Source organism: Schistocerca serialis, chromosome 1, assembly GCF_023864345.2.
Source record: "Schistocerca serialis cubense isolate TAMUIC-IGC-003099 chromosome 1, iqSchSeri2.2, whole genome shotgun sequence".
NCBI lineage: Eukaryota > Metazoa > Arthropoda > Insecta > Orthoptera > Acrididae > Schistocerca > Schistocerca serialis.
The window spans coordinates 1178858804-1179863395 of NC_064638.1; the positions used below are offsets into that span (position 1 = coordinate 1178858804).

The 1004592-nt window shown below is 43.8% G+C and overlaps 5 protein-coding genes and 2 pseudogenes across 8 annotated transcripts; 4 read left to right on the forward strand and 3 right to left on the reverse strand.

Annotated features, from left to right (window-relative positions):
* Window positions 1-31566: 31566 nt before the first annotated feature.
* Window positions 31567-32588, forward strand: LOC126459728 (THAP domain-containing protein 1-like). The gene is made up of 3 exons (XM_050095880.1): window positions 31567-31658; window positions 31783-32066; window positions 32183-32588. The coding sequence occupies exons 1-3, from the start codon at window positions 31588-31590 to the stop codon at window positions 32386-32388; spliced, it is 561 nt and encodes a 186-aa protein (XP_049951837.1). The 5' UTR covers window positions 31567-31587; the 3' UTR covers window positions 32389-32588.
* Window positions 32589-35124: 2536 nt separating this feature from the next.
* LOC126418706 (protoporphyrinogen oxidase) lies at window positions 35125-45984 on the forward strand. 2 transcript variants are annotated; one of them, XM_050085616.1, is made up of 2 exons: window positions 35125-35672; window positions 44003-45984. In XM_050085616.1, exon 2 carries the CDS (start codon window positions 44016-44018, stop codon window positions 45414-45416), a length of 1401 nt encoding a protein of 466 aa, XP_049941573.1. In that variant the 5' UTR covers window positions 35125-35672; window positions 44003-44015; the 3' UTR covers window positions 45417-45984. The 2 variants fall into 2 exon arrangements, with proteins under 2 accessions (XP_049941573.1, XP_049941565.1); XM_050085608.1 differs by having other exon boundaries at window positions 35126-35668; window positions 44003-45983.
* A 13952-nt stretch (window positions 45985-59936) lies between these two features.
* LOC126418719 (transcription initiation factor TFIID subunit 13) lies at window positions 59937-465432 on the reverse strand. Of its 3 annotated transcripts, none has more exons than XM_050085644.1 (3): window positions 465397-465432; window positions 71416-71586; window positions 59937-60191 (listed from the first exon to the last, which is right to left on the reverse strand). In XM_050085644.1, the coding sequence occupies exons 1-3, from the start codon at window positions 465415-465417 to the stop codon at window positions 60018-60020; spliced, it is 366 nt and encodes a 121-aa protein (XP_049941601.1). In that variant the 5' UTR covers window positions 465418-465432; the 3' UTR covers window positions 59937-60017. The 3 variants fall into 3 exon arrangements, with proteins under 3 accessions (XP_049941601.1, XP_049941593.1, XP_049941584.1); XM_050085636.1 differs by lacking the exon at window positions 465397-465432 and adding an exon at window positions 95891-96028; XM_050085627.1 differs by lacking the exon at window positions 465397-465432 and having other exon boundaries at window positions 71416-71610.
* LOC126421262 (5S ribosomal RNA) lies at window positions 275305-275422 on the forward strand (annotated as a pseudogene).
* Window positions 465433-465577: 145 nt separating the features above from the next.
* Window positions 465578-946111, forward strand: LOC126456470 (serine-rich adhesin for platelets). Its single transcript, XM_050092224.1, has 14 exons — window positions 465578-466049; window positions 810702-810982; window positions 888475-888633; window positions 896667-896780; window positions 903421-903431; window positions 903490-903803; window positions 911303-911453; window positions 915581-915968; window positions 917832-918043; window positions 922463-922796; window positions 930660-931930; window positions 940180-940207; window positions 942717-942735; window positions 942819-946111. The coding sequence occupies exons 1-14, from the start codon at window positions 465761-465763 to the stop codon at window positions 944753-944755; spliced, it is 5508 nt and encodes a 1835-aa protein (XP_049948181.1). The 5' UTR covers window positions 465578-465760; the 3' UTR covers window positions 944756-946111.
* LOC126427765 (5S ribosomal RNA) lies at window positions 900797-900914 on the reverse strand (annotated as a pseudogene).
* Window positions 946112-948863: 2752 nt separating the features above from the next.
* LOC126418748 (ribosomal RNA-processing protein 7 homolog A) lies at window positions 948864-964576 on the reverse strand. Its single transcript, XM_050085677.1, has 6 exons — window positions 964436-964576; window positions 964165-964304; window positions 960186-960311; window positions 959943-960066; window positions 952563-952725; window positions 948864-949371 (listed from the first exon to the last, which is right to left on the reverse strand). Exons 1-6 carry the CDS (start codon window positions 964488-964490, stop codon window positions 949155-949157), a joined length of 825 nt encoding a protein of 274 aa, XP_049941634.1. The 5' UTR covers window positions 964491-964576; the 3' UTR covers window positions 948864-949154.
* Window positions 964577-1004592: the final 40016 nt, after the last annotated feature.

Sequence of the window (1004592 nt, forward strand, 5' to 3'; positions counted from 1 at the left end):
CTCACAGTCATAATACTCTGTCTTGTAGATATACTACCTTTACCACATCCTCAGAAACTTCCTCCCATCACTCTGCAGAATCCAGAGTCTAGATAGACCAGCAACACAAAAGCCTCACACCAACAGAAGTATTAGTCCTTTCCAAAGGAAATTCAATCATGCTAGTCACTACAGTGGAAACACTTTTTTGGCACTAACCCTGCCAATCAGATTCAATCAAAAACCAATATGAAACATGATTGACTCAGTTTATTCTTCCATCTAGCCATGATCCATCTCCACTGACCCAAAATCATTCCCTTTTAACTTTTCAGAATTTCCTAACCTAGAACCTTATCTAACCATAATGCTTTAAATCTCTCAGCATGGAAATCAGCCTCACATCCACTGTAAGAATGACAATCCACCACTTAAAAACTCATCCTGGTCTTATAAACCAATCTGCCAACAAAGTCTCCACCGCTGTGGTTTTGAACTGCAGGGAATACCTGGTGGAGGGACTCCACAGGTTGTCAGATTTGTCCACCTACAAGCCCTGCCACAGTGACCCCACTCTATAAATACAGCAGGATCTCCAGCCTCTCCTCAAATCCATATGTCTATACCAAAACCTCTCCCCAGAGTTGATCTCTCTCCATGACCCCACCACTCCCATCTTCTACATTCTTCATAACATACATAGATCTAACTGCCCAGGATGCCTCATTATAGCTTGTTACTGCACCCTACTGAGAGAACTTCTGTCCTTGTAAACCAATACCTTCAGCTACTACCTGTAGCCTTTTGTCCTTTATCCAAGACAACAACCATTTTCTCTGCCAACTCTCCACAGTTTCTATTCCTTTGCCACCTGGCATGTTGCTCATCATTGTTGATGTCACTTCCTTCTACACTAACATCCCCAGTGCCCATGGCCTTGTTGCTATTGAAAACTACCTTTTCCCACACCCAACTGATTCCAAACCTATAACTTCCTTTTGGTCACCATGAGCCAACTATATACTCACTCACAATTACTTCTCCTTTGAAGGCACCATCTGCAAACAAGTCTAGGCTCAGCAACGGTCACCCGCATGTCACCATTCTACAGTGAGCTATCATGGACCATCTTTGGAAATTATTCCTAACCATCCAGAATCCCAAATCCATCACGTGGTTCAGATTCACAGATGACATCCTTATTCTCTGGACTGAGGGTGAGGACACCCTATCCACAACCCATCACAATCTCAACATCTTAACCCATTAGCTTCACTTGTCCTCCTCAGCCCAACAAGCTGCTTTCCTTGATGTTGAGCTCCAACTCAAGGATTGTTACATCAGTACCTCTGTTAACATCAAGCCTACCAACCAACAGTATCTCCACATTGATAGCTGCAACCCATTCCACAGGAAGAACTTCCTTCCATACAGCACAGCCACCTGTGTTCATCACATCTGTACTTGCAACGGTACTTTTGCATTCTCGTCAATACGGTATCAGAACGTTTAAGTTCTACCACTGTAAAGACGGAAGATCCGCGATTCGGAATGTCAGAACTGTGTAGTAAGTAGCGGCAGGAACACCACCACAAAATTATGCAGCACTAACACTCCAAACCATCGACTCTCGGAGAGAGATTTTAACTGTGTTCAACCTAATGGTAAAGTACCGAACCATTTTTCTCCAAATCATACAGTTTGTGGGAAAAGCAGTGAGAATAATTGCTTTTGGAAACCTTTTATCAGACAAAGCCTGTTATAACAATAAATTGTTTTGCTTAATAAAATGGCCACCAGCCCAAATCGGGCACAGTGTCTACACAAAAAGATGAAGTCAATTTTCGACACTGAAAAATAACTACTTTCACTTACTATGTAGTTTAAACACAACCACTTAATTTCCATTTACTACAGTCACTTGGCAGTAAGTACTATTAATCCCACTTTCTGTTACTTATGGAATTTATCACTATACTTCAGTAATTGTTTAAAGAAGAAACATACATGTTTCAACAAGGATGCAAAAAAATATTAAAGTTATAGTTATCATTCATATGACCAAAACTATTATTTAACACGACTAAATTTCATTTCTTTAGAACTGTTATTTGTTAATGTTTTACAAACACCAATATTTGTCTGGCTTTCTTTGACATGGAGAAGCAACACAAACAATTACTGTTAAGATTATTGCAGTTAAACAATTATGTTACTTTACTTTCAGAAATGCTATTGAAAACTCATCCTCATGGTCACGCAAAGTGGTAGCCCTTAAACTGATACATGCAAACTTTAGTATTTAATAATGATTTTCAGAATTTACTACCAAAACAGTACTATTGCCAGTAGTTTACTATTATTCAAGCTTCAATAAACATCAGGGTACTCGGAATAAAATCGTTTAGGTAAGGACTCTACTGAGGTAAATGAAATAGGAAAATTACGGTTAAACACAAAGGTACATTTAACACTTATATTCCACTGATTGAAGATGGATGGTTCATACTGTGATACACTTCTAAATAAAGTACTTTGCCTGTTACTGATGTCGAAGGTGGGGTGAGGCAGTGCTGCGTAGTAACATTGTGCAGGTATGGCTCTTGATGCACATAGCTCTATCTTCCTCTTGGTGGCGACGATAAAGTTGCAAATTTCTGAGATATTAATTTATTGCCGTACTGCGCCAATCACGTAGAACACGTCCGAGGCCAAAACCCAGTCTTGCAGGTAAATTCGGGGCCTCTAGTGCTTGACCACCGTAATGTATGTTCACCACTTGCAGGGCAGCTACTGACTGTGTGAGCCACTTGCGCACCAAATCTCACTCGCACACCTCACCACCTTTTCCATTCCACCACAGAATGGATTTCCGTTCTACCTATGATCCCTACACCTTTTCAATTTACACTTCTGCTTACAAAAAACCTAAGTATGAACCATCTACAATTGCATGACAGCATATACATACAAAATTGACATAATTACTTGAAATATTACATAATTATTTACAAAATATGTTTTAATATATTTCTTCCACCTATGTCAAAGAGGTTATTTTAAACAGATAAACTGCACTTAACAAAAGCTTACTCTCGTTATAGTATTTGCTTAACTTTTCAAAATTATTACGGAACAAAAAATTTTAAAATATACAGATTAATGGCAGTATTATATTTACAATAGCATTACATACTGACAAGCAACCTTTTCCAAATATGGCATGTGTGTCACTGAAGCCTTCACAGACTTAAATTGTCCCTGTCCAGAAACAAATTTCTCATATCTTCTCTCCCCAGTCACTTACCATCCCCCACATACCCACTGTCTAGCCACACGGGAGCACTCCTCAAGTGACCCAGTATCACCAGGACAGAACAGCTGAATCATATACTCCATTAGGGAGAATTATCTTTCATTGTGCCCTGAAGTGAAACATATTTTACTACTGTTGCTGGATTCGGACATCACTATCGAGATGGACGCCCCATTTCAGATTCAGAGTTGAATGTTTCCAGGGCTACACTATGGGCAGAGTGGACACTGTGTTGAGTTGGAAAGACCATCTGGCAGAGTAGGCAATGAGGAAAGTGAGTGTGTGTTCCTCAGTGTTTATGTATCTGAAGCTTTCTGGTCACTGACATTACTATTTACAGACATTAATACATTTGTCTTGGTCATTCCTCTTGGTTTACCGTTTGGGTTTTGTTTGTAAGTTCGTATGCTGTTGATTCTATACCTAAGATCTAGAGTCCTCTCAGTTTTGTCCTTTCAGATTGGAGTTCAGCTTGCCCTCATCCAGTCAGGTCTTTCTGGGTGCTTACCATTTTTTCTGAAACCACGTAGTGGCATTCCCCAGCTGGATAGAGCATTACTAAAAGTGGCAATGAGGTGACTCCCTCATGTGAAATAGCTTTTAATGATGGAACAGATGTGAGAGCAACAACAACTACAGAAGGAGCAGATGCAGGAGCTGATCAAGCAGAATGTAGAGCTGATCCAAACTTTGGATATGCAGCCTTCCAGTTGAGCACCTGTGGGGCAACCTTCGCCTCCACCCCCGCCATTCGCTGTGTTTGATGACACTGTACAGAAGTGGGAAAACTACCTGCATAGATTTATGCTGTATTACAAGGTAAGTAACATATCAGATCCCACAGCCCACAGTGCTCTGTTACTTAACAGTAGCAGCAGTCTTTATGATATTGTGTAGAAGCTGTATCTGCTCACGGAATCTGTGGCATTAGAATTTACTGAACTGTGCTGTCTTTTGAGTGAGCATTTCTGTCATCAAACTCGTTACAGTTTAACCAGCAATGCCACAAATGGAGGTCTAATATAGAGCTAAGAATCATCAGGCCCCGAATTAAGCACAATTGTAAATCGTACATTTGAGGTTCAGCAGCAGCTCAAAATGTGCTTTCAAATGGTTGGGAAAAAGCTCAGCTCTCCACTCTATGCCACATGAATGATACTCAGAGAGTCCTGTGCCAGGAAACACTTCTTGCTTCCAAGTAGATTTAGTGGACTTAGTAAACAGATGCAATCTAACTGAGTATCTCAATGTAGATCATGTTCTTTAGTCAACAAGAAAAATTCCCCTGACCTCTGGATCCCCCCCTCACATTTAGCAGCAGTGTATCTGAGCAGGAAAACAGCAGTGTCAGCTGATGTGCTGATGTTTGCCAGTACACTGTGGGCAGCAGAATCTGACCAAGCATTGGTGTTCACATTAACTCCAGACTCAGCAGCACCTGGACAAGTGCCTAATGAACTTCAGATTGAGTGGGATATCAATGGCATTATGGCTCAGTAACTAAATGATTAATGATAAACTATTAAACCTATCAGTGTTGTGGTGCCTCTTGTCTCCAGCCACTCCACAGGCAGGCTATTTCATATATGTGACTAAAGATCCCATTGTGAAAGCAAATGTCTGTATGGGCAAAGAAAGTAGAATGGCAGATCATAAGTTGCCCATCACCAGTAAATATTTTTGGTTTAGATGCATTCACTACATTTGGCTACCAAGTATTGGACGAGGAGAACCTTGTATCCAGCTCAGTTCCATTCCAGGATTTAAAATTGATATTAGAGAATTATAAGCGATTGTTCTGAGCAATCTTGGGTCAGTCCAAAGAGTTTGAAGCATATATTTCACTCAAGCAGTCTGTTGTGTCTTAATTTTGTCAGGCACGGCCAGTTCCATTCACAAGGCATGATGTAGGGAAGGCTGAATTAGACAGAATACATGAACTGGGAGCCATTGTGCCAATCTTGGCTAGTTGATGGGTGACTCCCATGGTCATCATGAAAAAAGCGTAAGGGTCCATCAGAATTAGTGGTGATTTTAAGGTGACTGTTAATGGGCAAGGTCAGACTGACGTTTACCCATTCCCTTGGCCAGAGGATATTTTAGAAGGGAGGTAGTATTTTTTCTGAGATTGGTTTGAAGGATGCACACTTGCAGTTACCTCTAAAGGCAGACATGCAGAAAATTCTGGTACTAAATATGCCTTTTGGCATATATCAGTACAGGTGTTTACCTTTTGGGGTCACCTTTTCTAAAGGTACGCAGAGCAACTAACTTGTGGCATCACAAAGTGCTTAAACTATATGGATGACATCTGGGTGATGAGTGCTAAAGAGCACACGCAAAAGTTACAAATACTATTTTAGCAGCTGCTGGAGAACAGGTTCCATTGTAATCTAGACAAATGCAAAGTTTTTTTGTGCCCTCTGTGCAGTATGTGGGGCATACAGTAAGCATAAAAAAGATCGAGTTAGGAGCAGAGCACAGTGATGCAATCAAGAAGCTTCTGACCCCAAAGTTATTGCAATCTTTACTGGGGAAAGTGAGCTGCTACTCAAAATTCATTCCCCAGACAGTTCACCTCACACATCCATCTCTCAAGTGTCACAAAGCATTCTTGCAGTTGAAAACACACCTGAGATTAGTTCCATGCTTCGCAATGTTCATACCAGGCAAGCTCCTGATCCCTGCAACTGACACATGACAGTATGGGACTGGTGCCATTCTCTTGCATAAGAAGGATGACGGTGCAGGGCGACCAACTGCTTTTGCACATTGCAGGCAAAACAAAATCATTTAAAAATTGAGAAGGAGACATTGGCCACTGGGCATGGCATTAAAAAAAATCCCACGTTTTCCTGTGTAGGAACAAATTCCAATTAGTTACAGACCACAAATCACTAATTTGTCTTTTTGATCCATATGCTCACCTTCCAAAAGCGTTTGCAAGATTGGGCTCTTTTCTTCAGGAAATGCCACTATGATTCATTTTAACCCACTGCTCAGCATGCAAATGCTAATGCATTATCATGTCTCCCCATTGGCCCTGATGTCAAGTTTGACTGTCTGGAAGCAGGGTGTTTTGCCCTAGACGAGACAACGTGCCACACCTTGCAAGCTTTCCTGATCCTTACTCACGAAGTAGCAGTGTCTGCCAGCCAGGACCCCCTCCTGCATAGAATCATGCCAGCTGTCCAGAGTGGTTGGTCAGAGTGTCTTCTGAAAGCATCAGACCTGGCATTGCACTATTATTCTGCTATGAAACACGGGCTGACTGTGGTTCAGACAGAAGTACTACAGTCTTCAGAGTATGCTGAATGTTGCATTGTTTTCATCTCTGTTCCATGTCCACATCCTTAAGCTGCTACATACAACTGACTGGAAGACGTTGAGGATGAAAGCTTTAGCTGCACAACACATTTACTGTCTAGGGACAGAGGGTGCAGTCAAGCATGAAGCGCATGAGTGTCAGGCAAAAAGTAAGTCACCTCATCTTTGTTTATATATATATATATATATATATATATATATATATACACACACACACACACACACACACACACACACACACACACACACACACACACACACGTTTGGGCAGAGATCTCTGTAAATGCCTTTACAAATGTCTGCTTGTGTCTGTGTATGTGCGGGTGGATATGTGTGTGTGTGCGAGTGTATACCTGTCCTTTTTCCCCCTAAGGTAAGTCTCTCCCTTAAAACCCACATCCTTTCGTCTTACCCTCTCCTTCCCTCTTTCCTGACGAAGCAACCATTGCGAAAGCTAGAATTTTGTGTGTATGTATGTGTTTGTTTGTGTTTCTATCGACCTGCCAGCGCTTTCGTATGGTAAGTCACATCATCTTTGTTTATATATATATATATACAGGGCTATTACAAATGATTGAAGCGATTTCATAAATTCACTGTAGCTCCATTCATTGACATATGGTCACGACACACTACAGATACGTAGAAAAACTCATAAAGTTTTGCTCGGCTGAAGCCGCACTTCAGGTTTCTGCCACCAGAGCGCTCGAGAGCACAGTGAGAGAAAATGGCGACAGGAACCGAGAAAGCGTATGTCGTGCTTGAAATGCACCCACATCAGTCAGTCATAACAGTGCAACGACACTTCAGCACGAAGTTCAACGAAGATCCACCAACTGCTAACTTCATTCGGCGATGGTATGCGCAGTTTAAAGCTTCTGGATGCCTCTGTAAGGGGAAATCAACGGGTCGGCCTGCAGTGAGCGAAGAAACAGTTGAACGCGTGCGGGCAAGTTTCACGCGTTTCACGTGTAGTCGACGAATAAAGCAAGCAGGGAGCTAAACGTACCACAGCCGACGGTTTGGAAAATCTTACGGAAAAGGCTAAAGCAGAAGCATTTCTTAAACAGGAGATTGGAAAACCGATGGATCGGTAGTGGTGGAGATCATGATCAACAATTCATGTCATGGCCTCCACGCTCTCCCGACTTAACCCCATGTGATTTCTTTCTGTGGGGTTATGTGAAAGATTCAGTGTTTAAACCTCCTCTACCAAGAAACGTGCCAGAACTGCGAGCTCGCATCAACGATGCTTTCGAACTCATTGATGGGGAAATGCTGCGCTGAGTGTGGGAGGAACTTGATTATCGGCTTGATGTCTGCCGTACCACTAAAGGGGCACATATTGAACATTTGTGAATGCCTAAAAAAACTTTTTGTTTTCACTCTGCAGAGGAGTGTGTGCTCATATGAAACGTCCTGGCAGATTAAAACTGTGTGCCCAACCGAGACTCGAACTCGGGACCTTTGCCTATCGGAGGCACGAGGTACTGGCAGAAGTAAAGCTGTGAGGACTGGGCGTGAGTCGTGCTTCAGTAGCTCAGTTGGTAGAGCACTTGTCCACGAAAGGCAAAGGTCCCGCGTTCGAGTCTCGGTCGGGCACACAGTTTTAATCTGCCAGGAAGTTTCATATCAGCGCACACTCCGCTGCAGAGTGAAAATCTCATTCTGGAAACATCCCCCAGGCTGTGGCTAAGCCATGTCTCCACAGTATCCTTTCTTTCAGGAGTGCTAGTTCTGCAAGGTTCTCAGGAGAGCTTCTGTAAAGTTTGGAAGGTAGGAGACGAGTTGCTGGCAGAAGTAAAGCTGTGAGGACTGCGCGTGAGTCGTGCTTCGGTAGCTCAGTTGGTAGAGCACTTGCCCGCGAAAGGCAAAAGTCCCGAGTTCGAGTCTCAGTCGGGCACACAGTTTTAATCTGCCAGGAAGTTTCATTTCGGATCATAGGCTTTTTTTTTCTTTTTTTTCTCCAGACATTCTGCCAACACAGTAGCATACAGCACCTGACCATTCCCCTTTGCAAGAACAGAAATGACACGGGATCTAGCAATACCCCCACAACATTGCCTGAGATCTAACCAAGAGACCAATGAAAAGTGAGGACTGGAAGGCCATTCTAAAAGCACTGTTTCAGCTGTACACATGTTTAAATTTGTAAACTGAGTAATGTATTCTGTATTCTCACTTTGTTTTGAGCTTATCTGAAGCTTACAGCAAATTCAGTTTAAGCTGTAATCTAAGGTTCCTTCCTTACCACTCTCTATAAAATCATAGCACATTCAGAAATAAAACAGTCACGTAATTGTGACAAGTGAGGAATGTAAACGTCATTTGTGCTCATTTCACTTACAGAAATTTTAACTGTACTTTCGTTTACATGACCATATTTTACGGCAATATTTGGTCTCAATAATGTTGCATCAATATTGCTGCATTGTGGCCACACTAGATGGAAATTTTTGGAGTATGGGTGGATAATACTGCTGATGTTGCAGGATACAGCCACATTAGTAACCGAGACAACTATGAATTTTACAAATGCAATTTATGTGGGAGCAGAGCTATTTGACATCAAAATTAGTGTACACAAAGACTGCAGTCTGTAAAAACATTTGGCTAGCTGTTGCCAATCAACTCTGAATCGCACTTGATGAAGTATACAAAAAATTCCGAAGTCTTTGAATTTATGCTAAATGAAAGGCAAAAATTTGCATAGGAAGAGTGGAAGTTCAGGTGGCTCTTGATCCACATAGATTACAAGCCATGCTATGAGCTTCTTACCATCTTGAGGCATACCTGAAGTAGCAATTGGTAGTGTAAACGGTGGTGTGTGCTGATGAACAAAAATAAACTAATTCTAAATATTGTATTTTTATTTCAAACCACCCTTAATGTAATCTTTCAGTTCTTTTATCAAAGCACTCCATATTTCTCGTACCATGTGACTATTGATGTATAGTGAACTTAAAATGGCACATTTAACTTCAGTATGAATCACCAGTAACTAAAAACCAGATGGTGACAGCCATTTGGATTGTAACTTGTATATACTCTCTTATATTGGTATAGGTTTTAGCTATTCTCGGACAAATTGCTTGTATGAGAAATCTACATCTACATCTACATCTACATTGATACTCCGCAAGCCACCCAACGGTGTGTGGCGGAGGGCACTTTACGTGCCACTGTCATTACCTCCCTTTCCTGTTCCAGTCGCGTATGGTTCGCGGGAAGAACGACTGTCTGAAAGCCTCCGTGCGCGCTCTAATCTCTCTAATTTTACATTCGTGATCTCCTCGGGAAGTATAAGTAGGGGGAAGCAATATATTCGATACCTCATCCAGAAACGCACCCTCTCGAAACCTGGCGAGCAAGCTACACCGCGATGCAGAGCGCCTCTCTTGCAGAGTCTGCCACTTGAGTTTATTAAACATCTCCGTAACGCTATCACTGTTACCAAATAACCCAGTGACGAAACGCGCCGCTCTTCTTTGGATCTTCTCTATCTCCTCCGTCAACCCGACCTGGTACGGATCCCACACTGATGAGCAATACTCAAGTATAGGTCGAACGAGTGTTTTGTAAGCCACCTCCTTTGTTGATGGACTACATTTTCTAAGCACTCTCCCAATGAATCTCAACCTGGTACCCGCCTTACCAGCAATTAGTTTTATATGATCATTCCACTTCAAATCGTTCCGTACGCATACTCCCAGATATTTTACAGAAGTAACTGCTACCAGTGTTTGTTCCGCTATCATATAATCATACAATAAAGGATCCTTCTTTCTATGTATTCGCAATACATTACATTTGTCTATGTTAAGGGTCAGTTGCCACTCCCTGCACCAAGTGCCTATCCGCTGCAGATCTTCCTGTATTTCGCTACAATTTTCTAATGCAGCAACTTCTCTGTATACTACAGCATCATCCGCGAAAAGCCGCATGGAACTTCCGACACTATCTACTAAGTCATTTATATATATTGTGAAAAGCAATGGTCCCATAACACTCCCCTGTGGCACGCCAGAGGTTACTTTAACGTTCCTACATTCTGGTAAAATTCTGGCCAGCATCAATTCAATAGTAAAATTTTCTGAAGCATTCTACTTACTTAATAAAGATTGCATCCACAAAATTCAATTGCTATTGTTCTTTCTAAGGTGATTTCTTGTATAATATGAAAGTAATAGATCCATCCTGACTTCCACCAGCTTGTGCCATTCCATTTTGTGGTAATAGTGTGGGCCTTTGAAAACATTTCTGGGTTGGCAATGTATTAAACATTGCCGAGCAATATTGACCATTTATGCTGCTGTACATGTAGCTGTGATTTGTGTGGCCGTAACATTACTGTACAACAATGTCAGGATATATTGTTGCCAAAATACAATTTGTATGTCCCATGTAAATGTATCTCAATTAAGGTACACACCTAGGAATTTATGACATGTTCAGAAAAAATGGCCAAATATTTGTGACAAGGAAGAATAAAAATTTCCCAGTAAGTTAAAAAAAAAAAAAGACATTAGCCTATGCCAGGATGGGAACCTTCTTCTGTTTACTCCATAATTAGACGCCACTAACCACATGGCTACACTGAACAGTTTGTCAGCATTGCTACCACTGTCATTTATTTTCATCTCCTTAAGCCTTTTACCAGCAGACACTGTTAGCTAAATAATTAACTATGAGAAATTGTACCGGGGATGATGTTTTTGTGATAAATCTTCAATACAACAAAAACAACATTAGTAATATAAACTTGCAAGTGGGTGAAATAAAGCACTTTTTGATCAGCCTTCCAGTTCTGGTCACTTGGTTAAAGCTCAGATGGTGTGGTGGGGACATTGTTAGCCCCCATGTTATTTCTGTTCTTTCTTACACATTTCCACCCAGCATCAAGATCCGAAGTGGAGCAGATGGTCAGAACCTCCAAGTCATAAATGAGGAAGGCATCAGTGTCTGCTGGTGAAGCCTTAATAGCATTTCTTGCCACCTACCAGTTCACCCCCGTCAACGGACAAAGCCTGGCTGAGTTTCTGCATAGGGTGCAGGCTGAGCACACTCCTGGATTTGCTGTACACTGCCAAGACCTAGTTACACATCCCGCTACTAGCAGGATGCTGTTGTGTGGGCTCGCACATTCAGTTGGAAGCCATGTTGGTGCCAGACAACATTCTTAGCCCCAAAGCTCCTCGTGCCCAGGAAGGAGCATCTGTTCCGTCACCAAAACAGTTGTGTCTGTGACATATGCAGGAGCCTATCCCACTCTTTGAGCCAGCACAAGGGCTTTCAGTCCCACCCCTCCTGTCTACCACGTTATCAGGCCACACTCCCCGGGCAGCTGGTGCTCCTTAGTTTGCACCCAGGACACGACTACAAGTCCCTTACGACCAACACCTGTGCCATCTCTTTAACAGCAGCAGAAGCACCAGCTGACAGCTTAATCCATACAGGACTGACAACCCATGGAGACTGAGTCATTTCCTCCAACACTGCACTCACTAACAGTCTCAGTGCCTCAGCAGCAACATTTACTTCAAGTGGACCAGGGTGCAAATGAACAGGATGCTATGGGTATAAAATGCTGGGAACCGAGTTGCTGTTGGAGGCACTGGCAGATCTATCAACTCAGCGCTCCCCTGCCCAGTGGATGAAGCACATATCTGGTCATCTCTGGCCATATTTGCCTGTTAAAGAGGGAAAGGATTTAGTATCATCGTCAAATTCAGACATTAATTTCCAGATAGACTCACCAGCGTTGGGCATCAGAGCTGTCGACAATTCTCTTGGTATTATCCTTCTGGATTGCCGTTTAGTCACTTAACATGTTCTCTAATACTGTCTAGGAGCACTTCCCAACTGAATAGTGTGTTACTGAAGATATCCTTCACACCCTTCCCACAGTGGTATTCTGGCACCCACCCAGTCTACGTAATATCCTTGTCCATCCCTACTCCATCCCTGTTCCCAACCCCTTGCCTCATTACCCATATCCCTGCAACAGATCTAGATGCAAGAACTGTTCCATACATCGCAGACAAGCTGTCTGTCCGCATAAATTGCCACTGCCAAACTGTGGCCAGGAGGCAGTTGGACTACTCAATTGTGGAGCATGTCACCCAACATGATGTGCTTGACTTTAACAACTGCTTTACATCCTTGCCATCTGGGTTCTCCCCACCAACACAGGCTTTTCTTAATTATAGGGTTAGGAACTCTCCTCATCACATATCCTCCATTCCAGTAACCCTTTTCTCCTCAACCTTTGCCAGTTTCTGTCATCCACCTCCCTATCCTCTTCCCTACACCCATTCCAGTAGCACACATGCCTTTTATATGCACCTGCATTGGACTTTCCCCTTCTCTACTTCTCTCCCCTTTCCTCTTCCCCCTCCACCATCACAGCCTCCTAAAGCCCTGTCCTGTCCTACACTGCTTTCTCTGCCCCTTGCTGCCTGATGCCTCTTCTGCATTTCACTACCCACCCCAGCAAAAACTGCTGATTACATCAGATGATGTTGCAGCCAGCCTTAGCATCCAGTGATGACACTGACCTTGTGGGTATGAGTTGTGCTTGTCCGTGTTTTTTCTACACCTACTTAGTACAGTGGCTGAATATATCTACCACTCTTTTTCTTTGTGCATGCCATTGACTCAGTACATTCTTTGTACAGTAAATAGCAATCCATCCTTTCCATGTTACGGTTAATGAGATGGTAACTCTTCAAGATAGTTGTGCACAGCAAAACGTCCTGGGGATAGTGACAACTGGTAAACCTGTTGTTCACTCTATAAGAGTTGCCGGCGATAGTTCTTCAGAAACTGAAGGGTCTGACAGACATAGCAACATTCTTGGGCAGAGGGAACACACTGGCAGAATGTTTGAATGTGTAAAAGTTATTTTTTGTCTGTTTATGTGCGTGTTTTATGCTGTGGCTTAAATGTGTGAATTAGGTGCTGATTTGGTGTTTTCTCATCCATAACATATTTCTAACAGAAACTCTGACGATAAGATGTACACTTTGCCATGCACTACACAGTGGTTCAGAGTATAGATGTAGATGAACAAATAATTTTAGTAAATGAAACTGATCAAACTTATTCATATATTATAGCATAAATGCAAGGAAATTTTGACCAGCATCAGCTCTGTCAAAAATATATATATATATATTTTTTTTTTCTATCACATAAACTCAGATTTTATGAATTAATTGGGAAATATCACTACATTTTCACCTTAGTGATTATTTGTGTGGTTAATCTTAAGCAGGGTACAAACTTTCTACAACTTTAGGTGACAAATCTACGAATACACTGATGGAAAAAAAAGTCAAACACCAAAAAGTAATTAATGTAGGGTAATGAAATTTCGGTAATACATTTTTCTAGATGACACATTTGAGTAATTAACAGTGCAAGACCGCAGGTTACTTAAGTGCAAGATAGGGTGCAAGATAAGCCATTGCAAATGTGACATGCTGGTACATAATAATCAGTGTAACTCCCAGAATGTTGAATGCAAGCATGCAAATGCGCATGCATTGTGTTGTACAGGTGGTGGTTGTCATTTTGTGGACTGGAGTTTCATGCACTTCATTGGTCAATCCAAGGGCTGTTACTGCTGGTTGTGAATGACACTGTAGTTGTCATCTCACAATGTCCATGTTCTCAATTGGCAACAGATCTGGTGATTGACCAGGATAAGGTAACATGTCGCCACACTGTACAGCATGTTCAGTTACAACAGTGGTATGTTGGCAAGCGTTATCTGTTGTCCTGGAATGTTGTTTATGAATGGCAGACTGCCTGGTTGAATCACCAGACCGACATACAAATTTGCTGCCAGGGTGTGTGGGATAACCACAAGAGTGCTCCTGCTCTCATATGAAATTACACCCCAGACCATAGCTCTAGGTGTAGGTCCACCGTGTCCATGGAGCCGAGTTGGTCGCAGGCTCTCAACTGCCCTCCTACTAACCAACACACGACCATCACTGGCACCGAGGCAGAACCAGCTTTCATCACAAACCACAACAGGCCTCCAATGATCTCTCACTTCACATCAATGAAGTTGCAAATGGTGATGGTTTGGGGTCAGTGGAATGTAAGCTACAGGGCGTCTGGCTCGGATCTGTCCTTGAAGTAATCGATTTGTAACAGCTCGTTGTGTCAACTGCTGCTCAAATTGTTTCTGCTGATGGAGTGCGATGCACCAGAGACATATGCCTAACACGGTGGTCTTCCCTCTTTGTAGTGCCACGTCGCTGTCCAGAGCCACTGCTGCCGGCAATCATGTAGAGTGGTTACATTCCAGCAAAGCCTTCCTGTAATATTGCAGAAGGAACGTCCACTTCTCGTAATCCTATTACGCGACCTCGTTCAAACTGTTAGGTGTTGACAATGAAGTCTTTGTCGTTTTAAAATGACTCACCAAAGTCCATTGTTAAAAATAACTAACGCTCACGACATGTACAGCGTATATTTAAAGTAAACCTGTTTTGCATCCTTATCGTGGCGCTAGTACACTTCATTAATCATAAGGATAAACCTGACGTAAACAAACACAAGACAGTTAATTGGTCAGCAGTCGTAGTTCTCGTACACTGGTATTGTTCCACTCTTGGAAGTAGATCCAAGATACGTATTAGATATCTTATTACTGTGTCATTGTAAATTAAACTTTAAGGCACTCTGGCGTATTAACAGCAATCAACGTTTTTCTTGATCATATTTTTTCTTCGTAATTTTTATTTCGAAATTCGTGAACAGTCGCATTTTCTGGACATGACACTTGTGCTCTGATTGTCTCAGTGTTAATAAGTACTGTGAAAACGGAAGACACTGCTACCTGCTTCATAACGGAATATGCGCGCGGAACACCGTTCATGGCGAGAAACAAGTTGTTCTTAATGTTTTTCGCAAGCTTACAAGGGAAAAAAGTCAGCTCTGACGTTTTTCAAGGAACAGTATGTACTAAATTGTAAATTATGTTCGATTTATGTGTGTGACATATTACACAGCATCATAGAATGATATGTAGTTTTGGGGCGACAGTTCGATCTTGTTATGATCTATATTTTTTTCATTTTGAATACCGGTAGCATCACAGAATGATAATCATGTATGCTTTGAAGCAGCAGTTCGAATCGCGATGTAGTCTACAATTTTTTTCAGTTTCTATACCTGGATCACTTAGATATTAAATTCATAAAATATTTGTTAATTTAACTCTTACTTAACCATCATTTTTCAAGAAAAATGCTCGTCTTCTAGTTTCTAATTACAGATCAATGCAAAATTTTGGTTGTAATTGGATATATAAATTCTTAGGTATCGATATTTTATATAAGATTGTTAGAGTAAAGAAAATATTACACAGTCAGTTTTTTAGAGAAAAAAAAGACATCAAATACTGTTTATTTGAACATGCCAACGGCCTTGCCACATGCCACAGTGGTAACAACGGTTCCCGTCAGGTCACCTAAGTTAAGTGCTGCCAGGCTGAGCTAACACTTGGATGGGTGACCATCCGGTCTGACGAGCGCTTTTGGAAAGCGGGCTGCACTCAGCCCTTGTGAGGCCAACTGAGGAGCTACTTGGTTGAGAACTAACAGTTCCGGTCTTGTAAACTGACTTATGGCTGGTAGAGCACTGTGATGACCACATGCTCCTCCGTAACCGCATCCAGTGATGCCTGTAGGCTGAAGATGACACGGCGGCCGGTCAGTACCGTTGGGCCTTTCGAGGCCTGTTCGGATGGAGTTTTTATTTGAATATGCCCATTGTTTTGTAGGACAGATGTGACCTCACAGGAGCCAGAGTGATAAGGGTTGTAGAAACATGGAAAATAGTAATTTTCACAGCATCGAACACACTGTACAAATGCTGCATTTTTACAGTTATCACCATACCATTGCTACCTGAACCCAACAGAGCTGATCTAGAGCCAAGTTATGGAATTTGTCGCGAGAAATAACAAGACTTTTGCTGGCAAACGTACTGGAACTTATACACTGAGCTTTGTGATATGTCACTGCCGAACGACGGCGAAATGCAGAATAGTACGTCATAAAAGAGGAAGAGCAAATGTGGACTCTTCTAGTGGCTTGGGATTCTGTTGCTGATCGCCTCGGTATCAACATAGCAGTACCGGAATGTATTCCTCAGTGTCCAATATGGAAGGAGTTCAGAGATTACCAGACGGTTGACTGTAATACCTTCAATATTTAATTACTTTGGAAATCAGCAGAGTGCTTTTACGCCACGAATAGCTAACACAGAAAAATTACTCTTGTTAAAGTCAGATATTTTCATCACTCTTGTCTTTAATTACAATACAGTGTTTGCGAAGATCGAAGACATGCTATGTTTTCCATCAGGTCACCTAAGAAGCATATCGCCTGAGTTTTGCCATATATAATTTTATTCTGTTTAAAAATTAAATGACATTCAAACCTATATTGTTCCCTGTTTGTCTCGTTTTACGTCTTTACTGCAACCGTTCACGTCACTGCAGGTTAGTTGGATCATTTGCCTGGCCATTGCTGTCCATGTTAAATGCGCTGGTAAAACTGTTGTGCCCTATCATCGCTGAGTCTATGTATACGTAACGCACAGCATGAAACATATCCAAATTATCGTACATGACTGTACTTGAGACACGTGAAACGAAATCCAATAACGTTCCAGGAAACGCGGAAGAATACATAATGTAATAAAACTACCTGGCAGATGAAAACTGTGTGCTGGACTGGGACTCGTGCTCGAGTCCTTTGCCTTTAGAGATGGGTCGAACTCGTTCATTCCCGTGAACTGCTTCGTTCGTTTCACTCTTTGCCATGAAGCGTTCAAATGAAGTAGTTCTTTCATGAAGTACAGAAGCCTGGCGAAGTTGCCCAGTTCGCCGCTCAGCCGCGGCTACGCTCGCTTCGCCTCGCTCGTACAATAAAGCTTCGTAATACTTCATAATTTTGCCAACAGATGGCCGAACTATGCACTAACGTGCACGCAACGTTTTACGCTCTTACAGTGTCTGAGAGTTATTAGAGCATGGACGAAGGGGACCGAGGAAAGATAAACAGAGAAACCTGTCACATATGAAGAAGGTATTACATTTAATCTTGCTCGACATTTTCTCATGAAGCGCCCAAAAAAAGTATTTATCTGCCAAGTGAAACCTTATTTGTTGTATTCATGGACTGAAAACTAGGGCTACCAACGAAATGCTGTCCAATTTTATGTTCCTTTTAAAATTTAATGCAAAATAGAATGAGTATGTTTACCACTGTTACAAAGTCTATATACCTACGTTAAGTAATTATTCAGAAGTTTTCCTGTAGATTTTATTTTTGTTGAGAATAATAACCCTCCAAATTCAAAACGTAAACTATCACCTGTAGTCATTGGTACGATTTCAGGTAAAATCCCGCTTTATTTTCTTTGGAAAGCAGTTTTTCCGTCTTTTAACTCTCATACAATGGCTAGCAACTCGCCATCGCGTAAAAGTAGTGAAATTTGGGGTTTCTTCGCCGATTTAGGTGATGGGAAAGCAAAGTATAATTGTTGTTCTAAGTGTGTTTCATATAAAGAAGGAAATACATTTAATTTAGCGCGCCATGTTCGAGTGCTGCATCCAACAGTGTCATTGTCAGTCAGGCGCTTAGCGCCCCCTGCTCCTGCATCTTCCGATATTTCTTGGACAAAGAACCCGGACAATCCGGAACCAACATCAGCAAATGCCAGAAGCGAACAGCAGTTGGTGCCAGAAAATAACAGTATCACTTCATTATCAGACAGCAGACATCAATATCACGGAACGTTACCTATGTATTTTCCGAAACCTCTTTCTAACAAAAGAAATCAGGAGATAGATTTCGCACTTCTGCAGACTGTTGTAAAGGATTATTTGCCCTTCAACATAGTGGAAAGCAAACATTTCCAAAGTTTTGTAGGCAAACTGAATGGTGCTTACAGAATGCCATCTCGGAAGACCATTTCCAACACACTGCTACAACAACAGTGCGCCATGATGAAAGAAATTGTGAGAGTCAAAATTAATTCTGCGGAAGCGGTTGTGCTGACAATGGATGGGTGGACCTCAACTACAAATGAGAGTTATTTGTCGGTGACAGCACACTACATTAAAGACCTGGAGCTGGCGCCTTCCCTCCTAGAGTTCTTTAAATATGACGAAAGGCGCACATCAGAAAAACTCTCGGAAGAACTGCTATGTGTCACAAGGGAATGGGGCATTCAAGAAAAAGTCGTGTGTGATGTCAGCGACAATGCTGCTAATACTGTGGCAGCTATAAGACTCACAGCCTGGAAACACATCCCCTGCTTTGCGCACACACTCAATTTAATTGTTCAGAATGGGCTTCCGCACATTCAACCCATTCTGAATCAAGTAAAAAAAACTGTTGAATTTTTTAAAAGAAGTTCGCAGGCCTGCACGAAACTGAAAAAGATGCAGGAACAGTTAAAAGAGCCAGTTCTGACACTAAAACAGGACACTGTTACAAGATGGAATTCAACCTATGATACGCTGTGAAGAATAATCGAGGTTAAGAATTCCCTAATGACAGTTATCACTCTGAATTATCCGGATCTTCCAAATCTGACTGCAGAGGACATTGCGAGTGTAACACAAGCCTGTGACCTGTTGAAAGTTTTCAAAGACTGCACTGAGGAAATGTCACATGAAAATGTTGTCAGTTGTACTCCTTAGTCGCTCGTTGAAAAAATGGTGTTGCAGGTTTGTTAATAACACTGAAATTCATGTAGACGTGCAACAGATGGCCGGAAAGTTAGCTGAAGACCTAAAACGACGATTTAGAAATATAGAGGAAAATTCAATTTTCGAGGAAGCAACTGCATTGGATCCCGGTTCAAATTACATGGTTTTGCTGATAAAAATTCTGCTGAGAAGGTGAAATTAAACTTGATCAGGCACTGTGAGAAATTTGTGAGGAACACATCCACTGCTACTGCAACAATCTCAGTTCCAACCACTGAATCTACTAGTAGTCTCTGGCTCGAATTTGATGAAGTGTTTTCCAGGCTGCAGAGTAATCCACACCCAAGAGCTGCTGCAATAGTGGAGGTGGACAAATATTTACAAGAGTCTCTGCTACAGAGACAAGGCAATCCACTTCAGTGGTGGTCTGAACGGCTGTCAGTGTACCCCTCTCTCTTTGAACTTGCAAAAATACGACCTGTGTATTGTCGCAACCTTGACGCCATGTGAAAGAGTGTTCTCGAAGGCAGGATACCTTATAACTGACAGAAGAAATCGCCTGACAGCAAAAAAACAGTGGAACAAATCATGTTTTTAAACGGAAATCTCTGAACATTCACCAAATCCGTTGATGTTTATATATATATATATATATATATATATATATATATATATATATATGTGTGTGTGTGTGTGTGTGTGTGTGTGTGTGTGTGTGTGTCTGTGTGTGTATCGTCAAATTGACATTTAGTGTAATTATTTCAATAATGTGTACGAGATAAACATTCCTACACGAACGATTATCTTTCAAGCGTGGATTCCACGCATGCTTCAGTTCCAGACTCACAAGGTAAGCATTTTATTTTCATGTTGGCTGTGGGTGCTCACACAGCACTGCAGGAAGCAGCTGACGCTACCTTCCCCTCGCCCCTCACCGCCCTTACCACACCTAACCCTATCCTTCCCAACAAACACCGCGCGATTCGTCGACAGGCAGTAGAGGGAGGACTGAAGTGAAGGGAGAATGAGTGACGTAGCGCCGATGTACTGTGGGAGGGAGAGGGGAAGAGAGTGAGTGAACTAGAAAAAAGTGTGGAGTGTGCTATCTGTGAAGAGTTTGAAGTACCAGTTCATTGAAATTGAGTGGTTAGTTCACGCTTCACTGGAGTGAAGCGTTCATTTGAACGACTCATTCACGAGCTCCCCATCACAATTTGCCTTACGCTGGCAAGTGTTCTACCAACTGAGTTAAGCCTAGTTTACGACACTAGGTTGCTGGCAACTGCGCTACCGGTCAGTGCGCATGCGCGATGCGCGTGTGCGCAACTCGTTAATGAAACCAAACACTTTCGGCGTGTTCCAGCTTTGGCGACACTAGCTGCATGCGTTTTGAGGCTATGTGTGTTCGTAGAGTGTAGACAAACGGAAATATGAACTAGGGAACGGAGAATAATGTTCACTTTTTGGATATCTATGCTTCGCATAGGTGTTTGTGGGATTTCAGTGATGCTGATTACAAAAATAAGCAACATATTGCTGCCTCTGAGACCGTCATGTGCGATCATAACATGGATTGTTTGACAATATCTGAGCTGCAGGGTAAAATTTATTGAGTAATTCTAGCTGTGGCAATGCTCTCGTCTACAAGACTAAAATCCCATTGTTCGAGTTGGCCAACTCTTTGTTAAGGAATATCGTTGACAGGAAGGAAGGATATACAAATTCAAGATGCTGCATTCTTTATTCAGTATTTATCCATCTGAAACGTTGCTGCAGTGCTCCCCATTCACATATGTTCGAATTTTGAAATATTGCCACTGTAAAGATCTATTTTCAAGAGAGTAGTTTGCAAACCATTCTCTTCTTAATGCGGCCTGCTTCGAGTAATTATTGTTGCTAATGTTACTAATTATTAATGTTAATGTTAATAATTATTGGTGTTAATGAAATAGCGTCATCACCAACTAAAACCATATCTTACAGCATGCTGACTGCTCTCTATTGTAATGCACGCAATATGACATGTAATTTCAGTTCTGGCGGCAATGCTTCTTGCATTACAGTACCTTTATTTCTTATCGCATAATTAACTTTATTTAGAACAGTTCTGGTGACATTCTAAGATAAAATCTTGGTAAAAAATATGTAAGTGAAAGAATTCTCAAATTATCCAAAAAAGTAGTATTAGACTTTGGCACTAAATTAAGTGAGAGTAGTTCTACATTAATCCAATATAGTAAAATGAAAGCAGGTTTAAAGAACCAGGAAAACGTGAGTCACTGACCAAGCCTAGTCCTGATCAGGCTTGGTAACTTCCTGTTGACCAGGGCCCAACCCATACTAAAAAACAGTAAATAAATAGTTCAGCAGGCAGTATCTCCAAATCTAATAACATTATACCCAACTATACTGCTAAGATTACGTTTCTTAACATACAGGGCTTGTTAGATAAAACAGATGCAGTGCACGTTCTGATCGAGGAAAAGCAAATAGAAGTCCTTGGTTTAGCTGAACATTGGATGAACCCTGATGGCATCAACTTGACAGGCATTCCAGATTTTAAAGTAGCCTCTTACTTTTGCCGTAAAGATAAGAAACGAGGTGGCTCTGCCATTTTAATTAAGAACTACCTTGTGTAACAAATTTATCTGAGGAGGAAACATTTGAAATATCTGCCTGTTACATTGTGACTTATGGAACAGCCTTTATCTGTATTTACAGGAACCCAGTATTGGAAAATAAGAGAGAATTTTTTGAAAGGTTGGACATCTTATTAAACACAATGTTTTTAATGAAAGTTAATGTAATTCTAATGGCTGATTTTTATATTAATTTCAACTCCAGTAATTCTGACAACTTCGAAATAAATAGTTTAGTTAAAAGCTATGGGATGAATATCATGCTGAAGAATGTAATCACCAGGCCTGGTAGTGTAAACATGGGTACTTGTATAGACAATATTGTTACAACTTTTCATTCTTAAAAATACGATACAAATGTGATTGACACTCTTCTTTCTGATCATCATGAAATTATTATTCATGTAAACATGGATGCAATGATTTTTAATGTCACCAAGCCTTCTGTGATTTCTAAGACACAATGTACAATTAGTGACTGTAATATATCTGTTTTTTTTCTAAAATGTCTCAGGGAAATTAATTGGTTGTGTGTGTATGGTAACACTGGAGCAGAAAACCAGTTCAACAACTTTCTTGAATTATTCATGTGGCAGTTAACATTGGCCTGCCATTAAAGAACAAATGTGTTAAAATGAGCAGGGCATCAACTATCAATAAAAATATGTGGTACACACAGAAACTACGAAAACTTAAAGATCAATGCAACAATTTCTACTAACTAGCAAAGAATTCATCTTGTTTGCATGCCAAAGTAAGATATAGAGAATGCAAATATCAGTACAGATTGGGTATTAAGAAAGCTAAATTAGAATATAATTGCAAATTGGTTGCACAAGCCATTAATAAACCAAAAGAAATATGGAAAATCATTAATGAGAATCAAGCATCACGTAGCAAAGAATTTGTATCTAGATCCAAATTAGTGCTGAAAGTTTTAATAATTATTTTGTAAACAGTGTAGATAGTGTAGTTATTAAGATACCTGATAGTAAACATGAACCTAGCTACTATTTGGATGTTGCCTGTAAAAACCAAAATGCTATGGAAAATGTGTTTTATTTTGAACACATTTGTGTAGAAGATGTACACTCTGTCATTCATTCTCTTAGCAAAAGTGATTCACTGGATGTTTACAATATCAGCTCTATAATATTGAAACTTAGTAGTCATAATATAGCAGAGGTTCTCTGCCACATCATAAACTACTGCTTTGATGAAAGTTGTTTCCCTGAAAAATTAAAAGTAGCTAAAGTAATCCCAGTCCACAAAAAAGGTGACAATAATTTTCCTAGCAATTATAGGCCAGTTTCTCTTGTACCACTTTTATCCAAGGTCATTGAGAAACTAATGAGTATTCAAATGATTAATTTTCTAGATTCTCATCAATTACTTTCAAATAGCCAGTTTGGGTTTAGGAAAAATCTATCGACTCGTGATGCTGTTATGAGCTACATATGTAAATGTCTTGAAGCAAAAGAAGAAAAATTTATTGTAAGTACAAAGTTTTTTGATTTATCAAAAGCGTTTGACACTGTGTGCCACAACACTGCTGCTGAAATTAAAAACTGTAGGTTTCTCAGTCTCTGCTGTTAAAATTATTCAGTCATACTTATCTAATAGATCTCAAACTGTTTACTTCAATAACCAATATTCTAGTTTCTTACCCATTAACCATGATGTTCCTCAAGGGTCAATCTTGGGCCCTGTCTTGTTCATATTATGTATGAATGACGTATCTAGCACTGTAATAGATGATACTACAAACTGCTACTTGTATGCAGATTGTGGTGTCACCGCCAGACACCACACTTGCTAGGTGGTAGCCTTTAAATCGGCCGCGGTCCGTTAGTATACGTCGGACCCGCGTGTCGCCACTGTCAGTGATTGCAGACCGAGCGCCGCCACACGGCAGGTCTAGAGAGACTTACTAGCACTCGCCCCAGTTGTACAGACGACTTTGCTAGGAAAGGTTCACTGACAAATACTCTCTCATTTGCCGAGACGATCGTTAGCATAGCCTTCAGCTACGTCATTTGCTACGACCTAGCATGGCGCCATTACCAGTTTATATTGAGATTGTTATTAATGCACCGTCAAGAGCGATGTACACCAATTATGGATTAAAGTTAAGTATTCCAGAAGCTATGTACTATTTTTGGCTACTACAATTCCTTGTCATTCTCCAGACCTCACGCCAGCCTGCGTGAGCTTAAACGCATGCCTTTCGGCTTCCTCCAAACTCCGTGAATTGGCTCCTGCCAATTCACAACACAGTTTAAGTGTTACAGTGCCTACGAACAATAACATAAGTAACTCTACCTCACTCAAGGTAGATATATTTTTTGACTGGTGCAATGCCAATAGCCTGTCTATGAACATAAATAAAACACAGGAATTAAACATTTCTTATAACAATAGAATCACCTTAGAGACAGGTCCTGTAAAGTTTCTTGGCATTGTTTTGCAAAATAATTTAGGCTGGCAGGCACATGTGAATTACTTTAACACAAAAAATTTCTAAAGGAATATTTATGCTCAGAAAATTACAAGCAACAGTAGATGAGAAAATTTTGCTTTCTGTCTATTATAGTTATATTCACTCTCATTTTACGTATGGGACAATCTTGTGGGGAAATAACTGCTACTCAAAATGCTTATTTACAGCCCAGAAAAAAGCTGTCAGACAGATATGTAAAGTACCACCTAGAACTCACTGTAGAGAATTATTTATTAAACTTAGCATTATGACCTTGCCATGTATATACATATTTCAATGCCTCTTGTACATTAAAAAGAACTTTTCTAGTTTTGATTTGAATTTTGATGTACATAGTTATAACACACGACACTGTAATGATGTAAGAAAATATTACTGCTCATATACCAAAACTCTAAACAGCTTCAAACACACTTCTGTAACGCTATTTCATTTACTATCAGAGTCAGTTAAGAGTCTGGGGCTGAAAAAATTTAATATATGTGTAAGAACTTCATTAATTCCAAACTGTTTTTATGCAATGGAAGATTTCTGTGTGCATAATTTCTAACATAGATTAATTATTTATGTATTTATTGTCATTGTAGTTTGTGCATATATTGACATTGCTTATACAAGCTTTACATCAGTGTAAATGTTTTGTTTTTGGCAATAAAAATCAATCAATCAATAATTAAAAGAACTTCTTGGACCTTCCGTTATAAATTATTTCAGCAAGGGTGCTGAGCAACCGAGCTGACGTGTTTTCTTCATCCAGTCACGTTTCTTATTTTTTTCTTATGCAGCGATTCTATGCAACAAGCTTTAACTTCATCACAACTTGTGCGACATGCAGCTGCCTAAACTTTAATTTTAGACATGACTCAGGGACTCACAAAACGACGAAGCTGATGTGTATAGTGGCCGTGTCGCCATGTCTACAGTCATATATATGAAACCACTTGAGTGTAACTCATTCCACTCAACGAGTGGCACAACCCAATGTCGTAGTGTAAACTAGGCTTTACCCAACTAAACCCCACAACCCCTAACACAGCCTTACTTCCGCAGTACTTTCTCCCCTGCCTTCCAGACTTCACAGAACCTCTCCTGCGAAACTTGCAGAACTAATAGTCCTGGAAGAAAGGATATCGAGGAGACATGGCTTTGCCATAACCTGGGGGATGTTTCCAGAATGAAATTTTCACTCTGCATCTGAGTGTGCGCTGATATGAAACATCATGGCAGATTAATACTGTGCACCAGATCGTAACTCGAATTCGGCACCTTTGCCTTTCATGGGCAAGTACTCTATAACAGCGCTACATGGGTAGCTCAGTTGGAGCTGGTACAGTAGCTCAGCGTGTTCGGTCAGAGGGTTAGTCACCACCTGTAACAAAAAAAACTGAGTGAACGGATTAACGAAGAACCTGAACAGGTGTCATCGGATGCCCGCCCCCAAGAAATTCAACGAACAATATAGAACAAAATGAGAAATAAAAAAAATTGGTAGAGCACTTGCCCGTGAAAGGCAAAGGTCCCGAGTTCGAGTCTCAGTCTTGCACATAGTTTTAATCTGCCAGGAAGTTTCATATCAGCGCCCACTCCGATGCAGAGTGAAAGTTTCATTCTGGAAACATAGTGTAATGTTTACGTGAGGTTTATTCTTATGATGAATGGAGTATATACACTCTAATGCGACTGGCGCAAAATTTGAATAGATATTATCTTTCAGATGAAGAAACACGCCTGTCAGCTTTCTATGTACAACTCCTTTTGGGTGTTGTGATTTTTTTCCGTCAGTGTGTATTAAAATCCCCTACATTTCGGCCCCTTAGGGAGGCATTTAAGGGGCTCCGGAAAGGCTCAAAATCATGAAAAGTTCAATTTTTACTTTTTTGCGTTTTCTGAATCTGCAGACTATTACCTTTTAATAGATTTATAATTTATTCAATTCCGAAGACTACAACTATTTTTAAATTTTTTTTGAAATGTGTTCTACATGGGCGTGACCCACTGTGGCGCTGTTAAACTGCTGTCAAATGGTGTTATTATTAACGTCCGTGTTCATCAGGTACATTTTAGTGATGTGAGATACCCAATGTCGTAGTGTAAACTAGGCTTTACCCAACTAAACCCCACAACCCCTAACACAGCCTTACTTCCGCAGTACTTTCTCCCCTGCCTTCCAGACTTCACAGAACCTCTCCTGCGAAACTTGCAGAACTAATAGTCCTGGAAGAAAGGATATCGAGGAGACATGGCTTTGCCATAACCTGGGGGATGTTTCCAGAATGAAATTTTCACTCTGCATCTGAGTGTGCGCTGATATGAAACATCATGGCAGATTAATACTGTGCACCAGATCGTAACTCGAATTCGGCACCTTTGCCTTTCATGGGCAAGTACTCTATAACAGCGCTACATGGGTAGCTCAGTTGGAGCTGGTACAGTAGCTCAGCGTGTTCGGTCAGAGGGTTAGTCACCACCTGTAACAAAAAAAACTGAGTGAACGGATTAACGAAGAACCTGAACAGGTGTCATCGGATGCCCGCCCCCAAGAAATTCAACGAACAATATAGAACAAAATGAGAAATAAAAAAAATTGGTAGAGCACTTGCCCGTGAAAGGCAAAGGTCCCGAGTTCGAGTCTCAGTCTTGCACATAGTTTTAATCTGCCAGGAAGTTTCATATCAGCGCCCACTCCGATGCAGAGTGAAAGTTTCATTCTGGAAACATAGTGTAATGTTTACGTGAGGTTTATTCTTATGATGAATGGAGTATATACACTCTAATGCGACTGGCGCAAAATTTGAATAGATATTATCTTTCAGATGAAGAAACACGCCTGTCAGCTTTCTATGTACAACTCCTTTTGTGTGTTGTGATTTTTTTCCGTCAGTGTGTATTAAAATCCCCTACATTTCGGCCCCTTAGGGAGGCATTTAAGGGGCTCCGGAAAGGCTCAAAATCATGAAAAGTTCAATTTTTACTTTTTTGCGTTTTCTGAATCTGCAGACTATTACCTTTTAATAGATTTATAATTTATTCAATTCCGAAGACTACAACTATTTTTAAATTTTTTTTGAAATGTGTTCTACATGGGCGTGACCCACTGTGGCGCTGTTAAACTGCTGTCAAATGGTGTTATTATTAACGTCCGTGTTCATCAGGTACATTTTAGTGATGTGAGATACCCAATGTCGTAGTGTAAACTAGGCTTTACCCAACTAAACCCCACAACCCCTAACACAGCCTTACTTCCGCAGTACTTTCTCCCCTGCCTTCCAGACTTCACAGAACCTCTCCTGCGAAACTTGCAGAACTAATAGTCCTGGAAGAAAGGATATCGAGGAGACATGGCTTTGCCATAACCTGGGGGATGTTTCCAGAATGAAATTTTCACTCTGCATCTGAGTGTGCGCTGATATGAAACATCATGGCAGATTAATACTGTGCACCAGATCGTAACTCGAATTCGGCACCTTTGCCTTTCATGGGCAAGTACTCTATAACAGCGCTACATGGGTAGCTCAGTTGGAGCTGGTACAGTAGCTCAGCGTGTTCGGTCAGAGGGTTAGTCACCACCTGTAACAAAAAAAACTGAGTGAACGGATTAACGAAGAACCTGAACAGGTGTCATCGGATGCCCGCCCCCAAGAAATTCAACGAACAATATAGAACAAAATGAGAAATAAAAAAAATTGGTAGAGCACTTGCCCGTGAAAGGCAAAGGTCCCGAGTTCGAGTCTCAGTCTTGCACATAGTTTTAATCTGCCAGGAAGTTTCATATCAGCGCCCACTCCGATGCAGAGTGAAAGTTTCATTCTGGAAACATAGTGTAATGTTTACGTGAGGTTTATTCTTATGATGAATGGAGTATATACACTCTAATGCGACTGGCGCAAAATTTGAATAGATATTATCTTTCAGATGAAGAAACACGCCTGTCAGCTTTCTATGTACAACTCCTTTTGGGTGTTGTGATTTTTTTCCGTCAGTGTGTATTAAAATCCCCTACATTTCGGCCCCTTAGGGAGGCATTTAAGGGGCTCCGGAAAGGCTCAAAATCATGAAAAGTTCAATTTTTACTTTTTTGCGTTTTCTGAATCTGCAGACTATTACCTTTTAATAGATTTATAATTTATTCAATTCCGAAGACTACAACTATTTTTAAATTTTTTTTGAAATGTGTTCTACATGGGCGTGACCCACTGTGGCGCTGTTAAACTGCTGTCAAATGGTGTTATTATTAACGTCCGTGTTCATCAGGTACATTTTAGTGATGTGAGATAAATTATGTGTTGTGGCTAACCTGTGATGGTTCAATATACATCGCTGGTGTGATTGTCGATTGTTTCATGTTTATTTACTCTGTCGTAGAGGTGGGCCAAACGGTTATTCTGGAGTAACCGTTATCACAGTTCCAGTTATTCTTTGATAACCGTTATCGTTAACCATTATTAATAACTGCCAAGTTATTTTTCGCTAGCGAATACCGAATACTCCGACAGTTAAATAACGACATAGTTGGAATCCATCAGTTTAGTTATCAGTATAACTGCGAGTAGTGTGAAATAGCAGGAATGTCGTATGAATCGTGTCATAACCTTAGCTTATTAACTCCGGGTACATTTTAGTTGATGTTAGAACGATTATTAGTGTTTCATATTATATGTTTGTAGGTTATCGGTCGCTATTAGAAATATTATCTTCGCAGCTGCGGCAGAAAGTATGCGGAACTTCACCAAAGCACTGTTTAAGTAAAATGTTAACAACGTGCGTTTTTAAGTATGAAGTAATATGTAAACTGAGTACTGTAGGTTAAATTCGAAGCTTAATTTCTTGTGCTGCTCACATAATAGAATAAAGTGTACAGCCTTGTAACACAACAAAAAATATACATAATGTGACAGATTCATTTACTCCTGTGCTGTAAAAGCTAGTCCTATTGGGGAAAGTGTGAGTACGCTAATCCAAGTTTTATGTCAGATTTGCAAACTGCTCGATTTCTCCAGCGACAGCATGTTTATAACATATGAAGACATGCGGATCGAAAAGGTTGACAGTGTTACATTTCTGGGACTACAACTCGATAATAAATTCAGTTGGGAAGGGCATACCACATTTTTTTCATTCTATTATTTCATAAGGGAGCATATTCTGTGGTAACTTATCAAACGTAGCAAAAGTTTTTCGCATGTAAAAGCGTGCAATAAAAATCGTTTGTGGTATCAATTCAAGAACATCATGTAGGAACCTGTTCAAGAAACTTTGTATTCTAACCACTGCTTCCTAGTATATTTATTCCTTAATCAAATTTGTTACAAGTATTTGCAACCAATAGCTTAATACATAATATCAGTACTAGAAGTGGGAACAGCAATCTACATAAAGACCTAAAATTACTTACCTTGGTCCAAAAGGGGTCCAATATTCAGGAACATGCATTTTCAATAAACTGCCAGCAAGTCAGCAACCATTAAAAACTTGGTTTCAGATAAGGCACGGTTTACAGTGTGTTTGAAAGACTATTTGATACAGAAGTGTCTGATTCCACCCGTCATCAATATGCCGGAAATGGCTATTTTAAGTGTGTCTATGACGTCACTACATACACATGGCAACAAACACGAAGATACATATAAATAATACAATAATATTTCCCACCAAAAATACAATCAAACCAATGGGACAACTGCGGGAAGTTGGGGGTTTTAGGGTGAGGACAAGCTAGTAAAAAAAAACACACCATGATCCCAAAACACAAAATGAAGAACAAAAAGAAAAAAATACAGCATTCTGCTACACCAACTAAAATCTACAGGAATCGGACACTTCACTTGAACAATATAGGTCAACTATAGGTGACCATACCAAAACACCAATACCCACAATTAAAAGTACGAAAATTGGAATCAGACATTTCCCTTGACCTACATAGGTCAACCTCAGATGACGATACTAAAACATCAACACACACAACTACGAAAATGGGAATCGGTCATTTCCAGTGACCTATATAGGTCCACAACAGCTACTGATGCCAAAAAACCAACACCTACAACTGCGAAAAATAAAACCACAATCCCAAAAGTCCACAAATCAATCATCCCTACATAAATTAAATCACATTCATTACTGCATAAATACACAAAACATCACAGCTAGAAAAAAAAATTAATTACCACCAGCAAATTCCGGCACTGCAACCTAGATCGACAGCCCCCCACACACACACAAAAACCAACTCATAAACACCGTGCCGTAATGACATTCACACACCACAACACCTTTACGTCGAAGCAGACAGGTGGAATCAGACGCTTCCATTGACACCTCCTTCTACTCTGTAGATGAATATCGTAACAGAGACTGATAGACCAGCTTAGGTAAAAATTCTGCTATATTTCAGTTTTGACAGCACTTGGTTGCAACAGTCAAGATCGGGTATTCTGTGTACGATAAATTTATTAAAAGTACGTAACTGTGTTTTATTCTATCAGTGTACCAATTCTGTAAATATTAGCAGTTACTGTGATATATTCACATATTTTGACAATCTCCTGACAAATGATGAGGATAATAATTATTATATTCCACTGTATTATGTTATACTTTCTGACATGTTATTTGTCATTCACGATGGCCAGCGGCTATTTCCATAGCAGTACGAAAATATTTGTTCGCTCCAGTTACTATCCTCTCTGGAAATATCACCTGGAACTATGACCTTTAACTGGAGTCACCGAGTCAGGAACGTCTAGACACACAGTTATTCCGTTACCAGCTTCCAGGTTATCTGTGGTGGTAGCCCGATAACTACCAGAGAACTAGAACTACGAGCCAATAACGATAACTGCCAGAGGAGAATACCGGTCTCTGACAGTTATTTCCAACGAGTTAAAATTTCATAGAGTGGCTGAGATACTAGTTACAGCGCTCCTAGCGGCAACCAACGCTAACTCGGCCGCCATGTTCTCCTTAGTCAAAACATTAGGAAAGCGGTAGTGTTGTTTGTGTTGGAAGTGTGTCAGCTGTTGTGATATTACTGCAATATTTAACTTTTCTAGTTGACTTTTTTGTTACAAAATATAAAGTCAACATGCCTGCAGTGTGTTCAGCGTTCAACTGCACAAATCGCAGCGATAAAACAACAAATATTTCATATTATAAGTAAGTATATTAGTACCGAAATACGACACACGTTTTTTAATGTTTATTAAAGAGTCATTTGCATTGGAACTGTAATTATGCTTAAGACAAATGCAGGAAGTAATTTACTTATCGTTGATTACAGATTTCCTTTAAAAGCTAAGGAAATTACAAAAAGATGGATTATAAATATGAAGCGAGAAAACTGGTTTCCTACTACAGCCAGTTACCTCTGTTCAGCTCATTTTGAAGAGAAATATATGTACCACACAAATGTCCAGAGGCGCCTTTTGTCAAAACCAGTACCTACTATCTTTAACTTTCCACCACATTTACAAAAGCAAGATAAAGTATTACGACCACAACCCAGAAAGCGATCTTTCGACAATTTGCAAGATAGTGCTATTACAGTGACATCATTAGCACAAAGTAAGTCAATAATTTAATTTTACTCCGTGTTCTTATTACTTTGAATTACATACTTTCTATTATAATCTTATGGTGTAACTCTGTTATAAACTTATGATGTAACTACATTCTTTCAGTGCCTGTCGGACCCACATCTGTTTCTGCTGACCACAATTACTGTCTACCAAGCCCTAAGAAGTTGAAAACACAATATAACAGAGTACAAGCAGAGAATGTGCGACTAAAGAAGCGGATAAAGCAAATGAAGCAACTTAGTGTACGACACAAAAGAAGAATAGTGGTTACAGACTTTAGTTGCTGGTTTGAGAAGAAGGCTATGTAGTTCAGTTTCTGATATGTTAAACAGTGAACATGTAGTTGGTTTGTTGAAGGAGCTATTGGAACTTCTGTTCAGTGCTAAAGTATGCCATTATTCTCAGCAAATAAGGAAATTCGCCCTGACCCTACACTTTTATTCTGCCAAGCCATACAGCTACTTACGAAAATTTGTGAAATTACCCCACCCAAGAACGCTTCGACTTTGTTATTGAATTACTATGCTTGTGTAAACTACTTGTAACACACATTTCAAATAAATTCTCGTTCACAGTGTACTGGTTTTTGAGGCTTTGACTGTTTACTTTGAAATAGCGACAAAAATATCGCATTTCTGCGCCCGTTACTGTTTCTAATAGTTAACCACAGCATGTTTAGAAGTTTCACCGTAATATTCTGGTGGTACCTGCTCTAATTGCATTAATTTATGGGCAACAAGTAACGTTATAGTGGATGGACAGACTTATTTGAGTTGTCTTGTAGTGTTATCTACATCGAAAAGTTTAGCCATATTTCGACAAAAACATCCCTTTTTGCTGTCAGTGTACACTGAAATCACTGCTGTCTATTGCTTGTTTTAGAAAAAATAAAGCTAGTATGGGCTATTTCAAGTAAGTCAAATGCAGTTACAAGGGGGCGGGACACAGCAGACGAATGCCTTGACTAAAGAAAACATGGCGGCCAGAACTTCAATTTGCTTCAAACATGGCGGACCTATAGCCACTCTATGAAATTTTAACTCGTTGGTTATTTCCATAGTCGCTCGAATTCCTTAGTAAGTTTCCTTGTACTACCCGTCCAAGCTAAATTAACACGTAAGGCGGTGGCTTAAGGGAACGACCGTACTTGTTAATGCCTGTACTGCAGCTCCTATCAGCCACTGCTCGGACATTAACTTTATTTAATTGTTTATGCTAAGAGTAACGAAGGCCCACGAAATAGTACACAGTTCTTATCAACAGATGGCGCGCAGTCTCACAGTTATTCCCATGGTCTATAGAACGCCTTCCAAATGCGCAGTACGATCTTCGGTCAACAGATGGCGCGAGGCACTGTTGACACCTAACAGTTATTGAAATAACTGCCAGAATCAGAGGAACGGTTATCGCAGTAACCGTTACTTCTCAGTAACCGGTTATTTCTATCAGTTACGTTATTTTTTGCCACCTCTACTCTGTCGTTATCTCGAAAATATTCGTAATTAATTCTGTTTCTTGAGTCTCTGTTTTGTTGAAGTATAATAATGAGTAAAAGTAAAGTTATTAGAAATCCTCTGAAGGCTTTTAAGAAAAGGAGAAATGTTCGAAAGCCAAAGGTATGTGTTATTACTGTAAACAATAAAGACGATAACCAAGTGAGTGAACCTAACCTCTCAAGTACACCTGCCCATAGCAGTCAAAGTGGGAAAGAAAATACTTCACAGACGAAGCTTGGCTCAATGAGTGAAAACTATGAATGTTTTATGGGCGAATCGGATGTGAATGAAATATTTGATGTCTCAAAGGAATTTTTTCAAACTGTGTAAGATGTATTCATTGTAGTGAAGTTGGTCTGGAACTCTCCATAATAAAGCAAGTAGCAAAATCTACGAACACAACAACGAGCGATGCTTGCTTTAAACAAGGAACGCCTTCGGGCTGCAGACAGGGCTGTAAAGAGTCTAGAAATACAAGCAAGAGTAAACAGGAGGAGGAACAAGAGGAAGCTGGAGGACGAGTTTGCAGAGGATGAAGATAATCCATCCTATGGACATGGAATGCACTAAAAAGTTAACCCAATCTTTGTCGCTCGATTCCCAAAACTTTTATTTTCTCATACTAATTACATGTTTTCTAAGGATCTTCCAAACATATTTGTTTCAAACTTTCAGTAAATGTTACACAGTACCTTCTGCATAATTTAACACAGCCTTTTTCCAAAAAACTGTATATTTTTGAATATATAAATAAAAAATTGCAAAAAAATGTTGTGAATTTTCATTACAATTGAAAAAAATCATCTTTAATAACTGAACTAAAATTTTGTAAAATCCCTGTGTTAAGTTGTAGCCCATATTCCAATTAATAATCTGTAAAAAGTTCAACTTCCTACCTCAAATACTTTGTGAGGAAAGATGTAATTTATAAGCGTTATTTTAACATTGCAAGTATAGGGCGTTCCGGAGCCCCTTAAGCACAAATTCTTCCCTCGCTCTATACGTTAACGGAACGAGAAAAAGCCCTAATAACTGATACTATGCAACAGACCCTCTGCCATGCACTTCACAGTGCTTTGCAGAGTGTAGATGTAGTGTAGGAACCGGGTATTGGTGACAGTTGTGCAGCCATGCCCCAACAATCCTTGGATGTTGGCTAGAACGTGAAACGGCCTTATTGGAAATCATGTAGTTCATGTTAACACCAATACCAAACGTCTTCTGCACATTTATTTTAAATTGATGTTTCGTGTGTCATCTTCCTTGAATTAAATATTTTATTCCAATTAATTTTAAAGGAAGGATCTTGGAGTCTTATGAATTTAGTTTGACGCTGTTTCACCAGCATAGGCTGGTAATTATGTAAACATCATTGTTGAATTAATTAAATAAGTGTGCGCAGACAGAGACTTATGTAGGAATTATTTCTCGGCGAATTTTATTGTATCACAGTAATGTCAGACTATGGTTGTATGTTGCGTAGTGGCGCCGGTAACCGAAGTATCATTTCTTTGTAGTTAACAGTGATGCGAAGATGTTTGTAACCTGAAAAGCTAAAATTCAAACACCGATTTGTTTTGGTTTTCATAGTTCATAGTTGGAAACTAAGAGGGTGTTGTAGGTTTACTTATCAGTAACGAATGAAAAAAATAGGAAAGACTCGTGTCGTCATGAATCAGCAGTTTTTTTTATTTCGTATTCTACTCTTTTTACCCGAAAATGAGCAAAGATGTTCAGAGGTCTTTTGTTGTACGAAAAAAAAAAAATCGGAACAGTCACTGCTGTATTCTGATAAATGGGGTCACTGAAATCATGTGATAACTTATTGTGTTTAGTAATAGATAAATAAGAAATAAGTGTTGTTTTTCGTTCGTGTAATTATGTCAGAGAAAATAAGTAACATTTTTGTTACGTATCATCAATGAAACCCAGTCGCGTAATAGGTTCACCAAATGAACGACACAATGGTTTCGTTGTACACAACATGAAAATAAGTTTTTGGAGAAACAATTAAACAGTACTTCGTAAAGACGTTGTTACCGATGTTGTTAATTTGGACTTAGTGTAAACCTATGAACGCATAGTTTTCAAGGCGAGTATGTACAATCGAATAGACGATTCAGTTTATTATTGGTTTTAAACTAGGTTATTTAATGAAAACTGACATAGGAAATCAACTCAGCACTTTTAGAAATTTGTTCCGGCCAATTTCTTCGTTATAAAGTACTACAGTCTAAATCATTTATACCCCTCACATAGCTCTACCCTTTGGCGTAATTCATTTTCGCCGTAGCACGTTTCCACCAGAACTTGGTACTCTTAATTATTGTACAGCTTTTTTTTCTTTCATTACTAGTATATTTCTGTACATGAGTCTAGGAGACACCGTTGCTTAATTAGTTTCTACGAGTAGCCATGAAAATTTACAGTCTTGTGTTTGTTCCTAGGGTACCATGGTGTTCTGTTTTGTGTACGTGATCGCACGAAACAAACTGGCCGAAAGATTTTTTAATGGTTGTTTTCCAACCCGTAGTCTTGTGGATCTGTTTTATTAATTACGACTACGTGCAAGTCACCTCTTTCGCTAAACCCAGTAACTGAATAGCCGGACAATTTTGAAGCTTACTCACTGTCAAATATGCATCTAGTTTTCCAACTGTTGTGCCACTTGCAACTAGTGTTGCGAAATATGTGTAGTAGTTTACATTTAGTACAATTACAAATTTAATTTATCTGCAGTATTATCTGTGTCATTACATGGTTAAGAGTAAATGGTGTGGGTCTTCAGTTAAAAAATTACTTGTTACTGAAAATGTAAAACTGCCACATATATTGTAAAAATAATTGACTCTTTAGCCTATACTACAATTGCAGTTAGGTGTTGAAAGGAGACCTGCAAGGTTTTGAATTATATTTGGTGATGTTTTTCACAGTTCTTCATCAAGTGCAGCACTTGGTTATTCAGTGTTCACACAGGGATAAAATATGCACAATAGTCTCCTGTAAAATTGTCCAGTGTGTAATATTAATGTGAGCCAAGTAATTGGGTTAGCCAGGAAAAGTTGAACTTTTTTTATATGTCCACCTGTGCCATTGGGTATTGTTGATAACCTGAAATTTCAAAATGATCTTTATTTAAAACTAATGCTTTTGAAGTAACAGTAAGATATTAAAATTCTGTGAAAGGAATGAAGTGCTGTTTGTGACCTAAAATATCCAAATAATCTTTGGCCTCAATTCATCCTTGTAACTTAACACCAGGGTACTGAAATTCTTTGAAACAAAGAAACCTTATCCTGATCATGTGTGGTACCATCACCTCAGACTGTGATGCTTTCAGTGATCGTAACACCTAACCTGCCTGCAATATGTGTTGTGTAACAGGTGTCACCTCCCTTAGGGGGCAAAAAAAAAAAGTTAGAGGGATACCATACTTTTACCTTTAACTGAGTCCATATTACAGAGTAAAATTCCTTAGGCAGATGAATGGATTTTAGAAACATTTACACTTTCTTTATATAGCAAAGGTCCCTGTTCTGTTTCCATTAATGTCAACTTTCCTTTGTAACCACTATGTCATCATGCAATCACTCATATTTTACCTATCCAAGAATCGGGACACTTTGAGTGGAGACTTTCTTGTTATTACATCTTTAATGTAAACAATTAAAGTTGTGCTCCACATTCGTAACTGTGAATGTGTGTGGGTTTAGATTCAGAGGGGGCAGAGAATGCGAATGAGCCATTGTTGTATTTTAGTCATCAATGGAAGATGGCTGTTTGATGCAGTTTTCCATTCCCATCACTTGCCAACTATCATTATGAAACCAACCAAAAACCTTTTCCGTGAAGTAACAATAACATAGTGATCAAAGAGTACGTAATCTGTTCTACTATATGTGTCTGTGAAATTGAAATCTGCTGCTGAGTGATGTTCAGTATTGTGTTTCACCCCATGCATAGTGAAATGTTTCGATCCTCTTTGGCATGCTGTCCAGGCAGTGGTGAGATAGTAATGCTCCAGTATCCTCTACTCTTAGATGGCATTTCTTCTGAAGTCATACACTATGTGAGTTATGTTTTTTGGAATGACACTGGAAGTTTGAAGTGGTCTCAAGCATGCTCCATCAGAAACCGCAGGCCATTCAATTTGGCTGGTTCCGGCTTCAGGGAAGGAAGTGTTCTTGAGGTGAGAAAAGTTTGCTTGAGGACCCCGTTATTGTACAGACCTAAAATTACTGTTGACAGTGATGAGAGGCGGCCATCATTTGTACATGGTATGGCCCCAAAACATGAGTGATACACCTCCCTTGTATTTCTGAAGCCTGCATCAGACCACCACCACTTCTCTCTGATCATCTGACATCAGACAAAACTGTACTCTGTAAACCACCGTGAAATGCATGTCAGAGGGTACGTCCCATTGTACCAATTGTTGGGGTTTTTTCCCATTTCATTCACAAATGAAATGCTAAAAGAATGATTGTTTGAGTGCCTCTGTGTGTGTGCAGTGATTATTCTAATCTTATCCTCACACTCCCTCTGTGAATGATATGTAGCAGGTTGTAGTATATTCCTAGAGTCGTCATTTAAAGTTGGTTCTTGAAACATTTTTAATAGACTTTCTCAGGATATTTTACGTCTATATTCAAGTGTCTTCCACTTCCGTTCCTTCAGTATTTCTGTGACACACTTCTATGGATCAAACAAACCTGTGGCCATTCACGCTGTCCTCCACTGTATACGATTAATATACTCTATTATTCCTATTTGGTAGGGTTCCTACACATTTGAGGAATTTTATAGAACCACTCACACAAGTGAATCTGCTTTACCCATGACTGAGCTTGTGTGATCATTGCATTTCATATCTCTACAAAGATATTTGTAAGAGTATGCTGATTCCCCAACAGTGACTCACTGGTATTATAGTCATAGGATAAAACTTTTTTTCGTTTTGTGAAGTGCACAGATTTACAATTCTAAACTTTTAAAGCAAGTTGCCAGTCTTTGCATCACATTGAAAACCTTATCAAGATCTGACTGTATATTTATGCGGCTTCTTTCAGACAGTGCTTCATTACAAATAACTGCATCATCTACAAAAATTCTGAGGTTATTATTAATATTGTCTACAATGTCATTAATATACAACAAGAATAGCAAGAGCACCAACACACTTTTCTGGGGCACACCTGAAGTTACTTCTATACCACAATAGGACTCTCCATCGTAGATAACGTACTGCGTCCTCCCTACCAAAAAGTCCTTAATCCACTCACAAATTTCACTTGATACCACATATGATTGTACTTTTGAAAATAAGCATAGGTGTGGTACTGAGTCAGATGCTTTTCAGAAGTCAAGAAATACTACATCTACTTGAGTGCCGTGATCCAAAGTTTTCAGTGTATCATGCAAGGAAAGTACGAGTTGGGTTTTACGTGATCAGTGTTTTCGGACACCATGCTGGTTGACATTGAGGAGGTCATTCTGTCCGAGGTACCTCATTATGTTTGAGCTCAGCATGTGTTACAGGAATGTACAACAAACTGATGTCAAGGATACTGGACGGTAGATCTATAGATCACTTCTACAACACGTCTTGGAGATGTGTGGAACCTATGCTTTTTTCCAAGAACTGGGCATAGTTTTTATGTTTGAGGATGTATGATATATTATAGTTGGGAGAGGGGCTACTCAGCCACAAATTCACTATACTTGTATAATCTGTCGACAGGGATCCCATCGGGCCCTAGAGCTTTGTTCAGTTTTAACAATTTCAGCTGTTTCTCAATTCCGCTGACACTTATGCTTGTTTCATTCCTGCAAATCAGGCACTTGTTGATAAAGAAAACCCAGGTACAATTTCAGGTGTTCCTTTGCCCAAGTTCTCCATACATCAGGGTGAAGAGGGGGGGGGGTGTACTGTTACTCATAAATAACACTTAGTTGCATACTGTCTGAAATGGCAGCTCTCCCATCTGCTTTCAAAAGGAAGCATACAGTTCTGTTGCATTCTCTTAGCAGTACCTATTGGCTGTAATTTGTAGGTAGTGGTCATCAACTGGTGTTGTTGAATGTGGGCAACCACTAACTCAGTTCTTCATTGTTTTGTTCCTCACAATAGTGGCTGTTTGATCAAATTTAGTTGTTGTACTGTACACCAATTCAATGGGCATCTTCATGTGCTGACAACACTTCTTGCTGTAAAGTGACAGTATGTACATGTTTTAAGGTTGAAATGGTTCTTTGAGACATGCTGAAAGACAGAAAAATGTAAACAGACCACATTTCTCCATCCACGATTGGAGAGACAGAGTGCTCAACAGAACTGCACTGAGAATGCATGTGTACCTTCTAAACACAAGTGGCTGTATGCAGTAGTAACCTGTGATAGAAAGAGTATCGAGAAAGATGTTTCTGATCACAAAGCACAAACTGTGCAAGTCATGAAGTTGATACTAATTTTTTTTTCAGTTATTAAAAAATTGAGATTACAGATCACAATGGGTAAATAAGTATTTCCGCAGGAACATAAATCTATAAAATTCAGGCCAAGCTACAGATCAGAGTATCACCATGACCTTGATTAGAAAAATGATGAGAAAAGTACTGATGATATCAGTGGTCAAAGCTGAATGGCAGTATTGCAAACTATACTACTCCACAATACTGTGCATAAGTGTTTTTGTAAATATTCTTAAGTTGTGGCAATTGAAGTTTTGAATAAATTTTGTGAATCTTATTCATAGACTCTCTTAGATGTCAGATAAGTACATTTTATTCACTACAATAAAATTTGTTGACAGCATGCTGTTAATTGATGTCTTCATATTACTCACAATATTAATTTGGTGTAATGCAGTAAGAGGGTCCGCATAATCACTGATGAAACAGTCGTCCTTTTTAAAGATTTGTCACTGACAGTAAATGGTTAAAATAACTGTATGTTTGACAGCTGAAGAATAGGTTACTGCATGCATGAGGTGCATTTAAGTTGTAACACCTCTGATATTGTTTTCTCATTAATTAATTTATAGAAACTATGAAACTTTTGTCACTTCTTGACGTAATCTACCTGCAGCCAAACACATTTTTCACAATGTTGACGCCACAATTCCATGGCTGTCATGAACATTTGTGTAGGAGTGTGGTCTGACTACGGGAAATTGGTGATGCAGTATCGGTACACTAGTGAATGTGCGACCACGGAGTGTTTGTTTTGTCGGTGAAAATGGCAATGTTGCATTCATTGTCACAATCAATGAAAAGAAAGTCTCATTCATGCCACCATCACACATTAGCATTGCTGCCATGTGGTTGTCTCTCAGTATTTGTGGCAACCATGTCGAGGTTTTCACGCAGAGTTATGTGCACAGAACCTACAAAATAACAACTTTGGAGGCGATGTGGTCCATTCTCACTTGGCGACCCTCCAAAACAACTTTCTCTATTCACTTAATCATTTCATCAGATCAGCAGGTGCAAGGTCGAGATTGTCTTGCTTTGTTGTCACACAATGTTCTGCCTTCTTTGAACTTTAAACACATCCAGGACACTATCACCATGCATCATTCAATTGGCGATGAATTTTAGTCAGTTTCACACCACACAAATGGAGAAAATGAATGATTACGCGCTACTCTTGTAACGAAAATGTCATCATTTTATGTATCAAAAACAGTCCTCACTCTCACCACTACCGCTACAGTTGTGTGTGCCACATGGTGCTGCTATCTCTGTCACGCAATCACAATGAGTGCACCTGTATTTTAAAACAAACCTCATGCTTCTCTCTGTTTCCTATCCTGAGGAAAAAAAGTCAAAGGGGTCATTACTTGAATGCACCTCGTAGTTTGCTAAACTTGCTGCCTTTCCTTTGTTGCAAGTTCCTGTAAAAAAAAATGTTGAGAAGTAAGACTGTATCAGCTACACAATCTCGTTATTCTTAGGCACTACTTGTTTCACAGCACTTAAAGGTGCAAAATGGGAGTTAAATCATGATATACATAACACATTATTACTAGAAGACCCAGCATTCAAAGTCAGCCCAATAGAGTAGATTATTCGCAAAAAGGGTCTAAAAATAATAAAATATCGAGAAGAATGCTTCCGTCAAACTGATCGTGAAAGTCTAGAGGTGAACACCTACTATCATATGATATCTAAGTGACAATCCACTGGCTGAAAACTTTTGCTGTCATAACAACAGTGTCAAGGAAAGTGGACTGCTGTGTAAGGGTTCCCACTGAAACCAAGAACAGAGCTAGGCACTGAAGTGAGAAGTGCAAGCCAGGATGCCCAAGTACTACTGAGAAACATGAGTAACCTCCACTTAGAAATCCATTTTCTTTTACAGAGAGTTTTTGTGTCAGCAAAAGTGTTTAGTCAGTGGACTAAAATCAAACCTTGGAAGATCCAGGATGGGATGTAACAATATTATGAGAAGGAAAGATGCTAATCACCATATAGCGGCGATGCTGATTCGCAGATAGGCACAACAAAAAGACCTTCACAATTACAGCTTTCGGCCATTGCCCTTCATCAACAATAGACACACACACGCACACAAACTGCTGTCTCAGGCAACTGAAACTGGTATGTGTGAGTTGCGGCATGTGTGTGTCTACGGCCGAAAGCTTTAATTGTGAAAGTCTTTTTGTTGTGTCCATCTGCAACTCAGCATCTCTGCTGCATGGTGAGTAGCAAAAGCCAGTGGACTGTCACTTAGATACCATGTGATATTGGGTGTTCACCTTTACTTGTTGAAGTTCAGTTTGATGGTAGCGTTCTTCACCATAATTTATTACTCGTAGGACATTAGCCTTTTTTGCGAATAATCTATTCCAAGGGACTGACTACATATGCTGGTTCTTCTCATAATATGTAATGTATGGCATGACTCCTCCAACTTGCACCTGAAGATGCAGCTGTAAGTGCTGTGAAACTGGCAGTCCTAAGAATAAAAAGATTTTAGAGCTCAAGTGATTTTATTTCTCAATGTGATTTACTGTGGCTGTGGTTGCTCTAACTATAAAACTGTGGAGTTCACATGTGCAGTGCAACTAACTTGTTGTTGTAGAATAGTATGCCCCAACTGCTCAACTCACTGATGTTAATTACACAATCATCTTAACTGACATGCAGTCCCCAAATTCACACGTCATCTCAGATCCATTATTTTCCACCCATATCTTTTCCAACATTTTCCCTCTTGGAAATGAATGTAATGTGTTTAGTTACGGTAGACTGAAGATGCACACTGAGATGATAAGAGTCGTGGGACGCCTCCCAATATCGTGTCAGGTCTCCTGGTGTAGTGCAGCAATTCATCGGGCCATGGAGTCAGGAAGTCATTGGAAGTCTTCTGCAGAAGTACTGAGCTATGCTGCCTCTACTGCCATTCATAATTGCGAAAGTTTGTTTGTGCAGGATTTTGTGCACAAACTGACCTTTCAATTATGTCTTGTAAATGTTTCATGGGATTCATGTTTGGCGATCTGGGTGGCCAAATCATTCGCTCAAATTGTCCAGAATGTTCTTCACACCAATAGGAAACAATTGTGGCCCAGTGACATGGTGCATTGTCATCCATAAAAATTCTACTGTTGTGGTCTCCAGGTAGCCAAACGCAGTCCACACCATTATGGAGCCACCACCAGTTTGCACAGTACCTTGTTGACAACTTGGATCTATGGTTTTCTGAGATCGGCACCACACTCAAATCCTACCATTAGCTCTTACCTCATCTGACCACTCCACGCGTTTCCATTCATCTAAGGTCCAACCAACATGGTCACGAGCTCGGGAGAGGTGCTGCTGTTAGCAAAGGCACCCGCATGGTCATCTGCTGCCATAGCCCATTTTTGCCACATTCTCTTAACGGATACATTCATCGCATATCCCACTTTGATTTCTGCAGTTACTTCATGTCTGTTAACAGTGACAATTCTATAGAAATGTGATCACCGTCATTAAGTGAAAGCTGAAGACCACACTCTTGTTCATGGTGAGAAGTAACGCCTAAAATGTGGTATTCTTGGCATGGTCATGATACTGTGGATCTCAGAATACTGAATTCCTTATTTCTGAAATGGAATGTCCCCCGTGTCTCATCGTGCAGCCATAATCAAAAACCTTTTCACATGAATCACCTGAGTACGAATGACAGCTCCACCAATGCACTGCCTTTTCTACCAAGTGTATGTGATACGACTTCCATCTGTGTAGGCATCCTGCTATCCCATGACTTTTGTCACCTCCGTGTTACTACAGGTTGTGTTCCTACTTCTGATACATTTAATTATGTACTCCATGTATCACATTAAAGGAGGTACTCACTACCCCTTGTCTATTTTTAAACCACACATGTAAATACATGTTACTAATTTATTGAACAAACTTCTTTTCCATTTTCCAACAGCTTTAGGAGCACAATGGTTGGTGTTCTTGGTGGCGGAATCAGCGGACTTGCAGCTGCTCATTATCTCTTGAAAACAAAAGTTCAGCCAGTTACAGTTCTGGAAGCATCACATCGCATTGGAGGCTGGATACAAACAACAAATTCTCCAACTGGAAATATATATGAACATGGGCCAAGGACAATCAGAGTCCGAGGTCCTCTGGGAGAGAACACACTTCTCTTGGTAAAGGAACTGGGATTGTCAAATAAAGTGTTGCCAATACCTAGTACACATCCTGCTGCACGGAATCGAATGGTCTATGTTGACAAGAAGCTACACCTGTTGCCATCCAACCTTACTTCAGTATTGTTTCGAAAACCACCTTTCACAAAACCAATCATTAGTGCTTTACTGAAGGATATCTCCACTGCCAAGAAGGAAGTCAGTGATGAAAGCATATATGATTTTGTGGAAAGGAGATTGGGTAAAGAACTAGCTGAATATGCTATTAGTCCACTAATTTGTGGTGTGTGTGCTGGAGATGCAAAGAAGATAAGCGCAAAGTTTCTGATGAAATCATTGTTTGAGGCAGAACAGAAACATGGTTCAATTTTTAAAGGCATGATTATGAATATGTTACAGAATAGGAAGAATAAAATTCCTCCAAGTCAGGAAGAACTATGTGAAAGAGCCAGGAAAGAGAGATGGAATGTTTGGTCTTTAGAAGGGGGCATGGAGGAACTGCCCAAGGCATTAGAGTCTAATGTTAGGCAAAAAGGTTGTGAGATAGTTCTTAATGCTCCTTGTACAGAAATGCAAATACTGAATGACAAGGAAGTGTTTGTGAAGGCTGGGTCAGTTGAACACAAATTTAATCATGTATTTTGTGCCTTGCCAGCATACAAACTTGCTGAACTTGTTCACAGACAGCACCCTCAACTAAGCAGTGACTTGGCAGCTATACCATATGTTTCTGTTGGACTTGTGAATTTGCAGTATGATGGGAAATGTTTGAAGCAAGATGCCTTTGGATTTCTGGTACCACCATCACAGAAGCTCCCAATATTGGGCATTGTTTTTGACAGTTGTTGTTTTGGTAAGAATGATAAAACTGTTCTCACTGTAATGATGGGAGGGGCATGGTTTGAAGAACTATTTGGAGAAAATCCTAGTCCAGATACTTTCTTATCCACTGCAGTAAAATATACTACAGATATCCTTGGTATTGTAGGGAAACCAGAATCGCACTCTGTTTCTATCCTTCGGAACTGTATACCCCAATATGTATTAGGTCACCATGATAGAGTAGATAGAATTAGGAAGTACATAAAACAGAATAACTTACCAATATCAGTTGTTGGAGCATCTTATGATGGTGTTGGTGTGAATGATGTGATATTCTCATCGAAACAAGCTGTTGTTAATATGCACTGAATTACATTTCAACAGCCACAAGTTTATTTGTTACCTTTATAAGATTACTTGTGAAGAATATTTCATTCATGATATCATATTTCAGGAGAATGTTTGAAGTGTAAAACAATTCTGAGTAGAGAACACTTTGCAGAATACCTCACACAATCCAAACAAGGGGATGAGGAGTATGTGACATCAAACATATGCCACTTTGGAGTTTTTGTTTGTCAACTCTGATTTCATTGCTAGGCTGATTAGTTTCAAAATGTGTTGTCTTACTGAAATCTATTGTTAATTATTTTTGTACTCTTAATACTGATTGAAATGTAACATATCATGACATATGCTCAAATGTGATGTCTGTACATTTGCTTCGTCTTGTCATGGAGAATTTTGATTATAATGTTTCTAAATGGAACTGTAATATTACAAATCAGTGTTTGTTACCATTACCAAAGCAGTTTTATATTTTTTTGCAGTTTAGGCTCACTTTTGATATACACGTACTAGAAACTGAATATTAGATGTATCTCCATTCCTAAAAGACTGTGCAATTTGTGTATGTAATTGTTGAATAAAATCTATTTATTTTCCCAGTAAATTCCTGGAAGAAATATTTCATACGCAGTTATTCATTTTGTCTTAAATGGACTAAAACATTTTTTAAAGAGGGGTAGAAAAGAGAGATCTGTGAGGATTATTCTGAAAGTTATGAGAATGATTGGGTTTTGGTTCATTGTTGTCCTTTAGACAAATGAATGCAATAGCAGTAACTTGTACTATTTATTGTTCAAAGTTTCTACAATTCATGACCAAGTCTTCTGTTCCTACGAGGTTTTCAAAAGGATACAGTGAAAGCAACCAAAGGCAGGTCTTTGTGGCTTTTGTTCAGCCATAGTAATATACCTGCTGACAGGGTGAAAAGTCTCAAATCTGAACAATATTGCACCTGCATTACAATCACACTTGGCCTGTGAAACCACCTGTGAGCATTGTTTTGTCACCAGAAGCTTTGTGTTAGAACAGGAATTCTTTTCCCACCCTTTAAGAACACTTCTAGTTCTGAAGAGCTAACAGATGGTAAAATTTCATGAGGTAGTTGTGACAGTACAGTTCATCCACAGGGTGTCTAAAAGAATGTGTCAAATGCTATTCACAAAACATTTGCACCACTATGGTGGCACACTTTTCTCAGTTCTATTCACATCATCTGCTAAACTATGTGCAGTAAAGAGGGCAATTTAGACAATGCAGTGATGAATGGTACTCCTAAAAAATATTTAAGAAAATAGAAAGGCGTAGTAATTTGTGGTGGACGAAAAGATAGTAGCGAAAAATGATGTGCATGCTAGCTCACTAGAGACAGTAACACCATTTTCTACAACTTCAAACAAGATATCATTTGTCCAGTTTTGCATATGACAGCACCAAGTGTATCAAAGACAGATTTCACAAAAACAGTATCACGAACCTGAGAGTTGCTATTACTCTTTGTTAACAAGGGGGGGGGGAGGGGGGGGGGGAAATATCAAATACACCATATTTATTACATATTTTAAGCAGGTCACATCACAGCCAGTACATGAAGTACTGAATGATAAAAAGTTATTATGTACATAAATTACATTGCAGTATATACTTAACTGTTACTAACTGAATATATAACCTAGAGTTAATCCATCATCATCACTGTCAAAACAACTACAAACAAAACTGTTTTTATCAAGTTTGCAAAATAATTATTATCTAAGGTGTTTTACAGAATACAAATAAAGGTAAATAACCATGACCATGGACCTTGCCATTGGCGGGGAGGCTTGCATGCTCAGCTATACAGACAGCTGTACTAGAGGTGCAACCATGACGGAGGGGTATCTTTTGAAAATGTGTGCCCCGAAGATGGCCAGCAGCCTTTTCAATAGTTGCAGGGGCAACAGTCTCGATGATTGACTGAACTGGCCATGCAACACCAACCAAAACAGCATGATGTGCTGGTGCTGCGAATGGCTGAAAGCAAGGGGGAAACTACAGCTGTAATTTTTCCCAAGGGCATGCAGCTTTACTGTACGGTTAAATGATGACGGTGTCCTCTTGGGTAAAATATTCCGGTAGTAAAATAGTCCACCCTTCAGATCTCCAGGCAGGACTACTCAGGAAGATATCGTAATCGGGAGAAACAAAACTGGCGTTCTACAGATCGGAATGCTCAATGTCAGATCCCTTAATCGGGCAGGTAGGTTAGAAATTTTAGAAAGGGAAATGGATAAGTTGAAGTTAGATATTGTAGGAATTAATGAAGTACAGTGCCAGGGGGAACAAGGTCTCTGGTCAGGTAAATAAAGGCTTATAAACACAAAATCAAATATGGGTAACACAGGAGACGGTTTAATAATGAATAGAAAAATAGGAATGCAGATAAGCTACTACGAACAGCATAGTGAACGCACTGTTGTAGCCAAGATAGACAGAAAGCCCACGTCTGCTGCAGCAGTACAAATATACATGCCAAATAGCTCCACAGATGATGAAGAGATTGAAGAAATTTACGATGCGATAAAAAAAATTATTCTAGTAGTTACAGGAGATGAAAGTTTAATAGTCATGGGGGACTAGAATTCATTTGTAGAAAAAGTGATAGGTGGGTAGGGACTGGGGGGTAAAGAATGAGAGAGGAAGCCGCCTGGTAGAATTGTGCGTAGAGCATAACTTAAAACATGGCTAACACTTGGTTTAAGTGTCGTGAAAGAACGTCGTATATGTGGAAGAGGCCTGGAAACACCAGAAGGTTTCAGGTAGATTATACCCACATCAAAAAAAGTTTTGCATCACCTCAGTTCCGAGAGTTCCAGAACCTGTACAGAAAATTGGAATAGAGATCAACATAAACATCATTTTTGCCCTTTTTATTGCTCATGAAAACCACACATTTTCATGTTGTACCAACATAAGGCGAAATCTTCAGAGATGGCAGTCCAGACTGCTGTACACACCAGTACCTCTAATACCCAGTAGCACATCCTCTTGCATTGATGCTTGCCTGTATTTGTCCTGGCATACTATCCACAAGTTTATCAGGGCACTGTTGGTCCAGATTGTCCCACTCCTCAATGGTAATTCAGTGTAGCTCCCTGAGGGGTTGGTGGGTCACGTCGTCCATAAACAGCCCTTTTCAATCTATCCCAGGCATGTTCGATAGGGTTCATGTCTGGAGGACATGCTGGCCACTCTAGTCGAGCAATGTCATTATCCTGAAGGAAGTCATTCACAAGTTGTGCATGATGGGAGGTGCGAATTGTCATCCATGAACATGAATGCCTCACCAATGTGGTGCCGATGTGGTTGCACTATCGGTTGGAGGATGGCATCCACGTCTTGTACAGCCATTACAGCGCCTTCCATGACCATCAGCAGCACATGTCGGCCCCACATAATGCCACCCCAAAACAAAAGGGAACCTCCACCTTGCTGCACTCGCTGAACAGTGTGTCTAAGGTGTTCAGCCTGAGAGGGTTGCCTCCAAACAAGTCTCCAACAATTGTCTTGTTGAATGCATATGCAACACTCACCAGTGAAGAGAACGTGATGCCAATCCTGAGCGGTCCATTCTGCATGTTGTTGGGCCCATCTGTACTGCGCTGCATGGTGTTGTGGTTGCAAAGGCGGACCTCACCGTGGACGTCGCGAGTGAAGTTGTGCATCATGCGGCCTATTGCACACAGTTTGAGTCGTAACACGATGTCCTGTGGCTGTACAAAAAGCGTTATTCAACATGGCATTGCTGTTAGGGTTCCTATGAGCCATAATCCATAGGTAGCGGTCATCCACTGCAGTAGTAGCCCTTGGGCGGCCTGAGTGATGCATGTCATAGACAGTTCCTCTCTCTCTGCATCTCCTCCATGTCTGAACAACAGAACTTCGGTTCACTCCAAGAAGCGTGACACTTCCCTTGTTGAGACCCCTTTCTGGCACAAAGTAGCAATGCGGATGCAATTCAACCGCGGTATTGACCGACTTCTCATGGTTGAACTACAGACAGCACGAGCTGTGTACCTCCTCCAGGGTAGAATGACTGGAACTGATCGGCTTTCGGACCCCCTCCGTCTAATAGGCACTACTCATGCATGTTTGTTTACATCTTTGGGTGGGGTTAGTGACATCTCTGAACAGTCAAAGGGACTTCGTCTGTGGTACAATATCCACAGTCAACGTCCATCTTCAGGAGTTCCGGGAACCGGGTTGATGCAAAACTTTTTTTGATGTGTGTATAATGGTAAGACAGAGATTTAGGAACTAGGTTTTAAATTGTAAGACATTTCCATAGGCAGATGTGGATGCTGACCACAATCAATTGGTTATGAATTGTAGATTAAAACTGTAAAAAGGTAGGAAAGTAAGGAGACAGGTTGTAGTGTGTTTCAGAGGGAGCATTAGGGAACAACTGACAAGAACAGGAGAAAGGTATAGTGTAGAAGCAGAATGGGTAGCTTTGAGAAATGAAATAATGAAGGCAGCAGAGGATCAAGTACGTAAAAAGATGAGGGCTAGTAGAAATCCTTAGGCAACACAAGAGAGATTGAATTTAATTTATGAAAGGAGAAAATGTAAAAGGCAGACAAAAAGTCTCAAAAAAATGAGATAGACAGAAATGCAAAATGGCTAAGCAGGGATGGCTAGAGGACAAATATAAGAATGCAGGAGCATATACCACTAGGGGTTAGATGGGTGCCACCTACAGTAGAGAACTGCCTGTATGAATAACAAGAGCTCAGATGGAAAACCAGTCCTAAGGGAAAGCCGAAAGGTGGAAGAAGTATAAAGAGGGTCTATACAAGGACAACGCACTTGAGGGCATAATTATGGAAATGAAAGAGGCCGTAAATGAAGGCGACATGGGAGATATGATACTGCATGAAGAATTTGACAGAGCACTGAAAGACTTAAGTCAAAACAAGGCTCCAGAATAGACAACATACCACTAGAACTACTGATAGCCATGGGAGAGCCAGCCATGATAAAAGTTTTCCATCTGGTGAGCAAGATGTATTCAAGAAGAATATAGTAATTCCAATTCCAAAGAAAGCAAGTGTGAAAATTACTGAACCATCAGTTGCAAAATACTAACATTAAGTCTTTACAGACGAATCTAAAAACTGGTAAAAGCCTACCTCGGGGATGATAAGTTTGGATTCCATACAAATGGAATAACATGCGAGGCAATATTGATTTATGACTTATCTTAGAAGATAGTTCAAGGAAAGGCAAAGCTACATTTATAGGTTTTGTAGACTTAGAGAAAGCTTTTGACAATGTTGACTGTAATACTCTTTCAAATTCTGAATGTGGCAGGGGTAAAATACAGGGAGCAAAAAGCTATTTACAATTTGTACAGAAACCGGATGGCAGTTACAAGAGTCGAGAGGCACGGAAAGGAAGCAGTGGTTGAGAAGGGAGTGAGACAGGGTTGTAGCCTATCCCCAGTGTTAATCAATGTATTGATCAAGTAATAAAGTAAACAAAAGAAAAATTGGAGTAGGAATTAAAATCCAGGAAGAAATAAAAATCATGAGGTTTACCAATGAAATTGTAATTCTGTCGGAAACAGCAGAGCACAGGACTTGGAAGAGCAGTTGAACAGAATGGACAGTCTTCAAAGGTGGATATAAGATTAACATCAACAAAAGCCGAGGATAATGGAATGTAGTCGAATTAAATCAGGGGATGCTTAAGGAATTAGATTAGAAAATGAGACACTTAAAGTAATATATTAAGTTTCGCTATTTGGGCAGCAAAATAACTGATGATGGTCGAAGTAGAGACAATATAAAATGCAGATTGGTGATGGCAAGCAAAGTGTTTCTGAAGAAGAGAAATTTGTTAACATCAATTACAGATTTAAGTGTCAGGAAGTTTTTTCTGAAATTATTTATATTGAGTGTAGCCATGTAGGGAAGTGAAACATGGGCAATAAACAGTTTAGACAAGAAGGGAATAGAAGCTTTTGAAATGTGGTGCTACAGAAAAATGTTGAAGATTAGATGGGTACATCATGTAACTATTTATTTATTTATTGTCCTCTGAATCAATACTGTAGCATGGAGAGCTGCTATCACACCAGTCTTTGAACTGAGGACCAGAACAAGAGCAACAACAACCTCAAATAGGTCATCTCTTTTTACATGGCACCTTGTGATTCCTGTGCATCCACAGCAAAATCCAAGCTAGGAACCTAACTACTTTTGTATGTAAACTGTTTCTGTATCACTGCCGTGGCCTCTTCTGTGGTATGTTTTTACATGTGCATTGTGTCAGTAGTGAACTAATCTTATTTTCAGAGTCATGGCTGCCAGTAGAGTTTAAGACAATTGCTTTTCTAGGTGTCATGCTTTAAATTTACATTTTTTTTATTGTGAACACTTCACACATTACAGGGGCACACCATCTCAAATAATGTGATCAATCACTTAACATCTACATGTGTACTCTGCAAACTATTGTGAAGGGCATGGCAGAGAGTACTCCCCACTGTATGAGTTATGGATGTTTTCCATTCCATTCACATGAGGCAGAGTGCAGGAGTAATTTCTGTTAAAATGCCTCTGTGCACATTGTAATTACTTCACTCTTGTCCTCACAGTCCCTATCGGAGCAATTCATAGAAAGTGAAGTATATTCTTAGACATCATTTAATGGCAGTTCTTGAAATTCTGTAAGTAGGCTTTTGTGGGATAGTATATGTCTATCTTCAAGGGTCTGGCAATTAACTTTCTTTGGCATCTCTGCGAGAGAGTCCAACAAACCTGCATTTGTGCTGCCTTTCTCTGTATGCATTCAATGTCCACTGATTGTCCTATTTAGTAAAAGTCCCACACACTTGAGAAATATTCAGGGGTGGATTGCACGAGTGATTTGTTGCAGTGATACTGCATACTGATTTGCAGACAAGACCACATCACCAAACATAGCTTTAAAAGACTTGCTTCTGGCAGTAGTCATTCCAAAAAGTGTTTACTTTAATCTGTACAAGTACAGCCAGAGATAGCTGTTTTTCTGTTTGCCAAGTGTTAGAAACACGTTGCAAACGAACTGGCAGCACAATGTGAACAATGTTTCAGGCCTATGAGCAGTCCAGTCCAGCAGTTGCTTTCCGCGATATCATGGTTCTAATAATATCACCTCATTTTCACAATTTGAAACACAATATCTACATTTACATATATACTTTGCAAACCACTGTGAGGTGCATGGCAGAAGGTATGTCCCATTGTACCAAGTTATTAGGGTTTTTCCCCATTCTATTCACATATGGAGCACAGGAAAATGATTGCTTGAATGCCTCTGTGAATGCATTAATTATTCCAATCTTATCCTCGTGATCTCTATACAAGCGATACTTAGGGAGTTGCATCATATTCCTAGAATAATCATTTAAAGCTGGTTCTTGAAACTTTTTTAACAGACTTTCTCAGGATAGTCTGTGTGTCTCTTCCAGAGACTTCCAGTTCAGCTCCATCAGTCTCTTTGTGACACTCTCCAACAGATTAAACAAACCTGTGACCATTGATGCTGCCCCCTCTGTATAATTCAGTATTCCCTGTTAGTCCTATCTGCTATGGATCCCACACACTTGAGTAATATTCTACAACTGGCCACACCAGTGATTTATAAGCAATCTCCTTTGTAGATTTATTGCACATCTCCACTATTCTACCAATAAACCGAAGTTTACCACGACTGAATCTATGTGATCATTCCCTCTAATGGCAATGCTGCTGTCATATTCTGTTTATGAATGTATCATCTTTCATGTTCATGGATATAAACACTTGGGTACAGTCAGTACGCATAAAAGCGAACAACTTGTTTATTATAATAAACAAATTTTCTTTTTAAAACTCTTGAAAAATCAATGGTAAATGAGGCTATCAGCACTGTAGTCGCCTAACCCACAGCACACTGGTTTGTGGGAATGGCCACTGGAAGATACTGACATTTGCAGAATTGATGTGTAAGGTAGCAATTGTGGCGTATAGCAAATGATTGTGGTATACATAATATGGTATGGCGTCCAGTAATCAGCTATACGTGGAGTTAACTGTAATAGTGTTTTTAGACCGTTTCATGTGTGGGTTAGGCCACTATTCCTTCAGCACACTTGGTTGTAATACATGAAATATGTGGGATAGGCTGTTATTGCTTTACACACTGCAGTCAAACAATGGACATGATACACATGAGGCATTAATGTTCGTCATCCATATCATCATTTACAGGGATGGTGTCGCCACACGGCTGTGCAGATGTCTTCAAGTTACGGTAATAACCATGGTACAATGGGGGTACGTATTGCGGCAAGGCGATTAAATCGGTCTTTTTCAGCGTGTCCATTGGGATATAGTACGTCCAGAGTCTCAATTACTTTTGACCCTCGTTTAGCAAAACTGACAGGACATCTGGCTCATTGGAGTACTTATCTAAACGTACTGTGGACATGAAATATTTCCTTGTCATCAGTATAGCGATGGAGGGTGGTTGTTTTTGTGCAGCGATAATGATATTCATCCAGTCAGAGGGTGTGTATATGTTCGGGTGAAATTTCCTGTTCTTCGCGATGATACCGAAGTCCTTGTCACATGGTAGGTATGAAAGTCCCTGACTAGCAATCTATGGTGGATTACTTCTGATATGAAATCTGCATGCAGAACCATGAACTGACATAGTAAGGCCATTTTTATATTCTGATTTTGCTTGCCACATCGATTCAAGTACATAATCAGTAGCTTTCTTTGGACGTTATGTTTAATGCAATGCATGAGACACAATCCAATTTCTTGTGGTCCTCGGGATGCTTCGCCCTCACTCCATACATACATGGTAGCTTTCTTGGTGCATAGGTCCACTACTGCCACTTATAGTAACAGATACCTCTCGTAAGTACCGGTGTCGGTAAAGTCCTCATCAAATCGAAGGCAATCATGGTCGTATCGTTGTCCTGATGCCTTCCTTCTGCTGCATTGCTATGCTTTCCTGTCCGCGTGCTCTCGGTCTTTCATTGATGTAACTCTCTTTCACATTCCCATTTACCCTTCTCTTCCACGGTGTCGGCTGCAGCATGTTTGATGTTATAGAGGTCGCATTTATCACAGGAATCACTTACAGGGGGATGAAAGTACAGATTAAATCTTGTATTAAATATCTGACCAAACATGCAGTATGAGACTGGATCATCATGTTCGGCTTTATACAAATCGTATAACTTCCTCATTCTCAGGTCTGGTGACAAATACTTACGATCCACTGTTTCATTCATTCGTGCATAATGGCTCCGATATGCTGGAAACTGTGTTATGAAGCTCTCTACTGCAACCATCTTTGCTATTGGTGTTTTGTTTTTAGCAGGGCATGCGCCTCGCTTATCGATAGGTGGAGTCTGGTGCTGCACTTTGTACAAAAGAACCCTTGTAATCCTACCATCTGATATCTGCAAAATGTTCTTAAAGAATGTTTTACACACCTTCACGTCCACTCCCTCTTCATTCTGGAAATGGTACACAGGAATTCCAAGTATTCATTTTCAGGTCACTGTCATGCATTACTGTTTGGCTGTGAGAAAGTTTTACAGCTAGTTCAGTCACACTGCACATACACGGCAGCTGTAGTGAATATAACATTTATTGCATAAATACATTATACTACGATTATGTCTTTCATATTGATGGGTTTGCAGAACTGGAGCTATGACACTGAGTTGTTGAAATATGGTATTCATCTTACATATTACAGTGTTGACAATGTGGAGCCACAGTCAACAATCAACTTATACAATGCCTGTGACAAGAACTGTGTTTTTATCTTGATTTACAATGTATTTTCTAGTGTAGTCATGTGCTCTGGCTTTACTTACTTCTGCAGAGATCCACTATCTTGGGCTATATTTAAGCTACCAATGGAAGCCGGCATTCCCACTGCCGAAGTTCTTGCCATTGAAGAAGCCCTACAATATGCAGCAAATCAGTTTGACAACTTCCTTAATGTCATAGATTCGGGGAATGCAATGGAAAAGCAGCAATGGGACTCCAACACTAACCGCTATGTACTTGATGTAATTAAGGTAATCAGTGTCAAAGTCAATATAAACCTCGATCAAGGGACACACTGGTATCTCATGTAATGAGAGGGGAGCACCTGGCGAAACAAAGTGCGATTGGTGGCCAACCTTACTTCACTTGCCTTCCACATACAGACTTTGTTGTTGGCATAAAGAAAAAGGTCCATCAAGAATGGCCACAGATGTGGTAGGTTCACAACGTCCAAAGGAAGATGATATGCCACAATGCAGCTGACTATTCCATGTAAAACCTGGTTCTCCCAAATCAAGGAATCCAAATGCCACACCACATAGTAGTGGTCACAGCTGTTATCCTTCACATGTTTATAGGATGGAAGTTCAGCCATCTCCATACAACGAAGTCCACCCAACTGAGATTGCAGACCTTAACCATGTTTGATACTAGGCTTATCTCTCTCTCTCTCTCTCTCTCTCTCTCTCACACACACACACACGCACACGCACATACAATGCCCGAAGTTTAAGGCCTTGATCAAAGCAGGAATTCCCCAACCTATGTCTATAATGGGCCTGTTTCAACAGCTGGCCAAAACGGCCTTCGTCAGTACCACCCGGTTTCTGCAAGAAGCAGATACCCAGTTGTAAGTCAGACACAGAGGTTCCAGCATAAGCAGATTCGATATATGGACTGGAATTCAACAGTAGGAAAAGGAAGAGAAGGAAAAGTAATAGGTGAATATGGAATGGAGGTAAGAAATGAAAGAGGAAGCCGCCTGGTAGAATTTTGTGCAGAGCATAACTTAATCATAGCTAAGGCTTGGTTCAAGAATCATGAAAGAAGGTTGTATATGTGGAAGAGGCCTGGAAACACTGGAAGGTTTCAGATGATTATATAATAGTAAGACAGATTTAGGAACCAGGTTCTAAATTGTTCGTCATTCCCAGGGGCAGATGTGGATTCTGACCACAATCTATTGGTTATGAACTGTAGATTAAACCAGTAGAAACTGCAAAAATGGGGAATTTAAGGAGATGGTACCTGGATAAACTGAAAGAACCAGAGGTTGTACAGAGTTTCAGGGAGAGCATTAGGGAACAACTGATAAGGACAGGGGAAAGGAATGCAGTAGAAAAAGAATGCATAGCTTTGAGAGATGAAATAAGGAAGGCAGCAGAGGATCAAGTAGGTAAATAGACGAGGGCTAGTAGAAATCCTTGGGTAACACAAGAGAGATTGAATTTAATTGATGAAAGGAGAAATTGTAAAACGCAGATGAAAAGGAATAAAAAGTCTCAAAAATGAGAAAGACAGAAGTGCAAAATGACTAAGCAGGGATGGCTAGAGGCATATATCACTAGGGATAAGACAGATACAGCCTACAGGAAAATTAAAGATACCTTTGGAGAAAAGAGAGCCACTCGTATAATACCAAGAGCTCAGATGGAAAACCAGCTCTAAGCAAAGAAGGGAAAGCAGAAAAGTGGAAGGAGTATATAAGAGGGTCTATACAAGGGCGATGTACTTGAGGACAATATCCTTATTGAAATGGAATAGGACATAGATGAAGATAAAATGGGAGATATGATACTGCATGAAGAGTTTTACAGAGCACTGAAAGACCTAACTTGAAACAAGGCCCTGAGAGTAGACAACATTCCATTAGAACTAATGATAGCTGTGGGAGAGCCAGCCCTGACAAAACTCTACCATCTGGTGAGCAAGATGTACGAGACAGGCGAAATACCCTCAGACTTCAAGAAGAATATAATAATTCCAATCCCAAAGAAAGCAGGTGTGAAAATTACCAAACTAGAAGTTTCATAAGTCACAGCTGCAAAATACTAACATGAATTCTTTACAGATGAATAGAAAAACTGGTAGACGCCGACCTCAGAGAAGATCAGTTTGGATTCCATAGAAATGTTGGAACACGTGAGGCAATACTGACACTACGACTTATCTTAGAAGATAGATTAAGGAAAGGCAAACCTATGTTTCTAGCATTTGCAGACTTAGAGAAAGCTTTTGACAATGTTGACTGGATATTCTCTTTCAAATTCTGGAGGTGACAGGGGTCAAACACAGGAAGCGAAAGGCTATTTACAATTTGTACAGAAACCAGATGGCAGTTATAAGAGTCGAGGGGCATGAAGGGAAGCAGTGGTCGGGAAGGGAGTGAGACAGCGTTGTAGCCAATCCCCGATGTTATACAGTCTGTATACTGAGCAAGCAGTAAAGGGAACAAAAGAAAAATTTGGAGCAGAAATTAACATCCATGGAGAAGAAATAAAAATCATGAGGGTTTGCCAATGATATTGTAATTCTGTCAGAGACAGCAAAGGACCTAGAAGAGAAGTTGAACGGAATGGACAGTGTCTTGAAAGTAGGATATAAGATGATGATCAACAAAAGCGAAACGATGATAATGGAATGTAGTTGAATTAAATCAGGTGATGCTGAGGGAATTAGAATAAGAAATGAGACACTTAAAGTAGTAGATGAGTTTTGCTATTTGGGGAGCAAAATAACTGATGGTCGAAGAAGAGAGGATATAAAAAGTAGATTGGCAATGACAAGGAAAGCGTTACTGAAGAAGAGAAATTTGAACATCAAGTATAGATTTAAGTGTCAAGACGAGGTTTCTGAAAGTATTTGTATGGATTGTAGCCATATATGGAAGTGAAACATGGACGATAAATAGTTTAGACAAGAAGAAAATAGAAGCTTTTGATATGTGGTGCTATTGAAGAATGCGGAAGATTAGGTGGGTAGATCACATAACTAATGAGGTGGTACTGAATAGAATTGGGGAGAAAAGAAATTTGTGGCACAACGTGACTAGAAGGAGGGATCGGTTTGTTGGACATGTTCTGAGGCATCAAGGGATCACCAGTTTAGTATTGGAAGGCAGTGTGGATGGTAAAAATTGTAGAGGGAGACGAAGAGATGAATACACTAAGCAGATTCAGAAGGATGTAGGTTGCAGTAGATACTTGGAGATGAGAAAGCTTGCACTGGATAGAGTAGCATGGAGAGCTGCATCAAACCAGTCTTTGGACTGAACACCACGACGATGACGGCAGCAACAACAACAACGGACTGAATTGAGTGTGTGAATGCACAAAGTGTACCACTTAAACAATGGGAACTCCAGGTAGGAACATGAACAATGCAGGAAGAAATGGATTTCTACTTACAGTAAAGACGACCCGTTAAGTTGCAGACAGACACAGTTAAAAGACACTTACATAAAGCTTTCGGTCACATTCTTCGTTATTAAAAGAGAAAAAACACACCATTCATACACACAAGCAAGCACACAACCAGCAACTCCGCCAGCTCGGGCCAGAATTACCTGGAATTAATGTAATTTCTAATTAATGTAATACTGTATACAAAATCTGTATTTGCTGACTTATCTGGTTAAATGGTTAATACCAAAGGGCAATAAATTAATATAAATATAAAATAAATCACACGCGCTAATAGGGACGGTACTGACACGTTTTCTATATTAAGCAACGCAGGCCGTAAGTCCAGAGTAACTGCATAATAGTATTGCCAAGTTATATTAAAACTGTTTCCTTAATTGTGATGTTCAGCCACATTTACCATTTTATTATCTTTCAAGTGAGATGCAATAAGTTTAAAAGTATTCTTGTTATAAATGTCTCCGTGTAGAGAAACTGATATGTTGTAAAGAACTCATTGGTGTCAGAAGACAACCTCTTTGACACATAGTTTCATCGAACAAGCTGATTGTACATGATCTATAATGTGAACTTCTAAAAATACCTGAGGAATATCTGAACAGTGATTACAAGAAACTAATCATGAGGAAATAAAGACTAGTTTAAAAACACAATGAGTTCATTAGATACACAAATTAGTTATGAATGGACTGTCAAGATTCTCAGCTCTAGTGAGATCACTGTAAAGCAGCATGGTTTTTGTTGTAAATGCCACGGGAGGTCTGTGGTTGAAAGTGCAGTTATTCTTACTATACAATGTCTTAGGAAAATGGGAGCCAACAGGAAGGCTGTTATACACAAAGAAATACAACATACCACTTCTGTTTGTCAAGGGCTTTGGCTGTGAAGTAAGTACGATGTGTGATTTTTAAAAAAAAAACAAATTTCCCAGCATTAGGTTACTGGAATGAGATTGGACAGTAGGTACACCAGATATTTTCATGGGGCAAACATACAAAATTGTGCAGAATAATTGAACAAATAACTGGGCTTAGTCAAGAAAAAATTTCTCTCTTCACAATCACATAGGAAACCCCTCTATTTCTTGCAAATACAATGTGATCATTTCTTGCTTATGAACCACCATGATAGCATCTATGCTAAATTAATAAATGGTTTTGTACAAAAACTTCGGTGTGTGGGATTCTGATGATTTATATATTTTTCATGTGACAATGTAACCTATGAATATATGTTACATTACAACTAACAGAAAAGTATAGTTGACAAAATGCTGTTTATTTATAAATACACTTTTTTACAAAAATAGGAATTTACACAGAAGCCTGTCATGTCACATTCTATGTCCCCACATACTTCACTTCATCAAATGCCTTCCTGGCTTTCTTCAGTTCTTCATTCATTGTAAGTAAATCCTTCACACGTGCATATTTCCTTGCGTCTTTTCGCACAAGGAAAACAATATCCTCAACCTGAACCCTTCCTGTCCTTCCAATTTCCATAGCTTTATGTGTCTGAAAAATGAAATAACAAAAAAAATCAGCAAAAAATAGCAATCACACTATTAATAACAGCTGGAGAAAATGTTAGTATACACACCATGGGGTAAAAGAAATGTGCAACAAATTTGGTAAGCAACTTGCTTTATTGTGTGAATATGAAAATGTAGAAGGTTTAAAAAATATCAGAATAATTGCCCGCATTTGCTAATAACTGTCACATCTTCTTCAGTGATTGATGTGTAATAAAATGTCTTAATGACCTCTGTGTGTGTTCATGGGAAGTTACTCCTACTATCACTCAATTGGGCCCTGGGATGTATTACTTTACTTGCCATCCAAACTGTAATGACTGCTCACCTACATTCGAAAATATTGATTTCAATTGTGATGAATAATCACTGTGAAAGTTGAAAACTGCAATTGTAGGCAGAAAACAGCAATTGTAGGCAGCCTACACAGTGAGAGCTGGGAGTATAAAGCTCTATGGTACCAGGTGTGAAGTCTAGGGAGTTGCCAGAAGTTATTCTGAGACCTGGATGTTGGAACCATTGTGACAGACATACACACAATTCTACCAGAGATGGCAGAGATTTGCTCCACATACTCTCATTGGTCAAGGGCATACCATCCATAGTTTACCAAAGATCATTGTCAGAGTTGCCAACTTTGGAGGATCAAAGAGGCTACACTTCGGCAACGGATATGTCAGAACCATTTGAGGCATCCAAGAAAGGATGTTATGTGGGTGTAACAATTTTCTGGAATATATGTATGACAAGGGACTATTCTATTGCACAGGCTATGTACCAAGGGGTTAGTGGACAATCCTGGCATACTGCATAAGGTAAAAAAAAAAATGTTGCTAGATTTGGTTATAAACCTTTATTGCAATATAACTTTTCCTCAAGGTACTTTATGCAAAATGAAGTATACTTGACTCAATATCCATACAACAGTCCTGGAGTGCTTTATGAGTTACCTGGGAATTTCAGTTTTAGCCACAGGAAATAGATGTACCAGGGCAGACACTTTATCGAAGATAAAGTTGAGACTAACATGTCCCCAGGAAAATGTATTCCATAATATCAAGATTTCCCCATTACATACAAAGCTGGGCTGCTATTCCAATATCAGAGAGCCTCAGCAGTACTGGTGATTTAAGAAGGTAAAATGGGCTGGAGGCATGAACTGACATTTGTGTTATGGAGGGTAGTCCATGTAGTAGTGTGAGCCACAATGCCATGGCGATGTAGTGGTTAGCACATCTAGTAAGCATGAGAACAGGTTTCAAGTCCTGGCCTTGGCACAAATTTTCACTCATTACTTCAGCTTCTATCCCAATCAAAAATAAAGCTGAGACTCATATGTTTCCAGGAAAACACAATTCTATCACATCAATATGATAGCAGTTGTCAGCTTCCAGGAAGGGAAAAAATAGGCATAACTGTAGAAAGACACCAAATGACATAGAATGGCTGTAATTACTGAGTCAGCTGAAGGGAACTCAGATTATGAGGCTGGCAGTCCTGCTGGGAAAACTTCAGCAAGCAATAAGAAGAAGATGACACAGCCCACTGTCTTTAGGCAGATGTGAAGCTGCAACAAACTAATGACACAAGGGCCATCAGGACATGGGTGAAGTGAATGCAGCCACTCCCACTCCTGACATTCAGAGTGGAGTTCATATCCCGCCTGGCCATCCTGACTTGGATATTCTATGGTATCCTCTAGCTGCTACAGTGTATACCAGGATGAACCACTGATAAGGCCATGGGAGACTTCCTGCCCTACCATTCAACGAAGTTATTTTGAAGTGTTTTGTAATAATTTTCAGAACTATATACAAAATTACTCTCACAACAACAATGTCCTGCTTTAGACATACGCTGGCAACAAGCACATGTGGTAGCCAAGCTCATCACCAAACCTCTGTAGAAGACAGATCAGGAGAAGAAGAAAAACTGGCAATGGCAGTCATCCTGCAGAGGTTGCATTGAATATTTGACACAGAAATGCCCCATGCAGTACTGTTAACCTACGAAATAATCATTACTCATGCTGCACATCGATATGATAAGAGGACAGGGCAGGGTTGAAGGAGCCTTGCAAAGTCTTTGTGGAACCTCTCTCAACAGGACTCGACAGAAAGCTTCAGTGCTTTAAATACCAGCAAGAGAGGCATGCGGCCAAATACTGCCACAATAAGATGTGTCAAGTATGCTGGCAATCATGACAAATGTTGTTGCACAATAAGGGTGGATCACCAACTGATATCTGGTCACAGTAGTGTAACACACGTTGGCAGCTGGAAATGGGTGGGAAGGGGTAGCTGCAAACCCTTCTCACACCATAGTTGCACTAGTGGGAAGATGGAGGGCAAGAAGGTATCTGACCAGGTGAACATAGCTTGTGATAGAGGTGCCAAGAATAAATGAAGATGTGGCAAGCTTTACAGCTAGCACCTGTGAGCAGAGTAGCAGTATCACTAGCTGTGTGCTATGGAGAAAAAGTAATTGCAGTGACAGAATGCGGCAACAGGACTACGAACAACAACAGGATGGGCGACAGAACTGAAAGGTGAAGTTGCAGTGCTTATCACTCTGGCTGTGTTTAAAATCACCCAACACCTATCTGCTGCACTCCTGGAGGCAATGATGACCACACTTAGTGCAGTAAAATAAGGTGGTAGTTCTCACAAGAGTTTCCATAGGTTCTCTCTGACTTTAAGATGAATATCCGTGTTACCCATGTAATCCCATCCAAATAATTCCCCACTGGGAGATATAAGTGCCCCTCCCTCCTCCAATTTCGCCAACAGCTCCCCTTCCCTAATAAGCAGAAGATATGAACAGATCCAGAGGCATATGTAGGGGGAAAAAAAATAAATAATAAAAAAAAAATCAGTTTTTTTTTACTGAGTAATTTATTAGATTGATTTGTTAAGAATAACATCCCAAAGTTTTATAATTGAATTCCGGCTAGAAATAAGTTTTAAAAAAGTTTGTTTGTGCGTCTGCACCTGCCACACCTCCTCTTTCTATGCTGTGATCCACGCCTTTTCTATGCTACTTTCTTGTGGGTTAATTTTTTGTTCACACAATCGAAACAAACTGCAGATAAGTCTAGAAGGATGTGAAAAGATTCTCTCTGCTCATTCCTTTGTTTACAACATGATTGTTTTAATAGTACATGCTACAAACTTATTTTATAGTTTTGCATATATCAACTTGTTTTGCTCGAAATGGATCATAACAGTGGACACATATTCAAAAAGGTGTGGAAATGTCGAATTTCACATGTCTAAAAGCTACAGGAAATTTAAATAACAGTATTACAGATGCTGCTCCTAAATGTGAACAACTCATGGTGCAAATATCTTCAGGAAAAAGCCAATGGAAAGCCATACACCCAAAAACATGGTTTACCACTTGCTGTTTCAGATGTTATAAAACCAACTTTCAGGTACCTAGCCAAACCTGAACTCCTGAAAAAAGTGTGTACATAGGAAAACACACAATATAATGAGAGCTCACACAATACAAATACCTTGTATGGATGAGTTGTCCAAAAACAGTATGTGTGTCCTAAACAGTTGTGAAGACATCTGCATGCGATGCCTGTCCAGTATTCACTAGTGAAAATGTTGGTAGGATTAAGTGCCTGCAGAGACTAGGCTCCCATCCAGGTGCATTCACGTTGAAGATACTCAGATGGATGAACGAAGTGCGACTGGACAAAGCTAGACAGCTGAAGAAAAATGTAAAAGTTGGCAATGCAAAAGAGGCAGGAGAAGAGATTACTCCAGAAAGACGAGGAAGAGAATAAAGATTATGGATATGGACATCATTAGTCCCTAGACATATAGCGATACTGCCAAAAATTGAAATAAAAACTTCAAATGTGAATTGTCATAAACTGACTTTTTTGACATATAATGTACCTTTTGTCATGAACTATAAAGCAAACATCCTGAAATTTGGCATAGCTCTTAAGAATTACTTACTGAATAATCCTGTGCAGCACGTTCTATTATCTTTTCTCTGGGAAAAGTTCTCCTTTAAAATCTGAGAAAAATAGATCAGTCTCGAGCAACACAAAACTAAAAAATTAATTTCAAAGCAACTATGATTTTTAAACAAAAATCTGTTCCGCACATTTTATGAGCCACTTATTCAGATGTAAACTGTGAAATTTCAATTTTATTGCTTCATTAGTTTGCAAGAAATGGTACATTATAGAAACAATGTTAATTAAAAATTCAAATCTTTACACAATGTATGTTGAAGTGCATTTTCCAACAAAAATTGCACAGAATATGAAGCATTATGTTATATAAAGTAGTCTCAAGTTTTACTGCGTTAACTGTAATATTTTTGGACTTATATATGTTTAAGTACAAGAATGCATTTTGCGCTATGTATGGCCTTAAGAAAAAAGGAATCAGCTGTTAAAGGCCTGGGTTATTAGAAGGGATGTTTCAGTTTCATAACACTGTTCTTGGCAAGGTAACTTTAACTGTCAAACATCTATATGCAAGCACACTGCCCATTCTTATTCTTTTTCTGGGTGCTGCTCTCTGATAGCATGATGGGAGTATGTCCACATCAAGATCCTTAATTATAATCTATCCCTCTTATGACATGCCCAGACCTGGGGGGGGAGGAAGAGGGGGGGGGGGGGGCGAAGTGGGGCATTTACCCTGGGTAGCAATTTCAGGAGGTGCCAAATTCATATTCTTGAAGAAAAAAAGATTGTTTCACAAAGCGCATAGTATCCAGTGCATGTTGGTCTATCGATTGAACACATTCGAAGTTGATTCCTGAATGAATCATAAGTTGATTTTTGAATGCGTGCATACTGTATGTGATGTTTCTGCCAGGGAAATCCTGTCGCATCTAGAAATTAACAAATTTTCCCATAGACAAAAGGGGACGGGGCTATATTAGCTGAGCCGAATAAACCAAACAGGTGAATGCCAACAGCTGTTCATTTATGTGGTTGACTGGGTGTGCAAATGATTATCAATGTTATAATTATTAGTGAAATTCATAGATTCAGACTACCAGAGTAGAAATAAATGACTGACAGGAATAACAGGTAAGAAAGATTACGTGTTATCTTCTTGGTATATCCAAGAAAATGAAATTTTGACACAAATTTTTGCCAGTATGCTACACTGCTAAGGGCCAGTTGTACAGCCCCCGGTAAGCAGTCTGTTCTTGGAATAGCATGGAGAACGTGTTGTACAAACACATAATAATGCGTAAACGAAGAATGAACGTGGTTAACTGAACTGGTGACTCCAGCAAGGTTAGTGAAGTTAATCAGAGAATAAGTTTGGCAATGGCAGGAATAGTACATAATTCGTGATGGCAAGATTGTTGGAAACAGGAAGGAGAAGAAACAGGGACATCTAATAAATTATATGGAAGAATACGACAATTCTGAATTTATATAAAAATTTTGTACTACTACTACTTTTCGATCTCATGCTTGAGAAACTGGAGCATATTAATGAAATGTGAAGCTATTTCCTAACATAAAACTTTTTGCTTGTAGTAGACCTAATAGGCACTTGATATAGGTACTCTGTGAATTACACTGTCATGTTTTTTACGTAAATGAGGTAGATAAAAATGACCATTTGTGCTAAAATAGTCACACTTATTTGGCACGTGTTACAACTGCTATAATATTCGAAACATCTATTTCATTTTATATAGTACACAGTGACAAAATAGATGTAATCAAATCGAGAAACCACATCAGTCTTGCGTACTATCCATAATAACAGCTTTTACAGTATTAGACAACATTTTGATTTTTCATGTAGCAAAATTTTTGACGAACTTTGATAAGGAAGCAAATTCTCTTGTAAGAAGGAAAGCGCACTGTGTAAAGCTGTAGCAAGATTAGAGAGAAAAAAATGCTGGGACCTAAGGATTGAAGAAGAAGAGTTCTTATTCTCCTAGCCACAAATAATCCCACACAGTATTAATTGTGATTGCCCTCTTCTTTTTTTTGGGCGGGGGGGGGGGGGGGGGCTGGTTGGATGTTAAACTGGCTGACTGGGAGCAGGAGAGGCACCAAAGGACGTTTTAATTTTCACTGTCCTGAATATAGGCTTGATATTTTCCATTGCTAAATATACAAGTTTGAATTTGACAGCACGAAATACAGTGACAGAAGAATGCCATGTGAAGAGGCGTGGTACTGCACTTTGGCACAGTTAAGACCAAATTACGTCTTACATTTCCTTGAACACATATGTTTTATACATCTAACTATTCTTAAAGCTGTGCACTACAAAATTAACACATGTTTGAAAAATCGATTTTTTTATATGTCCTAACTCAAACACTTGATGGGGAGGGGCGCAAAGAGGGGGGGCACTATCAAGGTTTTACTGCAGTTCAGAAATATCGTAGATTCGGGGCTGCTCTTAGAGTGAGTGAATAATGAGTGACGTGTGAAATTACACACAACTTTCCCCCTACTTTCCTAAATGTGAAATTTTTACTTCCCTGGGGATGTTCTTCCTTTCCAACCTACTGACTGACAGACAAACAGTTTGTGGCTAATAGAGGCAATGTTATGTTTCACTGCCAGCAAAGATGACTTATTTTATTCATTTACTTGTTTGTCCTTTGACCATTTGACACAACAGACTACAGATACATTCCACGTGGGAAAAATATATCTAAAAACAAAGATGCTGTAACTTACCAAACGAAAGCGTTGGTATGTTGATAGAGACAATAAACACACAAACACACACACAAATATCAAGCTTTCGCAACCCAAGGTTGCTTCATCAGGAAAGACGAAAGGATGTGGATTTTAAGGGAGAGGGTAAGGAGTCATTCCAATCCCGGGAGCGGAAAGACTTACCTTAGGGGGAAAAAAGGACAGGCATACACTCGCGCGCGCACACACACACACACACACACACACACACACACACACACACACACACACACACATATATATCCATCCGCACACATACAGACACAGGCAAACCCGCACACATACATACATTGTGGATGGATGTGTGTGTGTGTGTGTGTGTGTGTGTGTGTGTGTGTGTGTGTGTGTGTGTGTGTGGCGCGCGCGCGCGCGCGCGCGCGCGAGAGAGAGAGAGTGTATACCTGTCCTTTCTTTCCCCCTAAGGCAAGTCTTTCCGCTCTCGGGATTGGAATGACTCCTTAAAACCCAAATCCTTTCGTCTTTCCCTCTCCTTCCCTCTTTCCTGATGAAGCAACCTTGGGTTGTGAAAGCTTGAAATTTGTGTGTGTGTTTGTGTGTTTTTTATTAGAAAGAAACATTCCACATGGGAAAAATATCCATCCGCACATATACAGACACTAGCAGACACATGTAAATGCGTGTGTGAAGGTGGCTATTGGACAGATGGAGGTCAACGTCGAGGAAAGTGGCATGGGATTTGGAGTAGGGCCAGGTGAATGTGATGGAACCAAAGGAGTTGAGGTTGGAGGGGAAATTCTGGAGTTCTTCTTCATGTTACTTTCCACCTTTTAATACCATGTTACCCTCACAACATCCCCACAGCGACCCCATTAAGTTTTATTTACATTCCCTCCGCAAACATGCCTTCGCCCTAGCCAGATTACGCTCCCATATTTTATTCACTCACGCTTGTCTGACATTTGGCATTACCCCCAAAGGCCTCACACTTAAAGTTCCCATCTCTGGCTGTAACCCTTCTTTCCATCAGTCCCTATACCAGTTCCAAACTGAACAATCCATAGCCCTCACCCGCCTAATCCTTCACCTACACATCAACTCAGCCAATGAACACACCTGTCAACTCCTATCCCTAATCAAAGTCCTCAATCTTTCCTCTCCCACATCCACACCAGCTGGAGCATCCTCTTACAGGCCAACCGCAAATTAGAACAGCATGCCACCCTCCACCTCAGAAAACTATCCAATCTCCTGGTTTCCCACCTCCGGAAAGGCAACTCACTGACCCTCCACAACCTTTCCAACAAACCTCAACCTCCTCTCATTGCACACAGACCCAGTCTCTCCCATCTACTCAATCTCCCACTTCCAGCTCCACTCCCCCCAAAACCTCAAAATTCTAGTCAACACAATCTGGAACCACAACACCCCAATTCAGTAGTTAACCTTTCCTCCAAACCTCTCTCCCAATCCAAAACCTCTGTCCTATTCAAAGGCCTCACCTTCAGCCCCACTCCCAGATTCAACCAAACAGCCCTCATCAAAGATTTACTGTCCTACACTCATAGTCTCTGCTGGAAATATCACTTTGCCACGAAGAAAAATAATCCTAATCCTACTCCTAATGATCCAACTCCCCAAGACACTATCCAAATTGAACCCTGCCTGAAACAGTTCCGTCCTCCATCACAGCGGGACCCACCTCCTCTTCTTCAAAATCACCCTCTCCAAACCTTCCAGGAATTTCTCACTTCCAGCCTTGCCTCTCAATCTTTCTTGAAAAACCTTAATCCTACTCCCAACATCACCACAGCTGAAGCCCAAGCTATCCGTGATCTGAAAGCTGACCGATCCATCGTCATTCTTCCGGCTGACAAGGGTTCCACGACCGCGGTACTTGATCATCGGGAGTATGTGGCTGAGGGACTGTGTCAGCTTTCAGACAACACTACATACAAAGTTTGCTAAGGTAATCCCATTCCTGATGTCCAGGCGGAGCTTCAAGGAATCCTCAGAACCTTAGGCCCCCTACAAAACTTTTCACCTGACACCGTCACTGAGCGAGGTGGCGCAGTTGTTAGCATACTGGACTCGCATTCGGGAGGACGACGGTTCAATCCCGTTTCCGGCCATCCTGATTTAGGTTTTCCGTGATTTCCCTAAATCGTTTCAGGCAAATGCCGGGATGGTTCCTTTGAAAGGGCACGGCCGATTGCCTTCCCAATCCTTCCCTAACCCGAGCTTGCGCTCCGTCTCTAATGACCTCGTTGTCGACGGGACGTTAAACACTAACCACCACCACCACCTGACACCGTCAACCTCCTGACCCCACCGACACCCCGCACCCTTACCTTCTACCTACTTCCTAAAATTCACAAACCCAAACATCCCGGCTGCCCCATTGTAGCTAAGGTCTTCGTGGCAAACGAATCTGCTCCAGTCCCGAATCCCTGAACCATTACACCAACAACCTGAAAACAGCTTTCGCACCCCGCAACTACCCACCCGACCTGGTACAGAAGCAAATAACCAGAGCCACTTCCTCATCCCCTCAAACCCAGAACCTCCCACAGAAGAATCCCAAAAGTGCCCTACTTGTGACAGGATACTTTTCGGGACTGGACCAGACTCTGAATGTGGCTCTCCAGCAGGGATACGACTTCCTCAAATCCTGCCCTGAAATGAGATCCATCCTTCATTAAATCCTCCCCACTCCACCAAGAGTGTCTTTCCGCCATCCACCTAACCTTCGTAACCTCTTGGTTCATCCCTATTAAATCCCCAAACCACCTTCCCTACCCTCTGGCTCCTACCCTTGTAACCGCCTCCCGGTGTAAAACCTGTCCCATGCACCCTCCCACAACCACCTACTCCAGTCCTGTAACCCGGAAGGCGTACACGATCAAAGGCAGAACCACGTGTGAAAGCACCCACATGATTTACCAACTGACCTGCCTACACTGTGAAGCTTTCTATGTGGGAATGACCAGCAACAAACTGTCCATTCGCATGAACGGACACAGGCAGACAGTGTTTGTTGGTAATGAGGATCACCCTGTGGCTAAACATGCCTTGGTGCACGGCCAGCACATCTTGGCACAGTGTTACACCGTTCGGGTTATCTGGATACTTCCCACTAACACCAACCTATCAGAACTTCGGAGATGGGAACTTGCCCTTCAATATATCCTCTCTTCCCATTACCCACCAGGCCTCAACCTCCGCTAATTTCAAGTTGCCGCCGCTCATACCTCACCTGTCATTCAACAACATCTTTGCCTCGGTACTTCCGCCTCGACTGACATCTCTGTCCAAACTCTTTGCCTTTACATATGTCTGCTTGTGTCTGTGTACGTGAGGATGGATATGTGTGTGTGTGTGTGTGTGTGTGCGCGCGCGAGTGTATACCTGTCCCTTTTTCCCCCTAAGGTAAGTCTTTCTGCTCCCAGGATTGGAATGACTCCTTACCCTCTCCCTTAAAACCCACATCCTTTCGTCTTTCCCTCTCCTTCCCTCCTTCCTGATGAAGCAACCGTGGGTTGCGAAGGCTTGAAATTTGTGTGTGTGTTTGTGTGTTTTTTTATTGTGTCTATCTACCAGCACTTTCCCGTTTGGTAAGTTACAGCATCTTTATGAAAGGATTAGGCAAGGATAAGACAGTAAGTCGGCCAGGGCCATACCAGTGGAACCATCCTGACATTCATTCACCTTAGCCACTTGTGGAAACCATGGAAAATCCAAGTCAGGTTGGCCAGGTGGGGTACAAACTCCATTCTTATTGAATGCGAGTCTAGTGTGTTAACACTGTCTTAACCAGGTCCCTCAGTATATAATAGGGAAAGCAAACAATGATACTCAGGAAGCTGTCACCAACATCTGTCAGTGGAGTGAGGTTATTTATAACTGGCAGTGACTCTCGAAGGGACAGCATTTGTGAACAAGCCAAATGAATTCATCTTAATATCATGCAGAATGCTATGAACCTTCCTATGTGATAAGCTCAGTTGTGATGTAATGTTGTCTGCCTGCCAGGATAATTTGATTAATATGTTCAAAGTTTCATCAGTGGTTGACAATGGTCAGTTTATTACTGGCAGGAGTCATCAATATTTATATTTTGTAGCTCCATAACAAATCTGTTATTTTTTATTGCTTTATTTCAGCACCTTTCTGGCAACATGAGCACTATCACAGATGATTTCTAAAGTAATGAGCAGAATCAGGTTTGAAATCCAATGTGTACAAACATTGTCTCAACTACAGTGCACAGTTATCTGTTGTCCAACTGATGGCAACTGGACACTGCTCTCTGACAAATACATGTCTTTTGTCCAACTGTAAACAGTTTCAACTTGTCCCTTTTCCAATCTTGTTGACATATGCTATTCAATTCTGGGAGCTTTTGTACACATTTCAAATAATGAACAAACCACTTCTGGACACTACTGTTGCAACAAAGCACAAAATTCACACATGAAAACAAATACGATAACTATTAACTGAAAACAATAAAAATAACACAGAAACTTACCATTTCTGTAATGAATTCAATTACGAGATCCTCTAGAAGATCAACACTTTCTGTATATGGATTTTGATCATCACCAAAGCCGTACATCATGCAACGAAGTTCTTTTGAGAATAAGCGCTTTCTTCCAGAAAGTGTCTGTCCAAGTGGTAAATCAGACTCCTCTTCCTCAAACTGGAAATAAATTTTTGTGGTCATTATAAATCAACGCTAGTGTTAGATTTTATGAATAATCAATTTCATTTCTCAAAATGTTTATTACAAAGTAAGCGTGTGCAGTGGGAAGTTTTATGTGCATATTCTAAGCCGTAATAAATGTAATGTAGGTAACTGATGAATGGTGTGTGGCGGGGGAGGAATAGTTGTAAGTTTTACAGATGTATGAATGAGCTACTGAACTGCAGATAATTAGTTGCCTTTCTTCATTCCTTTTTTTTTATTGTTTCCGATAAGGAATTTTCAAAATTATAAGGTATCTTCCTGTGCCTCCACACTGGAAAAGGCCACGAGACAGAGGAAGATATCTCTTGGATTGCATTACTGTGAGACAGAGATTCTGAACTCAAATATTGGGTTTTGAGGTGTACCCAGATCTGGTCTCAGCAATACTGAGGAACAATGATGTGAGTCTGAAGTTCTTTGAGGCTGTAGCTTCTCTGATAATTACTATGACATTAGGTACAAGACCCATACTGAAAGAAATAGGCACAAATTTTTAAAATTTTTAGACTTTTCAACAACATCTCCATTTCTTCGCACATATTTGCAAGTTTGAAATTACCCTTACAATAGAACACTATTCCAGCTTTCTGAATACACTAACACACTGCTTTACAAACACACTCCATCATCTCATAGCATTGGCCTCACATTTGTTCCCTAAAAAAAAAAAAAAAAAACCAAAAAGATGGGGCAGTCAGAGGATGCCCAAGTCGAGACAGTAGAGAGGATGTGGAAGAGTTTCTGATTTTCTCCACAGTAACATGAGAAGTGTGATGACATGCATTATCCGACTGGAATATGACTTTTTTTCTGGGGTATTTATGGTGTAATGCACTGTAGAACGGGCAGCATTTATGGTTTGTCCAGGTTCAAGAAAATCACTCAGAATCTTTCCTTTTTGCATTCCATGGAGGTAGGCCAGGGCAACCACTATGAGGATTATTTTTTTCCCTGTCTCTTAACAATTCTGGCATGCACACAGGCTTCTTCGTAGAAATGTTGAAGTCTGATGTTAATTGCAGCACATTTTTCCTCTTTAACAAGGAATTCCATGACACCATGCTGTCAAAACAAAACATTGTTGTTGGATATTTAGGAAAGACTGCCTGTGGTCATGTTGGTTGGCTGGTTGGTTTAAAAGAGGGGGAGGGGACCAAATTACCAGGTCATTGGTCCCTTGTTCAGACGGAAACAATGACACAAGGGTTAGAGTAAGACAATGAGACTTACAACACAAAACAGAATGAAAGGAAAAACCACAACGACAACCGAAGGGCAACAAACACTTAAATGGAAAAAAAGGGACAAGAAAACCACAAAGACACAAGGAACAGGTAGAAGAGGTTAAAACAAGAAATGAGGTTACCATGGCTGGCTGACCAAGGGGATAAAAAGGAAAAGCCAGCCACCCTGCAACACATTAAAACCTCCATCCTGAAAGCAATAAGGTGGAGGGCACACAGGGACAAAGGACATGTGCTAAAACTTAGAGCAAATGAAAAAACTCACCCTCACGAATAAAACGTAAAACTAACGCTGCTGTTGGCGCATTGTGTGGGGACTGGTGTCCTCAATGGTTGGGAGGAAAGTGTCCCCGAGGTAGGCAGTGCCCCAGAGGTGGGAGCAGCCGGGGGTAATTGTCCCTCACCGTCAAGGGGGCAGGTGTAGCCTACTGGCTCTGAGAGCCGCTGGAATTTGCGGAACTGATGGGGCTACAACTGTTCTCATAGCAATGACGTATGAGGAGGTCACAGCCACAAGATGTAGGCGCTCATATTTTCTCTTAGCCTCAGTGTAGGTCAGTCAGTCCAGGGTCTTGTACTCCATGATTTTCCTCTCTTTCTGTAAAATCCTGCAGTCTGGCGAGCAAGGTGAATGAGGCTCTCTGCAGTTGACACAGATGGGAGGTGGGACACATGGATTATTGGGATGTGATGGACGTCCACAATATCGACATGTGACGCTGGAAGTACAGTGGAACAATATATGGCCGAACTTCCAGCACTTAAAGCACTGCATCGGGGGAGGGATATATGGTTTGACATCACAACGGTAGACCATCACACTGATTTTCTCAGGTAAGGTGTTAACCCTCGAAGGCCAAGTTGAAGGCACCAGTGGCAACCTGATTATCCCTCGGACCCAATGAACGTGCCACACGAAATGAACACCTCATTGCTCTAAACTGGTGCACAGCTCATCGTCAGACTGCAAAAGAAGGTCCCTCTGGAAGATAATACCCTGGACCATATTTAAGCTCTTATGGGGCGTGATGGTAACAGAAACACCCCCCAACTTGTTACAAGCAAGTAAAGTCCATGACTGAGCAGAGGATGCTGTTTTTATCAAGACTGAACCAATATCACATTTTGAACAAGCCCTCCACATCCCCAAACTTGTTCTCTAAATGCTCTACAAAAAAAACTGTGGCATCATCGAAACAAAGGAGTCCCCATCAGGTCTCGTACATACGAGATACCAGGATGAGTAAGGTTTGCTGCCATCCTTAGCCTGGCTTTCCTCCCATGGTGTGGCCAGGGAGGGGAACGATTTAGGATCATACTTCATTGGATGTACTGAGACTTGGAATGCTTAGAGACTGCTGGTGTTTGATCACCGGCAAGGGATGACGTGGTGTACTTCATTGCACATCTTCCACTCTGATGCCACCCACTCTGGCCAGGGGCCCTCCCCACTGGTGCCACCCAGCTGCAGCAAAGGCACCCTCGGCATACATGAGGAGTTAACGGCACAGGCATCATCAGAGTAATCCTTGTGTTGACAGGGGGCTACAATCAACAGTGTACATGGCGGTCCCACCACAACGGGCTGGCTACCGTGCTGGATATCAGGTGCAAAGAAGTCCATGGTCATCATCGACGCAGAAAGTGACACTGCATAGTGCATGGTGGAAAAAGCACCCAGGAAGGTGTCCTCACCCAAGAGATGGAGAATGAGCTGGAGTGCAGTGCAACGACGAGAAAGTGGGCTAAAGATCTCAAGCCACAATGGACATGATGCACCATGTAAGGTACCCTTCCCCAATTGGCCCGGTCCTTGGGAAAGTTTTGAAAAATGGAGGTCAAACCCTACAGTTGTCCATCACATAAAGGCCAAAATGTGAGAGGCTCCTTTTAGTCGCCTCTTACGACAGGTAGGACTACCTCGGGCCTATTCTAATCCCTGGACCCACAGGGGGTTGTAGTCAGGTGATAGATACTAATGACAGCACAATATGTTAATATGTGCATTAAAGTACGGTTGCTTGTGGCTTTCAGTAGTTCAGTTGAGGATGAATGGACTTGCCTAAAAGGGGGAGTAATAGAAGTTGGAGGGACAAATTTAGCTTTAAGAAAAGTAACTGTCAAGAAATCGTGGGTAACATCAGAAATTCTTCAAATGACCAACTAAAGAAGGAAATATAAAAATGTCCAAGGATACAGCAATATAAGTCAATATAAATCAATAGGAAGTGCAAGAAAGTTAAAATGAAATGGCTGCAAGGAAAATGTGAAGAAACTGAAAAGGAAATGGTCACTGGAAGATCAAATTTAGATTCAACAAGTAAAAGTATCAAAATAATTTTTGTAGAAATGTAAAACAAAGGCATCAACATTAAGAGTGAACAAGGAATTACATAAATAAATGCAAACGAGAGAGCAGACAGGTGGAAAGAGTACGCTGAGATTCTCTGGAAATGAGGGTTTGCTGATATGACAGAAGAAATTGGTATCAATGTGAATGATATAGAAGATCCAGTATTATAATCAAGAGTTTGACAACACTTTGGAAGACTTGCGATCAAAAAAGGCAGGAGAGATAGACAACACTTCTTAGAAATTACGAAAATCGTTGGGGAAAGTAACAACCAGAAGATTATTCAAAGCTAGTGTACAGAATCTACAACACTGAAGACATACCCTTGGACATTTGGAAGAATATCAATCATAGAATTCTGAAGATAGAAAGGGCACATCAGTGCAAGAACCATCACACAATCAGCTCGACAGCTCATGCATCTATGTTGCTTAAGAGTATAATACACAGCAGAATGGTGGGTTTACAAGAGGGAGGGGGAACCAAACTGCAAGGACATCGGTCCCTCATTCTGATTAAAATAGTTTCACAAGAGTGGGAGTTAACCAGTTGAGACATACAAAACACAGCTGGGAGAAAGGAGAAAACCACAAGAATGACAGAAGGGCAGCAAACACGGGAATGGACAAAATTCGACAAGGAAATCACAAAGAGACGCAAGAAACATGCAGAAGAGATCAAAGCAAGAGGGCAGATTACCATGGCTGGCTGACCATGAAAATAAAAAGCAGAAGCCAGCCACTCTGCAACACATTAAAACCTCCACCCTAAAAGCAATAGGGTGGAGGACACAGCGGGACAAAGGACACACATTAAAACTTAGATCAAATGATAAAACCCACCCTCATGAATAAAACGTAAAACCAAAGCTGCTGCTGAGGCATTGTCGCCCAACACCGAAGTTAGGGTGCTGGGAAAGTGGGAAATCCAGCAAGAGGTGGACAACCGTCATTTATGAGCCACAGCGACACCAAGGTGAGTCCTTGCAATGGAGGAGGTAACCATGCGTTAGCCACGTATGGCCAAGAATCGAGAGGAAGTGGTGGTGAGGAGCTGCGGGGTTAACTGAGTCCTTAGGGCTGTGTGAAAGGTCCGGGCAAAGCTGCGGCCTAGGTGTACACCACGGAGGTGTATGTGAATGGACCTCAAGTATAGGTGATAAAGGCAGTTCAGAAAGAAGGGATCGGACACGAACTGCAATTGGAACCCCTGACCTGGGCCGCCAATGTGGGAGATGAACCGCCATGGGTGGGAAAAGGAAATGGTAATTCGGATGCACAGCAGAACTATGAACGCGTGCTACGTAACTGGTCAGCAGTTGCGCACGCCTAACCTGCAAAGGAGGCACTCCGGCTTCCACAAACACACTCGTCACCGGACTCGTCCTAAAAGCTCCTGTCACTAGGTGAACGCCACAGTGGTGCACTGGGTTGAGTAAATGCAATGCTGAAGATGCCGCTGAACCATAAACCACACTCCCATGGTCAAGGTAGGACTGAACATGGGCACTGCAGAGCTGCGGCAGCATAGAGCGATCTGCACCCCAGTTGGTGTTGCTCAGGCAGCGGAGGGCATTGAGGTGCTACCAGCACTTCCGCTTAAGCTGACGAAGGTGAGAAAGCCAAGGCAATCAGGCATCGAAAACCAGTCCTAAGAATCAATATGTCTCCACTACAGTGAGTGGATCGCCATTAAGGTAAAGTTCTGGTTCTGTATGAACGGTATGATACTGACAGAAGTGCATAACTCATGACTTTGCGGCCGATAACTGGAAACCGTAGGCTAGAGCCCATGACTGTACCTTGTGGATGGCTCACTGTAGGTGCTGCTCAGCAACACCAGTACTGGTAGAGCAGTATGAATTGCAGAACTCGTCTGTATACAGAGAAGGTGAGACGGACAGTCCTACAGCTGCTGCTAGACCATTAATGGCCACTAAAAATAGAGAAACACTCATTACAGAGCCCTGTGGGACCCCGTTCTCCTGGATATGGGGGAACTATTGGAGGCACCAACTTGGACACGAAAAGTACAAAGCATCAGGAAGTTTTGGATAAAAATTGGGAGTGGGCCTCGCAGACCCCATTCGTATAATGTGGCAAGGATATGATGTCACCAGGTTGTACCATACGCTTTTCGTAAATCAAAAAAGACGGCAACCAGGTGTTGGCATCTGGAAAAGACTGTTCGGATGGCAGACTCGAGGGGGACAAGATTATCAGTGGTAGAGCGACCCTGGCGGAGGCCGTCCTGACATGGAGCCAGTAGGTCAAGTGACTCCAGGACCCAACCCAACCATCAACATACCTTACGCTCCAGCAGCTTACAAAGAACGTTGGTGAGGCTGATGGGTCGATAGCTATCCACATCAAGTGGTTTTTTTCCGAGTTTGAACACCAGAATGATGGTGCTCTCCCACCATTGCGATGGAATGAGGCCATTGCTTCAAATCCGGTTGAAAGTGATGAGGAGATGTCACTTGTAGTCAGACGAGAGATGTTTAATCATCTGACTGTGGATCCAATCTGGTGCAGGAGCTGTGTTGGGGCAATGTGCAAGGGCACTGAGGAGCTCCCGCTCTGTAGATGGGCGTTATAGGGTTCACTGTAGCATGTAGCAATGATAGGACTTTCCTTTCCATCCGCCATTTGAGGGTGCAAAAGGCTGGAGAGTAGTTCCCCGACACAGAGGCTCGAGCATAGTGCTCAGCAAAGTGCTTGGCAATCGTGTTTGTGTTGGTACATAACACGCCAGTGATGTTATTGCCAGGGACACCCATTGAGGTCTCATATCCAAAAAGACGTCTGATATTCGTCCAGACTTGGGAAGGTGACCTGTGGCACCCAATGGTTGGCACGTACCTCTCCCAACACTCTGGTTTCCATCTTTTATAAGTTGGGAAACGTGAGTACAGCGGAGCCACTTAAAGGCTATTAGGTGCTCTAGGGAAGGGTGCCACTTACGTCGCTGCAGAGCTCGCTGATGCTCTTTAATTGCCTCAGTGACCACCAAGGGACTGTCTTTCGCCGAGTGCACCCTAAAGAAAGAGGGATTGTGTTTTTCACTGCAGAAACGAGTGTTGTAGTGACCTGCTCAATGGCAAAATTGGTGGCACCATGTAGGGGAGATTCAGCGGTAACAGCAGAAGTGAAAGCTTCCCAGTCTGCCTTGTTTAAAGCCCATCTTGTAGTTGTCTGTGGTCATGACGCCAGGGAGTGATAGGAAGATGGGGAAATGGTCAGTACCACGCAGGTCATCTTGTGCTCTCCAGTGGATAGATGGGAGAGGGCCAGGACTACAAAGTGGGAGATCAATGGCTGAATATGTGCCATGTGCCACACTGAAATGTGTGGTGGCCCCAGTATTTAATAGGCAGAGGTCTAGTTGTGGCACTAAATTTTCAACCTCCCTACCTCGGCCAGTAAGCATGGCACCACGCCACAAGGGGTTATGCGCGTAAAAATCTCCCAAAAGGAGGAAAGAATGGTTGGTTTAAATGGGGGGGAGGGAGGGGGGGGGAGACCAAACTGCGAGCTCATCGGTACCTTGTTACCAGTAAAATAACAAGAAACAGGTAGAAGGGGTAAAAACAAGAGAGCAGATGACCGTGGCTGGCCGAGCACGAGAATAAAAAGGAAAAGCCAGCCACTCTGCAACACATTAAAAAATCCACCCCAAAAGCATTAAGAGTGAAAAACACAAAGGGACAAAGGACGGGTGCCAAAACGTATACAGAACCCACCATCGCGTGTAAAACGTAAAACTAAATTAGCCGAGGAGGCGTTGTTAGCTAAAACAGTAACTGAAGAGTCTATCGCAGGGCAGCCAAAGAAGGACAGCTCACCAGGATATGGGCCACTGTCAGCCGGGCGCCGCACTGACACTGAGATGGGTCATCATGGTGCTGGAGGTAGCCGTGTCACCCAAGAGTGGTCAATGCGGAGCCAGCAGAGAACCACAGAGTCCCTGCGAGAGGCCCGCACAGAGGACTGCCACACATTCGTAGTCCTTAATGGCACGCAGTGCGTTGTGCGTGCTGAGGTTATGCCATTTTGTCTCCCAAAGCTGCAAAACCTTGCAATGTACACAGGTCAGTTGCAGAGAAGCTGATCTCCACAAGTGGTTTCTGCGTAGCCTGTTTGGCCAGCCTGTCGTTGCCTGGGATTCCGACGTGACCTAGGGTCCAGACAAACACCACTGAACGACCGGACCATTCCAGAGCATAGATGGACTCCTGAATGGTCGCTATCAATGGATGATGAAGGTAGCACTGGTTGAGAGCTTGTAGGCTGCTCAAGGTGTCAGTACGCACAGGAAACGCCTCCCCAGGGCATGAACAAATGACCTCAAGAGCACGAGGTATAGCCACCAGCTCGGCAGTGAAAACACTGCTGCTATCAGGCAAGGAATGCTGTTCAATATGTGCTCCATGGACATACGCAAAGCAGACATGAACATCAGCCACCGAGCCATCAGTGTAAACCACTTTAAGGCCTCGGTACATGCCAAGAACCAAGAGGAAGTGGTGGTGAGGAGCCGCGGGGTTAACTGAGTCCTTAGGGCCGTGTGAAAGGTCCGGGCAAAGCTGCGGCCTAGGTGTACACCATGCAGGTGTATGTGAATGGACCTCAAGTATAGGTGATAAAGGCAGTTCAGAAAGAAGGGATCGAACACGAACTGCAATTGGAAGCCCTGACCTGGGCCGCCAATGTGGGAGATGAACCGCCATGGGTGGGAAAAGGAGACGGTAATTCGGATGCACAGCAGAACTATGAACGCGTGCTACGTAACTGGTCAGCAGTTGTGCACGTCTAACCTGCAAAGGAGGCACTCCGGCTTCCACAGGCACACTCGTTACTGGACTCGTCCTAAAAGCTCCTGTCACTAGGCGAACGCCACAGTGGTGCACTGGGTTGAGTAAATGCAATGCTGAAGATGCCGCTGAACCATAAACCACACTCCCATGGTCAAGGTTGGACTGAACATGGGCACTGCAGAGCTGCGGCAGCATAGAGCGATCTGCACTCTAGTTGGTGTTGCTCAGGCAGCTGAGGGTATTGAGGTGCTACCAGCACTTCCGCTTAAGCTGACGAAGGTGAGGAAGCCAAGGCAATCAGGCATCGAAAACCAGTCCTAAGAATCAATATGTCTCCACTACAGTGAGTGGATCGTCATTAAGGTAAAGTTCTGGTTCTGTATGAACGGTATGATACTGACAGAAGTGCATAACTCATGACTTTGCGGCCGATAACTGGAAACCATAGACTAGAGCCTATGACTGTATCTTGTGGATGGCTCACTGTAGGTGCTGTTCAGCAACACCAGTACTGGTAGAGCAGTATGAATTGCAGAACTCGTCTGCATACAGAGAAGGTGAGACGGACAGTCCTACAGCTGCTGCTAGACCATTAATGGCCACTAAAAATAGAGAAACACTCATTACAGAGCCCTGTGGGACCCCATTCTCCTGGATATGGGGGAACTATTGGAGGCACCAACTTGGACACGAAAAGTACAAAGCATCAGGAAGTTTTGGATAAAAATTGGGAGTGGGCCTCGCAGACCCCATTCGTATAATGTGGCAAAGATATGATGTCACCAGGTTGTACCATACGCTTTTCGTAAATCAAAAAAGACGGCAACCAGGTGTTGGCATCTGGAAAAGGCTGTTCGGATGGCAGACTCGAGGGGGACAAGATTATCAGTGGTAGAGCGACCCTGGCAGAGGCCGTCCTGACATGGAGCCAGTAGGTCAAGTGACTCCAGGACCCAACCCAACCATCAACATACCTTACGCTCCAGCAGCTTACAAAGAACGTTGGTGAGGCTGATGGGTCGATAGCTATCCACATCAAGTGGTTTTTTTCCGAGTTTGAACACCAGAATGATGGTGCTCTCCCACCATTGCAATGGAATGAGGCCATTGCTTCAAATCCGGTTGAAAGTGATGAGGAGATGTCACTTGTAGTCAGACGAGAGATGTTTAATCATCTGACTGTGGATCCAATCTGGTGCAGGAGCTGTGTTGGGGCAATGTGCAAGGGCACTGAGGAGCTCCCGCTCTGTAAATGGGTGTTATAGGGTTCACTGTAGCATGTAGCAATGATAGGACTTTCCTTTCCATCCGCCATTTGAGGGTGCAAAAGGCTGGAGAGTAGTTCCCCGACACAGAGGCTCGAGCATAGTGCTCAGCAAAGTGCTTGGCAATCGTGTTTGTGTTGGTACATAACACGCCAGTGATGTTATTGCCAGGGACACCCATTGAGGTCTCATATCCAAAAAGACGTCTGATATTCGTCCAGACTTGGGAAGGTGACCTGTGGCACCCAATGGTTGGCACGTACCTCTCCCAACACTCTGGTTTCCATCTTTTATAAGTTGGGAAACGTGAGTACAGCGGAGCCACTTATAGGCTATTAGGTGCTCTAGGGAAGGGTGCCACTTATGTCGCTGCAGAGCTCGCTGATGCTCTTTAATTGCCTCAGTGACCACCAAGGGACTGTCTTTCGCCGAGTGCACCCTAAAGAAAGAGGGATTGTGTTTTTCACTGCAGAAACGAGTGTTGTAGTGACCTGCTCAATGGCAAAATTGGTGGCACCATGTAGGGGAGATTCAGCGGTAACAGCAGAAGTGAAAGCTTCCCAGTCTGCCTTGTTTAAAGCCCATCTTGTAGTTGTCTGTGGTCATGACGCCAGGGAGTGATAGGAAGATGGGGAAATGGTCAGTACCACACAGGTCATCTTGTGCTCTCCAGTGGATAGATGGGAGAGGGCCAGGACTACAAAGTGGGAGATCAATGGCTGAATATGTGCCATGTGCCACACTGAAATGTGTGGTGGCCCCAGTATTTAATAGGCAGAGGTCTAGTTGTGGCACTAAATTTTCAACCTCCCTACCTCGGCCAGTAAGCATGGCACCACGCCACAAGGGGTTATGCGCGTAAAAATCTCCCAAAAGGAGGAAAGAATGGTTGGTTTAAATGGGGGGGAGGGAGGGGGGGGAGACCAAACTCCGAGCTCATCGGTACCTTGTTACCAGTAAAATAACAAGAAACAGGTAGAAGGGGTAAAAACAAGAGAGCAGATGACCGTGGCTGGCCGAGCACGAGAATAAAAAGGAAAAGCCAGCCACTCTGAAACACATTAAAAAATCCACCCCAAAAGCATTAAGAGTGAAAAACACAAAGGGACAAAGGACGGGCGCTAAAACGTATACAGAACCCACCATCGCGTGTAAAACGTAAAACTAAATTAGCCGAGGAGGCGTTGTTAGCTAAAACAGTAACTGAAGAGTCCATCGCAGGGCAGCCAAAGAAGGACAGCTCACCAAGATATGGGCCACTGTCAGCCGGGCGCCGCACTGACACTGAGATGGGTCATCATGGTGCTGGAGGTAGCCGTGTCACCCAAGAGTGGTCAATGCGGAGCCAGCAGAGAACCACAGAGTCCCTGCGAGAGGCCCGCACAGAGGGCTGCCACACATTCGTAGTCCTTAATGGCACGCAGTGCGTTGTGCGTGCTGAGGTTATGCCATTTTGTCTCCCAAAGCTGCAAAACCTTGCAATGTACACAGGTCAGTTGCAGAGAAGCTGATCTCCACAAGTGGTTTCTGCGTAGCCTGTTTGGCCAGCCTGTCGTTGCCTGGGATTCCGACGTGACCTAGGGTCCAGACAAACACCACTGAACGACCGGACCATTCCAGAGCATAGATGGACTCCTGAATGGTCGCTATCAATGGATGATGAAGGTAGCACTGGTTGAGAGCTTGTAGGCTGCTCAAGGCGTCAGTACACACAGGAAATGCCTCCCCAGGGCATGAACAAATGACCTCAAGAGCACGAGGTATAGCCACCAGCTCGGCAGTGAAAACACTGCTGCTATCAGGCAAGGAATGCTGTTCAATATGTGCTCCATGGACATACGCAAAGCAGACATGAACATCAGCCACCGAGCCATCAGTGTAAACCACTTTAAGGCCTCGGTACTCGCCAAGAACCAAGAGGAAGTGGTGGTGAGGAGCCGCGGGGTTAACTGAGTCCTTAGGGCCGTGTGAAAGGTCCGGGCAAAGCTGCGGCCTAGGTGTACACCATGCAGGTGTATGTGAATGGACCTCAAGTATAGGTGATAAAGGCAGTTCAGAAAGAAGGGATCGGACACGAACTGCAATTGGAAGCCCTGACCTGGGGCGCCAATGTGGGAGATGAACCACCATGGGTGGGAAAAGGAGACGGTAATTCGGATGCACAGCAGAACTATGAACGCGTGCTACGTAACTGGTCAGCAGTTGTGCACGTCTAACCTGCAAAGGAGGCACTCCGGCTTCCACAGGCACACTCGTCACCGGACTCGTCCTAAAAGCTCCTGTCACTAGGCGAACGCCACAGTGGTGCACTGGGTTGAGTAAATGCAATGCTGAAGATGCCGCTGAACCATAAACCACACTCCCATGGTCAAGGTAGGACTGAACATGGGCACTGCAGAGCTGCGGCAGCATAGAGCGATCTGCACTCTAGTTGGTGTTGCTCAGGCAGCTGAGGGTATTGAGGTGCTACCAGCACTTCCGTTTAAGCTGACGAAGGTGAGGAAGCCAAGGCAATCAGGCATCGAAAACCAGTCCTAAGAATCAATATGTCTCCACTACAGTGAGTGGATCGTCATTGAGGTAAAGTTCTGGTTCTGTATGAACGGTATGATACTGACAGAAGTGCATAACTCATGACTTTGTGGCTGATAACTGGAAACCGTGGGATAGAGTCCATGACTGTATCTTGTGGATGGCTCACTGTAGGTGCTGCTCAGCAACACCAGTACTGGTAGAGCAGTATGAAATGCAGAACTCGTCTGCATACAGAGAAGGTGAGACAGACAGCCCTACAGCTGCTGCTAGACCATTAATGGCCACTAAATATAGAGAAACACTCATTACAGAGCCCTGTGAGACCCCATTCTCCTGGATATGGGGGGAAGTATGGGAGGCACCAACTTGGACACGAAAAGTACGAAGCGACAGGAAGTTTTGGGTAAAAATCGGGAGTGGTGCAGGGGCATGGTACTTTCCGTCCCTTTACGACAAACCTACACCTACCTGTGATCATTGTCTCAGCAGATGATCAGTAGGAAAGCCAAGTGAAACCTACTGTACTTCGACATGAACCAGGCTGCAATTTAAGTCACTAATCTACGTTTCGGGAGAAACACGAAATGAAAGGTTGGAAATTTTGTCCTCAATTAATATATTCTGAAACCTAGGTAAACAAGTATCACTGCCAAGCCCGTGCTAGTCTTAACACAGTCACTCATAATCCCTTTCACTCACGTTAGCAAGTTTATGGTGTTGCATTTCCCGAAAACGTAATGGCTACAAAAATACTGATTGTTTTTGATTGAGAATGCTCGCCAAATATTAAGACTGTCGGTACCAAATGCAGTCACAGTTTTTAGCCACCGACCTGCTCACTGAAAAATTCCGATATTTCTACACACACTTCGGAATAATTATGCCGTCACTTTCCAACACTTTTGATGTATGAAACACTGCTAGATCCGGCAACTTATTGTTTCCATCGGAACTACTACTACACACGTGACGAGGAAATGTCACTTGTAGTCAGATGAGAGATGTTTAATCATCTGACTGTGGATCCAATCTGGTGCAGGAGCTGTGTCGGGGCAATGTGCAAGTGCACTGAGGAGCTCCCACTCTGTAAATGTGGCGTTATAGGATTCACTGTGGTGTATACTAAATGAAAGGACTTTACCTTCCAGCCGCTGTTTAAGAGTGCGAAAGACTGGGGGGTGATTCTCTAATGCAGAGGCTCAGGTATAGTGCTCATCATAGTGTTCGGCAATTGCGTCTGCCCCGATAGATAATATGCCATTTATGTTAACACCAGGAACACCTGTTGGGGTCTGGTAACTGAAAACATGTTTGATCTTTGCCCAGAGTTGGAAAGGTGACGTATGGCACCCAATGGTCGAGACATATTTCTCCCAACACACCTTCTTCCGTCATTTGATAAGTTGGTGAGCACGGGGCTGTTTAAAGGCCATGTGCTCCAGGCGAGGGTGCCGCTTATGCTGCTGCAGAACTCCATGAAGCACCTTAATTGCTTCAGCGACTTCTGGCGACCACCGAGGGACTGTCTTTTACCAGGGGGCACCATCAAGAATGAGGGATCGTGTTTTCTGCAACAGAAACAATTTTTGTAGTCACCTTCTCAACCATCACACTGATGTTCCCATGTGGAGGAGATTCAATCGTGACAGCAGGGGTGAAAGTTTCCCAGTCCGCCTTGTTTAAAGCCCATCTGGACAGCCGTCCATGGGCCTGACACCAGGGCAGTGACAGGAAGATGTGGAAGTGGTCACTACCACACAGGTCGTCATGTGCTCTCCAGTGGATGGATGCGAGTAGTCCTGGGGTGCAATCAATGGCTGAGTAACTACCTTGAGCCACACTGAAATGTGTGGTGGCCCCAATATTTAAGAGGCAGAGGTCAAACTGAGACAGCAAAGTTCTGACATCTCTGCCTCGGCCAGTAAGCATGGTGCCACCCCACAAGGGGCTATAGGCATTAAAATCTCCCAAAAGAAGGAAAGGTTCAGGGTGTTGGTCAATCAGTGGAGCTAATACATTCAGGGGTACTGAACCATCTGGAAGAGGATATACACTGCAGACAGTTATTTCCTACATCGTCCTTATTCTGACAGCCACAGCTTCAAGAGGGGTTTGAAGGGGCACAGTTTCACTACGGAGTGAGTTTAGGACGTAAACGCAAACTCCACCTGACTCTCAATTATAGTCACTACGGTTCCTGTAACATCCCTTATAGCCGTGGAGGGCAGGGGTCTGCATTGCTGGGAACCAGGTTTCCTAGAAAGCAATGCAGAAAGCAGGTGTAAAGCTTAACAGTTACCGTGGCTCAGCGAGATGGGGGATAAAACTGCCCCAATTTCACTGGAAAATTACGTGATCGGGAGACTGGGAAGGCATGAAACACTCAATGAGGCAGTCTACGCCTCAGGGTCACCTGCTGCCACCAGGTGAGTACCTGTATGATCGACATCCATTGTGTCTGAGGGCCCAGCAAGCTCTAGGTCCTCAGTGGATGTCAGAATCTCCACCTCATCCTCAGACACATAGCTTGTAGGGAGTGGTGGTGTGGGTGTCACTGCATTGCCTTGGTTCTAGAGGGTCTTTTTCTTTTTATGTTTCTCTCGCTGCTCCTTAGGTTTGTCCGGCTGGGAGTGCTTCATTGATTCAGTCTCAGGGACTGAGGAGGACCATGAAGCCCTACGACCAGCTACCTGTGGTTGCTTCAGCCATTGGTGAGTGTCAGCTTTGCCACTGGTAGGAAGCGAGCAAGGCGAATGGTGCTCTCTGCAGCTGACACAGATGGGAGGCGGGGCAGAGGAAGTATTGGGATGTGAAGGATGTCCACAATCCCAACAGGTGACACTGGAAGTATAGAGGGAAGACATATGGCCAAACTTCCAGCACTTAAAGCACCGCTATATGGCTTTATGTCACAGCAGTAGACCATCACCTTGACCTTCTCGGGTAATGTGTCAACCTCGAAGGCCAAGATGAGGCACCGGTGGCAACCTGATTATTGCTTGGACCCCGGTGGACATGCCAGATGAAATGCACACCTCGTCACTCTAAATTGGCACGCAGCTCATTGTCAGACGGCAAAGAGGGTCCCTGTAAAATATGATACCCTGGACCATATTTAAGCTCTTATGAGGCATGATGGAAACAGAAACATCCCCCAGCTTGTCACAGGCTTGTAGTGCCCGTGACTGGGCAGAGGATGCTGGTTTGATCAAGACTGACCCTGACTGCATTTTGGATAAGTCTTCCACCTCTCCAACATTTTCCTCTAAATGCTCCACAAAAAATTGGTATCATTGACAGGAAAGGTTCCCCATCAACTCTCGTACATATGAGGTACCTGGGAAAATAAGCTGCTTCTGGTAAACCTTCCGGGATGTAAGGTCGTGGTCCATGAAACTCTTCAGCTCCTAACGTTTCGTCCAGAGCTGCGCTGGACATCTTCAGAGGGGTGTTTCTCCTCCGGTGAGTCTTGCCGGAGGAGAAACACCCCTCTGAAGATGTCCAGCGCAGCTCTGGACGAAACGTTAGGAGCTGAAGAGTTTCATGGACCACGGCCTTACATCCCGGAAGGTTTACTAGAAGATATGTCATCCGGTCGTGAAAGCCTTCATACTATGAAAATAAGCTTCGCTGCCATCATTAGTCTGGTGTTCCTCCCATGGTGTGGCCGGGAGGGGGGGGTCGTATTGCATAACATTGAAGTTAGACTGCTTAGAGACTGGTGGTGTTTGACCACCAGCAAGCGATTATGTACTACGCTTCATGGCATGTCATCCGCCATGGTGCCACCCACTCCGATCAGGGGCCCTGCCAGGAGTCCCGATGCCCCAGGGTGATGGGCATAGGTGGGGAGTTAATGGCGCAGGCATCAGCAGAGCGATCCCTGTGTGGTCAGGTGGCTACAACCAACAGGGTACATGGTGGCCCCATCACAACGGACTGGCTACTGCGCTGGATACCAGGTGCAAACAAGCTAAGAAGTCCATTATCGTTGACAGAGCAGAAATCGATACTGCACAGAGGATGGAGGAGAAAACACCCAGGAGGGTGAGTTCACCCAACAACTGGAGAATGAGCGGAAGTGTAGATCCACGTTGATGAAGACTGCGAGAGGCCTAAGTGCATGATGGACACTATGCACCATGTAATGTGCCCTTTCCCAATTGGCTCACTCTTCAGGAAAATTTTGAAAATGGAGGCCAAACCCTACAGGGGACCTTCACATAAAGGCTGAAACATGAGAGACTCCTTTTAGTCGCCTCTTATGACAGGCAGGAATACCTCGGGCCTATTCTAACCCCCCGGACCCGCAGGGTGGCACAGCAGAATGGAAAAACAAAGTGAGACTCTGTTAGACAATGATCAGTTTGGATACAGGCACAGGAGAAATTCTGATATTCAGTTTACAAATGTAAGCAAGAAAAATTAGTTCATCTTCAAAGGATTTGTTACCCTAAAAATCGTGCAAAATATTTGAAATCCTCGGAAAAATATTGTAAGTAAGATAGATTCACCAGTGTTTGACAGCATAGTGATGAGATGTGTGTCTTTTCTGTTAGGTTCAAAACTCACTGCTTGAAAAAGTAATATTTTATAATCTAGAGTTGTATTCCTGAGCAACTTTTCATCTTAAATTGTTTGCACTACTTTTAAGAAATTGTTTTGTAATCAAATCAGTTGCGCCAGTCCTTGACATACAAGATTTTCAAGTGCACCAATCATTGAAATTCACATTTAACAGTCACTGACAATCAACTGAAAAAAGGCTCAAAGGATTTAAATCATCTGTGGTAATTAGGCTGTGAAAATATGTTCTGAGTTAGAGAACAACGCAATAAACACTCGGGTCGACCGAAGTGTCCGATCACACCCGTCGGCTTTGACCCATGATGTAAGGTGGTGGTTGTGTGTGACATCACGATGGCGCAGAATTTAGTTTGTGAGAGTGGCGTATTTGTAGGTGTCATTTTGATGCGATCGGTGCTGCTCTCATGTGGTGTGTTAGGTGATGTGTTTGGTTTAGTTTGCGAGTGTGGCGTCATGTGTGAATTTTGGTAAATTGCTTTTTTTATGTCTTTGGTAGGTATGGATATGACTGACAGGGTCAACAGTTTTCGGTTGTCGGCTATGATGAGGGATAGTGCACTGTCTCTAATGAAATTTCTTCAACTATTCGGATTTTTTGACGAAGTCGTGAAGTGTTCAGTATGTCGTGAAGAAATGAGGCTTACTTAAAGTTCCAGCACCTCGGACCATGGACCATAACAGGTCAAGGGAAGTGTTCGATCCCAATGTGTGGCTGTGAATGTTGGTATTGGTATCGGGAGATGTTTTTGAGCTATATAGGTCAAGGGAAGTGTTAGATCCTAATTTATGGGATTGGGAGCTGCTGTTGAGCTATATAGGTCAAGGGAAGTGTCCGATTCCAGATGATATTGTGTTTAGTGGTATTTGGGGAGTTTTGTGCTGCCGGTTTTTTTCATTGTTTTGTATGGGGGTGGGTGTCTAAATTTGTTTATATTTAGTTTTTCCCTACCCAAAAACCCCCTATTTCCCGCGCTTGTCCCGTTAGTGTCATTAGGCTTTTTGTGGACCGTGTATGTGTGTGTGTGTGTGTGTGTGTGTGTGTGTGTGTGTGTGTGTGTGTGTGTTTGTTTTTTAATGTATTTTCGTCCTCATAATGTGTATGTAATGACTTTATATGCGCCATATTGGAATCGTGGTTTATGGTCGTTTCCACCATATTTGTGAAGTCATGAATCAAAGCAGACGGGTGGGATCGGACGCTTCCGTATTTCCTAAACACTACACCATTCTCCGAACAGAACTCCGAAAAGTGTAAAGCAGTGTGGAATACATGACTATAATCAAGAAGCAAGACAGTCCACTGGATATCTTGTTTATTTATCCAAGGCAGGGACAAATTTGCCATGTCTTCATAGATTGTGGGACCACACATGCAAGCACTTCCAGGTAACCTAATCCCTCATGTTCCTTGTAACAATCAGATTTTATTTCTCACATTCCCATCACTGTATGCACCTTTATTCCCCTTACATGTGATTATTTTTTCTTCTTTAGATGGCAAAAAATGAGCTTTTATCTGACTGAAAACTCTGCTTGTGTCATTTGCTATTATCAACAATCTTTTTCCCTTCAAATGCTGCTCTTTTTCTGTGCATAGTTATGATTTGTTACCCTGAGACATTTTTACAGAAATTTGTAAAGTTCTCTGTCATTCTCTCTCTTAGAACTGGCTGTCAATTAATAAATGACATGTACCACTTACTACATGGTCTTCCATTAGTAAACAGGTTTTGTCTTTCAATTGTACTCATTATTTGCTGTATATCATTCAGCTATGTTTCTTTTGGTACTGGATAGTACATTTCTGCATTCGACAAAACCCATTGGACTAGGATACCTTCTTCATTTTCAGTCAGTATAAAAGAAAGGAACATAAACTGGGTCTTTCACTCTTTAATTTGTAATAGAATTCCACCCTCGGCACACCAATATCTTTGAGTGTAGTGGTCATTGTGGTGCTTGTCTCGACAGTTTGGTGAAAGCCCATTTATGGTGCCAGTAGCTTTCATGTTATGCACTGCATTTGGTAACTGTTCTGCGCGTTATGGGAAATGAACATGACGATGATTAGACAAACTGCTGAAACCAATCAGAAAACAGTGTTCAACAAATATCAACATGAGGAGTGTATGAAATTACATGGCAGCATAATGAAAAATGTTGTGCAGAATGTCATATAAAACAGAATATTCTGTAAAATTGACACTGTACTATTAGGTTCCTGCATAAGCACAACATCAGAAATCAAGACATTTCGAAAATATCCCACGAAGTTTCCGAAACCGTAATTGGGCTACGCTAAGATCAGTCCATCAACGGAGCCAGTTTACCTCCAGTCACACTTGTTGGCTTTGCCACTCAAAACCAAATTGTACCACTTCAACCAAACCTATACATCAGACAATGCTGGAGATCAGTCTGTTACCACAGCCAGTTTTCCTCCAGTCACATTCACAGGTTTTGCCAACACACAACCAAACTATAACATTGGAATACAAAACAATTTCCCAAAAAATTCTGAGCTATGTACAATAGAAGAAATATACATGAAAACCAGTACCCAGTTTTATAATACATAACAGCTAAATCAATAATTATCAATCCCGTACTGTATTGAAAAGAAAAGTAATCAATTCACATATTCTGCCAAAATAATTCATCAGATTCAGTAATTCTCATACGGCATATTACCACGCACCTGGCTACAAAACAAATTGCCAACAACAGCATGCATTGCAAAAGCTGCCAGCACCATAAACACACTTTAACTGAAAGCTTCTCTAACTTTTGTCATTTGTTAAGGCTGGATATGATAGTCGGATGCTTCTATAGACCACCTGCATCAGCAACCGTAGTAGTTGAGCGCCTCAGAGAGAACCTGCAGAACGTCGTGAAGAAGTTTCGTGATCATACTATTGTAATAGGGGGAGACTTCAATCTACCAGGTATAGAATGGGATAGTCACACAATCAGAACTGGAGCCAGGGACAGAGACTCTTGTGACATTATTCTGACTGCCTTGTCCGAGAATTACTTCGAGCAGATAGTTAGAGAACCAACTCGTGAAGCTAACGTTTTAGACCTCATAGCAACAAATAGACCGGAACTTTTCGACTCCGTGAATGTAGAAGAGGGTATCAGTGATCATAAGTCAGTGGTTGCATCAATGACTACAAGTGTAATAAGAAATTCCAAGAAAGGAAGGAAAATATATTTGCTTAACAAGAGTGATAGGGCACAAATCGCAGAATATCTGAGTGACCACCATCAAACGTTCATTTCTGAGGAAGAGGATGTGGAACAAAAATGGAAAAAATTCAGAAACATCGTCCAGTACGCCTTAGATAAGTTCGTACCGACTAAGGTCCAAAGCGAGGGGAAAGATCCACCGTGGTATAACAATCATGTACGAAAGGTACTACGGAAACAAAGAAAGCTTCATCATAGGTTTAAGAGTAGTCGAATCATAGCTGATAAGGAAAAGCTGACCGAAGCGAAAAAGAGCGTAAAGAGAACAATGAGAGAAGCATTCAACGAATTCGAACATAAAACATTGGCAAACAATCTAAACAAGAACCTTAAAAAGTTTTGGTCATATGTAAAATCGGTAAGCGGATCTAAATCCCCTATTCAGTCACTCGTTGACCACGATGGCACCGAAACAGAGGACGACCGAAGAAAGGCAGAAATACTGAATTCAGTGTTCCGAAACTGTTTCACTGCGGAAAATCGTAACACGGTCCCTGACTTCAGCCGTCGCACGGACGCCAAAATGGAAAATATTGAAATAAACAATATCAGAATTGAAAAACAACTGCTATCACTTAGTAGCGGAAAAGCATCCGGACCAGACGAGATACCCTTAAGATTCTACAGTGATTATGCTAAAGAACTTGCCGCCTTTCTATCAGCAATTTATCGTAGATCGCTGGAAGAACGTAAAGTACCTAGCGACTGGAAGAAAGCGCAGGTCGTTCCCATTTTCAAGAAGGGTCATAAATCAGATGCGAATAATTATAGGCCTATTTCGCTTACGTCAATCTGTTGTAGAATAATGGAACATGTTTTGTGTTCTCGTATTATGACGTTCTTAGATAATACAAATCTCCTTCATCATAACCAACATGGATTCCGCAAACAGAGATCATGTGAAACTCAGCTCGCCCTATTTGCCCAAGAAATTCACAGCGCCGTAGACACTGGCGAGCAGATTGATGCCGTATTCCTGGACTTCAGGAAGGCATTTGATACGGTTCCGCACTTACGTTTAGTGAAAAAAATACGAGCTTACGGAATATCGGACCAGGTTTGTGATTGGATTCAGGATTTCCTAGAAGAAAGAACACAACATGTCATTCTTAACGGTTCAAAATCTGCAGATGTAGAGGTAATTTCGGGAGTACCGCAGGGAAGCGTGATAGGACCTTTATTGTTTACAATATACATAAATGACTTAGTTGACAACATCGGTAGCTCCGTGAGGCTATTTGCAGATGACACGGTTGTCTACAAGAAAGTAGCAACATCAGAAGACTCGTACGTACTCCAGGAGGACCTGCAAAGGATTAATGCATGGTGCGACAGCTGGCAGCTTTCCCTAAACGTAGATAAATGTAATATAATGCGCATACATAGGGGCAGAAATCCATTCCAGTACGATTATGCCATAGGTGGTAAATCATTGGAAGCGGTAACGACCGTAAAATACTTAGGAGTTACTATCCGGAGCGATCTGAAGTGGAATGATCACATAAAACAAATAGTGGGAAAAGCAGGCGCCAGGTTGAGATTCATAGGAAGAATTCTAAGAAAATGTGACTCATCGACGAAAGAAGTAGCTTACAAAACGCTTGTTCGTCCGATTCTTGAGTATTGCTCATCAGTATGGGACCCTTACCAGGTTGGATTAATAGAAGAGATAGACATGATCCAGCGAAAAGCAGCGCGATTCGTCATGGGGACATTTAGTCAGCGCGAGAGCGTTACGGAGATGCTGGACAAGCTCCAGTGGCGGACACTTCAAGAAAGGCGTTACGCAATACGGAGAGGTTTATTATCGAAATTACGAGAGAGCACATTCCGGGAAGAGATGGGCAACATATTACTACCGCCCACATATATCTCGCGTAATGATCACAACGAAAAGATCCGAGAAATTAGAGCAAATACGGAGACTTACAAGCAGTCGTTCTTCCCACGCACAATTCGTGAATGGAACAGGGAAGGGGGGATCAGATAGTGGTACAAAAAGTACCCTCCGCCACACACCGTAAGGTGGCTCGCGGAGTATAGATGTAGATGTAGATTTCTCTTCAGTCTCAAATCTGGAAGAAGATTGTCTATTTGTTGACAGCCAGTTGTTCCAGTGATTGACATCATGTCATAGATGGAACCAAGATACACACACATACATTTCCAATAGAGGAATTCACAATGTAATTAATTTTAGTGACAAATACGTTTAGAACCCTATGTAAAAATAAAACCATGGTACCAGTCATTGACAGGGGTCAAACACTGGAAGAGCAAACACAATGATGTAATAGTGTTATATACCCGTCCCTAAAATTAATAGCTAGAACTGACGTTATTTTTATCAAGTAGCTTTACTTCCAAGAACATAATAGATAGGTCCAATGTAATACTTTTATGAAATTTAACTTCTTAGTGTTAGAAATCATGCATTAAAGAAGAGCCTTACCTTAATGTGTGTCTTTGTGAAAATAAAGAAAATTACTCTCAAATCAACAACAATCACTTCTGAATTTATTTCCCTCCAAAACAAATGCGTATTAAGGATCCACTAACCTATAATGTTGCCATATAGTAAGATATAATATTTCCTATATTTATGACAAACAGAAAGTTTTATGGTACTTTCCTTATTACTTAACAAAACTAAGAAAGTGTCAAAGAGAGGGCTCAATAAGAATGGGAGACCATGAGAGAAGTGCTCAGATTGTACAGGCATCAGCAAGGATTTCAGTCTGTCTCCTCTACTGTTCAGCCAGGGATGTTAATAACAAAAATTGTCACTGAAATTCAATATTACATGCTAGAATGATACATGAAAACTTCACTTGGAATCAGTTGAAATTTTGTGCCAAATCTCTTTGATTACATAGAAGCTACAGCCGAACTATAAAATGAAATATGTAGGGCTTAATTAAGAAAAGAACATGTGATGGGAAATGATGACTACACCAAGATATCTACACTGCCAAATAACCGTTCAGCAGTGTTTTATTGGTAGAATTATCATATAATTTAGTTGATCCCTTTAGCTTTGAGAAAACTGTTGTTTATGAAAGAAAATCGTTTAATTCGTTTCATTATGATCCTTGTTTCTCCACATAACACACTAGTTTCTGCTCCAAGACATTTTCTATGTGCCATAAAACTCAAGGCAGTTTCTTTGTAGCTTTGACAACCATACTTTTATTTATCATTTTCACAACACCAGGATTATTTAAAATTGTTTTGAGAGTCATTTCAATGTCTTCTGTAAATCTCGTTCAATTTTATCGACTTTGTCATGGCGAGTAAACAGAGAACTTTTTTATGAAAGGACTCCATCGCGAAAAACTTCAGAGCCAATCTTAGCTATCTAATCAGAAATCTAAGCAGAAGCTGTGGGAGACTTACTTACTGTCCCTGGTGGATCAATGTGTTTCCTGTGTCACTGATCATAGTGTTGAACTACAAATGTGTATTAGTGGGAATATGTTATCAAGCTTTCCCCTGTAAAAAAAATCTTCGCACATACACTCAATTGACTGGCACCCACTTCTGATACTCTCCAAACGAATGATGTTAAAAGGCTTCTAATCTGTTTTTCCTCCAAACCCTTTAACAGGCTGTACAGTTATTTTCTACCTGCCTTCTTCTTCTTTTACCAGCACTGCAATCTTCTTCAGTCTTTTGAAAGACTAGTGTAGTCTTGCAGTTTCCCCTTCTTAAGAGAGTGTTTCCACAGTCATAGTTATGTTTACTGGGATTTACAATAGGACCGTACGCGATACACAAGTTCGAAAATATTTGTTTTTTGTACAACGTTCAGCAGCTGCTGTTCTAACAGATTTAATAGGCTCTAATGTAGCCTCCTTCATAGAGACTACTTGAATTCAGAAAGAGCAATTACGAAAAATTGGTCATCTACTTGTTATGAAACAAACAGGTACCGTACTGCTATGTATTTAGAAATTCTGTTCGTCATTATGGACTTATAAGGGGGATTTGAATGTGAGCCTGAGCTCAAAAGATGAAGCAATATAAATAAAATGTAATAAAATACAAGTAACATGAATTCACTGAATGAAAATCTGGTAAAAGAATAACATGTTATACACATAATAGTAGTGGAGCGATGTAACCTATTATATGTCATACACAGATCACAGAAAAGAAAATAATACGAACACAATGTCTAAAAATTTTGATAAATCAATTAATTTACCCCTTCAAATCCTTCATCCATCCTGAACACACAACTTGCCACTCAAAACTTCAATTGTCAACAAAACGCGTCCGCATACTAAATGCAGGAACTTTTCTCCGCTAGATGGCACGATCTGTACTGCTAACAGAACCAGCCTTTCTCCGCAGCGTTGGCACTACTGCAGCCCACTGGCCAGGTGCTCGTATGGCAGTCTTGGCGTAAACTTCAAAGTGTGTGGTGCGAGTGGTGCGCGCGTCAGATGGCGGGAACAAATGAAACGGCAAAATGAACGAACCTTAAGTTTATTGCAATTACTTCGTATTCTATAAAATTCAAGCGGGAATGAAGATCAAACGAGGCAGAACGTTAAAGAAGAATAAATATGCCGTTTATTCAGCGCATTGTCGAGCCAATTTACCTGAGCCGGCAGAGTTTGCACAAGGAAGAAAGCGCGTCGGTGGTCACGGAATATGAATTGGAAGCAGTGACGAATAATACGCTCAGCAATGCGTTGCGACAGTTGGCTTCGCTAGTTGTTATAGCAAACGACATATTCGATGACCTCGCTAAACAGCTTCAAGATGTTTCCGAAAGGGCGACCAAACTACGGACAAGGATTGACTTCATCGAGGAGAAGGTGTCGGCGTTTGATCCCAAAACTGTCACAGTCCGTAAGTACAATTGGAATCACACACAGTTTTCTATTCGTATGAGAATAGCTTCATGGCATATCAGAAATGTCAGTTATGTTAACCTGTTACGTACATAAAATTCCGTGCGAAACTGTGTTTGTTCCATGAACTAAGTAAAACGATTTTGGAGATACCAAAGATAAGTTATTTTTTTGTTACATGCGCATGAAATTCCTCGTAAGCAGATCCTTTCTCTTTTCTTAGTAAATCCTTTCTCTTTTCTTAGTAACGTTTATTGCCTTGCTGCAACAGGTTTTTACTAAAGCGCTAATTTTACGCAAGAAAATATAATGTCTCTAAATATTTTCCATTTCCTTATGCTTTACGATGATTATCTTAGTGGACGGACTCCGCGGCATTCGTACATCAAACACAGCGGTGATGTCCTGAGCTACTTTTTTTTTTTGTTTGTTTTTGTTTTTTCTGTGCTATATTTTTGGCAGTTCTAGCTTGTTTCGCACAAGTCGTGTTGCGCTGCTATTTCATTAATTCCTATAGGACTACTCTATCAGTGCGTTTTCCTGAGTTCTCCACAAAAGAATTTGCTCGTAAGACGCCAAACCAGATACCTGTGTATGGTGAATCGAGGAGTTTGATAATGCATAAAAATTGTGTTTTTCTTAACATTTACGTTACCTGCCGTCTCGTTTGATTATTGTTCCGTCGACATCTCAGAGAAGTGATAAAGTAAATTGTAATGTTTCTCAGCGTTCATTCCCGGGACTGAAAATCACGGCCACTGGTGATCGGCGAACCATTGTTCCATGGTCATTGTTTCGCCAGTGTATTATCTTCGACTAAGGACATATAATAACCTTGTTGGTTATAAAATATTCGTTGTTTGTTGAAGGAAGGGCAAAAGCGTCGTTTCTGTGGCAATGGAATCTAAACATTCACACTCCAATACGCAGGTAAAGAGAAAATGCTCGCATAATTTCTGCAGCCAAGAAATATTCTCTTCCAAGTACCTATTAAATAAAATCTGTGATAAATGGAAATAATTTTGAAATATCTTAGGCAGGTTTACATTCAGTTACACAGTTCGAAAGCTTTGACTTACGTAGCTTAATGACTTTTAAACAGCACACGCAGTTGAAAGGACAGTACCGATCAGTAGACCGTTCTTCGACATACGCTTTCAAGTCACGACTTGGGAACGCATGTCACAGCGAAAAGAAAGCAATCGCAGAAACCACTGTTTCATCTCTTATGCCTGATGTGGCAGAAAACTGGTGTCGAGTTCAAAAGCCTCTTCATAGTTACGATTGTTAAGAAACCTTTCAGAAGTCTGTAGTTACTGCGATATCGGTTATGTTTCCACCCAACATCAAACGGTTACACCTTTCGATAGACTAAATATCAACTGTTCTTCTGGTCTTACACGTAAGTCTTGACATGGGAATAGGACTGCAGCAGTTAATAGTGAATCTGACTGTTGTCGATACTGAAAATAATCTGCGTGTGAAATACCGGGGTTGCGTGTAGCAGATACGGAAGCTGCAACAAATGTACGCGTACAGCTTCGATCGTTGCAGACGAACATTGTCACATAAGATTGAACATTTTGTTGTTTCGATGACCTCAAACTGTCTTCGAGCAATTTATGTAAACAACAAAACCGCAATATTTGGTGACAATTGATATTTTACATCTCGTCCAGTTGAGCCAGTCCATATAGCACATTAATGTTTGAAAACCGTTACGCCTCGCAAAGGGGCCTCAAGATCTGGAACCACTGGGTTAACCAGAGTATTTTATACAATTTTTTGGCTTGATCCACGAACTAAAATACATATGATAATGTGTTTCACTGCCCAATGCAGGTCCCTGAATACGCATTACCTGTATGTCAATGTCGCTGCATCGCTTTCCCAGCAGCTTCTCTTGTGGCCTCATGAAACTGGGTGGACTTCGATTGCGACTCTATGCGGAGATGTATATCTGCGAAATGTAAATTATTAGAATCGTCGATGTGAGCCATAAACTCACCGTCTTCCTTATGAATTTCTTATAACGTTCATACAAGATGCTTGGTCTATAGGTGGTGACTAGTGTCGAGTTTGCTCATCTCTGTTGTACTGTATTTAATAGACTCCCATCAGGACATCGAGAGCCAATGGATGATGACAGTGATAGAATAGCTTGTGCTCAGGAATTACGAGTGTTTCACGAAATATGTGAGACTGCATACTCTCTAAACCGGATACGTACGTTCATTGGCGGTAAAGTAGTATTCAGATAAGAAGAATGGTTCAAATGGCTCTGAGCACTATGGGACTTAACAGCTGTGGTCATCAGTCCCCTAGAACTTAGAACTACTTAAACCTAACTAACCTAAGGACATCACACACATCCATGCCCGAGGCAGGATTCGAACCTGCAACCGTAGCAGTCGCGCGGTTCCGGACTGCGCGCCTAGAACCGCGAGACCACCGCGGCCGACGATAAGAAGAAGAATGTTTGTTTTAACAGAGGGGTGGCAGCTATGTAGCAGTGGGTGAACCAGACTTCTGCCGTGAATTTTAAGAATTATGAATGAACATGAAACTATAATGCTTTATTTTATTATACGAAAATTTCTTACTATCAACCGCAGTGCCAATGAATTGTGTATTCGAGTAGTTGCTGCAGAATTCAGCTTACAGTTCTAGCAAGAATGCTACCTGCAGGTATGAAGTTTACTTGGCTGCGATGTAACTTGATGATTGTTTCTCATGTAGCGTAGCGGTAGCGTTTCCGCTTGACACGCAGGGGGCGCCGGTTCGATTCCCGACAGGGGGTTGACCGTTGTGTGTCCATCATTATTTTCATCATCATTGACCCGCAAGTCGCCGAAGTGGCGTCAACTAAAAAGGACTCGCAATACTACGGCCGAACACCCCCGCATGGCCGGTCGGGGTGGCCGAGCGGTTCTAGGCGCTACAGTCTGGAACCGCGCGACCGCTACGGTCGCAAGTTCTAATCCTGCCTCGGGCATGGATGTGTGTGTTGTCCTTAGGTGAGTTAGGTTTAAGTAGTTCTAAGTTCTAGGGGACTGATGACCTCAGAATTAAAGTCCCATAGCGCTCAGAGCCATTTTTGAACCCCCGCATGGGGCCTCACGGCCAACAATGCCTTACTCTCATTACATTTCAATTGTTTCACCTAATTCCTCTCAGAAGTCGGCGCTATCAGACCAGCCGCAACTGAGACAAATATTTCAGTTTACTTTGGAGATAATTAAATAGCGTCACTTTTATACAAAGATGTGCACTAGTTATTAAGAAATAATTACCAGAACACGTATCATTCAGATATCGCTGGCATCGTGATCGGCGTTCAAAGCGTAGAAAGGATTTGGAAATTCTTGCGTGCATTTTAGACGCAGGAATGTGAACTTCTTCCTGTCTAACGTATGGTACGCCTACTGCATTCGAAGTTTGAAAAAGTGAGCGGCTTAAATCCTTTCGTGTGAGCCACGTCATTTCATTCCCACCAACTTTGCTATATTTAAGTTATATTTGAATAATAATTTGCCCTTTCTACGTTATGTTCCATTATATTTTGTTGAATGATGGGCGGCTTTCTATATTTAAAGCCTCAGCTGACATGTATAGTTCGCAAAAATATCGACATCTGCACTATTGTTCTTCCCACGCCCGGGTTCCCGGGTTCGATTCCCGGCGGGGTCAGGGATTTTCTCTGCCTCGTGATGGCTGGGTGTTGTGTGATGTCCTTAGGTTAGTTAGGTTTAAGTAGTTCTAAGTTCTAGGGGACTGATGACCATAGATGTTAAGTCCCATAGTGCTCAGAGCCATTTTTTGCACTATTGTTCAAGGCATACTATTTAGAAAAGGGATTTTGGATCACAGTTTTTATGTATGCATCATTTTCATGAAATTTGGAGTAGATGTTAAGTTTTAAAGTTCTTCGAAGCATTCGAACAACGCACATTAAATCGCAGGCAGTAATACAGCTCTAATTTATCATTTTTATTTTCTCAAGTACAACTAGATGTTTCATGTCGAAACGGCGACATCTACGATGTGTTGAAACGGATGCATCCTCAATTGTTCTCGTGAAAATGAAAGTTGCAGCCGTCGTAGTAGGCTACAGAACATACGTTGCGCGTTAAATTGAGTAATGTCATGCGTTTTCGACTCTCGTGCATATTTCTATACGTATGTTAATATAGCGGAATAATCACACATATAGACTGTTAGCAGAAGTAAATTGTAGTTATTATAGAGTGCCTCCTTTTTTGAACCGTTACGCCATCGGATGCAGAGTGAGTGTGTGTGTGTGTGTGTGTGTGTGTGTGTGTGAAATGAATTTGCGTCTTTCCCGTTCACCCTCATACAAGCTCTCTCTTATTGGTGTACACACAGAATTACAATCGTGTCTTCATACTCTACATAACTAACTGTCCGTGAATACCACTTGGAAGACGTGCTTTTTGCTTTTTTTTTAATATAAATGGAGAAATTGCTTTCATGCACAAAGGTGTGAAGTGCTGATCGTTATTCCCTATATGCTCAACACTTAAGTGATACGGAGAGACACCGATATGGCTCTATTGTTAAAAAAAAAAAAAAAAAGTCCTTTAACTTGCTATTTGCGTGAAAGTTTCTTGTAAGGTAATCCATCGCCTTCGATATTACGACTTTTAGTTATATTGCTGTGTCGCCTCTTTCGTACTAGTAGTACTACCACTTTAATGAAGATCGCTTTGGAACGTAATACGGTATTCTCATTTCCTTCATAGCTGTGCGCTTATCAATATATAGAAAAATTGTAAAAAAAGGTTCGAATCCTGCCTCGGGCATGGATGTGTGTGATGTCCTTAGGTTAGTTAGGTTTAAGTAGTTCTAGGGAACTGATGACCTTAGAAGTTAAATCCTATAGTGCTGAGAGCCATTTTTTTTGTAAAAAAAGAGACTATACAGTTCCATTTTCCTGAAACTTTCTTTGCCCCTCGAGGTGTGCATGGAAATCATTTTTTGAGTTTGCATAAGCGCTTGTAACTCAGCAAAACGAGAGCGTGCTTGCCGATGGGCTTGTCGATCGACTTACATCCAATTCCGATCGACCAGAGATAATATAAATCATAATTTTCTTTATATTTCCAAATTATAGGGAATTTGTGGCCATTTACGTAGCTTGCTTTTCTTCGAAGCAAGATCTATCGTTCAGCAAGTCAAGCCGCGAGGCATTTCAGTGTACGCGTAACCGTTCACAATTTACGTAGAGGTTTCCGGAATCCTGTCAAATATTGGATAAATCATCATTGTCAATTATTGAACAGATTTCGGGTGAGGCTGAAATGTGATATTCTGAATATATTTTGAAGTTCTTTTTGTTACCTGGCATGTGGCACCACTACTTTAGACTTACCTGCATAAATGAAACGAATGTCAGATATTGACTGTCTTCTTTTGTCCATAGCATTGTACGAGGCGGCTCCAGAAAGTAAGTTTCCGTGTTTTTTGGAAAACAAATACAATACAGTTACATGAAAAACTTTATTGGCAACAGGTACAGCTATGTTTGAGTTATTTTTCGACATAGTCACCAAAAGAACTGAGACACGTCTTATCGTGGGATCAACTTTCGTAGAAGTGCCATAGAAGTCTGCCCCCTGTGAATGGAACCAGCGTGTGACAGTCGTCAGATCCTTAGTGATAATTTTATGCAACAAGGATCGCGATATCCCTGGAAAATGGCTACTGACCTCCATGACTGTGAAGCGAATGTTCTTCAGGATGCACTGCTACACTAGCTCAACCAGATGATCATTGATGAGGGACGGCCGCCCACTGCGCTCTTCATCATAGGCACTTTGGCGACCTTCGGGAAAATGCCTACACCAGCGACGCATCACCTGTTTGTTCATGATGATGGGCTCGTAGACCCGACAGAGCTGACGATGTATTTCGACGGGCGCTATGTTTTGTGCATTAAGGAACCCTATCACTGACCGAACCTCACAGGTGGCGGGCGAACGTATAACAGAGGTCATTTGGGGACACTGCTGCCGCGGTACTGGCTCTAAGCGGAACCTGTCCGAAAGGCATATGATTGTATTTATATTACGTCATAGATGTGTTGCGCATGCGCAGTTTTTCCGGTTAAATGCGTCTACTTTAAAGGGAACAACACCAGGAAACTTGCTTTCTTGGTGCGCCTCGTTAAGTTCCTCCTTCGCACTGCGAAACGGTGAGAATTTTTAGTGGGATTCCGAAGTTATTAAATTTGCAGTAAACAACACTTCCGTGGTTACACATGTAAACTGATCAGAATGCTACAGAACACGTTCCACTGAGATGAAATATTCTTGGCTTCTGCATTGACTTACGTCGCTGGCGGGACGCAATGTTTCAACACGTTACGTCTTCGTAGTGGCATGTGCGCCCACTGGGAGGGGAGAAGGGGAGGGGGGGGGGCGCAGCTGCCGCCCTCTCCCTGTAATTTGAAGTACAGAGTTTTTATTCATAGCACGCTTCTAGGAGTGATTTCCCGTGATTTTGCTAAACCTCTCGCCTAGCCAACTGTATGTAATAATACGCTGCTGATCGCTGAGGGACAGTACTGTGGTCCTAGCAATTGCTGTATAAGTTAAGTTTGTTTGGCTGTCACAATGGCCATTTAAAATAATGCTATTTCTTCGGCACAGCTGCGTTTTTGAGTTCACTTAAAATCAAGGCAGAAACAGCTCTTTGAATGATACTGCTGAAATAGAGCACTCAATCAATCTTTTTTCGCCGCGCGGGATTAGCCGAGCGGTCTGAGGCGCTGCAGCATGGACTGTGCGGCTGATCCCGGCGGAGGTTCGAGTCCTCTCTCGGGCATGGGTGTGTGTGTTTGTCCTTAGGATAATTTAGGTTAAGTAGTGTGTAAGCTTAGGGGCTGATGATGACCTTAGCCGTTAAGTCCCACAAGATTTCACACACATTTGAACGTTTTGTAAATCTTTTTTCCTATCGATTTCTCATACTTTGTTTTGTCGGAGTACAGAAAAGCACCGGTCCAGCACTTTTGAAGATAAACGTGGAATCATGCGTACCTTTTAAAAGTACCAAACTAAGCTGCGTGTAACAAATATTTGAGTGCATAACCTTCAATTCCCTGAGAAGTTTGTAGTGTCACGTAACATTTGGTTCTTGTCTCATGACACGTCTCGAAAGCAACCAACACATTTATGTAAGAAACAGCAATTTTAGAATATTGCGCCTCCTCCTTCCTCATCCTGTTTAAATTTCTGACCGTATATACAGTAGGATCGTTCGAGATAGCATTCTCCGTACAGTTTTCAAGTAGGTGCGTAACTTCTAGTGCTAGAGGTCGAAACAGCTACAAGGTCGTCATGTTGGTACGCCTTTTTACTCCGTTGATTTCGCTTTTCGATTGTGGCTGACTGTTTTGAAAGTAAAATGCAGATGTTGGTTACTACGTATGTGCTATAGATAGCTGGCTCGATGAAACAGAGTAAAGTATTATTCTCAGCTTGCAGCTGTTCATTTGGCGGACTTGTTATTTTTTACCCAGTACTCCTTTTTACATCTTTCTAACTTTTTATTTGTGTTTACCTGGATTTACTATTTTCTGACGGGGGAGGAAAATTTGCTTATATACACTCCTGGAAATTGAAATAAGAACACCGTGAATTCATTGTCCCAGGAAGGGGAAACTTTATTGACACATTCCTGGGGTCAGATACATCACATGATCACACTGACAGAACCACAGGCACATAGACACAGGCAACAGAGCATGCACAATGTCGGCACTAGTACAGTGTATATCCACCTTTCGCAGCAATGCAGGCTGCTATTCTCCCATGGAGACGATCGTAGAGATGCTGGATGTAGTCCTGTGGAACGGCTTGCCATGCCATTTCCACCTGGCGCCTCAGTTGGACCAGCGTTCGTGCTGGACGTGCAGACCGCGTGAGACGACGCTTCATCCAGTCCCAAACATGCTCAATGGCGGACAGGTCCGGAGATCTTGCTGGCCAGGGTAGTTGACTTACACCTTCTAGAGCACGTTGGGTGGCACGGGATACATGCGGACGTGCATTGTCCTGTTGGAACAGCAAGTTCCCTTGCCGGTCTAGGAATGGTAGAACGATGGGTTCGATGACGGTTTGGATGTACCGTGCACTATTCAGTGTCCCCTCGACGATCACCAGTGGTGTACGGCCAATGTAGGAGATCGCTCCCCACACCATGATGCCGGGTGTTGGCCCTGTGTGCCTCGGTCGTATGCAGTCCTGGTTGTGGCGCTCACCTGCTCGGCGCCAAACACGCATACGACCATCATTGGCACCAAGGCAGAAGCGACTCTCATCGCTGAAGACGACACGTCTCCATTCGTCCCTCCATTCACGCCTGTCGCGACACCACTGGAGGCGGGCTGCACGATGTTGGGGCGTGAGCGGAAGACGGCCTAACGGTGTGCGGGACCGTAGCCCAGCTTCATGGAGACGGTTGCGAATGGTCCTCGCCGATACCCCAGGAGCAACAGAGTCCCTAATTTGCTGGGAAGTGGCGGTGCGGTCCCCTACGGCACTGCGTAGGATCCTACGGTCTTGGCGTGCATCCGTGCGTCGCTGCGGTCCGGTCCCAGGTCGACGGGCACGTGCACCTTCCGCCGACCACTGGCGACAACATCGATGTCCTGTGGAGACGTCACGCCCCACGTGTTGAGCAATTCGGCGGTACGTCCACCCGGCCTCCCGCATGCCCACTATACGCCCTCGCTCAAAGTCCGTCAACTGCACATACGGTTCACGTCCACGCTGTCGCGGCATGCTACCAGTGTTAAAGACTGCGATGGAGCTCCGTATGCCACGGCAAACTGGCTGACACTGACGGCGGCGGTGCACAAATGCTGCGCTGCTAGCGCCATTCGACGGCCAACACCGCGGTTCCTGGTGTGTCCGCTGTGCCGCGCGTGTGATCATTGCTTGTACAGCCCTCTCGCAGTGTCTGTAGCAAGTATGGTGGGTCTGACACACCGGTGTCAATGTGTTCTTTTTTCCATTTCCAGGAGTGTATTTTTTCATACTTTCTCTTTTTCATTTATAATTCGTCTGAAATAAGAGTTCATTCTTTCCAAGTCCTCGTTGCAAGCGCATTATCCGCGTTCCCAGCCTGCGTCTCTCGACTGAGGACACGGGAAGATGAGTGGTATGAGTACTGAGCGACAGATTATGTAGGCGCTAATGATAATCTATCATGGCAGTCAGCTACCAGCCGCTGTTCGTGCACTCCAAGAAGATGCTTGATGCGGTGACTGAAGGGAGAAGGCGAATCAATAAAAATCGCAAGACTTCGGACCGATAGTCTCGAAAATGGCAAGGAGTTCTAGCAAATTACGAGCTATTTTTAATAAGGATACTTTTCAGTTGCTTTCCAGACGGTTTGCCCCTGTGGACTGGCTTGCATCCTCACCACCCACTGCAGAAAAAAAGACCCTGTCAGGCAAACCTGCTCGTTCACAGGATTACCTGTCACCAACAAGCCCGACATGTTTCGTGGTACCGGCAAACCACACGAAGATGAGTAAAACAATGCAGAACGAGAAATATCCTCCACTAAGAATAAAAGTAAGGGAAGGACTGAATTTACCAAACGGAAGCGAAATGTCTGAAAGAAACAGCATCCCCCTCCCTCTCCAATCCACTTCTTTACATGCCCCCATATCCGTAGTCTGCATACTGCGTTCACAGTGGTAGTGCTAAGTGAATTGCTGATAGTGGGGATTGGATTTTGTATTGTTTTCTACTATGTAAACTAAGACAGTGTAAAGTTGTGACAGTTGTTGCAATTACATTCGTAGTTTTTACGTTACTTGCATGACACCTGAACTTCCTGTATTTTCCCAGAGTGCAGTTTTTTATGTTTGTTCTAAAATGATGTACGAAACACTAATGCCAACAATTATTATTATTAAAAAATGGTTCAAATGGCTCTGAGCACTATGGGACTTAACTTCTGAGGTCATCAGTCCCCTAGAACTTGGAACTACTTAAACCTAACTAACCTAAGAACATCACACACATCCATGCCCGCGGCAGGATTCGAACCTGCGACCGTAGCGATCTCGCGGTTCCAGTCTGTAGTGCCTAAAACCGCTCGGTCACTGCGGCCGGCTATTATTATCATTATTGTCTGAAAACAATTTATGTAATTACTGATGTAGTCTTCTCGAGTTATCGGTCGGGTCATAGTGTCGTGTTGTCGCAACGCTTCACGAATATAATAATTATTGTGTTAAGTTTTAGGCATCTGTGGCACATTAAAAGTTAGAGTGACAGTAAATTTTATGTGAGGTGGGGGAGGGAACAAAGTGTCCCTTTCCCCCGCAGAACCCAACTATGTCTCTGCACCTCGGGATGGGGTGACAAACTGCGAATCCCTACAGATAAGAACCGCAAACGCACAGCTAATCGCTGGTCGTGGTCGTCGAAACTGGGAGTTTCGCAGTCAGTGAATGATATCACGCTGCTGAGAACTACAGAATGCTTTGAAAAGTCGTCAGAACTGCATCCACATGCGCCGCAAGTTAGCATACGCCAGCTGGCGGAGAGTCTCTTCCCGTTACACTTGCTTCCGTGCGAGCCCTGATTTATCTTGACGCCTTCGTGGTCCTTAAGCGAGACGTACGCCCGTGGCAGTAGGATCGTTTTGCAGTCTGACTAAACTTTCTCAATAGTGATTCGCGTAAAGAACGTCTTCTTCCCTCCAGGAATTCCCATTTGAGTTCACAGAACATTTCTGTAATAACCGAGTGTCGATCGAACCTACCGGTAACAAATCTAGCAGCACGCCTCTGAATTGCTTCGATGTCTTTCTTTAATCCGACTTGCACACACTTTATGTAAACGTCACTACAGACATCCGGATTTAGGTTATGGCATGTTCGATATGCCTGCCATCATTGGCGATGAGGTGACACAGACGAATAGCGAAAGTCTGTACGACCCGCTGAAGTGTCGGAACATCGATGCTCTCGATTACCCGAATGGCTATTTTCAGCTCAGCAATGGTTTTGGGGTTATTGCTGCACACCTTGTCTTTAATATGGTCCCACAAAAAGGAGTCGCATGTGTTCAGATCCGGAGAATATGGCGGCAGATCGAGACCCATGCCAGTGGCTTCTGGGCACCCCAGAATCAGAATGCGGTCCCCAAAGTGCTCCTCCAGTACATCAAACACTCTCCTGCTACGATAGGGTCGAGCTCCGTCTTGCATGAACCACATTGTGTCGAAATCAGGGTCACTTTGGACAATGAGATGACATCATCTTCCAAAACCTTCACGTTCGGTAGTCACCGTGCCACCAAGGAAATTCGCACTGATTACTCCGTGATTGGACATTACACACCACGGAATCACCCGTTGAGGGTGAAGAGACTTCTCGATCGCGAAATGCGGATTCTCAGTCCCCCAATCTTGCTTATTGACGAACCCATCCAAATGAAATTAGGCTTCGTCGCTGAACCAAACCATGCATGCGCATACTAATTCCCACCATGCCCCGCGGCCAACCGCGCAATTTGAACGTTCTTACGCAAGCCGTTCAGAAGTTACGACGATTTTATTTCATATAGTTCAGTAGTTATCAGCCTGCAGATAAACTACAGTTTGTTAGAACTGTCCCAAAAACTGAAGTCGACCAGTCACCTTCCCTACAAACGACCTGAGGTGCTAAAAAAAAATTAAAAAAAGAAGGTTCAAATGGCTCTGAGCACTATGGGACTTAACACCGGAGGTCATCATTCCCCTAGACATACTTAAACCTAACTAATCTAAGTACATAATACACATCCATGCCCGAGGCAGGATTCGAAACTGAGACAGTAGCGGTCGCGCGGTTCCAGACTGAAGCGCCTAGAACCGCTCAGGCTCAGCGGCCGGCCTTCAGTTGCTGCTTCCATTTCGTGTCTCTTTGCAGTCGAACCGACTGCTTCATTCAGCTCACCACTAATAATGTATTTTAATGTTACAGGAATTTCTTTTTTTAGGCATCTTCATTAACTTACTTTTGCCCGCATGTAGAGCAAACTGCCATGTCAAATAGAAATTCCATCGAAGTCATCCTGCACTCTCCTACAGTCGTTCAACGGTGATGATCTGGTTGGTGGGGTGCTCATCGGCATGGTTGTTGGCGCCCGTACATTTTTTTCCTCAGTCCAGTCTTACCATTTCCGAAGTAATGATGGAATGATGAGGAAAACACAAACAGCCAATCTTTGGGTGGAGAAAATCCCCGGCCCGTCGGGGAATCGAACCCGACACCCCGTGATCCAGCGGCAGCAACGCTAGCCACTAGGCCACGAACTGCGGACTCGTTCAACGACGGCACTAACTCGTACCCTGCAGTGTCATTTATTTATTGTTCCGTGGGACCAAATTAAAAAGTCTCCACGGTCATGGAACGAGTCAATACATGAAATTATAACACGATAGTAGAAACAGATAAAATGAAATATACGAAACATATTCAGGCGACAAGTCGTAAATTTAAATAAAGAAAATCAACAAAGTAACACTGGAATTTGCTTAATTTTTCAGCTCTTCCAGGAGCTCCTCGACAGAATAGAAGGAGTGAGCCATGAGGAAACTCTTCAGTTTAGACTTAAAAGAGTTTGGGCTATTGCTAAGATTTTTGAGTTCTTGTGGTAGCTTATTGAAAATGGATGCAGCAGAATACTGCACTCCTTTCTGCACAAGAGTCAAGGAAGTGCATTCCACATGAAGATTTGATTTCTGCCTAGTATTAACTGAGTGAAAGCTGCTAACTCTTTGGAATAAGCTAATATTGCTAACAACAAACGACATTAAAGAAAATATATACTGTGAGGGCAATGTCAGAATTCCCAGACTATTGAATAGGGCTCGACAAGAGGTTCTCGAACTTGCACCACATATAGTTTTTGAGCCAAAAATACCCTTTTTGAATCAGAAGAATTACTCCAAAAAATAATACCATACGACATAAGCGTATGAAAATATGCGAAGTAGACTACTTTTCGTGTTGACCTGTTACTTATTTCAGATACTGTTCTAATGGTAAATAAAGCAGCATTTAGTTTCTGAACAAGTACCTGAACATGGGCTTTCCACAACAGCTTACTATCTATCCGAACGCCTAGGAACTTGAACTGTTCCGTCTCGCTTGTGATATGCACATTCTGTCTGATCAAAATATCGGTTATTGTTTAATTGTGAGTTAGAAACTGTAAAAACTGAGTCTTACTGTGATTTAGCATCACATTATTTTCCACAAGCCACGAACTTATTTCATGAACTACATTATTTGACACTTTATTTAGCGTATGGCTAATACAGACATATCATGAAATTAAATTACCTATACATATGTACATATTGACACACAACAAACTTAAGTTTGCCTTTACAACTGAATATCCAGTCCTTCAATCCAGCGCACTGCATCTGGAGTTGCTAGCAGGAAGTCCTCTTTGGCGCCGTGAGAGGCTCGAATCCTGCATTCACTGACAATGTGGTGAACAGTCTGGTATGGAGCCCCGCAGTCACAAGCTGGATCAGACAGGTTCTTCCACTTAAAGAGAGCATCCCTGCACCGCCCATGGCCGGTACGGATTCTGTTGAGAGTAGACCAGGTCTTGCGTGGTAGGTCGAATCCGCTTGAAAGTTTAGCACCTGAGAAGATGTTATGCAGGTGCACATCTGTCACTGCTTCCCACTGACCTTTCCATTCTTCAAGAGGTTTGAAATTCTTAGCAACCATGTCAGCAGCATCGCACAGAGTTGGATGGCGTGATTTCAGTCTCTTGCGATTTAAAAGTGGCAGGTCGCTATGCACAGGTAGGTTAGAATTCCTGGAGATCTTGCGGAATTCTCTCATAAGGGCAGTACATCTGCGTAGATCAGGAGGCATTATACCGGTTAACAGTGGAAGCCAATAAACTGGAGTAGATCTGATTGCGCCAGATATTATGCGCATTGTCGTATTCAGCTGGGTATCAACAAGCCTTGTATGATGACTGTTCATCCAAACAGGTGCACAATACTCAGCACTTGAGTACACCAAGCCCAGAGCTGAAGATCGCAGGGTGGTTGCTGAAGATCCCCAGCTAGTTCCGCATAGCTTATGGAGGATGTTGTTTCGAGTCCTCAGCTTTTGAGCTAAGTTAAGAAGGTGTTGTTAGAAGCATAGTGTACGATCCAGGATGACACCAAGATATTTTGGGTTCCAATTATGATGAAGAATTCTGCCTCTGAAACTTACTTCCAATTTTACGTTCGCCAACTGGTTATTTAGATGGAAGCAACACACTTCTGTTTTACTCACACTGGGTTGAAGTCTCCAGATTTTGAAGTAATTATCTAATGCAGACAGGTCATTAGCTAGAATCTCTTCTGTTGTCTTCATTTCCTGGTGTTTTACGGCTAGAGCCAGGTCATCGGCATAGCAGTATTTTCTGGACGAAGTGTCAGGTAGATCAGATAGATATAGGTTGAACAGTAAGGGTGAGAGAACTGATCCTTGAGGCAAGCCGTTGTTCAGCTTCCTCTCCTTACTTATGTTGCTTCCAGTGATTACCTGGAACTTCCGATCACTTAGCATGCTATGAAACTTAGCATGCTGTTAATCAGTCGAGCCATTGTTCTGGAGGGTCGAAGGCGGCAGTTAGATCAACAAATGCCACAGATGTTTTCTGCTTCATTTGGTATCCTGACTCTATGAAGGATGTGAGAGACAATACTTGGTCGCAGCAGGTACGCCCTGGTCTGAAGCCTGCCTGGTCAACTGGAACGTTCTCTAAGATAGCGCTACTTATTCTGTTATATATTAGCCTTTCAAAAAGCTTGTAGCAGCAGCTGAGTAGGGAAATGGGGCGCCGGCCGAAGTGGCCGTGCGGTTAAAGGCGCTGCAGTCTGGAACCGCAAGACCGCTACGGTCGCAGGTTCGAATCCTGCCTCGGGCATGGATGTTTGTGATGTCCTTAGGTTAGTTAGGTTTAACTAGTTCTAAGTTCTAGGGGACTAATGACCTCAGCAGTTGAGTCCCATAGTGCTCAGAGCCATTTGAACCATTTTTGAAATGGGGCGATACTGTTTCAATATTACACACAAGATCCTTCACTACCAAGCTGGTGCCATCAGCAAACAGAAACATTTTTGAATCACCTGTAATACTAGAAGGAGGAGGAGAGTAGTGTTTAACGTCCCGTCGACAACGAGGTCATTAGAGACGGAGCGCAAGCTCGGGTGAGGGAAGGATGGGGAAGGAAATCGGCCGTGCCCTTTCAAAGGAACCATCCCGGCATTTGCCTGAAGCGATTTAGGGAAATCACGGAAAACCTAAATCAGGATGGCCGGAGACGGGATTGAACCGTCGTCCTCCCGAATGCGAGTCCAGTGTGCTAACCACTGCGCCACCTCGCTCGGTACTAGAAGGCATATCACTTATATAAATAAGAAACAGCAGTGGCCCCAGCACCGACCCTTGGGGAAAACATCAGAAAACAATCGCAGATTTCTGCTCACCGTTTCCATCACGTCGTTTATGTATATAGTGATCGGGAGCGGGCCTCTGACACGTACCTGCGGCGCTCCTGACGTGGCAGCCATTGGCGAGGAAGGGTGCCGTGTACCACGCCAGGCGGGTGGGATACAGTTCCGGCGGCGGGGCGTCTGGCCATTGAAGCGAGCGGAAGGCCGGAAGCTGGCGGCTTGCAACCCGACACCAGCTTCCGTTAGGTAGGCGAGCCGTGCCCTGCCGTACCGTCCCGTCCTGCTGAGCACCGACGGCTCCAGTGTTTCGCGGTTTTTTCTCGTACTCGCCACCATTGCTCCTGTTACTAGACCATTCGCCTCTCGATCTCTCTTGTCACTACCCCCTCGCCAGACTTCTTACAATGGTGCCCACAGGCCAAAATATCTTTCTGGAAGACCTGATCTAAATCCGACCTAGTCACTCTCTGTCAAGAGATTGTTCGTGGATGATGCCTTTATACACTGAAGCGCCAAAGAAACTGGTTTAAGCATGCGCATTCAAATATGTAAACAAGCAGAATTCGGCGCTGCGGTCGGCAGCGCCTATAGAAGACAAGTGTCTGGCGCAGTTGGCAGATCGGTTATTGCTGCTACAATGGCAGGCTATCGGTATTTAAGTACCGGGTGATCAAAAAGTCAGTATAAATTTGAAAACTGAATAAATCACGGAATAATGTAGATAGAGAGGTACAAATTGATGCACGTGCTGGGAATGACATGGGGTTTTATTAGAAACAAAAAAATACAAACGTTCAAAAAATGTCCGACAGATTGCGCTTCATCTGATCAGAATAGCAATAATTAGCATAACAAAGTAAGACAAAGCAAAGATGATGTTCCCAGATGATGTTCTGGAAACATCCCCCAGGCTGTGGCTAAGCCATGTCTCCACAGTATCCTTTCTTTCAGGAGTGCTAGTTCTGCAAGATTCGCCGGAGAGCTTCTGGAAAGTTTGGAAGGTAGGAGACGAGATACTGGCAGAAGTAAAGCGGTGAGGACCGGGCGTGAGTCGTGCTTCGGTAGCGCAGATGGTAGAGCACTTGCCCGCGAAAGGCAAAGGTCCCGAGTTCGAGTCTCGGTCGAGCACACAGTTTTAATCTGCCAGGAAGTTTCAAAGATGATCTTCTTTACAGGAAATGCTCAATATGTCCACCGTCATTCCTCAACAACAGCTGAAGTCGAGGAATAATGTTATGAACAGCACTGTAAAGCATGTCCGGAGCTATGGTGAGGCATTGGCGTCGGATGTTGTCTTTCAACATCCCTAGAGATGACGGTCGATCACGATACACTTGCGACTTTAGGTAACCCCGAAGCCATTAATCGCACGGACTGAGGTCTGGGGACCTGGGAGACCAAGCATGACGAAAGTGGCGGCTGAGCACACGATCATCACCAAACGACGCGCGCAAGAGATCTTTCACGCGTCTAGCAATATGGGGTGGAGCGCCATCCTGCATAAACATCGCACGTTCCAGCAGGTGTTTATCAGCCAGGCTGGGGATGATGCGATTCTGTAACATATCGGCGTACCTCTCACCCGTCACGGTAGCAGTTTTGCTGTCCAGCGCCATCTGTCGGACATTTTGTGAACTACTTTTTTTTTTTTGCTTCTTATAAAACCCCATGACATTCCAAGCATGTGTGTCAATTTTTACCTCTCTATCTACATTATTCCGTGGTTTATTAAGTTTTCAAATTTATACTGACTTTTTTATCACCCTGTAAGTTTGAACGTGGTGTTATAGTCGGCGCACGAGCGATGGGACGCAGCATCTCCGAGGTAGCGATGAAGTGTGGATTTTCCCGTACGACCAATTCACGAGTGTACCGTGAATATCAGAAATCTGGTAAAACATCAGATCTCCGACATCGCTGCGGTCTGAAAAAGATCCCGCAAGAACGGAAATTTAGAGAAACGGCATGCGAAGCTGACTGCAGAAAGAGTCTACTGCCGCCCAACATACATTTCCCGTAACGACCACGACGATGAGGTAATATAAATTAGGTTTCTTACGAAGGCATACAGATTGTCGTTTTTCCCTCGCCCTGTTTGCGAATGGAATAGGAAAAGATGTGACTAGTGTGAGAGGAGGAAAATATTACAGTTTAACGTCCCGTCAACGACGAGATCATTAGAGACCTTCAGTTGACTGCAACAAGAACAGAACGTAGATAGAATGACATCTCTACCATATTTATTCAGTTGGTAACAGCAAATATCGGCTTTTGGCCTCATCGTAGCCGACGTCTGAATCTTCGTAGTTTAGAAATGGAATTACTGCGAATAACGAGACTGTAATGGGACTATATGAAAGCAGCTGGAACCTTTTTTATGACTATTTCATCGCCAGCTTTAATAATCTTGAAACTTCCTGGCAGATTGAAACTGTGTGCCGGACCGAGACTCGAACTCGGGACCTTTGCCTTTCTCGGGCAAGTGCTCTACAACTGGGCTACCCAAGCACGACTCACGCCCCATCCTCGCAGCCCTAATTCCGCCAGTACCTCGTCTCCTACCTTCCAAACTTTACAGAAGCTCTCCTGCGAACCTTGGAGACGGGGTATTGTCGGAATTAGGGCTGCGAGAACGGGGCGTGAGTCGGGCTTGGGTAGCTCAGTTGGAAGGCGGCACGGTAGCTCAGCGTGTTCGGTCAGAGAGCTGGTTGGCCTCTGTAATAAAAAAACTGAGTCGAAAGATCAACTAACGAACTTTAACGGATGTCATGTGACGTCCGCAACGACCAATCACAACGATCAACAACGAACAAACTGAAAAAAAGTTGGTAGAGCACTTGCCCGCGAAAGGCAAAGGTCTCGAGTTCGAGTTTTGGTCCGGCACACAGTTTTAATCTGCCAGGAAGTTTCATATCAGCGCACACTCCGCTATAGAGTAAAAATTTCATTCTTTAACAATCTTTCTTATGGAAGTAGTGTAGGATTTTATGATGCGGAACTTCGAGACAGCAGTAAAAACGGTCAAGCTTCCAGATGGTACACCATTGCAGCGGACGAAACACGTCGCAATCGAATTATATCTTACTACTCTTTCAACCAGCATTTGGATACTCCTTCTGAAGACAGAGTTTAATATTAGAGACGAGTTTCTTACATCGTAAAAAAAAGAAAAAAAATTGCCTGACGCAAGAAGCGTCTCACATTTTGCGAAGTTTCGCTGGCAAAGTGTGTTTACTACACGACCTCCCAGAAGGTTGAAGAGATAATTTGTGATGTAGGAAGTGGCCTCACATCCACGGACAAGCCTTTTCCTGATCCGCGCTTGTAATCACCTCCAGTGTGGTAGAACGAACGTAATTGGGTGGAAGACATCGAGGAAATGAATAAAAGGTCGTATTGCGCATTTGAAATTTAAATGACTTAATTTAAAAGTGATCCTGTTGCTGCACCCAAAATTCCGTGTTCTACGTTTTTGTCTTCTTTTTTTCTCGGCCACTGCTAAGGAATGTGGATGAAGATGATCGTCTTTTCAGTGAGCGTAGTGAACCCCTGTTAAGTACATTTGAAGGGATCTGTACGGCCTCAATAAAAGCTTTAAGTAGTCAGTAGCTTACGTAGGAGAGACTGCATACAAAAATGTTTTTTTTTTTTCAGATTTAAGTATTTCGCGTCACTCGTAGTACTTATGGACGAATAAAAGAAGATAAAAATTATGAGTTCGTGCTAAGAGTAGGGGCGTCATTTGAGAAGTTTGGTGCTCTGCACATTCGTGATCAGCACAGTACTGACACCCCTCTGACAAGGGAACCTCCCCATCGCACCCCCCTCAGATTTAGTTATAAGTTGGCACTGTGGATAGACCTTGAAAAACTGAACACAGATCAAGCGAGAAAACAGGAAGAAGTTGTGTGGAACTATGAAAAAAATAAGCAAAATATACGAACTGAGTAGTCCGTGCGCAAGATAGGCAACATCAAGGAGAGTGCGAGCTCAGCAGCGCCGTGGTCCCGTGGTTAGCGTGAGCAGCTGCCGAACGAGAGGTCGCCGGCACGGTAGCTCAGCGTGTTCGGTCAGAGAGCTGGTTCGCCTCTGTAATAAAAAAACTGAGTGAAAGAATCAACAACGAACTTATACGAATGTCATGTGAAGTCCGCAACGACCAAACACAACGATCAATAACGAACAAAATGCAAAAAAAAAGTCTTTGGTTCAAGTCTTCCCTCGAGTGAAAAGTTTGCTTTCTTTATTTTCGCAAAGTTATGATCTGTCCTTTCATTCATTGACGTCTCTGTTCACTGTAATGAGTTTAGTGTCTGTGTTTTGCGACCGCACCGCAAAACCGCGCGATTAGTAGTCGAAAGGACGTGTCTCTCCAATGGGAACCGAAAACATTTGATCGCAAGGTCATAGCTCAACCGATTCCTCCACAGGAAAACACGTCTATACATTCTATACGACACTGGTGACGGCATGTACGTCACATGACAGGAATATATTGTCGACCCACCTAACTTGTACACTTGGCGAATGGGTAAAAAGATTCTTCTACCTTGCCCGATTTAGGTTTTCTTGTGGATGTGATAATCACTCGCATCGGACGGACAGATAATAATTGTCTGAAAATAAAAAATTAAACTTTTCACTCGAGGGAAGTCTTGTACCAAGGACCTTTCGTTCCGCAGCTGCTCACGCTAACCACGGTACCACGGCGCTCCTGAGCTCTTGTTATACTTGATGTTGCCTATCTTGCGCATGGACTCCTCCGTTTGTATATTTTGCTTATTTTTTTCATAGTTCCACACAACTTCTTCCTGTTTTCTCGAGTGATCCGTGTTCAGTTTTTCAAGGCCTATCCACTGTGCCAACTAATAACTAAATCTGAGGGGGGGTGCGATGGGGAGATTCCCTTGAGAGTATTTACGTCGTTTGGTCGTCTGATGACGTTCTACAATGTTGTGTGTGATAGTTTGCATCTGTGATAAAAACTGCACAGTGAAGCGGCAGAAAAAAGAGTAATTTGGTTAGTATGCATTATAATTACAGATGGGCTGCCGGTAACTTCACTCCTTCTGTGCGCAGAACGACGACTCCAAAGTCGTTGCAGAGAGAGCTGTGGGCTCAAATGGCTCTGAGCACTATGGGACTTAACAGCTTAGGTCATCAGTCCCCTAGAATTTAGAACTACTTAAACCTAACTAACCTAAGGACATCACACAACACCCAGCCATCACGAGGCAGAGAAAATCCCTGACCCCGCCGGGAATCGAACCCGGGAACCCGGGCGTGGGAAGCGAGAACGCTACCGCACGACCACGAGATGCGGGCAGAGAGCTGTGAAATTATTTCATCTTTACCGTGCCCTTTACTCAGTCGCTATAGAAAGGGCTCCCCCAGCACCAACAAAACGAACGCGAGAAGTTCCTGAAACAAAATGTTGCTGTAAATCCGAGGTTTAGAGCTTTAATAGTGGCAACTATTTATTTACAGCTCGTACAAAATAGATACGTATTTCAAAGTTTTACTGACCTTCAAAGTAGTCACCAGCATTGTGTACAACCCGTTGCCAGCGATGTGGAAGTCGTAGGATACTCTTAGCAGTGCCAGTTGTGTTGACAGTTCGAGCGGCGCGGTCTATTGCCCGACGAATATGTCGCAGTTCTGAAGCGGATGCTGTGAAGTGTTTACTTCAGTTTAGAAATAGAGTTGAACTCACGAGGGTTTAAGTCAGGGGAGTGCAGTAGGCGGTATAGCACTTAGCAGCCCCATCAGTCAAACAAATCAGTAACAGCTTCCTCTGTACGTGCTTGAGCATTGTCTTGCAAAATGATGGTCAGGTCCTGCAGAAAGTGTCATCACTTCTTTCTCTATGCTGTTCATTTTTGGAACACAGCCAACGACCAGCTTAGAGACAGAACTGCTGACACTTTCTGCGGGACAATGCTCAAGCACGTACAGTGCAAGCTGTTACTGATTTGTTTGACAGATGGGGCTGCTAAGTGCTACACCACCTACTGCACTCCCCTGACTTAAGCCCTCGTGAGTTCAACTCGATTTCTAAACTGAAGGAAACACTTCACGGCATTCGCTTCAGAACGGCTACAATTTCGTCGGCCACCAGGTCGCGCCGCTCGAATTGTCAACACAACTGGCACTGCTAAGAGTATCCTGCGACTTCCACATCGCTAGCAACGGGTTATACACAATGCTGGTGACTACTTTGAAGGTCAGTAAAACTTTGAAACATGTATATATTTTGTATGAGCTGTAAATAAATAGTTTCCACTATTAAAGTTACAACTATCGTATGTCAAAACGAGAGATAATTCGCTCCGCGTGGTACAGTAAAATAAGAACCACCTACTATTGCACAAATTATGGGGCATTGTGAAACGCAACTGCAGTAACCAATGCTGTTATGTTGGTCTGATGACATCCCCTCCCAATCAAATTGTAGGGTGTATTATTCCTCTCCAGAAGTCAGTTGGCGCCGACGCTACAGCCTGAATTACCAATATTGACCCCACTTAACCACGCTAACAATGGAACGACCGATGTTTACTATTAGGACTCCGCTTCTCGTATTGCGCATGCGTACTGGCCACTTTCCTATTACGACGGTTCTCGCCCCGCTGACAACGGGTAGTAGACGTTTTTACCTGTCTATCGCGATGTCAATAGTAGGCAGTGGCTCCCGGGTTTCGGCAACAATTTCTGTGTAGTGATTTCAGTAGCAGGCATTGATTCCAGTATAACACAACTCTATTTAGTCATAGCACTTACACTGCAAGGAATTTACAATGTCAGATCACAGATATGAACATCAGATCAAAGACATAACAGAGGCGTTTTTATGGACGCATAATAAAGGGGAGTGGCTATGATGTCACAAATGTGAAGCTGACGTCCGCCATGTCAAAAAAAATGTTCAAATGTGTGTGAAATCTTATGGGACTGCTAAGGTCATCAGTCCCTAAGCCTACACACTACTTAACCTAAATTATCCTCGGGACAAACACACACACCCATGCCCGAGGGAGGACTCGAACGTCCGCCGGGACCAGCCACTCCGTCATGACAGTTGCCCTAAACATTAGTATCTGGTAGAAGTGTTTTGATAATAAATGCCAGCGTTTGTCATTTACAGGTGTACTAATCAATCTAATTTTAAGTGTAAAGTTGTCGTACAAGCAATACTATCTTCTATACACATGGTTATTGATTGCGCTGTTTACTTTTACTGTAGTGGTTGTATTTCTGTCATTTGACTTTATCTTTCCTGTCAGTCCAATTCGAAAACCTCTCTGCCAAAATACTGTAAGAAGGAAAGATTGGAAACCAACCAAACGTAGCAAAATATGTTCTCAGCTCTTTTGTGAAGAGGTCGTAGACTGAACATCAGTTTCGTATACCCGTGTTAAGGAAAATGCTGGATTACGAAAGGAGCCTTTCTACGTCAACATACTTTTTTCTTCATGGTTATTCGAAACTTGTAACGAAAATAAAGTTACAATAGCGTAGCGAAATGCGTCGTATTACTGGACAAAATACGCATTTAACACCGGATAAACGTATGAGAATGCGTTCCTGACGCTGTTATTCACGAAAGCACTGTAACATTTGCTATTTAAACAACTGCTACGTGTACGGAAATTAAGAACAAGAAACGACATTGAACAACAGTTGACTAATGCTTTGGGGCATCTAACATGGCGGCGCCGGCTTCAGAGCTACGTACTGTGAAAGTCGGCAGCGCCATCTCACTTATTATACACTGAAGCGCCAAAGAAACTGATATAGGCATGCATATTCAAATATAAGGGGAGAATAAGGCGCTACGGTCGGCAACGCCTCTGTAAGACAACAAGTGTCTTGCGTAGTTGTTAGATCGGTTACTGCTGCTACAATGGCAGGTTATCAAGATTTAAGTGAGTTTCAACGTGGTGCTATAGAGGGCGCACGAGCGATGGGACACAGCATCTCCGAGGTAGCGATAAAGTCGGGTTTTTTCCGTACTACCATTTCGCGAGTGTGCCGTGAATATCAGGAATCCGGTAAAACATCAAATCCCCGTGATCGCTGCGGCCGGAAAAAAGATCCTGCAAGAACGGGACCAACGACGACGGAAAAGAATCGCACAACTTGACAGAAGTGCAATCCTTCCTCAAATTGCTTCAGACTTCAATGTTGGGCAATAAACAAGTGTCGGCGTGCGAACCATTCAACGAAACATCATCGATATGGGCTTTCGGAGCCGAAGGCCCATTCGTGTACCCTTGATGACTGCACGATACAAAGCTTTACGCCTCGCCTGGGCCCGTCAAACATTGGAGTTTTGATGACTGGAAGCTGTTGCCTGGTCGAATGAGTCTCGTTTCAAATTGTATCGAGCGGATAGACGTGTACGGGTATGGAGACAACCTCATGAATCCATGGACCCTGCATGTGAGCTGGGGACTGTTCAAGCTAGTGGAGGCTCTGTAATGGTGTGGGGCGCGTCCAGTTGAAGTGATGTGGGATCCCTGATACGTCTAGATACTAGTCTGACAGGTGATACGTAAGCATTCTGTCTGATCACCTACACCCATTCATGTCCATTGTGTGTTCCGGAGGACTTGGGCAATTCCAGCAGGACAATACGACCCACCACACGTCCAGAAATGCTACAGACTGGCTCCAGGAACACTCTTCTGAGTTTAAACTCTTCCGCTGGCCACCAAACTCCTCAGACATGAGCATTATTCAGCATATCTGAACGTGCTGTTCAGAAGAGATCTCCACCCCCTCGTACTCTTACGGAGAGCCCTGCAGGATTCATAGTGTCAGTTCCCTCCAGCAACACCGCAGCCATTTGTCGAGTCCATGCCACGTTGTGTTGCGGTACTTGTGCGTGCTTGCGGGGGCCCCACACGATATTAGGTAGATGTACCAGTATCTTTGGCTCTTCTGTGCCTTCATGCCCGTATTAGTTCTCTTATGTTGAACTATGGGCAGCTTTGCTGCAAAAGTAGCTGTAAGCGTACGCTCGAACAGATGCAGGGTATTAACTGCTGTGTTCTCGTGTAACTACTTTGCGTGTGACTCGAATCTAGACATTTTCAGGCACGTTTAAAGGATGGCACTTAAAAATCTGCAGGAAATGTTTGAGTGGCGTCGATTGGACGCGATTAAGCGTCACCGGAAGTGGTCTGCGCCTCTTTTTGCGTTATGCTAGCGGCTGCGAAGCATCGTCTCGCGCCGGGCACAAGAATGCGGCAGTACGAGGAGATTTTATCCGCAGATGGCCGGCGTTGTCTGACGGGGTCTCCGCGGCCGCCGCGTGTGTCTAACAAGGTTAGTGCGGAGCCAAGAGGCATTCCGTTTGCGGTCCAGTTAGCGGACTGCGCCGTATGGAAGAGGGGGAGATTATGCTAGGACGAAGAGAGCGCGGAGGTGAACCACCTCTAGCTCACTACAACTGTGCCTTCCGTTCCAGATTTATTAGTAGCGTTTGGACTTGAGATAAAAGAGCTCTTGCTACTAATTCAGAGTTGTATTCAATTAGTAAATTCAGTATGTCAGTAAGAATATCAGGTTCTTTATTCTTAAGTAAATAATAAAATCCTGGTAAGGCCAAACTAAACAAAGGAGTTGTTTCCGAGTTTGAAAAGCAACTTGTATCTGATGGACGTTCGGATGTGATAAGATACTTCTGTTTAGTGAAGCAACAACAGTCGTATTCTCGTACATCTTTTAAGCAATTATTCTCAAGAAACAGAGTATGAAGCATCTTCTGCGACTTAGAGACCTGGCAAATGCTGACCTAGCGGAAGAAGTTCACGTTTTAACATCTCGTCGACATGTGGGTACACAGAGGCTGGGCGCCTGTTTAGGTCGAGAAAAGAAATCAGCCGTACACTATCAAACGACTGATTTATTTACCGAGACTTTGGTGAATACAGAGGTTTCTCTCCAACATAACAATATACTCGGAACCTAATACAGTGAGTATTATATGCAGTCTCTTCGACATGTTCCTCAGGTACATCGATCTTGCGTACTCTCCCCTCCTGCTCGAAATCTGCTCATTGTCATCTATGCGTTTTGGAGCCAGGTAGTCATCAGTCGTTTTGTTCTTCTTCTGCCTCCCCCGCCCCTCCCACCTCTCTTCCCAATATCGCACGCCAGTATTATTTTTGGTGTTCTTCTTTCCTGCAGCTTCCTACTTGGCCGTGCCATATATATTGTTACTGAAACTTTTTGGCAGACTAAAGCTATGTACTAGACTGGGTCTCGAATCAGGTACCTTGCCTTTTGCAGGAGTTTCTGTTACCAACTGAGCTGTCCAAGCACAGCTCAGTTTCAAATATGCTGCGACATTTCCCGTAAAAGGTATTTTTATTTTTTTTTTTTTTAATCCCCACTCTTCTGACCGGTTTGATTGATGCGACCGGCCACGAATTCCACCTGTACCAACCTCTTCATCTCAGAGTCGTGCTTGCAACCTACGACCTAAATTGTGTGCCGGATGTATTCCAGTCTGATAATATTCGTCTCGGGTGTGCAGCCGGATCATAACGTCTTCATGACACAATATTTCCGCTGTCCAACTGGCCGTCATCTTCAGGTGAGAGTGCTGGTACACGATCTCGCCGGAACTGATTTCTCAGCAAAGCGGCGGCCCCTACATAGGCCGCAGAATCCACAACGCGTGCGCGAGAAGGTGCCGTAACTGCCCTCTAGCGCAAGTAAACATACCGCGCCGCCAGCGGTGGAAACAGGCGAAATCGAGATACCGCTATCAAAAATTAAAAATTTAAAAATTTTATTCCGACGATCGAAACACAGACGGTTGTTTTTTAATGTCTGATAACACCGGGTTCCAAGTCTTACTTAAAGATAACCCTTGTCTCTATTAATAAGATAACGGTCTGTGTTTCGATCGTCGGAATAATTTTTAAATTTTTAATTTTTGATAGCGGTATGTCGATTTCGCCTGTTTCCACCACTGGCGGCGCGGTATGTTTACTTGCGCTAGAGGGCAGTTAAAAAACGGCACCTTCTCGCGCACGCGTTGTGGGCCTTCTGCGGCCTAAATAGGGGCCGCCGCTTTGCTGAGAAATCAGTTCCGGCGAGATCGTGTACCAGCACTCTCACCTGAAGATGGCGGCCAGTTGGACCGCGGAAATATTGTGTCATGAAGACGTTATGATCCGGCTGCACACCCGAGAAGAATATTATCAATTATTATGCCGGGAAAGCCTTCGTAGTCATATTCCTGTCCGTCTTCCTCTGCAGTTTTTACCCTCTACACCTCCCTCTAGTACGATGGAAGTCATTTCCTGATGTTTTATCATATGTCCTATCATCCTTACCCTTCTTCTTGTTTGTGCTTTCCACGTATTCCTTTCCTCTCCGATTCTGCGCAGAATCTCCTCATTCCTTACCTTATTAGTCCACCTAGTTTTCAACCCTACCCCCATGAACCAAGGACCTTGCCGTTGGTGGGGAAGCTTGCGTGCCTCAGCGATACAGATAGCCGTACCGTAGGTGCAACCACAACGGAGGGGTATCTGTTGAGAGGGCAGACAAACGTGTGGTTCCTGAAGAGGGGCAGCAGCCTTTTCAGTAGTTGCAGGGGCAACTGTCTGGATGATTGACTGATCTGGCCTTGTAACACTAACCAAAACGGCCTTACTGTGCTGGTACTGCGAACGGCCGAAAGCAAGGGGAAACTACAGCCGTAATTTTTCCCGAGGGCATGCAGCTTTACTGTATGAGAGCTGCATCAAACCAGTCTCAGGACTGAAGACAACAACAACAGTTTTCAACAATCTTCTGTAGCACCACATCTCCAATGCAGCTGCTGCTACTGCATTCGAATCCTGTTCCGGCCACAGTTTAAACCTGCTGGCAAGTCTCAAAACTTCGCACACTCTCCTGGAGAGTGAAAAATACTTTCTGGATCCTCTTTTTTTTTTTTTTTTTTGGAGGAGGAGACTATTTTCCTCTCATCAGTGTATTTGACGATTACTACGACTGGAGAAAGTCTTTACAATTCTAATGTGTAGCAAGGAGCAATTAGATGCGTTTAAATTGTTAGCATCGGTTCGGGAAATCCATTACGCCAAACAATCCTATTATAAATTGATCTATGTTTCGTTTATCCCATGATGAGCAACAGCATCTTCTTAAGCTCTTGGGTTAAAACTAGACCGGTGGTAACGGGTCCAGACTTAGCTCTTTGTGAGAGACATCTAGATAGAGCACAGCGCTATTGTTGGGAATAGAGATCTTATCTCATGTCGCCCTAATTATATAGGCAAGTGCCTTACGTTCCTTCACGATTTGATGGCAGAGTTCAAGTCTGTAATCTATTTACGCTGGAGAGGATATGCGTGACAGAAGATACAAACTTATAGGTTAATCTTTTCCCTACCCCTATAGTTTATTTATGTTGCTCGTACGTTGTTGAAATGTAGCTGGGTTGTCGGTCTTTAAAATAAACAACATGACACCAAGTATTTCTTGAATAGCTTGTACAACTGTTCAAGAAATACTTGACTTGGTGTTTATTTTAAAGTCCAACCACGGTGAAAAACAGAGGTATCCTAGTGAAAATAAGGACAACCTATACGGAAGATTATCATTAAAACAGATGTTTCGTATGTAGATCCCGGTAAAACTAGAATAAATTCGTCTATTTGACGATCTGAATATTTTGGGCACGATTCGTGGTAAACGTCACTATACTCTTACCGGCGTTACACTGTTCTACACCAAGAACTAGCCGTATTAAATCCAACGCATTACAGATCGCGGATGCCTTCGCTACCCCACGTAATTCGCTGTGTTCCAGCGATGATACAGCTGTTCTCGCAGCAGCGTTTGTCTGTTTTCCTCTTTTCGTTCCGGCGGCCTGCACTCCCAGATGATCCACGCTGATGCCAGAGAAGAAGAAACCCGCGCAGCAGCAGTAAAGAGGACTCGGAGCAACAGTTCCGCACGGCCTCTCCGCGTAATGACGGCTTCTGCAGCCGCTCACTGTGGGAGGAGAGATTATCAATTTCCTGCCCCGTCTGCGTGAAAGTTCTCTCAGGAATGCGGCCGCCCACGACGGAGGTTTTGTCGGCAAACGGCTGCTGCGAGGGCTCTTCACCCACGCAGCACGCGCTCACAGCATCTAAACAGAGGTACCCGTCAGAACAGGAGAAAAGTCGTGCCAAGCGATGGCGCCTTTTTAGCTAGCCTCACTTCCGACTGCTCCTCACGAATTTCAATCTTTTCTGTAGCTGATGCGCTAAAATATAGTTGTTACACATTAAATGTCCAAAGGAACTTTATTCAGAATAACACAGGCACTGCAATATCGTATTTAGCTATGGGCGTATGGCCACACAGTGGCCCACTACTCTAACCTGCACAAGGCTCTTCCTGTCTGCAGAATTATTGCATCCATTTCAAAAGCATCTATCCTCTTCATATCTGAACTTTATCGCCAACGTTTCACTTTCGTACAAGGCCACACTCCAGTGAAAAATCTTCACAAAAGACGTCCAAACATTATTTATATATTAATTTTTTAATAAATTTCTCTTTTTCAGAAACACTTTTGTTGCTGTTATCGATCCGCATTTTACGTGCTTTCTGCCTCGGCCATCGTCAGCTATTTTGGCTCCCAAATAGCAAAACTGCGCTGAAATTTCGGAAATTCGCCGTTTCTGAGGTGCTGAATTTTAGTCGTTGTGTGGACAAGCTTAATGTTCATAATTCGGTACCTTGTCGGTCCTGAGTATTTTTCTGCTACTAAACGAAGACTTTCACGTGTCGTAAGATTTCAAAAACAGCGAATAAGTTAACTTACAGTAGGATTCGATCTGCACGGCATATTTATTTATAAATGAGTAGGTGAACCGATTTTCCAATCGACAGAGGGATATACCGTCTCCAAGTGAACGACGTCTAGTAGAGAACTAGCCCAGATTAATTTCAGGCTCATCCCCGACTTTTTTAGGGATTGATTTTAATGGGCCTTCTCCTTTTTTGTCGTCGGTCTTCTATGTAAATTGAAGGTCGAGAGGATAAGAAAGGAAAGGGAAGGGATCACTGCTATTAGCTGCATCGGGACATTACGCGGAATCAGAGGCGACGAGTGAAAATGTGTACGCACCGGGATTCGAACCCGGGACCTCTTGCTTACTAGGCAGGTGCGTTAACCACTGCGCTGTCTGGGACACAGCATCATCGTACCTGCGCGGACTACCTCGACATGCCTCGCGGCCGATTCCCATTCCCATCGAGCGCCACCTATCGGCTGTCTCTGTCCGTTTCCTCCATGTTCGCTCTCAGATTCCCACAGGAGGCCGGTCTTACTTTTGCATCAGCACTGAAGATGGTGGATCCATTGCCCAGCTACTCCAATCAAATTATATAACTGCGTGGTGTCTGTTCTTTCGGACTTGTCCGGAGGAACAGAGACCACGAATTCATATAATCATCAGTCTTCTAATTGACTTGATGCAGCTCGCCACCATTTCATCTACTTGCCACTCACGTTACCACAGTGTAACACACAGATACAACGTTCTCAGTTGAAGCTATCTGATCAAAACTACTCGAACACTTCTATGTAATGCTTAATTGGCCACTAGATATCAGGCGAGGCGGTCCCACCAGTATAAAAGAGGCGGAAGCCGCGGGAGTGGGTGGGGGGGGGGGGGGGAGGGAGTTGTCGCGTAAGTAGAGAAGCAGTAACAGCAGTGTGGATAGGGCAGAAGAGATCAGTCCCTTTTCACGTGGACTTTTCAGTGAGCGTCAACTGAGTAACAGATTCATCAGGAACATTTCAACCGTTCCACAGCTGCCCAAGTCTACTACAGGTGATGTGATTGTGAAGTGGAAACGCGAAGAAACATCCGCAGCTAAACTAACACCAGCCAGGCATCATATATTTACGGAGAGGGACCGTCAAACCGTTGTGGAGACTGGCTGTGAAAAGTCGCGTGAAATCAGCAGAATGAATCGTTCCTGAGTTCCAAAGTGCTAGCAGCCGTCCAGCAAGCAGCAAGGACAAAGACCTTGCGTAGGGAGTTAAAAAGAATGGGGTACAACGGTCTTCGTAAATCACACATTTCTGCAGCTAACTACAGCGTGCACACTCCTATTTAAACGTCACTACAGTTATTCGGATTTAAGTTATGAAACGTTCGATATGCCTGCCATCATTGGCAATGATGTGGCGCAGACGAACAGCGAAATTCTGCATGACCCGCTGAAGTGTCGGAACATCCATGCTGCCGATATGACTTCTTGAATGGTTGTTTTCAGCTCAACAATGGTTTTGGGGTTATTACTGTACACATTGTCTTTAGTATAGTACCACAAAGAGAATATAGTACCACAAAGAGGAGTCGCAAGTGTTCAGATCCGGAGAATATGGCGGCAAATCGAGGCGCATGCCAGTGGCCTCTGGGTACCTCAGAGCCAGCATGCGGCCCCCCAAAGTGCTCCTCCAGGACATCAAACACTCTCCTGCTTCGATGGGGTCGAGCTCCGTCTTGGATGGACCACATCTTGCCAAAATCAGAGTCACTTTGGGCAATGGGGATGATATCACCTCCCAAAACCTTCACGTACCGTTCGGTAGTCACCGCTCCATCAAGCAATATCGCGCCGATTATTCCGTGACTGGACGTTACGCACCACACAGTCACCCGCTGAGGGTGAAGAGACTTCTCGATCGCGAAATGCGGATTCTCAGTCCCCAAAGGCGCAAATTTTGCTTATTGACGAACCCATCCAAATGAAAGTGGGCTTCGTCGGTAAACTAAACCATATATACCATACAAATTTCCATCATGCGCCGCTACCAACCGTGCTGTTTGAACGTCCCAGCGCAAACTGTTCAGAAGTTATGACAATTTTGTTTCATATGTTCAGTAATTGTCACCCTGTATACACTAGAGGAACAGTTCGCAGACGACCACGTTTATATCAGCGTGACAATGTACCCTATCAAAAAGTAGCAACTGTGGGGCAACGGTTTGTGGACAATAACATTCCTGACATTGACTGCCCTGTCCAGAGTTTAAACCTGAACTCAGTGAGACAAATTTCATCTACACTGATGCTCATAAATTAAGGATAATTGCAGAATGTGGTGCCACACATCGTGCCACTACACAAAACTGGCGCTAATCGCATAGGCACACAGGAAACACACACGACACAGATCTGTGAGTCCACGGTCTACATCTACATCTACATCTACATTGATACTCCGCAAGCCACCCAACGGTGTGTGGCGGAGGGCACTTTACGTGCCACTGTCATTACCTCCCTTTCCTGTTCCAGTCGCGTATGGTTCGCGGGAAGAACGACTGTCTGAAAGCCTCCGTGCGCGCTCTAATCTCTCTAATTTTACATTCGTGATCTCCTCGGGAAGTATAAGTAGGGGGAAGCAATATATTCGATACCTCATCCAGAAACGCACCCTCTCGAAACCTGGCGAGCAAGCTACACCGCGATGCAGAGCGCCTCTCTTGCAGAGTCTGCCACTTGAGTTTATTAAACATCTCCGTAACGCTATCACGGTTACCAAATAACCCAGTGACGAAACGCGCCGCTCTTCTTTGGATCTTCTCTATCTCCTCCGTCAACCCGACCTGGTACGGATCCCACACTGATGAGCAATACTCAAGTATAGGTCGAACGAGTGTTTTGTAAGCCACCTCCTTTGTTGATGGACTACATTTTCTAAGCACTCTCCCAATGAATCTCAACCTGGTACCCGCCTTACCAACAATTAGTTTTATATGATCATTCCACTTCAAATCGTTCCGTACGCATACTCCCAGATATTTTACAGAAGTAACTGCTACCAGTGTTTGTTCCACTATCATATAATCATACAATAAAGGATCCTTCTTTCTATGTATTCGCAATACATTACATTTGTCTATGTTAAGGGTCAGTTGCCACTCCCTGCACCAAGTGCCTATCCGCTGCAGATCTTCCTGTATTTCGCTACAATTTTCTAATGCAGCAACTTCTCTGTATACTACAGCATCATCCGCGAAAAGCCGCATGGAACTTCCGACACTATCTACTAAGTCATTTATATATATTGTGAAAAGCAATGGTCCCATAACACTCCCCTGTGGGACGCCAGAGGTTACTTTAACGTCTGTAGACGTCTCTCCATTGATAACAACATGCTGTGTTCTGTTTGCTAAAAACTCTTCAATCCAGCCACACAGCTGGTCTGATATTCCGTAGGCTCTTACTTTGTTTATCAGGCGACAGTGCGGAACTGTATCGAACGCCTTCCGGAAGTCAAGAAAAATAGCATCTACCTGGGAGCCTGTATCTAATATTTTCTGGGTCTCATGAACAAATAAGGCGAGTTGGGTCTCACACGATCGCTGTTTCCGGAATCCATGTTGATTCCTACATAGTAGATTCTGGGTTTCCAGAAATGACATGATACGCGAGCAAAAAACATGTTCTAAAATTCTACAAGAGATCGACGTAAGAGATATAGGTCTATAGTTTTGCGCATCTGCTCGACGACCCTTCTTGAAGACTGGGACTATCTGTGCTCTTTTCCAATCATTTGGAACCCTCCGTTCCTCTAGAGACTTGCGGTACACGGCTGTTAGAAGGGGGGCAAGTTCTTTCGCGTACTCTGTGTAGAATCGAATTGGTATCCCGTCAGGTCCAGTGGACTTTCCTCTATTGAGTGATTCCAGTTGCTTTTCTATTCCTTGGACACTTATTTCGATGTCAGCCATTTTTTCGTTTGTGCGAGGATTTAGAGAAGGAACTGCAGTGCCACGGTATTGGTGATAAGTTGAGAAAACCGTCCCGAAACACGTGTGCAACAAAACACCACTGTTTCCTGCGCATGTACCCCGACATGAATATGGAATATGATCACCATGCACACGTACAAAGGCCGCACAACGGGTTGGCTGGCATACTCTGGACCACGTGGTCGAGCAGCTGCTGGGGTATAGCCTCCCATTCTTGCACCAGTGCTTGTTGGAGCTTCTGAAGTGTCGTAGGGGTTTGAAGACGTGCAGCGATACGTGGACCGAGAGCATCCCAGATGTGCTCGATGGGTTTTAGGTCTGGAGAACAGGCAGGCCACTCAATTCGCATGATATACTCCTCCACGATGGCAGCTCGGTGGGGCCGTGCGTTATCATCCATCAGGAGGAAGGTGGGACCGACTGCATCCCTGAAAACGTGGACATACTGGTGGAAAATGATGTCCCGATACACCTGACCTGTTACGGTTCCTCTGTCAAAGACTTGCGGGGTTGTACGTGCACCAATCATAATCTCACCCCACACTATCGAACCACGACCTCCATACAGGTCCCTTTCAAGGACATTAAGGGGTTGGTATCTGGATCCTGGTTCACGCTAGATGAAAACCCGGTGAGAATCACTGTTCAGACTATACCTGGACTCGTCCGTGAACATAACCTGGGACCACTGTACCAGTGCCGGCCGAAGTGGCCGTGCGGTTAAAGGCGCTGCAGTCTGGAACCGCAAGACCGCTGCGGTCGCAGGTTCGAATCCTGCCTCGGGCATGGATGTCTGTGATGTCCTTAGGTTAGTTAGGTTTAACTAGTTCTAAGTTCTAGGGGACTAATGACCTCAGCAGTTGAGTCCCATAGTGCTCAGAGCCATTTGAACCATTTTGAACCACTGTACCAGTGACCGTGTACTGTGTTCTTGACACAAGGTTTTACGGGCTCTCCTGTGACCACGGGTCAGTGGAATGCACCTTGCAGTTATCCGGGCGAATAAACCATGACTTTTCAGTCGTCTGTAGACCGTGTGTCTGGAGACAACTGTTCCAGTGGCTGCGGTAAGGTCCCGAACAAGGCTAGCTGCAGTACTCCGTGGCCGTCTGCGGGCACTGATGGTGAGATATCGGTCTTCTTGTGGTGTTGTACACTGTGGGCGTCCCATACTGTAGGGCCTGGACACGTTGCCTGTCTGCGAGAATCGTTGCCATAATCTTGAGATCACACTTTGTGGCACACGCAGGGCCCGTGCTACGACCTGCTGTGTTTGATCAGCCTCCAGTTACCCTAGTATTCTACACCTCATAACGTCATCGATATGTATTCCTTGAGCCATTTTCAACACACAGTCACCATTAGCACGTCTGAAAACGTCTGCACACTTACTAGCTGCACTGTACTCTGACAAGCACCAACACACCTCTGCGTATGTGGACTGCTACCCGCGCCACCTTGCGACGTCCGCAGGTCAAATGCACCGCATGGTCATACCCTTACGTGATTTAAACCCGCAAACCGCCCACAAGAGCTTTGTTTCACCATGTATCAGCATTATCCTTAATTTATGAGCATGAGTGTTCATCTGCATATACGTACATACAAGTGCTTTTGACAAATTATCGATACTTCCCAAAAAAAATTTCGATACATATCGGCGATATCTTTTCCGACGATCTACTATATCAAAATGGCAATATCGTGTACCGATATTTTTTATTTTATGTTACACTTTATTCACAATTTTCGATAAATACTTGAAGTTGTTCTTTTGAAATTGTAGTAGAACATAATTTTACTTTCACTGTGTGAAGGAGTGTTACTACTTTTTGAGCTTTCGTGACGTCCCATCTTTCTCTTTGACTGTGTGAAGCAATTACATGTGACACAAAAGAATAACTCCGAGTGCACTTTGGGGGGGGGGGGGGGGGGGTGAATGGAATAACGAGATTTCCGGTGTGAAGAAATAGCAGACCAGTTGCGTTAAGAAATAATTTCTAACGCTTCTAGTGTGCTACTTCTTCACATCGGCATTCTTCAAAAACAGTTGCTGAAGATGATGAACAAAAGCATAATGACGAGACTAGTCTTTGCGATGGGCGGAGACGTGTGAGAGGAAATGCTGGCGTAGTTGGCGCTTCCAACGGTAGCAACGACGTTTAGCTTCACCACACAATTTTGACACTACAGCTGCTAGGTCTATGGCGTGTGCGGAAATGAAAAACCGGGGAAGTCGACATGACCTGATCTGAGGTCATCGGTCCCCTAGAACTTAGAACGACTTAAACCTAACTAACATAAGGACATCACACACATCCGTGCCCGAGGCAGGATTCGAACCTGCGACCGTAGCAGCAACGAGGTCCCGGACTCAAGCTCCTAGAACCGCTCGACCACAGCGGCCGGCTAAAACGGCGATAGATTTGCAATGTGCTGCCGATATTTCTACAGGTCCGTACGTCTATATTTTTACTGTCGCTACATCGATACTTTTTTTCTCTTTAGGTCGAGGTCCGATAACGATATCTCTTTAAACATCGATATGTCAGACCCGATATCTCTAAAAATATCAACAGTTCTAGTTCGTAGTAAGGGATCTTAAAGGGATGAGTAGTAGCAGTCACTACTGGGCACATTGCCGCTTGATACTTCATAGACCCGTCCTCGGAGCCATCTCTCAGTAGGCAGCAGGCTCGTTACGGCTGTCTTCTCGCTGCTTCCAAACACGCCGTGTCACTGGCGACCACTCTGTTCTCCAGCCAGGGCGAGAGGCTCGTGTAGTCGGCGGGACTTCCCGTTACGCGTCCGCTTCTATTTACGGAGGCGCTTGTGACTAATAACTCGGCCGTCATTCTTTTCGTGGCAAGTGGCGCCTTCAGCGTCTCCGGCTTTTGTGTTCCCTTTTGTTCGGTTTCGGTCTCAACCTCAGAGCGCTGGTCCGGCAAGCGTGCTTCCCTGGTGAAGTAGAGAACCGTGCCTCTCATACGTTCAGCGCTGTTTTTCAGTAAAACTACGAGCATTAGACAGGAAATTGCGTCGTAGTGTATTTATTTATCGCACCACGAAAATACATTTATGTAGTCACACACACACACACACACACACACACACGCGTCATTTTTACAGTTCCTAAAAGAAGTCGACGTAGGTTAACCGTGTCCACGATTAAAGGCCAATGTCGGTCTCTAGAAGCAGGCAGTGTCTTGATATGTTGGTTGGTTGATTTGGGGCAATGGAGCAAACAACGAGGTCTTCGGTCCCATAGGGTTAGGGAACTATGTGGAAGGAAGTCGGCCGTGTTCTTTCAAAGGAAAGATCCCGGCATTAACGTGAAACGATTTAGGGAAATCAAGGAAAACCTAGATCAGGATGGCCGGACGCGAATTTGAACCGTCGTCCTCGCAAATGCGAATCCAATGTGCTAACGACTGCGTCACCGCTCTCGGTCTTCATAAGCAGATAATCTGATAAGTCTAGTGCAAATTCTGTTGCCACTGCCGATAGGCAGCCCCTGCTGTTCCTCCTGATACTCCACGATAACACTCAGAGCAATAGACAGTACGCCTTTGTACAGCACAGACTTCCTTTAAAAAATTAAGCTAAGGCTGTGTTCAATCCAAAGATTAGTTAGAACACATCGGAAACACATACTTAAGAAAATCCATCTCGGCACCACTGAATGAAGAAAAACGATTGCGATGGTAAGAGCATGTATGTCTTTAAGAAGAATAAAATGAAGAAGAAGAATGAAATGTACTCGTAATTAATAGTTATTCTCTCTAATTTTCATTTATAATTAAATGCCATATTATGAAATTACGTTTCGTCTGCAGGATGAAGTTTTCACCGTCAGTGAGGAAATCTTCACTAATCTTTTCTGAATTAGTCACAATATGGGAACATTGATCGTTTTCGAAGGAAAATTACTTTCAATCAAGGTAGAAAATGAAACTTCCTGGCAGATTAAAACTATGTGCCTGACCGAGACTCGAACTCGGGACCTTTGCCTTTCGCGGGCAAGTGCTCTACCAACTGAGCTACCGAACCACGACCCACGTCCGGTACTCACAGCTGTACTTCAGCCAGTACCTCGTCTCCTACTTTCCAAACTTTACAGAAGCTCTCCTGCGAACCGAAAGTTTGGAAGGTAGGAGACGAGGTACCGGCAGAAGTAAAGCTGTGAGTACCGGGCGTGAGTCGTGCTTCGGTAGCTCAGTTGGTAGAGCACTTGCCCGCGAAAGGCAAAGGTCCCGAGTTCGAGTCTCGGTCGGGCACACAGTTTTAAGCTGCCAGGAAGTTTCAAATCAGCGCACACTCCGCTGCAGAGTGAAAATATCATTCTGCAAACATCCCCCAGGCTGTCGCTAAGCCATGTCTCCGCAATATCCTTTCTTTCAGGAGTGCTAGTTCTGCAAGGTTCATAGGAGAGCTTCTGTAAAGTTTGGAAGGTAGGAGACGAGGTACTGGCAGAAGTAAAGCTGTGAGTACCGGGTCCCGAGTTCGAGTCTCGGTCGGGCACACAGTTTTAATCTGCCAGGAAGTTTCAAATCAGCGCACACTCCGCTGCAGAGTGAAAATCTCATTCTGGAAGGTAGAAAATATTTTTCAATCGCTTTACTTACAGCTTTCCCTGCGTCCGTGATAGTATAGATATTGCGTACGTGTATTACGTATCTGAGTCTGTTAATACATACAAAATTTATTTACGTAAGTAGTTAGTTTTGATTTTGATCAGTTACATGGAAAACATCACCAAATACAAGCAGGTTCGACTCTGATAAAATAAATCACGTTTAGTAATAGAGCAGCTATAACACTCGATGCTTTTTGTCATCAGAGAATACACATTATACAGGGTGATTCAAAAAGAATACCACAACTTTAAAAATGTGTATTTAATGAAAGAGACATAATATAACCTTCTGTTATACATCATTACAAAGAGTATTTAAAAAGGTTTTTTTTCACTCAAAAACAAGTTCAGAGATGTTCAATATGGCCCCCTCCAGACACACGAGCACTATCAACCCGATACTCCAACTCGTTCCACACTCTCTGTAGCATATCAGGCGTAACAGTTTGGATAGCTGCGGTTATTTCTCGTTTCAAATCATCAATGGTGGCTGGGAGAGGTGGCCGAAACACCATATCCTTAACATACCCCCATAAGAAAAAATCGCAGGGGGTAAGATCAGGGCTTCTTGGAGGCCAGTGATGAAGTGCTCTGTCACGGGCTGCCTCGGGTAGTTTGGTTTTCAGCCTAGTCAACAGCGCCTCAAACGAACAAATGTACAACTAAATGAAACTTTATAGCTCCCTTAATTCGCCGACAGATAGTGCTTAGCTCTGCCTTTTGTCGTTGCAGAGTTTTAAATTCCTAAAGTTGTGGTATTCTTTTTGAATCACCCTGTACTTCCGAAAAAGGTCTCCCGTAGATCGCTTTATAACAAAAGTATTTTCATCATATGATGGGATTAAATTTTTGTACAAAATTATGACATTTACACTGTTAGTTAACTGTCAGTGGTAGCGCATTTATTTTATAAGAATTACAAATAGCTCAGGTTTGCGCCGGAAGAACTTACATGAATTTCAATTCGATCAACAATCAAAAGTAAGAAGTTCTACGCTTATGTAATAAACACTGTAGGTAAACCGTACCATAAAACATGGATGTAGTTGCAATGTCACTTGTGAACATATGAGAAATATACGTAGCATATTGTTTTTATACATATATCGTATTGTAATTTTTTGTAAATCTGTTGCAAGAATACTCCTGGAAACATGGGAAGAACGAAGCAATGAGGAATTTTCAGGAGGAAGACTGGAAAGGTAGAAGAGTTTGGAATCTAGGATGCGAGAAACAACTATAATATTGTATTAAATCGCAACAAAAATAAAATTGAGACAGTCTTGTTGTAGAAGATATGTTTTTCTACCTATGACCTGTGAACTGACTTACCCACCCAATTACAGGGAGACGTACAGTTTGACGAAGAAAATGAACCACACGCTGCAGCCTGGCAAACGTTTAACGAGGCTGCCGTCCGTAAATGCGTTGTAGGCTTTCCGGGAGTCAAGAAACATGACAAGAACTACTGTAGCTAAAACAAACTGATATCAGTGATAATAAGTGTGTCCTGCCCGTTTTACAAAATTCGAATATCCTGTGCTTACTTTCAGTCACGATGCTAGATTGACGAAGAGGTTTGCAGGATGAATGTTGCCCAGTTCTTTCCTCTGTCGATCGACTTTAATTACTGCTAAAGTCCAAGGTCACGTGTCGTTATATCTGTTTAATTTGTAAAAATGGCAACGACAGAAGAAATAAACGTGTGGCGCCGTAACCACTGCTCCATCTCTTTCTGTGCAGATACTGGTGCCTCTGGGTCTAGACGGAGGAATGGTAACAGTCTCGTAGCTTTGTATGGGGTGCCCTTCGCTGGGTGACCCTCAGTTGAGGATATAGTTGCGGCTATACCAATTAGCGCAACGCGCTAATAGTGTCCACTTTGCGAGAGTGCCCGCCCCGTTACCGCAGAGCGCATGCGCGAACCAGGCCTGACGTCACGATCGCAGCTCCGGCGCCGTTCCGCTACGCCGCTCGCCCTGAACTTGGCTGGCGCCGGCGCGCTAAGTGGATTCACACGCGAGCGGGCGCAGTCTGAACCGCTACGCTGATGCCGTCCGAGAGAAAGCGATACCGCACACGCCACGGCTTCCTGCTGGGGCAACAGTTTCTCGGATTAGCATGCCTTAGAGACGCGACACACAGCTCAGTCCAAAATCAGGCTGTTTCACGCTCACAATTTGCATCCGAAGTACACAAACTCTCCGTCACAAAATTACGTCCATTTTTTTTACATTAGACATCTTCAGCGCGTAGCTTTCGACGTACGGTATTTGATGTACACTGGCGAAACAGAACAACAGGCTGTCTCATGGTCTCGTAGCCAAAAAAACGTCAAACTCCCCCTCTCTCCTTTCCCTCAATGAACATAACAGTTTCGAATACTTTCCCCACTTTTACAAACTCTGGGAACAGGCTCCTTGGTTGGACGGTGTGGCCGAGCGGTTCTAGGCGCTTCAGTCTGGAACCGCGCGACCGCTATGGTCCCAGGTTCGAGTCCTGCCTCGGGCATGGATGTGTATGATGTCCTTAGGTTAGTTAGGTTTAAGTAGTTCCAAGTTCTAGGGGACTGATGACCTCAGTTGTTAAGTCCCATAGTGCTCAGAGCCATTTGAACCATTTGAACAGACTCCTTACACCAAAACAAGAAACAATATAGTCCGAGAGTCCGCCATTTTTGAGTTATTAATCAGTGTTTACAATTTAGGTGGTTGGAACTTGTCAACACAAACTCGTAATAAATGCTCTAAATGCCATACCCTTGGTCCTAAACACACATACACTCGTCGAATCATGGACTGTCACATCCGTTCAGATACTCATGACTGTTTCGAATGGTTTTGCATGCTTCAGTGACACGCTGATGAAGAATTTTCTGTATCCGGGTGGTCGGCTGTATAAACCATTTGCTGAAGTTGCCCCCATAGATAAGTCCCAAAGACTGAGGTAGGGGGAACGTTCTTGTCATAGAATTGGCCCTCCCCTACCTATCCATCTATCATGGCATCTCAATAACTGAGACAGAAATGTGCTGGAACTCCATCATGCATAAACAACATGTTTCTTCTTATTTGCCGGGACGCATCTTATATTGGGCTTTGGAGGTTGTTCTGAACATAGTCCACGTACAGAGACCGAGCGAGGTGGCGCAGAGGTTAGACACTGGGCTCGCATTCGGGAGGACGACGGTTCACTCCCGCGTCCGGCCATCCTGATTTAGGTTTTCCGTGATTTCCCTAATCACTCCAGGCCAATGCCGGGATGGTTCCTCTGAAAGGGCACGGCCGACTTCCTTCCCCATCCTTCCCTAATCCGATGAGACCGATGACCACGCTGTCTGGTCTCCTTCCCCAAACCAACCAACCAACCACGTACAGAGAACCTGTGAGACATGCTGGGAGAACGTATAATTTTCAAATTTGTGAAATCTTATGGGACTTAACTGCTAAGGTCATCAGTCCCTAAGCTTACACACTACTTAACCTAAATTATCCTAAGGACGAACACACACACCCATGCCCGAGGGAGGACTCGAACCTCCGCCGGAATCAGCCGCACAGTCCATGACAGCAGCGCCTAAGACCGCTCGGCTAATCCCGCGCGGGGTATAGCCCTATCAAACTGTAACCTACAATTCCAGCCTACACAGTGATCTTAAACCGATGCTGACGTCTAACCTGAAGTGTAGCATGAGGATTGCTGTCGGCCCATATGTGTTGGTTGTGGAAATTTGTTGTACTATCTCCTCCAAACGTTGCTTCATCTCTAAACATGTGACATGGGCGAAAAACCTGGGGCTTAAACTAAATGTAAAAAAGACGCAAGTAATCTTAATAGCCCATCAGAAATTAATAAGTTCAGATTTCCGCGAACAGCTACCTCGTATTCTACTCGACGGTACTCCAATACCATATCAGAAAATAGTGAAGAACTTGGGTGTAACTTTGGATGAGCATCTCAACTGGGCGGAGAATACAGTCGCAGTGTGCCGAAAGACGTCTGCTTGTCTCTATGCTCTCAAAAAGTTTCGGAACATATTTCCACAGGACTTGAAACGCCAGCTCGTGCAAGCACTCGTTCTACCGAACCTCCACTATTGTGATGTGATTCAACAAGGCATGAGCAGTGAAAACAAAAGACGGCTAGAGCTAACCATGAACGCCTGTGTGCGTTACACCTGCAACGTTCGCCGATATGATCATGTTAGTGCTTCATACTCCGAGCTAGGGTGGCTGCGGCCGGACAAATTGCGTGACTACCACACTCTACGTCTACTCCACCGACTCCTCATCGCGCAAGCACCCCAGTACCTTGCTTCAGAGATTAAAAACCTGTCATGTCATCATAACCGAAACACGAGGTCACTCTTATTTGGTATCCTAACTGTGCCCACTCACAAAACAAAAACTTTTGCAAACTCCTTCGCAGTTGCCGCTGTCCGCCTCTGGAACAAACTGCCCCTTACCTTGCGCAAAATTCGATCTCCTGCTGCTTTTAAGAAGAAGTTGAAGCATTTCCTACTATCATCCTCATAAAGTTCTCCACAAAATTAATGTACAAGGACAATCCCCTCATCTGTCAAATAGCAAAGCTAGCGTCTCCTATCTTGCTCCTGAGATGCCTTCCTCTTCATCTATCTCTATTAGCCACGCAATCTACTTTTCCTTTATATTTCCTTAATTATGTTTCATCATGTCTCTATTCTTCTCCTCCCTTCACCATGAGTCTCCCTCATACTCCCTGCTGCCAGCACTCCTATCTAAAATCTGTCTCTGCAATAATGTCTAATTATAACAGTACTTGTGACCTAAGAATATAAACTCTATATGTATGTATTTTTCCAGGTGTACCGTTCAAATTGTTTATTTCACTTTTTGTACTAGATGTAGTTTAACATGCCTACTAAAACATATGAATGTAAAATAAGTAGAACGCCTGGTTAGATGTAAGAGAGGGCCTGATGGCCCTAATCTTGCCAGGTTAAATAAATAAATAAATAAACAAAACTGAAGACACAAACAACAGATAGCCATTTTGTGCAACAAATCATCGGCAAAAGTTCTCCCGTGCTGAGCGATCGGGAGGCGTAATGCCCTGCACACGTTGAAGATGATACAGAAACATGAGTCGCTCGCGAAGTACCCTCGATGCTGAACTTGGAAGTGTACGATATGCCAGGTCCGCTTGTGCTGTAAGCGGTATCTTACTCTTCTTCGACAGCCCATAGAACGTGCTCTTCCTGGTCAGGTGTACGAGCACCTTGTAGTCCTCCTCGATCCTTAGTCTGTGGTGCTACAGATCCTGTCCCGACAACGCGACGATGCACACTACCAAAGTTTGGATGAGTCTTTTGTCTTCGGTCTGGAAATGCCCTCTGATACAGCCGTGTAGCCTTGTGTCCATTACCATTCGAGCGATCGTACATAAAAATCACGTTTCCCTGCTGGTGAAGTGGATTGCTGCCATATTTGAATGGAGCATTTTTAATTAACTCACTACCTGTCGCACATGTACGCGATGGACACGTCGAAGACAGACGAATGAAAAATGTAAACAAGTCGCCGTGGCAACACAACGCCATCTAGGATATATTGAGTCACGGGTGCATCGCCTAGAAAAGTGAAGTTGTTGGGTTGTGCCTGGAAAGCCATTGAAGTGAACTCTCAGTAATAGCTCGAAAACGAAGGATTTTCGAATACATTGTTATACGAGCTTCTTAGTTTTGGTGTATGGAACAGGACCAACTCTAGTAAAAGTATTTTTGGAATACCCTGTATAACATCTGAAACGCCATTGTCTCCTTCGTGGCCGGCCGGAATGGCCGTGCGGTTCTAGGCGCTACAGTCTGGAGCCGAGCGACCGCTACGGTCGCAGGTTCGAATCCTGCCTCGGGCATGGATGTGTGTGATGTCGTTAGGTTAGTTAGGTTTAATTACTTCTAAGTTCTAGGCGACTGATGACCTCATAAATTAAGTCGCATAGTGCTCAGAGCCATTTGAACCATTTGAAAAACGTGGTTTTGTAGCCAAAGAGTGGGGAATAATATGGTATATTGAAATCCTTAATAAAACCAACCTGCTTTCAGAAAAAAATGTGTTGCATTAATTATTGAAAGCCTCTCGTGGATCAGGAACAAGAGGATGCTGGAAAGAAAACACTAAAGGAAGGCGAAAATATTTCGAAAGGTAAGTAGAAACGAAACAGCTGTGATGAAGTTTAAACGAACACCCTTGAAAGTTGATCAAAGAGGAGGGCGAAGAATATGGAGTTGAGTATTCAGGTGCATTATAATTCGTGGCAGCAGGCTGTGGAAACAACACGCAGCGCGTGTGCCCTCTTACACGAGAGTCAGCAGTTAATGGAGGCCACAGCGGGCGGTGTTCCGGGGTAACTCGACTCCACTAAGGGCGGAGGGCGCGACCCCTCTTCCAGAGAAGTCTCTTACGTGCCCTAAGCACCAGTGCTCGGCGTTCCCATCCCTCCTAGCTTACCTAAACCTTCTTTACTGCAACTCGAGAACGCGAGAAGACTTTCACGCTGGTCTGTCTCCTTGTAGGGACAAAGAAATCGATGGATGTTCACAATACTTCATTTTTCTCGGCCTGCTTTGAGAAATCAACGTATACTAGTTTCTAACAACCCTACCGCAACAAAGGTCAAAAATTAATTATGATTGTAGTTTTGCTCACGCTGCTAATATTGCATTTTCGGGCAACAACAAAGTTATATTACGTGGCAGGTGTCATTAGAGCACAGTTAATAAAGTCATTTCATGAAATGATGGATAAACTAGGCACTCATCTTTTCGTGTTTCCCACGCTGGTCTCGTTGTGAACTCATGGCTCAATCGTCGAAAATCTAGGTAGTGATGATTCCAAGCTCGGATGCAAAGAGGCCTAGGTGTTATTCTGCGATATTCAAAAGTTTTATAAATGTGTTTCATAAACCATTCTTGAAGATTAAACTTTTGCAAGTTAGCACAATGGTGATGTAAAAAAGTAATCAGCAGTCCGAATTTAAGTTACACTTCTTTTTTATTACTTTTGTTGCAATATCACGTAACACACAAAACATCACGTCACAATATAAAACATACTTGAAAATATCTTCCTCAGTGTTAAAGTTCACATTTTATAAACTGACTACTATTTGCGTCTTTTCAACGTGACGACCAAGACTTGACTCTCCAATAACAGCTTACGCGCCCAAAAATCAGAGTTACAAGTACGACAAAGATCATAGTGACAAAGGAAAGAATTCACATAAAAATATCATCATTGCAATATAAACATATCGATGTATCAAAGTACCTCTACATTAATGAAATCAAATCTGAATGTTGTCTCAGAAATATGTTAACTACTTTACAGAAACACAGTAGAATATTGCTGGTATCGAGAGGTTGAGGTGAGGTGCCGTAATGGTTACGTAATTCAAGTACCATTACAAGTTGCAGCACAACTCTCGAAGCAATTTCAGCCGAACGTAGCACATGTTAAGATTTACCACATAGAGTAAATGTTCTGACTGGGAGGACACACCTAGCACCCATAAGATTCACGGCGAGGGATGGAAGAGGGTGAAGTACGAAAAGAAAATCTAGCTGTGGTAGGTCTGGATCAATTCTGACCAAATTTGATAAACTGAAAAGAAGTATTGTAGGGTTAAGACAACACGGGGGTGAGATTGGGAACACTGGAATGCGGAAGTTGTTTCAATCTAAACTGCTACATAGCCGCCTTACTAATTAGGATTAAACGTTACGGCGCTCCTAGTTTTATGGATGGGAGTAATAAGGGGTGAAATGTAAAAATTGTACCCTGTCAGACCAAAAAGTTTCGAGACTGGGGTAACAGTGCCCGCATCTCGTGGTCGTGCGGTAGCGTTCTCGCTTCCCACGCACGGGTTCCCGGGTTCGGTTCCCGGCGGGGTCAGGGATTTTCTCTGCCTCGTGATGGCTGGGTGTTGTGTGCTGTCCTTAGGTTATTTAGGTTTAAGTAGTTCTAAGTTCTAGGGGACTGATGACCTCAGATGTTAAGTCCCATAGTGCGCTTAGAGCCATTTGAACCATTTTCGACATGTTATTCAACTCACGCGTCACGTTGGGTTGAACGCTGATTACGGCGTCAAAGCGCTGATACTTCAAGTGAATTTCCGCACTTGCTTGTTTTGTGGTAGGTTCATACAGGTAAAACCACGTCTCGTCATTCGTGATTTTTTCTAGGAAATAATTTCCCGCGTTTTGCCATTTCAATCGAGTCTTTGTTTCCGTTCTGGAGTCAAGGTGTGCGATACAAATTTTCCACACACTTTGCTCTTCTTCAAAATGTCTTGAACACTTGATTTACAGAAGTTGCTCCATTGCGATTTGTGACACTACAACGTTGGCACACTACGTTCACACACCCTTCTATTCAACACCGGCTTCTCACAACTAACTGGTCTGTCGTTTACTTTGTTAGTTCAAGGTGCCACCGCAGTTACTGAGTGGACGTCGCTTATACGCAAGGGATAAATTCACTCTCGGAACTTTTTGAAAAGACTGTGTGTAGATATCGACAGTAGGTTGTTTTGGTTGCTTGGCTGTATAGTGACTGTTCCGATGACATTTAAGTCCAAGTTTAATCGAATGCAACGTTGCAAAAGGATGTAATTCTGAAATAATTGTGTTACATATTTCTCTTCTGAGACATCATTTGCACACACACACACACACACACACACACACACACACACACAATGTTCAAATGTGTGTGAAATCATATGGGACCTTGACTGCTAAGGTCATCAGTCCCTAAGCTTACACACAAAAAATGGCTCTGAGCACTGTGGGACTTAACATCTGAGGTCATCAGTCCCCTAGAACTTAGAACTACTTCAACCTAACTAACCTAAGGACATCATACACATCCATGCCCGAGGCAGGATTCGAAACTGCGACCGTAGCGGTCGCGCGGTTCCAAACTGAAGCGCCTAAAACCGCTCGGCCACTCAAAATGGCTCTGAGCACTATGGGACTTAACTTCTGAGGTCATCAGTCCCCTAGAACTTAGAACTACTTAAACCTAACTAACCTAAGGACATCACACACGTCCATGCCCGAGGCAGGATTCGAACCTGCGACCGTAGCGGTCACGCGGTTCCAGACTGAAGCGCCTAGAACCGCACGGCCACACCGGCCGGCGCTTACACACAACTTAATCTAAATTATCCTCAGGGCAAACACACACACACACACACACACACACACACACACACACACACACACACACCAATGCCCGAAGGAGGACTCGAACCTCCGCCGGGACCAGCCGCACAGTCCATGACTGCAGCGCCCTAGACCGCGCGGCACACACACACACACACACACACACACACACACACCGGCGCGCGCGACTCTCACAGATGGATGGATGGATCATCATCAACACTCGCTTATCCTCTCATTCCATAAGCCACTGCAGAGAGTTTTGGGGTCCAAGCCACGACATTTCCGTAGCGTCCAGTTATCATTACACGACATCGCCACTTCTCCTTCCGTTTACGGTCAAATATTGACGATGAAAACTTCTTCCACATCAATGATTCAAAGCTGCTTTCCCTGAGTCTGTGTCCGGAGTAGCGCATATTAGCGGTCGCGGTTGCATTTGCAGAATTGGTAAAATATCAATTCCAAATCAAGACACTTTTGTTTATTTATCTGTACATCAGAACTGTCAACGAGGGGCCGGCCGGGGTGGCCGAGCGGTTCTAAGCGCAACAGTCTGGAATCGCGCGACCGCTACACTCGCAGGTTCGAATCCTGCCTCGGGCATGGATGTGTGCGATGTCCTTAGGTTAGTTAGGTTTAAGTAGTTCTAAGTTCTAGGGGACTAATGACCTCAGCAGTTGAGTCCCATAGTTCTCTGAGCCATTTGAGCCATTTTGTGAACGAGGGAAGGAGAATTAATGACGCCGACTTGTTAAACCGCGCCATTTAGTGTGCGAGACTTGTGAAACGCGCTTTGCCGGTGGATGGCGTTCTTCTGGACGGGAAACCAGCCCTGAGCACCGTTTTTCCTCAGCTCCCCCGGCCTGTGTTCGCTGCGACGTCCGGCCCCGCTCCTCCAGGGCTCGCCAATGTCAGCAGCCTTCTGCCTAGCGCCGTACCGCGGCGTCTCGCTTTGCGTTCGCAGAAGCGACGTGACCTAACTGCACGAGTGTCGCGTGTCGCCCTGTGAAGCTGCCTAACAGGCCCGCAGCTGCAGGCAGGCACAGAGATACCTGTGTGAGAACGGCCGAGCCAGCCGCCGCGCCTCCATGTCGTTCCGTTTTTGTGACGACGCGACAGATACAGCCAGCATCGTGCCGTTGATTACAGCCGGAGAAATGCCATCATTGCAACGCCGCAACTGCTTGCAGTTTTTCGTATCAAAGAGCGCCCGTTGCTTGATCGGTATTCCTGTCGTATCCTTAACGCCGTACGAGACGAATCTCTAATGCAGCTTAATTAAATAAGCACCTGCAACCCCACCCGAGCCTGTGAAGAATCGAACTGCGATATTTAACCCATTGGCTTAGCCACCCGGCGCACAGTCGCTTGCAGGTTTCAAGTCCGTTATTATTTGTGGGACGGTCCGAGCAACAATAGCTTCGTCTTGCTGTTTCTTCTTCTCTGTTAATAATATCATTCGAAAGCTGACAAATATATCTATTTAGTGGTGAATAACACACTAGATTTCTTTCAGTATTTTGCCGACTTATAATCAGTCGTTTTCAGATTTTGTTAAGTTTATTTCCCCCCCCCCCTCTCTGTCCCCTCCAGAAATGGGGGCGGGGGGGGGGGGGGGGAGAGAGGAGCAAACAGCGAGGTCATCGGTCCCATCGTATTAGGGAAGGGTGGGGAAGAAAGCCGGCCGTGCCCTTTTCAGTGGAGCCATCCCAGCATTTGCCTGCATCAATGTAGGGAAACAACGAAAAACCTAAATCAGGACGGCCAGGCGCGAGTTTAGAATCGTCGTCCTCCCGAATGCGAGTCCAGTGTCCCCACTCGCTCCACATCGCTCGGTCCAGAAATTAGGCAGTGTGGAAAGCAAGGAAGGAGGAAAGTAATACACGATACGAGCGACAGAAATGTCTAGTGGTGTTGCATTTTCCGGTAATTTTTCAGGTGTGTCACACAAGCGAATACTTCTAAAACAGTATTATCTGCACTCCTAATCACTTCAGTAAATCGCAAGGATAGATTTACAAAGAATTCCTGTCAGAAAAATTATATAATTTTATGAAAAATATGCTGATTTTTGTAAATATAAGTAGTAAATACAGGTCGACTATGGAGAAAAATATTAGTAAGTCAGTGGGTTAAAACGGGTTCAAAAGTCTGACTAATTTACAAATGAGTAATGCGTTAAATATTTGACGTTAAGCATGTAAAACCACTAAGGCTAAATACGCAAAACACTCACCAAACGGCCAATACGAAAACTCTTACATCGGATATTGGATGAGTATGTCTCCGTTAAAAAAAAAAAAAAAAAAAACGGTTTTTCACGCATCTTAATGTTTATGACGTCGTTATCAACGGAAGTATGTGTCATAAATAGATATAATTCTGTAAGTACATTCAGTGGTTTATGTGGGTTGTTGTTGTCGTCGACTGATTTGATGCAGCTCTCCATGCTACTCAATCCTGTGCAAGCCTCATCATCTCCGAAAAACTATTACAAACCACATCCATTTCAACCTGCTTACTGTACTCGTCTCGTGGTCTCTCTGTGCAATTTTTACCCCCTCCCCCCCTACACACACACACACACACACACACACACACACACACACACACACACACACACATTTCCTTTCAATGCTAAACTACAGATTCATTGCTGTAAGAGACTGTTTCAACCGAACCCTTCTTTTAGTCAAGTCAAGCCACAAATTTCTTTTCTCCCCAGTTCATTCAGCGTTACATGGGGATATTGTCTGCAAAATGTGTCCGGAATAGTCAGTAGCAAAGAAGTAATAACTTCAGACGTCAGGCCTGATGAAGAAGTTTTACTCCTTTCATTGTGTGTGTGTGAGTGAGTGAGTGTGTGTGTGTGTGTGTGTGTGTGTGTGTGTGTGTGTGTGCGTGCGTGCGTGTGCGCGTGCGTGTTTTTTTTGGGGGGGGGGGAGGGGGGAGAGTGTATCAAAGAGAAAAAGTTTGAAATTATGTGTAATGTTGGTTGGTACTTGCTAAGTGCTCTCATTCTCAAATACTGGATTACTGTGTTAACGTAATGATGATTCTTGCTGAGTAGATTATGACAGCGTTTTAAATTTTTAAAATTTTTAAAGTCTGTCAGTAATTATATGAAATACTGAGAATCACATGCTGTTGCCCCTGGATGATGATAGGTAGGCAACCTGCAACAGCGTGCAGCGTTTTAACAGTTCAGATCCGTGCATCGTAATTCAGTCCTGCTCGTATGTCACGAAGCTGTCTGAAATTGCTGTGGTTATTTCTTTTGTTACGTTTCCTCAACGAAATTTTACTTCTGAAGAAGACTGTAGTGTGGCTGAAGCCGATTGCAGGGACATATTCTTGTGATAGTGTCGGTAGCAGAATCAAATAACCTTGCACAATGTTGCACAGGTGGTTGCTGGTTATAGCATTTTAAGGCACGCTCAGCGCCAGGTACGTCGTCGTAAATTTCGCCGTCTGTCGGCGGCAAAAGCGCAACCGGCAGAGGCGGCGGGTAATTCTGCCCTTACTGCGCACGAGCCCCGTCAGTCATTTTTTTCTAATGCACTAAATACTTGTATCGCTACAAGAAATTATATTTCTTCTGAGAGGAACAATTTGTCTGTAAGACCTCACAGTCAGTTAAGGGAAGACGCAATCTGTACCCGTTAGCTATAAATTTGTCTCTAGTCTCAGTACAAAGATGCAGTTACATAAGATGCCTCAGTTATTGAACAAACATCTTCAGATCTCTTGCTGGTGGCGCACAGGGACGTACGTCCGTCAGTCTTGTGATGGCTGTATATCATGCTGGGGTAATGCATTAAGCACACGTTGAGCGCCTTGACAATTTGCCGTTTCGCAATGCAGCAGTACCGATTACGTCTCTGAGCGTGCTTTGTCATACCAGTTGCATTGGGAGCTATGGTAAGTTATGCTTTTTAAATGTTTAAGTATTCTGCGCTCTGACCAACGTGTTAGCTTTCCCAATACTTTGCGTATATCTGAAGAAGATTGTTCGAGAACTGAAACCGGCCATCAAATTGCTTCTTTATATTGCTATGCAAACAAATCTTGTAGCGAACGGTAGTAATAATGATAATTATAGGGGTTCATTCTTGGCGAAGTATGAAAATAAATCTTCATGAAACTAGCATTTATCGGTACATTCATGCGGTTATCACAGTGAAGCTATACAGGGCTACAACTTTTCCTAATAATCTTCTTGTAAGACAAAAAGAAATTTGAAGAGATCGTACTATAGAAATAAGTTACACGGAGCTCTACCTGTTTCAAATGTTGTATGTACAGTTGTATTTGCACTACTAATTCGTGGAATGTATGGAGTTGCCCACTTTCCTACCTGCAGTGTTGCAGACAGCTTTATTTCTATACTAGAAGTGCTAAAAATCAACAGTCCGTAAACGTTTAGGACTCTCATTACTTCTTGTACACTGCAAAGACACGTTTCTTTTGTTTTTGAAATGGAGCCACTACCACGAATTTCAACGGCGTTTAAAGTATCATAGAACGAGTCTTGGTGCAGAATTAGGAAAAAATACACCTGCATTAGACCAACAATTCTCGTATCCTATGTTGGACGACATAGCACGGAAAATAAACACTGTCTCCAAGTTTCACAAATGGCATATCTTCAACAGTTCCTCTGTCCGCGCCCGGTAGCTGAGTAATACCGACACGGTAGCTCAGCGTGTTTGGTCAGAGCGTTAGCTGCACTCTGTAATAAAAAAACTGAGTGAACGGATCAACTATGAACCTGAACAGTTGTCATCGGACGTCCGCCCAGAATAAAAAAAAAAGTGGTCACCGCGACAGACTGTCAATCCTAAGGGCCGAGTTCGATTCCCGGCTGGGTCGGAGATTTTCTCCGCTCAGGGGCTGGGTGTTGTGTTGTCCTAACCGTCATCATTTCATCCCCATCGACGCGCAAGTCGCCGAAGGGGCGTCAAATCGAAAGACTTGCACCCTGCGAGCGGTCTACTCGACGGGAGGCCCCAGTCACACGACATTTATTTATAACAGTTCCTCTGGCGGGGGATGGATGCGGTGAAGTAACATGACAGCTCTCTCGGAATGTACACAAAGTAGAGTCGTAAAAAGCTCCGATGATTGGGTTCACTCACAGTAATCTAAGTTTTCCTTCTGGTCTTAAACTGAAGTTAGGCTGATCAGTTATGGCGTTTCTTATGCTTTCAAGGACATTGTCAAACGTTTCTATAGCCATACTGTAGCACTCCTCGAGTTTATCTGGGTAATTTCGTTAAGAATGGCGGTTTTCAAAAAACTCCTCTGCGATCCATCTTCGTTAAACTGACACCATAACTTTTTTCTAAGACTCTAAGTAAGACAACTTTCTTCTGCAGTGGAAGCTAACACAAAAACTATCATCAGAGTTACTCATCGTATCTCCGCAAAACAACTGCAGTTGATTCAACATTTGCATCATTCGAGGCCCATGCACGCCCTCACGACTGGTAACATCGTGTCTCGTAATCGCTCCGTACCGGATCGGGAGAAATGCCTATCCAGTGTAGTTCTAGCCGTAGCTGTTTCGCTATCCCTCGCTGATTGGCGCTCTAGTATGCTATCTTCAGCAGGCTCGTGAAGCTTTGAATCTAGTGATCTCGAAAACGCTTGAGAGGTGCATCTTATCTGAGCAGTATACGCTACATTTAGTATGTACTACAGCCGAGCTAAAGATGAGAAAACCTAGAGAGCCGCTGGGTGTGAGGTACCTTTGTAGGACCGCGCCGCGGTCTTGTTCACTGCATCCACTGGCTGCAGTGGGACGTGAGCCGTGAGCAGTGCGTGTGGCGCATCTGATGTGGCCCAGCTTTGTCCGCCGGCGCTCGCGTGTGACGACGCCACGGCCGAGCCTGGAATTCCCTCTCTGGGGGAAACAACCTCACTCGTCCCGTCCTAGCCCCGTCCTCCAGGCCCGTACCGTGTGTTACACAATGTGTAATATTTTAAACGTGCTTCTACAGCGGCCATATTTTACGGAATTGTATGGGCGCAGCAGTGTTGCCGTCAGCATTGCTGCAATGTGACTGCAATACATGGCAATATTGCTGATGGAGCTGACAGTTATAAGTAGCTGGCGCGCTATGGCCGAAGTGTTGGCTGTGTCATGCACCACTGGTGGACAGTATATTATGTACGACCGGGTCATCTCCTTCTCTGTCCTTGTCTGAGCGCTCCACCTCCTCACTCTGTCCATTGCTTCCCTGCTTGCCACACCGACGGGGCTGCAGTACGCTGCATATACGTAGATACTCCACAAGCCACCGTACGGTGCGTGGCGGAGGGTACCCTGTACCACTACTAGTCATTTCCTTCCCTGTTCCACTCGCAAATAGAGCGAGGGAAAGACGACTGTCTATGTGTCTACATCTACATCTACGTGATTACTCTGCTATTCACAATAAAGTGGCTGGCAGAGGGTTCAATGAACCACCTTATAGCTGTCTCTCTACCGTTCCACTCTCGAACGGCGCTCGGGAAAAACGAGCACTTAAATTTTTCTGTGCGAGCTCTGATTTCTCTTATTTTATCGTAATGATCATTTCTCCCTATGTAGGTGGGTGCCAACAGAATGTTTTCGCAATCGGAGGAGAAAATTAGTGATTGAAATTTCATGAGAAGATCCCGTCGCAAAGAAAAACGCCTCTGTTTTAGTGATTGCCACTCCAATTCACGTATCATGTCTGTGGGTCTATCTCCTCCATTTCGCGATAGCACAAAACGAGCCGCCCTTCTTTGAACTTTTTCGACGTCATCCGTCAGTCGCACCTGATGCGGATCCCACACCGCACAGCAATACTCCAGAGTAGGGCGGACAAGCGTGGAGTATGCAGTCTCTTTAGTACACCTGTTGCACCTTCTAAGTGTTCTGACAATGAATCGCAGTCTTTGGTTTGCTCTACACACAATATTATCTATGTGATCGTTCCAATTTAGGTTATTTGTAATTGTAATCCTTAAGTATTTAGTTGAATTTACAGCTTTCAGATTTGTGTAGCTTATCGCGTAATCCAAATTTAGCAGATTTCTTGTAGTACTCATGTGAATAACTTCACACGTTTCTTTATTCAGGGTCAATTGCCACTTTTCGTATTATACAGATATCTTATCTAAGTCATTTTGCAATTCGTTTCGGTCATCTGATGAAATTACAATACGGTAAATGACAGCATCATCTGCAAACAATCTAATAGGCCTATTCAGATTTTATGTTATTTCAGATTATCTTCGTGGTCCTTACTCGCCATGTATGTTGGCGGCAGTAGAATTGTTGGGCAGTCAGCTTCAAATGCCAATTCTCTAAATTTTCTCAATACTGTTTCTCGAAAAGAACGTCGCCTTCCCTCCAGATATTCCCACTTGAGCTCCTGAAGCATCTCACTAATACTTACATGTTGTTCCAACCTACCTGTAACAAATCTAGCAGCCCGCCTCTGAATTGGTTCGATGTCTTCCTTCAGCCCGACCTGGTAAGGATCCCAAACACTCGAACAGTATTCAAGAACTATGATCCCTGTACTAAAAATGCTTCGTCTTTGTCTTCTGTTAAAAGTAGACAGTGGGAGAGCTTAACCAAAAAATGTTCAAATGTGTGTGAAACCTTATGAGACTTAATTGCTAAGGTCATCAGTCCCTAAGCTTATACACTACTTAACCTAAATTATCCTAAGGACAAACACACACACCCATGCCCGAGGGAGGACTCGAACCTCTGCCGGGACCAGGCGCACAGTCCATGACTGGAGCGCCATAAGACCGCTCGGCTAAGCCCGTGCGGCAGAGGTTAATCCCAAGACAAAATGCATACAGGTCGTATTAACTCACATAAATCCACCTTACGATGGAGGTTTAAACCTCTGGAGCAAGTACTGGAAGTACGATAAATTGTGACTGGTAACAGTAAACATGTTTCAGTCGGTTTCAGCCACGTATTTACGTTTATTGTGGGTGGGAAATGCCGCGTTATGCGGCGGCTGTTGTTGTAGTCTTCAGTCCTGAGACTGGTTTGATGCAGCTCTCCATGCTACTCTATCCTGTGCAAGCCTCTTCATTTCCCAGCACCTACTGCAGCCTACATCCTTCTGAATCTGTTTAGTGTATTCATCTCTTGGTCTCCCTCTACGATTTTTACCCTCCACGCTGCCCTCCAATGCTAAATTTGTGATCCCTTGATGCCTCAGAACATGTCCTGCCAACCGATCCCTTCTTCTGGTCAAGTTGTGCCGCAGGCTCCTCTTCTCCCCAATTCTATTCAATACCTCCTCATTAGTTATGTGATATACCCATCTAATCTTCAGCATTCTTCTGTAGCACCGCATTTCGAAAGCTTCTATTCTCTTCTTGTCCAAACTAGTTATCGTCCATGTTTCACTTCCATACATGGCTACACTCCATACAAATACTTTCAGAAACGACTTCCTGACATTTATATCTATACTCGATGTTAACAAATTTCTCTTCTCCAGAAACGCTTTCCTTGCCATTGCCAGTCTACATTTTATATCCTCTCTACTTCGACCATCATCAGTTATTTTGCTCCCCAAATAGCAAAACTCCTTTACTACTTTAAGTGTCTCATTTCCTAATCTAATTCCCTCTAGCATCACCCGATTTAATTCTACTACATTCCATTATGCTCGTTTTGCTTTTGTTGATGTTCATCTTATACCCTCCTTTCAAGACACTGTCCATTCCGTTCAACTGCTCTACCAGGTCCTTTGCTGTCTCTGACAGAATTACAGTGTCATCGGCGAACCTCAAAGTTTTTATTTCTTCTCCATGCATTTTAATATCTACTCCGAATTTTTCTTTTGTTTACTTTACTGCTTGCTCAATATACAGATTGAATAACATCGGGGAGAGGCTACAACCCTGTCTCACTCCCTTCCCAACCACTGCTTCCCTTTCATGCCCCTCGACTCTTATAACTGCCATCTGCTTTCTATACAAATTGTAAATAGCCTTTATGCGGCGGCTGAGTGACCTGTATTTTGCGCGTACTCTGCGGCAGTGACGTCGTCCTAGCACAGCGGCTGTGGCGAGCGCTATATCTGGTGGTCCGTTCCGGTCAAGCGGCCCAGCACGGCGCGGACTCTCTTTACCTGCCGCGGCGTCCCGCTCTCAGGTTTCCCAAGGCGGGCCCGCCAGACCGCATTCCGCCTCCTCCTGTCGCCTTCCCACAGGATACACCCGTCCGCGCTGCCTCCCGTGGGCGTCCCTGCATTTTCCGCTGTCCGCCTGTGGACTGAAGCGTCGCGTCACGTTCCGTGTTCGCGGTCATGTCTGCAGACACTCCTCCCTTCCTCCCACCCTCCAATGCGGATGTTGTTTGTTTTATACTGTAGCTTTCTCGAAGAGACAGTATGATTTCTTCTGTCAGAAGTTCAAAGTCTTTGCAGTTACGTCTCACCCCATCCAACCGTATTGTATCAGGGTGAAAGCCTGAAAGGGGGGGGGGGGGACGAAGATGGAGAAAGAAGGTAAAGTAGATTTTAATCAAAAATGGTTCAGATGGCTCTAAACACTATGGGACTTAACATCTGACGTCATCAGTCCCCTAGCCTTAGAACTACTTACACCTAACTAGCCTCAGGACATCACATACATCCATGCCCGAGGCAGCATTCGAACCTGCGACCGTAGCAGAGATTTTAATCTGTCCAACGTTGTTGACGATGGCGTCTCGAAGGCAAGGCAGCTTTAAAGTTTTGTTTTATGTCAAAGATTACAGATTTCGTGAGTCTACTAAACTTTTCATCTTCGTTGTTCATACAACTAACATGATCGATTACGGAATAAACTTTCCATTATCAGGTTGTAATATCTCATTTCCCGGCTGTGCCTGAGCGCGTTTGCCGGCCGCTTTGGCCGAGCGGTTCTAGGCGTTTCAGTCCGGAACCGCGCTGCTGCTACGGTCGCAGGTTCGAATCCTGCCTCAGGGATGGATGTGTGTGATGTCCTTAGGTTAGTTAGGTTTAAGTAGTTCTAAGTCTAGGGGACTGATGACCTCAGATGTTAAGTCCCATAGTGCTTAGAGCCATTACAACCATTTTTTTTTTTTTACTGTTGACACTACACACGCTGGCAGATGACGTTCACCGGGCATTCGCCGTACCCACACCCTGCCATCGGTTCGCCACATTGTGAACCGTGATTCGTCACTCCACAAAACATTTTTCCACTGTTCAATCGTTCGATGTTTACGCTCCTTAAAAGAAGCGAGGCGTTTGGCATTTACTGACGTGGTGTGTAGCTTATGAGCAGCCGCTCGACCATGAAATCAAAGTTTTTGCACCTCCCACCTAACTCCCGTAGTATTTGCAGTGGATCCTGATGCAGCTTCGAATTCCTGTGTGATGGGCTGCCTTCTACACATTACAACCCTCTTCAACTGTCGGCGGTCTCTGTCAGTCAACAGACGAGGTCGGCCTGTACGCTTTTGTGCTGTACGTGTCCCTCCACGTTTCCACTTCACTATCACATCGGAAACAGTGGACCTAGGGATGTACAGGAGTGTGGAAATACCGCGTACAGACGTATGACACAAGTGACACCCAATCACCTGACCGCGTTCGAAGTCCGTGTCCTCGGAGCGCCCCATTCTGCTCTCTCACTATGTCTAATGACTACTGAGGTCGCTCTCATGGAGTACCTGGCAGTAGGTGGCAGCACAATGCACCTAACATGAAAAACGTATGTTTTTGGGGGTGTCCGGCTACTTTTGATCACATAGAGTATTTTAAAGTGAATGTCACTTCTAAAGTGGAGTTAGGCGTTCTTTTAGAGCAACGAGCTTACTTAATACGGAAAGCTCAAGAAGCATTGGGAAGTGCTCTCGAATTCTGTTTAGGCGCTTCCCTGCATGTAATAGCTAGTAAGCTTGCACTTTTTCGGTAAAAAGAGGCCACAGGGCAGAAAGTGGAGCCATTAGCCAGCTTGTGGTGGTGTTGGATAACAGTGTCAGAGTTGGATAGCGCTGATGAAAGCCAATAAATTTCATTTGTCTTGGTGGAAATTTTAGTGTGAGGTTTTATGTGTGACTCTTTTTCTTATTTACTTTGAACTGTATTGCTTTTGTTTTCTGATTGTTGACTACAGTTGCCAGTTCGAAGCGGTGTATAGAACTGTTAGCAGTGAACGTATTTTAATTATTATCGTTGGAGTACTGAGAAGTTTAACCCTGTCTCGCGGGCCAAAGTGGCGCAGGCGATGCCTATGAAGAGTGATTCGTAGTGTAGCAGTGCAGGGAATAAATCCGGGTGCGCCAGTAGAAGTTTCCTGCTAAACTGCCAAGAGAGTGTGGTTTCTGTCCGCTGCCGCGAGTGTGTTATCGCGCGACACGACAGAAGTTCCGAGGCTCGGAGAGGTAACGTTTAAACCCTGTGTCTGGGAAACCAATTACAGCTGTACCAATTCATTGAAATATGTCCGCGTGTGGATAGCCGACAACCTCCGGTACCACTAACCACATATGTAAAATTAAATTAAGTGAACGCTTTTTTGTTTTGTAAGACGTATGAGCCTAAACTAACCCTGGTGGCTACCAACTGAACTGCTCGTTTGTCCTATTCTTCATTACAGCTCGTCGATATTGAAACCTTACCATGTCGGATTAATGGAGAAAATCCAAAAAACAACAACTTAGGTTTATTAAGTCAAACTGCCAACAGCTTGGTACAGCTATAAAATTATAAACGCAGAGAAATTCCTCTACAGATGATTTAAACTATCATTTAAGATATCGACATCTTTTCCGTCGTCCCTTAGTTGCTTCAAAATTTGTGGAGGTATATTCCGTCTTCGCAACTAAATGAAACACTGTTTCTTGGCATACACATTTCGCTTCTATTATTTATGAAGCATCTTCAGTAGCCTGTAATACGTGTTTTTTTTTTTGTATGAATAATAAATGCATTGCGTAACAGTTACGAGTGTGTTACTATGTTACAGTTTCTGATGTTTTTCAAGTCAGAAACAACTTTTCCAGCATAAGTTGTGTGAGGTTAAATTACTTTTACTTCATGCAATAAAAGTTCTGCATCAGGCATAGCGTTTTATGTTATTACTTCTTTATTTTTACTACTACTTCTAGTACTACTACTATTACTACTACTACTACTGCTGCTACTTCAACTACTAACGCTATTCGCAATACTTCTACAAACAGCATCCACTTACACCACTGAATGTAACTGCCAAATTATATCACTGTACGACGCAAAGTTCAGGAGCTACGACGTTTTATACATTGGAGTTCGATTCTTTAGGGATAGAGTTATTGGTGCCGTACTAATAGCTCCGGATAACAATCGGGGCTATCATGCGAATCCAGTGAATATAATCGCAGATGTTCATCACTGATCGACTGGGATTACGGCGGTAACGTCCGTACCCAGGGTTTCATAAGACCAGAGCCGGAACTCGTATAAATGCAGTCACAGTACACATTTCCAACGAGATTCTTTTATTCAGGACTAAACTAGTGAAACGTTTTGATTCTTCGTTCTTTCGTTCTTTCGCTCTTGTGACGCGCAATAAGTTCCTACCGAAAGTGAACCGTAGGAAAAGGTAGGTCGAAGTTTAATGTCCCGTAGATATATATAGGGTAATAACTCACTGTGGAAGGATGATGTAGGGGAATTACAGATAAACCCTATCACAACGGCGTAACGTAAGTATGACACCGGAACTCGAGGATACAATGTGGTCAAAGAGCCTGAAAAGCTTGAAGTGTGTTGCAGGTTATTGGACTAAGAAATAACTATCAAGAAGAAATTCGATACTTCGCATCGTTTCCAAGTTAATTAGCACTGAGGTTAGCCAATCAGGTCCTTGCTCGCGTGAATTCAAGCAGCCTGCCAGATAAAATTAGTGCCAATTATTCTCATAGCGTAGATGACTGCGCACGAGATTCCTCAGCCTTCGGATCGGGTTCCATCCTTACAACAGCCGCATGTCCAATTTGTATATCTTGTTCGGTTTTGGGAAACCAAACGAATGACGCTTTTGGTGACACCGTCTCTGGTGGCGGGCCGACTGAACATCTCGATCTGTGGAGCGTTGGAGAAACATTTGGGTCTGTTTAATATGCTTTATGTACGACTGTCGGAACGTGCTCTTGATGTTACGCCGTGATGGAATATTAATTTCTTTAAAAATCCCGATTATGTAAGTCACTGAAGCTGCAATAAGTCACTGTTCTGAATTTATTAGCAACTACAATTCATTCCGAGGCCAGAAAGATCTCTACTCTACAGGTCTCCTTGGATTTTGTTACAATCTTCCTGTGGTGACATGTTTCTGAACACAACATTACTGGCTTTCCAGAATTGCGGAAACTGAGTTCGGTTTGTCCGGAACAGAACAGAAGAGAAGAGAAGCGAAGCGTTTGAAATGTGCTGCTACAGAAGAAATTTGATAATTAGGTGGACTGATAAGGTAAGGAATGAGTAGGTTCTCCGCAGAATCAGCGAGGAAAGGAATATATGGAAAACACTGACATGAAGAAGGAACAGGATGATAGAACGTGGGTTACATCAGGGAATAACATCTATGGTACCAGAGGGAGCTTTAGAGGGTAAAAACTTTAGGGGAAGACAGAAATTTGAATGCATCCGACAAATAATTGAGAACTCAGGGTGCAAATTGTACTCTGAAATGAAGAGGATAGCGCAGGTGAGGCCGCATCAAACCAATCACACCACTGATGACTCAAGAAAAGTTGTATTAACAACGATAATCAGCGTATTGTCTTGCTGAAAGTGGAAGCAGATAGAAACATAATTTCTTTCTCGTCCACTGCTCCTGAAATTTTCTGGTTAAGGCCCAAATGTGACCCGGTGAAGCCGGCCGCTGTGGCCGAGCGATTCTAGGCGCTGCAGTCTGGAACCGTACGATCGCTACGATCGCAGGTTCGAATCCTGCCTCGGGCATGAATGTGTGTGATGTCCTTAGGTTAGTTAGGTTTAAGTAGTTCTAAGTTCTAGGGGATTGATGACCTCAGATGTTATTGACCCGGTGAATAAATGAACAGTGATTTTTTATAAAAAGGTCGGATAAAATCAACGTACGTGCAAAGCATTCCAGAACGAATGCCCAAGGTCACACAAGTGTCATTGCAAGACACCATAATCATTATTGTGGCAATGCTAATAAAGTTCCTTAATAGAACGTATAAATACTCGTAATTAACTTTTGGCTCTGCATGTGGCATTTCTCACAAAATTAACTGATTTTGATGTGCTAAATCGTAACGCATATTATTTTGCTTTCGTTATGGAGAAGAAAAAGCCTACATTTTTATTGCTTGCTTTGCTACTAGTAACCAAAAACACGACCTGCGTTACAGTAAACAATATGTTCCAATTCTCTCCATTCTACGATTCATACTACCCTGCATTTGTAGGGCAAACCTGCAGTCACACTGAAGGTCGTCTGGGAAAGCTATAGCAGCGAGTAGTAAAGATAAGTTGGCACGCTTTGTCTTTATCGTGCCAGGAAGTTTACTGGAAGAAAGCAGTGACGCTTCGTTCTGTCGCCTAGTAAATGGTCTCTGCATATTGTCGTTTTGTTTTTTAAGACCTCTCACCTGCAGTCGCCTTAATGCAATTAATAAGGAAGTAATTCTGTATTTTGCTGCTGTAATAAATTCTTATTTGCCGAGATGAGTTTCCCTTTATTTAAAGCAACTTCAGTGATAAGTTTTATGGCTCCTACATTATTTCCATGCGTTCTTCTACACATAGGTGCTCGAAATTTTGCAGACTGTACTGACACAAATATTTTCTCGGTTCCTGTTTTTCAAAAGATGGTTCAAATGGCTCTAATCACTATGGGACTTAACGTCCGAAGTCATCATTCCCATACACTTAGAACTACTTAGACCTAACTAACCTAAGGACATCACACATATCCTTGCCCGAGGAAGGATTCGAACCTGCGACCATAGCAGCAGCGCGGTTCCGGACTGAAGCGCCTAGAACCGCTCGGTCACAATGGCCGGCCCTGCTATTTTTATGTTTCCGCATTCGCCTCTGGTACACAGAGTATATTTTTAAAATTTTGTTGCTTTGTGCTTCCAGACGGAGCTGAGAAATATGCATCATTCACGGCCATCCAAGACGAACATATTTTAGCAGAGGAATCAAATGAAACGTGTCCCGCAGCAAAGTCGATCCTCCTACAGGAATGAAACCTGACTAGAAATCCTCTCCCCCCCCCTCCCTTCCCCCTCGCCACCACGTTGGCTGCTGAACAGGTGTTTAGTAACAACATCATCATCATCATCATCATTTAAGACTGATTATGCCTTTCAGCGTTCAGTCTGGAGCATAGCCCCCCTTATACAGTTCCTCCATGATCCCCTATTCAGTGCCAACATTGGTGCCTCTTCTGATGTTAAACCTATTACTTCAAAATCATTCTTAACCGAATCCAGGTACCTTCTCCTCGGTCTGCCCCGACTCCTCCTACCCTCTACAGCTGAATCCATGAGTCTCTTGGGTAACCTTGCTTCTCCCATGCGTGTAACATGACCCCACCATCTAAGCCTGTTCGCCCTGATTGCTACATCTATAGAGTTCATTCCCAGTTTTTCTTTGATTTCCTCATTGTGGACACCCTCCTGCCATTGTTCCCATCTACTAGTACCTGCAATCATCCTAGCTACTTTCATATCCGTAACCTCAACCTTGTTGATAAGGTAACCTGAATCCACCCAGCTTTCGCTCCCATACAACAAAGTTGGTCGAAAGATTGAACGGTGCACAGATAACTTAGTCTTGGTACTGACTTCCTTCTTGCAGAAGAGAGTAGATCGTAGCTGAGCGCTCACTGCATTAGCTTTGCTACACCTCGCTTCCAGTTCTTTTACTATGTTGCCATCCTGTGAGAATATGCATCCTAAGTACTTGAAACCGTCCACCTGTTCTAACTTTGTTCCTCCTATTTGGCACTCAATCCGTTTATATTTCTTTCCCACTGACATTACTTTCGTTTTGGAGATGCTAACCTTCATACCATAGTCCTTACATTTCTGATCTAGCTCTGAAATATTACTTTGCAAACTTTCAATCGAATCTGCCATCACAACTAAGTCATCCGCATATGCAAGACTGCTTATTTTGTGTTCACGTATCTTAATCTCACCCAGCCAGTCTATTGTTTTCAACATATGATCCATAAATAATATGAACAACAGTGGAGACAGGTTGCAGCCTTGTCTTACCCCTGAAACTACTCTGAACCATGAACTCAATTTACCGTCAACTCTAACTGCTGCCTGACTATCCATGTAAAGACCTTTAATTGCTTGCAAAAGTTTGCCTCCTATTCCATAATCTTGTAGAACAGACAATAACTTCCTCCAAGGAACCCGGTCATATGCCTTTTCTAGATCTATAAAGCTTAGATACAATTCCCTGTTCCACTCATAACACTTCTCCATTATTTGCCGTAAGCTAAAGATCTGGTCCTGACAACCTCTAAGAGGCCTAAACCCACACTGATTTTCATCCAATTGGTCCTCAACTAATACTCGCACTTTCCTTTCAACAATACCCGAGAAGATTTTACCCACAACGCTGATTAAAGAGATACCTCTGTAGTTGTTACAATCTTTTCTGTTTCCATGTTTAAAGATTGGTGTGATAACTGCTTTTGTCCAGTCTGATAGAAACTGTCCCGACTCCCAGGCCATTTCAATTATCCTGTGTAACAACATAAAATAATAATAAATATTATCAAGACGAAACTCCGAAAAGTACCTCGTAAAAAAATAAAAACTATCAAACTTTATAATCCTTACCTTACAAGTACTATGCGGAGATTATTCGCGTAGAAATGGGTGAAGTCGAAATCCACCTCGATTAGTAATCTTATATTTATAAAACATCCATTGAAATATTCCGTTGCAGACATATAATGAAATCAGTGCAGTATACGTATTATTTCGTTGGTCAATACCAAATGACATACGGATAAAAGATGGTCCTTTTATGAACAGAGGCAAATTTCTGGAGAAGAAACGTAGCTGAGTGGGATGGTAACGTGCAGCCGAGACTGGAGACACGAAACACAAGGGGAAGACGAAATAAATCTTGTTGTTACGTAAGAAACCATCCCGTACATCGCCATACACTATAGAACGACGGATGGGCAGCCAGGAATCTTGAGCTTCGCCGATTTCTTTTCTCCTGTTTCTGTGGTGTGTCGTTCTAATGCAGACCACAACACCTGCAGACAACGTGTCCCCCCCCCCCCCCTCCAACGCCAACTTACACAATATATATATTCTTAACCCACTTCCCAATAACCTTAAATTTTATAGTACATTGGCAATGAGAATGCAGAGCAGCACTGAAACATTCATCAATTATCTCCTAAAGTAGTTTCTGCTGGAAAGGCAAACGTATCGTAAAAAAGAAAGATCCGCCAGTGCAGCCTAACAACCTAATCAACATCGGAGAAAGACAAAGCTTCGACACATCGGAAGGAGATGCAATGACATGGTACGAATACTCAGTGATATGATGACTGAGTACGTCTAAGAAAGCCTTTACTCTTATACAAGTTAAAGTGTTTAAAGAGGCCCACGTGATACACAACCAGACCTATAAAAGTTATCAAAATATAGCCCGTCTCTAGACGAAAAGTCATTCACTTTTATCTGAATATAATAACGCAAAAAACATATTCCATTTCCTGCCCATCAGAATAGGATAAGGCGGCTTCCAGAGCGGTTTTCGTAGCCGACGCGTAGAAGATGAAGCCATAACCCGTTATAACGGCTGTTTAATTTTTTGTGTGAGGACAACTGGTCTGGCGCTTGTTATGCTGGCGTCAGGCGCACCTGTCTGTCTGCATAAAAGTGTGAACGTGTGGTCCCCACACATCTGTCTGTAGGTATTACAACTGACACGTGGACTCCTAATAGAATCACAAGAGTGTAAAAATACGGATGACATTAAATAACGAAGTAGTGTATTAGACGTGACATCGAAGCAAGCAGACATATCTTTTTCGTGGAGGGAGTTCGATGAAACAAGGAGATACGAACAATGAGTTTAGACGTTGCTGGCGGGCGTGGTTGCATGGTACGGTTCTGGAGGAGTAGGGTGGGTCTTTCACGTATCCACCCCTCCCACCCCTTCCCCAACCCAATATACACACACCAGAAAAAGTTTTGCATCACTTCGGTTCAGAGAATTCCGGAACCTGTACAGGAAATTGTAACAGAGATCAACACAAGCATCTCATTTCCGTCCTTTTTATTGCTCGTGAAAACCACACATTGCATGTTGTACCGCCATACAGCGAGACCTCCAGAGGTGGTGGTCCAGATTGCTGTACACACCGGTACCTATAATACCCTGTAGCACGTCCTCTTGCATTGATGCAAGCCTGTATCCGTCATGGCATACTATCCACAAGTTCATCAAGACACTGTTTGTCCAGATTTCCCACTCCTCAACGGCGATTCGGCGTAGATCCCTCAGACTGGTTGGTGGGTCACGTCGTCCATAAACAGCCATTTTCAATCTATCGCAGGCATGTTCGATAGGTTTCATTTCTGGAAAACATGATGGCCACTCTAGTCGAGCGATATTGTTATCCTGAAGGAACTCATTCACAAGATGTGCACGATGGGGATGCGAATTTTCCTCCATGAAGACGAATGCCCCGCCAATATGCTGCCTATATGTTTGCACTATCAGTCGGAGGATGGCATACACGTATTGTACAGCCCTTACGGCGTCTTCCATGACCACCAGCGGCGTACGTCGGCCCCACATAATGCCACCTGAAAACAGCAGGGAACCTCCACCTTGCTGCACTCGCTGGATAGTGTGTCTTAAGGCTTTCAGCCTGATCGGGTTGCCTCAAAACACGTAACCGACGACTGTTTGGTTGAAGGCATATGCGACACTCATAGTTGAAGAGATTGTGATGCCAATCCTGAGCGGTCCATTTGGCATGTTCTTGGGCCCATCTGTACCGCGTTGCATGGTGTGGTTGCAAAGATGGACCTCGCCATGGACGTCGGGAGTGAAGTTGCGCATCATGCAGCCTATTGCGCCCAGTTTGAGTCGTAACACGGCGTCGTGTGGCTGCACGAGAATCGTTATTCAACATGACGGTGTTGCTGTCAGGGTTCCACCTAGCCATAATCCGTAGGTAGCGGTCATCCACAGCAGTAGTAGTCCTTGGGCGGCCTGAGTGAGGCATGTCGACAGTTCCTGTCTCTCTGTATCTCCTCCGTGTCCGAACAAGATCGCTTTGGGTCACTCCGAGACGCTTGGATACTTCCCTTGTTGAGAGCCCTTCCTGGCACAAAGTTAAAATGCGGACGCGATCGAGCCGCGGTATTGACCATCTAGGCATGGTTGAACTATAGACAACACGAGCCGTGTACCTCCTTCCTGGTGGAATGACTGGAACTAATCGGCTGTCGGACCCCCTCCGTCTAATAGGCACTGCACATGCATGGTTGTTCACATCTTTGGGCGGGTTTAGTGATATCTCTGAACAGTCAAGGGACTGTCTCTGTGATACAATATCCACAGACAAGGTCTATCTTCAGGAGTTCTGGGAACCGGGGTGATGCAAAACTTTTTTTAATGTATGTATAATTTGAAGCTACTCATTAGGAAAGAAACACAAGGACGAACAAGGAAAGAAAAGATCAGTTCTGTGTTTTGTTACGAATATATCTCATAGGAAGCACGTCTCTTCTTGCACTGTCTTAATAGCACCTATTGTGCGTTGCGAAATGGGCGAAAATGGAACTATGGCCGCTGGAAGAACGAAGACTGTTCCAGGAGCTATCTGCTAGCCGGTACAAACAGTTAAAGCAAACACCACGGTTCATTTTCCACATCAGCTTTTCACCGAAAAGATGAAGCATTTCTTGGGCTGATAGAGCGTTGTTTGCATGATAGCGTACGGCAAAAAAGGGGATTTTTGTCGAAATCTGACGCGGTGAGACTGGCTATGTGAACATAAATAAATGTTAGTTCTCACTATAAAGCAAACACAACAAGACTGCCACAGTTAATGATGGTGTATATTAGGGACTTGCTCATTTCCTCGAATACATCTTCCTGCTAATTCTTGTAATCATTTTCATAAGTTAATACAAGAGTTTATTTAATTTAGGCTTCCAACATTAATATGGTGTCCACTCTCACAATAGCACTAAATGTAAAATTCTATCTCACCACTTGTCTATTTGGTATATAATATATAGTCACTTTCGTGAAACAAATTGCTTGGAAGCTGTAATAATACCTACCTCCATAACATTTGCACAAACAGGTTTTTAGTTTCTTGTCTTTCACGAAATTTAATTGAACACAAGTTTCCGTAATATCTTTACGATTAACAGACTTCCTTCGTTACCTTACGTTAGTTACAATTAATGCTCATTCAGAGTGCGAGGGCGCGTTGAAAAGTAATGCCTCCGATCTTTTTTTGTGAAAATTTCTAAAGCCTGCTAAATAAAACAAACTTTGTTGGCATTCTGCATCTTTATTCTTCATGTCTACACAATTATTTCTCAACATAGTCACCCTGGCGACGAACACATTTCTCCCCACGAGAGACCAGTTTGTTGATACCGTCACTGTAGAATGTTTGACTTTGTTGATGGAGCCACAACCTCACCTCTACTTGCATCACTTCATAGCTATCAAAGTGCCTCGAAGGTGTTCTTTAAGTTTTGAAAACAGATGGAAGTCGGATGGGGCCAACTCGGAACTGTATGGAGGATGATCGATGACAAGAGAACCCAAGCCGTCGCGTTGTTGCAGATGCTGCAGCACCCGTGTGAGGTCTAGCATAGTCATGCTGAAGGAAATTGTGCTCCATATGTGGGCGAATTCTTCTGCGGTTATAAACTCGATTACAGCCCGCTGTTCTTCACGCACCGACATAGATACGTTACGTATTAGTCTCTGGCGGCAGAGGTTACCACTTGAGTCAGCGAAGCAGGAAAATAAATCGACTATTATGTATGACGTGTAATGTCCCAGCCGATATTAAGAACAGAATAACGAATTCGGAGGCTTCACTTTTCAGCACATCCTCGTATATTGCTTATTCTGTGAAATCTGAGCCCTGCGAATTTTCCGTCGTAATATGAATGTGCATATTTTAACTTCTGTGCCACACAGTTTTTGAATTTTGTCTTTGTAAGTCGCCATCTTTGAATAAAAACAGAGGTGCGGTCGAAATACTTAGCCACTGTGGAACGTGCTCTACACTATCTGCATTCACAAAGTTCAGATATTGTTAAATCTTACCTCACATTGGGCGAAATAAGCACGATTTCGAAAGCAGTCAACAATACAATAAAAAGACTGAAGATTTTCGATATAAGTAACACAGAACTAATTCAGTTCTTACCTATCGTTCACCTCATTGTAATTCATTGTTGAGTCCATTTACAATAATGTTTTGTTGCATCGTTTTTTTGCTGAGCCCCAACGAACTTTGGCCACATTCAGCGAAAAGCACATATACAGCAGTAAGTAGTTCCAAACGTGAACAGCTGTCTGAGCATGTATCTGTCGGTTCGAAACCCTAATAAATCGCATTATTAACAGTGACTGGGTGATGTTTTTACGTTATTGTAAGGATTCATGGTCATCATCAACATCTTCCCAGCCCCAGGCTAGATCTGTTTGGAATATAAGCCTCGCCATCCAGTCCTGTTGTACCACCATTTCTCTGTGTTCACTTTGGTGCAGTCCTCGCCTCTTTTTTCAACACCCTCCTCCACACCTTTCAGCAATCTATCCCTAGGTCTTCCTCTTGGTCGTTTCCATCTCATCTCCATTTCGTGTTATCTTCTTGGGAGTCCTCTTGTGTTCCATTCTCTTTATGTGCCCATACCATCTTAACCTTGACGTTTCTTCCTTTCTCTGCAAGGGTTTCTCTTTTACTGTTTCCCTTACCCTTTCATTCACCATCCTATCGCTCCTTGTTACTCCTATCCTACTTCTGAAGAACTCTATTTCACATGCCTTACATCTCTTTTCTTCTTTACCCTTGTTTTACGTGCGTAAGTCAGTATTGGAATGCAGTGACATATAGAAGAAATTCTTTGCTTTTTTTGTGTGAGGTCTTTGTTTCAAGCCAGGCTTTTAAGGGGGGTAGGACGTCAAAAGGGCTGACTTGGAGCAGGAGAGGCATCACAGGACATCTTATTTTCTACTGTCTATAGTTTTACAAATAAATTCATAAAGCTTTGTCAGCGTGACCAGGAAGGATTCAGGATTCACACTCATAGCAGTGGAAGTGCAAAAACATAACAAAATAATTTTTTTTAGACATGAAATTTCATCATTTTTTCACTTACTGTTGGCTGCATTTGTTGCTATAGGTACATTTTTCTTCACAAGTAAGAGAGATTCTTTGATGAATTTTGCACAGCATACAAACCATACTTACAGGTGTATGAAACTCTAGAATTTTCCAAATCTATTAAAAATTGTGGTAAAGATTGAGATAATTAACTACAAAATTTGATTTTTTTTCTAAACATAAAGTTTAAAAAGTAACAGCTCATTGATTTTTTCGTAAATTAAATAGATTCTAGAGTTTCAGACACCTGTAAGTATGGTTTGAATGCTGTGCAAAATTCATCGAACAGTCTCTCTTACTTTGAAGAAAAGTGCACCTATAGCAACAAATGCAGCCAATAGTAAGTGAAAAAAATGATGAAATTTCACATGTAAAAAAATTATTTTGTTATGTTTTTGAACTTCCGCTGCTACAAGTGTGAATCCTGAATCCTTCCTGGTCACGCTGACAAAGTTTTATGAATTTACTTGTAAAAGTATAGGCAGTGGAAATTAAAATGTCCTCTGGTGTCTCTCCTGCTCCAAGTCAGCCCGTTTGACGTCCTACCCCCCTTAAGACTTCGCAGGAATGCTTATTCGTCTCTGCCACGTCCAATGATCTCTTTCTCATTTCTTCCATTTTCTTCTATTAGACTTCACAAAGTAGAGGACACTTTTCACCTTCTTCAATTGTTCACCTCCAATCCTAATTCCGCTTGTTGGTATATCTTTCTACATGTAACCAGGATCTACCGTTTGTTGACATTAAGTTTCATTCTATATTGTCTCACAATTTCTTCGTAAGTATCCAGCTCTTCGTGAATCTCCTTCTCCCTGTTTCCCTAGATCATCAAGTCATCCGTGAACACAATTGCTCTCATCTTGCCTTCTCCAGTTTTTTCTGTGACTTTAGTCATTACCTTATCCAACACAATAATTAAGAGGAGAGGTGACAATACGCTGCCCTGTTTCTCACCACTTGTTTGCTGGAACCAATCTGCCTTTTCATTTCCCACTTTCATATAACTCAGACTCCCATAGTACGTCTCCTGTACTCTGCTTTTCTTTTTCCACTGCCTTCCTTTCCAGTGCTTCCAGTACCATTCTGTAAAAACCAAAGCAGACTAAAGAGTACAGCTCTGAATCTCGCGCCTATGTCTCCAGTTGTATACACAGCATCGAAAGGTCACAACTGCTCACGGAACGAGTACAAGGCAGGCCGAGCGCTGAGTGCCGTCCCACGGGCAGTGGGAGACCGGCTTGGCACCGCAGCGCCCACCACCTCTGCCGGTGGTCCCACTGAGGCAGCGGCGTTTTGTGGGTCAACTCGCCCACGCGCTGCGGCCGCTGGCCACTCATTAGGGAGGCGCGCGCCCACAGATAAACGGCGCAGATAGCGCCACCGACACGGAATGGGTTTCAGCGCCTCTCTCTCTCCCCCCCCCCCCCCCCCCCTCCCAGTGCGGTGCTGTCCGCCGCTTTCTGCGAGACTCATCCCTCTGGGGAACACGTCTTGGCTCTGGCCGCGCACTCGATGACCGCGCGATAGCGCCTCGGCTACGCCGACAGCCTTCAGGCCTTGTTTTAATTACTGGCGGAATGCCGCTGGCGATACAGTACGCAGTAAGCTTGCGCTTGGTTGCCCTACTCGATGTTTTTCACCGAGCTAGGCGATACTGACCCTACGACTTATCTCAGAAAATAGATTAAGGAAAGACAAACCTACATTTCTGGTATTTGTAGACTTAGAGAAAGCTTTTGACAATGTTGACTGGAATACTCTCTTTCAAATTCTGAAGGTGGCAGGGGTAAAAAACAGGGAGCAAAAAGCTATTTACAATTTGTACAGAAACCAGATGGCAGTTATAAGAGTCGAGGGGCATCAAAGAGAAGCAGCGGTTGGGAAGGGAGTGAGACAGGGTTGTAGCCTGTCCCCGATGTTATTCAATCTGTATATTGAGCAAGCAGTAAAGGAAATAAAAGAAAAATTCGGAGTGGGTATTAAAGTCCATGAAGAAGAAATAAAAACGTTGAGGTTCGCCGATGACATTGTAATTCTGTCAGAGACAGCAAAGGACATGGAAGAGCTGTTGAACGGAATGGACAGTGTCTTGAAAGGAGGATATAAGATAAACATCAACAAAAGCAAAACAAGGATAATGGAATGTAGTCGAATTAAGTCAGGTGATGCTGAGGGAATTAAATTAGGAAATGAGACACTTAAAGTAGTAAAAGAGTTTTGCTATTTGGGGAGCAAAATAACTGACGATGGTCGAAGTAGAGAGGATATAAAATGTAGACTGGCAATGGCAAGGAAAGCGTTTCTGGACGATAAATAGTTTGGACAAGAAGAGAATAGAAGCTTTCGAAATGTGGTGCTACAGAAGAATGCTGAAAATTAGATGGGTAGATCACATAACTAATGAGGAGGTATTGAATAGAATTGGGGAGAAGAGGAGTTTGTGGCACAACTTGACAAGAAGAAGTGACCGGTTGGTAGGACATGTTCTAAGGCATCAAGGGATCACAAATTTAGCATTGGAAGGCAGCGTGGAGGGTAAAAATCGTAGAGGGAGACCAAGAGATGAATACACTAAGCAGATTCAGAAGGATGTAGGTTGCAGTAGGTACTGGGAGATGAAGAAGCTTGCACAGGATAGAGTAGCATGGCGAGCTGCATCAAACCAGTCTCAGGACTGAAGACAACAAAACAACAACAAGAGTTTCAAAAATGGTTCAAATGGCTCTGAGCACTATGGGACTTAACTTCTGAGGTCATCAGTCGCCTAGAACTTAGAACTAATTAAACCTAACTAACCTAAGGACATCACACACATCCATGCCCGAGGCAGGATTCGAACCTGCGACCGTAGCGGTCACACGGTTCCAAACTGAAGCGCCTAGAACCGCACGGCCACATCGACCGGTTCAAATTCATGGAGGGGCTACACAGCAACCACTGATAAATGTTTTAAAGAGATAAACAGTCTTGACTGCAAAACATGCTTTATTATGTTATATTTTGCGAACACCGCATTTCGCTTTGTTTAAGGCATCTTCAGATTGGCCTACAAAGAAAATAAAGGTGACAACAGATACTAAACACATAGGCTGCCATCCGTGCAAATGCCTCAACAGGCAAACATTGTTTTCAATACTTTACAACATTCCATGGTACCCTGATATAAAATAATGTTGAGCGTACGGAAGTCATGTTTAGCATAAATAAAAGACCTCAGTAGGTTGTTGCCTTGTCGAGGTTTAAGCGACTTCTCACAGTTCCATTCTACAGTATATAGCGCAGTCCAAATGACATCAAAAACAGGATCAGAACTACAGAAAGCGTCACAAATCGTAAACATGTAAGAAATGCCGTTGTACATGTTCCAGCCGCGCAAATAATACTTCTCGTCGAGAAATTCAGTTCCATTATTGAGTACGTTTCTGATGTATGACATTTTTATATGTGATATTCGTGAGACACTGCATTATTCTAGTGCAATTAATGTGATACAAACACACAATTTTATAATTACTTGTCATTCTCAACAGATACTTTCTAATTTCTTCGTAAGAGGACAACAAGAAATTCATAAGTAAAACGTATTTCCAAATTCGCCGTTATCTATAGAGAAGTATACATTATTAATTAAAAAAGGTACGTGTTTATTTTACAGTAAAGGTACCAGAATGACGTGGCAGCTCACGCACCACAAACAGTACCCATAAACATGTTACATTACACCAAAAACGCACTTGATAACGGGAATAATTTCCCGAAACGCCTCGTTGGTTCAAATGGCTCTGAGCACTATGCGACTTAACTTCTGAGGTCATCAGTCGCCTAGAACTTAGAACTAATTAACCTAACTAACCTAAGGACATCACACACATCCATGCCCGAGGCAGGATTCGAACCTGCGACCGTAGCAGCAGCGCGGTTCCGGACTGAAGTGACTAGAACCGCTCTGTCACAGCGGCCGGCGCACATGATGACATATAGAGTGTTTGCAAAGGAAAGTATTACGTTTATAGGTCACGTAGAAGTGGAAACTTAATTTAGCAGAGTCGAAACGGAAACTGCTTGCAAGATTCCGTTGTCGCGTGATGATGCCGAAGAAACGAGAACCTGTTCGTTACCATTTAAACACTATTTTTCAGAATGTACGAAAGTGTTACCTGCTTAGTGTTGACAAAGTGAAAGTATGTCTGTCTTATATTTTTATTTATGAAACAGTTTGCTAGTTGAAACTGACAGAAAATATCCTTAAGGATCGATGAAGATGTGAACTCTCCTCCTGAATGTGTGTCCAGTGCGTTGATGATTGCATCATCTCATTCAGGAGAAGATTATAAGAAGGGCATCCCGATTCAGGAAACTTTTGAAGTTACTTGGAACTGCCGTTTGAAATGTCGTAATGATTGTGAGAACACATTACCCCTATCTCCCTCTTTCTAACATTCTCTCCTTTCCTATAGGCATTAGATACCGTAGGTACTAAATATCCTATACATATAGGATTGTAGCGTATCCCGATGTTATCTAGTCTGTGCAGTGGGCAAGCAGTAAACGTACCGAGAAAAAAAATTACAGATGAAATAAAAACTTTTAAGTTTTGCCAATGGCATTGTAATGTAGTCGAAGACAGCAGAGAACATGGTGGATCAATTGAACAGAATGGACTGTGTCTTGAAAGGAGGATATAAGATGAACATCAGCAAAATCAAAACAAGGATAATGGAATGTAGTCGAATTAAATCAGGTGATGTTGAGGGCATTAAATTAGGAAATGAGACTCTTAATGTAGTAGATGAGTTTCGTTATTTGGACAGCAAAATACCTGATGGCCGAAGTTGTAGAATGCCACTGGCAAGAAAAACAGTTTCTGAAGAAGAGAAATTTGTTGACAACGAATATAAATTTAAGTGTTTGGAAATGTTTTCTGAAGATATTTGTCTGGAGTGTAGCCATGTATGGAAGTGAAGCGTGGACGATAAGCATTTCAGACAAGGAAAAAAGTTTTTGAAATGTAGTGCTATAGAAGAATATTTGAGATTAAATGGGTAGATCGTGTAATTAATGAGGAGGTGCTGAATAGAATTTGTGGTATAGCGTGATCAAAAGAATATATCTGTCGATGAGACAGTTACTGAAATATGAAGGAATCATAAATTTAGTTTCGGAGGTAATTGTGGGGGAGGGGGGAGGTGACTGTGGTGGGTGGCCGAGAAACGAATACAGTTTGCGGTAGTTATTCAGAGAGTAAAGAGTGTTGTATAAGATAGACTTGGATGGAGAGCTGCATCAAACTAGTCTTCGAGCTGTAGACCATCACCACTACCACCACCACCACCACCATCACCAACAGCACAACAGATATATGGACAAAAGGAAGATGCTTGGCCACGTACAGAAGCATTCATAAATACTGATACGTTTAGCCACACAACCTACCGTGCTTGTGGCATGTGCTTTTAACTGTGGAGTCTTACACTGTTCATTTGCACTAAGGCGCCATAGCTCTATCAGAACGAGATTGACGTTTTTCCTCCCGGTCCGGACGTAACGCCAGCTGCGACTGGGTGGGGCTCGGCTGTCACTTTTGTCGCCCGCCAGGTTGTTTAACTTCGCTGCGGCGATACCAGGGATATTCCTGTGTCGTCTTATCAGTCGCTTCACTAACTTCCTGCGGCGTCTGGCACCCTATCTCAAGCCTTCGGTGATTGGGTCGAAGCGTTTCGGGTCCTGGCCGATAACCCGAAACCAGAAAGCGCTATTTCTGCTTTCCCGTGGAGGCGCGGCGTAAAGAAAGGCCACGGAACACTTAATAAAGATTCACCTTCCGCCGGATGGCCGCTTTTAGCTTCATAGTTATCGATCTCTCTCTCTCCTCTCTGAATGGAGCAAATTAATGCCTTGAAAGAGGCAGTTAACGTCCAGCCCAATGCTTCCCATTATCGCGCTGCGGTGAGAAAACTGTTAGCTCTCGGCCTAAAGTAAGATTCAATTAGCGTAGAAATACGGACTTAAATTGCCACTTAGTTTCGATTCTTCTTCTAATATGCTGAATTTCTAAAGGTACATTCTATGTCGTACGCATTAATACACAGTTGTTTTCCGCACTGTCAGACTTTTACGACGTCTTAATGAAACGTCATTACAGCCGTAAGGTGATTGGAAAGGGGTAAAGTGATCATTAATTCTTGATTCATCCTGGCCTTTCCAGCCCTGCCACCGCCTTATACAGCGGATCCGACGTAACGTACTTGTATATACTTCAGACATGATTGAAAAACACCAAAACTAGATTCCCGGAGACCGAAGATATGCAGAGAGGTATTTTTCTGTTTGGTCAAAACTGGTAACTTCATCCGCTAAAATGCTGAAGCAACTATAGGATTTTTATATGATATCTGTGGGTCCGTGAGTTCTCCCGAAAGCACATGTTACTGCTATTCAGACAAAATAGTTAGACGATATGCCAAAAGCGGAGCTAAAATCTGCTGGCACATAAAATTTCAAAGCCGATGCGTGATTGTTAAGCGGCAATATAGACGAAACTACACATTGGTGGGCCTTCGCTTACACCACTGCGGTTGATTATCTTCACGAAATACTGTACCAGTTACTAAATTGCAATAGTAGAAATCTTTGTTGCGATTACTTGAACCGTTTATGAAATATTAGGGTGTTCCACGTTATTTGCTAAACTCTATACAGGATGGTCAGAAACAGTCTGAAAAGCTTGTAAGGGTGTTGCAGGGTAGGTTGCGCTGAGAAATTATTGTTAAGGAAAAAATCTATTCGTTACGCCGTATCCGATTTCATTATCATTGAAGTTAGCCAATCAGGTCGTTCCGCACGCAGATTCAAACACTTGTACGCACTAAAATGCAATAATGCACAGACATCTGTGGGTCCGTGAGTTACCACTTGTTCAGATGCTCGTTACGTGTAAAAATGTGCGTCTTTTTTCGTAAGTGATAGCTACGTTTGTTCGGTTTGAGGAAAACAAACGCAGAACACGATCGGCGACACCGCCTGTGACAGACTGCTTGTATTTGCACGCGCACAGTGTTGACTGGCTAAATTTACTTCTAATTAAATCGAAAACGGTACAACGTACCGAATTTTTTTTCTTAACAACTGTTTCTCAACTCAGCCCACCCTGCAACGCCCTTATAAGCTTTTCAGACTGTTTCTGACTACCTTGTGTATGAACTATTTACAGTGCTTTTTCTACAACCACGAAGTAAACCTGTTTTTTTCGCTATTATTAGTTTTTGTGTCACATTTTGTTTATGTTGAGTTATAAGTCGTTGTTTAGAAATTGACTGACCTTTCTTGCATTAGGTTAGAAAGCTGTCTTGGGAATCGCTATAATTTGAAGCTGCACAAGATCCGGAGACGAGAAACAGTAGCCTAATAGTGCAAAGGACACTGCTTAGTTGAGTCAATGTGAGTGGTTGCATTAGTAATACGGTCATTATGTTACTACTGGAAGGTTATCGCCGTATGTTCGAGATACATGGCGGGAACAGCATGTGTTGAGGTGAAAGGCTCTGTGTTAATCCATCTTGAAGGATTATCTGTGCTGAAAGAGATTGAGAGAAGGGATTTTATTGCAGTATATTTGAGTGTAGTCTTATTACGGAGGGATGCAAGACTCCGTACTGAGAATAGAGTGGCAGGGAAGACTAGTTACTTAGGCGTAAATCTTCAGTACTGGTAACTGATGTGTTCATGTACAGCTTAAAATTGCAGGATCATATAATTAAAGTCGATAGGCAGCAGGATTTTGGAACAAATATTCGAACATTGTGAATTACCTCTAAGAGAACGGTCTATTGACACACAGTCAAGACAGATTTACAAAACATCATTCTTGTGAAACACAACTAGCTCTTTGCTAACACGAAGTGTTGAATGTTGTTGAGAAGGGACTGCAAATTGATTCGGTAAACTGCTTATGGAATATCGTCTCAGTTATGTGTCTGAATTCGTGATTTCTTGTCAGAGTGGTCACAGTCCGCAGTAATTGACGGAAAGTCATAGAATAAAACAGAAGTGATTTCTGGAGTTCCCCAAGGTAGTGTTATGAGGCGTCTGCTTTTCCTTATCTATATAAACGATTTAGAAGAAATTCTGAGCAGCCGTCTTAGGTTGTTTGCAGAGGATGCTGTCGTTTATCATCTAATAAAGTCATCAGAAGATCAAAACAAATTGCAAAACGATGTAGAAAAGATATCTGTATCGTGCGAAAATTCGCAATTGTACCTAAGTAATGAAAAGTGTGAAGTCATCCAGATGAATGTTAATAGGATTACGTTAAACTTCGATTACACGATAAATCAATCAAATGTATAGCCGTAAATTCACCTAAATACCTAGGAATTACAATTAAGAACTACTTAAATCGGAAAGAACACATAGAAAATGTTGTGGGGAAGGCAAACCAAAGACTGCCTTTTATTCGCAGAACACTTGGAAAATGTGACAGATCTACTAAAAAGACTGCCTACACTACGCTTGTCCGCCCTCTTTTGGAGTACTGCTGCGCGGTCTGAGATCCTTACCAGATAGGATTAACGGAATGCATCGAGAAAGTTGAGAGAAGAGCAGCACCTTTTGTATTATCGCAAAATAAGGGAGGGAGTGTTACTGACGTGATACAGGTTCTGGGGTGGACACCATTAAAACAAAGGCGTTTTTCGTTGCGGCGGAATTTTCTCAAGAAATTTCGATCACCAACTTTCTCCTCCGAATGCGAAAATATTTTGTTGCCGCCGACCTACAGAGGGAGAAACGATCACCATAATAAAATAAGCGAAATCAGAGCTCGCACGGAATGATATAGGTGCTCGTTTTCTCTGCACGCTATTCGAGATTGGAATAACAGAGAATTATTGTGAAGGTGGTTCGGTGAACCCTCTGCCAGGCACTTACATGTGTTTTGCAGAGTAGCCATGTAAAGGTAGGTGAACACTGTCATTTGTATTGTTGATGACAAAACGAAGAGGTGCCGATACAATGGTTTCTCGCGTCTTTCTTCTTCTTTCTCCTGACCTAGTCACGTTTCTTAACGGAGTAGGCATGTTGCTGTTGATTTGGCAGTGTTAGTAATAGAGGTTGACTGGATGCCCTTCTTGTGATCACCGCCCCCCCCCCCCTCCTCCTGCCCTTCGTTTCAACATGACGGAATTTCTGCACCCTAACTGGCTGTGTGTGATAGTATCCCTACGGAAGTGCGAGAACGTTTTCTAAATGTTGCGAATCGTGTAACTGATGTGGGTGCCACGCCGGCATTCACCTGGTCGGCCGTGGGAAACCGCCTAAAAACCACATCCAGGCTGGCCGGCAAACCCGCTCTCGTCTTTAATCCGCCAGACGGACTCGGTTTGGTGCCAGTGCACCTCCCTGAATCCCACAAGATGCGCGCTGACGCTATCCGCGCGGGTTTACGGCTTCTCCTGTCGAATACCTGAGAGGGATTCAGCGAGCTAAAGGTATTACTTTGAATGGAAGGATCGTCATCGACAGTGACACATGCTCGCACTTCATGAGACTGTGCAGGGCGATTTACAATTTAATGTTGATCAGAGGGACACAGTGTGGAGGTAAGCATCCGTACGGCACTTCATTTACAATGATTGGTGGGTAAAATTATCTTCCAGTTACAGAATTCGAACGGGCTACTTCCCGGTCGACAGACACTGAACGAGGGTGCTTTAGCTAACTCTGCTGTGAAACCTTGTTTGTCATGCGATACTGATTTGGAATACATTTAAAAGGGAATAAAGCAGTGATAAATATTGTTTACATTTGTGTACGTGTACCGAATAAATTGTCATTAGTGATTGTTATATTATATTTCTTTGCTATGTCTCTTACTTTTTGTGTGTTTCGACAGCCTTAAGGTGCCCTGCATCCCATCTTGTTTGCACTAATTTCACTTCTACTGTACCTACCACTCCATAATCCGTGTTCTCATGTTTGTTTGTTCTTACAATTTCTCATACGTCATTGCTCTAGTACAAAGTTAACTATAATCATAACTCTTCTTCTAACAGTTTTTCATATTTCTTTTCTCATATTTCATCTGTCCATGGTTTAAGATATGTTTTATGTTTGTTGCAGGTAAGTACAATCAACTTTCGGTATGACTTGCATCCCGGACTACTTGACATTTCGCCTTTACGTAAGTACTGAATTGTGAGTGCTGAAATCCTTCTTACGCAACAACAGGGGTCTTACGCCCGCTTCCGTGACGGAAAATCCACTCCCTCACCCTGGGGACCCGAGCCGCACGCGATTCGGCTGCGACGCCACTTCCCAGCGGAATGGGCGGAGACGCCTGGCGAGAAACGAAAGGGCGGCGCCCTACAACTGAGTCAGTTTTCGATAGACAAGAACCGTATCTCAGAAAATCTAAAAGATCTAGAATGAGATTTTCACTCTGCAGCGGAGTGTTCGCTGATATGAAACTTCCTGGCAGATTAAAACTGTGTGCCGGACCGAGATTCGAACTCGGGACCTTTGCCTTTCGCGGGCAAGTGCTCTACCATCTGAGCTACCCAAGTACGGAATGAGGAGACGAGATATAGGCAGAAGTAAAGCTGTGAGGATGGGGTGTGAGTCGTGCCCGCGAAAGGCAAAGGTCCCGAGTTCGAATCTCGGTCCGGCACACAGTTTTAATCTGCCAGGAAGGTCCTAAAAGATCTATCGCCATGTTCAGCTGTCTTACCGTCGACTTGGTCGCTAGGAAGAGCACGGACCATGGCATATAGTTTATGGCTTTCATCATCATGATCATCATCATCAGCAGCAATTTCACTTCCACTGCTGGATAATTGTCTCCTCTAGGCCTTTTCATGCATTACGACTTTCAGTGGTTCGCATCTTTCCATCAGGTCGTTATCTTACCCATAGATATATATTTCGTTAGATCGTAACTACGACTTCTATTCGATTCTGTGTCGGGCCAGGTGGCCCAGTGGTAAAGCGCGTGCCTGAAAAACTGGAACTCACGGGACCGACCTCACGCTGAGATCAAATGATTTTCAGTCTGTCTTTTATCTAATATTCGCCCCCAACGATGTGAGGAGTCGCTAGGAGCGACACGTGGCTCAGATTCTACGTCAAACTGCAGGTCCCCTTTCCCCGATAGGAAACCTTGGGTGTGGTAGGTTAGGGACACTAAAGTGGCGACCCGTTGAAAGACTTGTACCAAGCTTTTGAGCTACCCAAAATTATTATAACAGTCTACTCTATTTACAGAACCGTTTCGTCTCTTTTCATAACTTCCTACATACATGTCTTCACTACTCGATGGAAGAGCGGACAAAGGCGCTATACTGAGCTATTCAATTTTTTGAATGGTTATTTAATTCAGACTTTGTGTCTCACTACTACAAGACAAAACTGGTTAATGCACACTGATCACAAGCTTCCCTTTTCAAGCACATTGGAAGCCTAGTTTTGAAAACCGTATTTAAATTACCGTCAAACTCCTGCGCATCTTTACTCATCGATTAATTTGTTTTCCTGTCCATCTGGCAGTTTTCTTTAATTTCCTTGAATACAAAACTGATTAACTGCTTTGAGACTTAATCCTTAATGCTCGGGACAAAATTTTCTGTTTTCTGAGTGTTCGGAAAACCCCTTTAAAAACTTCTAGGACTTGTAGAGGGGAGTGGCTACATAATATTTTGAATAGGAACTCGTGTTCGGAAAAGTACATTTTCCATTGTATGACTGTTTCAATCCAGATGTGTAACGCGTCCACGTCTGTTGAAAGAAAGAGCAAAGTTGAAGGAAAGAGCAAAGTCTCAGAGTTGCTTGTCCTGGTACGCAACAGGGTAGACAAGATTACTTGTTCTACGTCAAACGATCACCTGTTGTCACTTAACGCCGTATGCAAAGTTTAATTTACGTGACTCCTGCAGAGACAGGGGAAGATCTGCTGGCGCGAATTCTGGCCGCTGCACTAGAAGTTGAAAAGACACTACTCGAGATGCAGAATGTATGCCAGAACATGCTTCGTAAGTACAATGTCTGTAACAACGTTGGTGGCGCCACATCGAACCGCTATTGTAATGCATGTTCTGTACGTACAGTATACTAAGTTGTTTTAAGTAACGTTTGAGTGTTAATACAGACAAATATGCTCAAGTGTTAAACGGGTCTGTTTATGTTTCCTTTCGAATTGTTACCTAGTAATTGTACCGTGTCGTGTCTGATTCAATTCCTGAAGCAGAAATGGGTGAGTTAAACATCTGAACAGAAACGTCGTAGAGCGGAAACGGTACTTTTCCAGATACGGGTTCCTCTTCAAAATATTATGTACTCACTCTCTACAGGTTTTAGAAGTTTGTAACAATTTCCAAAAAGCCTGTACAAGTTACGAAATACCTGACACCAGTGAAGCCACGTTGTTTAGATGTGTTGCGTTCAAAATGGGTTAATCGCGAAATACGGTCACAGCCAAAGAAATATTGTAGTTCACCTATTGATTTTTACCATGTGACATACCAAAAAATAAGGGCAAACCCTACCGCAAAAAAAATGGTATAAATTATCCGGGGGCTTTGGTGATTCGTTGGAGTAATAGCGTTGTCTGCATAATATGCATTAATGTAAGATTTATTCCGTTTGGTACCTTTGTTTCTGTGAAGATACCCTCAGAACAGCCAAAAAAGGCTGTAATATGCAACCGCGAAGAAGTAAAATACGAAACACAGGGTAATACAACAACCCACAGATGCAGGAGTACATGATGCAGTCGCCGTCGCTGCAGTAATAGCTCAGTATAGCGCCGTTGTCCGCTCTTCCATCGCATTGAGTGAACCCAAACATGAGATGCACATCGGCCAACTCTTCATGAATAAATCTATTAATGTGATTCTTGAGTTTCTCCCGGCGTATTTGATAATCAAAATATCCACGGGTGTACTGCCGGTCTACAGTGTCCAACGGGCACAATATTTCGGCGATCATACATGTCGCCATCATCAGGTGAACTGACGAACTGAGCTCCTGTGAACGTGCCGGCACGGAGATCCGTACACTATGGCTGCACAGGGGGAACTGGGTTCACCTGATGATGGCGACATGTATGATCGCCGAAATATTGTGCCCGTTGGACACTGTAGACCGGCAGTACACCCGTGGATATTTTGAAATCTATTAATACTTCTGTGCATCACTGTTGACGTATACGACTAATACTGCCGTATAAATAAACACGACATAGAACCTAAGAGTACTGGATGCTGGCTTGAGGGTGAATAGTAAAAAGGGCATTACTGTTGTGAATAGAAGGTACCGCGAGTGAATGGTACACGAGTATTTCCAGTCAAGGTACACAGCGCATATCGTCGGTATATGCACTGTTGTGCAGCTACTTACTGTGCAGTACAGAGTTTCATCCTCGTATTTTGTTTCATTTTCATTAGAACACGGACTTCGTGGTCTGCCTAACAAACAACACGTCTACCTATGACCTGGAGACCCGAAACAGAACTGGAAGAAGCACTAACGGATTCAATTGGCAACATTAACGCCGGCAGCTTCATATGCTGTCGACATTTGAGAGGGGTCGTTCGGGAACGAGTCCTAAAGAACGCAAGGGCTGATGTATGACTTCTAAGGAACGATCTTTCACTGCCGACTTCAGGTCGGTCTCGTTCCCTCGTTGGTATTGTTGCGCATCGTACTTCATCACACAACGATGTATCAATTGACTATCAGTTCGGAGTAAGGGGGAACGCGTAATGAATGATGACTATAATCCATTCATCATAAGAATAAACCTGATGTAAACAAACAGAAACGCGATGATTGGTCAAAAGCCGTAGCACACGTGCGCTGGTGTTACGCTCTTGGTATTAGATATATTATTACTAAATTACGTTAAATGAAACTTCAACATATTCAAAAGTATTAACAGCCAGCAACGTTTTTCTTAATCACGCTTTAACTACGCAATTTTCATTTCAAAAATCGTTTACAGTTACAGCCTCTGCAGCGTTGTGCTCTGATTGTCGCGCTGTCAGTATGAAAATGGCTGAGGCTGTTTCTGTTCCGTAGTGAAACACGCGTGTGGAATAAGATTAAAGAGTGACGAGATATTGCCTGTTTTTAACGTTTTTCATAAATTTACCGAGATAATCGGCTTTGGAGTTTTTCCAGTCACTGTATGTACTACAGTTGACATGTAACCTCACATCGTAAATGAAGTGCAACCGGTAACGTAATGGAATTATAATCAAATACATACTCAATAATGTTTTAAGCTGTGCTTAAATTTAATTAACGCTGGTGAAGTTGGCTGTAAGCTAAGTAAAGTTGGCCACTTATCTCAGGGGCAAGGGGTCACTGCAGTTGGTCACTGCAGGGTTTAATGATGTGAGAGGTGCCATGTTTTATTGTTTGTCTTGGAGTACTGGCAACTCACAGACATACCCTATTAGTACTGATCAGACGCTATGGTATTAGTTTCAAACGAAAATAATGTGAATTAGTGAATGTGCTTTATACAGTCATCAACAAATGTGGTACATATTTGTAACAAGCAATATGAAATTAAATTAAGGCTGTTGTAATATCATGCAATGAGTAGAAGAAAAATGACATTGAAAATGTATAGTAAACAGTTGTGGTCATGTCTCATATTGCATAAATCATTTAAATAAAAGTACAGTTACTGTTACCAATTAATCAGTCATCTGCTCGCACAGACAAAACAGCAACACTTCATCGGGTAACTATAGTGTCACAGCTTTGAGGTCGATGTGGATGGCAGAAATCTGAAACGGAGAACAGGCAACATGAAGTATTACAAATGGTGTCGACTTTTAACGATAGTAGTTGCGGATGGGTGGCCACCGTATCGTGACCTGCTGAAGCATACCATTGGGGGCTTAGAAGATATTAATTTATGTAGTTTACCCATAGAGCAGAAATATCTCTGGAGTGAGCATTGCATCCTGCGCATGTTGTCAACATTAAACTGGAACTGACACGTGATCTAGGGACGACGTCGATTGTTTAACGCCAATTCACGTCCGCCATCAGGTGACGTCACTTCTTGTCACATAACATCAAAACATTCTACAATACCTTTCGAATGGAGGCATTCGCACAGGTCGTCAACGGAACGTCACGTCATTTCACGGTACGTCAAGGTTTCTCGGGAAGAAAATTTTGACGGTACCAGTCTGTTAACATCTTAAGTTAACCTATTTTCGCCGCGCTCATTCTCCTTATAATAGTGGATTTTGCACTGTTGTATCTTCATAATCTTTATTTTATAATAGCGCTTTGTTTTAGTGACAAATTGGAGATGTTCCATGACGAGTGGGATATTTCTTCCACTTTCTTACACAACCGAGTTCGTATATCTGAAGGCGAAAAGTTATTTAGGTTTTACGATAACACAACAGCGCTGACCCCCACAATGTATATGTATAAGAACATAAGTAGACGAAGCAAATTCCACCATATGACATTTTAAGCAAAAAAGGCAGCTTTAATGAAGGAGTAAAATACAGTTCTTTATGACATTATTAATTACGTAAGAAAAAACATAATGGCCAAGTTTAACTGGCTTCATTAATTCGTTTGAAGCTTTCTTTGATGTGTATGAATGCACATATTTTCCCTAGCAAATAATTGTCGATGTTTTGAAACGTTGTCTCTCAGTAATTTACCGAACATAACTGCTCAAGAACCTAGGTTATAAAGTTTGCTTTGGCCATTGACAAACTTTTGTCATTGTTAGCTCCTCAGTTCTGATACTATACTCTAACATTTTATGCATATTAGGGATGGTGACTCAAAACCCTAATTTTGCCGTTCAGTACAGTGTTTAGCGACTGAACGAGACGTGACATGAAAGACATTGTAAATACATGCTGACGTGAAGCTTCTGTGACGTCATGCTCGTTCATTTTGCTCTTCAAAGCTAAGAGCACAATTTATTTCAAATATCAGACGTAAACTGCTATGGTGCCTGCAAAACGTCTATACTAAATCCACAGCACTTACAAAGGGAATCTGTCTTTACTAGCGATATGACAACATTCAAAATTTATAGGACAAATGTCGGACAAATGTACGGCGTCCCGAGATCACGTGACCATTGTGGCAACGTATGCTGACAACACAAAATCAGTTCTGCGCTTCTGAATGCTCACTTCAGCGATATTTCTACTCTATGAGTTTACCAATTTATAATAAGCTCAGTACCTCTGCGGCCCAAAGATGAAGCCCCACAGTGTCAGTATGGCTCTTGAGCAAAAAGTTTTGATGACCACTGACCTAGGGAAAGCAGAGCCAGGTGAACGATGGCTTGGTGGAGAGATTTGCACTAGGATGTAAGGGAGTGAGGAGAGGAAGCATGCTGTCAGGTCGGTGGCTGGTGGCCGAGAACGGGCTGTTCTCAGTCCTACCATCTGCCTGCAACCTATGGTGGCTCATATGATATGCACCCGTGATTCCCATTAGACGGTGCCGTAGGTTACTTACTTGCGAGCAGGATACAGCTGAGGGAATCGTGCTAAGCCCAGCAATATGAGGCTGAACTACAAATTGGCCTACCATATGTAGCTCACAATAAGGACTGCAAAAAGCTAGTAATGAATTCCCTAAATTTCGTATTAAGGAGTAGCCGTCTGTGCCCATTCTTCAGTGTTAATCTTTTTCTTTTTTTCTGTCCGTAATAAGTCACAATGTCAGTGCGATTTCAGCTGCAGGCTCAAAGCAAGCATGCTTTCTTCAGCTGTTTATTCACTTACAGTTACACAGCTAAATGGCTTTCAATAACATTCAGTAATCCATTATCACTTTAATTTTCGTTATACATAATCGTACTCAGTCGCTGTGGTAATAATAGCTGAATCTCACAAGGGGACCCTCCATACTGTAAATCACGGATTTTGATGCGCATCAAATATGTTGTAGAGGCACTTACCTTGAGTACATGGCTATCCGGTTTCTTAGCGACGGCAGTTGGTTTTTGAGAAAATCGATTTTGAAGTTGATTGCGCGCTTTGTATATCTGTAACATTAGGTATATTTCGAGTATGTCAGTGTAGCGCAGCGGTCAAGGTTCATGGCTACCGCGCTGGAGGTACTGTGCTCGAATCCTGCTCGTGTATATTTGTTTTCAAAATCGACTGAATTTTTCAATTTTATTTTAAAAGAATATCAACAAACAGTGTAAGGTGTGCGAAATTATAAAGATGTTTTCAGTTATTAATTTTTAAAAAAATATTCATTCCTTTTGTGGTTCGCATCATATTCTCCCAATTCATCTCCTTCGTTGAAATCTATCAATTCATCATCAATAATGATCTGTCTTTCGGCCAAGAGATCCTGTATTGCGATACATATCTCATCGACAATTGCAATAGAATAGGCAGACATCACGCTAGGCGGTGTATTCGTTACGAGATTCAAATCGCGGAGTAGATTTTCGGCGTATTTAATGGCAATTGTGATTTAACCTTTTGATTCTTCGTTCAACTCCTCTACTTATGGATCTTCTTCTGGCTGCGCTACTGCAGAAACACTTGGTTCTTCCATTTCAGGGAATTTATCTAACACACGACACTAGAGACGCTTTGCGGGCAACTGACGCTGTAGTTAGATGCGAACGTAAAGGAATGCAAATCGCGTCCTCATTGGCCTAGGAGGTGGGGTTTCCGTTACGGCTGACGGGAGAGGGGGCGATAATAGGCGGAGATCGATTACAGGTAATACAAGAAGCGACCGTTGTACGAACATTTGGAACTCCAACTGCGAACCACAAACGGAATGAATATTTGAATAATTAATAACTGAATACAACTTTATAATTTCGCACACCTTTCGCTGTTTGTTGCACGCGGCCGCATCACGGAGAGTGAGGAAACTGCGATCCGCGTGCATCCCGCAACGCGTGCAAAGCGAGTGACGGAGAACGAACGCAGCTCACGCGGGTTCGCCACGCGGATGCCACGCTCCTAGCCAGACAGTCTGGAGGGCGACAACGGCGAGACCTTCCTGGTGCTTTCGCGACGACGCCGTTGGCGACAACAGGATGAATCCAGTGTATACGGTGAGCCTCGTTGGCGCGTCCGCCGAATGAAAACAAGTGCCGGTGGACAAGTGGGCGCCAGCTGGAGCGACGCGGGCCTAATGAAGATGGGCGGGACGGCACGGACAACAGCGTCGCGCGGAAATTGGGCTGTTAGGCGCGCGCGCGGAAATTACGGGCCTTTCAGCGATTGCAGCTGAGCCGCTCCCTGCAGCGACAGGCGGCGCCAGCGTCCTAAAACACGTCGAATGGACACTCGAGCAACATTTCTGCGGGGGAAAATGACATCCGGTGCAGCCTACTTGTGAAAGCAACTTTCTAAAACGCAGTCGGTGGACAGTATACGAGGGCTGCCTTTTAATTTTCAAGAGAAACGGTGATAGTTTATGTTCATCTATGGGCGATAATAATCGACCCTAGAACATCAGTGTGATGAATTTATAGAACGGTCAAAAAGGGCTCCTTCTTTAACGCTCTTTCTTAAGTACTGCAGATAAGCATATTCACTATTCTATGTCACATATACAGGGTGGTCAATTGATCGTGACCAGGCCAAATATCTCACGAAATAAGCGTCAAACGAGAATACTACAAAGAACGAAACTCGTCTAGGTTGAAGGGGGAAACCAGATGGCGCTATGGTTGGCCCGCTAGATGACGCTGCCATAGGTCAAACGGATATCAACTGTTTTTTTAAATTTTTTTTATAGGAACCCCCCGTTTTTATTATATATTCGTGTAGTACGTAAAGAAATATGAATGTTTTAATTGGACCACTTTTTTCACTTTGTGATAGATGGCGCTGTAATAGTCACAAACATTTGGCTCACAATTTTAGACGAACAGTTAAATAGGTAAGTTTTTAAAATTAAAGTACAGAACGTAGGTACGTTTGAATATTTTATTTCGGTTGTTCCAATGTGATACATGTACCTTTGTGAAATCATTTCTGAGAACGCATGCTGTTACAGCGTGATTACCTGTAAATGCCACATAAATGCAAGAAATGCTCAAAATGATATCCATCAACATTAATGCATTTGGCAATACCAGTAACGACATTCCTCTCAACAGCGAGTAGTTCGCCTTCCGTAATGTTCGTACATGCATTGGCAATGCGCTGACGCATGTTGTCAGGCGTTGTCGGTGGATCACGATAGCAAATATCCTTTATCTTTTCCCACAGAAAGAAATCCGGGGACGTCAGATCCGGTGAACGTGCGGGCCATGGTATGGACGACCAATCCACCTGTACTGAAATATGTTATTCAATACCGCTTCAACCGCACGCGAGAAATATGTGCCGCACATCCATCATGTTGGAAGTACATCGCCATTCTGCCATGCAGTGAAACATCTTGTAGTAACAGTGGTAGAACATTATGTAGGAAATCAACATAAATTGCACCATTTAGATTGCCATTGATAAATTGGGGGCCAATTATCCTTCCTCCCATAATGCCGCACCATACATTAACCCGCCAAGGTCGCTGATGTTCCACTTGTCGCAGCTATCGTGGATTTTCTGTTGCCCAATAATGCATATTATGCCGGTTTACGTTACCGCTGTTGGTGAATGACGCTCCGTTGCTAAATAGAACGCGTGCAAAACATCTGTCATCGTCCCGTAATTTCTCTTGTGCCCAGTGGCAGAACTGTACACGACGTTCAAAGTCGTCGTCATGCAATTCCTGGTGCATAGAAATATGGTATGGGTGCAATCGAAGTTAATGTAGCATTCTCAACACCGACGTTTTTGAGATTCCCGATTCTCGCGTAATTTGTCTGCTACTATGTGCGGTTTAGCCACGACAACAGCTAAAAAAAATGGCTCTGAGCACTATGGGACTTAACAGCTGTGGTCATCAGTCCCCTAGAACTTAGAACTACTTAAACCTAACTAACCTAAGGACACCACACACATCCATGCCCGAGGCAGGATTCGAACCTGCGACCGTAGCAGTCGCGCGGTTCCGGACTGCGCGCCTAGAACCGCGAGACCACCGCGGCCGGCGACAACAGCTAAAACACCTACTTTGGCATAATCATTTGTTGCAGGTCGTGGTTGACGTGGCTGAACACTTCCTGTTTCCTTAAATAACGTAACTATCCGGCGAACGGTCCGGACACTTAGATGATGTCGTCCAGGATACCGAGCAGCGTACATAGCACACGCCCGTTTGATGCTTATTTCGTGAGATATTTGGCCCGGTCACTATCAGTGGACCACCCTGTATATCAGTGTATGTTGCAGCGGCAGCGAGACACACAGAGATGTCAAGCGGTGCCTCCCAGAGAGCACCCCAAGGTCCCCCTGAGAGCTACAGTGTTACATGATAAATTTATAGAATGGCCAAAAAGAGCCGTTCAGTAAGTGATGCAACACTTTTTTTTCTTAAAGCACGATGGTTTTCTTTGTGATTGTTCGCCAGTCCTTTGGCTATAAAACCCTATTTTTCAACTTGTTCGCTGTGAATTCTATGGCCTTACACCACCTTAATGTGACAGCCCGTTAACCATCGTGGTACCACTCTTAGCGTCTCAGCCAATTTCTTGCTGCATCAGCAACTTCCCCATTATCGTTGCACTGCTGCCCCTGGAGTCTAATTTTGAGTGGGCAAAACAGAAGGTGTGAGATCCGGGCTGTAGGGCGGATGAGGAAGAAACTGAATCCCACTGTAGTTCTGCGGTCTCCTCGAGGGTGCGCATACTTTTGTGTCGCCTTACATTATCGTGTAGAAGGAGAAATGAGTTCACATCTTTGTGGCCACGAACACACTATAATCGTTTCTCCAATTTCTTAACAGTGTCACAGACTTCGGAGTTGCTCGTTAAACCGAGATGAATGACATCGAACAGAAAAAGCCCTTCAAAGCCCCAGAAGACTACAGTCATGACTTAGACAGCTCATGGTACTGCTTTGAACTTCTTCGAAGGAGACGTTGTGTGGTTCCACGGATTGCTCAAAATGGTGAATCCTCTTTCTTCATCTGTGACAGCGTTCAGCAAGAAATCTTCACCATCAGCCTCGTAACAACCAAGCACTTCGGCACAGGCGTTCCTTATTTCCTCTGTATGTTCTTCAGTTATGCTTCGAGGAACGCAGAGCGCACAAAACTTTGAACAGGCCAACTGTGGCAACACAACCAAGAGAGATGTCAAGTTGAGAACTGAGTTTCTTGATTGTTATCTGTCGACTACCTGGAATAAATGTGTCCGCACCTCGTAACATTGCGGGTGTAGGTGTCACAGCATGCGTAACCGGCCTGCGTGTGAGAGATCAGATTTCCTTCTCCTTCTTTTGTTGGCGACTGGCGTTTCGTTCATGGGCTCGTGAGCTTTTCTCCACTGCCTGATATCCGTATACGTTCAAATAACGAAGAAAATATTTGTCAGAGATAACAAGAAGCCTGGTTTTTAAATGTTTTTGCCACCATCGATGATCGATATTTTCTCTTTAACACTGATATTACCACAATTCAAAGATTACGGTATCGATATTGAAAAATCGATGTTTAAACTCGACATTTTTGCAAACATCGTCGATCACTGAACATGCCAATGCTGAAACCACTTTTTTCACTTTGATGTTCTTATCTCGAAAGGATTCATCGGCTTGCAGGGGTGACGAAAATAGCTTTTCTTGGACATTAGGAAACAAAAAGAAGTCGTTAGGAGATAAATCAGGCGAATACCTGCAAAGAGCTATTAATTTCGTTTTTTTTTCCCTCCGTCAAGTAATCCAGTGTTTGACATTCTGTGTGACAGTTGGCATTGACGCAATGATGAACGATGCAACGTTAGTACGCAAGCTCTTACGGTGTAAGTGCAACCTCGTGCTATCTGACTTCGCAGTGCTTTGCTTTCTGCAGATTGAGCTGTTTAGGTAAACGAGGGACTGTGAGCCGCTTGATTTGCATAATCTCATAGATAACCATATATAGTCGGTTTCTGATCACTTTTTCGATAAATTAGGGGACCCGTTAGCTCACCATATACTGTAACTCAAAGTATCAAGCGAGCGTTGTATGTTATTTTTTGCTATCTTAAATTTGACTTCTTCTAATCCACGAAAAATTGCTGCCTATGAACGCTATGTCACTCCATTCTCTTTTCTCGATAAGAACATGACATTATTTTATTGCGCCTGATGATGCAGCTAAAATGCTGCGAAACAGGTCGTGCCTATAAGTAAAGGACTTACATCTCAAGCGGTCTTATCTTCAGAATGCGCTAATAATTTGTTGTCTACTACTCGGCATTTACTATTATTCGATCCTCTACAACAGTTGTCGCGACACGGCGAGTGTAACGAAAGCAACAAGCAATAATTTTCAGCGAAGGGCTTCGTGAAAGAACCACTTTTGTTGCTGTCGGTTCATCTTCGAACACCCGAGCAGGTGACTGCTGCTTAGTTTCCGGCTCGTACAAGTATATCGAAGTTTCCTGTTACGATATTTGTATACAGCTACTCCAATCCGTCTGTAGAACTTTCTGAGCAAATACCTTGCACCTGTGGGACGAACATGTTTTTGAATTTCGGTAAAATTTCCACAATCAGTGTGGAAACACATTTCTTTTGACAGCAAAACGTTCGTGGAAAATCGAATGCACTGAAGTCATATACCTGAGCAGTACAGATGGATCACTTTGTCTCGCGATGAGTCACCTGCCGATCCTGTTCAGTCACGGTTACGCACAACATGGATGTTTTTTGGAGCAACAACCAATTTTGGTCGACTTAACGAAATTCATCGCTGATGAAAGCACGACATGACGAAATTCTGCAAAGTAATTGTTAATAGTCTTTTCTGATGTTGAACGAAGAGATACGAAAAACTCAGTCGACGGAGACTTTGGAGCCAAAATTCCATTTTTTTTCAGCAGCGTATATTTAAACGCTTGCTGTAAACGAACTATTGATGTTGAACGAAAAAATACGAAGACCTCAGTCAACGAAGACTTTGGAGACAAACTTCCATTTTTTTCCAGCACCGTATATTTAAACACTTACTGTAAACAAACTACTCGGTTAGTTTTGAGCTGCAAATGTTGTGGTTTGACGCTTGATGTGGATGTCCACGCTGGTGTATCGTGTGCAAGCCTCGGCATTAACTACTGCAGCCAACAACCACTTGAACCTACTGTATTCATGCCTTGGTCTCCCTCAACAATTCCTTCATGCTACCCTCCATTGCCAACCGATGATTTCTTGACTCCTTGGATCAATTCTTTCAGCCGATTCATTTTTATGCGATTTTGGCTATAAATTACTTCTTTTCCCTGATTCGAGCCAGTAGCTCCTCGAAAAGTTACTCAGTCGGTGTATCAAATCTTCAACAATCCTTTGTAGCATCACATTTCGAAAATATCTATTCTCTTCTTGTCTGAATTACTTATCCTCCACGTTTCACTTCCGTATAAGGTTACTTTTAGACAGATACCCACAGGAAAACCTGCTCAACACTTAATTTAAATGAAGTATTAGCAAATTCCTTCTTTTTGAGAAATCCCTTTCGTACTATACTCAGTCAGCTTCTGCCATGATTTCTTTTGTTGCCCAAATAGTAAACCTTGTCTTCCACTTTTAGTATCTCATTTCCTAATCTAATTCCCTCTGCATCGCTCGATTTAATTCGTCTACATTCTGTTACCCTAATTTTACTTTCGTTGATTTTCATCCTATAATCTCTCCAAGACACTAGCCTTTCTGTTCAACTGCTCCTCCAAGTTCTTTGCCGCCTCACATAAAACTACAGTGTTGTAGGCAAACAGAGGTTTCATTTCTTCGCCCTGAACTTTAATTCTCTCTCCAAATTTTTCGTTGGTTTCTTTTACTGCCTGCTCAATATACAAGTAGAAAAACTCGGGGATATGTTACAACGCTTCTTCAGTCCCTTCTCAACAACTGTTCCCTTTCGTGTCCCTCGATTCTTATTAATGCAGCCTTATGTTTTGCCAAATCAAATATCTAATCTCGATTAGCGCCATATAGTGGCCATTTATTTTTACGAGAGTTGAGAACAACATTCAGTTCTTCCGACGGAGAATCATGTGACAATTCGATTGAGCTTCATTGAAATTACAATAATGTAACTAGCATTTTTGCCGTGTCCGACTGTTAAGGCAAGTTCACGCACGCAACAAAAGTGCCGCCAGAGCTAGTGGAATACTGCAGTTGCATGTTTGAACTCCGAGTTTTTAGTGACGCAACTTAAGAAACGGAACCTTTGTCATGCCACAAAAAGATCAACTTGAGTGTGCTTTGCTGCGCTACTTCCCTACCACCGCTCCTCTCTGTTGCCATTATTCGAAACACGAGCATTCTGTCGCAGTTATAATGGGCAATTGCTGCAGCAGTGTGTTCGATTTCAGTGCGTTTTCAAATGGTTCAAATGGCTCTGAGCACTATGGGACCTAACATCTGTGGTCATCAGTCCCCTAGAACTTAGAACTACTTAAACCTAACTAACCTAAGGACATCACACACATCCATGCCCGAGGCAGGATTCGAACCTGCGACCGTAGCGGTCGCGCGGTTCCGCACTGAGCGCCTAGAACCGCTAGACCACCGCGGCCGGCAGTGCGTTTTCATTTCATTACTGGAAAAAGTGAAAGCAGTGGTCGGAAGATATAGTTTCGCAGCTTCTGGAACTACGAGAACGGCAACCTTTGTTCTATTTTTTGTGCTTTGGGGGGGGGGGGGGGGGGGGGAGCGATGTTTGCAAACAAATCTTAAAAGGTTTTTGGATGAGTAAGTAAATAACTGAACTTAGTATACCGGGTCATCAAAAAGTCAGTATAAATTTGAAAACTGAATAAATCACGGAATAATGTAGATAGAGAGGTATAGATTGACACACATGGAATGACATGGGGTTTTATTAGAACCAAAAAAATTCCAAAGTTCAAAAAATGTCCTACAGATGGCACTTCATCTGATCAGAATAGCAATAATTAGCATAACAAAGTAAGACAAAGCAAAGATGATGATCTTTACAGGAAATGCTCAATATGTCTACCATCATTCCTCAACAATAGCTGTAGTCGAGGAATAATGTTGTGAACAGCACTGTAAAGCATGTCCGGAGTTATGGTGAGGCATTGGCGTCGGATGTTGTCTTTCAGCATCCCTAGAGATGTCGGTCGATGACGATACGCTTGTGACTTCAGGTAACCCCAAAGCCAATAATCGCTCGGACTGAGGTCTGGGAACCTGGGAGGCCAAGCATGACGAAAGTGGCGGCTGAGCACACGATCATCACCAAACGACGGGCGCAAGAGATCTGCCACGCGTCTAGGGGTGGAGCGCCATCCTGCATAAACATCGTAAGTTCTAGCAGGTGTTTATAAGCCAGGCTGGGGATGATGCGATTCTGTAACAAATGGCTCTGAGCACTATGGGACTTAACATCGTAGGTCATCAGTCCCCTAGAACTTAGAACTACTTAAACCTAATTAACCTAAGGACATCACACACATCCATGCCCGAGGCAGGATTCGAACCTGCGACCGTAGCAGTCCCGCGGTTCCGGACTGCAGCGCCTAGAACCGCACGGCCACCGCGGCCGGCATTCTGTAACATATCGGCGTATCTCTTCCCCGCCACGGTAGCAGTTTTTCTGTCCAGCGCCATCTGTCTGACATTTTGTGAACTTTTTTTTTTTTTTTTGTTCTAATAAAACCCCATGTCATTCCAAGCATGTTGTCAATTTTTACCTCTCTATCTACATTATTCCGTGGTTTATTAAGTTTTCAAATTTATTCTAACTAAAAAAGTGAGTCATATAAACTTCGCTGTTTGTGAGACCAAGCATCGTATAAATTGTGGATTACATGCAGGAAATAGTTCCCCAGTATGATGTGGCAGCTGTTAAACCAGAAATTAGTTGTTCGAAATGCCTATATCGAAGAATACAATAAGATTCTAATGTCTTGGAAGAATGGCGTGTTTGCAGATGATATTTACATGCCAGCTGTTGGTTAGTTTGCTATTGCAGACATCATTTTCGTCTCCGAGTGTTATTTCTTTTATACATGCGTTTGTGGCCCCTGATTTATCTCTGTGCGAAATCTGTTTTCGGATCCAGCATTTAGGTTTCGTCTTCCTTGTAATTAAATCTCTTCACAGCTCTAATGCCATAACCTGCACTATAATATTCATACTGCCCACGTGATTTCATTTGACGCAATATTGAAAGCTGTGTAACTACTTAGAATTTGTGGCGTCCTGTGTGAACGGTAGCTCACGATGCCATTACGGGAAGCCACAAGATGTTGCGCCACATTAGTTGCTTGTGTCAACCCGTGTTCATACAGAGTTGCGAGCCTCTCGTGCGGACTTGCAGACCGTTACGTAAGAGTCCCGTGAAGCCGATAGGACAGCGCCCACTACTTTCTTAGGCGCCGCTGGTGACTCAGAGTCGCCTTCGCTTTGGGCGGGAAGGCGGTTTCCCGGTTGCGCGCGGGGGCCGGGGCAGGTGGCTTCCTGTAGGGTGGTGTAGGGGGAAGGCGGCGGTTTTATCTGGGAGACGCGCCGGGAATGGCGATGAGCGCCTCTGAGGGGTCCCTCCAACCGGCGACGAATCCAATCATTCGCTGCTTCGCTTTCTCTCGCCCCGCACCACCCGCTTCCGCACTAATTTCGGCCTCTGCCGCATACTCAGTCGATGGCAGTGGACGGTGCTGCGCTGTCGTGGAAAATTATTGCATGCCGTTGAACTGGCAATAGTGCTTGGTGTAAGTTGCACAAGTAATCAGAAGGCTAGAGAAGAGAGAAAGGAACATATTTTCAGAAATTTCTCAAGTACCACTACTACTACTACTACTACTACTACTACTACTGCTGCTGCTACCGTTTTAGAGAACCCCAGACTTTGCCATAAGTCACTTTTTTTGATCGAACAGTCCACTGGTCTGCTGCCGGCCATAGTGACCAACGGACACTAAAGACACCATGGACCGGCAGTACACCTGTGGACTGTTCGATCAACAAATACACCGGGAGAAAGTGAAGGATTAGTACACCTGTGGACTGTTAGATCAACAAATACACTGGGAGAAAGTTAAAGAGTCACATCGGACATCTTTTCGGCGAGGAGATGTATCGCAGCATGAAGAAATTCTACAAACTGCGCCACTGTTTGCTGAATGCTCTTGCGTTTCTGAAGAGATGCCGTGCTGAACAAGATGTGCCGAAATTCGCTAAAGGGGCCCTTATACGTTTAATAATATTGCCAAATTGTCAATATATTGACAGTCTCAGGGCGCGTATTGACGCATTGTCAAGCGGTTCTAGCCGCTTCAGTCTGGAACAATATTGATGGACCTCAAAATATTCTCCTTGTTGTCAATACATACTGAACATGTGAGGTCAATTATTGACGGTTTGACAGTATTATCCTTTCAGATGTTGACAGAGCTTCAGGAACCAACCACGGCCGGCCGGTGTGGCCGAGCGGTTCTAGGCGCTTCAGTCTGGAACCGCGCGACCGCCTCGTGCATGGATGTGTGTGATGTCCTTAGGTTAGTTAGGTGTAAGTAGTTCCAAGTTCTAGGGGACTGATGACCTCAGATGTTAAGTCCCATAGTGCTCAGAGCCATTTGAACCAGCCACGCGGCGTTAGCGTGCACTGTTTATTTTTCAATATGCCTTTGTGTATATCATAAGTCAAATGCAGTTCTTAACGTCTTTTAACACAAAAGAATTTTAATACGCCTGTGCAAAGGTAATCATTGTATATATTACTTTAGGATAGTTAACGGAGCATTCCTCATGACCTTGCTTGCTTCATTAATTTGAAAATATAGTACAGATTGATGTATTACATAGCAGTTTGGAAAAACGCTCCCATTTCGAATAATGCATCATATATCTGCAGTGACTAGTAACAGGTCTGCGAAATACACATCAGTTTCACCAAATTATCACAAAACGTAAAAAAAAATGTCCTATGTTAATTACCTGAATAAGTCCCTGCCAGGCAGATATAATTGCTTCAGAGGTTTCTCACAGAATTTTAGTAATTGTGCTAGATGATATTACAGAACTGAACTTCGAGCATTAGAATGACCGGCGTGTCGCCAGAAATCTCTTAAGTTACTCCTAATCTCTTGTCTATTGCGACTGCCTCTCTCATTTTGCTTCTCTACTTTATCTGCTGGACATACGATGCGGCGCTCATCCGAAAATAATTTATGAAATCTTTCGGGGCCGAGTTTCTGACTTCAGTCAGTAAATTCAGTAAATTACCACATGACCAGTCGCTCTTTTTTTTTCCAACCATTCTCAGACCCATTTCGTTTTTTTCGTTGTTTTCTGTTGCTTGCAAGCTATAGCTAATATGACTGCAAATCACGCTTTCTTATGGTTGTTCAACATCTTAACCTTGTAAAATCGCGTTGTTAATGTTACTGATGTGTGAAGTAGCTTAAATATATTGAAGATTCGACAAACTACAATTGTTAATAAGTAATGAACGTGTGCAGACCCCTTAAGTTCATACATCGGACCAATTCTGCGGCAGCCAGGAAAATCAAGAAGAGGGCCAGCATTGTGCCCGTTGGAGACTATGGAACGGCAGTACACCTGTGAACTGTTCGATCAACAAATATGACTGGAGAAACTGAAGAATGACAGTCACTTTTTTGTTTTCAGTACGAATCTGGTATGATCTCTTCGGCAAGAAACTGCAATCTTCCATATATTATTATGCGGATGGGTCACTTAGAACCATCTTGACCTTTCTTTTAGCCCATTATGCTTTCATGGGAACAAGTGAGTGTTTCGGTTGCTCCATTCACGTGTGTGCTTTGGTCCTTCTCTGTCAGTCTTCGAAGCGCAGTATCTGCGTTACTCCTGACTACATTTGGGCCTAGTAATCTTATTTTTTTAGTAATCTGTAAATTACGGCTCATTCTTTCTGCGTGTTCTGTCAGCTGGATTCTTCGCAAACGAATTGCACCTCTGTTTTTAGGAATTTGCCTGTAGATTTCGGCGTCGAGACTTCGGAGACACATTCCAGCTTTTATTCTTGGTCTTAGACCTAAGATTTTTCTCTTTATTTTACGTTTTTACTTCTAATTGCTGTTTTATTTTTTTGTGCTGGAAACTAAACGTCTCTGATGCATAGTGTGTTTCTGGTTTGATCATCGTTCCAATAATGGCCGATTATACAGATACAAGAAAGTCTTTACGGTTCAGTTTTTCAGTGATCCATTCATCTAAGAATTTCAGTACTCTGACACTGAATACTTGGTTGTCATTTTCACATGCTGCTTTTTTCATGTAAATTTTCAGTTGAGATTTGTAGTTAAATTTTCCCTACTTATTCCAGCAATGTTTCAACTTCTTTACGTGCATCAGTGATATTTTTAGCAGTTGATGTTATGCCATCCGCAAAGGCTAGATAGTGTAATTACGCACTTTTGGGTTTAGGTCTCACAATTAGACGATGTGTTGGTGCTCATGCTCTTCCTTTTCTATTCTCTTACAATTTTTTTCAAGGCGCAGTTGGATAGTAATAGGGACAGGCCATCTGATTGTCGCACTTCTATGTCTATTTTAAATCATTTGCTTATTTTTATTATATTGTACTATTATGCGTACTAAGGATTCCTGTCTAATGTAAAATATCGCCTGCTTCCATTCTGTGAAACGGAGCGACTAAACTGGACTCTCACTCCGGAGGGCTGCGTTTCAAATCCCCCGTCTAGCTATCTGGATTTAAGTTTTCCAAGGTTCCCTTAAATCGCTTAAAGTAAATACTGGATTGGTTTCTTTGCAAAGGACACGAGTAATTGCCTTCCCCATTCTTGTTACAACCCGATTTTGTGATCAGTCTCTGATGAGCTTGTCGTCTGCGGGATATCAAACAACAATAATCTTCCTATTCTTTTTTCTTCCAGGCTGTAGGAGCGACAGCTACTGCTACTACGTAATAGAAGCTCATTAAGAGCTTGAAATTTTAAGAAATTCCGTTAAGCCCAGTCACTACATAGCAGAAAAAAAAGAAATTAATTATAGGTGACTGGAAACATCACAGATGGCAGATGTATTCACGCCGATAAAATAAATTTGTGATGCGGGTTGGCAGAGCTGAGGAATGGATTGCGAAATGCTGAGCGCAGATGTTGAAATGTATAGACTGTTTCTTAGCTCTGGAAGCTATCATCAACTCGAAGCTTGCTTTCAACACTACTCTGTTACACTAGGCATGAAAATTTGTGTAATTCTGGATACTGTTGCCCTGTTCACTGCGAGTGTGTGTGTGTGTGTGTGTGTGTGTGTATGTCAAGAAAGAATTGCGGTGGACAGAGTGACAAGAGAGAGGAATTTACGTAAACTCCCTTTCATCCTGGGGTTATGAATTCGGATACATCACACTCTGGACAGAGCTGAGTCATATAGGGAGTTCCCGTGACGCGGCTTACTGCTGGATTCCGTCGGTGCGTGGGCGGGAAACACGTTATGCTTGCAGGGAGTGGCGCTCTCATGGTCATCTTGGGCCTGCTTTAGCGGGAGAGTCGAGGCTAGCCCTCATAAATTCCTCCCTCCTCCTCCCCCCCCCCCCCCACTCGCCCCCTCTCTTTCTCTCCCTACCCCCCAGCCTCCTGACTTCAGCCCCACCCAAACATAACACACACACAGCCACCTGCACCCTCCATTCACTACAACCAATAATACTGCGCCGTCGCTCCAATAGGTCTCGAATTCGACCGATCGATATCTCGCTCCTATCGATTTACTCCTGTGTACGGAGCACCACACACTCTACCGCATAACGTCACAAGCCATTATTCAGTGCAATTCACTGGACACATGGGACCTTTCCTACTGTTGTGATTGCTAGTGATGTCCCGTGTACCGATACTTTTTCGTCCTGTCTGCCTCCTTTGGTGCTGCTTGCCTGTTCTTCTGCCGAATTTCAACTTTCCAGTACCCATAGCTGTCTTCAGAGCGCCGGCCGGTGTGGCCGAGCGGTTCTAGGCGCTTCAGTCTGGAACCGCGTGACCGCTACGGTCGCAGGTTCGAATCCTGCCTCGGGCATGGATGTGTGTGATGTCCTTAGGTTAGTTAGGTTTAAGTAGTTCTAAGTCTATGAGACTGATGACCACAGATGTTAAGTCCCATAGAGCTCAGAGCCATTTGAACCATTTTGTCATCAGAGCGACATACGGAGAAGTGTGGGGTCATCCACATGAGTGCTAAACGGAACTCGTTAAACATCGGTTACACGATAAAACAGTCAAATATATAGGCCGTAAATTCAACTAAATACCTAGGAATTACAATTACGAACAACTTAAATTGGAAGGTACACATAGAAAATGTTGTGGGCAAAGCTAACCAAAGACTGCGTTTTATGGGCAGGACACTTGAGAAACGTAACGGATCTAGTAAAGAGACTGCCTACACTACGCCTGTCCGTTCTCTTTTAGAATACTGCTGCGCGGTGTGAGATCCTTACCAGATAGGACTGACGGAGTACATCGTAAAAGTTCAAAGAAGGGCAGAACGTTTTGTATTATCGTGAAATATGGGAGAGACTGTCACTGAAATTTTAAAAATAGGCGTTTTTCGTTGCGACGGAATCTTCTCACGAAATTCCAATCACCAACTTTCTTCTCCGAATGCGAAAATATTTTGTTGACACCGACCTACATAGGGAGAAACGATCACCACGATAAGATAAGGGAAATCAGAGCTGGTACGCCGGCCGGTGTGGCCGTACGGTTCTAGGCGCTACAGTCTGGAGCAGAGCGACCGCTACGGTCGCAGGTTCGAATCCTGTCTCGGGCATGGATGTGTGTGCTGTCCTTAGGTTAGTTAGGTTTAATTAGTTCTAAGTTATAGGCGACTGATGACCTCAGAAGTTAAGTCGCATAGTGCTCAGAGCCATTTGAACCATTTTTTTTAGAGCTGGTACGGAAAATTATACATGTTCGTTCTTTCCGCGCGCTATACGAGATTGGGATAAATTAGCGGGACAGATAGTAAAGTAAGCTTAAGAATCACTTCTAGGCTCTCTCTCGTCCAAATCCTAAGCGAATTTGTAGCTGCTACAACAATCACTCCTGATGCCTCAAAATAAAGCCGTATGTATTTGGTCCAATTAAGGAATTATTTCAGTAGCGGCAGAGGTAGTAACCAAAATATTATTCGTTAGTTGCCACGTTCATCTTATTTTCGATATTCTAGCAGGCAGCTTTCCAGGATTTCGTTCACGTGGTAATTTTTACCACTTTTGCAGCGCTGCCTCCTCTCCTTCCCCTTCCCCCTTTTTTATACTGCGTTCGTTAGTTGTGTGTGGAGAGAAGTACTGAGGATAAAACTCCGTGTGAGCTCCAATGTCACTGATTCCTTCGTAGTAGTCAGTTCGCCAGGCGTGTATGGGAGGAAGTAATGATCACCCGACTTTTCTTGTGATGTTCTCTGTCGGAATTTCAATAGCAAACCCCTCCGTGTTCCAAAACTTCTCTTTTGTAGCGTCACCCACTGGTGAGCATGTCCAAAGGCTCTCATGCATACCGAATTATTCCATGAAGAAACGTGCCGCTGTTCGTTGGATCTTTTCTATATCTTCTGTTAATACAACCTGGGAAGAGTCCCTGCATGATGGGCAATACTAAAGAATCGGTTGAACATGTGTTTGTACGCCACTTCGTTCGTGAGTGAATTACATTTCCTTAAGATACTTCCATTGAATTTTAGGCCGGCGTCTGCTTTACTTACAGTGTGTTTTATGTGGTCATTCCAGTTTAGGTCACTCCAGACAGTTACTCCTAGGCACCTTACAGTTGTTGCTGTTTCCAGTGGTTTATCACCGATAGTGCAATCGGGCAGTAATGGATCTCTAGGCCCATTTATGAGTATATGTTGCATCTATTTACACTGACTGTCAGTTTCCATCTCCTGCACCACTTATCGAACTTATCAACGACACACACACTGCGGCGGTGCGGTTCCTTCCGTCCCTTTACGACGGACCTGCACCTACCTGTGAACATTGTCTCAGCAGATTATCAGTAGGGAAGCCGAGCGAAACCTACTGTACTTCGACGTGAACCAGGCTGCAATTAAAGTCACTAATCTACGTTTCGGGAGAAAGTTTTGTCACTAAATGAAAGGTTGGAAATTTTGTCCTCAATTAATATATTCTGAAACTTAGGTGAACAAGTATCACTGCCAAGCCCTTGCTAGTCTTAACACAATCACTCACAATCCCTTTCACTCTCGTTACCAAGTTTATGGTGTTGCATTTCCCGAAAACGTAATAGCTACAAAAATACTGATTGTTTTTGATTGATAATGCTCGCCAAATATTAAGTCTGTCGGTACCAAATGCAATCACAGTTTTTAGCCACCGACCTGCTCAATACGCCACGCGGAATATATATCTTCTCTCGTTACAAAATTCACTTAAAAATTCCGAAATTTCTACACGGCCATCGAAATAATTATGCCTTCACTTTACCACACTTTTGATGTATGAAACACTGCTAGATCCGGCAACTTATCATTTCCATCGGTACTACTACTACACACGCCCGAACTGTTTCATGGCTAGGCTCCCACTCCTCTCTAGAATACTCCAAGTCTTCTCTACCAACAGAGAAAGGCGCGCGAAAAATATTGCTTTACTATTTGTCAGTTTACTCAACAGCCAATAGTTAAACAACATTCTCCCGCGTCAATCCGCGCTTTTCATCAATAACCAATCGCAAAATAGTAAACCTAACGACTGCACTTTTCACCGAAGTAATTATCTAATATGCTGAAGTTTTGTTTATGCATAATGTTATTTACTATTGTTATTTATACCTGAATTAATTTCCCTTTACCATAAACTTACTTTACAAAACTATTCTACAAAAATCCCCTTTGTCCACATCCATACTTCTTCGAAATGTTCCCACACTAAATCCTCCTACATAACTCGTTACACAATTATCTTCATATTAACCTTAAACCACACTCACGCATCATTCATACTGCTAAAACACATTTATAACATTTTACGTACACAAAAAGACATAACACTTTATGAAAATACTAGAACAGTTTATGAAAAACATTCTATTACTTTAGTGCTCTCTAGTGGGCACAATCGAAACTAAATCAGTCCCCTATCCAATATCGTCCTCTATCGGCTGATACATTAACTACGTGCGCGTCCAGTCTCGCGTCACCATCTGTCACTATCCAGCTCTGAGACACATCTCCCACTTAACCGCCTCCAAGGCAGGCTCGGTATACGGCGCTACGCCTCAACATGTCCGAGTCCTTTCTTGTCCAGGCTAAAGTTGCATCTCTCCTGTGTCTCATTCGGTACACAGTCACTGCCCTCTTCATCTTGCCTGCCCACTGAAATTTTCAACATCCGTCCGTCTGTAACTCCACACGTCTTGTATCACCTGACAGCGACTGTGGAGGGGGGGGGGGGGGGGGGCGGTGTTCCTCGAACATTTCCTTCGCCTGCTGCCGGCGCCTTCCGTCGCATCTGCTACGCAAGCCTCCGGAGCCCGCTTTCCGCCAGTGCGGACGTAGGGTGTGGGGGTTGTTTGTTCGCCTGGGGACAGCTTAACGGCAGATGCGACGCCGGTGCTCTGGAAGAATAGCAGCCGTTCCGTGCGAGGCGCGAATATGGGACTAGGCGAACGTCTGCTGTATTTTTTATGCGCGGCGGGAGCACACTGTCGCAGTCTCCGCTTCCGTATTCTCTGGCGCCACAGGCGACGAACGAAAAGGCGCCAGGCGCAAGTTTAAAAATATTCCTGCAACAGGAGAGACAGGTTTTTATTCACGTAACTCTGATTCCCTTGTTGATAAGAATTTGGTGTGCGAATTACCTCGAATTCAACGCTTTTGATTTCTTATACACTTGATCCTGCTTCCAAAAATTTAGAATACACAGGGTGGTCCATTGATAGTGACCGGGCCAAATATCTCACGAAATAAGCGTCAAACGAAAGAACTACAAAGAACGAAACCTGTCTAGCCTGAAGGGGGAAACCAGATGCCGCTATGGTGGGCCCGCTAGATGGCGCTGCCATAGGTCAAACGGATATCAACTGCGTTTTTTAAAAATAGGAACCCCCAGTTTTTATTACATTTTCGTGTAGTACGTAAAGAAATATGACTGTTTTAGTTGGACCATTTTTTTCGCTTTGTGATAGATGGCGCTGTAATAGTCAAAAACATATGGCTCACAATTGTAGACGAACAGTTGGTAACAGGTAGGTTTTTTTAAATTGAAATACAGAACGTAGGTACGTTTGAACATTTTGTTTCGGTTGTTCCAATATGATACATGTACCTCTGTGAACTTGTCATTTCTGAGAGCGCATGCTGTTACAGCGTGATTGCCTGTAAATACCACATTAATGCAATAAATGCTCAAAATGATGTCCGTCAACCACAGTGCATTTGGCAATACGTGTAACGACATTCCTTTCAACAGCGAGTAGTTCCCCTTCCGTAATGTTCGCACATGCATTGCCAATACACTGACGCATGTTGTCAGGCGTTGTCGGTGGATCACGATAGCAAATGTCCTTCAACTTTCCCCACAGAAACAAATCCGGGGACGTCAGATCCGGTGAACGTGCGGGCCATGGTATGGTGCTTCGACGTCCAATCCACCTGTCATGAAATATGCTATTCAATACCGCTTCAACCGCACGCGAGCTATGTGCCGGACATACATCATGTTGGAAGTACATCGCCATTCTGTCATGCAGTGAAACATCTTGTACTAACATCGGTAGAACATTACGTAGGAAATCAGCATACATTGCACTATTTAGATTGCCATCGATAAAATGGGGGCCAATTATCCTTCCTCCCACAATGCCGCACCATACATTAACCCGCCAAGGTCGCTGATGTTCCACTTGTCGCAGCCATCGTTGATTTTCCTTTGCCCAATAGTGCATATTATGCCGGTTTACGTTCCGCTGTTGGTGAATGACGCTTCGTCGCTAAATAGAACGCGTGCAAAAAATCTGTCATCGTCCCGAAATTTCTCTTCTGCCCAGTGGCAGAACTGTACACGACGTTCAAAGTCGTCGCCACGCAATTCCTGGTGCATAGAAACGTGTTACGGGTGCAATCGTTGTTGGTGTAGCAGTCTCAACACCGACGTTTTTGAGATTCCCGATTCTTGCGTAGTTTGTCTCCTACTGCTGTGCGGACTAGCCGCGACAGCAGCTAAAACACCTACTTGTGACTATTACAGCGCCATCTACCACAAAGCGAAAAAAGTGGTCCAACTAAAACATACGTATTTCTTTACGTACTATAGGAATATGTAATAAAAACGGGGGTTCCTATTTTAATAACGCAGTTGATATCCGCTTGACCTATGGCAGCGCCATCTAGCGGGCCAACCATAGCGCCATCTGGTTTCCCCCTCCAAGCTAGACGAGTTTCGTTCTTTGTAGTTTTTTCATTTGATGCTTATTTCGTGAGATATTTGGCCCGGTCAATATCAATGGACCACCCTGTATATTGTTATATTCTATACTTTTTTATGTTGGTTCGAAGGACCATCGACTGTATGCTTTCTTCATTTCGTGTGTGGATGTATATTGTCTGTATTTCATTAATTTCGGATAGTGCTCGTAAAGGTTGCCTTTGATAATTCAGCCTCATCCATTTCTGGGACTTTTCAAGTGCTCGGTACCAATAATTCTCGCAATGTATGGAAAATGTTAGCGTATTTGGGGAGAAAACCCGTACAATGCTTTGGATAAAATTGTCATCATTTCAAGTACCTACTGTACAATTTCACTCAAAAGGTGTATTTTGCCGTCTAGATCTATCCTGAACTGTTTCTTGCAGTGCTTAAAGAAGGAAAGAGAGGTTAGGGTTTTGCGTGCCGTCGACATTGAACGAAATTTATTTAAAAAGGAAGGGAGCGGAAGTTCTGGTGCTTTTCAGAGTACCCATTCTCTGTATTTGTCTCACACGATTTAGGGACACCACGGAATTATTGCGATTTGATAACTGGAGTTACGGTTTCCAGTTATCTGTGGAGGTCAACGTTCCGAATCAACATTGGAGGGTTTGTGATCCATCCAAGGCACTTAATTTCCTGTACCTGAAAAGTTTTATGCTGACAGTCATTTGTTAGCCTCCCTGTCTGTGGTACTGTTTGCTGTAGTCACTTTTATGTAGGATATCCACGAATGAACTTACAAAAACCCGCAGCCTTGACGTCAGTGTGTGTCCAGTGTAAAGTTTTCGTAGCAGCAGGGGAGTCGTCGAGCTTAAAATTATCGTTGAAGAGACTGATCACTATCAGCATTGGCACATCCTACCAGTTTGTAAAGTGATCTGTTACTCTGGCACACTGACTACTGACACGGAACAGCGCATAGGTGCTTGTCCACACCAGACTGGCGAAATTATGATGAAGGGGATACCTTCTACAACCAGAATTGGAACGTTGCGATTTGTCACTGCCATAATAAATCGTCTTGCCGACCTCTGGTGCGGTTGCGGATAAAAATTATACGTCCGAAATTTTAATAGTTGTTTTTTAATCAGCTGTTTCGCTCGGTCTGTTGATCAGTAATGTAGGGCTAAATCACAGTGAAATGAAATGAGATGATCGCACGGCTTTGATGGCAGGGAGTACCCGCCTGAAGAAGTCCGGTTGCCGTGTTGGAAGTCTTTACAGCTGACGCCGCATTTTGGGTGACTTGTTCGTCGATGATGGTGAAATGATGATGAGGGCAACACAACACTCACTCTCTGAGCGGAGAAAAATCTCTAACCTGGCCGGGATTCGTACCCGGGGCCCACTGCATGGAAGTTAGACACGCTGACCGCTCAGCGAAGGAGGCGGACAAACCAGTGTTTTTCATTGATAAACAGAAGTCGCAATCCAAAAGGAAATGAAATGCAAAGAGAATTCTTGCACTCAGGTAAGTTTTTAAGCTACTAGGACCCGTTTTACAGTTGTTTCAACTAATTATTTCCAAGATAGAAGAACACGAACTGCACCAATTAGGAACGGATGATAGATGAGAACACTGCGTTTAGTCAGCGTGAGAGTCTTACAGAGGTGCTGAATCTTCTCTGTAGCAGGCGCTACAAGAGATGCATTGTGCGTCATAGAAGGACTTCTCGTGAAATTTCTGAGAGTGTATGTTTCAAGAAATTCATGCGACATATCTCCCGCAATGATGTTGGCGGTGAAATCAGAGACCTGTGGCTTTCCGAATTCGATCTTCTCAGGCAATATTCGCGAGTGTATCAGGAATAGAAAGATTGGGGCTTTTCAATCAGTGCACCAGTTGGTTATTAGAAGTTGAGGGCAAGCTGGGTTTGGACAAGAATGGGCAAGGAATTCGGCAGTACCCGTTTTCCAGGTTACCATCCTAGCTTTCTACTCAAGCGATTTAGGTAAATAACGAATAAATTACATCTGATTGACCGGTCGGATCTAGAACCCCGCTCCTCCCTAGTACGCGTCCAGTATCTTAACCCCTGCGCCACCTCTCTTCAATGGGAAGGTCACAACACCCCTTTGTCACACGCCAAAAAAGAGTGTAGCGCACAGTACTTACCAGTTTATCGTTATGTGGGTACGCTTGCATCCTGACCAGCTAAGAGGAACATTCCAGGTAGGTAGCAACGCCTATTAAGGCTGACCGTACCAGTGCTACCGACAGCAAATCCAACACGATTCAGACGTCCAGAGGTAGTACAAGCAAAGTTGAGTAAGGCACGGCAGAGGGAGAAGACCCTTCACTGATAAAAATATTACAGAAAGTCTTGACTTTCCCAAATGGAGGAGGACACGACCACAAGCAGTATTCCTCTGATTCACACGCTCACATTGCCATAATCTGCAGACCTATGTTGGACGAATGCTTCTGAAATCCTGTATTTCCCTGAATTTCAATTTCTTGAAGTATCCAAAAGCAGTGTACTAAACCCTGGTATAAACAAGTTATTATTATTATTATTATTATATTATAAAGTTTTATATATACTGATGCAAAAAATGACAACACCGAGAAGGTGTTATGAGACATGAACAAAAGTTGGTAGGCGTGTTTCTTCATTTAAAAGGCGATGTTTCTTTACATTTCGCATCAGTCGCGTAAGAGTGGCGCTAGCCGCGCCTCTATGAGGATACAAATTAGGTTTGCTACAAAACGCGTCGTGATCGTTAGCTACTTTTGAGACTGGAGGGGGTGAGTTGATGTTAGTCAAGAATGCCTTTAAAGCGACAAAGATGCCATTATCAACACCTCACTGCGTTTCAACGAAATCGTGTAATACATTTACAAGAAGCTGGAGTTTCTTCTGCGATACCGCAGAAAGACTCGGTAGGAATGTTACTACTGTATCTAACTACTGGCAGTGGTGGTCAGGGGAATATGCGATCTCAAAATGACCGGGCTCTGGACGGCCACGTGGCTCTAACGAGAAGAAAGACCACCGTATTCGGCGTTTGGTTCTTGCGGACCCTACCGCATCCATCTGCAGCAGCAATTTGAGCAGCAGTTGGCACCACAGTGAGACGGCGACCTGTTACAAATCGGCTACTTCAATGGCAGCTGCGAGCCAGACGCCCTGCAGCGTGCATTACACCGACCCCAAACCTCCGCATTTGGGTCTTCAGTGGTGTGAAGCGAGAGCTCATTGGAGAGCAGGATGGTAGTCGTCTGTGGGTTTTTTGATGAAAGCTGGTTCTGCCTCAGTGCCAGTGATGGCCCCGTGTGTTGGTTAGGAGGAGGCCAATTGGAGCGGCTGTAACCACCTTGTCTGTGACTTAGACAAACTGAAGCTACACCTGGAGTTACGGGATGGGGTGCGATCGTGTGACAGCGGAACAGTCTCGTGGTTATGCCACATACCCTGACTGCAAATTTGTACGTCAATCTGGTGATTCGACCTGTTGTGCTGCCATTCGTGAACGCCATTCCCGGGGGTGTTATCCAACAGGATAACGGATAACGCCCGCCCTCATACCGATGTTGTAACCCAGAGTGCCGACCTGCCTTGGCCTGCTCGATCACCTGATCTGTCTCCAATCGAGCACAAAAGAGACACCATTGGTTGATAACTCCAGCATCGTCCACAACCAGAATTAACCGTCCCTGTATTGACCGAGAAAATGTAGCAGGCATAAAACTCCTTCCTACAAACTGACATCCGCCACCTGTACTCACATTGCATGCACGTTTGCATGTTTGCATTCAACAGTCTGGCAGATTCTTCTGGACCTTTCACATGGTCCTAAGGACTCAGTTAACCCCGCAGCTCTCTGCTGTCATTTCCTCTCGATTCTTGAGATGTACCGGGACCATGAAGTGGTTTACACTGACAGCTCGATGGCCGATGGTCACGTTGGGTTCGCGTATGTTCATGGAGGACATATTGAACAGCACTCCTTGCCAGATGGCTGCAGTGTTTTCACTGCAGAGCTGGCGGCCATATCTCGTGCTCTTGAGCGCATACTCTCATGCCCTGGCGAGTATCCAACCTTTGGTAGCGTCCATCCAGGAGTCCATCTATGCCAAGGAACGGTCTCGTCGTTCAGTGGTGGTTGTGTGGACCCCAGGACACGTCGGAATCCCAGGCAACGAACTTGCCGACAGGCTGACCAAACAGTCTACGCGGAAACCGCTTCTGGAGATGGGCATCTCCGAAACTGACCTGCGTTCTGTCTTACGCCGCAGGGTTTTTCGGCTTTGGGAGACGGAATGGCATAACAGTACGCACAATAAACTCCATGTCATTAAGGAGACTACGAATGTGTGAAAGGGTTCCTTGCGGTCCTCTCGTAGGGAATCAGTTGTCCTCTGCTGGCTCCGCATTGGCCATACGTGGCTAACGCATGGTTACCTTCTCCGTCGAGAGGACTCACTTCGGTGTCGCTGTGGCTCACAAACGACGGTCGTCCACCTCTTACTTGACTGCCCACTTTTAGCCGCTCTGCGGCGGACTTGTAACTTTCCCAGCACCCCACCTTCGGTGTTGAGCGACAATGCCTCAACAGTAGCTTTAGTTTTACGTTTTATTCGTGAGGGTGAGTTTTATCACTTGATCTAAGTTTTAGTGCATGTCCTTAACCCTCTGTGTCCTCCACCCCTAGTGCTTTTAGCGTGGAGGTTTTAATGTGTTGCAGAGTGGCTGGCTCCTCCTTTTTCTTCTCATGGTCAGCCAGCCATGGCAATCTGCTCTCTTGTTTTGATCCCTTCTACATGTTTCCTGCGTCTCTCTGTGGTTTTCTTGTCAAATTTTGTCCATTTTAGTGTTTGTTACCCTTCTGTCATTCTTGTGGTTTTCTCCTTTCTTCCAGGTGTGTTTTATAAATGTCTCGATTATTTTACTCCCACGCTTGTGGAATAATTTAATCTGAACGAGGGACCGATGACCTAGCAGGTTGCTCCCTTCCCCGCCTCTTTTAAAGCAACCATCCATCAACAGTCTGGCGGTTACACAGATCATTAATGTACCAGCATTTCACATTTGGAATGGTTTATCTCGTACTGTCATCTAGCAGTGTTAATCACTTACCTAGACAAACGCATTCTTAAAATTTCATTGCCCTATATTAACTGTTTTTCGCTGTTGAGATTTTTTTCCTTCAGTGTATTTTGTTTTATTACTGTTATAATAGTTGCAGGCATATGTGGCACGTTAAACCCGGGGGTGACAGCGAGCTCTAGATCCGCGCCTCCCTCCACTGCACGCTGTATCAAGGCTTATAGACAGTGCGAACCTTCTTTATGTGACTTCTCCGCGGACTCATTTCCCAGCACAGCCTCGTGTAACAGGCTGGCAGACGCCGCCATGGCGCTGAGTCCCGGAAGCGAGCTGTTTGTTGGTGGGGGCGGGGCGGTTCCCAGAAGCCTACCTGCTGGCCCGCTGCCACACTTCCCACAGTTTGTTTGGACGCGGCTCGGCCACTACTGTGGAGGGACCTGCTCTGCGGGACTGGGCTGCCCCCTGTCGCCGGAACTCTCCTCGCAACCGGCAGGCTCCCACGGGGAATTAACTCATCCCGCTACGCGAGTCTTAAGCCCCACACTGTTCCTAATGCAGCGCCCCTAGCGTACTGCTGTGGCCGGACGTCGCGCTCGAAAGCAAATTACCAGAGGTCTCTCTCTCTCTCCCTCCCTCTCTCTCTCTCTCTCTCTCTCTCTCTCTCTCTCTCTCTCTCTCTCACTCTCACTCTCTCTCTCTCACACACACACACACTGTCAGTTAACCCCCGTAAACGGGAAAGGAGGTTAGGATTTAACATTCCCCTCGACGATGAGGTCATTGCAGAAGGAGCGCAAATTCGGATGGGACAGAGATGTCGAAGAGACTGTCCTTGTGCTTTTTGTAGGAATCGTCTGTGCGTTCGACTGGGGCAGACGGCGGAGAACCTAAACCTTTATGCTGTGACCGCCGCTTTGTCTCAGTGAGTGACCGTGTGCCGACCATTTAAGCATCTCACTCCGTTTACTACTCAAACGCACTGCATAATTCCGCAAGTGGTTTGAAATGTGAATCAGCTGACCGACAAGGGCAGTTATTGTATGAAACATTGTCGGACTTCTTGCCGCGTCAGTTTATGGTAAAACCTTGAGCTGTCGACGATTTCCACCATCGTCTTCGTCACGAGCAACTGACTGTCAAATTTGCTATTGTGGTGGCCTTATACAGCTCAAAGATGGTTTCTGATTGGTCGGTAGTTACGTCATGGTCGTCGCAGATGTTGTCAGAGTTTGCGCTAGTGGAACCACAGCTCCCGCCTTAGCGTAAACATTACGTCGAATATCTCTTCCCTGCATCGTGAGTGCCCTTCTGTGTAACTATAATACAGGGTGTACATAAAGTCCGGGGGAACACTTTCAATTATTTATTGCACAAGAACCAAACATTGTACAGATATCGTATATACGTCATTGTGAAAAGAAACCCTGAAAGATTTTTTTTATGTATGCCGCCACAGCATAGTTTGGTAATTTGCCGATAGTCAGCGTTAGTCGCAAACATGGCGAGTTCAGATGCGGAGCAAGCTTTCTGTGTGTTGGAGTTCGACAAAAACAAGTGTGCTACAACTGTTCAACAGATGTTTAGAAGCAAGTACGATAAGAAGCCACCAACAAGGAAAATTATTAGGCCATTTACCACTGGCACAACAAATTCATAATACGGGTTGCTTGTGCCCGGCAAAGAGGAGCGGACGTCCCAGTACGAGTGAAGTGAATGTGGAGCATGTACGAGAGACATCCATGCAGTAAGGACTCCAAAGAAATCGGTGCGTTGTGTATCCCGAGAACTCGAAATGGCTCCAATGACAGTGTGGAAAATCCTGCGGCAGAAGCTCCATGACGACGACAAAGACAAGCGTTTTGAGTTTTGCTCGCAGTTGCAACAATTGAATGAGGATGGGGATGGCATTGTTGATCACTTAATTTTTTAGCGACGAAGCCACTTTTCACACTAATGGGAAAATGAACAGGCGTAACTGTCGAATCTGGGGTACAAAGCATCCACACGAATCCATTGAATTTGAGCGTGATTCCCCAAAGGCAAATGTTTATTGTGCCTTGTCACGTCGAAAACTATGTGGGCCATTCTTCTTCGCCGAGAGCACTGTCACTGGATATTCCTTCTTGGACATGTTGCAGCAATGGCTGATGGCTCAAATGCAATCGGACTCTCAATTTATCTTTCAGCAGCAGGATGGGGTTCACCCCATTTTGATCGTGAAGTTCGTGGGCACCTGAACACGGAGCTGCCGCATCGAAGGATCGGCCGTGCTACAGAAGGGGACAACGGTTTCATGAAATGGCCTTCCCGTTCCCCAGATCTCACTCAGTGTGACTTTTTTCTGTGGGGACACATTAAAGGTGTGGTGTATGTACCGCCTCTACCACGTGATGTAGCAGAGCTCCGGGAGAGAAAACGGGAAACGACTGCCACAGTCGACGATGTTATGCTGGGACGGGTATGGCAAGAATTCGATTACCTGCCGGGTCACTCATGGTTCGCATATCGAATGTTCGTAAAAAAAAGATTTCAATGTTTCTCTTAAAAATGCAATATGTATGACTTCTGTACAATGTTTAGTTCTTGTGCAGTAAATAATTGAAAGTGTTCCCGGACTTTATGTTCGCCCTGTAATAAGTATCCCTGCCGTAGAGGAACAACTGATAGATTTGAAAGCAAGTAAATCACCACGTCCGGATGGAATCCCAGGTCGATTTTACAAAAAGTACTCTACAGCGTTGGCCCCGTACCTTGTTAGAACTTATCATGAATCTCTCGCGTATCACAAAGTCCCAAGTGATTGTAAAAATGCGCAGATGGGTCCAGTATGTAAGAAGAGTACAAGACCGGACCCGCTAAATTACAGACCAATATCCTTAACTTCTGTTTGCTGCAGAATCCTTGAACATATTCTCAGTTCGAATGTAATAAACTTTCTCGAGACTGAGAAGTTTATGTCCACGGATCAGCATGATTTAAAAGTGGCATTGTGCTGCCACCTACTGCCAGGTACTTCGTATCACCGATCTCAGTAGTCATTAGACGTCGTGAGAGATCAGAGTGGGGCGCCCGCGGACCTCACGGACTTCGAACGTCGTCAGGTGATTGGGTGTCACTTGTGTCATACGCCTGAACTCGAGATTTCCACACTCCTAAACATCCCTAGGTGCACGGTTTCCGATGTGATAGTGAAGTGGAAACGTGAAGGGACACGGACAGCACAGAAGCGTACAGGCCGACCTCGTCCGTTGACTGGCAGAGATGTGTAATAGGCAGACATCTATCCAGACCATCACCCAGGAATTCCAAACAGCATCAGGATCCACTGCAAGTACTATGACAGTTAGACGGGAGCTGATAAAACTTGAATTTCATGGTCGAGCCGCTGCTCATAAGCCACACATCACGCCGATAAATGCCAAATGACGCCTCGCTTGGTGTACAAGACGTAAACATTGGACGACTGAACAGTGGAAAAACGTTGTGTGGAGTGACGAATCACGGTACACAATGTGGCGATTCGATGACAGGGTGTGCGCATGCGAAATGCCTGGTGAACGTCATCTGCCAGCGTGTGTCGTGTCAACAGTAAAATCGGAGGCAGTGGTGTTATGGTGTGGTCGTATTTTTCATGGAGGGGGCTTGCATCAAATGGTTCAAATGGCTCTGAGCACTATGGGACTCAACTTCTCAGGTCATTAGTCCCCTAGAACTTAGAACTAGTTAAACCTAATTAACCTAAGGACATCACACACATCCATGCCCGAGGCAGGATTCGAACCTGCGACCGTAGCGGTCTCGCGGTTCCAGACTGCAGCGCCTAGAACCGTACGGCCACTTCGGCCGGCGGGCTTGCATCCCTTGTTGTTTTGCGTGGCACTATCATAGCACAGGCTCACATTGATGTTTTAAGGACCTTCTTGCTTACCATTGTTGAAGAGCAATGGCGATTGCATCTTTCAGCACGATCGAGCACCTGTTCATAATGCAGGGCCTGTGGCAGAGTGGTTACACGACAATAACATCACTGTAACGGATTGGCCTGCACAGAGTCCTGACCTGACTACTATAGAACACTTTTGGGATGTTGTGGAACGCCGACCTCGTGCCAGGACTCACTGACAGACATCAGTACCTCTCTTCAGTGCAGTGGGCAGCCGTTCCCCAAGAAACCTTCCAGCACATGATTGAAAGTATGCCTGCGAGAGTGGAAGCTGTCATTAAGGCTAAGGGTGGGACAACACCATATTGAATTCGTGCGTTACCAATGGAGGACGCCACGAACTTGTAAGTCATTTTCAGTACATAGTGTACGTACATGTAGATGTAAAAGCACGGGTCTGGGTTCGAGACTTGTTCGGCGCACAGTTTTAATCTGTCAGGAACTTTCATTACAGGACGCGCTCTGGTGTGGAGTTAATGACTCATTTTAGCTAGGAGAGATAAACACGAGAGGACTGAGGCATAGAGGAATGATTGTTGCAGCACGTTTAAAATTACCGTTTTAAGAGCGCACGTGACACGGCCATAAGTTGAGCAGCCATCAGATAGGCCGGGCGCTGAGGCATTGTTCGGCGGCGCTGAAGCCCTCCCGACAACTACTCGTGACTGGACTGGACGGGACGCTGCGGCGGCCGCGGTTCCGGCAGATCGGGTTCGCGCCGCTGCGGCCTATGGTGGCGGAAACCGACACCACGGGACTCACTCGCTACACACTCCCGGGCTTCATCCTCACTGCACTGTGACCTCACCTGTGCAGCACTGTTCGCCTGCCATGACTGGACGCAGACGTATCTGGCGACGTGACGCATTAGCTGATCGCTTTCTCTCGCTTTTTTCCGCTACAGTACCATCTCTTTGGACACTCACCTCTTAGACGTACACCGCAATGAACTGTTACCATCGACAGTGGCAGCTCAAATACGTATGGTGCAACCATTTCTGGATGTCAGAATTCGGCAGGCAAGAACAAGTGAGGTGGAAATATAAGAGAGCTGCTGCCATTCACACAGTGTGCTGACCCCTCAAACCTCTCTACAGTGGCGTGTGGATTGGGGCCTAAATTAACTTCTGATAGCGATCCGTCCGTCCGACTTTAGACGATAACTTCAGTGGCCCTTCTATCGAATACTACTAACTTTGATGTTGTAGCGTACCTGTCGGTATTGTACCTCTTAATTATCGCTGGCTTGTGGAACTTTCGCCGCTGAGCGCGCCTGTCACGTGGTGGGAACATGTCGTAGTGTATAACGGCAACAATGCTCCTGCGATAGCGATCACGCGCCTTCTAGGTGTGGACAAAGTAGAATAGTTAGAATTATATTAATACCATCAGCTGTTGACGGGCGTTGATATATATCTACGGGGACAGGTGAAAATGTGTGCCCCAACAGGGACCCGAACCCGGGATCTCCTGCTTACATGGCAGACGCTCTATCCATCTGAGCCACCGAGGGCACAGAGGCCAGCGCGACTGCGGGGACTATTTCGCGCACGCCTCCCGCGAGACCCACATTCTCTCCTTGTATGTCCACACACTACATTCCTAGTGTCCCGCCCTAACACGCTCATTACTCGTGGAAGACATTCTTACCAAGTCCCGTAAGAGTTCGGGGAATATGTGTGCATCCGCACAGAAGAAGGTAATGGCCGGTATTGCCAGAACTATAGACTTATATGGATATGGTGTCTGTAGTTTCGAACATGTCCGCAAAGACCAATCCTGTCATTTAGATTTTTGTTTATAAGTTTCAGCAACGTTTTTTTAAGAATGTCGATGTGAAGAAACAGCACACTACTTAGGTTAATTTTTTTTTTTTTTTTTAACGCAACTGATGTGGCGTTTCTTCATATCGGATATCTTATTATTCCATTTACATCGCACCCCTCTGTACTTGCTTCGCACAGTCAAAGAGAAAGACTTGCCGTGATGATAGCTCAAAAACTAGCAACACTCCTTCACACAGTGAAAGTAAAATTATGTTCTACTACGATTTCGAAACAACAACTTCAAAAATTTATCGAATATTGCGATAAAATATGAAATGAAATAAAAATATCGGCACTCGATGTTGCTATTTCCATATCGATATATCGGTATATAGTAAATAAAATATCGGCAGTGTATATCGATAAATTTTGGAAATAACGTTGGTGTATCGATATTTTATCAAGCCGTATTCTGCAGCCCAGCAGCTTGCAGTGCACTACACTGCAGAGCTGTCGCACTGTCAGCCCGCTACCCAGCACGTAGACAGCCCACAGATAGACATTCTCCGTGGCGGCGGCGGCCAGCTCAGAAAGGACCACACGTCTGCCGCCCACGCCACTGGTGCTGCCATGGAGAACCAGTTCCCAATTAGGCGCACCCGGCGTCACAGCACGACGCCCAGTCACTTACAGCCCGCCCTGGGTGATACGTGCCTTCCGGCCACCTGCAAACCGACACCATACCCACGTACTGTCTTCTCCGCAGGCGAAAATGCTGCACAGTTTTGTCAAGAGCAGCAGGCAGCCAAGGATTATCCCGTCTTCACATGGAAGTGCTCGTGGACGCATTGCTAATATAGAGTTTTGTGACGTGGCATTGGGGATTCAAACAAGTTATATTTTTCCTTCACGAACGGAATGAGTCAGTAACCCCATATTCTACCTTTGGCCCTTATGCAAGCAGTTATTCGGCCTGGCATTGATTGACAGTGTTGTTAGATGCCCTCTTGAGAGATACCGTGCCAAATTCTGTGCTGTTGGCGCTTCAGAGCGTCAGAATCCCGATCTGGTTGCGGGATCTTGCCCACAATGCTTCAAACGCTCTCAGTTGAGGAGGTAGGGTTCAGCAAGCACGAAGGCAAGCGATAGAAACTCTCGCCGTGTGCGGGCGGGCATTATCTTGCTGAAATGTAAGCCCAGGATGGCTTGTCATGAAAGACAACAAAACGAGACATTGAATATCGTTATCGGGGCTTAGTTCGAAGCAGGCCTCATCACTTAAGAGAATTCTACTCCAGTGAATGAGATTCCAGGGCGAAGACGGGTCTGGAGACACATTGGACAGCGGGGGGATAGCAACTGACTGTCGCCCGCCTTACGGCCAGATAACCAGGAGGGATGGTCTGGTGTGCCACTTCTTTTCATAGCAGGACCCAGTTGGTTGTCATCCGCAGCACCCTTACGCGTCGGTTTCCCCCCCCCCCCCCCCCCCCCCTTAGAGTGTACAAATTGTGTGATGTCAAAGTTTGTCATTTCAAGCCATCAGCCTACTGAGGATTTATCTGAAACACTGAAACACATCGTTTACGGTACAATTTGACAATTAAATGGCACCTAAGGACGTGCTGGTGGCAAACTGAGGTGTGGTAACTGTGCTGGAGTGCTTAGAGGCGCGGATTATGATATACCAGTAAAGCCTCCACCCCCAGATACTTTAAAGAATCGAACTCTCATGTGTAAAACAGCTTCAAACGTCCGATTACTTTGAAAATGATTTAACGTGTTAAATATTTGACCTTAAGCGTGTAAGAGAAATAGCTTAGAAAACAAATGGAATGACCTTTAAAGTTTGGAAGTCGCTAAGTGGTCTTATTACTGAACACGGTGTGGTATCGATAGCTACGATGCCACAACGTAGATGCGCCCTCGTAGGTTGGCACTACGAGAGTGGACGAACAACGCCGACCACAGCGCCCTCTAGCCGACGCTGTGGAGCTTGGCGAGCGCCGTTCCACATTCAGTCCATTTCATCAAGAGCAGACGACCTAGCAACTTAGCTTCTACTTGTAGGGGGGGGGGGGGGGGCTAGCCATGATAAACTTTGCCTTTGTAGCTTCTAGTAACTGTTAGCTTCGATACATGAACGGCTTTGCACCTACTTGTCCATCTGTACCTAAAGTTAAGTAACGTGTTTGTATCTGTTTATACACCAGTAAAGGTGCTTTAACTTTACTTGCAGTACCGAAGTACTTCACCTTTTCCTGCTCCTATTCACGTCCTTCACTCTCGGCCTATTTTCAGAAGCAGTTGACAGGAGCAGATCCAGGCGGGATGCAAAACACTGGATGAGTGTAGTCTCAATAATGTCTGCCCCGTTTCTAGAGAAGCTAATTTCTCACGCATCTCAACGTTATCACTTCATATCTTCTGTACTATGTGTTGTACAATGACATACTTTTAGAGTTGGGTTCAGCGACGTATGAGGATACTGTCTGAAAAAATGCTGCGAATAGAGTTAGTAGTAAAGAAATAATAAATGATGTCGTGGATGATGCTGCAGTCTTAGTGCATGAACAGCGAAAAAATAGTAAGTAGTAGTAAATGTTTTTTCTTTCGTTATTTCGTGGGGGTGTCAGTGAGGAAAATATTCGTAGAGATTTGAAACTGTGTAAACTCTGTTAGAAGCCGCTAAATGCTCTCATTCTCAAATACTGAATGAAAATAGTTCTGGTACTTTGCGCTGTGTGAGGTATGCTGCATCAAGACGTATACAAATTTTTTAGCTTTAAAACTTGACTTATTGTGTTAAACCTTTAATGTAAGATCATACCTGTTGTGGATAATTGCTAGAGTGGTGTCAACGTCACTGCACGACTTGCCTGCAGTTCATTTATCTACAAGAGAGTATGTACTATTTGCAGGGCAGAATTTGCACTTTCTTGCCGGAAGTATCTGGTGTTTTACCCGTTCTAAAAATTCTGCTACTGAACAGAAAAAGTGATGTATTACGAACATCTTAGGGTTTTACTAAAAGTGACAATGATGAAATAATTTTTATGTCATACGGAAAACTGTTGTAAATTTGTATTGCACCATTTGTAATGGAAGTTTTAAAAGCCGATGCCTTTACTGACTGGACGTGGAACCCTGCCTTGTCTCATGCTCATGGATCCTAAGGTTTCTGTTTATGTATACTGCAGACAGAGCAACATGGGTAGCATACGGGCTAGGGAGCAAAAGTACATTTTAATAGAGCAATGTAACATTACTGTTGTAAAGTATTTCATTCTGATGAAGATATCCTTAGAGGTGTCGAAACCTAGGCCAGTGTACGAGGGTTGTAACTTTAGTAGTGGCAACTATTTATTTATAGCTCTTACAAAACAGATACGTGTTTCAAAGTTTAACTGACCTTCAGAGTAGTCACCAGCGTTGTGTACAACACGTTGCCAGCGATGAGGAATTCGTAGGATACTCTTAGCAGTGCCAGTAGTGTCGACAGTTTGAGCGGTGCGGTCTATTGCCCGACGAAATTTTAGCAGTTCTGAAGTGAATGCCGTGAAGTGTTTACTTCAGTTTAGAAATACAGTTGAACTCTTAAGTCAGGGGAGTGCAGTAGGTGGTATAGCACTTATCAGCCCCATCAGTCAAACAAATCACTAACAGCTAGCACTGTACGTGCTTGATCATTGTAACGAGGAAAACGTTCCGTGTGATATAGTAGCTAGATTCTGAACGTGCAGCAACTACAATGGGCAACATTTCCACTTGGTGCAATGCATAGCGTAAGTATTGATGGGTAACGGTCAAAACCGATACGAACTGGAACGATCACGTAAAGTCAGTATTAGCGAAGACGAATAAAAGATAATTCGATAGAAGGTTTCTGGGAAAGTGTGGTACCTGTAAAGGAAATCGCGTACAAGGCACTAATGCGACCAGTGCTAGAGTACTGTTGCAGTGTTTGGAGTCCTTATTAAGAAGGCACTGCAGTAGACACTGAATGACTCAGAGATGCGCTGCTGAGATCGTAACAGGCCGATATGGTCCGTAAGGCAGCGTAACATAAACGCTCGGCGAATTTAAATGGCAATCCTTGCGAGAAATGCGACGTAGTGCCAGAAATTAGAGCTGTGAACAACCCAGGATCGAATGTCAAACTTCGGGGCGGAGCTACCAAGCCACCAGTTTGTAGTGTTCAAATGGTTCAAATGGCTCTGAGCACTATGGGACTCAACTGCTGAGGTCATTAGTCCCCTAGAACTTAGAACTAGTTAAACCTAACTAACCTAAGGACATCACAAACATCCATGCCCGAGGCAGGATTCGAACCTGCGACCGTAGCGGTCTTGCGGCTCCAGACTGCAGCGCCTTTAACCGCATGGCCACTTCGGCCGGCTTTGTAGTGTCAGTGACGAAAAACAAACTTGTCCGCACTTTAAAAATGGGTTTGGTGTAACACAGTTTTGTCACAAATTTTCGTCACAACTTTTATTTCGACTGAAACTTCCATGCTTCTAATGCTTTAAAACAGACAAATGAATTACTTAGTGTCTCCTTTACTGATGCTTCATATATTGATATCTTAATTGAAGGCTCTCTTTGTTTTCCCTTAACCGATCCATAGAACTACGGACACGTTTCACTGAACGAGGCCACACACGCAGTCTTGTTTCATCTGAGTAAGTTTTTCGTTAGTTAATCTCTATTGAAGAGGGACTTGAAGCGCAAGAGAAGACGGTACGCATTACTCATCTGGACAGCGTGGCTCGGTAAGGAACTGGTCGGCTATGATAGATCGCTCTGCAGGCAGTATGTTGTATAGCAGCGATCCGTCAGACTTATCAGGGCGAGTGACGGCAGAGTTGGAGTCTCCGCCTCGGACGCACCTTAGACAAACACGGGGACGAGTTAACACCTCTGCAGATAATCAGCTGCATCGGCAGCGAAGTGTGCGGGACAGACCCTGGAAGCTATAAAAATATTGAGAGGGTACTGATGTCAAGTCTGGGTAATCAAGTCGATGAGCACAAAGTTCTAGAAAAGTTTACGTCATACTGTTTTAATTTGTCAGGAAGCTGAAACCACAAGGTGTTTCAAAAGCATTCAACCGATTTCACAAGAGTATATTTTCCACGAATGAAGTTAGAATCTTGGCGTAAATTTCAACTTGCACTTCGAAACTTAAGGAAAATCTCGGTGTCAGTTGTAAGCTGCCGTTTCACGTGGTTTCTAGTCCAGTACGGGTCGCTCTGGTGCAACTAGTTCTCTCGCTCTCTCGTTCGTTCATTAACCACTGTGCGATATGGCTATCATACAGCAACAAAAGTTTTGCGTTATTCTTTTATACCGATGCAATACAGTTACAGCCGTTCGGCATGATTTTCGTCGAGAGTTCTGCATTGCAGCTTCTGCCCTTGCAAGAATTCGACAATAGCACTAGTAGTTTTAAGGCGCTAGTTGTTTATCTAAGGGCATGTGACTCACGTGCCCTCGTTCAAGACATAGAGCTCATTCTACAGAATTCTGCACTTTGATGAGAAGATAAGTCTACTCGTCGCGGCACCGACGGTTATCCATCCTCATGTGCGTGCCTGCCATATATTGCCCTTGATGAACATTTGTGAAATGGAAACTTCAATCCTCAACGTAACGGTACAGCAAGTTTGGCGTTGCATGCACGTAAAAGATAAACCCTTGAAAAATCGGATGGTTCTTTTGAAAATAAAAACTTTATACCCCTATGCGTAAGTGCTCCAGATAAGTGTGACAGGACCGTTGTTCTCTATGTACATGAATCATTTGGCGGATAGGGTGGGCAGCAATCGGCTGCTGTTTGCTGATGATGCCGTGGTGTACGGTAAAGTGTCGAAGTTGAGTGACTGTAAGAAGATACAAGACGACTTAGACAAAATTTACAGTTGGTGTGATGAATGTGGAAAAATGTAAGTTAATGCGGATGAGTTGGAAGATCGAACCTGTAAAAAAATGGTTCAAATGGCTCTGAGCACTATGGGACTTAACTTCTGAGGTCATCAGTCCCCTAGAACTTAGAACTACTTAATCCTAACTAACCTAAGGACATCACACACACCCATGCCCGAGGCAGGAATCGAACCTGCGACCGTAGCGGTCACGCGGTTGCAGACTGTAGCGCCTAGAACCGCTCGGTCACTCCGGGAACCTGTACAGATCGGATAAAGTGTTACTAGTCTCCTGCTTGACACAGTCAAGCCGTTTAAACATCTGAGTGTAACGTTGCAAAACGACATGAGATGGACGGAGCACGTGAGAACTGAGGTAAGGAAGGCGAATGTTCGACTTCAGTTTATTGGGAAAATTTTAGGAAAGAGTGGTTCACCTGTAAAGAAGACTGCATATAGGACGCTGGTGCGACCTGTTCTTGAGTACTGCTCGAGTGTTTGGGATCCGTACCAGATCAGATGGAAGGAACTCATCGAAGCAATTCAGAGGCGTGCTGCAAGATCTGTTACCGGTAGGTTTGAACAACCTGTAAGCGTTACGTAGATGCTTTAGGAACTCAAGTCCCTGGAGGGAAGGTGACGTTCTTTACGAGGAACACGACTGAGATAATATAGAGAACCGGCATTTGAAGGTGCCTGCGATTCTCCTGCCGCCAACATACATTGCGCGTAAGGACCACGAAGATACGAGAAATTAGGGCTCATACTCTGGCTTATGGACAGTCGTTTTTCCCTCGCTCTATTTACGAGTGGAACAGGAAAGGAAGTGACTAGCTGTGGTAGAGGCTACCCTCCGCCACGCACCGTTCGATGGCCTGCCCGAGTACGTAGTGTAGACGTAGACGTTACAATTTACCCAAATTTTCCATCGTCATTCAAGTGGAAGATAGTCTTGTGTAATCGGATGAATCTTTTGAAAAATCGTTGTATTCCCTTCCCTTCCCCATATTTACGATCTCGTACTTTTGATTAATGTTCCGCCAGGAATATTATACTTTGTGTTCGACATCACTCTTCTCGTTTTCTTTATTTTTCTCTTTTGTCGCTTTAGTGATGAGGCGCTACACCGTAACTGGGAGATAATAGTTGAGAATATCGTGTCTTGAAGATCTCTTGCAGACTGTGTGAGGAGCGCGGCGGCATCGCTGCTAGGAGCTGCGCCCCTGTACCACAGACTCCCGGAGATCCGCTGTGAGCGAGCGAGCCCGCCGCCGCCATCTGCATACAATGTCCTACAAGGACGTCGGCCCCGTCGCGCCCTTAGCGCTCAGCTGCCGTTACTCAAACACTGCTCTCCGGCACCCAGGCGTCACGTGTACCGCCAGTGGACAAACAAGTTGGCACGCTTTCATTGTAAGACGTGTATATTTCTATTGTTTATTGTCAAATCACAATTTATGAAAGATGTTTATATTTCATTAATAGGATTAAGTAGGAATAATTAGTATTTGCCATGTTGGAAATAATTGTGGCAGCAGGGAATGTCTGCACCAAAGTATTGTTGGTATAACTTTAAAAAGGGCGGGAGAAACCGCGTACGGATCCATTTTAAGAAAAGAGCGGGGAAGACGGCGCGTTGATACATTTTGTAATGGTAGCAGCGATTGTCTGCACCAGAAAGCATTGTTGGCAGGAAAACGGCACTTTAGCGTTCGTAGTAAGTCCGTAGTAAGCGAGATGTGAAGCGAGTCGGTAGCAGGTCTGAAGCGAGAGGTTGAGAGGAGCGGTGTGTCTGCCAGCCACCAGCTATGATTTCAAGAGATTATAAACGGGTGTACAGAGACATCAGCTATTGTAATAAGAGGAACTAATATTATTGAATTAATTTTTTGAGACACTCAAGACTACTGAAGGTATGTTTGCGCATTGCTAGTTGTAAGATTATTGTAAAATGTAAGTCCCATTTGAACGTTTGTAAAATCATTTGATTCAGAATATAATTAATTTTTGCTAGCAATATTGCATTACTGATTATAATCAATTCCAAAAACCATCAACTTAAAACTTTGAAAAATTTTATTGTTGTCAAGGAAAAGTTTAACTATGAATTACATAACTTCAGCCAAATTAATTAAAGAATAACGTCAGCTTTGCTATTAAAGAATGTCAGCTTTGGTAATAAATACAGCCACTTATTATGACAGCCCACCAGCAGCTAACAGAGTATAGTAAAACAGAGTAACTATATTCATGTCGCAGTTAGATGTAGCAGTCAGATGGCGATCCAGTAACAGTAGAAAAGGTAAGGAACAGTTTTGGGTTATTGCAGATAACGACTGAGGGCCACGACGACGACACATTCTATGTTTCGTCGAAATAATCAGAAAATCACTTTTAATAAGCAACAATTAAATTTGTATGCGAAGATTGAGAAAGAGAATGAATTTCAAAGGGAAAATTTCATTTGTTATTATTAAGCAAGAGATAGAAATCCTGAGGGAAGGTTTCATAGTTTATTGTAAAAGGGAAGGTTATCATTAACAAAAGAGGTATAGAGGAGACGGGACGGTTTCATCATCACCGGTGGCCTTGAAGGTAAAATTTTCTGGGTGATTAGCGCGCTTAATGTCCCTCTTAAAACTGCTTCACTCTACTCCTCTCAGTTGAGATTTCCTTCTGGAGGCTTCTGGCGCCCCTCTTCGGCTAAACATTCACCAATCAACAGAGGACACCAGAAGACTCCTGAAGGAAATCTCAACTGAGAGGTCAAAACTTTTTTTCTCCTCTTTCACACAAAATTCCATTAGCATTTTACACTGAAGAGCCAAAGAAACCGGAACACCTGCCTAACATCGTGTAGGGCCCCCGTGAGCACGCAGAAGGGTCACAACACGACGTGGCATGGACGGAGCTGAATCGCTGGGACCACAATTAACGCTGACAGGTACTGTGAGACTCTGAAAAAACTCAGGGCAATTCAGAACCGGAGAAGAGGAATGTTGAGCAAGGGCGTACACATTCTCCATGACAACGCTCGCCCATACAGCGCTACGCAAACCGTTGCTCTCCTGTAACAGTTTCTGTGGAACATAATCACTAACCACCCTATAGTCCTGACTTGGCGCCCAGTTCCCTAGGCTAAAAGAACATTTGGCCGGAAAGGGATTCAGCTCCGACGACGAGATGAAATAAGAGGTTCATAACTTTCTGAACAGCATGGTGACGAGCTGGTGTGACATGGGCATAGCCGGCCGGTGTGGCCGTGCGGTTCTAAGCGCTTCAGTTTGGAACCGCGTGACCGCTACTGTCGCAGGTTCGAATCTTGCCTCGGGCATGGATGTGTGTGATGTCCTTAGGTTAGTTAGGTATAAGTAGTTCTAAGTTCTAGGGGACTGATGACCACAGATGTTGAGTCCCATAGTGCTCAGAGCCATTAGAACCATTTTTTGACATGGGCATACAAAAACTGCCACAGTGTCTACAAAAATGCGTCGACAGAAATGGTGATTATGTCGAAAAATAGCTAAATGTTCAAGCTGTAAACTGATGTAAACCACTGTAGAAATAAACAGGTCTCTGTACTTATAAAAATAGGAGACCTTACTTTTGGGATTACCCTCGTATTGATGGCTTTTTAAAACAATGTGGAGCATTACCCTCATCATGCACCGTGCGTGTCATTCCTCGCCAGGTGACGCTGCTATCGCCTGGACGGGTCTATATCGCTAGTAGGTAGTGGTCATAATTCTCACCGATCTGTGCAAAGCATTGCGTTATTTCGTGACGGTTGACTATTGGTCTAGTGAAGTCCGATCTTCACTTTCGCCCAGAATTGGCCACAGTGTATGGTTGAACACGGTGAATTCTCCGGTATGACCTCTATTACCATCTTAATACGATTCACTTACTGTAGCAGCTGAAGCAAGCCGATGACGAGTACGTTTCTATATAAAAATAATTTCTCAAGTAAAAAACGCCTGTCAACGAGAATATTGTGACCACCTACCTAATAGCCGGCATGTCCACCTTTGCCACGAATAACAGCGGCGATGCGTTGTGGCACGGAAGCAATGAGGCCTTGATAGGTCGCCTCGCCAGAGGGACTGGCACCACATCTGCAGATACAGAATTCACTTAATTTCTGTAAGTTCTGGGGAGGGGGTGATGAGCTCTGACACCACGTTCGATCACATCGCAGATATATTCGATCGGGTTCAGATGTGGCGAGCTGCATCCACAGCGTCGTCCAGTTCTGTTGTTGCTTTTGGTTGGCCGGCGTTATCGGGTTATTTGCAGTTGAGGTAGAACAAGCTGTAATGGTATCAGGTACCGTGCAATAAGATTTTTGTGTCCTCCGTTCAGCTGATGGACTTTCAAGATTTGTGGTTTCAGTAGGGTAGTGCCACGAAACAATTCAGTTACTCTACGAGCGGTTTCCGGATCGCCTCATCTCGGGCAATGGTGACCACCGACAGTGACTTTACTCCTTACGAAATTTTCTTTGACGTTGTTTTAAGCGACGGTGTATCTCAGTAAATCCAATAACATCCGCGAGTTAAAGGAGGAAATTCCGCGTGTTGTTGGCGAAATGCAAGTAAGTTTTGTCAGGCGCTCAAAGCGAATTTAACAGAGCTGTATTATGCCAACACAGTGAGGAAATTCATGTGCCAGACATAGTTTTCTATTCCTGAAATGGAAAGATGTGTTGAATTTGTTTCTATATTTTTGTTAATGTGCTTCATAAATAAAAGAGAAAAACCCTACTGGCCATTAAAATTGCCACACCAATCAGAAATGCAGATGATAAACGGGCATTCATTGGACAAATATAGTATACTAGAACTGACATGTGATTACATTTTCACACAATTCGGGTGCAAAGATGCTGAGAAATCAGTACCCAGAACAACCACCTCTGGCCGTAATAACGGCCTTGATACGCCTGGGCATTGAGTCAAACAGAGCTTGGATGGCGTGTACAGTTACAGCTGCCCATGCAGCTTCAACACGATACCACAGTTCATCAAGAGTAGTGACTGACGTATTATGACGAGCCAGTTGCTCAGCTACCATTGACCAGACGTTTTCAGTTGGTGAGAGATCTGGAGAATATGCTGGCCAGGGCAGCAGTCGAACATTTACTGTATTCAGAAAGGCCCGTACAGGACCTGCAACATGCGGTCGTGCATTATCCTGCTGAAATGTAGGGTTTCGCAGGGATCGAATGAAGGGTAGAGCCACGGGTCGAAACACATCTGAAATGTAACGTCCACTGTTCAAAGTGCGCCGGCCGGAGTGGCCGTGCGGTTCTAGGCGCTAAATCTGGAACCGAGCGACCGCTGCGGTCGCAGGTTCGAATCCTGCCTCGGGCATGGATGTGTGTGATGTCCTTAGGTTAGTTAGGTTTAATTAGTTCTAAGTTCTAGGCGACTGATGGCCTCAGATGTTAAGTCGCATAGTGCTCATTTTGTTCAAAGTGCCGTCATTGCGAACGGGAGGTGACAGAGACGTGTAACCAATGGCGTTACCATCACGCCTGGTGATACGCCGTATGGCGATGACGAATACAAGCTTCCAATGTGCGTTCATCGCGATGTCGCCAAACACGGATGCGATATCACGATGCTGTTAACAGAACCTAGATTCATCCGATAAAATGACGTTTTGCCATTCGTGCACCCAGGTTCGTCGTTGAGTTCACCATCGCAGGCGCTCCTGTCTGTGATGTAGCGTCAAGGGTAACCGCAGCCGTGGTCTCCGACCTGATAGTCCATGCTGCTGCAAACGTCGTCTAACTGTTCGTGCAGATGGTTGTTGTCTTGCAAACGTCTCCATTTGTTGACTCAGGGATAGAGACGTGGCTGCACGATCCGTTACAACCATGCGGATAAGATGCCTGTCATCTCGACTGCTAGTGATTCCAGGCCGTTGGGATCCGGCAGGGCGTTCCGTATTACCCTCCTGAACCCACCGATTCCATATTCTGCTAACAGTCATTGGATCTCGACCAACGCGAGCAGCAATGTCGCGATACGTTAAATCGCAATCGCGATAGGCTACAATCCGACCTTTATCAAAGTGGGAAACATGATGGTACGCATTTCTCCTCCTTACACGAGGCAACGCCGGTCAACTGCTGTTTGTGTATGAGAAATCGGTTGGAAACTTTCCTCAAGTCAGCACGTTGTAGGTGTCGCCACCGGCGCCAACCTTGTGTGAATCCTCTGAAAAGCTAATCATTTGCACATCACAGCATCTTCTTCCTGTCAGTTAAATTTCGCGTCTGTAGCACGTCATCTTCGTGGTGTAGCAATTTTAATGGCCGGTAGTGTATTCATAACTTGATACATGAAAACTGGCTCGTTTTTTGAAGGAGCTAATACATTGTCAGGAAATGATGCTGCACACTAACGAAGTGCATCTCCCCAACTTCTATTGTGCGGGACAGTTCTTTATCGAGTACCTTAGCCAGGTCACTGTGCCTGTCGGAGATTTCTATCAGCGTCGGTGATTTAGCGCAGCCAGGGTGACACCTGTTGCGGAAGTTTTCTCTGCCCTTCGGTTGGACCCCTGAGCACGCACCGGACAAGTGTCTGGGTGCGGCGCGGAGCGGCGCCGCAGCCTCGTAGGCCCTGTGGGCGGCGGTAAGGTCTCCGTCTGCCGGCCGTGGGAGGCGCCGTACTCGAGGCGGGGCCCTCCTACATAACCGGCCGTCCGACGGTGGAAATTATTACCACGCGCCTGCTGCACGGGCCCCACAAACGCGCTGAAGGCCGGCGTCTCACAAAAAGCGCGACCCTCATCAGCGCGTAACTTTGTTTAAACAAAGAGCGGCCTCTGTTTTACTACCCGCAGCTGCAGAAAATAAAATCTCGTTCACGCGCTGCGCGACGAATGCTCACAATAAAAAGCTTAGGCGAGTCCATTGGGTGCGCAGTTGTTCAGTGTGGTATGGTTTGTAGCTGTAGCGCGCTCGACATCGAGGTCATTAAGCCATTACTAAAGTAAACTGAGATGAATTTCAGTAAAATATTTAACATTACGTTATAAATCCTAAAATATTAATGAGGAATCTGATGCACTCTGATCGATTCTCACTCACTAGGGCACTTAATTTCCACACCAATACAAAATACGAGGTGTGTTTTTTAAGTAAGTGCCGTTTTGAAATTTAAAAAAAGACGTGCTAAGATATCTCAATAATTTTATTTTTACATGAAAGCCTGTACCTTAATCTACCCACTGACGCCATTGCAGTCTGATTCTTCCTTGTTTACGTTGTGTACCGAATGTTTAAGAAGCCTCCGACAATCGTGAGTCCCGCCGACTGTGAAGTACGGGCTGTTATAAGATTTCTTAGTGCTAAAGGCCTAAAAGCGATCGATATTCATCGTGAGATCTGTGAAGTTTAGGGAGAAAACATTATGAGTGATGGAATGGTAAGAAAGTGGGTGAGAGCATTTAAAGATGGGCGCACAAATGTGCGTGCTGAACAACGGAGTGGGCGTCCTTCGGTCGGTAATGAAAGTTTGGTGCAGGAAGTGGACAGTAATGTGAGAGAAAACAGACGCTTTACGATTTCCTCCTTTCGGTATGACTTTCCTAATGTTTCTCGTAGTGTTTTGTATGGCATTATGACCGAGCACTTGAATTACCGAAAATTGTGCGCACGGTGGGTACCGAAAATATTGACATGTGCACAAAACCAAACGTTTAGACAGTGCATTGACTTTCCTTGAGCGATACCACAACGACGGTGATGATTTCTTAAGCCAAACTGTTACGGGCGATGAAACATGGGTGGCCTACATCACACCAGAATCAAAGCATCAGCCCATGGAAGTTGAGCAAGGGCATCGTTTTGTTGCAAGACAATGCCCGTCCGCATGTGGCGAATCAGACCAAAGTTCTCATCACATCTTTTCGATGGGAAACTCTAGATAATCCTCCGTACAGCCCCGATCTTGCACCCAGTGACTACCATCTGTTCCTGCACTTGAAGAAACACCTGGGCGGTCGGCGTCTTCAAGACGATGACGAAGTCAAAACAGTGGTAATGCAGTGTTTAACAAGTCAGGCGGCAGACTTCTATGAGGAGGGTATTCAAAAACTGGTACAACGTTATGACCAAGTGCCTCAATATTGACGGAAATTATGTAGAGAAGTAGAATAAGGTACAGGCTTTCATGTAAAAATAAAATTATTGAGATGTCTTAGCACGTCTTTTTTTAAATTTCAAAACGGTACTTACTTAAAAAACGTGCCTCGTACACTCATGCTCAGTAAAAAAAAACCAGAACATCTTGAACCGCTAGAGGTAGGACTTTCATATTCACAGGACATGTAAATTAGTATGTTCTGCAGAAATGATTAGCATTTGAATCACGTCAGCTCGCGGGTTCAAGGTCGACATCGATATCGCCGCGCAACACCACCTACTGGTAAACTGTGCCTCCAGCTCTCGTTGTCTCTAAAAATCGAAGGTAATGGATCAGTGTGATTTCAGAAGACGTGCCGGATGCCTCGCAGATACGTCTGCGAACCCTACCGTCAAATCAGTGAGTTTCAAAGAGGGCGCATTATTGGCATGGGAGAATGTGACGCATCCACCCGGGAAATTGCTGCTCGGGGGGGGGGGGGGTTCAAAATGGTTCAAATGGCTCTGAGCACTGTGGGACTTAACTTCTGTTGTCATCAGTCCCCTAGAACTTAGAACTACTTAAACCTAACTAACCTAAGGACATCACACACATCCATGCCCGAAGCAGGATTCGAACATGCGACCGCAGCGGTCACGCGGTTCCAGACTGAAGCGCCTTTAACCGCACGGCCACACCGGCCGGCTGGGGAGGGGGTGGGGGGGGCAAGAGTTTCGACTGTGCAACGGGTGTGTGCAGAATGCAGAATGGTTAACGGAAGGCCGTAGCACACAACGAGATTAATCAGGTCGACCACACAGACCACCCTCCGAGAAGATCGCCACTTCATCCGAATGGCGTTGCAGGACAGATCTGCGTCCTTCTTGGCTCTGGCACAACATTGGAACCGTGTAACGCATCGTACACTATCAGGGGTGGCAGTCCGTCGCCGTTTGTTACGGCATGAGTTGCATACGCGTCGTCCACTTCTGCGCCTACCTTTGATGAATGTACAGATACATGCTAGACGGCAATGGTGTGTAGAACGGCATCACTGGGGATAGGAATGGCGTCAAATAGTGTTTTCGGATGAATCCAGGTTCTGTTTGTTTGAAAATGATGGCCGCATTTTGGTTCGCCGCAGGCAGGGGGAGAGACCACATTCGCACAAGACATACAGCGACAACTTAAGCCCTTGTGGTGTGGGGTGCTATTGGGTGCAGCCACAAATACCATCTGGTGCGTGTCCAAGGCACTGTGACCATCGTGACTTACGTGAATGACATCCTGCGACCCGTAGCCATAGCCTTCCTGCACAACACTCCAGACGCCATTTTTCAGCAAGACAGTGCACGGCCACATGTTGCTGCACGAACGTGCACTTCCTTGGTGGCAGAGGATGTCAGTCTTTTGCCCTGGCCCGCCAGATCGCAAGACTTGTCGTCAATCGAAATTGTTTGGGATAAGGCGAAACGAGGGGTGCAGCACTGTGACGCAATGCCAACCACCACAGATGAACTTGGGAACCAGGTGAACGCAGCAGGGGTGACTATACCACAGGACGCCATCTGCGCCTTCTACCCATCGATGCCATCACTCATGGAAGACGTTGTCAGGTCATGGCGGACCCTGTGCCTAGTGGGCTACAGGACACATGCTTAACTGGGTTGATTAAAATGCTAATCATTACTGCATAACTTACTAATGTACATGAACTGTGAATATGAAGATCCTAGCCCGCATCTCGTGGTCGTGCGGTAGCGTTCTCGCTTCCCACGCCCGGATTCCCGGGTTCGATTCCCGGCGGGGTCAGGGATTTTCTCTGCCTCGTGATGGCTGGGTGTTGTGTGCTGTCCTTAGGTTAGTTAGGTTTAAGTAGTTCTAAGTTCTAGGGGACTTATGACCACAGCAGTTGAGTCCCATAGTGCTCAGAGCCGTTTTTTTTTTTTTATATGAAGATCCTATCTCTAGACGTTCAAGGTGTTCTGATTCTTCTGTGCCAACCGCCACAGATAAACTTTGGAAGCAGGTGAATGCAACATGGATGCCTGTACCACAGGAAGCCATTCGCGCCTTATAGGCGTCGACGCCATCAAGCATGGAACAACTTATCAGGGCCCATGACAGGCCCTACTAGGCAACAGGAAACATGCTGAACATATTAATGTACATGTCCTGCGAATATGAGCGTCCTGTCTGTAGTCGTTCAAGGTCTTCTGCTTTTTTCGGACATGTCCGAAAGAACAGACACCATATCCATACAAGTATATAGTTCTGGCAATACCGGCCATGACCTCCTTCTTCTGTGCGGATGCACACATATTCCCCGAACTCTTACGGGACTTGGTAAGAATGAGTGTGTTGGGGTGGGAGACTACGAATGTAGTGTGTGGACATAACCAGGTGAGAATGTGGGTCTCGCAGTCGCGCTATCCTCTGTGCCCTCGGTGGCTCAGATGGATGCAGCGTCTGCCATGTAAGCAGGAGTTCCCGGGTTGGAGTCCCGGTCGGGGCATACATTTTCACCCGTCCCCGATGATATACCGGGTGATCAAAAAGTCAGTATAAATTTGAAAACTGAATAAATCACGGAATAATGTAGATAGAGAGGTACAAATTGACACACATGCTTGGAATGACATGGGGTTTTACTAGAACCAAAAAAATACAAACGTTCAAAAAATGTCCGACAGATGGCGCTTCATCTGATTAGAATAGCAATAATTAGCATAACAAAGTAAGACAAAGCAAAGATGATGTTCTTTACAGGAAATGCTCAATATGTCCACCATCATTCCTCAACAATAGCTGTAGTCGAGGAATAACGTTGTGAACAGCACTGTAAAGCATGTCCGGAGTTATGGCGAGGCATTGGCGTCGGATGTTGTCTTTCAACATTCCTGGAGATGCCGGTCGATCACGATACACTTGCGACTTCCGGTAACCCCAAAGCCAATAATCGCACGGACTGAGGTCTGGGGACCTGGGAGGCCAAGCATGACGAAAGTGGCGGCTGAGCACACGATCATCACCAAACGACGCGCGCAAGAGATCTTGCACGCGTCTAGCAATACATTGTTTTTTTTTCCCTAATAAAACCCCATGTCTTTCCAAGCATCTGTGTCAATTTTTACCTCTCTATCTACATTATTCCGTGGTTTATTAAGTTTTCAAATTTATACTGACCTTCTGATCACGCGGTATATCAACGCCTGTCAGCAGCTGATGGTATTAAATTAATTCTAATTTCATATCTGGGTAAGTTCTGTTTGGAAATTTGTGCTAAGGACTATGGGACCAAACTGCTGAAGCCATTGGTCCCTAGGCTTACGTACTACTTAATCTAACTTAAACTAACTCACGCTAAGGACAACACACTCACCCATGCCCGAGGGAGGACTCGTACCTCCGACGGGGGGAGCCGCGCGAACCGTGACAAGACGCCTAGACCGCACGGCGACAAGTTCTGTTCCCTCCGATTGCAGCTAAGTTTCATCACTTAGTGAAACGGTCTTTCTTACAACAAACTTGGCAACATTGTTTAATTTTTTGTCTGAATTCGTATTTCGTTTCCAGTACACATTTCGAAAATACGTTTCATTTCCTGTTCCGAAGCAGAGTAGACAATCACAGTTTTAGAGTCCCTTGACACAGTTCTGTTACAATCGAACTCAGCCGGACTGCAGTAACCCAGTCCTTAATATCGGAGACGATGGTTCACACCGGGTCAGGGTCCTCCCACTTGCCGACGTTTTTATTTTTGTGTCTCAGTCGCCTCTGCCCTTGCAGATAAGCAAACGACACAGATTGCAGCCGGGCATTTCTGTCGTTGGCGGACGGAGCTAGCAACTTTGCGCTCTTTTCTTTTAAACACAGACGCCATAATGTTGTGCTTGCTCGTTATTCGGTAATATACAGGAGATATTTCTGTCGTTCGGCTAACGATCGCCTCGGAGATGATAGGGGACAGCATTTCTGTCTGCGCCGTAGTAAACGACGTGGAACTAATGGAGCGTTCACACGCAGGAAAGTTACCAAAGGGTCATCTGTTATCGTTTCGGAATAATATCAAGTTTTTTTCAGTAATTTATGACTGGGACGGTGTGACAGAAACGAGCTTGTACGGCCATAATCTTTAAAAGACTGCAACGATGCGATTAGACCCATCAAGGCTCTTCGCAGTGTTTATCATTCGTCGAATATAAATTTCTCTTTTCTTGCGTAGCCAGGTTTAGCTGAGAACTCTTGAACGACTTCCTCGGTCTTCAACAGCTGTCTATCGTAAATTATACCGAGGCCGTGGTGGTCTTTTAAATGTAGTAGTGACCGACTTACGTCATGATGACATGCCGTAGCAATCGTGCATTTTTGGCCCTGCTAAAGCAACAACCACTCAAGACTGATGACAAATCATTCTCGACGATAGAACTGAGAACTTGTCCAAGAGTGTCGTTGCGAAACACTGCGTTCCTACATTCTTACATTTCTACATTATTTACTATTCTACGGCCTTTTCCGCGTGATTCCATTACTATACAATACACAATGATAACGAGGAAAAATATGAAACTGCAGGTAGAAACCCTGTCTTTGTAATTATGTTATTCACGCACAGTCGTACAAAGCATAAACGAACGTTGGGCAGTACCAATAAACAGCAATGATCATTTTCAGAATGTCAACTAGCACATTTCTTTTGAAGGTGCTTGAGCTTTTAATTAAGGGTGCCGAGTTGTTTTCAAAAAATGGTTCAAATGGCACTGAGCACTATGGGACTGAGGACATCAGTCCCCTAGAACTTAGAACTACTTAAACCTAACTAACCTAAGGACATCACACACATCCATGCCCGAGGCAGGATTCGAACCTGCGACCGTAGTGGTCGCGCGGTTCCAGACTGTAGCGCCTAGAACCGCTCGTCCACAGCGGCCGGCGAGTTCTTTTCGGCGTGCTACATTTTCTTAGTGCAGGCACTGGCACCAAAAGCTAATACAATGCAGATATAATGTGCTTTCTTTGATATGAAAGTTTCTGTAGGAAGTATTTAACAGAGATGTAGTATATGGAATCGTAAAAGTAAGTTATCACAAATACTGATCCGAGTGATGTACGCCAACATCCACGGATCTGTACACTGATCAGCGAGAACATTAGGACCACCTACCTAATAGCGGATATGTCCACCTCTGGTAGGCCGCTGGAGGGAGTTGGTACCATTTCCATACACAAGTCACCAAATTTCCGTAAATTCCGGAGAGGGACGGCGATGAGCTCTGACACCAAGTTCAATGACATCCCAGATATGGTCGACGGGGTTCAGATCTGGCGAGCTGGGGGCCGACGCATCAAGTGCAACTCGCCACTGTGTTCCTCGAACCACTCCGTCACACTCCTGGCCTTGTGATATGGCGTATTGTCTTGTTGGAAAATGGCACTGCCGTCGGAAAACATGACCGTCATAAAGGAATGTATGTGGTCGATACTCCTTGGCCGTCTTGGTGCCTAACATGAGCTCCACTGGACACATGGATGCTCACGTGAATATCCCCAGAGCGTAATGGAGCCATCGCCAGCTTCTCTCCGTCCCACACTACAGGTGTTAAGGAGCTATTCGGCTGGAAGACAGCAGATTCACCCCCTCCCCGCCCACATCGGCATGATGAAGAAGGTATCGGGATTCATCAGACCACGCAACGCCCTGCCACTGCGCCAACATACAGTGCGGATGGCCACGTGGGCATTTCGGTCTGCGGCGCGGCACGTTACTTTTTACCGCCCTGCCAGTGTCCAGCAATGTTCATTTGTCTAGCTAAAAGCTGTAGCAGAAAATACTAGACCACTACTGTCTACTGCAGGTCGCAACATACATAGAATTGTCCGGTAAACGGAATGTGGCTAGCTACTGAAATAAAAGTTTTAACTTAGCAATGTAAATTTTCAGGTGTATTTTTACGATAAAAATCACAGTTAATACTGCCAAGTCCGTACTAAGTGGCAACACAATGGAAAGTTCACACGCATACCATAATCACACACATAGCCAGTTTATGGTATTTACACCCGTTACCGAAGTTAATAGAGTTCACCGGATCGTTTAGTTATGAAAATGCTCGCTCAAATGTTGTACACTCTTCTCTACACGTCTTAGATCGCACAACACGCCACGCGGTTTTAACTAACAGTCAAAAGCAATAAATTTGATATTCCGTCCGAAATTCCACACGACTTCCACTACACTGTTCACTTAAATACACTTTGTACTACTTCGCGAACTCGTAATTAGCATTTTTCCACGATTTTACAGTACTTTCGTCGGAGCTGCTTTCAATGAGATGTTACTAGTTCGAACCCTCAGCCCCGAACCCCCCCCCCCCCCCCACCCGATCACACCAAAGGCTTTGTTCCCAGCATAGATTGGCGCGAGCCTGCATTTTTCTGATTGGCTGATATCACAAACAGCAAATCAAGTTGCAGTATTATCCCGCGCTAACCTGCGCTTTACTTCAATGACCAATCATAGTAAAACATATTTCTTTCTATGGCAATTGCTAAATAAATAAATTTAGAAAAGTATCAATTATAAATTACTCCTTCTGAAATTACCGATTAATTTGTGTTCTACTCACGATTTATTAGTACCATAAATTGACTGCACATTTAATTATAGTAAATCCCCTGTATAGTTTAAGTGGTACTTCGTGAATAAACAAAACAATTTTCATTTACTTCTGTTCTTCTTCACTCATACAACACTCACACTGCTAATTACTACACATATAAAACAATTATAATTATGCAGATACATTGAATATTAATCAAACATAACTTTACAACATTGTTTTGACTACGACTGTCCGGCAACTGCTGACCTCTGCCGCCTACTAGTACAACTACGTGCAGCTCTGTAACTCAGGTCCATGTCAGCTGGTGACATCTGTCGATGACTCATGCCTATAACGACAACGTCCTAACAAGTGGCAGGAGCGATGCGAAGGCGCTACGCCTCAAGTCGTAGTTGCCGATGTCGTGGTGTTAACATCACAGCATGCATCGGTCGTCTGCTGCGGAGTACCATATTGCATCGTCTGTGTTATTTTGATTACGATGCAAAGTTCCTTTGGGCATGCCTGCATGTAATCAGCATAGGCACTGCAATATCGTATTTATCTGCTGATACCTGGCAAGCGACTTTCAAGTACAACGTTTGACGTGTACGGGAACACATATAATGGATGTACGAGTACAGGCCGTAGACGCATGGTTAACGACGCATTCAGTTTGGGTCTGGCGGTGAGTCGCGCACGGATAGCCGAAGCGGCTCAGGCGACCGCTCGCGATAAGCGGGAAATCCGGGTTGGAGTCCCGTTCTGGCACAGCTTTTCACTGTCGTCATTCCATTCTACAGTCCTTACTCGCAATTGCGAATTCATTTGATGTGCATCATTAGGAGTGTTCGGTGCACTGTGTTCGGACACACTTGTCTGATGTTAGTCTGATGTTAGTTCCGCCACAGCTCGCCACCTGTTCTGTGTTACCAGTCTGCCCAGCCTACGACGTCCGACATCTGTAATGAGGGGTGGTCGTCCACCTCCAGGATGGTTTCACGATGGTTTCGCAACGTATTGAAGATGCTCACCAGAGCACTCCTCGAACACCCGACAAGTCGCGCAGCTTCCGAACTGCTCATGCCGAGCTTCGGGCCATAGCAAACTGCCCTCGGTCTAAGATAGATCGCGCGTTTTCCTCCCTCTACACACGGTCGGCACGTTCACTGGTGCTACATCTACCGTGCGTCTGTCTGATTAGCAATCATTTCTCGCCAGGTGACGCTGCTATCGCCTGGACGGGTTTATATCGACAGTAGGTCTACATCTACATCTACATGGTTACTCTGCGATTCACACTTAAGTGCCTGGCAGAGGGTTCATCGAACCATTTTCATACTACTTCTCTACCATTCCACTCTCGAATGGCGCTTGGGAAAAAGGAACAGCTAAATCTTTCCTTTCGGGCTCTGATTTCTCTTATTTTATTATGATGATAATTTCTCCTTACGTAGGTGGGTGTCAACAAAATATTTACGCATTCGGAAGAGAAAGTTGGTGATTGAAATTTTGTAAATATATGTCTCCGCAAAGAAAACCGCTGTTGTTTCAGTGACTGCCACCCCAACTCCCGTATCATATCAGTGACACTCTGCCCCATTTGCGCGATAATAAGAAATGGGCTGCCTTCTTTGCACTTTTTCGATGTCCTCCGTTAATCCTACCTGGTAAGGATCTCACACCGCGTAGCAATATTCCAGCAGAGGACTGACAAGCGTAGTGTAGGCAGTGTCTTTAGTGGGTTTGTCACACCTTCTAAGTGTTCTGCTAACAAACCGCAGTCTTTGTTTCGCCTTCCCCACAATATTAACTATGTGGTCTTTCCAATTTAAGTTGCTCGTAATTGTAATTCCTTGGTATTTAGTCGAATTGACAGCCCTTAGATTTGTGCGGTTTATCGTATACCCAAAATTTATCGGATTTCTTTTAGTACTCATGTGGATGACCTCGCACTTTTCTTTGTTTAGTGCCAATTGCCACTTTCCGCACCATACAGAAATCCTCTCTAGACATTTTGTAATTGGAATTGATCGTCTGATGATATTACTAGACGGTAAATTACAGCGTCATCTGCAAACAATATAAGGGGGCTGCTCAGATTATCACCTAGATCATTTATATAAATTAGGAACAACAGGGGGCCTATGACATCACCTTGCGGAACGCCAGATATCACTTCTGTTCTGCTCGATGATTTACCGTCTGTCACTACGAACTGTGGCCTCTCTAAGAGGAAATCACGAATTCAGTCACACAACTGAGACGATACTCCATGTGCACGCAATTTGATTAATAGTCGCTTGTGAGGAACGGTATTAAAAGCCTTCTGGAAATCTAGGAATATGGAATCGATCTGAGATCCCTTGTCGACAGCACTTATTACTTCGTGGGAATAAAGAGCTAGGTCAGCGTTCTAATGTTCTGGCTGGCCAGTGTAGCTTCTGTTCTGCCTTTCTCTAAAACATCGTACTTCTGTCTATTTAGTGTAACGCGGAGCGAATTAGGCAGAGCAATATAAAGATGTGTCTTTCCACCTCGTCATTTTCTTTTGTACAAGATCCAGTTTTGCAGTTTTGTAGCTTATATTACCTTGCCGCTCCACTTGGAAAGGTCGGTGGCCCGGAGAGAGAGAGGAAGAGTGAGAGGGGGGGGGGGGGGGAGTCGACAGCGGGTGGCATCCGGCACCTGACGTAGCCATGGTAGCTGCCATTGTTAACGGAATTGCGGCCGTTTCCTGCGTAGAGCGGAATTAACAAACAGGTGCCGGACGCAGCGACGGGATTTCCAGGCGTAGCGGCAGGCCGTGTTGCTCTGCCGGCAGTCCTCGCCGCGGATCCACGCATTTTAAGGGGTTTACTATCTTTGGCCCGAAAAAAGCATGTTCTTTGAGAAATTTTACTCGGGATATGTTATAGATATCAATGACAAATTTGGTCAACATCTTCATTGATATTTCCTCTACAAACTAGAATTTTTTCGACCGGAAATGTCGAAGAGCAAAGGCGGAAGTGCCGTCGGAACGAAACAACATTTCGATGAAGACTTCCACGCACGGTATGTCACAGGTCAGCCGGCTAGTCTGAAATCAAAATTGATTTGACGTTAGCGAAGTGTATAAGATTCTTTAGGAGTTGTTCCTCGCTTAAGTTATTTGGACCATAGGAAACAAAATGGCGGCCATTTGAAAAAAATAGGTATTTTTTCATCGATTTTTCGACTTCGTCGGCCAAATAAAAATATTTATGGTTGATGGATCGGGATGAAAGTGGTACAACTCCTATACAATTTAGTCAGCTTTGTCGGAAACAAAGAATCATCCCAATCGGTTCAGTAGATTTGAAGTTACCGTACCGCGCGATAAAAAAAAAGTCATTTCGAGAAAAACGCGTTTGAAGTTTTGACTACATATAAATGCAATATTATGCAACTTACGTTCAGTCTGCCATTCCGGGCCGGCCAGGGTGGCCGAGCGGTTCTAGGAGCTGCAGTCCGGAACCGCGCGTCCGCTACGGTCGCAGGTTCGAATCCTGCCTCGGGCATGGGTGTGTGTGATGTCCTTAGGTTAGTTACGTTTAAGTTGTAGGGGACTGATGACCTCAGAAGTTAAGTCCCATAGTGCTCAGAGCCATTTGAACCATTTTGCTATTCCGGGTTCATAAAGTAGTCCTTCCTCTTTCTCATAGGGGGCGTACTGCTCGGTCTGGGCCATCCTCCGCCGCTCCAGAGCCGCTCGTACGGCCGCTGACAAGCGGTTTTCGCCCGCTTGAATTCAGTGGTCGTCCGAATGCTTGGCGAACTGCGTCGAATAGAGTCTCAGGGTGACGTCCATCGTTGTCATGGTCTTTAGAATTGCTGAATACCCTGCATCCTCCGAACGCCCGATTTTTTAAAATGAATTTTCAGGAACTGACTTTGAACTCGAGTTACGTGGCCTCTGTGTGGTAGGTGTTAGGTGATGGTTTCATCAACGCTGCTTTACACTGCCTTGCGCGTATATGCTACTACAGAGTGAAGGTGTAACCTCCCCCTCACTTATCGACCTTAATGACAGTGAAAAATTAAACCGCGTGTACCTAATGGAAATTTGGGAAAAGCATCGTCACCGAAGTTAATCTGTCGGTACAGAGGGAGGAAAGGGTTACATCTAAATGAAAGGAAAAATGCAAATGAAACTGGTGGAAATTAATTTTGAAAAGGCGTAAAGTTAATAAAGGAAGTAAATGTGCGGCCGTTACGTTAACAATTAACTAGCGGTAATTAGATATTTGAGATTTGGGGGAAATTACGGTCGCCAGTCCTAAGGACAATTACTATAGTAACTGAAAAAGAAAGGTTATTACACATATAATTAGCACTAGAAGCGTGGCAACTGAAGGTTGACACGTGTAGTATGAAAACTGAAAGTTTGTCAGAAGTAATAAATCTCGCTACACTCTGACTTAATTTAGCAAAAGAATTAATAAAACCGGAAAATCGAAAGTTAATTTAGTGACTGAAATTAATAATAAGCTTTCTTTCTTAAGCGCATCTAAATTCAGTAAAATACGGCTAGTCTTGGACTACCTCAACAATCATTTCAAAAGTTACTTGTATCTACGCAATTTAGAAATAAGAGATTTAGCTTTGAACTTGAATTAAATGATTCTGAACAATCAACAATAGTAAAATTTAGTACGTACCAAGCTGAGCTGCAGTCACAGGTAAGCTAAAATACGGTAACAAAACTCGCACTCTTAATTTGTGCTTGCGTAATCTAAATATTGTAGCCAGCTATGAATACTTAAACTGAACTTTGAAATTAAAGCAGTGAAATGGATGATGCTGGCGTTTGAATTTCAACGACACTCGGGTTCATTCCGGAAAAGGAAGGGACCCTGCTTGGTAATGCAATTGGGACAATGAGCAACCAAAGTTCATGCTAAGTTGCTGTAATTTTGCGAGGCAAATGGAACAGTTTGAAAAGCTGAGGTCTGCCATACAGTTCTGAAACTTTACGTGCTTTTAGTCTTCCTTGTTGGTTGATTGAAGGTTTGAAGTCGTCGATCGAGGAGGTGGCGACAGTCACTCATTGTCGGCCGTCGCTGTTGCAGAAGCTGGATGTTGGCGCGCCTTCTTCTCGACACGGTCACCAGACGAAACGGGCTCTTGATGTGCGCCAGCTAATGCTTCCCGTCCGCGACACCATATCATCGCAAGTCGAGCGCAGTTACATGCTGCCAAACGCCGAAAGCGCGGCAACTCGCGGGAGCGTCACACAACACACCTGCTCCACTGCACTACTCCAGCCAGACTCCCTCTCTGCCCGCGCTCCACGCGACAGAGTTAACACTACCAAAGATCCTAAACACTTTCGTTCTCCACACGACCTATCGATGTAATCTTTCGATAGCAGTTCTCCCTAGGCAAGACCCAGCGTAAAAATACAAATAATATTTACGAAACAAACCAATTATACATCGACATAAAAGCATAAATATATATATATATATATATATATATATATATATATATATATATATATATATAAATAGTAAAACAATTACAATATATAAAGGGACAGAAATGTTATATATTCAGGTAACAACATAAGGAAAAAATTATGGTACAATAGATGGAAATAGGAGGATATGCATTTTCGGCGTTACAAAGGGACGACGGAAAGAAGCATATCGAGGTAGGTGGACTTTCGATAAGTGATAGAGAGAATGAAGACGACCGACCCCGCCCCGCCGCATGTGGAATGCACACTTGCAGGGTGTCTGTCTCGCAGCAGTCCTTGAAGTAACCGATTTCTGACTGTTCGTTGTGTCACTGTGCCGCCAACTGCTGCTCACGTTGCTGCTACATAGGCAGCACCATCCGTCAGAGCCAGACACCAAACACGATATTCTTCCCTCTAGGTGGTCCCACGTGACAGCCCCATGCGGTGATGGTGCTTCTCGGTAGTGTCACGTGGACGTGCGGAGTCCAGTCTCTTTGCGACGGAACATTCTCGTAACCACGCTGCCAGCAATCATAACAAGCCTCTCTGCAAATACACTCCTGGAAATGGAAAAAAGAACACATTGACACCGGTGTGTCAGACCCACCATACTTGCTCCGGACACTGCCAGAGGGCTGTACAAGCAATGATCACACGCGCGGCACAGCGGACACACCAGGAACCGCGGTGTTGGCCGTCGAATGGCGCTAGCTGCGCAGCATTTGTGCACCGCCGCCGTCAGTGTCAGCCAGTTTGCCGTGGCATACGGAGCTCCATCGCACTCTTTAACACTGGTAGCATGCCGCGACAGCGTGGACGTGAACCGTATGTGCAGTTGACGGACTTTGAGCGAGGGCGTATAGTGGGCATGCGGGAGGCCGGGTGGACGTACCGCCGAATTGCTCAACACGTGGGGCGTGAGGTCTCCACAGTACATCGATGTTGTCGCCAGTGGTCGGCGGAAGGTGCACGTGCCCGTCGACCTGGGACCGGACTGCAGCGACGCACGGATGCACGCCAAGACCGTAGGATCCTACGCAGTGCCGTAGGGGACCGCACCGCCACTTCCCAGCAAATTAGGGGCACTGTTGCTCCTGGGGTATCGGCGAGGACCATTCGCAACCGTCTCCATGAAGCTGGGCTACGGTCCCGCACACCGTTAGGCCGTCTTCCGCTCACGCCCCAAAATCGTGCAGCCCGCCTCCAGTGGTGTCGCGACAGGCGTGAATGGAGGGACGAATGGAGACGTGTTGTCTTCAGCGATGAGAGTCGCTTCTGCCTTGGTGCCAATGATGGTCGTATGCGTGTTTGGCGCCGTGCAGGTGAGCGCCACAATCAGGACTGCGTACGACCGAGGCACACAGGGCCAACACCCGGCATCATGGTGTGGGGAGCGATCTCCTACACTGGCCGTACACCACTGGTGATCGTCGAGGGGACACTGAATAGTGCACAGTACATCCAAACCGTCATCGAACCCATCGTTCTACCATTCCTAGACCGGCAAGGGAACTTGCTGTTCCAACAGGACAATGCACGTCCGCATGTATCCCGTGCCACCCAACGTGCTCTAGAAGGTGTAAGTCAACTACCCTGGCCAGCAAGATCTCCGGATCTGTCCCCCATTGAGCATGTTTGGGACTGGATGAAGCGTCGTCTCACGCGGTCTGCACGTCCAGCACGAACGCTGGTCCAACTGAGGCGCCAGGTGGAAATGGCATGGCAAGCCGTTCCACAGGACTACATCCAGCATCTCTACGATCGTCTCCATGGGAGAATAGCAGCCTGCATTGCTGCGAAAGGTGGATATACACTGTACTAGTGCCGACATTGTGCATGCTCTGTTGCCTGTGTCTATGTGCCTGTGGTTCTGTCAGTGTGATCATGTGATGTATCTGACCCCAGGAATGTGTCAATAAAGTTTCCCCTTCCTGGGACAATGAATTCACGGTGTTCTTATTTCAATTTCCAGGAGTGTATCACCGAAGGAACATCCCATTTCTAGTAGTCTGATTACGTGACCTCGTTCTTAATTCAATGAGTTGTTGATAGTGGCGTCTTTATTTCTGTAAAGGCATTCTTCACTAATATCATCCATCATGTACAATCTCAAAGGTAACTAACGTTCACGTGTGCTTAAAGCAAAGCTGATTTGCATCCTCACTGCCAGGAAAGTCGCAATCTCTACAGTCTTCGCACCAGAATGCAAATGCTTGGGGACTAACTTCCAAAGACACGCGTTCAAACTTTCATTTGAATTTTGTTTGTTTCCTCCTAAGCACCGGTACAATAACTCGTCCTCCGAAAGAAAAAAAACTGGTGCGTGAAGAAGGCCGATTTCAGGCTGGTGCATTTTTTTGTTCAATCGCGAATAACAAACATTTCCGTTCCGTATTCGGAAAAACCGTTTGAGGGGTTGGTTCTAAACACTTTTACGGATCCAAAAATGCATTTTTTTAAAAAAGCGATCTTTTGAACCAAATGATAGTAAACCTGCCATTAGGCGCGTACACTCTCGCCAGCAGTTGTCTCGCGAGCGTCTCGTGAGCTATCCAGGGAAGAAAGTGACACGGAGAGCCCCCCGTCTGGACATGCTGTGGACCACACTGCTCGTCGACGCGGCAGACGTGAATGATGAGTACGTAACAATGCCGTCCACGTGAGCGCTCCCTTTTGTGCTCTCCGGAAAAAGCAACGGCAGGTGCAGGGACACTCGGCTGCAAGTACACAGGGTGTTTCGCAGTCCTTATTACAGGCTTCCAGGGGTTGTAGAGGAGACTTAATAGATGAAGTTTCGATAACGGGACCCACGACCAGAAATGTGCCGTATAGGTGTGATATAGGGTAAGGTGGGGTAAATCCGACCGGGTGGGTAAACACGACCGCCCTCTGTTTGTGAGAAACGGCAAAGCGGTGCGATTTCGCATTAGTGTTACCATATAGAGCATTCGAAATAACGAAAATGTCACCTTTACAGCTTTGCCGCATTTGACATTTAGACACTCAAAAGAATACAAGTGTGTTTGCGATTGTTTCAATTTAATTTTTGTGCAAATTGCATCACTAGATTTACCTTAGTAAATAAAACGATCGCAAAACAAACGGTACGTAGTGCATTCAGTGACCTATTCAGTCTATGAATCGTTCTTGTTGGAAATTTCGTGTAAATTGTTTCTGTGTCTGTTAAATGAAAAATGGCATGGTGGGGTAAATCTGACCGCTAAATGGTGGTGTAAGTCCGAACGCGTATTTTTTATCGTTTGTGTGTATGGAATTATTTATTTGTGTAAACAAAGTGAATTTTTGTTTATTTTTAGGAAAATTGTACGAAATTACAAATGAAAAACGACAAAACGCAATGAAAACGATATTTGCCGAGCAGTTGCTGCAATGCAAATGGGAATGTCTTTACGAGCTGTCGCTCGTGATTTTAACACTCCGAGATCGACATTGCTGTTGCACTGCCGTGCAATGAAATCATCTTTTCTCAATTAAAATTTACATTCATTTAACTTTCAGTACATTTAATACTCTAAACATTATTACTTTTTGAATAAATTTTGTTCATTTATGTAAAAAACATAATTGCTTATAATTATTTCCCAAAAAACCGTTTATTTAGAACTATTTCTGTGGGAAAACAGCCATACAAATAGGGGGTCGGATTTTGCAAATGGCAAAAGTGGACATTTCTTAAAATACCGATATCTCAAACTATTGATGGTATATCAAAAATATTTTGCAGAAAGTTGGTCCTTTATATTACCTATGATTTAACGTATATAACGTTAAGATACGACCTCGGATAAGCGTTTTATAGCCACAAGAAATTACTAGGTCGGATTCACCCCACGTTACCCTATATATTTGAAGACTGGATAATTTTCAAATCTCTCGCTTCACGATACGCACACAGCGGAGACAAAGAGCTCTGACGTGTGTGCTGTACAGGAGCCCGCGTCATGGGCAACGTTTCGAGTACTGGCCTTCGGATTCTCTCCCGCGTTACTCAGGAGGTCGTCTTCAAAGTCGAGAGCGCGGGCCTTCCGTGGAACACTATAGTCAACCCTCCTACCTCCGAACAACCAGTTTACAGCAGCCGTTGTTGCGGTCAGACGAAAATGGTATGTGACATCATAATTACAACAGCGACAGGCGAGGGCACCCTCTTCTCAGCCTATGTGCGTACCGTGAAGCGGGGGATTTGAAAGTGGGCAAATTTTCAAACTAATTTCTTATCCAAACGGTACGTTTGCGGACATTGGTTCCTAATAAAAAAAAAGTATTTACTAAGACTGCTCTACAGTCCCTAGAAGTCTGTAACAGAAACTGCGAAACACCGTGTATCCGTACCTTCATGTACAAGCACTGTGTGGACACTGGTATGTACATTGCGTAACAAATTGTGGCATCGCTCCGAGTTTATAGTCAAATTACTTGGCGTCTGACGTTTATGAGTCAAAGTTGTGATATTATAGCGACAAATATTACCTGCAAGCAGTTGCCACAGCGCCCCACTCACCACGGCGAAAGAAATTCTCTTTGCAGTTTTATATCTCACACAAAAATCACGTAAAAGTTTTGAAATTCAAGCTGTACAGTATCAGAGTCTTGTCTCCCCTACGTCCGTCTACTACTTTCACAGCGCATCTTAATGTACGTGAAAGTGCACTTTGCACGAATGTGCTACTTCAGCGGCTCACTGACATCTGGCAGTTGCAGTTCACATTTGGAGCTGATATTGCCCATTGCTGTACGGCTTGCGGTAGAAGTCCGGCCCCTAGCCGCCGAATGGTAACAGGTTTTAATCGGACTCTAATGACCTGGGCGTCGACGGGACACTAAATTCCAATCTGCCCTCCAGAATAAATGTTCACATCGTAACAGAGTGTGCGCTGTTGTGAAACTTTCTGGTATGAAACTTCCTGGCAGATTAAAACTGTGTGCCCGACCGAGACTCGAACTAGGGATCTTTGCCTTTCGCGGGCAAGTGCTCTACCATCTGAGCTACCGAAGCACGACTCGCGCCCGGTAGGAGACGAGATACTGGCAGGAGTAGAGCTGTGAGTACCGGGCGTGAGTCGTGCTTCGGTAGCTCAGATGGTAGAGCACTTGCCCGCGAAAGGCAAAGGTCCCGAGTTAGAGTCTCGGTCGGGCACACAGTTTTAATCTGCCAGGAAGTTTCGTATCAGCGCACACTCCGCTGCAGAGTGAAAATCTCATTCTGGAAACATCCCCCAGGCTGTGGCTAAGCCATGTCTCCGCTATATCCTTTCTTTCAGGAGTGCTAGTTCTGCAAGGTTCGCAGGAGAGCTTCTGTAAAGTTTGGAAGGTAGGAGACGAGATACTGGCAGATGTAAAGCTGTGAGTACCGGGCGTGAGTCGTGCTTCGGTAGCTCAGATGGTAGAGCACTTGCCCGCGAAAGGCAAAGATCCCGAGTTCGAGTCTCGGTCGGGCACACAGTTTTAATCTGCCAGGAAGTTTCGTATCAGCGCACACTCCGCTGCAGAGTGAAAATCTCATTCTGGAAACATCCCCCAGGCTGTGGCTAAGCCATGTCTCCGCTATATCCTTTCTTTCAGGAGTGCTAGTTCTGCAAGGTTCGCAGGAGAGCTTCTGTAAAGTTTGGAAGGTAGGAGACGAGATACTGGCAGAAGTAAAGCTGTGAGTACCGGGCGTGAGTCGTGCTTCGGTAGCTCAGATGGTAGAGCACTTGCCCGCGAAAGGCAAAGATCCCGAGTTCGAGTCTCGGTCGGGCACACAGTTTTAATCTGCCAGGAAGTTTCATATCAGCGCACACTCCGCTGCAGAGTGAAAATCTCATTCTGGAAACTTTCTGGTAGGTTAAAACTATCTGCTGGAACGGACTTGAACATACTGTAGAATCTTTGCCTCTCGCGGGCTAGTGCTCTACGGACTGAGCTGTCCTGCCACTGGGCCCCATAGCCGCTCTTCTGGTAAGGCAGAGGTCCCAGCTTCGAGCCCCAGTCCGGCACACAGTTTTAAGATGCCAGGAAGTTCGTACTCTGCCATCTTTTTGTTACCGTGGTAACCGCAATCGTTGTGTGCGTTTTTGTGCGGCATAGCAGGCAAACAGAAATTGTAAATATTTGGGTCGTCAATGGATAAAACTTGCGATCTTCTCTTCTAGATACGGAGCACAGACTGGACAGCGATCGCTACATGAGAGAAGTTTAGGAGCCGACGTAGTTCTCCCTGCAGAATATTCCACTCAGTAGGAATGGCCAGTCACATGTAACAAGGTAGGCGCCACCTGATTCCGAAGAAAAACAGGTTCTACTGCTTCCTTGAAAGAGAAAGATTCTCCAACAATTATTGTTGAATGGTTTTGTAGACTTGCACACGAACAGCTCGGGGAGAGATTGTTCAGGTACGCGTCATTCATGCCCTCTTTGATTCCATGCCTCGTTTAGACGCTCTGATTGCATCAGTGACGAGGCAACACAGTATACTGCGTTATCAAAGTGACGTCACTTTCAGCTCTGCAACTAAAAACGAAAACTGTTTTCGTGTGTCGGCGTATGCTTGACTTAAGTCACAGGTGTCGCGAGTAAGCAGCGAATCTCTAGCCCTTGCGCTTGTTATTAATAAAGGAAAATAATTTCCTGCATCATCTACAGCAGTCCGCCATCATTGTGAATAATTCTGTGAATAAAGCCGCCCAGATAGCTTGACGAATTTCTTTATTCTTGCCATGATCACATACCTACCATTAAGATTAACGGGACGTTAAAAGAGAGAGACGCTTGTTATATAACAACAAGCTTCAAAAAATTAAAAATTAAAAATTTAATATTTATAAAAGTTCACTCAGCAATAACTTCGAACTTACAAGGTTCAGCGTGAATATTAAAAACCTACACCTACTCGGGGAATCAACTAAGAAACTGAGTCCACAAAGTTATACAAAGCTTTGGAAGTTCTAGCCTCCAGGAGGCGCTAGTGTGAGGGATGTTGCCTTCAAATTCTATTAATTCTAATTTTATTTAAGTTCCCCCTTCATACGTATAAAAACACAAATAATCTTCAAATTTCATAAAGTGCTCTTCTGTACGGACGGAAGACAGCGTTCGATAATGACTTAAATTTTTTCGACCAGTTGGTCACGCCATCGTTGTGTTTTCAAATTATACGTTATTGTAATTCTTTTCATTAATACTCAAGCTATTAATATGTTGGCGAAGGTGTTAAGCTTAAGCAAACAGTCACTATATAAAATATTTTGCGGATATAACTCCGCTGCAAGTTTAACAGGTTGCCAACAATGATGACCATCGAGGCCGGCTGCTGTGGCCGAGCGCTTCTAGGCACTTCAGTCTGGAACTGCGCTGCTGCTACGGTCGCAGGCTCGAATCCTCGGGCATGGATGTGTGTGATGTCCTTAGGTAGTTATAGTTAGGTTTAAGTAGTTCTAAGTCTAGGGGACTGATGACCTCAGATGTTAAGTCCCATAGTGCTTAGAGCCATTTGAACCAATTAACTTTACCACAGAGCTAAGAAAAAACTAAAGTTAAGATGAATTATTTGGACAAATTATAAATAAAACGTACGTATGTAGTAAGGACGAAAATAAATGTTTCAATGCTCTTCAATACTGTAAATAACGAGGCGTTGTAAAATTGATGAAGAAGTTCATTTGCTACAGAGATGTAAGATACGCACGATCAACGTCGTTATCGAATGCTTGTATCTCACGTAGTAACGAGCCAGAACTATTTCTTTTCGATAAAATTGGCAGATTCCTCCACTCGTGCTAGTAGACTGAAAATTATGACACTTCATTTGTGCAGACTAGACCACACAGTATTAAACGGTAGCCATGCGATATTCCCCATACAAGAAAGTAATGCAACTGGATAATGTTTGAAATGTCTTCAGCAGTATTCGTCAGGGAAGGCGAGAATTCCGTGTCGGACTCAGCGTGTGCTAGTGATTCCGTATTGTATCGAGGTTAACTGCTGCCTGTTGAACCCTGGCCACGAATTGGTATCACTGTCATCGGGTTTGTGGCGCAATGTCAGATTCTTGCGTCAGAGACTGTGGGAACACACACACACACACAAAGAGAGAGTTTTAGCGAAAGATACTAAATGCAATAGTAAAATGTTCAAATGTTGTTATTTAAAGTGTTGGACAAAAGTCCTCTGCAGATGATAGGCATTTCTTAGAATTCTTTCAGTGAATCGCAGTCCCGTCTTACTCGTCCCCGAAGACTAGATTTACTTAGGCATCCCAAAAAATATGACTATCACTTACTGTAACAGCCTGCTACAGAAGGTGTAGCGTAACTACAATACAGGACTAATCCAAATTTCACAGACAAAATTTCGGATGTTGTTCGGCAGTATTTACTGAGGATTTTTGAACGAGGGACTCGTGGTCGCCGGTGACTCGTTCCAGAGTGCTCGTAATTGCATCTCGTTAGATTTGTTATTCCTCGTAACGATATTGCACTGAAAAGATCTGGAAAACGTTGCACACGTTGACGGTATGCGCTTTGTGTCTCATTTAGAAACAAACTTGATCCAAAGTGCTTGTTGTTGTCAACAGTAACGCCCATTTTACCCTCCGCCCTCAAACTTCTGTTCATTAGTGCTCGGTTCTGTTTCGGGTTGGTTAATAAATTTCTATTGCAAGATGGCATTCTTCCTCTAAAGGGGATAGGCAGGCTGCTAGCTTGTTGCTGTACAGAATATCTGAAAATAAATCAATAGTTCAATACACAGCTCTAAAACCAGCAGTACATTTACGATGTGCAGGAGATATTTTTAAAGGCAGGTACATTGATAGCTTTTCCGTCGATATCTTCATACATCGATACGTTTTCCGACATATCGAGGGCCTATAATGATACACTACTGGCAATTAAAATTGCTGCACCAAGAAGAAATGCAGATGATCAAAGAGGATTCATTGGACAAATATTTTATACTAGAACTGAAATGTAATTACATTTTCACGCAATTTGGGTGCATAGATCCTGAGAAATCAGTACCCAGCACAACCACCTCTGGCCGTAATAACGGCCTTGATACGCCTAGGCATTGAGTCAAACAGAGCAGCAGTGTACAGGTACAGCTGCCCATGCAGTTTCAACACGATACCACAGTTCATCAAGAGTAGAGACTGGCGTATTGTGACGAGCCAGTTGCTCGGCCACCATTGACCAGATATTTTCAATTGGTGAGAGATCTGGAGAATGTGCTGGCCAGGGCAGCAGTCGAACATTTTCTGTATCCAGAAAGGCCCTAGAGGACCTGCAACATGCGGTCGTGCATTATCCTGCTGAAATGTAGGCTTTCGCAGGGATCGAATGAAGGGTAGAGCCACGGGTCGTAACACATCTGAAATGTAACGTCCACTGTTCAAAGTGCCGTCAATGCGAACAAGAGGTGACCGAGACGTGTAACCAGTGGCACCCCATACCATCACGCCGGGTGATACGCCAGTGTGGCGACGACGAATACACGCTTCCGATGTGCGTTCACCGCGATGTCTCCAAATACGGATGCGTCGATCACGATGCTGTAAACAGAACCTGGATTTATCCGAAAAAAAATGACGTTTTGCCATTCGTGCACCCAGGTTCGTCGTTGAGTACACCATCGCAGGCGCTCCTGGCGTGATGTAGCGTCAAGGGTAACCGCAGCCATGGTCTCCGAGCCGATAGTCCATGTTGCTGCAAACGTCGTCGAACTGTTCGTGCAGATGGTTGTTGTCTTGCAAACGTCCCCATCTATTGACTCAGGGATCGAGACGTGGTGGCTGCACGATCCGTTACAGCCATGCGGAAAATATGCCTGTCATCTCGACTGCTAGTGATACGAGGCCGTTGGGATCCAGCACGGCGTTCTGTATTACCATCCTGAACCCACCAATGCCATATTCTGCAAACATTCATTGGATCTCGACCAACACGAGCAGCAATGTCGCGATACGATAAACCGCAATCGCGATAGGCTACAATCCGACCTTTATCAAAGTCGGAAACGTGATGGTACGCATTTCTGCTCCTTACACGAGGCATCACAACAACGTTTCACCAGGCAACGCCGGCAACTGCTGTTTGTGTATGAGAAATCGGTTGGAAACTTTCCTCAAGTCAGCATGTTGTAGGTGTCGCCACCGGCGCCAACCTTGTGTAAATGCTCTGAAAAGCTAATCATTTGCATATCACAGCACCTTCTTCTTGTCTTAAATTTCGCGTCTGTAGCACGTCATCTTCGTGGTGTAGCAATTTTAATGGCCAGCAGTGTATTTCCTGTATCCATATATTGGATATCCGATATTGTTAAAAATATCATCGGTCGTAATGCATCCGGGTGACATCGTCAACAACGAGCGATACTTCGCAACTGCCTGGAGCGTATTTCATTTGTCAGTATGGCGTACACGGAAGACTGTCGGATGAAACACAAGGCCTTCTACAAATCGTAGCGGTAGCTGTTGCGTCGCTGTCTCGAGGCGAACAAAACACGGATGTTGGCCGGAGAGGCGGAATTTCGGTATTAGGCGAACGCGGGGAAGGCGCTGGAGTCTAAAAGTAGACAAAACTGCGGCTGGAGCGGCCGCGGCGTTATTTCGAGCGGGCAGGCGCTGGCGGGACGCCCGCTTGCGCGTCGCGTGCCGCCCGTCACTGAAGACCACGACCACCGCCGCAGCGGCGATCGATGCCTTCGACGCCAAGTGTGCGGCCGGCGGCCGTCCGAGGGCCGACGCCCACGCGCCGCGGAGGCAGGGAGGCGCCCCAGCAGTCAGTCCATTGACTGGCTCCGCGGCAGGCGTTGACGGCGATACGTACTGCACTCCCCCCACGGAATTCCCAGCTACGCAGGTGGGTGTAATTTACTGATAGCGCTGGCCGAGGGGAGGCGGCTGGGGCGGCCCTTTACAGAGGTCACCCGAGCTGCTCACGGGTCCCCAACACCTAATTGCGTCCCAGTCATTGATACGTGCAGCCGAGCTCATCGGTCGAAGAAATTTTAAGATGACTGCCCCATTCGCAATGTCTAGCTAGTTGTGTACAATAAAATGAAACACCTGCAGCCATCGTTTTGATGTTATTACACTCCTGGAAATGGAAAAAAGAACACATTGACACCGGAGTGTCAGACCCCCCATACCTGCTCCGGACACTGCGAGAGGGCTGTACAAGCAATGATCACACGCACGGCACAGCGGACACACCAGGTACCGCGGTGTTGACCGTCGAATGGCGCTAGCTGCGCAGCATTTGTGCACCGCCGCCGTCAGTGTCAGCCAGTTTGCCGTGGCATACGGAGCTCCATCGCAGTCTTTAACACTGGTAGCATGCCGCGACAGCGTGGACGTGAACCGTATGTGCAGTTGACGGACTTTGAGCGAGGGCGTATAGTGGGCATGCGGGAGGCCGGGTGGACGTACCGCCGAATTGCTCAACACGTGGGGCGTGAGGTCTCCACAGTACATCGATGTTGTCGCCAGTGGTCGGCGGAAGGTGCACGTGCCCGTCGACCTGGGACCGGACCGCAGCGACGCACGGATGCACGCCAAGACCGTAGGATCCTACGCAGTGCCGTAGGGGACCGCACCGCCACTTCCCAGCAAATTAGGGACACTGTTGCTCCTGGGGTATCGGCGAGGACCATTCGCAACCGTCTCCATGAAGCTGGGCTACGGTCCCGCACACCGTTAGGCCGTCTTCCGCTCACGCCCCAACATCGTGCAGCCCGCCTCCAGTGGTGTCGCGACAGGCGTGAATCGAGGGACGAATGGAGACGTGTCGTCTTCAGCGATGAGAGTCGCTTCTGCCTTGGTGCCAATGATGGTCGTATGCGTGTTTGGCGCCGTGCTGGTGAGCGCCACAATCAGGACTGCATACGACCGAGGCACACAGGGCCAACACCCGGCATCATGGTGTGGGGAGCGATCTCCTACATTGGCCGTACACCACTGGTGATCGTCGAGGGGACACTGAATAGTGCACGGTACATCCAAACCGTCATCGAACCCATCGTTCTACCATTCCTAGACCGGCAAGGGAACTTGCTGTTCCAACAGGACAATGCACGTCCGCATGTATCCCGTGCCACCCAACGTGCTCTAGAAGGTGTAAGTCAACTACCCTGGCCAGCAAGATCTCCGGATCTGTCCCCCATTGAGCATGTTTGGGACTGGATGAAGCGTCGTCTCACGCGGTCTGCACGTCCAGCACGAACGCTGGTCCAACTGAGGCGCCAGGTGGAAATGGCATGGCAAGCCGTTCCACAGGACTACATCCAGCATCTCTACGATCGTCTCCATGGGAGAATAGCAGCCTGCATTGCTGCGAAAGGTGGATATACACTGTACTAGTGGTGGCGACATTGTGCATGCTCTGTTGCCTGTGTCTATGTGCCTGTGGTTCTGTCAGTGTGATCATGTGATGTATCTGACCCCAGGAATGTGTCAATAAAGTTTCCCCTTCCTGGGACAATGAATTCACGGTGTTCTTATTTCAATTTCCAGGAGTGTATATTGCAACGAGTTTCGGTGACTCAGTACACCATCTTCAGGCTTTAACTGGTGCCGAGGGGGTGTATACCATCAACTGCCAACTGACTGTCTAGTCATTAGGTAGCTGATGGTTACAGTGTAAGGTGCCATGACATGGGCACTTACAATATTAGTATTAATATTACCAATATTAGTATTAATAATAAAGGGATGGCAAGGGCATCAGATCATGACTCTATTGAATTATGATAAATATGAGGCACTCTCGAGCAGTACTCCCTGCATGTCTGCATGATTGAGTCACTAACTTAAAGCGTTGGTGAAAAGCGTCGGAAGTTGAGAACCGTGCAATGTAAAGTCTGCAGACGTCCGTAGCTCGCCGGGCCGCCGTGGGCGGCAGGTAGCGGTCACCGGAAACGCGGGACAATACGGAGCTTTTGGGGATAGCCCGGCATCCGGAGCCACCTGTGCTGGGCAACATTTTGCGAAGACGGGAATTTCGTTTGCCTAGGGGCGTTATGACCTACTCGATCATTGGGTAGATCTCAGTGGAGGGATTTCGACGATGATAGAGCGTTCGACATTGGCCGAAACTGAGTATTCTTCTGCCGCGTTTTCGTACGCGTGGGAGACGAGAGAATTGTGCAGAGAGTGAACTTCGCCTTCAGCCGTCGAGCGGTACGGACTTGGAGACGGCGTCTTGGCCATCGTCTTCGTAGGGAGATATACGGTCTGTATAGCAGCACTGCACCAACGCGTGTTCCGTGCAGATATCTGCGGTTAGAGCTCTTTATGTGCTCAGAAGCGAGATTTTCACCAACGCTTAACCACTTCCAACAACTTACCTAACATTCTTGACCTGGTAGTTATCGTTGCGAGGTGCCGTGCATTTATCAACGTAGCTGCCGGTAATAGGGGCGCGTAATTGCAAATTATTAATGTGTCATTCTCAGGAGTGTGTGGGTGGACAAAGAAATTCACATTTTTTTTTTTTTTTTTTTGTAAATTTTGTCAGTTGTGGGGGATATCAAATTAAAATACCAATATTACAATCGAATTATCGCTAGAAGATGATGGGTACGAAACCCATTGAAACGTTGCGACAAGAGGACGCAATCACTCGGCTGATAACCCGGGAAGAATTCATCAATTGAAGAAAAGTAATTTGCTGTTTTGATCCCACCATAATACGTAAAAATCTTTCACAATAATAACTGCGTATATTAGTTTTCGTCAGGAAGCAAGTCCACAGCAGTCGATGTGGAATATTGCACACAGTTATTATTGTGAAAAATTATTACGTGCTATGGCGAACTCAAAAGAGAAAGTTACTTTTGTTCAAATTATGGTAAAACATTCCTGCCGTTTATGCCAGCTAAGCTTGATGATGGCCATTGACCGGCACTAGTAGTGAAATGTGCAAAATAAAGGGCAACTGAACGTTCCACCATCAATTTTAACAATCCTTGCAATATATAAAATAACATCAAAACGACGGCTGCAATTGTTTCAATTTATTGCGCAAATGAATGGCCGAAGTCCCATAGGCAGTCAGAAGGATGGAACACTCAAAAACTAGCTAGTTGTTGAATATTAGGGGCGCCCAGCAGTGAGTTTTAGCACAGTTTCAAGTACTTTTATGTAGAAGATATTTTTAAGCTAGAGACATCATTTAAGCTCGGTACAAAATGTACTTTAGTACGTGCTCTCCACCCATTTCACCATTATTCCATTTCACAGTTTTGTTCTGGAAGACTATTCGTCTTTCTTTCATTTTCCTGTCAGCAGAACAGATACTGTTTAGCCGAATGTAAATCTGCTTCTGTTCAATGTAAATGTTAGCGTAATACGCCAATTAAAACAGAGTTCAGACTAGAAAGAAAACTCTCAAATGCCTTTTTCATCCTCGAGAGCACAGAGGACCCCTCCGCTCAAATATACAACGCTATTCATAAATACCACCAAGGTTTCAGACGACACCTGAGCGAAAATTACAAGTCATACAGAAAATTCGTACATCAGTGGACAGAGCATTTGTCCAAATTTTGACTCACATTACAGGCGCTCGGTACGGACAACGTTTCTGACGTGGCAAATGTCAATAAGTGCGTGCATGTCACTGAGGTTGATGACACGAATATCGCTGGAAGCTGCGATAGCAGCCCGCTTTGGAGTTGTGTTCAGTGGGTTGCCTGTCTGCAGGCGCGAACTAATTCGATGCGGTAATGCCCGAGTGGATGATGTTTTTTTCTGTTTTTCTGACAGGCCTGGCCCCTAGTTGTAAGCTCTGCAACTACAATGCGGCGCCTCGTGTGAATCGAAACTTGGACAGAAGCTCCATCCATTGACACGTGTCATTTTTCTGTATGTCTTGCAACATTCATGGATTGTCTTCTGAAACTTTGGAGGTACTTGGCGAAATACCCTGGATCAACGCTCTCTGAAGAGCAAGTTACGGAAATCATGTAGCGGAGTTAGTGCACTCTTCCTCTACCTTTTCTAAATTGCTAAGTTCGTTCCCTCTCTTCGATTCAGTCTTACAGGCTGCACTCGTCAACACAGGCAGTATTTTTATTTTGTATAAAATGCATATTAGAACCATGAGCTGTTGACTGCTGCTCTGTACACATTTAATATTCGCTTGTTTGATTTTAAAGTCCTGTGTGCTATATTTACATTCAAGACATGCACAACACATTTTAAATGGTAACTATTGCAATATGGTAGCTTAAGGCCATTTTAACCCTTCATCCGTGATGAAGGTCCAAGACCGTAACCGGTCGATGCCTGGCTTTAAGATAAAAACAGCTGATGGTTCAAGTATGCATTTTATACTTACTTAACGGCTGTTGACAGCAAGGTTCCAATTTTTTTTTTATTTTAGTATCGAAGTCAATGTAGGAGCTGATAATTTCGCTAAGGAGTCTAATCACAAAGGATTATTACTGAATTTTAAACTCCCGTCCAAAGAGTTTAACCGCTTTTATCAGGTAGAGAGAAGAGAAGTTTCTTAGCGACAAGAAGAATGCAGCCTTACATCTGGCTTGAAGGGAACGCATTACGCAGATATCCAGCCTACAGTATCACCACAATTATAGCTCGCTTCCATTAACTGCTGTTCAAGGGAATATCCACTATTACTAGGATGAAATTTCACCAGGACAATTTCCCAACCTGCCTGCACAAAATTTGTTACAGTCTCCTCAACTGCGACTGTGGCAATAATTCGCCGGGAGATATTATTAATTATTTTAGGGAGTTTAATGAGCTTTTCAGTGACATAGACATCCTTGATTGTCGAAAGAACTTAGAACTAATAACAGTGAGGTGCAACTGTGCGACTTTAGACTCGCATTCGTAATAACGGCGCTTCACATTCTTGTTCGGCGATCCAGATTTAGGTTTCTCGTGGTTTTAGTAAATCTCTAAGGTAAATCATGAAACGAACATACGGTCCGCCTCTAATGACGTCGTCATTGACGTGAGTTTCAACTCTAATCTTGGTTTGCATTTAGAACTGACCGGACTGAGAAATAATCAAAATTTCGAGTCTTTGTGTAGTGTTTTCACTTTTTTGTTCTATTTTTCTTTCTACCACCAGCAAATGTACAGGATGCTCATCAGCAATACAGTAATCACAAATCAGCAAGTATTTCGTCTTGCTGATAACAATTTGGCACTCTCTAAATCTAGGATTTGTGGTGGATCAAGATGGCCAACAGTTCAAGAAGGTGATGGTAATCATGGTATACGCCGAATATGTGGATGTTTTCATCGTTCTTTGCTTCTTGGGTGAATTTTAACTTGTCGAATCTCGATTACTCCGAAACAGACCGCACTATTGTCTAAACTTCAGAACAAATATTACAGCTAATAGGGTTCTGCATTTCGCATAATAAATAAATTGGCTGCTTATAAACCCAGTTCTTCCTATCAACAAAACTTACTTTTTGTTAGTTAACTGCGATTGGTGCAAGGAGTGTAGAAAATGCTTCCTTTGATAATGAAGGATTTGATAACATTTCATACAGTGTAATGTAAAATGTTGGGGGGGGGGGGGGGGGATACGTTCTAGAAAGCAGCCCGGGGCATAAAAATGGATTTGTTATAAGCTCTGTAGGTACAGTCCGAGCATACGATAGTTTGCTTGAAACCTCTGCGTACTACACAGGGTATCCCAGGAGGAATGGTCAGTATTCAGGGGTATGACAGCAACGCTCATTTGAAGAAAAAAATTCAAAGATACATATGCTCTATTCCGAATAGTACATTTTTTCTTTTTTTTGGGTTAGTGGACGCTGTTGTACTGGTTAGGGAATGTACTGAGGCACTCAGACAAGAAACACATCATGAGCTCCCAAGAGTGCGCAAGTACACCGAAGCGATGGATAATCGAACATTTATTGTGAATTGTACAACAGCTGTGATATGACGTATACGATAATTCTTAGATGGTGGTGGTGGTGGTGGTGGTGGTGGTTAGTGTTTAACGTCCCGTCGACAACGAGGTCATTAGAGACGGAGCGCAAGCTCGGGTTAGGGAAGGATTGGGAAGGAAATCGGCCGTGCCCTTTCAAAGGAACCATCCCGACATTTGCCTGAAACGATTTAGGGAAATCACGGAAAACCTAAATCAGGATGGCCGGAGACGGGATTGAACCGTCGTCCTCCCGAATGCGAGTCCAGTGTGATAATTCTTAGAGGTGAATGTGTTGAAGACAAGTATTTTTTAGTTGGTACTTTGTAGAGCGCTTGTTTTAATTTTAACTAACTACTGTACGTGTGTAAACCTGGGAATGCACTGAATGATACAGAAAATAAATAACAATGTACCTCAAAAGAGTTGTATGTCGGAAACTATTCGGAATAGGTCATACGTCCATATGAAATTTTTTGCTTCACAAGAGTGTTCCTGTCGTATTTCTGAGTATTAACCATTCTTTGTGTATTTTGTCAGTTTACTCAGTCTGGTTGCTAAGAGTCGTCGTCTTGTAAGTATACACCGAGAAGATAAAAAGCTCGGAAATTTCCTGTGGGATAAGGAAAATGAATAATTTTAGGGAGAAAATTTTTAAAGACTGTTAATACTTCATTGAAGCCGTAGGTGTTCTTTGTCAGCACCGTACAATGGGCACTGCTGTAGCGATGGACGCGCAAGCAGGTGCACGAGGGACGCCGAAATCGATGTATCGACTGCTGCCGCCATGGCGCTTCATAACACTTGGCACAGGGCTAACAATGGCTGAATGGTAGGTCTCCTAGTAACAATTATCACAATGCCTTGCAGGCCTGAAACTACAATCTACAGTGAGGCAAAGACGTGGGACGAAAGGAATAACAGTAATAAGCTGCAATATGTAACATTCTGGAACTTTATAAACGTAAACGTTGTTCGTAGTAGGCTGTATTGCGATGTCTACTTAATCCTGCAATTAGCTAATTTCGATTAAGCCTTATCGTCAAGCACCTGTAAAACCAACATGGAAAAGCACTACATTGTTCGAATACCCTTCCTCCCTCCGCCATTTGCGAATGTTGCGCGAAAAGAAACAAAACAACTCGGCAAGCTCCTGAACAACCCCCAGTTTATGTGATTTGGTAGTCACGGCCACTTATAGAGATGTACGTGGGATCAAGTCACCCGTTGATTGACCTTTGGAATGTGCACTTTACACACCTCACATTAAAATAAAACATTACTGTATAAATTTCTTACTTACATTTATAACATCTGTATTTAATGTCATTCACTGTGCGAAAGGATCCATATTACAGTGACACCTTTTAAGATCGCATTCTGAATTTTGCTCTACGTACTAACACCATGGTAACTGACAGCATCTGGTAATTTGTTGTCACAGACACATATTAATACAGAGACTTTAAGACTCTCGATTGCACATATCATAGTCACGTTACATGTATTGCTGGTGTGCCAGACTTAGTTGAAGTTATGTATAACGAACAGTCAGCAACCAAAGAATACACTGAGGGCATACAAATGGACATAAAATGTTGTATGTAGTACATGACACGTCGCCTGACAAACTACACTACTGTGTTTTAAACACCATAGTAACAAAAACCTTAACGCAAGAGTGCATCTTGTCTACTGATTTCTTTCAGTCATGTTTTTTCCATTTTTCATTCAACTAGGCTAGTGTTCAATTTTCAAAGAACCTGAAGTCGTACTGGACAACAATTCAACTTAAAATAAGTAATCAGATGTCGCAAAAATTAAGAAACGATCAACACGAAGGTTGTTTGGAACACAACAGTGTTTTTCCAAGAATGACCTTCTCGTACGTGGTGTGGCCTAGACAGCGTCGGATCTGGGAACCAACTTACTGTGCCTTTATGGCGTGACATACAGTTTAAACCTGCACTCAGAATCACCCTACAGCTTGACATTTTTCACATATACAAAACACTGCCAGTGGTAAAAGTTAAGATTCGTGTCAGAACACCAGGACCCAGTGGGGAACGAGTGCGAATGCTTTTCATTTGAATACTTCATCATTCATTCTCCTTATCCACCTTGCACGGTGTGTAACCCAGGACACTTGGGGTGTGTGACGCAGGATCGATCGTGTACCACCATCGCATCACCCCTTCCTCCTTCCGCCATTTGCGAATGTTGCGCGAAAAGAAACAAAACAACTCGGCAAGCTCCTGAACAACCCCCAGATTATCTGATTTGGTAGTCACGGCCATTTAGAGAGATGTACGTGGGATCAAGTCATCTGTTGATTGACCTTTGGAATGTGCACCCTCACAGCATTAGCAGTAAACCTCAAAGCGACGCACAGTGACTCTCCTGCAATGTAGAACCCACCAGAATTGGTTGAGCATCTTAGTGACCCTCTCTCGCTGACTGCAACGGTCTCTTGTATTAGTCATATCTTTTAAGAGCCCAAAGGCTGACGAGGAATTCTCAAGAACCGACTGACCTGATGTGTCGTAAAACAGCTCTTTCCTGGATGACCTATATTTCCTCAGAATTTTTTAAATGAACCTCCCAGGCATCAGACTTTCCTACAACTTGTTTTATGTACTCGTTTCACTTTAAATCGCTTAGACACGCACTTCTAGATGTTTTACAGGTGTGACTGATTCCAATGATTGGTCACCAATTGTTGTAATCAAACAACGGATTTTTTCCACTTATTTGTACACTATACGTTATTTTTAGTGAGGGTCAACTGACATCCCTGCACCATCGATCCTGTATCCGTCGATCCTGTAAATGTCTTTCTGCATTTCGACTCAGTCTGATACCGTTGAGATCTTCCTATACACAACAGCCCTATCCACGAACGTGCAACATTATCCAAAAGGTCATCCATCTGTGTTGTGAGAAGTAGTGGTTATTATCGCTCCCTAGGGGTGCACCTGCTCATATTTTCGCTTCTGACTACTCTTCGCTCTATACATTAAGGAATGTATAATGCAGTTTCATATCTTATCTGGTATTTCGTGAACTATTATTTTCTTTGCAAGGTAACAGTGCCAAAATATATCGCCAACCTTTCACAATATACTGTCACTCCTGATTTCTCGTTCTGTTCGTTAAGAAATATATACGACGACGATACAATTTTTTGAGCTTCCCCCCCCCCCTCCCCTCCCCTAATGTAATGTTCTCACTCTGCAGATGCCTAAGATTTGAAAAATAGCGATACATTATTATTGTATTAAAACATTTTATACCACTTGTTCACATCAGTGCTTAGTACATTGCTTCAGACTAAGTCCCAAGAACTTGTATCTAAACCTTATGTCCAAAGTAAAGTGCCACGCACTTGTTTCAAGAACTATAATAGCAACAAACTTATACAACTGAATATTTCGTAGTATACTCAGTGTAAAATCTGTGTGTACAGTTGCGATTGTCAGTATTTCATTTATAAGGAACCCCTTGAGTGCGAGGTCGCAAGTTCAGTCTTCAGTAAGGCTCATTTGAAAGTATCGTGTTAAGAATTATGACAGGAAAAATATTAGCTGCTAATGAGTCACCATGAGCATCAGGAGGGCAACAGAAAGTGAGTGTCCGAGAGTTGTAGAAATCAACTTTGTATGGAATGTATGGATTACACTTCATAAAATGGACATCGTCGACATTCAAGAAATGTTGAAAACATACCATTAATTTGCACCATGAACACCGGATCAAAAGTGGGACGCCACAGTGATCAAAAAGGTTCGCATCACCAAGATCGAAGGCGAACTCCTTAGGTGTTACAAACCGTGCAAGACCTTTAGCTAGATATTCACTCTAAAATTTTCAATCTCATTTTCGCTTCTTAAGCACGTATCGTCATCGTTGTACTCCTCATGGACATTGTCCGCACAGTCGAGCGTATACGACGCCACACTTTCCACTAACTCATCTTGCAGAAACGCTAATATTTCATCTGTCACTTCTTTCTCACTGCGTATTTCCTCGGGTTCTTTCTGACGAAATGTCAACTTCTGCAACTGTTGTTGTAGGTATAACGCAATGTTTGTTTTGTTTATCGCTGCCATTGCTCTGCTTTGTATCAACATCACCAGCACTGTTGAGCGTTACTCGTCGACTAAGCAGTTCAACTACGCTCCGTAGCCTCATGCTATCCTCCCCATTGGATATCTCCAGTCTCACCCGTATTGTCATTAGCAGCAAATATTGCGCTTGCGTGGTAGACAGTATGTAAGGCGTCGAATGCCGTAAATATCGTTGGCCTCTTATGACTTCGCCCTGAAGGGATTCCTTTAAAGCTCTAAAATTGTGAACGGAGGTCTGTAGAGTACAGTTATGCGAGCATATAACTGGGGGAAATGCTGTATCTTTCTGCCATTTCCACCTTTGTTTGCTAAAGTCTGTCTTGCCGTAAATATCGTTGGCCTCTTATGACTTCGCCCTGAAGGGATTCCTTTAAAGCTCTAAAATTGTGAACGGAGGTCTGTAGAGTACAGTTATGCGAGCATATAACTGGGGGAAATGCTGTATCTTTCTGCCGTTTCCACCTTTGTTCGCTAAAGTCTGTCTTTCTGGTCTTTAATCTTGGAGCATCTGTCCCCTTTTGTGTTCCCTTCCCCTGACTTCAGGGTCCCAACTGTACTCACGAACGTGTTTGCGACAGTTGTGGGGATATGACACTTGTACAGAGATGGAATGAGTTGACATTTTTGCAGAGTCGCAGTCACTTCAGGTAGTTAATGTATTGAAAAATCCGCCTCAGTTACTAAAATTTTCTGGGCTTTACCCAGGTTTTGGCTAGAATAATCTAGCCTTCTTCAGAAGCATAAAATTACTATAACATGCCAAAGTAAGGGACAGTCAACATTAAAAATTAAAACCTATAGTACGTGGTACATCGCTTCACCACGCGGTCGGTTGGTAGCGGCAACTATGTTGGCACTGACCGTTGCAGGCGGAACTGCACTGAGCACATAGCAACTCGTGCGCATGCGCATACCGAGAGTCAAAGCTGTATATCATTGGCTGTCTGTATATCACGTGTTGGGAGCTGATAACCGTAATTGTAAGCAAACTAAGCATTATGTAGATGAAGTCCCTATGTGTATTAACTATACGCAAATTGTATTAAATGGTGGGAAATTTACTTGGATGGGTATAGAAAGTTTAAGCATTACCTTTACGACTTTAAGCACATATGGTCATCGTGTAAAGTATCCCCACCGAACACGACTAAGAGCGAGCACCTTACTTGTCTCACTTATTTAACACCTCAATCATTCTCTATAATTTAATTAGTGTGTGAGCCGGCCGGAGTGGCCGAGCGGTTCTAGGCACTACAGTCCGGAACGATGCTGCTGCTACGGTCGCAGGTTCGAATCCTGCCTCGGGTATGGATGTGGGTGATGTCCTTACGTTAGTTAGGTTTAAGTAGTTCTAAGTTCTAGGGGACTGATGACCTCAGAAGTTAAGTCCCATAGTGCTCAGAGCCATTTGAACCATTTGAATTAGTGTGTGACTGGGCGTACAACGCCCCTGTCATCACACTTAACTACTATTGACCGACATAGGTCAAGCATATTAATTAAAGTGTGGCGGAGGGTACAACATCTCCGTCATCACGCTTATGTGCTATTTACTGACATAGGTCAAGGTACTAACATATAATCTACAGTGTACCTTTGACGGGAATAATCTTCCACAGGTAACATTGTAAGTAACGCGATATGCGTGTAACATTATCGTTATCATTGAAAGGGGAAGTATTTAAAGCAGCTAAGTTTTACTTTACTGTGCTGCATAATTGTTAAATTCAACTATAATGGCGTCCAAAGTCTCGTGACAGAGTAGTGGGCCAAATTTAAATTTAAAGGGAAACGCGAGGCTTGATATCTGATCATGGTATGCGGCGACCAGAGAGAAATATGGTGGCTGATGTAACAGGGATAAATTAAACCAAATGTAACAAAGATTGGAAACCTTCGAAAAACTTTTTATTTCTCAGTAGCAGCTCATCGTTCAGAAGGTTTTCTTTATCGGATTTTTTTTTTCGCAATCGAGGCGGATTTTTCAATATATTAGTCTATCAGAGTTGCTGACGGGGCTGCAATATGCTAAAAATTCTTAGACTTCAGGTAGTTTTTTACTTTTACATTCGTTGGCTGAGCTATAGGTTAGTCTGTCACGAAAAACAGGTTTTTTGCTGTCACATTCGTTGGCTGCGCCAGCTTACAACGAAACTGTTACACACCAGTCCAACTTAGTCATCCGGGCTAAGCTACTGATCACACACCACGGAGCCGGCCGAAGTAGCCGTGCGGTTAAAGGCGCTGCAGTCTGGAACCGCAAGACCGCTACGGTCGCAGGTTCGAATCCTGCCTCGGGCATGGATGTTTGTGATGTCCTTAGGTTAGTTAGGTTTAACTAGTTATAAGTTCTAGGGGACTAATGACCTCAGCAGTTGAGTCCCATAGTGCTCAGAGCCATTTGAACCATTTGAACACACCACGGCCACCTGCGAAAAGCCGCTTAACGCAGCAAGATCCTCAGGATTCGCAGAAGTGCCTCTCTGCACAAGTGTTCCAACCACCGCAAGAACAGTGTCAGACTCGTTGCTGAGAGCAGGTATTGTCAGCCTGAAAATGCACCCTTGTTTTCTACAGGCTGCAAACGAGTCATCGTCGGCTAACCTCAAAAACGCAAATGAGAAGTGTCCTGTGTTAATTCTTTGAGGGGCAGGTAAATGGCATAAAACTTTAATCTAGAACAAGAATTTAAATATTTCAGATTTTATCCACTTGTTTTATTATTGTGATATGTGTTCTACAGCAAGTAAAAATTGAGCTTAAAGACAACAAAATATTAGCATCAAACGTGGTCACCTTGGCTAACCATCACCTCATTACAATATACAAGTTCGATAGTTGGTGGTTCAACTTTGTATAACTTTCTTTTAATGTTCGTGGAATCCCCTTAAACAGGCACAAGGTACTTAGAACATTGAACATATCCACACAGTTGAGACCAGGTATTTTCTTGAACTGTAAACTCCACATCTTCTAGATGTTGAGTGAATAGGCTGATGTTTGCTGCTTTCGTGGTGAGTAATTTCGTCTACGTATGGCTTGGTGTGAGATGAAAAATTATTTATGTAAAGAGGATGAAGCAGCAGCCAATGAAACTATTTTTGAAGCCAATAAACAGTTTTACACCTCTCAACGAAAGTGAATTTAGGGTAATTTTCATCGCTGTCATCACTGTTGTGAATAGAAGGAATTTCATCAAGAAATATTCGCATCGTAAACACACGCCCAGAGTACTGCGCTGTGATTCTCGTGTCATCTAGTGGAACTTTGGTCAACAATTAATTGATTAGTTGAGAGAACTAACGTTCCTGAGAGGCAAATTAAGGAAGAATGTGTAGTTAAGCACATTGAAAACTGAGGAAGGAGGGGCAAACGAAGGATTAACGATGGATATAAGTAGAGATGAAGTCAAACGGGCAGTTGAAAAGATGAAAAACGGGAAGGCAGTTGGCCCAGACCAGATCCCCGTTGAAGTATGGAAGTGTGCCGGTAAAAAGGGAATTGAGCTCCTTTGGGATTTAACGAAGAAGCTTTGGCGACAGGAGAAGATGCCAGACGAGTGGAGAACTAGTGTACTGATCCCAATATTTAAGGGGAAAGGTGATGTGCAGGACTGCAGTAACTATAGAGGTATTAAACTGATGGCACACACAATGAAAATTTGGGAAAGAGTTATAGAGGCAATATTACACAAGGAGACTATGGTGTGTGAAGAACAGTTTGAGTTCATGCCTGGAAGAGGAACGGCTGATGCAACACATGCCTTAAGGCGGATAGTGGAGAGACGCGGGGAGCTACAAGCCGATCTACATATGGCTTTCATTGATTTGGAGAAAGCATATGACAGAGTCCCAAGGGACGAAATATGGAGAGGCATGAGAGAGCAGTGCGTGCCAGAGAACTATGTGACGTTAGTGAAGGAAATGTACAGAGGAGCAATGACACAGGTGAGAAGTAGTGTGGGCATGACAAAGGAGTTTCCAGTAAAAATAGGGTTACATCAAGGGTCTGCGCTTAGTCCCTACCTATTTGACCTGATTATGGATGTGCTGGTGAAAGATGTGAAGAAGGAAGCACCGTGGAATATGATGTTTGCGGATGATGTGGTTCTTTATTAGCAGAGCATCGACAGACTTGAGGAAAAGCTGGAGGATTGGAGGAAGGCACTAGAAGAAAGAGGGATGAATATTAACAGGATAAAGTCAGAATATTTAGCACTGAAGGATATGCAGATGAGGTCTTGCAAGATCCAGGATGATGAGCTGAAATCGGTCTGCAAATTTAAATACCTGGGAGCGTACACACAGAGGGACGGAGGACTGGAAAGTGAGATACAATACCGAATAAATTCCGGTTGGAGCAATTGGAGGAAAATGAGTGGAGTGTTGTGTGACAAGAAGGTGAGCATTGGGTTGAAAGGGAAAGTGTAGAAGTCGGTGGTAAGGCCAGCTATGATATACGGGGCAGAGACATAGCCAATCACAGTAGCCCAGGAAAGGAAGATGGAAGAGGCGAAAATGAGGATGCTGAGGTGGATGTGTGGGGTAACAAGGAAGGACAGGATTAGAAATGAATTTGTTAGAGGAGGTGTGAAGGTGGGACCCATGGGGAAGAAGATACAAGAGAGCAGACTAAGGTGGTACAGACACTTACAGAGAAAAGGGGAAGAGTATATCGGAAACAGAGTTGAAGATATAAAGATTGAAGGAGCGAGAAGGAGAGGAAGACCGAAGATGAGGTGGAAGGTTAAGATATACGGGGACCTAAGGGAGAAAGGATGGAAGAAGGAAGAGGCAATGGATAGAGTACTATGGAAGAGAAGGATCCAGAAGAGCAACGCCGACCCTACTTGACGTGGGACAAGGCGACGATAAAGAAAAGAAAAAGTGTCCACCACCCTTTTAAAAGCGTCTACATAAGTGTTACGTTTCAATGATGCCCACCCTTCAAAGAGTTAAACAAAGCTTGTAAATTTTCTTCGAATTTCTTTGCCATTTTCGGGACGCAGTGTTTCAGCACAGGCGCGGATGCACAGTAGTGTTTGTTTAGCGGTGGTTTTCGGAGCGCGTCGCTAACCCGTGCACTCTGCACTCTGCCCCGCCTGCAGCTCGCCGCCGCCGTAATTGCCGGCCCTCCTCGCTGATTAGCGTAACCCCCGGTCCCGGCCAGAGTTGGCACTCGGCTTGTTAAGTCTCCGCAGCAACAGGCAGCGCGGCCCGCGCTAACGAAGCCCGAGCCGCTGCGGCAAGTGGCAGATACCTGCATCCACCTGCGCCACGTCATTAGCGGCCATGGCTGCGCGCACGCGCAGTACCTGCTGGCCACTGGACGGCGGGTGCGCCGGCCAACAGATGCTTAACGGCCTGTCGCGCCGCCGTCGATAGCGTAATTACTGTGGCCGGAGTACACTCGATGCTGTGAACCTGATTAATCTGCTCCCTAAGTGTCAGCTAGATGCAGTATTTCTTCACGTCGGAAAGCCATTTGGCTCAGTACCACTTATCCGATCCTGTGGAGTATCAAGAGAAATTTACGAGGGTAATACCAAAAGTAAGGTCCCTACGGAACTCTGTTTGTGTGGCAGTCGGTCACGCTGTGAGTACAGTGAGTACTCATGGTCACACTGATATCGAGTTAAAGTTCCTATTTTGAGCCAGTTGTCATTGCCACTCGAAAGGAGTCGGGTCGAATGTAGTTCTATAAAACTTTATTCTTGAACCTTGCCGGATATTATTCTTGCACTTGTTATGGACTATATGTCACGATCTTTAGTCAGAAGACCCGTTTGATGCAGTTCTCCACCCTAGTATGTTCTGTTCAAGACACTTCATCTGTGCTAGATACTCTTATGTGCTGCTATTGCTGGTACCTCGCATCTGAAGGAGACTTACTCAACGGGTCATACAATGCTGGCTTTCACGGACGGGATACGCGTTCTTGTTGATTTTTTGTTACACTGATATTAGAAAACATATCTTAGGCCGCGGGCCTAAAGTCTATACAACAAAAGTCTCCATAAATTCAATGGACATTGACTTCACGAATTCGATACGTAGTTTAGGAGATATTACAGCATTAACAACAGGATATCAGTGTCAAATAAAGGCTTCACATTTTAGGCATAAAGGTGCAGCGTCAGGCAAATGAAAGCTTAACTGATACACAGTTCGTTGACAGTGGTATTACTGTCGTGACTTAAAGGCAGTTTTTATTGTTTGTTTTAGGAAATGCAGTCTTATATAGACACAAGAAACAAAGGATTCGGAACACATCGAGAATTCTTGGACTTGCCTTTCGGGTACAACAAATAACTTGAAGGAACGTCTGCTTTTAAGTTAGCTTCTCGTTAGTGATAGTAGTCAGAGACTACATCCGTTGGCGTAGTACTGAGATGGGAATGGTTCATAGTCTCATTTAAGGAAACTGCCTGGCATTTTTCAGAAATGTCTCAGCGGACCACCTGTAAGTGGAGTGCACGTGGTAGTTATGTTGAGAGAAATATTACGTCTTAAATTGTACTAGCATGATGTTCCGCCATTTCATCTATCGCAGCTACGAAAATGAATATGCTGATCAGTGGTATTCATGACAACTCACTAACTACAATGAAGCGCCAAAGGAACTGGTATAGACATGCGTATTCAAATACAGAGATAAACAGGCAGAATACGGCGCTGCGGACAGCAATGCCTATATAAGGCAAACAACTGGAGGGCGCAGTTGTTAGATCGGTTACTGCTGCTACAATGACAGGTTGTCAAGATTTAAGTGAGTTTGAACGTGGTGTTATAGTCGGCGCACGAGCGATGGGACGCAGCATCTCCGAGGTAGCGATGAAGTGGGGATTTTCCCGTACGACCACTTCAAGTGTGTATCGTGAATATCAGGAATCCGGTAAAGCATCAAATCTCCGACATCGCTGCGGCCGGAAAAAGATCCTGCAAGAACGGGACCAACGACGACAGAAGAGAATCGTTCAACGTGACAGAAGTGAACCCTTCCGCAAATTGCTGCAAATTTCAGTGCTGGGCCATCAACAAGTGTCAGCGTGCGAACCATAAAACGAAACATCATCGATATGGGCTTTCGGAGCCGAATTCCCACTCGTGTACTCTTGATGACTGCACGACACAAAGCTTTACGCCTCGCCTGGGCTCGTCAACACCGACGTCGGACTGTTGGTAACTGGAAACATGTTGCCTGATCAGACGAGTCTCGTTTCAAATAGTATCGAATGAATGGACTTGTACGGTTATGGAGACAACGTCATAAATCCATGGAGCTTGTGTGTCAGCAGGTGGAGGCTCTATAATGGTGTGGGGCGTGCGCAGGTGGAGTGATAGGGGACCCTGATTCGTCTAGATGCGACTCTGACAGGTGACACGTACGTAAGCATCCTGTCTGATCACCTGCATCCATTCATGTGCATTGTGCATTTCGACAGGCTTGGGTAATTCCAGCAGGACAATGCGACACCACACACGTCCATAATTGCTGCAGAGTGGCTCCAGGAATCCTCTTCTGAGTTTAAACATTTCCGCTGGCCACCAAACTCCCCAGGCATGAATATTATTGAGCATATTTGGGATGCCTTGCAACATGCTGTTCAGAAGAGATCTCCATCGCGTCGTGCTCTTACGGATTTATAGACAGCCCTGCAGCAGTACTTCAGACATTAGTCGAGTCCATGACACGTCGTGTTGTGACACTTCTGCGTGCTCGCAGGGGCGCTACACGATATTAGGCGGGTGTACTAGTTTCTTTGGCTCTTCAGTGTAGATCATCTTCCGAGGACATTATATCATTTAGTTTACAGGTTGGTGAGGGAACAGTCTGAAAAGTTTGTAAGGGTGTTGCAGGGTAGGTTGTGCTGAGGAATAACTGTTAAGAAAAAAATTCGGTGCGTTGAGTCGTCCGAGTTAATTGGCATTGAAGTTAGCCAATCGCGTGCACAAATTCGAATGCACCAGCAGCCACAATTAGTGTTAGATGCTCTCATTACGTACATGATACCGCACGAGACTGCTGCGCTTGTGGCTAGGGTTCGACACTTACTACCGTCCCATGTCCAATTTTTGTATCGCTCTCTTGTTCGGTTTTAGGAACCAAACTAAGAACATGTTTGGCGAAACCGTCTCTGAGTGCCTCTTGAGTCTGCTCGCACTACGGCCTGATTGGCTAACTTCAATGCTAATTAACTCGGAAACGGCGCAAAGTATCTAACTTTTTCACTTAACAGTTATTTCTCAGTACACTCTACCCTGCAACAGCCTTCCAAACGCTTCAGACTGTTTGTGACTATCCTGTAGAATCAAGCCTGGTCACTTACGTTATGAGAAAAGAAACGGCTCTTTGTCATGCGTTTTCAAACCGAGGCTTACGTGTAAGCTGAGCGAAAGATAAAAAGGACCTGTCTGCCGTACAGGATGGAGGAACTTGCAGTGTGTTCGTCATAACGAGCGGATTTTGCTCGTTACGTGTTGGCAGAGCACTGGAGCTCTGAGGAAAGGTCGCGCGGACGTGCGTGTTGCGTGCAGCTTGTTAACGCCCATAATGGCCCCTGGAACCGCCGTGTTAGCAGCACTCCTTGTAGGTTCTTCGCTAGGAACACCAAGTTGCGTGCTATGGTCCTGTTCTGGGCACTACAGCGCGGTGCAACACGGCTGGAATACCACCATTCGTTTCCGAAACGTGTCCGTCGACTTCTTTGTCCTTCAAGGTATTAATCTTTCATTTCTGCGGCCATCAACGTACAATAAGCAGCTATAAAAAACCGAAAAAACCGGAATTCTTAAGCAGATACTCTTATTTGGTTTGTGATTGTGATTTTGGAGTAATACACTTCCTTCATGCTGTTACTAAATTAACTGAATTTTCTGTTTGTGCTTGAGAGAATATGGCAGTTAATATTAAATAATAATCACTTTCCTGACGTTCTGTAAAACATTATTTAACTTATTCCAATCCAGGTCCGCCTGCTATATCAACTACTATTCTTTTTAATCCCCTAAGATATTTTGCCAGATTCATTCCATTATCGTTGGGCATTTTCATTCAGGTCTGTAAAATGCAAGTACATTTTCCGTACTAATTATGGGAATGGAATTTTCGAGTAAAAATATGTTACGTCTATAGTGATAGTTACCTTCTCTAGAATGTTTGGTTCTATAGAATCTTCTTTATAAATAATCCATATGTACAATGTATGTATGTTCCACATATTTCCCTAAACCACTGGATCGATTTCAAACAAACTAGGTACACATCCGACTCGCTCTCTGGAAAGAACCACTGTGGAGTAAGAACCACCTGCCAATGAAAGTGTGGGGGGTGAAAAAGATGTACAAAATAAGGATAGGTCTACTATCCAGCTATGTTACGTTAGTGTATTAACAAATTATAACTACGCTTCTTGTGGTAGTATGTTGCTAGTGTATTGTATTGAGTTAGAGGGATTGGGTTGATTTGGGGGAGAAGACCAAACTGCGAGGTCATCAAGGACGGGGAAGGAAGTCGGCCATGCCCTTTCAAAGGAACGATCCCAGCATTTGCCTGAAGCGATTTAGGGAAATCACTGAAAACCTAAATCAGGATGGCCAGACGTGGGATTGAACTGTCGTCCTCCCGAATGCGAGTCCAGTGCGCTAACCATTGCGCCACCTCGATCGGTGGGTGTGTTAGAAATTCACTGTATGACAATATATGCTTATGACATTATAAAAAATCTTTACCATATATTTCCCAGTTTTATTACTCCACATTTTAATGTTTCTGCGATAATGTCCCCTTTATGCCAGGAGAGATGAAAATGTATACAGATGTTACCAGTTTCAACCATTTGTCAGGTAGCGCGGTCTTTCACTCTAACCATTGGAGACAGTCCATGTTTGTTGCAATGAACTGTGAGGCGAACGGGTGAGGATGTGTGCATCTGGCACACAGCCAGGAATGTCCGTCAACAGCTTCTTTTCTTGCAGACCTCCGCTTCATTGCTTGTTCGCCCCAAGACCCTCCCCGTGTGCTGTGGATAATATTTGAGGAAACAAAACATATATAAAAGCCTAATTCATGAAATGAACAAGAAACAGTATTGATCCATTAAAAAAAGAGAAAAAGCGAAGTTGATATCAATATCTTTGTAATTAAAATCGCTAGCCGAAACAGTGTGTCATTTGGCGAGGACTTCCTTAAAATTCGTGTGGTTAACATCAGAATGACGATATCTCAAACTGTTCAGAATATATTTGAAATGACATTTTGTTTTTTGCATTTTTTGTTTTTGAAGTTTCAAACTCCTTCCTGTTGAATTTTCTGATATGGAGTTACGTGTATTAAGTTTCTGCATATACGAGTGTTGTCCAGAAAGTAGGTTCCGATCGGTCGCAAAATGGAAACCACTGGGAAAATCCGGTAAAGCTTTGCACAGATATGTTGGGCAGTGTCTCTAGTATGCCCGTCGATCGGTTCGCGTCGCTCTTTTCAGTTTTGAGTGAACATTGAACACGCAAAGATGCGTAGGGAATAGTGTCTGCGGTCAAGTATGAGGGCCTGGTTAGAGATTTCGCCTGTGTCATGCAGCCCACATAACACAACTGTCGAGCAGTTCCTTCTTCATGCCAATTCTCGGTCGCACGCTGCAGGGGCAATGAAGACGCTCCTGCAGCGTTTCCGATGAGAGGTATTTGATCACCCACAATACAGTCCGTAATTGGCTCCCCATGAGTCTCATCTCCGCTCACAAGAACCGCTGGCTGTGAAAACAAAATTTTTCCACAGACAACGAACTGCAGACCAGTGCAGATAACTGGCCGAAAGCACAGGTGGCTGCTTTCTATGACGAGGATATTGGAGGGTTGATACAACATTACGACAACACTCGAAGTTGGAGCGGCGACTATGTAGAGAAGTATGTGGAAGGTGTACCTAACTGTTGCAAATAAAACGTTTCTGGTTTTCACTGTGGTCTCCATTTCGCGACCGTCGGAACTTACTTTCTGGACAACCCTCGTATGTACTCCGTGTAGTTGACAGCAGGTCAATACAGATTTCTGTGAGGCCACTTTGGGTGTCTACCAGGCACCGTATTTTGGATTGTCGGATTTCGTTGGTGGTGTGGAAGATTTTCTCGGTCAAGCTAGAGTCGTCCATTCGTGCTATGGGACAGTAGAATTTCTTATGCCTTTTCCTTGCAACTGAGTTGAACCGCTTAGTCAGCGAATACAGTTCTTCTGAGCTTCTACGCACACGGATACCAGCTTGAATATTGAGTCCATGTATTTTTGTCAGTATTTTTCGTTCTGTTTTCTCGATTTCTTTGACGTTTGTAGTTACTGAAAGCGTCTCCGTGCGAAATGTATGCTGAAGTCCCTTGGTGTGGAGCATGCACAGGCCCAAATACGATGTTTTAACAGCCTGCCACCATGGTTACTGCAGAGGCCCAGAGTAGTTTTAGATTTACTACAGTACAGGAGAGATTACACTCCTGATTCTGTTTTTAAAGCGATATTTTACGACATTTTAAGTAGGTACCACACTTTGTAGCTATCTTCACGTACAGATCTATATAGGGGGACTCTGTTGGTTGTTCGTTGTTTTCCCAGATCTTGACCTCAATATTCCGTTGCCTCAAGAGTTCACTTCACTCGATATCAAATATCTGCGACCTTGAAGACGCTGGGGCAGATGAGATGTGCCCTGCCTGCTAAATTCCTCGTCTGTTCCGACACCCTGAGTGGCCTTCAGTGTCTGTAGCGCTTGTATCCAGCTATTAAAGGAGTCTAGGATATCCAGGACGTCCTCCTCCTGCTGGGGGAGGGAGTTTCCAGCGCACATGGGTATTGCGGGGAGCGAAAGGGCGGATGTAGCAGCCAAAGAGGCGTGACTTGGTCCTCAGTTATTTCAGCGTGCCATCCTCCTGCATGCTCTCGTGTCGCTGCTGAGGCAGTCACTCGGCGATGGGAAGATGAGTGGTTGGAAGTGACAGACAATAAGCTCCGTCTAGTAAAGCGTACAACGCAGCAGAGGTGTACCTTCTACTAGCCACGGAGACGAGACGAGTTTCTCCTTACTCGTCTTCTGATAGGCCACAGCCCTACGGTGCACGGCTTCTGGCTCCGGCGAGAGGACCTTCCAGTGTGTGGCGCTTGTGGCGCACAGATCACTGTGCGGCGCATCTTATTAGACTGTGTTTTATTTTTCTGACTAGAGGGCGCTAGCAAATTAGCCGACAGGTGTGCCATCTATTTTAGTTAACGTTCACATGAATCTGGTGAGAGTCTTAAGGTTCAAAATGGTTCAGATGGCTCTGAGCACTATGGGACTTAACATCTATGGTTATCAGTCCCCTAGAACTTAGAACTACTTAAACCTAACTAACCTAAGGACATCACACACATCCATGTCCAAGGCAGGAATCGAACCTGCGACCGTAGCAGTCGCGCGGCTCCGGACTGAGCGCCTAGAACCGCTAGACCACCGCGGCCGGCAGAGTCTTAAGGTTTTGTGATGTATACAACTTCTTTGGTAAAATTTTTGGGAGATGTTCTTAATTTGTGAACAGGGTGAGTGGCTCGCCCATGCTTTTTGTATGTGGTCAGTCAGTCACATTTCCTTCTGTTTTTCTATGGTTTTACTTTTGCCTTTATCGCAGCTACAGCACCTTCCAGCCTTTCTCAGCTGGCCTCAGGCATATGTGATAGTGATTGCGTGGCTCAACGCGAATGAGGTGGGAGTGAGTGAATGAGTGTCATTTTAATGATTTCCTCATCACTGCGTGCAACAATTTTAGAAACTTTATCCACATTCGTTTGTTTGAATGATGATTAGGGCGGTGGTAACCTCGCCGTTGAGCGCCATAAGATCCAAGAATGCGCACGCGCAACCCCCCCCCCCCCCCCCCACACACACACAACATGTCTCCGTTGCGTAGACTACTCCTGTAAGACGACGGTGTGGTAGGGATAAAGCTTGGTTTTGATGGACAGTCATATTTCGTGTTGCACTTATTCAGGTAACTTTGTAGCTTCACGCAGTACGAGTTTTTTTAGCTGCTCTTTCGTTACTAGTGTTTCCAATAATTTCACCAAGATGCCTGAAGTTTTTAACTTGTGTGATGTTGCCATATTTGATTGCAAGTGATGCCACGTGTGGACTCTTGGAGTCTGTGTGTTGTGTTTTCTCGTACGGGCTCTGGGGTCTGGTCTCGATGGCGGTCTCACGAAGCCTCGCGAGCCTGCGTGACTATTGCTATGTCATCAATTAAAGAAAGGCTCTTCATGTTGACTCACCTTTAGTCCCATTCTTATTCCATGTACACTCCTGGAAATGGAAAAAAGAACACATTGACACCGGTGTGTCAGATCCACCATACTTGCTCCGGACACTGAGAGAGGGCTGTACAAGCAATGATCACACGCACGGCACAGCGGACACACCAGGAACCGCGGTGTTGGCCGTCGAATGGCGCTAGCTGCGCAGCATTTGTGCACCGCCGCCGTCAGTGACAGCCAGTTTGCCGTGGCATACGGAGCTCCATCGCAGTCTTTAACACTGGTAGCATGCCGCGACAGCGTGGACGTGAACCGTATGTGCAGTCGACGGACTTTGAGCGAGGGCGTATAGTGGGCATGCGGGAGGCCGGGTGGACGTACCGCCGAACTGCTCAACACGTGGGGCGTGAGGTCTCCACAGTACATCGATGTTGTCGCCAGTGGTCGGCGGAAGGTGCACGTGCCCGTCGACCTGGGACCGGACCGCAGCGACGCACGGATGCACGCCAAGACCGTAGGATCCTACGCAGTGCCGTAGGGGACCGCACCGCCACTTCCCAGCAAATTAGGGACACTGTCGCTCCTGGGGTATCGGCGAGGACCATTCGCAACCGTCTCCATGAAGCTGGGCTACGGTCCCGCACACCGTTAGGCCGTCTTCCGCTCACGCCCCAACATCGTGCAGCCCGCCTCCAGTGGTGTCGCGACAGGCGTGAATGGAAGGACGAATGGAGACGTGTCGTCTTCAGCGATGAGAGTCGCTTCTGCCTTGGTGCCAATGATGGTCGTATGCGTGTTTGGCGCCGTGCAGGTGAGCGCCACAATCAGGACTGCATACGACCGAGGCACACAGGGCCAACACCCGGCATCATGGTGTGGGGAGCGATCTCCTACACTGGCCGTACACCACTGGTGATCGTCGAGGGGACACTGAATAGTGCACGGTACATCCAAACCGTCATCGAACCCATCGTTCTACCATTCCTAGACCGGCAAGGGAACTTGCTGTTCCAACAGGACAATGCACGTCCGCATGTATCCCGTGCCACCCAACGTGCTCTAGAAGGTGTAAGTCAACTATCCTGGCCAGCAAGATCTCCGGATCTGTCCCCCATTGAGCATGTTTGGGACTGGATGAAGCGTCGTCTCACGCGGTCTGCACGTCCAGCACGAACGCTGGTCCAACTGAGGCGCCAGGTGGAAATGGCATGGCAAGCCGTTCCACAGGACTACATCCAGCATCTCTACGATCGTCTCCATGGGAGAATAGCAGCCTGCATTGCTGCGAAAGGTGGATATACACTGTACTAGTGCCGACATTGTGCATGCTCTGTTGCCTGTGTCTATGTGGCTGTGGTTCTGTCAGTGTGATCATGTGATGTATCTGACCCCAGGAATGTGTCAATAAAGTTTCCTCTTCCTGGGACAATGAATTCACGGTGTTCTTATTTCAATTTCCAGGAGTGTATTTCTTCCTTTGCCAACGGCCTTGCCGCAGTGGTAATATCGGTTCCCGTCAGCTCACCGAAGTTAAGCGCTGTCGGGCTGGGCTAGCACTTGGTTGGGTGACCATCCGGTCTGCCGAGCGCTGTTGGCAAGCGGGGTGCACTCAGCCCTTGTGAGACAAACCGAGGAGCTACTTGACTGCGAGGTAGCGGCACCGCTCGCGAAAACTGACAGCAGCCGGGAGAGCGGGTGGGCTGAGGATGACACTGTGGTCGGTCGGTACCGTTCGGTCTTCCAAGACCTATTTGGACGGAGCTGTTTGACGATGCTACCGACTACTAGACTAAATACCGAATACTAGACTAAACAGGAGTGGGTAGAGTGTAGAGTCCATTACCCTGTCTTACTCTATTATTATAATTTTTGTTACTGTTATTATTATTACTTACTGACAGAGCGTGGTAGCGCAGTCGTTAGCACACTGGATTCGCATTCGCGAGGACGACAGTTCAAACCTGCATCCGGCCATCCTGATCTAGGTTTTCGGTGATTATGCTGAATCGCTTAAAGCAAATGCCAGGATGGTTCTTTCGAAAGGGCTAAATCGCTTAAGGCAAATCCGGCCGGTATGGTTCTTCCGAAAGGCTAAATCACTTAAGGCAAATTCCGGGATGATTCTTTCAAAAGGGCACGGCCGCTTTCCTTCTCCATCGCTCCCTAATCCGAGCTTGTGCCCCATCTCTAATGACGTAGTTGTCGACAGGACTTTAAACACCAATCTCGTTCTCCTATTATTATCATTATTATTATTATTATTATTATTATTATTATTATACATTGGTTGGAACTTAAACCGTGCGGTTCTAGGCGCTACAGTCTGGAACCGCGCGACCGCTACAGTCGCAGGTTCGAATCCTGCCTCGGGCATGGATGTGTGTGATATCCTTACGTTATTTAGGTTTAAGTAGTTTTAAGTTCTAGGGGACTGATGACCTCAGATATTGAGTCCCATAGTGCTCAGAGCCATTTGAACCACTATTTAAGTTCCAACCCTCGTATTATTATTATTATGCCCTATTTATCAGAGCTGGTTCAAAAATGACTCTGGGCACTATGGGACTTAACATCTGAGGTCAGCAGTTCCCTAGAACTTAGAACTACTTAAGCCTAACTAACTTAAGGACATCACACACATCCATGTCCGAGGTAGGATTCGAACCTGCGACCGTACCGGCCCCGCGCTTCCAGCTTGAAGCGCCTAGAACCGCTCGGCCACAGCGGCCGGCTATGAGAGCTGGACGGGCTTTTGTAGAACTTTGTTGTTTTCAGCCAAATGTCCTAACAGGCTGTGAGTGGGGGACTTCCAGTTCTGGCATTCGCCCGATAGCCAAGGAAAACATCCGCAAAAACTTGTTCCGAATCAATGGACGAGCCTTAATCCAGTATCCTAACCAGTACGTGAACAACTATGAAAATAGACCGGAATTTACAGGTCCGGTCGAATTAATAGGTAAGAGTTGGCAGTCGCAGAGTCTGGTGAAAGGTTAGAGCCACAGGCTAACATCTTACACAACCACCAGCAGAAATAAAATACGGTGACCTGTAATGGGGAGTTCCGGACAAACTGCTACGGCGGAAATGCCGTTACATCGCGGCCCAGCACCTGTTCCCACGTATTCGGCCGAGCCCTTTTTGCGCGGCTGTGGCGAGATTGCGTGCCAGAGCCCCAGCGCCATTCTCCGCCGGTGTAACTGCCGCGTCCTCGGCGCTTCTGTGGGCCAGTTACGGCCATTACTGTGCTGCTCCCTCAGCAATAACTGATGACCAGCGCTCCGTAATGGCCCTCTTGAACGGCGCTTCCGCGTGGGCTCTGGCCATCAACCTTTGAGAAGGCGCCTCTGGAGGGAGTACACCGTCCTCTCATGCCCCTCCAGACATTTACGTTGCGTAACAACAGTCGCCATTGCTCGTTGCACAGTAATCCCACACCGCACTATTATACTTCCGGACACTATTCAGTGGCCATTGCGATTTCCTCGTAGCTATTGCTGCAGGCGCTATACTGTTGTCAGGTACAGTGTTCTCTCCCTGGCAAGCAACGTAGGTGAACGTTACACTTAGCACTGTATTTCTGAAGATACCATCTCCATACCTCTGAGCAGTGGTAAAAATTGCTGTTTTGAAGAGCGCGCCGCAGCGCGTAGGTGAAGCAGTCGCCCTCCGTTTCTGGCGGAGGCGCCGCTGTGGCAATCACAGCTTTGGTGTCTCCCTCTGATGGGAAAGGGGAAAGGTTGCCTGTTTACGTGCATTTAAGGGGCGCTATGAGCTCGCCAGTCGGTCAGTCTGGGTCAGTCTCTCGTCCCCATCTTGCTAGTCTGTCTCTCGTCCGCATTTGTTAGGCAATTAGTATCTGTCTGTCGTTCGGAGTGCTAGTATGTCTGTCGTTCGGATCAACCTTTAAAGCCGGCAAAATGATAGTCTTTCCACTCCGCCAGTAAGATAACTCAGCGAGTGGTCACCCGGTCGGGGCTTAGTTCCTGCGTCTGAGTCTGCGCGTTAGGCTGCCAGTCTACTCGAGTTTGCTCAGCAATGGTCATTGGCGGTTGGATCGATCGGTTGGTCGGTCGCGCACTCAGACACAAGATGACTTGTGCGTCGGCGCATGTGAGATCGCCACGTGAGTCCAGTGAGTCGCGGCGTATAGCGAGGGGTAGTGACTTCGCGGTCGACACGAGAGCAACAGGAGTCAACCCACGACATCGGTCTGGCCGGTGCGAGTTGCGACGCCGTGAGACGGAAGATCGGCGCGCCTTCCTGCATCCGTTGAAGAGGCTAGCAGCGGACGGTTCGGGAGAGCGATTTGGGGGGTGCTGCGCCAGGTCTTCTCGAGAAATCGCAGTTTATTAGAAGTTAAGTGATTGGTGATATGTTGTTTGATTTACTCTTGTTAAATTCTACTTGTTTTCTTGTTGAGGTCACCAGCCGTTTTGCTTTGGGGTCGTCTCACCATTCTTCTCCGTTTGCCCACCCACGGGAAGATCGTTGTTTGTAAATTGGGTGATCCGTTTTTCCCATGTGGAGTAGTGGCGGGTTAGAGCAACCTGCGGTTCGGGTTGTTCGATAATCTCCCTATCAATGTACCGTACGTTAGTAGCTGCCTCTGTCATGTTGGTCGAATTTATTGCTTGGAGTGTAACGGCGTAGTACCTGAAATATGTTTCGATCTTAGGAAACTTTGATATTATTGCCTGTGATCTTGAGAGGCGGTATCTGTGTACAGTAAAGCATCTTAACTATTGTCTGGCCAACCGTGTAGAATTTTATATAAGATTGCATTTCATGGGCTTTTATTTAAACGATCATTTTAGTATATAAAGTTGCCACCCTTTCACCGTAAGACTTTTCTTAGAAGTTAAAATCAAGTTGCACCTTCGGTGGCAAGGTTAATATTTTAATTGTTAGTGTTTTGTACCATTTCCATCCCTTCTACGGGGGGAGCATAGTTTGTGTGCTTGTGTAAATTGTTAAAACTCTTAGTTTAAAGTTACCTGGTGTGTTGCAGATTTGCACCAGTGTAGTCTTTCAGAGGCTGTTGTGAGCGGTGGTAACTACGGCCGTGTCAAAAGGGAGCGGCAAGGTTCTCTGCCCGAAAGCTCATACAGTCAAAACTTGTTTCTTTCTGCCTCTGAATAAATTGTAACTTTGATATTTAGAGGGTGCTTTCTGATTCTAGTTGTAAATCTGTTTCTTTTAAAAAATACTTTTGGGCACTATTAAAGTGAATAAAATTCCCATTTGTTAAAAGGAATTTGCTTATGATTTCATCAGTTACTCCCTGGCAACTACTTCCATGCTTACATAGTGTAATTAAATGTGTTAATGTTCTTGATGAATCGCTAGTAAATAAAATAAATTCTTAAGAATATTCTTTGAAAATAAATCACGGTTCAACCTCTACATTACTTTGATGAATAATAATAACACTCGATGAGGCGAATAAGGAAATGACGACAGTGAAAACTTATGCTGGACCGGGACTCGAACCAGAATTACCCGCTTTACGCGAGCGGTCGCCTTAACCGCTTTGGCTGTCAATTAACGACTCTCGGCCAGAGCCAAACTTCCGTATGTTGTCGTTCCTGCGTCAGAACCTGCTCTCCTACGCACATTATGTAATTCCCATACAGAGGAGGACAAAAAATGGTTCAAATGACTCTGAGCACTATGGGACTCAACTGCTGAGGTCATTAGTCCCCTAGAACTTAGGACTAGTTAAACCTAACTAACCTAAGGGCATCACAAACATCCATGCCCGAGGCAGGATTCGAACCTGCGGCCGTAGCGGTCTTGCGGTTCCAGACTGCCGCGCCTTTAACCGCACGGCCACTTCGGCCGGCCAGAGGAGGACATTTTAATTGAAGTCGTTGCCTGATCTCGGCGGATAAATACGATATTGATGTGACTGTGTTGTTGAGAAGAACGATGGAATGCACCTTCGGGGATGCGTGTATGTCCGGAGGAACATTACATCGTTATTCTTAACAACACAGTCACCTCAATATCGAACTAAGCCGTCTTGATCCTCCTCCTCTACCTCCTCCTCCTTTCAGGCAACAGGGCTATTGGCTTGCGATAAAGCGTAGCGACATGTCCTGGAATTTTGGAGAGCGAAGTTGATTATGTGTGAGTGCCTGAACTTTGATAATTGACACACGATCGCGTAAACAATACTTTTTTGTGTACCTGTGCAGCTTCGCAAAATAATTGTCTGAAAATAAAAAAATTAAACTCGAGGGAAGACTTGAACCAAGGACCTCTCGGTCCGCAGCTACTCACGCTAACCACGGGACCACGGCGCTCCTGCGCTTACAGTATCATTCGTATTGCCTATCTTGCGCATGGACTACTCAGCTTGTATATTTTGCTTATTTTTTTCATAGTTCCACACAACTTATTCCTGTTTTCTCGAGTGATCTGTGTTCAGTTTTTCAAGGCCTATCCACTGTGCCAACTTATAACTAAATCTGAGGGGGGTGCGATGGGGAGGTTCCCTTGTAAGTCTTCAGAGGACAGAAAGACGTTCACGATGTCAGTAACAGTCACGGTAAAGCCTAACCTAAAACACGATGGTTGGAACTTATATGTGGCAACTATCTATTCACAACCTATACAAAACGGTTACGTGTTTGCACCTGTTACTGTCCTTCAAAGTAGTCACCAGCGTTGTTTAGAACCCGCTGCCAGCAATGTGGAAGGCGTAGTATATCGTTATTAGAGCCTGTTCTGTTGACGGTGCGAGTGGAGCGGTCTAAAGTTATGGTGATTCTCGTGTACGACTGTGATGGTGTTATCCTAACGCATTACGTTCCTTCACGGCAGACCGTCAATGCACAGTATTACTGTTCGTTTTTGGAGCATCACCTGCGACCAGCTTCGCGAAAGAAGCGGCGAAACTTTCTGCGCAACCCGCCCATCATTTTGCACGACAATGCGCGGGCGCATACAGCGCAAGCTGTGGCTGCTCTGTTCGGTCGATGGGACTGGGAAGTACTGTACCATCCACCATACTCCTCGGACTTACGTCCTTGTGACTTTGATTTGATTCCGAAGATGAAGGAATCACTTCGTGGCATTCGCTTCAGAACTGTTGCAGAGATTCGACAGGCAGTAGACCGCTCCATTCGCACCATCAACAGAACAGGCTCTGCCAACGGTATAGTACGCATTCCACATCGTTGGCAACGGGTTCTACACAACGCTGGTGACTACTTTGACGGACAGGAACAGGCGCAAACATATAACTCTTTTGCATCGGTTGTGAATAAATAGTTGCCACTATTTAGGTTCCAACCTACGTATTTGCGTGTCCTAGCAACGTTTGAAAGAAGTCTAGCGACGTCCGTGTCTCAGCAAACTAACAAATGATGAACCAAGTTGAGAGTACATCATCTTGAAGTAATTCGTTTTTTTTCTGCTTTATTATCATGTTACTTTTTAATGACTTCATTCTTGTATCTTTTCTGATCTTAGTTTAATTGACGCTGCTTTACTTCTCACTGGGTTGTGAAGGTTCACCCATTATATAGCTACAAGAAAAGAAGAATCCGATGTCCAACTTCGTTACAATAATAATAATAATACTAAATTATTATTGTTTTATTCAGGTCTACAATTTTCAACAACTATAGTATTATTTTTTCAGTCATCAGTTGCAAATAAATTTTATTGTGCTTTATCGGTTTCGACAATTTAATTTGCCATCCTCAGAAGCTTAGCTCAGCAGACAGTCAATATCTTCATCATAGGAAGATAGTGCCATGGTATATTCAGAAATTTCCTTGTCGTATGTGATTATCTGAAACGCTGTTTGACAGTTTACAATAACTGAATCACATCTATGTTGAGCAGATACATAGGTGGAAATCAGTTACTGTAAATTGTCGAACAGTGTTTAAAATAATCACATGGAATATATAAATTTCTGAACATCCTTCTATGATGAATGTATTGACTGTCTGCTAAACTAAGCTTCTGAAGATGACAAATTAATTTGTCAAAATCGGTAAAGCAAAATAAAATTTATTGCAACTGATAACTGAAATTTATTCCAAAATAATTATTATTATTATTATTATTGCGTGCAAATAGCTCTTGTTTAGAAAACATGTTTATGAAGTCCAAGTGTAAAACCGACCAACACATGTACCTGTTCTGTGTGTGTCATGCAACCTCTGTTCTCTACGTTTTCCTGTTGTAACTGTGGCGTGTCTAACGCAAAAACGGAGACTCTGCTTCCATTTGCTCATACGTGTACAGAAAACCACAAGCAAACCACACCTAGGCTTCTTACGGTATCAGACTAGCAGTAGTTAATGTGGGTCGCGGCTTCGATGCGATGCTGACTCATCTCCAAGGGCTGCATGCTGGAGCTCTCCAACCTGTAGTATGAGAGTTAGTACAGTAAGTGTGCGCACTAAGTAAAGCGAAAAATGACACAAGAAGACGTTAGTCTGTTACAGAAATACGTCTTCTGAGTTTACATTGTGTTTCCAAGTGTCAAGTGACTATCTGTTTGCATTGGCATGTTAAACGTGACCATATTTTAAAAAGTCACTATTTTTGTTGATGTATCAGTTGTTTCTTTGGCTTCGTGGCAGGCATTTAGGAATTTTTCCTTGAGAACTTGTAACGTTTAATTACACAGATCAAAAAAAGTTTTGCATCACTTCGGGTCCGAGAGTTCCGGAACCTGTACAGAAAATTGGAATAGAGATCAACGTAAACATCATTTTCGCCCTTTTTATTGCTCATGAAAACCACACATTGCATGTTGTACCACGATACAGCGAGACCTTCAGAGGTGATGGTCCAGATTGCTGTACACAGCGGTACCTCTAATACCCAGTAGCACGTCCTCTTACATTGATGCATGCCTGTATTCGTCGTGGCATACTATCCGCAAGTTCATCAAGCACTTTTGGTCCAGATTGTCCCACTCCTCAACGGCGATTCCCTCAGAGTGGTTGGTGGGTAAAGTCGTCCATAAACAACCCTTTTCAGTCTATCTCAGGCATGTTCGATGGGGTTCATGTGTGGAGAACATGCTCGCCACTGTAGTCGAGTGAAGTCGTTATTCTGAAGGAAGTCATCCACAAGATGGGCATGATGGGGGCGCGAATTGTCGTCCATGAAGACGAATGCCTCGCCAATATGCTGCTGATATGGTTGCACTATCGCTCGGAGGATGGTATTCACGTATCGTGCAGTCTTTACGGCGCCTTCCATGACCACCAGCGTTGTACATCAGCCCCACATAATGCTACCCCAAAACAGCAGGGAACCTTCAGCTCGCTGGACAGTGTGTCTAAGGCGTTTAGCCTGACCAGGTTGCCTCCAAACACGTCTCCGACGATTGTCTGGTTGAAGGCATATGCAACACTCATCGGTAAAGAAAACGTGATTCCAATCGTGAGCGGTCCATTCTGCATGGTGTCGTGGTTGCAAAGATGGACCTCGCCAAGGAGGTCAGGAGTGAAGTTGCGCATCATGCAGCCTATTGCGCACAGTTTGGGTCATACGTCCTGTGGCTGCACGAAAAGCATTATTCAATATGGGTGGCATTGCTGTCAGGGTTCCTCAGAGAGATAATCTTACTGCAGCAGTAGCCCTTGGGCGGCCTGAGTGAGGCATGTCATCGACAGTTTGTGTCTCTCTGTATCTCCTGCATCACCGAACAACATCGCTTTGGTTCACTCAGAGACGTCTGGACACTTCCCTTGTTGAGAGCCCTTCCTGGCACAAAGTAAAAATGAGGACGCTATCGAACCGCGGTATTGACCGTCTAGGCATGGTTGAACTACAGACAAGACGAGCGGTGTACCTCCTTCCTGATGGAATGACTGGAACTGATCGGCTGTCGGACCCCCTCCGTCTTATTAGGCGCTGCTCATGCATGGTTCTTCGCATCTTTGGGCGGGTTTAGTGACATCTCTGAACAGTCAACGTCTATCTTCACTAGTTCTGGAAACTGGGGTGATGCAAAACTTTTTTTGATGTGTGTAGTCTCTAAGTGCATAGTATGTGATAAGAGTGATAAAACCGTATCACATTTAATCTTTCAATGCGAAGCGTTGGAGGCCAAAAGACACAGAATATGGGGTTTAACATCTTTGAAATGTTAAGGATAATAAGTTGCCGTCTCCTCATCTAAGAATAGATGATGAATGCAGCTAGCCGCTAACTTTGTGTAATGTCTTGTCTGTATAGACGTGTATTTGTTGCCTTTAAGATCCCTTCACCTTCACACATAAATCTATACAGTAAAGTAAGGGCCTCCCATTTGTTGGCTGATCCGTGATAAGACAGGCGAAAAGTTAGACTAATGGAGGATTATTAGTATTATCTCTATTTTCATTCGCTCTCTCTCTTTCTCTCCTTTATCTATGTACAGTTTTTATTATAATATTTCATTACGTGAAATCAGCCACATAGAGTCTTTGGTGGAGTCCTTCGTCTTGGTAATCAGCGGCTGGCTTGCTGTAAGAGATCTTTACATTTATTATTACTGTTAAACACTGCATTCGGTCGGGAGAATCAATCGTGTGGACAATTTGTTCCTTTTACGAAAGATTGCGAATTCCAGATGTGTACGAAGCCTTTTTGGACGATTTAACACAGACTCAGTGATTGCAGACTCTCTTCGACACAGCTGAAACTTCCCCACTAATTACAGGGCCAACGTGATCATCAAATGATTCAGAAAAAACTCATCCGTCCATTCACTCGAGAACAAAGAAAGTCACAAACCTTATTTATGAAGGAAATTGTGTATTAAATCCATCTCCATTACATATCCAGATCCCCGGTGATTCCACGTCTTAATAATTTTCCGTTTACAGTCTCTCTTCAAACAAACCGCTAGCGGCACAAATGTTAATTGGCTCGCTTTAGCGAGAAGAAAAGCAGAATATTTATCTCTCAGAAACTCGTCAATCCCTCAACCGATACTCCAGAAGCTGTTCTAGTTACCATTCTAACTGTTGTGGACTGGCAAGACAGCCAGTCCACAGTGACGGGTAGCCGAAAGGCACGCGTTTAAGCTCACGCAGGCTGGCGTGAGGTCTGGAACAGTTAAAGGAATAGAGACTAGCAAAAAAGGTACGTAGCTTCTGGAATACTTAACTTTAATCCATTATTGGTGAACATCGGTCTGACGGTACTTGCATCACAAGATAAATAGCAAATGATAATGGCGCCTTGCTAGGTCGTAGCCAAATGACGTAGCTGAAGGCTATGCTAACTATCGTCTCGGCAAATGAGAGCGTAATTTGTCAGTGAACCATCGCTAGCAAAGTCGGCTGTACAACTGGGGCGAGTGCTAGGATGTCTCTCTAGACCCGCCGTGTGGCGGCGCTCGGTCTGCGATCACTGACAGTGGCGACACGCGGGTCCGACGTATACTACCGGACCGCGGCCGATTTAAAGGCTACCACCTAGCAAGTGTGGTGTCTCGTGGTGACACCACACTAACAACCATGGAGAATCCATATATGCATCTCTGTTATTTCAAAGAATAAACGCACTAGAAAATACTTTGGCGTCGTCGAGCTGTCGCCTCATATGTTACGAGAAAATCAGATCAGATACTTTTCCAAAGTGAATGAATGTGGATGGTTTGATTGACAATTGGTGCGTGGTAGAGGGTATTTTCTGTGGGGACATTACAGGGGGTCATTAAGTCCTGAAGAAATTTCTAATAAAGAACTAACAGTAGGTCTCCTACTCGTACTACTTTTTAACGGTACCGTCTGGCTTTATTAGAATTACAGGGGAGACAAACCGCTCAGTAAGATCAGTGTGGGTGCAGGCAACAGTGAGTTAGGAGCACTGTCGTCTCCCTGCGTATATCAGTTAATCAGTCAAACAATCTAATTCTTTTCAAGAGGTCATGGCTCCCTTGAGCCACTCCCCGTTGCATCCGCACCGTCCAGGACGGCTGAATGGGGACTTCAACGTATTCATCTTAAATATGAGTCTATTGCATCAACGATTATGCCACCTCACTCGATTATTGTTACGAATTTGGTGATAAATACGTAAGAGAAGTTAGTCCGACGTTATTTCAAGAGTATATTGAGGATCAGTCAGCGGCTGCCAAAGATCCGAATATAAAGCTTCTCGAAAGCTCGTTTCCAGTAAAAATACGGACCTCCACTCTGTCTGGCCGTTAATTCGTGGTGCGCGCTGAGGTCCGACGTCGAGGGGGCGGGATTTTCGCCGAGTGTCTCTCCAGAGGCTGCAGCCGAGTGGTGGGAATCAGACGGGTCGCGCCGCTGGTCCTCGGCGCTGTTTCCATCTGCGGCCGGCGGCCGTATTGCTTTTCTTGCAAATGAAATCGAAACTCATCAGGCGACCGCGGCTCTCCGCCGCAGACGTCACGCCGCAGCGGGGGTCATCGCCCTCCACGAGTGGGAAATCGCGTCCTGTCCTTTCTCCCCGAACCTTATCCGGGTCGAAGGTGCAGAAGACCGCACCCGGTATTGGTTTCTGCACTGCGTAACGTACCTGCGTCGGTCCACTGGAAACTGTAGAGATGACCTTTCTCAATGTGCCGTAAGCCGCCCTTACGTGACTCGTGAATTAGAACAACAACGTGCAACGTTTCTGACGTTAGAGGTCTGGAAACGCACAGTGCGCTGATCTTCCGAACATAGAGAGCAATGTAACACATGCCTGTTGTTCAGAACGCGCTCTTCGAAGTGGACCAATGAAACTGAAGAATACCACGTATGTCACTTGCAGGTTTCAATGCAGATAGCATCAAGGCTGGGTAGACATGGCACGAATTCTACGTACCAATAGATGCATTTAAGCGAGAACAGTCCCTGTACATTCTCAAAAGTACGACGCTGAGTCAAATTAAAACCTTAAATATTATTTATTGTGCAGAAGTGGTACAAAGCTGTATCACGTTTCAACATAATCTCTCCCACGCTCAATGCAAGTCCTCCAGCGCTTACAAAGTGCATAAATTCCTTTAGAAAAAAATTCATTTGGTAGTCCGCGCAACCACTCGTGCACCGCATGGTGTACCTCTTCATCAGAACGGAACTTCTTTCCTCCCATTGCGTCTTTGAGAAGTCCAAACATATGGAAATCACTTGGGGCAAGGTCTGGTGAGTATGGTGGATGAGGAAGACACTCAAAATGCAGGTCTGTGATTGTTGCAACTGTTGTACGGGCAGTGTGGGGCATGTTGTAAAAGGACACCTGCTGACAGCAATCCACGTCGCTTTGATTTGATTGCAGGCCACAGATGATTTTTTAGGAGATCTGTGTATGATGCACTGGTGACAGTGGTCCCTCTAGGCATGTAAAGCCCCAAAATCACGTCTTTTTCGTCCCAAAAGAGTCAGCATAACCTTCCCTGCTGATGGTTCTGTTCGAAAATTCTTTGGTTTTGGTTATGAGGAATGGCGCCATTCCTTGCTCGCTCTCTTCGTTTCCGGTTGGTGGAAGTGAACCCAGGTTTCGTCCCCAGTAACGATTCTTGCAAGGAAGCCATCATCTACTCGTTCAAAGCGCCGAAGTAGTTCTTCACAAGCATCAACACGTCGTTCTCTCATATCAGGAGTCAGCTGCCGTGGCACCCATCTTGCAGACGCTTTGTGAAACTGGAGCACATCATGCACACTGTGGTGTGCTGACCCATGATTAATCTGTAAACATGCTGCAATGTCATTCAGCGGTTTTCCTTCACTATGGCTTCAACTGCTGCAATGTTCTGTGGAGTCACAACTCGTTCTGCCTGACCTGGTCGAGGAGCATCTTCCAGTGAAGTCACACCATTTGCGAACTTACTACTCCATTCGTAGAATTGCTGCTGTGACAAACATGCATCACCGTACTGAACCTTCAAAAATGGTTCAAATGGCTCTGAGCACTATGGGACTCAACTGCTGAGGTCATTAGTCCCCTAGAACTTAGAACTAGTTAAACCTAACTAACCTAAGGACATCACAAACATCCATGCCCGAGGCAGGATTCGAACCTGCGACCGTAGCGGTCCTGCGGTTCCAGACTGCAGCGCCTTTAACCGCACGGCCACTTCGGCCGGCTGTACTGAACCTTCATTCGTCGGTGAATTTCAATAGGTTTCACACCTTCACTATGCAAAAACCGAATAACAGAACGCTGTTCTTCCCTGGTGCAAGTCGCAAGTGAGGCGGCCATCTTTAAACTGATACTGCGACGGTATGTGTGCATCTGCACTATGCTGCCACCTACAGGCCATTCTGCACGCTGTTTGTAGCACACTTACCGACTTACAGAATAACGCGCGGAAGTTCGATTTGTTATTGCAAATTTAAGGTTTTCATTTGACTCACCCTCGTACAATTATCTTAACAAACCTTGTAGCGCAATGGCTCAGTTTCATGTGTGCGACAAAGCGAAAATCTGGTATACGCTTTTCCATTACGAGAGCTGGTGTTAGGTAGTAACTTAGTTTCATATTCCATGGTTGATTTGTGTTATTAATCGTAATGATGTGGAACGAATCATTTTACATTCACATTCATATGTAAATATGGCAACATGATGACAGTTTACAACTGTTTTATTTGTTATTTTATTCTTTCATACATATGTCAAATAGTAATCCCACCCGTCATCTTTTACTCTTTACTAAAATAGAAGAAATAGTAGAAGGAGTTGTCAACAACAAACTTTTTCTGTTCACTTTCAAATCTTGTTTTTCTGTCTGTCAATAATTTTATATCATTAAGTAAGTGGTCAACAATTTTGGTGACAGCATTGTGCACCGCATTTTTATGTTAAAGACAACCTTAATCTGGAATAATGAATGTTATTTGCTTCCGATATTGTAATTATGTAGTCAGTTTTGAAATGTTGTTGTGTTGTTGTTGTTGTGGTCTTCAGTCCTGAGACTGGTTTGATGCAGCTCTCCATGCTACTCTATCCTGTGCAAGCTTCTTCATCTCCCAGTACGTACTGCAACCTACATGCTTCTGAATCTGCTTAGTGTATTAATCTCTTGGTCCCCCTCTACGATTTTTACCCTCCACTCTGCCCACCAATACTAAATTGGTGATCCCTTGATGCCTAAGAACATGTCCTACCAACCGATCCCTTCTTCTAGTGAAGTTGTGCCACAAACTCCTCTTCTCCCAAATTCTATTCAATACCTCCTCATTAGTTATGTGATCTATCCATCTAATCTTCAGTATTCTTCTGTAACACCACATTTCGAAAGCTTCTATTCTCTTCTTGTCCAAACAATTTATCGTCCATGTTTCATTTACATACATGGCTACACTCCATACAAATACTTTCAGAAACGACTTCCTGACACTTAAATCTATACTTGATGTTAACAAATTTCTCTTCTTCAGAAACGCTTTCCTTGCCATTGCCAGTCTACATTTTATATCCTCTACTTCGACCATCATCAGTTATTTTGCTCCCCAAATAGCAAAACTCCTTTACTACCTTAAGTGTCTCATTTCCTAATCTAATTCCCTCAGCATGACCCGACTTAATTCGACTACATTCCTTGATCCTCGTTTTGCTTTTGTTGATGTTCATCTTATATCCTCCTTTCAAGACACTGTCCATTCCGTTCAACTGCTCTTCCAAGTCCTTTTGAAATGTAGTGGTTTGAAATTTCCTGGCAGATTAAAACTGTGTGTAGGACCGAGACTTAAGTCAGGACCTTTGCCTTTCACGGACAAGTACTCTACCGACTGAGCCTCCCAAGCATGAATCACGATTACTCCTCACAGCTGTACTCCCGACAGTACCTCGTCTCCTACCTTCCGAACCCCACAGAAGTTCTCCTGCTCAGACTGTAGAGCACTTCCCCGTGAATGGCAAACGTCCAGAGTTCGAGTCTCCGTCCGACACACAGTATTAATCGGCCAGGAAATTTGACATGAGCGCACATTCCGCTGCAGAGTGAAAATACCTCCTCATTATTAGGAGGTTATTTACAACAAACTTCGTGACGGAATAAGTATACTCTGAGACAGGAATCAGAATGGCAGTCTAATTTCTACAAGATGGTAGTAGGAGAGCGTATTGTTCTCGTAACACATATCTGAGCAATGTATTTCTACTTCTACATCCATACTCTGTAAGCCACGTGACGGTGTGTGGCGGAGGGTACCCTGAGTACCTCTATCGGTTCTCCCTTCTATTCCAGTCTCGTATTGTTTGTGGAAAGAAGGATTATCGGTATGCCTCTGTGTGGGCTCTAATCTCTCTGATTTTATCCTCATGGTCTCTTCGCGAGATATACGTAGGAGGGAGCAATATACTGCTTGACTCTTCGGTGACGGTATGTTCTCGAAACTTTAACCAAAGCCCGTACCGAGCTACTGAGCGTCTCTCCTGCAGAGTCTTCCACTGGAGTTTATCTATCATCTCCGTAACGCTTTCGCGATTACTAAATGATCCTGTATCAAAGCGCGCTGCTCTCCGTTGGATCCTCTCTATCTCTTCTATCAACCCCGTCTGGTACGGATCCGACACTGCTGATCAGTATTCAAGCAGTGGTCGAACAAGCGTACTGTAACCTACTTCCTTTGTTTTCGGATTGCATTTCCTTAGGATTCTTCCAATGAACTTCAGTCTGGCATCTGCTTTACCGACAATCAACTTTATATGATCATTCCATTTTAAATCTTGTTTCTTGAAATGAGTTGCCCAAGAACATTATTCCAATGACATTATTGCATGAAAAAAGGCAAAATCATCAACTTAATTATTTGTCTCTTGTCAAGATTTGCAATGATTCAAAGTGCACATGTCGGTGAACTAATTTGTTTTAGTAGCTCCAAGATGTGTGCTTTCCAGTTAAACTTTTGAGGTGTACAAAAAAAATGGCTCTGAGCACTATGCGACTTAACTTCTGAGGTCATCAGTCGCCTAGAACTTAGAACTAATTAAACCTAACTAACCTAAGGACATCACGCACACCCATGCCCGAGGCAGGATTCGAACCTGCGACCGTAGCAGTCGCTCGGTTCCAGACTGTAGCGCCTAGAACCGCACGGCCACTCCGGTCGGCCTTTGAGGTGTACATACTGATCGTAATTCCAAGGTTCCCCCCTAGTTATTGTTTCTTCACCATGTGTTATATTTGTCATTGGTACAAGATGTCACCGGCCGCTGTGGCCTAGCGTTTCTAGGCCCTTCAGTCCGGAACCGCGCTGCTGCTACGGTCGCAGGTTCGAATCCTGCCTCGGGCATGGAAGTGTCTGATGTCCTTAGGTTAGTTAGTTTTAAGTAGTTCTAAGGCTAGGGGATTGATGACTTCAGATGATAAGTCCCATAGTGCTTAGAGCCATTTGAACCATTTTTTGTACAGGATGTGGAGAACTAAATATTTTGGAGGTTTTTTTTTTTTTTTGTAAACTCGAGAATGAGACGATTTGCATCAAACCACTCAATAATACTTTCAAGAACATCATTTGCCATTTCTTCTGTTGTTGTATGTATCTTTGGATTGATTACATCACTATGTCATCCCTAAAAGAACTAATTCTGCTTGTTGTATATTAGACGAAATGTAGTTTACATACACACTGACAGAAAAAAAAATCGCAACACCAAAAAATTTGTAATGTACAGTAATGAAATTTCGGGAATAAATTTGTACATTGCAAGCTCGCAGGTTAATGTAAATGCGGGATGAAGCCGTTGCAAATGTGAAATGCTGGTACATTACTAACCAGTGTAATCGCGAGAATGTTGAATGCAAGCATGCAAACGTGCATGTATTGTGTTGCACAGTTGCCGGATGGAGTTCCATGACTGTTGCACTTTGTCGGTCAGTAGAGAGAGGGACGGCTAACGCTGGTTGTGGATGACACCGGAGCTGTCGCCCAATCACGTCCCATATGTGCTCGATTGGAGATCGATCAGGCCACTGTAACATGTAGGGCATCTTGGATTATAACAGTGATTCGTGGGCGGGCGTTATTTTGTTGGAGAACACCCTCTGGTATGCTGTTCATGAACGGGAGCACAACATGTCGAATCACTAAACTGACATACACATTTGCAGTTAGGGTGCGTGAGATAACCAGGACAGTACTCTTGCTGTCATACGGATGTTTTTCGCAAATTCGTGGTAAGGTCTTATGGGACCAGACTGCTGAAGTCATCGGTCCCTAAGCTAACGCACTACTTAATCTAACTTACGCTAAGGACAACACATGCCCGAGGGAGGACGCGAACCTCCGACGGGGGGAGCTGCGCAAACCGTGACAAGACGCCCTAAACCGCGCGGCTACCCCGTGCAGCGCTGTCATACGAAATCGCATCCCAGACCTAAACTCCAGGTGTAAGGCCAGTGTGTCTAGCACGCAGAAAGGCCTTTTGCAGGTCTACAATTGGCCCCCACCTAACTAACACACGGCCATCACTGGCACCGAAACAGAACAGCTTTTATTGGAAGGCACAACAGACCTCCGCCCTGCCCTACAACGAGCTCTCGCTTGACACCACTGATGTTGCAAATGGTGGTGTTTTGGGGTCAGTGGATTGCACGCTACAAGGGGTCTGGCTTAGAGCTTTACTTGAAGTAGCCGACTTGTAGCAGTTCGTTGTGTCACTGTGGTGCCACCTGCTGCTAAAATTTCTGCTGCAGATGCGGTTCAATGCGACAGAGCCACACGTCGAATATAGTGGTCTCCCCCCTCGTTAATGCCACGTTGTCGTCCGGAGACGAGAACATTCTCGTGGCTACCGCTCCCAGCAATTATGTACAGCGGCTACATTCCTGCCAAGTCTTTCTGCAGTGTCGCTGAAGGAACATCCATCTTCTCGTAACGCTGTTAGAAGACCTCGTTAAAACTGGATGAGGTGTTGATAATGACGTCTTTGTCGCCTTAAAGGCATTCTTGACTAACACCAGCTCGCCACGTCCAATCTCAAGCGTAACTAATGCTCACGACCGGTACAGCGTGTATTTATAGTAAAGCCGATTTGCATCCTCATAATGGTGCTACCACCGGCACTCTAATGAGATTGGAGCGAAATTTTAACAAGCGCCATGTTTCAAATGTAGAAACACGCTTGCCGGCTGGTGTGGCCGAGCGGTTCTAGGCGCTACAGTCTGGAACTGCGCGACCGCTACAATCGCAGGTTCGAATCCTGCCTCGGGCAGGGCCTTAGGTTAGTTAGGTTTAAGTAGTTCTGAGTTCTAGAGGACTGATGACCTCAGAAGTTAAGTCCCATAGTGCTCAGAGCCATTTGAACCATTTTTAGAAACACGCCTACCAACTTTCATTTATGTCATAAAACTCCTTCTTGATGCTACTTTTTTTCTGTTACTGTATGAGAAACAATGGACCTCAGATTGAGCTTCGTGAAAGGGAAACCCTGTAAGTGATTTCTCGCCATTCAGAAGGCTTATTACGTAAGCACAGCTTTCTGATTTCTTTTGGTTAGATATAACACCTACTGGCTGGCTATACCATCAATTCCATAAGACGTCATTTTAGTTAGCGCGCGTTGCTCCAGCCGCCAATTACCGCTGGAGAGCTTTGCGGTCATATACAATCACATCACAATACACGTACCGTACCAACAAGGCAGACCGTTTCTGAGCATTTAGCGGCGTGGTGGAGACTACATCAGCACGATGCACGGTGAAAGCTGCATAGCGCCACATCATTTCGGCAAGCTGTAGTTTGTTATGAAATGTGAGAAGTTTATAGCCGGCCGTTTGGCCGAGCGGCTGATGGAACAAAAGTTCCCCCAGGTTGATTAGCGTCATGTATGGCGCGCGGTGTTCGCCTGTTACCTTGACACGAATGTTCAATCTGTCTGGTACCTGTCAATGGTAACCAAATCAACCAATCTCGCCTTCATCGTATCCACCTCGCCCAATCACCTCTACGTTCCAGGTGTGGAGTGCCAGACAATGACGAACATCGGTTTGTTTGCGGACCGGCGGCGGAGGTGGTTTGGCAATTGATTCGTTGTATTTTGGCTTTTCTAACGCGGTACATTCTCGATCGGATTACTCCCCTTTCATTATTATTTCCGGAACGAGACTATTTTCCTCGGACAAAGACCAATGCTGTGAATTGGATTCGCGGACATGCCATTCACTACCTATTTGGACAAACTGTAGACTCTGTACTCGATTTTTGGACATACCTCAATGACCGTCATTATGTCGTTGTCCGTCATCCAAAATACAGACAATTTTTCTCGACCTTCCTTGGGAGTGCTTTCCACGACCCGCCTCGCAGCTGGAATGTGTTAAGGCAAGAGAGAAGAAGGTTTCCTGTTTGAACCAATGAACATTTCTGGACAATTGAACGGAACACATCAATTTCGAGAAGACGTGACTCAACATATTACCAGAGGGGCGCAGAAGGCCTCTGACCAATTACACAACAAAAATAAACAAAAAAATACAAATAAAAATAAAATTCAGAAAAAGGAAGATTTTGTTTTGTTTGTAAGGATAGTCCTAACCTTGAATTCCCATATTTCCCCTGGTATATAGGCAGCTCTCTGGGGTAGTTTTAGTCAGGAGCCAACGCCTGAAGTGGACCAGATTTTTTTGTTATAAGATGAAAAGTGGCGGTGGCACTTAGATTCTTTTTTTAGTTCCATTTTCCTAAGGCGCTTTAAAAAAAGGGTCAAGGCCAACCGCCGCCGGAAGTGACTCGCTAAAAAAAAATAATAAAAAAAAACTGTTCTTGGCGCTTCAGTGTGGAACCGCGCGACCGCTACTGTCGCAGGTTCGAATCCTGCCTCGGGCATGGATGTGTGTGATGTCCTTAGGTTACTTAGAGTTAGGTTTAACAAGTTCTAGGTTCTAGGGGACTGATGACCTCAGATGTTAAGTCCCATTGTGCTCAGAGCTATTTTTTGAGAAGTTTATACAAACACGTGTTCCCGCCGCGTGGCTTATTCAGGACGTCGTACAGTCTGAAATGTTAATTTTCGGCAACTGGTCCGTGGCACTCATTCTAGCCCACTCTTTCGTCTTTACAATTTTGACCCCATGGACTGAGTGCGTGTTTTCGGCCACGGCTGCAGCACGCAGGTGTGGACCGGGCGCTGACCTGGCTTTCGTCAGAGCGCGGTATCTCGTTTCGTGAGGGCCGCTTTCGCCCGGCCAGGTCGCCGGCGGCGGGGAAGACACGCCGCGCAGCTCGCCGCTTGCTATTCAGCGCACAACATCCCTCCAGCAGCTTCGGGGACTACTTGTCGGACCTCCTGCGCAAAAAGTTGCGCGCGCTCGTAAATAGTCGCTCCTCAGTAACGAGACTTGCAGAGCTCGTACGTGACCGCGCGTCCTTAAAGCGCACTCGCGTACCGTGCACAAAGAACACCTGCCTCTTCTCTGGCATTTACGTACTCGCGCGATTGAATTCCCTTAGTTAGGCGCGACCGGCTGCTTGCTGGAGTAACTCGAAGCTCATGTTTAATCAGCAGAGATAAGGAGAACACGGGTTTGGTGCGGTTCGTCAGCCGTAGCTCGGCGATTTCGTGTTTTCCTTAATCACTGTAGGTGCCTTGTCGGTACCGTTCGTTAACAAAGTCCATAGCCAGTCCCTATCGTGCGCGCAACGTTAAGTATCCGGCCGCTAGTTATCTGAGCATCAGTGGAATAATAAGATGCAAGCGACCCCCGTCTTGTTTTGTTGAAAAACGACACCTCGCGGCTCTCACCATTAATGCATTCGCAGTTATACACGCATCCTTGCACGCAGCCAACCAACCGTTCCTACCGAGAGGGGTAGTGCAAAAATGTTCAAATGTGTGTGAAATCTTATGGGACTTAACTGCTAAGGTCATCAGTCCCTAAGCTTACACACTACTTAACCTAAATTATCCTAAGGACAAACACACACACACCCATGTCCGAGGGAGGACTCGAACCTCCGCCGGGACCAGCCGCACAGTCCATGACTGCAGCGCCTTAGACTGCTCGGCTAATCCCTCGCGGCGAGGGGTAGTGCGTTGATTAAGGAACTAGACTCCCATTTGAGAGTTTGGGGTTCAAATCCCTGTCTTGCCACGCGGGTGAAAGTTTTCTTCGTTCCCGTATATCGATTAAGACTAATGCCAAGATGTTTCCTTTGAAGGGACATAACTGATTGGCTTACACTTCCTTGTCCATTTCCAGCTTATTGTGAATCTCTTACGTTGTCGTCGTTGACGACACGCTAAATCCTAACCATGCTTGCTTCCTTACACTAATCGTCTTATCGAGCTGTGAACTCAATCATACATTTTGGCTTAAGAATTATGACTTGAGTCCAAAAAATATTCAAAACTGGTGTTTCACTGGTTTCAGACAACACAAAACCACCTTGCAAACTGACCTACAGGGACCTGATTCGAACAGCAGAGATGATCCTGTTATTACTTGCAGGAGTGTCCCAGGGAAGTGCGATAGAACACTTTCTTGTCCATATCCAACTCACTGTGCGTCTCTTGCGTTACGTATGATAGGACTGTTGCAATTTTGTATATACTGTACATAAATGATCTGACAGACATGGTGAGCTGCCATCTCCGGCTATTCCGTGATCATGCTGTGGTAAATCTAAATGTTAAATTTTAAATGTCGTGTGACTAGGGCCTCCCGTCGGGTAGACCGTCCGCCGGGTGCTAGTCTTTCGATATGACGCCACTTCGGTGACTTGCGCGTCGATGGGGAGGAAATGATGATGATGATTAGGACAACACAACACCCAGTCCCTGAGCGGAGAAAATCTCCGACCCAGCCGGGAATCGAACCCGGACCCTTAGGATTGACATTCTGTCGCGCTGACCACTCAGTCACCGGGGACGGACATGCTGTGGTGTACAGGAAGGTGTCGAAGATAAGTGACTTTAGGTTGATACAAGATGGCCTAGACAACATTTCTAGTTGTTGTGATGAATAGCAGTTGAAATGATAACGATATCAAGACCCTAAGCTGTCGCCGGGCGCGGTGGTCTCGCGGTTGTAGGCGCGCAGTCCGGAACCGTGGGACTGCTACGGTCGCAGGTTCGAATCCTGCCTCGGGCATCGATGTGTGTGATGTCCTTAGGTTAGTTAGGCTTGAGTAGTTCTAAGTTCAAGGGGACTGATAACCACAGCAGTTGAGTCCCATAGTGCTCAGAGCCATTTTGAACCCTATGCTGTCGACAGGCGTTGATATACATCCACGGGGACAGTTGAAAATGTGTACCCCGATCGGGACTCAAACCCGATATCTCCTGCTTACATGGCAGACGCTCTATCCATCTGAGCCGCCTAGGGCACAGAGGATAGTGCGACTTGCACGCTCCCCGTGAGACCCACATTGCCAACTTAATGTCCACACACTACATTCGTAGTGCCCCTGCCCATTACACTCATTACTCGCGGCAGATAATCTTATCGAGTTGCGTAGGAGATCGGGCAATGCGTGTGCATCCATCACAGAAGGAGGTCAATGGCCGGTTAGCCTTAACTATATGAAGATGGTATCCGTTCTTTCGGACATGTCCGAAAAAACAGATACCATCTTCATAATGGCAGTGGGCTCTCAATGTTTAAAAATGTAAGTTAACGCGGGTGAGTAGGAAAAACAATCCCTCAATGTTCGGATACAGCATTAGTAGTGTCGTGCATTACACAGTCACGTCGTTTGAAATTCTGGACGTAGCGTTGCGATATGAAATGGAACAAGCTTGTGAGGATTGTGGTATGGACGGCGAATGGTCGACTTCTGTTTATTGGGAGGATTATAGGAAATTGTGGTTCATCTTTAAAGGAGATCGCATGTAGGACGCTGGTGCGACCTATTCTTGAGTACTGCTCGAGTGGCTGGGATCCGTACCAGGTGGTACTGAGGAAGACATAGAAGCAATTCAGAGGCGGGCTGCTTGCTACATTTGTTACCGGTGTGGTCGAACAACACGCAAGTTTTAGCCGAGGCTTTGGGAGCTCATGATGGGAGTCCCTGCAAGTAGGGCGACGCTCTTTTCGAGGAACACTACTGCGAAAATTGAGAGAACCGGCATTTGAAGCTGACTGCAGAACGAGCCTACTACTGCCAACATACATTGCTCGTAAGGACCACGAAGCTAAGGCACGAGAAATTTGTGCTCATACGGAGGGTCGCTCTTCTGCGAGTGGAACAGGAAAGCAAACGACAAAAGCGTATTGAGATTCACTTGGGAGAAGTCTACTTACACTACATTCAACTTCGATTTAAAGAAAAAATGAGCCTTGACAAAAGTTATAAAAAATTACTTGTATTTAACTATGCAGTGCGGATCGTTTCGTGTGTACAAATAATACAGGGTGTTGCAAGTAAAAAAGGCCAGAACGAGTGGATACGAATTTGGACGTGAATTTGTGGCAGCATTAACGGAGGAGGAAAATACCTACAGTTACTTCTAACAGGATGGAGCAACTGCCCATACAGTCGGCCGAACCTTGGAGCATGTTTACGCAATCTTCACGTCTGGCAAAGTTGTTAGCAGAGGCCAGTCTTCTCGCGGCCCTAGCTCGCCACCTATGTCACTGTCTCCTGTTCCGCCGGAGTGCGATTACTTTGTGTGGGAAGCCCTCAAGTTTAAGATGTATCGAAACAACCCTCACAACCTTCAAGGACTGCAGCAGAATATTTCGGATGTGATTGCAGCAATTCCAGCAGTCCAGCTTCGATCCGCATTCAACATCTTGCTGAACAGGGCCCAAAAGTGCCAAGAGATGAACGCTGGTCACCTTCAAAGTGTGCTGTAATGAGGTTCCTCTGCTGTCTTCCTTATTACTCTGGAACTCTCTTCTCCGGGCCACTTTTATTTGCTAGAGACGTCGGAGTGGTCGCTTCATATTTATAGTTACACAAACGTAAATTGTTTTCTGTTTTTCGTAAATTTAAAATTGGTCCTAATATAAATAAGAAGTCTCCTTATAGCCTATTAGAAGTGATATTGTTGCAGGCTCAGTGGAGCGGTCTGTAATTTACTCATTCAAGAATATCTCCGCTTGTCATACGCTTTCAAGCACGTGTTCAGTGGACACAAATTATCCACTATTTTCGGCAGCAGTTTCTTGTCGGCACTTATCGACTTCCGTCATAACTTCTGTGGTTCTCTACAACAACTGGTTCTAGTCAGACCGGAAGAACTCTTGTTTACAGAATGAGATTTTCACTCTGCAGCGGAGTGTGCGCTGATATGAAACTTCCTGACAGATTAAAACTGTGTGCCGGACTGAGACTCGAACTCGGGACCTTTGCCTTTCGCGGGCAAGTGCTCTACCGTCTGAGCTACCCAAGCACGACTCACGACCCGTCCTCACAGCTTCAATTCTGCCAGTACCTCGTCTCCGCAATATTCTTTCTTCCAGGAGTGCTAGTTCTTCAAGGTTCGCAGAAGAGCTTCTGCGAAGTTTGGAAGATATGAGACGAGGTACTGACAGAACTGAAGCTGTGAGGACGGGTCGTGAGTCGAGCTTGGGTAACTCAGATGGTAGAGTACTTGCCTGGGAAAGGCAAAGATCCCGAGTTCGAGTCTCGGTCCGGCACACAGTTTTAATCTGCCAGGAAGTTTGCCGGCCGCGGTGGTCTCGCGGTTCTAGGCGCGCAGTCCGGAACCGTGCGACTGCTACGGTCGCAGGTTCGAATCCTGCCTCGGGCGTGGATGTGTGTGATGTCCTTAGGTTAGTTAGGTTTAAGTAGTTCTAAGTTCTAGGGGACTGATGACCACAGCAGTTGAGTCCCATGGTGCTTAGAGCCATTTGAAACATTTTTTTTTGCCAGGAAGTTTCAACTCTTGTTTAGACTTAACCCCTCCGTATGAGCGAAGGTAGGATGATACCTTCACTTTCCTCGCTTTTCATCACCTGCCAAAATTTTCCGAATCGACTAGAAACCCCATTTCACCCTTCTTCGCGCCAGAGGCCTTGAAAATCAAGACAGCCAAGCTATACCATCAGGTGGGAGACATGCCCTCGAAGAGTTGGCGTCTACCCCATCGCACCACCGACTGCGATAGATATATGACGAGAGACTGAAGAGCGTGAGAACGCATGCACTTTTCTTTACCGTCGTAGAGAGAGTAGGGACAATCTGAATGTGTAAGTCGCCATAGTCTGTTCCAGATGCCGTCATTTGTCTGTCACCTCGATAAATGACTTTACAGTAGGTTATCCACCGTCTGTTCAAGGTGTTGGCACTGCTGTCATTCTTAGCGTAACATCAGCAGGAGTTACACCAGCAGTAACATTTGCATCTTTTAGACATTAAACGCGTACAGTGGAAAAAAACAATATTCTGCTCATGCCCAATCCGATTGAGGCAGCCAGTGCAATTTTCCGGAGGCGACGATTATTGTTCTAGTCCACAGAGCAAGTTGGTAGCTTCAGTGAGACTTCACCGTTCTGCGCCATTTCCACAGCAAATGGGGCTTGCAAAGTGCAGAGTTCCGTTTTGTTACTGCTTTGTCCCCACCTTGTTTCATCGTTTCGTCGGTGGTGTAGCAGTCGTGAGTGCTGAGGCTTATAACTTTATTCTACTGCATCATAGATGCCGTAGTCTATATAGTCTTAACTCCTGGAAAAGTGGTATTCAAAATGACAGCAAAGCAAGTTAGTCACCGAAAATGTTATTGTTTCTATCGTTCTAGACATTGGCCTGGATACTGTGAGGAACCCCAGTGGTTGCATTTGTAAGACTATTGCCACACGATATTTCAACTTTGGGTGCGAAACTTTCCTTTGTAATGATAAGAGTATACTGATCAGAATGTTTGTTTGGTGAGGTGGAGCGTCAAGTAGCACATATGATCTGGTCTAGTGGCCGTATCGAGTCTTTGCGTAGATTAAACAGGTAGCATCAGGACTCAGTTAAGCCTCTCTTGCAGGCCAGTGCAAGGCACTGCTCATGAAAATAGCACAGTCAACTAGGAGTTTCATATACGTCGGCTGAATCTCATTGGTTATGGTTAGTCGCTGCGGAGTAAGTACACTGGATGTGTCGATCAGGTCATCGAAATTACTGTGCATGCACATAAATGAATACACCTATTCATACTTCCCCTATCTGGGAAGTGATGTCTGAGACTGATATTAAAAATATTTGTGACCAACTTTTCCGAAAATATCATCTTCCGTTCAATTGAAAGTACAAGACGAATCTCGATCTTGAAATCAGTGTGATGAAGTACGTTACTTCAGAGTGACGGTAGTCAATGCAACATGGAAAACATGGATACTATGCATGTGCAGACTGACATTACGCAATGTACTTTAACTATGTTCAATTTGAAAGGGAAAATGGGAGGAAAATGCAAATGAGTTAACAAACAACTCCTGGCAGTACATATCTCAGGTTGCTGCACACCATTATGTCATGCTCTTTTACCAGGCATTCGCTGTTACAGCCTTCGATACGTCCAGAATCTCCGTCGCGATTTTCTCCCCTCTACTTCGACAATTGCTAACACAGTTAACGTAGCTGTTATACCCGTGTCCATTTTCCTGAAGTAACCGCGTGAATTATGCGCCAGATGCAGCCGGGAACTGCCACTGGAGAGCACTGAGATCGTAAATCACGTTGAGGAGCACGTTGCGTGACAGGTAGCAGATGGTTTCAAAGCATGCAGCAACCACGGCGAACACCAAAACACAAAGTCTGGCGTGCTTTGCGATGAGAAACTCGTCCCGTGTGAGTGTAATGTCACATTCTATTACGAAAATAACTGTGTCAGGTATTGTGCTGTTTCTAGGAACCAAAGACGTTCCTCCTTGCATAAGAAAAGCAAAAATTATCGTTGCATTATCTCTGTATTTTATTACCTCTGTTGTTGAATGTAATGTTAATGACTCCGATTTTGCTCTTGTTGTGATGAAGAAGAAGAGAACTTATAATTGTGAATGTCACATGTTACAACTCGATAGCAAATATTGTATTCAAAGGAGAAATAAACGAGTGCTCAGCTCTGATAAATAATCAGGTGAGACTCGGACATAAATATTACTCTTTCTAGTCATTATAATTACTTTAGACAGTTTGAGCTACACTACGTCGACGTGTAGTTTGTTAGACGCTGGGGTGATTGGCAAACGAACCTGCAAATAAACACGGTGACTTTCAAATGGCTCTGAGCCGGCCGAAGTGGCCGTGCGGTTAAAGGCGCTGCAGTCTGGAACCGCAAGACCGCTACGGTCGCAGGTTCGAATCCTGCCTCGGGCATGGATGTTTGTGATGTCCTTAGGTTAGTTAGGTTTAACTAGTTCTAAGTTCTAGGGGACTAATGACCTCAGCAGTTGAGTCCCATAGTGCTCAGAGCCATTTGAACCATTTTTTTTTTCAAATGGCTCTGAACACTATGGGACTTAACATCTGAGGTCATCAGTCCCCTAGAACTTAGAACTACTTAAAACCGACTAACCTAAGGACAGCACACACATCGATGCCCGAGGCAGCATTCGAACCTACGACCGTAGCGGTCGCGCGGTACCAGACTGAAGCGCCTACAACCACTCGGACACACCGGTTGATCCACGGTGACTTCCAACGGACTCAAGAGCACGGAACAAGAAATCTGCTGCAGCTCTTTAGCAACATATTACCACACGACAAAACACACACAAGGTGAGTTTAGTTTCAGGGGATATTTCAATACATTTGAAAACCAAGAACACGTTCTAATCTTGTCTCTAAAACCATAAAATACTGAGCCGTGGCTGACTCTTGTTACGCTTAGCATTAAATCTTGGTTGCTCTTCTGTGATTAATCTCCAGCGGTTATCGCGATTATGCTGTTAGCCTCTCTCTCCGCGAGTGGCAGCAGCAGCAGCAGCAGCGTGCATCGATATTCGCACCCTTGTACTGTCTTTGGCCTCGCCCTTATAGTTTTCGGCTGTGCCGTGTGCGGGCAGTTGGTCGGTTGGCGTGGAGCCGAAGGGAAGTCTCCGTGGCGCGTGTCTGGCCAGAGACCGCAGGCGGTCTGAGTGTGAGGGGCTGTTCCCATTGCTACGAGGTCCGTGGCTCACCGATCCCGGACACGAAAGTTGAGTCTTTACTTAATTTGCCAGCCACCCCCAACTGTTCACATTGTGTCGTTTCAATTTCGTTGTGGGCTGTTGGGACATTCCCGCCGCCCCCCCTGTGGAATTTAACTTGATTATTTCTGAACTAAAGTGCACCAGTGGAATCTTCTGCCTTGTGGCCGTTAACGTTCCCGTTACCTGCCCTGGCCGTTGACGTAAATTCAGGCAGCGTATTTTCCTCGTCGTGTTGTGACTGTCCAGCACGGCGTATAGTTTGACAACTGAATGTATAATTCGTTGTGGGCGCCGATACCTTCTGTGTTGTTCCATTGAACTCCCTGTTGTGAGCTGGTCGGGTGGAACGGAAGTTATCCTGTCGCTTGGTCCGTTGACTGACTGTCTGTCGGTTGGGTTGTCGTCGGATCGAGAATTGTTTGGCCGACTGCCAGTCTCACTCAAGCGAGCGGCAGTGTTTGAATTCCAGACCGACCCTTGGAAACTTCTGAGCGCCGTTTGTAGTGCTGCCTTTTCTTATTTGTCCTTGTTGTTTGTTTATGTATGGCTTCTCACCGAAATTAACGTTGTTTTACGCTTAAGACGTGAGATTGTTTGGGCCTGCAGCCCGATTTAAAGAAATTTTATGATAAGGCCTTCTGCCTTTTAAAATTCAAATTCCTGTTTTGAGCTGATTTTAAGTTAGTTGTTTTGCCCTTAGAGCGTGAGATTGTTTGGGCCTTCAGCCTAATTTAGAGAAAGGTTTTAAGATAAGGCTTTCTGCCTTTTAAATTCAAATTCTTATTTTTGAGTCTTAAGTGATTGGCCTTCAGCCGATTTTAAATTAAAAATTGTTTTGCCCTTAAGGCGTGAGATTGTTTGGGCCTGCAGCCTAATTTAGAGAAATGTTTTACGATGAGGCCTTCTGCCTCTGCCTCTTTTTTTTTATTTATTTTACAATCGTATTGACCAACTAGGATCACGTTACCAACTTGAGTTCCTCTTCTTCCTTGTAATGTTTCCTATTTTTCTAGTATTCCCTCATTTTCTCCCCATGAAGTCTCTTCCTTACTTCTGTCCATGTTGTTCCCGATTTTTTATTTCTTCTGCTTTGAAAGCCTTCAAAATTTAGTATTTCTGATTTTTTGATGTTGTTTATTTCAACATCTTTTCTTACTTCTGTAATCCATGCTATTGTCGATTTCTTCTTCCAGAAATATAGGAGTATTTGTTTTGTTAGTCTATTTCCATCCATGCGGTAGAGATGTCCAAAAAAGGTTAATCTTCGTTTGGCCATTACTTCAGATATTTTCTCTAAATTTTTGTAGATTTCCTCATTACTTCTTATTTTCCAACCATCTGCAGTTTTCATTGCACCCATTATTTTTCTAATAATTCTTCTTTCCAGTACCTCTAGTTTGTCCATCTTATAGTTCATCGTTAGGCATTCAGATCCATATAAACATTCTGGTCCTACCACTGTGGTGTAATGTTTTAATTTTATTTTTCTAGATATACATTTCTTGTTGTAAATATTTTTGGTCAAACCATATGCTCTTTCCATTTTGTTAATTCTTACATCTATTGCAGATTTTCTAGTCCATTCTGTTGCCTTTTAAAATTCAAATTCTTGTTTTTTGAGTCTTAAGTGATTGGCCTTCAGCCGGTTTTAAATTAAAGTTGTTTTCCCCTTGAGGCGTGAGATAGAATGGCGCATTTAGCCGGGAATTAAGTTCTAAAATTAATGTTTGGCTTGCTCTGTTTTTAATGTTTTCTTTACTCTTGTAATGTTTGTCTAATGAATAAAGTAGTATGTTCGAGTGCAACTGACAGCCATACATTTTGGCCCCTACGGCAAGAAAAAGAAATAAAAGTGAGATAGTGTTAATGCTTTCATCCTTCTTTACCTCCTCTGCATTACTGCAGATGACGTGTCACTGAGCACATTTGTACTGTGCATGCAGTACACGTGAGGTGCCTACGTGTTTCCACTGCCCTGTGTGGAATACATAAGTTCTTGTACACTTCACTAACCTGCTGTCTACATGATGATGATGATGTCGCCAGCGCAGAAAACAGCACGCAGGTCGTGGATTCTTTTTTCTTGAGGCTGAAATTAACTTCGCAAGGAACTGCTGCTACGAATAAACTATAACTCATTTGGGATGCCACTCGCGTTTTTATTGATATAGTCACGAGAAACTATTACGTACTGAACATATCTTTCCACAGTCATTATATCTGGCTAAAATAACATGAAATACATCCTGCCACAGACTAACTTGTCTGTCTACTGGAACCGTCAGAACTGGAGAATAAAATTACATGAATTAAATACTACTATTGCAGACAACATGTCTGTACCTAGCGGCGGTCGGAACTGTAGTAAATAAAATTGGATGAAACAAATACTGCTATAACAGACAACATGTCTGTCTACTGCAACGGTCAGAACTGGACAGAGGACTGCCCGAGACACTTCGCGCGCCAAGCCAGCAAGGCGTGACCCGAACGCCACCGAAGTGCATCGGCAGTAATATCGTCAGTCTTTTGTTTTAGTGATACTTTGATTTTAATAATTTTGAAATGACTGGATGATAGCTAGCTGTTGAGAGATGTTTATTTTAAAAAATGAAGTAATTTGGATGACAGGTTTAATTAATAATAGCAACTAAAGTTTAACGTTTTGGCGCCCTACCGCCGAACACAGCAGCCAATCACAGAGCAGCAGCATCATGCAGGCGGTCTTTCTCACTGGAATGGTACCGAATCTAACATCTGTCACTTGTACCTCATCCCACATTGCGTCATCTCTATGCTTCTTGCATCTCCACTGCCCTGGGGATAGCTTCCTGGAGCCTAATATGATGGCTGAATAAGCCAGAAATATTACACCCCTCTCCACAAATTAAACGCCGGCCGGGGTGGCCGAGCGGTTCTAGGCGCTACAGTTAGGAACCGCGCGACCGCTACGGTCGTAGGTTGAAATCCTGCCTCGGGCATGGATGTGTGTGCTGTCCTTAGGTTAGTTAGGTTTAAGTAGTTCTAAGTTCCAGGGGACTGACGACCTCAGATGTTAAGTCCCATAGTGCTCAGAGCCATTTGAACAAATTAAACGATCTGTCCTGTCCTGCGGGTATAGCAGGGGATCTCAAATACAATAAAAATAACAATATATGAGGACGCGTTTACACTGAGTAGGGGGGGGGGGGGGTTCACGTGTGGTGGTTTAACCAGCTGCGCTGCCCCTACATTTCTGCCCCGACAGCGACAGTAGGCACTCGAGCAGCACTCTGAAAACCGTGCACAAAACGGGCGAGTGGGCGTGGTAACGCGAGCCGCGACACGGGCCTCTCGAGCGAGCGAGCGACGGAGTGCCAGTGAGTCACCTGCCCGCTGAGCAGTCGCCGGCTCGCACGCCCGCCTCTCTATTGTGGCGCGGCCGCTACGCGCTGGCTGCCGGCGCGGAAGCCGCACGAGTGGAGCACCTCTTCCCTTCGCCGGTCCCCTGGGCTGGGGGCTCTCCGGTTACCTGCCGCAGCACGCCGAAGCCCCACCGGCGGCGGCGGCCGCGGGCGTCCAGAGAAAACGCCGCCTCTGTCCGCCCGCGAATGCCGATGGAGATCGCGAACACTTTGCGAAACGTCGCCTCTGAACTCGAATACCTGGTAGTAGCGGCAGTCTTTTTCAAGGCTCACGTACTGGTAGCTGATTCTGGGCGACCCATATCTTCTTCGTTATCATCAGCCATTATTAAGCTTTCTCTGTAAGAGGACTAACGGGAGTAGCAAGGCCGGCCGAAGTGCCCGTGCGGTTAAAGGCGCTGCAGCCTGGAGCCGCAAGACCGCTACGGTCGCAGGTTCGAATCCTGCCTCGGGCATGGATGTTTGTGATGTCCTTAGGTTAGTTAGGTTTAACTAGTTCTAAGTTCTATGGGACTAATGACCTCAGCAGTTGAGTCCCATGGTGCTCAGAGCCATTTGGGAGTAGCAGGCTCGACACAAGTCAGACTGTTTTGTGTGTGTGTGTGTGTTTTCGGGTCGAATTCACTTGTTTCCGGTAGCTTTCAATACAGTGTGCGAAAGTAAATCTTAAGTTTCAGACTAAATTACACATCTACAACATTTCTGTTATTACGAGTATTAAATTCCGGTTGCATGCCTGCTTTCGTATACAACTACAGAGAACACTGGACACAGTGTCGTCTCCTTGGTGAGTCTACAGGGTGTCCGAAAAGTATGTCCCTGGTTACATAAATTGATAACTCAGGCTAGAAGTAAGATACAAATATGAAACTGGTGTCTAATTGTTTACAAACTATCAAAGTTCTTTCACACATCAGTAAACTTCCACATGAGCACCCTTGGTAGCACGTAGCACATCTACGCGATATTCAATTTCCGTCCACACATTAGCCAACATCACTGGAGGGATCGATTCAACGACTGTGGTTATCCGTTGCCGCAGGGTTTCAAGATCTGGTACACGTGTTCGGTACACCTCGTCAATGACATAACACCATAAAAAGAAGTCTAATGGGGTTATGCCAGGGGAATGTGGAGGCCAAACCCTTGGCCCATACGACCAATCCATCGCCCAGGAAAGGTCATCTCGAGACAGGCACGGACGTCCAAACCCTGTAAGTAGGCTGTTTAGGTTCTTATATTGGTAACGCCAACGCCACGTAGCGCTCTGTAAGAAAATCACTGGCTGTGCTGCGTGCAGCCTGTGGCTGGTTTGCATTGTTGTTGGCTATTGTAGTGTTGGGCAGTTGGCTGTTAACAGCGCGTAGCGTTGCGCAGTTGGAGGTGAGCCGCCAGCAGTGATGGATGTGGGGAGTGAGATGGGGGAGTTTTGAGAGCGGATTATCTGGACGTGTGTTCATCAGAGACAGTAAATTTGAAGGGCTGGATGTCATGAACTGATATATATATATATATATATATATATATGGTAAATACATTGTTTGTTCTTTATCAAAATCTTTCATTTGCGAACTATGCCTATCAGTAGTTAGTGCCTTCAGTAGTTTGAATCTTTTATTTAGCTGGCAGTAGTGGCGCTCGCTGTATTGCAGTAGTTCGAGTAACGAAGATTTTTGTGAGGTAAGTGATTTGTGAAAGATATAGGTTAATGTTAGTCAGGGCCATTCTTTTGTAGGGATTATTGAAAGTCAGATTGCGTTGCGCTAAAAATATTGTGTGTCAGTTTAAGCACAGTCATGTATAATTGTTCAAAGGGGACGTTTCAACCCCAATGAGGCGGTGCACCGTCTTGCTGAAACTAGACATCGGGGTGATACTGAAGCAGCTGAGGAACAGCATACAGTTGCAACATGTCCAGATACACTGCAGATGTGATGGTAGCCTCAACGAAGAAGAATGGCCCGATAATTCGATCGTGCACCGGGGCTCACTAAACATTCACCTTTGGACTGCCTCTGGTGCACTCCATGACCTCCCCAGGGGGTTGTGAACCCCAAATGCGTACATTATGGCGATTCACTACTCCACTGACAAAAAAGGTCGCTTCCTCGGAAAAGGCAATTCGTCTGAGATAACCATCATCGTCCTCAATACGTGATAGCATTTAACCGCAAAGTCATATCGACGTGTACCGTCATTGGGCAACAAGGCCTGAACGATTTGCATTTTGTATGCACGAAACAATAAACGTTTGTGTAAAATGTCATGGAGAGAGCTTTTTGGCATCTTTAATTCACGTGAGGTCCTGCGCACTGATTTCTTCGGATTTCGCAGAAAAGACTGCCTTACAGCTTCCACCCTGTCTGCTGAGGTTCTTGGTCAACTAGACCTCGGAAGGTCAGCAACCGATCCTGTGTTCTTGAACTTCTCATACCAGACTTTTATGCTCTTGACATCAGGTGGGTTCCATCCAGATGATGTCTGGAAGTGTCTCTACACTGTGGTTGGTGATCGTGTCTCATGGTACCACAGGACACACTGTGCCTTCTCCTGATTGGTTAACATGGTTTCCTGGGCACTGCACCTCATCCACTACTTACGTACCGCGAACCTAAATCAGAAAAAAAAACTTTGATAGTTATAAAGAATTCGACACAAGTTTCATATTTGTATCTTACTTCTAGCCTGAGTTATCAATTTATGTAATCAGGGAAAGTCTTTTCGGACACCCTGTACTTACACTGCGGTGACAAAGTCATATGACAGCGATGTACTTACGAGGGTCAGACAAATCAAAAGCCGGCCGGAGTGGCCGTGCGGTTCTAGGCGCTGCAGTCTGGAGCCGAGCGACTGCTACGGTCGCAGGTTCGAATCCTGCCTCGGGCATGGATGTGTGTGATGTCCTTAGGTTAGTTAGGTTTAATTAGTTCTAAGTTATAGGCGACTGATGACCTCAGAAATTAAGTCGCATAGTGCTCATAGCCATTTGAACCATTTTTGAACAAATCAAAAACTTAAATATTATTTATTGTGCAGAAGTGGTACAAAGCTGTATTACTTTTCAACATAATTTCCCCCACGCTCAATGCAAGTCCTCCAGCGCTTACAAAGTGCATAAATTCCTTTAGCGAAAAATTCTTTTGGTAGTCCGCGCAACCACTCATTCACCGCGTGGCGTACCTCTTCATCAGAATGGAACTTCTTTCCTCCCATTGCGTCTTTGAGTGGTCCAAACATATGGAAATCACTTGGGCCAAGGTCTGATGACTATGGTGGATGAGGAAGACACTCAAAATACGGGTCTGTGATTGTTGTAACTGTTGTACGGGCAGTATGGGGCCTTACATTGTCATGTTGCAAAAGGACACTTGTTGACAGCAATCCACGTCGCTTTGATTTGATTGCAGGCCCCAGATAACTTTTTAGATCTGTGTATGATGTACTGGTGACATTAGTCCTTCTAGGCACGTAATGCTCCAAAATGACGTCTTTTTCGTCCTAAAAGAGTCAGCATAACCTTCCCTGCTGATGGTTCTGTTAGAAACTTCTTTGGTTTTGGTGATGAGGAATGGCGCCATTCCTTGCTCGCTCTCTTCGTTTCCGGTTGGTGGAAGTGAACCCAGGTTTCGTCCCCAGTAACGATTCTTGCAAGGAAACCATCACCTACTCGTTCAAAGCGCCGAAGTAGTTCTTCACAAGCATCAACACGTCGTTCTCTCGTTTCAGGAGTCAGCTGCCGTGGAACTCGTTCTGCAGACACTTTATGAAACTGGAGCACATCATGCACGATGTGGTGTGCTGGCCCATGACTAATCTGTAAACATGCTGCAATGTCATTCAGTGTCACTCGGCGGTTTCCTTCACTATGGCTTCAACTGCTGCGATGTTCTGTGCACTCACAACTCGTTGTGCCTGACCTGAACGATGAGCATCTTCCATTGAAGACACCGATGGCCTCAGAAGTTAAGTCCCATAGTGCTCAGAGCCATTTGAACCATTTGAACACACCATTTGCGAACTTCCTACTCCATTCGTAGACTTGCTGCTGTGACAAACATGCATCACCGTACTGAACCTTCTTTCGTCGATAAATTTCAATAGGTTTCACACCTTCACTACGGAAAAACCGAATAACAGAACGCTGTTCTTCCCTGGCGCAAGTCGCAAGTGGGGCGGCCATCTTTACACTGATACTGCGACGGTATGTGTGCATCTGCACTATGCTGCCACCTACAGGCCATTCTGCACGCTGTTCGTAGCACGCTTACCAACTTACAGGATAACTGCTCGAAATTTCGATCTGTTATTACAAATTTAAAGTTTTCTTTTGACTCACCCTCGTATATACAGATAGCTGTAGTATCGGATACGAAGAGTATAAAAGGTCGGTGCATTGTCTCAGGTGATTCGTGTGAAAAGGTTTTTGACGTTCTTACGGCCGCAAGGACTTCTGACGCGGAATGGTAGTTAGAGCTGGACGCATGGGACATTCCATTTCGGAAATCGTTAGGAAATTCAATATTCAGTGATCCACAGTGTCAATATCATGCCGAGAATATCAAATGTCAGGGACTACCTGTCACTACGGACAACGCAATGGCCGACGTCCTACTTCCCAGTAGGACGTTATCTGCGTCTTTTATCATCTCTTAAAATCCAGCAAAGAACTACTTTGGTCCGCCTACAAGGTAGTGGTCTGGTTCCATGTTCCGCTCACCACAAATCTATTTTCATCGCAGTTGTACGAGGGCTATCCACAAAGTACATTACGGTTTGGAATTAAAAATAAATAAAGTATTGGAAAATATTTTTATTATATGCAGATGAAAGCCACACTTCAATACTACTTTTCTACATAGTTGCCATTTAAATTAAGGCACTTATAGTAGCGATGGACGAGCTTGGAAATTCCTTCGTCGTAAAATTGGGCCGCCTGCGCCTTCAACCACGTGGTTACCTCTTCTTGAAGCTGTGCGTCGTCATCAAAACGCTGCATAGCCAACCACTTCTTCATTGCTGGGAATAAGTGGAAGTCGCTCGGTGCCAGGTCGGGACTGTACGGCGGATGAGGAAACAATTCCCACTTAAAAGATTCGAGAACTTCACGAGTGGCATTTGCCGTGTGGGCCCGGGCGTTGTCGTGAATCAGCAAGATCTTTGAGCCCAACTTTCCCCTGCGCTTGCTTTGTATTGCTCCTCTGAGGTTCTGCAGAGTTTGGCAATACCTTTGAGAGTTTATTGTAGTGCCTCTTTCCAGGAAACCCACAAAAATCGTATTTCTACCGGGTTACTGATTAACCACGTGGTTGAAGGCGCAGGCGGCCGAATTTCACGACGAAGGAATTTCCAAGCTCGTCCATCGCTACAATAAGTGCCTTAATTTAAATGGCAACTATGTAGAAAAGTAGTATTTAAGTGTGGCTTTCATCTGTATATAATAAAAAAAATCCAATACTTAATTTATTTTTAATTCCAAAACGTAATGTACTTTGTGGATAGCCCTCGTAATTCCATTTTCCTTTCCAATGTGTAAACTGAAACATTTCTCGGTTTTCCTAAAATCATTTCTCCTGGAAAACTTTTTCTATTCCGTAGAAGAATTTTGTATTTAAAAAGTAATAGCCTCGAACAGATAGACTACATTTTACTTCGAAGCTGCTGATTCATACTCAAAAAAATGCTTCTCAGACTAACCGGAAATTAATTTTGTAAAAATACGTTTAGTTTACCAAAAGCACATGTTGTCATTATTTACCGCAACCAGTTAAAATTAATCATTTCATCTGTCATGATGAAAATCGACACCAATTTTGTTTTGCATGAGCTGTCCATTGCTACATCGAAAAGTTACTTCTTTTTAAAATGTAAATCTGCAGATTGTAAATATTTTATTTAAAGTTATTATATATGAAAACTGTAGTATAAACGACTGTCGTTTTGAAAGCAATGTTGACTCATTTGGTGTTTCATTTATCGAACGTAAATATCCATTTTGCTCAGACTCCATGTTCATTTTTTGTTTGCTCTCCCTCTAACCCATTTGACAGGATTCCGCCCGTCCATTAAATTTTCGTTGTCTCTCATCTCTGGAGTTAGCACCTGACAGTCTTCACATTCCTCATTGCGAACTGTATGGAAACCATTTAGGAAACCCGTACGCTTCTACACCCTCCTTAACCCCCTCCCCCCCCTCCCCACACATACTGTAAAATCGTACTAATCGTATACTGTGCATGTTTATCTGATATAAGGATTGCAATGATAGCTACCCAGGAAGTAAAGCAAATTATAGCACTATGTACTTCCTGTTGGATGCGATACGCCTGTTTTGAAACAGCGGATCAGCCCAGCGTTGTATTTCCCCCTTTCCGTTAATACGACGGCTTTGCAATTTGAGTGATACATATGTAGCGGAATGAATAAAGCGAATTATAATGAGCGCATTTCTCGTTCAGGAATGCTGATTAAAAATGTGTATCAGAGCGCGGCGGGATTCATTCGGATTTATGGCGCGAGCCGTTGCCCGCTATGTTACTGGTTTTTACTCTAAGCAGCTCCTCCTTCGAAGCTAGACGTTCCCGCTTCGACACTCACTTGCGCGAAGAGGAATAGCAACTCAAATTCAAAATAAGATGGTGATAAATCTTAGGAAAGAGAGAAGAGTAAAAAATTTGAATATACTCGACGAGAATTCTCTCACCGAAATCTTGTTCGGGAGAAGACAGATTCTGTTCCCAGTAAGGCTATCCTAGTGGTTACCCGAAATCGCTTTAGGCGAATTCCAGGCTGGTTTCTACAACTAGCCACGGCAGATTTCTTACCACGTCTCCTGCAGCTCAGCCACTGCTGTCTCTGATATTCATGTAGTCGAGACGTTAGCTGTAACTTCTCTTCCTTGTACTAACGCATCACCTTACGGTGAACCCCACGTAGCGGTATAATTAGTCCCCTAGTCCCCCTGCGTGAGCTATTCGCGACTGCTGGCTGCTACAAGAAAAAAATTAAAGAGAGGACGTTGCCTGCACGTTTCTGCAAGAACTCGAGTACTCTCGTTGCTGTTGTTACAGGACATGTGTTATTGTAAGGGGAGATAGTAATCCGTTCTCGGAATCACCTGTGAAAACAAGTTGCAGAAACTTTTAAAAATTGTCCATTACGAGCAGGTGGTGATCGACCTTTCTCTTCCAGCGGCACCAGAATCTGGCTTGTATTTGTGATGTCCGTGATGAAGAGACAAATTAATCTGTGTCTTATTAAATTAAATATGGAAGGAAATAACAGTACGCATTTACGTCTGATTTTTGTTTTGTCGTGGAAGTAAGACTTTTCTGATGTGTGGTTCCCTTTGATTTATGGTGTGAAATTTCTTTTATTGGTATGTCATGTTATGCTGGAGTCTTCTACGTTGTCCAGGTAATAATAATAAAGTGCAGGCAAAATTGTGTGCGTTTCTGGAGATAACTTCTGTTGTCGAGTTAGAATAATTCTTTTCTGTGGTAAAATGTCTAGTCTATGTTGAGTGCCTTGTTCTTGCTGAGGTTGCTGTATTGATTTATTTTTTTGCTTCTGTTGGATGTGAGTGATGTATTAAATGGAATTGAGTGCTGTATTGCGTGTCTTATCTAATTTTAAGTGTGAAAGCTCAGATGGGAAATTATTTTTTTGTGCTTTAGTGTCTGATCTTACTGAAGTAGAGGAATATGTGTTATTAGTTAGCGTGGAAGAATTTGTATGATGGTGAAGATGATTACTAGTGTAACCAAGTGATAGACGAAACCAGTACACGTAACGCCAATATGGCGTCATTCATAAACCTTTGAACAACATGGGAGAGAGTGTCACGGACATGATGCAGGATTTGCGATGGGCGTCATTAGAACAAAGAGCGTTTTTCGTTGCGGCGGAATCTTCTCAGGAGATTTCAGTCACCAACTTTCTCCTCCGAATGCGAAAATATTTTGTTGACGTCGACCTACATAAGGAGATCATCGTAATGCAATAGGGAAATCAGAGCTCGCACGGAAAGATATAGGTGTTCGTTTTCTTCGTGCGCTGTTTGAGAGTGGAATAATAGAGAATTATTGTAAAGATGGTTCGATGAACCCTCTGCCAGGCACTCCGGTGTGATTTGCATTGCATCCTTGTAGAAGTATATTACGGAAATAAGCCTCTCGTGACTCCGCACGTAACGAAACAAAAGAATCCTACAGAAGGTGCAACATAAGTGATACGCAGAACAGCTGATGTGAGCGGCACAAGCTGAAAGAACATAAGAGGAGCGCGAGTCAGCTCCGCTCCTTGTCTATACAGATGCCAGCCGCGTGCAGACGGCACGGCGGAGGCTTCCCATAGTGGATACAGTTGGCGGTCGATTTAACTACCCACGCACGGCGGCACTATACTCGGCTCACGCGCACTCACACGCACTAGTAGCAGGATACGGCATTACTTGTTCATTTGTACCATCATTCCGGGGAATTAGTGCTGAAGTTTAACGGCTCATGAACGGAATGTGTGTAAAATCTTATGGGACTTAATTGCCAAGGTCATCAGTCCCTAAGCTTACACACCACTTAATCTAAATTATCCTAAGGACACACACACACACACCCACGCCCGGGGGAGGATTCGACCCTCCGCCGGGACCAGCCGCACAGTCCATGACCGCAGCGCCTGAGACCGCTCGGCTAATCCCGCGCGGCCTGTGAACGCTTGGTTGGACTCGAAATCGAAGACCTTTTATTTGAATGGTTTGCAGAAGTTATCTGAGTGTGCCCGCAAGTGTATTAGTGTACACGGGTATTATATCGAACAATAAATTGGTATTAAGACATTTCTGTCAGGCTAGAAACTTTTCGACCCTCCCTCGTATGGCGGCGACCACAAAGATCTCGCTTCAGTGACACCAGTGATATCGTATACGGTATCGCCAGTCTAGTAATGTATGTCTCTGTTTAATCATAACGATAGTAGCCATTGCGCCAAGTTGTCGTTCAGGAGCGGTGAATGGACAAAATGGGTGTGAGGCATTTCGCAGCTGTGCGTTTTGTCGCCTCGCTCACTGTGACATAGGTACAGAGTAGCAGATGCGGGCACGGCTGGAGCTAACGTTTGGCGTCGGCAGAGCGGCCGCCCCCCACAATGCGGCTTCATCAGACGCCGCCGTTCATCCAGTCCGCCCCTCCCTTTCCGGTTCCGCGCCGGCGATCCTCTTTCGTTCGACAAGTGCTCCCTAATTCAGACCGTCCTGGCTGTCGCAGCGCGGTATTCAAGCTCATCTTTTGACAAACTCCCCACTGGTAGGATATCGTACACTGCGAGACGTCTCCACTGTTCTGTTCTTTTTCTTACCACTCATCCGCAACAACAGGTTATTCACACTTGCTCTACTGGACACTCTTCATAATTTAGTTTCGTTTTCCTCCCTCAGCTTCTGGAATGTAACTTCATGCTTTTGCTTCGAGATTTCCTTTTCTAACATCACGTTCACGTACTTATTCCACTGTATGTGCCATTTCTTTGTGCGATGTAAATGTTTTTTTTTTTTTTTTTTTTTTTTTTTTTTTTTTTTTTTTTTTTTTTTTTTTTTTAAGGGGGGACCTAGGAGAAAATACAAGGATACATATAAGCTAAAGTAACTTTTACTGTTGGAGAGATAACTGAACCAAATTGTGCATGTATTTTCATTATGTTATTAGCTGTAAACTGGATATTTTTCAGTATTTTTTGTCAAATAAGTTGATCAGGACATTGCCGGACACTTTCCGTACACATGCTATCGAATGAGGAACAGTTCCTCAAAGGTTACTGCAATTATCTGTTCGTAAATTTGGTAGGTAGTTCGTAGTAATTAGGTAAACAAATCCATGTACCAGTTTTTTAACGTCAGTCTTAGAACACTTGTAATAGCTTTTTAAATGTATGTGTATGACACATCGCAAGTTTAGACTCGCCACTAATGCACTTTGAATAATTTTGCAGCATAGGAAGCTGTGTTATAGTATTTACAAAGTCTGTAGCAAACCTCAGCCTTTTATGTGCGCCGGCCGGGGTGGCAGAGCGGTTCTAGGCGCTACAGTCTGGAACCGCACGACCGCTACGGTCGCAGGTTCGAATCCTGCCTCGGGCATGGATGTGTGTGATGTGCTTAGGTTAGTTAGGTTTAAGTAGTTCTAAGTTCTAGGGGACTGATGACCTCAGAAGTTAAGTCCCATAGTGCTCAGAGCCATTCGAACCATTTTGAACTTTTATGTGCAGTGGTTCAGCAGAAAATGTTTCTTATACAGTGGAAAATGAAAGTTGGGAGAAATACAAGAAAAGTATTTTATTAGCATTTGTGCCAACAACAAGTACCGTAATTTGGCCATAACCACACATTTGGTCTTTTTGGTCTTCATGTAGCTCTTTTCTTCTAGTCTGATTCTTCCGGTGTGCCCTTTTGACAATATCATTCACTGACATCTCATAACTGCGAATACGCACATCATCAGTTTTCTTCAGTAGGTTTTCCATGAAGCAACCTTAGTCTTATAAGGATCCTGATTCTTCCAGCCTTACCTTCCATCACTGAACACAAAACAAGCGACGTATGTCGAACTTTTAACAAGAGTAGATGTGTAAATGAGGTTATTAAAGCTTTCGTTCGGGTTTTGAGTTCCACTACGTGTACATTTCTTGAATAAGTCACATTTAATCGCTTGGTAAGTAGACTCTCAGCCTTCTATAGTCTACAAATGTCGTCTCTAATGGCAGAAAATAATAAAATATCTCAAACAAAGCCAGAGTCGTATACAACAAGGGGACGGGGCACTGCGCATTGCTTGTAACAAGATAGGTCTTACATCATTTGTAACATGAATTAAATTCTAAAAATTTGAGATAATATTTTTTAACATGGTCTAGTGGAAAAAAGTTTCAACATTTCGACCAGTTTTACGTGTACACCCCCTCAACGTGACCGTTCTTCAAGGTCCCTCAACCGAGCGAGGTGGCGCAGTGGTTAGCACACTGGACTCGCATTCGGGAGGACGACGGTTCAATCCCGCGTCCGGTCATCCTGATTTAGGTTTTCCGTGATTTCCCTAAATCGCTCCAGGCAAATGCCGGGATGGTTCCTTTGAAAGGGAGCGGCCGACTTCCTTCCCCGTCCTCTGACGACACCGATGACCCCGCTGTTTGGTCTCTTCCCCCAAACAATCCAATCCAATCCAAGGTCCCTCTAAGATTGTAGGGTGGAAAGAGCGGAATCGCGTTTCCAGCCGTGTCTCTTGGAAACGGGCACCCACTGCCCTACTTCCTACCCTGACCGTGTCTAATGTAAGAGTTTCATTTCGTACTGCTGGCGTAATTCGACCTTGTCTGCATGATCGCAAGGAAGTATACCCGAAGCGATGTAGATTAAGGACAGAGAGGGGGAGGGGGGGGGGGGGGGATAGTCCAGCTCCACTGAAATTGTAGTCGACTAGAGACTATTTTAAACAGCAGTAATTTGATAAAGGAAGGATCATAATTGCATCAGTAATTGAAGTCATACAAGATTCAAGGATCACTGGATGCAAGACAGAGATTACTCTACGGGAGACAACGCTTGGTCAATGAAGAGAAACTAAACATAAATAAAAGGCACTTACACAAGAAAGAAATACAAAACATAATTGAGGGCGAATGAAAGATATACGATCTGATGATGGCACACGGCAGTAGAACGTAACAGTTTACCTCGCGGCTGCGTAGGAGGCGTCCATGGTCCGGTTGCGATGCAATTAAGAGTGGCCATTGTAATTCCAGATGGTCAGATTGCCGCAACTAGCGGGCAACACGACCGTGCATTGCTTCTCCGACTAACCGCTACCATTATAGCGCCCTCCTGACGCGTGTAACACTCGATTAACTACCTGCACACGGCACCTAAGCGGTAGGAGCATCTGGTTTGGACCGACTGTACCAGCCGTCTACACTGCAGACAAGCTCGGCTCCCGATGAGGCAGAGCTCTTTCTGTCGGAGCTTTTTAACACTTCTGATTTGGACAAAACTGCCGACTTCGTGGAAGGCTTTGATTTGTACAGCCAGTTTAACGGCGCCCATTTGCAGAGTTTGAGTCAGGCTAGAAAGTTAAGTTACGTTGGCTAGCACTGCCTTCCTGTAACGGTCAGGATCGCTTCTGTGGCACCCTTGGTGTACCCCTGTAATAATGACCGTTCAAACTAGACACGAAGGGCTCCCTTACAACGGTAAAGACCATCTCGGGCGAACATTACCAACACCTGAATTACTAGCAAACACAGGTTGTAAAATTTATAGACCTTAATCCTATGCTGTGGCATCATCACTACTTGTTTTGTATCTGTCGTCCTCTGTCGCAACCACACAAAATCGCAAATAACGTTTGATTAATATTAAATAATTTATATTACAACATCTTGATTAGGCTTTAATCGTGATGTGGTGATAATAGCTTGCCACCCGTACAGTGTGTGCTATCAGCTGTGTGGTATCACAGTAGCCTTAATAAAAGCCAGAGAGTTACGATTGCCTAAAGAATCTCACCTTGTAGCACATAACTGTTGAGGCTTTCGTGGTCACTCGTTGAGTATTTCTTGTTTCGTCTCTGGATCTTCGACAATGCCGGACGCTCGTGCTGCCGAAACGTGAGACCAATCATTAAACAAACCTCGGCCAAAGATGCAACACGAAATCCGTTTACCTTTGACGACTGTAAACTACTTTGTTTTCCTTCCGGTTTGGTCAACTGCTGTACCACATGACACTTAAAATTCCTTCTCATTTGTAATATTCTTTTATTCTAATATTCTGTCACATGTTCACCGTGTCTCTCTTTTTCTTTCTTCAGAGTGCTTAACACCTGCGTGAATGTGGACTTTCCCGGCGTGTGCTACTGATGAAAAGTTCTCGCGTTTCCAGTAGCGTGGCAGTGGTAACACGAGCGCGCCTGTTCACTTGCTGCTTCTGTCTTGTAATCCTTTTAAATTTAACAATTTTCTTCTGAAAATATCTCTTACTTCTGCTTCCCCGACTTTTATGTTGTGAATTTCTAAATCTTTACTTTCCCCAGAGATATTTGAAGGTTCCTTTTCTGGCAGTCTGTAGTCACTTATCTTGTATAAAGATCCAAAATTTGTCTTCTTTTCCGTTACCTTTTTTATATTTTAGTGTATTTCACCATTGCATGTTCAAGTCTTTATATGCATATAACACACACACACACACACACACACACACATATATATATATATATATATATATATATATATATATATATATATATATATATATATATATAACAATGGAAAGGCTTATGGTGGGAAGAATCAGTTGGATTTCGGAGAAATGTGGGGATTTGTGCGGCAATACTGAAGATTCGACTTATCTTAGAAGACAGGCCCAAGAAACGTAATCTTCCGTTTGTATTGCCTGTACATTTATAGAAAACTTTGACTGATCTACGCTCTTCGAAATTCTGAAGGTAGTAGGGATGAAATACATGGAGCGGAAGGTTATTCACAACTTGTACAGAATCCAGATTGCAGGTAGAAGAGTCGAAGGACATGCAAAATAAGCAGTGGTTGAGAAGGGAGTGAGACAGGGTTTGGTCTACCGCTTATGTCGTATGTTTTGTACATTGAAAAAGCACCGAAGAAAAGAAAGGATACATATGGAAAGGGATTTAAGGTTCTAGGAGAAGAAATAAAAACTTTCCGATTTGCCGATGACATAGTAATTCTGTTGACAGGCCAAAGGATTTGGAAGAGCAGTTGAACGGAATGGATAGCGTCCTGAAAACTGGTAATAAGATGAACAACACTACTGGAGCTAGGATAATGGAATATAGTCGAATTAATCAGGTAACGCTGAGGGAATTAGGTTATGAAATGAAGCATTGAAAGTAGTAGTTGAGTTTTGCTATTTGGGCGTTATAATAATTCACGATGACCGAAGAGTAGAAGATATGAAATGCAGACTGGCAATAGCAGGAAAAGCATTTCCAAAATCGTGACATTTATTCGTCTACATCTACATCATACTCCGCAAGCCACCTAATGGTGTGTGGCGGAGGGTACTTTCGGTATCATTATCTGATCTCTCCAACCCTGTTCCACTCGCGAGTAGTGCGTGGGAAGAATAAATATCGGTAAACTTCTGCATTGGCTCTAATTTCTCGAATTTTATCCTCGTGGTCAATATGCGAGATGTATGTGGGGGTAAGTAATCTGTTCTTTGACTCCTCCTGAAAAGTGCTGTCCCGAAATTGCGATAGTAAATCTCTCCGTGATGCACAACGTCTCTCTTGTAACGTCTGCCAGTGGATTTTGTTTAGCATCTCCGTAACGCTCTTTCACCAGCTAAACGATCCCGTGACGAAACGCGCCGCTCTTCGTTGGATCGTCTCTATCAGCCCTACCTTATAGGGATTCCAGATACATAAACAATACTCTACACCAAATTTAAATTTCACCGTTAGGGAATATTTCTGAAGTTGTCTGTCTGGAGTGTAATCTTGTAGGGATACGAGACGTGGTCGATAAACGGTTTAGACAAATGGTTCAAACAGCTCTGAGCACTATGGGACTTAACTTCTAAGGACACCAGTCCCCTAGAACTTAGAACTACTTATACTTAACTAACCTAAGGACATCACTCACATCCATGCCCGAGGCAGGAATCGAACCTGCGACCGTAGCGGTCGCGCGGTTCCAGACTGTAGCGCCTAGAACCGCTCGGCCACCCCGGCTGACCAGTTTAGACAAGAAAAGAACAGACGCTTTTAAAATGTGGTGCTAGAGACGAATGCTGAAGATTAAATGAGGAGGTACTGATGCAAATTGACGAAAAAGGAAATTTGTGGTACAACCGGACTAAAAGAAGGGAGCGGTTGATACGACACATCCTGAGGTTATTACACAGTTGTCAATTTGGTAATGGAAGGAAGTGTGCGTGTGGGGGGTTAAATTGTGGAGGGAGAACACGGTGTGAATGCAGTAAGCGGGTTCAAATGGATGTAATCTACAGAAGTTACGCAGAGATGAAGGGGCTTGCACTGGATAGACCAGCGTAGAGAACTGCACCAAATCAGTCTTCGGACCCAAGACTGTAGCAGCAACAGTTGAATTTGTGTAATAACTCTTAACAACATTTAATAACAGCAGTTTAATACTCTAGAAATTATTCTTCACATGACAGTTGCAAAAGTGACTTGTATTCCTCAAGTGCAAGAACAGTTAACCTAGAACTTATACTGCAACACTGGCATATTCTTGGTGGTAAAACAAACATATTTCAAACATGTTAATCATTGGCAACCAATGTTGTACAATCGCAATAAAGTCAGCTCTGCTTCAAGACTGCTTGTGTCGCAGTCATATGTTTATGATGTCTGAAGGTGGGTGTAATCCGGAAACGCGTAACATGTTCTAATAAAAGAGTCAATGGAACATATCATGACTTTATTACGATTGTACAGCATTGGTTGCCAATTATTAACATAAAAATGATCGCAGGCCTCAGACGGAATTTTATGCCCTGTGTATCATATTTCAAGCAGTTAATTCAAAGCGTACCACGAAATGGCCAGTGATTGGAGCCGAACAGTATTATCAGATTGTACAATACCAGCATATCTTCCTAACATTAATTAATGGATTAATGGTGTTTGAGGTAAACAATTGAAACAAAATTAAAGAAACTGCCAATTTCATAGTTTTTAGGCCTAAAATCAAGGAAAAAACTACGAACTTACCCGACAGACTACAGACCAACATTGTTAACATCGGTTTGCTGCAGAATTCCAGAGCGTATTCTAAGTTAGAATATCATATGTGTCTCTCAGAGAGAGAAAAGCTTCTGTCCACGGATTAGCACGTATTTAGAAAGCATCGCTCGTGGGAAACTCCGTTTACCGTATACGCAGATGATATCAAAAAATGGTTCAAATGGCTCTAAGCACTATGGCACTTATCATCTGAGGTTATCCGTCCCCTAGAGTTAGAACTACTTAAACCTAACTAACCTAAGGACATCACACACATCCATGTCCGAGGCAGGATTCGAACCTGCGGCCGTAGCAGCAGCATGGTTCCGGACTGAGGCGCCTAGAACCGCTCGGTCACAGCGGCCGGCTCAGATGATATCCTGCGAACCATGGATGAAGGGCAACAGACAGACTTCCTATTTCTAGAGTTCCGAAAAGCATTTGACACGATGCCCCACTGCTGAGTGTTGACGAAGCTACAAGCATTTGGAATAGGTTACGAGATATGTGAGTGGCTCGAAGAATTCGTAAGTAACAGAACTCAGTATGTCGCCCTCGACCCGAGTGTTCAAAAGAGACGAGGATATAGGCAGGAGTGCCCCAGAGAAGTGTGGTAGGACTGCTCTTATTCTCTGTGTACACAAATGGTCTGACTGACAGGGTGAGCAGCAGTGAGGGGCCGTTTGCTGACGACGCTGTGGTGTACGGCAAGGTGGCATCGTTGAATGACTGTAGGAGGAAACGAGATGACTTTGGCAAAATATCTAGTCGGGAACCACGAATGCAAGAGATGTTTGAGCTCCTACGGAGGCGTATGGACAGTCGTTTTTTCCTCGCTTTATTTGCGAGTGGAACACTATAGGTAATGACTGTGTCAGTACTTGTACGAGGGGCGTTTGAAAAGTCCGTGCACAAAAAAAAAAAACTACTTACGTGTTTGGGATAAACCTTTTTTATTTTTCGACATAGTGTCCTTGTAGACTTATACACTTCGTCCAACGCTGGTCTAATTTTTTGATCCCTTCCGAATAATAGAAATTGTCCAAGTCTGCAAAATAGCTGTTGGTTGCTGCAATCACCTCGTTGTTTGAATAAAATCTTTGTCCCGCCAGCCATTTCTTCAAATTGGGGAACCAATAGTAGTCCCAGGGAGCCAAGTCTGGGTAATAGGGGGGATATGAAACGAGTTGGAGTCCTGTTTCCATTAATTTTGCGACCACAAATGCTGAGGTGTGTGCTGGTGCATTGTCGTGATGGAAAAGGACTTTTTTTGCTGTCCAATCGCCGGCGTTTTTCTTGCAGCTTGGTTTTCAAACGGTCCAATAACGTTGAATAATATGCACCTGTAATAGCTTTACGATTTTCCAGATAGTCGATGAGGATTATCCCTTCCAATCCCAAAAGACAGTCGCCATAACCTTTCCGGCCGAAGGAATGGTCTTCGCCTTTTTTGGTGCAGATTCTCCCTTGGTAACCCATTGTTTGGGTTGTTGTTTGGTCTCAGGAGTATAGTAATGTATCCACGTTCCATCCACAGTGACGAAACGACGCTTAAAATCCTGCGGATTCTTCCTGAACAGCTGCAAACCATCCTTGCAACACTTCACACGTTTCCGTTTTTGGTCAAGCGTGAGCAATCGCGGAACCCATTTTGCGGATAGGTTTCTCATGTTCAAATGTTTATGAAAAATATTACGCACTCGTTCATTCGAGATGCCCACAGCACTAGCAATCTCACACACCTTAACTCTTCTGTCATTCATCACCATATCATGGATTTCATCAATGATTTCTGGAGTCGTAACCTCTACGGATCGTCCAGAACGTTCAGCATCACTTGTACCCATATGGTCACTCCGAAAATCTTGAAACCACTTATAAACTGTTCTAATCGAAGGCGCGGAGTCACCGTAATGTTTATCAAGCTTCTGGCTCTGAGCACTATGGGACTTAACATCTGTGGTCATCAGTCCCCTAGAACTTAGAACTACTTAAACCTAACTAACCTAAGGACATCACACACATCCATGCCCGAGGCAGGATTCAAACCTGCGACCGTAGCGGTGACGCGGTTCCAGACTAAAGCGCCTAGAAGCGCACGGTCACACCAGCCGGCCATCAAGCTTCTCTGTAGTCTCATGACGCGTTTTGCCTCTCATAAAATAATGTTTAATCACCACACGAAATTCTTTTTCGTCAATTTTCTGACAATCTCTCGACTTCCTTGATTCACACGAATGTCAAACACAAAGGAATAGACCAATATGGCTGAAACTTGGTATGCGTTCTTTCCAAAGATGCTACTGACTAAACATGACCTCGATACGCGCCGGTGGTGCAATCTCTCGGACTTCGCACGGACTTTTCAAACGTCCCTCGTACAATATAGCCCTACTGTCAACAATTCACAATACGGTGGTTTGCGGAGTTCCACTACTGATGTAGATATTTTAACAGAAATAAATCGAGACGTATAGAAGATAAGAAACCGTCGTCGAAACATCTTTGGATAATCATCCAAAGAAATACATCGTCTTCAGCAGAAGGTAAAATTAAAAAAAGAAAACCAAATTTAATTCAACCACACTGCTGGTTACGTATCCTTTCTGAGTCATCTCTGATCATCGTAAGGCGAATTGCCGCCGAATCCCTTGTGTATACTGAGGAAATTGTTTTCTCTTACAGTCAGTGAACATTTGCTGCCTTAAATTAGCCATTACTACTTAGAGGTATCTAAAATACTGCAACAATTCAGTTACGGAACTCAAAGTAACAAATGAGATTAATATGTCGACCCCATTTGGCTGCCGTCACGGGAAACAAAGTGCTTGATTTGCCAACGACGTGCTCTGGCGCTTGAAATGCGTACCGTTATTTAGAACCGAACTCAAGCCCTCTGTATCTCAAGGTCGGCTGCTGCTACACAGTTGGCCCAATATATATAGCCTCAAATTAAGTACCGTATTACGCCCGAGCGAATGCGAAAATTTTTATAGCGTATAATGAATGATGGTGGAACAGTAATTGCGGTGTAACAACTGGGAGAAATAACAAGAAGTGATAACAAATGTAATGGTAGTGTGAGGTTAATTACAGGGAAATAAGTTAGTGCTTCGATTAACTGAAAGCGTGAAGAATAATTGTAGGTTATACGCAATGAAAGCAGCTTGGATAACATTCGATTTTCTGTTAGGCCTCGGTAACGTTGTAGTGGATGGTAGTGTTTACAGAACTAAGCAGTATAAAGAGTTAAAAAACATAAAATGCATAATTAATTTAAAAGCAACTGAAAAAAAGTTACTGGACTGGAGGTTCTATAGCTCCCCTTACTAATGAAATTATGAGTTATAGTTAATAGTACTAAATACGTTTTCTAGTTTTATTGTTCAGAGTTGCGTCAACAGTAATAGTACAGAAGCATTCTCAACTTGATCCGGAAAGGCGTTACCATCGAAGTTTTCCCGGCGCTGGTGAGTTCCTCTAGCGGAGTGAAAAGTTGTCTATTCTATTCCCTAGCCCGATACAGAGTAGACATGTGACTGCCGTGACCACCTAGCCACCTAGCACGGCACGTAGAAAGTAAGATCGTCACTAGAATGCCCTAGGTATCGAACATTAAGACTTGAAGTAAACCTGATATCAAATCAGTGCCAGGTCGTCTTGAACAAAACACACACACACACACACACACACACACACACACACACACACAGAGAGAGAGAGAGAGAGAGAGAGAGAGAGAGAGAGAGAGAGAGAGAGTGAGTGAGTGAGTGAAAGGGAGACTTCCCGTTCGAAGTCCAGGTCCAGAGAGCAAGGTGACTGTGGTATTTGCGAATCGTGTTACGGGAACGAACTCACAATCCTGTCGCCACGACGGTTATGTATTTCCTGTTGTGGAGCAACGGCCACCCGCATGTGAGGTGTTTACTGCAGCCGCTGCAGGCGGAACTATCTGCTATAAAGATAATATGAAGTTGTGGGTATATGAAAGCTTACATGACACATTAGACCGTCTGCACGTCGGTTTTAGGGAGCTTCGGGCGCCTTTCTGGGCAGATATTGCATTCACTCCCCATTCACTTCGCAAATGCATATGAGCTAGAGAGAAGAGGAAGAAAATACACATGTGCCTTTTTTCATTTTTTTTTTCATTACCTAACTTCTACCTGGAGTTTAATGTACAGGATAAGAGTAGATTTTTTTTTTTTTAAGAAAATGGGTTGTAGTCTACAATTTGAAATGTATTCCGATGTTCTTGAAACAAGTAGCATGATAAACTAAAAATGGAAAATCTTCATTAGCAACGTTTCAACAGACCATACGAAACCCGTTTTCCAGAATTACATTTCACTCAACACTGGTAGTAAAGTAACGCGTACAAGAGAGCTTCTACGGAATTTTTAAAGAGAGTACGGTGGATTCCAGGTGGGATCTGGTTTATAAGAGGGTTGGAACTTAAGTAGTGGCAACTATTCACAACCGATACAAAAGAGTTACATGTTTGCACTTGTTACTGTCCTTCAAAGTAGTCACCAGCGTTGTGTAGAACCCGTTGCCAGCGATGTGGAAAGCATAGGGTTGTTTTAGTGATTGTATTACAATCATTTTGGTAGGAATCCAAGAAATGGTGGTAAACCGTTAGCAGAGCCTGTTCTGTTGATGTGCCAATGGAGCGGTCTACTGCCTGTCGAATCTCTGCAACAGTTCTGAAGCGAATGCCACGAAGTGGTTTCTTCATCTTCGGAATCAAATCAAAGTCACAAGGACTTAAGTCCGGGGAGTATGGTGGGTGACACAGTACTTCTCAGTCCCATCGACTGAACAGAGCAGCCACCGCTTGCGCTGTATGTGCCCGCGCATTGTCGTGCAAATGATGGGTGGGTTGCGCAGAAAGTGTCGCCGCTTCTTACGCGAAGCTGGTCGCAGGTGATGCTCCAAAAACGAACAGTAATACTGTGGATTGACGGTCTGCCGTCGAGGAACGTAATGCGTTAGCATAATACCGTCACAGTCGCACACGAGAATCACCATAACTTTCACCATATTGGGACTCTGACACACTTTCGACTTTCGCGGCGACCCATAATGACGCCATTCGTTAGATTGGCGTTTCAGTTTTGGCTCGTACTATGTGGCCCATGACTCATCCAGTGTTACGATAAGGTGCAAGAAAGCCTCTCCTTAGCGCTCCAAGTGCGTCTGAGCAGCGTCGTAACGCATCCATTTCTGCATTTCCGTCAAGTCATGCGGAACCCATCGTGACGCAATTTTTCGCATGCCCAGGCGTTCCTTCAGGATGCGAAGTACAGTCGTATGCGCTAATTCGGTTTTTTGGGCGAGCTCACGAATCGTATGGCGTCATCACTGTCCACTGACGCGGCAACAGCATGCACGTCTTCTTCAGAGACGCTAGGACGACCTGCCCGATGCATGTCTGCCACAGTTTGCCGACCTTCGTTGAAGGCTTTTACCCAACGTGCCACTGTTCCGTACGGCAATGCCGATTCCCCGCACTCCTCTTGAAGTCGTTGATGACACTGTCGTGCTGCACGACCTCTGGCACATTCAATCTTGATCCAACTCCGTTGTTTCTGTTTCGAAAACATAGGGACACCGTTACGTCAGACCGCTCGCTCACAAGTGACTGTGTTTCCCTCGATTGTGCGCACGCCGTTGACGTGGGACGGGCGAGTCCATTTGCTCGGAAGTAAGGTAGATAGGTATCACAAAGCAAACTCAACAGATTTATTTTTCCTAACCCAGAAGTCGAATATAGATAAAACTTAACGAAAGAAATGAAGATATTTTGTAATGTTTTAATATATAAAGCGAAATCAGTAAACCTATATATCCCAGCCAAGTAACTGAAATGTTACTGTGTATTCATGGAGATAAGATAGTCGGTTTTAATTCCGTCTCTGACGTAAACTCCCGAAAATACTTTTGTTAGTGAGATAAACATCTAAAATACTAAGCTGACCAGACTCCTAAAGCAAAGGTTCCGAGTACAAGTCTCTCCGGCACACAGTTTTAGTCTACCAGGAAATTTCATATCAGTGTACACTCCGCTGCAGAGTGAAAATCTCATTCTGGGAACATTCCCCAGGCTGTGGCTAAGCTATGTCTCCGCAATATCCTTTCTTCCAGGAGTGATAATTCTGCAAGGTTCGCAGAAGAGCTTCTGTGAGGAGTGCTAGTTCTGCAAGTTTCGCAGGAGAGCTTCTGTAAAGTTTGGAAGGTAGGAGACGAGGTACTGGCAGAAGTAAAGCTGTGACGACGGGGCGTGAGTCGTGCTTGGGTAGCTCAGTTGGTAGAGCCCTTGCACGCAAAGGGCAAAGGTCCCGAGTTCGAGTCTCGGTCCGGCACACAGTTTTAATCTGCCAGGAACTTTCATTTCAGCGCACACTCCGCTGTAGAGTGCAAATTTCATTCTAGCTTCTGCGATGTTTGGAAAGTAGGAGACGAGGTACTGGCAGAATTGAAGCTGTGAGGACGGGTCGTGAGTCGCGCTTGGGTAGCTCAGATGGTAGAGCACTTGCCCGCGAAAGGCACAGGTCCCGAGTTCAAGTCTCGGTCCGGCATATAGTTTTAATCTGCCAGGAAGTTTCAGACTCCTAAGTCTTTAAATAAAGATGTTTCTTCCGTGATCCGATTTTTATTAAATAAAGCCTACATGTTCACCCAAGCTACGCTCAAGTTACTTTCTAAAAACCACTAAAAAAATTGAATTTTAGATTGACCTGTTCAAACAGAAAGACAGAAAAAAATTTTAAAAATTGTCTTACTGTATTCTCTTGGGCTCCCTAAATCACCTGAAATCAGTTTTTGGCAAATTTTTGCAGTGTTCATACATGACGATTTTTAAGTTTGATCGTTAGAATAGATTAAATCGTGCGAGGGGTTTTTGGCTGACTTGGCCCCGTGGTTCGTGAAACTGAACCCAGCTCTTCCGGGATGCCAGTTGTCTCTGCAAACACTGTGTTTGTCATAGATATTATGGGGAAGTAATTACTGAAATGAAGACTTCCTCGCTTGATGACTCCGTCCCGTATCGCCCAGCGGCTGTGAGCCGAGATTAGAACCTGAGCGGTGTGCTCAGTGTGTTTCTGCGCCCACAGAGACGCGTCTTTATGGCACGCAATCCCGGAGCCGGGCCGTTTGCGTCCGCAGCGGACATTATGACCGCCGGACCTCTCCGCAAACACTGCGCCGTAAAGCCCGTGACGTCATAATGCCGGGTCCCGTCCAGAGGCTTGCGGCCGGCGTCTGCAAACGCCCGCGGGTCCGGCCAGCCAGCGGAGCGCGGACGCACGGAAGGCTTAATGTCCGGCTGTTAGTCGAGATCACGCGCAAACTGCCGTCGCCATGACAGTGCGGGATTAGAAGGGGGGGGGGGGGGGGAGGGGTTCTGTGGCGAGATTACGGCGGCGTTGGGCCAACCCAGCCCAGACCAGCGCGAGCGCACAGCGGAATCTGTCCCTGAGGTCGGCCGCTTTGTCGGGTCAAGGCCTCGGCCAGAGCGGAGGTCTCTCCGGATGTCGGATCGACAAATGCGCTCTAATGAACATGTCGCTGACCTGCCAGACAACTCAGCAGTGCACAGCGTGTCATTAAGGGCCGATTGGATAAACATCGCTGACTGGAGACCAAATTTGACATTACATCAGAAAGTCAACTATGTTCAGGACTCAGCTCCATTGTGTAAAGCTGAACTTGTATCCGCCGAAGCAGCTTCAGATTTGCTCTGAGCTTTCGGCACCACTCTGCCATTGTCAGCGTGTTTTCGTTTTTATTTATTCTGCAATGTGAATATTTTTGTTAAATGATTATGAAATTATGTGGATATTTAGTTCAAGCAATAGATCGTTTCTTTTTGTAAATACTTTTACACTTGGTGTGCATGACTTTCCGTTTTGGTACTGAGAAAAAACGGTGTATTGCATAACTGGCGGACCTCACATCCAACAATTTTAACTGCAAACATGGCCAACACAAGGAGCTGCAAATCAAAATGACGACTACTTGAAAGTTTCCTGTGCCGTGGAATCTTAAGGTTAACAGCAACATGCACATTGCCGTTAGCGATTGGTTTCTGTTCATTGGTTTCATTAGACAGTCTCTCAGCATTAGTTCCAAAATTGCTCTACGGTACTTTTCTCCTAACGGAACCTCAGTTTAAATGACTTGTTATTTAGCTCCAAGAGTGGGTTCGCCCTTTCACAGAACGTGCAGGGAGCTCGTTGGATCTCGTCATCGTCATCCTCTGCGGACTCATGTGAATGCTCAGATATCTTAAAGTCAACGGAAGGAAACTGTAATTCACATGGCGTAGGGTCATTACAGACAGCATTTTTCCCCAACAGTGGTACAGAACGCTTGGAAAACGGAAAGCATGGAATGGCTTCATTGGTATGGCATGGTAATGTTATAATTATCTTTATGACTAGTAACGTAGAGAAAGTAGTAACAAGTGGAAAAAAATTTCAAGGACTGACTGGGGTTCGAACAAGCGATCCTCTGCACTGCAGTCCACAACGCACCCTCTTTTTCGTTTTTTTTTTTTTTTTTTTTTTAAATTCTTGTTTGATCTCGTCTTTGTTCTAGATTGTTCGTTGTATTTTGTCGGAGCGGACGTCGCTTGACACCCGTTCAGGTTGTTCGTTGAGCCGTTCACTCAGTTTTTTTTATTAATTTTTATTACCGAATACGCTGAGTTACCGTGCCGGCGACTGTGAACCACCGAAGTAAATAAAACAGAGTTATGTGGCTCGTGTATTTCAACATACTTGCTTATGTTCTCTTTATCAATACACTTTGAATTGTCATAGAAGTTTACGGACGTGTACCGGTAGTTAAAAATTTGATACGAATTGCATAGTTACGGCTGCTCGAGCCGAAAGAGAACATATATAAGTAATGCTGAACCGTTATTGGCTGCTGTCAAAATTCGCATACTTAACTGTTCACTGCAAATACTCCGAATTTTTTTAATCAAATGAAACAACAAGTTTACTGTTACTAGCCACTGTTTGTTATCTCCGCCTCCATCATGAGGTGGATTTACATTTGTTAGTATGACACTTGCGTGTGTGTGTTGTGTTACGATTTTTTTGGAGGAACTTGTGGCACTGTCAAGTGGAGAAACAAAACACTATTTCAGAACATGGTTTTGGGTTTCTTTTGACAAAACACTAAACATATATCTAACGGTAAAAATAAAATACGTAAAATAGAGTACCTCCAGTAGTCCCAGGTTCCTTTCACTGTCGTAACTCATCACACGTATACTGTCATATTTTGTAAACAAATATGGCATCTGGAAACTATTAGGTGCAAGGATCGTACGACAGAAGAGGAAACATTATCACAAAGTACAAAGAATACACATCGTAGCAATATTATTACAGAATAAATTTTAAATGATTTTGGTGATGTTTGTTTTGTAGTGTCGAATACATGTATTGGAATAAATATTTCAGCTGGTATATAAATCCGATTTTTACAAGTTAATATTTTTTCTCATGCCTTTGAACTAATCACTTAAATTACAAGTCGTCTGCCAGGAGCTGTTATGAGATTGATCCTTAAGGGGCTCCGGAGAGGCTCAAAATCATGAAAAGTTCAATTTTTACTTTTTTGCGTTTTCTGAATCTGCAGACTATTACCTTTTAATAGATATATAATTTATTCAATTCCGAAGACTACAACTATTTTTAAATTTTTTTTGAAATGTGTTCTACATGGGCGTGACCCACTGTGGCGCTGTTAAACTGCTGTCAAATGGTGTTATTATTAACGTCCGTGTTCATCAGGTACATTTTAGTGATGTGAGATAAAGTATGTGTTGTGGCTAACGTGTGATGTTTCAATATATTGTCGACTGTTTCATGTTTATTTACTCTGTCGTTATCTCGAAAATATTCGTAATTATTTCTGTTTCTTGAGTCTCTGTTTTGTTGAAGTATAATAATGAGTAAAAGTAAAGTTATTAGAAATCCTCTGAAGGCTTTTAAGAAAAGGACAAATGTTGGAAAGCCGAAAGTATGTGTTATTACTGTAAACAATAAAGACGATAACCAAGTGAGTGAACCTAACCTCTCAAGTACACCTGCCCATAGCAGTCAAAGTGGGAAAGAAAATACTTCACAGAAGAAGCTTGGTTCAATGAGTGAAAACTATGAATGTTTTATGGGCGAATCGGATGTGAATGAAATATTTGATATGTCGGTTCTCAAAGGAATTTTTTCAAATTGTGTAAGATCTATTCATTGTAGTGAAGTTGGTCTGGAACTCTCCATAATAAAGCACGTAGGACTTGCTAGTGAAATACAACTGAAATGTGGTAAGTGTTCATACATGACCACCTTTTGGAACAGTGTTGCAGTAACTGCAACTGAAGTAAATGGTAGCAAAATCTACGAACACAACAACGAGCGATGCTTGCTTTAGACAAGGAACGCCTTCGGGCTGCAGACAGGGCTGTAAAGAGACTAGAAATACAAGCAAGCGTAAACAGGAGGAGCAACAAGAGGAAGCTGGAGGAGAAGTTTGCAGAGGATGAAGATAATCCATCCTATGGACCTGGAATGCATTAAAAAGTTAATCCAATCTTTGTCGCTCGATTCCCAAAACTTTTATTTTCTCATACTAATTACATGTTTTCTAAGGATCTTCCAAACATATTTGTTTCAAACTTTCAGTAAATGTTACACAGTACCTTCTGCATAATTTAACACAGCTTTTTCCAAAAAACTGTATATTTTTGAATATATAAATAAAAAATTGCAAAAAAATGTTGTGAATTTTCATTACAATTGAAAAAAATCATCTTTAATAACTGAACTAAAATTTTGTAAAATCCCTGTGTTAAGTTGTAGCCCATATTCCAATAAATAATCTGTAAAAAGTTCAACTTCCTACCTCAAATACTTTGTGAGGAAAGATGTAATTTATAAGCGTTATTTTAACATTGCAAGTATAGGGCGTTCCGGAGCCCCTTAAGTACACACGGTAGCCGGTAATATCCTTTACATAACCTTCCATATCGGAAAAACGTATTTTGACCATCAGCGGAGTGGGAATGGCGTAGTCACATATTTACTTCCCATTTTTTGTGTTAATAACAATTTTTTTATAATTTCAATTGGTACCCGCTAAAAACAAAAGCGATGAGTCGTAGCGCCATTACACTATAAACTATTAGATCTCAACCTAACTTTGAACGCGAATTATCGCCAGTCAAATATAATCCGTCATCACGGCGATATGATCTAGGATTAATGTTTATACAACGCAGATGACCAGGTTAAGTTTCATCCCTAAGGAAGACGGCTACATAACATACTGACTCGTCCAGTATCGTAATGCTGAACCAGTAGTCGGTGGAAGGTGCTAACACCATTACTTCACGTCATTCGTAGTTTTCAGATACTTATAAACAATTTTTTACCTGCATTTTCAAGTAAACTTCATCACTATTAATAGTTATTTATGATTTTGTACTGAATAGGGACAATTTCTTTATGCCTAATGTAAATTGAGAAACAATGTACACTCCTGGAAATGGAAAAAAGAACACATTGACACCGGTGTGTCAGACCCACCATACTTGCTCCGGACACTGCGAGAGGGCTGTACAAGCAATGATCACACGCACGGCACAGCGGACACACCAGGAACCGCGGTGTTGGCCGTCGAATGGCGCTAGCTGCGCAGCATTTGTGCACCGCCGCCGTCAGTGTCAGCCAGTTTGCCGTGGCATACGGAGCTCCATCGCAGTCTTTAACACTGGTAGCATGCCGCGACAGCGTGGACGTGAACCGTATGTGCAGTTGACGGACTTTGAGCGAGGGCGTATAGTGGGCATGCGGGAGGCCGGGTGGACGTACCGCCGAATTGCTCAACACGTGGGGCGTGAGGTCTCCACAGTACATCGATGTTGTCGCCAGTGGTCGGCGGAAGGTGCACGTGCCCGTCGACCTGGGACCGGACCGCAGCGACGCACGGATGCACGCCAAGACCGTAGGATCCTACGCAGTGCCGTAGGGGACCGCACCGCCACTTCCCAGCAAATTAGGGACACTGTTGCTCCTGGGGTATCGGCGAGGACCATTCGCAACCGTCTCCATGAAGCTGGGCTACGGTCCCGCACACCGTTAGGCCGTCTTCCGCTCACGCCCCAACATCGTGCAGCCCGCCTCCAGTGGTGTCGCGACAGGCGTGAATGGAGGGACGAATGGAGACGTGTCGTCTTCAGCGATGAGAGTCGCTTCTGCCTTGGTGCCAATGATGGTCGTATGCGTGTTTGGCGCCGTGCAGGTGAGCGCCACAATCAGGACTGCATACGACCGAGGCACACAGGGCCAACACCCGGCATCATGGTGTGGGGAGCGATCTCCTACACTGGCCGTACACCACTGGTGATCGTCGAGGGGACACTGAATAGTGCACGGTACATCCAAACCGTCATCGAACCCATCGTTCTACCATTCCTAGACCGGCAAGGGAACTTGCTGTTCCAACAGGACAATGCACGTCCGCATGTATCCCGTGCCACCCAACGTGCTCTAGAAGGTGTAAGTCAACTACCCTGGCCAGCAAGATCTCCGGATCTGTCCCCCATTGAGCATGTTTGGGACTGGATGAAGCGTCGTCTCACGCGGTCTGCACGTCCAGCACGAACACTGGTCCAACTGAGGCGCCAGGTGGAAATGGCATGGCAAGCCGTTCCACAGGACTACATCCAGCATCTCTACGATCGTCTCCATGGGAGAATAGCAGCCTGCATTGCTGCGAATGGTGGATATACACTGTACTAGTGCCGACATTGTGCATGCTCTGTTGCCTGTGTCTATGTGCCTGTGGTTCTGTCAGTGTGATCATGTGATGTATCTGACCCCAGGAATGTGTCAATAAAGTTTCCCCTTCCTGGGACAATGAATTCACGGTGTTCTTATTTCAATTTCCAGGAGTGTATATTGTGTTGTTCATGAGTACCTCTGGGATTTCAGAAAAAGACTGCACGAGATCTGCAGGAAGCATATCAGTGGGTAGAACATCTCTTAAAGTTTCGGTTCGTAACACGCACCTTGGCGTAGTTGCACCAGGTCGCGGGCATTTGAGGGCATTTAGACCAGGGTCGGTCAAGGCGTACCGAACTGCACCCGAGCACGATGTGCGGGGTGAGGCTTGGACTATCTCGGATTTCGGTCGGCTGTTCTAGGAACTGCTGGATACAGTGCGTCATTCTATTTACCATTGCGGTGCGTTACTTCTCGGTCGGCGTGACTTTCTTCAATTCAGCAGAATTTCAGCGCTGTTTACACTTCGCTATTTCTTCGAGGTATAAAAGAAGTACACATGTCCAGCGGCTAAAAGCTCGCAATATCTGTTGAAGCATATACGAGGGCGTGTTGAAAAGTAATTCCTCCGAATTTTTAATGTGAAAAATCAGGACTTTTAAAATAAAACAGCTTTATTAATATTCTACTTCTTTATTCTTCATGTGTGCATATATACGCACATCCAAAAAAGTTTTGCATCACCTCGGTTCCGAGAGTTCCGGAACCAGTTCAGAAAATTGAAATAGAGATAAATATCATTTCCGCCCTTTTTATTGTTCATAAAAACCACACATTGCAAGTTGTACCACCATACAGCGAGACGTTAAGAGGTGGTGGTCCACACTGCTGTACACACCGGTACCTCTAATACCCAGTAGCACGTCCTCTTGCATTGATGCATTCCTGTATTCAAAAATGGTTCAAATGGCTCTGAGCACTATGGGACTTAACTTCTGAGGTCATCAGTCCCCTAGAACTTAAAACTTCCTAAACCTAACTAACCTAAGGACAGCACACACATCCATGCCCGAGGCAGGATTCGAATCTGCGGCCGTAGCAACAGCGCGGTTCCAGACTGAAGCGCCTAGAACCGCTCAGCCACAACGGCCGGCTCGAATCTAAAATTTGGAGCCTTCTAGCGGTAGAGGGCTCTAAATCCGTAGGCACGAAGAATAAAGATGTAGAATTTTAATAACGTTTACTTTAATCAAAAATAACTTTTAAGAGTTTTCATGTAAAAAATTCGGAGCTATTAGTTTTCTGGAAGTCCTCGTACATTCGCACATTCGACGAGTACCGCACATTACATCACCATACAGAAAGTGTATAAAGATTTGACAGTGAATGAGTAAAAAGGATAGCTGCTCGGCTGTTGTCATCCGTCTCCAGTGTTGTGGTGTTCACGTCCTGTCACCGGACAGAGTGCCACTCGGCGTAATTCACATCGCAACAGCCGACTGCGATCTTCATACCCTTCAAGTTAAGCGCGTTTCTCGGATTAATTTACGAAAAGTTTCAACAGCAGAAACAACGAGCGTTATATCACCGTACTCGTCTCTTCAAGAGCTTTCGAGTACACCGATCTACTCAAAACACATTTGCATCCCTATCTTTACTGACACAAAAGATGAAAATTATTACCCATGCAACGAAATTACATTCTCTTCTGTCTGTCATAATCGAAAACCTCTTTTCGATATCTTGACCGACCACGAAATGAATGGGCGCAGCTTTACGTGACATTGCTTGTTGCTAGTCAGCCAGTTACAAATTGTCTACCGATTGCGAAACGCGACATCAGATGTCACCACAGTCATTCGCTCCTGGAGATGACGATGTTGAAGATCGTCGAAAGCTCTTATTTTCTCAAATTTGACACGTCAAGAATACTGACTATATTTTATTCATCACAGAATTTTTGCCTAATAAACAGAGCATTGGTTAACGTTAATGGATAATGTCTCACAGTGAATACTATGTTAATGTTACGTTAGTGGCAGTTAACGAGCACTTTGCCGTAATTTAAGTCTTCCGTATTTGCTTATGATACGTTAGGCGTGAAAAAGTTGTTGTGCAGGTGTGTGCTTGTTGTGGAACGCGACATTTGGCGCAAGCGAGCAGGTGATGGGAGGTTCCTACCGCTTTTTCCCCCCAAACATCCCACCCCACCCCACCCCATCCCCTCGCACTGCATGTGTGGCAGCCGGCCTTCGGTCTGCCATCTGCGCATGCGCGCACGCGTTGCCCACCGCTGTCTGCCTCCTGGGACAGCCGAGCCGGCCCACCATATGGTTGACCTCTCCAGATGTGAAGAGGGGCAAGCTGCAGGCGCAGGAAGCGGGATGAGCCGAGAGCTCTAGAGTACCTGTGCACTTCGGTTTCGGATTTTCCTTTACTAAAAGCACATACTGCTTCCTTACAGCTGGCGAAGTCACTGTGAAGGACAAATACTCCTGGCCAACAACGCCATACGATCATTTCATTTCACAGACGTTATACAGCTGCGGACCTCTCCTCTTGAATGTGACATTTCTAACTACCTTCACCCTCTCCTACTTTTCATGGTCCTTGTCTGCTCCTGCTTACTGTTCCTCTTCATTTTCTCCTTCTCTCCTCCTTTCCTTTCTTCAGTTCTATATCTCATCCCGTTTTCCTCCCTTTTTTTCATGTGTCTTCTTCGCTGCCCCCCCCCTCCTCCAAATCCCCCTCCCCTCAATTGTATTGTATTGTATTGTATGTTAACCGGGGACCTAGAAACGACGTAGAGGCTCCGTTCCCGCCGCAGCCGCAGTGGTCAGCAACCCCACGACGACTACCGCAGTCCACTTCACCCCTCCGCCGTCCCACACCGAACCCAGGGTTATTGTGCGGTTAGGCCCCCGGTGGAACACCCCCCTCCCCCAGGGAACGTCTCACACCAGACGATTATAACCCCTAGGTTTGCGTGGTGTACGCGAACGTGGAGAACTTTGCGCAGCAATCGCCGACATAATGTAGCTGAGGCGGAATAAGGGGAACCAGCCCGCATTCGCCGAGGCAGATGGAGAACCGCCTAAAAACCATCCACAGACTGGCCGGCTCACCGTACCTCCCTCGACGCAAGTCCGCCGGGCGGATTCGCGCCGGAGACCAGGCGCTCCTTCCCACTCCGGAAAGCTGTGCATTAGATCGCACGGCTAACCGGGCGGGCCCCTCCTCTCAATACTTCTCATCCTTCTTCTTGTTTCACTTCTTCGGTTCTATTTGTCTCTCCTCACCTATAGCTTTCGTTTTATACCCATTCGTCAATTTTACCTCCTCCTCCTCCTTCCCCCCCCCCCCCTTTATCACTCACGATCACCCACCTCACGGTACGTACATTTTGTGAAGGCCGTTATAAAACGAATCGCAGAGGGTAGTTACTACTGCTCCTTGAGGACTTGAAGCTACTAACTTCCTAATACAGCTCAAGTATTGGTAACCGTACATTCTGTAGAACGTACCTCAAGTAGGTAATATTACCGGTACCTAAACCTATGTTTTTAAATTCCTCGGTGATAGAAGGTTCTTCAGAACTATCTTCCAATGCATGTTTTTTTTATATATACACATACGTTTCTAGTAGATTTTCTACAATTTAAATGAGCCTGGTCATCACCTGCGGTATTTTGGGCAGTCTTGAATATTTTGTATTAGGTGTAAAACCAACATGCTATTTATGATAGCATGTAGTTCGATCCGACGCGAATGGCAAGCTATACCAAGAGCAGCTCTCCGCAGTAGAAATCTGTGACAATAATAAATATAATATAAATAAGATTGTTCCGTCATATTCTGAAAAGCTGCTGCATAAATTGGCTACATACTTCGGTCATGATAGGTCATCAAAAGTTATCCTTGACTTATCTTGATTCATCAGTTCGTGGTGAAACTTGCACGGTAAATGATGCAGTCTGAACATCATGCATGCAACCGTAGAAAAATAACAGAAGAGAAAAGGCTCATTTATTCAGAAAATGAGATATAATTCTTTTGTCTGTGATGTGCTATCGGTGATAGATACGGAGTAACTTAGTTACAGCTTATATCTGTAGCCACAGGAATTTAGTATTTACCATAGTTCGAAAAGTACAGAATTTCAAGAATTACAAAAAAAAAAAAAAAATGGCTCTGAGCACTTTGGGACTTAACTTCTGAGGTCATCAGCCCCTAGAACTTAGAACTCCTTAATCCTAACTAACCTACGGACATCACACACAGCCATGCCTGAGGCAGGATTCGAACCTGCGACCGTAACGGTCGCGCGGTTCCAGACTGTAGCGCTTAGAACTGCTCGGCCACCCCGGCCGGCTCAAGAATTACAGACCAAGTTAGTTGATACTTAGCGTTTCTGGAACAGAAAATAAGATGGTGAATAATTGTAAAACTTGCGTGAACCAAAATACAGCGTGCATGAAGGGCAGCTCCAAAAGGCTACGTAATCTACAATTTTTGGCTTTATAGGAAGCTTACACTCTGACAAGCGATAATCCCGCAAAGTACACAAAACTTCTGTGAAATTTGGAAAGTATCAGAGAGGTAGTGGCAGAAGTAAAGCTAATAGCCGTTAGGAGCATTGTACGCGAAAGGCAAGGCTTCAGGTTCCAGTTCCGATACAACACACACAGTTTTATTCTGCAAGGATGTTTCTCAACAGCGAGTACTCCGCAACAGGACCAAAGGTTCATTCTGTATATTATTAGTTTGATAGCAGAGTGCCATCTTACGTAATGGACTCACACGAATACTGCAGAAAAATTGAAAGAATTCCGAACCTGTTATGATAAGGTTGTCTTCGCATAAATCAAACGGAACAACCGGGAATTAAATGCACTGCCAAGGGAGTGACAGATCACGATTTATTTGTATGAGAATACGTGCTCTAGAACTGTCAGCCTTCAACTTCACCGTAGTCTAAAAAGAGGCGTAGGTTATCATCTCAGCAACGAACTACACACATGATCTAGCCGTGTCACTGGGGTAGCTTGTCTAAAGTCAATAAAGAACAAATAAGAAGTGTCAGCTAACTAGGAAGGACTGCTCGTTTCTTACGATAACCGGAATTAAACTGAAGACTGCATGGAAAGCACACACCGTGCTGTAATGGCTGAGTATGGACAGTAGTAGAGCCCCATGCCCGACACGCAACACAAACATGTGCGTGTCGGCTCAGCGGGCCTGGTTGTACCCTGACAGCATGTTATTTCGGCCGGCTGTTGTAGTCAACCCTAGGGCCAGCTGTTCCTCTGGAGGTGACTCTGACCCGAGGACACTGGAAATAGTGCGGCGGAGCCAACACAAAAGCTATCAGCGCACATCTGCATGCCTTGATGTGCTACATTATTTTATTTTATTTTTTTGGTTGCTAACAGATCTACAATATAAATTCAGAAAACGTTCTTGGCAATATTCACAGGAATACGTCCTTTGAAATTCTGAAGTTATAGCCATGAAATACAGGGAACACAAGTTATCTATAGCTTGTGCAGAAACCAACTGCAGTCAGAAGATTCGACGGACATGAAATGGAAGCCGTAGTTCAGATGCAAGTGAGCCAGGGTTGTAGCCTGTTCCTCATGTACACTACTGGCCATTAAAATTGATACACCAAGAAGAAATGCAGATGATAAACGGGTATTCATTGGACAAACATATTATACTAGAACTGACATGTGATTACATTTTCACGCAATTTGGGTGCATAGATCCTGAGAAATCAGTACCCAGAACAACCACCTCTGGCCGTAATAACGGCCTTGATACGCCTGGGCATTGAGTCAAACAGAGCTTGGATGGCGTGTACAGGTACAGCTGCCCATGCAGCTTCAACACGATACCACAGTTCATTAAGAGTAGTAACTGGCGTATTGTGACGAGCCAGTTGCTCGGCCACCATTGACCAGACGTTTTCAGTTGTGTGAGAGATCTGGAGAATATGCTGGCCACGGCAGCAGTCGAAATTTTCTGTATCCAGAAAGGCCCGTAAAGGACCTGCAACATGCGGTCGTGCATTATCCTGTTGAAATGTAGGGTTTCGCAGGGATCGAATGAAGGGTAGAGCCACGGGTCGTAACACATCTGAAATGTAACGTCCACTGTTCAAAGGGCGCCGGCCGGAGTGGCCGTGAGGTTCTAGGCGCTAAATCTGGAACCGAGCGACCGCTGCGGTCGCAGGTTCGAATCCTGACTCGGGCATGGATGTGTGTGATGTCCTTAGGTTAGTTAGTCTTAATTAGTTCTTGGCGACTGATGGCCTCAGAAGTTAAGTCACATAGTGCTCATTTTGTTCAAAGTGCCGTCAATGCGAACAAGAGGCGACCGAGACGTGTACCCAATGGCGTTACCATCACGCCTGGTGATACGCCAGTATGGCGATGACGAATACACGCTTCCAATGTGCGTTCATCGCGATGTCGCCAAACACGGATGCGACCATCACGATGCTGTAAACAGAACCTGGATTCATCCGATAAAATGAAGTTTTGCCATTCGTGCACCCAGGTTCGTCGTTGAGTACACCATCGCAGGCGTTCCTGTCTGTGATGCAGCGTCAAGGGTAACCGCAAACGTGGTCTCCGAGCTGATAGTCCATGCTGCTCCAAACGTCGTCGAACTGTTCGTGCAGATGGTTGTTGTCTTGCAAACGCCCCATCTGTTGACTCAGGGATCGAGACGTGGCTGGACGATCCGTTACAGCCATGCGGATAAGATGCCTGTCATCTCGACTGCTAGTGATACGAGGCCGTTGGGATCCAGCACGGCGTTCCGTATTACACTCCTGAACCCACCGATTCCATATTCTGCTAACAGTCATTGGATCTCGACCAACGCGAGCAGCAATGTCGCGATACGATAAACCGCAATCGCGATAGGCTATAATCCGACCTTTATCAGAATCGGAAACGTGATGGTATGCATTTCTCGACCTTACAGGAGGCATCGCAACAACGTTTCACCAGGCAACGCCGGCCAACTGCTGTTTGTGTATGAGAAATCGGTAGGAAACTTTCCTCATGTCAGCACGTGGTAGGTGTCGCCACGGCGCCAGCCTTGTGTGATTGCTCTGCAAAGCTAATCATTTTCATATCACAGCATCTTCTTCCTGTCGGTTAAATTTCACGTCTGCAGCACGTCATCTTCGTGGTGTAGCAATTTTAATGGCCAGTAGTGTATTATTAACCCTCAGTAAAAAGAACTAAGGATAAATTGTGAAAAGGAATTAAACGTCAGTTAGAGTAAAATATAAACTCTGAAGTTAGCCGATGACATTGTAATTCTGTCAGAGACAGCCAAGGACTTGGAAGACCAGTTAAATAGTTTATTTAGTAAACCGAAAGCGTCTCGGAGATGGTCAACCAACTGCAGTGGCAGATGCTGCAAGAGAGGCATTCTTATTGTTAAAAGTTTCGAGAGTGCACAGTCACAGAAGTGTCAGCCAATACGTGCTTCCTCCTACGTACGTCTCGTAAAAAGACAGTAAAGATAAAATCAGAGAGACTGGAGGGCACACAGACGCCTAATAGCGATCGTTCTTTGCGCGAACTATTAGCGACTTGGACAGGAAAGGGGGAGAGTGACAGTCGCACACGAAGAACCCTCTGTCACACACCGCAAGGTGGCTTGCGGAGTACAGATGTAGATGGAGAATCGACAGTACCTTGGAAGAGGTTACAATTGTCAATAAAAGTAAAACAAGCATAACTGTATCCAGTCGAATTAAGATGACCTGTTCTGGAGGTATTACATCAACAAATGATACACAGAAATTAGAAGAGTTTTCGTATTCGACCACCAAAGTAACTGATGGCACGAGAAGTAACGACGATATAAAATGCCGACTGGCCATAGCAAGGAGAGATTTTTCTAAATAAAATCAGTATGTAAACATCACCTCAGGCTGATGCCTAAATCCACAAAGGCCACGGCGTACTCATACCCGCTGACGAAGCATAAATTCACTTACTGCACCGTTCATAATGATATCGACAATTGTTATACAAATGACTTTGCTTTCTATTTTCTCAGTGATCTAGATGTTACATTTGCGAAATATGTGGATTCGCATTACATTTGTGAGACGGGGTTTAACGTCACAAAAAACGTGCATCTCGACTAAGTGAAGTATCGTACCGGAACACGCCTGATTTAAATCTTGGCACGGCCTCCGGTGCACAGTGTGGGTCGTTCCCCTAAATCGGTTCAGGGCATTCGTCGTAATGAACCGTTCATTCTTCCACTCACTAAGCTTTGACACCGTCTCTGTGAATGAGATGTTGAGTTATAAGGAAAGTGCTGCGTCAGAATGCATAAATTTTGTGCTAAGCTACGGGAATAAAAAGCAGACATTTTGCTTGATTGTCTTAAAATCCTCAGTTCGTGGCTTGATTCTTATTTTGGGCTTCGAAATACTAATACAGTCGACTCTCGAGAAGTTTAAGGGAGCTAGCAAAAAGTTTCAGGCGAGTTTCACTGATCAAGGTTCCGACGATATGGCGCAACTGCTAGCACACTGGACTGACATTCGGGAGGACGACTGTTCAAATCCCCGTCCGACCAAGAAGATTAAGGTTTTCCGCTATTTCCTTAAACAGTTTCAGGCAAATGCCGCGATGATGCCTTTGAAAGCGCACACCGTGTTTCCTTTCTTATTCAGAACTTGTGTCCCGTCTCTAATTATCTCAGTGTCTACGGGACATTAAACGCTAATCTTTCTTCCTTTTGGTCAGGGTGGAAAAAGAAAATTTCGAAATTAAGCTATTTTAAAATGATACTCTAATTTCAATAACTTTTTTAACAAAGTGAAGGAGAAAGTAACCAAAGGAACATGTAAAAATGTTTATTTTATTACATATTTATTATTTTTTATTCATTTTAATACGTCAAACTATAGGCACACACAAATTTCGGATAGTAAGGAAACTCCAGTTTCATTGGTTTTTGCATGGGGAGCAAACTGTGTTATCAGCACTCGCATTTATTCTACATCTACATAGATACTCCGCAAGCCACCGTACGGTGCATGGCGGAGGGTACCATGTACTACTACTAATCGTTGCCTCGCCTGTTTCATTCGCAAATACAGCGAGGGAAAAACGATCTGTATACCTCCAGATGAGCCCTAATTTCTCGTACCTTATCTTCGTGCTCCTTACGCGCAATGTATGTTGGCGGCAGTAGAATCGTTCGGCAATCAGCTTCAAATATCGGTTCTCTAAATTTTCTCAGTAGTGTTCTTTGAAAAGAACGTCGCCTTGAGTTCCCCTAGCGTGTCTGTAGCACTTACGTGTTGTTCGAACCTACTGGTACGAAACTTAGCATGGCCAAGCGGTTCTAGGCGCTTCAGACCGGAACCGCGCTGCTGCTGCGGTCGCAGGTTCGAATCCGGCCTCGGGAATGGCTGTGTGTGATGTCCTTAGCTTAGTTAGGATTAAGTAGTTCTAAGTCTGGGGGACTGATGATGACCTCAGATATTAAGTCCCATAGTGCTTAGAGCCATTTTTTGAAACCTAGCAGCCCGCCTCTGAATTGCTTCGATGTCTTCCTTCAGTCCGACGTGGTATGGATCCCAAACACTCGAGAAGTACTCAAGAATAGGTCGCATCAGCGTCCTATATGCGGTCTCCTTTACATTTGAACCACACGTTCCTAAAAAAATGGTTCAAATGGCTCGGAGCACTATGGGACTTAACATCTGTGGTCATCAGTCACCGAGTCAGGATTCGAACCTGCGACCGTAGCGGTCACGCCGGTTCCAGACTGTAGCGCCTAGAACCGCTCGGCCACCCCGGCCGGCCGTTCCTAAAACACTCGCAATAAACCGAAGTCGATCATTCGCCTTCCCCACCAAAGTTATCGTCTGTTCGTTCCACTTCATATCTCTTGGCATCGTTACGCGCAGACGTTTAAACGATTTCACTGTGTCAAGCAGGACACTACTGACATTTTTTCCGAGCGTTACAGGTGTGTTCTTAATACTCATTCTCATTATGTTACATTTTTCCACATTTAGAGTCAGCTGCCTTTCATCACAAGCGCAGACATTTAAACGATTTCACTTCGTCAAGAAGGACACTACTGACATTGTTTCCGAACATTACAGGTTTGTTCTTCATACCCATCCGCATTAACTTACATTTTTCCACATTTAGGGCTAGCTGCCATTCACCACACCAACTAGAAATTTTGTGTAAGTCGTCTTGTATTTTCCTACAGTCACTCAACTTCCGAGACCTTACCGTGCACCTCGGCATCATCAGCAATCACCAGCAGATTGCTGCCCGCCCTTTCCGCCAAATGATTTATGTACACAGAGAACAATAACGGACCTATCACAATTACCTGGGCTACTCTTGACGACACACTTGTCTCTGGTGATAAACCTTGACAAATCTTCTTAAAAAAGAAGTAGTCTTTTTTTAAAAGTTATTGAGCCACTGCTCACTTGCGCCGAACATTTTAATGCTGAGATTAACAGCCAACGATCTCGGCTTTTGTGAAGCATATAACCTCAGACAGATACGCTTATTTTTATATCTACACTGATTAAGCCATTTCAATAAGCATTCTTCATGTGGAGGAAATTCGTCTCGCCGGGATCACTTCCAACCCCCTTAAGACATTTTGCAGCAATCTTATCTTTCCGCTTCAGTATTGCAGTCAGCCTGAATGATGGAATCCCAAAACTTCTTATCACAGCTCATTTTTTTTATTTTTTTTTTTTTTCTTCAGTTCACATTCCACGGGCTGAGAATGTTGGACACATGAACTTCTTTGAAGCCATTTTTACCTCTGATTTATGCATTGTTGAGGGAAGTTGAGTTGCTTGTGGAAACAATTATCTGAACGGCTGACGAAACAAGACGAATTACCTACTATTAGATAGGCGCTGACTTCGAATTTTAGTTTGAGGTTCGGTCTGTCATGACTGTTGCTTACACGTGCGATTTCTTAAATTTATCGAGATGTCTTCAAGGACCATGTCAACAAATTCGATGTATCGAGAACACCAAATTATCGAGGGTCTAATTAGAAAGAGTCGACTGTATTTTGTCGAAGTGGAGATAGATCAACGCGCCTCTGACGGAGCATATTAAAGCCCGCTCACAGGCGAGACTCTCGTATTAAAGCGCAATGTGGACCACAGCGGTGCAAAAAATGTCGTATCGGGCGTGGCTGTTGGGAGAGAATGAACCCCCGGACACCGCCCCTAAAATTTACACCGGGGACCGGCGCAGCTGCGTGGCATAGCGTGGCCCCTAACTTAAACGGTTCGTTCCCCGTGATTGTTCCCCCTAACAATACAAAAAGGTGGAAAATACCCTGCACCTGGTCTCCTCTGGTCTAGGGGCGTACTAAATTTTTTTTAGCAAAGTCAGTTTGTTACTTTCCATAGATTCGACTTTTGCGCAAGGTTTATGTTTGTTTTGCTGCCCTTCGTAATGTATTTTATCTTCGGTTAATTGACTATATAACAGGTTATGATGTTACACCCGCGTCGCACCATTCTGTTGATTTTTACTGGCCACGTCTTCTGTTTCCACGTATTTATTACACAGAAAGTACCATAAATACAGGGAAAGCGGAGATATGACCAGTGGAAATCAACAGAAGAGTGCGAAAGGATGTAGTTTTTCACCTACTACACCCAGTGTGTACTAACACGACATCACTAGACAGTGCAAACGGGAAGTTAAATTACAAGAGTAATAACAGGGCACACACAAACATAAATACCCTGACTTTTCCCAATAGTCAAATAATTGTTCAGAAGGCAGAAAATTATCTGCAGTTTTCAAATGTGTAAAAACTGTAATCCTAAAATGACAGTAAAAATGTATTTTAAAATTATTCTCGTTTTTAATTATACATGTTCCGATCACTTTGGTTCATCTTCTAATCCAAGTAGCTTCGTCAGAACCCCGTCTTGTCTGCCCAGAACCACATATCAGATACTCTGTATCTGAGAGTATTGGAGCTCACCTATTACTTTGATCTGAAGATGACCCTGCATGATCGAAACGTGCATAATTAAAATTGTGCAACTGAGACGGAACTATACATGAGAATTATCTTAAATATCTATATAGTTGCTGAATCTCTCGAGATGCTTGTGTCGACTGTAGTGAAAAACATTAATGCAATGGTCTTCATTGGGATATTTGCAGTACGCTCCAAAATAGCACACTATGAGCAGTTAATAGAAGAGATGGCATAGTTTGGGCTATTATTCTGGGATATTGGCTACAAATATAAAAACGAATTCACCAACAAATTAAATACGCACAATACACAGAACAGTGAGTGACATGACAGGGAAGATACAAAGATAGATTTTGGTGACTACCCCTATTCTAATAGGTGGAAACGAATCTTGGAAGTCAACAAAGAAAGATAAAAAAAAAATACGGTCAGCTGACACGAAATTTACAAGGAAATTTAATGTGCCAACAGAGCAAAATACAAAACGGTATTATAGGAGAAGAACTTAGTACAGGGTTATTCGTAAGAACTTCCTCGGTTCCAGAAGATTATGGCATGAAACCGGTGGACATAAAGAAAAACGACACACATCAGAGGACAGAGCTTGTCCGCAAGATGTGTCGCAGACCCACTAGGAGGAACAACTTGATGACAAATCATATGCGTCGAATTACTTCTCTCCAGTAGTGCGGCAACCCTATCAATAGATTTCCAAAGCGGGTTGCTGTTGCTCCTTTTCGGGCAGGGCGAGTCAGCAACTTTGGTCAACTGTACACACGTACTGACGACGTTCGCGCGTCAGAACCGGTGTCTACACCGAGTATTTCTGATGTCAGTTACCTCTTGTAGTTTTCGCTCAGTTGTTTCCTGAAATTCCTGGGGTACTTACTAACAACCCTATGTATACTGTATAAATAGAACATGGGTGCATAAAATGTAAACAACTATCAACAAAATGGGGGGAAAACAGTAGTTAAGGAAGTAATAAATAATAAAAGAATAGGACAGAGAGATATAGGATGACAGAGGAACAGATGGCTTCAGTGGAGACGGAATGGGCTGTAAGCCTACTCCATAAAGAAGGAGAACAAGTTTGGTTATTTACAACTATTTGTAGTATTCCTTTGATGAACATCTTCCTTAAGTTAGTTTTCTGATCCATTAGTCAAGACAGTAACAACTCTACTACAGGTGATGTGGTGTCACCGCCAGACACCACACTTGCTAGGTGGTAGCCTTTAAATCGGCCGCGGTCCGGTAGTATACGTCGGACTCGCGTGTCGTCACTATCAGTGAATGCAGGCCGAGCGCCGCCACACGGCAGGTCTTGAGAGACGTCCTAGCACTCGCCCCAGTTGTACAGCCGACTTTGCTAGCGATGGTTCACTGACAAATTACGCTCTCATTTGCCGAGACGATAGTTAGCATAGCCTTCAGCTACGTCATTAGCTACGACCTAGCAAGGCGCCATTATCATTTGCTATTTATCTTGTGATGCATGTACCGTCAAGAGCTAAGTTCACCACTTATGGATTAAAGTTAAGTATTCCAGCAGCTTCATACTTTATTTGCTAGTCTCAATTACTTTACCTATTCCAGACCTCACGCCAGCCTGCGTGAGCTTAAACGCTTGCCTTTCGGCTTCCTCTCATAGTGACTTGGCTGCCTTGCCAAGTCACAACAGGTGACTCCTGTTTCCGCGGGTATCGATGAGCACAACGATATGTCACAAAATCGGTTTACCTTCCGACGCAAACGAAAACGCGAGTACTGTGGCTATTAGATATTAAATTTACACGCAGAAACTCAAGAACCTAAACTATTAAAGCACACTTATGATATAATAAAATTCACTCCTGGTGAGGAACTCGTAAATGTCACAAAAACGGTTACTTCCCTGTTGCTGCGTCTGTCTCGGTTGACTATACTGGCGGGCTGATGTAGTTTACAAAGTCAGGGAAATGGTATTTTCCTCTTTCCAGACAGCAGCCTCGGCACTGTTTCCGAATACTAGCTTATAGTAGTAGGAAACCAAAAGATACGTCTTCAGAATTCATGGGTTGGTAGAGGTCTACTTGTGGCAATAACTTCTCTCCCTACCTTAATCTTCCTCCGTTCCCTTTTCCTAACGTTTCGTCATCTTTTCCTCCTCTTGTTCCATCACCCTCTCCTCCTGCCCTCCTCCCACTTGCTTCCACTCTCCTCTTTACATCCTTATATACTTTCGATTTTACTTTGTTCCTGTTCCTCATTGTTTTCTTTATTCTCGGCAGTCCATACTTCCCTGTCTTTCGAGGAAGAGGCGTCATGTTAACACGCTGGACTCTCATTCGGCAGGGTACCACTTCTCATTCATTCGGGACTCCATATTTGGATTTTTCATTGTTTTCGTCAGTCGCTTAACGTAAATGCAGGACTCAGAATGATATTTTCACTCTGCAGCGGAGTGTGCGCTGGTGTGAAACTTCCTGGGAGATTTAAACTGTGTGCCGGACCGAGACTCGAACCCGGGACTCCCTGCATTTGAAACTTCGTGGCAGATTAAAACTGTGTGCCGAACCGAGACTCGAACTCGGTCCGGCACACAGTTTTAATCTGCCAGGAAGTTTCAAATGCAGGATTGTACCTTTGAAAAGGGCACAAACTGTTTCCGTCCCCAGTCTGAGGTTGTTCTCCAGTGACGTCGTCGATGGGACGTTAAGGCTTATTCCCTTTTCCTCCTCACGCCACGTGGCGAAATACGTGTAAGTACAATGTGTTAAGCGGGCTGCGCCTACACTCGCTGGTGGACGTTCCTTCGTACTGCCAGGTGCTGGGGTGAAAACCAGCGCACACTGCAGCCAGTCGCACCGCCCTTCCGGCGGCTCAAAACTCCCAGCGTGGGGCAGTTTTTCAAGACAAAAGAGAAACGAGGCTGAAGTAAACGCTTAAATTCAGAGTAGCGTTTCGTCACTATTGTACTGTATGACGTGGCGTGCCTAATCCTGATATACCGCTTTGCGCAAATCATTCAAGATTTAGACTAGATACTGACGATTCCGTTTAAAATGTGTATATGTATAGTGACAATTATTGAACTACAAAAAATAAATTCGTCATTACTTCTGAACGGTTTGTGTTAGGACGTTAATATTCCACGGTTGGGCGCGGGGCATGATGGGAATAAATATGCGCTGTATGGTTTGGTTTAGCGACGAAGCCCACTTTCATTTGGATGGGTCCGTCAATAAGCAAAATTGACGCATTTGGGGGACTGAGAATCCGCATTCGCGACCGAGACGTCTCTTCATCCTCAACGGGTGACTGTGTGGCGTGCAATGTCCAGCCACGGAATAAGCGGTGCGATATTCCTTGATGGCACGGTGATTACGGAACGATGCGTGAAGGTTTTGGAAGATAATTTCATCCCCATTAATCTAAAGTGACCCTGGTTTCCACAAGATGTGGTTCATTCTCTGGATCTGAACACATGCGACTTCTTTTTGTGGGGTTATATTAACGACAAGGTGTACAACAATAACCCCAAAAGCAAGGCTGACCTGAAAACAGCCTTTCAGGTCATCGACAACATCGATGTTCCGACTATTCAGACGCAATCTTATACCATACGGGGACGTCTCAAAATTCGGACAAGGGGGTAGTGGACTCTTCCTCGAGCTTTACCGAACTATAGAATTCGTGTCCTCACTCTACAATATTATATCGCAATGAAATTCCTTCTTCAAATTACTGACATTTAAGACATATCGCTTTGTTTGCCCCTTGTTCGGACGAAAACATTCAAAATGCAACTTAAACTGACATTTCAGATGGGAAAGACAACGAACAATTTGCGTGTTGGACCATAAATTATGAAACAGAATTATCGAGGTTTATACATAATATAATATCATCATATAAAGCACTTAATTTTCCATGATTTGTTGCAGTTTGAACTGAAACACGAATGAGGAATACCACGTATTGCAAGACAGTCGAAGGGTTGTGGTATTACTTTCCCAGTTCGTTTCGCCTTTTGTGCTTGTTCAAAAATGCTACCTTCGTTACGACAAAATGTCAATTTTTGTTAAATTTATTCCACTGTGCTATTTCCTAATTTGTGAATAGCCAACTTGTGACCACTGTAACACCCTAATGAACCCCAAAACCCAATTAGGAAAGACCATCATGATGTAAAGTAGGGAAAAGTTATCCTGAGAGGTACGACAGCTTTGCCGATGATATAACACAAGAAAGTCTTGATAAACACCAACATTAAGCATTACAGAGTGTGTTTTGGTAGAAAGGAAATAAGAAAGAAAGGTCATCTTTAGTTATTTGCCAAACATCTAAGTAATAATTGCAAATTAATACCATGAAAGTTAAGTCCAAAGAAATGTCGGTCAGAGATAACTTTTATGTGGAAGAGAGTTGTAAACGCAACGAAGAAATTCAATGCGTCTACAACACAAATTCACGGAAAAAGTAAGTCGCTTGCTAGCTATCGTGCTATCAAGTCGTACGAGAGCAGCTCTTGCCATAGTTGAGCGAACGGAGCGCGACGAGATTGTTTTACTTTCAAGTGTCGTTGTTGCGTGACGTAGACGCACGGATTTTGTGAACTGATATTCAGACTAGAGACTTGAACCGAGGTAGTAAGCTGACTGTGTATACCGAGTTGTTGGACTTTATTAACGGAAGTAGGCAATATTAGACTCAACATTCATATAAGTGAACTTGTAGAAAGGAATGGACAAAGTTTCAAAAGACTATAATACACGTTTAGTCTCGAGTAGGAGACACTGACACGAATACATGAAGAAGAAACAATTACGCCAAGGGTTAAAGCTGTCGTAATTGTCACGAGACTTGAAACTAACAGAACTGCCAGTGCTAATTAACAGCGTGTGCGTGTGTCCCGATGTTTATAAAGTATTTAGCGAAAAGGAACAATAAAATTGTTCATCAAAAGTGGAAATTCAACGTGTCGCCTCCATCATTCTATGAATATTTGGTAGTTGCTCATCAAAATTTAATGAAGAGTGACTATTTAACTTGGAAGTAAATTCGTGGACTGTTAGTTGTGACAAGGAAGGTTTGGACGTATATATATAATATTACGACGCAAGATAATTAAGACATTGTTAAAGAGTATCTGTGGATCTCGCGTCATATAGAGCGAACAATTTTGCTTAGCGGCGAACAAACAACGACCAATACGATCTGTAATTGAACTTTTTCCTCGCTTTTGGTGATGTGGACGATGCACATGAGGGAAGATTCGTCAATTACTGCACTAAAGTGTTAACCGGGCACATAATAATTCAACTTCAAACCATAAGAGACAGAGTGCGCAGTTCGCATTAATAAGAAAACTGTGCGGGCTCGCAATCAAACTTCAATCATTACGCGAGGAGCGATTTCCTAAGATCTTTTACAGAACTCGTCTCTCGTTAATCGACGGAGACATTCGTCATCGCGCATCGCGCCTCGACTCCACCGACCGAGCTGTAGCAGTAACAGCTCCACGGCGTCGACAACACCAGCACGCGGCGGAGATGGGACGTCACACCACGTGTATAGATAACCTGAAAACAAACTAGCTTCATGATTTGACGAGAAATAGTGCATATCACCTATGGAACGTAGAATTAGCTGCCTAAATACGATGTTCGCCTGAAGTGATGGAGGGCAGCCACGTGAAATGTTAACCTTGTTCAACCTCAGAGTGGAAGAATTATGCACGAGGCAGTGAACACGGACTGTTGCAGCGGGTACAGTTCCTGTCTCCTCACTTTGCGCTGTGAAATGAGAACTGGCGTCGTGCTTGGCACAGGAACGCGTTATTTGGTTTCTGGAACGGCTACGTAGTTGCACGTTGCTCTCAGGTCACGTACGGCCCACGTAGTAGGGTAGCGGAGGGACATTTTCTTCTACGAGAGGCCGCGCCGCGCCCACGTGGCGCGCTGATCGGCCTATTCCAGCAGCGCGGCAGGTAGACGGCGGGGTTCCGCGCGGCTCAGTGCTGGGCCCGGAAGTACCGGCGCAACGTGCAAGGGGGGCCGCGGCCGTAACAGCTGCCGCCAACGGACGTCGCCGCTGTTTCCTGAGCACCAGAGCGCAACGGCTGCCACACTTCAATTGTGTGCGAGCCGTCGTGGAAATAACATTTATGCACATATAGTATTTCTAAAGTCAGATTTTTTCTGTTTAATACGACGTGGGCCCATTTTTTGCTGCTCAGACTTCTGCCTTAAGTGATTTATGTCTGTCTCTTCTTCTCTTGCTTGTAGCTTTCGAAATATACTTTGTACGTGTTGTCGGTGTGTTCTTTCAAGTCTGGTTAATGTCAGCCTAATAAAATGACAGCAGAATCCACTTATTATTTCCTTTCGAATTATTTCATACGATTTAGGAAAGTATCACAAAAATATAGAATATCTGTCTGTGACTAAAAGCTCGTAATGGGTTTATCTCTCGAAGAACAATTTACAATCATCTGTCTCACGGAATACTTCCATCATTTCCTCATCGGTACAGACTAGTGGTTCCAAATATGAGGATAATTACATCACAACCGCCCCCGCCCCCCTCCTTGAAGGTAAAAATCAAATTTTTTGAGGGTAAAAACAACTGGTTCGATTGTTTGTCATCAAACTCAATTATTTAAAAAATCATTACTATAATCTTTTCGTAAGTCTGTGCTGTATGGTCACATTAGTTATCAACAATTACATTTTTTCCATGTACTAGTATTAATACCTGGCACAATGTGGTGGAGGTTACAGCTTGTGAATCGAACGCTTGAACTTCATCTCCACATAGCCCACCCACTACACGTATAGGCCTACTCTGCACCATGCATCTATGACTGTAAAATTAAGACGATTATATAAATGTTGTGAAAAGTTCCGACATACAGATATATATTTAAATATATCGTAGATACACCTTCCAATAATGGACCAGGGACTACTTCATTATTCATTTTGCTACACTAAACTGGCAGCACAACAGTTACTATGTAAAGGTTACTACACAACATTATATTGCATTGTGTTATTATCATTATTATTATTATTATTATTATTATTATTATTAGTAGTAGTAGTAGTAGTAGTAGTAGTAGTATCAGTGGTCAGACACAAAGCATTGGCAATCTGATGTCTTCCAATTTCTGTCATAGTTGAAGTAAGGAGTCCAACAATCAACTGATTTACAAACAGTAAGTGTAGTGCGTAGTGCACACATTTTCATTTGGTGGTTTTAAATGTGTGTGTGTGTGTGTGTGTGTGTGTGTGTGGAGGGGGGGGGGGGTGCATAGTATAACTGAAGCAAATGTCATTAGGGAGAGGATCGGTGCCGACGAATCATATCTTGTAGCAAGTGTATTCCTGCAATGTGGATAATTAATTTTATTTTCGAAGCAGAAGTTGTAGGTAGCACTCGCGATGCACTGAGAATTACTTCGTCATTTCGTAAATAAAGGTTGTTAGGAATAAGCAGTCCCACTTTTCTCATTGACTTGTTGGTTCTTGGTCCAATAAAACCCCTACAGAAACTAAATATCATTTATTTTCGTCATTTTGAAAAGAAAAGTGTTGAAAAAATTGTTTTTTATTCTAAAGTCTAGTTAGGCCCAGATTTTGATGAAGGGGTTGGGGGATTTGTGGCTAATATGTGACCAGACTTAGGGGTAATGGTCTCAGAAAGGTTGAAAATCACTGTTATAGACAAATCATCTCTAAAAAGAAACTAACCACATTTCATCAATTAAGGCACTTGTTGCGAAGACATACAATATGGAATTGTACATTCTGTCTGACTTTAATATTTGTAAAAAACCTTGATTCTGCCAGTTTACGGACAACTAACAGTGGTCTTGTGTGAAGTTAAAATACTTTGTCTGAAGTACTGTGTAACGGTAACAACAGCGGAGTAGTACAGGAGAAGGAGCAATCGCCTCATTCCAAAATAACTGTTTTTCTCTTAACATAAGTGTATAAAGTAGTCTACAAGTCATTACCGTAAATATCAGTTGAAGTGGATTTGTGTCGATCATTATTTGCTGCTGGTGCACTTTACACAAGTAGCCTGCAGTGTCTGCTTCTGCCTGTTAGTGTATAACAAGACTTGTTCCACATATCTGAAGATCCTACTTCATGATGGGATTCACAGAACACGATGTGCGAATGAGTAAAAGAATATAATTATTACATATACTGAAGATACACCGATAAATACAGTGTTAAATACGAATTTTTTAGACGAAGTTCTTTTGAACACTTTCTAGGTTGGCTCTGGCCACCTTAATCCGAAGTCTGTGGAAAATCTCTTTTCAGAGAGGAAAATATTAATTTCATCAAAATATCATTTGCTTTTTATTAGAATTTATATCGCTTTTTTTCAGTGAGCCAACGGCCTTGCCGCAATGGTAGCACCTGTTCCCGTCAGATCGCCGAAGTAAAGCGCTGTCTGGCAGGGCCAGCACTTGGATGGGTGACCATCCGGTCTGCCGAGCGCTGTTTGCAAGCAGGGTGCACTCAGCTCTTGTCCTGCAAACTGAGGAGCTACTTGATTGAGAAGTAGCGTATCCGGTGTCGTAAACTGACATACGGCCGGGAGAGCCGTGTGCTGACAAGGGAACCCCTCCCCCTCAGATTTAGTTATAAGTTGGCGCAGTGGATAGGCCTTGAAAAACTGAACACAGAGCAATCGAGAACACAGGAAGAAGTTGTGTGGAACTATGAGAAAATAAGCAAAATATACAAACTGAGTAGTCTATGCGCAAGATAGTCAATGTCAAGGGTAATATGAGGTCAGGAGCGCCGTGGTCCCGTGGTTAGCGTGAGCAGCTGCGGAACGGGAGGTCCTCCGTTCAAGTCTTCCCTCGAGTGAAAAGTTTACTCTCTTTATTTTGGCAAAGCTATGACCTGTCCGTTCGTTCATTGACGTCTCTGTTCACTGTAATAAGTTTAGTGTCTGTGTTTTGCGACCGCACTGCAAAACCGTGCGATTAGTAGACGAACGGATGTGCCTCTCTAATGGGAACAGAAAACATTCGATCGCAAGGTCATAGGTCAACCGATTCCTCCACATGAAAACATGTCTGACATATTCTATACGACACTGGTGACGGCATGTGCGTCACATGACAGGAATATGTTGTCGACCCACCTAACTTGTACACTTGGCGAATGGGTAAAAAGATTCTTCTACCTTGCCCGTTTTAGGTTTTCTTGTGGATGTGACAATCAATCCCAAAAAAGTGATGAAAACGTAAGAGTTTGTCACATAAACTGAAAATAAAAAATAAAACTTTTCACTTGAGGGAAGACTTGAACCAAGGACCTCTCGTTCCGCAGCTGCTCACGCTAACCACGGGACCAAGGCGCTCCTGGGTTCATCCCATCCTTGACATTGCCCATCTTGCGCATGGACTACTCAGTTTGTATATTTTGATTATTTTTTCACAGTTCCACACAACTTCTTCCTGTTTTCTCGATTGATTTGTGTTCAGTTTTTCACGGCATATCCACTGTGCCAACTTATAACTAAATGTGAGGGGGGTGCGATGGGGAGGTTCCCTTGTGAGTACATGCCCCTCCATATCCGCATTCAGCGACGCCTGTTGGCTGAGGACGACACGGTGGCCAGTCGGTAGCTTTGCACCTTCAAGGCTTGTTCGTGTGGAGTTTGGTTTCGTTTTCTTTCAGTGAGGCTTCGCCAGCCTGCCAACAACCTTGTGGTCCCATTTCCTCCATGTCTACAGTTATCGGGGTTCAGTCTTTCCCTCGTGACAGCAGCAATACAGTGTCCACGGAGACATAGCCAGTATTCAGCAGTATGATAGGAACGATCATTCGAAATAAAACAAGTCTAGTAAACATGATCTCTAAAATGCATGCCTTAAAAGCTGTGAGAACTTCATCCTTGATACTGTGAAATACATCTCTTCCACTGTAGATGTGCTTATAGTTTGTTTAGGTATGCATTTTAGAGCCCATGTTTACTAGAAAAGTTTTTCTTGTTTTGGTCTATACTACCTGCCTCCCAAAGTATGGGAAGCGAAGAGCTTGCGATAGAAGAGATTTGTTTCACAGTGTCAAAACTGAAGTAGTGCTAAAAGCTCGTAAAGCATGCGTTCTAGAGCCCAATTTTACTAGACGTTTTATGCTTTGAATGATCGTTCCTATCATATTCCTTACTACTAACCATTCCTCCGGTGACACACTGTATAGTTAGCTCAAGCTCGTATTACAGCTAGATAAAACAGTATGCACTTCAAACATCGAAACCATAATTGAATAAATATTTAGAAATTCTCAAATTATGCTAAATAGGCACTTCGAAAACTGAAAATACAGAGGCGAAGAGAGCTAAGTAACTTCAACACAAGACAAGACAAATATCATTCGTCCTCAGCAAGGCCCACTATATTGCATTGGTCTTACGCAAGCAGAAATTAGTACGGTGTGGATGTCTGCCTTAAATGTGGTACGACACAACCGAACAAAACATGCACATTCTGCTGCAATGTAGCTGAAAGCCAAGGCAAAAGTTCTGAACCACAAAACGTACACACGAGACGAGTTAGCTAACGTTGACGTCGTGCTCTACGCGTTTTGTGACGTCATTTCCTGGCATTTCACGTCGAGGAACCATTTCGTCACGTGAATCACAAATCAAGTTCTGCGATATTTCGGCAACGTGCCACGTAAAGTAGAACCAATAAGAAGAAAAAACGCTACCTACGTCACTAGAAGAAAGCAAGACACGATACTGTGTTTTTCGTGTTCGCTAGAAACCGGTATTCGGTAGTTTTTATGTTACACCCCATACTCTGTGAATATATGCTGTTTCTCAGTGCCAGCACCTTTAATGTCTCAAGAACGATTCGATATTGATACTATTTGTTGTAATGAAATGACGGGAAAGGCCATGTAGGTGATTAAAGAAGTTTCGTATTTATTGCATTATAACTCGCGAATTGTGAGAGGAAGCCGTTTACAACGACCTATTGAAATTCAGGAAAACGTGTCGTTGCTGTTAGCATTTGTTATAATTAAATGCCAATCAGTAACATTACAGCGATTAAAGCCGTTACATGACCGTAACATAAAATACGAGGTTGCTAGAACCAGAGTTACAGCATGGGGACATTGGTTGAGCCACTGCGTTACGAAACTAAGGGGGCGATCAGTTCCCTGTGAAATTAATATAAATAATTTCTGTAATATCTGATGTTATGTAGATATAAGTGTGGTCTCTGTCAGGAGTGAGTTTGTTAGATTTGGTGAACTTTTATAAGCTGATGTCCCTGCTGGTTGGATATGTATCTTTCATTTTCGTCTTATTACATGTTCACGGATACTGAAGTTTTTATTTATGTATACCATAGACACAACAACATGAGTAGTATAAGGTCAAGACAGGAAATGTGCGTGTTAATAGAGCTAGCACTGGAATTCTGTGGTGTCCGTTTTTGTGAACAATCTGTATGGTTTGCTTGCCGAATAAAGCTGACAACTGCCGCTAGACAGCGCTGTGAGCACAAAATCACGTTGACCAGCTCGTGCCGTGTGCGAGCGGCACTGTCTCTCGTGACGTTGGGATATCTCATCTGCGTGGACGGCAACGTTGGCTGTTTCGTCCCTTGTACCGTCGGCTTTGGGATCATAATGAAAAATTAAAAATAAGCTTGGAATTGGGATTTTTGGGTACTTGAGTAGATGAAAATTGCAAGTAGTAACCTGTGAAAAGCAATTTTGCAATAGTAAAATTCGCTGGATGGCTCAGTGGTGAAGGTCTCGGTTTCGATCCCTGGTCAGTCCTAGGTTTCTTGGCTGTCGTTAATCACTTTTTTTACCTCTCTGTGTTTCTTACTCTGAAAAATGCAGAATTGCATCGTGGTTCCGAGTTCACGCTAAATTTTAGGTTCCCATGTAACTGGCTGGGTAAATTATTTCAAAGATTTCCAATAGGACCATTCCTGGTAATGCCTTTAAACCAGCTTTCAATCTTATAATTTAACAGTACAATGAATGTCAAACTGTTCCATACACATAAAACGACCACAGGAATTTGTAACAAGGAATCTGTAAACGGATAGCAGTGAGAAGAACTTCCACTTCTCCGCTCTCTACTGCTCACTTGTTAATTCCATCTTGCGACAGTCACTTGACGCCATTGTCCCGCCAACGTGACGTTTGAGGGTACTTGATGTGACGTGATGTTTACTTTCCGTGACGTTCTGTTTCAACGGCGGTTGGTGTCAATTTTGCCATTTGGAATAGTTCGTGGAACGTTGTGACATGACGAACAGCATGAATGGTTCAAAATGGTTCAAATGGCTCTGAGCACTATGGGACTTAACATCTGAGGTCATCAGTCCCCTAGAACTTAGAACTACTTAAACATAACTGACCTAAGGACATCACACACACCCATGCCCGAGGCAGGATTCGAACCTGCGACCGTAGCAGTCCCTCGGTTCCGGACTGCAGCGCCTAGAACCGCACGGCCACCGCGGCCGGCCAGCATGAATCGACTGTACTGTACAGTTGTGACCTGAGGCCCTTTTGCTGTGAATATGTGCAGTGTAGATCACAGAGCGCTTTACCCAACAAGGATGGTCGATATGGTGCTTATCTGGCAGTAAACTTGCTGAGTTCTCACGCTGATCTCGCACACCTCGGTGTGCTTCGGAGTCAGCGTTCGGTGCTTAGTGACTAGTTAATAGTCTCCTGGAGCTGATTCACGACCGGACGAGCGACGAGAATAGTTACTGCCGCAAATCTGCCTGAGTCTTCATGGCGAGGTAAGTGCGCATGCGGGTAGTAGAATGCGCTGGAACCGTTCATTAAAGTTCGTGACTTGCGTTCTCTGGTGCACGAGAACCGCATTAGCGTTTTGCGGTAGCAGTGCCTGTCTGTTACCGGTGGCGCCTTTCTTTCGTGGTGAAGTGAGGCGCACGATTCTGGCCTCATACACGCACTCAGTTCAGCATAGTTCAGCTCTGTCTCCGACTGCCTCGCATACTCTCGAATATTCTTCGGGCACAATATTTTGCTGTCATCCCCCGTTGTCACAGAGTTATTTTATCAGATATTGGATTCACCAATACAAACAACCTCGTCCGTTATTTTCTATCAAGTAGAATTCAGTTCCTGGCTGCTTTGTTGTTCGAATTGTGGTCACGTGACCTGATTATAGCTCATAATTTCCGGAAGTGATAGTATCAAACTGGAATTAGGAGCCAAGTTTCTTGTTACGTATAAGCAACATACGTAACCTACGACGTGTTGGTTATTAAAAAATAATAACAATAATAATAAAATAAGAGTAATATGCAGGTTACAGTCGCAATGACAGTTTATACTGGAATGAAATTAGAGAGAAATCTAAGGACCTTTCCCTGGTTAGCCATAAATGTCGCTGCTCAGTTTTTTTTTTCCCTTAAGCGTATCGTCATCCTCCTTGACAAATTGTGAAGCAACTGTAGAGCTATACTTCGAAATGCTGCCTTAACACTTCTCCGCAATTCATGAGTCTTGTACCGACACTGTGCCAAAGGTAGTTTCATTGTTCCCCATAGCGAGCTGTCTGGGTTGGTAAGACACTATAGCGAGATGTCTGGGTTGGAAAGACACGGAAAAGCGTCGTGATGACATCCCAGCATAAATCGTAACGTGTGGCGGGCTGCATTCCAACTCTTGTAATAATGGGGTTTGCTTTTGACCAGAGAACCACGTTCCTCCTGTGTGAAATCCGGTACATCATCAGCAAATAACAATCCTGAACGAGACTCGATTTTCGGAAATCAAGCTAACAAAGCACGAGAGGCTGCAACCCGCTGCTCCATGTCGTTGTCAGATAATTCATTCAGAGACAAATAAATTGGAAACAACTTACATCGTTTCCACTATATATATATATATATATATATATATATATATATATATATATATAAAATAGAGGGAAACATTCCACGTGGGAAAAACCTCTTAGTTCATCCCTATGAAATCCCCAAACCACCTTCCCTACCCTCTGGCTCCTACCCTTGTAACCGCCCCCGGTGTAAAACCTGTCCCATGCACCCTCCCACCACCACCTACTCCAGTCCTATAACCCGGAAGGTGTACACGATCAAAGGCAGAGCCACGTGTGAAAGCACCCACGTGATTTACCAACTGACCTGCCTACACTGTGACGCATTCTATGTGGGAATGACCAGCAACAAATTGTCCATTCGCATGAATGGACACAGGCAGACAGTGTTTGTTGGTAATGAGGATCACACTGTGGCTAAACATGCCTTGGTGCACGGCCAGCACATCTTGGCACAGTGTTACGCCGTCCGGGTTATCTGGATACTTCCCACTAACACCAACCTATCCGAACTCCGGAGATGGGAACTTGCCCTTCAATATATCCTCTCTTCCCGTTATCCACCAGGCCTCAATCTCCGCTAATTTCAAGTTGCCGCGACTCATACCTCACCTGTCATTCAACAACATCTTTGCCTCTGTACTTCCGCCTCGACTGACATCTCTGGCCAAACTCTTTGCCCTTGAATATGTCTGCTTGTGTCTGTATATGTGTGGATGGAGATGTATGTGTGTGCGCGAGTGTATACCCGTCTTTTTTTCCCCTAAGGTAAGTCTTTCCGCTCCCGGGATTGGAATGACTCCTTACCCTCTCTCTTAAAATCCACATCCTTTCGTCTTTCCCTCTCCTTCCCTCTTTCCTGACGAAGCAGCCGTTGGTTGCGAGAGCTAGAATTTTGTGTGTATGTTTGTGTTTGTGTGTCTATCGACCTGCCAGCGCGTTCTTTTGGTAATATATATAAAGGTTAGTCGATAAGAATTGTTCCATCAATTTGTTTTTACGTATTCACAATGTAGTGAGTTTCTTCGTACAGGTACTACTACTACTACTACTACTACTACTACTACTACTACTACGTGATCAGGCCCAGTGGACCGCACGCATCTACAAGTTTCCTCCTTCACTGTATTCTGTCCATTGCTGCTATCCGCCATCCGTCCACATCTATTGACACTTGGTTTAAATCTTCATGGAGTCCATCCCTCCAACGCTTCTTGGGTCTCCCTGGCAGTCTCTTTCCTGTAGGTGTGAAATCCAGGAGCTTCCGAGGCCATCTGTGATCCTACAATCTCTGCAGGTTGGGGACCAGTCCTACAAGAGAGTGCAAGAATTCAAATACCTAGGGGCACTTTTCACTGAGTACTCGTCATGGGAAGCAGAGATCAATGCCAGAATACAAGCAGGAAACCGATCTTACCACAGCCTAGCAGAACTGTTTCGGTCCAGATATCTCTGCAGACAGTTCAAGATTCGACTGTACAAAACCCTGATCCAACCTGTTGTTCTATATGACTGTGAGACATGGAGTATCCGGAAACAGAACTTGCATAAGCTCCTTGTTTTTGAGAGAAAAGTGCTTCGGAAGATCTTCGGTCCGGTTCTGGATGCGGATACAGGGGAATGGAGGATCAGATAGAACCAAGAGCTTGAGGAACTATACCAGCAGCGCAACATAGCAGGAACTGTCAAAGCCAAACGTCTAGGTACTACAAAACCTTAATAACTTTCCGCCTTCTGCTATACACTGATGTGGCAAAAGCCATGCGGAAGCGATATGCGCATTAACAGAAGACGGTAGTATCGCTTACACAAGGTGGCAGTGCTGACGTTTGTACTCAGGTGATTTATGCAGAGAGGTTTTCGACGTGATTATGGCCGCACAGCGGGAATTAAAAACTTTGACTGCAGAATGGTAGTTGGAGCAAGACGCAAGGGACTTTCCATTTCGGAAATCGTCAGGGAAATTCAATATTCCGAGATCAAGAGCATGCCGAGAATACCAAATTTCAGGCATTACCTCTCACCAATGACAACGCAGTGGCCGGCGGCCTTCGCCGCAGCGTTTGCGTAAAGCTCTCATTGCGAACAGAGAAGCAACACTGCGTGAAATAATCGCAGAAATCCGTGTGGGAAGTACAACGAACCTATCCGTTACGACAGTGCGCGGAAACTTGTCGTTAGTGATTAGGCGGCAGACGACCGACGCGAGTGCCTTTGCCAACAGCACGACATCGCCAGCAGCGCCTCTTCTGGGCTCGTGACCATATCGGTTGGACCCTACACGACTGCGAAACCGTGAGCTGGTACATGAATCGCGATTTCAGTTTGTAAGGGAAGATGGTAAGGTACGAGTGTGGTACAAAGACATGGGCCTAAGTTGTCAACACGGCACTGTGCATGCTGGTGGCTCCATAATGGTGTGGACTGTGTTTAAATGGAATGCACTGGGTCATCTGGCCCAATTGTACCGTTCATTGACTGGAAATGGATACGTTCGGGTACTTGGAGAGCACTTGCACCCGTTCATGGACATCACGCTCCCAAACAATGAAGGATTTTTTTATGGATGACAGTGCGCCATGCCACCGGGCCACAATTGTTCGCGATTAGTTTGAAGAAGATTCTGGAGAATTCGACGGAACTACAGAGTACGTTCCATAAGTAATGCGACCTATTTTTTTTCTGACGCAACGGTACACCACAGCGTGTTGTAACCGGCTGGGGTGTCGAGAGGTGTGTCAACTTCATAACGCTCTGTGTGGTATTCGGCTGCGAGCTGCCGGAGAGTCAGGACGTGCGTTTCCGTCAACCCCGTTTTGAGTTTATGTAACACGGCACAATGGATCATTCTGTAGAGCAACGGTACTCTTTCAATTTTTGCGTTAAACTTGGGAAGTCCGCCACCGAAACGTTTCCATCACTTCAGCTTGCCTTTGGGACTGATTGCTTGTCCAAATCACAAGTTTTCCAATGGCACAAGTCGTTCATGAGATCACCGACGAACCATCAACCATCAACCGCACGATGAAAATGTGACGCGTGTGCGCGATTGTTTGAACTCTGACAGACGGCTGAGCCTTCAATTGATAGCACAGACTCTGAACATGTCAAAAACAACAGTTTTCCGCATTGTGACCGAAGACTCGAACATGAGAAAGGTGTGTGCCAAATTCGTCCCAAAAGTGTTGACCGACGAACAGAAGCACATGCGAGTGCTGCGGTGCCGAGACATGTTGGAAATGTTTGAAAATGATCCTCATTTTTTAAACTCAGTTTTCACTGGTGACGAGTCGTGAATTTTTGAGTACGACCCTGAGACAAAAAGGCAGAGTTCAGAGTGGCACACCCCATCGTCGCCCCGTCCCAAGAGGGCACGCATGAGCAAGTCCAGGATCAAAACCATGCTCATTGTCTTCCTTGACGTCAGAGGCATTGTCCACCACGAATTCGTGCCCGCCGGGACTACAGTGAACTCAGCTTTCTACTTGGAAGTGCTCAAAAGACTGAAAAGGAGGGTCTCGCGCTGCCGAAGCGACATCAAGGACACGTGGAAAGTTCACCACGACAACGCGCCGAGTCACAGCGCCTTCATTGTCAACGACTTCCTGGCCAGGACCAAGACCCCATTGGTTTCCCAGCCTCCCTACAGTCCTGACCTGGCTCCCGCTGAGTTTTTTTTGTTTCCTCGGTTAAAAGGGGTCATGAAAGGAAAACATTGGGACACGATTGAAAGCACCCAGGCGCATGTTACATCAGCTCTAAAGGACATTCCAGAAAAGGCATTCCAGGATGCCTTCCAGACATGGAAACGCCGCCTCCAGAAGTGTATCGACGCAAGAGGGTGCTATTTTGAAAATTTTTGATTATTTGTACGAATATATTCAATAAATGATTTTTTTATGAATTTGGTCCCATTACTTATGGCACGCACCTTGTATATAGCCACTCATCGAACGTTTATGGGACATATTGGAGAGGTCAGTTCGTATATAAAATCCTGCGCCGGCAACGCTTTCGCAGTTATCGACGGCTATAGAGCCAGCATGGCTCATTATTTCTGGAGGGTACTTCCAACGACTCGTTGAGCTGCTGCACTACCGCGGGCAAAAAGAGGTCGGACACGATATTAGGAGGCATCCCATGACTTTTGTCACCTCGGTGTACTGGCTCTTTAGTGCAAGAGCCATCGTGGAAAAAGTATCCAAATCGTCATGGAACATTTGCATTGTGTCACGAAAGCAAAGGAAAGAACAAAATTAGTGTACACAAGGACCACTGTAATGTAAGTGAGCGCGCCGAGATTAGGTTCAGCCGGCCTCGGTGGCCAAGCGGTTCTAGGCGCTTCAGTTCGGAACCGCGCGACTGCTACGGTCGCAGGTTCGAATCCTGCCTCGGGCATGGATGTGTGTGATGTCCTTAGGTTAGTTAGGTTTAAGTATTTCTAAGTTCTAGGGGACTGATGACCTCAGATGTTAAGTCCCATAGTGCTCAGAGCCATTTGAACCAGCCAGATTAGGTTCACTTCCGATGATAGCAGAAGACGCCACTTTCTCGCTCACTAACGTCCGTCAGAGCTTCCCGAGAAACCTTGGTATCCTGTCCGTTCCGCTGAGGGCCTGTTCGTTCCGTTGGCGGCCTGTGTGAGTGGTGAAATGCATTGTGGAATGTTCCGACGATCCGCTGATTAAGTGTGAATCGACCTCAAAGCGGCCGAGCGGTGGGCCGCTGCGCGCTCTCTGGCGGTGGGCGGGCGACCTCCATGCTCAGCTGAGGCCACTCTAATGAAACCCCGGCTGGCCTTTTTTTCCCCTTCACCAGTTCCCTTCACAGTTCGTTTGCTGTACTGCCGCGCTTTTCTCCCTGAATTAGGACTAATGGCATTGCCCTCCTCCTCCGGCAACGGTAGAGAAAGCGGCGCAAGGACGGTGGTAGTGAATGAGTGTTCTTGATAGCTGCGGCGAATTTCAGTTCGAGAAGCAGCACTCCACTATTCCAGGTTTTCGTCTGTAGCGGCGATGTCTACATTGAAGAACCGTGTCGCAGACATCATTAACGACCTTAAGGCGATCCCTCAATCTGTGTCTATATCTGTGATCTGCGAATAACTGTCCTTACTTTGATTTTAAAATCTTAAACATGCGAATCAGCAACTCTGTAGGTCTGAAGAGGTCGAAAAAATAAACCAACCAGTTGCAAAACAGAGGTTTATAAGCCCTTGGCCTGACTCTGCGGCATCTCGCAGCCGAATAACACACAGAGCGTTTTGAAGCTGACACCACTCCTCGACTTCGCCCAGCCGGTTAAATCACGCTGTGGTGTACCGTTGCGTCAGAAAAAAATTGGTCGCATTACTTATGGAACGCACTCTGTAGTTCCCTCGAATGCTCCAGAATGTTCTGCAAACTAATCGCGAAGAATTGTGGCCCGGTGGCATGGCGCACTGTCATCCATAAAAAATCCTTCATTAATTGGGAGCATGATGTCCATGAACGGGTGCAAATGCTCTCCAAGTAGCCGAACGTATCCATTTCCAGTCAATGATCGGTACAATTAGGCCAGAGGACCCAGTCCATTCCATGTAAACACATCCCACACCATTATGGAGCCACCAGCTTGCACAGTGCCCTGTTGACAACTTAGGCCCATGTCTTTGTCTGTGCCACACTCTTACCCTCCCATCTGCCCTTACAAACTGAAATCGCGACTCATGTACCAGCTCACGGTTTCGCAGTCGTCTAGGGTCCAACCGATATGAACACGAGCTCAGAAGAGGCCCTGCTGGCGATGTCGTGCTGTTGGCAAAGGCATTAACGACAAGTTTCCGCGCACTGTCCTAACGGATAGGTTCGTTGTACGTCCCACACGGATTTCTGCGATAATTTCTCGCAATGTTGCTACTCTGTTCGCACAGACAGCTTCGATAGTTCTAAAAATATCTTCTTCAGGAGAAGAGGGCCTTATTATATCACATAATGGTACAGTAGCTTAGATGAAGCCGAGCGGCTCTTGTCATACATAAAAAAACTGACAAATTCTTGTTTTGTTAATTTTTTATATATGACAAGAGCTGTTCGGATTCAGCTAATCATTGTACCATCATGTGATGTAAAAAGGCTCACGCCTAAAGAAAACATTTTTAGAACTGTCGAAACCGAGGTCAAGGGCTAATAAACCTTCGATTTGCAATTGCTTGACTGATGTTTTACAAGCTCTTTTGACTGATATTATCTTTACAGTTTGTGCTGCACTCATATGTGAGAGGGAGCTGATCAGTATAGCTGCCGCCTTGGAAACCAGTTCTGGAAATTATCGAAGTTTGTTCAAGATATGAGGCATGTCTCATCGAATGCCTGTCAATGCAAGGAAGATAACAGACTTTCTCAGACTGCGTTTTATTAACGATCATTCATTCAGCATACGTGATCGATTTCGGAATAGACATTTCGATCACCAGACTTGTCTGGAAAACTAATCACATCAACAGAATGATTCAGTTGACCCTGCCGATGTCGTTTTGTGTAATACGCTATGTTAAACGTACACTATGTGATCAAAAGTATCCGGACACCTGGATGAAAACGACTTAAAAGTTCGTGGCGCCCTCCACCGGTAATGATGGAATTCAGTATGGTGTTGGCCCACCCTTAGCCTTGATGACAGCTTCTACTCTCGCAGGCATACGTTCAATCAGGTGCTGGAAGGTTTCTTGGGGAACGGCAGCCTATTCTTTCCGGAGTGCAGGAGAGGTATCGATGTCGGTCGGTGAGGCCTGGCACGAAGTCGGCGTTCCAAAACATCCCAGAGGTGTTCTATAGGATTCAGCTCAGGATTCTGCGGGTCACTGCGTTACAGGGATGTTATTGTCCTGTAACCACTCCGCCACAGGCCGTGCATTATGAACAGGTGCTCGATCGTGTTGAAAGATGCAATTGCCATCCTCGAATTGCTCTTCAACAGTGCGAAGCAAAAGGTGCGTAAAACATCAATGTAGGCCTATGCAGAGATAGTTCCACCCAAAACAAGAGGTGCAAGCCTCCTCCATGAAAAACACGGCCACACCATGACACCACCGCCTCTGAATTTTACTGTTGGCGCTACACACGCTGGCAGATGAAGTTCACCGGCCATTCGCCATGCCCACACTCTGACGTCGGATCGCTACATTGTGTACCGTGATTTGTCACTCCACACGTTTTCCCACTGTTCAGTCGTCTAATGTTTACGCTCCTTATAACATGCGAGGTGTCGTTCGGCATTTACCAGCGTGATGTGTGGCTTATGAGCAGCCGCTCGACCATGAAATCCAAGTTTTCTCACCTCCCGCCTAAGTGTCATAGTACCTGCAGTGGATCCTGTTGCAGTTTGGAATTCGTGTGTGATGATCTGGATAGATATCTGCGTATTACACATTACGACCCTCTTCAACATTCGGCGGCCTCTGTCAGTCAACAGACAAGGTCGGTCTGTACGCTTTTGTGCTGTACATGTCACTTCACGTTTCCAGTTCACTATCACATAGGAAACAGTGGTCCGAGGGATGTTTAGGAGTGTGAAAATCTCGCGTAAAAATGTGTGACACAAGTGACACCCAATCACCTGACCACGTTCGAAGTCCGTGAGTACACTGTGGAGCGCCCCATTCTGTTCTCTCACGATGTCTAATGACTACTGGGGTCGCTGATATGGAGTAACTGGCAGCAGGTGGCAGCACAATGCACCTAATATGAAAAACCTATGTTTTCAGGGGTGTTCTGATACATTTGATCACATCGTGTACATGACATTCAAAAACCACGCACGAGATTGTCATATTCTCTCGATCGCTAGGTGCAAACTATTGGCCCTACACAAAAAAAAAAAAAACCGGAATCGTTTTGCAGGAAATGAAACGTAGTTAAATTTTGTACCGGCACACATTTTGCGCTAGAGACCGTCGTGTTAGAGTTATTCAAGAAAAACGTACAGCCGGCCGAAGTGGCCGTGCGGTTAAAGGCGCTGCAGTCTGGAACCGCAAGACCGCTACGGTCGCAGGTTCGAATCCTGCCTCGGGCATGGATGTTTGTGATGTCCTTAGGTTAGTTAGGTTTAACTAGTTCTAAGTTCTAGGGGACTAATGACCTCAGCAGTTGAGTCCCATAGTGCTCAGAGCCATTTGAGCCAAAAACGTACAAAAATTACACTCCTGGAAATTGAAATAAGAACACCGTGAATTCATTGTCCCAGGAAGTGGAAACTTTATTGACACATTCCTGGGGTCAGATACATCACATGATCACACTGACAGACCCACAGGCACATAGACACAGGCAACAGAGCATGCACAATGTCGGCACTAGTACAGTGTATATCCACCTTTCGCAGCAATGCAGGCTGCTATTCTCCCATGGAGACTATCGTAGAGATGCTGGATGTAGTCCTGTGGAACGGCTTGCCATGCCATTTCCACCTGGCGCCTCAGTTGGACCAGCGTTCGTGCTGGACGTGCAGACCGCGTGAGACGACGCTTCATCCAGTCCCAAACATGCTCAATGGGGGACAGATCCGGAGATCTTGCTGGCCAGGGTAGTTGACTTACACCTTCCAGAGCACGTTGGGTGGCACGGGATACATACGGACGTGCATTGTCCTGTTGGAACAGCAAGTTCCCTTGCCGGTCTAGGAATGGTAGAACGATGGGTTCGATGACGGTTTGGATGTACCGTGCACTATTCAGTCTCCACTCGACGATCACCAGTGGTGTACGGCCAGTGTAGGAGATCGCTCCCCACACCATGATGCCGGGTGTTGGCCCTGTGTGCCTCGGTCGTATGCAGTCCTGATTGTGGCGCTCACCTGCACGGCGCCAAACACGCATACGACCATCATTGGCACCAAGGCAGAAGCGACTCGCATCGCTGAAGACGACACGTCTCCATTCGTCCCTCCATTCACGCCTGTCGCGACACCACTGGAGGCGGGCTGGACGATGTTGGGGCGTGAGCGGAAGACGGCCTAACGGTGTGCGGGACCGTAGCCCAGCTTGATGGAGACGGTTGCGAATGGTCCTCGCCGATACCCCAGGAGCAACAGTGTCCCTAACTTGCTGGGAAGTGGCGGTGCGGTCCCCTACGGCACTGCGTAGGATCCTACGGTCTTGGCGTGCATCCGTGCGTTGCTACGGTCCGGTCCCAGGTCGACGGGCACGTGTACCTTCCGCCGACCACTGGCGACAACATCGATGTACTGTGGAGACCTCACGCCCCACGTGTTGAGCAATTCGGCGGTACGTCCACCCGGCCTCCCGCATGCCCACTATACGCCCTCGCTCAAAGTCCGTCAACTGCACATACGGTTCACGTCCACGCTGTCGCGGCATGCTACCAGTGTTAAAGACTGCGATGGAGCTCCGTATGCCACGGCAAACTGGCTGACACTGACGGCGGCGGTGCACAAATGCTGCGCAGCTAGCGCCATTCGACGGCCAACACCGCGGTTCCTGGTGTGTCCGCTGTGCCGTGCGTGTGATCATTGCTTGTACAGCCCTCTCGCAGTGTCCGGAGCAAGTATGGTGGGTCTGACACACCGGTGTCAATGTGTTCTTTTTTCCATTTCCAGGAGTGTACATGCACCTCCATACCTACACAGCTCCAACGGTCTGGATTTCTACTATGTGTTGTTCATGATACTAGCTGCTACAACTATACAAAAATTTGCGACTGCACGAATTATTTCCCACATTCGGCGTTTCTTAGTCTTCATTGACTGGTCTTACTACGCCACTGGCATATTCGAGCATTTACAAACTGTAAAATTGACATTTGTCTAAATTTTATCTAATAATTTTGTGAATTTTAACAGTATAAAATGTAGAATTACATCTTCGAATCCGAGAGGCCTTCTGACTACGAAACTACTGTGCTTATAAGGATTAAGTTTGGATCGAATTGCCAACATAATTAGTTTTAACGTAACGTTTACAAAAGTAGTTTTCCTTTCATTAGCTTCACAGGTACGAATGTTAACGAAGTGGCTGACTATGCAGATGGTGTAACAGCTCAATCAATAGAGATCAAAAGCGGTCGAGTATCGGGAACAGTTACTGTAATCAGAAATTACTTTACAGTGGGAGGATGGAGTGCCGCGAAAAACATGCTAGAGAACTTCACTGGTGAGGGATGAATGTGGGGGGTGGAGATGCATTTGAATCTCACTTTTGTACATTTTTCTTGAAGAACTCGGAAAACCCTGGCCTCTAGCGAAAACGTATCACAGCACAAAATTTAACCACATTGCATTTCCTACAAAAAGGTCCTGTTCATTTTTTCTGTAAGACCAACAGTTTGCGCGTAGCAAGCGAGAGAATATGAAAATCTCGCGCGTCGTTTTTGAAGGCCAGATATAACACTGCGCGTTGCATAAAATGATATCGATAGGGGCAGCTGAATCACCTTGCAAATACCAATACCTAGGAATTACAAATACTAATAATTTAAGTTGCAGTTATCACTTAAATAATGTTGTGGGGAAGGCAAACCAAAGACTACATTTTATTGATAGATGACATAGAAGATGTAATAGGTCTGCTAAAGGTACTGCCTACACTACGCTTGTCCATCCTTTCCTAGTGTATTGCTGCGCGGTATGAGATCCTTACCGGCTAAGGTTGACGGTGGACATCGAAAAAGTTCAAAGAAGGGCAGCGCAGGCGACGTGAGGTGATAATTATTAAAACAAAGGCGTTTTTCATTGCGGCGAAATCTTTTCAAGAAATTTCAATCGTCAACTTATTTGCGCCGACCTATAGAGGAAGAAATGATCACAATAATAAAAGAAGAGAAATCAGAGCTCTTAAGAAAAGATTTAAGTGTCCATTTTTTTTCACGCGCTGTTCGACAGTGGAACAGTAGAGAAATAGCTTAAAGGTGTTTCGACCAACATCCTGCAGAGCTGTCATGTAGATGTACATGTTTATCGATTCAGTGAAATGCATCTGTGGATGGACGAGCAATACATCTGATAACGGAATATGTATTCTGAAATCGATCATGTATGTCGTTTGTATAAGGAACAATAAACTGCAACCTCAGGTAGCCTGTAGTCTTCCACATGATGGAATACTTTTCGGCTTCATGGGGCCTAGAAGTTATCGTCAGCGATAGTGAGGAGATGAAAATCCTTTGTCTCTTGGTGCCCCCTTTTCTACGTGTGTACCTGATATTCTTGATTAGTCGTTGCTAATACAGCAAACACGCACACACACGCACACCTTTTACCTGTGCTGCAAACACTTTTTGTAAGCAATCTCTCGAGCTTAAATAGCAGTTTTTTCCTATCAATAAATCGGAGCCGGCCGGTGTGGCCGTGCGGTTCTAGGCGCTTCAGTCTGGAACCGCGTGACCGCTACGGTCGCAGGTTCGAATCCTGCCTCGGACATGGATGTGTGTGATGTCCTTAGGTTAGTTAGGTATAAGTAGCTATAAGTTCTAGGGGACTGATGACCACAGATGTTAAGTCCCATAGTGCTCAGAGCCAATAAATCGGAGGTTCTCATTTGTGTTACCTCCGAGCCTGTGTGATCCCCACACATATTACTTTGTTTGATACACCTGACTCCAGTTGTGAGTCGTAATACTTGGCCAACGCTGCTAGGTTTTTACGCTATGTGACGTGCACGTTCTATTCCTCTGTGTTAGAGGATAGTAAGTCTCCGAGCCACATTGATATTTAGTCCAAATCGGACTGGATGATACCGGTAGTTTTACTAGTTACTTGAGAAAAGATACTTAAAGGTCTGGACACTGGTTTGCGGAAACGGATCCAGTTCCTTCAGGTGGACATGAAGACCTTAAACGAACTATAAGTATATTTAAAATCTTTTTATTTTTGCCTGGAACCTGCTTCCTGTAATCTAGTACACCAGTGCCGTCGGATATCTGTGATTCAGATTTGATGCAGGTTCATTGGGTTAAATACTAACTTCTATACCAATTTATTCCATTAGGTCATCGGTTGGCTAAAAAACTGAGTGGATGTAGAATATCACGAGGACACGGGAATAACGTTTACTGGGATTCAAACCCAGCACCAACTCGCTACTAGCAATTTGCAGGTTACGGCACCACTCGTAAGCATCACTTACTAATATGGACACAATACTGCTTGGGTAGCAATGTCAAAGATTCTGTACAAACCACTCTCGTATAAATATCCATGTGACACAAAGTCCCCTGTCGCCGTCTCCTATATTGTTTATTCACCGTCTCCTATATTGTTTATTCAGGAAGAATTGGTCATAACATCATGCACTGAATTCACTCTCACTGCGGCGTGATTCTTTCCATTATGGGCCAAAATACTCGTTGGCAGTCTTTTTGAGTTTCAGTTGTTTTTTGACCACTATTCTCGTATGTGTTGTTGGCAAAATGTTTTTGAGTGTCCATAGTACAATATGCTTCATACTTATGGAAAATTTGCACCTTTCATTTCAGGTTAACCTCTGGTCCCCACAAATGAAGCCACCATCTTTTGCGTTCCATTTCATCTGTTTTGACCTTATATTAGACGCAGAGAATGAGCTAGACACTTCACTGAATCACCTACATAGTCACTTTTACTCCCAATCTACTTCACCAAACCGTTTTTGCCTGATACACCTCACGTTATGTTGTTTATAGCAACGAGAAGTTATCACCTTCGACACACCAGGAGCGCAATGCAATGGGCAGGTGCGGGAGGAGGGCATGTATGAGGGGATGGGGACTATGCTAGTGTGAGGATGGAGAGACAATGCTTGGGGAGTAGGGGCCGATGCTTGGTGACAGGAGGGGTAAGTGACATGTGGGGGGGGGGGGGGGCGACGCATAGGGTTGAGGGGCCGACACTTGGGGGCACAGGGCACATGCTTGGAGGTGGGGGCCCATGCTTGGGAGGACAGAGGGGGGGGCGACCCTCGGGGGCGGAGGCCGCCGTTCGGGGAGGGGGGGGGGGAGCAAGATAACGCTTGGGGCACGGTCGTCTATGTTTGGTGGTATATTTATTATTTATTTAGCGTATGGCTCATAACATCACACTAAAAATTACAGAAACTACACGATTTAAAAAAAAAATCACCTGTGTATAAACAGAACAATAAATAACAGTTTGTATATAAGGACACCACCAATTGTAAATTCACACTCACAGAAGAGCAATCACAAACAAACGTCCAGCTTAGATAATATATAGTCGACTGCCTCTTGGGTCGCCGGTGGGCATTCCTGCATGATGTGTTTGACAGTCTGTCTCTCAGCGCCACAGTCGTAAGCGGCCGAAGGAAGCCTACCCCATCTGTGCAAGGAGTCGACGCATCTCCCACAGTTGGTTCTGATGCGATTAAGAGTTGACCAAGCTTTGCGAGGGCAACCAAATCCTTTTGGTTTACTAAAGATGCATGGCATACTGTGGCAATTTACTGCTGTTCTGCTCTCCCATTCCTCTTTCCATCGGTCATTTATTTTAAAGTTGGTTTGGTGCAGCGCCTGTGTGGTCTTTAGTGGAGGATGCCTAGACCAGAATCGGTTTCCTTGGATGTCGTGAGTATTTTCATGGATTTGTAATTGAGGGTTGTCATAATTTTTTGAAATTCACTTACCAGAGCGTGTTCTCGGCTCAGGTTAGGAGGGGCTATGTTACTGAGAACGGACAGCCACACTGTAGGAGTTGGCCTGATTGTGCCTTATATAATACGCATTGTTGCATTAAGTTGGCTATCTACCATGTGTGTGTGTTTGCTGTTGAGCCACACTGGGGCACAGTATTATGCCACTGGATACACCAAGCCAAGTGCGGATGTTCTTAAGGTAGATGCTGTGAAGCCCCAAGTGGTGCCACAGAGCTTCTGCAGTATGTTGTTGCGTGTTTTAAGTTTCGCTGCAGTTTTCGTCAGGTGTTCTTCGAATGTTAGTGTCCTATCTAGGGTAACCCCAAGGTACTTTGGGTGTTTGTTGTGATTTAGTAATTTCCCGTCTAGATACACATGTAGTTCTCTGTTGGCCATTTTGTTGTTCAAATGGAAGGCAGATATTTCCGTCTCTGTAGCACTAGGTTGTAGCCTCCATTTTCTAAAGTACTCGCGGAGAATCCCTAGGTCACTCGTAAGGATATCTTCGGCAGTTTCTATATTTCTGTGGGCTGTTGCCAGAGCCCAGTCGTCAGCATGACCAAATTTGCGCGATCTGGTTGCGGGCATGTCAGCGATGTAAATGCTGAAAAGAAGGGGCGCAAGGACAGAGCCTTGTGGGAGTCCATTATTCAGTTTCATCTGTTTACTTCTCTCATTCCCCATTATTACTTGGGAGGTTCTATTGGTATAGAGCCACTGTTTAGAGCTGAAGTTTGGTGATGTGCAGACAATGTCTGGTGGTATGAAACTTCCTGGCAGATTAAAACTGTGTGCCCGACCGAGACTCGAACTCGGGACCTTTGCCTTTCGCGGGCAAGTGCTCTACCAGGCACACTCCGCTGCAGAGTGAAAATCTCATTCTGGAATGTCCGGTGGTGTGAACCAATGTTTGGCGGCTTATTGTAGGGGCACGGGCGAGTAGCAAGGTGAATGTCTATTTTTGTGTCCAGTGAGCTTATTTCGATGCATCAAGGTTAAATTGCAGCTTTTACCGGCCACTGCCTCTCTACTCTGTATTTTGCTGCTGCAAATGTATTGTTTCACCGCTGGCGTACATTAACCATCAAACAGAAGTGTTCCGACTGAAAATCTGAACCTTTACTGTATCAGACAGGTGTTCGTTTCTCTCTTCGTCCTCAGCAAGGAACAGAAGTGGACAACTCCAGCCCCTGCCCCGTAAACATATCGACTCCTTGCAGTACTTGCCGTAAGCCTGAATAGCCTATCCAGCCACCCAGCCGCGACGTCGACAGGCGCGCCTGGCCCCGGTGCTGGGTGTCTTCTCTCATTAGAGAAGAGGCGCTCAGCCGCCTGGCAGGTGTTCGCAACACGAGCCGATCGCACGTCACGGTCGATTAGCGCGGACGGGGCGGCGGGGGCGGGCGCGGCCCCGCTCGCGGCCTTTGTCTCTGGAGCCGCATTCCAGTCGGGCCGCCGGCGAGCTGCTCCAGAGCTGGAGGCAGCGGCAGCCGAAACTCGCCAGCCGGTCGGCGGCGGCCTTGAACCGGCCAGTCACGCTGGAGCTGGAATCTACGTCTCCATTGCCAGCTCCCAGCTGTGGCGGCCACCGCTCGCCCTCTGCTCCAGCGGCTGCCACGGCTTAGCTCTGGTAGCGTGTACTTCATTTGGGTTCAAACCTTCGTTCTCTAATTCATTGATCAGGAACCGTTGGCAAGTTACAAAAGTAATCAGGGATTATCAGAAAAGAACTAGACCTACCGGATTCTTGTAGCTCGTTTAATCAGCGCGAGAACGTATTCCAATGGAAGACGCTACAAGAAAGACGCCATGCATCGAGTAGGCACTTAATCCAAAAGTTCCGAGAATCCACATTCCATTAGTAGACAAGAAACAAGTTATTTCCTCCAACTACCGTAATAAACTGGACGGCGGTGCCTCAGTGTTAGGATAACACACTACAAACCCAAAGGCCTGTCCACCGACCCCCATGGGTCCTAGGATTTTTATCTGGAATGGATCATTTTTTCGCCTCTGCCAATGTATATTAATGTGAAAAATACCCGAATTACGCCATGGTTTCGAGTCAACGCTAAATTTAAAGTTTCCCCTGTGAGTGGTTGGTTAAGTCACTTCAGAGGCCAGAGGAAGTCAAGGTCAGACCACTACTCATATGATCATACCTGGTGAAGCACTGTGGTGTTAAAATCATCCGGCCTGTGTGGCCGTGCGGTTCTAGGCGCGTCAGTCTGGAACCGCGTGATCGCTAGGGTCGCAGGTTCGAATCCTGCCTCGGGCATGGATGTTTGTGATGTCCTTAGGTTAGTTAGGTTTAAGTAGTTCTAAGTTCTAGGGGACTGATGACCTCAGCTGTTAAGTCCCATAGTGCTGAACCATTTGTTAAAATCATGGTACATGTTGTTGACAGGTTTATTTAACCAAAACGAAAAAAATTAGAATAATTGTGGCGTACACGAAGGAGTAACGATAATATTTATTTCTGAACAGCATCTGTTAGCAGGCAGGATAGGGGAAAGAACTATGGCACACCACGTAACTTGATCTGTGCAGCAGGTATTGCGGTACAGATTTAGAACTCGATGAGCGATAGTTACCCATAGTCATACATTATGTTACCTGAGGGTAGAGACGCGACAAATTCGTGCGGATCTCGCCGCTTACTTTGCAATTTTTGTCCCACGACGTACTTTGGCAAGTAAAAATTTAAGCGTATCTGCTTCTGCATAGCTTCAGTCTGCACTTTAGAACCTTCGTGTATTGGACAGTGTCTTCCTGCACCTTAACTTCTTCGCTGTCATCGGGACGTATGTGTCCCACAGTAGATTGTCAGAGAACCAGTGGTAATTTCTTGCAAGCTGTTGCTGTGTATCAGTGTCCCACTGGCAAAAATAAACCTGCTAATGGTTTGCAGGATTCTTGTGGTTACAAATTGCACATCTAGGCTGTGCTGTCTTCAAGCCTGCCAGCTATAACAAAAAGATGACATTGTCATATCGAATTAGTTCGCGCCTGCATATAGGCAACCCAAAGAACAGATTTGCAAAACGGTTCGCTGTCGCGGTTTCCCAGACATGTTGTCTCAGTTATATTCACACGCACATTACATGTTCGGTGCGTCAAAAACTGTGTACATATTGAACACCTGTTATGTGTGTTGAAAATTTGAGATGATCTATCCACTGAAGTGTCTGTCTCCTGTACGTCTAGTAGTTTTCTGATGCCCTGGAGGTACTTGGGGATAAACCTATATGTCTGACCCCTCTCCGTGCTGGAAAACAAAAAATGGGGAAATACATTCTTTCGTATTGTTGCTTCTAACTTGGACATTATTTACATTAACTGTACATCAATGTCTTTCACTGTAAAAATAAATTCGTAGTTAAAGTGTGGACTGGTGAGTTTTGCCTTTACGTAATTGTTGTAGTCCATTTTCTGGTGCCCCCAAACGTCCTCTTGTGCTGACTTCAAATTATTTGAAGTTTGTTTGCTTCGTACGCATTTCCTACTTGTATCATCTTCTCTTCCATCTCTACCTGCTTCTTATCTTTCATCTTATCTGCCTCCTTACCCTTGATGTCAGCGTCTCTTTATCTTCGTCCCCACCTAATTCTCCCTGATTACTATCATGTTTTTCTCCTTCCCACTCTTTCCAATGCATCTGCAGTTGAGGATTTGCTTAGCATATGTCGATGGGGTAACAATACTTAGTGACTCGTGACATCTGTTTGATTTGGTTCCTGCGAACTACTCGGTTAATAGTGTACAGTTCGTTAAAATGGTACGTATATTTTTATAGAGCCACCGAAACACATGCTTACATTAGACTCAGTTTTCTTTCCATAGACCCAAAAAATGAGATGATTCTCGCGGGTGTGGACATGTCAGAAAGTATAACACAAAAAACGTAAAACATTTGAATATAATACTTACTACCCTGATCATATGTCAAGAGATTATCAAAATATGTGAATGCAATACAACAAACTGGAACAGCTGATGTTTACAGAATTAATACGCTGTCAGACTGAAACACTGTTGCCGGCCTCGGTGGCCGTGCGGTTCTAGGCGCTGCAGTCCGGAACCGCGGGACTGCTGCGGTCGCAGGTTCGAATCCTGCCTCGGGCATGGATGTGTGTGATGTCCTTAGGTTAGTTAGGTTTAAGTAGTTCTAAGTTCTAGGGGACTGATGACCTAAGATGTTAAGTCCCATAGTGCTCAGAGCCATTTGAACCATTTGAAACACTGTTGCGCGCTATTAATAAATTTATCATACACAAAATATCTAATCTTGGCTGTTGTGACCAGGTGCTGTCAAAAGTGAAATCTAACAGAAAATTTTACTTAAGCTGGCCTAACAGTCTCTGTTAAGATGTTCCTCAATAGAGTAGAAGGAGTTTCCTATCAAAAAGTCTTTCAAATTCTGTTTAAACTATGCTTCATCTGAAACCGAGTTTTTAATGGTTACTGGCAACTTTTTGAAAATGTGTGTTCCTGAATACTGGACCCCTTTTTGGACAATGGTAAGTGATTTTAGGTCTTCTAGATTGTTCTTATTGCTAGTACTGACACTATGTGTTGAGCTGTTGGTTGGAAATAGATATATATTACTCGCAACAAATTTCATTTAGGAATAAATATACTAAGAAACAGTGGTTAGAATATAAAGTTCCTTGAACAGGTTTCTACATGATGTTCTTGAATTTATACCACAAATGATTCTTATTACGCGCTTTTGCACGCTAGAATCTTTTGCTCCGTTTGATGAGTTACCCCAGAATATGATCTCGTATGACAATAGAATGAAAGTAAGCAAAGTATTCAAGTTTCTTATATTTATATCTCCTACATCTGACATCATGATCACTGCAAATACGGATTTGTTTAGGCGCTTAAGCCATTCTGTGGTATGCCCTTCCAAACTGAATTTACTATCGAGTTGTAATCCCAGAAATTTAACACTGTCAACCTCTTCGATCTGCATGTCTTCGTATGTTATACACAGGCTGGAAGGAAATCTCTTAGAGGTTCTGAAAGTCATATAGTAGGTCTTTTCAAAGTTTAATGACAGTGAATTAGCTTTAAACCATTTATTAATATCAGTGAAAATTTGATTGGCAGCTATTTCTAAATCCGTACTTGACTTGCTACTTATTGAAATGTTTGTATCATCTGCAAATAAAACAAACTTAGCATCTGGAAATGTAACAGACGAGAGGTCATTAATGTAGACAATAAAATGCATTGGACCCAAGACGGAACCTTGAGGATCACATGTTATTAATTCCCAATTAGATGAAGACTGACATCCTATACGTTAACTGCAGAAGTTTCAAGTTACCAATTATTAATATGTACTACAGTATTCTGCAGTCCACATCTTTTATAAATAAATGCGCTTGCATGTTACATGACTACTAATACGTCTCCATAACTATTCCAACAGTTCATAGTGGTTTCTCAGCTAAGAAAAACAATGTTTGTAATTAGTGTCTCATAGAGAGCACTATCTGTAGTAATGGCTCTATTTATCAGGTGTAACTGATAAATTGGACGGGAATGATGAAATATTTCATTGTCTTACCTATTGCTTTATTGGTACATAGCGAATCCTGTTAGATAGCACTGCCATAAACACGCCGTGTAATTTGTGTTTGTCAGTCAGAACAAGAAATACGTTCGAGGCGACCTCCTCCTGCAATAGACTCCATTCCAGACAAGTAATCGCGTCGTTCGTGTTTACGGCTCCGCGCCGGCGAGATGAAATTACTCGCTTGGTTCGCTGGACAGAGAACAGGTTTGCGACGATGGGTCAGCCCCTCCCTCAGAGTGAGTCAGCCGGCAGCTGTGCGTCACTGCCGCTGAGCCGGAATCGAACCGGGGACCACTGGACCGGTCTGAGCGCGCGGCATCCCTCCCGATGGGGTGAGAGGGCGGCGATCGAAGAGGGTGGAGGGTAGCTGGGGTGCTAGTCATACGGAAGGCAGCTGCGAGCTGATTACGAAAACAGTGCAGACGATTCCAAGCTGTAAAACGCTGGGCTTGTCTTTCACGTGATGGACAAATGTTTCATCTAGTAAAGATTCCGAGAACTGTGGATCACATGATGATCAGTGGTTGAAATTCCTTATCTGCCCCGATTCCATCAGCACTTTGCGGATCATCTAGCTTATGTACACAGCTGATAAAACACTCGGGAATATCCCAAACGGTCTTCTACAGTTTCAAAGGCAGGGTGAGGAGGTGTCACTCTGCTCGATTTGAGGACATGTGGAAATGACGTAGCCGGTATCACAACCAAGGGGACGTATGTCCTGCCTAACGAAGTCAAATGTGCTGTCCCTCTCCGTGCTGCAATGTCTTTACTCACAAGAGAAACTCCCCATTGCCGCCTCCTCAGATTTACTGGTAGGATGGTCCGGTGGATACCTCGTGAAAAACGGGAGACAGATCAAGCACGAGTACAGGAAGAAGCTATACTGAAGTGTGAAAAAAAAAAGGAAAATAGAAACAGTGAACGGTTCAAGGTTAACAAGTACAACGTCGAGCGTCATAGTTAAGTGGTCACGGTATTGAACTGCTACACGGACGACCAGGGTTCAGAACTCTTTCGTGCTATTTATTTTCATTTTATTTTATGTTTTTCACAACATTATGAACTGTTCCGTCCAGTCATTGAAATGTTTGTTCTCTTTCTGTAGTCTTGGCAGTTGTCACACTATACATTGGTTATAGAAGATGAATCATCTGGTAAGAATACTTTACCCTCGCAAGTAAACGTGATGAATAGCGAGAGCGGGCTTGATCCCACATAGACGTCTCACAGAAATGAAAACAACAAATAAAAGGGTGTGAAATATGTTCCAATAAAGGAATTCAAGAGTCAACATTTCGAAAACGGAACGCAACTTCAAAAACGTTAAAAACATATGTTTTGACAGCGCACAGAGAGACTGTATGATTGTGAAACTATTGCAGCTTATGTGACAAACTATTACGTTTTCATCATTTCCTTGGGAATTATGACATTCACATTCTTACGAACACCTAAATGGGGCAAGGAGGCATATCTCACCAGGCGTCCAAATTTAGAGCGTCGATAATATGACACACGTACTGTTACTAATGCCGCGTATGACACACCAGACATGTTTTCCGGTGGAGGATTCTGTTGACTTGTCGCCTTGTCATCAAACGTTTGCGGTTCCCTTTCGAAAGCCACTTCCTTTCGGCTGCTAAAAGAGTAGTTGTGCAGAATCAGCTTTCATTATACGTTCCTTCCTTCCACCTCGCTGTTGCAAGCGTACGTTGCAACACGTCACAGACACAAATTTGAATACAGCGAACACAAAAAAAGGGGTGAGTGAGCTTTGAACACTGTTACCACGTAACCACGATGCCGTGGCTCTTGTGCACTGTCCTATGTTGCACTTGTTGTGCTTGAACCGTTCGCTGTTTCCATTTTGCTTTTTTTTTCACAGTTCGGTACACCTTCTTCCTGTTGTCATGCTTGATCTGCGTTCAGTTTTTGAGGGCTGTCAACTGGGCCCTCTTACCACTAAATCTGAGGGAGCTGAGATGGGGAGTTTCCCTTTTGAGAACTTCCGTAACCGTCTGTTAAAGTAAGAGTGGCTGAGCGTGTTGTTAAGTGTTTCGTGATCAAAGGAAGGGACTATAAGGCCGTGTCGCCGTCATTTGGGCCATTTAGACGTGCTTAAAACGACGGCTGGAACTTTAATAGTGGCAAATATATATTTACAACTTACACCTACATCTACATCTACATGATTACTCTGCCATTCACATTTAAGTGCTTGGCAGAGGGTTCATCGAACCACAATCATACTATCTCTCTACCATTCCATTCCCGAACAGCGCGCGGGAAAAACGAACACCTGAACCTTTCTGTTCGAGCTCTGATTTCTCTTATTTTATTTTGATGATCATTCCTATCTATGTAAGTTGGGCTCAACAAAATATTTTCGCATTCGGGAGAGAAAGTTGGTGACTGAAATTTCGTAAATAGATCTCGCCGCGACGAAAAAGGTCTTTGGTTTAACAGAGGACGAACGAGTGTAGTGTAAGCTGTCTCTTTAGTGGACTTGTTGCATCTTCTAAGTGTCCTGCCAATGAAACGCAACCTTTGGCTCGCCTTCCCCACAATATTATCTATGTGGTCTTTCCAACTGAAGTTGTTCGTAATTTTAACACCCAGGTACTTAGTTGAATTGACAGCCTTGAGAATTGTACTATTTATCGAGTAATCGAATTCCAACGGATTTCTTTTGGAACTCATGTGGATCACCTCACACTTTTCGTTATTTAGCGTCAACTGCCACCTGCCACACCATACAGCAATCTTTTCTAAATCGCTTTGCAACTGATACTGGTCTTCGGATGACCTTACTAGACTGTAAATTACAACATCAAAGCAGACACATGTTTCAAAGTTTTCCTGTCCTTGAGAGTAGTAACCAGCATTGTGTATAACCCCTTGCCAGCAATGCGGAAGTCGTAGGACACATTTAGCAGCGCCAGATGTGTTGAATCTCTGTAACAGTTCTGAAACGAATGCCATAAAGTGGTTCCTTCATCACAGGAATCAAGCCCCACCGATCGTCCAAATCAGTCGCAGGTTGGTGGCACACGAGACCGGGCTTTGTCCTACAAAATGATGGGCGGATCCTGCAGAAAGTGTCACCGCTTCTTTCTGTAAGCTGTTCCTTTTTGAAACACAGCCTGCAATCCACCGCAGCCCCAGGACTTAAGCCCTTGTGATTTTAACTTGATTCCTAAGATGAAGGAAGCACTTCTTGGCATTCGTTTCAGAACTGTTACAGTGATTCGGGAAATAGACTGCTCCTCTCGAACAGTCAACACAACTGATGCTGCTAAAGCTATCCTACGAGTTCCACATCGCTGACAACTGGGTATGCACAGTTCTGGTCACTACTCTGAAGGGCAGTAAAACTTTGAAACATTTATCTAGTTGGTATAAACATTTGCCACTATTAAAGTTCCAACCCTCGTACGTATTCGAATAGGACACAGCTTATTGTTGTATGGCTTCTTTCTCGGACGATGAGATTCAAATGGTTCAAATGGCTCTGAGCACCATGGGACTTAACATCTATGGTCATCAGTCCCCTAGAACGTAGAACTACTTAAACCTAACTAACCTAAGGACATCACACAACACCCAGTCATCACGAGGCAGAGAAAATCCCTGACCCCGCCGGGAATCGAACCCAGGAACCCGGGCGTGGGAAGCGAGAACGCTACCGCACGACCACGAGCCGTGGACTCGGACGATGAGACCCACCGGTCTGGAATGCTTGTGACACACTGATTACAGCTGGCCCTGTTTTAACCAAAGTGTTTTATTTGTGACGATAAGACAGAAGACAGTTTACTGGCAGAGATGCCCTCAACTATAAGTGACTATGAGATGAATCTAGCTCGTGTTTTAAGATTTTGTGTTGTGTCCGACTGTGCCTAAACTGTTACTCAGGAGATTTTTAAGAGTGTGCTGCGAGTGGCTGGCTCATCCAGTTGTTATGTAAGTGAGCAGCCAATCATCGTTTCTGGATTCGTTCTTTTGTGTCTTACTCTGCTAGTTCCCAAAGAAACAGTGTGTGTTAACGGTTTTCAGTTTTGTGAACTTGAGAATGACTGTGTGCGCTACTGTGAGAGTACTGGAGAACGAATGTGGTCTTGTTGCACGTCTGGATTTTGCGATCTTTAATTACAGTCGTTTAAGAGGACCGATTACAACTATGGTGAATGCCCTAAAGCCAACAAGAGCGAGATCATTGGACAAAAACATTAGTCACCGTCGTTACGACACGTAAGCAAAACATCTGCGAAACTTGGTAACAGGTGCGACCGGTCGTGGCGTCGTCTAGATAAGCTTCTATGAGTAGCAACGTCAAGTCGCCCAGGCCACGACTCTCGAAGATGGCCCACTTTGTTAGGTACTATCATTAATGTAGTGGATTGGCAAGACAGCCAACCCACTATGAGAGGAAGCTGAAAGGCACGCGTTTTAGCTCACGCAGGCTGGCGTGAGGTGTGGAACAGGTCAAGGAAATGAGAGTAACAAAAAACGTACGTAGCTGCTGGAATACTTAACTTTAATCCATAATTGGTGAACATCGCTCTTGACGGTACATGTTTTACAGCATCAATAGTAACTGGTAATGGCGCCTTGCTAGGTCGTAGCAAATGACGTAGCTGAAGGCTATGCTAACTATCGTCTCGGCAAATGAGAGCGTAATTTGTCAGTGAACCATCGCTAGCAAAGTCGGCTGTACAACTGGGGCGAGTGCTAGGAAGTCTCTCTAGACCTGCCGTGTGGCGGCGCTCGGTCTGCAATCACTGATAGTGGCGACACGCGGGTCCGACGTATACTAACAGACCGCGGCCGATTTAAAGGCTACCACCTAGCAAGTGTGTTGTCTGGCGGTGACACCACAATTAACACCTGACCTGTTGCTCCAAGCACTCGTTTTTTTTCCAGTGAGGCTCAAATCCAGTGGCTTTGAGGGTTAGTCCGGCTAGAACTAAAGAGTCAAAAGATTTGGTTCATCAGACTCGAGGCTTGTTACTATTGATGTCAGACCTCATGGACGTGCAAACAATTGTAGTTGATTATCCGTCGCGTGGAAGTGGCTGTTTTGACTTCAGCTTTCTTGAGTTGTTCAGTTTATTTATTTGCATTCGTAGTCTGGAGGTCATACTTCACTTTCCTTTTGGCACAATTTGAGAAGTCAGCTTTCTGTGGTTAAGTAAATTACGGCTTCAGACATTGGTATAGGAACTACAACTAAATACCTTGACTGTATCTGTATAAATATATGTTTTTAGAGCATTTTCATGGTGAATGCAGGTGTGATAAAGGGTGATTCAGAAGCAGTTGTACAGTCTTCGTGGGTTTTAATGTCAATATCAAATAAATTTTTGTCTGATATTGCTTTGTTTCAGAGTTATGCAGTAGAGTAGGGATCACAAGTTCGACACAAACACAAAATTAATTCTTGTCAGAAAGCAACGACACGAAGGGACCCAAAATTCAACTCAACTGCGTACTGTACGTTTACCCCAGGACGTGTTCAAAATGAGGCCCACGCAGACGAAGACAGTGACGTGTTCGACTTCTTACTGCTCTTGGAATGTTGTAGGCTTCGTTCATCCCATTCTGCACAGTTGCACAGCCATATTCAGTTCGCTGCTGTAGCTGTGCTACATTTCCAGTTGCAGTAGTATGCACGAGGTCCTTGCGACGAGGCCAAGGGTAGAAGCCCAGGGCTTAAGATCCAGAGATCTAGCGGGCCAAGTATCTGGTTCTGTACGACCTGTCCAATTTCACAAATGACATTATGCACCATAACTCGAAAAATAAAGCCCTTTCAGACAGAACTTTATTTTACATTTTACTCATATTCTGAACCATACATTACGACCACTACATACTCTCCGTGTTTATTACTAGCCAACTCGTCAATGCTTCGCAATTCCTGAATATGTATGGGAATTCCATATACATCTTAAACTCGTACCCCCCTCCCTCCAACCTTTCTGCCCATCTCCTGCCCCTCCTCCTTCTCCCCTCTACCCATCGTCTCCTCCCCAATCTCTCTGTCCATATCCTCCATCCTCTCTACGTCCACGCCCCCCCCCCCCCCCCAGCTCTCTCGGTCCTGTTACTCCTCTCTTTGACCTTGAGTCTTATTTATTGTTAGGGCAAACGATACCTTCATTGGGACTTGACTTTAAGTCGGTTAAAATGAATGGATAAACTGGTTAAAACTGGATGGGATCATTAGTATATGGCGTATGAGAGAAATCTGTACAGCATCTGGATCTGTGAAGATAGTAGCTTCAGTGACATAATTTTAATCTGGGAATGGTTAGGATTACATAGTTTCGGACAATTTCGTAGTAGCGTTCTAATCGTAAGCTGATAAGCCTCTTCTATTTTCTATTAAACCGACGGCAAGGAAAACAGCAAAACAGCACTGTGTTATGTATACAATTTTTGTTTGAAATTATACGCCGTGTAAGATGGATCATGAATGAATGAAACATGTCAAGCTAACGTAAACAGACGTATGTACCATATACGCCGTCTAAGGTGGATCATCAATGAATGGAACATTTCAAGCTATCGTAAATAGATGTGCTACTGTACCAAGTACCATATACGCTGTCTACGGGGGATCACCAATGAATGTAACTTGTCAAGCTAATATAAACGTATCTTCTACTGTGCATTTTGCCACATACAGTATTATGACTTTTATGGCACGACAATCATGTGTAAGCGCTTTTTGATTGTAAATGTTTTATTTCTGACAAACCTTTGTGTGATGTCTAATTCGATTAGGAACCGTGTGCACCACGACTGTATTATTATGAATATAGTCTGAAGAGCCAAAGAAACTGGTACACCTGCCTAATATCGTGTAGGGCTCCCGATGACACAGAAGTGCCGTAACACGACGTGGCATGAAGTCGACTAATATCACAAGTAGTGCTGCAGGGCTATAAATCCATAAGAGTACGAGGGGATCTTTCTGAACAACACGTTGCAAGGCATCCCAGATATGCTCAATAATGTTCATGAGTTTGGTGGCCAGCGGAAGTGTTTAAACTCAGAAGAGTGTTCCTGGAGCCACTCCGTAGCAATTCTGGACGTATGGGGTATCGCATTGTTCTGCTGGAATTGCGTACGTCCGTCGGAATGTACAATGGACGTGAATAGATGCAGGTGATCACACAGGATGCTTACGTACGCGTCACTTGTCACAGTCGTACCTAGACGTATGAGGGGTCCCATATCACACCAACTGCATACACCCCAAATCATTACAGAGCCTCCAACAGGTTGAACAGTCCCCTGCTGACATGCAGGGTCCGTGGATTGATGAGGTTGTCTCCATATCGTAGACGTCCATCTGCTCGATATAGTTTGAAACGCGACTCGTCCGACCAGGCAACATGTTCCCAGTCCAGTGTCGGTGTTGACGGGCCCAGTCAAGTCAAGTCGTAAAGCTTTGTGTCGTCCATTCATCAAGGGTACACCAATGGGCCTTCGGCTCTGAAAGCCCATATCGATGATGTTTCGTTGACTAGATCGCACGCTGACACTTGTTGAAGGCCCAGCACTGAAATCTAGAGCAATTTGCAGAAAGGGTGGACTTCTGTCATTTTGAACAATTTCCTTCAGTCGTCGTTGGTCCCGTTTTTGCAGGTCTTTTTCCGGCCGCAGCGATGTCGGACATTTGATGTTTTACCGAATTCCTGATATTCACGGTACACTCGTGAAATGGTCGTACGGGAAAATCCGCACTTCATCGCTACCTCGGAGGTACTGTATCACATCGCTCGTGCGCCTACTACAACAGTACGTTCAAACTCAATTATATTTTGATAACCTGCCATTGTAGCAGTAGTAACCGATCTAACAACTGCGCCAGACACTTGTTGTCTTATATAGACGTTGCCGACAGTAGCGCCGTATTCTGCCTGTTTACATATCTCTTTGTCTGAATGCGCATGCCTATACCAGTTTCTTTGGCGCTTCAGTGTATGTGCCATATACGCTGTCTAAGGTGGGTCATCAGTGGAACTTATCAAGCTAACGTAAACAGGTGTTCTACTGTGTACTTTGTTACATATTGTGACTTTTTTGGCGCAACAATCATCTGTAAGCGCTCCATATGCGGACATGGCCGTGTGCACAAGGTGCATTTTTATTGTTAATATCTTATTTCTGACTAACCTTTGTATAATGTGCTAAATTTTATCCACTAACATGACAACTTTGGACGAGATTCCGAGTCAACAATGAACACATAACTGAAGGTGACGCCAAAGTCTGTCTAAACCGGTTGCTGAAAGTAAATAAACATTTGTGCGATCTTAGCTTTAGAAAATGTTTACCATGTAAAACAGATCGCGCCTTCTCTTTCTCAACACGACAAAATTGAGCGAGACCTGCATAATCACCGCCCGCGCGCCAGCTGTGTCGCATCCTTCGCAGCGGCAAGCAGTCGTATTTTCAAAAAAGCTTCGGACAAAAGACCCGGCTTTGTTCGGGTTTAAATGCGTGCACGGGCGACCGGTATAACCGCTGCGTGTCTGCAACGGCGGAGAATCCGCCCGCACATTCCGCGCCGCGACCGATTTATCTGCGGCGAGCCATCTGCGACGAGGTAATAGGCCAATTGCAAATTAGAGCTCGTGCGGCCTGCGCGCGATTAATGATAAAGCACGCAGCGCTCCGCGGAGCGCCTCCCAGTCTTTTCCCCTCTCGCCGGTGTGTTTTCCCCGGCCGCCGTGGCAGCACTCTAGCCAGATTACGGCGACGTCCGGGGCGCGGCCCTGCGCTCCTCATTGTGGCGGTAATCGCGGAGGCGCAGCCTCCGTCCCAGGGGGGACGCGCCTACCGGCTGGTTCGCTCGCTCTTTGCTGCAGGGTTTGTCGGCGGATGACCTCGCGGCTGATCCTGGCGCGTAGCGCGGGGCAGCTGCTGTCCGCTCGCTTCCCTGATGGTTATCGCTCTATCCCAGCGGCAGACTACACCCACTGCTGACAGCGCCGTGTTCGTACGGCGTTGTTGGCAAACTTGGCAGCGAGGGTGACGCACACGGTCACACGACGGCGTCGCTATATACAGAATTACTCATAAGAAGCACAGCGCTTCAGAAGGGAGCTGCGCGAGGACTACAGCACTTGCAGCAAAATTACGCACATCAGTGAGCTAACGGCAACCGGTGTTACCACTTCGGCAAGGCCGTTGGTCCGCGTCTAGCACCCATTGGAAACATCTGGTCGTGGGATGACGAGAGACTCGCATACGTCACTCGCCAGGTACGCCTATTGCAGAACTCTGGCGTTAGGTTGACTCATGCTGAAAACGCAGAAGTGAGCGAACGTTACAGCAGCCAATAACGTGAGCTCATATCACAGCCGTCTTGAACAGCAACACACAATCACACAGAGGTCCAAGCCTAACCTTCCAGGTCTAGAAAGAGAGATAATAGATGTATTAGATACTCAGCGCAGGGAGACCGGTAACGAAATACCAACTGCCGATCTAGCCGTCGGGCCGGATATTTGTTCCACGTACCGGGCCAACGGCATCCCTCATGTGACGCGTTTACCCTGATCCCTGGAGGCGCAGCAGCCGAAATCAGAACTACCTGTTCCACGGATGATTTCGCCGCCATTCTGCGAGTCTGTCTCCTAGTTACTGGATTGGCGAGATAGACGAGAACTGCGTGACTTTAATCTTTCTCTCTCTCTTCTCTCTTCTCTCTCTCTCTCTCTCTCTCTCTCTCTCTCTCTCTTTATTTTTTATTTTTTGCAATTGACATTACTTCTGGAGATGCACAGGTGGGTCGTTTACGTGTAACGATTTTATTTGTAAAGGCTGGTATCATTCCAGGACATTGAGGCTGATCACATTACTTAATCAGTTGTAATAAACTACATTTTAAAGAGATTTGCGCTACTACACATAACTGTGACCGAAAGTATCTACTCATAAAGCTATTTCCTCCTCTTTATCTCCAGTTCCACCAGTGTCCCCCTTGACTATATTTCATATTATCTTAATTTGAATGACGTTTATCTCACATGTAGTTACTGACACACTTAAGCAAGGAGTGTTTCTTATGAATTCTTATTAGATTAGATGTAGTTTTTTCCATAGATCCCTAGTGACGAGGTCTTCAAGGATGTTGAAGATCTTGTAAAACAAGATACAATAAGACCGATATGCTAATGCACCTTCTGGTTGTGGAATAACACACGCCGCGCGCGATTAGCCGAGCGGTCTAGGGCGCTGCAGTCATGGACTGTGCGGCTGGTCCCGGCGCAGGTTCGAGTCCTCCCTCGAGCATGGGTGTGTGTGTTCGTCCTTAGGATAATTTAGGTTAAGTAGTGTGTAAGCTTAGTGACTAATGGCCTTAGCAGTTGAGTTCCATAAGATTTCACACACATTTGAGCATTTTTTTTTTTTTTTTAATAACACACTGACGGAAGAATTCGCAACACCAAGAAGGAGTTGTGCTACATAAACGGAGGTTGGTAGGTGTGTTTCTACATCTGAAAGATGATATCTGTTCAAATGCCGCCCCAGTCGCAAATCAGGTTTGCTTTCAATACGCGCTGTAACGGTCGTAAGCGTTAGTTACATTTGAGGCCGGACGTGGTGAGTTGATGTTACTCAGTAATGCTTTTAAAGTGTCAAAGAAGCAATTATCAACTGCTCACTTTGTCATGACAAGGTCGTGTCATTGGTCTACGAGAAGCTGGATGTTCCTCCTGCGATATTTCAGAAAGACGTGGCAGCGACGTTGCCACTGTAGTCATTGGTGACAGCGGTCGTCACGAGGATGTACGTTGTAAGAAGTCCGAGCTCCGGAATGCTACGTGTCACTACCGTATCGCACTGCATCTGCAGCAGCAATTTAAGCAGTAATTGTCACCACAGTGACACAACGAACTCTTACAAATCGATTACTTCAAGGACATCTTCGAGCCAGACCCGTTGAGCGCGCATTCTACTAACTCCAAAGCACCCCCATTTGCAACGTCAGTGGTGTCAAGTGACAGGTGATTGGAAGGCAGGGTGGAGGTCTGTTGTGTTTTTTTTACCGAGTGAGGTAAAGCAGTGGTCAGCACACTCGCCTCCCATTCGGAAGGACGACGGGTCAAACCCACGCCCGGCCATCCAGATTTAGGTTTCCCGTGATTTTCCTAAATCGGTCCAGGCAAATGCCTGGATGGTTCCTTTGAAATGGCACGGCCGATTTCCTTCTCCATCCCTGACCCAGTCCGAGCTTGTGCTCCGTCTCTAATGATCTCGTCGTCTACGGCCTGTTAAACCCAATATTCCTTCCTTTCTTATTGTGTTTTCTGATGAAAACTGGTTCTGCCTCGGTGCCAGTGGTGGACATGTGTTGATTAGCGAGAGGAAAGTTGCTGGCCCGCAAGCAACCTGTTAGCGTGCTAGACACACTGAACCTACAGTTGGAGTTATAGTCGGGGGTGATTTGGAATGACAACAGTAGCCTTCCTGTGACCATAGCACACATCCTGGCAGGAAATTTGTAAGTCAATCTGGTGGTCCGACCTGTTGTGCTGCCATTCATGAAAATCATTCAAGGTGGTGTTTTCCAGTAGGACAATGCTCGTCCGCCGCCGCGTACCGCTGTTGTAACCCAACATGCTCTACAGAGTGTCAACATGTTGCTTTGGCATGCTCGGCCACTAGTTTTGTGTCCAATCGAGCACATGTGGGACATAATCGGACGACAACTTCGCTTCATCCACAAACACCATTAACCGTCCCTGTATTGACCGACCAAGTGCAACAGGCATGGAAGTCTACCATACAAACTGACATCCGGTACCTGTAGAAAACAATGCACGCACGTCTGCAAGCTTGCATTCAAAATTCTGGCGCTTATGCCGGTTGTTAATGAAGCAGCATTTCACATTTGCAACGGTTTACCTCGTGCTTACATTAACCTATAATCTTGCAATGTTCATCACTTAAATATGTCACCTAGACAAATTTCATTAACCTATATTAATTGTTGTTTGGTGTTGCTATACTTTTCTCGTCTCTGTATGTACTTTTAAGATTTAATAACCAAGTTAGCACGAGACACGTAAAAGGAGAATACACTAAGATGCATATGATAAGTGTAGATCTTTGTAGCCATCAATCATCACAGAGAAACTCAGTTTATTAACCATATTACTCACTGAAGGTGTGTATATGTCAGATTTTGCGGTACACTCACTTTATTTGGTATTATTGATAATATACACAAATCAGTCGGTTCTGCTAACAAGTTCGACATGGAGTAAGAGGATTTGGTTGCCGATAAATCCTTTTGGCTTCTCTCGAACTCAACTTTTTATGGCTGTTGGGAAGTTCTTGAAACGGGTGTTCCTGAATAATGGACACAGAGGCTCAGAGCATAAGCTTCGGATGTCACCGACTGTCTCGAATTCATTCTGTTGGTTGAAATTTGTATTGCAGAAAGTTTCTTCGATTTAGCAGCTCTGAATGTGAAAAAATACAAGCACAGCCAATATTACACAAAAAGAATGATGGTATGTTTACAAAAATCCCAGCTTAGTTTTAAGTAAGCAGTGAAGTAAACAGACATGCTTAAAGTATTTAGTACAGACATTTGAAAGTTACTAGAGATCGCCTTTTGTATCAACAATAAGTTAGATGTTATATTCGCACTGTTTTTTTAGCATCTGCTGATAATAGTTCTGAGTGTGTTTCCGCTTTTAACCTGTGTCATGCTGTAAAGTTTTCTCTCTTTTTTGTTCCAGGTAAGTAGCGGCCTTCATGCACCTCTGACGCAAAACTTGTTACGTAAGTAAAAACAACAGAACTCTAAGAGCTCCAAGGTACACGTTGAAAACATCCGCAGCTGTCGCTTTGCCTTCTTAGCCAGCACAAGGATCGTCAGCGAACAAGTAGCTGACTAAGCTCTCGCAACAGATTTCGCGGTTGGATTGCGTCATTCTCGGCTTTCTGTTGCTGAATTGATATACTTGCCGTCGTTCACTTCACTACAGAGCAGAACTCATTTCAAAATTTAGCATGTTGTTTGTATAAACGTTTTCTCTTCTTTTTAAAATAAAACTGCCTTTTCCTGCTGCTAGTTACTTTATTTATCCCGTACGCGTTTCGCCTTCTCCTGTTCTAAGGCATCATCAGTGGATCTATAACGATACAGTTCTGTTAGTTTTAGATTATTAAACAGTTCACTTCGCGATTTTTTCTAAAAAAAAAAGTAATTACTTACTATTTGCTGATCTGCATTTCCTCACATCTGGCCTGGAGATCGCACTACCACTTTTATCACTGTCATATAATCACATCTTTGTGTTCTCGCCTTCTACACACTGTTCACCACGTTTCTCCTTCCTTTTTTGTGGTGGACTATTGTTCTTTTGTCACTCGATACAACTATTTCGTCGTACACAGCGTTTCACAACGTAAATATTGCGACTCCATTACGTGTTTCATCTTCGTTGGTATGTTTACCCATTTGTTGCCAACCTAACGAAGTATGTGTTCGAGACTGACTACTGTTTATGATGTTTATACCGTGTGTGTGTGTGTGTGTATGAGTGGGAGAGAGATGGGGTTAGAGCCGACGATTTTTTTTTTTTGGGGGGGGGGGGGCGGGGGGCTGGAGGGGGCGTGCTAGCTGTAAGCGAGTGGTTGAAAACTTTGGTGACTGCTGATTTGACTTTTCGTTTCAATATTCTGTGGATTGGTTCATGGATGAGTGAGTGTAAAGATGTTGGGTTCTGTTATTGTTATATTGGACATTGTTATTATATTAATACTTTTTGCGAACGTTATTCTACTATTTTATCTATTAGTATAAATAATGAATTGCGTGTACTTGGTCATTCAACAGGATTTTCCCCTCTGCTTTGGAGAAGGCGAAACGCGTATGGAGTAAATAAAGTAACTAGCAGCAGGAAAAGGCAGTTTTATTTACAAAACAAGTATTTATATGCTTGCTGCGGAGGATGGCCACACAAACAAACTTGGTTTTCTCTTCATTTGATTTGCTTTCGAAACTGAAGAAAAGGTCCTGACTTATATATCTATTGTTTACAAGTAAACGTACGAATACGCTTCGTGGTATTCAGTTTTTCACGTGTCTTCTTTAGCATCATAAGGCGATTACGCAAAATTGCTATTTTCCAATAACATACTTGTGGCATTGAACTGGACCGGAGAGGTAAATGCATCGTTGAATACTCTTCTTTCGTCAAGAATCTTTAAAATTTATAGTTTCTTTAATCATCAGTGTATACAATTCGTAGCACACTAGTGCCGGAACTTTACTGCGATCAGACCATTAGAAACATGTAACTGTGGAATGTGTGATGTCTCCACGCAGAAGGTCTCTTAGTACGATTTCCTCTTTGACCTATATGTTGTATTCATTGTTTAAATTGAAACATCAGAGCGATTTACTTCCTGAGAGTGTGTTGTTCCTCATACAATTTCGCGTAATAATCTCTATGTATAAAACGCAATGTCCTGGCTGACTGAGCGACTCACCATCGCCCAGCCCAAACCGCCAAGGATAGAAACTTGAAATTTGGGGAAGTTGTGGATCTTATACTGTAGACGTCGTTTAAGAACGGATTTTTCAAAATTACAGCCCTAGGAGGGTGAAATAGGGGATGAAGGTTTTCTTATGTCGCTATTAAGGCAATCTTGAAGGTAAACCTATTGGTATTTGGTTTCTCGGTCAAAAATAAAGAAATACGTGTTTCAACATTTTTGGAAATTTAACCCTATGGGGGTGAAATAGTGGGTGAAAGCTCTTTTTGAAAGTATATCGTTATTAAAGAACTGCTAAAGTATTTTAAAGCTAAATCTATGAAGACTGGTATTTGGCTTCTCGGTTAGAAATAATAAAAAATATGTGTTTTAGAGTTTCTGGAAATTCAACTCCTAAGGGAGTACAATGCGAGATGAATATTTTTAAGAAAATATTTCGCTACATTAAAAACAAATTTTAAAGCTAAATTTATGAAAATTGATATTTCACTTCTCAGTTGGGTATTAAGAAATACTTGTCAAGGGATGAAAGTTGCTATGGAAGTATCTCCACAAGAATGCAAAAGGCATGATTAACAAAAACTTTGGACTCCAGCTACCAGAATCGCTTTTTGCTCAGAAGAACATCCGGAAGAGACCATGAGTATAAGGCCTTAATTAGCATGAAAAGCTTAGGTGGTGTTGCAGTTAATGAACAACATAAAAGTTCGATTAAATAAGGAAAAAAAAAATCTCTGCGGGCCGTACAGCATACTTGAGCGAAGCAGTAGGCATTAAGCCAGTATTTGATATATGACTTCCGTAACGGACGAATTTGTCCAGGGCCCATCTCCTGAAGGATGCAAAAGCAAGAAATGAGGTTGTATCTTGGTTTACTAATTCTGAAAGTGACAACGCCATACGGTATGATATTTCGCAAGTGGAGTATAGAAAGAGTCATTAGATGCGCTTTACATCATTTTTTTTTTAGATGCACACTCCTCTGTATTTGTATTCAGTTTTATAAGTTATGTATTAGTTTTTCTGGATCTGTCAGTTAAAATGAACCTTCACCTATAATTGTGGTATTTTTCAGTGTCGTTGACACTGCCAACAGACAGTGCGAACGAAGTGCGACTGAAATTGTCGCCTCTGCTAATTTTCTCCCGTCTTTGTCAGTATTCTCTGAGTGAAATGTAGAGGCAGTAGTTGCACGCTTTAGCAGCGACATCACAGTTAGGCATATATATAATGCTGGAGTGGAGATACCTTCTGCCGCTGGAATGCGCGGGTTATGTACAGCATTACATTCCATATAATTTCTGAATAATCCGTGTAACCACATTGTTTTGGTCAAATGTTCGAGCGAAGTGAAAACACTACCTAGTAATTACACAATGGGTTTTGTTGGAATTTTCAAAGCCAAACGAAGAGTGGGAAATGACCGAACAATCTATCTAATTGACCAGCGTGAAGTATAATTTTACAAAGAAATATTTAATTGCTTGAAAATAATCAAGATAACTAAGAAAATAATAGAATACCGATCGATATTTAAGTATGTAATGCATGCTTTTTGAAAACAGGAAAATAAAAAGCTCAAAAAAATGGTCAAATGTTTTGTGAAACGATTCATCTAAAAGTTAGAAATAAAATAGATTGACGTGCCTTTGAATGCTGCTCGAAATCATGCACAGCAGATATCCTCTAGTACTGTTTAAAAAATTCTAAAATTGAAAGTTAAACATTGAACTTTAATTTGTCATTCAGCACCTCATTTGCGGTACGAGATTTCGATGATTCAAAGGCGCGTCAAATATTTTTCTATTTTATTTCGTACTTTTAGACAAATTATTTCACAAAATATTTGACAGTTTTTCTAAATTTTTTTGCATCTCTACTGTAAATATTGGTCTCGTAAACTGACATACGGCCGGGAGAACGGTGTGCTGACCACATGCCCCTCCATATCCGCATCCAGTGACGCCTGCGGGCTGAGGATGGCACGGCGGCCGGTCGGTACCGTTGGGTCTTTCAAGGCCTGTTCGCACGGAGTTTAGTTTTTAGTGTGATTATAAAGTTAGTGCACAAAATTCAGAAGTGACTACAGTCTGCAATCAGAAGATTCCAGAGCGATTTTTAATCACTGAGAGTCAGCGAGGTTTTCATTTTTGCCGGCCGGTGTGGCCGAGCGGTACTAGGCGCTTCAGTCTGGAACCGCGCGACCCCTACGGTCGCAGGTTCGAATCCTGCCGCGGGCATGGATGTGTGTGATGTTCTTAGGTTAGTTGGGTTTAAGAAGTTCTAAGTTCTCGGGGACTTATGACCACAGATGTTGAGTCCCATAGTGCTCAGAGCCATTTGAACCATTTGAACTCCATGGAGTGGTGTGTGCACAACTACCATATATGTTAAATTAAAAGGAAGGTCAGCGTTTGCCGTAATATTGATGTGTTATTGATAGCATAATCGATTTTCGATCACATAGTGATCGTCTTCAGTGCTATACAAATTAAACTCAGACACTGGTATCAAGTTATCAATAACCAAAACTGAGAAGCGATCACAATAACTCTCATGTTATTGTGATCGCTTCTCAGTTTTGATTCTGCTATCAATAAAACAACAATATTACGGCCAACGCTGACCTTCCTTTTAATTTTTGGTAATGCTATGGGCCTCCTCAGTCAAGGTATCTAAATTACGGAAAACGGTTCGATTCCTAAATGCATCAGATATTTTCGTTAACCTCAAAGTGATCTGCAGAGGAGGGAGAGATGACTACACGCAACTCACGGTCATGACACCAAAGTTCTCAAATAATTTCCAAGCTGGTCCACAGAGTGTCATCGTGTGAGGGCGTGTAGCACTGATCCGTCTGTCTAGTGCAGTCAAACGTACTGAGATATTTGCCTAAGTACTGGCAACTGTTTAACGTTCTCACTTTCTTATAGAAAGTATACTCCAGTGACACCTGATGAATCGCTTTTGAAAATTCCTGTTTCTAGACGTGAGTTCCTTTTATTTTAAATTGGTTTCACGCAAAGCCCATTACACCAGATACAATTACTTCTCAGATTTTAAACTTACCTTGCACAAAGACGGATGAAACGGCAAATACATTTGGGAACGGACCTATTCATCGAACTAAAACATTCTCTAACAGGAAAATAATCCCTATTTTTTTAAAATGTTCTTCCGTGTAACTGTTCATGGATGATTATACATATACTAACAGAATGTGAAAAACACAGTGTCCTCGTCAGTGAGGGAGGGATCACAACTTGCAGAGGATATAAATTTTAACAAATGTCTCGTTTCAGTAGTATCCATGTGACGTGTTCTTAGTCTGTTGGAAGTAACAACTTCTTATGTCGTGAACGCGGAGCTGAGAAACCAAGGGTAGCATGGAATCTGTTGCTGCGTCGCACAACACCATATACCTTCGATGTTACGGTCCACGTCCAGTAACACTGTCCTTTCCGTTTTTGGATGGTTGGCGAGTGTACTGTGAAAATCAGTTTATGGAAGGCGTATGTCGTTGGGAAAGACTGGGTGGCCACAATTAAACTTCAGGTACCATACTTAAGAGGGCCGCCATCGATAACGAGTGATTATAGGACAATGAAACTTTGTGGGCGCATTGGTAAGGACATGCGGGAGAAATAACGAGTAAACCTTTGAAAGAAACGTTTTAATTTAGACTTGAGAGGGCAACATTTGTTAATTGCGTACCACGTTTACGTTCCAGATTACGGACGTTGTTCAGTGTGACGACCATCTGCGTTCATGACAGCCTAGAACCCCACTAGATACTGCTCTACTGCCTCCCGAAACACCTCAGGTGGGATGCTGGCTACCTTCCTAGCTACGCCCATCTTCAGTCTCCAGTGTACGTTGGGGCCTCTTGGCAAACCCTGCCGTTCAGGTAATAACCCACAGCCAGAAATCACACGGTTTCAATTCTGGTAATCTTCATGGCCACGCAGTGTGGAAGGATCGGCCAATGATTCGGTTTTCTCCAAATGTATAACGGAGCAACTGGGTAACCTAAAGAGCAATGTGAGGTGGTGCTCCATCGTGCATCAAAACAGCTGAGTCTAACGCACGTCTCTCCCGTACAGCAGGGATCACATGTTGACGAAGCAGTTCACGGTAACTTGCTTTGACGCTGCATGTTCTTGTTCCTTAGGGTCCGAATACCTCCTACGTTGCTGTACTAGTACCGGCCCCTAATAGCAAGTCTTGTCACTAACACTACTGTAGTGGGTTTAAAATTAGTTGCTACTTTTGACGTTTGGAAGACCGGAAAAGGGACGTGATGCCCTTGCCCAGGTAACACCAATGGCGACCCGACTTTCCCTACCACCCTGCCAGCGGTTCGGCTGGTAAAGCGCCCCTGTTGCCACACCATGAATAAACGGGTAACACGTGGTGTCACGCATTAGATGCATCAACGTTTGTCAGCTCTCGTAACGTCGTATTTTATGGCGTTGATGTGTTCTATAGTCGTCAGCTATTGTGTACAAGTGTTTAGTGTTGCCGTTGCATTAATAACAACAATGCAGGTAATCCAAGGACATTTTCACGGGCTGGGGCGCAGTGGACATCCCTTGGAATTCGACAATAGTAATGGACAAAACGCATTACCGCTCTGTCGTGATGCCTAAAGGTCCAGGAATGCAATGAAAGAAAGCGGATAAGTTGCAGGTACAAGGAGATGTTCCGTGAGATAATGTTGAACATGGCATGTATAAGGCGAAGGTAATGGAACTTGTAGTGCTGTAAAAGCCGAAACTTCAGGCTACCAGATCGACGAACTGGCTAACGGTAAATCGTATGGAAAAACACTCTCGTCTTTGCGCGCTACAATTTGCCAAAATCTTGTTTCTATGTCTCAAACCATTTATGAGATGAGATGAGAGGAATTTATGAATAAAATGGTTCAAATAGCTCTGAGCACAATGGGACTTGAACATCTGAAGTCATCAGTCCCCTAGAACTTAGAACTATTAAACCTAACTAACCTAAGGCCATCACACACATCCATGCCCGAGGTAGGATTCAAACCTGCGACCGTAGCGGTCGCGCGGTCTCAGACTGTAGCGCCTAGAACCGCTCGGCCACATCGGTCGGCGAATTTATGAATATTTCATTCTAGTTTTTCCACTGACGCACGAGAGCATAACGGAACGCTTTACATACATTCCATTTTCTCCAGACTGAAAACAGACAGCGAAATCCTTCCAAGTGTAAAGAATAGTTCAATGTATTATCTACATTTAGTACGCAGCAACATGCAACTTGACACGCACCAAACATAAATACATAGCGATACCTATTTTTCACTAAAAACTAAGAATTTATTGCAGTAGTTTACCTACTATCGAAATACCACAGTAACTATGACCATTAACGAAATGGTAGGCCGTTCATCATGAAGCTGACGAATTAAACAGTAACCTTTGCGAGATGAGAGTTTATTACCGAACAGTTTCTTCAGAATCGCTTGAGAAAGATCGCTGGTCGGCAGGCTTGCGCGGCTTGTTGTTCACACAGCCAAGCGACTCTGCCAGGTTTTGCGCCGAGTAGGCCTGGCATTATACTGTGGTCATCTGGGGACACAAACTGTCGTCCATGAAGACGAATGCCTCGCCAATATGCTGCCTATATGGTTGCACTATCAGTCGGAGGATGGCATTCACGTATCGTACAGTCGTTACGGCGCCTTCCATAACCACCAGCGGCGTACGTGGGCCTCACATAATGCCACCCCAAAACAGCAGGGAACCTCCACCTTGCTGCACTCGCTGGACAGTGTGTCTAAGGCCTTCAGCCTGACCGGGTTGCCTCCAAGCACGTCTCCGACGATTGTATGGTTGCAGGCATATGCGACACTCGTCGGTGAAGAGAACGTGATCCTAATCGTGAGCGATCCATTCGGCATGTTGTTGGACCCATTTGTACCGCGCTGCATGGTGTCGTGGTTGCGAAGATGGTGCTCGCCATGGACGTCGGGGGTGAATTTGCGCATCATGCAGCCTATTGCGCACAGTTTGAGTCGTAACACGACGTCCTGTGGCTGCACGAAAAGCATTATTCAACATGGTGGCGTTGCTGTCATGGTTACTCCGAGCCATAATCCGTAGGTAGCGGTCATCCGCTGTAGTAGTAGCCCTTGGGCGGCCTGAGCGAGGCATGACATCGACTGTTCTTGTCCCTCTGTATCTGCTCCATGTCCGAACAACATCGCTTTTGATTCACTCCGAGGCGCTTGGACACTTCCCTTGTTGAGAGCCCTTCCTGGCACAAAGTAACAATGCAGACGCGTTCGAACTGCGGTATTGACCATCTAGGCGTGGTTGAACTACAGACAACACTAGCCGTGTAACTCCTTCCTTGTCGAATGACTGGAACTGATCGGCTGTTGGACCCCCTCTGTCTAATAGGCGCTGCTCATGCATAGTTGTTTACATCTTTCGGCGGGTTTAGTGATACCTCTGAACAGTCAAAGGGACTGTGTCTGTGATGCAATATCCACAATCAACGTCTGTCTTCAGGCGTTCTGCGGAGCGGGATGATGCAAAAAAATTTCTGATGTGTGTGTTAGGACTTTTTCGACTTGTAAGCCGACTGTGTAATGAATAGATTGATGTATCGCAAACTACTTCGCGGTTAATACCGACGCTTCTATAGATAACAAAAGAGATTGTCCCCACTGTGTTAGGTCACCAAAAATGCAGCTCCGGCAGAGGCAATAAATTTTGGAACCATCTGTGTACTGAGCTCGTTTCGAAAAGCTCTTCCGCCAACTTTCAGTCACTGCAAATGGCTATAGCGCTTTCACCAGCAGCAAAAAAAGTAAGGGGGCTGCAGCCAGTAACGGTTTGTGGTGCTTCCTGTCACGGCCGCGCCACGTTCCGGCAGGCAGCCTCCGCTGCATCGTCAGGCGTGTCTGCGTCGGCGTCACGCCCCCGCTGGCCGGTAGCGCGGCGGACAACACCGGTGGCTCGGCCGGCGATTGTCGCGCCGCGAGCATCCGTCTTGGTCACAGTGGACGCAGCCTCAGTCACGTCCTGTGAATGGCCGTCCTCCGTTCTAGTAGGACAATGCCTCCCGTGATTTCGCCTCCGCTATTGATGGCCTCCAGCGGCCTTCGAAGGTGGTCCCATTCTTCTTGGGACGCCGTTGTCTGTGCCTCTCCGCCAGGCAGCGAACGGGGCACGGGCGTGTTTAAGAGGATGCGCCACTGAATAGACGTCCATTCAGGGCGTTCCAGACTAACAAGGCAGGAAGATCAGGAGTCATTCTAAACACTTCAGAGACAATCTTGAGGTAACTGCTGAAGGAGGGACAGCATTGTCAGTCTTTAATGCTGTTACGTTAAATGAAACTGAAATAAATCTGACAACGGTTCTTTGCTTTCCTGAGAAGTGGATAATTGTGAGCTTTCACACGTCAAATTTCCGGGAGTTCTATTTTGTATTTTCGTTTTTACGGTTATTTGGTGAATGGCTTGGCATACCTCAAAGATCTTTGTCTAATAATAATGGAGTTGTGGTCGACAGTGCTGCGAGCGGCTGGTGAGGGAGTTGTAGCGTCTCGCAGCAGGACGGTAACGAATCTGTCCCCAGAAGTGGTGGAATGGAATGACAATGATTACCGAAATATCGACTGAAGTTAATAAAATGTTCCAATGTGCTAAGATCTTCACTGTGGATATATGCCAGGGTGCATAATTTTGTTTAAAAATTGAGTTGGAATACAAAAATAAAAAAAGTCCTGCTCACGGCTGATTCTAAATCAAAAGAGTAACAACGAATGGTAAATTGAATCACGTTCGTTAGCCGGCGAATGAGAAGTAGTAATCAAAAACGTGCTACTGAAAAGTTCGATGAATGGTCTCAATAAATAAAGGAAACAAGAGTAACAAACAAAATATCTTTACTGTCCTTCAACGTAATCACCGTTAGGTGAAGCACACTTCTGACATCGGTTGTAAAGCTGTTGGAAAATGTCAGCAAACGATTCTTATCGAATTGCTCGAAGTAGCGTGAACTCACTCTCATCCTGATATTGCGCCAGTTGTCGTCAACGATGTGCAGTGGCAATCGACAGTATGTTTCCACTTCGCCTCTGCCTTTTTTTTTTTTTTTTTGGTACTCTTTCTGGCCATACAAATACAGACGCAGCTGAACGTAAGTATTCGCCATCTCTGTGCAGTCTTATCGTTTACTGCTTATATTACTGTTCTGCGTATCCTCAGAGTTTGGATTAATTCGGACCATCCTTTCTGAATACCGCAAATTTCAGAAACGTTTGTGTGTACAGTGAGTCCATTTATCTTGACCACTCTAAATGACTTTTTCTCCAGAAGCAGAGCAAAGAAATGAATCGAGCAAATATTGTTTACCTACTACGAAGATATTAACTGGCATGATTTCCTTTCCTGTTCCTTGTTCATTACAAACGTATGAACACAGTGTAAGTTTTTCTTAAATAGCAACTTATATTGTGTATTCGGTAATCCACTTCCTCTCCTGAAGATTTCTTCAAAGAAGTATCACATTTTACCAGTCACGTAAACATGCCGTTATTCTAAGTGTAATATAAAACTGACGTTCACTGTCGTGTATTAGCGCGCATTGCAGGTAACCAGGGTAATGTAACTCATCCATTTGCTGCAGCTGACAGTAAACAAATGGAAACACACGGACAATGGTCACTGCAAATCACCTTGATGTGCGTTGCAGAGGCCGGCCGGAGTGGCCGAGCGGTTCTAGGCGCTTCAGTCTGGAACCGCGCAACCGCTACGGTCGCAGGTTCGAATCCTGCCTCGGGCATGGATGTGTGTGATGTCGTTAGGTTAGTTACGTTTAAGTAGTTCTAAGTTCTAGGGGACTGATGACCTCTGATGTTAAGTCCCATAGTGCTCAGAGCCATTTGAACCATTTGCATTGCAGAGGCTATGCCCCGTTGTATCAGTTATTAGGGTTTCTTCCTGTTCCATTCATTAATGGAGCGCGGGGAGATTGAGTGTTTGAATGTCTCTGTGCACTCAGTAAATATTCTAATCATATCCTCACGATTCGTATGTGAGCAGTACGTAGGGGATCGTAGTATATTCCTAGTCACCATTTAAAGCTGGTTCTTGAAACTTTGTTAATAGACTTTCTCGGAGTAGTTTGCGTTTGTCTTCAAGAGTCTTCCAATTCAGTTCCTTCAGTATTTCCGTGACACTCTTCCACCGATCAAGCAAACCTGTGATCATTCGTGCTGCCCTTCTTTGTATATATTCAGTATCCACTGTTTTTCCTATATGTTATGGGTCCGACACATTTGAGCTGTATTCTAGAACCAGTCGCATGAGTGGTTTGTAAGCAACCTCCTTGGTAGACTGATTGCACTTCACCAGTATTCTACCAATAAACTTAAGTTTACTTTACGTATAACTTAGCCTATGTGATCAGTCCACTTCATATCCCTGCAAAGTGTGACACCAAGGTATTTGTATGGGTTTGACGATTACAGCAGTGACTCATTGATATTATAGTCATAGCATACTACGTTTTTTTCGTTTTGAGAAGTGCACAGTTTTACATTTCTGAAGATTTAAAGCAAGTTTCCAATCTTTGCATCAATTTAACATAACTAATCTGCCAGCACCATTTTACATAGATGAGTAGAATTTCTGCCTTCTCTTTGGCTGTATACATTGCAGTCACACAAACCATCAATTGAAGACATTCCACTGAATGGCCCTTACGCATTTTCCTCGTGTTGCCATTTGTTCACCGTCAACTCCAGTAAGTGCGCGAATTAGGTCACCGCGATACCTGCACTGTGTGTGGTACGAGGCAGTCGGAGCCACTTGTGCGTTTTGTTCTTAACTAAGTCATGAATGGTACACTGCTATACGTTTTTGAACAAGTCTAGTTGAGAGAAAGTCGATTAACGGATAAAAAATGTAGGATGCTGTTTAAAAAAGACCTACTGTTGTTCAAATCTTCGTAACGAACAAAGATCCAGGAAAGGAACTCTGCATCTACATAGATACTCTGCAAATCACACTTAGTGCCTGCCAGACAGTTCATCGAACCACCTTCACTATAGTTTTCTGTTATTTCATGGTAAGAATCTCACACTGTGCAGTAGTACTCCAAAAGAGAACTGTAGGCAATCTCTGTAGCAGATCTGTTGCATTTTCTTAGTGTTCTGCCAATAAAACGCAGTCTTTGGTTTGCCTTCCCCCACAACATTTTATGTGTTCTTTCCAATTTAAAGTGCTCGTAATTGTAATTCCTAGGTGTTTAGTTGAATTTATGACCTTTAGATTTGACTAATTTATCGTGTAATTAAAGTTTAACACATTACTTTTATCAGGTTACTTTCCATTCCGAAAGCTGTTGCACGCAGCGACTGTTATATTGACTTGTAAATAATAGATTTCAGCTATCAGGCGTCATTTTGAAATTTTATTGGCAGATCTAGATTTCAGCTAGAAACTAGCCATTCTCAATGCGAAGATTACAACAGGTACATAGTTAGATGATGTCATAAAAAAGTTGCAATTAATGGCTTAACTCATATGGTTTGTATATTACACACCACTATCATTTTTTTTGCCGGCCGCGGTGGTCTTGCGGTTCTAGGCGCTCCAGTCCGGAGCCGCGCTGCTGCTACGGTCACAGGTTCGAATCCTGCCTCGGGCATGGATGTGTGTGATGTCCTTAGGTTAGTTAGGTTTAACTAGTTCTAAGTTGTAGGGGACTGATGACCACAGCAGTTGAGTCCCATAGTGCTCAGAGCCATTTGAAACATTTTTCTGTAATGCCTGTTGGTCGGGCTTCATCCACAGTTCAGTGAATACTAATGTTTGCGGAAGGCGGGCTGTGTGGAGAACACATCGGTTGGTTACATGGCGCCATCTATGTGAGCCACATATAAACCTCGAGGGAAGGAAACCACTTCAAATTTAATTACATAAAATGGAACACAAGTAAAATTCTTACATTGTCGTCAGACTTATTTCATATTTATCATCTAGGAATGCAACCATTTGCGTTATACTATACGAGTACGATGAGTATAATTCTGAACCAACAGAACTTCTTCCATGATATGTTAGGTCAGATGCATAAACAGTATTATTAACAGCAATTCCATATATTGGTTGTTTTGCATTTACAAGGAAAATCGGCTTTAATGGAGAAAGAGGTTAGCACCCTCTATATCTGTAGCGGAATAGCCAAATTGTAATAAGCATGCATCTGACGGACGTTTGGTGCCATCTATGAACTATTTAGTAAATATCTGACTGATGTTTGGCGCCATCTATGAACTACCTCGAATATGACGAACAATATACTTTTTATGTCTTAATAAAGGGAGATATAACATAAAAATAAATATATTTAAGCCATATCAACTAATAGATGTATACAGCACGTGTCTTCTAATGTTTGATAAATTTAAAAATAATTTTTTTAATTAAAAAAGTTTTACCCACCTGACGTAATTTAAATGTTTTAATAATAATAAAGGACTCACAAGAAGTGAACATGGAAATTTTATTACTTGATGATAAATATGAAGTAAGTCGGACGACAATGTAAGAATTTTACCTGTGTAGGCTGCAGCATTCACTGTGGTCTCGTGTTCAGCAAAGTCCACCAATAACACACCATACATACCCTAGAACACTGTCACAAGCAGTTTCCCAGCAGACTGAGTCACTTTGAATTTCTTTCGTATTGGAGGACCAGCATGTTTCCACTCCATAGAAGCCAGCTTGGTTTCGACCACATAGTGGTACTCCCACAACTTATTACCAGTGACGATTCCTTTCAGAAAGTAATGTTCTCAACGCGTCATGTGGTTGCGATTGAGCTTGTCATCATTCGCTGGTCCTTGTGGTCGTCTATCAGGTTCTTAGGCACCAAGCCAGTTCAACTGTAGCAAATGTCAAAGTGTCATGAACAAATCGTACACCGCACCACAGAAAAAGTAGAACTGCTGCGACAAGGTTCGGAGTTTCACACGCCGGTCTTTTAAAATTGATACCTCAATGGCTCCGACATGTTGCGGGGTTGCAGCTGTTAACACCCGTCCAGAGCGTGGCGAATCACTAAGGTTCACACGGCCCTCTTGGAATAATGCACAACACATGGAGACGTTGCTACGGTCCATACAGTCGTTCCCATTCACGCCACGCGTGTCTGCGTGAATTTCACTCCGTTTACGCCCTTTGGCCCACAAATATCGAAATACATTTCGCTGCCCTTCAGTTTGCGACAGTCATCAGTCTTCTGACTGATTTATAGGGCCCGCTACGAATTCCTCTCTTGTGCCAACCTCTTCATCTCAGAGTAGCAGTTGCAACTTACGTCCTCAATTATTTGCTGGATGTATTCCAATCTCTGTCTTCCTCTACAGTTAGCGCCCTCTACAACTCCCTGTAGTACCAAGGAAGTCATTCTCTGACGCCTTAGGAGATGTCCTATCATCCTGTGCCTTACCCTTGTTAGTGTTTTCCACATATTCTTTTCCTCTCGAATTCTACGCAGAACCTCCTGATTCCTTACCTTGTCAGTCCACCTATTTTTTCAACATTCGTCTGTAGCACCACATCTCAAACGCTTGGATTCTCTTCTGTTCCGGTTTTCACAAGTCCATGTTTTACTTCTATGGGATGCTCCTAACGTACATTTTCAAAAATTTTGTTCTCAAATTGAGGCCTGTGTTTGACGCTAGTGGACTTATCTTGGCCTGGAATGCCCTCTTTGCCAGTGCTAGTGTCCTTTTGATGTCCTCCTTGCCCCGTCGTCATTGGTTGTTTTACTGCCTAGGTAGCAGAATTCCGTAACTTCGTCTGCTTCGTGACCATAAATCCTGATGTTAAGTTTCTCGCTTTTCTCACATCTGCTACTTCTCATTACTTTCGTCTTTCTTCGATTTACTCTCAATCCACATTCTGTTCTAATTTCATTCAGGAGATCGTGTACTTCTTCTTCACTTTCACTCAGGATAGCAATGTCATCAACGTATCATTGATATCCTTTCACCTTGAATTTTAATTACACTCCTGAATCTTCTTTTACTTCCATCATTGCTTCTTCGATATACCGATGCAACAGTTTTTATTTATTTATTTACTCGTGTCCAGAACATAACATACATATATAGAAGATAGACAGCAATTTACAAACAATATAAGTACATGATTAAATTCCAAATGGCATCCAAAATTCCGGCGTTTGAACTGCTGTATCATTGGCGTTAACCAGATCGTCCATCGGGTATGGGGTTGGGAGATTTCTACAGTTCAGCAGGTGTTGGTGATCTTGTTGTTCGCCACATTCGCATAGTTCATCTCCTGCGGAGAAACTCCATTTCTTCAAATTGACCTTGCATCTAGGTACACCAGTTCTCAGCCTGTTGAGGACCTTCCATGTTTTATATGGGAGGTGACGTCATTTGGAAGGCTCTTCTTTAGGGTTGTTCCAGTACCTCTCTGATGGTGAGTTACGCCAAAGCTGTATTCGACGATTTGCAGGTGACGTTAAAAGTGGTTCTGTTGAACGGAGGAAACTCTTTCTTGATCTCAATCTTGGATGTTGGTATTCACATCCGAACAAGAGGTGTCATGGATGTCTCCTGTTTCCGGTTCTCTTTTTTTGATACTGTTCTTCTTCTGATATGTGGAGGTGCTATGCCCATGAGATGATATATTTTATTAATAGGAGTTGCCCGCAAGCAGCCAGTGACAATGCGTCCTGTTTCATTAAGGAGCGAAAAAGTATATCACTGCCTTACACCATTTTTAACCCGAGTACTTCGTTCTTGTTCGTCCACTCTTATTAGTCCCTCGTGGCTCTTGTACATATTGTATATTGCCCGTCTCTCCCTATAGCTTAACCCTACTTTTCTCAGAATTTCGAACATCTTGCACCATTTTACATTGTCGAACGCTTTTAACAGGTCGACAAATCCTGTGGACGTGTCCTGATTTTTTTTTAGTCTTGCCTCCATTATGAACCACAAGGTCAGAATTGTCTCTCTGGTGCATTTACTTTTCCTAAAGCCAAACTGATCGTCATGTAACATTTCGTCAACTTTCTTTTACATTCTTCTGTATATTATTCTCTTCAGCATCTTGGATGCACGAGCTGTTAAGCTGATCATGCAATAATTCTAGCGCTTGTCACCTCACGCAGACTTCGGAATTATGTGGATGATGATTCCCGAAAGTCAGATGGTATGTCGCCAGACTCATATATTCTACACAACAACATGAACAGTCGTAAAATTACAATATTCCAGCTGTAATACCAGGGGAGAAAAAAATTATTGTGCGTTCTACATCTACATCCATACTTCGCAAGCCACCTGACGGTGTGTAGCGGAGGGTACTTCGAGTACCTCTAAAGATTCTCCCTTCTATTCCAGTCTCGTATTGTTCGTGGAAAGAAAGATTGTCGGTATGCCTTTGTGTGGGCTCTAATCTCTCTGATTTTATCCTCGTGGTCTCTTCGCGAGATATACGTAGGAGGGAGCAATATACTGCTTGACTCCTCGGTGAAGGTATGTTCTCGAAACTTCAACAAAAGCCCGTACCGAGCTACTGAGCGTCTCTCCTGAAGAGTCTTCCACTGGAGTTTATCTAACGCTTTCGCGATTACTAAATGATCGTGTAACGAAGCGCGCTGCTCTTCGTTGGATATTCTCTATCTCTTCTATCAACCCCACCTGGTACGGATCCGACACTGGTGAGCAATATTCAAGCAGTGGTCGAACAAGTGTACTGTAACCTGCTTCCTTTGTTTTCTGATTGCATTTCCTTAGGATTCTTCCAATGAATCTCAGGGTGGCACCTGCTTTACCGACGATCAACTTTATATGATCATTCCATTTGAAATCACTCCTAATGCCTACTCCCAGATAATTCATGGAATTAACTGCTTCCAGTTGCTGACCTGCTATATTATAGCTAAATGATAAAGTATCTTTCTTTCTATGTATTCGCAGCACATTACACTTGTCTACATCGAGATTCAATTGCCATTCCCTTCACCATGCGTCAATTCGTTGCAGATCCTCCTGCATTTCAGTACAATTTTCCATTGTTACAACCTCTCGATATACTGCAGAATCATCCGCAAAAAGCCTCAGTGAACTTCCGATGTTATCCACAAGGTCATTTATGTATATTGTGAATAGCAACGGTCCTACGACACTCCCCTGCGGCGCACCTGAAATCACTCTTATTTCGGAAGATTTCTCTCCATTGAGAATGATACGGTGCGTTCTGTTATCTAGGAACTCTTCAATCCGATCACACAATTGGTCTGATAGTCCATATGCTCTTACTTTGTTCATTAAACGACTGTGGGGAACTGTATCGAGCGCCTTGCGGAAGTCAAGAAACACGGCATCTACCTGGGAACCCGTGTCTATGGCCCTGGACGAATAGCGCGAGCTGGGTTTCACACGATCGTCTTTTTCGAAACCCATGCTGATTCCTACAGAGTAGATTTCTAGTCTCCAGAAAAGTCATTATACTCGAACATAATACGTGTTCCAATTCTACAACTGATCGACGTTAGAGATATAGGTCTATAGTTCTGCACATCTGTTCGACGTCCCTTCTTGAAAACAGGGATGACCTGTGTCATTTTTCAATCCTTTGGAACGCTACGTTCTTCTAGAGACCTACGATACACCGCTGCAAGAAGGGGGGCAAGTTCCTTCGCGTACTCTGTGTAAAATCGAACTGGTATCCCATCAGGTCCAGCGGCCTTTCCTCTTTTGAGCGATTTTAGTTGTTTTTCTATCCCTCTGTCATCTATTTCAATATCTACCATTATGTCACCTGTGCGACAATCTAGAGAAGGAACTACAGTGCAGTCTTCTTCCATTTTGTCATCTGTGCGACAATCTAGAGAAGGAACTACAGTGCAGTCTTCCTCTGTGAAACAGCTCTGGAAAAAAAAACATTTAGTATTTTGGCCTTTAGTTTGTCATCATCCGTTTCAGTACCATTTTGGTCACAGAGTGTCTAGACATTTTGTTTTGATCCACCTACCGCTTTGACATAAGACCAAAATTTCTTAGGATTTTCTGCCAAGTCAATACATAGAACTTTATTTTCGAATTCATTGAACGCCTCTCGCATAGCCCTCCTCACACTACATTTCGCATCGCGTAATTTTTGTTTGTCTGCAAGGCTTTGGATATGTTTATGTTTCCTGTGAAGTTCCCTTTGACTCCGCAGCAGTTTTCTAACACTGTTGTACCACGGTGGCTCTTTTCTATCTTTTACGATCTTGCTTGGCACATACTTGTCTAATGCATATTGTACGATGGTTTTGAATTTGTCCATTGATCCTCAACACTATCTGTACTTAAGACAAAACTTTTGTGTTGAGCCGTCAAGTACTCTGAAATCTGCTTTTTGTCAATTTTGCTCAGCAGAAAAATCGTCCTACTTTTCTTAATATTTCTATTTACGGCTGGAATCATCGATGCAGTAACCGCTTTATGATCGCTGATTCCCTGTTCTGCGTTACTTTCCGATGCTCTCTTGTCGTGTTACGGAAGTATCTGCACACATATAAATGGCGTTCCTCGGCGACTTCGACCACTAGTGGCCACCATTCAATACTGAGCCGTGCTTTCACCGCCGGGAGGGAAAGCTGCCGTTAAATCATCGGATACGACCCTCGATCACGCCGTAGTCTGCATCTGGGCCTGCGGCGTGCTCTAAGGAAGACCGCCAGTCGCCCGCAGAACAGCAGGGTGCCGGCGCGCCGATAAATCTGGGCGCGGGGACGCGAACCCGGGACCGCTGGCTGCGCTCCGGAGGCTGGGCGCTAACGACTAACGAGGGCCGCAGTTTTCGCCCGGGTCACGGCGCGCGCTGATTTACGGCCGGGCTGCTCGCTCATCTCCCCCCTCCTGTACCTCCCCCCTCCTGTTGCTGCAGCCTCCTCCGTGACGGCGTCCCGGCACCTAATGCTGATTTATGTCGCTCCCACAGATTTCCTCTCACGCGCCGCGCCTCACTATTGAGCGCCTCCCAGGCGACGGGTTCTTTAATCACTCTCTCGTACTTCTGGCTCGAAAATGATCGGATATTGGCTAGTATTAGAAATGATTGCCTGCTGCTTCCTAGTAAACTCTGGAATAAAATAACATAAGGAAGGAAACGGGCCTTCAAGTACCTTACGCAACAAAAGAATATATAGCAGATATAAAGGATGCTTAAAATGCACATTTCAGAAAATCGGGCGGTTCTGTAAGTTTGCTGTAAAGACATTAACCAGGTTTCGATACCACTATGGATATCTTCTTCAAAAGGAAGTCATATAAATTACATGACGTTAAAATTGTAAGTATATACAGGGTGGTCCATTGATAGTGACCGGGCCAAATATCTCACGAAATAAGCATCAAACGAAAAACTACCAACAACGAAACTCGTCTAGCTTGAAGGGGGAAACCAGATGGTGCTATGGTTGGCCCGCTAGATGACGCTGCCATAAAAACGGATATCAACTGCGTTTTTTTAAATAGGATCCCCCATTTTTTATTACATATTCGTGTAGTACGTGAAGAAATATGTTTTAGTTGTACCGCTTTTTTCGCTCTGTGGTAGACACCGCTGTAATAGTCACAAACTTATAAGTACGTGGTATCACGTAACATTCCGCCAGTGCGGACGGTATTTGCTTCGTGATACATTACCCGTATTAAAATGGACCGTTTACCAACTGCAGAAAAGGTCGATATCATGTAGATGTATGGCTATTGTGATCAAAATGCCCAACGGGCATGTGCTATGTATGCTGCTCGGTATCCTGGATGACATCATCCAAGTGTCCGGACCTTTCGCCCAGGAAGTGTTCAGCCACATCTGAAACTTCAACCACGACCTGCAACAAATGATGATGCCCAAGTAGGTGTTTTAGCTGCTGTCGCGGCTAATCCGCACATCAGTAGCAGACAAATTGCGCGAGAATCGGGAATCTCAAAAACGTCGGTGTTGAGAATGCTACATCAACATCGATTGCAGCCGTAACATATTTCTGTGCACCAGGACTTGCATGGCGACGACTTTGAACGTCGTGTACAGTTCTGCCATTGGGGGAACAAGCGAAATTACGGGACGATGACAGATTTTTTGCACGCGTTCTATTTAGCGATGAAGCGTCTTCACCAACAGCGGTTCTTTGTAGTTTTTTCGTTTGATGCCTATTTCGTGAGATATTTTGCCCGGTCACTATCACTGGACCTCCCTGTGTATGATGAGCTAAGCAGCTCAATTCAAACAGCAGAAAATGTGAAGTAAAATCCTTCCCGGTAACAGTAAAATCTGTTACAACAGGTACAGCTTCTTAAAAGAACAGACATCAGGCTAATATCATGTAATTTATGTTACTTCCTTCTGAAGAAGACAGCATTAGGGAAAATGAAACCTGCTTTAGGTTTTTACATTAAACTTACGCAACCGTTTGGCCGTAAACTGAGTATATCGGAAATTTATTTACTCTTGCTGCTGTCAGCCATGTTCAAAATTGCAGCATTACGGAAAAATTAAAAGTCAATAAATTTAAACATTTTCTTAAGGAAATATGGAGTGACGGCTGTGACGGCGAGGGTAATAAATTCTGAGCAAGGAAAGTGGAAATGGCCTTTCAGTTGACGAGACATGTGAAGAACAAAAAATTTATCTCCTCTGAAGCAAAGTTACAGCACTCTGTTATAACAATATACTGAGGTGACAAAAGTCACTGGAAAGCGATATGCACTTATGTAGATGGTGACAGTATCGCGTACACGAGGTATAAAAGGGCAGTGCATTGCCTGAGCTGTCATTTGTACTCAGGCTATTCATGTGAAACGGTTTCCGATCTGATTATGGCAGCATGACAGAAATTAACAGACTTTAAACGCTCCCTGTGTATACAGGACGTCCCATATTTCTTGAGCACCCTAAGTAACTTTTTGTCCAGAAGAAAAATAAAAAAAGATGTAGCAAGCACGTGGACATTAACCAGCATGGTTGCCTTTCTTGTAACTGTTTCTTACGAAGATATGAACAGCAGTTCATGTGGACATTAGCCAGCATGATTGCCTTTCTTGTAACTGTTTCTTACGAAGATATGAACAGCAGTTCATCTCTTTTTAAATAGTACCATATAATTTTTATTTGATAGTACACTTCCTCTCCTCATGACCTTTCCCAAAATGTATCACAGTGTTTATTCACATAGACATGAAGTTATTAAAAAGTATCTGTACACAGAACAGGTGTCAGGAGTAACATAAATCGTCAAATTGCTGGGGTTATGAGCTGTTATCGTCGTATTCATCGCCTTCAATTGGAGTACTGGTTTGATGCAGCTTTCCTCGTTAGTGTATCCTTTGCAAAGATCAACGGCTCTGCATAACTAACGCTACCTACAACTATTTGAACCTGCTTAAGTATTCGTCCCTCGGTCTAGGTCGACAATTTTTTTTCCACCACAATTGCTTCCATTACCAGTTGACAAGTCGTTGATGTCTCGGGAAGTGTCCTAACATCCGATGCCTTCTTATAGTCAAGTTGTGCCATATAGAACTTTCTGTAAATCTAGTAAATAGCAGTTGGTGAATGAAGCACGTGTATTTTCGATTATACATTTAGTATCGGGTCATGTTGCCCGTAAACAAATGGAGCAACAAGAAAAATGCTCCCCAGTGATTCACTCAACCCTCTTCAGCTGAAGTTTTCTGTGTAGAATGTAATCAACTGGAAATGGCTGTTGACACTTAGCTTCCCAGGTCAATTTTTTTTTTACACACTGTTCCATCTGCGGTCTGATAGATCACTATGTTTAAATAACCTTAAAAATTACATTCAGCGGCGTCAGTGAAACAGTTCAGTTTTTTATGTAAAATGTTACGTTAACATCACTCAAAAATTACATTAAAATAAATTTTGAAGTTTATTTTTACGACAAAAACGCATTTAAACAAGAAACTGCACAAAATGAACATAATATTACATCAGAATGAGATTTTCACTCTGCAGCGGAGTGTGCGCAGATATGAAACTTCCTGGCAGATTAAAATTTTGTGCTTGGGTAGCTCAGTTGGTAGAGCTCTTGCCCGCGAAAGGCAAAGGTCCCGAGTGAGAGGCTCGGTCCGGCACGCAGTTTTAATCTGCCAGGAAGTTTCATAATATTACATGATCATGTTAATGCTATGAAAACTCAAATATCCGGCACTCCAAATTTTAATTTTTGCTATATTTTTGGTTCAAATGGCTCTGAGCACTATGGGACTCAACTGCTGAGGTCAGTAGTCCCCTAGAACTTAGAAATAGTTAAACCTAACTAACCTAAGGACGTTACACACATCCATGCCCGAGGCAGGATTCGAACCTGCGACCGTAGCGGTCTCGCGGTTCCAGACTGCAGCGCCAGAACCGCGCGGCCACTTTGGCCGGCTTATATTTTTGTTGTTTATTATACATGTAATCATAAAAACATAAACTCCCATAAAGCACCTAAAAAAATAAAAATTACACACGTAATTTTCAGGTTTTTAGTTTTCTTCTCAGAGGTTTTCTTCGTACTGGCTGGAAATTTTTGTAGAGAAAGCAAGCTAGATTGGTTTCTTGCAATAATGACAAATATAATATGTGTTTCTCATCTTTTTTGTGTCACAGGTGGAGTATGTTTTGCGTTTTCCAGGCGTTCTACAACGACTTCTATTCTTTGTTCAGCTATACCAAGAATCTGGTGAATGGTTACATGAAGTTCACGGGCTACGTGATAGTTACTGATTCGCTTTTTATCTTTGGTGTCACCAACGAGTTTGCAAGCTTCTTCAAAAAATTAAGGCGGCTCGCGAGAGTAGCGTCTTTTTAGGAACTGTGAAGGACAAACGCATTCACCCCACTTATGTCCGACATGCGGAAAAATAATACCGATGGCCGTCATTGGAAGAGGCTTGGACAACCAGCGATAATGGTTTCCAGCAAATATATTTCTAGCAGACCTTCTGGCTGAAGATTTAGTCTTCTACAATTCTGTCTCCATCACTTTGATCACTTGTTTCATTCAAGGAATTCACAGGAGGGAAAACAAATTCGTCTACGCATTCGCACTGTTCCTATTCTGAATTGCATTCAATTTCGTTGTCACTATCTAATCCAACATCACTTCCTAAACTACCCTGAAACCATTTTAAAACAGTATCCTCAAAGTCACGATCCGTAACATGAACTGCAGATGAAGACTTAGCTACTCACTCCATAACGGAAAGTTCCAGGTGCGGCCTCAGGAATCGCTAGCACGAAAGAAACAGTAATAGTATTGGTTCACGTCACATTAAAGAAGGTACTCACAAAGGCAGACACTACAGCTTTGGGAAAGAACAAGTAGATAACGCTGTAATCTCCTATCCCAACCCTGTGCAGTAGCAGCAGAGTAACAACTATCGCTAGCGGTCTGTGAGACCGCACCTAGGACGTTAAGGGTTGAGTTACAAGAAAGGCAATAATGCTGGTTAACGCCTCAGGTACATAAACAACAATCACTTGAAACATTTTTCATTTTGCTTGGAGTGGTGATGATAAACGAGGCAGCCTTTGTATGGGAGGGGCGGACGAAGGGGTACATGGAACTGTTGTGTTGCATTGTTTAGTGAGAGGTGTCTAATCGGCGAATTGTCGCGGCAGGTGCTCCATCCAGCTCGGTGTGCAGTTCGCTCGGGGCTCTGTACCTCGGAAGCTGTTGGCACGGCCGGTTTCCAGTGGGCTCGACAGGACGACGTGAAAGCCGCTTGGCTGGAGGCTAAATATAGCGTCGGTGGCGGTGGCGTAGTACCGGGCGTTCCTGAGGGCCCTCCGCCGTAACTGCGGGGGGTCACACACACACACACACACACACACACACACACACACACACACACACACGGGCAGGGCAGGGGTGGCGGGCTGGCGAAATATTCCTGGGACCCGCCACGCCCCCTCCTGACCGCCTGGAGCCCGCCTCGCGGCTTCGCTCGTACCACCCACGCCACCATCCCCTCGCTTGCTCCGTAATCTAGCGCGCGACCTACGTCAGGCAAGATTTCGTGATTCTGAAAATCCGCATGCTGTGGCACGGATACTCGGAAAAAAATCTCCACAATGGATTGTTAAACGCCTTGATCGTAACCTACGCGAGTCTGAAATAAAGAAACGACAGTTGTGGAGTTACGTCAGTTCTGAGAGGATGGTTTTATATTGCCTTTTCACATTACCAGCTCTTTTAGTAGAGGTCAATAAATCTGTTTCTTCTCTACATTGTCCCAGACCATGCTAAATTATGGATTAAATAAGACTGTAAGGTGCAATTTTTTTGTGGTTTACTTATGCTAGGGTTGAAGGCATCTATGTAAGTTGAAATGACATGTTAATGTCGCAATATTAGCACAAAAATACACGCTTTTACACAACAAAAAACAGTTGTCAGGATAACGCATCTCGCCAACATCAAAAAGTGAAATAATCCTAAACACAACAATGTTAAATATTAGCTCCCAGGAGGTATAAATTATCCTGAACACGACAATATTGAAGTTTAACTAGAAGTTTCTTTACAAAATTGTTCCTACACTTACGTTGTGATGTTGGTCAGTACTACGAAAATCGTCCGATTCCGGTTCAAAGTTCGGTACTATTTTTAGGATGACAATCAAGTCTATGGTGGGTGGTTAGCTAAGTGACAAATTGAGCAAAAGATTACCCAAGGTCGCTCGAGTTTACAGTGGATGCCAGCTGGTGAACCAACGAGTTTATACCTCTGCACGCGGTATTTACCTTAAGCTGCGATGAGCTGTCGTCTGCTAGGCCGCTCTCTTCCGCTGAAATTCCTGTAAAACTAATTACACCTTTGCTGAATTTTCCAGCAGAAACTTTCTCTATATTTCTCGTTATGAGAGAGAACATATACTCATCCCTAGTTTTAGAATGTGGTGATATGCATGCGCATGGTTAGAGCAGCATGCATATTATAATACCCTCTCAGTTCTCGCAAGAACAATTAACTAATTGGCTGACTCGTTTCTCCACAGATGATGCTACAGCTAATTTCTAGCTGGATATCAGCTGTTCCATTGTACTCCTCTGCATTCTACAGAGCATTATGCGCTCCGTTCTGCACTTGACGCCAGTTCAGAGAACAGTCCACTGAAAATTTCCGTCTTGTCTCACAGTCGAACTGTTTCCCCACCTGGGTTATTTCGTTCTTCACGTCACGGCTTTTTTCGACCAATAGGAGCATTAATCTTATTTTGTGGAAAGTCTCTCTACCAATCGCAAGGCCCCTACCATTAAATTGCATCGAAACTCTGGCTCTTTTCTCCTTCCTGGTGCGTTTCCGCGAATCGGACGCTTTGTGTCTGTTCCAGATGCCTAAATGTGTACATTGACTCTCTCACAGGCATACCACTCGCTGGACACGTAATCGAAAATGCGTCACTGGTCTTGTTTCATATCCAAAACGCACTTTTCTAAAAGCTTTCTTTCCTATCCTCCCTCAGATGGGCCGTTATACTCGCTGTCTCCTTCTGAGTCTCCTGGTTGGTTGTTTACTTTCCACCTGGGACACCCCTTTAAGTGGTTTCCGTGGTACCCCTGTAGCGCAGCCTCGCCCCTGCCCGCTTTCCTCTGAATTCCAAACTAAAACGCCTCTCGCCGCTTGTTTCACCTTCTGCTCAAACATGCATTATAGGAATGGTGTGTCGATTGAGTGTCATCCCTTTTTGCATTACATACTGATAAGCAAATTTGCTGATTATCGCCGAATTAAGTTAGGTGTCATATTCACCTTCCCATTGCGATGTATAAAGCTCTCATGCAAAGTGCGAATCTGACCTTCATTTATTCTGCCATCTTACAAGACCCTATTGTAAATCAACTGGTAACCCTGTAATGGAACGTAAACAAATTAAATAGTGCATAAGATAGTCGGTACTAGGCAGGCTTTACTATCTAGGAAAGAAGAAACTGCTGTTGCTGTTCATGTCAGAACAGGGAATTAACCTTCCTAACAGCAAATATTTTGAACTGAAGAAACTTCTGTGCACTTACTGACAATTTCTGATGATTCTTTAGTACCATCAGGTACAGTAAGTATTCATTGACATTTAATTAAAGTAATTGTTATTATAATGTATGACACCTTGAAAATATTAAGACAAGTAAGTAAACATCGGCAGACTATCTTCACATCTAAGGCCAGGTACTAGGGATGGGAAAACTGAGCAGCTAAAACCGATACCAATCTTTTAGTTCTGAATAACCGGTGTTTTTCGGTATTTGTTTGGTATTAGTTATAACAGATGTTTTTGGTTCAAATGGCTCTGAGCACTATGGGGTGCGAATTGTCGTCCATGAAAACGAATGGCTCGCCAATATGCTGCCGCTATGGTTGCACTATCGGTCGGAGGATGGTATTCACGTATCGTACAGCCGTTACGACGCCTTCCATGACCACCAGCGGCGTATGTCGGCCCCACATAATGGCTTCAAATGGCTCTGAGCACTGAGGTCATTAGTCCCCTAGAACTTAGAACTAGTTAAACCTAACTAACCTAAGGACATCACAAACATCCATGCCCGAGGCAGGATTCGAACCTGCGACCGTAGCGGTCCTGCGGTTCCAGACTGCAGCGCCTTTAACCGCACGGCCACTTCGGCCGGCGGCCCCACATAATGCCACCCGAAAACAGCAGGAGGTAGCAGGGAACCTCCACCTTGCTACACTCGCTGGACTGTGTGTCTAAGGCGTTCAGCCTGATCGGGGTGCCTCCAAACACGTCTCTGACGATTGTCTAGTTGAAGGCATAGACGATTGTCTGGTTGACGGCATTTGCGTCACTCATCAGTGATGAGAACGTGATGCCAATCCTGAGCGGTCTATTCGGCATGTTGTTGGGCATGTCTGTACCGCGCTGCATGGTGTCGTGGTTGCAATAATGGACCTCGCCATGGACGTTAGAAGTGAAGTTGCGCATCATACAGCTTATTGCGCACAGTTTGAGTCGTAACACGACGACCTGTGGCTGCACTAGAAGCATTATTCAACATGGTTGCGTTGCTGCCAGGGTTCCTGCGAGCCGTAATGGATAGGTAGCGGTCCACTGCAGTAGTAGCCCTTGGGCGGCCTGAGCGAGGCATGTCATCGACAGTTCCTGTCTCTCTGTATCTCCTCCATGTCCGAACAACATCGCTTTGGTTCACTCCAAGACGCCTGGACACTTCGCTTGTTGAGAGCCCTTCCAGGTACAAAGTAACAGTGCGGACGCGATCGAACCGCGGTATTGACCGTCTAGGCATGGTTGAACTACAGACAACACGAGCCGTTCTTGGTGGAATGACTGTAAGTGATCGGCTGTAGACCCCCTCCGTCTAATAGGCGCTGCTCCTGCATGGTTGTTTTCATCTTTGGGCGCGTTGAGTGACATCTCTAAACAGTCAAAGGGACTGTGTCTGTGATACGTCTGAGTGCTGGGAACCGGGTTGATGCAAAACCTTTTTTTTACGTGTGTGTAATAGGAATAGAAAACCGAAAAAGGGTTATTTCAGAAGTCGGTTATTTTAAGCAGTTTCAACAGGCCGGTTAAACTGTGTAACCTCCCCACCGACAAATTTTGAAGTTATTATTTTAATTGCTAATGGACATTGCGCTAAGTGTAACCTCCCCACAAAAATTTAAAAGACAATATTATATAGAAATGGAGCCATGAAGCAATATCGTCCCCACAGAAATATTTAAATAAAAAATATAATAATAAATGAGAGCCAAGTGTAACCTCCCGCAATGAAATCTACTGACAATGACAATTAAACAAAAATTAGCAATCTGACCCAAGTATAAGTTCCTCACAAAAAATGAAAGTCCATTCAGTGATAAGAAAATCTCAGTGATAATGAAAATTCAATTAAACCGAAATATCGGTCTTTGGCCCCGTGCAAAAATCATAATTAAATTCTTACCTCAGTATAACTGCATGTCAAATTTCTGCTCTTATTGTTGCCCACGGCTTGGAGGAACTGCATTGCAAATAATATATATATTTATTTTTTTTTTAAATTAACTGAAACTTTTCTTTAAGGGAAGTGGAAGGAAATCGTTAGTTTAATTAAAGGATTTTTCTTTTGTAAAAAAATTGCTTTGAAATCAAAATTATTATTGGGGCATTTGTTGGAAATTAATTACAATAAATAAACTTTACATTATCTGATGATTACCTTAATTAACAATATACCTCATTCAGCATCTTGACCAGAATGCCATGTCGACGCTCGCCGACTCCTCACACACAACTGCACTGGGCTGCTACTACGGACATACTGCCCTGCTCACAGACTGCCCACTGACAGACTGCTCGCAACTGTACTGCACGACTACTACTGACCGACTGCTCGTAACTAAATCGAGCTTCAGACTGCCACGACTACAGACAGAGTACTGCTCTGCATAGCGACAACTAGCGAACAGCTCGCAACACTCGCGCGGTCAAGCGCAAACTCTCTGGTCAGAGACACTGCAATGCCTCGCCATCGCTGCTGCGTTACATACGTGTTTCATAACCCTCCACTGGGGGGGCAAAAATTTGGCAGCGATGGTGAGTCATTTGGACTTGCCAATCGCGGCAAATTTTTTTCTAATTAATAAACTTCTACAATTTACAGAATAGTTAGATGTAGTACATAAATTAAATGTTGTGCACACGCACTAAGTACAAAATATATAAGACAAAGACAAAATGTGAGTACAAAACATAGTAACAAATCAGAAAAAAGTATATACAAATTATTTGACAGATAACAAAGTGCACAGGCACTGAAAAAATTCTTTGGCATATTCAGAATAAATAAACAGACTGGCAAAAAATATTATGTTGACAAGTGACATGAGTGCAGATGCACTGGAGTTGAGAACATATCAGCAAATGATGAAATGTATATACAATTAGTAACAAATGACATAAGTGCATACGCATTGAAGTATTGAATATACAGTATAGTACAAATCATATTGAAAAATGAGAAAAGTGCACAGGCACTGAAGTTCAATAGAAAACATATTAACACCTAACATAAGTGCTCATGCACTGTAGTTCAGAACATATCATTAAAATAAAAATGTATATACAATATAAAAGACAAGAGTGTACATATACTGTACTTCAGAACAAATCGAAAAATGTCTTTAGCATTTTCGCAATAAATAATCATAATGGCAAAAAATCATGTCCAAAGTGCACACGCACTGAAGAAATGTCTTTAGCATTTTCACAACAAATAAACGTAATGGCAAAAAAAAAATCATGTCGACCAGTGCCATAAGTGTACTCGCACTGGAGTTCAACAAATCGAAAAATGTATAACCTATGAACATAAATGATGTTACCAAAAAATGATTTTCATTATGTGACAAGAATTAGGATAGGAAAGGGAAGGATTGCATCATGGTTGTAGCACTTTAGATTGCACACAGCTGCTCTGAAAGTCCATATCTTTCCACAGAAGTACAACACCAAGTGACACAACTTGAAGTTCTTTTCCCATCAGAATTTATCAGTGTAGCCAAGACACTGAACTGTCGTAGTAATGTTCCATGTTTTCATTTTGGCAGTACACTAGGTACACCAAACAGTGCGACCATAATAACGTCTTCATCGCTCACGGTGGTGGACAGCATGTCGTGTCAACACCACGCTCTTACAAGGCACACCAACGCAGAATTAGTGCAAAACCAAAGATAGTGCTCCATGATCACTAGGATAGACAGGACAAATGGACATTGCAGTAATTCAGGGTAGTTAGCTCATGAGGTGAAGGACATCAAGTCACATAATATTGACAATTACAGACTTAATTAGCAGTTTGTGGCATTCATAGCCCAGTTATTGAACATTTCTGTACCAAGTATGTAGTATTACAGAAAAATGTTCATTAATTGTTTTACATAGAATCAGTAGTCTTCTTTTCCTAGTTACAAAGTATAGCATGGTTAATTAATCATTTGTCATTCCAATATAGTAAGAATCATTAGCCTTTTCCTAATTACAAAGCATTATTAAACAGTTACATTCCTTTCCAGTTACAAAGTATAATTAAGAATCATTAACCTTCTAATTACAGTTAATTAATCATTTGTCATTCCAATATAGTAAGAATCATTAGCCTTCTCTTAATTACAGAGTATTATTAAACAATCGCATTCCTTTTCAATTACAAAGTATGGCATAGTTAATTAATCATTTGTCTTCCAATAGTAATAATCATTAGCTTTTTCCTAATTACAAAGCATTATGAAGCAATAGCATAGTTAATTAATTATGTGTCATTCCAATCTAGTAAGAATCATTAGCCTTCTTCTAATTACAAAGCATTATTTAACAGTCACATTCATTTCCAATTACAAAGTATGAACATTGAAAACAAGAGCTAATTAATGGCATAATTAATAACAATTCATTGAGTGACATTAATTATTGGCACTCAGTGGCCAGCAAGTATTGAATAGAATAAAACATAGTTCATCATTCAGTATTATTCAGATCATTACGAAGTCATTATTAGAAATCAGTTAATTACAGTCATAGTATTAATAATCATGGGCATTATAAGTAGTCTCATTACAATAAACAGTGTTTCTCCTTCAGTAGTATTCAGATCATTACAAAGTCATTATTAAAATCAGTTAATTAGTCATAGCATTAGTAATCATAGGCATTATAAGTAGTCTCATTACAATAAACAGTGGCAGTTATTAGCTAGTGACAAAGCATTATCTTAAATATATACCTTTTTTTGTCTCATTAAGAAGTCATTACTGAAGCGACATACTATTCAGAGCTAATCAGTATTATTCAGAATTATCATAAACTAGTGACATTATGTGGGACTGGTAACACAATTTTTTTTTTTTTTTTTTTTTTTTTGGTTAGCAATGCATTGCGTTGGGATCGATAATTAATTGCTGAGGCATAACAGTATTTGCTTTTGATCTGTTGCTGCAAATGAGGATAGTAACGTCATTCGTCATGAGTCAGCTGTAGCAAGATTATGTAACAAGGCAGTATATGTGATCACATTTATAAATGATAAACACAAATGGGTAAAAAATAAAAATGCAAGTACTAGAACAGGTATAATAAGTAACAGGTTTAGTAAGTATCATGACAAGTTTCTCCTGGAAAAAATACAAAATGGATTATTGACCTGAAGGAAGAAACGCACACTATGCTGAAAAGTAGTGAACCTCGAATTAACAGGTAGTGAAATGTGTATAAAAATGTGTTCCATAGCTGTCCTTTCCAAAACTTTCCGTCATCCTACTATGCAATATAGCACCTGCTGTCAAAACAAACTGCAACAAATACTTAAATAACTACATAGCCTAAATATAACTTCAACGTTATCCTCATCTGTAAAGAAAAAAACTTCATTATCCATCACTTCATTATCCATATTATCATAACTTCATTATTATCATCACCTGTAAAGAAAAACTTCATTATTCATAACAGCATATTCTTCATCAGCATTCATTATCATCTGCAAAAAAAAATCACTTCATTACTCATTATACAACTATTCCTTAACTCTAGCATATTTCATCACTAAAACTAAGATGTGTAGTTCAGTCTGACAGCCTGCATCAATCACCTTGTATTCTGAAAGAAAAAATTAGTTAAGACTGCTATTCTACGATGAGTATAGTATATTCTTGTTAATGCTTGTTAATCCTGATTCATTTACTATTCCTCATAAAGTTATCGCATCTTCTATCGTTTATTTCGTAGGTGAAATTCCCATTTCTGTTGAATTTATCTCTTACACGCATCATTTCTTTCTGAAATTGATGAACAAAGATTAACCTCTTGCATTTAAATCATATACCCACTAAATAATGACTGGTTTATGGTGACACAATTAAGCATACAGCATAACATGACAGAAAACGTAATATGTCAAAGACATTGACAGTGTTCAGATGCAAAAATGTACACAGAATAATACGATGCAGCAGCAAAAATGTAAAACAGTCACGATGTTGAGATGTCATAAGGCAAAAAAAAAATGTCAAAGTCAACTGGTGTGTTATATCTTAACTATTTCACAATGCATACAAACAAAACTGGAGTACAATCGTACATAAAAAGACAAAATGTGACGTTCGTTGTGTTCAGCTTGTATAGAGTGTACTTAATAGAGGCGAGAATTAAAGACTTCAATGAAAAAAAAAAGTAATGAAATTAACATGTCATTAGCTAACATTGCATAATTAGTCATAAAATACGTAAGTGTGTCTGAAAAAATATGCACGGTCTGATGTGTAACGACAAGAAAAGCGACCTGCTAACCTTACCTTACCGGGCACTTGCCAAGAAAAAATACGATAACCATCAGTAATCAGTCAGGTGAAATAATTGCATTAGTAAATGGCACCATAGTGTGTTGAATCATACAGTGGTTTCACTCAATAAACGGTTTAATGTTTGAGATATGGTGATTGCCTTTCGATTTTCTGGTTCTCAAAGTTTCGACGTGTACAACATTGGGGTGAGGGATGCTGCGAATCCGATATGGACCTGCGTATAGAAGTTCAAATTTACTGCACTTACCTTTTAATTTGCTGGATAAATAGTGTGTACGTACTAATATCTTCTGTCCAACGTGAAAGTCGCGGCGTGTACAAACCTGTTTTTGTTGTCTTCTTCGGCGCTCTGCGGCACGTTTGATGTTGTTCAGCGCAATGTTAATTATTTCGTGGTGTCGTAGGCGACGACTTTTGGGAAATTTTACTAATTCTTTAATTTTGTTTGGTGGTTCAACGTTTTTCAGTATAACAAACGGAGATAGCATAGTGGATTCATTTGGTATGGAATTAATTACATCTTGGAATGAGAGTATGTGTGTATCCCAATTAATATGTCTTTTGTGGCAGTATATTCTACACAGTTTACCAATTTCTTTCATTAATCTTTCACAGGGGTTCGAAGAAGCGTGGTACTTGGATATATAGATCGGAGAAATGTTTCTAGCTCGTAACATGCGTGTCCATACGCCACATCGAAATTGTGATCCATTGTCAGAAATTACTTTCATCACATGCCCTACATGAAATAGAAAATGTTTTACAAATGCTTTCGAAACAGTTTTGGCAGTAGCTTTGCGTAATGGAGTGAAAGTAACAAATTTTGAAGTGAGCTCAACAGCGACAAAGATGTAGCAAAAACCTCTGTTAGTTCTCGGAATCGGACCAAAAATATCTACTGCGGCCATATGTCTTAATTTAACAGGTATAATGGGATATAATGGAGGAATATGTGAAGTGGTGTCTGATTTAGCTTTCTGGCAAATTTTACAAGACGCTAAAACTCGTCGTATACGTTTCTCCATGTTGGTAAAATAACAGTTCTGTCTCAGTATAAGAAAACATTTTCGTGCTCCGTAATGTGCGTAACTTAAATGAGTGTACCAGATTAATTTGTTGACCAGTTCGTCAGGAATGCATAATAACCAATTGTTGCTGTCAGGATGAGGGCGGCGAAACAGAATGTCATTGCGTACAGTGTAATGGTTCCTAATCGTAACATTATTCTTATCTAGCCAAAGGTGTTTAATTTCTTTCCACACGTTGTCTTTATTTTACTCCTTTGCTATGTCCTGTAATGACGATGAAATAAAGTTTTCAAATGCAACTTGTTGAATGTACATGACACTGAAATTTGTTTTGCAGAAGTTGGTTGCTACGTCTTGCTGATTGTTGCTGAGAGAACGCGATAGTGCGTCTGCTATAACATTTTGTGTGCCGGGAATGTGGACAATCGTAAAATTAAATTCTTGTAAATATAGTTTCCATCTACTTAACCTGTCGTGAGTAAATTTAGCTGAAAGCAAAAATTGTATTGCTCTGTGGTCTGTGTAGACGGTGGTATGTCTGCCATAAAGAAAGTGCCTAAATCTCGTAAAAGCCCATACAACACATAATGTCTCCAATTCTGTAACAGAGTAATTTCGTTCAGCAGGTGACAGAATGCGGCTTGCAAACGCGATGTTTTTAATTACTGTAGAACCATTTTCTTCAATTTCCTGGAAAATGTGTACGCCTAAAGCGGTGTTGGAACTGTCGGTAGCAATGGAAAAATTTCTGGTAAGATCTGGGTGCGATAAAAGTGGAGCATTCAACAAAGCATGTTTCAGGTTCATGAATTCAGAGTGTGCTTGCTTATCCCAAGACCAAATACTGTTTTTACCTGTTAATTGGCATAATCTGGGTGTGTCTAAAGCAGAATGATGAATAAATTTACGAAAAAAGTTAATTAAGCCCAAAAAACTGCGTAGTTGTTTCTTCGTCGTAGGAACACTAATGTCACGTAGAGCTTGAAGTTTTTCCGGATCAGGTGCAATGCCTTCTGCTGAAATTACGTGTCCAAGAAATTTTATAGAAGTTTTGCCAAAGTGCGATTTACTAAGATTAACTGTAAGTCCTTGTGCATGGAAAGTTTGTAACAGTTGTTCAAGAATCAGATTGTGTTCAGACCAGTTAGCTTCTGCGATAAGAATGTCGTCTACATACGTCGTGATTCTGTCCTTAATGCAAACGTGTGTCGGATGGCGTCAAAATTAATAACATTTTCGTGAAAAAAAATTCTGCGTGTCAAAAGTAATATTTGCGTTACTGTAATATGCAATCTGTGCTGTAACTGGTTAAAATCTATCGTACGTATTATTATTTACGGGAGAATGTTGTGGCATATCCACTATATGAACTGTTCTGTTATTTCTTACTGACGTGTTACGCTATAGATGACACCTATTGTCTGTTTCATTCATCATAATATGTTGTTGCTGCTCATAAGATCGACTGTTATTAAATGTACGCTGAAAATTGTGCTCGTTATTTTTACGTCTGTCATGATAGTAATTTCTATATGGCGCATTGCGATAGGAATTGAAATGGTGTGTTGTCTGTACGTAGTTATTTCTTTGCTGCCATGCGTTACTATTTGTTGTATCAGGGACTACACGTGCACGCGGCGAAACATTAAAGCCTGGTTGACCTTGTGCATTACATTGTTGGTTATGTATTCCAACCGGCTGACTTTCATGCTGTTGTGGTGGAAAACGTCTATTGTTACCAAAACAATGCGTTTGCTGTTAATTTTACACATACTGATGATTACGATTTTATCCGTTATTAAAATTACGCTGGTTCTGGAGTGCCTACTGAAAATTGTCACATTCGGTAAAAGATTGTCACATCGGGTTTTCATTACTCGTTTCTTAATACTAGGTAGAGCAATAGTTAAAGAGCAGTTTGGATAGATATAAAGGATAGTAGAAGAAAAGGCAGCAGTGCAGAAAACTAAAGATGAAACAGCACTACTACAGCTCGGGGCCCTATGCTCGCTACGGCACATATTCATTAAAGCGTAATGAATCCCCTGAGGTCAATTACGCACTGCAAATAAATTTTAGCTTTTGCGTTGCACGCAATAGCGGTAAAAATTCAAAAGCAAATAGTTGTATCCATGTTAATTCTTGTTTCTGCATTATAGGCAATGCTGTTGTAAATACAAAAATAAATTGTCGCATCTGTTTCAAAGCCAGCTTCTGCATTACAGGCAATAGCGGTGAAAGCACAAAAATAAATCGTCGTATACAGCTCAAAGCGTGTACCTGTGTTCTGTCATTATCAAAGTCTTAACATTTTCTGGCGGATAAAAATTGCTCGTAATCTACGTTCTCGTCATTGAATTTGAAAACACGTTCGGGTTTGTGTGAGAATTTGTTTGTCTGTGTCATTTCGTACTTCAAGTTACGTAGCTTTTCAGATTTTAAGTCGCGTAGCTTTTCGGATTTTAATTCGCGTAGTCTCTGTAAATTGCTCACATTATACGCGTTGCGCGAGTCTGACAGATGTTCGCAAGGTGGCGTCTGCTGTGATGTGTTATTAACTGAAATACTTTTCATTTCTGTTACTTCTTGTTGTAAACTCGATAACTTTCTACGTAACGTGTTATTAGACGAATCGATCTCATTAATTGTCTGCTGTAAATTTTGAAATTCAGGTGTTTGATTAAATGAAACCGGTGCAGTATCGTCTGATTTATTATCATTATTACTTTCTATAACGTCAATACGACTGGCCAATTCATCATATTTTTCAGTCTGTATTTTTACCTGCTCATCAGTTTTAGTGTCAGAGGCATCAATCTGTTTTTGCAATTTACGCGTAGTTTCATTCAGTTTTTTAACGTCAGTTTTGACGACATCTGAATCCTGTGTTAGTTCTAATTGTTCGAGTCTGTCGGTCACTGTTTGAAAATCGGTTGTGTATGTGTCTGTTTTCGATTTAAGATCCGAAATTTCGTCACGTAATTCTGTGTTGGACTGTTTGATGGTATTAATTTCGTCGGACACTGTCGCAATATTGTTGTCTACATATGTCTTCGCTTTCGCGAACATTTTACGTTTGTCTTCTTGTCTCTGAGCAGTGATTGTTTCCATGACTTGACGTTTTACTTTATTTTGATCCTGAATAAATTTGCGGAAACGCGTATCACTGTTTTGTATGTGGTGACTAAATCGCTCGTCAATTTGAGTGTTCTGCTGTTCAAATTTCGCGTCAATCTTTTCATCCATTGTGCGCGAAAGTTCTGCTGTCATTGCTTTAAACTCGTCCCGTAATTGTGTAGCTTTTTCAGACCATTGTTTAGCGACTCCGCTAATTTCGTCTCTGAGTGTTTCTGTTGCAGCTGTTTGCATTTCCCTTAATTCCTGAGCAACAGACCTGATTTCTTCGCTGCTTTTTTTTGAACAAGCCTCAATTTCCACGCGCAACTGTTCCTTAGTGTCATGACACTGCGCGGCAACGGCTCTAATTTGTTCACTAAGCTGTCTGGAATTGTCGTCTAATTTTTCATTTAAGTATTGTTTGAGTTTTTCATTATCTTGTTTGTTAACTACACTCTGTTGTTTGACCTGTTCACTAAGATGTTTGAGATTTTCATCATTATTTTCTAGTCTTTTACTATTTTGTAGCAATATTGCCATAATTTGACCCAATGTAACATTATCTACTCCATTCTCTGTACTATTTGACGGTGTATTTGCAATTGTCGCGTTTTGTGTGACCATTTGGTCATTCTGTAATTTACAAAAAGGTTTATCAGTCGGATGTACACTGTCAGACACTATTTCAGAATTAAATAAATCCGTCGTACTTTGTGTATCCTGTTCATTTTCATTAGACAAATTTATCTGTACGTTACTTGAATTTTCTAAATCAGGTGTGTTAAGCTCGGCAGCGCTCATTACAATAGACCGCTCCGCGTCATCAATTGTCGTCAAATTAACAGAAGAGACAATTGAGTTCGTTTGTTCATCATTAAGATAAAAGTCATCATTAGTGGTTGGAATGCACTGATTGTTAGTGAACGCAGGATTGACATCATTACACTGCGTGTCACATGTCCTATCGGTCAAGTTGTTTAAGTCGGTAATTTCGTTCACAATACTTCGTGATACACTATTCACAGTCTTTCGCGGCATTTTCACAATAGTCACAATTATTCACCAAAAAATAAGCACAAATGCAACAACAACACACAAATACAACAGAGCAACGAATTGCTGTTGACCTGTAGAAAGAAAGTCACAAGATTAGTAAAAGCGTTGCGCCAAATCATAATTATATCTAAGCAAATAAGAGCAGATATCTGACTGTTGTTCAAAAGATTCTCAACGAAATTCGATCCTGGACTGGGTGTCGCCAAGTGTAACCTCCCCACCGACAAATTTTGAAGTTATTATTTTAATTGCTAATGGACATTGCGCTAAGTGTAACCTCCCCACAAAAATTTAAAAGACAATATTATATAGAAATGGAGCCATGAAGCAATATCGTCCCCACAGAAATATTTAAATAAAAAATATAATAATAAATGAGAGCCAAGTGTAACCTCCCACAATGAAATCTACTGACAATGACAATTAAACAAAAATTAGCAATCTGACCCAAGTATAAGTTCCTCACAAAAAATGAAAGTCCATTCAGTGATAAGAAAATCTCAGTGATAATGAAAATTCAATTAAACCGAAATATCGGTCTTTGGCCCCGTGCAAAAATCATAATTAAATTCTTACCTCAGTATAACTGCATGTCAAATTTCTGCTCTTATTGTTGCCCACGGCTTGGAGGAACTGCATTGCAAATAATATATATATATTTTTTTTTTTTTAAATTAACTGAAACTTTTCTTTAAGGGAAGTGGAAGGAAATCGTTAGTTTAATTAAAGGATTTTTCTTTTGTAAAAAAATTGCTTTGAAATCAAAATTATTATTGGGGCATTTGTTGGAAATTAATTACAATAAATAAACTTTACATTATCTGATGATTACCTTAATTAACAATATACCTCATTCAGCATCTTGACCAGAATGCCATGTCGACGCTCGCCGACTCCTCACACACAACTGCACTGGGCTGCTACTACGGACATACTGCCCTGCTCACAGACTGCCCACTGACAGACTGCTCGCAACTGTACTGCACGACTACTACTGACCGACTGCTCGTAACTAAATCGAGCTTCAGACTGCCACGACTTCAGACAGAGTACTGCTCTGCATAGCGACAACTAGCGAACAGCTCGCAACACTCGCGCGGTCAAGCGCAAACTCTCTGGTCAGAGACGCTGCAATGCCTCGCCATCGCTGCTGCGTTACATACGTGTTTCAGCTGGTGTTCACAAAAAACCTATTCAACCGAAAACCGGTTGTTTCAGTGACTACCACCATCACTGCTAGGTACTACGTATGTGTGCTACCACATTTCCATGAAATTTTTACTCACATAGTGAGCCAATATCTTACAGCACGTGTGGCATGTCCTTCCTGTATCAAATCACTTTCAAGAATCAGGTGCTGCTCAGCTGCTTAAGCGAACGTTGTACCACTGTTTAATGCATATTTTAAATAATGATACATCTTTTGCCTAATACTGTCTTCTCGAATACTGTCATATTGAGCACTGGGCTGTAGTATAGTTATAAACGTTATAACTCTCGCTGACTGCTATGCTCTTGGTATGACACTTCTTCTCCAACACGCAGTGAGTAGATGTAGCAGTCTCAGATGGAGAGAAATTCCGCCGTATTTTAAAAGTTAATTTTTTGGTGTTATTCATATCTGTAGCTTTCCCTTTTTTCAAGGTCATCATAGCCTCTGTCACCTCTTCTGCGCATAAAACGTCCACACCTTACAGATTTATATGCTCTATTTCCTCATGTTCCATTTCCCCGTTTTCCGTCTGCCAGTCTGTATACCAATGTGATTTGTGGTGTTCGACCCATTCCCGCTGTTGTATGTTATCTGCCCTACCTCTTGATTGAAAATGATGGTGGCGGTGTTCACGATCATTGTTTGGTGCTTTTTTTCCCCTCTTTTCCCTGGAAGGCCTGATACTCATTTCGCCGTGTGCGTTCCTTGCGAGACTCGCCGGCGGGAACAGTGCGCCCGGCTGCGCGCGCTCCTAATTAACTTTCGCGCTCCCCGGGGGTCGAAGATGGACGGCCGAGTCATGCCTACTACGGTGTGCTCTTCTGCGCCCGGCGGACTTGGCATGCAGCAGCGTGCTGTAATTCTTCGCTGAGCTGTAAATTTCAAGCGTAGCTCGCACCGGACTGCTTCGTATAAAGTGTTTAAACTGGTAGCCGCGCGGAGTTTCATACCTGCGTCAGCGGCGTGTCGCTATTGTACTCGCACACATTCTCACCTCTTAGTGTACAGTAGACAAAATTTCTCGATTACATGGGATACAATAAATCACGAAGGGCGTTTAATAAGTAATGCAACAGATTTTGTTCTGAAAGCAGGTTGGTTTAATTCAGAGTTCCAAAACATCGTATTAATCCCCATTGTTTTGGCTACAGAGCCCCTATTTTTCAACATAATGCGACGGCCTTTCGTCACCTAACTGGGTGAGCCTGTACGCCTGTCTGGTCGATATGCTAGCCAACGGCTTGCTGCACCAGTAACCTCCCCATCATCCACAAACTGCTTCCCACGGAATGCGTACTTCGCTGGGCAGATCAGATGGAAGTCTGAAAGTGCGAGATCCGGGCTATAGGATGGATGAAGAAGAGCAGTTCAATGAAGTTTCACGAACTCCTCTCGAATGGGCAGACTTCTACATCTACATCCATACTCCGCAAACCACCTGACGGTGTGTGGTGGAGGCTACCTTGAATACTTCTATCGGTTCTCCCTTCTGTTCCAGTCTCGCATCGTTCGTGGTAAGAAGGATTGTCGGTATGCCTCTGTGTGGGCTCTAATCTCTCTGATTTTATCCTCATGGTGTCTTCGCGGGATATACGTATGAGGGAGCAATAGACTGCTTGACTCCTCGGTGAAGGTATGTTCTCGAAACTTCAACAAAAGCCCTTACCGAGCTACTGAGCGTCTCTCCTGCAGAGTCTTCCACTGGAGTTCATCTGTCATCTCCGTAACGCTTTCGCGATTACTAAATGATCCTGTAACGAAGCGCGCTGCTCTCTGTTGGATCTTCTCTATCTCTTCTATCAACCCTATCTGGTACGGATCCCACACTGCTGAGCAGTATTCAAGCAGTGGGCGAACAAGCGTACTGTAACCTACTACCTTTGTTTTCGGATTGCACTTCCTTAGGATTCTTCCAATGAATCTCAGTCTGGCATATGCTTTACCGACGATCAACTTCATATGATCATTCCATTTTAAATCACTCCTAATGCCTACTCCCAGATAATTTATGGAATTAACTGCTTGGCGTTGCTGACCTGCTATATTGTAGCTAAATGATAAAGGATCTTTCTTTCTATGTATTCGCAGCACATTCCACTTGTCTACATTGAGATTCAATTGCCATTCCCTGCACCATGCTTCGATTCGTTGCAGATTCTCCTGCATTTCAGTACAATTTTCCATTGTATCAACCTCTCGATATACTACAGCATTATCTGCAAAAAGCCTCAGTGAACTTCCGATGTTATCCACAAGGTCATTTATATGTATTGTGAATAGAGACGGTCCTACGACACTCCCCTGCGGCACACCTGAAATCACTCTTACTTCGGAAGACTTCTCTCCATTGAGAATGACATGCTGCGTTCTGTTATCTAGGAACTCTTCAATCGAATCACACAATTGATCTGATAGCTCATATGCTCTTACTTTGTTCATTAAACGACTGTGGGGAACTGTATCAAAGGCCTTGCGGAAGTCAAGAATCACGGCATATACCTGGGAACCCGTGTCTATGGCCCTCTGAGTCTCGTGTGTGATGCCTTGCGTGTCATGGAGAAGGAGAAATTCTTTTGCATTTTTGTGGCGACGAACACGCTGAAGTCATTTCTTCAGTTTCTTGAGGATAGCACGGCAGGAGTGACAGCAGTATGCGGCCGGCCGGCACGCTTGAGGTCGGACAGGTTTGGGCAACTTCTTTGCGATGAAGACAGATGCCTCGCCTGATGACTCACCGTGCTTTTGTTGACTGCCAGGTCTCCGCAGACATTCTGCGAGCGCCTATCAATATCGGCGATGCTCTGGTTTTCCGCCAAAAGAAACTCAGTGACAGCTTTCTCCTTGGAACGCATCTCCGTTACAGATGCAATTTTGAAATCTACCTATATCACCGTCACGTATTGGAACTTCATGAAACTATAGGGGCTGAAACGGGAATATCTGCTGTCCCACAACAAACGAATTAGGGCAAGGAAAAAAGTGTGGATCATTTACTGAACGCCGCGCGGGGTAGCCGCGTGGTTTTAGGCGTGTTGTGACGGTCCGCGCGGCAGCATCCCGCCCCCCCCCCCCCCCGCCCCCCCCCCCCCCCCCCCCCCAGGTTCGAGCCCTCCCTCGGGCATGCGTGTGTGGACGACCCTACGACCCTTGTTCATAAATACCAATTCTCACACAATGGTGCCACAACACGAGAATGACCATTGCGCCTAACAAGTCGACATACCTACTACTGAAAGGCCAATTGGCCAGAAATCCAACAGTAAGAATTCGGCGTGGCGAGGCCCGGTGTCTGGGAGTGATAATTAATGAAAGATGGAGTTTCGCCAAACACATTGGAACTGCAACTCAAAGATCATTAGAAGCTCTGAACAGTCTCATCATGGTAGGACACAGAGGATTTCATCTTCCACCAGAACTCATAAAGCTGTACCACAACACCATTCTTGCTTCCATCGCGGGTTACGGATCTGGAGTCTGGGCACACAGGCTCACGAGGGTTGTGCCTGCTATGGCTGTGAGGAGGGTGCAACGCAACATGCTTCTACGTTCCATCGGAGCATACAGAACATCTCCGGGAGGGGCACTACCAACACTCATGGGGGTGTGACCCCTGGACATCAAAATCCGGGAACAGGCGGCCTGGTATTGGGTGAAAAGGGGAGATGTAGAAAAAACTGAGAGCATTTTGGGAGTGTGGGTGGGGGATAAGTTTGCAATTAAAAGAAGAGGAGAAGAGCTATGGCAAGAACTCTGGGACAGAGAGGAAACAAGCAGAAGGACTTACTAACTACTCCCGAACATCAAAGAACGTCTCCAACTCTCGCATTTCCAACCAATGGACTGTTGCACTTCCTCACAGGTCATGGACCGCATCCGGCATATCTTTGCCGATTCGGGAAAAGGGCTCCCCCCTGTGTGACTGCGGAGCCGAACAGGGTACTCCGGATCACGTGATCTACGAGTGCCCTATCTTCGATGACGTAGCCAACGACCTAAGAAATCAGCTACGAAACAATGACACCTATCACTTAATCAGAAACCCGACCACATTCGACATTATAAACCGCCTTGCCAGCGAGGTATCAGCAAAGGTTCTGCGAGAATATCGTAGGGAAAACACATGAACTACTGAACACGACGTGACTCAATGCGACCTATCCCATTCCGCCAGGGCGTGGACTGGCCAATCGCCGTGACGGTAGGAATCCGCCACTCTCTGGAATAGGGGGAAGGTGCGCTAACACCCGAATTCGACAATTGCACACCGATAGCGACCTAGTAGTTAGTTAATTTCTCAGTAGGTAATAGAAAGAAACTTTTTTTAAAAACAAAAGAAACAAAAAATACCAATAATCTCACATTCTTGAAAGAATCAAATTCCGACGCATAAAACAGCTTGGAACGTCTGTTTACTTTACATGTGAGTTAATGTGTTAAATAACAGACTTTTAGCGTGAAAGCCAGAAAAAGTTTAGGAAAGATTTGAAATCATTCTTAATCTTAATTGGGAGAGTCCAAGTGCTCCAATTATTAAACACTGGATGAGAATAGTCTGGTTAATTTGCATTCCGTTTGAAGGAAGATCTACTTTTACACGCACCTCAATATTTATGACGTCATATCTCGTGAACTGTCTTACAGTGATACACAGGGTGTCACCCCGTCACCTCATATAATACCGAAGTGAAACAAAATCTGAAAAGTGCAACTGGTCAGGGATGCACTTATGTCAGAGGCTGACACGTCAACGAAAACCACTTCTCCTCAGAATGTTATCGCCCACCTACACAGTGAGAAGTGATCACCATTGCAAAATAAGAGTATTCGTTCCCCGGTCGCTATTTGACTGTGGAGCAGTTGTTTGCAGATTGTTCGGTGTACCAAATGGTTCAAATGGCTCAGAGCACTATGGGACTTAACATCTGAGGTCATCAGTCCACTACACTTAGAACTACTTAAACCTAACTAACCTAAGGACATCACACACATCCATGCCCGAGGCAGGATTCGAACCTGCGACCGTAGCGGTCACGCGGTTCCAGACTGAAGCGCCTAGAACCGCTCGGCCACAACGACCGCTTTAAGAGATGGCAACGGCACAGCGATTTCTTACGTAATGCGCAGGACAATGGTTGCCACCAGTCTGCTGTCCGAGGCTCAGACAATGGACAGGAATGCACAACCCATAAAAATAAACAAAAATCACATCCAGTCAAAAGTTACATTTATTTAAAAATGTTCAGATGTGTGTGAATTCCTATGGGACGAAACTCCTGAGGTCATCAGTCCCTACACTTACACACTACTTAAAGCAACTTACGCTAAGAGCAACACAAACACACACACACACACACACACACACACACACACATGCCCAAGGGAGGACTCGAACCTCCGGCGGGATAGACCGCGCAATCAGTTACATGACGCCTCTAACCGCGCGGCCACTTCGCGCGGCCGTTTATTTAAATGACACATGTATGTTGACAGTATACCTCAGGTTTATGCATCACATCCAGCACAGAAAACGCACTCACCAATAACCGGTAACACCACGTCCGATGACCATGCCTTTCCTGTGCAGATGTTCGAAGTGCCCACCGTTTGCATCAGTACACTTGCGGAGACGGTGAACAGGTGAACGTTGCACAGACTGTAGTGTTCTTCCAAATAGCCACACACGGCGGGAAAGCGTTGTGGCATATCCTCTCGTGTCGATGGGGGCCCGCGGTAAACACACTCTTCCACAGCTCCCCACAGAAAGAAGTCTAACTGCATCACGTTGGGGAGTCAGTCTGGCCAGCTCACAGGAGATCCCCGTCCCATACACCTATTTGGAAACACTGCATCCACAGCTTCCCTGGAAAAAGATGCTTAGTGGTTCAAGTGGCTCTGAGCACTATGGGACTTCCAGAATGAGATTTTCACTCTGCAGCGGAGTGTGCGCTGATATGAAACTTCCTGGCAGATTAAAACTGTGTGCCCGACCCAGACTCGAACTCGGGACCTTTGCCTTTCGCGGGCAAGTGCTCTACCATCTGAGCTACCGAAGCACGACTCACGCCCGGTCCTCACAGCTTTACTTCTGCCAGTATCTCGTCTCCTACCTTCCAAACTTTACAGAAGCTCTCCTGCGAACCTTGCAGAACTAGCACTCCTGAAAGAAAGGATACTGCGGAGACATGGCTTAGCCACAGCCTGGGGGATGTTTCCAGAATGAGATTTTCACTCTGCAGCGGAGTGTGCGCTGATATGAAACTTCCTGGCAGATTAAAACTGTGTGCCCGACCGAGACTCGAACTCGGGACCTTTGCCTTTCGCGGGCACACAGTTTTAATCTGCCAGGAAGTTTCATATCAGCGCACACTCCGCTGCAGAGTGAAAATCTCATTCTGGAAACATCCCCCAGGCTGTGGCTAAGCCATGTCTCCGCAGTATCCTTTCTATCAGGAGTGCTAGTTCTGCAAGGTTCGCAGGAGAGCTTCTGTAAAGTTTGGAAGGTAGGAGACGAGATACTGGCAGAAGTAAAGCTGTGAGGACCGGGCGTGAGTCGTGCTTCGGTAGCTCAGATGGTAGAGCACTTGCCCGCTAAAGGCAAAGGTCCCGAGTTCGAGTCTGGGTCGGGCACACAGTTTTAATCTGCCAGGAAGTTTCACTATGGGACTTAACTGCTGAGGTCATCAGTCCCCTAGAACTTAGAACTACTTAAACCTAACTAACCTCAGGACATCACACACATCCCTGCCCGAGCCAGGATTCGAACCTGCGACCGTAGCGGTCGCGCGGTTCCAGACTGAAGCGCCTAGAACCGCTCGGCCACTCCGGCCGGCAGGTGCTTAGTGTCCGGAGGATCCATCGTGCTTTAACCACTCTGACAGATGCTTTTCCAATGTGAAGACGTACAGGGGTGTAGTGTCTTCCAGAAATGATGCATATCGCCGACCGGGTATTGTTCCCTGATAAACATAAGGGGCAACGATACTGGCGCCGGAGTACGAATTAAACACTGAGTTGTCAAAAGCGAACTGTAATATGACATTCCCAGTGTTGGATTCCATAGGAATGATTGTGCCCCGCGACTGTGATGTAATTCAGAACAAACAGAATAACAGCATCGGTCGTAACGTCAGCTGTCTTTTTTATTGTACTGCAGTTATAAATTTCAACTGACAGTGCAGCTGTCTTCAGTGCGTTGTAAGTGGCCATGTAGACTGAACGTAATTATTACGACTCGCATTCCAATCTAGCTCAGACACGTACAAGCATTAGTCCCAAATGCCTCTACATGCCTGAGTTAAATTGGAATATGTGTCGTTATACTCTTAATTAGGTGCAGTCGACAAGACTACTTATAATCAGACTGACCACATTTCAGAGAGATAAAACCGGTAAGCTTGTCTTTATACTTTATACGTAACTTCACTACTACACTTATATTACCTTCGCCTGTTATCGTGATATTTTGCAATCGGTTGAATTGGATTGGATTGTTTGGGGGAGGAGACCAGACAGCGAAGTCATCGGTCTCATCGGATTATGGAAGGATAGGGATGGAAGTCGGCCGTGTCCTTTCAAAGGAACCATCCCGGCATTTGCCTGGAGCGATTTAGGGAAATCACGGAAAACCTAAATCAGGATGGCCGGACGCGGGATTGAACCGTCGTCCTCCCGAATGCGAGTCCAGTGTGCTAGCCACTGCGCCACCTCGCTCGGTTTGCAATCCATAATAGCCCTATGACGATGCACCAGCTGAAAAACCCATAGGGAGGAAAGTGTAGCTGCATTACACATGAATGAAAGTCATTTCTTCAGAAATAAGAAAACTGATATATATATACCTTTTTATTCTAATAGCCTCGGTATATTTTCTGCAATGTTTAGCCATTTACTAGGTACTTAGGTAAGCTTTGTTAATCCCAAAAACTACGTTATTTTACTAATTAGTAATCAGATAAAAATTATACGCTTCATACTCAAATTGAAGATTTCGTTTGACTGCAAACTCTTAAGGCAATAAGCACCACTAACATATGGCGCATCGTCCACATTCTTCACAAAATTAGCTTGCATGTGACTGCAGTACCGTTTGGAGAAATGATTTAAGTGAGACTCCTTTATACCTCTTTGATTTTGGTTTCACTTGTCTCGAGGGCCACAAAGTGGAAGATCGACAAGTTAGGGGTAGTGGTACGTAACAACTGCTCTTCTTTTCAACACATCTCTTACTCTTTCTTTTGTGGTAAGACTACCTAAACCAAACGCCATGGGTCTATATATTGCGAAAATATATATTTCTGTAACTTTATACTTCTAGAAACGTGTTTTTCACAAACATTTAATTAATTGAGAAATATTATTGGGCACATTTTGTTTCTCGAACAATAACCGGGACAGTTGTGTGCCCCGAATGGTTTTCTCGGGACACCAGGATAATTATGTGACAATCGGGACTTAGCCGCCAAAACCGGGACGTCTGGTTTGCCTACTTAACAATGCATTGGTGTCAGCTGCACTGTCGGCTGAAATCTAGATCTGCAGTGCAATAAAACGGATGTATGACATTACGACCGACCGATAATGTCATTTTCTTTTCTCCTGGCATATTTCCAGTGTTGAAATGTTTCTCTCTCTCTCTCTCTCTCTCTCTCTCTCTCTCTCTCTCTCTCTTCCTTTGTCTGCTACCTGTTGTTTCGTTGTTTGAGACAAGGCAGCTGGTGTGTACGTGAGTAGAGTGCCTGATAGTAAAGTGTGCAAGGTCAATTGTTTTCGCGAGCGGGTCAGACAGAATGTAGGGGGTGGGGACAGTGGGCGGAGCAGGTGTCCGCGCTGAGCCACTGCTTAGGCCCACGTCGGCGTCCTGAGCAGCTCATTAAGGAGTGGGGGGGGGGGGCGCCGTCCAGCTGCGCCTTCGCTAATTGGCGCCGCCCCGGTCCACAGCCTCCTGTAATTACGGACGATTCCGACGGCCGCCACCGCTCCGTCGGCGCCTGCAGCGCCGTTCTCCGGCTTTGTGATCGAGGCTGCGAGTGCAATTATAGCAGCTAATAACTCGCCGTTGTTTGTGGGAACGCGGTGCCATTCGCGGTAGTGCTCGCTCCAGCCGCATTTTGGCGAAACAGGAGTTGGAAAAGTCAGCGTGAACCGGGGAATACAGTCAGCTGCAATTACTCGAACGACAGCGGGACAGGCTGTCAACAAATTCTCACGGTACCATATGGACGATGAGGGTGTAACAGTGTGACATCTTACTATCGCATAGCGTTAAAGGATTCGTAGTAAGTAGGCACGAATTTAAAGGTAGGAGGGTTGGTGTGTGTGTGTGTGTGTGTGTGTGTGTGTGTATATGTGTGTGTGTGTGTGTGTGTTGGGGGGGGGGGAGGCGGGGGGAGGCCACAGGGGCTCTGACGCCATTTCAATCAACATTTTATTAAAAGCGTTTGGGTCATTCCACGACAATTGGTGCAGAAGGTCCCGCATGAACATCATGGATTTTGATGAAATTTTGTATGAACATTCGCACACCTTCCCAATAAACACTGGTAAAGTGTCACGACCACTGTTTCAATACTTCCGAGAGGTCGTTATTTGTTTTACCCTATAACACAGCTATCAACACTGCAACCATGAGTTTTCAGCAAGTTTGAGACATGGGATCTCCGGCAATATTTTCTTGAAAAAAAAAAAAAAATTTCTTGAGTGATTTTCATATGGATGACTTGATGCAAGATCGGCCAAAAAATAGCCGCCGAAAAAATTTGAAGTAACTGGAGGAAAAATTGAAACTTTGCACCAATACAAGGTGTTAGAATATGAAATTTCATTCTCCTTAAAAATGACGATTTTTCTAAAAACGCCAAAAATGCTATTTTTGGCTGACTTTTACAAAAGAATCTTCTGTAAACTCTTAAACCGTTTTTATTAGAAACACGACGTTTTAAACCACCTAAAAACTATATCTGGTTTTACAATGCGATCATATAAGGCGCTAAAATACAACGCCATGGTAAAGCCAAATCAGCAAAAAAAAAAAAAAAAAAAAAAAAAAAAATGCTATAGAGAGCACTTCATATCTTCGCATACCACCGTGTAATAACGTACTCAAAATGATCTAATGATCTCTACTATGAGAATACACAAATACTGATTAAATGTGTCGTACACTAAGCTTTAACGATGTAATGGCTTAGTTTTATGACCTTCGGTCTCACTGATTCTATGTGAACGATGTGTCAGATTATTCCACCAATGTATTCTGTATGAATGTTGTCACTCACACATTTTTATGACGATTTTTAAAACCGTTGTCGCAGTTAACACCAATCGGGACTGTTTTATGAACTGAGGATGGATTGTATGCAGGCGAAAGTACTAATCACAATAAAATTTATTTCCAATATTGACTTCTATTATTTCCAGTCCTTAGTACATAAAAAAATTACGACGGATCGCTGGTCTGCTTCGTACAAAACGTCAAAAAACATGATTCCTAAATCTTCTCAATAGTCTTTCTGCCTTCCAGAGATTGTCAAAATGAGCACTATGGGACTTCACATCTGAGGTCATCAGTCCCCTAGAACTTAGAACTACTTAAACCTAACTAACCTAAGGACATCACACACACCCATGCCCGAGGCAGGATTCGAATGTGCGACCGTAGCGGTCGCGCAGTTCCAGACTGAAGCGCCTAGAACCGCTTGGCCATAGTGGCCGGCTTGGATTGATACATAAGTTCGTAGCGCTTTTCCCCAGACACAACAGATACACATAGCACGATTTACAGGTCTGCCAACGCTCGGGTAACTTTTCGATTCCACGACTGTAGAAATCACATCATTTTGAGGAGAACAACTCGTCGAGCCAAGTTCGGAGTGCATTTTCATCCGTAAAAGGAAGTTCCTTAAAGGTTATTAGACAGAGAGCAGGAAAGTTGAAAAATCTGAGGGCGCAAGATCAGATGAATAAGGTCGGTGCAGAACCCAAATCCTGTAGAGCGTTTTTTGGCGGTCTAACAAAGTTGGCGGGCGTTATCGGCGAGTAACGTCACTTTAAACAGCCTTTCTGGTCATTGTTCTTGAACTGCGTGCGCAAGACGTCTCCGTTGTTCACAATAAATGGCAGCAGCAGTGGTGGCTACAACTCAGGGAAGCAACTCCTAGTACACCACACCGTCTCTATTCCACCTGATGTATAACTTTTTTTTTTTTGGTGGGTGCGCGCGGTTCTTTACATGGGGAGTTGCTGCTAGTTTGGGCCCAGCAATTCCACTCTTTTCCTTATCTTAGCGTAAAGACACCATTTCTCGTAACCAGTAACGATACTGGATAGAAATGGTCGGCCGGCCGCTATGGCGGAGCGGTTCTAGGTGCTTCAGTCCGGAACCGCGCTGCAGCTAAGGTCGCAGGTTCGAATCCTGCCTGGGGCATGATTGTGTGTGATTTCCTTAGGTAGCTAGGTTCAAGTAGTTCTAAATCTAGGGAAGTGATGACCTCAGATGTTAAGTCCCATAGTGATTAGAGCCATTTGAACCATTTTTTAGAAATGGTCGGTGTTGTTCACGGGCCAGATGATGACGGGCATATATGGCCAACCGCAGATTTTTGTGATTTTGGCTTAGAGCATGCTGTACCCAGGCACCCGGGTTCTGAACCTTCCCCATTGCATGGAAATGTCTCACGATGGTGAAATGATCACAGTTTATCACATTTGCCACTGCTCGAGTACTCAGACGTGGATCATAGTGCATTAATGCGTTTAAACGATATTCTTCAGTCTCCGAAGGTCTTCCTGAACGTGGAGAGTCTAATGTCAAAACGATCCTCCTCAAAAGGAGCAAACTTTTTTTTGCCGTGCTCTGTCCAGTGGCACACAGCGCAAATGTTTCTGGCTGCCTCCGCCGCTGCCACCCCTTTATTGAACTCAAACTGAAGAATATGTCGCAAATGTTCCAGTTTCTCAACTTGGCACTCCGTTTTCTAGCGTTCACAGCTCCACCACTCACTATCTCCAAATGACAAAATGACTATATGTAAGCTCAGATAGCGACAGCGAACAACAGATAAAAGAGACAATCGATGAATAAACCCGTAGCAAGCGAAATATCAACATGTAAAGCAAAAACGCTATGAACTTATGCACCAGCCTAATACATACAAGCCGGCCGGAGTGACCGTGCGGTTCTAGGCGCTACAGTCTGGAACCGCGAGACCGCTGCGGTCGCAGGTTCGAATCCTGCCTCGGGCATGGATGTGTGTGATGTTCTTACGTTAGTTAGGTTTAAGTAGTTCTAAGTTCTAGGGGGCTCATGACCTCAGAAGTTAAGTCCCATAGTGCACAGAGCCATTTGAACCGTTTGAATACATACAATACAAGCTCTGAGTACGCTTGCAGGTTTTTGTCTGCTGCTGAACAGGTAACATGTTAGGGCGGCGCACACTTCTTTGTAAAATTCTCCTAATCAAAACGAATAATTATGAACCAGTCCTCGTGTTTTGTTTATAGCTGATTACAATATTCATATAGGCAAATTATGAACGTTTCAGACCCATCTGCGTCATCAGTTAGCAGTTTTTTGCTTCACCAAAGCTTGAACGTTTTCCTGATAGGTACGCTTCAAGCGTACGATTCTGTTTATTTCTTTTGTGCTAACGAGTGTTGCCTGGGAATTTTCCCATTGCCGATGGGAGATAATCTACAGTCCTTTACACACCTAGAGGATTTTGTTTTAGCAGTTACCATTACGTCCCCTTTCCGTTTTTGGATAATGTACAGTCCTCTTCCGCTAATGACCGAAAAGTGTCAGGTGTGCGTCATTAACTTGCTGCAGTCTTTGCCTTAAGATGCTTAACGAAGCGTTAATGAAAATGGCGACCGGTTCCCTAACAGCCGGCGCCGCATTAATATCGGCAGACAGGCGAGAAATCGATTACACCGACGCTGCGATATGGTCCGCCGTGCTTTCTCAGCGAAAGTGAGTTAGGGTCGGCAGTGCAGCTGGCGCGGATCTAAATTCTCGAGGTGATCATCCATCACGCCGACCCGTTAGACTGTCTTTCAAATCAAGGCAAGGTCAGCTCTTAGATTGTGCCGCTTGCGATCGGATACACCACTCGAAGTTAATTTTTCAGACGCGCAGCCGTGTCAGCGACTGCACGGAATCCACGAACAGTATTTGCAACCTCAACAAGATTGTACGAAAGAATAGAAACGGCCGTTCTCGGAAGTCTGCACGCTTCGTAGATGACATGTCAAAATGTGGAAAAGAAATTTCGGCATTCGAAGACACAAGCCACAACACCCATAAAACACATTGCATACTGGGCACATCTACCTAAGAAATGGTGGTATGACCATCCAACTATACTTCAGAAAATCTGAGTCAAATGAAATGCAGAAAATCTAAAAATTTTACCATTAGGCTTTGAGAAAGCAAGACAAGCTGTACAGCATGGGAAGATGTGAAGTGCTGCCATACGAGATGTCTGTGACACATTACACCTACAGCGATATTCTGATACCTATGTGAAGGTTCACTGATGAATGAAGACGAGTCTTCAGGGAGTTGAAGCTAACTTCATGGTCGTGACTCACTGCCTGGCCATGACGACCATCCGTAATGAAACTGAAGAATGGAAGATATTCATACGTGATGCTCATGATTTCGTGGTATCTATAATAACGTAACACAACGGTGGACTCTCCAGCCGCCCCGACCCGGTAAATTACTGTAAAATAACCCGGGATCACCATCCGGAGCGTTCTAAGCTAGAATGACCATATAGAACAAATACTAAGAAAAGCAAATGTCAGTCTGATATTCATTTGGAGAATCTTAAGGAAATGTCACTCTAATTACCTGAGATTGTCACAAGCAGAGCGATCTATATTTCAGCGTAAAAAAGCTTCCAAAATAATTTTATTGCCCAGTTTCCAGGTGATACATACCCTCATTACTAGTTTCAGAAAAGTTACATTGCCACCTTCAGATCATCGGATACGTGTATTATGAAGCCACTGCATGTGGTACATTGCCATCTGGCCATTGTAACCATGGAGATAAACTCACAGAAAAGACACTCCCATACAACACTAACAAGGGAAACGCCCCTTCGCATCCCCTCAGATTCCTTGGTAAGATGTTCCAGTGAATAGCCCGTCAAAAACTGAACACAGATCAAACATAAAAACAGGAAGAAGGTGTATTGAACTGTGAAAAAAGAAGCAAAATATTAACAGTGAACGGTTACACGCTTAATATGTGCAATATCGAGCGAATTTGAAAAGCCACTGCTTCGTTGGTTTCTGGTCATGGCGATGGACTGCGAATGTGGAGATCCGTGTCCAAATCTCCGTAGTGTCTCATTTTTTATGTACAAAATTTTGAACTGTCCGTCCGGTCATTGACGTGTCTGTTAGCTGTATTCAAATTTGTGTTCGTGCCGTGTTGTTACGTCCGTTTGCAACAGCGAGGTGTAAGGAGCAGACGTCCAGACGTACGTACCTCGTATTTGATCCACACAAGTACCACATGTTAGGACTCTTGCGTTTCATTTTGGAAGTTTTGACTCCTGAATTCCTTTGTTGTAACATAGTTCACACCCGTTTATTTTTTGTTTTCACTTCTGTGAGAGACCTATGCCGCATTTCGCCTGCTCCCACTATTCGTCACATTTACTCGAGACCGCAATATATTCTTACCTTATGATTCATGATTCATATACCTCATTGCAACCAATATATTTGACGACAGTTGCCAAGACTACAGGAGGAGAACGGGCACGTCAATGACCGGACGGACAGTTCATAAACTTGTGAATAAAAGGGGCACGAGGTTGTTGTACTTACTGAGCTTCGACCGTTCACTGTATCTGTTTTTCTTCTGTTTTCACAGTTCAGTACTCATTCTTCCAGTTTTTGTGCTTGATCGATAGTCAGTTTTTGACAAACTGTCTACTGGGCCATTTTACCACTAAATCAGAGGAGGGTGCAATGTGGAGTTTCCCCTTGTAGGCCTAAGTACACAAATATAAAATCCATAACTAAATCAGCAAGGCAGTAAGGTGTCAAATACATACATATAACAGCAATGTACATACTATGTTAGACGTGTTTCGCACCTCAGTGTCTTGCTGATGCAGTTGTGGCTTTTATTTTAGTGTACCTAGTGTTGTATGGGAGCCGGCCGTTGTGGCCGAGCGGTTCTAGGCGCTTCAGTCCGGAACCGCGCTGCTGCTACGGTCGCAGGTTCGAATCCTGCCTCGGGCATGGATGTGTGTGATGTCCCTAGGTTAGTTAGGTTGAAGTAGTTCTAAGTCTAGGGGACTGATGACCTCAGGTGTTAAGTCCCACAGTGCTTAGACCCATTTTTGTTGCTTGGGAGTGTCTTTTCTATGAGCTTATCTCCGTGATTTCGGTGGCCAATGGGAATGTACCTCATGTAGTGGCTTTATAATTCACGTGTCCGATAATCCGAAGATGGCAATATAACTTTGCCGAAACTAGTGACCAGGATATGTATCAATTGCGATCTGGCAATAAAACTTCTATTTTGGAAGTTGTTTTACATTGAAATGTAACTCATTCACAAAAGAAGTGGCATACAGAATACCTGTAAGAGCTATTCTCGTTCATCAGTCTGGTGGCCGTTACCTGGTTGAATTGATAGAAGATCCAAGGAAGAGCAGCGTGTTTCGTCACGGGATCTTTTAGTCGGCGCGAGGGCCTTACGGAGACGTTCAACAAGCACACGCTACAGGAGAGGCGTTGTGATCCCCGGGAGGCTTTCTGTTAAAATTACGAGAGGAAAATCCGGAAAAAAGTATTGGTTCCTCCCAATTCTTTTCCTGCATAATGAACATGACGATAAAAGCAGAGTAATTATTACCAATGATCATTACTTCATAGTCAGTACTATTTACACACAATGTCGCTATAGACACTCAGATCATCTTAATGCAATTTGTCATATTAAAATTATTATTTCTTAGGTGACTTTGCTATAAAAAAAAGGTACTGTATGAGTGCAACCCTGGTCCGATGTAAAAGAAGGCATGATGGCCCCAATCATATCAGGTTAAATAAAGAAATGAAATAACTGGAGCTCATACGGAGTGTTAACCGACAATTGCCTTTTGTATATGAAGCATGGAAAGGTAGGTGGGTGAGTGGATGGGGGGAGGAAGGAATTTGTTCTGTATGTCCATCCTTTTGACTGGGTGTCTTGCGGACCACGGCCGTTTGCTATCGTAATAAAATGAAACGCCTACAGCCGTCCTTATGATCCTATTTATTGTGTAGCTACCAGTTGCGACGCTTCAGTGCGCCATCTTCAGGCCTCAGTTGATGCTGAAGGGGTATCACGATCCATGTACACGTTCCATCAGTGGCCAACATAGCTGGTTTACGCAGACTATGTGCAACTCTGATGTTAGCAACTGACTGGCCGTGCGACAGAGCGTGAATATGTGATTTGACAAAAAACTGGTGTCTGCTTACAGTCTGAGCCACGGCTTGCTTGCGAAGAATCGCGGCGAGGTCTAAAAAGGGGACCTCCCCATCGCACCGCCCTCAGATTTAGCTATAAGTTGGCACAGTGGATAGGCCTTGAAAAACTGAACACAGATCAATCGAGAAAACAGGAAGAAGTTGTGTGGAACTATGAAAAAAATAAGCAAAATATACAAACTGAGTAGTCCATGTGCAAGATAGGCAATATGAAGGAGTGTGTGAGCGCAGGAGTGCCGTGGTCCCGTGGTTAGCGTGAGCAGCGGCGGAACGAGAGGCCCTTGGTTCAAATCTTCCCTTGAGTGACAAGTTTAATTTTTTATTTTCGGACAATTATTAACTGTCTGTCCGATGCGAGGTAACTGCGCCCTAGTATGGGGACGCTACACCAAAAGAAACATCGAAACACACGTCATCTCACGTATTTAATGCACTCTCGTCCAAAGTAGCGAACAGTCAACTGCCAACCATGGAGCCTCGTTAGCAGGAATCCGTGCGCTGTAGTCGACTGACGTCGTGTGTTTCGATGTTTGTTTAGGTGTAGCGGCCCCATACTAGGGCGCAGTTACCTCGCATCGAACGGACGGACGGACAGATAATAATTGTCTTAAAATAAAAAATTGAACTTTTCATTCGAGGGAAGAGACCTGAATCAAGGACCTCTCGTTCCGCAGCTGCTCACGCTAACCACGGGACCACGGCGCTCCTGAGCTCATACACTCCTTGATGTTGCATATCTTGCACATGGACTACTCAGTTTGTATATTTTGCTTATTTTTTTCATAGTTCCACACCACTTCTTCCTGTTTTCTCGATTGATCAGTGTTCAGTTTTTCAAGGCCTATCCACTGTGCCAGCTTATAACTAAATCTGAGGGGGGCCAGCGGACACGGGGCAGAACTGTAGAGCTGTAGCGAGCATTGGGCGGCGGTCTGCTACCGGGCGTCACGGGCGGCGGGGCGCCGAGGATTGCTGGTAATTGGGCTCCGGACGGAGGCCCGGCCTGTGGCTGCCAACGGCACGGCCAGTCGTAAACAACGGCGCCTTCTCCATTACAGGGACTCACTGCCCCCCTTCCCTTCCCACCCAGCCGTCATCATCGTTACGCGCGGGGTTGTGTTCCCGAGTTATTACCGGGCCTGGAACAGGGGGAGCTCATGATTTTGCAGGCGCCGCCTTTATGTTGGGAGTCTATATACCATTAAGGGCTCCCCTTGTTTGCATAACCTGCCCAGCTCTCCCTGGCCCGGCAACCGAACGCTCCATTCAGCGTTTATTTAGCTAGCACAGAGGAACTACTGGAGCGCAAGTGCCAAGACTTGGGCGCATATTCGATTCTGGTCATTGTAGCGGTCATAGTGTTCTCGCAATTTACGTAGAATAAGATAAATTTGTTAACATCGAGTATAGATTTAAATGTCAGGAAGTCGTTTCTGAAAGTATTTGTATGGAGTTTAGCCATGTGTGAAAGTGAAACATGGACGATAAATAGTTTGGACAAGAAGAGAATAGAAGCTTTCGAAATGTGGTGCTACAGAAGAATGCTGAAGATTAGATGGGTAGATCACATAACTGATGAGGAGGTATTGAATAGAATTGGGGAGTAGAGGGGTTTGTGGCACAACTTGACTAGAAGAAGGGATCGGCTGGTAGGACGTGTTCTGAGGCATCAAGGGATCACCAATTTAGTATTGGAGGGCAGCGTGAAGGGTAAAAATGGTAGAGGGTTTTGTGGCGGCGTTCGTAGCGACAAACAATTCGCTGTAGAAACGGCTTACGAAGTCACCGCCACACTTTTAATAGCGGGCCGACCGGTCCGCTGGAACAGTGAACAGAAAGATGAAAACCCAAACACTCTGATTAAATAAAAGTCGGTACTTATCTTTATTGATGAAGATACAGAAACACAATAGTGAACTCCGTGTCTACAGAGATCTGTCTAGTTCGAGTCGGAGCGGCTAGGTCAGCGTCGGCTAACGACAAACAACAACTCTGCTGCGATGAACACACAACTGACTAGCAAGTACACAATTCGGTGGCGAGTATACAACTGAGCGGCGAATACAGAACTGTGCTAGCGCTCGCGACTCCAGCGCTTAAGAAGCCAGAAGCCAGCGGTGGCGCGCGCAGACTTGCGGCGATTTCCTGTCTCGCTGGCGCTGCTTATGCGGACGGCGTCCGGACTTTGATGCTGCCAACCTTTTGGCAGCGGGCTCGGGTGGCATTACTGGCTAGGATATAACAGAGGGAGACCAAGAGACAAATACACTAAGCATTTCCTGGCAAAGCCTACGTCCTCCTCAGGTGGTTGTTCTGTCTGCCATCGTTAGTATACGGAGAATTCAAAATGGTTCAAATGGCTCTGAGCACTATGCGACTTAACTTCTGAGGTCATCAGTCGCCTAGAACTTAGAACTAATTAAACCTAACTAACCTAAGGACATCACACACATCCATGCCCGAGGCAGGATTCGAACCTGCGACCGTAGCGGTCGCTCGGCTCCGGACTGTAGCGCCTAGAACCGCACGGCCACTCCGGCCGGCTATACGGAGAATGGTGGTGGTGGTGGTGGTGGAGGAGGAGTCCAGCATGCAAGTGGTGCGCAGGTCTTTCCCTAATCTTCCTAAATGCGTTGTGGTCGGAGACTACATGGCTGACCCACACGTTTTCGATTCTCCATGTTGGTCGGTATTTTTCGGCACAGGTTGCAGAGAAACTTGTAAAAGTCGTGCCAGGAGGCGGTATCTTCCAGAAGCTCTTTAGTGGGAATGGGAAATAGCCAATAAAAATACGTACACTCCGCTTCTGATTCCGATTGACCGGTAAGTCTCAAGGTTCAATAATTTCGTGGAGCTCGCGTTTTCGAGAAGTGGCCTGCAGGCCTCCTGGGGTGTAGAGGTCAGGAGAAGGTGATCTTTCGTGATCAAACGAGTTATTTCGGCAGCATGAACAGTTGAGAGACTCCGAAAATGCGCTCGCATGTGTGGACGTATATTTCGGGTTGAACTTTTCAGTGTTGCAGGCGAATGTTGTTTCTAGGTGATCGTGGAAGTGTTCCAATTTCATTTTATTTTGCTTTTTCCAGGACACGAAATTATTACAGTACTGATAGAGCAGTATTAAACACCCAGACATTAAATACGTACGAGTATTCATATCACAGGAAAGTAAAATATTAAAGACAGTAAGTAAGAACAATAGAAATACAAGGATTAATATTACAACTACAATTTACAAAATACTTGCAGGAACAAAACAAAAACAGCAAGACAATTCCCTTCATATTCTGTGGGTAGCTCAGTATTCCGCAGTTTTGACTGCTGTTTTGTTTTCTGCAGCAAGATCACCAGTAGCACAGGTATCTGGCAGGTTCGTGCAGAGTAGCAGGTGTTGTTGGGCCTGCTGGTCACCACAATGGCAAATTTCATCACGACTCCTGAGGTCCCATTTGGAAAATTGGGAAATTTGTGGTAAGGTCTTATGGGACCAAATTGCTGAGGTCATCGGTCCCTAAGCTTACACACTACTTAATTTAAAAACTTACGCTAAGGACGACACACAGACCCATGCCCGAGGGAGGACTCGAACCTCCGACGGGGAGAGCCGCGCGGACCGTGAGAAGACGCCCTAGACCGCGCGGCTATCCCAATGTCCTGAGGTTGACTTTGCACCGTGACGCCCCAGTTCTCAGTCTGCTCAGCGGCTTCCGTGTACCGAGGGCAGATGCGAGCTTCCGACTTGCTCCTCTTTGGCATTCGTTCGATGTGCCTCAGGCAAAGAGTCTCGTATAAGATCCGCTTGGCGAGTTTCGGGAGATGAATAAATTGCTGTAGTTGTCTTTCTCGGACTGAGTCTGTCTCTGCGATTCGCGTCCAAAGAAGGGATGGCTGGGATCAGCGTCCTGTTTCTTCTTCTCCACTTGTGAAGATACTTTTTTTGCGAATATCTGGTGATGCGTTACCTATAATTGGTACAATTACATGTCAGGAATTGGTCGTAGACAATGTGTCCAGTCTCCTGTTCGGCATGTAAAGTATGTTGCCAGACTGGTGCAGAATGTTCCGCTGCGAAGATACATAGTGTCAGGGCAGATGTTCGAAGCACTTTTGGTTGAGCGCCCCTTGTGGTTCCTGTAGGTTTGCTTCAAGATGGTTCAAATGGCTCTGAGCACTATGGGACTTAACATCTGAGGTCATCAGTCCCCCTAGAACTGAGAATTACTTAAACCTAACTAACCTAAGGACATCACACACATCCATGCCCGAGGTAGGATTCGAACCTGCGACCGCAGCAGTCGCACGGTTACGGACTGAAGCACCTAGAGCCGCTCGGCCACAGCAGCCGGCTCCTGTAGGTTTATGGATGGCGTTGTTCAATGCACTTTTACGGATGGTGTGGTTCCATGCGACCCACAAGTTTTACTTCTTAGTGGGGGGCTTTAAACGGAAGGGAGCGGTCCGTCTTTACTTCAAGATATTTGGGAACGTCGCAGTGGAGTAGTTAGTTGTTCTATTATCCAACCGATATTCAGTTCTGTTTTAACTTCCCTATTTCGTAGAAGGAATGCATAAACTCTCTTCTGTCCAGATTTTAGCCTCAGATGGCTAGCATCTCATAAACCTGGCCAGCCCTTCGAGAGCTCTTGTGTTCGACAGGTAGAACGCTTACATCAGACCGCGAAGTTGGACGGTAGTGTTTTACTGAACGAGATGGACTTGACGAGGTTGTGTAGAATTGGTTTTGGCGCAAATCTGAGTGTGATATGTTTAATGTGACTCTTTTCCTTGTTAATTTTGAACTATGTTCCTGTTCTTTTATGGTGGTTGTTGTCAGTGGGAAATGCTAGGAGACGGTTGGAGTTGGTGTTTGAGCTGTTAGCACCGAACATATTGTAGTGCAGTGGTCGCATTTTGGATCTTTCGTGACAGTATGTAGACACCTGCAGGGCCTCTAATTACTGCCACTGGAGTAGTGAGGTATTTATCCCTGTGTCCCTGCTGGCTCAGTGGTTATCACACCTGCCTAGCAAGAAGGAGATCCCGGCTTCGAATCCCGGTCCGGTACACATTTTCACTCGTCGCCGCTGTTTACGCATAATGTCGTGATGCAGCTGACATCAGTAATTCCCTTCCATTTCTTTCTCCTCCCTCCACCTTCAATTTACTTATAAGTAAGGGCTTGTTAGTTGTGTATAGCCCGTTGTGTATGGCCTGTGAGTCAGTGGAGTTACTTGCTGAAGTGCGGCATGCATCGTGTGTGTTGTGAGGACAGCTCCATAGCAACCAGCGAATTTCAGCGATTGCATCGGCACGAAAGCACACGCATTGCACACAACGGCGTTATTTAATCAAATGTGGCGGACGTGGCGAACATGCAGCTGAGTGCCAACACAGATACGTGCTGGGGCTTTCCGGGATTTATTCGTTCCACGCATCGCACGTATTTTTGTCGAAATTACACCTAAAAAGATCTGGCAGAACTTTCGAGCGATTCGTGAAAACCTATTGATTAAGGCGTCGATGTGTGCAGAAACGTTCTTAGAACGTGTTGAAGGACATAAAAATTTTTCCGTTTTGTTTTCTCGAGAATTTTGAAAGGGACTGGGGCAGGAATGCCAAACAATGTTTTCGTGGTGATATTATCTGTAGCCTACGTAACCACGTACTTTGCCATTTCAGGGAGTGCTTGTTATTAATGATTGCGGCCACATTTGGCTCTCTTCAGACTGAATTTGGCGAACATGACTTGGGAGACTCTTATTTATAGTATGTGACGCTGTTGCCGGCCGCTGTGGCCGAGCGGTTCTAGGCACTTTAGTCCGGAACCGCGCTGCTGCTACGATCGCAGGTTCGAATCCTGCCTCGGGCATGGATGTGTGTGATGTCCTTAGGCTATTTAGGTTTAAGTAGTTCTAAGTCTAGGGGACTCACGACCTAAGATGTTAAGCCCCATAATGCTCGGAGCCATTTGAACCTTGTGGCGCTGCTTACCAAACTCGAACACGATTCTGCGACATGCCGGAATGAATAGATTCTCTACTTCACATATTAATTTTCATTTACGAATAACATAAATATTTGGCTAAAATGGTGATTAATTTCTTTACCTCCACATCAAACAGTAACAGTACCACGAAACACCCTACTTGCCGTTATTTTCTGTTTCCTCAGCGGTGTTTACTTTCACACAAATTTTTTGTGTGAAAAACTGCGTATTGTTCGTCCCAACCAGACTTCTGGAATGTGTCGCAGATTTGCTATAGCGACACAGTCTACCAAAGAGAGCGATGTAGGTGGAAAGGACATTGTAGTCTGCTTGGTATCAGTCAATGTTTGTTAACAGAATTAGTTGCACCAATGATGGGATTGGGCCATCGTTTTTAGAGTGTTATGAAAGAAGAGGCAGATGATATTCCACACTGGTGGTTTGGGCGAGTGAAGATATTCTGTCGTGGCGCGAAGCTAAACGAAGATACGTTTCATTGGATCAAAGTCAGTTAGCATACCCCGAAAACTGCTATTGCGATATGGATTGGAATCAACAAAATGTCAAAAAGATTTTAACACAGTCGTATTGTAGCGCACAGCGATCGCTTATGTACGATGCTTTTGTTATTCTTCTTGATCGTACAATTATGAACAAAATTACTCATTTCGGCAAAAAAAGGTCATGATTACTATCATTTCTTGTTACAGCAGCAAGACGGTTCACTCCAAAACAATTTTTTAGGCTTGTGTTTCAAATGCCACAACACGAAATGAATTCCGGAAAGTGTCGAACTTTTTTATGGATTCCAGTCAACGGTTAGTTTAGCCGTAAGGGTATTAAACACAGATCTAAATGGTAGTGACATGCCCGGTTTTATGTAGAGAATAAACCAGAAAACAACTGGGAAACACATTTTCATCGGAGTTTAAAAGAAACCAAGATCGGCATAATCTCAAAGGAATTCCAAGAGAGAGGGGAAAAAAATAGACGATTCGTAACGATTACGTGCATATACGATTAATTAATGATCAGTTTGCAAATCACCTATTCCGATCAAGGTTGTGGGACTTTCGCTACTTTAAATGGACTTATGGGCTTCACAAAGTAAATTACAAGGGGACTGCAAAAAAATAATTTTCATCGAATTTTCTCATTTTGAGAGTACTGAAGGTGCGATCTGTTTTACTTGCTAAGAAACATTCAACAGCGTATATCGCATAAAATATTTATTTACTTAAGACAGCCGGTTTCGACAGAGTTTGTCGTCATCTTCAGGTCTTAATGATTTTTGAGACCTGAATATGACAGCAAAGTCTGTCTAAACTGGTTGTCTTAAGTAAATAAATATTTTATGCCTTCTAGGCTGCTGAATATTTTTAGCAAATAAGTTTCAGTTGTGCCACGTTAAGACCATTGCGCATCAATAGTGCCACATTATCAGAAGAGACGACATTTTCTGGGTTTCCTGCAGACACAGTTGTACTGCGGTACAACTGGACCACAGAGTGAGACAGAAAGGATGTTTATTTATTTATTTACACGTCAAGTTCCGTAGGACCAAATTGAGGAGCAAATCTCCAAGGTCATGGAACGTGTCAGTACATGAGCGTACAACATAAAAGTAATAACAGATAAAAATAAATGTTCATGAACCTGAAAAAAAGTCAGACCATAAGTTTAAGAAAACGCTATCAGTAATACAATAAGAATCAGCTTAATTTTTCAAGGAATTGGCAACTGGAAACATACTCCAAAGTTTAAGTACGCAGGACAGTAAGGCTTTTGTGGGCAAAACGTTGAAATTGCACACAGGTTCACCGTAAAATTCTGGCGGCATAGGAACCAAATCTAATTCGGGTCCAGCCAGCCCTCGTGAAATGGTGTCAAACAGTTCAGCCAAGGCCGCACAGACGCGGGTGATGCTAATAGGGAAGGAAAGCCATCAAAGTCGACCACATATGACAACGTCCTCTTAGCCGAGGAACTGATTCGTAGCAATCGCAAGGGGTTCTCGAAGCGTTCCGTGACCGAGGAGCGGATTTCTATCTTCGAGGAATCGAAAGACTGGTATAATGTTTTGACCGTTGTTTGCGAAGACTTGATGACTGAGTTGAAAGATAGTGTCATGTATCTGTGTCACTTTTAAGTGCAATGCAGCATACAGTAAAACTTACTTGCCCTACCACAACAATGACTAATGCGGCGGCCCGTGTTCACCTTCGACTCCATTCGCTTCCTACGGCAACTACTCCAGTTTCGACCTATCACTGTAAGTTTCTCGACCTTCGCTTGGAACTTGGCGATAGTGCCTTTATGTACACTGATGGCTCACTGGCTGACCATGGTGTCGGGTGTGCCTCCGTCACGGGTACCGACGATTTGCAGTATCGACTTCTAGTGTTTACAGCAGAGCTCTTTGCGCTGTATCAGACCACGCAGTACATCAGGCGACACAGACTTTTTAATTGTGTCATCTGCTCCGAAAGTCTCAGTGGCCTTCAGAGCTTCTGTGTGCTGTACACAGTCTGGGTCCAAGAATGTTTCCACTTGCTCATTGTTGAGGAAGCCATTGTGATGTTTATGAGTCCCTGGTCACGTCGGTCTGACAGGAAACGATGCTGCTGACACTGCTGCAGTCCTTCTGGCTCGGGCCGCTAGTTCTTCCATTCCTTCCGATGATTTCCGTGTTGCCGTCTGTCAGCCGGCTTGGCCGACCTCCTCTCGGCCCTCTCACCGCGAGGAGAGCATTTTAGCCAGGTTGCGTATCGGGCACTGTCGTTTTAGCCATCGCCATTTTTTGTTAAGTGGTAATCCCCCACCAATTTGTGCTCGTTGTCATCACCCTTTGACAGGTCAGCATTTCCTGACCGAATGCCCTTTTTTTAACCACTTACGTTCTAATGCTTTCTCCCGCCGGAGGTTCGAGGCCTCCCTCGGGCATGGGTGTGTAGCCGGCCGTTGTGGCCGAGCAGTTCTAGGCGCTTCAGTCTGGAACCGCGCTGCTGCAACGGTCGCAGCTTCGAATCCTGCCTCGGGCATGGATGTGTGCGCTGTCCTTAGGTTAGTTAGGTTTAAGTCGTTCTAAGTCTAGGGGACTGATGACCTCAGATGTTAAGTCTCATAGTGCTCAGAACCGTATGAACCATGTATCATGGGTGTGTGTGTTGTTCAAAGTTAGGTTAAGGAGTGTGTAAGTCTAGGGACCAATGGCTTCAACAGTTTGGTCCCTTAGGAAACCACAAGCATTTGAACATTTTTTTCTAATGCTTGTATACCGTTTGAGTAATCGGGCCTTTTTAGCAAACGACGCTCGAGGTGTCGACCGCTTTTTACTTTTTCTCGTCGTAGCAATACGGTGAAGGATATTTAATCTTTAATTCGGAACCCTCGTTGTCTCTACGGCGTATTTTGTGGATCCTTATCCAAGACAAAATCCTTGATCTTAGCTCTCTTTCATTCCGCCGATCGGGCTTTATGCATAGTCGTTTTTAACTCGTTTTTCGTATTAGTGTTGTAAGGTTCTGACACTGGGGCGTATGACTTTAGTTGTTTTTGCGCCCTAAAACAAAACAAAAGAAAAAATAAACAATAACTGCTAAATCACTTTCTGAAGCCACCTCTTAAATAGGTGACTGAATACCACCTCTTAAAGTGAAGGTGACTGAGAAAAGTAATCTTTTTCTCCATGTGGTACAACACTCAACAAAAATTCTGATGTCAGATTGGTTAATGCATGAGTTTTTCTCCCAACATAGTTTGCAGTCATCCCTCGAGTCTGTACGCTAATCGATTGTAATCATCACCATGTAAATTGTGTCATATCACTATTTGCAGTCACTACATTCACGATGTAACAGTATTTTATGTTACAAGTATGAGTTTTTACAGATATCTTTCATTTGTTTCTATTTGTCTCTTATTTAAGCAACAATTAAATTCGTTGAAATTTTGCACAGTTACCTGAAATTCTACGTGTATTAAGTTATAATCCAGGAACTTGTAGAACACTTTCACTAGTTGTGTTACTGTGGTGTCACCGCCAGACACCACACTTGCTGGGTGGTAGCCTTTAAATCGGCCGTGGTCCGTTAATATACGTCGGACCCGCGTGTCGCCACTATCAGTGATTGCAGACCGAACGCCGCCACGCGGCAGTTCTAGTCTAGAGCGACTCCCTAGCACTCGCCCCAGTTGTACAGCCGACTTTGCTAGCGATGGTTCACTGCCTACATACGCTCTCATTTGCAGAGACGATAGTTTAGCATAGCCTTCAGCTACGTCATTTGCTACGACCTAGCAAGGCGCCATATTCAGTAATTAGAATGAATTCTGAACAGATAATATTGTGAATCATGTACCGTGAAGAGCGACGTTCATCATAAATGGATTAAAGTTAAGTATCAACTAGCTACGTCCGCTTTCTGAATTCTAATTGCTTGTCATGGTTCAAATGGCTCTGAGCACTATGGGACTCAACTGCTGAGGTCATCAGTCCCCTAGAACGTAGAACTAGTTAAACCTAACTAACCTAAGGACATCACAAACATCCATGCCCGAGGCAGGATTCGAACCTGCGACCGTAGCGGTCTTGCGGTTCCAGACTGCAGCGCCTTTAACCGCACGGCCACTTCGGCCGGCTTGCTTGTCATGTTCCAGACCTCACGTCAGTATTGTGCTTCCCTCCTCACGCCAGCCTGCGTAAGCTAAACGCGTGCATTTCGGCCTCCAATAGTAACACGGTGTTGGCTCTTCAACCAACACAACAGTTACTTTGCACGCATAGGTCGAGACGAATGTTCCCGCACGGCCCTGAAGAAGGTCAAAAGTTCAGGCAATAGGCAAGCAATTGCTGTCAGCTGCTTGCGGCATCGTCAAGTTTGTGACTTCGCTCGTTGACACTGGCATGTTTCCTTTTCGCCGCGCCCTTCGAATCCTTCGCTAGGAAACAAAGGCCTCTTCGTCTGGCCACGTGTTACGCAAGTCACACGGCGGCTGTTAACTGTCAGAGGAAGCACTTTTGTTCCCTTTGCAAACGTCACGCGAGAGGGAAAATGCTGCCTGTTCGTTCAGCCACACACTCCCAGCTGGCAGTCGAAAGTGAGCGGTACCGTTTTTGTGGTCTGCTAGGTGGACTACCGAACGGCGCTGTGATTACCTGTCCGGAGACAAGTGTTTCGCGTTCCCGTTACAACTCCTGCTTCATTCGCTGTTTTACAGGTCTCACTTTCGCTCTCTCTCTCTCTCTCTCTCTCTCTCTCTCTCTCTGTGTGTGTGTGTGTGAGTGTGTGTGTGTGTGTGTGTGTGTGTGTGTGTGTGTGTGTGTCTTTATCTATCTACAGGGTGTTACAAAAAGGTACGGCCAAACTTTCAGGAAACATTCCTCACACACAAATAAAGAAAAAATGTTATGTGGACATGTGTCCGGAAACGCTTAATTTCCATGTTAGAGCTCATTTTAGTTTCGTCAGTATGTACTGTACTTCCTCTATTCACCGCCAGTTGGCCCAATTGAAGGAAGGTAATGTTGACTTCGGTGCTTGTGTTGACATGCGACTCATTGCTCTACAGTACTAGCATCAAGCACATCAGTACGTAGCATCAACAGGTTAATGTTCATCACGAACGTGGTTTTGCAGTCAGTGCCATGTTTACAAATGCAGAGTTGGCAGATGCCCATTTGATGTATGGATTAGCACGGGGCAATAGCCGTGGCGCGGTACGTTTGTATCGAGACAGATTTCCAGAACGAAGATGTCCCGACAGGAAGACGTTCGAAGCAATTGATCGGCGTCTTAGGGAGCACGGAACATTTCAGCCTATGACTCGCGACTGGGGAAGACCTAGAACGACGAGGACACCTGCAACGGACGAGGCAATTCTTCGTGCAGTTGACGATAACCCTAATGTCAGCGTCAGAAATGGCTCTGAGCACTATGCGACTTAACTTCTGAGGTCATCAGTCGCCTAGAACTTAGACCTAATTAAACCTAACTAACCTAAGGACATTACACACATCCATGTCGGAGGCAGGATTCGAACCTGCGACCGTAGCGGTCACGCGGTTCCAGACTGAAGCGCCTTGAACCGCACGGCCACACCGGCCGGCTGTCAGCGTCAGAGAAGTTGCTGCTGTACAAGGTAACGTTGACCACGTCACTGTATGGAGAGTGCTACGGGAGAACCAGTTGTTTCCGTACCATGTACAGCGTGTGCAGGCACTATCAGCAGCTGATTGGCCTCCACGGGTACACTTGTGCGAATGGTTCATCCAACAATGTGTCAATCCTCATTTCAGTGCAAATCTTCTCCTTACGGATGAGGCTTCATTCCAACGTGATCAAATTGTAAATTTTCACAATCAACATGTGTGGGCTGACGAGAATCCGCACGCAATTGTGCAGCCACGTCATCAACACAGATTTTCTGTGAACGTTTGGGCAGGCATTGTTGGTGATGTCTTGATTGGGCCCCATGTTCTTCCACCTACGCTCAATGGAGCACGTTATCATGATTTCATACGGGATACTCTACCTGTGCTGCTAGAACATGTGCCTTTACAAGTACGACACATCATGTGGTTCATGGACGATGGAGCTCCTGCACATTTCAGTCGAAGTGTCCGTACGCTTCTCAACAACAGATTCGGTGGCCGGTGGATTGTAGAGGCGGACCAATTCCGTGGCCTCCACGCTCTCCTGACCTCAACCCTCTTGACTTTCATTTATGGGGGCATTTGAAAGCTCTTGTCAACGCAACCCCGGTACCAAATGTAGAGACTCTTCGTGCTCGTATTGTGGGCGGCTGTGATACAATACGCCATTCTCCAGGGCTGCATCAGCGCATCAGGGATTCCATGCGACGGAGGGTGGATGCATGTATCCTCGCTAACGGAAGACATTTTGAACATTTCCTGTAACAAAGTGTTTGAAGTCACGCTGGTATGTTCTGTTGCTGTGTGTTTCCATTCCATGATTAATGTGATTTGAAGAGAAGTAATAAAATGAGCTCTAACATGGAAAGTAAGCGTTTCCGGACACATGTCCACATAACATATTTTCTTTCTTTGTGTGTGAGGAATGTTTCCTGAAAGTTTGCCCGTACCTTTTTGTAACACCCTGTACACATCTATCTCTCTCACCCCATCCCGCCCCTCGCCCTCTTTTTTCCGAGAGCTGCGACACAGAAACGAGATGCGTACGCTCGTTCTTTGACGTCACACTAAGAAAGCGGTATATAAAAATGATGTCAGCATTATTAGTCTCCGAAAATACGGTCGACTCTCTATAATTCGTAGCCCAAAGGACCTCGGAAAAAGTTCGTACAATTGAGAGTTCGATCTAACCAAAATTTGACTGACTGAAATGGAATGAGGAAAAAGGAGAAACAAGTATGTTGTACAAACAAAAAGTTAACAGTAATGTTGTCTCAATGAAATTTGTATGTCTTTACAAAGGGGAGCGGAACTAGGACTCAGATTTATTTTCGTACTGACTAACTACGTTCACTTAACAGTTCGTGTAAGGACCACGAAGATAAGAAACGAGAAATTAGGGCTCATATGGAGGCATATATACAGTCGTTTTTCCGTCGCTCTGCTGGCGTGGGGAACAGAAAAAGAAATGAGTAGTTGTGGTACAGGGTGCCCACCACCACACACCGTATGGTGGCTTTCGGAATATGCAGATAGGTGTAGATTATTGGAAGAGGTTCTTTCGCCCAACGGATGGGTATGTTCTTTGAGCATGACTTGGCCTCCCACATTTTTAGTAGTCAGGTGACAAATGGTTCAAATGGCTCTGAGCACTATGGGACTTAACATCTGAGATCATCAGTCCCCTACGACTTAGAACTACTTAAACCTAACTAACCTAAGGACATCACACACATCCATGCCCTAGGCAGGATTCGAACCTGCGACCGTACCGGTCGCGCGGTTCCAGACCGAAGCGCCTAGAACAGCTCGGCCACATCGGCCGGCAGTCAGGTGACACATCATCTAAATGGAACGATGGCCGGAAGTGGATCGGCGGAAGTGATAGCATTCCTTGGCGACCGAGGTCCCCGGACCTTATCCCCTTCAGATTTTTGCTTGCGGAGCGGTTGAAACGCGATGTCCACAAGGAGAAAGTAAAAGCAAGAGGCGAATTTAACATTCGGATTATGGCTAGCGCTGCCCTCATGAATGAGAGCCAAGACGACCTTAAAAGGGCTACACACGGTGTTGTCAAGATAACTGGAAAGTGAATTGAAGTCGCAGGCATAAAATAGGAAAATCAGATTTGAAGTTGAAGGTTTGCTTCTGCTTAAGGCCTATACTGACGCCCCAGTCACTTCGTCCACAGCGCGAACTCTCTTTTCTTCTATGCTGTCTTCTATTTTTCCCGTTCTTCTACATCTTCTCCCCATGTTGTCTTTTACTTTCTTCTCTCATGTTGTTCGTCTATCTCTTATTTCTCATGCGTAGATAGCGTAATATTTCATTCTTAAAATAGGTTTGTTTTTATTACTTCTGATTCTTTGGTGCTGTTTCTTTCTATTTCTTTTCTTATGTCTATTATTCGCGTTAATATTATCGATTTCTTTCCCCAGAAATACAGGAATATGTGTATCATTAACCTGGTCCCGGCGGAAGTTCGAGTCCTCCCTCGGGCATGGGTGTGTGTGTGTGTGTTTGTCCTTAGGATAATTTAGGTTAAGTAGTGTGTAAGCTTAGGGACTGATGACCTTAGCAGTTAACTCCCATAAGACTTCACACACATTTGAACGTTTTTTATTTTTTCATTAACCTGTTCTTATCCATTCGGTAGTCGTGTCCAAAGCAGATTATCCTTGGCTTTGCCATTACTTTCGATATTTTCTCTGTATTTTCGTAGATCATCTCGATACTCGTATTCCAGCCATCCATAGTTTTTGTTTTCTAATAATCCATGTTTCAAGTACCTCTGTTCTGTCCAGCCTATCGTTCATCGTTAAGCATTCACATGTTTGTAAAAATTCTAGTCTTAGTACCGTGGTACAGTGTTTTTGCAGGTTTATTTTTCTAGACATACATTTCATGTTGTAGATACTTTTTGCCTATGCTCTTTCCATTTTATTAACTCTTACCTCTGTTGCAAAATTTTCTAGTCCGTTCTGCTGTGTTATCTATTTTAACAATTTAAACGAAAGATACATACTAAAATGACTAAACTTAACTCCGCTATCAGGCCCTAAAGATAACACAATGTCGACCGGCATCCCTGTCATCCTATGCCATCATGCGGATGCGATATTAAGTGGCAAGGGGTCAGCAAACCGCTCTCCCGTTCGTTGACGACTTAAAGGCCTTGGAGTCGCTACTTCTCATTCAAGCAGCTCTTTGGTGGGCGCCGTGAGGCTGAGCGCACCCTTTCCCTATCTTCCTGCCAAGCATAAATCCCTGGCAGGACAAATAATTGAACGCGGGTCTTTCACATGAGAGGGTTGGGTTGGGTTGTTTGTGGGAAAAGACCAAACTACGAGGTCATCGGTCACGTCGGATCAGGGAAGGACGGGGAAGGACGTCGGCCGTGCCCTTTCAGAGGAACCATCCCGGCATTTGCCTGGAGTGATTTAGGGAAATCACGGAAAACCTAAATTAGGATGGCCGGACGCGGGATTGAAGCGTCGTCCTCCCGGATGCGAGTCCAGTGTGCTAACCACTGCCCCACCTCGCTCGGTTTCACATGAGTCAGACGTGTTGACCACTCGGATATAGCGGCGGAAAACAAATTTCAGATAAAACACAACAAAAACTCAATTTCATTTTGCAGAAAAATCAACACTTCTGCTATCTATCAATGTTGTCCAGCGTGTTTGGTCCATCGGATTTTCTGCTGTGACGAAAGCCGAAAATACATCATCACCTACTTCTTTTCTGAGGCTGTACGTGGAGAACGTATTTCGCACGTTTGGAGCCACAGATGGAATCGGCTCTGCTTATTCTTTTTGTTCTGCTTTATAGTCGTCTTCGATTTTGCTACCCAGAACGGCCTAAATCCCAACGTCATTCAGGGCACCTCAGAATTCCACATGGTCAATATAGTGTACAAGTTCATCAAATGACGCATTTTCTCCAAAAGCAGGAAGAAGGCCTAGCACTTGAGTTTCTGTGAAGTCATTTTTAGAACTGATTTACACTGCCTAGAAAAAATGCACCGTAAAACATGGTCCGACGTCAGTGTAGCTTTGTACAAGTAAACGCCTTTAAATTTCAAGTAAGCTTTGTTTCAGGAAGTTCCTTTATACTTTTTTGTATCCGTAGGGCTAGTCGAATGTACTTTTCAGTGGTAGAAACGAAAGATGCCGTATTTAGATTTTTCGAGCCAGGGTCCGATATGTGTCACATTGATCCGATACTCACACAATATAAAACGTGATGTACATAAGTTCATGTTAAACCTGTCAGTACAGCTACAACATGTGGTTATGTGAATGCGATCTGTGTATTGTTTTACATCTACATAGCAATGTACGTATGCAGACAGTGTTATTCTCTTTCCAGTTGGTATATTTCAATTTCAGGTGCTTGGTAGTAACGCGGAGTCGAAATTACTAATCACTCCAGGTAAATAAAGACATTAATACACAGTCTACAACAGACCGTGTTTTCGTTTGTAACATGTTTAGAAGCTTGAGCCCACACACAAACAAAATTTCATCATTGTTGTTGCCTTAAAATCAGCAGAAGCCCCTAGAAAAAACAGGTGACCTACTTGTTATGCTACAAAAGCTACTGTTTTTGCAACGTACTAGGACGTGGCAGTGTTAACGAATACTGTTGCTGCCTTAAGAAATGGCTCAAATGGCTCTGAGCACTATGGGACTTAACTTCTGAGGTCATGAGTCCCCTAGAACTTAGAAATACCAAAACTAGACATGATAGTCTTAATGGGAATTCTGCGATCGTTCATTAAATAAAATATGGCGTTTCAGTCATCGATCGCTATTCTTTATTTTCAATTACCGGTTCCTTATGACAGCGAACAGATTTTTCTGTACGGACAAGTTACTCTGTAACTGCAATATATGATCTGAAGATGGGCAGCTAGCCCGGAACCGGTAATTAAAAATAAAGAATAGCGATCGAAGACTGAAACGCCATATTTTATTTAACTTAGAAATACTTAGACCTAACTAACCTAAGGACATCACACACATCCATGCCCGAGGCAGGATTCGAACCTGCGACCGTAGCGGTCGCGCGGTTCCAGACTATAGCGCCTAGAACCGCTCGGCCACTCCGGCCGGCGCTGCGTTAAGAGATCGACCATCTGTACCTGCACAATAAAAATCGGGTTTGTCTAATGCTGCTACCAGTCATTAAACAAGCATAAATTCACGGTATGCGAATATTATGTTTCATATCTCACCGCATGTTGCGAACTTCCGCATTTTTATGGACATTTGAATGTGAGCCTAAAACTCGAAAGATGTATCACGGTAAAGAAAATGTGATAAAATACAAGTAACATGGATTCATTTAATGACAACACGGGTGAAAGTCATACAACACATTATACATAAGATACTACTGGAGGGATGTGACCTACAATATATCATAATGATCAAAGTAATGCACAAACTACGAATACATGTTTGAAAAGTTTGATGAATCAATTAATTTACCCCTTCAAATCCTTCATCCATCCCAAACACACAATTTTACACTTAAAACTTCAGTTCTGGACAAAACGCGTCTGTTAACTACACTCAAGAACTTTTCTCCGCCAGGTGGCTCGATCGGCGCTGCTAAGAGAACCAGTCTTTCTCCGCAGCGTTGGCACTACTGCAGCCCACTGGCCAGGTGCTCGTAGGGCAGTCTTGGCGTAAACTTCAAAGTGTGTGGTGCGAGTGGTGCGCGCGTCTGCTGGCGGGAACAAATGAAACGGCAAAATGGACGAACCTTAAGTTTATTGCAATTACTTAATATTCTATAAAATTCAAGCGGGAATGAAGATCAAACGAGGCAGAACGTCACAGAAGAATAACCATGCCGTTTATTCAGCGCGTTGTCGAGCCGATTTACCTGAGCCGGCAGATTTCGCACGAGGAAGAAATCGCGCCGGTGGTCACGGAACATGAACTGGAAGCAGTGACGAATAATACGCTCAGCAATGCGTTGCGACAGTTGGCTTCGCTAGTTGTTATAGCAAACGACATATTCGATGACCTCGCTAAACAGCTTCAAGATGTTTCCGAAAGGGCGACCAAACTACGGACAAGAACTGACCTCGTCGAGGAGAAGGTGTCGGCGTTCGATCCCAAAACTGTCACAGTCCGTGAGTACAATTGGAATCACATGTAGCGAGGGTACTTTCATTATAAGAAAGCTTTCATGGCATGTGAAAAGTTCCTGCGATGCCGAAGTGTTACGTACGTAAAATTGCGCGCGAATCTGTGTGGTACGTGAACTAAATACAATGCTTGTGGAGATATTATAAATAGTTTTTATTTTTTGTAACCTCACTATAAATTCCTTGTAAAGACACCTCTTTTATTTTTCTTTCGAAGAAGCTGCAGAAAAACACTGTTCTTATAAAGAAATGTGTATTAAGAAAGATTAAATTTATTTTTACGTATCCAAAAAAGTAATTTTAATAATGCGAATGATACTTTTCGAAGTTCAAAATTTGGAACTAAATCATGTGCTTTATAATGCTGAACATACTGTTTATAAAATTCGATATTTTTAACGAATTTGTTTTCATTGTGAAGAATATCGAAGAGCTGTTTTAATCAGGTGAATAATTAAAAATTGTGAATAGAGTAGTAGCTGTATTCCGATGATTGCAGAAACTGAAATAAAATAAAAACTTTATCATACGTATGTATTACTTAAAAAAGCTGTAGTGGATAAAATAAGTTTTTACAAAACGAACAGTACAACTTTAAATCAGGACCTATGACCAGTTGAATTATGTTGTATCTGACACTAGAAATTGATAGAGGTATATGAGGCAGAATAATTTTAAAAATCACAGTGAAGATAACACATAAACTGCCGAAATATATGTGCAAATAAAAGTCATATATTGAATAAGGCGGAGATTTTCTCCAATTTCTTTTTACAAGCACTGAAATTAAGAAGAGCTACAATATGAACATGATGATAGTAATTAAAGGAGAAATAGTCGACAAAGTGGTCCTCTCTCCGTACTTACTTATTTGTATGAAGTGCAATACAATCAAAAGCGAGATCAGTGGTATTGTATTCGATTTACTCGTGATATAATAGTCCTAGCAATTTCTGAAAAGGACATGTACTACGCCGGTATTTTATAAATATTATCTGATGTCTTGGACAACTACAAACTGAAAATAAACACGAACAAGACTAAAATAACGATGACAAATAAATCGAACACACAGAGGACATCAAACATTACGGTAAAAAATATTGTAATAGTATATTATTGTCAGCAAATGAATTTTGCTGTCAGATAACAACAGAAGTATAATGATTAGTTAAAGAAAAGCGCAATGATACAACAAGCCTTCATAAATTAGAAGAAAATCTGCGTGCAGCTATTAAACTGTGGCTTCTAGTTTCCATACTTCTCGAATGCCTTTTTAAGCTAGTGCCTCACACCTTTTAAGCGTTTGCTGACATTGAAAAACTCGCCACGAATGGCTAATTGGCGAATAGACTTATTATCTTTCGCGACCATGTCAGTCTGACCCAGTTATATGTGACTTTTAACATAACGGTGAATTTGAGAACTAACAGCGCCTACAAAAGCATGTAGACATTTTCGGGATACTTTTACTGGCACACGTAGTAAGACGAAATTAAGCAAGGTGCAATAAGAACTCCAGATGTAAAGTCGACTGCCTTGAGAGCGAGAGGGAAGGTGACGTCACAGTGATTACCAGCCGTCTCGGCGGCAGACAGCCTGTGTGGGTGGTGATGCGTAGGATTTTGGTGACTAGTTTTCAGACTGAGGCACTTAGTGACTTATCCTGGACTATCAGCCGATAGTCTCTCTCTCTCTCTCTCTCTCTCTCTCTCTCTCTCTCTCTCTCTTGGCTGTCTCATGTTATCATTTTCATCCCAACTGACTCATCTACAAACAATTCCCTTGTAAGGGATATTATTCGTACGTTTTTCACTGCTTGAAAGTGAAAGCAGAGATTGGTGTATGGTAATTTCCGACACCTACTCGCAACCACACAAGGGTCTACCAAGGACATCTTTCGTTAAATCGGGCGGAGTGGCGCTGTTGAAGCACAGAGACGTGTTACCTTGACTCAAATCTTCAAGTGGACACGTTAGGACAGCAGCTATCCGCCTGCGTACTTTGTCCATTCGCATGCTTAGCTTAGTGAGACGAGACTCAGATGTACGGACCATGTGGTCAGTTTACCGAAGTTTGTCTTGTATTATTGGCTCTTCATTGCTGGTAAGATTTGATTTTTATGGTCACTCATGTTACAGTGCCGGTCTTCCCATTTTTTAATGTAGTCTTCTCACACAGCGTCGACGATTTGTCTCCAAGTAGATTACATGCCTGCTACAGGGGCACAGGGCACGTGAAGAATGTTAGGTGGCTCCGGATAGACTGAACAGCCTTTGTGTTAATGAAATATAATTTGTGTAAAGCTGTTGTTCATTGTCAGAAGCTAGTGCACGTGACTCATAAACAACAAATTAAAACTACCATTTCACTGTCCTTATATTGCGATCAAGCCAGACTTACAGTGAACTATTACGGATCGCGTGATTCCTCAACTGCTTGTACGAGGTCTTAACGAAAAAGAGTACGTTGCTTACCAAGAAGTGATTCTGATATGGCGCTTCGGACTTTCTCAGCGAATTTGTTGAGTGTACAGCTTTAGGAAATGCCTCCGGATAACGTTGTGTAAATTCACAATCTTGGACATGTCTCACAGCAACTGTGAGTACCTTAAATTGATAAGATAAACAACCAACCAGTTGCCAGAAGTTTAGTTGTTTAAACTTGACGTAGGTTCCTATACCACTATGAGTATCTTCTTCAGAAGTGTATACCCCTTACACTGATTACCTTTAAACATGTTATGTCAATAACGAGCAAAACAACTCAAGTTTCATGATAAACTAAATTAAAATGTCCATGGAAATGGTAAAAGTGAGAGAGGTATTGTCGTTCAACAGAGGAAAACATCGAACTGAACAACAACCATACCTATCTGACTTTGACTGTTCAATGGACATTTTAATTGTAGTTACTGTTTGTTACTTGAGCTTGTCAGCTCGGGATTCTTCTAACATGATTCAATGTAACTAATGTAACAAGACGTACTTCTGATGAAAATATTCATAGTAGTATTGAAACCTCCGTAAAGATTAAGCAAGTCATGGTTTGTTTTTTATTTTATCAGTTGTGTAAATTTCACAGTTTTCTCTCTGGGAAATAACTCGACATCGTTGGGCACTACTGGCAACTAGCCAGTTGCCGCAGTGGAATTTGCACGTTATGCAGCGACGGACTCGAGAACCGTGTATTCAAAACATTATCTTGTATGTCTGAGCTGTGATGCCTCAAAGGTTGAGAGCGAAGGGGAAGATGTAGTATACAATAACTCGAGTAAAACATTCCATGTGACATGTCAAATTTTTGTTACTGAAATATAAGTGGTTTTTGTGGTGTAGCAGGCGGGCCACTAGACTTCGGCTTTAGAGGTTCTGGGTTCAGTCCTAGAGAGGGGTGGGGATTTTTCCTCGTTCCACTCTCTCCAGTACCGCCGCAGGTCCAGTCAGCCTGCTATGAAATAAGTTGCAAGGATCTTTACCGCAGCCGGTTCGATGGGCGTACTGCCCTCCTCCTTTATAGCGCCGCGACGACGAAATGCTGTATTCTACCTAGTCCGAATACAGACTTTACTTTTTCTTTACTGAGATGCAACTGGATACGGTGGTAAGCTCCTATTTCGAGTATTGGTACTCCAGTTATCATGGGTGTATTTATCGATCGTCATTTTTTTAAGTTCAAGTTGCAAAGCTGTGCTTGAGTTCACATAAGCAAATTTTTCAGCAGTAATTGTGATTTGTTACGCAATTCTGATGTATCGTTTGAGCATGCTATATGAATTCACAGCTGTATTTGTGCACAGCATTTCTAACGGTGATGATACTGCTGCTTATAGAGGACACTAGAGGCGATTTCCTAACCACAGAGCACCAGATTCAAGTGTGTTGTGTTTCCATTACCCTGTGAGAGACTGACGCTGTGCTGAGCAATCATGCCTTATCTCAACGTGCAGATGAAGAATGTGGATGAAACAGAAGCTGCCCTCCTCCTTTATAGCGCCGCGACGACGAAATGCTGTATTCTACCTAGTCCGAATACAGACTTTACTTTTTCTTTACTGAGATGCAACTGGATACGGTGGTAAGCTCCTATTTCGAGTATTGGTACTCCAGTTATCATGGGTGTATTTATCGATCGTCATTTTTTTAAGTTCAAGTTGCAAAGCTGTGCTTGAGTTCACATAAGCAAATTTTTCAGCAGTAATTGTGATTTGTTACGCAATTCTGATGTATCGTTTGAGCATGCTATATGAATTCACAGCTGTATTTGTGCACAGCATTTCTAACGGTGATGATACTGCTGCTTATAGAGGACACTAGAGGCGATTTCCTAACCACAGAGCACCAGATTCAAGTGTGTTGTGTTTCCATTACCCTGTGAGAGACTGACGCTGTGCTGAGCAATCATGCCTTATCTCAACGTGCAGATGAAGAATGTGGATGAAACAGAAGCTGCCCTCCTCCTTTATAGCGCCGCGACGACGAAATGCTGTATTCTACCTAGTCCGAATACAGACTTTACTTTTTCTTTACTGAGATGCAACTGGATACGGTGGTAAGCTCCTATTTCGAGTATTGGTACTCCAGTTATCATGGGTGTATTTATCGATCGTCATTTTTTTAAGTTCAAGTTGCAAAGCTGTGCTTGAGTTCACATAAGCAAATTTTTCAGCAGTAATTGTGATTTGTTACGCAATTCTGATGTATCGTTTGAGCATGCTATATGAATTCACAGCTGTATTTGTGCACAGCATTTCTAACGGTGATGATACTGCTGCTTATAGAGGACACTAGAGGCGATTTCCTAACCACAGAGCACCAGATTCAAGTGTGTTGTGTTTCCATTACCCTGTGAGAGACTGACGCTGTGCTGAGCAATCATGCCTTATCTCAACGTGCAGATGAAGAATGTGGATGAAACAGAAGATATTAGTCAGTAATCCTTCAACAAGCACACTCAAAACCCATGAATAATTTTTACTGACGATATCAGTAAAACTCGTAACTCACTTCGATGGTCCAACGGAAACCCATATGCCCTGTGGAGACATTTTCAAGAAGGCTTTTCTGTAAATGTGTGGCGTTTGGTATGACAGTCAATCAGTTAATTGGGCCTGTTGTGGTGAATGTCAGCAAGCACGCCGGTTATCAAACAGTTCAACAGCAGCAGTAGCAGGTCGGCTGCCAATAACACTTGGCCGCAATGAAGTGTATCAAGCATCAAATGATTTGTTGAATTAACTACGTAACTTCATAAGATGATAATAAAAGTTTATTAAAAAAGAAAAAAAAATTCTCACTTTCGTGAAAACTTGCAAGCTTCCAAAATTTCTAGTTGGTGTGACGATTGGCACCTGGTCGTTAATGTAAAAATGTAGAAAAATGTAAGTTAATGCGGCTGAGTAGGAAAACAAACACACAGTACTCGAATACTGCATTAGTAGTGTCCTGCTTGACACAGTCACGTCGTTGAAATAACTGGGCGTAACGTTGCGAAGCGATATAAAATGGGACGAGCGTGTTAGTACTCTGTTAGGCAAGGCAAAAAGTCCATTTCGGTTTATTGGAAAAATTTTAGGAAAGAGTGGTTCACTTGTGCAGGAGACCGCATGTAGGTGCGACCTATTTTTGAGTACTGTTCGATTTTTATCGGCAGGACACTTGGAAAATGTAATAGATCTACTAAGGAGACTGCCTACAATACGCTTGTCCGTCCTCTTTTAGAATACTGCTGCGCGTTGTGGTATCCTTACCAGATAGGACTGACGGAGTTCATCGAAAAAGTTCAAAGAAGGGCAGCACTTTTGTATTATCGCGAAATATGGGAGAGAGTGTCGCAGAAATTATACAGGATTTGGACTGGACATCATTAAAAGAAAGGCGATTTTCGTTGCGGCGGAATCTTCTCACGAAATTCCAATCACCAAATTTCTCCTCCGAATGCGAAAATATTTTGTTGACACCGACCTACATAGGGAGGAACGATCACCAAGATAAAATAAGGGAAATCAGAGGTCGTACGGAAAGATATAGGTGTTCATTCTTTCCGCGCGCTATGCGAGATTGGAATAATAGAGAATTGTGAAGGTGGCTCGATGAAGCCTCTGCCAGGTACTTAAATGTGATTTGCAAAGTATACATGTAGATGTAGATCGGCACCAGGTCGGATTGAAAGAAGACATCGAAGCAGTTCAGAGGTGAGCTGCTAGATTTGTTACCGGTAGGTTCGATCAGCAAGCAAGTGTTTCGGATATACTTCGGGAGCTCAACTGGGAATTTGTGGAGAGAAGACGACATTCATTTCGAGGAACACTACTGAGAAAGTTTATAGAACCGGTATTTGAAGTTGACAGCAGAACTGTCCTATTGCCGCCAACATATCATACGTGTAAGGACCACGAAGATAAGAGACGAGAAATTAGGTCTCATACGGAGGCATATAGACAGTCGTTTTCCCGTCGCTCTGCTGGCGAGAGGAACAGAAAAGGAAATGACAAGTTGTGATACCCTCCAGCACACACCATACGATTGCTTTCGGAGTATGCAGATAGATGTAGATTCCAGAATGAGATTTTCACTCTGCAGCGGAGTATGCGCTGATATGAAACTTGCTGACAGATTAATACTGTGTGCTGGACCGAGACTCAAACTCGGAAAGCTTCTGTAAACCTTGGAAGGTAGGAGACGAGGTACTGGCGGAAGTAAAATTATGAGGAGGGGTCGTGGGTAGCTCAGTTGGTATAGCACTTGCCCGCGAAAGGCAAAGGTCCCAGGTTCGAGTCTCGGTCTGGCACACAGTTTTAATCTGCCAGGAAGTTTGAGATGTAGATTATTGGAAGAGGTTCTATCGGCTAACGGATGGGTATGTTCTTTCAGCATGATGGGGCCTCCCACGTTTTTAGTAGTCAGGTGACACATCATCTAAATGAAACGATGGCCAGACGTGGATCGGCCGAAGTGATAACATTCTTTGGCGACCAAGGTCCCCGAACCTTATCCTCTTCAGATTTTTGGTTACAGAGCGGTTGAAACGCGTAGTCTACAAAGAAAAGGTAACGCAAGAGGTGAAGTGATCATTCGCATTATGGCTAGTGCTGCCCTGATGAATGAGAGCCAAGACGACCTTAAAAGAGCTACACTCGGTGTTGTCAAGAGATAACTGGAAAGTGGATTGAAGTCGCAGGCGGAAAATAGGAAAATCGGGTTTGAAGCTGAAGGTTTGCCTCTGCTTGAGACTTGTACTGACGCCCCAGTCACCTCGTCCACAGTGCGAACCCTTAAAAACTGTTTCCGCGAACGAATCGTGTCCTCTAGGAATGGCGGAATCCCGCGTCCTCGATTTTCCATGCAAATAAGGGAAACGTGAGTGGTTGAAGCCGCTTGAGCGGCCGCGCCGCGTTTCGCCGCTCCTCGAGGCAAAAAGGGCAGGACGCCAGGGAGGCAGCCGTGCATCGCCGGAACGTCCGTCCTTGGACGCGGTGCGGTGGGAGACGGCCCGGCAGCCGCGCCGTGGCTAATCTGCCGGATTACCGCGGGGAGCGCGGCCCGCGTGACGGAATGTGGCCTGCAGCGGGGGCGGGGGCGGTCGCGCCGCGGTGGACACTGCCGGCGCCGACCCGGCGCCTTGCGTGCCTCGCGCGTGTGTGCGTACACGCACTGCGCAGGCCAGGCTGCGTGCCGCGGTCGGGTGGCCCTCGCCTCGGACCTGGCCGTGCGGCGAGCCGGGCGGCGCTCTGCGTATGCAATATGTGGAGACAGGAGAATTTCACGTAAACGGTAAACCTAAATGGATTGTCATTGAAGACTTCATTCCAAAAAACAGCGAGAATAGTCTTCCTCTCTATACATATACTCAAGCGCCAAAGAAACTTGTATCGGCATGCGTATTCAAATACAGAGACGGGGAAACAGGCAGAATACGGCGCTGCGGTCGGCAACGCCTATATAAGGCAAAAAGTGTCTGGCGCAGTTGTTTGATCAGTTACTGCCGCTACAATGGAAGGTTATCAAGATTTGAGTTTGAACGTGGTGTTACAGTCAACAAGTGTCTGGTTGTTGATCGGTTACTGCTGCTACAATGGCAGGTTATAAAGACTTAAGTGTGTCTGAAAATGGTTCAAATGGCTCTGAGCACTATGGGACTCAACTGCTGTGGTCATAAGTCCCCTAGAACTTAGAACTACTTAAACCTAACTAACCTAAGAACATCACACACATCCATGCCCGAGGCAGGATTCGAACCTGCGACCGTAGCGGTCGTGCGGTTCCAGATTGTGGCGCCTTTAACCGCTCGGCCACTCCGGCCGGCTTAAGTGAGTCTGAACGTCGTGTTATAATCGGCGCACGAGCGATGGGGCACAGCATGTCCGAGGTAAAGCGATGAAGTGGGGATTTTCCCGTGCGAGCATTTCACGAGAGAACCGTGAATATCAGGAATACGGTAAGACATCAAATCTCCGACGTCGCCGCGGCCGGAAGAAGATCCTGCGAGAACGGGACCAACGGCGATTGAGGAGAATCGTTCAACGTGACAGAAGTGCATCCCTTCCGCAAATTGCTGCAGATGTCAATGCTGGGCCGTCAGCAAGTGTCAGCGTGCGAACAATTCACCTAAACATAATCGATATAGGCTTTCGGAGCCGAAGGATCACTCCTGTACCTTTCATGACTGCACTACACAAAGCTTTACGCCTCGCTTGGGCCCATCAGCACCGACATTGGGCTGCTGATGGCTGGAAACATATTACTTGATCAGACGAGTCTCGTTTGAAATTGTATTGAGCGGATGGACGTGTACGGGTATGGAGACAACCTCACGAATCCATGGAACCTGCATTTCAACAGAAGACTGTTCACTGGTGGAGGCTCTGTAATGGTGTGGAGCGTGTGCAGTTGGAGTGATGCGGGACTCCTGATACGTCTACATACGACTCTGATAGGTGACACGTACGTAACCATCCTGTCTGATCAGCTGCATCTATTCATGTCCATTGTGCATTCCGACGGACTTAAGCAATTCCAGTAGGACAGTGCGACACCCCCTAGATCCAGACTTGCTACAGAGTGGCTCCAGGAACACTCTTCTCAGTTTAAACGCTTCCGCTGGCCACCGAACTCCCTAAACATGAACATTATATATCTGGGATGTCTTGCAACGTGCTGTTCAGAAGAGACCTTCGCCCCCTCGTACCCTTAAGGATTTAGCGACAGCCCTGCAGGATTAATGGTGTCAATTCCCTCCTTCCCTCCAGCACAACTTCAGACATTAGTCGTGTCCATGCAAGGCCGTGTTGCGGCAATTCTGCGTGCTCGCGGGGGCCCTACATGGTATTAGGCAGGTGTACCGGTTTCTTTGCCTCTTCTGTGTAAAAGACAGTGTCCTGACTGACTGAGTCATCGCCCACCCCAAACAGCTATGGACACAAGCTTGAAATTTTAGTAGGCGTGGATCTTATCTGTAGGCATCGTTTAAGAAGGGATTTTTCTAAATTCCAGCCCTAAGGGGGTGAAATAGGAGACGAAGGTTTTTTTTTAGTATCACGCTATTAAGGCAATTTTGGAGCTAGATCTACGAAAACTGGTATTTGGTTCCTCTGTCAGAAAAAAATAAACACGTTTTCAGCATTTTTTTGGAAATTGAACCACTAAGGGGGTACAATAGCGAGTGAAATGTTTTTGAAAGCCAGTAATTACTAAATAACTACTAAAGGAGTTTTACGACTACATCTATTACAATTGACATTTGACTTCTCGGTTAGAAATTAAAAAAAAAAAAAAACTTTGTGTTTCAGTGTTTCTGAAAATTTCATCCCTAAGGAAGCGCAATAGGGAATGAACTTTTTAAGAAAATATTTCATTAATTTTAAAGCTTATTTTATGAAAATTGGCATTTCACCTCTCAGTTAGGTGTGAAGAAATATTTGTTAGGGGATGAAACTTGCTATGGAAATATCTCCACTAGAACGCAAAAGGCATGATTAACAAAAATTTTGGACTCCAGCTACCAGAAACGCTTTTTGGTCAGAAGTACATTGGGAAAAGACCATGTTTGTATTGTCTTAACTAGCGCGAAAAGCTTAGAAGGTGTTGCAATTTGTGACCAACACAAAAATTCGATTAAATAAAAACCAAATCATAAAAAGAAATCTCTGCTGGCCATACAGTCTACGCGAGCGAAGCAGTGCGCGCTAAGCTAGTATTGAATAAATAATCAGACATTACGCCAGTCTGGCGGTTTCCAGAAAATATTGCGAAATTTGATTTTTTCCACATTTGCTTTTTTTTTTCCTCATCATCAGAATATCCAGTTTAAGTTCAGTCGTCCTTTCCTATTCCCATTTCAAGTGGGATGCAGCTGAGCTGTCCATCTCTTCATATTTTGCTTTTAACACCCAGTTCGTTCCTTATTTCACTATTTTTTATCCAATATTAGGAGTCTCATCTCTGCTGTCTCAATCCTCTTCCTTTGACTGGCGGTTGGAGTTCACGTCTCTGACCCATATAGTAGAACTGGGACTGCCATCACGTGATAAAATTTTAGTACTGTCTCTTTTCTAACTTTTTTGAAGAGAGGCGATTTACAGTAGCTACGAACTGCTGGCACATGGGATGACTGTATTCTCTGTGTTCATCAATAATTTGGCAGTCTGGAAAAATACTGTCTTAACAATATCTACCCATACGAAGCCCATTCTGTTCTTCGGTAAGAAACGTTTCCGACAGTATCTTTAATCTATTTGGAGACAAGATATATGAAAATCTAATAACAGAGTTCATGAGACTAATACCTCGATAATTGTCACATTTTCTGCGGTCCCCTTTTTTTAAAATAATAAGATATCAACGACTGCTAGCTCTATTCCCAAAAAGTATTTATAAAATTCTGTGGTTTTATGAGTAATGATTCCGAAGCATATTTAAATAATTCCACATTGACATCCTCTTCCCCTGACGATTTTTTGTTTTTAGATGTTTTTAACATAACCTTTAGTTCTTCCATTGATATGAGGTCAATATTGATCGTCACTAAATGCAGGTCGTAATATTTGTACAGTTATTTAACGTTGAAACTGAATCTGGAGTTCTTCTCAACGCTGAGGTACGCATGTAACCTTAAAATGACCATTTATTTCCCGCGTAGAGCACTACATATACATTCATACTCTACAAACCACTCTGAAGTCCATAGCGGAGGGTACGTTCCATTGTACCAGTTATTAGAGTTTCTTCCAATTCCATTCAAGTATCGAGCGCGGGTTGTTGTTGTTGTTGTGGTCTTCAGTCCTGAGACTGGTTTGATGCAGCTCTCCATGCTACTCTATCCTGTGCAAGCTTCTTCATCTCCCAGTACCTGCTGCAACCTACATCCTTCTGAATCTGCTAAGTGTATTCATCTCTTGGTCTCCCTCTACGATTTTTACCCTCCACGCTGCCCTCCAATACTAAATTTGTGATCCCTTGATGCCTCAGAACATGTCCTACCAACTGATCCCTCCTTCTAGTCAAGTTGTGCCACAAACTCCTCTTCTCCCCAATCCTATTCAATACTTCCTCATTAGTTATGTGATCTACCCACCTTATCTTCAGCATTCTTCTGTAGCACCACATTTCGAAAGCTTCTATTCTCTTCTTGTTCAAACTATTTATCGTCCATGTTTCACTTCCATACATGGCTACACTCCACACACATACTTTCAGAAATGACTTCCTGACACTTAAATCTATACTCGATGTTAACAAATTTCTCTTCTTCAGAAACGCTTTCCTTGCCATTGCCAGTCTACATTTTATATCCTCTCTACTTCGACAATCATCAGTTACTTTGCTACTTTACTACTTTAAGTGTCTCATTTCCTAATCTAATTCCCTCAGCATCTCGTGACTTAATTCGACTACATTCCATTATCCTTGTTTTGCTTTTGTTGATGTTCATCTTATATCGTCCTTTCAAGACACTATCCATTCCGTTCAACTACTCTTCCAAGTCCTTTGCTGTCTCTGACAGAATTACGATGTCATCGGCGAACGTCAAAGTTTTTATTTCTTCTCCATGGATTTTAATACCTACTCCGAATTTTTCTTTTGTTTCCTTCACTGCTTGCTCAATATACAGATTGAATAGCATCGGGGAGAGGCTACAACCCTGTCTCACTCCCTTCCCAACCACTGCTTCCCTTTCATGCCCCTCGACTCTTATAACTGCCATCTGGTTTCTGTACAAATTGTAAATAGCCTTTCTCCGGGAAGAATGATTATTTGAACATCGCTCTCCGTGCTGTAATTACTGTAATCTTGTCAACACGATCCCTGACTTAGCGATACGTTGGGGGATTTAGTATATTCCTAGAGTCTTCATATAAAACCGTTTCATGAAACTTGATCAGTAGACTTTCTCGGAATAGTTTACGTCTATCTTCAAGAGTCTTCCAGTTCAGTTCCTTCAGTATCTGTGACGCTTTCCCACGAGTCAAACCTGTGACCGTTTGTGCTGACCTTCTTTGTCTCAAACAAACCTGTGGCCATTCGACCAGTCGTTCTCTCTATACACCCTGTTAGTCGTATTTGGTACGTATCACACACACTTGAGCAATATTCTAGAATGGGTCGCACGAGTGATTTCTAATCAATCTCCTTTGTAGATTGATTGAACTTCCCTGTATTCTACCAATAAACCGATGTCTACCACCTCCTTTATGCACGACTGAGCCTATGCGATCATTCCATTTCTTATTCCTACAAAATGTTATACGCACGTATTTGTAAGAGTTAGCCGATTGCACGTGTGCCCCATGGATGTTATAGGACACTACGTTTTCTCGTTCTGTGAAGGGAACAGTTATAAATTTCTGAACAATTAAGCAAGCTGCCAATCTTTACGCCACTTTGATATCTTATCTAGATCTGACTGAATAAATATTTAGCTTCTTTCAAACACTACTTCATTATACTTCACTGCATCATCTGCAAGAAGCCTGAGGTTACTATTAACATTCTCCGCAAGATCATTAATATACGACGTGAACAGCAAGTATCTCTACACACTTCCCCGGGGCACGCCCGAAGTTATTTGTGACTATGACTGTCCATCCAAGATAACATGCTGCGTCCTCCCTACCAAAAAGTCCTTAATCCAGGCACAAATTTGACTTGATAAGCCATATGACCGTAATTTTGACAATAAGCATAGCTGTGGTACTGAGTTAAATGTTTTTCGTAAATCAAGAAATATTGCATCTCCCTGATTGCTTTGATCCAAAGCTTTCAGTATGTCACTTGATAAAAGTGTGTGTTGGGTTTCAGATAATCGACGTTTTCGCAATCCGTGTTGGTTAGCATGGAGGAAGTCATTCTGTTCGAGATACCTGTTAATTTTTGAGCTCAGAATACGATCTAAGATCATTTTTACTAACCTTGTTGTAGACGAGTGTGACCTGTGTTTTCTTCCATTTACTGGGCCTAAGAATAATGTCAGTCGGTAACATTTATATCTGCCGATTTCCAATTCCCAGAGCCTTTTATCCAACAAATCGTAGCAAAAACTAAGCGTTCTGGAGAGTTTTTAATGCGGCATACCAACTGAACTGCATATTTTCGTAGTAGTCAAGTACTACAGCGAATTTCTGCAAAGTAGTCCAAACAACCTTGGCAACATATGGGAGGGCGTTATCTTGCAACAGAATGGTGCCTCCCATCACCATTCCTCTGCGTTTGAACTTAATGGTGCGCTTCAGATTTTACAATGTGCGTTAATTGTGGCCTCGCGTTCAAGGAAGTCTGTGACCAGTGGGCCGTTGCAATCAGAGAAAAAGGTCGTCATGATTTTCCCGGAGCTGGCGCACCTGTTGTTTCGACTACTCTACGGAAGTGTTGCACTCCTCCATACAGAACCGATCTCTCCCCACGCGATTTCCATATCTCTGGAGCTCCGATGAAACACATTGTTGGTAGTCGATTTGCCTCGAAGAAGTGCACGCTTGGGTAAAATCATGCTTAAGTAGGCAACCAGAAACATTTTTCCATGAAGGCATTGACCGTCTTGTCTCACGATGGGACTATGTATGAAGTAATGAACAGATTATTTACGCTGCTGGCCATTAAAATTGCTACTCCAAAAAGAAATGCAGATGATAAACAGGTATTCATTGGACAAATATATTATACTAGAACTGACATGTGATTACATTTTCACACAATTTGGGTGCAAGGCTTTCATGGCGTGTACAGGTACAGCTGCCCATGCAGCTTCAACACGATAGCACAGTTCATCAAGAGTAGTGACTGGCGTATTGTGACGAGCCAGTTGCTCGGCCACCATTGACCAGACGTTTTCAATTGGTGAGAGATCTGGAGAATGTGCTGGCCAGGGCAGCAGTCGAACATTTTCTGTATCCAAAAAGGCCCGTACAGGACCTGCAATATGCGGTCGTGCATTATCCTGCTGAAATGTATGGTTTCGCAGGGATCGAATGAAAGGTAGAGCCACGGGCCGTAACACATCTGAAACGTACCATCACGCCGGGTGATACGCCAGTATGGCGATGACGAATACACGCTTCCAATGTGCGTTCACCGTGATGTCGCCAAACACGGATGCGACCATCACGATGCTATAAACACAACCTGGATTCATCCGAAAAAATGACGTTTTGCCATTCGTGCACCCAGGTTCGTCGTTGAGTACACCATCGCAGGCGTTCCTGTCTGTGATGTAGCGTCGCGAGTAACGGCAGCCATGGTCTCCGAGCTCATAGTCCATGCTGCTGCAAACGTCGTCGAACTGTTGGTGCAGATGGTTGTTGTCTTGCGAACGTGCCCATCTGTTGATTCAGGGATCGAGACATGGGTGCACGATCCGTTACAGCCATGCGGATAAGATGCCTGTCATCTCGATTGCTAGTGATACGAGGCCGTTGGATCCGGCACGGCGTTCCGTATTACCCTCCTGAACCCACCGATTCCATATTCTGCTAACAGTAATTGGATCTCGACCAACGCGAGCAGCAATGTTGCGATACGATAAACCGCAATAGCGATAAACTACAATCCGACCTTTATCAAAGTCGGAAACGTGATGGTACGCATTTCTCCTCCTTACACGAAGCATCAGAACAACGTTTCGCCGGCCGGGGTGGCCGAGCGGTTCTAGGCGCTATTGTCTGGAACCGCGCGACCGCTACGGTCTCACAGGTTCGAATCCTGCCTCGGGCATGGATGTGTGTGATGTCCTTAGGTTAGTTAGGTTTAAGGAGTTCTAAGTTCTAGGGGACTGATGATCTCAGAAGTTAAGTCCCATAGTGCTCAGAGCCATGTTTTGATCAACAACGTTGTACCAGGCAGCGACGGTCAACTGCTGTTTCTGTATGAGTAATCGGTTGGAAACTTTCCCCATGTCAGGACGTTGTAGGTATCGCCACCGGCGCCAACCTTGTGTGAATGCTCTGAAAAGCTAATCATTTGCATATCACAGTATCTTCTTCCTGTCGGTTAAATTTCGCGTCTGTAGCACGTCATCTTCGTGGTGTAGCAATTTTAACGGCCAGTAGTGTACTTTTTTTTTCCATCTTGACTGTCGCTTATACAGCTTTTGATGGCGTACCGATTCTCCTCGTCCCCCCCTTCTATCTCTCTCTCTCTCTCTCTCTCTCTCTCTCTCTCTCTCTCTCTCAACACACATACTACCTCCCTCTCTCACTGTACTCGACAGGAAAACAACCAGTAGTTGTACTGTGTACGGAATATAGTTCACCTGTTCGGCATTCAGCCTCATTGTGAAACGTACCCTGAGATTTCTGTAATGAAGGTGCCTACATGCTTGTCTTCGGTTTCCACACCCCCTCCACAAGTACCATGAGCGTCGACATACTTCTGACGACGGTCTTGTGTACGCTTAATTACAAACCGCCGTATGATGATGTCGACCCAGGGAGCGAGCGCTCGGTCGCGGTTGTCTGCGATTTCCCACGGCTGCCTCGAGCCGCTACGTGATGACACGCGGCGACGCGGGCAGAAGGCGGCATCGCAGTCGCCGGCCCCGTCCGTGCTGGCGCTGTCGAGTGGTTTTTGTGGCAACCGTGACGGCCTTCCGAGGATCTCTGTGAGTGGTAGAGGGGGTTTCTCACGCTGCATTGCGCCGAGATCCCGCACCCGGAGCCCAGGTAGAACCGGCTGCGCGGGCCGCGAGATTTCCATGCCGCCTGTCGCCGCCTCGCTGTCGGCGGGGTGACGGGCTCTTGCGCACGGAATTTAATATACACGCCGACGAGCGTGCAGGCAGCCGGGTGGGATGGGCGTAGTAGCCGCGTGGATGGACGATCCCCGCCTGCAGCTTGCTGTGGAAAGTCAGCGAGCACTCCGGGGTAGGCCTACACCTGGTGGTAACAATCGCTTGTTGTCACATTTGTTGACGTACAGACACCAAAAGAGTGAGGAATTCAGAACACACTGTAGTCTTGCTCAAATCTTCTTACATATTTTCTTGGCATCTTCTCGCCTTTTTTCCAAAAAAATGTTCAAATGTGTATGAAATCTTATGGGACTTAACTGCTAAGGTCATCAGTCCCTAAGCTTACACACTACTTAACCTAAATTATCCTAAGGACCAACACACACACACCCATGCCCGAAGGAGGACTCGAACCTCCACCGGGATCAGCCGTACAGGCCATGACTGCAGCGCCTCTGAGACCGCTCGGCTAATCCCGCGCGGCGTAGCTATTATACCCGTGTCCATTTTCCTGAAGTAACCGCGTGAATTATGCGCCAGATGCAGCCGGGAACTGCCACTGGATAGCACTGAGGTCGCAAATCACGATGAGGAGCACGTTGCGTGACATGTAGCAGATGGTTTCAAAGCTTGCAGCAACCACGGCGAACACCAAAACACAAAGTCTGGCGTGCTTCGCGATGAGAAACACGTCCCGTGTGAGTGTAATGTCACATTCTATTACGAAAATAACTGTGGCGGGTATTGTGCTGTTTATGGGAACCAAAGACGTTCCTCCTTGCATAAGAAAAGCGGATATTTTTTCCACATAGGTGCCTTGTATGTGGCATTAATTTCTATGGTAGGATATTCTTAATAAACTTTGTTGATCAATTGTTGATACGGGACAGTGGCCGGCCAAATATGTACGAAGGAAAATCGCCAAACAGCTGTCTGCTTTCAGCAGTTATTTTATTTAGACAACCAGTCTCCGCATTTCAATAATGTCATCTTCAGGCTCCTATGCACTTCATATATATAAACAATCAGATATATCGTTACCTGCATACTGGTGCCATCAATATACACCGGCTGGAGTGGCCGAGCGGTTCTAGGCGCTTCAGTCTGGAACCGCGCTACAGCTACGGTGGCAGGTTCGAATCCTGCCTCGGGCATGGATGTGTATGATGTCCTTAGGTTAGTTAGGTCTAAGTAGTTCTACGTTCTAGGGGACTGATGATCTCAGAAGTTAAGTCCCATAGTGCTCAGAGCCATTTGAACCATAGATATACATTAATTCGCCGGGGTAGCCGGGGTAGCCGCGCCTTTCACGGCGCCATGTAACTTACCAGAACATTTCCAAATTTCCGTGAGCTCGTTTTTGGAGTGTTTCCTTCGAAGACTTGTCAAAGCCGAATTCACGGGAACTGATGGCTCCACTATGCAAGTAACGATATGTCTGACTGTCTGGAGCGTACTTCCGTAAGAGCGTGAAAAAATTTAACAGGACGTAGAGCATGCTCCACTGAACAATTTGAGGTAGGGACCCTGGGGTCGGAGAAGCCAGCTTAAGGAGGTAATAGCAAGAAAATCACATTACTGTGTACTTTTTTAATTACGTTAGTTAACTGCAAATATCATCATTGACACAATGAACGTATCATTTGTATTGTATCTTACAAAATGTGCTGAAACTGATGGCCATCAACCTCAATTCAAGCATGACATCGACGAACAAGATTCTGGCGTACCCCGACAAATATCCCTGGTGTGTTTCGAATCACATCCCATGCAGCAACAATTCTGACAACTTAATTCCATTTCCATTTATACTGGGGTCTCATATGCAGGTGACTTTAGATATCCCATACGAAGTAATCAAGCAGATTCAGGTCAAGTGACCTCGCAGGCCATGGAATAGGACCTCCACCGAACAGAACATACTGTACCGGCACTGTTCCATGCGTTGCATTGTAAGACTCTGAATAGCACTGAGTAATGAAAAAATGGCTCTGAGCACTATGGGACTTAACTACTGAGGTCATCAGTCCCCCAGAACTTAGAACTACTTAAACCTAATTAACCTAAGGACATCACACACATCCATGCCCGAGGCAGGATTCGAACCTGCGACCGTAGCGGTCACGCGGTTCCAAACTGACGCGCTTAGAACCGCACGGCCACTCCGGCCGGCTCACTTAGTAATGAATGGAATAAATGGGTCTCTCGTTGATTCATAGCACGTTCTGTCATGGGACAATCTAAATACGATACAACAGAGCCGCCTTATGGACAAGAAAAGTAAACAAAACCTGCATCATGACTCCCTAGTAATCAGGCTTGTTCTCCTCTTTTCCTTGCAGGAAATAAGAGCGTACAAGTAAACAGCACAGTACATGTAAACTTGTACCCATGTTAGTTGTAAATATGCTGGAAAACAGTAATGCTAAACAACGCAATAGACAAGAAAAATCTTGGCAAATTAAAACTGTGTGCCGGACCTAGACTCGAACTTGGTAGAGCACTTGCCTGCGAAAAGTTATAGGTCACGAGTTCGACTCTCGGTCCGGCACGCAGTTTTAGTCTGCCAGGAAGTTTCATTTCAGCGCACACTCCGCTGCAGAGTGACAATTTTCATTCTGGAAAGCAATAGACAAGTTTACTTCCATATCTCCTTAAGCTGGCTTCTCCGACCTCAGGTTCCTTATCTCAAATTGTTCAGTGGAGCATTCTCTATGTCCTTTTACAGTTTCGCACGTTATTGCGGAAACACACTGTAGACACGAAGTGCATAGGGGCCTGAAGATGGCATTACTGAGATGCCGAAACTGCTTGTCTAAATAAAACATCTTCTCAAAACGTACGGCTGTTTGGCGATTTTCCTTGGTAAACTCTTAATTATTGTCATAATATGGACTTAAGCTCTGATGGGACGGGTCGTCGTGTTGGTATGTATTTATGAATTGTGAAAGATATGCTCTAAATACGTTATATGAACAAAAATACGCAAAAGCATTTATTTACATTAAAGAACACATACACATTTTCTACAATCTTTCATTGTGGATCATTCGAAGAGGGGGGGGGGGGGGGACAAAAGGTGAACGTACCAACACACCACTTCAAACTCTAACACGAAATGTTGAAAATATTCTTCGTCAGTGTTGGTCCATGCACCAACCCGCCGTGTTAATGATTTACGGATGCTCAGCCGCGTGCAGTGGCCGCGTGGTTTGAGGTGCCATGTCACGGATTGCACGGCCCGTTTGAGTCATCCCTCGGGCATGGGTGTGTATGTTGATCTTAACATAAGTTAGTTTAAGCAGTGTGTAAGTCTAGGGACCGATGACCTTAGCAGTTTGGTCCGTGAGGAATTCACACACATTTGAACGGATGCACTGATATTTCCCTAGTGTATGTTTTTGGATAGGGTCCGCCTTTGGCAAAACACAATTTTAAAATTAAAATTTAAAACAGTCTTGATCGAAATCTTGTTAAAATATATATATATATTTTTGTTGGAGTGAGTGACCGGTTTCGAGTCTATGAAAGTCATCTTCAGACTCCACAGCGGTGGATGGACACTGCCGTAACTGCTGTTACACGAGCGTCGAGGGTTGACGGAACTCATCTAGCAGTGTCCATCCACTGCTCTGGAGTCTGAAGATGACTTTTTCATAGAGTCGAAACCGGTCACTCACTCCAATAAAAAATGTTTTAACAAGATTGCGATCAAGACAGTTTTAAATTTTAATTTTAACTACTTTTAAGATCGCTCACTATGTTTTCAAAAATCTCAAAAATCTTAAAACACATTTGTTTTTCAACCCAAACATGTTTCACTGCAGTTGCAGCATCTTCAGTGGGCTTTTATTTTTCATCTGTTAAAGATAAAGAATGTTCTTTACTGTTTGTATACATGTAACTATTAATTTTTAAATCGTAATTACAGATATTTGAAAAACACATAAATTATGAATTCATTTCTTTTTACCACGTGGTGTGGTTTTTCTGATGTGTTGTGTTTCTACAGTGACAGTTTTGTTCCACAGTTTGTCATCTGAAACCACTTGTACCTTAAACTAGATAAATTGTTTAAGCCATATTACGATACTGAAAAATTGTTATTTCTACTCCTGAAATTATTTAATTTTCACACACACACGCACACACACACACACACACACACAAAGAAAAAAATGCAATTTTGTCATATGATGACATGATGGAGAGCGTAGCTGTTATTTGAAGACAAATGTTGAAGGTGTTAGGACAGCAACCAGCCACAAATTTACTTTCAGTTCCTTTATTCAAAGGGCACCATTACCGGTTTCAAATCGTCGTGATTCATCTTCAGACGGTTTACACGCTTTCCTTATGACATGTGGTGCGTTAATCTGTAAAAAACACACCACATGTTCTTAATGTGTTAACAAGGTGATTGCCTCAGCCAATTTTTTTGTTAGTGGTCGGCCAGTCTCATTTCCTTGTGTCTTTCTTTTTGTTCTTCTGTGGTTTTACTTCTGTTTTCATCCCATATATGAGCACTTTTCACCACTTCTCCGTTGTCTTAAGGTGTGTGAAATTTGGAAATTTGTGGTAAGGTCTTAATGGGACCAAACTGCCGAGGTCTTTGGTCCCTAAGCCTACACACTACTTAAACTAACTTACGCTATGGACAACACACACCCATGCCCGAGGGAGGACTCGAACCTCCGACGGTGGAAGCTGCACGGACCGTGACAAGGCGCCTCAGACCGAGCGGCAAGGCGTGTGAGGTAGAGTGATTGTATAGATCAACACGAGTGGGGTGGGAGTGGGTGAATGGTTGCTATTTTATATGCTCCCTCCTCATTGTGTGACAACAGTTTTAGTCACTTTTCTCCACATTAGTTTCTTGGAGTACGTGTAAGGGCGCTGATAACGTCGCCGTTAAGCGCCCTTCAGCTCCAAACACACACACACACACACACACACACACACACACACACACACACACACCGGCAGTATCGTGATGCCATGGACTTTCTGCCTGATGTTGAGGTGCTTCTGTGGCCCACATCTCTCCCCGATAGCACACTTGTAGCACCAGCTCGGACGTAAACTGCATCCCAGTTGCAGTACTGAGGATACCAGGGATCAGTTAAAACAGTTGTGGGCCGGCTTGTCTCAGGAGAGCATACAACATCTTTATGACACCCTTCACAATAGAATCGATGCGTATAACCGAAGCAGAGGGGTTGAAACGTCATGCTGATGGGTTAGCCCTTACTGTCTAGTTGTTTATTAATTTGACTCGATTTTTATTTATTATTATTTTGAGCTTTTCCTCATTACAGAGGCTTATCTCCAACATAATAATTTACTCGGAAATTACAATACAAAGAATAAACGTTTTTAAACTATATTTTCAAAATATTCCTCGAGCTGTTTCGATCTTGTGTGACCTCTTCCTCTGTGCCCATTCCCCTCATTGTCTGCTGTACATTTTGGAGCCAGGTGTTCATAGGTCTCTTCTTCTTCTTCTTCTCCCCTCCGGTTCCCACTCCAGTATCAATTTTGGTATTTTGGTTTTCTCCATTCGTCGTACAAGCCCGTACCACTATTATTTCTCCCTGTCCATTACGTCATAAATTCTTTCTTTTATTTCCATTCTCCTTATTATTTCGGTGTTTTGCCGGCCGCGGTGGTCTAGCGGTTCTAGGCGCTCAGTCTGGAACCGGGGGACTGCTACGGTCGCAGGTTCGAATCCTGTCTCGGGTATGGATGTGTGTGATGTCCTTAGGTTGGTTAGGTTTAAGTAGTTATAAGTTCTAGGGGACTAATGACCCCCAGATGTTAAGTCCCATAGTGCTCAGAGCCATTTGAACCATTTGCACCATTTCGGTATTTCTTATCTTTTCTTTCCTGGAGATTCTTGCCGATCTTCTCCAGAAATCCTACTCTAGAGCTTGTAATTTTTTAATGTGCTTCAGGTTAATTGTCCGGGTCTGCGATCCATACAGAACCACACTCTCTAATATGGATTTGTATATTAATTTTTTAGTTCTGCTCATTATATCCCTGCTCCATAAGACTGAGTTAAGCATCCCAATGACCTTCCGTCCGCTACTCATTCTTTTTTTGATTTCTGACTCTGATTTTCCCTCGATTTCTAAAATGGATCCCAAATTACAGAAAGCGTTTATCTTTTTGATTTTCTTTCCTTGAATGTATAGCTCATCTGAATCATTAGTGAAGTATTCTGTCTTTTGGTAATTAATCTTAAAACCCCAAGTTTTGTGTGCTACTGCTAGTTGATTGCACATGTAGTTAGTATCCTCCCCATCTTGTACTACGACTACTTGATCATCAGCAAACAATAATGTAATAACTTTTAATAACATCGTATACCCTCTCAATACGTGAAATTTGTTGTGTTGACAGAAGAGCCAACACCGTGTTACTAGTGGAGACCGAAATGCACGCGTTTTAGCTCACGTAGGCTGGCGTGAGGAGGGAAGGACTATACTGACGTGAGGTCTGGAACATGACAAGGAATTAGAATTCAGAAAGCGGTTGTAGCTAGTTTGATACTTAACTTTAATCCATTAATGATGAACGTCGCTCTTGACGGTACATGAGTCACAATAATATCTGTTCAGAATTCATTATAATTACTGAATATGGCGCCTTGCTAGGTCGTAGCAAATGACGTAGCTGAAGCCTATGCTAAACTGTCGTCTCGACAAATGAGAGCGTATGTAGTCAGTGAACCATCGCTAGCAAAGTCGGCTGTACAACTGGGGCGAGTGCTAGGGAGTCTCTCTAGACTGGACCTGCCGTGTGGCGGCGCTCGGTCTGCAATCACTGATAGTGGCGACAAGCGGGTCCGACGTATACTAACGGACCGCGGCTGATTTAAAGGCTACCATCTAGCAAGTGTGGTGTCTAGCGGTGACACCACAAAATTTCTCCCTGCTTCACGTATTTTTTCAGGCTAAAAGCACCCATACGACCTGCGCCTGTTTCCAATAGTTGCATGCCAGGGCACGTATACTCACTGTTACAATCTTCAATCTGATCAAGTTGAAACGAGCCGTCATCCTTTGCAGAAAACGAGCTGCAACCCGGAAATAACTTCGGTACCTGTGAATCCACTGTGTTAAGTGGTGGGCCACCTCTAGCGGTGTCGGCCGTTAGCGAGGCCCCTGGGTCCCTGACTGGGACCGGAGCGGTGCGTCTGTTCTCACGGGCGACTTCCGTCGCAGAGGGCGGAGACTGGCGTCCCGGCGCTGGCGCCGCCAGACTCCCACTGCGCCATTGTGGGCGCGCTTTGTTTGCGGGCTCGCAGGCATATCGTCCAAACAAGCCGCAGTGCGGCCGGGCGGTGGCGACACACCGACAATGGGCAGCGCTGAGCGCGAGAAATATGGCACTTGCTGTGTGCATCTTGCCGGGGGAGTCCTGCTGTCGCTGAACCCCGCGACCGGTCCAGCTGGAGAGTCGGCTGGGTATTGTTTAATCGGGGTCGTCGAAAGTATTACAGTACGTGATAATACCCGATCAGGCCCATAGGATCCGTCGTATGCGTCTACAAGGCTCTTCTTCCACTCCATTCTGTTTCCTTCTGCCGCCAGGCACCCACTATGCCGATCTGCAGCAAGTACTCGTGCATTCCTTCTCCCCACCTTATCTGCCGTCTACCTTGTGGTCTTCTTCCACTGGGACTAGAATTCACGTATTTCAAAGGCTATCATAGCGACATGACATGTCCACATAAGCCGTTTGGCTCTCATCAAGTATTAGGCCGGTCCATGACTTCGTAGTGTTTTTCCATAGGTTTAATGAAAACGAGGGATACATACAGGGTGTTAAAAAAAGGTACAGCCTAACTTTCAGGAAACATTCCTCACACACAAAGAAAGAAAATATGTTATGTCGACATGTGTCTGGAAACGCTTACGTTCCATGTTAGAGCTCATTTTATTACTTCTCTTCAAATCACATTAATCATGGAATGGAAACACACAGCAACAGAACGTACCAGCGTGACTTCACTTTGTTGCAGGAAATGTTCAAAATGTCCTCCGTTAGCGAGGATACATGCATCCACCCTCCGTCGCATGGAATCCCTGATGCGCTGATGCAGCCCTGGAGAATGGCGTATTGTATCACAGCCGTCCACAATACGAACGAGCACGAAGAGTCTCTACATTTGGTACCGGGGTTCCGTAGACCAGAGCTTTCAAATGCCCCTATCAATGAAAGTCAAGAGGGTCGAGGTCAGGAGAGCGTGGAGGCCATGGAATTGGTCCGCCTCTACCAATCCATCGGTCACCGAATCTGTTGTTGAGAAGCGTACGAACACTTCGACTGAAATGTGCAGGAGCTCCATCGTGCATGAACCACACGTTGTGTCGTACTTGTAAAGGCACATGTTCTAGCAGCACAGGTAGAGTATCCCGTATAAAATCATGATAAAGTGCTCCATTGAGCGTAGGTGGAAGAACATGGGGCCCAATCAAGACATCACCAACAATGCCTGCCCAAACGTTCACAGAAAATCTGTGTTGATGACGTGATTGCACAATTGCGTGCGGATTCTCGTCAGCCCACAGCACACACGTTGATTGTGAAAATTTACAATTTGGTCACGTTGGAATGAAGCCTCATCCATAAAGAGAACATCTGCACTGAAATGAGGATTGACACATCGTTGGATGAACCATTCGCAGAAGTGTACCCGTGGAGGCCAATCAGCTGCTGATAGTGCCTGCACACGCTGTACATGGTACGGAAACAACTGGTTCTCCCGTAGCACTGTCCATACAGTGACGTGGTCAACGTTACCTTGTACAGTAGCAACTTCTCTGACGCTGACATTAGGGTTATCGTCAACTGCACGAAGAATTGCCTCGTCCATTGCAGGTGTCCTCGTCGTTCTAGGTCTTCCCCAGTCGCGATTCATAGGCTGGAATGTTCCGTGCTCCCTAAGACGCCGATCAATTGCTTCGAACGTCTTCCTGTCGGGACACCTTCGTTCTGGAAATCTGTCTCGATACAAACGTACCGCGCCACGGCTATTGCCCCGTCCTAATCCATACATCAAATGGGCATCTGTCAACTCCGCATTTGTAAACATTGCACTGACTGCAAAACCACGTTCGTGATGAACACTAACCTGTTGATGCTACGTACTGATGTGCTTTGATGCTAGTACTGTAGAGCAATGAGTCGCATGTCAACACAAGCACCGAAGTCAACATTACCTTCCTTCATTTGGGCCAACTGGCGGTGAATCGAGGAAGTACAGTACATACTGACGAAACTAAAATGATCTCTAACAATTAAGCGTTTCCGGACACATGTCCACATAACATCTTTTCTTTATATGTGTGTGAGGAATGTTTCCTGAAAGTTTGTCCGTACCTTTTTGTAACACCCTGTATTGCAGAAACGTTAAGTCTTCAATAATATATTCTCCTTTACTATTTACAAGATTCTGCCAACGATGGCGTAGCTTTTCGATTCCGCGACTGTAGAAATCACGTGGTTTTGAGGCGAAGAACTCGTGGAGGCATGTTCACAGCCCATTTTCGTTCGGGAAGGAGCTTCTGGAGAGAGCGGAAAAGGCGAAAATCTAAGGGCACAAGATCAGATGAATACGGTGGGTACGGATTTACTTCCCAACCCAACTCCCGTGTGGTGTTTTTTGGCAGTCTAGCAGAATGCAAGCTTGTGTTATCGCCGAGTAGCATCACTTCTCGCAGTCTTCCTGGTCGTTGTTCTTGGTTTGCGTATGCAAGATGTCAGTTTTTGACAATAAATGTCAGCAGTGATGGCTACACCTCGGGGAAGCAATTCGTAATACATTACACCGTCGCTGTTCCACCGGATCCATAACATTATCGTTTGTGGATGCGCGCAGGTCTTTGTACGGGGAACTACTACTTTATTTGGGTACAAATGTTCGTTTCTTTTACGTATGTCAGCGTAAAGACACCATATCTCGTCATCAGTAACGATGCACGATAGAAATGCTCGGTTCTATCTACGAGCCAATTTATGACGGACAAGTGGAGATGGACATATTGCGATTTTGCGAAATAAGTCGGTCGCGGATTTCAAGCGCCCGCGTATCTTGTAGAGATGGGGGATCCGCTCCTGAACTGATTCATAGAGATGAATCTTTCAAAGGAGTGAACAATCAGTGATTCAGAAAAAAAGAACATTAGCTCCAAACGTTTCCCACAGCAGAGAGAGAGAGAGAGAGAGAGAGAGAGAGAGAGACGTAGCATATCAGCGGGGCCTCTGCTGGTCAGAGCATACTGCACGCCACACAACACAGCCAGCGCCAGCCTCTACCCTGCTTCTGCCTTGGCTGCCTGCATTGTGCAGTGCCCCATTGGATTTTGTGTTTCACACATGCCGTGCCGTCTCTGTCCGTCCTCTGCCGCGTGCAGTGTCTGGCGCACCTTAACTTAGCATCGCACTCCGTCAGCGATCGTTTCAGTCGCACGTCCAGCCCTCTGGGCAGTTGATGCGAGCAACAGGACAGAGAGCCTCCTAGCGGAGAACATAAGAACTACTTGCAACAACCTGCTCGCAAGAGAACGGACGATTTGTCTCCGAGCGGGTGAGTGGTGGCCGTTCAGCGCTTCCCCCACCCTCGGAACTCGCCGCTCAACGCTCACCCCACCGTTCTCGACTCTAGCCAGAGCGTTGAGCAAAGCAACTCAGGTGTCACTCTGGTCTCTGCGGTCTTAGCTCACGCAGTAATACAGTTCGGGGCTCGACCTGCTTGACTCAGCGCCTCTGCATCGGAGTTCGTCTCTACTCGATATTGTTCTTCGTAGTAATACCGCTATGTATATTACATTATTATGTTATGTATGCATCATTTATTTTTATTTTATTTTTATTTGTTTAAACTGATCGGATTAGGTTCCTGACGACTCTTCTTACTATAGGATTTTTATTATGGACACTCGAATTTACGCTTTAATTACGAGCGAATCGATTAACGCATCGCAAAATGTGATACACCAATATTTTCCTTGTGTTATTCTGCGTAAGGCTATATGCAGCACTTTAGTCTTACAGTCAAATTTATATTTTTTTTCTTCTTATTCTGGTACGGATTTTGCGATTTTAGGCGTCTTCGGAAGGAAACGTTCACTTTAAAAATATATGGATTGCGATGTATTTGTACGAGGTTAATGAAATTTTAATGCATTATAGCCAAATATATTGTTAATGTAAATCTCAAGTTACAACATTTTCCGATCACCCAAAAAACCACGATAGTGCAAAATAAATCAATAATCAAAAACTTTGTCATATCGTGGAAATTTCAATAAACAATACAAAATTCTTACTCATTATCTGTGTTACTGCAAAATAGGATCAAATAAGATCAAAATACAGGTATAGTACTGGAATAAACCAAGTTTAAAGGACAATGTGCCTTCCATTTATTTTCTATTGTGAATGAGTGGTGAGTCATGAAAAAGAGCTAGTTCATTTCAGGGAGTGAACAGTTCTGATCCGATCTCTGAAAAGAACAGTTTTGCCCATCTCTAGTATCTTGGCACTGCGCTGCTTCGCTCGGTGCATGACACCAATTGGAATTACCTGTGGAATGAAACTCTAGTGCGGTGGTTTACGTTTGTCACAGCAAGTCTACGAATGAGGAAGCTCGCAAGTTTTATGATGTCCGTCACCAATGATGCCCTCGTCCAGGTCAGACACATCCCGTTGTGTCTCCAGAAAATGTTGCAGCTGTTGAAACCGTTGTGATGAACAACCGGCGAGAGGCCGGGATGACATAGCAACAATCTGCTTCGACACACCAGTGTGCTTGATGTGGCTACATTTTTGCTAAGTGTCTGCAAGATGAATGTCGCAACAGCTGACCGGGTTGGGTTATTTTGGGGGAGGAGACCAAACTGGGAGGTCATCCGTCTCATCAGATTAGGGGAGGATGGGTAAGGAAGTCGGCCATGCCCTTTTCAAAGGAACCATCCCGGCATTTGCCTGAAAAGATTTAGGGAAATCACGGAAAACCTAAATCAGGATGGCCGAACATGGGATTGAATCGTCGTCCTCCCGAACGCGAGTCCAGTGTGCTAACCACTGCGCCACCTCGCTTGGTAACAGCTTACTCCTGAACTGTAACAGCATCATGTTTACAAGTGCGGTGAACGTCTTGGCACGCTGGATGAGAAGATGACGTCTTCCTTGCAATAATTGTCATCGGGGACGAAACCTGTGTCGACTGCCATCGACAAGAACCGGAGAGCGGTTGCGGGTTGGCATCATTCCTCATCAGCTGTACAAAGAAGTTCCGTAAAACTCAACTACATCTTATTGTCTAAATTGTGACCATTATTGTCTAAATTGTGACCATCCGCCTTTACTATACTGCGCCTTTGTGGCAAAACTTCTGAATATAAATCTCAAGATCCAGGCTCCAGTCCTCAGTCGATCCTAGAATTTTTGATTTGTTACTTGTCACTACTCTAACCAGTCATTTGTTAATGTGAAGAATGCAAGGCGCACTATGGTTTGGAGTCTACGTTAATCTATAGTCTCGCCCTATAACAGGCTAGAAGTGATCGTTGTGTGGTTGGAAGGGAACCAACGGCACAGAATCTCCAGTAGGATCATGCCTAGTAAAGCATTGCGGTCCTCAAACCTACTTTAGAGTTGATGAGTGCTTAATGTTTCATTATTTCATATTGTGATTCAGTATCTTGAAACTGGTCCTGCGAATAAACCAAATAAAAAAATGCCTTTCCAGGGGCAGTTGAAAGATTTTATTGATTGGCTTTCTAGATTTTTCGGTTCTGCTTTTGTGGGCTTCTTATAGCGCTTTTGCAAGTGCTACTCTGAGATGAAGAGGTTGGCACAGGAGAGGAACGGGTGGCGTGCCGGATCAAACCAGTCAGAATACTGATGACTCGAAGAAGAGAAACAGTATAGCCTCTTCCACCTGCAGTAGTTCGCCAGAAGCGTTGAAGCATCTGACTGCCTGCGAGGAGCTCCGCATGTTTCCGGGTGACAGCTGCGTAGCTGGTTTCCTTGCAAGGTTCTTGGAGTGCTATTTGCGCTGGCAAATCAAATGTCCTGTCGGCCTGACGTTATAAAAAAAGCGCGGTCACGCTACAAAGATGCCTGATTGGAACTTAATCTCCTGGTGCTGAAGTTGTGACGATGTGTAGTGTGTGTGTGTGTGTGTGTGTGTGTGTGTGTGTGTGTGTGTTTATCCTGGAGTGACACAAACAGTGCAGCTTTACAAATACTGATGCACAGAGTCTTGTAAAATACGCAAACTTTGCAAAAATAGACATAATGTTTGATGGGATACCGCAATCGCTGGTTATTCAATGTCACTTATAATCCGTCTTGATTGCAAAAATGTTTATTCACATGACCGGTTTCGGTTCCTCTAGAACCATCTTCAGATCTGCAATTTCGGTTACCGGAGTAACCTGTCCACACACACAGCAGCATGCGAAGGTTGCTGTGTGTGGACGGGTTACTCCCGTAACCGAAATTTCGGATCTGAAGATGGTTCTAGAGGAACCGAAACCGGTCATGTGAATAAACACTTTTGCCATCAAGTAGGATTATAAGGAACATTAAATATGCAAACGATAAAGAACATATCTTGTTAGAACAGAATCATGTGTTACCGTCATTGTCAAGATACTTGGAACGAAAAACGGTACTGAAACGCGGTTCGGATTGGGGAAAAAAAATAACGTGTATTCGAACGTTAATCTCAGTTCTCCATGAAGCACTGAGAACACACTCCCTTCTGTCGTTCCTCCTATTTATCCAAATAGTTGACCAAACCTTTTTATTTCGCGCTGCCCTCCGCCCCTGTATCACTTGACACCAAAATTCGCCTCCATGTCGGCACTTCAAACAACTTGCTACAAATTTGTGACAGCTTCGGCAGACAAACTTACTTGACATCCATTTAATACGTGGTGGTATGCGTGTAGGGAGATTTAAAGTGCTCGCGCGTTCATGTATCACTGCGCGAGTGTGATCCGCGAGGAGAAAAGGTTCTACGTAAGCAGCAATCTCATTGGCTGCGTTACATATTAATACGCGGATCGGCGGAAGCAGAATTTGGTCCGTCTTTAAGACAGCGCCATCTCGTAGTGCGGAGACGGACGAGCGCTGCGCCTGCGCTGTTGTGCTTAGCGGGGCGCGCTCTAGTGGGAAAGGTGTACGCGCTGACTACGCGGAACTATGTAAAGAACACACATCTTGTTGAAATCAGGGTCACTTTGGATAATGGGGATGATGTCATCTTCGAGATACTTAAATTACCGTTCGGTAGTAACTGTGGCGTCAAAGAATACCGCACCGATTATTCCGTTACTGGACACTGTTCACCGCACAATCACCCGTTGAGAGTGAAGAGACTTCTCGATCGCGAAATGCCAATACTCAGTCCTTCAAATGCACCAATTTTACTTATTGACGAAACGATCAAAATGGACGTGGGATTCGTCGCTAAACCAAACCGTGCATGCGCATATTAAGTCTCATCATGCCCCGCGGCCAACGTCCTAACGCAAACCGTTCAGAAAATATGACGATTTTATTTCGTACAGTTCTATAGCTGCCACGCTGTAAATGCACGTGGACTGTCCGTTCCAAGCCTAGAGGGAGAACAGGCGTACGCGTGGAGTGTGTGTGAGCGAGGGCTGCGTGGCCAGGCGGGGCCCCGTAGCCCGGCTTGCGTCACAGGAGCCGCCGCGGTGCGGTGCGGTGCGTGCGCCGGGCTGCGGTTTAACAGGATTAGAGCTCGCGCGGCCTCTGCAGGCGCCCAACACGTTCCCTCAGCCCTCTTTGTACCAGCCGACGGCTGCACCCCTGCGGCGAGGGCCCGGCGGCTGCACTGTGGGGAGCGGTCGTGGCCGGCCACTGTGCAGTGTGAGCCGCGCCGCCCAGCTGCAGACTGCAGTTGCTCTCGCTTCTCACTCACTGTCTCTACATCTATACATATACTCGGCAAGCCACCGTACGGTGCGTCGCGGAGGGTACCCTGCACCACTACTAGTCATTTCCTTTCCTGTGTCACTCGCAAATAGTTGTTCTTGTTGTGGTCTTCAGTCCTGAGCCTGGTTCGATGCAGCTCTCCATGCAACTCTATCCTGTGCGAGCTTTTTCATCTCCCAGTACCTACTGCAACCTACATCCTTCTGAATCTGCTTAGTGTATTCATCTCTTGGTCTCTCTCTACGATTTTTACCCTCCACGCTGCCCTCCAATGCTAAATTGGTGATCTCTTGATGCCTCAGAACATGTCCCACCAACCGAAACTCCTCTTCCCCCCAATTCTATTCAATACCTCATTAGTTATGTGATCTGCTCTCTAATCTTCAGCATTCTTCTGTAGCACCACATTTCGAAAGCTTCTATTCTCTTCTTGTCCAAACTATTTATCGTCCATGTTTCACTTCCATACATGGCTACACTCCATACAACGACTTCCTGACACTTAAATCTATACTCGATGTTAACAAATTTATCTTCTTCAGAAACGCTTTCCTTGCCATTGCCAGTCTGCATTTTATATCCTCTCTACTTCGACCATCATCAGTTATTTTGCTCCCCAAATAGCAAAACTACTTTACTTCTTTAAGTGTCTCATTTCCTAATCTAATTCCCTCAGCATCACACGACTTAATTTGGCTACATTCCATTATCCTTGTTTTGCTTTTGTTGATGTTCATCTTATATCTTCCTTTCAAGACACTGTCCATTCCGTTCAGCTGCTCTTCCAAGTCCTCTGCTGTCTCTGACAGAATTACAATGTCATCGGCGAACCTCAAAGTTTTTGTTTCTTCTCCATGGATTTTAATACCTACTCCGAATTTTTCTTTTGTTTCCTTTACTGCTTGCTCAATATACCGATTGAATAACAGCGGGGAGAGGCTACAACCCTGTCTTACTCCCTTCCCAACAACTGCTTCCCTGTCATGTCCCTCGACTCTTATAACTGCCATCTGCTTTCTGTACAAATTGTAAAAAGCCTTTCGCTCCCTGTGTTTTACCCCTGCCACCTTCAGAATTTGAAAGAGAGTATTCCAATCAGCATTGTCAAAAGCTTTCTCTAAGTCTACAAATGCTATAAACTTAGGTTTGCCTTTCCTCAATCTTTCTTCTAAGATAAGTCGTAGGGTCAGTATTGCTTCACGTGTTCTACCATTGTACGGAATCCAAACTGATCTTCCCCGAGGTCGGCTTCTACCAGTTGTTCCATTCGTCTGTAAAGAATTCGCGTTAGTATTTTGCAGCTGTGATTTATTAAACTGATAGTTCGGTAATTTTCACATCTGTTGGTTGGGTGTTTTGGGGAAGGAGACCAGACAGCGATGTCATCGGTCTCATCGGATTAGGGAAGGACGGGGAAGGAAGTCGGCCGTGCCCTTTGAAAGGAACCATCCCGGCATTTGCCTGGAGCGATTTAGGGAAATTACGGAAAACCTAAATCAGGATGACCGGACGCGGGATTGAACCGTCGTCCTCCCGAATGCGAGTCCAGTGTCTAACCACTTTCACATCTGTCAACACCTGCTTTCTTTCGGATTGGAATTATTATATCCTCCTTGAAGTCTGAGGGTATTTTGCCTGTCTCATACATCCTGCTCACCAGATGGTAGAGTTTTGTCAGGACTGGCTCTCCCAAGGCTGTCAGTAGTTCTAATGAAATGTTGTCTACTCCCGGGGCCTTGTTTCGACTCAGGTCTGTCAGTGCTCTGTCAAACTCTTCACGCAATATCATGTCTCCCATATCTCGCAAATAGAGCGAGGGAAAAACGACTGTCTATATACCTCCGTATGAACCTATAATTTCTCCTACTTTATCTTCCTGGTCCTTACGCGAAATGTATGTCGACGGCGGTAGTACAGTTAAGCAGTCAGCTTCAAATCCCAGTTCTCTAAATTTTCTCAGTAGTGTTTCTCGAAAAGATCGTCGCCTTCCCTCCAGGGATCCCCATTTGATTTACCGAAGCATCTCAAGCATTTCCGTGTTCGAATTTAGCAGTATCAAATCTAGCAGCTCGTCTCTGAATTGCTCCGATGTCTGCCTTCAATCCGACCTGGTAAGGATCCCAAACACTCGAGCAGTACCCAAGACTAGGTCTCACCAGCGTCGTATATGCTTGCTCCTTCTCAGGTGAACCACTCTTTCCTAAAATTCTCCCAGCGAACCGAACTCGACCATCCGGCTTCCCTGCCACGCTCGTTCCATTTCATATCATACATCAAATGGTTCAAATGGCTCTGAGCACTATGGGACTTAACATCTGAGGTCATCAGTCCCCTAGAACGTAGAACTACTTAAACCTAACTAACCTAAGGACATCACACACATCCATGCCCGAGGCAGGATTCGAACCTGCGACCGTAGCGGTCGCGCGGTTCCAGATTGAAGCGCCTAGAACCGCTCGGCCACACCGACCGGCCAAAGCTACATCTGAATATTTAAATGACTTGACTGTGTCAAGCAGGAAACTAGTAATACTGTAACCGAAAATTACAGGTTTGTTCTTCCTACTCATCTGCATTAACTTACATTTTTCAACATTTGAGCCAGCTGCCATTCATCACACCAACTAGAAATTTTGTCTAAGTTGTCTTGTACGTTCGCGCAGTCACTCAACTTCAACCCCTTATCGTACCACAGCGTCATCACCACACAACCGTAGATTGCTGCCCACCCCGTCTGCCAGATCATTTATGTGTATAGAAAAGAATAGTGGTCCTATAGTACTCCCCTAGGCTGCTCGTCCCGATACCCCTGCCTCTGATGAACACTCGTCGAGGACATCGTACTGGGTTCTGTTATTTAAGAAGTATTCGAACCAGCCACATATCCGTGTTAGTACTTAATAGCCTGCAATGGGGCACCATGCCAAATGCTTTCCGAAAATCTAGAAATATGGAATCTCCCTGTTGCCTTTCACCCATAGTTCGCAATATATCATGTGAGAAAAGTGCAAGCTGAGTTTCGCACGAGCGATGCTTTCTCAAACCATGCTGATTCGTGTGGATATAAGCTTCTCAGTCTCAAGGAATTGTGTTATATTCAAACTGAGAATATTTTGAAGGATTCTACAGCAAACCGAAGTTAGTGGTATTGGTCTGTAATTTGCGGGTCCGTTCCTTTAGCCTTCTTATATACAGGAGTCATCAGCGCTTTTTTCCAGTCGCTTGGGAGAGAGATTCACAATAAATGCAAGTTAGGTGAGGGCCAATGTTCTAGAATACTCTTTGTAAAAGAGAATTGGGATTCCATCCGGACCTGCTGATTAATTTGCTTTCAGATCTTTCAGTTGTTTCTCTACGCCAGGGATGCTTATTACTATGTCGTCCATACGGGAGTTTGTGCGATGGTCAAATGACGTGATGTTTGTACGATTCTCCTGTGTGAACAATTTCGTGAAGGTGAAATTTAAAACTTCGGCTTTCGTGCATTCCGTCTGCGCGATTCCTCTTTCTCCGATTAGTCTTTCATACATAGAATCTGCGCTGTGTATGAGCAACAACTCTTGTGGAAGTCCATCGTTCTCGCGGACGTGGGACAGCGGCTGAGGATATGACTAAAGAACGAATCATCACAGCCGTGTCATCAAAGACATTTGTTTCAAACGACTGATTTCGGAGCAGCTCTTACGCCATCTTCGGGTCCACTATAAACCAAAAGTACTATCATCCATGGCCCATGTATTGTAGAACCCATATAATACTACGTTAGTTTTAGCAGCCACATAGACTAAGGAATGCATACTTATGGGTAATTTATTAACAAATAGACTGGATTCAAGAGTGAGCACAGTAACCATGAAAACCGCGATTAAGACACTTATTAATAAGTTTACAATCACTGGAGCCACATTTCTGAGAGTAAAAGGCCAGCACCGAAAATTCAAATAACGTAACTAAATACACTTTCACCTACATCATAAAATCTGTAAGGAGATTGAGTTCTAGCTTGAACTTCTTAAAGTGGTTCAAATGGCTCTAAGCACTATGGGACTTAACATCTGAGGTCATCAGTCTCCTAGACTTAGAGCTACTTAAACCTAACTAACCTAAGGATATCACACACATCCATGCCCGAGGCAGGATTCGAACCTGCGACTGTAGCAGCAGCGCGGTTGCGGACTGAAGCGCCTAGAACCGCTCGGCCACAGCTGCCGGCTTTCTTTTGTTTTCTTTACTCTTAATACACAGACTGAATAACATCGGCGATAGGCTACAACCCTGTCTCACTCCCTTCTCAACCATTGCAGGTCCTATAATTCTCCCTCACCTTCACTGAGTGCAGCGATGTCTTCATAGAATTTTGTCATCGATATATTTTCACCTTGAATTTTAATCCTACTCCTAAACCTTTATTTTATTTTCTAGCTTCCGGAGCGCGTAAAAGATGACGGTCTCTACTGTGTGCCAAGGGGGGAGGTCGGAGAAGCTCTTGGGCGGTATCGGTGTATTGTACTGAGGGGCATTGCACATTGTCCTGCAGCGATTACTCCACGCCTTCTCGGAGTCCCGTCAGTTGAGATGCAAATGCGCTGCCGCGTCACGGTTGCCAGTCGCGCAGAGCTGCAGTAATTGTGAGGGTCCGGCCGACCCTCGCGCCTTTGAAGATGGCCGCCTCTTTGTGTCCGCCGGACACGCGCCCTGCAGGGTCCGCTGCGATTGTTTCACACTCTGCAACCTTTAAAGTGGCAGCGCGGGGTCGGCTCCAAAAGGGACCGTCCTTTGCGTTGAAGTTCCGGTAAATTACAGGACTCGTTCATCAACTTGCCCAAACTGTGGAAACCTGTGTTAGAACAGGCAGCTCGTTGAGCACCGCGTGAACCGTTAAATGCCAGTACGTATTGATCAAGGGCGCGTGGGTAGCTGTTTTTGGGAAACAGGCTCCATTACAGCTAGTGGCCCGCTGCTTTTTTGTGCTTCTGTTTTCTGTGCGCTGAAAAATCTACGAAAAAGAGTTTTATCATGAGTGGGACTATGGTAAAGATGCGTCTGGTCGGGGGGCAGACTACATCTACGTAAAAGCTACGTACGGTGTGGTGAAGCCCCCTTGGTGTACCAACCTAAATTCCATCCCTCCACCTTCCTCCTTTCTCCTGTTTCTCGTAATGGTAATTGAGATAGAAAAATTGTCAGTACCCCTCTTTATAAGCCCGTATTTCCCTATTTTTTGCCATTATGCAAAATACAGGGCGGACAAAAAAACTGCAATGAAGTAACTTCATCCTCTTTAAGATTGGCAACCTTACTTACATCATCGACAGCTGGGACAGATGATGTAAGTTGGGTTGTCTGTATTAGAGTCCAAGAAATTGTTTCGAGCGAGGTGTTCTCTATATCTCTCTCTCTCTCTCTCTCTCTCTCTCTCTCTCTCTCTCTCTCTCTCGAATTGGACCGTGGGTTCTTGGAAATTTGGGAGGAAAACGTTCCGCGATAAACGACTCCTGCATGCTGTCAGCTGTGTGTGTTGGTCTTTCTATGGCACAAAGCACGCGACCTTTTTTTAACTATCCACATCTCTACCGCTAGTTCAACTCGGCGATTATGGTACACAGACGAACAATACTTGATAATTGTTCGAATGAGACTTTTGTAAGCTACCTCAGCCGCGTGGGATTAGCCGAGCGGTCTTAGGCGCTGCAGTCATGGACTGTGCGACTGGTCCTGACGGAGGTTCGAGTCCTCCCTCGGGCATGGGTGTGTGTGTGTGTGTGTGTGTGTGTGTTTGTCCTTAGGGTAATTTAGGTTAAGTAGTGTGTAAGCTTAGGGACTGATGACCTTAGCAGTTAAGTCCCATAAGATTTCACACACATTTGAACATTTTTTGAAGCTACCTCAGTATATGAATTACAGTTCTTCAGGCGTTTTCCGGTAAATCTGCCTTACTCATGGCTAGATTTAGGTTGTCCTGACATCTGCCCTACTAATGGCTAGATTTGTATGGTCATACTACTTTAAATCAATCCAGAGAGATACTCCTAGATTCTTTAACATTTCGCGGACTCCAGTGACCGACGATCGCAAAGTCAAAAGGTATCTGATTTTGTCGTCAGTTTGCGGATATTAAATTTGTGTAAAGAGTCATCCGACAAAAAAAGAAAATTGCTCTGGGCACTGACTATCTTCAAGTCTTCCTGCATTTAGTGACAAGAGTATGGGCATAGGAGGATCTGCGCAACTAGGCTATTGCGTACCGTCCGGCTTATGTAACATACATGGAGAAAGTTTAGCAAAGCAAGCACCGGAAGGAGTAAGAGACTTTGGCAACCGTTATCGTTATGTTCCTTTTTAAGTCGGAAAAGATTCGAGACTGCATTAATAAATAAATAATAGAGAAAAAGTAGCTGGTGGTTTTAATGTTTCAGGTGTTCTACATCGTCGTCACTAAGCATTAAATATTTGTAGCCGACTGTGATCGATGCATTCATTTTGAATTACCGAGCGATGTGGCGCAGTCGTTAGCACACTGGAAGCGCATTCGGGAGGACGAAGGTTCAATCCGCGTCCGGTCATCCTGATTTAGGCTTTCCGTGATTTCCCTAAATCGCTCCAGGCAAATGCCGGGATGATTCCTTTGAAAGGGCACGTCCGACTTCCTTCCCCGTCCTGCCCTAATCCGATGAGACTAATGACCTCAGTGTTTGGCCTGTTCCCCCAAACAACGCAACCCAACCCCATTTTGTACTTCGCTGTGTGTTGCATGAAGACTGAATGAAGCCGTGTGGCATTCAGTATAAAAGTAAATAAAAAGAAAACGGAAAGTATGGTTATAGGCTTAGAGGGGGAAACCATATTAGGAGGCTGTTTGACACAGATTTTTTGGGATTTTTTAGGGTGGGAAGAAATAATTAGAATTTAATCAAATTTTGACAGCATTTCATTCATATTTTCAACAGTTTTTATGAATTATTTTGAATAATTTGAGCTAAAAATAACAAAGTTACGCCGTGATGCCCGCTGAAGGTTGTGAGTACAGTTCTCAAATTGCGTGCAGTGTAGCCATTCCGGTTTTCACTTGAAATAAAAAAGATTTTGATTTTACATTAATAACTTGTTTTCTAAGAATATGAACCTCAATGCAAGTGAAAATAATGCAAATTAAAACTTTTGCAGGCGATGGAACAATTTACTTCGATTTTCACGATTTTTTCTCTAGTCATCCAAAGAAAAATACCCTTAAAATTATGATATCATCTCGCAAATTTATTCATATAATTCGTAATTTTATAAGGAATCACACTATCAATTTTCATAACGATCGGTTCTATAGTCTTCGAGTTAGACTGCACACAAATGTGAAAAAAGTCATTTCGAGATAAACGCGTTTGAAAAATAAATTCTCGAAAACTAGACATTCAAGGAAGTTAACAATAATGTAAAATGCTTACCGATTAATCTGCAATTCCAGCAGCATATAGTAATCTTTCTTCCTAATAGGTTTCGTTTTGCGCTTGCAGCAGTGCTTTCCGAGCTTTCCAACCTCTCTTCGACTCCAGTGAACTACGTCGATTCTGCCGGCTCACGCGCTGGTTATCCATTTGTTCGGCATAATTGAAGCTTTGCGTGCCTGCTACAATTCCTGCCTCGTTCATGACCATCAGAAGGGATGAATTTCCTTCATTGAATAAGCTCGCTGCTAAATACGACGCCAATTCAGCGACTTTTAGTCCGGAGTGCAGGTGTTTAGGAGCTAATCGCCAAACAGTGTAATTAAAACATTCATTTGCATTTTGTGTGTGGCCACCTAAACATCTCTCCAGTAATTCATCACTTGATAAATCTTGCGTTCGAGCCTGTACCGGAAGTGCACTTGATTCTATGCTCATAAAATCTAAACGAATGCGAATTTCGCTTTGAAATTTTGACAGCATATTCTTGGATAGTTAAGCCAACGATTTATCCAATAAAAAATAGGATTTTTTGAACCTCCTAATGTGGTTTCCCCCCTTAAAGAAAAGAAGAGCGAAGTGTATGTTTGGGCCTGAAACCATAAACAGGTAAAGCACTGTAATATTTCTGGCTTTGCAGCCGTAAGATTCCATCCTAACATTCAATTCGCAGTTTCGTGGGGACTGCAGTAGCCGAAGCATCACGAAAGAACTGGAGGGAGAGATAGGCAACAGATTGTACAGTGAGTACCAATGACGTAAGAAATTACGCCAGTTTAGTGGGAGGATAACCTGTTAGATTCATGTAGGCTACCAATATTTGATAAAGTATAATTCAGACTGATTTGTATATTATTCTGAATGTGCTCTCAGTAGTAAGCTTTAATCCAGTTATTTTAGATCTCAACATTTGTTATAATGTTATATATTCCATACTTAGCGCAGTTAACATTTGGCTTGACGAGAAATCTATAAAACGCTCACATCAATTTCATCTAGACGACCATCATATTTCAGTTTTATTCTTCCATAACTTCTCTTTTCTCCTTTGTACCGCTGTAGCATTCAAGTATTGTGAATTTGGATTAGAGAAGATATGAATTATGAACAGAACATCAAAGTCATTTTATTAACATTAGAATAACGATATTCAGAATCATCTTCGCCTTCCGCCAAAAGTGATCTACAAAGCGAAGTGATTTAGACACTCTTGTGAGTTTGGAGCGAGGGGTTGAATGGTATGGTTGGCGGCAGATGCCGCACGACTAGGATCTCGGATGTGCGTCACGTGAAATTGTATTCAAATAGGCGAATCTGCGTGCAAAGCAGAGAAGAACCGAATGACAATGTGTTTCAGTTTTGAGAACGAACCACGCAACGTGTGACTTCCTAGGCGCGCATAAACATAACGCCTTATTCGCAGTTCATAGCTTCATCTGCTTCGTGGGTTGTTTATAAAAAAGCTATTGATATCCCAAGAACCGAGAACCTTAGCCATTTCACCAGTTATTTTACAGCCTCACTTCCAGAACAACGAAGTCGCGACCTGAGCACTATATTTCTGCTGGGATAACAACATCTATAGATCTCAGTTTAGTGAAGTGTGATATAAGCTCAGTGTTCTACCTTAAAACGTCAGAACAGAAATAGGCCTCTCGCATGTTCTGCGTCACTGAGGAAAGAGTGTCGATTTGCAAACAGACTATTATCGTCATATTCGATAGTTAACTCAGTTAACATTTGACTAGACGAGGAATCTGTAAACCCCTCAAATCAGTTTCATCTCGACCAAAATTGTATTTCAGTTCTATTCTCCCACAACTTCCCTGTTCCCTTTGGTGCCGCCGTAGCATTCAAGTATTTCTAAATTTGGATTAGAGAAGATATGAATTATGAGCAGAACATCAAAGTGAGAATGCTGCTGGCGAAAGAGGTATTTCAGAAGCAATAAAAGACTCTTAGCTAGTTGTTTGAACGTAGTGAAATGCCTGTTACGGAGTGTGGCCTTGTACGGAGCAGAAATCGGGACGAGAGGAGAGTTGAAGCTTGTGAAATGTGGATATGGCGCAGAGTGGAGATCAACTGGACTGATAGGAATGAGTTAGTACTGAGAAGAGTTGGAGAAGGTCGTAGGATGTTGCTGACAGCCGCGCGGGATTAGCCGAGCGGTCTCAGGCGCTGCAGTCATGGACTGTTCGGCTGGTCCCGGCAGAGGTTCGAGTCCTCCCTCGGGCATGGGTATGTGTGTGTGTTTGTCCTTAGGATAATTTAGGTTAAGTAGTGTGTAAGCTTAGGGACTGATGACCTTAGCAGTTAAGCCCCATAAGATTTCACACACATTTGAACATTTTTTTGTTGCTGACAGTGAAGAACAGGAAGCTAAAGTGGACGGACGTAATTTGAGACAGCATTGCCTTGTAGCATAGTCAATTGAAGGTTTTATTCCCAGGAAGGGAGGGAAGGGCAGCAGAATATACCAGATGCTATGTGACGTCAGTAGACAACAAGGAGGGTACCAGAGAATGCAGAGGAAAGCAGAGAAGCATGGAAGTCCATGAAGTCTAAGCATGCGGAAAGGCAGGCAACCAAACGATGATGATGTATATTGTAAACAGTGAAACGTGGACAATAAATAGTTTGGACAAGAAGAGAATAGAAGCTTTCGAAATGTGGTGCTACAGAAGAATGCTGAGCATTAAATTGGTAGATCACGTAACTAATGAGGAGGTATTGAATAGAATTGGGAAGAAGAGAAATTTGTGGCACAACTTGACTAGAAGAAGGGATCGGTTGGTAGGACATGTTCTGAGGCATCAAGGGATCACCAATTTAGCACTGGAGGGCAGCGTGGAGGGTAAAAATCGTAGAGGGAGACCAAGAGATGAATACACTAAGCAGATTGAGAAGGATGTACGTTGCAGTAGGTACTGGGAGATGAAGAAGCTTGCACAGGATAGAGTAGCATGGCGAGCTGCATCAAACCAGTCTCTGGACTGAAGACCACAACAACAACATTGTAAACAGAATTAAACGAGATCAACGCTGGCAGAGACCTCGACGCGTTTGTGTCTGCTTCGTGGTTTTGAACTGAAGCAGAGGCAGGCCCAGTCGGGTCAGCTTTCGTTTCTCTAACCTGAGACAGTGAGTGACGCGTTAACTTGCACGGCCCGTCTGGGAAAGTAAACCGGCTGACAGGAATAAAAGCGTGTAGCCGCTGCGCCCTTTTCCTTTCCTTCCGTTTCCAGTGGCAGGCAGTGTTTGTTGTGGCTGGCGGAGCGGCGTGTTTACAGCGGACAGCAGACAGGCGCTCCGTGGCGCGCGTGTCAGGGCGCTGGAGCGCCGTGTAGGTGGAGCGGCCGGCGTGCCTCGTGTGGGAGGGGCGAGGCAGGAGCGCTGTAGCACTGACATTGCAGGGGCTTCCCCCGCCGGGACGTGGCGCCGGCGGCCACTTGCCAAGAAGACGCTCCTACTTAGACTGCCACCGCTACTGCTACGGCTTCCCGGTTTTTAGTGTCGCGGAGAGGACACTCGAGGAGTCCTGCCGTTCGCTACCTCAGCTGCTCTACCGGATGGAGGTGCCGTGAGGCAGCGGGCTTTATTGTTCCTACCACGGAGTTCTTCCACGCCGCTAAGGGCACTAAAATACTGACACGAGCAGTCTGGAAATGGCTTTAACCTTGTTATTCGCAATATGTAGGACTCTTTCTCACATTTCTGCTTATCGTGGTTGAAAAATAAACTTCGAAAACCTGAATAATTATCTACTAAAATTAAAAGTTCATTGTTTATAATAATTATATAATGTATTCAAAAAATTGGTGGTTTCACACGCATAACTTGTTCGTAACAATATGTAAATTTTAATTATTCAGAGTCTGAATGTTCCCAAAGCTGCGTTTTTTTTTATAGAGAGTATTCCTAAATTATTCGTTCAAATTAATACGGGATGTAGAGAACATCAAAACAAATATAATTAGTTATGATGCACATGGTCCCTGATGGCAAATTTCAGATGCTAGGGACGATTTTACATGGAAGGGAGATTAGATGCTAATTACAGCAATGGCCTTCTACATCTACTCAGTTGCTCAGCGAATCACACTTAAGTATCTGGCAGAGGGTTTATTGAACGACCACCACACTAATTCTCTGTTATTCCACTCATGAACAGTGCGTGGAAAAAAACAAACACTTATATCTTTCCGTGCGAGCTCCGATTTCCTTTATTTTATTATGATGATCGTTTCTCCTTATGCAGGTTGGCATCAACAAAATATATTCGAATTTGGAGGAGAACGTTGGTTCAAATGGTCCAAATGGCACTGAGCACTATGGGACTTAACTTCTGAGGTCATCAGTCCCCTAGAACTACTTATACCTAACAAACCTAAGGGCATCACACACACCCATGCCCGAGGCAGGATTCGAACCTGCGACCGTAGCGGTCTTGCGGTTCCAGACTGTAGCGCCTAGAACCGCTCGGCCACCCCAGCCGGTTCAAATGGCCCTGAGCACTATGGGACTCAACTGCTGAGGTCATTAGTCCCCTAGAACTTAGAACTAGTTAAACCTAACTAACCTAAGGACATCACAAACATCCATGCCCGAGGCAGGATTCGAACCTGCGACCGTAGCGGTCTTGCGGTTCCAGACTGCAGCGCCTTTAACCGCACGGCCACTTCGGCCGGCCCCCAGCCGGCCCTTGGTAATTACTATACGCGTTTTCACCTCCTTATTAAATTACATTATAACAGTGTTCAACTGCCGTTAATGTACAAAATACACATAAAATATTAATGTATACAAAGCATGAAATTTAGTTCATGCTGCAGATAGTTACGTGGAAGTAAGTAGTTTTCACGTGTTGAAGAGCATCTCAGTCTCGATCTATTTCAAATAAACATAAATAAGAAGCAGCTGGTTGCAGTGTCGTTTGTCGTCTTCCAACCCGACACTGTAGCGACTTGGAGAACTCGTTCAGGTGGCACGTCGTTAAGCAACTGTTCACGTTACCAGATCTGTTGGCGTGCCACTTACGATTTACGGCTGTAACAGTATTCCGCAAGAAAACGCGTACTCATGTGACCAGAAATGTTAGGCGAGTCGTATACACGTGCCGAGTTTGTCGGGAGGGCAGTCCGGTTGGCAACATCTGGCTTGTAGGCACCTGTGGATCCTTGTCTCGCGAGCAACGGCCGCCCGCTGAGGACTTCCCAGAAACGTGACTCGCTGCAGCCGCCGTGTCCCTGGCCTCGCGCGCGCCTTTCCCCGCGAGGTAAACACTTCTCTGGCCAGCCGGCGTACACAAATATTGGACGGGGACTCGCCTCCAGCGAGAGGCGTTTCGCGTCTGTCCTTTGTGTGGTGACATGTCGTCACTCGAGTATCCGGCGACGTGTTGCTTTGTGAAGCACTGCGAGCGAGTTTCATACCGGACACATGTTACTATTGAATAAATTGCGTGTCTGTTGTTGCTGTTTATCCTTACCACGAACTTGTCGCTTCAAAACACAAAAAGTCCTATTCCATCTGACGAATCCATACCGGCAGTGTGGATGCCAACCAGCAGCTTCATTAAGCAACTGAGTTGGCAATACCTGCCCAGTAAGATGAAGTACCCATATTCACCCCCAATCAACGTCGGTGGCACGATGTGACGCGGATAACGAAAGCAGTAGGTAGCCATGTATGACCGCTGTATCGCAGCCCACTTAAAGGGAACTGATGGGAGCTGTATGCAAAACGGACACACGGAGATCGACGTCGTCACAGGTGTGTGCTATAGAGCAGTGAGGGTACGTGCTCGGGTCAACTGAAACGTACGGTACCGGGCGTCAGTTTGACTGGTGGCGTAACGATTTTGTGATGGGAAGTGCGGGACCCACTGTAACTGCATTGGCCGAAGTACATCTTGAAAGTTCGGCTACGTATGTGACCAGACGTGAAACCAATAAGCCAGTGAAAAGGTGCCCAATGAACTCCTTAACTTTGCCACATGTTATCTAGAAAGTTTAACTATCAACTACGAACTATTAAAGTGCCAGCAAATAGTAACTCGCTCCCCATTGGAGACTGTCGCAGCAACTTGTAGGACCTGTAGTGTCACACGCTGTGACGTACGTCGCAGGGTCCATATATTCGCTGGCACCGTGTTGTGTAACGTGACGTCGTTTCTGGGTGGCTTATTTGAGAATTCATTCTAGCTGAATAAAGCTAGATATGTTTTTGGTGCCAGTTTTTGTAGCGAGTGTTCCTTTCTTAGTATCGTGGATATCGTTCTAGCTATATAGGTAATGTGAAGTTTTCGATATTGTTTCTTTGGTATCGTAGAGTTCAGTTTACCTGTATAAGTTAAAAGTGAAGATACCAATTGTGTGCGTTCTTTTTTTCTTTTATATATTGTTGGTTTAATGGGTTTTTGCATAGTTTTTGTTTGAGTATCTACATTAGGATAGTTGCATCGTTTAGTTTGTTTCTCCTCGCCCAGTACCTCCTAATTCTCGCCGGTGTCACTTCAGTTTTATGCTGTTCTTCCAATTATGTTGCTTAAATGTTCGATTATGCAATGGAATTGTTTTCGTCTGCTTGCGTCTAGAATGTGTGATGTCACAATCACCTTATTGCCGACGGGTGTCTGACTTTTTGATGACTTCATGTGTCAAAGCTAACGGCCGGTATCGGACGTTTCTCTATTTCTGTCGTGTGTCTTGCTGAAGGTCGCGGGTTATTATACACCAACAAACTTGTAGGCCTATGCCGGCCGAGGTGGCCGAGCAGTTCTAGGCGCTACTATCTGGAACCGCGCGACCGCTATGGTCGCAGGTTCCAATCCTGCCTCGGGCATGGATGTGTGTGGTGTCCTTAGATTAGTTAGGTTTAAGTAGTTCTACGTTCTAGGGGACCGATGACCTCAGAAGTTAACTCCCATAGTGCTCAGAGCCATTTGGACCATTTTTTTCTAGGCCTATACATGATTCGACTGTATATTTCGTATTGTTCGCCAGTGAGCTATGATGAGGGTTTTATCTAGGGGGCCCCATTTTATCGCATGCAGACCTGCACCCTACGAGAATACCTCCGACCTTAACTATGCTCTGTCGGTGGTAAGGTGCATATGGTTGTTGATATAGTGTTCATCTGTTATCGGCGTATACTGCACCGCGACTCAGCAGTCAAGACATCCAGGTCCTTCAGGCACTGAATGTCACTGTTCCTGTCCCAGTGCTAATCTCTGATGTGCTGTAAATCGCTGTGATTGTATAGTGTGTGGCAGTGGGCTCAGTGCGTTCTTCATAGTACAGAGGTTGTTTTGGCCCTTACGGCTGTTAATCTTTTGTTGTCTTACTTTGAAATGGTGAGTTGTTTGTAGCACGTAATCGGTTGCGACCTCCTTCATTAGCATGATGCGCAGGGCATTCCACTTAGGTGGCGTAAACATGGAACCTGTCGGTACCACCTGTCTGTTTTAACCTTGTCGACATCAAAATGGCGGAATTGAAACCACTTCTCTAAATCCAAACTGGATAAATTATGTCCCGTAACAAGAATTGAAGTTGTCATGACATCACATTCCCAAGAAAACTGTCACCTCCTAACACAGCCTGACCTAGATCTAAAGCTACGCTACTGATTAGCATATGAACGCAATCTACAATCAAAAAAATAATTTAGAAACAAAGTGAACATTTTTTTGTTCCTTGGGGCCCGCAATGCAAAATATGTCTCGTAATGACATGATTATGATAATGATATACCAGCTATGAGTTTATATGCGTTTTATTGCGTAAATCACAAGGAGTTCGTTTTGGCATATTGTATTCATCAGGTGTTCTATAAATATATTAATAGGTGATAGACTTGATATTGTAAACTGTAACAGTGATCATTAAGTTATTGTATATTCGATTGGCATTTTTACCTTACGTTTGATATCGATGCTGTCTTTATTGGAATTTGTATTTAGACGTTACTTAGACGTTCGTTGCAGACGTACTGGTATATCTGATTTTTAGATATAGATTGGTCATTTTTTGTACGGTATTTTCCCTTCTAACAGGTTCACTGACAGTGGATCAGCGATATTACATGTTTACATGACATAGCTACCACTAGAAGTAAGTAATGTGAGGAAGTAGTTTTATGGTTTGATTAGTTTCTTAGATCTGGTTCTGATTGTTTTTTACCTGAAATTTCGTCTGGTTTGTGTTGAGATTGTGTTTTATTTTTACGTAATAATTTTGTTATGCTTTAAATTAAACCTATTATGTATTTACAGAACACCAGACGATGGCAATGTGCCGAAATTTCATTGTGATTTGCGCTATAAAACTCATATAAATGTATGAGTAACAACAAACATTGTCAGTGTTGTGTTCTGTCATTATTTGCATAAGTATGACCCCACATAACAGTGTCGCCATGTGGTATCAGTAGATTCAACCCTCTCATGATAACAGCTGTTATCCCCAAATGGAAACACTCACCGTGCGCCCCTACACGATGGCGCGTAGAAAGCCCAGTTTTCTGCAGGTCAACAAAGTTACTTGGCCGCTTTATGTAATTCTTGGTTTTTGTGGATGACTCGTAGAGTGAAAGACTTGTAATTTCTTCCAGTTAAATATACATTGCGGTGTAACAGGCAAACAGAACAATTTAGTCGGGTCTTTGGAGAACGGTATCAACGAAATAACATTTTCTCCTCCTCTGACCTTGCCTATTCAGAATTCTGCCTATAGTGATCTCGATGCCGACGAGATGTTAAATTCTAACTTTGCTTCCTTCTATCATATTCAGTTTGCTGTCAAAAAATGGAATAACTCCTAAGTAACGCATATGGGTTTTCATCTGCGTCAGGCTGCATCGCGTTACATCGATTCGTAATACGAATCGTTTATTCATCTACAGAACACATTCTTCTGGCTTGCTACTTACCGTTTCAAAGCACTGCCACTCATTTACGTTTTGAAATGCCTAATACACATTTGTTCGTCACTTAGACATTTAACAGGATTCGCGGTGAAGCTATCATGCAATTTTAGTTGCAAGATAACTGGGCCAGTAGAGAATGATACTTAGACAGGACTTAAATAAGCGGCGCTGTTTTTGAGCTAGTGACACAATGATGCGCCGCAGTCTAAGATGCACCAACAACAACAACAATAATGAAACAATAATAGCAACAACAACAACAACAACTACTACTACTACTACTACTACTACCCATTCGCTGAAATTATCTGCTGGACAGTTCTGACGTCGGACGAAGGCAGGCAGGATTGTTTGCACTTGTCCTTCCCAAACAGTCTTTCACCCCGTGGCCCCATCCTCTGTCTTCGACCCCCCCCCCCCACCTCCTCCACACACGACCATAGAGAGAAGTGGCCGCTATTGCACAACGCACTGGTCTCCATTCAGCATCTGAGCTTGCCCAGAAGGGGTATACGCCACGCGCACCGCCATGAAGCTCTCTGCATAATGCGCCGAGCCTGTCACAATAGGGTGCAAAAAGGCCGAGTGGTTTTCGCTCTGCTAGAGCTGCGCCGACAGATGCATGACAGATGGGTTGATTGTGCATGAAGAACAAACACATCTCATCCGTCCGGCAACCAAACCGCGCGGCTAGCTATTCATATCCAGTAATATATTCTTTTGTCCTACATATATTGTAGCACCATTAAATTTTTCTGTTTGATCGTGGTAGATCTCCACTTTTGCAATAGTATACTGTACTAGGAGGTGCAATTTCATCGGACAGGAAAGGTTCAACACAAACTAGATAAAACTAAAATCAAAGGTATTCCAGTATGCCATCAACCTTGTTGGGCGTCTTTTGCAATCAATCTGGTGTCCATCCTTGCGGTGATTAGTAGAATGTGCTGAAATCTCTGACTCATGATACGTAACAACTTGCGTCAACGGTACAACTGCAAGAGCTTCGTGGTGCTCTGACAGATCATACATCTGGTCGCAATCAGTTCACTGTGAATATTTTACGAAAGATTAAAACTGTGTGCCGGATCGAGACTCGAACTCGGGACCTTTGCCTTTCGCGGGCAAGTGCTCTACCATCTGAGCTATCCAAGCACGACACACGACCCGCCCTCACACCTTCAATTCTGCCATTACCTCCTCTCCTACCTTCCAAACTTCACATAAGCTCTTCTGTCAATCTTGCAGAACTAACACTCCTGGAAGAAAGCATATTGCGGAGACATGGCTTAGCCACAGCCTGGGGGATGTTTCCAGAACCGCGCGACCGCTACGGTTGCAGGTTCGAATCATGCCTCGGGCTTGTATGTGTGTGATGTCCTTAGGTTAGTTAGGTTTAAGTAGTTCTAAGTTCTAGGGGACTGATGACCTCAGATGTTAAGTCCCATAGTGCTCAGAGCCATTTGAACCATTTGCCCTACTGGAATAGTCCAACTCCGTCGGAATACACAATGGACACGAATGGATGCACGTGATCATACAGGATGCTTACGTGCGTGTCACCTGTCAGAGTCGTACCTAGATGCATCAGGTGACCCATATACTTCAACTGCACTCGTCCCACACAATTACACAGCCTCCATCAAGTTGAAGAGACCCCTGTTGACATTCAGGGTCCATAGATTCATGCGGCTGTGTTCATACCTGTAAGAGTCCATCCGCTCGATACATTTTGAAACGAGACTCGTCCGACCAGGCAACACGTTTCCAGTCGTCAACAGTCCAATGTCGGTGTCGACGGGCCCTTTCGTGGCGTGAAGCTCTGTGTCGTGCAGTCATCAAGGGCACACGAATGGGCCTTCGGCATCCGTATTTGGTGACATCGCGGTGAACGCACATTGGAAGCGTGTATTCGTCAGCGCCATACTGGCGTATCATCCAGCGTGATGGTATGGGGTGCCATTGGTTACACGTCTCGGTCACCTCTTGTTCGCATTAACGGCACTTTGAACAGTGGAAGTTACATTTCAGATGTGTTACGACCTGTGGCTGTACCCCTCATTCGATCCCTGCGAAACCCTACATTTCAGCAGGATAATGCACGACCGCATGTTGCAGGTCCTGTACGGGCCTTTCTGGATACAAAAAATGTTCGACTGCTGCCCTGGCCAGCACATTCTCCAGATCTCTCACCAGCTGAAAACGTCTGGTCAATGGTGGCCGAGCAACTGGCTCGTCACAATACGCCAGTCGCTACTCTTGATGAACTGTGGTATCGTGATGAAGCTGCATGGGCAGCTGTACCTGTACACGCCATCCAAGCTGTGTTTGACTCAATGACCAGGCGTATCAAGGCAGTTATTACGGCCAGAGGTGGTTGTTCTGGGTGCTGATTTTTCATAATCTATGCACCGAAAGTGCGTGAAAATGTAATCACATGTCAGTTCTAGTATAATATATTTGTCCAATGTATACCCGTTTATCATCTGCATTTCTTCTTGGTGTAACAATTTTAATGGCCAGTAGTGTAATATTGGTTACCCCTCCTAGCTCATATCTTGGGCTGACTCTTGACGATTTAGTGCAAACATGGTGGTTGAGTCGCCCTGGAGGTGAGTCAGACGCCGCAGCTGGCTGTCAGCCGCCAGCAGAGGTCAGCGCCCGGCGCCGTCCACGGCTGGATGACCAGCCCCGGCCCACACGGCAGATACGCACTCTGGCCGCACAGCACAATGCGGCCCCGCCACAAAGCGCGTTTCCGCATATGGCGCCGCAGAGCCCAGATCCCAGTCTCCCACGTTCATCGTCCTGCTCCGATATTCGCAGGCTACGTCCCCCCCTCCCTTCCCCCTGTACCGTTCGCGAGGTACTTACCATGTAAGCGGGGCTGCATTACTAAGTCGCACACCATATGGTACGATTTCCGGGCGCTAAGGAGCGCCTGGTCCCCGGCACGAATCCGTCCGGCGGATCTGTGTCGAGGTCCGGTGAACCGGCCAGTCTGTGGATGATTTTAGGCGGTTTTCCATCTGCCTCGGCGAATGCGGGCTGGTTCCCCTTATTCCGCCTCAGTTACACTATGTTGGCGATTGCTGCGCAAACAAGTTCTCCACGTACGCGTACACCACCATTAGTCTACCACGCAAACATAGGGGTTACACTCGTCTGGTGTGAGACGTTCTCTGGGGGGGTCCACTGGGGGCCGAACCGCACAATAACCCTGGCTTCAGTGTGGGGCGGTGGAGGGGTGAAGTGGTCTGCGGTAGTCGTCATGGGGTTGTGGGCCACTGCGGCGGGGACGGAGCCTCTCCGTCGTTTCTAGGTCCCAGGTTAACATACAATACATACTTTACAATATGGTACGATGGTAACAGGTATCTCGAACATCCGTAAGCTACGCATTTGTCACAATGATTCAAAGAAATAATCCACACCATTCTTTCTTACACACGACGCCAGTGTGAAAAGTGTTCGTCCTGGCGCAAATGCTTATGCCAATGGAAGTTTGTTTTTATTATGTTAGTACATGGTTCATAATAGCTTCAGTCTTATATCAGACGTGACCGGCGATATTGTTTTGTTTATATGGCCTATATTGTACGAATGGCAGCAGATAATTCAGAGGGTGTGGAGTTAAATGGAAATATTAAGATATTAGGGTAGGCAGATGATTTAAACATCATTAGCGATAGGAAAGAATCTGTAACAGCAAATGCGAATGCGTTAATCAAGGCTAGTGAAGATGTAGGTCTAAGGATAAGTTCAAAATGGTTCAAATGGCTCTGAGCACTATGGGATTTAACATATGTGGTCATCAGTCCCCAAGAACTTAGAACTACTTAAACCTAACTAACCTAAGGACATCACATACATCCATGCCCAAGGCAGTATTCGAACCTACGACCATAACGGTCACGCGGTTCCAGACTGTAGCGCCTAGAACCACAAGGCCACTCCGGCCGGCAAGTATAAGCGAAGACAAAACTAAATACCTGATTACTACTAGAATGCCAACAGCAGTAGATCAGGAAATGTTAAGAGTTGGAGACATGCAGGTTTGAAAAAGTGAACACATTTAAGTATCTAGGCGTGGACATCACTTCGAGAAATGAGACTGAATCCGAACTGAAGAAGAGATTACGGGCTTGAAATGCGTGCTACTTCTCACTGAATAGATTACTTTCATCACGAATATTGTCTAGGAATTTAAAGATTTGAATGTACAAAACTATTATTCTACCATTTATGCTTATGGGTGTGAGACCTGGTCTCTCACTGTGCAAAATGAAAAGCCGTTTCGAGTATTTGAAAACAAAATTTTTAAGAAAATTTTCGGAGCAAAAAGGGATGACATTAGCGGAGAGTGGCGAAAACTGCATAACGAAGAGATTCACGAGCTCTATTCAAGCCCTGACATAATCAGTATTATTAAATCACGTAGGCTGCGATGGGCAGGTCACGTAGCTCGAATGGATGAGGGCAGGGCAGCGCGCAGAGTACTGGTAGGGCACTTAGAGGGAAAACGTCCTGTGGGGAGACCGAGGCGTCGATGGGAGTACAATGTGAAGGCCGATTTGAGGAGTCGAGGTATTGAAGGTGAATGGAAGGAAATAGCCCAAGACAGGGAAAGATGGCGAAAATACGTTGCTGCTGTAATGGACTCTCGAGTCCGGTATGACCAGTGAGTGTGTGTTATATGACCTTTAGAAGTAGTCGAACTGTGCACTTTTTCGTGCGGCCATGATCCTTTTAAAACATTTTATTCCCAAAGGATATTCATCCGATGTTCATGATGGTTCAATGAATGCAACGTTTCATTTCCTGTTTAAAAATGATGCGTCCTGTGGACTGTGAACGGTGTAAGTGATACACTGGGTCGGTGCTTAAGTTCGTGACCCTTGCTTTTACAGTGGTAACACAGGTTTACCAGGTGTTTCGTTTTCATTGGCAAAAGCGAAACGTTGAAGGCTTCAGAATGGAGTCGTGCCAAACCAATAAAGAACCGTACGGCAATATAATAATATACAGGTTGATTCAAAAATACTTTTACAAATGTTGGGCATGTTCTTCATACCAAGATGAGAAAAAAGTTCATATAAACACATGTCCTAAAATAGTTTTCGAGTTATTAACGAAAGTTTACTCTCAACGGCTTTCCAGATACAGCCCAACAGTTAGAGTGCGCTCATTCGAAGGTTTCGACTCGTTTCATCCACTGTAGCCTAAATTGTGGTGTGTTGTACTCATTAAAGAAAGGCTTTGACGCACTGTACGATAGGTGGCGGTGTGGTGTCATGAAGACATTTTTACATTTGTCATTAGTCTTCCTTCAACGTTTCAATTGTGTGCATTTAGTGACTTAACTGAAAGTCTGCCGTTCAGTCATGCCGTTTCGTTTCGAGAGCAGGAAGACATATTTTTATCTAGGTTGACAGACGGATAGGTAGAGCAGAACCAGTCGTTTGGACATTTATCTCAGGAGGCACCTTCAACAATTATTGGTTCATGCAGCAGTCATTCTGCATGCAGAAATTCTTCATCGACGCGTCACGGAAGCCTGAAAAATCATTTCACACTGTCGCGGAATATTTGAAAGGGTGAGACAGTCCATGATTCGACGACTGACTGCGTGTGTGGAAGCAAGCTGTCTTGTCACGTGGTTCTGAGTTGATGAGGCTTTCAGACTGAGAAATATAGCTCATGTATTTAATACACAGTTTCATAATTAAATTAAGGATTTTTGCCCATATGTTTATGTTTACATATATTCCTGCTTTGGTGTAATGAACCTGCCCCAAGAAGCCCGTTTCGAGAGCAGTTTTCCACAGAAGTTAATTATCATTTACCGCTCTCTCGTTCCCCTTTTTCCCTCGTACACTTTCATCCGAGTCAATTTTCGCTACTAACTGTGGTACGCACCGTACAGGAATTTGACACCTGAGCGCCCCACTCACCTTGGGGCCCCAGGTAGCAGCTCCTTATTGTGATACGTTCTGTACAGAGATATTACAGTTTTTTTTTTTTTTTTTTTTTTTTTTTTTTTTTTTTTTTTTTTTTTTTTTGCGCCCCAAGCAGCGCTTAAAAACATCATTGTTCCCAAAAAACGGATTTGATTACGGGAATTATTTCTCGAACTGCATTGTGCGGGAAATAAATAAAGATAAATCGTGACTGCCAGCAGAAAATGTTATTGTACTCATATAACAAAAACATTCTTGGCGATTTTTATTTTATTAGCATTAGGCTGTCGTCCAACACACATTTCTCTGCCTAACGTTTCGTCTTCCATTGACGAAGATATCATCACAACATATAAAGACTCATATTAGTACAAACTTAAATAAGTTCAGGAAGCCGAACTATTTTCCTGTATACATGCAATGGTCAGTTCACGACGTTATCAGACCGTTGTCCAAATAGCCGACGTGTGGTACTTAGCTTGTAGTGGGGAAGCGATGGTGCTGTTTGCTTCATTTAGCACCAAGACCCGCAACTAGTCTAATCACTTTTCTGTCAATGTTTCATATAATATCGGAGACTCAATTTATTGGTTACCTAGCTCTAGCGCATGGTCCGTTGTGTAGATGGCTCTGAGCACTATGGGACTTAACATATGAGGTCATCAGCCCCTTAGAACGTAGAACTACTTAAACCTAACTAACCTAAGGACATCACACACATCCATGCCCGAAGCAGGATTCGAACCTGGTCGTGCGGTTCCAGACTGAACGCCTGTAGATACTTATAAACTATTTATCTACTTGTAAACAGTTCGGTTTGCCGAGTTTAACTTCGTGCAGCTATCTGAATCTTTATAGCCTCTGATGACGACTTAAATCACTAAGGACGCCAATTCCGGCCGTGAAAGCCTGCACTGTACGAGAAAAGAACATTGTTTTTATAGTAGCAGGACTTCAACGACTATTTCATAATGGATAAATTGAGATATAATCTAAATCGAAAAAATCCTACACAACTATTTTGCGGCCAGACTGCAGAAGTGACTGAGATCTTCTATCATAGCTACGTGTCACTTCAGACATATGGAAATGTCACAAGTTGCCAGCATTACCAAATGAGTGAAAATAATCAAATAACCATCTATTAAAGGCGCTGACTCAAAAATTACAGCCTCTACGACGCCAGATGGAGGGCAATGATCCTGTAACACTGTCACGAAGATATTAGCGACACTGGCACGTTACTGCTCTTGTGAGTCTCAGATCGGCCAGTTATAAGTCTTCCTTCAGTAACATATTATAATAGGGACAATGAAGAGTTTCGCTGGCAACATTAATGACGGGTCAAAAAATATACTACGTGTACTACTTATTATTCGAACTGTTCGTTCTCCAAGAACCAGTTGAAGTTACACTTTGATTTGAAAAATCCCGTATGCCAACACACACAATGAATTTCAGGTATACTGGAATGATTAAATCTAATATAATTTTGAGATGGTAAAATTTCACCTTGGTTATTCCGACACACACGTCTCGCCGCATCCGCACCTTGAGAGTGCGGTTGACAACAATAACGATACTCCATAAAACACTGTCAGTTGGCGAGGATTCGATTATTTTTACTGCTGGGTACAGCTCAATCAACTGTTGCTGCAGCCGGCCGCGGTGGTCTAGCGGTTCTAGGCGCTCAGTCCGGAACCGCGCGACTGCTACGGTCGCAGGTTCGAATCCTTCCTCGGGCATGGATGTGTGTGATGTCCTTAGGTTAGTTAGGTTTAATTAGTTCTAAGTTCTAGGGGACTGATGACCACAGATGTTGAGTCCCATAGTGCTCAGAGCCATTTGAACCATTTTTTGTTGTTGCAAGGCTATCGAGTCTCAGTATGCAGCCAGACTAAAGAGTAAGCTTAAAATTGCCAAAAAAGTTAGGATGGAGGACCCTCGCAACCGTGTTCCACAACGCACGGCCACTTTTTGTTTCAGCGAGATCTTTACGTTGGTAGTTTTACGGAAAAAGGTTTTTCGCGTGACTATGCCCCACCTTTCCGTCCCCTCCTCGTCAGCTCTTCGTGGCAAAATCCCATTAGGCTGGACGGGAATAGGGAGTGTAAGTGCTGCACGTGAACTCCACCGAGAATGTGCCGTGACTGTATGCAGACACCGCAGATGCGGTCGCGGTTTGAGTAGCACGCACAATGAGGCGACGTCCGTCCGCGGCCGACTGCGTGCTCGCTGGACCGCGACACACACACACACACACACACAAACACACACACGAGGCTGCCTCTTTCCCTGCCTGCAGGCTTCCAGGTTCAGCCCCACTGGAGGCAGGCTATTGAGCCCGATAGACCATCTGGAACGGCGTCAACGCGCTGTGGAGAAGCACGGTCGCAAGCTTCACCTTTATGGTTTTTTTTCTTTTTGTTTCTAATACGAGAAGGCTGCAGCCTAGGTGCTGAATCAGGCAGCATTGCAATTTTAACTTTGAATTACTTTCGCCATTGCATGGCCATTTCTAAAAACTTAAGATCATCCAATGTAAGAATTTACTTAATAATAAATGAAACGTTCCTTCCGTCCGTTCCTCGGAGCTTCTCACTTACAACCGGAGCCTGAACCGACGAACTCTTGGCGATGAGCGACGCGCGAGACAAAATGACGTGACCTACAGTTTCGCGGGTAGAATAGAAAACGTTACTGGCTGATCAACATTAATTCTTCTCTAACTTCAGCCTTCTCTTGTATATTCTGACTGCCGGCGAAAAATAACAGATACCAGCGTTGAGAGAGAAGTACGATTTGCTACGTCATGACAGCACAGATAACAGTACTCCTTACAAGTTTCCACTAGTAACGCCTGTAGTCAAGATTTATGGATCGCACTGCAGATCTGTTAAGTTTCGGCCTTTACTGCCGTATGTTATTATTGTCGCTACGTTGTTTTGATTCCTGGAACAGAGTGTATTACTTGCTTTCCTTAAGTCAATAACACTTGTAATGTTCGAAAGTGGACTAATAAATCGACACTCGAAAGCACGATTCCAGCTCCGTATAAAGGTTACAGAAAATTAAAGGCAGAAGTACAAAAACAGCAATAACTCGGAAAAATATGGAGCATGTTGTTTAGTATTTTGTTACGCAGTAGAGTTACGTAAAATTGCCCCATGCATACCAAATGCGCCATCTATACATAGGCCACTGCGCATTTGAAAAATGGCCAACTGATTCAGTGACGGTATTAAGACCACATTTTCGAATACCGTCAAGGTGCCCTGCGAAGAAAGGCTGATGGCAGGCTGTTAAATTTTTGTACTTTAGTTCGTAAGGTAACTGTTGGGCCATCATGTCTGTCAGTGTTACAGCTATAATTGTGTTCTGTTCGTATAAATGAAACAAATGGAGATAGGATACTTCCTTATTTGGTGGCTTAACAACCGCAAATCGTCTCGTCTTAATGTAGCGAAATGGACGCGGTTACGACTGCAGGAAATGGATAGCTACTACCTCCTTACGATGTGGTCTCAGAGACTGCCATGATGACCCGACAGAGACGTAATGTTCCAGCTGTGTGTCCAACGACATTCGTCACAAAGGTCTGCCTCCGTCGCTGGAACTTCCCAATTACCTCCACGGGACTGGTGTTCGAGATACGCAAACACGTCCGTACAATTCAACACTTCAACAGATTCATTTCGTGTTAGCGTCATCGCGACCATCGCGGCACAGTTGGTGCAAGAAACCAACCAAACCGAAAGACCAATATCCCGCGAATGTCCCCGCCAACTTCAACAAATTACAGAATCTTCAGAGACTTTTTAAGAATGTTCAAATGTGTGTGAAATCTTATGGGACTTAACTGCTAAGGTCATCAGTCCCTAAGCTTACACTCTACTTAATCTAAATTACCCTAAGGACAAACACACATATACACCCATGCCCGAGGGAGGACTCGAACCTCCGCCGGTACCAGCTACACAGTCCATGACTGCAGCGTCCTAGACCGCTCGGCTACTCCCGCGCGGAAGACTTTTTAAGAGATCGTATCTTTGTAGTAACACGAATATTTTGATTCGTCGCTACAATGCCGGGCTTGTAATACTGGGACAATGTTAGGTGTTTACAGCTACGTGGTTCTAAAAACAGGTGTCAAATGATATGAGCAAGGGAGAAGACGGAGCAACTGCATGGCACACATTTGACGACATAATTATGGCCTTTCCTTCCTTGTCGGGGCGAGTTAACACAATGGCTTCTTTGGAGAGAGAGTGGGACGGACACAGTAAAGTTCAGAAGACAGACAATGGAGAATGAATAGTAATGTCAGTCTCAGGTATCGTGCCAAATCCAACTTGCCAGGAAACCGAATAGAGACGAATACTTCCGTCGTTCCGATGGGAAGAGGTTCCTACGGCAACCAATTGGGTCGCCAACCTGGGAATCCCCGGGAGAGTCTTTCATGGGTGAAACAGTGTCCAGTTGCGCTGTGCTTCTCTGTATACACTCCTGGAAATGGAAAAAAGAACACATTGACACCGGTGTGTCAGACCCATCATACTTGCTCCGGACACTGCGAGAGGGCTGTACAAGCAATGATCACACGCACGGCACAGCGGACACACCAGGAACCGCGGTGTTGGCCGTCGAATGGCGCTAGCTGCGCAGCATTTGTGCACCGCCGCCGTCAGTGTCAGCCAGTTTGCCGTGGCATACGGAGCTCCATCGCAGTCTTTAACACTGGTAGCATGCCGCGACAGCGTGGACGTGAACCGTATGTGCAGTTGACGGACTTTGAGCGAGGGCGTATAGTGGGCATGCGGGAGGCCGGGTGGACGTACCGCCGAATTGCTCAACACGTGGGGCGTGAGGTCTCCACAGTACATCGATGTTGTCGCCAGTGGTCGGCGGAAGGTGCACGTGCCCGTCGACCTGGGACCGGACCGCAGCGACGCACGGATGCACGCCAAGACCGCAGGATCCTACGCAGTGCCGTAGGGGACCGCACCGCCACTTCCCAGCAAATTAGGGACACTGTTGCTCCTGGGGTATCGGCGAGGACCATTCGCAACCGTCTCCATGAAGCTGGGCTACGGTCCCGCACACCGTTAGGCCGTCTTCCGCTCACGCCCCAAAATCGTGCAGCCCGCCTCCAGTGGTGTCGCGACAGGCGTGAATGGAGGGACGAATGGAGACGTGTCGTCTTCAGCGATGAGAGTCGCTTCTGCCTTGGTGCCAATGATGGTCTTATGCGTGTTTGGCGCCGTGCAGGTGAGCGCCACAATCAGGACTGCATACGACCGAGGCACACAGGGCCAACACCCGGCATCATGGTGTGGGGAGCGATCTCCTACACTGGCCGTACACCACTGGTGATCGTCGAGGGGACACTGAATAGTGCACGGTACATCCAAACCGTCATCGAACCCATCGTTCTACCATTCCTAGACCGGCAAGGGAACTTGCTGTCCCAACAGGACAATGCACGTCCGCATGTATCCCGTGCCACCCAACGTGCTGTAGAAGGTGTAAATCAACTACCCTGGCCAGCAAGATCTCCCGATCTGTCCCCCATTGAGCATGTTTGGGACTGGATGAAGCGTCGTCTCACGCGGTCTTCACGTCCAGCACGAACGCTGGTCCAACTGAGGCGCCAGGTGGAAATGGCATGGCAAGCCGTTCCACAGGACTACATCCAGCATCTCTACGATCGTCTCCATGGGAGAATAGCAGCCTGCATTGCTGCGAAAGGTGGATATACACTGTACTAGTGCCGACATTGTGCATGCTCTGTTGCCTGTGTCTATGTGCCTGTGGTTCTGTCAGTGTGATCATGTGATGTATCTGAACCCAGGAATGTGTCAATAAAGTTTCCCCTTCCTGGGACAATGAATTCACGGTGTTCTTATTTCAATTTCCAGGAGTGTACGTCCAACATTCCCTGTTAGTCGCACCTGGCGCTCGTTCCACAGACTTAAGCAACTTTCTAGGAAGGGTCGCACGGGTTGTTTTATTGCAGCCTTCTTTGTCGACTGGTTACATTTCCCTAGTATTCTACCAATAATCCGCCGTCTGCCATGTGCTTCACCTACGACTGAGCCATGTGAACTTTCAATTGCATATTCCTGGAAATTGTTGCGCACATGTATCTGTATCAGTTGACCGATTCCACTTGTGCCTCGTTGATGTTGTGGCCAAAGAATACTACGTTTTTTCGTTTTGTGAAGTGCACAAGTTTACATTTCCGAGCGTTTAAAGCAAGTTGTGAGTCTTCGCACCATTTTCTAACACTGTCAAGATCCGGCTGCATATGTGTACAGATTTCTTCAGACATCACTTCATAACAAATGGCTCTGAGTACTATGGGACTTAACATCTATGGTCATCAGTCCGCTAGAACTTAGAACTAGGTAAACCTAACTAACCTAAGGACATAACACACATCCATGCCCGAGCAGGATTCGAACCTGCGACCGTAGCGGTCACGCGGTTCCAGACTGAAGCGCCTAGAACCGCACAGCCACACCGGCCGGCTCACTTCATAACAGATAACTTCATCATCTGCAATAAGTCTCAGAACTAGGGAGCAAATCATGATCCTAACTCAAGTATTGACCTTGTGCGATTGAATGGGTTGACACAATGGTAAAGACACTACAGTTATACTCACAAGGAGAGCGGTTGAAATCCTAGTCTGACCATCGTGTTATAAATGTTTCGTGGTTTCCATAAAGTACGGAAGGTTCATTAGCCAAATAGGCAATGTTCAGTCTCTAATGACCTTAGAGCCTTTAAGCATCGATCATTCTCCCCTCTAGTAGGATGACTTTGATGTTGTTACAGGACTAAGTCTTCCCGACAGGCTGTCGTCTGTTATCCCTTGACATAAAGAATTTGTACACAAATGTGCCGATAGAAGAAACCATTATGATTATCCAGTAGAATCTCTTTCATAATAAGCGATTGATAACAGATGAAATTATCGAGGTTCTCTCTCTTCTTCGAATTCTTATGGCATATAATTATTTCTCGTTCAGTGACAACATGTACAGTCAGACAGATGGCCTGGCTATGGGCAGCGTTTTGGCTGGTTTTTTAGCTAATGTCTTCGTTAACTACTTTGAGCTCCAGGTATTCAAACGCAATTCCTACTTTTGTCAAAAAAATTTATTTTGTCGGCGTCATGTTGACGACATTCTGGTTGTGTTTAATGGAGATGAATCAGAAATTGCGGGTTTGGTTGATGAATTTAATGCCCTTCACCCACAGATGATTTTCACACGGGGATATGAATACTGACGGAGTCCTCGATTACCTAGATCTACGGTTACAGCTACGTGATAAGAAAGTATCCACAGATATTTTTAGGAAACCCACGACCACAGATGCTATTATTCATGCTTCTTCCTGCCATCATCGCCAGCATAAGATTAGTTTTTTTTAGAGCTATGATCACGCGTGTATGCGAATTGCCGTTATCTGAAGACGCAGTTAATAGAGAAATTGACAATCTAAAGTATATCGCCCGTAATAATGGCTACAGTGTTGCGCTCGTTGATAAGATATACCAAGACAAAACAACGGTGCCCCTTCGGAGTACACCCTATGCACCTTCTGTCACGGGGCACAATTACATTTCTTTGCCATTTATGGGCAATTTTAGTTATGAACTTCGCAAGACTTGTAAGGGGAGTGGGCTCTCGTATAGTGTTTTCCGCGGCTACCAGTCTCTAGTTTATGCACACACCTAATGAATCACCTAAAAAGAACAACCTTTTGGCATCGGGGGTATATCTGCTGGAGTGTCGCGATTGTAATACAGGATATGTTGGACAAACAGGTAAAACCCTCAAAATTAGATTGCAAGACCATCTTCTTAATAGGTGGGGACAGGTAAAACAGAGCTCTGCCTTTGCCCAACACCTTAAAGCCAGTGGCCATAGTCCTCCGCAAGTACAAAATATTAAGATTATGCATCTTGCGCAAAAGGCTAAGAAGTTAAACATTTTGGAAGAAATTGAAATATTTAGGCATATGGAAGACAAAGATTTGTCTCTCCTTTATGGCCAAATATCTGGCGCCAATCAGGCCTTTTTGGAAGTTATGAAATCGGTGTTATTAATGTAATCCTGGAGTTCTCGTAATTCTGCCTAAATATGAACCCTGTTCCTCTCTGGTGTTGTCATCTTGTTAGCCAAGCCATTTGATGTTGACGTCAACTATCTTTGCTAATAGCTTCTTTGGCGTTATTGACGAGTCGTATCTTACACGGATAACCGTTCATCCTGTTGAATGTTTGTCCGTGGTTAATTTCACGATATAACTACGCTGTCACGGAATACGCGGACGATACTTGGGTGCGCTGTAGGAACGTAACTCGTTAAGTTTGGCGTGCGCCAAGTGCAGAAACAGGTTGCGCTTCCTGCAGGTGTTTTCGCTGATGACGCGGCCGCCGCCACCACCTGTTGATACTGCTGCGCTCGCGGCCCAGTTTCTCTCTCTACTCACTTGCCTTGCATGCTGCGTCCTTCAGTATTCGTGCCTTGCTGTCTAAAAAAAGTCCCGTTATAATAGAAATCGCTCAGTTGAATACCTGACTAGTATTTTTATTTTGCACGTCTAGTTCCGCAGGACCAAATTGAGGAGCAAATCTCCAAGATCATGGAACGTGTCATTACATGACATTACTACATAAAAGTAATAACAGACAAAATAAAATGTTCATGAACCCAAAAAAAGACAAACCATAAGTTTATAAAAACGCAGTCAACAATATAACATAGGAATCAGCTTAATTTTTCAAGAAACTCCTCGACGAAATACAAGGAGTGACCCATGAGGAAACTCTTCAGTCTCGATTGGAAAGCGCGTGGATTACTGCTAAAGTTTTTGAATTCTTGTGGTAGCTGATTGAAAATGGGTACATCAGTACACTGCACACCTTTCTGCACAAGAGTCAAGGAAGTGTGATCCAAATGCACATTGGTTTTCCGCCTAGTATTAACTCAGTGAGAGCTGATAATTCTTGGGAATACGCTGATATTGTTAACAAGAAACGACAGTAAAGAATGTATGTATTGAGAGCCCAATGTCAGAATACCCGGAATAGTGAACAGGGGTCGACAAGAGGTTCGCGAACTTGCACGATTTATTGTCCAAACTGCCCCTTTCTGGGCCAAAAATAGCCTTTGAGAGTGGGGATAGTTAACCCCAAAATGTAATACCATACGGCATAAGTGAATGAAAATAAACAAAGTAGACTACTTTTCGTGTCGAAAGATCACTTACTTCAGATACCGTTCGAATAGTAGAAATCGCAGCATTAAGTCTTTGAACAAGATTCTGAACATAAACTCTCCACGACAGTTTACTATCTATCCGAACACCTAGAAATTTGAACTGTTCAGTTGCACTAATCATATGCCCATTCTCTGAAATTAAAACGTCAGGTTTCGGTGAATTGTGATTTTATAAACTGTAAAAACTGAGTCGTACTGTGACTTAGCGTTAGTTTATTTTCTACAAGCCATGAACTGCACTACTTGAAACAGAGCCAATGTCACACACAGCACCCTTTACTACCAATCTAGTGTCATCGGCAAACAGAAGTATTTTAGAATTACCTGTAATACTAGAGGGTATATCATTTATGCAAATAAGGAACTGATCCCTTCATTTGACCCTGCCTTACTCAGACCCCACATCACACCAATTTCAACAATGTGAATAATGACCTCTTGCTGTCTGGTGTTAAAGTAGGAGGTGAGCCAATTGTGAGCTACTCCCCGTAATCCATAATGGTCCAACTTCTGGAACAATATTTTGTGATCAACACAATCAAACGCCTTAGTTAAATCAAAAAAAGATGCCTAGCGCTTGAAACCTTTTGTTTAATCCATCGATTACATCGCCGAGAAAAGAGAATATAGTTTTTTCATTTGTTAAACCACTTCTAAAGCCGAACTGTACATCTGATAGCAAATCATGTGATGTAAAATTATTAATTATCCTTACTCACGCAGCATTTTCAATAACATTAGCAAACACTGATGGCACAGAAATAGGTCTAAAATTGTCTACATTATCCATTTGTCCCATCTTATTCAGCGGCTTTACTACTCAGTACTTTAATCGCTCAGGAAACTGACCGTTCTTAAAGGAAAAATTACAGATATGGCTAATCACAGAGCTAACATGTACTTTATATTCTGCTAGGCACTCCATCATAACCATGAGAGTCCTTAGTCTTCAGTGATTTAATTATTTTCTCATCTCCCCCTTGTCATTATCACAGAGGAGTATTTCAGCCGTCAATCTCGGAAAGACATTTTCCAAGAGAGTCATAAGATTGCCCGTAGAAACTAAGGCTCAAAATGGCTCTGAGCACTATGGGACTTAACATCTGTGGTCATCAGTCCCCTAGAACGTAGAACTATTTAAACGTAACTAACCTAAGGACATCACAAACATCCATGCCCGAGGCAGGATTCGAACCTGCGACCGTAGCAGTCGCGCAGAAACTAAGGTTTTATTTAATTGACTAGCAATACTCAGAAAAGGATATGACTTATCAGTACTGTATTTGACCATCCGCACAAAGGGAAACTAGGGTCTTGGCTAACGGTATGCGAGCATCGCTAAGCCGTACTAAAAAAGTCACTTGTTCTGAATTACAGTTCCAATAGCAGAACTTATTGCTATATTATTCTTGTTTGCTGCGAGTAACTGCTTACGCTGTACCGAGTCACTCGCCTCACTTATTTCTTTTGTGCATAAGGCTGACGGGGCACTCATTAAACGCTCTGAAATTACTGCATGTAGAGCTTCTCAATGAACCAACAGAGCTAATGCACACGAGGATGAAACTGTCATGTTGAGTCAGTTAGTTATTCAATTAGACTCTTAGTTACATGTTTCACAGAGGGTTTGAACGATTTTTTTTTATTTAAATAATGCGTTTACATGATTCGTTTCGATGGATGGCTACATGCTGGCCATTTTGAAGGTCCCATATGGCACTGATCTAAATTTACAAAAAATGTTCAAATGTGTGTGCAATCTTATGGGACTTAACTGCTAAGGTCATCAGTCCCTAAGCTTACACACTACTTAACCTAAATCATCCTAAGGACAAACACACACACCCATGCCCGAGGGAGGACTTGAACCTCCGTCGGGATCTAAATTTACATTAATGAACTTATTATTTCTCAGTTCTAGTCCTGCAGTTACACTTGCAGACTACCAGTTTTTAAATAAAAAATCGCCTATGGAATAAAAGTGTTGATCAAAAGAAATGACTTTAAGTTATATTTAAAACTTGCTTTAGGACGTCTAAGACCTATTATTAGGTAAATTATTACATTTTTTTGGTGATACATATTTCACTTGGTCCTCAGCCAATTATAGTACCAATACTGAGTAACAAATATCCGTTTTTCGTCTAGCGTTGTAAAAATAGAAATCGCCGATCTCATCAAATTCTGATTGATTATTTATAACGAATTTCATTGGCGAATACTGTATGTGTGTTGTGATGGTGCAGTTAAAATGCCCGTTCCTTGAAGAGGTACCTCTAAAACGAACACCACATATCACCACAAATCACTCGTATTGCTTGCTTTTGTGCAATCACTACTTTATTTCTAATTGAAGAGTTACTCCCTAAAATTACTCCATAAGAAATTATTTAGTGGAAATACGTAAAATATATTAGGAGGTCGATTCGTTTGTTTCCAAGACTAACAATTATACGTAGAGAAAAAGTAGCTGACCGTAAAAACTTAAATGTTTTAGCAGCTCCGTAATATTTTTTCTCAATTAAAGTGTACATCCAAAAAATTGCAACCTTCTGCTTTGTTTACTGACTCATGCCAGTGCGCTATATCTATTTTTGGTGTGACTATTTGTTGTGCACAAGTTGGTGTACTGTGTTTTCTCAAAATTAAGGGGGAGTCCGTTTTCAGAGAACCACTTAATAAATAATTCTTTCAAAAAGGTCATTAACCATATCTTGTATTGCTTTCTCTCTGATGGAATTTATTGTAACACTAGTATCGTCTGGAAGGGAAGAGCCGGCCGTGATGGCCGAGCGGTTCTAGGCGCTACAGTCTGGAACCGCGCGACCGCTACGGTCGCAGGTTCGAACCCTGCCTCGGGCATGGATGTGTGTGATGTTCTTAGTTTAGTTAGGTTTAAGTAGTTCTAAGTTCAAGGGGATTGATGACCTCAGAAGTTAAGTCCCATAGTGCTCAGAGCCATTTGAAGCATTTTGAAGGGAAGAGAAGTTGAGGGCAAGAGTCCAAAGGGAAGAGTGACGAGGTGGGTAGGTCAAATGAAGAAGATCTCTGGTCTGCTTCTTCAGCAGGTTCTAAAAAAGGCTGGTAACCATCTAGGATAGAGACGCTTAATTCATGGAGTCATGAAGCCCAGCAATGAGCGCAACGGCTTGCGGTGGTGGTGTTGGTGGTGGTGACGACGAGTATCGTCTGCAAAAAGTACAAAATCTGCTTGTAGAATGTTAAGTGGAAAGTCATTCACATATATGATGAATAGGGATGGACCCAGAATTGAACCCTGTGGGACTACCATTGTGGTTTCTCCGCAGTCAGCGCTATCAACCTCTGCAGTAGGAAGAAAAAAATGGTCTTACTTGTTGGCTAGCCCTCGTGGATGAAGTCATACGGAGCTAACGACGAGCAGTCATTGTTGGAAGCCGACGCGACCACGCTCGTCCTGTTTGGACCAGGCTGGCACACGTGGGCGCTGGGCGCCGGCCGTCTCCGAAAACCGCCACGTCCGCCGCCTACGGCGCTGGCGGCTGTCCGCTCATTATCCGCCTCGCTGGTGGGCGACGCTCAGAGAGCGCTGACCGCCGATAATGAGGCAGCCTTCTGGTAAGAAGGACCTGGAGGCTTAGAGCTACACCTGAAAAAGACCCCGTGGCCAGATGGAAGCCCTGTCAGATTATATAGAGAAGTTACATTCAAGTTCGCCCCTGTCGTCGCATTACCTTACTGAAAGATCTTCCTCAAAAGCCAAAGAACCTCTAGTGATGTGTAAAGACTGTCGGTGGCAACTGTGTTAGTGTCCGGACTCTGTAGGATGACACAGGAAGTGAAACTGAGGAGGACAAAACAAAAGCAGAAACTCTGAACTCTCTTTCCAAGTGTCCCTTTGCAAGGGAAGGCACAGGAATACTGCCACAGTTTAAATCACGCTTCACTGAAAATATGAATGAACAGAAAACTGTGCATTCTTGTTGGAAGAAAGTGCAGCTCACACCTGTCTACCAGAAGGGTTGCAGAAGAGATCAGTACACCGTTGAGTGTCATTGGCGTGCATGTGTTGTAGAGTAGTAGGTCATAATCTGAACGCACATCTACTAAAATATATCGAGCAGAATTACATCCTCCATGCCAACCAGTGTGTATTCTGAAAACAATGTATTTTAAATGTTCAGAGATGTAAAACAGTGTACTCATAACCGCAAAAAGTTTTACGTGATTACAATATCAGTGTGTCACAGTTGGAATCAGTCAGCTCCTGCAATTACCTCTGTATGGCAAGCTGAGTAGTAGCAGACCGTCATACTTTGGTCATTGGCACTGACAGATATACTTTCAGTCCCTAAAGAAACATTGTGGAAATGACTCAAGTGAGGGTCCCACTAAGGCGAGCTACTTTCAGAACTGCCGATGCAATTGAACGGTCCCTTTGTCTCATCCTAGTAGCTTCCATGGCGTGCCACGATATCACATATGCTGCCAGAATCCATTCAGTCTCAACGACGTTTGGTGCGCCATATAAATTGCGCGACGTGTTTTTCCGCAGGCGAACGCGGAAACGTTTATTGGCGGACCCAAATTAAGCATAAAATGATGTGAGTCTTAAGATCGGTCTCATATCTCGCTCTGCCCTGCGAGAGAGGTTAAAATGATCATTACTGCTAAGGCACTAATGCACTGCCTGGGCAAAAGTTCAAATGGTTCGAATGGCTCTGAGCACTATAGGACTTAACATCTGAGGTCATCAGTCCCCTAGAACTTACAACTACTTAAACCCAAATAACCTAAGGACATCACACACATCCATGCCCGAGGCAGGTTTCGAACCTGCGACCGTAGCGGTCGCGCGGTTCCAGACTGTAGCGCCTAGAACCGCTCGGCCACAACGGCCGGCTGGGCAAAAGTATCGGAATACCTATGATCGGACATCAGTATGAGGTGTGTCCACACTTCGCCTTTATGACGGCTTGAATTCTGTTGGGGACACATTCGGTGAGGAGTCTTAATGTCTGTGGACGAATTGTAGCCCATTTTTCCTCCAGAACCGGAATAGTAGTGATGCTGGATGCTAGGGTCTGGAACGAAGCCGACTTTCTAACCACAGAAGTATTCGACTAGGTACAGGTCGGGAATCTGGGCAGGCCAGTCTGTTTCAGGAATGGTATGGTCCATAAACCATTACATCACAGATGCTGGTTTATGGCAGGGTGCATTATGTTGCTCTAACAATCGTAGTCTCCGAACTGTTACTCTACTGTACACAATTCTGTGAAGTGTATTCGTTCACAAATTTTCTTAACCGGAATAAGTGGGTCACACCGTAAACACAAAAAACCGTATCGTTAACACTACCTCCTCCGTACTTCGCTGTTAGCACTACAAATGAACGTTCTTAAGGCATTCGCCAAACGCAAGACGCAAAATCTTCTATCGGAGCGCCATAGGATAGTCATCTCTCCAAACCACTCGTTTCGGCGCTCTTTACACCACTTCAAGCCTCATTTAGCAGTGACTACAAATACATGGGGCTTATGAGGAGCTGCTCGATCGCCGTACCGCATTCAATTTCTGAAGCTTATTCATTGTGATAACTAGGCTGGTGGCAGCACTTCGGAACTCAAGATTGATTCGTTCCGGTAATGCATGCAATGTTTTACACCTACCCTCCGCAATACCGACGGTCCCTGTTCATCTGTGCTTGAGCTCTGTATGGTTGTTCCTTCGCCGGCCGCTGTGGCCGAGCGGTTCTAGGCCCATCAGTCCGGAACCGCGCGACCGCTACGGTCGCAGGTTCGAATCCTGCCACGGGCATGGATGTGTGTGATGTCCTTAGGTTGGTTAGGTTTAAGTAGTTCTAAATTATAGGTGACAGATGACCTCAGATGTTAAGTCCCACAGTGCTCAAAGCCATTTAAACCATTTGGTTGTTCCTTCGCAATTCTGCTTCGCAGTCAGATCAATAATCGACTTGAACAGCTTTAGAAAGGTTGAAACGTCCGAGATGAATTTGTTCTCGGGTGACATCCAATGACTAATCCACGTTCGAAGTCATTTGCGTCCTCCTGACCGACCTATTCTACTCTGTAACTGCTTCTCTATTGACAACACCATACCCCGTCCATCCCACCCCCTACCCCTTTTTACGTTGGAGAGTCCGTATCTTGTCACATGTAGTGGTCAATTCTACACTACATGGAAGTGTCCTGTTACTTTTGATCAGGAAATGTAAATGCACCGTAACAATTTACTTAGAGAGAGATTCCGACTCCAGCTGCTGGACTGGAAAATGTAGAGCAGTAACTGTTCAATATACCGCCTCCAACTGGCACTTTTAGTAACGTCCGCAGATAACTCTGACAAGACAAAAGCGGATAAGAGTTAAAGTAAGTAAGGAAAAAGGCCTAACCGAGCCATCATACAGCGAACTACCACGGAAGAAAATGTAAGGGCTTCGATAAAACCTTGGCGAGTTACCCTTTCTTATCTAACTCCACCTCCAGTTAGTCAATGACTCTGCATCTGACAGAAGAGTTCGCCTTACCGAACACATATACGCCCAGGAAACCAGAAATGAATAAGCCGAAATTAACCCCCGTTCACGGGAACACATTTTCGAATTCTTACAAGGCTTACCATATTAAAAAAAATAGCTCGGTACTCGTAAAATCACCACCTACACAAAGCTGCACTACATGCCTTCTCTATCTGCGAGGGATGTTGGCCAATCGCTCGATTTTACGAGCTGAAAGCTGCCCACGAAATTGTTGCGACACTGGGATATTTCCGCCTATCAGATCAAGAAGCTAAAATTCAGGTTTTTCATTGGTTATTGCTGCCAATAAAAGAACTTTTCCGGCAGGCGCTGCTTTCTTGCCAATACTTTTAGAAAGTTTGTTTCCAGCAGATTCTGGAGAACACCCCGCCGTCGTTTGAAAGCCAGCGTAGAGGCTCCGACCACGGGCGCAGCCCCGAATCCTCCCGCGGTCAGAAAAATGGTACCGAATCCTCCCAAGCCCTCAAGGGTCTGAAAAACGATGGGACCGAATCCTCCCGTTTGAAACAGGTAGCAGTTCTAAACGTTATGAATACTCCAAGCAGGCAAAGGAAAGCGTATGAAGTTACAGTAGAAGATGTAAAAAATTTTCGCGTGTATTGTGAGTATGTTTAAAAGTTTTATCTTTTATCTTATTTAGACATTTATTTTTAGAAACTGGAATCATTTATAGCCTTGATTTCTTCAGAATTAATTTTTTAAAATAGCAAATCATGATTTCGCAACACATATTCTATCTCAGTGTTCATTTAATGAATTATGATTACATTTCCAGCAAATCTATACATACAAGAAATTGATAAGTGTCCGATGTCTGAATATAGGAGATGGTTAAGGAAACTTAATTTGAATGGTCTACAGAAGCACAATAGGCGGCAAGAAATATTTTTATAATTTCTTCTGCGCGCCTATTTGTACTCACATTATGCAAAAAGTAATGCACGAAGTTTGATGCTGTTTTGACATGTATATTGTTGCGGGTCTAATGTAAAATTTGGCACATATTTCTTCTTTATAAGTAGCCTAGAACCAGAGTTATAACAGTTTTACCATAAGACTGTGCGCAGATGGCAGTGTCGTGGCTAGGGGTTGACAGAGGGTCCGCAGCCAGCACACCGCTGGGGCACTGGCACAAAATTATTGCGGATTGAACACGGTATTCCAAAAAGCATAATTGTCGACCTTGTAATTGATAAATTAGACAGAAAAAGTCCGAATACTATATATTTACAATAAAAAAAACCATTTTATCCTAATACGAGGCACTTCTTGATGATTGTGCTCTTCTTGACAGCCGGCCGGTATGGCCGTGCGGTTCTAGGCGCTTCAGTCTGGAACCGCGTGACCGCTACGGTCGCAGGTTCGAATCCTGCCTCGGGCATGGATGTGTGTGATGTCCGTAGGTTAGTTAGGTTTAAGTAGTTCTAAGTTCTAGGGGACTGATGACCACAGATGTTAAGTCCCATAGCGCTCAGAACCATTTGAACCATCTTCTTGACACTCCACGACATCCAACTCTTCAGTAGAAATAGTTTTAACAAAACTTCTGCTGTCATTAATGTTGCACGTCCATCGCTTAGGCCACCTTTCAGCAATTTTTGAAAACCGAAGGTGTTACCTTTCAAAACCAACATTTTCCTTCCCTTCCTACTTACTGAAACTGTGAGCTCGTCTGAGAACATGTTCACTCTACGAGGATCTGCCGCGAACTGAGAAGTGGCCGCAGGCAGCTGTGGTCATTAGCGCACACAATGCTTTGTCGCATTGTGTCAGTCTGGGATCATCCGGTCCTATTACCTGCTTACCTACCTTGTTTCGGGAGGATTCGGGGCTGCGCCCCCGACACAATCCAATTAGGAAGACTACGGAAGGGCCGGTGGTCATCTCGCTGCTGGAAACGCCCCCTTCCACAGCATACCAGAAACAGGCCATCGCGTCCACAGCAGCCCACAGGCGTGGTCAGGAATGGTTATAAGAAGTTATCTCAGCTCTTTCACTCGTGTCGATTTTCAGAAGCAAACTTTTTGTGTTTGGCGCGCCAGATGTAGGCGTCAACTGCCACTGGAGAGGGCGTATCATGTAGGCGAACAGTGATCGTTTTTCAGCACTCGCCAACGACTCTGGAAACCACGTGCACACTGACGTTCGCGTTCTGTGTGAGGGCGGCTTTAATCGCAGCTCCGCCTCCGCAACTCGTAGAATTGTGCGCCACCGCTTATAACTCCGTACACGGTGTAGGAGCTTATTTTATCCTGTTCGCTGTTGCGTGGCGCACGGTGACAGTTATTACGGCTGCGGCTCCTCTGGATGACGCAGCAGTGGGCGGCTCCCATTGTCTGGCAGGGGGCTGGCACGGGCCGGCTTAACGCGGCCGGGCGGCTGGGCGCGCACGTGTGCCCCGCACGTGGAGAGGAGAGGGATCCACGCGAGGCCCACTCACTTGGCGCGAGCGCGCTGTGGGCAGGCAGGTGGCCGCGCCTCGCCTCTGTTATTTTCTCCTGCAGCCCGAGATATACCGCAACGTCCGATACCGGACGGCAGCTCTTGACCCGTGACGTCATCAGGATGGCGGGGACAGCCGTGTCACCTTTATCTAATAAGGCGACCACGACGTCACGTACTCAGTACAAACAGGCAGAAGAAAACAGTTCCGTCATACGAAAATTATTCAAAATAATTTGAAGAAAACTCTGAAACTGACGGGATATCGGCGGGAATTTCGCGAATGAACGATATTCCTACCGTCACACCTACACCCGAAATAAATATGCAAAAATCCTTTACACCAAGGTTACATAAAGCCTACGAAAAAATTTCAAATTTGTTATGGTCACCTTCAATTAACCTGTGTGGGTAAACTGAACTCGTAAGAGTCCAACGCACGAATAAGTCTGTAAAAACTACGAGTAGTACCGAATACATCACTTGATATGTCTTACCTATTTATTTGGTGAACCTTAAGTAAACATTATTAACTCCAGAAACAAAGAAAGCAACCAACAAATTCACAGTTTATTAAGATTATTTTACCTATATAACTAAAAAAAAAAACAATCCTCCACATCACATAAATGTATACGTCATACTTCTTAAAACAAACAAGAAACGGGAACCATACTTACCAAGCAAAATCCACTGTCACTAAAAATGACCTCATTAACAAACAGAACAAAAAAAAAAAAAAAAGACAAAGCAGAGAAACCATTTATCCCACTTATATATCCAACACGTCACTGAGGTACGACGTCACATAACGCAACATCGTTACGTCACGAGTCAAAGCCGAAGTCGGTAGTGAACCTTTCGGTTGATCTGGAGCTTGTGTACTGCTCAGATTTTTCGTTCACTTTATAATACCGGGTGATCAAAAAGTCAGTATAACTTTGAAAACTTAATAAACCACGGAATAATGTAGATAGAGAGGTAAAAATTAACACACATGCTTGGAATGACATGGGGTTTTATTAGAACAAAAAAAAAAAGTATTGCTAGACGCGTGAAAGATCTCTTGCGCGCGTCGTTTGGTGATGATCGTGTGCTCTTCCGCCACTTTCGTCATACTTGGCCCCCCACGTCCCCAGACCTCAGTCCGTGCGATTATTGGCTTTGGAGTTACCTGAAGTTGCAAGATTACCGTGATCGACCGACATCTCTAGGGATGCTGAAAGACAACATCCGACGCCAATGCCTCGCCATAACTCCGGACAAGCTTTACAGTGCTGTTTACAACATTATTTCTCGACTACAGCTATTGTTGAAGAATGATGGTGGACATATTGAGCATTTCCTGTAAAGAACATCGTCTTTGCTTTGTATTACTTTGTTATGCTAATTATTGCTATTCTGATCAGATGAAGCGCCATCTGTCGCATATTTTTTGAACTTTTGTATTTTTTTGGTTCTAATAAAACTCCATGTCATTACAAACACGTGTGTCAATTTGTACCTCTCTATCTACATTATTCCGTGATTTATTCAGTTTTCAAATTTATACTGACTATTTGATCACCCGGTACATAGGGGATTCAGTAGCAGAGAGTTGAGCTAAGCTTTATAAGACTTGGGGTTAGACAAGACAGAATGGATGTATAACATTTATCTCGTGGCTTTCAATATCACTGGCGGAAGTGGTAACCAAACGATTATTTAGTTAGAGTGGAGAATATGTGAGACTGGAGATGTAGCACAAAACTTTCAGAAGAATATCGTCCACACAATTCCGAATATATCAAAGGCATACAAATGCAAGAACTATCGCACAAACGTGCATACAATTTGCTGACCAGAATTATACCAACAACCAGAAAAGTCAAGCTACCAGAGAGGCAGTTCTGACGTTGCGTGGCAATACCTTAGAAAAGTAAAGACACTTTAATGGGATTTGGCGACCTAGAATAATTACTGTGCAATGTAAAAGAGGGCATGAAATCCTGTAGGGGAAGAAGAATAATATACAAAATGTGCAAGAAGTAAGAGGAAACAGTAAGACTGGAACACCATGAGAGGAGTGCTCGGATTGAAAACCGTGTTAAGGCGGGAATGCAGTCTTTCTCTTCTTCTGTTCAAACTGTTTATCGAAGAAGCAATGATGGAAATAAAAGAAAGGTTCAGGAGTGGGATTAAAATTCAGGGCAAGATGACATCAATTAGTCTGTAAGATCCACTGATGACGTTGCTATCCTTAGTGAAAGTGAGTAAGAATAATAGAGACACTCTTTAATTGTATGAACTGTGCAACGACCACAGAACTGGGACTGAGAGCAAACCAAATACACGAAAATAATGAGAACATAAAAACTGGGCATAACGTAGCAGTCGGACTACCATAGTTTTTTTACGATGCAAGCTAAATAACGCTTGACGGAGGAAGCAATGAGAAGCTAAAACGATCTACTGGTCTGAAACATAGGCACTAATGCGAGGAAGACACTGCTGAGAGTGTAAGATGGCTGTTCCGAAAGTAAGGTCCGATCTGGCCCAAAATGAAAACCACAGTGAAAATCCTATGAAACTTTGCACAGATGTGTTGGGCAGTGTCTCTCGTATGACCGTCGATCGCGTCACGTCTCTGTTTTCGGTTCCGAGTGCAAAGTGTTTTGTTCTAGGCATCTTTACGTAGTCAGAGGTTCACGCCAAGTATGTGGGCCTGGCAAGAGATTTTGCCTGATATCATACAGCCCGCATAACATAAATGTCGTGCGTTTCCTATTTCATAACAATTGTCGGCCACACTCTGAAAGGGGAATGAAGATGCTCCTGCAGCGTTTTTCATGGGAAGTGTTTGGTCACCCATCATACAGCCCGGACTTGGCTCGCTCTGATTTTTATCTCTACTTAAATGGATAACTGCCTGTGAATACAACATTTAGCACAGACAACGAGCTGCAGACTTGGCAGAAAGCATAAGCGGCTCCCATCTCTGACGAGGGTACTAGAAAGTTGGTACAGTGCTACCACAGATGTCTCAGACAGAGCGGCGACTGTGTGGAGAATAGTTGGAAGGTGTAGCTAAAAGTTAGAAACAAAACATTTTTGATTTTTACAGTAGTTCTTACTTCGTGACTGATCGGCCCTTACTTTCCGAATTCCCCTAGTAGATATTGAGTACGGCATTCTATGGAACTGAATTGTCATCTGTGGAAAAAGCGGAACACAAAGGAATTCAAACATTTGACCTGTGGCGCTGCCCAAACAGCAAAACTCATTTATTCCTTTCAATGTCTCATTTCCTAATCTAATTCCCTCAACATCACCCGATTTAATTAGACTACATTCCATTAATCATGTTTTACTTGTGTCGTGGTTGCCTTAGGCCTGTAATCTTTTTTCAGTTCACTATCCATTTCCTTCAATCGCTCATCAAAGTCCTTTATCGCCTCTGACAAAAATACAGTATCATCGGAACCCTTAAGGATTTCATTCTTCACCCCAAACTTTAACTCCCTTACCAACTCTGTCCTTCGCCAATTTGCGGACTGAATAACACTGGGAATAGGCTACAACCGTGTCTCAATCCCATCTCAATTAGTGGTTTCCTTTCATACCTTTCATCTCTTACAACTACAATCTGGTTTCTATAAAAGTTGTAAATAAGCATTCGCCCCGTAGTCAAGTCAACGTTGTAAAAGCTTTCTATAAATCTAGAAATACTATAAACATAAGTTTGCCTTTCTTTCAACCCATATTCTAGGATACGTCGATGAGATCAGTATTCCCGCACGTGTTCCTACATCTCAATCTGATATCTTCAAGTTTGTCCATTCTTATGTAGGTAATTCGTTTCAATATTTAGCAACGGTGACTTACTAGAATGATGGTTCTGCAGTACTCACACCTGTCAGCCTCTGTTTGCTGTGGTACTGGAATTATCGCTCATTTTCACTGATGTCTGAGAGTATTTCAGCTGCCTCATATTTTACACACCAAGTGAAATAATTTTGTGATGCCTAGATGTCCCTAGGATTTCAATACTTCTGAAGGAATGCCGTCTACTCAAGGGGCCTCGTTTCCTCCTAGGACTTTCGGTGCTCTGTCATATTCTTCTCGCAGTTTCGTATCTACAATCTCATCTTCGCCTGATAGCTCTCTTCTTTCTGTAATGTCTTTTTTACAGTCACCGTAAATTTTTTGATATGCTCGTCCAGTCTTTCCAGGTAAGTGTATAATACGGATGAAGTGCAACTTGGGGAAATTGGTTTTCTGCGCGGAGACACACGAGGGGACAGTTTCGTCAACAGGGGCGGTGCGCCGGATACCAGGAGCGGGAAAGTTGGCTGTTATTAATCTCGACACGCCTTCCCCGCGCCCACACCATCTGGTGGCGAAGACAGCATTGCTTCGACCGCCACTTCCAGAACGTGGATCACAGGGGAGAAGGGCTAGCTCGCGGAACACCGCCGGAAGTTGTGTCGGGTGGCGAGGGGAGGGGGTGCAAAACTGGCTGCGCTCGTCCCCTCCCCACCCCCACCCCCCATGTCGCCACATAGTCCCGGGGAATGTCGGCAGTCTCTCCCCGTCTCTTGACTCGCGTGCGGTAGGAGGGGAACGCAGTGAAAAGGGCGGAAAATACCGACCGCCAGCTGGCGGCAACTTCTGCGAAAGCCATCTCGTATCGGCGCAATCCGTCTGCTGCTGTCAGTGCTTCGAAATAGCGACTCTGAGAAGCGACGGAGTTCCAACGTCCGACAGACTGGGTGTATCAAAAAGATTATCCGATTTCACAAGGCTGTATATTGTACGTGAATGAAGATAGAAAGCTGCGGTTAGTATTGACGTGCGCATCGAAACCAAAAGTTTGGCTTCCCGCTGCCAATTGTAAGTTGTCGGCAGGTGGAGCTAACTCCCACGTTCGTTTGCTCGCTCGTAAACGTATGTAGGTCGAATTGAGACAGCGGTAGCACAGCAACAAAAAGCGTTTCGCGTTCTCCGTAAAACACGCCAGACAGGCACGGGACGAACTTGAGTTGATTGCTTGAAAAACGCCGGTGAATGAGCCCAACGTCTTGGATTCACGTAAACAATCAGTATCTGGAAACTACTGGTGCCATCGTCAAATTCTTTGAGCTGGAACAGGTGCGGTGTCTTACTGTCAACGCACATTTGTAAATGAACTACAACTGTTTGCAATTAAGAAGGCAAAACGCCGCCCCGATTCGAAGCACATAAAGTAATTCTTTTCATTTGGCTTTCAGTTCAGTACGTTATTTAGCTGTCGAGAATTACGCCACGTATTCGTCGAGAATTACGCCACGTATTCGTCGAGAATTACGCCACGTATTCGTCGAGAATTACGTTACGTTGTCGTCGAGAATTACGTTACATTGTCGTCGAGAATTACGTTACGTTGTCGTCGAGAATTACTTTACGTTGTCGTCGAGAATTACGTTACGTTGTCTTCGAGAGGTACGCTACGTAGTCGTCGAGAATAACGCTATGCAGCCGTCGAGAACTACACTGTGCAGTCATCAACAGTTAAACTATTTAGCCATCAACAAATGCAAGAAATTTAAACTTTTGCATAGAAGTGAACATCTTAGTTTAAAATAATTAAATTTCATTCTTAATTTCTAAACTCAGAAGTAAAAACTTCAAAATATTGTACAGACAATATGTTTGGGAACAGGTTTCTAAAATGACTAACACTTTGACATACAAATAATTTTATAATAAATGGTAACTGAACCTTTTCTGTAGGTCTATGTTCCGACTAGAATTAGTAACTAAAATAAATCTTATCAGACATCTAAAAACTGTCTTATCATTCTTTATTAGAACAGCAGTAATGTTTGAAGAGAATGGTACTCTAAATTTTCTCAGTTTTCAGAGAAAGTGTTCTCTATGTTACTGCAACTTGGAACAAGTTAAGCTTAAATGATTAGTGCCAACAACGTCTGAATTATTGCAGTCCCAAGTGTCTGAATTTCTTAGTTTTAAGCAGTGCAAATGAGTAGGGAAGCGGCCGTGAACGAATCTCACCCGACTGATACTAGAGAAAACTCTGCATGTACTGGTATGTTATGAGACGGTGAGAAAGGGGGAGCTGTAGTTAGTTAAATCCATCCTGAATATTCTCCTTTATTTACATTTCATATTTCCCATTCCTCTACCGATTGTGACTTGACCTTCATCTTTACTAGGTGAAACAAGTCAGTGAGTGGTAACTGGACGTCAAGGGTTCTGAACGAACTGCCGGCAGAGGCACGAACCGATAAACTAAAGTTCTAGTTTCAATGCGTAATTTAAGACTCCTCAAGTTTCTATCTTCATTGATGTAGAAGATAAAGTCGTTTAATGTCGCACGAATCTTGCCGCCTGTGCTGCAAATTCATGCTCATGTGAAGAATTTCGCCATACACTAGAAGGCTTTCGCCGTAGAATCTCTTCTCTCTCACACTTCCTAAAGCTGCTACATCACCGTTCGTAGGGCAACTAAGTGCGTACGTCACACTAATAATTATTCACTGACAATTTATGACAAGTTAAAATGTTACGTCTAATCGGGTCCCTGGGAGAAGCAATACAGTGGAGACTTGACCAGAGCCTCAGCTGTATAAGATATATTTGAGGATTGAGTTCTAGAGAACTGTAATAAACATTTCAGTCAACTCAATCTAATCCCACTCCCAAGTTTTTATATGTATAACTGCTTAATATATGTCAAAGAAAATGTGCAGAAATTTACTCTGAGAATGAATGTACACATGCACAGTACCGGTAGCAGAAACTTTAATTTGTACGGTGAATGTACGATAACATCGGGTTTTTGACATCAATTGCTAAATGGAAAGGCCTGTGTACTACAGCACTGTCTTCCAGAAGACGGGATCTAGGTTTGAGTCCCGATCAGATGCGTAATTCTAACCAGTCACAACCTGTGGTCGCTCTATGTAAAGTACTCTGGAGAAACAGTACAAAAAATTTTTGATCTCGGTTATTCGCTGCCTTCTCCATAGTGTGATGGGCAAACTAACACTAAAGCTCGTAGCCATGAAGGTGATGGAAAAGTAGTTTCTAACTAAGCCCTGGGTCATTTTCAGCATACCTCTTATTTCATCATTACGAATATTTATGATTCACTGCCACAAAATCTAGCCAAAGAGACACTGCTTACAAAAAGAGGCGAGGTGGCCCCCTATCACAAAGATTTTGTCTCTTACAAATTTAATATGAAATTACTGAAATCGACGTGAACTGGATGTAGACTCGTCCACTATTTCTGAGGTACTGACATCATGATTCTTATTCTATTGTGGAATGAGGTTGGTGGTTTTGTGTCTCAAAATCTTCTTTACAGAAGACTTTGCGAATACTGATCTACTAGCATTAAGTTAATAGTTACACATATCCTGTATTGCCACGTCGCACTGCACTATAAATTTCAGTGAAACACTTCTCTTCTCTGAATTAATGAATTCTGTAAATAGCTGATCTGTTTTTACATATTCACTATATATTTATTGCTTTACTACCTTAAACAGTTTTTAATAGTGCATTATTCTTCTTTGTTTCAGGTAAGTACCGTCTTACACTTCACTGCACTTGGGAGAACCGCTGGAGATGGCGACCGCTGAGCACAAGAAAATGAAGGTGAACAAGGACGTGGTTCAGGTCGTTTAACCATTGTGCCTGATTTGAGAACTTCAACAAATACCACATTAGAATGGTGACTTAATTTTATGTCCACGCGATTTTTACTAACAGTTCGTTTTAGATGGGACGTGGGCGTCATCAACTTCGCCTACGTACAGAGGCTGGACGAAAATATGGAAAAACAGCTAAAAATGCATGCTTGAACATAAGCGCAGGTGCTTACCGAGCTTGCAGGTTGCGCTGTTGTAATTGACCACCTGTGCAATGTCTCCAATACATTGCAAGTGTCACTCGGGATCTTAACAGTGTCCTGTGTAGTAGTGAGTGCATTATATCGGAGCTAAGTGATTTGGAACGCGGGCAGATAGTTTGTGCTCGTACTGTGGGTGCTTGCATAGCCGAGGTAGCCGAAATTCTTGGTGTTCCAAGAGGCACCGTCTCCAAGATTTTCACTGCATGTACGGAAAGCGAAAAAACATCGTCCGTTAAATACAACGCGGACGGAAATGTGTGTTGAGTGTTGAGCGATCGCGACAGGCGGTCAATGAAGAGGATCGTGGTGAAAAATAAGAGAAAAACAGCTTCAAAAGTCACCACAGAACTGAAGGTAGCACTCGCGAACCCAGTCGGCACCAAAAGAATAGGGTTCGCGCTCCATAAACTGCAATTCCTAAACCACTCTTCAGTGACATAAATGCCCTGTCAGAAAGACGTGGTGCCGAAGCCATTAAACGTGGACTGTGTCTTGTTTTGCGCTGTTATCTACATCTGGCCATATTTACGCCCCAAGAATGAAACATGACGCAGGGGAGGGGGGGTTCGTTCATGATTTGATGGGCCCCATAGTTACTCTGCAAGCTCACATTGCTGCCAAGGATTAGGTGACCATTTTGGCTGCCCAAGACCATCTCATGGGTCAATATTGGTTCCCCAGCGAGGATGTTGTTTTCCAAGAGGATGGTCTTGTGAGCATGAGGATGAACTGTCGTATCTGCCCTGGACACCACAGTCACCATGTCTTAATATTGCTGAGCCTTTTTGATTACTTTGGAGAGAAGGGTGAGTGGTCGCTATTCACCTCCAACATACACTAATGGTCATTAAAATTGCTGCACCAAGAAGAAATGCAATTGGTAAACTGGTATTCATTGGACAAATATATTATACTAGAACGACATGTGATTACATTTTCACGCAATTTGATTGCATAGATCCTGAGAAATCAGTACCCAGAACAACCACCTCCGGCCGTAATAACGGCCTTGATACGCCTGGGCATTGAGTCAAACAGGGCTTGGATGGCGTGTTGGCTGCTCATGCAGCTTCAACACGATACTACAGTTCATCAAGAGTAGTGACTGGCGTAATGTGACGAGCCATTTGCTCGGCCACCATTGACCAGACGTATTCAGTTGGTGAGAGATCTGGAGAATGTGCTGGCCAGGGCAGCAGTCGAACATTTTCTGTATCCAGAAAGGCCCGTACAGGACCGGCAATATGCGGTCGTGCATTATCCTGCTGAAATGTAGGGTTTCGCAGGGATCGAATGAAGGGTAGAACCACGGGTCGTAACACGTCTGAAATGTAACGTCCATTGTTCAAAGTGCCGTCAATGCGAACACGAGGTGACCGAGACGTGTAACCAGTGGCACCACATACCATCAAGCCGGGCGATGACGAGTACACGCTTCCAATGTGCGTTCACCGCGTTGTGGTCAAACACGGATGCGACCATCATGATGCTGTAAAAAGAACCTGGATTCATCCGAAAAAATGAAGTTTTGCCATTCGTGCACCCAGGTTCGTCGTTGAGTACACCATCGCAGGCGCTCCTGTCTGTGATGCAGCGTCAAGGGTAACCGCAGCCATGGCCTCCGAGCTGATAGTCCATGTTGCTGCAAACGTCGTCGAACTGTTCGTGCAGATGGTTGTTGTCTTGCAACCGTCCCCATCTGTTGATTCACGGATCGAGACGTGGGTGCACGATCCGTTACAGCCATGCGGATAAGATGCCTGTCATCTCGATTGCTAGTGATACGAGGCCGTTGGGATCCAGCACGGCGTTCCGTATTACCCTCCTGAAGCCACCGATTCCATATTCTGGTAACAGTAATTGGATCTCGACCAACGTGAGCAGCAATGTCGCGATGCGATAGACCGCAATCGCGATAGGCTACAATCCGGCCTTTATCAAAGTCGGAAACGTGATGGTACGCATTTCTCCTCCTTACAGGAGGCATCACAGCAACGTTTCAGCAGGCAACGCCGGTCAATTGCTGTTTGTGTGTGAGAAATCGGTTGGAAACTTTCCTCGTGTCAGCACGTTGCAGGTGTCGCCACCGGCGCCAACCTTGTGTGAATGGTCTGCAAAGCTATTCATTTGCATATCACAGCATCTTCTTCCTGTCGGTTAAATTTCGCGTCTATAGCACGTCGTCTTCCTGGTGTAGCAATTTTAATGGCCAGTAGTATAGATACCTGAACTTGTCACTGTTTTGCAGGAAGAATGATACAAGGTTCCGTTGAAAACCATGCAGGACTTGTCTTCATCCATTCTAAGTGACTGGAAAATGTTTTTAATGCCAATGGTTTTCCCACAGCGTTTTAGGGACGGTAATGTGTTGTGCTTGTGGTGTTTGGATTTTTTTTTTCATCCCCTGAATGTTGTAGGGTACTGCTTCTCGTGCTTGAACTAGGGACTCTGAATTCACAAGACACGTCACTCGCTCTACTGATATTTATTACTCGCTTAGCGATCACTACAACAAACAGCTTTTAGTGCTTTACTTTAAAGGAAATTTACTGCCGATCTGCATGAAGACTTGGTCACACAACAAGAACAAAGCAGCGCGCAGCATTTCCGCTCACACAGTAGGCGGTGATTTACGGCTGTGTCGCATTCGCAACGCCGGTATTGCTTCTGCCTCGCTGTGGATATACGCGCCCGTCGTCTAGCTTACGTGCGGCAAGACACGACTGCCGCCGGGACTACAAATGCGGCAGCGACAACGGAAGCGCATTTCTGCTCGCCGCGGCGCGTCCAGATCTGCCCCTACGGGGGACGGGAGCCGCGTAGACGCCGCCCGGTAAGGAAGCCCGCTGCAAATTATGGCCGACGCAGGCGGACTTCTTTTTCCGGAGGAGCCGGTTCGCGGTCGATGCCGCGACACAATCGACTGTTGTAATCGTTATTGCGCGGCCGGGAGGGCGCCTGTGCGGCGCGCATTGTATGTTAATTGGCTTTGATCCGGACGGCGGAGATTCGCCATCCAGGGCAGAAATGGGCGTCGCATCGGTACCATTGTGCACGGCTTTCCATATCGCCGGGATAGGCATCTCCCAGCGACGACAGCTGTCTTTAACTAGCGTTCTCACGGAGGGTCACCGCACTTGGCCTGTGGAGAATAGGAGTTCAAAGTCGGAGCGAGGCACCTGGCGTAGACGACATACCCTCAGGATTGTTAAGATCCTTGGGAGAAAGTACCGTGACAGGGCGATTTCGCTAAATAGCGACAAACTGCTGGAAACTATGCCTGAGAGTGTAGGGAGCAAAAAAGTCCTCGACATATGGCCAGAAATGGGTTCGAAGCGAGGTACACCCAATTGAAGGTGGAGAGAAACGATCTTTGACAGTACAGGTTTCAGTGATTGAAAGTGCATATGAGAACACACCGGGCAAGTGAGAATGTTCTGCCTTTACTGGTGTTTTAGTGGTATTGTGGCAGCGAAACGCCGGCCGGTGTGGCCGAGTGGTTCTAGGCGCTTCAGTCTGGAACCCCGCGACCGCTACGGTCGCAGGTTGAAATCCTGCCTCGGGCGTGGATGTGTGTGATGTCCTTAGGTTAGTTAGGTTTAAGTAGTTCTAAGTTCTAGGGGACTGATGACCACAGAAGTTAAGTCCCATAGTGCTCAGAGCCATTTGAACAATTTTTTTTTACAGTGCCTCCGAGTGAGCGTGACTCTCCTGCTGGAAGACGTATCTTTGGCGGCAGCTAGGATAACGGTACTCCAAAGCACAGCTCCTTGCGGTTGGGTTGTTGGGGGAAGAGACCAAACAGCGAGGTCATCGGTTCTCATTGTATTAGGGTAGGAAGTCGGCCGTGCCCTTTCAAGGGAACCATCCCGGCATTTGCCTGGAGCGATTTAGGGAAATCACGGAAAACCTAAATCAGGATGGCTGGACGCGGGATTGAACCGTCGTCCTCCCGAATGCGAGTCCACTGCGCCACCTCGCTCGGTCACAGCTCCATGAATTTGGGCCTAAATCATTAGTACAGACAGTCATTCCCTCTTCCTCATGTGTGCTTACAGTTACTGAAACCTACAGTGTCAAAGATCTTTTATCTCTACCTTCAAGTTGGTGTATCTCTCTCGGAACTCATGTCCATACGACCTTTTTTGCTCCTTTGTCCTCATTTAGCAAAATCACCCCCTTAACGAGGCAGGCAACGTACTGTCAGACTTCGAAAATATTGTAGCAGTTCCAGTTTCAAGGACGGTAGGTGCTGACAGGCGTGATTATTATCAACCAATCAATTGTTTGCATTCATGACTTATTGAACAAGCACGAGTAATTTATCAAAATGTGGCATAGTAGAAGCTAACCTCGGGAAAGATCTGTTTGGGTTACGGAGAACTGTAGGAATACGCGAGGCGACACTGACGCTACAACTTACCTTAGAAGATAGATTGGAAGAACGCAAACCTACGCTTGTAGCAGTTGTAGATTTAGCGGAAGCGTTTGAGAGTGGTGACTACAATATGCTACTTAAGTTTTTGTGTTTGTATAACTTCATACACAACGGTAAGGAGATGTGTGCGATAGAGTGGTGCAGGAACTGTTGTTGTAGGGAAGCCGGACAGGGTAGAAATGATCAGTGAACAAGTTAAGACGCAAACAGAAGCTGTGCTCAAGTTGTATTTCTCCAAGCAACCAAAGACTGATAACAAATGGTGCAGTAAGTTGTCAAGATGAGGCTTGATATACTGAGCACGTATGAAGGTGTCGTAATGAAGAGACTCCAAGAGCAAGGAGGCTGAGCGGCTACGGCCGGTCGCCCTATACCGCGGCTGTAGAGGGCGCTCGTAATCCACAGACACTGGAGATGTGGCTCAGCGGGCGCGCACCACTGGATCCGCCAGAACCCACATGACTGCTACCGGCACTTACAATTCTGTTACCAAATAGCGAGGCCTGTGGCGTTGTGTCAACGCGTGATGCCACATTTTGAATGTAGGAGGGACAGAATACAGGAAATGATAGGTTATTTACAACTTGTATAGAAATGATACTGCAATTATAAGAGTCAGAGGACGTGAAAAGGAAGTAGTGGTTGAGAAGACAGTGAGTGAGACAGAGTTTAAGCCTATGGTCATGCTATTCAATCTGTACATGGTGCAATCAGAGCAGGAATCCAAGGAGTAATTTGGAATTGCATTTCATGGGGAAGAGAGAAAAAGTTTGAGGTTTGCGGAAGACATTGTAGTCTCTCAGAGACGGCAAAGGACTTGAAAGGGAAGTTGAACGGAATTAATAGTGTCTTGAAAAGAGATTATAAGCTGAACAGCAACAAAAGTAAAACAACGGTAATGGAATGTAGTCCAATTAAATCAGGCGATGCTGAGAGAATTCTAGCAAGATGGTTGTAGTTTGACTGAACTTCTTACATCGATGTGGAAAAAAAAGTGTTACAGATAATTGACATTACGCGCACGTCAGTCAGTAGTCGATCCTTGGCGTACATGTATCTGGTGAAACGGCTTCAGTATTAAAGAGGGTGCTAGATTTTTCGTGTAATGTTAACTATTTTTAACTGCATTTGTCTCGAATTCTTCGTTTGTTTCTGCAGAGAAAAAGTTCAAGTCGACTATAAAAATATGCAGAAGACTGCTCAAAGATGGGTCCCGTAGAGAAACACAAAAATTATCAATGATAGATGAGGAAATGCTACTTCGCCGTTTTGCTATGTTCAGCCAATGGCTACAGCTTTCTCTTGTAACCAAGTCCACGTGGTCAATAACAAGTTTCTTGGTGTTCTACAAAGGTACTGTAATAATTCTCAGCCTAGTAAATGGTGTACTATTTGAGGTTTTTGAATCACTCGGACGCCACGAATCTGGACGTTCTGCCTTCGTTGCTGCGTTTGCTTCTTTAGCATTCGTTCCGATTAAAAATTCACGAACGGCACAGACAGTGCTCCACTGTGCGTGGTGTTTAGAGGTATCGTCGCCACAACGTAGCACTAATGTGACCCATTACGTGAACAACAGCAGTAGTGTTCCCGGGGACGTCCTTACCACTCGCGAGGAGAACACGGCAAGTACCATCACCCGATTTCGCAGGAACTTCGCTCAGTGGATGACGAGTCAAAGTAAGCGAACTCGTACCTAGGCTTATCTGTAGATACTCATTCGTTTCTGAAGAAAAAAGAAAAGACGGTCAGAGTTTTCGAGGTACTTTATGTGCATTTGAGAGCGTGATATCCTCAGACGAGATGGTCACAGCCACGGCTTCTTAATTTTGCCCCTCGTCTTCCAAACCCGATTATTGATTTTTTTTTATTGTTTTCTTTTATCTACCCATGTCCGTAGAAGGCTACTACACGAATGTAATGTTTCTTATCAAGTTAAGGGGATACAAGGGCGTTACGTTAATTGTAAAATTACAGCTGAATTTCACAATAAGTGTCAAACATTTGTGTTTATGGTATGTTGAGACGTTTTTAAAATCTCATACTATGATATTTCTTTCTCGTGTCAATTCTTGTACTAATTCTTATATGCTATTCATATTTTTATTCTTCAGGAAGATTTGGTGCATTCCCTTGGATGATACCGATCGTGGAAACATTCAAAACACAGATATACCGAACACAAAATGCGTCGCTCGAAGGCAGGTTTGACCGTGACATGTATCACTCGAGAGAGAAAAGTCATTAACATTGGTGAAGATTTGGCCCGTTGGCTATAATTTCGCGGCAAACAGTGCATAACGGATTACTTTTCCGAAAACTGGCGCTTACCACCGATTATGAACTAGAGGATTGTATACTACAATTATACACTACAGGAATTTCGCCGCAAACAATTTCAAATAATTTTCTTATTTTTTTCTTAATTCATCTTCTGACATACAATTAGTAGACGAGTAAGGATAATATCTCAATATACACTCGAAAACAAACGTGTTGTAGTCTTCAACAGACGTGTGTATATAAATGAAGAACAGGCCGGCCAGGGTGGCCGAGCGGTTCTAGGCGCTACAGTCTGGAACCGCGAGACCGCTACGGTCGCAGGTTCGAATCCTGCCTCGGGCATGGATGTGTGTGATGTCCTTAGGTTTAAGTAGTTCTAAGTTCTAGGGGACTGATGACCTCCGATGTTAAGTCCCATAGTGCTCAGAGCCATTTGAACCATAAATGAAGAACAAAAATAAAAATAATAATCGGGTTTCGAACACTGGGCTCAAAATTAATAAACCGCTACAGAGACCATTGTGCCACCATTTGATCTGAGGATATTGCGAGGTAAAAGGCACATAAAGTACCTCGAAAACTCTCACCGTCGTTTCCCAGAAACGGTCGAGTATCTACGTATAACCAGAGACACGTGTTCGATTATTTTGACCCCTCTAGTTTCTGGGAAGTCGTATTATGGCACTTGTCGTGTTCTCGTCGTCAGCGAAGGTCGCCTTCCAGCATCTGTGCCTTGCCGCGCTTCCAGTCCGGCCGTGAACGCCGGCTCTGGAGGGCACTTCTCCAGGCGACCTGTAGCCTAGCCGCCCACGGGAGCAGCCATGCACGCCCGCCGGGCCGCGCAGCTTCCCTCGCACACGGCACGGGCGTGACCGGCGGCGCCGCAGCTGCAGGCGTCTGTGAGTGCAGCTGCCGCGGAAACTGTAGCGCCCCGCTGAACCGAACCGAACCCAACTGAACTATGCTGCCACTCCAGTCGTTTCCCCTGGAGCCAGCCGAATCCACTCGAGCGGAAAACAGCCGCCGCGGTCGCTGCTCGCCCCGCAAAAGACGTCACTCCATGCGTGCGTCGAGATGCGAGACTGTTCGAAAACAAACTTTGTCAATCCATTAAATTTCGGGCATGGAGCCGCGCAAATAAAATTGCCTCCACTGATATTTCGGCCTCGTATCGTCCGACATCCTCAGAGTGAGTCACAAGACTGACGACAGGATGCCAATCGCGGCCTTATATGTTCCACCGCGGCGGTACTGCGCATGCGGGTCGCAGATGCTGGTCGGTGGCAGAGACACACGCTTACACATGCGCTGCCTATGGCGAAGGCGTACAGACATTCGATTCGCTTATCGATGTATGATCGGCGGCGGTGACACAATGACGACTTCTTTGCAGTTTAATTACTCCAAGAACCGGATTCCATGCTTTGTCCAAATTAAAACCATTATCTATATTTATTAAATTATTACCTAATCTAATCTCTATAGCTTCCTTGAAGACAGATTCCCAAGAAGAAGAGGCGGATGTTAAAATCTTCACATCACTGTAATTCATGGAATGCCCTCTATCAATACAATGTTCGGCCACAGCTGACTTGTCTGGCTGTAATAAGCGCCGGTATCTTCGATGCTCACACAACTCTCATGAACGGTGCGTGTTGTTTGACCTACGTACGACTTCTCACAATTTCCGGAAGGAATCTGATGCACACCCGCTTTACGAAGCTGTAAATGGTCCTTCACAGAGCCGAGTAAACCTGCAATCTTCGTGGGGGGGGGGGGGGGGGGGGAAGATCACCTTAACACAGTGTTTCTCAAGAATACGGCCGGCCTATCGTCGAGGAAAGAGCACCCACATAGGGCAAAAACGCACTAGATCTGACTTTGTCAAGTTGCCCGTTTCAGTGGGACTTAACACCGATAAAGTAGTCTGATACCACAACTTTAAATTGAGCATGCCTCCAAGTCTGAATCAAACCTGCGTTGTCACTCATGTGTCTCACTGTTTCCACGTATAATTTACGAACACTACTAGGAAAGGTCCCATCAAGGGATATATGGGAACAGCAGCACATAGGGGTCGGTGTCGGACCACCCACCTGTGTTCGCAAATATCAAAAACACACACACACACACACACACACACACACACACACACACACACACACGCACACAGAGAGAGAGGGAGAGAGGGGGGGGGGAGAAATTGTTCAAATGGCTCTAAGCACTATGGGACTTAACTTCTGTGGTCATCAGTCCCCTAGAACTTAGAACTACTGAAACCTAACTAACCTAAGGACATCACACACATCCATGCCCGAGGCAGGATTCGAACCTGCGACCGTAGCAGCAGCGCGGTTCCAGACTGAAGCGCCTAGAACACAGCGGCCGGCCACAGAGAGAGAAAGGGAGAGAGACAGAGAGAGAGACAGAGAACATAACTCCACTGACAAACTTTCAGCGGTTGTTCAGCGGTATCTTCTGCATATTGGTATAAGGAATCCACAGTCTCCGATGGCTTGGGAGTCATAACGTAATTACGGGGTGTTCTGTTTGTTACCGCAGTCATTCTTCTTTCCGTGAAATTACCGACCATTCCATAGACCGTTCTCAAACTGGTCTAGTGCGACATTCGTTTTATCGATATGTACAATGGTAAACCATTAAGAATAACCCGTACTCCAATAACGACAGCACGTCCCCCGCCCGCACTTACTGCTACCGTCATGCAGCAGCGCTGCTCAGTCGCCGCTGCAGCACTGGTTGTTCTTCACGTATTACTGTCCCTGTTGATGCGTACTGATAAAACGAATGTCGCGGTAGAACTAGTTTCGGACCACTCTTTCGTAGGGGCACGTGAAATTCCGCTTTCAAAATCTTTCTTGTTTGTAACGGGTAACAAACCGACGCTTCACATCGACACAGGGCCTCGCCTGAAAGACGTGTGTAGTATTTGTTTGAGCGGACTGCAGCTACACATTGTTGAAACGACATTCCAAATATCTGCTGAAACAGCAGAGCAAATTGGCCTGACGACGCTTTGAGAGGGGCGTCCGAGGTATGTTACACTCCTATCGGAGTTGGGCGTTCTTACCCGACAGTGCTTCTTTCCAGACAGTAAAAGATCCCAGTACGAAGTTTGGTTGAAATCCATACAGCCGTTTAGGGAATGTGGAACGTACGTATAGAAACAGTACAATTATTTTTATAAATGGATGAATAGATAAACATTCTCGACTCATCTAATCCACAGCCAACAACTCTGTAAAGGGTAACTATCTTAAATTAAACTAGCGTCTGGGATACATGACATTTGTGGCAACAGACGCACCTATGGCGAACTTCTGCAACTAAGTGTATTTTTAATAATTAATTAATGTAAATTAGCTTCGTAAGCTGGTTATTCTAATAAATCCATCAATATATTAAAAAAAAAAACTTTCCGAAGTGTTGTTAACAAAGTTCGCGACACAACTTTACTTACGTACGTCGGCGCCTATCACCACTAATCCCGTCCGTTCCCTGGGAATGGATTACCAACGTTGATTCGCTGTACAGTGTGATTCTGGTTAACGTTGAAGAACCCCGAGAAGCGATGTAGATGACACTGAGACAGGTAAATTAATATCAGGCACATGACGTCGCAAATATCGGGAAATATTCCCAAAAGTGGATAAATGTTGGACATGGACGTCACCAGATGACGTACATGGTCGCAGGTGCGGCTGTTCGGCTTGGGCGTGAAGGATGACTGAGAGATGCGATATTTGCATTCGAGCAAACGGTACCAATTTCGAACACGTTTTGTAAATGTGATCTGTTGTAAGCGTAGAAATTACAAAGCTATTGTCCTCGCTGTAAGCAAGTAAAAGTTAGTCTTATTTTGTGTTTCTTTCCTTTAACCCCCCTTTTTTTGTTTAGAGACATTATTTAGTAAAGAAAACGTAGGTAATTTGCTTATAATGACGGAATTCGGATGCTTATAGTAATCTATTTGTGACGCCATACCGTAGTTTTTTTGTTGTACCGTACTTTGCAATAAACCTCCGAAGACCTGTGAACCCTAAATAATAAATCTTACCTCAAAGTAAACACATAATTACCTAACACAATGGCCGGTCGGAGTGGCCGTGCAGTTCTAGGCGCTACAGTCTGGAGCCGAGCAACCGCTCCGGTCGCAGGTTCGAATCCTGCCTCGGGCATGGATGTGTGTGATGTCCTTAGGTTAGTTAGGCTTAATTAGTTCTAAGTTCTAGGCGACTGATGACCTCAGAAGTTAAGTCGCATAGTGCTCAGAGCCATTTTTGAACCTAACACAATGAAAAAAATACTGCCCGCCAGACGCAAGTCTCGTACCCTGAACTCCACGCGCTAAAGTCGCGCACGTGGGCCGTTAGCTACACCAACATGCATACTTGACTTGGACTGGGTCGGTCAGGTGCGAAAGACCGATATGCGCAACCACTGGATGTGCGGCGAGGTACGTCATATGGTGTCGTCACATGTTCAACATTTCTGATCCACTTTTGGGGTATTTCCCGACATTTGCAACTCCTCGAGTCTTAAATTACTTGTATCAGCGTCATCTATGTCGCTACGGGGAATCACGCTGTATACGTAAATGATCTGACGTACTGGGTCAGCAGCAGTAAGCGACTGTTAGCTGATATGCTGTACTACACCGGAAAGTGTTGTCATTGAGTGACTGAAGAAGGTTGCAGGATTAACTGGGTAGAAATTCTATTTGGTGTGACGAAGTGGCAGCTTGCTCTAAAAGTAGAAAAATGTACTTCAATGCAGATGAGTGGGAAAAACGATCGAGTATTGTTCGAAGACGGTATTTGTGGCGCCGACTAAATCTCGAAGAGTAACGTTGCAAAGCTACAAGGAATGCAACGTGCATGAATGGTTGACTTAGGTTTGTTGGGGGAATGTTAGAAAAGTGTGGTTCATCTGTAAAGGAGACGGCATAGAGAATACTTGTCGGACCCATTCTTCAGTACTGCGCAAGTGTTTGGGATCCCAACCAGGTCAGTATAACGTGGCACGTCGAAGTAAAGGCGAACTGCCAGATTTGTTCCTAGTAGGTTCGATAAAAACGCGAGTATTACGGAAATTCTCCGTGAACTCCAATGGGAATCCATGAAGGGAAGAAGACGTTCTTTTCGCGAAATATTGTTGAGAAATGGATTTTTGATAACATGTTGGGAGGAAAATTACTTTATAGAGAAGGTTTAGAGAACCAGCATTTGTGACGGACTGGGGAGCGATCTTGCTGGTACCAAAATAGGTGATAATTATTTACCTATATGAAAAAAACAACATAAATTAGTTACAAAATACGGTGTGCGCACAATTTATTCAACATGCAAACATCACTACAGATTTTCGGATTTACGTTATGACAAGTTCGATATGTCTGCCATCATTGGCGATGACGTGGCGCAGACGAATAGCGAAATTCTGCATGACCCGCCGAAGTGTCGGAACATTGATGCTGTCGATGACCTCATGAATGGCTGTTTTAAGCTCAGCAACGGTTTTGAGGTTAAAGCTGTACACATTGTCTTTAATATAGCCCCACAAAAGCAGTCGCACGTATTAGATCCGGGGAATATACCTGCCAATAGAGGCTCATGTCAGTGGCCTCTAGGTACACCACAGCCAGAATGCGGTCCCCAAAATGCTCCTCCCGGACATCAAACAGTCTTTTGCTTCGATGGGGTCGAGCTCCGTCTTGCATGAACCGCATCTTGTCGAAATTAGGGTCACTTTGGATAATGGGGATGAAATCATCTTCCAAAACCTTCACGTACCGTTCGGCAGTCACCGTGCCATCTCGACACGCAGGTCGCCGAAGTGGCGTCAAATCGAAAGACCTGCACCAGGCGAACGGTCTACCCGACGGGAGGCCCTAGCCACACGACATTTCCATTTCCATTACCGTGCCATCAAGGAATATCGCACCGATTATTCCGTGACCGGACACTGCACACCACACAGTCACCCGTTGAGACTGAAGAGACTTCCTGATCGCGAAATGCGGATTCCCAGTCCCCCAAATGCATCAGTTTTACTTATTGACGAACCCGTCCAAATGAAAATGGGCTTCGTCACTAAACCAAACCATACAGCGCATACTAACTCCCATATGCCCCGTGATCAGAAGTTATGACGATTTTATTTCATATAGTTAAATATTTGTCACCCTGTAGATATAGCGAAGGGACCCACGAAGGCAAGAATAAGAGATATCAGAGTTCGCATGAAGGCATATAGATTATGCTTTTCTTTCGCTGCATTTGCAAATGGAGCAGAAAGAGGAATGACAAGCTATTCTACAAGATCACCGTGGCTTGCGTCGTATGTGTGTAGATATAGAGCCTAGCTGTAACCATCTTTATGTAGCGTGTCTCAGGAGGAATGGTCAGTATTCAGGAACATGACAGGAAAATCAATCGAAAAAAAAAATCTGGTAAACATGTGCTCTAAAGTGCATAACTTAAGAACTAAGAGCACCTGTTCCGTAGAAGAGGTGGGTTTCACAGTAGCGAAGATGAAGTAGTGCTTTATATACCTCGTTAGGTATGCGTTTTAAAACCAAAATTCTTTTGCTTCGAATGATCGTTCCTGTCATATCCTTGAAAACTGATCGTTTCTCGTGGAAAACCTTGTATCTAAAATTTACAGTACACCATCCGAATAATACAAAATACGAACATGAAAAAGCCTATTTGTAGAAGTCCAAATGTTCCATTACGAGGCTAGTGTACTCGCTTGGCCCTCGTGTTCCAGCAGTGCACGTAATGTCCTGCTGATGTGTTGCACCAACAGTCAACCTTATCTCCAGAAGCTGATGATCTGTAAGGCTGGGTGCTGCGTCGAAATATTTCAGTGTTTCAGAGATTCCTTCTGACAACTCCCGAGAGTCTCACGCCATATAGTATACTAAGTTTCTTCTTTTGTTTTATGTATTGCCTATTCCGGTTTGTCTACTCGCACTCTACGCCGTCCCAAGTTTTCTGGTAACTTCAGGCTGTAGGTGAGATCCTTAAGAGTCGTGAAGTCTTGAGAAGTCGGGCGGTGCGAGGAGAGCTCCCGTAAACGGCGTTCTACCGCTTCCAGTGGCGGGGGGCGGGGCTGGCAGAGTTTGACGGATGGATCTCCGGGTGGGTGAATAACAAGGTCGTTACGCGGCGTCGTTATTTCGCTGCCCGACCTGCCAATCCGCCGACGTAACGACGGCGGGGCTGGGAGGGGCGTGGCGCCGATAGCCTGGTGAGCGCAGTACGTGCTCTGTCAGCCGCTGATGGCCGAGGGCGAAAAATACGTGGCTGCCTGAACGGAACATCCGTTCTAAACTGACGTCACGTGTGTTTCCTGTCCCCTCGAAGCAGCGATTCCGCAAAGGAAACTTTACAATTCGAACAAGTGAAACAGCGGGGAGACCTTATAAGTCGGCAGCCGTAAGACTGTTCATGTTGCAACATCACCCCTTTATTTCGAAGTTCATGGCACAGGAAACAAAAATTTACTCTGAGGCATACACGTGTATATGGTATTTGCAATGTGTCCGAAATTCATGGCACAGAAAACAAAAATTTACTCTGAGGCATGCACATGTAAACATTTGCAATGTGTGCAGATCATAAAAAATAAAAATAAAATTTTGGAACTTATGTTTTTTTTTTTTCACAACAATAAATGGTTCAAATGGCTCTGAGCACTTTAGGACTTAACATATGAGGTCATCAGTCCCCTAGAACTTAGAAGTACTTAAACCTAACAAACCTAAGGACATCACACACATCCATGCCCGAGGCATCAAACGCATGTGAGTAAAGGAAGCGCATTGGTCAGGTCCGAATCAGGTGGGACTGTAGATGCTATAGAGATATACAGGGATGGACTGCGCAAACGCTTTCCTGGGAGTGGAACTGAACAGCATTGTTGCGAGAACTGGTATCGCTCACTGTTACAAGAAAGCAGAGGATCGCACACTTATGCTGCATGTTGTAGGTGAAGGCACTCCTCCCAAAACGGGCACTGCTATCCATGGACCGTCTTTGGTTTTCTTATAAAGACTTGTCGTATTTGATATATTGCTCTCTTCTAAATTGACAATAATTTATGATGATATATTCAGTACACGCTTGTTGGCTCCTGTGCACCAACGTGCACAGCTTTTATTAATACACAATTAAAGGATTGCAGAACAAGTTACAGTTCGCAAAAAAAAAAAATAAATAAATAAAATAAATAAATACATAAATAAAAAATAACTGGACGAGCTGGGTCGACGTGAGCGAGCAAAGTTGATGGTGGAATAATGGTACCAGAAAGTCCATAAGTCCTCGCAAAGTCGTTATAAGCACGTCGATAAACAGTCTGTGTAGCAACCCATAGTCCAGTCCAGTGTGGCAGGAAGCCAGTTTCCAACAGCGTGTCACACGGCGAAGGACATGACTGTAGAGGTCTGGACCGCTGTTTATAGAAGCTTTATGCCCTCTACGTGGCGAGGTCAGTTTGGTGCCCCGCAGCGCCTCGATAGCGTGGATATCTCCCGTGGCGGAATCGATGTCGTTATCCGGGCGAGATACAACACTATCCAAGTATGTACTTAATGATTAGGGTATGGAATGAAGAGGTTCACCGCAACATCGGCGAAGAAAGAAAAATAGGGAAAAAAATACTGACAAGGACAGGATGAAAGAACAAGTGCTAAGACATCTGGGAATAACATACGTGGTACTAGAGGGAGCTACAGAGGGCAAAAACTGCAAGGGAAGACAGAGACTGGAATACACTCAACAAATAATTGATGCTGTAAGGTGCCAGTGCCACTCTGAGATGAAGAGGTTGTCAAAAGAGAGGAATTGGCCTTCCAGGTAACAACTCGATTTAGCCATCAATAACACAGCTACGATGTACATAGAATTGAATAAAGGAATACAGAAATGAATATTTACAAGTACAGAAAACTCAAACCATCACAGCTCGTACATTTTTGCAACAGTTAGATTAAAAGGAAGTTAAAGTTGTGTTGAGTTACAGTTTACACCATACCTGAAATATCATCAGAAGCAAGACAGAAAAATAGAACATGTACGCCATTAAAACCTACAGATTGTGGCCAGTACCATCGAACCATTTAGGAGGCTAATGACACAAAGCCAAAACAAGAAAAATAGGATACCAAGTAAAGTGTCCATTGCCGTTCGGTAAAAGCGACGGCAAAATAATTGTTTTGAGCTTGGTTAGGCTGAATAAGATTCAGACTATTCCCATACTGAGTAACGTGGGTCATATGCAAACTTCAATTTTTTCTCGTGCTCTCTTTATCACCTGTTTTTGCAGTGGTCTTCTGTCTAGTCTAATAGCCGCGTTGTAGCGCCTACATTTTATAATTATCGTCACCTTTCTTGTTAGAGATGGTCTTAAAACTATATACTCTCTCCTCTCCACTTTGCTTTTTCCACCCGCACGTCATTTTAGTCAGTTTTCTTGTGCGGATGTTTTTGATAAGATTCTTAAACTCAGACAGTTTTACCTGTTTCGGTTGTTATACTAGGATTGCCCAGAAAGTAATGCACCGCATTTTTTTCATCAACAATTCTTTGTTGAACATAATGAGAATTACACACATGAAAGAACGGTATTTTATCCACACACTCTATTTTTCCATGTAATCTGCATCCTGTTCTATGGCCTTCCTCCAGCGCGAAACAATTGCGTGTATGCTCTGTCGGTACCAGCGCTTGTCCTGGTGGCGAAACCAGTGCTTCACAGTTTGAATCATCTCATCGTCCTCAAAATGTTTTCCATGAATGGCATCCTTTAATGGCACAAACAAGTGGAAGTCGGAAGGTCTAGGTGAGGGCTGTCAGGTGCGACAGCCGTGGATGGTCTCTCCGACCGCTGCAAATCGTGGAGCTCCGCCGAACCGCCTTCTGATGACCTGACCCTTCGTGTCCAGCCACTAACTGTACTTCTATCGACAGCAGATGCTCCATAGACTTCGCACAAGCGATTGTGAATTTTCCAATGGCTCTGAGCACTATGGGACGTAACTTCTGAGGTCATCAGTCCCCTGTCAATATTCCCCACAGTTTCTTTCTCTGCAACTAGAAATTCAATGACGGCACTTTGTTTGTAACGTACATCACCTGCAAACGCCATTTTGGAACTGACCTACAGCTGCGCTACCTGTCGGAAGTGACGGAAACTTGACACATTCACTCAGGAGACATCAGATAATACATACGTAACGTTTCGCAATCGTAGCATTGTTTTCGGCTGAGAAAAAAAAGCGGTGCATTACTTTCTGGGCAACCTTTGTACATTGCATGAATTATCAAATAGGACGTCTGATTCTCTCCCTCACAAGCCACCTTACAGTGTTTGGGGAAGAGTACTCCGTTTACCATTTTCATTTTCGTCATATTCCTGTCCCATTTACGAATGGAACGCCGGAAGAACGACTGCCGGAAAGTCACTACATTCCTCTTGTTTTACAGTTACACTCACTTTGTAAGATCCACGTAGGAGAAAGTACGAGGGTCACTCCAAAAGAAATGCACACTATTTTTTTAAAATCCATCTTTTATTCTACATGTTTGAAAGTTGTACAGTGTGTAGATACATCATTTAGGAACAATATTTTCATTTCTCCACATAATTTCCATCCCTGTCAACTGCCTTACGCCATCTTGGAACCAGCGCCTGTATACCTGCACGGTAAAATTCTGGACCAACTTGTTGGAGCCACTGTTGGGCAGCGTGCACAAAGGAGTCATCATCTTCAAACCTTGTTCCACGAAGAGAGTCTTTCAATTCCCCAAAGAGATGATAGTCACATGGAGCCAGGTCAGAAGTGTAAGGCAGGTGTTTCAGTGTTGTCCATCAGAGTTTTGTGATCGCTTCCATGGTTGTTTGACTGACAATGTGGCCGTGCATTGTCGTGCAACAGTAAAACATCCTGGTTTTGCCGATGTGGTCGAACACGACTCAGTCGAGCTTGAAGTTTCTTCAGTGTCGTCACATATGCATCAGAATTTATGGTGGTTCCTCTTGGCATGATGTCCACAAGCAAGTGTCCTCCGGAATCGAAAAACACCGTAGCCACAACTTTTCCAGCAGAAGGTGTGGATTTGAATTTTTTTTCTTGGGTGAATTTGCATGATTCCACTTCATTGATTGCCTCTTCGTCTCTGGTGAAAAATGATGGAGCCATGTTTCATCACCTGTCACAAATCTTCCAAGAAATTCATCTCCACCATTCTCGTACTGTTCCAAAAGTTCGCTGCATAATATTTTTCTTGTTTCTCTGTGAGCCACTGTCAACATCCTGGGAACCCACCTGGCAAAAACCTTTTTTAACGCCAACACTTTCAGTATCCTGCAAACACATCCTTCCCCTATCCCAACGTAGTGTGACGATTCGTTCACTGTGATGCGTCTGTCAGCAGTCACCAATTCGTTAACTCTCTGCACATTGTCTGCCGCTGCGAGGACTGTCCGCAATATTGCCGTGCCCGCTTTCATCACGTAACCTGCTTGCCCACCGACTAACTGTACTGCGATCGACAGCAGCATCTCCATACACCTTCTTCAACCTCTTGTGGATGTTTCCCACTGTCTCGTTTTCACGGCACAGGAATTCTATGACAGCGCGTTGCTTCTGGCGAACGTCAAGTGTAGCAGCCATCTTGAAGACATTGTGTGACGGCGCCACTCACGGGAACAGGGTGAACTAAGTTTGAAAACAAGCGGGAAGGATGTATCTACACACTGTAAAACTTTCACACATGCAGAATGAAAACTGTATTTTTACAAAAATAGTGTGCATTTCTTTTGGAGTGACCCTCGTAACACGTTGGAACGTCCACTCTAGGTATTTTAACAGTGAACATCGCCTTAACTGAAGACGGAGTATTACCCTAACCTAGATTTTGCAGTCATGGACAGCGCATGTTTTAATGTCTGTTAATAACGCCGCTCTCTTTGTTAAGAGCCCTGTGCGGGCGCACACATACGCGACCCGTCACGTGACTAGCCTGGGAAGGATCATTGTCACACATCGTCACCAATCGTGCAATGCAACATTAATGCAGCTTGGTTCCTATTCGCCGCCTGCCACTCACTGAGCCGAGCGACGATCCCCTTCAGATTTTATTCATGTATTTTTATTTTACACGTCTAGTTCCGTAGAACAAAATTGAGCCAATCTCCAAAGTCATGGAACGTTTCAGTACAAGAAATTACAATATAAAAGCAATAAGAGATAAAATAAAAGTGTTTATGAAGACAAAAAAAGACAAGCCATAAGTTTATGTATACGCAATCATCAATACAACACAGGAATCAGCATTTCGCTACAGCTTTCTGTGCTGGTCTGTATATTCGTTTATTAGCAGCATCCGCAAACGCATCTCGTTATTTATAAATACAGTGAACAGCAGTGGCCTTAGGTCATATCTTTGAGGTACTCCCGAAGCTTCCCTCATATCTGTGCACTACTCCCCGTTAAGAATGACGTTCTCTTGCTAAAAGCTTTAGACTGCGTAGTCAAGATTTTCCAGACACTAGTGGTTATTTGTATCAGCCCATTCAGCCACCGTTCCCCAACAACCCCTGTGCCGCAGCGACTGGGAGCAGTTTCCTCGCAGGGAAAGCTGTCCCCCCCCTGTCCTCGGAGCCCTCCAGGGTGCAGCTGCTCGCCGGAGGAACTTTCTCGCGAGCTTCCTTTCGAGGAGAAAAAGCTTTCCGTTCCGCTCTGCTCCGTCCCGCCCGCCGCTTTCCTTGCAGGGCAGGCACAAGACGAGTGGCACTATTTGCGTCCGCGGCGGCCTGCCATCCAGACCCTCTTTCCTTCCCTTCTCTTTTACGTCCCCCGGCGGCCGTTCTTTGCCCGTTCTCGTTCTTTTCGGTTAAGCAGAAGCTCCACCGAGAGTGTTTATCACATCGTCGCCGAAGAGGGGGCGGTAGTGCGGACCGTCCACACAAATTACTGTTTACGATGACTAAAGACGCGGAGCATATGAAAGCTCTCCATTGTCTTATACAGGGTGTTACAAAAAGTGTAAGTAGGCTGTTTATGTTTTCTTATTGGCAACGTTACATAGCGCTCTGTGTGAGAATCACTGGCTGTGCTGTGTGCAGTCTGTGGGTAGTTTGCATTGTTGTCTGCCATTGTAGTGTTGGGCAGCGGCAGCTGGATGTGAACAGCGCGTAGCGTTGGGCAGTTGGAGGTGAGCCGCCAGCAGTGGTGGATGTGGGGAGAGAGATGGCGGAGTTTTGTAATTTGTCATGAACTGCTGTATGTATTATGACTATTAAGGTAAATACATTGTTTGTTCTCTATTAAAATCTTTCATTTGCTAACTATGGCTATTAGTAGTTAGTGCCTTCATTAGTTTGAATCTTTTATTTAGCTGGCAGTAGTGGCGCTCGCTGTATTGCAGTAGCTTGAGTAGCGAAGATTTTTGTGAGGTAAGTGATTTGTGAAACGTATAGGTTAATGTTAGTCAGGGCCATTCTTTTGTATGGATTTTTTGAAAGTCAGATTGCGTTGCGCTAAAAAATATTGTGTGTCAGGTTAAGCCCAATAGTATAATTCTTCAAAAAGGGGACGTTTCATATGTCGACCCTTAGCCGAGGATATCTCACTGGAATCTTCTGATTTTTTCTTGTAGTTTGTACAATTAGTGCAGCCTTCGTCTATTGCTAGCGCGTAATTATAGAGAGAATTTCCTTTGTAGTTGTAGTTTTTCATTGTTGTACAGTAAAACAGTTGTGGCATGCATACGACGTATGAAACGTCCCCTTTGAACAATTATACTATAGGGCTTAACCTGACACACAATATTTTTTAGCGCAACGCAATCTGACTTTCAAAAAATCCCTACAAAAGAATGGCCCTGACTAACATTAACCTATACGTTTCACAAATCACTTACCTCACAAAAATCTTCGCTACTCAAGCTACTGCAATACAGCGAGCGCCACTACTGCCAGCTAAATAAAAGATTCAAACTACTGAAGGCACTAACTACTAATAGGCATAGTTAGCAAATGAAAGATTTTAATAGAGAACAAACAATGTATTTACTTTAATAGTCATAATATATACGGCAGTTCATGACAAATTACAAAACTCCGCCATCTCTCTCCCCACATCCACCACTGCTGGCGGCTCACCTCCAACAGCGCAACGCTACGCGCTGTTCACATCCAGCTGCCGCTGCCCAACACTACAATGGCAGACAACATTGCAAACTACCCACAGTCTGCACACAGCACAGCCAGTGATTCTCACACAGAGCGCTATGTAACGTTGCCAATAAGAAAACATAAACAGCCTACTTACAAAAGGTACGGCCAAAGTTTCAGGAAACATTCCTCACACACAAAGAAAGAAAACATGTTATGTGGACAAGTGTCCGGAAACGCTTACTTTCCATGTTAGAGCTCATTTTATTACTTCTCTTCAAATCACATTAATCATGGGATGGAAACACAGCAACAGAACGTACCAGCGTGACTTCAAACACTTTGTTACAGGAAATGTTCAAAATGTCCTCCGTTAGCGAAGATACATGCATCCACCCTCCGTCGCATGGAATCCCTGATGCACTGATGCAGCCCTGGAGAATGGCTTATTGTATCACAGCCGTCCACAATACGAGCACGAAGAGTCTCTACATTTGGTACCGGGGTTGCGTAGACAAGAGCTTTCAAATGCCCCCATAAATGAAAGTCAAGAGGGTTGAGGTCAGGAGAGCGTGGAGGCCACGGAATTGGTCCGCCTCTACCAATCCATCGGTCACCGAATCTGTTGTTGAGAAGCGTACGAACATTTCGACTGAAATGTGCAGGAGCTCCATCGTGCATGAACCACATGTTGTGTCGTACCTGTAAACGCACATGTTCTAGCAGCACAGGCAGAGTATCCCATATGAAATCAAGATGATGTGCTCCATTGAGCGTAGGTGGAAGAACTAAAATGAGCTCTAACATGGAAGTTAAGCGTTTCCGGACACATGTCCACATAACATCTTTTCTTTGTTTGCGTGTGAGGAATGTTTCCTGAAAGTTTGGCCGTACCTTTTTTAACACCCTGTATGTACACGCTCTCAGCGGAATGCTACCGTTATTGGTCGGACCATAATTGAAGACCTGCGCTATAAACAATCGTAAGGGGACAGCTCAAACTATTCGTATTAGTAGATAGTTCGCTATAATGCGAGAAACGGCAGCTCTATCCCTAATTTCAGATTCTCGCTAATGGCAACTCTGTCAGAATGTGTAGATGGAAACAGTAGTACATCCCAAAAAGACATGACAGCCAGTAGTAGTAACGTGTGCGGTGCTCGTGACGCGAAAATGTTTATCAGGGAAGATTTATACAAATCTGAGAACGACGTGTATGACTACGACTCAGACGAAGATTCCTAAAATATTCCTGAACGCAAATGCGCCTCACAAGTCGTTGCCAACCAGGCAAATGTGAGTAATTACAAGTAAATAATGTTAAGATTTGTCCCTTACCGTGATTTACGTGGCAGTGTGATAGCAGCAATCTTAACATTGTTTACTCGATATAGTAAGGCAGCAATGAAATTAATTTTATATTGTGCTGAATCAAAGATTAGTTTTTGAAGTTGTCCTTTATTATACAAAAATTTTAGTGTCATCAATTGAAACATTTCGGACCTTTTAAATTTGAGATGTTTCACAATAACATTTCGTTAACTTGCTCGGGAAATAAACAGTGGTAAGCGCGCTCTGTAAGTAAACAGTGTTATGTACCCATTGACATATTTTCAAAAATGAAACTTCGAATAAAATATATGATTTTAAAAATGTCATTGCTCAAGAAATATTTGAAAACAATGACCTATCACAATAAATAAATCACGCTGCATGTATTCGAAATATTTTATTTGCGAGATTTTATCGAAACTTTGCTGCGCAATTTCTCAAAACAACCAACGTGTTCCTTACCATTGTTACAGCGAAGTTTTCGACTCACACGATGAACAGAAAAAGGCATGGATTTGTTGAAGAGTAATACAAAGAAAAGGGCGACTCACTAAATTAACACTGGGTGAAATAGCACAAGATAGCAGAGGAGGATTGGCTTCATCGACGCAAAGTAGACGATGCAGTTTCTTAAGTGGCACGTCACGATTTTTTTATTTGGGGAGGGGGGGGGGAGGTTCATGTCGAAGGGAGGGAGGGGCGAGGATAGAGAAATGTTGCTCATTTTGAAATGGTTGGAAAGCATGCGACTGTCTAATAACGGTTTTGTTTTTATTTTGAAAACACTTGCTGTTGCCAGTACAGAATTTTACTAGTGTACCTAGCACACTCACATTTAAGAAAGTAATTTCTATTGCCAAGTATGTTTTGAATTTTTTTAGTGTACATTTGTTAGTTTAAATTTGATGTTTGTTGTCTGTGAGCTGCTGCAGGTCCCCAGAAACTAGAATTTTGAGTGTCCTCTGTCGTAGGAATTTGCCGATAAGGTGCAAGAAGTGTTGGGAAAAAATATAGAAAGTGCTTTGCCATTTCGCAGATCGCGTCGTGCACTAGGCAAATTGAACAAATACAAAAAGTGATGAGATATAGCCTAGCAGCTATTTTGATAATAAAAGCGGACAGAACTATTGCAGCATTTAAACAAAAATATTGGGGAGTTGGGTGCAGTACAATTGGAGATATAAAAAGATTAGGCAAAATAGAAAGAACAAAGAAAAAGTAGCATTTGATGTGCTGTCCACGTCAAAATCATTAGAAACGAAACACAAGCCCGAAATGGGTAAAGATGCCGAAGAAAGAATGTCGTGTCCTTTGTAAATAAACTATCCGTAAATTTTCCTATAGAAATTTAGAGAAAACACGGAAAAGTTAAAACTAGATGGCCAGACACGTATTTGAATTTCCGTCCTCCCTATGCGAGTCCGGTGTCTTGGCCAATATGCCACATCGCTTGGTGAGATGCAAAGAATTGCAGCGTAGCATCTAAAGTTTAGAACGCTTGATGAATACGAGAAAAAAAATGGTTAACGAATTTACCCAGTGTCGTTTGAGAATTTTCTAATGCACAAATCGCGAAGAGACGGTTTTTCTCCATATTCACAAATAGGCCTAATCTTATGTTGCCACGTGCGAGTGGAAGGTTTGCAGGTATTAAGAAGTCTTAAGAGCAAAGTGATGTTGCCTAAATTCACGGCCTGAACTTTTATTGTTCCTTCGTTAATAAGTAGAATGAAAACGTGTTTTGTAAATATAACTGTCATAGAACTGTCGATATCACTTCCAATTTCAGTCAAAAATATTCAAATGTGTGTGTAATCTTATGGGACTTGAACTGCCAAGGTCATCAGTCCCTAAGCTCACACACTACATAACCTAAATTATCCTAAGGACACACACACACACCCATACCCGAGGGAGGACTCGAACCTCCGTCGGGATCAGCCGCACAGTCCATGACTGCAGCGCCTAAGACCGCTCGGCTAATCCCGCGCGGCTCAATTTCAGTTCAAAACGACAATATTGTAATCATCTTTCACTGTTGAGAAGTTATGTCATTAGGGACTCAAACACTGAACCTGCTAGCAAAAATAGCCATCGGGGACTTCTGATCGGCATAGCGATACTTTGACATGCAGCTGCGATTTTAAGTGTGACATATCACATCTCGTCTGGGAAAATCACTTAATACAAAAAAACGCGTATTATTTGGTTAAATATGAATAAACACACGCATAACAAAGAATTATATGCATGATGAGATAAAAGAAACCATTTAGATAGTTAAGAGAAACGAAAATTTAATAGTCATGCGGGACTGCAATTCGATAGCAGGAAAAGGGAGAAAAGGAAAAAATAGTAGTTGGATTGGGGGAGGAATGAAAGAGGAAGCCGCCTGATAGAATTTTGCACAGAGCATAATTTAATCAACACTTGATTTGACGATCATGAAAGAAAGTTGTATACACGAAAGAGACTTTGAGACATCGAATGGTTTTAGTCTGATTATTTAATGATAAGACAGATTTTGGAACCAGATTTTAAATTGTGAGACATTTCTAGGGACAGATGTGGACTCTGACCACAATTTATTGGTTATGAAGTGTAGATTAAAACTGAAGAAATTGCAAAAAGGTAAGAAATTAACGAGATGGGACCTGGATAAACTGAAAGAACTACAGGTTGTTGAAAGTTTCAGAGAGAGTATTAGGGAACAATTGACAAGAACAAGGGAGAGGAATACAGTGGAAGAAGAATGGATAGCTTTGAGAGATGAAATAGTGAAGGCACCAGAGGATCAAATAGGTAAGAAGATGAGGCCTGGTAAAAATCCTTGCAAAATGTGAGATATATTAAATTTAACTGATGAAAAGAGAAAATATAAAAATACAGTAAATGAAGCAGGTGAACGGAAATACAAACGTCTAAAAAATGAGATTGCCTTGAAAATTAAAGAGACTTTTGGAGAAAAGAGAACCACTTGTATGAATATCAAGAGCTCAGATGGAAACCCAGTTCTAAGCAAAGGAGGGAAGCAGAAAGATGGAGGAGTATATTGAGGGTCAATACAAGGGAGATGTACTTGAGAGCAATGTTATAGGAATGGAAGAAGACGTAGATGAAGATGAGATGGGAGATACGATACTGCAAGAAGAATTTGACAGAGCACTGAAAGACCTAAGTCGAAACAAGGCCCCGGGAGTAGACAACATTACATTAGAACTACTGATAGCCTTAGGAGAGCCAGACCTGACAAAACTCTTCCACCTGGTGAGCGAGTTGTATGAAACAGGCGAAATACTCTCAGACTTCAAGAAGAACACAATAATTACAATTCCAAAGAAAGCTGATGCCGACAGTTGTGAATATTATCGAACTATCAGTTTAATAAATCAAGGTTGCAACATACTAACACTACTTCTTTAGAGAAGAATGGAAAAACTGGTAGAAGCCGACCTCATGGAAGACCGACCTGGATTCCGGAGAAGTATAGTAACACACGAGGCAATACTGGCCCTACGACATCTGTTAGAAGATAGGTTAAGGAAAGGCAAACCCACATTTATAGCGTTTGTAGACGTAGAGAAAGCTTTTGAAAATGTTAACTCGAATAATCTCTTTGAAATTCTGAGGGTGCAAGGGGTAAAATACAGGCAGAAAAAAGCTGTTTACGACTTTTACGGAGACCAGACGGCAATTATAGGAATAGAGGGGCACGAAAGGGAAACATGGTTGAGAAGGGATTGAGACAGCGTTGTAGTGTGTCCCCTATGTTATTCGATTTGTGCATCAAGCAAGCAGTAAAGGAAGCAAAAGAAAAATTTGGGTTAGGAGTTAAAGCTCAGGGAGAAGAAACAAAAACTTTGACGTTTGCCGATGACATTGTAATTCTGTCAGAGACAGCAAAGGACTTGGAAGAGCAGTGGGAAGGGAATGAACAACGTCTTTTAAGGGGTACATGATGAACATCAACAAAAGAAAAACTAGGATGATGGAATTTAGTGTAATTAAATCATGTGATGCTGAGGGAATTTGACACTTAAAGTAGGAAATGAGTTTTTCTATTTGGGCAGCAAAATGACTGGTCATGTAGATTGACTATAGCGAGAAAGCGCTTACAGATTTAAGTGTCAGGAAGCCTTTTCTGAAAGTATTTGTATGGGCTGTAGCCATGTATGGAGTGAAACATGGACGATAAAAAGTTGAGACAAGAATAGAATAGAAGCTTTTGAAATGTGCTGTTGCAGAAGACTACTGAAGGTTAGATGAGTAGATCATGTTACTAATGAGGAGGTACTGAACAGCATTGGGGAACAAAAAAATTTGTTGCACAACCTTACGAGAAGAAGGAATCAGTTTGTAGGTCATATTCTGAGACTACAATGGATCACCAATTTAGTACCAGAGAGAACTGTGGGGGCTAAAAATGGTACAGGGAAACCAAGAGATGAATACAGTAAGCATATTCCGAAGGATGTATGTTGCAGTAGTTACTCGGAAATGAAGAGGCTTGCACAGGATAAAGTAGTACGGAGAGCTACATTAAATTAGTCTTCTGACTGAAGACTACAACAACAACATCATGCTTTGCGTTTCTTAAGATTAATGAAACTTTAAAACATAAGATGGGCTTGTTAGTTTAGTTAATATACCGAACTGTCATGTAGCTTCATTCAGAGTGTTTGTATTTGCTGTGTTTCGGAATATATACATGTTCTATACATTATTTTCATGTCGTACTTGCACAGTCTGAATGAACTGACAACGTCGATGGGAGTTTGGCAGACATCTGCAAGTTCTGTTTCCCACTAAAAACGAAAGCACGGAATGAACAAGCGGGCGGGCGCGAGGTAAGGTCACCGCCATGGAAGGGAAGTACTAGCTGGCGCACTAAGAGAAGTCAAGGCCAGGCAGTCAGCTAAATTGAGACACTATTCAGGACGGTGCGCAACAGAGCGGTGCAAGCCACATGGCTGGCTGTTTCCGAAACATACAGTTCCGGCATGCGCTGAGACGTCTCTTTAGTTCACATGCAAATCGCTGCGTCTTGGCGCATCGTTTTCTCATTTCGGGAAATGAACTCGACCGTTTCTGAAGTGAATACGCAATATACCGCGTAGTTATAATTAAATTTTCCTTATTTAACATGTTACAACACGGAAACTAATTACCGTACGAGGACCACACTTGGTAGCATTATTGTCAAGGACTTTGGGAAGAGAAATAATGCAGAACCAATTCAATTGAAACAGTTTTAATGTGCTTCTATGGTACCTCATACCATTACATAGCGGTACCATTACAGCTACAAAAAGGGCTCAATATGGCGCTCATCAGTGCCCAGAAGAGTGTGCAGGCGCAGGATTGCATTCTGCACAGCAGAACGAAGCATGCCCGTAGATACGCAGGCTACCTCTCTAGATATGCTGCGCTTCAGATCAGCACATGTGTGAATGTTCCCCTGGTAAGCCCTGTCCTTCACGAAGCCCCACAAGAAATCACATGGAGAGAGATGTGGTGATCGTGCTGGCCAATCACTGGGAAACGATCGGCTGATAATTAGATCGTTTCCAAATGAGTTTCGGAGAAGCAGGTGAACTTCACGAGCGATGTGCGGTGAGGCCTCGACTTGCATGAAAACTTTTGAGTTCAATGCGTCTCTCTCCTGTAGGGCCGTCGAAGCATATTGCAGTAACGCTGGCCAGTGACACTGCATGTCTTTGGCCCTTAAGCGCCAACCTGTTCAAAAAAAGAGTGGTCCAGTGATAAACGTAACCGTGAAGCCACATGATAAGGTGACACGTTCGCCATACAGAGGAACTTCATGCACAGTGACTGGAGGTGAAGATTCCCACACTCGGCAATTCTGTGTGATCACTTCACCCGTCAAAAAAATGAGCTGCTTCTGTCCATATGATGGTCCAGAGCCAGCCATCGTCAACTTCGATCCTTGTGCGAGAAAGTGAAGAGCGAAGCAACACGTCGTTGTGCGTCCAGTGGTGCAAGGTGCTGTATGATATGGACCTTGTACGGATACCATTTGAGAATGGTTCGAAGCACCTTCCGTACAGTGGAACATGGGATGTTCAACTGTCGTGACACAACATGCGCACTGCCTGACGATCGGGAATTGCGCGCAGAGTTGTCTGCCATAGCAACAGCGATTCCACCAACCACCTGTGGTGCAACCGCTCGTCAGCCTCTTCCCGGAGCGACGCCCAGTTCTCCAGTTGATCCTCACTACAGGTGGACAAAGAGGACCCTTCTGTTGTCCTTTCATCCGGCGATATTCTCGTAGTGCAGCTGCAGCATTACTGTTGTTTTGATAACAGAGCTTCACCAGTAATGACCTGCACTGCGACTGATCAGGTGTGTGAGACTATGAATCTCGACAGCTGATCACGGCACCTGATTGCCATAGTTGGAACTGGACGGTGGCGCTGTGACGCATCGAAATCATGCATCCCAACTCCGGACATTAATGCTTCCAAGTTTGGTACTCGTACGGTAATTGGTTTCCGTGCTATAACATGTTAAATAGGGAAAGTTTAATTATAACCACCCGGTATTTCGAATTTTTAGCAGTGTCCAGAAGTCGGGAAACTTGGCCCGAGCGATACGGGATCGCGAGGCCCCTAAAAATCGGACCATACCGCGAAAATGAAACGCAGGAGGATCTGCAACGATTTGACGCATGGTGCAGGGAATGGCAATTGAATCTCAATATAGACAAGTGTAATGTGCTGCGAATACATAGAAAGAAAGATCCTTTATCATTTAGCTACAATATAGCAGGGCAGCAAATGGAAGCAGTTAATTCCATGAATTATCTGGGGGTAGGCATTAGGAGTTATTTAAAATGGAATGACCATATAAAATTAATCGTCGGTAACGCAGATGCCAGACTTAGATTCATTAGAAGAATCCTAAGGAAATGCAGTCCAAAAACAAAGGAAGCAGGTTAAAGTACACTTGTTCGCCCACTGTTTGAATACTGCTCACTGGTGTGGAATCCGTACCAGATAGGATTGATGAAGAGATAGAGAAGATCCAACGGAGAGCAGCGTGCTTCGTTACAGGATCATTTAGTAATCGCGAAAGCGTTACGGAGATGATAGATAAACTCCAGTGGAAGACTCTGCAAGAGAGACGCTCAGTAGCTAGGTAGGGGCTTTTGTTGAAGTTCCGAGAAGATACCTTCACCAAGGATTCAAGCAGTATATTGCTCCCTCCTTCGTGCATCTCGCGAAGAGACCATTAGGATAAAATCAGAGAGATTAGAGCCCACACAGAGGCATACCGACAATATTTCTTTCGACGAACAATACGAGACTGGAATAGAGGGGAGAACCGATAGACGTACTCAAGGTACCCTCCGCCACACACCGTCAGGTGGCTTGCGGAGCGTAGATGTAGATGTAGAAAATGGGGCCGCCTGGCAACGCTTATTGTGCGTGATATCTTTGCAGTACAGTACAGAAGAGAATAGAAGCTTTCAAAATGTGGTGCTACAGAAGAATGCTGAAGATTAGATGGGTAGATCACGTAAGTAATGAGGAGGTATTGATTAGAATAGGGGAGAAGAGGAGTTTGTGGCACAACTTGACCAGAAGAAGGGATCGGTTGGTGGGACATGTTCTGAGGCATCAAGGGATCACCAATTTAGTACTGGAGGGCAGCGTGGAGGGTAAAAAACGTAGAGGGAGACCAAGAGATGAATACACTAAGCAGATTCAGAAGGATGTAGGTTGCAGTAAGTACTGGGAGATGAGGAGGCTTGCACAGGATAGAATAGCATGGAGAGCTACATCAAACCAGGCTCTGGACTGAAGACCACAACAACAACAACAACATCTTTGCAGTGATGGAACTTATAAGCAAACTGAAGGTATCAGGAACCTTGTATATTGACGTGTGAGAAAAGACTGGAAGTGATGACAGTGTCATTTCCCAGATTGAGACGCATCATCTGTTGGTGCGTGCAAACAAGATAAGGGTTCCGGTGGCAGCAGCTCCACAGGTTGCCTGTCCAGTAGTAACGACAGCGTCGACTGTATTTTTGTAGTAGGCCGCCGGCTGACGTGTGCGTGCATGTCGCCTGCAGCTTGTGCAGACTGTCCGGACAGGTTTCCTTACGGAGCGCAGTGGCAGCTGCCGGGGTTGGACGGCTTGTTGCGTGTGGTCCCGGCTCCTTGTGACTCATCCGGCGCGTACCCCGGCCGAGGTCACACGCAAAGACGTCAGCCGGGTTGCCGCGCTGCCAGGCGCCTGCGCATCTCCGCGATTCCCGATAACGGGCTCTCAGGAGCGTCCTGTTTCGACCGGGTCCAAGTATCAAGACAGGGGATTGATACAGACGTATGAAACCTTTCTGGTTCTCTTTAGCAAACCGATGTATAGTGTGGCAAAGCAAAGCTCAGGTTCTAATTCACGTCACGTCGAACTATATCTTCCTTTCCGAGACCTACATGATTACCGGCCCTTGCAATTTACACTTTAGTTACAATGAAATGAACACCCTTAGCTGCTTACAGGCGTTGACATACGTCAACGGGGACAGATGAAAATGTGTGCTCCGACCGGGACTCGAACCCGGGATCTCCTGCCTACATGGCAGACGATCGATCCATCTGAGCCACCGGTTACACTGAGGATAGCGCGACTGCAGGGATTTCTCTCTGGCACGCGTCCCGCGAAACCCATATTCTGAACGTATTGTCCCGCACTACATTCGTAGTGCCCCCGCCCATTAAACTCATTACTCGCGGCGCGTTGCCGATTCCCGTAAGAGTTTGGGCACTGTTTATGCATTCGCACAGAAGAAGAAGATGGTCAAGTGGCCGGTGAGCCTTAACTATATATTTACTAAGATGGTATCTGTTCTTTCGGACATGTCCGAAAGAACAGATACCATCGGTGACCAAGGAGCTCGTTAGAATGAAATTACAATGAAATAAACACCCTTAGCTGCTTACAGGCGTTGACATACGTCAACGGGGACAGATGAAAATGTGTGCCCCGACCGGGACTCGAACCCGGGATCTCACCGGCCACTTGGCCATCTTCTTCTTCTGTCCAAATGCACAAACAGTGCCCAAACTCTTACGGGAATAGGCAACGCGCCGCGAGTAATGAGTATAATGGGCGGGGGCACTACGAATGTAGTGCGGGACAATACGTTGAGAATATGGGTTTCGCGGGACGCGTGCCAGAGAGAAATCCCTGCAGTCGCGCTATCCTCTGTGTCCTCGGTGGCTCAGATGGATAGATCGTCTGCCATGTAAGCAGGAGATCCCGGGTTCGAGTCCCGGTCGGGGCACACATTTTCATCTGTCCCCGTTGACGTATGTCAACGCCTGTAAGCAGCTAAGGGTGTTCATTTCATTGTAATTTCATAATTAATTGTAATTTCATGTCCGAAAGAACAGATACCATCATAGTAAATCACACTTAAGTGTTTGACAGAGGGATCGTACGAGGGCTATTCAGAAAGTAGGGAACGTTTTGGCATTAAAAAGAAAAACTAAGTACAAGAAATACATTTTATTACGTACATCTGAAAGAGCGATTGACATACTACTTTTCCACGTTGTCACCAAACCCACTGAGGCACTTATCACAGCGATGGACAAGCTTTGAAAGACCTCCGCCGCCTGAGACTTCAGCCAGTGAGTCACACACGCCTGGAGTTCCGCGTCGTCATCTAAGCGCTGCGTTGCAAGCCAGTTCTTCATCTTGGGAAACAAGTGGAAGTCTCTTGGTACAAGATCGGGGCAGTAGGGCGGATGAGGGAAAATTTCCAATTTGAATGAATTAAAGAGTTTTTTAGTGCGGTTTGCCGTGTCAGATCGGGAATTGTCCAAAAACAAAATTTTGGACCTCAACTTTCTTCGGCGTTTGTTTTGAACTGCTCTTCTAAGGCTGTTCAAAGTACCGGGCAGAATTCATTGCTGCTCCATGTTCGAGAAAATCAGTAAGCAGCACACCTTGCCTATCCCAAAACACTGTCGCCATCAACCTTCCTTGCTGACAAGGTTTGCAAACATTTTCTTGTTTTTTTAGGGGGGGGGGGACCTTGTGTGCCCCCACTCCATGAACTGAAATTTTGTCTCGCAATTGACGTGTTTCACCCAAGTCTCGTCACCGGTTACGATTCTATCCAGTAATGAATCACCATGTTTGTGGTAGGCCTCCAGAAATGTCAACGTTGCCCCCTTATGCTGTTCTTTATGGTGCTCTGTGAGCATTTTGGGCACCCATGGTGCAGAAAATTTGTGGTAGCCTAGCTTTTGAGTGACAATTTCAAACAACAAAGTCCGTGAAACTTGTGGAAAAGAAAGCGAAAGCTCCATTATTGTGAAGCGACGGTTTTCACGAATCGTGTCATCAACTTTAGCGACAAGGTCGTCAGTGACAATGCTCGGGCGTCCACTCTTCTCTTCATCATGAACGTTGGTTCGGCCATATTTAAACCGAGTGCACCATTTCCGGACGGTACATTCACTTATTATGTTAATTCCGTACACTGCGCACATATTTAGCAAGCTGTGATTGAATTGTCGTGAAAACATCGCTTTGCAACGGAAAACGACTTTGTGTTAACGACTGCCATCCCAACTCACGTCTCATATCCGTTACACACTCTCCCCTATTTCGTGATAACACTAAACGAAGTGCCCGTTTTTGAAGTTTTCAATGTACCAGTTTATCCCACCTTGTAAGGGTCTCAAACCACACAGAAATGGGAACTGCATTCCAAGCAAGAAAGGTGTTCAGCCGCCTTTTTGCAAGTTCTTTCAATTCGACGTCAGTTCGGCGATTTGCGAGCCCTTAACTTACTTCCAGTAATCCTGCCGGGAAAGAAGACCTAGAAGTTTAGCGTGGAATAAGAACCACTTGTCGTTCTTGGCAGACCTTCGCATCAGTGAGAGGTGAAGGCTCGCGTAAAAGCACGACTAAAAAATTCTGGTGTCTGGCAGGGATTCGATCCTGAGACGTTACGGCCTGCAGACTGGCACTTACCACTAGGCCACCAAGCCCGAGAGAAATACTGTACAAAAGAGCAGACAAATTGTAATGATTCTAGCTAATGTTTGTAGTCGAGGAAAGTGATGAGAATTTTGTATTTTCGTTCGATGTGTCACAATTTATATATCTATTCAGGGCTTTTTCAGACAGAAATTTTCAATAGTCGAGATGTTACGCTACAGAAGTTCTGAATACAAGCAGTGTCATTTTGATTGCCAGTAGCTTCGTCGTTTCCAGTATTGTTCTGTGAGATATAAGTGAGTGTGTTGGGTGTTGGCCACGCTAATAACCGGTCTACACTCCTGGAAATTGAAATAAGAACACCGTGAATTCATTGTCCCAGGAAGGGGAAACTTTATTGACACATTCCTGGGGTCAGATACATCACACGATCACACTGACAGAACCACAGGCACGTAGACACAGGCAACAGAGCATGCACAATGTCGGCACTAGTACAGTGTATATCCACCTTTCGCAGCAATGCAGGCTGCTATTCTCCCATGGAGACGATCGTAGAGATGCTGGATGTAGTCCTGTGAAACGGCTTGCCATGCCATTTCCACCTGGCGCCTCAGTTGGACCAGCGTTCGTGCTGGACGTGCAGACCGTGTGAGACGACGCTTCATCCAGTCCCAAACATGCTCAATGGGGGACAGATCCGGAGATCTTGCTGGCCAGGGTAGTTGACTTACACCTTCTAGAGCACGTTGGGTGGCACGGGATACATGCGGACGTGCATTGTCCTGTTGGAACAGCAAGTTCCCTTGCCGGTCTAGGAATGGTAGAACGATGGGTTCGATGACGGTTTGGATGTACCGTGCACTATTCAGTGTCCCCTCGACGATCACCAGTGGTGTACGGCCAGTGTAGGAGATCGCTCCCCACACCATGATGCCGGGTGTTGGCCCTGTGTGCCTCGGTCGTATGCAGTCCTGATTGTGGTGCTCACCTGCACGGCGCCAAACACGCATACGACCATCATTGGCACCAAGGCAGAAGCGACTCTCATCGCTGAAGACGACACGTCTCCATTCGTCCCTCCATTCACGCCTGTCGCGACACCACTGGAGGCGGGCTGCACGATGTTGGGGCGTGAGCGGAAGACGGCCTAACGGTGTGCGGGACCGTAGCCCAGCTTCATGGAGACGGTTGCGAATGGTCCTCGCCGATACCCCAGGAGCAACAGTGTCCCTAATTAGCTGGGAAGTGGCGGTGCGGTCCCCTACGGCACTGCGTAGGATCCTACGGTCTTGGCGTGCATCCGTGCGTCGCTGCGGTCCGGTCCCAGGCCGACGGGCACGTGCACCTTCCGCTGACCACTGGCGACAACATCGATGTACTGTGGAGACCTCACGCCCCACGTGTTGAGCAATTCGGCGGTACGTCCACCCGGCCTCCCGCATGCCCACTATACGCCCTCGCTCAAAGTCCGTCAACTGCACATACGGTTCACGTCCACGCTGTCGCGGCATGCTACCAGTGTTAAAGACTGCGATGGAGCTCCGTATGCCACGGCAAACTGGCTGACACTGACGGCGGCGGTGCACAAATGCTGCGCAGCTAGCGCCATTCGACGGCCAACACCGCGGTTCCTGGTGTGTCCGCTGTGCCGTGCGTGTGATCATTGCTTGTACAGCCCTCTCGCAGTGTCCGGAGCAAGTACGGTGGGTCTGACACACAGGTGTCAATGTGTTCTTTTTTCCATTTCCAGAAGTGTAGAAATTGTTAGCAGAGAGTAGAGAGATAAAAATGCAGAGGACGCTGAATTTTGGAAATATCATTTGGTAAAGATTGATTTGAGAATTGTGAAAATTTTCGGGTAATGTTGTCGCTGCATAACTTGCTCACACGTAATTTATGATTTATTTGAAATGGGCAAAATTTTGGTGGGGTTTTTCTTCTCTAGTTTGGGATAGTTAGTTTGATTGTTCAGACGTGATTACACAAAGTTCACGTGGCTTGCGCTCAGAAGTTATAGATTTACCATTCTTTTCCCATGTCAATAATTAATTTCATGACTCATATTGTTACTAAGAAGTAATTTTTGTAAAGACAGTTTTTTGAGGAACGACTTTCAGTATTCACAATAAGTTCTTAAAGGTTAGTCTGTTTTCAATCACTCAGCAAGTTTAAATTCTACCACTGCCTCCTCACCAAAATTTGGTTTTCCAATAGTGTGTCGCCGCATTGCAGTAAACAGAACACAGCTGCACAAAAGTAAACCTAATGTGAGTTAGGGTCGTTGGTTGTCCTTGTATTGAACTGTTCAGGTTTTTTTTCTCTTTAGCTGGTTCGCTGCTGCGCTGTATTTTAATGTTCATCACTTTCGAACAGTACTGAGTTTCCGTTGCCACAGGTAAGCCATGAAAATGTGTTAAGGGCAATTTGACATCAGCTAGAAAACAATAGTCATTCATACTTACATATCAAAATTACTATCAGTCTCAGGTTAGGTAAAGTTCAGTTTAGATCGCATTTCTCTTAGTGTTTTCGTTACAGTGCAGTGCTATATTTGCATGGACATCATTTACTGTTTGGAATTTTATTTAGTCGGTTTGGTACGTAAATTTTATGGGGCATTTTTAATTATACATTTTGGTCACTTATTCTTTCAAAATTCGATTTGTGATTTTATGTAGAATTTTTATTCTGTTAGTGTTGAGTGTTGGAACTGCAAATTACGTACTGTTCTCTGCACTACGCATAAAAGTTCACAGGGCAGCTCAGTTAGCATGCAGTTCGACGTTGTCTGATTATTTTGGTGAAAGCTAATTCAGAGACAGTTTCAGATAGTTTTGGCGTCTCATTTTATCAGATAGCATTTTCGTAATGGTACAACGTTGCAGTGTTCTAGATTACAAAGCGCGCGCGCGCGCGCGCGCGCGCGCACACACACACACACACACACACACACACACACACACACACACACACTCGAATTTATGAAGAGTAGGAATCTTGTTCGGTTTACAACACCAACAAACGTCTTTATAACAAGTTAAAGAGTCGATTGTTGATAGTCTCTTTAACACATTTGTCGCATCTTATGAGTGTTCTGCCAATAAATCAGTCTTCGGTATGCCTTTCCCACATCATTTTCTATGTGGTCGTGCCAAGTTGTTTGAAATTGTGATCCCTAGATATTTACTTGAATCTACAGCCTTTAATTTATATTCCCTATCGAGTAACGGAAATGTATTGGAAATTTTTAATACTCTTGTTAAGGGTCTCATACTTTTTTGTTTGCGAGCGGATGCCCTTTCTGTCACTATAGTCATCAGTTAACCTAACGGAGGCATCCTGTTTGCACTATCTGTCTGTGAATCGTGTGAACTTTGTTCTGCCTGTCTTTGTATTTTAACTGTTTGTGTACCCTATTTTCTGCAGCGAAGAATGCAACTAGCCAAGTATTTTCCGAAACGAGTGTGGAAAACCGCCTAAAAACATCACTCAGACTGGCCGTTGTCCCAGATTAAGGGTCGGTAATACAAGACGCGGATTCGATCCTGGTCTGGCTGAGCTCACCGTCTTGCTAGCTAGCGCTCTCGACTTTCTACTATAAGAGCAGGATCAGACTGTTTAGCGGAAATCGTATCCACTATCAGCTGCTATGAAAAATGTTTTGTCATTCCTGCCAGTTTCGACTATCACGAAGCATTATCAGCCACAGGAAGTTGTTCAGCCATAATATTTGCGTTCAACCGCGGTCTGCGTAACGTCAAAAACGCAAACTGAACGCGAGAACCTGGTGCATGGAATCTACACGCTATTCCGAAGAATGACGACAATGGATCGTCTGAAAACTGACTGCATTCTGTATATTAAGATACTAATGTTGTTTGCGTTTTCTACTTTGTATCCGTGTGGCTGAATGTCGTGGGTGTATCGACATAAATACTGTGATTGTGAAATTTCCTGAATGTGGTGGTAATATGTCATCATTGAAACTAGGACCCGTGATAGAAGAGGAAGACGTATACAGGATACGGTACAACGGGGGAGCTGAGACAACATCAGAAAGACACCGTCACATGTGTAAGAAAAGGCGTTTGGCCTTGTACGGACACTTCAGCCCCTTGAGTCCCGGAAGACCCATCGATTGGATCTCCACAGTGACAAGTGCGCGGGAAGACTCCAAGAACAAGTTGATCGCATCGATGAAGTCGGATCTGGAACAACTGAACATCCCTGTGAAGAAAAGGCAAGACCGGCGAACATCCGAGAGGTTGTTTTTCCAGTGACCCTTATTAGTATGAACGCCGCAGGGAAAACGTCGACAGAGGAGAGAAAGGTGCCTTACAGCCAGAAAACGGATTACTGGAAAAAGAAAATAAAATCTTCACCGAAAATTAGATACGAGCTCGGTTGTTCTCAGTAGGCGGCGAAGTAGTGGATTTTGTGTCTCCTTAATTTTTATTTTACTGCATGTTTTATTTTCCTGACACAGCGCCAAGGTCATATCGCAGTTCGAAACTTTTCAGAGATATTGGGCCGGGGACGATGAATAAATCTTTCTACTAGCCACATAACTTCGTTTAGGGAAGTCAGAGAAAGTAAAAATTCAAGCTGGCCAGTGAATTCTCATTACAAACTGATTGTGTCAACAACTCTGTAACATATAGGTCTGCCAAATGCGGTAGAACTGGAAAACGCCATTAATAAAGAACATGCTACGGTTAGAGTCCAGTTCCTGTGCCTGCACTACAACTTGAACTCAAGAGTGGCCGACGAACTTTTGTGTGTTGTAATCGCTTCAGAAAGTGCTCTTGCAATGTGCAAAATGTTCTCAGCAGCGCATCCTCATTGCCGGCCGCGGTGGCCGTGCGGTTCTAAGCGCTGCAAAATGGTTCAAATGGCTCTGAGCACTATGGGACTTAACATCTGAGGTCATCAGTCCCCTAGAACTTAGAACTACTTAAACCTAACTAACCTAAGGACATCACACACATCCATGCCCGAGGCAGGATTCGAACATGCGACCGTAGCAGTCGAGCGGTGCCGGACTGCGCGCCTAGAACCGGTAGACCACCGCGGCCGGCTCTAAGCGCTACAGTCCGGAACCGCGGGACTGCTACGGTCGCATGTTCGAATCCTGCCTCGGGCATGGATGTGTGTGATGTCCTTAGGTTAGTTAGGTTTAAGTAGTTCTAAGTTCTAGGGGACTGATGACCTAAGATGTTAAGTCCCATAGTGCTCAGAGCCATTTGAACCATTTGAGCATCCTCATTACCTCTACGCTTTCGGCGTTGTCATATTCGATTACTTCCTCCTTCGCGACATAAGTTAGTAATCTGAAATACACTGCCGATCCACAATCAGCATGCGGAGTACGGATCTGTATTTTTGGAAGAGACGTACGGTGCACAGACACTGGATACTGCAATCACGATTACAGCATAGTTTTTTGGACTGCAGCTTGAAGAGTAGAACCAACTATTACCAAGCACCTTTCCTTGAAGAGACTTCACAACTTTCCTTTGTGCCGAGCAGCGACCGTGCCTGCAGTTTGCTGGACCGCTCGTCTGGCCGCCTTTCTTTCCTTTTTTTTTCTTTTTCTCCTTTTTTCTCGACTCGCCCGCTACCGGTGAGATGAAAAGCTATCCAGAGTCCAGGAAACTCGGCGGCGTGACTGCAGCGCGGGATCGCGCCATTCTCCGACCCGTGTTGTTCGCCGCCTGCAGTCGGAGCAGCAGAAAATCTGCGCGCAGGAACTTCCATTGTCAAAAGAACGGAACTCCCACATCCGCCGCTTTCACAAAGTGAGACGCGAGCCAGCAGGAGATCGATTCGAAACGACTTGTTCGCGATCCGCAGGCTGATGGCGAATGGCCCGTTGCGGGACGATATCGGAGTTCGGAAGTTGTTGAACCCATTTCTCATCCAGTACCAGATAGTTGCCACAGAAAGCGCCAGACAGTCTTTTCGTAAGTGACGTCCTTGAAGGACGCTATTGCAGCGTAGGTTATTCTTTATATAATTTAAATAAAAATTAAAAACTAGATATAAAAATTACACGCTTCAGTTGTTTACATCATAGTAAAAATTATGTATGCAGCACAGTATATTCCAGACAGCCACGTGGGGGAACAACATGTGATAGCGTTCGTAATAAGGTTAGGACGTAACCATAATAGATACTGGTACAACACATATATAGAATAATATTTAACATAATTAAGACGAAATACGAAAAATTATGAATTTCAGATGATATCGTCGAATGACGCAACGAATTACGATCCCAACTCTGAAGTACATACGTAAAATCGAAAAAGCGCAATCCTTAAGCGCCGGTATTGTCACTGCGCTAGAATACAAGACATAAAAAACACAGCGCAAAAGAAAACGAAGAGAGCCTCTCAGAATGCCCTGTTGCCAATAATCTGGGATTATACTTTGGTGACTAAGGGAACAATATCAATGTAGTATTGCTGAAGTGTCAACCACTACACGTTGCAGCTTGCCTACCTAACGCAACACACCCTGCAGATAGTACCCACTCATAGCGCTAATGTACGTACAAAATTGTGTCATTGTACAACACATAGTTAAGTACATATGATATAATAAACATTGATATTAGCGGGATACTAGCTGTCCTTAAAATAACGAACTTACATGCTTAACGTCGAAAATTTAACGGAATAACTCATTTATAATAAGACGTTTGAAACTAGCCGGCCGCTGTGACCGAGAGGTTCTAGGCGCTTCAGTCCGGAACCGCGCTGCTGCTAGGGTCGCAGGTTCGAATCCTGCCTCGGGCATGGCTGTGTGTGGTGTCCTTAGGTTAGTTACGTTTAAGTAGTTCTAAGTCTAGGGGACTGATGACCTCAGATGTTAAGTCCCATAGTGCTTAGAACCATTTTTTAAAAACTATTTTACACATGGGAGTTCGATTCATTAAAGAATTAGTGGTGGTTACTGGTTATGTATAATTCGTAAGTAAACGGTTCTCGACAGTTTCCATTTGCGCGTGGTAACGTCCAGGTTTTAAATTGTAAGACATTTCTAGGTGTAGATGTGGACCCTGACCCCAATCTATTGGTTATGAACTGTAGATTAAAACTGAAGAAACTGCAAAAAGGTGGGAATTTAAGGAGATGGGACCTGGATAAACTGACTAAACCAGAGGATGTACAGAGTTTCAGGGAGAGCATAAGGGAACAAATGGCAGGAATGGGGGAAAGAAATACAGTAGAAGAAGAATGGGTAACTTTGAGGGATGAAGTAGTGAAGGCAGCAGAGGATCAAATAGGTAAAAAGACGCGGACTAGTAGAAATCATTGGGTAACAGAAGAAATATTGAATTTAATTGATGAAAGGAGAAAATATAAAAATGCAGTAAATGAAGCAAGCAAAAAGGAATACAAACGTCTCAAAAATGAGATCGACAGGAAGTGCAAAATGGCTAAGCAGGGATGGCTAGAGGATAAATGTAAGGATGTAGAGGCTTATCTCACGAGGGGTAAGATAGATACTGCCTACAGGAAAATTAAAGAGACGTTTGGAGAAAAGAGAACCACTTGCATGAATATCAAGAGCTCAGATGGAAACCAGTTCTAAGCAAAGAAGGGAAAGCAGAAAGGTGGAAGGAGTATATAGAGGATCTATACAAGGGCGATGTACTTGAGGACAATATTATGGAAATGGAAGAGGATGTACACTCCTGGAAATTGAAATAAGAACACCGTGAATTCATTGTCCCAGGAAGGGGAAACTTTATTGACACATTCCTGGGGTCGGATGCATCACATGATCACACTGACAGAACCACAGGCACATAGACACAGGCAACAGAGCATGCACAATGTCGGCACTAGTACAGTGTATATCCACCTTTCGCAGCAATGCAGGCTGCTATTCTCCCATGGAGACGATCGTAGAGATGCTGGATGTAGTCCTGTGGAACGGCTTGCCATGCCATTTCCGCCTGGCGCCTCAGTTGGACCAGCGTTCGTGCTGGACGTGCAGACCGCGTGAGACGACGCTTCATCCAGTCCCAAACATGCTCAATGGGGGACAGATCCGGAGATCTTGCTGGCCAGGGTAGTTGACTTACACCTTCTAGAGCACGTTGGGTGGCACGGGATACATGCGGACGTGCATTGTCCTGTTGGAACCGCAAGTTCCCTTGCCGGTCTAGGAATGGTAGAACGATGGGTTCGATGACGGTTTGGATGTACCGTGCACTATTCAGTGTCCCCTCGACGATCACCAGTGGTGTACGGCCAGTGTAGGAGATCGCTCCCCACACCATGATGCCGGGTGTTGGCCCTGTGTGCCTCGGTCGTATGCAGTCCTGATTGTGGCGCTCACCTGCACGGCGCCAAACACGCATACGACCATCATTGGCACCAAGGCAGAAGCGACTCTCATCGCTGAAGACGACACGTCTCCATTCGTCCCTCCATTCACGCCTGTCGCGACACCACTGGAGGCGGGCTGCACGATGTTGGGGCGTGAGCGGAAGACGGCCTAACGGTGTGCGGGACCGTAGCCCAGCTTCATGGAGACGAATGCGAATGGTCCTCGCCGATACCCCAGGAGCAACAGTGTCCCTAATTTGCTGGGAAGTGGCGGTGCTGTCCCCTACGGCACTGCGTAGGATCCTACGGTCTTGGCGTGCATCCGTGCGTCGCTGCGGTCCGGTCCAAGGTCGACGGGCACGTGCACCTTCCGCCGACCACTGGCGACAACATCGATGTACTGTGGAGACCTCACGCCCCACGTGTTGAGCAATTCGGCGGTACGTCCACCCGGCCTCCCGCATGCCCACTATACGCCCTCGCTCAAAGTCCGTCAACTGCACATACGGTTCACGTCCACGCTATCGCGGCATGCTACCAGTGTTAAAGACTGCGATGGAGCTCCGTATGCCACGGCAAACTGGCTGACACTGAAGGCGGCGGTGCACAAATGCTGCGCAGCTAGCGCCATTCGACGGCCAACACTGCGGTTCCTGGTGTGTCCGCTGTGCCGTGCGTGTGATCATTGCTTGTACAGCCCTCTCGCAGTGTCCGGAGCAAGTATGGTGGGTCTGACACACCGGTGTCAATGTGTTCTTTTTTCCATTTCCAGGAGTGTAGATGAAGATGAAATGGGAGATGTGATACTGCGTGAAGAGTTTGACAGAGCACTGAAAGACCTGAGTCGAAACATGGCCCCGAGAGTAGACAACATTCCATTAGAACTACTGACAGCCTTGGGAGAGCCAGTCCTGACAAAACTCTACCTTCTGATGAGCAAGATGTATGAGACAGGCGAAATACCCTCAGACTTCAAGAAGAATATAATAATTCGAATCCCAAAGAAAGCAGGTGTTGAGAGGTGTGAAAATTACCGAACTATCAGTTTAATAAGTCACGGCTGCAAAATACTAACGCGAATTCTTTAGAGACGAATGGAAAAACTAGTAGAAGCCGACCTTGGGGAAGATCAGTTTGGATTCCATAGAAATGTTGGAACACGTGAGGCAATACTGACCCTACGACTTATCTTAGAAGCTAGATTAAGGAAAGGCAAACCTACGTTTCTAGCATTTGTTGACTTAGAGAAAGCTTTTGACAATGTTGACTGGAATACTCTCTTTCAGCTTCTGAAGGTGGCAGGGATAAAATATGGGGAGAGAAAGGCTATTTACAATTTGTATAGAAACTAAATGGCAGTTACAAGAATTGGGGGGCATGAAAGGGAAGCAGCGGCTGGGAAGGGAGTGAGACAGTGTTGTAGCCTCTCCCCGATGTTATTCAATCTGTATGTTGAGCAAGCAGTGAAGGAAACAAAATAAAAGTTCGGAGTAGGTATTAAAATCCATGGAGAAGAAATAAAACTTTGAGGTTCGCCGATGACATTGTAATTCTGTCAGAGACACCAAAGGACTTGGAAGAGCAGTTGAACGGAATGGGCAGTGTCTTGAAGAAGCAAAACGAGGATAATGGAATGTAGTCTAATTAAGTCGGGTGATACTGAGGGAATTAGGTTAGGAAATGAGACACTCAAAGTAGTAAAGGAATTTTGCTATTTGGGGAGCAAAATAACTGATGATGGTCGAAGTAGAGAAGATATAAAATGTAGACTGGCAATGGCAAAGAAAGCGTTTCTGAAGAAGAGAAATTTGTTAACATCGAGCATCGAGTATAGATTTAAGTGTCAGGAAGTCGTTTCTGAAAGTATTTGTATGGAGTGTAGCCATGTATGGAAGTGGAAAATGGAGGATAAATAGTTTAGACAAGAAGAGAATAGAAGCTTTCGAAATGTGGTGCTACAGAAGAATGCTGAAGATTAGATGGGTAGATCACGTAACTAATGAGGAGTTGTTGAATAGAATTGGGGAGAAGAGGAGCTTGTGGCACAACTTGACTAGAAGAAGGGATCGGTTGGTAGGACATGTTCTGAGGCATCAAGGGATCACAAATTTAGCATTGGAGGGCAGCGTGGAGGGTAAAAATCGTAGAGGGAGACCAAGACATGAATACACCAAGCAGATTCAGAAGGATGTACGTTGCAGTAGGTACTGGGAGATGAAGAAGCTTGCACAGGATAGAGTAGCATGGAGAGCTGCATCAAACCAGTCTCAGGACTGAAGACCACAACAACAACAACAACGTCATCCATAAAAATTTAGACCTCATGAGCAGTTATTTCAAGATTATCTTAGAGCTGCATTTATTTTTGACAATGCATATTTCATTAAACGGTCTCAACAAATTGCTATGATGGTGTATTTCTGTTTAACTGTTGTGAACTAAAAAACTGCTAAATTTTCAGGTTTCGCCTGGTGCAGTCGCCACTTCTGAAGCATCTAATGTATTTATTTACTCTTGATTACTCAGAGGAATCGAGTAAGTTGTTTTTTCGTAACGTTGAAATAGACCATGCTTAGGTGGCCGATCTCAAGCGACCATCTTCGTCGTATTTCGTGAAATAGCGTTGGAAGATCGTTCTCATACTACCTGTTAAGACATTCCATGAAGTTTCGGGATTGCAGCCGGATTACGTCGACTTTTGCTGCGACAGCCATTCGGCCGTCTCGAGGTGTTTTGCTCTGGAGTTGCTTGTTCAGATTGCTAACTTTACACCAAGAGTTGGCGCGGAGATGCAAACGCGAAGGTAGCCGCTAGGTGAGCGACCTTTGTCGAGTTTCGCGCCCTCTTCGTATATGGCGCGCAGGCGCATGTGTGATGGTAATACTACATGAACGCTCTGTTGTGGAAATCGCGCCCGTGGAGCTAAAATTCAGATGTCAAAATAAAGAAAATTAATTGTCGCTAGACGCAATTAGTCATCAAATGTTTTCTTTCTGAAGAAATTAAAGAAATCACAGTGTCCCACGCCTTACTCAGTTGAAATCCGCAGTCAAGATTAAGAACACCTTCCGGCGAATGTATTTCCACCGATTTTTTAATGATTGAATTCCAAAAGGATCTCGTCGAGGCCAAGATTTCAGTGGAAGAATAATCCATGGAATGTCCCGTGGATATACAGTGCTCGGCTGTGGCTGACTTACTGGGCTGCGAAAGTAGAGTGTAGCGATCATGTTCAACGCATCTTTCACGCGCTATGCGCGTTGTCTGACCAATGAAGGCGTTGCCACATTGGCGAGGTATTCTGTAGATTCCAGTGCAAAGCACACACCTGAAGATGGCTGAGTGGTAATCAGCCGAAATATCGTGGCAAGAAGTCGACGTAAACCGGTTGCAGTCCCCAAACTTCATCGAGTACTCCTTACACCGGGCAACTTTCAATACTAAGACGCTGTTCGTGTCGGTAGGCGCTTATGCTTTCTGCGGGCCACGATACTTGTATATAAAAGGCTTCAAAGGAATTATACCAGTTCATTCCAGATACGCGATCGCCGTCGTTAGAAGCTAATTGGAGCGTTGCGCATCGTTGCACATGTACAAATTGGGGGAGCGAAGTTGTAAATAATTTTCGCTGTTATTTGGGAAGCGGGATGAGTCGTGACACGGTAGTTATCCAAGGGCCGGCGGTGAACCGTGGCGTGGCGTGGCGCCGCTGCAGTAATTACGTAGGCGGGCCCAGATAATCGCAACTGCAGGGGCCCAGATCCTGGACTCTCTCCAGCTCGCTCCAGTCAGAGTTAAGAATAGCGCGGCACGCACTCCAGCCTCTCCCCCAATGCAAGCCGGTGTGTCTGGTCCTAAAACGAACCGCGCGGTATGTTGGTTGCGACTGGCACCGGGCGTTCGTTCCTGCTGCGTTCCACCTAAATAAATAACCACGGCTTTACATCAGTTCCCTGTCTCACACCAACTGCTTTCGATCTCTCCATGTACTGAAGTTTGTGCCTAATTCCTAAACACACACTATCGACTTCTTCTCATGTCTCTGTAGACGAAGCTGAGGTCCCTTCTTTCTGTAGAGAAAAGAGAAATTGAAGCCACTCGTAGCCAAATAAGTCACGTTTACGTACTTTCGAGTAAAACACACAAAACTATCCAGAAACGGGAAATCTTAATTAATTGCTATTGTCTCTTCCAAACTTTTATTTAGGCCATCAACGACCGTAATAGTTTATTACATATATAAAGATTTATTGTGACATTTGTTGAAGTTTAAGAAGAAAAAGAGAGACTTGCCTCTTTCTTGTACCAAACAACTTGTTTTCTGAATATGATGTCAAAAAATAAACAAGTAACTAAAGAAAAAATGACTAACAGTTTACAGGTTACCGAAAATAATGAGGAGTCTGAGAATTACACAAAAAATATGAATACGCTGATAAAAGTCTTAGGTGTTGAACGTTTGCTCTCTACGTTATTCTAAGTTGGTCCTATGAACACGTCTCATTCTTGCACCAGACGATACAGCAATTTTCGAAGTATGCAGCAGTAGTAAAACCTCATTTTCAGGCAGAAACAGACATTTCTGGTTACTGCACCAGTGTCTACAATTTCCAACGCATTCGTTCATTTGTATGCAAAAATATTTTGCCACATAACGATTGGCGTCAGTTACAGCGGCGGAAATCACAAATGTGATAGCTGTTGCTGATCCGTATAGGAGAACCAAAAAGGATTCATTAAACGTGGCCACTTCTCGTAAAAACGAAAGGTACAGGTGTTCTTCAGCTGAAATAATTGCTCGCGTAGCGACTAGGAAACCTATTAGGCAATCAGTAGGAGATTCTACAAGTTTATTTCCACAATTAAGATGTCCGTTGTTTGTAGGAACCAGAAACCGAGTAACATTCGTGTCTCAGCAGCCTGAAAGCCTGAACGGACTCTCTGAAAGGTGCACGACTACCTTAGGTCATATGTTGGGGCGATTATTCATTCGGAACTCTGCAGATCTGTTAGCTGATTTCATCCGGACGGCAACTACGGTGAGTTATGCTTCTTATGAGTCTTGTGTGTAGCTAAAGAAAGACGTCGTTTCCACCGTGCTATTGTTTTAAATTAGTATTTCTTTCAGCACCACTAGCTAGTTTCGACGTGGGCGTGTTCTCAAGTGCATACGCCGAAAGTCGATAGCAGTGCTGAAAGAGGTACTAATTTTTCTAAAAAAATTCGTTCTTTAAACTCATCGAATCTTCGATGCCCATCCAGAGCGTAGTGATGCTAAAGACAGCTGCCACACTCGCTTTGAAAATTGCTTAAATATCGAAATGAATCGGCCAATTATGGATACTAATTGCAAACTATCGGAGCAGCTAGTCACCCCACTAAAGTCTCACCCATGTGTACTATCGTAGCATTAGTGCGACATTAACAGAACATTTATTTGAGCAAACTGTTCGTCGAAAGCTGGAACCTGTACCTAAATATGACGCGACATGTAGAATGAGAATGTTTTATATAACCTTTCGGAACCTCAGACCATGTATGTTCAGGATCCAACAGTGTAGCCACACACACACACACACACACACACACACACACACACACACACAGAGCTACGTAAGAGGGGAGTTCATAAAAATAAGATTCGCAGTATGATGCTAAGTAAATTTTATATCGGTCTGAACGTTCTACCATTTGTTCGATTCCTCGACGATATAAATCCGCTCCTGTGCGCCATTCGACAACTGGTGTGCGAACGTCCTCATCTTTGGAAAATCTCTTGTCCCCAGGTATTTTTCAGCTTGCCGCAGAGATGAAAACTTCAATGTGTAAGATCTGGTTTACCCAATCAGCAACACCCATGTCTGGGTAGCGTTGGTCAAATTGTTGCAGCATTTCGCTACGGCTGGATACGACGTTGCATTTGGTCCATATACAGCCAGAATTTCACGGGGAATTTGTGAACAATTTAGACGTTCCGTCCTTAAGAATCGCACTGTCGTAAATACTTCAATTATGAAGAACGTTTCCAGTTGTCGCACCATTTCACTCGCACGCCGTGATACACCAATTATGCGTACTTGCGGTAGAATTGTCTTTGCAGAAAATCCAACATAAGTACTCTCTCCCAACAATACGTCACTCCTGTTGCACAATGATCTTAGCGTGGGGGATGATAGGTGTAACTTACTTCCTGCAGCTCCTATGTGTGAAAGCTTTTTTTTCCTGATTAGTCGCGAAATTAAAACCACAGTGAAAATCGAATGAAGCTTTGTGCAGATTTGTTGCGCAGTGTCTAGTATACCCGTTGGTTGTGTCACGTTGCACTTGTCACTTCTAAGCGCACAGAGTGCACGTTAAGATCAATACAGTGTTCCGTCAAGTGTAAAGCGTGTGCACTCATTCGCCGCCTGATATCATGCAACCCACATAACGTAAATGTCATGCGTGGTAGCAAACTGCGGCAGTGATGCAGGAACTTCGAAGCGAGAGTACAGACGTTCGTGATCGCTTCCGATGGTAAGTGTTTGATCGTCCACCATACTGCCATGACGTGGCTCCCTCTGATTTTCATTTCTTTCCTCACGTGAACCGCCGGCTATGAGGACAGTATTTTGGCACAAACAAGGAGCTGCAGACCGACGTAGAGGATTGGCAGAAAACATAGTCTAGTGCTTTCTGTGACGAGGGTAATGGAAATTTGGTGCAAGGTTTCCATGGTACCGCGCTGCGACAGATGTATAAATCGGAGTAGCTGGAGGGTATAGCTAAATGTTGGACGTATACTGAGGTGATAAAAGTCTGGGATAGCGATATGCACATATACAGATGGCGGTAGTATCGCGTACACAAGGTATAAAACGGCGGTGCATTCGCGGAGCTGTCATTTGTTCTCAGGTGATTCATGTGAAAAGGTTTCCGACGTGATTATGGCCACACGATGGTAATTAAGAGACTTTGAGCGTGGAGCGGTAGTTGGAGCTAGACGCAGGGGTTCAAAATGGCTCTGAGCACTATGGGACTTAACTTCTGAGGTCACTAGTCCCCTAGAACTTAGAACTACCTAAACCTAAGGACATCAAACACATCCATGCCCGAGGCAGGATTCGAACCTGCGACCGTATCGGTCGCGCGGTTCCAGACTGTAGCGCATAGAACCGCTCGGCCACTCCGGCCGGCAGACGCACGGGGGACACCATTTAGGAAATCGTTGGGGAAATCAATATACCGCAATCCATAGCTTCAAGAATGTGCCGAGAAACCAAATCTCAACATTACCTCTCACAATGCACAATGCAGATGCCGACGTCCTTCACGTAACTACCGAGAGCAGCAGCATTTGCGTAGAGTTGTCAGTGCTAACAGACAAGCAACTATGGGTGAAATAACCGCAGAAATTAATATAGGACGTACGACGAACGTATCAGTTAGGACAGTGCTGCAAAATTTGGCGTTAATGGATTATGGCAGCAGACGACCGACTCGAGTGTTTTTACCAACAGACGTCATCGTCTGCAACTCATCTCTTGGCCTCATAACCATATTGGTTGGACCCTAGACGACTGGAAAACCGTGGGCTGGTCAGATGAGACCCGATTTCACTTGGTACGAGCAGATGGTATGGTTTGACTGTGGGGCAGACCCAACGGTGAAACTGTCAACCTGGCACTGTGCAAGCTGGTGGTAGCTCTATAATGGCTGTGTCCTCTGGCCCAACAGAACCAATCATTGCCTGGAAATGGTTAGGTTCGGCTACTTGGAGACCATTTGCAGCCATTAATGTGACATAATTTTTTATGGACGGCAGTGTGCCATGCCACTGGGCCACAATTGGTCGCGATTGGCTTGAAGAACATTCTGGACAATTTGAGTGAATGATGTGGCCACCGAGATCGTCCGACATGAATCTAATCGAACATTTACTGGACATAATGGAGATGTCGGTTCGTGCACAAAGTCCTGCATCGGCAACACTTCCGCAATTATGGACGACTATAGAGGCACCATGGTTCACTATTTCTACAGCGGCTTCCAACTACTTGTTGAGTCCATGCCACGCCAGTTGCTGGACTACGCCGGGCAAAAGGAGGTGCGAAATAATACACTACTAGCCATTAAAATTGCTACATCAAGAAGAAATGCAGATGATAAACAGGTATTCATTGGACAAATATATTATACTAGAACTGACATGTGACAACATTTTCACGCAATTTGGGTGCATAGATCCTGAGAAATCAGTACCTAGAACAACCACCTCTGGCCGTATTAAGGGCCTTTATACGCCTGGGCATTGAGTCAAACAGAGCTTGGATGGCGTGTACAGGTATAGGTGCCCATGCAGCCTCAACACGATACCACAGTTCATCAAGAGTAGTGATTGGCGTATTGTGACGAGCCAGTTGCTCGGCCACCATTGACCAGACTTCTTCAGTTGGTGAGAGATCTGGAGAATGTGCTGGCCAGGGCAGCAGTCGAACATTTTCTGTATCCAGAGAGGTCCGTACAGGACCTGCAACATGCGGTCGTGCATTATCCTGCTGAAATGTAGGGTTTCACAGGGAACGAATGAAAGGTAGAGACACGGGTCGTAACGTATCTGAAATGTAACGTCCACTGTTCAAAGAGCCGTCAATGCGAACAAGAGGTGACCGAGACGTGTAACCAATGGCACCCCATACCATCACGCCGGGTGATACGCCACTATGGCGATAACGAATACACGCTTCCAATCTGCGTTCACCGCAATATCGCCAAACACGAATGCGACCATCGTGATGCTGTAAACAGAACCTGGATTCATCCGAAAAAATGACGTTTTGCCATTCGTGCACCCAGGTTCGTCGTTGAGTATACCATTGCAGGCGCTCCTGTCTGTGATGCAGCGTCAAAGGTAACCGCAGCCATGGCCTCCGAGCTCATAGTCCATGCTACTGCAAACGTCGTCGAACTGTTCGTACAGATGGTTGTTTTCTTGCGAACGTCCCCATCTCTTGACTCAGGGATCGAGACGTGGCTGCACGATCCGTTACAGCCATGCGGATAAGATGCCTGTCATCTCGACTGCTAGTGACACGAGGCCGTTGGGATCCAGCACGGCGTTCCGTATTACCCTCCTGAACCCACCGATTCCATATTCTGCTAACAGTAATTGGATCTCGACCAACGTGAGCAGCAATGTCGCGATGGGATAAACCGCAATCGCGATAGTCTACAATCCGACCTTTATCAAAGTCGGAAACGTGATGGTACGCATTTCTCCTCCTTACAGGAGGCATCACAGCAACGTTTCACCAGGCAACGCCGGTCAACTGCTGTTTGTGTATGAAAAATCGGTTGGAAACTTTCCTCATATCAGCAAGTCGTAGGTGTCGCCACCGGCGCCAGCCTTGTGTGAATGCTCTGAAAAGCTAATCATTGGCATATCAGAGCATCTTCTTCCTGTCGGTTAAATTTCACGTCTGTAGCACGTCATCTTCGTGGTGTAGAAATTTTAATGGCCAGTAGTGTATTAGGAGGTGTCCCATGACTTTAGTCGCCTCAGCGTAAAACTTTTTGATTTTCAGTGTGGTTTCCTTTTCGCGGCCTATCGGACCTTAAAAAGAGTCCTCGTATTAAGAGATCCTGGAACTTTGAGTAAACCTGTAACAGGCTTCCATTTGTCCCAAAAACTTGTAAGGCTGATGTGGTTCGTCCAGAGATGTGATCAGTGTGTGGACTCGCGGAGCGAGACGCCTTGTGTACAGAGGCGACTCCGAGCAGGTGTGGGGAGTCCATTCAGAGTTGTGGCCGGGAGGCGGGCGCCGCCTGGACGCCGTGACTCACACAGGCCGAGGCCGGCTAATCCAATCAGGCGCGCAGGCCCGCCCATTAGTCCAATGACTGCTGTGTCGGCTGTAGCAGCAGCAGCGGCTACTTGCGGCCCGGGGGCGGCTGCTCCACTACAGGCCGGGCCGAGCGGCGCAGAGTTTCAACCCTGACCTCTCTTAATTCGCACTTCCCTCCAGCTGCGAGAGGGTATCTCGTATCCATATGTCCCGTCTCGCCTCTGCGGCATTGCGCCGTTTAGCCGAAATTCTCTCGGTTAATAACCTGTTTCCACAATACAGAGCTAACTCGTTTAGGCTGTTATTGCGCAATCAAATTTCTTCCACAAGGTTGGTTTGTCAAACATATTTTAGTATAAATGTCCAATTTTGCCTTTCGTCAAATTTATTTGATCAAATCTTGCGCCTCGCCTTAGATTAGATCAGGGAAAGCCATTGTCTTTTGTTTACTATATGAAGAAATGTAACACGTCTCTTGCGGACACGCTTACGGAAGACCACAAACGGAAACGTGTGGAAGTGACTCGCGAATTTCTTCAGGACTACGCGGATAGGCACTTGGTGCAGGGAGTGGCAACTGACCCTTAACATAGACAAATGTAATGTATTGCCAATACATAGAAAGAAGGATTCTTTATTGTATGATTATATGATAGCGGAACAAACACTGGTAGCAGTTACTTCTGTAAAATATCTGGGAGTATGCGTACGGAACGATTTGAAGTGGAATGATAATATAAAATTAATTGTTGGTAAGGCGGGTGCCAGGTTGAGATTCATTGGGAGAGTCCTTGGAAAATGTAGTCCATCAACAAAGGAGGTGGCTTACAACACACTCGTTCGACCTATACTTGAGTATTGCTCATCAGTGTGGGATCCGTACCAGGTCGGGTTGACAGAGGAGATAGAGGAGATCAAAAGAAGAGCGGCGCGTTTCATCGGAGGGTTATTTGATAAGCGTGATAGCGTTACGGAGATGTTTAGCAAACTGAAGTCGCGAACTCTGAAAGAAAGGCTCTCTGCTTCGCGGTGTAGCTTGCTCGCCAGGTTTCGAGAGGGTGCGTTTCTGGATGAGGTGTCGAATATATTGCTTCCCCCTACTTATACCTCCCGATGAGATCACGAATGTAAAATTAGAGAGATTCGAGCGCGCACGGAGGCTTTCCGGCAGTCGTTCTTCCCGCGGACCATACGCGACTGGAACAGGAAAGGGAGGTAATGGCAGTGGAACGTAAGGTGCCCTCCGCCACACGCCGTTGGGTGGCTTGCGGAGTGTAAATGTAGATGTAGAACTGATGGCGAGGAATTCTTGCACTCTTCTGTCATTGTGTACGAGGCAAGGGATCAGTACACAACAGCGGAAACGAAACAACAATTCCGTCAGTGGAAAGATCTCGCGTCGCTGAAGCCACAGAAGTTTAAACATGTACTGTCTACTGGCGTAGTGATGAAAAGCGTGTTATGGGCCAGGAAGGAGTTAATATTGTCCAAATTCCTGCCTGTGGGCATAACAATCAGTTCAGTCCGATTATGTAGAAAAATAGTTAAAAGTCTAAGCTTTCCACAAACATATTACTCAATGCCAATAAACGTGTTTCCACTGTAAAAAATAACTAGGAACTTTATTTTACGGACAACACTAGTATAAAATTCTTAGGGAGCTGTAGAGGAATACAGAGACTGGAAAACATCCAGTAAAGAATTGAGGACGTACGTTGTAAGTGCTACTCTGAGGTGGAAAGGTTGGCACAGGAGAGGAATTCGTGGTGGACCATATCAAACCAGTCAGAAGACTGATGACTCGAAACATTTCTGTGGTGAGTGTTCTCCTTCGTAATATGAGGAGACACTTTCCTGAGTACATACTGAACTGTACTGTCATCCAGGAAGTAATTTTCGTACGACTTTGTATCGTCGGCTTGCAGCTCCCGTGACATATTTTGTTGAACGATTTTATTATGTAGCCGTGAAACCCACGGCTTCACCCAGTTACGTTTCCTTTTTTTCTGCTCCTCTTCTAAATGTAAACACATTGTAGCTCCAGACCCTAGTAACGAATCTTCCTCGGCTGCTTGAAGGAAATGTAGCGAAATATTTGATGACCGTGTATTACCGTTTTTACGCAACGTCAAAGATGTTTGTGGGCCACGTATCCTTGCGGAGAAAGCTGTGACAGGTTTGGTGAACGTAGACATGCTACAGCAATGGCTTATCGGCACTTAGAACATGTCACTTCGCTGGTATGGTACCTAGAAAGGTCCTAATAAAATATTCGTTTTGTAATCTGTCTTACTATTTTTTGCAGTGACGAAATGAACAGCATAATTCCTTGTTATCAGAACATCCTCTCAATTATAGAAAGACGAGGTATTCATTTTGTAACTAGATGGTGCCCAACCACACTGTGTCTCAGACGTTTCGTGATTAACTGAAATGCGAACTGCCTAAGTGTTGGAGACATCGACGTGCTTCACATATTGACTCCCCTCTACTTCACTTCCGTACACTGCTACATCCTAGACACACAAAACGCGTTTACAGTGCTGTTCTGTTCTCGGTATTCTGCTCTATGTCTCTTGATATCCTCCAAGTTTCAGATCAAGGAGGAAATCTTTAAAACATTGATTATTATGTGGCACAAGGTCTTTGGCCAAGCAGTTCTACCCTCTGAAGTTCCCACAATTTGTGTCGTAATCACAGTGCACATAAGCTTTTGTTTGTCTCAGTAAAACAAGTTTACAGTGGGAGGACATAATTAGGGTTTCAAAAATATTAAAGATGGTTGGAGAAGTGAACAGCAAAACAAATTCTGGAAAATATTACGAAAAGCTCTTTCTTTCTCAACAGCGCAGGGGATTCTACAGTAAAAACCATCTATTCCCAAGAACGGAATTGTGTAAGAAACAAAGCATTAGTGAAAGTTTTTCTTCTTGAATTTAATTTTGTTATTCTCTTCTAAAATTTTTCAAAGAAATGAGAAATAGTTTATGTTACAGCATTCCTGCTAGTTACAGTATTACTGCTATATTTCACTACTTGTAGTACCGGGTGATCAAAAACTCAGTATAAATTTGAAAACTGAATAAATCACGGAATAAATTAGATAGAGAGGTATAGATTGACACACATGCTTGGAATGACATGGGGTTTTATTAGAACCAAAAAAATACAAAAGTTCAAAAAATGTCCGACAGATGGCGCTTCATCTGATCAGAATAGCAATAATTAGCATAACAAAGTAATACAAAGCAAAGACGATGTTCTTTACAGGAAATGCTCAATATGTCCACCATCATTCTTCAACAATAGCTGTAGTCGAGAAATAATATTGTAAACAGCACTGTAAAGCTTGTCCGAAGTTATGGTGAGGCATTGGCGTCGGATGTTGTCTTTCAGCATCCCTAGAGATGTCGGTCGATCACGGTAATCTTGCGACTTCAGGTAACCCCAAAGCCGATAATCGCACGGACTGAGGCCTGGGGACCTGGGAGGCCAAGCATGACGAAAGTGGCGGCTGAGCACACGATCATCACCAAACGACGCGCGCAAGAGATCTGTCGGACATTTTGTGAACTTTGTTTTTTTTTAAATTATTATTATTATTCTAATAAAACTCCATGTCATTCCAAGCATGTATGTCAAATTTTACATCTCTATCTACATTATTCCGTGGTTTATTAAGTTTTCAAATTTATACTGGCTTTTTGATCACCCGGTATAACAAAACGTACTGCCTCAGTATTAATGGCACATGAAACAAAAACTTTCTTATTGACACTTAGAACCAATCATTTCCCTACCGTGGCACTTTGAAGGTTCTTAACAAATTGTTCATTTTCTAATTTGTCTTATTGTGTGTTGCAGTCATAAGTTGAGCAGAATAAATCTGTGGTAGCGGAAATCTCTAGTTTTTGGATACAAATAAGTTGAATACAAAAAGAGCTCTATTGTTTTTAATTCTCCTGACAAACTTGCGATTCGGCACGTAGATCGTTTAGCATTTATGCTAATCAAATCTCTTTAGAAAAGACTTCCAAACAGATTTATATAAAGATGTTAAGAAATTCCTCTTTTTCAGAAACGCATTTCTTGCCATTGCCAGTTTTCATTTTATATCCCCTCTACTTCCACCATCGCCGTCAGTCATTTTGCTGCCCAAGAAGTGATACTTATAGACTACGTTTAGTGCATTTTCTAATCTAGTTCCTTCAGCATCATCTTATTTCATTCGACTACATTCCATCAGCTTGTTCTTCATTTTCCTTGTGTTCATCTTATAACCTGTTATCAAGATATCCATCCCGTTCAACTGATCTTCCAAGTCATTTGCCATCTCTGAGAGAATTACAGTGTCTTCCGCAAACCTTTATGTTTCAATTTCTTCTCTCCGGACTTTATCTTCAAGTCCAAGTTTCCCTCTTTTCTGTTAGTAGCTGCTCAATGAACAGACTATCTTTATCTCAGTTATTAGAGTACGTGTCAGTACCGTCCGAGAGTTTTCTGGTTTGTACCGTAGAAGCTGTATCCTACTTTGGTTGCTTGATTTGGGGGAGGGGAACAAACAGCGAGTCATCGGTCTCATTGGATTAGGGAACAAACGGGAAGGACGTCGGCCGTGCGCTTTCAAAGGAACCATCCCGGCATTTGTCTGAAGCAATTTAGGAAGCCCGCCCGGTTGGCCGTGCGGTCTAACGCACGGCTTTCTGGACGGGAAGGAGCGCCTGGTCCCCGGCACGAATCCTCCCGGCGGATTTGTGTCGAGGTCCAGTGAACCGGCCAGTCTGTGGATGGTTTTTAGGAGGTTTTCCGTCTGCCTCGGCGAATGCGGGCTGCTTCCCCTTATGCTGCCTCAGTTACACTATGTCGGCGATTGCTGCGCAAACAAGTTCTCCACGTACGCGTACACCACCATTACTCTACCACGCAAACATAGGGGTTACACTCGTCTGCTGTGAGACGTTCCCTGGGAGGTCCACCGGGGGCCGAACCGCACAATAACCCTGGGTTCGGTGTTGGGCGGTGGAGGGATGAAGTGGACTGCGGTAGTCGTGGGGTTGTGCACCACTGCGGCTGCGGCGGGGACGGAGCCTCTCCATCGTTTCTAGGTCCCCGGTTAACATACAATACAATACAATTTAGGAAATCACATCAAACCTAAATCAGGCTGGCAGGACGCTGGTTTGAACCGTCGTCGTTCTGAATGTGAGGCCAGTGTGCTAGCCACTGGGCCACCTCGCTCAATCCTACTTTGCGACGGATCCTTTTTGTTTTCTATCGCGGATACTTCCTCAGCAGTCGGCCGCATATTTCCGTGATGTTAATACGAGGCAGAAGGAGGCAATGACTTCGCTTTAGTTGCTAACATGCCGCTTGTCTGAAGCGCCGTTAGAATGCTAGAGGAAGTGGAGCATTCCTTCTGTCGCGACCTTTTGCAGCCGTCTGCGAACAGCCGGTCCGTGAAGTGCGCTATTCAGGCATGGCAGTGGAACGTGTCGCTGCATCTGGCGCGCGCGCCGCCACAACAGCCGGATTGGACGCTCGCTTTGAGATGAGGAGCGTATCGCGGTGACGTATCAGAATCCGCTGGACTGAGTCACCTCTAGTTACCGCGGGGGCAGTGACCGACGTTTGCCAAGGCAGCAGCCGGAGGTGTGTAGCGGCTGGTGCAGGGCCGCGATTCTGCGGTCCATCTCCGACGTGACGGTGAGAAAACAACTCCTCCTGCCATGCGGTACCGTGCGTACCACTTGCACAGTGATCACCTTGCAGGTCCACAACGTACGCTGTCTCATCAAAAGTATCCGGGAATTGACCACCAGATGTCGTGAGGGGCTGACGCATCAGAATAAACGGAGGGGGGGACTGTATTGTCAGTAGAGAAGCAGAATGTGTCAGTCACGAGCGCTCACTGGTTTCGAAGATGGACTAGTCATTGGATGTCACCTGAGCAACAAATACATCAGCGACATATCAACACTTCTGAACCTTCCGAGCGAGGTGTCGCATGGTTAGCACACTGGAATCGCTTTCCGGAGGCTTACGGTTCGGATCGTCCGGCCATCCAGATTTGGGTTTTCTATGATCTCCTAAACTGCTCCAGGTAAATGCCAGGATGGTTCCTTTGAAGAGGCCACGGCCGATTTCCTTTCCGATCCTTTCGTAGTCCGAGATTGTACTTAATCTGAGCTGTAGACTTGACATTAAACACTACCAGGTGTACCGGTATGAAATGAGCGTTAAAATACAAATGTGTCGATAGGGAACATTTGTTGTTCAAAAAAATGTTCAAATGTGTGTGAAATCTTATGGGTCTTAACTGCTAAGGTCACCAGTCCCTAAGCTTACACACTACTTAACCTAAATTATCCTAAGGACAAACACACACACCCATGCCCGAGAGATGACTCGAACCTCCGCCGGGACCAGCCTCATAGTCCACGACTGCAGCGCCGTAGACCGATCGGCTAATCCCGCGCGGCGAACATTTGTTGTGAACGAGCCTTAAGTTTTTTTTTTCTTTGGTTGGTATGACATCTGTTAAAGATATTTAGTATACATCAAGTCATGGAACAAACAACATCATATGTTATTCATCGTGTTGACAATGTCGAATTTTGTACCAGAAAGTGATGATTTGCGGAAAGCATTATTTTTTTGTTTTCATTTGAAAAAAAGTGCTGCAGAGTCGCATCGAATGCTTGTCGAGGCATATGGTGATCATGCTCTATCAGAAACAACATGCAAAAGATGGTTTCAACGGTTCAGAAATAATGATTTTGCTATAAGAAATGAAGAACGTGGAAGACCACCAAAAACGTTCGAAGACGCCGAATTGCAAGCAATATTGGATGAAGATGATACTTCGAGTCAGAAGCAAATGGGAGCAATGCTAAATGTTGCACAACAAACAATTTCTGACCGTTTGAAAGCTATGGGAAGGATCCAAAAGTGTGGAAAATGGGTGCCACATGAATTGAATGAAAGACAGACGGAAAACCGAAAAACCATTTGTCAAATTTTGCTTCAAAGACATCGAATTGTTACTGGCGATGAAAAATGGATTTATTTTAAGAATCCTAAACGGGAAAAATCATGGGTTAATCCGTGACAACCATCAACGTCGACTGCAAAACCAGATATATTCGGCAAGAAGACAATGCTCTGTGCTTGGTGGGATCAGAAAGGTGTGGTGTATCATCAGCTTGTAAAATCCGGTGAAACTGTGAATACCAATCGCTACAGACAACAAATGGCCAATTTGAACTATGCATTGATCGAAAAAAGACCAGAATGGGCCAGAAGACATGGCAAAGTAGTTTTTTTTACACGACAATGCACCTGCACGCAAACCAAAACTGGTTCAGGATACAATCAAAACACTTGGCTGTGAGCTGCTACCCCACCCGCCGTATTCACAAGACTTGGCCCCTTCCGACTACCATTTGTTTTCATCAGTGGGACACGCATTGGCTGAGGAACACTTCGATTCCTACGAAGAAGTCGAAAATTGGGTGTCTGATTGGTTTGCTTCAAAAGACGAACATTTCTATTGGCGTGGTGTCCACAAATTGCCAGAAAGGTGGTCAAAATGTATAGAAAGCAATGGTCAGTACTTTGAATATAATGTTTTTACTTTTCAATTCAAAATTAGTGTTTCATTTTCACAAAAAAAAAAAAAAAAAAAAAAAAAAAAACGCTCATTCCATAACGGTACACCTGGTAATATTCCTTCCTTCTACGCATCCGCAAGTCAACTACTGGTGAACTGTAAACGAGAAGGAATAACTACAGCTTAACTGGGACCCAGGCGGGCCTCGTATACTGACAGAAAAGGTCGATCGAGGATTGCGGTGGGTGGTTGTAAATAATGGCATGAAAGCAGCGGAGTGAATCACTCGTGAGTTCCAGAGTGCCACAAGCAGCCCGCTAGCACAAGCACTGTGGCAGGGAGTTAAAAAAAATTGGATACTTTAGTCGAGCATTTTCCAATACGGCGCCCCATTTCTGTAGTCAATGCTAAGCTGTACCGCTGTCCCCTCCCCTAACGCGCCGTCTGCGCAGGTAGGTGCCAAGTTATTTCGTGCGCACTGTGTATTTGCATGTGCTTGACATCGAAAAAGCTTACGATAAGATGTGGCGGCCCAACCTTATCGTCAAACTGCATCGCACTGCCCCTATTGCGGATTGTTACATTGGACTCATAGACAGCTTTCTGCAGGACAGGAAACTGTATGTCCGAGTCGACGATAAAAACTCTGAAATGAAACTGATCTCCGCAGGAATTCCGCAGGGCTCTGTCATTTCGCCTCTGCTTTTCCACTTATATATAAATGACATCCCAACAGTCCCCCTTGTTACGGCTAGTTTTTATGCGGACGATACGGCCTTTCTGACAACTGGACGACACTTGGACCAGCTAATCGCTAGGATGCAACGGCAACTTGCTTTAATGGAACGCTGGGTGCAGCAAAATAAGATAACGATCAACCCGAAGAAGACGGCAGCCGTTCTGTTCACACGGAGGAAACCAGTTCTGAACGACAGACTCCAAATAGCTGATCAATTTATCCCATGGTCGCCGGGAGTGAAGTACCTCGGTGTCTACCTTGACAAAAAATTACTCTTTACGCAGCATATTGACGACAAGAAGACGGCAGCCCAGAAGATGGCCAGGTCATTGATTCCGTTCCTGAAGAGTAAGGATCTCAACCCTAAGACTAAACTCCAATTGTATAAGGCAACGGTGGATCCCGCAATGTTATATGGCTCCACCTCGTGGGGAACTGTCTCAAACTACAACAAACTACACGCGCTGCAAAACATTTTGCTATCGATGGATCACAGGAGCTCCATGGTGGACAAGAAACGTCGACATCCGCACCGCACTCCACGAGACCACTATACAAGAGAAGGTCCGTGATAAGGTTCTACGAGTTTTTGACAAAATCGATCCCCTTAGGGACAAAGTTCGACAATTAGAATCGGTAGGAACGGTAAACCCTGCAAGATGGCACAAGGATCGAGTACCGAAGTCAATAACGTTTCACCCCCCATAGGCGATCTGTCATAACACGAGGAAGCAGTCACAGATAACAGCCTAGACACATTTCACCCTCCACAGCAGATAGACATCACCAAAGACATCAGGCTAAAGGACCCATTGAGTGCCCAAGCCTAACTGAATGTGTAATAAATAAAGTGTTTTCCTTTTATCCTTACATCCCATCCTAGAAGAATAAGTCATCAAGGATGATCTCTTCAGCCCACACTACATAGTAATAAAAATTTGCATGTGCGGTGACTCCGCCGCCGGTGAAGAAGCTGCCGCCGCCGCCTACTGTCAATATTTCCGCACCCTCCCTGCGCGGCGCCCTCGCCGTGCCGCTCTCCAGCGCAGATGACGCAGATTAGGCGCGTCCTGGAGTCGCGTAATGCGAGCCGCCCCTCCCAGCCACTAATCCCGCCCCCTCCACCAGTCCAGTCGGCGCGGACACGGATTGGATACGCCACGGAATACGTTGCCGATTCCCCGAGGCAGCGCATTACACGGCCCGTTAGCCACCAGATTTTCCGATTTCCCGGAGTGGCTGCAAACGCAGCAGTATCGGCTTGTAAGTCGCAGTCGGTGTGGGAAAAGATGCTGGCGATATACCTCGCCCTTCATCCCTCGGCTGCTACCGCAGCCAAGTATGGGGGAAAAAAGGCTACCTTTCCGTTTCCAGAAACCTGTAGGAGTTCCTGTCGTGCAACAGTTACCGACTAACATCCACCATGCAACAGCGCACTTTTAAGATATTCGATAGCGTTGCAATCTGCATCTTCAAAAGTGATTTATACGCTCTGTATAGTGTGTACCAGAAAAATGTTAATATATTATATATACCGCTGGCCTTACATGCTATTTATTTTTTTAAAACTATCCCTTTTATTGCTATTAATATTTTTCCTGTAGTTTAGCTGATAAGTATGAATACTATTTTTATGTTTTAAGTCGGTAGGATTGAGATATCAGCGCACAATTTAGTAATGGTATGAATATTTACCTATGGCTTTTGAAGCACACATCTTCAGAACCGGTTTATATACATTTACAATTTGTCACTCGTGGGTTTACTCGTCTGATATAAACAACAGTAAGTTCAATTCAAAAAAATGTTTAAAAGCGTGTGAATTTCTTAGAGACCAAACTACTGAGGTCATCAGTCCCTAGACTTACACACTACTTAAACTAACTTACGCTAAGAACAACACACACACCCATGCCCGAGGGAGGACTCGAACCTCTGACGGGAGGGGCCGCACAGCCCGTGACATGGCGCCTCAGACGGTTAGTTCAATTCACAGCAACATTTATTACATTATAAAATAAAAAAAACAATGTAGGAGTAGATTGTAACCATATTTACATCTAGTTTCCTTCCACAACATACATGTAAATAAATACTTCGTCGTTTGTTCAGTTCCTAGCGCATCCAATTATTATATGCGTCTTCTAACGAAGAATGAACATTCCAGATAGTATTATTTCACAAATTATCCCGAAAATGTAGGTTGCAGTAGGTACTGGGAGATGAAGAAGCTTGCACAGGATAGAGTAGCATGGAGACCTGCATCAAACCAGTCTCAGGACTGAAGACCACAAACAACATCCCGAAAATCGCTGAGATAACGTAAATTAATTCCGCTGACAATGTATATGTGGAATGATTACTCAAAACATGCAACATTACGAAAGTATTTTATGCACACTCCTGAATGTAACAGGCATGTACCTTTGGTCACTTTTTTGGTTTCTATAGTTATGGTCATTATACTGACATTCGTGAATATTTATTTTGGATTATTTATAAGCATGATTTCTGGTCTGTAATGAACTGCTGGGAAAAAGTTACAGAAGAGCACGCAGAAAATTCAGAATTTGGAGGACACAATGGTATAGATGGCGTTCCACATTTACAAGTACTACTGCAAAAAAATGGTTCAAATGGCTCTGAGCACTATGGGACTTAAAGGCTGAGGTCATCAGTCCCCTGCTTAAACCTAACTAACCTAAGCGACCGTAGCGGTCGCGCGGTTCCATACTGTAGCACCTAGAACCGCTCGGCCACTTCGGCCGGCAGGCACTACTACAGTAACTAATGGTAGTGTGCATAGCAGAATATCGAGTGGGCCAGCGAGTGAAACGTCTAATACAGATGCAGCAAGTAGGGTAGACTCCTTGGGTGTGCTTGAAGAATCATTTCTTGAAAGTCGTGAAACTGACTTTGAAAAGAAGTAATTGGAAATGTGGATTTATATATGCGTGGTCTAAAGTTACTTGTGAACCTCAGTCTTACAGGTGATGTTTCCCTCCAGAGGGCATGTGTTTACTAACACTGCTGATTTCCTGCAGTGTCTTCAAACTTTTTCAGCACAGATTTGGTGCTTTTGATTCATTAGTATGAGTCTCTACCACCCTATAACTCATGATGGGCTTACAAATGCCTAATAAATTGAACAGGGTCATTGATTATTGTTCCCAAAGAATACTTATTGGCATATATTTCATTATTATGCTGGATAAAACATTTCATCACTTGATGGGGTTAGTACCGCACAACACCGACCCTAGCACTGAAATAGCCTGAATTCGGCGAGGAAGAGCGCCTACAAATTTCTTCAGGTATGCGATATACAGCTGAAACCACTCATTTACGACTAGATCCCGTAGAGATTTCAAATTGCAGGGACATTGATTGCTACATTTCGCCCACTGTTCCAAATAGCACCAGACACTTTCTGTGAGATTTCACGGGACAGTCAAGGTGCAACAGGGTGCCTGCGAGTTCATCAAGCCAGAAACATGTACTACACGAATATGTAATAAAAATGGGGGTTCTTATTTTTAAAAAAAACGCAGTTGATGTCCGTTTGACCTATGGAAGCGCCATCTAGCGGGCCAACCATAGCGCCATCCGGTTTCCCCCTTCAAGCTAGACGAGTTTCGTTCTTTGTAGTTTCTTCGTTTCATGCTTATTTCGTGAGATATTTGGCCCGGCCACTATCAATGGACCACCCTGTATATATAGATGTAGGTGAACTCTACACACTTCACACACCACGGGTTAAACGCCTCTTGACGCCGTCTGTGTGCTCCACGTCTCGCGTCGTTTGAAAAACAGGTACGACTGGTCGGATTACGATACATTCCTACAGTTAATTATTGTCCAGTTTCTGTGTTGTCGCTGTGAGTAATGGCCTTTTGCATTGTAGCCCATTTGAAATGCCGTTCCCTTCGCAATATCCGCTCGTAAAGTGGTTGCTTCTGGGCCTGCATGCACTGACAACAGCGATTCGACTCAAGTTTCAGACCGCCTGTTATTGACAAGGCATGACACTCGCCTCCGGTCCCAGTCTCTTAGGATTTTCTCGTTCTTGCGCCAAGTTCGTGGGTGCTAGACACGTTGGACAGTAACAAATCGGGCAGTTTCATTCACAGTGTGGCGATGAGTAAGTCCAAACATGATAGTTCCTGAACATAAGTTCTTCTAGGTTGTCCGGCCGCGTCATGTTTCTTTTGTATGATCGACGTTTCGATCCCTCTGCTGGTATCATCTTCAGGAACTTGTAGTGTCCACGGTTAACTGAAAAATGTAAGCGACCGGTGTCGCGTTCCTTATAAAAGGGAGTTGTCCCTCGATTATATAAGTGGGAATGTCGAGTAAAATTCCTGTGGTTACCGGTGGTAGGTAATCATCGTTGGATCGGAAGGGATTTTTCCCGCGTTTATGCTGAAGAATAGTTCTTGGTTAATATTGTCCCTTCTGCTACTGGTTAGCCTCGTCATAAGCGTGGGACAACTCCCATTTATCGGGAACGCGAGACTGGCCCTTGACAGTGTTCTGTTAACCGTGGACACCGCAAGATTCTGTAGAAGATAGCAGCAGAGGGATCGAATCGTCGTAAATGACGCGGTCCAGGGATCTTCTGAGCCCAACCCGACGGATACCTCAGTTACCTCTCTATCGCAAATAGTTTAGCACGCTGGACATGGAGGTCTTAGTCTTAGTTTCTAGCTTTAACGTACTCTAATCTCTTCCAGTTAAGTTAGTTTTTAGGATGGTAGATGTTAAAGGCGTGGTGAGCAATAGCCAGCGTCTTGAGGGTCATTTCAAGACCCTGGCCGCCGCCCACAACCAGGTTCAAAATGGTTCAAATGGCTCTGAGCACTATGGGACTTAACATCTGTGGTCATCAGTCCCCTAGAACTTAGAACTACTTAAACCTAACTAGCCTAAGTACATCACACACATCCATGCCCGAGGCAGGATTCGAACCTGCGACCGTAGCAGTCGCGCGGTTCCGGACTGCGCGCCTAGAACCGCTAGACCACCGCGGCCGGCCACAACCAGGTGACGGGCAATATTATACCTATCTCTTCTCTATTCAATTCTCTTCCTTCCTTCTTTCTAAATATTTAATTTCGTTTTGTTTATTAATATCTCACTTGATTTTGTATTAGTTATAAGTTTTTCTAATGCTGCACAAAAAAAATATATCAAATGGATGTAAACAAATAGAGCCCGCCTCCACGTGGTTGGATACGGGCAACGGTGTGAGTGGGGACGGGAGCCGGTGTGGTGTTACTTTCACCCCGGACCCCGGACCCAGTCACAGCGGCTAAGTGGCAACATACGACCCACCATAAGAAATTAGACGGTGGGTCATAAAAAATAAGCAGCTAGTGAAAAAAAGTGATCCAACAACACAGAGGATTTCACCTTCCGTGACATTGGACCCGAAAGCATACAGACTTAGACGATGGTTCCTTTTTGCCATTCTGTTACGCGTCCTTCGTACTGCGCTGATTTCACAAACTGTCTGGCACCAGTTCTGTGCTTGTGACGTCGCTGAAAGCGAAGCGTTTGTCACTTGCTAGTGGACAGATGCGCTGTGGAACTCGCTCATTTCGGCTTGTCTCGGCCTCAGTATGCTACAGTGACAATTGCACTCTTTATTATCCAATTACGACTCTTGGTATAAACCCACTTGCTGCTAAAACTATTCCCATATATACCAAACCACTCGTGAATGTAGACTCTCCCGGCTTATTCTACTGCTGAGAAACTCTCGGAATTTCAGCCGCCTGACAGTTGTTGAGACACTGCATCATATTCTGTTGAAGTATTGAAATATTGCGGATGCCCCTATATTTATATTCGTAGGGCGGCCTCCACGACGCAGTTAAACTCAGAGAAGGAAGCTAAAGATAGAGGAGGAAGTGGTTTGTTACGCAACGCTCGTGCGAATAGCTGTCTTGGCGCGTGCGTTGGGACAGACGCTGGGCGGTAGGGAACAGGTTATCGTGTTGCGCGGCGCCGCTGTATAAACAGGAAAACACGCAGTTGTGCAAGTGCGCGGCCGTGTTGCGTAAAGGTCGTGAGAGAGAGTCTAGGCCCGGAGCGCTAGTATACAAAACAGATGCTGTTGGCAGCAGGGAAGTCGCACTGTAAAAGATCCCTGATGCAGAGCAAAAGGTGTTTCTTGTAGTGCGAGCTAATGATGGGCGCGTGGTGAATATATTGAACATCTCACCTGCTACGTTTCAGTGAAGAGTGTTAATTTTTCTTGTGAATCCCATGCTGAATGTTTATGCCGAAATTGACACAACTTACGAATTGCGAGCAGCCCTCTCTTAATTTTGGACAGGGATAAACTGAAGGCATGCGAACTGCAGACATACAGGGTGACATTATTGAACTATATGAAAAAAACTTAGATCAGTTACAAACTACGGCACGCACACACTTTATTTAGCATGTAAACATCACTACAGGTATTCGGATTTAGGTTACGACATGTTCAACGCGCCTGCCATCATGGGCGATAATTTGGCGCAGACGAATAGCGAAATTCTGCATGGCCCGCCGAAGTGTTGGAACATCGATGCTGTCGACACCTTTTGAATGGCTGTTTTCAGCTCAGCAACGGTTTTGGGGTTATAGCTGTCACATTGTCTTTAATATAGCCCCACAAAAAGCAATCACATGTGCTCAGATGTGGAGAATATAGCGGCCAATAGAGGCCCATGTCAGTGGCTTCTGGGTACCTCAGAACCAGATGCGGTCCCCAGAGTACTCCTCCAGGACATCAAACACTCTCTTACTTCGATGGGGTCGAGGTCCGTGTTGCATGAACCACATCTTTTTGAAATCAGGGTCAGTTTGGATAATGGGGATGAAATCATCTTCCAAAACCTTCACGTACCGTTTGGCAGTCACCATGCCATCAAGGAATATCGCACCGATTATTCAGTGGCTGGACATTGCACCACACAGTCACCCATTGAGGGTGAAGAGACTTTTCGATCGCGAAATGCGGATTCTCAGTCCCCCAAACGCACCAATTTTGCTAATTGACGAACCCATCCAAATGAAAGTGGGCTTCGTCGCTAAACTAAATCATACTGCGCTTACTAATTCCCATCATGCCCCGTGGCCAGTTTGAACGTCCTAACGCAAACCGTTCACAAGCTATGACGATTTCATTTCACATAGTTCAATAATTGTCGCCCTGCGTGGGATTAGTCAGCCAGTTAGCGTTATCCAGAAGAGACCACAAGGAATGAGTGTCTCCCATATTCGCCACTGAAATTACAACTAAAACAGCGAACACATCACTGATAAACATCAAATCGTCAAAAATAATTCGTCCGGTTTTTCTTCTTCTTCAGTTCTTGGGACGCAAACGTAAAGCTCATTCGTTTAACGAAACCGAACAGATCGATGACTCTTTTCTTCAAGTCTTCCATCTGCTGCCGTAAAAATGTTTCCTTCTCAAACAGTCCGCGCTCCTGATTTTCACGTTTTTGTCTGGTTGCACCTCAAGTAGAATCTCCGCAAGACGGTAGACAGAAGGATGGGATGAATGAAACGGACTGTTCGGTTTAGAATGAAATGCTCCACAACTGTTGGTGGTACAGTTGCAGTTGGGCGAGTGTTCGGCCCAAATAGTTGGTGGAGACAAGGTTTCGGTGGATATATACGTGTCGAAAACTTTGTCGGAAAATTTTAATTTTGGGTTCTGTTTCAACACGTGCTCTCCGTCTTCACACACCTAGTCACCATGGATAAGTTCCGTGAAATCATCAGTAGTGAGTTAATAAAGCTGAGTGAATGGGCAGAACGACGTGTTACTCGAACGTGAGTGAGTGTCCACATTTCAAAAATTTCGTCAGTGCGAGTCGAGGGGCAATTGTCTGCTTAATCAATAAGCCGGCTCGGTCCACAGTTCACATGGCAGCATAATGAGTTGAAGCCCGGGGCACGCAGTTCACATTCAACCGAAACTGAGTACTCTTGGTATTTCGGAATAATGCCAGCGCAACGGATTCTCAACTTCTTTTTAAGACTGTCCAAGCCGTTCCGCTGATGTTTCAAGTGCTTTGCCGTCCTTGACAGAATTACAGTTTCATCGGTAAACATCAAAGTAATATTTCTTCTCGCTGAACTCCTAGGTTTTCTTTACTGCTTGCTCAACGTAATATACAGATTGAATGACATGGCAAATATAAGGGTTAGATCCTGTCTCTCTCCCTTCCGAATTACAGCTTCCCTTTCACTACTTTCGATTTTACTGTCGAAAAAATACTATTTCATAAGAGTCTATTCGTCTCCTTTTCTGACTCTCCGTCTTTCATTAAAGGGTGCGCTTGTGATGAACTTCTGTTCATCATCTCGTCAACGCCTCGTGTGTCTGTCAATTAACTTCCGTACCATGGTTCACTACCTAATGCCACGCCAATGAAAGGAAAAAAATTATATATATTTTTACGCTTTCTGGCCGCGAGTCGAGTAGGCTCTGTTCAGTGTGTTTTCGTTCATTAACTGTTCGTGAGCTGTGTTCTTTAGTTGCGGGGAGGGAGCCAGTATTATCTCGTTGTAGTTGTTACGAGTCGTAGCACGGAAGCAAATGAGGAGACAGCATTACAGTACGTGGACGTGAGTCTGGGAAAGAATGGGCTGTATTGTCTGTAAAAAAATTAAAGCCGGCTTTATAAGATAGTCCTAATAAGAATCACTTGGGAAGGCAAGTCTGTTGCGATTACAGCTCGCCTGTAGATCGTTGACGTGAGGCGAGCTGACTCCGCCCGCACAATGGCAGACGCTGTAAAGTAGCACTCATTAACCTTTCGTGAATATAGCACGGAATAAAAACATTGATGGTGGGAAGCTAATTTCTCAGCTGCTTAACTGTGACGTTCCGCTACGTAAACTACTCATGCGTAGAAAGTCAGCGGGTATAAAACGACACGAAATGACTAATCAAACGTTGTCTCGTAAACTTTATTGCGAGGAGGCGTTTCACATGACGTCAGGTGAGTTAATTCCGTTACGTACAGTTTAACGAGATGGACTGTGTGCTCTGAGGCGCATTCTTTCCTTTCTCTGACCTCTGTGTCGACTCTTCGCTTTACTGCTGTTGCAGATGGTACAGACATTCGTTCCTCTGATCTGTGACGCGGCTGTTCGGCAGCTGAGTGTATCACAGCTCATCAATCTTTTTAGCTGACTTGGTATGCTCTGTATGTTTCTACGCCAACCAACGGGACAAAAGAACGGAAAAACAGAAGTCGGTGGAGATTCCAGAAGAACGGCGTCTGCCAAATTATAAGTAAGGGAGAGGTTTATGGCCCTAGTCGTGCTAGGTTAGCCAACCCCGCAACTTCAAAGCTTTTACTTCAAGAAACAGCCACCCACCCCGAGTGCAGGCCTCTTCGCTGACGAAATTGATGTAAGAACACAGCACACTTCAGTAATATGGAATGGAAGTTGATACCAGTACTTCAACATAGCAGCATATTTACGACCTTTTCACACCCTCCGGATATGTAGGTCTGTGCTTTTCAGCTCCACTGTAGAAAGGCTACTAGAAACACGATGTCAGCCTGAAACAACACCCGATGGAATATTGCGACACACCTGATAGAGCGTCACCGGTTGTATTCGCAAAGAAGCTTTAGTGTGCACAGTCAACGTGATCCGAATGTGCCACTCCTTTGAATAGGAGATGGAGGAGGAGGAACTCTGAATATGTCATCTACGGTAACTTTACTATTAGTGACCTTGAATTCATTCTATCACGTTGCCTTAAAACGATCCACAATAACAAAATTAACCTTCCAAATCGGATAATACCCACTTCCCCGCCTCTTCCCGCCCCCAGTACGAAGAGAAGCAACGGAGACAATAAGGATTAAGCAGGTGACGGAACACACACATGATTTTAAGGTGTGTAAGTGAAATTACTTTTAAATAGAACTAAGACGAAAGGGAGGAGTGGTCATGTGGACTCGTTCAAAGCCCAGAACATCTCGTGATGTATCTTTCCTAATTTATCTACCTTTCCTCCTGCACACCTGCTTCTAATGGGAGACCAGTGAGAAGGTTGAACGCTTGAAATATTTAATATGTAATAGTTGTTTTCCTGTACTGCAGGCCGGTGTGACCGAGCGGTTCTAGGCGCTTCAGTCTGGAACCACGCGACCGCTACGGTCGCAGGTTCGAATCCTGCCACGGGCATGGATGTGTGTGATGTCCTTAGGTTAGTTAGGTTTAAGTAGTTATAAGTTTCAGGGGACTGATGACCTCAGATGTTAAGTCCCATAATGCTCAGAGCCATTTGAACCTTTTTTATTACATGTGCGCGAGTTTTGTGTGTGTGTGTGTGTGTGTGTGTGTGTGTGTGTGTGTCCGTACGTACGTACCTACGTATCACCGAATTTAGTAAGAATATCCCGAATTATGTTTCGTCATGATAGGACCCGAACCACCTGCATTTCACCTCGCAGCTCCGCACCACTATCCACTATACGACAGCGATGTCTGACTGCGCCTTTAATGTTGCGCTATTCTGACGACTTCATCCGCCAGTATCTCATTATCTGACATTTTGTTATAACAACTCGTTTCAAGGACGACGCGGTTTTGCTAAATCTTCAAAGTGCCCGTTGCCTTTGAAGCGTTATAATTTCATAACACGCAACCAAATACGAAAATCCTTTATCATCGGCATGACGTTTCCCGTCTTTTCTCACAACAAATCGTGCCAAATCAACTCGTTTTCGTTAGATCCTCAGTGTGGTAGAGTTTTGAAACAGCGTATATTCATAGGAGTTAAGCTGCAGTATGAAACCCCCACCAAAGATGAGGTTTCACTGAAAACTACGAAATCCAGTACGGCCTCTCCCAAGTTCTCCTTGTGACGTAGCAGTCGATCTTGCATGCCATTGAACACATCGCCTCCAAGACGCAAAAATCTGGCTCGTATTATTCAGTGTTGACGCTATGGAGTGCTGTGGAACATGGAATTATAGTTTGTGGCGTCACAAATCTCGGCCAGCTCCTCGCTCAGTTACCTTCTCTCGTCCCGTGTGAAGACAGAGTCTGGCCGCGGCAGCAATTGTGGCCTCGCGTGATTCCCAGGCAGTCCTGAGGACGGACGAAAGGAACGTTTCAAGCCATCGCCCTGCCTCTGTGTTCGACACAAACTGCTACGGAGACAAAGAGGGACGGTAGGTGCTTAGACCCAGCCGGACAGGGAGTGTATGCGGTTGCAGAGCCCAGCTGCCACTGGCGCTGCTGGCTACGTAGTTCTCCGAGGCGCCGGCAGTAACTCGGCTGAGTAAGTGGCCGCTGCCGGGTCAGAAGTGGCGCGACCCGCGCGCCCGCCGCCTACGCCGGCTCAGACGGCCGTCGCCGTCCCACGCGAAATTCCTCCGCTAGCTGACACGCACTCAGACCTCTGCCTCACACGAGTACACTGGGCAACAGCGTAGTGTCTGCTGCAGGCTACGCCTCCCAGGTTACAGCAGTCATGTATTACCCTACTGGCCATTAAAATTGCTACACCACAAATATGACGTGCTACAGATGCGAAATTTAACCGACAGGAAGAAGATGCTGTGATATGGAAATTAATAGCTTTTCAGAGCATTCACACAAGGTTGGCGCCGGTGGCGACACCTACAACGTCCTGACATGACAAAAGTTTCCAACCGATTTCTCATACACAAACAGCAGTTGATCGGCGTTGCCTGGTGAAACGTTGTTGTAATGCATCTTTTAAGGAGGAGAAATGCGTACAATCACGGTTCCGACTTTGATAAAGGTCGGATTGTAGCCTATCGCGATTGCGGTTTATCGTATCGCGACATTGCTGCTCGCGTTGGTCGAGATCCAGTGACTGTTAGCAGAATATGGAATCGGTGGGTTCAAGAGTGTAATACGGAACGCCGTGCTGGATCCCAACGGCCTCGTATCACTAGCAGTCGAGATGACAGGCATCTCATCCGCATGGCTGTAACGGATCGAGCAGCCACGTCTCGATCCCTAGGTCAACAGATGGGGATGTTGGCAAGACAACAACCATCTGCACGAACAGTTCGACTGCGTTTGCAGCAGCATGGACTATCAGCTCGGAGACCATGGCTGCGGTTACCCTTGACGCTGCATCACAGACAGGGGCGCCTGCGATGGTGTACTCAACGACGAACCTGGGTGCACGAATGGCAAAACGTCAATTTTTTCGGATGAATCCAGGTTCTGTTAACAGGATCATGATGGTCGCATCCGTGTTTGGCGACATCGCGGTGAACGCACATTGGGAGCGTGTATTCGTCATCGCTATACTGGCGTATCACCCGGCGTGTTGGTATGGGGTGCCATTGGTTACTTGTCGTTCGCATTGACGGCACTTTGAACAGTGGACGTTACATTTCAGATGTGTTACGACCCGTGGCTCTACTCTTCATTCGCCGGCCGGTGTGGCCGTGCGGTTCTAAGCGCGTCAGTTTGGAACCGCGTGACCGCTACGGTCGCAGGTTCGAATCCTGCCTCGGGCATGGATGTGTGTGATGTCCTTAGGTTAGTTAGGTTTAAGTAGTTCTAAGTTCTAGGGGACTGATGACCACAGTAGTTAAGTCCCATAGTGCTCAGAGCCATTTGAACGATACTCTTCATTCGATCCCTGCGAAACCCTAGATTCCAGCAGGATAATGCATGACCGCATGTTGCAAGTCCTGTACTGGCCTTTCCGGATACAGAAAATGTTCGACTGCTGCCCTGGCCAGCACATTCTCCAGATCTCTCACCAACTGAAAACGTCTGGTCAATGGTGGCCGAGCAACTGGCTCGTCACAATACGCCAGTCACTACTCTTGATGAACTGTGGTATCGTGTTGTAGCTGCATGGGCAGCTGTACCTGTACATGCCATTCCAAGCTCTGTTTGACTGAATGCCCACGCGTATCAAGGCCGTTATTACGACCAGAGGTGGTTGTTCTGGGTACTGATTTCTCAGGATCTATACGCCTAAATTGCGTGAAAATGTTATAACATGTCAGTTCTAGTATAATATATTTGTTTAATGACCCGTTTATCATCTGCATTTCTTCTTGGTGTAGCAGTTTTAGTGGCCAGTAGTGTATAAGACACACTGACGTGTCGAAACGTTATGACCACTTACTAAAGAGCATGTTTGTCCGTCTTTAGAGCGAAATACATCACTGAATCTGTGTATCAGGGATCCGACAGATTGTTGGTAGGCTTGTGGAGGTATATTGCATTAGATGTCTACGCACAGGTCATGGAATTCACGTGATAACGGGTCGCTGATTAGCGTACGTGATGAAGGCGCCCGATAGCGACCCATGTGGCTTCTGTAGGATTTACATCAGGCGAATTTGGTCGCCGAGACATCAACGTGAGTTCACTATAATGCTCCTCAAACCATTGTAGCACACTCTGGCTCTGAGAGAAGGACAGTTATACTGCTGAAAGATGACATCATCGGCGGGGAATACATCAATCATGAAGGGTGCAGGTGTTCCGCAGCTGTCAGCGTGTCTTCGATTATTACCATACGTCCCATGCAAGCGCAGGATAACGTCTCCCATAGCATAATAGTGCTCCCACCAGCCTGCGTCCTTGGCGGGCCACAAGTTTCGAGCCGCCGTTCATCTCGATGACGGCGTTTGTGGAGACGACCATCGACCTAGTGTAGCAAAAACGTGATTCATCCGAAGAGCCGACACGTTTCCATTGATCGACGGTCGAATCCCGACTGTCTCGTTCCCACTGCAATCGTAATTGACGAGGTTGTTGGGCCAACAAGTGAATAAGTAGAGGAGGTCTGCTGCGGAGTTACATGTTCAGCAATTTACGATGAATGGTGTGCTCCGAAACACTTGTGCGTGCACCAGCATTTTGCTCTTTGGGCAGAGATACCACGCCGGCCGGTGTGGCCGAGCGGTTATAGGCGCTTCAGTCTGGAACCGCGCGATTGCTACGGTCGCAGGTTCAAATCCTACCTCGGGCATGGATGTGTGTGATGTCCTTAGGTTAGTTAGGTTTAAGTGGTTCTAAGATCTAGGGGACTGATGACCTCAGATGTTAAGTCCCATAGTGCTCAGAGCCATTTGAACCATTTTTAGAGATACCACAGATCACCATCTATCCTACTTCACAGAGCAGACAAGCCTCCCAACCCTACGTTCTGTAAAGAGTCGTGGACGTCCAACCATCTAGCGCCTATTGATAGTTTCACTGTCCTTCTACCTCTTTCCACAGGTGCTCACGACAGTAGCACGTGAACATTCGACCAGCTTTGCAGTTTTCGGGGTACTCGTTCACAGGCTGTGCGTAATAGAACTCTGACCTATGGCAAAGTTGCTTATATCAGTGGATTTTTCTCATTTTCAGCCCCTCTGGTCGTTAGGATGATCGCCTGTCCGTCTCTTACATACTTTTGCTACCGCGTCACATGCCCGTAATACCACCAGGCAGTATCCAAGGTCGCGGTGGGCAGTGGTGACAATGCTCTGGCTTATCAATGGACAGCTCACTTACGTATAGTGTTTAAGTGTCACTATGTCACTAGTTCACTTACAGCGTATCGGGTCTCTGGAGTTAGCTTAGTGGGTGAACCCAATGCGTCGGGCCTCTCTTAGAGCGTCTGCCACTCGATACTATGCTCGATTTATGATTATTTTCCGGCACTACTCGTCTTCTTTATTCTTGCAATGTTTTCTGCATGTGACATAACAATTTACGTGATGGGTCGGATCCCTCCTTGTTCCTCCTAGGCTAACCGTCCTCTTCCACTAGCTGATAATCTTAGTAAAGGTTTTTCTCAATTACTGAATGAACGTGTAACGATACGCGCTGATCTTCTTAGGATCGTCTCTATTTCCAGTCTGGTACGGATGCCAGAACGACGGGTAAGTATTGATCGATCGAGTTTTGTAAGTTCCCTTTTTTTTTGGGTGAATCTCTGTCTAGCATCTGCTACCTGCAGTTAGTTTAATGTGGCCGTTCCACATTAAATTGTTCCGTACGCATACTCCTAGATATTTAATGGATGAAACTGCTTCCATTAGTTTTTCTGCAGCCGTGTAATCATCCACTCATGGGTCTTTCTGCCTATTTACACGCAATACTTTACATTTGCTTATGTTCAGGGTCAAGTGCCAATTTCTTCGCCAAGCATCGGTCTTCTACAGGTCTTCCTGCATTTCGCTACAATTTTGTGTCGTGCTTTCCTTCATTTCCTCCTTCTCGAGACATCGATATGGACGGCTCATAAAATTTGTGGGCCTGAAAATAAGAACATGGTAAATAAAAAGGTACTCGGGTGTACGTGCGTATTTTCCGTTAATATTTATTTTTGGAACCAGACACTGACCAAAACTAAGACGGGCTACTGGAATGAGTATGTTCAAATGGAAGTTTTGAAATATACGGAAAATAAAATCGAAATACTACTAAAATTGTGTAAAACATACTGAACTTTTAAGCCAAGCCATGAATCGTTCGTAGCGACAAGAAAAGATGAAGTATCGTCAGAAATGCCCCAAGGAACTGTGATAGGACCGCTCTTGTTCTCTGTGGACATAAACGATTTGGCGAAGACGGGGAGCGCCTATCTGCGACTGTTTACGGGAAAGCGTCGTTGAGAGACCGCAGGAGGATACAGGATGACTTGGGCAGAATTTATATTTGGTGTGATGATTGCAGGCTTGCACTGTACGTGGAAATACGTAAGTTTACGAAGATGGATAGGAAAAACAATAATGTAATGTTCAAATACAGTATTGGTGTGGTGCTGCCTGACACAGCCACGTCGATTAATATTGAGGAGTAACGTTGCAAAGCGTCTTGCAATGGAACGGACACTTAAGGTCTGTTGTAGAGAAAGTGAATGGTCGATTGTTGTTTATTGAGAGAACTCTAAAGAAGTGTAGCTCACCTGTGAAGAAGACTGCGTACAGAACAACCCATTTTTAAGTATTGCTCGAGTGTTTGGGACCACCACCGTGTCGGACTAAAGGAAAATCATTTCGGAAGAGAACTGCTAGGTTTGATACGCGCAGATTCGATAAACACACGAGTATACGGAAATGCTTCGTGAAATCCTGCAGGGAAGAATATTTGTTCTTCGTCAAGCACTATTTAGAAAGTTTAGAGAACCAGCATTCGCGGCGGACTGCAGAAGGTCCTACTGCCACCAACATGTATGTCGCTCAAGGACCGCGAAGACAAGATTAATCACAGCTTTTACGTAGGTGTACGGAAAGTCGTATTTCCCTCGCTCCATTTGCGAGTGAAACAGGAAAGAGGATGACAGACATTGGTATAAGGTACCCTTCACCAAGCATCGTATGGTGGCTCATGGAATATGTATGAGGATGTAGCTGTAGATCCTTACTTGGTATTTCTGAATTGGGTACTCCAATTCGTTCTCGCGAAAGGGCTGCTCTCCAAAGTTAGCAGCCGTCGTAAAAGCGGAAATTACCTCAGACGTTGTTGCTTAGACCGTTTGCGTTCTGAGTCATCGGCGGCGATTACCGCCTGTGGATAGGATGTGAGGTCGACTGAGTTCTCATGCTGTAACTGAGACCACACACCGGAGGTTCCACCGTAATTACCAGTCAGCGGGGGTCGCCGGTGATGGAAAGAGTAGACGGGGAAGGAGAGCCCCGACACTAGTGGCGTGATGATGATGGTGGTGGTGGTGGTTGGCATTATGCATGATGCGGGACGGACTCCGCTGCGAGTGTAGCTGTAGTGGTGAGCGTGTTTCCCTACCCAGTGCTGGTCTGCAACTGTGTTCCGATTACTACTTCTGAGGCTACTATTCTACTAAAGGTATGTCTAGGAAACTGCTATTTTAACATGTCCTCAGTTACATCCTTCAGAGACTGGAGTCTTCCTTTATTGAGTAACTTTAGTGGAAATATACATTCCTCTTCTTTCTCCCTTCATTTTCTCCTCTTATCCCTTATCCTTCAATCTCCTCTTGTTTATCTTCTCTTATTCATCATCTGCTCCTCTTTCTCTTCCTTTGCAGTCTTATTCTGTTTCTCTACTTTTTCATTTGTCATTATTCATTTAACTTTGTACTCTTTCTCTACTTACTCATGTTGGCTATCTTCTCTAAACTTTCTCTTTCTTTTCTTCTTCATCTCCGTCTGTTTTTCTTAATCTTATCCTCCTCTTCCTACTTTCTACACTTGCCTTCCTTCCATTTTCTTCTTCTTTATATTTTCATGCATATCTTGTTCTCTTCCTCTTTTTCTGCTTCTCCTCTTCTTTCTTCCTCTTCTCTCAGTCTCATTGGCCATCCTATCCTTCATGACTTTGCTTTCCTTCTCTTTGTCCTCTTCCTGTTCTTCGTGTTTTTGCCTTTGTCCTCTTCTTCTCTCTCCTGTTATCCAGGTTCTCATTCTCATGCTTCTCTTCCTTTAGTTTGTTCTTTTCTTACTGTGGCAAACTGTCCTTTTAATTCTACTGCATCTTTTATTTCTTTGACTCCTCGTTTTTTATCTTTTCCTTCCAAAGCTATGACTTTAGTTCAACCAACTTTGCGTGGAACAATGCATTAGGCGATCTTTGAGTTTACATATTCTTCGAAGCTATAATCAAGACTAATCTTAATTTTTACACTCATCCTACTGCTTAATTATTTTTGACTGCTCTGCACAGCATTTAAACAAATTTCGTGTTACCACTCCTTTTGTCATTTTACTGAATATGCTTCTTATGTGAGAAGAAACAAGATTCAAAATTACACGTCCTTGACCTTTCATTTCAGTGGTCCAGATTCGGTATGACAGTTGTTTCTTCATAAACATCAGTGATATTGTTCCGACCTCGAGTAATGTACTACTTCTGTGTCCTTAAAAAAAGTTGTGCTATACAATCATTTTCTTTAATGTGTTTCTCTGCCTCGTGATGACTGGGTGTTGTGTGATGTCCTTAGGTTAGTTAGGTTTAAGTAGTTCTAAGTTCTAGGGGACTGATGACCATAGATGTTAAGTCTCATAGTGCTCAGAGCCATTTGAACCGTTTTTGAACTTTAATGTGTGATAATATTAACTCATTTTAGACTGATGGAGCAGACGTCAGAACTACGTCTGGCCACATTGATTTTAAGTTTCGCGCTGTTCCCCAAATTCGCTTCAAGCGAATCTCACAATGGTTCCTTAACAGAGCTATATATCAAACCATTCCCATCCTTTTCCATCTAGGTTAATGCTACCGAACGAAGTGGCGTAATGGTTAGAAGTGGCATAATGGTTAGCACGCAGGACTAGCAAATGGAAGGACGACGGTTCAGATCCCATCCCGGCCATCCGTGATTTCCCGAAGTAGCTCCAGCCAAATGCCTGGATGGTTCCTCTGAAAAGGGAATGCCCTTCTTCCTTACTTCCTTCTACAACCTTTCTTAATCCAAGCTTGTGCACCGTCATTAATGACAGCACTGCTGTCGATGAGAAGTTAAACTCTAATCCTCTTTTTTTAGTGATCTGTCTCTAATGACACTGATGCCGACGAGACTTCATCTTCCTCTCTACGGTACTAAAAAACTTCTGGAACACCGCCAAATTTTCATTTTAAGTTACCTGAACGGCAAGTCTGATAATCGGCAGCGAAAAGTTACTGAGAAATCCATAAGCAATTAGTCCCATGCGAAATTGCTTTTCCGTCCCTCAATGCGAGAGAGAAGTCAGCAGTAATTAGGGGAACCGCCCGCAAACTGACAGGGAGTATTTCAGGTGGGCGTGTTTCTCCAGCCGCAGCCGGACTGGAGGCTCCAGTCCCGCCCAGCGGCGTTCGTGTTGGAACTGCGCCAGTCGGCAGCGGGCAACAACACTCTAGTAAATCTCCCTGGCGCAGCGTCCGTCTACGTCTGGTTTATCAAGATTTGTGGCACACCGCTAACCAGCTAATAATGGTTCCCGATCCGGAGGCGCAAGTATAACAGGATTGCTTCGGGACGAAAATCCGGTAGAATGTACTCCACTGACAACTTTCCAAGTTTCCGCTGTCCTCGTAAATATTAATTACAAACGAGAAATACTGGCTGAAAAATTAGCGTGGAGAGGCTATTTGCTAATGTCTTTTCGTCCTGTTAGCATCACCAAGCCATCGTCGACCTTACGTCTCTAGTTCTGTCGATGTTTTGAACGTTACGTGCGGTGGGTTTTGTTGTCAGAGGACGCTCGAGTACATTATTATGCGCAGCAAACAACACTTGCTGTTTGTTTATGCTGGTGTAAGGGTGCAAAGAACGTGAAAGAAAAGGGAAACTTTCCTTTGAAGTTCAGCGGTCCCGGTGTGTGCAGAGCTCTCGCCGCTGTCGGCAACAAATGTAAACAGAAAAGTCGACACCGGGGAGCTTGATACGCTAGAGGGGTAGGGAGAGGTGGTGAACGGCGGGGAGCGACGGAAGGGATGGGAACCCCGTCGGAGGAGGGGGGGGGGGGAAAGCAGACAAGAGAAGCGAACACTTGGTTGCGGGTCAACAACACGCCTTGCCGGCAGCGGAAGGCCTTCTCGCGTTCTCTTCTTGTTTACAAGCTCCCCACGTAATGAACATCCAGGATTTGACCTTTTTTTTTTTTTGTCTGTACTTATTTGCCATTTCCGAACAGCCCTCATAGCTGAAAACGCTAACACGCATTCTTCCTGGACATGGGTAGGCGAGACGGCACCATATAAATATCCTATCGCCACTTCCTAGTTCTCAAACGTAGTGTTCTCTTTACGGCTGTTTTTACGAGAGCCCGGTCGCGCCTGTGAAGCAGCGTGTCCTCCTACGACTTTGACTCCCTTAGCGTCTAACTACGGACTCGCGAATCCGACCTGCAATATTAACTCTGTTTTGGACTATAGTGAACTCTTCGACTAATCTCGACCTCGTATTTACCTGGTTGAATTTTAGCTTGGACATCGACTATCTAACCTCTTCTGAAGCTTTTAGTAGACAAACTATTGGTTTGTTGTATTTAAGCCGGCCACAGTGGCCGAGCGGTTCTAGGCGCTTTAGTCCGGAACTACGCTGCTGCTACGGTCGCAGGTTCGAATCCTGCCTCGGGCATGGATATGTGTGATGTCCTTAGGTTAGTTAGATTTAAGTAGTTCTAAGTCTAGGGGACTGATGACCTCAGATGTTAAGTCCTATAGCGCTTAGAGCCATTTGAACCACTTTTGTTGTATTTAACAACAAAGTATTCTCAGCAGGACTCATCAGCAGAAGCAGCATTTTCCTGAAGATTGCGACCAGTTGGATCGCCGAAATATCCAGTCAAGTTGATTTTAGGATCCGGCAGAAAACCCGAAGAGACTTTCAAGACTTATTACGCTGGGAAAGCCTACGTAATCACATCAAGCATTCGTCACATTTTACTGCGTGCCTCGAATTATCGTTTTGATAATTTATGTTTCCACTAAGCATGCTGATTGCATTCACCACTGGAACAGGACCCGTGACTAACTCACGTTGAGCAATGCCTTCTGAAGTACAACTCTACTGTTTAATATATACGGTCGCCACGTTCTAAGAAACGAATTTCGAAAGTTAAATCTGTTCATTCAACTTCTAACAGTTATTTAATTGTATCGACTTCCTTTTGTTACTTTTAGTCTTTACAAAAAACATTTAAACTTACTATTTGTCGTTCGAATAAAGTTGATATACTCGTAAGGCTGTAACAAAACGATTTTATGCAAACCAATTTCACTCAAGTACTGCAACAAAGTGAACCATCAGATATTTTTTGGTCTGTCTCAGTGAACTGACTGTAGCATAGAATTTACTGTTGCTGCTGTTATGATAAATTTTGATGTAGGATTTAAGAAAACTGAATGGATGCTTGAATTAGTCACAAAGTATAGAAATTAAATGCGTCTGTAATGACCAGAAAAACATTTGATAAAAAAAATGGCTCTGAGCACTATGGGACTTAACATCTAAGTCCCCTGGACTTAGAACTACTTAAACCTAACCAACCTAAGAACATCATTCACATGCATGCCCGAGGCAGGATTCTAACCTGCGACCGTAGCAGCAACGCGGTTCCGGACTGAAGCGCCTAGCACCGCTCGGCCACAGCGGCCGGCACATTTGTTCACAGTACGTGTTGAATTAAGACAGGTTCTCCATTTACAAAAACAAAAAAATAAATAGTTTGCAGCTTGCCTTGCTAGGAGCAGTGCAGATGAGAACATGGTGCCAGAAACACTTCTGTAATTTCTTCACGTCTCTATTGAAAGGATACAACAGTAGCGTAGTAATAGCTGCCCTTATTAAGTCTGCTTCAAGTCAATTTGTACGAACGTTGGAATACCCTAATTTAGTCTGGTTCAAAAACATCGGAGGTCATCAGTCCCCTGGAACTTAGAACTACTTAAACCTAACTAACCTAAGGACATCACACACATCCATGCCCGAGGCAGGATTCGAACCTGCGACCGTAGGAGTGGCGCGGTTCCAGACTGAAGCGCCTAGAAACGCTCGGCCACAGCGGCCGGCATTTAGCCTGGTTAGTCATCTAAGCACGGCTAGTAGTTACCAGAAACGCCTTCTTGATGCAGAAGCATTATTAATCGTAGTCTTCCAATAATGTATGCCTATATTGGCACACAGTAGTACTATCTCGAAGAGCGCGCCAAACCGGGACCTGCCATTATCACTGCTGACTGGCTAATGCCTCCACTGTTCAGCCTGTCTGTGGCACGCTTGTTTCCACGTAGAAGGTGTTCCCTACACGGAAAGCGACATGGCTGTCTCAGCACTGTGCGCCGAATCTACCTTCTGAGCGTATTCACTTGCAGAAAAGGCATCCATCAAACGTAAACGACAAAGGCAAAAGCTTGGTCTTCTTCAGGCTTAATATCTCCCATCTTTCTTACGTATGATATTGTTCTTTTCATAATTATAATTAATATCAAGTTGAAGAGGAGCTCACGCCGCACAGAAATGATTTGTTGTATCTTTTTACATTAAGGGCAATAATTAATCGTGGTACACAATTCTAATTAAACTGCTACAAAAATTGCTAATGAAGCAAATCGGATCTAGAGAACGCATTACCTATAATGTAAGTTAACACTGTTCCTTTAAAACTGGATCAAGCCGGCCAGCCTGGATGTGGTTTTTACGCGGTTTTCCATGTGAAAATAGCTAAATACCGGGCTGGTACCCAGATCACACCCCAGATAAACGCTACGCAAGCATTTCGATGATATTATCACACTTGAACATGAGATCTACACTACATGCAGACGGATAGCGTACTAAGATTTTTTACGCCCCTGTTGCGGAGAAACCCTTCGTCTCATCTCCACCTATATCTACCCTCAGCAAACCGGCATGAGGTGCATGGCAGAGGGTGCATCCAATTGTACCAGTTATTAGGGTTTCTTCCTGCTTCATTCACGTATAGAGCGTGGGAAGAATGAGTGTTCGAACGCTTCTGTGCGTGCAGTAATTATTCTAATCATATCCTCGCGAACCCTACGTAACGGATTGAAGTATATTCCTAGAGCCATCATTTAAAGCCAGTTCTTCAAATTTTGATAACAGACTTTGTAGGGATAGTTTACCTCTATCTTCAAGAGGCTTCCAGTTCAGTTCTTTCATTTTCTCTGCGACACTCTCCCATGGATCAAACAAACCTGTGACCATCGTGCTGCCCTTCTCTGTATACGTTCAATTTCCCCTGTTAATCCCGTTTGGTACGAGTCACACCCACTTGAGCAATATTCTAGAACCGGTCGCACGAGTGAATTGTAAGCAACCTCCTGTGTAGACTGATTGCACTTCCCCAGTATTCTACCAATAAACTCAAGTCTACCACAGAAACTCTTACACCCAAGTATTTCTATGAATTGGCAGATTCGAACAGTGATGGTTCAAATTGCTCTAAGCACTATGGGACTTAACATCTGAGGTCATCAGTCCCCTAGAACTTGGAACTACTTAAACCTAACTAAACTAAGGACATCACACACCTCCATGCCCGAGGCATGATTCGAACCTGCAACCGTAGCGGTCGCGCGGTTCCGGACTGAAGCGCCTAGAATCGCTCGGCCACAACGGCCTGCTGATTCGAACAGTGACTTATTAATGTTATACTACGTTTCCTTGTTTTGTGAAGTGCTCAGTTTTACATTTTTGAAAATTTTAAGCAAGTTGCCAATCTTTGCACCACTTTGGAATCTTACCAAGATCTGACTCAATATTTACGCAGTTTCTTTCAGACAATACTTAATTGTAGATAACTGCATCATCTGCAAAAACTCTGAGGTTACTATTAATATTATCTGCAAGGTCATTAATATACAACATGAATAACAAGGTTCCGAAAACACGTTCCTGGGACACTTGCGAAGTTACTTCTGCATCTGACGATATTTCTCCATCCAAGATAACATGCTGCATCCTCCCTATCAAAAAGTCCACAATCCAGTAACAAATTTCATTTGACACTCCATATGATCGTACTTTTGACAATAAGCGTAGGTGTGGCACTGAGTCAAATACTTTTAGGAACTCAAGAAGTACTGCATCTATCTGGTTATTTTGACCCAAAGCTTTCAGTATGTCATGTGAGAAAAGTGCTAGTTGAGCTTCACATGACAGATTATTCTGTTTGAGATACCTCATTATGTTTGAGCTCAGAATATGTTCTAAGATTCTGCTACATATCGATGTCAAGGATATGGGACGGTAGTTTCGTGGCTCACTTGTACTACCCTTCTTGTATACAGGTGTGACCTGTCCTTTTTTCCCAGAACTGGGGGCGAGTTTTTGTTCGAGGGTTCTACGATAGATTATAAATTAGAAGAAATTCAGTATAGAATCTGACAGAGATTCCATCGAGCCTGGAGCTTTGTTCAGTTTTAACGACTTCAACTGTTTCTCAAAACCACTGACATTGGTATTTGTTTCACTCATCTTTTCACTGGTACGAGTATTAAATTGGGGCAATTTTTCAGAGTTTCCCTTTGTACAGTAACATTTGAAAACGGGCTTACGCATTTCAACTTTTGCTTTGCTGCCCTCAGTTTCAGCTCCTGTCTCATTCGCCAGGGATTGGACGCTAATTTTCGTGCCACTAACAGCCTTTATATACGACCAGAATTTCTTTGGGTTTTGTGAAAGATCATTTGACAGTATTCTGCTACGGTAGTTACTGAAGGCATCACGCACCGGGAAGACGAGACAACGTGGGTAGAGCAGTAGGGCACATGTAGATTGAGGACCAACGGGCAAATTTAGTTCTCGAAAAAACCGTAGAAGTGCACCGCATTTTGTAACTATGATAATCTTTTCTTGAAAAACAGTCACCAACAGGGATTAGAGAGAGTTTTGAGAACGTCGTAGGAATTTTCGAACCCACATGGTCCAGACAAAATGCACTGCAACCTCACTTCTCCTAGCTCAGCTAGGCGAATTTCGCAAGTCAGCTGGGCAAAAGAACATGGCCGCTGGTCATATCTAGACGGCGGATCCGCCTGCCAAGACAGAGAAAAGTGCGCGTTGGCTGCTGGGTCTACACTAACGCTCCCAAGATCTGACGGTAAGATGCGCTGTCTCTTTTACGACAGTGAAAAATCTGCATTCAGCCTGTGACTGATTGCCAGCACGTGCTTCTACGGGTTGGCTAGATTAAAAATTCGTTAACTACGTCCGCACAGTCGTTTCTTTAGGCTGAGACGACCCACACCTCAAGTAGAGAAAAGCAGATTTTATTTCACTTTTAATTTCACATTTAGTATCTACATCTACGTACATACGACACAGATCACCGTACGGTGCATGGTGGAGGGCACTATGTACCAATACTAGTCATTCCCTTTCCTATTCCATTCGCAAATAGAGGGGAAACGACTGTGTAAAAGCCTCCGTATGAGCGCTATTTTCTCGTACCTTGTCTTCGTGGTTCTTATATGAAATGCACGTTGGTGGCAGTAGAATTGTTCTGGAGTCTGCCTCAAATGCTGGTTCTCTAAATTTTCACAATAGCGCTTCGCGGAAAAAGCGTCGTCTTCCCTCCAGGGATTCCCACTTGAGTTCACGAAGAATCTCCTAAAACCTGCTTGTTGATCGAATCTACCGACAACAAATGCAGCAGCACGCTTTTGAACCGGTTCGATGTCTTCCTTTAATCCGAGTTGATCGAGAGCCCATACACTCGAACATTGATCAAGAGTGGTCGCATTAGCATTCTATTCGGTGTCTCCGTTATATATGACCTACTTCTTCTAGAATTCTCCCAATAAATCAAAGTCGAGCATTCACCTTTCCCTACTCCCAAACTGATGTGCTTATTTCATTTCATATCGCTTTGAAATGTTGCGCCCAGATATTAAACGATGTGACTGTATCAACCAGCGTTCTCGTGGTGCTGTATCCGTACGTTACAGGATTCTTATTCCTACTCGTCCGCATTAACGTACATTTTTCTACATTTAGAACAAGCTGCCATTCATCATACTAACCAGAAATTTCGTCTGTCACCTTTTATCCGCCGGACGGAGTGGCCGAGCGGTTCTAGGCACTACAGTCTGGAACTGCGCGACCGCTACGGTCGCAGGTTCGAATCCTGCCTCGGGCATGGGTGTGTGTGGTGTCCTTAGGTCAGTTAGGTTCAAGTAGTTCTAAGTTCTAGGGGACTTATGACCTCAGCAGTTAAGTCCCATAGTGTTCAGAACCATTTGAACCATTTTTGAACCTTTTATCCTCCTACAATCACTTCACCGTAACCCAGGGCTCCCTCAGCCAACAGCGTAAATTGCTGCTCACCCTATCCCTCAGATCATTTATATATGGAGAGAATAAGGGCGATACTATCACACTTCCCTGGGGCACTCTTGATGACACCCTTGTTCCGCATGTCCATAGTTCATCTACATCTACATCCATACTCCGCAAGCCACCTGACGGTGTGTGGCGGAGGGTACCTTGAGTACCTCTATCGGTTCTCCCTTCTATTCCAGTCTCGTATTGTTCGTGGAAAGAAGGATTGTCGGTATGCCTCTGTGTGGGCTCTATTCTCTCTGATTTTATCCTCATGGTCTCTTCGCGAGATATACGTAGGAGGGAGCAATATACTGCTTGACTCTTCGGTGAAGGTATGTTCTCGAAACTTTAACAAAAACCCGTACCGAGCTACTGAGCGTCTCTCCTGCAGAGTCTTCCACTGGAGTTTATCTATCATTTCCGTAACGCTTTCGCGTTTACTAAATGATCCTGTAACGAAGCGCGCTGCTCTCCGTTGGATCTTCTCTCTCTCTTCTATCAACCCTATCTGGTACGGATTCCACACTGCTGAGCAGTATTCAAGCAGTGGGCGAACAAGCGTACTGTTACTCCATGAATCCGGTTTTGAATCCATTTCCTGCTGTTACCATTACTTCTTTTACACCATATTCTCGTCGAAAGCCGAATGCTCTTAAATGTTCATCGTATGTGGCCCGTGAGGCTTCTGGTGCTTTCTGTAATATGGTGGCTGTAATTTCGGAGTATTTCAACAGAGCAACCTACTATCTGCGAGTCGTATGGCTTGTTGTTCCAGTCCTGGGGCGTCGTCAGTTTCTATGCCCGGATGTGTACGGGTTGACAAAATTAGCTGTCGAGTCTACAGGATGAGCGTCACCTCCACTCCAGCCCGCGGGGGACGTAGACACCTTGTCTGGGTGTCCGTTGTGTCTACGTCTGTGGACGGTAGAGAAACTTCCTCGCAGTCGTTGTCAAGCGTTAGGTTAACCCCTTCGTGGCTAAAATTTATTTTACATACACTTAAAAAATTAATGGTCGAAACCTGTCTCCTTTTGTGATAAATAATTCACTTCCACTACAAAAAAAAGTGACCGCTTTTGAAAATTGGTGATGTGGGGCACATACGTCCCACAAACATAAATAAATCCTTGTTTTCGTGTAAACCTAGGATTTTCAGAGATGCATTTTCAGTTATAAAACGATTTTATCAGGATGCCAGTGTGGAAAAAAGTATAACAAATTAATGCCATAGCACATTTATTCTCATGACACTGAAAAACGTGAAGTATCACACACAAGTTTTAATATAACATTTCGGGATGGCTTTGCCAAACACACACCAATGTTTTTACATTCTATGAAGATTTCTGGAGCGTATACCTTCCACTACATACATATTATATACAAACCAGCAGATTTATTGAGCTGCATATTAATGTTTTCAAAACGAGCTAATGATGTATAAGAAAACATAATTAATTTCTTCAAACATTCTTGGAAAGGAGCATATGGTGATTTGATCTGATTTTCGTTAGACAGACACACTATAAGCACATGCCGCTCAATTTGACCACTCATAGCCTTCATGTATCCACCGCATTGTCCATAATATTTTGCTCCAAAAGATCTCGCTTCATGCTACCACTGGAGAGATGAGATAAATGTGTCACAACGCTCGAAACTCCTTATTGCTTTAGTGGGGTATATGTATTCCACAAACCACGAATGGGGTAAAAATTAGCTCAATGTCTCTCTCTGTCGTTAAGGAAGACAAAAATTCAGCTCGTCCGGGTACCGTAGCACGGTAGTATCCAAGGGAAGCGAGCCGTTGTGGCCGAGCGGTTCTAGGCGCTTCAGTCTGGAACCGCGCTGCTGCTATGGTCGCTATGTCGGAATAACTTCAAAAGTTTGAGGCGCCATGTCACGGATTGCGCGGCCCCTCCCGCTGGAGGATCGAGCCCTCCCTCGGGCATGGGTGTGTGTGATGTCCTTAGGTTAGTTAGGTTTAAGTAGTTCTAGGTTCTAGGGGACTGATGACCTCAGATGTTAAGTCCCATAGTGCTCAGAGCCATATGAACCATTTTATCCAAGGGAAGGAGCGAGCTGACACTGCAGCGATGAACGCCTGCGAGGGTAACGCTGTGTACCATTCCATTACACGATGTCACGTCTCGCCTTGGGAGGAAAGACTGTGTACCAGTGAGAGAAGACTACTACGAAGCAGTAGCGGACATCATTCAGTCACTGATGAGGGAAGAAGTGCTTCTGACAAGACTTAAAACAGGGCACTGCCGTACCTACATCGCCACCTCCTTTATGGAGAATAACTCCGGTGTGTGGTGCACCTGGCGTGCCAGTTGCAATGCACCACACCTTCACTCCGTTCTACACTCCTGGAAATGGAAAAAAGAACACATTGACACCGGTGTGTCAGACCCACCATACTTGCTCCGGACACTGCGAGAGGGCTGTACAAGCAATGATCACACGCACGGCACAGCGGACACGCCAGGAACCGCGGTGTTGGCCGTCGAATGGCGCTAGCTGCGCAGCATTTGTGCACCGCCGCCGTCAGTGTCAGCCAGTTTGCCGTGGCATACGGAGCTCCATCGCAGTCTTTAACACTGGTAGCATGCCGCGACAGCGTGGACGTGAACCGTATGAGCGGTTGACGGACTTTGAGCGAGGGCGTATAGTGGGCATGCGGGAGGCCGGGTGGACGTACCGCCGAATTGCTCAACACGTGGGGCGTGAGGTCTCCACAGTACATCGATGTTGTCGCCAGTGGTCGGCGGAAGGTGCAAGTACCCGTCGACCTGGGACCGGACCGCAGCGACGCACGGATGCACGCCAAGACCGTAGGATCCTACGCAGTGCCGTAGGGGACCGCACCGCCACTTCCCAGCAAGTTAGGGACACTGTTGCTCCTGGGGTATCGGCGAGGACCATTCGCAACCGTCTCCATGAAGCTGGGCTACGGTCCCGCACACCGTTAGGCCGTCTTCCGCTCACGCCTCAACATCGTGCAGCCCGCCTCCAGTGGTGTCGCGACAGGCGTGAATGGAGGGACGAATGGAGACGTGTCGTCTTCAGCGATGAGAGTCGCTTCTGCCTTGGTGCCAATGATGGTCGTATGCGTGTTTGGCGCCGTGCAGGTGAGCGCCACAATCAGGACTGCATACGACCGAGGCACACAGGGCCAACACCCGGCATCGTGGTGTGGGGAGCGATCTCCTACACTGGCCGTACACCACTGGTGATCGTCGAGGGGACACTGAATAGTGCACGGTACATCCAAACTGTCTTCGAACCCATCGTTCTACCATTCCGAGACCGGCAAGGGAACTTGCTGTTCCAACAGGACAATGCACGTCCGCATGTATCCCGTGCCACCCAACGTGCTCTAGAAGGTGTAAGTCAACTACCCTGGCCAGCAAGATCTCCGGATCTGTCCCCCATTGAGCATGTTTGGGACTGGATGAAGCGTCGTCTCACGCGGTCTGCACGTCCAGCACGAACGCTGGTCCAACTGAGGCGCCAGGTGGAAATGGCATGGCAAGCCGTTCCACAGGACTACATCCAGCATCTCTACGATCGTCTCCATGGGAGAATAGCAGCCTGCATTGCTGCGAAAGGTGGATATACACTGTACTAGTGCCGACATTGTGCATGCTCTGTTGCCTGTGTCTATGTGCCTGTGGTTCTGTCAGTGTGATCATGTGATGTATCTGACCCCAGGAATGTGTCAATAAAGTTTCCCCTTCCTGGGACAATGAATTCATGGTGTTCTTATTTCAATTTCCAGGAGTGTATATTAACGTGTTCGAGAATGGAGCCCGAGTCCCCTTCTTACACTACCTTAAGTCAGTCTCAAGCTCCGTCTCCAAAGGATTGACATTATGACAAAACGAACCATTCACAAGAACAGAATCAGCTTTATCGGTATTGTCGGAATAACTTCAAAAGTTTGAGGCGCCCTGTCACGGATTGCGCGGCCCCTCCCGCTGGAGGGTCGAGCCCTCCCTCGGTCATGGGTGTGCGTCTTGCCCTTAGCATAGGTTAAGTTAGTTTAAGTAGTGTGTAAGTCTAGGGAGCGATGACATCAGCAGTTTGGTCCCTTAGGAATTCACTTCAAAACACTGCCACTTTACGAGTCTTTAAAGGTCTAGTAATATCACTATCACTGGAATCGTCCTCGTGATCCACTTAGTCATCCAGATCTTTATTCTCACAAGAAACAGCTGAATAATCTTCGTCAAAAATTATTACAGATTCGTTCATTTCCTTCCGCTGGCTGAAGACGGACATTTCTAAAAGCAAGAGGAACTTCAATCCAAAAATAGCCATTAATTGATTTATCAAAATACAATAAAATGGTAAATAAACAAAAAGTACGAGGGTAATCCCAAAAGTAAGGTCTCCTATTTTTTATAAGTACATAGACCTGTTTATTTCTACAATGGTTTACATCATTTTGCAGTTTGAACATATAGCTATTTTTCGACATAATCACCATTTCTGTCGATGCATTTTTGTAGACGCTATGGCAGTTTTTGTATGCCCATGTCATATCAGCTCGTCGTCGGAGCTGAATCGCTTTTCGGCCAAATGTTCTTTTATCCTAGGGAACAGGCGATAGGCACTGGGCGCCAAGTCAGGACTATAGGGTGGGTGGGTGATTATGTTCCACTGAAACTGTTGCAGGAGAGCAACGGTTTGCCGAGCGATGTGTGGGCGAGCGTTGTCACGGAGAATGTGTACGCCCTTGCTCAACATTCCTCTTATCCGGTTCTGAATTGCCCGTTTGAGGTTTTCAGAGTCTCACAGTACCTTTCAGCGTTAATTGCGGTCCCAGCGATTGAGTTCCGACGACGAGGTGAAAGAAGAGGTTCATAACTTTCTGAACAGCGTGGCGGCGAGCTGGTATGACATGGGCATACAAAAACTGCCACAGCGTCTACAAAAATGCATCGAAAAATAGCTAAATGTTCAAGATGTAAACTGATGTAAACCATTGTAGAAATAAACAGGTCTATGTACTTACGAAAAAATAGGAGACCTTACTTTTGGGATTACCCTCGTACTTCAAGACAAACAAGTCTGATTCATTTATTACTGGCGTAAACAGCTAAATAGACGAAGTAGTTATAATATCTGAAAGCAGATGGGATCCACACGAAACACAATCTCGGAATCCGTCCGTGTTAAAAAAAAATACTGGTTCTGACTGTCACCTCAGAAACTGGTGAATTGTTTTAAGTCCATCTACGTGATCGAAACAATCGTAAGTAAAAAGGTATCCATACTTATATCAGCAATACCTGAACGTCCCAATTAGTAACAGAAAGTCGGGCACTGAGATGCGTTTCATCAAAGACAGTCACCGCTTCCTGTAGAATAAATAAGACAGTAGCATTTCAATAAATAGTGTTCAGTACCTGGGGGTAGGGAAACGTGTCAGGACAGCGAAAAGGGTCGTAAGAGTTTGTAGGAAGCAGCGGAAGCAAACAGGTACGTAATGGATGAAAACAAAGGAAACGTGGTCGTTCACGGGAAAAGAATGCCGCTCGTGGTGGGCTTACCTCGACCATCATGCTTCTGTGAGCACGAAATGTAGTCGCCGGACAGCACAATAAGCCGGAAGCGACGCGTCTCCGTTTTGGGGAACAATCAGAAATATTTTCCTTTAAATTAGGTCCACAATGCCTGGCAACATTAAATTACAAAAGAAGAACCGTAGACTTTCTTCAGTATTCCTTGCCGAAGCACCTATTCTTACGTACAACAAGAAGATAGTGCACTGGAACGTGTAGGACGGGTCTGACCAGTCTGTTAGTGGAGAAGAACTGAGAGAAACTCAGAGCACTATGCAGTCGTTTGTGTTCGTGAGCGCCATTATGCTCAGTGAATCAAGTTTTCATTGAGAGAATAATGTACATGAGGCTCGAAAGTGTCGCTTTGCACAGCACGCGTTTTACCTTCTCTGTAGTGGGTCATAAACAGTTTTACTTCTCCAGAAGAATTCTCACTCTGCAGTGGCGTGTCCCCTTATATAAAAATTCCTGGCAGGTTAAAGCTGTGTGCTGGACCGAGAATCGAACTCGGGTCTAGTCCCGGTCGAGCACACAGTTTTACTCCTCTTAACTCCTTTAGTGTGTTACCACATTTATTAAAAATATTTTTCTTATTGAGCTGTAGATGAGTTTTAACAAGCTCTCACTTTACACTCACAAATAATTATCGAAATAATAGAACTGCTACAAAAACTCCTCGACAGAAGTGTTACTGGTAATTAGACTATAAGATGCGGTTTCCATTGTGGCGATACGATACACTGCAAAAAGGCCGCTCTATGCGGCGCTTGCCCTTCCTACACACGTGTCCCCACAGCAAAGGTACGAGACGCAACGAGACTGCACGAATCACGCTGCTGCCTCTGTTGCAATAAAGAGCTCTTCTGAAGAGCACGTCATTGTGGCTTGTCATTAGTTGAAGCTCAGAAATCTGAAAACGAATACGAAGTGCTGGGTCCACTATTGCACGGCTAAATATTAGGTTGGTGCATAAGTCTATAGCGGTTTTGTTTTCCATGTTGGTATTTCGGTTGCTAAGGGTTTGTTTATCGATTGTAATCTTTTATTCGTAGTTCAATGTTGCTGTTTGAGTTAACATATTGTCATTTCGACATTCGGAGATTGTGAGTGGACCTGTGGACGCTAGAAAATGGAGTGCCAAGCGGAGAAATCGGAACATTTCCGACGTATTCTTCTGTCTGAGTTCAATAGAGGAGCGACAGCAGCCAGAAAATTTTGCGCCTTGTATAGGGATAATGCCATTGGACAGAGAAAGGCTCGTTTTAAAGAGGATCCTTCTGACATCAGTGACTTTCCGTGTTCAGAAAGACGTTTGTGGTCTGATGAAGATCGTTTAAACGCATTAATCCACAATGATGCACGTCAGTCTACTCGAGAATGCAAATGCGATGAACTGTGATCATTCCACCATCTTGCGACATTTGCATACAATGAGAAAGGTTCAAAAATGTGGTGTATGGGTACCGCATGCCCTAAGAAAAAATCACAAAAATGAGCTGTTTACCATACGTACATCTCGTCATCAGTTGGCTCGTGAACAACACCGATCATTCCTGTCCTGTATCAGTACTGGTGACGATAAATGGTGCCTTTATGCCAATGTAAGGGAAAGCAAGGAGTGGTTGAGCTCAAACAAAACAGCAACTCCCCTTATAGAGCAACCACAAAAGACAATGTTATGCATCTGGTGGAACAGCGACGGTGTGGTGTATTTCCAATTGCATTCCCCAGATGTAACCATCACTGCTGAAATTTGTTGGGCGGCTGGTGTGGCCGAGCGGTTCTAGGCGCTTCAGTCTGGAACCGCGCGACCGCTACGGTCGCGGGTTCGAACCCTGCCTCGGGCATTGATGTGTGTGATGACCTTAGGTTAGTTAGGTTTAAGTAGTTCTAAGTTCTAGGGGACTGATCACCTCAGATGTTAAGTCCCATAGTGCTCAAAGCCATTTGAACCATTTGATATTTGTTATCAACAACTGAGACATCTTCTAGACGCAGTCCAAGAACAACGACCAAGAAGACTGCATGAAGTGACGCTACTCCACGATAACCTCCGCCCCTATTCTGCTAGACTGACAGAAAAACTGCACAGGAGTTTGTTTGGGAAGACATTCCAAACCCACCTTATTCACCTGATCTTGCGCCCTCAGATTTTCAATTTTTGCGCTCTCTATCGAACAACCTTCAAGAAACTTCGTTTCCGGATGAAAATTCGCTCCGAACATGGTTTCGACGAGTTCTCCGCCCCAAAACCACGTGATTTCTACAGTCGCGGAGACGGAAAGTTACCTCAGCGTTGGCAGACTTGTAAATAGTGAAATAGTGAAGGAGAATACGTTATTGCCGACTAAAGTCTCTGTTATGTTTATCTCTTGTGATTATTAAACTTACTGAAAAACGCTACGAACTTCGGTACCAACAGAGTGTAAACATAGTTCGGCTGTGGTTTCTCGTGAGCACTTTCAACAAGAACACAAGTTTCACGAATTCTACCGAATGAGTCCGGACACTTTCCACTTTTTGGAGCAACTGCTATCAGACATTCTGACAAAGCAGGACACAAAGTTTCGACTCCCTGTTTCTCCTGCTGAAAAGAAGAGAAGTCGGTGCAAGTGTTTAAGTGACATGATAAAAGCCACCAAGAAAAGTTTATTTTTAGTAAGACCACCGTGTTCTGTTTCCACACTCAAGGGCGCAGTGATCTGAAGCACCGTCATGTAGCAGCCAGACACCTTTTGTGATACCAAAGTCACGTCTTCCGGGATGGGAGACAAGGTCACCCTCAGGAAGTGCAGATACGTCTCACATGCGAGGCGTAGTTTTCGATTATCACCGCCCACATGGTGAAGCTGAACCGATGCTGATGGTTCGCTGCCACCGTACCGTGGGGATTCTCCTCAGCCCACAGGTGGGTGTTGTGAATGCTGATGATACCGTTGCTCGTTAAAGTAGTCTTATCAGTGAACGCGATGAATGACAGCAATTTGAGCCCCTTGGTGGCCTGTGCGATAAACTAGCGACAAATTCGCCGCCGCAGAGGCAAATACCTAAATAATAAGGCCTGCGCGGATTGTAAGTGATACGGATAGTGCAAGTTGCTGTGGAGAAAGCTGCACGCGCTCATCTGGCTTACACCATAGTGGCGAGCCACCTGCCTGGTGCTGATAACAGTCACTGCTAAATATTTCTTATCTCCATTTTAATCTGGAGGACGACGTTCAAACCCGCGTCCAGCCATCCTGATTTCAGTTTTCCGTGATTTCCCTAAATCGCTTCAGGTAAATGCCAGGATGGTTCCTGCGAAAGGGCACACCAGACTTCCTTCCCCAGCCTTCCCCAATCCTATGGGAACGATGACCTGGCTGTTTGGTCCCCTTCCCCGTATCAACCAACCAACCAACCACCGTAAAGTGGAACACATTTACGGCTAGACCTACACTACTGGCCATTAAAATTGCTACAACAAAAAGAAATGCAGATGATAAACGGGTATTCATTGGACAAATATATCATACTAGAACTGACATGTAATTACATTTTCACGCAATTTGGGTGCATAGATCCTGAGAAATCAGTACCCAGAACAACCACATCTGGCCGTAATAACGACCTTGATACGCATGGGCATTGAGTCAAACAGGGCTTGGATGGCGTGTACAGGTACAGCTGCCCATGCAGCTTCAACAAGATACCACAGTTCATCAAGAGTAGTGACTGGGGTATTGTGACGAACCAGTTTCTCGGCCACCATTGACCAGACGTTTTCAATTGTTGATAGATCTGGAGAATGTTCTGACTAGGGCAGCAGTCGAACATTTTCTGTATCCAGAAAGGCCCGTACAGAACCTGCAACATGCGGTCGTGCATTATCCTGCTGAAATGTAGGGCTTCGCAGAGATCGAAGGAAGGGTAGAGCCACGGGTAGTAACACATCTGAAATGTAACGTCCACTGTTCAAAGTGCCGTCAGTGCGAACAAGAGGGACCGTGACGTGCAACCAATGGCACCCCATACCGTCACGCCGGGTGATACGGCAGTATGGCGATGACGAATACACCCTTGCAATGTGCGTTCACCACGATGTCGCCAAACACGAATACGACCATCATGATGCTGTAAACAGAACCTGGATTCATCCGGAAAAAATGACGTTTTGTCATTCGTGCACCCAGGTTCGTCGTTGAGTACACCATCGCAGGCGCTCCTGTCTGTGATGCAGCGTCAAGGGTAACCTCAGCCATGGTCTCCGAGCTGATAGTCCATGCTGCTGCAAACGTCGTCGAACTGTTCGTGCTGATGGTTGTTGTCTTGCAAACGTCCCCATCTGTCGACTCAGGGATCGAGACGTGCCATGCGAATAAGATGCCTGTCATCTCGACTGCTAGTGATACGAGGCATATGGGATCCAGCACGGCGTTCCGTATTACCCTGCTGAACGCACCGATTCCATATTCTACTAACAGTCATTGGATCTCGACCAACGCGAGCAGCAGTGTCGCAATACGATAACCGCAATCGCGATAGGCTACAATCCAGCCTTAATGAAAGTCAGAAACGTGATGGTACGCATATCTCCTCCTTTCACGAGGCATCACAACAACGTTTCACCAGGCAACGCCAGTCAACTGCTGTGTGTGTATGAGAAATCGGTTGGAAACTTTTGTCATGCCTGCACGTTGTAGGTGTCGCCACCGGCGCCAACCTTGTGTGAATGCTCTGAAAAGCTAATGATTTGCATATCACAGCATCTTCTTCCTGTCGATTAAATTTCGCGTCCGTAGCACGTCATCTTCGTGGAGTAGCAATTTTAATGGCCAGTAGTGTGCATAAGATCGTATTCGCCCCATATCTTGTCAAGGATTGTTTCCTGTAGTCCGTCCCCGCTTAGCAGAATCATCCTGTATTATCGAGGTGATGGTTAAACTGTGCGAGTATCCCATGGCACTCGGTTCCGATAGCTAGGGGCGGCGGATGCAGTGAGGCAGCCTCACGCGGCGTCAGGCCGTGTTAACACTGTCGGAGCAGGTACCGGCCGACGACCCGTCCTCGTCGGCGCTCCACGCACGCCGCTGTGCACAAATCACGGCCGACCCCGCCGCCTGGCCGCGTTTTTCGCCCGCTCTCTGACGGCCGGGTCGGCATGACAACCCGCGGCCGCTCTCCCTCGCTCTCCCTTTGCGAGCGGCGGACCGCCGCCTCGCCTTACAAGGCCGGCGGCCCGCCACTGCCCTAATACAGCAGACCTGTCCCGTCCTGTCTCGGCTCCGGCTGCAGTCGCCGGACCTCGACATTGCAGGCTTTCTCCACGGTCAGGCCTGTGGGGCGAGCTTTGCCTAGACTACATGGCGGCTGCCCTGTTAGCATACAGATCTAGGGCTGGATCGACATGGCAAGTGGTCCGTATGGGCAGTACATCTGGACTACCAGTTACATGTCACCGGGGGAAAGATAAGCCACAGGGAGAATTTGAGCGTCAAGTAGGCCTGCCTCGTAGACTGGGGATAACGAGCGACCCTCGGCGTTGTTGACACGTCGCATGTTCTTGGGACCGACGCCTTAGTCCCTGAAGACGATGGCCGGTCGGGGTGGCCGAGCGGTTCTAGGCGCTACAGTCTGGAACCGCGCGACCGCGACGGTCGCAGGTCCGAATCTTGCTTCGGGCATCGATGTCTGTGATGTCCTTAGGTTAGTTAGGTTTAAGTAGTTCTAAGTTCTAGGCGACTGATGACCTCGGATGTTAAGCCCCATAGTGTCAGAGCCATTTGAACCATTTGCTGGAGGCCTGCCTCTTAGGCTCGCGATAACGACCGACGCTCGGCGTTGTTGACACGTCGCATATTATGGGACCGAAGTCTTAGCCCCTGACGACGATGGTGGAAGAAGTTATCGAAAGCTTGGGTCACGGCAAGTTAACCGAGGGCTTTTTATTCAAGACGCAGACTGTCCAATATTAAAATAGGACAATCTACCATTAGCCAAGTAAGTGAATTTAAATATTTCGGAAGCACAATAACTGAAGACTTGAGATGTCACCAGGAGGTGAAAACTCGAATTGCCATAGCGAAGGAGGCATCCAACAGAAAGAGGAGACTCTTATGTGGCAAATTAGATAAAGGACTAAGGAAAAGGCTTGCCAAATGTTTTGTCTGGAGTGTGTCACTATATGGGGCAGAAACATGTACTCTGAGACGAGAGGATGAAAAAAGGCTAGAAGCATTTGAGATGTGGATGTGGAGGAGAATGGAGAGAATAAGCTAGATGGAAAGAGTGAGTAATGAAAGAGTATTGGAAAGGGTTGGTGAGAGAAGATGTCTGCTGAAGGTTGTAAGAGAAAGGAAAAAGAACTGGTTGGGACATTCATTGAGAAGGGAGTGCTTGCTAGTAGATGCTTTGGAAGGATTGGTTTGTGGGAGAAGACTGAGAGGAAGGAGGAGGTACAAGGTGATAGACGACATAAAGGGAAGAGGAAATTATGGAGACCTGAAGAGGATGGCAGAAGACCCGACCGCCTGGAGAACTACCATGTGAAAACCTGCCTTTAGGCAGAACACTGATGATGATTTATCCAAGAGCTCCATTGTGAATGACTTAGTAGCTGAAGACATTTTGATGGCATCTTATCACTATTTTTGGCACTTTAAACTTAAGTTAACAAGAACTGGAGCTTTGACACCCTCCACCACCGACATTTGTAAGGTGCCATGACATGGACACTTACACATTAGCTTACCAACATTAGTATTAATAATAAAGGAACTGGAAAGGGCATCAAATCATGACTCTATTGAATTATGATAAATATGAGGCACTCTCGAGCGGTATTCCTTGCATGTCTGCATGGTTCAAATGGCTCTGAGCACTATGGGACTTACCATCTGAGGTCATCAGTCCCCTAGAACTTAGAACTGCGTAAACCTAACTAAACTGAGGACATCACACACATCCATGCCGTAGGCAGGATTCGAACCTGCGACCGTAGCGGTCGCGCGGTTCCAGACTGTAGCGCCTAGAACCGCTCAGCCACTTCGGCCGGACATGTCTGCATGATTAAGTCACTAACTTAAAGCGTTAGTGAGAAGTGTTGGAAGTTGAGAATTGTGGAATAGAAAGTCTGCAGATAGCCGTAGCTCGCCGGGCCGCCGTGGGCGGCAGGTAGCGGTCACCGGAAACACGGGACAATACGGAGCTTTTGGGGGTAGCCCGGCATCCGGAGCCACCTGTGCTGGGCAACACGTGGCGAAGACGGGAATTTCGTTTGCCTAGGGCCGTTATGACCTAGTCGATCATTGGGGAGATCTCAGAAATGCCGTTGGAGGGATTTCGGCGATGATAGAGCGTTCGACATTGGCTGAAACTGAGTATTCTTCCGCCGCGTTTTCGTACGCTTGGGAGTCGGGAGAGTTGTGGAAGGGTAGTATTCATCTCACGCTAGGTGAGGAGAGCCCTACGTCATAGTGACGTAGGCACGCGTCATCATGAGTTTCACGAGTTGTCTTATCGACTGTTGTGCGCATTCTGTATATATCGACTGTTGTGTGCGTCTTGAATCTTCATTGTCATTTGTTTATGTGCTTTCATTGTCCTATTGTCCGGTGTTGCTAGCGTGTACGTCGTTCTGAACATGGGCTCTAACGGAGATGAGAGAACTTTCGAGCAGATCCATGAAGAAAGTCTGAAAGATTTCACTATATTTCTTAGTTGATTTACAACACGAAGGCAAAATTAAATGTAACTAGATGGTTTAATGTTTCTAGCAACATTCCGAATTATCTTCAGAACCATTTCAGTTTCTCAGTTTATCGTTTCTGCCCACATGGTTTATGTACAATTCATTGTATTTTATAAAAATACGAAACACTTTAATTTCTTCCTATTTCACGTTTTTATCCACATGATTTATTCAATATTAATCGGATTGAAAACATGACTAGACACTTTAACTTTCGTTATGGTTATGATTCCTTCATTCAGATATTCGTTACGTTCACGAAACACATAATAACATCCCACATTCTTTGGATTGCAGCTTAACAATTAATTACTTCACTTTTCTGTCCACACGATTTATGCACGATTCATCGGATTTAAAAAGAATGACAAGCTTGTTTTTTTTATTTCGTTATGGCTTATTCGCTCAGACATTAATTATGTTCATGAAATACACAATAACATAGCAAATTGTTGGGATTACATTTAACAATTCATTCAGCTGGGATGAGCATATCACACAACTCCTGCCACTTCGTTTGTACACATGTATTTACATTTAGCTCTGACGTTATCGGTACAACTGCCAAAATCGATATACGTACTCATTTAGTCGATTTAGGTTATTTACGTCACGATGACGTAGCGTTACGTCATATGACGTAGGGTTCTCCTCACCTGGCGTGAGGAGTGGACTTCGCCTTCAGCCATCGAGCGGTACGGACTTGGAAACGGCGTCTTGGCCATCGTCTTCGAAGGGAGATATACGTTCTGTATCGCAGCACTGCACGAACGTGTGTTCCGTGCAGAGTTCTGCGGTTAGAGCTCTTTGTGTGCTCAGAAGCGAGATTTTCACCAACGCTTAACCACTTCCAACATCTTACCTAATATTCTTGATATGGTAGTTATCCTTGCGAAGTGCCGAGTATTTATCAACGCAGCTGCCAGTAATAGGGGCGCGTAATTGCAAATTGTTAATGTGCCATTGTCAGGAGTTTGCGGGTGGATAAAGAAATTCACTTTTTTTTTGTAAATTTTGTCAAATGGGCTCTGAGCACTATGCGACTTAACTTCTGAGGTCATCAGTCGCCTAGAACTTAGAACTAATTAAACCTAACTAACCTAAGGACATCACACACATCCATGCCCGAGGCAGGATTCGAACCTGCGACCGTAGCGGTCGCTCGGTTCCAGACTGTAGCGCCTAGAACCGTACGGCCACTCCGGCCGGCAAATTTTGTCAGTTTTGGGGGATATCAAATTAAAATGCCAATATTACAATCGAATTATCGACTTCATTGTAGCTAACATTTACCCTGTCCCAGTAAGCTTTACAAGTACTCCTGTCACTGCACAGCTTGCCCAGACGGGAAGGAAAGAAGGTTTGCGGTCTTCTATGTTAGCGACGGACAAATAAGCTTACACATTATCAAGAGGTGGCCTACCGAGCCGGCACGTGAGTTCGGCGTATTCAATCAGGCACCTGTGGAAAAAACTGAGCGATGTTTGCATCGACGAAGTTCGAGAAGTGTCGTGCGACATCCACAAAGACCACTGACGAAAAATTGCGAAGAAACAGATAGAATGAAAGAAAGAAAAAGCACGTGCCTGGAAACCGAAAGGTCGCGGGATCGAATCCCTGTCCCACTATAGATTGCGCTGCTTGCTTTATAACCTGGCCTTCACTCCTCAACTATGGGAAGAGTTGCTAGAAACGACAACTGGTTCGGATCCCACATCAAACTGTAGGTCCCCTTTCCCCGACTGGATAACTGGGGCAGGTTAGGGACACGCAAGTCGTCGGATTGAAAGACTTGCATCGAGTCACTGAGCCACACGAAATTATTGATTAGTATTACGGTTGACAGAATTCTCCGTCTTCATTTGTACTAGTCCTTACTTTGTATACTCCTTATCTGCTCGAAAAAGTAGTCGTAGTCCAAAACTGCCAATAGCCGCTGATAAAATAATTCTTTACTTACCACTAGCTTCTTATCATTGGATCATCTTCAGATACCGATATCATAAAATTATTTACAACAGTATACGAGGCAAAATTCTTACAGTGCTGTCAAAAATAAATAAATACAAATAAAAGCCATCCTCTACATTGTAAGGTGCACTCCTCACGAGAAAGTGGAACCTGATTACCACAGCGTAAGAAGACTGATTACTGTGTCGTTCGTTACATTTTACTATCCACTGTATAACATACAAGGTGCGACATAATAATCTGTTTTCAGTGGTGATATTGGTGCAGTTCAGTGCATTACCAGTCAGTGTGAGTTGTTCGTCAAACGAACATCGTCCAGTCGCAATTGAAATGTTTCTCAAACGTGGTGACAGTGTCGCAGGAATGCAGCGCTGGTTTCGGCAACGTTATGACATTGCACCAAATGCTCAAGTTCCATACCAGAAATTGACGATGAGACGTGTTCACCATGGCGCAGCAACAGCATAAGCAACGAATAAGTCGGCAGCCGGTAGACCACCCTATACAACCTGCAAGTTGTGCAACAGTTAGTGACCAGAGATCAGCAAGCACGTCACAAGCTCTGTGCACAGTTTCTGGAAATGGTCAACACTCAATCCTACTTTCTCACTAATTTCGTGATGTTTGACGAGTGCCATTTTCATTATCGGGCTGCCTGAACAGCAGGTACTGTACACTGACTAATCTTCGTCAAATGCCCAAAACACCACTTCATTGCGCAAAAGTTATTGTAGGGTCTGCCATGTCTGCGCAGATGTTATTAGCCCGAGCTGTTTTGAGGACGGTGCAGGTGGCACGTCATATTGACATGTTGTTATTTTGCAACAATTCGTACTGCAGGAAACCCGTGTTAAGAATATCCACACGCAGTCATTGTGGTTGCAGCTGGACGCTGCAGTCGCTGACACAGCCAGAGAACGTCCTTGACAGTATCACCTAAAATGTTTCCAGAGCGTCTTGTTTCCCGCTTTCATTACACCAACAGGCCACCCCGTTCGCCCGATCTATCGGCTTGTGACTTTTTGCTATGGGGATTTCTGAGACGCGAAGTCTATGCTAAAAGGCTAACAAGTATTCAGAACTTGAAAAACGACATTTATGTTGAAACCGAGGCCATAAACTAAACTCTTCGCAACGTTACGGCGAGTGTGGGTGTCCGTGCCGAAAGATGCATCGACAACAATGGTGGACATGAGTAATAAAATGGTATGAAGTTTTATTTCGAAGAATGCACACTAATAGCGTGTAGCTCTATATCTTCATGGTCCAATAAAACGTTTAAAATAAGTCATTGTTTCTGCTGCGCCATGTATTTTACTATTGACGGGAGTGTCGCGGGTTGGCTTCTGTGCCATAATGCTCCACAGTAAGAGCGTTGACATATAGACAGTTGTAAGTAAATTTATATCATTAGCGCCATGTCTCAGGAAACCGTGACCCCCGTCGGTATAACGACAGAAAACCCCACGTTGATCACTGTCTTTTTTTAGATTAAGGACGACTGACGAACTGTACCTTGCAGCACTACATCTGAAGGTAATGTGCTAGTCCTATCGAAACCTGTTATTAGTAATAACAAAAATAGTGATCCAGACGGTGTTTCTCAACCATTAATTTTATGATACCTGAAGAAGTTCTGATGGTAGTAAATAAAGAATTATTTTATCAGCGGCTCTTGAACATGACTTTTCTTCACATACGGGCGCGCTGTGTACCACCACGACTTTCCTGTTTCGTTCTTTGTGTCCATGACGTCAAGACGTGTATTTTGGCTATGCGAATTGACTACTGTGTATATAAGGACACCATGATGGCAGTCAAACCAGTTATTTATGATTAATAATATCGATAATGGCAGTCGTTGAAAGCTAAAGTTCATTCGAGTTCGAGGCGGCAGGGATTAGAGGAGTAAGGTATACCCTGAATGTGTTCAAGTCCTGATTTAGCGTCCATGATGGAGTTTGCCGTTGTTTACTTAAATCGTTTAATGCAAATGCCGGAATACATTTTGCTCAGCCAATGTTTGTCCTACGTCTCTCGTTGTCAACAGGACGTTACTGTTCCTTTGTCCTTGAATGATGCATCAGGGATTCACACAAACACCGGCTTGCGGTGAACTGGAATAGTGCTGTTAGCGATCAATAGAAGCTCCAAACAGAACTTTTCTTCTCGTCGTTAGTGGCCTTCCGATAACAGACTGACGGCGATGGGGTCCGGGCGGGGTTTCGTGTACTGTTTACCACTAGGTGGCGCTACTGAGATTAAGCACGAGGATGTTTTTATGACTGCAACGTCTTTATTTGGTAGTTGTACGATGCATACGGTCCACGTATTTGATGTACTCGAAAGGGGAGCAAAAAGTAACGCAGTGATAACAGGTGATGGTGGATGTCCCACTTGTGCTATTCAAACTTGAGAATTTCGGAAAAACGAGCAGGTGCTTAATGATTGACAAGTAACCTCTGGATAAAGGACACTTACGTTCGTGATGGTATTAGTGGGAGGTGCGGATACAGGCCTGGGGAGCAAAAGGTTAATATTTCGATATTTGAAAAGACTGCCTTTGCATTTCTGTTGGACAAACGTAAACGACGAAGCCAAAATATGTCTTGCTTAGTTCTTTATTTATTGAGAAATGTTGTGAACGGCGAGCGATACTCACACTTACTATTAAGTGATTTTGAAAGAAAAATTTGTGTCTAATCACGCAAAAGACTATTTTGGATAAGGCTATTTCCACTCTAAAATGGCATGACGTAAAAAGGAAAACAAAGCGAAGAGTGCCGAGGCCACGTTCCTGGTCGGGTACGTCACCTGCAGAATGGGAAGCACCTGCCGTTATCACGATCCCGGTGGTCGTGACGAGCGTCCTTGGAGCCGGCGGCGGAGGTCGTGACCCTGGCCATCGCGGGGCGGCGCGCAGATGGAGGCCGGACTGCCATCAAAGGCTGGCCGCGCGCGCAGTCTCCTGTATAAGGCGCGGAATGCGGCGCTCCGTTCCCAGCCAGGCGGCTGCTGGACGTCCATCTGGCGGGGGCTCAGAACACAGAGCACTCACCTTCTTCATTATCGCGTCTTAAGAGTGCATAACGTTGTCGGAAGGAGGACTGTCTAATTCAGCACTTGTGAAGCAAGGTCATGGCGTACTTACACTTTGCCTTCTTACACTTTGCCTTCTTATACTTTGCCTCCTTCTTCTACTTCACTGGGCTCCCTCCTTCTACTCTAATTTTCCCGCTTCTTCTACTCTACTTCCTCCCCTTCATCTACTCTATTTCCTCCCCTTCATCTACTCTATTTCCTCCCCTTCGTCTACTGTACTTCCTCCCCTTCATCTAATCTTCTTGGCCTTGTCTACTTTACCACCTTCTCCCACTCTTCTTTTCCTACTTGCCCTTCTTCTATTACTACCACTACTAGTACTACTACTTCTTGTTCAGAAACAACAAATCGAAACTTGGAGGACTGATGTAATAGTTTACCAACAAAAGTGATGATGCTAAGTTTTCAGAGACACACGAAAATGGTTCAAATGGCTCTGAGCACTGTGGGACTTAACATCTGAGGTCATCAGTCTCCTAGAATGTAGAACTACTTAAACCTAACTAACCTAACGACATCACACACATCCATGCCCGAGGCAGGATTCGGACCTGCGACCGTAGCGGTCGCGCGGTTCCAGACTGAAGCGCCTAGAACCGCTCGGTCACGCAGGCCGGCAGAGAGACACGACGACATGATCTTACTAGTGGGTTTCCACAGGACAGAGTGACCTTTCTGTGAAGAAATGAGTTTGTCATACTGGAGCATTTCAGTTTGTTCACAGTGTACTGCTACAAGAGTAATGCATTTGTGGAATGATAAGATAAGATGTTGTGTACTGCAGCTGAACAAATCATGCAATGATCCCCATCTTGTCCATTAGGCCATAACGAAATTCATAGCCCAGTGCAAAGTGTTTGCTCGACCATAGAGCACTGCTACTGGTGGGGTCCTGTCTTCGTCAATGTTTCAGTGTCCCATGGTGTGAACTGGGTTGGTGGCACACTTGCCATGCATCCGCTTCAGTTAACCAGGAACTACTAATGCCCTGCACAGCAATGGACATGTGGTAAGTGGCTAGATGTTTTGCCACTAAATCCCGGCTTAATCTGTTTTATAATTACAACAGTATGCGTGTTAGGCATTATTGCGCAGACAACAAGTATGCATAGTCGGGCAGCATAGCAGACAAACACCGAGTATGTTGGTTTGGAATGCCGTCGATTACAGCTTAATGTTTCGACTTCCATGTATCTGATTACTGGACAGTAGTGAGGTTTTTGAACACTAGGTACTATCGTATCTTCAAACAACTTCATATGCCGTATTTCAGCACAACAACGTCCGGTTAAAAATGGCAAGAGATAACGTTCAGGCTTTCTTCCAATACTACGACCGGACGTGGTTGCGCAGCGGTACGACACTGCACTTGCATTTGGGAGGGCGTCTGTTGAAATCCCCGTCAGGATGAAGCTCTTCCGGTCTTTGCCTATATCCCTTAAGGCAACTGCCCGTATGGTACCTTTGTAACGGACATGGCCGAGTCCTTCGCCTATCCTAGCTTGTGATCCGGTACTAATGACCTCCTCATCGACGGGACATTAAACACGAATCTCCTTTGCTTTTATTCCAATACAACGGCCATTACAGCTTTCTGCTTGAGTCACTTCCAGCTTATAGAGCTGTTGCCTCAGCGATAAACTACTCCCGCTGCTATCAACGGGTAGTCACATAATAATGTGACATGGCAGAGTCGCCGCAGACTACCGTGGTGAGGTTCGCTCTGAGTAGCGTGACCGTAGCGTCGCGCCGGCGACACGCGGCAGAGCGCGGGCCGTGACTAATTCCCGTCATTAGTCGCGCAGGGCCGTGTGACGCCGAGCTCCGCCAGAACCGGTCCGGGCGACGCGACGCCGCGCGCGGATAACGCAATTAGCTGCCGACACCGTCCGCTACTCGCTGCACCCCAAAAGGCCGGCCCCTCGGACTGTCCGAGAGAGGAGCGAAAAACCCGGCTAACAAGCTTTTTAAGGTCAGCCGGCACAAGGACGTCCCAACCGTTACCCGAGTTTAAACGATACCTGATCAACCTGTGAATTCGACAACGGCGAGAAATGGAGAACAGCTGTCGGCCATACCACAGTTCGTTCTCTCTGTTGAACGGGCACGACAATTCTCCAATCAAGCATGTTGCCATCGTCGGTTGCGAACGGCTTCTCCGGTTTCAGAGCTTGTCAAGTTTCTCAATGCTGCGATCAGGCACGGATCCAGGATTTGGTTCTGGCAGTCTGATACAATATCTGCCAGTCCCCTTCCCAATCTAACATGCCGTCACCACCACTTTTAACATTCCTCAGATGACTACGATAATAATAATAACAATACTAATAATATATAAGACATTTGAATATTTTAATACAATAATAAGTTTACATCGATGCGTACGTTGCTCTAGCTGAATTCCCAAGAATTTAGAAGCTACAATAGGTTAACTTCCGACATTAGCAAACAACGCCACAGTCCGCTCTTTCTGCGCCTGCGTTGTGTGCAGCGCACTCACAGTCTTACAATCCCACACTCAGCACAGTCAGTTGATCACTGGCGTTAAACTCCCACTGGGGATGGAGTTGGCTACTAGTTTACAAGCAAGCACATGATCCGCACCCACAACGAGCAGTCGATTTTGACCAGAAAGTCACTCATGTAAGACGGGCTTAAAGCCGTTAGTAATTAGATGAATGTAAAGTAAACATTGTCTGTCAGCGCTGTAATTCCACTCAGGAATTCACGCAGGAGAGGTACGTAGACTGTCAACGTCATTCTTTTTGGAATAAATCAACTCTGATTTGATTTATACCTTGACAATATCTACCTGCACATATTGTAGCAGGCAAAACCAGTTCTACGATTATTCACCGTCCTCACACTCAGAGTACTATTTTGCACGAGATAACTTAGAGAAAACTTTTCACAGTGTTGACTAGAATACTCTCTTTGAAATTCTAAAGTTGGGAGAGGTAAAACACAGGGAGCGAATGGCTATTTACAATTTGTACAGAAACCAGATGATAGTTATAAGAGTCGAGGGACACGAACGGGAAGCAGTGGTTGAGAAGGGAGTGAGACAGGGTTGTAGCCTATCGCCGATGTTATTCAAACTTTATATTAAGCGAACAGTAAAGGAAACAAAAGAAAAATTTAGAATAGGAATTAAAGTCCAGGGAGAAGAAATAAAACCTTTGAGGTTTGCCTGTGACATTGTAATTTTGTCAGAGACTTGGGAGAGCAGTTGAACGGAATGTACAGCATCTTGAAAAGAGGATACAAGATGAACATCAACAAAAGCAAAACGAGATAATGGAATGTAGTCGAATTAACCCAGATGAGGCTGAGGAAATTAGATTAGGAAATGAGACGCTTAAAGTAATAAACGAGTTTTGCTATTTGGGAAGCAAAATAAGTGATGATGGTCGAAGTCGGGAGGATATAAAATGTACATTGGCAATGACAAGAAAAGCATTTCTGAAAAAGAGAAATTTGCTAACATCGACTATAGATTTAAACGACAGGAAGTCGTGAAATATGGAAGTGAAACATGGATAATAAACACACTAGAAAGAAGAAAAAAGAAGCTTTTGAAATGTGGTGCTACAGAAGAATGCTGAAGATTAGATGGGTAGATCACGTAACTGATGAGGAGGTACTGAATAGAATTGGGGAGAAGAGAAATTTGTGGTACAACCTGACTAAAAGAAAGGATCGGTTGGTAAGCCACATTCTGAGGCATCAAGGGATCACCAATTTAGGACAGGAGGGAAGCGTTGGGGGGGGGGGGGGGGGGGGGAATCGTAGGAGACCAAGGAATAATAGAGCAGATTCAGAGGGACGTAGGTTGCTGTAGTTACTCGGAGATGAAGAGGCTTGCACAGGATAAAGTAGCATGGAGAACTGCATTAAATCAGTCTTTGGACTGAAGACCAAAACAACAACAATCGCCTGATGAAACAACATAACTATTTATCTACTGCTTTGAGAGAGAGAAACGAGATATTTTGTTGAGTCTTTGAAACCGGTCTTTCACAACCAGATATTCTGTGCTCTCTTCACAATCCACCGATTGCAGTTATAGGAAAGACATGAAATCATGCGTCTGCTGTAAAATACGGTTGTAATGAGTGATGAACGGACTAACGCAAATGGGCGAAAATCGGCCCAACGTGGCACACAAATCTAACACAGTGTTGGCCGTAAGCCACGGAACGTAAATTAACGACCCACGTCCAAGCCGGCAAGCACGCGACGATTACCCGCTTGGAAAGTCAGGAGAGAAATAAGCAAGTCAGTGTCGGAAACTGTGTGTCGTGACCGCGTGAGCGACAGGGAACATTACCGTTAGGAGCGTCGTCCCAGAGCGCGACACGCATCCGGGAAAGACCTTTAAAAAAGCCTCCGGCACTTTAAGCGGAGCCTCCTTTGTGTTTATGGGGCAAAAGGTGCCGTTTTGTTTGCTGGCCTAATGAGATGTTTGCCGAGAGCGGATGTCAGGGGCCACCGGTACCGATAGTGCGAAAGGACAGAAATCCTGCACTGGACGCAACATGTGAGCACAGACCATTCAGGCGCATTGTGTCGACCGATATGCCAAAAAATTACCTACCGACTGAAAACGTTTACACTGTTTACTAGACCGTTATCAACATTTATGAATAGCGACTCATGCTTGTCAATAAATGGAATGACCAGAAGTAAAAGCCATTTAAATGTGTGTCGTATTCGAATGGAATTGCTAGAGGACAAATCTAACGATTTAGAAGCATGTACCACTTGGGGGTAACATGGATATCACCTACAGGAAAATTAAATAGGTCGTTGCAGAGCAGAGAATCAAGCTTATAATTATGAAGAGGTCAGACGGACAACCAGAGCTAAGCAAAGAAGGGAAAACTGAAAGGTGAATTAGAATATAGAGCGTCTGTACATGGGAAATGAACCTTGAAGACAATATTATAAAATGGGAGGAGGACATAGATGAAGATGAGATGGGAGATATTATACGGCGAGAAGAATTTGACAGAGCACTGAAAGACGTAAGTCGAACCAAGGCCCCGGGAATAGACGACATACCATGGAACTATTGGTAGCTTTGGGAGAGCCAGCCATGACGAAAAACTTGGATCTGGTGTGCAAGGTGATGAGACAGGCGAAATACCCTCAGACTTCAAGAAGAATGTAATAGTCCCAATTCCAAAGAAAGCAGGTGCTGATAGGTGTGAATATTATCGAACTGTCAGTTTAACACGAATTATTTACCTAAGAATGGAAAAACTGGTAGAGGCCGACCTCGGGGAAGATCGGTTTTCATTCCACAGAAATGTAGGGACACGCAAGGCAATACTGATCCTACGACTTATCTTAGAAGATAGATTAAGGAAAGGGAAACTTATGTTTATAATATTTGTAGGCTTAGAGAATTGTTTTCACAATGTTAACTGGAATACTGTCTTTGCAATTCTAAAGGTAACAGGCGTAAAATAAAGGGAGCGGAAGGCTATTTACAACTTGTACAGAGACCAGTCGAAAGTTCGCGCAGAAGAAATAAAAACTGAAAAGTTTGTAATTCTGTCAGAGACAGTAAAGGACTTGGATGAGCAGTTGAAGGGAGAGGACAGTGTCTTGAAAGGAGGATATAGGATGAACATGAACACTAACAAAGAAAGGATAATAGAATGTAGTCGAATTAAATCAGGTGATGCTGAGGGAATTAATTAGGAAATGAGACACTTAAAATAATAGAGGAGTGACATTGAATATAGATTTAAAAGTTAAGAAGTCTTTTCTGAAGGTATTTGTATGGAAGCGAAACATGAACAATAAATAGTTTAGACGAGAACAGACGTTTTTGAAATGGGATGTTATAGACGAACGCTGAAGATTAGATGCGTAGACCGCGTAGCTAATGAGGATGCACTGAACAGCAAAGGGAGAAAAGCTATTTGTGGCACAACTTGGCGAAAAGAAGGGATGATTTGATGAGACACATTCTGGGACATCAAGCTTCACCAATTTAGTACTGGAGGGAAGTGTGGGGTGATACAAAGCATAGGAGGAGACCAGGAGATGAATATATTAAGCAGATGCAGAAGGACGTAGGTTGCAGTAGTTATTTTGACGTAAGAGGCTTGAATAAGATAGCATGGAGAGCTGCATCAAACCAGTCCTCGGACTGGGGACCACAGCAACAACAACACATGAACCAACTTGCGTGAGACATCGGTCAAAGCATACCAGAGATTACACGAGAATTACTCTTGCAAATTACGATTAAAAGTAGTTCATTTTTATTGTTATACAGGCTACCGGTTTATAGAGAGACATTCGTCTGTAGAATGGAAGGAGTTGTGCAGAAAAAATGATTTTACGGTTATATTGGAAACTTGCTTTGCTATCTTTCAGACATTTTATGTTATGGGGAAAATTATATAAAAATGTTGTTGCATATTTGAATATCTCTCCGAACCATTGAAAACTTTAATAATTTATCTTCGAATCTACACACATACGTAAATAGTCTGACGGATAGGGTGAGCAGCAATCTGCGACTGTAGTGTACGGACAGTGTCGTATTACGGATGTGGTTCTTGAACTCAAGTGGAAATCCCTGAATGGAAGAAGACATTCTTTTCGATAAACAGTTTTGGGAAAGTTTACAGAACCAACAGTTACAACAGATATCGAAACGATGGTATTGCCACCAGCATATACATCACGCAAGGACAGCGTAGACAAGGTAACAGAGCTCGAAGATATAGACGTTTCTTTCGCTCCATTTGCGAGTGAAACAGCAAGGGAAAGAAAAGCAATAGTACAAAGTACATTCCGCCAAGTCCCATAAAATACGTCTCGCCGTTGCGAGGCCGTGCATCAATATCTGTGGTTCGTGACATGCTCGGGTTCCTCAGAAGTGATATGAAAATGACGATGCGACGATAAAAGTCGACTACGTTGGAGATGCCCTACTGTTTTCATGCTCGTTATCGCAATTTGCCCTTAGAAGACAACAAAAACATTCAATATTCATGACAAACACGTCGCCCTTATTCGATTTCTTGCAATAACATATCACTTAACGACGCAACGGTGTTAACTCTTCAGCAGATCGTAAAATGAGAAGTAATATTGTTAATAGTTGCATTCTTCTCCTGCCATGGTCCTGTGGTTAAAGATGTCGAGTTCTGTAGTGGGAGGAAGTTTCCTAATTGAACTGATAACCTAGATCACAGTACGTGCTGCAGATCGGCCTGTCATTCGATTAATAATTCGTAGTTACATTCATTGACTTCTGACTATTACTTTACAGTCAACTCTATGTATAACTACACTAAGGCTCAGCCTTTCGCCACATGAACCTCTTTTCCTAACACATTTCAGATACATGCAACCAAAGCTCCTTGCAACACTCTATTGACTATTGTATGTCTTCTAAGTATCTGCAAAGCTTTGGGCTACAGGCGCGACCGACCACTGACAGTCGGTTGTGGCCAACAGATGAGTAATGTCATACGACGGACGATCGTCACCAGACCGCGTTATTTACAGATTCAGATGCCACCTCATAACATCATAAACGTTACTCGCTCAGCGTGCTTTCAACCACAGGTACTGATACACAGCTTCGCATCGGCGAGACGCAACTATGCACAGTATGGTTGCCTGCGGAATGTCCAGGGTGGGTGTTTTAAGTGGAGACAACTAAATATCTCGAACACGACGCATCGCACGAAAAAAAATTTCTGTGTGAAAAATTAATCTTAGTAAAGGAGACATTTGTCTGTGCTACAACTACCCCTCCTGTGTGGGTGGGGTCAAGTTTGTATTTTCAAATGGGAAACTTCCATTTTTATTACATGGTCGGCTTCTACGCCAAAAATTACGTACGGGTTACTAAAACCATTATTTACCATTCGTGGTAGATGATGCTGAAATCGAGAAATATCAAGTGTACCTTTTTTTACAAATAAGAAGCGACTCATTTAATTCTACATTTCATTTTCCATGTAAATTTAGATCTTTTTATTGTAACATTTGACATTTATGTTGGAAATTTACTTTAGTTTTGCAAATTTCCATCTGTCGCCGAGTATCGGGCAGTGCGAGAGATACGGCGGTTGGATGGAAACACACACCGAAACCAGTCACTCTGATGGTGGGGTTTGTGAGCAGCCACCGAAATCAAGCATTCCGATGGTTTGGGGTCTCACTGCAATCAACGTCATAGGGAACGGAAAACTACGTTACTATACAAGCAGCTTATTTGCCAGAAGCCGGTCGGTGTGGCCGAGCGGTTCTACGCGCTTCAGTCTGGAATCGCGCGACCGCTACGGTCGCAGGTTCGAATCTTGCCTCGGGCATGGATGTGTGTGATGTCTTTAGGTTAGTTAGGTTTAAGTAGTCCTAAGTTCTTGGGGACTGATGACCCCATATGTTAAGTCCCATAGTACTCAGAGCCATTTGTACCAAGCCATTTACGTCAATGTCTAGCCATATTATTAGTACTGTGCAATTACATTTGCAACACTAGCATAAAGTTTGAACATCAGTATCCACCGTTAAACACAAAAGTTTACATTTCCATCGGATGTAAGATGTAGGACCAAATGCACACACCAGGCACATTTGACATTTTTCAGTTACAGTGTCATCTGTCACGTATGGCGAAACAATAGTTTGAGTAAACGGTGCTTATTTTTTGGCGCAGAATCCGAATACGCAATAAAAATGATCAGTGCTGCGATTTGAAAATGAAAAGTTGACACAGCCCACGCTTTAGGGGTGGTTAGGAGGTGGCCAGTTGTAGCACAGCCCGATGTGCCATTCACTAACATTTTTGTCGTACGATTGGTAGTTTTCGAATATTTAGTTGTCTCAACTTAAAGCAAATACCTTGTAACGGTTCAAATGGTTCAAATGGCTCTGAGCACTATGGGACTTAACTTCTGAGGTCATCAGTCCCCTAGAACTTAGAACTACTTAAACCTAACTAACCTAAGGACATCACAAACATCCATGCCCGAGGCTGGATTCGAACCTGCGACCGTATCGGTCGCACGGTTCCAGACTGTAGCGCCTAGAACCGCTCGGTCACACCGGCCGGCACCTTGTAACTGATGGTTCAAAAAGGAAACTATAAAAAATGGAAACGCATCGCGCATGTCACTGGATAGAGGAAGGTTGAAAGTTTTGACGTAGCTGCGCTGTTGTTTGTTTGCAAGAGAAATCATTTTGTGTGTTGCAATTTGCGCAAATCCATTGCTCAAGTGCGACGTGCATTCCGCCATCGATTCAGCAGGAACCTAAGTCAGTACAATCACATTTATGACTGGAATATAAAATTGGAAGCTTATTGCCCGCATCTCGTGGTCGTGCGGTAGCGTTCTCGCTTCCCACGCCCGGGTTCCCGGGTTCGATTCCCGGCGGGGTCAGGGATTTTCTCTGCCTCGTGATGGCTGGGTGTTGTGTGCTGTCCTTAGGTTAGTTCGGTTTAAGTAGTTCTAAGTTCTAGGGGACTTATGACCACAGCAATTGAGTCCCATAGTGCTCAGAGCCATTTGAACCATTTTTTTGGAAGCTTGTTCCATACGCAAAGGAAAGAGCACTGGTCGGCCACCCACGTGTGATGAAAATGTCGGGCGTACCGGAGATGCGTTCACACGGAGCCCTCGGAAGTCGACAAGACGGACAGTAGGCCAGGACTTCCAACTTTCTCGGTCAATGATGTGGCGCCTTCTGAAACGACGCTTGCTTTATGAAGTCCGTAGAAGCTGCGTTACTACAGGAATTGCGTCCAGCCACCATAAAAGAAGGCAAGACTTTCGTATTCCAGTTCTCCAGGATACGGCAGACGACAATTTTTCCGAACGAGTCATCTTTTCAGACGAATGTACGTCTCATGCTGGCGTCGATGTCGAGCATGGAAGACACCGAAACTGAATGTGATATGTGCCGTTTCTCTTCATAAATAAATGGACTGTAACTGGACATGCAGCAAAATTGGTTGTTTCTTCAACCTCGCGAACATTCCAATGGTTTCATTTTTATGCATGACAGCACCCAGCCTCACTTTCACCTTGAACTGCGACATTATTTTAACTACATCGTCCCAGTGTATGTGCGAACGTAAATCTCAAAACCTTTCTCTATACAGTGAAATGCACGATGTGTTTCTTTCATGCTTTGTCTATGGTAAAAAGTGCAAATAAGTTCTTCCTTTTTGAATCACGTTTTATATGTAGCTGTAGATGTAGACTAAAAGATCGTCGGTGTGGCGGTTGTGTGGCCGGCGCAGTGAATTGGTATAATGTCTCACTGTTTGGAGGCACAAAACGTGTGGGTGTTTTCAGCTCGTAACTAAATGCAAATAAGTAGGAGGCCGAGTTGATAGGAGCTGAAGGAGTCCAGGTTGCAATAATATGCGGTACGGCACACTGTTAGAGAGAAGGATTATTATGCAAGAAACACATAGTACAATGAAAATTACCTCATCGTATGTACTCTGCTCTGATTCACTCAGTGCTCTTCAGAGCCTTGGAGCTCCATATCCGGTCCATCCCTTGGTGCAACGGATCCAGCAGTCCCTCCATTCTTTTGCTGATGGTGGCTCTCCTGTCAGCTTTCTGTGGGTTCCCGGCCATGTCCGGCCATGTAGGAGTGCCTGGGAATGAGGCTGCTGATGCTGCAGCCAAGGCTGCAGTCCTCCTGCCTCGGCCAGCCTCCCATTGTGTCCCGTCATCTGATGTTAGTGGAGTTGTTTGTAAGAGGCTTGTGTCGTTGTGGTGGGATGCTTGGTCGTCACTTCAAGGAAACAAGCTCCGGGAAGTAAAACCGTTCCCAACTGCTGGGACAACATCCTCCCGACCATCTCGGCGAGAAGAGGTCCTTCTGACCAGGTTGCGGATTGGGCATTGCCGGTTTAGCCACCGCTACCTGCTCTCCGGTGACCCAGCCCCGCAGTGCCCTTGTGGTCATGTATTAACAGTGGCTCTGAGCACTATGCGACTTAACTTCTGAGGTCATCAGTCGCCTAGAACTTAGAACTAATTAAACCTAACTAACCTAAGGACATCACACACATCCATGCCCCAGGCAGGATTCCAACCTGCGGCGCGGTCGCGCGGCTCCAGACTGTAGCGCCTAGAACCGCTCGGCCACCCCGGCCGGCCAATAAAAACAGAAAGTAGCTGTTCTGCTGCATGTGTCTACGCAGTATGCCTTTATCTGCTTGTAGACTCTGAAAACGTACAAATTAACACGTAAAACGGAGTTCTTCAACCTCAGTTTTCACCCTTTAGCACCGACTGTTGGTAGTGCCCAGATAGTGGTATAATCTCGGTTCCAACATGATTTTTAAGCAGAGTTTCAAAATCTTAGAATCATTAGGAGAATACTTGTCATTTTTGTAGTGTTCAACCAGTTAATCACTTTGCGAGAAAAACAGTGAATGGAGGACAGATTAAGTTTCCTTTTATTTGCGTATTTCATTTGATATTTTGATTCTGTATATCTTGAAACTGAGAGAGTTAAAGGTCGTCAGCACTTGTTTTGTAAATAAAACTGCCTTTTCTTGCTTCAGCTGTAATTTATTCCTCCCAGATGCGTTACGCCATTATTAACTCTAAGGCATCTTCAGTGATATCTAAAACGATACAGTTCTGTTTTGATATGTGTTATTTTTAGATTATCAAACAGTTCATGTCGCGTTTTTTGCGTGAACAAGTAATTATTTACAGTTTGTTAGTATCTGCGTTTCCTCTCATCTGGTCTCGAAGTCGCACTACCACTTCATTTCCGAAACATACTGATATTTCTATATTCCGAATTTTTTCTTTTACACTTTCGCCATGTTTACCCTAATTTTTGTGGTGCCCTATTACTCTTCTGTGAAAAAAAAGTTCACAATGTAAAAATGTGCTTATGTTTCGGAAATGAAGTGGTAGGGCGACCTCCAGATCAGATGAGAGGAAACGCAGATGGCAACAAACTGTAAGTCAGTTTACTTTCCATTAGGAAAGTGGGTGCACTCAGCGACTGTTATGTAATTTATAAATGATAGAGCGCAGCAATCAGTCGTCCTTTTTTTACCGGAAATATTGGAGTAGTATTCAAAGAGCTGTGACTGACGCCCGAGCAACAGGGAACTAACATGCATCGAGTTCAAAAAATAGTGCATTGATAATGGCTAGGCACTATCCGAAATCTTGATTTGCGTAATAAAACCTGCAAAATAAGGACGACTGATAGCTGCGCTCTATCATTTATAAACAGTAAGTAATTACTTATTTACATAAGAAGCGAGGTGTGAACTCTTTTATAATCTAAAAATAACACACATCAAAATGGAGGAGGAGGAGGAGATTAGTGTTTAACGTCCCGTCGACAACGAGGTCATTAGAGACGGAGCGCAAGCTCGGGTGAGGGAAGGATGGGGAAGGAAATCGGCCGTGCCCTTTCAAAGGAACCATCCCGGCATTTGCCTGAAGCGATTTAGGGAAATCACGGAAAACCTAAATCAGGATGGCCGGAGACGGGATTGAACCGTCGTCCTCCCGAATGCGAGTCCAGTGTGGACATCAAAATGGAACAGCATCGTTCTAGATCCCGCTGAAGATGCCTTAGAGTTAAAAAAAAATAGCGAAACGCTTCTAGGAGGAATAAATTATAGTTACGGCAAGAAAAAGCGGTTATACTTTCAAAAATATTTCTGTTGTTGCCGGCCGGAGTGGCCGAGCGGTTCTAGGCGCTACAGTCTGGAGCCGCGCGACCGCTACGGTCGCAGGTTCGAGTCCTGCCTCGGGCATGGATGTGTGTGATGTCCTTAGGTTAGTTAGGTTTAAGTATTTCTAAGTTCTAGGGGATTGATGACCACTGCAGTTGAGTCCCATAGTGCTCAGAGCCATTTGAACCATTTTTTTCTGTTGTTGCTGCTGAGATTGGTCAGCAAACAAACTTGTTCTTTAGTATTTGTTCGATTTCTGCGTTTATTACAGAAAATAATACGAATGAAAAATCGAAAATTGGTTATTTCAGAAACCGGGTATTCTGAACGGTGTCAACAGTCAGGTTAAACTGGCGAAGGAGAAAACCGATTTAACCGAAAACCGGTTGTTTCGGCGATGAACGCCATCTGTATCGCCCAGTGGCTGCGGCGACCACCAGAGTCTGTTGGAGGAGGTCGCCCTTCCTCTCTACTCCTCTCCCCTCGCCCCATCACCGCTCTGTCCGGCTGATCGTAAAAGCGGCGCTGGCCGCAGGCGAGGCGAGGCCCGGCTCCCGTCTCCTCGACTCGTGCGGCCGTGCTCGTAAATCTGGCGGCCGGCCACGTGGGACCCGGGTCCCGGGAGCTGGGAGAAGCACTCACGTGGGCACCGCCCCCCCCCCCCTCTCCCTCCCTCGTCCGCCTACACCGCCCCACATTCCGGCGCAGTGGCCGGACTCAAGTGCCGCCCCCAGAGACTGCCCCGTGCCTTGCACGCCACAGTACCTGTTTTGTCCGCCAGAGTCCCGAAACAGTGCACCAAGCTGCGAGGTGTGTTCACTAACAAATTAATCGTCCTGAACACTAACGCTTTGTGCCGTTAATATACACTCCTGGAAATTGAAATAAGAACACCGTGAATTCATTGTCCCAGGAAGGGGAAACTTTATTGACACATTCCTGGGGTCAGATACATCACATGATCACACTGACAGAACCACAGGCACATAGACACAGGCAACAGAGCATGCACAATGTCGGCACTAGTACAGTGTATATCCACCTTTCGCAGCAATGCAGGCTGCTATTCTCCCATGGAGACGATCTTAGAGATGCTGGATGTAGTCCTGTGGAACGGCTTGCCATGCCATTTCCACCTGGCGCCTCAGTTGGACCAGCGTTCGTGCTGGACGTGCAGACCGCGTGAGACGACGCTTCATCCAGTCCCAAACATGCTCAATGGGGGACAGATCCGGAGATCTTGCTGGCCAGGGTAGTTGACTTACACCTTCTAGAGCACGTTGGGTGGCACGGGATACATGCGGACGTGCATTGTCCTGTTGGAACAGCAAGTTCCCTTGCCGGTCTAGGAATGGTAGAACGATGGGTTCGATGACGGTTTGGATGTACCGTGCACTATTCAGTGTCCCCTCGACGATCACCAGTGGTGTACGGCCAGTGTAGGAGATCGCTCCCCACACCATGATGCCGGGTGTTGGCCCTGTGTGCCTCGGTCGTATGCAGTCCTGATTGTGGTGCTCACCTGCACGGCGCCAAACACGCATACGACCATCATTGGCACCAAGGCAGAAGCGACTCTCATCGCTGAAGACGACACGTCTCCATTCGTCCCTCCATTCACGCCTGTCGCGACACCACTGGAGGCGGGCTGCACGATGTTGGGGCGTGAGCGGAAGACGGCCTAACGGTGTGCGGGACCGTAGCCCAGCTTCATGGAGACGGTTGCGAATGGTCCTCGCCGATACCTCAGGAGCAACAGTGTCCGTAATTTACTGGGAAGTGGCGGTGCGGTCCCCTACGGCACTGCGTAGGATCCTACGGTCGTGGCGTGCATCCGTGCGTCGCTGCGGTCCGGTCCCAGGTCGACGGGCACGTGCACCTTCCGCCGACCACTGGCGACAACATCGATGTACTGTGGAGACCTCACGCCCCACGTGTTGAGCAATTCGGCGGTACGTCCACCCGGCCTCCCGCATGCCCACTATACGCCCTCGCTCAAAGTCCGTCAACTGCACATACGGTTCACGTCCACGCTGTCGCGGCATGCTACCAGTGTTAAAGACTGCGATGGAGCTCCGTATGCCACGGCAAACTGGCTGACACTGACGGCGGCGGTGCACAAATGCTGCGCAGCTAGCGCCATTCGACGGCCAACACCGCGGTTCCTGGTGTGTCCGCTGTGCCGTGCGTGTGATCATTGCTTGTACAGCCCTCTCGCAGTGTCCGGAGCAAGTATGGTGGGTCTGACACACCGGTGTCAATGTGTTCTTTTTTCCATTTCCAGGAGTGTATGATATCCCAGAAAGGAATGGTCAACATCTAAGGACGCAACATCTCTCATCTGAAGCAAAAAACTGCATGTGGACATAGGCCCTACTTCGAATGGTTTTCGAGGTAGGGCATATTCAATGTATATTTGTTTTTCGGGTAAGGTCGCGCACGTGAGTGTCTTGGCCACACCACTTCTTCTAGCCCAACCTAACCCCGTTGCTTTTAACCTCTTTGCTCGGGATGTCTTTTCGCCCTTAAACTACCCCGTCGAACGCGCAGTTGTGCATGGAGTGTTGTGAGTGAGGTAGTTCGACGGATTGAGAGTGTACCAGAGAGAAGCATCATTTAACTGTGTGTCAGTGCACACGCAGACTAAAGCGCCACAACTCTACACAAATGAGGAATTGAAGATATGGCGTACATTTACGGCTTCTAGAGTGCTGTCGGCTCTTTCAGACACGTCGAATTCCTAATCGTAGAGAGTTAAGGGGCATGTGGAGAAACCGTCCGGGGCAGATCAAGCGCTGTGTGAAGCCGACCTTATGTAGTAAAATTCGCCGACACGGAAGTTCTGGCTGTAGAGAAGAGCTATCACACCCGCTTGTTCAGCGAAGCTTTAGAAATATGAAGATGGTACTGTTCTTTCGGAGCCGGCCGCGGTGGTCTAGCGGTTCTAGGCGCGCAGTCCGGAAACGCGCCTCGGGCATGGATGTGTGTGATGTCCTTAGGTTAGTTAGGTTTAAGTAGTTCTAAGTTCTAGGGGACTGATGACCACAGTAGTTAAGTCCCATAGTGCTCAGAGCCATTTGAACCATTTTTGTTCTTTCGGACAGGTCCGAAAGAACAGATACCATCTTCATATAGTTAAGGCTAACAGGCCATTGACCTTCTTCTTCTGTGCTGGATGCACACGTATTGCCCGAACTCTTACGGTGCTCGGTAGGATTGTCTGCCGTGAGTAATGATTGTAATGGGCAGGGGCACTACGAATGTAGTGTGTGGACATTAAGTTGGGAATGTGGGTCTCACGGGGAGCGTGCAAGGAATAAATCCCTGTAGTCGCACTATCCTCTGTGCCCTCGATGGCTCAGATGGATAGAGCGTCTGCCATGTAAGCAGGAGATCCCGGGTTTGAGTCCCCGTTCATGTATATCAAGGCCCGTCGACAGCGTAGGGTCTTGATTTAATTATCATTTCAAGCTATAGAAATACACAAACATGAGAATAGCGTCAACAAGGAAGAAGACAGTCTCAAGGTGAAAGTATCCTGGATTCCCGTGCTGCAGCGAACGACCGTTGCAGTTAGTAAGAGGAGAACCGCACCGGAAATGATCACCTGGCGCGCCAGGTACATATAATCTGCGGCCACGAGCTCGACTTCAGTCCACCACCAGCAATGGAGGGTTGAAGCTTTCACAATGCCAGCCACTCGTGCTGGCGAAACGTCAGAAAAGTCATCAAACAAACCCGAGACGGAACCCAACAGACAGTTTGTGAACAAGTGGTCACGAAAGCCCTAACAGTATTGTAGTGAGTTTCTTTGAGCTTCCCGCACATTCTGTGAAACAGCTATTCTTCCACGTTCCCATTTTTCTCTTAGCGTTTAGATCAACAACCCGATTTTGTCCATTGTAAATGTTCTTTATTTTCTTTAAATCTTGCGGCTGTGAAAACAGTGGGTTTGTTTACAAATAACTTTCTGCTACCAGTCACGGTTTTCTTCTATTCATGTTTTCCAAGTCGCGTTTCTGGAAATGATTCCAATTTTCAGGTATGTATTTCTTTGTCCTATGCCGATTTCTCGTAATGTTTTGGATATGTGAGGTTCTGCTTTTTCTTATTGACTTCTCTGCAATATATTAAAAAAACACGCAATTTTTAGCTAGTTATCGATTTGGAAGAACATGCACTCATAGTTTTCTTATGGTCCATTTGTGCAGAGTATCACATGTTAAAAATCACTACCGTACACTGAAAGTTACGAGTGATCTTTAACATGTGTGAGACTCTGCAAAAATGGACCATAAGAAAACTATAAGTACAAGTTCTTCCAAATTTCGCTACTAACTGCATATAAAAATCGATACGCAACTAAAAAATTGCGCGTTTTTTTATATAATGCTGTAAAGTCAACAAAACACTGCAGAACCTCACACGTCGAAAACATTACAAAAGAATGGCATAATACAGAGAGATACATTCTTGAAAATAGGAATCATTTTCCGACACGCTTCGTGAAAAAACAAATAAAATTGTGACTGGTAGAAGAAAGCTATTTATAAACAAACCCATAGATCAACAACCTCTGCAGGATCAGCAACACATGGCTGAAATGCTCAACGTAGGCGTATCACCAGAACACGGCGATCTTCTGCACGTATCAATGTCCCATGGACGCGTGTATGGCGATCTACATGTGGAAAACTTTTACCCATTTCATATACAGTGTGTCCTCAATCATTGGCGCCAATGCCACATACTTGAATTTTGTCTCTGGTTAAATGACAATCGTTATTTGCTTCCATTAATACTATCACTGATGAAACCACGTTCATACGGAATGGAATCAACAACACACGTAATAATCACATATGGTCGTAGGAAAATCCACGCGCTCAGTACAAACCAATTTCCAACTTCGTTTTTCGATCAGTGTTCTGTGCGACATGATCGGGAACATGTTGATAGTCATTTCAGAAGAGCGAATAACGAGACAGGATTACTTGCATTTTTTTGGAAATTGGTTTGGTGAACACCTTGAGGACGTTCCTTCGACGACGCAGACTATAATGTATTCTCACGTTTTATCAACTTACTAGGGAACATCTTAAACGCACGTACCCTAATCGCAGGATTGGTCGTGGTAGTACAATTAACTGGCCACCAAGATCGCTAGACCTTACGCCATCTGATTTTTGTTTGTGATCTTGGATGAAGTCTGAGATATACAAACGAAATGTGAACACTCAAGATGAACTGCTTGGTCGCATCATGGACGCTACTGTCCTTATTGGGGGAAGTCCAGAGGCAATCAGACAAGCAACAAGTTCCTTTTGACGTGTCTTGCCAGACAGTTTGGATTGTAGCATTTTGCTCTTAATCCTGAACTTGTGTACAATTTATAAAAATGATTATTTTATACACCATGCTCATCACTCCTCAGTATGCTACACTATGCAACAGCTGACATTTCTTGTGCCGTTGCATATTCTGTTCTCACTGTAATACCTGCTGTACAGTTGCAAATCACGAGCATGTTGTGCAAGTTTTCTAATGCAACTACAATTTCCCTTTTTTATTACTGTCATCTGTAAGATAATGATTTGAGACGGTGTCAGAAAACAACCGAAAACTAGTCATTGTGCTCTAGCTGTATACTGAAAATTACAGTCTAGGCATAAAAAGTTTTATACATAAACAATTTTTATTTGATGTATTGTATTAAGACCGCCGACTCCTCCCTGGCAGTGCCAGGCTTCACTAAATACACTGATGTTGACGGTGGTGTATTCGGACATTAATTACTGTGAACTGTACAACTACTGTAATTTGCTGTGTACGATAATGCTTAGAGGTGAATGTGTTAAAAATAAGCATTTTTCAATTGATACTTCGTGAAATGCATGTTTTAATGTTTACTAACTGTTGTATATGTGTGTATCTGACAACGTATTGAATGATACAGAAAACAAATAACAGTATGCATTAAATGTGTTCTATCTCGGAAAACATTCGGAATAGGGCATACGGCCATATGAAGTGTTTTGCTTCAAAACATGTTTCCTGTCGTATCCCTGAATATCGAACATTCCTCCTGGGACACACTCTGCTATTGCTGTATCGTTATTGCCCGTTCGTAAATGTATACATTTTTTCACCAAACGGTAACGATGAACATTTTTTTACGTACAGTTTATGTATGAAAAGAGTGTTGGTCCTATTACTGAGTCATGCATAGGGACCGAAAGGTAGAAATGAATTTTTTAGGGAAGGAAACGCTAGAGGAGAGTTGCTGTGTGTGGTTAGGGTACCAAAGTGGATGCCGTAAAGACGCGTAGTAAGCGCGCTAGGAGAAGAACGGTCATCAATCCGTTGCTAGCCTTTAGACTGTCTGCACCTAGGAGGGGTAGCGAGCGCATATTATCCACAATTTTACGGGTAAAATTTTTGTGAAAATTTTTAAAGATAATGAGGATGGTGTAACGAGGCAGCTGGAACGCCACGTTTCACCCAGAGTCTCTTAAATAAACAGAAACACACATTATTTGTTCTCTAACAGAAATATTTTCCGCTGGTTCCCTTCTTTCCTCTGCTGCTCATGCATCAGGGCTTCTAACTCATTTAAAAAGTAATGTACTGGGCAGTAAAATTTAGATAATTCACTCACGTGAAATTGAAATAACGCAAAACAAATTTTACACCTCAGACAGGATTTTACGTGCAAAAAATTTTGCATGTGCTTCACTACTGCAAAATCGCAGATGAGAACGGAGGCACTTTCGCGGCATATTTCTCTGTGTTACGACATTTTATAAACTACATTTTCGCCTCACACCGTATTTTACATGCACAAGTGGGGTAATTTTGAACCTCTGTATCTCGGAAACCGATAATGATATGAAGAAAATTTTCAGGGTTGTTAGAGACCGGGATATTAAAAATATATCGTAAAAATTACAGCCGTTTGACGTGCATAGCCGTCCTGAAACCCTCGGCTGCGAGTTGGTCCTCAGGTGACAGCGAAAATGTAGTAAAAATGTAGTAAAAAATCCTTTTTTGTTGTGTTTCTGAGGAGTCGCCCAAGAACTAATGGTGCCTCCACAGGTCCCCTCAAGCCCAACAGAGACCACATCAAATGGAAAAAGAAGCAACCGATTTGCTCCTTTTGCCAAAGCACGAAGAAGTGTGTAATATTCATAGTTTGATCCTGTATTGTAGGGTAATGACGCTAAGGCGATCCTTCTGTTGGCTATACAAATGTTCCCTAGCCCAAAGGCTTTCCAACACACTTGACCCTATTTTTTTATCAGCAGCAGAGCTCGAGGCATGAGCATCAAAAAATCCCATTTTTATGCACAGCACTTTGGAACATAGCAGGTATCCATGCTGTCGCATGCGTACCTATACAGTTAATTTTGACATTGTTTCGCACCGTACTTAGAAAGAAACCAAAATACACCCTGGATAAGGAAGAAGCGCTATATTGCCGTCTAAATACTGTTCAACATATTTGTTTGTACATATCTACCCTAGAAAAAAAAAAGCGCTGCTGTGAAATGTCTAGCTGTCACTTTTCCTGTCCTTTGAGTTTCCATCATTCTGGAAAACTTACGACCCAACTTTTGTACTGAACATGCGTTACGGTTTTTGACCCTTAATAATGTCTATCATTCCTAGATCATTAATTCTGATGCTATATTCAACTTTTTTTTGTATAACGGGTGGAATTTCATAACCTTACTACCACCGTTTGATACTGGACTAAACAAAATAACGTGTTGACTAAACACACCATGTTTTAAAGTCATATTGCGACAGTAATGACTGCTGTAGGCAAGCAATTTATCTCGTCGCTAACCGGTCTGTTGAACTTGCTGGTGTTCTTGCCGGCTTCTATCCGCTGCAGCCGTCCCCCTGCTACCTGTGGCTGAAACAGGTCGCTGTGAGCCCCGTTAACCGTAAATCACACAGGTTGTCACATCCGAGACCTCAGACTTCCGCCTTGACTGCTGCACAGACTGCGACCGGATGGAACACAAAAATTCGAAGTTCGTAATTTTTCTGTCACCTTTTCTTCTTTCTCACGCAATTTCCAACTGAGTTGTGAGTTAACGGTTGGAGTGCTGACACAGTATCTGCGAATCCCAGTAATGCTGGCAACTGATGGGTTATGCATGGGGATCGTATCAACCTGTACCGCATCAAAACAGCCTGAAGATGACGCAACGAAGCACTGAAACTGGTAGCGACAAAATAAAATCATAAGGACGGCTGTAGGTTCAAATGGCTCTGAGCACTATGGGACTTAAATTCTGAGGTCATCAGTCCCCTAGAACTTAGAACTACTTAAACCTAACTAACCTAAGGACATCACACACAGCCATGCCCGAGTCAGGATTCGAACCTGCGACCGTAGCGGTCGCGCGGTTCCAGACTGTAGCGCCTGGAACCGCTCGGCCACCCTGGGCGGGCGGCTGTAGGTGTTTTTATTTTTTTTCGAACCTGCGACCGTAGCGGTCGCGCGGTTCCAGACTGTAGCGCCTAGAACCGCTCGGCCACCATGGGCGGGCGGCTGTAGGTGTTTTTATTTTTTGTCACATACCACCAGATGGGCCTGTATCCAAGCAACACATTGGAAGGTCCCGAATACAGGGAAAAACTTACATGCTCTTAAAAAATTACGTGTTCCTTTTTCCGACTTCTTAAATATTCACGCGTGGCGCAGTGGTTAGCACACTGGACTCGCATTCGGGAGGACGACGGTTCAATCCCGCGTCCGGCCATCCTGATTTAGGTTTTCCGTGATTTCCCTAAATCGCTCCAGGCAAATGCCAGGATGGCTCCTTTGAAAGGGCACGGCCGACTTCTTTCCCCTTCCTTCCCTAATCCGATGAGACCGATGACATCGCTGTCTGGTCTCCTCCCCCCGAAAACAACCCAACAACAACTAGGCTTGTGACTACGCTTGTTGGAGTTGCAATTTTGTCTCCTATACGAATCTATGATTTTATATATTATTAATTGAACAATTAAGTGCTCTTTCTTTGTAAGGGTCGGACAACACAGCCGCTGAGGCCGCTCCACGTGTGTGTGACCTTTCACGGAAAAGTGTCAGGTTTATATGATGTGACATGAAGCAAAGTGCAAGCAATTTTTAATGATTTACGTCGCACGATGACGGTGACTAGCGATAGTAAGCCAGTAATAGTAACTTACAATGACTAGGTGACGAAAACGCAATCGAAACTAGACCTTTAATAAAGTCGACTCAGATTTTGCATTTCGGGCACTTACGTCTTCCTTTTGCAGCTTCGTTTTATCGTCTCTTCAGCATCGGATGTGACTGTTGAAGCAACCACTCCTGGGACCAGCAGGACTGTCGGGGGAGGAGCCGAACTCTTGTCCGTCCTGTTAGCCACCCTAGGCGGCATCTGGACGGCCGTGCCGCTGCCTGGCAGTGCATAGTCACGCGCTCACGACGCGTGCCCCCGCCACGGGCTCACACAGCCACACACTTCCGCTCATGTTTTATGCATGCGCACCGCCTAATCGGTCGCGCGAGTCTTTTGTTTACACGGCCGCCGCTCCGGAAAATTATTGCGGCACGCGGTGGAAAAATGATTAATAGCGCGTTCCAGGAGGACCCCGCCGAGCTCCAGTCCATTCTGGACTGTCGCTTTCGTAAGACATTTCCTGTTACATCGCGCGTAACGACCAACGTCTCTCTGAAACAAATGGAATCACTTAGTCGTGTTAACGCGCCACCGTGAGCGAGGCAAGTTCACCGCGTTGTTCGTTGTTACCTAGCTTGTAAGACGATAACTAGGTAGCACGAAGGCCTGTGAAGGAAGGCCTTTCAAGTAGCAAACTTTGGTGGGGAGGGGGGAGCAAGACTAACAAGGAGATGTCCCCAGCGGAGCAATGGAGTTTTTAAAACTAAATATACGGTGATGTAGGTTAATATCCCAGGTATAACGTCCTGCACCCTGGTGGGCTATCGTTTGCGAGTAATCGATGAAGAAAAAGCTTGGAATTTTGCGAGGTGCTCAATTTTTTTTTTCATAGGTGTGAGCCCGTCCACGCTCGTACAAGCATGTTGACCAACTCAAAAGGTCTACTGTCACCTCTGCATTGTTAGTATTTAGAATCGAGGAGATCGCAGGAGCGAGAAACTGCTATGTTACCCGTACGTCTGGGTAGGGTTACCCATTAATACGAGCGCATCTGGGTGATAGAAGTGGTCGAAAAAGCTCGACAGAATCAAGCTTCAAAGAAGAGCGGTTGTAAGGGCAGAGGGAAAAAAGTGCCAAGGGAAAAAAACCTCTGCGACAGTGTCAGGTTGGTAGTAAGGGCAGTAGCGGTTTCTTGCTGTCTGCGACAGATCGTGCAAGGTAAGGTTATGTTAGCGGTTGGGTATCATGCATCAGTACCATAGAAGCAATGCCAGATTGTCATGGAATGATCAGTCCTGTCGAGGAGGTGAGCGCTGCTGCTGCTGGGCCGACGATGTCTCCTGGGCCAGCTGCTGCTGCTGCTGTTGCTCCTGTAACATAGCCGTGTCGTTTTAGATTTGTCAGTTCGATGGTCCTGAAGGAACTGGCAGTGTGATATGTGTTGCGGGTTTGTTTGTGGGTCGTGTATGGCTTCCTTGCGATTGCCAGTTCTCGTGGCAGAGGCTCAGCTAGCAAGCTAGTCAGTGACTGATGCTGAATAACGTTAAAAAAAGTCGAATTCCGTAGTATTGTTGCTTAGCGTAATCGACGGGATAATAGCTACACATGCAAGATGTGGGCTCGAATCACTTCGGATTCAGTAAACTTTATGTATGAATCGTTATCGAAATGACTTTGAGCATTATTTTTATTCGATTAATTGGTTTAAATGTAATCTCTTATTTCTATTCCTTTGTCACATTATTTTAATCACCGTATGATTTTTTTCATTATTTTCGTTATATCATTCTTTTCCCAATCGGAATGTTTGTGAACATGAATTTAATTATATTTATCTGTTATAATATTTAATTATTTGAAAATTCAGTTAAAAAACAAAAGACCAAGTAATCTATTCATACTGACTGTGCAGCGGCGTGAAAAATGTATTTTTAGTTACCAGATGTGCAAATTTTTTGCATGGTAATCGTCATACAAACATTTCAAACATAATCTAAGTATCTATTGCACTATCGACAAAATAACGCAGATGAAGATTTAAGAGAAATAAGGGTCATGGAATGATCAGTCCTGTCGAGGTGAGCGCTGCTGCTGCTGGGCCGACGATGTCACGCACTACTGACCTCAGATGTTAAGTCCCATAATGCTCAGAGCCATTTTGAACTCTCTAACTCGATCTGCAAAGAAAAGTGAAAGCTAGAGCACCCAGAACAAAGGCATTTAAACTGCAGCTTTAAAAATAATATCACCCTACGTGATTTTACACTACTCTTGGTCATCTGTATCCTGGAAGAAACTGTATTTTAAATTTCCCTAGATTTACTTATATCTCTTTCATATCTCCGTTAGAGCTGAGTAGAAATGTTCTTTTCTTTCGAAGCGGAAAAAGATACTAGTTAAGTTTTTATTTTCTTCTCGGAATGTTGCCGCACGCAAAATAATGCTTTCGTCTATTTGTAGTAATGACAAACAAAAGAAACCAGAACTAATATTGAAAAGGAAACACTAACCTGAAGTTCTGCAAAATTTATTTGTCACGTGCCAGCTTTTGGCTTCTTAGGCTATCGCCGAGTGACAACTGAATGTCGCAATCAGAGATAAAATGACATACGACTTACACAGATACTATTGGGACAGAAAGTGCTTGAGATAAGTAAAGAAAATTTTACTTGCTATACAGAAATGAGCTACTTTCAGCCAAAAATTAAAAATTAAGTTTAATTTACGATTGTAAATCAATATTAGCGTAACAGAAAATTAATTTAGCAGAAGAAAAAAGAAACTGTGATTCATCATTTAAAGCTAAGCTGGCATTCTGAGAGGTATGTTTATTGGTTTCAAGTAATCCAGCACTGCCAGGTTTCTGTGTGTTTTTTTTTTTTGTTTTTTTTTTTTAGCAATTTATGGAACATCATAATGTACATCGTATGCTGTGAGCTCAATGTTAAACTGGAGTACACAATGCAGCCAAGCCGTGAGCCGAGATATTAAGTCGGGCCAAGCTGTCAGATCGTTCAGCTAAACAGGAGCAATGAAATTAATGTTTACCGGTACTACATGACATTTTTTTAGGTTTTATTCTTAGTTCAAAGAAAGAATCGTTCGAAAGACACAAGCCCAAGCAGTACTAACAACCGCAAATGGTCCTCGACAATATGGCTTAGCCGCCAAACACCCTTACGGTTTTTTTTAATGGTAAACGCCTTTGAGTCGTCTCTCCGGCTTAGGTATTGAGCTCATTAAGCCTGTGTTAGATTTAATTTGTTGAAAGCTTCGCTCATGTTCCAGAAATTATTGGACAATCAATTCTTGGTTTCTGTCCCGTAAACTCTATTTCCTGGCCGTTTAACGTGCTTATCGTGGAATTAATTTTCTCTACAGTCAGTCGACGGAATGATATGGATTAGAATTTGCACTAACCTGTGCGCTTTTCTTGTGTGTGTAGAGCCCTTAATGAGGCTGGCTGTGGAAGATACAAAAATGTTCTGCTCCCGTAAATTATGCCTTTGCGACGACGTTAAATATGAAAGCAAGGCTGCTCCACATATTCAGGAGAGGATAATTCATGGCCCCGGCAATGGCTTACTGTAAGCCGTTTTTCATTCTTCATGCGGAGGTCCTGTTGCACATTCCTCACCTCGAAGGAATCGTGGTAAGGGGCTCACCCGTTTCAGCCATACTTTTCACAAAGAGCTGCTGTCTTCTTGTTTTCTTTCGGACACGGCTACAGAAGATATGCTAAAGCCATACCATTTGTTAGTGACAGCACTCCTGCCAGTTTTTAGTGTTGTATAAATAATCTCACGGCAGTTAATTCCGTCCGAATACCTCATAACCAGATTGTCATCCGCGCAGTGTGTCATCACGTGTGTTGTAGTGCTAGAAGTTATGCGTGCGCGTCAAATGTAACGCTCTCGTGGTTTTGTTAGAATAAGCCTGTATTCAACATAAAATCATTGTGCATGAACATTTCTAAACACACGTCGTCAAATGGCTGAGTGTTTTAATATTTACGATACAGTTGCGATGAATACTAACACTGCTAGGAGTACTAGAGCTGTGGCGTGAAACCAGTGTTTCAAACTTCCGACGAATCATGACATGGATTTAGTACACAATTCTGAGCAGTCATCTCGTGAAGTCCCTTCCCTGCAAACATTATCAAGACTATCTTCTTCGTATTGCTGCAAACCATTTTCATTGTCAAAACGTTCGGTGGTAAGTATTTATTGCAACCAATAGCATACTTGCAATCACAGCAGCAGTCAGCGCCAGATAGGAGCTACATGCTCGGAATGAGAAAATATGAGGAACGATATCGGTCACATCCTTTGCAAAGATCTCAGCATTTACGGTACCTCAAACGCCATGGGGAAACTGTGGGAAAGCTGAACCTGGCACGCCACATGTGGGTCTGAACTTCTGTCTCCTAAAATCGTTGTCCCACGTCTTAACTATTGCGCCACCTCATTTGGGTACGTGTTCTTGGATAAACAACAATCGAGACACACAACCACGCGATCGTCTCTCTTGTTAATAACAACCCCCCCCCCCCCCCCCCCCATCCTCACACTTCGTTCTTTAAAGAGTCGAACTCCCGTTCATAAAACAGCTCCAAACGTCTGATTAGTTTGCAAATGAGTTAATGTTTTATATTTGACTTCAAGCATATGAAACCCGCCAGAACTTCAATCTCGTCTATGGAGTCATATCTCTTGAACTGCGTGTTGTACAGTGATATACTTTTGGAGGCACATTCGGTGGTATACGTGTATAATGTCTTCAAAATGTTTTGCGAATGTAGTTAGTAGCAAATTAGTTATTACATTAAAACGTCATTCCTGTAGATGTTTTAGTGCATGAACAGCGAAAATGTAGTAAACAATTAACTTCCTTCTTTCCACTGTTGTGTAGCGGATGTCAGCAAGAAAAAGTTTCGAAAAGTTTTGAAAGTATGTGTAAAATTTATTGCAGCTACGTGCTCTCATTCTCAAATACTGGATGTACAGAGTGTGTATAATTAGCGTGCTGTGAGTTAAGATGCCCCAAGATACATACATAGCTTCTAACTTCAATGTTGTTGTTGTTGTTGTTGTGGTCTTCAGTACTGAGAGTGGTTTGATGCAGCTCTCCATGCTACTCTATCCTGTGCAAGCTTCTTCATCTCCCAGTACTTACTGCAACCTACATCCTTCTGAATCTGCTTACTGTATTCATTTCTTGGTCTCCCTCTACAATTTTTACCCTCCACACTGCCTTCCAATGCTAAATTTTTGATCCCCTGATGCCTCAGAACATGTCCTACCAACCGGTCCCTTCTTCTTGCCAAGTTGTGCAACACTCTCCTCTTCTCCTCAATTCTGTTCAATACCTCCTCATTAGTTATGTGATCTACCCATCTAATCTTCAGCATTCTTCTGTAGCACCACATTTCGAAAGCTTCTGTTCTCTTCTTGTCCAAACTATTTATCGTCCATGTTTCACTTCCATACATGGCTACACTCCATACAAATACTTTCAGAAACGGCTTCCTGACACTTAAATCTATACTCGATGTTAACAAATTTCTCTGCTTCAGAAACGCTTTCCTTGCCATTGCCAGTCTACATTTTATATCCTCTCTACTTCGACCATCATCAGTTATTTTGCTCCCCAAATAGCAAAACTCATTTACTACTTTAAGTGTCTCATTTCCTAATCTAATTCCCTCAGCATCGCCCAACTTAATTCGACTACATTCCATTATGCTCGTTTTGCTTTTGTTGATGTTCATCTTATATCCTCCTTTCAAGACACTGTCCGTTCCGTTCAATTGCTCTTCCAAGTCCTTTGCTGTCTCTGACAGAATTACAATGTCATCGGCGAACCTCAAAGTTTTTATTTCTTCTCCATGGATTTTAATACCTACTCCGAATGTTTCTTTTGTTTCCTTTACTGCTTGCTCAATATACAGATTAAATAACATAGGGGAGAGGCTACAACCCTGTCTCACTCCTTTCCCAACCACTGCTTCCCATTCGTGCCCCTCGACTCTTATCTGGTTTCTGTACAAATTGTAAATAGCCATTCGCTCCCTGTATTTCACCCCTGCCACCTTCAGAATTTGAAAGAGAGTATTCCAGTTAACATTGTCAAAAGCTTTCTCCAAGTCTACAAATGCTAGAAAAGTAGGTTTGCCTTTCCTTAATCTTTCTTCTAAGATAAGTCGTAAGGTCAGTATTGCCTCACATGTTCCAACATTTCTACGGAATCCAAACTGATCTTCCCCGAGGTCAGCTTCTACCAGTTTTTCCATTCGTCTGTAAAGAATTTGCGTTAGTATTTTGCAGCTGTGACTTATTAAACTGATAGTTCGGTAATTTTCACATCTGTCAACACCTGCTTTCTTTGGGATTGGAATTATTATATTCTCTTGAAGTCTGAGGGTATTTCGCCTGTCTCATACATCTTGCTCACCAGATGGTAGAGTTTTGTCAGGACTGGCTCTCCCAAGGCCGTCAGAAATTCTAATGGAATGTTGTCTACTCCCGGGGCCTTGTTTCGACTGCGGTCTAACTTCAATATCTGACATGAAATAGTGAATGGGGAAAGAAAGGGAAGGGATGGGTGGGAATTCGTAACTTCCGACAGAACAGGGCCACTCTAATATATACGTTTAATATTTGACTTATTGTGTTGAACCTTCAACGTAATATTATACCTAATAATGAGCAGATTATGACAGCAATTTCGGTCAATAATTACATGTAATTTCAAAATCAAATTTTTATTGCCATTGAAAGGTGTTAGGTAATCTGCAAATCGGACCGGGTCACCGTTTTAAGCGTTTAATAAAAAAGATTTCAGTCAAGTCCTTCTCTTAATGCTGTCAGACCCTCTGGCAACAATTGTGTACATTAATGTTTCCTGTGTATTTGCTGCAACATCAATATTGTTCCTCAATGGAAACCTGATGCACACATTTGTGTGTCCAATCTTTTCACCATGCACAAGTGCTGCCATCTGTTGAGGCACAACTATAAAAATATTAACAAGTGAACGTAGCAGTGCGCAGTAGGTTGTGGCCGCCAGAATACACGGAAGTGGATGCTTAGTTATATTCCAGTGTATAATGAATATTATTGTTATTGTTATTTTGCATGGTAATAATAGAAAGATCAGTTTATTTGTTACAACAGTAAATTAATTATTTTGGGCCATAAAAAGAAGCCAATTGTACAAAGTATGTTTTGAAAACGGGTGCAAATATGTATATTAATCTTGCATTTAAAATCATTAAAAATTCGCCTAAGAGCATAAAAAATTTTCTTTCCTCCAGAAAAAATTCAGATCTGAAAGGCTTAACGTTTTGAAATGTATGAATTTCTAAAATGGTTCAAATGGCTCTGAGCACTATGGGACTCAACTGCTGTGGTCATCAGTCCCATAGAACTTAGAACTACTTAAACCTAACTAACCTAAGGACATCACACACATCCATGCCCGAGGCAGGATTCGAACCTGCGACCGTAACAGTCGCACGGTTCCGGACTGCGCGCCTAGAACCGCGAGACCACCGCGGCCGGCGTATAAATTTCTAATTTATGCTTAGGGTAAACATCCCGTGGCATAAACGTGGACATGAAACTGAAGATGATAACCAAATTTGAACTTGGTACTCGAAGCACTGCTAACGAAAGTTGTATAGGAACTGCACGATACAGACTTTATAACTTCCGAACACTTACGCAAGCTCGAATGTCGCGCACCGCAAATATACGTTCAAGCCAACACAGTACCAGTAACACTGAAGCTTCCAAACTGTGTGTCCTTCAATGACAAAGAAACTCCGCTATTTTAAAATTCAGGGAACGGTCTATTACGTCATTAAACTTCGACACATCATTCGACCCGAAGCTCACCGGAATGCATAAAAACAATTCTTTAAAAAACCGTGACACTGTACATTCTATCATCCTTATACACCTCACGCGAATAAGAAACCTCAGTTGCTTTTTTACGACAATTTGTCTTCCTCAAGCGACGTCGTTTGTTCCCTTGAAGGATTGTAATGTTAAACAAATCAGTCACTGAATAGCGTTCTCATCAGTCTTCTCCGGTATCCTGGTTTTTTGCTGATGATCAGACTAGTAGCGCCGGCTTATTGGTAGTCGCCGGCCATCTTCTGCGCGCAGGTAATGGATACATGGAGCGACCGGCCGTGGCCGCCACGACGGGCATCGCGAAACACTTTGATTAGTCTTGCGAGGCAGCTGCACGTCGTTTGGCTAACAGACCAGAGAAGAGACTCCCAACATTACTCAGTCGTGTAACGGTTTTCCTATATCCCCTCTTCTTGCGCAGAAAAGGCGTACAAAGAATTTTGAAACGAATAATCATCTCGTTGTCTCTCGCTCCCTGTAAGCCTCATTGAGTCAGCGTGTGTTACTCGGCTGCTTACCTTAAATTACGACATCTGTGATTTTGCGAGAGGCATTCTTATTCATTGTACTTTTGAAGAACTGAATGACTCAAACACTAACTTTAAACTTGTTGGGCCCGTCTTTAGACTCCAGTTGCTGTGATAAATGCTTAAAATCACTGTGTTTGAGTACGGTTCTGTCATATTTGAATGTGATTCAGAGTCCACACATTGGATTAATTAATAACATTTGGTAGATTCCAAAATGAATCTTTCACTATGCAGCAGTAAGTGCACTGTTGTACATATTTTTTCTCTCTTCAGTGTCTTTTCCTCTCAAACGTATTTTAGCAATTAGTGCTTCCTTCATATGGGCCGTAATTCTCCTTTACAACAATTGTTATATAAATGCAGGTCTCCACTTTCTTCCAGCCGGCCGTCGTGGCCGAGCGGTTCTAGGCGCTTCAGTCTGGAACCGCGCGACCGCTGCGGTTCTAAGTTCTAGGGGACTGATGACCTTAGATGTTAAGTCCCATAGTGCTCAGAGCCATTTGAACTTCCTTCTTCTCTGTCAATATCGATGCATTTACGTCGCCGATGTCATGTTACTGAGAAATTACGTAAATGGATGATGTAGTGATCGCGGAACATAATAAGATCCTTGTTTTTTATTGTTACTATTATTATTATTATTATTATTGTTATTATTAATGCTGTTATTTTTAAATGCAATGTGGTGCTTCCATTGTTCCTTTGGTTGACGTGCTCGTTGATACCGTGTTATCAGTTATGGCCTTCTAGTTATCTATCCCTTTCCTCCGCGTCTCTGCTTCTTACTTTATACGACGTCAATTAGTACGTGGAGTGTAGCTTCCTGGCACATTAAAACTATGGCCCAGACCTTTGCTGGGTTCGACTCCCGATCTGGCAAACAGTTTTGATCTGCCCCGAAATTTTACAACAGCGTACACATCACTGCACACTCATTGTAGGATAATCGACATAGTTGTAATTAGACACCGGTTTTATTCTTCGAAGTAGCTACCTTACCTTAGATTATTCCTTTCTCGTGTATAACGTAATTGTAAGATGGCAGAAGCAAGCGCTTTTAATGATTACTATTCTCTACCACGGTAATCGTCAAAATATTTTGACATGAAGGTCTGATACTTGTTTTGAATGCTTTTGATCATAAACAGCCGTTTACGGTCACTTTTAACTGTTACCTTTATTGTTAGATAATTCTTAAATTTCCATTTATGACTGGTTCTTTTCATTTCTTTTGCAGGTGAGTATCAACTTACAACGTCCTCTTTGAAGTTAGTGCCGCAAGTAAGTACAGTCGGATGCAGAATGAAGGCAGGCATTTCCACAGGTTTGATGCTTGTTTTGGGCGTGGACAATATCTTATTCAGTCTTGTTTTGATGTTCATCATGCTCCGACACATTTCCAAAAAAATTTGTTGGCTTTATGTACCGAATGTCAGCGCTTCATTACTCATTTTCGTATCCGATGACGTTGGGGTTTTTTGCTAGACTAGAAAATTATCACCGAGGATCGTGATCGCGAATTACGAAAACGGGAGAGAAAACGATCAGTCAGGTCTATAGTAAAACTGGTAGGCCACCAACAACCTAGTGTAACGGCTGGGCTCCTTCTGTCTGCGTGTGTTAGTCGTTGCGCACTAGGCTGGGGGTCACAGCGCTTTTGCCGAGGCGCCTGGTTGCCATCTGTATATCTTGCGACAGCTGACGATTTGCAAGTGAAAGAGGGACTGCCCGGAGTCCACAGGAAGTCGTTAAGGCTGCCAGATGCTTTCTATTCACGTGCGCTCCAGAACTGGTTGAGACGCGTCCAAACATAGCACGTAATCTGAACTCCCTCATCGCATGCAACTCTGTTGTATTGCTTTGTTTACTCAAAATTGTAGTTTAATGTTACTGGTTAAAACGACATAGTAACATAGCCCAAACCAGCGCCAACCCACGTATACTGTCTGATAAAAGTATGCGGACACCGATTAGCGGACATAAATATGGTGTATGTCAGAAAGAGATTTTCACTCTGCAGCGGAGTGTGCGCTGATATGAAACTTCCTGGCAGATTAAAACTGTGTGCCCGACCGAGACTCGAACTCGTTTGCCTTTCGCGGCCAAGTGCTCTACCAACTGAGCTACCCAAGCACGACTCACGCCCCATCCTCATAGCCAGGAAGTTTCATATAAGCGCACACTCCGCTGCAGAGTGAAAATCTCATTCTGCAAACATCCACCAGGCTGTGGCTAAGCGATGTCTCCATATCCTTTCTTTCAGGAGTGCTAGTTCTGCAAGGTTCGCCGGAGAGCTTCTGTAAAAATTTGGAAGGTAGGAGACGGAATACTGGCAGAAGTAAAGCTGTGAGGACGGGGCGTGAGTCGTGCTCGGGTAGCTCAGTTCGTAGAGCACTTGCCCGCGAAAGGCAGAGGTCCCGAGTTCGAGTCTCGGTTCGGCACACAGTTTTAATCTGCCAGGAAGTTTCATGGTGTATGCCCTCCCTTGGCCCTTATGACGGCTTGAGCCCTGCTCGGGACACTTTCAGTGAGGTGTGCTCGGGACACTTTCAGTGAGGTGCTTGAAAGTCTGTGAGGGAATGGCAGACCATACTTCCTCAAGAGCCCAAATCAGAGATGGCAGTAATGTTGAAAGTTGGGGTCTGTGGCGAAGTCGACATTCTGACTCATCCGAAATGTGTTCCATTGGGTTCAGATCAGTACTATGGGCAAGCCAGTCCATTTCAGTAATGTTGTTGTCCGCAAATCATTGGTTCGCTGATGCTGCTTTATCACAGGGTGGACTGTCATGCTCAGACCAACATTCACCGTTTCCGAACTGTTCCTCTGCTGTACACAGTGCTTTAAAATGTGGTCATATCCTTCCGCATTTGGCTTTTTCTTAAGCTTTATTAGGGAATCACACTCCAAACCATAACATAACCTTCACTGCTGGCACCACACATGACAGGTAAGCGTCTCCACACATTCGCCAAGCACAAACTCTTCTATTGGATTGCCACAGGGTATAGCGTGATCCATCGCTCCAAATAACTCGTTTCGAGTCATCCACTGTCCAGTTGTGTCTCTCTCTACACCAGTGCAAGAGTAGCTCAGCATTGACTACAGAAATGTGTGGCTTATGAGGAGATGCTCGACCATTGTACCCCGTTCAACTTCGTACGCGCAGTCACAATGCTAGTTGGACTGCTGGTAGCACTTTGGAACTCACGAGTGATTCGTTCCAGTGAGGTCATGAGACTTTTTACACCCTCCACAGTGCTCGATGGTCCCTGTTAGTCAGCACCTGAGTTCTGCCTAGCCTTTGCGTACATTTGGTTGTTCCTTCGCGTTCCCACATCACAGTCATATCATCAACAGCTGACTCGGGTAGTTTTAGAAGGTTTGAAATGCGCCCGAGGGATTTGTCACTTAGCGACATCCAGTGACTAGCCCACGTTCCAAGTCACTGAACTCCCCTGACAGTACAGTATATGAGATAACTTTATAGAAAGTATGCCGAGTACATTTATGCATTTCACCACTACTTCATTCAACAGATGTCAGTAAGAGGGTTGAATGAAAAGTAATGCCTCCACCTTCGTCAATTGGGTTTGCCAATTGCCAACGATGAACAATTTTTCTGAAGCCGTCACGGAAGAAGTCGACACTCTGTTTCCGCAACCACAGTCTCACAATTCTCTCAACGTCTTCATCAGAAGCATAATGATGTCCCCGCAGATCGTCTTTCATTATCGGGAACAGATGGAATTCAGACAGTGCTGAGTTTGGACTGTATGGAGGATGCCGTACGGTGGTGACATTCAGTCTCTGAAGTTCTGCTGTGGTGGCGCATGAAGTGTCCCTTGTTAGACGTCGTTTCAGAGTGTGCAGCGTTGTGATGTAACGCTCTGAATTTATTGTTGTTCCACGATCGAGGAAATCAACATGGATAACACCATCTGCGTCCCAGAACACCATGCCCATGATTGTTCCAGCTGAGAGCTGCGTCTTGAATTTCTTTTTTTTTGGGGGCGAGTCTTTGTGTCGATATTCCACACACTGACGTTTCGTCTCCGCGTCGTAAAGGTGTACACGCTTCTCGTCTCCCGTCACAGTTGAATGGAGAAAGGCGTCACCTTCATTCTCGTAATGCGAGAGGAGTTCCTGGCAGATTTCAAGTCTGTGCGCTTTCATTTCAGGAGTCAGCATCCAGGGTACCCATCGTGCACAGATCTACCGATAGCCAAGCGAAGCAATAATGTGACCCACACGTTCTTGTGAAATACCGATTGTGCTTGCAGTTTCTCTCTGAGTGATACGACGATCGTCCTGAATCAATCTGTCAACATTTTTCTTGTGAAACTCGTTGAAGCCACAGGTCGTCCAACTCTGTCACGCACGTCATATGTTCCCGCCTCAACATCTTTGAATGCACTCCCCCAACGACGCACAGTACTCACATCAACACATTCACCATCAACTGCTTTCATTCTCTGATGAATCTCCTTTGAGGTGACACCTTCTGCTGTCAAGAATTCAATGACTGCACGTTGCTTAAATCGCATTGACCGACCGTCTACGCATGGTTCCATACTTTACATTGTAACAACAGAACCGTTCAATGCTAAGGCTTCCCTCCAAGCGGAGCCGTAGAGAAGAGGCTACGGAACAAGCCAGTACCTGCCACATACCAATGCTGCCAACTATTGAAGAGTTACGAAGGTGGAGGCATTACTTTTCAGTCAACCCTCGTAGTATTGTTGGTATAGTTCTACAGATCGGATTTTTCACGGAAGATACTGTCTGGTCGTGCATACTACATTACAGTGTTCTGTGATATTGATGAATATTTGGAAATGAAACTTATGTCTCATCGCTGACTAAAATTAACAAGAAAAATGTTGTACATCGTGAAGAACCTCCTTCTCATAACCGCCCTGAAGCCGAAAAGTGCAGAAAACGGTAATACGGCAAGCTGGATTTTCAGCTTGGAGAAATCAAGGGCGACGGACGCCTGGAAGCATAAAGCGCAAAACCGACGAAAAAAAAAAGCCTTGTCGAGGCCGTGGCCACATCGGCTGCCGCCTTGAGGAATCATTCAGGCGTGGTGCAGTGAGGAAAGCTGATTCCTGCAACCGGTTAACGACCACCGACTCGGGTGAAAGAATCCATCACTCTGGCGCTGATGCACTTCGCAACGAAGTCTTCCGTCTCCCCTCATGTTCATGAATGACGTGGTCACATCGATGTTGAGTTGCATGACATAAATTATGAAAGCACTTCGAACCAGTTTGTCAACACGAAAACGCTAATGGATTTGAAAACCGTCCTTGCTCGAACTCTTGTTCGTATTCTCTCCAGCTGTTGACTGTCACCGTGATCTCCCGCTTTTTCTGAATGCCGTCGTGTGTTCTATACCGTATTGGGCGTGGTAATATATCTGTTTTTGGTGTTTCCAAATTTTTGTCCGCCAACTGTATGTGTCTCACATGTGTCATTTTCATGTCAATTTGTTGCATACCCACTACATTATGTAATAAATTTATTTGAAAATGAGAGATGTGAGCTAAGTATTTATATATCTCAGTGTCTTGAAACAACTGGCTCCATCGTCGAATGCTTTGATCTGCTGGAGTTACAGTGCTGCACTCTCGACGAAAATCACTCTGCACATTTGTAAATGAAATTCACGGGTTGAAACGGAGGACCAAAAAGCGTTTTCTTGCTGTTGAGGTGGCAGGTGGCGTAATGAACGAGGCAGACAGCTGCACCAAGCAGACCCCTACCGAAAACAACAATAATAGGCAACTTGCAACTGTCGCCAAATTAAACTTCAAATTTCGCTTTGTAACTTAGAACTTTCCTCCAATTTCTAGCTTGATTCATGTAGAAGATACAGTCTTGTGCAATGGGATAAGACAGATTACGGCCCGTACAGAGGCATGCAGAGAAGTTTATCTTCGCTCAGTTCGCGAATGGAATCAAATGGCTCTGAGCACTATGGGACTTAACTTCTGAGGTCATCAGTCCCCTAGAACTTAGAACTGCTTAAATCTAACTAACATAAGGACATCACACACATCCATGCCCGAGGCAGGATTCGAACCTGTGACCGTAGCAGTCACGCGGTTCCGGAATGAAGAGCCTAGAACCGCACGGCCATCGCGGCCGGCGGGAAACTATTATGGTTGTGGAATCCAGGAAAGTTGTACGCAACGGAAAGCTATAGTTTACATAATTCTGCATTTTATAAAATTATGAAACGCGTGTGTGCGGAACATTAAGAGAATCTTATCCTTGGACGGTTGCGGGGGTAACTGATACAAACAACGCGCCAGCATAAAAATAGTTCGCTTATTAACTACCAGATATTAATTAACGGGGACCTAAAATACTAAAAACAGTGCATACACCGTTAAAATGAACCCTGCGTGTGAAAGACAATCACATCGAACATTTCGAGAGCGAAGAATAGACATTTAAGTGCCGAATTGAGAGCCTGGGTCGTGTCAATATTTGGACATTATATGACACGCGTTATTCAGAACACGGTATCGACCATTCTAATACTGAAAAGAAGGATAGGATTATCACCTCCAATCCCGATTCATATTTCATATTTAGTTAGTGAGAAGAAAAGTGTTAATAAACAAACTACATTTCAATTTTATCCACGATTTTGGCTTCATTACGTAGTCTTGACTACATGATAAACAATATCTGTGGAAGTTGTATACAACGTATCGTCATAATATTTAGCCAACCAATTTTGTGGGACACCAAAAATGTAAATGCATGAAATTGTTCTTACAGCGGATGTATAATGTGTGAGTGCGACGAACTGTATTGAGAAACTGAAGCTCCATTACGTACTTGCATGTTTATCTGCGAAAATGGTCCTTGTCGGTACATCAGCATAGAATTAGAATAGAATCGCTGGAACATTGCAAATCATTCAGATTAATCGGACATCTAAATACGCATAATGCAGGTAGCACCAGGATGTGTTCTTTCTCCTCACCCCCTTGGCAGTAATTGAATTAAGAGTCAGCCGGGAATATCATTTAAATCAATGGACGACCATTGAGCTAGCGTCACGAATTTTCAAACGTCCACTGCCATGTATGAAGGCGAGTGACACCACGAGTGCTAACGTCGATCGAGGGGTGTCGTCGTGATCGAATGACATTGAGCGGTCACACGTGCAACAGTGATTTTCGGAGCAGTTTCGTGTATATGTGGAGATTAATCTTTCTTAAAACACCTTGTATATTTACTTTCTCAGAGCACACTACGTAACACTCTTACGAGTGCAATCATAACTGCAGCGACGGTCATAGTCACGTGACGGAGCAGAGTAGTTTTACAGCGAAGGTAAGCGGACACGAGCAGCGTCCGCGCCTGAGCTGGCTGAGATAAGTCCGGTCGCGGCCCACACACGCAGACGCTCTTCCGTCACGTCAGCGGCCGAGACGTGCTCGCCGGCCGACTGACAAACGCGTTACGGCGTCTCGTCTCGCCGCGATTCCTACTGCGCATGCGCCAGTCTCTGTTACTGCGGGGGCGCGCGCCACGCCGGCTGGTGACGTGTCAGCACGCCCACGCAGGACCTTGACGCTAGTGGCTCAGCGCGGAAACCGCTGTGTTTGCGCCGAGCTAGCTGCCTGCAGCCGTCCGCAGGCTCGGCGCTGCAGTCAAGCGAGATGAGGGTTTACGGCATAACTATCTCTAAGCACTTGATGTACATCTATTTGATTCCTGCAAACCGGACCACGTGGTCTACGATTGTCCCATTTTCGATGACGTTGCCGCAGAGTTAAGGAATTCACTGCCAAATACAAATACCTGCCATCTAATCAGGAACCCAGTTACCTTCACTATCATCGATAGATTAGCCAGCAAGGTATACGCCAAAGTCCTGAGAGAATATCGTAGGATGATAAGAGTAACGAAAGTGCCAAAACGTGACATTACGCACCATCCCATTCCGCCAGGATGCGTACTGGCCGACCGCCGTGACGATCGGGATCCGTCGCGTTCAGGACTAGGGGGAGGGTGCGAACGTACCGACTATAGACACAGCACACCGATTATGACTTAGGAGACAGAATTACTAGTAGGAAATAGATAGCAGGACATTCTTAAAAGACCTGCAGAGATTTTCATTAAGGCCAGCCCAGTGGCAGGGGCACGCCCACTGGGATTAGCTCGGTGGGCACGGCCAAGAGAGAATAGGTTTGTATTTCTACTTGCACACATGTAACGCTGCAGGATGTAGTTTTTAGTAGAGTAGGATAGAGTAGATAGCATAGTGGGTTAACAGTAGGTCAAATAGTAGGAATACCCATAGAGTATCGAACGTCCCATAGTGTAGTTGATACAAACAATAAGTAGATAAAGTTTTGGTAAATGCTGCTGAAAATTACTAATTTTGTATGTTACTTCGAACCACTAATGTCTTAGGTGGTGGGTTACTTTGTATGATATTGGTTTTGATGAATAAAGATTTTTTTTAAAAAAAGGGGGGCGGCCAAAGCGCTCAGTCTCACTTCCCATTGCCCCCATCGCCATGGCATGCTGCCTGAGCGCCAGAAGGGCGAAGGGTCGAAACTGCCAACGTGCCGCATTTAAATAGCAGTACAGGCGCACTGAATACTACACGGAGGGACAAATACTGTAAAAGTGACCCAAAGAACAGAGTTCCAGGGTATAAAGGAACACAGCAGAGGAACCTGACTGGAGCAAATGCTGAAACTGATCACCATTCACCTCGTGGCACATTTAGGGCCCCGGTCAGCAAGTTGCTGAAGGCGGGGTGTGGTTATATACAAACGTCCACGTCCAATCGCATCCACTCGTCCGGGTCACTGTTATTTGGTCCACCCTGTACTTCGTTTCATATTTCACACGCCTGTACAACATAAATGCACTCCGTCTTCAGGCCACAAGTGGCCCATCGGGACCATCCCACCGCCGTTCATCCTCAGCTGAGGATGCGGATAGGAGGGGCGTGTGGTCAGCACACCGCTCTCCCGGTTGTTATGATGGTTTTCTGTGACCGGAGCCGCTACTATTCGGTCGAGTAGCTCCTCAATAGGCATCACGAGGCTGAGTGCACCCCGAAAAATGGCAACAGCGCATGGCGGCCTGGGTGGTCACCCATCCAAGTGCCGATCACGCCCGACAGGACTTAGGTGATCTGACGGGAACCGGTGTATCCATTGCGGTACGACCGTTGCTTCTCAATAACATAGGTCAGAAACAAAACAAATTGTCAGTATTATTTAATTATTTTTGGCGCGCTGAGTACATAATATAATTTTTATCTGTTACAGATTGTCGGCATACGGACAGAAGCAGACAATTTCACAGAGTTTCGCACTCAAGTTGCCACGTAATCGTGACTTATTAGTTTCATAATCGAAAAATGGTTCAAATGGCTCTGAGTACTATGGGACTTAAATTCTGAGGTCATCAGTCGCCTAGACTTAGAACTAATTAAACCTAACTAGCCTAAGGACATCACACACATCCATGCCCGAGGAAGGATTCGAACCTGCGACCATAGCAGCAGCGCGGTTCCGGATTGAAGCGCCTAGAACCGCTCGGCCACAACGGCCAGCAGTATTAACACCTGCAGATTAATAGAACACATTATTTCTAAAGATCAAAGAAACATAACTTCTCGTTAAGAGGTGGCTTGATGTGCTTCCTGTGCCTCCTAGGCGCGCGGAGTGGCCGCACGGTTCGAGGCGCCATCCACGGATTGCGCGGCCCCTCCCGCCGAAGGTTCGTATCCTCCCTCGGGCATGGGTATAACCCTGTGACGAAACGCGCCGCTCTTCTTTGGATCTTCTCTATCTCCTCCGTCAACCCGACCTGGTACGGATCCCACACTGATGAGCAATACTCAAGTATAGGTCGAACGAGTATTTTGTAAGCCACCTCCTTTGTTGATGGACTACATTTTCCAAGGATTCTCCCAATGAATCTCAACCTGGCACCCGCCTTACCAACAATTAATTCTATGTGATCATTCCACTTTAAATCGTTCCGCACGCATACTCCCAGATATTTTACAGAAGTAACTGCTACCAGTGTTTGTTCCGCTATCATATAATCATACAATAAAGGATCCTTCTTTCTATGTATTCGCAATACATTACATTTGTCTATGTCAAGGGTCAGTTGCCACTCCCTGCACCAAGTGCCTATCCGCTGCATATCTTCGTGCATTTCGCTGCAATTTTCTAATGCTGCAACTTCTTTGTATAATACAGCATCATCCGCGAAAAGCCGCATGGAACTTCCGACACAATCTACTAGGTCATTTATATATATTGTGAAAAGCAATGGTCCCATAACACTCCTCTGTGGCACGCCTGAGGTTACTTTAACGTCTGTAGACGTCTCTCCCTTTCCTGGAGGAGTGGGCCCTGCCCGCTCTTTCCACTGTCGCGCGAGTCAGCGCTTTCTTGGTGCCGCTCCGCGACGCTGCGCTGGTCGGAGTGCAGTCGTTGCTTTAGGACTGCACAAGTTATATCTGCAAAGAAGTGTTCCATCTAGTCATAGTTGTTGTCTGATATTCGGCAAACTCGTATTGAGTTCACTAAAGGGCAGTGTGGAACTGTGTCAAATGGCTCCCGGAAGTCGAGGTACACCTGACAGAGTTCGAAAAAACAGCGAAGAAAGTGACGTTGCACAGACACTTCCAGATGACTGGCGGGACACTGACCTTACCTATGCTTGTTACGAGGAGCGGTTGCACGCTTCCCGTGGGAAATGTTTCGCGGCTCGGCGCCCGCATCCGTCGCAGTCTGTGGTCGGGGGCTGTGTGTCGGGTGCCACGCCGCTGGCCACTTTTACGTCCCTTTGAGCGCCGCGCCTGCACGCAGCGTGTGGTTACATCTCGTATCCAGACCGCATGCGTGTACTCCGGCTAGATGCATAAGAAACAGCGCCCACTTGTCCATGCTCAGATCAGCTCGTGTATCTGGGATGCAACAGAAAAAGGACAAACACTTGAAAGTCGCCGAATCCTGTAGGCACTTTAATGTTGTGACTCTTCAAGCTTTCCCGGCGGATGTGTTGTAAATAGTCTTCACGGGTTTGCCGCCGGATCACGTTGTGCAAATTCCACAATATTTCCTCGGAGCAACTGTCCGATATCTTCAGGTGGTTCAACCTTGGTCGTGGCCACCAGCAAGGTTGAACCACCTGAAGATGTCGGACAGTTGCTCCGAGGAAATATTGTGGAATTTGCACAACGTGATCCGGCGGCAAACCCGTGAAGACTATTTGCACTTTAATGTTGTTGGAGATTGCTTGTTAAGACATGGCGTGCCAGCTAGGGCTGTTGACAAAATATCGATATATCGATGCTTTTCCCAAAAGATGTTGATATATATTTTCGATACTTTTCTTCCAATACATCAATATTTCAGTATTAAAATGGCAATGTCGAGGACCGATACTTTTATTTTAAATTATTTTTATCGCAATTTTTGACAGACATTTGAATTTGTTCTTTTGAAGTTGTAGGAGAACATAATTTTACTTCATTTTCTGAAGGAGTCGTAAGTTCTTGAGTTTTCATCACGTCCCATCTTCCTCTTTGGACTGTATGAAGTAAGTACATGTGGCACACGAAAGAAGAAGTCCGATTGCAATTGTGCAATTGGGGGGGGGGGTGAATTGAACAACAAGATTTCAGTTGTGAAGAAACAGCACATCAGATGCGTTAAAAAAAAATTAACGCAACTAATGTGCTATTTCTTCGCATAGGCATTCTCCAAAAGCAGTTTTTGTAGAAGATGAACAAAAATGTAAATGACAAGATTGCTCTTTGCGGTGGACGGAGACTTGTGAGGTGGAAATTCTGGCGTAAACGGAACCCCGTGCTACCAACAGAAACTGCAACGCTTAACTTCACCACGCAGTTTTGACACTATAACTGCTAGATCACTGGCAGAAATGAAAAAAATAGGGAAATCAGTGTGAAGTGTTCCGGACAAATCCGATATGTGACGAAACCGAACGGCGGGCCTATGGGACACCTCTTATTGTGACACTTACATGCAGTTACCATTGTTTGCAAAGTGGTTATCGCTAAGAATGAACGTGAATGGTTTTCCTTTCAGTTCTTGCTTGATGGGGAACAGGTCGGCTGCTAGCTTGTTGATATACACTACATATAACAATAAATAAGTACTAAAACATACGGCTCTAAAACCGGCAGTATATTTACAATGTGCAACCGATATTTTTATAGGCCGGTACATTAGTATTTTTTCCGTCGATACTTTCTTTCGTTGCATTGCAAGCCGATTATGATTTTTTTTAGTATCGATGTGTCAGATTCCTGACGTTTTTAAAGATATCAGCAGTCCTAGCGCCAACTATCAGCTCGACCACTGCATTGAGTGGTAAGACAAGCGAGATGGCGCACTGGGTGTAATGATGAGCTCTTATTTGGTACGATGCGGTATAAATCCGACCGGCCGTCGTAGCTGAAGTTTAATATTTAGGCTACGTCAGTATGATTTCTTAAACACGACCAGGCTGGCCTTCACGCACTGTCCTTCCCCACATGAGCTGACAAGTCGTTTCCGATGGCTGGTCACATGAAGAACCATGTCCTTCCTTACAGTCTTGGATGCTGTATTATTCCTCAGTTCCTCAACATTCTGATGCTCTCTGTCACCTGTACACGTTTTTTATTTTCCTCTTCGTCCTTTATATGCTCTTCTTCCAAGTATTATACAAGAGCTATTCGTAAATCAGCCTCTGACGGCTATTAAAAAAAAGAAAAAAAATGCGTACAACTTGTTTATATACAATCTACACTTAGGCGTTCACATTTCTTCTCCAAATGGAAGTGACACAACTTTTTTGGTCACTTCATGAGAGAATGGTGCCGACTGCTGCCTCAGCCAGTTTTTGGCAGCATCCTTGAGCTAATCGACGGTCAAGAAGTGCTTAGTAACCAGCGAAGCCTTTATCTTCGGCAAGAGATCCAAGCCCCTTGGTGCCATGTCCCGAGTATAGAAAGGATGTTCAAAATTCTCTCAGCCAAAAAGTCTGACCTGTTCTTCGCTCGATTCCCAGCATAGGGTCACGTATCGTTCTGGAGGACGATGATTTCTCCGATAAGCATTCCACGCCGTTTGTTCTGGATTGACCGTCGTACTTTTTTAAGTCTCTCACAGTAAACCCGTGACGTCACAGTATTCCCTCACGCTCCTCTGACGAAATATAGCGTCAAAATTCCTTTGGGATACGAAAATAGTTGTAACATCACTGACAGCAACTGGCTGGAATTTTGAGCTTATTGGGGAATGCATCCACTGTTCGGACTATTCCTTAGTTTGCGTTGACGTACTGCAGCCATGTCTCGCCCCCAGTCACATTCTGTTCAGAATTCCCTTGCCCTCTGTTCAGCAGCGCTGAAGGAACGTCATGGCCGATCCCATTCTTTCAGTTTTACCAACATGGGTTAGGCAATTTGGTACCTACAGTGCAGAAATAATAATAATAAGACGCTTATGGTAACCCAACCTCTCTGTGACAGTGTTAAAGAGAACTGTTCTTGAAATATGAGGTACATCTTCAGAAAGTTCGAAATTGTGAACCTCACATGCACGATTTCGTCAATTTGTTCCACGAGTTCATCGGTCGCAGCTGAGTGTCTTCCCGACCAATTTCCTCATGCACTCTATGCAAGCAGCCACCAAGTTCCTGCACCACTCCCCCACACCACCATCAGCCATAGCCCCATGCCCATACATGCAATACAAGCGACGGTAAATCTCGTCGACATTATCTTCTCCTGCTTGGAGAACGTACCTCGTTACTGGCGGGAGAAGCAATAGCACCATCCATTTCAGTCGCTTGCAGCTTAGGCGATGATGAACGAAACAGTGTGTTGACAGATGCAACGTCATCTTCAAATTCTTATCTTCCTACCAAGGCAGCGCTGTGAAGCTAAGAGGTAGGCTGATTCATTCCAGTCTGCAATATTCTGACTTCAGTATGAAAAGAGGTTAAATTATCTCTGTCATAGCTATTCTAAGTGTAAGTTGTTGACATTTAACCAAAAACGAGCTGCACTCTTCGTGTCGCCAAATATCAGTGCGATCCTAGCATTGTCAGCCCTCAGGTGTTGGCAGTTTTCAACTAGCAAACATCTCTGGAGGCGAAAATTTTGCCCGTTTCGAGAATGATACGTAAAACCATCTTCAATAGAAATTAAGAAGAAATTTTTGACATGGTTAGAGACGCTCTAGTGAGCTATACCATTTGAGAATTTCAGATTTTTTTACGTGATTTTCTATCGTCGCAGGGAGAGGAGTGCTGTGATTGTGACCTGAAGACGTTACCTGTCGCCGAAGTGTCGCGTCTTTCGACCTTAAACGTCAGGCGTTTGAATCCAATTTTTCATAAACCAGTCCGTGGCTGTCGTACTAGACTGTCACCGTGCCTCATTGTGCGAAATATTTGTTTTCCGCAGATCACACGGAGTTACAAAACTTCCTCCAATCCAATCCACCCTATCAGTACTTTCAATCACTGTGTTTTGATTGAGCAATGGGCGTAATAACTGAAGAGCTTACAAAAAGACTGGAATTTACTCTGCCATTACCCAATTTTAGGACTTCTTTTTCTTCTTTTTACGCTGTATGAGCTCAGCAATATCAAAAGCGTCCTGAGTGATATACAGGGTGATTCAAAAAGAATACCACAACTTTAGGAATTTAAAACTCTGCAACGACAAAAGGCAGAGTTAAGCACTATCTGTCGGCGAATTAAGGGATCTATAAAGTTTCATTTAGTTGTACATTTGTTCGCTTGAGGCGCTGTTGACTAGGCGTCAGCGTCAGTTGATGCTAAGATGGCGACCGCTCAACAGAAAGCTTTTTGTGTTATTGAGTACGGCAGAAGTGAATCGACGACAGTTGTTCAGCGTGCATTTCGAACGAAGTATGGTGTTAAACCTCCTGATAGGTGGTGTATTAAACGTTGGTATAAACAGTTTACAGAGAATGGGTGTTTGTGCAAAGGGAAAAGTTCTGGACGGCCGAGAACGAGTGACAGAGCACTTCATCACTGGCCTCCAAGAAGCCCTGATCTTACCCCCTGCGATTTTTTCTTATGGGGGTATGTTAAGGATATGGTGTTTCGGCCACCTCTCCCAGCCACCATTGATGATTTGAAACGAGAAATAACAGCAGCTATCCAAACTGTTACGCCTGATATGCTACAGAGAGTGTGGAACGAGTTGGAGTATCGGGTTGATATTGCTCGTGTGTCTGGAGGGGGCCATATTGAACATCTCTGAACTTGTTTTTGAGTGAAAAAAACCTTTTTAAATACTCTTTGTAATGATGTATAACAGAAGGTTATATTATGTTTCTTTCATTAAATACACATTTTTAAAGTTGTGGTATTCTTTTTGAATCACCCTGTAGAATGTATGAGTTTAGAAGCTAGTGAGTAGTCAGTGTTTAAGTGGGACACACACTACAGGGTGAATCTGCCTGAAAGGTTAAAACTGTGTGGACAGAAAAACATTCTTAAGGGGGGGTAGGACGTCAAACGGGCCGTCTTTGAGCAGGAGAGACGCCACAGGACATTTTAATTTCCACTGTCTATACTTTTACGAATAAATTCATAAAACTTTGTCAGCATGACCAGGAAGGATTCAGGATTCACAATCATAGCAGTGGAAGTTCAAAAAAATTACAAAATAAATTATTTTTACATGTGAAAGTTCATCACTTTTTCACTTCTATTGGCTGCGTTTGTTGCTATAGGTACACGTTTCTTCATAAGTGAGAGAGATTCTTCGATGGATTTTGCACAGCATACAAACCATACTCACAGGTGCATGAAACTCTAGAAATTATTTAATTTATGAAAAAATGAATGTGCTGTTACATTTTAAACTTCATGCTTAGAAAAAACTCAAATTTTATAGTTAATTATCTCAATTTTTACCACAGTTTTTAATAGAGTTGGAAAATTCTAGAGTTTCATACACCTGTAAGTATGGTTTGTATGCTGTGCAAAATTCATCGAAGAATCTCCCTTACTTATGGAGAAAAGTGTACCTATAGCAACAAATGCAGCCAATGGTAAGTGAACAAAAGGTGAAATACAAATGTAAAAAAAATATTTTCTTATATTTTTGAACTTCCACCACTATAAGGGTAAATCCTTAATTCTTTCTGGTCATTCTGACAAAGTTTTACGAATTTTTTGTAAAAGTATAGACAGTGGAAATGGGAAATTCCTGTGGTGTCTCTCCTGCTCCAAGTCGTCCCGTTTGACATTTTACCCCCCTCTTAACAACTCAGATGTTCGAACACGTCGCAGAACATAACTCAGATGTTTGTAAGCTAATAAATTTACTTCTGTCATCTGATTGGTATATCTTAAGGAAATCGCTGTCAACTGCGAAAAAACAGGCAATTTATGTAAAACCGTGTGATTCCAATTTAAATATTCGTTATTATTATACTGCTACATATCTTTTAATACGTCTCTCTCCTAATAGTAGCCGAGGAGCAGCCATTACACAATTTCCTGCTAATTTAACAAAACTGTTAGTGAATTTTAAACATCCTAACGACGTGCACAACTGTATATGATGTATCGTTTTGCATCCCCCAACGTACAATCAAGTTTTGGTTTCATGTCGAATGAATATTTATTCAAGTACCATAATTTAACAGAGAGATTCTGATTGACAGTAACATGTGACGGTTGCTAGATCAGGAATAGTGAACACGGCTCTGAAGAGGCCATCCAGAAGTATATTTAACTGTATATTATTTTCTATTTTCAACGACTTCAGGCTTCCTCCCCAGCACTATCAAATCTCAGAACGTAAGCAATGATCACGCAGTGGTCAGTCTCAAGTGATGAAGCAATAAGTATTAATAAGAATAGCGGCGTGGATCGTTAACTTCGTAATATGTATAACTGCCTTGGTCATAACCCCAGTAAAGAAAACCCTGAACAAGGGTCGGCCGGCGGTAAAGTTAAAAGGCTCGAGTAGACGGCTAGACTTCATTAGCATTAATAAGCGCTGTAACAGTGGAATACGCTGTATGCAGTGGCGCATATGCAGCCTGCCCGCAGCGTAAATCGTTCGTCTCTTACGGAAGGAACCCTACTGGACCTTCGCAACGTCCCGCTGAGCCGTCGACTTGGTGCGTTCTCCACCTGTTCCCATTATTTACTGCTCCTTTCCCAGGGTTCCCGTTACTTTTCTTGTACGATCCGACGACCGTGCTTACATTATTACCACCATTTTGAGTACCGTAATAAAAGTCTCTTTGTTATCTTTTATTTTCTTCTAGCCAACGATCGTCGGAACTGCTTTTTAAACTTGATTTACCTCCAATCATCCACCTTAACGATCTGATAGCTACAAAATACGTAAAAATATTATGTTAAGGGCAATAAAATGCAGCAAGTGTGTAACATGTGGTAAGATTTCTTGTACATAATGTTCTTTAGTATGAATCAACTGTGTCTCCACTGCGCCATGACAGTAAGGAAGTAATAGAACAGGCGATTTAAGGATGCCACTATTTTCCTAAAGTACTCCAGGTGATTGATTAGAAGGATCCTCAAACAAATCATGGCTGCTTGCTGCTTTCTTCTCCATTCTTTGCCAACTTAGGAAGTAGTCCGCATGACACCGTTCCTCACAAGCGTCTTCTAACCAAACTGCGTGCCTACGGAGTATCGCCTCAGTTGTGCGACTGGATTTGTGATTTCCTGTCAGAAAGGCACAGTTCATACTAATAGACGGAAAGTCATCGAATAAAACAGAAGTAATATCCGACGTTCCCCAAGGAAGTGTTATAGGCCCTCTATTGATCGTGATCTATATTAACGACATAGGAGACAATCTGAGTTGCCGTCTTAGATTGTTTGCAGATGATGCTGTCACTTACCGTCTTGTAAAGTCATCATATGATCAAAACGACTTGCAAAATGATTTAGATAAGATATGTGTATGGTGCTAAAACTGGCAATTGACCCTGAATAAGGAAAAGTGTGAAGTTATTCACATGAATACTAAAAGAAATCAGTTAAATTTCGATTACGCGATAAGTCACACAAATCTGAAGGCTGTAAATTCAACTAAATACTTAGGGATTACAATTACAAATAACCTAAATTGGAACGATCGCATGGATAATATTGTGTGTAGAGCAAACCAAAGACTGCGATTCATTGCCAGAACACTTGGAAGGTGCAACAGGTCTACTAAAGAGACTGCTTACACAACCCTTGTCCGCCGTATTCTGGAGTACTGCTGTGTGGTGTGGGATCCGCGTCAGGTGGGACTGACGGATGACATCGAGAAAGTACAAAGAAGGGCAGCTCGTTCTGTATTATCGCGAAATAGGGGAGATAGTGTCACAGACATGATAGGTGAATTGGAGTGGCAATCATTAAAACAAAGGCGTTTTTCGTTGCGACGGGATCTTCTCATGAAATTGCAAACACCAATTTTCTCCTCGGATTGCGGAAACATTCTGTTGGCACCCACCTGCATGTGGAGAAATGATCATCACGATAAAATGAGACAAATCAGAGCTCGCACAGAAAATTTTAAGTTTTCGTTTTTCCCGCGTGCCGTTCGAGAGTGGAACGATAGAGAGACAGCTTGAAGGTGGTTCATTGAACCCTCTGCCAGGCACTTTATTGTGAATATCAGAGTAATCACGTAGATATAGATGTAAAAACTTCGACAGGGACGAGACACTCACTTCAACCTTCTTGCTTTTCCTACGACGGCCGGAACGTAAGCAATGATTGGAAGGATAGTTGAAACCCGGATCCTCAAGTACAAGTACAGTGGTCCAAGCACTTGCGATATCTCCTGTGGCAATCGCCATTCATAGTTTCATTAATGTTTTTGTGTAACACTTCCGTTAATAACATAAAGTTTTGAGTGAGTTGATGTGTGCGGTGGTCTTGGACGTGCTCTCTGTCTGGTGTCAACCAAAACAACTCCAAGAAGGATGAGTTGCAATTCTGACTGCGAGCGAATCGAAAACCGCTACAAGTAAATAAGACAGCTGGGATAGTCAGTGCAATATCGTGATGGAAAATAGTGTTGTAAACTCGGCTGAATATAAACAAATGTATCATCAGCCACAAGGTTCAAATGGTTCAAATGGCTCTGAGCACTATGGGACTAAACTTCTGAGGTCATCAGTCCCCTAGAACTTAGAACTACGTAAACCTAAGTAACCTAAGGACATCACACACATCCATGCCCGAGGCAGGATTCGAACCTGCGACCGTAACGGTCGCGCGGTTCCAGACTGCAGCGCCTAGAACCGCTCGGCCATCTCGGCTGGCTCAGCCACAAGGAAAAGAGCTCAGGTTGTCCAGGTGTTCAAAGAATTTCATCCTGAAATGCACACTACACATCATTCGAGATACTTTGCTTAAGATTTTTCATTAGAAGCCTTTTAGTAATCGGCATTAAAACTGACTCAGACGTAAAAACGTTATAATACTTAGGAGCAACCATCCAATGCGACATAAAATGGAACCGCCGCCTAATGTAGTTGTGGCAAAACGAGAGTCGTTTTCGAAAGTATATCAGTTTGGGAGTGAGACAGGGTTGTAGCCTATCCCCGATGTTATTCAGTCTGTATATTGAGCAAGCAGTAAAGGAAACAAAAGAAAAATTCGGAGTAGGAATTAAAATCCATGGAGAAGAAATTAAAACTTTCAGGTTCGTCGATGGCATTGTAATTCTGTCAGAGACAGCAAAGGACCTGGTAGAGCACATTAACGGAATGGACAGTGTCTTGAAAGGAGGATATAAGATGAACATCAACAAAAGCAAAACGAGGATAATGGAATGTAGTCGAATTAAATCGGGTGATGCTGAGGGAATTAGATTAGGAAATGAGACACTTAAAGTAGTAAAGGAGTTTTGTTATTTGGGGATCAAAATAACTGAAGATGGTCGAAGTAGAGAGGATGTAAAATGTAGACTGGCAATGGCAAGGAAAGCGTTTCTGAAGAAGAAATTTGTCAACATCGGGTGTAGATTTGAGTATCAGGAAGCCGTTTCTGAAAGTATTTGTATGGAGTGTAGCCACGTATGGAAGTGAAACGTGGACAATAAATAGTTTTGACAAGAAGAGAACAGGAGCTTTCGAAATGTGGTGCTACAGAAGAATGCTGAAGATTAGATGGGTGGATCACATAACTAATGAGGAGATATTGAATAGAATTGGGGAGAAGAGGAGTTTGTGGCACAACTTGACTAGAAGAAGGCATCGGTTGGTAGGACATATTCTGAGTCATCAAGGGACCACCAATTTAGTATTGGATCACATATCATGAAATTACGTGCTTATTGATTATCGTCCCAGTTATGTTACCAGATTCGTGATTTCCTGTCAGGTCATAGTTCGTAATAACTGTCAGAAAGTACTCGAGTAAAACAGAAATGATTTCTGGCGTTTCCCAGGGTTGTTACGGGCCTTCTGCTGTTCCTTATCTACGTAAACGATTTAGGAGACAAACTGAGCTGCCATATTAAGTAAAGTCATCAGAAGGTCAAAACAAATTGCAAAACTATTTAGAAAATATGTATGGTGCGAAAATTGGCAATTGACCCTAAATAATGAAAAGTGTGAGGCCATCTACACGTGTGCTAGAAGGAATCCGTTAAACTTCGGTTGCACAATAAATTATTCAAATCTAAAGGCCGTAAATTCAACTAAATACCTAGGAATTACAATTGCCAACAATTAGAAAGAACACACAGGTTTTTTTTTTTTTTTTTTTTTTTTTTTTTTTTTTTTTTTTTTTTTCGGAACACTTAGAAAATGTTGCAGATCTACTAATTAGACTGCCTACTCTAGGCTTGTCCGTCGCGTTTTGGACTGCTGCTGCGCGGTCTGGATCCTTACCAAATAGGATTAACGGAGTACATCGAGAAAGTTCAAAGAAGAGCAGCACTTTTGTGGTATCCGCGAAATAGGGGAGAGAGTGTCACGGACATGGTACAGGATTTGTGGTGGACATCGTTGAAACAAAGGCGTTTTTCGTTGGGGCGGAATCTTCTCACGAAATTTCAAACACTAACTTTCTTCTCCGAATGCGAAAAAAATTTCTTGACGTCGACGTACACAGGGAGAAACGATCATCATAACAAAATAAAAGAAATGAGAGCTCGCACAGGAAAGATATAGGTGTTCGTTTTTTTTCCGCGCGCTGTACGATATTGGAATAATAGACATTTATTGTGAAAGTGGTTCGATGAACCCTCTGCCGGACACTTAAGTGTGATTTGCAGAATATCCATATAGATGCAAATGTAGATGAAACAGAGCACAAACTGCATGATTGGAGAGGGAAACCGACCGTGATTTTCGATAAGTAACCATCCTTGTGTTGTCATCGACTCATTCAAGGAACGCACAAATCAGCAAGACCGCACCTTTAGAATACGGTTCGAGAGCCTTCAGCACTGCTCAGACGGAGCACTCGAGGTAAACTAATCACACGGGAGTGGCTGGCTATAACGTGGCGGCGCCGGCACAGAACCGCACTTGTTATCGCCTTGTGAAGGGCCTTGTTCCCGTGGGAACCCCAGGCCTCCCGAAAGCAGCGTCGTGTCCCTTCCTGTGGCTTCTTCGCCACTATGCAGCCGATCTGCGCGCAAGCTGCACCTCTTGCCCGTCCACCTGGGAAATCTGGGAAGTACAAAACATGCTCTCACAAATAAGTGAAGCAGCTTTTGGTGTTTCTAGTGTAACGCCTTCTATACGGCATCATCAAAGTCAGCCCTCGCGACTGGAAAATAAGAGAGAAATCACGGCCTATATATACGTATTTTCCACACGTTTATTTCTGAAAGCTCGTGAACCACCTACATGTACATATTTTATAGTGTTGTGTATTATGTACAGGGTGTTTCCGTAAAAGCGTGCAAAAATATAACAGGACGTAGAGGATGCTCCACTGAACAGTCTAAGGTAGGGAACATGGGGTCGGAGAAGGCAGCTTACAGAGATTATAGGAATAAAATGACATTACTCTGTACTTTTTTACTTACATTAGTTACAATTAACTGCAAATACCATAACTGATACAATGAACACAGCATTTGTACTGTATCTTACAAAATGTGCCATCAATCTCAATGCAAGCATGACATCGGTGAACAAGATTCTGACGTACCCTACAAATATCCCTGGTGTGTTTCGAATCACATCTAATTCTGGTAACTAATTCTATCTCCGTATCCACTGGGATCTCCTACACAAGTGATTTTGGATATCCCCATAGAAAATAATCAAGTGAATTCAGGTCAGGTGACCTCGCAGACAATGGAACTGGACCTCCCTTCCTATCCAGCAATCAGGAAATACAGCATTGAGATGGTTGCGGACATCCACGCTGAAGCGAGGCCGTGCACCGTATGTTGTACCCACATCGTCTCACGAACAGCCAAGGTGACAATGTATATACGATACAACAGAGCCACCTTATGGACAAATGAAGTAAACAAAATCTGCGTCATGACTGCTCAATGAGCAGGCTCGTCGTCCTCCTCTCCTTGCAGGAAATAAGGAATGTTAATGTAAACAAACACCTCAGTACGCTTAAACTTGTACGCATGGCCGGCCGCTGTGACCGAGCGGTTCTAGGCGCTTCAGTCTGGAACCGCGCTGCAGCTACGGTCGCAGGTTCGAATCCAGCCTCTGGCATGGATTGTGTGATGTCCTTAGCTTAGTTAGGTTTAAGTAGTTCTAAGTCTAGGTAACTGATGACCTCAGATGCTTAGAGCTATTTGTAAGTGTGTTAGTTGTAAATAAGGTGGAAAACAGTAGTGCTAGAGAAAGCGGTAGACAAGTTTACTTCCATATCTGCTTAAGCTGGCTTCTCCGAACCCAGGTTCAGTACCTCAAATTGTTCAGTGGAGCATTCTCTATGTCCTGATACATTATTGCACGCTGATACAGAAACACCCAATATAAGAGGGTGCACACCAAAAGTCGGGCTGACTCAGTATAGCACATGCTCGTGAAAGGCAAATGACCTGAGTTCGAGCCTCGCTCTGACATACAGTCTGAATATGCCATTAAGTTTCCGCCATCAGTGAAAGTTCATTCTGAAAATATGCAGGGTGTCCCATTTGTCATGATAACCCCCAAATAACATTCTTGTAAGAATGTCTTTCGTAAATAGTACTCTGTAAGTTTATTTGCTAATCCTCTTACTTTCCTCAGCACCTGTTCAAAAACGTATAACAGTACACCATTCACGTAAACATGATATTATTAAAAATTTAATACATAACTGATTGACTCTTCCACACCATCGCACAGTGCATGAATCCGGCGTAACGTAATTCGTCCACTTGCTGGAGCTGACGACAGTCAGCAAATAGAAACGCAAGGAAAATGCACTCCATTCTTTCATTCAAGCTTGTTCAGTTGAAGGTTTCTTTGAGTATAGTGTACACCAACGAGGAGAAGAATGCTACTCATCTGTGGAGAATGTAAGTCAGCTGACCAATAATTGCAATAACTTAATAAACTTAAACATGTTCCGTAGTAGGGTGCAACACAATGTTTATTTAATCGTGGGATTAGCCTATTTCGACAAAGCGTCTTTGTTAAGCACCAGGAAAACAACATGGAAAAGCGCTACCTTGTCAGCACACATCGCCATTTATAAATAACGCTTTACACACCTCACATTAAGATAAAACATTACTGTGCAAATTTCTTACTTACATACGTAACATCTCTATTTCATGTCATATTCAAATCACTCTTAATTACAAGTAAAAAGTAGCCATATTCCGTCGTTTTACGAAAGAATCCACACTACAGCTGCTGTAAGTTACCATGTTGTTGTACATAGAGCAGAGCTCAGAACACAATCTTGAAAGGTGCCACTGTAGTGTGGATCCTTTCATAAAACGACGGAATATGACTATTTCTTACTTGTAATTAAGAGTGATTTGAAGATGACGTGAAACACAGATGTTACAAATGTAAGTAAGAAATTTGTACAGTCGTATTTTATCTTAACGTGAAGTATGTAAAGTGTTATTCATGCATGGCGATATTTCAAAGTAGTACTTTTCCTTGTTGATTTTACAGGTGCTTGACAATGACGCTTAGTGAAATTAGCTACTCGCATGATTAAATTAACATCTTATCGCAGCCTACTATGGATCATGCTCACGTTTCTTAAATAACTCGAGGCTGTGGATCCCGAGATATACAAAATTTTAATTGCAGTAACGTTGTCTTATTTGCAATACGGGTACATGTAGTACAGTATTAGCCAACGGTGGATACGCCAGGTCTCGCCCGATCACAGGAGTTGAGACACGTCGGGCCCGGTTAGTATGATGAGTTTTCCGAAAGTAAGGTCTGATCGGTCGCGAAATGGAATCCACAATGAAAATCAAAGGTGTTTTATTTGTAGTAGTTAGCCACCACACCTTCCAGCGACGTCTCTACAGAGTCACAGCTCCGCCTCAGACATTTGTCGTAGTGTTGTACCAGCTTTCCAACACACTCGTCGTAGAAGGCAGCCGCCTGCACTTTTCGCCGAATCTCTATGCTGATCTGCTGTTCGTTGTCTGTGCCAAAACGTTGACTTGATTGCCAGCAGAGATGAAAATCAGAGGGAGCGAAGTCCGGGCTGTATGGAGGGCGATCACTTTCCATCGAAAATGCTGCAGGGGCGTCCTCATTGCCCCTATAGAGTGCGGCCGAGAACTGTCATGAAGAAGGAAATGCATGACAGTTGTGTTGTGTGGGCTGCATCAAATCAGGCGAAATCCCTCACGGGCACTCTTACTTCGCGGGAGACACCTACGAATCTTTACGTGCTCACTGTGCACTCAGAACTGAAAAGACAGACGTGACATGATCAGCGGACATACTAGAGAGACTGTCCAACACACCTGTGCAAAGCTTTATCGGATTTTCACTGTGGATTCCATTTCGCGACCGGTCGGGCATCACTTTCGGAATACGCCTCGTACTTGTGTCGAACACCAGGTGTCGTTGGCTAAGGTCACGCAAGTCGGCAAAGTAGCGTCCAACTGAAAGATCTAATCAGACCGTTGAGACATACCACATTATCACACGGTCCAGTCACATTAATGCGACCATCGCCTATGTTCAATATGCAGTAACCACTCGTAGGTGGTAGGCGGCAGAACTGTCAGTGGAGGATATATAGAGCGTATGGGGGGGGGGGGGAGGGGGGGATATGCAAAAAACTGTGCGGTCGTTGCTGTAATGCGGAAACTGATCGATTTGTCTGTTGTCCAAAAGGATGTAATCATTTTCGAACCTCGCGTGGAACCATTTCAGAAACTGCTGAGTTCGTAAAGTGTTGGCGTGCCGCCTTCGTTAAAGCATAGCAGAAGGGCGCTATCCAAAACCAGCGCCGAGGCGACTGTGGTCCACCGCAGGCTATGGATGGCCGGGGTGAACGACAGCTACAGTGTACAGACGAATAGTCATGCAACTGTTAAGCAACTAACTGCCCATATCAAGGGCAGTGTCTGGTCAAAGACCTTTCATGCCCCTGCAGAGCGTGGCCGAGAACTGTCGTGAATAAGGAAATGCATGACAGTTATGTTGTGTGGGCTGCATCAAATCCGGCGAAATCTCTCATGGGCACCTCCGCAGCGGGTGCCTTATTCGTGCACCAGTGCTAACTGCTGTTCATCGGCGATGAAGTATGGAATTTGCCCGCCATTGCGTTCAACTGGACGTCCACTGACAAGGGAACCTCCCCATCGCTCCCCCCTCAGATTTAGTTATAAGTTGGCACAGTGGATAGGCCTTGAAAAACTGAACACAGATCAATCGAGAAAACAGGAAGAAGTTGTATGGAACTATGAAAAAATAAGTAAAATAAACAAACTGAGTAGTCCATGCGCAACATATGCAACATCAAGGAGATAGTGAGCTCTGGAGAGCGGTGGTCCCGTGGTTAGCGTGAGCAGCTCCGGAACGAGAGGTCCTTGGTTCAAGTTTTCCTTGGAGTGAAAATTTTATTTTCTTTATTTTCCCATTGTTATGATCTGTCCGTTCGTTCATTTACGTCTCTGTTCACTGTAATAAGTTTAGTGTCTGTTTTGCGACCGCACCGCAAAAGCGTCCGATTACTAGACGGAAGGACGTGCCTCTTCAATGGGAACCGAAAACATTCGATCGCAAGGTCATAGGTCAACCGATTCCTCCACAGGAAAACACGTCTGATATATTCTATACGACACAGGTGACGGGATGTGCGTCACATGACAGGAATATGTTGTCGACCCACCTAACCTGTACACTTGGGGAATGGGTAAAAAGATTCTTCTACCTTGCCCGATTTAGGTTTTCTTGTGGATGTGATAATCACTCCCAAAAAAGTGATGAAAACACAAAGAGTTTGTGACATAAACTGGAAATAAAAAATTAAAAGTTTTCACTCGAGGGAAGACTTGAACCAAGGACCTCTCGTTCCGCAGCTGCTCACGCTAACCACGGGACCACCGCTCTCCAGAGCTCACTCTCACCTTATTGTTGCACATGTTGCGCATGGACTACTCAGTTTGTATATTTTGCTTATTTTTTCATAGTTCCACACAACTTCTTCCTGTTTTCTCGATTGATCTGTGTTCAGTTTTCAAGGCCTATCCACTGTGCCAACTTATAATTTAATCTGAGGGGGGTGCGATGGGGAGGTTCCCTTGTGAGTGGCGACAGGTGGCCTTTTCAGATGGCTCGTGTTTTGTGCTCCATCGAACAGTTGGCGATTGGCATAAACGGCTCGGAACGTCTGAAAACAAACACCTTGCAATATGCGTCAGAGCGTTATGATCTGGGACATGTTTTCGTGGCAATCCGTGGGTGATTTCGTCGTTCTGGAAGGCACAATGGATCAACACAAGTATGCATCTATCCTTGGGGACTATAACCACCTTTCTACATGCAGTTTCTTTTTCCTCGACAGAGTGCATCTACCAACATGACAATGCAACGTGTCCCTTAGCTCGCATTGTACAAATAAGCGCGCCGTTGAAAGAGCCGTACTCCAGTGGTCGCGAAACTCCTTGGATTCAAACCCAATCGAGAATCTGTGGGACCACATGGATCGGACTGTACGCGCCGTGGATTCTCAACCGAGAAACCAACTGGCCACGGCACAGGGGTCGGCATGGCTCCACATCCCTGTCCGTACCTTCCAGAACGTCTCTCACTCTCTTCCTGCACGTCTCGCAGCGGTCTGCGCTGCAAAATGTGGTTATTCAGGTTTCTGGCAGGTGATCAAGTTAATGTGGCTGGATAGTGTAGTACAGTACTGATAGGCCAATTTCGGTGATGTAAATTGTACTCTCACTAACATTCAGTTGGATACCGTTGACTCCCTTTGTTTAGTATTAACGCCAGAAATTAGTCGAGTTATGTTACCCCGGGTGCTTTAACACAGCAGAGTCACGTTAGCGTTGTTTGCGTGAATGGTTCAGTATAACGCGTTTCTCAACACCCTTGTGGAGATGAAATGGATTACCCAATAAAACATATAGGATGCTATTTCAAAGAAGTACTGCTGTCATTCAGTTGAATACGGTCGACTCAGAAACCAGTGTTCATTGCCTTTCGTTTCAGCATAGCCAAGTTAAGTTTCTAATAGTGTTGTGTGCGTGAGTGGTTAACTATAACGCGTTTCTCAACAGCCCTGCGAAGAGGAGATGGATTACCGAATAAAAAATACATGGTGCTATTTAAAAGAAACGTACTGCTGTTCATATCTTCGTAACGAATAAAGATACAATAAAGGCAATGGTGCTGATTAATACCACCCTGGTAGCTAAACGTTTGCTTGATCATTTGTTTATTTTGTTTCTGTACTAAAAGTTCTTTGGGCTGATCAAGATAAGTGTGGATGCATTGTGTTAGGCTGATGTGTAAGGTCCATAGCTCTTTGACTCGTTACCACAACAATGCGTTGTGGGAAATTGATTACCTAATATTATCTACGTTTCGATAAGAGTTTTTTTGTTGTAAATATGCCTTGCAGATTTAAATAAAATTCTTGTTATTTGTGAACTGTGGAAGAGGAGCTGTCTAGAGAAAAAAAACTTTCGACGTGTTCTTTATTTTTAGTCTAAGCAGAGGTGCTGGAAACACCTGTGTCGTCCACGCAGGAAATGTCAGTGGAGAAAGTGCAGGGGAAAAAAAAAAAGCTGTCTCGTTTGGCTGCTACTCGGGAAGAATAAATTGCTTTGATGAATATCTTCTGTACAATTTAACCCATGCACTTTGCACAGCAACTCTTGATTACGACATCAAACCACTACTGTCAGATACATCGGTCTGCCCGTACATATATTATCCGTCGATAATCAGTACCATACGTGACTTGCAGATGGTATCGGAAACATCTCCAACATTATTTTCCCGTCTTAGCCGGTAAGTTAGAAAGAGTAGGAAGAGCGGTTTGTGGTTACTTCGATGGTCTGCGATATCTCTGTAAGGGCAAGCCATAAGAAGTGCGAAAAGTGTGAGGTATTATTAGCGCTTATTTCCTACAGCGAAGATATAATAACTGTTTCGCATCTCTTGTCTGTACTTGCAGGAGATTATACACCTGGTTCATGACAGGTTGCAGAACGGGTTCGCTGGGGAAGCTAAACAAGCGTTTCGCTGACACCTTGGCAACTCCCATGTTACGAAGCTTCGGGCACCGAAAACGCTTGTATAGGAACGCAGGTAAGTGGGAAGGCACGGGGCACGGAGAGCATATCATGACAAGATGAAGGACTGCCAGTCGGTCGGTGATCACGTTTCTTACTCTGCGAACAGCTACAGTAGCGGTTTTTCCACGTCGCTTCCATTAGCGACCCACAGCCACTTAGTATAATCCGAGCCGGAAAGGAGCCACTGATCCAAGAATTTTTACCTGTCTCTGTCGTGTTACTCGCATCATTGGAGCGTCCGTCACTGCTTCCTCATACAGGCCGCAAGGTGGATATGCGCCTGCTTCGGAACTCCTACTAAGGCTCCACTACATTAATAGTAAGCACACCACTATATCAGTATTGCTATAAGATGATTCTATTACTTGGCGTTTAACTTATTTTACCAACATCCGCAATTCCAATGTGATTTCAGGATTATAAACCCCCCCCCCCCCCAAAAAAAAAATCACGTATCCTTTTTATTATACGAGAAATATTCGAAATGTAACGGGTATTTTGTAATTCCGCGTGTTATGTTAGTGCGATTCGCGCGATTTCGTCGTTATGTTGCTAAAAATTACTGAAACCTATCTGTATGTAATACCCCCAATTATAGAACCCATAATTAACATCCTTTTGTTGCAAAAAGAAATAGAAAAATCAGTCATCCTGACAGTGATGACAGCTAATGACAACAAAAGTTACATTCTTGACAGTTTGATTAACAAGAATTTTATGTAAATACTAATGCTTATCATAAAGAAAGGACTGAATGAAAGAATACCGGTACCATATGATACGAAACATAAACTTTAAAAAAAGAATACAAAAAATTATTATTTACGAAGGTTAAAGCTCAGACCATAAGTTGACCAAAGGTAACATTTATCCTAGAAGAGAGTTGTAGCCGCATCGAGCTGTAAGTTCGCTGTAACTACAATGAAACTCGGCAGTGGAGATGTTAAGCGCTACTAGATTGTTTTAAAACCGATCTGAAGTTTAAAAGCTTTACGGTTGGAAGTATTAGTCAGAAGTCGGACTGAAGTAAAATCATCTATACCGTTAGACAGATAGCGGGATAGTTGATATATGTGACAGAAAAATAACTCGTGTGATTACTGATTGGTGATGGGACTTAGCCTTCGTGATACTTAATAGTCACGAACATCGAAGGACAGAGAAAGAGACTGATCGCCTACATAAACTCAATTATTAGACTTGAGTAGGCAACAAATAAACGCAATCACGAAGAACTTACAATTGCGCCGTGTTGTCAGAAGCAATCGTCAAAGTCAGAATTGCTGATGCTAACAGACGCAATTCCCTGAATGAAAAATCGGTGTGTGTGCTCAGTGTAGGGACAAATAATTACGAAGAACAATAAACTTTAATTCTTCGTGTCGCGTACATCATTTAATGGACATTTAAACTCTATTTGTGGAATTAACTGATTCTTCGGATAACATAAAAGGGAAAGGTGATTTAGTGATAATTTAACTGTAAACAGCAATAAGTTTACACAGAAATACGACGCATTCTGGATATTGCTCAAGGGTATGTTATCTGGGGAATTGCGTCGTGTTGTTGTAGAATACGCTACGTAGCGACGCCTTGACGACATAATAATAATTAACAACTCAATATCCTCTCAAAATCATGATGTGGCCTCGGCTTGGGTGATGGATTGATGATTCAGGACATTATATCTTCAACGTTTGAATACCCATTCTCAAACCGGGCATAAGAACTACAGTCAGCAAGTTCGCGTAAACTGAAATGTGTGTCGCGAACACCCAAAGGACTTGTGGTTATCATTTCAGATCAAGGGAGTCACTGCGTTATCGAGTGGTGCAGTCGCTATATTTATACGTGGAGAAGATTCGATAGACATCGAACACCATTGCTTTAATTACAAGCAAGGGCGGCACACACACTCCGCCGTGCTGCTCCATCGAGACGTTGATATCAGTTTTGAAAGACAGAATCTGAAAAATAACCAAACCGCGCGAGGAGTTTGTTTTTCTAATAGCTACAGATTGGCGCTGTCGCAATCGACGGACGCCGTTCCACGTCATCTCGATTGGGACAACCATCACCGTCGAGCCGAGACAAAACGAGACGTCACATGTACTAGTGGCCCTACCGAATTTGAATTTGTGTTAAATTTTACTATGAAACCAAAAAAAAGTGCAACAAAGTTGTAGAAATGTTAAATATTGCTGTTGGCGAGTCTGCGGGGTGGCGGAGCGGTTCTAGGCGCTACAGTCTGGAGCCGCGCGGCCGCTACGGTCGCAGGTTCGAATCCTGCCTCGGGCATGGATGTGTGTAGTGTCCTTAGGTTAGTTAGGTTTAAATAGTTCTAAGTTATAGGGGACTGATGACCTCAGAAGTTAGTCCCATAGTGCTCAGAGCCATTTGAACCATTTGAACATTTGTAAGAAATAGAAATAAGCACCATTTTAAAATAAATGTGGGCAAACAATAACCCATATCGTTAAGATACGAGTAAATACCTTCTCTACAGAAGCATATCTGTGGAGAAGACGTCCACTACATCTGAAAACATCTTTGCAACTGTTTGTTCATATACGTTATTCTCGATGCACTGAACGTTGTGAGTGATGTTTAACATGTATGAGAGACCGCACAAATGGACCGTAAGAAAACTGTAAGTACACGTTCTTCCGAATTTCGCCACTAACTACGTATAAAAATAGGTAACTAACTAAACCTTGCGCGTTTTTTATATATTACAGTGAAGTCAATCAAACAAAGCAGAGCATCGAAAGCATTACGTAAAAATTGCATGGTAAAAAGAAATAGACTCTTGAAAATGGGAATCATTTTCCGAAACGCGTCGCGTGAAATATGAATAAAAGCAAATCCTGACCGGTAACAGAAAAGTTATTTGTAAGGAAACGCATAAGAAATGCCGTTATTTTTTGGACTCGACTCGTGCTGTCTACGCACAGTGAGTAAAATTTCGTAATTTCCTATCGTTCCTGGTGTTGCAATTTCGGTGAACGGTACTGTAGAAGAGAAATGCTTACGAGCACGATACGTCGCGGATCTTTTCCCACGACGGCGTCGCTGTCCACCCGTCCCGGAAGTGGACCGGACCGTACTGTACTGTACGTGGCAAGCAGCAATGCAGTACAGTACCGTGCCGGGTACAGCCGGCGGGCTAGCTTGGCTCCTCTTAACCCCTGGCGGGCGCGACACAATGCCGTAATAAAGTAATTCTGTCCCGAGCCGCCGCGCTCTGTACATCAGCTGCTGCAGCCAGCATTCAGGCCCTGAATGGACGCCGGCCGCTATTATGTGCGTCCGGCGGACAAACCCGAGCTCACACCTCACGTGGCCTTCTCTTGCAAGAGATAACGCCGTTCAAAGGGCCATCGAAGACAGAGTCTGCCCGGGGAACATCGCCGGGTAACGCATTGTGCCCATCAAAACTCTTCCCCACAATAGAATGGTCTTCCATTAAGATACCATTTCTGTTAGACGAAATCATCTACTAAATTCTCCATGCTATTGAACCTGTCGCTTAAGACCCGAGCGTATGTACAGTTCCCAAGACCTTGTCGGACACAAACAGTGATCACGACGCGATAACATTGTTTCCTCTCTGTGTGTTCGGTTGCACGTGTAAATGCGTATGTGGGGCGAACAATAAACGTTTTCTCCCATAGTTAAATCTTGCGCCTGCGAAGAAAGCTCCGAGAAGACATTGCCAGATCTCAGTATAGCTTCGTACGTGTGGACACCATCGGCGGCTACATAAATCAATTAAGTTGCATTAGTGACAGGTAGAAAGGCCATCGGAGTGCATTGCTTTTGTTCGTTTTTAATTTTATCAGGCCTGGTAAGATAAATAAATTTGGCACCAACTACCCAATACTAGTGTGGGAAACTCTGTGGAAGGTATTTGTGTTTAACAGCATAGTAAGGCATTAAATAAATTAAAATGTGATGCTTTTTTCAGGCGTATCTGGAAAGCTAAAAAATTCAGTAAAAGAGAAGACGTCAATATTCTTTTCCGCACATATTTGTAATAATGGAATATCAAACAAATGCATCAATTTAGCAGTGACAGATAATTTTTCACAAAATGAGCATTTGTACTCACATTGTTCAAAAAATTTCAATTGTTTGGAAATAAAGAAAGATAAGATCAGTAAATGTGAAAACTTAGGTGTGTATCACATAAGATTTCGTAAAAACTGTGCCATATTTAGTTACATTATCTTGAAAACCTTAGATTTTATAAGACTTCTTTGGAAACAGCTCAATTTCGCGTATATACCCCTTGAGGGTTTATGATGGTGTCACCGTTATAATATGTAACACCAACCGTGAAAGTACTCCCGCAGCCATGCCATGGTTCTAATGTTGTTGAGGAATCAGTTGTAATTAAGGTAGCAAGTAACCTCGTAGGTAGAGGTGGACGTTTCTGCTTGTCAAAAGAAAAGAGATGGACAGAGTTAATGCTACCTCAGCAGTGGTTTAGTGATTTTCACCATCGATAACTTCTGGCGCTGGTCATCTTTCCTTGTGTGGTGCCACTAGTATCTAGTGCGTGTGCAAGCGCATGTGTTATCTACATGTTCTGCAAACTACTGTTTTAAAAACCCTTGCACAAGCTTCCTTGCTGCATTTTTGCCTCGAAAGTAACAGGTTGGTGTGTGTGTGGGGGGGTTGGGGCGTGGGGGGGGGGGTGTATCTACTTGGCCTGCAAGCTGAGGTCTTAAATTCCTTTGCAAAATGCTTACTTTCTCGAAAACGACAGCGTGGTCACCTGTGGAAATATCGGCGGTTGTCGACCATGTCACACGGCTACGTTCGTTATTTGAACATATCACGTTGATTCCAACTGAACTAATCCGAGAAACGAAGTATCGTAGCATTGTGTTGTGCAGCATTTCTTGTTACATGAAAGTTTAATGCTGTAACTCTTGGTCACACGATGTGTTAGAACACGGCAGTGATATGCAGAGAGGTCCGGGCGGCTGACATCTCCGTCGCTTGCCTTCCGGTTTGCGTAACGTGAGCTCGCAAAGATAAAAGCCTCTCCTATCTGCGATCGTTAAAGGCACGGGACCTGGGCGGCGGCGTCGCGCCGGTATTGGTCGCAGCGGGGAACCCCCGATAAGGCGCGCCGGCAGGCACGCAAAACAGCCGCCACGCCAGGTATGCGGGTCGCCGCACGCAACGGACGTTCAGGTGAACGAACCTGAAGCTAAACCGGCAGACCACACCTCCTGCTTAGCCATCTGTGTACGTCGCACCCCCAACACTCAAAGCAAGACACACTTCCACCCTGAAATTACGTGCCTGGGGCGTCTAGAACGATCCACTTTCGTCTTACGTACACGGTTGGGCGAAAGCATTACGACCACGAGCTTAAATGCGAGATGGGGCCAGTGTTGGAGCGCAGTACAGCAGCGTTTGTGCTTGGCATGGATGCGACAAGTCTTTGTTAGGCTTTCAGAGGCTGCAGATGTCTGCCCACAGACCACACGTTTCCCGTGAACTGCGGGCTGGTTGGTTGTGGAGGGCGTGAATCTGGCGCCCGATAGCGTCCCTGGCGTCTTCCATCGGGTTTAGATCAAGCGAATTGGTGGCCAAGACATCAACGTCAGTTCACTATTACGCCCCTCAAAGCACTGTAGGCTTCCACGGCCTTTGTCATTTTGAATAAAATAATTGTGGGTTTCAGGCCGCGTCATTATAAATTACTAAAGCAGCTAAACTGCCGACCTTAACAGCCCACCAGTTAACCGTCTTGAAGAGCACCACTGCAAAATCGGTCGAAATATCGGTATTTTAAAATATAATAAAAATGGGTCAGAAAGTGCTTGTTGGTTGCTGAGAAAATCTCGTAGCTATTTTTGGAGATGCTTTTTATTTCAACGTTCACAAGATGTTTCTGGCCCAGCCCATCCTCTAGTGACCTGTCAGCAATTAAAATTAGGGGAGAGTTTGTAATCCCAAACAAAAAAAATTTTCAAAAACAGCTAAGATGTTTTTCAGCAACCAACGAGCATTTTTAGAGTCGTTTTTACTATATTTGTCGTGGTAGTTGCCTCTCTCTACCAGGACTTTGTCTGAAATAAATCGACAGTTTATTTCGTTTTTTACTTATTTTATTCAAAACACTTATGATACGTACAGTTATCCTGCTGAAAGATGCCTCTGCTGTCGGGGAAGACCTCATGCATAATGTTCACGAACTCCACAGCAGTCATGCTGCTTCGATTACTGCCACACGTTCTATGGAAGCCCATGTGTAAGTCTCCTTCTGCCCCTCCCCCCACCCTCCTCGTAATACTGTCACGTCACGTCCAGCCCGCGTCCGAGGTGAGATGAACGTTTCGACCAGTCGTCCTGTGAATGATGGCGTAACAAGAAACGTAATTCATCCGACCAGGCTACACGGTCCAGTCTCAATGATTCTTTGCCAGCTGTAAGCACAATTGACGATGTCACTATTACGAACAACTTATATTGAAAAGAATACATAGAAAATATACTGGCAGAACTCTTATATGATGCAACAGATCGACTGAAGAGATTGGCTGCACTACGCTTGCCAGTCCTCTTTCGGACCCGTCCACAGCTCGTGGTCAAGTGGTCGCCTTCTCGCTTCCCGAGCACGGGGTCCCAGGTTCGTTTCCCGGCGAGGTCAGGGATTTTCACCTGCCTCGAGATGACTGGGAGTTTGTTTTGTCCTCATCATTTCATCATCATTCATGAAAGTGGCGAGATTGGACTGAGCAAAGGAGGGGAATTTGTACGGCCGCTGATAAACGCGCAGTTGAGCGCCCCACGAGCCAAACATTATCATCATCATCTTTTGGACCCTGCTGCGCGTTGTGAGATGCTTGTTGGGTAGTCCACCTGGCTTCCGATAGTGTCCCAGATATGTCTCTTCTGGTTCAGGTCAGGCGAATCTGGGGACAGAGTCACCGAAGTGGGTTCACTATCAAGATCGTCAAAACACTGCAGCACGATTCTGGTCTTGTGGCGAGGTCACTTAACCTGCATCTACATGATTACTCTGCACTTCGCACTTTTAACTGCCTGGCAGAAGGTTCTTCGAACCGACGTGCTGGAAGATGCCGTCACTTTCGGGGAAGACATCTAGCATGAAAGGATGCAGGTGGTCCGCGGTAATGACCACGTATAAAATTATTGATACATTCTGTTTTATACCACCGAGACTGGGTGATAATACGCTCGAGGTCGGGTTTCTACATATACTCATCTGCGCCTGTAATTCGTTATAGCATTAGTATGTTATATAATATCCCTTCCACTTTCTTTCTTTTAACAGTTTATTTAATATTTTATTTCATTTGGTTCGAATGTCTTTGATTTTAGTCCCACATAAAAATTTTGTTAATAACTAATAATCGTGTCCCCTACTTTATGGGGAAAATGTTAAAAATATTTTAGTTTTACATCTGTCCTCGATTAATAATGCATGGAAAACACGAGAGAAATATTTAAGTTGCTTTATTTTCTGCTGATTTATTTCAAACTGAACATTCATGAACTTTTTGATATGTACTGTTTTACATCTTCTTCGCATACGTTGTAGGTAAGTCCGCCACATTCTTTTCACGCTAATAACGCTTTATTTAATGGCTGATATCACTTAATGGCGCAGCTAATTACAGGAGACTATCTGCCTGCTCGTGCTGATAAATTGGAACTAAACTCCCCCATTGGAACTTCTCCGTCTTCGAAAAGAGGGAAACAATAGGACATGCAGTGAGTGAAAGAAATCTTTTCCCTACTTCAGCGTAGCTGATAAGATCTATGTGGTATTATATATCGATATGAACCTTGCAACGTTGAAAGCATAAAATGAAACTGAGATGCTACTGTTACTTTTTCCGGCAACATCATCTGTGGACAGAAATTTTTCGTTATTATTATAAAAATGTCTGTTGTAATTTTACGTATTCTGCTTCTTACGTTTTCAGGTCAGCGACTGTTAGTGTGACTTTTAATTTACAAGAACAATTCGAACTGTTTGTAACTGAATACAGATATGCAGTAGAGCACATAAAATATCCGCTGACAAATATTTACAAGTATAAGGAAATTTTAAGACAGTGATGACAAGCTAAAAATGAAAACAGAAACTCGTCTGGCGAAAATATATATTACTTTCTTCAGATGCGCAAATGAACGTACCAGTATATTAACTAATCATCAGCACGCAAACGAGCATCACGTTGTTTCAAAACAAGCGAGATTGTCGATTCGCGACTAAACTGTCGCACAGCTGAAAATCGTTGCCGACTGTAAGGTCTGTATATACTTCACGACTAAACTGGCGCACAGCTGAAAATCTTTGTCGACCGTCAGGTCTGTACGTACTTCTTACTCCAGCCTCTTAGCAAGTCCCCGCCTAGACGTCGGCATAAAAGCAGGGGTTAGCGGTGCTCTTATCAGTAGCTGCGCCTGTAGTGGGGCAACCCGCTGAGCACACGCCACACGACCTGGTTTACCACGAAGGTCGATGCACGGCTGGCCAGGTGCTAAAAGCTAGCTGACGTTACTTAAGATAACGTGTCTCTGGAAGCAATGGTCACGTACTCGGCCGACGAAGCCCTACACTCGGCCGTATTCTTTGCTCGAACATGTATTCGGCAGCCGGTGTAGTTCTTGTCCCTTTTCCTTCTGTATTGTAAAGGACGTGTTATTGTCCACTGGTATGCTGGTCGAATCCAGGTCTGTCACATTCTTGCATTTCAAAAGCCTTAGATTTAAATAAAAATTACGCACTCAGTGGCATACTGTCGCCGAAGAAGGAGTCAACTACGTTTTGGTCTGGAAACCTAGTTCAACAAAAAACAGATCCACCTAACCTTGTCAGCGATGCGCGCAAACTTGTACTCAAATACACTATCGTCCCAACTAAATGTGTCATCGCAGATGGCATCTAACTGTCCCCATTTGCACTGGAGTAGCGGCACGTGAAGAAGCTAGCTATGTCTTGTCGCAGCAAACCGAAAGTTCGCTTAACGTGGGGTCTTCAACTGATGATGCCGTCCCAGTGCAGAAGTAGCACGTAGAAATTGGAAATTTGTGGTAAGATCCTATGGGACCAAACTGCTGAGGTTATCGGTCCTTAAGCTTATACGCTACTTAATCTAACTTAAACTGACTTACGCTAATGACAACACACACACACACGCATGCCCGAGGGAGGACTCGAACTAGCACGTAGAACGTGACTCCACTACTCTTGCTTTGAGTCCGTAATGAAACTACACTGACAAACCAAAACATTATGACCACTGCCCACCACGATGTTGGCTGCCGCCTGATGGCTTTGCGGGCACGTGACACAATTACAAAAGTATGTAAGCGGAGCGGACACGGTCAGGGAATCATCCTACCGAAGATATGGCCTGGAAATGAAATCCATTGAGATAAGTGACTTTGACAAAGGGCAGATTATTATTACGCAGCACCTGTGAACGTGTATCTCGAAAACGGTGAAGATGGTCGAATGTTCACATGCTACTATCGTGAGCATCTTCGGATAGAGATAAGGACAGCGAAATTACCACTAGACGCTAAATGGTCGGACGTCCAAGACTCTTCACAGAACGTAGATTCAGAGGCTTTTCTGCTCTGTAAAGTAGGATAGTTGGTGATCTGCGGAACCTCTGCTGAAAGAGCACAATCCTGGTGCACGCACAAATGTTTAGGAGCACACCATTCATTGCACATTGTTGACCATCGAGCTCCTCAGCAGGTCACTCTCACGTGTTCATATGTTACCCCATTACATCGCCAATTACGACTGCAGTGGGCGCGGGATCATTGGGATTCGACCGTCGATCAATGGAAACGTGTCGGCTCTTCGGGTGAATCACACTTTTGCTACATTAGGTTGATATATTGAATTTAATTGATGAAAAGAGAAAATCTAAAAATGCAGTAAATGAAGCAGGCAAAAAGGAATACAAACGTCTCAAAAATGAGATCGACAGGAAGTGCAAAATGGCCAAGCAGGGATCGCTAGAGGACAAATGTAAGGATGCAGAGGCTTGTCTCACTAGGGGTAAGATAGATACTGCCTACAGGAAAATCAAAGAGACCTTTGGAGAGAAGAGAACCACTTGTATGAATATCAAGAGCTCAGATGGAAACCCAGTGTTAAGCAAAGAAAGGAAGGCAGAAAGGTGGAAGGAGTATATAGAGGGTTTATACAAGGGCGATGTACTTGAGGACAATATTATGGAAATGGAAGAGGATGTAGATGAAGATGAAATGGGAGATAAGATACTGCGTGAAGAGTTTGACAGAGCACTGAAAGATCTGAATCGAAACAAGGCCCCGAGAGTATACAACATTCCATTAGAACTACTGAATGGCCTTGGGAGAGCTAGTCATGACAAAACTCTACCATCTGGTGAGCAAGATGTATGAGACAGGCGAAATACCCACAGACTTCAAGAAGAATATAATAATTCCTATCCCAAAGAAAGCAGGTATTGACAGATGTGAAAATTACCGAACTATCAGTTTAATAAGTCACAGCTGCAAAATACTAACGCGAATTCTTTACAGACGAACGGAAAAACTGGTAGAAGCGGACCTCGGGGAAGATCACTTTGGATTCCGTAGAAATGTTGGAACACAGAAGAAAGATTAAGAAAAGGCAAACCTACGTTTCTAGCATTTGTAGACTTAGAGAAAGTTTTTGACAACGTTAACTGGAATACTCTCTTTCAAATTCTAAAGGTGGCAGGGGTAAAATACAGGGAGCGAAAGGCTATTTACAATTTGTACAGAAACCAGATGGCAGTTATAAGAGTCGAGGGGCATGAAAGGGAAGCAGTGGTTGGGAAAGGAGTGAGACAGGGTTGTAGCCTCTCCCCGATGTTATTCAATCTGTATATTGAGCAAGCAGTAAAGGAAACAAAAGAAAAATTCGGAGTAGGTATTAAAATTCATGGAGAAGAAGTAAAAACTTTGAGGTTCGCCGATGACATTGTAATTCTGTCAGAGACAGCAAAGGACTTGGAAGAGCAGTTGAACGGGATGGACAGTGTCTTGAAAGGACGATATAAGATGAACATCAACAAAAGCAAGACGAGGATAATGGAATGTAGTCAAATTAAATCGGGTGATGCTGAGGGGATTAGATTAGGAAATGAGACACTTAAAGTAGTAAAGGAGTTTTGCTATTTAGGGAGTAAAATAACTGATGATGGTCGAAGTAGAGAGGATATAAAATGTAGACTGGCAATGGCAAGGAAATCGTTTCTGAAGAAGAGAAATTTGTTAACATCGAGTATACATTTAAGTGTCAGAAAGTCGTTTCTGAAAGTATTTGTATGGAGTGTAGCCATGTATGGAAGTGAAACATGGATGATAACCAGTTTGGACAAGAAGAGAATAGAAGCTTTCGAAATGTGGTGCTACAGAAGAATGCTGAAGATAAGGTGGGTAGATCACGTAACTAATGAGGAGGTATTGAATAGGATTGGGGAGAAGAGAAGTTTGTGGCAGAACTTGACTAGAAGAAGGGATCGGTTGGTAGGACATGTTGTGAGGCATCAAGGGATCACAAATTTAGCATTGGAGGGTAGCGTGGAGGGTAAAAATCGTAGAGGGAGACCAAGAGATCAATACACTAGGCAGATGCAGAAGGATGTAGGTTGCAGTAGGTATTGGGAGATGAAGAAGCTTGCACAGGATAGAGTAGCATGGAGAGCTGCATCAAACCAGTCTCAGGACTGAAGACCACAACAACAACAACAACAGGTTGATGTTCTCCACAAACGCCGTCACCGAGGTGAACGGTGGCTCGAAACGTCCCGAGCGCCACGGGAACAGGCTGGTGGGTTCGGAATTATGCTATGCGAGACATTCTCCCGCACTTGCATGGGACTTGTAGTAAACAAAGACACGCTGACAGCTGCGAACCACCTGCATCCCTTCAAGCTTGATATCTTCCCCAACGGCGATGTCATCTTTCATCAGTATAATTGTCCGTGTCTCTGACCCAGAACCACGCTACAGTGGTTTGAGGAGCACTATAGTGAACTCACGTTGATGTCTCCGCTACCAAATTAGCCTGATGTAAATCTTATGGAACCCATCTTGGTCGCTACCGATCGCCATCACCGCGTACGCAGATCAATTGCCCGTTATTTACGCGAATTACATGAGCTGTGCGCAGACGTCTAATGCCATATACCTCCACAGACCTACAAACAAGCTGTCGGATCTCTGATACGCAAAATCAGTGCTGTATTTCGTTCTACAGAGGGATGAACCAGCTGTTAAGCTGGTGTCTTAATGATCTGGCTCATAAGTGTACAGTATTATGTATGGAGTTATGTGGCAGCTGCGACGCGATGTACAATTTTGTATGTAGAGGTTCAAATGGCTCTGAGCACTATGCGACTTAACTTCTGAGGTCATCAGTCGCCTAGAACTTAGAACTAACCTAAGGTCATCAAGCACATCCATGCCCGAGACAGGATTCGAACCTGCGACCGTAGCGGTCGCTCGGTTCCAGACTGTAGCGCCTAGAACCGCACGGCCACTCCGGTCGGTTGTATGTAATGCCTTGGCGATTGAACTCTATATATATGGCCTTCACTCACACTTTAAATTGGTTTTATTCTTTTAAATTTTATCCTGACCTAAAATATTATTTTCTCTCGTCACGTTTGAAAGGAGGTGATACCTCTTCGATTTGTTATATTTAATATGTATTTTTAAGTGCACAGATTACGTCACATTTTAGAAATGTATAAAATAATGTCATTTAATGCATCTTCTTCCATGTATTATACACTCCTGGAAATTGAAATAAGAACACCGTGAATTCATTGTCCCAGGAAGGGGAAACTTTATTGACACAGTCCTGGGGTCAGATACATCACATGATCACACTGACAGAACCACAGGCACATAGACACAGACAACAGAGCATGCACAATGTCGGCACTAGTACAGTGTATATCCACCTTTCGCAGCAATGCAGGCTGCTGTTCTCCCATGGAGACGATCGTAGAGATGCTGGATGTAGTCCTGTGGAACGACTTGCCATGCCATTTCCACCTGGCGCCTCAGTTGGACCAGCGTTCGTGCTGGACGTGCAGACCGCGTGAGACGACGCTTCATCCAGTCCCAAACATGCTCAATGGGGGACAGATCCGGAGATCTTGATGGCCAGGGTAGTTGACTTACACCTTCTAGAGCACGTTGGGTGGCACGGGATACATGCGGACGTGCATTGTCCTGTTGGAACAGCAAGTTCCCTTGCCGGTCTAGGAATGGTAGAACGATGGGTTCGATGACGGTTTGGATGTACCGTGCACTATTCAGTGTCCCCTCGACGATCACCAGTGGTGTACGGCCAGTGTAGGAGATCGCTCCCCACACCATGATGCCGGGTGTTGGCCCTGTGTGCCTCGGTCGTATGCAGTCCTGATTGTGGCGCTCACCTGCACGGCGCCAAACACGCATACGACCATCATTGGCACCAAGGCAGAAGCGACTCTCATCTCTGAAGACGACACGTCTCCATTCGTCCCTCCATTCACGCCTGTCGCGACACCACTGGAGGCGGGCTGCACGATGTTGGGGCGTGAGCGGAAGACGGCCTAACGGTGTGCGGAACCGTAGCCCAGCTTCATGGAGACGGTTGCGAATGGTCCTCGCCGATACCCCAGGAGCAACAGTGTCCCTAATTTGCTGGGAAGTGGCGGTGCGGTCCCCTACGGCACTGCGTAGGATCCTACGGTCTTGGCGTGCATCCGTGCGTCGCTGCGGTCCGGTCCCAGGTCGACGGGCACGTGCACCTTCCGCCGACCACTGGCGACAACATCGATGTACTGTGGAGACCTCACGCCCCACGTGTTGAGCAATTCGGCGGTACGTCCACCCGGCCTCCCGCATGCCCACTATACGCCCTCGCTCATTTCCGTCAACTGCACATACGGTTCACGTCCACGCTGTCGCGGCATGCTACCAGTGTTAAAGACCGCGATGGAGCTCCGTATGCCACGGCAAACTGGCTGACACTGACGGCGGCGGTGCACAAATGCTGCGCAGCTAGCGCCATTCGACGGCAAACACCGCGGTTCCTGGTGTGTCCGCTGTGCCGTGCGTGTGATCATTGCTTGTACAGCCCTCTCGCAGTGTCCGGAGCAAGTATGGTGGGTCTGACACACCGGTGTCAATGTGTTCTTTTTTCCATTTCCAGGAGTGTATTTTTATGTACATACTCTTTCCCTTGCCCGAACGTGGTATCTTACTGGTGCCACTAACATTTTGAAGTTTACCTAATTTATAAATACATACTCTCTGCTCTTCTTCTTCTTCTTCTTCTTCTTCTACATACTGACTAAGCGCCTTCGCGTCGCTGCTCACTTCTCAAATAACTTGTTCTTGTAGGTCATTTTTCTTTAGGAAATCTATTGACATGTTTTTGTTTATATTTCCTCATTTTTAGATCCGATGAAGGTTTCAGATCCGATGGAGGCAGAAAACCCAAATCCAGTAATCAGTTTTAATAAGATATTTTGTGATCAAGACACTGACTTCTATAATCTAACCCGATACAAGTCTCATCGGTCTCCTCAGGAGATGCGAAAGGCCCGATTTCGTGGAAAGTAAAGTGCTGAAGGCGGGTCGTGACGCGCGTACGGATAGCTCAATCGATAAAAGCATTGCCCACGAAAGACGAAGTCCTGGGTTCGAGTCTTGTTCCGGCACGCAGTTTTAATTTCCTAAGAATTGCCCCTGCGAAAGATACGGAGTTGACCTTAAGTCCGTTGTCGTTCTCGTCGTCTTTGTTCAGTTACGTACTGATTGTAATTGCGGACACGAAAAATAATAAACACGAACGTACAATCACTTAGTGATCCAGGTGGGGTGGGCATGACGATACGTGGAATGAGTACTTGAAGAGACAGACTTTACTCACTTTGCCACAGTGAAATGAGGCGGTGCGACGTTCGTTTGAGTATCAGCGTTACCCCCGACCGCGTGCTAACAATGGACACATCGCGTGGCAACACAGAAACGATGGCGACCGTGACAGGAGAGAGGTGCGGTACTTATTATACGGCTCCCGTGTGCTCACAGCCCGGGGACACGGTGGGCGAACAGGTAGAGGTAGGTAGGTGGGCGGCTTTGTCCGTGCGCGCCGGGTGCTGGGCGCGCCTAATGGCCAGTTGTCACAGCGGGACCTGCGCGCACTGAGTCAGCCGCTGCTTCGTTAGCATACGGCGGGCGCCGTACGGACTTGTCCGGGCTCTGCTGTCTCGGCCTGGTCTTACCGTCCACTCCGCCTTCCCTGTATTCCGCCGCCGCTGACGTTTGTGTTGTCGATCTCTGTTCGAAAGATCGATTAGATGTCCGATTAAATCTACGGTATGTCTTGATGTCCGAATATATCCATCCTGCAAGCGAAGTCGAAAACGATGTCGGAACAGGACTCTGGAGAGCGCTCGAGTTGAGTCTTCGGCGCTAACAACATTGCCACCTTCCGTGTCCGTCCGCCTCAGTAACTGTGTGCTCATCGCGGTGGATTGCTACGTGAACTGGTCCGGTTTCGATTCCCGGCAAAGCCAGACATTTTTCTCCACTCAGAGACTGGGTGTTGTGTTGCCCTCGCGTTCGTATCGTCATAACTGACTTTACTATCGATATCACTGAATGGGCACTCCCGAAAGCCGATAAATTTGGGAAAAAACTTCTGTGTTGTTTGGAAGGTAAGAGATGAAGTACTGGGGGAAGTAAAGCTGCGAGTATAGGTCGTGAGTCGTGTTCGGGTAGCCGAGTTGCTAGAGCACTTGCTCACGAAATAAAAAATGTCCTAAATTCCAGCCCCGGTCTGCCACATAGTTTTAATCTGCCAGAAGGTTTCGTATCGGCGCACGCACCATTGCAGAGTGAAAATTCATTCTGGGAATAATCCCCCAGGCGCTGACTAGGCCATGTCATCGCAGTGTCCTTTTTCCAAGAGTGGTGGTCCCGAATGTTTTGCGGGGGAACTGTAAAGTTTACAAGATGCTGTCAGGAAGCGTCGTGAGTCGTGCTCGGATACCTCACACGGCAGAGCACTTACCTGCGCAGGGCAGAAGTCCCGGGTTCGAGTCCCAGTCAGGTTTACAGTTTCAAACTTCCAGGAATTTCGAATCAGTGCACACTCCACTGCCGACTGAAAATTCTTTTTGGGAACATTATCAAAACTTAGTATTTTGTGCCCGTCTTTTTTAGTCAAGTTATCCCTAAATTAACAAAATTCAAAGAGCAGCAGAAACATCACTCTACGCTGGAACACAATCTTCATAGAATTCCCATCACGTTAACTTCTGTTCATCACACACACGGTGAAGCAAAGTTTTCATACTACATACAACGTATCCACAATATAATTCTCAAGTAAAATATAATATATGCTTTTGTTTCTTGCATGACTGACACAATGCTAAGCTTCAGAATATGGTTACAAAGTGTGAGACTGACCGGGGAAAACTGTTAAGAAGTTAAGAGTTACCCAGGGATAAATGGAGAGATGGATACAGGGAAATGATAAGAGACACGAAAAATGGTTCAAATGGCTCTGAGCACTATGCGACTTAACTTCTGAGGTCATCAGTCGCCTAGAACTTAGAACTAGTTAAACCTAACTAACCTAAGGACATCACACACATCCATGCCCGAGGCAGGATTCGAACCTGCGACCGTATCAGAGACACGAAAACAACCAAGTGGATCAGGGAGCAGAGTGTAGATGATGAAGTAATTATGCGAAATGAGGGTGGGCGGGAGATATTGCCAAATCAATCGGTGGCATATCTACAAAGCATTTTTTAATTTTTTTATTTGAAGAGATGAGAAAACATGACGCTACGACCTACTGCAAGGTGAGAAGATGGCATTAGTAAACAAGCAGGTCAATATGGATGTGTGTAGTTGAAGAATATGAAGTGCAGAAGAGGACCTTGTCCAGTAGCGACAGGTGACGATGGTGTTGACGATTTTAATGTTGTTGTTGTTGTTGTTGATGATGATGATGATGATGATGATGATGATGACTGGGATGATGATGTTGGTGATTGGGACGATGACATTGCTGATTGAGACGATCATGTTGATATTTGTGAATGAAGGCATCGATGATTTTAATGATGACACTCATGATTGAAATGATGACATTCATGATTAGGGTGGTGGTGGTTGTTGTGGTGGTGTGGTGGAGCCTGGAATAACGACGATGACAGGGGAAGTAACGTGATGCCTATACCTCTGTCGTGTGTCTGCCACGTTGTGAAGCTCCATTTCGAAGGTTCGTGTATTTGCCGGACATGTATGTGTCGCGGTTGCGGCCTCTCCCTGTGTCCCACGGCCTCCTGTTTAGCGGTCACGGAGACTGGAGTAGCGGCCGGCAAGTGTTAATTAAATTGTGTGCGCGGCTCTGTGGGCTGCAGCGTAGCGATGGGCGCGCCGTACCGCGCCGATGGCGGCCGCAGATAGGGTGGGGATGCACCCAGCGGCCAGGAAGTTGCTTCACGCTCCGCCGGCCGCTGGTCCACTACACACTACACAGCCTCTGGCCGAGCTGTGAGCGCCGGCCAGCTCAGAGCCCAGTCTCCCCTCATCTCGCCAAGATAAAGCCATCGGTCCAGCAACAAGCAGTAACAATTCATTCCTCCCATGAAGAAAGATAAGACTGGGCTATAACATCATGGCTGCTGTTGTTTTCAATCTACATAAATGATCTTTTGGATAGGGTGAATAGCAATGTGCGGCTGTTTGCTGATGATGCTGTGGTGTACGGGAAGGTGTCGTCGTTGAGTGACTGTAGGAGGATACAGGATGACTTGGACAGGATTTGTGATTGGTGTAAAGAATGGCAGCTAACTCTAAATATAGATAAATGTAAATTAAGGTCAGTAAAACTTTGAAACACGTATCTATTTTGTACGAGCTGTTAATAAATAGTTGCCACTATTAAAGTTCCAACCCTCGTAGATGCAAACTATTCCGCAAAAGACTACTTAAAAAGTTTCGAGAAAGAGCTTTAAGTGACGAATCTAGTAATGCACTACAGCCTCCTTCTTATCGTTGCCGTAGGGCTCGCGAGCACAAGAGTAGACTAATTGCAGTCCGCACAGAGGTATTTAAGCAATCATTCTTTCCTCGGGCCATATGTGAATGGAATGGGGAGAAGCCGCAATAACATGTACAATGTGGAGTACCCTCTGCCGTGCACTTGACACTGTTTGCGGGGTACGGATGTAAATGTAGGTGAGACTTGTACCGAGTGCTCGGAAAACTCAAAGGTGATAGCCTCCGTCACAACAAACATTGGCAATTGAAAGACAAATCGAAACCGTGGACTAAGTAGAAGTCGTTTTGAGCTCACGTTAAAGCGACCAGAAATAGAGGGCCAAACGAATTAGAGTCAATAGTTAATACGCCCAATCCAAAATATCTAATAGTCACTCTGGATCCTATTCCGGTGAACAAGCAGCATAGTGAGAATATGAGAATGAGGGTGGAAGTCGGAAATAATATTCTTCAGCAGATCACTCGTAACTCGTGGAGGTCTCGACCACAAACCCTAAAAACGCCCGCACTAGCAACATCTTACAGTGTTACAGAGGATGTGTGTCCAGTCCGGTAACAAATCCACCCACGCAAACATATGTGACGCAGCGCTAAGCGAGCGTGTAAGATTAGTGATGGTTGGAAACCTACGCCACATGTAAAACAGTATCAGCTCGTAGGCACGGCGTGACCAGAAGTCAGCAATGTATGGCTCCTTGTACACTAGGTTTTATTTAATACGATGTGTTTTATTTGATGACAAGACAGCAGACTTTGGGTGGGTAGAAGATCTGCCGACGATTTTATTTGACTAAATTGGACTGTGGTGATAAATTTTAAAGTTTTTTGTAGTGTCTGATAATCCCCACCGACTTATTAGGAAGAAGATAATACGGGTAATTTTATTGTGTGTTTTATGAATGACAGAGCAGTGAGTAAATACAAACTCATAGCATCGACGCTTTGTACGACAATTTGGACGAGGCAACATCTTCATCCTACGCATGCATGTTCAAAGACTTTTCAAGTGGTTCAACTGTGGGTGATTAGTAAAACATTGTACACAGTATTAGCTAAACGAAACACTTTTTTAGCCTTATTTCACAAGCTTTATTATTACCGTTCGATCTATGTTTCGGGTTATAAGCCCGTGTGGTAGTACACGACTGATACCAAAGATGGAAACCAAGCAAAAATAAACGTTTCAGCTTCTTAATCTATCGATTCTTGACTTAAAATGTAAAAGTTATCTCTGTTGACAGTTCTGACAAACTTATATACGTATTACGCCCGACATTCGTTAGGACAGCATTTACAATAACTGTGAATAAACATACATTGGAGTAGATCTGTTTGCACAGGAATCGGAATTTGTGTCATTGTCAAATTATGAATGTAAGCACGAAGGTTCCTGTCCTTTGTAAAGGTTGTAACACTATCTAAAAGGGATGTATAATTAAACTGAGTTTGTCCACTCAGTAGTATAAGGGGCGTTCAAAAAGAAACGAGCCGGAGACATAATTACAGAAACCAGTACCTGTATGTTAGAAGTACTGGCCCTGGCTGTTGAGACACTTGTCCTACTGTGACACAAGGCGGTGAATGGCTGTCTCATAAAATTCCCGGGGCTGCGATGTTAACCAGTTCCGCACTTACAGCTATACGTCGTCTTCCGAGGTGAATCGTTTGCCCCTGAGAGCCTTTTTAAGGGTACCAACACTGGCGTAATCACAGGGAGAGAGGTCTGGACTGCAAGAATGCCGCGACTGTGTTGGCCGTATGAGGCTTTGCATTGTCGTGGAGCAGAATGACCCCACGAGTGAGGTTGCTTGGACGTTTTGATTTGACCGCTTGGTGAAGGGTGGTCAGGTTTGCGAGTACCGCTGGGCATTGACTGTTGTCCCGTGCTGCAGGAAGTGAGTCAGTAGGGGGCCAGCTTGGTCAAAGAAGAACGTCAGCATAATGATTCACCTCGGACGACGACGTCCGGACGTACGTGCGGAACTGGTTAACATCGCAGCCCCGGGAATTTTCTGAGACCGCCATTCACCACCTTGTGTCACAGTGGGTCAAGTATCTCAACAGCCAGGGTCAATACTTTAACATATAGGTACTGGTTTCTGTAATTATTAATTATGCCTTCAGCTCGTTTCTTTTTGAACGCCCGTTATAGATACGGGGATACACCCATCTGTTTCTTAATTTCTAGTATTTCTAAGTGTGTGAATGTGCACCCTGTCCCTTCATGTGTAGGACTTCACAGTTGCTAGGTATTTGTAGTTTTCGTTTAAGCAGTGTTCGGAAAAGTACGAATATGGCTTCTGCAGTCTCTGCCTTCTTTGGCTTTCTCTGAGCCACGTATATACTGATATCCCAGTCTGTCCAATATAGCAGTGTTTCGTGTAATCAGTGTATGTCCTGAAAGTTCAGCTTATGGAAATTACCTTGAGATCAGAAAGTCTCTCGTGTAAAAGGAGCTGAAGAAAAGCGAGAAGCTATACAGGGTTATTCATGACTGCCTCCGGGGTTTCAGAAGAAGACTGCGCAACAACTTTTAGACATACAGAAAAATGACACACATCGGTGGATAGAGCAAGTTTAGATTGCCAATACGCGCCGTGGCGTAGTCTTACTAAGGGACAGGCGTGTCAGAACACGTAGACAAATCATCTTCCCCGTATTGGATGTAGGTTCCGCCTTCTATGCAAAAACACTGCTGTTTTTTTTTCTTATCTTGTTACCTTAACACCACTGTGCCATCATCAGTGGGTTTTGATTATTGAAAACTGTAAAACGTGGACATATCATAGGACATAACTGGTATAACAAAATGAGGCCTAAAAGTTTTTGTTCTTACCGTGATTTTGCAAAAACGAACACAAACTGTGTTTAGGCCTCATTTGGTTATATCAGTTAAATGCTAAGATACGTTCACCTTTTACAGTTTTCAATAAAGAAAACCCACTGATGATGGCACAGAGGTGCCGAAACATGTTTGAGGAGAAGCAAAAAAACGTTTTTCGTAAAAAGCGATACTTATATCCAGTAATTTTAACTGCAAACACGAGAACATACAAGAGCTGCAAATCCGAAAGATGAATATGTTCCGTATTGTCGTATCGAATTAGTTTACGCATTCAGTTTGGCAACCTACTGAACAGATTTCCAAAGTGAGCTGCGCGTGCTCTCCTGGACTGTTGGTGTCATCGACTTCACTGAATTACGTGCACGTGTTGACGTACAGGTATGTCGCGTCGTAAAAGGTGGCAATGTTGTGCACGTATGGTGTGTGTTACAACAGTTGGAGAGATGCACTTTCCGCTGCTATGTGCTTGTTTTCTTTATGTCTTGTAGTTTTCGCGCAGTGATCTTCCGAAAGATCGGAGGTACTTACGAATAACCCCGCCAGGCGGGGCCCCGATCTCTGCCGCTGCTGTAGAAACGGACGTTGCTGAGCGACGGATCTGCGCTGTCTGGAGGCAGCCTACGTCATCCCCGGTGGCGAGGGATGCCCGCTGCAGCTGCTGTTGCTGTAATGCTCCGCCGTCTGCGGAGCAGAGCATCCCCCTGCGTGTGAGGGGGCGTGGTGCGTGGTGCGTGCCGTGTGACAGACGCCCCGACGCAGCCGTCGCCTCCCGCCGCGCGATATTAATTAGTCAATTAACTGAGTGCTGCGCCGAGCTGAGCCGGGCCGCGGCATCGGTTCTAATTTTACAGGCCCCTTCCCTCAGCACCCCCTCACCACCTCGACAGTAATATTCTCCGCGCAGCCCTTCTGATTCATAGCGTCGCGACGCTAAGCTGTTCGCGTCCCGTCGAGGCGTCGCTTCCGGAGTGCGCGGCGGCTGAAGGGAAGTAACGACGCTGCTTCCTCAAGACCCTTATAAAACAGCCGACACACTGTAACAATACGAGTCAAGATAAATGTAACGGGACTTGAATAGCGTATTTGCCTCTTTTGGTTACGGTAGAGAGATCGACCTTTCGGTCCTGTCTGTATATTTATATATAATATTCCAGAATGAGATTTTCACTCTGCAGCGGAGTGTGCGTTGATATGAAACTTACTGGCAGATTAAAACTGTGTGCTGGACCGAGACTCGAACTCGGGACCTTTGCCTTTCGCGGGCAAGTGCTCTACCAACTGAGCTACCCAAGCACGACTCACGCCTCGTCCTCACAGCTTTACTTCTGCCGGTATCTCGTCTCCTACCTTCCAAACTTTACAGAAGCTCTCCTGCGAATTTATATATAATATTGCCTGAATAAAGTCTGGGCGAGTGTAAAACTATCTTTAAAAACGCACGCCACGCGATTTGTTACAATTTGGTCGGTCATAATAATAATAATAACGTGTTTTTGAATACAATTAAAATGTTGTTTGTTGTTGTTGTGGTCTTCAGTCCTGAGACTGGTCTGATGCAGCTCTCCATGCTACTCTATCCTGTGCAAGCTTTTTCATCTCCCAGTACCTACTGCAACCTACATCCTTCTGAATCTGCTTAGTGTATTCATCTCTTGGTCTCCCTCTACGATTTTTACCCTCCACGCTGCCCTCCAATACTAAATTGGTGATCCCTTGATGCCTCAGAACATGTCCTACCAACCGATCCCTTCTTCTGGTCAAGTTGTGCCACAAACGTCTCTTCTCCCCAATCCTGTTCAATACTTCCTCATTAGTTATGTGATCTACCCATCTAATCTTCAGCATTCTTCTGTAGCACCACATTTCGAAAGCTTCTATTCTCTTCTTGTCCGAACTATTTATCGTCCATGTTTCACTTCCATACATGGCTACACTCCATACGAATACTTTCAGAAATGACTTCCTGACACTTAAATCAATACTGGATGTTAACAAATTTCTCTTCTTCAGAAACGCTTTCCTTGCCATTGCCAGCCTACATTTTATATCCTCTCTACTTCGACCATCATCAGTTATTTTGCTCCCCAAATAGCAAAACTCCTTTACTACTTTAAGTGCCTCATTTCCTAATCTAATTCCCTCAGCATCACCCGACTTAATTAGACTACATTCCATTATCCTTGTTTTGCTTTTGTTGATGTTCATCTTATATCCTCCTTTCAAGACACTGTCCATTCCATTCAACTGCTCTTCCAAGTCCTTTGCTGTCTCTGACAGAATTACAATGTCATCGGCGAACCTCAAAGTTTTTATTTCTTCTCCATGAATTTTAATACCTACTCCGAATTTTTCTTTTGTTTCCTTTACTGCTTGCTCAATATACAGATTGAACAACATCGGGGAGAGGCTACAACCCTGTCTTACTCCCTTCCCAACCACTGCTTCCCTTTCATGTCCCTCGACTCTTATAACTGCCATCTGGTTTCTGTACAAATTGTAAATAGCCTTTCGCTCCCTGTATTTTACCCCTGCCACCTTTAGAATTTGAAAGAGAGTATTCCAGTCAACATTGTCAAAAGCTTTCTCTAAGTCTACAAATGCTAGAAACGTAGGTTTGCCTTTCCTTAATCTTTCTTCTAAGGTAAGTCGTAAGGTCAGTATTGCCTCACGTGTTCCAGTGTTTCTACGGAATCCAAACTGATCTTCCCCGAGGTTGGCTTCTACTAGTTTTTCCATTCGTCTGTAAAAAATTCGTGTTAGTATTTTGCAGCTGTGACTTATTAAGCTGATAGTTCGGTAATTTTCACATCTGTCAACACCTGCTTTCTTTGGGATTGGAATTATTATATTCTTCTTGAAGTCTGAGGGTATTTCGCCTGTTTCATACATCTTGCTCACCAGATGGTAGAGTTTTGTCAGGACTGGCTCTCCCAAGGCCGTCAGTAGTTCCAATGGAATGTTGTCTACTCCAGAGGCCTTGTTTCGACTCAGGTCTTTCAGTGCTCTGTCAAACTCTTCACGCAGTATCATATCTCCCATTTCATCTTCATCTACATCCTCTTCCATTTCCATAATATTGTCCTCAAGTACATCGCCCTTGTATAGACCCTCTATATACTCCTTCCACCTTTCTGCTTTCCCTTCTTTGCTTAGAACTGGGTTTCCATCTGAGCTCTTGATATTCATACAAGTCGTTCTCTTATCTCCAAAGGTCTCTTTAATTTTCCTGTAGGCGGTATCTATCTTACCCCCAGTGAGATAGGCCTCTACGTCCTTACATTTGTCCTCTAGCCATCCCTGCTTAGCCATTTTGCACTTCCTGTCGATCTCATTTTTGAGACGTTTGTATTCCTTTTTGCCTGTTTCACTTACTGCATTTTTATATTTTCTCCTTTCATCAATTAAATTCAATATTTCTTCTGTTACCCAAGGATTTCTACTAGCCCTAGTCTTTTTACCTACATGATCCTCTGCTGCCTTCACTACTTCATCCCTCAAAGCTACCCATTCTTCTTCTACTGTATTTATTTCCCCCATTCCTGTCAATTGCTCCCTTATGCTCTCCCTGAATCTCTGTACAACCTCTGGTTCTTTTAGTTTATCCAGGTCCCATCTCCTTAAATTCCCACCTTTTTGCAGTTTCTTCAGTTTTAATCTACAGGTCATAACCAATAGATTGTGGTCAGAGTCCACATCTGCCCCTGGAAATGTCTTACAATTTAAAACCTGGTTCCTAAATCTCTGTCTTACCATTATATAATCTATCTGATACCTTTTAGTATCTCCAGGGTTCTTCCATGTATACAACCTTCTTTCATGATTCTTAAACCAAGTGTTAGCTATGATTATGTTGTGCTCTGTGCAAAATTCTACCAGGCGGCTTCCTCTTTCATTTCTGTCCCCCAATCCATATTCACCTACTATGTTTCCTTCTCTCCCTTTTCCTACACTCGAATTCCAGTCACCCATGACTATTAAATTTTCGTCTCCCTTCACTATCTGAATAATTTCTTTTATTTCTTTTATTTCATCATACATTTCTTCAATTTCTTCGTCATCTGCAGAGCTAGTTGGCATATAAACTTGTACTACTGTAGTAGGTGTGGGCTTCGTATCTATCTTGGCCACAATAATGCGTTCACTATGCTGTTTGTAGTAGCTTACCCGCATTCCTATTTTCCTATTCATTATTAAACCTACTCCTGCATTACCCCTATTTGATTTTGTGTTTATAACCCTGTAGTCACCTGACCAGAAGTCTTGTTCCTCCTGCCACCGAACTTCACTAATTCCCACTATATCTAACTTCAACCTATCCATTTCCCTTTTTAAATTTTCTAACCTACCTGCCCGATTAAGGGATCTGACATTCCACGCTCCGATCCGTAGAATATGACGGCGATACCTGTTTAGTGTTATTGGAAATAATATGTAGTAAATTAATGAGTAAGGTAGCCGATCCTATAAGAAGAGGTAAAATTGGGTATATTAAGGTGTTTTGCTTTATATCGACGAAGCCGATGATACGGCGTCATTTTTTTTTCGTTTACTCTTAGAAATAAACAAGTAAAGAAGTGCTAATTGTGCGTAGTGAAAAAATATAGGGGCGAGTTTTAAATAACTACGGTATACAATCAGACTGACAAATGGACATTTAGTTACACGAAATCGCGGATAGCGAAGTGTGGTCATTAAATTGAGTACACCTACAGGGCGGTCAATTCCGGGATAAATCTATACGCATCTCACGAGGGACACGGTATTGAGACTTTTTTTTTTTAATTATATCGCGGAGAGCGGACTTCAGTTTATGAAAAGGAGAAAAACTGTATCATTATCATTGACTGTTGGTGTCAAGCAACCAAAACTGTTCATCAAAGCCGGCCGGTGTGGCCGTGCGGTTCTAGGCGCTTCAATCTGGAACCGCGTGACCGCTACGGTCGCAGGTTCGAATCCTGCCTGGGGCATGGATGTGTGTGATGTCCTTAGGTTAGTTAGGTTTAAGTAGTTCTAAGTTCTAGGGAGCTGATGACCTCAGATGTTAAGTCCCATAGTGCTCAGAGCCATTTCAACCATTTTTTTTTTTTTTTCATCAAAGGGTTTCGGTGAATGAGTGGTGAATGCGAAATAAAACTGTGAACAAAGTTATGTTAAATAAAACAGAAGAAACAAGACAGTTTGGTCGTGTTGTGACTTGGCAAGACAGCCAAGCCACTATGAGATAGCCGAAAGGCACGCGTTTAAGCTCAGGCAGGATGGCGTGAGGTCTGGAAAATGACAAGGTCTTTATAGTAGCAAAAATAGTACGTAGCTTCTGGAATACTTAACTTTAATCCATAATTGGTGAACATCGGTCTGACGGTACATGCGTCACAAGATAAATAGCAAATGATAATGGCGTCTTGCTAGGTCGTAGCAAATGACGTAGCTGAAGGCTATGCTAACTATCGTCTCGGCAAATTAGAGCGTAATTTGTCAGTGAACCATCGCTAGCAAAGTCGGCTGTACAATGGGGGCGAGTGCTAGGACGTCTCTCTAGACCTGCCGTGTGGCGGCGCTCGGTCTGCAATCACTGACAGTGGCGACACGCGGGTCCGACGTATACTACCGGACCGCGGCCGATTTAAAGGCTACCACCCAGCAAGTGTGGTGTCTGGCGGTGACACCACAGGTCGTATCTGTTATTATTCCATAAACTGTAACATTTCTTCTCGTTGTACGAAGCCTTTATAGACGATCGTTATGACAATTTGCTTCGAAGGGATCTCGTTACGAGTTAAGTTTCGGGCACCTGGTCAAGAGGGGGTAGTTCGTAGGTCCTAACTACTGCAGCTATTCCGGAATCAGGTGCTACCGTGAGCGTTGTGTGTTGTCAATGGCTTAAGGTCATCATATCTCATGCTCTAAGATCGACGCGCCTTTCCTCTTGGTATAACGGTGTCTCACGGCAACAACGACAACCCCGACGACGAAGGAAGATACGGTAGAACACGTAACGGGAACAACGGGCCACACATGGTTATTCCGCAGTTTCTGATTAACAAAGTTTGTATGCTGTGTGGTACCACTTGTGGACTAACAACAGCTGCATTAAGATTAGTGTGTAGCCTGGTACAATATTGCGCTACTGTGTTACTAAACGGCAGCCACACTAGCAAGCTCGACACCCGTTTCAACAAAACTATGCTTACGATCACGTGTTGTCCAGGAACTACGCCAATTTATTGACAAACACTAAGACACATCTTTCCACGTGACCCCGAAAACCAGGCAGCTTTCAAATGGCTCTGAGCACTATGGGACTCAACTGCTGAGGTCATTAGTCCCCTAGAACTTAGAACTAGTTAAACCTAACTAACCTAAGGACATCACAAACATCCATGCCCGAGGCAGGATTCGAACCTGCGACCGTAGCGGTCTTGCGGTTCCAGACTGCAGTGCCTTTAACCGCACGGCCACTTCGGCCGGCCCAGGCAGCTTTGTTACTTCAGTATAAGAAGATACTGAACACCTCTGAACTTCCTGTTCATGATTATACACCAAGTGCTACAAATTCTGTCGATCTCCGCCTCAAATCGATTGATGACTGCAAATGTCAGATGTTCTAACAAAGGGAGGCCACGGTGTTGGGATGACAGATTTATTCCAGACTTTGTAAATCTTTAGTAGGCCATTAAATTAACGTGCTGTAAAAGTAGTAATGTACACTACTCTGGCAGTTCCGATAAAATCGCAAGACAAGTTTTACGCACTTATTATGTAGTTTATGTGACTGTGTGTAGGTGCCTGACGATAGAGTTTATGGTGGTCAAGTGATCAGCGTTCGAGCTACGTAAGACGAACGTGTATGAGGCGACAGTTCGACTCCCACTGAAAGGTAATTAATTAATTTTTTCATCAGTTACCATATTATTTAATTTATATGTCATTTGAGAGGTACTATAATGAAAAAAGGAACCAAGTGTATTTGCATGAAGTTTCAATTTATGTTTTCCGTGTCTGTATGACAAACACCATCCTGAAACGTGCGCATCCGACGGGTAATTGCACAAAGGGCGTTCAAAAAGTTTTGCACAGTCGTCTCTAATATTTTTATTTTTTGCAGGAGGAGAATGAATTTTTTTGTGAACATACTTGGAAAATTTTTCTATACATTGAGCCTACTCAATGTAGCCTCCATCAGCTGTCATGCATCTGGCCCAACGTTCTTTCCGTAATGCACTTCGGTAAAATTCTGGGGATTGACTTTTACACCATCGCTTGACACAGGAAATAAGGTCTTTCTCACTATCAAATGTTTTGGCGCGCAGGTGGGCCTTCAGACGACCAAAGAGGTAAAAATCAGACTGAGACCCTCGCACACATTCTTCCGCATCGTTTTCATTTCTCTTCTCGATAATCTAGGCACCCAACGTGCACAGACTTTTCTGTACCCTAGTGACTGTACCAGTGATATCACACTACCCAATGACAAACGAGTCTTTTCAGCAAGCTGTCGTATCGTCACACATCTGTCATTTTGGATGATTTGATCAATGGTCTCCGTATTTACATCGCTCACTGCCGTCGTTGGTCTACCACGACGTGGATTGTCCAGTGGAGAGAAATCACCTTCTTTAAACCTCTGCAACCACCGCTGGACACTGCTGCGATCCATTTTGTCCTCCCCATAAACAGGGAGCAACTTCCTGTGAATCGATGTGGCAGAGTCATCGCCGGTCTTGAAGAGGAACTCCATCACCGACCGTTGTCGCAACCTGACATCTACTTCACAGTACATTATGGCTCACCTGCAAATAAAAGAAATTACTTTTAGATACCAAATTATAGCTAATTGTTCCAAGTATGTTCACAAATTTCATTCTCCTCCTTCAAAAAAATAAAAAAAATAGACTGTGTAAAACTTATTGAACGCCCTTTGTACGTTACTCTTGTGGTCTGGCGCATTATGACTTAGAGTGTGACAACGTCATTCGCATCATTGTTGGTCGAGGTTTGACTTCGGCTTTCCAAGCCTGTCCCTCTTTCTTGAAATTTAATTTCAACTAGTAAATAGTTAAATAACATTTGAAATTCATTACAACTTCATGAAAATGCACGAAGTTTTTTGCACTATATTACCTCTCAAATGGATAAATTAAATAATGTGACCAGTGATGAAAAAAATATAGATTAAAAAAGTAATTATTAACGGAATTCGATCCGTCGCTTCGTGCACAACGCTGTTTCACAGAGCAAACGCTAACCAGTTGACCACAATGACTTCTTATGTCCGGCACCTTTGCACAGAAACATCAGCTCCACGATAGACGCGTAAAACTTCTTTCGCGAGAGTAGTGCACCTTTCTACTTGCAGATTACGTTCTTTTAATGGCCTACTAAAAGTGTACAAAGTTGGAAGTAAATCCGTGATCCCAACGTCGTGGCTTCCCATCACATTTGTCAGGAGAATAAAAAAGACAGTACATCTTCCTATACACAATTTATTTGTATCCAAAACATTGGGGAGATATTTTCATCACGCGAAGAGAAATAGGTATTGAAAGGATGCCTCGAAGCTCTATCATATTTTATAAAATACTTCGCAAATTATTTTCGTCTTCTTTCTCTTAAAAATTGCCTATATTTCTTGAATATGTGGCATACTACCAGAAACAGCGATTCTGGAGAAAGTTTTTCAAACTGGTTTCTTTCGAGACTGGACTTAGCTGAAATTTCAAAACAACATATTAGTGAAACGTTAATTAGTAGTTTATACAACAGATTGTAGTAACAGTTGCTCCAGTTGATGGCTCTGCTTGGTTGCGCGCCCAAACCTGTCAATGAAAAACTACAAAAAATCAGTTGAGAACTGCCTCAATGTGCGTTAAAAATGAGTCACTGGTTTGATGTTCAGCGAGTATTAATAGAACGAATCGAACTGGGGTACATGCTGACTGCAGATTTAAAATTGCAAAGATTTTTCTTAAGTGAATCTGACGACATCCGGCTAAGAGTTTAAGAGGGTTACAACAAGGAAAAAAAAGCGGGTTGCAAGTCCATTGAGACAATTGTGATAAATTTTCGACTAGACAAGAGTTATCGCTACTGGTCATCGATCCCTAGACTTACACACAACTAACTTGCTTCGTCTTTCTTAATACAAATGTCTGTCTGTGTATTTATGGTTATCGTGAACAGCCGAATCTAAAAAATATGGAAATACTTCCCGATTGGCCATATTTCCGCATAAGACACATTAGACCAACGAGTAAAGTATGAAATAGAAATCAATTCATGACCAAGTGTTAATTCTGCTCGCCTCGTCACTACAAGAAATAATTATAAGGAGTGTGAAAATGAGAACGTACGAAAATTTGCATATGCCGCTTTGGGATAACGAAGTGAGATATCAAGGAACGCGAATGTAGTGTGGCTCTGAGCACTATGGGACTTAACATCTCAGGTCATCAGTCCCCTAGAACTTAGAACTACTTAAACCTAACTAACCTAAGGACATCACACACATCCATGCCCGAGGCAGGATTCGAACCTGCGACCGTAGCGGTCGCGCGGTTCCAGAATGAAGCGCCCAGAACCGCTCGGCCACCAGCGGCCGGCGCGAATATAGTGTCCGGCGTAGTTGTACGCAGATTCAAAGCTGTGTCCTCAGCAGGCAAAGCGGTGCCCTCAGCCCTCTTTTTTTCGACTTCCGAGGTCCGTTACTCATCGAATTCCTCGTCGACGGAAAAACCATTAACAGTAACTTCCGCTGTGAGATACTCCGCAGCCCAAGCGAGCCCAGGGAGGGAAGTGGCCTTGGCTGCTCTCGGGGGAAGAGGTTCTACTCCACGATAACGCGCGTCCACATGTCTCCAAGGTCACACAAAGTGTTCAAGCGGAATCAGCTTGCGTAGTAACCGCCCTACAATCCGGACGTCTTGTCCTGCGACTTACCTGTTTGGTCCGCTTAAAGAAAACATCTCAAACGAAAGCGCCCCAGCTCGTACGACGAACTGGACACACCCACAGAAATTCTGGGAACAGGTAATCCTTCGACTCGTGAAACAGTGGGACAGCTGTGCTCAGGCCTCTGGTGCCTACTTCTGAGTAAAGACTTCAGTCATATTCACACTGTTTCCAGAATGAGATTTTCACTTTGCAGCGGAGTGTGCGCTGATATGAAACTTCCTGGCAGATTAAAACTGTGTGCCCGACCGAGACTCGAACTCGGGACCTTTGCCTTTCGCGGGCAAGTGCTCTACCAACTGAGCTACCGAAGCACGACTCACGCCCGCTACTCACAGCTTTACTTCTGCCAGTACCTCGTCTCTTACCTTCCAAACTTTGCAGAAGCTCTCCTGCGAACCTTGCAGAACTAGCACTCCTGAAAGAAAGGATATTGCGGAGACATGGCTTAGCCACAGCCTGGCAGAAGTAAAGCTGTGAGGACGGATCGTGAGTCGTGCTTGGGTAGCTCAGTTGGAGAGCACTTGCCCGCGAGAGGCAAAGGTCCCGAGTTCGAGTCTCGGTCGGGCACACAGTTTTAATCTGCCAGGTAGTTTCATATCAGCGCACACTCCGCTGCAGAGTGAAAATCTCATTCTGGAAACATCCCCAAGGCTGTGGCTAATCCATGTCTCCGCAATATCCTTTCTTTCAGGAGTGCTAGTTCTGCAAGGTTCGCAGGAGAGCTTCTGTAAAGTTTGGAAGGTAAGAGACGAGGTACTGGCAGATGTAAAGCTGTGAGTACCGGGCGTGAGTCGTGCTTCGGTAGCTCAGTTGGTAGAGCACTTGCCCGCGAAAGGCAAAGGTCCCGACTTCGAGTCTCGGTCGGGCACACAGTTTTAATCTGCCAGGAAGTTTCATATTCACACTGTTGTTTCGTACCTTTTCTTTCGAGCACCCTTCATAGAAAATAAGTAATCCATTAAGAATGCTCTAAGTGCCAGACGGGGGAAATTATTGGTTCTAATGATCAATAAGAAACTTTTTGTTTCGTGTGACATGAATACTTACGCACCAAGTTTTATTTGCGATAATACAAATGGTTCAAATGGCTCTGAGCACTATGGGACTTAACATCTGTGGTCATCAGTCTCCTAGAACTTAGAAGTACTTAAACCTACCTAACCTAAGGACATCACACACATCCATGACCGAGGCAGGATTCGTACCTGCGACCGTAGCAGTCACGCGGTTCCAGACTGTAGCGTCTACAACCGCTCGGCCACTCCGGCCGGCTTTCGATATTAACTTACGCTTCTAACACAACTACATTCTTGGGAACAGATATTACGAAGTTTACTGTACAACTCCCTGTGCTGCTGAGGAGGAAAAAAGACAGTATTATTTGTAAATTTCATAATGGTTGCGAGCTGATACCGGATATTTATTTCCATTATTCATAAGTTTTGTTTTGAATTGGAGTACATTGAACTACCGAGTGATGGCCGTGTTGTTACACTCCTTCGCGACACTTTGTTTGTCCCTCTCATGTCGTGCATTAACCATGTGCACTTAGTTCAATGGATGCGACTGTTCAGGAAGTGTTGGCGCTGCCCTGGCGATAGCAGACGTTTACCACGGCTGGGAGTCTGAGTGGACGCCTCTTCCCTCGCCAGAGTCGCAGAGAGCGCCGCTCCGTGGCAGACACAGCCACCACTGTGCCCCCTGGTCCACATTAAGCGCTAGCAGACCTCTCGTATCGAGGGCGAAGAGAACGCGCGAGCGCCCGCTCCGGCCAGCCATTCAGCGCCGCACCATTAAGCTGCCTACAAGCAGCACTCCAGTACGGTGAAAGCTGACACATTGATTCCCTGTCCTTAAGAGCTTTCGATGAGATTCGTACTTGTCATTCTCAAAGCAACGACGCTACGCACACTTTATGTAATTTATCCTGATACGCCCCCAAGCTTAAGAATGTAACGCACATAGAGAGTGGGACAGAAATGTGTGTATTGTGATTTTCAGTCCGAAGGCTGACTTCAATCAGCTTTCTCGTTAGTCTATCCTGTGCAAGGCTGTTCATCTCTGCATAACCACTGCAATCTACATCTAATAGAACCTGCTTACTGTATTCATCCCTTGGTCTCCCACTAAAATTTTTTGACCACTCTCCCCTCTGTTACCAAACTGACAATACCCTGATGTATCAGACCATGTCCTGCCAACCGATCTCGTATTTTAGTCAAGTTATGTCACAAGTTTCTTTTCTCCCAGTTCTGTTCAGTACCTCGTCATTAGCTACCCGATTCATCTATCTAATCTTTATCTTTAAATGCGAACATCTTTAGGTTAGGTTTTACCGTGACTGTTACTGACATTAAATGAAACAACAAGTTTACTCTTACCAGTCACCGTTTTATTTTTTCCACGACGCGTTTCGAAGGTTTAAACCTCCATCATCGGGTGGATTTACATTAGTTAGTATTACATATGTGTGTATGTTGTGTTACGACATTTGGAGGAACTTGTGGCACTGCCTAGTGGAGAAACAAGACACTATTTCAGAATATGGTTTTGGATAACTTTTGACAAAAAATTAAACTGATATTTAATGGTAAACTTTAATAAGTAAACTAGAGTACCTCCAGTGGTCACAGATTCCTTTTTCTGTCGTAACACTTCACATGTATACTGCCACATTTGTAAACAAATATGGCGTCTGGAATCAGCTGGGTGCAAGGTTCGTACAGCAGAAGAGAAGACATAATCGCAAAGTGGAAAGAATATACATTGTAACAACATTATTACAGAATAATCGATTAAACCATTTGGAGGTGTTTGTTTTGAGGTGTCAAATATATGTGTGTGTACTTCAGGTGGTATATAAATCCAATTTTGAAAGGTTAAAACAGCTAAACATTCGTACTCGTTTATGCAATCAGGTGAAATGTTAAAATGGCTTAAACTTCATACTTGCTAATAACAATTAGGTAAAATGTTACAGGCTTGAATTACAATGATCATATTGGCTACAGCAGTAAAATCATACATAGATGACACTCTTTGAAGAAAGAGAGAAAGAGAGGAAGTAGTGATTATATGAGAGCAAACATTTACATGGCAAGGAGTCTTAAGATTACATGTTGCATATATTAGCTGCCTAAAGGTTGGGGTAATACACACACATATATTTGACACCTCAAAACAAACACCTCCAAATGGTTTAATCGATTATTCTGTAATAATGTTGTTACAATGTATATTCTTTGCACTTTGCAATTATGTCTTCTCTTCTGCTGTACGAACCTTGCACCCAGCTGATTCCAGACGCCATATTTGTTTACAAATGTGGCAGTATACATGTGAAGTGTTACGACAGAAAAAGGAATCTGTGACCACTGGAGGTACTCTAGTTTACTTATTAAAGTTTACCATTAAATATCAGTTTAATTTTTTGTCAAAAGTTATCCAAAACCATATTCTGAAATAGTGTCTTGTTTCTCCACTAGGCAGTGCCACAAGTTCCTCCAAATGTCGTAACACAACATACACACATATGTAATACTAACTAATGTAAATCCACCCGATGATGGAGGTTTAAACCTTCGAAACGCGTCGTGGAAAAAATAAAACGGTGACTGGTAACAGTAAACTTGTTGTTTCATCTAATGTTTATCATTCTTCTGTAACATCGCATTTCAAAAGCTTCAATTCTTTTCTAGTCTGAACTGGTTGTCATCCATGTTTCACTTCCGTATAAGGCCACAATCCAGACAAATGCCTTCAGAAAAGACTTCCAGAACTTCAATTTACAGAGTGACATTATTGAACTATATGAAATAAAATCGTCATAACTTCTGATCGGTTTGCATTAGGACGTTCAAACTGCACGTTTGGCTGCGGGACATGATGTGAATTAGTGTGCTCATTATGGTTTGCGTTAGCGCCGAAACCCACTTTCATGTGAATGGATTCGCCAATAAAATTGACGCATTTGAGGGGACTGAGAATCCGCATTTCGCGATCGAGAAGTCTCTTCACCCTCAACGGGTGACTATGTGGTGTGCAATGTCCAGTCACGAGATAATCGGTGCGATATTTCTTGATAGCATGCTGACTACCGAACGGTACGTCAAGGATTTCGAATATGATTTCAACTCCATTATCCAAAGCGACGCTGATTTCGACAATATGTGGTTCATGTAAGACGGAGCTCGACCTCATCGAAGCGGGAGAGTCTTTGATGTCGTGGAGGAGCACTTCGGGGACAGCATTCTGGCTCTGAGCATTGGCATGGGCCTCGATTGGTCTCTATATTGTCCAGATCTGAACACATGCGACTCCTTTTTGTGGGGCTATTGTGGTGTCACCGCCAGACACCACACTTGCTAGATGGTAGCCTTTAAATCGGCCGCGGTCCATTAGTATACGTCGGACCCGCGTGTCGCCACTGTCAGTAATAGCAGACCGAGCGCCACCACACGGCAGGTCTAGAGAGACGTACTGGCACTCGCCCCAGTTGTACAGCCGACTTTGCTAGCGAAGCTACACTGACCGATACGCTCTCATTTGCCGAGACGATAGTTAGCATAGCCTTCAGCTACGTCATTTGCTACGACCTAGCAAGGCGCCATAGTAGTTGATAATTAATATTATGAAGCATGTACCGTAACGAGAGATGTTCTACAATCATGGATTAAAGTTAAGTATTCCAGCAGCTACGTACTTTTCTTTATAGCATTCATTACGTATCCTGTTGCAGACCTCACGCCAGCCTGCGTGAGCTTAACGCTTGCTATTCGGCTACAAGTCATAGTGGATTGGCTGTCGGGTCTGTCCACTACAGCTATATTAAGGGCAAGGTGTACAGAAATAACCACAAAACCACTGCTGAGCGGAAAACAGCCATTCAGTAGGTCATCGACAGCATCGGTGTTTCCGACACTTCGGCGGGTCATGCAGAATTTCGCTGTTCGTCTGCGCCACATGACCGCCAATGATGGCAGGCATATCGAACATGTAATAACCTAAATTCAAATATCTGTAGTGACGTTTACAGGTTGAATAAAGTGTGTGGACGCCGTAGCTTGTAACTAATTTACGTTTTTTTTCATATAGTTCAATAATTGTCACCCTGTGTATTCGATTTTAACAAATTTCCCTGTCGCGTGACAGCTTCTCTCGGTATTGCCAGTCTGCGTTTTACACCCTCCCTGCCGTGCCCATCATCACTTATTTCACTATCCACATGATGAAACTCATTGATCACTTGTAGTGTGTAATTTTATGATCTAATTCCCTAACATCCACCGACTGGATTCGACTAATTCCATTATCCTTGATTTCGTTTTGTAGGTGTTCATCTCACAGTCGACGGCCGAACTTGGAATGTTCAACTTTGTGTTTAGTATGTCAGTGCTGATATAACGTCTTGTAACATGGGCTCTCAGGCTGTAGGAATAGTTGAAAGGACGTCGCATTGCACCTATGGCTGTAGAAGCATTTGTTCTGCTGTCGCAGTTTCTGCCTATGCCGTTGTCAAGCATAAAAAATTGGCGCCATGTCACCAGACAGATATATGCTGTTATCATGGGTTCTAAAGTTTTATCGCATCGTATAGGAATGAAAGCAACAAGCATGACTATTAGACAATGCGTTATTCGTACGGTTTCTCATGCAAGTCGAAACACAATTCATGGTTCGGAACGATTTGCTGGAACATTGCAGCTGTAATTTTACTCTCTGAAACATTTCAGTAGCCACCGGCAAGAGTGTAGTCAAGATCTGAGCTGGGGAGAGACACATTAATGTTGTGGGCGGCGGGGGAGCGGAAAAACAACGCACTGTTTCTTACAAAATAAAACCCAACAATATTTAAAAAACTGTTTATTAAACCAAAAACGTTTTAACGACACTTTCCACTTTATAACAGGTACCCACTATCTACAATTCCTAAATTGAGGGGATGTTGTTTTATGAGATCTAGGAAAAGTGTTAACCCGTTAGGCAGAAAAGGATCAGTTACACGCGAGTGGTTTCTATAATTGCATTTTAGTAGTTTTTGACATTGGCTGGTAATACGAGGAAAAAAACATCGAGAATTGGATGTATAACGGTACTCAAAAGTTTTTAGAACCTAAAGCCGTGCTACCTTTTCAATTGGAACGGGAATAACGGCAAACGGGGAACTGGTTTTGAGTTTCCAATAAATGGCGCTTGGTGCTTGGGCTACTGGTAAGAATCGCTTTAATGTTCTGCCTGATACTGAATTGATGCGTCGCTATGGTTGCCGGGACAGGATAGGACTTCGGTTTTCGAAGATATACTATCACTGTGTAAAATATTTACCTTTCCTCCCCAAACACCCTGTATAAGTAATTCTGAACAAAAAATGTTACATGAATATAGGTCCGCAGATGCTTCGCTAGGGAGGTATGGGTATTGAAAGGAACTTTAATTCTGCAAAATTTGTGTGCACAACGTGAACGTATAAGCATTACAAATGGACAGTAACGTGATATTCTTGCAAGCAATGCACGGGTACATGCCATGTTTACGCTATGCTTGTAATGCATTATGTACTAAATGAGAAGTAAATAAACATTATGTTAAAATGTGTAACATAGCTACTTCTCTGTAGCATTGTTTTCAAGAAAATCACGTTACGGTCCAGTTGTATTGCGTATACGTTCACGTTGTGCACATTTCCTTAGGAATTCACACACATTTAAACATTTGAAACTGTTCGCTTAGGTTTCTGCCTACCCACACTCTCAGAAATCGCATCAGATTCGGAAAAAAAGAAAGGCATAAGGTTTGTTAAAGAATATAAATGTTACTGATGTTTGTTGCACTCGCAACAGTTAAATCTTTCGTTTTTGAAGTAAACCGAAGTCACAAAATCGAAGAAACTCATTCCTCAGAAAGCATGCTCTTCTATATAAATAACATAATATATTGCAAACCATTCTTATACTAAATGAATAAGAAAGTCCCAGAATGTGTTGCAGAAGTGGGGATGAAAAAAAGTATTTGCGTGAATCAAGGCGGGAACCTACTTCCTCTGATTCAACAACTGCACGTCTGTATCCTCATGACCACAACAATCCGATCAACTCTGAGGCTTATTATTGTTCATCTGCACGGTCTCCTAAAGGCTTTTACCGCTATTTTGTATTTCGTTAAAACAAATGACGTTAGCGATAAATCTTCAATGCGATGTCGCCTTGAAACGGCATACTGTCATAAAACGCAAGTTATAAGGAAACATCAAAATACGATGAATCCAATATGGCGTCTCAAAAGCGGCGAGCGACGGACGTCACGTGACCTATTTACGATTTCAGCCGAACGCCGGCCGCACGCCGCTGTGCGTCCTCAATTTAATCACTCATTTCATCGATCTAAGTGACTCGGGCACAGTCCGAACAGCACAACCCTACGTCGCTGCCGCCCTAGCGTTACATTCCTGCTCTACACGTTTGATAAGCGTTGTCGTTACAAACCAGATGCTCCCTCGGGGGCCGTGGTAGTGGCTATTGACAGCGGTTTAGCCTCCTCGGCCCCCTCTCCGCAGCTGGGATGGCGCTGGTGTCATCGCCCGCTGTTCATCATACCCCCTTCCCTGCAGACGGGCAACATTTTACTGGCGAGAGGCAGCCAGGCAGACAGAGTACACATGAGCCGCGGAGCTGGCGACTAGCGCGATGGCGTGCGTGTATTAATGGCCCACATGTGGGCGGGGGCGTAAATCTCGGGCAACTAGCGACGCTCTCCGCTTGTGGGGGCGTTCCTAGCCGGCAACATCACAGGCCAGTCGTGACGCAGGGCAGTCTGTTCCCGCTCCCCTGCTGCTGCGGCACTAAATAAATGTGGGGCCCACAAAAACCAGGAAAAAGTATGACCCGCTGACGTATACACCAATAACCGCGCTACAGTGAGGTGATAGCGATATGTACATATACAGACGGCAGTGCATTGGCGGAACTGTCATCTCTACTCAGGTAATTCATGTGAAAAGGTTTCCGACGTGATTATTCCCGGGGCCGGCCGGAGTCGCCGAGCGGTTCTAGGCACTTCAGTCTGGAACCGCGCGGTTGGAGATTCGAATCCTGCCTCGGGCATGGATGTGTGTGATGTCCTTAGGTTAGTTAGGTTTAAGTGGTTCTAAAGTTCTAGGGGACTGATGACCTCAGATGTTAAGTCCCCTAGTGCTCAGAGCCATTTGAACCACATTCGGCCCGGAAACTCGTTCACTGGATTAGAATTGTTTTTAGTGATGAGTCCCGCTTTGAGCTGAGCCCCTATTACCAGTGAAAACGTGTATGGAGACGCCCCAGACAGCGGTGGGATACCAATCTGATTGTTGCCCGCCTTACGGCCCAACAACGAGGTGTGAGGGTATGGAGTATCATTTCATTTCGTAGCGTGTTGTTATGTGCGACACCTTTACAGCACAGCAGGACGTCGACGATATTCTACGCCCCATTTTGTTACTCTTGATGGCAAGCTGTCGTGGGCTCACATTTCAGCAAGATGATGCCCGCCCGCACCAGGGGAGAGTTTCTACTGCTGGTCTTAGTGTTTGCCAAACTCCAGCCGTTGGCCAGCAAGATCGCCAGATATCTCCCTAATTCAGAACGTCTGAAGCATTGTGGGCAGGACAGGGCCCTTCGACAATCTCAAGACTTTGACGATCTAATCGGTCCAATTGGACAGATGGTTCAAATGGCTCTGATCACTATGTGACTCAACATCTGAGGTCATCAGTCCCCTAGACTTAAGAACTACCTAAACCTAACTAACCTAAGGACATCACACACACCCATGCCCGAGGCAGGATTCGAACCTGTGACTGTAGCAGCAGCGCGGTTCTGGACTGAAGCGCCTAGAACCGCTCGGCCAATTGGACAGAATTTGCCATGATATCCCTCAGGAGAAAGTTCAACAACTCCATCAATCAATACCAAGCCGAATAACTACTTTTGTAAGGGCCAGAGGTGGACTATGGCGTTACTGACTTGCTAAATTTGTGAAGCTCTGTCCCTTGAATAAATTATCAATTTTTTTGACATTGCAATGACTTTTTTTCTGTACATGTACATCACATTATTCTATGTCCGTCCCATTCTGTTAATTCCTCCGTGGAGCGTCGTTATTTTAGAGTGTATGTACTCTGAGCATTGTGTTTATTGCGCACAACACATATATGAATGCACTACACATACAGTAAGGAAGCACCTCGAGGTCCTACAGTGGACAAGGTTAACAAGCGTATAAGTCAATTAAAATAAAATAAGACTTGTTGATGATTATTGTTCAACATTCCCTAAAAAAAGACGGGAAATTGAAGTTCCGCCGACAGGAGGCCGGAGGGAGGGGAGCGGGGATGAGAGACTGCTCCCCCAGTGACGTGTTCGTCTTCAAAAATAACTGTGTCGGTCGTAGGACAGTGCTCCCGTTATAGCCCCACAGACGGCAATCTTCTGGCACCCAAATTACCCGGCTGTCTCTCGCTCGTCAAGGGCAGACTCTAAATTGCGTTGTGGAAAACACAGCCGGATGCCTCCTTTGTGAAATGGCGACGTCTTCCCGCCTACTTTGATCTCCACTTAGAGCTAAACAACTGAACGACGTCCCCTGTCGCGCTGATAGCATTTCAGTAGGTTTACGTCCTCATGTGCGTCAAAGCGCTATGGCAGTGAGCGACTCATTGCCCCGTTATGGTTCAAATGGCTCTGAGCACTATGGGACTTAACTACTGTGGTCATCAGTCCCCAAGAACTTAGAACTACTTGAACCTAACTAACCTAAGGACATCACACCCATCCATGCCCGAGGCAGGATTCGAACCTGCGACCGTAGCAGTCGCGCGGTTCCGGACTGCGCGCCTAGAACAGCTAGACCACCGCCATTGCCCCGTTATAACAGACTTACTAATCAAAGAACTAATTTTGTGCTAGTAATCTTCAGGGTCTTGAAACCTCAATTTTCATTCATCCGGAAAGCTGACTCTCACACAATTCAGCCGTAACGGGGTAGCAATCGTCCTGTTGGCAAGTTGTGACGGAACTAATGCAGAAAAAAGACCTGTATGTAATAGGTTTTTTTTCATTTGATATAACACAGCATTAGTATTATTAATTTGAACTATAGATACCAGTAAATTATTATTTGGCGAACTCAGGACCATGTCAAACAACTGATTTATGATATGTTCTTTTCTTTTTTTAGTTCCCAGTTCTTCTTCATTCTTGCTCTCTGTCATTTTCTTCTTTCTTCTGTCTACGTGCCTCGTCTCTTTTTTGTTTATTTTCTGGAAACCTTTGACTTCTGTAACTTTTCGCATAGTTCCCGTCTATTTTTTCTGTCCTGATCTGTCATTGCCAAGCTATCTAGATCTCTCTTAACTTCTGTAAACCATGATGTTTGGGCCTTTGGATTTTTGCCAAGGAAGTTACATATTTTTTTTATTTTTTTTATTTATTTATTTATTTTTTTTTTTTTTTGTCAACCTCTTGTCATCCATTCTTTTTCAGTGACCATAAAAGTAAACGTTCGCTTCCTCACTGTTATATTCTCAGGGTTTTTTTTTCATGTAACTTGTTGCTTCCCAATTTCCAAAACAAATTTTCATACTTCGGACCCAAAATTTTTCCGTAATTCTTCTCCTAATTAACTACTTGGTTATGTTTATGCTGAGGCATTCTGAGCCAAAAAAGGCACTCGATTTTAATTGCCACATGTCTTAATTTTATATTATTTATAGAGCGTGTTCTTTGTTTAGTGGAATGCCATTCCATTATTATTACTATTATTGTTGTTGATGCATTCCGAAAAAAAAACTATTATTCGTTGTAGCAGTACAGATGGTTGGTAGAAGACAGGGAAAAGAAAATGAGAAGACTATCCAGTTTCGCTTACGTCTCTGCGACTGGCGCTCTCGCATGGTATTAAGCAGGCTCGTAAAAACTTAGAATTCATTGTTTTTAAAATGCTTGTGAAGCGTATCCTACTACAGCAGCATTTGTTACATCAACGTGTGTACTACAGTCGTGCGAAAGGTGGGCAAAGTCGGTGACCCGCGTTGTGTGTGCTTCCCTTGTTAGTGCGAAGGTAACAAGCAGTACGCGGCCCGTTGGGAACCGGAAGTAATTTTAGCTGTTGCGTACGATATGTGAGGCAGTTAACGTATTAGCCACGCGGGACAGGAGAACTCGCCGCAGTGCGCCGTCGGAGCACGGCAGCTGCATTACCAGGCAGCATTAGTCTTCATTTCGCAGTTTCCGCAGACCCAGCTGAGCAGCAGGCAGACAGGAGCCGCGTGAGTCAGCCGATTCGCCAGGTGCTGTGCGGCCTCCACGACTGACTGCTGCCGGCCGGATTGGCCGAGCGGTTCTAGGCGCTACAGTCTGGGACCGCGCGACCGCTACGGTCGCAGGTTCGAATCTTTCCCCGGGCATGGATGTGTGTGATGTCCTTGGGTTAGTTAGGTTTAAGTTGTTCTAAGTTCTAGGCGACTGATGATCTCAGAAGTAAAGTCCCACAGTGCTTAGAGCCATTTGAACCATTTTGAACAAATTCCGACTTTATGTTATCTTGGCAGTGATGGTTTACTGTGGTAACTTATTTTTAAATCATGTATAACTTGTTATACATCTGTGATAGTTGTTTACACTTTTTCTGTTTTTCTTATTTCATTTGGCACTGTCACAATGTCTACTTTTGTATGTGGTACAGTTGCCGTTGATGATGGTTCAGAACCGAAGCCGGTAGCCAATAAAATAACATTGTTACAGACAGCGCAGTGTTGCTCATTCTTTTTGTGGTGTCACCGGCAGACACCACACTTGCTGGGTGGTAGCCTTTAAATCGGCCGCGGTCCGCTAGTATACGTCGGACCCGCGTGTCGCCACTATCAGTGATTGCAGACCGAGCGCCGCCACATGGCAGGTCTAGAGAGACTCCCTAGCACTCGTTCCAGTTGTACAGCCGACTTTGCTAGCGATGGTTCACTGCCTACATACGCTCTCATTTTCACAGACGACAGTTTAGCATAGCCTTCAGCTACGTCATTTGCTACGACCTAGCAAGGCGCCATATTCAGTTACTATAAGTACAGATAATATTGTGAATCATGTACCGTCAAGAACGACGTTCATCATTAATGGATTAAAGTTAAGTAACAAGCTAATTACGTCCGCTTTCTGAATTCTAATTCCTTGTCATGTTTCAGACCTCACGTCAGTATAGTTCTTCCCTCCTCACGCCAGCCTGCGTGAGCTAAAACGCGTGCATTTCGGCTTCCTCTAGTAACACGGCTCTTCTGCCAACACAACACTTTTTAACCTTGAACTGCTACGGTCGCAGGTTCGAATCCTGCCTCGGGCATGGATGCGTCTGATGTCCTTAGGTTAGTTAGGTTTAAGTAGTTCTAAGTTCTAGGGGACTGATGACCACAGATGCTAAGTCCCATAGTGCTCAGAGCCATTTTTTTTAACCTTGAAGATAATGTCAAAGAGATACGACACCACAAGGAGGCCGGTAATCGTTCGTCCCACGGAACATTGCCGACTGGAGCAGGAAAAGAGGGGGAAATGTCAGTGGTGCGGAAGTACACTCAGCTACGCACCGCAAAGTGGCTTGCCGAGTACAGATTTAGAAGTGGATGTAAAGTGATCGGAAATGGAGAGTATCTACTGTAAATTTTTTATCAAAGAAAAGATACTGAAAAAAACTCTTCTCGAACAGTCAATGAAGGCCCAAAGGTATCGACCGGCCGCCGTGTCATCTTCAGCCACAGGCGTCACTGGATGCGGATAGGGAGGGGCATGTGGTCAGCACACCACTCTCCCGGCCGTATGTCAGTTTCCGAGACCGCAGCCGCTACATCTCAATCAAGTAGCTCCTCAGTTTGCCTCACAAGGGCTCTGTGCACCCCGCTTGCCAACAGCGCTCGGCAGACCGTATGGTCACCCATGCAAGTGCTAGCCCAGCCCGACTGCGATTGACTTCGGTGATCTGACGGGAACAGATGTTACCACTGCGGCAAGGCCATTGGCATTATTAAGATACTAGTCATGAGTAAAGCAGAGATACTTTTCATTCCGTGCCGGGTCCGCAGCCACGCCTCAAGGCGGCCGCCCGTGGTGCGTTTCACGGTCACGTGACTATGGGGCCCGCACGGGCAGGGAGTGAGTGTCACGCAGAGAGAAGGCGGCGGCGCCCGGGCCCGCCACCCGCCACCCGCCGCGGCGACAGCGGCCGTGGCCTGACCTAGGCCAGCTAGCGCAGCCTCGCCTCGGTGCGGCGCAGTCACGGCACGGGCGATGCCGCGGCAGATAGGCCGGCGACCGCCTTCGTGACGGCGCGGCCGTCTCCCAGCGGCGTGACTGCCCGGCGCTCGCCACCTGTGCCGATCGCCAGGGCCGCCCACACTGCGCAACACTCAGCCGGGCCGCGGGGAGGCCCCTGCACTGGTCTACCGCAGTGGTAAGGCGCCTACGTCACGGCTCGCCGAAATTCTGATCCAACTAAACTCACGTCGGAAGTTTAATACACTACTGCCCATTAATATTGCTGCACCAAGAAGAAATGCAGATGATAATAAACGGATATTCATTGGACAAATATATTATACTAGAGCTGACATGTGATTACATTTTCACGCAATTTGGGTGCATAGATCCTGAGAAATCAGTACCCAGGACAACCACCTCTGGCCGTAATAACGGCCTTGACACACCTGCGCATTGAGTCAAACAGAGCTTGGATGGCGTGCACGGGTACAGCTGCCCATGCAGCTTCAACACGATACCACAGTTCATCAAGAGTAGTGACTGGCGTATTGTGACGAGCCAGTTTCTCGGCCACCATTGACCAGACGTTTTCAGATGGTGAGAGATCTGGAGAATGTGCTGGCCAGGGCAGCAGTCGAACATTTTCTGTATCCAGAAAGGCCCGTACAGGACCTGCAACATGCGGTCGTGCATTGTCCTGCTGAAATGTAGGGTTTCACAGGGATCGAACGAAGGGTAGAGCCACGGGTCGTAACACATCTGAAATGTAACGACCACTGCTCAAAGTGCCGTCAATGCGAACAAAAGGTGACCGAGAAGTGTAACCAATGGCACCCCATACCATCACGCCGGGTGATACGCCAGTATGGCCATGACGAATACACGCTTCCAATGTGCGTTCACCGCGATGTGGCCAAACACGGATGCGACCATCATGATGCTGTAAACAGAACCTGGATTCATCCGAAAAAATGACGTTCTGCCATTCGTGCACCCAGGTTCGTCGTTGAGTACACTATCGCAGGCGCTCCTGTCTGTGATGCAGCGTCAAGGGTAACCGCAGCCATGGTCTCCGAGCTGATAGTCCAGGCTGCTGCAAACGTCGTCGAACTGTTCGTGCAGATGGTTGTCTTGCAAACGTCCCCATCTGTTGACTCGGGGATCGAGACGTGGCTGCACGATCCGTTACAGCCATGCGAATAAGATGCCTGTCACCTCGACTGCTAGTGATACGAGGCCGTTGGGATCCAGCACGGCGTTCCGTATTACCCTCCTGAACCCACCGATTCCATATTCTGCTAACAGTCATTGGATCTTGACCAACGCGAGCAACAATGTCGCGATACGATAAACCGCAATCGCGATAGGCTACAATCCGACCTTTATCAAAGCCGGAAACGTGTTGGTACGCATTTCTCCTCCTTACACGAGGCATCGCAGAAACGTCGGTCAACTGCTGTTTGTGTATGATAAATCGGTTGGAAACTTTTGTCATGTCAGCACGTTGTAGGTGTCGCCACCGGCACCAACCTTGTGTGAATGCTCTGAAAAGCTAATCATTTGCATATCACAGTATCTTCTTCCTGTCGGTTAAATTTCGCGTCTGTAGCACGTCATCTTCGTGGTCTAGGAATTTTAATGGCCAGTAGTGTATTTAGAATAGTTGGTTTGTTGGAGTTTGTGCTCGAAAGGTTCAGATGATTCATTGGGTTAGCAACTACAAGCTACGTGGGCTGTAAATACAATAGTGGTAACGTAGTCCGGACACTCGAAGGAGATCGGGCATGCGCAAATAGGATGCAGGAGTGGCTAGGTGGCGCTGTTGTCGAGGTGACCGGCATCTGCAAGGTGGGGCAAAAGAAAGTGGCTCGGACGAGTGGGTACGACATGTGGCAGCATTAACGGAGGAGCACCTGCCCATACAGCCGGCCGAACCTCGGAGCACATAACACGATTTTCACAGTTGGCAGAGTTGTTAGCAGAGGTCCGTCTGGATGCGGCCATAGCTGGCCGCCCAGGTCTTCTCATCTATCGGTGTGCGATTACTTTGTGTCGGGAGCCCTCGAGTCTTGAGGTGCATCGCAACAACTTGCGTGTCCAACTGGGGAAGTGGGCTCTATAGTTTAACGTGGAATTCTAACCACGTGTTGTTTGTGGTGTCCCTTTACTTCACTGAAAGACGAAGGCTTTGTTGAAGCGAACACTGAAAAACTCGTAGTCCGACCTTTCGCTACGCGCTTCACCGCTAGACCACCAGGCCCGACTTGTATGTAGACAGTTCACCTATAGGTTCTGACGAGTGAGTTTGCGACTATTAATATATGTGACATACAGGGTGTTTCAAAAATGACCGGTATATTTGAAACGGCAATAAAAACTAAACGAGCAGCGATAGAAATACACCGTTTGTTGCAATATGCTTGGGACAACTGTACATTTTCAGGCAGACAAACTTTCGAAATTACAGTAGTTACAATTTTCAACAACAGATGGCGCTGCGGTCTGGGAAACTCTATAGTACGATATTTTCCACATATCCACCATGCGTAGCAATAATATGGCGTAGTCTCTGAATGAAATTACCCGAAACCTTTGACAACGTGTCTGGCGGAATGGCTTCACATGCAGATGAGATGTACTGCTTCAGCTGTTCAATTGTTTCTGGATTCTGGCGGTACGCCTGGTCTTTCAAGTGTCCCCACAGAAAGAAGTCACAGGGGTTCATGTCTGGCGAATAGGGAGGCCAATCCACGCCGCCTCCTGTATGTTTCGGATAGCCCAAAGCAATCACACGATCATCGAAATATTCATTCAGGAAATTAAAGACGTCGGCCGTGCGATGTGGCCGGGCACCATCTTGCATAAACCACGAGGTGTTCGCAGTGTCGTCTAAGGCAGTTTGTACCGCCACAAATTCACGAAGAATGTCCAGATAGCGTGATGCAGTAATCGTTTTGGATCTGAAAAATGGGCCAATGATTCCTTTGGAAGAAATGGCGGCCCAGACCAGTACTTTTTGAGGATGCAGGGACGATGGGACTGCAACATGGGGCTTTTCGGTTCCCCATATGCGCCAGTTCTGTTTATTGACGAAGCCGTCCAGGTAAAAATAAGCTTCGTCAGTAAACCAAATGCTGCCCACATGCATATCGCCGTCATCAATCCTGTGCACTATATCGTTAGCGAATGTCTCTCGTGCTGCAATGGTAGCGGCGCTAAGGGGTTGTCGCGTTTGAATTTTGTATGGATAGAGGTGTAAACTCTGGCGCATGAGACGATACGTGGACGTTGGCGTCATTTGGACCGCAGCTGCAACACGGCGAACGGAAACCCGAGGCCGCTGTTGGATCACCTGCTGCACTAGCTGCGCGTTGCCCTCTGTGGTTGCCGTACGCGGTCGCCCTACCTTTCCAGCACGTTCATCCGTCACGTTCCCAGTCCGTTGAAATTTTTCAAACAGATCCTTTATTGTATCGCTTTTCGGTCCTTTGGTTACATTAAACCTCCGTTGAAAACTTCGTCTTGTTGCAACAACACTGTGTTCTAGGCGGTGGAATTCCAACACCAGAAACATCCTCTGTTCTAAGGAATAAACCATGTTGTCTACAGCACACTTGCACGTTGTGAATAGCACACGCTTACAGCAGAAAGACGACGTAGACGTACAGAATGGCGCACCCACAGACTGCGTTGTCTTCTATATCTTTCACATCACTTGCAGTGCCATCTGTTGTTGAAAATTGTAACTACTGTAATTTCGAAAGTTTGTCCTCCTGAAAATGTACTGTTGTCCCAAGCATATTGCAACAAACGGTGTATTTCTATCGCTGCTCGTTTAGTTTTTATTGCCGTTTCAAATATACCGGTCATTTTTGAAACACCCTGTATATGGCCGTATCTTTCGACTGCATTCATTTACAAGGGACCGAAGACCTTAGTATGTGACATAAATTTCAACTTGTTACCTCTACTCATTCCTGGGGGAAAAAGGATCTTAACAGACAGACAGAAAAAGAGACGGACAACAAAGTAATCCTATAAGGAGGAGGAGGAGGAGATTAGTGTTTATCGGTTAGGGAAGGATTAGGAAGGAAATCGGCCGTGCCCTTTCAAAGGAATATTCCCGGCATTTGCCTGAAACGGTTTAGGGAAATCACGGGAAACCTAAATCAGGATGGCCGGAGACGGATTTGAACCGTCGTCCTCCCGTATGTGAGTCCAGCGAGCTAACCACTGCGCCACTTCGCTCGGTTTGATCCTATAAGGTTTCCGTTTTTACCGATTGAGGTATGGAACCGTAAAAACTGATAAAATCATTACAAGTAAGTAACTAACGGGGAAACAAATGTTGATCGGCTCCTCGATGAACAAGTGTCTCAGAGCGTTTCATCTGGTCTGCCATGCCATAAAGAGGATAAGAAACAGACCACCCTTATAATCCAATATTTAAAGTTAACGGCCGGCCGGGATGGCTGAGCGGTTCTAGGCGCAACAGTCTGGAATCGCGCCACCGCTACGGTCGCAGGTTCGAATCCTGCCTCGGGCATGGATGTGTGTGATGCCCTTAGGTTAGTTAGGTTTAAGTAGTTCTTGAGGACTGATGACCTCAGAAGTTAAGTCCCATAGTGCTCAGAGCCATTTGAACCATTTTTTAAAGTTAATGCAGTTTGAGGTGAGAAATCCCGTAGTTTTAAGTGCAAATTAAAGAAAGCTTAAAAAAACTTTGCATTAAATGCTACAGAAATAAATCGGAGACGCTCGGAAGATGACACACAGGTGTTCAAACAAATACGGATGAGTAATGAGACAAACATAGGTCTCTGTTCATCCTTTGTGGACATGGGGCAACGTCTGTTCAAGTATTTAACGATCAAATTCGCCAACAGCCGTGCAATTGAGATGTTATTTTGTTTTATTTTGACTACCTGTTTCGGCATTCCATTATGCTGTCTTTAGGCCCCAAAAATTAAATAAAAACTGAGAAGTCTTCCTAGAAGGACTTCGAGTGCCGTCATGCGACATCCACATAGAACAGGTAGAAAGAAGGAATTGAATTATTGAAAGGATTGGGGAGAAGAGAAGTTTGTAGCACAACTTGACTAGAAGAAGGGATCGGTTGGTAGGACATGTTTTGAGGCTTCAAGGGATCACAAATGTAGCATTGGAGGGCACCGTGGAGGGTAAAAATCGTAGAGGGAGACCAAGAGATGAATACACTAAGCAGATTCAGAAGGATGTAGGTTGCAGTAGGTACTGGGAGATGAAGAAGCTTGCACAGGATAGAGTAGCATGGAGAGCTGCATCAAACCAGTCTTAGGACTGAAGACCACAACAACAACAGGCCCCAAATGCATCTGTCAAAAATAAACGACATTGGCGTGCTGGGGTCAAATGTTCCTGGATGTCGTGATTTCTAAACCGGACCCCCAAGTGCTTCCTTCAAGACTTGATTGCAATTTGCAACGTATGGCCCCAGTATGCTAATACCGTTTATTTTTTATATATGCGTTTTGGTCCTGAAGATGGCACAATGGAATGCCGAAACTGGTAGATAAAATAAAATAATATCTCAATTGCACGGATGTTGGCGTGTTTCATTGTTGAAAAGAAAAACATTGTGTTAAGCGGATAGCGGTGCTTTTGCAAATCCAAAAAGCCGCGTGCTTCGCGACTGTTTCGCTGAAACAGAGTATGTTTGAAATTATCACGGAAAAGCTTAAAAAAATGTTCAAATGTGTGTGAAATCTTATGGGACTTAACTGCTAGGGTCATCAGTCCCTAAGCTTACACCCTACTTAACCTTAATTATCCTAAGGACAAACACACAGTCCCATGCCCGAGTGAGGACTCGAACCTCCGCCGGGACCAGCCGCACAGTCCATGACTGCAGCGCCCTATACCGCTCGGCTAATCCCGCGCGGCTGACCATTACAGCCGGTAGATGAATCCTGATGATTCCGCTGCGTGTTTATTCAACCAGTTCCAGTTTGGGCACACGAGGCTCAGTGGACCCCGACAGATAACTCCCTACCCGAGAGAAAAATGTGAGGATACCGGGAATCGAACCCGGGTTCTTCCACACGGAAGACAGCGCCTTTAACCATTTTCTCCTTCCTTCTTTCTACCTGTTCTATGTGGATTACGCATGACGGCACTCGAAGTCCTTCTAGGAAGACTTCTCAGTTTTCATTTATTTATTTATTTTTTTCATAAGATGGCCACTTCACTGACCTAACACGCTGAGCTACCGTGCCGGCTCAGACCGCGCGGCTAGTCCCGTGCGGCGAAGTTTAACAATTTGCTGTAGGAGATTCTTTTCTACCGCGAAGTCTTACACGTAAAATACCACCACCGAAGTACCAAAACGAGTCAATTGACATATTCCTTCCTCCAACATACCTATCGCGTAATGGTTACGGCCGTAAACTACAGAAATTTGGGTTCATGCAGAGGGAAACCGACAATCTTTCTTTCCTGGTATCACTCCCGAGTGGAACTGGAGAAATGACTGCGGTTTATTCACTTTGCAGCTTAGGCGGCATACGGCACGGCACAGTGTGGCTGTAAGCTGACTTGTTCGGGGTGCCAAAGCTGCGAAGTGCCTGCAGCGCCCTACTGGTGGGCGTGGTCCCATCAGCGCAGAAGCAGAGAATTAGTTCGGCTCATTTGAGGGCGGTGCCAGGTATGACCCGCACGCTGGAGCGGAACAATCGCCGTGCACTCGGTAGCGACCTGCGAGCCGAGCCTTTCTTCCCACCTCGCGTGCGATGCGGCGCCGGCGTAATGGAGTCTTTTGATGCCGCCGGTCGGTGGCGAGACGGGCCAGTACAGCGGCCTAATCTACTCATCAAGGGCAACAGGCGGCGGGCCGGACAAATGCAGCTTTATGTCGCCGTTAACGCGGCGTAAAGAAGTCGAGGAAGTGCTCACTTGGCCGAGACGGGATGCCGTCAGCACTCGCTGACCCCGGCGCCTTGTCTTGTACTGTAGCTGTGCTCGGTCGTCTGACATTACGTGCTGCACCTAACAGTTCCGAGGAACAAAAGTAACCAAGATGTTGTAGATATTGTTCATCTGGGGCTCACAAATTGTTCCGTACTACGGTTGCACCGCGTGGAGTCCGGGGTCAGAGGGGCCCTTCAATGACGTGAAGACGATAGTGGACGAGGAGCTGCTGACGCCACAGCCTGGAATTCCAAGTTCCACTACACTTCGAAGCGCGAAAGAAATTGTCACGTGAGATGTTTGCCTCCTGGAAAGGAACGCGCCCAATGAGATCCAGCATCAGTTTTACATCACAAGCAGAACCTAGGAGATAGTACGTTGCAATAAGTCGTGTGACGTTGAACTCCGTACTTGGTTGTTTTTATTTCGGAACAAAAACAGTCATGGTTGCGAAATTATTGAATGTCAATGCCGCGTTTCACACTTTTGAGGCATCATCAGATTGTGTAAAATTACCTGCATGCCTGATGTTCAAATGTGAGTGAAATGTTATGGGGGTTAAGGTCACGAGTCCCTAAGCTTCCACACTACTTAACCTAAATTATCCCAAGGTCAAACACACACACACCCATGCCCCAGGGAGGACTCGAACCTCCGCCGGGACCAGCCGCACAGTCCATGACTGCAGCACCTGAGACCGATCGGCTAATCCCGCGCAGCACCTGCATGCCTGACCCATCAGTCATGCTGTAGCGGAGCTTCACGCTAACGCAGGAAAGGTTCAGTTAATGAAAGAACTAAGCCACAATTCTCAAACATTATTGACTTTATTACAATGTAACTCTCTCAGCAAGTTTCATTCCTTGGTACTTATTATTTAAAATTAAAAAAAAAAGAAACCAAAGAGCATAAAATTTTAAGACAATGTTTCTCATAAAAACGTTACTCTAATTAACTATAGAAATCGCTAAAACAAATTCAAGCTGACAAGTAAATGACTTTAGAGTTAACTTCTGCAATAGTTCAACACAGGATCATTAAACAAACTCGTGGTTTTAAAATTAAGCCACCACTCACGCATCAAGAGATAATGGTTATAATTGGAGGCGTATACTTAAAGCAGGATTACACAGCTTTCCTTTCATTACACATGAACTGCCGCTCTTGGTACGAGCCCTTTTACTCTCCAACAATTAACAGGCCCAGCTCTCCCATCTCCTCAGGCAGGTCGTTGTACACACGGGGGAGAACACAAACTAACAAGACAAAGCTTCTAAAACGCACAAACAGATGGTGTTAATTCAACAAGCCTCAAAAACATGTTCATATGTGCTTCAGGGGATACAAGCCAGACAATAATGACAATTTAAACTGTTGCCTGCAATACTTCAAGCTACCAATTGGTCCAGTAAATAAAATTTTAAAAATTTAACCGCACTTGATAAACCATCAAAACACGGGCATTTCACTACTAAGGAAATCGTTCAGAACTGTTTGTTTACGGTGAGCTTTCAAAGGAACAATGTTCGTGAAAATATCACGTTAAGGGACTCGACAATCCGTTTTTGTGTTTGACGTAGTATACGTTGATTAATTATTTGTATTTCAAAACTGGATTCCGTGCTCGGACTCGTATCCAGCTATTTGCCATTCGCAGGGTCTTCCAACTAAGCAAAAAGAGCGTTGGCTTTACAGACTCAGGCATTTTTTATAGCACTTTCCATTTCCTTCCGAACAACGGAGGTTCCACTTTGACGCATTGGAAGTAGCACATTCCATATAATGCGTATAACGATTGTCACAAATGATCAATTCATCGTTTACATAACTAAAAAGAATTTTTTTTCCTCACTTCCAATCCTGTGTGGTTGTAGTGAATTCACAACTATCCGACAGCGTCGTGGCAGAGTTTAGGTGACGTTTGAGTGGTATAGCCAGCGGAAAATTGTAGAAAATCGGTCCCAAGGAGTACCCGAAGGCTTCTTTGGAAGTTTGTAAGAAGTGTCGCCAGAGAGCGCTTCCACTCTGCAGAGTGTTAGGCAGAGCACGCTTCGACAGACTTGTTATTAATTACGTACACACTGCGTTATGTCTACACGGAACGCTGCTGTGTTCATTGTTCTTGGGACTTTGCTGAAAGCGCAGCTTCGTACAATTTTAATGACGAGGTGGGAAGTTTCGAAGCTACCACAGAATACCCAGTCGCTCGGTTTACGACAGTTGTGCACAAACCTGTTGAATATCAATTATCCAGAAGTTTGAAATTTTATGAACGTTCTGCTCACAGTAAAGAATGTGGGAATGCACACAGCGTAAACCCGAATATTTAGGAAATGAAGATTAGTAATAAAGTTTTGAAAATCACTAGAAATATTTAAAACTTTTTATGCGAAAAACCATTCAAGAACGAACTCAGCGAGAAACGGCAAGGGGCGTTTTGTAAATTCCTGGGAGAAACATGAAAACAAATAAATGTACCGGGGAAGAGATCGGTGTGGAAGGCGTCATTATGAATGATATGCAAATAAAAATGAGGTACACGGGGCATGTACCCAGACGTATGAATTTTATAGCGGAAAAGGACGTTCTTTGTGATTGCAAAGGAGATTAAAGGACCGGGGCTGCCTAATGGAATGAGGGTAGATGACTTAAGGAAGTGTGGAAAGCCAACAGGAATGCGTACAGTTGTTGATCATAATGCACGGGAAAGTCTAAAGGAGGTATTTTTTCTGCAGTGGGTATCAAATGGCTTTTGACGATGATAATGATAATAATAATAGTAATAATAATAATAATAATAATACTCCTAATAGAGAACGCTGGTCGCTATAGTTCGCTGATTTGTTGCAATGCTGTACGTATGGCTTCCCTCGTCAGATCAAATGGTACCTGACAATGAAGTATTACAAGATTATGAATTGCTAAGTGTCCCAAACACATTCCAAAATCGTGTCAACAAGACTTCTGTAACAAATCTTCTACTTGTATGAATTACACTTCCTTATGCAACGACCGCTCATTTGATTTTTATTATTATTTATTTTTAATTTTTACCTCTCAAGTGTAAAATATCACCTACTAACGTCCGCGACTTTACTACAACATTGAGTCTCTAAAGGCGCATAAGCTATCCACATGAATAGTCTTCAAAATCACAGTAACAAAACTGATGATTTTGTAGGAACCACCAGCTACGTAGAGGAAGCGCTTACAATGGACATTCGTCGTTAGCCCATGACAAATGTCAAGCCATTATCTGTTTAATCTTTGTTTTCTTGGCGGAGAGAGTTCCGTTTGTTTACACTTTACTGCACCTGTCTTTGTAATTTGATTTGCGAAAAAGAGTGAGTTCAACCTGCATTTAATACAGGGTGGGGCAAACAAAACTGGCCCGGAGAACAGAGTTTCAGAGTACAAAGAAACAGAGCACAGGAAAGGAAACACTGCTAACGTGACTATAACATATGTCATAAGTGGCCACCATTCATCTCTTGGTACTTTCGTGCTCTGGTCAGCGATTTGCTGAAGGCAGATCGAAGTTGGACTGTTGGAATTGCTGCAGTCTCATCCTAAATGTTCTGCTGCAGTTCCTGAAGACTATGAAGGTTGTTGGGATGCGTCTTAGGCTTGAGGGCTCCCCTGACAAAGTAATCAGGTGACCTGGATGGCCAGCTGGGGCCGCGACCAGACTGCAAACTCTGTTAGCTGTGAAGATTGTGTCAATATGTTCCAAAGCTCGGCCAGCCGTAGGGGCAGTTGCTCCATCCTGTTGGAAGTATCGGTAGGTATTTTCCTCCTCCGTTAAAGCTGCGACAAATCGTACCCATTCTCCCCAGTCATTTTTATTTACCCCACCCTGTAGATTCCCCTCAAATGCACACTACACATCGACAACAGCGCCACCTGCCTCCTCCTGGTTTCAAAATGTTTCGATGTAACGCGCCCAAGGCAGTGTCTGATGAAAGATGATGGGACCAGTAGCGCGGCGAGCAGACACTGCACGCCAAACCCCAACCTTCTGGCCATGCAACGGCGTTTCGCAGAAATTATGCGGATTCTCCGCTGCCCAGAACCTGTGACTCTTGAGAACTGACGTAACCACTCAGGTGAAACCAGACTTCATCATCAGATGTATGCCCAGACCCTGTGATTCTGAGGATTGACGTAACCACTCAGGGGAAACCAGACTTCATCAGATATAAATAACAGAACCCATGTCCAAGGCATCCGTTGTTATCTCAGTGAACAGCCCCTCACAAAACTGGAGGGCCTGAGGAGCATCTACTGGTTTTAATGCGTGAACGATAGACGCTCGGTAGGGGTACATGGGCAGATCCAGGTGGAGTATTCGTCCGCATGATCGACATGGTACATGCGTCGGGTTGACTTGGTAGGACTCCAAAACACTTTCTGGTGAACTGCAGCCACATTTTCCGTGTGCGGGCACGTTTCGGGACCTTTTTTTTTTTTTGACGTGTCCAAAACAGATACTGTCTGACGCCATTTTCGCACTAAGCTTTGCATGGCACCCTTTGCTGGCAAATTAACAAGAAAAGGCAACAAAGTTTTAATTGAGTGGCATAAGACCGCGCTTTGAAATAGTATTATGATCCCTCTGGTAAAGATCAGTTATTTACATTAACATTTTCAAGTTTTGACGAAGTTAAGAAATATTTTCTTTATGATAATAACAACTTTAGCTTGACAAAAGGGGTATTATAAACACATGACATGTATAACATCATTTTAATAGATATCGCATAGAAAGTCTTTACATAGGACGTAATCCATGTGGCAATACAAAGACAAAACTATGAGATCATAAGAAATATTGTGTTGTTACGTTGCCTTAATATTCTTTGAATAAATCTCTGTCTGCCCCGTTACTAGATCTGCTTGGTCTTTCCGCCTTAAATCGCTTAGGGCAGGTACATCTGCGGTCTAAGGCGCTGCAGTCATGGACTGTACGGCTGGTCTCGGCGGAGGTTCGAGTCCTCCCTCGGGCATGGGTGTGTGTGTTTGTCCTTAGGATAATTTAGGTTAAGTAGTGTGTAAGCTTAGGGACTGATGACCTTAGCAGTTAAGTCCCATAAGATTTCGCACATTGGAACATTTTTTTGAGGTACATCTGCATATGTATTAAGACCAGTGGTTTATCGCCGATGGTGGAATGGAACAAGATCGGAACTAATCGCCTATTTCCATTGGCTACTGTAGGAGCGGAAGAAGTCTTAAACCCTTCTCTTTTTTACTAATCTCTCCCAGTTTTGTGGTTATTAAGTTTTTCGAGCAGATTTTAGTAAAACACTTTCGTCTCTCTTCCAGCGTTCCCGATGTGAGACCAATGTAAACCCGCTGCCAAGCACCCTCTCTACTTTGCGTCGCGGCGAGTAAGAAATGCCCATAAACATAATTGTCTGTCGAACAGGTGTTCAAACTGACGCACGGCAGAAGAAATACGTACTCCAGCTGCCTAGTTTCTCTCCAGTGTATTCCAGCGTGCCTTCTCCTTCACTCACAGCTGGAAACCTGTCGGCGACCTGCCGCTCCAGGTCCAGTGGCCCTCGCTTCCAGCGCAGCCCAGCCACTCGTAAATTGCGGTTTCTTTGTCGTCCGGCGGTCACCCGAGAGACAAATGCGCTCCAGAGCAGTCCTCTGCGAGGTTCGTGCCGCGCGCAGCCGTAAATCCAGCAATCGCAGCTGGAGGCGCTCTGGATTTATGTGCCGCGTCCGTGGAATTGCTCCAGCGAGAACGGAGCTACCAGTCGGAGCACCGGCCGTGTCTGCTGGAGCCACAGTCCGCCGTACGGCGTCGGTGTGCAGGAACCGTGCGGCGATGATGGACGTCCCAGACGCTATCTGTGTGACGTACTACTGCTGTCGGCAAGTGGGCCGAGTCGTGCGGAGGAAACCGTTTATTACGCGTTCCAGGAATCGCTTCGCTGCACTCGAGTGACAGAGGGGGAGAATCTATCACTCAGGGTGAAATTCAGCCCCATTTGTGCCGCTACGGTATCCTTAGTGCCTGAAACCAATTAAAGGAGTTTTCAACGCGAAGGATGCTCTGAGAACCACTATGCTTCACCAAATATGGTCCTCCGACAGGTCAAATAATCCTGTGACCATTTGTGGTACCCTTCTTGATATAAGATCAATATCTCCTGTTAATTGTATACGGTATGGGACCCAAACACTTGAGCAGTTTTCTAGGATGGGTGGATGGGTCGCACAATTGTTTTGATGAGTCCTCCCGTTTGTACACTGACGACTTTTTCCCAGTATCCTATTAATGATCAGAAACTTGTGCGGTAATTCTATTTCCTATCCATATACGTTGTTATACTATTGCTTTTGTACGAGTCGACAGATTTCAATCGTGACTCGATGTTACTGTAGTCACTTTTTTCGTTTTTTGAAATGTTCTTCTTCTAATGTTTCTATTGATGGATGTTTTTTGTTGTTGTTGTCTTCAGTCCGAAGACTTCTTTGATGCAGCTCCCCATGGAACTTTATGCTGTGCAGGCCTCTTCGTCTCCGAATAACTACTGCAACTTACATCCTTCTGAATCTGCTTACTGTATTCATATCTTGGTCTCCCTATACGATTTTAAACCTCCCCCCCCCCCCCCCCCACCATTTCCCTCCAATCTCAGAATGTATCCTATCAATCGATCCTTCTGTTTCTTAAATTATGCTACAAATGTCCCCCCCCCCCCCCCAACACAGTTGTAATCAGTACATCTTAATTGGTTACATGACGTACCCATCTAATCCTCAGCAGTACTGTGTAACAACACATTTCAAAAGCTTCTATTCTCTTGTTGTCTGAACTGATTTTATCGTCCATGTTTCACTACCATACTAGGCTACTCTCCAAATACCTTCAATAATAACTTTCTAACATTTAAATTTCTATTCGAAGTTAAAGATTTCTCTTCTTCAGAAATGCTTTTCTTGCCATTGCCAGTCAACATTTCGTATCGTCTCTACGCCGACCATACACAGCTGTTTGTCGACCGGTGTGGCCGAGCGGTTCTAGGCGCTTCAGTCTGGAACCGCGCGACCGCTACGGTCGCAGGTTCGAATCCTGCCTCGGGCTTGGATGTGTGTGATGTCCTTAGGTTGGTTAGGATTCAGTAATTCTAAGTTCTAGGGGACTGATGACCTCAGATGTTAAGTCCCACAGTGCTTAGAGCCATTTGGACACAGGTGTTTTGTTGCCCAAATAGCAGAACTCATCTACTACTTTTAGTCTCTCATTTCCTAATCTGTTTCCCTCAGCACCGACTGATTTAATAAATTAGGTCGGTTTATCGTGAGTTTTTATCGTGACTTTTCACGAAGACATACTGAACCACTTCATAGGATACTGAGGTGACAGGGAGTAGCGATACGCAGTATCGCGTATACAAGGTATAACAGGGCAGGGCATTGGCGGAGCTGTCATTTGTACTCAGTGATTCATGTGAAAAGATTTCCAACGTAATTACGGCCGCACGACGGTAATCAACAGACTCTGAACGCAGAATGGTTCAAATGGCATCCCCTAGAACTTACAGCTACTTAAACCTAACTAACCTAAGGACATCACACACATCCATGCCCGAGGCAGGATTTGAACCTGCGACCGTAGCGGTCGCGCGGTTCCTGACTGAAGCGCCTAGAACCGCTCGGCCACTCCGGCCGGTGAACGCAGAATTGTTGTTAGAGCAAGACACAAGGGACATTCCATTTCGGAAATCGTTAAGGATTTGCCGAAAATACCCAATTTTAGGCATTACCTCTCACTACGGAAAGTACAAGGCGAGGGTCTTTACTAAACGACCGAGAGCCTGGTCTTTGCGTGGAGTTGTTAAGGCTAACAAACAAGCAACACTACACGAAACGACCGCAGAAATCAGTGTACGAACGTATCCGTTAGGACAGACAGTTGGGCGAAATCTTGCGTCAGTGGACTTTGGTAGCAGACGAACGGCGCGAGGGCCTTTGCTAACAATTAAGAGGTCGCCTGCAGAGACTCTCCTGGGCTCGTGACCGTATCGCTTGGACCCTGATATGTTGAGTTCCAATTTCAGTGGGTAGGAACTGATGGTAAGTTTCGAGTGTGGCACATACCCCACGAAGCGGTGGACCCAAGCTGTGTTTACATGGACTGGACTGGGTCCTCTAAAAAAATGGTTCAAATGGCTCTGAGCACTATGGGACTTAACATCTATGGTCATCAGTCCCCTAGGACTTAGAACTACATAAACCTAACTAACCTAAGGACATCACACAACACCCAGTCGTCACGAGGCAGAGAAACTGGGTCCTCTGCCCCAACGGAACCGGTCATTGACTGGAAATGGTTATTTCGTCTACTTTGAGACCATTTGCACCCATTCATGTATTTCATTCTCCCAAACAACGATGCGCCATGTCAACGGGCCAGAATTGTTCGCGATTTGTTTCAAGAACATTCTGGACAGGTCAATCGAATGATTAGGCCATACAGATCGACCGACATGAGTGCCATCGAACATTTATGGGATATAACCGAGAAATCATTTCGCACACGTGTCCTACACCGGCAACACTTACGCAGTTATGGGCGGCTATAGAGACAGCACGGTCAACAGTTTTAATCTGCCAGGAAGTTTCATATCAGCGCATACTCCGCTGCGGAGTGAAAATCTCATTCTGGAAACATCCCCCAGGCTGTGGCTAAACGATGTCTCCGCAATATCCTTTCTTTCAAGTTTCGCAGGAGAGCTTCCGTAAAGTTTGGAAGGTAGGAGACGAGGTACTGGCGGAAGTAAAGCTGTGAGGACGGGGCGTGAGTCGTGCTTGGGTGGCTCGGTTGGTAGAGCACTTTCCCGCGAAAGGCAAAGGTCCCGAGTTCGAGTCTCGGTCCGGCACACAGTTTTAATCTACCAGGAAGTTTCACGGTCAATATTTCTGCAGGGGACTTCCAACGACTTGTCGAGTTGCTGCACTACACCCAGCAAAAGGAGGCCCAACACGAAATGAGGAGATATCCATGACTATTGTCACCTCATTGTATGTGTACAACTGTTTGAAATCTTTCACAGTGCGATGCGTTTTCCTTATCTACCTCTGTGCTTGTTTACTGTAGCGTCACCACATGTTACCGATAATGCCCACGGGAGGCCAAGGGCAATAACGTCGTGGTCGGGTAGTACCACTCGAGAAAGGCTTAAAGGCCGGGGCACGCCTACAGTTGTTGTAACCAATTTTTTTTAATTGTGGCTAAAGTTCACAGCTTCAGTGAAAACTTAGTTTTAACCTTCAGTGAAGTACCCCGGGAGCCTTGAGAGCAGCCACCAGGCGCCGCACGTGCTGAGCGGCGGCGCGTCCAGACGCCACGTACGCCCACCTGCCAGGGGGATCCCCCTCTCGTGCCTATATTTAGCCCGCCGAAGTGCAGACCTGCGGGCGTGGACCACCGTTTCTGCCCACGCTCTGTCCTCCGCCGTATTGTATCACGGACTCGACCCGTCCTCCGCGTCCCATCCCCGGCCTCCAGAAATACCTCCGCTGCTCTTTTGGAAGGGCGTGTAACACAATGGGAATGCTTATTTTTAGCGTTGTCTTAAGAAACAGACCTTCACTCGATCTTGCGGGTGTACTAAGTCTACGAACTTTATTCGCAACTGCGGAATCTTTCTGACATTGGCTGCATTAGGTATGCAGTTACTACCTGTGTGACGGGAACGGCAGTAAAGTTGCGAGCGATGGGGTCGTAGACAGTGTGAATATGACATACGGAAGTTTGGGTTGGTCCTGGAAGCGTACTTGGATAGCTGAAGTGGTTAAGGTGATCGCTCACGACAAGCGCGAAATCCGGTTTGGAATTCGGGTCCGGCACAAATTTTCGTATGCAACCGATAGGTAATATCTTCATACCTAATGCAGCTACTGTCAGAAAGGTTCTGCAATAGCGAAGAAAGTTCACGGCCGGAATCTTCAACCTTAATTTAAATAGCGTAAATGATTGCGTGTAATCGAGTGGTGAGCAAATCTCGTTGTGTTAGACTGAATGAACTTACGCGTGTCAGTCGAGAGTTAATTCCATGTGTGCGATTATGAGGTGAAAAAAATGAAATTAAATTTACTGTGCAGCTCAAAAGCAATAAAACTGTACTCACACACTCGGCGAATGCCTATTCTCAAGTATGCAAACAGCAGGAGCAATAAAATTAAACATACGTCATTCAAATGGCTCTTAGAACTACTTAAACCAAACTAACCTAAGGACACCACTCACATCCATGCCGAAAGCAGGATTCGAAACTGCGACCGTAGCAGCAGCGCGGTTCCGGACAGAAGCGCCTAGAATCGATCTTCCACAGCGGCTGGCTCATACTTCATTCCCTGGCATTAAATACAGTTGCGACAAGCACTTCCGAGATGTTGTTTTATTGGGCTACTAGTTTCGGCGATATATTACGCCATCTTCAGATCCCCTGACCGACGTGTAGGAAGATTCCAAGAACAGATCCGGTCAAACTAGGGGCCAGACTGGTATCTGCTAGATGAATTGATCCCTTCAAACATCATCTGCCGACTGGCAGATGTTTGAAGGGATCGTTGTATCTAGCAGAAATTTACACATAGTAGTCTTTAAGGCTGGGGTAACATATCGCCGAAACTGGTAGCCTAATAAAATAACAGTTTGGAAATTAGACAGCTGAAAGGTATTTGATTTTACATTCTGTACATTTATGATAAGTTGGCAGACCTGTTCATGTTTGATAGATTGAAAAAACTGTTCGTTTCACGCATTTTCCAGAATCTGCGAGGCATGGCAAATGCAGTGAATGGAAGGAACCATGTCTAACTATTATTTTACCAAGTAGTAGAAAAATTGTTGAGAGCGATGTAGGGATGTACAGTGAATGGCCGTCCGGTGTGGTCGTGCGGTTCTAAGCGCAACAGTCTGGAACCGCGTGACCGCTGCGGTCGCAGGTTCGAATCCTGCCTCGGGCATGGATGTGTGTGATGTCCTTAGGTTAGTTAGATGTAAGTAGTTCTAAGTTCTAGGGGACTGATGACCACTAATAAGTCCCATAGTGCTCAGAGCCATTTGAACAATTTGCAGTGAATGCTGAGCTATTGTGCAAAACTTAAGGGCAAAAGAAACTTTTGAGTGACGTATCACTGCCAAGTGCCAACGGTCTTGCCGCAGTGGTAACACAGGTTGCAGTAAGATCACCGAAGTTAAGCGCTGTCGGCCTGGGCTAGCACTTGGGTGGGTGACCATCCGATATGCCGGGCGCTGTTGGCAAGCAGGGTGCACGCAGCCCTTGTGAGTCAAACAGAGGAGCTACTTGATTGCAAGTAGCGGCTCCGGTTGGTCCAGTGACGCCCGTGGGCTGAGGATGACACGGCGGCCGGTCGGTGCCGTTGGGTCTTCATGGCCTAATCGGGAGGAGTATTTTTTTTTTTTAATCACTGCCAAGTAACATGGGTCGATGAAACTTCGACCATGCTTAGAAAGAACTGCTACGTAGTGGTACCGAATATCACTGAAAGAAATACGCAATGAGGCGAACAGGAATGACAATAATTACATTGTAATCACTACGATTTACGGCGATCCCCTGAACCTTACAAAAGGCGTGACGTGGTTCTTAATAGCGCATGCTGTGCAACGCGCTCCAATGCTGGCCACAAGGGTGGTGAGCCGTTCTCGTGGTACACCGTTCCACTCCTCCAGCAGCGCGGTTGACAACTGCCAAATGGTTCAAATGGCTCTGAGCACTATGGGACTTAACATCTGAGGTGATCAGTCCCCTAGAACTTAGAACTACTTAAACCTAACTAACCTAAGGACATCACACACATCCATGCCCGAGGCAGGATTCGAACCTGCGACCGTAATGGTCGCGCGTTTCCAAACTGAAGCGCTGAGAGCCGCTCGCCCACTCCGGCCGGCTGACAATTGCCGTTTGGTGTCGTTGGGGCACGTGGACGACCTGCAGTACGTCTCCCCAAGGCATCCCACTCCTGCTCGGGATTTAAGTAGGGGGAACGGGCAGGCCAATACATTCGTCGAATATCCTCTCGTTCCCAGAGCTTCTCCACCTACGCTGTTCGATACGGTCCTGGATTGTCATCCATAAAAGTGTGGTGAGGTTCGAACGCACCCTTGAAAGGACACAAATGGGGAAGGAGTACAGTGTGACATTAACGTTAACCGTTGAACGCACCATGTTCAAAGATCTGGAGGTCAGTGCGCCCCAGAAGCATTGTGCATGCCTCACACCGTAACACCTGGACCGCCAAAACGATCGTCTTCGACAACGTTCCTGGGAGCATTACATGTTTCCACCTCTCGTCATACGAGGGTACGTCCAGAATTGCCGACCATGATTGTTTTGGTCGTATTCTGATATTTTAGATAGGATGTTAAAAGCTAGACTCACGTTTAGAAAGGTGGTAGTACACTTGTACCTGGCTTCCATTCATGACAGTTGTCATACGAGGTGCTCCGTCCATGGCAGTGCATCCTTCTGCCCTTCGGTGTAAGGAATCACGCACTCTTTGACATACACTTTGTTGTTGTTGTTGTAAGTGCTGGTATGAATTGAAGACGCGATGCTGTCATTTCTGGACATTGTTGACTGGGATGGCGTAGACTAATTCCTTCGAATGTCCCCATAACAAAGAATCTAAGGGATTGGCATCTATATCTACGTGATTACTCTGCTATTCACAATAAAGTGCCTGGCAGAGGGTTCGATGAATCACCTTAAAGCTGTCTCTCTACCGTTCCACGCTCGAACGGCACGAGGGAAAAACGAGCACTTAAATTTTTCTGTGCGAGCCCTGATTTCTCTTATTTTATCGTGATGATCATTTCTCCCTATGTAGGTGGGTCACAACAGAATGTTTTCGCAATCGGAGAAGAAAATTGGTGATTGTAATTTCATGAGAAGATCCCGTCGCTACGAAAAATGCCTTTGTTTTAATGATTGCCACTTCAATTCACGTACCATGTCTGTGTCACTATCTCCCTTATTTCGCTATAATACAAAACGGGCTGCCCTTCTTTGTGCTTTTTCGATGTCATCCGTCAGTCCCACCTGATGCGGATTCCACACCGCACAGCAACACTCCAGGGCAGACAAACAGTCGCTTTAGTAGACCTGTTGCGCCTTCTAAGTGTTCTGCCAATGAATCGCAGTCTTTGGTTTGCTCTACCCACAATATTATCTATGTGATCGTTCCAATTTAGGTTTTTTGTAATTTTAATCCCTAAGTATTTAGTTGAATTTACAGCCTTCAGATTTCTGTGACTTATCGCGTAATCGAAATTAAGCTGATTTCTTTTAGGACTCATTTGAATAACTTCAAACTTTTCTTTATTTAGGGTCAATTTCCACTTTTTGCACCATGCAGATATCTTATCTAAATCATTTTGCAAGTCGTTTTGATCATCTGATGACTTTACATGACGGTAAATGACAGCATCATCTGCAAACACTCTAAGACGACTACTCCGATTGTCTCCTATGTCGGTAAGTCGTTAATATAGATCAGGAACAATAGAGGGCCTATAACACTTCCTTGGGGAACGCTGGATATTACTTCTGTTTTACTCGATGACTTTCCGTCTATTACTACGAACTGTGACCTTTCTGACAGGAAATCACAAATCCAGTCGCACAACTGAGGCGATATTCCGTAGGCACGTAGTTTGGTTAGAAGACGCTTGTGAGGAACGGTGTCGAAAGCCTTATGGAAATCTAAAAATATGGAATAAATTTGGCATCCCCTGTCGATAGCACTTGTTACATCATGAGTATAAAGAGCTAGTTGTGTTTAATAAGAACGATATTTTCTGAAACCGTGCTGACTATGTGTCAATAAATCGTTTTCTTCGAGGTACTTCATAAATTTCTAATACAATATATGTTCCAAAACCCTACTGCAAATTGACGTTAATGATATAGGCCTGTAATTCAATGGATTACTCCTACTTCCCTTTTTGGGTATTGGTGTGACTTGAGCAATTTTCCAGGCTTTAGGTACGGATCTTTCTGTGAGCGAGTGGTTGTATATAATTGCTAAATATGGAGCTATTTTATCAGCATATTCTGAGAGGAACCTGACTGGTATACAATCTGGACCGGAAACCTTGCTTTTATTAAGTGATTTAAGGTGCTTCGTTACTCCGAGGATATCTACTTCTATGTTTCTCATCTTGGCAATTGTTCTTGATTGGAATTTAGGAATATTTACTTCGTCTTCTTTGGTGAAGGAGTTTCGGAAAATCGTGTTTGATAACTCTGCTTTAGCGGCACTGTCATTAGTGACTTCACCGTTGATATCGCGCAGTGAAGTTATTGATTGCATCTTGCCACAGGCGTACTTTATCTCTTTGGGTTTTCTGCCAGAAGTCTGGGGAATAGGAAGACCAAGGATTCGGGCCTCTCCGACTTCGTCCAGCGGTCCTGAAATGTCAGCGCCAGACATTCACGCACACTGCGGAGGAATTTGGTGGTGAGCCATCGTGCATAAATCACATCTGTAGCCTTTGCTAACATGGCACATCCTCCAACGAGGTAGGCAATACATTGACAAGAAATTGATGATAATAAGTCACATTTAGTGTTTGTGGTAGGATATATGGACCTCGTAATTTATCACCAAGAACGCCTGCCTATACACAGATGCAGAAACGATGTTGATGTCCTCTCTATGCAAATACATAGGGATTTTCACCGACCCACACGCGCTGGATATGAAAGTTCACAACGTCATCTCTTGTGAACTCCGCCTCGTCGGTGAATAAAATCTTCGAGCAAAATAGTGGATCTGCAGCACACTTCTGAAAGAGCCATTGACAGAAATGAAATCTGCTACGGTATGGTCGCGCTGAAAATGGTATGGATACTTCTACTGTTCATGTAGTACCACGCAGACGATAGAATGGTAAACGCCTTCTGCTGCTGTCAATCGCCGCACATTGGCTCCAGGTCTTTCGTGCAGTAAGCGTTGCACATGCTCCTCCATCTGATGTGTGCGGACTGACCGAAGACTTCCACTGTTCGCCTTGTGGTGTGCTCGAGAGCCTGTGTCCTCAAAACGCTGAAAAAGACAGCCGAACTGCTTATCGGATGGTTCTCTGCGGCGTGGATATTTTTCCGAGTAGAGAGCCCGGACTGGCAGGCTAGTTCCCTTTGCTAAACTGTAGTAGAAAATGATAGTCACCATATCACTTGTGGAGTAGGATGCTTGCATTGCTAACTGTAGAAGGAAAAAAAATGTTCAGAACCATTCGTGTACAGGACAGTACAAACATCACAATAATAGCAAATACAGGATGATTTTTTTCCCCACCGTGTACAAACCCTAGGGATTGATCGATAAGAGGATACGAAACAAAAAAGGTCTAATGATTTTATGTCCGGCAACGCATAGCTTCCATGCTAATGACCATGTATACAGTCATACATTGTTACAGAGACTGCGGTCTAACAAGCGCTGTACCATGCCACCACAGTTACAATATATGTTGAAAATTGTTTCCATGTTCCTCGACGCGCCGTAGCATGTTCTGTCTCACGGTCACAGCGACCAGGCTGCATCCGAACAGTATCAAAGGCAGCATGAATACGCTGCCCCCGTGTCTCCACATCTGGAATGGGCTCTTCATAGACGATACTTCTGAGAGGGCCCCATAACCAGAAATCTCACGGGTTGCAATCCGGTGAACCAGCAGGCCATGCAACTGGATCCCATCGTCCGATCCATCGACCAGGGAAGACACAATTGAGGTGCGTCAGGACGTTAACAGCGCCATCTTGTAACAGCCACATAACCCTTCGAATGATTAGTGGAACTTCTTCTAGCAGGAGAGGCAAAGTCACCCGCAAGAAACGCCGATAGTTCCGGCCTGTTAGGCGACTCGGAAGGAAGACTGGTCCCAAAATATGGTCGCCAGTTATCCCGGCCCACAGTTTCCGGCTGCACCGATGCTGATGATTCGCTGTCACCATACCATGGGGGTTCGGCGTACTATTCCGCAGATGACTGTTATAAAAGTTGAAGATTCCATTCCACGTAAAGGTGGCCTCATCTGTGAGTAGGATGGATGATACAAATCCCGGAATCGTGGCTGCCTGGTGAAGAAACTAGTGACAAAACTGCTCCCGTTGTGGAAAGTCCGTCGCTAGTAATCCCTGCTCACCCTGTAAGTGATAAGGGTAGTACCAGTTGTCATGGAGAACGTTCCACACGGTCGTCTGGCTTACCCTGTACTGGCGGACGAACTGCCTGGTACTGACATCTGACTGTACGTCAGTCTGTTGTTCCACCTGTTGTACTGCCATTCATGAACAGCATTCAAATGGCTCTAAGCACTATGGGACTTAACATCTGAGGTCATCAGTCCCCTTGACTTAGAACTACTTAAACCTAACGACATCACACACGTCCATGCCCGAGGCAGGATTCGAACCTGCTACCGTAGCAGCAGCGCGGTTCCGGACTGAAGCGCCTAGAACCGCTCGGCCACAGCGGCCGGCTAAACGGCATTCCTGAGGGTGTTTTCCAGCAGGATAACTCTCACCGACATTCCGATGTTGTATACCTAGCATGCTCTACAGAGTGTGGACATGTTGTCTTATGTTGCTCAATCGCCAGATCTGTCTTCAGTCGACCAGACATGGGGCATCATCGAACTCCAGCGTCATCCACAACCAGCATTAATGGTCGCTGTGTATTGACTGCCCAAGTGTAACAGGCAAGTAACTCCATCCCATAAGCTGACATCCAGCAACTGTACAACACAATCCATGCACGTTTGCATGCTTGCATTCTACATTCTGCCGGCTATACGGGCTATTTCACATTTGGAGTGGCTTATATCGTGCTTTTATTAACCTGTGATCCTGCAATGTTAATCACTTGACTATGTTACCTAGACAAATGCAGTCCCGAAATTTCATTACCCTGCATTAATAATGTCTTTGCGCTGCAAGTCTTTTCCGTCAGTGTACATACAGCATCACCTAACTGGAAATGGGTTTTTTTTTCCGGTAACGGCAGTGGGCACCTTTGTGTCTGAAGAGAGCAACACTGCGGATGAATTGTGCCCTTGCAGCAGAATTCTTCTGCTGGAGAGCTCTTGGACGCCACCTGGAGGTCTCACTGCCACAGCCCGCAGCCGTTAACCGCTAATGGGCGATCGCTGTCAGCGAGCGGATCATCCCGTGAAGGCGAGGCGGTGCGGACGCTCCCAGCTGCCCTTAATGGGATTCACGGCCTCTCTACCTCGCTGTCTCCTCCCCCCCTCCCAATTCCCATTCCACCCACGACTCTGCCGCGTCAAGGTGCTCAGCGCCCAACAGCGTTTGGTGCCACTGTGGCTCGTCCTTTATTGATGCAATCCTTTTCCTCGTCCAAATACTGTCCAACTCAGCAGGTGTACCTCGAGGGTATGTCTTCTGTTCAGAATTGGACACATCTCTGACACACACCTTATAGGGCTTGTGTATATTTGATCGATATTGTTACTGCAAAATCTAGCGTCATTTTGGCAACATTCCTTCATTAGAGCTCGAAGAACACTTGGAGTAATTAGAGTTGCCACTTTATACATTATTTTGTTTTTAATTGGATGGCAGTTATAAGAGTCGAGGGACATCAAAGGGAAGCAGTGGTTGGGAAGGGAGTGAGACAGGGTTGTAGCCTCTCCCCGATGCTATTCAATCTGTATTTTGAGCAAGCAGTAAAGGAAACAAAACAAAAATTCGGAGTAGGGATTAAAATCCATGGAGAAGAAATAAAAACTTTGAGGTTCGCCGATGACATTGTAATTCTGTCAGAGACGGCAAAGGGCCTGGAAGAGCAGCTGAACGGAATGGACAGTGTCTTGGAAGGAGGATATAAGATGAACATCAACGAAAGCAAAACGAGGATAATGGAATGTAGTCGAATTAAGTCGGGTGATGCTGAGGGAATTAGATTAGGAAATGAGACACTCAAAGTAGTAAAGGAGTTTTGCTATTTGGGGAGCAAAATAACTGAAGATGGTCGAAGTAGAGAGGATATAAAATGTAGACTGGCAATGGCAAGGAAAGCGTTTCTGAAGAAGAGAAATTTGTTAACATCAAGTATTGATTTAAGTGTCAGGAAGTCGTTTCTGAAAGTATTTGTATGGAGTGTAACCATGTATGGAAGTGAAACATGGACGATAAATAGTTTAGGCAAGAAGAGAATAGAAGCTTTGAAATGTGGTGCTACAGAAGAATGCTGAAGATTAGATGGGTAGATCACATAACTAATGATGAGGTATTGAATAGAATTGAGGAGAGGAGGAGTTTGTGGCACAACTTGACTAGAAGAAGGGATGGGTTGGTAGGGCATATTCTGAGGCATCAAGGGATCACCAATTTAGTACTGGAGGGCAGCGTGGAGGGTAAAAATCGTAGAGGGAGACCAAGAGATGAATACACTAAGCAGATTCAGAAGTATGTAGGTTGCAGTAGGTACTGAGAGATGAAGAAGCTTGCACAGGATAGAGTAGCATGGAGAGCTGCATCAAACCAGTCTCAGGACTGAAGACCACAACAACAACAACTGAAAGATTTTACTTTTGCTCTGAACTTTTCTATTTTTCTTTTTTGTTTCTCCATCATACCCGTTTCCCTCAGATATGCTTCATCGTCTATAATTCACGTCAGTTCTCTTTGTTGTTCTCTTCTCATCAGGTCTTCACTTCCTCATTGCGTCTAATACTCGTTCTATTCTTTCGCAAACTTCTTTGTTATTTCTTAATTTCCATTTGCCTTTGTCATTTTCTGGTCCCAAGATTTTTTTTATTATCCTTTCCTCATTTTTTGTTTCACCTATTTGTGTGACTGTATTTAACGAAAGACATTGTGAAGCATAAAAGCAATTTGGTCTAATGACGGTGTTATAGTGCCGGAGTGTTGTATTTTTAGATGAAGGTTATTTGTTATAGAAACCCTTTGTTAATTGAAAAGCCGCTTCCATATTCCTTCCCCTTGCTAAGTTAACTTTTTTGTTCAAACCACTCGTTTGTATTATTTCTCTTAGATCATAAAATATTGTAGCTTTTTCTTATTCTTTCATAATTAGTTTCCAGGTGTTTCGGTGCCTCCTTTGCATCTGTTGTATATTCTATTTTGTTCAAAGGTATACACCGGCCTGCTTTCGAAGCTGCCTCTTGTAGGAGATTTATCTGTAATGTTACAGCTTATACACATTCAGCAGAGATCGTTTGCAAAAGCCTAAAATCAGTTCTCAGCCGACCGCTGTGGCCGAGCGGTTCTAGGCGCTTCAGTCCGGAACTGCGCTGCTGCTACGGTCGCAGGTTCGAATCCTGCCTTGGGCATGGATGTGTGTGACGTCCTTAGGTTAGTTAGGTTTAAGTAGTTCTAAGTATAGGGGACTGATGACCTCAGATGTTAAGTCCCATAGTGCTTAGAGCCATTTGAACCATAAGTTCTCAGATTATCCACTTTTTCCCCAATTGTGTGTATGTGTTTTTTAATTCCTTCTTCCTCTGCTCTTTTCCACCATTTTCCGACTACCTTTTGTAATATACAATCTGATTACCTTTTCTAGTGCACAACTGAACAGCAGTGGGGACAATCCATCCCCTTGTCTTACTCTACCTTTTATCTCAAAAGCCTTCGAAGTTTCATCCAAAAACTTAATTTGATTTGTGTTTTTATTGTGTCTTTTTATACTTGTTGCTGATTTGTTGCAAGTCTGTTGATGTCGACTCAGCAACTTGATATGATTCATGTGATTCATTTACTGCAAATTATCGATCTTCGAATCTGTGTTTTAAATAAGCGGATACAATAGGTACAGCTTTGGGTATCCCATAGCATTATGCTTCTTTGAAGAAGATATTGACGTCTGATAAACTAAAAATAAGCTTCTGAAGATCACAAATTAATTTATTGAAACTAGTAAAGCGAAATAAAAATACCTGTGTAACTGAGAACTGAATCTTATTCTGAGTTTTTACGCCGTCTTAAAGCGTGTGAGATAGCGTGAGTGATGTTGGTGTACGTGTGTAAGACTTACTAGTACTTGTTTTATGGTGATTTAGACATTTTAACCACATTGGTTTCTAGTCACTTTCGTAAGGGCGCTGATAACATCGCCGTTGAGCGTGCATAAACCACAAACTAACTCTCTCTCTCTCTCTCTCTCTCTCCCAACACAGAGTAGTGTCCTCGGTTATTTGTTGGATATACTCTACTCTGTCTTCGCTTTCAGTTTTTACCCTCAGTTGCCATGAAAGTCAATCCTTGTTATCTTAACACATGTACTATCATCCTGTCCCGTATTCTTGTCAATATTTTCCACATGTACCTCTCCACACTGCTTATGCGGAGAACATTATTTCTTATCGCAAGAGGCGGCCCCTACCTCAATTTGTAGGAAGTAATGACAAACTTCAAAATTAAATTCTAATTGCAAGTTGCGCATATACACAATACACTAACTTGTAATTCCTTAGATTCAGGTTTATCTGTGCGATACACTCCAAGTGAGTGAAATTGGAGACATAGACTGAGGACTAAAACAACAAAAATCGGTAACAAATGGTCTTATAGGTCGGGCAGCCACAGCTAAAAAGCTTGTACATAATGCGAAGTGCTATCAAACAATTAAAAATCAGATATGGTAAAATAGTCTATATTAAAATGGCTGAAAGTCCAAATCCGCAACAGCTGTTTATTGTGTTTTAATTTTATGACGACCGGTTGAATACCCTGGAGGTATAGGTTCAGGTCATATAAAACAAATACTTCATGTGCTACGACTTCCAAGGTGCAAGTGCGAATAAAAACATTTCATACCTCGGTAAGACTTCGGATGAACCGGCAGTTCAGCATCCTATCTGAACCACTAATACATTTCCAAAACACAGTCAAAAGACGAGCCTGGACAGGACATGACAATCCAAATAGGATAGGATAGAACCATCGTCAAACTCCGCAGGGGAAACTAAGGATTAAGAGACACAATCCTTGGGAGTCGTCAGTATATACAGAGTGTATAAAAAAAAATCATCCGGTTCGGCACGTGTCTGTTTCTCAAACTAATAAACGTATACAATGTATTTTGTTTTTTGATGAACGGCAAACTCAAAAACTTTTTTTCATACCTTTTCATAGGTGTTCAATATGCCCCCCTTGAGATGCACGGCATATGTCAATGCGGTATTGAAGCTGCTGCTGCACCGCAGCGACCATGTCTTGAGTTGCAGCTTCCACATTTGCTGTTATACGATGTCTCAGTTCATCCATTGTTGCTGGTAGCGAATGCACATAAACAGTCTTTTTATAAACCCCCACAAGAAATAATCACATACAGTCAGCTCCGGTGACCTTGGAGGCCAGTAATCTAAGGCTGAATCATTTGGTCCAGTACGACCAATCGATCATTCAGTAATCCTTTGATTTAAAAATTCCCACACTTCCAGATGCCAGTGTGGCGGTGGCCCATCCTGTTGGTAAATGAAGTCGTTCGAATCACTCTCCAACTGTGGGAAAATCAAGTTCTCTAGCATATCGAGATATCTGCTTCCTATAACAGTGTTCTCGGCAAAGAAAGAAGACCGTACACAGTTTTCTGTGAAACTGCACAAAACACATTAAATTTTGGAGAGCCCCTCTCATGTTGTACAACTTTATGTGGTTATTGAGCACTCCGTCTTCAGGCCACAAGTGGCCCATCGGGACCATCCGACCGCCGTGTCATCGTCAGTTGAGGATGCGGATAGAAGGGGCGTGTGGTCAGCACACCGCTCTCCAGGTCGTTACGATGGTTTTCATTGACCGGAGCCGCTACTATTCGGTCGAGTAGCTCGTCAATTGGCATCACGAGGCTGATTATGTGGTTATCTCGTACCCAATATTCTCAGATTATGACGGTTCACCTTTTCATTTAAATGGAATGTTACCTCGTCACTTAACACTAAAAGTGGAAGAAAACTGTCATCCCCCATCTTGCCAAAAACGAAATTACAGAACTCCACACCACACGTTGTTGTTTGTCACCTTTCAGAAGAGCTTGCGGTAGCTGAATTTTGTATGGTTTCATGTGTAAACGTCCACGCAACACACGCCAAACGGACATCGGGGGCACGTTGAGCTCTCGAGCTGCGCGGCGAACGCATTTCTGTGGATGCGTTCGACGTCTGTGTCAGACACTCGGGGATGACCCGGTGGTTTGCCTTTTCACAAACAACCTGTTTCTCGGAATTGTTCATGCCATCATCTAATGCTCTGTGCTGTAGGAGGATCCACAGCATACCCAGTACGAAAGTCACTCAGAACAGTTATTACTGACCCACTCTGCGTAAAACGCAGAGCACAAAACTCTTTCTGTTGTCCCGACACCATTTTACTCGCCTGTCTCAAATAACATTAGAGTTAAGATTTTTTAACAATCGGATGGTTCCTTTTTTGATACACCCTGTTTACTGGCAAGCGTCAAATAGAACTGCACGCCAGAGCGCTAGCCACACACTGGTCCTGTCATATACGTGGATTGTCGTGTGCTGTCCAAGCTCATCTTTTGACAGTGCTTTGGAAATGTAGAGTGAACAGTGTACAGTGAAACGGGCAGATTGGAGATGGCCTAGACAGCTGGAATGTGAGTGGTGGGGGTTAATGGTGGCCGGTTCCGTTCTACCTGCATGTCCCGCCATTTAGTTGCGATGGATCGTTGGACAGGTGAACATCGCGGCTACGCGGTTATAGCCTATTATGCGAATGGTGAGAGTTTGGTGAAAACGCCACGTGGTTTTCGACGCCATTTCAACATAACGCGCAACAGGCCTGTTCCCTCGGATAACGCAATTCGTTCGTGGATAAACAACCTTGAACAAACTGGATCAACGTACAAAAAATCGAGGTGGGAGTGCAAAAACCGTTCGGACACCTCAAAACATTGCTGCTGTTCAACAGGCAATGCTCAGAAGTCCACGCCGATCTGCCAAACAACATGCGCTACGTCTTGGAATAAGTAACACGTCGGTGAGAAGGATTCTTCGTCAAGATTTACATTTTCACCCATGCAAAATACGGATTGTGCAATCTCTCAAACCAAGTGACTATCAGAAACTTTTACAATTTTGTGAGGAAATGGCCAGAAGACTTGAAGAAAATGGCGACCAAGTAAAGCACTTGCGGATGAGCGATGAGGCGCATTTCCACCGCTCTGGTTTTGTTAATAAACAAAACTTCAGATAGTGGTCGGAGGAAAACCCTGGCGCACTTCATGAAACGCCTCTTCATGCTCAAAAAGTGACGGTTTGGTGCGCAATGTCGGCAAGAGGAATCATAGGCCCATTTTTCTTCGAGGATATCAATGAAAGTGCCGTCACTGTTAACTCTGTGCGTTACGTTGCAATGATCCAGAACTACCGTACGCCAGAACTCGCCCGTTTTCCAGTGAATGAATACACAATGTTCCAACAAGATGGGGCAACAAGCCACACTGCAAGAGTTGCCAGGAATGCTGTGAGTCCTTTGTTTCCAGGCGGCGTCATTTCCCGAAATGGGGATATCCCTTGGCCCCCTCGCTCTCCAGAATTGACAACCTGCGACTTTTTTTCTATGGTGTCACTTAAAAACAAGAGTTTTTCAGAACGAACCACCCAGAACTATCCCAACCCTAAAATAACGAATTCGGGACGAAACTGAAGGAATCTACATCTACATTCATACTCCGCAAGCCACCTGACGGTGTGTGGCGGAGGGTACCTTCAGTACCTCTATCGGTTCTCCCTTCTTTTCCAGTCTCCTGTTGTTCGTGGAAAGAAGGATTGTCGGTATGCCTCTGTGTGGGCCCTAATCTGTCTGATTTTATCCTCATGGTCTCTTCGCGAGATATACGTAGGAGGTAGCAAAATACTGCTTGACTCCTCCGTGAAGGTGTGTTCTCGAAACTTCAACGAAAGCCCCTACCGAGCTACGGAGCGTCTCTCTTGTAAAGTCTTCCACTGGAGTTTATTAATCATCTCCGTAACGCTTTCGCGATTACTAAATGATCCTGTAACGAAGCGCGCTGCTCTCCGTTGGATCTTCTCTATCTCTTCTATCAACCCTATCTGGTACGGATCCCACACTGTTGAGCAGTATTCAAGCAGTGGGCGAACAAGCTTACTGTAACCTACTTCCTTTGTTTTCGGATTGCATTTCCTTAGGATTCTTCCAATGAATGTAGGTCTGGCGTCTGCTTTGCCGACGATCAACTTTATGTGATCATTCCATTTTAAATCATTCCTAATGCGTACTCCCAGATAATTTACGGAATTAACTGCTTTCGGTTGCTGACCTGCTATATTGTAGCTAAATGATATGGGATCTTTCTTTCTATGTATTCGCAGCACATTACATTTGTCTACGTTGAGATTCAGTTGCCATTCCCTGCACCATGCGTCAATTCGTTGCAGATCCTCCTGCATTTCAGTACAATTTTCCATTGTTACAACCTCTCGATATACCACAGCATCATCCGCAAAAAGCCTCAGTGAACTTCCGATGTCATCCACAAGGTCATTTATGTATATTGTGAATAGCAACGGTCCTACGACACTCCCCTGCGGCACACCTGAAATTACTCTTACTTCGGAAGACTTTTCTTCATTGAGAATGACATGCTGCGTTCTGTTATCTAGGAACTCTTCAATCCAATCACACAATTGGTCTGATAGTCCATATGCTCTTACTTTGTTCATTAAACGACTGTGGTAAACTGTATCGAATTCGGGACGAAACTGAAGGAATACCATCAATATGCTGTAAAATGTCATGGGAAACTTCCAGGCCAGGCTGCAGAAGTGCATAGATTCTAATGGACATTTGGCAGATGTTATATTCAAAAAATAATTTTTTCACTTATTGTACAGTAAATGGCTACCTTTGTACTTTATAACCATTGAATTAAAAAAATAAATTTTCTTAAAGAATTAGTTAGTTATTTAAATCTTCCCGTTTCACTGGCTAACACTGTATTAGTGATCATGCATGGTTCGGATCTGATGCCCATGTGTCGGTTCATCCAAGGTTTTGAGGGGCGACACATCTTCATGCCCACTTGAACCCGAAGTCTTGGCACATGAAATATTAGTTTTATATGACCTCAAGATACGAAACCGGTCGTCGTAAAGTGAAAACACAATGAACAGCTATTGCAGATTTGGATTTTCATTCAGTTTAATATGGCCTATTTTACCACATCTGATCTAAGAATTGGCTACTTTTATGGGGAAGACATCGCTAGTGGTTCCCACTGCTTGTGGAGTGTAACTCCCTCCCCGGGACTGTGGCACGCAGCGGAAGCCCACTTCGCCATTTGGCTGACTTGCAGCGCTGCAGCGCGCGCAGGTGTATGAGGCCCGCGTGTTTCGCAAGTCGCACTCGAGCAGCGGCGAGCGGCCTCGCCTGGCGAAAGTGAGTCCCGCGGCGAGGTCTTCCCGGAACGCGGGCCCGTGAGAATCTCTGCCTAACCTCGCGGCGCGGCGCTGCTGTCGGCGGGCAATTACCGGCTCGGACAATGGCGCGCCCGTCGGAGCCGGTGTTCTTCATTAACAGAGCGGGACGTTCGGCACAGCTCTCCATTCCACTGCCGGCCGCGGCGAATTTCGCCGAGGGCCGACAACCGCTCCTCTGCCACGTCCTCCGGCACTGGCTCGATGCCTCTTCGTTCACAACCTGCGTATTTCCATCGACCACATAGAGCACGCTTTGCGGAATACTGTAGTATGAAATGTACAGGGTGATTCAAAATGAATACCACAACTTTAAAAATGTGTATTTAATGAAAGAAACATAATATAACCTTCTGTTATACATCATTACAAAGAGTATTTAAAAGGTTTTTTTTTTCACTCAAAAACAAGTTCAGAGATGTTCAATATGGCCCCCTCCAGACACTCGAGCAATATCAACCCGATACTCCAACTCGTTCCACACTCTCTGTAGCATATCAGGCGTAACAGTTTGGATAGCTGCTGTTATTTCTCGTTTCAAATCATCAATGGTGGCTGGGAGAGGTGGCCGAAACACCATATCCTTAACATACCCCCATAAGAAAAAATCGCAGGGGGTAAGATCAGGGCTTCTTGGAGGCCAGTGATGTCACGGGCTGCCTGGCGGCCGATCCATCGCCTCGGGTAGTTGACGTTCAGGTTTCATAACTAACCTTTTTCGTGGGAATCTCCATACAGTTGATTGTGGAATTTGCAGCTCTCTGCTAGCTCTGCGAGTCGATTTTCCTGGGCTGCGAACAAATGCTTGCTGGATGCGTGCTACATTTTCATCACTCGTTCTCGGCCGTCCAGAACTTTTCCCTTTGCACAAACACCCATTCTCTGTAAACTGTTTATACCAACGTTTAATACACCACCTATCAGGAGGTTTAACACTATACTTCGTTCGAAATGCACGCTGAACAACTGTCGTCGATTCACTTCTGCCGTACTCAATAACACAAAAAGCTTTCTGTTGAGCGGTCGCCATCTTAGCATCAACTGACGTTGACGCCTAGTCAACAGCGCCTCAAGCGAACAAAAGTACAACTAAATGAAACTTTATAGCTCCCTTAATTCGCCGACAGATAGTGCTTAGCTCTGCCTTTTGCCGTTGCAGAGTTTTAAATTCCTAAAGTTGTGGTATTTTTTTGAATCACCCTGTACAATACCAGAAAAGAAAGTGAATGCCTCAGAAGAGGGGACGAAACGAAATTGGGATCTTCACAGATTCTCGAGGATATGTGATGTTATTTCGGTGATCACAACGTCGAAACATGACCGCCTCCTTAGCCGAGTTGTTAAGCCGGCACGGAAGCTCTGCGTTTTCTTCTTCTTCTTCTTCGTTGATCCATTATGGGCCGTGGGACAACGGCTGGCATGAATTTCTTGATGCAATAATTTACCAACAGCCGTGTGTATTGTAGAAATTTATTTTAATGAACTTCTTATGAAAAACTGGTAGAAGCCGACCTCGGCGAAGATCACTTTGGATTCCGCAGAAATGTTGTAACACGTGAGGCAATACTGACCCTACGACTTATCGTAGAAAATAGATTAAGGAAAGGCAAACCTATATTTCTAGCATTTGTAGACTTAGAGCTTTTGACAATGTTGACTGGAATACTCTCTTTCAAATTCTAAAGGTGGCAGGGGTAAAATACAGGGAGAGAAAGGCTATTTACAATTTGTACAGAAACCAGAAGGCAGTTACAAGAGTCGAGGGGCATGAAAGGGAAGCAGCGGTTGGGAAGGGAGTGAGACAGGGTTGTAGCCTGTCCCCGATGTTATTCAACCTGTATATTGAGCAAGCAGTAAAGGAAACAAAACAAAAATTCGGAGTAGGTATTAAAGTCCATGGAGAAGAAATAAAAACGTTGAGGTTCGACGATGACATTGTAATTCTGTCAGAGACAGCAAATGACTTGGAAGAGGAGTTGAACGGAATGGACAGTGTCTTGAAAGGAGGATATAAGATGAACATCAACAAAAGCAAAACGAGGATAATGGAAGGTAGTTGAATTAAGTCGGGTGATGCTGAGGGAATTAGATTAGGAAATGAGACACTTAAAGTAGTAAAGGAGTTTTGCTATTTGGGGAGCAAAATAACTGATAATGGTCGAAGTAGAGAGGATATAAAATGTAGACTGGCAATGGCAAGGAAAGCGTTTCTGAAGAAGAGAAATTTGTTAACATCGAGTATAGATTTAAGTGTCAGGAAGTCGTTTCTGAAAGTATTTGTATGGAGTGTAGCCATGTATGGAAGTGAAACATGGACGATAAATAGTTTGGACAAGAAGAGAATAGAAGCTTCCGAAATGTGATGCTACAGAAGAATGCTGAAGACTAGATGGGTAGATCACTTAACTAATGAGGAGGTATTGAATAGAATTGGGGAGAAGAGTAGTTTGTGGCACAACTTGACAAGAAGAAGGGACCGGTTGGTAGGACATGTTCTAAGGCATCAAGGGATCACAAATTTAGCATTGGAGGGCAGCGTGGAGGGTAAAAATCGCAGAGGGAGACCAAGAGATGAATACAGTAATCAGATTCAGAAGGATGTAGGTTGCAGTAAGTACTGGGAGATGAAGAAGCTTGCATAGGATAGAGTAGCATGGAGAGCTGCATCAAACCAGTCTCAGGACTGAAGACAACAACAACATATGTGCTACCAGTTTCGGCATTTTATTGATGCCATCTCCAGACCCCACACGTCATAGTCTTAAAAACGCTATACACGGAAGGAGCCATATAACTGGATCCGTGAATCAAATCGTTATGCAAAACGTCGTGGTGGCCAGGCGACACAGATTCTGTGACGTCTCTGACAGAAAATCACGAATCCAGTCACATAAGGTGTGTAGAAAACAATAAAAGTAAAGTGCCGTGGTAGCATTTTAGGGGAACACGGCCCTATTCTTCCTGCGGAGAGAAAGCCGCCGCTTCATTCTCGGCGTCCGTATCACGACCGGCTCCCCACAGTCCTGCTCTCCCGTGGTGTCAGTAATTAATGGCAGCGACCTGCCTCCGATAGCTCGCACTTCCAGCTTTCTCCGAGCCCGAAGCCGCCGACGGACGAGCGGGCGGCCGGGCGAAGCGCCTGCCTTTCTCGGAAGATGCAGAGTCGGTCCTAATCTCCCATCTCCCTAATGGAGCGCCCCGCGGCCGCGGTGTTGGCCCGATTGGCGCACGCACTCACGCACACAAACACACGTGCGTACCTGCCGACCCGACAGCCATTAATCATGCCGGTATCTGGGCGTCGGCCGCCGGCTGTGACGCTCGCGTCGCCCGAGCATACAGTATCGGCTGCGGCCGTTCCCGCCCCCACCACGCCTCCTCTGGCCGCTGTGGGGTCGCTGGCACTATAGCCACACTTTCCCAGCAATGGCCGAGGGCCCTGCTAGCTGCGTGGCCCCTTCACTGCGAACTTTGCAGCCGGTTGCCATCCGAGTGTGGACCGCTGCGGCTCGACCATATGAGTCACTAACTTAAATTACTTAGGTTTCCCTCAAGCGAAAACGGTAAATTGTTTGCTCATGTGGGCGTTTCTTTAGAAATGTCCACGTTATATTTACATTTTTGTGGCATTCTCAAGCATAAGGCCGTAAATTTAGGTGTGAGGAACGCCAGCTGATGGAATATCTGATACAATCAGCCGTTTTCCGTTTCAACATCTTGCGAAGGAGCGAAATGAGTAGTGACTCAGACTGACTTAAATCTTGTGGGACTTAACTGCCAAGTTCATCAGTCCCTAAGCTTACACACTACTTAACCTAAATTATGCTAAGGACAAACACACACCCATGCCCGAGGAAGGACTCGAACCTCCGCCGGGACCAGCCGCACAGCCCATGACTGCAGGCTGGTGCCTAAAACGAAGATCAAATATTCAAGCTCTGTTTCGAACATGAGTCTGGCTTTTACATGCGATGTTAAACTCGTGCTCAATATACAAAAATGGTAAATGCCAATGAAAATAAGGTAATCATTCATTAAAAAAAACTCTATTACAATCGTCACAACCAGGAATTTTCATTTTTTTAAACTGACCCTTTGCTCTTCAAACTGAAAAGGGCTGTTGAACCGTTCGTCTTCTCGTTGTCACCACAAGCTTCCGCCCATGGGAACAAGTCATTGACCACGATTCACAGAGATGCCTCAAACAGAGGGCATCCCAGAATGTCACTGAGAGCTAAAATGCCAGGAACCGGTTCTCAGCCGGCCGGAGTGGGCGTGCGGTTCTAGGTGCTACAGACTGGAGACGACCGACTGCTCCGGTCGCAGGTTCGAATCCTGCCTCGGGCATGGATGTGTGTGATGTCCTTAGGTTAGTTAGGTTTAATTAGTTCTAAGTTCTAGGCGACTGATGACCTCAGAAGTTAAGTCGCATAGTACTCAGAGCCATTTGAACCGGTTCTCGGCTTTTGGTATGATCAACGCCTAGTTTTCCTTTTTTTTTTTCTTTCAAGGTCGCACTGTATTCATGAAAATATACAACCATACATTAGTGCCTTATGTCTACCACGTTTTCGCACTACAAAAGGTATAAAACTAAACTAAACTCCTCCCGAACGGGCCATGAAGGCCCAACGGTACCGACCGGCCGCCGTGTCATCCTCATCTCAAAGGCGTCACTGGATGCGGATATGGAGGGGCATGTGGTCAGCACACCGCCCTCCCGGCCGTATGTCAGTTTCCGAGACCGGAGCCGCTACTTCTCAATCAAGTAGCTCCTCAGTTTCCTTCACAAGGCCTGAGTGCACCCCGCTGGCCAACACCGCTCGGCAGACCGGATGGTGACCCATCCAAGTGCTAACCCAGCCCGGCAGCGCTTAACTTCGTTGCTCTGACGGGAACAGGTGTCACCACTGCGGCAAGGCCGTTGGCACAAAAGGTATAGCAGCATTAAAATAACATGTACTTGTGCCTCTATTAAAAACTTAAAAAACATTGAAAGTACGATACGTAATTACATCGCGTCCATTGAAAGTTTCAAGTTAGCCAATTTTCGAAATACTGCCACACCGAATATTGGCAACGGTCAACCAACCGCTACCATGCGAGAGCTTTTTTAATACTCAAATTCAGTACTGCTCCTTCAATAACACACGGTCCATCCACTGCAGTAAAAGATCCAGCACCTTTGAACACTTCACTTTATTCTCGGTAAGCTTATTCCTGATAGTAAATGAAACATTATCAATAGCCGTTCAGGCCGGCCATAGTGGCCGAGCGGTTCTAGGCGCTTCAGTCTGGAACCGCGCGACCGCTACGGTTGCAGGTTCGAATCCTGCCTCGGGCATGGATGTGTGTGATGTCCTTAGGTTAGTTAGGTTTAAGTAGTTCTAAGTTCTAGGGGACTGATGACCCCAGATGTTACGTCCCATAGTGGTCAGAGCCATCTGAACCTCTTTTTGAATATCCGTTCAAAGCAGTTACCTGCGCAGCATCCCGATCCAGATTGGCAGCGCGACAGGTGTGTGTGTGTGTATGTGTGTGTGTGTGGATACACGAACAGTGTGAAATGCACGTTATGGGAATTAATTTGTCGTGCACACCACGAGGCAGTGGAAGCACGATGACCACTTCTTTCGACGCTAGTGTCTAACTGCACATTGTCCCGAGAGTAATTTTCCTGTAACACCTCTATCTGGTGATGAGCCTGCAACGCCTCGAAAACTAGTTAATGGTTCAATAAATGGTATCAAATTACTAAAAACTATTGGCTGCATATAAACGCCACGTGCCGCTGACATTGTAACAGAAGTGCTCGAGAAACTTGAAAGGAAATCCTTGGAAGATGGACTACGGAGCTCTCGCGAAACCCAATTGGGTAACGTAAAGTCTTACGGCATGAGAGGCTGGTAGACCAGGGATGGGAGGATCAGCAGCCTGATTGGAAAGATGTCTCCTATCCTCCGCAAGCACCTTTTCCTCACGAAGTGTGACAGCACTGTACGTTAGCGTGTCTGTTAGTGCAGACGACTGTCATGGCGTGTGTTCCAGGCCTGGAGAGAAGGGAGAAGGTGAATCCTGGTGCCGGCACTCCTCTCGAAGAGCTCCAAGGAGGTCGCCGAGCTTAACGCCCCCATCTGAAGAACGGATCACCATCAACGATGTAGCATGCCCTCACTCCATGAGACACTGCAGAGAAGTTTGGGATTTAATCCAGGACACACGGGCACAAACGCTGGTGATCAGTGACTTCACATCACCACCCCTCCTGTCCCCCCTGACACAAAGGCGAAGGTAAAACTGTCAACACCACGCGGTCACGCACCCAAATACTGGCCTCGCTCGACGGTGATCAGCTTTGTTGACCTGGCGGGAACCGGCGTATCCAGCTCGCCACGGCCGTTGGCATCCTGTTGGGTAAGTTCAAACAAATTTCGGGCTTGCAGCCGGTCGTCATTTAATTCACTGGACGATATTTCGACTGGGAACCTACCACTCATCTTCAGGTGAGCCATGAAGATGACTGGCGGGTGCCTAGTCGAAATATCGTCCAATGAATTAAATGACGACCGGCTGCAAGCCCAAAATATGTTGGACATCCAGTTCGCCGCGAAAATTTTAAAATTCACATCCTGTTGGTTAAGTTTAGAGACCTTTTATTCGAGGAACAGTGTGAGACCATATGCTTCACCCATCATATATATCGCTTAGATTGGTTGGTTGATTCGGGGGAGGGGAGAGCCGAACATCTTCGGTCCCTTAGGATGAGGGAAGGATGGGTAAGGAAGCCGGCCGTGCCCTTTCTAAGGAACAGTCCCGGCATTTGCCTGAAGAGATTTAGAGAAATCACGGGAAACCTAAATCAGGATGGCCGGACGCGGGTTTGAACCGTCGTCCTTCCGAAAGTGAGTCCTGCGTGCTAACCACTGTGCCACCTCGCTCGGTTCTTGCTTAGGGATTACGCAGTAAGATAAGAGGGAAGAGACGCGTACGAAGCCATATAGACAGTCACTTTCGCTCTCTAAATACGCGAACGGGATAGGAAAGAAAATCGGTAATACTGGTACGATGTACGCTCCGCCATACGGTATACAGTGAAATGCAGAATATACTTGTAGACGCAATACAGGGTGTCCACAAACACCCGCTATCATTCACAAACCACAGCTCGGAAACTATTAGATACACAGTGTTGTGGTTTGTTGTAAAACGTTTATCAAATGTCAATAAGGCGCAGTACGTCATTTGGTATGCAGAATCCAAATCTGCAACAACACTACTGCGGAATTATCGACGCCAGTGCGGGAAAACACCACCGGCAAAAACAAGCATGATGAAGTAGTTCAGAAACTTCATACAGGGAGACAGGCAGTGTGTTTGATGGTCCCATCGCGTGGCTCTGAGCTCTCGCGATGTGACGGCATTATACTTCTTTTTGTGGGGTTACGTCAACGATCGCTTGTACACCGTACCAGTCTATGACGCTGCTACCCTTCGTGTACGAAACAATGGAGCAATCAGAGCTGTTGACGGTGCGATGGTGACAGTTACATGGGCAGAACTATAATATGTTCTAAGAACCGCGAGAGGGGCGTGGCACACAGAAATTCTACATAACAGAAAAAAAGACTTTGATAGATACATCACAAGGGAAAATTATTATTCTGAATGTAAATCGTTTGCTCTGATTCATTATGCACTTTAATTTTTAAAGTTATTTTCAATAAATATCGTTAAAAAAGTCGATGCTCTATCTCTGTTTGGAAGTTATGATTTTTTTAATTGATAGTGGGACGTTATGGAGACCTTGTACAAACTCTGTGCTTTATTTAACTAGTTCCCATCATTTATGTTATAATTATTTCTGAGTCTTGTATCCCATATTAAATGTAACACTTCTTATAACATACCAGTAAACCCCCGATTCTTTAAAGAACTGACATGCATAAAACAGCTTCAGACGTCTGATTGATTTACAAATGAGTTAAAATGTTGACGTTAAGGATGTAAGCGTGAAAATGTTTAAAAAAGGCTTGAAATTATGGTTAAAGTTGCTTCATCGTTGGTACGTGCTCTTATTCTGAAACACTGGAAGAGAATAGTGTGGGTAATTTACGCTCCGCTTCAAGCAGAAGCAAGTTTTTCACGCATCTCTATATTTATGACTTCATAATTCCTGAACTGTGAGTCCTACAATTTTCTAATTTTGCAGGTACGTTCAGTGGTATATGTGGATATTGTCTGCAAACAGCGTTGCGAATACAAATGGTTCAAATGGCTCTGAGCACTATGGGATTTAACTTGTGAGGTCATCAATCCCCTAGAACTTACATCCATGCCCGAGGCAGGATTCGAACCTGCGACCGTAGCGGTCGCGCGGTTCCAGACTGTAGCGCCTAGAACCGCTCGGCCACCCCGGCCGGCGTTGCGAATACTGTTGGTAGTAAAGAAGTGATAAACTATAACGTCATATCTGATGCTGAAGTAAACAGCATGATTAGCGAAAATGTAGAAAACGATGAACTTCTTTTCTTTCACCATTTTGTAGAGGGTGTCAGCGAGGAAAAAAGTTTCGTAAAAATTTGAAATTGTGTGTAAAGTTTGTGGGAAGTTCGTTAGTGCCCTCATTCTCAAATCCTGGATGAATAATGTCTGGATATTCGCGCGCCGTCAGTCACACTGTCCCAAGAAAATACACAGTTTCTAACTATAATACTTGTCCATTTGTACGAAACTTTTAACATAAGATTATACCTCTTAATGAGCTGGGTATGACAGCATTTTGAATTCTGCCAATAAAAAATGGCTCTGAGCACTATGGGACTTAACTTCTGAGGTTATCAGTCCCCTAGAACTTAGAACTACTTAAACCTAACTAACCTAAGGACATCACACACATCCATGCCCGAGGCAGGATTCGAACCTGCGACCGTAGCGGTCGCGCGGATCCAGACTGTAGCGCCTAGAACCGCTCGGCCACACCGGCCGGCTTCTGCCAATAATTACACGAAATTTTGGAAATCAAATTTTTGTTGCTCTCGCAAGCTGTTATATAGGCTGTCTGCAACTGGCACGGATTCCAGGATAGATGTGTCGTAATAACGTAAAATATGTGGAATGACTGGTCAGATGTAAGAGAGGGCCTGATTGCACTAATCCTGTCAGTATTAATAAACAAACAATGCGTGGGAAAAATTTAGAGCAGGAGTGCCTCCAGCGCTGGATAACAAATGAGCAACGAAAAATAAGATAACGATGATATGATGATGAGGTGGTGGTCGTGGTGGTGGTGGTGATCATGATGGTAGTAGTGGTAGTGGTGGTGGTGGTGATTGGGTGGTGGTGATGATGACGATTTGATGGTGATGATGTTTGGGTGGTGATAACGTGATGATGATGGTGGGGTGGCGGTGATTACGATGGTGTATGGTGATGACGATTGCAAGTGATGGATCTGACTGAGGTGAAGAAACATTTTTGTTATAATTTGGGAGCAGCGCCGTGGTATAGTGCAGCTTATAGAACAGGTCTGCAGCGCTGAAATAAATCCAGTGTCACAGTGCGTCGCTAGTAGCTCATCAGTGGCGTGGAGTCAGTTGCGCGCTAGCGGAAGTCGGTGACCTCTTTCCTGGCTACGGAGTATCTCCGGCAGACGTCGTCGCCCTTACACGAGTTCCTGAATGCGGCGGCGCCCAGCCGGGGACCTCCGACCCCGGTGACCTCATTCCAGAGGTCGCCCCCCCTTCGTTCAGACACCCGGCTCGGAACAATGGAGCACAGCAGCTCGTGCGCGCGTGTGTACACCGGCCGATGACGGCACGTATCGTGTAGCTGCAGCACACACGTGCCGCCCTGTCCGCTACTGCCAGGGGTCACTCTGGTCCAGTGGTTCCCGAACGTTCTTATACCATTCCCCCTGAGTCCAATCAGACATTAGTCCCCTCCCCTGCCGTCTGTTGCCTCTCCCCCCCCCCCCCCCCCTCCCACATTATCACCAACTATAGCACCTAAACTAAACTGTAGAATGAAAGACTTTTTTTGGAACACTTTGATGAATGATGAATGGCATTTAGTTTGATTGTGTGTACGAGCGTTATGTATGTGTGTGTGTGTGTGTGAAGTGTGTGTGTGTGTGTGTGTGTGTGTGTGTGTGTGTGTTAGAATGAATGACGAAGGGATTATTGGTGCATCCCAAGTGCATTCCTTCCGAAATGCCTTCACAAAAGAAGACGAAGTAAATATTCAAGAATTCGAATCAAGTACAGCTGTCAACATGAGAAAGGTAGAATTTAGAAGTAAATATCCTCAGAGTGGTGAAGCAAATTAAATCACTTAATAAAAGCAAGTCTTCTGGTCCAGACTGTGTACCAATTAGGTTCCTTTCAGAGTATGCTGATGCATTAGCTCCATACTTGACATTCATATACAACCGTTCGCTCGACGAAAGATCCGTACCCAAAGACTGGAAAGTTGCACAGGTCACACCAATATTCAAGAAAGGTAGTAGGAGTAATCCACTAAATTACAGGCCCATATCGTTAACGTTGATACGCAGCAGGATTCTGGAACATATATTGTGTTCGAACATTATGAATTACCTCGAAGAAAGCGGTCGTGGGTTTAGAAAGCATCGTTCCTGTTAAACACAACTAGCTCTTTATTCACATGAAGTGCTGCGTGCTATTGACAAGGGATTTCAGATCGATTCCGTATTCCAGTATTTCCGGAAGGCTTTTGACACTGTACCGCACAAGCGGCTCGTAGTGAAATTGCGTGCTTATGGAATATCGTCTCAGTTATGTGACTGGATTTGTGATTTCCTGTCAGAGAGATCACAGTTCGCAGTAATTGACGAAAAGTCATCGAGTAAAACAGAAGTGATTTCTGGCGTTCCCCAAGGTAGTGTATCGGCCCTTTGCTGTTCCTTATCTATATAAACGATTTGGTTCAAATGGCTCTGAGCACTATGGGACTTAACATCTGAGGTTATCAGTCCCCTAGAACTTAAAACTACTTAAACCTAACTAATCTAAGGACATCACACACATCCATGCCCAAGGCAGGATTCGAACCTGCGACCGTGGCGGTCGCGTGGTTCCAGACTGAAGCGCCTAGAACCGCTTGGCCACACCGGCCAGCGACAGCCTTTTGTTGACAGTTTCTGAAGAAGATGCAAGTAGGCTGCTTTCCCGGTTTCTTAGTTCCAATCTCTAGACCCAAACGATTTGGGAGACAATCTGAGCAGCCGTTTTATGTTGTTTGCAGATGACGCTGTCGTTTATCGACTAGTAAAGTCATCAAAAGATCAAAACAAATCGCCAAACGATTTAGAAAAGATTTTTGTATAGTGCGGAAATTGGCAATTGACCCTAAATAAGGAAAAGTGTGAGGTCATCCACGTGTGCTTTAGAATATTGCTGCGCGATGTGGGATCCTTACGAGATAGGACTGACCGAGTACATCGAAAAAGTTCAAAGAAGGGCAGCACGTTTTGTATTATCACGAAATATGGGGAGAGTGTCACTGAAATGGTACAGGATTTGGGTTGGACATCATTAAACGACAGGCGTTTTTCGTTGCGATGGAATCTTCTCACGAAATTCAAATCACCAACTTTCTCTTCTGAATGCGAAAATATTTTGCTGACACCGACACACATAGGGAGAAATGATCACCATTATGAAATAAGGGAAATCAGAGCTCGTACGGAAAGATACACGTGTTAGTTCTTTCAGCGCGCTATACGAGATTGGAGTAATAGAGAATTGTGAAGGTGGTTCGATGAACCCTCTGCCAGGCACTTGAATGTGATTTTCAGGATATCCATGTAGATGTAGATAAGAAAGCTGACAATCCACAGTGCGGATAGACACTTTTTACAAACATATTTCCCCTGCATTACTCCTTTACATTTCGTCACTTGCTTGACCTGCACACTGCAATTCCTTTTAAAATTAACCATGTTAAAATGTGTGCACTAGACTCACTGTTCGTAAATGACTTGATTACTGCGGCTGCACTCCTTACTTCTGAACTGGCTCTTAATGCTTTATGTCTAATAGTAGTAGTAGTAATAAGAGGGAGAAGAAGACAGGGTCAAAATGGTCCGAGGAGAGAAAAAGGATACATAGTGAAAAGATGAAAGAATACTGGAGGTAAAATAAAGAACATCAAAGAAAGAAGCAATGAAATTGGTGCGTGGTCCTTAGATGGCCCAAACGAAGAAAGAAAAAAGAAGCAGAAGAATATTGTGTACGGCACTGTAGTAGCCCTCATGCAGTTAGTGCTGTGTCGTGCTGTCAATTAATTCATTTACCTCTTTCGAAGCGAGTAATGAAGCAATTTCTGGACTACTGCAGGTACTATCTACAACTTGGGAAGACATTTTCTTGAGATATGTAGCATTTGTTAGGCACAGTATATGTCTCAGCTATGTACTGGACAAAGCACAACTTATGTGTGTAGTGGGTGGACTACGTGAGGAACCTGCAACCTCCACCACGTTAATCGTACTAATTAGAAAAAGTTATTATTGGTAACGTATATTCAATATTACAGACTTACATGATTGTGATAATAGTAAGATCTTTCGAAAATAATTTAGTTTCGTGACGGGAACCGAATCGAAACGTTTGGTTTTTACCCATCAGAAAATTTCATCTTACCTGTCATTTTTGAGCTACCTGGCATTTCAAATAGAAATGCAGTGAACAAAAAAGTAATGAGGGAGTAAATCAGTATAAGCTGATCATAGTAGCCACTAAAACAATAACAGACTGATGTAGTAGGTAACAACACACACACACAGAGGGAGAGAGAGAGAGAGAGAGAGGGGGGGGGGGGAAATCTTTCGCAAAGTAACACGCACATACATAAAGAACAAACAAATACAAAAGTACATATAGACGCTACAACCCAAACAATAGAGGAATGATAAACACACAGCGACAGTTGCAACACTACAGACTGTAAACACACACAATGAACACACAGTGACAACTGTAGTGAAGCATTCAAATGTATATCTAGCGAAAAAACGGCGAAAATCGGCTATCTGCAGTATGCAGACGAGCTAAATATAAATCCGGAACGTCACTCATGGAGTAACAACATCACAGCTCGTCAGTAACGCCAACTGGTAGTTTAACGTCACGAAACTTGTTGTTCAAATGGCTCTGAGCACTATGAGACTTAACTTCTGAGGTCACCAGTCCCCTAGAACTTAGAACTACTTAAACCTAACTAACCTAAGGACATCACACACATCCATGCCCGAGGCAAGATTCGAACCTGCGACCGTTGCGGTCGCGCGGTTCCAGACTGTAGCGCCTAGAACCGCTCGGGCACTACGGCCGGCAAAGTTGTTGTACGAACGTTGTTTCTCACCTTTAAAAACAAGAGAATAACAAGAAAAAATATATACTGTAATAACGTACTTGAAATGAATATTCGTACATCGTAATTAATAATACGTAAAACAAATATGTATTACAGGCCACTGAAGGTGCTTCGCAAATAAAAGAAGCGAAACACGTATGGCGCAAAACAAATTGCCTTTCATTCAGCTCCAAAAAGGAAATACATCACCGTAAAAATAAAAAATTGAAATACTACCGTTACTCTTAGACACTTTCCCGTACACCATCGTACTATCAGCAAATAGTCGCACATTGGTGCTCACCGTATCCACTGCAAGTAGATATAGAACAAGAGCGATCCTATCATACATTCGGGACAACGTACTATTACTTCATAGGTTCTATTAATCTATTAATTATTTTATTACTTAAGACATCTTCGAGCCACGCTCACACCTGGTAACTGGGAACTTATTGCATATGCTTGTATTTTAAGTCTGCAGTGGAGTACAATGGCAAACGCTTTCCGGAAATCTAGGAATATGGAATCTGCATGTTGCTCTTCACCCATTATTGACAAGATACCCTGCGACAAAGGGCAAGGTTATTTTCGCACGAGCTATGTTCTCTAAAAGTATGTTCATTTGTTATATTCGAATTGAGAACAACTTCAAGAACTCTGGAGCAAATTCATTTAAGGGTATCGGTCTGTAATTTTTCGGGTCCGTTCTTTTACCCTTTTGCCGGCCGCGGTGGTCTAGCGGTTCTAGGCGCTCAGTCCGGAACCGCGCGACTGCTACGGTCGCAGGTTCAAATCCTGCCTCGGGCATGGATGTGTGTGATGTCCTTAGGTTAGTTGGGTTTAAGTAGTTCTAAGTTCTAGGGGACTGATGACCACAGATGTTAAGTCCCATAGTGCTCAGAGCCTTTTACCCTTTTTTAACTTCGCGCTGGGCGAGAGATTCGCGACGAATGCAAGATAAGTAAGTGGCCACTCCCGGAGAATACTTTCCGTAAAACTGAGCGATAACCCGTAAGATTTCATATGCCCAGCATCTTGGCTGTATCTTTCATCTTGCCAGAGAAAGAAAAAACAGAGATAATAAACAAAAAGAAAAGTTTGTGACTAAGTGATTCTAGTTTCCCCACGCGTCTCTGAATTTATGCAGGTATTAGCAGTATCTTTGTATAGCATAACAGCGTTAAGTCATTAGAAAAAGTCTTTGTGTGCGTCAAAAAGAAATCATGCGACTCCCAGATCGCGCTCTTCACATGCAGTATCCTCAAATCCATGGACCGAATTAAACAGAAACATCGTGTGTTTCCTGCAAAAACAGGTGTTAACTGCCTGTACCAGGGCGCCATCTTGCTTAGTAAAGCGTTATAGATACAGTACGACTCTGACGCTCATAAACACTTGGACGTGGAATACCTAGTTGCTCGCTTCACAGACAAAGTGCATCGGGCTCTTCTCAAAAGAAAACAACAGAAACAGGATCTATCAGCCAGTTACAACATCACAGCTAATATTATGCTTCATTATCTATAGCTATATCTACACTCTGAAGTCATTGCAGAGGATACGTCCAAACTTTTTTTAATTGACAAATTGCTTGTTGGCTTCTGTCAGAGACTCTTCGGCCGACGTTTGATTGATGATTTTTCTGACCTTCGCCGGCGCGAGTGGTTGGCACATGTCAAAGCTTCACCCTACATTGCTGGTGGTGGACCTGCAATGGAGGGAGAAGCCAAGAGGCAGCCTGTCCACGAAAGCCCTAACAATTAATTTTAACTACTGATATATTAAATTAACTGGTTTTTCATGCTCTTTAAATGATCCAGTAGCACGTGGGAAGAGGTACAGCGATCTAATTCATTACAGCAATCCCAGTGAAACTTTCCGTAAAATTCCCCTAACATCATAGAAAGTAATGCCAGTGTTCGCAAGCTGGGGACAGTTGCTTACGTGGGACGATCCTGTCAAACAAACGAGTGTTTCTCGAATTAGCTTCGATGTTCCTCATCTAACAATGTATACGACAGCCTCATTAACTCCCATTGGCAGTTAGTTTCCCTCATGGAGTATGCAAAGCTTGTATCGTCTGGCGGCAGTAATGGTTGCTCCTTCGAATAATATTAGCTCGCGTTCTTCTCTTCCTGTCCTCTCTCTCCCTCTCTCCCTCTCTGTCTCTTTCTCTGACACACACACACACACACACACACACACACACACACACATACACACACCAACGGACGCCCAGACAGGTTGCGGCGGTCGCCCACTTCCGGTGACGTCACGCCGGCGACCTTGAGGGTACGCCTCCAGCTCCAGGATTTACAACGGTCCTCGGCGGACGGCGGACACGACTCGTTTGAGACTGGAGCCTGTAGTTCCAGCTGCTGCAGCACTGCACAACGTCGTTCGTTACGGAGGGCACACAGTTGTTGAAATAATTTATAGTCTGCGAAACGATATGCCGTATTCATACAAATATTTAATCTGAATATCCCAAAGCTATTCGGCGTCCAAGCCATCATACGCAGTTTTGGGCAAATGAATAAATAACGTTTTTTGAGACTGAATACTCATCCGGTACGAACAGATTGACAACGGTATTTAACGTTTCATTCATAGAGCTATCTTTAACGAATGAATAGTTTCCTCCGATTGTATTGTAATCGGAAAAACTATCTTTCATGTCTCGAACGAGAAATGATAGCGATATTCGTGTGCTGTTTTATAGAGAAACCTCATAAAAATTAAAACTGGGTGGTAAATAACATCGGTAGCTACCTTAGGTTGTTCGCAGACAGCAAAGTTATTCTCAGGGAAGTCAGCATCCTTCGAGGACTGTTGCAAACTGCAGGATAATTTTATAATTATAAACATTCGACTTGAAGCCCGACCACTAACTGTCAACATTGTCAGGTGCCCTGTAAATCGCTTATATGTCATCGTATATCTAGCAGTATCTGGCCTGAATAGTTTAAAGTCAGCGGAATACGTAAATTTACTTTTGGAAGACTCGTAAGAGAGTGTAACTGATGCACCAATGAAATTGCTTACCAGCGACATACGTGGCCGATTTCTCGATCATGCTTAGCAGCCTAAAAACTATTCTAGTGAATTATCGAGTAAAGCAGAATAGCGTCAAAGAAGAGCTGCTACCTAACTGACTAGACAACACTAGGGCGTGACCTAGTTCTCAAGTTGGTGCCAAACTCACTCGAGAACAAGTAAACAACAACTGAGGCTGGATACACAACAACAACATTATTTACACTGTGTTTGGCAAAGTTTGATCGGTGTTATTAACAAAGGAAGTTCTATAAAATATGTGTACTCTTTGTGTGTGCTTCTCAATGACTCATAACATGGGATGCAGTTGAAAAAAAAAAAAAATTGCGAGGGCTAAATGTGAGTAACCCCAAATACAGTCGCGAAAATCTTCACACTGCAAAATTACGTTTTAATGTAAAGTGATGTCTTAACTCGCCAACCAAATTCACATTATCATGATTTAGTCGCAGATGACAAGCTACCAGTGCATGATAATGTACAGAGGCTCCTGCATAACCACATAATGTAGTATTAAGCTAATGATAACAACACACAAAAACTCTTTTAGGCCTCATTTTCGTAGATTATTTCATAAAATTTTCACATTTGACAGATTTAAATAAAAACAGCCCACTGAGGATGAGACAATGGTGCTGAAAAATATTAGGGTCCATTTGAAACAATGATGTCTGCATAACAGGCGGATCTCAAATCCAATAATCTTCGTAGGTAAACACGCCTAATGCAAGAGCAGCAAAACTAAGTAATGAATAAATTTAAATGTTAGGAAGTCTTTTCTGAAGGTGAAACACGGATGATAAACTGTTCACACAAGGAGATAATAGAATCTTTCGACATGTGATACTGCAGAGCAATGTTAAAGATTAGATGAGCAGATCGAATAACTAATGAGGAGGTATTGAATCGCATTGTGAAAAAAGAAAATCTGTGGCACAGCTTGGCTAAAAGAAGGGATCGGCTGATAAAATACGTCGTGACACATCAAGGGATAATCAGTTTGGTAATGGAGTTAACTGTGAAAAAGAGGGGGGAGGGGATTGGAGGGCTAGACCAAGGCAGTAATTAGAGATTAAGACGCATACACAGGATAGAGCTGAATGGACAGTTGCGTCGAAGCAGTCTTCGGACTGAAGACAACAACTACAACAACAACAATTAAAACAAGAACAGAGCTACACAATAATGCGAGGGTGGCTAGACAAGAGTGATATAAAAAGTTGCGTAAACAATTCACCTTACTTCTCAGCATAGCCTCGTTTGACGATATGCACTTGGTCCAGCGATCCTCCAGCTCTTTCATCCCATCAGAAAAATAGCTTCTGGCAAACTCTGCAAAATGTAGACTTCAACCATCAGTTCCTCGTTTGATGGAAACTTTTACCGAGCAAGCCAAATTTGCAAGTTAGGGAACAGGAAGAGGTCACTTGGGGCTAAGTCTGGTGAATAGGGTGGATGAAGACTCAATTCAATGACCACTACATACACTTCCGCCGTTGTTATCGCTGATGTTTGGCGTGGTGCATTATCCTTCGAAAGAATACTTTTTTTCGTCTCAACCTTCGTCTCTTTTCAACCAACGCAAGTTTAAAAGATCCAGTAGTGAAGGGTCTAATTATGGTTATGCCTTTTTCCAGTAATCTATGTGGTCAGCCTATGTCCATTGTTTTGACTGCCGTTCTGACTCTGGTGTGTAATCATGGATCCAGGTTTCATCAACAGTCACAAATCGGCGCAAAAGATCTTGTGGATTGCGATCAAACATTTCCAGACATTGTGTTGAAATGTAGTGCCTGATATGCGCTTTTGGTAGGAGTAATCGTGGCATCCACCTCGCACACGGCTTGTTCAGAGCCAATTCTCCGTGGAGCATATTATGCACTAGCTCAGTTGAGATGCCTACAGTCTCAGCACTCTCACAATTTTTTATTCGGCGGTCTTGCATTATCATATCATGGATTCAGTCAATGGTTTCCCTTGTGGTGATCTCAATTGGATGGCCAGAGCGCGTTTCGTCTTCGGTGCCTGTCCGAGCATGTTTAAAATCGTTAATCGAAAAGTAAAAGGTCTTCAGTGATGGTGCAGAGTCCACATGAACTTTAATGGTGTAGAGCCCGCATGAACTTCATCGAATTCTGTTTTGATCTGTGCGGCTGTCCAACCCTTCAATCACAGTCGACGCACTGATCATGGCTCTGAGCACTATGGGACTCAACATCTTAGGTCATAAGTCCCCTAGAACTTAGAACTACTTAAACCTAACTAACCTAAGGACATCACACACACCCATGCCCGAGGCAGGATTCGAACCTGCGACCGTGGCAGTCCCGCGGTTCCGGACTGCAGAGCCAGAATCGCTAGACCACCGCGGCCGGCGATGCACTGATCACTTGAGACGGCTGTCAACAATGTATTCTACGCTGTACTGCGTTGAAATTCCGTATCTGACCCTTGCAATAATCAAGCTTACCGACCATGCAGGTGCCACAAATATGTGCCATTCATTCATGGAAGTTCACGGGACTTATTAAAGCACTCTCATATGGAGAATTCAACCCGGGCCATTCTTCCCTGTAAGTACCTACTTTACCCGCTGCGTTTCGGTCTGTTTTTTTTTTTTTTTTTTTTAATTGCGATTTATAACTTTTCTGTTTGCTCTTAAATTGTTACCTATACAAAAATTCATTAAAAGTATTTACAGCATTGCGAGTACAGCGGCTTCTTCGTTAATGCACAACTATTTCGCAGCCATCGTAAAAACATTCCCGACGGAAGAGTAAAGCAGGACCGTATCCCGGAAGTATAGTCTCATGTGAATTGCCTCTTAAAGTCGGTGGAACAGAGCGTAAACTCTGTTTCCGGAGGTGCAGCAGAGCAGCGTCCGGCGTGTCGGCTCGCCCTTACGTATGTCAGACGCGGCGTGCGTCCGTCGCGTCGCTTGTAAACCGCCCACCACTCCCTTTGTCAATGCCGGGGACAAGCGGGCGCGTAGAATACGGAACGACGCCGTCCTTAGCGACAACCAGGAGACCTGCTGCTCCCGTGGCTCTGTGTAGAAGCTTTGGCCTGACCTGCACACTTCTCCACGTCGTTGTCATTGCCCACTGCCATGGCTGTCCCCCCATGCCCTTCCATACTTTACAAGAGACTTGTCGTAAACTTAAGTGCTGCCTCATTGCTTCAGAGCGCCGTACGTATTGCTCGTATCGTGCTCTGCAAGTGATACCTCTAATGAATTCACAGCGCTTGTAGAACGTCTGACCACTGTACAGTGTCTTGCGGGAACAGGCCGGAAGGCTATCTCAGTTACGTAAATACACTACTGGCCATTAAAATTGCTACACCAAGAAGAAATGCAGATGATAAATGGGTATTCATCGGACAAATATATTATACTAGAACTGCCATGTGATTACATTTTCACGCAATTTTGGTGCATAGATCCTGAGAAATCAGTACCCAGAACAACCACCTCAGGCCGCAATAACGGCCTTCATACGCCTGGGCATTGAGTCGAACAGAGCTTGGATGGCGTGTACAGGTACAGCTGCCCATGCACCTTCAACACGATACCACAGTTCATCAAGAGTAGTGACTGGCGTATTGTGACGAGACAGTTGCTCGGCCACCATTGACCAGACGTTTTCAATTGGTGAGAGATCTGTAGAACGTGCTGGCCAGGGCAGCAGTCGAACATTTTCAAATCCAGAAAGGCCCGTACAGGACCTGCAACATGCGGTCGTGCATTATCCTGCTGAAATGTAGGGTTTCGCAGGGATCGAATGAAGGGTAGAGCCATGCGTCGTAACACATCTGAAATGTAACGTCCACTGTTCAAAGTGCCGTCAGTGCGAACACGAGGTGACCCCATACCATCACGCCGGGTAATACGCCAGTATGGCGATGACGAATACACGCTTCCAATGTGCGATCACTGCGATGTCACCAAACACGGATGCGACCATCATGATGCTGTGAACAGAACCGGGATTCATCCGAAAAAATGACGTTCTGCCATTCGTGCACCCAGGTTCGTCGTTGAGTACACCATCGCAGGCGCTCCTGTCTGTGATGCAGCGTCAAGGGTAACCGCAGCCATGGTCTCCGAGCTGATAGTCCATGCTGCTGCAAACGTCGTCGAACTGTTCGTGCAGATGGTTGTTGTCTTGCAAACGTCCCCATCTGTTGACTCAGGGACCGAGACGTGGCTGCACTATCCGTTACAGTCATGCGGATAAGATGCCTTAGTCATCTCGACTGCTACTGATACGAGGCCGTTGGGATCCAGCGCGGCGTTCCGTATTACCCTCCTGAACCCACCGTTTCCATATTCTGCTAACAGTCATTGGATCTCGACCAGCGAGAGCAGCAATGTCGCGATACGACAAACCGCAATCGCGATAGGGTACAATACGACATTTATCAAAGTCGGAAACGTGATGGTACGCATTTCTCTTCCTTACACGAGGCATCACAACAACGTTTCACCAGGCAACGCCTGTCAACTGCTGTTTGTGTATGAGAAAGCGGTTGGAAACTTTCCTCATATCAGAAAGTTGTAGGTGTCGCCACCGGTGCCAACATTGTGTGATTGCTCTGAAAAGGTAATAATTTGAATATCACAACGTCTTCTTCCTGTCGGTTAAATTTCGCGCCTCTCGTCTGTAGCACGTCATCTTCGTGGTGTAGTAGTTTTAATGGCCAGTATTGTACTATTCGTTTATTGATAATGAGAAGTACATCTGTGGTTAATTTCTAGTACATTGACATGCAGTTAATTTCACTATTTTAATGGTCGCTGAAACTGATACTTTCTCAACTTCATAGTGGCTACATACGGAAACGTTCCTCGGAGCTTCACCCTTACGCCATCCACACACGGAACGTGAAAGCGAAACGAAACGAAGATAGACGAGGAACCACTCGTGTTTTTCGGCGTCAGAACGTGTAATTTCACGTTGCGAAATATTCCAAAGCTTGAAAGGCAGTATCAGACACATCAGATTCTTGCTTCATGTAGAGGAACGTGGGCAACGAGATGCAAAATAGCTTTTACGCCACAAGCAGACACCATACTGGATTGCGCCGTTTGCGGCCGAAGCCTATATTTCGTGGTTCTTATATTATAAGTTACTTATTGTGAACACGTACTATTTCAAAGAACAGGCACATTGAGGATCTCTCGGAAGCGCTTAGTTATTTGTACGACTTTTTATAATAAAATGACAGGAAACGACGTATCGGTGAAGCTTCTCCCATTTAGCGGTAAAGGCAAACCAAAGGCTGTGTTTTATTGGCAGGACAATTAGAAAATGTAACAGACCTACTAAGGAAGCTGCCTACACTACGCTTGTCCGTCCTGTTTGAGAATACTGCTGCGCGGTGTGGGATCCTTACCAGATAGGACTGACGGAGTACATTGAAAAAGTTCAAAGAAAGGCAGCACGTTTTGTATCATCGCGAAATATGGGAGAGAGTGTCACTGAAATGATGCAGGATTTGGGCTGGAAATCATTAAAAGAAAGGCGTTTCTCGTTGAGACGGAATCTTCTCACGAAATTCCAATCACCAACTTTCTCCTCCGAATGCGAAAATATTTTGTTGACACCAACCTACATAGGGAGAAACGATCACCATGATCAAATAAGGGAAATCAGAGGTCGTACGCAAAGATACAGATGTTCATTCTTTCCGCGCGCTATACTAGATTGGAATAATAGAGAATTGTGAAGGTGGATCGATGAACCCTCTGCCAGGTACTTAAATATGATTTGCAGAGTATCCATGTAGATGTAGATGTAGTACTTTTCGAATTATATCTTGTGTGCTATGAACATCTGCTCGGCGTACCAACGTATTGAAGATTTATCAAAAACGCGTCATAGTTGGTACGATTTGCTATAACTGTCAGCTAATGACATGTAGTGGGTTAAATCCGCAGCCGTTGTAAGATCAAAAAATTAAATTTGTTACTTCGTAACTGTAATTGAAAGTGGGACTGTGACCTCAAAGGATGCGGTTTTGCATCTTGCTTTGTGTGAATATTTTTTTATTCGCCTTTATCTTTTCTGAAAGATTCTGGGAATTTTGTCGATGTAACAGAAGGAAATTGTAATATATATATATATATATATATATATATATATATATATATATATATATATATATATATGTGTGTGTGTGTGTGTGTGTGTACGAGGGTTCGAACTTTAATAGTGGCAACTATTTATTTTGCTAGCTATGTGGAAGTCGTCGGATACTCTTAGCAGTGCCAGCTGTGTTGACAGTTCGAGCGGCGCGGTCTACTGCCCGACGATTTTGTAGCAGTTCTGAAGCGAATGCCGTGAAGTGTTTTCTTCAGTTTAGAAACCGAGTTGAACTTACGAGGGCTAAAGTCAGGGGCGTACAGTAGGTGGTATAGAACTTAGCAGTCCCGTCAGTCAAACAAATCAGTAACAGCTTGCACTGTACGTGCTTGAGCATTGTCCTGCAAAATGATGATCAGGTCTTGCAGAAAGTGTCATCACTTCTGACTCTAAGCTGGTTGTAGGTTGTGTTCCAAAAAATGAACAGCATAGAGCTAGAAGTAATGACACTTCTGCAGGATCCTTGTATTCCTTAATTTCACAATGTCATTGGCATCGACATTGTATAATAAATTGTGTATCTGTAGTACTGGGGTAACAATGACCAATGAAATGAGTAACGCCGAAATAGAGAAACGCCAGCACATGATTTCAGAAATGGTAATATGATGGGAGATACACACATTTGAACAAAAAACTAATCAGTGGTCTGTATTGAGCATTAATCGAGTAACATGCGTGATATAGTTGGAAACACTGATGGCTTTGCAGTTCAATGATAACGTTGGATTTTGTACAACCATATTTTAACACATTTTCTCGTGTACAATTTTGAGTCACAACAGGTTCGCCAGCTCTTGCGCAAGAAAATCAGCGCTACATGGCGCCATCTGATTTATAGCGATGGAACTTCCCAGCAAACGGTATATTCTAAACACTCAGCTGAGAGCCAGCAGAGAGTTGGAAATCTTTTGGTGTATGAGCAGTCAACGTAACTATATATATGTTGTTAAGTTGGAGTGTTCCATTTGTTAGTTGTTGTGGGTATTTCTTTTTCATCTACATCTACATGATTACTCTGCAATTCGCATTTAAGTGCTTGGCAGAGGGTTCATCGAACCACAATCATACTATCTCTCTACCATTCCACTCCCGAACAGCGCGCGGGAAAAACGAACACCTAAACCTTTCTGTTCGAGCTCTGATTTCTCTTATTTTATTTTGATGATCATTCCTACCTATGTAGGTTGGGCTCAACAAAATATTTTCGCATTCGGAAGAGAAAGTTGGTGACTGAAATTTCGTAAATAGATCTCGCCGCGACGAAAAACGTCTTTGCTTTAATGACTTCCATCCCAAGTCGCGTATGATATCTGTCACACTCTCTCCCCTATTACGTGATAATGCAAATCGAGCTGCCCTTTTTTGCACCCTTTCGATGTCCTCCGTCAGTCCCACCTGGTCAGGATCCCACACCGCCCAGCAATATTCTAACAGAGGACGAACGAGTGTATGAGTAAGCTGTCTCTTTAGTGGACTTGTTGCATCTTCTAAGTGTCCTGCCAATGAAACGCAACCTTTGGCTCGCCTTCCCCACAATGTTATCTATGTGGTCTTTCCAACTGAAGTTGTTCGTAATTTTAACACCCAGGTACTTAGTTGAATTGACAGCCTTGAGAATTGTACTATTTATCGAGTAATCGAATTCCAACGGATTTCTTTTGGAACTCATGTGGATCACCTCACACTTTTCGTTATTTAGCGTCAACTGCCACCTGCCACACCATACAGCAATCTTTTCTAAATCGCTTTGCAACTAATACTGGTCTTCGTATGACCTTACTAGACGGTAAATTACAGCATCATCTGCGAACAACCTAAGAGAACTGCTCAGATTGTCACCCAGGTCATTTATATAGATCAGGAACAGCAGAGGTCCCAGGTCGCTTCCCTGGGGAACACCTGATATCACTTCAGTTTTACTCGATGATTTGCCGTCTATTACTACGAACTGCGACCTTCCTGACAGGAAATAACGAATCCAGTCGCACAACTGAGACGATACCCCATAGGCGCGCAGCTTGATTAGAGGTCGCTTGTGAGGAACGGTGTCAAAAGCTTTCCGGAAATCTAGAAATACGGAATCAACTTGAGATCCCCTGTCGATAGCGGCCATTACTTCGTGCGAATAAAGAGCTAGCTGTGTTGCACAAGAACGATGTTTTCTGAAACCATGTTGTTTACGTATCAATAGATCGTTCCCTTCGAGGTGATTCATGATGTTTGAATACAGTATATGCTCCAAAACCCTACTGCAAACCGACGTCAATGATATAAGTCTGTAGTTCGATGGATTACTCCTACTACCCTTCTTAAACACTGGTGCGACCTGCGCAATTTTCCAATCTATCGGTGAGCGAGCGGTTGTATATGATTGCTAAGTAGGGAGCTATTGTATCAGCGTAATCTGAAAGGAACCTAATCGGTATACAATCTGGACCTGAAGGCTTGCCCGTTGCTTCACAACGCCTAAGGTATCTACTTCTAAGAAACTCATGCTAGCAGCTGTTCGTGTTTCAAATTCTGGAATATTCCATTCGTTTTCCCTGGTGATGGAATTTCATGTGTGCCTGTGTGCTGTGTGGCTTTGTTTTGTGTGTCTGTGTTTGTATGGTGGTGCTGAATGTTTGTTCTTGAGTGCTAGGTGTGATTAGACTGTAAGTAGACGAGCTGAGTGTCACTCGCCTGACGACCGCGTGTCGTGCTTTGCTGTTGCAGCGGAGGGCGACCTGTGCGACTTCAGCGCGCGCACCACGCACTTTGCTGCGCGCCGCGACGCGCCGCAGGCTCTGTTCTCGGCGGAGACGCGGCCGGCCGCGGTGCGAAGGCTGTACGAGTCTGCGGCGCGCACGCCCGTGCCGCTGATGCGCCAGCTGGACCGCCACCGCGAGGACGGCCGCCGCTGCTCCCGCTTCTTCCTCTGCACGCCCGTGCTGGGACAGCGCCGCCGCCGGCACGCGCGCCTGCGCAGCGCCGACATCGACATCGAGACGCGCACCGTGAGTACACAAAACAGGCTCTCTCTCCGCTGCACTACACCAGTCAACAGTCGGTACAAGTCGGCAAAAGTCGGATGACTTCGGCCGGTAGTCACTTGTTTCTGGTTGCAGCCAACGTCAGTTAGCCGTCACTACTGTGTGAGGTGTACTGTGTCACTTACTTGTTCTTCTCTATGTCGTACTGTTTGCTTTGCTTCTGATTTCCATCCCGGCCTGATGGAACCCCTCTCAGATTCTACACATGACAGTATTGTGGTGTCACCGCCAGACACCACACTTTTTTTTCCTTTATTGTGATTTCATTCCCCTGCCCCATATGGGCAGGGGAGGGTTGTCAGCGGCACAATCCGCCGCTCTTCAGCCGAGTGACATAACAACTTAAAATAAGAATAAAATGTTACATACATAAGGCGAGAAAGGGAAACTTAAAACAGAATAATGGGAGAAAATGGAGGTAAAAAATAAATACAGAGACGTTCATGGAGGACAGTTAAAAGTCACCAGAAAGTTAAAAAAACACAGTTGGCGAGTCTTCAAAACTCAGAGAAGACACTGAATGGACATGCACACGTTAAAAGTCGGCCACAGTAGTAAAAACACACCGGAAAAACACACTTAAATCCCACTTGGAGCACACACGACGAAGAATAAAACTGCCAGCCGGGACCTGCCGAGGGAAAGGGCAGCGAGGATGGAAAAGGAGGGGAGAGCATGGAGCAGCAGGGGAAGCAGCGGGATGAAGAGAGGAGGGGCATCAGTGGGTACACGAAGAGGCAGGAGACACGTGGGGCGGGAGAGGAAGAGGGAAGATAGGGCAGGAGGGAGCGCAGAGACACTGAAAGGAGGAGATGGATGGGGAGTAGGAGGGGGAAGCCGCTCAGGAGGAGGGAGGGGGAGGAGAGGGAGCCCTGACGAGGAGGCAGGAAGATGGGGTTAGAGTTGGTAGGAAGGGTAGATGTCAGGGCGAAGCTCATCGTCCGGGAGGGTTAGACGGTGGAAGTTGTGTTGGGAAAGGAGATGAAGGGTGTGGAGATGGAGAGAGGGTGGGACACAACGGGAAAGGCGCGGCAACTGGTTGGGGGTGGAGAGGAAGGGAGACACCAGCGGGTGAGGGGGATCAAGGCGGTGGACAATATATAGTGTGCGGATGTGTTCAAGGAAAAGGACAAGGTGAGGGAAGGGGACGAGGTCGTAGAGGATGCGCGTGGGGGACGGAAGGCAGATGCGGAAGGCGAGGCGGAGCGCATGGCGTTCGAGGATTTGGAGGGCTTTAAAGAACCGGGGAAGGGCGGAAATCCAAGCAACGCAGCCATAACAGAAGATGGGGCGGATCAAGGATTTGTAGGTGTGAAGGATGGTGGAAGGATGCAGACCCCACGTACTGGCCGGATAGGAGTTTCAGGAGGCGGAGGCCGAGGCGGTTGTGAGCTTTGTGTTGGATGGTAAGGAGATGGGGAGTCCAGGTGAGGTGGCGGTCGAGTGTGAGGCCAAGGTATTTGAGGGTAGGAGTGAGGTGGATAGGACGCCCATAAATGGTGAGGTAGAAAGTGAGGTAGAAATCATGGAGGCGGAAGGAGCGGGTGGACACCATACTTGCTAGGTGGTAGCCCTTAAATCGGCCGCGGTCCATTAGTATACGTCGGACCCGCGTGTCGCCACCATCAGTGATTGCAGCCCGAGCGCCGCCACACGGCAGGTCTAGTCTAGGGAGACTCCCTAGCACTCGCTCCAGTTGTACAGCCGACTTTGCTAGCGATGGTTCACTCTCTACATACGCTCTCATTTGCAGAGACGACAGTTTAGCATAGCCTTCAGCTACGTCATTTGCTACGACCTAGCAAAGCGCCATATTCAGTCACTATAATTACTTTGTGTATCATGTACCGTCAAGAGCGATGTTCATCATTAATGGATTAAAGTTAACTATCAAACTAATTACGTCCGCTTTCTGAATTCTCATTCCTTATCATGTTCCTCACGTCAGTATAGTTCTTCCCTCCTCACGCCAGCCTGCGTGAGCTAAAACGCGTGCATTTCGGCCTCCACTCGTAACACGGTGTTGGCTTTTCTGCCAACGCAAAAAGCATACTGCTCAGAATTCCTACTACAAGACCCATGTTTTCCATCTGGGAGTGGAACTGGCACAACAAGAATACGTAAAGGGTGTTTTCGTAAGAGCGTGCAAAAATATAACAGGTCGTAGAGGACGCTCCACTGAACAATTTGACATAAAAAACCTGGGGTCGGAGAAGCCAACTTGAGAAGATATTAGGAATAAAATCATGTTAATGTGTGCCGCGCGGGATTAGCCGAGCGGTCTGAGGCGCTACAGCCCTGGACTGTGTGGCTGGTGCTGACGGAGGTTCGAGTCCTCCCTCGGGCAAGGGTGTGTGTTTGTCCTTAGGGTAATTTAGGTTAAGTAGTGTGTAAGCTTAGGGACTGATGACCTTAGCAGTTAAGTCCCATAAGATTTCACCCACATTTGAACATGTTAATGTGTAATTTTTTGAAACTTCCTGGCAGATTAAAACTGTGTGCCGGACCGAGACTCGAGCTCGGGACCTCTGCCTTTCGCGGGCAAGTACTCTACCAGCTGAGCTACCCAAGCACGACTCACGCCCCGTCCTCACAGCTTTACTTCTGCCTTCCAAACTTTACAGAAGCTCTCTTGCGAACCTTGCAGAACTAGCACTCCTGAAAGAAAGAATCTGGAGACATGCCTTAGCCACAGCGTGGGGGATGTTTCCAGAATGAGATTTTCACTCTGCAGCGGAATGTGCGCTGATATGAAACTTCATGGCAGATTAAAACGGTGTGCCGAACCGAGACTAGAACTCGGGACCTCTGCCTTTCGCGGGCAAGTGCTCTACCGCTGCTGAGTGAAAATCTCATTCTGGAAACATCCCCCAGGCTGTGGCTAAGCCATGTCTCCGCCATATCTCTTCTCTCGGGAGTGCTAGTTCTGCAAGGTTCGCAGGAGAGCTTCTGTAAGGTCTGGAAGGTAGGAGACGAGATACTGCCAGAAGTAAAGCTGTGAGGACGGGGCGTGAGTCGTGCTTGGGTAGCTCAGTCGGTAGAGCACTTGCCCGCGAAAGGCAGAGGTCCAGAGATCGAGTCTCGGTCCGGCCCACAGTTTTAATCTGCCAGGAAGTTTCATATCAGCACACATCCCGCTGCAGAGTGAAAATCTCATTCTATACTTTTTTTATTTACATTAGTTACAGCTAGCTGCAAATTCCATAACTGACACAATGGACATACCATTTGGACTGTATCTTACAAAACATGCTGATACTGACAGCCATCGGCTAGCAAGATTGTGCCATACCCTCACAAATATCCACGGTGTGATTCGAATCACATCTCGGGCAGCTACAATTCTGGCAAATAGTTCTCTCTCCGTATCCACTTGGGGTCTCATACACAAATAACTTTAGATATCCCCATAGGAAATAATCAAGGGGATTCAGGTCAGTTGACCTCGCAGGCCATGGAATAGGTCATCCACTTCCGATCCAGCGACCAGGAAATACAGCATTGAGATTGTTGCGGACATCGACACTGAAGTACCGTTATGTTGTATCCGCATCCTCTCACGAATAGCCTAGGGTACATTTTCCAACAAGTCAGGTAGAACTCTTTGCACGAATTTAAAGTACAGACCGTACATAAAGCCAGGGAACACTTCCAATTGTTTATTGCACAAGAAGCAAACATTGTACAGATATAATACATATGTCGTTTGAAGAGAAACCCTGAAAGTTTTTTTTTCTTTTTTTTTCATGTATACCTCCACAGCGTAGTTTGGTAATTTGCCTATAGTCAGCTGCCGCACCGATGGATCGGCTGTGCTACAGAAGGGGACAGCTGTTTCATGAAATGGCTCCCCGATCACCAGTTCTCGATCCGTGTGACTTTCTTCTGTGGGGACACTTCAAAGATCTGGTGCATGTACCGCCTCTACCACGTGATGTAGCAGAACTCCGGGAGAGAATACGGGAAGCGACTGCCACAGTCGACGATGCCATGCTGGGACGGGTATGGCAAGAATTCGATTACCATATTGATGTCTGCCGGGTCACTTATGGTTCACATATCGAATGTTTGAAAAAAAACTTTCAGAGTTTCTCTTCAAAATGCAATATGTATGACATGTGTACAATGTTTAGTTCTTGTGCAGTAAATAATGGAATGTGTTTCCGGACTTTACCTACACCCTGTATAGATGGCCACGCAGACGGCCAAATAGAAGATATGGAGGCTCGTCCTCTTCGTTTCCTTGCAGAAAATGAAGAATGTACATGTAAACAAACAACACAATCCTTTCTCCTGGCCTTTACCGCAAATCTTCACGGGGGTCAGCATGTTACTTTCTAGATTTGGCAATGTACTCCAACTGCCTGTATCCAGCGCTATTATATGGGAAAATGTGCAAACATTTTCGCAGTGTCTGCAATTCGTATAACTGACGCGGGAAGTAGTTACACTTCTGGCGTTCACCTAGTCGGACGTGGGAAACCGCGTAAAAATCACATCCAGACAAGTCCCCGTTGTTAATCCACCGAGTGGATTGATCCGTGGCGCTCTCACCTCCCCGAATCCCGGAAGCGGAGTGATAACGTGCGTGGCTGTCCAGGCGGTTCTAGTATCTCATGTCCTAACCTAATTCGATCAGCAACACCTGATTTATTCCATTCCCCGTTTCCTGCTTTTCGTGATATTTTTCTAACAAACTCTTTTTCAAGACGCTATCCATTGACTTCAACTGCTCCTCCAACTCCTTTGCCGTCTCTGACAGAATTATAACGTAATCGTAAAACCGCAAAGTTATACAGTCACATAAATTAGCCCCACATTCGAGGGCCACTCCAAAAGAAATGCACACTATTTTTTTTAAATCCATCTTTTATTCTACATGTTTGAAAGTTTTACAGTGTGTAGGTACATCCTTTAGGAACAATATTTTCATTTATCCACGTAATTTCCATCCCTCTCAACTGCCTTACGCCATCTTGGAACCAGCGCCTATATACCCGCACGGTAAAATTCTGGACCAACTTGTTGGAGCCACTGTTTGCCAGCGTGCACAAGGGAGTGATCATCTTCAAACCTTGTTCTACGAAGAGAGTCTTTCAGTTTCCCAAAGAGATGATAGTCACGTGGAGCCAGGTCAGGACCGTAAGACGGGTGTTTCAGTGTTGTCCATCCGAGTTTTGTGATCGCTTCCATGGTTTTTTGACTGACATGTGGCCGTGCATTGTCGTGCAACAGCAAAATATCCTGCTTTTGCCGATGTGGTCGAACACGACTCAGTCGAGCTTGAAGTTTCTTCAGTGTAGTCTCATATGCATCAGAATTTATGGTGGTTCCACTTGGCATGATGTCCACAAGCACGAGTGCTTCGGAATCGAAAAACACCGTAGCCATAACTTTTCCAGCAGAAGGTGTTGATTTGATTTTTTTTTCTTTGGTGAATTTGCATGATGCCACTCCATTGATTGCCTCTTCGTCTCTGGTGAAAAATGATGGAGCCATGTTTCATCACCTGTCACAGTTCTTCCAAGAAATTCATCTCCACCATTCTCTTACTGTTCCAAAAGTTCGCTGCATACCGTTTTCTTGTTTCTTTGTGAGCCACTGTCAACATCCTGGGAACCTACCTGGCACAAACCTTTTTTAACGCCAACACTTTCAGTATTCTGCAAACACTTCCTCCCCCTATCCCAACGTAGCGTGACAATTCGTTCACTGTGATGCGTCTGTCAGCAGGCACCAATTCGTTAACTCTCTGCACATTGTCTGGAGTGTGTGCAGTACGAGGCCTGCCGCTGTGAGGACAATCTTCGATATTGCCGTGCCCGCTTTCATCACGTAATCTGCTTGCCCACCGACTAACTGTACTGCGATCGACAGCAGCATCTCCATATATCTTTTTCAACCTGTTGTGGTTTTCACAGCACAGGAATTCTATGACAGCACGTTGTTTCTGACGAACGTCAAGTGTAGCAGCCACCTTGGAAGACATGCTGTGACGGCGACACTCACGGGAACAGGTTCAGCTAAGTTTGAAAACAAACGAGAAGAATGTATCTACACATTGCAAAACTTTCACACATGCAGAATGAAAACTGTATTTTTACAAAAATAGTGTGCATTTCATGAAATGAATTTTATCCATAGTGGATGCTGTCGAACTCCGTGACTGTTCCTTTATCGGGTGTAGAAAAATATCCGCTACCAGTCACAATAAAAGGTAATTTATTTGTCACACGACCGGTTTCGGGCTTGCGCCCATCCTCGGGTGTTTATACAACAGTATAAACATCTAAACGAATGTATAAACACCTGAGGATGGGCGAAAGCCCGAAACCGGTCGAGTGACAAACAAATAACCTTTTACTGTGACTGGTAACGGATATTTTTCTACACCCGAGTGTGCATTTCTTTTGGAGTGACCCTCGTATTAATTCGTTACTATACACAGCGTAGATATTTTTCAGCATATAAAGCGTCTCTTAGTAATTTCCCTATTTTACGTATTTCGATTTGTATCCGTCATACGAGCAATTATTCATCATTGCTTTTGCTAATAGACGAATGTTGAAAAACGGTCCAAATGCTTGTAATATTAAAATTACAGCCTTGGCACAAAATATATTCAGGAAATGACAATGCCTCTTTGATGACGGCGACATGTGCAGAATGCTATACCCACTGTATAGCCAATCCTAGTCCGTGATCTTACCTAGACGTGTTATAAGACATCTATGCAAATTAATTGACGGTTAGAATACAAAATCTGAATCAGTATCTCGGAACTTGCAGCAAAATTCTACTCCGCCTTAGCTTTTGACGTTCGAATGCAAAATCTGAATAAATATCTCGAAACTTGCAGCAAGATTCTACTCCGCCTTAGCTCTATACATGCACAAACGCCGTGGACTGAGCTGTTGTGAAAAAAGGACACGCCTTTCTTCCCACGGCGGCAGTTCTCGCCGATCCTGTAACGGGAGCGGTACGCCGCATTCTTGTGGTTTTGCAGAACAGCGGATGATATCGCAAGGTCGGCGGGCGGTTTTGCTAAGAAAGGACTAGACGTCCGGAGGTGGCACTGTGCGCTCGAGAGATGCGGCAGGAGCTTTGGTGTGGGATATCCAACGGCAGGTGGCGGGTCGTTGTAGAAGCTGCGGCGAGTTCAAAGCTTCTGTAATTGGAGGGGCTAAGCTGTTCTTTCACGTCGGTGGCGGGTTTTCAGACGAGAAATATGGAGGGGTCGGGTGACGCGCTTCGGCGCCGCGCTGCATTCCCAACCCTCTTACTTTTTTCGTTAACCGCTTTCAGCCCTCTCGAGAAGTGTCCGTTGGTGTCTCAAGAGCGACGCCCTTTATACCGCTCCTGGGTGGCTTTAATCCGTTTAGTACTGTTGTTATGACGGGGACTGCTGCCGAAGTCGCAGTGACAGCACAGGGACTCTTACATTCCTTGGCGCAGCGTCAGCAGTACAGCGAAATTGAACGGACACTTACGACCAAGAATATCACCCACCGCTGGTCGCTCCAAAGTCGCCCTACTAGAGTCTAGAAGCTCCTTTTGTTATTGTCACAGCGTTAGACCTTCAGGATAAGAATTATGACTCACTGAAGACAAACTTTGTTCTTGTTCTTCTTTGACCATGGTATCCAACGTTGTTCGCCGGTCAGCCTATCTGACTGCCAAGCGGAGGGCTTATGTTCAGTGCCCGGTATTATTTTTCTGTGGTGGGAGGACTGGAACGGACTGCACTCGGCATCGTGTGGCCAGTTGACGAGCAACTCGAATGAGATTTAGCGGCTTAAAGAACTGGAAAGCCGACGCGAAAGCGGTGTGCTGATCGCATACGGTTCCGTAACCAATACAGTTTTTCGTAATTCCTTCACGAAAGAAGACGAAGTAAATATTCCAGAATTCAAAACCAGAACAGCTGTTAGCAAGAGTGACATAAAAGTAGATATCTTACGTGTTGCGAAACAACTCAAATCACTTAAGAAAGGCAAGTCTTCCGGTCCAGATGGTATACCAATCAGCTTCCTTTCAGAGTTTGCAGACGCAATAGCGCCTTTCTTAGCAATCATATCCAACCGCTCACTTGACGAAAGGTCTGTTCCTAAAGACTGGAAAGTAGCACAGGTCACACCAATATTCAAGAAAGGAAATAGGAGTAACCCATTGAATTACAGACCCATATCACTGACCTCAATTTGCAGTAGGACTTTGGAGCATATACTGTACTCGAACATTATGAATCACCTTGAAGAAAATGACTTACTGATACATAACCAACACGGATTCAGAAAATATCATTCTTTTGCAACACAGCTAGCTCTTTTTCCCATGAAGAAATAAGTGTTGTCGACAAGGGATCTCAGATCATTCTATATTCCTAGATTTCCATAAGGCTTTTGATACCGTTCCTCACAAGCGAATATTAATCAAATTGCTTGCGTATGGACTATCGTCTCAGTTGTGTGACTGGATTCGTGATTTCTGTCAGAGAGGTCACAGTTCGTGGTGATAGACGGTAAATCATCGAGTAGAACAGAAGTGATATCTGGCGTTCCGCAAGGTAGTGTCATTGGCCCTCTGCTGTTCCTGATGTGCATATGTAATCTAGGTGGAAATCTGAGCAGCCCCCTTAGATTGTTTGCAGATGACGCTGTAATTTGCCGTCTAGTAAAATCACCAGACGATCAATTCCAATTACAAAATGATCTAGAGAGAATTTCTGTATCGTGCGGAAAGTGGCAATTGACGCTAAACAAAGAAAAGGGCGAGGTCATCCACATGGGTACTAAAAGAAATCCGATAAATTTTGGGTATACGATAAATTGCACAAATCTAAGGGCTGTCAATTCGACTAAATACCTAGGAATTACAATTACGAGCAACTTAAATTGGAAAGACCACATGGATAATATTGTGGGGAAGGCGAAACAAAGACTGCACTTTATTGGCAGAACACTTAGAAGATGCAACAAACCCGCTAAAGAGGCAGCTTACATTACACTTATCGTCCTCTGCTGGAATATTGCTGCGCGGTGTGGGATCCTTACCAGGTAGGATTGACTTAGGACATCGAGAAAGTGCAAAGAAGGGCATCTCGTTTCGTGTTATCGCGCAATAGGGGTGAGAGTGTCACTGATATGATACGCGAGCTTGGATGTCAGTTACTGAAACAAAGGCGGTTTTCTTTGCGGCGAGATCTGTTTACGAAATTTCAATCAACAACTTTCTCTTCAGAATGCGAAAATATTTTGTTGACACCCACCTACATAGGGAAATGGTTCGATGAACCCTCTGCCAAGCAGAATTGCAGAGTAACCATGTAGATGTAGACGCCATATGGCAGAGAATGAATCCGCAGACAGTCTGATTGGGGAGTTATTTCCATTATCCAGTTGTTTCCGGGTTTCCGGGTTTTCGGCGTGTTCGTCCGACATGCAGCTGACATTCTACACCAATGACAGTCAACCTGGTCCATACCCCCCACTAATGGGCGTTCCAACTTTCTTGGTGGGCGGAAGGCGGTAGGGTTTTTAAAAACATTCTGATCAGTTTTTCATAATATTTCGGTATAAAGCATTTGGTAAGTAATTATTATCATATTCTCTAACTTGCTGTAAATCTGCTTTATAAATTTTATAAACTTACTTTCCTACTTTGCAAGTCACCGTTATTGTGGGTTTGCGTTAGAAAATCTTATTACTAACAATGATACAAAAATGGGCGGTGGGTAAAAAGCTTGACTACCTCTGCTCTAGAACAGCCCAAAAATTCTCTCTCGGGTTCACGATGGGACATTGAGCAGGCCATTCAAGTAAATCCATCATATTTCTGTCTCAACGTTGTGCAGCGATCCTTGTTTTGCACTCAAGAATATTATTTTGAGAACACATACTCGGTTCTCGACTGTTGTCACATATTATTGTCTAAAACGTTTTCATAAGGACCTGCATACCCTTTTCCCGTCAGCCAAAACTTCCATGGAGAACGAGGGACAATAGTTAGATACAACCCGGAAGATACAAATTTCAAAGAACGCAAGATGACACAGAAGTTCTAAGATATGTAATCGCAGAAAGATAATGAGTGTAGATTGAAGGTTTTCACGGCCGGTAATTGCGTTATTACTGATATCTGTTTTATGGGCATTAGGCCGCGGTTCAAGGCATAATTCACCGCACACCGTTTGGTCTCCTCTTGCTGGATACATCGTCAGGGACTTCAATACTCAGAAATCAGTTACAGTCTCAGACAAGCTCAGCAAGCCGAATTGTTTATACCGGCAAGTTATAATTATAGTGAGGCTACTCTCAGATGTCCAGTGCGGACTATAATTGTGGTATGGCAGTGGGACTTCGTGGATATTCTAAGCGTTAATGCGGAGCCAATTTACTCTGAAAGAAAAATAGTTCCAATTTTGTCCACCAGGTGAAAATCTGGCACAGTGAATGCAAGAAAAACATACAGAAATTACCATATGTATTATAATTCATTAGGTACGGGACGTGAGCAGAAAAGTTCAAACAAGTGAGATAGCCATAATGTTGATTTTATTATTAATAGACGCTTACACAACTTGTTCAATATGAGCGCCGGAGACGTCGACGACATGTTGTACGGCCTCAAATTTGCACCTGGTGACCAAAATTGTAACTAATTTTCTTGCCAACGTAAATCGGTTCCGCATTAGCATATGTACCAAGTTTCGCTGTCATACGGTGGTTGCAACTCAATTGGACCTCCGTGAGCAGCTGCACTTTAATTGTAACCACCCGGTATGTGTCCGAGCAACGGCCGGATCGTGAAGTCATCAGACCACTGCGTAAGATCGCGGAGTCACGCCGACGATTGCTATCTACATCTACATCTATACTCCGCGAGCCACCTTACGGTGTGTGGCGGAGGGTACTTATTGTACCACTATCTGATCCCCCCTTCCCTGTTCCATTCACGAATTGTGCGTGGGAAGAACGACTGCTTGTAAGTCTCCGTATTTGCTCTAATTTCTCGGATCTTTTCGTTGTGATCATTACGCGAGATATATGTGGGCGGTAGTAATATGTTGCCCATCTCTTCCCGGAATGTGCTCTCTCGTAATTTCGATAATAAACCTCTCCGTATTGCGTAACGCCTTTCTTGAAGTGTCCGCCACTGGAGCTTGTTCAGCATCTCCGTAACGCTCTCGCGCTGACTAAATGTCCCCATGACGAATCGCGCTGCTTTTCGCTGGATCATGTCTATCTCTTCTATTAATCCAACCTGGTAAGGGTCCCATACTGATGAGCAATACTCAAGAATCGGACGAACAAGCGTTTTGTAAGCTACTTCTTTCGTCGATGAGTCACATTTTCTTAGAATTCTTCCTATGAATCTCAACCTGGCGCCTGCTTTTCCCACTATTTGTTTTATGTGATCATTCCACTTCAGATCGCTCCGGATAGTAACTCCTAAGTATTTTACGGTCGTTACCGCTTCCAATGATTTACCACCTATGGCATAATCGTACTGGAATGGATTTCTGCCCCTATGTATGCGCATTATATTACATTTATCTACGTTTAGGGAAAGCTGCCAGCTGTCGCACCATGCATTAATCCTCTGCAGGTCCTCCTGGAGTACGTACGAGTCTTCTGATGTTGCTACTTTCTTGTAGACAACCGTGTCATCTGCAAATAGCCTCACGGAGCTACCGATGTTGTCAACTAAGTCATTTATGTATATTGTAAACAATAAAGGTCCTATCACGCTTCCCTGCGGTACTCCCGAAATTACCTCTACATCTGCAGATTTTGAACCGTTAAGAATGACATGTTGTGTTCTTTCTTCTAGGAAATCCTGAATCCAATCACAAACCTGGTCCGATATTCCGTAAGCTCGTATTTTTTTCACTAAACGTAAGTGCGGAACCGTATCAAATGCCTTCCTGAAGTCCAGGAATACGGCATCAATCTGCTCGCCAGTGTCTACGGCACTGTGAATTTCTTGGGCAAATAGGGCGAGCTGAGTTTCACATGATCTCTGTTTGCGGAATCCATGTTGGTTATGATGAAGGAGATTTGTATTATCTAAGAACGTCATAATACGAGAACACAAAACATGTTCCATTATTCTACAACAGATTGACGTAAGCGAAATAGGCCTATAATTATTCGCATCTGATTTATGACCCTTCTTGAAAATGGGAACGACCTGCGCTTTCTTCCAGTCGCTAGGTACTTTACGTTCTTCCAGCGATCTACGATAAATTGCTGATAGAAAGGGGGCAAGTTCTTTAGCATAATCACTGTAGAATCTTAAGGGTATCTCGTCTGGTCCGGATGCTTTTCCGCTACTAAGTGATAGCAGTTGTTTTTCAATTCCGATATCGTTTATTTCAATATTTTCCATTTTGGCGTCCGTGCGACGGCTGAAGTCAGGGACCGTGTTACGATTTTCCGCAGTGAAACAGTTTCGGAACACTGAATTCAGTATTTCTGCCTTTCTTCGGTCGTCCTCTGTTTCGGTGCCATCGTGGTCAACGAGTGACTGAATAGGGGATTTAGATCCGCTTACCGATTTTACATATGACCAAAACTTTTTAGGGTTCTTGTTTAGATTGTTTGCCAGTGTTTTATGTTCGAATTCGTTGAATGCTTCTCTCATTGCTCTCTTTATGCTCTTTTTCGCTTCGTTCAGCTTTTCCTTATCAGCTATGATTCGACTACTCTTAAACCTATGATGAAGCTTTCTTTGTTTCCGTAGTACCTTTCGTACATGATTGTTATACCACGGTGGATCTTTCCCCTCGCTTTGGACCTTAGTCGGTACGAACTTATCTAAGGCGTACTGGACGATGTTTCTGAATTTTTTCCATTTTTGTTCCACATCCTCTTCCTCAGAAATGAACGTTTGATGGTGGTCACTCAGATATTCTGCGATTTGTGCCCTATCACTCTTGTTAAGCAAATATATTTTCCTTCCTTTCTTGGCATTTCTTATTACACTTGTAGTCATTGATGCAACCACTGACTTATGATCACTGATACCCTCTTCTACATTCACGGAGTCGAGAAGTTCCGGTCTATTTGTTGCTATGAGGTCTAAAACGTTAGCTTCACGAGTTGGTTCTCTAACTATCTGCTCGAAGTAATTCTCGGACAAGGCAGTCAGGATAATGTCACAAGAGTATCTGTCCTTGGCTCCAGTTCTGATTGTGTGACTATCCCATTCTATACCTGGTAGATTGAAGTCTCCCCCTATTACAATAGTATGATCACGAAACTTCTTCACGACGTTCTGCAGGTTCTCTCTGAGGCGCTCAACTACTACGGTTGCTGATGCAGGTGGTCTATAGAAGCATCCGACTATCATATCTGACCCACCTTTGATACTTAACTTAACCCAGATTATTTCACATTCGCATTCGCTAATAACTTCACTGGATATTATTGAATTCTTTACTGCTATAAATACTCCTCCACCATTGGCGTTTATCCTATCCTTGCGGTATATATTCCATTCTGTGTCTAGGATTTCGTTACTGTTCACTTCCGGTTTTAACCAACTTTCCGTTCCTAATACTATATGCGCACTATTTCCTTCAATAAGAGATACTAATTCAGGAACCTTGCCCTGGATACTCCTGCAGTTTACCAATATTACGTTAACTTTTCCTGTTTTTGGTCTCTGAGGACGGACGTTCTTTATCAACGATGATAATGTCCTCTCTGGTAAGCCGTCAGGTATTTTATCGTTTCGCTTGTAGGGGGGAAGAGTTGGCAGTTTTTGTTCTATTTAGCAGTAAGGCACACAACTTGTCTCATTTGAGTCCTCCCTCTCTCCTGTTAAAGTTCTCTTTGTGGTTTTGAATTTCTATGCCCCCTCTGTACGTCCTACCGCGTTAATGATTAGACGTTGCTAAAACCGCAGTGTCAGAGAAACGTATTTGGTTGGTTCCCCGGTACCAGTGCAGTATCTGCTACTGCTGATTTATCCTCCTTGCCCAGGGTACAGTTCCTGGTGTGTTCCTTAAGACGGGTTTTAATACCCCTTTTTATAGTTCCTATTTATACTTGGTCGCAAGTGCATGGGATTTTATGTACTCCTGTTTGCGCAAGCGGGCGTCTTGGGTCCGTTGCAGTGCTCAAATTCTGCGCAAATATGAGTGAGTCATCATGCATCATGTTATAAGGGAGATTTTCTTCACACTTCACCCGAAGTTGCTGCATATCCCTTTCCTCTAGTGGCAAGTGATGTATACTGTTCAGTCGCCTTGAAACTAGTAATCACAGAATGTAAGACGATATTTAGGGAGACGGTGAGAGCGATGTCCCGTGTCGTATATCAAATGTTTTTGTGTTCACCCTCTTTCACATGTAGTACTTGGTCAGTCAGTTGACTGAACTTGCGCGGCAGGAAAGAACAATCGCTCTCCCGCCTCGCTGCCGCTAAGTACATCCTGCGTCCCGCGGAGATGGAAGAGGGCTTGCATGCACCCCGCGTGACTTAATTCGGAAAACTAAGATTCGTTGCTGTGGAGCATTCCATTTTGTTGAAGAGCAGGGAGCGGTATATAGACTCCTTTGCAGTAGTTCTGCTGCGCAATTTAGACTGAGACGTACCAGTCCGTATGACGCCACTTAGAACATTCACTAACCCGTCTTCTAGTATATTTCTCTCAAGCGGCGCTTGTGAAGCATTGAGAAATTCCAAGACCGGATCAAGTGAATATTTTTAAGCGTTTCTACGTAACGTTCATAGAATTCGAAAGGCGTTCGACTCAGTTCCGCACTGTCGCTTGCTACAGAAAGTGCGCGCTTACGGTCTATCCAATGACATATGTGGTTAGATAGAAAGTTTTCTAACAGACAGGGAGCAGTATGTCGTCCTGAACGGGGTAACTTCAACAGAAACAAGAGTAACTTCAGGTGTGCACCAGGGCAGCGTAATAGGTCCTCTGCTTTTTACGATTTACATAAACGATCTGGTTGATGGTATTGACAGCGGCCTTAGACTGTTTGCCGATGATGCTGAGGTCTACAGGAGAGTAGTATCACGCGAAAGTTATGAACAAATCAATGAGGATTTGCAGAAAATAAATGTTTGGTGCAATGACTGGCAGTTATCTCTCAATATTAGTAAGTGTAACCTACTGCCTATAACAAGGCGAATATCCCCATTAATGTACGAGTACAAAATAAAAGATCAGTCTTTGGAAGCGGTAACATCAGTCAAGTATCTTGTCGAGACTATTCGGAATGATCTCAAATGTTATGATCAGATTACACAAGTAACGGGTTAGGCGAACTCTAGATTGTGGTTTATTGGTAGAATCCTGAAGCGATGCAGTCCTTCAACAAAGGAAATAGCTTACAATACGTTAGTTCGTCGAGTCTTAGAGTATTTTTCGTCTGTATGGGACCCTTACCAGTTGGGTCTGATTCAAGAGATTGAGAAGGTCCAAAGAAGAGCGGCAAGATTCGTGACTGGTACATTTAGCCATCGCGAGGCCGTTAACAAATCTCGTAGAAAGTTTGAAGTGGGACACACTTGCAGATAGACGACGCGCTAAATAGAAGTGGCTGCTCACTAAATTCCGAAATCCAATATTCACCGAAGATGTAGAGCATACACTCCAGGAAATGGAAAAAAGAACACATTGACACCGGTGTGTCAGACCCACCATACTTGCTCCGGACACTGCGAGAGGGCTGTACAAGCAATGATCACACGCACGGCACAGCGGACACACCAGGAACCGCGGTGTTGGCCGTCGAATGGCGCTAGCTGCGCAGCATTTGTGCTGCCGCGACAGCGTGGACGTGAACCGTATGTGCAGTTGACGGACTTTGAGCGAGGGCGTATAGTGGGCATGTGGGAGGCCGGGTGGACGTACCGCCGAATTGCTCAACACGTGGGGCGTGAGGTCTCCACAGTACATCGATGTTGTCGCCAGTGGTCGGCGGAAGGTGCACGTCCCCGTCGACTTGGGACCGGACCGCAGCGACGCACGGATGCACGCCAAGACCGTAGGATCCTACGCAGTGCCGTAGGGGACCGCACCGCCACTTCCCAGCAAATTAGGGACACTGTTGCTCCTGGGGTATCGGCGAGGACCATTCGCAACCGTCTCCATGAAGCTGGGCTACGGTCCCGCACACCGTTAGGCCATCTTCCGCTCACGCCCCAACATCGTGCAGCCCGCCTCCAGTGGTGTCGCGACAGGCGTGAATGGAGGGACGAATGGAGACGTGTCGTCTTCAGCGATGAGAGTCGCTTCTGCCTTGGTGCCAATGATGGTCGTATGCGTGTTTGGCGCCGAGCGGGTGAGCGCCACAATCAGGACTGCATACGACCGAGGCACACAGGGCCAACACCCGGCATCATGGTGTGGGGAGCGATCTCCTACACTGGCCGTACACCACTGGTGATCGTCGAGGGGACACTGAATAGTGCACGGTACATCCAAACCGTCATCGAACCCATCGTTCTACCATTCCTAGACCGGCAAGGGAACTTGCTGTTCCAACAGGACAATGCACGTCCGCATGTATCCCGTGCCACCCAACGTGCTCTAGAAGGTGTAAGTCAACTACCCTGGCCAGCAAGATCTCCGGATCTGTCCCCCATTGAGCATGTTTGGGACAGGATGAAGCGTCGTCTCACGCGGTCTGCACGTCCAGCACGAACGCTGGTCCAACTGAGGCGCCAGGTGGAAATGGCATGGCAAGCCGTTCCACAGGACTACATCCAGCAACTCTACGATCGTCTCCATGGGAGAATAGCAGCCTGCATTGCTGCGAAAGGTGGATATACACTGTACTAGTGCCGACATTGTGCATGCTCTGTTGCCTGTGTCTATGTGCCTGTGGTTCTGTCAGTGTGATCATGTGATGTATCTGACCCCAGGAATGTGTCAATAAAGTTTCCCCTTCCTGGGACAATGAATTCACGGTGTTCTTATTTCAATTTCCAGGAGTGTATATTATTACCACCAACTTTCAAATCGCGTAATGATCATCATTCAAAGATAAGGAAAATAAGAGCTCGTACTGAGGCGTTCAGATAGTCGTTCCGCGATTGGAACAGAGGGGAGGAAATATGACTTTGGCGCGAATTCTGCCACACACTGCTTGGTAGCTAGCGGAGTATACATGTGGATGTAGAATTTGTCAACCTGGAAAAAGCGTTCGATATTGTAAAATTGTGCAAGATGGTTGAAATTATGAGAAAAATAGGGGTAAAATATAGAGGAAGACAGGTAATATACAATATGTACAAGAGCCAGGAGTGCATAATAAGAGTGGACGAGCAAGAACGAAGTGTTCGGATTAAATAGGCTGCAAGACATGGATGTAGTTTTCCGCCCCTACTATTCAATCTGTACATCGAAGAAGCAATGATGCAAATAAAAGCAAGGTTCAAGAATGGAATTAAAATTCAAGGTGAAAGGACGTCAATGATACGATTAGCTGATAAAACTGCTATCCTGAGTAAAAGTGAAGAAGAATTACATCACTCCTGAATGGAATGAACAGTCCTAATGAGTACATAAGATAGACTGAGAGTAAGTTGAAGAAAGACGAAAGTAATGAGAAGTAGCAGAAATCAGAACAGAGAGAAACTTAACATCAAGGTTGATGACCACGAAGAAGATGAAGTTAAGGAATTCTGCTACCTAGGCAGCAAAATAAACAATGACAGACGGAGCAAGGAAGACATCAAAAACGAACTAGCACTGCCAAAAATGGCATTCCTCTACTAATATCAAACATAGACTTTAATTTGAGGAATAAATTACTGAGAATGTACGTTTGGCACACAACATTGTATGGTAGTGAAACATGGACTGTGCGAAAACCGGAACAGAAGAGAACAGAAGCATTTTAAGGTGTGTTCCTACAGAAGAATGTTGAAAATTTGGTGGCCTGATAAGGTAAGGAATGAGGAGCTTCTGTGCAGAACCGGAGAGGAAAGGAATATGTGGAAAGCCGGCCGCGGTGGCCGTGCGGTTCTAGGCGCTGCAGTCCGGAACCGCAGGACTGCTACGGTCGCAGGTTCGAATCCTGCCTCGGGCATGGATGTGTGTGGTGTCCCTAGGTTAGTTAGGTTTAAGTAGTTCTAAGTTCTAGGGGACTGATGACCTAAGATGTTAAGTCCCATAGTGCTCAGAGCCATTTTTTTTTAATATGTGGAAAGCACTGATAAGGAGAAGGAACAGGACGATAGGACACCTCTTAAGGGGGGTAGGACGTCAAACGGGCCGACTTGGAGCAGGAGAGGCACCACAGGACATTTTATTTTCTACTGTCTATACTTTTACAAATAAACAAATAAATTCATAAAACTTTGTCAACATGACCAGGAAGGATTCAGGATTCACATTCATAGCAGTGGAAGTGCAAAAACATAACAAAATAAATTTTTTTTAGATATGAAATTTCATCATTTTTTCACTTACTGTTGGCTGCATTTGTTGCTATGGGTATATTTTTCTTCACAAGTAAGAGAGATTCTTTGATGAATTTTGCACAGCATACAAACCATATTTACAGGTGTATGAAACTCTAGAATTTTCCAAATCTATTAAAAACTGTGGTAAAAGTTGAGATAATTAACTACAAAGTTTGATTTTTTCTAAACATAAGGTTTTAAACGTAACAGCTCATTCATTTTTTCATAAATTAAGTAGATTCTAGAGTTTCAGACACCTGTAAGTATGGTATGTATGCTGTGCAAAATTCATCGAACAGTGTCTCTTACTTATGAAGAAAAGTGTACCTATAGCAGCAAATGCAGCCAATAGTAAGTGAAAAGATGAAATTTCACATGTAAAAAAAATGTTTTGTTATGTTTTTGAACTTCCGTTGCTACGACTGTGAATCCTGAATCCTTCCTGGTCATACTGACAAAGTTTTATGAATTTACTTGTAAAAGTATAGACAGTGGAAATTAAAATGTCCTGTGGTGCCTCTCCTGCTCCAAGTCGGCCCGCTTGACGTCCTACCCCCCCTTAAGACATCAGGGAATGACTTCCGTGGTACTAGAGGCAGCTGTAAAGGCCAAAAGCTGTAGGGGAAGACAGAGATTGGAATACATCCAGCAAATAATTGAGAACATAGGTTGCAAGTGTCACTCTGAGATGAAAAGGTTGACACAGGAGAGGAATTCGTGGCGGGCAGGACCAAACAAGTCAGAAAACTATGACTTAAAAAAAAATCGTAACGAGGGCATTTCATTAGACGGTCCTAAGGGTGTGAACTTGGAGTATTTTGCAATGATTTCCATTCTACAGTATGTTGTACTCTGATAGAATAAACGCTGAACTCACTGTCTCATCGTCCCTAATATGAAAAATTTCGATTTTTTTTTTTTTTTTCGGGAAGATAATATTTTGTCTGAATGCACTTCGTACGTATTAACGCTTTCGTCCCGCTACCTAGCTACTGAAACCGGGTTTAGCCAGTGTAGCACAGTTTTTAAAACACTGAAGGCATATTTAAAGCGGCCAAAACTGATTTGTGACTTCCGTCCAACTCTTCCGATGGAATATTGTCGGTTGTATAATTAAAACAGCATTGATTATATGTCGGAGAGAGAGAGAGAGAGAGAGAGAGACAGACAGACAGACAGACAGACAGATAGAGAGAGTTGACGTTGCGATTGCCGTATGACACACTTTTTCTGCTATCCCCTCCGAATACATGATAAAAACTGCAAGTGATTAAAAAAGGATTAATTACAACCTTCAAGCAGACTTTTATTCCATGTTTATCGAGTGCCAGTTATCAGTCGTTAATCACACAGCAGTATTAATAATTTATTTTGATTCACTTTTTTTTTTCGATCAGGATTTTTCTAAATAAATCAGCTCAGCTATCTGATGTATTGGCCTCTATTCAGCCCGAACGAAAATCTTTTCTCTTTGGCTGACGATTATTAATTACAATTCACGACAACCGGTTCCAACCTATTCAGGCTTTAATTTCGTATTATGGCGGCCGACGGCGAAGCTAATTTATTTCCTCGCTGCGCTGCTCCGCATTACGTCGCGGTTGGCTTTGTTTGGTTCCGCGTTTCATGCTTTGCCGATAGTAAGGCCAACATCACGCAGCAAATTACCCGATCGCCTGCCCACGGGATGTAGAGACTCCTTCCTACCTGTCAAATGTTTGGATGATTATGAATTACGAACGCAGTAATGCAACAAATATGAGTTGTAACTACCGGTAAACAAGAATACAGTTTGGAGAGGTGCCTGTTACCCAGCAAATCGAAGTGAAGGCCCGGCGTGGCGAAGGTGGCAGTTCCGCTGGGGAGCGGGGAGTCGGTAACACGGTACACTCTGGAATCCTTAAAAGTGGAGCACTGCAGTACGCTACACGTCTGCGCTTCAGTGACTGCGACCACAACCTATGAATGTAGAGCGGCACTTTTCTTCAACAATTCTCCTCTGCCGATATCAGTTTACCAGTATGTACTCCCAGAGTAACTTGTATGGGTCCACTTTCCGTCTAAATAAACCATTGTTTAATCCATGTGCCCACATTTTATTAAAAAATCTAACGTAGTTTCCTTTTTATCAACTATGTCGTCTTGTTCGTACACGAAAACTCCAGGCGCAGCTTGAAAAAAAGAAAAAAAAAATCCATAGAGAGAGCAATGTTTTACAGGTGGAGGATACAGGTCGGCAGGGGCGGCGGAGTGCGGATTGAATGGTAATATGTGTTAAACTGTTAGCTGTCTCCCAGTAAAAGCAGTCGCACTCGTGGAACTTCGAGCTGAAGCTTCATCCTGAGTAACCGGCTGAGGTCAGTTTACCTACAGAAGAACAAAGACATGCATGCACCAGAAACACAACACACTGCCCTGCCGAATTCGGTACCGAAAAATCTTTGACATTCAGAACAGCTTCCAGTCGTTTTGGAATGGATAAGTATAGGTCTTACCAGGTGTAGAAGTATGCAACCTATAGGTGGTGCTAGCCGTCAGTGTAGGGCCCGTGAGACCGTGCAACGCCATCTGCTTTCTGTAACGGCGGACGACGAATGTCAACACACAGTAACCCAACTTCTATACATCGGTATCTGTTTCAAACCCGTAAACACGCTGAGTCTTGTGCTACGAACTACGATTTGCGGGTATTGGTTTTCTGTTATCATTTGAAGAAAACTGCTGCAGAATCGCATCGAATGCTTGTCGAAGCTTTCGGCGAACATGCTCTTGGGAAAACACAGTGTTTCGAGTGGTTCAAAAAATTCAAAGATGGTGATTTTGACCTGAGAAACGACGAGCGCGGGAAACCACCGAAAACGTTCGATGACAACGAATTGCAGGCGTTATTGGATGAATATGATAAACTCAACACGAACTCGTGGAACTATTGAATGTCACGCAGAAAGCCGTTTCTCTTCGGGAAAGATGCAGGAAGTGGGAAAATGGGTTCCGCATGAACTGAATGGAAGACAGCAAGCAACTCGAAAGACCACTTGTGAAATGCTACTCGCCAGACACAAAAGAAAGTCGTTTCTCCATCGAATAGTGACAGGTGATGAAAAAATGGATCCTAAGCGTCGTACATCATGGGGTGAATCTAGGCAAATCGGAAAGAAGACAATACGTTGCGCGGGATAGCCGCTTGGTCTGGGGTGTCTTGTCGCGGTCTGCGCGGCTTCCCCCCCCCCCCCCCCCCCCCCCCCTTGTCGGAAGTTTGATTCGAGTCCTCCCTCGGGCGTGGGTGGGTGTGTTGCCCATAGCCTAACTTAGTTTAAGTGTGTAAGCTTAGGGACCGATGACCTAAGCAGTTTGGTCCCATAAGATCTTACCACAGAAAAAGAAGACATGTGTTTGGTGGGATCAGAAGGCTGTCGGCTGTCATCTATTATGAGCTGCGAAAACCTGGTGAAACCGTTAACACTGCTCGCTACCAAGAGCAAATGATTGATTTAAATCTAGCATTACGTTAAAAACGAGCAGAATATGAGAAAAGGCAACACAAAGTCATATTGCTTCATGATAACGCCCTATCACAGACAGCAAAACGGGCCAGGGAAACGATGGAGGCGTTCAGTTGTGAAATACTAGGACTTGCGGCTTATTCTCCAGACTTGGCTCCCTCCAATTATCATCTGTTTGCATCACTGGGTTACGTACGCCCTCGCTGAACAACTCTTCAATTCGTATAGAAATGTGCGGAAATGACTCGCTCACTGGTTCGCTTCAAAAGGAGGATTGTTTTTTTGGCGTGACATTCATAGCCTGCCAGAGAGATGGGAGAAATATATAAATAGCAAAAGAGACTATTCTGAACAAAACATTGTTTATCGTTTCAGACAAAAAATAGTTCAAATGGCTCTAAGCACTATGGGACTTAACATCTGAGATCACCAGTCCGCTAGACTTAGAACTGCTTAAACCTAACTAACCAAAGGGCATCACACACATCCATGCCCGAGGCAGGATTCGAACCTGCGACCGCAGCAGCCGCGTGGTTCCGGAATGAAGCGTCTGGAACCGCTCGGCCACAGCGGCCAGCTCAGTTTCAGACAACAGACGTGTAATTATTGCAACCAAGTTCCGGTCTCATACTTCTTCATTTGGTATATGGTTTCCAAGATAACGTTACACCACTCTTCCTGCAAAATAGTGGATGTTCAGTTATGATCATGGGGGTGGATAGTGATCTCTCTAAAGAAGACCACAAATGCTCAATAATATTGAGATCTGGTGACTGTAGTGGCCAGGGGAGTTACGACAATTCACCCTCGTGCCTGCAGGCCGGTCCTGGACAATGCGAGCAGTGTGAACAGGGACCCCATTGTCTCGGAAGACATCCTCACCCTTGACGTACAGACATTGTACCGTTGGATGGACCTGATAAACAGATATCGTCACATAATGCGTGACAATAATGGCCCCAGCACTATGCGACTTAACTTCTGAGATCATCAGTCCCCTAGAACTTAGAACTACTTAAACCTAACTAACCTAAGGACATCACGCACATCCATGCCCGAGGCAGGATTCGAACCTGCAACCGTAGCGGTCGCTCGGTTCCAGACTGTAGCGCCTAGAACCGCTCGGTCACTCCGGTCGGCCCGGCGGGAGGGGCCGCGCACTCCGCGACATGGCGCCTCAAACCGCGCGGCCACTCCGCGCGAAACACAGAACACTGTTCTAGAAACGAGTGACACTGAGGACGTTGCACAGGTGTGGTTCGTGGTAAAATACAACAGCGCAAGCTGCAGGCTTGGCTAGCATCTGCATTTATGTTCAAGCATGCATTTCTCGCGCTGTCTTTCTGTAATTTTTTCCAACCCTGCGATTTCAGCATATTTTCTTACGCTTGCCAACAGTACGCCCAATAAGGGAAGTATAGGAGGTATTTTGTCCTCGCAACTTGAGCCAGCCAGCGTCACTTCGGCTGTTAGACACGACACTCTGCGGCTACTTTCCGCCTTCGTTCCTTTTTCCTGGAATCGTGAAGGCTCCGTGGGTGGCCGAGCCTCAGCACGGCTGCGGTCTGTCCGCCGTTAACGCCGCACGCCGAGCAGGTATCCGATGTCATCGCTTCTGTAGCAACGTAACAGGAACGGCCAGTTGGCAGCATCGCGAGACGGGAAACAATACGTTGCGTTTGCTGCGGCGAACTATACGGTATTCCCTGAACGCTTTAGCTACCTTCGTTGTACGTAATGGACTACTATTTTAATCTTTGTTACATGTAGTTTGAGGAGTGTTCAAATGGAAAGGTACGAAACGTCGTAACAACCAAACCAGTTGAAATTTGCATATGCTGCTTTCCGATAACGAAGTGAGATATCTTTATCTACATTTACGTCTACATGGATACTCTCCAAATCACATTTAAGTGCCTGTAAGAGGGTTCATCGAACCACCATCACAATTCTCTATTATTCCAATCTCGTATAGCGCGCGGAAAGAAGGAACACCTACATCTTCCCGTACGAGCTCTGATTCCCATTATTTTATTGTGGTGATCGTTTCTCCCTGTGTAGGTCGGTATCAACAAAATATTTTCGCATTCGGAGGAGAAAGTTGGTGATTGGAATTTCGTGAGAAGATACCGTCGCAACGAATAACTCCTTTCTTTTAATGATGTCCATCCCAAATCCTGTCTCATTCCTGTGACACTCTCTCCCATATTTCGCGATAATTCAAAACGTGCTGCCTTTCTTTGAACTTTTTGGATGTACTCCGTCAGTCCTATCTGGTAAGGATCCCACACCGCGCAGCAGTATTCTAAAAGAGGACGGACAAGCGTAGTGTAGGCAGTTTCCTTAGTAGATCTGTTACATTTTCTAAGCGTCCTGCCAATAAAACGCCTTCCCCACAACGTTTTCTGCGTCTTCCTTCCAATTTAAGTTGTTCGTAATTGTAATTCTGAGATATTTAGTTGAATTTACGGCCTTTAGAGTTGACTGATTTATCGCGTAACCGAAGCTTAACGGATTCCATTTAGCACTTATGTGGATGATCTCACACTTTTCGTTATTTGGGGTCAACTGCCAATTATCGGCCGGCCGCTGTGGTCGAGCTGTTCTAGGCGCTTCAGTCTAAAACCTCGCGACTGCTACGGTCGCAGGTTTGAATCTCTTGCCTTGGGTATGGGTGTGTGTGTTGTCCTTAGGTTAGTTAGGTGTAAGTAGTTCTAAGTTCTAAGGGACTGATGACCTCAGGTGTTAAGTCCCATAGTGCTCAGAGCCATTTGAACCATTTGAGCCAGCCAATTATCGCACCATTCAGATATCTTTTCTAAATCCTTTCGCAGTTTGTTCTGATGTTGTGATAACTTTATTATTCGATAAACGACAGCGTCATCTGCAAACAACCTAAGACGGCTGTTCAGATTGTCTCCCAAATCGTTTATATAGATAAGGAACAGCAAAAGGCCTATAACACTACCTTGAGGAACGCCAGAAATCAATTCTGTTTTACTTGATGACTTTCCGTCAGTTACTACGAACTGTGACCTCTCTGACAGGAAGTCACAAATCCAGTCACATAACTGAGACGATATTCCATAAGCACGCAATTTCACTATAAGCCGCTTTTGTAGTACAGTGTACTGCTGGAAATCCAGAAATTCGGAATCGATCTGAAATGCCTTGTTAATAGCACTCAACGCTTCATGCGAATAAAGAGCTAGTTGTGTTTTACAAGAAAGATGTTTTCTAAACCCATATTGACTGTGTGTCAATAGACCGTTTACTTCGAGGTGAGTCATAATGTTCGAAGACAATATATATTTCAGACATGTGGAGGCGTGAATGTAGTGTCGTAATACGCCCCCTTCCCCCCTCCCCCCCCAAAAAAATCAAAACTGTGCCCTGAACAGACAAGCTGATGCTCTCAGTCTTTTACGAAGTCCGAGGTCCTATACTCATCGAATTCTCCGAGCATGGAAAAACCACTAACAGTCACGTGTACTGAGAGACACTCCGTAGACAAAGCAAGTCCATTAAGAATAAACTGCCTGGACTGCCCTCGGGTGAAGTGAATCTGCTCCAAGATAATGCGTATCTGCACGTGCCCAAGATCACACGAGGAGTGATTGACAAGTTCAAGTAGTAGCAGCACGAGCATGCGCCCCTACAACCCGAACATGTCGTCCTGCGACTTCCATGTGTTTGGTCCACTAAGGAAACATCTCAGAGGGAACCGCTTCAACTCTGATGATGAAGTGAAGGGCCCAGTGGAGGACTGGCTCCTGTCACAGCCACAGGATGTCTGGGAACAGGAAATCCTTCGACTCGCGAAACAGTGGGATAGTTGTGCTCAGGCCTGTGGTGATTACTTTTGAATAAAGATTTCAATTATACCCACAATGTTGTTTCGTGCCTTTTCTTTTGAATAGCCCTCATACAATCTTGTTCATTGTATTGGCGTTTATGGAGACGTTTTTTTGCTTATCAATATCCAGCACTGTCCAGTGTGTACCAAAGGAGCGTTATCAACGTGATGAAACAACCTTATTTGGCGAATTTCACCGACAAAGTCTTCTAGACGTCTTTCCTACGCATCGTCGCACCGTGTAATATATAGGCATTAACCTGTTACATAGGTGATAATCCGCGCCATTTTGGCATTTTTTGGCCAGTTAAAGGACTTCATGTTCGCTGGGTGTAAGTAGCTTTTGGCTCTGCCAGCGTAAGTATTCGGAAAGTAAACAACGCTTCAAGGCTACGTATGCAGACGTTCTCAAATATCTATGTATGGTGAAAACTGTCATGCGTATCGCAGCACTCATGCATAACGGCAGGTGGTTGTAATTCCACGTTGAGCTGCAGGCCCCCTTTCCCTGGGTGGATAAAGATGGTAGATTAGGGACACGCAAATCGTCAAGGAGACGTCCAATTGAAAGAGTTGCACTCAGTCGTTGAGCCACGCAGTTATTATTATTTGAAGAATCTCAAGGAAATGTTTCCAAAACTGATTCTTTAATAGAGAGAGAGAGAGAGAGAGACGGAGGGGGGGGGGGGGGGGGTCGAAGAGCAGTCCTTTCTGTTACGGAGGATCTCGCGAGAGCGTTACTGATAAGTTCAACACACTCCAGTGGTGGCACACGTTACAAGAGAGGCTTGTACATCAAACGGAAGTTGACTTTTGAAATCTGGAAAACATGCATTCCAGGAAGAGTCGGGCAACATATTACTTCCTCTTTTATACGCCTCAAGAAATGACCACGACGAAAAAAACCGGAGAAATTACAACTAACACTGAGGTTCATCGACAGCAGTTCTTCCTACGTATCATCGACGAATGAAGCATCGAATGGGGGTGGCGGAGGGGGGAGGTTGAGGAGGAGGAATGATATTGGTACCGGTACAACTCTCCGCCACACACCGTAATGTGGCTCGCAGAGTTTAGATGTAAGTGTAGATCTCGTGGACACCTGTCGATGCAGTCCCTATTTGGCACCTTCCTGGTTTGTCCTCGTCAGTAGCAAACTTTTACCAGCAGCACGTTCACCATTCTTTCTTTCTTTTCTTTTCTTATCTTTCATTGTATACATTCGTAAAAACTTCGCAACAAGCCTATGATAAAAGCTGCAGAGGTTTAAATTATTCTCCAAAAGACGGACACACTTCACAGCTGTAGAATCTTGCCGTTTCCGTTTTCATTTTCACAGCTTGTTACATTCACAACTCGAATATCCCCTCGACATAAACTAGAAAATAGAGGACTGATTACAGACTGTGTAGGATGTTTGAATGTCACTCGCAATAACCACCAGAGATGATGCTGGAATCATAAAGACAATGCGACTATGCCAATTTTAAGATCCGCACTGAAAACCACACTTCAAAAATACGATCATTATTGATGAGGAGCTTGAAGGTATTTAAAACTGCGAGGGAAACAACATTTCTAGGGGTTTCTTCGTGCAAACGAATGTTTACTTCTGATTCCCTCTTTTTATTACTTAAATGTTCAAATTAATTCAAGAAATGTTTCCAAATTTCAACTACATTCCACATGAGAATTTCCAAAATACCGCGCGAGTATTTTATGTCAGATGTAGAGCTGCCACTGTATTAAACTGTACAGTTTGGGAGAATACTAGAACAACGATGAACTACAGTATGGAATCTTCTCAGGTATTTGTGACTTGAAGCTTAGGGCTCATAGAAGAAGGGTGACCATCATTAATTATTTGAATTACTGTCCGCTATGAAAGACTGAAGGTGCCACATCGTGAACAAGACCTATCTAAGTTCACGTTATTCGTTAAACTTGTCACCTGTCTAGAAGAAAAACAAACGTGGAGAGAACTCAACAATCATATGTCCCTTGCTTTTAAACAACAGCGAAATCCTTGGAGAGAAACAGGAATTGTTGTGCGGATAATTCCATGAATGGGAAAGCACGCATGTGCGTGTGAATGCGTGGTGGGCCGAGCTACCTGCCCAAAGGCGTCGCCCAGGAATGCCGCCGCCCCTGTTGCCAGACCGACCGCACTCTCACAGCTGGAGACTCCGACGCTCGGTTGGGACACGAACTTCAGGAAAACCTCTGCTACCCGCTATCGTTGCGTCATTCACTTCCACAACGGCTTCTCTTACCAAGTGCTACTTCAGGAACGACGGCTACTGACATATTTCTTAGAACTGAGTACACCACTGTATGTTATTTTTCTGGGAGTCTCCTTCTGGTTTGGTGTTGACTCTGTACAAAATAGTAAACTCATAATTTAAACATTTTCGCTTGTCATATGACAGTAGAATAGTATCCAGCTTCCAGTCAATATATTAGAATCTCTGTACAGCCGATAATACCAAGACATCAAAAACTTTTTTTCTTTTTTTTCTTCTTTTTTTTCGTACGTGCTTAACCATAAGGTTCATAAAATACATTTGCATTCACGATAGAACTTTAAGCTTCAGCGCTTAGTGACAGGCGAAAACTTGTTAGCGTTTTTGTTCAATTGATTGTACTGCCATAGTGTTTTATTGCTTTTTCTGAGCGTTCGGATTTATTTATCAGTGCGCTTTCTACGTCTACATCTGCATCTACAAAGACACTCCGCAAGCCACCGTACGGTGCGTGACGGAGGGTACCCTTACCACTACTAGTCATTTCCATTCCTCTTCCAGTCACAAAAAGAGCTAGGGAAAAACGAGTGCCAAAATTCCTCCGTAAGAGCCCTCATTTCTCGTATCTTGTCTTCGTGGGACTTGAGCGAAATGAATGTTGGCAGCAGTAGAATCGTTGTGCAGTCAGCCTCGAATGCCGATACTCTAAATTTTGTTAGTAGTATTCCTCGGAAAGAAAGTCGCCTTTCCTTCATGGATTCCCATTTGAGTTCTCGAAGCATATCCGTAACACGTAAGTGTTGTTCGAACCTACCAGCAACAAGTCTAGTAACCGGCCCCTGAACTGCTTCAATGCCTTCCTTTAATCTGACCTTGTACGGATCCTAAGCACTCGAGCAGTGCTCAAGAATAGGTCGCACTAGCATCCTAAACGAGTTTACCTTTACAGACGAACCACATCTTCCCAAAATTCTGCCAATAAACCAAAGTCGATCATTCCCCTTCCCTACCACAACCGTCACATGTTCGTTTCCTTTCGTTACGCCCAGATATTTAAACAACGTGACTGTGTCAACTAGAAATTTTGTCTAAGTCATTGTGTATCCACCTATAGTCACTCAACTTTGACACATTCACACACGATAGCATTGTCAGCGAACAATCGCAGATTGCTGTCCACTCTCTCCACCAGATCATTTATGTGTGCAGAAAATAGTAGCGGTCCAGTCGCACTTCCCTGAGGAACCCCTGACGATACTTTTGTCACTGCCTACTCTTTGTGGCCGCAGTCCGTGTTTGCCTCTGCTCTCTTCTCCATCTTGCAAGTAAATCGTGTTTCATATTGAAGTTTACATCATATAATTAACTAACAGTTTTTTTTCTGCGACCAAGAAGTAGTATTAGGTGTCGGCATTGCGTCTTTCGCAAAATTCTTGCGTAAAGCAAAAAAATTAATCTCAGATTGGACAGCAATTTTTTTAGCTTGCAGATTTCTAGCACTTTATATACAAGTGAACATAGCTGTTTTATTGGTTCCATTAGGAAAGACATTTGACGCACTCGAAAGATACTAATTCCATATCACACATCCAATTCCGGCAAGTGAGCCTGTCTGGTTCACCAGAGCTCGCTGTTGGGCAGACATTTTTCCTACGCACAATGTCTGGTACTTCGTTGAAATCATTTATCAATTGTACGAGCTTGTGACTGCGCACATTTGTCCACAAACGTTTTATATATGTCAAAATCTTAAACAGGGCTGCGAAACTGCAACTGTGCACATCTGAAGAGGTTGAAAAATCTGCCAACCAGTTGCAAAACAAAGGTTTATTAGCTCTTGACCTAGGTTTCGATATTTCTAAAAATATCTTCTTCGGAAGGACTGGGCCTTGTACCATCATGTGATGTAACAAGGCCCAGTCCTTCTGAAGAAGATATTTTTAGAAATATCGAAACCAAGGTCAAGGGCTAATAAACCTTTATTTTGCAATTGGTTGGCTGATTTTTCAACCCCATGTATATATGTATTTGTTTTCATCATGCGATAAATAAAATTTCTGAATTTACCGTACTTGAATCATGCCGGGGGTGGTTCCTTTGAAAAGGGCACGGCCGATTTCATTCCACAACCCGTTTCTCACGGGACATTAAGAACTAATCTTCTTCCCTTCCTTTCGTTCTTACTTCTATCATGACCCACTTGCTAAGTACCTTCCGTCATCGTAGCCAGCGACACAAGCGAAGCCTTTCTTCTCAGTCCCGAATAACCATCAGATATGCAAGGACTCCTAACCCCATTCTCAAATCTTAGTTCATTACCCTAGGTATTCACTGTCATATTCGATTACTTGTTTTGACAAACGACAGCATGCTAAAGGATGCAGTGGATCTGACGATGGGGCTCTATTCGTCGTTCATTATTGGCACTAAAGCGACGTTCACGGCGTGAGTTGTTGATACCGTGAGCGGCAGTAAACTGCCAGCAAAACTGGCTTAGCTTCCAGCTACACGATGTACGATGCGCATGGCAGAGCTGCTGTGTGGCCGTAGTCTGGATTACAAAGTATAGCGAGAACGCACGCGTGCGTGCAACTCGCACGTGTGACGCATGTGTTCTACCTTCACATCTATTGGTTGGTTCGTAGACGACCAGTTTACACAGACCACTTCATACAACTGAATGCGTCTAGTCCTTACGAGTGGTACACACACTTGATCTGAAGCTATAGCGCGCAACTGGAATCCGTAAGCTCATTGGCATTAAAATTTAATGGCTCTTTGTATGCAGATATAACAGGTGTAGCAGTAATTAACCTGGACGTGGGCCTTCATACGTATGATCAAAGCTGACGTCGTTAGAAAAAGACTTTTACCTTAAGTACGAAGGGAAAAAAGTAAGCCGACCGCGGTGGTCTCGCGGTTCTAGGCGCGCAGTCCGGAGCCGTGCGACTGCTACGGTCGCAGGTTCGAATCCTGCCTCGGGCATGGATGTGTGTGATGTCCTTAGGTTAGTTAGGTTTAAGTAGTTCTAAGTTCTAGGGGACTGATGACCACAGCTGTTAAGTCCCATAGTGCTCAGAGCCATTTGAACCATTTTTTTTTGAAAAAAGTAAGGTTTAACCCTTTGAGTACCAGCGGTTTCTGCATCAAACCACCATTTTTTATTTATTTTTAAGACGCAGTGCCTTCCGCATGAAACCACCGATGCTGATGCAAGACAGAGACACTACGAATGTGCTGCATTGTAGCAGAACGGAGCTTGTGCTGTGTGTGTGCAGGAGACCGTAATATTTTTTTAATTCTTATTTTATTTGTTTTATCGTATTGAGGGGATCACTGAGAGCGCACATCAGTACATTTAAAGTTATTATAACGTAAATTTGTATTCTTGCTTTTTAAGAGTGGTCTCGTTCTGAGACCACTATAGCATTATATACTTCCGATATAAATTTATTAAATTGTATGCCCACTTCTGCCTATTATCTAGGACTATGATTTGCTTTTGACAACATGAGTTCTTGGGAGTTTCGAGATTTGGGATTGTGCCTAGAAAAAAATGCGAAATTGCTTTCAGATATATTACGTGAAATAATGGATTGTTGAAAACTGTTTGTTCCAGTGGTTCCAAAATGAAACCAGCTCCATAACACAGTTGATTGTTTACTTTCTGCTAATTTCTTCTTGTATTCTTTGCTTACTATAATAATAACGGTTAATTTTGTGAAAATTTTAAAATTGCGTTCCAGTATGAAATCACCCCCTTAAAATAACTGATTCTTTACTTTTTGCCAGTTTCTTCTTGTATTCCTTGCATACTACGATGATAAAGGTTAATTTTGTGGAAAATTTGAAAATAATTTTTTTTTCATCCTGTTAGGGCTCAAGGGGCTAAAGTTCCGTAGATGATACATTCTACTGTGGAGTAGCTCGACTCGGTTGAAGCCAGTTCGAATCCCTAGTAGTTGCCCTGCAAGCGAGAGAGAGGTCGTCGTTTACCATGAGGCATTGCAACAGTAGCTCGATATATGTGTACGCCTGTCCCTCATGAAGTGAGACGATGTTACTCTGATGGTTGTGATTCGTCCGTCGGATTGGGAAAGTAAAGGAACGGAGGTTAGGGTTTAACGTCCCGTTGACTGTGAGCTGAAGATCGGATAAAGAAAGAATTCGGACCGATCTGGCATTTCCCTTAAGCGATCGAGAGAAAGTATGAAAAATATAGACCTGGATGACTGGGCTGGGATATGAACCGTCGTCCTCCCGTCTCGAGCCCAGTGTCTTAAGGCCTCGCTCAACAGTGTTGAAGGAGATGACAGGGAATAGACCTTGGTGTTACTGGAAGAAACATCCCCGAATTCGCCTGGAGTGATGTCGGGTAAACTACAGAAATTAAAATTACGTTGGTTGGGTGGGAATTCAGACATGGTTCCTCCTGAATGCGGATCCAGTGCCTTGACCACTTAAACACATCTCTCGGTATCTACACACTACGAAGTCTTACTAATTGCGGTTACGTTGAAGGTATGGCTTTGCCTTTCCCAAAGCTGCGAATTAAGGATCAAATAATCCCGCGAGCTAAGTCCAGACTACAACTTACAGTAAGGAAGAAAAGCCAAGGCATAAGATTTGAGTTTTAATGTCTCGTCTGTGCCAAAGACATTAAGCGTGATCCGCTATTCCACTAGTACAAAAATCAGGCATGGAATAATAGCCCATGCCGTTAGTGAAGCATCCATTTTCGCTGTGGCTACAGTGACTAAGAGAAATCATTGAAACCCAGAATAACCACTTTTTTCCCGAATCAGAATTCAGAATGTTACTAATAGCATCATCTCACTGAGCATCTTAACACGTAATCCAGTGGTGTTACACATTCATTCTTTCGTTATAGACATTAAGCTTTGCTGTATGTGACAGCTGTATCAACGTCAGAAAAACTTACAGTACCAACCGCAGTTGGAATCTCCGTCTCTAATTACCTTGTCGTCAACGGAGCGTAAAACCTTAATTTTTTCCGCTCCATCCTTGCGGCTGTAATCCCTGGCCTTCGGACCGCTAGCGTAAAGCAAAAAGAGCGTGTAACCAAGCCGCATATTCCTAGCTACGCAGCAGCACATAGTTATTACAACGTGGCAGTTGCTTCAATGGCGGAGGGAGGCAGAGACACGCAATGAAAAATAAACATAATAATACCTGTTCCTAGAGTCGTAATGTCTTTCTCACAAAGGGAAGCGTGTGACTACTGTGTGAAGTGGTAACACAGGTCTTTTCCTTTGTCATGAGTGAAGATGCGCGCAAACGGTACCGAGTGTGGGGTCACACAGGCCTTACATTTTCATGACTGCTTTCCCGTCTCTTCAGCTCGTAAAAGAGAAATCGTTATTTTCCTTTTCCATTCACTCTGTACAACATTTAGTTATTCCATTCACAACGGAGCTGTATCAGAATGTTCACTTGGGGTGTCTTGCAATTGTTTCTTGATGCATGTGAGTTTTCCTGACTGGCTTCATTTTACTCTCTGTTTCATTGCCGATTAATCCTGAGTTTACATTGAATTGTAAACTGAATTCCCATCCACACCCCACAACATCCTCTTAACGCGAGGGAACGTGTATGTGACATCAGTTTTCAGTTGATGTAAACACTGTTCCGTGTGTCGGAATTCTGATTCGGGGTTTAGATAATTACTCTTAGTCTCTGTAGCCACAGTGAAAATGGATGCTTCAGTAACGGCATGGGCTATTATTCCATGCCTGTATTCCCGAGGCAGGGAAGGAGGACCTCTCTAAAACGCAACAGGTGTGGGGAACGCCTCTAAAACCGTTTTCAGCGTGTGATATGTATGAGGGGCAGTCAAAAGAAAACCAAACATCCAACAGAAAGGAAACATGGAATGGTTCCATTCAAAAGTAATCACCATACGCGTTAAGACATTTATCCCATTGAAAGACGAAACGATCAATTCCTGTTCCGTAGAACGTGGTCGGCCACTGACGGGTCCATAACCACACCCATTCTTGCACTTCCTCGCTCGACTGAAACCAAACTCCACGCATGTCTTTCTTCAGGTCGGAAAAGATTTGAAAAACAAATTGTGAAAGATACGGGCTGTATGAGGGCAGTGTGCAGACAGTATCCATATTTACCACTGAATGTACAAGCAAAATCGTATCATTGTACAACTCGAAGTTCAAGAGATATGACGTTATAAACAGTGAGATGCGTGGAAAAGCTGCTTCTGCTTATAACGGAACGCAAATTACCGAGACTATATTTATCCAGTGTTACATAATGACAGCACTTAGTGTATTCCAACAAAATTTAAGCATAATTTCATACCTTTTCTAAACTTTTTCTCGCTTACATGCGCATCATAAAATACATTGTAAGACAAGAAAAGGAACGCACCACGAAAGAATTATTCGAATGAGATGGGAGTGATGTACTTGTGTACACAAACAAATGATTACAGTTTCAGAAAAACTGGATGATTTATTCAAGAGAGAGAGAGCTTCACAAATTGAGCAAATCAATAACGCGTTGGTCCACCTCTCGCCCTTATGGAAGCGGTCATTCGGCTTGGCATTGATTAACGGAGTTGCTTGATGGCCTCCTGAAGTGTTATCATGCCAAATTCGTGCGTTAGGTTGCGCGTTAGATCGTCAAAATGCCGAAATGGTTGGAGGACCATATCCGTTATTCTCCGAACTTTTTTGGCTTACATTTCAGCAAGATAACGCCCTTTCGCATACGTCAAGAGTTTCTGCTGCTTGTCTTGGTGCTTGCCAAACCATACCTTGTCCAGCAAGGTCGCCGCATCTCCCCCAGTTGAGAACGTTTGGAACGTTATGGGCACGCCGCACGGAATTAGCCGAGCGGTCTAGGGCGCTGCAGTCGTGGACTGTGCTGCTATTTCCGGCGGAGGTTCGAGCCCTCTCTCGGGCATAGGTGTGTGTGTTTGTCCTTAGGATAATTTAGGTTAAGTAGTGTGTAAGCTTAGGGACTGATGACCTTAACAGTTAAGTCCCATAAGATATCACACACATTTGAACATTTGATTATGGGCACGACCTTCCAACCAGCTCGGGATTTTGACGACCTAACACGCTAATTGGACAGAATTTGAGACGATGTCGCTTTAGGACGACATCCAACAACTCTGTCAATCAGTGCCAAACTGAATAATTGCTTGCATAAGGGCCGGAGGTGGACCCATGGGCTGGTGACTTGCCGAATTGGTGATGCTCTTTCTCTTGAATGAATCACCCAATTTTTCTGAAGTTGTAAGCATTTGTTTGTCTGCACATGTACGTAACATCAACAGATTTCCGTGCCATTCGTATAATTCCTCCGTGGTACGGCGTGGTTTTTTTTTCTTCTTTCCTCTTTGTCTTTGTATAGTCATCAGACGTTGGAAACTGTTTTATACACGGAAGTTAGATTCTTTAATTAATCAGGGCTCTGCTGGTGCCTTACTAAACTTAGATTGTGCCCAATTTATAAGAAGTTCAATGTGGATAGGATTCCATGCCCTAGGGTTGCTTCGTCTATATGTTTCTTCTTGCTCCATTCGCGGGCGGTATGACGCTTCATAAGACTCTGTGCATGCTGTAGTTTGTCTAATCTAGTCTTCGCGATTGATACATAGAGTATTTTAGTATATACCTAGATTAATGATTTTCTACCGGTTTTTGAAACTTTAAATATGTGCTTTCGCAGAATAATTGGCGCCGATCTTCAGACATCTGCCAGTTTTTCATCGTGTCCATGACAGCATCCTCTGCGTCAAAGAAATTGTGTGGCCATTCGTGCTGTCTTTCTTTGTATATGCTCAGTGTCAATTGTTACCGGTATGCATTAGTCTAGATCGATACGGTGTGGCATCAACTAAAACTACAATACGCAACAAATTAAAAGATCACTTTTTTGAAGCGCCGTAGTTGCCTCCCAGTGCGACGCGTCTCAAGGTTGCCTACAACCTCCCTCTGTAACGGTGCAAAAGCGTGGCGTCCTGTGACGTCACCCTCAAGTCGGCAACGCTTCAAACAGCCTGTTGTCGGCAAGTGCGGAAAAGAAGGCCACAGCTCGTAAGTTCATGCGAGCTGTAAGGTCGGTTAGTGATGTTACGTTGGTAGCAAATTTCACCACAACTCTGCCCAACGTCACTGTAGCCGTGTCACACGATTAGAAACGTCACAGCCCCTCTTACCCACATTTCGCCCGTCTTGTAACGTCCCTGCGATGGAGTTGAGAACCGCGGCGCCCAGAGTTGAAATCACGTGTTTTCTTATGAGTGGCCGAGGAAAATATTGCAGAGACGCCACCGCTCAGAATCGACACGAGAAGGCCTCAGTGGTGGCATAAAGGGCGTCAGTGGAACCACCCTTTTCTTTGGGGCTTGCAGCATTAACATTGACTTGAATAAAATGGCAAAGGGTCTCTTTAAGACTCTCCAGTTCGAAAACATCCTCTTTGCCACGTACGCACCATTTTTGAGCGCTTTAGAAATGTAGCTTCAGAAGTTCCGACACCAAATCGGCCTCGCGGCTGCTATAGCACCTGAGAGTTAGGCATCCCCTTCGACACCCCTTTGGTGCGGTTTGCCTACCTTCAAGTACTAGAGCAGCAGCCAGACTGAATTGGTGTACGAGGCCTGTTCAGAAAGTAAGCTCCGATTGATTGCCAAATTGAAACCACAGTGAACATCAGAAATGTTTTACTTCTAACAATTAGCTACACCTATCAGCTACTTCTCTACGTAGTCGCCGTTCTGACTTAGACTTTTGTCATAGCGTTGTACCAACTTTTCAATAGCCTCATCATAGAAGGCAGCCGCCAGTGCTTTCCGCCAATTCTCCACGCTGGCCTACACCTCGTTGTCTGTGTCAAAATGTTGTCTTCAAAGACAGCGGTTCATGTGACCAGAGATGAAACTCAGGGGGAGACAATTGCGGACTGTATTGTGGGTAATCTAACATTTCCATTTGAAAACGATGCAGGAGCATCTTCATTGCCCCTGCAGAATGCGGCTGAGAATTGTCTTGAAGAAGAAACAGCACGACAGTTATGTAATGTTAGCTGCATAGCTTCAGGCGAAATTTCTCACCAGGCCCTCGTACTTGGCGGCAGACACTATTTTCTAGACATCTTTACGCACTCACTGCGAGCTCAGAAATGAGAAGAGCGACGTGATGCTAACTGGGGTTATACTAGAGACACTACCCAACACATCTGTGCAAAGCTTTATCGGATTTTCATAGTCGTTTCCATTTCGCGACCGATCGGAGCTTACTTTCTGAACGCCCCTCGTATATTTGTAATATGCTCAACATGCTGCATGGGTGTCACCGAGGGTGTTGCCGAACTTGGGGGGGGGGGGCGGCTTAGAGGGACCCTTTGTGGTTTTATACATTTTGATATTGCACTCTCCTGTGATAACGCCAATGGAGAGCAGAAAACTGGAGGGCTAGAAAATCATAAGTACTCTTTGCTGCTTTGGATCGCGTTCAAATTTCGTTGAGTAGTTTGAAAGATCCCTAGTGGTTCCAGCCAGTACAGGAAAGTTAAAATTGCTGTCGCACAGTACTCCGAAGGGGTGTGATCACGTTCGATGAGGATGAAACCCCACAGTGTACTTCGAGAAGGATTGAAGCGCTCGAGGGTGTCAGCTGTGTCAAAGGTTGTAAAGAATGTCTTCATGGGGCCCATCCGCACTGGAAACTATCGTTTCTGACGGCGAATTGTATGGGGACTAATGCCCCAGGGAAAAGGGAGGTCTCACTGACGCCGTTTCTGCCTCCCCTGAGAACTTTTCGTGTCTATACTGAGCGGTGGTCTGTCTGAAATGTTTTCCTCGGCCGCCAGTAAGAAAACCGCGTGAATGCTGGATGTCGTGTTTCTGACCTCCATCACAGACACATCAAACGAAGTGGTGCCGCGCGGGATTAGCCGAGCGGTCTCAGGCGCTGGAGTCATGGACTGTGCGGCTGGTCCCGGCGGAGGTTCGAGTCGTCCTTCGGGCATGGGTGTGTGTGTTTGTCCTTAGGATAATTTAGGTTAAGTAGTGTGTAAGCTTAGGGACTGATGACGTTAGCAGTTAAGTCCCATAAGATTCACACACATTTTGAACATTTTGAACGAAGTGGTGAAATGTGGGTAAGAGGGGCTGTGACGACCATCTCATCGTCTGACACACAGCGGCATTGGGCAGAATTGTGGTGAAATTTGGTGCCAAAGTGACATCATCAACCAATACTACAGCTCACATGAGCTTCTGAGCTGTGGGCTTCTTTTTCCGCATGTGTTGATACCTAGCTGTTGAAAGCGTCGCCAAGCCAGAGGGTGACGTCACAAGGTGCCACACTTTTCCACCTTTACAGAGGACAAGCACCTCTGAGACAAATTTCAAACTTACACCTCGCAGTGGGAGACAATCCTTTAATTTTGTTCCGCAGTGTGGTAGACGGAGAAATTTCGTGGGAAATATTCAGCAATGCTGTTCGCGTCTCGGACTATGGTGTGGCTTCAGAAGTAGAGACGCAGATGTTAGCTAGCTTTCAAGTTTCCAGCACCAGTGCAGATGTATATCCACTGAGAAAGGCGCCATAAACGCTTGCAACACCGGGAAATAAGGCTAACAGAACAACACGACGCCAGCAAGTAGGAGCGCTTAGTGAGCGAGCGTGCGGCGGTGAATCACAGCCTCTGACCAGCGACTTCTCCAACCCGCCCCGCCAGCCGGCCGTCCGGCTATCTGATGGAGTTTGTCATAAAGAGCGGCTACCCTTCGGTCCCCGCCCACTGGCGCAGCGTCGGATCCAGTTTCGTTCCTGGGGGAGCGCTACATCTCGCCTGGCCACTCCTTCCGTGGGCCGGAATGACTGTCCCGTGGGGGAAAAGAGTCGTAACTTGGCCGCGGCAGCCAGGCCGAGGTTACAGGAGAGCGTAAATACCCGCCCATCTGAGAGAGGGACGGACCCTGGAGCGGCCAGTATTGTGCGAGGAAGGATTTTAAGATTCCACCGTAATTTTTTATCGGAATTAAATGTAAAGTTACAATGTGAAAGCTTGGACAGTAATCGTTGCGTGTGGTGAGTTTAGCGTATTCTATGTAGCACAAAATGGGAGTAAGACAGGGTTGTAGCCTATTCCCGATGTTATTCAATCTGTATATTGAGGAAGGAGTAAATAAAACAATAGAAAAATTCGGAGTAGGAATTAGAATCGATGGAGAAGAAATAAAAAGTTTGAGGTTCGCCGATGACATTATAATTCTGTCAGAGACAGCAAAGGGCCTGGAAGAGCAGCTGAACGGAATGGACAGTGTGTTGGAAGGAGGATATAAGATGAACATCAACAAAAGCAAAACGAGGATAATGGAATGTCGTCGAATTAAATCGGGTGATGCTGCGGGAATTAGAATAGGAAATGAGACGCTTAAAGTAGTAAATGAGTTTTCCTATTTGGGGAGCAAAATAACTCATAGTGGTCGAAGTAGAGAGGATATAAAATGTAGACTGACAATGGCAAGGATAGCGTTCTGAAGAAGAGAAATTTGTTAACATCGAGTATAGATTTAAATGTCAGGAAGTCGTTTCTGAAAGTATTTGTATGGAGTGCAGCCATGTATGGAAGTGAAACGTGGACGATAAATAGTTTAGACAAGAAGAGAATAGAAGCTTTCAAAATGTGGTGCTACAGAAGAATGCTGAAGATAAGATGGGTAGCTCACATAACTAATGAGGAGGTATTGAATAGAATTGGAGATAAGAGAAATTTGTGGCACAACTTGACTAGAAGAAGAGATCGGTTGTTAGGACATGATCTGAGGCATCAAGGGATCACCAATTTAGTATTGGAGGGCAGCGTGGAGGGTAAAAATCGTAGAGGGAGACCAAGAGATGAATACACTAAACAGACTCAGAGGGATGTAGGTTGCAGTAGGTACTGGGAGATGAAGAAGCTTGCACAGGATAGAGTAGCGTGGAGAGCTGCATCAAACCAGTCTCTGGACTGAAGATCACAACAACAACATGTAGCACAATGAATAATCACTATTTTAATGTTAATTGTGTTTGAACATTATCAAACAGAACCTTTCGTGAGTCATTTTTACGACGAAAAGAAATCAGTCTAAATGCCAACAAGATTCACAACTATAGGTCAGTAGGATAAATTCAAAGCTATGGTAAAACTCGAAACAAGAATTACTGATATGCTTGAGAGACCCCAGCCATGACAAAACTCTTCCATCAGGTGTACAAGATATATGATACACGTGAAAGACCCTCAGACTTGAATAATAATATAGTAGTTCTAATTTCAAAGAAAGCAGGTGCTGACGGGCTCCAGTATTACCGAACTATCAGTTAAATAACTCGTGGTTGCAAAATATTATCACGAATGATTTACAGATGCATGGGAAAGCTGGTAGAAACCGACCGGGGCAGATCAGTTTGGATTCCGGAGAAATGTAGGAACAAGCGAGGCGATACTGACCCTACGACCTCTCTTAGGACATAGGCTAAAGAAAAGCAAACCTACGTTTATAGTATTTCCAGAGTTAGAGAAAGCTTTCAAAAGTGTTGACTGGAACATTCTTCTTTGAAATTCTGAAAGCAGCAGGGCTAAAATACAGGGAGCGTAAGGCTATGTACAACTTGTACAAAAAACAGATGGCAGTTACAAGAGTCGAGGGGATGGAGTGGTTGAAAAGGGAGTGAGACAGGGTTTGTACTGTATGACCGATGTTATTCAATCTGTACATTGAACTAGCACTGAAGGAAACCAAAGAAAAATTTGGAGTAGGAATTACAGTTCAGGGAGAAGAAATAAAAACTTTGAGGTTTGCCGATGACTTTGCATTTTGTCAGAGGCAGCAAAGAACTTGGAAGAGAAGTTCCACGCAATCGGCAGTGTCTTGAAAGTAGCACTGAAAGTAGGATATGGGGTGAATATTAACTGAAACAAAACAAGGATAATGGAATGTAATCGAATTAAATCAGCCGTACTGAGAGTATTAGATTAGGAAATGAGGTGCTTAAAGTAGCAGACGAGTTTTGTTATTTGGGCAGCAAACTAACTGATGATTGCAGAAGTAGGGAGAGATAAAAATTTGACTGGCAATGGCAAGAGAATCATCTTTGCAGAAGAGAAATTTAACGTCGAACATAGGTTTAAGTGTTAGGAAATCTTTTCTGAAGGTTTTTGTCTGGAGTGTAGCCATGTGTGGAAGTGAAATATGGATGACAAACAGTTTGGACAAGAAGAGAATAGAAGCTTTTGGAATGTGGTGCTACAGAAGAATTCTGAGGAGTAGGTGGGTAGATCACGTGACTAATGAGGAGGTACTGAATAGGACTGAGGAGAACAGAAATTTTGTGGCACAATTTGACTAGAAGAAGGAATCGGGTGATAGGACACATTCTGCGGCGTTAAGGGATCACCAATTTAGTATACAGGGAAATGTGGGGGCTAAAAAGCGTAGATGGAGACCAAGAGGTGAATAGAGTAAGCAGATTGAGAAGGTTGTAGGTTGAAGTAGTTATCGGAGATTAAGAGACATGCACGGGATAGACTAGCATGGAGAGCTGCGTCAAACCAGTCTTCGGACTGAAGTCCACAAAATAACAATAAAAGTCAGTTATAAACTGGAACATCACGAGAGGCGATCCGAAATTAAGTTTCGTCTTCATTTTTCATAAGGAAATTTCATTGCCAGAAACAAATACATCATGGTATCACGAACTGTACACTCTGCATTGTTTTTCGAAAATTGAGACATTTGCCGTAGCGTGCAATCAGTTTAGGGAAACTAGGTGCCCTGCGATGCAGATTCAAGGAATTGCCACACCCTGCGCTACCTCATCGCTTGTTTGGAGGTAAAGTCCGGAGAGTGCGGCTTTCATTCGTTACAGGGGCATGATCGGGGCTTTAGGCCGGGTGATCCAATCTTTCCCATCTGAAGCGACGAATCTGATCCTTTGTGAGTCTTGTATTGTGTGGTTCTAGGTTGCCGTCCAAGAGCACACCTTCAGTCCACAGCCATTGTCTCTTTCGTCGAGTACCAAAGTTTGTGAGGGTATCGCAGCAGCGTGCTGCATTGATGGATCTTGCTAGAGCAAATGAAAGAGAATCCCAGCATTCGCCTCCCACAACATTGTGGCCAGTGTGACAGTTTGAATTTTTTCCTCGCTGCTGTAGTGGGGTGCTTCAACGTCATTGAGGTTGTCTTGGATTCTGGCATGAAGTAGTGCATCCCTATGGTCTGTGATGATTCTGAACAGGAACTCATTTCCCTGTCCCACGTAACAAATCAAGCGATCGAGGCTCTTCCCAAGTCTTACACTCTTGCGATCTGGGGTCACTTTTCGGTAACCCATCATGGAGCATGTAATGGGCCTGAGAACGGCCATATGCAGTGTGGACACCCTGTCTCACACCTTTGTACGCCTGTTCGCTAACACCGTGTCCTGTACTCGTGGATGAGGGACGCTCACTTCGACCTTCATCCTCCACACCGTGCCTTCCTTCCCTGAACATCCAACATCAGCGACCAACCATATGACGATACCTGACCTCTACACCATATACCGTCTCCAGGCGTTCATGGATGACAGAGGCACTGGTCCCACATGCTCATTCACACCGGATAACAACACGCACTTGCATTGACGACCACGTTGTCAGTTCACGTCCGTCTGCCATCGTGATGTGTACTCGAATAACCTCGGGCACGCCGGTCTGCTGCTACTCTCCCTCCTTTGTTGTTCTATGCATGCGTTGTACCTCCTCCGCTGACGCCCCTTCCGCTGTTGAACCAGCAACGGGTGTGAATTCATATGGATTTGTTCATTACATCTGGAATACTATCTACGCTTTCAAAAATATGATGAAACTTACTTTCGGAGCGCCCCTCGTAGTTAAAGACGCCTTATAAGGTGACAGAAAACACAAGCCTTCGGAAGAAAATCACGCACCCTTAAGCTGGGACTACAACCACTTAAGAGGGATTATGTAAAGACTGACATACCAAGCTCGACATAAGCTCCCTTTGGAGGGATACAGGGGACCGGATTTAGTGTCCACAGTAGCGAATAGAACGAGCTCCCAGACACGACCGTGAATGATATGTTGGAAATAGACTTTTCAGAAAAGCCTCTAAGGGCACTACAGTCGAACCAAGGACTTCTGCGTTACTTGTTGTCAACACTAAAAGCGTGACTACAGAGGTTGTGCTGAATGATGCAACCAACATCGAAAAGTTAAAAAAATTCTGTGACAGGGGAGATATCACAAAGGGAGTCCCACAGGGCTCAATTTTGGAACCATTACTATTCCTTATACTTGTGACTGACGTTCCACTTAACGTTCAACAAGCAAAATCGGTATTTTTTGTAGACGATACCAGTGTCATAAGAAATCCCATTAGAGAGAAGGCACAAAAGAGTTGGTAAATGCTATTTTCCAAAGAATTATTAAGTGGTTCTCTGAAAATGGCTTCTAAATTTTGATAAAAACACACTTTCAGTTTTGTACAACAAATGCTTGTGCCAGTAACTGCTTTAGCCTCCGTAATGTCTGACGGAATAATTTTCTAGGGGTGGTGATAACTCATCACTTAGAAAGTATGGATTGCAACGAAGCGAGCAGGAAAATTAACATGTGGTGTTTACTCACGGTCGTCTACTGAGGAGCTAGACATTTTAGCTGCGCCGTCATAATACGTATATTCGCAAATAAAAATTCGTCATAAATAATTCATCACAATTTGAGAACAGTGATATACACGCCGACAACACTAGAGGGAAAAAATTACTTTTATTATCCATTGTTAAATCTGTCGGTGGCTCAGAGAGGAGTTCAGTATGCAGCAACAAAAATGTTTGATCATTTACCCGGTAACGTAAAATGTCTGACAGGAAGTAAAACAAGTTTCAAACTTAACTTAAAATCATTTCTCTTGGACAAAACCTTTTCCGTCTACGAATTTCTGCCTAACTGGCACCCAGCAAAAAAAAAAAAAAAAAAAAAAAAAAAATTATAAATGTTGTTGCATGAGTAGGACTAAAAATAATGTGTTCATTAATCTTAATAATAATCACGTATACGTATCTTGAAAACTGTCTCTTTCCACGTCATTTTGATAAGGGACTCGTTCAAATGGTCTGTGGAAAATGTAACTAACTAACGGTGAGTTAATATTTAGGACTGTATCGTGATATTTTAGGTCCCCATGTTCGCTTGTCAAGTTAGATTTCTCACACTGTTTTAACTGGCCCCAGGTGCCGCGGGAGGCTCCGTTTCAAGCACGACAGTCTCGGCACAGTAGTCGGTCGCCAGCGAAGCGCTCCCGCCGAGCGAGTGTTGGTCACAGACAGGGCCGCGTCCCGCCTGCGCGGAGAATTCATTCAGCGTGCGGGCCACGCATTGTGGACCCACAAAGGCCAGCCGGAAGGCCGAACATGCGCTGCAGCGTGCACGTGGGCACAGACAATATATGTTACTCTGTGACGTGGGGCACACGTGGCGCCGCCCGTGCGACACGGCGATATCAATGGGCGTCGCACGACACGGGCCCCGCGCCGCACGTGCCCCCTGATGTTGTCACGTCCATCTCCTTTCCGGCGCGTTTCCTATTTGCCGACAGCGCCACTGCACAAACGACTTCTTCCGAACAAGAACAGGCGCAGTCGCCTCACACGATCTCTCGTGCCACACTTATTATCTTTGCATTTGAATATCAGCGGCTTTAGACAATATTGGTTCAAATGGCTCTGAGCACTATGGGACTTAACATCTGAGGTCATCAGTCCCCTAGAACTTAGAACTACTTAAACCTAACTAACCTAAGGACATCACACACATCCACGCCGGTCGCGCGGTTCCAGGCTGAAGCGCCTAGAACCACACGGCCACACCGGCCGGCTTTAGACAATATTACCGCAATATTGAAGCAAATGTTTTAACATGTATGCGTGCTGGTTGTTGTGCTCCATTAACTGCATTTCGTATAATAAAAAAGAGCGTGACTCTCCCCTGACCTAAATCCGGGAACAATACCACCACGAAAGGCTAAAATGGTCATTAGAGTTGCCATATCTAACGGCTTTCAGGGGCAACAAAAATTAAATTTCACAAGCTGCGACATCGTCACGAATGGAACAGTGATCCAAAAATGCAGACTAATATTGTTTATTTCACTTCTGTGATCACAAACATTGTACGTCCTCTGACTACTGGTTTCGGTCAGCAATGACCATCTTCAGATCTATTTTATAAAGAACATGTCGTAATTCACTGAAGCCACAGTGGCAGAGCTGAAGATGGTCATTGCTTATCGAGACCGATAGTCTGAGGACCTACAATATATGTGATCATGGACGTGAAATACAGAAATTTATCTAAAAATTTAAATTTCAGTATGTGATATAATTATTGATCGAATTTAAAAATTTGAAATACTGCCATAATCTACCCATTAAGAGCTAAAGTCTTAAACTATAGGTTTAGTACAGTAAGTCTGGTATCAAAGTTAGAAACTGTGTACATGGCTTGAGGCACTCACTGCGAGGAAATTACCCAGACTATATTCATCTAGTATTTGAAAGTGAGAGTACTTACCGATTTCCAAGAAACTTGACGAATCCTTCCGAAACTACTTCTCTCTGACACGCACCTTCAAAATAACGAATATTTAATTAGCACGACGCGTTTCTGGAGCGTTCCAGTTGCGTATGCATTACATTAATTAGAAGTGCGGTTCGTTTGCTGTGTGTCCCAGTGGGGTAATGTGTCGAAGTACAATCATTTTTGTTGGAAACTTAGTTGTCTAGCGTACACAGCTCGGTGACAAACACATTACAGTCCGCGCGGGTTAGCCGCGCCTTGTCACGTTTCGCGGCCGCGCAGGATTAGCCGAGTGGTCATCGGCACTGCGGTCATGGACTGTGCGGCTGGTCCCTGCGGAGGTTCGAGTCCTCCTTCGGGCATGGGTGTGTGTGTTTGTCCTTAGGGTAATTTAGGTTAAGTAATGTGTAGGCTTAGGGACTGGTGACCTTAGCAGTTAAGTCCCATAAGGTTTCACACAAATTTTTGAACACGTTTCGCGCGGCTGTCCCCGTCAGAGGTTCGAGTCCTTCTTCGGGCATGGGCGTGTGTGTTGTCCTTAGCGTAAGTTAGTTTAAGTTAGATTTATATAGTAGTGTATAAGCCTACGGACCGATGAACTCATCAGTTTGGTCCTATAGGAACTTGCCACAAATTTCCAATTACAAACACATTACAGCCTAACACTTCCACATACAGATGTTTACATAATTCCAAAGAGGCTGGAGTGCCGGCCGGAGTGGCCGTGCGGTTCTAGACGCTACAGTCTGGAGCCGCGCTGCCGCTACGGTCGCAGGCTCGAATCCTGCCTCGGGCATGAATGTGTGTGATGTCCTTAGGTTAGTTAGGTTTAAGTAGTTCTAAGTTCTAGGGGACTGATGACCTCAGAAGTTAAGTCCCGTAGTGCTCAGAGCCATTTGAACCATTGTTTTTTGAGCCTGATGTAAACATCTGTATTAGTCCACCACATTGTTATTGCAACTGGAAGGGCGCTTCGGCTTATTGTGAGTTTTTGTCGCGATATTTCACTAAGACACGCTGAACCACTTCGGTATTACATGCTCTGTGCGATATGTTTTCCGTCGTCATCTTTGTACTTGTTTACTGTAATGTTATCTCATGTTCCCGACAACGGACACAGATGCTAAGTGCAATAATTTCGTGGTCGGTTAGTACGTGAAAGTGTTAAGCTGTGATGTGTTTGTCACTGTGCACTTTGTGCCAGAAAATTGTGAATCCAACAAAATTGATTGTATTTCGACACATAACGCCACTGGCACACACACCAAACGAACTTAATCACACTTCATAGTGATATAATCTACATGTAACTTGGACGCACCTGATGATGGCAGCATACTTCCGAAACGCGTCGTGCTAATTAAATATTGGTAAAAAGTGACTGGAGCGGTAGAAATCATTTCGTAAATTTACGATGCAGTCACAATCCTCAAAAAATTCCATGTAACATGGATAAATTGAAGTAAAAAGAAAAACAGTGAAATAAAAAAGTTTATCGCTTACTAAATTTTCAGTCACGCAGTAAAACTTCATCATCACGCGTGCCGTTTAAATACAGGATGCTTCACAACGTTTGGACGATTTCAAATTTGAATAATACACAATACAATCGCGAAACGAAGTTGAACATTTTACACAAGTCTACTTATGAAACAGTGTATCGGACAAATGGCGACCATGCCTTGCTACATAATGCTCGAGGCGTTTCACCCAGGTTTTGAACACATCTTTTGTAACTACTGGAGGAATTCTAGAAATTTCATCGTGAATTCGATCTTTTAACTATTGCAAGCTTCTCGGTCGGTCGGAGTACACTTTCGCCTTCAAATAGCCCGATAGGTAAAAGTCTGACAGAGTTAAGTCAGGCGAAAGAGGCGGCCATTCGACATAAGCGCGTTTGGAAATTACGCGGTTACCAAACACTTCACGAAGAACTTGCAAGGCCTTGTTGTTGGATGTGTGACATGTCGCGAGCAGGAATTGGATATCGCCGACTCAATACTGAAATGCTTACGAAAGGCACGTTGCACACGCACTGCAGATTCGCTGCAGCGAATATAGCGCGAACACGCGATGTTGCTTCAGCCAATACCACCCGATTACTGACCAATATGAAACACCTTAAACACTAGTTAAATCTGCAGGTACTCGTGCCTGTTGTCATTGAAGTTAAAATCTTCTGGGTTGTTAGGCCACATCATATTTCTTCATACAATCGGCGTTTCGACCCCTCTGCTGGGATCGTCTTCAGGATCTTGTGGTGTCCACAGCGCCCAATCTACAGTGTAGTCCTAGTAGCCTGCCTGTGAATTGCTTCAACTCTTCCTTTAATCCGACCTGGTACCGATGCCAAACACTCTAGCAGTACTCGAGAATAGGTCTCACTAGCGTCTTATATGCGAATTCCTTTTCAGACGGGCCACACTTTCCCAAAATTCTCCCAATGAACCAAAGTCGACCATTCGCTTTCCTTACCACAATCCTCAAATGCCCGTTCCATTTCAAAACATTTTTCAGTGTTATGCCCAGATATTTAAACGACGGGACTGTGTCAAGCAGGTCATTCTTAATTTCTTCATTTCATTTATTGCATATTTAAAAACTTGCAGCCTGTTTTAAAAAGTAGGTCGTACATTTTGCCATTTTACATATTACAGTACATTGATCCACATTTATAACAAAATTTGTTTTGAACAATGAAACTAGAGTAACAATAGTGATTTAACACTGGTATAAAATGAACGTAATTCGAGAAAAAGGAAATAGAAACTGTTTATTTAAGAAGAAGCTAATAGATGATAGGAGACGTTTTTAATAGAAGAAGATGTCCCACCATCTGGCGATTCCAGATGGGAGGGCATCAGAACCACTTCGAGCCTGTCCCATGTGGGGCAGCAATTTGCGTAGATCAAAGTACAAGGATGACAATACTAGTGGCGTATCCGATCATTACGGGTTTGTTTTTCCTACTCATCTGCATTAACTTACATTTTTCTACATTTAGAGCTCGCTGCCATTTATCACACCAACTAGAAATTTTCTCTAAGTCATCTTGTATCCTCTTACAGTGACTAAGCTTGGACACCACAGAATCATCAGCAAACAACCGTAGATTGCTACCCACCCTGTCCGCTAGATCATTTATGTATATAGAAAATAATAGCGATCCTATCACACTTCCCTGGTGCATTCCTGACGATTTATGTCTGATGAACACTCGCCGTCGAAGGCCCCAATGCTGTAATGCATAAAGAAAAACATTTTCTCTAGTAAGAAAAATGTAAACACCTCGTATGTAATGTAAAAACGTTTGCAAACATGGAAATAATCATGTTCTGTTATATTATTGGACCAGTGTGATGTGAAATTTATACAAGAAATCCTCGCTGCCGTCTGACGATGGGTTCAAGGGTGAAACTTGCTACAGCGAAATACACTCATGCTCATAAATTAAGGATAATGCTGATACATGGTGAAACAAAGCTCTGCTGGGCGATTTGCGGGTTTAAATCACCTCGGGGTATGATCATGCGGTGCATTTGACCTGCGGTCATCGCACGGTGGCGCTGGCAGCAGTCCACATGCGCGGAGGTGTGTTGGTGCTTGTCAGAGTACGGTGCAGCGAGTAAGTGTGCAGACGTTTTCAGACGTGCTAATGGTGACTGTGTGTTGACCGTGTGCCACAAAGTGTGATCTCAAGATTATGGCAACGATTCCAGCAGACAGGAAACGTGTCCAGGCGCTACAGTGCAGGACGCCTACAGTGTACAACACCACAAGTAGACCGGTATCTCACCATCAGTGCCCGCAGACGGCCACGGAGTACTGCAGGTAGCCTTGCTCGGGATCTTACCGCAGCCACTGGAACCGTTGTCTCCAGACACACAGTCTGCAGAATTCTGAACACACATTGTTTATTCGGCCGGAGACCTACAACGTACATTCCACTGACCCCTGCTCACAGGAGAGCCCGTTAAGCCTGATGTCAAGAACACAGTACATGGTCATTGGAACAGTGGTCCCAGGTTCACGGACGAGTCCAGGTATAGTCTGAACAGTGATTCTCGCCGGGTTTCCATCTGGCGTGAACTAGGAACCAGATACCAACCCATCAGTGTCCTTGAAATGGACCTGTACGGAGGTCGTGGTTTGATGATGTGGGGTGGGATTATGATTGGTGCACGTACACCCCTGCATGTCTTTGACAGAGGAACTGTAACAGGTCAGGTGTATCGGGCCGCTATTTTGCACCAGTACATCCACCTATTCGGGGGTGCAGTGGGTCCCACCTTCCTCTTGTTGGATGATAACGCACAGCCCCATCGAGCTGCCATCGTGGAGGAGTACCTTGAAACAGAAGATATCAGGCGAATGGAGTGACCTGCCTGTTCTGCAGACCACGAGCACGTCTGGGATGCTCTCGGTCGACGTATCGCGGCACGTCTTCAAACCCCTACGACACTTCAGGAGCTCCAATAGATACTGGTGCAAGAATGGGAGGCTATACCCCAGCAGCTGCTCGGCCACCTGATCCAAAGTATGCCAACCCGTTGTGCGGCCTGTGTACGTGTGCATTGTGATCATATCCCATATTGATGTCGGGGTACATGCTCAGGAAACAGTGGGGTTTTGTAGCACATGTGTTTCGGGACGGTTTTCTCAACTTATCATTAATACCGTGGACTTACAGATCTGTGTCGTGTGTGTTCCCTATGTGCCTATGCTGTTAACGCCAGTTTTGTGTAGTGCCACGTTATGTGGCACTTCATTCTGCAATTATCCTTAATTTATGAACATGAGTGTAGGTCACTCATCAACAAGTGTGACTGGTTGCAGATATATCTTTAGTTATATTTACGATAACAGCCGCTGTGCACTAAAACCAACGTGGATTAAGAAATGCCCAACTCCTGAAACAGGTTTGTACGGGACGATAATGGGCGAGCACAACTTGTTACAGTAAGTTGCTCCACAGTGTCTGGGAGAAGCAATTACTAACACAGGTGCGCTGGCACGCACGGAATGCCGCCGGCCAGCACTGGGTAAACGAGCGGCCCTACTAGCTACGTACGACGGCCTCCCGCCGACCTCGCCCCGCTGGCGCTTCCTGGGTTCGCCGACCGCTCGTAACGCGCCAGCTGCTGTGAAGCGCTCCGGCCGGCCCTAAGTGGCTTCTCCGCGTTATTGGGTCGGCCGTCCGGTTATCGCAGGCGCTGATGAATATGCAGCCGCGGTAAGGACTTCTTTATTACGCGGAATGCCTTGTAATCTCCCAGAAGCTGTTCTAATGGGCCGGTAGCCGCCTCGTGCGCTGCTTCATTACGGAGAGCTGGGAGGCGCGGCCAGTTAGGCGATGCTTGGTGATTCGGACCTCACGGAGCCGTGATCGGGAACTTAGCGCTGAGCAATTAGCCGCGTGCGCAGCACTTTGGAAAACGATGCATTATCTGACTCACCAGCGCGGCCTTGTCAAGTCTGGCGAAGGAAACCGCTAGCAGCGTTAAGTTCTGTCTCAACACTTGCTGACGTTGATCTGGCGATGCAGAGTGCGCCCAACGGATATCTTCTAAGACTTCCTCCTACTGAACATGACCTTTTAGGCTGTAACTTCCAAGGTACGGTCGTCTCCCGAAAACGATATTTTGTTCTTGGTCACCATATCCAGAATTGGCTCGTTTCCATTGGACACTGCTTCGATCTCGCGTCTTACGTTCTCCATTTGCTGTTCCGTGTCGTGCCAAATGATAATGAAGTAGGCACACTGCGATTTACGTGTTTATTCCCACATCGCCACGGCGGCAGAAGCTGCTAGAAATATCAACAGCCAGCTTGGATGGAAGAGCTTTGGAACATGTTGTGTGCTCGCGTATTATGACATTTTTGGAGACCGAAAATCTCCCCTGTGGAAATAAACATGGGTTCCGAAAACAACGATCACGTGAAACCCAGCTCGCTCTGTTCGGCCACGAGACCCAGAAAGCTGTAGATAGAGGTGCCCAGGTATACGCCATGTTCCTTTGACTTCCGGTAGGCCTTCGACAGAGTCCCGTCCTGCCGCCTAATGAACAAACAATGAACAAACTACTAGCTCACGGAATATCAGACCAACTGTGTGATATATAAGTGATTTTTTCAGGATAAAAAATGCTCCTTTTTTTTACGTGACTAGGTAGCAGATTAACTAATTTTTTCATGGCTGTAGTTTTTAGCAACTGTAGTTTATATTTTTCAGAATAAAATTCAGTCGTCAGCTGCATATCTACATTTTATTACACCTTGCCGTCTTCGGTAAATTAATGTGTCATCTTCAGAAGCCTACAAAATTAGGGAGATTATAAATCTTTAGATCTTATCTATACTTTTATGTGAAGTGTAAGAAGACTGTTATATAAGAAGTATATTACAGGAATTTACGTAGTATTGGTTTAGCAGACGCCAACATCTTCTTTGCAGAAACATAAGGTAAATATATATTGAAGAGGCAAAGGAAGTGGTACACCCGCCTAATTTCGGTAGGGCCCCCGCGAGCTAGCAGAAGTGCTGCAATACGACGTGGCATGGACTCGACTAATGTCTGAAGTAGTGCTGAAGGGAACTCACACCATGAATCCTGCAGGGGTGTCCATAAATCCGTAAGAGTAAGAGGGGGTGGAGATTTCTTCTGAACAGCACGTTGCAAGGCATCCCAGACATGCTCAATAATGTTCGTGTCTGGGGAGTTTAGTCGCCAGCGGAAGTGTTTAAACCCAAAAGAGTATTCCTGGAGCCACTCTGTAGCAATTCTGGACGTGTGGGGTGTCGCACTGTCCTCCTGGAATTCCCAAGTCCAGCGGAATGCACAGTGCACATGAATGGATGCAGGTGATCAGACAGGATGGTTACGTACGTGCCACCTGTCAGAGTCGTATCTAGACGTATCAGGGATCACGTATCATTCCAACTGCACACGCCCCACACAGTTACAGCCTCCGCTAGCTTGGGAACAGTCCCCTGCTGACATGCAGAGTCCATGGATTCATGAGGTTGTGTCCATACCCGTACACGTCCATCCACTTGATGCAATTTGAAACGAGACTAGGCCGACCAGGCAACATATTTCCAATCACCAACAGTCCAATGTCGGTATTGGCGGGCCCAGGCGGGGCGTAAAGGTTTGTGCCGTTCTTGCAGGGTCTTTTTCTGGCCGCAGCGACGTCGGAGACTTGTTACAACGGATTCCTGACATTCAGAGTACATTCGTGAAATGGTCATATAGGAAAATCCCCACATCATAGCTACCTTGGAGATGCTTTGTCCCATCGCTTGTGCACAGACTGTAACACCACGTTCAAGCTAACTTAAATCCTTAATAACCTGCCATCGTAGCAGCAGTAACCGATCTAACAATTGCGACATGCACTTGTCTGATATAGGCATCGCCGACCGCAGAGCCGTATTCTGTCTGTTTACATGTCTCTATTTGAATGCGCGTGTAAAAAATACCAGTTTCTTTGGCGCTTCAGCGTATTTCCAGAAATGTAAATATTATATGTGATTATTGTAAACACAGATTGACATTTTACAGTAACTGAATCACACATGTTTATATGTTTGACTGTTGTGCTGGCAGCAGACTTTTTAAGGTATATTGTTCGTGGAAAACATGTCTGATTCGCGTTGCTAACAACAGATCTGTCAGATATCAATTTGGGTGCATACAAACCGCATAAAAGCCTATCCTGAAAGACAGGCATGGACAACCGGTTATGGACAAGGACACGAATTTTCTTAGCATCCACCGTATTTCGTAATTCAATTCTTTGTTCAGTCTCTCTCTCTCTCTCTCTCTCTCTCTCTCTCTCTCTCTCTTCTCTTCTCTCTCACTCCCCTCCTTCCCTCCCGCCCTCCCCCTCTCCCCAAATATAACCGTCAAAGAGTACTTTGCATGACACAATGCCTAAGATTTTAAAAATAATAATAATAATACCTGGCCGGTGGGGCCGAGTGGTTCTAGGCGCTTCAGTCTGGAACCGCGCGACCGCTACGGTTGCAGGTTAGAATCCTGCCTCGGGCATGGATGTGTGTGACGTCCTTAGGTTAGTTAGGTTTAAGTAGTTCTAAGTTCTAGGGGACTGATGACCTCAGATATTAAGTCCCATAGTGCTCAGAGTCATTTGAACCATTTAATAATAATAATATTATAAAATTTATAAAATATATTAATAGAATCGTAGGAATGAGTTTACGTCAGTGGTTAGTTCAGTGCTTTTCCCCCTGGACCCGCGCCTGCACACTCATTCGCGCATAAAAGAATACTGGGCTGGAAGGAAAGACCAACAAGTGTTGATTTCAAGCGATGCTAAGCGACCCGTTCGCGAAAGAAGAAACAAACTGCTTGAATGTGAGACCAATGGTCCGTTTGAATAAAATGAAAGACGGATTAGGCACAAAGAGAGGTAACTAAGAAAAGAAACAAACAAAAGCCTACGCATCAGTGACAGCTGGAAATTAGGAAGGGCTGCACCCAGGCCAGCAGAACGTGGAGACGACGCCTTGCTGGTTCATCCAGACACAAACCCGCCCAGCCATCCATTCATTAGCCTGCGGTACGTGTTGTTCCCCGTGGGCGTGGGCTCGCCTAGAGACGCCTCTAATGACACGTTACACGTCGGTCCCAAGGCGGTGGCGGCGGCGGAGGCGGCCTGGTGCACAGATACGGCTAGTGCGTGAGCGGAGAGGCACATCCGTGCAGGCGTGCGGACGAAACTACTGTGCGAGCCCCTCGCATTCGATGCCAGGGATCATCACTTGCGTGTTAAAGCGCTCACAGCTCTTGCTAGAATTGTGTAATGGGATGTTCCCGTTTTATTAGTGACTTATCCGATCAGAACTTTATTTGGATTACATACAGGGTGTTACAAAAAGGTACGTCCAAACTTTCAGGAAACATTCCTCACACACAAAGAAAGAAAATATGTTATGTGGACATGTGTCCTGAAACTCTTACTTTCCATGTTAGAGCTCATTTTATTACTTCTCTTCAAATCACATTAATCATGGAATGGAAACACACAGCAACAGAACGTACCAGCGTGACTTCAAACACTTTGTTACAGGAAATGTTCAAAATGTCCTCCGTTAGCGAGGATACGTGCATCCACTCTCCGTCGCATCGAATCCCTGATGCGCTGATGCAGCCCTGGAGAATGGCGTATCGTATCACAGCCGTCCACAATACGAGCACGAAGAGTCTCTACATTTGGTACCGGGGTTGCGTAGACAAGAGCTTTCAAATGCCCCCATAAATGAAAGTCAAGAGCGTGGAGGCCATGGAATTGGTCCGCCTCTACCAATCCATCGGTCACCGAATCTGTTGTTGAGAAGCGTACGAACACTTCGACTGAAATGTGCAGGAGCTCCATCGTGCATGAACCACATGTTGTGTCGTACTTGTAAAGGCACATGTTCTAGCAGCACAGGTAGAGTATCCCGTATCAAATCATGATAACGTGCTCCATTGAGCGTAGGTGGAAGAACGTGGGGCCCAATCAAGACATCACCAACAATGCCTGCCCAAACGTTCACAGAAAATCTGTGTTGATGACGTGATTGCACAATTGCGTGCGGATTCTCGTCAGCCCACACATGTTGATTGTGAAAATTTACAATCTGATCACGTTGGAATGAAGCCTCATCCATAAAGAGAACATTTGCACTGAAATGAGGATTGACACATTATTAGGTGAACCATTCGCAGAAGTGTACCCATGGAGGCCAATCAGCTGCTGATAGTGCCTGCGCACGCTGTACATGGTACAGAAACAACTGGTTCTCCCGTAACACTCTCCATACAGTGATGTGGTCAACGTTACCTTGTACAGCATCAACTTCTCTGACGCTGACATTAGGGTTATCGTCAACTGCAGGAAGAATTGCCTCGTCCATTGCAGGTGTCCTCGTCGTTCTAGGTCTTCCCCAGTCGCGAGTCATAGGCTGGAATGTTCCGTGCTCCCTAAGACGCCGATCAATTGCTTCGAACATCTTCCTGTAGGGACACCTTCGTTCTGGAAATCTGTCTCGATACAAACGTACCGCGCCACGGCTATTGCCCCGTGCTAATCCATACATGAAATGGGCATCTGCCAACTCCGCATTTGTAAACATTGTACTGACTGCAAAACCACGTGTGTGATGAACACTAACCTGTTGATGCTACGTACTGATGTGCTTGATGCTACTACTGTAGAGCAATGAGTCGCATGTCAACACAAGCACCGAAGTCAACATTACCTTCCTTCAATCGGGCCAACTGGCGGTGAATCGAGGAAGTACAGTACATACTGACGAAACTAAAATGAGCTCTAACTTCGAAATTAGGCGTTTCCGGACACATGTCCACATAACATCTTTTCTTTATTTGTGTGTGGGGAATGTTTCCTGAAAGTCTGGCCGTACCTTTTTGTAACACCCCATATATACACTGACGGAGAAAAAGCTGCAACACCAAGAAAGAGTTGTGCGACGTAAACAAATGTTGGTAGGCATGTTTTTACATCTGAAAGATAATGTTTATTCAAATTTCGCGACAGTCGTGTAAGAGTGGCACTATTAGCGGCACTATGAGAATGCAAATCACGTTTGCTTTAAATACATGCTGTAACCGTCGTAAGAGTTAGCTACCTTTGAGACTGGACATGGTGAGTTGATTTTGGTCAAGAATGCCTTTAAGGTGACAAAGATAGCAATATCAGCACCACACTGAGTTTCAGCGAGGTCGTGTAATAGGGCTACGAGAAGCTGGATGTTCCTTCTGCAACACTGCAGAGAGACTTGACAGGAATGTAGCCACTGTACATGACACTGTACTTGATAGGAATGTACGGTCCCAGGAATACCGGCTCCGGACGGCCACGTGGCACTACGGAGAGGAAGACCATCGTGTTCGGAATATGGTTCTCTCACATCGTACTGCATCTGCAGCAGCAATTTATGCAGCAGTTGGCACCACACTGATACAACAAAATGTTATAAATCGGTTACTTCAAGTACAGCTCCATGCCAGTCGCCAGGTAGCGTGCATTCCACTGACCCCAAACCACCGCTACCGCGCTGAGTGGCCACCCGGTTTGAGGCGCCATGTCACGGATTGGGCGGCCTCTCCAGGTTCGAGTCCCCCTACGGGCATGGGTGTGCATGTTGATCTTAGCGTAAGTTAGCTTAAGTTAGATTAGGTAGTGTGTAAGTCTAGGGACCGATGACCTCAGCAGTTTGGTCCCTTAGGAATTCACACCGCTGTTCGCGACTTCAGTGTACCAAGTGAGAGCTCATTGATTGGCAGGGTGGATGTCGGTTGCGTTTTCTTGTGAAAGCTGGTTCTGCCTCGGTGGCAGTGATGGCCGTGTGTTGGTTAGAAAGAGGCAAGTTGAGGGCCAGCAACCAACTTGTCTGTGCGCTAGACGCACTGGACTGGCACCTACATAGTCTGGGATGCGATTTCGTATGGCAGCAGGAGGAGTCTCGGGGTTATTCCACGCAGCCTGAGTGCAAATTTGTACGTCAGTCTGGTGATTCGACCTGTTGTCCGACCATTCGTGAACAGTATTCCAGCGCGTGTTTTCCAACAGGATAACGCTCGTCTGGATACTGCTGTTTGTAACCCAACATGCTCTACAGAGTGCCGACGTGTCGCCTTGGCCTGCTCGATAACCAGATCTGTTTCCAGCTGAGCACAAATGGGTCGTCACCAGCCGACAACTTCAGCGCCATCTACAACGAGCATTAACCGTCCCTGTATTGACCGACTAAGTGCAACAGCCATTGAACTCCATCCCACAAACTGACATCCGGCACCTGTACAACACAGTGCATGCATTTCCTTACGAAAATTTACATTGGAGCAGTAGAATCGTTCTGTAGTCAGCTTCAAATGGCGGTTCTCTAAATTTTCTCAGTAGTGTTTCGCGAAAAGAGAGTAGTCTTCTCTCCAGGTATTCCCATTTCAGTTCACGAACAAAATGAGTAGCTTAGAAGTAGATATCCTCGAAGTAGTGAAGCACCTTTTATCACTTAACGAAAGCAAGTCTTCTGGTCCAGACTATATATCAATTAGATTTCTTTCAGAATATGCTGATGCAATAGCTACATATTTAACAATGATATACAACCGCTCGCTCGACGAAAGATCCGTACCCAAAGACTGGAAAGTTGCACAGGTCGCACCAATATTCAAGAGAGGTTGTAGGAGTAATCCACCAAATCACAGGCCGTGTGTTCGAACATTTTGAATTACCTCGAAGAGAACGATCTATTCACACACAGTCAACATGGATTTTAGGGAACATCATTCTTGTGAAACACAACTAGCTCTTTAAACACACGAAGTGTTGAGTGCCTTTGATAAGGAATTTCTAATTAATTCGGTATTTCTAGATTTCCAAAAGGCTTTTGGCACTGTACCACACAATTGCGTGCTTATGCAATATCGTCTCTATTATGTGACTGCATTCATGATGTCCTGTCAGGCAGGTCACAGTTCGTAGCAATTCCGGAAAGTCATGAAGTAAAACAGAACTGATTTCCAGCGTTCCTTATATATATAAACGATTTAGGAAGAAATCTGAGCAGCTGTCTTAGGTTGTTTGCAGATGATGCTGTCATTTATCGTCTAGTAAACTCATCAGAAGATCAAAATAAATTGAAAAAGATTTAGAAAAGATATTGGAATGGTGCGAAAATTGGCAATCGACCCTGAATAATGAAAATTTGAGGTCATCCACGTGAGTTCTAAAAGGAACCTGTGAAACTTCGTTTACACGACAAATCAATCAAATCTGAAAGCCGTATATTCGACTAAATACCTAGGAATTACAGCTACGAACAACTTAAAGTGGAAAGAACGCAAAGAAAATGTTGTGGGGAAGACGAACCAAAGACTAGGTTTTATTGGCAGAACACTTAGAAGATGTAACAAATCTGTCTTAGAGACTGCCTACACTACGCTTGTCCGTCATCTTTTGGAGTGCTGCTGTGCCGTCTGGAATCTTTGCGATACAGGATTAACGGAGTACATCGAGAAAGTTCGAAGAAGAGCAGCTCGTTTTGTGTTACCGCGAAATAGGGGAGAGAGTGTCACCGACATGATACAAGATTTACGGTTGGTGGCATTAAAGAAGGCGTTTTTCGCTGCGGCGGAATCTCCTCACGAAATTTCAATCACCAACCCTCTCCTCCAAATGCGAAAATATTTTGTCGACGCCGGCCTACATAGGGAGAAATGACCATCATAATAAAATAAGGGAAATCACAGCTCGCACGGAAAGATATAGGTGTTCGTTTTTTGCGCGCGCTGTTCGAGACTGGAATAACAGAGAATTATTGTGAAGGTGGTTCGATGATCCCTCTGCCAGGTACTTAAGTGTGATTTGCGGGGTATCCATATAGATGTAGAAGCATCTCCGTAAAACTCGCCTAACCTATCGGTAATAAATCTAGCAACGCATCTCTGAATTGCTTCGACGTCTCTCTTTAATCCAAGCTGGTGGGGATCCCAAGCACTCGAGCAGTACCCAAGAATAGGTTACTCTAGTGTTCTATACGCGATCCCCTTTATATATGAGCCACAGTTCCTTAAAATTTTCCTAATAAATGGAAGTTGACCGTTCGCCTTCCTTGCCACAGTGCTTACGTGCTCGTTCCATTTCATATCGCTTTGCAACGTTATGCCTAGATATTTAATCGACGTAACTATCTGAAGCAGCGCGCTTCTGATGCTGTACACTTCTCCAGATTCAGAGCAAACTGACATTCATTACACGAAGTGGAAATTTAATCCAAGTTGTCTTGCATCCTCCTACAGTGACTCAACTACGACGCCATCCCGTACACCACTACATCATCAACAAACAGCCGCAGGTTTCTGCTCACCCCTTCCGTCAAACCGTTATGTATACAGAACATAAGGGAGGTCCTATCACACTTCTCTGGGGTATTCCTCATGATACCCTTGTTCCTGATGAACTTCCGCGTCGAGGACCACATATTGGGTTCTATTACTTAAGAAGTCTTTGAGTCTCTCGCTCGTCTAGGAACCTATTCCGTATTCTCGCACCTTTGTTAACAGTCCGCAGTGGGCACGGTGACAAATTCTAATAACTAAAATTTCTGCCACGAACAGTATTCGAACCAGCTGTCCCGATCGTTGACTGCTACTGCGAAACTGCGATTTGACAGCCTTTTGTCGACAGTTTCTGAAGAAGATGCAAGAATTAGGGATATTAATGCGCGAGGTCAGCGTAGTGCTCCTACAAATAAGCCCTACCTTCCCTATTTCTTAGTTCCAATCTCTCTTGCGCTATTGTCTGTTTTCTATTGTTATCTACATGTTTTCACTTGAACTGACCAAAATTCTCTCAAATTCAGAGGGGAATGGAAAATCCTCTAGTTCCCTCAAGGCCAACAAATGGCCTCACACTGTCACAACAGTGTTGCATCTGTCCACGATGTGCAAGCTATCGGCATAAGTGGGTTGGAGGCGCGCTTTTCGCTGCGAGCCTGCCCATCTGTTTGTGTCGCCTTGATTGATGGCCATTTAATGGTATTAAATCAGGGCATCTCACAGAGTCCAGTTCGGTCCACTAACGCAAACATCGATCCAAACTGCAGCGTGCACCAAATTCGTAGCGCAGCCAGCAACCACCTTCTTACTTATCTTTATACACGAACCTCGATAAGATACGCGAATTGGCGTATCTTAGAAATAAAAATAGGAGAAATAAGACAGTCAATATTCGTTCATTGAACTCTTGTATGTTCCAAGAGCATTTAGGAGACTGTGTGAGAAGTACTGTTCTAATTAGATAATATTTGTAACGGTCATTTGCCTACATCAGAAACACCTCACAAGCACTTGTTAGTCTTCTCTGAGCCGTGGTGTTTATTTAATTTACAGTTTTATTGTCACCAGCAAGTAAGTTGAAAAAAAGTCCCATATCAGTGTAATCCTTTTTAAATGTCTCGACGTGTTAAGCAGTAATATATGGAAAATACTCTCACGTTCTCTTGCGTGCCTTCTCACAGAAACAATAACAAGAGATAGCATCTACCTTGTATCTACTGTCCCAACATCGCTGCCGTTGTGGTGGACGGTGGAGTAACAGCCATATGTGGTTCATCCAACTCCTGTTGACTCCAAGAACTATTTACGCCCTCAGTGAGACCGAACAACTGTCTTTAAACAGTACCAGGAAAAAGGGCTGTTCTTAACATCATAATTATAGTCATCCTGCTACAAAATTGCTACAGTTTATTTGCTATTATGTCGTTTATAAATTTTCTTTAATTGGTTTCTAACTGACCTTAATATTTCATTGTTACTCATATCAAAGGTTATACTAAGCATTCTGAGTCAATTTGCAGATAGTCAATGATCGCGTAATACACGTATGTGCTGTTTAAGATCAGAGTTTGATGTATGCTTCCTTTTTTTACAAAATATAGTAACACTAAAGTTGATGAACATAAAATCTTTGGCGGCAGAGACATCTCCAAACCCCAACCAGCAATGGAGGGCGAACAGTCGACATTCTCGTGCTGGAGAAATGTCAGGAAAATCATTGAACAAACGTCAGTCGAAGAACCCGAGACAGAGCCCACCAGTCAATAAGCGGCCAATAAAATCTCCACAATTAAGTAAAATAATTTATAATTAAAAGTAAATAAACTGTAACCAGTCACCAAACTACAACACCAATTAGAATGCATTTCAGAGGCTGCGTTCAATCATCAGGTAACAATTTAGGTTCGTTGCTTATCTTAGGAAAGCAATGATGTTGATTTTTTTTTCCAAACTGCAGTGGCTGTTTTCGCCAGATAGCTCAGAACACATAATACAATACACTGAAGCGCCAAAGGAACGGGTATAAGCATCCCTATCCAAACACAGAGATACGTAAACAGGTAGAATACGGCGCTGCGGTCGGCAACGCCTATATAAAACAGCTAGTGTTTGCCGCAGTTGCTAGAACGTTTGCTGCTGGTACAATAGCAGGTTATAAAGATTTAAGTGAGTCTGAACGTGGTGTTACAGTCGGGCCACGAGCGATGGGACATAGCGTCTCCGAGGTAGCGATGAAGTGGGGATTTTCCCGTACGACCATTTCACGAGTGTACCGTGAATATCAGGAATCCGGTAAAACATCGAATCTCCGACATCGTTGCTGCCGGAAAAAGATCCTGCAAGAACGGCTGGCTGGCTGATTTGGGGCAGGGGACCAAACAGCGAGGTCATCGGTTCCCTCGGATTAGGGAAGGAAGTCGGCCGTGCCCTTTGAAAGGAACCATTCCGGCATTTGCCCGAAGCGATTTAGGGAAATCACGGAAAACCTAAATCAGGGTGGCCGGACGTGGATTTGAAACGTCGTCCTCCCGAATTCAAGTCCAGTGTTCTAGTCACTGCGCCACCTCCTTCGGTTTTTAATGAAATTACATTAAAGAATAATCAGTTACCTTTTTTAAAATTTGTTTTTAGTTAATTTGCTTTTCTTTCCTTCTGTACGTACGAACTTTGTTGTAGAACCTCTTATTTACGTGTGGTAATAAAAATTCATTTACACAGAATTAAGTACATTTAAAATTACGTGAATTCATATTAACTGATTAAGAATATTTAGTTGAGAATTAAATCCTTTACATAATTCGGCCTTGGCACACATTTTCTAAATGCAGTGGGTTTTTTTTTAAAAATATTTACTGAATTCTTTTCCAGCGTTAGCTATGGAACACAAGACTGTCTCTATTAGCAGAAAATGGTTAAATATTGCCAAGCCGACGTTTAATTATCATTGATAAAACACACTTCACTATACATTTAAGTTATTTGAAAGAACCAAAATTGTTAAATTTCAACGTTAACTATCCGCCTATGGATGCGCAAATGTGAAACTAGTAATAAATTCCGTCAGTCTCAGGATCGCTGTAAAAGAAAAACATTTTCTTAATTCACTGCTAATTTTTATCTGCTCCCGATTTACGGGTTTGGTTAATTTTTCTTAGCGGAACAATTTTTTAAATGTGCCACCGCTGCAAATCGTTCGGTCGCGGCACAGCCCGGCAACACCGCTAAAAATGCTGAAAATTCTTTAAAGAAATATTATAGATGACATGGGCAAGCTAATTTACATTAGTAATACACACTTTTGTTAAATTATAATGTATTTAGACCACAACAATAATTCAGCTTACATTAGTTTGTAATTTCTCCTCTAATGGCGGCTAAATCTAGATACAGACAAAAGAAGTCTACCCATTCATAAAGTGCTACGTCACAGGTTCCTCTCACTTTCAGCTCTCCAGGAAGACGACAAAGAATACACACTACGTGGTGCTTTTTATACTACTGCTGACCATTAACATCTCTTTGTAATCTTACAACATTATTTTTCTCTGTGGCTGAATTTTACATTTTTGTTATCGCAGATATTGACACATTTCGCAATTACATTATGAGTATAGAAATATTACAATCATAAATACATCGAGAATATTACTACAGAAAATATTACAATAATAACGAATGTCCTTTACACAAAATTAAATAATATTTTTTGTTAAATAATTACAGTATATACAAATTGCTTCATAGCGGCGTATATAGTACAATCAAATTTTAGTTTATTAATAGTATGAGTGTTGCCAGGGAACGTTACAGGTTCTACAAGAACGGGACCAACGACGACTGAAGAGAATGGTTCAACGTGACAGCAGTGCAACTCTTCCGCGAATTGCTGCAGATTTCAATCCTGGGCCTTAAACAAGAGTCAGGATGTGAACCATTCAACGAAACATCTTCGGCATGGGCTTTCGGAGCCGAAGGCCCACTCATGTACCCTTGAGGTCTGCACGATACAAAGTTTTACGCCTCGCCTGGGCCCGTCAACACCCACATTGCACTGTTGACGACTGGAAATACGTTGCCTGGTCGGACGAGTCTCGTTTCAAATTGAACCGAGCACGTGGATGTGTACGGGTTTGGGGACAACCTCATGAATCCATGGCGCCTGCATGTCAGCAGGGGTCTGTTCAAGCTAATGGAGGCTCTGTAATGGTGTGGGGCGTGTGCAGCTGGAGTGATACGGGACCCCTGATACGTCTGGATACGACTCTGACAGGTGACATGGTACATAGGCATCCTGTCTGATCACCAGCGCCCGTTCATGTCCATTGTGCATTCCGAAGGACATGGGCAATTCCAGCAAGACAATGCGACACCCCACACGTCTAAATTTGCTACAGAGTGGCTCAAGAAAGGATCTTCTGAGTTTAAACACTTCCGCTGGCCACCAAACATCTCAGACTTGAACATTATTGAGCATATCTGGGATTACTAGCAACGTGCTGTTAAGAAGAGATCTCCACCCCCTCGTACTCTTACGGATTTATGGACAGTCCTGCAGGATTCATGGCGTCAGTTTCCTCCGACACATTAGTCGAGTCCATGCCGTGTCGTGTTGCGGCACTTCTGCGCGGTTGTGGGGCAGTTTCTTTCGCTCTTCGGTGTACCTACTGATGAATATAACTGTATAATATAAAGTATGTGTCTGGGTGTGTTTGTGTGCGTGCGTGTGCGTGTGTTTCATTGCTTCTAAAACCATTCTATGTGCTTCATTGATGGTCTGGGTCAGCTACAATGACACTGGACTCGCATTCGGGAGGACGACGGTTCAATCCCGCGTCCGGCCATCCTGATTTATGTTTTCCGTGATTTCCCTAAATCGCTCCAGGCAAATGCCGGGATGGTTCCTTTCAAAGGGCACGGCCGACTTCCTTCCCCGTCCTTCCCTAATCCGATGAGACCGATGACCTCGCTGTCTGGTCTCCTTCTCCGAAACAACCAACCAACCATCAGCTACAATGGAAAATATATATGTGTATTCCATTACTGAAACTATAAAATACTTACAGAGCAACGGAACATTTTTGTAATGCAGAAGTAACATATATTTCGTACATCAGTCTGTGCAGCTATTTCAATCGTTATGACATTATCGGACGGTTTTCGTTCCGTTTTATCCCTTGGGTTGCATTCGTACCGTGACCACGTCAAATTGGCTCTGACGCTCGTGAGGAGACGAGAAGGTTCAGCTGTCAGAATCACTTCCCGTGTGGGAGTTTACAGTGTCGGCCAGTACGCACTTCGTACATGGGTTCACAGGATGCAACAGAAGATCATCACAGCGGTGGTATTCCGAGCTGTTGCCGCAGCGACAGCAACCACTTGATGGTACTTTTTCAACAGTAGCTACTGCACCTTTTCATCAGTAACGCTATCCATACTGCCGTGTGTCACTGTTAACGCACAACTAGACACTTCCGCAGAAAGTGAACAGAGCAGTGCTTTAATGCAAGCTTGAGGCGAAGAGTCAAGTGGGCGTCACTGTTGTAGCGGTCACTAAAGCGGAACCTCGTTTATCCGGACCAGGTGGAACCGTAGGTCACCCGGTTACTCGAAAATCCGGATAAACTGAATCAGAGAAAATAAAAAGACATGGGTAAATGCTATAAACACACAAGTTACATTTATTTCCAGATACAGACGCAAATTGTACATTGTTTTCTTGTAAATGTCCATCAGCTCTAAAAAAAAACATAGAAAAAGAACAGTTGCTTTTATACAGTCAGTAAGTTCTGCAGTAATATTGCGTACGCATTTCACCAGTGACAGTTCGCCTGTAGCTGTTTCCGCCTGCCGTCTCAAATAAAGCTGCGTTGCTGCCTCTATCCGTTTCTTAATATCGTTAGACTGAGCGCCAATTTTGTTAGCTAATCCATCATCGCTATCGTCATTTCCGCAGACAAACAAACATTGATAACTTCGTGATCAGAAATCCTGCTGTAGTCACCATCATTGCCACTTCACAGCCAGTCATTTACGTCGATAACGCTTAAGTCTGAGCGTACTGGAATCTCCGCAAATGCTTCAATTCCAAATTCAGCAGCAGTGTTTTTCACAAGTCTTCTTTACCTATCGTATGCAGCGTATCTGCCTTTTGCCCGTGGACACTTGACGCCTAACACTGCTGTCATTCACACTCGCAGCAAGTGGGAGCGGTACAGTAAACCAGAGAACCATTATTAATGAGAACAAAAAAAAAAAAGGTTCCTCTGTACCGTGAGTGAATGTAGAAAGTATGTTTCCCGATAAAACCCACAGCTCTTTAAGTCAGCACTTGGAGTATAGTGCAGGTATTTTCAGTCTGATACTGATACGAAGATAAATAGGGGTAGGAAATCAGACGAAGTGCAATTACTCTGTAACAATCCACCGGAGACCACTGGTCCGTCATACCAAAGTACTCAGAAAACATCCCTAAAGAACCCACGAAACTTAGGTGGCATTTGGGTTCTCCCCGTATAGGCAATGGCGCACAGGATTCAGTTAAAACACCAGTGCCCCCTTACCCGGAATTATCAATCAATGGACGAGTGTAGATATATGTTGAAAGCGTGTGCAAAATGTGTTGCGAATATAGTTAGTTGTACAGAAGTAATGCGTTAAAAACTCCTGCCTGATGCTGAAGTTTTTCTACATGAACAGCGAAAATGTAGTAAGTAATAAACTGTTTCTCTCTCATTATTTTGCATGTGTTTTAAGTGTGCATGTACCGGGGGAGGGGATTGGGAGTAGCTGGGGTGTCAGTGTGAAAAAGTATCGAAAATGTTTAAAATTATGTTTAAAGTTCGTAGGGAGTCTGTAAGAGCTCTCATTGTCGAATACTGAATGAACTTATTCTGGATAATTTGCGGGCCACGAGTTATGCTGCCTAAAGACAAATAAAAAGTTTCCAACGTTAATACCTCTCTTGTCATATTACACCTTTAACGTAAGATTGTATCTCTCATTGTGCAGATTATGTGAGCACTTAAATTTTTTAATTTTGTCGATAATTATATGGAAAGCTGAAAATTAAATTTTTGGTGGCCCAGAAAGCCGTTAAATAGCAATCCCCTCGTATGACCGAACGATCCTGTTAGCCGTTTAGTAATACAGATCGTTATTGAAGTACAGGCGATCAAGAGCGACCATTCGATAGTTTATAGGGAGGGTTTTAGACCTGGGGGTATGGAATATGTTTAATACGAGGGTTGACTGAAAAATAATGCCTCCATCTTCGTAACCTCTCAACGGTTGGCAGCATTGGTATGCGGCAGGTACTGGCTTGTTCCGTAGCCTCTTCCCTACAGCTCCATTTGGCGGGAAGCCTTAGCATTGAACGATTGAATTGTTACAGTATAAGGTATGGAACCCTGCGCAGACGGTCGGTCAAAGCGATTTAAGCAACATGCAGTTACTGAATTCTTGACAGCAGAAGGTGTCACCCCAAAGGAGATTCAGCACAGAATGAAAGCAGTTTATGGTGACTGTGTTGATGTGAGTACTGTGCGTCGTTGGGCGAGTGCGTTCAAAGATGAGGCGGGAACACCTGACCTGCATGACTAACAAAGCGTTGGACGTCCTGTGACAGCACCCATCGAGTTTCACAAGCAAAATGTTGCCAGATTGATTCAGGACGATCGTCGTATCACTCAGAGAGAAACTGCAAGCGCAATCGGCATTTCACAAGAACGTGTGGGTCACATTATTTCTTTGCTTGGCTATCGGAGGATCTGTGCACGATGGGTACCCCGGATGCTGACTCATGAAATGAAAGCGCACAGACTTGAAATCTGCCAGGAACTCCTCTCGCGTTACGAGAATGAAGGTGACTCCATTCTCCACCAATTGTGACAGGAAACGAAACGTGGGTACACCATTACGACCCGGAGACTAAACGTCAATCTATGGAATATCGACAAAAATACTCGCCCCAGAAAAAGAAATTCATGCTGAAAAATCATGGCCACAGTGTTCTGGGACGCAGATGGTGTTACCCATGTTGATTTCCTTGATCGTGGAACAACAATAAATTCAGAGCGTTACATCACAACGCTGCGAATTCTGAAACGACGGCCATAAAGGGTGCCATCACAGTAGAACTTCAGAGACTGAAATTCACCACCGTACGGCTTCCTCCATACAGTCCAGATTTAGCACCGTCTGAATTTCATCTGTTCCCGATAAGGAAAGGCGATCCGCAAGGACATCATTATGCTTCTGATGAAGATATTGAGAGAATTGTGAGACTGTGGTTGCAGAAACAGAGTGTGGACTTCTTCCGTGACAGCTTCAGAAAACTTGTTCATCGTTGTCAGAAATGTTTCCAACTGGCTGGTAATTATGTGGAAAAGTTAATATTGGTAATTAAAGATCACATTCTAAGGATTATTTATGCGTTTGATTTATTAAAATATTCCCATCCAAACCCAATTAACGAAAGTGGAGGCATTACTTTTCATTCAACCCTCATATTTTGGAAGACGAATGGCGATTTGTAAGTAGCCATAAAATGAGTTACAATTGCGACCCTGTTAAAAACATGCGTAATACCTACTTTTAAATCATTTTCTTGAAAGAAAAACTCCTTAGTAGACTATTTTTTTCCTTTCCATACAGCTTCAAATATTTACCGAAAATTGTGAAAAAAATAATAGAAACCAAAAAATCACCACTCGATATTGCTATTTTGATATCGATATATCGGCGACAAAAACATATCGCTGATGTACCGGGTGATCAAAAAGTCAGTATAAATTTGAAAACTTAATAAACCACGGAATAATGTAGATAGAGAGGTAAAAATTGACACACATGCTTTGAATGACATGAGGTTTTATTAGAACCTAAAAAAACAAAGTTCACAGAATGTCCGACAGATGGCGCTGGACAGCAAAATGTCAGTGACTGCGCATGACAATCGTGCGTAAAAGGAGCTGTAATGAGAGAGAGAGTCAGACCTGAAAAGGCGCTTTTAGTGAAGCTGTATTATCAGAATGGGGAATGTGCTAGTTCAGCGTTACGATCCTATCGTCATAGGAAGGGTATTCGAACGGGTGAAGGTCCGTTGACAAATGCAGCTGTGGCTAGAATGATTTCGAAGTTAGAAGCCACGGGTTGTTTTGACGATAGACCCCGTAGTGGCCGACCGAGCACAAGGCGTAATGTTACTGAGACAGTTCAGGAAGAAATGGAGACTGTAGCGGGTTCGTCTATGCACGGGGAAGTCAGCGCTCACGCAGTCGCGCGTCGTACCGGCATTCCAAACACTACTGTTTGGTTGGTACTTAGGCGTACCCGCGGATGCCATCCGTACAAAATCCATCGGCATCATGAACTATTACCCGGCGATTTAGTGAAGCGGAGGGCATTTGCGGTGTGGCCGCTTCAAAACATGGCGGAAGATGACGATTGGTTGAGTAACTTGTTGTGGACCGACGAAGCTCATTTCACGCTCCGAGGGTCTGTCAACGCCCACAACTGCAGAATTTGGGCTGCCGAAAATCCTAAAACTGTCGTGGAAACTCCATTGCAGGACGAGAAAGTCGCGGTATGTGTTGGATTTACCACATCTACCGTTATCGGGCCTTTTTTCTTCGAGGAAATGCGTGATTCTGGTTTTGTAACTGCTACCGTGACGGGTGAGAGGTACGCCGATATGTTACAGAATCGCATCATCCCCAGCCTGGCTGATAAACACCTGCTGGAACGTACGATGTTTATGCAGGATGGCGCTCCACCCCATATTGCTAGACGCGTGAAAGATCTCTCGCGCGCGTCGTTTGGTGATGATCGTGTGCTCAGCCGCCACTTTCGTCATGCTTGGCCTCCCAGGTTCCCAGGCCTCAGTCCGTGCAATTATTGGCTTTGGGGTTACCTGAAGTCGCAAGTGTATCGAGATCGACCGACATCTCTAGGGACGCTGAAAGACAACATCCGACGCCAATGCCTCACCATAACTCCGGACATGCTTTACAGTGCTGTTGACAACATTATTCCTCGACTACAGCTATTGCTGAGGAATGATGGTGCATGTTGTTGTTGTGGTCTTCAGTCCTGAGACTGGTTTGATGCAGCTCTCCATGCTACTCTATCCTGTGCAAGCTTCTTCATCTCCCAGTACCTACTGCAACCTACATCCTTCTGAATCTGCTTAGTGTATTCATCTCTTGGTCTCCCCCTACGATTTTTACCCTCCACACTGCCCTCCAATACTAAATTGGTGATCCCTAGATGCCTCAGAACATGTCCTACCAACCGATCCCTTCTTCTGGACAAGTTGTGCCACAAACTTTTCTTCTCCCCAATCCTATTCAATAATTCCTCATTAGTTATGTGATCTACCTATCTAATCTTCAGCATTCTTCTGTAGCACCACATTTCGAAAGCTTCTATTCTCTTCCTGTCCAAACTATTTACCGTCCATGTTTCACATCCATACATGGCTACACTCCATACAAATACTTTCAGAAATGCCTTCCTGACACTTAAATCTATACTCGATGTTAACAAATTTCTCTTCTTCAGAAACGCTTTCCTTGCCATTGCCAGTCTACATTTTATATCCTCTCTACTTCGACCATCATCAGTTATTTTGCTCCCCAAATAGCAAAACTCCTTTACTACTTTAAGTGTCTCATTTCCTAATCTAATACCCTCAACATCACCCGACTTAATTCGACTACATTCCATTATCCTCGTTTTGCTTTTGTTGATGTTCATCTTATATCCTCCCTTCAAGACACCATCCATTCCGTTCAACTGCTCTTGCAAGTCCTTTGCTGTCTCTGACAGAATTACAATGTCTTCGGCAAACCTCAAAGTTTTTATTTCTTCTCCATGGATTTTAATACCTACTCCGAACTTTTCTTTTGTTTCCTTTACTGCTTGCTCAATATACAGATTGAATAACATCGGGGATGATGGTGCATATATTGAGCATTTCCTGTAAAGAAAATCATCTTTGCTTTGTCTTACTTTGTTATGCTAATTATTGCTATTGTGATCAGATGAAGCGCCATCTGTCGGACATTTTTTGAGCTTTTGTAATTTTTTGCTTCTAATAAAACTCCATGTCATTGCACGCATGTGTGTCAGTTTGTACCTCTCTGTCTACATTATTCCGTGATTTATTCAGTTTTCAAATTTAACTGACTTTTTGATCACCCGGTATATCTATATTTTTGGAAAAATTGTCGATATTTTATGAACAGACCCAGTATGGATGCCCTCGCAGGCGACAGAGCGAAGTCAGTGCGCGACCTCCACGTGTGACAGGAGCGCTACCCGCTGGACGGGTGCGTGGGAACAGCGCGGCGTTCACGCAGCGGCCGTGGTCCAGCCAGGGCGGTGACGGCGCTGTGTGTGACCTTTCCTCTCCTCTCCTCTGGCCTAGCTGCTCTCGCGTTTCCCCGCCCTGAAACCCGACCCGCCGCCGACAGCTGGGCTCGCGGCCTGGTGTCGGCACAGTGCACAGCCGACCTCCGGACGTGACGCTTAGCCCTAAGCGGCCGGCTCCCGGAACAGCTTAACCACACCGCTTACTGCTACTCCCCGTAATCGCGCCGCGGCTGCCGAAACCTGAGGCAGGCACTGCTGCTCGTCATACTTGCCGCGACAGCGACGTGACTGCAAAGGGTTCAAAATGGTTCAAATGCCTCTGAGCACTATGAGACTTAACTTCTGAGGTCATCAGTCCCCTAGTACTCAGAACTACTTAAACCTGACTAACCTAAGGACATCAGACACATCCATGCCCGAGGCATGATTCGAACCTGCGACCGTAGCGGTCGCGCGGTTCTAGACTGTAGCGCCTAGAACCGCTCGGCCACTCCGGCCGGCTACAAAGAGTTGACACAATAGCATTGTCGTGTGTACAGCGTATTTCTGAGTTGGCGCTGAAACGTTTCTTTCGTCCGTCTTCAGAGCTTACGTCACGTCTCGCAAACTCCCACTAGCGGCTGAAGTCAAAATTCACGTACACTGGATCCCATTTTACTCGAACGACTTTCTTGCCTCAATTGACCACTCGTCGCAAGTGTGCGTGCAAAAACACTCTGGCTGTCTCGCCCGACACGAGGATTACTTACTTCCAGACGTCAGCGCCAAAATTGCGTGTGTTGTGAGAGCTAACTGCTGCGGAGTTTGCCAACTGGACAGGTGAAAACGAGGTTGTGTGGGACCATCCTTTTTACGAGACAATCGAAATGTAGTAACAGAATGCAGCAGCAAGCAGTGCAATTTGCGGTTAGCCAGCCTAGTAGTCCCAAACATAACCCGTGTAGAAGCATTACGGAATTTAAAATTTTAGAAAGCATTCTATAATACACTATGCAAACGAAAGTACCCGGACACCCCCAAAAACATACGTTGTTAATATTAGGTGTATTGTGTTGCCACCTGCTGCCAGGTACTCCATACCAGCGCCCTGAATGGTTATAAGACATCGTGAGAGATTAGATTAGGGCGCTCCACGGAACAAACTGTCTTCGAACGTGGTCAGGTGATTGGGTGTCATTTGAGTCATACGTCTGCACGCGAGATCTCCACACTCCTACACATCCCTAGGAGCACTGTTTCCGATGTGATAGTGAAGTGGAAACGTGAAGGGACACGTACAGCAAAAAAGCATACAGGCCAACCTCGTCCGTTGACTGACAGAGACCGCCGACAGTTGAAGAGGGTTTAATGTAGGATAGGCAGACATCTATCCAGTCCATCACACAGGAATTCCAAACTGCAAAGAGATCCACTGCAAGTACTATGACAGTTAGGCGAGAGGTGTGAAAACTTGGATTTCATGGTCGAGCGGCTGTTCTTAAGCCACACATCACGCCGGTAAATGCCAAACGACGCCCCGGTTGGTGTAAGGAGCGTAAAAGTTGGACGATTGAACAGTGGAAAAACGTTGTGTGGAGTGACGGATCGCGGTACACAATGTGGCGATCCGATGGCAGGTTGTGGGTATGGCGAATGCCCGGTGAACGTCATCTGCCAGCGTGTGTAGTGCCAACAGTAAAATTCGGAGGCGGTGGTGTTATGGTGTGGTCGTGTTTTCCATGGACGGGGCTTGCACCGCTTGTTGTTCTCCGTGGCACTATCACAGCACAGGCGTACATTGACGTTTTAAGCACCTTCTAGCGTCCCTCTGTTGTAGAGCAATTCGTAGATGGGGATTGCATCTTTCAACACGATCGAGCACCTGTTCATATTGCACTGCCTGTGGTGGAGTGGTTACACGACAGTAACATCCCTGTAATGGACTGACCTGCACAGAGTCCTGACGTGAATCCTACAGGACACCTTTGGGACTTTTTGGAACGCCGACTTCGTGCCAGGCCTTACTGAGCGACATCGATACCTCTCCTCATTGCAGCACGCCGTGAAGAATGGGCTGCCATTCCCCAAGAAACCTTCCAGCAATTGATTGAAGGTATGCCTGCGAGAGTGGAAGCTGTCATCAAGGCTAAGGGTGGCCCAACACCATATTAAATCCCAGAACTGTCGATGGAGGGCGCCACGAACTTGTAAGTCATTTTCAGCCAAGTGTCCGGATACTTTTGATCCCATAGTGTAGGAACAATGCAGCGATCGGTATAAAGTGCTAAGAACAAATAAAAACATTCTGGATCGCGTTTTCAGATTTTTATTCGATAACAACTGGTTTCGGCCCTGTCCTCAGACCACGTTCAGGATTTTCCCCTCCATTAAGATCTGTACAGATCTGTACAAGTAAGGATGAATATTAGAAACGGTCTCGCGGGTACACACTGATGTGAGCAGGAAATATGTTACGCTACTACTGATAAGTGTGGCTCAGTCAACATCTAGCGTCAATAACGCTTAACTTGTAACATAATTGCGTGTTTGCTCTAAAGGGCAGGTGCACGATGATGAAACATTGAAACTGAGGAGGTCGCAAACATATGGGAATGCCAGAAAACATTCAGACTAACCCCACCTCCGGAAATCCAATACCTAATAAAAGATCCCAACGCATACCCAACCAACATACATAGTAAGGTCATACCAATTCCCATCAAGGCAGCGCGGTAGAGAACGGTTACAGGCGGTGGAGAACGATTACAGAAATCGTGCTGAAGCTCAAGAAACTACGCAGAACAAACATAGATTAGGTTTATTGTCTAAAGGGAGCATCGTCTTGTAAACAAAATTCTTTTGTTTTTCAGCCTCGGTTGTACTGGGACGAAATACTGTATCAAAAAAATGGCTCTGAGCACTATGGGACTTAACATCTATGGTCATCAGTCCCCTAGAACTTAGAACTACTTAAACCTAACTGACCTAAGGACAGCACACAACACCCAGCCATCACGAGGCAGAGAAAATCCCTGACCCATACTGTATCATATGATGACCATGTCATGGGAAGTTGAAACGATTCACGATGCCAGTTGTGTGACCCGAGGCTGAAAAAAGAACACAGTAAAAAGAATTTTGTATTACACAGGGTCAGAAGTCACCAGTGTTGCCAAATTGTGAAGTTACATGGTTACCAAAGAACTGTCGAACGCCTGCCATTAATTGCTTGGCAGTATGGACCATGACTCGATGTTACTGAAAGATGTTACAAAGATTGGGAAAATTCGGGAGTTGTCTTCTACAAACGCCTCAAGCAAAGCCACAAAGTGTTCACATGTGCCTATTGTAGGATTCATTCTCTCACCTTCAAAGAAGTAAGACTGCATTACAACTCGCATTGATACGACACACCAAACTTTAACCTTTATGCTGTATAACGGTCATCTGTGCCGTTGACAAAAGTTTTCAGATACCCAGTACCTGCAGTTCCGCTTATTTACGTACCCACTGATATCTAAATAAGCCTTATCCTACTTGAAAACACTCTCAAATAAACTCGAGCCGAAATTAATTTTTCCATAATTTTTCACAGAACTGTTGTGATATATTATGGTCTGACGGTTTCAGTTCCTGCGCAACTTGAGTTTTATAAGGGTGCAATTGTGGAGTCTTTGTCAGACGGTTGTTCAGCTTAGGTTTAATGCTCCCGTGTGTTTCCTTCCCTATAGTCCTGAATTCCTTCCATTTGCCATCCGAGGTGTTTCAACGTTGCTTGGGGTTTGTCGAGTGTGTTTCCTCCTGGTGGATTCTTTTTTAGAGCCGAACCTGTCTGCTCAGAATTCTCGAACCATGTCTTCATGGTGTGTTAAAATCCCATGCAACTGTGACGTCCTAAATTGTATCGATGTGTTAATTGCTTTGCAACAACAGACGGACTGTCGCCATCCTTATGAAATTGCTTCTTGGCAAATGCATGTTGTCAACCAACTTAGTTTTCCATAATTACTAAACAGAAATGCCGCTATCACCTTTCTACCAGCTCCTCTGTGAGGGGCACGATTAACCCTTCAAGTGACACTGGTAAACATATATACCACTGGCCTTGAAAGCTGTTTATTACCCTATTTACTACGAACAATCGATTGTGTTGATGCTAAGATACACACAGTAGTTTCTCTTATGAGAATGAATACCATTTTTATGTCTCTTAGTCACTTGGCTTCAGATGTCAGTGAACAATTGCTTAATGCTACGAGTAATTACAGATGGCCTTTGAGGCACTCGTCTTCAGAGGTGATTTTGTGTTGGGCTAGCAGTTGTTGCCTGTGGATTTACTCTTCTGATATATCAACGGTAATTTCAATTAGCAGCAACATTTCCTACATTAAAAAATATAACATCAATAGAGGATTTTTTGTAAGCATTTTTACAGTTACTTTCCTTCCGCGTCGTACATGCGAGCAAACAAATTGTCGTGAATTCGGTTCCTAGTTACATCCAATTTTACTGATTATGTGCTGTGAAATGCTTCTGCTAATGCCGAGTGAACGTTGCAGATACTAGAATATTGCTTCACAAATTGTCTCCAAACTGTTCGCCGCTGAAATAATAAAAATTATTTCCGTTAACAGTACACGTGTATAATGATACTGAAAATATGCAACATGACAAAAACAGTTTTGCACACACTTGAATGTAATAGGCATATCATTTACTATTTTCTGGTTGGTTGTTATAGTTAATGGGATCATACTCTGGCATTCGTGAATATTTCTTTTAGAGCTGTAAGAATGACTTCGAGGGGGTGGCATATTTCCATGGCAGACGAAGTTCTGGCCGTTGGTGTAATGAAATCGTGGAAAGAGGTTACGGAAGAGCAGAATATTCAGAATTTGGAGACTGATGCAGATGATGTAGCTACTATTTCTACAGTTTCAAAAACTACAACATTATGTTTTTGGTAATGTGCGAAACACAATGTTAATGGACCAGTGGCTGAAGCGCCTGGTACAGATGCAGCGGGTAGGGTAGTAGGGTAGACTGATTACCTGTGCTCGAAGAAGTATTTTATGAAAGTCGTGGAACTGTCGCTGAACTGAAGTGGCTGCAGATGTGAATTTATACGCCAGGTCTTAAGTTGGTTTTGAAGAGCAGTCGTTAAGGAAATGTCATTCTCAATGGTATGAATGTTTACCGCCCCATGGTGGACTTAAAAATGCATAGTAAATCGAGCAGTTTTATTGGTTAATATTCCCAATCAGCACATACTGACATGCATTTTGTTGTTACGCTAGAAATATTATCTCAAATCTCCAAAGTTTAATTCGTGCTACAAATGACGTAACAGCCATATTATTTCAACCAATGCGCAGTGTCACACCCCACTTTTCTACAGTCTTTGTCCTTGTTTGCAATATTTCATTATTTCCTGCCATCTGAGAAGAAGAGTATAGAAGGCTGTGAGACCGTCGACGATGCGATTACTTATGATTTATCAAAGAAATGCACACATGGTGGAACGCAAAACTTAAACTAAAGCTTAAATAACCTCATTTACAAATGCGCCGAAAGATAATATTGTAGTAATCTACTAATGTTAAAATTCCTCTTGTGGTTGTTGTCTAATGTTCAATGATGGTAGTACTGGAGCAGTCAGGACCCCTATGAAGCTAGGATTTGATGGAGGCTGCTTCACTGAATACCTGCTGAAGAAGATTGATGATGTGCGTATTGCTAGTTCTGAAATGTCAGTCAAGGATACTGGCAAAACGGCACGCAAGGTGGATGAGAGTAGATGAAGAGAGTTACATGAAGACGAAAATGATAAAATGTGTCGTTATTGTCAATATTAAGGTGCTTTTATCTGGCATAAATGCTAGTAAAATCTTTTTCTGCATTTTCCGCAACTTTCATTTTTCAGAGTGTAAGGAACATTTTCTGCTGAGCCATTGGATATAAAAAGGTGAATTTGCTACAGACTTTGTGCATACTGTAACACAACTTCCTGTGGTAAAAAATTTTTCATAGTGCATTACCGTCAAATTTATTTAAATTTTTGAGGAACTAAAAACACACACAATTTTTTTTAAATGTTGAGAGAGTTCTAAGACTGATATTAAAAAATTGGTACAGAGATTTGTTTAGCTAAGTGCTAAGAATAATCTACCACATTTTGAAAGTCATAAGAAAGTAACCTTTGAGAAAATGTTCTTCGTATGATAGTATGTGCTCTAAAAGTATCCATCAACGTCCTCATCAAATTTGCCAAAAAGACTGAAATAATTTCAGGTTATAGCCTGTAACATAATGACAACATGCAGGTTCAATTATCTTCCAAACAGTAAAAGTCCCATTAGATTATACGTATCCGTGTGTTTTCTTATATGTCTCATTGTAAAGGATTAATATCCCATCCGGAAAACCAGCTTGGGGAGAGGAGACGTTTTGCATTTGCCCGTTCACTACGTCTTTGCCGGATATTCGTGATTGTCTGTACTGTGTAATGTGTGGAGACGTAGCGGCAGCGCGCCTGTGATGACGGCAACCCGGCTCTCGTGTTGCAGCCGGCGGCGGTGGCGGCGCTGCGGCGCTGGACGAGCGCCGAGGCGCTGGGTGACGTCACGGTGCTGCCAGACTGCAGCGTGCGGCTGCCCCCCGCCAGCGACGCCGACGCCGACGAGACGGACCACCGCCTGCCGTCGCCCGAGGAGCAGCTCGCCACAGTGAGCCGACCCACCGTACCTTTCAAGAATAACTATCGCTTTCAATGGATACTCTCATCCACTGATACGCTCACTAAATGCGCCTCCTCCCTCTTTTTTTGAGACAAATTCTTCATCCTTAATTAGCACTTGCGCCCAATATCCTCGATTATTTGCTTATATATTACAACCTCTGTCTTCCCGTAGTTTTCCCCCCTCTATAGCTCCCTCCAGCACCTCGAGCGTTACCTCTGTCTTAACACATACCCTACCATTCCGTCCCTTCTTCTAGTCAGTGTTTCCTACTTATTCCTTTCCTCTCCGATTCTCCAGAGAACATCCTCATTTTCTTATCTTATCGGGCAACTTGATTTTCACTAACTTTCTCTACGAGACATCTCAAACTCTTCGATTCTCTTCTTATCTGCTTTTCCACAGTCGAGATTTACTTCCAATACAATGCTGTGCTCCAGACGTACATTTCAGAAGTTTTTTCCTAAAATTATGGCCTTTGTTTGATACTGTTGAGCTTCTTTTAGTGTAGAATGCTCTCTTTGCCTGTGATAGTCTCCTTCTTATATCGTCCTCGCTTCGTGTAGCACTCATTGCTTCACTTCCAAGGCATCAGCAGAATGTCTTTACCTTGTGTACTTCGTTGTTCCCAATTTTGCTGTTAACTTTATCGCTAATCAGAATTCTGCTGCTTCTCATTACTTCTGTTTTTCTTTAGTTTACATTTATTCGATTTTTTTGCATAGACTTTGGTTTGAAACGAGTTATACAGAAGGAAAAATACATGTCTTGTGACCTCGTTACCTGTCACAAGACTACCATTCTGGCCAGTGTGTATTCCTCTGGACTGTTTCTCCTACAAGCTAATACTAGCTTATCTATTACAACTACCCATTAAAACTACCCTCCACCTAGTTTTACATAACAAACTAACAGTGTTCACTATGGACTAAAAACAATAAAAAGTGATTGAGAAGCAACTGAGAGAATGAAAGATATTTAAAATTTATGACTTTTCACAACTCGTTATTAGTCACATCCGATAATGATCATTAAGTGATAGAAACTAGTAACCGTTCGTGCCAACTTGCGATTGAGTCTGTTAAAATATCTGACGGAAAATAAAATCGCAACGCTGAAAAATAATTAAAAATAGTAATGAAACTTCGGGAATACATTTGTCTAGGTAACATATTTAAATGATTAATACTGCAATGTCACAGTTTAATGAAAGCACGAGATAAGCCAATGCAAATGTCAAATTCTGGTGCATAAATAACCGGTTTAACTGCCAGAATTCAAACATGCTTGCATTGTGTTGTACAGGTCCCAGATATCAGTTTCTTGAATGAAGTTCCACCCCTGTTGCACTTTTTCGGTCAATACAGAGACGGTTAAAGCTGGTTATGGATGTCGCTCGGGTTGTCGTCCGAAGATGCCCCATATGAGCTCGATTGAAGACATACCTGGCGATCAAGAAAGTCAAAACAGCATGTCGACACTGTGTAGGGCGTGTTGTGTTACAACAGCGGTATGTGGTCGAGTGCTACCCTGTTGGAAAACACACCGTGGAATGCTGATTATGAATGGCAAAGCAACAGCTAGAATCACCATACTGGCGTACAAATTTACACGCAGGATGCGTGGGATAACCACGGAAGTGCTACTGCTGTCATACGAATTAGCACCCCAGACTGTAACTTTTGGTGTAGGTCCAGGTGTCTAGCAGGCAGACACGTTGGTTGCAGGCCCTCAGTTGGTCTCCTTGTAACCAACACATAGCCATCACTGGCCCCAAGGCAGAAGAAGCTTTCATCGGAAAACACAACAGACCTCCACCCTGCCCTCCAGTGAGCTCCCGCTTGACAAGACTGAAATCGCGAGAAGCTGTCGTTTGTGGCCAGTGGAATGCACACTACTGAGCGTCTGGCTCAGAGCTGTCTTTGAAGTAACCGATTTGTATTAGTTCGTTGTGTGATTGTGGTGCCACCTGCTGCTCAGATTTATGCTGCAGATGCAGTCGATGCCCCATAGCCATACGCCGAATGCGATTCTCTTCACTCTCGGTGGTCTCGTGGTCGTGCGGTAGCGTTCTCGCTTCCCACGCCCGGGTTCCCGGGTTCGATTCCCGGCGGGGTCAGGGATTTTCTCTGCCTCGTGATGGCTGGGTGTTGTGTGCTGTCCTTAGGTTAGTTAGGTTCAAGTAATTCTAAGTTCTAGGGGACTGATGACCATAGATGTTAAGTCCCATAGTGCTCAGAGCCATTTGAACCATTTGAACCACTCTCGGTGGTGCCACATGACCGTCCGGAGCCCGGTCTTCTTGCGACAGTACATTCTCGTGACTACCGCTGCCAGAAATCCTGTACAGTGGTTACATTGCAGCCAAGTCTTTCTGCAGTATCGCAGAAGGAACATCCATCTTCTCATAGCCCTATTACACAACCTCATTCAAAATGGTTCAAATGGCTCTGAGCACTATGGGACTTAACATCTGAGGTCATCAGTCCCCTAGAACTTAGAACTACTTAAACCTAACTAACCTAAGGACATCACGCACATCCATGCCCGAGGCAGGATTCGAACCTGCGACCGTAGCAGTCGCGAGGTTCCGGACTGAAGCGCCTAGAACCGCTAGACCACAGCGGCCGGCCAAGCTCGTTCAAACTCAATGACATCTTGATAATGGCGTCTTTGTCGCCTTAAAAGCATTCTTGACTAACATGAACTTACCACGCCCAATCTCAAAGGTCACTAACGCTCGTGACCATTACAGCATGTATTTAAAGCAAACTTGATTTTATTCCCATAGTGCCGCTACCACCGACTCTCTTAAGCGAATGGCGCGAAATTTGAATAGGCGTCATCTTTCAGATGTAGAAATACGCCTGACAACTTTCGTGTATGTCGCACAACTTTCTTGGTGTTGCGATTTTTTTTCGCCAGTATAAATATACTTCTTAATATACTTGTCACGCAAATGTGAAGCAGTCGACAAGTAGTAGGCAGTTTTTGTTTTAGCAAGCTATAGGGAGAGACGGGTAATATACAATATGTACAAGAGCCAAGAGGGAGTAATAGGAATGGACGACCAAGAACGAAGTGCTCGGATTAAGGGGGGTAGGACGTCAAAGGGGCCGACTTGGAGCAGGAGAGGCACCACAGGATATTTTAATTTCCACTGTCTATACTTTTACTAGTAAATTCATAAAACTTCGTCAGCATGACCAGGAAGGATTCAGGATTCACACTAGTAGCAGCGGAAGTTCAAAAACATAATAAAATAATTTTTTTTACATGTGAAATTTCATCATTTTTTCTCTTACTATTGGCTGCATTTGTTGCTATAGGTACACTTTTCTTCATAAGTAAGAGAGACTGTTCGATGAATTTTGCACAGCATACAAACCATACATACAAGTGTCTGAAACTCTAGGATCTATTTAATTTATGAAAAAATGAATGAGCTGTTACGTTTTAAACTTTATGTTTAGAAAACAATAAAATTTTGTAGTTAATTATCTCAATTTTTACCACAGTTTTTAATAGATTTGGAAAATTCTAGACTTTCATACACCTGTAAGTATGGTTTGTATGATGTGCAAAATTTATCAAAGAATCTCTCTTACTTGTAAAGAAAAATGTACCTATAGCAACAAATGCAGCCAACAGTAAGTGAAAAAATGATGCAATTTCATATCTAAAAAAATTATTTTGTTATGCTTTTGAACTTCCGCTGCTACGAGTGTGAATCCTGAATCCTTCCTGGTCATGCTGACAAAGTTTTATGAATTTACTATTAAACGTATAGACAGTGGAAATTAAAATATCCTGTGGTGCCTCTCCTGCTCCGAGTCGGCCCGTTTGACGTCCTACCCCCCTTAAAAAGGGTGTAATACCGGGATGTAGTCTTTCCCTCCTACTGTTCAATCAATACATCGAAGAAGCAATGATGGAAATTAAAGAAAGGTTCAGGAGTGGAATTAAAATTCAAGGTGGAAGGATATCAATGATATGATTTGCTGATGACATTGCTATCCTGAGTGAAAGTGAAGAAGAACTACGTGATCTGCTGAACGGAATGAACAATCTAATGAGTACAGAATATGCACTGAGAGTAAATCGAAGAAAGACGAAAGTAATGAGAAGTAGCAGAAATGAGAACAGCGAGAAACTTACCATCCGGATTGATGGTCACGGAGTACATGAAGTTAAGGAATTAAGCTACCTAGGCAGTAAAATAAGCCAATTGCGGACGGAGCAAGGAGGACATCAGAAGCAGACTAGAAATGGCTAAAAGTGCACTCCTGGTCAAGAGAAGTCTACTGCAATAAACATAGGCCTTAATTTGAGAAAGAAATTTCTGAGAATGTACGTCTGGAGTACAGCATTGTATGGTAGTGAAACATGAACTGTGGGAAAACCAGACCAGAAGAGAATCGAAGCATTTGAAATGTGGTGCTCCAGACGAATGTTGAAAATTAGGCGGATTGATAAGGTAAGGAATAAGGAGATTCTGCACAGAATCGGAGAGGAAAGGAATATGTGGCAAACATTGTTAAGGAGAAGGGACGGGATGATAGGATATCTGTTAAAACATGAGGGAATGACCTCCATGGTAGCAGAGGGAACTGTAGAGGGCAAAAACTGTAGAGGAAGACAGAGATTGGAATACATCCAGCAAATAATAGAGGAAGTAGGTTGTAAGTGCTACTCTGAGATGAAGAGGTTGGCACAGGAGACAAATTCGAGGCAGGCCGCATCAAACCAGTCAGAAGACTGGTGAACAAAAAAGAAAGAAAAGTATTCTTAAGTAATTTCAGTGGCTGGGTACTCTAATTCCAGTTTCCGCTTCTCGCTAAATTTAGGAGCCTACCCGTCCAGGTAGCAGTGTTTGTTAAAGTGCAGCGTCTAGGACAGGGAGGTACACTTGTGTTTCTGTCCCGGTTTCCCTCAGTCCATGTTTCATTACATATAATGGTGTGCTCCAAACGTACATTCTCAGAAATTTCTTTCTCAAATTAAGGCTCGTGGTTGACACTAGCAGACTTCTCTTGGCCAGGAATGCCCTTTTTACCAGTGCTAGTCTGCTTTTTATGTCGTCCTTGCTCTTTCCATCATGGGTTATTATGCTGCCCAGGTAGCAGAGTTCCTTAACTTCGTCTACTTCGTGATCCGTAGTTTTGATAAGTTTCTCTCTGCTCTGATTTCCGCTACTTCTCATTACTTTCTCCTTTCTTCGGTTTATTCTCAGTCCATATCCTGTACTCATTAAACTGTTCATTCCATTCAGCAGATCCTGTACTTCTTTTTCACTTTCACTCAGAATAGCAATATCATCAGTGAATCATATCGTTGATATCCTTTCACCTTGAATTTTAGTCCCACTCTTGAACCTTTCTTTTATTTCCGTCACTGCTTCTTTAATGTATAGATTGAACAGTAGAGGCGAAAATCTACATCCTTGTCTTACTCCCTTTTTAATCAGAACACTTTGTTCTTGGTCTTAAAGACCTACTGTTGCCTCTTGTTTCTTATATACAAGGTGAGTCACTAACTATTGCCACCTAGAATAACTCCGAAAGTATGATAGTAGCTGAAAAGTTCGCGGGACGAATGTAGCATGGGACAACGGGGGTCATAATATGGCGTTGGGTTTTTGTTGCTAGGTGGGGTCGCTTCAGAGATATGAAGGTCAGCTTTGTTTTTTTAAATGGGCTGCTATAGTTTGGTGCTTATTTTCTGATAGCGGCTATCGAGACGAATCCAGTGATGTGCAACAGTAAGGTCTTTGAAGGTCAACGAAGGTCACAAAGGTGGCATGAATGTCCATTTACAGAAGTGTTAGAAATGATGACCATTGGTATCAATGCAGTGCTACAATCTTCTTATAATGGATTGAGTGGTATTCCTTATGCGTCGCATTGAATTCTGCCGATGGGCTCAACTTCAGATTCAGAGGGATGACACATTTATTAATTTCTTTTTATTTACTGACAAGGCTACAATCACGAACCATGGTCCCGGGTTCGATTCCCCGGTGAGGGATTTTCACCTGCCTCGAGATGACTGGGTGTTTGTGTTGTCCTCATCATTTCATCATCATTCGTGAATGTGGCGAGATTGGGCTGAGCAAAGGTTGGGAATTTGTACGGGCGCTGATAACCAAGCAGTTGAGCGCCCCACAAACCAAACATCATCATCATCATCACACGTCATCATCACGAACCATGGAAATGTTAATTTCCATAACATGCATTATTGGGCAACTGAAAATCTATGTTGGCTGCGGCAAGTTACACACCAAAAAACGTAGTCGGTGAATGTACGGTGTGGGATTCTGGAGGACAGAATGGTAGGCCCCTATTTCATGGAAGGAAATCTTAATGGTAGGAAGTACAAGACATTCCTGTAAGAAACATTAGGTCTGTTATTGGAAGAAATATCTTTAGGAACAAGGAATGCCGTCCGCTGTTGCCGAGCGGTTCTAGGTGCTTCAGTCTGGAAACGCGCGACTGCTACGGTCGCACGTTGGAATCCTGCTTCGGGCATGGATGTGTGTGATGCCCTTAGGTTAGTTATGTTTAAGTAGTTCTAAGTTCTAATGACCTCATATGTTGTCCCATAGTGCTTGCCATTTTACCATTTGAACAAGGAACAGAACGTGGTATCAACACGATGGGTGGCCGCCACATATTTCGCTGATGGCTAGAAATGAGTTACAGAGACAATTCCCAAATCGTTGGATTGGACGCGGAGGAGATGTGTGGTGGGCGGCTCGTTCGCCAGACTTGACGCCTCTGGATTTTTTGCTGTGGGGATCCGTCAAAGACATTGTTTATAAAGAAGTTCCAACTACTCTTGAAGATATGCGAGAGAGAGTTGTCAGAGCACGTGCTTCGATAAGTGCCTAAGTGATAAGGAATACCACTCAATCCATGATAATAATATTGCAGCACTGCATTGATACCAATGGTCAGCCGGCGGGAGTGGCCGTGCGGTTCTAGGCGCTACAGTCTGGAGCCGAGGGACCGCTCCGGTCGCAGGTTCGAATCCTGCCTCGGGCATGGATGTGTATGATGTCCTTAGGTAAGTTCCAGGCGACTGATGACCTCAGAAGTTAAGTCGCATAGTGTTCAGAGCCATTTGAACCAATGGTCATCACTTGGGACACCTCCTGTAAATGGACGTTCATGGCACCTTTTTGACCTTCGTTGACCTTCAAAGACCTTACTGTTTACACATCATTGGATTCGTCTCGATAGCCGCTATCAGAAAATAAGTACCAAATTATAGCATCCCATTTAAAGAAACAAAGTTGACCTTCATATCTTTGAAGCGACCCCACCTAGCAACAAAAAACCAACGTCATATTACGGCTCCCATTGTCCCATGCAACTTTGTCCCACAAACTTTTCAGCTCCTATCATACTTTCGGAGTTATTCTTAGTGGCAATAGTTAGTGACTCACCCTGTATACTGTATACTACCTGTCTTTCCCTATAGATTACGCCTATTTTACTCAGAATTTCAAACATCTTGCACCATTTTAGGTTGTTGAACGCATTTCCCAGGTCGACAAATCCTATGGAAGTGTCTTCAAGTCTCGCTTCCAATACAAACCGCAACGTCAGAACTGCCTCTCTTCCTGAAAGCGAACTGATCGTCATCAAAAAGATCCTCAATTTTCTTTTCCATTTTTCTGTATGTTATTCTCGTCAGCAGATCTTAGTACTAGACAAAAATTTCAGCTCGATGTCTCCAGCTTCTTGAGAAAAAGGGATTTTAATAGACGGACAACGAAGTGATCCTATCTGCGTTCCATTTCCACCGACTGCGGTACGGAACAGTAACAAGTAGGTAAAGTGTTAGATAGGCTCCCCATGTCGTTGGTTTTTTTTTTTTTTTTTTTTTTTTTTTTTTTTTTTTTTTTTTTTTTTTTTACAAAAACGGTGGTCGTCGCCTTTGCCGACCCTGACCTGCCTCGCTGACGGCCGCGACCTGGGTGTACCGGCGGTGACGTGCGCCGTGCTGTTCCACAGGTGGCGCTGAGGTTCCCGGGCCACATGGTCGCCGTGGACGTGTCGGGGCGCGCCTTCCAGCGGATGTCGCTGGTCCGCAGGTCGCAGCAGCTGGGCCCGGGGGCGGGCCGGGAGGCGGCCGGGGGCGGCGGCGGCGGTGGGGGCGGCGGGGGCCGGGCGCGCCGCTCCAGGCACAAGCGCCGCAACACGCTCGCCGGCACGGACCGCCGCGAGATCCGGCAGGCGCTTGCCAGGTGGGTAGTGGACACACCTCTGATCGGCTGTTGCTGTGATAGCTGTCCTGTAAACAACTAGAGTGTAGTATGAGCTTGCCGTATCGCGGTCCCCTGGATTGTTAGTTTTGTTAAATTCTATATTTACAGTGATTAATCAAAAAAATAAATACTGAATACTGCATTTTTTTGCATTTGAGGAGCAAAATAACTGATGATGGTCGAAGTAGAGAAGATATAAAATGTAGACTGGCAATGGCAAGGAAAGCGTTTCTGAAGAAGAGAAATTTGTTAACATCGGGTATAGATTTAAGTGTCAGGAAGTCGTTTCTGAAAGTATTTCTATGGAGTGTAGCCATGTATGGAAGTGAAACATGGACGATAAATAGTTTGGACAAGAAGAGAATAGAAGCTTTCGAAATGTGGTGCTACAGAAGAATGTTGAAGATTAGATGGGTAGATCACATAACTAATGAGGAGGTATTGAATAGAATTGGGGAGAAGTTTGTGGCACAACTTGACTAGAAGAAGGGATCGGTTGTTAGGACATGTTCTGAGGCATCAAGGTTCAAATGGTTCAAATGGCTCTGAGCACTATGGGACTCAACTGCTGAGGTCATTAGTCCCCTAGAACTTAGAACTAGTTAAACCTAACTAACCTAAGGACATCACACACACCCATGCCCGAGGCAGGATTCGAACCTGCGACCGTAGCGGTCTCGCGGTTCCAGACTGCAGCGCCAGAACCGCGCGGCCACTTCGGCCGTCTGAGGCATCAAGGGATCACCAATTTAGTATTGGTGGGGAGCGTGGAGGGTAAAAATCGTACAGGGAGACCAAGAGATGAATACACTAAACAGATTCAGAAGGATGTAGGTTGCAGTAAGTACTGGGAGATGAAGAAGCTTGCACGGGATAGGGTAGCATGGAGAGCTACATCAAACCAGTCTCAGGACTGAAGAGCCGGCCGAAGTGGCCGTGCGGTTAAAGGCGCTGCAGTCTGGAACCGCAAGACCGCTACGGTCGCAGGTTCGAATCCTGCCTCGGGCATGGATGTTTGTGATGTCCTTAGGTTAGTTAGGTTTAACTCGTTCTAAGTTCTAGGGGACTAATGACCTAAGCAGTTGAGTCCCATAGTGCTCAGAGCCATTTGAACCATTTAGGACTGAAGACCACAACAACAACAACGACGACGACAACAACAACACTGCAATATTATTTACTCTGTTAAATATTGTGGGCTAGCATGAGACTCTGAAATAACCCAATACCACGATAACATACGTACGAACATCGGCTATTCCGAAGTACGCACGAAATAATATTTTATACACAGCGGGCAACTCACCGCCTTCTAAGAGAGAGTTCGCGTGAGCGCTGCTATTATGGAGAGAAAATATGCGTGCTTTTACGCAAACTGTAATGATTAATTTGGTTCTCATGGGCTACTTGTCATTTACGTACCAACTTTCACAAAGAAACTGAGATACTTTTTATGCTTATGAAACGGAATATTTTTCTTTATTTACTATTGGTTATCTGCAAGGCAAAAACTTAGGAGAATCTCATCTGCCGTTAAGCGGCCAATCTTAAACATACTGAACTCATTCAGTAAGAAAACATTAATGAATGGAATTTGTCTTTACTAGCTTTGAAACTATTAAAAGATCAAAATAGAGAAGTCTCTCGCATTTACATTTAATATTACACACTGAATTTCCAACTGAAAAATATCGTCAGCGTAATGGCCGACCAAATACTACTAGGGAAAGAGAATTCCCCGCAACACGAAGCTGGCCGGTGTGGCCGAGCGGTTCTAGGCGCTTCAGTCTGGAACCGCGCGACCGCTACGGTCGCAGGTTCGAATCCTGCCTCGTGCATGGATGTGTGTGATGCCCTTAGGTTAGTTAGGTTTAAGTAGTTCTAAGTTCTGGGGGACTGATGACCTCAGTTGTTAAGTTCCATAGTGCTCAGAGCCATTTGAACCATTTCAACGCAACACGAAGTTCTGAAACAGAGTTATTAATTACAATTAATGGTGGCAATTATGGGAGGTGCTCACTTCTTCAATAACCAACACTTTCTAGAAACAATTGGACACATTCTCGTAGCTTACAGACAGTCTTACATTAAATATCGGACTGTGCTACAATGACGGCCTTCCTCTAGACGAAACAAGCTAGGAAAGAAAAAATCTACCCCCAAAAAAATTATCTCTGTTGTTCTTCATCTACGTTGCACATATACTATATACAAAAAGGCCATTTGTTAAACGCATCGCTGTTTGCGAGCTTTACAGACAATAAACTACACTTTTTAGTATTTGATATTCATAGCGCACACGGACGTAGTCTTCCATATTTTTTATCGCACAAAAGAAACCTTTTTAATTTTTCTCGAAATGTCAATTTATGTGACGTTCCGTCACAGCTCGCGGCTTCTGTTGCCTCAGACTGCAACGCAAGTTGTCAGTTAGTTACTGACAATGATTGCAGCTGACAACCCGTACTCTTATGACCAGCTGTCATGGTTTCTGCGAACATCGTCTTAAATTACAGTGAGCAACAATGTCCGAAGCCAGCAGTGAAAGACTTCAGCCTGTTATAATTTTGCAAACTGAACTCACAAGGGGACACACAGCAATCAGATTTTTATAATTTTTTTACATTTATAGTAAGTGCAATCAGCACAATTAACTGTTGGATGAGAGAACCAGGCAAAAAAAAAAAAAAATGAATTACATTTCAAACACCATTCACAAGTAAATAACCAAGTTCAATAAACATCTATTTTAAAGAATTAATTTACACACCGCTAATAATAAAATTACTTAAATTTCGATTGTAAAGAAATTGCAAAGAAAAAAGAAAGTCCGACAAAATGGAACAACCGGCGGACCCAGTCGACGTAACAGGACCACACAACAGGCGCCACAGGCTCGGACAGAAAGGCAGTTACAATCAATCACTGCACCAGAGTATAATTTAGGATTACACTTCAAATATAAACAGAGTCTCAGTAATGTTGCCCCTTTCTTGCCAAAGCCAAATCACCCTAAAATCTTAAATCATGGTGCAGTATGAAATAACGTAAATATAAAAAAATTTTGAATATTGAACTTGCCGGAGCAAAAACGGCCACAAATAATTTAATCCTTGAAATATTCATTGTCTTTAAAAAAATTCCAATAAGCTTTCAGGAGGGTGCCAGTTTCAACAGCACCAACCATAAGATATGCATTACAAATAGTTAAAAACGGTTAACTTAAGAATAAATACTTGCTCGAGGTTATTGTTATTGTCATTGGAAGTTTGTGGTTAGGACTATGAAACCAAACTGCTGAGGTCACCCGTCCCTAGGCTTACACACTAATTAAACTAACTTACGCTAAGGACAAAACACACACCCATGCCCGAGGAAGGACTCGAACCCCTGACGGGTGGAGCCGCACTATTGTTATTACTAGCGTTTAAATTCAGAACGGCCACGTTCAGCTATGCAGTAAAACTTTTATTTTCTTATGTGAGAAAATGAAACACCTACAGCCGTACTTATGATGTCATTTGTTGTATGGCTACCAGCTTCAGTGCAACATCTTCAGGCCTTAGCTGATGCCGAGAGGGTTAACACCAACCGTATGCACGATGTGTCAGAAGTCAATATCTATAACTATTTTTCGCAGATTATATGTAACCGCAATGTCGTCTCTCCAACCAAGCACTCCGTCTTCAGGCCACAAGTGGCCCATCGGGACCATCCGACCGCCGTGTCTTCCTCACTGAGGATGCGGATAGGAAGGGCGTATGGTCAGCACACCGCTCTCCCGGCCGTTACGGTGGTTTTTTGTGACCGGAGCCGCTACTATTCTGTCGAGTAGGTCCTCAATTTGAATCACCAGGCTGAGTGCGCCCCGAAAAATGGCAACAGCGCATGGCGGCCCGGATGGTCACCCATCCAAGTGCCGGCCACGCCCGACAGTGCTTAACTTCGGTGATCTGACGGGAACCAGTGTATCTACTGCGGCAAAGCCGTTGCCTCTCCAACCAAGAGAGAACAGTAAAATGCATCAGCTGTTGCTGTAGGTGTTTCATTTTCTTACATAAGTGAACGGCCGAAGTCTCCCTCACCTTCAGTCATAAGGATGGAGATACAAAAATTTTATTTTCTTCGTTGACGCCAACGAAGTTAAAAGGAAAGCGTCCGTATACCATAACAGTCCTCGAACGGCAACTGCCGTTTGTCAATTAAACTCTTTAATGACTCGGGAGTTCAAGGCCCAGCCTAAGGCGCTATAATGATTCTAGGGAGTGATTCAGACTGGACAGCAGCTTTACAACTTAAGAAACATCATGCCCACATGGTATTTTGTAATATTCTGGGCGTTCTGAGCCCCACATAATCTTTCACAGGATTCATGAGTTGTCGAATCTTTCCTGGAGTTCTAAAGACTGAATCGTTTTCATCGCTCTTTAGGAGTCGTCTACGTTCAGAGCCCTACATAGACTTTCGAGGCCTCATGAGTTCTCGAATTTTTCCTGGAGTTCTAAACTCTGAATCGTTTTTATCCCTCTTTATTCGCCCGCTGCTCTTTCCTGTTACTGACAAAGTGACCGCACCTAATCTTCATCACCGATTTCGTCTAAATTTATGGCACTTGCAGGGCTTGGCCGGGGATCAAAGTGACAGTTGTCGGAGGTCCAGGTGTCCAAGCGCTTGGACAAAAAAATAATGTTCTTGGTGCAGGTGGGGCGAGGTATGAACCACTTACGTTTGCTTGGCCTCCAGGCAGCGGTTAGCGCAGCGGAATGACTGCAGAGCGGTAATACAGGGTCATCGGTTCGAGTCGTCGCGCAGAAAGTTTTCCTCCTTTTTTATTTTCAGCTTATACTTTACTTGCGCTGTAAATATATCGCAAAAACACTGCATATTATTGCGTTTATTAAAATTTTCGTAAAGCGAAAGAAAAGAAAATGCAAGGGAAAATTTCAGATTGCAAATCAATTTCCAGGGAGGGATTGTAAGGCGCACACGAAAATTTCTTGTATAAAATTAGATGCTTTCGTTATATTACAGCTGTCGATTTAAACGTGCTGGGGTGATATTCATCGGAAAAACAAGAGAAGCAACAATTTTAATTTTTGATTACACTTTATAGGCGCAACATTTTTACAGTTACTATGTTTTTCAAAATATCTATAGAGAAACAAAACAGTTTACATTCAAAAAAAGGTTATCTCTCATCGAAAAATTAAGCAGAAAACCACGCGTAACGCATCATTTCGCCATATCTTGGCACGGATATCTGGTGATGTACTATGAAATTTGTTTTGGTATGGTCTTCTCTGAATGTTATTTGTTTTCACCTCTCGATAAGATCAGAGCAGTTTCAAAGCTTTTTTAATAAAATTCTTCACCTGAAGGTAAAAATAGACATAGCACGGTTGCGCTATACAAATATACATATATTGAAGGGGATCGTAACTTGGAAATTTATTTGCAGTCCAAAATTTTCCTTTGCGTTTTATGAAAGTCTTAATAAATACAATATACCGGGCGTTGTTTCGATTTATTTTCAATGCAAGTAAAGTAAAAACTAAAAATAGTGAAGAAACAAAAATTTCTGCGTAGGGGTTCAAACCCACGACCATCGTATTGCCGTTCTGCACTCTTTCCTCTGTAGGCACTATTTCCTCTTTCGTATTACCGTTCTGCACTCTTTCCTCTGTAGGCGCTCTTTCCTCTGTAGGCTAAGCTAACGTAAATGGCTCACACCTCGCCCGACCCCGCCAGAAATTGTATTTTTTGTAAATGTGGTTCTCAGACGAGACGTCGGTTGTTGTTGTGAAAACACGACAATATTTCGTCGGCGCAACACACTGTGGAGTTTTCACGACGACATCCTACGTCTCACCCGACAACCATATTTACAAGAAGTCCGTCGGGAAAACCTCAAGCAACACGTGGTGGTTTTTTTTTTTTTTTTTTTTTTTTAAACGGTTCACCATCTGGAGTACCCAATTCTGTCATTTTCATTTCTGGTCAGGCTCTGCGTATAACATAAATCATACATCTGGTCGAAATCGGTTAATATTAGTAGGCGCGGTCCCCTAAGGAACCACAGAACGCTAAAAAAAAAAGCAAAAAAAAAAATTTCTTCTTGTCCTGCCGTGGGGCCTTCTCGTACGTGTCTTCGGTAAAGTGGCTTGCGAAATTTGGCGAATGGGGTAGTCGTTTGTCCTTAAACACTCTGCCCAAGTAGCTCAGTTCCTTCAGCAGGTTTTCAGCCTCTGAAACAGCTTCAGCTCGTTGCACAAAGGTCCTTTGCAGCAGATCGTGTTTGCGATGGTTGCTGGTTGGTGGTAGCGTGCAGAAACCGATCAGTGAGCGTGGGTTCCCTGTAACCTTACAGCTGAGACGTCCGCTTGCTTTTCGACGTACGAGAACGTCAAGGCACACTCTGTCTTTAAGTCCATCATAAACTTGATTTGTATATGTTTTTGAAATTATCGCGAGTATCACGCGGAGCGTTTTTACTGTTGCAGGGAGGCGGAGCGCGAGGCGGCGGAGGCGGCCTCGGCGCCGGCGGGGGCGGCGCTGCGCCCTGCCGCCAGCTCGGATCTGATGTCGCCGCGCCCGTCCACGTCCGCGTCGTCGACGCCCGAGGGCGACTCGGGCTCCGGCACCGGCAAGAAGCTGTCGCACCTGCGCAGCCTGAAGCAGTGGGCGGGCAGGGCCAAGCTGCGGCTGACGCGCCGAGACTCCACCCCCACCCCGACACCCGCTGCCGCCCCCGCGCCGACCCCAGACGCCGCCCCCGCCGCTCCTGCACCGCCGCCGATGCCGACGCAACCGTCCGGATCGCAGCCCCACACCGACCACGCCGTCAACGTTTACGAAAGCGTCGGTTCCCATCTGCCTATCGCCGGTATGTCAAGACTGTACAGTTACACTCTCCAAACATATGGTAAATTTGTAAGTAACTACGCGTACTACCTTTAAAATCAACGCTAGATGTTCATCTGTCACCCCGAAGTCCATGCGAGTGGCAGAGGCTGCAGGTGAGGCTGTTTAGTCATGCGTTACACTCATTCTTCCTATTGTGTACGTCACACTCACCTGCCTCTCTGAAGTCTGATTTAAATTAGTTGACATCTGACGTTTTGTGCTCCAACCAGTCCCGTCTGCAGGCTGCCTCCACAGAGCTCCATTCACAGCATATATACGGAATAGCTTTAATGTCTCTGTCTCCCAAAACCTACGTAAAAAATCTAAAAGTATGGTATAAATCTGTATAGTGTCTCTAAGCAAGCCGACAATCTGCTCTTACGTTTAATTAGGGCCAAAGTTGTATCAAGGTTTTTGAAGCGGGTGAAATTTTCCGTCTGAGAAATAGCATCCAACTCAGAAACTACTAAACGCACTGAATTAAATTCTTCTGCAAATGAAATGTCAAATCAAGCAGTCTACATTTCCAATTTTATATTATTTATGCGACCAGTTTCAGCGTTTCAGTACGCCGTCTTCTGGCCCCCTCACAGACCTGTAGGAAGAATCCAGCGCCATGTGCAATCGAAACAGGGCACTAGTAGACTTCTACCAAGTCTACGCTTACCAGTTACTAAGAGTCTGATATTGATGAGTGAAGGGATCGCGTAGTTGAAAAAAAGAAGTCTACAGTTACCAGTAGCTGAATGCTGGCCCGTATTTCAGTTGCACATGGCGCTGGATTCTTCCCACACGTTATTCAGGCGGTCTGAAGATGGCGTAGTGATTCGCTGAAACTGGTTCCATAAATGATACAAAATTGTAATATAGACGGTTGAAGATGTTTTTGATGTGACATTTTAAACTGAACAGCCGAAGTTCCTCAACCATCCTGTATAAAGATGGACTTACTGCAGGCAAATTCTTTTTGTTGTCCACCGAAATACCTCATTCAGCAACAGACCTTTCCAAAGTTGCGTGTCACTTCGCGTTTGATATGTATAAACTTCGTAAGATGGCGCTTTATTGCAATGTTCTCAGTAGTTAACACGTGAAGTTCAAAATCTCAGTTCCCTACAAAAATCACGTAAAATTTTTGAAATTCACTTGTGTTGTAGATGTTCACAGGATGTCCAAGGAGGAATGGTAAATATTCATGGATATGATAGGAAAGATTGTTTCAAGCAAAACACTTCGTACGGGCATATGCGCTATTCGAAATGGTTTCTGAGATGCAACACATTTAATGTACATTGTTATTTATGGAACTGATAGGTTTACACGCAACTGGTTTGGATCATACCTAACAAATCAAAAAGTTGTGCTGAATAATTCAAACAATGTTGAAAAGGTAGAAAATGTTAGTGGCTAGGGAGAAACCACTAAGGTGGTCCCACAGGGTTCAATTTTGGGTCCATTCCTGTAGCAGAAAGACATCCAGAGCAAAGAGTTTGAAAGCAACGAGGTAGGTCGCGCTAGAATAAAGAGGTTTGATGGGTACGACACGCACGTGCGCGCCACTAGCCCAAAAACAACCGTGCATTAATGCGTTCTGTCTCGGAAACAATTCGGAATAAGGCATATGTCCATATGAAGTTTTTCGCTTCAAATAAGCGTTCCTGTCATATCCTTGAATATTGACCAATTTATCTTAGTGCCGTCCCAATGACCATCTTCTCACTACTTTAATCGGACATCATAAAGCACGCAGACTAAACGTTACACGAATATCCAACAATGGTTCACTGACATCTGGCAGGGACAATGCTTTGTGCAGCGGAAGTAGCAACATAATTGTAGCCTCCAATGCCACTACAGCTCCCACTGATGTAATGCTGGCGGGAGCATGCAGCGTGGAATTAATCGGACTATATATGCTGCACATGGACTATTTCCGTCTCCTTCATCAGCGGCGTAGCGTGTAACTCATCAGCGTAACAATTTGAATCTCAAACACTCTATTGTAGATGGACTGTTATTACATAAAGGACAGCTGAGGTTACATTTATTGTCAGCAGTGCAAGAAGATGGCCAAACAGGGATGAGTAGCAGAAAGTAATCTGCAACAACACCGACATTGCGATAATCCCGTGGAGGAGCTACTTAACAAACCTAAAGTAACGCATTCGTGGATGGTTGTGACTTGTACAACTCTGATTCTCCATGATGTATACTATTTTACCTCACTTACGGCTGCCGTTAGATTTTACAGGACGGCGGGAAATTCAATTGAAGAGGTCTCACGCAAGGTGATTTCACATCACCAAAAATTATCAGCAGCCCTAGCGAAGGAGTTCAGATCTCTAAACTGGAACACTCTTAATAGTTACTGGAAAATTCCTGAACAATAATCGTTTGTGACATGTAGCTCAAGTGTAGACAAATTTCAACGACAAATAGAAGAAGCTAACAGAGTTAAGTTTGAAAGTAGTCCTGAAAATCATTTATAATGGTAACAAACGTAATGTATAATGTCAACAAAAGGTAAGATTTCTTTCAGTCCAAAGGTTGTATTGAATGTCATACTGCTCTACTAGGCATTGTTCTATTGGAGTTGTTATGCCGTTGCCTTCCTCGGACCTCTCAACTAATTTAACCAGCCATTTATAGGGGGACTTAAAATAGTTTAACGTGGATTCCGAAACATGATGTAACTTGACATTTACAAATATCTACAAGAAGTGGAAGGAGCGATAGACAGATGCCTGTCACAAAAAAATCGTAGGACTGATTCGCGAGTGAACTCGGCACCTTTGGAATTGTTGTATGACACCCATTGAGCTGCACCAACGTATTGAAAAGAAAACAGTTTTAACTGACACTCAAGTCATAGAACCATTGGGTGTTTTTAATAAATTTTCATTTAGAACAGCCGGCAATGAATGGGCGGACGAGACAGGAAACAATCAGAAGGGTAAAAATGGTCTGCAGTGCTTTTAGTGAAACTAAGTAGTATTTTCAAAATGAGGCTACCAGTGAGTCTGAAGTTCAGTCATTGCGTATTAAAAGTTTTGAGGTATGACAGGGAGACTAGGGCTTTTAACGAGAAAACCACTGAATACCTGAGCAGCTGAGTGATAAGTGGAGTGATGCTTACTGAGAATTAGTGGGGGGAGACGGAAAATGACTAATGGATCAGGTAGCAGACTAAATTGTAGGCGTAACTACGACTGTAATGAAAAGTGATCAAGAACTTGTACCCGAGGAAATAGATGGTCAGTGGGCGAAGGGAGTGCTTTACTGGACTCAAAGAGATAAGAAAAGAGCGAAATGAAAGTGGCTAATTTATGTGGATGGATAGCTCAGCTGATAAGCGCCAGACTTCAAATTCAAAGAGTTAGGGTTCGATCCACAATCGATCCAAAGATATGTTCTGTGACTATCACGTTTTTAATTTCTGAACATTATTTTTAATGCGAAAAATGCGAGTTTATGGCGTAGTTCGGGGTACACGTTAGATTGTAGGTCCCCCCTGCAACTGATGGAGTAAATCAGTTCCAGGGACCAAGAAAATATAAGGATATGCCACTTGCAATAGGACCGTATGAGTAAAAACACTGCGACATGCAAACCAATCTTCGGTTTGAAGAAAGATTTACTTTTCAGATGACACAGAGAAATTTTGAGAAGCAGTATGGCTATCGATAGCTGACGACTATAATACGTGCAGATGTCTAGAGGACGTCTTAATGCAGCCGTGGATGTAAGTGATTGATGGTGACGGTGACCTTACCTGTGCCTTGCATTAAAGCATTTCTAGTCAATCAACTGTCTGTCTCCATAACCGGGATTGCTAATGCACGCCCGTGCAATGTCGGTCAACTCAGGGATAATGTGTTCGAATCCTGACGAAGAAATTTTCATCTATAGTGTTCAGCCGTCAAGGTAAGGAGAGGCGATGGCATACACTTCCTGATCACCAGAATCTGCGACAATCTCCTTGGCTCCAAACATATTTGAAATAAAACTTCCTGGCAGATTAAAACTGTGTGCCCGACCGAGACTCGAACTCGGGACCTTTACCTTTCGCGGGCAAGTGCTCTACCATCTGAGCTACCGAAGCACGACTCACGCCCGGTACTCACAGCTTTACTTCTGCCAGTATCTCGTCTCCTACCTTCCAAACTTTATTGAAATGTCTCATGGTGTCAAGGCATGCGACAGGGTTGATGTTGATGTCGGATGAGTATTCGGCGTCCCCTTGATGCTATTCGAGAGACGTAGGGTATGTTCTGGCACGACGTTTCACCCTATCCCTTCCATTCACCCCTAAGAAGGGGTGATGGGAAAGCATCGCTCCTGCCAAACGCAACTCGCCCTTTTCTCGCATGATACCTTGCGAACCATGGATGAAGGGCATCAGACGGATGCCATATTCCTTGAGTTCCGGAAAGCGTTTGACTCGGTGCCCCACTGCAGACTCCTAACTAAGGCACGAGCATATGGGATTGGTTCCCAAATATGTGAGTGGCTCGAAGACTTCTTAAGTAATAGAACCCAGTACGTTGTCCTCGATGGTGAGTGTTCATCGGAGGTGAGGGTATCGTCTGGAGTGCCCCAGGGAAGTACGGTAGGTCCGCTGTTGCTTTCTATCTACATAAATGATCTTTTGGATAGGGTGGATAGCAATGTACGGCTGTTTGCTGATGATGCTGTGGTGTACGGAAGGTGTCGTCGTTGAGTGACTGTAGGAGGATACAAGATGACTTGGACAGGATTTGTGATTGGTGTAAAGAATGGCAGCTAACTCTAAATATAGATAAATGTAAATTAATGCAGATGAATAGGAAAAAGAATCCCGCAATGTTTGAATACTCCATTAGTAGTGTAGAGCTTGACACAGTCACGTCGATTAAATATTTGGGCGTAACATTGCAGAGCGGTATGAAGTGGGACAAGCATGTAATGGCAGTTGTGGGGAAGCCGGATAGCAGTGTTCGAATTTTAGGAAGATGTGGTTCATCTGTAAAGGAGACCGCTTATAAAACACTAATACGACCTATTCTTGAGTACTGCTCGAGCGTTTGGGATCCCTATCAGGTCGGATTGAGGGAGGACATGGACGCAATTCAGAGGCGGGCTGCTAGATTTGTTACTGGTAGGTTTGATCGTCACGCGAGTGTTACGGAAATGCTTCAGGAACTCGGGTGGGAGTCTCTGGAGGAAAGGAGGCGTTCTTTTCGTGAATCGCTACTGAGGAAATGTATAGAGCCAGCATTTGAGGCTGACTGCAGTACAATTTTACTGCCGCCAACATACATTTCGCGGAAAGACCACAAAGATAAGAAAAATTAGGGCTCGTACAGAGGCATGTAGGCAGTCATTTTTCCCTCGTTTTGTTTGAGAGTGGAATAGGGAGAGAAGATGCTAGTTGTGGTACGAGGTACCCTCCGCCACGCACCGCATGGTGGATTGCAGAGTATCGATGTAGATGTAGATGTAGAAGAACGCAGGCACAACACTCAACTGTGTAGGCAATCTTCAGTCAACCACACTACACAGATAAACACTCCATAATAGGTCGGAGGAAAACGATGGCAAACCATCTACACTGGGGCCTTGTCCAAGACGGCTATGCGAGATTCGCACGTCTGCCCCCGACGCTCATCTCCTGAGTATAGGACTGATTTAAACTAGTCAATCAGTCAAGTATGCTATCCTTATCTCGAGTCACACCTTGTGTACAACTGTCAGATATTACATTTGTCTCAACGACGGAGGACGAACTTTTTCCATCCGGAACAACTCGTCTTTCAGCACTTATGGGGAGATGCCCACCTGCGCATCATTCTCAGATGTTAGTTATAGTCTTCCTGTGTGCAAATGAATCTTCCCGTGGACTTTACTCAAGTACGAGGTTTGTCCGGAAAATACGTATAAAAGTTGAATAATGTCTTTATGTTACAAGTTGCAGTCACCGCCAGGTGGGACTACTGCTGTAATCAATCCCATCAACGCTCAGTTCGAGTCAGAGCACTCTGCGTGAAGGTGGGAGTGTGCGGCAGCTTGTTGACAGTTACCCTTTTTCACCTGCCGTCGGCATGGAGCTCTCTCTTATTGTGGAACAGCGCGTCAACATCAAATTTCTTGCAGAGTTAGGCACGAATGGCCGTGAGATTTTTGAGTGTTTGAAACAGGTTTACGGAGGCAATTCTCTGAAGGAACCAACCGTGAACAAGTGGTTAAAAAGGTTCCGGGATGGCCGAGAAGAAGTGAACGATGACCCTCGCCCAGGACGCCCGTCGACATCGAGTTCCGATGCAAATGTTGAACGAATTCGGGCTTGTGTTCTTAAAGACCGTAGATTGACAGTCAGAATGATTGCCGACGAGCTGTCACTCCCCAAAACAACCGTTCACGAAATCCTGACACAAAAACTTGAAATGAAGAAATTGTGTGCGAAAATCGTACCGAAGCTCTTAACGCCAGAACAGAAAGCAAAGAGGGTTGAGTGCTGTAAGGATTGGTTGGAAGCAGAGGAACGAGGGGACTTTCTCAACCGAGTCATCACTGGAGACGAGTCCTGGTTTTACGAATTCGATGTGGAGCTCAAATCTCAAAGCAAGGAATGGAAACTAGCAGGAGAACCGAGAACAAAAAAGTCGCGAAAATCAAGGTCTAATATGAAGACAATGTTGATTGTTTTCTTTGATTCTAGGGGCATTGTTCACAAGGAATTTGTCCCTACCGGCCAGAGAGTGAACGGAAATTTTTACGTTGAAGTTCTGACACGTCTCAGAGCTCGTGTGGCCCGAGTTCGACCGGAGTTGGTGAAAGGAGGTAGGTGGATCCTTCATCACGACAATGCGCTCGCTCACACGTCGCTCGCTGTGCGCGAGTTTTTGGCTCGAAGCTCAATCACCGTGACAGGCCACCCGCCTCATTCACCCGATTTAGCCCCGTGTGACTTCTTCATGTTCCCGAAAAGCAAAATGGTGCTTCGGGGGCGGCACTTGGGAGATGTGGAAGCCATCAAGGCAGAAACGACACGGCAACTGAACAACGTCACAACTGAAGACTTTCAGCAGTGTTATCAACAGTGGAAACGGCGTTGGCAGAAGTGTATCGCGTCTCAGGGCGAGTACTTTGAAGGAGACCATATTGTAATACCTGAATAATTGTAAAATAAAGTTATTATTCAACTTTTATACGTATTTTCCGGACAAACCTCTTATGCTATCCTTATTTCGAGTCCCGTCCCGTGTATAACTGGCAGATATTACATTTGTCTCAACGACAGAGGACGAACTTTTTCCATCCGGAACAACTCTTCTTTCTGCACTTTTGGGGAAATGCCCACCTGCGCATCATTCTCGGACGCTGGTTAGTCTTCCTGTGTGCAAATCAATTTTCCCGTGGACTTTACACGCCCCAGCTACCACTGCTCGCTCGCGCCCTTCTGCTGCGGCGGCTGACGCACGGTCTTGGGTGGTGTTGCAGCGTCCTCGGGCCCGCTGAGCGTGGCGGTGAAGCTGCGAGAGAAGCGCGACCAGGCGCCGCCGCTGCACTCCTCGTCGGGCAACTGGTCCGCCAGCTCCGAGAGCGGCCGCGCCTCCCTGGGCTCCAGCACCAGCACCAGCCACCAGCCCAGGTAAGCCTTCGCCCGGCTCCTGCGTCACACTGGCCTGCAAGTTTGTAGCCCAAGACCATCATCCGCAGCAGCTGCTGTTCAGGGTATCCATAAAAGAACGTCCCAGTTATAAATTTTATCAGCTGTAAGCGTTGTACACGGCTGCTTCAAGGTCACAATTAAAGACTAACACAAACAGTACCAGGAAAGTGGACGCCTTCCAGCTATTCGTAGAAATTACCATTCCTCGTGAAATAGTTCGTGGTGAGACATCGGTTCCATTTTCCCGCAAGACATCACAAAGCTCTTTCATGCATGTCTTGGCCAACTTCTTCGTGAAACATTTCGAAGCACAGGCACTGGACTTGAAGACTTGTAAACCTAACGTGTGGTACAGGTACGTCGATGATATTTTCGTTGTGTGGAGCCATGGTGAAGAACAGCTCTGTGACTTCCTAAGACATTTGAACAGCCTCCATGCCAACATGACATTTACTATGGAAGTAGAAAAGGACAAAAAACTGCAATTTCTAGATGTGCTGGTCACAAGGATATCGAAAATCGACACACACCGACCGATACCTGCACAAACTATCAAACCACCACCCGAGCCAGAAAAGAGGCATGATTAATACGCTCGTAACGCGAGCAGGACGAATATGTGAGCCGCAGCACCTCAAACGCGAAATACAACACCTAGAAAGTGTTCTGACGAGCAATGGATACTCCACAAATTATATTACAAGTGTAACAGAGCCAAACACTCGGCGAAGTAAAAAAATGTTCAAATGTGTGTGAAATCTTATGGGACTTAACTGCTAAGGTCATCAGTCCCTAAGCTTACACACTACTTAACCTAAATTATCCTAAGGACAAACACACACACCCATGCCCGAGGGAGGACTCGAACCTCCGCCGGGACCAGCCGTCGGTGAAGTAAGAAATCAGAAAAAGAAATGTCGGTTACGGCCTTTCAGCCATACATTCACGGAGTGACGGACAGAATCGGCCGTATATTGTACAAATACGGCGTAAAGACGATTTTCAAACCGACAAGAAAAATCAAAGAGTGTCTTAGATCGGCAAAGGAGAAAAGAGACCCACTTGCAATGCCGCGAATATACCGCATACCATGCACATGCGGAAAAGTTTATGTCGGAATGACAACACCAGGAACACAGAACATAAGCGACATTGCAGGTTGGGGCAGGTGGAGACATCGGCCGTGGCAGAGCACGCTCTGAGTGAGACCGACCACGGAATAAAATTCGCCGACACGGAAGTTCTGGCTGTAGAGAAGCTATTCAGAGAATCTGTAGAAATACAAGAACACGCGAATAGCTTCAACAAGAAAGAGGAAAGCCTTAAGGTAAACGGATGTTAGCTTCCCGTACTGCAGCGAACGACCGCAGCAGGTAACAAGAGGAGAACCGCACCGGAAATGAGCGCGGAGAAGCCCTCGGACGTTGGCGCGCCAGGTACACATAGTCTGCGGCCTTGAGCTCGACTCCAGTTCACCACAAACAATGGATGGTAAAGCTTTGACAATGCCAGCCGCTCTTGCTGGGGAAGCGTCAGTAAAATCATCAGACGAACGTCGGCCGAAGAACCCAAGACAGAAGTCAATAGGCAGTTTGTCAACAAGTGGCCACGAAAGCCTTAATAATTTTGTATCATGCGCTAAGTCAAAACGTAGACGAAAGTGTGTGTTGAATGATCGTGGCAGACGGTCTCTGAAGACGATTGTTGCCGTGGTGGCCGAGCGGCTCTAGGCACTTTAGTCTGGAACCGCGCGACCGCTACGGTCGCAGGTTCGAGTCCTGCCTCGAGCATTGCTGTGTGTGATGTCCTTAGGTTAGTTAGGTTTAAGTAGTTCTAAGCTCTAGGGGACTGATGACCTCAGATGTTAAGTCCCACAGTGCTCAGAGCCATCTGAAGACGATTGTGACGAAGAATAAGGGGACAACAGCAGCAAAAGTCACTGTAGAATTGATTGTCGCACTCACGAACCCCGTCAGCACCAAAACAACAGGAAGGGAGCTCCAGATGCAGGGCGAGCTGGAATTCCAAAACCACTCGTCAGTGATGCAAATGCCTGTAAAAGGAAATTGTGATGTGGACTTCGGAGCAATGGAAGGACATGATTTGGTCGGATGAATCTTGTTTCACACTATTTCTAACTTCTGGCCGAGTTCACCTCCCAAGAGTGAAACATGGCGGGTATTCTGTGACAGTTTGATCAGCGTATCGTGTGATATTCCATGGGACTCATGGTTACTCTGCAAAGTCTCATTACTGCCAGCGATAAAGTGACCATTTTGGCTGATCTGGTCCACCCATGGTACAATATTTTGTTAAGAAATGGTTATGCTGTATCCAAGACGACGGGCCTCCTGCTCACAGAGCTCGCATCGTCCACGACTGGTTTTGTAAGAACGAGGATGGATTTCGCATTTCCTATGGCCAGCACAGTCACCAGAAAATTATTAGCCTCTGTGGTCTATTTTGGGCAGAAGGTTGAGTGATAGCTATTCACTTCCATCATCGTTACCTGAACTTGCCACTATTTTGCCGGAAGATCCTCTTGAAAACAATACAGGACCTGTATATATCCATTCGGACTGGAGCTGGAAGCCGTCCTGAAAACCAGCAGATTTCCTAACCGTATTACGTACGCATGGTAATGTTTTGTCAGTTTCCGCGGTCCCTCCCGCTGGAGGTTCGAGACCTCCTTCGGTCATGGGTGTGTCTGTTGTTCTTAGCGTAAGTTAGTTTAGTTAGTGCGTAAGTCTAGTGACCGATGACCTCAGCAGTTTGGCCCCTTAGGCATTCACACACATTTGAACAGTTTGTATGTTTGATGTTTCCACATTTTGTGCAAACCCTGTATGTAGATATAAAATAAAGCTACATAATTTATGTTTTGTTTGTTTCCAGGTACATATCTGTATTTCAGGTTCATATTAAAATCGAAGCATTTGAGATGTGGTGCTATAGACGAATGTTGAAAATTAGGTGGACTGATAAGGTAAGGAATGAGGAGGTTCTACGCAGAATCGGAGAGGAAAGGAATATGTGGAAAACACTGATAAGGAGAAGGGACAGGACGATAGGACATCTGCTAAGACATGAGGGAATGACTTCCATGGTACTAGAGGGAGCTGTAGAGGGCAAAAACTGTAGAGGAAGACAGAGATTGGAATACGTCAAGCAAATAATTGAGGACGTAGGTTGCAAGTGCTACTCTGAGATGAAGAGGTTAGCACAGGAAAGGAATTCGTGGCGGGCCGCATCAAACCAGTCAGTAGACTGATTTAAAAAAAAAATTAAAATTCACGCACTACAGTACCGTGACATTCCGTTGCAGGAGACAAAGCAAAATGATGCAACACGTTGATAAAGTGGAGTATCGTGTGTGGCTGAACCAGTATCAAGTGAGGAATCTAGTAATATACTCTCTAAGACGAGAAGAACGACCCAAAACACACAGAAATTATCCGAATGGGTCGGAAATCGGTAGATGTGATGTACAGAGAAACATACGATTACAATTTCCAAAAAAACAGGATGATTTATTCAAGAGGAAAAGTTTCATAAACTGAGCAAGTAAATAACGCGTTGGTCCACCTCTGGCTCTTATATAAGCAGTTATTCGGCTGGGCATTGATTGATAGATTTGTTCGATGTCCTCCTGAGGGATAGCATTGCATATTCTGTCCAGTTGGCGTGTTAGATCATCAAAATCCCGATCTAGTTGAAGGGCCCCGCCCATAATGCCCCGAACCATTCTCCGTTGGGGAGAGTTCCAGAGACCTTGCTGCCCAAAGTGCGGTTTGGCAGGCACTTACACAAGCAGTAGCAACTGTTCCCGTGTGCGCACGGGCATTATCTTGCTGAAATATAATCCCAAGATGGATCACACACATCCATGCCCGAGGCAGGATTCGAACCTGCGACCGTAGCGGTCGCGCGGTTCTAGTCTGTAGCGTCTAGAACCGCTCGGCCAATACGGCCGGCCCGAAGGTTTGGAAGTGATCCGGTACTCAGGATTATTTTACATCTAAATGCTTCGTTTCAAGGCGCATGCGCTGCGCCCCCCCCCCCCTTTCCCCTCGCACACAGGTACAGTATGACTTTTCCCGGAGCAGGTCGACGACGACGGTGTCGTCGACGACGGGCGCGGGCCACGCGCTGAACACGTCGGCGAGCTCGTCGGGCACGCTGACGCCCGACCTGGCGGCGAGCATCGCCGACCAGGACTCGAGCTCGGTGTACTCGTGCGACACGGAGGGCTACTACACGTCGTTCCACCTGGACAGCGGGCTGAAGCCGCTGCGCGAGGAGGACCCGGTGGCGGTGGCGGCGGCGGCGGCGGCTGCGGCCGGCTGCCCGCCCCTGGCGCCACCGGGCGTCGCGCTGGGGCCCACCGGGACGCTGCTGCCGCAGCAGGCGCTGCACTCCACCTGCGCCCTCTCCACCGGCGGCTCGCCCAACCGCACGCTCACCGCCGACTCCGAGTACGAGCTCTTCGGCAAGGTGAGCCATAATTGTGTCACAGTCTAACATAACAGTCGGGACACTCCTGTGAAAGTTGTTACCGTTTGACAGCCGGAGTGACACCAGCGCTCCGAGGCCATTAAAATTGTTACACTCTAAGATGACGAGCTACAGACGAGAAATTTAACCGACAGGAAGAAGATGCTGTGATATGCAAATGATTAGCTTTTCAGAGAATTCACACAAGGTTGGCGCCGGTGACGACACCTACAACGTGCTGACATGAGGAAAGCTTCCAACCGATTTCTCATACACAAACAGCAGTTGACCAGCGTTGCCTGGTGGAACGTTGTCGTTCTGCAGGCCTGCTGTGTTTTACTCATCGTCGCGTGTTCCCCAAGTACGACCTTCATTTTTATATTATTATAAGTGGGACAAGCTACGGCCAAATATGGGAGAAATACGCTGTACATGTAAACCTCAACTACTCAAAAGCCAATAACACTTCAAAAGTGCTGTTATAAATTAAATTCGCCATTAGAGACATTCCATCCTATGACACATTCACTACTTCATCAGTATCGGGCAAATGCTGTACGTTCTGCATGAAACACACACACACACACATTTTCACAGCACAGCTTTCTAACAGCCAGTTTAACAGAAAGTGTTTAGTACAACGTTTTTACATTTACATTTCCAGTTGTTTATAATGTGTATTACCTGTCTGTCAGTCAGTTGGTCAAGAATGGATTCATCCAACCGATTTTCTGTTGAATTTGTGTGAATTGAAATAAAACAGTTTCAGTAAGGTTATGAATGTATTGAAATGAAATAAATGAGAACTCATTTTTTTGACAGTAATTTGTTGGTGTTTCTAATGCATTATTTGTTGGTGTTTCTAATGCAGTCATCACAACAGTTTCTATCTGAAGAGGAAATGAATAGTGCCAATGGTTTACTAACTCACAAGCATGCCATGTATTACTGCCTACAGCAAAAATATGGCAATTCAGGGATTATTCCACACTCTTCTGAAGACTGGCCTTGTAGTTTATTAGTCATCATTGCGGATGTGAAGAAACTAGACACATTTCGATTGAAATAGGAAGTCGCTTGGAATCAGTGGTCTTCTTGGAATTAGAACTACCTCACCTTTAAACTTTTCTACAATTGTTGTTGCTTCAATGACATTGTTCTTCAGCTCCTTAACAATTAATCTTGTTCCATTGCATAGTTTTGATTGGTTCAAATTATGGAACATGATTATCACTGAGCCGACCTTGAGCTGCAAATTGTGCAGTGGTGTTCCAGGCAAATACAATGAATTCTGTTGGATAATTGACAACTTCATCTGGATTGGTAATTGAGCCAAACAAATTAAATGAATGCAACTGGCCAGCAATTTCACTCTGAATTTTTATGTTCAAATCGTCTATGTTCTTATTTTTTGCTGCCAAAGTGGCTCGTTCACTCAACTACATTTTTAAATTTTTTTTTTAATTTTTTTTTTTTTTTTAGTGAAAATATGTGACAGGAGAACTGTCAAACCAATGCTCACATTTCTTTCATTGAGATTTTCATACAAATATACTATCCCAATTTTCGACTTTTCTAGTGAATTTTCCAAAACTTTTCTTTCATACGAACCTTATTCTGGCAGTTACAAACAAAAAGAAAAAGATTCAGACAAATTGGTAGAGGCTTTCTTAACTGACATTGTTCAGACATGCGGCAACTGGAGTGAAATCTGACGACAATGTTTTTGTTATTGTACACTGGAATTGAAGTAAAGTTCCTTCCCATAGGCAATAGCCACAGGAAAAGCACATAACCACAGCCAGGATATCCACCAACAGCAGCTGTCGTGTTAGTTTTGAGTGAAACTTGTCCCTGTTGCAGGGCTCCACGAGCACAACAACCAGCTCTGCAGGCACCGTCTGCACGACGCTGCAGCTGTCAGAGGGCAGCCCCGCCACGGGGCCAGCTGTGCCCGAGCGCAAGAGCTCACTGCTGGTGGCTGCTGACGTGCATGCGGACTCCCCCGACTCGGGCCACAACACCTCCAGCTCACCAGCGCAATCTGCCAGCCCGCCCGGCACCCTCACTGTCAGGTATGGCTTCTCACATCTCCCCCACTTTGGCACCTTCCAGTTGTGGTAGGTTTTCTTGGTGAAACTAAAATATTATCTATTTCAGTAAGTTCTTCCATCTTGAATGCCACAGCCACAAGTTTGCTGAAAGACAATTCTGTTATTTAAGTTTTCTTTTATTGATGGTGCTATTGCAAACTCTGTCATATGCTTAATTGGGGGTGGGGGAACTCTGAGAATGCACTTAAATGGATAGTTTTTTGAAAAGGCTGGACCTGTATCTTTCCCCAGTCCCAGCTTGAGTTCAGTCTCTGGGGACCTCATTGTTGGCAAGATGTGAAACCCTAATCTCCCTTCACACTAACAGCCTGCTCCTTCTATCCCCCAGAAACTTGTCACTTTCTTAGAACACAGTTCCATTTCCCACCAAGGCTGTTATAGTCATCATCATTTATACCATACAATCAGCCGATTTTTGGCAATATGCCACATTCAAGTGCTATTTCTATAACAGTAATTTTATATCTTCATCTTGTACGGTTGTAAACAGATGTGCATGTGGTACTTAAATGTACACTTGAAGGAGAAACTTTTTCTGCACTCAAAAATTGATAGCAGTCTAGAATTTCTTAGTTATTTCAAAAAAATACAAGTTAGTTTTGAAACATATCATAAAAGAGGCAAAAATTAATCCAATAAAAGTAAGTCCATGTGGACAGCTGTGCAGGATGTTATGGTAAAAAAGACAAAACACACAAAAAAAAATTGTGATATCACATGATGCAAGAATGTCACTGACCCTAGGGCAGATGCAAACAACTTCAATTCTTATTATGCAACTGTTGCTGGAAAATTAGTGAAGGAAAAATTTGGTAATCCACCTAATATAACATTGAAAGAACTTTCATGCATTGAAATAAATAATGTATCCATGTTCCTCAGTCCAATAGGACCAACAGAACTCCTGAATACCATTAATTCACTGAAAAGTGATTATTCAACTGGTACTGATGATATTCCAGATTATATTATAAATATAACAGCAAGACGCATACTCTCTCCTTTATTAGATGTATGCAATTCATCCTTATCACGCGGTGTCTTCCCACAGCAACTGAAAATGGCAAGAGTAATACCCTTATATAAAAAAGTTGATGACTTGTGTCACTACTGTCAGGGTTACTGAAAATTATTGAAAAAGTGTTCCTTTCACAACTAACTACATTCTTCTACAAGAATAATATTATTAATGGATGTCAACATGGCTTCAGATCACAGGGATCAAATGAAACAACCACTTTCAACGTGATAAATCATATCTTAAATGCAGTCGACAACAACAGAAAAGTCTCAGGTTTATTCTTGGACCTAACAAAAGCTTTTGATGTGATTGATCATTCTGTGCTCCCGAGAAAGCACGAATGGTATGGTGCCAAATCAGTGGATTAAATCATATTTGGAGTATCGCTCTCGGGTAGTTAAAATTAGGTACGTGGAAGGAAATGAACTCCAGGTACATCTTTCAGAACCATGTGGACTAAGTCAAGGTGTTCCACAGGGCTCTATTTTAGGTCCCTTTCTTTTTTTGGTATACATTAATGATTTCACATTACACATTAGGGATTGTGAACCTGTTTTTGCAGATGACACCAGTCTGTTGATTGAAGGAAATAAAGAAGAAAATCTTATTGCATCTGCAAAAGATATTACAAAAGAAGTGTCTGAATGGTTTACCAGAAACAGGCTAATAGTTAATCCCAGAAAACACTACTCATAAATTCCCACACAAATCAAAATAAAAATCCAGCACAAGCAGTAATATGTATAGATACCCAAAACATTAGTGTCATCACTGGAACTAAATTTCTTGGGATTCATACTCGGGAAAAACTTAAATGGAGCTCTCATCACACATCCCTAATTTCAAAACCCAAAAATGAACTAAGCAGTAGGAATTCTTTGTAACAATACTAGTACAGAAGCTGTATGGGCTGTGTACTTTGCTCATGTACATTCAGTAGCAACATTTTCTGGAGATATGTACACCAAGCCATAACAGTTTGCGGGAAACAAAAGACAAGTTGTTAAGAATAATGAAACAAACGAGCAACAGAAAACTGTGCAAACCTTTCTTTAAAGATCTCTAAAGATATTACCCCTTCCCTGAATTTATATACTGGAAGTAGTCATGCATGTCAGAAAAAAGAACATTGAGAAAAGAAAACTATTTTCCTCAAAACAAAAGTGTCCGTGATTACAGTACCAGGTCAGACAGTGACATGATGCCAAAAAGATGTATATCACGCAGGAACAAAGCTGTATGACAGATTGCCAAGACATTAAAAATCTCTTCCTGAATTACAGGGCTTTAAAAAGTCTGTGACAGCCTATCTTCTAAAAAACTGCTACTACTCAGTCTCAAGAAAAAATAGTAATTTGTATCTTTAATTGTAGAAATAAGTTATAAATAAATAGTATTTAATAAAATGTGTTAATTATTAACTGCATAGATCCAATTTGTTATAAAAATTTAAATGATGTAGGTTTGATATTTGTAACAATAATAAATAAAAAGGTTTTCTGTCCAATGCCCTGTGTACAATATATGTACTGAAAAAGAGATTTATATGGACAAATAAATAAATACACACACACACACACACACACACACACACACACACACACACACACACACACAGTGTACTCCCTCTGGCGGCAACACAGGTGTATATTCCCACATGCAAACAATCACAGTGGTCACAAATGGCATCCTGTGATAGATTGTTTCAAGCATTGTGCACCTTTTGTTGCAAATTCAGCACACCACCACAGTCAGGCCCTGGAGAGTGAATAAGTTCTCACTTAATCATACCACATATTTGTTCAATTAGTGAGAGATCTGGTGATTTTGCTGGCCATGGCAATTGTTGTACACCCTGAAGAGCATGTTGCATCACAGCACAATGATGTGCATTGTCCTGCTGAAATAGCATATTACCTTCCTTCCAAAGAAATGGCAATAGCGTGAGGATAACAGCCTGTGCAATGTATTGGGCACTCGTTGCTTTACCCTGCAGAAATATCAAATGTGAACATGGGTTGTAACTGATTGCCCCCCCCCCCCCCCCACACACACACACACCACGAAACTCTGGGATGGAACCTGCATGTTGTGGGCAAATGCACTCTGGAACAGGCCACTCACCAGGTCTTCCCCATACACGTGTGCATCCACCATTTGCATACAGACAGAACCTACTCTCATCACTAAAGACAACAAGAATGCCACTCCACTCTCCAGTCAGGTCTTTCACTGCAACAGTGTAGCAATGTGTGGTTGGGATGTGGTGCCAGTGGTAGCCTGTCCAAAGGCACATATGACCTAAACCTACTGCAAGCAGATGGTTTCCATTGGACCTCAATGACACAGCAGATGCAACATGCGCTCAGATTTCATCCCTGGATAATGTGCAATCAGCCAGCACAACTAATACTGTGTGCGATCTGCATAGTGCAGACGTACAGAACTTGGTATACAGGTGTGGGAATGTTTCACAGACCACTGCTGAAAGCAGCGACACACTAGTGATACATTGTTCCCATCATGTGCAGCAATCAATCAATATGTCCATCCAGCTTACCACAGGCCCACAACAATCAATGCATCCATCCAGCTTCCCAGAGGCCCACAACAATCAATACATCCGCTCCCACAGGCCCGCAATGCAACCCATTCAAATGGCTAAAGCTGTTTAACAGGAGTACTCAGTTATCAGTGGGACATAGCTGTACCCTAGAATGATTCTTGCAAACACTGTTAATCTCTAAGGTCATGACAGTTACTGCCTGCAGAATCAAAACAGAGGGTGCACAGGTGCGCCCTGGTCGCCAGATTGTGACAAATGAATCACTAACACTACACTCCCCTCAGCTTGCACATATTATACACTTGTGCCACTTAAAACAGTCTTTGACAGTTTTTTTCTGGCAGTGTATTACCATTGTTATAGTACAAACAGATGATGACAACATTCCACACTCCTCAAATATTTTAAATAACAGTATTGTGGCCTACATATGTAAACGTAAAACTCATAATATATCACAAAGAACATTGCTCTACATCTGTTGATTTGTTAAATATGTTGACAAACATAGAATGTTGTTCTCGCGCATTCTGCTGTATATACAATTTATACTTTAAATGACAGATACAAACCTATTTACACCCACACAGGGTGACAGTATAAAGTTACCACAATAGGAGGAGATCTTTAAAATGGGATATTGTCACAATCAGCTCATCATTTAATATTAACGACAATGATTGTATAACAGCCATGATGGAAAATGGAATTGTGTTTTGATAAATTTTGTGGGTGTGCTACCTGATATGAAAAACTTCCCATTTAAGGAAAGAATACACTGCTTTTTCTGCAGGTCACGGTCGCGATCATCGGACTGCGACTTCTCTGAGTCTGACCTGGAGGCAGTAGAGCGTGTTGAGCGCATCCGCGTGAAGACAGCCATCAATTCGAGTCGCATCCCATCCATGTGTGTTATCACACCACCACAGTCAGATGATGAGGCAGGCACAGGTGCCTCTGCACCTTCATCTCCACCCATGCAGCAGAGGGCACCACAGACAACCGCTGTGGCCGGCAGGCGGCCAGCCTATGAGAAGCAGCTCAGCTCTGATTCAGAGTCCGACTGGGCCGCTATTGTGCGCAAGGAGCGCAGGCCACATCTCAACCTCAACGGTGTCATCGGAAAGGTACATTGTCTGAGGCACTGCCTGTCTTTTTACAAACTATACAGTATCTATAAATTGTAATGTAAGCATGCCATACATAAAATTAATCACCCCCAGAAGACATCCCCCTAATATACTGTACAAAGCTACTACTATTGGAACTTCTGTTATGGAGACTTGAGTTTAGGCTTTATTGGAAACAAACCAAGAGGCCTGCAACAAATAATTCATACCAATATTTTTTCTTGTTTTATTATGTGTTAGGCTATATGGAGCAATTTGGCCTTTAAGTTCAATATATATTTTTTTTATTTTAGGTTGTAGTAAGGACTGTCTGGTTTTGGACATCTTTGCTGGGAACTGTTCACTTTAAAACAATATAGCTCAAAATGCATTTGTGTGATGTTAATGAATTTTTAATAGTTTACTGGCACATATATTGGTACTGAATTTTTCAATCACCCAAAAACATTCTTATCATTTATCTAAAGTCACTTTTTGTCAGCCCAGAATAAACAAATACAGAGGGAGTGAGCTTGTTTTGAAGGTCTCTTTCATGGTTGTGAGCAGGTGCAACCACTGTGACCATACAGTGTGATGTGGATTTGGTAAAGAGTATTATTAAAGGGTAGTTGTGTCACGTTGGACTGTGCAATTAGTTGTGGGTGTGGTAGCGGAATCAATTGCTATATTGCTATGATTAAGTATAAGAGTTGCAGCTTGGAAGGGATGCAGTATTACTTGTATGTTCAGACCTTGTTTTGTTGTATAAAAAATCCATTTTCCCTCACCTTTTCTCATGAGTGATTTGGAACTCCAATGGAAGGTTTAAAAATAGTTTGCTTCCATTTAGAAATGTGATACTGTACAATTTTTACAAGAGCTGTTTACATTATTTAGACATTTTTAAAGTACTTATATCTACTGATATTCTTCATTTGAAAAATCACAATGTTTTGATGAATCGGAAGTACTGTCATTCGTGTTGATTATGACTGGCTTGATATTAGGAACAGTTCATCTTTCTCCTGGTAGTTGTCTTCAGTTTTTCTGGCATGTTTAATACACTTTTCCCAGAGTTCTCGAGTTACAGCAATTAAGGCTTCTTGGCATAAAGTGTTAAATGCTCTCATACTTCTATTGTTTCCTAAAGTGTTAGCCATATTCATTTTTGCTGTTTGTCTCTGTACTTAAGCCCATATGATCTCAATTGGATTAAGATTGCATTGAGCCACTGGCAACCAAACAAGTTTTATGTCTGGTCGAAGTTGTTTAGTTATTTGTTCCAGTTTCTTTACTGGTGTAGGAAAATAAGGCCTGAATATTAGTATTAGATCTGTCTTAGTCAATTTGCTAAAATCATCAACTACAAATGGAAGAGAAATACTCATTGATGCTATCCAAGATATGGTTCCATCTTTCAGCCATGACATACTCAGGTTTTTAGTTCAAGAATCAGCCATTGCATGATACAGCACCTGATGTATAATTGTGGCTGACCTCTGAGGCAATAAACTGAGGACTTCCTTGAACCATTCCTCATAATCAGCTGTGTTCACTCCGTTCTGGTAATCACCAGTTCCTTTCTTCACATTGAAACAAAGTTCTGCACTGGCAGAAAATCCTTCTTCATTTCCAGTGTGTAAAATTGTGATGTGTGTCCCACTTCCACGCCATCCACGAATTTGCTGAATGTGTACTTGGTATTGATTGTAGTTGTTAAAGCTAGATTCTACAGAATCAACCATGTTTTCATATCACCCATGCTTTACTGTATTATTCTGTCCACACCAGGTCTTGTCTGTAAAGGAGATCTTGGTGCCCTGTGTTCGTAGCTTTCTTTGAAATGGAATCCTAGGCTTTTTAACTACTTTCAAAAGAGTAGAGATCAACGTATCAGTTTCAGGTGGAGGTTGTTAATTCAGGGGAATATCTTATTTATGTAAAAAATGTGAAAAGTTCTTCATATTGTGCAAAAAGTAAAATCACTGAGTTGGACTTTCAGACACTGTGGAGAAGCATACTAGTTTTTCTTGAACTGAGTGATGTACTTTCATCAAACTCCTTTGAAGCGGCCCCTACTCTCTTCACTGATGACAGTGATATACCAGGACAGTGTAGCACTTTCTGATACAGGGGAAACGTACTGTCCTCCTACTTTTCCTTTCTCATTTCGAAAGAAGTAAATAGCACTTGAAACCATTGCAAGTTCACCCACTGACTACAGTGGTCTCAGAGGCATCTTGATACAATGTAGCTACCATGACGAAGACAGTCATATACTAATAACAGAATGCAGATGAAGCAAGGTCACAGGCACTTCATCTACCAACTACTCGGGGGTAGGTAACAGTAAATGGCAACCAATGTTGCCCTCAGTTTTACAGCCATGTATGCTGCTAATCTAATGGTCCTACACACACATAAACATTCTTCAAAATTACCCTTTATAAGATTGGTATCACACTGCTTGGTCACACTGGGGCCGAACCGCACAATAATGCTGGGTTCAGTGTGGGGTGGCGGTGGGGTGAGTGGACTGCTGTAGCCTGTTGTGGGGTTGTGAACCACTGAGGGCCACGGTGGGGATGAATGAAAGACTCAGTTGAAACAGGTCCCTAGGAGTAGATGACATTCCATTAGAACAATATCCTTGGGAGAGCCAGCCATGACTTCTGACACAAATTCTTTAAAGAAGAGTGGAAAAACTGGTGGAACCCAAGCTTGGGAAAAATCAGTTTGTATTCTGGAGAAATGAAGGAACATACAAGGCAGTACAGACCCTACAACTTCTGTTAGAAGACAAGTTAGGGAAAGGCAAACCTTTGTTTCTAGGATTTTTAAACTTTGAGAAAGCTTTTGACAATGTTGACTGGAGTACATTCTTTGAAGTTCTGAAATGGAATCCTAGGCTTTTTACTACTTTCAAAAGAGTAGAGATCAACGTATCAGTTTCAGGTGGAGGTTGTTAATTCAGGGGAATATCTTATTTATGTAAAAAATGTGAAAAGTTCTTCATATTGTGCAAAAAGTAAAATCACTGAGTTGGACTTTCAGACACTGTGGAGAAGCATACTAGTTTTTCTTGAACTGAGTGATGTACTTTCATCAAACTCCTTTGAAGCGGCCCCTACTCTCTTCACTGATGACAGTGATATACCAGGACAGTGTAGCACTTTCTGATACAGGGGAAACGTACTGTCCTCCTACTTTTCCTTTCTCATTTCGAAAGAAGTAAATAGCACTTGAAACCATTGCAAGTTCACCCACTGACTACAGTGGTCTCAGAGGCATCTTGATACAATGTAGCTACCATGACGAAGACAGTCATATACTAATAACAGAATGCAGATGAAGCAAGGTCACAGGCACTTCATCTACCAACTACTCGGGGGTAGGTAACAGTAAATGGCAACCAATGTTGCCCTCAGTTTTACAGCCATGTATGCTGCTAATCTAATGGTCCTACACACACATAAACATTCTTCAAAATTACCCTTTATAAGATTGGTATCACACTGCTTGGTCACACTGGGGCCGAACCGCACAATAATGCTGGGTTCAGTGTGGGGTGGCGGTGGGGTGAGTGGACTGCTGTAGCCTGTTGTGGGGTTGTGAACCACTGAGGGCCACGGTGGGGATGAATGAAAGACTCAGTTGAAACAGGTCCCTAGGATTAGATGACATTCCATTAGAACAATATCCTTGGGAGAGCCAGCCATGACTTCTGACACAAATTCTTTAAAGAAGAGTGGAAAAACTGGTGGAACCCAAGCTTGGGAAAAATCAGTTTGTATTCTGGAGAAATGAAGGAACATACAAGGCAGTACAGACCCTACAACTTCTGTTAGAAGACAAGTTAGGGAAAGGCAAACCTTTGTTTCTAGGATTTTTAAACTTTGAGAAAGCTTTTGACAATGTTGACTGGAGTACATTCTTTGAAGTTCTGAAGGTAGCAGAGGTAAAAATGCAGGGAGTGATAGGCTATTTAGAACTTGTACAGAAACCAGATGGCAGTTGGTTGAGAAGGGAGTGTGACAAACTTGTACCTATCCCCATTGTTATTCAGTCTGTATTATAGGAAACCAAAGAAAAACAGGAATTAGGAATTAAAGTTTAGGGAGAAGAAATAAAACTCTAAGGTTTGCTGAAGACATTGTAATTCTGCCAGAGGCAGCAAAAGGCTTGGAAGTGCAGTTGAACGGACTGGAATCAAATTAGATGAACATCAACAAAAGCAAAACAAGGATAATGGAATGCAGTTAAATGAAATCAGGTCATGCTGAGGGAATGAAACGAGACACTAAAAGTAGTAGATGAATTCTGCTATTTGGGCAGCAAAATAACTCATGATGACCAAAGCAGAGGGGATATAAAATGTAGACTGGCAGAAGAAGAAAAGCATTTCTGAAGAAGAGACATTAGTTGACATCAAACATTGATTTAAGTGTTAACAAGTCCTTTCTGAATGTATCTGTCTGGAGTGTTGCCATGTATGGAAGTGAAATGAGGACAATAAACAGTTTAGACAAGAAGAGAATAGAGGCTTTTGAAATGTGGTGCTACAGAAGAATGCTGAAGATTAGATGGGTTGATTCCATAACTGAGGGGGAGGCACTTAAAAGAATTGGGGAGACAACAAATTTGTGGCTAAAGTTAACTAAAATAAGGGATCAGTTGATAGGACACATTTCAAGACAACACAAGATCACCAATTTAGTGCTGGAGGGATGTGTGTGTGTGTGTGTGTGTGGGGGGGGGGGGGGGGAATTGGAGAGGGAGATCAAGAGAGTAATACAGTAAGCAGATTCAGGATGTAAGTTGCAGTTGTTATTCAGAAATGAAGAGGCTTGCGGTTGGTAGAGTAACATGGAAGTTGCCTCAAATCAGTCTTCAGACTGAAGACCACACAAAAACAACATTTCTCTGAACTCCAATTTCTTGGAAGTTATGCTAAAGCAATATACTACATGCTGTAGTAAACAAATTGTTGTTATTATTATTATTATTATATGAGTGCCATCCATGAAGTAAGTTCCATTTCTATTTGTGGCAGCACTACGATCACAGTTCCGAGCATGCGCGACAGTTACTCTGACTCAAGGAGAAGACATGTACGCCATTTTCAGATCACTGCTGCCGATGTGTGCTTTGTAGTGCTTCTTTATAATATCAGCCGTAATTGAAAATGCTGTCGCATGTGATATCAGATCTGTGATTTGTTTCCTAAATGCAAAGAAAGTTAAACAAAGGAAATTCATTGGCAAATCTGCAAGGTTTATGGACAAAATGCTATGAGTGATTAAATGGTTAGATGATGGGTCAGACTGTTCAATGAAGGATGTGATCAAGTGCATGATGAAGAAGTTTACGCTTAGTGCCCTTGCTATGGAAGTTCTGCATATCTCATGATCACTAATTCGTGAAATTGTTACTAAAAAACTGAAATTTTGAAAACTTTGCTCATGTGGGTACCCAAAATACTCACTGAACAACACAAAAACAACGGATGGGCAATGCACTTCAGTTTTTGACATGCTACAATGAAGAAGGTGATGCGTTTTCTTTCTCAGATAGTGACGGGGGATGAATCTTGGGTATCGTATGACACCCCTGAAACAAAACAGCAATCAATGGAATGGAGGCGCACTTAATCCCCAACAAAGGTTAAGCCTAAGCAAATCTTGACACCTTGAAAAGTCATGTGCACCATTTTTTGGGACAGAAAAGGCATTTTGCTGATTGATTTCTTACCACTGGGCCAAACAATCAATGCACATGTTTACTGTGAGACCATTAAGAAATTGCGCTGAGCAATACAGAACAAGCGCCAAGGATTACTGTCAAAAGGTGTTTTTGCACGATAATGCCTGACCTCACTTCGTGAATGTGACCACACAACTCTTACAGAAATTTTACCGGGATGCGTTTGATCATCCTTCATACAGCCCAGACGTCGCTCCTAGTGACTTTCATCTCTTTTTGCACCTAAAATCTGTCCTTGGTGGTCAGCACTTCATCACTGATGACGAGCTGAAAGAACATGTTACTAGATGGTTGAATACACAGGAGGCAACCTTCTATGAAGAAGGCATACAAAAACTTGGGCCACGCTATGACAAGTGCCTACAAAATTTCAGACGCTATGTAGAAAAGTAGTATAACAGTTGTAGATTTTTGTACAATAAATATTTTTTTCTGTATCTGTACACATTTGTTTTATGTAACCAAACGGAACTTACTTTGTGGACATACCTCATATTAAACATTTAAATATTCTATTGATTTTATTATAATAATTGTAGGCATATGTGACACAATAAAACTGAGACCCCCCAATACACACACACACACACACACACACACACACACACACACACACACACACCAAACTTCTTATCCCTCTCAGACTGATAAGCAATGCTCAAGAACCAGCTGGAGTTTTCTTTAAGGCCATACAGCCATGTCTCAGAGTTTTAGACAATGGTAAATCCAGGAAGGAATGTAACAATATTATGAAAAGGATAGTTGCTTATTTTTTACAAAGGCTTTGTTGGCCAAAAGCTTATTTTGAGACAGTCTTTTTGTTGTGTGTATCTGCAACTCAGCATCTCTGCTATATGGTGAGTAGCAACTGTCATTTTCGTAATATTGTCTCAGAGTTTTAGGTATTATCTAGGATTTTGCATGGTAAGGTTACAGTATTTAATCAAAAATTTCATAATTATTTTTAAGATTAATATATTATTTCGACAAAGGAAGCCCACCTCCTTAGCTGAGTGATCTGCCTGCTATGCAGAGACCCTGGTCCAGTTTCCACTACTGCCAGGGGTGTTCCTTGGTTGAGGTCAACTGAGGTGCTGCCTGAATGACAAGTAGTGACTCCATGGTCTGGAAAGCCGGCAACAGCAGGGAGAAGTGTTCTGACCCCAACCCCTGCATATCACCTCTGCATGATACCATATGGAGGAGAATAACACAGTGGATGAACAGCACTGCATAGTCCTCTGGGTGTGATTACTGATTTCAGTTTCAGTTAATGTGAAGGAGAGTTGCTGTGTTAGTTGCTAATGGTTAACGAGATCTGATTAACTGTCACACGAAATCAGTTTGCTGGTTCACGTATAGTTTAAATAGGGAAAAAGTGTGACTGAAATATCCTACTGTTATTCTGTCACATGCACTCTACAGATTATCTTAAATATGTATTCAGTGAAGATGGCTGAGGCATGATCCATGAAGGACAAGTGTTTAAAACGCCACTTCTTTTATGATTGCACTGTTTCTTCTTCCCAAAGCAATCCCACCCTGGCATCTGCTTTTCATTTGATTTAGGCACTAATTCCATTTTAGGTCACTCTGGATGGTGGTGTAATCATCATGTTCAGTAATTTTTCATCAGTAGGGTAATCGAATAGTGGGAATCAGTTAACATGTAATATCTTCGAATGAAATCACATTTTACCTATTGTCTGTCTGTTAACTGAAGAGCAAAGAGAGCTTGTGGTTTGTGGAAATGGCCATTCCCAGAAGAATACTACAAGGATATGAGATAACTAAGAATAAGTTTCCTGTCAAGCATTGACACTGCAGTGATTCAGGGAGATTCTGATGGTCTAATGTTATTCTGTATTTGACATTAGCTATTAATTCAGTATTCTGCGTATTGTTAACCCATTTCTTAGAAAATAAACACTCTTCTGATATGTTTGTACATTGGATTGTCAGTGGTTTAAGATGCACTGCAGAAGGTTCAGCATAACTGGAGTTCCTCCTTGTGATGTAGTGGAATAGAGAGTAGGGACTTGTCTGCTTGCTCTTGAGTTTAGAAACAGACTATATGCTGATTGCCTACAACATAACAGAAGTTATGGCTCCGTGCAGGTTAAGGACGCCTTCACGGGAAAGAAGTCGCCCGAATCGCAGCCTGCTCCAGCTCACACGCCGGCACCGCCGACGACGACAGCCACGGCCCAACAGGATGCGGGCGACTATGTGACCATTGCTGACGTGCGGCCTCACACCAATTACAAGCCAAGCTCGCCGCGGCTCTACTCGAACACAGCAGTGGTGGCAGCGTGCCGACCGACGGAGTACGTCTCCCTGAATGAGCTGCCACCACCTGAGACGACGAGGTCCGGTGCCCCTCTGGCTGCCTCTCCACCGCCAGGCGACTCCCTGGAGCGAAGGCGCCGTCAGGGTGCACGAGTCACGCTTGACTCTGAAGGCCGTGTCGTTTACTCCTCAGACAGCCTTCGGCGGCGTGGCAAAACAGGACACACCACCTTCGAGCCGGGCCCGTATGTCAAGGAGCCGTCAGCAGCGGGCAGCCCCATGATGGGCCACCGCACTGCTGCCACCACCAGCCACCCACCGCCCACCTCTCCGCAACTGGGCAAGGTGATCATCAGAGCAGCCACACCCGCCACCTGCGTCTCTGCTCAGCGTCCGCTGTCACCGCCACCTGTGCAGCAGCAACAACAGCAGCAGCAGCAGCCGCAGCAGCAGCAGAGGCCTGGGGCCTATGTTAATGTGCAGTCTCCTACGCGCAGTGCACCAGACAATCGTGACACCGAGGAAGGTAAGGTCCCTCCCCTGCCATCAGACCCCAAACTCCCACCCTTCCTGCGCCACGCAGATCCAGCACTGTATGACCGCATCAGCGGCAGCGCCCCGGGCAGCTCGAGGGTTAAGCGCAGTGACAGCTACCGTCTGGCCAACTCGCCCATCCTGCTGCCTGCCAGAAAGGTAAATCGCGATATTCTTCTGAATTCCACATTTGATGCTGGAACCCGGAAAGAACAGGCTGGCAATGGCCGCCTACCTAGCAGCAGGGAACAGTCGACCACCCTGGAAATGACACCACACAAGAGCCAGCAGCACGAGTTCTCCCGGGCACGACAGCAGGTAGCTAGAGTCCAGGACTCGCCGACCCTGTCGAGTGGTCGGTCCTCTCCAGCAGATGTCGACGTCAGGCAGGTATCAAATCCCAACTTGTTGGGGCGCAGGTTCTATGGTGCTCAGGTCCGTGTCGATCCCGAGTTGCTCTCAGGTGCCCGAGCTGCAGGAAAGCGGTCAGTCGTTCCTGTGCCAGCTGACACGGAGCGTGCAAAGGTGCTTTCGAATAAAGGTAATGACCATGACACTGAGATATGGTAGAGGCACCCCACACTTGACACCAGCAGCTCTTACAAACCTTGTGCTTGTCTGACAACAGGTGAGAACAGTTCTTCTGCTGGTCCCCACCCTTACTTTACATTGCTCTTGCTTCATATAATATTGCTTCTCATCTCAAACGAAGTCATTTTATTCACTTTCTAGAACTTCTTTGCTTTTGCAAATATTTTCTTCAGCTTTGCTTTTGCATTCTGACAGGAAAAGGTTCCTACATGATCAAAAACAAAATTTTAAATAAATGTCTTAAAGAATTTTCTCTGTTCGGATATTATGAGTCTGCACAGCTGGTTAATGTACAGTGATGGCAAACAGCTAAAAAACGGAATGCTGCAAAATTGCCACAACGTACACAAAAACAATTTTGTAGCAGTGTGTGGCACAGAAAAAACAAGTGTCTTCTGTACCATGTTTAAGATTTTATGTATAAGCTTCCCCTCTTCTTTGGTCTTTGTTAAATGCGAAATATCTTAACAAAACTTCTCTTAGGCTGTGCTCTCTTTCCAGACGCTACTGGAATTGGTTTGATATGTACCTGAAGCTGTAAATTGTCACAAATGCTAGAGGACTATTACTAGTGGATGAATGCACAAGCTTAAAATATGTGATTGAATGGCTTGGGTTCTTCATGTAAATCAAGATGCTTACACATTTCTGTTTAATTCTTCAAATGATGTGGATATTGTTAAAACAAGTATGTGCTTATAATCATACGTTAAAATTCCCCAAGCTTAATTTCTTATTAATTTCAGATTTCCTTTCACTAGCTGATGCTAATTCTTTTGCATTTAATCTATAAAAATGTGGGGGGGGGGGGGGGGGGAGAGAGAGAAATTGGTGACAACACAGCACTCATTTATCCATACATAGATCACAAAAAATATTCAGACTGCTGAATATAATGAATAAGCAGTGTTTCATGAATAAGCAACACACCAGATTTGCTTCAGTACTGTCTACGTTGCTTTCAAGAGCTTCCTGCAATGTAGGTTCTATAAAACCCCAAAAAATACACATTTTCAAAAGAGGAGAAGGCTCCTAGCTAGTAGAAATAAGCATGCATATTAGAAGAAATTCTCCTTTTGCATTTTCACATATTAAAATCTGAATGTATGCGTGTTGAGAGTAGTCTGGTCATAAATGTGCCAAATAAGCAATACTTTTAGAGTAATGGTAGTAACTGAGTCATAGATTTCATTTTTATTCCAAACAAAATGGAATAGCCATTTTTGTGATCAAATATCATTCCAGTCATCACATTTCACCACATTACTTAATAAATATGGCACAAATAAGTAGTAGGCAATGCTTAAAGAGTAGATGTGATTGTACAGTAACAAGCTGCTTAATTTGAAAACACAGCTATTTAATTTTTAAAGCATGTTATATTTTATTAGTCAGTATTTCTCCCAGACTCTAGTTTGAATATATTTCATATATGGTAACTGACCACCAAGTATCAATGTAGTATCAATTATTATACTGCTGAACAGCAGCCACACTTACTCTTTACTAAATCAGTGAGAAGTTTCTCTTCTTATCCAATGTCATTACCCAATTTTGTCTTTAAGATCCTTACGTTGATACTGATTAGTACAGAAATTTGATTTGATTCATTTGCTGTGTTATAACGCACATTGCCTTTTCACAAGGTTCCATTGCATGGCTGTATATAAAATCCCCTCTGCTTATTTTTTCCTCTGCTCTCTTTCTCAACTTTTTTCTGTTTATTGTTACATTTGACTTACTTTCACTGTAAATGTTCAGTGTATTTATCATCATGATTGTTTTAATGCACATAATATCAATACTGATTTTTGTTCACTGCCATAACTGCAGGTAGTTGCAATGTACATTTTAAGTGTAATTATGATGACTGTATATTTTCAACTTCTGTTTATAGCACAGTTTGTAAACCTTCATAGCTTGCACTTGTGTGTTCTTTTTGCAACTTTCACCATTTTATTTGAATCTTGCTCATAGAACTTTGTATGAAAAAACAGTTGTTTTCATTTAATTACTTTGTGTTGAATGTGATAACATTTTGTGTTGTAGTATGTAAACTGTTGCTGTTGATATAATTACCAAACATATACCTCATACAGATTGTGTATCTATGAATATATCTCTGGCATGAGACTGCTGTAACTGTCCAGTGTGAAATAACTACATGAAAAAGTTTGTATATACTACATTAGGAAGTTTCTTCAGCATGATATCATTGTCACTGTTTATACATTTCCCTTTAATATAAGGTAGCAAAGACAATTTCAGATAAATAAATTTTTGACAGGGAATTAAATACACATACTTCCACAGAGCCACAAAGACACTAAAAATTTTGAATGTTGATAAGTTCTCACTTGTTTAAATGAGGCGCATTAAAACCAGGAAGATGTTTATAAACTTGCTGAATAAAACCATCTTTCTCATGAAAATTTAAAGTTAATAGTAATGAAATACATTTCACGTACCCTAAGCCACTAAAAAAGAGAAGATCTGTTCACAGAAACAATTCTTTAGCCACATCAAAGAAACACATTAAATAGTCATATATTACAAATTCCCATAAAATATATGGCTAAGGCAGAGTTCTAATTATAATCATCAAATACTCATATTTTTATTCATTAATTATTGGAAGAACAAAGGCTCAAATTAACAGTACATATCACATAAGGATGAGGAAGAGGAGGGGAGGGGAGATGGGTGAGGAATAGTGGATGCGGGATAGTATATCACTTCTCAGTATATAGCTGTTTAATTTAGACTCGAGTACTTACAGAACTGAATGTAATTCAAATTAGATCATCAGAGTAATAGAATCAGGTCAGAGAAAAACTAATGACAATAACCAGACACATGTCCCACACATAGCTGTTTATAAAAAGAAACATTTTCGTTGTATCCAAATAGAGCAAGTGTGTGTTGCATGGAATGCCTAAAAACATTCACTTTCTGATACATATTTAACTATTAGTGTGTGTGTGTGTGTGTAAGTAATAAATTCCTTTAGTATCAGTCTGCTTGTTGCATCACACTAATTATGGGCACAATGAAAAGACAGGAGTGCTAACTTCCATTATTTGAATTTACTTTTGGCTTTTTGGTTTCGATTCTGCTGTTACCAGTAGTATTTTTGCACGTAGTGATGTCAGTACTTTTACCTTCTGTAACTAAGGACCCCAAGGCAGAATGCGTGTTTTTTTATTTTAATTCATTATTGCAGTATGCATACATTTCCTGTGCACATTTGGTATACTGAATTTTTGAAAGATTTCTTTATTTGCACCCATTACATAAATTTTCTGTGAAAATTTAATTAATCAGCTGCAAGTAAAATGAAAAAAATTGTTGAGAACTTGAAAAAAAACACGACTCAGTTAATCTGTTGATTCTTGGAGACAAATTACTTTTCTCATTACCCCGCAATCATCACCCAGTTTCAGAGCTTTATCATCCACATCAGAATTGTACTCTTTTGGATGTGTTCTGAAATTATCCAGCAAAAGCCACAAGAAGGTTTCTTAAAAGTTCAAGCTGTGAACTTATCACACTGAATAGTACATGGCCTTCAATACAAACAAATGAAGAAGAATACCTCCCTAATAATATTTACAATGAGTTACATGCCTTTTTACAAGCTATCACTTAAATGCCTTCAGTCAATATTTATTCTCATCAGAAAGTTTAGTAGAAACTCTTCATCTTCATCAACAACAGGTTTATAGCAACAAGAGTTTCAAGAGACTATTCACTATTGCGATGTAAAATAACTTCCTCATAAGGATTTATGAAACTGCATTCTTACGTACTTCTTCAGTTCTGAGGGTTCATTTACAAGGGCTGTTGAGAATGCAACCGAGCTTATTTTTTATGTTTGAAGTCAACATTGGTATCAGGGTGCACGTGCTCTTTACCGGTATGTTTGCAGCCACACGTAGTGTCCATGCTGGATTTTTTTTTTCATGGCTGTGGAAACAACCAGTCACTGTCTAGCCGTTGACAAGTGAATACGTGTAAGTGGCAGTCATCCGATTTTGTTTGATGGTAAAAGGGGAACAACATTGGAAATGAAGTCCCATGCTTCTTGACAGAGCGTAGGGGAATGATGTGGGAGACCCGCACCGCCATACTAGGCAAGGTCCTAATGGAGGTGATTTGCCGTTGCCTTACTCAGACCATAATGGGGATGAATGAATGATGATGATGAAGACACAACAACACCCAGTCATCTCAGGGCAGGTGCAAATCCCCGACCTCACCAAGAATAGAACCCGGGACACTGTGCTCTCCCGAGCAAGAACACTATTTTGAGACCACGAGCTGCAGACGGAACAACATTATTGCATCAAATTTTGTTTTTAGCTTGGTGATTCTCTAGTCAAAACAATCTGCAAGATTTGACAATGTTTGGAGACAAGACCGTATCTGAAAGAGATTTAAGGAACCTGTTGATGCAGGATAGACGAATCATGATCAGAGAACTTACAGATAATGTTAAAATTAGTATTGGATACATTCATTCCATTGTAATGGAAAATTTGGACCTCAGGAGGATCTTAGCAAAATTTGTGCAAAGTTGCTAACAACTGAGCGGAAGAGACTTCATTCAGAGATTGCACAGCACTTGCTGGATACTGTGAACCATAATTCCAACTTTCTAAACACAGTGATAACTGTGATGAGTCCTCGGATTATGGGTATGACCCAGAAACAAAGTTCCAGTTATCGCAATGGAAGTGTCCAGCATCCCTGGGACCTGTGTCACCTTTGTGAAGCAGTGATATGCAAATGGCCAGACTTGGGGACAGATGGCAGTTGGCACCTTCACCATAGTAACTCACCTGCTCATCATTCTCAATTAATTCAGAGTTTTTTGCCTAAATACAACATGGTTGTGGTAGTCTCCCTATTCCCCTGACCTAGCACTAGGTGACTTCTGGCTTTTCCATAAACTGAAAAAGGCTCTGGAAGGGACCAGATTTCAGGACAGGGAACACATTATGCAGAATTCAATGGAGCAGCTGTGTACTGTACCAAAAGAGGTGTTCCAGCTATGCTTCCAGCATTGGGATAGGTGTGTAGAAGCTGAAGTTGACTAGAGTCAAACAACTGTATCTTAATAAAGATTGATTTTATAAATAGACAGATACTTTTTGAAGAGCCCTCGTACATATATGGGAAAAGCACAACAGGGGCCTAGAGAGAGAGAGAGAGAGAGAGAGAGAGAGAGAGAGCAGGAGCAGGGCAGGACACATCTGAAATAAACACTTGAGTTATAATGAATATTATTAATAAATGTGTGAGATTAGCCTTGTACTGAATCAGAGAAGTAACAGCTGATAACCTTGACTGGTATTCCATCATTATTAATGTCTATTTTTACTAGCCTGCTGTTCTCTTATTTCCCTTTCCCAGTAGCTCTCTGTTTAACCCATTAAAAAATTATGCTCATGAAGGAAGCACTGTGTGACATTATGGGTGAGCTGCTGTCTTTCATTTTTACCTAACTTCATTTGGCAAAAAGCTCAAGTTTCCTGTAATTCTGTAAATATTTACTGCAAATATTCCCATAAAGAAAGAAAATATGAAGCTTTTAAGTACTATCTTGGTTTAGCATATGATGGTACTGCATTTATCAAGTCAGTATCAGCATGTCCATAATCTCCCAAACAATGTTCATACATCCTACCGGTTGGATAGTTGACAACAAGAATAGATTTCAGGTTTTATTTCAGCAGTGACCCATGTTACATACAGTACAATATTCCAGTAAGAAATTATAATGTAGTGAAAATGGAAAGTTGAGATATAAAAAGAGAGAGATGTAGGACTTGGGCCAATTAATGTAGCCAAAAAATTCAAATCAGTCAACCACTGTAGTATCTGTATGTCAGTCCTTACAATGAGAGATAAAAGACAGAATAAGGAGAATAACACGAAGACAAAGCACACAACTCTTTCTTATGCCTTTATTTCAATTGTTCTTCCCTATTCACTTGTCTTTTGTTTCAGGAATAGATTTTCAGTATTCGTAAGCACACAGTAAGTTTTCATTGCCTGCATTTGTTACCATTTTAATGAAAAACAGTAGTCAACATACAGCCTCACAGCTCATAAATTTGATAAAAGTCAAGCCATGAACATATATAAGTTGCAGTTATTGTTAATGTTGGTCATCTAATGTATTCACTACATTGCTACACTAATTTTCGGCTATGATCTACATTTGGGTATCTTATTATCTGGCTTTTGGTTGGTTGCACCTGTGGGCTTTGGAATCACACCACACTTCACACTATGCAAAACTAACTACAGTGCACAATAGTAAACTGATTCCCTTTACACTGTGTTCCAGCACTTTGGTAGTTTTTATAAACAATCAGTGTTCTCATATAGTTACAAAATATTAAAGGACAGACTCTGCAAAACCGTTAAGAAGCAGTACATCAGAAAAGGTAAGGCATCACTGCTGCAAAGAACAGTGGCAACTAATAATCACACCTTAAGAACAGCCATAAATATCTGAAGTTGTAGAGTTTTACATTGAAATATGAAAATTCAAAGGTAAGTGTTATAATGATTATTTTACTTAACTCAAATCCTCCATGCTTCGAAGAGCATAATGGTTATAAAAAGAAATACTTTCTTAATTTTCACAATATTTTATTTATTCACTGTGTCCTGTCAGACAAACAATGCTTTTCCATTACTTGACTTTCTCAAGGCAGACAAGTAATGTGTTCCATTTGTATTACGTTAAGCAGGTGATGTTACTGAATTAAAATGAAATTTAAAGAGCATGCAATATGACACTACAACTAATCACAAACATTAATGATGAGACAAATAATATTATATTTTTTAAGCCTGAGTGAAAACAATCTGTGACTAGAAATACTGTACACCCACAGTTAGCATACATAGCTGTGTTACAAGAACTAAGCATCAGAATAACTAGAACTTCCTGGCAGATTAAAACTGTGTGCCCGACCGAGACTCGAACTCGTGACCTTTGCTTTTGGGCTAGTTCTCTACCATCTGAGCTACCGAAGCACGACTCACGCCCGGTCCTCACAGCTTTACTTCTGCCAATATCTCTTCTCCTACCTTCCAAACTTTACAGAAGCTCTCCTGCGAACCTTGCAGAACTAGCACTCCTGAAAGAAAGGATACTGCGGAGACATGGCTTAGCCACAGCCTGGGGGATGTTTCCAGAATGAGATTTTCACTCTGCAGCGGAGTGTGTGCTGATATGAAACTTCCTGGCTGATTAAAACTGTGTGCCCGACCGAGACTAGAACTCGGGACCTTGGCCTTTCGCGGGCAAATGCTCTACCATCTGAGCTACCAAAGCACGAAGCCCACGAAAGGCAAAGGTCCCGAGTTCGAGTCTCGGTCGGGCACACAGTTTTAATCTGCCAGGAAGTTTCATATCAGCGCACACTCCGCTGCAGAGTGAAAATCTCATTCTGATTAGAATAACTATTTCACGAAATATTTATTACTGGTCGAGTGCAATGAGCTGGTATTATCCATGATTTAAAACAGGGCACTAAACATTTGTTAGTTAAACAGCAGAAATGAAAAGTCTATGTTGACAAACAGAAAATGTTCCCATGAACAAGAAACTTCACTGCTGACCACTTTTAAGAACTTCAGAAAAAATATTTTTTATCAAAAATATATCCAGGTACAAATATTCCACTGTAAAATTGCAGTTTAAGGTTTGTTCAACAATATTTATCATTTCAAACAATGGAAAATCAAGAATAATGACAATATTATTAAAAGGATAGATTGCTACTCACCATACAGTGGAGATGCTGACTTGCAGACAGGCACAACAAAAAGACTACTAAACAGGTAGCTTTAGCCAAAATGCCTTCTTTTGAACTAAAACACACACACACACACACACACACACACACACACACACACACACACACAGTCTCTGACCACGGAGGTCAGACTGCAAGCAACAACTGTGCATAATGAGAGAAGCAATCTGGGTGGTGGGGCTAAGGAAGCAGTTAGGGTGGGGAGGGAAAGGGATAGCAAGGTGGGGGTGGGGGATGGCAAAGTCTGCTTGTGGGGAGCATAGAGGGTCATTGTGGGGAGAGGATAGGGGGTACACACAGGGGGTGGGGGCAGGGAGTGTAAAAGGGGATAAGTAAAAAGACAGTGAATGTGTTGGTGAATTTTTTTTTTCTTTTTTCTTTTCAAGGGCATGTGGTGCTGGAGTGGGAAAATGGGTAAGTATGAGGCTCCGTACTTCTCTCCTTTTCCACTCTCTGCTCCCCCCCCCCCCCCCCCCCCCCCCCACTACTCTGACCAACCTCGTTTCTGGAACTAGCTGCCCTACCCTCTTCCCATCAAGTCCCTGTATGCTCCCACAAGCAGCACTTCACCCTCACCCACCCCCTCCCTGCCCCGCCCCAGCCTCCTCCTTACCCCCATGGCCCAGTGGCCAGAGACAGTTAGTTTCTTTCTCTCTGTATGTTAGTGGGGGGGGGGGGGGGGGGTGCGCATGTGTTAATTCAGAAAGCCTTTTGGCCGAAAGCTTACGTGTTTGGCAATCTTGTTGTGCCAGCCTGCAACTTAACATCTCCACTATATGGTGAGTAGCAATCTATCCTTTTCGTAACATTGTCAGTATTTACAATTTGTGACATTTGAACCACCTTGACTTTAGAGAGAGAGAGAGGACCAATGACTAAAATTTTTTATTAACTGTGATATCACAGGTACTTCACATTCTGACATACAAAAAGCATATGCTTCCTCTATGAAATTAGTGGTCAAAACAGGTAAACTACAAACAGGGCTGTTCGTAAAGCAGCGATACTGATTAGGAAACACTGTTTCCTTTTGGGCACATTTTACCCAGTGAATTTGGATGTATACATCCATTAAGTAAATTAATATAATGACTTGAATGAAACAGAACAGAACCTTCTTTTTAATAATTCACTACCAACTCTTACTGAATGCCAGCTACATTAGGCAGGTCACACTATCAAATGCACTTATTGAAGTATACAGTAAATGTTTTGGGACACTTGCTGTTCATGTTATATATTAATGACCTGTCAGACAGTATTAATAGTAACTGCAGACTATTCATTGCTGCAGTTATGTATAATGAAGTACTGTTTGAAAGGACTGCACAAATATTCAGTCAGATCTTGATAAAATCTCAAACTGGGGCAGGGATTGGAAACTTGCCTTAAATGTTCAGATATGTAAAATTCTGCATTTCCACAAAAAAGCTATAATCAATATCAATGAGTCATAATTGGGATCAGAAAACTCATACAAGTATGTGGATATAACAATTTGTATGGAAGAGAAATGAAATGGTATAATCACATATGCTCTGCCACAGTTGAAGGTGATGAAGACTGCAGTTTATTAGCAGGGTTTTGGAAAAATTCAATTAGTTTACAAATAAGTTTGCTCATACAACACTCATATGCCCATCCTAGAATGTTGCTGAAGTGTGTGAGGCCCACACCAGAAACAACTACAGGGATACTGAATGAAGAGCATCACGTACTTACAGTCACAAGTTTGTTTGACCCTTGCGAAAGCGTTCAGAGATACTAAAAACCCTGTATAGGCGGTGGCTTGAAGATGGATGCTAACTATTCTGCAAAAGCCTAATTACAAAGTTTCAAGAACTTGCATTAAATGAGTAGTCAAGGAATACACAACACATTGCTCTTGTAGAGACCACAAAAAGAAGCTAATATTACTTACAGTGTGCACAAAAGCACTTCGGCATTCATTCTTCCCATGCTGCAATGGGAAGTACCCTCTGCCACACACTTCACAATCTCAAATGTCGGAGTATGTCGATAAGAACAAAAGAGGAAGGGACAGATCTGTCTCATTAGTAACAAAGGAAATGGCCTCTGTTGTTCCCCTATCAATGAACTGATCTGTTTTACAGAGTTTAGACAGTTATTAACTGCATCTAGGGACACAATTTCACAGTTTTATCAACTTTAATGTGAGCAATAAAATTATTTGTAAAAACAGTGTACAGGTGATGTAAAAAATGGCAGCTTTCTGAAGTCTGACCACTGGCCTGAGCCATCATCACATTGTTCACTGTGACAGGCAACTGCCACTGATTTTCTTCCATATTTTCTTGCCGAATTGCTGCAATAGCTGGAAAGCATGAAAGCGACCAGTCTATATGTGCCTCTAGTCTGCAGACATTTCCCATAATTAAATGTTGCCTGCTAAATTATTTTTTTCAGTAGTACTACTGCCTCATAATAACTCTACAATTGTACATTTCAGATAACCAATAATGTGTAAAACAACACAACAGTTCCCTGAAAGCAAGTATAATGAAACCTGAGACAGCCAAATATTTTATTGTCCATAACATAACAAAATCACTGCTAAAACTCCCTTATGCAATGAAAGATCTGGAACACTGCTATATTGATGTTCTGGAGCTAGGGACCTTTTGCCTATTGTCTGATGAAGTTCCTAGAATTTGAATTCTCAGAAAATATGGAGTCAGTGATTCCTCAAAGTGGAAGATGTCATAAGATATTCCAAATTACCCTGTGTGCATAATAATCTTACTACTAGAAGTCAATATAGCTTAACCACAACAATATTTGTATAATAAGCTAAAAATTCTACCTCACATTCTACATACTGGAATAAAACAAGAAATGAAGACCGTAATTTGTTCAAATATTACAAGTGGTTCCATTTTTGTGACTTTTATTTACTCTGCAGCCTAACAAAACTAAAGAAAGTACACATTATCTATAAGTGGCAGGGGGATTTTATCATCAACAGAGCTTTTTAAAATGTTAATTTTGTTGTTTCTGTTACTAGGACGAAATCCAACTTATGGTAAGGAACCACCAAGGTACGGCTATTCTCCACATGCAGTGTGGTCTAATACCACTGATCACACACAGCATGTTCCATATTCAGCTCCTCCTTACTGGACACTACCTGCCAGAAGATCACAAGATAAATTGGACATGGAGAGTTCAGGAAAACAAATCAATCCAATGCAGCAAGATCCAGGCAGCAGACGTTTCAACACTATAGCTACCAGTAGCTGCAGGAATTACGTAGACAGTCAAAGAAGTAATGAACACAAAAACATGATGCCGTATCAGTACAATGTGTGTGCAACGCAACTTTACTCAAATATACACAGAGTGCCAGTGGCAACAACAAATACACATTCTGCATGTGGCATGCCAGCTTCTGTTCCTAAAGTGCCTGAAACAATGCCACAAAATTCTCACCTTGCTCTGTCTAATCAACAACGGCAACAAACAGAAAACACAAGGCAAGCATTCTTCTCTTCTACGCCAACTAAGAGTGGAACAATGTCCATGGACATGAGTACAAATTTCTCACCAATTCCAAAGCAAAGTTTGCAAAATGACAATGGAAACACATTCAAGGCATACAGCAACACACATTTGCAAGTAAACCATGTGAGAGTTGGGTCTCCACGTCTTATATCACCACCTCGAACATCCATGACATCAGAAGAGATCTTTGCTGCAATTCACAAGTCAAAAAAGCGTTTAAATATAAAAACAGATTCAGACAGTTATAGCAGGAGTGCTTCCCCATCTTGCTCCTCTGCAACTAGTCTCTCACCTGGAAGTTCAGAATCCTCTCTCTGTGGACTTCAGGGAAGAGCTGCAAATAGGTACACACCTGAAACAGGGACATTCAACAACAGAAATGAAAATGGTAGAAATCGCCACAGCTGGTCACCAAATGCGAGTGAAGAAGAAGTTCTGCATCAATCGCTGAACTCGAGGTCACCTGTGCAACTTCCTGGGTCTCGACAGAGTTGGGCCTGTGACAGGTTGGCTTCTATCCAGCAAACATCTAGAAATGATTTTAAGAGACTCTTACTGCAGCAAAGCAGCAAATCAAATATTTCTAGCATAACAGGCTACCCTGGGACCAAACTATCTGCTGTGGAACAGCTGAGGTTGTCTCGTCAGAAGATGGTTTCTGCAACAATCAACACTAATGGCTGCTACTCATCCAGAAGTCCTGTGGAGAAGCGTAATGGTGGACCCAAGTTGTTATCTTCCCCAAGGACATTAGCAACATGGAAGTTCTCTTCACCAAGAACAGACGTCCTCTCCTCTACAATACCAGAAGATTGTGCAGAGGACGAGGACACGTCAAATTCACCACAAAATAGTCCCTCAAGGCAACAGCAGTCAAAGTTAGCAAGCACTGCAACAAGCAGTCGTGGGACTACTTTGATGAATCCCTCAGTGCGGAGGCCTTTGAGTGACTCTTTTGGCACAGACAGACTTACTCAACCATCAAATGTGGAAGCCAATAAGACTGGAACTTCGAGGTACCAAACTAGTATACAACAAAAATCAAATCTTCCAGGACAGAGTGTATTGAACACTAATGCAAAAAATTCCACAGCAAGTAACAGGCTTTTATTTTGCAACTCAAAAGTTCCTCCAGTGAGATCACCAGAAATGTTTTCAAAACAAAATATTAAGGAAAATGTAAATTCAAACCAGATAAATAATGTAAGGACTTACACTAATAATCAGATAAAAACAGATAACCATAATCGCATGTTAAATACCGAGTTCAAATCACCACAACTTATTATGCAGCAACAAAGCCTGTTAAATGTCTGCACCCCAAAGAGACAATCCAATGACAAAACAAAAACAAATTATTATAATGGCTCACCAGGCAGGTACATTTTAGGAACTCTTGAATCAAAGAGCCCCTCGCCGACTCTGGAAACTGCCCTGTAAGCATTTTCCAGTGTTATACTGAGTTTTACTGACTACAAAACTATGGTGAATGCACATGAGAATTCTGGTTAGTAGTTAATTGTCCTGTGAAAATGAAATTAGGTATGGGACCACCACATTTATGAACTAAAAGCTGTTGCTCAGATGAACCATGCCTTGTAACATTGCTGCTGTATAAAGTAATGGATAATCAAACCCGGTCTGGAAATGTATGATACTTAGCACTGACCTACATTATATTGCAAACACTGTGTGCTGGTGATTTAATTATGTGATATGAACATCTCTCTTAAGAGTGTAAAGTCATTTATGCAGTCAAATTTAAAGAAGAAAAAACTTGCTGGACTGTGCTGAACTTGTAAAACGAGTTCACCATTATGGTAATAATTATATTTGTGTATAAGTAAAACTTAGTCTAGTCCAGAATTTAAAATCAATTCTGCACATTACCATGCACAGTTTTCTTTTAAATTATTTTGTACAATGAGAATATTGTATTTCCTATTTTTAATGTACAGAGAAGCAGCAAAATTTACTTGAAACAATTTTTTATATTTAAACTGGACTATGTCAATTTTTAACAATATTGTAATATTGACTGCGCATGGAAAAAAAACTGCAAACACTTTGAAAGTGCACAACAAATACAAAATATAACTTTTATGTTACAACAGAAACAATGTATTTTCGTAGTAAAAGTCTCATGAACGCAGTGATTTCCAGAAATGTGAAACAAGTTAATATGGCACTGTTGTAGAAATGTGTAGTTTAAACACCGTGCAATAATTACAAATATAAAATCAACTTATCTTCAAGCATACATTAGTCATACAGCATTGATGAACATCAAAAACTTCTATCACATTAATTAATTTGTATTGTATACTAAAAAAACTTCAGTACAGAACAAACAGTGCCTATTATCACTTTTTGTACTATGCAAGAGAAGTAATTTGTGAATTCAGCAAAGAGTATGTAACTTCTAAATTAAGATGAATTTACTGCTTCATCTGTGCTCAGAGAACAGAGTAATATATTATACAAAAATTTTAATATATACATGATACTGTAATGATGATGTAAAGAGAACTGACTAGAAGAATTTAATTTTGAATGGGTCATGGCTTAAATACAAACAAAAGAAATATAACAAAATAGTTATTAATTTGATGCCCTCGATTTCTAAGCTCCCTCTGCAGTGAATTCTACTGTGCTTATAAACTCAATAAACTGAAAAACATGTGCCCCTCAGCATAATGCCTCTTTCTAATGGGGCCTTAGAGGTACTAATGTATGTCAAAATTTTGACAGCAATATCCTTATAAATAGCATAAAATGAGTTCACATCACTTGAGAAGCGGCTTTTGTGTAACATACCTTCAGCTGCTATATGTTTCTAGAACTATAGATACTTGTACATGTGAGCAATACCCTGCTAATGTTATTAGTTGTACAATGAAGTAAGCTCCTGTGGTTATGAGCTACAAGTAAAACATTTTTAAACCCGTAATGCAGAATGAAATATAAATGAATACCAAGAAAGCTACTACACACATTAACAAAATGGTAAGAAAGTGTTGACAAATATATAGGTACATAAACAACATGCTAAATATTGTAACTCATAGTGTGAACTTATATTCTTCAGCATACAGACTCAGCAGCTACATTCTTCTGATGCTGTAATGTGTGTGTGTGTGTGTGTGTGTGTGTGTGTGTGTGTGTGTGTGTGTGTAATGACTACAGTTATCGAGTTTCCATGTTCAGCCTCTACAGCTAAGACCGTCTATTATATGGTTTGAGGCTATCTTGATTATCTGGATCCATTCAATCATTTTATTAAATGAGAACTAGCAAAACTAGGAAGGGCATGGAAATTTTTACTTGCCAGCTGAAACAAGAGCAGGGCTGAATGTTGAGTCTCTCCATGCTAGTAACTAGATACAAATATGAGGACAGGCAAATTATACTAAAGATAGAAAAAAATGTAAGTTAGAAAGCTAGTGTATTTACATCTCACTCAGCAATATTTTCAAGTGAGGGGGTTGTCTGTCTGAAATTTTTTGTATGATTTCCAAATGGAAAAAAAAAGAAAAATGAATTGATGGAGGAAAGAAGTTATACAAATCATTGAATCATGACTGAAATTAGGGATGGCAAAAGTGCAATCAGAATTTCTCATTATTCAAATCCATCCTACATTGCACAATTTTTTGACTTCACATTCATATGAGTCATGTGATTAGCTGTTGTAGACTGGACCGCTTCTGGCACTAAAGTGAGTACAATTCCATGATTTTGAAATTTTTTATTTCAAAATGGCTCTTCTTATCATTGTTCCAACTTTTTCATTTGTCACGAAATATAAATAAAAGAGTAGCATGGAGAGCTGCATCAAATCAGTCTCAGGACTGAAGACGACGACAACAACAACAACAACAACATAAATAAAAGTATTTTCACACTGTCTAAATTTAATAATTATAGACATGAATACACAAAAATGAAAGTCAAACTTAGCAATATACTGTTGCAATATCTGCATTAAAAAGGTAAAAAAGTTGCAAAATTAATACCACCATGAAGTACTGACTAATGAAATATAAACACCCATAGGTAGTTATAGAGTCCTATAATGATAAAAATCAGACCAACTATTTACGTGCGTGTGCTCAGAACTAGGCATCATTTGAGAGGAATTTTGATTAGAATATTATCTCTTTATGTGCAGCATTAGAAAATGGAGACACTAAAATTGCAAACACTTCATCATAGCAACACATCACTGATCAGCTGAGTGAACACATGATAAACTAGGTACCAGTGATACCATAAATGCAGCTTGCAATACAAATTAATTTACAAAATTATTATTTTATATAACTGAATTGTGTGAATATTGCCTTAAAAATATCTGGGAAGAACTGATTCACTAAAAAGAAATCCTTCAAAAAATATATCTACTGCACCACAATTCGTCTATTTGCATCCAACTTTGGTATTTTTTTTCTTTTTGCTCAGATTTTATGGAGCAATGGTCAAATGTTTTCTAGCGATATCTCTTACAGGCACAAGATATTATAAAGCAGTGACAACACAGAAGCTGTTTTATGGGAAGACAAAAGCAGTAAGCTATACATAAAAAACAATTCTTTGTTAGTCCCACACTAGCCAAAGCAGTCTTTCATCAATAACTTGCAGGTCATGACTCTCTGAGCAGCCACCTCCAGCTTCATCTGTGAAAGATCACACTAACTAATGAAGCTAATACAAGTATTGTAATTTCTGGAATCAATTACTGTGTAAGTATTTTGATATTTTACATTTAGTATCACAATGGCCAAGCAAATACAACCACAATACTGTATATATAAAGAGAAGAATATTCTACAACAGATAATCAGTGATTGCAGACTTATAATACACAGGAAAATGTTCTAAGACTTATCAGAATTATTTGCTGTGACTTGGCAACTTACACACCTACACAAGCGTAGCCAGCATCTGACAGGAGGAGGAGGACAATTTCGTCAATTTCTTACAAAATAAAACTTAAAACTATTAAAAAAATTGTGTTCATTAATCACCAAACTTACTAATGCTATCACTTTAATATGGGTACCTCCTATCTACAATGTTTGTAAACAAGGGTTTATAGTTTGTATGAGATCTGGACACAGTATTAAGCTGTCACAAATGGAGAAACAGTTTTGAGAATTCACAACAAATGGCTCTTGGAGCACTTCCTACAATTCAGTACTGGTTTCATGACTTTTTTGAACACCAGTCTAAAAAGCCTATAAAGTAGCCAACCCATTGTGCAATGGGGGTACAAAAAGTCGCTTCTTCGAAAAAAACTGTCAATGATATTCGAGTAATCAGTTAAAATACTGTCTGTTAACATGGAATACTGAACTTGCCTGGACACCTCTAAATATACCATCTAAACATGAAAACGGAATAAAAAATTAAGGCATACGTGTAGGTATAAACTTTTTCTGTATTCAGCTTGGGACTGGAATATGAATGCATCATCATTTTTACAGGATGTTAAGGTTGATGTTGATGGAAATCATCATATCAGTCTGTCTAATTACTTCAAAGTAACTACAGTTTCAAATAACAATACATATAATAGAGTCTTCACAGCCATAACAGAGAACATACATCATAACAGCTCTAATATTAAACAACTTCCTGTAATTAGCATTTCACTTTCTTGGGGAATGCAAATTGAAAACTGTTCTTTAAAGCGAGAGGTACAGTGAGTGCACAAGGTGCAGATAATCGTAGAATGAAACTGAAGTTATTTTCCGCCACTGCAATCTACAAAAATATCTCTGTAACTCTCAAAAATTATATTCTAAATTCACAATTTTCACAAAATAATTTTTGGACATCAGAAAGGTTTAAATCTTCTCGACTGTTTTAACACATTAATTCGCTTCTTATCTTCTTCAAATTTTTGTCTCAATTTTGCTAAGTGTTTCATCTTTGACTCTCGGATCTGGAAAGTATAAAAATTTAAGAGTTCCTTTTTCGAACGTTTTTGCTTTTCTTTGCTCATAATTTTCTTTTCTATACTTTCTTTTCTTGCAAATCCTGGTTTCTTTCCCCTGCAAAAAAATTGGTAATATTCATAAATTATGCACAAAACATACATGTCAAGAATACACAAATGATGACTCAGAAAACAAGGCTAGTTTTTAAGACAATAGATAGCCATGGTAATCACTTCATTCTATTCACAACATGCCACATTGTGATGACAAGGTACAAAACCTCTACAAACAATATGGAAAGGATAGATTCCTACTCACCACACAGTGGAGGTGCTAACTCACAGACAGGTACAATGGAAAAGAATGCTACAAATATTTCAGTTTCTGGACAAAGCTTTTCTTCAGAAGTAGAAAAAAAAAAAAAAAAAAAAAATGCACACACAACCACAACTCACATACATGTGGTCTCTGTCTCTGGGCATTAAGGTTTGACTCTGGCTGTGATTACATACAGTTACAGAAGTTGATAAATGACAGCAAATCCCATTTCAAGGTGATCATAATGGATTTTAAAGCAAAAGTAGAAAAAAACCTAAAGAATGATTCCTTGGTGGAGACTTTCGGAAATACACTGATGTGCCAAAGAAACTGGTGTAGGACAGAGATGTAAACAGGCAGAATATGGCGTTGTGGTTGGAAAAGCCTATATAAGACAACAGGTGTCTGGCGCAGTTGTTAGATTGGTTACTGCCGCTACAATGGCCGGTTATCAAGTTTTAAGTGAGTTTGAACATGGTGTTATTGCACACGAGCGATGGAACACAGAATCTTTGAGGTAGGGATGAAGTGGGAATTTTCCTTTATGATCATTTCACTAGTGTACTGTAAATACCAGGAATCTGGTAAAACATCAAATATCCGACATCGCTACAGCCGGAAAAAGATCTTACAAGAATGGAACCAACAATGAATGAAGAGAATCGTTTAACGTGACAGAAGTGCAACCACTCTGCAAATTGCTGCAGATTTCAACGCTGTACCATCAAAAAGTGTCAGTGTGCGAACCATTCAACGAAACACCATTGATATGGGCTTTCAAAGCCAAAGGCCCACTCATGCACCCTTGATGACTGCACAACACAAAGCTTTACGCCTCGCTTGGACCCATCAACACCAACATTTGAATGATTATGACTGGAAACATTTTGCCTGGTCAGACAAGTCTCATTTCAAATTGTATTGAGCAGATGGATGTGTATGGGTATGGTGAAAACCTCATGAATCCATGGACCCTGTGTGTCAGCAGGGGACTGTTTGAGCTGGTGGAGGCTCTGTAATAGCGTGGGGCATGTACATTGGAGTGATATGGGACCACTGATACATCTAGATACGACTCTGATGCGTGACACATATGTAAGCTTGTCTGATTACCTACATCCATTGTGCATACCGACAAACTTGGACAATGCCAGCAGGAAAATGCGACACCCCACATGTCCAAAATTGGTGCAGACTGGCTCCAGAAACACTCTTCTGAGTTTAAACACTTCTGCTGGCCACCAAACTCCCCAGACAAGAACATTATTGAGTATATCTGGGATGCCTTGCGACATGCTGTTCAGAAGAGATATCCCACCTCCTCGTATTCTTACAGATTTATGGACAGCCATGCAGGATTCATGGTGTCAGTTTCCTCTAGCACTACTTCAGACATTAATCAAGTCCATGCCACGTCGTGTTGTGACACTTCTCCGTGCTTGTGGGGGTCCTACACGATATTAGGTAGGTGTACCAGTTTCTTTAACTCCTCAGTGTAATACCAGTAATAAGAGCCCACATACAAGCAGTATTTAACAAGAACATGTTTTGTGTTTTACATGTTCTTTTGAAAGAAAACTAATAGAAAATAAGCTAGGAAAATTCCAAATGGAATTAAAAATGAAAGATGTGAAAATCTTAAACTACTTCTGAATTACAAATGATCACAGACCCGTAAGCTACTGATTGAAACCAGAAACAAAGCCAGGAAGAAATTGTCATAAGATAGAAAGTAAAAAATGCAAATTGTGAGAATTTATTTAAGAAAAAGGCCGATTAAATTAAGTAGACAGCTGAACAGCTTAGAAAAGAGAATTATAGAAACACAGATGAAAGATACTAATAACAGTAAAAGGTATTGTAAGTATGAAGAGAATACAAGAAAATAGTCTCAAATGGAACAAGGGAGCTATTAAACAGAAGGCAAGAATTTAGCACAAATGATAATCGGAACATGATAGACTAATTAAACAAATTCAGAAATACCTTCCTGAGGATACGAAAAGAGAATAAAAATTTTATAAGATAAACTATTTAAAAAAATATGAGTATAAGGACAATACAGAAACTTATATTGGGTAGACATATTTCATCAATGCAAACGGCAGGGCTCAGAGAGGAAATAGTACAAGCATTCTACAATTTCTGTAAATGTTTGTATAGCTCAGGAGGGTTATTTGGAAAGCAGACAATTAACAATGAAAATAAGTGATTCTGGAAGTAGTGTTAGACGAACTGTATAAAATTGTTACAGGTGTGGGGGCAAACACATAAAAACAAAAGTGTTTACAGAATGCGTGTGGAAGAAGAAAATTGGAGCAAATTAATTATTTGATTTAAGAAGAAAGGCACCAGGTTAAACATGGATCTATGGTTGGTTGGTTGGTTGGTTGTTTGGGCAAGGAGACCAGACTGCGTGGTCATCGGTCTCATCGGTTTTAGGGAAGGATGTGGAAGGAAGTCGGCCATGCCCTTTCAGAGGAACCATCCCGGCATTTGCCTGGAGTGATTTAGGGAAATCACGGAAAACCTAAATCAGGATGGCCGGACCCGGGATTGAACCGTCGTCCTCCCGAATGCGAGTCCAGTGTCTAACCACTGCGCCACCTCGCTCGGTCATGGATCTATGAGTCTCCTCGTTGTAATGTATAAAACATCCACTAAAACTGTTACCAACCATACAGGAAGCAAACATGACATTTCTACCAGGCAAAGGAATGAGCTGCTTTTAGAAGTGGGTACAGCAACGTGGACAATTGGTTATGAAAAAAGTTAACAAATGGAGGAATGAGTATGAATTACCACTTTGTATGCCTGAGCATTACATACAATCTGATTCTCTAAAGATTGAAAATGCCCAAACATGTCTATTACTACAACTAACACAGAAAGAAAAAACTGAACATAAATGAATTGAAGCCATTACATTTGCTGCTACAGAAAAACCTAACTATGCATACAGAAGAAAATAATAACAACTATCTTACTTCCTTGTAACAGTAATCCATCCTTCATCATCTTCCTCCATTGCTTGCTTTTCCAACCTAGCATTTTCAGCCACCTTGTGGTCAAATTTTTCCATAAAATCATCTATTTCCTTCTGCATTGCATCGACATCAGGAATTCTCATGTTGTACTCTGAACACCATTCTGAAACAAACAACTTCTGCATTTAAAAAATCCCAAATATCAGATTTTCTTAACAGTTAAACAAAAGAGTAACAAATAAATAATTTCTCTCTCTCACACACACACACACGCACACATGCGTGCGCACACACACACACACACACACACACACACACACAAAACTACTTTTGAATGAAATTCTGCACTGCTGATAATTGTCAAATAGTCTAGGGCATATTCTGGCAGGACTAGCACCCATTCGATCTAAGGCTCGTTTTGTCTCCACCAAATACATAAACAATTCTCCATAAAGCTCTTCATGGGGGAAAAAAATTAATAATAATAATAAAACCTGACAACATAGTACCAATTAACTGCTTAGTAAATTTAAATCCATCCAAATACTTTGTGCTTTTTGCCCTCAGTTTGCACAAAAATGATGTGGTTTCGAAATCTTGATTATATTGAGTTTACCAAAGAGGACTTTACAACTTTGAAAACTTATACTGATCTATTCATTTAATTTACAGGTACAGGTTTGGTGTCATTTTATAGAATAATACATCAAGTCCTTTTACCTTGCACTTAAACAGGTTCAACGTGACTTCCATTGGTTATTCAGCACATGTACCACCTGAAGTCAATTTCTTGACAAATACACTGCAGCATGTTTGGTGCGACTTGTTAGACTGCAAGATAGATTTTAGCTTCAAGTTCTGGTAGAGAAGCCAGTAATCGTGGGACTGATATAGTATCCTTGATGAATGCCCAAAAGAAAAAAGTCAAGAGGTGAATATGGGGGCCATGCAACTGGTTCACCTCGGCTCATACACTTGACTGTAAACAGACATTTAGGAAATCCTGGACATCGGAGGTAGTGTGGTGCTGCATCATCTTGCATAAACTGTACACTGTGTCCTTTGTCCTCACCATCAAGTTGGAGGATTAAAAAGTTATCCAGCAATCTAAGTACCGTGAAATGGGATATTTCGGACACCGGGGTGAATTCGGACAGTATGGCTTATTTGCTCTTTGCCACTGCATAGGAACAAAGAGTTACTTATTTTAACATCCGTGCACCATTTATTTTAAGTGCAAGATTGCATTTATTGCTATCCACAACTTTTATTTTGTGTCAATTGTTTCCCTAAGTGAATAACTGACGAACAGTCTCAGTGTTAAAAATCCATGCATTATCGTAAAGTGGAAACTTTCTATTGTTGTGCCGAGCGGGAAGGTATTGTAACCGTAATTGTCGATGCGCTCAGTAGCTAACAGCATTGAGACAATTTCTGTACAAGTTTGTCAAGTTTCTCATGCAAGGTTATAAAATAACGATGGTTTTTGTAAAACTGTGTACTGTGTGGAGTGATTTTGGACAATGCCGAGAACATACAATAGCAGGAGAGGTGCTACAGTATGGTGTAATTATGACCCAGAATTTTTAGATAAAGCTGTTCGTGATATTCAGAGTGGTAAATTATCGTACAGAAAAGCATGTGATTTGTATGGCATACCTAAATCAACCCTACAAAATAAAGTGCAATAAGCACATCCGAAAAAAATGGGAGGACAGCCAGTGCTAAATAAAGAAGAAGAAGAAATGTTGAAGCAAGGTATCTTGAGGGCTACACATTGGGGATTTCCCTTCCCTAAATTGGATATTAGATATTCAGTTAAAGGCTACCTTGATAAATCTGGCTGCAAAGAGAAGAAATTTCGTAATAATTTGCCAGGAGAAGAATGGGTGCATTTATTCCTCAAATGACACTCAGAAGATCTTTCCGTTCGCTTAAGCGAGAAAATATTAAACGAGCTCATGCAGAAGTGAACAAAGAGACTATTAAGATGTTTTCCTCCAATATCAAGGCAAAGCTGGAAAATCTCCCACCTAGTAACATGATCAATGTGTAAAATGTCACCAAAATCAAATAAAAAGCATGTAGAATTTTTTAAAAAGGCAGTAAATGTCCGAATTCGCCCTCTATATACTTTAACTTCAGACAGAGATTTAAATAACACGTGTCCGAAATCACCCCAATCCATGAGGTGACTTCAGACACTTTATTTAACTGCCTCAGATAAATACACTTTCTGGTTCTGGGATATTTTATTCGTTACACATATACCCTACAATTCCCATAACAATCAATTTAATCTAACAATATATACAAAAGTTACAATCAAAATAATGACAAAACAGTCTGAAATCACCCCGTTTGACAGTACACTAGTCTGTTGGTAGTTTTCTCTTGACAAAAAATAGGTCCATAAACTTTGCTCTTGTACAATGAAGAAAAAACACACATTCGATATTGGCCTACCATGTTCATGCTCCAAGGATTTTTCACAGATTTTCAAATCTTCCAGTTGTGTTTATTGGCTTTAACCTCTTAACTGAAAAGTCGAATCATCACTAAAGACAATCTTTTCAATGAAATCTTCATGTTCACCCCATACACACACAAAAATCCTTACAAGCAATCCTATCAGCATCTTCTAGTTTTTGCACCATTGTGAACTTTGATGGTTTGAGATGCAATGGCAACCAGTCATAGGTGGGGGATGACCTGAGGATTTTTTTATGTCTTATTGAACATCCAGTTTCAATACAACATTTATTCCATTCATAAATAGTAGGCCAACTGGGAGGATCTTTACCATACTCTGTATGAAATTACATTCCACAGCTGTTGCAGGCTTCGACTCTTGAAACCGAAACACACAGCAAGCATGCTCATGCAGCAATCTTTGTTGCAACTGCTGCTAGTGTTTATGGTGGCACAATTCTCTATTAGCGTACCAATTGAGTCAAAATTTTCCTTCAAGATTCCACCAAGGCTAAGTCTGTAAGTCACATGAATAAGTTGCACGAATTTTCAAAATTGTAAAGTCATTTTTATATACCCTGTACGCGTAATCTGTTTATCATTTCTATGACACTTTGACTTCCTCATGGAGCATATACTCATTTTAACTGATGTTTTCCCAGTGATATCTGCTTTTGCATTGCATTCAGTATACAACTTGGTGAGAAGCGATTCAAGGCTTCACCAAGCGACAAAGGAAAGTTTGAATTTAGCACTTGGAAGGATACAGCCACAAAAATGATAGGATGTAACTTTCACTCTTAACAGCTACTGACATCTGCTTATGTAACAAGTATACGCAATTTAGAACATCTACACTACATGGGGGGAATCTGAAAACTTCTTGGCCTTATGATAATTTATACTTTCAAAGAACTTTTGTTTTTCAAAATAATCTCTAATTTCAATACATTTCATCCAGTAGTGTTCCAATGCCATTATCCCCTTCTGTAATGTTCCCTCAGACATGTTGCAAAGTACCTATCTACAGTCACAATGGCTTCTTGACTGGACAAAAAGTGCTGACCAGTGAGGAATTTCTTCAGTTTTGAAAACAGATGGAAGTCCAAGGGACCCAAATCTGGGGAATAAGGTGAATGTTGCAGCACTTCATAGTGCAAATCCCTCATTTTCCTCATTGGCAAGACACTTTTGCAGGCAGGTGCATTGTCCTGATGGACAATGATCTGTTTTTTCTTCTTTAAGCCGGGTCTGTTTTCATGAATGCTTGCATCTAGTTTTGTTGGAAGCTGAGAGTAGTATTCTCCAGTTATGTTTTACATTTTTCAAGACAGTCAATCAACAAATTTCCTTTTGTGCACCAAAACACTGATGCCATGATCTCTGATGGTGGCATCATCCTGGCCTTCTTGGGAGCTGTTTGGATTTGGGTGCGTAGTGGCGAATCCACATTCTATCCACTGTCAAGTATTGACTCAGTGTTGTGTGAATGCGTTTTGTGATCCACAGTGAGCACATGCGGCACCCAAGCTTTCTCATGTTCAATTCTTGGTGCAAGATGGAACCAACATGTTCCTTTCATATCCCTAGAGCATTATCAATTTCATGTGTGTTTATGGACCAATCTTCCAAAATCATATTGTGCACTCTGTCAATGATTTCCGGTATGTTAATGTGTATCATCTTGGATGCTTTCATGGCAACATTTAAAATCGGTCACCCATTTCTTCATGGTGAAAACTAAAGGCGAAAAGCCACCATGCACATTTACAGTCCCCAAATGAATATCAGTTGGTATTAAACATTACATTACTAACAATTTAATCGGTGTATGATACTCGATTTTTCCATTTTCAACACCACATGCATCACAACTGCCCTCCCCCCCTTTTTTTTGTATCTGATCAAGGCGGACGTCGTAAGACACCCTTTTAAGTTCGTTGTTGATTTATTAGCTCAGTTTTTTTATTACAGAGGGCGGCTAACCCTCTGACCGAGCACGCTGAGCTACCGTGCCGGCTTTTTTGTTCTCACATTACAAAAAATCTCATTTTGCTCTATATTGTTCGTTGAATTTGTTCGTGGCGGACGTCCGATGACATCCATGCAGGTTGTTCGTTGATCCGTTCACTCAGTTTTTTATTACAGAGGGGAGCTAAACCCTCTGACTGAACACGCTGAGCTACTGTGCCGGCATTCAAACAACTGCCTACAGCAACTGCTTACTCATGAGAAAGGGCTTCACAAAATTAAGCAAATCAATAATGCATTGGTCCACCTCTGGCCCTTATGCTAGCAGTTATTTGGTTTGGCAATGATTGATAAGTGTTGTTGGTGTCCTGCTGAAGGGTATCATGCCAAATTTTGCTCACTTGGTGCATTAAATCATCAAAATCCCAAGCTGATTAGAGGACCCTGCGCATAATGCTCCTAACATTCTCAATTGGGGAGAGATCTGGCGACCTTGCTGGCCAAGATGGGGTTTGGTAAGCATGATGCCAAGCACTAGAAACTCTCACCCCACATGGATGGTAGCAGGATTCCTTTTTGTCATCTGTGGCACCCTTACAGCACAGCACTATATAAATTATATTTTAAGTCCCATTTTGTTGCTCTTCATGGCAAGCCAGCCTGGGCTTACATTTCAACAAGATAATGCCCTTCCGCTCACAGTGAGAGTTTATACTGCTTGCCTTCGTGCTCGCTAAACCCTACCTTCATCAGCAAGGTCACCGGATCTCTCCCCAATTGAGAACATTTGGACTATTATGGACAGGGCCCTCTGACCAGCTCAGGGTTTTGACGATCCAATGCACCAGTTGGACAGAATTTGGCATGACATCCCTCAGGTAGGCATCCAACAAGTCTATCACTCAGTGCTAAGATGAATAACTGCTTGCATGAGGGCCAGAGTAGACCAATACACTACTGTCTTGCTCAATTTGTGAAGCTCTTTCTCTTGAATAAATCATCTAATTTTTCTAAAATTGTAATCATTTGTTTGTCTGTACATGTACATCAGAGCTAGTGATTTCTGCATCATTCAGATAATTCCTTCATGATGTGTCTTCTTTTTCTGAGAACGTATATTCCTATTGTCACTAAATGATGACACCTTCCCATAAACCGCAACACCATCAGCAAATAGCCATAAATTGCTGCTCACCCTATCTGTCAGGTCAATTATTTATATGCAGAATAACAGTGGTCCTATCATACTTCTCTGCAGCACTCCTGATGATACCTGACTCTAATAAAGAATTGGTGAAGAGGACCACGTACTGGGTTCTACTCAAATCGTCTTCGACCCACTCACATACCTGGGAAACTACAGTGTACCTTTGTCAACAGTCTGCTGTGGACCACCATGTCAAATGCCTTCCAAAATCTATGAATCTTCCTGTTGCCCTCCATTCTTCATTTGTAGGGTATCTGGTTTTTAGGATACCATTTGAGAAAAGGGCAAACTTGAGTTAAGCATGAGTGATGCTTTCTACATCCGTGCTGATTTGTGGACAGAAGCTTTTCTGTCTGAAGGAAATGTATTATATTCAAACTCAGAATATCTTCACAAATTCTGCAGCAAAGATATTGGTCTGTAATTACGCGGATGAGTTCTTTTACCTTTCTTATATAAAGGAGTCACCTGCACTTTTTTCCATTTGTTTAGGGCTTTTTGCTGGGTGAGATTTGCGATAAATGCAGGCTAAGTAAGGAGCCAATGCCACAGAGTATTCTCTGTAAAACTGGACTGGAATTAAATCTGGTCCTGGTGACTTATTGGTTTTCAGCTCTTTCAACTGCCTCTCTACGCCACAACAGAAGCCTATTTCTACTCATATGTCCTCCACGGGGGAGTCTTCATAAGAGTGAAACAATAGTATGTTTGTACGATCTTCTGACACAAATGATTTCTTAAATGAGAGGTTTAAAACTTCGGCTTTCCTTTCACTATCTTCTACTGACACCGAAGATAGGTCAACAAATGACTTTGACACACTTAGTGATTTTACAAATGATCAGAATTGCCATGAATCACGTCTGGTTCTGGTTCATAGATGATATCTTCATGACCTCTAGCAGGGGCCAAGAAATCCTACGCTTATTCTTCCACAATCTCAACACCTTCTCTCCCATCTGCTTTACCTGGTCCTCCTCAGCCAAATGTGCCACCTTCCTGGATGTTGACGTCCACCTCTCTGATGGAAACATCCTTACCTCTTGTCCATATTAAGCCCACTAATCAACATGAGTACCTGAATTTTAGGAATTTTCACCCCTTCCACACTAACAAATTGCTTCCATATAACACTGCCCAGTATGCCAAAGTTCTCACAAAGGCCTCACAGACAGGCACGACCCCTCAAACCCAGTCCGCAAACAGATTTCCCATGCCACAGCTTCACACATCCCTAACCCTTCCATCAACCCCAAGAATCAGGTATAAAGGAGTGTCCCCTCATCGACCCAGACTTCGCCAGGACTTTATCTATTATCAGGTCTCGGAATTAGGAATATCCTACCCACAATCCTCCTCATGCCTCCTAAAGTGGTATTTAGTCGTCCATCCAACCCACACAAAATCCTCGTCTATCCCTATGCCACTCCCATTCCAAACTCCTTGCCACAGAGGTCATGTTGCTGTGGAAGAACCAGGTGCAAGACCTCCTCAATGCACCCAGGATGTGTAACTGCTTCTTCACTTATGCAAACAAAAGGACAACCTATCAAACTATCTCACTGGAACACAAGGTTTCCAGTGCAATTCAGATACATAATAGCTTTTGTCAATGTGGTATTGGTACAAGGAGAGCCCTAAAAATATGCAGATGCAGCAAAAATGAGAAACCCTAGTTAAAATTGTACTTCTAACTGACTATACATGCATAAATATGTGAATTAACTTACTCTTAATTCCACAAGTCAGAGGCGCATCCTTTCTTGATAATATAAGTGGCTCTGTGGCATCCCAAGACAATGCTTCCTGAAGACCAACTGCTGTCTCAAAAACAACATAAGCTACCTTGAAACCCTAACAAGAAAGAAAAAGAACTTTAGATTATCATCATTATTAATGCAACTGTTCACATGTTTTATACAGTTAGTCAATTTTATACAATGAAAACTAATCAAAGGTTAATTTATACACACCTTAATCTCCTCATGTTTGTGGAAAAACTGAGAGGCCTCTCCAGGCGGTAAGCCAGCATTCGGGCTCTTATGAAAAAATACTGTGACAACGTGACCAAAGATTCCCAACACTTTCTTGAAGTTATCCTGTGGAAAATGAAACTGCCTTATTTGATACGGCAATTTCAAATTGCTTAAGCAAAGCAGAAGAAGAGGAAATTACATCACCATTTATATATAGTTTTATGGACTTTATCACTCAAATATGAAGTATATATGGTCTCTTTTTTTTTTTAAGTGCCTGCATAAGGCATTGAGGATAAAACCTGAAGTCTGGAAACCTCACTTGATAAAATAAAGGGAATATTCTAAAATCACTGGAGACATACGTGGAGCCAACTATGCTCCACTTAAAAGAAAACCAATCATTTGCTAATGGTAAAAACAACAATGGAGATGCTTCTTCTCTACAAGTGAACAAGAAAAATTTTGCACATATAGGCATCTGTCAACACTTGTCATTTGTGCCCATGGCAAGAAAATTATATCCATACTGTGCAGATCTTTTGCACGATGCTTAATGAACATGAAACCACTCCCTGAATTAAAAATCAGTTTGGATTCAATATGCAAAATATGTTTATCTACATGTTTTGTCAATCAGAGATATGAATATAATAGAGAGAAACATTCCACATGGGAAAAATATATCTAAAAATAAAGATGCTGTTACTTACCAAACGAAAGCGTTGGTATGTTGATAGGAGACAATAAAAAACACACAAACACACACACAAATTTCAAGCTTTCGCAACCCAAGGTTGCTTCATCAGGAAATAGGGAAGGAGAGGGAAAGACGAAAGGTGTGGGTTTTAAGGGAGAGGGTAAGGAGTCATTCCAATCCTGGGAGCGGAAAGACTTACCTTAGGGGGAAGGGACAGGTATATATATATATATATATATATATATATATATATATATATATATCACACACACACACACACACACACACACACACACACACACACACACATATCCACACTCTTTGCCTTTACAATGTCTGTGTGTGTGTGTGTGTGTGTGTGTGTGTGTGTGTGTGTGCGCGCACACGTGTATACCTGTCCCCTTTTCCCCCTAAGGTAAGTCTTTCCGCTCCCGGGATTGGAATGACTCCTTACCCTCTCCCTTAAAACCCACACCTTTCGTCTTTCCCTCTCCTTCCCTATTTCCTGACGAAGCAACCTTGGGTTGCGAAAGCTTGAAATTTGTGTGTGTGTTTGTGTGTTTTTTATTGTCTCCTATCAACATACCAACGCTTTCGTTCGGTAAGTAACAGCATCTTAATTTTTAGATATATGTTTTGTCAATCATTTGTTCTATGATATTTATAAAGAATGTAAGATGTGTACAGCATTATGCAAGAAATCATTTCATGTGATTTGATCTTACTGATTTAAGAAATACATAACAATACATACCAGGGCAAAGGAAACTGTCATGTGCTCCATCCACTTGTACTTACTTACTAAACCTCCAACCACAATCTTACGTAGCTTGATACAAAATATATCCTTGGCTTCACTTAAATTCTCAAACGAAATGCTAATAAGGAAATGGTGAACATTCTGACTAAACATGAACTACATATTCTAATTGGTCTGGCAAGTGAAGAATGGCAATTTAAGAAAACAAGTGCATCCTTGAAACCTTTGACAATGGCATTTCTGTATTAAAGATGTAATAAACCCTACTGCTAATTACATCCAGGCTAGTATACACAAGTCAGTTTTATCCTGATAAACAGTCTATTGCAACAAAAAACACACCTGAGTTCATGTTTGGAATTTCAACTGGCTAACAGTATGCCAAAAAGCTTTTATAAATGACATTCCTTCACTGACCCATTTTTATTTCAAATTGTGAAGTATTTCAGATAATTCTTCTGAGTTCTTAATCATAAGGTTCTTCCTTTGTTCACCTTGACTTTCTCACAAGTTTGTACATTTAAGATCTACTCAGGACGAAATCACAAAAAATTACTGCTACTACTATAGCTCCACTAACCCTAATACAACTTGTGATGGAGGGGGGTGGGGCCGGGGAGGGAGGAGTAGAGTACTTTTGTAAACACTATAATTTAGTTGTGTACTTTATACTTTAAAATTTGGAAGGGAAGAAAAGCCCATCGGTATTAATGAATTCTCCTACCTGATTCTGTAACATTTTAAATGTTTACAACTGAACTTAACCCAAAAACTTAAGTCTCATTGAAGTTGTCATAAAGTCTCATATCCCCTTAGTATGAAGCAATTAAAATAACTTTCTGGTTGACGTTTAAGTGATTCGAATAGTAGGAATCAGCAGACAGACAATCATACTTCTTTCTCACATGCTCACTGTGTTGCCTGCTTTGTAGGTCCAAGCAGACCCTGCCCAGCATGACTGGTTGCACATTGGCAACACAGCTCCCTGCCAATACAATCTGTCAACCACAAAGTTATTTTAATCAGAGAATAGTAGGCACAACTTTACACAGCAGATTTAATATTCAGTATTTTCAGATTCTGGACCCCACTTACATATCACCATCCCTTTAAGAAATACGTTGTTGATAAACGTCACCGACAATCAGTGAAATTACAATTTTTAAATTTTGTTTGTGGTGGACATAAGGCAATGAATTCCTCTTGCTGAACCAAAGAGTTATACACAGACAGATTCTTATCAAAAATGTTGTTCAAGACTTTGTAACAATATTCAGATGCTCTGACTTCTGGAGAACAATGTAATAACCAAATCCCAATGGACAATTTACTACAGCACATTGTAAAATTACAAGGAGGAAGAATGCCTGGCCAATACTTACCTGCTTTGACCTCTCTTATGCATCCATTTCATCTTTGTCTCTTTTCACTCTCAAAGCAGTGGATTCATCCTCAATCTACGGTCTTCCTTCTTGTTTCTAAACCTATCACCCCCTCCCCCCCCCCCCAAAGGAACAAGTTTTTTTTTTCAATTTTTAATGGGTCTGTCAAGAGTACAGGGATTTCACCTCCTGATGGTATGAACTTTAGTAATGTTTCTGATATTATTCGCTACGCAGTACATGTCCACCATAAATGCTGCCATCAGACCACAACACCTTGGTACATTTTAGCTATATCCCACAATATTCATTGTGCCTAATTATGTGACACTATGTGATAATCTCAGAGCTCTACTAAGAATTGGCAAACAAATTAATTTCCACTGATGCTCTACATATGAGATACATTCTGGTTTCAGTGTATGTAATGATTAAGCCTACTGTTTACTCTGTATACGAGCACCTGGATGTTATGTTTAATCAAACCAACCATTCCAGACAATCAAGCTATGTAACCCAGAAGAGTTTTGCATCGTTTCAGTTTTCCACATGTAAATTTTCATCATCTGAAGTGTGCGTAAAACACTTGCAAAATTCCAGCTGTGCTAATAAAAATAATAATTTCATCAAACTTGTTTCCTGGAACAGAGTGCAAAGACAATATTTCTCCATGCATCACTCACAACAAGAGACTGGATGATCTTGTTAAAAACAGTTAAAAAATTGGGACAACAAACAGTTCGCAACTAATACAAAAACTCCACAATTTCAATGAAAATTATTTGAGCACAAAGTTTCTTTTCCCCAACAACATATCACAAACTTACAACAACAAAATGATGAGGACTCTGTGGCTTCTGGTATACAAAAAATATGTATTGCCATCTAAGATCATTTGCCTACATTTTACTACCAAAAATGAATTGCTTATGTGCTGCCAAAGTCATAAATTTAAAGTAACTGCATTATGTACAGAGGACAAAATCCACAGATACAATGATATCAAAGTTGTCATTCATCAATAAACTAAGAGCACCAGGAAACTTCCTGAACTAACGAAATGTTCTACAGTCGTAACTGAACTCAATTCCCGAAAGGGTTTTCAAAGTACCTTTACGGGAAAATTATGCTCACCTCCGTGCAATAAGGGGGTACGTTGATGATAAAAAGTGTTCGATCCGCTGGCTTTTCGTCACATTTCTCTCTGATTGAATGCTGTTTCCAGAAAATGCAATGCGATGCTGAAGATTCTTCACTATACTTAACTGGAATGGCTGAAAGAAGTGTTATCGCACAATGATTGACATACCAATATACGTCCTCCAATTTTACAAAATTATAATACAAAAAAACTTGATTAAACAGCAGTAAAAATGAATATAAGAGTGCAAAATAACCACATTACCTGTGAATCCCTGGAGTGTTTGTTTATTCATCATGCTCCAAATATTTACAAACATTCACAACGTGAACAAACGCAAGAAACCTCAATCTCAAAGATTGTCAGTACCGCAGTGATTCCTGCATCGTAACTTGCAGAAATTGGTCAGTTAAGGCCCGTCCACACGCAACTATCTGTCTGCGCAAATGTCTGCGCGAAACCTCTCAAATCTGTGGATTCAAACCACATCTGCGCAGACAAGTTGGAGCGTGTGGACAGGAGATCACGGCAAATCTGGCGCGGAACAGCTGTTTGCTCAGTCTAGTGTTTGTATTTGTGCGCACAGGGCATTAAAATGGCTGATACTCGTCAGTGTTCTCGAGAGTTTGTAAGTGAATTCATTGAAATATATAGAAACCACCCATGTTAGTGGAAGATTAAAAGTAAAGAATATAGTGACCAACACAAAAAGACAGCAGCATACAATGCTCTAATTTAAAAATTGCGGGCAGTTGTCGCCTCGACAAACAGGGAAACGGTAATTTAAAAAAAAATCGTTGCGAACTGGCGAAATTATTTGTGGGTGGATGTCGAAACTTATAATTATCCCTTAAAGCTTGTAACCCCCCATATTATGAGAAAAAATACTTGTATGAGAAGGGCGGTAACATTAAGATTCCTAGCAACAGGAAGGAGCTACAAGGATTTGGAATTTTCAACTGCAGTATCGAAACAAGCGTTGAGTAAAATAATACCCAACACATGTAAAGCTATTTACGCTGTCCTGAAGAATGAGTTTATGAAGGCAAGTCAAGTAAATTAAGTCTGTCAGCGAACTGTTTACCTAAAAGAGTTATCCAAAGTTCAGAAATCTAGAAGATCTGGTGTAAGAGTAGATCAAGTATACCAGCCAATGTTATGGTCTTTTGATCTGCTTGGCTTTCTTAGTTATCAAGAAACGCCAAGACCAAGCAGGAGTACAACTGAAGATGAAATTGCAGTGTCAATGTGCCAGGAAATGGAACACAAGGTAATGTAAAACAAAATAGGTTCGCCCTGCAACTCTCGCAGGAAATGTACGTGAGAAAACTGCTTTCGCTTTAGCAGCCACTGTCTACACCATTTTGACCGCTTTCTCTGTTTCCTGCGGTTGGTCTGAATGTTTTTTGCAACACAAGTTGCGAACACAGACCACAACAGAACTTCCTCCATTTCTATATTTCAAAATAAGTGAATTGAATTTTTGACGTTAATGGGGAGCGTAGTCGCTTGCCACTCATATTTCTTTTCTACACCGACAGATGACGGGCGAGTAGTAGATTGGGGTTTGTGTCGTGTGAACACACCACATTTGCAGCGATCTTTTGCATGTACAGACATCTGCGCCGATGTCTGCGCAGACAGATCGTTGCGTGTGTTTAATTTGTGCTTCAATTTGCTCTTGTTGCGTCTCATATACTTCAAATCACAAACCCAGTACTAGGATTCATCCCCACAAATGGCGGCGATCAGCTGCTTCAATTGGGGGACAGTTGCCTCGCTTCTCCGCTACGGCGTGGTAGGGGCTTGGGTGTGCGCCTCAATGCAATGTAGAGGTGGGCCAAACGGTTATTCTGGAGTAACCGTTATCACAGTTCCAGTTATTCTTTGATAACCGTTATCGTTAACGGTTATTAATAACTGCCAAGTTATTTTTCGCTAGCGAATACCGATAACTCCGACAGTTAAATAACGACATAGTTGGAATCCATCAGTTTAGTTATCAGTATAACTGCGAATAGTGTGAAATAGCAGGAATGTCGTATGAATCGTGTCATAACCTCAGCTTATTAACTCCGGGTACATTTTAGTTGATGTTAGAACGATTATTAGTGTTTCAGATTCGATGTTTGTAGGTTATCGGTCGCAATTAGAAATATTATCTTCGCAGCTGCGACAGAAAGTACGCGGAACTTCGCCAAAGCAATGTTTAAGTAAAATGTTAACAACGTGCGTTTTTAAGTATGAAGTAATATGTAAACTGAGTACTGTAGGTTAAATTCGAAGCTTAATTTCTTGTGCTGCTCACATAATAGAATAAAGTGTACAGCCTTGTAATACAACAAAAAATATACGTAATGTGACAGATTCGTTTACTCCTGTGCTGTAAAAGCTAGTCCTATTGGGGAAAGTGTGAGTACGCTAATCCAAGTTTTATGTCAGATTTGCAAACTGCTCGATTTCTCCAGCGACAGCATGTTTATAACATATGAAGACATGCAGATCGAAAAGGTTGACAGTGTTACATTTCTGGGACTACAACTCGATAATAAATTCAGTTGGGAAGGGCATACCACATTTTTTCATTCTATTATTTCATAAGGGAACATATTCTGTGGTAACTCATCAAACGTAGCAAAAGTTTTTCGCATGTAAAAGCGTGTAATAAAAATCGTTTGTGGTATCAATTCAGGAACATCATGTAGGAACCTGTTCAAGGAACTTTGTATTCTAACCACTGCTTCCTAGTATATTTATTCCTTAATGAAATTTGTTACAAGTATTTCCAACCAATAGCTTAATACATAATATCAGTACTAGAAATGGGAACAGCAATCTACATAAAGACCTAAAATTACTTACCTTGGTCCAAAAGGGGTCCAATATTCAGGAACATGCATTTTCAATAAGCTGCCAGCAAGTCAGCAACCATTAAAAACTTGGTTTCAGATAAGGCACGGTTTACAGTGTGTTTGAATGACTATTTGATACATAAGTGTCTGATTCCACCCATCATCAATATGCCGGAAATGTCTATTTTAAGTGTGTCTATGACGCCACTACATATACATGGCAACAAACACGAAGATACATATAAATAATACAATAACATTTCCCACCAAAAATACAATCAAACCAATGGGACAACTGCGGGAAGTTGGGGGTTTTAGGGTGAGGACAAGCTAGTAAAAAAAACACACCATGATCCCAAAACACAAAATGAAGAACAAAATGAAAAAAAATACAGCATTCTGCTACACCAACAAAAATCTGCAGGAATCGGACACTTCCCTTGAACAATATAGGTCAACTATAGGTGACCATACCAAAACACCAATACCCACAACTAAAAGTACGAAAATTGGAATCAGACATTTCCCTTGACCTACATAGGTCAACCTCAGATGACGATACTAAAACATCAACACACACAATTATGAAAATGGGAATCGGTCATTATCCGGTGACCTATATAGGTCCACCACAGCTACTGATGCCAAAAGATCAACACCTACAACTGCGAAAAATAAAACCACAATCCCAAAAGTCCACAAATCAATCATCCCTACATAAATTAAATCACATTCAATACTTCATAAATACACAAAACATCACAGCTAGAAAAAAAAAAAAATTAATTACCACCAGCAAATTCCGGCACTGCAACCTAGATCGACAGCCCCCCCCCCCCCACACACACACACACAAAAACCAACTCATAAACACCGTGCCGTAATGACATTCACACACCACGACACCTTTACGTCGAAGCAGACGGGTGGAATCAGACGCTTCCAGTGACCCCTCCTTCTACTCTGTAGATGAATATCGTAACAGAGACTGATGGACCAGCTTAGGTAAAAATTCTGCTATATTTCAGTTTTGACAGCACTTGGTTGCAACAGTCAAGATCGGGTATTCTGTGTACGACAAATTTATTAAAAGTACGTAACTGTGTTTTATTCTGTCAGTGTACCAATTCTGTAAATATTAGCAGTTACTGTGATATATTCACGTATTTTGACAATCTCCTGACAAATGATGAGGATAATAATTATTATATTCCACTGTATTATGTTATACTTTCTGACATGTTATTTGTCATTCGTGATGGCCAGCGGCTATTTCCGTAGCAGTACGAAAATATTTGTTCGCTCCAGTTACTATCCTCTCTGGAAATATCACCTGGAACTACGACCTTTAACTGGAGTCACCGAGTCAGGAACGTCTAGACACACAGTTATTCCGTTACCAGCTTCCAGGTTATCTGTGGTGGTAGCCCGATAACTACCAGAGAACTAGAACTACGAGCCAATAACGATAACTGCCAGAGGAGAATACCGGCTCTGACAGTTATTTCCATAGTCGCTCGAATTCCTTAGTAACTTTCCTTGTACTACCCGTCCAAGCTAAATTAACACGTAAGGCGGTGACTTAAGGGAACGACCGTACTTGTTAATGCCTGTACTGCAGCTCCTATCAGCCACGGCTCGGACATTAACTTTATTTAATTGTTTATGCTAAAAGTAACGAAGGCCCACGAAATAGTACACAGTTCTTATCAACAGATGGCGCGCAGTCTCACAGTTATTCCCATGGTCTATAGAACGCCTCTAAATGCGCAGTACGATCTTCGGTCAACAGATGGCGCGAGGCACTGTTGACACTAAACAGTTATTGAAATAACTGCCAGAATCAGAGGAACGGTTATCGCAGTAACCGTTACTTCTCAGTAACCGGTTATTTCTATCAGTTACGTTATTTTTTGCCACCTCTAATGCAATGTACCACAAAGCAGAGTAACGAAATTCCAAGTATTGCCGAAAAGCCTCCGAGTTTTGGGTTACCACGTAAAACCTGGCCAACTCTGAACAGAATACGGACCCAGCATGGTAGATGTGCATATTTCCTGCACAAATGGGGCAAGAAATCGACGCCCTTCGGCGATTGTGGTGAAATCCAAACTATAAAACACACTTTTTAAGAATGCCCTCCGGCAGCTTATGAAGGGAAACCTCAAGATTTCCTGATGGCGACTTCAGAAGCAATAGCCTATATAAATATGCTAGATGTTTGTTTATAACTATAATTATTTCAATTTTAACTAATTGTATTGTTATTGTGTCTTACTGCCATACACTAAATAAATTTACTTAAGAATATCGTTTTCTTCTAAGAACAAAAAAGGTTAGTGAAGAGTAGAAGACCTGATTTTTTGCGCAAACCACAAAGACATCGCGTCGTTATGACGTGTAGACGCTGTATCGTGGCCGATAGAGGTCGTGTATCGACATTTGCGATCGTCCGAGGCATTAAATTGCGGTAGCCATTCTTGAAGATGAATTAAAAGAGCAGCTCATTATATCTTCAGTTGGTATATTCATTGCAATACTAGAAGCTATTGAGGCCATTATTTTCTTTGTAACTGTGAATCCTCAAAGTTTTGGAAAAATGACCTCACAATATGGCGTTTATACGGTAGAATTGGTGGGTTTTGAAGTAACATCACTATGGCGGAGTCAGTTAAATGCTGTTATGCGACGACAGAGGTTCCAAGTTCGAAAGTAGTGAAAATATGTCTGGCCCCTAATAACAAGAAACACAATTTTTAAGAGTTAACTGTTCTCTGTAATAAAAAAAACTGAGGGGAGGGCTCAACGATGCACTTCAATGGGTGTCATTTGACGTCTGCCAAAACCAAATACAACGAACAAAATTAAAGGCTGCCTGGTAGCTCAGCGTGTTAGGTCAGAGGATTAGCTGCCCTCTGTAATTAAAAAAAACTGAGTGAATGGATCAACGATGAACTTGAACGGGTGTCTTAGGACTTAACTTGCAGCTTGCGGGATCTGAGGGATCAACGAGCGTCTCGCGGGCCCCGAGTAATCACGTCATCAGAAGGACGGAAAGCGTGACAGACCTGATTAGATTAGTTTTTCGTTCCATAGATCAGTGCTGAGGAGATCCTCGTGGATGTGGAACATGTCAAATTTTTTTTTGAGCTGAAATAACAATACTAATAGTATGAGTATATACAATACATCATTTGTTTCTATTTAAAAAATCGTCAATGGAGTAGAAGGAGGTGGCCACTAGTAAGTCTTTCAGGCTCCTTTTAAATTGATCTTTATTTGTAACTAAATTTTTTGTGTTTGCTGTCCAATTATTGAAGATGGGTGTTCCTGAGTAGTGGACCCTTTTTGAGCTAAAGTAAGTGCTTTTAAGTCCTTGTGCAGATAATTTTTGTTCCTGGTATTGTATGTATGAATTGAGCTTTTTGTTGGAAAAAGAGATATATTGGTTGGTTGGTTGGTTTGGGGAAGGAGACCAGACAGCGTGGTCATCGGTCTCATCGGATTAGGGAAGGATTGGGAAGGAAGTCGGCCGTGCCCTTTCAGAGGAACCATCCCGGCATTTGCCTGGAGTGATTTAGGGAAATCACGGAAAACCTAAATCAGGATGGCCGGACGCGGGATTGAACCGTCGTCCTCCCGAATGCGAGTCCAGTGTAAAAGAGATATATTATTTAGGACAAATTTCATTAAGGAGTAAATATACTGAGAGGCAGTAGTTAGTATACCCAGTTCTTTGAAGAGGTTTCTTCAGGACGTATATGAATTTACTCTACAAATAATACGTATTACGTGCTTTTGGACTCTGAAAACTTTTGTTATACTTGAAGAGATACCTCAAAATATTATACCATACGACATTATGGAATGAAAGTAGGCAAAGTAGGCAAAGTATGCAAGCTTCTTCATTTTTATGTCGCCTATCTCTGCTAACACTCGAATTGCAAATACAGATTTGTTAAGGCGTTTCTGCAGTTCTGTGGTATGCTCCTCCCAACTGAATCCCAGGAACGTAAGACTGTCAACCTCTTCAATCTGCTCTTCTTCATACTTTATGCATATTCTGGGTGGAAACCTCTTACAGGTTCTGAAGTTTAATGTCAGTGAGTTGGCTTTAATATAGTAATCCCAATCCCAAAGACAGCAGGTGTTGACAGATGTGAAAATTACTGGACTATCAGTTTAATAAGTCACAGCTGCAAAATAGTAACACGAATTCTTTACAGACGAATGGAAAAACTGGTAGAAGCCGACCTCGGGGAAGATCAGTTTGGATTCCGTAGAAATATTGGATCACGTGAGGCAATACTGACCTTACGACTTATCTTAGAAGAAAGATTAAGGAAAGGCAAACCTACGTTTCTAGCATTTGTAGACTTAGAGAAAGCTTTTGACAATGTTGACTGGAATACTCTCTTTCAAATTCTAAAGGTGGCAGGGATAAAATACAGGGAGTGAAAGGCTATTTACAATTTGTACAGAAACCAGATGGCAGTTATAAGAGTCGAGGGGCAGAAAGGGAAGCAGTGGTTGGGAAGGGAGTGTGACAGGGTTGTAGCCTCTCCCCGATGTTATTCAATCTATATGTTGAGCAAGCAGTAAAGGAAACAAAAGAAAAATTCGGAATAGGTATTAAAATCCATGGAGAAGAAATAAAAACTTTGAGGTTCGCCGATGACATTGTAATTCTGTCAGAGACAGCAAAGAACTTGGAAGAGCAGTTGAACGGAATGGACAGTGTCTTGAAAGAAGAATATAAGATGAACATCAACAAAAGCGAAACGAGGATAATGGAATGTAGTCGAATTAAGTCGGGTGATGCTGAGGGCATTAGATTAGGAAATGAGACACTTAACATAGTAAAGGAGTTTCACTATTTGGGGAGCAAAATAACTGATGATGGTCGAAGTAGAGAAGATATAAAATGTAGACTGGCAATGGCAAGTAAAGTATTTCTGAAGAAGAGAAATTTGTTAACATCGAGTATAGATTTAAGTGTCAGGAAGTCGTTTCTGAAAGTATTTGTATGGAGTGTAGCCATGTATGGAAGTGAAACATGGACAATAAATAGTTTAGACAAGAAGAGAATAGAAGCTTTCGAAATGTGGTGCTACAGAAGAATGCTGAAGATTAGATGGGTAGATCACATAACTAATGAGGAGGTATTGAATAGAATTGGGGAGAAGAGGAGTTTGTGGCACAACTTGACAAGAAGAAGGGACCGCTTGGTAGGACATGTTCTGAGGCATCAAGGGATCACAAATTTAGCATTGGAGGGCAGCGTGGAGGTTAAAATCGCAGAGGGAGACCAAGGGATGAATATACTAAGCAGATTCAGAAGGATGTAGGTTGCAGTAAGTACTGGGAGATGAAGAAGCTTGCGCAGGATAGGATAGCATGGAGAGCTGCATCAAACCAGTCTCAAGACTGAAGACCGCAACAACAACGAGTTGGCTTTAAACCATTTATTATTATCCATGAAAATATCATTAGCAGGTCTTTCTAGAACTACGTTCGACATACTATTTATTGCAATACTTGTGTCATCTCCAAACAAAACAAACTCTGTTTCTGGCAATGTAACTGATGAGAGATCATTAATGTACACAAGAAAAAGCAATGGCCCTAAGATGGATCCTTGTGGGACACCACATGTAATTTCTTCCCATTCTGATGATGACTGATGACTTAATTCGCTAGTCCCTTGCACTGACACCATCTATTTCCTGTTAGTGAGGTATGACTTGAACCATTTTGTAGCACTGCCCATGACACCATAGAATTCTAATTTATTTAAAAGGATGTTGTTGTTCGCACAATCAAATGCCTTTGACAAATCACAGAAAATACCTGCTGCTTGTTATTTGTTATTTAATGAATTAAGTGCATTTTCATTGTAGGTGTAAATAGCCTTCTCGATATCAGAACCCTTCAGAAATCCAAACTGTGTTCTTGATCATATGTTATTTGTGGTCAAATAGTTGAGAAGCTGCCTGTAATTACTTGTTCTAAAATTTTTGAGAATGCTGGCAAAAGTGAAATTGGTGTGTAGTTTGATGGTATCTCTTTATCCCCTTTCTTGAATAGAGGCTTAACATCTGCATATTTTAGCCAGTCAGGAAATGTCCCGGTTATAATTGACTGGTTACACAATTAACTTAGAATTGTAGTACACTCACAAGAACATGCCTTAATTAACTTTGTTATTTCATCGTAACCTCTAGAATGCTTTGTTTTTAAAGATTTTATTATGGAAGTTATTTCTTTTGGTGAAGTGAGTGACATATTCATGTACCTGAATCTATTTGTAAAGGCTAGTTTCAGATATTCAACGGCATTATTTACTGATCCTGACAATCCCATTCTATCATAAACGAATATAAAGTACTTGTTAAATAGATTTGCCACACTATGCCCATCGGTTACTAATGTGCCATCTACCCTTAATGCTATTTGCTCCTGTTCCTTTCTGGTTCTACCAGTTTAGAGTCTGAATTACTTTTCTTAATATTTTACAGTATTCCTTGTATTTAGCTAAATCATCAGCATTGGAGCTATTCTTGGTCGACAGATACATTTTGATTTGATTTGATGTGATTTACTATTGGTCCTGTAGATCATACAATTTGCACAGCAAAGTACATCATGATATAGGACAAGTCAACTTGAAAAATTATGTTAAGATGGTATATGACGAGAGATGACAGTAGTGGCACATAACTCACATAGCAGAATATATATATATGAGATACAGACAGAATATAGATAAGATGCAATAACTGAATTATCTTACTAAGTAGAAACATCTACAACTGAATAAACAGTTTATTGCAAGTAATTAAAATTTTGTTTCAAGAAATTCATGTACGGAATAGAAACAGTGATTTAGTGGCAATTCCTTTAATTTAATTCTCATTATTTTTGTTTTTTTTTTTAATGTCTGTTGGGACGTGGTTGTATATTTTAATGCCCATACATTTAACCCTATTCGCATATAATTTTGTGTTTTGGGCTATAATTTGTAACTGTGTTTTGTTTCTGGTGTCGTGTGTGGCAGTCTGCATTTCTGTCGAGGGCGTCCAAGTGCTGTACTGTAAAACAAGCTAGTTCCAATATATAGAGGCATGGCAGTGGCAGGATTTTTAGCTGTTGAAATAGTGGTTTACAGTGTTCAGTTCTTTTTTTACATTTCAATATTCTTACTACTTGTTTTTGTAACTTGAAAATTGTTAGAGAATCAGAGCTCTTTCCCCAGAAGATTAGGCCATAGCTCAAGACAGACTCAAACAGGGCATGGTTCACCAGCTTCAAGGTATCTACACTGGCTGTGTCTTTTAATGATCGTAATAGATAGCAGGTTTTACTAAGCTTTTATGACAATGCCTCAATATGTGGTTTCCAATTTAGTGTGTTACTGATGGTAAGTCCAAGAAATTTGGTGTCCTGCCTGTTCGTAATGTTATCTTTGCCGATAACTATAACTGCATTGAAGGGGGTTAGATTTTGTCTAGTATGGAAGTTCATACTTACAGTTTTTTGAGTATTTGTGAGTAGTCTATTTGCTTCAAACCACGATTGTAAATGACAGGTAGTTCCATTAATTGTATCTTGCAATGTGTCACCTTTACTGGATATCAGGATATTTGTGTCATCCGCATACGGAAAGGAGCTGGCATTTGGTATGTGTTCTGGGAGATCATTTATGAACAATATGAAAAGAACAGGGCCAAGGACAGATCCCTGAGGGACGCCATTTGTTGTCCTTTTTGTCTTACCGGAAATCTTTATTCCTTGTGTAATCCATGGTTTTATTATAGACTTCTGTTTAATTTGAGTAACTTTTAGAGGAAAACAGTTTTCAAACATGGTACTGACATTGTTCATGAATGTGTTATATTTTTCATTCATGGCATGAGCACTATAAACATCTTTCCAGTTCATATCTTTGAGCAGTTTTCTAAAACACTCAATTTTTGGTTGATTGACTACTCTCCTGTACTCAGATTTAGCAGTCTTGATAATCTGTTTAGAATTTACATCTAAAACAAGGAGCTGCATGTCATGATCTGATAGTCCATTTATTGCAGGTCTTATGATATGATTTTGTTCCTTTGATTTGTCTACAAAAATGTTATCAATGGTTGTCCTTGAAGATTTAGTGGTCCTAGTTGGAAAGTTTACAGTGTGAGTTAGATTGAAAGACAGCATTACTAACTGCAGTAAATGTTTACTGGAAGATTGCATTAGAAAATCTGTATTAAAGTCACCAGCAATCAAAATTTCTTTGTTTCTTCCTGTTACATAACCCAAAAGAGCTTCTAGATGAGTTGTGAATAGATTATAATTTCCTGCAGGTGCTCAGTATATAGTTACTATTATATAGCATCTGTTATGGAACTCTACTTCTGTTGCACATGCTTCTAGAAGCTGCTCTAAACAGAATTTAATAATGTCAATGTTCTTGAATTTATGGCAGTTTTTAGTAAATGTGGTAACTCCTCCTTCATCCATATCTACTCTGCAGAAGTAGGAAGCTAGCTTAAATCCTGATATGTCTAACATATCTATACTGGTGGTCACTTGATGTTCAGAGGGTCAGATTATGTCAATTTGGTTAGATGAATTCATTTCATCAATACAAATTAGTAGTTCATCAACTTTATTTCTGAGTCCCAGAATGTTCTGGTGTAATAAAGATAACTGATACTGCATACTAATGGGATTATAACTGCTTTGGCGAAGATGAACTGGCAGTTTCTGATTACTTTCTGTTAAACATTGTGTAAATGGAGGCTGTATGCTAAAATCTGACTCCCGTTCAAACTGAGTGTGTCTGCCAATCTCTCTTAAAACTCGTTTTCTTTCCCCCTTCCCTATCCTAAACAAGGCATCCCTCTGACACTTGTGACCACTGGTATTTTACCACTTGTGACAGTGACTCCCCTTAAGTTTTCTGCCATCAACCCAGACAGTTTTCCCTTCCCTTTCCTATTGAGGTGAAGGCCATGCCTAGTGTATTCCCACCTGTCGATAGCATCCACAGGAATCAAACCAATATGGGACACTATATCCGTCCTAAGCAGCCACTCTAACTCCAAGTTCACCCTCTCGACGGAAGAGTTCAAATGAGGCCGATCATGGTGTCTGAACACAGACCTTCGACCATAGATACTGGTCGAAGACACAGACACAAATCCCACACTCGTATGCTTCGTTGCTGATGCTATCTTCAACAGGTCACTCTCTATGGAATATTCAGAGTCTCTGCAAGCAGCTCTGTTGAGGTAAGTATCGTGGCATGTTGGCCACAGATCCACAGTGTTTATACAGACTTGCCATCAGCTTTCAATTTGGAACGACGAGTCAATCAAGATTGTTTGAATGAAGCTTCCGTTAAGAGAATTAAATGTAGAAACAAGGTTCAAACGTAAATAATTTCGATTATGATGACGTAATAATCCGCAGCGTAGTCAGAGCTACAGATTATAGTCTTACATGATTGACTGAAGCTAACTGATTCGAATTATTAGTTTAATGGAAGAGTGATTTATAGCATAACACATATTACGCATTCAGGACAGCGTCCCTAAATGTTTTTTAACGTACTAAGTGCAGCCTACCATTCTAACTAACACTGAGATGTTTGCAGTACAAATTTGTCTGTGCACCTAGATCAGCTGTAGCAAATGCTGAAAAGCGGATCAAATATGGTAGAGGATACGTAGTGGAATGCCCCTTGCATTTTTCCAGCTTGTGTATGATGTTGTTGTTATTGTGGTCTTCAGTCCTGAGACTGGTTTGATGCAGCTCTCCATGCTACTCTATCCTGTGCAAGCTTCTTCATATCCCAGTACTTACTGCAACCTACATCCTTCTGAATCTGCTTAGTGTATTCATCTCTTGGTCTCCCTCTACGATTTTTACCCTCCACACTGCCCTCCAATGCTAAATTTGTGATCCCTTGATGCCTCAGAACATGTCCTGCCAAGCGGTCCCTTCTTCTTGTCAAGTTGTGCCACAAACTCCTCTTCTCCCCAATTCTATTCAATACCTCCTTATTAGTTATGTGATCTACCCATCTAATCTTCAGCATTCTTCTGTAGCACCACATTTCGAAAGCTTCTATTCTCTTCTTGTCTAAACTATTTATCGTCCATGTTTCACTTCCATACATGCCTACACTCCATACAACTACTTTCAGAAATGACTTCCTGACACTTAAATCTATACTCGATGTTAACAAATTTCTCTTCTTCAGAAACGCTTTCCTTGCCATTGCCAGTCTACTACTTTAAGTGTCTCATTTCCTAATCTGATTCCCTCAGCATCACCCGACTTAATTCGACTGCATTCCATTATCCTCGTATTGCTTTTGTTGGTGTTCATCTTATATCCTCCTTTCAAGACACTGTCCATTCCGTTCAATTGCTCTTCCTAGTCCTTTGCTGTCCCTGACAGAATTACAAAATCATCAGCGAACCTTAAAGTTTTTATTTCTTCTCCATGGATTTTAATACCTCCTCCGAATTTTTCTTTTGTTTCCTTTACTGCTTGCTCAATATACAGATTGAATAACATCGGGGAGAGGCTGTACGTAATGCGCATCAAAACAAATGTCGGATGCTTGCTCATTTTCTAGTATATGTATTTAGGCATGACCTAGTAGTTTTATTTTTGTTGTGAAAAATGCGTTAAATATGGGAAAGTGCATTTAAACATGCTGCAAACAAAATATTAGGCAAAGCCACACATCCGTCTGCTACCACAACCTTTATTTCTTATTCGCTGAGTTCCACAACTGTCAACAAAATCATCACTTTTCTACTTAATGTAGATCTCAGTCTATGTTACAAATAAACTTGTTACTCCAGCTGAGGTTTCTAGGGGAAAAGCGGGAGGGGGGCAAATCCAGTATAGCACTCTAGCCCAGATATGTGCTCTTGCCCAATCCGTGTTACCGATATGCTTAAATTTTGATTGTTGTTGTTTTGTAAACAAACAGCTATGTGCCAACACATCTTCCTGTATATAGTTTCTCAAAAATTGAGTTCATTTTTATGTGATCTTTTGATACAAAGAGCTGAATGAGGGATTATTAGTAGATCTAAGCAATACTGACACCTTCAAATTGTAAGACTGTTGGAGATGCAAGTCACTGATTGTCAGAGTGTATCAGGTACAGATAAATGTGGAAAAAACATTTGAAATAAATCATGAAGCTTTAGGTTACTTTCAACTAATATTTTTTAATGTAGTAGACAGTCACAATTTTCTTCCGTATGAAGATTATCTCCTCACTGGGCAAGCAATTACTAGAGAATACTATGCTAACCTTCTGGACAAATTGCATCAAAAGATACATGGCAAAAGACCAGGTTTGGCAAGGAAAAAAGTCATCTTCCATCAAGACAACGCACACCCACACGCATGTGTCATTGCCATGGCAAAATTGCATTAACTAAGGTATGAATTGTTGCCACATCCACCTTATTCACCTAATATGGCTCTGTCAAACATCCATCTCTTCCCAGAACTGAAAATTTTCTTGTTGGACGAAGATTCACTTCAAACGAAGAATTGATAGCTGGAGTTCACAACTATTTTGCAGGCCCGGTGGAAACTCATTTTCGAAATGGCAACAAGGAACATCGTTGGACCAAGTGCAGTGATCTACGAGGAGACTAATATTGAAAAATAAATAAAGTTTCAGTGATGTAAGATATTTTTTCAAACCACCTTCATAAAAAAATGCCTAAAATAGCTTCAACTGAAACAGTTCACAAAGAAACACAACCAGTGACAACTACAATGAAAAATAAATGGATTCTTTTCCTGGGACATTTGGTGAGGACAGCAAAAAATAGAACTAACAAGAGAGTAATTGAGAGGTTATGGAATAGTAAGAGCAGCCTTAGATGAATCACAGTGTTCAAAGAGGACATGATGAAATTATAGATTATGATGGAGGATTTGAAAGGCAAGACAGGCACACTCATGATACAAACATGTCACACTACCAACAAAAATTAACAAACAGAGGATGGGAAGAGGTTTTTGGATGAGGACAGAGGGGCATGATTTGAAAGAATGAAAAGTATTGGGCCAACAAAAAACAGAAAAACCTAATTCATAGTACTGAATAAAGTGGTCCAATGTAGGCCATAAAATAAAATAAATGGAAAATAGTTTCAGGGGTGCAACAACAATGTTTTGACCTAGAATCAGAAATACAGACACTGGATGACACAATGAAGAATATAAGAATATCCCATACCCCACTAGATACAAATATTATCTGACAAGAAATACAAATGCTAATGCAAGAAAATTGTCATACAGGCTGTTGTAAAAACCTTGTTAACAGTGTGCTTGGTCAAGGACAGTTTAAAGAATTTGACTAATATAAACTATTACATCCTGTGGATTTCATGAAACAATTTAAAGTTATATTTGCCTGCATTGAAAATGAATCACAAAAAATCGATATCTTTGCAAGATACATGAATACAGGTGCTAGGAGTGGGGAAACCGTGTATTCCCTACAGCCTAGGTCTTTGTGGCAAACGAATCTGCTCCAGTCCGGAAGCCCTGAATCATTACATCAACAACCTGAAAACAGCTTTCGCATCCTGCAACTACCCTCCCAACCTGGTACAGAAGCAAATAACCAGAGCCACTTCCTCATCCCCTCAAACCCAGAACCTCCCACAGAAGAACCCCAAGAGTGCCCTACTTGTGACAGGATACTTTCCGGGACTGGATCAGATTCTGAATGTGGCTCTCCAGCAGGGATACGACTTCCTCAAATCCTGCCCTGAAATGAGATCTATCCTTCATGAAATCTTCCCCACTCCACCAAGAGTGTCTTTCCGCCACCCACCTAACCTTCGTAACCTCTTAGTTCATCCCTATGAAATCCCCAAACCACCTTCCCTACCCTCTGCCTCCTACCCTTGTAACCGCCCCCCGTGTAAAACCTGTCCCATGCACCCTCCCACCACCACCTACTCCAATCCTGTAACCCGGAAGGTGTACACGATCAAAGGCAGAGCCACGTGTGAAAGCACCCACGTGATTTACCAACTGACCTACCTACACTGTGAAGCTTTCTATGTGGGAATGACCAGCAATAAACTGTCCATTCGAATGAATGGACACAGGCAGACAGTGTTTGTTGGTAATGAGGATCACCCTGTGGTTAAACATGCCTTGGTGCACGGCCAGCACATCTTGGCACAGTGTTGCACCGTCCCGGTTATCTGGATACTTCCCACTAACACCAACCTGTCAGAGCTCCGGAGATGGGAACTTGCCCTTCAGTATATCCTCTCTTCTCGTTACCCGCCAGGCCTCAACCTCCACTAATTTCAAGTTGCCGCCGCTCATACCTCACCTGTCATTCAACAACATCTTTGCCTATGTACTTCCACCTCGACTGACATCTCTGCCCAAACTCTTTGCCTTTACAAATGTCTGCTTGTGTCTGTGTATGTGCGGATGGATATGTGTATGTATGCGAGTGTATACCTGTCCTTTTTTCCCCCTAAGGTAAGTCTTTCTGCTCCCGGGATTGGAATGACTCCTTACCCTCTCCCTTAAAACCCACATCCTTTCGTCTTTCCCTCTCCTTCCCTCTTTCCTGATGAAGCAACCGTTGGTTGCGAAAGCTAGAATTTTGTGTGTATGTTTGTGTTTGTTTGTGTGTCTATCGACCTGCCAGTGCTTTCATTTGGTAAATCACATCATCTTTGTTTTTATATCTAAAAAGAAAGATGATGAAACTTACCAAACAAAAGCGCTGGCAGGTCGATAGACACACAAACAAACACAAACATACACACAAAATTCTAGCTTTCGCAACCAATGGTTGCCTCGTCAGGAAAGAGGGAAGGAGAAGGAAAGACAAAAGGATATGGGTTTTAAGGGAGAGGGTAAGGAGTCATTCCAATCCCGGGAGCGGAAAGACTTACCTTAGGGGGAAAAAAGGACAGGTATACACTCGCACACACACACATATCCATCCACACATACACAGACACAAGCAGACATGAAATGTCTGCTTGTGTCTGTGTATGTGTCGATGGATATGTGTGTGTGTGCGAGTGTATACCTGTCCTTTTTTCCCCCTAAGGTAAGTCTTTCCGCTCCCGGGATTGGAATGACTCCTTACCCTCTCCCTTAAAACCCATATCCTTTTGTCTTTCCTTCTCCTTCCCTCTTTCCTGACGAGGCAACCATTGGTTGCGAAAGCTAGAATTTTGTGTGTATGTTTGTGTTTGTTTGTGTGTCTATCGACCTGCCAGCGCTTTTGTTTGGTAAGTTTCATCATCTTTCTTTTTAGATATATTTTTCCCACGTGGAATGTTTCCCTCTATTATATTCATATCATCTTTGTTTTTAGATATATTGATCAGTATATTACATTTGTTGAGTTTGAAAGTGCATTTCACCACAAATTCTGGTTGCACAAGAAGCAGCAAAGTATAAAACAGAAATTATTTGCCATGCATAGTTATGATCAGCAAAAGGGGTCAATGTGTGACTTTCTTCAAAACCATTGGGAGCTCAACAGTTATCTGGATGATCCTACTAGTGATGATGATTTGACCACAATATTGATAATCATTTTCCATGGGAAGTAAGGAAACAGTTAGCATCATGAACATTTGATGATTTTGCTGATTTTTTACAAGCTGTTCATCATTTAGAAGTAGATAATGAAGGAATGCCAAGGGGATCAGAACAAAATTTGACATCGTAATCAACAGTTTCAACAAAATGATGCACCATCACGAGACAATTACAGACGTCAATCATGGGACCAACAATGTGACAATCAACAGTGACACAATGACATGTGAGAAGACGAATGTTCAAGAAATTACCGGCACAATGATGACCATATTTGAAACAGTGAGAGAAGAGAAAATAATTGTGATAGATGTAACCAGCAGAGAGTAAATGATGGAAGAGTTTGAGATCATTGGCCGTACAGATGACAGTCACTGACAACACACATTATCTCCAGTAAACTAGAAGTAGTTTCAGATGAGACCCTCTCTGGAACGTCTGAACATTCTAATGGGTCAAATAGGAAAATACAAATGATTAAATATGAAACTGAACACGCAACGGTTATTCGAAAAGTAAATTCTGATTGGTCGCGAAATGAAAACCACTGTGAAAATCAAAAATGTTTTATTTGCAATAGTAATCTACACCTTACAGATACTTGTCTACATAGCTGCCACTCCAATTTACACATCTGTCATAGTGCTGTGCCAGCTTTCCTACCTGTTTCATAGAAGGCAGCCACCTGTGCTTACTGCCAGTTCTCTACACTCGTTTTCAGCTCATTGTCTGTGCCAAAATGTCATCTTCATAGCCAGTGGTTCATGTGAGCAGAGATGAAACTCAGGACGATCCAATTCCAGGCTGCATTGTGGGTGGTCAAACCCTTCCCATCGAAAATGCTGCAAGAGTATCTTTATTGCTCGTGAAGAATGAACTGTATGGCAGTTATGTTATGTGAGCTGCACTACATCAGGCAAAATCTCTCACTACACCCTCATATTCGGTGGGAGACACTATTTTCCAGATATTTTTACATGTTCATTGGGCACTCAGAATTGAAATGATTGATGTGCTGCAATCGACGGGCATACTATAGACACTGCCCAACTCATCTGTACAAAAATTTATTGAATTTTTACAGTGGTTTTCATTTTGCGACCAATTGGGACTTGCTTTCTGAACAGCCCTCATATCAGAGCTGAACTATTGAGGGAAGATACACACGATGTAGATGAAGTGTTGAATCCAATGATTGAACTGAGTGCAAGTGGTCAGAAAATTACAGCAATTTTAGATTCTGGTAGTGATACTATAGCGATCTCTAAAAGTTTGTATGAACTGCTTTATGAAATAGAAGAGGTACTTGTTTTCCCTGTCAATAGTGTGCATATCATTACAGAAACTGAGCACAGAAGTCATGCTGTTACTGGACACGCTCTCACTAGATGCAAAATTTTAGACAGACATTTTGATGAGGTGGAATTGATTCTCAATTCTTTGACTGTGGTTGGATTTTTGGCAGTGACTGACTGGTAGAAAGAAGACTGGTTATGGAAGAGGATGTTTAAGTATTTCTGATGAGGATCATGAACTGGAGGAGAAAAGGAGAAAAAGTCTTCAGGATTAAGAATTAGAATGATTCAGAAGAAATCAGATGATGGACTTGAAGTGTCAGTATATATGAGATGTCATATTAAAAATTCAGGAGAAAATAGATGACTCAAGTAACTTGCCCTCTTCTTATTAAGATGAGTTACAAGAAGTTTTACATGTGCGTGCCAAAGCATTTTCAAGTAAAGCAAGACTTACAAAGGGATGTAAATGTCATATTAACCATTTAAAATTAAATTGTATTTGATAGCACTAGCTAGAAGAGAGGCCTAGGAGAGGAGATTAAAAGCGTTGTGAACAATGATATAATTGAGAGACCAGATAGTGAATATTGCAATCTGATACATCCAGTCATTAAGAAAGATGAATCCATCAGACTTGTGCTTGATGCTCAAGCTATACTTCACATTATTTTGCCTCAGAGGGATTAGCCTGAAAACATAGAGGAAATTTTGCAGAAGGCTGTTGGAACTTGCTACCTAAGTAATCTTGACATGAGAACTAGCCATTAGCAACTGGAACTGGAGGAAGGAAGCCAAAAGTATACTGTGTTTTTGCACAATGGACAGTGTTATCATTTCAAACAGATGCCATTTGGTTTAAACATTTCATCAGCATCATTTGTAAGAGTCCTTCTTGAAGAAGGATTCTTACAGGATGTCATTGTTGTTGCTGAATTTTTAACTGTCTCTCCATTGTGGGAAGAACACGTGTATATTCTTGATCAAGTTTTGAATACATTCCAGTCAGCTGGAGTTATACTCAGTTTGCAAAAGTTGGAATTCCCTTGAAAGAAAATCCAATTTTTAGGACATATTACCTCATCAGCACGGATTCGCTAGATCCACAGAAATTAGAAGCTGTAAGAAATTTTACTGTCTAATATGTAAGAAACAATTTCAATTTTTTTCTTGGGTTCTGTGGGTGTTATAATCAATTTCTGAAAGTACATTGTCTGTCATTGCCTGTGTTACTGTCATTAATCAGGAAGAATTCTGTTTGGAACTGGGGGACCAAACAACAAGAAGCATTTAATGAGATAAAGAAACAACTTTTGGAAGTACTATGGTATATTGATAATTTTCACTTATGGACCGTCTGACAGCAACTGAATAAAACACAATTTTCGTGCCATACGCGTTTCGCCTTTATTTTCTGCAAGGCATCATCAGTGGCCTGGAATATGTACATATGTTAGCTATTTTATTTACATTTTTGTCGCTGTGCCTATAGGTTATAAACAGTTCTGGTGGTTGGTATTTCCTATTAAGTAGTAATGTTTTGAACTGTACTTACAGGTTGCGTAGACAGTTTCTTACATATTAGCTCCTGTTGCATTTTTGGTGTTGTTCTTCTTTCTATGAGCGCCAATTTGCTGTTTTTCCACTTTTGGAATCTCCACCATTACTCCCACCCGACCTTAATGAACCATTTTATCTTGAAACGGATGTCAGTGAGTTTGGACTTGGTGTTCATCTATATCAAATAATCGTTGAAGATGATCAAGAACAGCATTGTACAATTGCATTTGCAAGCTGTGTTATGTCAGTCGAATGTCAGAGTGTGCCAAAGTACCTACATTATAATGTGAAGGACTTGGGCACAACATTTTGCCACAGAGGGCAGGTCAGAGTATTGGGTTAGTACTTCTTGGACATCTTCCCAAGTCTTGACGGAATTTCACACAGATTTTAGTTATTGTTGAATTATTTTCAAAATTTGTTCGCTTCTTCCCACTAAGGAAAGCTAATAGTAAGATTATCATTAAGAAACTGAAAGAAGATTAGTGCTTAAAAACCATTTGATCATGTAATATTTTGACAGATAATGGACTGCAGTTTCGTTCTAAGAGATGGAAATCAATTACTGAAGAGGAAAAGGTTCACTACATCAACATATAGAGCTGCTTCACACCATACAGAATGTATGACGCACAAACTCGGATGACAGTTTAGAGCATACTGCAGAAGGAAACCGAAGAACTGGATCGATAAGTTGTCTGACTTTGAGGAGGTAATGAATAGCTTAGCCCGTGATAGTCCTGGTGTGTCACCTTGTACTATTTTGAATAATAAAGAACCTGACAGTATCTTTGGTGAATTTGTTGATTTTCCATCATTAAGTGACCTGACTGCTGAAGAAAAACAGCAGATAGCCCAGAAGCAAATGGAAAAGATGACATTAGCAAGAAAAGAAATACACGACTGTTTAATGAAACCTGTTCTGTACAAGATCAGAGTTTACAAAGGGATTGTACTGATAAGTATAATCCCTTTTTAAACTGTTGGCTGCAAAGGAAGACATTAAGAAGTTTTTACATTGCTATTTGGCACCATTTAGAATTCAGAGAATAGTACAACTCAATGCTGTTGAAATAGAAAAACGTAATGGTGAAAATAATTTTGGACTGTGTCATGTCAGAAACATTGAAATATGTCACAAGAGGATGGAGGGAAATGAAGAATAGTGTGATACTCCTGCTGTACCATTTGAGATGAGAGCAGACCAGTGAAGGATTTTTTATAGTGAGTTAGGATAAGAAACTGGTTGAGTTTTCTCCCTTTGATCCATTAGTAAGGTGTTAACAACAGTGAATTTTTGAATAGTTTGACTTTCTGCAAGTGCTAAGAGGTGATATCTCATGTGATCAGTTTCAAAATTAATTTGTTCAGGAATTATTACAATGTGAATGTACTTTAAGTTCGTCATTGCACCATTTTGAATTATACTGCATGCCTGTGATGATTATATTTATTCTTTGCTACAGCATGATCTGTTAAAATGAAGTAATCCTATCATGTGTTTTCTTTTTACGTGCTTATGCAGTACCGTAACCTGGCGACAATACGTCATGGCTACATCAGGGCGTGCAAGCTGCTGGCTCACAGGAAGCAACCAGCATCACAACACATGACATCCAACATGAATAAAATATGCTTGGTTTTCAAGCCACATCAATTCAAATAAAATCCTCGAGCTTTCGCTGACCATCTCCACCATCGTCGCCAGAAGTTCACTGACTGCCAGGGCTGCTACGGTTTCTCGCTTATATAGGCATGATGACATCATCAGCAGCCAATCAGATAGACCCATGGCAGCATGCGCACGTGCATAAGTCGACCTGGGCAGCTAGCGGAGCTAATGCCTATGGCAGCATCGGTGACATCAGGTGGCGCCATGGGCAGGCGCCAAGTTTGAAACTGCCACTCCCGCATTGCGCATCTGTCTTTGCTTTCTTTCGATGTCAAATGCCCACCCCCATGCCCTGCTGAGTGTGTACCCCTGGTCTCTGTTGAAATTATTGTTGTTGTTTAAAAGAATCTCAGCCATTTCCTTTATAACAAAGTCCCAATATGTAGATGCATGAGCCAGCACTTTTGTATTTTCAAACTGCAGACAGAAAGTAAAAACATTTAGTCTCTTTTGCAAGAAACGCCATCACAACTCAGCCTGTAGCAATTTGGAACATTTTACTTCATCAGTTATTCCTACCAAATACAGTTCAGTCGCCAATGTGAATAACGGATGTTTAGGATTCATTTATCTGCAGATAGCCCACATGTATATAACAGGGCCCACTGGCGTAAGGAGACTTATACACTTGCTTTTAGATGGTGGCAGCCAATCTAGCATCATCAACAGATTGCTAATCAGCAGTTTAAAACTGGAAGTAGTTGTGAATTGGTAGTCGATGTCTTTGAGTCTTGATTCACTATATTATACTCTTGTCACCAGTCCACCGGACTTTGAGAAGTAGATGGAACAATTCTCACATTAAAGTTATGGCATTTGAGAGCTTTCACACATTTTTGAGACATCTGTCAGTACCTCAAGAGTTCAAAAGGCAACACATCAGTATTATGCAACTGGCTGATGCCACAGAGGGTTACAATGATCTTGCCATTGAGCTACTATTTGGAGCAGATCACTAATGGAAAATTGTGAAGGACACTGTGCCGACATGCCTATCACCATCACTGGCTTTAATGTCTCCACAGTTCAGATGGACGCTTAACAGGAGGCGCCAAAAGATTTCCGTAAATCGAGCTGTCATTAACCTCATTAACCTGCTGTTTACTCTACCACTTAACAATGTAGTCCAAAACTTCTGGGATTTAGAGACATAGGAATATGCGACAATTAGGACTGGTCAATGAGTGTGAAGGACCAGCACTTCTTGAGGAATTTCTCACTTCTGTTCTATCAAGCTTCAATGAAAAGTAGTCTATCTCCTATGAAAATCAGGTCTGTTCTCCCAAATAACATCTGCAATGCTGGAAAATGTTTCCTCATTTTCCAGATGGATCTAGAGAAGAACATCAGTGCCACCTATGAGACACAGATGTCAAGTTACATCTGAAATGAACACATTGAACGTGCTCCATCACAAAATTCAGCCAATGCCTTTTATTTGTCAATGCCTTTCATTTGTCTCATTGAATAGGGATGAGAGAATGATATGGAAGCACTAAGTGGCGAATTGTATTTGTACAAAAAACAATCTCCCTGACTCAGTGATGTCTAGGAAGCAGAGCCTAACCTACTTCCTGAAATAGCTACAGTACTCATGAGTTTTCAAATGCAGCATTTTGTTGTTGTTGCAGATATTACCCAGATCTTTTTGCAGTTAGTTCTCCATCTGGACGACAGAGACTGATAAGATTTTGCTGGTATAGCAACCGTAATCATGGAGCAAGTGAAGAAAATGTCATGTGAAGATGATGAGTTCCCTTTGGGCTTAAATGTAGTCCGTTCCTATTTCCAGCTACACTGATGGGATTGGCAGGCACATATCAATCACAGTTTCCTACTGCAAGTGACTTATTAGACAACAAAACTTACATGGATGACTTTTCAGTAAGCGTCGAAGACAAAACTGGAGCAATAAATCTTTACTACAAACTGATCTCGCTACTGAATCAAACAAAGCAACCTATGTTGAAGTGGGTGATAAACTCTTAGCAGATGGTAGGAATATGTAAATCAGAAGGACGAGAGATCACAAGAACTTTGTATGTGTTTGGTGTTCAATGGAATACAGAGGATATATTTTGTGTGGATCAGCGTGAAGTCATCAATAAAATATCATAAGAGGTTACAACCAAAATAATCTTACTACAAGCAACCATTAGTTTTTATGAGCCATTGGGCTTAGTAACCCCAGCATCCATAGTAGGAAAAATTTTTTCAAGATATTTAGTTATTTGGACTTGGGTGGGACAAACTTCTGCTTCAGTATACTGCCACTTGGTGGCACACTTGGATGTGAGCCCTCCCAACCCTATCACACATTTTGTAACACGATGGATCAAAAACTTCGAAGAGCAAGTCTGTGCACCCATGTTTTCTGTAATGCTTCAAAGCAAGCATATGGTGTGGTCCAGTATATCAAGTGCATTGTAAATAATAAGTCTCACATCAAATTGATGTGTAGCAAAAGTAGACTAGCACTCATGAAGAGGGCTATGATGTCATGACTGGAAATGCTCGTTGCTTTAATGGGGACAAGACTTCTACTGCAAGGCTACACCAAAGACATAAGTAGAGCAACTCTTTGGACTGGCTCCACTGTGACATTTGTTTGGCTGAGTGGTAATCCCAATACCTTGAAAATCTTTGTATGCAGCAGGGTCACAGAAATTCACAAGTACATCTTGCCATCCCAGTAGAGAGAATCCTGCCAATCACCTGTCAAGAAGAAGAATGGCTCAAACCTTATATACAATGCACATCTCGTAGCATGGCCCATCTTGGCTTTCATAACAGCCTGTCACTGGCCAAATAAATATCTCATACCTGCTTCTTTAATGGAAACTAAAGAAAAGAAGAGTAATACTATGATCCACAGGTCCTCCTTGTGGAGACACCCCAGCCACCGATAGATAATGAAAGGTTTAGTTCATACTGGAAGCTAATGCTAGTCACAGTCCACTCTCTCCATTTGAAGACAAAAGTTATTGACAAGGAAAAGTTGCACAGTGAATTTGTGATGAAAGAAATGGCAGTAGATTGACTTTATTGGGTAAATTCTGTACAACTATTCTTTTTCAAGAAAACAACGTTTCGAAGGAAAACACACCATGACCAAATGGATTCTGCCTCGGGTCAGTTGCCTTGCAACAGCCACTGCTGGTCTCAAGCCTGGATAAAGGAGGAGGGTTGGGCACTGGGCTAACAACCCAATCCTGGAAAAAAACTCTTTGTTCAAAAAAACTTGCCTTGGACATAGATGGACAGAATGGAATATGAAAACTGCAAAGGACAAACAGAATAGCCCTGGGAATTGAAGACACCTGGAGGAACCGGGCACAAAACAGAAAGGAATGGAGGCAGTTTGTGGAAGCAGCGCGTGGTCTGCAGGGTCTGGGATTGCATTTTTGGATGAGGATTTGTTGCCTCTGTGTAATCATCTGCATTATGTTAAATTAACTATAGAAGAATAACATAAAGTTATCCTGGACAGGAACCACCACTTAATGAGGTTTTTTATCTTACATGCATTTGTTTACATCATCGCTACTTCCTCTCAGCAATAGATCATGTTACATCCTGGGTAGAGGTGGTGCCATTGGTCTATATAGCAGCTGAAACTGCAGCTAAGGCATTTCTACAAATGGAACTTTGCAGACTTGTGGGGTCTATTTCAATCGATGGCTTATCTTGCTCAGTTGAGTGTTGGCTCCATATCCTTAAAGTGACATTCAGGCCAAATGAACAGTGAATGGAAGCATTGCTTTGGGTGCTTCTGGGGGGTTCAATTGCCGAATACACTTAAAAGCATCCTTAGCACAAATTTTATATGGTGAAAGCCTCAGTCTGTCAGTGGAATTGATGGCCCCTGGTCTACTGCCAAATGACACAGAATTACTGGCTTTTGTTAGGTGGGTCAAACAACGCATTTCCTATATCCACATACTGCCTTCATGACTGCATGGCAAACAGCATGTGTTCATACATTAGCCTATGGTAAATTGTGAATAAGTGTTGCTCAGAGACAACACAATCCCTATGGCTCTGCAACCTCCCTACACACGACCACATTGGATACTTAGGTGCAAAAAGCAGATATTCAACATACTGCTCTATGGGGAATCATTCCCAACTTCTGTACACAACCTGAAACCAGCCTGGGCACTACAATAATGGGCATGGCACTCCACCAGAGAGTCTACGTTTGCAAGAAGGGGATGGACATCACCAAATTCCGAGCTTCACCCACAGAGACTATCAATGATGCACCAAAACGCAGACAACACGATGATGCAAACTGTGCCCAGTGCTTCTGCTATGCGCAGGTTCTTAAAGTTCTTCACTATCTTAGTATTATGTATGGGATTCAGGATACAACTACAGAACCTATCACGTGATAAAAGGCCCAGTTGCTGTGCTCCAAAGATGACATATCATCACAACAATTAGTCAGAACAGGACACTGCAGGAACAGTCCAGTCATACTCTGCCTTCCAGCCTGCCACAACATTAGTGGTCATGCCAAAACAGCTGACTGCAGTGTAACACCACTACCGTCAAGCTTGTCTCCTGGTGCTCTGCACTGAAGGATGAGCAGTGGGGTTCTGTGGTATCTTCACACCCAAACAGTGCATTATGCACAACAATATCTGAGTGACTAGTTTCTTTGAGTGTGTTTTACCTCTGTAGTGTAGCAGGTAGATAGTTGGTTCTTTGTATTCTTCTTTTATGAGCACCTCTATTATATAATATCCGCTTCAACCACGAGTGTTATTTCGAGTGTCAGTTCACAGTTCCATGCGGCTTTTCGCGGATGATGCTGTAGTATACAGAGAAGTTGCAGCATTAGAAAATTGTAGTGAAATGCAGGAAGATCTGCAGTGATAGGCTCTTGGTGCAGGGAGTGGCAACTGACCCTTAACATAGACAAATGTAATGTATTGCGAATACATAGAAAGAAGGATCCTTTATTGTATGATTATATGATAGCGGAACAAACACTGGTAGCAGTTACTTCTGTAAAATATCTGGGAGTATGCGTGCGGAATGATTTGAAGTGGAATGATCATATAAAATTAATTGTTGGTAAGGCGGGTACCAGGTTGAGATTCATTGGGAGAGTGCTTAGAAAATGTAGTCCGTCAACAAAGGAGGTGGCTTACAAAATACTCGTTCGACCTATACTTGAGTATTGCTCATCAGTGTGGGATCCGTACCAGATCGGTCTGACGGAGGAGATAGAGAAGATCCAAAGAAGAGCGGCGCGTTTCGTCACAGGGTTATTTGGTAACCGTGATAGTGTTACGGAGATGTTTAATAAACTCAAGTGGCAGACTCTGCAAGAGAGGCGCTCTGCATCGCGGTGTAGCTTGCTCGCCAGGTTTCGAGAGGGTGCGTTTCTGGATGAGGTATCGAATATATTGCTTCCCCCTACTTATACCTCCCGAGGAGATCACGAATGTAAAATTAGAGAGATTAGAGCGCGCACGGAGGCTTTCAGACAGTCATTCTTCCCGCGAACCATACGCGACTGGAACAGGAAAGGGAGGTAATGACAGTGGCACGTAAAGTGCCCTCCGCCACACACCGTTGGGTGGCTTGCGGAGTATAAATGTAGATGTAGATGTAGACATCCAACAGCTGAACTGTCATCTTCCAACCTAACCTAGACCTTTGGCTAAACTACAAATCAGCCAGTCACCACAAGAATGTTTTCTTCTTTCACATTGGTTCGTTTTCACAAATGTGTTTTTTGCTTTCACATTTGTTGGCGTTGCCAAGTCGCAACCAAATAGTTATTCAGCTTCCGAATGAACCTAGACCCTGGGATACGCTACAGATAAGTTTGTCACCACAACCAGGTTTATGGCTTTCACATTCATTGGCTTCACCAACTCACAACAAAACTACCACCCTCCATCCTGAATTAAAGCTGGTTTCCTCCAATCATAGTATTTAACATTACAACCAAACTGTTCGCTGTTGCCAAACTACTTCACTTCTATTGTTTGGCTAATGTTGTACATGAAAGTGCGTATTTTGTTACCACTGTTTTGTGTGTGTGTGTGTGTGTGTGTGTGTGTGTGTGTGTGTAGTTACCATGTCTGATGAAATGCGAAATAAAAGGAGCACACCTAGGATTTGAGATTCGAAAACATCATGAAAGAAAGCCAGAGATGGAACTGCATTTGATGGACAGTCGTGGCAACTTGTATACATTGTATGGGAATATTTTGAGAGGAGGGAGGACAATGGGGACCCCTTCTTATCAGTTTCAAAAGTAGTTGCAAGAACTGCAGCCATAGTTTATGATACTGAAATGACCTAACTTCATACTGGTTGAGACATAACAGTCCATTAAACCCAATTTTAAAAAAATATTTATGACCATAAACAGAAAAGTTCTGATGTAAATACTATAGGGGTATAGATAAACATGTACTTGTGGAATAGTTACTAATAAGATAATTAGTACACTGAAATTGTATTGAAGAGTGTAGGTCCAGTAATTGGTAGGAATGTTCACTTCAGTATGAATCTTCTGTAATTAATAAAAACATCCAAAGTATTGTTAATATTTCATATTTGAGTATTTTCACATTTATAAAATATCAAATGGTTAAAGTTCGTTATATGTATTCGTTCTGTAAGTGCCAATGCAACTGATGGAATTAAACATTAATATTTAGATAAGTTTTAATTGTAATTTTATTAAAAAACCTTTTATAACAATGCCGAGGATGATGCGGGATTGTTTAGAAAATATATATAGGGTCAGCCATGTTGGCATGAGTCAGTACTTTGTGAGTATTTGGACAGAAAGCATGTAGCATGTAGCTTGTTGAGTAGGATTCATTTCATTATTGTAAGTACATTACTACTTATTTCAGTTTTGTCAAGATGCTTTGATTTACTTTGAGGTCGTAATAAATACTCTGCTGAAATATTATACTGGATTAAATATTCATTTAACTTTATAGTTAAATTTTACAGTAGCTGTCTAAGAAACCAGGACTACGGCTGCGACAGATCATCTGCAACGATGAGTACATGACCTTAAATCAAACTTATTCAAAGATATATTTTATGTGGTGGAGGAGCTGGGATGCAGTGTAATTCTGTAAACTAATTTTGTAATTTGTTTATTGAAGTATTCTGGAAGTTCCTTTTTGTGACAATTGGACAACAAGGAAAATGAACAACACTACAAAGAAGAACTTAATGATGCTTATGTAAAACGCAATGTGGAAAAACTAACTGAGAGTACAAAACGTAATTGAATTTTTACTTTTACAAATTGTTTTTATCTGCATTGTCATTATGGAGGATAATAGGGAGGTTAACAACAATAGGGTAGTTGACAACAATGGGGAGGTTAATAGAAACATGCAAAATAGCTTAGATATTACTGATAATAATGTAGTTAATTGGGACAACTAAATCGGAGAGGGTAGTGATCACAGTAGTGTATGTTCCCCCTTTCGTGGATTTGAATCAAATGTATCTACCTTAGATAGGTTAGTTCAGTTAATGGAAGAACAAAAAAGATCAATGGATGAACAAAAAAGATCAATGGAGGAACAGAATAAGTCAGTCGAAAATTGTTTTATCAACAAAAAAGATCAATTGATTAACAGAAAACTTTTCTTGATTCAATCAATAAAAAATTAGACAAGCATGAAACCCAAATTTATGAGTCAAAGGAGAGTTTAGAAAGATGCTGGGAAAAAGTAGACGAGAATACCAGATGTGTCGATTATAGAAGGGGAAATTCTGACCTTAAAACAGGAACATCAAAAATTTGTAGAGAGATTAGATTCCGTGGATAGTTTCGAAAAATTTGCAACTGCAGAAGTGCAACAATTAAACGGATATAGTAAAGAGGTCGTAAAGAAATTTTCAGAAACCGAGAATAGTATACAAAATTTCAAATGACAGTTTTACAGAATTAAAAGAAGATTTAGGTACTTGTTTAGGCCAAATTTCAAACTTCAAATCAAAATTCCAAGAAATCGAAGATTCCGTTGTTACGAAATCTTTCAGTAATTACAATCCATTGTGGAACAATGTCAATGTTAAAAACATTTTAAGAGGAAGGGAATATACATCCAGTTCATTTCATGTACCAGATAAAAGATAACGTTGACAGTGAAATGGGTGATAATTGAAAATTAAATTTTTTAAAAGATTTTTAGATGGGCACGCTTTGTCATGGGAGAACCAAGCAATCAAACCTGAAATGTCGTTTAATGAGGTAGAATGTGCTTTCATGAACAAATTTTGGTCAGAATTTTGGAACAGCCCAAACTTCAAGCAGGGTAGTGGTCGCATGAAAACCTTTTGTGAACAACAGTTAAGAACTTTAATACATCTTGATAAACCACTTGATGAAATGATCCAAATTGATGCCTTGAAACGTAGACTGCCAAATAGAGTACAGTGGAGTCTGGTCTATGGACCTGATGACACTATTGAACAGTTTCTTAGATATGTAGACAAATTGGACTTAGCATGGGAAAGAAATGACAGATTTAATGACAGACCAGATGATAGCAGGAACAACAATAACAGAGCTTTCAATGATCATTTTAACAGGAGAAATGATGACAGAAGAAATGGGGAGAGAAACAATAAGCAGAGACCAGAGAACAGGAGTTTTGAACCAAGAAATAGGCCATGGGGGCAAAATCAGGAAAATAATGGTAACAATTTTGAAAATAGAAGAAATGGTCAGGTAAACTAAGACCTGCCTCTTTCGGAGCCTGGCAAAATGGGGCAAATATGCATGGGGATTATAATCAGGCACATTGTGGTAATTTCAGAAGGGGACATACCAAAATTTTGTATCCAGAACACAACCTGAAGTGAACAGAATGAACGTTGATAGAGCATTTTGGGATTTTTTTTTATCTGAAAACAAATATGAACTGAAAGGTAGAAGAATAACTGAATTTAAATTAGAAGAAAACACTTTGACAAATTTCTTTGACAGTAGTAGCTACTGATGGTGTTGAAAACAAATTTGATGAATATGGTTTAGTGAAAATGTTGAGTGAATGTGGAATGATTGAAAAAGCTGATATTGGTGTTGTATGTTTGGAAGTGGATGATCATGTACTTGGCAATGAAAGTGAGAATGACAGTGTAATTCCAGATGAAATTGCAGTAGACAATAGACAGAAAAATGAGGATGTGGTAGAACAGAATGGTCACAGTGTTGAGGTTGTTGAAGAAGTGTGTGAAGAGAGAAATGAATTTAATGCTGAGAAAATGTTAAGTGTGATGATAATGTTTCTGATGATGATGACAATGATATTGATGATGATTTGTTGCTTACAGAATTGGATGGGGTGGTATATGTAGAAGTTAAAGTCGATGATTTGATGCTGAATGATTCTGGAAAGTCTGATGTAAGCTTGAGTGATGATTTTGAGACAAGTAGAGAAGTGCATGATAGTTCAATTTTGCCAGTAGATGTTGGTGATATTGTGTGTGAAAGTAGTGACTATAGTAACAGATGTAACCATAGTGACCAAAAGTTTGAAGTCATAAATGAAATTTGTCAAAATGTGTAATTAGAAAAGGAAAGTTGTTTTGGAAATTTGGAACAGGTACCTAAAAGTAATTCAATCAGTGAATGTGTACAAGTAGTGGAGGGAGGGAATGTGTGTGTTGAAATCAGTAGTTTGTAGACAGATTTGAGGGAGCTTTGCAAAAACAATTACCCAGTTAATGAAAGTACCACAAAACCAAATTAACAGCGAGCAAATAGTAAACTTGTGTTGAAGAATGTATACTCTACGCCACACAGACAGACCCATGCTGTACAGCTTGTTAAGACACATTATGAATATTCTGACTCAGTAATAATAAAAAGACTAACTGAAAGAAAATTACAACTCATAAAAAGTGCAATTAATGTTCACTGCTTTCTGCAAATTCAAACACAGAGAAGTGAGAAATTGGATAACTTAACACATTTGAAGCTAATACTGTAAAATTTTTTTGTAGTTTATATTCTTATTTCTTTTATGTGTGAATATTTGCATATTTTTACCTATATTTTGTCTATTCAGAGAGTGGGTGCTGAAAAGGGTATATTTGAACATTTGTGTATGCTTTTACCTGGTATAGATTGGGGGTTGTTTGATTTTTATGTAGGACCGTTTGAATTTGTTGTTATTTGGACTCAGGAATGTTACACAGCTCAAATTATAAAGACAACCTTGATCACTCATATAACACCACAAGAATTGTTTTTCCTCAGGAGGTTGCAAAGTTTTTGCAATTTGGTGGTGGTGAAGCCAAGGCTCCGAGCTGGTGTGACTTTTTCCTTTTCAAGTCACATACTCTCTTACTTTTCTGTTCAAAGTGATCCTTCTTCCACTATCCATGTCCTCCAATAGTTAGTAAGTCAAGGATTAAGTTGTTTAAATAAATGCAGGTGGTCAGAAAATGTGATAATGCAACATATGTTTGATTTTTGAGGAGAGTTGGTCTGATACTTTCATGTGTTGTCTGTGCAGTTATAAAGAAGTTATGTTACGTAACATTTTGGATATGATACTCTCATTGTGCTGATGATTTTGTGAAAAGCTGAGAAAATGTTTAGAGTTGGTGTGAAGTTTACTTAAGATATCTGTGCAGTTATAGTGAAATTCTATCATTTTACATCTTGGATGTGATTACAATTTGATTAGATCGTTTATCGTCTCCTGTATATGTTCTGATTTAAACATTAAGACTGAATAGATGTGCTAGCTTGTCTGGCTATTCATTGGAACTATTGTGTACATGGCGAAGGAACATTTAAAGAAATTTATTATGTTTGTAGTACTTGAATGGCTCTATCTGTGGAGCATGAAGAAAATGGAAGTTTATGTTGGAGATAGTTACTGGGACAAAAGTGTTTCTGATTCCCGGTTTTGAGAGTCATATGGGTTTTCTTTTCATGTTATCTCTACTGCCTCAATGAGCATTATGGTCAACCATTGGTAGTCTTATTTAATAACTCTTTTACCCTTTTCAGTACTATAAGACAATGATGACGTTTGCTACATGTGTGGTATCGATATATATATATATATATATATATATATATATATATATATATATATATATATATATAATGGAAGGAAACATTCCACGTGGGAAAAATTATATATAAAAACAAAGATGAGGTGACTTACCGAACAAAAGCGCTGGCAGGTCGATAGACACACAAACACAAACATACACACAAAGTTCAAGCTTTCGCAACAAACTGTTGCCTCATCAGGAAAGAGGGAAGGAGAGGGGAAGACGAAAGGAAGTGGGTTTTAAGGGAGAGGGTAAGGAGTCATTCCAATCCCGGGAGCGGAAAGACTTACCTTAGGGGGAAAAAAGGACAGGTATACACTCGCACACACGCACATATCCATCCACACATACAGACACAAGCAGACATAGGTCTATATATATATAAAAACAAAGATGAGGTGACTTACCGAACAAAAGCGCTGGCAGGTCGATAGACACACAAACAAACACAAACATACACACAAAATTCAAGCTTTCGCAACAAACTGTTGCCTCATCAGGAAAGAGGGAAGGAGAGGGGAAGACGAAAGGAAGTGGGTTTTAAGGGAGAGGGTAAGGAGTCATCCCAATCCCGGGAGCGGAAAGACTTACCTTAGGGGGAAAAAAGGACAGGTATACACTCGCACACACGCACATATCCATCCACACATACAGACACAAGCAGACATAGGTCTATATATATATATAAAAACAAAGATGAGGTGACTTACCGAACAAAAGCGCTGGCAGGTCGATAGACACACAAACAAACACAAACATACACACAAAATTCAAGCTTTCGCAACAAACTGTTGCCTCATCAGGAAAGAGGGAAGGAGAGGGGAAGACGAAAGGAAGTGGGTTTTAAGGGAGAGGGTAAGGAGTCATCCCAATCCCGGGAGCGGAAAGACTTACCTTAGGGGGAAAAAAGGACAGGTATACACTCGCACACACGCACATATCCATCCACACATACAGACACAAGCAGACATATTTCTGTATGTGTGGATGGATATGTGCGTGTGTGCGAGTGTATACCTGTCCTTTTTTCCCCCTAAGGTAAGTCTTTCCGCTCCCGGGATTGGGATGACTCCTTACCCTCTCCCTTAAAACCCACTTCCTTTCGTCTTCCCCTCTCCTTCCCTCTTTCCTGATGAGGCAACAGTTTGTTGCGAAAGCTTGAATTTTGTGTGTATGTTTGTGTTTGTTTGTGTGTCTATCGACCTGCCAGCGCTTTTGTTCGGTAAGTCACCTCATCTTTGTTTTTATATATAATTTTTCCCACGTGGAATGTTTCCTTCCATTATATATATATATATATATATATATATATATATATATATATATATATATATATATATATATATATATATATATATATATATATAATGGAAGGAAACATTCCACGTGGGAAAAATTATATATAAAAAACAAAGATGAGGTGACTTACCGAACAAAAGCGCTGGCAGGTCGATAGACACACAAACAAACACAAACATACACACAAAATTCAAGCTTTCGCAACAAACTGTTGCCTCATCAGGAAAGAGGGAAGGAGAGGGGAAGACGAAAGGAAGTGGGTTTTTGTTCGGTAAGTCACCTCATCTTTGTTTTATATATATATATATATATATATATATATATATATATATATATATATATATATATATATATATGTTTGACATAGATATACAGTGTTCTGCATATTACTTTTGTCATAATGTCTGCTCAAATCGACAAACTGCTCAGCTATAAATATCATGTGATGTAGGACGTTTGAACAAAAAATTTGTGATGGTGAAGAAAGTAGATTAGGTGCTGTTTAATGTTGCTGTATGTTACAGCAAGCCAATACTTTTCACTAATGTGATATACTTAACGAAAACCAGATCAATTTTATGCTATTATATGATTTGTATTCTGACAATCATAAACAATTGCTATGTAGTGTGTAGCAAAAGGCGAAACTATGGTAAAATAATGTTTCAAAGATTAGGTATTTGTCTGAAGCCCATGAGGATTTGTATCCATTGTAAAGTTGTTGTCCGTGCAGACATCTACTTTCAATTGGAGTCTAGATGATTCATTATTCCTTACCTGATAAGGAAAAGTATAGATCACACCTTTAGGATGGCTGAACTAACTTTTTTCATATAACGTTTCACCTGTTCAAATGTAACCTGTGATACTTTAACTTTACCTTAACCTATGTTGGAATTTACCTTTATCTGTACCCAATTTTATTTGCTGTCTAATCTGATGTTGCTACATCATGTCTAATGTGGTGATGATCAACAAGAAGTCTGTCAACTGGTTATTGAGCAGTAGATATCCTGGAAGTACCCTGCTGGTACTTAATTTACTAATGTAAATCTGATTCTACGGTGGCATGAGGCCATGGTGGCTCTCAGTCTCTACATGAAGATGCTGAAAAATTCGGGATGACGACTTTTAAACTATGAGAACAGGGTGCTTTTGACAGTCCTTGTGGTTTCCTGACCTGAAATGTTCATGTCGGTTCAGTTGCTCTAAAGTCTGAGTTTGACTTGTAAAGAAATAAGGACGTTTGGTCCTACAAGTAGTACAGTCATTATGTTGAGGTGCATTTCAACAGTTGAAAACTGACATAATTTTTCCATGAAAATAGAAGGCTAACAATTGCTGTATCTTGTAAATTGCTAGACAGCTGCCATTACATGAAATGATGCACACTATAATCATCCGTTTAATCTGGTCTATCTAAACTTAATACAATGATATACTGTTACATGCAATATAATTCTTCATAATCACCCATTGTCAATGTATATTTATTAATATGTGCTCCTGCTTGAAGTATCTTCTACCTCTTCTTAACACAATGATATACTGTCATGTGCAACATGGTTCTCAGTAACCATTCATTATCACTGCCCTATTCCTTTCAAAAGAAATATATTTACTTTAATTAATTATACTACTTACAGGCACAAAATTAGAACTAGCAATGTATTAACATACATTATACCATGATATAATGTCACATGCAACCTAATTCTCAGTAATCGCTCAGTGTCAAGATATTCTCAAACTTACTTCTGTTTGTCTATATGAGCTGCCGCTTGAAATAATTTTGTTATTTGTACTTTATGAAATAGTCCTTTGACTTTCATATGCATTGTCAGTTAAGAAGAGAACATATATGATGTCTGGATGAGAATCCAGAAAATTAAATTTTATACCTCAGACCCGCGTCCTGCTTAATTTTGAAAATGTGACATAATTTTTTTTTTTTCATTTTCACACTTGACTTTATGGTGTTTAGCAAAGATAATGATGCATGAGAAATTACTTCTCATAATCTGAGCATTATAACACTTGGATGATCCGCCCAAAGACATGGGATATGCAGTAATTCAATATGATATTTGTGTACCTTATTTCTATATTTTCATGTTTCTATACTAATTATGTTTGAGCTGCAACAGACATCAGAGGAACACAGTAATTTTGTACCTCAGTTTAGTTATGTCACAGGTTTCTATATTTTCATGTGTATGTGATTAATTATGTTAGATCAAAACCAGATATTAAACAGACTGTTAGTAAGTCAGCTGGTTATATCTAGCATTTGTTACTTGAATTAATCAACAGTGTTATATATGTCAATTACTCTGTCTTGTAGAATGCTAATTGTTTACCCTTCGTCAGTCAGTCAGTCAATAGGGAGCGTTAGGGTTAATTTTCAGGGACTGGGAAGGTGAAGCTGTGGCAAATCCATTCTGTAGGGAATGCCGAACACACTTCTCCCTCCGGCGCCACGGTGAAGTACTGGAACAGTAGGGGCCCTGGGGAGGGGGGTTTCCTGTCTTGGTGGTCTGTCTCCCCTCCCCCCCCCCCCCCCCCCCCCCGCCCCGAGTACCAAACTATCCATCCCTCTATCCATACGCATATACCTCTATTGCTAAGATCCCTTTCATTTACCGTGCCAGCTGTATTAAGTGACTAGCCTATTTTATAGGAGGATCCGGGGAACAAGTTAGCATTCCTGTGTTATTAAATGTAACTATGCTCTGTCATACTATATTATTTATTCATGTCTGATTTTGTTGTATGTTGTCACCCAAGTGGTAAACATTTACTTTTGTTTTTGCTGCTATATGCTATAAGTTGTGAACACTTACATATTTGGAAATATGTTCTCTCATGTCACTACATTATCGTGAGGATTATTAGCAATAGGCAACCACAGTCTTGATGTCTCGATACCACCACTATATGTTAACACTTACAGTAAAGGAAGAAGCAATGACTGTATTGTCTAGATATTCATGAAAGTAATTGTTATATATTTGTAAGGACGGAAGTGAAACATCGGAAGTGTCTGGACAAATGAAAAATAGTAAGATTGGTCAGACATTTCATTCTACAAGGCAGTCTGTGTACTGCAAACCTCAAGATTTTCTATAAAGCAGTCTGCGTACTGCAAACATCAAGACTATCTACAACACAGTCAGTGTACTGAATTCCAAATATTTTATGTAAAGTACAGAGATTATTGAATTTACACTTAGGAATTTTATACTAGTTTCGAGACTCAAAGTTACATGTTAGCTCAGACAGTTAAGAAATAACTTGTTCTTTCCTTGTACCATTGAGTAATGATTTTTGCATAATGCTTATATATTTAATCAAACACAGGATTTATCTCATACCATAAGCAAAATGCCTGTTTCTCTAATTTATTGTAAAATGTGTACTGTTCATAGATCTGTCAGAAAAGGTTTTGTTCAACTTTTAGTTCCACATTCTTTTGGGGGTTGTTGAGACAATACAGTCCATTAAAACTGATTTAAAAAATGTTTTTGACCACAAACAGAAAATTTCTGATGTAAATATTATAGGGGTGTAGATAAACATGTAATTGTGGAATAGTTACTAATAAGATAATTAGTACACTGAAATTGTATTTAAGAATGTAGGTCCAGTAATTGGTAGGAATGTTCACTTCAGTATGAATCTTCTGTAATTAATAAAAACATCCAAAATATTGTTAATATTTCATATTTGAGTATTTTCACATTTATAAAATACCAAATGGTTAAAGTTCATTATATGTATTCATTCTATAAGTGCCAATGCAACTGATGGAATTGGACATTAATATTTAGATAACAGTTTTAACCGTAATTTTATTATAAAAAACCTTTATAACAATGCCAAGGATGGTTTGGGATTGTTTAGAAGATATATATAGGGTCAGCCATGTGGGAATGGGGAGTCAGTACTTTGTGAGCATTTGGACAGAAAGCATGTAGCTTGTTGAGTAGGATTCATTGCATTATTGTAAGTATATTACTACTTATTTCAGTTTTGTCAAGATGCTTTGATGTACTTTGAGGTCGTAATAAATACTCTGCTGAAACATTATACAGGATTAAATATTCATTTCACTTTATAGTTAAATTTTACAGTAGCTGCCTAAGAAACCAGGACTACGGCTGCGACAGATCATTTGCAAATCAAACTTATTCATAGTAACGTTTTATGGTAAAGTAAAATGCAAGAAGGAAGGAAGTGAATTATTCAGAAATGCATAATAAATATGTATCCTTGCGTACAAGATGCAATTCAGCATCACATACAGTTATCATCACCACAGAGATTGACTGATATTAGATAAGCTTCAAATGACATTGCTTGCAGCAAATCATCATTGTGACTAGTTACAGAGAGCCTTCATTTTAAATTCAGAAATATTTAAATATTTCAGGCAGTGAAGTGTTGGGATGCACAGGTGTACCCACATGGCACTGCATATTTTTGTGTGAAGCAAAAGACATTAATTTCAAGGAGATGGACACGCCCATGGATTGATGAAACTTGGTGAATGCTGGTCATACTGTTACGAGAGGTTGGAGTGACAGCAAAAGAGAAGGTATGGCACTTCCCCACTGGCAAAGGTTGTAGAATTATCCTTTTGCGTGCTGGTACCTCCCATGGCTTTATTTCCAGCTGTAAACTGTCAAGTCAAAGAAAATGTCAGAGCATCATGAAGAAAAGAATAATGAAACATTTTTATTTGTTTCAGCTGATGAACAGCTGCATCAAAATGATTTACTTAAAACAACTAGTTTCATGACATTACAGCCACATCTTCAGGTGACAAACTGTTGACCTTAAGAAGATACAAAAATCGTAATTAGAACTATCTTAAACCAGAATGAACCAAATTGGTATTGTATTGATTAGTGTGGCGTCTTCTGTCATTGTCCAGCTCCGTGACATGCTCGGGTGTTTGAAAGTACAGTGCTGCGAAACTTTCCCGCTGGACGCCAGAGACGCTATACACAAGCAACATTTGTTCTGTGTTTTATTCTTTGGTTATTGATTTCTGTTTCCACATTCTTCTCCGTGGTGAAAGCATGAATCCAAGTGTGTTAGGTACGGAATAATTTACCTTACTGAACTTTTCTCATGCCTTTGCACGAGTTATCGGTTGCAGTACAATATTGTCTGTTCCGACTGCAGGGTTTCGTAAATAAATTATTCCATCAAGCTGAGACAAGCCTACTTCTCTTATTCAGCCTACAAGCACACGCAGATGTTAAACCGTAGATCACAGTAATTCAAACCGGTACTGACAATTAGCAAGTGAGGAATACAGGTCTTTCAATACATACTGGTCCTTACAATCTCTGTAAGTGAATGCTGTAATGATATTTATGGCCTGCAGATGAGTTATGCTGAAAGCCAGTCACCAAAAATTATTCAAAAGATAATGTGACTGCAACAAACAAATAAGAAATTAATTTACTTGGTTAGATATTTGCTTTTACCACGTGAAAATGCAATTTCAAATTCTTCAGGGTCTCTGAGCACCTTGCACAACAATGAAACACTGTCAACATCATGTGCACCTTCCAGCCATTGTGCAGCTGAGAGAAAAAGGATTGGGCTGTGGAGGTAAAATGTTTCTTTCTCCCAAGAAGAAATATATTTTCTACATCTTCATTGGAACCTGAGGAAGAACCATATGCTACCTTAAAAGCAACAGCCACAAGGAATAAATGTTAACATATAGTGAGCAAGTTGTAAATAAGCTATGGCTCGCTATGGCCTTTGACACATAGGGGACAAACTATAGTGAAACATTACTTCCAGACTAAAAGTCTCATGACATTATTTAATGCTGGGGAGGGTGTTTTGTAAAACTGCAGTGGTTGTCAGTCGAGGCTTGTGGTTCAATTCTAAGAATATGTGATAACTGCTGCCACACAGCATTCAGAGGCTTTGTTTCGGCTTACATGTGTCAAGGAGTCACCAGACATGGCTCACAGAACTCCCCTCCCAATCAAGCTAAGACGGGATTTGTGG

Bases quoted from the DNA above. Each gene is read 5' to 3' on its own strand.
- LOC126456470 (XM_050092224.1), top strand. From the start codon at position 465,761: ATGCCGTTTATTCAGCGCGTTGTCGAGCCGATTTACCTGAGCCGGCAG. The intron at 918,044-922,462 runs GTATGGCTTCTC...CTTTTTCTGCAG, and splicing joins CCCGGCACCCTCACTGTCAG to GTCACGGTCGCGATCATCGG. The intron at 922,797-930,659 runs GTACATTGTCTG...GGCTCCGTGCAG, and splicing joins TCAACGGTGTCATCGGAAAG to GTTAAGGACGCCTTCACGGG.
- LOC126459728 (XM_050095880.1), top strand. From the start codon at position 31,588: ATGCCTGCAGTGTGTTCAGCGTTCAACTGCACAAATCGCAGCGATAAA. The intron at 31,659-31,782 runs GTAAGTATATTA...CGTTGATTACAG, and splicing joins ACAAATATTTCATATTATAA to ATTTCCTTTAAAAGCTAAGG. The intron at 32,067-32,182 runs GTAAGTCAATAA...ACATTCTTTCAG, and splicing joins AGTGACATCATTAGCACAAA to TGCCTGTCGGACCCACATCT.
- LOC126418706 (XM_050085616.1), top strand. From the start codon at position 44,016: ATGGTTGGTGTTCTTGGTGGCGGAATCAGCGGACTTGCAGCTGCTCAT.
- LOC126418719 (XM_050085627.1), bottom strand. From the start codon at position 71,610: ATGACCACAAAAATTTATTTCCAGTTTGAGGAAGAGGAGTCTGATTTA. The intron at 60,192-71,415 runs GTAAGTTTCTGT...TTCATTTTTCAG, and splicing joins TTGAATTCATTACAGAAATG to ACACATAAAGCTATGGAAAT.
- LOC126418748 (XM_050085677.1), bottom strand. From the start codon at position 964,490: ATGTTTGTAAATATTTGGAGCATGATGAATAAACAAACACTCCAGGGA. The intron at 964,305-964,435 runs GTAATGTGGTTA...CACTTCTTTCAG, and splicing joins AACACTCCAGGGATTCACAG to CCATTCCAGTTAAGTATAGT. The intron at 960,312-964,164 runs GTGAGCATAATT...CATTTTCCACAG, and splicing joins TACCCCCTTATTGCACGGAG to GATAACTTCAAGAAAGTGTT.